We start from the raw sequence: 1,153,433 nt of genomic DNA, 5'->3' as shown, positions 1-1,153,433 counted from the left end.
GGACTATTTCTGTTGGAGCAGAGAAGATTGAGGAGAAGGGTTTTTTAAATTATGAAGGTATTTGCACAGCTTGACAATACATTCCATTAAACATACTGTATGCATTTACAGTTGCTTTACCAGAAGCAGATGTTGAATGTGTGAAACTGATGTGACTATTAAATTTTCCACATAACAATGGTGGGCAACCCATAATCATTTGGGTCCCAAAACGTGCTGGACAAATTCAGTTAGAATGCGAGTACACTGTTCTACATTTTATATTTCTTTTAGGAAAAGATCAATTTTCAGGTCTTCGGGAGCAGGAGTGCATAGTGATCACTGCTGGTTACACATGTCTCTTGGGGCACTGGTATGCATGTTGTAAGTGCTTTATAATTCCCCTAATCCCCTCTCTCAGGGACTGCTCTTCAGCAATCATGTGTATGTACCTTTCAATGATAATACTGTGTAATATTGAAGATGCTACTGTGATGCAAAATTTGGAAACAGTAAATAGATCATATCACAATTCAGGAGGATATAGACTGGGCAGACAGCAGATGTAATTAAATACTGATAAGTATGAAATAATGCACTTTGGGAGAAACAACATGGAGAGGGGGGGGTAGCATAATTTTTTTTTGCGGAGGTGTATGGAATGAGTGCACATCCATAAAGGGGCCTGGGAGTGCACATTCACAGATCTCTTAAGGTGGTGGGAAAAGTTGACAAGGTCAGTGAGAAATTGTTTGGATACTTGACTTTGTAAATAGGGTCATTGAATACCAAATCAAGAAAAAAACAATCTTTACGTATCACTGGTTGGGTCTCAGTGGAGTGTTGTGTGCAGTTCTGGGTATGAGGCTTGAAGGTGTCAAGACCTTGGAGAGACTAGATAGCAGGGATGAGGAACTTCAGTTATCTGGAGAGCTTGGAGAAGCTGGGATTGTTCTTAAAGAATGGAAATAAAGGAGAGAGAAATATTTGCAATTGAGGGGTTTTGATATAGTAACAAGGGAGAAACTTTCCTGTAGTGGGGAATTGCTAACTAGAAGCTGCAGATTTAAAATAATTGACAGAACTAGAAGGGAAACGAGGAAATTAGTTTTCACATAGTCAGTTGTTAACATCGAGAATCCACTATTTGAAAGTGGTAGAGTCAGATTCTGTAGGAACTTTCAAAAGGCAGTTGGAGATGTACTTGAAGAGGAATGATTTGCAAGGTTATGGGGGAAAATACTGGAGTGAGACCAAATTGGACAGCTCTTTTAAATTGCTGACACAGGCTGAATGACCTCCTGGGCTCTAAGATTCTATAGGGACACTGTTGCAATTTTAAGAGTATTCAGTAGGGCCAATGATGAGGGAAGGACTACACAGAAAATGTTAGTGGTTGGAGCATTAAAAGGGGTTGGTGGTGGGTGGGGGGGGGGTGGTGGGGGGGGGGGGGGGATGCAGTTTAAGTTAATCCAGTTCTGACGATAGGTCATTGACCTAAAAAGGTTAACTGTTTTATCTTTTGACAGATGCTGCCTGACTTGCTGAGTATTTCCAGCATCTTCTGTGTTTAGTTTAAATGTGTTCAGTGGTTTAGTTTGTTACAACGGGTCTCGTGTGACTAATATTAAATGTTTTACTGAAGTGATGAGAGATGCAATGGAAGTCCTTTTTGTTTCTATTAACAATGAACAGATTACATTTTGAGTGAGTGAAGGTTGGCCTCTGGAGACCCACGGTACATTGAGCAGGAGAAAAATGTCTGAAACGTGTGAGGTATAAATGTTAATTCAAAGGGATCATGGATTCAAACTATTAGATGTGAAAAACCTCTTCACTTGGAGAGCAGCTAGTTCTTAGAATAGACTTCCAGGTATAATTTTTAATTATAATATTCAGATATTGGCTAGTTATTTGATCAAGGAATCTGGATGACAACAACTTGCATTTATATAGTGCCTTCAATGTAATAAGATGTCGCAAGGCACTTTACAGGAGCACTACCAAACACAATTTAACACCGAGGTACTAAGGAGATAAATAGGGGCAGATGAGCAAAAGCTTGATCAAAGAGGTAGATTTTAAGCAGCATCTTGAAGAAGGCGTGGTAGAGGAGTGGAAGGATTTAGGACCCAGACAGCTGAAAGTACAGCTGTCAATGGTGGACCGATTAAAATGGGAATGTGCAAGCAGCCAGAATTAGGGTTGTTGGGCCGGAGGAGATTAGGGTGGTTTGAGACCATAGTGGGATTTGAAAGGAAGGATGAGAATTTTGACATTTGAGGTGTTGCTTAACGGAGAGCCATGTATTTCACAGCAATCACAGAAGTGATGGATGAACAGGACTTTGCTGCTCATATCTTAGCTTGCACAGTGTTTGGATGTCCTTTAATTTTATGGAGGGTGGAAGATGAGAGGTTGGCCAAGAGTGTGTTGAAGCAGTCAAGCCTAGACATAACAAAAGGCATGGAAGAGGGTTTCAGTGGCAGGTGATTTGAGACCAGGGTAAAGCTGGGTATTGCAGAGGTTGAAATAGGTGGCCTTGGTGACAGAGTGGATTTGTGGTTGGAATCTTATCGCTGGTCAAGTATGTTGTCAAGTTTGACCACTGTCTAGCTAGAAGAAAAAAAACAGTTTGGACCAGTACTCTTATTTCCCAGTTTTTACTGTTTTTTTAGTTCTGGGAGTTCAGCCTCAGATGGTTGCCCAGGAGATGGATGGAGTCAGTAGCAAGGGAACAAAGTCTGTGGAGGGAAATGAAGGCAATTCCTATGTTAATGTCCATATATGTTCTTTCCAGAAGTTGGGGATCCTTGGTTGACTTCTTGCAACCACCCCACCCCTCTAACCCACCTCTCCCTTTCTGAATTGAACCTGAGACATTAGTGTCACAAAAGGTGAAGCCTTTGTCCATTGATGCTTCAATTCTCCTAATTAATATTCATTTAAAAAGTAGTTAGGGAAAAATATTATAACTCCTAATTTCTTAAAGTAAGCTTTTTAAATTGATGGAATGCAAGATATGTCTCAGGATAAGTACTCCTTCAATAGTAGATCAAAGTTTCCTTCCTAACACTCTTCTAATGGGATAAAATATTTAGCTAGATATTAATTTTATTTTAGGACATCGTATCTGTTCCTGGCACTGTGGATGGTGTTGCTAATGGCGATGGTGCACATGAAGGAGGAAGAAAGCCTCCAGAAAATAAGGATGAACTAGTGAGATTTGGATGGGTCAAGGGTGTGCTGGTAAGGAAATGTTGCTGAATCTGTAGTATGCTCATTTGTAGCAAAATGGTAAAATAAAAAGAAATTGAACTGTATTCCAAATAATTTAAGTACTTTTTATTTAGAAAGTGGGAATAGTTAAGTAGGTTAGCTTTATTTTGTTATTTTTAATCTGTGAGCTCAGTTTTAAAACACACTGAAGTGAGAGTTGTGTGTATTGTATATTTAGAAAAAAGGTACAGCTTTCAAAGGTACAGTTGCATTATGTTAACATGAATCTGATTAAACTTAGTTCATTGCTAAATGCCACGTACTGAAACCCATTATTGCATCCTGACGTGCACTTACCATTTCTGTTTCTACATGGAATGTGTTAACCTATTCCTTCCAGAGTTCGTCGTCTTTCCTCTGGACTAAAGTTTAGCCATGAGCCTGAATTTACATTGGCAGTTTATTGGCGGTTGTTGCTAAACTGAAATTGTTTAGTACTGATGCAAAACATGCAGTGTAAATTTACATTTAGTGATCAGATTAAGTACCCACATTCCTCAACTTAATGACCAGTTATTTATCCACCTTGACACTGTATGGTTCCATGCTTCAGTAGAATTTCTTTCAAAATGTGTCATACTTTACTCGTGGCAGTTTTTCATGTGCTATACTAGAAACATGATTGAAGGTTAAAGAAGTTGGAAAGCTTAGAGTGGCTGTTTAATTAAGAAAAAGGTTACATTTCATTTGTATCTTAAGTAGTGCATTATTAGTGCAGTTTTAAATGCAAGCAGAGGTCCAAAATAGTCCCTATCTATGGGAAGGGATATGATTCGCTAAAGTTTTTTCTAATGCAGTTGGTAGGTGGCAAAGTTCTATGTTCCAAGAGTGCTACCTCCTAGGTTTTTCTTCAACATAGTTGTTTGGAAACCATAATTTAGCTTTGAAGTTAATTAAACATTTTGTATTCTAGGTACGATGTATGTTGAATATATGGGGTGTGATGCTTTTCATTCGACTTTCATGGATAGTTGGTCAAGCTGGAATAGGTATGATTGCATCTTTTGTAATAATTGGTGCTATAAAATTTTTTAAATCCCAAAAAAGGGGCTTTCTGTAGTGTAATCATCAACAACAACTTTAGCGCCTTTCATGTAATTATACATCCCAAGGAGCTTCACAGGAGTATTATAAAACAAAGCATGACAATGACACAAGGAGATATCAGGTCAGATGACCAGAGCCTTGGTTAAAGAGGTAGTTTTTAAAAATTACCTTAAGAGGAAAACAAGGCAGAAAGGTGTAGGAGGTGGAATTCCAGAGCTTTTGTCCTGGGGAACTGAAGGTGCAGCCGCCAATGATGGAATAATTTAAAATCAGGAATGCTGAAAAGGGCAGAAAGTGGAGACAACTCAGTTGTGGAACTGGAGGACATTATAGAGATAGGGAGTGGGGAGGCCATGTAGCAGTTTGAAAACAAAAGATGAGAATTTAAAAATCAAGACATTGTTTCATTGGGAGCCAGTGTAAGTCAGCCTTTACAGGGGTGATGGGTGAATAGGACTTGGTGTGCGTAAAGACACAAGCAGCAGCATTTTGGATGACCTCAAGTTTACGGAGGGTAGAATGTGGGAGACCAGCCTGGAGTACTTGGGAATAGTCAAGTCTAGAGGTAACAGGCATAAATGGGATTTCAGCAGAAGATGAGCCGAGACAGACGATAGGCAGTCTTAGTGATGGCATGGATTTGTGCTCAGAAGCTCATCTCTGGGCCGAGGTTGTGAACAGACTGATGTATTTCACAAACTGTTGCCAGTGAGAAGGATGAAGTTGGTAGCTAGGGACAGAGTTTGGAGTGGGAACCAAAAACAATGGCTTCAGTCTTCCCAATGTAAAATTTGTGGAAATTTCTGTTCCGTCAATCCTGGATGTCAGATGAGCAGTTTGATAATTTAGCAACAATGGAAGAGTTGAGAGTAATGGTGGTGAAGTAGAGCTGGATGTCATCAGCTTACATGTGAAAGCTAAAGCTGTGCTTTTGGATGATGTCTGAGGGACACCATATAGATGAGAAATACAGAGGCCAAGGATTGGGAAGAAAAGCCATTGCAAGCAATATTCTTAGCTAAAAATGAAGCCGGGGAGAGCAGTGTCACTGAGCTGGATGACAGTGGAGAGGTTTTAGAAGAGTATGGTATGGTCGTCTGTAACAAAGGCTGCAGACAGACCGAAAAGGACAAGGTGAGATAATTTATCTTTGTCACATCTGTGACTTTGATAAGAACTGTTTTGGTACTGTGGTAGGGGTGGAAACCTGACTGGAAGGATTAAAAAAATGGAGCTAAAGACAGGCACGGATTTGGAGATGACAACACATCAAGGACTTTGGAGGAGAAAGGGAGTTGGAGTTAGGGAGATAGTTTGCAAGTATGGTCGGGGCAAGGGTTAGTTTTTTTGAGAAGTACCTTTTCTGAACAGAGAGAAAACTGTCAAAAATATCTAACATGAAGACCAGAAGGGGAAGCTGGGTGGTCAGCAGTACATCGGAAATAGGGTTGAAGGAGCAAGAGGTAGGTCTAAAGGACAAGATGAGCTCGGGGGGGATAGGAAAGGAACTAGAGAAAGATGAGAGTTTAGGGGAAGGGCTGTGGTGGGGCAAACTTTTAAATTAGGTTTGGCCTGGTTGGCTATTGGAAGAGAGGCAGCTGATCAGATGGTCTCAATCTTGGTGACAAAAAAGTTCATGAGCTCCTTGCAATTATTGTTGAAGGTGAGGTTGGAGGAGACATGGAGAGGGGTTTAAGAAGATGGCTTACAATGGAGAAAAGAGGCTGAGAGTAATCTTTGCATTCCAGGATGACCCTGGAGAAGTGAGCAGTTTTAACAGACGAGAGCAGGACCTGATAGTGCTTTATATGGTCCCGCCAAATCTGGCAGTAGTTGATGAAACCTCTTGCCTATCGTACTCTTTCAAATCTACATCTGGAACTTAAGGGAGTGGAGCTGAGTGCCGTACAGAGGGGATGGCCAGGGTAGGAGAAGGTAATTGTTTTACTGAGCACCAGAGAATCAGTGGTGGAGGTGAGGGTGCAGGTGAGCAAATCAGTAAATGCAGAAATGTTGTCATGAATGGAGGACTAAAGGCAAGATCGTTGGGACTTTGAAAGTTCAGCTATAAATGAACTGGGGGATAAATGTTTTTTTTTCCAGGGATGGATACTGAAAGAGTAGGGTTGGGTATGGAAGGTGATACAAAGAAGTGATCAGAGATGGCCATATCTGTGATTGATAGTATGGGGACTAGCAAGACCACATGAGATGACAGGGTCAGTGGTTTGAGAAGTTTACATTGTTTGTGGGGGGGGGGGGGGGGGGGGGGGGGTGGAGAATGGGGACGGGTGGAGATTTGGAGAGGATAAGAAGGCATGGAACTCTGGAAAGAGAGCACAATGAGTTAAGATAGAGGTTTAAATCACTGAGGATGAGAAGCCACTTGGTGCAGAGGCTGAGGGAGGAAAGCAGTGGAGATGTCTGAGAGGAAATTTTTATTGTACTTGGGACAGAACAAGGATTTTGATTGAGGGAAGAGGGTTGGAGTTAAATTATCTGCTACCCTATAAATGTCAGAGGGGGTGAAATCTGCCACTTCTGTTAATTTGTGTTTTATACCATTGGAAAACTACATCACATGAGCCCTCAGTGTTTACACCAGAAACCCATTGCTGAGAGTGACCCTCAGGCCCAGTTAGTAAAGGGAATTTTGTTGCAAAGAGTGATGAATGTGTGAGATACTGACTTTGAAAAATGCCATTTGAAGAAATTGCTGGAGTTTTGTCCTGATGAAAACAGGAATCCAGTTGTGCCCAGTAATGCCCTTTTTACTCCTAAGCGGCCTAACCACCATTGGAGAAAATGGGGTAACAACTGTTAACTACACAGCTACCCCTCCCCGTTTTTTCCATTGAGTAAAAAATACGTTACTGCCAATATTAAAACAGCAATAAAGAAAGTTTGACATGGCATTAATAGCAGTCACAAAAAGTTGAAATTAAGCAGCACTGTTGCTCTGGGAAAAGAATGTTTAACTTTCACATTAAAAACTATTTAAGATGAATGAAGGCTATTTGTGAACATATTAAGAAAATCTGTTAGCATGTTGAGAGAGATTATAACTGGCTAAAAAAAAACTTGAACTTCTAATTTTGTTTTTTTTCCTGAGAAAAGCTTCCATGTTAATTATAAAAATCAATCTTCTTCAGTTATCTTCTTTATCCTTTCTATTTGCCTGGTGTTATTGAATGTACTAATTAAAATGTAAAATGGTTTGAAGGACAAAGTACTGCTTTTTAAGTCAAACCTCACTTTGTATTTAACACTCTATACAATGGAGTAAAATGCATATAGGCATTATGGGAAGAATGTAGGCAATGAAAACATTACACTTATTTATTCAAGGTTTGACCTGTTTCTGCCAAAATGACATGAGTGTTTTCTGTGGAGCATGTCTAACTACAAGTTTGTGCCTTACTGGTTGTGATCTGTTTTAAATGTTCAGATTTAGTTGCATGCTTTGTCTTTGTCATTAGGCTTCCATGCCCCATTAACTGCTAAACATAACTGCCTTCAGGGTTATTTTGCTCACCTTTCTGTTTGCTTCAGACGCAAGTAAATTCTGAATTGAACGTGCACTCCTGTGTCAAGTTCTTGGAGTGTGTACTGGAGCATGGCTGAGAAGTATATGGTAACCAGAGCTGGAACCAATACGCAGCTTTGCTTGGTGCTTCGAGGAAAGGTGCCTGATGGTGTACCACCTTGCATCATGCTGGCCATCATGTTATTGTAAAACAAGTGAATAACATTGATCATCTTTTTTGGGCAGCTATATTTGTGAAAGGGGAGTTACTCATTTTCTTGTCTCAGTACATAATTTTTTGACTATACATAATTGTCCCTCAGTTGGTCTTTTTTTGGCTAATTACAGAAAAAAGATATGGACATTAAGCGATCCTGTAAAATAAACATTCAATTTTCTTTCTGGCCAGATCTTATTTCACTTTTGCCACCATATTGGGTGTGGAAAATGTTTTGAATGTTGCTTTTACCTGTTAAACTTCTAAAAATATGCTTAACTTTCAATGAGGTGCAATTTTATTGCATTCTCATTTTACAACAGTTTACATGTTAAATGTGAGGTAAATGTTCTAGTAAAAAGATTTAATTGCAAACTTTTGAGTATAGTGGCTATGAAAATTTCCTCTTCAGAGACTGACTGGTTCATTAATGCTTCTAAGGGTCTATTTTTCCATCATTGCCATCAGTGTACAGTATTCTACATCAACATTCCTCACTTAACCTCATGAAAGTTCTCACTATTTCATTCAACTAGAAAGATGGGACAAAATAATCTAGGTTATTGATGTCAGAGGCTTTTTCCAGTACACTCATTTGTGAGCAATCAATGGAAAGTGGATGGGTAGCATGCCACCATGGAAAATGCTTTCCATTTTATCAGCATTCAATAGTTTACTCTTACACTGAGCTCGATTCAGTAGCCTTACTCTTCCCTTGTGGCATTGGCCTGGATTCTGTTCTGAACCGCTCCCCATTTTGGAGTAGTAAGTGGAGAAAAATGTATTCTGAGTGATGGCCTGTAGAAGATTCTGTACAAATATGGCTGCCCAAAAAATCATTCAATGTCATTCGCTTGCTTTATGATAACATGATGGTCAGCATGATGCAAAGTGGTACTTCAGATGCCTTTCCTGTCACCAGTAGCACCAAGCATAGCTGTGTATTGGTTCCAGCTCTGGTTGCCGTACACTTCTCAGTCAAGCTCCAGTACACACCCCAAGATCTTGACACAGGAGTGCACATTCAATTCAGGACAGATGACAATCTGTTCAACTTGCAAAGGCTCAAGCCTTTGCAGAAAGGTTACTGAACATTGTTAGCTGTGGCTCAGTTGGTAGCACACTCACCTTTGAATCGCAAGGTTCTGGGTTCAAGTTCCACTCCATGGCTTCAGAGCAAAAGTCAAGGTTGACACTCCATAGCACAGTACTGAGGGAGCACTGCACTATCAGAGGTGCTGTATTTGACCATAATTTTTCAGTCTTTGTTAGATTCAGGGGTGGTGCCAGAGGACTGGAGAATTGCAAATGTTGCATCCTGGGTGTAAAGATAAGCCAACCAGTTGGTTTAACTTTGGTGGGGAAACTTCTAGAAATGATCATTTGGGGAAACATTAATAGTCGCATAGACAAATATGGGTTAATTAAGGAAAGCCAGCATGGATTTCTTGAGGGAAATTTGTGTTTAACTAACCAGCTGGAGTTTTTTTGAGGAGGTAACCGAGGATTGATAAGGCTAATGCTGTTGATGTGGTGTACATGAACTTCCAAAAGGTATACTTGTGAGCAAAGTAATAGCTCATGGAATAAAAGGGAAATCAGCTGGGTGACAGGTAACAGTAGTGGTTAATGAATGTCTTTGGGTGGAGGAGGATTTGTAGTGGAATTGCCTAGGGGTCATTGTTGGGATCCTTGCTTTACCTGCTTAATGAGCTAGTCCTTGTGTACAGGGAATAATTTCAAAATTTGTGGATGAAAGAAAACTTGAGGCTTGTGGACTGAGGAGGATGGTGTAGAACTTCAAAAAGGACGTGGAAAAGATGGCAGGACTGGTGGAGATATAGCAGATGTAGCTCAATGCGGAGAAAAATGAAGTGATTCATTTTGGTAGGAAGAACATGGAGAGGCAATACTAAATAAAGGGTACAACTCTAAAGGGGGTGCAGGAGCATAGGGACCTGGGTTTTTGTGTGCATATGTCATTGAAGGTGGCAGAAAAAGTTGAGAGCATACAGTATCAGACTTTATATAGGGGCATAGAGTACAACAGCAAGGAAGCGATGTTGATCTTGTCAACAAAGTATTATAATTTTCATATTTTTCTGATTTATTGTAAAGTAGGTTTATAGGGGTAAGTATAGTTGGGCCTGTTTGTGTGAGATTTAATTACACTTGGAATCAAGTGAACTGCAAGCTTTGACTCATCAAAAGAAGCTAGGTGCTTGACATGCTAATGAGTAAACATGGATGCTGGCTTAGCGTGTAAGGTGTGAAGGGAATTTGCATTTTTAGATAGATGAAGGGAGATTTGGATTTCAAAGGGATCTCAGTCTGCTTTACAACTAGCAAGATAAGCAAGGAATGTGATTATTTTTCCCAAGGGCTACTGACAATAAATAGTAGCCACATGAAAGTTTGTATATTGTGAGGAAGATAGAGTTTCAAAGAAATATGAAACAATAAGATTTACATATTAAAAAGAGAGAAACATATAGAATGAGGCTATGTGTCAGGAGATGGCATTGTGAGATCTAACAGAAGTGTGTGAAATATCCTTGATGAAGCCTCCAGTATTTGTGCATAAGTCTGCTGTCTACCAAAACTGAAGCTGGAGAAAGCCATTTGGAATTCCACTGTCCAGGGTATTGTGTTAATTTGCTAGATCTGTTTAAAATCTAAAATCTATTTTTGGACAGTTGCCTTAAAGGGGGTGTAACTGGGAGCCAGGTTACTTAGGAATTTTGGGAATTACTATAGTAGTAATTTGTAGTCCTATGTATGTGCTTGAAATCTTTTCTTTTGTTAATAAATATTTTAATTTAGTTTTTTAAAAAATCTCAAAGTCTTGGTGGACTTATTACTTCTGAATTCAGTGCACACATCTCAAAATAAATACCGTGATAAATAAATAGCGTGATCAAGTTTCCCTCATGGATTTGGTCCACCTGGCATACATTATCTGCTGCATCATAACAGTATAAGACACTAATTTGGCCTCAGCTGGAGTATTGCATCCAGTTCTGGGTGTCACCTTTTAGAAAGGATGTGCAGGCATTGGAGAGAGAGTGCAGAAAAGACTCACGCGAATGGTTCCAGGGATGAGAAACTTCAGTTTTGAAGATAGACTGGAGAAGTTGGGACTCCTTTCCTTGGAGAAAAGAAGGCTGAAAGGAGATCTGTTAGAGGTACTCAAAATCATGAGGGGTCTAGACAGTGTGGATAAGGTTAAACTGTTCCCACTCATGAAAGGATCAAGAATGAGAGGGCACATATTTGAAGTAATTGGCAAAAGAAGCAAAGGCGATGCTGCATGAAAAAGCCTTTTCTCACAAGTGGTTAAGGTATGGAATGCAATGCATGAGAGTGTGGTGGAGCCAGGTTCAATTGAAGCATTCAAAGGGAATTAGACCCTTATCTGAAAAGGAAGAATGTGCAGGGTTATGGAGAGAAGACTGAAGAATGGCACTAAGTGAATTGCTCATTTGGAGAGCTGGTACAGATATGATGGGCCGAATGGCCTTCTGAGCTGTAACAATACTGTGAACTCTTTGCAAAAGACTGCTATCATAGCATGTACTCTGGAGGACATTCAGTTGCTTGTTGATCATATTGCCCTAGCCTCAGAATACTTTGGCCTGACAATAATTCTGAAGAAGACAGAGATTTTGTATCAACCCTCCTCTGGCTATGTACTCCCAAGACCCCACAGTCACTCTCAACAACATACCCCTCTGTTCAGTACAGAAGTTTTGCTATCTTGGGAGTATCCTCTCCAGTAACATTACACTGGATGACTAAATCAACTATCACCTACCGTTTGACAGGTTCACTCAGATTTTTGAAAGACCTTGGAGACAAAGGCCACAGTGAACCAGGCAGTGGTTCTTGCATCCCTTCTTTATGGGTGTGGGACTTGGACAACCTACTGACAAAAAAAAACAACTGGAAGCATCTTTGCTATCTGCGATCTATTTCCAACATCAGGTGGCAGGACAAAACCCCTGACACCGAAGTTTTTGCAAAGTGCTGCATACCTGGCACTGGGAACAGAGCTCAACTTCCCTGGGTCAGTATGTGGTTCATATGGAGTATTCCCAGATACCGAGGCAGTACTCTACAGCCGGCTGAGCAGGGGAACTCGCACCACAGGTCATCCCAAACTTCAGCATAAAGGAAATCTGAAAACCAACCTCGGAGCTTGCAAACTGGATCCCAATACGTGGGGGAGGAAACCTTGGACATCTTCAAATGGAGAAGACTCTGTCATCAAGAGATTTTGGCATTTGAGGAGAAGAGTCCAGTGCCTTTAGGACAAGCAAGTGTTGGCACAAAGCCAATGTCTCCATCCATCCCTCCAATACTGACTTCATATGCAGTATTTGCAATTGGTTTTGCAAATTGAGATTTGGTCTAACGTCACATGTGACAACATCAACCTAGACTGTAAACCGGTGAAATTTTATTTCTCTGCTGAACACTCATATGCGAAGTAATGGGAGAATCCATTGCCACCATTAATCTGCCCCAAAAAACAGCACCGAAATTCTCCAAGTCAGTTCCCTTTTAAGTCTTGCCACAAATCCATTCTGCCATGTTTAAATGGGTTCAAGAAGTCATTGCGAATCCTGCCACTCCATTCCCCTTCATTGTCACTGTAAATATATCCCACATAATTACCAACACTGTATCAGTGCTGGTAAAGGATCAGTATCCCTGAGGAAAATATCAAATTGCATGGTCTATATCTGAAGAATGGTGTTTCTTTACCTGTTTAGTGACCCTTTGCAGCTCTTTGGTTAAGTCAGGACTTCTGGTAATTTTACTCGGCTCTATTTAAAGATTTGCTTTGCTCTCTAAATATGGATTTCTCAATGGAAATTTCCTTGTTTTACTGGTATGTTGAGGAGGAGTCTGAGTATAAGTTGTCGATTTAAGATGACTGAGCAAAAGAAGCAATGGTGTTACGATCCCTGTAGAGATAGATAACCTTTAAAAGGATATTTGAATCCCCAGTGACCAACTTAAAGGAATTGCGCAACAAGATTTCAAGTTTTATGACTTCTGTAACAAACAAACTAAAATCAACATTGACTAAACATGACTTAGTAGACCACTACCTGTAATACTCTAAACTATAGAAAAGATAACTCTTATTAATGTCTTAACACGAATGATAAGCCCATGCCACATATACTTTGCGGTATGTTTTCTGCAGAATTGCAGTCTTTCATGAAGCATTCTAAAGTCACTTACAGCTTCCAATGGGTTCACCTCTCCCCATTTTTCTAAGTCATAATGTCCAGCAACTGTTGAAGGTCCTCTCCCTCAGTCTTCTGAGATCTCCAAACCAAATTTCAGCAGCAAGGCCCACTCTGGTGCTTTTTCTCCTGGCCTTGACAGGGCAAATCTTCCAGTGTCCTTGCATTGCTGTGGGTTCCTTTTCTTTGACCTGTGGACAAGTTTCCCCAGCATTCTGTCCAGTAGGTAACCACTTTTTCTCTCTGCAGGTGCAGGAACTGCTCAACCATCTCTGGACAGAATCTTGTGGAGATGACAGGGGTCTCAGCCGCTGGCTAGAGAGCTGATGAGACCCCTGTGTTGCCTCTTTTTCAGTAAGGCCTGCATTTTGTACCACTAATGTACTTTATTGGCCAGTGGCAGGCCTTCCTGAGATCGAGGCCCCCAGAGGCTGCACCTCTTCTGTACTCAGCAGCACCACAGGTGCAGTGACTACTGCTGGTATGAGATTCACCTGAAGCTTCGGACTGAGGAGAGATCCAGGCGCAATGAGTCATGGTGGGAGGGGCCATGAGGGTTCTCAACAAGTCTCTCCCTTCCTGATGCTGGGTCTTTTGATCGGGCACTGAGGCACAACAGTGGTGGGATGAGGCCCTTAAGTGGGCATTAATTTCCCACTTAAGGCCCTGAATTGGGAAGGGATGGGAAGGCCGTCAACAGGTCTTCCCGCCTTAGGCTTAATCATAGGGAGGGTGGCAGAGTCCCCATCCTCCTGCCCGATCAAAAGCTCACTGTCACCAAACTTGTCAGAGGACAGAATCGTGTGTCCTCCCACCTGAGGCCGAAAGTCTGGAATAACAAGAACATTTGCTTCTGTCTTTGTTTTCAGGTGTTGATGCATGTGCACTTCAATAATGCACAACCTGGCCCCTCCATGGTAACAAAGGCACACAGGCTTGTTGTTGGGAAGGTCTCATAGCAGTTCTCATGACTCTCTTCACTACTCAATTTGACCTTAAATTAAAGAGACATGTAATCATCCTATTAAATCTCACATTTGTAACAATGGCGACATGAGGAAATGGTGTCAGTCATGGTCAGTTAGCACACTTGCCTCAATCACAAGGTTTTGGTTTCAAGTCCCACTAAAAAAAGTTCAGAACAGAAGAAACTCGAGGCTGACACTCCAGTGTAGTATTGAGGGAGCACTGCACTGTTAAGGGTGCTGTATTTCTGTAGACCAGGCTTGCCCAACCTTTGCATGTAAGGGACCACATTTCAATTTTATTCTCACTCTGGGCTGGTATGCAAGCTTTAGAGAGAAAAGGAAACAGAATCAGATGAATGGAAACTTATCTCGCTATGAATCCAAGCAACAAAAATCTGCATCTCTATGAACAAGCTTCAAATGAGAAGACTAATTTATTGCTTCACCTTCTCTGCACCATATTGAACACTGATATCTAGTATTGTTTTTGTTGCATAAGAAGCCAATACTTGATGTGGTGCTACAAAGTATTCAGGAAAGATGCCTGTCTTACAGGAGTGATCTTTATTTTGTCCATCTGTTTCACATGATGGACCACATTTCGATCGTTTCCTCACTTGCAGGGGCCTCTCTCTGTCACTCCCCCCAACTGCCCCCACCTTGTCTTCCGCATTTCTACAGCCAGCTGCCCCCCTATCTGCCTCTGTGTTTCTCCGGCCAGCGGACCCCTTTATGCCCTCTCGTGTTTCTCCAGCCCCTGGTCTGAGGGCCTTTCACTGCCCTACCCCTTCCCCCAGGTTTCTCTAGCCTCTGGCTGGCCTTGCTGTGCACTTCCAGTTCACACCCTTCCCGACTCACTGCTGAACTCCAGCGCTTGAGAAAGTGAGAAGTGATTGCTGCTGCTGCTAATTACCTTCCCACTGCTTGCTGCTCGTCCAATCACAGGTTATTTTCTCCCTGCACTTGCTGTTGTTAGGCTCAGATTTCTGTTAAATACTTATTGCGCAGCAAGTCGTTAGGACCTGGAATGCACTGCCTGAGGACAGATTCAGTCATGGTTTTCAAAAGAGACTTGAGTCATTATCTGAAGAGGAAATTTTTTGCAGGGCTACAAGGAAAAGTGGGAGAGCACCAGGTGATGTGCCTAATGGTTTCCTTCTGTGCTGTAACCATTCTATGATTCTGCATGAAAAAGGATACATTAGGCATCCAAAAAGATATCTCTTCCCTGCACTTACTGGCCAAAATTTAGACCAAAGATTTTACTTGAGCATCACCATAGTGCAGGAGGAAAGGATGTAGAACAGGAGAGCCAGTTAAGAGAACCAGGAGAGCTTAAATAAGAGTCCAGAACTTCTAATAAGTAAAGGTTGATACATCAAACAAAGTCACGTCACATCTGTTTACTGACCAGTCATTCTCACAAAGTCCTTCACTTTCAACAACTTTTACCGAGGTCCTTCATAAGTCTATGTTTCCCCTCAAGTTGACAGCATACACAAAAATAAACTCTTGGCTCTGTTCAAGATGCCTTTACTTGAAACAAGAACATTCACCAGAAAGTGCCAACTAAATATTCTTCCTATAACAACTACTTAATAGTCTGAACACCTTTTGTGCTACTTTATGCAAGCTAAGCTATAGTTCCTAATCTACTACTCCCAGGAAGCGCTTCTTGAGTGGCTGTGATAGTTATCTTAAAGACTCTGATCTGAGGTAGCTGTTGCCTCAAAAGAATCATCTCCAACAAGCTGACACTTACAGTAGCGAGGGAAGCTAGGCAGGCCCATATCTGAAGGTCTGACAGCTGCATCTGCTTCTACCCATAGAGCCAGAGACCTTGCTGTTGATGTTAACACTGACTGAATAGCCCAGTGAAGTGATGGCAGCCCTGTAAAAGTGTTTTGAAAAAGTACTTATCAAAGTATTGATAGTTTTCGTGCTGTAATTAACCAAAAAGCAATATAAGCTCTTTCTGACATTGTGTTGCAGAAATTTCCTGGACTGTCACTTTTTCTAGGCTATTTTGAAGGTCTTGAACTCCTCGCAGTGCACAGCAGGTGTGGATTGTGGAATCCTCAGCTTCTCAACCGTATGTGCGAAAATGGCCTCCTGTACCTTTTAAATGAGATTGATGTTCCTGAATCATTGCTCTCTTTTGAAGACTTGGCATCTGAGATTTAGATCCCTAGGCTCCTTACTTCTCCATGGAGAAGTATCACTCTTCCGCTTTCCCTTCTAGGTCACCATTCTCACTGCTGCTCGGTGCCTTATACAGTGATGGCCCTTCTGACTATCTGCCTAAATACACTCAAGTATTAGTTGTTCAAGTAAGATGCAGGGCATATAAGAATATGGCAGCTGTTGATCTGAAAGTTCCTGGGCAGTCATCAGGATAGTACCTTGTACGATGCAAAGTACAGAAGAGCTTGTTTAACTAGACAAATATTGACATTTGCCTTTTGTGCTTCTGGTAGTGGGGGAGGAAATGGCTGGTGACTCTATGAATGTTGCTATACTTTTAAAAGTTGGAACGAAATATGGTGAGATTTGCCCAGCCTTTACCAATCTTTTCTTGACAGCTTGTCCTCTCTTAAACCTCTTCTGACCAACTGCTTATTAAATGTAATGCTGCCTGTTCCTGCAGACTCTTTAAGTGATGGTCCACATCCAATTATCCTTTGCCACTAGTTGAAGGTACTTGTTTTTTGGAGGGAGAGAATACAATGATACAGGCTTGAGTGTCATAATTTGCCACATATAAGATCATAAATACTTTGTTCCTTTATTAAAAAGGAAATGTCCTTGTGAACTAGAAAAAATCCTTTTGACAGGCAAAATGAATTGATAGTGGCTTTGAGTGAACAAACTGAGTGTAGAAGTGGACCTTTTCAGAAGTGTTGAAAGATAAAATATATGATGGTAAAGAGGGGAGTGAAGTTCTGAGTCATACAGGATGTATGTTACCTCTCTGATACTTGAATTGGCCATCCTGTGAGATCATTTAACTTCCTCCATTATGTGGCAGTTTTTTGGGCGGTGAAAATTGCGTTGACTACCTCAACCACATCCCTCCAGAGAGACCACACTCCTGTAGGGCCTCCTGTCCTCAATGCCCATTAGAAGATTCCTCCTGACTCTCATTTCGATCAACAAAACAGTGCCTCCACAAATATATTGGAACAAAATCTGGTGGTATTTCTTGCTGCTGCAAATGTTGATGTTGGAGAGAAACTTGAAAATTGAGGAAAGGAAAAGCAATGGATGCGTGAAGACTATAGTTGTACTGGGACTCCAGAGCACCCCATAAAGGAGAATGGCACAAAGTCCTTGATGCCCCGTTTAAGAGCCAAGTCACATTGCCTTTTTGAAGTTCCAGTTGGATATCTAGCCAATGTTGTGTTTTTTTTCATTCCTTCCACTGCTTCAATTAAGGGCAAATAGATCTGAAATTTTAAAAGACTCGAATATGACTAGAAACTTCTCTAAATTTTTTTTTTAGGCTGAACAAGACCATTTGGTGTCACTGTTATATTCCGGCCTGACAGTGCTGTGGGGGTATCTTCACCACATGGATTCTAGTGTTCAAGAAGAAGACTTACCACTATCTTCTTGAGGGAACTTGGGAATGAGCAAAAAATGTCGCCCTTGTTTACAACTCTGACCTCTTGGGGAGTAAAAAGTAACTTTAACAACAACTGAGCTTCCAATCCATTAAATTCTACTTTCACCTTCGGAACATTGTGCACCTCCACCCTGTCTCAGCCTGTCTGCCACTAAATTACTCATCCACGTATTTGTCGCCATAGACTCAACTATTCTACTGCTCTCCTGACACCAGATGTATTTAAAAGGAAAATATTTGAATTAATCATTGTGGAAATCAATTGTCCTACAGTAAATACTGTAGTTTTCCTATAAATTATTAATATCATCTTTTACTGTTAAGGTCCTCTGGCTCTCCAGAGTGGCAGTGTAAATTGTAGCAGATGATGCTGTTGCAGTTCAGCAGGCATGGGTCACTTGTCCCAGCTATTTGCTGATATAGACGCCTCCTCTCAGAGGTTCTGGCAGTGTGACATGGTAAACACGTTCATCACTATAGTGTGCATGAGTTCTTAATCTCTCAACGATTTAAGGAAGTGTTCCCCAAGAGATTGGAAACTAATCCTACCATTGTATATGCTTCTCAGTGGAAAGATGCAACTGTGACCGTAGCAGAGGGCTGGGTACTACAGGTTGCCTGTTGATGGCCTGGGTGTGGATTAACTAATAAAGAAGATGGGAAAGCATTTTTATAAAACACTGTTTTACGCGTGCGGCATTTGTTGTATCTCCTTTGTTCTAGTCAACAACATTAATTGTTTTGTTTATTGCCTCAAATGAACTTCCCAAAAGATGTACATTTTCTGTTGGCCTGTACTTTCACTCATCACCATCTGAGAAGAGACTTGAAACCTTGGTGAAGGTAACCTCTATGGTGCTGATTTTTTTTAAATGTATAGACAGTATATGGATTTATGACTTGTGTGCCACTGCTGTTAGAATATTTATCCAAGTGATTGAATCTGTTCTGCATCTGTCATGGAATCTATTGCAAAGGCACACTAAATCTTTTAGAATTCAAATCCCAGCTTTAATTTTTTGTTTATTTATATGAGCAACTTAGATTTTCCACATCTGAAGTTTCTAGATGTAGCAAACTACCAGCAGATTTTTGTTTACTGCCAGTAGAAATCCCAGGAAGATGGTAGGATTAGTTTCTAATCTCTTGGGGAACACTTTTCTGAGGCAGTGACTGTTTCTCCTTTGGTGTGAGGAGTTCAAGTTGTTGTTGTCTTCTCTTGGATTGATCACCCATTTGAAAGTGTGGAGTTGGTAGAGTTTCATGGATAGTACCTATACTCTGCCTCTGTTAGTTGATAAGTTTCCAAAACTTGCTATAATCAATAAACTTCAATACTATTTACTGATGTGGTGTCTGAGTCTTTGTCTGATGGTTATATCTCTGTCGAATTCAAACATTTTAAAATGGCAAAACAAAAACAGAATTACCAGGAAAAACTCAGCAGGTCTGGCAGCATTGGCGGAGAAGAAAAGAGTTGACGTTTCGAGTCCTCATGACCCTTCAACAGAACTGAGTAATATTAGGAGAGGGGTGAAATATAAGCTGGTTTAAGGTGTTGGGCGGGGGGGGGGGGAGGAGTGGAGAGAAGTTGGGGGGGGGTGGTGTGGTTGTAGGGGCAAGCAAGCAGTGATAGGAGCAGATAATCAAAAGATGTCACAGACAAAGGAACAAAGAGGTGTTGAAGGTGGTGATATTATCTAAACAAATGTGCTAATTAAGAATGGATGGCAGGACACTCAAGGTACAGCTCTAGTGGGGGTGGGGTGGAAAGACTAACAGGGCATTAAAGGTATAGATTTAAAAAATAATGGAAATAGGTGGGAAGAGAAAAATCTATATAAATTATTGGAAAAAACAAAAGGGAGGGGGAAGAAACGGAAAGGGGGTGGGGATGGAGGAGGGAGTTCAAGATCTAAAGTTGTTGAATTCAATATTCAGTCCGGAAGGCTGTAAAGTGCCTAGTCGGAAGATGAGGTGCTGTTCTTCCAGTTTGCGTTGGGCTTCACTGGAACAATGCAGCAAGCCAAGGACAGACATGTGGGCAAGAGAACAGGGTGGAGTGTTAAAATGGCAAGCGACAGGGAGGTTTGGGTCTTTCTTGCGGACAGACCACAGGTGTTCTGCAAAGCGGTCGCCCAGTTTACGTTTGGTCTCTCCAATGTAGAGGAGACCGCATTGGGAGCAACGAATGCAGTAGACTAAGTTAGGGGAAATGCAAGTGAAATGCTGCTTCACTTGAAAGGAGTGTTTGGGCCCTTGGACGGTGAGGAGAGAGGAAATGAAGGGGCAGGTGTTGCATCTTTTGCGTGGGTGTTCCGGAAGGAACGATCCCTACGGAATGCCGCCGGGGAGGGGGTGAACACCCTGGGATATCCGGGACACCCTGGTCCACTCCTCCATCAGCCCCTACTCCTCAACCCCCACCTATGGCACCTCCCCATGCCCACGCAAAAGATGCAACACCTGCCCCTTCACTTTCTCTCTCCTCACCATCCAAGGGCCCAAACACTCCTTTCAAGTGAAGCAGCATTTCACTTGCATTTCCCCTAACTTAGTCTACTGCATTCGTTGCTCCCAATGCGGTCTCCTTTACATTGGAGAGACCAAACGTAAACTGGGCGACCGCTTTGCAGAACACCTGTGGTCTGTCCGCAAGAAAGACCCAAACCTCCCTGTCGCTTGCCATTTTAACACTCCACCCTGTTCTCTTGCCCACATGTCTGTCCTTGGCTTGCTGCATTGTTCCAGTGAAGCCCAACGCAAACTGGAGGAACAGCACCTCATCTTCCGACTAGGCACTTTACAGCCTTCCGGACTGAATATTGAATTCAACAACTTTAGATCTTGAACTCCCTCCTCCATCCCCACCCCCTTTCCGTTTCTTCCCCCTCCCTTTTGTTTTTTCCAATAATTTATATAGATTTTTCTCTTCCCACCTATTTCCATTATTTTTTAAATCTATACCTTTAATGCCCTGTTAGTCTTTCCACCCCACCCCCACTAGAGCTGTACCTTGAGTGTCCTGCCATCCATTCTTAATTAGCACATTTGTTTAGATAATATCACCACCTTCAACACCTCTTTGTTCCTTTGTCTGTGACATCTTTTGATTATCTGCTCCTATCACTGCTTGCTTGCCCCTACAACCACACCACCCCCCCACAACTTCTCTTCCCCCACCCACCCCACCTTAAACCAGCTTATATTTCACCCCTCTCCTAATATTACTCAGTTCTGTTGAAGGGCCATGAGGATTCGAAACGTCAACTCTTTTCTTCTCCGCCAATGCTGCCAGACCTGCTGAGTTTTTCCAGGTAATTCTGTTCCTGTTTTGGATTTCCAGCATCCGCAGTTTTTTGTTTTTATTTTAAAATGGCAACTTGGGTTCCAGTATTAGGCAGTGCACAGCTAAATTGGAACAGTCTAAAATATCAAATATCCCCATTTTTAAACTTTTAACAATGTCTCAGTATGAGTAACTATTTAAATTAATTGTCGACAGGTCTTGGAGTTGTTATTATCCTTCTGGCTACCGTAGTAACATCAATTACTGAGTTATCAACTTCTGCTATATCGACAAATGGACGTGTTCGTGGAGGTAATGATTTTAGCTATACTTGGGTCACCAAAACATGGAACTGATAGTAGGTGTATAGCCTATTGGCAGCGTTTTACTCTGTCTTGCTATCTATGTGAATTTGAGTTCGCAATGTTTGACAGATGTTTGACAATCTTGCCAAGATGATAGTTGGGTGAAGCCTGAAATCACTTCCAGCCTGAGTAAGGTAATGATACTTGGTATCTTTCATCTACTCTTCGAGGATGAGAGCAACACAGATACCATGTTAAATTTTGGTACATTTCACCTTTTCTGCACAAGGACAAGAGCATCAAGGATTCCTTTCAATTCTTGGTACATTTCAGGTTTTCTGATCATGGACGAGAGGAGCCAATATTCCTTTACGGCTTTTGGTACGTTTCAGGGATTCTGTTCAAGGACGGGAGCAGCACAGGTGCCTTGTCAGTTTTTGGTATTCTGTTCAAGGATGAGAGCAGTAAAGATTCTTTTTAATTTTTGGTACTTTTTCAGGTTTTCTGTTCAAGGACGCGAGCAGAAAAGATTCCTTTATAGCTTTTGGTACTTTACAGGTATTCTGTTCAAGCTCAGGAGCAGCAGATTCCTTTTAAATTTTGGTACTTTTCAGGTTCTAGCTATCTATACTAACTAAAGGGTTGAATTGCTGCATTGATGATTACATATGGAAAAACATACTTAAGATACATCTGGAATTCTTTACAGGTCTTGGAATCATCATCGTTTGCCTGAGTACAGTGGTAACTGTTGTAACAGGTATCTCTATGTCAGCCATTTGTACCAATGGAGTTGTTCGAGGAGGTAATGTAAAAAATATTCTTGCACTGTTCAGAAATTTAGTGTCAAATGAAGTTTTTTTTTAAAGGGAAAATAGCACCTGTCGTAGCTAACGTGTGTGTGAAACCTTCACATTGCCACCAATTTAAAAAAAAAAATAAAAATGATAATTTACCCAGATTTTAAAGAGACTTATTCTAAAATATACTTTTCAACTTGTCAACTGCAATTTGTGTTGCACAAAAAGAAGCTAAAACACGGTTCTACTTTTTCCTTCGTTGAATTAATTGACAATAAATTTTAGGGGTACCTGAATGCAGATAGAATGTTTGTTCCAAGTGTTGCAACAAAACAAAATGTTGTAGGATTTTAACATTTGTAAGTATGTTAAATGCTATTTTAACCAACAGAATAAACTACTCATTAGCATCATTTTAGTTGTACAAATGGACTACAGTATTGTATCTACAAACTCAAAATTGGGATCAAGAATTGCCATGTTATCTACAAGCCACTATCGGTACATTTTTCTTTTGCCCTAATAAATTAAATTCGGGGGTTTGAGGGGGGAGGATGGAAGCATTTCTAACGCTAAAGTACTCTTTCCCCAGTGCCCCATTACAAGGTAAAAAGAAGTCAGAGAATATTCCAAAGAAGAGTCATAGTGGACTCCAAACGTTAACTATGTTCCTCTTTCCACCCATGCTGGCAGACCTGCTGAGAGTTTTTCCAGCACTTCTGTTTTCATTTTAGAGATTGTGCCCCTGCTAAAGGATCACTTCTGTTTTGAACCCTGCTTGGATGATTTTTCAAGATCCCTTTTGTATTTTTATCCCACACTGTAGCTTTTTAAACATTTTTTGTTTGCTTCTCCTAAGGCACTAACTGACTGCTACTAGGTGGGTATATTGTGAAATGTGATGCCCGAGCTTCACTGATTTAGGAAGCGGACCTGAATATATTCTGAAAAATTCTGACTAAACTAATTTTTGTTCTTTTCTATCTTGAGGTAGTTGAAGTCACCTGATATTTTATTGTACCATATTTCTGAACTGTCTGCATTTCTTTCCCCCTATATCATTGCCATTGTTTGGTAGCGTGTCATATACGTGCAGAACAATACTATTCCCTTACAAAAACAAAAATACCTGGAAAAACTCAGCAGGTCTGGCAGCATCTACGGAGAGGAACACAGTTAACGTTTCGAGTCCGAATGACCCTTCAACAGAACTAAGTAAAAATAGAAATAAAAATTGAAATATAAGCTGGTTTAAGGGGGGTGGGACAAGTAGAGCTGGATAGAGGGCTAGTGATAGGTGGAGATAACCAAAAGATGTCACAGACAAAAGGACAAAGAGGTGGTGATATTATCTAAGGAATGTGCTAATTAAGGGTAGAAAGCAGGACAAGCAAGGTACAGATAGCCCTAGTGGGGGTGGGGTGGGGTGAAGGAACTCAGACCTGCTGAGTTTTTCCAGGTATTTTTGTTTTTGTTTTGGATTTCCAGCATCTGCAGTTTTTTGCTTTTAATACTATTCCCTTTCCTATTTCTTAATTCTATCCCTTGGGTTTGGAAGGTGCCGTTGAAGGAGCCTTGGTGAGTTGCCACAGTGCATCTTGTATATGGTACACACTGCTGCCACTGTGCACTGGTGGTGGAGGGAGTGAATGTTTAAGTGGTGGGTGGGGCACCAGTCAAGCAGGCAGCTTTGTTCTGGATAGTGTCGAGCTTCTTGAGTGTTGCTGGAATTGTACTCATCCAGGCAAGTGGAGTATTCCTCCTCACTCCTGACTTGTGCCTTGTAAATGATGGGCAGGCTTTGGAGAGTCAGGAGGCAAGTTACTCCGCAAATTTCCCAGCCTCCCATCTGCTCTTGTAGCCACAGTATTTATCATGCAGGCCCAGTGAGTTCCTGGTCAATAGCAACCGCCATGATGTTGATAGTGGGGTTTCACTGCTGGTAATGTGATTGAATGTCAAGGGTAGATGGTTAGATTCTCTTTTGGAGATGGCCAATGCCTGGCACTTGTGTGGTATGAGTGTTTCTTGTCACTTGTCAGCCCAAGCCTGAATGTTGTCCATGTCTTGCTGTATATAGACAGTAGCTGCTTAAGTATCTGAGCAATTGTGACTGGTACTGAACACTGCAATCTTCAGTGAACATCCTCGCTTTAACCTTAGGATGGAGCGAAGGCCATTGACGAAGCAACTGAATGAAGATAATTGGGTTTGGGAGGGTACCTTGAACTTTTGCAGTGATGTCCTGGGGCTGAGATGATTGGCCTCCAACAACAACAACTACAGCCATCTTCCTGTGTGCTAGGCATGATTCCGACCAGTGGAGAGTTCTCGCTGATTCCAGTTGACATCAGTTTTGCTAGGGACCATGAATGCCACACACTGTCAACTGTTGGCTTGATGTAAAAGGCCTCTTGTCTTGAATTTTGCTCTTTTTGGCTTTGTTTGGACCAAAGTCAGGAGCTGAGGGAGTATGGCTAGCTGGGATTGACATTTAGGGCACAAGTCCTCCTGAAGAAGAGTTCTTGGATGCAGCAGGACTAAATAAGGAACCCTTAAGCATAAGGGTAGAAAAGTTTTTTAGACTAGTATTTTAAATTTAAATAAGGGCAATTATGTGGGAATGCTCGCAAAAGAAAAATTCCAAGGGGAGGACCCACCACCTGTGGTTAAAGTTAAAGACAGTAAAAGAATTAATGTGCAAAGATGGATGGCAGATCTGAAGATTGGGAAGAATATAAAAACTAGCAATGAATGACAAAGATTAATAAGGAAGGAAAAATTAGAGTACGAGGGAAAGCTAACTAGAAATATAAAAATGGATGGTAACAGTTTCTATAGATACTTTAAATAAGAAAAGAGTAAACAAAGTGAGCGTTGGCCCTATAGAACGTGAGTATGGGGAATTAATAATGGAAAATAAAGAGATGGCAATGAATTGAACAGGTATTTTGTATTGATCTTCACTGTAGAGGATACAAGTAACATTCCAGAAATAGCTGTAAATCAGGATTGGAAGGGAGGGAGGACTCCAGGAAAATTACAATCACCAGGGAAGTGGTATTGAGCAAGTTGTTGGAGCTGTGGGCTGACCAATCCCCAGGTCCTGATGGACTTCATCCTAGGGTCTTGAAAGAAGTGGCTAAGGCTAATGTGATAGTTGATGAGTTCATTTTAATTTTCCAAAATTCCCTAGATTTAGGGAATATGCCATTGGATTGGAAAATAGCAAATGTAACTCCTTTATTTAAACAGGGAAGGAAACAGAAAGCAGGAAACTACAAGCCAGTTAGCTTAACATCTGTCACAGAGAAAATGTTAGAAGCTATTATTAAAGATACTACAGCAGGGCACTTGGAAAAAAAATCAAGGCAATCAAGCAGAGTCAACATGGTTTTGTGAAAGGGAGATCATGTTTAACCAGTTTATCGGAGTTCTTTGAAGAGTCATGTGCTATGGAAAAAGGTGGATGTACTGATAAAGGTGGATGTACTCTACTTAGATTTCCAGAAGGCATTTGGTAAGGTTATTACGGAAAATAAAAGTTCATGGTTTAGGAGGTAATATATCGGCATGGATAGAAAATTGGTTAGCTAACAGAGTAGGTATAAATGGGTCTCTTTCTGTTGGCAAGATGTAATAAGTGGTGTGTCACAGGGATCAGTGCTGGGCCCTCAACCTTTTACAATTTATATAAATGACTTGGGTGAAGGGACGGAAGGTGTGGTTGTTAAATTTGCTGATGATACAAAGATAGGTAGGAAAGTAAATTGAGAGGTCATAAGGAGACTACGACAGAACATAGATTAAGTGAGCGGGTAAAGACCTGGCAAATGGAGTATGATGTGGGAAAATATGAAATTGTAAATTTTGGCATGAAGGATATTATCTGAACATTTAGAGATTACGGAGCTCTGAGATTCCAAGGGATCGGGGTGTCTTAGTGCACGAATCACAAAAGGCTAGTATGCAGGTACAGTAAGTAATTAGGAAAGCAAATAGAATGTTATTGCTTATTGCGAGGGGAATTGTGTATAAAAGCAAGGAGATTATGCTTCAGTTGTACAGGGCATTGGTAAAACCACATCTGGAGTACTGGTCTCCTTATTTAAGGAAGGATGTAAATGTGTTGGAAGCAGTTCAGAGAAGGTTCACTAAACTAATACCTGGAAGAGGCAGGTTGTCTTATGAGGAAAGATTGGACTGGCTGGGCTTGGAACTGCTGGAATTCAGAAGAGAAAGAGGCGACTTGATTGAAACATAAGATCCAGAGGGTCCTTGACAAGGTGGATGTGGAGAGGATGTTTTCTCTTGTGGGAGAATCTAGAACTAGGGGTCACCGTTTGAAATTAAGGGGTTACCTATTTAAGACAGACAAGACTATTTTTTAAGGCTCGTGAGTCTTTCAAACCCCATTCCTCAAAAGGCAGAGTCTTTGAATGTTTTCAAGGCAGAGCTAGATAGATTCTTGATGAGCAAGTAGGTGAAAGATCATTGAGGGTAGGCAGGAGGTTACAGTCAGATTAGCCATGATCTTATTGAATGGCGGAGCAGGCTTGAAGGACTGAATGACCTACTTCTGCTCCTAACTCGTATGCTCGTATGTTTAACTTTCTTACAATTACCCTTGGTTACTAATAATGGTTCTGAAGAAATTGATTTTTTAGTTGAATTTTCAAGTTTTCTAATAAGGAAAAGAAATGCATTCTGTGAACATCCTTTTAACAGTTTGAAAGAAAAAGAGAGACATTACAACAGCAGCTAATCACAGATGTTGTCTACGTGAGCAGGTCTTATTAGAAAAAGAAGTTGTTATAATAATGTCAGACATGCCTGAAGTAAACGTTTGACAGTTAAGGTTCTACAGATTGTGCAGCTCTGCTGTGCCGTTAGAAATGTTGTAGTATTTCCAGCTACAAGTCTGGTCTAACATTAACCCTCTCCCTAATTCTGGGCTGGGGGTCATTTAAATGAAGGTGTTTATGTCCATGCCATTTCTGGTGCTCCCTTCTGTGTAATTGCTCTGTGGAGGGTGAGACTTGTTGGACTTGCATTTTGCCACTCAAAGGGATCAGACAAGGCCAAACGGGCTGAAGATTTTAATTTCTTAAAATAACCTGGGAATTTATCTAGGGTCTTTCCTAATGACAATCAGTTGCTCCATAATGTTATTGACACTTACGTTAAGTTTAATGTTAAGGGAAGATTTGATAGAGAAGCTTAGATTGAGGGGTTTTGCTAGTGTAAATGTGGAAAAATTGTTTCCACTGGCAGGAGGCTCAATAACCTGAGGACACAGTAACAACAACTTATATTGTGCCTTTAACGTAATGAAATATCCCAAGGTGCATCACAGGAGTGTTTTAAAACAAAATATGACTCCACAGCACAAAGGAGATATTAGGTCAGAGGACTGAAAGCTTGGTCAAAGAGGAAGGTTTTATGATGCACCTTAAAGGAGGAAAGCGAGGTAGAGAGGCATAGGGAAGAAATTCTAGGCAACTGAAGCCGCAGTCACCAATTGGAAGTCACCACTCCCATTTAAAATCTGAGATGCTCAAGAAGCCTGAATCAGAAACACATAACTTGGAGCGTTGTGGGGCTAGAGGAGATTAAGCGGGTGAGGCAATGGAATTGAAAACAACGATGAGAATTTTAAAATCAAGCTATTTCTTGACAGGAAGTCAGTGTAGGTCAGCGAGCACAAGGGTGATAGGGGAATGGGAAGCGGTGTGAGTTAAGACAGAGGTAGCAGAGTTTTGCATGACCTCAAGTTTACAGAGGGTAGAATGTGGGAGACCGGCCTGGAGTGTATTGGAAAGTAAAGTCTAGAGGTAACAAAGGCATGAATGAGGGTTTTGGCAGCAGATGAGCTGAGACAGGGTCAAAGTTAGGTGATATTACAGAGGTGAAAATAGGTGGTCTTAGTGTTGGTGCAAATATGTGGTTGGAAACTCATGTTGGGGTCAAGTGAGACACCAAGGTTGCAAACCGATCAGCTTGACCTCAGACTGTTCTAGGGAGAGAGATGGAGTCAGTAGCTAAGGAACAGCATTTACAGTCACTGCTCCAATGCCTTCAGTCTTCCCAATATTTAATTGGAAAAAACACTACTCATCCAGTAATATATGTTGGATAGGCAGTCTGATATTTGGCAACAGTGGAGGAATTGAGAGGTGGGAGTGAGTTAGAGCTGGGTGTTTTTTTTAATTATTCGTTCATGGGAATGTGGGCATCCCTGGCTAGGCCAGCATTTATTTCCCATCCCTAATTTCCCTTGAAGGTGGTGGTGAGCTGCTGCCTTGAACTGCTGCAGTCCATGTGGTGTAAGTGCACTCACAGTGCTGTTAGGGAGGGAGTTCCAGGATTTTGACCCAGCAACAGTGAAGGAACACTGTTTCCAAGCCAAGATGATGTGGCTTGGAGAACTTGCAGGCGGTGGTGCTTCCATCTGTCTGCTGTCCTTGTCCTTCTAGATGGTAACAGTTGTGGGTTTGGAAAGTGCTGTCTAAGGAAGCTTGGTGAGTTCCTGCAATGCATCTTGTCGATGATGCATTGTGCGTTGGTGGTAGAGGAAGTGAATTTTTGTGGATGTGCCAATCAAGCGGGCTGCTTTGTCTTGGATGGTGTCAGGCTTCTTGAGTGTTGTTGGAGCTGCAGTCATCCAGGCAAGTGGAGAGTATTCCATCACACCTCTGACTTGTGCCTGCAGGTGGTGGACTGGCTTTGGGGAGTCAGGAGGTGAGTTACTTGCTGCAGGATTCCTAGCCTCTGGCCTGCTCTTGTAGCCACAGTATTTTTATGGCTAGTCCAGTTCAGTTTTTGGTCAGTGGTAACCCCCAGGATGTTGATAGTGGGGATTCAGTGATGGTAATGCCATTGAATGTCAAGGGACAATGGTTAGATTCTTTTTTGTTGGAGATGGCCTTTGCCTGTCACTTGTGTGGTGCACATGTCATTTGCCACTTGTCAGCCCAGATCTTGCTGCATTTGGACATGGACTGCTTCAGAATCTGAGGAGTTATGAATGGTGCTTAATATCGTGCAATCATCAGCGGACCTTATTATGGAAGGAAGGTCATTGATGAAGCAGCTGAAGATGGCTGGACCTAGGACACCACCCTGAGGAACTCCTGCAGTAATGTCCTGGAGCTGAGATGATTGAGCTCCAACAACCACAAGCATCCTTTTTGCTAAGCATCACTCCAACCAGGGGAGAGTTTTCCCCTGATTCCCATTGATTCCAGTTTTGCTAGGGCTGTTTGATGCCACAGTTGGTCAAATGCTGCCTTGATTGTCAAGGGCAGTCACTCCCACACCTCTGGAGTTCAGCTCTTTTCTTCCTTCCATGTTTGAACCAAGGCTGTAACGAGGTCGGGAGCTGAGTGGCTCTGGCCGAACACAAACTTAGCGTCAGTGAGCAGGTTATTGCTAAGCAAGTGCCACTTGATAACAATGTTGATGACCCCTTTTATCATTTTACTGATGATTGATTGTAGACTGATGGGGTGTTAATTGGACATGTTGGATTTGTCCTGCTTTTTGTGTACAGGACATACCTGGGCAATTTTCCATATTGCTGGGTAGATGACCGTGTTGGAACTGTACTGGAACAGCTTGGCTAGCTGTGCGGTGTTGTCTGCTGAAAACTGATGCTTTGCTTTTGAATGATGTTGCCGAGGGGCAGCATGTAGATAAGAAATAGGAGGGGGCCATGAATTGGATTGATCCTTGGGACTCAAGAGGGTAATGGTGCAGGATCAGGAAGAGATGCCACTGCAGGTGATTCTCTTGCTATGATTGGATAGATAAGAGGTGAGAGGAGTCACACCCAGCTGCATGACAATGGAGAGGCGTTGGAAGAGGATGGTGTGGTCCATAGTGTCAAAAGATGTAGACAGGTTGAGAAGGACAAGGAGAGAAATTCCACCTTTGCTGCAGTCAGAGTAGTGTGTCATTTGTGACTTTGCCATAGTACTGAAACAGCTCTTATCAGAGGTGGAAAGCTGATTGGAGGGATTCAAATATGGGGTCCTGGGAAAAATGGGAATGAGTTTGGAAAGTGACAATACATTCAAGGTTTTGGAGAGGAAAGAGGTTGGGGATGGGACAATAGTTTGCAAGGATGGTGGGGTTGAGAGCAATTTTTAGAGAGATGTGATGACCTTTTAAAGGAGCGAAGGACAACACTTGGAGAGAACCCCATTAACAATATTAGTTAATATGGGACCAGGAGGGAAAGTTGAGTGGTTAGCAGTTTAGGGTATAGGATTGAGGGAGCAGGAGGTGGGTCTCACGGACAAGATGAGCTTAGAGGACATAGAGGAGAGAAACTAGAGCCAGATACTGAGTTCAGGGCTAGGGCAGGGGGAACATTAGACGTTTGGCCAGATGGGCTAGTGGCAGGGAGAGATGCAGCAGAAGCAGCTGATTTAGATGGTCACAATCTTACTGAAAATGAAATCCATAAACTCTGGACAGGGGAGAGGGGTTTAAGGAGACTGTTTGCAGTAGAGGAAAGATGCTGGGCTTTATCTTTGCAGTCCAGGATCATCCTGGGAGACAGCAGTTTTAGCAGACGAGATCAGAAAAAGTTTGGGGGAAATGAGGAATAATTTAGAATACAGCAAATATAATAGCTTTCAAAAGGGAATCGAACATACATTTGAAAAGGAGAATTTTTCTGGCTGTTGGGAAAGAGCAGAAGAATGGGAGTAATTAGATAGCTCATTGAAAGAGCTGTCACATTTGTGGGCAAAATGGCCTCTTTCTGTGATCTATGATTCTATATTGGAACCTGGAGAGGCATACCTGCCCCTTGGCTGCTTATCCCTGTATTCTAGTACCTTAGTCATAGCTGAACAAACTCCTGCAGTACTCCTGTACATACTTGGGGCCCTAAACCTCAGTTGCAGCCAACTTGTGCCCAGGACTTAAGTTATTGGAGATCAATGTACTTTCTGGATTAAAACATAGTTCTGAAGAAGAGTCATATTGGACTCAATGGGCAGAATTGCCCCATATTCGCACTAAGTGCAGTAATGGGTGGGAAAAAGGATGTTTTATCCACTGACCGCAGTGGTGGGTTAACGTGTCATATCGTCCCAATCCCCTCATTAATCATGCATTTCTTGGAAATATGCTGCTTCGTGGGTGGGTGGCTACCGATTTGCTGGCCATGCCGTCACCTCGCCGCTTCCTCCTGCTGGGTGCCATATTTAAAGTTCAGTCACATATGCACCTCTGCTTCCAGCCCAGGAGGGCACCAGTGAAGACATGGCCCCAAAAGCCAAGAAGAGTGCAGCCCCACGATTCAGTGATGCATCCCTGGGATGCCTTCTGGACACCATTGGAGTCTGCTGCAATGTCCTCTGCCCCCGTTCTGGCTGCAGGAGGTGGTCAGTGCCAACACTGCACAGAAGAGATTCGCCATCCAGTGCAGAGAGGGATGAATGATCTCATCTGTGCTACCAGAGTAAGGCACCATCACATCACTCTAAATTCTCTCACTCCCAAGCCCAGCCACTGGCATCTTTCTCACTGCCAGCTCAAGGGGCATCACCATACACTCTCTCTCTCTCTCTCTCTCTCTCTCTCTCTCTCTCTCGCGCCCGCTCTCTCGCACCCGCTCGCTCGCTCTCGCGCCCGCTCTGTAAAAGCCTAGTTTGTGTATTCTTCTGTCTTAAATTAATACTAGAACTCTAGTAACATTCTGGTGAATCTGCACTGCCTCCAAGGCCAATATACCTTTTCTAAAGTTTGATGTCCAGAGCTATACATGGTACTCCAGATATGGGGCGGAATTTAGTGCAATATGCCAAAGCGGGTTTCGTGGCAGGAAGGGCTTTAGAATCGGGCAGGAAATGATAGCTGAATTAAATGGCCAGCAGGAAGGCAGTAAGATGGCGAACTGACATCAGTGCACGGGAAGCCAATTGAGATAATTAAGAAGGCTGTTACGGGTAATTTGTATGCTGGTGAATGGGATTAAACATACCTTTGGCTATTAAGTGAGTGGTAAGCAGGGATCATGGGCTGTCAGATCCCTAACAACTAAAAGCTAGTGGTGTTGAAGTGGGGTGGTACAAGGTCAGCTATTTCACAGCTGCCTTCCACAGCAGGATGGAAGGAGTTGACAATGGAACAGTCTGAGCGGTGCAGTTCACAATGTGGCCAGCAGCCAGTGACTTTTTTTTCCAACTTAACTCTGTGCAACATGGTCTCTTTGGCATTGGAACCTGGGTTGTATGAAATATGATAGCACAAAAATGATCCAAGAGCAGCAGAACTTGGAATTTTAGAATATAATCACCTATCATTATTTTATTGAGTAATCTTGCAGAACCTTGGTATGGAGCCAGATTAATACTGCCCTAGTCAGTTTAACTTGCCCTCTTTCACTTTTTAATGGAGATCACAATATTGAATGTATGAATGGAGCAACTGAGCAGGGGAGCGCCTGGAGGCGCCAGAAGCAACATTATTGGTGAGATCAGCTAAAGGGCCTGCCTCAGCCACATAATTGGACAGATCCCCTTTGTCACTTTCCCTAATTGGCCAGCTGCTGTGTGATTGCAATCAGTCAGCTCCCTCCCACCCACTTGAGAATCCCGTCAAATTCTGTCTGCCAGTAGAAGCTGCATCTCCACTAAATTCAGCAATGGTTGAACTAGGCCTTTGTATAGCTGTAGTAAAACTTCCTCTCCTTTATATTCTGGCCTCTAAATAGTGATCTGTGCACGTGTCTCTAAATCTCTCCAGTCCTCCATTGTTCCTAGCTTTTCACCATACTCTGGTCTGTGCATTTTTTAGACCAAGCAAAAATTCTGCAAGTAAATTTTGCAGTAGCTTGGTACTTAATTTACTTTTAGATCAAATATTTAGTGTCTATAAAACCAAATGTATATTTGAAAATTCTTGTTGCAACTACGTTTTTGTTAAAGTTCACCAAAAAGCCTAAAATTTAATTTGTATAATTGAACAAATGAAAAATATTATTGAGTTATTCTCAAAGCTGAAATTAATGTAAAAGTAATGTCAATGTCCAATTCTCTAGAAATTTAAATGATCATTTCTTGAATCTTAGCTGAGTTAAACATGTATTGTTATAACTTCGAGGAGCCCCTCCCTTACTTATAATAATTTGGGCACAACCTTATGTTGGCATGTGATTTTAATTTTTATTTAGAATTAACTATCTTCTGACCTAAACAGGTGGTGCCTACTATCTCATATCCAGAAGTCTAGGGCCAGAATTTGGTGGATCTATTGGTTTAATCTTTTCCTTTGCCAATGCTGTAGCTGTGGCCATGTATGTCGTTGGGTTTGCAGAAACTGTAGTGGACATATTGAAGGTAATCCATAATATCAGTTTGTTACAACGTATATAGTTGTGTCATCTTTAATTTATATTGAACTAAGTTTGTAATTAACTTTTCATAAAATCCTGTCTATGAACTTCATTGTATTTTTGGCAATAATTTGTCATCCTTTTTCAGGAAAATAATGCACTCATGGTGGATCCAGTCAGTGATATACGAATAATAGGTTGCATTACAGTAGTAGCACTTCTTGGTATAACTGTAGCTGGCATGGAGTGGGAATCAAAGGTAAGATTTTAGCTGCATTTTATAAATATTTAGTGCAGCTGAAGTAGGAGTTACTTTAACAAAGTGTCTTGTTTTATTAGACAAAACCCAAATGATATTTTTTCAGTTACTTACTTTGATAGTAAGTGTGGTGCATTAATGCAAATTAAGCAGCTACTTTTTATCTTTTAACAGGCTCAAGTTTTTCTTCTGATAATTCTTCTTATCGGTATTGTTAACTTTTTTATTGGAACTGTCATTCCAAGTACCATTGATAAAAGAAGTAAAGGTTTCTTTAACTACCAAGGCAAGTTCTGTGTTTTCTTATAGAACAAGTTTGGTGGGGGGGGGTGGGATTAAAGCTTTGCAGTCCAGTTAAATTTGAGTGCTAAATTTAGCAGTACCTTATTATTTTTAACCTATGCAGCTAACTTATTCGTAGAGAATTTTGGACCGTCTTTCAGGGATGGAGAAAGTTTCTTCTCTGTCTTTGCCATCTTTTTCCCAGCTGCTACTGGCATTCTCGCTGGTGCCAACATCTCAGGTGATCTAAAGGTATGTTCTTATTGAATACGTTTTAGGTTAAGCTTTATGTTAACCAATTTAATTTATAATGAAAAGGTTTGTGACTCAAAACTTTACCTTTCAGGATCCACAAACAGCCATCCCTAGAGGAACGTTGTTGGCAATTTTCATAACAACTTTGACTTATATAGGTGTTGCCATCTGTATAGGTAAGGTATATAACTTGTTCTCGAATAATGATTTGTTTAAGGACTGAAACGAGCACAAGAGATTGTAGACAAATGAATAGACATCATGGCTCAGATTTTCCACTTTTGCATTTGTCAGCACGGGTTACGCGGAATGAGCAGTAATAACAGGCTGGTAAGTATAAAAGTGGAAGGTTCTTGCCCTTGATCTTTGTGCATACAATATAAAAATACTACAGCACAAGCATCTATTTTCATGAATTGAGCCATACTCTGAGATAAATAAATTGAGAGAGAGATGTTAACCCTTAAACTGCCAAAAAGTATAGAAAAGCTATTGGCCCCAAGCTTGTCGGGAAGGTGTGGAGGTGCATCGTTAGAGAGGAACACTGGAATGCAAAAGTCCATCCGAATTTAAAGACAGAATCTCTCTTTTTTTAAAACTCCTTTGCCTGCCAGGCAGAAGACCTCAACCAGGGACTGCTGGGGCCAGAACTGGTGAAAGGTCATAAGCCTGAAATATTAACTCTTTTTCTCTCTCCACAGATACTGTCCGGCCTGCTGAGTGTTTCCAGCAATTTTTGTTATTTCAGATTTGCAATACTTAACTATGGTTTCATTTATTTACAATTAACTAGGTAGTGCAGTGGATGTTGTGCACATGGATTTTAGCAAGGCATTTGACAAGATCCCACAGGGCAGATTGGTCAGGAAAGTAAAAGCCCATGGGATTCAGGGTAATGTGGCAAACTGGATAAAAGGTTGGCTTTGTAACAGGAAACAAAGGGTAATGGTCGATGGATGCCCTTGCGAATGGAAAGTTGTCTCAAGTGATGTTCCACAGGGCTCGGTGTTGGGACCTTTGCTATTTGTGTTATATATTAACGATTTGGACGTGAACGTGGGGGCATGATTGGGAAATTTGCGGATGACACAAAGATTGGCTGAGTAGTGGATAGTGTAGAGGATAGTCATAATCTCCAATATGATATAGATGGGTTGGTGGAGTGGGCGGTGAAGTGGCAGATGGATTTTAACATAGAGAAGTGTGAGGTCATACAATTAGGGAGGTCAAACAGTTATAGGAATTACACAATAAATGGGAAAAATACTAAGAGGGGTATAAGATGAAGTGAAAAATCTTGGCGTACAAGTACACAGGTCCCTGAAGGCAGCAGTTCAAGTAGACAAGGTTGTAAAGAAGGCATGTGGAATGCTCTCCTTCATTGGCAGAGGTATAGAATATAAAAGTAAGGATATAATGTTGGAATTGTATAAAATACTGGTGAGGCCGCAACTGGAGTATTGTCACCACATTACAGGAAGGACGTAATAGCCCTAGAGAGAGTGCAGAGGAGGTTTACAAGAATGTTGCCAGGGTTAGAAAAGTGTTGCTACGAGGAGAGATTGGATAGGTTGGGGTTATTTTCCTTAGAACAAAGAAGGCTGAGAGGTGACTTGATTGAGGTGTACAAAATTGAGGGGAATAGATAGTGGACAGGATAAAATTGTTTCCTTTAGTGGAGAATTCTAGAACCAGGGGACATAGATTCAAGATAAGTGGCAGAAGGTGTAGGGGGGACATGAAGAACTTTTTTACGCAGAGGGTAGTGGGTGTCTGGAATTTGCTGCCCAAGTTGGTGGTAGAGGCAGAAACTTTAAACTCTTTTTTAAAAAGTACCCAGATCTTCACCTGAAGTACTGTAAGCTGCAGGGCTACGGGCCGGGTGCAGGAAGGTGGGATTAGAAAGGGCACCTGGGTGTCCTCGGGCTGGCACGGACAAGATGGGCCGATGGGCTCCTTCTGTGCTGTAATTTTTCCATGGTTCTAACTGGTTTACAGAAGAAATGGTGTTGGCATATACTATACAGCACATAGTAATTTACAGTATAAAGAACTAGCACTACTGCTTAAAGAATTAACTGTTTTCTTAGATCTGTCATTCGTAATTATACTGTTCTGCCCCATTACATTGGTCAATGCAACCAAATATATTTAGTACTGCACTAGAGCTGCTTCCTTGGTGTTTTAATTTTAGGTTTTAATTCCTTTCTGTTCTCTATTATTGGGAATCTATAGCAAATTATGTGTAACTATTTAATCATTGAATAACCTATAGTCTACACACTTTGGCATTTGTGTAAATTGTGACCATAACAGAAGATTTCAAATAACTTTCATTACTTTGGATGTTGCAGCCAAGTTGTTGCATTTGATCAATATGTTATAGAATTCTACTAAAAAAGAACAATATATATCTGGGAATAATGGAATCAGAAGATTAAGACAAAGTGGGACCTCAACAAAGAAGCATGAATAATTTATACCTGTCCTCTGAACCACTATTTAACGTACGAATCAGGATCAGGAGTAGGCCATTCAGCCTCTGAAGCTTGCTCTGCCATTTGATAAGATCATTGATCTGATTGTGGCCTTAACTCTACTTTCCTTGCCTACCCTATATTACCTTCGACTCCCTTGTCAGTCAAGAATCTACCGAACTCAGTCTTAAAAATATTTAATGACCCTGTCTTCACTGCGCTTCGGGGAAGAATCATCATTATGTATAATGACCATGGTGGGTGTTAAGTTTTGCCGAACAGACACCCAGGATCAGGAAGATGCAACCAGACAACCTATACTCCATGATTCTGATACTGCACCCAACATACTATTTCCTTTATTCATCTATTGATTCAACGGCAAAAAATTCTTACACTAGACTTAAAGCAGAGTGAAATTAGTTTAGTACACGTATCTTCCTTGTGCATGAATATTGTCATTTCTACAAACATTGCATGCCTGGATAAACTTTTTTAATTTTTTGATTGCAACTTGTTAACATGCTGACATATTTAGTTTTTTTGGGTGCACTTAAATATTTTGGTTACTGGCTAGCGAGGGTATGGCTTAATTATAAACCTAGCACTGTATGGGTATGTGATTATTGTTTTATTAATTGTTTTATTAACAATGGCAGTCTTCACTCAATGATATTAATCTTGCCTCTAATCGGACGATAGAGGTATCAAGCATCACTGAGCGCACACTCAGCTGCAGCCTCAACTGCAGACTTAAGGGAGTTCTGCATAGGCAAATGCCATCTTTTGGATGAGATGTTCCAACCATGGTTTTTTGTGAAATAGGAGCTGAAGTGGGCCATTGGGCCTTCGAGTCTGCTCCGCCATTCGATAAGATCATGGCTGCTCTGTTTGTTTCCAGTTACACATTCCCATCTACCCCCAATAACCTTTAGATTCTTGCTAGGCAAGGGAATCATCTACTTCTGCCGTTAAAATATTCAGTGACTCAGCCTCCACCATCTTCTGAGACAGAGAATTCCAAAGTCGCACAACAACTTCTCCTCATCTGTCCTATAAAGGTGACCCCTAATTTTAAATTAGTGTCCCCTAGTTCTGGACTCACCCACAAGAGGAACTATCCTTTCCATGTCCACTTTGTCAAGACCATTCAGGATCTTGTATACTTCTTTCAGGTCTTCTCAACTCCAGTGGAAACAAGCCCAGCCTGTCCAAACTATCCTCACAAGACAATCTGTTCATTCCAGTTATCAATCTAGTAAACCTCCTCTGAACTACCTCCAACACATTTACAGCCTTCCTTAGATAAGAAAACTAAAACTGCACACAGTATTCAAGATGCGGTCTCCCCAATGCCCTGCATAACACCCTCACTTTTATGTTCAGTACCCCTCATAATAAATGATAGCATTCCATTAGCTGCCTTGATTACATGATGTACCTGCATACTAACTTTTTGTGACTCATGGATTAGAACACCTAGATCCCCTTCCACCTCAGAATTCTGCAGACGTTCTCCATTTAAGTAATACTCTGCTTTTTTATTCTACCTGCCAAAGTGAACAGCTTCACATTTTCCCATGTTTTACTCCATCTGCCAGATTTTTGCCCACTCACTTAAATTATCTACGTCTGTCTGAAAACTCCTACGTCTTCTTCATAACATACTTTCCTGCCTATCTTTATGTCGCCTGCAAATTTAGCTACCATGCCTTTGCTCCACTCGTCTAAGTCATTGATGTAAATTGTAAAAAGTTGAGTCCCCAGCACAGACCCCTGCGGGACTCCAATTGTCACATCCTGTCAATCAAAGACCCATTTATGTATACTGTTTTCTGCCAGCCAGCCAATCTTCTGTCCAGGATGATGTTACCCCCTATGTCCTGAGCGTTTATTTTCTGAAATAACCTTGATGTGGCGCCTTATCAAATGCTTTCTGGAAATTCAAGTACAGTACATCCAAAGGCTCCTCTGTATCCACTGCACATATGATACTCCTTCAAAGAGCTCTCAAATAAATTGGTTAAATATGATTTCTCTTTTGTGAGAAATGCTGACTCTTGCCAGTAACCTTGAACTTTTCTAAGTGCCCACCTATAACCTCTTTAATGATCGACTCTAATACTTTCCCCATGACAGACGTCAAACTAACTGGCCCATATTTTGTTTTTTGCCTCCCACCCTTCTTGATTAGAGGGGCTGTATTTGCTACTTTCCAGTCTGATTGAACCTTTCCAGAATCTAGGGAATTTTTGGAAAATTAACACCAACACATCTACCTCATTAGCCACCTCTTTTAAGACCCTAGGATGAAGTCCATCTGGACCCAGAGACTTGTCAGCCCACAGCTCAATCAATTTGCTCAGTACCTCTTCCTTAGTGATTTGTAATGTCACCAAGTTCCTCTTTTCCTGCCACCTCCTGATTTACAACTATTACTGGAATGCTTTTTGTATCCTCTATAGTGAAGATAGAAGCAAAATATAATTTGTTCATTTCATCTGCCATTGCCTTATTAACTCCCTATTCTCACTCTCTAGAGGACCAACACTCACTCACCTACTCTTTTCCTGTTTGAATGCCTATACAAACTCTTGCTTTCCATTTTTACATTTATAGCTAGCTTCCTCTCATACTCGAATTTCTTTATCCTGATTAACCTTTGTCATTCTCTGCCCTTCTTTATATTCTGACCAATCATCTGACTTTCCACTCATCTTTGTGCAGTTTGTATGCTTTTTCCTCAAGTTTGATGCTTTCTCTTACTACTTTAGTTAACCACGGATGGTAGGTCGTCCTTTTAGAATTTTTCTTTATAGTCGGAATATACTTATTCTGAGTGTTCTGAAATATCCCCAGGAATGTCTGCCACTGCTTCTCTATTGACTATCCCCCAGCCTCATATCCCAGTTCGCTTCAAGCTAGCTCAGCTTTCATGCCCACACAATTGCCCCTATTTAAGTTTAAAATACTAGTCTTAGACCCACTCTTCTCCCTTTCAATCTGGATGTAAAATTTAACCAAATTGTGGTCACTGCTATCTAGAGGTGCCTTTACCTTGAGGTCATAAATTAATCCTGTCACAATACCAAGCCTAATATAATCCGCTCTCTGGTTCCAGAACATGCTGCCCTAAGAAACTATCTCCAAAGCATTCTCTGAAACTCCTCATCAAAGCAATGACTGCCAATCTGATTTCTCCAGTTTATATGTAGATTAAAGTCACCCATGATTATTACTGTCTTTTTATCACAAGCACCCAATATTTTTGTCCTACATTGTGATTACTGTTAGGGGACCTGTAGACCATTCCCACTAATGACTTCTTCCTCATCTCCACCCAAACCAATTCTACATCCTGATCCCCTGAGCCAAGGTCATCTCTAACTATTGCACAAATGCCATCCTTGATTAACAGTGCTACCTCTCCACCTATGTCATTGGTACCTACATGGACCACGACAACTGGATCCTCCCCCTCTCACTGCAAGTTCTTCAGCCATGAGCAGATGTCCTGAGCCCTGGCACCTGGTAGGCAACATCGCTGTCTGGACTCTCGCTCATTGCTGTAGAGAACAGTGTCAATCTCCTTCACTATACTGGCCCCTACTAAACGTTCCTTTTTGCTCCCTGCACTCGAATGGCTTCCTGTATCATGGTGCCATGGCCAGTTTGCTCATCCACCCTGCAGCCTCTGCTCTCATCCATATAAGCTGGGTGAACCTCAAACCTGTTGGACAATTGCAGAGACTTTCACTCCTGCCTCTGGGTCCCCTTACCTGCCTCACTTGCAGCCACATTCTCCTGTCCCTGACCATTGACCAAATCAGAAGACTCTATCCTAAGCGGTGTGACTGCTTCCTGGTACAAAACATCCAGGTAACTTACCCCCTCCCTGATGTGCTGCAGAGTCTGCAACTCAACCTCCAGCTCGATGACTCTGAGCCAAAGTTCCTCAAGCCGCAAACACTTACTGCAGATCACAGATTTATCCATGTGCTCCTAGATGCTGCAGCCTTGATACATCACCTGTCCTGCCATCCTTAATGTGTTTTAAATAATCACTTAATTATATTAATCACTTATTTATGTTGCTTTTTAAATATATTTTATTAACTTTACTACCATTTTGTGTACTATTTTAAAAATGTTTTTTTTGCTGTGGTGGCCAACACTTAGTCTGGTGGTCTTGACTGAAGGATAAATAATCTGGTCATTTATCTCATTGTTTAATGTGACCCTTTGCTGTGTGCAAATAAACTGCTATATTTGAGTACACAACAACTGTGACTACAGTTTAAAAGTACTTCTGAAAAGACCCTGCACAATTATCCTATGGGCATGAAAGCACTGAATAAAAGGCTGCAGAAAGCAGCACGCTACTACCTTCTCAGGGGCATTTAGGGATGGGCAATAAATGCCAGCCTAACCAGGAATGCCTGTATCCCATTAACGACTAATTTAAAAAAAAAGTTTACAAGCTGAAAGTCTCTTGAGCTATAACCTCTGATAGTTAAACTCTCTTTATTTGAGAATTAAGCTAGACATTTATTTTACAGTGAAATCTATTTGCTTTCCTTGCAGGTGCTACCATTGTACGTGACGCTACTGGAAGTATCAATGATACTATCAGTTCTTCGATAAGCTGTAATGGTTCAGCAGCCTGTATGCTGGGATATGATTTCTCTGTCTGTAATACACAGACCTGCAATTTTGGTTTAATGAATAACTTCCAGGTAATACTTATTTGGTCAATTGAACCGAGGTTATAGCAATTTTCAACTTTATCTCTGGAGTATAGACATGGCATTGCAAGTCTGGTATCTATTACAGAAAACAGCCCAAATTTCCTTTCCAGTGGAATCAATTAGAGGTGATCAAGTCGAAATTTCAGATTGACACCGTTTACTTGGAATTTTTTCTGGTTTAGGAATTTGGATTTGAGCAGTAACAGCTACTTTTTTTGGAGGGAATGACTTGAATCTGTAAGTCTCAGGCCTCTCTGGATGGGAATAGTCACTGGAGTCCTCCGTTCATGTTTTATTAATTTAATCTTAAAACCTGCCCTTTATCCTGGGCTTGTTCTATACTTGGATTATTTTATGCAGACCTGAGGCTTGGTTCATTTTGATCACTAACATGTATTGATATGGACACTAAAGATACCACAGTATCATTTGAAGAAGAGTAGGGTGCTTTCTAGGCATTAAGGCTAGCATTCCTATCAGCACAACCAAACAAAAATGGAATAACTGGGCATTCATTTCAGTGTTTTTTTTTTAAATGCGATGTTACAGGTGCAGAGTGGTTGCCATGTTTGCCTGTGTAGGACTGCATCCCAAGTGTAATGAATTACATGTGACATTCAGTGACATAAGATGTGTGTATATAGATGCATGTATTTCAGTTGCTATAAAGAGAAAAGAAAGACTTGCATATATATAGTGCTTTTCATGACCACTGGACATCTCAAAACGCTTTACAACCAATGAAGTACTTCTGAAATCTAAGATGGAATTGTCTGCCCCATGTCACTGGCGGGTGTCGTGGCAAGCGGGAGGTGGACAATCCCATGGGAATGGAATTTTACAGTTCCGACAGCAGGAACTTGCGGTCCCAACTGTCGTGGCGGATACTGGTGGATCGTCATTCCTGCTCGAGGCCATTAGAAAGCCCTTCCACACGCCATTGACAGGATTCAAGTGAACCACTGACTGGAAAACCCCCGCCCGGCCATGGCCGGTTTTCATACTGGTCCAGAGTATGCCTGGAACAAAGTGTGCACGTGTCGGGGCATACCTGATTGGAAGCCTCGGGCAGCTTGCAGAGCCTGGAAGAAGTCCCACAAGGTAGACCCAGGAACATCACGTGGAGCAGAGGATGGGTGGAGCATAGATCAGGTAGACCCTTGAGTGGCTGGAGCATCCAGGATTTGGATCATGGAGCACGGTCAGCTGCATGAGATACGTGAGCGTGGCGACGGTCTGAATTGTTTGGTGAGTGAGGGGTAATGCAAAAGACTGGGAGGTGGGGTGGGTGTGGAGGCCTAGAGCAAGGTGGGTGAGGTTTAGGGTGTTAGGGGAAACAGAGTTTGTGGAAGGGTCTTGGAATGGGTGTGGTGAGCGTGGGAGGGGCTGTGGTGGACTGATGGGTGCTTAGTGCAAGGTGGGGGGAGACACGCAGGTGGAATGAGAAGAGTAAGGGAGGGAAGGGTTCAGAGGGAGGAGTCTGTGGTGTTGACTGCTGAGTCCTGGGGTGCAAACCGAGGGAATTAGTGATATAGAGGGGTGGTGACAGTTAAAGGAGGCAGTGGAATCTGGTAGGATGGGAGAGTGATGGTTTGGCGATTTCGGGTGAAGGGGTGGCGAGGGTTGTTTGAGGGCAGGCGAGGCATTTCCACAGTGACTGGGGTGGGTGCCTCAGGAAGGGAGGGCACATACATGTTAACCTTTATAGGATGGAGGGTAATGGTGGTGGGGTGGGCGGTGGGGGGGGTTCAGGGTGACACCAGGAGGGTCAGTAGTTGGGGGAGAGTAAAAGCTGTTCGAGACAATTGAAGTGTACTCTCCGCATGGCTGCTTAGAACCTCGAGGCAGAGAAATCAAGATGCTCAATAGGAGTTGGCTCATCACATGGGTGGAGCTGCAGTCAGCTCAACTAGACAACTGAAGGGGAGCCCCAGCATGTAGTCCTTACAATGCAAAGGCATTTGAACTGATGAGTGCGTGAAGGGCAAAGGATCAGCATGCATGGAAGACTTCTTGTGCATAGTTTGCAAGGATTCTGGCAAAGATCATAGCCTCCCTGTGCATGCATGATTCCACAGGATATGGACCCAGCCTGGGGTATCCTCCTGAAAAGAGATGGGGGGGTGGGTGCACATAGGCTTAACGACTAAGAATCACAATGAAATTCAGACCTCATTAAAGTGCGAGTGTAGACTCGTAACAAAAGTGTATCAACATTGAACAATGAGAGTTCACCCATGCAAACATTTATGAAATCAGAACTTCTTAATTTTTCTTTGCCTGCCATTGTCTTGGTGCCACCCTGACATCCAAAGCAGGGGTGGAGGCTGCTGACCACTTTGCCCTGTTCACTTTGATGACTTTGGCGTGTGTCCTCCAGGCCTGTTGAGCCCCAGCTTACTTTGGGTCTTCTGCTCTGGTGCGGCTGCACCCTCTGTGATCAGAGGCTGAAGCTGATGGGGTCACAGATAAAGGGCATTTTGAAGGGCCATATACTCTGAGTGCTGAGTGGAGGTCCCAGGGGTGTCTGTTTGCCATTCTTGTGTACACCCACAGTGCAGTTAGGGAGGGAGTTTCAGGATTTTGACCCAGCGACAGCGAAGGAATGGCGTTTTATTTCCAATTCAGGATGGTGAGTGGCTTGGAGGGCAATTTCCAAGTGGTGGTGTTCCCATGTATCTGCTGTCCTTCTAGATGGTAGTGGTATGGGCTTGGAAGGTGCTGTCTAAGGAGTCTTGATGAATTCCTGCAGTGCATCTTTTAGTTGGTACACACTGCTGCTACTGTGCGTCGGTGGTGGAGGGAGTGAATGTTTGTGGAAGGGGTGCCAATCAAGCGGGCTGCTTTGTCCTGGGTGGTGTCAAGTTTCTTGAGTGATATTGGAGCTGTACTTATCCAGGCAAGTGCAGAGTATTCCATCACATTCCTGACTTGTGTCTCGTAGATGGTGGGACAGGCTTTGGGGAGTCGGGAGGTTAGTTACTCGCTGCAGGATTCCTAGCCTCTGACCTGCTCTTGTAGCCACAGCATTTATATCGCTAGTCCAGTTCAGTTTCTGGTCGATGGTAACCCCCCCCCAGGATGTTGACTGGGGGATTCAGTGATGGTAATGCCATTGAATGTCAAGGGGCTGTGGGTAGATTCTCTCTTGTTGGAGATGGTCATTGCCTGGCACTTGTGTGGCACGAATGTTACTTGCCACTTGTCAGCCCAAGCCTGGATATTGTCCAGGTCTTGCTGCTTTTGGACATGGACTGCTTCAGTGTCTGAGGAGTCACAAATGGTGCTTAACATTGTGCAGTCATCCTTATGATGAAAGGAAAGTAATTGATGAAGCAGCTGAAGATGGCAGGGCCTAGGACGCTACCCCGAGGAATGCCCCTGAGGGAGTGAAGAGTGCAAGACGAAAAGTTTTGACAGCATGTCTCTATTTTCAGCAATACTGTTCTGTACTACCAAACGACTACTTTTTTTTCTTGGCTACAGAAGTGATCAAAAAGTTTGCAGTTGGGATTTGGTATTGCATAATGCAAGAATTTTAATCACTTTGCCACATTTAACATCAATTAAATGAACCGGTAAAGGAACCAAATGTTAGTGTAAGCGGAATAAAGAAAATCTTTTTGTTTCCGAAATGAAACAAATGTTTCTGAAAGTATTTACTTAGGAAACTATAATACCAGGAATGGAAGAGCAGTGAGGCATTATTTCCTTATTTTGTAGGTTATGAGCATGGTTTCTGGTTTTGGACCCCTCATTACTGCGGGAATCTTTTCAGCCACTCTGTCCTCTGCCCTGGCCTCATTAGTCAGTGCACCCAAAATTTTCCAGGTAAGAAAGAATATAAGTTAATTTTCAGTGATAAAATATAATAGAGAAACTTAATTTTCTTGTGTATTAACATATTTTTCTGAACATGAAAGTTGTTTGTACTGTAACCTGAGAATGCATCTTTTTATTTCTAGCATTAAAGCCAAATTACGACAAAAGAGACATTAGACAATAGGCACATATTAAGTTACTCTCTAGGTAACTGGAATTACGTTTTATATACTTTATATGATCCAAAATACAACATGCGATATTTCATATTTGTAGAATACAAGAAAGCCATTGTGTGCACACTAGTCGTCATTGAGTTCCATTTATACTCATGACTATGTAGTGCTGTGGTGCATCTCTTTATTCCATCAGTGAGGCCAACTTTCTTGGCTTAACTGTGACATTGTTATTGTGAGTTCTGTCTTCTTTCATAGGAACAGGAGAAGGTTTGGGTACAATCTAGGTATGTTCCACAAGGGGGAAAGGAGGACAACCAAAGCCTGAGCTTTGTTGATAGAGTTGAAGAATATAACAGAAAAAGGAGGCATGTGCCAGATTTCAGTTTGACAATATAAAGGAGAATTAGGTTCAATAAGAAAGACAAAGTAATGTACAAGAACAGATTGATGGCTAACATAAAAGAGAATGCTAAAGTAGTCTGTAGGCATATTAACAGTTGTTAAAGGACTGATGGAGCCAATTAGGGACAAAAATGAAGATTTGTAGGTGGAGGTAGAAAACATGGCTGAGAACTTATTAGGGACAGGGTTGGCAGTGAACTGAAACCCTTGGACCCTTCCCATCTATAATCAGAGTGGTTTTTGGAGAGGAAGATGTGGGTGTTTCTTAGCCCCCCCCAGAGTACATTGTCAATTTACAAAACAGCAGCAAGTTTTTGTGGATATAAATAAAGAAGATTGTTTGTTTGTGCAGTCACTCTGAAAGTCTGAACTCTGTGTTAATCACTCAGTGCGCATGCTCGCTCTCGCTAAAAAACTATAGTTAGAGAGAATAGAGTGCTTTTGCAATTTGTAAATTCACAGTTCACGATATCTGACTTGTTAGGAGAACAGTTGTTGCAGACCTGGTAAAGAAAGGAGTCTTCTCCACTCTTGAATTGTAGTTTAGATTAGTCGCTGATTATTGCAGGGTTCCCTCGGAGAGATGAATGTTCAGCAGGTCACAAAGCTAGGCACTTGTGTTTGTTATATCAGGAGGTCCAATTTTTTTAAAGCTGGACTTGGATTTAGGAACCTGGCTAGAAGAATCTTTAAGATTTTTACAGCCTCCAGGTTCCCAAAGGCCTTATCTTGCAGCTGCTGTTTCTTGCAGTGTTTTCTGCAGATTGCCCACGTCTTTCCGGGTCTGAGCTTTGGTGTCAGAAGCCAGTTTCAGTCTTATGATTAGCTGCTGTTGTCTACCCAGAATGGTTTAAAGCTGAAGGCCATTGCTATACAATAGAGATAGGTGATGGCTCTTCAAGCCCACTTCCAGAGAGTTTTCTGCAGTTCTCCTTCATTGAATTGCAAACTTGGAGGCATGGAGTCTAGAAGTCCATTGATTCTGAGTTTGGAGTGAACTACAAACAATGGCAGGCCTGAATTTCACAGGGGTGCTGCCTTGGCATGTCCACTCAAGGAGGAGTCCCGCACTTGGGCTGATTCAACTAAGAATTTTCCAGAAACTTGATGAGTCAGTTTGCAAAAGTTGCCTGACCCTTGGCAGCTATCTTAGCCACATGGTTAATGTTCATTTTTTAAAAAATAAGAGTTTCAGAAGCTTCCTTATGAGCACAATTGATGTTTAAAGTGATGACTAGGGCATGCCTTCACTGGGCATAACGTAGTCAATCAGTACTTTGCATCGGTGTTTACCAAGGAAGAAGACTTGACAAAGTTATTGTAAATAAAGAGTTTGTCGGAACACTGCAATAGGTAAAAATAGAAAAGGAGGTACGAGAACTGCTGGTAGAATTTAATGTTATGATGTCTCCAGGCCCAGAGGCGGCCCATCTTGAGTTGCTGAGGGAAGCAAGGATAGAAATTATAGAGCCCCTGGCCACAGTCTTCCAATTCTTCTTAGAAACAGGAGTGATGTCAAATGATTGCAAGTGTTACACCCTTGTTCAAAAAAAGGGAGAGGGATAATAACCCTGGAAATTACAGATCAAGTCAGTTTAATGTCGATGGTGGTTGGAAGAAAACAAATAGCCATTGAGACAAGCATTGATTAAAGAAAAGTGTGGATTTTCTGGGGCAAATCATGTTTGACTAATTTATATTTTGATGAGGCAACAGTGATAGGATGAGGGCACTCCAGATACTGTGTACATGGACTTTCCAAAGGTGTTTGTTGAAGTCCTGCATATTAAGGTTGTTAGCAAAGTTGAAGCCCATGGGATAAAAGGGTCAGTAGCAACATGAATACAAAATTGGCTAAGTGACGGGAGACAAGGTGCTGTTTTTTTTCCAAGACTGGAAAGGGGTATATAGTGGTGTTCCCCAGAGTTCAGTACCAGAACTGTTACTGTTTTTGATGTACTTTAATTGGGTTTGGGTGTAAAGGGCACAGTTTTGGAAGTGTAGTAAACTGAGACAGATAGTAATAGATTTCGAGGACATGGATAGAATGGTGGAATGGGTGGGTATATGGCAGTTAAAATTCAACATAGAAAAGTGTGAGGTGATGCATTTTGGTAGGAAGGATGAGAAGAGACACCTGGGGGTGTTTGTACACAAATCTTTGAAGGTGGCAGGACAGATTAATAAATGAGCATTTGGGATCCTGGGCTTTTCAAAGATACATAGGCCAGGATTTTTCCTATGGCGGCTGGGCTGGGCTGGGTGGGAGTGGGCGCGGAGCCGATTGCCACCTGTGATCGGCTCCACGCCACTATTTTACGTGGACAGGCTGATTAAGGCCCGCCCAGCGTAAATTGTGGCTCCCGAGATCAGAGGGAAGGGGTGGGTGGCGGTGGGAGGCCAATGACCACTGGGTCCAATGGCAACCCAGCAGTCTATTCAAAAACGGTGCAGGCTGCCACTGACGTCGGACAGGAGGATGTCGGATAGTGTCCTTGGAGAGCAGGCCAGGCGGGAGGGCAGGTCGGCGGGACAGTCAGCCCCGAGGTTTTCGAATGAGTGCCTCGCTGCACTCCTCGAGGAGGTGGCACCAAGCCACAAGATCCTGGTCAGAAGGGGGTGAGAGAAGGAGCCCCCCACCCCCACACATAACAAACGTGTCTGGGAGGAGGTGGCAGAACGGGTCAGCTCCCATGATGTGGTGAGATGCACCTGGGTGCAGTGCCACAAGGTGGTTTAATGACCTCTTGCAATCGGGAAGGGTGAGTACCGTGTTGACCGTGTTGGCATGGGTCACTTCGCACAGCAGTTAGGTTGGTGGCCCCCCGGAACCCCCCCCCGCCCCTCAAACTCAGAATTTTGTTTTTGTATTCATTCATTCACGGGATGTGGCCTTCGCTGGGTGGGCCAACACTTATTGCCCATCCCTAGTTGCCCCTGAGGGGGTGGTGCTGAGCTGCCTTCTGGATCTGCTGCATGTGGTGCAGGAACACTCACGGTGCTGTTTGGGGGCGAGTTCCAGGATTTTGACCTAGCGACGGTGGTGGAGCGCTGAAACATTTCAAAGTCAGGATGCTGAGTGGCTTGGAGGGGAACTTCCAGGTGGCTGTGTTCCCATCTACCTGCTGCCCTTGTCCTTCTAGGTGGTAGTATTCGTGGGTTTGGAAGGTCTTAAGAGTGTGAGTGGCAAATGTGATGGAGGCAGCATCTGGGCAAGGGGGTCAGCCCTGGCTGCTTGGAATGAGTGTATAGTGGCCCCTGGGTCACGAATCGGATGAGCCCTGCAAGGTTTCCCTCAGGTGAGGGTGGCAAGGCTGCAATAGCAATGCAGGTGCAGGATGGACTAATCAGTGCTCTTCCCCTTTCAGGAGAAGACAGCGCACAATAATGCAGAGTGGCTGCGGACTGGCGGAGGGCAGCCCTATCTTCTCATGATCAGATACGAGCAGGTGGCACTGGAGCTGGAGAGGTGCCATGTGCCCAGGTCAACCGGCTGTGGTGAGGTTGGGGTGCCACTGGGAGGTAAGAGTGCTGTGCATTCAGGTCTCAATGTCTGTCAGTGCAAACATTCCATTGTTGACTGTATATTGATTTCAGCCTCCATCATGGGTTGCCCATTGATAATGGAAGGAGGAATGCATCCTGATCCGGGTGCCAGGCATGCACATTAACAGCGTAATAACTTCAACTAATCAAATGTCCTTGTTCTTCCTTTCAGCCTCACCAGGTCACGTCCGGACTCAGGAGGCAGAGGGACTGCTGCTGACCCCTGAGGGCACAGAAGATATAACACACCAGCGTAACACCCTCTCAGCCAGGCAGGCACCAGTGCAGATACCAGCACCTCGGTGGGGATAAGATTTTCGGCTAGTATCTTGGTGCACAGCGGTGAGGGCACTTCACACTTACTTGAGGTACAGGCGGAGACAGAGTGCCCAGGGCGCCAGCACTCAGAGGAATGCTGGGGACCAGGAACATGCTCGGTCAGTGGCTGATGTGCCTCTGGAGTTGTCCCTGAGGCAGCAGATGCTGGCAGTCCAGCAGGGTGTGCGGGAGAATCTGGCGGAGATATACGAGGGAATGAATGGCAAGGTCTCCGTGATGGAGGAGTCCATGCGGAGCATGAGCAATGCAATGACCCTCATGGCCGAGCACAATGCCTCCTCCATGCAGAGAGTGGCGATTCTCATGGAGAGGCTCCTCCAGGAGAACAATCAGGGCTTCCTGGGGATGCACTCCGACCTGCAAGCCCTCACAGTGGCATTGTGGTCAGTGTCAGTGTGGGAGATGGATTGGGCACCCAGTATCCCAGCTAGGTGCCCATCCACTAATGGTGAGCAGGGAGGTCCAAAGTCACCTCACGGCGCATGAGCTGCCTGTTGTCTCTGCAGGATGCTCTTGGCGCTCCAGATGATGGCAGCAGCTCCTCCGCCCCGCTGCCAGTGACCGTGGCATCCGATGCAGCTGTGGTGATTGGGGAGATGCCAGCTGTAGCACTGGCTGCTCCCTCCCAGGCGGGGCCAGCAATGGCTCCATGGGCCAGATGACGCCCGCCAAGGTCATCAAGGCCAACAGGACAGCAGAATGAGCAGGCTGACTTCAATACCGGTGCCAACGAGGAGGGAGCATCTAGACGTAGCACCCGCAAGCATAAACATTAATCTGCTTAGGCACAACACTAGTGGTTTTCTAAACAAAAAACTACTGCGGATGCTGGAAATCCAAAACAAAAACAGAATTACCTGGAAAAACTCAGCAGGTCTGGCAGCATCGGCAGAGAAGAAAAGAGTTGAAGTTTCGAGTCCTCATGACCCTTCAGCAGAACTGAGTAAAGTTAGGAGAGGGGTGAAATATAAGCTGGTTTAAGGTTGGGGGGCGGTGTTGGTGGGGGGAGAGAAGTTGCGGGGGGGGCGGTGGTTGTAGGGACAAGCAAGCAGTGATAGGAGCAGATAATCAAAAGATGTCACAGACAAAAGGAACAAAGAGGTGTTAAAGGTGCTGATATTATCTAAGAAAATGTGCTAATTAAGAATGGATGGCAGGACACTCAAGGTACAGCTCTAGTGGGGGTGGGGTAGAAAGTCTGACAGGGTATTACAGTTATAGATTTAAAAATAATGGAAATAGGTGGGAAAAGAAAAATCTATATAAATTATTGGAAAAAACAAAAGGGAGGGGGAAGAAACGGGAAGGGGATGGGGGAGGGAGTTTAAGATCTAAAGTTGTTGAACTCAATATTCAGTCCGGAAGGCTGTAAAGTGCCTAGTCGGAAGATGAGGTGCTGTTGCTCCAGTTTGCGTTGGGCTTCACTGGAACAATGCAGCAAGCCAAGGACAGACATGTGGGCAAGAGAGCAGGGTGGAGTGTTAAAATGGCAAGCGACAGGGAGCTTTGGGTCTTTCTTGCGGTGTTCTGCAAAGCGGTCGCCCAGTTTGTGATTGGCCCCTCCAATGTAGAGGAGACCACATTGGGAGCAACGAATGCAGTAGACTAAGTTAGGGGAAATGCAAGTGAAATGCTGCTTCACTTGAAAGGAGTGTTTGGGCCCTTGGACGGTGAGTAGAGAGGAAGTGAAGGGGCAGGTGTTGCATCTTCTGCGTGGGCATGGGGAGGTGCCATAGGTGGGGGTTGAGGAGTAGGGGGTGATGGAGGAGTGGACCAGGGTGTCCCGGAGGGAACAATCCCTATGGAATGCCGCCGGGGGGGTGAAGGGAAGATGTGTTTGGTGGTGGCATCATGCTGGAGTTGGCGGAAATGGCGGAGGATGATCCTTTGAATGCGGAGGCTGGTGGGGTGATAAGTGAGGACAAGGGGGACCCTATCATGTTTCTGGGAGGGAGGAGAAGGCGTGAGGGCGGATGCGCGGGAGATGGGTCGGACACGGTTGAGGGCCCTGTCAACGACCGTGGGTGGAAAACCTCGGTTAAGGAAGCAGGAGGACATGTCAGAGGAACTTTTTTTGAAGGTAGCATCATCAGAACAGATGCGACGGAGGCGAAGGAACTGAGAGAATGGGATGGAGTCCTTACAGGAAGCGGGGTGTGAGGAGCTGTAGTCGAGGTAGCTGTGGGAGTCGGTAGGCTTGTAATGGATATTGGTGGACAGTCTATCATCAGAAATTGAGACAGAGAGGTCAAGGAAGGGAAGGGAAGTGTCAGAGATGGACCATGTGAAAATGATGGAGGGGTGGAGATTGGAAGCAAAATTAATATATTTTTCCAGGTCCCGACGAGAGCATGAAGCCGCACCGAAGTAATCATCGATGTATGGGAGAAAGAGTTGTGGGAGGGGGCCGGAGTAGGACTGGAACAAGGAATGTTCCACATACCCCATAAAGAGACAGGCAAAGCTGGGGTCCGTGCGGGTACCCATAGCCACACCTTTTATTTGGAGGAAGTGAGAGGAGTTAAAGGAGAAATTGTTCAGTGTGAGAACAAGTTCAGCCAGACGGAGGAGAGTAGTGGTGGATGGGGATTGTTCGGGCCTCTGTTCAAGGAAGAAGCTAAGGGCCCTCAGACCATCCTGGTGGGGGATGGAGGTGTAGAGGGATTGGACGTCCATGGTGAAGAGGAAGCGGTTGGGGCCAGGGAACTGGAAATTGTTGATGTGACGTAAGGTGTCAGAGGAATCACGGATGTAGGTGGGAAGGGACTGGACAAGGGGAGAGAGAAGGGAGTCAAGATAACGAGAAATGAGTTCCGTGGGGCAGGAACAGGCTGACACGATCGGTCTGCCGGGACAGTTCTGTTTGTGGATTTTGGGTAGGAGGTAGAAGCGGGCCGTCCGAGGTTGGGCGACTATCAGGTTGGAAGCTGTGGGAGGAAGATCTCCAGTGGAGATGAGGTCAGTGACAGTCCTGGAAACAATGGCTTGATGTTCAGTGGTGGGGTCATGGTCCAGGGAGAGGTAGGAGGAAGTGTCTGCGAGTTGACGCTCAGCCTCCGCGAGGTAGAGGTCAGTGCGCCAGACAACAACAGCACCACCTTTGTCAGCGGGTTTGATGACAATGTTGGGGGTTGGACCTGAGAGAACGGAGTGCAGCAAGTTCAGAGAGAGACAGATTAGAATGGGTGAGAGGAGCAGAGAAATTGAGACGACTAATGTCACGCCGACAGTTCTCAATGAAAAGATCAAGAGAAGGTAAGAATCCAGAGGGAGGGCTCCAGGCGGAGGGAGAATATTGGAGGTGGGTAAAAGGATCCGTTGAACGGGGAGAGGACTCCTGCCCAAAGAAGTGAGCACGGAGATGAAGACGGCGGAAGAAGAGTTCAGCATAGTGCCGAGCCCGAAATTCATTGAGATGAGGGCGTAAGTGTATGAAACTAAGTCCTTTGCTGAGCACTGAACGTTCAGCATCGGAGAGGGGAAGGTCAGAGGAGCTGTCAGAGCTATGCCTGTCTCTTTATGGGGTATGTGGAACATTCCTTGTTCCAGTCCTACTCCGGCCCCCTCCCACAACTTTCTCCGGTACATCGATGATTACTTCGGTGCGGCTTCATGCTCTCGTCGGGACCTGGAAAGATTTATTAATTTTGCTTCCAATCTCCACCCCTCCATCATTTTCACATGGTCCATCACTGACACTTCCCTTCCCTTCCTTGACCCCTCTGTCTCAATTTCTGGTGATAGACTGTTCACCAATATCCATTACAAGCCTACCGACTCCCACAGCTACCTCGACTACAGCTCCTCACACCCCGCTTCCTGTAAGGACTCCATCCCATTCTCTCAGTTCCTTCGCCTCCGTCGCATCTGTTCTGATGATGCTACCTTCAAAAACAGTTCCTCTGACATGTCCTCCTCCTTCCTTAACCGAGGTTTTCCACCCACAGTCGTTGACAGGGCCCTCAACCGTGTCCGGCCCATATCCCGCGCATCCTCCCTCACGCCTTCTCCTCCCTCCCAGAAACATGATAGGGTCCCCCTTGTCCTCACTTATCACCCCACCAGCCTCCGCATTCAAAGGATCATCTTCTGCCATTTCCGCCAACTCCAGCATGATGCCACCACCAAACACATCTTCCCTTCACCCCCCCTGGCGGCATTCCATAGGGATCGTTCCCTCCGGGACACCCTGGTCCACTCCTCCATCACCCCCTACTCCTCAACCCCCACCTATGGCACCTCCCCATGCCCACGCAGAAGATGCAACACCTTCCCCTTCACTTCCTCTCTCCTCACCGTCCAAGGGCCCAAACACTCCTTTCAAGTGAAGCAGCATTTCACTTGCATTTCCCCTAACTTAGTCTACTGCATTCGTTGCTCCCAATGCGGTCTCCTCTACATTGAAGAGACCAAACGCAAACTGGGCGACCGCTTTGCAGAACACCTGCGGTCTGTCCGCAAGAAAGACCCAAAGCTCCCTGTCGCTTGCCATTTTAACACTCCACCCTGCTCTCTTGCCCACATGTCTGTCCTTGGCTTGCTGCATTGTTCCAGTGAAGCCCAATGCAAACTGGAGCAACAGCACCTCATCTTCCGACTAGGCACTTTACAGCCTTCCGGGCTGAATATTGAATTCAACAACTTTAGATCTTAAACTCCCTCCCCCATCCCCTTCCCGTTTCTTCCCCCTCCCTTTTGTTTTTTCCAATAATCTATATAGATTTTTCTTTTCCCACCTATTTCCATTATTTTTAAATCTATAACTGTAATACCCTGTCAGACTTTCTACCCCACCCCCACTAGAGCTGTACCTTGAGTGTCCTGCCATCCATTCTTAATTAGCACATTTTCTTAGATAATATCAGCACCTTTAACACCTCTTTGTTCCTTTTGTCTGTGACATCTTTTGATTATCTGCTCCTATCACTGCTTGCTTGTCCCTACAACGCACCCCCTCCACCCCCCCCCCTGCCTGCCCAACACAACCTTAAACCAGCTTATATTTCACCCCTCTCCTAACTTTACTCAGTTCCACTAGTGGTTTTCTTCTGCCTATAAGTAGGTATACTGTTTAACACCTTTTTAATGTACTTTGATTTCTGTATGCATGTTGGCAATCATTAAATGTTTTGTTTCTCAACAAGCCTCTGGGTGCTTCATTAGTTCTGCAGATGAAGGGGAACCCTTGATGCTGAGTGACTTGTTTGTCATTGAGCTTTATTGAAAAGGCACATGGTTAATGTTCCTGACCAGGGAAATGTTGCTCTCAGGTATCGAGTATAGAGCTGCAGCCCTGGCATGTGTTGGTGGTTCATCTTTGACAGGCATTGGATCAAAGCCTCCCAGGTGTCCCTGCCTCCCTGGAGGTTGCCTGGGTCGGTGTTTATCCCCTCAGCGTTCTCCTGTGCGTGCTTGTCCTCGGACTCGCTACTGGACTTATCACAGCCAGAGCATCTGCGTCTATGCCATCTTCCTCCACTGCACCCCCCCTTTCCAGCGCCAGATTATGGAGAGCGCAGCATGCAACCACTATCAGTGACACACGATCTGGCGGGCATTGGAAGCGCATCTTGAGAGGATCGATGGTTCTCTCTACCACGGCCCTTGTGGAGGCATAGCTCCTATTGTACTGCTCGGCCTCTGTTCTTGGATGGCCGAGGAGTGTCATGAGCCAACTTTTGAGGGGATAGCCCTTGTCACCCAGCAGCCATCCATCTCGCCGGGCTGGAACACTGAAGAGCCTCAGCACCTGGGAGTATCTCAGGATGTATGCATCATGGGAGCTGCCTGGGCACTTTGCACAGACTTACAGAATCTGCATCCTATGGTCACACACTATCTGCACGTTCATGGAGTGGAATCCCTTCCTGTGGACTAAGACTCCCGGCTCACCCACTGGTGCCTTGATGGCCACCAGCGTGCAATCGATTGCAACCTGGATGCAGGGGAACCCAGCAGTTGCGGCAAAGCCTCTGGCTCACCCTGCCTGGCTGGCCTCATCTGAGTGGTAGTGAATGAAAGTCAGTGCACGCCTGAACAGAGCGTCTGTCACCAGCTTGACACAACTGTGGACAGCTGACTGGGAGACTCCACAAAGATCACCCACTGACCCCTGGAAAGGGCCAGAGGCATAGAAGTTGAGGGCAGCTGTGACCTTCAGTGCCACTGGCATGGGTTGTCCATCCACACAATTGGAGCTGATCTCAGGGCCGATCATCTGACAGATGGCAGCAGGATAGTGGCATCTTCTGCGGCCCCTTCCGCCTTGGAATTCCTATTGGCCTTGTGTCCCTTGTGCCTGCCTCTGTCCTCCCAAAGGTGGCTCCCCTGGAGGCTGAATATGGCCTCCTCCCGCTTCTGGCCCTCTTTTCCTCCTCAGAGGAGGTGCTTCCAGTGGAGAGCATAATCCCCATTCCCAGGGTAAGGGAAGGCTGTCTGATACCTGCAATGAACTCAAGCTTGTTCTTTCTGTCAAAGCAGCTCTGAAGAGAATTGAAGTTGTCCTGTTCACACAAGCAAGTAGCAGTAAGTTTAAAAACTAAAGTTCTAACTACTCGCATTAGCGAGCACACTCACCCCTCTTATCCCGCCCGTGGATGAGGTTTTCAAAAATGTGGCCAGCCCGTTGCGCCCATGTGACGCACTGAAAATCGCAGGGGCTGTAAAAAATCGCTTTCAGTTGCTGCCTCAAGGGCCTTAACTGGCCCGTTAATTAATGGCGGGTGCGCCTCTGAACTCAGCGCACGCCCGCCTACCAAAATATCACAATGGCGCGCGGTGATGGGGACGGGTGTCGGGACGCATGCTTGACATCATCGCGCATCATTTTATGTGTCTGGTCCGCCCCCGCACGCCAACCTGAAAATTCTGCCCATAGAGCACAAAAACCAGGAGGTTATTCCAAATCTATATAAAATATTAGTCAGGCCCCAGCTGGAGTATTGTGCCCAATTCTGGACACCAAGCTTTAGGAAGGACATGAAGGCTTTGGAGACAGTACAGGAGAGGTTTCCTAGAAAGGTTTCAGTTATCTGGATAGACTGGAGAAACTGGGATTGGTATCCTTAGAGCAGTGAAAACTAAGGAGATTTGATAGAAGTGTGGCATGGAGGACTTAGACAAATTAAATAAAGAAAATGTTTTAGTGGTGGAAGGGTCGATAACCAAAGAGATTTAGAATCGGGGGCAACATGAAGAAAAACTTTTTTTATGCAATGAATTGTTAAAATTTGGAATGCACTGCCTGATAGGGTGGTGGATGCAGATTTTACAAGCTTCAAAAGAGAATTGGATAAACATTTGAAGGAAAAAAAGTTGCAGGGATATGGGGAATGCTTTTCGAAAGTACCAGCACAGACTGGGTGGGCCTTATTCTGATTTGTATTGGCCATTCATTCAGCCCCTCGAACCTATTCTGCCATTCATTACCCACTTTGATTCTGTAACCCTTAAACTTGTGTTAGGCAAGGGTATTGTTAATGTCAGGTTTGAAATTTTAAATTTATCTTCATAAAAAGCTGATCAGATAAGTTTTGTCTCTATCTATCCTGTGAACTCCTTTAACCATAAGCACCTCAATTAGATCATTGCTTTTTGTAGGGAATATAAGCCTAACTTATGCAACCTGTCCATAGTTTAACTCTTTTAGCCTCAGCATCATTCTGATGAATTTGCATTGCACACCCTCCAGTGTATCCAGTATATCCTTTGAGATGCAGTGTCCAGAACGGAATGCGATACTTTAAATATGATCTAACCAGGGCCTTATATTACTACCCTCATTCTACCTCTTTGTATTCTAGCCCCATTGAGAGAAAAGCCAACATTCCATTAGCATTTTAAATTGTATTTAGAATTATTGAAACACACAACCCAGAAGAATTTCATTGGCCCATTGTGTCTCTCTTTGATCTAGCAGTCGTGCTCAGTCCCACATAACTCTGTAACAGTTTCCTCATCCTTAAGTACCTGTCTAATTCCCTTTTAACATTATTCATGAAATCAGCTCTTGCACCTTTTCAGATAGAAGGCTTTGAAGAGGGTACCAAACACTTTCTGAAAAAAAAATTTCCTCCTGTGTATCTTTTCCCAATGGTTTTAATTAATGAACTCTAGTTTACCACTGCCACTGAGTTAATGTTTTCACCCATGTTAGGTTATCTGTTTATCTGTAAACAATATATCTCAGAACTAATGGACGGATTTCAACGAACACTTGTACAAAGATTAGTATAGCCCATAGAAGAAGTGACGGCAAAGTCGTGGTTCCAGATCTGGATCTTGGATTTTTTTTTTTTAAAAGGATTTGTTAACATTGAGAGATGGGGAAAATTGACTTTTTAGCATGTTGTGGGTTGTTTTATTTAGAATGTTGTGCATTGTCTCAGTGGTGTTTGTCATAGCTGTCAAAATGTGAGTAGAGTTTCCAAAGCAGGTTTTTGGATGTGGATTGACCTCCTCAGTGAGATGGAAGCTCTGAATTTAAAAAAAATATTTTTTTTTCAGCTTTGTAGTTAGTGTCAATCAAGCAGGGAAAAGCCTTGGGGACAAGCTACGTAATTGTAATAAGTTTGTGTTAACACAGCATGGTGGAGATATGCATTCTGCTGAGTGCCTTCAATTGTTAATGAACTGGCTAGAGGGATTTTTTTCTTCCCTATTTACTCTTGTCAAAACCTCATCATGCAAACCTTTGGTAGGTCACCTCTTAACCTTCTCCAGTCAAAAGTGAACAGCCCTAATCTTTTCAACCTCCTTATAACCAAAGTCCCTCCATCCTTGGTTACATTCTGGTAATCTTCCTTTACACCCATTCTATTACAATTGTCTACAATATTCCTGCCTAATCAGTGATTTTATAAAGCGAGAGTATGATCTGTTTTGCTTTGATGCTCTAGTCCTTTATTTATAAACCCAAGTAATCCATTTGCTTTTTTAAATCACCTAATCCCTTGCCGTGCCACCTTTTTAAGGATTTGTGTATATGAACACTATCATCTGTGAACTTTAGAATGTTGTTTCCTACATCTATATTAGTCACCTTTGGTATATCAGTGTTAGTTGCAAAAATAAGTTCCACAGGCAATAGCAGTGCATGATCTTTCCAATTTTGGAATTGACGTATATGTGATGCTTCATCAGTCAGATAGATGACTGATCATTCAGCTGCATCCCTGATATGGCGTGGAGTGGACAATCCTCAAATCAGTGGCATAGGGTTGGATCCTGGATCTGCCTGACCTGGTGAAGAAAACAATGGCAGTTTCAGAATGCAGGGTTCAGCGCAGTGTTGATTTAGGTGTGCAGTTCTTTCAGCCATTATTGCATTTGCTTGCCATTAGCTGACCATAATGCCTGGTCTGCAAGCTAAAAGCCCACGCTGCAGCAGCACAGCTCAAGGTGTGACTCCATCTCAGCTCACAGTTCACAGCAGCTCTTAAAGTAGCTATACTTTCCATATTATGACTGGATGGGGAGTGCACGATGTCTTCTCTTTTTGCAGCTTTAGTCTTGGGGTGTCTCTGTCTCTGTCTCTGCCTGGCACGCGCACGCTCTCCCTCTCTGCGTCTGGCTCTCTCTCCCTCTCCCTCTCTGTGTCTGGCGCACCCGCTCTCTCTCCCTCTCCCTCTCTGTGTCTGGCGCTCTCGCTCTCTCCCCCTCTCCCTCTCCGTGTCTGGCGCTCTCGCTCTCTCCCTCTCTGTGTCTGGCGCTCTCGCTCTCTCCCCCTCTCCCTCTCCCTCTCCCTCTCCGTGTCTGGCGCTCTCGCTCTCTCCCCCTCTCCCTCTCTGTGTCTGGCGCTCTCGCTCTCTCCCCCTCTCCCTCTCCCTCTCCCTCTCTGTGTCTGGCGCTCTCGCTCTCTCTCCCTCTCTGTGTCTGGCGCTCTTGCTCTCTCTCCCTCCCCCTCTCCCTCTCTGCGTCTGGCGCTCTCGCTCTCTCCCCCTCTCCCTCTGTGTCTGGCGCTCTTGCTCTCTCTCCCTCTCCCTCTCCCTCTCTGTGTCTGGCGCTCTCGCTCTCTCCCCCTCTCCCTCTCTGTGTCTGGCGCTCTCGCTCTCTCCCCCTCTCCCTCTCCCTCTCTGTGTCTGGCGCTCTCGCCCCCTCCCCCTCTCTGTGTCTGGCTCTCTCGCTCTCGCCCCCCTCCCCCTCTCTGTGTCTGGCTCTCTCGCTCTCGCCCCCCTCCCCCTCTCTATGTCTGGCGCTCTCGCTCTCTCCCCCTCTCCCTCTCTGTGTCTGGCGCTCTCGCTCCCTCTCCCTCTCCCTCTCTGCGCCTGGCGCTCTCGCTCTCCCCCCTCTCCCTCTCTGCGCCTGCCGCCCTCGCTCTCTCCCCCTCTCCCTCTCTGCGTCTGCCGCTCTCGCTCTCTCCCCCTCTCCCTCTCCCTCTCTGCGCCTGGCGCTCTCGCTCTCTCTCCCTCTCCCTCTCTGTGTCTGGCTCTCTCACTCTCTCCCCCTCTCCCTCTCTGCGTCTGGCGCTCTCGCTCTCTCCCCCTCTCCCTCTCTGCGCCTGGCGCTCTCGCTCACTCCCTCTCTCCCTCTCCCTCTCTGCGCCTGCCGCCCTCGCTCTCTCCCCCTCTCCCTCTCCCTCTCTGCGCCTGCCGCTCTCGCTCTCTCCCCCTCTCCCTCTCTGTGTCTGGCTCTCTCGCTCTCTCCCCCTCTCCCTCTCCCTCTCCCTCTCCCTCTCTGTGTCTGGCGCTCTCGCTCTCTCTCCCTCTCTGTGTCTGGCTCTCTCGCTCTCTCCCTCTCTGTGTCTGGCGCTCTCGCTCTCTCCCCCTCTCTGCGCCTGGCGCTCTCGCTCTCTCCCCCTCTCCCTCTCTGTGTCTGGCGCTCTCTCGCTCTCTCCCCCTCTCCCTCTCCCTCTCCCTCTCTGGGCCTGCCGCTCTCGCTCTCTCCCCCTCTCCCTCTCCCTCTCTGCGCCTGGCGCTCTTGCTCTCTCCCCCTCTCCCTCTCTGCGTCTGCCGCTCTCGCTCTCTCCCCCTCTCTGCGCCTGGCGCTCTCGCTCTCTCCCCCTCTCCCTCTCTGTGTCTGGCGCTCTCTCGCTCTCCCTCTCCCTCTCTGGGCCTGCCACTCTCGCTCTCTCCCCCTCTCCCTCTCCCTCTCTGCGTCTGCCGCTCTCGCTCTCTCTCCCTCTCCCTCTCTGCGTCTGCCGCTCTCGCTCTCTCCCCCTCTCCCTCTCTGTGTCTGGCGCTCTCGCTCCCTCCCCCTCTCCCTCTCTGTGTCTGGCACTCTCGCTCTCTCTCCCTCTCCCTCTCTGCGCCTGGCGCTCTCGCTCTCTCCCCCTCTCCCTCTCTGCGCCTGGCGCTCTCGCTCTCTCCCCCTCCCCCTCTCCCTCTCTGTGCCTGGCGCTCTCACTCTCTTCCCCTCTCCCTCTCTGGGCCTGGCACTCTCACTCTCTTCCCCTCTCCCTCTCTGGGCCTGGCACTCTCACTCTCTTCCCCTCTCCCTCTCTGCGCCTGGCGCTCTCGCTCTCTTCCCCTCTCCCTCTCTGGGCCTGGCGCTCTCGCTCTCTCCCCCTCTCCCTCTCCCTCTCTGTGCCTGGCACTCTCGCTCTCTTCCCCTCTCCCTCTCTGGGCCTAGCGCTCTCGCTCTCTCCCCCTCTCCCTCTCTGTGCCTGGCGCTCTCGCTCACTCCCCCTCTCCCTCTCTGCGCCTGGCGCTCTCGCTCACTCCCCCTCTCCCTCTCTGCGCCTGGCGCCCTCACTCTCTTCCCCCTCTCCCTCTCTGCACCTGGCGCTCTCGCTCTCTTCCCCTTCTCTCTCCCCCTCTCCCTCTCTGCGCCTGGCGCTCTCGCTCTCTCCCCCTCTCCCCCTCTGCGCCTGGCTTTCTCGCTGGCTTGATTTCTCCTGGAAGACTGGACTGTTTTTATTTTAGTGACCTAGTTGAAGTTTTGAAGCATATGGAATGGATTGACATGTAAATTGCTCAGTATAATGAAGGGCTGGAATACCAAAGGAGCAAATTGAAAATTAAGAGTAACAACAGACCCAGCTGAAATCTTTTCCCCGATGGAGTAATCAACTTGTAGAATGAGTTACCAGGAATTCCAATGAATCGATTAGTGTAAATGCATTTAAGAAAATTGAATGTGTCTGTTGGAGGCTGAGTTTGCCAATCTCTTTGAGACCCATAGCCTTTTCATAGACATGAAATGTATTGTATTGTGCAAGCTAATTCTCCTTGCTGGAAATAGAATAGCGCAGCACAGAAGGAGGCCATTCAGTCCATTGTATCTGTGCCAATTCTTTCTAGGAGGAATCCAGTCACTGCGACTGCATTCCCCTCCCCCATCCCTCACTGCTTTTTCCCTATAATTCTTTTCTCCAAGTGTTTATCCAATTTCCTTTTGAACACTAGTTTGAATCTGTATCCACCACAGTATCAGGGTGATAGTGCATTCCAAATCCTAAGCGCTCTCTGTGTAAAAGTTTTTCTTCATGTCACCTCTGGTTCTTTTGCAATCAACTTAAATGAAGTTAAGCCTGGGCCATCTGATTATTGATCCTTCAGCCATTGGAAACTGTTCCTATTTATTCTATCTAAACCCTTCAATTTCATACACCTCCATCAAATCCCCTGGGGCTTCATGGCTCTAAGGAGAACAACCCCAGTTTCTCTGTAATCCCTCATCCCTGGACCATTTTAGTAAATCTCTTCTGACCTCTACAAAGCCTTCACGTTCTCCAGGCACCCAGAATTGGAAACCATAGTCACAGTGGGGTCGAACTGTTTTACATAGGTTATGCAAAACTTCCTGGCTTTTGTACTCTGCCTCCTATTTATAAAGCCCATTGAAAGCTCAGGTGGATGCTTTACAACCATTGCTTTGTTAGACAATTACACGTAATTTGGCCGTTCATATTATGCAACCCGTTCTGCTTCTTTGAACCTGGCACTATGCTGTATCTGAACAGCAACATCCAAAAGACTTGAACTATGTAAGCAGCAATCCCACGTTTAAATGAGTACCTTGAACTAACAATGACATATTTTGATTGGTGCATGACTCCTGCTTTCACTTCCCAAGTTTAAAAATGGCAAAACCTTCCAATAAATTAGAACCAACCAATTCACCTGCAATAATGCAGCACTGTGGGTGTACCTGCACCATATGGACTGCAGCGGTTCAAGAAGACAGCTCACCACCATCTTCTCGGAGACAATTAGGGATGGGCAATAAGTGCTGGCCTAGGCAATGGTGCCCACGATCTGTTTGAGAATTTTTAAAAGTACTATTTCTATCCACACAAGTGTACTTTGTTAACAGAAAAATTAGATTTTCCGTTGAGTGATAAAATTTCTCATTTTTAAATTGAAACTAACAACACTTGCATGGTCCATGCTGGGCATTTGTAATAGGAGAACAATGCACTGCAGATGCTGGAAATCTGAAATATAAAAAGAAAATGCTGAGAATACTCAGGCCAGGCAGCATCTGTAGAGAGAGAAACTGAATCGATGCTTCAGGTTCATGATCTGCATTAGTCCTGATGAAGGGTCACTGGCCTCTGTTTCTCTCTGCACAGATGCTGAGCACTTCCAACATTTCCTGCTATTGGAGCAAAAATAGCCCCTTTTGCCTGCTTTCCAAAAAGCAATTGTCAGAATGAAAAACAGAGATCAAGTGCATTAACCTGAAACAATAATTCCTTTTTGCTCTTTCCCCAGATGCTGTTCATCTGTTGAACATTTCCAGCATATTTTTTTGATATTAACTAACTGAAGTTATTGTTCCTACAGGCTCTCTGTAAGGATAATATTTACAAGGGGCTGTATTTCTTCGGCAAGGGATATGGAAAGAATAGTGAGCCAATTAGAAGCTACATTTTAACCTTCTTTATTGCTGTTGCATTCATTCTGATTGGTAAGTTGATGTTTTAAAAATTCCTTTTAAGTTTTATGTTTGGAAAAACTGGTTGACATTTATATCTCTGTTCAATAAAATATTTTAACCTTTAAACTGCTCATCGGCTCTGGGAACTCTTGTCTCCCTGGGTCAAATGTGTTTCAGTGTTTGGCACCCATTCTGTGATGCTGGAAAAATGTTAGTGATGGAAGAAATTCAAACATTCGAATTGCTGTTCAATATAATTTTGTATAATGATTTAAAAAGATTGACACTGCATATGGTTGCTGAATTTTTTTAACCCCTCTCAAAGTGGGAAACACCAGAATCTGAAGACTTCAAAGTCATCTGAATGGAAGAAGATCTTCCAGGAATGTTAAAATAAGGCCCTTACAAATGTCATCCTGCTTTGGCACTAAACAGGTTGAGAATCAATTTGAGCACCAGAAGCGTGGCTGGTCAGCTGTCTGAGCAATATCTGGTCAAGGGTACAAAGCAAGTGTCTAGTGCTGATAGAACTATAAGCTCATCAGTTTGGGTGCAGTTACAATGATGGTTAGACAAATGTGAACACTCTTGGAGCTGAGGGATAACCAAAAAAAGCACTATGACAGCTGTGACTGCCCCTATAAATATCTCCACTTCAGTTTTCAAATTGAATGGGTATGTATGTGGAGACAGTTCGATTTTGGCAAGCTAGTTCCTTGGACAGGCCACCTAATTGAAGAGGCAGTGTTACTATCTTGAAGCTTCATAAAGATTCTGCCCAGTGTTCTTGAAAACAGTTAAATAAAACTCCTCAAAACCAATTTTCTTCCCATCCAGCTTATATGCAACTTTGGCAAAGGACTCTTAAAATCCCAGATGAGCATACATCCTGAGAGGGCACCTTGATGTAGAGGTCTTTGGGCATAGATGAGTGTGCTAGCATGAGCTCTGTTCCAGCAACAGCCCTGTTTACATAACATCTAGGGACAATTTTGAAAGTTCAAACAGTCAATCACAGACACCTCTAGGTACTGATGGGAAAGCAAGAAGCATGTTTTACTAAAGTCGGTGGGAAACCAGTTTCAGGCAAGAGCTAACCATGCAAGCAACTCTTAGAAACAATTCGATCGCAATGAACTTCTCAGTATGAACGAATTGTATGTACTGTTAGTGATGGTGCATTGACATGAATATCTTTTTCTGCCTACACTTATGTGAAAACAAGTTTCTGTAACCTAGTAGAGATAACTAGTGATCAAACAGTGTGCACAGTATTTTCAAAATGGCACTGATGTGTTGGAGTAAGCTCAAAGGAGAGCAGCAGTGAATGCACGATGTTAAATTAGTTTGAAAAAAAGACTGACAATATATGCAATACTTTTGAAAAGATGAAAGCTATGGCTAATATAAATGAAATCCTAAAATGGAACACAACATAAGATTCGAGGAGTGTTCCTTACCCCAGAGAAGGCATACTCCTCTCCTCCCCTCCCCACCATTGAACTTACCGACCCTACAGAATACTGGAACAAGTCCCCCAGCAAAAAGTCTATTAATGTAATTTTGGTTAACTCCTATAAAATTAAACTGGATAAATATCTCTGATAGGGAATGTGATTGTCTGTCAGCTTATAACATTCAATCATTGTACAGGACAAGGTAATTGCTATGCTTCTGTGTTTAAGAAAATATCTGGAAAGAACCTAGCTACAATTAAATAGTCAAAATGTGGGATAGATTAATACTGAGTTTTGATTAATTTTTGTGGCCATTTATGCACAGCTTTACCTCAGGAGATTAAATAGTTTTCATAGACTTTATGGTGAGGTGGATTGAACCTGTGAAGGAGCAGACTTGGTGGATGTTTTTTTTTTTCTCATTCCATATATAGATAATTCGTGTGTTTGTGTACCTCACTGCAGAAAATTTTAGGCTGCATGGTGCATATAAGAACATATGCATAGAATAAAAGAGATGTGAAAGGTTTTATTATAGAAATACTTTAGAATGATCAAATCCAATGTATTAAGTGAAACTGTGAATACATCACTCTTGGTTTTACTTAAGTATACTGCAACTGAGATGTAAAGAGGTGACTATCTCTATTCTGCTTATCAAAATTTGAAAACATTCTCCTGATTTGCATGTTAACTTGACGGTTCAGCTTTCAAAATGGTACATACTGGACACAGTTACATTGTTTCCAAAAATCACAGTATAGGTGAGATTTGGAGATGAAGTGAAGGACTAAGGTGAAGAAAAATGTTTGGCTTTTAAGATTACATTTCTATAAATAAATGTTACGTTCTTGGTAAGAAACTTGAAAATTATAGTAAAAACAATTAAAATGTAAACATTGACAATTTTCCTCTTTTTTTAGCTGAACTGAATACTATTGCTCCTGTTATCTCAAACTTCTTCTTGGCCTCATATGCACTTATCAATTTTTCATGTTTTCATGCTTCGTATTCAAAAACTCCAGGTTAGTATTTTAATGATGGATTGTACCTGCATAGAAATTTACAAACACTCAAGTCCTCTCGTCAGTGATTACTTTACAGCATTTGAATGCTAAAATGATGCTACAGTATTCTTCATGAATTATTAATTTTACAGTTCAGCATAAATTGACATCTTTTTACATTCCCAGTTTTTAAGATCTTTTTTGTGGTTTAAAATGAACAGGATGTGAATCCCTTATTGACATAATGCTATTTTGTTTTATCAGGGTGGCGTCCTGCATTTAGATTTTACAACATGTGGGTGTCGCTGCTTGGAACTGTGTTGTGCTGTGCTGTCATGTTTGTTATCAACTGGTGGGCAGCTGTAATCACAGTTGCAATAGTATTATTCCTTAATATTTATGTGATTTACAACAAACCAGGTGGGAATTTTTAGTTATCTTTAGTGAATATGCACAAAATGATGAATTGAAATACCTTTACAAACATGCTAAAATATTTATTAAGCCTATGTTTTCTGGCTTCACTTTGATTTTCCAGAAAATCTGGGATGAGCAGAGCTGGAAATGGTGAGCAGGTTCATTCCAGTGATGTGATATTGGGAAATACTTTGCCTCTGCCTTCTTGCCACTTGCCCAGTGAAAGCAATGGATGCATTAGACCACCGTGTCCAGTATGCACTGTCCATGGGAGAATCCCTCTGGGGTTTAATCACGAAGGAGCTAATGCAGCCGTATTTCTGAGTGCGGCCATGCACAGCCCCAGGAACAGCAGAAGAATATTTGGCCAATATTTCTTAGGGTTCTTCAGACAGCTCTGAGGTCTGCCTTGCTCCAGATTGCAGATAACTCTGTCAGAAAGTAGTTTACTGGAACTCTACCAGCTCCCTCTGGTGCTTTCTGGACAGCTTTAAATGGAAGATATTAATGCAGTTGGGAATAAAGTAATTCTTAAATTAATTTAATATTTCATACTATTGATTAACAAACCAAAAGAAAAACCCATGAGCAAAATACTTTTTAACAGAGGTGAATTGGGTACAAAAGTTTAAATACCTGTTTTTTTTCAGAATCAAAATTATTACCCCCGCCTTGTGGCTCGCAGAAAATTTAAAAACTTCTGAGAAAATATCAAGTCCTGAATTTCACCTACGTTATCAGCCTTTCTTTCCTTTGTGAAAAATATGGGTATCTATTTGTTTTGGGCAACAAAATAGGCCTCCTAGTTTATGGTATGCTTAAAATACATAAGGGATAAGTTAGAATGAGTGCTTAAAGTGCAAATTTACCAGGATCAACTAAAATGGGTGAAAGTAAGAAGTTTCTGTGCCTGTAAAGTGTGGAGGGTTTGAATGGTGATTGCTACAGTCGTGAATTACTTTTAGGAATGTAATTATTTTTGGCATTTTGACAACACAGCCTTGGCCTTATTTTTGAGTCTAAATCCACAAGAGAATTTTGAACCTACTCTCTGGTAAGGGTTTCTCAGGTGAAGAATTGCCTTTCTTTATGGTCATACTATTTTATGCTATTATAATGGAGGTGGAGTGGAAGATGGAGAAGAAAAGTTACGCAGGATTTAAGGAGAATCCAACAGATTTTAATCTCTCCCAATGAATATATAAGCACCACTGGTCCTGTGAGAGCCTTAGTGAACAGATGTGTATTTGATTGCACTTCAAAAAAGAAAAATAGGAGTAATGCTACTTATTGCATGAGAACTTGCAGCCATGCTGTATCTGATTTACCACTGTCGATGGCAATAAAGGTGACCAACACTACAACTTCAATGACCTAGAGTAATTCAGATGGTCATGGGAAATCTCTAATATCAACTAGGATGAAGTTTGGTGACTGCAATTTATAGGAGAGCTAGAAAATTCATCGACATTTGCATCACAGCAAGACAGCAGAGAGATGAGCCGACAGAGCCCCGTGTTGCCTCCCTTTGGGAAGGCTCACTGTATTAAGTGTCAGTCAGGCACTTAAGTAGATAGCAACAGGTCCTCTCTGGAATCTAGGACCTGGGGGTGGAAATCACAAAACCCAAGAGCTGCTGACCAATCAGAGGCCAGCAGCTGTGCATTGCTTGGCAGCACCAGTGGAAATGATGGCTGCTGTTGGCAATGCATTCCCCTGAGACCATCACAGAGGGATAGGGGCTGCAGGGAGAACAACAACCCACTTTCCCAATGCTGGGTTTTTTGATCAGGCCCCAAGTCCGAGGGATCCCCCAAAAGTCCACAAGCAAACACAATAGGTTTGCTTTTCTGGGCTTCCTGCATGGTGACTTCCCTACCCACTGCTGGTTGAATACCAGCAGTGGTGGCTTGAGGCACTTGTGGGCTTTTGAGAGCCTCAGGCAGCAGGATGGGAAGGGTTCCTAATCAACCAATATCCCACCCGATTAAATGCCCCCCATCTCGTCTCGGGGAGGGCATTAAATCCTGCCCATCTAGTCAATTTTTTTGACTGACCCGAATGAGCCAAGTACTTTGGGGGTCCTTACCTGCTTTTCCCCAGACTACTGTAGCATCTTTATTCTGAACTGGCCTTTTAAAGGTTACACTCCAGTGCGTTTTTCTTATTTTATAAGGAATTTATGCCAATGAATTCTCCAATGGATATGGGAATGAGCTATCTACATAAGTTTGATCCACAAAACAGCTCTAGATTGTTGGTAGGCATAATTCATCTTGGCACAAATGTGGTGCAGCTCATTATGTGGAAGTTCAGGGCCACGGTGTTTAACCACAGATTAAAGACCAATTTCCGTGTGATAAATCATTAAATGATTTTGCTTCAACTTTTGATACTGACTCTTAAAATACTTTTTTTTTTAAAGAGGTGAATTGGGGTTCTTCAGCGCAGGCCATGTCTTATGTAACTGCCCTTCAAGATGCCCTATCACTGACTGGGGTGAACGATCATATTAAGAATTTCAGGTATGATAGGAACAGTGACTCTTATAAGTCAGGCCCTCAATTCTGTGGAGCTGCTTCCTATTTCCTTTGTAACTTCAGCTAGAGACTAGTAAAGCTCCCAGAGAGATAGCTGAATGATTATGACAGGAATTTGGGAAAACTCTGCTGCATTTTGAATTTATTAAGCATAGTGTTTCCTATTTTACTGGTCAGTGTCTTCTGGCACATCCAATAAGGAAGCTTAAAGGCTAAGAAAAATCATGGTTAATACTCTGCAACTTTTATTGAACAAACTTGGGAAGTATTTTCCTTGTCAGTTTTTCAGCATCAGTAACTTTGATAAACTTAATAGATTTTTTTTTTGTAATTTAATGAATTTTGTTAGTGACCTGGAACTGTTATTGCCTTAGAACAAATTTGAAAAATCAGCGTAAGAACTTGAAGGGATTAGCTGTTGAATAAGCTGTCCTTTCCTAGTTAAAGAAATCTAATTAACAAAATAATGCTTAAATGTTGAAAAACATTACCTGAGCAGTTTCCCAGGGACATGACTGTGACTGCAGGTATTGGATAAATTACAGCTTGCAAATAATGCTATTTGATTGTCAAATAAGTCACTTGGTGGGGGGGAAGTTGCATAAGTATTTGGTTCAAGGGGAAAAAAGGAAAGCAATAAGGGTAAGGACTGACTGAGGTTACAAAATCTTGATAGAAACACTCAACAGTAGCATCTGTGGTGAAACAGACAAGCTGACCATTCTAAAATGGATCTTCTATCAGAACTTAATGAGGCAATTGATTCAATGTGTTTCTGGAACTATTTGGTGCTTGAGAGCCTCTGGTTTGTAGGTGCTATTAGATGAAACAAATAGTCTTGCAATCTGAAAGAATGAAGTTGTGCTGAACAAAATTGATTTGGGAGCCAAGGAGAACACAGAAGTGTCATAAGTAATTTAGCATTGAACATTTGCTAAAACTTGACCTACTGCATAGATTAAAAAAAGCATTTAAAGTAGCATATTTGCCTTTCTAAATGTAGGGAAATACAGTATAATTATCAGCATGAAAATGTGAACCTGCAACTTCTGAAAAGCAGGAGGGCTTGCAAAGTCCATTTTTATTTATTGATAAATAAGTCAAATTGTTGGACAGCTTCAGTATTAAAGTCAGCTGTTGCTTTGCCTCTTGAGTAACGTAGCATTTGAGGCGTGAGAGCACCCTACAATCGAACCAATACTGCATCATCTGATGTCTTAAATATCCAAACATTGCTGGAATGTTTGAATGTTGCTGGTTCAGAAGAGGATCTTAGTAAAGAAAGGAAGGGTTCCTGGTTACCCTTAATTGTGATCTGATACACTGGAATCAGTGATTTGACATATCCATCAACTTTTCAACATTATTCTTGCTATAGAAACCATTGAAAATGTTGAACCTTGTTGAATGAGGTGTAACTGAATTTTTAGGACCTAGTACACTGTTAATTATTGATGAACAACCGCTCTGTTCATGAAAAGTTAATCTTAGAAGCCCGAAGTGTCATTCCCTTTATTCCATGATGATGATTCCATAGATTTTTAACATGTCAAAAATTTTAAAAATTAATTTCTGTTTGATAATTCAGCTTCTATCTCAATCCCGACCTTTATTTTGCTCCCTATAGTTAAAAAGGACTAAAAGTTCATGCTAATTGGTGCTACTCACTTCCTGGTTTAATGTATGAAAATTCATCCTGATCGGTTGCTCAACTTACTAGATGACTTGTATTCCTGGATGTTCGAGATCCCCTATAAATGGTGCCAGAATAAAATTGACATTGTAATAGGGGAAAATTTATATCATAGAACGTGTTAAATCTTTGTGGGCAGTTTTCTTTGAAGCCACTATTGAACACTGTCCCTTCATCCCAACAGCAAAAGCTGGGCCATTAACTATTCTCAAGATAGGTTAGTCACAACTGTTAGAATTACAATTGAGAGAATAATATATCACGTAATGCAGCTAATGTATTCTACTTTTTTCCAAATGGAAACATTAAGTAGTCCTATGTTTGATTTCATGATTTTTTTCCCCCCAAAAAATATCTTATTGTTTCTTTTTCTCCCCCCAGGCCACAGTGTATCGTATTGACAGGGTCACCTTTGTCCAGGCCAGCCTTGTTGGATTTAACACTTTCTTTCACCAAGAATTTTAGTCTCTGCATCTGTAGTCAAGTATTTATGGTAATTACTATGACAAATTTCTGTGGTGCAACTTTGATGACTTTTTAACTTCTGCAATGCCAAATGGTCATAGATCATATTGGCAGCAAATATGATTTTTTTTTAGGAATTATGGATATATGTTTCTCTTGTAAACCATCATGCTTCAGTGTTTTTTTTTCCAACCTCCTACATACTCATAGGATAATTACACCATATTATGGTATAAATCTCACGGAACTGTGGCTACAGCTGTCTTAATAGTGCCACTGGTCACCAGTGCTTCCACATCATGAGGGGGTGTCTCCATTAGAGAGGTTTGGACAGAAGTGTTTGCTTCGTTTGTTCAAATTTTATACCCGACCCCAAATCATTTAAATGCAGATTTTTGTCCAAATAACTTTCAGATGTGTATTGGAGATTGTAAAGGGTCAGTTGATATCTGACAATAATACAGAACTAGATGGACTCCCTCAGCAAGGCTCAGATGTAGCCATATAAATAGACAGGAGACAGTCTAGGTCATTTCCAAAAGTGGAATGTCTGAGAGAATATGCCATGAAAGTTTTCCTTCAACTCCCAGTATGCTACTTGTTGAGAGTCCAGGATACTTATGTAACCTCTTAACAATATTCCGATGGGTTTGGGGTGGGGAGAGTTCCTATAGGTATCTTTTTATGGTGAGAATCATTCTCTCAATTTAAGAGGAAGAGTTAACATTGATACTCACACTGTATTGATACTCACACTGTATTGATCCATGGATTCCTAGATTTCGTAACTCCAAGCCTGAATATTGCTGAAAAAGAGATTTTTTATTGAAGCTTTTCATCTTGCACCCATCAGGATAATTCACAAGAAAATAGCAATACCAAACTCATGAATGGGCTCAAGGCCATCACTTTTAGCCCTGTAAAGTGCCCAGTCTACTACCTCAGAATTACTCTGGAAGAGCAAGGTATCTTTAAAAATTTGAGCAACAGGTGAAGCTAGCTGTTTCATGCTGCTACTATGGTAGCAACACGAGTGGTATTCACCATTAACATGATGCTGATGACAAGCCAAAAAGACATTCTGCCTATCGCACAAATGAGTAATGTGTATGCGTTTCAGTGCCAATGTGATGTTAGTTATGTAGGCCATACGTCTCAAAGATCGGCGCATCGTATCAAACAGCATGGCCCTTCCACTGTTCACAACGGGCAAGGTACAGACCATACCCAACCAGCCTGTGCTTGCAAAACTCAAAACCATGTCCAACATTGGATGTGATTCCACGATTGGGCAGCATTTACTAAATAACTGTCGGTGTGCTAAGAATTACGATGACAATCAGGCTTGCGGTGTGGCATATTTACAGGCACTGGAAGCTACATATATTAATACACAGGGCCCTGTTCTTTGCAGACAGAAAGAACATGTACACGTTGCGCCTGTTTCAGCTACACAAAATAAGCATGATGGCCCCACTTATGCTTTTTCATTCCATTTGAACTTGACCTCATTACACATACTTTATGTAATAGAACATAGAAACTAGGAGCAGGAGTAGGCCATTTGGCCCTTCGAGCCTGCTCCGCCATTCATTATGATCATGGCTGATCATCCAACTCAATAGCCTGCTCCTGCTTTCTCCCCATATCCTTTGATCCCTTTCGCCCCAAGAGCTATACCTAACTCCTTCTTGAAAGCATACAATGTTTTGGTCTCAACTACATAGTATGGTAGCGAATTCCACAGGCTCACCACTCTCTGGGTGAAGAAATTTCTTCTCATCTCAGTCCTAAATGGTCTACCCCATATCCTCAGACTGTGACCCTGCTTCTGGACTCCCCCACCATTGGGAACATCCTTCCTGCATCTACCCTGTCTGTTCCTGTTAGAGTTTTATAGGTTTCTATGAGATCCCCCCCCATCATTCTACTGAACTCCAGCGAATATAATCCTAACCGACTCAACCTCTCCTCATATGTCAGTCCCGCCATCCCAAGAAGCAGTCTGGTAAACCTTTGCTGCACTCCCTCTATAGCAAGAACATCCTTCCTCATATAAGGAGACCAAAACTGCACACACTATTCCAGGTATGGTCTCACCAAAGCCCTGTACAATTGCAGCAAGACATCCCTGCTTCTGTACTCGAACCCTCTCGCTATGAAGGCCAACAAAACATTTGCCGCCTTTACCACCTGCTGCACCTGCATGGCTTACCTTCAGCGACTGGTGTACAAGGACACCCAGGTCTCGTTGCACATTTCCACTCTCAATTTATAGCCATTCAGATAATATTCTGCCTTCCTGTTTTCTTGCTACCAAAATGGATAACCTCTCATTTATCCATATTATACTGCATTTGCCCACTCACTCAGCTTGTCCAAATCACACTGAAGCATCTCTGCATCCTCCTCACAGCTCACCCTCCCACCCACCTTTGTGTCATCTGCAAATTTGGAGATATATTTAGCTCCCTCATCTAAATCATTAATGTATATTGTGAATAGCTGGGGTCCCAGCAGCAATCCCTGTGATACCTCACTAGTCACTGCCTGCCATTCGGAAAAAGACCCGTTTATTCCTACTTTGTTTCCTGTCTGCCAACAATTTTCTATCCATCTCAATACACCACCAATCCCATGTGCTTTAATTTTACACGCTGATCTCGTATGGGGGACTTTGTCAAAAGCCTTCTGAAAGTCCAAATAAACCCCCTCATCAACTTTACTGGTTACATTCTCAAAAAATTCCAGTAGGTTTGTCAAACATGATTTCCCTTTCATAAATCCATGCTGACACTGTCCAATTCTGCTACTGTTTTCCAAGTGCTCAGCTATTAATCTTTTATAATGGACTCTAGAATTTTCCCCACTACCAACGTCAGGCTGACTGGTCTATAATTCCCTGTTTTCTCTCTACCTCCCTTTTTAAATAGCGGGGTTACATTAGCTACCCTCCAGTCTGTAGGAACAGTTCCTGAGTCTATAGAATCTCGGAAGATGACCACCAATGCATCCACTATTTCTAGGGCCACTTCCTTAAGTACTCTGGGATGTAGATTGTCAGGCCTTGGGGATTTATGGGCCTTCAATCCCATCAATTTCTCCAACACCATTTCCCTACTAATACTGATTTCTTTCAGATCCTCCCTCTCACTAAACCCTGTGGTCCCCAACATTTCTGGTATGTTATTTGTGTCCTCCTTTGTGAAGGCAGAACCAAAGTATGTATTTAGCTGGTCAGCCATTTCTTTGTTCCCCATTATAAATTCCCCTGTTTATGACTGTAAGGGATCTACATTTGTCTTCTCCAATCTTTTTCTCTTCACATACCTATAGAAACTTTTACAGTCAGTTTTTATGTTCCCCACAAGCTTACTCTCATACTCTGTTTTCCCCTTCTTAATCAATCCCTTGGTCCTCCTTTGCTGAATTCTAAAGTGCTCCCAATCCTCAGGTCTGTTGTTTTTTCTGGTCAATTCGTATGCCTCTTCCTTGCATCTAATACTATCTCTAACCTCCCTTGTAAGTCATGGTTTGGCCACCTTTCCTATTTTACCTTTGCGCGAGACAGGAATAAACAATTGTTGCAGTTCACCCATGCTCTCTTTGAATGTTTGCCATTGCCTATCCGCCGTCATCCCTTTAAGTAATGTTTTCCAATCCATCATAGACAACTCGCGTCTGATACCATCGTAGTTTCCTTTATTAAGATTCAGGACCCTAGTCTCCGAATCAACTATGTCACTTTCCATCTTGATGAAGAATTCTATCATATTATGGTTGCTCATCCCCAAGGGGCCTCGCACAACTAGATTGCCAATTATTCCTTTCTCATTACAAAATACCCAGTCTAGGATGGCCTGTTCTCTAGTTGGTTCCTCAACGTACTGGTCCAGAAAACCATCCTGTATACACTCCAGGAATTCCTTCTCTATGGTATTGATTTGATTTGCCCAATCTATATGCAGATTTAAGTCACCCATAATTACAAATGTTCCTTTATTGTATGCATCTCTAATTTCCTGTTTAATGCCATTCCCAACATCACTACAGTTTGGGGGCCCATATACAACCCCCACTAACGTTTTTTGCCCCTTAGTGTTTTTCAGCTCTACCCATACAGATTCCACATTGTCGGAACTAATATCTTTCCTCACTATTGCGTTAATTTCCTCTTTAACCAGCAATGCAACTCCACTGCCTTTTCCTTTTTGTCTGTCCTTCCTTAATACTGAATACCCCTGGATGTTCAGCTCCCATCCCTGGTCACCCTGCAGCCATGTCTCCATAATCCCGACTATATATATCATACCTGTTTATATCTATTTGCGCAGTTAATTCATCCACTTTATTGCGAATGCTCCTCGTGTTAAGGCACAAAGCCTTAAGGCTTGTCTTTTTAGCATTACTTGTCCGTTCGCATTATTTTTCGCTGAGGCCCTGTTTGATTCTTGCCCTTGATTTCTCTGCCTATCACTTTTCTTATTCCCCTTTCTGTCTTTTGTTCTTGTCCTTGATTCCCTCTCCTCTGACTCCTTGCATAGGTTCCCATCCCCCTGCCATTTTAGTTTAAACCCTCCCCAACCTACTCCACTGAGGGTTACTCTAGCAAATCTTCCCCCTAGGTCATCAGTCCCGGTCCTGCCCAGGCGTAACCCGTCCAATTTGTACTGGTCCCACTTCTCCCAGAACCGGCCCCAATGTCCCAGGAATCTGAAACCCTCCCCCACACACCATCTCTTCAGCCACGTATTCATACGATATATCCTGCGATTTCTACTCTGATTAGCATGTGGCACTGGTAGTAATCCTGAGATCACTACCTTTTGAGGTCCTACTTTTCAACTTCTTAACTCCCTATATTCTGCTTTAAGAACCTCATCCCTTTTTTTTACCTATGTCGTTTGTACCAATATGTACCACGACCGCTGGCTGTTCACCCTCTCCCTTCAGAATGTCCTGTAGCCGCTCTGAGACGGAAGTAAATACAGAAGTAAAGTTTGCTTTGTAATTGTGCATTGATGTGCAAGCACAGTAGGTGCTAGAATCTGAGGTTTTGTTGAGGTTTTATTCTCTCGTGCTTCAGCAGACAAATAACCAAGGATGTAGCGATAGGGGAGAGTTACAAGACTGAAAATGTGAAATTTAAAGGGACAGTAACAACTTGCATATGTGTTTAAGGTATAAAACATCTGAGACTATTCAAAGATGGGTGTAAACAAATGGATTTTTAACCAGGAAGAGAGGGGTATGAGGATTGACTGACAGTTTGGTTTAAAAGAAGGTTTGAAGAGGTTTTTAAAGATGAAGATACTTGAAGAAAGAGTTTCAGGAAATATTAGAGGTGACTGAAGACTCTGCCACCTTTACCAAATTTGGTATCCTGATGTCTGCATATGGAGGTTGAATGAGATTATTTAAGCACATGTTATAGGTATGAACGTGTATTAGAAGTACAAGCTCCACACACAATGGACCAAATCTTCTGAAATGACAATCTCCATTGGAATGTCACTCTGCTCCTATTTTGAGAAAAGATGGAGCTTCACATATCTGCCCCGGACTTCCAAACTGGATCTCTTCAGAAATGTGGAGCGTACCTGTTCTGAGTCTTTTGTAGTGCAGGATCTTTGGGGGAGGCCAAGCCCCACACCCTTTTATACAGCATTAGCTACCATATTTTGGTAGGTCTTCATTTACTAACACACTGAAAAGCTTTGGGACATTTAAATAGCTTTTCAGCATATCAGTGAATGAGTGTGTGAGGCAAGTGATGTGGATAGGGTGGCAAGGTGGGGAGGGGTAGTGCATGGGGAAGAGTCAGGGTGGGAGGTGGGGGTTGTCAGTTGTATAGTTACTTAGGAGTTGGACGATTTTTTTCTGTCTAATTGGGTAACCATCCAAGTAGATGAGCTGGAACCCTCCAACGTCTCCTATCTAACTCGGAGGGTCCTGGGGAGCAGGGAAATTGCCCATTGCAAATTGAAACATCCCAGGCAATTCCCACGGAGTCCTTGCGTTGGCACTTCCGAGGGACCCTGTGGTGCATCTTCCAGTGTATATCCAGCTCTGACCATCCAGAGACTGGAAGATCTGGGCCATTATTGTGACCCCGCTTGCCTCTCATTTCCTGTCTTCACGTGCCACTACTTGGGCTGTTCATTCTTTGGATATCTGAGTTTCAATACATTTGCCAGGTATTCTAGGCTTTGGACCCAGAATGAGGTCTTGGACTTAGCAGAATCTGAGAAAGAGCACAGATGAAGTTTGCTGTATGTGGGAAGTTTGGGCTGTTTTCACTCCTGCCTTATGGGACAATGATTATCTTTTTTGTTTTGTGGGAGTTGAACTTGTGATGGGTGACATTTTATCAGGTTAATTTTATATGAAAATTTAAATGTGTGCATTGTATTTTGAACACAATTTTATAAACAGAATTTTAAAGTTCGTACTTATGATTTTAATTCTGTTACTGCATTTAATGCCAGACAAGAGAACAGATGATTTTCCAGTAAATTAATTTTTTTGTATGGATAAAATAATATTTTGGGAATAGCAGGTTAGCGTCAATGGTATAGCATTACACTCCCAACCAGATGGTCACACATTTAAATCTTGAAGCATTTATTACTGTAGCAAGATGGTTCTTCGGTTGAACCCTCTATTAGCCTTTACAGTGACAGCAAAGAGACCAAGGAATTGCATCATACAGTGTATCACAGATTCAATCCCTGGTCTGTGGTAAATTACCTGATTTCAGTTGGGATTAGGTGCTACAACTCTTACTAACATTTCTGGATTGGCATGGTGAAAAATTAGTTAAGCTTTTACTCCTGAAGGCTATTGAAAAAACTGACTTCTGAAAGTCACGTGCAGACCTCATTGCATTAAACTCTCATTTAAACTCTGATGCTGTGATGGGCCAAATTTGATTATTTCCAGCTACTGGGGAGGGTCGGGGTGATAAGAGAAGGAAGCAAAGCTAACTGGTAAGTTAGAACTTCATCTGAGAAGAGTTTACATGTTATCAGTGTTTGTGGGAAAGTTGTAGAATATCCCTTGTTGAAGTAGAAGTGAAGTTTAGCAATGTGCAATGTAGTCCAGTTCAACTTGTCCATATGATCATTGTGTTAATGTTTTTTTTTTGTTAGGGTTCACGAAAGCAAACAGTAAGTGACATTAACCTGAGCGTGGATAAATACCAGCAGTGGCTTGCGAAGAACAAAAAAAAAGCCTTCTATGCAGCAGTGGCTGGAGACAACCTGCGTGATGGAGTAAAGTGCTTACTTCAGGTTGTTGCTCTAAATCTATATTATCAAATCCTTAAGGTATCAAAGTTAACCACTCAATGTACTGCCAGTCTAATTACATTTGATTTGGTAAAGTATTTATAGTGTTAAAATAGATTTGCATCAATTAGTAGGTACCAATATTTACATAAATGCGTTACAGATTGTAGAATTTAAGCTCTTTACTAACAGTATTCTTCCAAATGAGTGACTGTATTACATTGTTTTAAAGGGGGTTGATATTTCTTATCAGGAAAACTGACTTAATTGGTTAGTCAACTGTGACAGGTTGTTGGTATTAATGGAATGGAACTCTAAGTAGTTCTCAGCACTTTAATTTGGAATTAGGAACTACATCGAATTTACAGCACAGAAATAAGTCATTCTGCCCAATGGGTCTATTCAGCCTCCTGCCATCTCAGCTCCCTATCAACCTATCCTATTCTATTCCTTTATCCTTTGTACTTAACTAGCTTCTTAAATGTATCTGTGGTGTTCAGTTCAACCACTGCATGTGGTAGTGAGTTCCACGTTGTCACTGCTGAGTTATTGTTGTCAGTTTCATCATTAACATGTTTTATTGGGATTGTTTTTTGAATAGCGGTACCGTGCTTAGAATAATTGTTAGTTCTCTGGTCAAGGGGGTTAAGAGTAGAAAGTGAGGAAATGCAGATTGTTAACAGAAGAGACATAGTATGCTTACAGAAGCTGCTGCCAGACCATTGAGAGAAATTTGATGCTAAGAAAACTGAAGTGAAAGCAACATTGCATAGCAAAGCAATTTATCACCAGTGTGAAACTAGAACTTCTATCTCTCTGTCCTAATCAATCAATATTCTGGAATTACTTTTTCCTCCTCATTAATAAACGTGCGTACTTCTGCAAACTATTACACTAAGTATTTGGCAACAAAGACCTTGGCAAGTCAACAAAAATCTTGGTGTACAGAGTAGCTGTCATCACCACACTTTTTTCTATGTTGCAGTGAGACATGGAATGCGTATCAATGATGCATAAAAGCGCTAGAGAAATTTCATCAGCAATACCTCCATTGGATCCTCCAGATTCAAAGGGAGGACAGTTGAATAAATGCTAGTGTTGTTCTTGAAGCCAGCACCACAAGCATTTGGGCAAAATTCCTGCAAAATCAACTTTAACAGACTGGACATTTTGTCCAGATGCCTGAAAAGTGTCTCCCCCTCCCCAGGTCTTGTTTCCTCTACTCTCAAATAGCCAGCGTTCCAGGGGAGGACTAAGAAAAGGTCTCAAAGACTTGAAGTGTGGCAATATTGACATTAATGACTGGGAGGAACTTGCTACCATTCATTTAAGATGGCTTCAACTCCCATCAAGTTATGTCACACTTTGAGTCATGTCTTAATAATGACTTGGAAATATATTACCGTTCCTTCGCTGTCGCTGGGTCAAAATCCTGGAACTCCTTCCCTAACAGCACTGTGGGTGTACCTACACCATATCGACTACAGCGATTCAAGAAGACGGTTCACCTTCTCGAGGGCAACCACGGATGGGCAATAAATGCTGGGCAGCCAGCAAAGCTCACATCCTTTGAATGAATAAAAAGAAGAGGCAGAGGGGCAACATCGAAGGAAAGAAAAGGAAGCAAATGCTGCACTCTAGATCCTACTACTTCATGTTTGTTTGCAATATAATTTAACCTTCTCTTGGCTTTGATTATTGTTCTGCATTAGTTGGACATAGTGAGCATTGAGCCTACCAAGAATTCTAGTTGGTTTCAAGTTCACCTTGTAATTTCAGTGGATTTATGAAGTGCGTTCAATCATTTATTGTATGGAGCAAGAAATTTTGTTTTTTAAAAATCTGTTGAATATTGAAGATCACTTCAAAGAACTTATTTCCCCATCTGATTTTTAATTTTTTTTATTTTGAGTTGTCAGCAGCAATAAGGGATAACATACTAGCAAAACAGGAGTCAGTGAGAATCAGTGCAGGGGGAGTGCTTTCCGCTGGTTGGAGTCATACCTAGCACGAGAGAAGATGGTTGCGGTTGTTGGTCAGTCATCTCAGTTCCAGGACATCAGTGCAGGAGTTCCTCGGGATAGTGTCCTAGGCCTTAACCACCTTCAGTTGCTTCATCAATGACTTTTCATCATAAGGTCAGAAGTGGGGATGTTTGCTGATGATTGCACAATGTTCAGCACCATTCGTGACTCCTCGGATACTGAAGCGTTCCATGTCCAAATGCAGCAAGACCTGGACAATATCCAGGCTTGGGCTGACAAGTGCCAAATAACATTCGCCCACACAAGTGCCAGCCAATGACTATTTTCAACAAGAGAGAATCTAACCATCGCCCCTTGACATTCAGTGGCATTATCAGCGCTGAATCCCCCATTATCAACAACCTGGGGGTTACCATTGACCAGAAACTGAACTGGACCAGCCATATAAATACTGTGGCTACAAGAGCAGGTCAGAGGCTAGGGGCTGAATTTTTGTCGGTGAGAAGGGGGTGGGGCCTGCTCGCCAACGCGAGATGATGTTGGGGGGAATCCCCGACGTCATCCCGCCCCATTTAAATCTTCAGGAAGGTGGGGGCATAGCGCGATCAGCTGTCCACCTGCCAATGGCCAATTGAGGCCATTGACAGGATAATTAAAACAATTAAAGGCCCTGCCCGTCCAACCTTAAGGCTGGCGGGCAGGCCAGGAGCCCCGGCGGGCTTATGAAAAAACATGAAATCTCATCCACCGGCGGAATGAGGTTTCATGTCGGTTTTTAAAAAGTTTTTGTGCAATTTATTAATACATCCCATCTTGTGTGACATTGTCACATGAGGGGGACGTGTTAATGATTTTTTATTTTTCTATTTTTAAAGTTTGAAAACCTTTCAGTGATCTCCCTGAGGCAGCACGGCGGACGTGACGTTGGAGCGTGATGCTGTGTGGGCCTTAATTGGCCCGCCCACTTAAAATGGCAACGGGGCCCGTTTCGGCAGCAGCGATCGGCTGCCCGCCGGCCGCCAAGTTGGTGGGGCCCACCCGCCCATCAAGGGCAAAATTCAGCCCTAGGAATCCTGCAGTAAGGAACTCACCTCCTGACTCCCCAAAGCCAATCCACCATCTCAAGGCATAAGTCAAGAGTGTGACGGAATACTCCCCACTTGCCTGGATGAGTGCAGCTCCAAAAACACAAGCTCGACAGCACCCAAGGCAAAGCAGCCTTCTTGATTGGCACCCCATCCACAAACATTCACTTCCACCATCGACGCACATGATAGCAGTGTGTACCATCTACACAACGCACTGCAGAAACTCATCAAGTCTCCTTTAGACACCACCTTCCAAACCCACGACTGCTACCATCTAGAAGAACATGGGCAGCAGACACATGGAAACACCACCACCACCTGGAAGTTACCCTCCAAGCCACATACCATCCTGACTTGGAAATAAATTGCTGTTCTTCACTGTCACTGGGTCAAAATCCTGCAACAACCTCCCTAACAGCACTCTGGGTGTACCTACATCACATGAACTGAGACGGTTCAAGAAGGCGGCTCACCACCACCACTTCAAGGTCAATTAGGGATGGACAATGAATGCTGGCCTAGCCAGTGATGCCCACATCCCCATGAATGAGTTTAAAAAAGAATCCGCTTGTACTTCTGATAATCAAAGGACTCCATTTCTCACAGTGATTAGTTAATTGAGCCAAAGAACTAAAACAAGAGACTTTTAAGGATTCACCCAGCAGTGATTTTCAGAGGTAATGTTCCAACCTGCCTCTGGCCATGAGCTGTACAAGATTGGTTCTCCCCTATTGGAGATGGATTTGTAGAATCAGCTGTGCAGCACATTTTTGGTAGAAAGGAGAGTTTGAATAACCCTTTTCTAATAAAATTGGATGGTGGCTGAAGACCTGTGAGTAATTGTTTGTTTTACTCACAAAACACTGATCCCATTAACAGTTATCAGCTTTTGTTAAATGGAACCACGTGATTTCTATAGTTTGAAAATGGGTCCTCCTTGCTTTCATGGAGGTCAGACCTTCATGAAACTTTAAGTTCATTAACTACATAAACCTTTAGCTCCCTTAGATACATGATCCTTCTTCTCCATGTCTTCATGATTGTATGGTTATTGGTCAGTTCTCTCCATGCATTATTTAAAAAACATATTTTTACACAACAATCTGAATCTTCATCTATCATCCAGAGTTTGCACTCTGTACTGTTGCCTTGTTTCCCCAGGAATTTTGTACCCCACAATTTGTTTGCTTATAGTGCACAATGTATTCTAGTTAAGTGATTGTTTAGTTAAGTAGATGCATTTGATTTTGTTGCTAAGTCGTACTAAAGGTGTGCTAAAGGTAACGTACACAAACGCTTCCAGAAAGCACAGAGACTGACAGAATATGTATGTTCTTAATGGTACATTAAAAGGGTGAATAAGTGAACACCAATTTTGCACTGCACTAAGAAGAACTTCATCCTAAATGATTAGTTATGATAAAATATACTTGAGTAACAAGAGAAAACACACGTACCAATACAAAGAAATATTTAAACTCTTCTCACAGTATGAGATTGGCATTTATTACCAAAATGTTAACTTTATCTAACTTAATACAAAGATGTTGGTTTTCATGTCAAATGTAATAAAAATAAATCTCCTTTTGGACAAACTGAAGAAAATTATACTTTCTTGGTGAAACCAGTGAAGCTTTCACAACATTTACCATAAATGTTTGACTGGACACAATTCTATTTGTATCTCACTAGGCTTCTGGATTGGGTCGAATGAAACCAAATACACTCGTGATTGGATACAAAAGAGATTGGCGTACTACTAGTTCTCAAGATGTTGAAAATTACGTTGGCATTTTGCAGTAGGTAGTTCTTGCTATATTTGATTAAAATATGATTCTTTGAGGTAATGACTTTATTGAGCAATATCATCAAATGCTGCAATGTCTCCACATTTTTACCTGATCCAAGAAAATATCCTCTAAAAGCAAAGTATCTTGCGATCTGTTGAATTCAGTTATGGTTACAGTGGATAACCCTCCAATCAGCCCTCAAATTGTTGGTTAGAACAAAATGGGTGAGGTGTACTGTCTTGAAAATGCAATGGAATGGAATCCAGTCAAATTTCAGCTTGTGTTTGACCATCAGTTTAGAACCATGAATGTAAATGCCTTTCTCTCTGACAGCAGTCATTTCACATTTCATTTTAGGGTGGTTCACCATGGAACATGTAGAGCTATATATGTTGGCACCACTGACATCTTAGACTTTAGCTAGACTGGTCTTCTGGAAAAGAACTTCAGCTGTTACATGTTGCTCTTTCATCTTTTAGGGGAAAGGATGAAATTGTATTGTTTGCACAAGCTAACATTAGTCACCTGCTTTTAGGTAACTACACACTGCAGATTGATTAATACTACCAATGTCTCTACTGTTTTCTTGAAATAATCTAGATCAAGAAGTTCCAAATTGGCTGTCACCCTCACTGCCTTTGGTAGTGCAGGTCCTTCTGCAGCAAGTTATAGAGCTCTGATTTTTCTTCATAAATTTGAGCCTATATTCAGTTGGCTGAATACTTGTGGGTAGAAGCTTTCCTGTTACAATATTGCCTCATTTTTTTCACCATCTTGCGTTTCTCGCTTATTCTCCTCTTCCTAAGGGAACTCCATTTGTGGAAGTGTTGTGGAGCCTGACAGAATACTTACACACACACACACACACACACTCTCTCTCTCTCTCTCACTCACACACACACACACACACACACACACACACTTTCCACCCCCACTCCCCCTTCACCAGAGCAGTTCTTTTAATCACTTTCACAGTGAAGGGTTATTTCAGCAAAGTTGGAAATTCATTCTCCCATCTTGCTCATTGAAGGAAACTAAAACAGCTAATGACTACTCATTTAAACTCCAGGCACTGCCAGCTAAGCTTTAATTCCCTCCTTGTCTGAGTGCTGCTTAGGCTTGATGCCAATCATGACATGAACTGAAGAAATGATCTTAGCACTTCTGATGCATCATTAGCATACCATTTAACCAAGTCTGTTGATTTAACAGCCCCAGAAGCTGCCTAGAAAGATTGATCTGGTGTGTCTAGAAACATAGGGCAGGATTTTCATCTTGGAGACCGGAATGGGAGTTGGAAATTTTCCTGACGTTGTAATCGTGCCTCTACCCCAGCAGTGCCTGCTGGCAGGAGTTTGATCTGGTAGAGGCAAGGATAGCCCGGAGTCAGGCCTAGCGTTAGAGGTGGAGACAGAAACAGGCCAATGCCGGCCAAGTTAAAGGGCTCGCCAGGCAGCCCAGAAGTGCAGATCATCGGCCGTCTCTCGCCCAGTATCCACTTTATATACAAAACTGTCGAGCCATATATTTGGAAAAACTCCAGCACGGCTGTTTAAACAAACCCTGCAGTGCCAATTCTATTAGTGGTTTGGAAGATAGCCAAGCCATCAAAACTGATTTTCCCCTCAACAGCTGTGTAAACAAACTCTGCAGAGCAGAATCCATTAGGGACTTTGGAGATAGCCAAACAGAACTTTTAAAAGAATGAATGAAAGCTATGGAAAACATTTAACTAACTAGCTATTGATCTCTGGGCAATGCTTTGTGTTGTACAATGCAGAATAACATTTGATCCATGCTTTCAATGTTGTACAATGCTGAATAGCATTTGATCCAGTGGATGATCTATTCTAATGCATATTAAAAACTTTTCCACTTTTACAATGCTGTTCTTTTACTTGACAGCTCACCAGTTGTCAGAAGTAACAGCTTGGCAACCACATTTGGTCGCTTACCTTTTCCAATTACAGCACTGTCTTTACTTGCTTTAGTAAACATAAATTTAACTCAGGCTACAGCATTTTATTATGAGCTCTAAAGGGGGCAACACCATTTTACTCACCCTTTAAATTCTTCCAACCTCCAATCTATGGTTCATGTCCGCAAGCATAGGTGTGATTTTAAAAAAGCTTCCAAAATGTGGCCGCCTTGCTGAAAATTGCAGAGGTTCTGAAATGCCCACTTCCAGAATGGTGTCAACAACTTTTAAACAGCAGTTAGTGGGGTTCAAAAGCTGTCCCCTTTTTTTTATATTGCATTGCTGAATATCGCTGGAAATAGGGCCAGGACTTCTGGATCTGGCTCTGCCCACCATTTTTTCTCCTGCCTGACTGTGTGGTTCTGAATTGGGACTGCAATGCCCAGCCCATAGTGTTACAGCTCTTGTGTCCCATTTTTCCTGAATTATGCACTAGATTCAGGTGTTACAGGGCACTGATATGAGAAAATTAAGTCCCAAGGGGGTGAATATCTGATATGGGATACAAATCACTACATGTTTCATCTAACATGCATGGAACAATTACATTTTTCCTGTTACTAAAATCATCAAATCAGTTTGATCATTAAAACAAAGATACAATCGAATCTTTATCTAAATGAAGCAAGTTGTGCAGATTCTGCACATCACCCAGTGGACCCAGTTTTTTTTACATTTATTCATTAGGGATAAACACTCCCACTAGTTGAAGTTTATGCTTCTGTTTTTATTTGCTACATATCACCAACAAGTAGGTATTTTTAGCGTGTGATTTCCGACTGGTCCAAGGCAATCTTCATCTCTCGCTATCTTAATAAGAGATTGACAATTTTTAAAAATTCACTTTCCATAATGAATCCAGTCTATTATATTTTTCAATTGTACTACATCTAGCTAGAGAATTAATTTGATTTAGTACATCACAGCTGTGATATGCAGTAATAGGACAGCAAATTCTATAAAATGGTAAACCTAGATTTCAGAAAAAGATTCATCTTGATATAAATTTTCAGAGTAAATAATAAAAGTATGCGGGGCTGGTTAGCTTGGCTGGCTGGACGGTTAATGTGTAGTCTAGGATTATGCCAACAGAGTGGGGTTTGAGCCCCATTCTGGAGGAGGTAGACTTGGGGGCCTGCCTCTTCACTCTGCCCTGTAGTAAAATCATAGCACAAGCAATAGTTGGTGACTGTCAAATAATCGAAGATGCTACCTGAAGAAGAATAAAACTTTTTTTATTGACAGGGTCCAAATCATCTTTAGTCAATGGTGTGACAGTTGTGTTGAGTTAAATGAGAAATTTAAGTACTGTATTTGAAATGTTATAAAAAAAAATTCTCAGCATGGAGCTTTGGGCATCTGGAGTCCATATTAGAAAATCAGACACAAGTCAGAAATGGTTGATCTGAATACCTAGCATGTAAAGCTATAAGCATGGAGTATGATGTGTTTATAAATTCTAGCCTACAACTTAGTTTCAGAAAAAAGAAAGTTATGACAGCACAGTAAATGTGATTTTGCTGTTTTGAAGAATGGTATTTCTTTTGATTGCAGTGATGCCTTTGATTTTGAATATGGTTTGATGATTCTCCGGATTAGCCAAGGGCTTGATATCTCCTGCATACTTCAGATTCAAGGTAGGATAATGCAGCAGATATACAAACTGTCAAAACAAAGTAATAAACTACAAATGCTGGAAATCTGAAATATATATGGAAACTGCTTGGAAAAATTCAGTGGGTTGAACAGCATCTGTGGAGGGAATAGATAGGTTAATGTTTCAGCTGTAAACCTTCCCCAGAACTGACCACCAAGCTGTAGGACCAGATATTAAATAAAGTTTCCATCTTCCAAGAGATTCTAACAATGATTATAGAAATAGATATAGATATAGAAATAGAAATGAGTAAATAAATACTTTGTGCAATAGCGTGACTTTAATTGGGAGAGGTGCAAGATGGGCTGACGGTTTACAGTATCAGTCAAAATCTGACCCGCTCTTCCTTATTCAAATACTATATTGCAAAATGAGAGGTTATCATTAGTTATGCCTGTTATAAAACAGCCAAATGAGGATTAGAACTGGAGCCAATCTTTACAGACTGATGAGCATTTGTTTAGAGATCAACATTACAAACATGCACCTCCTATCCCACAGTTTCATTCTGTTCCTATTTATAGGAATTAACTGGGGAGAATTCCCACCACCTGCATGTAATTAATAAACAACTAACAGGCCTAGGCATCTCCTTGCAGAAAGAGACTGTGCTGGTAAATATACTAGTATCATCTGGTCACATAAATAAGAGGAAATGAGGCATCTGCTTACCTTGCTTTCTGAAAAGTTGTTGAATTTTTAAAAAAAACTGTTCAGTCCACACATTGGATGGGATTTAATGCCCCCGGGCAAGTTTGAGTGCTGGGGTGGGAGGTATGTAATTGGGAGGAGGGTCAGGTCCCACTGCCTTCCAATCAAGTCTGGGGTGGGAAGGCTTGCGGCAGCCTTCCCGCCCAGAGGCCAGTTGAAGCTGTTAGCATTCAACGAGCAGTTGGGACGAGAGACGCTTTATCTGGGGAGGCTGCCCAACCCAGTTGGGTTTGCCAGTGGCCTACTAGGAGGTAGGGAGAGAGGATGTGGGGCAGAGCCCTTTATTCATGGGCACTGTGTCCTTTCGGGGAACATGGCTTCAGGAAGGTGGGGGAACCGCCCTTCCGAACCACTTCTTCCTTTCCCCCACCCCCCAGCACCCCCAATTCTACACACACTCACTCCTCTTCAGGAATCCATTGTCGACTCCTGGTGAGGGGCCCATTGTAAAACCGGCTACAGCTACTTTGTCGGTGGTGCTGCTGGTACTGGAGAACTACCAGCTTCTGATTGGCCAGTAGCTCTTGGGTGGGATTTGCACCCTGTTCGGGGCTTAATCAGGCAAGAGGCTCTGCGCTGGCAAGGTAAATGCCTGATTGGAATGTAATAGAGTTGGGTCTCCTGGAGAAAAGTGAGGCTTTGACTGGTTCTCCAACAGGTGGGCAAGACCAGCATTGTCCATATAAAATCCAGCCATTGGTGCTGGCATTTACCATGTCTACTGTCTCCTGCTAATATCTCCACTCGATGCTTTTCAAAACCTTACAGCTTTGGAAGGGGAGTAAGACTTCTGTTCCCTGCTTCACTTCCTGCAGCAAAACCTCAATAGGGCTTTCCTCAAAGTGTGGGCCCCTGCTTCTTCCAACAGAGCTGCCAGATATAGCAGGAAATAAACTCTTGGAAATGCCAGTAACTGAAAAGGTAATACATTCTTCTGTGTTCAGCCTGCCAAGGTACACAGCAAAACCTCTGCCAAATACAGATGTCTAAAATGGAAAACAACCAAAATCAAATTTGTCCAACCATAATGACCACTAACCCCATCATTTGATGTGTTGTGGACCTTTGAAGTGTGCAACATGTGGAGTTTCTCCCCTAAAATCTAATCGACTCCCACTACATGTTAATAACTTGAAAATATGAATGAATTTGGGCCTGTTTGATTGGGACACATTTTAGGTGCAGTAGACATCACTTGTGTTTGAGTGGAGAAAAGAAATCTGTCCCTGCCAATATTTCAAAAGCTAAAATACAGAGGAAGTTTTTTTTTAAAAAAAACTAAGATTCTAGCTTTCATGACTGTACAGCACTCTATTGCGTGCAGTTTTGGGCACATTCATTATAATGTGTTGAACAAGATAGTGTAGCTTGACTTAGATAAGCACTGTAATAGACCTTCAAACCAGAGCTGTATTCATTGAGCCAAAGAAGGTTAGGGGAATCCAATAGATGTACTAAACATTTTTAGTTTGAGAGCATAATTAGTTGATGAAGTAATGACATGAGTGCATAAACTTTGAATGAAACATTAGAAGCATAAAGGGGCAGATTAGAGGATTTCTTTCATACAGAGGTGTGTTTGAGTATGAATCGCTTTAGAAAATAATAAATTTGAGTCAATCAGATATTTATAGTGACTTTGTTAAATATTTGGAAGAAAAATTATTAATGAATACAGGGAAGTAGGATAGACATCTCTTGAGATGAATCTAGCACCAACACAGTCGAAAAGGGAAACAATAGGCCTCTATTTTGCACCATTCCACTCCAAATTGGGCAAGGTACTGGGAAAAATCAGGCAGCAAGGCCTATTGCCTAATTTTTCTTTTGCTTTTCTATCCCAGGCCAAGTTAGGACCAGCGCTAGCTGCTGCTTTCCACCTATTGCATGGCCAACAGGGTTTGGGGCCCAGTCGTGCTCTCTTGCTCTCCACGCCACAGCTCCCAAGGATTACTCAGTGTAAAGTGGTATTGGGCCCCAGATAGTAGCGGTATTGGCCCCACATGTAAATTGAGGGAGGAAGTCAAGTAGATGCCTCATCTCCCTTTGATCCCTTACCTGCTGAAAGCCTGGGTCTTGGGTGAAGCTTTCAGTGGAAGACTTGGGCCCAATTTCATTGGGCTAGCCTCTGGTCTCCCAAATGCTTGAAGTGAGGTACGTTCCCTTGTTTAGATCACTAAAGTTTGGCATAGTGAGTTCCTGTAAATAATCAGAACAGGCAATTAATTCATCACAAGAATGGAATGATGGGGGGTTGGGGGGTTAACAAAACTTATGTAATTTAGTTTTTCTTACTTGTAGTACAGACTCTCTATGCCCCAATACAAAATAAGCTTGACAGCCAAAGAAATTGTTAGATAGCAAATGCAACCAGACACTGGCTCCAACAGGGTTCTTACATGGCTTCTAACATTGCCAATTCTTCACTATTCCAGACTTCCCTGCGAGTCATAAATACAACCTTGTGAGCTATAAGTATGTTGGCAAATATTTTACTCAACATATAGATTACAAAAAAAATGTGCAGCGTATAAACTGGTAAGCTCCACTGTATTGATTGTCCATTATGGTGAATGTGGGATGTGGAGTTGGACTTGGGAATCTCCAAGTGACAAAGCTGCAGGTCATTATTGAGAAATGTCTGTATGGAGGCTAGCTGCCATCCCATGTGGAAGGGGTGGGGGAGGTCAAAGCACTGAAGTTGCTCAAAACTGCTCTTGTGCAGCTCCTGGCAAAGACAAAGCCGCTTACGTGACCGAATTAGTTTACTGGATCATTAATAAAACCTCTAGTAATAACTTCTGTCTGCCATATAAAAACCTTTCTGTGCTGGAGAAGAATTAAATTTCCAGAAGCCTTGTTAAACTTTACTTTCATTTCTTGTTGCTTGAATGTGTGTCAGTAGACAAAAATGAATGCAAAGGTTTAAATGTCCTGGAAGTTTTGGTGCTTTGGCTAAAAAGCTTCTAAACTTAAATGTTTGCTCATTGGTTGAGAGTGCAAATGGTGCAAATTAGTCATTTTCGTTTATTTCATAGAATTGCAGAGGAAGGAGCAAGAAAAATTAGCATTGGAAGCTGCTAAGAGAGACGAACAAGAGGATGGAAAACAAGGAATCCGTTCACTGAAATTCCTGAACAAAGCTGTCAAATATAGTACTAATACACTAGATGTGAATACACAGAAAGGTAAAACATATTTTCCTACACCTAAAAGTAACAAATACATGTTAACAACTAGGCCATCAATTTCACAGGGGGTCACCCAATCTCCCACCATAACTTCAGCAGGAGACCATTGGAATCCCCAGGGAAATGGCTGAAAACATCATTTGAGTCCTGGAGTTACGATGAGATGTAAATTTCAGAAGTCTGTTTTTAAAATCTAGTGATAAACTAGTTAACCTTTTGTGCTAGTGCACATTTTGAATTAAAACCAAGCATAGTTGCTAGATAAGGTTAAAGGGTGGGATATAATTCAACTAGAGTGTGCAGATGCAATTCTTGCCACTGACTTTGAACTAAAAGTGTCCACTTGCTTACAGGGATGTGGAGGCAGAATTTCAACTCGAAGATTCCACATTTGGTCCCAGTGTAGCTCTGCAATGACTCTTATTTGGGTGTAAAGGACTGATTGTGGTGCACTGAATAGCAGCCACGCCACAGAATCTGTCAAAACTAAGCTGCTGCAGTACCTATCATAACAAAATCACATTGAGCCATTGGAACAAAAGATTAGGTCAGATAAATTTGAAATGAATCATGTCAAGTCATATTTATAAATTTTATTTGTCTGACTTTTCACAATCATATTTAAAAAGCCACTTCAACTAAATCACTTTAAAAGTTAGACCTCCTCCAGAGGTCCACAGTGTCTCAAATGCCAATCTTCAGCCAATTTGATTCACTCCACATAATATCAAGAAAAGGCTGAAGGCACTGGACACTGCAAAGGTTATGGGTCCTGACAATATCCCAGCAATAATACTAAAGACATGTGCCCCAGAACTTGCCACGTCCCTAGCCAAGCTGTTCCTGTACAGCTAAAACACTGGCATTTACCCAGCAATGTGGAAAATTGCCTAGGTACGTCCTGTACACAAAAAGCAGGATAAATTCAACCTGGCCAATTATTGTCCTATCAGTCAGTAAAGTGATGGAAGGGGTCATCAGCAGTGCTATCAAGTGGCACTTGCTTAGCAATATCCTGCTCACTGACGTTCGGTTTGGGTTCCGCCAGGGCCACTCAGCTCCTGACCTCATTACAGCCTTGGTTCAAGCATGGACAAAAGAGCTGAACTCTCGAGGTGAGGTGAGAATGACTGCCCTTGACATCAAGGCAGCATTTGACCGAGTGTGGCATCAAGGAGCCTTAGCAAAACTGGAGTCAATGGAAATCGGGGAAACTCCACTGGTTGGAGTCATACCTAGTAGAAACTCACCTCAGCCAGCTCAGCTCCAGGACAACACTGCAGGGGTTCCTCAGGGTAGTGTCTTAGGCCCAACCATCTTAAGATGCTTCATCAATGACCTTCCTTCCATCATAAGGTCAGAAGTGGGGATGTTCACTGCACAATTCAGTACTATTCGCAATTCCTCAGATACTGAAGCAGTCCATGTCCAAATGCAGCAAAAACCTGGACAACATCCAGGCTTGGGCTGACAAGTGGCAAGTATCATTTGTGCCACACCAAGTGTCAGGCAATGACCATCGCCCCATGACATTCAATGGCATTACCATTGCTGAATCCCCCACTATCAACATCCTCGGAGTTACCATTGACCAGAAACTGAACTGGACTAGCCATATAAGTATTGTGGCTACAAGAGCAGGTCAGAGGTTAGGAATCCCGCGATGAGTAACTCACCTCCTGACTCCCCAAAGCCTGTCCACAATCTACAAGGCACAAGTCATGAGTTTAATGGAATACCCTCCCCTTACCTGGATATGTGCAGCTCCAACAACACAAGCTTGACACCATCCAGGACAAAGCAGCCTGCTTGATTGGCTTCCCATCCACAAACATTTACTCCCTCCACCGACGGACAGTGGCAGTAGTGTATACAAGATGCACTGCTGAAACTCACCAAGACTCCTTTAGACAACACCTTCCAAACCCATGACTGCTGCCATCTAGAAAGACAAGGGCAGCAGATACATGGGAACACCACCAGTTCCCCTCCAAGCCACTCACCATCCTGACTTGGAAATATATCGCTGTTCCTTCACTGTCACTGGGTCAAAATCCTTGAACTCCCTCCCTAACAATGCTGTGGGTGTACCTACACCACATGCACTGCAGCAGTTCAAGAAAGCAGCTCACCACCACCTTAAGGGCAATGAGGGATGGGCAATAAATGCTGGCCCAGCTAGCGAAGGCCACACCCCTTGAATGTATCAAAAAAACGATTTCAGAATCTCTCCCACAGCCATTTTGAAACATTTGAAATGCCTTCTAGTATCTGGCATCCACATTGGCCCAAATGTTTTAATGTCCTGTGAACAGGCTCTGGAGGCTCTTTCTGGCTGGGAACAGCAGTTCTAAAATTAAAGCAAAATACTGCTGATGCTGGAAATCTGAAAGAAAAAGAAAATGCTGGAAAAACTCAGCAGGTCTGGCAGCATCTGTGGAGAGAGAAAAAGTTAACATTTCGATTCCTTATGACTCCTCTTCAGAGCTAAAGAGGAGTAGAAATATGATTTTATACTATTCAAGGGGGTGGGGCAAGATAGAAGGTAAGGGATAGGTGGGGGGCTAAGCAGAGATTGAGAAAGATGTCACGGACACAAGACAAAAGGGAGTGTTAACAGTAGTGGTAAAGACTGAAGGAGGTGCTGATAATGGCGTAAAGGTAAGACAGCAGAATGTGTTAATAGCAGAACAAGGGTCAGCACTCTGAAAGCACGACATTGAAACAGTGACTGATGGCCCTGTGGAGGGGGTGACCGGGGATGGGGTGGGGGGTGTTGGGGAAAAAGGATTTTAAAAATGTATAAATGAATAAAAGTAAATTAAAAATTTACATTAAAAAAAAAAATTGGATTAAAAAGGGAGCAAAGATGGAGGAGAGAGTTCATGGTCTAAAGCTGTTGAACTCAATGTTAAGTCCAGAAGGTTGTCAAGTTCCTAATCAGAAAATGAAGTGCTGTTCCTCCAGTTTGCATTGGGCTTCACTGGACATTGCAGCAGGCCAAGGGCAGACATGTGGGCGTGAGAGCAGGATGGTGTGTTGAAATGGCAAGCGACAGGAAGGTAGGGGTCATACTTGCACACTGAGCGAACGTGTTCCGCAGAGCAGTCACCCAGTCTGCGATTGGTCTCCCCAATGTAGAGGAGACTGCATTGGGAGCAGTGAATACAGTAAACCAAATTGAAGGAGGTGCAAGTTGAAAGGAGTGTTTGGGGCCTTAGACAGTGATGGGAGGAGGTAACGGGGCAGGTGTCCCATCTTCTGCGATTGCTTGGGTAGGTGCCATGGGAAGGGCATGAGGAGTTGGGGGTGGTGGTGGGGTAAGGTTGATGTTTCCCTTAGACATTAAGGACTGAGCGGCCTCTGCGTCCTGGAGCAATACAACGGACTTGCTCACATTTTGGGACAGGTAGGGGAACACTTGTTCCTGAAAGGACAAAACTCTGGAAGCTTTTTTCCGTGTCCTCCCAAGGGGTAAGTCTATGCAACAGAAGTCTCTGCCTACTCTGCTGCACTACTCGTTGGGATGTCCTTCAGGGTCTACTCATGGAGCCCTACTAGATTCCTTCCTTACAATTTCCAGCACTCCGATCTGGAATGGTCTATTTTATTACAATTGGAGCACACCAGTTTATGGGTGTTCTCCTTGCGGGCTGCAGGAGGACTCCTCGCAACCTCCTTTGTGTTTTCTTTTCTGAGTGCAGGGGCCTCTCCTATCTAGGTTGCCCTGCTTATCTTTCCAGTGTTCATGGGGATGGTTTAGAGAGGATCGTTGAGTTTCCAGGCCTATGGGTGAGATTGTAGCTGTCTGCTGTGATGGCTACATTCCGGGCTGAGAGAATTCTCTGCTCCTCCAAGTGCATCCTCAGGCTGGAGGGTAAGCAGTTTTTAAATTCCTCAAACAATCTCAACTCGTGCAATTCCTCCATAGGTGTGTGGGATCTTTAAAGAAAGCATGCATCGATCAAACACTGTTTGCTTCAGCCGTTCAAACTCTACGCAGGTTTATGTTGGTTTCTTATTAGCGTTTGGAATTGCTGGTGATATGCTTCTGGGACTCACTCATAGGTGCTTAGGATGGAGCCCTTGGTTTGCCCATAATTCATGGACATATCAGGAGGCAGCATGGAGTAGACCTCATGGGCTCTCCCTGATGGCTGCCCTTGAATTAAAAATGTTCAGATATCTGATCGCCAATTTTAGCTGGCCTGCTACTTTCTCAAAAGTGGCAAGAAATGACCCCACGTCACTCTCCTAATTTGGGAATAAATCTAGCATGCTTGAGGGGCTCCGTGTTCTGGGTTAGGGAGATAGGTGGTGCTACTGGGTAGAGAGAGATTTTCCCTTGCAGCTTCTAGCTGTCTGGTCTCTCTCTCCCTTTGTGTTGCTAGCTCCATTTCCAATTGTCGGAGCTGGAATTCTCTTACCCTCTTCAGTTCCCTTGCTCTTTGTTTCTCACTATTTCCCCCTCTCTTTCCCTTTCCTGAAATTCTAGCTGCATTCTGAGCTTTTCCAGCTCGAATTTGGCTGGGGATTCTGAGTCAGGGTTAAGCTCTTATCTACCTGCTCTGTTGGATATGTGAGGCCTAAATGCCCTACTGGCAACTGGATCAGTTCATTTCTCTTCACTTCACTGGGCAATTTTAACTGTACCTCCCTAGCTACAACTTTCAGCTGTTCTGTGCTAAGGGATGCTAATATTTCGCTGTTCAGATCTCCTTGTTTGACCCACATCCGGGCATTGAAAGTTGCCGTTTTCTTAGTTGGGGAAAAAGAATTTGTTGTGGTAATCTACCGTGTTTTAAAATTCGTTCTAGTACCAAGTTCTTCCTTTTGGCTTCCAGTTGACTCTCTCATCTCAGATTTGGCTTGTGTCTTAAACTTGGACTCTGGTCAAATTCAAATGGTTTACCCGGATTTGAGCTTCCAGTTTCTGTTACAGACTGGAGAGGAGTTAATTTAAACAGCACTAGTTCAGCATCATTAATTGATGTAATTAATATCTGAAGTTACAAAGGAAGTTGAAGTGAATTACAGTAACTTGGCTTCAGCAGGGTTGTACTTGCAATAAGTTGATCCTTTTGCAAGATCTGAGATTGACATAGTCAGTAAGATTAATTTAGACCAGATTTCATGTTAACTGCTTTGAATAGCAGGTCTAGTAGATCTACCAAAGCCTAGTTCAACTAATTGCAGATGAAGCTCAAGCTTTAGCAGTGGCTTCAGGAACGAGACAACCTTGCCTACCAGAGTCAGTATAGTAAAGTTATTTGCCTTGCCTACCTCTCAGCTGCAAATGCTTCTGGGGTATCAAGGTAAATCTGTTTAAAGTCATATTAATCTTTTCTTATGTTTGTTCTCTTGTTATAGCTGACCTTACTACCATTCTCAAAAATGTAAATATTATAGATGTGCTATGAGGAGTTATTTACCTATTTCCAAATATTAAAGTGGGCTTAAGATGTGAAGTGAGAGTAGAGGATACTGATCTTGCTTCCGAGTGTGCATTTGAAGACCATTCCCTTGAACGCAGAGCAGAAAGTCACATTCTGCCTGGTTACCACTACCACCTAGAAAGACAAGGGCAGCAGACAGATGGGAAAGCCACCACCTGGAAGTTCCCCTCCAAACCACTCACCGTCCTGACTTGGAAACATATTGCCATTCCTTCACTGTCGCTGGGTCAAAATCCTGGAACTCCCTCCCTAACATCACTGTGGGTGTACTTAAAACATAGAGACTGCAGTGTTTCAAGAAGGCAGCTTACACCACCACCTCCAAAGGCATTTAGGGATGGGCAATAAATGCTGGCCTAGCCAGCAATGTCCGCATCCTCTAAATGAATAATAATAAAAAAAAATTGTCATCTCTGCACACAAGGGCCGATTAATGGCCAGCCAGCGTGAAACGTGCACTGAAAAGCTTAGTGATGCCGGGGCAGGAGGAGGGTGGGTGATGACGTTTCTGTGGGTGAGCGCTGAGAGAGAGCTCCCTGAAGGCAGAGAGCTGCCTCGGGGAGCTGCAGAACTGAAAACCGTGAAGTAAAGTTTTGAAAATCAGGAAAAAAATGTCCAGGCATCACAATCAGGCACCGGAACATATAGATGATAAAAGTGCTGTCTATAGATTACTATTTTAATTTCATTTAATAACGGGAATCTCATCCTGCCCTTGGTTGAGGCTTCATGAAAAATGCTAAGTCCACCTGCCCGATTCACCTGTCTGCCAGCCATAAGGTTGGACAGACCATGAAAATTCGGAGACAATTGCGCCATTAATGGGCTTTAATTGCCCTCTTAGTTGTCGGCGGGTGCGGTTCCGACTTTTGTGCACACCTGCTGACCAAAATATCCCGCGAGCGAGGGATGACATCGGTACTCTCGCCCAACGTCATCTTGCGCGATTTTGCACCCGATCGGGTTGGTCTGCCTGATAGCGTAAAATTCAGCCCAAGTTGTGTCAGGGCAGCCATTGAAGCAAAGTGCCATGTTAAACGTGCCTTGGTGTTTTCCCCAAAGTGCCAAATCTGCAATAAGGCTTTAAAAAACCCTCTTCTTTTAAGCAAAAGGCATGACTTTTTTCCCATATTGAGGCCATAAAAGCTTTTATTAAGAAAAAAAATAAAAACAAAAAACTGCGGATGCTGGAAATCCAAAACAAAAACAGAATTATCTGGAAAAACTCAGCAGGTCTGGCAGCATCGGTGGAGAAGAAAAGAGTTGACGTTTCGAGTCCTCATGACCCTGTTGAAGGGTCATGAGGACTCGAAACGTCAACTCTTTTATTAAGAAAAGTTCTGTTCTCAAAAGTATTATATTGGAGGATGGTATGAGCGCTGCTTGGAACCACCATCTCCAGACATGGGTCTGTTCTTCAATTTCAGCTTCTTCTGCTGTTGATAATGAAGGCTAAGTACCCCTCTTTTTAGATCTATGATAAAATTCCGAGACCTCCTACTTGCATAGCTGTAGTCTTTTTAATTTAATGACTGTAAGGCATAATTATATTTACCCTCTGTCTTACTTTTTTCTCTCATTCTTGTTAGTGTTTGTTAGCTTGTTTAGAAAGTTTACTTTCAGGAATCTTGTCTTAAAACTCTTGTCTGTCATTTCAGCTGAAGCTGAAGTCTGAGCCAGTCTGATGCGAAAAGGCAAACTTGAATGCTAGGCCACTCCTATAATAAAAATATTCTAACTTTACTATAACCACACTCACCGTAACATTTTTAACTTTGTCAAATGTCAGCGACATTGCTGATTTTCACTTGGAAAACTGACAATAAGGGGCCTCTAAAGTGGAGTCAGTTGCCTTGGTGCTCTGGCCAGCACCAATATGAAAAGAGCCCACTTCTAGGTGACAGGGGTAGGCCTGAATAGGTGATGGGCCTCTTTCTCCCACACAAATCGGAACCCTAATGATATACTTAGATTGCAGTTTTAAGTGACACATGGCCAATGCGTACACCATGTACACCCCATCCATGTTTACTGACGTTCTGATCAGGAAACAGTCAATTTTTTTATTTTTGTGGAGCCATAAAGAGCAGGATATTTTGGAGGCCATGGATTAATCACCTGCATCGGGATCCCATTTGGTTTTGCAACACCTATCAAGTTAAAAGAAGTCTCAAAATCGGAGCTACCTCCAACTTGTGGGCAGTTAATGTGCTCCACCTGACAGCAGACTAAAACTCAATCGGCATTCGTTTTTAATAATGCTTGCTCAGTTTTATAAATTTTTGACTTTATTTTAAATCTACTGATCCCTTGCCATCAGTGAGGTTGCCCTCAAAATCGAGGTTCATGGAAATGTGACTGCTTTTATGATTGCAAACAATTGAATTGTTGAAGCATGTTAACTTTGCTTCAGCTTTTTAGCTTGGACCTAGAATTCCAAAAACATCTCAAGACTAGGGAAACTAGAAATATTTAGTTTTGAAGCAAGGTGAACAAAGGGGACTTTGTAAAAGAAATAAATGGTATAGAAAACATAAATGCATATCACAGCAAGATAAACAGTGACAGTAGGACAAGAGATTAAAAGTAGGCCATGTACAGAACACAAGCCTTGATACAAAGACAACACTAATATATAAATGACCTTGTCTCTGAGATTTTGGATGGTGTTATGCTGGGGATAAATGCATGAGCAGAAGTCCTGCCCCAGTAAAGTTTTGATGTATGGAAAGCATCATTAAAGACTTTGTTGCAATCTGACCATAGTTTAGGTTATTGAATTTTTACGCTGTTCCTTGGCAACTAATTATTTTGGCTGCACAAATACAATTACTTCTTTATTCTATTCAGACTTTAAAATCAGTGCTGGTCATGCTGCAGATTTCAATCAACGCCTACTGGATGCAAGTACTCAGTTCCAAAAGAATCAGGAGAAAGGGACAATAGATGTGTGGTGGCTGTTTGATGATGGAGGTATGAAGCATATTATTTTCCAAAAAGTCTAATTTTAATGTCTATGAATGTGACATTTTATAAGGTATTCATTAGGTTTGAAAATTAGTAATGCAATCTTTTCTTTTAAACATATTAATTTATGATCTCCGGGTGACCCACAGTATTTTACAACCAGTGAAGTACTTTTGAAATGCAGTCACCATTATAATGTATGAAATGCAGCAGCACGTTTGCACTTAGCAACCTTCCACAAACTGGAATGAAACAAATGACCATATTGTCTGGTGGTTAAGGGAGAAATATTGGCTAGGATACTGGGACAATTTCCTTACTGTTCTCAAGTAGTGCCATGGGATCTTCCATCTCCAACCAAGAAGGCAGTTGGAGCCTTGATGCAGTGCCTCATCCGAAAGGCAGCAGCTTTGACAATGCAACACTAATGGAATACTGCACTAAAGTGCCAATCTCGATTTTGTGCAATATCTCTGGACTGGAGCCATGGGCTGGATATAGTGGATTTGTTGGGGGTCTCGGCTGCTGGCTGGAGAGTCAGTGGGAGACCCGTGTCACCTGAATGAAGTGACACTCTTGCAGTTGACAGGCCAGTGGCAGGCCTTTCCTGGGATCCAAAATAGAGGCTGCCATTCGGAGGCTAGCAGCTCTTCTGTACTTGGCAGCGGTGGCTGCTGCTGGTACTACACCCACCTGAGGCTTCAGGTCAAGGAGGGACCCAGACACAGGTAAATGATGTGGGAGAGGGGTTTGAGGGGGGTGGGAGTGGTTTTCAGCAGGCACCCCCCTTCCTGATGCCAGGTCCCTTGATCAAACACTCAGTGCTTTTGAACAAGGGATCCCTCCCCCCAGAACCTGCAAGCAAAGACACTAGGTGATTCACCTGCTTGCTGCTCAGGGGCAGGATGATAAATGCCTGCTTAAGGGCCTCAATTGGTGGCAGGGCAGAAGGAATGGGCCTTCCCACCCCAAACTTAATAGGGGTGGAGGCGGGAAAGTAGCAAAGTCCCCATTCGCCATCTCTTTCCCACCCCACCCCCAACCCAGCCCTCTAAATTTGCCACAGCGAAGGGAATTAAATTCCACCCAATGATTCTGAGCTTTGATTCAGTGATTGTATTCTTGCCTCAAATAGAATTTTTTTCAGGCTGAGATTTCTTGTAGTCTAAAGAATGATCAGGAATACTTTGGAATATTTTGATATGCAAAGGTTAAAAGATTTCCTGATGGCCTTTTTGGGTGTTGGCAATACCTGTTGTAATTCTAATATTATCTATGAAATCTAAAACTATTTCAGTCTTTGTTTATGAAAGAGCCTGTGGTGTCAAATGAATAATGTTGCATTGCATTTCAACTTATTAATTAAATAAGTATTATGCCTATTATCATTACTTCAATAGGTTTGACTATTCTCATTCCCTATCTGTTAACTACGCGAAAAAAATGGTGTGGCTGTAAATTGCGTATCTTTATTGGAGGGAAGTTGGACAGCATTAATGAGGAGAAACGAGCGTAAGTTTTGCTTGAAAAGATCTCTTATGCATTTAAATCATTTGGATATTAATAACACTGTTGATATGTTTGCGAACTCGCTGCTTTTCAGGAAACTTGGCAAACTAAATTTTGTGTGCCGAATGTTCATGAATATTAGTAAAAGCACAAAACTTTAGCTGAAATGTTTGAAAGTATTGAGAAACAAACGTCTGTTTTTTGAAAAGGATTAGGCAGAATTTCATCACTAAAGCCACTGAACTTCCTAGCAACAAGTGCACTAAAGTCCTTCATGGCGATATGCACATCCAAATATAAACATGTATACTATATAGATGAATTTGCGTGCGCACATTGGTACTAAAGGGACTCTTTAGGGCCTACCTTTGCATTAAATTTGAAGTAACGTAGAATCATAGAGGACAGAAGAAAGTCATTCAGCTCATCATGCCTGTACCATCTCTTTGAGAGAGCTGTCCAATTAGTCCCATTCTAGTCTTGCCTCATTACCTTATTTTTTTCCATTTCAAGGAAATATCCAATTCTTTTTGAGGGTTAGTATTGAATCTGCTTCCACCACCCTTTCAGGCTCTGTATTCCAGATCATCATAACTTGCTGACATTTTGTTTTTAAAAAGCTCCATCTTTTAGCAGGTACCTAGATCTGTGACCTCTTTTTACTGATCCTTCTGCCAGTTGCTGTAGTTTTTCCTTGTTTACTCTAAAAGCTCTATAATTTGGAACATTTTTGTCAAATTTCTCCTTAACCTTCTCTGCACTAAGGAGAACAATCACATCTCCATACAACTAAACATCACCTCCCTTGACCCTCCACTGTCTCTAATTTGTACCAGATAAGCAAAAATTTTCCCCAACTGAATATTGGGAAGAACCAAAACCATTGTCTTTCGCACTGAGAACTCTTCCCTGACCACTGGCTCCATCCCTCTCCCTGGTAGCTGTCTGAGCCTGAAACAGACTGTGTGCAACCTTGCTATTTAACTCCAAGATGAACTTGCACCCACACAGGGACTCCATCACCAAGGACGCCTACTTCCACCTCTAATATTGCCTGACTCTGCCCCTGCTTCGTTTCAACTGCTGAAACTCTCATTCATGCCTTTATCTCTAGTCTTGACTTTTCCAATGCTTTCCTCATCGGCCACCAATATTCCACCCTTCATAAATTTGAGCTCGTTCAAAGCTCAGGCACCCATGTCCTTACTCATCACACATTGCCCCTGTGCTTAATGGTTCCTGGTGTGGTAATATCTCAATTTTCAAAAACCTCCATGGCCTCACCCCTTCTATCTCTGTAACCTCCTTCATCCCTATAACCCTAATCTCTGTGCTCCTCCAATTCTGGTATCTTGTGGACCCACAATTTTAATTGCTCCACCATTGATTGCCCTAAGCTCTGGAATTTCCTCACTAAGCCCCTCCATCTCTCTCCCTCTCCCTTGAATATGCTCCTTAATACCTACCTCTGAGCAAGCTTTGGAGCATCTGTCATAAGATTACTGTGGGTGGCTCGGGGAGAAGTGACCCTCTGCTGATGAGCTGAGAGTGGCTTTGGCAGTTCCTGTAATACTACATATTGGTCAAAGGCATGGCGTTATGTAAAAGTGTTTCGTAAGATATATTTCGGTTGTGATAGTGAGTGAATGCGAAACTTATCTTTTTTTTCTTCAGTTTGGGGTATTAATTGCCTGTTAAGTAACGTTTGATCAATGTTTATTTTAGTTTGTTTGTTACAGTAAAAGTCTTAAGTGAAATCCTGTCCACCGGTTTATTTTCGTTGGTCATTTGGGAAATTCATTTCTTTGAAAGTGATCTCTACAAGGATCGTAACACTGTTGTCATGCTGGCTTGTGGAGTGTAGTGTCAATATTGTTTGATAACAAAATGCCTTGGGAAGCCTTATATAACATGTTAAAGGTGCTATATAAATGCATGTTGTTGCTATCTCTGGTACCATTCAAGTAAATCTCTGTACCTCTCTTCAAAGCCTTGACTTCCCTAAAGCGTGATGCTCAGCATTGAACACGTTGAGGCCTAACCAGTGTTTTATAAAGGCTTAGCATAACTTTCTTTGCTTTTGTACTCTATGCCATTTATTAAAGGTAATTTTAACCCAGCAGGAAACTGCCTGGATCAGTCAGACTGACTTCAGTGGAAAGTTCAAAGTAAACAGAACTGTAAAATAAGTGGCTGATTTGATCCCATGGGTTACTTGCTGGCAGATTAGGTTCAAATTGCTCCCATTGGTTGCATTTGAAATAGTTGTCCAGAATTGCTTGTTTTAACTTGCATGAAATTATGCAATTCTAAACAGTGAGGTGATAAATCAAATTTCAGGGCTGGTGGATTCAGCTCTTGAAATTTGCAGCAGAACACTGGATACTTTCCCTGTGCCCTAGCCTCCCCAAAACCACACTATGATACTCTGGTCAGAATGTTCAGACCTTCCCCATCCCCATCATTTCAAACTTCAGATCCTCTTCCCTACCAAGTACTGTCGATGCCAGATGTTCCCATTCTGCCAGGCCCCAGCAGTGGGCCACACTGTGGAGCACAAATTCCCAGCCTAGAAATTTGACGCTGCGCCCATTTTACAGGGGCCAAAGCGTCCAGTATGCCTATGTGCGTGTGCATTTTGAGCTGGAAATGCAACTTTCACCAATTGGATGTAGGAGGCATCCAGGGCCCATGCCTGAAACAGGCTTTGGATCAGAGAACCCAATGATGCCTCCTTTACTAAACTGGTTTCTCATGAATGCAGCCAGAATTCAGAAAAAACAGGTCTCTGTGTAGCCTAGCCACCAATAAAGTGTGTTTTTGAAAATTAGTTATTCAGAAGTGGAGCCAGGAGGTACAAAAGCACTTCATGGCTGCAGCAGCCTTAAATTCAAAAGCTCTTCACTGGTGTGATGCCTGGAGTCAAATGTCCAGCAGCTTCGCAGTTTGCCAGCATGATGTAAATGAGACCCAGAATTAGGAGGGCCTCAGGCCTACTTGTTCCAGGACAGGTATTGATCCTTTCAACAGGCTTGCAACCTCTTACTGGTGCAAAACTGTTTCTAGGCTCCTCTGTCTCTGCCTCCTCACTCCTCTTTATTGCCTGCAACCCAAACAAACCCCAGTGAGTGCTTTTGCAGCCCCACCACCACACCTCTACAGTAAGCCTCACTTTAGTCTCCATCCTGCTCCTCAGCTTCTTGCCAGGGATGTAAACCAGAATATCTGGGGACACACAGGCACTGGCTAGAAGTGCTTGGTTACAAGAGATGTGGCAGACATGTCTCACCTTTTAGCCAACTTTCTGAGAAATTCCATTAGAGAATGAGCATCCTAATCACTGAGTTAGTAACTTAACTTTGGAAGCCAGGAGGGTTCCAATTCCAAGATTGATCCATGATCTGTCCTGACTGAGCTGATCTCAGTTGGAGTAATGTAATTGGCCCTGGCTAAGGGGGGAGAAAATCTGCCAGGGTTCCTGCCTCAAAACTTTAGTTACTCTTGATAGAAGTGGTTTATTGATTAAGGAACCAGCTTGGTTGTACTGTATGCCAGAATCAATAAACCTTCTGATATTTACTGTCAAGGGACTAGTGTGGTACTATAGGGCAGCCACAAGAATTCAAAGCTCTGACGAGAGAAGGGAGTTAATGAGGAAAACGTGTACATGCCTGTATTTATTCCTTCATATAGGCAAATGGGAATTGCCCTTACGGTATGACATTCCCAGGTGGTCTTTTGCTTGACACAGGTGAGCTGTAGAATGCCAACAAGACAGCATCAGGTGTTATTTAAAACTTCACTTTTTGTTTTGTTTGGATGATGATTTTCAATGTTTCAGGAGAAAGAGAGCTGTGATACTTGTGCTTCAAATGTAAAATAGAAGCAATTTAGAATGTCAAGCTTCAAATTAGCTGCAGCTTTCTTGAATAGGTTAGGTCTAGATGTACCTAACTTCAAACACTAATAATGTCCCAAAGGCCAGCTTGTCAAGTTAAGAAAGCTTTGTGTATGCAATCAAAATAAGTCCACAGAGTAATTAACATGCAGTTGTCTATCACTCGGACAGTATTTGTAGCTGTGTTTTGCTTAATCCATTGGCTTTTCAGCATGGAGAACATATACTCTCAAGTGTACGTTCTTGTAAATAAATGATATACAATTGCAAATCCCTGTCCTAACTTTGAAAGAAAAGTTTTAGTTGCCCAAAAGAAACTACTACTGCCAATGCAGAGACTATCTCTGTTAAAAGTACAGAATGGAAGTAATATATTAATAAATCATGAAAATGTAGAAAATATAGGATTCTTATGACTGTTCAGCATATATGGTAACCCAAATCTGACCACTAGGAAGTTTCCTTTTAGACCCTAGTTTGAAAACCTATGGTCAAACAGAAGGATGCATGAAACTTTTGTTAGCACTTCAATTTGAAAGACTATTTTTAGGCACTTTACTTGGAGGAAGAGAGCTTTTACGGGAGAGTACTCTAGTTGACTAAATGCTAGGTCAAAGAGATGCATTTTGAGAGACTTTTAAGGAGGGGAGCAAGGTAGAGAAATTGAAAGGTTTCAAGAGATGGTTCCATAGGGTAGAGTTGAGGCATCAGAGGCTGTTCCAGCAAAAGCCGGGGGAGAATGCCTGAGGCCAGAGTCAGAGGGCAAGATTTAACTTCAGCCTAGAAAAGGTTATAGATAAAAGATAGGATAAAGCCCTGAAGAGTTTTAAATTTGATAGGCTGTAGTTCATTGATGGAGCTAATGGGCAAGTGGAACCCAATGTAAGACAGGATGCAGGTAGCAGAGCTTTGTCTGAGGTGAAGTTAGGAGTTTGGAGGAAACAAGCACATCATTGTAGTGCTCCAGTCTAGAAATGGTGGAAGTATGGATGGGGGTTTGGTGGTAGTGGGACTAAATTGGGACCAATGTGACAATGTTGCACAGTTTAAAGCAGGTATCCTAAATGGTGGATAGGCTATGGGGTTTGAAACTCAACTCTGGATTAAGTAGAACGCTGAGGTTGCATGCAGTCTTGTTCAACCTGAGTATGTAGCCAGAGTGGACACAATGGACAGCAAGGATAGAGTTTTTAACAAGAATCATAAACAATTGTTTTCCTGAAGTTCAATTGTTGAAAACTTTGGTTTATGCATGACTTAATGTCAGGCGGTCTAGCTGCATGGCGATAATTCTGAGGTCAAGGGAAGTGTGGTGAAGAGGTACAACTGGGCAATCATATGGGAGCTAACTTGTGTTTAAGGAGAAATTGAAGGGAGCCACGAATGATTCTCTGGGAACTCGGTGGTAATCGTTTGAGTTGGAGGAGAAGCCATTGCTGGAAACTTGTGTAGGTCCACTCCTAAATGCAGTAAGCAAGGGCAGTCCCACTGAGATGAGCCATGGGGAAGAATGACACTGATTGACAATGTCAAGCACTGCAGAGAAGCCAAGGAGGGATGATATATCTGGGTTGCAGTGACGGCAGATATCATTAGTGACTTGTAATAGTTGGTTCTCTGGGCAAACGGAAGAGGTTCAAACAAGGAGATTGTAGGCAAGCACACAACTGGAAGGCAACAACATGTTAAAGACAGACGAGAGGAGTTTAGACATTGGGCAGCAGTAGAGGGAACAGATAGTTTAAAGATGGGCTTTTTGATTGTGGCTTTGGAAAAACAAGGGACAGTATGCGGATAGAGTGAGTAATTAACAATATCAGCACAAGGGACATATTATGTTGATTCAAGAGGGGACCAGGGAGAAATATAAATAAATTTGAAGGAGGTGAGGAAGCTGCATGATTGAAGGTTGATGATAGGATAAATGCAGGTCTGGGAAGTGTTTGCCAATGGGGGTGTTGGAGGTTTCAGGGAAAGTTGTGTGGATTTTGATATTCATGGAGCCAAAAATCCATGAGATCCTAGGTTTTGGCTTTGAAGGTGGAATATGTGAGAGAATGGGACTTGAAGCAATTCGTTGTTGTTCAGAGATGGATAGTTGTGCTGCTAAAGACAGAAGTGCTTGGCTGCTCTTTAAAATATTTGCCTTGGTATGAAATGGAGCACTAGAGAAGGCATATATAGTGCTTATCGCCCATCAGTTCCTTCGAGGTTGTGGGACTCTTGGCAGATTGACCAATATCAGCTTGGGATCTAGGACTGAACTTAATGACCCCCCCCCCCCCCCCCCCGGAGGTGAGTTTGGAGGCAGTGGCATTTAATTGGGTAAGAGGGTGTGGTGTTGAGATTCTATTGCTTTCCTGCCTCTGCCCCGATTCGACAGCTTTCCTAACTGGAAGTCAATTGAGGCCCTTTAAGTGGAAAATTAATGTCCTGCTGCCATTGGTATTCAACCAGTGGTGGGCGAGGGGGTCGCCGCATAGGAAGCCCAAAAAAAACAAACCATATCAGGTTCGCTTGCGGGCCCCTTGTCGGGTGGTGATGGTTGGGGATGGTGATGTCTCGCCTTAATGTGCCTGATCGAGGGACCTGACATTGAGAAGGAGGGAGGGAGGGCTGTCGACAGGCACTTTCTCTGCCCTTGCCTCCGACCCCCACACACCCTTCTCGTGACCCACTCCCCTGTGCCCCACAACCTCTGTGCTGCCCTAAATTCACCTTTGGCTTGGGGTCCCTTGTTGATCCTAGACCCCTATGCATTACTAGCTGCTGCCACTGCCCCTTCTGCCCTTACTATCTGGGAAGGCCTGACATCAGTCACTTAAGTGCCTGCGGGTTCTCCAGCCAGTGGGTGAGATCCCTGCCACAGACATTAAATTCTGCCCTAGATGTGTAATCCTGGATTGTGGCATGGCTCTGGTGATGCACTTTGTTATGTATTTGTCAGTTTACAGGGTATGTAACTGGATAATGATCTTTACATCAACTATGTGAAAATGCAGTTATATTTTCAATGTTTGTAAGTACAGCAAAATTCCTATGGTTTGATTTGCTATAAATGAGCACTCCTGTGCTAATTTACAAAATGGAATTTGCATGTTAATGCTCATTGATGGTATTCTTTCTTAAATGTGCACATTGACACCATTTCCACAATTCCTCAAAACTACCTTGGGAAATCTCCACAATATTTAGATTTAAAGAAAAGTACAGTGATCTGTTGCAAAGAACATTTAATGGATAAGCAAAATTTTAGTAAATTGTCTGTTGCTCTGTTCAGCAAATGCTATAATGCATACAAGATTTCCTGTCACTGCCAGCAACTCCCAGCTGCTTGTCTTTTACAGACGGTTTTTAAAAAATCATCTTTACGTTAAAATTGTCAATTTCAATTGTCAAATAGATAGTGAGGGTTTGATTGCCACAGGATAGATCTAAGAACTCTGATGGAAATGAGGGAAGAAATATCAAGAGATCCTAAAATTTATATTTCAGATCTCTATTGAGAGTAGAAGGGTACGAAGATGGGTAGACAGTAGAAAACCTGATCTATAAACTGGCTACAGGCGAGAGAATAGGAAGCAGAAATGAAGGAAAGTTTCTCAAGTGTAGCTGTAGGTGGGTAGCAGTGTCCCCTGTTATAGGACTGTTTCTATTTACTGTGTACACTACCTGATCTATATATAAAGTTGGAGGAGGTGATGCCAAGTTTGTAGATAATACTAAAATAAGAGACATTGTAGTTCACCAGACAAATATTGGGATGGTGGGATTATTTTGAGGAGAATTGAGGAAACTGAACCTGTATTCTCTAGAGTTTAGAAGAATGAGAGGTGATCTCATTGAAACTTACAAAATTCTTACAGGGCATGACAGGGTAGATGTGGCTAGGATTTTTCCCCTGGCTGGTGATTCTAGAACCAGGGGACAGAGTCTCAGAATAAGGGGTAGACCATTTAAGACTGAGGTGAGGAGGAATTTCTTCAGAGGGTGGTGAATCTTTAGAATTCTCTACCCCAGAGGGCTGTGGCAGCTTAAGTCATTGAGCATGTTCAAGACAGAAATCGATAGATTTCCAGATACTAATGACATCAAGGAATATAGGGATAGTGGGAAAAATGGTGTAAGAGGTAGATGATCAGCCATGGTCTGTTTGAATGACGGAGCAGGCTCAAATGACCTATTCCTGCCCCTATTTCCTATGTTCCTAATTCTGAGGGCCAACAGGAGCTGCAAGGAGATTTTGGTAAGACTGTGGAATTGGCTATAAGCTGGGAGGTGGAATTGTGTGACAGTAATATGGAGGTGGTACACTTTGGTTAAAAAGTACACTGTGACTCCTAACACCAACTGAAGCCTTATTTGAGCATGTGCAGTGAAGTCGATTACATCATCAAAAGAGTGTCAGGAGTTAAAGTTAAATGAAAATCCTTCATCTAAAAGTTTACCCCAGTAGTTGCTCTTACAACAAATGCTAAAGCACAAGTGACTAAAGTGGTTTAAGAACAGAGGATATATGCAAACCAAAGTTAAGTTCTGGAGCTTGCAGATATTTGTTATTTACTTGTTGGACAAAGTTATGCAAAATATGATGAGCAGGCCTATTGAATGTCATAAAGGGTGAGTTTGTGATCTTGTGAGCTCAGTGGGGAAGACATGCTCAAAAGGAATGTGAATAAGAGATTAAAACCTAGACTTTCCACTTGGACAAAATCCTGAATGAGAATGTGGAGGGTGTTGTCTATCTCCATTGCAGTTTCCAGGGTCAGTCAGTGTAGGAATGCTCCCTCTAGTGTTTCAGTCTAAGTAGATGCAATTTAATATCATATAATTATACTTTGGGTGATGTGAAAGAGCAGAGGATTTAGTGGTTTAGATTCAAAAGATATTAAAAGCAGCACCTCAAGTGGATAAGACCATAAGAAAAATTAATGGAATACTTACTTTTATGTAAAGGTATAGACTATATGAAAGTTGAGATATAATGGCAAGTCTATATAAACCCTGAATAAGTCTAAGTTGGGATACATGCAATTTTGAGGCCCACACTTTAGGAAAGATGTTGAACCAATAGTGAGTGCTCAGTGCAGGTTTGCTAGTAGGCACTTAGAATTAAGATTGCTGCTTATATGGAGGATAAACACCCATAGATCGGTTAGGTTGAACTGTCTGATTCTGCCATAGTTTATCTGGTATAGAAATGATATTTAAAAGCAGTTTACTTTTTATCATATTTTGTTCCTCTTGCTTCTGTACAGAATGGCTGCACTTCTAGGAAAATTCAGGATTCAGTGCGCTGACATCAAGGTCATCGGAGACATTAACATGAAACCAAGCAAAGAGAGGTGGGCAGAGTCTGAATTTTTTTTTCAATAACTTGTAACTGTTAAATGGAGATTCCTGTAAGTTTTAGACAATCTGCAACAGCACAGAATATTAGTGTTGATGTTTATAAATCATGGATGGGAATGGTATGTATGTTTTTGTCATAAATCTCACAGACACTAACTTAAAAACTAGTGGCTTGTTTCCAAGATAGGCCATGCTCTCTCATTGCTGTAAATGGTGTTGCAGATGGATTCTAAATCTTACTGAAACATACAGGGCAGGATCTGCAGCCTGTCTGTCGGGATTGGGCGCGGACGGGCACGGAGTCGATCGCCACCTATGATTGGCTGCATGCCGCCATTTTACATGGGCGGGCCAATTAAGGACCGCCCAGCGTGACACGCGCCTGGTAGCACTCAGAGCTGCCTGTGTGGGCGGGGGGAGGAGGGAGAGTCAGGGCACGGAGCTGCCTCAGAGATTAAGTTCAGTTTTAAAGTTTGGAAAAAAGAATAAAATGATTCAGACATGTCCCCCTCATGTGATAGTGTCACATGAGCTGGGACATGTTATGAATTGTCAAAAACATTTTTATTTATTTAATAAAACCTTCATGAAACCTCATCCCACCCATGGATGAGGTTTCATGCAAAACGCGAAGGCCGCTTGGCCTCTTCGCCTGCCTGCCAACCTTAAGGTTGGTCGGGCAACCTTGCCAAATGTCTAAATTGGTTCATTAATGGCCTTAACAGGCCTTTGACAGTTCGGCGGGCGTGCAGCCGACTCCGGCGCACGCCTGCCGAGCGAAAGATCGGAATGATGCGCGGTGACGTTGGGACACCTGTCCCCGCACACCGAAGAGAAAATTCTGCCCATAAGATTCTGAGGGGGCTTGACAGGGTACACATTGAGAGGACGTTTGCCCTGTGGGGGAATCTAGAACTAAGGGACACAGTTTAAAAATAGGGGGTCTCCCATTTAAGGCAGGTGAGGATTTCTTCTCTCAGAAGGCCATTATCTTTGGAATTGTCTACGCCAGGGAGCAGTGGAGGCTGGGTCATTGAATATATTCAAGGCTGAATTAGACAGATTTTTGAGCTAAGAGGGAGCTAGGGTTATGGAGGGAAAGCAGGAAAGTGGTGTTAAGGCGACAGTCAGATCAGTCATGATTTTATTAAATGGCTCGAATTGCCTACTCCTGCTCCAACTTCTCATGTGATTATGTAAATCTGGGGAAGGGAAATAAAGGAAGTGTTGTCTGAGCAAAAACACTCTTCCTATTCTTCTGGAGTGTTCTTGAGAGTTCTACACATCCATCTCAGTCTGGATGTCATATTTTATTACAGATGTAAAACAGAAATAAAGACAGTTATTGCATGCTGGAAGAGGACACCTGACCTCATTGAGGAATAGTTCACAACTGTGATGGATAGAAGGAGAATGGAAAATATAAACTCCGATGTTTAGCTTGTAAAATTTTACACTTTTTAAAATTACTTAATCTAAAGAAACACAGCTAAAGATGAGAAACTCCCAATTCAAGTATATGCACAAGCTTTTATTTTTTTAAGCTTGGGGGAACCATCTGTGTTGAGAAGACTAAATATTTGTAACTACAGTGTGAAATGTAAATTGTCTTGAAGGTACTCTCCAGTGTTTGATTTATCCAGTGTTTGATATCTTCAGCAAAAGTTGAAAGTACAGCACTTAGCCAATTTGAAGACTATTGGACATGATCAAATTGTTTTATAATTGCAACATTTTACTGAACAAAAATGGAACTCTTATCATTCGTTATGGAATCACATCTGGCTTCTTTGATAATTGTAATGATTGATTACAGCTGGAAAACATTTGAGGAATTGATTGAACCATACCAACTGCACGAGGGTTCCAAGGATCCTGCAACTGCAGAGATACTGCAGAAAGAATATCCATGGAAAATTACTGATGCTGAGCTGGAGAGATTTAAAGACAAGGTGGGCAAAAAATTGACTAAAAATATAAATTATGTCCCTGAATTGTTTATGAATTATGGTCAACATAAATGTGCATGTAGTTACAGTGACTTTTTGCTTTAAATTAAAGACATATCGGCAGGTCAGACTCAATGAGCTTCTGCAGGAGAACTCCCGATCTGCCAATATTATTGTTGTGTAAGTAAATCCTATGAATATTACACGGAAATCAAATAATTAGGCACTGATTATAATAGGAAACAGTAAGGATTGTTCTTAGTGTTTTAGTTAATGTAACAACAGATTCAAAATTATATTTTGCTCTCCTATTTTTAGTGGTGAAAGTAGATATGATTATAGCCTATATATTGGGAAAGTAATTGCTATAAATTCTACTTCTGTATTCCTAGAAATAGCCTGTATTAGCCACAAATGGATTATTCCAACTTTTTTTAAACTTAACTTTTCACTTTCTTTCACACACTAGGAGTTTGCCAATCGCAAGGAAGGAAGCTGTATCAAGTTACCTTTATATGGCTTGGTTGGAGATTCTTTCTAGAAACCTGCCTCCTGTCATAATGATCAGAGGAAATCAAAAGAATGTTCTTACCTTCTACTCCTAGCAGAAAGTTAGCTGTTAAGGCTACAGCAAATGCCGCTTTCATTGCAGCACTTATTTATCACTTAGCATATTTGACAGTTGCTTAAAAAAGGCAACACTTGATTTATGCGGCAAACAGACTTTATTCTAGTTCGTGATTTCCTGCTCCATTTCACAAATAATGTTGCTAGTCTTCTAAAATTACATTTTCATGTTTGGTTACCATGGCGTGTCTGATTAATAGAACCCTGCATTTTAAGACACAGTTCTCCAATTACTAATTTTACAAAGATGGAATAACATTTCCCCCTTGTGCAGCCATTATATTAAATAGATAATATACTCATTGTTAGTCATTATGTCGATCCAAAATTGTTCAGCCTTAAGATCTTCAAGGGGTTTCTGGTTTCCATTGTTACTGTTTGATATTTCCATTAACTCAGTTTAAATCAAGATTTTGTTGGATATTTTGATTTAATTATGTACACTATTATTCAACTTAATGAGCATATACACAAGAACCACAGGTTGTGAAAAGTCTGTTGGTGCTGTCTGACAATCTTATTCAGGAGCACAATTCAACTGAAGTGGAAATGAGAAAGGAGAATGTGTCAAGCCAGACAAGATGTACAGATTTGTGAAATTAAGGAAGAAAGATGCGCAAAGATAGTAGAACAGAACAGAATGAAGAGAGAATGGTGTGAAATTTCTTAAAGGGCATGAGAAATCAGTTATATTTTGGAGGGATTTCTTGCAATATGTCACAAATATTCATGTTGCTCACATTCAGTGTGTTTGACTGCGACTTATGAAAGTAACAATGTAATCTGCAAAACATGTCAGAGTTGAAATAAATGGTAGTAGAATTTAACTTTGTTACCCTCTACCTTCTTTCAAATTGTGAAATTTACAAAAGGTATTGCTGTCTACTTTTTCCACCGAAGTACTATTTTTAAAATGTTCATTAAATGATTCCAGATTCAAAAACCATTACAATATATTATAATTTTAGCCGCCAATCTCTTCGTCCAACTAAAAATAGGCTTGTGGTATATGTTCGCCTACATAAAATATCAATACATTATGACACTAGGTGTCAGTTTCATGATTTTAAAAAATGGACAAGTTTAGAAATTGGTTGTGAAAAGTAATTGTGGGGACATTTTTACAAGTTATGTCCACTAACATCTGGCAAACTTTACAACACTCCAGTTATCTATGTTTGCCATCATATTATTCATCTGAGCCGAAAGGTTGTAGGTTCAAGCACCACTCCAGGGGTTGAACAAAAGTCTGGGCTAATATTCCAGTGCAGTACCACATAGCGCTGCATTATTGGAGGTGGCACTCTTGAGTGTCAGCCGTGGCTCAGTTTGTAGCACGTTCGCTTCTGAATTGCAAGGTTCCATGTTCAAGTCCCACTCCAGCTTCAGAATAAAAGTTGAGGCTGTTGTTTCAGTGCAGTACTGGGGAAGCACTGCACTGTCAGAGGGTGCTGTATTTTGGATGAAATGTAAAAACAAAGTTCCATCTGCCTGTTCAGGGTGGATGTGGAAGATCCCATGGCACTATTTTGAAGTGCAAGGCAGTTATCCCCAGTGCCTTGGTCAAAATTTATCCCTCAATCAGCATCACACAAAACAGATCATCACATTGCTGTCTGTGGGAGTTTACTGAGCACAAATTGGCTGCTACATTATAACAGAAACTACACTTCAAAATGCTTTACAGCCAATGACATCTGGTGTTCATCAAAAGTTCTATATAATTGCAAGTTTTTTTTCTTTAGATTGAACATTAAACAGAGGCTATGGATGTCTGTTCAGATGGATATGAAAGCTCCCATAGCATTTCTTTTAAAGAAAAGCTGAGTTCAGCCAATGTACCTGCCGACATTGTTCAGCCAACACCAAGCAAGATTAATCGATCATTCTTAGTGCTGTTTCTGAGATCTTACTTTGCAAATTGCCATTCTTTTCTACAGCACCATAGTAAACTAGTTCATGAGCTGCGAGGCACTTTGGGACATTTTGAGGTGTTATATAATTTCAGATCCTTTCCATTGGTTTCAGTTGTCCTTTTCTTAAAAAAAAAAGGAATCACAATCTGTTGATGATGAATATCGCATTTTTTTTTATATTCATTGATGGGTTGTGGGCATCACTGGCTAGGCCAACATTTTTTGCCCATCCCTAATTGCCCTTGAGGTGATGGTGAGCTGCCTTCTTGAACAACTGCAGTCCATGTGGTGAGTTCACTTGGTGGGGCAGAGCCTGGCTCACGTAGAGGCACAGAGAACTGGAGCCCGTGAGGCATATGGGGCTGCCAGCAGTTGATGGAATCCACAAATTTGTCCCAAGCTTTGTTTTAAAAATTGTTTTATTGTTAATCTGCATTGCTGGGTAAAGAGGGTAATAGCAATAACCAATCCTAAATCTATGGCTGGGTTTGGATTTTGTGTATGGTACTGCAATTAAACCCTCTTCAATATTTAAATACATCATTCTGTACTGCTAAGTGTCTCACTTTTGTATTTTAAAGATGAGTGTTTCTGGGCTGATGACAGCAAACTGTCATCATTCAAGCATTTCAAGCACGTTATGACTTTTCACCTTTTACCTTCCTCCCAATTCTGCCCTTATTCTGGAAGTTTGTTGTAGAAATAGAATTTACACCGAAAAATAACTGAGGAGCAATCTCATTTGGCCATTGTCACTTATGAATAATCTGTTTCATGGTTTATCTAATAGTTCACAAATGACTGAAGTGAGTCCTCTCATTATTTCCGAGCATTCCCAGGGACAATGGCCTACCAGAAGTGGGGTGAGCGCATCAAACACTCTCCAAAATGCACAGTTATCAGTCCCAGCCATATTAATTCACCTGAACTTCCATTCCAGAGTGGGAGATGCTCCCTCCACTGAACTGTCAAAGACGCATGAACTGCTAAGTATTCTGTTTGATTTAATATTTGTATAAGTGCACTACTCTTTTGAATTATCTGTCTTGGCTACGTGTTGTATGATTGACGTTGCGATAGACCTTTCGGCGGTGAGTGTGTGAATAAATAATATTCCTTGTTTAAATCCATGAAAGTCTGCTGCTGGTGGCTTTTAAATTAACCACATACCAAATGGCAGGGGCGGGTGTTGGGAACACACACAACCTTATCAGGATTAAACCATGCTGATTGTGGACAGGAGGGAAAGAGAATTGGGGATTTCAGTCCATCTCTCTCCCCTGTCCGTAATGATAGATTTGGATTGGTTATAGCACAGGGCTACACAGCGACAGAGACTAGATTTAAAATAAGAGACTTAGGCTGAAGGTCAATCCCTCATCTGTGCTGTATCGTCATTAACTTTCCCACACAGTCACAATCTTGCTTGTGGCTCCAGAATAATTTGCCCACAGTGTAATTTTTCTCACGTTAATCATTTCTTTCGATGTGGATTCAAATACCTGCTCATTAGTCATTTTTCATTAATTTTCATTTATTGCCCATAACTCAAACTCCCTCACTTGTCATACTTTAATATTAGAAGTTCAGTTTTCACAACACACCAGTTAATTTCTACTTTACAGGTTTTCAAAAACTCCTTGATGCTGTTAAATGCCTCTTTCTATCAAAGCAAAGAAGCTAAAAAGATAATTGTATGATAGAATTAGACTATCCTCATAAGCGCAGAATCTAAAATTTCCCTTTCTATTGTTCAGTTTTTAGGATGCCCTTTTTCTCCGATTATTGTTGATTTTGCCATCTTTGTATTCATTTTCAATCCATATTCAAAACTGACCTGATTTACCCTCATTAGCATCTGTTCTAATCTGCCTTTTGCATCTGCAGTCAGTATAGTGCCACTTACATAACTTTGGCTGCTCATCAACTTTTCATTGATCTTGAACCGAATTCTAAATCACCCTCACTGTGCACTTTTTGTTTTAACTCTCTTGCCTGGTAACATTAAAATGGAGCGACTTGCTCAATACTTTCCCACCCCAATCTGGCCGGCTACAATTTTAAACGACAAGAGACAAAGACTACCTCCTGAAACCAGCAGAGTGCTCTTTAATTGAAGCCTAATCTGCATTTTTAAGTCGTCATGGCCAGATCTATGGGGGAGGATCTTCTGGCTGGTGAGCAGGGGTGGGGCCCGCTCGCTGACGCGTAAAATGATGCGCGATGACGTTGGGTGGAACTTCCGATGTCACCCCGCGTCATTTCCATTTTCAGATCGACGGGGGCATAGCTGAACCAGCTGTGTGCCCGTCAACCTGTCAATGGCCTATTGAGGCCTTTGACAAAGTAATTAATCTCAATAATGGACCTGACTGTTTAACCTTAAGGTTGGCAGGCAGGCCGGGAGCCCTGGTGGGCTTAAGAAAAAGCATCAAACCTCATCCACGGGTGGATGAGGGTTTTACAATATTTAATAAAGGTTTCAGTAAAAGTGAGGGACATGTCCCAACTCATGTGACAGTGTCACATGAGAGGACATGTCAGGGAAATCTTGCTATCATTTGTTTTAACACTTTTTAAAATTTGGAGCCAATCTCCCCGAGGCAGCACTTAGCCTCAGTGAGATCAGTGTGCTCTTTCATGCGCATGCACGAAAGAGCGCACTCTCAGCTGAGGGAATCCCCCCCCCTCAGGAAACATAGCGCTTCCTGGCAGACGTCACGCTGGGCGGGCCTTAATTGGTCTGCCCATGTAAAATGGCGGCGCACCCCCAATCGAGGGCGCGCCTGCCCACACCCACTCCTGCATTCCACCCCCCGGCCCCCCCTTTAATGGGAGGAAACTTTTGCCCATGATTTCAATCTGACTCTGCTCCAAGTCATACATGCTAGAAACAGCAGTCTGGGACAGAACAGGCCCAACTAGACATTTCTTTTTAAAAATCTGCTTCCCTACGGACCTTAGCAACCAATAAGATCACCTGTGCAATTTCCTCAAACTCCTATAATAAGAACAGAAAATGCTGGAAAAACTCAGCAGGTCAGGCAGCATCTGTGGAGAGAGAAACAGTTAACATTTCGAGTCCAGATGACTCCACATCAGCTCTGTTTCTCTATCCACAAATGCTGGCAGACCTGCTGAGTTTTCCCAGCATTTTCTGTTTATATTTCAGATTTCCAGCATCTGTAGTATTTTACTTTTATTTTAGTCCTCAAACTGCGTTTGGTTGCCATTTTCCTACCTCAGTCAATATTAACAAAAACAATAATTCCAGGGAAAAAAAATCACAATTTACCTACAAAACTAGTCGTCTAATCTTAGAAATGCTGGCAAAAATATTTCTACACGACATCTTCAGTCCCTAATTTTAATATATCACTTTGAGATTTGGATGCTGTGAGGGATTCAGCAAATGTTATGTGTGGCATGCCATTAATGTTTGTGCTCACCTTGCTCCTGTCAGCTGCAATGCTTAGTATGCACCATAGCAACCAGGCAGATTTACAAATAGCAATGATGAGGTAGAAAAGAAATCAAGATAGAAAAGATTTTGCTTTCTCTGCATTTTACGTCACTAAATAAAACTTCCTTTACTTCTCCCTTGTATTCACAAGGGGCTCTGATCTTGGGGTTGCAGTCCTGGTCAGACAAGCAATCTACACATCATGGTGAATCTGTTTGATCATTAGATATCAAAAGTAATCTTTAATGTTTAAAGAAAGATTGGAAGGGAGAAGTGAAGCACAATCAAATGAAGAACTTGCATCTTAAGCAAAGCTACAAGGAAAAAGATGTACGTTCTTTCATGTAAATAACCGAGGATCAGAATTTTGGGAGGGAAGAACTAAATTACTTGCATTTCAAACAAGTTTTCTAGAAATAAGGAAATAGAAAATATTTGAGAGTTTTGTCTGTCCTGGTATCAGAAAGATTTAACATTTTTGTAATTTGCTGTGTGAAGAAATCTCATATTTACTTTGCAGCAGCCTAAATATTAATGATACAAAAATGTATTACCATAGGAACCGTGTTCTGGGTGTCTCGTTCCCTGTAAATGAACAATGAGATAACCACCTGCTAATATATATTGAAGAGTGTCCCCCACCCAGTGGAATTATAGTTGCCATTCTAACCTGAATGAAACCTATATAATAGTGAGAATGCTCAATGTACATTCATAATTAAATATATTAATATACATGTGTGAAGCAGGTCAGAGTTCATGCTATGGAGAATTCCCTAAACCATTATGTATAGAAAGGCATAAACCAGTTATCCTACATCAAAAGGTAATCTACTGTTAGTTACATCCAGCAAATTACATCCCTCCCTATTTGACATTTTGAATACTGCCCCTCTCCCTACACCCTCTCTATGCTATGAAAATATGACTTCCATGGGAGAGTGGGGTGAGGAGAAGCTTCCCCCCTCTTCCTTTCCACAGCCTTGGCCTTCAATGATATCCAGAAAAAAAGAGTTCAAAAGCTCCCTGTAGTAGCAGTTACCCTCACAGGCTGGAGTACCTGCAATTGGCCAGGGTAACTCTTTCGAGTTATCAAAAGATCGCATGTAACTCTTTCGAGTACATTCACAGTTCTTGGTTTCCGGGAGTGGGACATGAACCCACAACCCTCTGATTCAAAGGCGAGGGTGCTATGAACTGAGCCACAGCTATGCACCCTAATTCCATCTAACTCAATGATGAATTATTAATTCTAGTCTCAACATGTTCAAATTTAGCAAGAGACAATTCATACCACTACTACACACAGAACAGCCCATAATCTTTCGAGGTAGAATCTACATATACCAAGCACCGCTAATGATGCACGTTCAACCAGCTCCAAATCCGCTACTACTCTCTGGAGGTGAACATAAACTCTAGAAGAACACTTCCCAACCTCCCGAGCAGCTCCAGGTACAACTCCACTTTCTGCTCCACTGACACAAGTCAGTGAGCACGATTATTGGGATTGTGTCTTTAATATTACCTTTAGGGGAGATGTTCACTGGCAACCTCGGCATGCAAACTATAGGATAGCCAGTTCAAAATATTGTGACGCCTATTGGGTTTTGGGATCTGCTTTTTATACCTTTTGAATCAGTTATCTGACGATTTATGTCGTGAATTTCACTATATTGAGCTTCACCAACTCTGTCCCACTTCTCATTCATTGTCTAATGTTTCAAAGGGCTGTGCTTGGCCTGGGGAGAGGGTTGGGAGAAGAAGCAATGATTCTGGGGGAGAGCACACATTCATCTCTCCTGGGTGGAAATCCTGCAGATCATGTTAGACCTGATAGACCCAAGAATACAACATATATAAATACATCTCCTATCCAAGATTTTCAGCGGTAATAAGGGCCAGAATGTTACGCTGGGCGTGCGCCTGACACGCCCAAGTGTGAAATGACGCGTGATGACATCGAGCGTGCATCCCAATGTCATTGCGAAGTCTTGCGGTGTTTCGCTTGGTGGGTGCGCGCCTACCGATAATTTTAAGGCCATGAACAACCTCATTAACTTGAAATTTACGCTGCCTGTCCAAGCTAATGGCTGACGGACAGGCGACAAGGCCAAGCGGCCTTTACGTTTTTTAGGAAACCTCATCTGTAAGCAGGATGAGGTTTCCTAAAGCTAATACACATTTTTTATTATTTTGGAGTTAAAAGCATACCCCATCTCGTGTGACAGAGTCACATGAGGGGACATTTTTAAAAACATTTTTACTGTCTTTATTAACTTTTTAAAAAGCGTGTCAATCTCCCTGAGGCAACTCTGTGCCTCAGGGAGATTGAAGTGATCTTTGGCACATGTGCGAACTGCGCGCCAGGCCCATTCTCCCTCCTCCTCCCTCCCCCCTCCCGCACAGGTAGTGCTCTGCTGCCACTCGCGATCTACGCAGGGCTGGCCTTAATTGGCCCATCCAGGTGAAATCGCGGTGTGGAGCCGATTGCAGACAGTGGGAGGCTGCCCGAGCACCCCCGCCAAGGGCAAAATCCCGCCCAAGGTTTGTTTTTCGTTATTTACAGGAAAACAACGCATCGTGCTATTTTGGCATCATGCAGTGAATGTGCCAACAAAGTTCTTCCAGTCAACCACTTGTAAGAAGACAATCATCCTTTGGGGCTAGCTGATCTAACTTAGAGGAGTGAGGAAAGATGGTAACCCCAATTCAATGCAGTTACTCCCCCTAGCCATCAGCCCTGAAAAAACATCTTGAATTGTTTCTCAGATGAGATGTCTGCCCTCTCCAGTGGATGTAAAAGACCTCATGCCATTATTTGAAGATGAGCAGGGGAGTCTCCCTCGTGTCCTGACCAACATTTATTCCTCAATCAACATCACTAAAACAGAGTACCTAGTCATTATCACATTGCTGTTTGTGGGAGCTTGCTCTGTGAAATTTGGCAGCCAGGTTTCCTACATTATAACAGTGATTACACTTCAAAAGTACTTCATTGCTGTAAAGCAATTTGCGACTTGCACAGGTCATAAAAGGAACTATATAAAGGTACGTCTTTTCTCGCTATGTATCGCTGTTCCTTCATCATCAGTAGATCAATATTCTGGAATTCCCTATTTAACATCATTGATGATGCATCAACATCACAATGACAACAGAAGTTCAAGAAGATGGCCTGACACCACCACCTCAGGGCAACAGGTTGTCCGCAATAAATGTGGTATTGCTTACTTGTTTTTTATTCATTCATGACATATGGGCATCTCTGGTGAGGCCAGCATTTATCGCCCATCTCTAGCTGCCCTTAAGGTGGTGTTGAGCTGCCTCCTTGAACCGCTGCAGTCCATGTGGTGTAGGTACACCCACAGTGCTGTTAGGCTGGGAGTTCCAGGAATTTGGCCCAGCGACAGTGAAGGAACGGTGATATATTTCTAAGCCAGGATGGTGAGTGGTTTGGATGGGAACCTCCAGGTGGTGGTGGTGTTCCCATGTGTCTGCTGCCCTTGTCCTTCTAGAAGGTAACAGTCGTGGGTTTGGAAAGTACTGTCTAAGGAGGCTTGGTGAGTTCCTGCAATGCATCTTGTCAATGATACATTGTGCGTTGGTAGTGGAGGGAGTGAATTTTTGTGGATGTGGTGCCAATCAAACGGGCTGCTTTGTCTTGGATGGTATCAGGCTTCTCAAGTGTTGTTTGAGCTGCAGTCATCCAGGCAAGTGGAGAGTATGCTATCACACTCCTGACTTGTACTTTGTAGATGATGGACAGGCTTTGGAGAGTCAGAAGGTGAGTTACTCACGGCAGGATTCCTACCCTCTCACCTGCTCTTGCAGCCACAGTATTTACATGGCTAGTCCAGTTCAGTTTCTGGTCAATGGTAACCCCCAGGATGTTGTTAATGGGGGATTCAGCGATGGTAGTGTAATTGAATGTCAAGGAGCAGATACATTTTTAAAAAGGAAATATTAACCTCTTATGGACACATTCTAATCTGTTTGTTTTTAAATATTTTGATGATTTCGTACCTTGCTTATTTTCAAACATTTGGTAGTTCTGAACTTGAGTACTGCTGATAAAAGACACGTGTAAGCTTTTCGTCTTGCTCTCATCAGAACACTCGCAAGAATACCAATCTTCAAACAACAATTTATACTCTGGTTGGTTGGCAAGTGGCGTTGCCATGGAGAATCCACCACTGATGGTGACTGACAATGAACTGCCAAGCATTGTTTGAAATTTAAGCCAGGCAGCTTGACCCGGATTGGTCAAGGCATTGCCCTGAGGAATGAGTCAGCAAATGGCTGTCACTTATTTTGTTTAGCTGAAAGAGCCGCAATGTGTGGACATGTTCTTTCTGTCTGCAAAGGACAGGGCCCTGTGTATTAATATATGTAGCTTCCAGTACACGCAAATACTTCACATTGTGAGCCCAACTGACAATCTTAAATTGGTTGTCCGTGTAATTCTTAGCACATTGAGGATTATTTAGCAAATGTTGTCCAATCACAGAATCACATCAAATTTTGGACACTGTGGGCAGAACTTCCCCCCCGTTGGGGGGAAGTTCAGGAGCGGGTGTGTGCAGGCCTGCCAATTAAGGCCTGCCCAGCGTGACATCCGCCAGGAGGTGCCATGCGCTCCCTGTGTGGGCGGAGGTGGGGGGGGGGGGGGGGATTCCCTAAGCCGAGAGTGCGCTATTTCGCGCATTCACGTGAAAGAGCGCACTCATCTCCCTGAGGCTAAGTGCTGCCTCAGGGAGATCGATGCCAAATTCAAAAACGTTAAAATTAGAAAAATAAAATGTCCCTGACATGTACCCTCATGTGACACTGCCACATGAATTGGGACATGTCCATCACTTTTAGTTAACTTTTATAAAATTTTAAAAAACCTACATGAAACCTCATCCTGCCTGGCAGGTCCTTTAACTATCACAATTACTTTTTAAATGGCCTCAATTGGCCGTTGACAGGTCGGCGGGTGCACAGCTGATTCGGCTGCGCCCACACCGACCTGAAAATTGAAATGACGCGAGGTGACTTCGGGAGTTCCGCCCGATGTCATCCCACATACATCGGCAAGCAGGCCCCGGCACGCGGACTGGGAAATCCTGCCCTGTGTTTTGGGTTTTGCAAGCATGGGCTGGTTGAGTACAGTCTGTACCCTGCCCGTTGCGAATAGCTGCTGGAACATGCTGTTTGATACGATCCACCTGTCTTTGGTATATACGGTCTACATACTTAGCATCATACTGGCACTCATGAATGGGCCCAAGGCTGTCACCTTCGGCCCTGAAAAGTGCCCAGTCTGTCTCAGATTACCCTGGGAGGGCAAGGTATCTGAAACATTTGAGCAACAGGTGAAGCTAGCTGTTTCACGCTGCTACTGTGCATTAGCAACACGAGTGGTATTCGCCACTAACAGGAAGCTGCCATCAAGCCAAAAAGATGTTCTGCCTATCACACAAATGAGTGATGTGGTATATGAATTTCAGCGCATTTAGATAATATGCTTCTCTTTTATTCTTCTTGCCAAAATGAACAAATTTACATTTTCACATTATACTCCATTTGCCAGATCTTTTCCCAGTCATTTAACCTATCTATATATTTTTGTGGTCTCCTTATGTCCTCTTCACAATTTACTTTCCTACCTATCTTTGTGCCATCAGCAAATTTGGCAACCATCCCATCCATCCCTTCATCCAAGTCATTTATTTAAAGTGTAAACAATTGAGGTCCCAGCAATGATCCCTCTAGCACACCACTCATTACATCTTGCCAACCTGAAAAAGACCCATTTATGCCTACTCTCTGCTTCCTGTTAGCCAGCCAATCTTCTATCCAACATGTCAACATGTTACCCCCTATACCATGAGCTTTTATTTTCCACAGTAACCTTTGATATGGCACTTTATCAAATGCCTTCTGGAAATGTAAGTATTGGGAATAATGGGGTTACATTTGCTATCTTGCAATCTAATCAGACCTTCCCCGAATCTAGGGAGTTTTGGAAAATTAAAAACAATACATCAACTATCTCACAAGCCTCTTCTTTTAAGACCCTAGGCTGAAGTCCATCAGGACCCGGGCAATCGTCAACCTGCAGCTCCAACAATTTACTCAGTACCACTTCTCTGGTGATTGTAATTTTCCTGAGTTCCTCCCTCCCTCCCATTTCCTGATTTATAGCTGCTTCTGGGATGTTTCTTGTACCTTCTATAGTGAAGGCTGATGCAAAATACCTGTTCAGTTCATCATCCATTTCCTTGTTTTCCATTATTAATTCTTCAAACTCACTTTCTATAGGACCAACGCTCACTTTGTTAACTCGTTTCTTTTTAAAATATTAATAGAAACTCTTACTATATGTTTTTATATTTCTGGCTAGCTTTCTCTCATACTTTAACCTTTCCCTCCTTATTAATCTTTTAGTCATCCCTTGTTGTTCCTTATATTCTGCCCAATCTTCTGGCCTTCCACCTATCTTTGCACAATTATGTACTTTTTCTTGGTTTGATACTACATTTAACCTTTCTAGTTAACCATGGATAGTCTGGATTTTTTCTTACTTGTTGGAATGTATCTATTTTGTGTATTCCGAAATATCCCCTTAAATGTTTGCCACTACATCTCTATTGACCTATCCTTTAACCCAATTTAGCAATTCACTTTAGTCAGCTCTGCTTTCATGCCCTCATAATTGCCCTTTTAAGATTAAAAACATAGCCTCAGACCCAATCCTCTCTCCCTCAAACTGAAGGTAATATTCAATCATGTTATGGTCACTGCTACCTAGGGGCGCCTTCACTATGAGATCATTAATTAATCCCATCTCGTTGCACCATACCAGGTCTAGTATAACCACTCTCTGATTGGCTCCAGAACACGCTGTTCTAAGAAACTATCCTGAAAACATTCTATGAACTCCTCATCTAGGCAACCTTGCCCACCTGACTTTTCAAGTCTATGTGTAAATTAAAATCTCCCATGATTATCACCATGCCTTTCTGACAAGCTCCAATTATTTCTTCCTTTGTGCTCAACCCTACCATGTGGTTCCTGTTAGGGGGCCTGTACACAACTCCCACAAGTGATATCTTGCCTTTACTATTTCTCATCTCTACCCAAACCATTTCCACATACTGGTTTTCTGAACTCAGGTCATGTCTCTCTATTGTGCTAATACCATCATTAACTAACAGAGCCATCCCTCCACCTTTTCCTCGCTCCCTGTCCTTCCTAAATGCCCTTGTACCCTTTAATATTCAGGTCCCAATCCAAGTTCTCCAGCAGCCATGTCTCTGTAATGGCTAACAATTTGTACTTATTTATTTCTATATGCGTTCTCAGTTCATCTGTTTTGTTTCATAAGAACATAAGAAATAGGAGCAGCAGTAGACCATTCGGCCCCTCGAGCCTGCTCCGCCATTCAATAAGATCATGGTTGATCTTCTTGTGTTTCGATTTCCACATTCCCATCTAAACCCGATAACCTTTGATTCCCTTGCCTAACAAGAATTTATCTACCTCTGCCTTAAAAATATTCAATGACCCTCACCTCCACCACCTTCTGAGGCAGAGAATTCCAAAGTCACACAACTCTCTGAGAGAAAAAAATTCTCCTCAACTTTGTCCTAAAAGGGTGACCCCTAATTTTAAAACAGTGCCCCCTAGTTCTGGACTCATCCACAAGAGGAAACATCCTTTCCACGTCCACCTTGTCAAGGCCGTTCAGGATCTTATATACTTCAATCAAATCACCCCTCACTCTTTTAAACTCCAGCGGAAACAAACCCAGTCTGTCCAACCTTTCCTCGTAAGACAACGCACTTGTTCCAGGTATCAATCTAATAAACCTCCTTTGAACCGCCTCCAATGCATTTACATCCTTCCTTAAATAAGGAGTCAAAAACTGCGCACAGTATTCGAGGTGCGTCTCACCAATGTCCTGTATAACTGAAGTAAAACATCCTTACTTTTATGTTCAATCCCTCTCATAATAAAGGATAACATTCCATTAGCCTTCTTAATTACTTGCTGTACCTGCATACTAACTTTTTGTGACTCATGTACTAGAACACCTAGATCCCTCTGCACCTCAGAATTATGTAGCCGTTCTCCATTTAAGGAATACTCTGCTTTTTTGTTATTCCTGCCAAACTACTTCACGTTTTCCCATATTAAACTCCATTTGCCAGACCTTTGTCCACTCACTCAACCTATCTATATCCATCTGCAACTTCCTCATGTCTTCTTCACAACATACTTTCCTACCTATCTTTGTGTCATCTGCAAATTTAGTTACCATGTCTTCACTCCCCTCATCTAAGCCATTGATGTAAATTGTAAAAAGTTGAGGCCCCAGTACAAACCTCTGTGGAACCCCACCCGTCAATTCTGCCAATCAAAAAAAGACCAATTTATGCATACTCTCTGCTTTCTGCCAGCCAGCCAATCTTCTATCCATGCTAATATGTTACCCACTACACCATGCGCTTTTATCTTCTGTAATAACCTTTGATCTGGCACCTTATCAAATGCCTTCTGGAAATCCAAGTACAGGACATCTACAGGCTCCCCTTTATCCACTGCACATGTTACCCCTTCAAATGCTTCGTGCATTCAGATACAGAGCCTTTAGTTTTATCCTTTTATTCTTTTTAAAACCTCTAGTCTCAAAATGGCGATATTGGTGGGTCAAGGGTGATGGGGGAGGAGGGAAGTTAGTGGTTGACGGGGGGGGGGTAGAAGGTGGTGGAGTGAGTTTGGAAGGTGGCATGCATCATTTGCCAAATCTGACCTTGACCCCGCGCGTTAGTCATTCAGTGAGATCCCTCGAGGTGGGAGGAGGGTCTTTTCGGGTGGGTGGAGTTCAAGGTCAGCACAAGTGGCCAACTAAAGGGACACTCTAATAATTATTAGGCAACTGGATGTCAACCATGCTCAGCTGTGTTCTCCTCTCTATGGTGAAGCTCACACAACAGCAGGTTTGTTCCTGGCTCATGGGTCTCATAAACAATGAGATCCCAGCAAGGTGTGGAGCTGCCGTTCATCCTGTGCCATTTGCCATCGGCTGCAGGTAAGAGGCAGGGATGAAGGGAAGAAGGGAGTGGATACCTCCAAGAGGCACAGCTGATGGACAGCAGCAAACCGCCGACTCCAAACGTCCACCCTCCTGGGTGAATGGTCATGGCTGACAAGGGATAATGCGGTTTGTCTTTCTAAGGCAATGGTCTCTCTATGGAGTCTCGAGGGTAGTGGAGGCAAGTGGAATAGTGTCAGAGGTCTCATCATCCTAGTCAAAATGCAATGTCTCCATGTGCACTTATGTATGAACAGGAGGAACACCCATCTCTGGTCCTCCAGGATGTCCTTCACTTGGAAGGGCTGGGGTGGGGATGTCATGTCTAGATGGAGGCTAAGCAAATTATTTAGCACTTGCTTGCTGGTTTTGAGAAGGAGGGAAACCTGTAAAGGACAGGCTCACTTTTAATGTATCAATTCAATTCGTTCACACATCCACTGAGGTGTCGATGATGCTGCAGCAACCCTGCCTTTGTAATGGCTCTCATCCAGATGGGGAGAAGGAGGGCCCATTGCTGGTTGGCACAGGGCCTGAGCAGCAAGAGGCAGCGGGGCCTCTAGAAGGGAAAGATGCTGGTGTACAGGGCCCACTGCAATGGCGAGCATTGGCCTGACCAAGGGTGTATCCCCGGTGGTGCTCTTATCTAGGGATGAGGTGCTCTCGTATGTCCCAGGATGTGGTTGCTCACATCTGCCAACTTCTCCAATATGAGCTACGGATGCAAGCACTCTGCAGGAGTAATGTGGAGCTCCCGGCATGCACTGAGTAATAGGCTATATGGTGGCCCTTTAAATATGGGACATTCAACCCCATGAGATACCAGCAGGATGGGCAACTGCCTGCCCGTCTTGCCACTAGATTTGCCATGTTTCTCACAGATGCATAATTAATGAGCTGAGCAGTGGAAGTTAGCACGTGTTCAGCTGTCCCGCCGACCAGCGGGAATCTCACCGGCTTTTCTGCCCACCACTGGACTTAGACCCCAGAGCAGTAGACTCTGCCCTGTGCCTGCCACTGGACTCAGACTCCAGAGTGGTAAACTCTGTCCTGTGCCCACCACTGGACTTAGATCCCAGAGGGGTAGACTCTGCCCTGTGCCCGCCACTGGACTCAGACTCCAGAGGGGTAAACTCTGTCCTGTGCCCACCACTGGACTTAGACTCCAGAGCAATAGATTCTGCCCTGTGCCCACCACTGGACTCAGACCCCAGAGCAGTAGACTCTGCCCTGTGCCCACCACTGGACTCAGACCCCAGAGCGGTAGACTCTGCCCTGAGTCTGCCTTTTTTGCCAAAAACGAAAACTCAATTCACAAGCATTTGGGGAGAGGCTAAACTGCAAAACCCTGTGTCCAATGCCTGCCTGTGGCTTGTTGGATGGTCAAAATATTCTCACCAACTGAATAACATTATTTAATTTGACCAATAATACTCAATAACTCAACATATAAACAATATGTGACACTTTAGGAAGCAGGATAAGCAAATCAGTGTATGTCTGTCAAATTCTCAAACAAAACTTAAAATGCAAAATATGATTAAACTTAAGAAAAATATGAAATTCACATGACAAAAATAACAGACTGTAAGCGAGTGCTATTCACAACCCCGCTTTCATCAGAATGTTTCCCGGGGGTGGGGAGAACAATTCACAATTTTGTTTAAAGGCCTTTTGGAAACAATTTGATTTTAAACAATAAGTACACAATTTGAAACAATGAGACAGGAAACGGTGTATTCTATTAAACTAAGTAGACCAATTCACTTTGTATATTAATTAATTAATTCATTCATTAATGAATTGTATATAGCTCACTTTGCATATTTAATGAACTGTATGCTAATAAACTGTGGCCCGAATTTTACATTCGGGGATCGGGTGCGCGCTTGACCCGACCGAAGGTAAAAACATTGTCCAATATCGTCGGGCACGCCTCCCGGCACCTCGTGCACGCGCTCAATTTCACGTCTGGTGGGTGCCGGTGTTAAAGGGCCAGTTAAAGGCCATTAAAAAGCCTATTGTCCGTGATTTTACACTGCCCGTGGGATTTGTAGCTCGTCACGTGGGGAATCGGGTGGGCAGGAATCACGTTTTAATCATTTCCTCATCCACGGGTGGGATAAAAGGCCCCCGGAGCAGCAGCAGTTTCTCTGTCATTGCCAGTCCTTTGCTGTGTGAGTACAGATTTGTCCCAGAGTGTATTGGCATCGCGTTGAATTGTCAAGCCTGCCTTTCAGCGTCTCAGTTCCTCACCCTTCCCGGAAGGTTCCCCTGAGTATTGCAGCTCGGCGCTCCTTCACTTTCAAGGCACTGCTCCTCTGCATCCTGACTAATGGGGATAGTGTATTCCATTGGCAGAACCTCCTCTAAAGAGGAAGAGAGGGGCAGGAGGGAGAGGAAGCCAGGTGGGCGCGGGCAGCATCCCAGGGACAGACCTTCAAGAGGAGAGGCAGGGGCTCAGTTGGTGCAGGGCCAGCAGGGAGGCCCAGGCAGGAGGGCACACCGAAGACGCCACTACCCAGCAGCGAGAGTGTTCAGGCAGCGCTCCAGCTACCTCCAGATGTCCGAGGTCCAGTGCCACAGGAGGGTCTGCCTCCCCAGGGATGCAGTGACAGCAAAATATCAAATGACAGGTCCGGAAATCTGTGTGGGCAGACATCTCATGCTGGTGGCTTTGAAGGTCACAGTGGCCCTCAGCTTTTATGCCTCTGGTTCTTTTCAGGGCTCAGTGGGGGAATCTGTGCAGCATTTCTCAATCGGCTGCACACAGTTGCATCAAGCTCATGACTGATGCTATCTCCAGGCACATCCACATGTTCATCCATTTCTGGACAGATAAGGAGAGCCAGGCAGAGAGAGCACAAGGCTTTGCTGTGATAGCTGGGGACCCCCTCGTCCAGGGTGTAATAGATTGTACTCAGATGGCCATCAAGGCGGCAGCAGGTGAGCCGGGAGCTTTCATAAACAGAAAGGGGTTTCACTCAATGAATATTCAGATCGTCTGTGACCACATGACACAGATGCTCCATGTTCGTGCCTGTTGCCCTGGGAGCTCACACGATGCTTACATCTTGCAGCTCTCACAGGTACCAAGGCTGTTCATGGCTTCTGCATGAGTGGATGGATGGCTCCTGGGTAACAAGGGCTATCCCTTGAAGAGGTGTCTGACGACCCCACTCCATCATCCAAGAACTGATGCTGAGGAGAGATACAACAGGAGTCCTGCCTCCACAAGGGCGTTGGTGGAGAGGACCATCGGGCTGCTGAAGATGCACTTCAGATGCCTGGACCGGTCAGGGGGAGCATTGCAGTATCCTCCAGAGCGTGTCTCCCTCATAGTCATCGTATGCTGTGCCCTGCACAACCTGGCTTTGGCAAGGGGGGACCCACTGGAGGCTGAGGAAAGCGAGGCAGCTCCACAGGCCACGGAGGATGAGTCAAGTGATGGCTCAGAGGAAGAGCCTGGGGAGGCGAGGGGTGAGGACCTCGAGGCAGAGGACAGGAACCCTCATGGAGGCAGGGGCACCAGGGATACTTTGATGCAGAAAATCTTCCGCTCGGCATCCAAGGCATTGACGCCTGGTCAGGCCAATGGCACCGTCTCCTTTGCTAACAATCAATAAATGAGAACCCAAACCAGTGCGTCAGCACCACACAACGCCATACTTTAACCAGCCTGTGCTGTATCTGGAACCTATTCATACCATCCAGCCAACTCAGCCCATTGAAGTCAAACAAATCCTTATGTTACCTCACATGAACATACAAAGAACAGTGTTCATCCCCAACACAAATGTCAAAATAATTAATGCAAATAATGTCACCCGTGACAGTTCCCTGTTGTGCTCAAGGTGCCTTCAACTTACATCTGCAGGTGCTGCTTCTTGGTGCCCCCCCCTCACTGTCAGTGGCATTGGGGGCAGCTGTTGACTCTGCTGTCCTAGTGGCCCCGATGACCTTGGTGGACGTCCTCTGGCCGCAAGAAGCTGAGCAGGCTCTGCCTGGGAGGGTATATCCATGACTGGGCACTCCTCAGTCATCACGGCCTCTTCAAATGCAACGGACACTGGCAGAGGGGCAGAGGAGCTGGTGCCATTGGCCAGAGTGCCCTGAGAGGCTGCCAGTGTGAAGTGCTCACCATTGATGGACAGGCACCCAGCAGAGAGACTAGGTGCCTCACCCACCTCTCACACTGGCAGTGACCCCCTGGGGTCAGTGCCTGTGTGAGGGCTTGCAGGTCCGAGTGCAACCCCGGGAACCCCTGATACTGTTCCTGGAGCTGCCTCTCCATGAGAGTCGCCACTCTTTCAATGGAGGAGGCTGTGTGCTCGGTGTTAAGGATCAACACAGAACTCATGCTCCACATGAACTCCTCCATGACTGAGACCATGGCACGCAGACCCTCTCAGATCTCTGCCAGATCTCCACGTGCATCCTGCTGGACATCCAGCGTCTGCCGCCTGATGGAGGACTCCAGAAACTCGTCATCTTCCTTGGACGCAGCATGGTCCTGATCTCCAGCTGTGCTCCCATTGTCAGCTCCCTGGGACCTCCCTGCTTCTGCCAGGTCCTCAGGCGAATCTGATGTGCCCTCACCGCTGTGCATTACCCGCGGAGCCGAAAAACTAAAGACTGCTGACGTGTGAGTATCTGCGCTGGCACCCGGCTCAGGGAGATGGCGTGATGCTGGTGCAGGTGTGATGCCTTCCTCAGGGCTCAATGGGGGGTCCTCGGGGTCGCTGGTGGCTCCTGCGAAAGATCAGTATATTCAATCGTCATAGTCACTATGCTGGGCGGGCTGAGGAGACAGTGGAGACCTGCTACATGGTGCCATCTGTATTGCAGCTTCGATGGGCTCTCTGGCTACGACAGCTCAGTTTCTGACGAGAGGAGCCCGTTACGTTTCCAGTACCCACCGCACGCGCATCTGTCACTTCACTCTTATCTTCATCTGAGACCCCGTCTCACCGTGCCCGGAGAGCGCGCTGGCCAGTGGCATTCCAGCTCCAGTGCATCGCTCTCGTGCTGGGTGAGGGTGCCCAGGTTTGTACCCCTCCACCCGTTGTGCGGCACTCTGCAACGTTGTGACTGCTCCTTTCCTGATAGAGGAAAATAGAAAACCTCATTATTGCTCCGTCTCCCTGAAGGCCCTTTCCTTGTTCCCCCTCACCCACCCGGGCATCAGGCAGGCCGTGTCTCTGTGGCACATCTCACCCTGCAATGCACTGAGGCCAGTCCTGCTGACACCCCAGCCTTGGCAGGGCTTCAGTGCCAGTTGGCATACTCACTTTTAGACCCTTGAACGTTCTGTGCAACGGGCACCTGAGTAAGGCTCTCTGCACAGGTCCATGCCATCTCTGCACTTACCCTTGCTGACCACAGAAGATCATTGAACCTTTTGCAGCACCAATGTCATGTCCAGTGACCTGGGCAGCAACCTCCGTCCAGGCCTTCTTGGTCAGGTGGGGCGGCCTTCTCTTGCTGTCCCTGGGCACTGGCCTCCTCAACCAACACTCTCGGGCACTCACCTGAGAAAAGGGGGGTGGGGGGGTGGGCAGAGTGCCCACCTGACTTGCCCTCCCGCCTTCCATGATCACCAGGTGCTGAGATCATGACTGCACACCAGGACACCTTCTTGGACAGCTTCCAAACAGCTTCCTCAGCTTCCCCCACAGCTCCTGGAAGCCTTCAGGGAGCTGCCTCTTCTGCTTTTGAACAACCTGCTGGGTCCCCATTGGAAAAACAAAATCAAAAATACCTGGAAAAACTCAGCAGGTCTGACAGCATCTGCGGAGAGGAACACAGTTAACGTTTCGAGTCCGAATGACTCTTCATCATAACTAAGGAAAAATAGAAAGGAGGTGAAATAAAAGCTGGTTTAAGGGGGGGTGGGACAGGTAGAGCTGGATAGAGGGCCAGTGATAGGCGGAGATTGCCAAAAGATGTCACAGACAAAAGAACAAAGAGGTGTTGAAGGTGGTGATATTATCTAAGGAATGTGTTAATGGTGACATTAAGGGTAGAAAGCAGGACGAGCAAGGTACAGATAGCCCTAGTGGGGGTGGGGTGGGGGGAAGGGATTGAAATAGGCTAAAAGGTAGAGATAAAACAATGGATGGAAATACATTTAAAAATAATGGAAATAGGTGGGAAAAGAAAAATCTATATAAATTATTGGAAAAAGGGGGATCGGAAAGGGGGTGGGGATGGAGGAGAGAGTTCATGATATCTAAAGTTGTTGAATTCAATATTAAGTCCGGAAGGCTGCAAAGTGCCTAGTCGGAAGATGAGGTGCTGTTCCTCCAGTTTGCGTTGAGCTTCACTGGAACAATGCAGCAAGCCAAGGACGGACATGTGGGCATGAGAGCAGGGTGGAGTGTTAAAATGGCAAGCGACAGGGAGGTCTGGGTCATGCTTGCGGACAGACCGAAGGTGTTCCGCAAAGCGGTCACCCAGTCTGCGTTTGGTCTCTCCAATGTAGAGGAAACTGCATTGGGAGCAGCGAATGCAGTAGACTAAATGAGGGAAGTGCAAGTGAAATGCTGCTTCACTTGAAAGGAGTGTTTGGGCTCTTGGACGGTGAGGAGGGGGGATGTATAGGGGCAGGTGTTGCATCTTCTGCGGTTGCATGGGAAGGTGCCGTGGGAGGGGGCTGAGGTGTAGGGGGTGATGGAGGAGTGGACCAAGGTGTCCTGGAGGGAACAATCCCTGTGGAATGGCGCTGGGGGGGTGGTGAAGGGAAGATGTGTTTGGTGGTGGCATCATGCTGGAGTTGGCGGAAATGGCGGAGGATGATCCTTTGAATGTGGAGGCTGGTGGGATGATAAGTGAGGACAAGGGGGACCCTCTCATGGTTCTGGGAGGGAGAGGAAGGTGTGAGGGCGGATGCGCGGGAGATGGGCCGGACACGGTTGAGGGCCCTGTCAACCACCGTGGGTGGAAAACCTCGGTTAAGGAAGAAGGAAGACATGTCAGAGGAACTGTTTTTGAAAGTGGCATCATCAGAACAGATGCGACGGAGGCGAAGGAACTGAGAGAATGAGATGGAGTCCTTACAGGAAGGGGTGTGAGGAACTGTAGTCGAGGTAGCTGTGGGAGTCGGTAGGCTTGTAATGAATATTGGTGGACAGTCTATCACCAGAAATTGAGACAAAGAGGTCAAGGAAGGGAAGGGAAGTGTCAGAGATGTCAGAAGCTCAACGCAAACTGGAGGAACAGCACCTCATCTTCCAACTAGGCACTTTACAGCCTTCCAGACTGAATATTGAGTTCAACAACTTTAGATATCATGAATTCTTTCCTCCATCCCCACCCCCTTTCCGATCCCTCTTTTTCCAATAATTTATATATATTTTTCTTTTCCCACCTATTTCCATTATTTTAAATGTATTTCCATCCATTTTTATCTCTACCTTTTAGCCTATTTCAATCCCTCCCCCCCACCCCACCCCCACTAGGGCTATCTGTACCTTGCTCGTCCTGCTTTCTACCCTTAATGTCACCTATTAGCACATTCCTTAGATAATATCACCACCTTCAAAACCTCTTTGTCCCTTTGTCTGTGACATCTTTTGGTATCTCCACCTATCACTGGCCCTCTATCCAGCTCTACCTGTCCTACCCCCCCCCACCTCACCTTAAACCAGCTTATAGTCACCTCTCTTCTATTTTTCCTTAGTTCTGTTGAAGAGTCATATGGACTCGAAACGTTAACTGTGTTCCTCTCCGCCGATGCTGCCTGACCTGCTGAGTTTTTCCAGGTATTTTTGTTTTTGTTTTGGATTTCCAGCATCCGCAGTTTTTTGCTGTCATCGTTGGGTCCCCATTGGACCTGGTGCCCATTGTGTTCCAATTCCCATGCACAGAGAAACCAACCGGCAGTCACGGGTCAAGCTGGACAGGCCCTGAACTGGCTTCCCAGCGGTAATATCACAGGCACAGCTTGATCTCAACTGGGAACGGGTTTTACACCCGCTTACAGCTGCACAGAGTTTGGACACACCGTGAGAGTAAAATTCAGGCCTGAGTATACCAGTTAACTTGGTATACTCATGAACTTTGTTTATTAATGAACTATGTATACTAATCAAAAACAGAATTACCTGGAAAAACTCAGCAGGTCTGGCAGCATCGGTGGAGAAGAAATCAGTTAACGTTTCGAGTCTTCATGACCCTTCGGCAGAACTGAGTAAAGTTAGGAGAAAGGTGAAATATAAGCTGGTCTAAGGTGGGGGGGGGGCGGGGGGAGAGAGAAGTTGAGGGTGGGATGAGGGCCCAAACACTCCTTTCAAGTGAAGCAGCATTTCACTTGCATTTCCCCTAACTTAGTCTACTGCATTCGTTGCTCCCAATGCGGTCTCCTCTACATTGGAGAGACCAAACGCAAACTGGGCGACCGCTTTGCTGAACACCTGCGGTCTGTCCGCAAGAAAGACCCAAACCTCCCTGTCGCTTGCCATTTTAACACTCCACCCTGTTCTCTTGCCCACATGTCTGTCCTTGGCTTGCTGCATTGTTCCAGTGAAGCCCAACGCAAACTGGAGGAACAGCACCTCATCTTCCGACTAGGCACTTTACAGCCTTCCAGGCTGAATACTGAATTCAACAACTTTAGATCTTAAACTCCCCCTCCCCCCATCCCCACCCCGTTTCTCCCCCCTCCCTTTTTTTTCAATAATTTATATAGATTCTTCTTTTCCCACCTATTTCCATTATTTTTAAATCTAAAACTAAAACTTTGTTAGTCTTTCCACCCCACCCCCACTAGAGCTGTACCTTGAGTGTCCTGCCTTCCATTCTTAATTAGCACTTTTCTTAGACAATATCACCACCTTCAACACCTCTTTGATCCTTTCGTCTGTGACATCTTTTGATTATCTGCTCCTATCACCGCTTACTTATCTCCACAATCATCCCACCCTCAACTTCTCTCTCCCCCCGCACCCCCCCCCCCCCACCTTAGACCAGCTTATATTTCACCTTTCTCCTAACTATACTCAGTTCTGCCGAAGGGTCATGAAGACTCGAAACGTTAACTGATTTCTTCTCCACCGATGCTGCCAGACCTGCTGAGTTTTTCCAGGTAATTCTGTTTTTGTTTTGGATTTCCAGCATCCGCAGTAGCTTTTTGTTTTTATCTCTATGTATACTAATGATCAACATATATAATTAACTTAGTATAATAATGACTATACTAATTGTTAGTATTCATTCATTATTATACAAAGTTAACTATATATACATAGATAATTAGTATACCTAGTTTATTAATAAACAAAGTTCATTAGAATACAAAGTTACCTGGTATACAGTTAATTAAATTAACTGTCTATATAATATAGCTGTAGCATATAATGCTGTATATTAATGAAGTTTGTATAATTCTGAACCATGTGAATTAATGAACCATGTATATTATTAAATCAGAGCAAGGAGTGAGAAACAGGAATGAGAGAGCCAGCCCCGTGTATAACACCCGGTTCACACTGTGGGCGGAATTTTACGGGCCCGCCGAGGTCAATGGTCTTTTGAACGGGTTCGACGCACTTCCCGGCCCGGCCCACGCCGCGGCGGGGCTGTAAAATTCTGCCCACTTTAGTGAACGTCCGATCCGCACTGGAAAGCGGCTCCTGCTGCCTGAGAGAGAGAGGGAGAGAGAGGGGGAGAGGCCCCGCCGTGTATCAGGCTCCAGTCCCCGGTGGACATGGCCCTGGTGAAAGGGTCGCTGCGACTTTGTGCGAGTGTCTGTGCGGAAAGCCGGCTGCTGGGCGGGGGCAGGGCTCGGGCTGTGTGCGGCTCGGTGATGGAGCGGGATGGAAAGAGCTCAGACAAAGGTAGGTCTGTGGCCGGGTGAACAGCAGCGCGGAGCGGGCCGGCCGGACAGGGACACTGGGATTGTAACCAAATCCCGTCTCTTTCTGTAACAAAGTAGCTGCTTGTGGCTCTCAGTATTATTTATATATATATTTATGTAATATGTGTAATTTATGTAATTTTTATATATAAATGTATATTTATATATATGTATATTTATATATATGCATATTTTATATATAAATGTATATTTATATTTATATATATGTATATTATATAATATATGTATTTTTGATATATAAATGTATATTTATATTTATTTATATATGCATATTTTTATATATAAATGTATATTTATATTTATTTATATATGCATATTTTTATATATAAATGTATATTTATATTTATTTATATATATGTATATTTATATAATATATGTATTTTTTATATATAAATGTATATTTATATTTTATATATATGTATATTTATATAATATATGTATATTTTTATATATAAATGTATATTTATATTTATTTATATAATATATGTATTTTTTATATATAAATGTATATTTATTTATATATATGTATATTTTTATATATAAATGTATATTTATATTTATTTATATATGTATTTTTTATATATAAATGTATATTTATATTTTATATATATGTATATTTATATAATATATGTATATTTTTATATATAAATGTATATTTATATTTATTTATATATATGTGTATATTTTTATATATAAATGTATATTTATATTTATTTATATAATATATGTATGTTTTTATATATAAATGTATATTTATATTTATTTATATATATGTGTATATTTAGGACTCTGAACCAGCTTCTGTTCCGCATAATTTCTACATTATATATACTAACGATACAAACCTCATTTTGCATTAGGCTCTCGTAGATTCGGGCATATTGCACCGTAACAAGGTTTGACTTTTTAAAATTTATTTTCCTTTTTCTTTAACAAACTGCGAAATATTTCCATTTTTTTTTCCAGGGTTACGCAAGGTCTCTGCACTCAAAGCAAAACCCTGCGGATGCCGGGCATCCGAAATAAAAGCAGAAAATGCTGGAAATACTCAGCAGGCGTGGAGAGAGAGAGAGAGAGAGAGAGAGAGAGGTGACAGTTTACAGATATTCTAACTCCGATTAAGGCTGCCTGAAATATTTGCTGAGCAGGTGTGGAGGGGGAAATAAAGGTTAACGATTTGACCCTTCTTCAGAACGGATTCACATCCGGCTGAAAATGTTAACTCTCTGCTTCTCTCTCTCTCCACACCTGCTGAGTATCTCCAGCGTTTTTGTGTTTTTATTTCAGGGTCCCAGCATTTTGCAATTATTTGCTCCCTGGATGGGTGCAGCCGCTCTTACAGCATTGGGGAGGTGGGAGGGAGGGAGGGGAGCACTCAGCTCCTGCCTGCACTTCACTGTCACGCTCCTGACCTAGAACCAGCCGGTGCAGAGGAGGGGAATGAGCAGCCTGCAGGCTTTCAAGAGTTAGCAACACTTAATGGAGCGTGTGGGTGGTTTTGTCTCAGTGCACAGGGCCTTTAACTTATTTTAAGCGATAACTTAAAAGGGGGCGTGCTTTTGTGCAGCCTGCACAGGAACTGACAGCTCTGGCTCAGAGGGAGTGTGGCTTGGAGTAGGCCTGACAGACCTGGTCATCCACAGTGGGCAGTGGGAGGCTTACCTCTTCTGCTGCTATGTCTGCAAGCCCCGAACACCAGGGACACCTGTTTTAATTTCATACATTTTCTTTTGTTTCACGTTGATAACTTGCAGTTTATTATTCAAAGAACACCTTTGGTAACATTTGCGGATTTAGTTTGGGGACGTCTGTCATCTGTAACGGAAAGGAGGTGGCGTTTAATTTAGAACAGCCTTGAGTGAGGAGGATAGCCTTAGATTACAGGAGGATATAGACGAGCTGGTCAGATGGGCTGATCAGTGGCAAATGGAATTTAATCCGGATAAGTGTGAGGTGAAGCACTTGGGCAGGACAAACAAGGCACGTGAATACACGATGAATGGTAGGACCCTGGGGAGTACTGAGGATCAGAGGGACCTTGGTGTGCATGTCCACCGGTCCCTTAAGGTAGCGGGACAGGTAGATAAGGTGGTTATGAAGGCATATGGGATACTTGCCTTTATTAGCCAAGGCATAGAGTATAAAAGCAGGGAGGTTATGCTGGAACTGTATAAAACGCTGGTTAGGCCACAGCTCGAGTATTGCGTGCAGTTCTGGAATCTGCATTATAGGAAGGATGTGATTGCACTAAAGAGAGTGCAGAGGAGATTTACCAGGATGTTGCCTGGGCTGGAGAGTTTTAGTTATGAGGAGAGATTGGATAGACTGGGGTTATTTTCCCTGGAGCAGAGGAGATTGAGGGGGGATATGATTGAGGTGTATAAAATTATGAGGGGCATAGATAGGGTAGACAGGAAGGAACTTTTCCCCTTGGTGGAGGGATCAATAACCAGGGGGCATAGATTTAAGGTAAGGGGCAGGAGGTTTAGAGGGGGTGAGGGGAAGGATTTTTTCACCCAGAGGGTGGTGGGAATCTGGAACTCACTGCCTGAAAGGGTGGTAGAGGCAGAAACCCTCATAACATTTAAGACATATGTGGATGTGCACTTGCGATGCCATGCCATACAAGCTATGGGCCTAGTGCTGGAAAATGGGATTAGAATAGTTAGGTACTTGTTTGAATGGTGCAGACTCAATTGGCCGAAGGGCCTTTATCTGTGCTGTAGGGCTCTATGACTCGATGATTTCTCCTCTCACTACCTGTCTGTACACAGAAAGGTGTTTTTTATTTTTGATTTCCCCCTCTATAGTGCTGGCGTATGTTCCCCAACCCTTCAGTTTTGGAGTGATCCAATCTCAAGATAGGGTAAAATCAGAGGGTTAGTTTATATCACACACACTCAAAACGCAGGAAGGGATTTTGAAATGTCTGCCCCTTTTTGCATTCATACAATGAAAGAGGAATAAGGGAAAGAAAGGGATTCAGGGCAAAGACCACAAACAAAAAATAAGAGTTATGGTTTCACAGGAATCCAGAGTCCAGAATCTAAAGTCCGGTGGCGCATTCCTTCAGAGGTTAGCAGACTGAAACTGTTGCAGGGTGATCTGCTTTTCCAGAAGCAATGACTTATGATGGAAGAAGGCATGTGGAGAAGAATTAGTCTTGTAGGCACAGACACAGAAGTTCAAATGTTCCAGTAGAACACAGTGTAGATGAGGGCCAGGCAATTTAAACCTGGGAATACCTCTTTCTATTGCTACCTGTTAGGTGGTAAATGGTAGACAGAGGCCGGCTGCTAGCCCGGAGTCCTGCTTCTCTTCTGAGGCTGAACAATGACTGAAGATGGAACCCAAGAGCTGTATAATTAAAGCAATTTAACCAGTTCAAGACTCGGTCTTGTGACAGGGTGATTTTTGAGTCAAGCTATTCAGCTAACAAGGCCTCCTTGTTAAAACCCGTTGTTTTTTGAGCAGGTAACTGTAGAACCATTCGCACAATTTTGGAAGGAAGAGTCCCAATAGCTCTGCCTTTGCCCAGCGCTGGCTGGTACAGATGCCTTGTCTACTAGCCCTTTGTGTTGGCTTGGCTGGAATGTTTATACAATGCAAGGAGTGTTACATTCCAGGAGTTTGGTGAGTTAGCCTTTGTCCATTTTTAAACTGCTCAGAAACTTCCAGAACTACCATCATGTGGTCAGCTGCAGCCATTTTATCAGTCTAGCCATTTGTCCTTTATAAAGAAATATTAAGTTTATAAAGTTCAGAGTATGAACACTGCCCATAGTTCTGACAACACATAACATCAACATTCCTCACAGTTCAGACAATGCACAGCACAGTTAACAATAACTTGAATTAAATAGCATCTTTAATGTAGTGAAACGTCCCAAAATGCTTCACAGGAGTGCCAAACAAAACTGGCCACCAAGCCACATAAGGAAGGAGATATTAGGACGGGTAACCAAAAGGGGTTTGCTGTAAGGATCAGAGAGAGAGGCAAAGTTGTTTAGGGAGGGAATTCCAGGGTTTAGGGTCAAGGCAGCTGAAGGCACAGCCCCAAACAGTGGGGAAAATAAGAGGCCTGAAAGGGAAGGTCATAGAGACCTTGTTAGGCTAGAGGATGTTATAGAGATCGAGAAGGGGAGGGGGGAGGTGCAAGAGAGCATTTGAAAGAGAGGATGAGGATTTTAAAATTGAGGGGTTGGCGGGATGGTTTGGAGAGCACACCGTGCCGACACTCCCCATAGTTCAGACAACTCGCAGTCAATCAATAAAAAATTGCAAAAGGGAAAATAGGAATTCTGAATTTCAGGAAGGTTAGTTTTTTTAGACGGCAGCCGACTAGAATCTGGTTGATTGGGCGGCCCTACTGGACCAGCAGACAAGATGAATGGAATATATTTAAAATCCATCTTGATGCAAAAATTCATGTGAAATGAAGGGCACCGGATAAAACAAAATGAAAGTGGAAAGTAGTCATGAGAAAGGATTAAAAAAATTTTGTTCTTGGGATGTGATCATTTATTGCCCATCCCTAATTGCCCTTGAGAAGGGGGTGGTGGGCTGCCTTATTGAACCGCTGCAGTCCACATGCTGTAGATACATCCATGCCTTTTCTCTGTGGTGGCTTGCCTGGCCATCTCAGAGGGCATTTAAGAGTCAATCACATTGCTGTGTGGACCAGACCAGGTGGGGGTGGTTGATCTCCTCCCCTGAGGGGCATTGATGGACCCGATGGTTTTTTACAACAATCTGGTAGTTTCACTAACATGTTATTTCAGGTTAATTAATTAAATCTACATTCACCCAGCTTTGAACCCATGTCTCCAGAGCTTAAGCTTGGGCTTCTGGATTACTAGTTCAGTAGCATTGCCACTCTGCTATCATCCCCCCTAAGCAAATTTGAGGTACATAAATATTATCTCCGGAAAATACAGCTAATTATGGAGCTTCACGAAAAGGAGCAAAAGCTACCTTTTAGAGTAACAAAAAGAACACTGGATGCATTACTAAAATGCTTTTAGCTAGGTTAGGAATCAGGGAGCCATTAATAACTCCATTGAGCCAGTGAAGGATTACTCTAGACAAATATGTGACTCATTCACAGAACAGAGGTTTTAAATGGCCACTTCATAGCAATTTTCATTCCAGAAGATGACATGTGCAGTTGACCCAAAACTTCTAAGTTGGCGCTGGGATAGTCCTGGATGGAGTAAGGAATCTGGAAGCAGATTGGACAGCTGGCGCTGATGGCATTTCTCCTGGAGTGCTCAAAGGAATAGTTTTCAAACAGACATCTGGCAATCATGGAGAGGGGAAGAGTTCTATCAGAATAGATCCTGGTTAGTTGGATGCCAGGATGCCTTTCTGTTCTGTCATTGTCCTTTGGAACGAGTTACTGGTTTCTGCAGTGAGTGAGGATTCCCTGCAACATTTGAAAGTGAGCTGGGCAAGTTCATATAACTATAGCTAATTTGATGGCAAACTCAATGCAAGAGGAGTAACGGGTGAAGGTGGGCTCCTGGAACCCACAGATTTGGGAGTTGGGGAGTTATTATCCAGATTTCGCCCTCCACCCAGAATTTTTTTTCTTTATTCTTTCGTGGGATGAGGCCAGCGTTTGTTGCCCATCCCTAACTGCCCTTGAACTGAGTGGCTTTCTAGGCCATTTCAGGGGGCAGTTAAGAGTCAACCACATTGCTGTGGGTCTGGAGTCATATGTAGGCCAGACCGGGTAAGGATGGCCGATTTCCTGCTCTAAAGGACATTAGTGAACCAGATGGGATTTTACAACAATTGGTGATAGTTTCATGGTCATCATTACTGAGACTAGCTTTATAATTCCAGATTTATTAATTGAGTTTAAATTCCACCACCTGCCATGGTGGGATTCGAACCCACCAGGGATTTTCTCTTCTACCTCTCCCAGGGGATTACATGGGTGCTGGTGAGTGAAGGGAGGATGATGGGACAAACCACGGTCTGAGGCTCGAGGGCCTAGCCAGTCTTTTTCTTTGTTATTTTTGTGCCTTGAGAGGACTAAGGCATGGGGCCAAGCATGTTGCTCCTTCACAGAGCCAGCCTAGGTACAAAAGGCAGAATGGCCTCTTTCTGAGCTGTAAAATTCTGTCTCCTGAGCATGTGAAAAGGCCGTCCTTTCTTAAATAAACACGGCAGTTTGATAGTAAATGGGGACTAAAGTGGAAGAGTTGGTTCTGCTGGTGTTGGGCAGCATTGCCAGGTCCCTGTTGTGACCAGTGAGAGAGCCACTGCAAGAGGTGGCCATCTCCTGCACTGCCTGTAGCAGGCGAACTGGAACACTGAATGAAGTTATTGTATAGTGGGCAGCTACTGGTCACTTTATTCGCTGATGGTATGTGCCGACTTTTCCCCCCCAACCATTAGGGGAGTCTGCCCTAGGGAGATTAAAGCTGATATTCTTTTAAACAACTGTACATGCATTTGTGTAGGTAAGAGGGGAACCAAACATGGGCAGTCCACTGGAGAGCGATGGTGTGGTTGACGGTGTTGAAGGCTGCAGACAGGTTGAAGAACGATGGTTTGTCATAGAGAATGTCATTTATTACTTTGATTAAGTTTGCTTCAATACCATGTTGGGGCAGAACCTGATTGGAGAGCTTCAGAATGTGAAAAAAGTTTGATTCTTGATCTTCAACCTGACTGCAGTGCGAGTTTGAAAACTACAGTCGAGTTTTGGATGAACACTCATTGTTTAAAATGTATTAATGTCCCTTTTATGAAGCTGGATGTGGAGGGGGGGAAAAGGGGCAGGTTTTTGGCACTTGCTGATTGGCGAGGATTTTGTATGGCACTCAGTGATTGGCTAAGGTTTTGGTTGGTGCATCCTGATTGGCTGAGATTTAGTTTGGCGTTTGATGATTGGCTTAGGTTTCAAGCGTTTGCTGATTGGCTGAGGTTTGTTTGAAGGTGGTTGTTTGGTTGTGGTTTCTGACATTCGCTGATTGTCTGGGAGTTTGATTCCCACTCGCTGATTGGCTAGGTTTTGATTGGCACTCACTGAATGGCTTGGGTTTTGATTTTTTTTTCTTTATGCTTCTTATGGGATGTGAGCGTCTCTGGCAAGGCCAGCATTTGTTGCTCATCCCTAATTGCCCTTGAACTAAGTGGCTTGTGTGGACACCTGCCTCATCAGCCTAGATCAGGAGAAGGCCTTTGACAGAGTATCGCACACCTACATGGTGGATGTTCTCTCCAAAATGGGGTTCGGGGAGGGAATCCACAACTGGATCCAACTGCTCTACACTAACATCAGTAGCGCAGTCTCGATCAATGGGTGGGAATCAGAAAGCTTTCCAGTTAAATCTGGAGTCAGGCAGGGCTGCCCTCTCTGTTTGTGTGTTGCATAGAACCCTTTGCTGAGTCCATCAGGAAGGATCCGGGCATAAGAGGAGTGATGATCCTAGGCAGTGGAGGCATTCAGGCCAAAGCCTCCCTGTACATGGACGATGTCGCCGTCTTCTGCTCGGATCCACTGTCAGTGCGCAGACTGATCTACATCTGCAACCAGTTCGAACTGGCCTCGGGAGCCAAGGTAAATTGTGGCAAAGAGCAAAGCCATGTTCTTTGGCAACTGGGCTGACTGATCCTTTATCCCCTTCACTGTCAGGTCAGATGGCCTGAAGGTGCTGGGGATATGGTTCGGAGGGACCAAGGCATGGAAGGAGCAAGTGGCTATGGTGAAAAGAAAACTGGGCATGTGGGAGTGATGCTCCCTCTCCATTGCAGGTAAGAACCTGGTCATCAGGTGTGAGGCACTCTCGCTGTTGCTGTACGTGGCGCAGGTCTGGCCCATACCTTACTCCTGCGCGATGGAGATCACCCGAGCCATCTTTTGCTTTATCTGGAGGTCGAAAATGGATCGTGTTTGCAGGGACGCGATGTACAAGTCTCTCGTTAAAGGGGGAAAAAACATGCCCAACATCGCCCTCACCCTGATGGCCACTTTTGTGTGCAGCTGCATCAAGCTGTGCGTAGACCCTCGGTACGCAAACACCAAGTGTCACTATGTGTTGAGGTTCTACCTGTCCCTGGTGTTGCAAAGGATGGGTCTGGCTACGCTGCCGCAGAATGCTCCAAGTAGTTGGATAATAGTTAGACATTAGTTCCACCTGTCCCTCATGGAAAAATTTATGCAGAGAAACACCTTTGACCACAAGTCAAAGTGGTCGGCACGTATCGTCCTACAGGCCCTGAGGGAAAAGGAGATGGTGGTTCCTGTCGGGTGGTTCCCTGAGCAGACTATCAAAGTCATTTGGCAGAATGCCTCATTGCCAGAACTTTCCAACAAGCACCAAGATGTAGCTTGGCTGGTGGTGAGAAAGGCCCTCCCCATCAGATCCTTCCAACATGCCAGGAGTCTCACCCCCTCGGCACGTTGCCCTCGTGGTGGCTACGGTGGGGATGAGACCGTTGTTCACCTCCTTGTGGATTGTGCCTTTGCAAAGAAGGTCTGCAGAGAGATACAGTGGTTTCTGTCGAGGTTCATCCCGAGCAGTTCTGTGACACAGGACTCTGTGCTTTACGGGCTGTTCCCAGGGACACACACCGAGACAAACATCAACTGCAGCTGGAGGATCATCAACTTGGTGAAAGACGCTCTTTGGTCTGCCCGAAACTTGTTGGTCTTCCAGTGCAAAGCGTTGTCCCAGAACGAGTGTTGCAGACTGGCACATTCCAAAGTCCAGGACTACGTGCTGAGGGACGCACTAAAGCTTGGAGCAGCCGCCGCAAAGGGGAAAGGTCGCTGTCTAAGACCTTTCTGCCATAGTGCACCAAGGGGCTGGGAACTGTATAGACCCCTTGGGCTGTACGGCTCACATTGAATGTATGCATTGAATATTAATTGTATTATAATCGCATTGAAGCACCTCAGAGTGCAACATGATGTATGGCGATAACGCCAATCCCACTGCACTGTCTGACTGCCTGTAATGACCATATTGAAATGATTGTAATATTCATTGATTGTATTGAAGCACCTGGTGATCCATGTGTAAAAGTTGAATCTGATTGCACTTTTTGTAATGGGCGATTTTGAAATGTTTTGTAATGTTCTTCCAGATATTTTATGAATAAAGTATATTTTTTTAAAAAGTGGCTTGCTAAGCCATTTCAGAGGGTAGTTAAGAGTCACATGTAGGGCCAGACCAGGTGAGGACAGCAGATTTCCTTCCCTAAGGTGAACATTGGTGAACCAGATGGGTTTTCACAACAAATGATTAGAGTTTCATGGTCACCATTACTGAGATTAAAAACAAAAAAAGCTAAAAGCTACTGCGGATGCTGGAAATCCAAAACAAAAACAGAATTACCTGGAAAAACTCAGCAGGTCTGGCAGCATCGGCGGAGAAGAAATCAGTTAACGTTTCGAGCCTTCATGGCCCTTCGGCAGAACTGAAGCATAGTTAGGAGAAGGGAGAAATATATTTCTCCCCACAAGTTCGCTGGTCGGCGCTCGCGGGCTGGCGCCGGTGTTTCTGATTGGCGCTCGCTGGCTGGCGATGGTTTCTGATTGGCGCTCGCGGACCGGCGCCGGTGTTCTGATTGGCGCTCGCGGACTGGCGCCGGTGTTTTTGATTGGCGCTCGCGGGCTGGCGATGATTTCTGATTGGCGCTCGCGGACTGACGCCGGTGTTTCTGATTGGCGCTCGCGGGCTGGCGGGGTTTTGGCGGGCTATTCATTTGGCGGTTGTTCGCTCTCAGTCAGGCGGGTCTGTCTCTCTCTCTCTCAGCCGGGACTATGCCGTGTTCTGAATCCTCCAGCCCCCTGTCATCCCCGGCCAAGCGGCCCCGGACTGAGGAGAAGCTGCGGCTCAGGTTCGCCCGGCTGAGTGAAAACGCGCACCCGCCGACCCGGGGCTCGGAGCGGGCGGCCGGTTTCGACCTTTACAGGTGAGAAATATGATCTCAGCGCCTCAAACCCCCCTTTGTAACCGCAGGAGAATAATTCACCGCCTCACCAGCTGCCTCTTTTCCTTCATTATTCTTTATTTGTCCCCTCATTATTTTCAATAACTCATTCTCCCTCTATCTGGTCCTCAGTTTCACACAGGAATGGGCTGTTTAACATTTACTCTCTTTATCTCCCCCCCACCCCACCCCACCCCGCCCCCGGCTTTTCCTTCAGGTTTTACTCTGTTTTATCCAACTCACTGCTGTTTCCTTCCTTCACCTTTTTTAACATCATTTCTTTAGCTAAACTCGCTGTTTTTCCCCCTCGCACTTATTGCCTTTGTGCTGTTCCTCCTGGTTTCTCTGCTGAATCCTGTCCTGGTTCCGGGTCTGAGGTGGGGGGAGGGGGAACCTTTGTTCAACTGGCCATCCGATCCCTGGAGAATGGGTGGGCTATTCAACTGCAGGGATCATTGCTCCTCCCTCCCCCCCCCTTTCGCTCCTCCTCCCCATCGCTCCTCCCCCTCCCCCCATCGCTCCTCCTCCCCATTGCTCCTCCCCCATCGCTTCTCCCCCTCCCCCATCGCTCCTCCCCCTCCCCCATCGCTCCTCCCCCAATCGCCCCTCCTCCTCCCCCCCAATCGCCCCTCCTCCTCCCCCCAATCGCCCCTCCTCCTCCCCCCCAATCGCCCCTCCCCCTCCCCCCCAATCGCTCCTCCTCCTCCCTCCCCCCCAATCGCTCCTCCTCCTCCCTCCCCCATCGCTCCTCCCCCTCCCCCATCGCTCCTCCCCCTCCCCCCCATCGCTCCTCCTCCTCCCCCCATCGCTCCTCCCCCCCGTCGCTCCTCCCGCTCCCCCTCCTCCCCCATCGCTCCTCCTCCTCCCCCCATCGCTCCTCCCCCTCCCCCCCATCGCTCCTCCTCCTCCCCCCATCGCTCTTCCCCCTCCCCCCATCGCTCCTCCCCCTCCCCCCCATCGCTCCTCCCCCTCCCCCCATCGCTCCTCCCCCTCCCCCCCATCGCTCCTCCCCCTCCCCCATCACTCCTCCCCCTCCCCCCCATCGCTCCTCCCCCTCCCCCCATCGCTCCTCCCCCTCCCCCCATCGCTCCTCCCCCTCCCCCATCGCTCCTCCCCCTCCCCCCCATCGCTCCTCCTCCTCCCCCCATCGCTCCTCCTCCTCCCCCCATCGCTCCTCCCCCTCCCCCCATCGCTCCTCCCCCCCCATCGCCCCTCCTCCTCCCCCCATCGCCCCTCCTCCTCCCCCCATCGCTCCTCCCCCTCCCCCATCGCTCCTCCTCCTCCCCCCATCGCTCCTCCCCCTCCCCCCCCACCGCTCCTCCCCCTCCCCCCCATCGCTCCTCCTCCTCCCCCCCATCGCTCCTCCTCCTCCCCCCCATCGCTCCTCCTCCTCCCCCCCATCGCTCCTCCTCCTCCCCCCATCGCTCCTCCCCCTCCCCCCATCGCTCCTCCCCCTCCCCCCATCGCTCCTCCCCCTCCCCCCCATCGCTCCTCCCCCTCCCCCCCATCGCTCCTCCCCCTCCCCCCATCGCTCCTCCCCCTCCCCCCCATCGCTCCTCCCCCTCCCCCCCATCGCTCCTCCCCCTCCCCCCCATCGCTCCTCCCCCTCCCCCCCATCGCTCCTCCCCCTCCCCCCCATCGCTCCTCCCCCTCCCCCCATCGCTCCTCCTCCTCCCCCCATCGCTCCTCCCCCTCCCCCCCATCGCTCCTCCCCCCTCCCCCCCATCGCCCCTCCTCCTCCCCCCATCGCCCCTCCTCCTCCCCCCATCGCTCCTCCCCCTCCCCCATCGCTCCTCCTCCTCCCCCCATCGCTCCTCCCCCTCCCCCCCCACCGCTCCTCCCCCTCCCCCCCATCGCTCCTCCTCCTCCCCCCCATCGCTCCTCCTCCTCCCCCCCATCGCTCCTCCTCCTCCCCCCCATCGCTCCTCCTCCTCCCCCCCATCGCTCCTCCTCCTCCCCCCCATCGCTCCTCCTCCTCCCCCCCATCGCTCCTCCTCCTCCCCCCATCGCTCCTCCCCCTCCCCCCCATCGCTCCTCCCCCTCCCCCCCATCGCTCCTCCCCCTCCCCCCCATCGCTCCTCCCCCTCCCCCCCATCGCTCCTCCCCCTCCCCCCCATCGCTCCTCCCCCTCCCCCCATCGCTCCTCCCCCTCCCCCCCATCGCTCCTCCCCCTCCCCCCCATCGCTCCTCCCCCTCCCCCCCATCGCTCCTCCCCCTCCCCCCCCATCGCTCCTCCTCCTCCCCCCATCGCTCCTCCTCCTCCCCTCCATCGCTCCTCCTCCTCCCCCCCATCGCTCTCCTCCTCCCCCCATCGCTCTCCTCCTCCCCCCATCGCTCCTCCCCCTCCCCCCCATCGCTCCTCCCCCTCCCCCCCATCGCTCCTCCCCCTCCCCCCCATCGCTCCTCCCCCTCCCCCCCATCGCTCCTCCCCCTCCCCCCCATCGCTCCTCCCCCTCCCCCCCATCGCTCCTCCCCCTCCCCCCCATCGCTCCTCCCCCTCCCCCCCATCGCTCCTCCTCCCCCCCATCGCTCCTATTCCTCCCCACCCCCTCCTTCGCTCCTCTCCCCCCCCCCACCCCTCCTTCGCTCCTCTCCCCCCCCACCCCCTCCTTCGCTCCTCTCCCCCCCATCCCTCCTTCGCTCCTCTCCCCCCCCCCAACCCTCCTTTGCTCCTCCCCCCCAACCCTCCTTTGCTCCTCTCCCCCACCCCCCCTTCGCTCCTCCCCGCCTCCACTCACCCACCCCATGCAACACGTGGAAGAGTTGCTTATCAGTCTAGCATTTTTATTTTCTTGTAGAGATTTACACTGAAGAAACTCTGGAGCTGCTGTGTGTCCTTGTGTACAAGTAACACAGAAAATTACAAATAATTTATATTTGTGTTGGTCCGTGTTTTTCCCATTATCCTTGTGAGGGGAATGTGATAGCATCTCGGCTGATCTGATTACCTGTCTGTCTGTTTGCAGCGCCTATGATTATGTGGTCCATGCTCAGGATAAAGTTATTGTGAAGACAGATATTCAAATTGCAATTCCTTCTGGATTCTACGGCAGAGTGGGTAAGTGGTTGACTTAAACAATTTCTTTGTTCACTTAAATGCTTCTGATTTTTTTTTTAACACTGAATCCCACAATTCTAGCTTTATTTACTGATGGTAAGTCTTTAGTCTCCAAAGTGGGGGAATGATAGAGATGAAATTAGGTTTGGGTGAAAGAGAATCACCTGCCCGTCTTACAACCATTGGTTTGTTATCTTAAAATTGGGTGGGGTGTAATCTAGTTAACCTAATTTAATTAGTGCCTGTTTTTGTCTGCCCCAAATGAACTTTACAGTCACTATGTTCAAACAGTGCAAATAAGTCTACAAATTTGTCATCGTTACTAATCTATATAATTACATTTCGAGCTCCCATGACCCTTCTTCAGAGCTCTGATACAGACTCAATGTTAACTCTGTTTCTCTTTCCACAGATGCTGCTAGATCTGTTGTGTTTTTCCAGCATTTTCTGCTTTTGTTTATCCTTAGTGTTGTGAAAAATATTAACTTTTCCATTTATTATAATTATTTTCTAGCTCCAAGATCTGGATTGGCAGCGAAACACTTCATTGATGTTGGAGGTAATGTATTTGCCCCATAGCTTTGAAACAAAGTCTACCCATGTACAGCAATGGTGGACTACAACATTTCTAGCTTATTTTAAATAACTTTGTGAGCAGGCACAGGCAGGGGAAGCAGTGCTTTACTTGTAGTTTCAATTTAGTTTACTGTATTTGCTGTTCACAATGTAGTCTCCTGTACACTGTGGAGACCAAACGTAGACTGGGTGACTGCTTTGCAGAACACCTTCGCTTAGCCCACAAACATGACCCCGAGCTTCCAGTGAAACCCAATGCAAACTTCAGGAATAGCGCCTCATGCTCCAATTAGATACTTTACAAGCCTTCTGGACTCAACATTGAGTTCAACAGCTTCAGACCGTGAACTCTGTCCTCCATTTTATTTTATTTTCTTTTACCAAGTGCTGGTCTGTATCTTGGTTTCATGATTTTGCTTTCATACAGAGCTGCCCTTTACTCTACTCTTCCATTAACACTGACTCTGGACCCATATCTTGTTTCTTTACTACAATCATTACCATTCCTTTGCCTTTTGTTCCATGTCATCTGTTACTTAATCTCTTCCACCCTCTACTCTATCCCAGACCTTCCCTTTTGTTCTACATCCCCATTCTTCCCCCATCCCCCTTCAACAGCATAAAACCCATCACATTTTTTCCTCCCTTTAGTTCCAAAGGAGAGTCGTATTGGACTCAAAACGTTAACTCTGTTTCCCTCTCTCTGCAGAGCTACCAGATCTCCTGTGTTTTTCCAGCAATTTCTGATTTTATTTTAGGTGTTACTTGACAGGGAATAAATAGAATGTTTTAATGTACAGTGAAACCTGTACAAACAAACACTTACTGAAAGCCCCAAGTAACTTGTGTTACACGAGGTACACACTGCCTCTTGAAATGACGGATATTGCAAATTCCAAACCAGGAAAAACCTTCAATGCACTGTATGTTTACAACTTTAAACACTGGGCATGCTGGTAAGTGAGGTGGCAATGGATGCACAAACAACTTTTGTGTCATACAGATGCATTTGCCCAGCGTAAACAGCGGCAGAGCAGCACCTCTAGTCTGGGTTTTGAAGGCTTGCTCAGTTCTGTCACAGATGATGGTGTTTCTCTGCTGCCCTGGATTCTGGGTGGGGAAATATGCATTACACACAAGTAGAGATCTGCCTTTTGGGGATGGGGGAAGCTGGAGATTGGAGGCCCTGAAGTCGTTGTGAGGAGCTAGTGGAGAGAGAGAGTCTGGGGAACGAGGTGAGTGCTTAGGATGGAGAGAAAGGCTTCGCTTTTTTTGCCATCCTTTGCTCTTTCTCTGGCTTCCTGGTTCTTGCACCTTCACACAACAGCAGCTGTTGCAAAGCCACAAATAAAGATTTTTAATTGCAAGGAGCCCAACCTTCCATAAGGTAACTCCAGTAACTCTTTGTACAAGTTATGTGATCTGCTGCCAAGGCTAAGGAAAAAATATTCTTCAAAATGGGTGACTGGTTCTGGCACAGCTGAGCTATTAAGTGTTTTGCCTGTCCGACTGTGCGATTTAACTTAATTTTGGTCAGAGACGGGAGCTTAAGATCCTTTAAGCCCTGCCTTTTGGGAAAGGGAAAGACCTTTAAGTATAAACTTCAATAAAAACATGAAAAGACGCAGGTAATTCAGTGGAGGAGTGTAGTTGTCGCGGAAATCGGAGTGAACACTCAGACCCAGGAGGTTTGTCTCGGAAGCCTTTATTAATCGTGATATCACGGAGAGCCCAGTAGCATACAAGGTAGCTAGCTGACACTCTGAGGAAACATCAGAGCACACACGTATTTATAGTCAAAGTTGTACATATCAAAGAGCTTGAAGGTGATAAGGCTGTCTAACTTTCAATGATCAATTACATTGAGAATCATTGTCACACAATTAGTCTATTCTAAGTTTATGACTATACAGGATATTGGGGGAAGCTCACGTAGTAATAGAAGTGGGACAGAGAATAGATAACCATGCTTGACCTTATCTTTAGCGCTAGGGGGTGTACACTCTAGAGAACAGATGACCATTGCTTGATCCTGGGGGCAGACATCCCGTCTCTGCCTATGACACTCCCCTTTCTCCCCTCCTGCTCAATTAGCTGGCAGCTGCAGGTGTGCCTGCTAGAACAAAAGAGGGAACTGTGCTGTGGTATTCCACTATGGTGCTAACTGTTTAACCCTTAGTTGACCTGTAGATTAACCCTTAGTTGACCTGTAGATGTATTTTATTCTTCCACAATCCCTCCTTGTTAATCTTTCAGATTAATACCAATGAGGAATAGTATCTTCATCATCATAAGGGGGCTCATAACCATAAGGGAAAGGCCGATCCCTGGCAGGGTAAACCTTTTCTCTCCTCCAGTGGGTTTCACTGGGGCCAGTGCGCATCAATTGAGGGACAACTGGAGCTCCTCCTAATCCAGTAGAGACACTGTTAATAACCTGGGAACAGCAAATCCGCAAAGCAATACATGCACAACACCCTATAACACATGCTACGACCAACCCAATTAAAACGTATAGCAACCAACTTCCCCAACCGGAGAACCAACCTAGTATTACAGACCACCAAGAATCTTTTTTATAAAAATTACTCAAAACTTCTGTTTCAATACATAATACAAGTTAGATCACTTGGTAACGGCTGCTATATTGTTGCCGGACAATGTCTTTTACAGTGAGTGGCGTGGACCCAGTCTTCCTTCCCTTTAATCTTCAGGGCCGTTCGAGTTGTTAGCAGCAAAAGGTAGGGTCCTTTCCACCCTCTCATGCAATTCAGCTGCTGTTTTGCATAGAGGAAAATGAGTACAAATCCAACATTTAGCCTGATTAACTTGCGAGGCTACGGCCTGCATTCGTTGAACGGCAGAATTGGTATTCCATGCCCCCGCAAGGACCACGCAGGACAGGATCCAAATCAGAGTCAGCATTCTGACGGCTCAGTTAAAGTTCTTGCACAAGCACTTCTGTCCGAAGTCAGCGTCCGCTTGACGTGCGATGCGTGGATCCACAAGGGCGTCCTTCAACCTTTACGGCCATATGGGTGGTGAGCAGGACTTGGAAAGGCCCTTCCCATCGAGGTTCCAAACAGTTCTTTCTCCTGAAGGTCTTTACTAGGACTAGGTCCCCGGGCTGGTATTGATGGCAGTCTTCAATGGCTTTTTCTGAGCTTCTACTACCTGTATATGCAAGCTCTTTAGAGAATTAGTGAGCACTATACAGTATGTAATCATTCCCTCATCCATAGCGTGGATGTCCATTTCCCTAGCAGACAAGAGTGGGGTCACTGGGAGGCGCATAGGACATCCCATTACAACTTCATAAGGAGAGAGGGAGGTGGTACGGTTAGGGTGAGAGTGCATAGCCATGAGCGCCAAGGGTAGAGCTTCAGGGCATTTCAAACCAGTTTCTTCACATAATTTAGTTTTTTTTTCAGAATACCATTTTGTCTTTCCACTGCCCCAGTAGACTGGGAGTGGCATGGACAGGAAAGGTGATGGTTGCATTGTAAGGCCTTCCACAGTTCCTTTATCACTTTAGCAGTAAAATGAACAACAATTTTACAACAACAGCATCATTTTGTCAGGTGGGATACGCCTCCACCCATCGCGAGAACAAACATACTAGAACTAAAACATAATTATATTCCATACATTTAGGCATTTGTATAAAGTCCATTTGTAGGTGTACAAATGGGCCCCATGGCTGGGGTCCCGTACCAGCAGTCACTCTGGGCGTCTTGCCTGGGTTATGTCATTGACAAAGGTATGACAGGTATTACTAATACAATGCCTATTAGCATATTACTATTCGCTATAGATTCAACATTCATTCTATATACACATGTTAAACCTCTGAACTGGCAACCGGTCAAGTCATGATTCTTGCGTAGTGAGAGATTCAATAGATGCTCATTAGTTACCCATGAAGGGACTACCCCTTCTTTAGTCTGTCTTAAATTTTCTCCTGCTTGTTCCAGTGCCCAAGATCCATAGGGGTTGCAAACATCATTTCTGCTCGCTTTGTCTGAAATATTTTTTTTTCTATTTCAATTAATTTATTGATAGTCCCCGCATGACTTTCGAGCACGGGTAGCCAGACTTTGGATTAACCAATGATGTCCCTAATTTGAGTATCACAGTGGCATCATTTATCAGGCTGCACTTAACGCGGTTCCCTCCCAAGCCTGATCGCACCTCGCCATTGAACTGAACTCAGTCATCAACTGGCTGGTCAGAGCTGTATAAAGTGCTTGGGTATGGGTTGAGTACCATTGAGGAAGACGACACCGGATACATTCTAGACTATGGGTACCAGCTCATGGTGTACATTATCATACAAAACTTCTGATTAACCAGTACCAAACCATTTGCCGGTCCTGGATGCATAGTCGGACAAGATGGGTCAGTCGGTGTGGTTTGAGGGGCTTCAATTATCTCTACTCGGACTGTGAAAGTAGAGGTGGGAGGTGGCTGGGTAGTGGCAGACCTCCCATGCTGGATCTGAAGCAAACCCTTACTACAATTTGAAAGCACTTGTTCTCCTACTGTTACATTTATCATTCCCCGTTGCGTGTCGCATTCGGCACTGTCCATGCTGTACCAAAGTTCCTCCTGTGGTGCGGGATGAGCAGTGATGATCCCCGACCTTGTTGCCAGTACTGATAGGCCCACGACCAGGATTGTAGATCTGTGGAGAAATTAACATCGGCTCCCGTTCTCTGGGTTACCGCTTGGTCAATTGTCATGTATCTTTAACTGTGTGTAATGCCTCCATTTACTTCCCGTCCTCATATCTACAAGTGCGCATGTATCACCTGTCATAATTACCTCGTAAGGTCCATTGGATTTGGACTCTTTGGATTTGCCTGTTTCCATATCCTTAATCATCTGTCAGTCTCTAACTTCCTCTCTCAACTTATGTAATTGCCTACTTAATTCCCTTTCATTGTCCTGTATTTTTCCTTTCTGTGGCCCTACACCTCCTACTATAATACCTTCAGGTAATTGCATGGCCCTTACCTGTTCTCATTTCAAATGGGGTGAACCTGTCGGTCCTGCTTGGGGTAGCCCACGGCACATTAGAACATTGGGCTGTTCCCTGTCTCTTGATTGATGTTTTTTTTTTAAAGTTCAGTTCATCCTTTCCACCATCCCTGGACTCTGGGGGCGGTAAGGAAAATGGAATTTCTGTTTAATCTTCATAAGATTACACACTTCTTTAATGACTCTTCCTGTGAAATGAATTCCCTGATCTGAATCCATTTGGGTAGGCACCCCCACTCCTTCCAGTTTACTCTCTCCTGCTGCTGTCTCATGTCAGACCTCAATTCCTTAAACAACTCTGCACCTTCTTATCCTATCTTTCAATGGCTCAGTATTTTCACTTCCAGTGATGGTTCTCTCTGGGAACCGCTTAACTCTGCCTGTCATCAAGGTGTTAATCCTATGGTTTTACTTTTTGTAGCTCACAGGCACATTAATATAATCAGTAATACATCTATTTAGCCTTTTTCCAGCTTTCCCTTTACCTGTATCCATCTTGTGGTAAATTGTTGTTAAGTATTATTTCTCCTCACATTTCAATTCCTGAACTACAGATTCCTCATAGTTTTATCTCTAAGTTTTCTTTCCTGACCATGATCATCCTAAGGTTCTCTTGAGTTCAGTTTCTCTATTGTCTTGGATTGTTTAAAATGTTTGCTTACTCTTTAGGCCATATTAACTATTCCATTTCAATGGGGATCTCTGTCTCGAGATCTTTGCTTATCTCCCCCTGTGCAGTTCCAATGCCTCAGTTGATGGCCAGATTATCAAATTAATTTCCCTTAAAACAGTTTGTACATTATGTCCTCTTTCCCTGACTCATTCTCCCACTTTCCTCATACCAGTTTACACTTGCAACAGCTACCATCTTATCTTGTTCAGGTTGTCTGGAGAGACTTTACAATCCAATAAAGTATTTTCATAACAGTTTTAAAACAGAAATCAGGTATTGACATATTTTGCTTCCTTTTCTTCTTCTCAAAGATTTTATTGTCTTAAAAGGAACCCAGTAAATTGTGTCTGACCCTTTTCTTTTAGAATTATCCCAGATTCATTAACTCAGCCAAAAATTTGATTTCTGCCAAACTTTGCCAAGGTCTTGAGCTTAGCTTCATATTTTGGGAACAGACTTATAAACACAAAATCTTGCAGCATTTGAATTAGTGCCAATTGTTGTCAGACCTTTTAAAATGAAAATTCCCTTTTGAGAACTTTATCAAGAACCAAACCTCGAATTTTTAAACTTTGAAAAAAGTGTAATTTACACTATCAAAATTAAAACAACCTCTTGTTCATGTGTAATGATTTGTATCCAAGTTATAATTTCCGTATGTTTATTGACACGTTATTTATCTTAAATAGCATCCTAGTGATTCAAAAGTAACCTGTTAAATTACACTGCACTTTACATCTCAAGATTGTCCCCAATTCAAATTTCAGTGCTTTTGGGAAGCAGATTTCCTTAAATATTTAATTCATCTCTTCATAAGAAACCCCTTTTTATCCAATGGAACCACCTAGACCTTGTGTTTATGTCTTTTCGTTTTCCTAGAATCTTTCTGAATTTCAAGTAATTTCTTTTTCTCAGAATTTTAGAATAATAACTCGTATGTATTAATCCCAATCAGCTTGGAAGCTGATGATAAGGGTTATTCCCTACTAGTCTGCAAGGTGGGGTGGTACAAAGGTTGGTTCATCTCAAACAAAGGCAAGACCTGTTTTATCTTTACACTACCTTCAAATTACAATTTTTGCCAGAAATCTCAACTCAAACCTTATACTCAAAACTTTGGAGTATTTGAATAAACTTTTCCTTTAATCTAATATGGGGCTTTTGACTCAAGTGCTCAGTTACACACACACAAGACAATGCAGGGAAGAAAACACATTAAAGCTCACATACAAATGCTTCATTGCACACAAACAAACACATAGATAAAGGTATGTATCGATACTCCTATAATATTAAACTTAACTCTAAACGAAGCTTCGAGTAGCAGTGGGGGGAATAAAGGGATCTTTAAGGTTCCACCTATAGGGACCTTCAAACTGACGAAAGCTCACATTTTCTCTGCTACTGCTTGCAAATTGCTCATTAACCCCCTAGGGGTACCCTCTCTCTCTCTCTCAGCACAAACAGCCCTTGTAACTTAGGTCAATTCATTCTTTTTTTAAGTTACTGAAAATTCAGTAGCGGACTATCTACCTCCCTTAAAACATATTATAAGCGCTCAAATCTGTCTCGATTAAAAGTTCCAGCTGGTGGGAAGCTCTCTCCTTTACTTTGAGTCCATTTAACCCAATCAGAAACATATTGGACATTTTCAGGAACGTAATGGACACAAAAGAAAAACACAGAAATTACTTACTTTTCACCTCCAGGGGACTCGTACCCTTGGGTATACTACTACTACTTTTTTTTTTTTTCGTTTTCTTACCCATCTTCAAAGTTCCTGATTTAAGCACCGGTTTCGCCAGTTTCAGTTTGTTCTTAGTACTTTGAGAAGCGGGGGGAGTGGCAGAGCCCGCTCTGCTGTTGCGATCTCCCGTTTTTCTGAAAAGAAAACACAATTAACAGCGCGGCGCATTTCCTACCCTATGCGCTCACCGGTGTTTAAGAATTCCTCAACAATTCCTCCAAATCCTTGGGTCTTTCAAATCTTTTCGGTCGGTAGCTACCCTTTTTGCAAGCAGTCCCCCTTTCAGCTAGGATGCTTGTTCGTCCCCTTCACCTCTCCAATTTAAGAAGTAGCTGGGACGCTATTTAACTGCAATCCCCTTTTCAGCTAGGATGCAGTTCGCACTCTCCCTAACTTGGGAGAGGTATTCCTCCCTTTTTTCCGCGAGGGTTCTTTTTTAGAGATCCGACGGCCCAGGATTTCAATCACCTCTCTAACTTAAGAGGTTACTGGACTTCAGTCGGATCCCATCCTCGTCGCCAATTTGTCGCGGAAATCGGAGTGAACACTCAGACCCAGGAGGTTTGTCTCGGAAGCCTTTATTAATCGTGATATCACAGAGAGCCCAGTAGCATACAAGGTAGCTAGCTGACACTCTGAGGAAACATCAGAGCACACACGTATTTATAGTCGAAGTTGTACATATCAAAGAGCTTGAAGGTGATAAGGCTGTCTAACTTTCAATGATCAATTACATTGAGAATCATTGTCACACAATTAGTCTATTCTAAGTTTATGACTATACAGGATATTGGGGGAAGCTCACGTAGTAATAGAAGTGGGACAGAGAATAGATAACCATGCTTGACCTTATCTTTAGCGCTAGGGGGTGTACACTCCAGAGAACAGATGACCATTGCTTGATCCTTGGGGCAGACATCCCGTCTCTGCCTATGACACTCCCCTTTCTCCCCTCCTGCTCAATTAGCTGGCAGCTGCAGGTGTGCCTGCTAGAACAAAAGAGGGAACTGTGCTGTGGTATTCCACTATGGTGCTAACTGTTTAACCCTTAGTTGACCTGTAGATGTATTTTATTCTTCCACAGTAGTAATGTGAAATTTATCAGGAGCATGGTTTTTTTCCGAACAATATTTCTAAACGTAATAAGTAACCTTATTTCCACCCCATAGTTTGACATTATTAGACTTTCAAATGTGTGCGCATGTATTTTATCTAATCTATTCAGTCCAACTTTATATGCAAGCGTTTTCTGTCCTTATCAAGCTTCAGATGTCTCCTACTATATTACAAACTTCTGTTTCACACATGACTTTCATTTACTTTCTAATGTCTTACTCCCTGTTGCCCTTGTATTCTTGTACTTGAAAATCCTTTAATTCTCCATGCAGTTTAGTGTTTTTTGCTTACATTCATTCATTTATTGCTGACCATAAGACATAGGAGCAGAAATTAGGCCATTCGGCCCATCAAGTCTGCTCCGCCATTCAATCATGGCTGATAAGTTTCTCAACCACATTCTCCCGCCTTCTTCCCGTAACTTTTGATCCCCATACCAATCAAGAACCTATCTATCTCGGTCTTAAATACACTCAATGACCTGGCCTCCACAGCCTTCTATGGCAATGAATTCCACAGATTCACCACTCTCTGGCTAAAGAAGTTTCTCCTCATCTCTGTTCTAAAAGGTCTTCCCTTTACTCTGAGGCTGTGCCCTCGGGTCCTAGTCTCTCCTACTAATGGAAACATCTTCCCCACGTCCACTCTATCCAGGCCTTTCAGTATTCTGTAAGTTTCAATCAGATCCCCCCATATCCTTCTAAACTCCATCGAGTATAGACCCAGAGTCCTCGAACGTTCCTCATATGTTAAGCCTTTCATTCCTGGGATCGTTCTCGTGAACCTCCTCTGGACTCTCTCCAGAGCCAGAACATCCTTCCTGAGATACGGGGCCCAAAATTGCTCACAATATTCTAAATATGGTCTGACCAGAGCCTTATAAAGCCGCTGCAGCACATCCCTGCTTTTGTATTCTAGAACATCATTCCCAACAAGTAAAATGTACCACTAAGCTATCCATTACATTGTGTATTTCCATCTTGTAGAGACAGCATAATTAAAACAATTTTTAATTCATTCACGGAGTCTTGCTGCCACTGGTAAAAGCAGTGTTTATTGACCATCCCCAATTGTCCTTGAGTAGGTGGTGAACACCCTTGATGGCTTTTTTAGGCCATTTCAGAGGGCAGTTCAGAGTCAACCACGTCAATGTGAGTCTAGAGTCACATAGGCCAGACGGGTAAGGGCGGCAGGTTTCCTTCCCTAAAGGACATTAGTGAAGTTGTGTTTTACAACAATCTGGTGGCTTCATGGCCACCATTACTGAGACTAACTTTTATTCCAGGTTTGTTTGTTTAACTGAATTCGGTTCACAAGCTGCCATGTTGGGATTTGCATTTGTGGCCCCAGACTATTAGTCCAGGGCGTGAATCTTTCCCTTGTCAGGCGCGCGTGATCGACAGGCCTGGGAGCGGTCGGGAAACCAGCCCCTGACCACGATTTCACGCTGTCCGGCCAATTAAGGCCCGCCTAGTGTGAAATGCATCTTGTGATTGGGCCTGGAGGGGCCCTGTTGGCCCCTGGGTCCGGTGGTGGCCTGGCAGGCACTTTAAAATCAGCAAAGGCACCTCCCAGAAGCTGACAGGGGAGAATCTTTAATTGGTCTGGAGACTGGAGCAATGGCCTCACCCACGGGAAGAAACATTGGATTGAAGGGCAGGTCAGGTGGGCAATCCTCCCCCCCCACTCCGTTTCTCGGATGAGTGCCCTCGTGGAGGAGGTGGGGGTCAGGCAGGACACCCTCGTTCCTAGGGATGGCAGGAGGAGGCCACCACACCAGACCAAAAAAGGCTTGGGAGGAGGTGGCAGCCGAGGTTAGCAGCCACGACGTTGTGTAGCGCACGTGGGTGCAGCACTGCAAAAGGTTCAATGACCTGCTTTGGCAAGGCTGAGTACCATGTTGGCATGGATCAATGCGAAGTGTTGAGGGCTGTCTGTCCCTGTGTCCCCCCTCAGACAGCAGGCTGCCTCCAATGCCACTGCCAGCGAGGGGGTGGGGTGGGGGGGAACAATGACGCAGCACTTGTAAATGTAAGTTTAAGGCACCATGAACACAAGAGAGACTGTTCATGGGTGATCTGTTCTGCCATGTTTTGTTAATATGTTTACTGGTTTGGCCACGAACACCAGATATAGTAACGTTCATTTATTGTCAGTGTCAAAATTATATAAATTTTGCTTTTATCTTAATGGTCTGAGTATGCTTCACTTTTTTTGGTGTTTGGTATGCCAGTATCTAATGCTGGATGTAAGTGGCTCTAAACCTTATTGCACAGGCACTGAGTGAACTTGCGGTTCAAATGAAAGGGTCATTTCAGACATCTGGGTTGGAGGTGGCAACCCTGGCATGAGGTGGAAACAGGCCTTTGGTACCCTAGTGGAAGGAGCATTGGATCAAGGTATCCCTGCCTCTCTGAAGGATACAGAGGCCTCGGTGTTCTCCTCACCATGCTCCTCTGAAGGTCACAGTGGCCCTCAACTTCTATATCTCTGGCTGTTTCCGGAGGTCAGCACTGACTCACCACTGAATTCATCCTGTATGGCTTGTGGAGCTGCCTCAAGATCCTCCCCCTTGCCAGTGCCAGATTATGGAGAGTGCAGCACGTAACCACCACCAGTGACACCCGCTGTTGGGGTATTGTAGTGCTCTTCCTGAATGGTCCAGAGGCTGCTCTGCCTCTGTTGTTGGGTGGCGGAGAGGTGCCATAGGCCACCTTTTCAACAGATTGCCTTTGTCACCCAGCAGCCATCCAAACAGTTGGGCTGGAGCACTGAATAGGCCTTGCACCTGGGAGTGTCTATATAAGTGCATGGAGCTGCCAGGGTACCGTGCACAGACGTGCAGAATCTGCGTCTTGTAGTCACAAACCGTCTGGATGTTCATCAAGTGGAACCCCTTCCTGTTGACAAAGGCACCTGGCTAACCCGCTGGTGCCTTAATGGCTATGTATGCAGTCGATTGCACCCTGGATGTGGGGGAACCCAGTGATCACTGCAAAGCCTTTGGTTCAGTCAGCCTGGCTGGCCTCGTCCGTACGAAAATGAATAAATGTCATTATCCGAGTGAACAGAGCATCAGTCACCAGCTTGACGCAACTGTGGGCGGCTGATTGGGACACTCCACAAAGATCCCCCACTGACCCCTGGAAAGAGCTGGAGACAGAAGTTGAGAGCCACTGTCACCTTCAGAGCCACTGGCACAAGGTGTCCACCCACACAGCTGGGCCTGAGATCACCTCTAATCATGACAAAGGGAGGTCACCCTCTCACTGGAGAGGCAGAGCCTCTTTCGGCATTGCACCTTGGTTATATTGAGGTAGCTACATCGCTGCCTGTTAAGTCTGGCAGCAGGATAGTGGTGTCTTTTGCGGCCCCTTCTGCCTTGGACTACCTGCTGGCCCTACTCCTCTCCTCCCACAGGTTGCTTCCCTGGAAGCTGCACTGGGACATCTGGCCTCCTCTTCATTTTGCACCCCTCTTCCTCAGAGGAGGGGCCTCCAGTGGAGAGCACAATCCCCATTACCAGGGTTACAGAGGGCTGCCTGATACCTGGAAGGGTCCACACGGTCAAAATTCTCCAGGGGCCTTGGAGACACCAATGAGTCCTGAAATGAAGCCTGGAAATGCTGAGACTGAAGCTCACAACAGAGTTCAAGCTGTCAAGTTGAAATAAACAACCAGCAGCAAACTATATCCTAAGCTACTCACAATGGCTGTGCTGCTGACCCTTTTTATCCTGCCCTTGGATGAGGTTTTATAAAAAGTGGGTTGCCTATGCGATGAGTGTGAAATTACACGGGCAATGTAAAATCGCGAACAATTGCCTTTTTAATGGCTTTAAGTGGCCTTTTAATTGACGGCAGGCGTGTTCAGCTATAATCTCGTGCTATTTTACGCCTGATTGGGCCAGGCACGCGCCTGCCCATGGAACGTAAAATTCTGCCCTAGGTTTCTGAATTGACAAAACCTGTAAAAGGGAGTAAAGGAGAAAAGAATTATTCAAAAAGGCGGGGGGGCAGAAAGTAGGAAACTATAGACCAATTAGTTTAACATCTGTTGTTGGGGAATTGTTGGAATCCATTATTAAGGAAGTAGCAATGGGGCATTTGGAAAGTCAAAATGCAATCCATCAGAGTCAGCATGGTTTTATGAAGAGTAAATAGTATTTGACTAATTTGCTAGAGTTCTTTGAAGATGTGACAAGCAAAGTGGGTAATGGGGATCCTGTAGATGTAGTATATCTGGACTTCCAGAATGCCTTTGATAGGGCGCCGCACAAAAGATTAATACACAAGATAAGATCACACGGAGTTAGGGGTAATATATTAGCTTGGATAGAGGATTGGCTAACCCAACAGAAAGCAGAGAGTCGGGATAAATGGGTCTTTTTCTGGATGGCAAGCTGTAACTAGTGGGGTGCCACATGGTTCGGTCCTTGGACCCCAACTATTTACAATCTATATTAATGAATTGGATTCAGGGATTGAAGGTACTATAGCTAAGTTTGCAGATGACACCAAAATAGCTGGGTAAGTAAGTTGCAATGAAGAAATAAGAAATTTACAAATGGATATGGACAGGTTGGGTGAATGGGCCAAAATTTGGCAGATGGACTTTAACGTGGATAAGTGTGAGATTATCCATTTTGGTTGGAAGAATAAAAAGGCAACTTATTATTTAAATGGAGCGAAACTTCAGAATGCTTCAATGCAGAGGGATCTGGGTGTCCTCGTGCATGAATTGCTGAAAGCTAGTTTGCAGGTACAGCAGGTAATAAGGAAGGCAAATGGAATTTTGGCATTTATTGCTAAAGGAATAGAGTATAAAAATAGGAAAGTGTTGTTGCAACTGTACAAGGTGTTAGTGAAACCACACCTGGAGTACTGTGCACAGTTTTGGTCCCCTTGAGGAAGGATGTAGTTGCATTGAAGGAGGTTCACTGGATTGATTCCAGAGATGTGGGGCTTGTCTTATGAGGAGAGATTGAGCTGTTTAGGCCTATACTCGCTAGAGTTTAGAAGGGTGAGAGGAGATCTAATTGAGGTATATGAGATGCTAAAAGGGATAAACAAAGTAAACGTGGAGCGGATGTTTCCCCTTGTGGGGCATTCTAGAACGAGAGTCCATAGTTTTAGGCTAAGGGGTGGTAGATTTAAATCAGAGATGAGGAGGAATTACTTTCCTCAAAGGGTCGTGAATCTGTGAAATTCACTACCTCAGAGTGCAGTGGATGCTGGGACGCTGAATAAATTTAAGGAGGAGATAGACAGATTTTTAATTAGTAATGGGTTGAAAGGTTATGGGGAGAGGGCGGGAAATTGGAGTTGAGGCTGAAATGAGATCAGCCATGATCGTATTGAATGGCGGGGCAGGCTCAAGGGGCTGAATTGCCTACTCCTGCTCCTGGTTTTTATGTTCTAAGAGCAAGTATTGGCAGTACATTATTGGCTAACACGAAAGAAACCCAAAAGTCTTTGTATGGTTGTCAAAGGAAGGGTGGGGCTGATTAGAGGCCAACAGGGACATAATCTTGTTGAAGGGTTTTTTTAAATGTATTAAGTGAGTACTTTGCAACTCTCTTCACTAGAGAGCAGGATCCTGTTAATGTAAGGAGGAGGTAGCAGTTATATTGGATAGGATAAAATAAATAAAAGATATTTAAAAGGTTGTTAATCCTCACAAGAAGAGTCACCTGGCCTGGATGGGATGCATCCTAGGTTACTGAAGTAAAACAAGGGGTGGAAATTATAGAGGCTCTGGCCACAACTTTCTAATCCTCAAGTATGGGAATGGTGCCAAAGGCTTAGTGGATTGCAAATAATACAACACTGTGCAAAAATGGGAAGGAGTAAAGTTAGCAATTACACTTTAGGTCAACCTTGCATTGATGGTGGGGAAACAATAATTGGACAAAATTTTAATTGACACTTGAAAAATTATGCACCAATAAATGAAAGTCAGTAATATGTAAGTTAAAGGCAAGCTGTGCTTGATTAACTTGAGTTTTTTTGAGAACGGGATCAATGAGTTAGTGCAGTTGATGGTGTACAGGCGTTCAGGGGGTTTTTGACAATGCAACATAATAGACCTGTTAGCCTAATTAAAGCCCATGGGATTAAAGGGACCGTGGAAGCCTAAATACAAAATTGGGTAAGGGACAGAAAGCAGAGAATAGTAGGGGATGGTTGTTTTTCCAGAGTAGTAGGGAGGGGGGTGAGGAGCACATATTAAGTGCTGTTCCCCATGCGTCAGTATTAGGATCACTGCTTTTTTGCTAATGATTGGGAGTTGGGTACACAGGGCAGAATTTCAAAAATTGCAGATGACACAATTTTGAAATGTAGTAATGTAAAGGATAGTAACGATCTTTAGGAGGGCTTAACCACAAATGCAGCAACGACTTACATAGCGCCTTTAACGTAATGAGTTACATAGCTCTTCACAGGAGTATTATAAAGCTAAATATGACGTTGAGCCACGTAAGAAAATATTGGATCAGATGACCTAAAGCTTGGTCAAAGAGGTAGATTTTAGAGAGTTTTTTTATAGGAGGAAAGTGAGGCGGAGAGGTGTAAGAAGGGTATTTCAGAGTTTAGGGCCCAGGCAACTGAAGGCACTGCCACCAAAGGACAGATTTAAGGTGATTGGCTAAAGAACTGGTGTAACATAAATCTACAGCAAGCTATGATCAGGAGTGTGCTGTCTAAAAGGGTGGCAGAAGCAGATTCAATAATTTTTTTTAAAAAAGGAATTGGATAAATTCTTTGAAGTGACATAAATACAGGGCTGTGGAGAAAGTGCAGGGGAGTGGTATTAAGTAGATGGCTCTTTCAAACATTCAGCACTTAATGGCCCTCGATGGCTATACTATTCTGAACAACTGTTTTGTCTGTCATTTCGTACTGTGTCAGAAAGAAGCTGGTGTTTAAGTGTTATTTTGCTTCCACCAGATGGTGGAGCTACAGTTCTTTAGAATGATATTTTCTCCTTCAAATTAAAATGTTGGTTAGAAATTTCCAATTTCATATCAAACAGTTGGAGTTGGACATTGTTCCTTTATCGCTGGGCGAAAATGTTGGCAGACCCAACTGAAAAGGGTTATGTGTGCGTCTTTACACAGACTGCAGTAGTTCAAGCAAAAGGCCCACCACCACCGTCTCGAGGGTAACTATGGATGGTCAATATATGCTGGCCTTGCCAACAATGCTCATGCCATGAGAATTATTTTTTTTTAAATCTTGAGGTGTATACCTGTCACCTGAGTGAAAGGTGAGAAATCAGTTCACTAAAGTAAATTTACATCTCACTAATTGGTAGAACAGAATTGAATTGAACTCGCAAACAGGAGGAAGCTGTTCGGCCATTCAAGTAGGTCACGGCTGATCTCTATCTTAACTCTGTTTACGTGCCTTAGTGCCTTAACCCCAATACCCTTGCCCAACAGAGATCTATCAATCTCAGTTTTGAAAATTTCAGTTGACGCCCAACCTCGACAGCTTTTCAGAGAGCGTTCCAGATTTCCATTCACTTCTGTGTGAAGAAGTGCTTCCTTACATCACCCCGGCATGGCCTAGCTCTAATTTGTTGTGGACTCTTCCCAAAGAGAAAATAGTTTCTTTATCCACCCTATCAAATTCTTTAATCTGAAACATTTCAATGAGTTCAGCCTTTAATCTTCCGTATTCAAAGAAATATAAACCTAGTCTATGCAATCTAAGGAAAAATTAGTAAAATGGGTCTACTTTCTTGAGTTTACAAGAACGTGAGGTGATTTAATTGAAATATATAAAATTGTTAAGAGGGCTTTAGCGAGTGGATGCTGAGTGACCATTATGCCTGGCTGAAGGGTCGAGAACTAGGGGTCAAAGTGCCAGGGTAAGGGTCTGTAAATCCCTGCTGTCTCTCTGATCATCTCAAAATTTGTCCAAATGTTCAGATACTATTTTGTAATTTAAAGATGTTCCTTTCCAAAAGGAAGGATGCAAAGAATTAATAAGTTGTATAGAATTGTCTGCTATGCATATGAATGTCTTCCAATAGTATGCATTGTGCCTGGTGCCTTTTTGTATGTGTGTGGATAGTGAATGTTATTTCTAGCCTTTAAGTATATGTAGAATCAGTTGTTCCTTTTTTGTTTCTCAGCTGGCGTTATTGATGAGGATTACAGAGGAAATGTTGGTGTGGTTCTGTTCAACTTTAGCAAGGAAAGTTTTGAAGGTAAGGGACAAGCAAACAGTGGCTATCCTTTACCTCACTACTGTTGTTATATACAGAGCAGCACATTTCACAAAGTGATTCACTCTAGGAATCTTCTCTCATTTGTTCCGTTGCAACTAATATGAGCATAACGTCATTAAAGTTCAGATTAGAGAACTATGGAGGGCAAAGCATTTGCTCTGTGGCCACTAAGTGGGGAGTTCCATTCAGACAGGTTTTTAATAATTAGGTTAAATGTTCTACCAAATTATTTGGCAAGGCCTGTGTGAGAAAACATTTAATATTTGGGAAATTTGTAAGAAATTCTTAATGTTATTGGACATTCATTCTCGTACTTAGTTTTAACACTTTGTCTTATCACATCAAAGTGCTTGTGGTGCAGAGAAAATTGCAAATCAATTTTAAGTTCCGCACAATATAATTAGCCAACTTTTGTAATTGTATGAATCCAGTGACCATCATCAATTATCAGTAGTTCTGTTAACATAACATATCTTAACCATGATGGACAAAATTCCTGGTGTCAAGATCCACACAGTGATCAAACAAATAGCAGATTAGCTTCTGGCATTAATTTTGATAACTGCTGGGCTATTGTACTTTTGTATTAAACCATCAACTGATGACAATTTCCACCTGTTTTAAAAGTATGATTTGTTCCAGAAGGCCCAGTTGAACTAATTTTTGGCAATGCTTGGGATTAAATTGGGGATGTTTTCATTAACTGGCCACCAAACATTTGAGTTATAGGGAGTGGGGTGAAATTGCACTTGGAATCTGTGATTGCTTTTAACATGTCTGTTTAGGCCTTGGGTGAGAATTGAATTGGGCAAAGCTCCACAGTTGAGTTGCTTGCCAGATTTGAATGTCTGGCTGACACATGATGAATGGCCACTTGGTACCAAAGGACTGTTGGCACCTGAAACTGATCTATGAGTCACCATATTGTAACAGGAGAGGGGATTTGTGTTGAATGTCTTACCACACGATGCCTGGAGCAGATTTATCCAGTTGCATTGATAATCACCAGAAATTAGACAGTTCAGGCTGCATTATTTATTTGGTAGCCTGGCTACCATGCATAAAATATCAATACCCCCCCCTTTTGTTTTTTATTACTGTGAAGTAATGAAACATCAGTAGTGGAATTCATTTTCATTGGTTAAAGTCTGGCATTAAATGGTGAGCTTTAACCTAAAGGAAAATATGTAGTAAATATTTTTGTAGGTGGAAATAATTTTCTAATTGGACTGCTGCTCTTTTTAATGCGAAAGAACTTCTGAAGAGGTGGGTCACCTTTTTTGAACTTTGTTGGAAAAATTTCCAGGTTTCAAAAGAATGTTAATGGTAGTCTGTTTTCTAATAAACTGAAATAGCTCTGAAGTTTGCTTTGCTCATTCTGTATGGTATGTATTCATTCTAAATCTACAGATGGAAACATTGCAAGACATCATAAAATGCTTGGATAGACTTGAACTAATCAATATAATGTTTGGATAGACTTGAATTAATCAATATAATGTTTGGATAAATTTGAACTAATCAATATAATGTTTGGATAGACTTGAACTAATCAATATAATGTACTAAGTGATTTTTGGGGGGAAAGAACATTGAATTTTGTTTTTTCTTTCAAATTTATATTTTGATAGTTAAAAAGGGCGATCGAATAGCTCAACTGATCTGTGAACGTATCTGCTACCCAGAACTTGAGGAGTTGAAGGTGACTAAATGTATTAAGCAAACATTTCCTATTGTGGTTTTATTTTCTGGTTAAGATGTAACTTCCTTTTTGACTGTTTTACCCTTTTTTGTCTTCATGCAGACCCTGGATGAAACTGAACGAGGCGCAGGTGGTTTTGGCTCCACTGGTACAAACTGAACATGATGTTCTGCCAAACCATGTCAGACATTGCTTAATTCTCTTCAGAGATGTTACAAGCTGCGGATTCTTCATAAAACAGCAACTTATGTGATCTATGGTGCAGTTGTTTTATACTTTGTGGGGGAAAACAAAGAATGACAATCTATCCTAACATAAAGCTGCTTCCTGCAGGGTGATTATGAGTTGATGATCTCAATAGTGACTGTAAGTCCAGTATTTCAGTTATGAATTCTAGCAGTAAGTCAACTGCTAGAATCATCCGTTGTATTTCATTTGGTTTTTTTAAAAATAAAAATAAACATTTTTTTAATACTTTATGGATGTACTTGGCATATAAGGAAATATTTTTATTCAGTGATAGTGGGAAAATTTGTATGATTGCGAAATGTCTACTTCAAGGAGCTAAACCAAATATCGTTGTAGAAACACAACAGTTCGTTTCGCAAGGCTCTGCTTACTTTACTGATCAGAGGAGCTTTTGACCTGCGCATGTATTCAATGAGACCCCTTCACAAAATGACTTGTTATATTGCTTTGCAATCCTTTTGACAAATGAGATTGTTTCTAATACTTTTTTTTTGATATTCAGAATTAGGCAAACCCTTGTAACAAAATTTTAGCCAGAGTTTGAACCCTTTGCTTGAGTGGGCAAAAACTTGGCAGATGGAATATAATGTGGGAAAATGTGAGGTTATGCATTTTGGCAGAAAGAATAGAGGAGCTGAATATTATTTAAATGGCGAAAGCTGCAGCACAGAGGGATTTGGGGGTCCTCGTGCATGAATCACAAAGGGTTAAGATACAAGTTCAGTGGGTAATAGGGAAGGCAAATGGAATGCTGGCATTTATTTCAAAGGGAATGGAGTATAAAAATAGGGAAGTCTTGTTAAAACTATGCAAGGCACTAATTAGACCACATCTAGAATACTGTGAACAGTTTTGATCCCCTTATCTAAGGAAAGATGTACTGGCATTGGAGGCAATCCAGAGAAGGTTCACTTAATCCTGGGTCTGGAGGAATTTTCTTATGAGGAGAGGTTGAGTAGGTTGGGCCTGTACTCATTGGAGCATAGTAGAATGAGAGGCGACCTTATTGAAACATATAGGATTCTTAGGGGGCTTGACAGGGTAGATGCTGAGAGGTTGTTTCGCCTTGTGGGAGAGTCTAGGACCAGAGGGCATAATCTGAGTAAGGGGTCATCCATTTAAGACCAAGATGAGGAGGAATTTCTTCTCTGAGGGTAGTGAATCTGTGGAATTCTTTACCGCAGAGGGCTGTAAAGGCTGGGCCGTTAAGCATATTCAAGGCTGAGATAGACTGATTTTTAATCAGTAAGGGAATCGAGGGAGGGTTATGGGGAAAAGGCAGGAAAGCGGAGTTGATTATCAGATCAGCCATGACTTCATTGAATGGTGGCGTGGACTCGATGGGCCGAATGGCCTACTTCTGCTCCTATATCTCACGGTCTTGTCTTTTGGAGAGTTTAGGAAATTCCCACCTTTTGTTGAAATGTGACCAAGTGTTACAATTCCTCTATGTTCAAAACCTTTTATACAGATGGTTCTACACTTTACCCTCATGATGTGTTGTCTACCTGATTTTGAGAGAAAATCTAAAATTGTCGGTGTAGTCAATTCCAAAGGTAGGTTCTACATTTGTTCCTTTGTACATTATTTCCTTTTTTTATTTTCTACTATTAGAAGTCCTTATTTAAAATTAACCATTCTCTGATGGTACATTGGCCTTCATTGTTTTCTAACACAAAATCAAATGAACGAGAATTCACCCCCACCCCAATCTTATTTGTTCCTGTTGATCTCAGGTAGCTGTTACTGACCTCGTAATAATCCGAGGGTGGTCGTGACTGAGGTCTCTGCACATGCTCTCTCAACCTAAATCAGAGCTGTTCACCTTCTGCTGTTGTTTCCAGTGATACTGCCTCCCATTAGCTGAGGGGAAAAAAAAAACTTGCATTACGCTAACCGTTGATGAATTCAGTTGCTGTCATTTAATTTAGAAGGTAAGGTGTTAATTTGAAAATTGCTGCAGTTTGCTGTGTTTTCATAACCTTGTAATGGAGAGTGTGACAGCTGCAAATTAACTTTATGCATCACTAAAATGTATGAGTAGGAACTTCAGCTCTCTCAAGGGAGTTTTTTTCCTGGGACTCGCCTATTTTAAAAAAAAACACTCTTCCGCATTTTGCAAACTTTTTTTTTTACAAATAATCTGCACGCACAAATAATTTCACTCTGCTGGTATACATAACGGCCCAAAATGGAAGACGACAAACGATTTGCATATTTTCAAGTGTGTGCCTGATCTTTGCACTGTTCTGTCTTCGCCTTTTGAGGCCTGAACCAGTAAAGGATTCTGACCCTGGTCATCTCTCCCATGGGGTAGCACTAGTTGAGGAGGGAGTTGTATCAAAAGTTTCTGGATAATGGAAGAAACAGCAGCAGTAGTTGGTGCCTGTGTGCTATCTTTAAGCAAGGAGCTGTGGCTGTTTTTATGTGCCTTTCCAGGAGTAATTGTTCGAGGGGGGCCAATTTCAAAGACTGATCAGTGGCGAGACCCTTTATGCCCCAAAATTTGTTCCCATTGCAGTTTCTGAGGCTGTCAATGAATGTAAGTTGCCTTGAGTGTCTCCAATGTCTGCCAGCTGCTTACTGTTCCATTTGTGCAATCTATTAGCTTTTCCTCCTTTGCTGACACCTTCATTATTCACAGGATCACAGTGGATTGTGCCTAGCTCAGCAGTTTGATTTTATTTTCCTCTGGACACAATACATCTATTCTGCACTCTAAGATCCTTTTATTATGAAGGATCTTAGAGCCTTGGGTTCATGGAGTGTTCAGTCCAAAGTGCTCTGCTGCCTGGTGAACCTCTTGCTTTTGCCTTGAAGTCACCATACGTATTCACGTTTTTCCTGTTGAAGTGCCAATTGTCTGTAATGACTGCAACCCCCAGTGTTTCTGCCCATTCACACTCCTCAACTGCAGATGCTGATTCTTTGGACTAGTTTATATGGAAGAGAGGTGAGGTTTGTAGTTATGGTATTTGCAATAGTAGACCATACTGTGCTCAATTGAACTTCATGTCTTCCAGATTTTGCTTGCTTTGCTGTTCCAAAAAAATCTGAGACTCTTGCCATTAGTCTCCTACTTGGGGCTTAGGCTCAAGCACTGTATAATTACGTTTTTTAACCATTTTGAACTTTCCTTGCCAAATATATTGATGCGTGCCAAATTTTACCACTTACCAGACAGGAATTACATTAGACAGTGTAAGGCTGAACTGATTATTTGCTCTGCTCTGCTATTGGATGTCTGTGTATGTCTAGTGGCAGAATTACGTATTGTAGTTGGCAGGAAACTGTCTAAACCCTATCAAAGGTCGCTTTCCATCTTCGCCCCCTCCCCCTTTTCAAGTTTTACTAGCAAGTATGTATTTTTTTAAAATCCCTACAGGTTCAGTATTTTTTTTTTTATTGCATAAGCTTTGCAATGCTGTCGGTTTCTATTCAGACAGAGTTCTTGACCTTTGATACTTGATGCTTCAGCTTCTGTTTTAATAATAGTCCTGTTCCTCCCTGAGATACTCACTGTTCTTTACTAGCTGGTCAAAGATCAGTACCACAGTGTGAATGAAAATGCCTTGCTTTCAAGTGAGTTTACATTGAGATATTCAGATAAAAAGGAACAATTAAATAAAGTATTCTGTACAAACTAGAATCAAATCTTACTTCTAAAAATATTACCTTCTACTTAAGAGTGTTTGTTTCTCTTCTTTGTTCCACTACTCTCTTCTGTCTCAACACCGTAGATCTGAGTGTCCACTCTCCAGCTATTATATCAGCTACTGCGAGGCAGGCAGCAGCATCCCCCCCAGACTGTGCCATATCCAAGGAGACAACAGAATGGTTGATATTAAAAATTCAGAAGCACGGGAGTCATTTTATTCAGTGCCACTGAACACGTGTGTGCTTCCGTGCTCTGATTATTAGTTCTAAAGTTATTTCACAAGTGTAATCAGATTAAAAACAAATAATTTATAGAACAAAAATGGGTTTGATAGAAAACCTGACTGGTACTAAATTTAAGCTACAAAACAGTTCTTGAAGTCACTGAAAACTGAGGCAATGGGAGTTCAACTGATATAAATATGCATGTAAGAACACAGCTTCAGAGCTACTACACCTTAGTACAAAATGTACTTGTGCTACTATTGATCGCTTTAGCTCTTAACCCTGTTTTCTCTTTCAGCAGTGTTTTGCCTCCACAGCAAGTGGCTACACTTGAAAAGTAATTGGCTGCAAGGCGCTTTGGGATTTTCTGAGGATGTGGCTAGCGATGTGATGAATGGAAGTTAATTCTGTATAATTTGATGCGAGAATACCATGTGTGAACCTTGTGCCTTTTCTGCTATAATTTATTCATAAGTCTGCCAAAATCCATCTCCCACCAAATATAGTTCATCTAACACTGACCTACATTACCTCCTAGTCCAGCAATGCCTTGATTTTTAAAATCTTTTGTTTTCAAATTCCTTTCTGGTCTCAACCCTCCCTACCTCTAGCTTTCACATACAGCCATCTGAGATTTGTGCTGCCCTAATTCAAGCTGTTGAGCATTCCTGATTTTAATCAGTCCAGCATAGGCAGCTGTGACTTTAGCTGCCTAGGTCCTGAGCTCTGGCATTCTCTTCCTAAATCTTTGTGTCTACCTCTTGAATGGTCCTTTTGAAACTTAACTTGAACCAAGCTTTTGGTCCTCGCTCTAGTGTTTCCTTATGTGGATCTGTCAATTTTTTATTCATTAACACTACTTTGAGACATCTTGCTGCAATAAAGGTGACACTAATCTACTTTATCATTTTTAAGATTATCTGGAACATTAAAAATCACCTTTACCCATAACCCCAAAAGGAGAGACACATTATGGACATGTGCAGTTTCCTATATAATTTCTTGGTGTGGCGGCTGATATGTGATGTGCATCAGTGCGTATGTTCTATAATGAAATACTGGAAGCATTGATCGAGTCAGGCAGCAGGTGGAGAGAGAAAGACAGCATGTCAGATTAATTACCTTGCATTAAGTGTTTCATAATCTTGAAAACTGGTGTCTGAAAACCTTGAGCAGAAAATAAGGATTGAGAAAAGACATCTTAAAATCAAGTGGTTGGGATTCCTACACTTTATGAAACTTGATTTTTCCTTTCGACCCATGTTATTAAGAGCACTGGCAAAGTGACTTCAGTGTAGATTTCCCAAATTGGCTTTAAATGAGTGATCCTTTATTAGCATCTGCCTGATTTTGTGTGGTTAGCTTCATTTACATAATGTGGGCAAGTTACCAGACTCTGTTCAGCTTGGCAAAGAGCTTGCAGGGTGTGGGGTTGTTTACAGGGAATGATAGATTAAATTAAAAGTTTGCAGATGCTTTTAAGTAGTCCCCTATGGCAACAAATGCATTGGTAGCTTTTATTACAAGGATTTCTAATTTTTTAACGTACAGCTTGCAAAGGCAGTTTGGCTAATGACTGGTACAATAAATATGGAGGCAGGAAACCAAGTCTGGCTAAGTAATGAAGTTGTGCAGCACTGAAACCCCATGTTTCAAGGGTGTGGAAATGGTTCTGCATGAGGTGATGGTGAGATCATTGGTCCTGCTTAAGATAGACATTTCCTCTCCCCCACTATTTCCATCAGAAATTATTGAAACCTGTCTGGAAGAAAGGAGAGGAGTAGGTCATTTGGGCTCTGGAGCCTGCTCCACCATTCGATAAGTTAATGGCTGATCTGATTGTGGCCTTAACTCCACTTTCCTACCTGCTTCTCATAATCCTTGATCCCCTTGTAGATCAAAAATCTGTCTCACTCAGCCTTGCATATGCATATGACTCAGTCTCCACTGCTGTCCAAGGAAGAGAATTCCAAAGACTAATGCTAGCCACAGCCCTGTTTAGCTCCAATAGTGACGGAGTGGGTCAGAAGGCTCACTGTCATCCAGCATACATGAGAATATGCTGTCATTGTACTGTTGAACCATTGTGATGAATTTCTTAGGGCAGCCAAATTTCTCCATTACCTTATGAAGATCCTCATGGTTAACTGTGTCAAAGGCTTTGGTCAGGTCAACAAATGTGGTGTGGAGGCCCATGTTCTGTTCTTGGCATTTCTCCTGGAGCTGTCTAACTGCAAACCCCATATCAGTGGTTCCTTTTTCTGAAACTGCACTGACTCTGGCATCAGATCCTGGTCGAGATGTTGCACTAAGCAACCCAGAAGGATTCTGGCGAAGACCTTGTCGGTGATGGAGCAGAGTAAAATTCCTCCCATGGTTGCCACAAGATTGACGTGTTCCTTCCTTCTTGCAAAGGTGGACATTTGAGGCATCTTTGTATTCCTGTATGATAGTTTCTTGCGTCCATGTAGACTGAAAGAATTCAGTGAGTTGCTTGACCAGGCATTGACCTTCAGTCTTGCAGACCTCAGCTGGGGTAGCATCAGCTCCTGGAGTTTTGCTGATAGAAGTTTGATTACGTTTGTTGTTTCTAACAATGGGGACATCATCAAGTTGATGGCAGCTTGTTGATTGCTTCTTCACTGATGGATGAAGGCTGATTAAGGACGTGGTTAAAGTGCTCTGCCCACCCTTCTAGAATTTTGACTGTTTCTGTGAGCAGTGTTGACCCGTCAGCACCAAGGATTGGTGATGAATCAGTAGACTGGGGCTCCAATCAGATTTCAGAGCATCGCAGAACTTCTTTCCAGTCGTTGTGGGCTGCATATGACTGAAGTTCATTGCTTTCTGATTCAGTCAAGAGTCTTGTGACTATGAGCTTGTATTGGATGGCCCTGCAGATGTTTCTGTAGGCATTGTGCTTAGATAGTGATGACTTGTATTTGAGCTTAACCTTGTAGTAGTTTCTGGGTTTCTTCATTGTTTTCATTGAACTAATGCTTACGAGAGGTAGATCCAAAGGCCTCTAGAACAGTGAAATACACTATATCCCTGAAGGTCGTCCACTCGTCCTAAATGCAGTTGAGTGTCCATTCTTGTACACAAATGACTCTCTAGATGTTCAAGAGATTCCTTCATACAGCCTGTTTGAGTCTCGAGACTTTACTGTACCTGCATGCTAAGTTTTGTGATTCATGTACAAGGACATCCAGATCCCACAGCATTCTTCAGTCTCTCTCCATTTAAATCTTTTTTCTCCCTATTACAGTGGTCAACATCATTTTTTCCTACATTATACTCGCATCTGCCGCATTTTTGCCCATTCACTTAACCTATCTATATCCCTTGTATCCTTACAACTTGCTTTCCCACCAATCTTTGTATCGTCAGCAAATTTAGCTACAATACAGTTGGTCACATCATCCAAGTTATTAATATAGATTGTGAATAGTTGAGGCTCCAGTACTAATCCCTGTGGCACTCTACTAGTTAAAGTTTGCCAATCTGAAATTGACCCATTAATCCTGACTTTCCTAATCTGCTATCCATGTTAATATATTGCCCCAACACAATGAACTCCTATTTTGTGCAGTAACCTTTTATGTAGCACCTTCATTGAATACCTTTTGGAAATCCAAACACTACATATACTGGTATACCTTTTTATTCAACCTGCTTGCTACGTAATTTGATTTCTCTTTCACAAAACCATGTTAACTTTGCCTGATTGTATTATGATTTTCGAAATATCCTACTATCTCCTGATGACAGGTGTGAGGCCAACTGGCCTATCGTTTCATGCTTTCTGCCTTTCTCATTTCTTGAATACAGAAGTTACATTTGCGGTTTTCCAATTAGCTGGGATGTTTACAGAATCTAGGGAATTTCGGAAGATTACAGCAAATGCATCCACTATTTCTGCGGCCAATTGTCCCATGCTACAACTACATTTCTTTTTTCTGTCCCCACTTGAATGGCCCCCTGCACCACTGTGCTGTGGTCAGTATGCTCATTTCCCCCCACCGACCCACCCCCGACCCCGCAGTCCTTGCTCTTGTCCACACAAACTGCAAGAACATCAAGGCTGAGAGCTTCAGAGGTTAACTGCTTTACTGTTACTGGGCGATGGTGCATGTTGGCTTCAGGCACCTTTTGCAGTAAGTGGCGTATTTCTTTCGCTGTCTCCTGAGTGATTCAGATCTTTCGCAGGCAACACTATCCAGGGAAACCCAGGTAGCTGTAAATGAGTTTGGGGGTAGTGCTGCGTGGGTACACTTAACTTCTATAGCCTGACTTGGATGACAACTCCGTGTTGCTTTTCCTACAGAAAATAATGCCATGGTAAAGTCAATTGTATCAATATTGCAGACCTTTCCATTAAAAAATGGGTATATGAAACACCTGGCACAAAATCTCCTGAGCAACGATTCAAATGTTGCCAGGAAGACATTTGGAAAAGCAGTCCTAAGTCCAGCAATGTGAATTTATAGTTTTGGTTTAATTAAATTGACTTCTAAATACGACATTAAAATCTAGAAACCCTGGGCTCCATTTTTATATTAATCGATTTATGGATCTGAGCTAGTCCTAAACAGACAGGCTAAATGAAAAAAAATGCCAAGGTCTGGGTCACCTTGTTTCATGCTAGTCCTGACATGGTACAAAGATGGAGTTGTTGATTAAATCATGGTCAACATTATCTAGCCCCTTTTTAGAATCCTAAAAAACAGCAATACCACTGCTCAGCCTTCTCTTTTTCTAATGAGAATGTGCCCAATTTACATAATTATTCCTCAAATCAATACCTCCACCTACTCAATCTTTCTGGTTACTCTTCTGTACCTTTTCAATGGAGGTAACCGCAGTACTTTTTTTTTGTACTCGTGATTAGATGTGGACACAATATTCTCAATTGCGGAAGAGACAGGATTACTTGACTATATTACTTAAATGTTGCATACGGGTGCCTGGAAGATTAAAGGGTGCTACATGTGTAGAGATCCCAAGCTGCCTGTAATTCCAATTGGCATGGCATTTTTGTGTCTGCTGACAGCCTGTGTAATGAAACAGAATTGAGGAACTATTTGCTGGGGGAGCAAATTTATGGTTGGTTATTATTTAACTAGTTTATGCCAGAAGTGTGATGGTCAATCGGCTGCAGGTTTGCCTGAAATATAAATGCATCTGGTGAAGAAAATGAGGTGTCGGCTCCAGCAATATGTTCTCGATTGGACTGTGGATGGAAACATTTTCTCTGAGGACTAGTAGATCATGGGTAAGTAATGGTGTATTACCAGACATCATATAAACAAAGCCAGTAATAGCATACATGCATTTGGAAGCTGCTGTGCTCGTTATTTTGGTTTTTGATAAAAGTTCTTCCTACAGCCGAAAACATTTTGTCATGGAAAAACTGAACCCTGAGGATAATGAGCCAATCTTGCTGCACCGCATGGATTGAGTTTGTAACATTCATATGGTGTAATTGATTGGATAAGGCACATTTGGACTGCTTCAAATCATGAACTGACCTCTTTGTTTTGATAAACAGAAATCAGGTCATGACTACTGCTTTAAAACATCTTGCTTTTATTATGTGAAAGCAAATTGAATTTTTGGAAATCAAAAGTACAACATTAATGGTCACAGTCAAGTCTGAACTATCTTGTTTGATGAGACATTGGCTTTCCATGAACTGACAGACCATTCTCCAGCTCTGCCCTGTTGAAATTCCAGTGCCAGATTCAGATTCCTTGGGCTAGGATAGAGAGCAGGGGTTGATTGGGTTCCTAAGATTTGTCTGAAGATTGGCTGGCTCTTTGGCTAATTTGGCCCAACTGATTTGTATTAGATTGCATTTATATGAAGCCTTTCACAACCTCAGGATATCCCAAAGCACTTTTTTGAAGGATAGTCACTGTTTTAATGTAGGAAATGTTGCAGCCGATTTCTACACAGCCATGAGATAATGATCAGATGATCTGTTAATGTGTGATACTGACTGAAGGATAAATTTTGGCCAGGACATTGGAGAGGCCTCACCTGCCATGGTATCCTTTATGCCTCCCTAAGAGGGCAGCCTGAATCTTGGATTAATGTCACATCTGGAAGATAGCACCTCCCACAGTATAGCGCTCTGTCAGTACTGCACTGAAGTATCAGTCTATGTTTTGTGCTCCAGATTCTGGAGTGAGGTTTAACCCACAACGTTTTGACTTGGGTGAGGGTGCCACCAACTGAATTTGATTCTCCTCCCATTGTCCTCCTGTTGGTATTGCTGAACAAGTGGTTTTCTTCTCATCATTGAACTATTTGCTGACCGCCAGCTAGGTTTTTTTTTCCTTAATGTAATTTTTCTTTCAAACTGGAGAAGCATTCATGTCTGTAGCTCTGCTGTTTCCTGCCTTGTTTTCTGGCATTGAACCCAGCTGAAGGTGGGTCTGTGCCAGGAAATGTAGATGCTTCAGGGCCTGGACAGGCACAGTATATTTTGGGTGTACTGCTCCAGCTCAATGCTAGAGCAGGATGAGCTATGAAAATTGGCTGCTTGTCTTTAGACTTCACTTTTAACCTTCAGATATTAGATTAATGGTTTAGTGTTATTTTGTGAGTCTTCCCTAGAGCATTGTTTTAATATAAAAAGGGGAAGCCAGAGGCAGCTCTTAATTACAAGTTCTACAAAATTGACCCTGGTGATTAGGAAAAGAACATGCATTTATTTAGGGCCATTCATATCCTTGTGAGATCCCAAAATATTTCACAGCCAATGACTGGTGAGAGTATAAATGCTCGGAGAATGTGCCTTGGGTGAAAAGGTAAAACAGTAATAAATTTCATCCACTGTTCAAAGTTCTTTGGGTAAGTGATAACTACGGTAGCCATAGTGGTGGGTAAATCCTTGCCTGTGATATTGTTGGATTGATGTAGAATTTTGAGATGTAGGACGATTTTTGCCTTTTCTGAGTGGCTAACAAGTGTTGAGATGTTCCCCTCGGTCATGGTCTAACCAATCATAATGTGCAGTTTGGATTTGTAAAGAAAGAAAGAATTTACATTTTGCTTTCCATCAAGTGCAGTTGTGTCGACAGATATGTTAAATGGCAGTTTCCATTCCATTCTCCCCCAAATCATAATGTTAGGGGTGCCATGAACAACAGGAGCTTGCCCAGGTTTAACAATTACCCTTTAACAGATTGTTTCACAATAGAAACAGGAGTTTGCCACTATGCAACCTTGTTCTTTCTAATATAAAAATTAGCAGGCCCACACAATTGGACATCTCATGCATCACAATATATACAGCATCCGCAGTAGTTTTTTGTTTTTAACAATATATACACTCCCTGCCCCATTCTACCATCTGTAAGATCATAATACTAATCACTACTCCAAATAATTTACAAATCATAAGTTTTCACAGAAAGAAAAGAGAGACCAGTGATAGTTAAGGAAAATAAAGAGTTAGTTTTGTTTGCCAGTAGGAGTGTTGCTGTAAATGTAACTATAATTGACACAACGAAACTGCCAACTGTCAGTAAATAATATGAACATAGAGCCTCTCTGCTCTGAGTTCTCAATCAAGCAAGACCAAAGACAATGGAGCATCACAAACAGCCACTTGAGCAGCAACTTGGCTTAATTTAACTGGGACCAGCTCTCCATATCAACTAACCATACCTATTAGATGTAACAACTGAAATCTAATAAAACAAAACACACAAATGGAAGCATTATCCTGGCAATAGGTCTATAATTTTGGAAGCTAGAATTCAAAGGCTCTCCGTGGTTCAGCCCAGATGACTCTACCATCCGAGACACTGATGGCTGAAGCCCATTTTAAAATTCCGTTGCATATATTAGGGTAAGTATTATAGTCCGGTTTGTTATTAGCTGTCATCCTGTGAAGTTAGAGGCAAGCTCTAATGCCAGGATTTGCTTCTTTATTTCCCTGAATAATGAAGCAATTAAAATGCCCAATGCCATTGAGTTATACCTTTAAGAAGCATGGAGAAAATAGAGCAATGCACAGTGTAGCAATGCCAGAAATAGAAACACAAAGGGCTATCTGCAAATCCAAATCAGATGGTGTGACTTGCAGGGGAAGCTTGTAGGTGGTGGTGTTCCCACACACCTCTTGCCCTTGTTCTCGGCCATAGAGTTTGCAGATTTGGTGGGTGTTGCCGAAATTTTGGCGATGGCAGCCTCGGTGTGCCATTGACGGAGGGCATGAAAGTTTTAATGCGTTGGGTGCGGTGCTGATCAAGTTGGCTGCTTTTGTCATGGATGGTGTTGAGCTTCTTGAATGTTGCAGCTTGCACGCTCCCAGGCATCGCACTCCTGACTTGTCCCTTGGACAGGCTTTGGGGAGTCAGCAACTAAGTTACTTGCTGCAGAATTCCGAGCCTCTGACCTGCTGTTGTGGCCATAATATTTACAGTAGATGGCAGCGCAAAAGTTGGCCTGACATGGAAGATGTTCTCATTTTTTCAGCACCAAAAATCATACTTGGGCACATAAGTTAATCTCCCTCCCCTGCACCTCCTTTTTTGCTAAGCATTGCTATACCCGCAATAGGAGCTGGCCACAATTTTTTACCTCAGGAATGCATGTTTTACTCTTAAGTCAGCACATAAGATCAAGCAGGCAATATGGCTTGTGTTGCTAAGATGATGTGTGGGAGTTTGAGACCCGCCCACACAGAGCAGACTGCGCACGGTGAACAATGGATGGAAATTAGTCATCTGGTAAAAAGAATGAAGTACGAAGCTGATTTAGAGTAAAAAGTCGTAATATTTGTTAACTCGTCAAATAACTATGCTGCAGCAAGAGAATTCAGTATCAGTGGGGGGGAAATGTGAGATTGGAAGAAGAAGGAATCCACCTTGAAGATGTCCAAGACCAAATGTGCCATGAGAACTGGCCTGATCTTGAGAAACATGAATTGGAATGGGTTCTTGAAAATCATCAGAATGTTTGTTTGTATGTGGGACAAATCAAACCGAGATCAGCAAAGATTTCAGAGCAACAGCTAGTTGGTGCAGCCACTTTACGGAACAAATATATGTCTAGTGTTGTAGCCGAAGGCAAGATTTTCAGACTACCAAAAGACCTCTACCAAAATTACCGGTTTCCAGCGATTCACCATCAGACAGTGGCAAGAACATGAGTGTCCATTATGTCACAGCAGTGACATGGATGAAACGCCCATGAATTTTGATGTGCCCACCAATTGAACTATGGAGTGGAGAAAATTTGAAAATGGTTCCAGTGAAAACCACAGGACTTGAGAAGACACGATTCACAGTGACACTAGCCTGCAAAGGAACAAAGTTAAAGCCTGTGGTAATTTTCAAGCATAAAACCATGCTGAAAATCCTGTGCAGGAGTTTTTGTGGGTGTCCATGACGACAGTTGGCTGAATGAGAATGGAGTTAAGTTATGGGCTGATAATGTGATTCCCTGTGGCCTATGTAAAGAATGTAGCTTATTAGTGTTGGACATGTTCAGATCCCACATAACCAATGAGATAAAGAGGTACTACAAAGAAATAACACATTGCAGTTATACCAAGGGGCCTCGCGTACATAGTTCAACCTTTTTGAATGTGTGCCCCAACAAGCCATTCAAGAATCATGTTCATGGTGAATGGAATATGTGGATGGAGAAAAAAATCTTCAGAGTGGAAATATATGGGTTGTCCCGCTTGATGTTTTGTGGATTTGTCATCAAACTGGGGTTCTGTTAATGGATAAACTGTCATCAGATGGTTCAAAAAAATGTGGAATATCCAATTTGATAGGTGGAGAGGAAGATGATCTGTTGTTGAGGGATGTTTCTGAAAGCGTCAAAACCTGATCGTCATAGCCAAAGTGACTCTGGATGAATTTGATGAACTTTGCTTTGGATGTCGAAGGCGATGAATTTGATGCGTTTTTTTAAAAAACGCTTTGATTGTGGTTAAAGGTATCCCTGAGGAATCGTTTCATTCTGTAAAATGTGTCACATTGATTTAATTTTAATTACTGACATTGTTATTTTTCACATTTCAAAATGGTGACCACCTACACTAACGCCGTCAGTTCACATTTTATACTTTGCATAAAAGTCAACCCCTGTTTTTCTGGAAGGATTTTTCGAGGTGTCAAAGGTTGACTTTTATATACTGTGATCTGCAGTATGTGGCTGGAAAGTCAAGTTTCTGATCAATGGTAAACCCCCAGGACATTGGTAGGGTAATTCAACAGTGGTAATGCCATTGAATGGGGGAGATAGAATTTAACCATCTTGTTGGAGATGGTTATTTCCTCGGATATACGGGTTGTGACTGATGCTTTCCACTTATCAGCCCAAGCCTGAATGTTGTCCAGGTCTTGCTGCATGAGGGCACCAACTGCTTCAGTATCCGAGGAGCTGTGAATGGTACCAGTCATCGTGAACGTCCCCACTTCATACTTTGTTGGAGGAAAGGTAATTGATGAAGCAGTTGAAGAAGATTGGGCCTAGGATGCTACCCTGAGGAAATCCCACACCAGTGTCCTAGGGCTAAGATGATTGGCCTCCACCAACCATCTTCCTTTGTGCTTGGTATGACTTCAGACAGTGGACAGTTTCCCCCCAGATTCCTATTCACTTGAATTTTGATGAGGCTCCTTGATGTCAAGGGAAATCGCTCTCGCCTCACTTCTGGAATTCAGCTCTTTTTGTCCCTGTTTGGACTAAAGCTGTTTTGAGGTCTGGAGCCAAGTGGTCCTGGAAAATCTCAAACCGAGAATCTGTGAGCAGATTATTTGGAACATTGGAGTAGGTCTTTCAGTCCTTTTAAACCTGCTGTGCCATTCTACTAGATCATGGCTGATTGTCTACCTCAACACCATTTTTCCATGGGCTGGTTCTAGACCGCCCCCAGCCCTCCACCCAGCCAGGGAAAATATCTTTCCTGCATCTACCCTGTCTAGCCCCTTAAGCATTTTGTAAGTTTCAATGAGATCACCTCTCGTTCTTCTAAGCTGTAGAGACTACAGCTCTAGCATCCTCAATCTGTCTTGTAGGACATTCCCACCATCCCAGGAATTAGCCTGGTGAACATCTGCTGCACTCCCTCTATGGCAAATATATCCTCCCTAAGGTAAGGGAACCAAAACTGTACACTACTCCAGGTGCGGTATAACCAAGGTTCTAGACAATTGAAGCAAGACATCTTTACTCCTGTACTCAAGTCCTCTTGCAATAAAGGCCAACATACATTTGCCTTTCTAATTGCTTGCTGCACCTGCATGTTAGCTTTCAGTGACCTGTGAACAAGGACACCCGAGAAGAGTCATACAGACTTGAAACGTTAACTCTGTTTATCTTTCCACTGATGCTGCCAGACCTGCTGAGATTTTCCAGCATTTTCTGCTTTTATTTCAGGTTTCCAGCATCTGCAGTATTTTGCTTTAATTATAGCAGTGGACGCTGGGTCATTAAATATATTCAAGGCTGAGTTATAGATTTTTGATCTACAAGGGAGTGGAGGGTTATGGGGAACGGGCAGGAAAGTGGATTTAAGGGCATGATCTTACTGAATGGTGGAGCAGGCTCACGGGGTCAGATGGTCTATGTCTGCTCTTTTTTCTTATGTTCTTAATTAAAGGCAGCTAATTTACATAAGAAACTTTATGGATGGGCAGCCACTAGAGGGGTCTGTGGTCATATGGAATAAAATTGTAAACACTTTGTAAATGTATTCAATGTTGTTTTACCTAAAGGCCAAAAGAATTCTTCCCAAATTCAGAGTATTCCACAAGGTGGCAGTGGATGCTTGCAGTAGTCCTAGCTCAGTGTGTTGGAGAGAAGACATTTTGTGATCATGTTTTAGATTAAGTTGTATCTAAAATGGTATTAGCTTAATATAAATATGGTATAACTATCTAATGAAGCTTCAACAGTATCCTGTGAAATGCACAATTTGTAATAATGCAGAATCTTTACATTTTCAAGTTTGTTAAATTTCAAAAGGTTTATTTTGGTGAGATTCAATGTTGCCAACTCCAGTTCACATGACTGCCTGCCTGCCTTCACCCTCCTTGCCCCATTGAGTGGCCAACATGTCCATGCTCACCCACGAGAGTTGGAAAGTAAACAGACTCTTCGTTGCACAGTTGAATAACTCCTGACAGTCGGTTAAACAACACTTTTCCCTGTGTCCAATATTTTTCTAACTAGTTGAGAAAGATGTTCAAAGAAAATTTTTACTCGTGATTTCCCCCCCCCCACCCCCGCCCTAGATTGCTCACAGCAGCAGTGTCTTGGAGATTAGTTTTTAATTCATGGAGATTCCAGGGTAACTCTATAGGGAGACATTATAAAGCAATGAGCCATAACCTTGCTCTTGAAATATCAGAGTTAGAGCTGGGTTGGGTGGGATCTTGCACCATAGCCAGGTGCCAAATTCTATAGTTGGGGCAATTGCAGATGGCAATTTTCAGTGCCACGTGTACCTGTCTTGGCTGCAGATCAGGCACTGGGTCACCTTGTCACTGTACCTTTTTTCTTTTACTGAAACTGGCCTCTTGTAAATTGTCCTGTTCACACCAATATCCTTGTGCCCAGCATTGTGGAGGCACAGATGATGCAGTGTCATAAATGCCCACCCATTTGGCAAAAACTAGGGAATCGAATACTAACGTAGGCATACATAAAGTGTGCAAGATAATGTCAGGTTCAGATAAGGTAGACACAAAAAAAATTCTTTCCTATTACCTGATGGTACAAGGACTAGGGGAAATCTGAGGAACAATGTTTTTATTTAGTGAGTGTTCATGATCTGGAACTCACTATCTACAAGGAAGGTAGAAGTGAAGATTATCAATGGTTTTGAAAGGAAATTGGACGGGAACTTGAGCTATGGGGATAGAGCAGGGGAATAGGATTGACTGGATTGTTACAGAGAGCTAGCCACTTGGCCTAAATGAGCTGAATGATCTCCTGTGCTATTGTAACATGAGAAGGAGAGAACTAAACTAAGTTTAGCATGAATGGTGATGAATTTGTTAATTCGAACATATGACTGCTAGTGTAGGGGATAAGTATGTTGGGGAGGTGGTAAAGGAAAGGAGAAATTAACCCAGCATGCTAATGTTTGGCAAGCACAATAAAAAAGGCTCATAAAGATTGTTCATGGGGCAGAAGATGTTGCATTGAAAGTATGGCTGGTCAGACCTTTACTACAACATTAGCTGTTACCCAAGTTTAAATGGTGGAGTTCTTCAACATACAGCTTACAGGCCTGTAGTTACCTAATCTGTGAGGATGCTTGTCAACTTGAGACTGCACTGTTAAAGACTCGGGAAACCCACAATGGGAGCAATTTATATTCGTTTGTGTATATGCTGACTACATTACATTTGATACAAAATGTCACCAGCAGTGATTTGAAATTAGCCAATTACATTTTAAAAATTCAACACGTTGTTATCATTACTTGTAGCCAGCGGATCATTTACAGGCCATGCTACAGTATGTGGTAGTGCTTAGCAGCTGTTTCACTGCTGAACAGTAGTTGGTGAAGGTAGGGTTCTTGCAAAATGCCCAAGTTGTTGGGCTTGAGTCATATGATAAAATAAATAGGGTCTGGTCATGTAGTGGAGTTCAGGATGTTACTATACTTGTAAATAGAAAAAAAGATTTCATAATTCCAACTGTGGGCTGTGAGAATTTGAAGTCAGAAGCTGGTGCCAGTAAGAAGTGACTAAAAATTAACTGGATTGTTATAAACTCAAGTGCTATACGTTGTCCTTAACTGTGCTGGTCCAAATGTGATTTCAGTGGTTAGTTCTTCACTGCCCTTTGAAGTGACTTAGATTATACTTTTTTGGAGCTGGTAAGAATTTAAATCCTCCTTCCACACACAGTGCTGAACACACACAAACATCATCCACCAAAACAATAGATTAAACGTTGCCAATTATTTGTGCTCGTGTCAGCCCTGGCACATTTGGTAGCATTGTTGTCTCAGAGTCAGAAGGTTGTGGGTTCAAGTTCCACTCCAAAAATTTAGGCTTGGAGCGCTGCACTTTTGCAGGTGTCATATTTTGGATGAGACATTAAATCTAGGCTCTGACTGGTTGCTAAGGGACAAACAATCCCACTGGCTATTTGGAAGAAGCTCAGGGAGTTCTCAAATATTTATTCCTCAGTCAACATCACAAAAACAGACATATGGTCATTATCACATTCCTATTTGTGAGAGATTGTGGTACAATGCCTGCTGTGTTTCATAGATCACAATTACACTTTCATTCACTGTAAAGTGCTGTAGGACATTCTGAGGTCATGAAAGGTGTTTTATAAATGCAAGTTTTTTTATTTTAATACAACATATTTGAGCTCTGTTATAAAATTAGAATAATCAACATTCACGGATTCCGGATCAGCTGTGACTCAGTGGGTAGCACTCTCACATCTTGAGTTAGAAGGTTATGGATTCAAGTTCCACTCCAGAGATTTGAGTATAAAATCTAGGCTGACACTCCCGTGCTGCACTGGAGGATTGTTACCCTGTCAGAAGTTCTGGGTAATAATGATACATTAATTGCTGGAGGACTTGAAAGAACCAATGGCAGTACTCAAGAGCAGGGGAGTTCTTCCCAGTGTACTACCTAATATTTAGCTTTCATTCACACCAATAACAGGTTAATAATGAAGAGGGCAGTCAATAAAGCCACATTATTACAATTATGCAGCCCTTCCTTCAAGCTTTTCCCTGCTCTGTAACTACAAAATTGAAAAAAGATCTTTTTATTAACAGCATCCATCTCACTGAGAAGGCTTCAGGCCAATCTACATCTAACAATCTGCTCAGAAAACTCTGCTCACATTTTGACGGCTGTGACAAATTCCACCACAGTAGCTGAGACAATCCACAACATTCTAAAACAATCAACAACATTCTTTTTAAAAAGTCAATTCTGCTATCTCCCAATGCTAAGGGATTCTTTTAAAAATTCCAGGATCTGGATAAGGATCCACTAGATCGACTTCACTAGAAACTAACCTGTTCTTCCTTTGGCCATAACCTATCTATATACCAAATGTTGTTGAAATCCATCCATTCGTTTTTGAGATATATTGTTAACAGACTAACAAACAGGAGCTAAAGCGTTACTGTCACCAATCTTCAGCAGAGGTAAAAACACAAAATGCTGGAAGTACTTTACGGGTCTGGCAGCATTCTGTGGAGAGAGAAACAATTAATATTTTGGGTTGATGACCCTTTACCTGAGTATCTACAACATTTTCTATTTTTATTTCAGATTGCCAGCATCTGCAATATTTTGCTGTTCCATCAACAGCAGGTTAATTAATTCGTTACCTGATTGGTGTTTGTGAGACTTTGTTGTGCTCAAATTGGTTGAGAATGACTAAACTTCTAAAATCCTTAATTGGTTGTAAAGTGCTTTGGGACGTCCTGAGGTCGTGAAAGGCGCTATATAAATTTAAGCCTTTCACATCTTGTACAGCTCACATTTTATTGTTTTGCTCAGAATAAATTGATGAACCGAAGTGATCCTGAAGATCCCCAGGCTTCTTTGGCAAGAAACTGGCAGAACTCCCAGGAGTGTGGTGGAGACTCAGGTTATGCCAGGTGTCTGTTCTTACCCTTTGGATTACACCGGCCGAGCTCCCACAGAATTTAAGAACCAGTGTTAGAAGAAAATCCTAGGGACCGGTGATTGGAAAGGCCCTTTGCCCAAATTCCTGCATCCACTTACTGAACTTATACTGGGGAACCAGAGGAAAACCTGCCATTTAAGATCTGAGCCCGAATAACAATAAGAAATTGTTTCTGAAAATTAGGCATTGAACAATTCACAGCAGCCTTGATCTGTACACTTTGAGGTAGCAATTGCTCCATATCGTATTGTCCATTTTAGCTGTTCACCTTCATTCCACAGAACTTTGCCCAATGGGGAATGCGTAGAATGAACGCAGAATAGTTGAACGTGATCAATTTAATAGGAGAAGTCTTGGCTACAGTGGTGGGCAGGACACAAAAGTGATGTGTGTGCATAATCACTTGCTGACATTTTCATAAATATGCTGTGCCTTTATTGTAGGGTGGCTGAGTTGTGCTATTCATGATAGAGTTGATCTGCAGACACTTCTTGGTGGAAACTTTAAGTTTATTTACAATATACTCAGCAGCAACTACACGCGTGCTTTCAACTCCAACTCTATCTCTGCACTGACTCCTGAGGTAGCCCATGCTACTCCAATTGGTTACTACAGATCATGTGATCTTCCTTAAGCATTATTCTTAAAGGTATATGGCACATTAAATAAAACCATAATTATTACATTCCTCCCCCTTTAACTCAGCAATGTATATTATATTTACAAGTACATATTTTTCAAGAAAGCATAATATTTACATTGGGTAAGGAATTTACAAGTTCAGTCTTTCAGGCAGTTTCCTGGTACATGTGGAATGTCGCAGCTCCACAACTTCAGATTCTTTGTCAGGAACCTCCTTTTCTGGAGTTGCCTGAACATCAGGTGCTTCGGTGGGCACTTGCAGTTCTGTATCCTCAACACTTACAGAAACATCAGACATTTCAGTCCTAGGTTGAGTATCCTCAACAGGAAACGCAGACCCGGTCTTGATCACTGATGGAACCATATCTTGATGATTTCTCTCACTCTTCCTTAAATGGTCTACATGTTTACAAATGATCTGGGCTTCCACCTCTACATGGTAACATAGAGGTCCAGTCACTGCTCTTTTTCACCCGGTAAACACCTTGGTCCTTCTCTGAAGTTTTTCACGTATACCGGCTCTCCCATGGTAAGTTTCCTCTCGCTACTATGCCAGTCATGTCTAGTTTTCTGGCTTCCCTAACTCCTTTCCACCTTCCCTCTAAACTCGGCATTAGTAAGTTCAATCTCATTCTGAGACAGCGTTTCAACAATAACTCCGCAGGTGTGGCACCTGTTGTTGTATGAGAGGTAGTCCTGTAATGAAAAAGAAAGCATGCTAGCTTGGTTGTTTGTTAGCTTATTCATGCCTGTCTTGAATGTTTGAACCACTCATTCTTTCGCCCAGTCCGTTTGAGGAAGATGGTACGGTGCAATTTTCACCTGTGATACCGTTGAGGCAGATAAACTGTTGAAACTCAGCACTTGTAAATGCTGTGCCGTTATCGGAAACGACTACTTCTGGTAATCCAGAATGGCAAAACTCTGACGTAATTTCTCAATTGTAGCGGCCGACATTGGTGACTTCACCTCATATACATCCAAACATTTTGAATGGGCATCGACAGTTGCCAGGTTCCCAGGAAAGGTTCAATGTAGTCAATGTAACCACACCCAGGGTCTACCTGGCCACTCCCATGGGTGTAATGGAGCTGTCACTGGCAACTTTTGCAGTTGCTGACATTGCACGGAGTGCTTTACTAAACTCTATTTTGCCATCCATCCCAGGCCACCATAGATAGCTGCATGCTATGGTCTTCATTTGGGAAATTCTTGGATGGGCACTGTGTAGTTCAATTAAAAGTGGCTCCCTTCCCTTTGGAGGAACTATTACTTGTGCTCCCCACAATAAGATGCCATCCTGGCTGGTTATTTCATGTCTTCTGTTGAAACACAGTTTCATTTTGTCAGATACGGGCTCCTGTGACCAACCATGTAGCACTTGTTCTTGTAACTGAGATAGTACTGGGTCACGACTTGTCCAGTCACTGATCTGTCGAGCGCATACCAGCGAGGAATCTAAGATATTTAACAGTAAAACCACTTTCTGTGGAACTGGGATGTGCTCATCATTTTCTTGTAAAGGCAAACGACTAAGGGCATTGGTGTTTGCGATTTGATTGCCAGGCCTATGTACAAAATGCTGCCAGAATTAAAGCCCATCATTGCATTCTTGCTGAGACTATGGGTGGTATAACCTTGTCCTCACTAAACAATCCTAGCAATGGTTTGTGGTCTGAAACGACTGTAAAATGGCAGTCATGTACATACTGGTGAAATTTCTTGACACCAAAGATGATGGATGCCTTCTTTTTCTATCTGTGAATATCCCTTTTCCGCTGTGGTCAGCGTTCTTGATACGTAACCTATTGGCTGTTCTGAGCCGTTGTCCATACGATGAAAGAGCACTGCTCCCACTCTAGGGAGATGCGTCACATGTCTGCACCAATTCTTTTGTCTGGACCAGTGCAGCAATTATTTCACCTTTATGAAAGCTTCTTTCTGGGGTGCCTCCTAAGATCAACGTTGGTTCTTCTTGAGTAGAGAATGCAGGGGGGCCAGCACTGTAGAAAAATTGGGTAAGAACTGCCCATAATAATTGATCACTCCTAGGAATGATTTGAGCTCTGAGGCGTTCTTTGGTACAGGTGCCTCACTTATGGCTCTCACTTTCTCCTCAACTGAGTGGAGACCCTGTGAATTTACCTAGTAACCCAAATAGATTACATCCCTTGCTTGGAAGGAGCACTTTTCTTTTTTAAATGCACTCCAGCTTGCAAGAAACAATTTAAGACTTCTAAGTTTTCCAAATGCTCTTTTTCAGTGAATCCAGTCACCAATACATCATCTAAATAGACTCCAACCTGGGCCAGCCCCTGCAGTAAGCTTTCCATTGTTCTCTGAAACATGGCACAAGCAGAGGAGACACTGAAAGGCAATCGTGTAAATTGGTACAACCCTTTGTGGGTATTAATTGTGACAAATTCCTGGGAGGCATTATCCAACTCTATGTCAAGCTTTGCCTGCGTTGTCCCCCCTGCCAGCCTGGCACACAGGTCTTCGATTTTTGGAATGAGGTGCCTGTCTAGCTTAGCTACTTTATTAACCGTCAGTTTGTAGTCTCCACAAATTTGGACACTTTGGTCGGGTTTAAGGACGGGGACAATGGGTGCTGCCCATTCTGAAAACTGAACAGGTTGTATAACGCCCAGTTTCCCTAGTCTGTTCAGCTGTGTCGACTTTTACTCGCAGGGCATATTGTACTGGTCTCAACTTCATGAAGCGAGGGGTTGCTTCCGGATCCACATGAACCTTGGCCTGCAGGCCCTGGATTTTCCCCAGTTCATCCTTGAAGACAGTGGCATACTTTCTAAGTAGCTCTGGTAGCCCACTTGCTCTCAGCTGCAAAATTTCAGCCCATTCTAACTTAATCTCCTTTAACCAATTTCGCCCCAGGAGGCTTGGCCCTTCACCTGCTACCACCATCAAGGGTAGTTTTGCCGATTGGCTTCCATAATGGACAGTTACTCTGCTTATGCCTTTTACTTTGTCTTCCCCGTATATGTTTTTAGCTTGGCATCTGTTTCTCCTAAACTTAATGTTCACTATTATTCAAATATCTGAAGGTATGTTCCCAATTACTGTAGTGGAAGATCCCGTGTCCACTTCTATTCTAACAGGTTTCCCATTCACTGTGTCAAATATTGGTTCTGTCTTTCCAACTTTCAGATTAAACAATGAATAAATGCCTGAATTTGTTGTTTCAGGCTCTTTTACATTGTAGATTTCATTGGGCATCTTCTTTTGGGGGCTTCTTTTGTTTACAAGCCCCCTTGAATCTTTCCTTGCCTCATCATATAGTAGTATTCGATATTTTTTTAAACTGCCAATCGCTAAAAGACTGATTGTTTGCACCTGTATTAAAATTATTCTTTGATTTAGCTGCTAAGTTATTTTTCGGCTAACAGAGGCTATGTCCCGCTTCATAGCAGAGTCTCAATTCTTTGCAACTCTTACGGCTGAGTTTCCCTGCCTGATGTGGAGGATGGCGCCATTTTGTGCACCCTGTATTGCTTTTGAATCTCTTAGCGCTGGCCATGGAAAGCAGTACCTCTAGCGCCTTCTTGAAATCCAGATTCACTTTGGACAATAATGTCCTAGGCCCAACCATCTTCAGCTGCTTCATCAATGACTTTCCTTCCATCATAAGGTCAGAAGTGGGGATATTCGCTGATGATTGCACAATGTTCAGCACCATTCGTGACCCCTCAGATACTGAAGCAGTCCATGTCCAAATGCAGCAAAACCTGGACAATATCCAGGCGTGGGCTGACAAGTGGCAAGTAACATTCGTGCCCCACAAATGTCAGACAATGACCATCTCCAACAAGAGAAAATCCAACCATCGCCCCTTGATGTTCAATAGCATTACCATCACTGAATCCCCACTATCAACATCCTGGGGGTTACCATTGACCAGAAACTGAACTGGACTAGCCATATAAATACTGTGGCTACAAGAGCAGGCCAAAGGCTAGGAATCCTGCGACGAGTAATTCACCTCCTGATTCCCTAAAGCCTATCCGCCATCTACAAGGCACAAGTCAGGAGTGTGATGGAATACTTCCCACTTGCCTGGATGAATGCAGCTCCTACAACACTCAAGAAGCTGGGCGCCATCCAGGACAAAGCAGTCCGCTTGATTGGCACCACATCCATAAACATTCACTCCCTCCACACCGACGCACAGTGGCAGCAGTGTGTACCATCTACAAGATACACTACAGGAATTCACCAAGGCTCCTTTGACAGCACCTTCCAAACTCACGACCACTACCACCTAGAAGGACAAGGGCAGCAGATAGATGGGAACACAACCACCTGGAAGTTCCCCTCCAAGTCACTCACCATCCTGACTTGGAAATAGACCGCTGTTCCTTCGCTGTCACTGGGTCAAAATCCTGGAACTCCCTTCCTAACAGCACTGTGGGTGTACCTACACCACTTGGACTGCAGAATTTCAAGAAGGCAGCTCACCAGCACCTTCTCCAAGGGCAACTAGGGATGGACAATAAATGCTGGCCCAGCCAGCAAAACCCAGATCCTGTGAATGAATAAATGAAAAAAAAAATCTTTTCTGAATAGTGTCCTCTTTTACACCACCCACTAAACAATCCCTGAGCATGTCGTTCAGAGTCGTTCCAAACTCTCAATGTTCCATTAGCTGCTTCAAATTTGCCACATAGCATGCAACTGTCTCACCCGGGGCTCTAATTCATGAATTAAACCTGAACCTCTGCATTGTGACTAAGGGCTTGGGTTAAAAATGACCCTTCACGAGGTCCACCAATTCATCGAAATTCTTTGAATTTGGTGCACTGGGTGCTGTCAAACTTCAAATCAGTCTCTAGATTTTGCTCCCACTAGTACTCAAAGAGGATCGTTCACCTCTTCTCTTCCCTCGTAATCTCATTCGCTTGAGAAAAGAACGTGAGGCGTTCTATGTATTGAGACCAATCGTCTGCGGCAGTTTCGAAAGGGTCAATTCTCCCAAATTGTGGCATTTTGAGAGGGGATAACTTCTTCAATTCTAATGGAGCTTGCTTCTTAACAATCACTGGGCGAGGTACAGTGCCGATTTCTTTCTAACTTGATTTCTTCTGTTCAATCTTATCCCATCCTCGTCGCCAGTTTATTGTAGTTTGGCTGAGTTGTGCTATTAATGATAGAGTTGATCTGCAGACACTTCTTGGGTGGAAACTTTAAGTTTATTTACAATATACTCAGCAGTAACTACACATGTACTTTCAACTCCAATTCTATCACCACTGACTCCTGAGGTAGCCTGCGCTACTCTCCTATTGGTTACTACAGATCATGTGATCTTCCTTAACAAGTATTATTCTTAAAGGTGCATCGCACTCTAAATAAAACCATAATTACTACAACATCGAAAGATGGACCAGCTCCAATCCAGCAGTTCAGATGAGAAGATACTTGCGCTCTACAAACCTGAATCCACAGAGGATGCTGGTGAGGGTGAATTTGGGAGGGGTAAACTCACTATGAGTGATATCATAAAAAGGGTGATGTTGAGCCTGTTATACACATCTCTTTGTTTTTATTTCTGTTGAGGGCTGGTAGCACTAGAAGCATTTCTCCACAGACTGGCATGGTCTGTACATTTGGGTCCTGTAGTTTCACCAATAATTCATATAGTTCCTAATGTACTTTTGCAGCTCAAGGTGGTGGATCGCTAATGAACTTGTTCTTATATCTGGACCACAAATTTCAACATCAGCAAAAAGGACTCAATAAAATAGAGGCAAAATAAAAGTGCAGGATGTAAAATGTTGCAAAAGAGGGAGGATTAACTACAAAACCTCAAAAATTGCAAAATCAAATCCAACAATTCAGCTTTGAGAGAATCTCCCCAGCAGTCTAGGACCTGTTCCAGCAGTGGTGTCCATGGGTGGGGAATGCACTCAGTAAAGGCTAAACTCCAGAAATTTGGCTTGGAACCCAAATGTCATAATTTAAATATTGAACAATAAGTTATGCTGATCTAACTTTTACCACCAAGATTGTGCCTCAGAAAATCTGGCAAACACACTGCTCTAATTTCACAAACCCTGTCCAGAGAGCCTCAAAATATGCATTCTCATTGGTCTCAATTCATACTGGCACCTCCAAAACCCAATCTTTGTTAACTCTAAATACTTTAGTTGTTTTTTTTCTCATTTTTAACATTATCTGTTACTTTATCTCCGGCAACAAGACGACTTTTTGGGCAATCAAAATGTTTTTTCCCTGACCCTATTCAAAGTTCATCTTGAGATCTGTGGTGTGGCTTTGAATTAAGCAATTTCTAGGAATAAACAGTTGGGTGCAGGAATTGATCTTCGTTGCCAGACACTTTACACAAAAGCGTTGCATTCCTGGAAAGCAGCAGCCATTTCGTAGCGCCCCTAAAACAGTGAATGTACCTTCCTCTTTGCTTAGCCGCATATGTTTTTGCTTTTCCTTTTATTCTGAAATGTTTCCCTTTTTTCCCCATTTACACTCCTGGCCTTTGCTTATGTACGGGTCCAGAGACAGTTGCAGCCCTTTGCTACCTCTTCTAAGCTGGCACCTTTCACCTGCGAGCATTTATTGCTGACAGGCTATTCATCCATGGGTGGCATCACTGTAAAGCTCAATCCTGATCTCATCGATTGCTTACACGTGCATTTTCAAGCAGGAATTCGAGAACAACATTCAGGAGTGGAAACCTAACTCATTTCACCCACCCCGCCTTCCCCAGCCCAAAGACGGTTTGTCTTATGAGGAAAAGTTAGACAGACTGGGCTTGTTTCCACTGGAGTTTAGAAGGGTGAGGGGTGACTTTATTGAAGTATGTAGGATCCTGGACAGTATTGACAAGGTGAACGTGGAAAGGATGTTTCCTCTTGTGGGTGAGTCCAGAACTAGGGGGCATTGTTTTAAAATTAGGGGTTGCCCTTTTAGGACAGAGATGAGGAGAAATCTTTTCTCTCTGAGGGTTGTGCGACTTTGGAACTCTCTGCCTCAGAAGGCGGTGGAGGCGAGGTCATTGAATATTTTTAAAGTGGAGGTAGATAGATTCTTGTTAGACAAAGGAATCAAAGGTTATGTGAAATTCAAAACATAAACAGATCAGCCATGATCTTAATGAATGGTGAAGCAGGCTCGAGGGGCCAAATGGCCTACTTCTGCTCCTGTTTTGCATGTTGGTATGTAAGCTTACCCGAGATCAGCTGATTGAGGCCAATCAGGGATCCAATCAAGCTTCTACCTCTTTCCCATTTTCTCCCTTCCTATCCCTGAAGGTTTTCTGAGGTACAGTTAGATGCATGGACTATGGCTGCTTCCCATGTGGAGATTATTCATGCTTGAGATTTGTCAGCAGTGCATTGAACCATGGAGAGCGAGGGTGGGAATGGACTGTCACATTCAAGACTGGTCCTGGTCTTAGTTGATCTCCCCATTTCACTTTTAACAATGTTGCCGAGTAATGATTAGGGGCAGCAACTCTGCTTGGTTTCCTCCTCCTCAACTAGGATGCGCGGAGCAGTTGTCAGTCCCTCTCCTCCCTACCGCCAATCAAACTGACGACAGCAAACTTAGCAGAAACCAGGAATCTTTCTTTTCTGTGAGGCTCAGTAACTTGCTGGTTCCAGGAAGCATAACGGGCCAGGTTCATAAGTGTAGTTTGTTTCAAAGACAAGAGCTAGCCTCTTGTCAAGAGGTTGCTAAAGGGCCTTCCCCAAGGTTTAGTAGCCGATTTTTTTTTTGGGTACAAGCTGTAACCCGATCTATATGAGCTGTCAAAACCTGTGAAGCTGCGACCAAATTACCCCCAATGAAATGGCAGCTGATCCAATAAAACATCTGCATTGTGATTTTACATATGGCTGACTAACTAATAACCGCAGAACAGATTAAAAACCGAGTAGCTTCAGACCTGGAGAAAAATGGAATTTTCGATCCAATTACTTTGAATGGTAAATGACCTTGTTACTTTAGATTGTTCATATGCTTTGCAGACAGATTATTGGGCTGTTTTTTTGAACAATATCAAATTTGTTCTAAAATCCATTAACAAGGAACACATGGTCAGAATTAACCAAACTATATATGGATAGTCTGAGCATTGGCATGAGAATGTAAGTCTGTGACTGAACTTTAATTCATTTCAAACCCCCTCGGAAAAATAGGAAATTGATGACTCATATGTGCAAACAACTTAAGTGGGAACTGATGTTGAAATAATAAATATCAGGCTTTGGATATATCTTCCCAGCTGGGAAAGGAACATTCATCATTTAGTGGTTCTCAGTGTTATGAGGCAATTGACTTTCAGTGTAGAGGGGCTGCTTCAGTGAGCCAGTTAAACCTATGGTTTCACAAATAGGAACATGGCCAGACTATGCAAATGTATTCTGTTCTTAATTGTAGTTAGTAAGGTGAGGCGGAGTGGCCTAGATAGGTAACTTGATGTAATTTAGCCAATTTAGTTTGACGGAACAAGTATCGTAAATTGTAGTGTATAAGTCAGCCCAGCATATAAGGCAATTCCATTTTGTTGGCCCCCAAAAATCATGTTTTTTCATATATTTAACCCTCCCTGCCTTTTCAGTCACATTTGTAGTTGGCCTCAATTTTTCATCCCACAAATGCATGTTTTACTTACTGGTACCTTATAACTGGGCTCAAGGGATCAGGCAGATGATACAGGCTGTGTTGTGAAGATGCATAGGACCTATCCACTCTTTGCATTGAGATGCTATTTCAAAATGGCAGCTACCCACACCCACGGGGCGGTTCACTTTTATACTTGGTGTGTAAGTCGAACCCTGTTCTTGGAGCGATTTTACAAGGCTTCAAAGGTCGACTTGTACACCGACATCTACGGTGTATTACATTTGCTAATACTAATACATCTTTCAAATTTATATATTTCATGGTCAACTTATCTCTTTACACAGCAAACCACAGACTAGTGACCGCACAATTTCTATCTGACATCCCACAGCAGATGGTTTGTATTGTAGCGATGCAATCTAATCCCATGAACTGGCTGGAATGAATGTTATTTGGAACATGTCTGGAAGTGTGATGGAAAGGAAGTTAGCGTGGGTCTGGTTTAATATTTTGCAACATATCATCGGCAGTGCTTTGAATTTAAAAGTATTTATTGTTTGTTGTTCTTGGCCCATGCACAAGACTGCAAACATGATCACAGTCTTCTCACATGCTATGCACTGTGTTCTTCTAGTCTGCAATGTTTTAGGGAGCATAGCAACTTTTTGGAATAATAGGTCAAATAAACGAGTTTGAGCTGTCTGTAAGTGCAAGTGTACTGTCTGTGGGGACACCTGTTTTCTCATGTTCTGTGTAATCTGGAGTTGAGTCTCATCCCACAAGTTGCAACAGAGGGTCACAACAACCATTCATTGAAAGTCAACAAGCCACAGTTCCAGCAGGAACAAACAGTAAGTCAGAAACTTACTAGGTTTGATGAAAGCAACCATTACAGCATAAGGGATTTTTACTTCGACAATTGTGTTCACAGTTTGGTGTCACAACTCTTTACCCAATGTTGAAGCTGTTTAACAAAAATAACCTTGAGATTCCCCTTCTAACCCTAAATAAATGAGAAAAATAAGATCATCTTCATCTCATCGTGCCTGTGTCAAAAGAACAATCTAATTAGTCCCACTCCTCTGCACTTCCATTTCACTGCAATTCTTCCCTTTTTCAAATACTGATCCAATTCCCTTTTGGAGGTTATTCTTGAATCTTTTCTACTTTAATCTCCAGAAACTAAAACTACTGGTTGCTGCGAAGTGTTGTAATGCGGTGCCCTGTGCTTTGAATGTAAAGTAGAAGTTAGATTTTTTTAAAGTTTCACTTAACTCTATTAACTCCTGTTTCTGATAAAGGGTAAGCTGATGCTCTCTAAATTCAGCAATTGCTGCTGTTAATGTATGTGGCAACATCAGATAAGCGCAGAGTCAGGATCAGGCACTGGTTCAGCTATAAACCTGATGCTGTTGACTTGCCTTCTGACTGTTCCTGTCAAGGATAATATATGAAAAACTAGATGAATGGGGGAGGGTGCTCTCCGCTGTGGTTTTGTATTCAAATAATTCCCAATACTTAATTATAATGAAAATATAATAATTTTCATAATGTTATTCGGATTTATGGTAAAGTAGGAATAGTGGGGTCTGGATAGTGAGTGTGTGTGTGTGTGTGTGGCTTTGATGTATCGGAAGAGAAATTAGGTTTGAAATGCTAAATAAACATGGCTGAAGTTTTCAAATATGACATGAAAGGAAAATATGCATTTTTAGAAACTGGAGTAGTTGAATTTCAAAAGAGGTGAAATGTTACACTTAGCCAGAAGAAGCCAAACTGTGTGTTTATTTTTCCCAATGCTTACTGATAAAATTGGTACTACAAAATATTTTTATTATTAGAAAGGTAAAGTCCAAAGACATATTGGAACAATGGGATTTACATTTAAAAAGGAGCAACATGTATAAAGAGATGAGGTTATGAAGAGAAGGAATTCTAAGATCTAATAAATGTGAAAAGCCTCCAGCCTTTATGTACCAAGCTGCTGCCTATAGGAACCGAAGCTAAGAGACTTCACTGTGAATATCCCCGTCCAGGGTGTCGTGTGCTTTGCCTGGGTCTGTTAAAATCTATTTTGCTTTTACTGATGCCTTATCAGGGGTGTAACTGGGAGTCAGATTAATTAGGGGAGCTAGGAGTTATCATAGTAGTAATTTGTACACCTACATATGTGCTTAAAATGATTTCTTTTATTAATAAATGTTTAATTTTGTTTTGTAAAAAACCTCGAAGACTCGGAGGAATTATTACTACTGAATTCAAGGCTCGCATCTCGAAATAAAAATACAAATTGCAAAACAGTTGTGGCAGTTGTTTCAAGTTTTCCTCTGGGATTTGAGCAGCTTAGCATTTACCGTCTGCTGTGCCATAACACAATATAATAAATTGGCTACATCCCTAAGAGTACTGGGTACTCGAGTAGCTGCACCTAAACGATGCCCAGTGCCCCATTGTTTATAGTCAAAGGTGTTCAAGGTACTTTACACAGCCCAGAGGAGCTCAGTGTCTCCCGTGCTGTATCTCAGAAAGGGAGAGAAAATAAGTGAGAAAAACGCATTTGGCTGGTGGTTAAAGAATGGGATTCTGCCCTAACGTCATCAACCCATGCCTTCATTCAAATAATTTGAAAGATAGCACGTGGTTAGGAAAGAAACTCAGCCTGCCAACTGAATGGTACCTGGATATCGGCAAATAATGTGCGCAACTGCCTGCCAATATAGTTAAGTAAAGGAAAAGTATAGTTAAGTTTTTAAAACCCAATAACCAGATTCTATTCTGTATTTAAAATGCAGCAGATTGTGTTGTAAGGTGGCTCCGTATTAGGTAATTTTAATCACTGGCTCCTGATTCCAAAGATATCTATGTGCACTGTGACTCATCACTGAAAAATTCAGTTTATTTTAAAACCATGAATACACTCTAACCGCTAATTTAAAAATATCATACGTTGTTTTAGAACACTGAAATCCATCAGACAGTTCATGACAGTGAAGCTTAATAAGTTCTCAGTACTTTCAGATTTGATGCAAAAAGTTTAGATATCAGTGAGAACGGTCAATGGAATTGGGTTGAAAATATTAAAGTTTACTAAAATACAACCAGACTTAGTTAGTATTCACTGGAAATGCTGAGAAGTCTAACATGATTTATATGAACAGGACAATCTCTATTAATTGGTATTTGAACATGCGCTCTTATAGTACAATTAGGTTAAAACTATATTATTAAAACATTTATAATATACCTTTATGCCACTTTCAGAACCTTCTCTACTCTTCACCACTACCATTAACACTCCCTTTATCTTATGTTCATGACATCTTTGTCAATCTTTCCTTAGAAGGTCAGGGATAGGTGACAGCTATCTCATTCCACCTCCTCATAAACAGTATAAAATCCATCATATTTTTATTTCTCTTTAGCTCTGAAGAAGAGTCATACGGACTGGAAACATTAACTCTTGTTTCTCTCTCCACAGGTGCTGCCAGACCTGCTGAGTTTTTCCAGCATTTTCTGATTTTATTTCAGATTTCCAGCTTCCTCAATATTTTGCTTTTATATTATTTATTATTAAAACATTTCTGTGTTGCTTCTTTTGAGTGTGCCGTTTATCAATGGGAACCATGTAGTATTATCAGTCCTATGTTTCAGACGACAGAGCCACAACAAAGCAAATGGCTGTGCATGTGCTTCCTTCCTGGTTGACATCCACTCACACCTGAATCTATCCCAGAGCCAACCTCTCCATTCTGGACAAGGCTGACACTCCTGCACCTCACATAGCATACCTTGACTTCAACAGCCATCATGACAAGGTTTTAATGTTGGACTGCTCTGTAACTTGTTTACAATTACACCTAAATCTAAGTTTGCCCCTTCATGTTTTGCCTGAAATTTCTCAACCTCCTGTGCATAAGCCTTAGTAAAGGCTTTTCATTGGTTAAGATGGCCCTTAAAATGTTCCAAAAGCTTTATACATTTTTATCTAGATTGACATACTCACAATTCCTTTACATTTCATTTGGACACAGTTCTCTCCCATCACTCACGTCAACCCTGCACTGATTGCTGTGAATAATTATTCAAATAAGATTAGACTAGAAAATTATGCAGAACTTTCACTTGATCTGTCAGGACTTACATCAGTTCTAAAGTATTTAGAACTTAAACTTGAAGATGAAAATTGCTGACAGAATTTAAAACAAAACAGTTACAGTCAGAATCTTTGTCCCAGCCTAAACCAATACCAATATTACAAGGACAGTTCTGTCTGGTTTTCTAAGCTGTTGCGATAAATTAAGCAACGTTTAAACAAACACATCCTGTGTGATTTTCTCGGTCTGGCTGACAATTATTCAAATCTTCAAAGCCCCAAGCAAAGGACCGTTGCGGAGGAGACAAAGAATGTTGGAGATGTGAAGTGGAGAAAGCTATTTGATATAGAAATTAATAATGTTGAAACAGCAGATCAGGCAGCATCTGTGCAGGAAGTAACAGAGTTAATAGGTTGGATTTTTGTCTCGAGTTTGGGAAATGCGAGTCGCCAACCTGAAGCCATCACCTCCTCTCATGCCTGTCATTTTATCATCTCCCAGAGAGTTGGGTGGGCAAGGTTCGGGTCTGCTTCTTCCCTTGGTAGGCTCGAAGTAGTATGGAGGAGTGTGTGTGCCAAATGGGCTGCTTACAAGGCCCACCTTGGTTCTTGGGGGCATTGACCCAGCTCTTAAAGTTCTTATGCCCCCTAACTGTAATTCTCATGCCCTCTCATATCCTCAGTGCCCATTCATGCTGCCTCCATGCCCCCTCAAACAACCCCCCCCCCCCCCCGCCCCCATATCTCCTCCATAGCTAGTTACCCAATATCCATCATGGACGGACCTCAGCAGTCATGCAATAGCAATTGAAGCCCTTGAAATGCAATAGAAAAAAATAAACATCTAACAAAACTATCAAACACACAGTGATTCATATTGCACAAAAATCTCCAGTCCTATTGAGAAAAGTAGCCATTTCTATTCAGAAACTACATCAAACCCCTATTATAAACTCTCAAAACTGCCAATCATGTTCTCAGTCCCCTGGATAAATGTGTAAAAAAACCGTGCTAAGTGCTTCATAGCTTTTGAAACTCAGACAAGCATTCATAATGAGCTCAGCTGTCAAAACAAACCATTGCAGTTCAATAGAGCCTAGTGAAACTGAAAGACCAATTTGTTTTCTATTTCGAAGTAGATATCATTAAAAAGAGTGCAGCATGTGGCTGTTATTTTCAGCAGCAGGCCAATTTCTTTCTAAGATAAAGCACTCTGGGCATTTAAATCATTGTTCAGATCATGGCAAGATGGCTCCCAGGCACTGTTTTCTTCAGTTTTCAATAGATAATAGCACATTTTCCAATGGGGAAAGTACTCTAAAGCTTCTTAATACTTACACAACACTGGTCAATATAATGGTCAACTTACCTTTGCAGGACACAGCCCCATGATCAATCACTGTAGTAAAAAACATATCCAAATTATAAGGCAGCATCCAACAATGTCAACTGAAGTTGTCAAAACATTCAACACTTTCCTGTCAGAATGTTCCCGATTCCTCAGCATACTTCGCCCAAGGTTCCCGAATTCTCTTACCTGGCGGGTTTTCCAAAGGCTTCCAAAACCGGCCTGACGTGACAAAAGTATTATGGGACATGAAAAACAAATTTCTTCTAGGCCTGTGGGTGGCAATCCCGTGTGTGCAGGGTCATAACCCAAACCTAACTTGAACTTGGACCCACCAATGGGAAATTTATGCGAGGCTCTTTTTGAGGGGGAAATCCAAATCTGCTTAAATTTGTCAATTCCTGCACCCTTTCCTGACTTTACTGGAACACAAAAACCCAGCCCAATGACTCTGATATTTTCGTGGAAATTTTGCGGAGTACATGCTGAATTTAATGACAGGACCTGAGTTAAAATTCCTGGCTGTAGATTGAGAGGCTTGCTAGCTGTCCGGCGGGTAGGCCTGTGCCACCAGGCCACAGTCAAGGAGTGGAACAGAGGGAGAAGTTGGGGGTTGGAGGCAGGGAAGAAAGGTGAGGGGGGTGGGATTAACATTTTATAAAAAAGGGAAAGCTGATCCCAAGCCACCTACTTCCGAATATAACAGAAGGAGGTTGGGGGATAAGTGACTAATCTGCTATTCAGTGGCAGGTCTGTCAATAAAATGTTTTAATGGGACTGTGTCCCTCCAATTTTACCTCCTTTTCAGAGTTAATGCTCTCCAGCTGGGTTTCCCAGGGCTCGCGAAGCCTGCCGACTGAAGAGAGGCAAGAACAACTGGATTGTATGGGGTGAGTATCTTTCCATCATTGCTTGTGTGCCAGGAGGAGCATTTGTGCTTCCCCTAGCTCACTAAGCTAACCTGCTTCCCTTGCCCAACCTCTCCCACTTGATTGGACTCCCCCCCCACCCCGCCCAACCTGCAACCTCTCCTTCCCTCAACTCCACAGCTTTTATTTCAGATTTCCAGCATCTGCAATATTTTGTCTTGGTTCAAGGTATTGGATGAGTTGAAACTGAGTTGAGCTAATTGGCTGGAATTTTCAAGGAAAGATTAGTTGCTGAGATGCACTTGCCCAGGACCTGTGTGCAGACTCCTTGTAAACTTGAGGATGGTCACTTCATTTACATGGCGATGCTGAGTAACTGTGCCACATCTTTGGTGCTCACCAGTAGGTGCAGGCTGGGGTGATTACTCCGAGGTGAGTCCTTGCTTTCCATAGTCTTGAAGGAACAAGAGAAGGCCATTCAGCCCATTGAACCTGTTCCGCCATTCAGTAGATGATGACAACCCTGCACCATTACACCATCTATCTACCTTGGTTCTGTAACCCTTAATACCCCCGCAAGACCAAAATCTATCATTTTGAGTTTGGAAATTTCCTATTGATCAGTCTCAACATATTTTTGGGGGAGAGTTCCAGATTTTAACTATTCTTTTTGTAAAAAAAACCTTTGTGACCGCACCTCTGAATGTCCTAGCTTTAATTTTAAGTTCATGCTCCTTGTTCTGGACTCTCTCTCTCTATTCTATCAAATCATCTTAAAAACTTAAATTAGATCACTCTTTAATCTTCTAAATTTAGGGGAATACAAGCCTTGTCTATCTAACCTGCCATCATAATTTAACCCTTTGAGCTCTGGTATCATTCTGGTGAATCTGTACTACCCCACTCCATGGCCAGCACACCTCTCCGGAGGTAGCTTCATGGACTTGAGGTCATGAGAGTTTCTTCACTGGCCCTGACATCTGCCTAAGTTTTTGATGGGATGCTTTTTTACAGTTACTTAGTTACTTTTCACTATCTAGAGGCTTTTGGGTTGGATGAGAAATTAAAATTTGAAAAATTTCACACCATCTCGTTCGAATGGAGTTGGAGCAGGGTGCAGCCAGGGGCTCCGTCTGCTCCCAGAAGGCAGCTCAGTTAAAAGCTTTTAAGGAAGGTTGCGTTCCAGCATTTTAAGATGCTTTTTAATCTTTGTCCATTTTGGCTTGGTTTCCCAGGGTTTGGTAAAAGGAAGCAAGAAGGACCAGCTAGCTTCCTCCAACTCCAACAAGTTTTTCTGCTTCTCTCCCCCACGATTGGCTGACCCCCTACCTCCACAATCTCCAACTGTCTTGCCCCTGATATCCCTGCACCTCTGGATTTCCTGTCCCGAACTTGTTGCCTCTGCTCCCTCACCACCTCCCCGTACATACAGGGATAATGATCACTCCTGTGCCTCCAAACAAATTTTCTTCCACCTTTAAAGTGACAAAGCAACACACCTGACCTTGTTCTTGGATTTTTAATGATGAAGGGAATTTGTTTAATTAAATCCACACCCCTTCCAGTCCAGTCCTACCGGAGCAGGCTCAAGGGGTGGAATGGCCTACTTCTGCTCCTATTTCGTATGTTCGTAATCCAGCAGGAGTTTAGGGCACAAATGTCGTCTGGGTCTTAGGCTTCCATTGGACCTTTGGCTTGTAGGAATTCCATGCCATGTCTTTTCAGTGGTGCTTCTTAGATTTGACATTGGAACACACTGGTGAATTGATGTTTCCTTCACAGTCCTTAGCAGATAGGGAGTAACAACTGATGGTGTTAGATTGCTTCCATCGGCCGGTGAGACAGTGCAAAGTTAAGATTATGACACAAAGAATTAGAAAACAAAAATGAGCTGGCTCTTCCTCTCGCTAGGGGTGGCAATGATTTCCATCCACTCCTGTAATAAAGGGTTGTTAAGGTTGAAAGGGCAACTTCCAACAAGAAGGAGATAATACGATGTTATAGAGAACGAAAATTGTAGACTTCATAGGCGGGGTGGGGTGGGGGTGTGTGTGGTGGGGGTGCATTGCAGCAGCAGAAGAGGTGGAAATGTTCTTAAAGATGTCGGAAAGTTGTTTTACCAAAGGTCCCGGACTGGACTGAGGCGGCTTGATGCCAATTCCTTAGGTTCAGTCTTTTCCTGTTGAAACTAAATCATTCAGGGGCTTGGGTCTACATCCCTGCCATCTGGTAGGAAAGAGGCAGCTGGCAAACTGCCTGGTGCTATCTTGGGGAGGGAGATTGAGACCAGGGGAGAACATGATGGTAGCCCTCAATGATGTTGCCCACATTTTGGGTGGAATAGTAAAAGAAACTATAGCCCAATTTGTTTACCGAGGGTGGCTAGTGAAGATACTTGTGAATGTCGTGAGCAGGGACTCACTGAGATTGGATATAAAATCTAAAGAATGACTTGCATTTGCCTTAAGTTGAGAAGATAAAGGAGTGACCTAATTGAAGCTTTTAAGATGATTAAAGGATTTGATAGAATAGATAAAGAGAGTCCAGCACAAGGGGCATGTGATTCAAACTGATGGGAACCAGAAGACATGACATGATGGCAGCCTGTGGATAAGACTCAAATATTTTACATTGATTTAATGTCGAATTAGATTGAGAAAGATCAGTCTAATTGATTTTTTAAATTTTATTTTATTATTTAGAAAATTAATACACTTTGATTTAGTGCCAGAGAGAGAGAGGGAGAAAAGCTGACTGAATCATGTGAAAACAAAGTGTCCACTGCCGGAGAAATGAATGCAGTTACAGCCGATAATGAGTTAGGAAGCTGATGATGCCTTGTAGCCATTAGAGAAATTTAAACAAAAGTGCAGGCTGACATTTAGTGGCTTATTTTAAAGGCACTAGTGAAGAGAAAAGGGCCAGCTACATCCCTTTGTGGGCAGGAGAGTAGGAGTTAAATTTGTTTACTAGCTGGGAGACGAGTGAGGACAACTGTAAAACCCAGGCAAATTATTTTAAAGCCAAAGTCAAATTACCAGGTGAATTTCCAAGCCTGATTCAGGAACCAGGTGAACCTGTTGACAATTTCTTAACAAGATTGAAAATTGCATCCAGAAAATGTAAATTCAAGGAAACAGTTAAAAGGCTGATAGATCAGTTCATTTCGGGTTCTGCACACCTTGGAGTACAAAAATATTTGATTGGAAAGGACAAGCTCACAATCTCGCAGGCTGTAGACACTGCTGGAGCACATTTAACCATGAGTAGACAAATTAAGGATGCTGACTATCTAAACAGCTAGCCTTCATTTCAGTCAAGAGAAAGGCAGTAGGATTGATGTAGTGAACAGTGACAAAAGAATGCACACCACACACAAAGAAAAATGTGCAAGAGCTGTGGATGACCACATGAGTTCACAGGCAGAAGGCAATATCCTGTATATGGGCCAAATTATAGAGCTTGAGCTTCCCAATCACTGGGAAAAGATAGACAGAACAAAGAAATAAGATGGTAAATGTGTTATCAGAGACAGAGCAACAAGGTGAATAAGAAGGAAAAGAAATCAAAAGGCCCATTCCCTGGAAGATGCCGAGAAAGTTTGAGAACGCAATAGGGATAAGAACCATACAACTGCAGGAAATGACTGGATGTGACAGTTCCTAGAGAGAAGACATTCACACAACCATTCAGATCAGGAAGAAGATGAGAAATAAACCTGAGGCTGAAGATTGATAACGGAGCACAGGGTAACATCGTCCTGCTCAGACTATACCAGAAGATCTTTCCCGCAAATTTAAAAGAAAATACCTAAGGAAGGACGCTGTGAAGTCGAGCAGCGTCATGCTAATAGCATTATGGAGGAACTGACATTCGGCACCTAGGAACAACACAAATCAGAGGGATACACAAAGGAAAAAATGTTAATTGTATGTTTTACTGTATTGTATGTCACTGAAACAGATGATCCTGCTATCCTGGGGTTGAGCAGTTTCAAAGAGCTGCAAGTTATCTCAGTAAACCATGAATGAAGAAGGAGACACTGAGGGTCGATGGTAGGACACCCATTGAAAAGCAACCCCCAATCAGATGCAAGGAAGATCTGGTAGAAATGTATCTGGAGTGTTTTGATGAGATCGTTGGATGCTTTGAAGATTTTAAGTATCAATGAGTCCCAATGATCCATCCAATGGCCCAGATTTTCTGGTCTTCAGTTCATTGGATACTGAACATACAACCCAACTAGGTGTTGGGACCCCGTGGAAGTCCAAATGCACTGACTTCATGGGAAGTACCTCAGAAGTTTGAACTTTCAATGGGCAATTCCCTGCTCCCAGGGACCCTCCAAAAAAATCTCAGAATCTGAGTTAGAGTCAGAGACTTCAGGTGGTTCCACAGTACTTACCTGGATACTCACCCAGGAAATGTTAGAAAGAAAAACTCTAGTCTAACTCCTGGGTAACTATAAAACTGACCCCCTCAATCGCACACTGACCCCCTCGTAAAAGCACCTTACCCACCTGCCACCGACCACCCTAGCCACCTACTACCTCACTCTATGCCACCCACTTACCTCACTCACCTACCAATTCACTAACATTCATGCTGGACATTTGAACTTACCTTAGCTGGTACAGTAAAAAGGGTGCATGGTTTCTGTGCTGATTCTCTTCACTGTTCTCTGCAAGGATTCCTGCGCTGAGGGAGTCCTTCTGCATCGTGGATCGGAAGTTAGGTCTTTTCAAATGTATCCAGGTAAGTGGGTAGTTTTCTGATCAGTGTTGGATGCAGTGGTTCTAGAAGATTTAGGCCAATGTATCAGTCCACCAACCACATGGAGAACTGTACGAAATGCACTCGAAGCTGCAGCATATTGAGTCTAAAAGTGATAATTTTGAAATTATGGGAATCAGAAAACATAACAGCTTCTGCGCTGTAACATTTAATGATTCTGGACGAAATGGCTGCCCTCAACCTGCCTCTTACCTGCAATAGAAACACTAAAACTATGGAGTATTGAAAAACTGTCTTGGTATCTCCTTTTAAAACATGATGTCAAATATATTTTCTGTTTAAATGTTATTATAAAAGCATTTGGCAGATAATTTTAATCAGGCCCTAGACCATATTGCTGTTTGTAAGGAGTTTAACTTCCCTTTCCTCTGAGATTATTGAACAGGGCAGCTGCTGTTTGGATTTGGACAGACAGCGAATTTTTTAAAAGGTAAAAATTTTGTATTTTGTGCCATCCTGCACCCCTGATGCACACAATCCCCTACAAGGAAATTTCCTTCTCCAGGGTTCTCCTAATTTGGACCTGATTATTTTGAGAAATATGTGCTGCATTTCTTTCTCCCATTAACCTTTGGAGGCTGTTACATTCACTTATAGGAACTAGAAACATGTGCATGGCAGTTTTTTCCCTACCATAGAAGATGAGAGACCTCCAGGAATGCTGCATTCTGGCAGATAAAGTAAAAAAAACTGTAATGATAGTCTTGTAAAACTTCCAAATCTTCAAATCTTTGTAACAAATTTTACAGAGTGTAACAGTAACTGTGAGATTTATTATAAAATGGAGTTTACTGGTTACATCTGGCCAGTCTTTGCTGACACTGCACCATATTCAAAAATATGGTGATTTATGCAACATCTGAGCTACACAGCTGCAACAAGTCTAGTACACATGGATTAGCCCTTAATCTAATCTTAGAATTTGACTGTAATAAGCAGGTTGAGTTATCAGAAGCCCTCTCCTAAGCTCCTTGATGAAGTCTTATTCTTACTTCTTTCCTTTATTAATGTTTTAATTTTTCAATCATTATATTTGTCTCAGCCAGCCCTCTACATAAATGCACCACTGAGGCTCCTCTTCCCCACCTAATGAGCATATTGACTATAGCTAAGGCGTAGCTTTGAGTTTCCGAGGAGCTTCGTGTAACTCATTCAATTGGCCGTTATTCAGGGGTGAGGCCAGACAGTACGGCCTCAATTTTAATTCCCCTTGTCTGTCGAAAACCAGGCTGTTTCTTATTCATCATCCATACATTCTTACCAGAAACAGTCACAAGGTAAAAATAAAAAGCTAGTATTTCTATAGCACCTTTCAACATGCTTTACAGCCAATGAAGTACATTTGGAGTATAGTCACTGTTGTAATGTAGAAAACATGATAGCCAATTTGTGTATAGTAAGATCCCTCAAGCAGCAATGTGATAACGACAAAATAATTTCTCTTTTTAAGTGAGGTTAGTTGAGAGATAATTATGAACTAGGACGCTGGGGAGAACTCCCCTGCCCGTCCATATTGCCATAGGATCTTTTACATCCACCTGAGACAGCAGACACAGCCTTGATTTATAGTCTCATCCAATAGGCAACATCTTCGACAGTGCAGCACTCCCTCAGTCCTGCACTGGAGGGTCAGCCTAGATTTTGTGCTCAAGTCTCTGGAGTGGGACTTGAACCCGCAATCATTTGACTCTGAGGGAAGATTGGTACCTGCTGAGGCATGACCAGCACAATCAGGAATAGGGCCCCTCTCTAGTTCATTTCTTCTTTCCTGAATTCTTTGCTGGGGTCGGGTTCCATGGGCTCAGGTCACCTTGCTCAAGTGATCAATACTCTTAATGGAAGCCTTGGCGGTATGTGATCAGGCTATTCAATTTCTGAGCCAGAAACTGATTTCCACATACGTGCATTTTCAGCATAGACTGCGCGGCAGTGCTCAGGGGCAGGAATATGGGCTAATTTTTGCCCAGGGTCCTTGGGTGAATCCGAGAGCCCCCACTGCTATCCTGGCTAACATCAGTTTACTCAGCTGAGACTGGGGTCAATCCTGGAACCCCACTCTTGCCCCTTCCTGTGTGACCCAGTAACATACATATATTCATTGTTAAAAGACAGCTATGAAGAGAAGCATCTAAAGATTCTGGTAATGGCAGTTTGAGTGTATCAGGGGTCAGAATCACAAAATAGGCTCTGCTAATCAGTGGGGAATCATCCAATTCTATTCCATCTGAATCCTAGAAGATTTAGGATATAACATAAAGTAAGTCAAATCACATGTTTTATTAAACTATTTTAATATATTTTTTATTCATTCATGGGATGTGCACGTCACTGGCTAAGCCAGCATTTATTGCCCATCCCTAATAGCCCTTGTTCAGAGGGCATTTAAGAGTCAACCACATTGCTGTGTGTTTGGAGTCACATGTAGGCAGACCAGATAAGGACGTCAGATTTCTTTCCCTAAAGTTACGTTTAACACAAATGCAAAATACTGTGGGGGTGCTGGAGATATGGAAATACATCTTTGTGGAAGTCAGGATCGGTTGACACTTGTGCATGGTGACCAGCCAAAGAACCAGATCCCAGTGAAGACCCAATGCCTTCAGGAGAGGAGAGAAAGACGAAAGGTCATTGACCTGAAACATTAAGTCTTTCTGTCTCCACAGATGCTGCCTAACCTGCCGAGTGCTCCCACCATCGTCTGATTTTATTTTATGCTTTCAATATTGCCTCTTTCCGCCCTTCTCCAGTTTTAATATTCGCTGTTACTACCATAGTATAGCAATTTTTGTTTCACGTACAGAGAATACAAGTAGGGTCTAATTTTTATTCCAGACTTTTGTTAATTTGACAGCTCTAATGTGATAATTTAATTCTTCCCTATTTTTTGGACAGATGGACAATGAATTATGATCTACACTGGATTTAGAGGTAAGGACCTAGGCTGAAGAGTGGGGTATTTATTTATGGGCTAAGAAAAGAATATGAGCTCCTACATTACAATGCATTTTTGATCCTTTGTCAGGTTTCTTAAATGGAAGCAGTGATGTGCAGCCATTCAGTTCTTAGGCTCGGCTTCCAACATCTCTGTGTCTTTTGTTGCTTAAGTACATACCCTGGAGCCCCAGGGGGGTCACTTATAAAATTTAGATCTTTATTCTCACAAATTTGCGTATATGTCAAGTAACTGTTGCTGACAGACCTTCATCTTCTGATTTAGAATTTATTCACCAGCCCTTTGCCGAATTACAGCCCCACCAAATTCAAACAGAACAAACAACAAGTAAGAGACATAAGCACGTGTAGGGCTGATTTGTCCGAGATTTGTGGTCTGGATTTCCAAAGCAGGACCCATACTCCAACACTTAAAAAAAGCCTCTGGTACAGAGGCTGGAGACTTACGCCTCAACAGCCACTCTGAGAAATGGGCGGAAGGTCCAAAAAAGGAAGGCCAGCCACTGTGAGATAATAGAAGCAAATTTGGGATTTATTTTTGGGTGAATATTAGAAGATAAAAAAAAAGTGTGGCCGGGATTCCAGTCCTGGGAATCAGCACGGGCAGGACCGGAAAGTTTGTAAAGCAAATTTGTTGACTTTGGGCAGGAATTTCCGGTCCTGCCGTTGTTTCTTTAGGAGAAAGCTAAACTCCACCAGTAGAGATTCACTTTCCCTTGTATTATTTTGAAGGTTTTCCAACTTTCCTCCCTCCACTGGTTGAGAGCACAGTGTTCCCAGCTGAACGAGATGTTCTTCATTTTCTGAGGAACCTGTTGTGAGATGGGTAAAAGATGCCAGTGAGAACCAAATGCAAAATGCCATCACTATGCACAATGTACAGAGCATAGATTTAAAAAAATACAGTAATGAATGAGGAGCAATATGGGGAACGCCCAAACGGTAAATGGCAGACTGGAATAAAGTTGGAGTATCCGTGTTGTGTAACTCCCAGGCGGCTGGATTGGGACAGACCGCAGTACCTGTCTCATTGAATTCCCAGAATGTAGGAGATGGGACAGAACTTTGAACAAGAACAGGTTATGTAGTCTATCGATAAAAACAAAAAACTACTGCGGATGCTGGAAATCCAAAACAAAAACAGAATTACCTGGAAAAACTCAGCAGGTCTGGCAGCATCGGCGGAGAAGAAAAGAGTTGACGTTTCAAGTCCTGTTGAAAGGTCATGAGGACTCAAAACGTCAACTCTTTTCTTCTCCGCCGATGCTGCCAGACCTGCTGAGTTTTTCCAGGTAATTATGTAGTCTATCGAGCCTGTTTTGCCATTCAACGAGAAAATGGCTGACCTGTGACCAAACCTACCCTTGTCCCACTGACTGCATGCCCATGGTCCTGTACTCCCAGAACGTAAGGGACAGAAACAGACTAAGACAAACGTTTCTAGGGCAATCAAAACTATATTGATAACACCATCCCTGGGATTTAAGGCAGCATTTGCATCATTATCTGTGGGCAGATGGAATTCCTGTTTCTGTCATCAGTAACGGCAGGAGCCTGGAATTCTGAAAGTTTAGATGCAAAAATAGTTGGGGATTGAGTTGGAAGAGGGGAATAACAAACTGAGGGATTTTTCTGACTTCTGTGCCTGGCAAGGACCCTTGCCCCAGTAGGACTGCACATCAGAAATTGGGGCTTGCAATGCACAATTTTCCAACCATTAATCTAAACTGAAATGGCTGGAAAATTATTTGTAATGTACAAATAAATTTTTGATATTTCCAAACAGCAAGTTTTCAAGCCACAAGTGCAAAGTTAGAACGTTAGCCTCAGCTTTTTATTTGTGACCCATGTGGAAATAATCACTTTTCAAATAATGTCCCTTAAGGAAGGAAATCTGCCATCCTTACCTGGTCTGGCCCACATGTGACCCCAGACCCACAGTAATGTGGTTGACTCTTAAATGCCCTCTGAAATGGCCTAGCAAGCCACTCAGTTGTATAACACTGCTAGAAAGTCAATAAGGAATGAAACCGGATGGACCACCCGACATTGACCTGGACACCGGAAATTACAACGGCAAACTCAGCCCTGTGAACCTTTCAAAGTCCTCCTTACTAACATCTGAGGGCTTGTGTCAAAATTGGGAGAGCTGTCTCACAGACTAGTCAAGCAACAGCCTGACATAGTCATACTCATGGAATCATACCTTACAGATAATGCCCCAGACACCACCTTCACCATCCCTGGGTATGCCCTGTCCCACCAGCAGGACAACTCAGCAGAGGTAATGGCACAGTGGTATATAGTCGGGAGGGTGTTGCCTTGGGAGTCCTCAACATTGACTCCAGACCCCATGAAGTCTCGTGGCATCAGGTCAAACATGGGCAGGGGAACCTCCTGCTGATCACCATGTACTGCCCTCCCTCAGTTGATGAATCAGTGCTGCTCCATGTTGAACACCACTTGGAGGAAGCACTGAGGGTGGAAAGGGTGCAGAATGTACTCTGGGTGGGGGACTTCAAAGTCCATTACCAAGAGTGGTTCGGTAGCATCACTACTGACTGAGCTGGCTGAGTCCTAAAGGAAATAGCTGCGAGACTGGGTCTTCAGCAGGTGGTGAGGGAACCAACAAGATGGGAAAAACATACTTGACTTCATCCTCACCAACCTGCTGCCGCAGATTCATCTGTCCAAGACAGTATCGGTAAGAGTGACCACTGCACAGTAATTGTGGAGACGAAGTCCTGTCTTCACATTGAGGACACCCTCCATTGTGTTGTGTGGCACCACCACCGTGCTAAGTTGAATCTAACAACTCAAGACTGGGCAACCATCAGGTGCTGTGGGCCATCAGCAGCAACAGAATTGTACTCAACCACAACATATAACTTCATGGTCCAGCATATCCCCTACCATTATCACCAAGCCAGGGGATTGACCCTGGTTCAATGAAGAGTGCAGGGGGGTATATCAGGTGCAGCACCAGGCATACCTAAAATTGAGGTGTCAACCTGGTCAATATACAACACAGGACTACTTGCATGCCAAACAACATAAGCAGCAAGTGATAGACAGAGCTAAGCAATTCCACAACCAACGGATCAGACCTAAGCTTTGCAGTTCTGCCACATTCAGTTGTGAATGGTGGTGGCCAACTAAACAACTCACTGGAGGAGGAGGCTCCACAACTATCCCTATCCTCAAAGATGGAGGAGCCCAGCACAGCAGTGCAAAAGACAAGGCTGAAACATTTGCAACTATCTTCAGCCGGAAGTGCCGAGTGGATGATCCATCTCGACCTTCTCCGCAGCTCCCCAGCATCACAGATGCCAGTCTTCAGCCTATTCGATTCACTCCACATGATATCAAGAAATGGCTGAAGGCACTGGATATTGCAAAGGCTATGGGCCCTGATAGTGTTTCAGCAATAGTATTGGACTTATGCTCCAGAACTTGACACGCCCCTAGCCAAGCTGTTCTAGTACAGCTACAAAGCATCACCCAGCAATGTGAAAAATTGCCCAGGTATGTCCTGTACACAAAAAGCAGGACAAATTTAAATTGGCCAGTTAGCGCCCCTCAGTCTACTCTTGATCATCAGTAAAGTGATGGAAGAGGTCATCAACAGAGCTATCAAGCGGCACTTGCTTAGCAATAACCTGCTCACTGATGCTCAGTTTGGGATCCACCAGGCCCATTCAGCTCCTGACCTCAAAACAGCTTTGGTTCAAACATGGCCAACAGAGTTGAATTCCAGAGGTGAGGTGAGAGTGACTGCCTTTGACAACAAAGCAGCATTTGACTGAGTGTGGCATCAAGGTATCAAAACTGGAGTCAATGGGAATCAGGGGGAATACTCTCCGCTTGTTGGAGTCATACCTCGCACAAAGGATTATGGTTGTGGTTGATGGAGGTCAATCACCTCAGTTCCAGGACATCACTGCAGCAGTACCTCAGGGTAGTGTCCTCAGCCCTACCATCTTCAGCTGCTTCATCAATGACCTTCCTTCCATCATAAGGTCAGAAGTGGGGATGTTCACTGATGATTGCACAATGTTCAGCACCATTCGCGACTCCTCAGATACTGAAGCAGTCCATGTCCAAAAGCAGCAAGACCTGGACAAAAGCCAGGCTTGGGCTGACAAGTGGCAAGTAACATTTGTGCCACACAAGTGCCTGGCAATAAACATCTCCAACAAGAGAGAATCTAACCATTGCCCCTTGACATTCAATGGCATTACCATCACTGAATCCCCCACTATCAACATCCTGGGGGTTACCATTGACCAGAAACTGAACTGGACTAGCCATATAAATACTGTGGCTACAAGAGCAGGTCAGAGGCTAGGAATCCTGCAGTGAGTAATTCACCTCCTGACTCTCCAAAGCCTGACCACCATCTACAAGGCATAAGTCAGGAGTGTTATGGAATACTCCCCACTTACCTGGATGAGTGCAGCTCCAACAACACTCAAGAAGCTTGATACCATCCAGGACAAAGCACCCCGCTTGATTGGCACTCCATCCGCAAACATTCACTCCCTCCATGACCGATGCACAGTGGCAGCAGTGTGTACCATCTACGAGTTGCATTGCAGAAACTCACCAGGGCTCATTGGACAGTACCTTCCAAACCCACGATTGCTACCATCTAGAAGGACTGGGCAGCAGATGCATGGGAACACCACTACCTGGAAGTTCCCCTTCAAGCCACTCACCATCCTGATTTGGAAATATATCGTCGTTCCTTCACTGTCATTGGGTCAAACTCCTGGAACTCCCTCCATAACGGCACTGTGGGTGTACTTACGCCACTTGGCCGCAGCGGTTCAAGAAGACAGCTCAACATCACCTTCTCAAGGGCAACCAGGGATGGGCAATAAACACTGGCCTAGCCAGCAACACCCACCTGGCATGTGTGAATAAAAAAAAACTGATACCCAGATGCAATCTAAATCACAGCTTATAGAACAATCTCCCAAAAATTGAGAAGTGTGGGTAGCTCAATCTCCTTTAGTGTGTTGCTTTCAACCTTGAGCAGCGGTGAACTGAATTCTGAGGAGGCAGAAGTCAAAGGTGAGTACAGTGGCTCTGGAGAAGTCAACTTATTCTAATTACTAGCAGGCATTCCACACAGAATCCCATCCTTTCTTAGGATAAGATGTGATTAAGAGACACTGTGAAGACTCTTTAACGATATGGGACGAATCAGCAGACTATAGTGGCCCTATAAGGTAATTCTGAAGCTGTAGCCTCCTGTTTACTCCATCTAATTCAGTAATTACATCCCCTCCAGGGAGCTGGGCAGCTACTGGCTCTAGCAGCATCAATTACTTCTGAGCACTTGAGATCCTATCTGTGCTTTGCAAGGACTGTTTGTCACTGGCCATTCTGTTCATAGAATGTAGTTTAACTTTGCAGTGCGTTCGATTGCATTGATTGCAGATTTGTACCAGCGCCTGTTCATGGCCAATTGAGGATAGGCAATATATGCTGGCCTTACCACTGATGCCCACATCCTATGAAAAAATAACGAAAAGGATCAGCAAAATACGTACATTTGCACTTTTGAGTAATTCTTCATCCGTAAAACCTTCCTCTTTATGATCCTCCTATGATGAACAGATGAGCAAGCTTTGGGTCTGTTCCTTGTCTATTTGTGTAGAGGATGCCATTTTGCAGACAGGCTGCATGTTTGGTGTAGAGGGCAATCACACTTTTTGGGCATTGCCCAAATTAGGATATTAAAATAGTGATCTGTTGTCCATGGGTGCATTTACATCTGAACAATTTTGCTGGGGAGATCTGCCTTCACTGATCATGTTTCATTAGGGATGCAGCATGGAAATTTTCCATTTCCTCAAGCCAGATGTTTAGACAAATTTCTGGAGAGGGACAGCTCTGCCAGTGGACATCTACGCCAAATTCCAGAAGCAGCAGGCATACTGCTGTGTGACAGATACCTTGTATATCAAGGTAACTCCTTTATCATGAAAGCAGAATACTGCGGATGCTGGAGATCTACAATAAAAATAGAAAGTGCTGGAAAAACTCAGCGGGGAGAATTTTCCCCCTGTTTGGGGGGGGTTGTGCTGGAGTGGGCACGAACCCGATCGGCACCCCCCCCCCACCCCCGATCGGGTTCGCGCCGCCATTTTACGTGGGCGGGCCAATTAAGGCCTGCCCAGCATGACGCGTGCCCGGAAGCGCTGAGCGGACAGTGGGGGGGGCGGGATTCCCTGAGTCGGGGCCTGCGTTCTCTCGCGCACGTGCACGAAAGAGTGCAGAAATCTCCCTGAGGCACAGGGGTGCCTCGGGAAGATTAGTTTAAGTTTCAAAAATTTAAATAAAGAAAAGAAAAAAATTTAGGACAAGTCCCCTCATGTGACAGTGCCACATGAGCTGGGACATGTCAATGAAAATTAATGAGAAACTTTATTTATGTAGATGAGGTTCCATGAAAAATGCGAAGGCCGCCTGGGCTCTTCGCCTGCCCCCCCCCCCGCCAGCCTTAATGTTGGACGGGCAGCCCAGTTTATTACTTTAATTGATTTTTAAACGGCCTTAATAGGCCTTTGACAGTCCGGCGGGCGCGCTGCCGAGTCGGCTGCTTTTCCGCCGAGCTGAAAATCTAAACGACGCGCGGTGATGTCGGGGCGCCCGCCCGGCGTCACCACGCATCATTTTACGCCCTGGCGAACGGGCCCCACCCCCCCCACCCCCCCCCCCCCCCCCCTCCACTCGCCGTGATGAAAATTCAGGCCAGTGGGTCTGCGGGGAGAGAAACAAGAGTTAACGTTTCGAGTCAACGACTCTTCTTCAGAACTCCAAAGTTGACTCTGAAATGCTCGGTGCTGCCAGACTGAGAGCGGGCGCCGGTGTAACCGAGGGGGCGGGTGAGCGTTTTTGAGAGAAATCCCTGAAGGCGGACAGCTGCCCCAGGGAGCTGCGGACCTCCACAGACTGGAGGACACCAGTCAAAAAGGCTGCAAAATGTGTTCATGCAGCACAATCAAGCACCTGAAAGCAAACCTCATGAAAAAGACCAGTACCCACACATCTCTTATTCTATTTACCTACGTAGATTTCATCCCACCCTGGATTGAGGTTTGAGCAAAAATGTGAATGCTGCCTGGGAGAATGGCCCGTCCGCCAACCGTAAGTCTGGACGGGTCACTTGAAATCGCTGTTGATTGCATTGTTAATGGGCTTAATTGTCCACTTAATTGTTAGCGGGCGTGTCTCCGACTGCTGCGCACGCCTGCCGAGCGAAATATCACCCGAGCGTGCGCCCGACATCATCTCGCGCCATTTCACGTCTGTTCAGGTCGGGCGCGCGCCCACCCGCTGGATGTAAAATTCTGGCCTTGGTGATTTAAAAAGTCTTCCAGAAAGGCTATTTGTCAAATGTCTGCAGAAAACCTAGAAACACAACAGCCGCGAAATGACCACATCTGTTACATCCTCAATATAGCTGTTAGACATGACCTGGCTTTCGTACAGCCACTTTGGCTTGGGGTTCAGCCTGTACTCATTAAACGGTCTTGAATTACTTCCTTTATAACAGACTGCAATATAGTCGCTGCTGCAGATATCAAGCTGACAGACCAATAATGTGTTGGATGAAGCTGCTGACCTTGTTTAAAAAAATTGGAAAATAAGCCACTTTCCAATCATCTGGTCCTGTCTACTTTTCTAATGACCTGTAAAACGTTTCAGCCCAATTTTCCCCTTATTTCCACCTGGCTCTGTTTCTTGACGAATATTTTCATTTTTTAATTGGCAGCTCATTACTAACCACTGTTCTGTCCAGGAGATCGATCACATGTGCCTCTTACCCGCCTAATGATCAGAAAGTAGATCATTTTAAGCGATAATGTCATTGAAAATAAATTCAGGAACTCCATATCTTTTTATACTTTCTTCTACATCTAAACATCCCTTTCTCACCCCCAACATTTCGTGAGAATTTATCTTGCCAATTTTTAATTCTTATTCTAGATGATCTGTTTGAATGGTTTAAACAATAGATTTATATGTTTTCTTAATTGAAAACTATTTATCCTTTCTAAAATCTTTTAAGAGATTTATATTTTTAGCTTAGGCTGTGTTTAACTTTCTAATTTAATATTCTGTTCCTCCATAGCTAAGTCTGCACTTTTTGCAATGGATTGTATGGAGTTCGGAGACACTGCCGAAATAAATCACTGTCTCTTAAAGTCAATGTAAAACTTTATAAATTTGTTGATTTATTTCCTGGAAAGTGAGGGTGACTCATTGGGAACCAGAGGAACAGTTCCATGCCTGATTTGCTGTTCATTCCCACCACAGATTCACCCAGAGCGGATGGATTTCTAGTGAAAATCTGGGCTTGTTGTCAACTATTTAATTTTATTAGGAAAATGTAATTACAGACACCCTTTTAAATGCAATATCTTGCAATTAATCCAACCCTGGAGTTAGAATGTCTTTTGCAGACTCCATTTATTTAAGACTGCAAAGGGCCAATGTTCTTAATGTGCGCATGTCAGTCATTTTTTAGTCTGTTTAAAGTGGAGGAAAGTTATGAGCAGAACACCAGCAACTTTCGACTGTGCACTGCCAGAGGGCGAGGCTCCACTCTGGGAGCGCACATTCAGAAAACTGTACCCCAGTCCTGTGGATAGGTTTAACTTTCAATATAAATAATGTATTTTTCATGGCATTGTCTACTTTAAATCAGTGCCTATATTGCTTTGGAAAGAGTAGGTGCCAAAAATATGCACAGCATACAATATCATACAAAACAGCTGATCATCTGTGAAATTCCTCGGGAGTAACACCAACTCTAAATCCCTCATTTTCTAATTATTTCCATATTTGTTTCACTTTCATATTTCCTCTCTCCCCCTCTGTTTGCTTCTATACATTTTCATTATCCATCTATGTCTAAATTCATCTGATCCACTCCCCCTTTTACACATCTCTCCTTAGAACCATAGAAAAGTTACGGCACAGGAAGAGGCCATTCAGCCCATCGTGTCTGCGCCGGCCATAAAAAGAGAAAAAAAGAAGCTAGCCGCTCATTTTAATCCCACTTTCCCGCACCTGGTCTGTAGCCTTGCAGGTTACTGCACTTCAGGTGCATATCCAGGTACCTTTAAAATGTGTTGAGCGATTCAGCCTCAACCACCAATTTAGGCAGTGAATTCCAGACGCCCACCAGCTTCTGGGTGAAAAAGATTTTTCCTCATGTCCCCTCTAATCCTTCTACCAATCATCTTAAATCTATCTCCTTTCTTCAGTATACTGTCACGGACAGTGTCGGAAGAGAACTGAAACCCTTATACTCTTATCTTTACTGTCCATAATCTGTGTGATTTTGGAGATTTGATTTTGTGCGTATTTATTAGCCTCCAGAGTGTTTGCAGCAAGCTTTCGTGCATTTAAACGAAGAGGACTATTTATTCACGCATTGACCTTGAAAGTCTAAATGTTACGTCACTCACATACATGCTCGAGAAAGATACAGTTCAAGAGAATAGTGCAAGTTGTAAAGTGTTACAAATCGTGAAAAGAATAGTTAACAGTTCACGTGTTTGGCTTGTTGTAGGAGAAACAATCATCGCAGGCCCGGTGAAGGCAGTGTTTTCTCTCGAAACGGGTAGTTTAGGTGGTTTCAATAACTGTAGTTGCAAATCAGCGTTTATGGTAGGATTCCCTCGAAGAGATGGATGTTCAGCAGGTTGCTAAGTAAGTCACTTGTGGTTTCTTCTTACCAGGAGATCAAGTTTCTTTACAGGTGGGCTTGGAATAGGAATCAGGCTGGGAGACTTTTTGAATGTAACAGTCTCCAAGTTTTAAAAGGTGTGAGTCTATTACTGCCTTTGGTACTGCTAATGTCCTCTGCAGGTAGTGTTCTTGTGTAGACTGACAGGCCAGTTTCTCTCTGGTTCTTTGAGTCATGAAGGATTTGGTATTGGAAGCTAGTTTCGGTCACATGATGGCAAGTTACAGTGCCTTCCAATGTCCACATAATGGGTTGGAGCCAGGGTGATTGATACACAAGGGGGGAATGATTGGTAACCCATCAACATACCAGCTAGCTCACTGAAGCCCTTATTTGATATACGATCCTCATGGCTCCGACACATCTGGCAGTCATTGTTTGTTAGGTCTCTTCCATTAAGCTGGTAAGGGTGGTCTCTTCGCACCCGAGAAACCCATTTGCATTTGAGAATTTCTCAGAGCCATTCTCAGACATGAGTTAATCCTTTGTCTGTGCCGAAATTGCAGAAAGACCTTTGGCAGCCATTTCAACAGTCTTCTTCGTATCCCTTTTTTTTAAAAGAAAAGACAGTCCAAAAAATGATGTACTGAGTGAAATCCATGTTAAGTTATGAATAGGACATGCTCTCACTGGGCATGGATGTCTTTCAGGCAATATTGCTCTGTCTCTTCATATTCCTTTCTCTCTTTTTATATCTGGTAGTTTCATACTTGCTCACTGTACATAATTATCCTGAGCTTTTAATTCTCTCTCACATGGAGATCTGGGGCCAGATTCAAAACACAAACCTCTGATAATTGTTTCACTCAGTCTCTGGCATTTGGTCTGGGGCTAATATGTGTTGTCTTGTTGAAGTTGTCGGAAGAGAGTGGGATGTTTGAGCCTGAGATTAGGCTGGAAACATTGTTGCTGTATGCTATCTTATATGTATTATTAACACAGTTACTGTGCTGTAGCCTTGGTTGTTTTATATAGTGGGTCTGCGTTCGCTAAAAAATAATGGCATGTGAATGACACATGCTGTTGTTAATGTGCCAATTGGCCAGCAACTTCTGGCGAGGAAGAGATACCCTGCAAATGGCAAATCCCTGGACATTTGCTGGACGTTTTGCACCACTCTGCCCTTAGCTTTGTGAAAATGGCATCTCACACTTAACCTCCCCATGACTTTCATTAAACTGCTGCTGCCTTTTTACTTTAGTTGCCCATTAACCTTCCCACAGAAAGTTTAAGTCTCGTAGTTAACGGTGTAAGTACCCTTTTAATGATGTGATAATTGTTAATGACTACGAGTCAACCTCTGGCCAAGAAAGTGAACAATTAAAAGTGTGGCATATCATTATTTCAGGTAATGAATTGTTGTTGGAGATTTTAAATTAATTTTTTTACTTTACCCTTGTGTTTTATTTTTCTTTGTTACTCCAATTATTTCTCTTTTCATAATTTGACATTGGATTCATCCATTGTAATTCACCCTCTTCTGCTTATTTCTCAATCCCTAAATCTCATTGGTTAAGGAAGTACATTGTTGATCCTTCTGTTCACCAAGGTTCCAGCTCCAGCAAATCTCAGCTTATTATTAGTGTGTTTGTATTTCGAAAGTTATTTTACACTGATATTTTTAATAGATACAATTTTACTTATAATTATTATTGCAGTGGATATTTTGCATTATTATCCAGGATCTTGAATGGTCTGCTTGGGTCTAGTGACTGGGAAGCCAATGGAGCAAGAGGGTTGGAAACCAGGAGGCAACAAGGTTGTTGCTAAATTTAAAAGAGTCAAGGAGTCAGAGGAACAAAGGCCGAATTTTTAGGTCAATGGGCGGGCGCAATTGGCGGGCCCAAGATCGACCGGGGAATGGACCGCTGACTACAATTGACCCCCGACCGCAATTTCATGCTGGTTGGCCAATTAACGGCCAGCTAATGTGAAGCGCACGCTGAAATGCTCAGAGCTGCCGGAGTGGGGGGGTGAGGAGGGTGAGCGCTGAAGTCAGCGAGGTCGTGGGCGAACGTTGACAGAAAGCTCCCTGAAGGCAGAGAGCTGCCTTAGGGAGGCTCCCGACCCGAAAACAATTAGCTAAAGTTTTTAAAATCAGAAATAAAATGTTCAAGCATCACAATCAGTCACCTGAACATATACACGATAAAAATGCGGTCCATAGGTTTTTCATTTAATAACAGAAACCTCATCGTGCCCTTGGATGAGGCTTCACGAAAAATGCAACTGTTAAGGTTGGACGGACCACGAAAAATCGGAGACAATTGCATCTTTAATTACACTGATTGGCCTCTTAATTGTCAGCTGGCGCACTTCCGAATTTTGCGCACGCCCGCTTTCCGAAATATTGCGCGAGCGCAGGATGATGTTGGGACGCTCGCCCAATGTCATCTCGCACGATATCGCATCCGATTGGGTTGGACCGCTGAGCTAAAAATTCTGGCCAAGGGAACAGGAGGGGCCATTCAGCCCCTTCAAGCCTGTTCTGCCATTCAGTGAGTTCACAGTTGACCTGTGACCTAACTCCAGATGCCCTCCTTTGCCTTATTTCCACTTAACAGAAATCTAATCAATCTCAGAATCTAAATTAATAATTAACCCTGCATCAAAGAGAGTTCCAAACTCCTCCTGTTTCTTCATGTAGAAGTATTTCCTAACTTCACTCCTGAAAAGGGCTGGCTCTAAATCTTTAGGCTACGTGTCTAGTCCCTAGATTCCCCAACAGGTGAAAACAATCTCTATTTACCGTATCAGTTCTTCTTAGAATCTTGAAAACTTTAATTTAAATCACCCTTAATCATCTAAATTCCATAAAATACAATCCCACTTTGTGTAATAAAAACAGAAAATGCTGGAAAAATGCAGCAAGTCTGGCAGCATCTGTGGAGAGAGAAACAGAGTTAACGTTTCAAGTCCACATGACTCTTCTTCAGAGCTAAGATCTAAAAGCTCTGAAGGAGAGTCATATGGACTTGAAAGGTTAACTCTGTTTCTCACTCCACAGATGCTGCAAGACCTGCTGCATTTTTCCAGCATTTTCTGTTTTTATTTCGGATTTCCAGGATCCCAATCTCGCCTTACATTTGGAATCTAGCTATCACTCTATGCTGCAACACTTCAAAGCCAATATATCCTTCCTTGAACTGAACACTGTAGTCCAGAGGTGGTCTAGTCTAACCAGGGCTCATGCAGGTTATATAGCTTGCTTTGGAGCGATTGTAGAATAATTATAAAAAAAACATTGGGGAGAATTTTCTCCCTGTTGCGGGGGGGTTGGGTGGGAGTGGGTGTGGGCAGTGCACAGCTGACCGCCGCCTGTGATTGGCTGGGCGGCGCCATTTTACGTGGGTGGGCCAATTAAGGCCCGCCCAGCATGACGCACGCCCAGAAGCGCTGAGCACTCCCTGTGCAGGCAGGGGGGTGGGTGGGGGGTTGCCTGAGTCGGGGAGTGCGCTCTTTCGTGCATGCACGCGAAGGAGCGCACAAATCTCCCTGAGGCACAGAGCTGCCTCAGGGAGCTTAGTTGAAGCTCTGAAAATTTTAGTAAAGAAAAAAAAAATTAAGACATGTCCCCTCATGTGACAGTGTCTATGAATGTCATTAAAAATTTTTCTAAAACTTTAAATACCTCCATGAAACCTCATCCCGCCCGTGGATGAGGCTCGATGATAAATGTGAAGGCCGCCTGGGCTCTTTCGACTGCCTCCCCGCCAACCTTAAGATTGGATGGGCAGCTCCATTAAGTGTTTTAATTGATATTTAAATGTCCTTTGACAGTTCGACGGGTGGGCAGCTGACTGGGGTGCGCGCCCGCCGAACTGAAATTCTGAGTGACGCGGGGTGACGTTGGGACACACGCCCGACATCACCCCCGCATCATTTAACGTGTCGGTGAGCGGGCCCCACCTCCGCTCACCAACCCGAAAATTCAGGCCATTGTTTAGTTAGGGCAGCCAAGAGCCCGGTTAGATTGCCTATTACAGCTACTAAACATGGCCCAAGAAACTCATCAGGCAGGTTCCATGTTAGTAGACTAAACACCAAACATTTCCTACTGGTCCTTTTTTACAATGGAAATTTCCAAGATAAAGCTAATTTAGGTGAACGCCTAATTTTATTCATATATTGCAGCAGTAGGGAGTGAGATTTTGCCAGCCATACAAATGGTACTCTCCTAATTATCACAGGGTTGTATGCAGCACATTCTCAAGTGCCCAAAATATTTTGCCAGGAAAGCCCATTACAGCCAAGCCCATTAAAGCCCATTAGGAACCAAGTCGCAGTTCCAGCCCAAGTCACACAGGTGGGGTCAGACATGTATAGAGGGAAATTTGTATAGGGATTTCTAAAATAAAACTTAAGATTTCTTTAAGCATCATTAATTATGGTTCCATATCTTTGTATGTAACACAGAGAGCGTCCAAGTGTAAAAGTGCTGTATGTACTGCACCAGTCAGTGAAAAACACTGCTGATGAATCCAACAACTGCACCTAATGACCACACCTTGATTATAGGGCTGTCAGTTGTGAATGGGCACTTTGAAAAATATTGATTACCTGATTGTATGCTCCCTATTTGTTTTTGTTGGTGTGTGAACATGGAGTGAATGGAACTGCTTTTCATTCATTCTCATTTAGTCAGCAGACATCTAGACGATTGGCAACTTTAATAATAATTTAAGCTAATCATATTTTTGTCCTATGAATGTTTCATTTGTGAGTTATGTTGCTAGGAGGTACAATAGTTTTGAATTGTGGTGCTTTTTGAGATGCCACCTTAGGACATGCTGCATTTTGAAGTTCTATCTTTTGTGAAGCTTGTGAAAGGTGTGTTGCAATGTATACACGCTAAACTTAGAATATTTCATTACATCGATGTAAGTTTTTTGCCCACTTATCACTTTGGCGGGTGCGGGGGGCGTGCTTAAACTTATCCTTGTTCAATGATATCTGCAATGTTGAGTAATGTAGAACTTCATTCGTTTCTTTGGCAAACAAGACTTAGACCAGATGCTGCCCAGCTCTTCAGCATTGCTAGAAAGTGTAAAATGAGAAAGCAATTTAACTTGTGACTGAGAGCTCGGTACAGGAGGATCCAAGCACAAAATTAACAAGTCTCAAATGAGGTTAGAATTTGGAATATCTTCCGCATAACGTAATAAATGGTTGGAACTGTCTCCCAGAAAAAGCAATTAACACTTTTAAAAAAGAGTCAGATAAAGATCAGATGGGGAATGAGAATTGACACCTGGCTTGTGGAACGTGATGGTTTTGGAATGATTGGGACACTGGATCTTTCAAATCAAGGGAAATACCCAGTCACCATAAAATAATGATGCAGCTTATATGTAAGTATTCTGGAGATAACCTCTGGGGATAGGAAGAAATTTTATACAGCTGTTCCTCAGGAGATTGTATAAATTGAGTGCAACTTATTATACAGCAAGTTGTATGTATTTGGAATTAATGCCTGCCCTTAAAAACCTGAATTTGCATTACATTGGACCAAATGGCTTTTGCTTGGGCCATGCTTCCTTACACTGGTCTGACACTAAATATTAGTCACTTCTTGTATCACACTTCCTTTAAGCTTTTCCCGTTATGTTTTGTTGGTCGTCATCGCCCTGTCCTCATTCACCTGTTCACAATCTGCACTGATCCTTGCGGTACCCCACTAGTAACAGCCTGCCATCCTGAGAATGACCCGTTTATTCCTACTCTCTGCTTTCTGTCTGCTCACCAATTCTCAATCCATACGCATATATTACCCACAACCCCATGGGCTCTAATCTTGTTTACTAACCCCCTGTGTGGGACCTTAACAAAAGCCTTCTGAAAAACCAAATACACCACATCCACTGGTTCTCCTTTATCTATCTTTATCTACAAGTAACATCCTCAAAAAACTCCAACAGGTTTCTTAAACATGGTTTTCCTTTCATAAATCCATGTTGACTCTGCCCAATTTTACCATTATTTTCTAAGTGTTCAGATATCATATTCTTTATCATAGATTCTAACATTTTCCCTAGTACTGATGCCAAACTACCAAGGCCAGGATTTTGGCCCTCATCGGGCGGGCTCGACAGGAGTGAGCGGAAGTGGCCGGGAAGCTGACCGCCGTCCGTGATTGGGCTGTAACTGCGATTTCAAGCGAGCGGGCCAATTAAGGCCCGTCCAGCGTGAAACGCTTGCTGCGGTGCTCAGTGCTGCCTGTGTGGAGGAGGAGGAGGAGGAGGGCGAGCGTGGAGGTTCACGCATGCACGTAGGTGTGCGCAGGAAAAGCATGAACAGTTTTCAAAATAAAAACGAAAGAATTTAAAAATGTTAAAAACATGTCCCCTCATGAGCAGGGACATGCGATGAATGAAATTTAAACATTTTTATTTAATTTTCATTTGCCGTTGGAAACCCCATCCCGCCCGTGGATGAGGCTTCCTAAAAAATCCAAAGGCCACTTGGCCTTTTCACCTGCCCGCCAACTGTAAGGTTGGATGGCAGCGAAAGATTGAACTTAATTATTACTTTAATGGTCTTAATAGGCCTTTTAATTGTCGGCGGGCACGCTGCCGACTCCCGTACGTGCCAACTGAGTGAAATATCGCGTGAGTGCGCGAAGACGTCGGGACGCTTGCCCAATGTCATCGCACGTCATTTTACGCTCATTCAGGTCGGGCACTCGCCCGCCCGATGAGCGGAAAATTCTGCCAACGTCTGTGGTTCTCCATTCTCCCCCTCCCTCCCTTGTTAAGTGGTGGGGTTACATTTGCTACATTCCAGTCTGCAGGAACCTTTCCAAAAGATTAGCTCCACGTGTGTCTGTATCACTGACCCTGGGGGAGAGTTGTTTGGATAGAATGAGATGGAACTGAGTTCTAATACCAGATACAATTGGAGTAAAGGGACACTTATCACATTCTTCAACAGCTCCCTGAACTTAGTCTGTGTCAAGGCATAAATACAAGTGTTCGTGCAGCAACTCAAAAGCTGGAGCATGAAGTCAGTTTCTTGTACATACGTTGGCATCCATGAATACCCTAACCCCATAAATACCTGTCGATTATCGACAGAATACACCATAATCTTTGACCGTTACAGTATGAAATTCCCCGAGATAACAAACAGTAAAATGATGGATTTCCTTCTGCTTTTAATCTTTGGGATTTTACCCACTGCTGCATGGAGTCTCTTGTGGGCTCCACTCCTCACTAAAATGTGACTGATGATAAAAGCAGCAGAACCACAACAAGTGGGACCACTGGGGTTAGAATGTAATGAAGGAGCTTAATTGATGCCCAAGTCCTAGAGAACTCATTATTTTGTATTATCTCTCAAAACTAGGGTGTGTTCGACAACTAATGCCATCCTGTTAACATAAAATACCAGAAAACATTCTTTAGACAGCCTAGCATGGTCACTGTTCCCAGAAGCACAGCCACTGTTTCCTCAGTGCAATAATTACTTTTCAACTTCTGGCAAGAGATGGCCATGAGTCAATCAAAGGTCAAAGTGATGATGAATCAGATAGAACAGTCAGTGACTGCATCAAGTAGGCCGGTGTGGATATTACACACATGGGTGGACCAAAGGAAAACAATTGGAATAAACAATAGGAATGTGCCCCAATATCAGCTCAAGGGTAATGATCAGTAGATCTGCCAATGACATGGCCACCAGGTAGCAAATTACACATTTAGAGAGACTGCACTTTCCCTGATTAATGATCGCAATTGTCACTAAGTTAGTTGTGAGAAGGATAATAAACAGGAAAATTGCAGCGGGGAGCAAAGTTACCAGCTTGACTGAGTACTTATTGAAATTTTCAAATGTGTTTTTGTATCCAGTGAATTATTGAAATGATTTTACTTAAAATAACAAATGGGAAGGCCTTTGATAGGCCAGAAGGCAGGAGAGATAAACAATATCGAAATTGTTGAACTCAATGGTTATCATAATCCTCCTTGCTCTCTTTTCCCTGTCTGGCTTAATAACTGTTACATCTGGGGGCATGGTGACATAATGGTAATGTTACTGGACTAGTAATCCAGAGGCCAGGCTAATTCTCTGGGGACATATGTTCAAATCCTACAATGATAGTTGGTGGAACTTAAATTCAACTAATTAATAAACCCAGAATCAAAAGCTAGTCTCAGTAATGGTGACCCCGAAACTATAAAAAAAACCCACCTAGTTAATTAATGTCCTTTAGGGGAGGAAATCTTCCATCCTTACCAGATCTGGCCTATATTTAACTCCAGACTCATATCAATGTGGTTGACTTTATCTGCCTTCTGAAATGGCCTAGCAAACCACTCACTTGTAACAAACAGCTACAGAAAAGTCAAAAAGGAATAAAACTGGATGGAGCAACAGCGTCAACCTCAGCGCCAGAAATGACCATGGCTGACCCAGCCTTGCTGACCCTGCCAAGTCTTCCTTACTAACATCTGCGGTCTTGTGCAAAAATTGGGAGAGCTGTCCCACAGAATAATCAAATACAGCCTGACATAGTCATACTCACCAAATCATACCTTGCAGCCAATTTCCCAGACACCATCATCACCATTCTAGGTATGTCCTGTCCCACCGGCAGGACTACCTAGCAGAGGTGACAGCACAGCCGGAAGGGAGTTGTTTGGGAGCCCTCAAATTTGACTCCAAACCCCATGAAGTCACATGACATCAGTTCAAACATGGGCAAGGAAACTTCCTGCTGATTACCAACCACCACCCTCCCTCAGCTGATGAATAAGTACTCCTCCATATTGAACACTGCCTGGAAGAAACACTGAGGAACACATGGGAACTTCAATGCCCATCACCAACAGTGACTTGGTACCACCACTATTGACCAAGCTGGCTGAGTTCTGAAGAATGTACTTGCCAGACTGGGCTGTGGCAGGTGGTGAAGGAACCAACAAGAGGAAAAACCCACTTGACCTCACCCTCACCTTCACTCTCACCAATCTATCTGTCACAGATGCATCTGTCCATGACTATTGTAGGAGTGACCACCTTGTGGCCATGTCCCATCTTCACACTGAGGGTACTGTCCATCCTGTTGTGTGGTACTACACTGTGCTAAATGGGGTATATTTTGTTTCAGCAGCTCAAAACTGAGCTCCATGAGGTGCCGTGCGCCATCAGCAGCAGTAGGACTGCATTTAATCACAATCTATAACCTAATGGCCCTTCATATCCCTCACTCTACCATTACCATCAAGCCAAGGGATCAACCATGATTCAATGAGGAGTGAAGGAGAGCATGCTAAGAGGCATAAATAAGAATGAGGTGTCAGCCTGATGAAGTTACAACACAGGACTACATGCATGCTAAACAGTGGAAGCATCATGCATTAGACAGAGATGAGTGATCCCACAAAGAACAGATAAAAGCTTGCTAGTTGTGAATGCTGACGGATAATTAAACAACTAAGTGGAGCAGGAGGCTCCACAAATAACCCCATCCTCAATGATGGGGGAGCCCAGCACATCAGTGCAAAGACAAGGCTGAAACATTTGCAACAATCTTCAGCCAGAGATGCTGAGTAGATGATCCATCTTGGCATCCTCCTGAGGTCTAGCATTACAGATGCCAACCTTCAGGCAATCTGAATCACTCCATGTGATATCAAGAAACAGCTGAAGACACTTGACAACACTCCGACAATAGTACTGAAAACCTGTTCTCCAGAACTTGCCGCGCCCCTATCCAAGCTGTTCTAGCACAGCTACAACACTGGCATCTACCCGGCAATGTGGAAAATTTCCCAGGTGTGTCCTGTCTACAACAAGGACAAATCCAACCTGTGCAATTTTCATCCCATCAGTCTACTCTTGTTCATCAGCAAAGTGATGGAAGGTATCGCCAACAGTGCTATCAAGTGGCGTCTACACAGCAATAACAGGCTCACTAATGCTCAGTTTTGGTCCCACCCAGAGACACATGACTCCTGACCTCATTGTCAAACATGGACAAAAGAGCTGAACTCAAGAAGTGAGGTGAGAATGACTGCCCTTTACATCATAGCAGTATTTGACAGAGTGTAGCATCAAGGAGCCCTAGCAAAACTGAAGTCATTGGGAATCAGGGGGAACACCTTCCACTGGTTGATGTCATACATAGCACAAAGAAAATGTTTGTAGTTTGTTGGAGGCCAATTGTCTTAGCCCCAAGACATTGCTGCAGGAGTTCCTTAGGATAGTGTCCAAGACCCACCCATCTTCAACTGCTTCATCAATGACCTTCCCTCCGTTGTAAGGTCTGAAGTGGGGATGTTCACTAATGATTGTACAGTGTTCAGTAACATTAGCAGTTCTTCAGATACTGAAGCAGTCCATGTCCATTTGCAGCAACACCTGGACAACATTTAAGCTTGGGCTGATGAGTAACAAGTAACATTTGCGCCACACAAGTGCCAGGCAATGAGCGCCTCCAACAAGATAGAATCTAACCATATCCCCTTACCATTCAACAACATTACCATCACTGAATTCCCCAACATCAATAACCAGGAGAGGCGGGGGTTGGGGGGATTATCATTGTCTAGAAACTGACCTGGACTAACCATATAAATACTGCAGCTACAAGAGCAGGTCAGAGGCTAGGAACACTGCAGTTTCACCTCCTGACTCCCTGAAGCCTGTCCACCATCTACAAGGCACACAAGGAGTGTGATGGAATACTCTCCACTTGCCTGGATCAGTGCAGCTCCAGCAACACTCAAGAAGCTTGATACCATCCAAGACAAAGCAGCCTACTTGATTGTCTGCTTGACTATGACTGATTCAGGAACAGAAAGCAAAGAGAAGTGGTGAACAGTTATTGTTCAGACTGAAGGGAATTTTATACATTGCTGTTTCTCGGGGGCCAGTATTAGAACCACTGCCCTTTTCTAATATTTACTCATAGAAACATAGAAACTAGGAGCAGGAGTAGACCATTCGGCCCTTCAAGCCTGCTCCACCATTCATTATGATCAAGGCTGATCATCCAACTCAATAGCCTGCTCCCGCTTTCTCCCCATACCCTTTGATCCCTTTCGCCCCAAGAGCTATATCTAACTCCTTCTTGAAAACATACAATGTTTTGGTCTCAACTACTCTCTGTGGTAATGAATTCCACAGGCTCACCACTCTCTGGGTGAAGAAATTTCTCCTCATCTCATGACATTGACTTGTACACATAAAGGGTGTAATTTCAATAAGTGTAGATGACATGAAACTCGAAAATGTAGTAATCAATGTAAGGATTGTGGTAAGCTTCAGGAAGACATAGACAGACTGATGGTTAAATAAGCAGACACATGGCGAACGAAATTTAACGCAGTGACTCATTTTGGAAGGGATAATGAGGTTATTGAATAGAAACTGAACTGCAACATTTAAAAGGTGGTAAAGGAGCACAGAGAACTGGGTGTGCATGTACAAGATCTTTCATGGTGTCAGGAAAAAAGGAAAGGTTGTTAAAAAGGCATATGGGATTGCTTAGATTTATAAACAGAGGCATAGAGTAAAAGAGCAAGAAAGATACATTAAAATTGTACAAATTACTGGTTTGGCCTCAGCTGGAGTAATGTGTTCCATTCTGGGCAGCATGCTTTGGGAAGGATGTCAAGGCCTTGGAGGTACGGAGGAGATTTAATAGAGGAGCTCAAAATCATGAGGGGTTTTGACAGGTTAACGAAAGAGAATTCGGTTCCACGAGAAGGAGGATCAGTAATCAGAAGATACGGTTTTAAGGTGATTGGCAAACAACCGGAGGGGAGATGAGGAGAAATTTTGTTTACACAGCCAGTTTGTTACATTTTGGAAGGTTTGGTGGGAGCAACTTTTCAAAAAAAAAAAAGAATTAATACCGATAGGGATGATTTGCTGGATTGTGGGAAAAGAACACGGGACAGGGAGCAATAGGAAGAGCCAGCACACACACACGATGGGCCAAACAGCCTCACCCTATGCTGTATGATCCTATGACAACAGCAACAATTGAATAAAAGCAAAATACTGCGGGTGCTGGAAATCTGAAACACAGAGAGTTAACTCCTCATCAGTCACACGGACTCGAAACGTTAACTCTGTCTTCCTCTCTACAGATGCTGTCAGAACCTGCTGAGTTTTTCCAGCCATTTTTGTTTTAGCAACAATTGAATCTTTAAATCATGTGAACAACTGGTGTTCAGCAGTTTTTGAGCCAGATTATTTGTTACTTCTACTCTGATAAAGGCAACGGAGGAACAGCAAACACAAGAGGTTGCAGAGCCAAGTTATGTTGACAATCATTTCTTGGAACATGAGACCCTGCTCTGATCACAGGCCCCCCTTGGTTTCAATCAGTGAATTATAAGAGCATTGTTTTTATTCATATACGAAAGCTGAGTATTTCCAGTATTTTCCGTTTTTATTTTGATTTTATTCCTATTTCATTTAACATCGATTTGTTTTCAGAATATGGGTGGACGCAGGCTAAGCCAGCATTACTTGCCCATCCCTAGTTACCCATGAGAAAATGGTGGGCCATTATCTTGAACCGTTGCAGCTCAAGTGGTGAATTTGCTCTCACAATTCATGTTGCAGGAAGTATTTCAGGCTTTTGACCCAGTGTAATATGTGTCCAAGTCAGGGTGGTGTTTGGCTTGGAAGAGGGGAACTTGGAATTGCTACAGCCAAAACCAAATTCTAACCTCCCTCCCCTGTGCCTCCTGTTCACTTGTTGCCTGTTTATAGGAATCTAAATGCCACCCTGGGAACGGAAAGTACTCACAGTAAAATATTAAATACAAACAAACTAACATTTGGAATTCTGAGGATTAAGTTCCTTTAAAGGGCACTTTTTAATGAGTTGAACTCAAAAATTAGAATTTCAAAATCCAAGTATTACCTGATTGGGAGCCAATGTGGGCAGTGAGCACAGGGGCGATGGGTGAACAAGACTTGGTGCAAGTTAATGTATGGGCAGCAGAGATTTGGATGAGCCGAAGTTTATGGAGGGTGCTGGCTGGGAGCCAAATAAGGAAAATGTTGTAATAATCAAGTCCAGAGCTAACAAAGGCATGGATGAGTGTTTCAGCAGCACAGGATCTGACGCCGGGACAGAGACAAGAGATGTACAGGAAGTGGATGTAGGTGGTCTGCATGGTGGGGAGAATATGGGGCCGGAAGCCAGTTTGTGGGTCAGATAGGATGCTGTAGTTGTGAATGGTATAGTTCAGCCTCATACACTGATTGGGAGAGGGATGGAGTCATTGGGTTGGGCACAATGGGCACTGGCTAAGATGTCACCCATGGTTCAACAGCAACACTCAGCACTGACTTGTGAAGGAGCTCCCATGGGAGTCTGAGCTCAGACAGAAGCAGAAACAGGAAAGTTTTATAATTACAGGACTGACCAACCTAAACAATGTCTCAGAATTTAATGGTCAGGAATATGATATGGGAACAGCAGCTATTTTAGTTTAATCTGTTCCCAGGGCAGGTACAGCACTAAAGAGAAAGGTTATTTCCCCTGGCTGGGGAATCTGCAACATGGAGGCACAGTCTCAGGCTAAGAGGTTAATAGGACTGAGGTAAGGAGAAATTTCTTCACTCAAAGGGTGTGAATCTTTGGAATTCTCTACGCCAGAGGATTACGGATGCTCCATTGTTAAATATATTCAAGGCTGACTTAGATTTTTGGTCAATCAAGGAATAGGGGTAGTGGGCAGGAAAGTGGAGTTGATGCCAAAGATCAGCCACGGTCATATTGAATGGCGGAGCAGGTTCGATGGGCTGTATGGTCCAATCCTGCTCCTATTTCATATCTGTTCCAGGGAGGCCTTTCTGTAAATCAGGAGTGAGCATTTGATGTGTTACCTCGCTGTATAAACAGTGGTCTTGAGTTGTTGGAAACTGAAGGCGCTCATGCACAGCCTAACCTAGTCTGGAATGAAAATTATCCAGCAGAAGACTGACTCTGAGAGTGGAGTGAAGCTATAGTAACTCTCGCTTGGTGTTCACTTTTTAATGTAATGCTTTGTCATTTGTTTTCAACTTATTGGTATCTGTACCATCTGCAATGCAACATAATCAGAAAAACATATCTGCTACTCACGTAGCTACCAGAACAGTATTTTGAAATTGTGCCAACCAGCTATCGTACATTGAGGAGCAACACAGTATTTATTCCATGCCAATTTTTGAAAATGAAATAGGTTCGATAATTGAAACAGTATGTTTTCAGAACAATGAAGAATGGTTTGATCCTAACTCTTTTGGCCCGTGATACTTTGGACGGGTGCTGATATCTAAAGGGAAAAGGAAAGGACTTGCATTTATACAGTGCTTTTCCTGAATTCAGGATTTCCCAAAACACAGTACAGCCAAAGAATTACCTTTGAAGTGCAGTCACCATTGTATTGTAGGGAAATGCAGCAAGGCTCCACCAAAGGTAACAAGATAAATGAACAGATGGTCTGTTTTCTTTAAGGAGGGATACACGTTGGCCGGTCGCCAGGAGAATTCTCCTGCTCTTCTTTAAACAATATCATGTTATCTTTTATATTCACTGAGGAGGTAGACTTGGCTGAAGTTTTACATCTCACCAAGACAGCTTTTGGTGACTTTATTAACACAGTATTGACAGTATAACTTTGGTTACCATGCAAGTATCTGTGAAATAGACACAGATATTTAGCAGTAATATTAATGACTTAAGACTTTGTGATGCAGTACATGATGAGATAACTAACCCATGGATAAAGACAAACTATTTTAAAAAACATTAAATGCAGTCATTGTGTTTGTTAAAGTACAATTATTACCTGTATTAAGAATACAAGAACGGAACAATGATTCTAACCTGTATTAATCTTCTGAATTAAGGATGAGATATTTTTTGTGATTTTATTAGTTAGGAGTAAGTTTTAGAGGTTGTTGTTTCCTTGTTACATACGGAAATCCTGCATTTATACTCTGTTTTGGTTTTAAACATTATTACTCCTGCCAACTAGATAATTCAATCCATGAGAATTTTAAAACATATATAAGGCTACTAGCTGCTAAATAAGTCACGCGATAAGGGTATTCAAATCTCTGCAGGGCATTAGGTATCATATTACTGCAAATGTGAACATCTTCCATTCAGTCTTGCTATGAACATGAGCTATTGGAGCACTCTTCACTCCACTATATGTATTGAGGTCAAACATCTGAAGAATTTTTAATTAGAGGGTCACTGGTTCTGAAAATGAAGGCTAAAGAGGCAGAGTTAGATATGCCCTGAAAGTTTGAAAGATTGGGATATTTAATAATTTGTCAGAAATTGAGCTTTAACGTGAGATACCCAACATTTGAAGTGCTTCTTCGAGACACTGGGCGGAATCGTCCGATTTGCACTAAGTGGGGTAGCAAGTGGGGAGAAAAGACGTTTTACCCACCGGCCAGATTGGTGGCTTCTCATGCCATATCATCCCAAACCCGCTGCGTTAATTATGCATTCCCGGGAAACACGCCGTTTCAATGGCGGGCGGGCTCTCATTCGCCCACCACGTCATCACCTCACTGCTTCATCACGCCAGGCACCATTTTTAAAGTGCAGCCATGCGCACACCTCTCACTGCTTCCAACCCAGGACTGCTGCACAGAAGAAATGGCACCGAAAGGCAAAAAGACTGCAGCCCCCAGGTTTAATGATGCGTCCCTCGAGTGCCTTTTGGATGCCGTGGAGGCCAACCATGATGCCCTCTACCCCAGCTCTGGCAGCAGGATGGGCAGCAACATCACCAGTCTGATTTGGGAGGTGGTGACAACGGTGGTCAGCGCCAACGCCCTGCAAAAGAGGGCAGCCACCCAGTGCCGCAAGAGGATGAATGATCACCTCCGTTCCACCAGGGTAAGTCACTCTTCTCAACACTATTTAACTCACACACCCACAAACCCATCACACATCCACAGGACCCTCACTCACTTCCAGTTCAAGGGACATCACCATTCACTCTCTCACACACACCATCACTGTCCTCATCCTGTCCATGGGACCACTCACCACCCACACATGCCAGGCATATTAACATCTGGCCTGACAGGTGTCCTGCTTACACCCTTTCCATCTCTATTCAGCAGGACAAGCTGGCACACAAGATGGGAGAGGTTGCACACCGGTGGATTAATGCCTGAATCCAGCAGTGCAACATCCATCAGACAACCAGGCTGTGAATGATGTGTCCTGTTTCACAGGCCACTGCCACACACTAATTATCTCCCCTTGTTTTTGCAGGCATATCTGCCAAACAGTCAACAGAATCCATGATCCTCCAATAAAGCCCCAAAGAAACCTCTGAAGAGGAATCTGGTGGCACCCTCCGTAAAGTCCCATCGCAGCGCTCACCCACACCCTCCACCAGCACAGAGACACACACCTCGGTGGGACCAAGCTGTAGAGTAGCCTTGGGATCACAATCTGGTGAGTGCATCGCACTTTCTGATCCATGGCAGGTGGCGGCAGGGTCTTCCCAGATCCTGGCACTCGGAGGACTGCTGGAGGTCAGAAATTTGCTGAGTCCGAGTCAGATGATGAGCCTCTGGATTCGGTCATGTCACAGTTGCTGGAGCTGCAAAGGCAAGCTCGGGAACATCAGGAAGGGATGTCCGCTGCACTCCTCAGATAACAAGGCACGATAGAGGAGTCCATCCGCCTTCAGGCTGAGGTGATAGAGCCAGCATGCCAATGCACCGAGGTCAACACTGGTAGGATGGCGACCACCATGTATACCTTGCTCCAGGTCGTTGCTCCTGCACTTCTGTGCCAGCTGAACTCCATCGCCGACACCATAGTTGACCCCCAACAGTGTGTACGTGAGAGGGGTGCAGGCCGACCCAATCTCACCCCAGCCACCCGTTCTCCGCAAGGAATCAGCCAGGGGCCCTTGGGCACCAATAAGGAGGAGAATCTGCAGGCGCACACTCCGGGGCAGCCATCCAGGGGACTCCAGGAGTGTCCGGCCCATCCGAATCCCCTCTTCCTGTGACCTCAGCAGCTCCAGCTCCACAGGCTGAGGAGGGTGTCACTGCCATACAGCAGGACCCTGAAAGCAGCCCAGGGCCCTCCAGGTCTTGGCTCTCCAGAGGACACGTTCTAAGGTCATCATAGACAGGGCATAGCAGTCAGCAGGCTGTCTCCACCTGTGCTGTGGATGTCCAGGGAGCACCAAAATGTAGCGGCAGGGTTAGGAAGGTGAAGAAGATGTAGTTGCACAGCCTGGGCACAGCCTGTATCACTTGTACATACTGTTCACTATTGTCAATAAACTCCCAAGAATGTCTCCCTGCCTCTGGCTCCTTGTTCTGATGAGCTAGTTCGTGTCACTCAGATGTGAAACCTTTCTGCACAAGATAAAGGCAGGTGTCTCAGTCCAGGGCCTCGTCCCTGTGCTTTGTGCAGCCTTCAGACCACACTCCCTGGACACATTAGTTGATGCCTGCACCTCAATGGTGCTTGTCATTGCTGCCAGAATGTCGTGGGCAGGTGTCACAGAGTTCCCTCATTCTCTTTGTGTGTTCTCAGCATCTTTAAGGTGGGGCTGGTCTCCATCTTGTCAGCCTTTGTGACCAGTGATGCTGTGCTCCTGAAGGGGTCAGGTGCTAAAGGCAGACAAAGGGTCAGATACTTTAAAAGTTTCATGGCTGCGTCTCTATGACATGATCACAGAGCGCAAGCATGCTGCCTTCGGCCAGACAGAAGTCAGACAGTCTCAGATGCTTTGTGAAGATCTATGGAGTGTCCTCACTGCATGTCGTCATCATCCTCCTGCAATTGAGCAGCTATTAGGGCCACCATTGCGTCTCCATGACAGGAGCATTCTCATAGAGGGTATGTGCACTGCCATAAGCCAGACCGGAGTCAAACATTCATAGATGCAATGTGAGGATCTATGGGGTCTCCTCACTGCATGTTGTCATCATCCTCCATAAATTGAGCAGCTATGAGGGCCTCCCGAGTGCGCCTGCCTCGTCTGGCCAGTGGAAGGGCCTCATCGCTGTCATTGGCGCCTGTTTCTGTGCCAGGTTATAAAGGTGACGACGATGCGTGACACCCTCTGTGGACCACATTGCAAGGCTCCACCAGACCGGTCCAGGCACCGGAACCTCATGTTCAGCATCCTAGTTTGCTCTACCAAGTTGCGAGTTGCAGCATGAGCCTCATTATACCTTCGACTGAAGGGTGTCATCAGCCATGTCCTCTGCGGGTAGCCCTTGTCCCCTATGAGCCAACCCTGCAGCCTCTGTGGACCCTGAAAGACATCAAGGATCTGTAACCGGCTGAGAATGTAGGAGTCGTGGACATTCCATGGAAACCGTGCGTAAACCTGCAGGATGCAGGCTAGCACCCCAGCTGCACGTTCAGTGAATGGAAGCCCTTGCAGTTGACATAGTTGACCCTTGTTGTGACAGAGATCTGAGCACCATGTGAGTGCAGTCGATCACACCCTGCACCTGTGGGAAACCCGAGATCTGGGCAAATCCAATCGCTCTTGAATCCTGGCTCTCTTGGTCCCGGGCGAAATGCACAAAGTTGTGTGCCCTCGCAAAGATGGCACCTGTGACCTCATGGATGCATTTGTGGATGGAGGCTTGTGATATCCCACAGAGGTCACCTGTGGAGCCCTGAAAGGAGCCACTGGCGTAGAAATTGAGCACCGCGGTCACTTTCATGGCCACTGGCAGTGGATACCCTCCGTGTCCCCTTGACGCCAAATCCTGCAGCAGGTGGAGATGTGACCGACCAGTTCCCTAGACATTCGCAGTCTTCTGTGACACTGGTTGTTGGTCACCTGCAGAAATTAAAGGTGGTGTCGATAGACCCTGGGTCTCGCTAGGCGCTGCCCAACGACAGCTCACTGTAGCTCTTCGGCAGCATGTGCGGGAGCCCCAGCCGCCCCTTCTTCGTGAAGGTGTTGCTCCTCCCTCTGCGCAGCCAATGCCTCCATTGCTCTCTTCTCCGTGGTCTCCACTCTCCCATGAGGCATACAGCTAGTTCACCAGACTCCATGCTCTGATATACTTCACCTGCAGGATGAGAGAGAGAGACACGTGGGATAGCATGGGTAGACTAAGAACCTCACATGGTTAAGTCTGAGGGCCCCTTATTGCATCCCGGAGAGTGTTGGCCACCACTTGGATGGTCAGAGTTTACTGCGCGACATGGCTGCCCAAAATCCCACCCACCTCCGCCCCACTCCACCTGACCGATTGGCAGCAGCTTTGCCCATTGGACTGCATGCTGTGCTCTCAGCTCAGGCACAGGCATTCTCCTAACCCACACTTCAAGGCTGCACCGTTAACTTGAACCGTGCGGGAGACTGGTCCAAACCGGGATTCGGACATTGTAAGCGGCTGTGAGCGTCTCCACCAGTGACTGCTCCATGGCCCAGCTTTAGCGAGGAGATTGTACAACGTGCCCAGTCGTCCAACTGTTCTGCAGCCCACTAAAACGCTCATTAGTTTGAAGTCTGTGCCTGAGGGGTGACAATCTCTGGAGCACTTGGTGGCACTTTCATGCCTCTACGTTGCTAGACCTGAACTGTCTCAGCTGCAGAGGAATGGTCACTTTATACAAGGTTTCCCGAATGCATGGCTGCTTCTCTCCCCCACCACCCCGCACGTGCTTTTGCACCACCTTCAACCACAGGGCAGCCCTTGCCCCCACGCCTCGACCTTGAAATCCAACAGGCGACCCTCACGAACGCTGCACAACGTTACTATGCACTCAGCTCCGAGTTCCCCTCAAAGTGCAGCCCGCCAAGTGCACGCCTTATATGTGCTGTTGTGAAACACCTCGGTGTGAGTGGACAGATGATCCAGCACGAGGGGATTATTTCAGGGGGCCAGCCTCGTGCAGATGTATTACAATGAGGTTTCCGATGTCCGATGGACCCACCAACGACGTGCTGAGCGGACGATTGCAAACTGGTTTCACGACAATGTGAAACCGATTTCTGGTCTTCTCGCCATATTGTCTGCTCACACCGCCAAGCACGCCCAATGCCAACGGGTACGGAAAATTCCATCCACTGTGTCCTGGTAACTGTAGCAGATTGGTTACAACTGTGTTCACCTGCTGGTGGATGGTAAAGGAGTGTCATTAGCCAGAGATGAAGAGTAGCTTTTGTCTGTGTATAAAAGACTAATTATACTGGGGCCTTTTAGAAAGTTTCCTAAAAGCTGCAGTTTAGTTTAAAGGCTAGCTTATCAGTGCTCCTCTCTCCTTATGTTTGTTGAAACAGAAAATAGAAGATCAGATGTACAAGGTCTTTGTATCAAAGATGAACTACCTACAGTCACCATCATGCAAGAAACAAGCCCCAATCAGCTGAGTGAAAGGAGCCCCTTTAAACATCCAGGCTTCGCTTAAATATACCAGGTTCAATGATTGCCTGAACCCAACGTCAGTGACTTGTTGCTGGCGTGAGTTTGTCAGGTGAGCACAGCTGGATGCTGCAGCAGAGTGAAGTCCACAAAGGGAAAACATTGACTGCCTGTCACTACACAGGTGCTGATAGACCTGACGTACATGGGTCATGCTCAGGAAGGCAGGTGAGGCAGGGAGGACTAAAGTTTCCCTGTACGTTTTGGAAGAGCACTTCTGTTCCTCTTTGCCCACAAGGAAACTAATTTTTTTTAAATTAACTCAACTTCTTGGCCTTCTTCTGGGTCTGTTCCTCTGTGACGATGTTTCCTTGGCAAGGCATGCGTCAACAGGTGCCTTGCTGCCAATATTTTAAACCTAACCTCCCACAAAACTCTCCTCATAACAATCTTAAAACAATGATCCTTTGTCATTGCTTCACCCACTAGAAGGACAAGTTCCTCATTTTAAAAATTACTCTTAAATCTCTTCTTGCCTTCTCTGTTTCACTGGTAATAGTATCAGTGTCTCAAGTCTGCTCACAGTTCTGGTTTCTTACTCCTGGTATCATTGTGGTGAATCTATACGAGACGCCCTCCATGGTTTTAATGTTCTCCCTGTAATGGTATAACCAAACTGAACACAGCACTCGAAGGCCTAACCATTGCTGTGATAAATTTATTGTTGAATCCTTGTCGTCAGTTTGTTGGATCCTGTTTACACACTTGTTGTAAGGGGTGGCCAATTTGATACTAATGATAGAGTTGAGTGGCAGATACTTCATAGGTAGAAACTCTGTGTTTATTTACAAAGATACTCAGCAATAATTAAACATGTGCTAACACTTCAAACTCTATCTCTATACTACCGCTGCTACTAACCATTGACTACAGACTACAAACTATAGGGGTAGCCCACGCTACTCTGCTATTGGATACTAAGATCATGTGATAATCCATATGTCTCCATATGACTCGGCCTTGCACCTTCATGTGGTAACGTAGAAGTCCAGTCACCACTTATTTCACCTGGTAATCACTTTGGTCCTTCTCCAAATTTCTTCACATATACTGTTTCTCCCACAATAAATTTCTTCTTGCGACTATGCCAGTCGTGTCTAGCTTTCTGACTTCCCTGACTCCTTTCCACCTTGCCCCTTAAATTTGGCTTTATTAAGCTTAATCTTGTCCTGAGATGGCGTTTCATCAATAACTCCACAGGTGTGACACCTGTTGTTGTGTGAGAGGTGGTCCTATAATGGAAAAGAACGTATGCCAGCTTGGTTGTAAAGGAATCTCCAGTTAATTTCTTCATGCTTGTCTTGAATGTTTGAACTGCCCTTTTGGCCAGTCCATTTGAGGAAGGGTGATACGGTGAAATTTTTACAAGTGATACCGTTGAGGCTGATAAACCATTGAAATTCAGCACTCATAAATGCCGTGCCATTATCTGTTAATGGCAAAACTTTGAAGTAACTTCTCAATTGTAGCAGAAGACGTTGGTGACTTCACCTCATATATGTCCATCCATTTTGAATGGGCATCAACAATGAGCAGAAACACTGTTCCCATGAAAGGTCCCACAGTCAATGTGTAACCGCACCCAGAGTCTTCCTGGCCAGTCCCATGGGTGTAATGGAGCTGTTGAAGGTAACTTTTAAAGTTGCTGACATTGCACACAATTCTTCACTAAACTCTCTATTTCACCATCCGTCTCAGGCCACCATAGGTAGGTGCATGCTATGGTCTTCATTCAGGACATTCCTGGATATGCGCTGTGTAGTTCAATTAGCAATGGCTCTCTGCCCTTTGGAGGTACTATCACTTATGCTCCCCACAGTAAGATACCATCTTGGCTGGTTATTTCACACCTTCTGTTGAAGTATAGTTTCATTTCGGCAGATACAGGCTCTTGTAACCAACCATGAAGTACTTGTTCTTGTACTTGTGATAGGATTGGGTCCCGATTTGTCCAGCCTCTGATCTGTCGAACACACACTGGTGATGAATCTAAGAAACGTAACAACAAAATAAGTTCTTGTAAAGGCAAACGACTAAGTGCATCGGTGTTTGCAATTTGACTACCAGGCCTATGAAAGTATACTCGTATCCTGCCAGGATTAAAGCCTTATATGTGTTTCTGTGTCTTCTTTCTACATGTCTTCTTCTTTCTAGTGCTTACTTTAATCTCAACCTTCTTTTCAACTTCAATAGTGGCCCGATTAATCTCAGATGCAAGCTCCACTTGAGTGAACTCAGTGGTTGAGTCTCCCAGAATTTTATCATCTGTCTGCTTCTTAGAAAATTCTGAGACTTTTGCCTCCAAAGCCTCTTTCACTTAATTTAGCTGATTCTTCAGCTCTTCCCTCTCTTTTTTGTATTTGTTTGCTGCCTCCTGGAAAATTAAGCATTGTTGTGTCTTCTCTGCCAATTCATCCTTCATTTTGGTCTGAGAGGTGCTGAATTCTTTCCTTTTCTCTTTTCCAGTGGCAGAAGCTTTGACCTGAGGGAACCTTGTGGTGTGCGAAGGTCTGTCAACAGGTTTCCTTTTTCCTTTCGGAGGTTGCTCACCTCGTCTCGAACTAAGCATGGTCTCTTTGAGTTCCTTCTGTTTTTCCATGTTTCGACTCAAGACAGCCTGCATTTCTTCTGGCTGTTGAGCCTTTACACACTCTTTTTCCAAAGTAGAAATGCTCCCTGCTTCCTTTTGGAATCTCAGTGATCCCTCACGGTTGATTTCCCATAGCCAGTTTCGCCCTTGGAGGTTTGGTTCTCTGCCTCTCAATACCAAGACTGGTAGCTTTACCGATTGGCTCCCATAATGAACAGTTACACTACTTATGCCTTTGACCTGAATGTCTTCACCCGTGTTTGTTTTTAATTGGGCAGTTGTTTCTTCCAAATTTATTTGATGTTCCCCATTACCCAGATATCTGTAGTTTTGTTCCCCAATTACTGTAGTGGAAACTCCTGTGTCCATTTCCAATCGAAAGTCTACCATTCACTTCCACAGTTACATAGATTGGTTCTGTTCTTCCAACCTTCAAGTTATACAACGGAATCTGTTGCTTCAGCCTCTTCTACATTGTAGATCTCCCTGTTTAATTTCTTTTATTTAAAAGTCTGCTTGACTCTTTCCTTACACCGTCTCATTATGTGACCGTTTTCTGACAATAGAAACGTTCCACTTTTTTAAAGTGCCGATCGTTAAGGGATTGTTTATTTCCACCTCTACTGCTATTACTCCTTGGGCAGTCATTGACACTGTACCGCGATTTTAAGCAGGCGTGCCAATTAAGGCCCACCCAGCGTGGAACGTGAGCAGCAGCACTGAACAAAACTACAGATATCTGGGTAATGGGGAACATCAAATAAATTTGGAAGAAACAACTGCCCAATTAAAAACAAACACGGGTGAAGACATTCAGGTCAAAGGCACAAGTAGTGTAACTGTTCATTATGGGAGCCAATCGGTAAAGCTACCAGTGTTGGTATTGAGAGGCAGAGAACCAAGCCTCTTAGGGCGACATTGAGCTTGGCGGGCAGGTGCGAGCCCGACCAGGCCGAGCGTAAAACGACGCGCGATGACATCGGGCGAGCATCCTGACATCATCACGTTGTCCCGCGATATTTCATTCGGCGGGCATGCACCGGAGGCAGCAGTGCGCCGCCAACAATTAAAAGGTTTATTAAGGCCATTAAAAAGGTAATTAAATTCAAATTTACGCTGCCCGTCCAACCTTACGATTGGCGGCAGGCGAAAACGCCAAGCGGCCTTTGCACTTTTTAGGAAACATCATCCACGGGCGGGATGAGGTTTCCTAAAGCAAATAAAAACAGAATAAAAATTTTGCACTTGAATTAAAAACATGTCCCTGCTCATGTGACAGAGTCACACGAGGGGACATGTTTTATGACATTTTTATTTTGTTCAATAGTTTTTTAAACAGCGCTTCATCTCACTGAAGCAGCTCCATGCCCCAGGGAGATTGAAGTGCTCTTTTGCACGCATACTCCCCCTCTCCCTCCTTCCTACCTCTGCACAGGCAGCGCTCAGTGCTGCTGCTCACGTTCCACGCTGGTCGGGCCTTAATTGGTGCCAATCATGAGCAGCAGTTGTTTTCCCAACTGCCCCCACTCGCCCCTGCCAAGCACCCCCATCAAGGGCAAAATCCTGCCCTTTGTTTTCGCTGCTTAATCGTTTTTTCTCATTTTCCTGCTAGCCTGTTTCCTGTTTCCCACCACTCAGTAGAGTCTTACATTTTCATGCCCTTTTTGGCTGGGGCTTCCTGCCTGGTGTGGAGGACGGCACTATTTTGTGCGCCCTGCATGGCTTTCGAATCCCTAACTGCACTTTCCATGGCCAGTGAAATCTCTAGCGCCTTCTTAAAATCCAAATTTATTTCGGATAACAATCGCTTCTGAACTGTGTTGCCATTCACACTGCACACTGAGCGATCTCTAAGCATATTGTTTAAGGGTGGACCAAACTCACAACGCTCTGTTAATTGCTTCAAGCTTGCCACATAGCTTGCAACTGTCTCCCCCAGGGCTCTAATTCTTGAATTAAACTTGAACCTTTGCATCGTTACGGAGGGCTTTGGTTGGTAATGGCCCTTCACCGGGTCCACTAATTCACCAAAATTTCTCGAGTCTGGGGCACTGAGTGCCATCAAGCCTCGAATCAAGCCATAAGTCTTATTCCCACATGTACTTAAGAGGATCGCCCGCTTCTTCTCTTCCCCCTGAAATCTCACTCGCTAGGAAAAAGAACAAGAGATGCTCAAGATGGTGGGACCAATCGTCCATTGCTGGATCGAAAGGATCAATTCTCTGAAATGCGGCATGCTGTGTGGGAGTAACTTTGACGATTTGAAAGGAACTTCTACTTACAATTGCTGTGTGAGGTACAGTGCCGATTTTGTTTCTCTTGCTTGCTTCTGTTGAACTTGTTTAATCCTCATCGCCAGTTTGTTGAATCTTCGTCACCCGTTTGTCGGATCCTGTTTGCATGCTTGTTGTAAGGAGTGGGCAATTTGGTGCTAATGATAGAGTTGAGTGGCAGACACTTCAACGGTAGAAACTCTGTGTTTATTTACAAAGGTAAAAAGCTGTAACTAAACATGTGCTAACACTTCAAACTCTATCTCTATACTACTGCTGCTACTAACTACAGACTACTAACTACAGAGGTAGCCCACGCCACTCTGCTATTGGATACTAAGATCATGTGATCTTCCATTATAACATTCTCCTTAAAGGTATATTATACATCAGATTACCACGTTTATCATTACTTCAAAGTTCTTATTTCTAAATCCCAAAATTCTGCTCGCCTTTTTATGGCTTCGTCTACTTGTATTTGCAGTTTCAAGGCACGATACATTTGCAGCTGAAGGTATTATTATTCCTCTATAGCCTTCAGTGTCTTTCCATCAAGCTTATCCTTCAGGTTTTGCCTTTTCTCCTAAAATGAATTACCTCACACTTCAGTAGGAAGGTGGAGTTGAGTTAGATGATCAGGCATGGTCATGTTGAATGGTGCAGCAGGCTCTCCCTCTCTTATTTCATATGTTATATTCCCCAGGTGTTAAATTGCAATGCTACCTATCATGTTAGTTATATAAATATTGACACTGGTGCTGGTTGTAGAGTTAGAAATTACAAATGTACAGCTCCTGCTTTGTGAATAAATCTAAAACTAAGTAAAAATTGACCCTGGTCTCCTCCTTCACCAAGGAGTTGAACATGGTAACGCAGAATGGTTGCCGAAAGGTGAAGGTTAGAAACTAAGAATTTTTTTTTAAAGACAAGGTTACAAGGTACGGCCTTGGCATCATCGCTTCCTCACAAAAGTAAAATCAGAAACTCAATGCCCATCATTTTGATACTGAGGAAGTTTGGCTTTATAATAGATTTCAAGGATGAAATTTACCAGAAAGATGATCAATTGGATTTCTGAGGCATGGTCAGACTTTGATAGACTTCTAAAGACTGATGGACATTCCATATCATGGACTTTAAATGACTGTATAAAATATTACAGGAATTCAATTTGTAGATTCCTTGTTCAGTGTTCGCATTTCAGTTGATAAAGCAACGGGAGTTCGGAGAGAGAGAGAAAACCCATAAAGCAGCAGGGGTTTGGAGAGAGAGAGAGAGAGAGAGAGAGAGTGCCCATAAAGCAGCAGGAGTTCGGAGAGAGAGAACCCATGAAGCAGCATGAGTTCGGAGAAAGAGAGGACCCATAAAGCAGCGGGAGTTTGGAGAGAGAGAGAGAGAGAGTGCTCATAAAGCAGCAGGAGTTCGGAGAGAGAGAGAGACCCATAAAGCAGCGGGGGTTCGAAGAGAGGTAGAGAGCCCATAAATCAGCAGGAGTTTGGAGGGAGGGGGAGCCCATAAAGCAGAGGGTGTTCAGAAAGAGAGCCCATAAAACAGCACAGAGTTCAAAGAGAGAGAGAGAAAGAGCCCATAAAGCAGCGGGAGTTCAGAGAGAGAGAGAGAGCCCATAAAGCAGCGGGAGTTCAGAGAGAGAGAGAGAGAAAGCCCATAAGGCAGCAGGAGTTGAGAGAGAGCCCATAAAACACAGGAGTTTGGTGAGAGAGAGAGCCCATAAAGCAGCGGGAGTTCAGAGAGAGTAAGAGAGAGAGAGAGAGCCTATAAAGTGGGAGGGCAGAGAGAGAGAGAGAGTCCATAAAGCTGTAGGAGTAGCAAGAGAGAGACAGAAAGCCCATAAAGCAGCTGGAATTCAGAGTGTGAGAGTCCATAAAGCAGCGCAGAGTTCGAAGAGAGGGAGAGAGCCCATAAATCAGCAGGATTTTGGAGAGAGGGGGAGCCCATAAAGCAGTGGGAGTCAGAGAGAGAGAGAGAGAGAGAGAGGGAGAGAAAGAGCCCATAAAGCAACATGTTTGAAGAGAGAGAAAGAGCCCATAAAGTAGCACAGAGTTCAGAGAGAGACAGAATGACTATAAAGCAGCAGGAGTTCAGAGAGAGAGAAAACCCATAAAGCAGCGTGGGCTCACCTAGTATGTTGATTGGCCAGTAAGTGCTTGGTGTAAGGAATAGTATGTAGTCAGTTAGGATACAAGAGTTAAGGTAGATCTATAAATATAAAGAACTAATACTTTAAAATAATAAACAAAAGATAAAATAATTTAAATATTTACCTAAGACACAGCTGTGTAACTAAGAAAAGTATAACTTTTAGTTTTAGGTAGTATTAGCATTTAATAAGCACAGTAAATTGTAGTATACATAGGAATTATTCTAAGTTAATTAAGAAAATGAATAAATTTAATTAACTAAATATCAAAAGTAACAATGGCAAGACAAGTGTAATGTTGCAGCTGTGGAATGTGGGGACTTTTGGACGCCAAGGCGATCCCTGACAAACACATTTGCAGAAAGTGTAAGCAGCGAGAGGAATTCTGGATCAGGATTACTGACCTGGAAGCCGAACTGCAGACAGTGTGCAACATGAGGGAGGGGGAGAAATACCTGGACACTTTGTCCCAGAAGACGGTCACACCTTTTAGATTAGGGTCGTCTGTTCTTTTCAGTGGTGAGGGACCAGGAGGATGTGACCATGAGTGAGGCAGGTAAAGGAGCCGAGCAGACAGGAGTGCAGGAGCCTTAGGCTTTGCAATTGTCGAACAGGTTTGAGATGCTCACAACCTGTGTGGACGAAGGCGAGGTCTGCAAGGTGGATGAGCAGGCTGGCCATGGCACCATGGTACAGGAAGCCATTCAAGTGGGGGGAGCAGACAGGAATATAGTGGTAGTAGCGGACACTATAGCGAAGGCGATTGACACTATTCTCTAAAGCAAAGAGCGAGAGTCTAGAAGGCTGTGTTGCTTGCCCGGTGCCAGGGTTTGGGACATCTGCTCAGGGCTGGAGAGGAACTTGCAGTGGGAGGGGGAGGATCCAGTTGTCATGGTCCATGTAGGTATCAATGACATAGGCAGGACAAGGAAGGAGGCTCTGCATAGTCAGTATGAGGATCTTGGTACCAAATTAAGAAGCAGAACCTCAAAGGTCATAATCTCTGGATTATTATCTGAGCCACATGCAAATTGGCATAGGGCAAATAAGACTGGAGAGATGAATGCATGACTCAAAGACAGGTGTGGGAGAAGTGGGTTCCGGTTTGTGGGGCACTGGCATCAGTACTGGGGAAAGTGGAACCTGTACCATTGGAACACTCCACACCTGAACTGTGCTGGGATAAGTGTTCTTGTGAATTGCATAACTAGGGAAGCCAAAAGGGTTTTAAACTAAATAGTGGGGGCAAGGGAGCAAATGTGGGAACATGTGGTATATCATAAATGTGGTATATCATATGCTTATGGCAGATACTGAGGGCTCAATTCGGCAGAGACCCTAGAGGAGTATAAAAAGTGCAGGAGGGAACTTAAAAAGGAAATTAGGAAAGTTAAGAGAGTACATGAGAAAGCATTGGTGCATAGAATAAAGGAAAACCCAAAGGGTTTTTTTAAATATATAAAGAGCAAGAGAATAACTAGGGAAAGAGTGGGGCCAATTTGGGACCATAGAGGTAATCTGTATGTGGACCCGGAAGATGTGGGTACAGTCCTCAATAAATATTTTGTGTCGGTTTTCACAATGGAAAAGGACAACGCAGGTATAGACATCAGGGCGGAGGACTGTGAAATATTAGAAGAAATTAACATAGAGAGAGGAGGTACTAGTGGGTTTAGTGGCCTTGGCCTGGATGAGATGTATCCCAGCCTGTTGAGAGAGGCAAGGGAAGAGATATCAGGGGCCCTAGCAGTAATTTTCAAATCCTCTCTGGCCACAGGTGAGTTGTCAGAGGACTGGGGGACTGCTAATGCTGTCCCATTATTTAAAAACGGGAGGAAGAGATAGACCAGGAAATTACAGGCCAGTCAGTCTAACCTTGGTGGTGAAGAAGTTACTAGAAAGAATTCTGAGGGACAGAATATATCTGCACTTGGAGAGACATGGATTAACCAGGGATAGGCAGCATGGATTTAAGGGAAGGTCATGTTTGACAAATTTGATCACATTTTTTGAGGAAGTAACCAGGAGTGTTGATGAGGGTAACGCATTTGATGTGGTCTACATGGACTTTAGCAAGGTTTTTGATTAGATCCCTCATGGCAGATTGGTCAAGAAAATAAGAGCCCTTGGGATCCAAGGCAAAGTGGCACATTGGATCCAAAATTGGCTGAGAGGCAGGAGGCAGAGAGTGATGGCAGAGGGATGTTTCTGTGACTAGAAGTCTGTTTCCAGTGGGGTTCCGCAAGGCTCGGTGCTGTATGTAAATGATTTGGACTTAAATGCAGGGGGTATGATCAAGAAGTTTGTGGATGACACAAAAATTGTGGTAGGATGGCAAATAGTGAGGAGGATAGCTGTAGGAAGGTATCAGTGGACTGGTCAGGTTGGCAGAGCAGTGGCAAATGGAATTCAACCCGAAAAAGTGTAAGGTAATGCACTTGGGGAGGGCTAACAAGGCAAGGAATTACATTATGAATGGCAGGTCCCTGGGAAGTACTGAAGATCAGAGGAACCTTGGTGTTCATATCCACAGATCCCTGATGGTAGCAGGGCGGGTAGATAAAGGTGGTTAAGAAGGCATATGGGATACTTGCCTTTATTAGCCAAGGCATAGAATTCAAGAGCAGGGAGGTTATGCTGGAACTGTATGAAATGTGCAGTTCTGGTCACCACATTATACGAAGGATGTGATTGCACTGGAGAGGGTGCAGAGGAGATTTACCAGGACGCTGCCTGGGCTGGAGGATCTGAGCTATGAGGAAAGATTGGATAGGCTGGGGTTGTTTTCCTTGGAGCAGCGAAGGTTGAGAGGGGACCTGATAGAGGTGTATAAGATTGGAAGAGACCAGGAGAGCCAGGATGCAAGAGCGATTGGATTTACTCAGGTTTCCCACAGATTCAGGGTGCGATCCACTGCACTCAAGTGGCACTCAGATCTCCATCTCAACACGCTCAAAGGCCCTAATAGCTGCTAAATTTGTGGAGGATGATGACGACATGCAACGAGGAGACACTATAGGTCCTCACATTGCATCTATGAACATTTGACTCCAGTTATGGGGATGCAGTGGAGGCCCTAATAGTCCCTCAATTGCAGGAGGATGATGATGACATGCAGTGAGGACACTCCATAGATCTTCACATGGCCTCTGAGAATGTCTGACTCCTGTCTGTCGAGGGCAACTCGCTTGCGCTCTGTGATCAGGGTCATATCGTAGAGACGCAGCCATGAAACTTTAAAAGCATCTGATCCTTCATCCACCTTCAGCACCTGACCCCTTCAGGAGCACAGCGTCATTAGTCACAGATGCTGAAGAGATGGGGGCCAGCCCCACCTTAAAGGTGCTGAGAGCACACAGAGAGAATGACAGAACTCTGTGATGACTGCCCACGACATTCTGGCAGCAATGACACGCACTGTTGAGGTGCAGGCATCAGTAATGTGTCCATGGAGTGTGGGGCTGGACCATCACTTTGGTCTGAAGGCTGCACAAAGCACAGGAACGAGGCCCTGGACTGAGACACCTGATTTTGTCTTGTTTGCAGAAAGGTTTCACATCTGAGTGACATGAACACTGCTCATCAGAACAAGGAGCCATAGGCAGGGAGACATTCTTGGGAGTTTATTGACAATAGTGAACATTATGTACAAGTGATTAACACCCGTGCCCAGGCTGTGCAACTACATCTTAACTTTGAGGTGTCAGCTGTGGCTCAGTTCATAGCACCCTCACCTTTGAAGCAGAGGGTTGTGGGTTCATGTCCCACTCCCGGAAACCAAGAACTGTGATTATACTCGAAAGAATTGCAATCTGTGACTGTTGATAACTCGAAAGAGTTACATCTTAACTTTGAGGTGTCAGCTGTGGCTCAGTTCATAGCACCCTCGCCTTTGAATCAGAAGGTTGTGGGTTCATGTCCCACTCCCGGAAACCAAGAACTGTGAATGTACTCGAAAGAGTTACATGCGATCTGTTGATAACTCGAAAGAGTTACATCTTCTTCACCTTCCTAACCCTGCCTTGGTGCTCCCCGGACATCCATAGAGGAGGTGGAGGCAGCCTGCTGACTGCTACGTCTTGTCTGTGATGACCTCGGCGCGTGTCCTCTGGAGGCTGAGACCTGGAGGGCCCCGGCCTGCTTTTAGGGTTCTTGCTGTGTGGCAGTGGCATCCCCCTCGGCCTGTGGAGCCGGAGCTGCTCAGGTCACAGGAAGTGGGGATTTGGATGGGCCGGACACTCCCGGAGTCACCTGGATGGATGGTCCCGGGGTGTGCACCTGCAGATCCTCCTCCCTATGGGTGCCCAGGGGCCCCTGGCTGACTCCTCGAGGAGAAGAGATAGCTGGAGTGAGATTGGGCTGCCCCGCAACCCTCTTGTGTACACACTGTTAGAGGCCAACTATGGCGTCAGCGATGGAATTCAGTCCGCAGGAGCAATGTCCTGGACCAAGGTCTCCATGGCGACCGCCAGCCTACCAGTGTTGATCTCGGTACCTTGGCATGCCGGCTCAATCAACGCAGCCTGAAGGAGGATGGACTCCTCCATCGTGCCTTTCAATCTGAGGATTGCAGCCGACATCCCTTCCTGATATTCCTGAGCTTGCCTTTGCGGCTCCAGCAACTGTGACATGACCGAATCCAGAGGCTTGTCATCTGACTCGGACCCAGCAAACTTCTGGCCTCCAGCAGACCTCTGAGTGCCGCAAACCTGGGAAATCCCTGTTGCTGCCTGCTGTGGATCAGAAAGTGCGATGTGCTCACCAGATTGTGATCCTGAGGCGACTGTAAAGTTAGGTCCCATTGAGTTGTGTGCGTCTGCGCTGGTGGAGGGTGTGGGTGGGCGCTGTGACAGGACTTCAAGGAGGTTGCCTCCAGATTCCTCTTCAGAGGTTTCTTCGGGGCTTGATTGCAGGCCCTGGGTTGTGGACTCTGTTGGCTGTTTGGCAGATGTGCCCGCGAAAGCAAGGAGAGATAATTAGCGCATGACAGTGGCCTGTGAAACAGGACACATCACTCACAGCATGGTTGTCTGGTGGATGTTGCACTGCTGGATCCTCACTTGGTAGAGCAGCGCCGACCTCACAGTCAGCACAGGACCGGTCCAGATCCTCGCCGGCCAACTGGATGGCTCTGTTTCAAATTCCGTGAGGATTTTGATTTCAGGCTTTCCTCCAGCAATCTGCGACCTCTCCCTCTTGCTGTGTGCCAGCTCGTCCTGCATGAATTGTTTTGACACAGCTGATGGAAAATGCCAAGCTGTGCAAGAGAGAAACTTGAAATAACTGTCACAACTAATTTTCAATTTGTATAGATTGTATAATTTGTGCCTTGAATTCAGTATTAATAAGGCCAAGTTTTATAGGTTTTTATGGAACTAGATTAAACATTTATTAATAAGTGAAATGATTTTAAATACATATAGGTCTACCAATGCCTACTATAATAACTTCTAAACCCCCTAATCAATCTAACTCCCAGTTGCACTTTCATTAAGGCAACAGTAAGACATGTAGATTTTAAAAGACCCAGGCAAAGGAATGTGATACCCTGAACAAGTGGCTTTCCAAGTGAATTTTCTTAACTTCAGTCCTTTGAAGTCAGCAGTTTGAGGCATAAATGCTGAAGGCTTTTTCACATAAGATCTTAAAAATGCTTTCACATACACACAGCCCTTGCTCCTTCTTTATATATCTTCCTCTTTGAATGCAAATACCCATTGTTTCACTGTCTCTTTGGACTTTATCTCCCCGATAATAAAACCCTCTCATTGCACTATATTTTATCAGTAATCTTTGGGAAAAATAAACATGCTGTTTCAAAACTTCACCTGACTAGGTGACACATTTTACCCCCCCATTGAAAACAATCTAGTCTAGTTTATTTCAAAATGCAAATGTTCCCTTGATACACATATTTCTAAACTTCCCCATGTTTATCTAATTAACATTTCAAACCTAACCTCTCTTCTTAGATCAAAGCACTTAGACTAACTGCCTCTAATTCAATTAAATCTCTCACACACACATAGACACATCCCACTATTACTCTATTTTACAATAAATTCCAATAACATATCTTCTTGACATGAATAGAGATGGAGAGACTGTAAGCAAGACGCCTGCCAGTCTTAGAGCCACATGTTCATCTCTCTAATTTTATGTACCCTATGCCAATTTGCACATGGCTCAGGTAATAATCCAGAGATTATAACCTTTGAAGTTTTGCTTTTCAATTTAGTACCTTAGTTGCTCAAACTCTCTGTGAAGAACCTCTTTCTTAGTTTTACCTATGTTGTTGGTACCTACATGGACCATGACAACTGGATCTTCCCCCTCCCATTGCAAGTTCCTCTCCAGCCCTGGGCAGATGCCCTGAACCCTGGCACTGGGCAGGCAATACAGCCGCCTGGACTCTCGCTCTTTGATGCATGTGTGGGTGGTGAGTGGTCCCATGGATGGGATGAGGACAATAAAGGTGTGTGAGAGAGTGAATGGTGACGTCCCTGGAACTGGCAGTGAGTGAGGGCCCTGTGGATGTGTGATGGGTTTGTGAGTGTTTGAGTTGTGAGTGATGAGAAGAGTGACCTACCCTGGCGGAACGGAAGAGATCATTCATCCTTTTGTGGCACTGGGTGGCTGTCCTATTTTGCAGGGCATTGGCATTGACCACCGCTGCCACCACCTCCCAAGCTAGATTGGTGGTGTTGCTGCCCATCCTGCGGCTAGAGCAGGAGTAGAGGACATCACAGTGAGCCCCACAGTGTCCAAAAGGCGCTTGAATGATGCGTCATTGAACCTGGGGGCTGCAGTCTTTTTGCCTTTCAAGGTCATTTCTTCCCTGCAGCAGTGTGGGCTGGAAGTACTGAGTGTGTGTGCGCATGGCTGCACGTTAAATATGTTGCCCAGCAATGAAGTGGCAAGGTGATGGCGTGGTGGGCGAATGAGAGCCCGCCGTCCGTGGAAACAGCGTGTTTCCCAGGAATACATAATGAATATGGCGGGTTTGGGACAATAGGGCGTGAAAAGCCACCATTGCAGCAGGCGGGTAAGACGTTGTTTTACCCGTCCGCTAGCACACAGTGCAAATCTGGGATGATTCTGCCCCTAGTCACGATTCTTGGTGCTTTATTAGATTTTTTTCTTTCTGTCCCTTCCTGTCATTCTCTGACCTCACTTCCCATATTACTATTTTCCTCTTTTACTTTGTTTCTACTCTTTGATATACCACATCCTTCCACACTTGATTCCTTGCCCCCACTATGTAATTAAAAACCCTCTCTACCTCTCTAGTTATGCGATTTGCAAGACACTGGTCCTAGCACAGTTCAGGTGTAGACCATCCCAACTGTACAGCCTCCACGTTCCCCAGTACTGCTGCCAGTGCCCCACAAACCGGAAACCACTTCTCACACACCAGTCTTTGAGCTACATATTCATCTCTCTAATTTTATGTACCCTATGCCAATTTGCACGTGGCTCAGGTAATAATCCAGAGATTAGAACCTTTGAAGTTTTGCTTTCCAATTTAGTACCTAGCTGCTCATACTCTCTATGCAGAACCTCTTTCCTAGTTCAACCTATGTCGTTCGTACCTACACGGACCACAACTAGATCCTTTCCCTCCCACTGCAAGTTCCTTTCCAGCCATGAGCAGATGTCCCGAACACTGCCACCTCTTTGCTACAGACAACAGTATCAATCCCCTCACTATACCGTCCCCTACTACCACTACATTCCTTTTTGTTCCCCGCACTTGCAAGGCTTCCTGTATCACGGTGCCATGGTCAGTCAGCTCATCCACCCTGCAAACCCGCTCTCATCCAAACAAGCTGAGAGAACCTCAAACCTATTGGACAATTGCGAAGGCCGAGGCTCCTGCACTCCTGCCCTCTGGGTCCCCTTACCTGCCTCAGTTGCAGTCACACCCTCCTGTCCCTGACCACTGACCAAACCAGAAGACCCTATCCTACGAGGTGTGACTGCCTCCTGGTATAAAACATCCAGGTAACTTTCCCCCTCCCTGATGTGTCGCAGTGTCTGCAGCTCAGCCTCCAGCTCAATCACTCTGAGCCTAAGTTCCTCAGGCCGCAAACGCTTACTGCAGACGTGTTTGCCCTGGATCACAATGCTATCCAGGAGCGACCACATGCTGCAGTCTTGACACATCACCTGCCCTGCCGCCCTTAATGTCTTTTAAATAATTACTTATTTATATTATTCACTTATTTATGTTGCTTTTTCATATATTTTATTAACTGTACCACCAAATTGTGTACTATTTTAAACCTTAGGAATAGAATAGAACACTTACCAGATACTCACCAGTTAGCTCCTTTCCCTGTAGTAGAGCAGGAACTGATTCCTTCAGGGTGAGAAAGATAGAAAAAGGAAACAAATAGCTCCTTCCCCATCCTCTTCACCGAACCCACCACCCTCCCCTTCCAACTCACCTAACACCAAGTCTGCACTCAGTTTGCCTTAGCTGCAATAAAGAATTTATTTATTTATTATTCATAACTTATATATTTTAACATTTGCTGTGATCACAACAATAACTCTGAGTGCATAACTCTAGTATCTGCACAGATACTGAGAGTCCTCTGAATATTTACAATCATCAACGCACACCGTCACATCTCAAATTTGCTTAGTGAACTGGGCTGGGGCTGAAGTAACTAGATTCAACCAGTTAGCTAATTAACTACTCAGCTCTCACAGCAGAGAGTGTGTTTACCCTGTTTAAGCTGCATGAAAAAAAGAACTCAGCCCACTTGCACAGTATTTTCCAGTTACTGCTAATTATAGACTAGATTAGATTTTAAAAGCAAAATTTAAGAGCTAAATTAACACTTTAAACTCCCGCACTCACCACACTCCATGTCTGCATTCAGTTTCCTCAGCTGCACTCCATTTTGTGGAGTCTTCTCCTCCAGATGGTTGTTTAATTGCCCACCACCATTCACGACTGGATGTAGCAGGGCTACAGAGCTTAGATCTGATTGGTTGGCTGTGGGATTGCTCCATTGATTGACAGACATTTTGAAATGGAAATGGGGCACCATTTTGCTTAGAGGTTGCCTAGGACTAGACTTTCTGTTGACCTCCCCTTCTCGCTCTCCTCAGTATATTCCTGACAGAATGAACACTTTGGGCTGCCCTCAGCTCGGTGTTCACTGTCATAGAATGCGACTTTCTTAAGCAATAACAAATAAAGCCATTATCAGACTGAAGAGTGCATAGACGTGGATAGAGAAGGAATCATTGATGGGTCCATTTTTGTTCTCAATTTAAATAGATAATTTGGTCTTGGGGATAGGAATTATGAAATTAAAATTTACTGATGCCACAAAGGTAGGAGGTTTGACAAAAGGAACAGTATTGTAACAGTCTTCAGGAGAAATTAGTCAGGATAATAGACTGGTCTGCTACGTTAAACTAGTCTGAAAGCCATTTGGTGAAGGAGGAGACAAAGGGCTGGACCTCCTATCCCCCATGGTCGTCTATGCCCACTCCGATCTTCCACCTCCCCTATTTCTCGATTCCCCCAGGAAGGAACATATGCTACCACAGCTATATACTGTATAACTAGAACCATAGTGAGATAAAAATAAAATAAATAGAGTTCAGATGGGGGAAGATTTAGAGAGTTAAAGAGAAAGGACAAGACAATAGTACAGGGTAGCAATATGGATAATGGTAATCAGAGTGTGACAGGAAGGGACAGAGCATACAAATGTAAGAGTGCACAAGCAAATAGGGTCAGAGTAGGGAAAAATGCTAAAAAGATAGAATTAGAAACTCTTTGTCTGAATACATAATTCACAACATGATAGATAAATTGATGGCACAAATAAAAATACATGTGTGATATGATAGCCATTACAGATGCATGTTGCAAAGTGACCAAGGCTGGGAACTGAATGTTTTAGAAGGGATAGGAAAAGAGGAAACTGAGATGGACTAGCTATGTTCATAATGGATGAGATCAATATAGTAGTGATAAGTAATCTTGGCTCAGAAAATCAAGATGGAGAATCATTTTGAGTGGAGGTAAGAAATAGCAAAGGAAAACATGGGAATAGCTTGTATGCCCCCTAACAGTAGCTACACTGTAGGACAGAATATACAGAAAGAAATAATGGGAGCTAGAAAGAAAGATACTGCAATAATCATGGGCAATTTTAATCTTCATATTGGACAAATCAAATTGGTAGCCTTGAGGACAAGCTAATAAGTGTGTGTTCGGAACAGTGTCTTAGAACAATAGGTTTTGAAACCAACTGGGGAACAGACCATTTTATACCTAGTGGTAGGCATAAGATTGAGAAATATTTATAAACCAGCAAAGGATGATTAAAAAAAACTGATAAATTAGCCTATGAGAACAAACTAACAAGAAATATGAAAAGAGACATTAATAGCTTCTACAAGTATATAAAAAGGAAGGGAGTAGCTAAAATAAATGTTGGTCTCTTAGAAAATGAACTGGGGAATTTACAATGGGAAATAAGGAAATGGCAGAGAATGTGAATCAGAATTTTGTATGTCTTCATGGTGGAAGACACAAAAAAGCATCCCAATAATAACAGCAACTTGTATTCATGTAGCATCTTTGAAACATTCCAAGGTGCTCCACAGGGGCATTGTAAAACAAAGTATGACACTGAGTCGCATAAGGAGGTTTGAGATCAGATGACTAAAAGCTTGGTCAAAGTGATAGGATTTAAGTAGTGCCTCAAAGCAAGAAAGGCATAGGGAGGTTATTCCAGAGCTTGGGGCTGATGTAACTGAAGGCAAGGCTGGCAGGTCCCTGGATGGCCTGCATCCTCGGGTCTTAAAAGAGTTGGCTGCAGAGGTAGTGGATTCATTGGTTGTAATCTTCCAAAATCCCTTAAATTTTGCAAAGGCCCCAGCAGATTGGAAAACCGCAAGTATAGTGCCCGTATTCAAGAAAGAAGGAAGGCAGAAAGCAGGAAACTATAAGCCAGTTAGCCTAATATCTGTAACAAAAACAGAATTACCTGGAAAAACTCAGCAGGCCTGGCAGCATCGGTGGAGAAGAAAACAGTTGACGTTTCGAGTCCTCATGACCCTTCGGCAGAACTGAGTATAGTTAGGAGAGAGGTGAAATATAAGCTGGTCTAAGGTCTATATTTCACCTCTCTCCTAACTATACTCAGTTCTGCCTAAGGGTCATGAGGACTTGAAACGTCAACTGTTTTCTTCTCCGCCGATGCTGCCAGACCTGCTGAGTTTTTCCAGGTAATTCTGTTTTTGTTTTGGATTTCCAGCATCCGCAGTAGCTTTTAGCTTTTTGTTTTTAAGCCTAATATCTGTCATTGGGAAAATGCTGAAATCCATTATTAAGGAAGTAGTCACTGTTGTAAGCTGTCTTTAAGGGATATTAACATGCCATGACCGGCAGGGAAGTGTGTCCTGTGAGCCAATCTCAGTTTTACTTTTTGCCTGTGAGCAGAACACAGCCCATCTCTGATGTCTTCAAGTTTTGTATCCATGTATACATATGTGCTCATGCACCTAGTTTAAAAAAATGAACCCACAACGTGTTTATACAATCCCTTCTGAGTGATTGGTGCCTTAAGATCATTATAAAAACAGGTCATGGTGTTTAGTGGTGGTCAAACAGCATGGCAGCAAGATTAAGTACAGATACGACATGGTGAACAGCTTTAGCTCATGCTACATGGCACGAGACCACCCTCACTGTTTTGGTCAGACCGCAAAGAATCTTCAGTGTCAGAGAATGTCGAAATCGCAGGGTGGTGACTGCACAGAAAAGCTTTGAAAACACAGGCCAAGGTAGTGTTCAAGTAAAGGGCTGGTAAGCAGATGGATCTCTCAGGTGAGATTGTGGTCCATAGCCTGGTCAGTTCAGTGAGTGGGACGAGCGCGTCGAGATGACCAGCACTGGGTTAGCTCAGCCAGGAAAGATGAGTGACCAGGGTGTGGGCCGGATCGATAGAGAGGGAGGGAAAGAGAGTCAAACAAAAAAAAACCAAACAAAACCATCACAAAAAACACATTCCTCAACCAGTAGGCAACTTCTCCCTCGTGTGTGCCAGCTTGTCCTGCATGAATAGAGATGGAGAGAGTGTAAGCAAGAATCCTGCCAAGCCTGATGGTAAGTATGCCTAGCAAGTGTGGCTGGTGAGTGGTAGGCGAAAAGGCCAAGCGGCCTTTGCATTTTTTGCGAACCCTCATCCACGGGCAGCATGAGGTTCCAATCTGTCATTAAAAAAAAAAATTCATGCCAAATTCTAACAGGTCCCTGCTCATGTGACAGAGTCACACGAGGGGACATATTTTCTAACATCTTAAAATGCTTTTTTAAATTTTTCATATCTTCATCTTGCTGAGGCAGCTCTGTACTCTTGCCCTCCTCCCGCCCCCCAGTGGAGGTGGGGTGGGGTGAAGGAATCGAAATAGGCTAAAAGGCAGAGATAAAATAATGGATGGAAATACATTTAAAAATAACGGAAATAGATAGCTCACTAGGGCTATCTGTACCTTGCTTGTCCTGCTTTCTACCCTTAATTAGCACATTCCTTAGATAATATCATCACCTTCAACACCTCTTTGTCCTTTCGTCTGTGACATCTTTTGGCTATCTCCACCTATCACTGGCCCTCTATCCAGCTGTACCTGTCTCCGCTCCCCCACCCCCCCGCCTTAAACCAGCTTATATTTCACCTCTCTTCTATTTTTACTTAGTTCTGTTGAAGTGTCATACGGACTTGAAACGTCAACTGTGTTCCTCAGATGCTGCCAGACCTGCTGAGTTTTTCCAAACTTATATTGAGTTTGAACGAGTAAAACAAAGTAATTTTGACCGGTGGATACGGACATTAAAAATAAAGACAACATATGCAGCTCTTAGGGAAGTAATTCTTTTGGAAGAATTTAAAGATTCAATCCCTTCGATAGTGAGAACTCGTGGAGGAACAGAGGATTCAAATGGTAAGACAGGCAGCATAGTGCATAGAGCTAAACCTTTTTATCATTACCCTTACAAATCGGAAAAGGATAGAAAGTGTGAAGGTGAAAGGAAGGTGGGTAGTGAGGGAAGAGGAGTAGTAGCTGGAAATTCCCAGGAATTTGTTTTCTCAGAATAAAATGGAAGGTGCTGAGGGTAGAAATGACATTCAAAAGTTGAGGTGTTTTCATTGTAATAAAGTGGGGCACACAAAGTCAGTGTGTTGGAAATTGCAGGGAAAATCTGTTGGAATTATTGGGGTGCAGAAAAGTTCTGAAAGTAAAAGGACTGGGTTTTGAGGTTCAGGTACAGGAAAAACCAATGGTTTGTGTACAAGTCAAACAGGGAGAATCAGTGATAGGTAAAGAAGTGGGAATGTGTTCACAGTTTATCCAAGAGAATTCTGAGGAGCAGGTTGCAGAAATGTTTAAGGATTTTGTGTGTGAAGGGAAAGTCTTTCCACGTGCACAGGGTGGAGCAGGGAAAGATGTTAAAATTTTAAGAGACACAGGGGCTAGTTAATCCTTAATGTTGTGGGATAGTGATATTTGTTGTTCAGACGGAGTATTGCAGTAACAGGTGATAATAAGTGGTGTTCATGGAGATGCTAAAGATGCTTGTAGAAGGTAAATTTAAAAAGTAAGTGGAAAACTGGTGAAGTGACTGTTGGGGTGGTGGAAAAATTGCCAATTGCAGGAGTTTAATTTATTCTGGGTATTAATATAGCTGGATCACAAATGTGGGTGATGCCTATGGTAGTTGAGCGGCCTATAGAAGTGTTTTCAACAGAGATGTTACAGAGAGAGCATCCTGGATTGTTTCCAGATTGTGTGATAACAAGATCACAGGCACACAGGTTGAAGCAAGAATAACAAGGAGGAGAAGCAGTTCAAAGGCAGGAAGAAGGCATTGAAATCCAATTAGCAGGCACAGTGTTTGATAATATTGTTCAGAAAGACACAGGAGAGGACAATTCAGCTGGAGTGTTTAACTCAAGGCAGTTAATTGAGTTGCAGCAAAAGGATTTGCAATTAACAGTTATATCAGACAGCTCTCTCAGAAACAGACGAAATGTATTCCAGAATGTTATTACTTTATAGGTGATATTTTAATGAGAAAATGGAGGCTGGATCATGGACAGGTTTTTCCAGTCGGCAAGTGGGGGGCAGGGCCTGCTCGCCGACGTGTCGAATGACACGGGGATACATTGGGTGGGCGTCCTGATGTCACCCTGCGTCATTTAGATTTTCAGTTCAAACTGTCAATGGCCTATTAAGGCCATTTAAAAAACTAATTAACTGGATTGATGGACCTGCCCGTCCAGCCTTAAGGTTGTCAGGCAGGCCGGGAGCCCAGGCGGGCCTCGGAAAAAGCATCAAACCTCATCCACGGGCGGGGTGATGTTTCATGAGGCAACACTTTGCCTCAGGGAGATCTGTGTGCTCTTTTGCGCGCATGCGCGAAATAGCACACTCCCGGCTGAGGGAATCCCCCTCCTGCCCACACAGGCTGGCGCTCCCTGGCAGACGTCACGCTGGGCGGTCCTTAATCAGAAGCTGATTGCCGCCCGCAATCGGCTCTGCACCGCGATTTCACGCAGGTGAGCCAATTAAGGCCCGCCCTGCGTGGATCCTGAGTAGCAGCGCTGAGCACTGCCTGTGCGGGCAAGCGGAGGAGGGAGAGCCGGGCCTCGCGCGCAGTTCACGCATGCGCGAGAAAGAACGCTTCGATCTCCCTGAGGCACGGAGCTGTCTCAGAGACATCGAAGCGCTGTGCAGAAAAAAAAATGAAGAGAATAACAATTTAATAAAACATGTCCCCTCATGTGACTCTGTCACATGAGCTGGGACATGTATTTAATTCAAAAATAAAAAGTTTTTATTTAATGTTTATTTGCTTTAGAAAACCTCATCCCGCTCGTGGATGAGGTTTCCTAAAAAATATAAAGGCCTCTTGGCCTTTTCGCCTGCCCGCCAACCGTTAGGTTTGACGGGCAGCATAAATTTGAAATTCAATTAGATTGTTAATGGCCTTAATAGGCCTTTTAATTATCGATGGGCACGCAGCTGACTCCAGCGCCCGCTGGCCGAATGAAATATCGCGAGGCTGCGTGATGATGTTGGTACGCATGCCCAACATCATCGCGTGTCATTTTACACTCGAGCGTGCCGGGCGCATGCCAAGCGTAATATTCTGCCCATGATTTACTTAAGGAAATACAATTAGATCAGGGTTCAAATTTTATGTCACAGCTGTTTAAGGAAGTAATGAACAGTTTTGGGATAAAACAGTTTAAGTCAACAGTTTATCATCCGGAGTCACAAGGAGCATTGGAAAGATGGCATCAAACTTTAAAAACTATGATGAGAGCGCACTGTCAGGATTATCCATAGGATTGGGATAGGGGAATTCCATCCTTGTTATTTGCTATTGGAGACGCTCCTAATGCATGGACTAGTTTTAGTCCTTTTGAACTAGCTAATGGCCATGAGGTAAGGGGACCACTGAAATTGCTTTATGAGAAATTGGTGGGTCAAAATGCAGAAACTACTCTCCTGGATTATGTATCAAACTTCAGAGAGAGAAGTTTTGGCAGTGCCCAATTACGCCAATAAATTTATGTTGGCTGTTGACCCAAGGGACATAGGCATTGGGGCCATACTGTTACAAGATGACACTGGAATTGAAAAACTGATAAGGTCTTTTTCACGGAAGTTGAATGCACAACAGAGAAAATATTCAATGACTGAAAAGGAGACGTTGGGTTTGGTGTTAGCGTTGCAGCATTTTGAAATCGATGTGGCAAACAATTCGTCAGAAACAATTGTTTATCCAGACCACAATCTTTCAAGGCTCTAGGCAAATTTTGAGACAAAAGTGCAAGGCTATTCAGGTATTCAGGCTATTAATGCAACCATTAAGGCTATTCAGGTATTCAGGCTATTAATGCAACCATTTACAGAATCACGCAATGCAGAAGAGGTCCTTCGGCCCATCAAGTCTGCACCGACACGTGAAAAACACCTGACCTACCTACCTAATCCCATTTACCAGCACTTGGCCCATAGCCTTGAATGTTATCACGTGCCAAGTGCTCAACTTAATCTACAGATAATACATGTTGCTGGATGAGAGAATCTGATGCAGGTGCTTTATCAAGAGTTTGAAGCTTAAAGGGAAAATTGGACATTTTTAAAACCTGGACACTGAACTAGAATTATTTCTGCTGATACCAAAGATTTGTGTCTATATATATTGTTAATGCATGCATCTGGTAATGTAATAGTGTAAGTATATAGTTAAGTATAGGAGATAGTGTAAGATGGGTTAATAAAAATGAAGACATCTTTTAGAATTATGACAGTTCATTTTTCGATAAGGAGGGGGATGTCAAGAAGATATAATAATGTTATTGGAAATTATTTTAAAATAAAGTTCTGAGGGGTCTGTTTCTATGTGTGTGTCTTAACTGGATTAAAACCAGCTAGTCTGGGTGCTTTGATTTATAGTAGTTTCGAGATGTTAATTAGGTCAATGTAAGGAGAAGAGAAGGTAAAGTGTAAATTTGCATTTGTTAAAAGAAACCATTCAAGACTACAGGTGAAATCTTGCACCTAGATAGAAGACATCAAGCAATGTGTTTATTTTTTTTTAGTTTTCTAATAAAATTGGTGAGATGAAAGGATGTTATTGTTAGAAGAGGCAAAGTTAAAAGCCTAGTGATACAATGGAAAATTTACATTTAAAGAGAAAGATATGTATAAAGGAGAAAGGAGATTATGTGTAAGATAGAGCCATTGTAAGATCCAACAAGTGTGAGAAGCCTCCAGCCTATAAGCCTCAAGCCTGTCCGAAAGGACCCAGAGCTGTAAGAAACTCATTTTGAATGCGACTGTCCAGGGTGTGCTCTGCCAGGGGTCTGTTAAATCTATGAGTTTTACTGTTGCCTTAATGGGGTTGTAACTGAGAGTCAGATTAATTAAGGGATTTTTGTAGTTATTATAGCAGTAATTTTGTAGACGTACGTATGGCCAGAATTTTTCTCTTGTTAGGCGGGCTCAGCGGGAGCAAGCCGGAGCGGTCAAGAAGCTGACTGCTGCCCACGATTAGGCTACGACCGCAATTTCACACTGGCGGGCCAGTTAGGACCCACCCAGCGTGAAACGTGTGCTGCAGCACTCAACGCTGCCTGTGGTTGGGGGTGGGAGGAGGGCGAGTGGGGAATTTCGCACATGCGCGCAGGAATAGCTCCCTGAGGCACAGAGCTGCCTCAGGGAGATGAATATTTATGAAAATAACAAATAAAGAATTTGGAAATGTTAAAAAACATATCCTGACTCTGTCACATGAGCAGGGACATGTTATTAATGAAAAGTTAAAATTTTTATTTTATTTTTAATCACTGTGGAAACCTCATCCCACCCATGGATGAGGTTTTCTATAAAATGCAAAGGCCGCTTGGACTTTTCACCTGCCCGCCAACCATAAGGTTGGACGGACAGTGAAAAGTTGCATTTAATTGTACTTCAATTGTCGGCGGTCACATTGCCAACTCCCGCGTGCGCCTGCCGACCGAAATATTGCGTGTCGTTTTACACTTGTTTGGGTCAGGCACGCACCTGCCCAATGAGTGTAAAATTCTGGCCTATGTGTTCATAATCTTTCTTGTATTAATAAATGTTTAATCTAGTTTTATAAAACCTCTTGAGAGTTGGTGGTCTTATTACTACTGAATTCAAAACCTGCATCTCAAAACATACAAATTGCAAAAATGGGTTGTGACAGTTGTTTCAAGTTTCCTTCTGGGATTTGAACAACTCAGCCTTTACCATTGGCTGCGTCATAATAGCCAATTTCATCTGGGGACATCAACATCACTGTAAAAGCAAATCTTAGACCACCAGGCTTCAGCCAGCTAAACTCTGTGAAAGAATTCCTCATGGGACTTTGATTCTGGACACTGGACTCATGTGAAACCATAATTCTTATTTGTATCATGGTCTTTACCCTGAACCCCTTTCTTTCCCTTAGATCTCTTTTACTGTATGAATGGGGTGGACGTTGTGAAATCCCTGCCCACATTTTGTGTGCATGTGAAATAAACCAACCCTCTTATTTTACCTTATGTTGAGTTTGCTGTGGGGTTATTAATATAGGATTGGATCACTCCAAGCTGAAGGGTTGGGGAACATACGCCACCACTTATAAAAGGGGGAAATCAAAAACACCTTCACAGGCAGGTAGAGAGTGGAGAAATCAGAGCTGTTCTAAATTAAGCCCCCGTCTTGCCTGTAACAGTATGTACTGTGATTTTTCAAACGCAGAGCTGGCAGACAGAATTGTTGAGTTGATGATCGCATCCACTCCCATATACGTTCCAGGAATATCTGCTAAGTAAGCCCAAAACAGAGACCATCAAAGAGCTACTCAAGGATGGACGTAAGTATGAAGCGATCCTCACAGGTCAATGAAGCTTACAGGTCCTATGTACAACCCAATTGTTCACACACTCACTAGAACACATAAACCTAGCAAGACATATGGAAGGTGTGGCCTTCTGCATGCATAAAGGAAATGCCCAGCTTTCTAACAATTCTGAAAGGCACATGACAGAAAGGGCCATTGGCAGTGGCCGTGCACTAGAACAAAGGCTGATGCAGTTACAAGAGCTGTAAACTGATCCAAACAGATCATACACAACAGATATTTTCAAGCAATAAGAATAACCATCCAGTATCCCATCAGAAACATATAGGTGAGGTGACTGACAAACCAGGAAATGACAACAATGTGCACAACAAGACAAAGAGCAGTGAACACAGGTTTCACACCGTCAATCTCATGGAAAATGTAAATACTGCCACACCATCCAAAGTGTTTGTCAAGATTCAAATTATCTGTCCTAAGAAAGTTCATAGCTATTCATTATTGGCCAAGATTGACATAGGGGCAAGTGCCAACATATTGCCCCTGTGAATTCTAAAAGGCATGTATCCACAGAAATGGAAGGCCATGGTGAAACCTACTGATGTGCAGTTTTCAGCGTACAGTGGTTCACTAATTCCATACACAGGATCCATAGTCCTGGAGTGTAAGTAGAATCAATCCTCTTGCATGTACAGACGTTCTACATCATGGAGGCTAAAGGCCCAGTGATCACAGGTCTACTGGCATGCCGTGACCTCGCACTAGTGACAATCCATTGAATCAGTCAGATCACAGACGGCAGATCAACCTCAAAAGCTACTCCTATCACCTTAGTTCATGACCTAACATTGAAATACCCAGAATGTTTCAACAAAATTGGCAGCTTCAAGGAACATTACGCTTGCAGGAGAATGCAAGTCCATCAACTGATCTGGTACATTTTGCACAATGCAAAAGCCAACAGCTACAAGAAAAAATGGCTAGAGATTCCACACCACAAAAACTGTTGAAAACCATCATTGAAGGATGACCTGATTCAATTCAGCATGTCCATGAACATGTGTAACCATTTTGGCCTTATCGGGACGAGTTAGACATCTCATGGGGAGGCATTCTTAAGGACAGGCAGGTCACCATAATGGAATCTCTATGACTTGATATTCTTCAACAACTTCATCACACAAACATGGACATAGATCGGATGAGATAGCTCACAAGAGAGACAGTCTGATGGCTGTGTATGAATAATGACATTGAAGTCACCGTCAAGAAGTGTAAGGCATGTGAAGACCATATGCCAAGTCAGCACAAAGAACCACTGATTCCACATGAAGTTCCTACCCATCTTTGGTCCAAAATCAACCTCTTTCATGTCCATGGCACTGACTTCATTGTCATCATCGACTACTTTACCAAGTACCCCATTATTCAACAATTGCACAGTATGTCAAGCACAACTGTTGTGCACACTTGTTTCAGTTTATTTGGTGTGCCTAGATAGATCATTACAGATAAAAGTCCACAACTTATTGATAAGCCATTTCAGGATATATGTGAGAAGTGAAATATCAATCACATTACTTCTCCTCATTACCCTAGATCTAACGGTCAAGCTGAATGAATGGGTTGCATGTGTAGACAGACTATGCAAGATCTACACATTGCAATGTCACATTGAGAGTGACACCTTTAAGTACAACTATTCCATCGCTGGCAGGGCTCATATTCAGACCAGTCCATACCAATGTACCTACTCTTACACATTATTCTACTCTTTCAGAAACTAGAGATCAACTTTTAAAACTGCAAGAGATGATGGCCAACGTGCACAATAAAATTGCGGGTACAGAATTGCCAAGTTTACAGTTTGGACAACAAGTTCGCATCCAGAATCCCAAAGAAGGTACATGGCAACCAGCTGAGGTTTCAAGGATTTTTCAGAACCATGGAACAATGAAGTGGTTGCACACAAAGGGACAATGGTGAAGCGTAACCAAGGGCAAATCAGATCTATTCCAGCTCCTTAACCACCGTACTGTCCTATTCCATCTAGGACAAGATCCCCAATGCAACCAGCCAAGAATGACAATCCCACAGATCACTGTGAGCAATTAAAGAAACCTCCAGACAAGGTTACCATTACAAGATCCGGGCATACTCGCAGAATTACCTCTATGTTTTAGAGACTCATAGATTCGCCAGTTCTATACACTTATGTAATGGTCACTAAACATGACATATATTATAAATAGCTATACTCCTTTGGAAGGGGAGAAATATATTTAAAAAGTAAGGGGGATGTTGTAATATGCCTTTAAGGCATAGCAGCATGCCATCATTAGATGAGATGTGTCATATGATCCAATCTCAGTTTCTCTTTTTCCTGTGAGCAGAACGTAGCACAGCTCTGATGTTTCCAATCCACATATATATGTTCTCACGTGCCTAGTTTAAATAAATGAACCCACAACATGTTTAAACAATCCTCAACGAGTGCTTAATGGTGCTTTTATTTTATTATAAAAACATGACTGTCACAGGCCAGTTAGAAAATCATAATGCAATGAAGTAGAGTCAACATGATTTTATGAAAGGGAAATCATGTTTGATGAATATATTAGTTCTTTTAGGATGTAACTGGCAGTGTGGATAAAAGGGAACCAGTAGCTGTAGTGTATTTGAATTTCCAAAAGGCATAAGATGCCACATAAAAGATTAGGACACAAGATATGAGCTCCTGGTAGCTCTGAAGAAGTCATATGGACTTGTAATGTTAAGCGTGTTTCTCTCTCCACAGATACTGCCAGACCTGCTGAGTTCTTCCAGCATTTTCTGTTTGTATTTCAGATTTCCAGCATCTGCCGTATTTTGCTTTTGTTATAAGAGCCCATGGTGTTGGGGTAATATGTCAGCAGCACGGATACAGGGATAAATGGGTCATTTTCAGGTTGCACACTGTAACTAGTGGGGTGTTAGAGGGATCAGTGCTGGGGCCTCAACTCTTTACAATCCATATTAATAACTTGGATGAAAGGACATAGCGTATTGTAGTCGAATTTTCTGAGGATACAAAAATAGATGGGAAAACAAGTTGTGAGGAAGACACAAAGAGTCCGCAAAGGGATATAGAAAGGTTAAATGAGTAGGAAAAAAATTGGCAGATGGAAAATAATGTGGAAAAATATGAGGCTATCCACTTTGGTAAGACTTGAAAAGCAAAATATTATTTAAATGTAAAGAGAATGTTGAGGTACAGAGAGATTTAGATTCCCTCGTACATGAATCTCAAATAGCATGCAAGTACGAGTAATTAGGAAGGCAAAGGGAATGTTATTGGCCTTTATTGCAAGGAGATGGAACACATAAGCAGGGAAGTCTTGCTACTACTGTACAGGGTGTTGAGGTGACCACACCTAGACTACTGTGTACAGTTTTGGTCTCCCTATTTAAGGAAGGGTATACTTGCATTGGAGGCAGTTCGGAGAAGGTTCAGTTGGTTGATTCCTGGGATGACAAGGTTCTTTTATGAGGAAAGCTTGAGCAAACTGGGCCTATACTCATTGGAGTTCGAAGAATGGAAGGTGATCTTATTGAAGCATATTATTGAAACGGAGTGATGTCATGAACCACAACATGACGCACGAGTGCAGGGAATGCAGCTGATTGGTGAGCCGGATTGGTGAGTATTTCCAGTCTTTAAAGTAAAAGTAAGGTCTTTAGTTTGCGTTTAGGTCTCAAGCCTTTTTTCTCTATTTTTCTTATAAAGTGTAAAGAGTGAGGGATTCTTCAAGAGCAGGTATACTAGAGTAATTAAATAATAAATTAAATAAAATACAATCGTGACGACAGGATGGGTGATGTGTTGCTGCTGCAGCATGTGGGAGCTGCAGGACACCAAGGTGATCCAGAGTGAACACATCTGTAGTAAGTGTTTGCAGCTCAAGGAACTTCGGATCAGAGTTGAGGAGCTGGAGTCCGAGCTGCAGACATTGCGCCACATCAGGGAGGGAGAAATTTACCTGGACACTTTGCTCCAGGAGGTGGTAATACCCCTCAGATTAGGTCATTCCAACTTGGTCTGTGATCAGGGACAGGAGGGTGTGACTGCAGGTGAGGCAGGTATGGGGACCCATGGAGTAGCGTTCGAGGAACCTCGGCCCCTGCAATTGTCCAGCAGTTATGAGGCTCTTGCAAGCTGTGTGGACGAGAGTGGGGACTGCAGGGAGGATGAGTGAACTGACCACGGCACCATGGTACAGGGAGACATTCAAGTTGGTGGGGGCAGGCGGGCGTGAAATAGGAATGCAGTGGTGGTAGGAGACAGTATAATTAGGCGGATAGATACTGTTCTCTGCAGCTGTGAGCATGAGTCCTGAAGACTATGTTGCCTTCCCGGTGCCAAGTTAAGGGCATCTCCTTGGGGCTGGAGAGGAACTTGGAGTGGGAGGGGAGGGATCCAGTTGTCCACATTGGTACCAACGACATTGATAGGACTAGAAAGGAGATTCTGCGGAAAGAATTTGAACAGTTAGGAGTCAAATTAAAAAGCGGAACCTCCAAGGTAATAATCTTGGGATTACTCCTGAACCACCGGCAAATTGGTATAGGGTAAATAAAGTCAAGGAGTTAAATGTGTGGCTCAAAGATTGGTGTGGGAGGAATGGGTTTCAGTTCATGGGGCACTTGCACCAGTACTGGGGTATAAGGGAGCTGCTCCGACGGGATGGGCTTCACTTGAACTGTGGACAGTTTTCTAGCGAATCAAATAGCTAGGGCTGTAGGAAGGGCTTTAAACTAAAGAGTGGGGGGAGTGCGGGGAGGGTTCTGGAAAGGGGATATGTAGGCTTACAAAGCAAAAGGATATGGCAGCCTTGCAGAGCAGCTATTTAGGTAATGATACCCAGAGTGTGACAGGAAGGGACAGAGTGTACGAACATAAACAAAACAACAGCAAATAGAGTCAAGGGGGGAAAATGGTAAAAAGGCGAAATCAGTTAAGTTCCGTGTAGTATTCGGAACAAAATAAATGAATTAACATCACAAATAGAGGTTAATGGGTCTGATCTTATAGCATTACAGAGACATGGGCCTAAATTTCCTGTTAGGTGGGCGGGCGGAGCTGATGCTGACGTGGGCAGCCATGGACCCGATCGCCGGGCGCCACCATTTTGCACGGGTGGGCCAATTAAGGCCCACCCAGAGCATTTCCCACTCCCGTGGAGAGCGAGAGTCTTAAGTTTGCGGCGGGCGTGTACAGACCGCTGGGTCCAATGGCGACCCGGCAGTCTGTATAAAAAAAGGCCAGGCAGCCTCCTTTAGGCTGTTCGCCATGGCCAGCTACAGGTGGCACTGCAGGGGGGTCTGCACAGCAGGCCGATGTAGACGGAAGGCCAGAGGAACAGGGCAGGCTGCAGGGTGTGGGTCAGGAGCAGGGCAGGCTGCAGGGTCTGCCACAGGAGTGGGGCAGGCTGCAGGGTAGGCCAGCGGGCGGGCAATGTGCCCCTTGCTTTTCCAATGACTGCCTTGCGGCCCTTGTGGAGGAGGTGGCAGCACGGCTGGGGGGGTTGCTGTTTCGCCCGGATGGGACGAAGAGTGCCTGGGAGGAGGTGGTGGAGGTGGTGAGCTCCCGCAATGTGGTGCGGCGAACCTGGATCCAATGCCATACGTGGTTCAACGATTTGTTGCGCTCTGGAAGGGTGAGCACCATGTTGGCCTTGGGCATTTAACCCAGCAGGTAGCCTGAGCCTTTGAGGGCCCCCCCAGCAAGTCTTAGTGTCGTGACTGCATTGACTCATGTTGGGCATTTGTTGCATGCTGGGTGGGCAAGCAGATAGTGACCATGCTAACATCAGCCTGAGTGGTTCATGAGAAGATGGGTTCTCCCTGCACCATGTGTTGGTCTAGTTGCACGTGAGTAGTCTGGGGGCAACCTACAGGAGATGCAGCTAGGCGCATACTCATAACTCCAACACATGTCCTATTCACGGCGATGAGATGGTGGAAGGGGAGCCTCAAGGCCAAGAGCCATCTGGTGCTGTCGACGCCACACCTAGTTGCGCCTCCTTGCCATGGAGGCTAAGACCACGTGTTTCTGAAAGTGATGGACGCAGAATGTGTCCAAGGTGGCCGTTAGGGGGGTGGTTGGGAGCAGGCGTACTATATTTTTGTGACCGATCACCAGTAGCGTGGACAGGAGGCACCCCACTGTGGTTGGGGTGCAGCGTGTGAGTGCAGAGTCCATGTGGGATTAGCCCCAATGAATGGTCTTCTCTGTTTTGCAGGAGAAAAATGCGCACAATGTGCACGAACGTTCGCGCACTGGAGGCGGCCTGGCCCAGCTCGTCATCTTGACCTGTTTTGAACAGGAGGCCCTGGAGCTAGAAACACACCATGCGCCCAGGTCCATAGGTGTCAGTGAGGCTGGGATGCAGTGGCCAGGTACTTGAGGCCCACAGTCCGCTCTGTCTTCCCACCATCCAAAGCACTGATGATTGTTGCAATCGTTAATGCAGCAAAACTGCCCATTCACAGGCTGATAGAGTCAGGCATGTGGGTCATAGACAAAGGTCCCTCGGCCTTTCGAAGATGCGCTTGTCTAACACCTTCCAAAGTTGTCTTATCCCATTTCTGACCACTATCCCCATGGCCTTGTATGCCATGGCATCGCTACTGCACATCCAAATACTTATTACATCTTAGGAGGGATTGTGCCTCCAACACCCTTTCAGCAAGTGCGTCCCACATTACTCTGTCCAAAGGTTCCTCATCACCTCACCTGTCAACCTCATGCCCCTTTACCTTAAATCTATGCAACCAGGTTGGTCATCCCTTTGCCAAGGGGAAATGTTGCTTTCTGTCCACCCGATCTATGCCCCTCATAATGTTACGAAGCTCAATAATGTCACCCGTCAATCTCCTATGCTCTGCGGCAAATTTCACCAGTGTATGCTATGTATCCTCATAACTCCAACTCTCCAGCCCAGCATGCATCCCGCTCACAAACCTCTGCCCTCCCTCCACTCCAATCACATCCCTCCCAGGAATAGGGAGGTCATGTTGTAAGTGCAGAAAACGCTGTCGAGGCCACAGCTACACTTCTGCATTCAGTTGTGATCAGCGCTTCATGGGAGGGAGTGTTGCATGAGAGTGTGCTTCACTTGGTCTCCATGGTGGAAGAATCCACGCGGAGTGTCAGTGATGCCATGAGCCTCATGTCAGAGCCTCAGGCTTCCTCCATGGAGAGTTTGGCAACTCTCCTGGAGAGGGGCTTGCAGCAGAACAACCAGCTTATCCTGGGGATATGTTCGGACCTGCAAGTCCTCACAGTGCCAGTGGCCACCGCTGGTCATTGGCAATATGGGAGAAGGTCTGGGCACCAAGTGTCCCAACTCGGCGTCCATCCATCTACAGTGAGCAGGGAGGTCCGAAGTGACCTCACGTCAGCGCAGCAGCTGCCTGTCGTCTCTGTGGTTTCCTCTCAGGGCTCTCCAGATGAGGGCAGCAGCTTCTCCTGCCCCTCTGCCAGTGACCGTTGCATCCGTTGAGGCTGCAACAACTGGGGAGGTGCCAGCTGTGGAACTGGCCACCCATCCCAGGCGGGGCCAGCACAGGCTCCATGGGCCAGAGGACGTCCGCCAAGGTCATCGAGGCCAACAGGACAGCAGAGTCAGCAGCTGTTTTTGAAGCCACTCTGAGCGATGGGGCGGCACCCAGATGTAGCACCCGTAAATGTAAGCATAAGGCACCCTAGGCACACCACGAGTTTCTCACTGGTGCTTTTGTGTTGGCCCGAGATTAGGGAATTTTTATTTTTTGACGTTGTAACAATGTTAGGAATTGATTTTGTTGGACCATATGATGGATTAAAATAAAATCCACATGTTACCATGGCTGAGGGTGGCTCCTTTGTGCTGCATTTGTATGTTTCACAGACACATCATGAGTGTTTGAGTGGCCATTGAGGTTTATTTACTAAGCCCTTAGTTGCAGCTGATAAGGTGGCAGGTGTAGCACTTAAGTGCCGTGTATGGATGCGCCAGGCAAGGCTGGTCCTGCAGATCCATTTGTGTGAAGCTAGCTGAAGGTTCGTTGGATTAAAGTGTCCCGGGTGTCCCTGCCTCCTTGGTGTAGTCCCGGGTCAGCGTTCAGCCCCTCATCATTCCCCTGTGCTTCCTCATCCTCCGAACCACTGCTGGAGTCATCGTGTGCAGCCGCATCCACTGCGTCAAGGTCTCCATCGTCCACTGCATCACCCCTTTCCAGCGCAAGATTGTGCAGAGCGCAGCATGCTACCACTATCACAGAGACGCGATCTGGAGGGTACTGGAATGCGCCCCCTGAGCGGTCCAGGCATCGGAAGCGCATCTTGAGAATACCGAAGGCTCTCTCCACCACAGCCCTTGTGGAGCACTGGCTCCTGTTGTACCACTGCTCAGCTTCTGTTCTTGGATGGCGGAGAGGCGTCATGAGCCACCTTCTGAGGGGATAGCCCTTGTCACCCAGCAGCCATTCATCAAACCGTGCCGGAGCACTGAAGGGCCCCGGCACCTGGGAGTGTCTGAGGATGTAGGCGTCATGGGAGCTGCCTGGGTACCTTGTACAGACTTGCAGAATCTGCATCCTGTGGTCACACACTATCTGCACGTTCATGGAGTGGAATCCCTTCCTGTTGACGAAGGCACCGGGTTCACCTGCTGGCACCTTGATGGCCACATGTGTACAGTCTATAGCACCCTGGACATGGGGGAAGCCAGCAATGGCCACGAAGCCTTTGGCTCGCTGTACCTGACTTGCCTGGTCCCAGCAGAAGTGGGTGAAGGTCAATGCCCATCTGAACACAGCGTCTGTGACCTGCTTGACACAAGTGTGGACAGCTGATTGGGAGACACTGCAAAGATCACCCACTGAGTCCTGGAAGGAGCCAGAGGCATAGAAGTTGAGGCCAACTGTGACCTTCAGAGCCGCTGGCATGGAGTGTCCACCCACACAGGGGAGATCTCAGGGCCAATCATCTGACAGGTATAGGTGACTGTCTCCCTTGACAGTTGGAGCCTCCTTTGGCACTGCACCTCAGTCAGATTGAGATAGCTGCTTCTCCGACTGTATATCCTGGCAGCAGGATAGTGGCGTCTTCTGCGGCCCCTTCCATCTTGGACAACCTCTTGGCCCTGCGCCACCTGTCCTCCCAAAGGTGGCTCCCCTGGAGGCTGATTGTCCAGTCCTGACCTCCTCCTTATTCTAGCCCTCCCTTCCTCCTCAGAGGAGCTGCCTCCGGTGGAGATGTCAGAACCCATACCCAGGCTAAAGGGAGGCCTCCAGAAAGCCGCAGGCCCAATAAAGATCCCTGACTGCAGAAAGCTGAGCTGAAGGTTCAAAATACACAGAAAGCTGCTGGAGTTCGTATAGATCACACAGGCAAATTTAAAACACTTTCTGCAATAAATACTTCACAGAATAGATTGACAGCCCCACTGTGCCCTCATATCCCGCCCGTGGATGAGTTTTGTTAAAAAGTTGCTTACCCGCCTGCCCGTTGGGCCCGTGCGCCGAGCCGAAGATCACACGGGCGCCTGAAAATCAGTGTTGATCGCCGAGTTAAGGGCCTTAACTAGTCCTCTAGTCCTTTAATTAATGGCGGGCGTGCCCGCCCAACGAAGTATCGCGATGGTGCGCAGTGACGTCAGGACGCTCGCCCGACACCATCGCGCTGACATTCGGGCCCCCCCCCCCCTCCCCCTGAACGTCACCCTGAAAATTCTGCCCATGGTTACAGGGAGATCAAAACTGGGAACTAAATATTCAGGGGTATGTGACTTTTCAAAAGGACAGGCAGGAAGGAAAGGGTGGTGGGGTAGCTTTGTTAGTACGAGATGGAATAAGCAGGATAGCAATAAATGATCTTGGATCAGAAGATGTAGAATTCATATGGCTGGAGGTAAGAAATAACAAGGGGTAGAAGATGCTGGTGGGACTAGTCTATGAGCCCCCTAACTACAGTAGAGCAGAGGATCAGCAGATAATGAGGGCAAATAAAAAAGGCAGTACATTAATCATGGGTGACTTGAGTCTTCACGTAGATTGGGAAAATCAAATTCGCAGAGGTAGCTAATAGCAAGGATTCATAGAGTGTATTCGGGACAGTTTCCTAGAACAATAAGTTGTGGATCCAACCAGGGATCAGGCTATTTTGGATCTGGTAATGTGTAATGAGGCAGGTTTAATAAATGATCTCAGAGTAGAAGATCCCCTAGGAAACAGTGACCATAACATGGTAGAATTTAGCATTCAGTTTGCGAGTGAGAAACTTGGGTCGGAAACAACTGTGCTAAACGTAAATAAGGGTAATTACAAAGGAATGAGGGCAGAGTTGGCTGGAGTGGACTGGGAAAGGAGTCTAGCAGAAAAGACGGTTGATGAACAATGGCAGACGGTTAAGAAAATAGTTCATGGGCAGGATCTTCTGCCTGTTGGGCGGCCGGTTGGGGGTGGGCGCGGAACCGATCGCTGTCCACGATCGGCTGCGCGCCGCCATTTTACGTGGGCGGGCCAATCAAGGCCAGCTCAGCGTGATGCGTGCCCGGTAGCGCTCAGTGCTACCTATGCAGGTGGGGGGGAAGGAGGGAGAGTTGGAGCCTGCGCTCGTTTACTCATGCGCGCGAAAGAGCACAGAAATCTCCCTGAGGCACAGGGCTGCCTCAGGGAGATTAAGTTCAGTTTTAAAGTTTGAAAAAAAGAGAGATTAAAATTATTCAGACATGTCCCTTCATGTGACAGTGTCACATGAGCTGGGACATGTTTATGAATTGTCAAATTTTTAAAAATTAATTTAATAAAACCTTCATGAAACCTCATCCCGCCCATGGATTTCAAGATTTCAAGAAAAACGCAAAGGCCACTTGGGCTCTTCGCCTGCCCGCCAACCTTAAGGTTGGACGGGCAGCATTGAGAATTAGCTTAATTAGTTTATTAATAGCCTTAACAGGCCTTTGACAGTTCGGTGGGCACGCAGCTGCCTTTGGCATGCGCCCGCCAAAGGGAAGATCTGAATGACGTGCGGTGATGTTGGGACACACGCCCGACGTCACCGCGCGTCATTTTACGCATTGGCGTGCAGGGCCCACCCCCGTACGGCGATGTCAAAATTCTCCCTCATGACTCGCAACAAAGATATATCTCAGTGAGGAAGAAGGACTCTAGGAAGGGGATAAACCAACAATGGTTAACCAAGGAAGTTAAGGATTGTATCACATTGACAGAAAAAACATACAACGTGGCAAAGGTTAGCGGTAAGCCAGAGGATTGGGAAAGTTTTAAAAACCAACAAAGGATGACCAAAAGATAATAAAGAGGGAGAAAATAAACTTTGAAGGTAAACTAGCAAGTTATATAAAAATGGACAGTGAGAGCTTCTTTAAATATATAAAAAGGAAGAGAGAGGCCAAAGTGAACATAGGCCCCTTAGATAATGAGGCTGGGGAAATAATAATGGGGAACCAGGAAATGGCAAAGGAGTTGAATAAATACTTTCCATCAGTCTTCATGGTAGAAGACACTAATAGCATTCCAAAAATACTAAATAATTGAGGGGCAAAAGGTGGGGGGAGGGGGGAAGAAATAAATACAATAACAATCACTAGAGAAGTACTAGGGAAACTTATGGGGCTAAAGGGTGATACGTCCCCTGGACCTGATGGGTTGCATCCTAGGATATTAAAGGAAGTAGCTACAGAGATAATAGATGCACTTGGATTCTTCCAAGAATCCCTAGACTCTGGAAAAGTCCCAGAGGATTGGAAAACTGCCAATGTAACACCCTTATTCAAAAAAGGAGACAAAAAACAGGTAACTATAGGCCAGTTAGCTTAACATCTGTCATTGGGAAAACGTTAGAGTCAATTATAAAGGATGTAATAGCAGAACATTTAGAATTATATAATCTAATCAAGCACAGTCAGCATAGCTTCATGAAGGGGAAATCATGCCTGACAAATTTATTAGGGTTCTTTGAGGATGTAACAAGCAGGATAGATAAACGGGAACCAGTAAATGTAATATATTTGGATTTCCAAAAGGCGTTTGATAAGGTATCGCACATAAGACTACTTAATAAGATAAGAGCCCATGGTGTTGGGGGTAGTATATTAGCATGGATAGAGGATTAGCTAACTAATAGAAGACAGAGAGTTGGGATAAGGGGGGCATTTTCAGGATGGCAACCTGTAACTAGTGGAGTGCCACAGGGATCAGTGCTGGGGCCACAATTATTTACAATATATATTAATGACTTGGATGAGGGAAGTGAACGTTTGCAGATGACACAAAAATAGGTGGGAAGGCGAGTGCTGAGAATGACACAAAGAGCCTACAGAGGGATATAGACAAGTTAAGTGAGTGGACAAAAACTTGGCAGATGGAATGTGGGAAATGTGAGCTTATGCACTTTGGCAGGAAGAATAGAGGAGCTGAATATTATTTAAATGGAGAAAGACTGCAGAAAGCTATAGCACAGAGGGACTTGGGGGTCCTCGTGCATGATTCCCAAAAAGGTAACGTGCAAGTTCAGCAGGTAATAGGGAAGGCGAATGGAATGCTGGCCTTTATTTCAAAGGGAATGGGGTATGGAAATAGGGAAGTCTTGCTAAAACTATACAAGGCACTAGTTAGGCCACACCTAGAATACTGTGAACAGTTTTGGTCCCCTTATCTAAAAAAAGATGTACTGGCATTGGAGGCAGTCCAGAGAAGGTTCACGAGGTTGATCCCGGGTATGGAGGGATTTTCTTATGAGGAGAGGTTGAGTAGGTTGGGCCTGTACTCATTGGAGTTTAGAAGGTTGAGAGGCGACCTTATTGAAACATAAAAGATTCTTAGGGGGCTTGACAGGGTAGATGCTGAAAGGTTGTTTCCCCTTGTGGGAGAGTCTAGGACCAGAGGGCATAATCTCAGAGTAAGGGGTCACCCATTTAAGATAGAGATGAGGAGGAATTTCTGTAGTGAATCTGTGGAGGGCTGTAGAGGCTGTGTCATTAAGTATATTTAAGGCTGAGATAGACATTTTTAATCAGTAAGGAAATCAAGGGTTATGGGGAAAAGGCAGGAAAGTGGAATCGAGGATTATCAGATCAGTCATGATCTCATTGAATGGTGGAGCAGACTTGATGAGCCGAATGGCCTACTTCTGTTCCCACGTCTTATGGTCTTATGGTCAAATCCTTCCATGGCTTTGCTCCACACTACATCTGGTAGCCTGGTAGTGTCTCCAATCCTGTGTCCCTGCTCATACATTTCCCTCAACAGTGACTGCACTTCGAAAGCACTTCATTAGCTCTAAAGCACTTTGGGATGTCCTCAGATCATGAGGGGCACTATATAAATGCAAATCCTTTATTTTCTTCCAGTTCTGGCCAGCTATGCATCTCTGTATCCTCTAGCCATCAACTGCCAAGATTCTGTTCTTTGGAATTCTCTCCATAACTCTTGCCCTTGGCCTCCTTCACTTTTCCCACGCCACTGCAGTGTCCAATGGTCTTTTTGCAAAGCACCTTGGGGTGCTATCTAGATGTTGCTATAAGAATATAAGAACTTGCTCCATGCTTCTCAAGTATCTAACAACTTAATTTGTGTAAAGGCCCTAAATTCAGCTGTGTACTGTGCAATGTATTAATAAGCTTAAAAAGCAGAAAACACAGATTTAATCAAGAAATACTGCATTGCCAGACACACATCTGCTGTCTTGTAAACTGAGTCAAATTTGAGCATTCACATTCCCCTCTTGATAAACAATGCATTCCTCCTAATCCTCAAAAATGCACTCGCCACACAAATTATTACTTTTTTCATTTTATAGGAATTTTACCACCACATATATACATACATCATGAAGGCTTATCTTTATGGAAAAGCTGCACAATGTTGGCATGGAACACTGTCGTAATTTCAAGAACACCCTTTTTCCCATGGTGAAGTTAGTCTAAAAGCAATAGGGGTATTAAGTGGGAAAATGCAAAATGTTTTTGCCTATAAATTTTGGTGACATTGAGGTGGAACTTCCACCTGCTGCTTTGTACCAATATACAGGACATTGAATAATTAGGGTTGGGCTAACAGAAGTATTTGACAGGTAGGGCAGAATTCTCCCTTCGGCAAGCGGGAGCGGGGCCCACTCGCCGATGTGTAAAATGACGCACGGTGACGTCGGGGGGGTGTCCCAACGTCACCATGCGTCATTTAGGTAGTCAAAGGCCTATTAAGGCCAGTTAACGAGCAATTAAAACAATCAACTGAGCTGCCTGTCCAACCTTAAGGTTGGCGGGCAGGTGAAGAGCCCAGGCGGCCTTCAGAAAAAACATGAAACTTCATCCACGGGTGGGATGAGGCTTCAGGAGGGTTTTAAAATTTGTATAAAATGTTTAAATAAAAGAAATTGACACGTCCCAGTTCATGTGACAGTCACATGAGGGGACCTGTCAGGAATATTTTTTTCTGCCTTTGATGAACTTTTGAATCTTGAGCCGATCTCCCTGAGGCAGCACTTTGCCTCAGGGAGATCTGTGCGCTCTTTTGTGCGCATGCTCAGGGAATCCACCTCCGCCCGCACAGGGAGTGCACAGTGCCTCCAGGTGGACCGCCCACGTAAAATGGTTGCGCACCCCCAACTGGGGGCGCTGATCAGGAACCCGCCCACTCACACACAACCCTCCCCCCGATGGGGGAAAATGCTGCCCGTGGTGCTTGAGTAACCTCAGAGTGATTGCTATGGCCAAAAAGTACAAAGGTGGAAAAGATTTTTTACACTTTTTCTTTCCAATGATGTATGATCCTGAACATAATGCCAATCAGAAGGATTGGCTTCCATTTCCCCTTGTACTTGTTGGGCCCCATGTAGAGCCCACTTGTTGAGCTCTAGATCAGAATTGATACCTGCTCTCAGTGGTGATTAAGAGCATGCAATTAAGAGCATGCACGATGGGATTCATGGTAGTCAATATGCCTGCACTCCTTGATTGTGATTTTGTGAATGAGGCAGAATCACACCCCATTCTGTTTCCCAGGTTGTGCAATTTCTATTTATTTATGTTTTTCATTTGTACTGTCCTACAATACATTTAAGAATGGAGAAAATTATGGGTTTCCTGCTTTACCATTCCGTAAAGCTAAGTAAAGGCACCAATTTGGCCTTTTGGTTTGTTCTTCCTGGAATAGCCCATTAAAACCTACAGGATTTTAGCCTAAATTTGCTTTATACTATTTGGAACCAGTGTCTTGCCTTCACTTTAGGTTGAAATCATTTTCTGAAATCACCTTTGCTCTTGTCTATAGGACGGACCCTCATTTGCCTCCTTTCAAGGCTGAAATGTTTAAATAATGTATAGGAAATTGTGTGGTACGCCCTGACCTTTGCTTGGTGTGGCCTGTTCCATCTCATAATGCAAGATTTTGTACTGCTGATCTTTTGGCTGGTTTTTACTTTTTTGCCAATAATTTCTTATGTTCCAGGACTTTGTCTTATTCCAGTCCAGCATTTTGTCTTTGATTCTTTGTTATCCATCCCTATCCTTATACTGAATCTATTTCCATTTTTCAATTGTTCTCCTACTTTCACATCAGTTATTTGTTCCACTTCATTTCCCAGAACTTTTACTCATACACATTATTGTGCAGTTCCTAGTGTGTGAGCCACAAATATCCATATAGCACATAAACATGACAAAGGTTAAGTTCTTGGCTTCTTCTCAAACCTACAGGTTATCATCTTCTTCCTGCACACATTATGGTCATTGAAGAAGGGAGGGTGTATCAAGTACAGATGGCTGTGAAAAACTCCTATTTATATCAGAAACATTCTGTTCCTCCAGCCTTAAAGTTACCCTGATACATCAGCATATTTCCGTATGTTTGTCCAAGTCGATGTTGTCCCTACAGATAAAAGAATAGAAGGGTTCTCTACTGCCACCTTTGATGGCCTTGGTGTTGGAACAGGTCTACCATCAACCTGTGTTTCTACCAGTAAAATCCAGCTGTTGTCTCACCACATGTCTTAAATAGGTTAAGGCTTCAGCAGCTGCAGTGAGGGCATCTAAGCTGGACAGATACCATGCTGGTGGTTCAGCACTCTACTCAAAAGAGGAAAATTTAAGGCGTTTTTCATAGACATGACTGGAGAATTTGAGCATTTCTGATCCTTTCCAAAGACTCTTTGGGTACAGTCAATCACCAATAACGCTGTGGCCTTTGTTAAATGAATTCTGCTGTAACTTGCTGTCTTATGAATTTCAACCCACAAGACATTTGGAAAGGGGCATACTCCCCTTGTTACTGGGATGCACCATATGTGCTGGACTTCTGAACTCTTTCCCTGTGAAGAGAGCACAGCAGAATGCAATTGAGTATTACAGTTCAGTTATGGCAGCTGTATGAACGTACAAGATTGAACTTCCCTGGGGGAACAACTGGGAGAACACCATGGAAATGTAGAGGCCTATCTTCAGTACCTTGATGATATGACACATGCCACCGCAGTATTTTGCTTCATGCATGGCAAGTTCATAATAGTCATGCACACACTTCAGAGGATCTAGAAGGTCTTGTGGCCAATAAACTCAACTAAGTACAGTTTCTTTCTTTGACCTCTTCCCCCTAGTGTCGCCTCTCGTTTTCTGTTGGTAAAACAGCCTGTCATAGAACAAACAAGTTATTTACTCATGTTTTTAGCAAAGGAAGGTGGGTAGATGCAGCTGTTTTATCTGCATGAGTGTGTCAGAGAAAGCACATATCTATCATTTATATTGAGCCAAGTTATCTGTAAGAGATATGAATTTATTCACACTATTTCAGGAAAAGAATGCCAGTTAGTGTACATTTATCTCCCTTATGTCATCATTTCCAGAGTCACCTGTCTTTACTGGACAGTATGTGCTTTTCTTACAAACCCAAATTAATAAAACCAGTCAGATTACTAGTCAAAATAGGATTTTCACTATTTGTAGCTCATTAATTTCAATGGCATGGTTGTGATGGTAACAGTGCATGGAGACACAGCTTTCATACATGGGGCACTGTAATCTGGTCTTGTTGATGTTAACTCTTGAGAAACAATATAGCCATACTCATGTAAATGCAGTACATCTATCAGTCTGAGGAGACTCTTAGCTCATCACTTTAGGCTGGATTCAAACCTGCATTCCAAAGAGGAAAAGTTTATATACTTATCCAGTGCATACACATGCTCTTTTCCGGTACCTATCAATAAGTTTCTTGCATCAATGGTAAGGGATTCAGTTTATTGCAGGCATTTGTTGCAATTCTTTTCCGTGACAGAGTAAATTATCCTCAAGTAGGTGTTGTGAAATTAATGGGACGTAAGAACCTGTACAAGTTGTGGGGTAGAAATTCATTTTGGGGAATACCATAGAACGGACGATGTTGTATTGGCCGTCTGTTATATGCACCACTTGATTTTGAAATAAATGGACCTGAATATCGAGAGGGTGTATAACGGGCACCTGATCAATACTATCCATTTTGTGCGATCAACCAAAATAAATTTCTACTCCTATTTATTTGGCTATGAAAATAAAAATGTTCTTTGAAGATTTGCTTGTATTGCTTTTAGGATATAACAAAGGTGTAACCTTTAGTATTCTTGTATGTGATTTGTAATCCCTCTTTTATTCTTTCTTACTGCATCAATGAGGCAGTTTTTGAGTATTGCTGAAAAAAGAGACATGGCTAAAGCTTTTTGTCTTGCACTCATCAGGACACCTTGCAGAATACCAATATAAGGGGAAAAACAACAATTTATACTGTATGTGAAGAGAGTGCTGATTGGTTGGCAAGTGGTGTTGCCATGGAGAATGCACCACTGATGATGACAATGGCTATTTCAGCTAAACAAAATAAATGGCAGCCATTTGCTGACTCATTCCTCAGGGCAATGCCTTGACCAATCAGAGTCAAGCTGTTTGGTTTAAATTTCAACAATGCTTGGCAGTTAACTGTCAGTCACCATCACTGGGCATTCTTCATGGCCACTTGTCAACCAATCCACTCTTTTCACATACAGTATAAATTGTTAATTTTCCCCTTATATTGGTTGTGAGATGTCCTGATGAGTGCAAGACAAAAAGCTTAGACATGTCTCTTTTTTCAGCAATACTTAAGTTCAGTACTACCAAAGGCAGTTTTTCTTTTCGCATGAAAGAGTGTGGGTAGGTGATTGGGCTGTAGTGGCTGAGTCGTTAAGTATATTCAAGGCAGAGATAGACAGATTTTTAATCAGTAAGGGAATCAATGGGGAAAAGGCAGGAAAGTAGAGTTGAGGATGATCAGATCAGCCATGATCTCATTGAATTGTGGAGCAGACTCGATGGGCTGAATGGCCTAATTCTGCCCCTACGTCTTATGGTCTTATCTGTAGTTTCATACAATGTCTTTGTTTATGAATCCCTATTCGAGATTTAACAGCAAGCAAAATTTTTCACATGGTGCAATAACTGGGTTCCAATATTCTACTGTGGGTCACAGTACATGTCTTTAAGGCACCAAATTTATACTTACTATATTCCCCATGTGTGAAGGAGCAGAGAGATGTCAGGCATCTCTAAATACAGAGGGTCAGAGATAAAACCAATGGGAGATAAATCCATTGGTTTTACAGCAATATTGGAGGTCATCACCTAACTCTTGGCTAGTGATGCTGTGTGGTTTGAGAAAATTAGGACAGTGGAGGATGAAATAATTACTTTAAAGTGTGCTGAACAAAGCCTCTTTTAAATGACAGTGGTGGTTTTGTTCATTCAGCATTTTAAAAAGTAATTTTAAAATGTTTTAGAAAGAAGTGTCGACAGGTTTAAACCTAGCCACAGTTATGTTTAAGTAGGACACAGTTTAAAAATAAGGCATCTCCCATTTAAGATGATGAGGAGGAATTTTTTCTCTGAGGGCCATGAGTCTGTGAAACTCACTACTTCAGAATGATGGAGGCAGTGTCATTGAATATTTTTATGGCTGAGTTAGATAGATTCTTGATTGACAAGGGAATCAAAGGGCATAGGAGTAGGAAGGAAAGTGGAGTTGAAGCACAATCAGATGAGCCATGATCAGGCTCGAGGGGCTGAACTCTGCTCCTAATTCGTATGTTCGTATATTAGGTGGAATGATTTATAGTCTCATACATTACCTGCTTTCATGAATTTCCATTCATGAGATTTAACAGCGAACAAAATTCTTCAAGTAGCACAAAATGGGTAATTTGAGCAAATAAAATAAATAGAAAAAAAACAAGGAAATAAATCAATGCAAAGCATCACCCATAGTGAAAATATTTTGTTATTTATCTTATTAATGGGCACAAATATAGGGCTATAATATCTGTGGAGTGGCAATCACAATTGGATTGCCACTCCACTCCTATTTACTTACACTAAAATGCAGTCTTCCTCGCCAGACCTTCCAACTTGGGCTGGGTGAGAAAATGCAGTGCAGTTGTCCAGGAATCCTCTCATTCGAGTGCAGGAGATTCAGACGAAAGGAAAACATGCCCCCATTTTTATGGCACTAGTTGTTCATAAAGCAGGTAAATTTAAAGGTCCAGCCACTTTGAGAAGCCGGGGAGAAGGTAAGTATTAGGTAAGTGGGTGGGATGGGGGAGTTTGGGGAGGGGGGGGGGGGAGGGGAATGATGGTCGGGGGAGGTAGGATGGGAGGAGTGGGATAGTTGGTAGGATGGGAGTGGCGATAGGATGGGAGTGGCAGTGGGTGGGTTGTGTGGTCATGGGGGCGGAGGGGTTGAGTGGTCAGTGGGGGCATAGTGTAGCTGGTTGGGGGTGTGCTCGGAGGGTCGCGGTCGATTTGGGTAGCCGGGGTGGGTGGAGGGTACTCAGGAAGGCAGTAGAGGGGTAGGGATGTGTAGTCAGGGTGGGGGTTCAGTGGCGATTGGGAGGGTTGTCAGGGGGTTGGGGTTATTCAGGAGGATGTCTCGGGGCAGTAGGGGGTGTGGGAAAGTTTGAACTTACCAGGCAATTGCCACACACTCCTCACAGAGGGGTTCTTCTGGGGGGAAGTGGGGGGAACCCCTCAAACCCACCCGATTACGACACCCTGGAGATCAGAACTTATGGGCCATAATGAAAGGCTTTATTGCTTAAGAGGGTGGGTGGGATAATGACCTAAGATCATCAACAATGCTATTAATCATGCTTTAGCACTGAAAGTTTGTCCTCTTCAATGGAAAAGTTGTGGTCTTACCAAGATGAAGAGTGGAATCCTTGTGAACTACCTCATCCAGCACTTCTTTAACTGCTAAAATAAGTGTCCTTTTAGGGAAAAGGTTGGAAGGGCTTGAGGTTAAATGTTATGCCTCCCTTACTATATGAAAAAAGAAAAGGACTTGCATTTATATAGCACTTACCACATCCTCATGATGCCCCAAAATACTTCAAGGTCAATAAACTATGTGTAGTGATTGTTGTTAGCAGGCAGATTTGATCAAATATGTGCACCAGGGGCCCACAGACAGGTAATGAGATAAATTACCAGTTAGGCTGTTTTTATGATTTGCTTGAGGAATAAGTGCTAGACAAGAATACTGAAGTTCAATAATGAGTATTGCACAATTGAGACCTTATAAAATTGAAGTTATTAATCTTGCTTTGCAAATCATAGTTAATAATCTTTAATCACCATTTTGTGTTATTCTAGAGGGTGTTCAATGTAAAGTGAACATAGTAACCAGGTGGAATCTATATAATTGCTTATTGCACTTAAAGGAACAGTAAAGGAATGAACATTAAATTAACTTAAAGCAATACTCAGAAACAGGTACTGAAATGGCCTTTTCCTCAAATATCCATTTGAAATCCACTCCTGATTTTAAATCATTAAAACATGGCAGCTGTGACCCATACAGCATTAATGCCCAACACCTTGGAGTGGGAAGGCACAGGTTTAATTCCAAACCCTGTTCATTTCCAATCTGAACTGTGTCAGACAGCAATACCAGAGGGCAAAAAAAAAATCAGGCAACAATATTCTGCTTGGGTAGTATTTCGTAGCTCCTGGTCAAAAGAGGAACTGATGGGGAAAGGCACACACCCACCCCGTTAAATTACATGATTCAAACTGACCCAGAGTAGGCACACAAATCATCAACCTCTACAACAGGTTTCAGTATGCTAATCAGTAATACTGCATCTGCAACCTATTCTCCCAGCACAGAATGAAAGGACATTTAACAGCCTTCTCAAAATTAGACAATGATGTATTTCTGCTGGTGTTCTGACACTGAGTTTGTGTATATTTGATCAATGTGTACCTACAACTTTGGTTACTTACCTCAATATAGTTCTCTTACTAACTTATTCATTTGAGCTTCATATATTTAACTTAGATGTCTGCTTGCTGCTGGATAAATCTAGTACTGTACTGTTCAGAATATGCTCAAGTATTAATCCAGAATTGCAGTAGCTTTTCATCCTGTCAATTCCAAGTAAGTACTATAAAATAGATTCTGACAAAGTATTGTTTAAACATAGCCAGCTTCCTTAAAAGATATAAGATATTGTTAACAGCAAAGTCTCAGGAAAAACACTAAACTGAAGACTACAATAGTTAGCAAACATAATGCACAGACATACCTTAGGAGTTGTAATAACTGATTGCATTCACATAGATTCCCAGTGAGTAGATAAAAATAATCAAAGTCTCTGGAATTCCCTCCCTAAACTTCTTTGATTCATGATTAGTATCTTTTCCTTTAAGTTGCTCTTTAACCTGTTTATTAACTATCATTCTAGTACTTATGCAGCTCAGTGTCAAATTTTATTTGATAATGCTACTGGAAAGCACCTTGAGATGTTTTACCACGTTAAATGCACTATATAGATACAAGCTGGGCTGTTTATTGCAAAATATATACCCAGGAATGGCTACCACAAGTGACTGAGTACCTAATCTGTATAGAATGCCACATACCAGTGTGAGGCATAAGTGCTCACACTGCTGACAGGTGAGTGGCAGAGAAGACACATCATAATCAAGAGGAATATGGTCTAATTTACAAAATTTAGATCTATGGCAATTCTAAAGACTCCACCGGAAAAGATTTCCTCCAGTTGCTTTTTGTTAGCAGCATCCTAAACAGCAGGAAGATCTACTATGATTAAGAGTTATTAGTTTATAACATGATTTTATTAGAAATAACAAAATAACAAATAAGAAATCTCTCTGCTTTTTCTAGTATTGTTTGTTGTGTATGGTGCACATTTTATAGTGTGGGAGAGGTTTCCTTTTTTGCTTATGAACATAGAGTGCGAAAATTGATGTCACATATTCAAAGAAACATGGGAATAATAAACATGACAGACATATCTATGCCACAGTATCAGTCTTTTCTTCTGGACATGATTCCTACTCGAGCTTTTTCCCATACCAGACATTTGAGCTTACATGACCATTTGTTTGCTTGAAAGTCACAAAAGAGAAGTTACATTTCCAAATATACTGTGAGATGGTAAGGGATGTCAGGCAGAGGAAAAATTAGAGACAGTAAATTAACCCTTGTCCATATGGAATCATAACAGTTAACACAGTGAGGTATTAAAACTGAAAATACTGTTTTATTGTGGAATTACTGACATTGAAAATCTAAACACTTGTTGACGGTGAACTGCATAAAAATACTGGTACTGTTATATGTTGTTTTACATGAGACTGTGTTTGACAGTTTGATTGTCTCGCTTTAGAGAGTGCTATAAATCCTATGACCTGATTGGTTCCTGTTCATTAAGTCCTCAATGTGTGTTTTATTATTCACAGAGGGATATTGCATCTAATTTTTAGAAGTAGTTGTTCTTAAAGCACCATTACAACACCCTCACTCAGGGTTGGAATGAAAACACACACAGACACACACACACACAGACACACGCACACACACGCACACATACAAGAAAAATCTGGTATACAAAATTTTCCATGATAAAAAGTAGCATAGTTGCAGTATACACACACTTAATTTACATGAGTGAAAAATGCATAATTGAGATAAGCTATTGAACTAACTTTGGTTCTTTGTAAAGTAATGGAACAAACATCTGGTAATACTTAGACTGAGTAATTGCATTTTTGGCTACCAAGTTTGTAAAATATTACAGTGCAGTCACAATCTAGGTTGACATGTTACTAGCACCAGGTACATATATAAATGTTTGCTCTAGTGAAATGTAACTTGAAAAGTAAAATTTAAAAGATCAAAAATATGAAGTGTCTTTCAATGCAGAGCGTGATGTTATGACTCTGCGAAAAACAATGGAAATTCTTAGCATCAGTGGTCCAACAAGTGGATTGGAAGGTCCATGCATGTATTTTTCAAGATTCAACATATCATTATACAACATCTAAAGCTAGTCATACTGAAATAGCAGCGCTGCATTTATACAAAGCCTGAGTAAGTGGTTTAGAGCTATGGTATGCATCCCCGACTTTACTTTTCTAACATTAGATGTAAGCAGTGCTCAGTCATATTACAATTAATAAGAGATTGTATCCATGATATGTAGAATCTGTTTGGCAATAAAAGAATCCATCTTTTGGCTGAAGCAGTGTGATCTCCTGTTTCTGTATTAATGAAGCACAATCTGAATTTTCATTTGGAGGATTCCACCAAGCTCACCAGTGAGGTAGTCTTTATCATACTTATCTTCAAGACGATCAAGTTCCTTCCTTTTAAAGAGGGGCATACTACTTATTTCTATTGAGTAGGCTCCAGGTACTGGCTTCTTCTTGGTCAGATGCAGATAGCTTATACCATCCTTTTGGTTAATTTTGAAGAGACCCTTTTCATTGCCAAGGTCAATCAAGTAACGTACATGATTTGTCAAGGTAGAAATTGCTGGAATAAGCTGTAGGATATGGTCTTTATTGCTGAGTTCAGAAATGTTGAAATTGAAGGTAAATTGATTTTCTGTACTTAAACTGGCAAGGCTCATTGGCAAATCGTCTGTACTTTTCTCCTGAAAACAAAAGAATTGGAATGCAAATTTGTTTAATGTGATGAATTATGCATCTGCAAACTACTTTAGGACTTGCAGCATATTTCCAATGTGGACCATTTGTTTATTAAACAAGGGCCTAATATCTGTGTGTTGCCAAAAGAAAATAGTCCGATTGAATGTTTGGGCAGACATCTTTCAGGTGTCATTTGGGAGCAGGACATTGGTCACAAAATTTGCATCGCTGCAAATAAAAAATGGGAGCAATGGCCAATTCCTTTTTCACTAAGTCATGTCTGTAAACAAGTGGTGTCTTTTTAATGGTATACTATTCATAGTATTTTGATTTGTGATTATAAACAGAGAAGAGTATTAGTGTTCTGGGGATTTTGGCATTAAAATATTGATATTTTGAATTTTCAATTCAGAAAAAAATTCAAAGAAATAATAATTCCTGTAATTATGAAAGGATGTTACTTCCATGAAGTACAAAATATTTCATAGATACAACATGCAAGATACAATTCACAATTTATAAAATATAAATTGAAGCATTAACTTTTATTCATAAAATATTCTACAAAGACAATTAACTCCACTTCTAACACTTGTCCTTTTCTATGTGCAGATTGGTGAGTGATTTTTAAAGTTCTTAAACTTTAAATTATTTTTAATCTTTCAAAGTTTTCTAATTGTTTTTCTCATTACTTCTAAGTTTGTTTAACTTAGGAATGTAGGAAAGTCTTGATATGAATTTAAAAAGTACTTAAAATGAAATAAATGGTATAAAATACATTTTACAGTACTGTCAGTGCAACCTAGTAAAATAAGTAACAACTTCTATTTTTTATAAAAACACTTTCAATTTTGCCTTTATATGTTTTGAGCTTGGACAGCTGCTGATAATAGGACTTGTGTGTTCAAAATGTTTATAGAGAGGATAATAGACTTTTGGATTAATTCCAATTTTCATAATAGATCTTGTGAGTTCAAAATGCTTATACAGTGGATAATAGGTGGGAGTGGGTGGAGTGGTGTTGATTGTTCTGCAAGTTTATTTGCTTATACATTTGGTGTAAGAAAAAGGCTTTCCCAATACAGCTTCCACTGTAAATCACTTCCCACCCTAATCCTACATCTGTGATTAAAAGTTCTAGACATTCTGGTGTAAATTTCTGGGCAACTTCAGGGACATCTAGCCCAAGCCTCTGACAGCAAGGTGAGTGTCAGGGGCACCCACAGAGGGGTCTGGGCAGTGTACCTCTGCCCTGGATCCCGAAGCTCATCAACAACAAATGCCTGAATGTTTGTTGCTACTCCAATCGGAAGATCTGGGGTGTGATATTTCTAAGAATCACTGCTGTGAGTATGATGTTCTTAAACAGCCCCAATCTACAATTCAAGGCAAGAGAATTGTGTAAGATCAATTTAAAAGAAAATGCGCTTAGATACAATTTTATTGAAACAAATCTTAGATTTTTTTGCTGCATTCCATTCATGGAAAGTTAGAAGGAAATCAATGAGAAATATATCCTGGCTCTACTTTCCTTTTGTAAGTAAAATCAATTTGACTATAGGGTTACTTTTGCTGAAATAAATTAAAATCGTTTTAGTAATTTAACAAGAGAGGGGCTATGGGAACTGCATCTTTTAGCAAGAATGCATTCCATTAATTGTAATAGGTTCAAAGTACCTTCAGTGAATTACATAGTATCGAAGTAAATCTCTTTTAACCCTTAACCTTTCCTACTCTCCCCATCTCACACAGTACCCACATCTAACATGAAAAATGGGGTGGGAAGACCTGCTAGACCTCTGCTAAAGCAGTTCTGAACTCTACAAGCATAGGCCAACAACCACATATTGATTCTGCTTTTCCCTTTTTCTCTCTGTAAACACCTCCCCTTAACTTGACATTCCTCCCAAAGGAACACGCCAAAGATTAAAAATTTGTTGCTGAGAATTAGGGATTGTGGGCCAAATCCACATTACAATATTTCAAGTTATCATATGTTACTAAAATGAGTCATTGTGGCAATGTTCATGATGCCACATGAAGTTTAATGTTGAAGTGAGCACTTTTAAATGTACAGAATATCACCTGCTAAGTATGTTCTCTTCTGACATACAATGGCAACCATTGCTAACCAACATAAAATTAAGCAGCACTTACCTCTGCATCATTTGAAATCATAGCTTCTTTCTCATTTGTTGTTCTTCGTGTTCGTCCCTTTGGGTAGCCATTAATTTTGCAGTCATAGCACACCTCAGGTGACAGACTGTTGTCCTCTGTGTCGCCTCCTATTGGAAACATCTGGCCTTTGCTGAATCCTACTCCAGAGACACAGTGCCTAGTGAGAAGATGTTAAATACAAAGTAATTTATAGATTACTGCAAATTATTGAAGGTATCGAGTTAATTTTTATCTTCACCACCTGGATGGTAATTCCTGCCTGGTGTTGAATCCATCTCGTTTTATTAAAATCAATGCACTGAAAATCAGGTAGGTTATTTGTTTCTCCTGATTACTTTCCGGATGATGAAGAAGAAAACGTACCCCATGGAAACTACAATTAAAGGTACAAAAATTCACATTCATACAAATCTAGGCTCATTATCTACCTTGTTTTACAAAACGCAATTGAACATTGCTCCCAAATTTTGAGGTATAATTTGGTATTAGAAATCTGTAAATAATTGCCGAGCACTTATCATTGACGGTGTAGCTCATATCATATGTCTACATTAAAAAATAAAACTATTGCTTAGAGTTACATTAAGGAACTGATTAGGAAGTCAGTGAAGGAGTTAGTTTTAAGTTGCAATAGTTTTATAATGTTATCTGCTTTTACCCTTGGCCAACTCTGTAGTATCCAGGTGGGCAGCCACATAAGTAACCTCCATCAGTGTTTGAACAGCCATAGTTGCATGGATTTTTGGAGGATGAACACTCATTTACATCATGACAAGACCCAGTAAGCTGCTCAAAGGAGAAGCCCGTTGGACAAAGACACTTGTAGCTTCCCAGTGTATTGTGGCATGAAGCTCCTCCACAAACCTGAGAATTCATGCATTCATTTTCATCTGTTGGACAAGAAAATATTGAAAGAATTATTTAAACAATTTGAGGATTCAAATTTATATGTTTTTAAAATTTGTTTTCTTTTGTTTCTAATACCAGCTTGTCGTATACATTAGGAAAAAAATAAAACATTCAACACAAAGATAAATATTCAATACTTAAATTGCCCATGGTGTAATATTCATCAACTGACTGTGGACAATTCCATAACCTATAACTGCACAGAAACACGAGAATCATTCAAAAGGATCTTTCTGGAATTGAGGGAATGGTAATGCGCATCCCTGTGTGTTTAAATTCTCAGGCCTCACACTTGATACTAACACTTTATTTCCCTGGCACAAATTTTGGTCATTTTTCTATCAACGTTTAAATTACCATGTCAACATTTTCCATCCAATTTCACTATGCAAATATCACAATTTCATTGCAAGCTCTGGGCATTATGTAACCCTGTGGAGATAGGATAGCTACTTCAGAAACACAATGCACAGGGCTACATAATGCTCAGAGCTTGCAACTATATGTGAGCCACGCACGCAGAAGACAGTCAATAGTGGCCCAGAGGTGACTATCATTTATCTCTTTCTGCTTGGCATCATGACACCTCAGACAATTGATGTTAGCAATACCAAGCCATGAGGGATCAACTCTGCATGTTGGATTCCAATGTACTGCAATGTTGTCCCTTCCCCACCACCCCAAGTTAACTTGAAAAGGAAAAGAAGGCCCCTATAAGAAAAGTAATGTTGAGATTCCAACCCAAACAGAAAATTTAATTCAAATAAGCTACTTTGCTGATAGATTTTAAATATTAGTTACTGCTGTTAAATTTCTCAAATATTAAGGGAAGAATTTTCTCCTTGTCAGGGGGGAAATGCAGGAGCCGGCATGCCTCCGATCGGCGCCCCCAATCAGGGGTGTGCCGCCATTTAACATGGCCTGCCCAGCATGATGTCCACCAGGAAGCGCTATGCACTCCCTGTGTGCGCGAAAGAGCACACTCATCTCTCTGAGGCTAAGTGCTGCCTCAGGGAGATTGGCGCCAAATTTAAAAATGGTCAAGGTGCACAAAATTTCCCTGTCATGTCCCCTCGTGTGACACTGTCACATGAGTTGGGACATGTCCATCACTTTTAATCAGACATTTATTAAATTTTTAAAAACCCTCATGAAACCTCATCCCGCCCGTGGATGAGGTTTCATGGTTTTTCAGAAGCCCGCCAGGGCTCCCGGCCTGCCCGCCAATCTTAAGGTTGGACAGGCAGGTCCATTAATTATTAATTACTTTTTAAATGGCCTCAATAGGCCGTTGACAGGTCGGCAGGTGCACAGCTGATTCAGCTGCACCCACACCGACCTGAAAATTGAAATGACGCGGGGTGGTGTTGGGACTTCCGCCTGACGTCATCCCGCATCATTTTACGCTTTGGCAAGCGGGTCTCGCCTCCTGCTCACCGACCTAAAGATCCTGACCTAAATGTAGCACATTGCCAAAGCCTTTGGGGTAGCAATTTGACTCAAAGTGGCATCTAGTGGGAGATATAGGATTGGCTGCCCATTATATGCAGCGCCTGATACGCAGTTCCATTGATTGCAGTGAATTTGAATATCAGGTGCTGAATATAATGGGCAGCCAATCCAATACTGACTTTTACGCCACCATCTGAGACAAATTTCTACCACTCACACACTAAAATGCACTGAAACTAAATTGGTCTACTAGATTGATACCCTAAAATCTATAGTCGGTGTGCTTAGCAAAGACTCTTTCACATAGATTTGGGAAAATATATCTAATTATATTTAAGTCAGCTCACTGCAGTACAGTGAAAACATCAATGCTCCATATATGTATATTTTCTCCATTCTTTTAATATTTCAAGTGATGTTCATGATATTATCAAGATTCTGCTGGTGGACTACAGGAAGACAGTTTATGCAATAAGTCAAGAAATCTTGCTTAATGAATACATTGTACATATATTTTTTGAGCAGGAATTGATTGATGGCTTATTTTAAAAGTCTTGAACATACTCTCATACTCTTTTCACACTGCGCCATTTATAGTCAATGACATTCACCATCTTACCTACTGTGTATCTTTGCCTCATTTTTCCCATTTCCTCAATCCTTCTTCCACCCATTTCTTTTGGATTTGCTTGGATTGTACTGATCTCTGTCCCAGAGTTTGCCTGCATTTTTTCATGAACTTGTATTTCTCCCCATACCAGATTAATTTACACGCTTCCTATACAGGAAATCTTTCTTGTTCTTTTTATTAACTTCCATCATCCTCCCCTTTATACCTTGGCCTATTTCTCATTGTTATCCATTCTTCCTTATCAGATTTCTTGATTTGAACATTGGAAGTACTGAACAGTCCAAGTTTCTACAATGCCTCAGTATCCTGCATTATGAATATATTAAGAAATAATTTATTTAACCTTTGTAAAAAATGGTTGTAAAAATTCAGCTATGGATTATACTCGCATTGAACAGATGAGAGTAATGATCTCAAAAGCTGATAATTAGGTAATCATTATGATTATGAACATTAAATGCAATTTATTGTAATGCAAAAGCTGAAATCAGTAGGGCTTTTTGCAAGGGTGTGTATATGGCAATAATTAGATGTTGCGCAGAACATTTACGTTGAAAGAAAAACTTGAGATGTGGGGAAGTAATTTCAGTGTAAATAGCTCACCCTCACAAAGAGTGTAAGGCAACATTCTTAAATATACTTCTTGTCTGACAAAAAAATATTCTGGCTTGTCCAAATCCACTAGCATGTTGTACGAAATGCCCTGGGTAGAAAACACAGACTCTTTACAACATCACCCCTTCCCCCCCAGATCCACCCTGCCAAGAGATGTTTAAGTTTGGCACACTGGCTCATCAAACCAAAAAAAAGCACTACTGGTCTCCAGAGGATGAAAATCATAAAAATCTTTTAAATGTAAAGTGAGGCATACATTACAAATATTGAAATTATCAGTTGGTTAAGCAGCAAGGACAGTGGCAACCTTTCTGAGGGTCACGCTCCCTCTCCCTTTTAAAATTTTAGAGTGAGCAGTTATTTTGCCAAATCAATTTTGTTTTATGGCTAGAATCATTTGTGTATTCCTAAAATGCTGAAGACACATGTCAGATCAATCATGGTTTTGAAGAAGTATCCCAAAATGTTCACTTGTATATTCTATCTGCAGATGTTAACTGATCTATTTGTCTCCAGAATTTTGTGCTTTCCTGCATCTGCCGCCAGCATTTTGCCTTTTTATAATGTTTGTCCACTATTCATTTCTCTTTTATTGGTTAATTTGCTTTCTTGCAATTAGTATTTTGCTAAAAAGTCAGACATGTTGCTGAAGCTTTTCATCTTGCTCTCATCAAGAAAAATGCAAGAATGTCAAATGTTAAATGGTCACAGTAATTTTTGCTACAGGTGAAAAGGGTGCTGACTGGTTGGCAATTCGACTCTGGCTGAGTGTTGCCATGGAGAAAGCAATGGGGAACTATAGGCTCCCCAAACTTCCAGATAATGCAAAATAGGTGCAAGGCTTGAACATATTCCTTTCGCAGAGTACGGGTTCCTGCATATGAATGTATGTTGCTTCTATCAAGCATGAACAACTCATGTTACAAACTTGATTATCTTAAATTGGTTCTTAGTGCAGTCATTAGCACACTCAGGACTGTTCGGCAAGTGCTGCCCAATCATGGAATCATATCTAACTGTAGGTGTTTTCTTTTGGGTTTTGCAAATGCCGGCAGGTTGAGTATGGACTGTACACTGCCTATTATGAATAACCAAAGAGCCATGCAGTTTGATTCGATCAGCCAATCATAACTGGCATCGCACCAGCACTGAAGTTATATATTTAACAGCATTGCTGAGCCATTCTGCAACTATTTTACTCTGCAACTTATTAATTCCCAGGCTCCACTGTAATTCTCATAAAGCATTTTCGGGAGGATTGGAAAAATTTGCAAGATATAACTTCAGTGTTGACAATATTGCTAAGAATTTAGAGAAGAATACAGAGATGGCCTAAGAGATGCTTTACAACATGAAATTGCTCAGATAACCAAGTTACACAAGACTTGTGAGTAAATATCATGAGAATGCAAGTAACCACAAATGCTGACATGTGCCTGTTGGGCCAAATGACCTGTTTCTGTTCTGTAAATACTATACAGTACTATGCGATAAAAGTAGATAGCTCTGAAATAAGTTCCGAAGACAAAAAACTATCCTATTAGCTGCCATAGTAAGATTACATCATTAGGAATTCAGCTGTCAGGTGTATTTCCTGTTGTAAACATGCCTTAGTGGAGATATCCTCATATAAATGACATAACTTGCCAGTGAAGGATGCAGGTCCCTAGTTATTCACTGAGTCAAAGAAGTACTTGGGAAATAATTAGTACTGGTCTTATGAGAGATCACATGTGTTTGCTGATTTGGCACTGGAGCAATTATCATATGACTATCACGATTTAATTAAGTGCCTTGCTTTATCTGCTCTCATCACCTTTGTTGAGAATATTTTATTATTATGATCTCCCTCCATTTTTCCTCCTATTCACTCATCACCCAAAGACCAGCTTTGAACTCTAGCCTAATGGGCAAGTATAACTTGTTTCCAAGCTAAAGTCAATAAAGTTTCCTAACTGGCTACCGAGGTATGGCATGGAGGTTAGTTTCTTTTGCTCCGATTTTGCTCGCTTTCATTGTGTCAAGCAGCTTCCGCTCGCCATTTCAGCAGCAGTGGGGCTTGAGCCAGGAATTCACCACTGTGTGGCTGCACACACATGACTTGATGTTCTTCTGTGCTGCCTTTCTAACTAGCTTTGACTTTTTAAAATTCTTGCATTATTTCCTGTTTGAAAGAGGCACATTTTTGAACACTTTTTGGGAATGTTTATTGTCGGATATCCTGGAGAGTTATATGTTGGCTATCTTGGGGAGTTAAGGCTTAATAATCAAACTTTCTATATCTTGGAATTACAGGTTTTCTGCTTTATACATAATAACTTAGAATGCCACAGGGGAAAACATAGCTTGCCTTCTGCTTTCGTTATCTGAGCATTACCTATAACAAATGCTTGTACAATGAAATGTGACTAGGAAGACATCAACCATGGGTGATTAAAGTATAATTTTACTGCCTAATGTAATAGATCTGGGTAGGGGGATTCATTAGCTATAATATGGAAAGATAGTAGTTAATAAAACATATTCTTGAAAGAATTTGAGAACAATTAAGGCAGCAAGTCTTGTTTGGAAGAGGGAACTTTGGAGTAAACAAGCACAGTTGTTTACATGAATGGAATGTCTTCAAAGGACTCAGGATATGTCATGAGGTCTTAAGACCATAAGATGTAGGAGCAGAAGTAGGCCATTTGGCCAATAAGGTCTGCTCTGCCATTCAATGAGATCATGGCTGATCTGATAATCCTCAACTCCACTTTCCTGCCTTTTCACCTGATGAAATGGTGCCCACATGTGCCCACATGGAGGTCTCCATGGGAAGGATGGCGGATGCCATGGAGACCCTGGTCCAGCAGAACGCAGAGATGCACGCAGACCTGCACTCATCATGGTAACCATGGGTAAGTTCCTGCAGTGGCAATGCTAGAGGGAAACGGGGCACCTTGACATCCCTCCAGGTGCTCCTTCTCCTCAAGGAGTCAGGCTGGGTCCCTCGGGCACCCAAATGGAGGAGGGGCTGCAGCTGGACGCCCCTTGGTCATCCACTAAGGAATCTCAGAAGCTGTCCTCTCCCTCTGAGTCCCCTTTGCTTGTGACACCCTCAACTTTGTCCTCTGTCACTGCAGAGGGAGCAGCTGGTCCACAGGAGGAAAGCCAACGCCAAAGCCAGGTGGGGCCCCCAAGGCCTCAGCCCTCCAGAAGACCCATGCCTAAGTCATCAGAGGCAACAGGGCCAACCATTGCTCAGGCTGTCTCCATTCCTGCTGTGGGTGTCAGGGCAGCACCTAGAAATGTTAGGCCTAGAAAAGTTAAGAAATTCTGATCACAATTGGTTGCATGGGTGAACGCATTTTATCACTTTATAACCTCAAAATATGTTCTCTTTCACTGAATAATGTGTAATGGTGCCTTTCAGCTTCATTGACAGGCTTCGCGAGTCCTCCCACTGCACCCCCCCGCCCCAACTAGCAGTCCAGTTGCACACACCCACCTCCAGCCTCTTCACCAACACCATATCCCCCTCTGCCTAGCCCCCGCCACCAGGGGCTCACCCCTCCCTGAGACCCCCAAAATTTACTTGTTCCTGGACTCCGTTAGACTCTGGGACTGCTTGCAGTCCTGTCCACTGCAGCTTCTAGCACTGTTGGGACTACAGAGCTACCAGCCAATCAGATTGGCTGGTAGCTCTCTCAGTCAGGACTTCCTACTGAGTGAGGGACGGAAGTCTCGCCTCCAGGCAGTTAATGAATGGCTGCAGGGCAGCCAGTATCTGTGGTGATTTGTTCGCTGCTAACCCTCGGCAGGAAGGGGAACTCTGCCACCTGAAAAATCCTGGCCTATATCTGGAAAATAATGTTGTTAAAGTAATGTGGAGCTCAGATTTTTCTAGATGCAACTCTCTGTTTAGTTGAAAGTAGGATTTCTCTTGTAGCCAAACTGTAAACTGACTCTAAAAGCACTTTTAAAACTATCATATACTTTGTTTTGGCTATTTTAATAGTTGCCTTTGTGCTTTGCAAGGAACTATTACAACTTTGGCAATTACAGTATCAAATAGTGATATGGATCCTCAGAGAAGTCTGTTTTCAATAATTTGTCAGCAGATATATGGATACAATAATCACAAAGTGAGTCCAGTTCTTTCTAAACTCCAATTTTTTTAAAATGCGAAAATGAATCTTTTGGTGTTAAACTTTTCTAGACCCTGAACAAAGAGAATTATTTACAGCATCATGCCTTCTACAGTCCTAAATATATTTGAACTTACATGGAATGGGAGCCAAGTAGCTTTAGTGGTAGCATTGGATTACTTGTCAGAAACTGCATTCAAAGGTTCAAACCCTTTGCTCCCTTGGATGGATAGGTTTTGGTTGTTCCTTTGGACTGCCACACAGAACATCCTCCAGTAAGAGAGTGTTCCATCTTTGGCAGAGGCATGATGATACATAGTCAGAGACTGCTAATCTGTCCAACTGAAATAGTAAATTGTGGGCAGCATTGACAGTGTTCATATAAGTATCTCATTGTCCTAAGTAGGGAGGTGGGAGTGCTGAGAAGGAAATTAAAACTGAGCGGAAATAGTTATATATTGTTAACAAAATTATCATAAAGACTCTTCGTTTGAAACATTTATCTTCCTAACATAATTTTAACGACGAGTTACTTGCCAACACATTGATTCCATTGATAGTGCTGTAGATAGCCATGTGGACAGCCACATCGATATCCACCAACCAGGTTCTGACAGCCATGTTGGCAACGATGGCTTCCTTCACATTCATCAATATCTAACAAGTGATAAAAAAATACACATATTTAATAACTAAACTCCAAAGTTAATATACACGCTGAACAGGAAGTTTTTTTTATGGGATTGTAATTACAATTACAATTACTTTGTATGGTTTTATATGCACAACTTTTCTGTGCGTTTTTTAAATTTTCCATTGCTGCAGACCTCTAGTGAATGCCCTGTTGAGTATTTATGAGCTAACATAGCAAACAATAAAGTTCAGATTGGTCACCAAGATTCAGCTGTTATGTGGGTTATTTTGGCTGTACTTTTATGAGACCAGTATAATAAGATTTATTCCCAAGTGATGTTAGTTGGAATCAGCTGTTGTAACTTCTCCTTGATTCTGGCCAACACAAAACAGTCTGTTCTGAGGATGGTGTCTAACCCAGGCAAAACATAACACACAGCCTGACAATGGTAGTCTTGGTAACAAACTCAGCTAAATTAAACAAAGTATTTACACTGATGAATGAAAACTGCCATAGATAAAACCTGCCTGACGGTATTGTAATAGATGTAATCCTCAGGGCTCTTATAGACATTAGCAAGCGCATTCTTGGCTTGACAAATAAGTGACCTGTATAGCATTCACATACTGCACAGTATGGTTTGGAATTTCAAGTCCTTCAATGGCAATGATAAGGTTTTTGATTGTTGAGAAGAGCTTGTGAAAAACAGATTCTGTAACTGTCAGTAATATTTACAGCTTCATTTGAATCAAGGACTGAATCCTATCAACTGCAGTAACTGGTTACAATCTGTATTAATGTACAAAGAAAAAAACTGACGCCAAAATAACAAGAAAAAATATTTTAACATGAAATTTATATTAATGAAAATGTGTAAATTTTCCCATATAATCTGAATGTGATTTAATAGCTTACAATTGAAACCCTAGTGGCCTCATATTTCTTGCAACTAGAGTTAACTGGTTATGCTGCATAGTTATACAACTGTAAAACATTATTTTTTAATAATAATTACAGTTTATTATGCTGGCTTTGGATCTCAACCTATATTTAATGACATTTTAGTACTTAGGATTTTTGACAAAAGGTACAAAATTATTTGAAATGATTGCTATCCAGGATATTTTTTTTCTGGTTCTATTCAAACTCTACCTTCACAGCTGTGGCCAGTTTGATCCAGTGAAAATCCACGTTGGCATTCACAGAGAAAGCTGCCTGGGGTATTCTGGCACACTCCTTTAGTTCCACACATATTTGTTTCAGCGATACATTCATTGTTATCTGCAAAAGGGCATCAATCAATGCATTTGGTTAGCTAGTGAAGACATTTTTTTGCTGTGACTTAAAGGAAAAATCCAGATTTCAGGTAACTAATACTTGACAAACACAACATCACCTCACTCTTTAGTGATCAAATTGTTTAAGCTACTTTAAGATTATATGAATTGTCTTGATTTTACCTTCTCAAGCGTTAAGATGCTCTACTTTTAATTCATCTGAACAGGCTCCCAAGTTTTAGCAAATAATGGCCCAGCTCTTTTAGTCTCCGGATCATTGGAAACCAGATGTACGACCCAAGATGCTCGTTGGGACCTCGCAAAGTCCTGACACACTGACCTCCATGCGAATTTCTTGGGAAGTTTGAATTTCCAATGGGCAATTCCCCTGCTCCCTGGGACCCTCTGCAAATGTCTCCAACTCTTAGTTAGAGTCAAAGACTTCAGACAGCTACACAGTACTTACCTGGATAGTTACCCAGGAAATGTCAGGGCAGAAAAATCCTAGCCTAACTCCCAGATAACAATAGAACTGACCCCCGACAGTAATATAGTTGCAGGAGTAGGCCATTCAGCCCATTGAGCCTGCTCTGCCATTCAATCGGATCATGGCTGATCATCCACTTCAAAGCCTTTCTCCTCCACACTACTTTACATCATTGGTATTTAGTATTTTATCACTCACACTGATCCCCCAACTCCCCTGACCACCCGACTACCCACCTTGATTACTCCCCCAACCTGACCACCCCACTGACCTAACCTGACTACTCCTGCTACCCACCCTACCCAACTGCCACCTCACATACCTGCCACCTTAGTCACCTGACACCCTTTCCACTCACCACCTCACCCACCTACCTACTTACCTCATCCACCTACCCCCACTACCACCCTGTCCATTCAATCATTCATCCACTCAACCATTCACTTTCATCCATTTACACATTCACTAACATTCACACTGGACATTTAAACTTTCCTTAGGGCAGCTAATGCCATAAAAAGGGGGCATGCCTTGTCTTCCCCCTGACACTACAGCTGATTTAGAGTTCTTTGTGTGACCATATGCTCTGCAATTCTAAAGAAGGAAGCTCAGAAGACCTGGCCAGGAATACGGAGCGCTATTGGGGTGTTGAAAACTTTGAGCTGAGCAGCAATAGGATGATGATTGCCACTTTGTGGAAGATCTGGGCCAATACTTTAAGTGAAATGTTTCATACAAAAACTGTATTCTACCTCTTGTGAAGAGACTAAGGTAATATGTTAAATAGCTGGAATACCATCACTAATTGTTCATGATTTATGTGGTGACATCACAGTTTGTTACAAATGCAAGTTAAAAAGAAAGCCACCTCTTGATCAGGCTGGGCGTTTTGAACCTTGGGGCTAAAATTCACCAAGAATTTCCAGAGTGCTAAGTTTCCTCACCAAGCAACAATTAAACTTTGATTGATCTGAAGCTATGTTATTTGAGAACCAGTGGGGCTTGTGGCCTCAAAGGGGCACAGCTGTATCATAGCAGCAGAATAACACATTGCGTTACATGCTATATAGCAGTCGTTATGAATCAATGCATCATCAGAATACCATGAGCAATGCCATAGAAAATTTGCTTGCTTTATTTATACAGGGAAACAGTTTTAAATAAAGATATTTTAAATTAAGTTATTTTCTGCAACTTTCTCAAATATGTTCTCAGCAAATAACAGTGTTTATAAGTTTGTTCCATTAGCTTTAATGCAATATGACCCCTCCTCAGCACAATTGGCTCTACACTGGCAATGAATCATTGTGAGTCACTACATTTTTGCTTGAGACAAATAACAAATTTGGTACAGTCACTAATTATTATTGGAACAAACATAAATTCAGCAAAGTTAAGGCTAATCATGCTAATTGTTTAAAAATATTAAATACAAGGTGCAGCCATTGTTCCTACATTTCTAAGCTTATGATTAAATTTATTATTATGTTCAGAGTTATGTCAAAACTAAATTGGAGTAGTGAATTTAATCTTGGACAACATTAATAAGTTAATGCCATTATGACTGCATTTTTTATTCATGTACTGCTCCATTTTAGACATATAGTATAGCCCATTTACCAATATTTAAATGATTTTAACATCTTAACAAAAGAGAGAAATGCACAGCTATCATGATCATGTCTTAATGGCAACAAGCCTATGAATGTTTTATATATTCCTATGAGACATATTCTAAACAGGTATAGGTGTATATCACATGTATGTGTGTAGAGATTGAGTTGCTAGCAATTTCAGAAGAAACCACATAGTGTGTATTAATGAGGTGCAAGCCACTCTCCAACTTTCCAGTTTCTTGATCTATCTCTGGGGTTAGGCTCGCAAGAGGAAAGGTGAATGAAGGGCATGGTAGTATCCTTATTTTTATTCTGGAGATTAGTTCCATCTTTTTTATAGTTTATTAAACATAATCAAACATAATATATTTCACAATAATGAATTGGAGTAACCAGCTTACAACCAATGCCCCAGAATTTACAATAACATTAACAGTGAGGCTGTAGGCACTTGCCACTATTACTAGGTAAATCTTACTGCAACTTTTGGATCTGCACATGTGCAGTTCATTGGGGAAATTGGAAACTGCTGTCAGAGATGTCCTGGTCCTTCACAGGGTGTGCTGTTGCGATCTTCACTGATGGAATCAATACAGAATCACTGACTGATGTTAACTTAAACTAGTTGTTTCTGATGGCATACTAAGTCATAAATACTGCTGCACAATCTCCCTGGCCCTAAAAATATAATTTATAAATGTGGTGTCTCATTTTCTCAGAAGAAAATTTAAATGCTGCAGATTTAATTTTTTTTAAGTTTGTGTTTTCTTATTTAAATTTCTCCCTTAATCTCATGTGTATCTTTATTTTGCTTTCTGTACAATGATTTAAACATATTTCTATTTGCTGCTTTTTAATTTGTGCTTTGCAACCTGTGAAAATTCTTCAATCTGATTGGTTGATCAGTTTCCCTGCTGCCTGGCTTGTTCATGGACTAAACAGATCCCCTGCAGAAGTTCCCAAATTCAAACTGACTTTGGGAAAGATGAAGTCTGCACTCTAGAGTCTGCTAAAACTTTGGGGGAAGTTATTTTGCAGGTGAACAGCAAGAGCTGTTCCTTTACAGCTGACCACAAAATCTGGGCCATAATGCTTGTGCATAACAGAAATTCCTGGTTTTGGATGTTAATAAATGGCTATTCATGAAAACAAAGTTGCTTTTTGCATTGAAAAATTGATTTCAGCAACATAACTAACACAGAAGTGCAATAAAAATGAAATTATCCAATAATTTGAATTCAGTGGCTTTGGCTTAAGAGAGGTAAACTCCTATATGTAATTGTGTTTGTGAGGAATAAATGCAGAATAAAAGGATAAATTACTATAATGCCAAATGCATGTGTTATTTGAGCATGCTGCTATAAAATAAGGCAAAATATTGCCTTCAAATAAATCTCTAAGCAGCTGCAGCTTCCAGCATGCAAATCTTCTTACTTTCCCAAAACCTGGTTTGGCTGTAGATTCAATATTGATCACATCATAATGCAAATGGCATTTAAATTTCAGTGAAGGATTTGTTGTAATTAAAGATGACTGGAAATAACAAGCATTACATTGATACGAATATGACAATCGGGTATGGTGTAAATAATTGAGAAGCAATATTCAATGCTGTTCTATCAAAGGTATAGCTATTTCTGTGCACTATTCTTAGCATCTACTACTGCGCTGAGGCACAAAATTTATCACACACACTTTGCTTTTAGCACAAAATTTATCTGTGGTTTAACTTTTCCATCACGCTCCCTCCATGCCTCCTCTCCATCCCCAGTCAGTGACTTACCAATACATGCTGTATGATGCTGTGTGAATCCAGGAGGACACTTGCACGTAAATCCACCGATTGTATTGACACAAAGGAACTGACAATTGTGCTGCTTTGTAGCACATTCATCCAAATCTATAAAAAAGAAAGCAATAGCTTAATACATAATGGAGTTAAACTGAAAGACAAAGCTTTTTGTTTTTTATTACAGCTTCCCCTCCCCAAGCCCAAAGTATATATCAATGCTACGATGACAATTTCAAGACTTAGCTGCCCTATTATTGATAGTGAGCAGGCAGTCACTACTTGCACCATTTTGTGATTGAAACCCACAGGCCTAATTGTCCTGTAGCCATTTCATTTACATAAGAGATGGGTCAGCAGTAATCACCACTTGCTATGTTTAAACTAGCACTGTTGAAACCAAATCAAAACATATGTTACAACATTGTTTTAGTCGATTAAATTATTTTAAAAATAAATCTTAGAAGCAGATCTAGAGCTCTAGTTCTACATTTACTACAAGAGGGGTTTGGGAGACAGGGCGAGGAGGGGGAGAGGAAAACAAAAAATCCAGTCCATATGCTCCATCTGGACCAAACGCTTCTACTCACCGTTACCATCATTGGGAATCTTGATTTCAGATGGACATTGTTTAATTCCAGCCAGTAGTAAATTTAAACCCTTAAACTAATCAGTTGGACTGCTCAGTGGAAAATAGTCCAAACAAATGCCCAGCTAGATTTCCTTCTTTCTCCCTTACAGCATCAGGGTGGAACTTAGGCTGGTCACCATGATCTCTTCATAACTCCAATCCATTTACATCAATCAGAGATCATTAGATATTCATAGCAAGTTTCCAGTGGTAATCTGGCCAGTGACCCTGGGAAAGTATCAATAGTGCTGCGGTAAGACTCCTTCTGCAGCACTTTAAGTTCCAGGAACAGTGTTAAAAAGGCAGAAGAGCCCTGAGGAAATCAAGTAATTTCTGCCTGAAGGCCTTGACTACAAGGCCCTCTTCTCCCTCTTTCTGGAGCCTTCACATTGCTACCCTAGCAAGTACTGCCAGAATTCACCTGGCGGTTCCGTGGAACAGTGCACACAGGGACAAACTGGAGCGAGTTGGGCTTGGAACCAGAGCCTCGCATTTCTGCCAGAAATTGGGTGCGTCAGGGAAGGAGTGGCCAAATGGTCCTTGGCTGGGACTATGGCAGGAATTGTGAATTCAGAAAAGTGTGGTGAGGCAGTGGTAGACCTTGCTGCCCAATTCTGTCACTAATCCATCTAATTTTGGATGGGATGCGGAAAGGGGATTCCAATCCCATGTGCCTATCAATTACAATGCAAGTTTCATAATCTAAAATGAATTCAGATTTGAAAACTAGATAATAAAAATTACTGAATATGGAATAGATGTGCTAATTCTTCTTAATTCATTAATTCTTATTAGAGATTTTCAGTAAAAACATTTAATTCTACATGGTCTATACTTGCATAGAAATTACACAGATTAATACAGTACCAAAACAAGCCATTTGGCCCTATTAGTTTGTGCTGGTGTTAACATTCCCCACAAAACTCTTCGCATTGAGAACGAGGAGGTGTTAGAAAGGCCATCTTTACTTAAAATAGATAAGGTACCAAGATGGGATGAGATGCATCCAGGGGTACTGAGGGAAGTGAGTGGAAATTGCAGAGGCACTAGTGATAACCTTCTAGTCTTCCTTGGACACAGGGGTGGTGCCAGAGGACTGGAGAATTGAGAAAGTTACACCCTTGTTGAAAAAGGGGTGCAAGGATAAAGCCGGCAACTACAGGCCAATCAGTTTAGCCTCAGTGGTAGGGAAACTTCTGGAAACTATAGTTCGGGACCAGACAACAGACTTGTGAGCAAAATTTTAGCTCATGGGATACAAGGAAAAGTAGGCGCTTAGGTAAGAAATTGACTGAGTGACAGGAAACAGAGTGGTGATTAATTGGTGTCTTTCAGATTGGAGGAAAGTTTGTATTGGAGTTACCCAAGGGTCAGTGTTGGGACTCTTGCTTTTCCTGATATATTTTAATGACCTAGACTGTGGTATTCAGGACATAGTTTCAAAATTTTCAGATGATACAAAGATCGGAAACTTGTCAACTGTGATAAGGATAGTTTTGAACTTCAAAAGGACATAGATATGTTGGTGTATTGGGCAGGCAAGTGGCAGATGAGGTTCAATGCAGAGAAGTGTGGGGTGATTCATTTTGGCAGGAAGAATATGGAGAGACAGTATAAAATAAAGGGAGATGCTCTAAAAGAGGTAAGAGGTGCTGGAACAGAGGGGGACCTCAATGTATACGTACATGAGTCATTGAAGATGGCAGGGCATGTTAGAGAGCAATTAATAAAGCACATAGTATCTTAGGCTTTATTAATAGGGGCATTGAGTACAAGAGTAAGAGGGTCATGTTGAATTTGTATAGGCACTAATTAGGCCTCATCCTGTTTTTTATTCATTCATGGGATGAGGGCATTGCTGGCTAGGCCAGCATTTATTGTCCATCCCTAATTGCCCTTGAGAAGGTGATGGTGAGCTGCCTTCTTGAACTGCTGCAGTCCATGTGGTGTAGGTACACTCACAGTTCTATTAGGGAGGAAGTTCCAGGATTTTGACCAATATGGAGTCCAGTTCTGGATGCCATACTTGAGCAAGGATGTGAAGGTATTGAGAGAGTACAGAGGAGATTCACAAGAATGATTCCAGGGATAAAGAACTGTAGCTGTGAGGATAGACTGGAGAGGTTGGAACTGTTTTCCTTGGAGAAAAGAAGGCCGAGAGGAGACTTGATAGAGGTGTTCAAGATCCTGAGGGGTATGGGCAGGGTAAATAGTGAGAAACTGTTCCCACTCAAGACAGCATCAAGAACTAGAGGGCACAGATTCAAAATAATTGGCAAAAAGAGTAATAGTGATGTAAGGAAAAATATTTTGATCCAGAGGATTGTTGGAGTCGGGAATGAACTTCCTGAGAGGGTGGTGGACGCAAAAGGGAATTGGATTGCTATCTGAAAAGAAGGAATGTGCAAAGCTATAGGGATAAGGCAGGGGAGTGGGACTCGGTAGAATGCTCTTTCAGAGAGCCGGTGCAGACTCGATGGGCCAAATGGCCTACTTCTGCACTGTAAAGATTCTGTGATTCATTCCATCTACCTCAGTTCAGCCTTTTGGTATATCTTTCTATCCCCTTTCCTCTCATGTACTCATCTTGTTTCCTGGTTGAAAGCATCTAAGCTTTTTGCTTCAAACATTTTGTGTAGTACCATGTACAGTTCTGATCTCAATGTTGTAAAAAGGACAAAGAAGCACTGGAGAAAGGCTGGTACCAGAACAGAAAGATTACAGCTATCAGGAAAGATTGAACAGGTTGGGCCTTTCTTCTTTAGCAAAGAGAAGACTTCAAGGAGACCTGATAGAGGTATTTACAAATATGAATGGGTTGGACAGGATAGGTTCTAACTGCTCTCCAAGTAAAGAAATTGCCCTTTATTTCCCTATCGGATTTACACGTTAATATGGCTCCTAGTTTTGGATTCTCCCAGAAGTAGAAACATTCTCTCCACTCAAAGCAAAAATAAGAGAAAAGCAAAAATAAGCAAAGAAAAGGAAACAAAAAGGGGGCAGAGATTATGGTCTGAAATTGTTGAACTCAATGTTTAGTCTGGAAAGCTGTAAAATGCTTAATTAAAAGATGAGGTGCAGTTCCTAAAGTTTACGTTGAGTTTCACTGGAACAGTGTAGTAGACTGAGGACAAAGATGTCAGCATGGAAGTTGGGAATTAAATGACAGGCCACCAGAATGTCATGCTTGTGGACTGAATGGAGGTGTTCTGCAAAGCGGCCACCCAGTCTGCGTATGGTCTCTCCAGTGCAGAGAAGAGCACATTGTGAGCAATGAATACAGTAGGCTAGATTGAAAGAAGTACATGTACATTTCTAAAATGAGTTAAAGGAGAAATTGTTCAATGAGAGAACAAATTCAGCCAGGAGGAGGAGAGTGGTGGTCGATGGGAACTGGTTGAACTTCTGTTCAAGAAAGAAGTGGACAGCCCTCAGACCATCCTGGTGGTGAACAGAAGTGTAGTGAGATTGGACGTCCATGGTAAAGAAGAGATGGTTAGGGCCAGGAAATTGGAAACAGGAAATTGGAGAGCATCAGAAGGCTCACAGATGAAGGTAGGGATAGACTGGACAAGGGGAGAAAAAATAGAATCAAGGTAGGGAGAAAAAGTAGAATCAAGGTAGGGAGAAATCAATTCAGTTGGGCTGGAAGAGGCTGAAATGATAGGTCTACCAGGGCATGTCCTTTTTAGGGATCTTGGGAAGAGGTAGAAGTGAGCTGTATATGGTTGAAGAACTATGAAGTGGGAAGCCCTGGGAGGAAGATCACCGAAGGAGATGAGGTCAGTACTGTACTGGAAACAATGGCTTAATCTTCAGTGGTAGGGTCATGGTCCAAAGGGAAGTGGGAGGAAGTTTCAGAGAGTTGGGATTCAGCCTCTGCAAGATAGAGGTCAGTTTGCCAGACCTACTGTCTACTTTTAGCTAATTTGCTATCCATTCAGTTATTTGTCTTCTGAAATTAGCAATGAGTGGAATAAAAGGGGAGAAAAAGTCCAGGTCCAGTGGATTGCTTATAGATATTTAAATATATATTTTTAAGAGTCCATTTCTCTTAGATGTCTCTAAGCAGATTAAACATGAGGGAAGTCTGTTCCCCATCTATAAGGAGACGTATCATAAGCTTAGCCTTTAAAAACAAAGGAGACTGCTGGGATTTAAAGAATTGGGGGCCTGTCCCATTACTGAACGTGGATTAAAAGATCTTGACGAGTGTTATCGAAAACTTTATGAAACATGTAGATGCCACTGATAGTTTTTGTCCGTTTTCTGTGGTGTCGTGAACTAGGGCTCATGGAGTCTGAATAAATGGTCAGCCATTTTGGACTGATATAGGGAGAAATTTATTCACGCAAAAAGTTGTGAATCGTTGGAACTCTCAACCTCAGGGGGCTGTGGATTATCAGTCATTGAGTATATTCAAGACGGACAGATACATTTTTGGATACTAAAGAACAGTGGGGTTAAGGTAGAGGAACAATCAATCATGATCTTAATGAATGGTGTGGCAGGCTTGTAGGACTGACGTGCCTACTCCTTCTCCTATTTCTTATGTTCTCAGTCCTATGGAGTCATAGGCCAGGATATTGCAGACAGTGCAGACAGAGTGGCCGCGATCAGAAATGCATTAGAGCTCATGAAAGAGAGTTGGAGATGGCCTATCTTTTGCACTTATAAGAAAAAACCTTTGATAGGGTCCCTTGTGTGTTTTTTAATAGTTTTGGAAGCATTTGGGTTTGTGAAATTTTTATTCAGTGTACTGGAATATTTATTAATGTATTTTTAGCTGTGTTATAGAACTTATTTAATTATAGGTTCTAAATAACTGGAGAACAGCATTTTTACATGTCAGAACACTGAAAAGTGTCTAGTAATGGCCTCTGTAAATTACCAACTGAAACATCATCGGAAAAAGTAACAATTTTTTTGGGTAACTTCCTCATATTTTCCCATATCCTTTCTTCCTGGCCTTCATCTGTAGCTGCATTAAATTTTCTCTTGAATTAATTGTCTACAACTGAGGAAATGGGTGTCCTAATACATGCCAAACCTTGCCCAATCTTGAATCCAAAAAGCTGTTAGGAGGTGCCATGGAACGAATGTCCTCCTGGAGTTACATGGCTAAGCTCAGCAACTGATAAGGAACTGGCCATCGGAAATTTGACATGTTAATTCTCATAAGCAGCAACCCTGCCATTATTGTTACCACTTACATGATAACTTTGAGTTTAACCATTCTTCGCTGATAAATTGGCCTGCCTTTTAGATGATTAAATTGTGGTGTTTAAATGAAATAAAGCAATAATAGTTGCTGTTTTCAGTAGCTAAAAATGATCAATTTACTCATTTAGGTCAGTTAAACATAAGTATAGAGACAACTAATCTTTAGATCAGGATAAGTTGTGATGCAAGAACCTAATATTATATTCACCTTTGCAACTTTTTCCATTTTCCTGCAACAAGTATCCTCTAGGACATGCACATTGGTAGCTCCCTTCTGTGTTCTTGCAGATGAAATTACAGGGTTTTGGTGCTTGTACACATTCATCAAGATCTAGAATTTAAAGAAATTATGAATGATAAACTTGCTGATATGTATCATGTGTGTCATGGTTGTTATAGAAAATAGAAGAAATTATTTTTGGAAAGTTTCAAAGCGAGACTTGCAACTATTAAGAAATTCACATTAAAGTATAATTTATTGGAATGTCCTACTGGGAACACACACCATATAAAAACTGATGATACACATACAACAGTTATATGTGCTTTGCTCAACAGATGCATGATATCTAAGATTCGGATATCTATTGATGTCAGCTTGCCTTCCTCTTAAACGCCAACAATTCTAAGGAAGGGAGAATACTTACCCAGTTTACTGCAGTCGAGGCTTCCATTCCTCTAAGGCTGGATGTCCCTCGATCAAGAGCTGCAGCCCAATCAGAGGACTGGCAGCTCTTCATTTCCAGCAGTAGCCACCTCCCGATGGCACCACTGAAGCTGCAGCAGGCTCCAGAGTAGCAGCCATCTAGGAGGCCTGGAATGCAGGTAAATGGGGTTTGCACTCACTAGCACCAATAAGGCATACCCTAAGGGGGGGGGCATGGCTGATCATTAGGACAGAGAGTGTCTGCCAGCATGGATGGCACTTTCTGGTGGGGTGGGGCCCTCCATGGATCATAGGGAGCAGAGGCCCCCTCACATGAGCCTGCAGGAAGGCTGCATCCCGACTATTATCTCTAACTTCACTCTGTTTCCTGTTCTAGCTGCTGCCTACTCAGGCTGAACCTAAAGATCCTTGGTTGAGCTCAAAATTGCCTATCCTATACATGACAGAGACTGTCAATCACTCAACTCTGCCTTTATTTAATTTTCATTGCTACTCAAACCCCATCCTTATCCCCATCACTTAGAGGCTCAACTTCTTGTCACTATCCTGCTGACTCCACCATTCATAAACTCTATCACCACATCCTATTCTCTTTACCCCTCACCCATGTCTTTGCCAGCTTTAATGGCCACCCCATCTTCCAACTTATTGAGTTGAACATCTTTGTTCTCGTTCACAAATCTTACTATGGCAACACCTTGGTCACCTCAACTCTATTGGGACCATGAAGGATGGGGGAGGCAGGGGGTGGGGGGAGGGTAGGATTTTCAACTTAAAGTCAATGTCACAATAAATGCTCCAGCTAGCTCTCTGAAAATATTTTTTAGAACTATCTCCATTGGTTAAGCAACTTAGCGCTTAGTACAATTGGGACCTCCAGCGGAGTACATGCTTCACCCATTTGTACGCTAAAATTGTCAAGGGAGTCCTACAAAGGCCAAGGACCACAACTTGTATATCTAAATAGCTCCTTGCCTCTTTTGTGTTGGAATGCTGAGCATCTATTCAAAGGTTTCCCTGAAAATTGAATTAGATGGACAATCTTTCTCCCCTGGTTTCATTTTTTTCAGGTGAGAATTGACTAGTTAGCAGTTCAAACCTTCCCTCACTATCTTGTTACTATTTTCTGTACCTAACTTTCGACCATCAGTAGCACTGTCTCCAGCCTCTCAGCAGTATTCTCTCTGGAACTCCCTCTCCCCGAATGTCCCTGCATTGCTGCTTCTCACCTTCAAACATTTTCCCTACAATAATGTTCTTTGTTATACAGTAGCATCTAATTTTTCTCCTAATGTTGCTGACATAGGTTTCTCTTCTGTGAAGTATTTTGGGACATTTACTACATTAAAGCTACCTAAATGCATGTTTTTGTGTGTTTGAAAATAGTGGTACCTATATACATTATATACAAATTGGATTAACTATCAAACATGTTTGGATCCTGACTGCTAGCTGACATCAAGTTTAATGCGTTCAAAAATGAATGGTTACAATTTTCCACATGCATTAAGTTGGTGATTGCTTGCATTTGTTATTTTCTTCATGTATCCTTACAACTCTGTATGATCCATCTCCTAGTACCTTACAACTCTGTATGATCCATCTCCTAGTACCTACAAACATTTTTTAAATACTTGCCCACACAAGATACGCCAGATAGGTCTGTGGTGTAACCAGTCTTGCATAGACATCGATATGATCCTACAGTATTAATACATTGTCCATTCTGACACAGGTTTGCAAGTACTCGACATTCATCAATATCTGAAACAAAATAAAATATTGGTTAAAGATAGGCCAGATGCTATAAAACTGGGCTAAAAGAATTTTCTGCCCTTTTCTCCTGAAGGTACTGATTGATGCGGTAGAATTCCCGTAGCACAATTGCCTATATCCTACCTTTTCCAATTGGTTATTTCTCCTGTGTGTCCAGACAGTGGGCGCTGGCAGGCTAACTATGAAGTATGTCAAACTGAAATTGGAATTCTCCTTTGCATGACGATGAGGCCAAATATAGCATCTATAATACTCTTCAGCCAAGATCAGATAACTCAACACAACCCAAGGACTAAAACAAAAGCAAAATACTGCGGATGCTGGAAACCTGAAATAAAAGCAGAAAGTGCTGAAAAAACTCAGCAGATCTGACAGCATCTGTGGAGCGAGAAACAGAGTTCGCACTTCGAGTTGAATATGACTCTTCTTCAGAACTCTGTTTCTCTCTCCACAGATGCTGCCTGACCTGTTCAGTTTTTCCAGCATTTTTTGTTTTTATTACAAATCAAGGACTAATCAGTGGCCATTTTAATTGGTGTTATTGGGTTTGTGTGCACACAGACACAAAAATGTGTTTTTATATAAATAATATATTCATTAGAAAAGTCAATGAATGAAACATTAACTCTGTTTCTCTCTCTACATATAGTTGCCTGACTTACTGAGGACTTCCAGCATTTTCTGTTTTTATTCCAGATTTACAGCATCTGCAGTATTTAGCTTTTGTCCCAAAATGGTATGTTTGGTATAATCCTGTGGTATAGAAACGAGCACAAACATCTATCGGAAGTTTACCCTTACAGGACTGAATTTAGGAGTGCTGCTATATGGTGTCTACATTTAAAGATACATAGCAGTTTTTAATCGTAAGATAAAGCAGTAGTAGAGGTAGCAACATTTTTACTTTGCAAGATAAAATGAGTGAGGAATTTGACAGTGCAGCAAAAGTAAACAAAGGGAGTGTCAAAGCCGAAGACCTTCAAATTCTATTATTATCAACAGGTCTGCTGCATGAAATATGTCCAAACAGGACTGTGTTCCATTCGTTACTCCACAGCACATATGCCAAAGTACACTTATGTGCAGTGCCTGAGAGCAGGTTGTCACAAGAATTAATATTGCCTCCAGAACCTGAATTCAGAGGAGGAAGAATATCTTAGATTTGAAGACAGCAGCGAATGCAAGATGACTCAAATATGTCACTAACCAAGTAGCTGTGTTGACTATGTATCCCTTAGATTGTTTCCTCACAATTTTATGTGCAAGACTGCCTTATGAATTCATTTGGACAAACTAACAACCTTTCCAATTCTTTCATCGCCATACAATAAGGTATAGCTTACTATTCTCACAGTCAAAACTCTCCAAGGGAATGTTGCACCAAATACCCTTGCAACACAATGTAACAGTACAATGTATGTCATACATACATACATACATCACATACATGGAATGCAGGATGGTCATTTGTGTGAGATTAGGTAAGTTTTTCACACTTGCAACTTCTCAATGCTACTTTTTTGTCTGGAGGGCAAATGGGCTCATAAAATGATGGGGCAAACCTGCACCAGAGAATGACCAACACCTAACACCAATTACATGATTTCATGAGCCCACATTGAATATATTTTTTATTTGTTCTTGTGATGTCAGCATCATTGGCAAGGCCAACATTTGTTGTCATCTCTAACTGCCCTTCAGAAGGTGAAGAGCTGCTTTCTTGAACCGCTACAGTCCATGTGGTGTAGGTGTACCCACAGTGCTGTTAGGTTGGGAGTTCCAGGGTTTTGACCCAGTGACAAGGAAAGATGAGCGATACAGTTCCAAGTCAGGATGGTGTGTGGCTTGGAGGGAACTCACAAGTGGTAGTGCTCCCATGCATCTCCTGCCCTTGTCCTTCTAGGTGGTAGAGGTTGCAAGTTTGGGAAGCTCTGTTGAAGAAGCCTTGGCGAGTTGCTGCAGTGCATCTTGAATTCGCTGCTGCCACTGTCTGCTGGTTTAATTTGATGGATGTGGTGTAAATCAAGAGGGCTGCTTTGTCCTGAATAGTGTCGACCTTCTTGAGTGTTGTTGGAGCTGCACTCATCCAGGCAAATGGAGAGTGTTCCAATAAATTCCTGGCTTGTATCTTACAGATGGTGGACAGGCTTCGAGGAATCATGAGGTTAGTTTGTCGCCACAGAATTCCCAGCCCCTTACCTGCTCTTAACACTCCAATATTTATGTGGCTTGTTCTGTTAAGTTTATGGTCAATGGTAACTCACAGGATGTTGATGGTGGGTCATTCAGTGATGTAATGCCATTCAATGTCAAGGGGAGATGGTTAGATTATCTCTTGTTGGGCATGGTCATTGCCTGGCACCTGCATGGTGCGAATCATCAGCTATGAGCGGATAAACAAAATAATGCAATGCGAGGCTAGATTCCTTACCCTAACTCAGAGCTAACAGCATGCTTCTTTTGCTAAGTCCTGCAAATGCTGCTCAGTAACTTATTGTTCCAAAAAGAAACACCGAGCACAACTGCATGTCACAAAGTATATTGCCACTGAAACATGTTTGAAGGTTTGTCTTGCAAACAGAATTCCAACATTTCTTCTTCTCTTGTTTCTCTAGGGATATCACTAGAACTAGCTAGAACTTCAAGGACAATTAAAGATACAGGCCTCATAGCATACTACCTTTATTCAAATCACCGACGGTGAGGTCGGCGGTGAACGCCCACCTGATGATCCTGCACCACATCATCCCTCCCTCAATGCAAATGTGAGTGCTCTCTCTCCTGCTTTTGACTCTGTTGCCATTTACTAATGATCTCTACGTTGGTTCACAGGGAGCTCTGCCAAGGGACCGACACCCTCAACCAGCCAGTCCCTCAGCTCAGTCCACATTCTCATCTGCTGCCAAGAGGACACTTCCTCCAGTGATGAGGTGGAAATAAGCAGCCTGGAATTCCCGTCACAGTGCTTACACACACCCTTCACCAGTGCAGAGAGACACAGCTTGGTGGGACCTAGATCTAGAGCAGGCTCAGGTTCACAATCTGGTGATCACCGCACGGACACATGTCCGCAGCAGGAGGAGGCAGGGTCAGCAGAGCTCCCCAGCACTTGAAGGACTGCTGGGGAGGTGGCATCTGTGAGGTCCGAGTCAGATCATGAACCTCTGGGTTTGGCCTTCCAACTCATTCTGGAGAGTCAGCAGAAGGCAGGGGAACATCATGCAGAGCTGTTGAAAGCCCACAACAGAGTGACATGTGAGTTGGAGGATTGCAGCTGCCTGCTCTCTAATGCAGTGGTGCCCACATGTGTATGCATGGAGGTCTCCGTTGGAAGAATGGCAGACGCCATGGAGGCCCTGGTCCAGCGGAAAGCAGAGATGTGCGCAAACCTGCACTCCATTGTGGTAGCCATGGGTGAGTCCCTGCATTGGCAACACGAGAAGGAAAAAGGGCACCTCAATGTGCCTACATGTGCTCTTTCTCCTCAAGGAGGCTGGCCGGGGCCCTCAGGCACCTGAGGGGAGGAAGGGTGACACTGGATACCCCTGGGTCATCCACTGAGGAATCTCAGAGGCTGTCCTCTCCCTCAGAGTCCCCTTTGCCTGTGGCACCCTCATCCTCTGTCACTGCAAAGGGAGCTGCTGGTCCACGAGTGATTCTGGGAGGAAAAGTGTATGTGTGTGGCAGGGCCTTTCAGAGCCTTGTGCAAGCACTTCCACACGCACGTGGATCCTTCATGTTTCACATTCATCTCAATGTCCTGAGCATTTTGATTGCTGCCTGCTGGGGTTCACTTTCAGTTGTCCAACTGAGCTGATCTGCATCTCCATCCACACAATGATCACACCCACATGTAGCACCTGATCTTGCCTAACAGGACTCTTGTTTCGTTTTTGATTTAGCAAGCATGGTCTGGTTTCACTGCATTGTGCGCCACCCCGTCTTTTCCCCTCCCCCAATCACCTATTTCCCATCCCCATCACAGCTGACCCCCGCCGGCATCACCTTCCACCTCCCCTCCGTTACCTACCAGCACGACCCTTTTACTTTGAGGATGTCCAGGTGAACATGCACGTTCCCTTCCTTCCTGAAAATCCCACCCCCATCCACATTCACCTCCCCAACCTCCTCCTTCCCACCCCCAGGATCCATGTCTGCCTCCAGGCTACCACCAACCACCCTCGCCGTCCCTTCTGTTGCTACTGTTGAACCCTCACCCTGCTAGCCCACTCTGCCCTCAGTCATATTCATCCTTCCTCCATACCATGCCCAGCCTCAGTTCGCTCCCCAGGAGCAAGACATGGACCTATCCAACCCCTGCTGTTCGTGTTCACCTGAACATCCCCCTCCCTGTACCCCTTCCCCGCCTTCACACATCTTCCCTCCTCTGCACCCTTTCCCCCATGGAACCCCTCCCCTCCCCAGTCCTCCCACACCTCCAGACTCCCCCAGCTTAGTCACTCTCCCTTCTTGACTCCTTCCTCCACCTTTACCTCTTCCCCAGCCTCGCTTCTTCCTCCAGCCTTACTCCTTCCTCCACTCTTACTCCCTCCTCTCTCCACGCCCCTTCCTCTCCCTGGACACCCTCCCCTCTCCACACCCCTTCCTACCCCTGGTCACCCTCCCCTCTCTGCACCTCTTTCTCCTCCTGGAAACCCTCCCCTCTCTACACTCCTTCCCTAACACCTTCCACCCCACCCTTACACCTACCTCCCCAGTTGCCGTCTTGTCCCCCATTATCCCCTCCTCCCCCGTTCTCCCTCCACTCCTTCCCAACCTCCCCTGGCACCATTCCCCCCTCCCAAGCTCACCTGCTGACACCTTCATTGCCCCCCTCCTAACCTCAATCTCCCTCTCCCACCCCCTCAAGCATCATCCTTTGTGAGCATCAACGATGACTATCCAACTTCCATGCAGTGCTTCGCAGCAGAGTCATGTCCATGAGAATCCACCCAGCATGTCATGGACGTTTCTCCAGTGTGTCACTGCTGTCGGGCTCCAGCATCTTCTGCTCTTTGGATGTTGGCGATGTGAGCAAGGCCCTGCTTCTGCATGTCACACTTGTCAAGACGTGTTCTACACCGGCGTGGGATGACGATCCAGCAGGGGAATGATTCCGGCGGCCAGGCCTAATAATGATATGCTGATGTATCACAGTAAGGTTTCTGATGTCCGATGACGGAGAGCACGGCCCGCCATCGATGGGCTGAATGGATGATCGCAAACTGGTTTCATGCCATCATGAAACCAATCCCGCTATGTTGTCTGCTCATGCCACCAAGCATGCCCAATGCCGGCGAGCACATAAAATGATAGCCCATGTATGCCCAAATAGATGGCATTGCCATGGGATTCCCTTCTAGGCCCAGCTCTCGCAAACATCTTTGTTGGGTTCCATGAGAAATGTGTCTTTGATGGAATAACACCCAATCTTCTACCCCTTGCATATTTCCGATATGTGGAAGATATGTTTGCTATATTTAAATCTGCAGTTGCATGTAATAATTTCCTTACATGTCTCAATGGGCTCCATCCTGTGCTCAAATTCATCTTTGAAATGGAGCAGTCAAATTAACTAGCTTCCCCTGATGTACTAATTGAGAAATCTGCCGGGGGTTCTCTACCACGGTCTAGCGCAAGCCTACTACAAATCAATGTACACTTTGAGATTCTTACAGTTCCACAAGATTGGCCTATTGGCAACCTGATAAATAGGGTCCCAGCCATTTGCTCATCATACAAGCTTGATGCCGAAATAGGGCATGCCAAAGGCATCCTTCGAGATAATGGCTACTCTGATCAGATCATTTCGTGTGTATATCATGCAAACTCATGAACGGACCGAAGACCTTGAAAATTGCCCAGGCTACCTCAGATTACCCTGGAAGGGCAAGGTATCTCAAAAATTTGAACAACAGGCAAAGCAGTAGCAACACGAGTGGTATTCACCACTAACAGGATGCTGCCATTAAGCCAAAAAGACATTCTGCCTATTACACAAATGGGTAATGCGGTGCTGAATTTCAGTGCCAGTGTGTTGCTTGGTATGTAGGCCATAGGTCCCAAAGGCAGGCAGATCATATCAAACAGCATGTCCCTTCTGCCGTTCACAACAGGCAAGGTACAGACTGTACCCAACCAACCCGTGTTTGCAAAACTCAAAACAATGTGTCCAAAATGTGATTCCACGATTGGACAACATTTGCTAAACAATCCTCACTGTGCTAAGAATTATGCTGACAACCAATTTAAGGTTGTCAATCAGGCTCACAGTGTGGCACATCTGCGTGTACTGGAAGCTATGTATATTAATACACAGGGCCCTGTTCTTTGCAGACAGAAAGAACATGTACACACATTGCACCAGTTTCAGCTAAACAAAATAAGTGACAGCCATTCGCTGGTTCATTCCTCGGGGCAATGCCTTGATCAATCAGAGTCAAGCTTCCGGTTTAAATTTCAAACAATGTTTGTCAGTTAACTGTCAGTCACCATCAACTGGTGCATTCTCCATGGCATCACCTGTACCAGAGTTCACTTGCCAACCAATCAGCATTCTCTTCTCATACAGTATAAATTGTTGTTCCCTTTACATTTGGTATTCTTGCGAATTGGTGAGTGCAAGATGAAAAGCTTTGACAAAAAATATCGCCCTTTTCAGCAATATTCAAGTTCTGTATTACCAAATGACTATTTGCTTGTATTTCAGCATTTTCACTTTTTTTTCTTACCTCTTATTATTTGCTTGCAATAAAATATACATAAACTTATCAAGCAAATGATTTTTTAGTACAATATCTATGTGGCATGTTAAATAGTATCGATAGCAACAGATAACATACTGTGAAGGAATACATTGAAGTATTTAACAAGAAAATATTCCTTAAAAACATTTATACATAGAAATAGATATCAGTTACAACACAGGAACAGATTACTCAGCCCAACTAGTCTCAACTTCAACGACTGCACTCCCATCCCTCGGCCCCCACCCATCCATCCTTAATTTGGAATTTTTACAGTTTCTGCCTAAAGCCAATCTACCACTTTTTATTGCAGTGAAGAGGAACTATATAGATCAGCAGCCAAATGTGAGTAACAATGTTAGAAAAGCATTGTTTTCAATATTAGCTTATGCTTAAATTCATTCATGGCCTTGCCCCTCCCTATCCCTGTAGCCTCCTCCAGCCAAACTCTGTGTTTCTGTCTCTTGTGCATCCCCCATTGCCTTCTATACTCCCAAAATCATTCTACCTTTCTATCATCATCTTCTTCCCTTAAAGTCCACTACAGTGGCCTCAGCTCTGCTACTACCTCCTCCTTTGGCTGAGAATTTATTTTTCCTTTTGTCCTGTGAAGCAACTTGGGACTTTTCTATAGTAAAGGTGCATTATAGATGCACATTGTTATTGCTCATTTTTCTTCTAAATATCAGAAAATATTTGCAAAAAAGAAAACACTAAACTGTTTCAAATTTTAAAACTATTTTTATCTAAAAGCATTAATGCATGGATCATTCAATATATGAAGTGTATTATCCCATATATAAACATTAGCCAAACAATGAAAAAATCATGCAGTATCTCTAATCAGCAGGTGATAAATTACCTTTTCCATCTGTGGCGTAACCAGGTCCAAGCGGACAGAGTTTCTTAAAGGGGCCTGTTCCTGGAAATGGGCAGATTTCACATTGTGTGCCCCAGCCACGTCCACCATCACAGCAGCACTCTGATTTCGTAACAAGATTTCGACTACTGGAGGCCATCTGACACATAGTCTGTAGCACTTCCGCAAAACAAAAACCTTTGCGGTTGTCTGCAATAAATCAAGTGTATCAATATGCAATGGAATCATCATAAATTACATTCCTTTAATAATGCTGTGGAATTTTTTAGCCATCATATCTTAGTTAAATCTACCAGTTACCCTCACCCATCTCATTAGATTTATATTTGCATTGAGACCTACATAAAATGGGCAACATTCACTGTTGCTGCTTTCATTTCCCCAAGGTTTTGAACATCATTGCTAATATTGCATTTGAAACAGTTCATAACAATTACTGAAATGGTTTATGAATTTACAAAGCACTGATTCCTTTAAAATTGCACACCAACATACAACCAATACCTACCACTTAGAAACTCACCTCCTTAGGTGGTAATTTAATTAAAATTAACATTAATAGCTAGTAATAATTCATGCTAACATCAACTACAGTTGCCTTCTCCATAAAGGGCTGGATATAAAAACTCAATTTAGGCAGCTGTCACACTATTTTCTGATAAATGTATCCACCTATTACAGGTTTTTTTTAAACAAAGGAATCATTCAGTTTTTAAATTGCTTCATAATACTGCTTAATTTATTTCAAAAGTTGCAAATAAGCAATCCACCAGCTACACAAATAGAACAATGATGGAAGTAATGAACCAGTATAACTTGAACTTTTTCACTTAGGTTAGCGTTCATGTATGATAGTTACTTGACAATTTTGCCTTGTTGAAAGAATTGTGTAGCAGGTTAGTACACTGTCCTTTCACCTTGAACAGTGAAGCTGCAATCTAGGCTAAAGTGAGAGGAAAAAACTCTTCTCTTTGAGAGTTGTAGATCCCCGAAGTAAATTAGGTTTGTATAGGCCTGGATTTTGCAGTAAAAATGCTAGTGAGACTATCAGCACTATTAAAGAGTAAATCAGATAGCAACTTCAAGCAGCCACACATGCACAGTTAAATGCAGAAGTCAGGAAGTTGCTGTCCAAGTAGCTCTCTCCTCCAGAAACTTTGTTTTAACAGTGTACTGCTGTATTGGCATTGAAAGATGGATGCCATGAAGTTGCAGTACTTGCATGATAGATATACACTCAACTCAACCTTAGGACTTGTCCATTGAAGTATAAATGAATTTTTAATGGTGGGCTATGTCTTAATTACTGACAACCTCTCTGGTACTGAAAATTAATGTTTACAAGTGTAGAGTTTCATTGTTTCAGGCTGTAGCACAAGAATGCAAAAAATCAGAGCAGGAATAGGCTATTTGGCCCCTTGAACCTGCTTCGCCATACAATGAGATCATGGTTGATCCAACGATGGCCTAAACTCCACTTTCCTGCCAATCCCCCATAAACATTGATTGCCTTGCAGATCAAAAATCTGTCTAACCCAGCCTTTAATATATTCAATGACTCAGCCTCCACTGCTCTCTGGGGCAGAGATTCTAAAGATTAACAATCTTCTGAGAGGAGAAATTTCTTTGCATCTCATTCTTAAAAAAGCATAGTATGACTAGAGCAAATCAACATGTTTTTATGAAAGGGAAATCCCGTTTGACAAATTTACTAGAGTTCTTGAGGTTGTAACTAGCAGGGTAGATAAAGGAGAACCAGTAAATGTACTATACTTGGATTTCCAAAATGCATTCAATAAGGTGCCACACTAAAGGTTAACACATGAGATAAAGGCTCACGGAGTTGGGGGTGATTTATGGATAGAGGATTGGTTAATGGACAGGATGCAAAGAGTAGAGATAAATGGGGTATCTTCAATTTGGCAGGCTGTGACTGGTGGACTGTCACAAAGATCAGTGCTGGGACCTCATCTATTTACAATCTAATGACTTAAACAAAGACAAAGGATAACGTATTGAAGTTCACTTAATATACAAAGCTAGGTGGGAAGGCAAGCTGTGAGGAGGACACAATGAGGCTGCAAAGAGATATAGACTAGTCAAGTGGATGGGCAATAAGGTGGCAGATGGAGTATAATGTTGTTAAGTGTGACATTATTCACTTTGGTTGGAAAAGTAGAAATACAGAATATTTTTTAAAGGTGTGAAACTTGTAAATGTTGTTTAGAGCGACTTGGTGCACTTGTACAAGGAACACAAAAAGTTAGCATGCCAGTACAGTGAGCAATTAGGAAGCAAATGGCATGTTGACCTTTAGTACAAGAATAAAATAGTCTTGCTGCAATTTTATGGGGCTTTAGTGAGCTCACTCCTGGAATAGTGTGTGCAATTTTGCTCTCCATATTTAAGGAAGGATATACTTGCATTGGAGGCAGTACAGTGAAGGTTCACTAGATTGGTCCCTGGGTGAGGGAATTTTCCTATGACGAGAGGCTGAGTAAATTGAGTCTATATTCTCTGGAGTTTAGAAGAATGAGTAGTTGATCTCATTGAAACATTCAAAATTATGAAGAGGCCTGAGAGGGTAGATAATGAGACATTATTTTCCCTGGCTGGGGAATCTAGAACAAGGAGGCACAGTTTCAGGATGAGGGGCCAATCATTTAGGACTGAGATGAGGAGAAATTTCTTCACTCAAAGGGTTCTGAGTCTTTGGAATTCTCTACCCTAGAGGTTTGTGAATGTGCCATTATTGAATATATTTAAGATTGAGATAGGCAGATTTTTAGTCTCTCAGGGAATCGAGGGGTATGGGGACCGGGCACGAAAGTGGAGTTGAAGCTCAAGATCAGCCATGATTATATCGAACAGCAGAGCAGACTTGACGGACCCAATTGTTTTCTCCTGCTCCTTATTGTTATGTTTTTATCAATGCCTCACAATGACTGTTAGTACTTTGTATAATTTGCCCCTAATCTCACTGAGCATCTTTGGGTATATACTAAGATAAAAGCAAAACACTGCGGATGCTGGAAATCCAAAACAAAAACAAAAATAAAAATACCTGGCAAAACTCAGCAGGTCTGACAGCATCTGCAGAGAGGAACACAGTTAACGTTTCGAGTCCGTATGACTCTTCAACAGAACTGAGGAAAAATAGAAGAGAGGTGAAATATAAGCTGGTTTAAGGGTGGGGGTGGGGGGGGCGGGTGGAACAGGTACAGCTGGATAGAGGGCCAGTGATAGGTGGAGATAACCAAAAGATGTCATAGACAAAAGGACAAAGAGGTGTTGACAGTGGTGATATTAGCTAAGAAATGTGCTAATAGGTGACATTAAGGGTAGAAAGCAGGACGAGCAAGGTACAGATAGCCCAAGTGGGGGTGGGGTGGGGGGAAGGGATCGAAATAGGCTAAAAGGTAGAGATAAAACAATGGATGGAAATACATTTAAAAATAATGGAAATAGGTGGGAAAAGAAAAATCTATATAAATTATTGGAAAAAAAGGGGATCAGAAAGGGGGTGGGGATGGAGGAGAGAGTTTATGATCTAAAGTTGTTGAACTCAATATTCAGTCCGGAAGGCTGTAAAGTGCCTAGTCAGAAAATGAGGTGCTGTTCCTCCAGTTTGCATTGAGCTTCACTGGAACATTGCAGCAGGCCAAGGATGGACATGGGGGCATGAGAGCAGGGTGGAGTGTTGAAATGGCAAGCGACAGGGAGGTCTGGGTCATGCTTGCGGACAGACCGAAGGTGTTCCGCAAAGCGGTCACCCAGTCTGCGTTTGGTCTCTCCAATGTAGAGGAAACCGCATTGGGAGCAGCGAATGCAGTAGACTAAATTGGGGGAAGTGCAAGTGAAATGCTGCTTCACTTATAAGGAGTGTTTGGGCCCTTGGACGGTGAGGAGGGGGGAAGTAAAGGGGCAGGTGTTGCACCTTCTGCGATTGCATGGGCAGGTGCCGTGGGAGGGTGTTGAAGTGTAGCGGGTGATGGAGGAGTGGACCATGGTGTCCCGGAGGGAATGATATACTGTCTGTCTCTGTTAATTTTTGAGCACATTAAGCCTATTTAGACCCTTTTTGTAAATTAAGTTGAAAGTAATTTTGTTTACTTGCATAATCTTCTTGTTACTAGTCTCTCTCTTGTGGTGCATTCTTTACCTCATTAAGAAGCCCTCCTCCTGCCCACTCCCCTATCAAAATGTGTAAGTGAGGTTTCCACTGCATTTCCAGTGAAGTTATGGCAGTGCAACAACAAATATTAATGAAATTCAGGCCATAGTATTCCTATTAAAATTACATTTTCCACTAAAACTAATGACGCTTATCATTTAATTAAAAAAATCAAACTCACCAAGACATTCAGTTTGCGTAGAACTGGCTGTGAATCCTTCATTGCAATCACACTTGTAACTTCCAGGGGTATTAATGCACCGCCCATTTTGACAGATGCCAGGTTTGGTGCGACATTCATTTTCATCTGGATAAAATAGTTATGGCAATTATTTATTATGGCATGTTGCAAAAATGAACTCAAATATGTTATAAGCTGAAGAGTAGTTATTTATAAAGACTTATTTCATTACCAATGCACCCTTCACCATCTAGTGTGTGCACTAATCCAGTTGGGCAGATACACATGAAAGTTCCAATCAGATTCTTGCAAAGCATTCCTCTTGATCCACAGCCATCAAGTTGTTCCTCACATTCATTTTGATCTGTAAAAGTGTGAAGCATTTGGTTATTTTCATTAACATTACATGTACTAACTTAAAAAAAATTATACAAGAGCATCAAGAGTGAAGGAATCTACAACTCAGGATATGAACTTGTATTATGCTTGCTGTGAATTGTCAGTACTTACTACTTAATTGTGTCAGTTTGGGTCAGCTGTTCTTGCCTGAGTCAGAATGTTTTGGCTTTAAAACTAAATTAACAACTTGAGCACGTAATCTAGATTGACATAGAGAAAACGCTGCATTTCTTTGGAGTGTCATTCTTTCAATGAGATGCTAAAGTAAAGGTTCCATTTACCTGCACAGATGGACACTATTCATAGCACTATTCGGAGAAGAAAAACCAGTTTTCTTGGAGTCCTGGCCAGCATTCTTCCCTTAACCAAAATAGATTTAAGGCCATTCTTCTCTCTGCTGATGGTGGATACTAGCTGTACTTAAATTACTTCAGTGTTTGATCACTTAACAGTAGATCATTTGTTGCATGTAAAGTGCCTTAGAATAGATCTAATAAGGTACTATATAAATGCAAATCTTTCTTTAAATTTGTTGTATATCAAATTATTAATATTCACATTTCCCCTTTTTAAAATCAATGGTGAAATTCTTGTAAAATCTTCAAAAAGAGAGTTTAAAAACTAAAATGTTATTTTTTGACTATTTTTGTACAACACTATCAATGGAGCTATCAAAATTATTATATTGAGTATAAGAAAATTAAGTATAGAATTTACAGTCAGTTTTAGTACAAATTAGTAATTTGTAAATCCTGGGGTTGGATGTTTCATGAGTTGTATTGTCTTTAACCCCCATGGTTTTGGTTCAAATACGACACAATTATCTCACATTAGTCAACACAAGGTCAATGAAAATTGAGAGACATGTAAAGCGAACTATTAACTATCTATCACCAATTTTAAACTATTGCACAAAATCAGTATCCACCCTATGGGTGAAGTCTTGTCCTTCTATGTAACTATAAAGTGGATATATCCTATGGCAAGGCAATATAGATAATTGATGCAGGAAAAATTGCACTGGAACAGATGAACACAGAAAAGTTCATCGAAAGCTGGAATTTTGTCCTAGGTTTAAAGAAAATAGATAGTTTTATTCTATATAAAATCCAAGCAATCCAGGCTTGGTGTTAGCACAAAGTTCAAAATGGAAAATTGTTTTGCTTTCCACAGTATGATGAGCTCAAGACAAAGTCATCAAATATTAAAATGGAAATTTGTACTGACCTCGGCACATCTTCCCATCTTGTCTCAGAACATAGCCAGCAGGACATTTACATTCATATCCTCCTATGGTATTAACACAACGGAATGCACAAAGCAAAGGATTTTGTGCACATTCATTGATGTCTGGTAGTGGAAAGAAAAAAATAAGATTATTTTTCTCCTCAAACACCAAAATCAGATATCATTCATGCTGTTCAATTTATGTATCCTTTACTACCTATACCAACTCCTTTCTGTTGAAAGTGTTGACTTACATTGGGGCATAGATTTAAAAGTACTTGCAGCTATCCACTATGGCAACCAATGATTGACAATGAGTGGCACTTTAGCTGAATTTAACTCCATTCTCACTTGCTCTCGAGACATATGCACTATCCAACATGCTAACTGGACAACGATTAAAAGTAGCAACCCTGACTAATGTTTCTGCTCCCAATATCACAGTATCGTTACAGTGCAGGAGGCGGCCATTTGGCTATCGAGTCTGCACTGGCTCTCTGAAAGAGCATTCCACCTACTCCCCACCTCAAAATGCCCATACCACTTGTATTGTTCCCTACTACTGTCATGGTTTACATCAATTGAGGCAAGGCACATCAGGGATTAAACTCAGGACCTCCCTGATCAATGTGGCTCAGTGCCACAAGTTTACCCGTTATATCAGTTGAAAATCTTAGTTTTATCGTGTGTGTATGCAAGTAATATGGAAGAAAAGAGCTTACCTTCACAAGTAATCATTGGTCCTGGTTCAAAGCCTTCTTCGCATGCGCACTCAAACCCTCCAATCACATTGGTACATGTCCCATTGCCGCAGGGATTACCAACAGAACATTCATCCGTGTCTGTTTAAGCAAAACAAAATAGTAAAAATGGAACTGCCATCCTGAAATTTCTGGAGCTCCACTACATCGGAAAAGTGCAGTGGGATGGAATTTTCACTCACCAGTCTTCTCCAACTCTGAACTAGTCCTGAATCCAAGGGATGGGGTTATTTGTTTGACAGGGTGGGCATCCATGCAATTTATGGCACTTCCTGTATGTTTGCCCATAGTGGGCTAGGAATTTTGAAGAAACAGTTTGCTGTCCTTTTGATTGTGGATGGAGGTAGACCAGGACAACCATAGCCCTTCAATTGTGATGATGAAACTAGCATTCTGATTTCCTCTTCTGCTAGATGTCATCAAAGCACCCAGCTTGCCTCACACAGGCGCGCTGTATAGTGGAGCCAAAGATGGCATAACTGATAGGATTTCTGGCAGGTGACTTTCATATTGCCAGTTCTGACTGTTCTTTGATCAGTGTGAAAATATTGCCGGGGTGGGGGGAAGAGGTGGATACAGGAAGTGTCTGGTCCCAGGAATTCAGAGCAACACATTAAAATTGCTAAAAATTAATGAAAATTGTGTATATATTTTTATTCTCCCCTCAATGAGATCCAAATTATTGTTTATATAGCGCAAACAGTTGATAGTGTGAATGATGCTGGAGGGAGGTGCAATTAGTCCTTATTGCCTCAAATCCTAAACTAGGTGGGAATTGTCCTTTTCCTATACAAAAGTGACAGGTTAAAGAATGTTGATTGTGCCACTTATTTTTTGTGTTTCAAGAGAACTTACCTACACAGTTGATTCCACTATAATCGATACTGAAGCCAAATGGGCATTCGCAACGGAAAGAACCATCAGTGTTGATGCACTGTCCATTTTTACACATTCCTGGGTCTATAGCACATTCATCCGTATCTTTCATCAAGAAAAAGATGTAGGAAAACGTTTATATTTTAAACTACTGGAATTATTGGAAATATAATCATGCTAATAACTCTATAACTAACAAGGAAAGTCTAATATTACAAAGATGATAAAACAGTGAAATTTGCTTATAGCAATATTGGGTATAATGTAACTAGTTAAAATTCACTTTCTATGTAACTGATAGATTAATCTTTCTTTCGAGCGAAATTAACACCCCATTTACAATGACAATTTAAGAGGTCGTTTACTACCGGTCAGCCACAAGTCATGGTGAAGAACCTTGCATTGATTTAGGAGAATCAGTTGTTTCTATCAGCATACAGAAAAATCCCTCAACTTATGAATCATTCATTTTGTTATAGAAAATTCTCTCAGAACAATAACTCTTTTCCCAGTCAGGTTTACAACCACAAGAATAAGAACATGTTAACATTGAGAATGAAGCAATTTCACATTTAATGTACTGCTTCCAATATTTATATTTATTATTTGTCAATTGCTGGCACTCAGACAATTATTTTTATCTCATAGTATATAAAAAGATGAAATCAGGCCTTACCTACATGCGAACCATCCATGTCAATGCTGGTTCCAACTAAGCCACCGGGGCACAGTTTTCCAAATGCTTCTAGAATAGAATTGAACAAGGCTAAATAAACTCAGTTTCCTGAATTGATTTATAAATAATTTATAGTTTCTCATACTAACCAAAATAAATTAAAAGTGCATTATATAGCATATTATTTGTTTGTTTTAATTGCTGATAAGTTTATTGGTACTGTGTTTTTCAATTATAGTAGATACTAGATTATTCATACAATTGTGTAAAGAAAACTAAAATGGAAAACCCAAGCAAATGTGTTCCAGATATAACATACTGACTTGGTTATACAGGATAGAAATAATCATTTGTTGAGACATTTCAGGTATATTCTAGACTATTTTGGAAAATTCCAGACCCTTGTGTTTTAGTCACGCTGGTGCTAAGCACTATCCTGTTAAATGTGCAAAATGCTAACCATCATTCTTCACTTCTGCTCCTCCAGATATGAAAAGGCCTTCCACTTACAATTAAACTAGGCATTATTTTTAGCTTTGGGAAATGCAGGCCCCTGTCCTTCATTGGACTTTGATTGGAATGATAGCAGGAAGTGAAATAAATGGGCAAATGGTACATGGAGGTCACAGGTCTCTAGTTGAGCATTGAAATAAAAACAAGTGCTGGAAATACAAAGCAGGTCAGCATCTGTAAAGAGAAAAGGCAGATAAATGACACTTCAGATGCATTAAGATGATCATGTTCAAATGATTGAAGGTATAGATCTGAAGCATAATAACTTTTTTTTTACAACCTCTGGTTTATCATTAGTGTATTTCCATCATTACATTTTTCTTAAATTTGAGCTCTGTTCTCTTCTTTTTGCATTGGCAGCTAAATTAATGACCTAGGTTTTCCAATTGTCATTATGTTAATAAAACATAATTTATTTTTACTTGTAAGAATAAGTAAGTCCCCATTTTAATTTGCCTCATTCAGGGTCATTCTGCTTTAACATCGCAGATATAATTGGGCGGTATGCGCACTTAGGATCGGGATTTCGTCTTTAGTATCATTTGAGCTGGGGGAACCAGTGGAGGGTCATGTGACCCGATTGACACCATTTTGGAGCAAGTGCAAGGAGAGGTCTCTCCTTGCACATGAAACAAGAGTGACTTTTTCTTTAAACTGTAGTATAGCTTTATGTGAAGGATATCTATATCAGCTGGATTCACTTCAGGGCCCGTACTTGCCTTTCCTGCAGCCTGCTCAATGACCCCTCCTCACTTGCCGCCTCTCTCTTGCTCATTGATCCACCTGCTCACTGCCTGTTATGCTTCCATCTCCCTCTTGCTCTCCACCTCTTTCCTACTCGCCGACCCTCCCGCTTGCCTCTTCTCTCCTGGACCCTCCTGCTCGCTGACTCTCCCACTCGCTGACCTCTCCTCTGCTCACCGTCTGTTCCCTGCTTGCCGCTTCCTTCCCCGACCTTCCCACTCACAGTTTCTCTCACTTCCTTGCTTGCTATCTTCCTCTTGTAGCTCTTCTCCTGAGCCCTTGCTCACAGCGAGGGTTTGGGAGGGGGAAATGGTAAGCGAGAGGGAGAGTCAAGGAGCAGGAGGGGTGGTGAACAAAAGGGATAGCAAACAGGAGAGGTGGTGAGCAGGAGGTGAATAGAAAGAGCTTGCATATTTCTTTAATATTTTTAAATTCTTATTTTAAAGCTATTTCATTTACAAATATTTAGGAATTTAGGAATATAGATTATTTTAACTTGCAGGGTATAATTTTTTTTCTAAGGAAGGTTCTACAGAATCTAACTACAGCTTTTACATTGGTTGTAATGAGAAAATCTGATTTACTTAACATTGTTTTACTTTAAGTTGCACTTTACAGGAATGCAACTACAAAGTTAAGTGAGGAATTGCTGTAAGGATCAAAATATAATGGAGATATCAGTTGATCATGATCAGTCTATTATAAGTAATGCATGTGCGAATAAATGGAAATATTTCTAAAATTGCATTTTTAATGGAGAACAAAGTCAAAAGCATAGTAATTGAGTCAAATTTACCAATAATACATATATTATCCTGTTGACAGATAAGTTTTACCTCACTTTAAGATTAGATAAATGACACAAGTTCAGTTCTGTTCAGTATCAGAATGGAAGTAACTAGTTGAAAACTTAACATAAGGAATATCTTCTTCAGATTTACCTTAAGGAACAGATTACGGCTGAGTGTTATAAATACTAAATCTGTTGAAGTATTTACAAAGGAATTGGTTTGACTCTTGGTTAAGCAGTAAATATAACAATTTGCATTTATACAGAGCTGTAGTAAAATATCCCAAGACCCTTTGCAAGAGCACTATCAAACAAAATTTGACGTATTGACTGTAGTGAGTGTCGCACTGACTGTAGGTGGGAATAGTATAATTTACTTTGGCAAGAAACAGATGTGTACCATACAATGCTAAAGCCTAGAATTTAGGTAGTGGGATATTATCATGCAAATACTTATCCATTATTTTAATAGAAGTATTGACCCATTTAAAATACATAGGTTTTTTGCTTCCAATAAAGTAGCAGAAAGAAAAATTTAATATGAACATGATGATAGGGCAACTTGCACAACGGAATTTCAAAGATTAAACAAATATAACAGTTTTCTAGATGAGATTGTGTAGCTAGAAATTTGTCAATCATGTATGTGGTTGCACTATTGTCTTGTTGTGAGGGTCTTGATAAGCCTATAGGTCTTCTGGTATATGAAATATTGGTTGTTATGAAACTTTTTTTAAAACAGTATGTTCATCAGTTTAAGATAAATAGCAAAATCATCAAATATTTTCCTTTTTTATAATCTCCAATGGAATAAAGATCCAAAGCTTGATGTGAACTATTTAGTGTTGATCACTTCCATCTCCTTGTGTGTAAATCAACATAGGCTGGAGAAGGATTACTTAATCCATGTCACAGCCTATAAGAATGAGATAGCTAGCCAATTCTCTTGCACTAAATTGTTAGCATTAAGACGGACCTCTCTGCTTATTCCAAAAATACAAGAACTGCAGCAACTGAGCCTCAACATTTTTCATAAATCCTGAAACTCTTGCAGAATACCACTGGTGAGACCTCACACATCAATCTACTGCACACAGCATTGCCTTCTAGTGAGTGCTGTTACCAAAAAGTTTTGATACCTTGCAGGCAGAAGTTCAAAGGCAGAGTTAATAACCACTTGCTAACTAATGAATGTTGAAAATTGCATCAGTCCATAATAAATCTGAGTCTTGTTGTTGGTACTCATTAGAATTTCTTCTAGCAATCAGCAGGGTCAAATGCATGAGCCTTTGTTATTTGCCTCCTGTATCTTGTTAATCCGCTTAAGTTTTTGATAAAGTAGAATGTAAATTAGAAATCACAAGTTTCGGTTCTCTCATCCTATGGGAGAATTAAAGGAGAAAGGCTAACAGCCCTCTAGATGGTTCCAAATGTGGTGTTGTTCTGAATCTAATTTTTTTGTTCAAAGAACAAAAGCTGTTGGTTATTGCAACTCTGTAGAGCAAGAAAAATCCAGACAATTTCTACACAAATAGATGCAAGTTGACTTAGAAGAATGTGAACTTCACACGCTGAGCAGGTAGTATAGGAATTAAGCAGTTCAAAGTTTAAGTATTTATTTCTTTCAAAAAACCTTGTGATGTTGGTTCCTGCTTGAGGCTTAGGTCAAGATTGATCGGTGTGGTATTAAGAAAGAAACAGTACTGAAGACATTTTTTTAAAATGCTTTTGAAGTCCTAAACATGACAGTTCACAAGGAATTAATGATACACTGAAGCGTGTCTATGACTGCTCAAGCTACTCGGCAAAATCACAGTAAAAGATACAAGGAACTATTTTCACCCAGTTCATATATAAGGAAAAAAACAGTTCAGCCCAGCATTCTTATTTCTCAGTTTTTACTGTTTTTCATTCTGGGGTGGTTCTTTCTCCATAAGTCCACTGACATTAAAGATTAACCTCATGTACCATTTTTACAGCTGGAAAGTGTCCTTGTATTTTGGTGACCAGGATTTGAAGTTTGATCTGCTTGCAACATATATATTTAGAACATAACCTCTTTCTATCTGTAATCTCCTATTTTGACAGCATAGTTCAACACTATTTTCTTTTATGACTGCTGTTCTCAATGTCCAAAACTATATCGTTTCTTTCAACCTCATCTTTCGCATTAATGGAATATTAATGTCACTATTTCTTATCTGCAGCAAATCACGCTTGTCTGTTACAATGTCATCTACCAATCTTCAAACCATTTAAATATTTTGTTAAGCTTATATTCTAGTTCCTGAGCTGTCTCCTCAGATTCAACAGTTTGATAGTGTCTGTATAACAGAGGCAGTCAGCAGGAAAAGAAGCATTGAGCTTCTGAGTTTAAATCATGAATGCAGATTAGCAACTATAGAGATCACAATATGCGATCACTCAGCACTCATCTTATCCTGACATGAATCGGAAAATAACTCCGTTGCTTTTTATTCTTCAGCCATTTTTTTATCCATTCCGAGAAAGTCTACGTACATTGTGATGTTGGATTTTCCACAGTTCACCTTAGGATGTAACTACTCAAGAAAGTTAGAGGTTGGTAAGATAGGAATCTTTTTCTGAATTTACAGTGGCTGCTATTTACTTGGTTGTCATACAGTCTGTTTATGATAATTGATTTTCAGATTATTATTGTACAAATAAACTGCATATGTACTTTTTATAACTGATTCCATTATTTGTCCACTATTAGTACAAAACTAATAGATTAAAAGTTGCCTCATCTATTTATACAGAATAAATGTGATACATTATTCAAAACATTAATATGGATACTCAAAACTTCATCCTAGGGGTTGTGTGCACTTCTGTTACCTTGCCTTGGGTCAATTGTGTATATGAATTTATTGCACCATTATTTGGCTCACCTGCTCCCTCTTTGGGACAGATCTCACACGGGGAACCCCATCCTTCTCCAGGCATTAAACTGCAACAGCACGTTGCTTTTGTGATGTTCTTGTACTTGGGTGCAGAGCACACACCATTTTCAAATTTAGAGAAGCAAAAGCTCTCCCTGATATCTACAAATGACACAGAAAATACAAGTATTAGCATAAGATAAGTTAGTTCTGTAACACTTTTACAAAAGCATGCAACTTTCATTATGGTAAAATCACTGAAGATATAATTTTATTTGAACACAATGTTTTAACCTACATTTAGTAACGTGGATAATAGTTTTTAAAGCAGTATTTCTCTTAATGTGAAAATTATCAATATAAAGATATAACCTATTTTAATACTGATTGCAGCATTCAAAATATACACATTTAACATCTACAGGCTTGTACATTTGTCAAAGATTTTTTCTGAAGTTTCTTTGCACAAAGGGAATGAATTTCATAGGTTATGCACCATTGTGCAGAAGAACTTTGCTTGTGAAAGCTGAAAAAAAGGGGAACTTCTGTTTCCTCCTTCATTTGGGTTGTTTGCAACTAAAAAGGCAGCCGATGCTATAGTATGGTCAGTATGGCACAGTAGAGTAGTTCTAGATGCTTTGAGTTTTGTTACAGGTAGAAATTCTGATGAGTTCTGCTAACAGTACAGTGGCAATCTATCTGCAACTCAACAAGTTGTGCTCTTTTTAGTTTTTCTTTTTCAGGTCAGCTGATGAATTTTCGCTGGTTTTAGAACAGAATTCGTTGCAAGTTTGGATTCTTAGGGTCCTTCTGATTGATTGGGTTTGTGCAACTTGCAAAGGCCATGAAAAACTGGCAATCCAATTCATTTTAACACTTACAACAATGATCTCATTAAGTGAATCAGGCATAATAAAGTTAAATCTAAACTGTTCTTTGAAGAGAACTGCTGCTTTAATAAAGAAAAGTAACTAAAACATGATCAGTCTTGTTAAAAACATCCGGAAAATTCCTGTGTGTGTCAATGTCTGACAGGAACTTTGGTAACAGTACATAATTGTCCTTTAGTTAAATTTAGAGACAAGAACACTAAGCAGCAGGTATAACAGATTCAAATTTCCAATAAGGACTTCCAGTGGGGTGATGCTAACTGCTGGGAATGCAATTTTGTGAAATCAGCTAGTATGCTTTAGCAATGGCCAAGGAGTCAGCATTCGTCCAAAGTCGGAGCTAAAACTTGTTGACAAGCAACATAACAGAAGGGAGTGTTTTGAAAGTTAAAAGAGTTGAAAAGCAAGCATTCCATAATTAATGAAAAAAAGTCATTCATATATTGCTAGAACCAAAAAAAGGGAACTCTTTGCTTTGAGTCTCAGAGTAAGAGAACTTCACTTTAACCTGTGTAGTTGTTTATTTATCTAGCAGCTGTAGTTGTTATTGGTGCTACTGAAATCTTAATTGGATAGATGGGTTAAGAAAGATCATCTGGAGAAGAAAGAGAGAAGGAGGATACAAGAGGACAAATAGGATCTTGAACAGCAGTAATGTATCAAGAATACTTAATGTGCAGGAAATTAATTCAATAGTTCTCAAAGTAGTTGTTTGGAAGTTCAGACTTGAGTATTGCTGAAAAAATGAGACATGCTATTAAAGCTTTTTGTCTTGCATTCATCAGGATAGCTCAAATGAAATTACCAACAGTAAAAGTGGAACAACAATTTATACTGCATGAGAAGAGAGTACTGATTGATTGGTGGAGGCACTGCCATCGAGAATGCAGCATGGAACAGTTAACTGCCCATCTTTGTTCAAATTCAAACTGGACAGGTTGACTCTGATGATCAAGGCATTGCCCTGGAGAATGAACCAGGGAATGATAGTTAAAAGCAAAAGCTGCGGATGCTGGAAATCCAAAACAAAAACAAAAATACCTGGAAAAACTCAGCAGGTCTGGCAGCATCTGTGGAGAGGAACACAGTTAACGTTTCGAGTCCGAATGACCCTTCAACAGAACAGGGAATGATAGTCCCTGTTTAGGTGTTTAGTTGAAAAATGTACAATGTGTGGACATGTTCCTTCTGTCTGCAAAGGACAGGGCCCTGTGTGTGAATATTTGTGGCTTCTAGCATGCGGGTGGTGACCCTGCCATTTTCCAGCCTCCATCCTTATTAAACTCAGGGAGGGAAGGCCCATGGTTGGCCTACCCACCCTGATGCCAACTGATGTCCTTAAGTGGCCAATAAGGGGGAAGAAGGGAGGTCCCTTGTTGTAAGGCACTCAGTGCCTGATTGAGGGACCTGCCATTGGAAAGGAGGAGCCCTTGCTGTCAACTTCCCTAAATAACCCCATCCCTCGTGACCCTCTAATTCCATGAACTCCCTCCCACCTTTACTCACCCGTGACCTGGGTCGAGCATTTGTTTTTCTGGCAGCAGCCACTGTCTCCACAGTGGCACTGCTGTTCACTAAGGCTTCTGGCTCCGATTGGCTGGCAACTCTTGGTAGGCGGGAACTCCACCCCATACCCCTGGGTCCTGATCCCGGGGAAAGGCCCGTCAAATGCCTAATGGTGCTTGCTACTGGTGGACCTTCCTGGAAAGAGGTGATGCAGGATTCATGCCATCTCTGCAGCTGGCACCAAGATTCCCACCGTTGGCACAAGGTTTCGCCCTCCGATGGAAATACTGAAAGCATGCTGCTATATCACAGGAGATGTCAAATCAAGGTGCCAAATACTCTCTCAGGCGGATATAAAAAAATCCTAAGGCACTATTTCGAAGGAGAGTTATTCCTGGTGTCCTGGTCAATATTGATTGCTCAATCAGCATCACTAAAGTTATCTGCTCACTATCACATTGCTGTTGGCTCTGTATTTTCCAATGTACAACAGTAACTATGGGTGGGGTTTTCTGGTCCAGCCAGCGGCGGGCATCATGGCGGGTGGGACCAGAAAATTCTGAGTGCGGCCAAAAGTCAGTTTTCTGCTGGCGTTAAAAAAAGGATTGCAATTTTCCGCTTCTTTTATGGTGGATCGGGTTGCCTGTCGTGTCATGTCGGGAACCATAATTGCATGCCTTTGTGTCTCATAAAGGCACATTGAAAACCCAGCCCGCTGGAATCACACTCCCATTCCAAATCAAACAACCACGCTGGCAGCTAATTAGAATCACGACCGGATATAATTGACATGCACCTGGTGAACTGCACTTCATTTGCAACTTCGAAGTTTGTGCACACAATGTTCTCCTACCTTTCACTGTGCTGCGCTTGTGGCTGCTCCAACTCTGTGCCAGGGCTGCTCAGGCAGGACCAGTGGGAAGGGAAGGGATAAGGGAAGGGACTGGAAGATACAGGCTTGACTAGGGTGGGGGAGTTGACTGGAAGGAAGGAAGGGTGGACACATGAACGTGGGGGTGCGGGGCTGGAGCACAGGAGGGAAGGGGTGACAGAGACCCAGGACTGGGGAGGGTTGGGGGTTGTGGTTAAAAGAAGAGAGGGCATAAGTCTGAGGCAGTCCTGGGGCAGTGTGCACCATGTAGTCGGGGCCAGAAAGCAAAGTCAGCCCAGGGCAGTGCGCACCAATCTACAAGGCTCTGCCTGGCAAGCATGTCCTGGTTCCAGTCCAGAGAGGAGGAGGCCCTGTCTATGCTGTGTCAGTCATGAACAGCATGGTGTGCAGGGTGTGGTTAGTTACTCACACATTTGTTCCTGGGATTTGGTGACTTGGTACTGGCTGCAGGTAGCACAATCACAGTTAGGGGAGGCATCTGCAGCCTGTAAACGGGGAACTAAAAGGAGGGCACTTGATGGTCTTGGGTGGGGCGGGGGGAAGTGGTGGGTGGTGGTTCTTGGTAGGCCACTGTGCATAGGGCCTCAAGATAGGGAGGGGTGAGGTCAACATGAGGCGTCGGGACATCCACAGAAAATGGTTCGGGGGAGGACAGGGATATCTACAAGAATTATGATGGGCTCCAGGATTAATGGGGGAGGCAGGAGAGTGATCAGAAGGAAGGAAACTTGCACACAATGCTCTTCCAGGACAATAGGAGGGACTTGAACGGTGACAGGATTTTGTGGGGGGTGGCGGCAGGGGGGGTGCTGGTGAGGGAAGAGATTGAATGCTGGTCTCATAGTAGAAGCAGAGCAGCACCATTTCAGCAGCGGTGGAAAAATAACCTTGGAAAAAATCACCAGGGAGGGGTCTGAGGGCTTGTGATAGGAGTCGACTACTGCAATATTGGTCCGATTGAATAATAATTACCGCTTCAGGACATGGAGAACAAAGCTCAGCTGAGACATGTTAGGAAGACTCAAATGCCAATTGGAGGATTTGGGCACTTTAACTCAGGCTGCACATTCTTGCACATTACAGCTTGGGGCCAAATGTTGAATGGGTGTGACTGATAATTTTTCCTTCCCATAGAAATATGCAAAGGTCACAAGGGTCCAACTGTAAAGGGGCCACAGCTAAAGTAAATATGCAAAATGCTCCAAAGACCTCTACACATTGCAGCTGAGAGGTTCAGGCTTTACATGGCTCAATGATTACAGTTATTATGTTAGAGCAAGGCTGGGCTCTAGTCTAATCCAAAGGAGGCAGGCTGATAGTGCCCTCATTGAAGCTTTTAATGCCTGGCTATGCTCATCCAGGTCCAAACCCCTTTATGAAAACACAGTCATGCCTGGGGCCTAGGGGACCAGCGGCAGGAGGAACTCAGCTTCCAGTGACCCTTAAGGCTACAACCACAAGGATCTGGGGATGGAATGCCTGGAATGAGGGCAGCTCAATAACTTCACAATGACTCCTTAGCTTGGCGATGGAAGGCGATTATTACAGGGTAATATTCAATCATGTCTCTTCAATTTTTCCACAGACATGAGCTGTACTGCAGAATGGAGGCAGCAGCCCAAGCCTTCTTCATGGCTCTCATGCAACTGAGGAGGAGAAGGGCCTATTTATGGTCTTCAGATAGGGCAAAGAGAAGAGCCTCACCTTAAGGAACATCAGCCACGGAGCCCAATGAAGACCCAAAAGCTGAGCCAGAGAGATCAATTTCATGGAGGCGTTTGGCACCACCCAGGCTGTACCGAAGATGCCTCTCATACTTGCAGATGAATGGGAGATAGTGTGAAGACACCTTCACTTGTCAAGTGATGTGGCGGCTCACATCTGTCAAATTCTTCAGGGGGATCTGACGCCACACAGCCTGGGAGACCATCCATTGCCAGTGGCTCTAAAGGTGACCACCGCACTCAACATTTTTTGCAAGTGGCTTATCCCAGGGCTCCACTGGGGTCCTCCATGGAATATCACAACCCTCCATTCACAAGTGCACCTGAGAGATCACTGATGCCTTATTCAGTAAGGCACACAATTACGTTTCCCCTGGATGAAGCCAGCCAGGCTGCCAGAGCAGTGGGATTTGCAGCGATCTGTGGCTTTTCCACAGGTGCAGGGTGCCATTGACTACACACGTGGCCTTAAGAGCCCCCTGGCAGCAGCCACTAAGATTTATCAACAGAAAAGACTTCCATTCTCTCAACGTGCAGCTGATCTGTGGTCACTGAAAGCAGATTATGCAGGTTTGTGTGAGGTACCCTCGGAGCTCATGTGACTCTTACATCTTGAGTCACGTCAAGGTGCCACAGATCTTTGAGGGCCTTCAGTGCATTTACAGTTGGCTCAAAGACTTGGCTAATGATGCCTGTTCTGCAGCCACAGAGTGCTTCAGAGGAGTTGTACAAAGCAGCTCATTCTGCAACACTCAATCCTTGATTGAACAGACCATTAGCATGTTGAAGATGCCTTTCAGATGTCTGGACTGATCAGGCAGTGCTCTCCAGTACAGGGGGTGTCCTGCATCATATGATTTGCTGCGCTCTACACAACCTGGCGTTCTAAAGGGGGATTGAGTTGCCACATGGAGAGATGGAGAAGCTGCACGTCTCCTCCAATGAGGAAGCTGCCGAAAGGGATGACATTAAACAGTGTGAGGATGTCGACGCCCCACTGTAAGAGGCCATTTCATGGGCCAGATGCAGCAGACGTGGCTGTGAGACCCTTATAGCAACAAGGTTCCATGGCGATGAAGACAACTAGACATATGAACCAATTTTACCTGTTCCTTCGATGCAGGGTAGGCATTAACAACTTCTTTGCTAACCTCAACATCTCAATGAAGGACATCAATCCCAGAATGAGTAGTAACAACCCTTGCGTAATGATGGCCTCATCCTTGGATGGCTAGGCAGCCTATGAAGCATATGGCCATTCTGTAAAGGGATAAGATATCTGAAGCAAATAGACAAGATGCAGTCTTGTCAAGCATTGTGCCAACATTTCACTGTCTATGGCAGCTTTCAAGAGGCAGGAACAGCACTGTAACATCAGTGCACTCATGGCAGTATGTCTGGAGTGTTGCAAGGCGCCTCAAGGCAGCCAATCAGCTTGGTCGTCTGAGGGCTGATCTAAATCCGGACAGTGGCATCTCTCCAAAGGCCATCCCTCATGCATGAATAATGTTCCAGCCTCATCCGGATACTGAATTAAGTTGCCAAGATGAGATTGCTCTCCAGGCCGCTGTGATCTGTCACTTCCAGTCATGGATGTGAGCCTGCGAGTCAGGTTACCTTCTGTGCACAGAAAGAGCTTCAGCAGCACCATCGTCTGAACATTGACAAACGCTCATCACTCTGCTTTCATCGGGTGCTTCCCAAGTTCACGTTCAGCATTGCCTTAGCATCTGGGAATGACGTGGCCCAGTCAGTCTTGACACTGCATTTAAGGATCGCTTAGTAACTTTGTTGATACTAAAAACCACACAGATGTACTGTCGCTCTCATCGCATTATAGGCCTCCACATTTTCATTCTAGCAGACTGAGATGTATACGAGGAAGCCTAGGACACTGCTGACACTGTCACGATCAGATAACCATGTCGATTGCCTTTATGAGAGCCATGTTAGCCAGATCTTTTGCTGCAAACCAGCATCCTCACATATGTAGGTGGCATCATGAGGCTAGGAACACACCTATAACATTGCAACAGTTGTGGCTGTCCAGCAGGCATTTAAAGAGTCATCCAGTGCTAACTAGGTCCATTGGTCTGCATCATGCAGGTAGAAAGTGGGAACTAATATAGGGGTGAGGTTTAGCCGTAAACGCAGTCATGACTTAACACTGCAGGCCAACATGATAGGCTAAAGTCCATGATGATTACATAAACTGTAACCCACGCCCAAACCTGACAGTCATTACATGGAGACCATTGAAAAGTTCACTTGGTTGAGATGCATGATTGCACCTTACCCTGCAATGATCACCTTCCATTGCCAAGCTACGGAATCACTGTGAAGCCCTTGGGCTGACCTAATTCCAGACATTCCATCCCCAGGCCTTCTCAAGCAGCTGAAGCACATCCTGAAGGATCACAAATAACTGAGCTTCCCCTCCCCATCCCACACCCTCCAACACCCAAGGCATGACAGCGCATTCACAAAGGGGAATCTGGATGAGTACAGCCAGGCACTATCAACCTCAGTCAGGCTGCCTCCTTTGCAGTAGACTAGAGCCCAGCCTTGCACTAATGTAATATCTGTAATCACAGAGCCATGTAAACCCTGAACCTCCCAACTGTAGGGTTGTATGGAGCATCTTGCATATGTACTGTAGCTGTAGTCCCTTAATAGTTTGATCCTTCTGACCTTTTCATGTTCCTCTGAGGGACAAATGATCAATCATACCAAATCTACATTTTGTCCAAGCCCTAATGGATCCTTGCAAGAATGAGCACCATGAGTTAAGGTGCCCAAATCCTTCAATTGGCATTTCAGTCTTCCTAACAGGTCTCAGCTGAGCCTTGCTCTCCATGTCCTGGACTGGTAATTATTAGGGTGTCCCTTCAATCATCCAAAAAGTGTAGTAGTCAACTCCTCCCATAAGTCCTCAGACCCCTCCTCTAACGTTTTCTTCCAATGTTATTTTTCAACTGTGTTATTCAGTCATCCATTGAAATGGTGCTGCTACAATTCTATTTCGAGACCAGCTTCCAATCCAAGTCTCTCCAACGGCCCTAGAAGCTCATCATGTACAAGTTTCCCTCCCTCCAATCACTATCCTGCCTCCTCCTTTAACCCTGGAGCCCATCGTTATTGTAGTCAATAACAGCGTCCTCCCACCGAACCTTTATCTGTGGGTGTCCCCATGCCCCATGTTGACCTCACCCCTCCCATTTTAAGGCACTATGCACAGTGATCTACTGGGAACCCTCCCTCCATGAGACCATCGAATACTTACTCTTACTTACCAATTACCCAGTTACAGGCTGCAGATGTTTCCCCTGATGGCGAATGAGCCAAGTACCATCCAGTACCAAGCCACCGATCCAGGAGCCAAGTGTGTGAGGCACCGACCATGCCCTGCACACCATGCTATGCACGACTGACACAGTAGACAGGCCCTCCCCTTCCCTGGATGAGAACCAAGACATGCGGACCAGGCATAGCCCTGTAGCATGGTCTGCACTGCCCAATGACTGCCTTTAATTTCTGGCCCATGACACTGTGCTGTCCACTGGCCTAGGACTGCCTCACACTTATCCCCCCTCTTCCTTTAACTATCTGCGCAACCCCCCACCACCTCCCCCCCCGCCACCGTACCCCCCCAGTCATGTGTCTCCATCCACCCCTTTCCTCCTGTGCTCCAGTCACCCACCCCTACAGTCATGTGTCACTATCTACTCCTTCCCTCCTGTGCCCCAGTGACCCCTACCTTCCCTCCTAGGCTGCAGACTCCTCCACCACCCCTCCCAGTCATATGTCTCTGTCCACCCATTACCTTGCCTCTGTCTAGTCACCACCCACCCAGTCAGTCAAGCTTGGGCCTTCCACCCCTTGCCTCTGTCCAGTCACCCACCCAAACACCCACTCTACTATCACAGTGTGCCTTCCACCCCCTTCCCTTCCCACTGGTCTTGCCTGAGCAGCCTTGGCATGGAGTCGGAGCAGCCATGAGAGCAGTGCAGTGAAGGCTAGGCGAAAGCTGCATGTACAAACCCTGAAGTCGTGAGTGGGGTGCAAGTCGCCAGGTGCATGCCACTTATACAAAATAAAAACAGAATTACCTGGAAAAACTCAGCAAGTCTGGCAGCATCGGCGGAGAAGAAATCAGTCAACGTTTCGAGCCCTCATGGCCCTTCAGCAGAACTGAAGCATAGTTTCAACAAGGGAGAAATATAAATTGGTTTAAGGTGGGTGGGGGGGAAGAGACACATTGAGGGTGTGGTGTGAGCAGATAATCAAAAGATGTCAGAGACAAAAGGGTCAAAGAGGTGTTGAAGGTGGTGGTCTTTGTCTGAGAAAAGTGCTAATTAAGAATGCAAGACAGGATATTCAAAGTACAGCTCTAGTGGGGGTGGGGTGGAAAGACTAAAGGTTTTAGTTTTAGATTTAAAAATAATGGAAATAGGTGGGGAAAGAAGAATCTATATAGATTATTGAAAAAAAAGGCGGGTGGGGGGGGGAAAGAAACGGGGTGGGGATGGGGGGAGGGGGAGTTTAAGATCTAAAGTTGTTGAATTCAATATTCAGCCCAGAAGGCTGTGGAAGAAGCATGCCACTTATATTCGGTCGTGAATCAGACTGGTCTAATTATCTGTTGGTGAGGCAATTAGATTTGGAGTGTGAATATGATTCCGGTGTGCTGGGTTTTTAATGAGCATTCATGAGATCCAAAGGAATGCAAATGCAATTCCTGACATGGAGCAACGAGAAACTCGACCCTCCATGAATGTTGGGAGGGGAAAACTCTAACTTATTTTCTCGCCAGTGAGAAACTGGCTCTTGCCACCACTTCAAATTTTGTGCCCCCACCCACCACGATTTCCACTGCTGGCAAGATTGGAAAATCCAGCCCGACAAAACTAAGATACTTAAGGCTGGAAGCTTAGGAGAGAAACCAAATCTATGTTCTACTATTGTGTGACAGTGCTGTTATGCTGAACAAAAAATTGTTACATTTATAGTTCTGGTGTTGAGATTGTTCTGTAGTAATTGTGGGTGGTTGTGACCACAGACTCACCAATGCACCTTCTTCCACCTGATGACAGTACAGATCCTGGAGGACAGATGCATGTGTAGCTTCCTTCAGTATTACTACATGTACCAGACACGCACAATCCAGGGTCTGAAGCGCATTCATCGATATCTGAGAAATGAAATGAGATAAGATTACATACAGTACAGCAATATTAATCTTTTGTTTTGGGAAAACTTAGTAGTGTGTGAGTTTGAATCACTAGTCCTGGAACTCTAGCCGCAACATCTACAGGGATACAGGGACAGTATGGGGAAGTCTAAAATGAACAGCCTGGTAAGGCTGGGGACAGGAAAATCCTCATGATATTAACGACAGGTCCACATTATTGTGTTTTTCTTGTGTTTCCTGCCTTGCATCTGGCCAAATTGACATCCTAGCCAGTTGTTAGGTGAGACAGGCCACGGCAGGAGGCTGAAGATGGGGATCCTCAAGTTCAGTCCCTGGAAATTCAGGCCAGGATGAGAGAGGCCATTCTGACATGGAAAGGTCGTGATTGGACATGGTGATCCTAGGTGGTGACAAAGACGATTGTGTGGTAGTGCAGGCGGGTAGGGTGTAAAGGCCATGATTGGTGTGGGAAACCTGAAGGAGTGTTAGATAAGGCAAGTATTTTGTGAGGCTGGCAAGTTCCACTTCCCTTTCACTGCCAGGTTTCTCAAGCCTATGGAAACCTTCATGGCAGCTGTAAAGTTTAAGTCTGCCTCCAATAGCATTGAGTTTGATTTAAGTATGTTGATGAAGTGCTCCGCTCTTTATGCCAATACACTCAAATGGCTTGTTATCTGTTACCTTGAAAGCAAAAAAGGCACATACACACCAGTTTGGAGTTGCATTGCACAATTTTTTTTCATTTTTAACCCCCTTTTGCCCATTGTGGTCGAGGTGAATATTGAGGTTCATGAATCTGCTGTTGTTGTGGAGTCTCGCTTAGAAAATCTGCAAATCGAAGAATTGAGCACAAAGGTTTGTGCATCTGATTCACTTCTGTGGAGTGAGACTTCAAAATTTCAGTGAAACTGTCCACCAATAGAAACATAGCACTTAGAAACAGGAGTAGGCCATTTGGCCTTTCGAGTCTACTCCACCATTCAATATGATAATGACTGATCTGGTTGTGGTCTCAGCTCCACCTGCCCCCCCACCCCACACAACCCTTGACTCCCTTGTCTATCAAAAATCTGTCTAACTCAGCCTTGAATAAATTTAAAGATCCAGGGCGGGATTTTCCACACCCACCCGCCTCCGCGATCCTCCGGTCCCGCTGCAAGTCAATGGACTTCTGGCTGGGGTGCCGCTTCGCCCGCAGCAGGTCCCGCCTGTGGTGGGGCTGGAAAATCCCGGCCCCAGCCTCCACTACTTTCTGGGGAAGAGACTAAAGGCCCTCTTGAGAGAAAAAAAATTCTCCTCATTTCTGTCTTAAAAGTGAGAACTCTTATTCTTAAGCTATGTCCCCTGGTTTTATTCCCCCCTACAACAGGAAACATCCTCCGGGTATCCACCCTTTCAAGTCCTCTCAAGATCTTATATGTTTCAATAAGATCACCTCTCATTATACTAAACTCTAATGGGTATAGGCTCAACCTATTCAACCTTTCTTCACAGGATAAGCTCCTTATCTCAGAAATTAGTTGAGTAAATCTTTTCTGAACTGTTTCTACCGCAATTATTTTTTTCAAATAAGGAAACCAAAACTATACACAGTACTCCTGATGTGGCCTCAGCAAGGCCCTGTACAGCTGCAGTAAAACTTCCTTACATTTGTATTCCATTCCTCTTGCAATAAATGCCAACATTCCATATGCCTTCCTAATCACTTGCTGTACCTGCATACCAACTTCACGTGATTCATGTACCAGGACACGCAGATCCTTCTGTACCACCGACTTCTGCAATCTTTCTCTATTTAAATTGTATACTCCTTTTCTATTCTTCCTGCCAAAGTGAAGGAGTTCACATTCACCCATGTTATATTCCATCTGCCAAAATTTTGCCCACTCATTTAACCTGTCTATATCCCTTTGCAAAAAAGAAAAATACTGCGGATGCTGGAAATCTGAAATAAAAACAGAAAATGCTTAGCTCTGAAGAAGAGACATACGGATTCGAACCGTTAACTCTGCTTCTCTCTCCACAGATGCTGCCAGACCTATTCAGTTTTTCCAGCATTTTCTATATATTTTTATATCCCTTTGCATACTTGCTACCTCCTCTTGATAACTTACTTTCCTACCTATCTTGCTGTCATTTGTAAATTTAGCCACCATGGGTTCGGCACCTTCATCCAAAGCATTAACATAGATTGTAAAAAGTTGAGGGCCCTCTGCCACTCCACTAGTTACAACTTGTCAATCCGAAAAAGACCCATTCATCCCTAATCTCTGCTTCCTGTTAGCTAACCAATCCTTTATCCATGCTAATATGTTACCCCTTATACCATGTGCTCTTATCTTGTGTAGTAGCCTTTGATGTGGTACCTTATCAAATGCCTTTTGAAAAATCTAAGTATACCACATCTAGCGATTCCCCTTTATCCATCTTGAATGTCCAAAAACTCTGATAGACCAGTTAAACATGACTCACTTAACCTACACCCCTTTGCAGCCTTAACCTATGCCCCTATGCTCCTTTTGACCACAACCTACTTTTCTACCTATCTGCATCACCAGCAAATTTAGCAACCGTGCCTTTGATCCCTTCATCCAAGTCATTTATATAAGTTGTAAAAAGTTGAAGGCCCAGCATTGATCCCTGTGGCACACCACTAGTTACATCGCCGTACCTTTCTGACAAGTTCCCACTGTCTCTTCCTTAATACTCTATCCTACCATGTAGTTGCAATTAGGGGGCCTGTACACCACTTCCACAAGTGACTTTTTGCCTTTATCATTTCTCATCTCGACCCACACAGCTTCTACATCCTGGTTTCCTGAGCTTAGGTCGCCCCTCTCTACTGCACTAATGCCATCATTAATTAGCAGAGCCACCCCTCCACTTTTTCCTAGCTTCCTGTCCTTCTGAAAAGCCATACACCCTTCAATATTCAGAGCCTGATCTATGTCATCCTATGGCCATGTCTCTGTAGTGGCTATCAGATCGTGCCCATTTATTTCTATTTGCGCTATCAGTTCATCTGTTTTGTTTCGAATGCTACATGCATTCAGATTCAGAGCCTTTAGTTTTGTCCTTTTATTATTTTTAGAATTTCTAGCTTTGACTGCTGTTTTACTCTTAAGATTTGTACTCGCTAACCCTTCCTGTCTTGTTTATCATTTCCCATATTAATACCTTTCTCCCTTGCCTTGTCTCTGCTCTTTGATTTACACCTTCTCAAATTTGATTCCTTGTCCCCGCTATTTAGTTTAAAACCTTCTTTACTTCCCTAGTTATGTGGCTCGCTAGAACACTAGTCCCAGCACAGTTTAGGTGTAGACTGTCCCAGTGGTACAGATCCTACTTTCTCCAGTACTGGTGCCAGTGCCTCAAGAAATGGAACCCACTTCTCTTTGACCCACGCATTCATTTCCCTAATCTTATTTGTCCTATGCCAATTTGCACATGGCTCAGATAATAACCCAGAAATTATCATCTTTAAGGCTCTGCTTTTTAATTTAGTGCCTAGCACCTCATACTGACTATGCAGAACCTCTTTCCTAGTTCTACCTATATCGTTGGTACCCTCGTGGATCATGACAACTGGATCTTCCCCCTCCCACTGCAAGTTCCTCTCTAGACCCGAGCAGATGACCCGAACCCTGGCACCGGCAGGTAACACAGCTGACTTTCGCTCTTTGCTGCAGACAACAGTGTTAATCCTCCTCATTATGCTGTCCCCTACTACTACTAAATTCCTTTTTGTTCCCCCCACTTGAATGGCTTCCTGTATCATGGTGGGTCAGATCATCCATCCTGCAGCATCCACTCTCATCCAAACAAACTGAGAGAACCTCAAACCTGTAGGACAATTGCAAAGGCTGAGGCTTCTGCACTCTTCCCTTCTGGTTCCCCTTACCTGCCTCAGTTGAAGTCACATCCTCCTGTCCCTAACCACTGACCAAATCAGAAGACCCTATCCTAAGTAGCGTGACTGCCTCCTGGTACAAAGAATCCAGGTAACTTTCCCCCTCCCTGATGTGTTGCAGGTCTGCAGCTCAGCCTCAAGTTCAATGACACTGAGCCGAAGCTCCTCGAATCACAACACTTACTGCAGTCATGTTTGCCCTGGATCACAGTAGCATCCAGGAGTCCCCACATGCTGCAGCAGCCTTGACACATCACCTGTCCTGCCACCCTTAATGTGTTTTAATGAATTACTTAATTATATTATTCACTTATTTATTTTACTTTTTTAAAATATATTTTATTAACCACACCGCCAGTTTGTATTCTTTTTAAACCTTCGGAATAGAGTACACTTTAACCACTTACTAGATACTCGCCAAACAGTTAGCTTCTACTCCTATCGAGCAAGAACCAATTCCTACAGGGTGGAAAAGTTAGAAAGGCAAAAGCAAAGGAGAACCTGTTTCCCCTCCTCTCTGAACTCTGTAATCACCCAGCTCCCTGCAGTCTGTTCAAAGCTTTTATTAATTGAATTCAAATTCAACAGCTGCCGCGGTGGGAAAGTCATACTCCGTGCTAAATCGCACTGAAGTGGCTGTTTACATATTCTGCTCAGATTAAGCAGTTAGCTGACCCCAGTTACAGAAAAACTGGTTTAAGCTGCTTTCCTTAATTAGCTAACTTCAACTACTCCTGCAATGGAGTCCTGAAAACCTTGCTTAAAGTTGGGAAACTTAGAAATAAGACAGCAAATTTAAATTAAATGCTAAATACAAACAAAAATGTGATTTTTACAAGGAGATTAACACTCCCTTGCTCACCCAAACCACTCGCAATCATTGCAGATTCATAGTGTTTTTTTTTAATTTACTATTGATGCATCTTTCTCAGAGCCTTTTTTTCTCACTAGGATAAATCTTTGCTAGAATTATTAAATATCTCCTTAAAAGTCTGCCACTGCAATTCAACTGTCCTACCTTTTAATCTAGTTTCCCAGAGCACCTTAGTTACATTCATACCCTTAGTTACCTTTATTTGCGTTTTATACGCTAGTCATGGACCCACACTTCTCCCTTTCAAACTGAACATGAAACTCTATCATGCTGTGATCGCTATCACCTAGAGGCTCCTTTACCATGAGGTTATTGATGAATCTTGACTCATTGCACATTACCAGGTCTAGGACAGCCTGCTCCCTGGTTGGCTCTAGAACATGCTGCTGCAAGAAATCATCCTGAAAACACTCCATGAACTCATTTTCCAGGCTACCTTTGCCAATTTGATTTGCCCAATCTACACGTAGATTAAAGTCACCCATGATTATTGCTGTACTTTTCTTACACACCTGCTCATTTTCACCGTTTTCAGCCATCTATTCAATTCACTGGAGGCGGTCACCTCCCTGCCACCCAACCCAACAACATCCATCCTTCATACCCACAAACCTCCATCACTCCCCAATTAGCTGCTTCCCAGCCTCTCTTTCGCCATTCCCATCCCCCAGCCCTCTCCATATCTTTCCTCTCATTTCCAGCCCTTTTATCTCACCATCTCCCTCTTACCCAATCCGCTCTTTCATTCTCCACCCTCAGTTCCCATCCATCCTCTATCCTTTTTCTCTCCATCCCCTTTTTTCACTATCTGCATTTTCACATCCTTTCTCTTAAATCTCATTTTTATCAATTTTCTTCCACATCTATACATTTACACCTTCATCTTCTCTCCCACATTCTCTCTTCTCTCATCCATCTCCTCAAACCAAATGCTCTTCAATCTCCACATTCCCTCTTTTCCATATCCTAATCTACTCTGTCACATCTACTATAGGGAAAGGTGCTAGCTGTTTGGTGAGTATCTGTTAAGTGGTTAAGGTCTAATCCAGTCCCAAGGTTTAAAATAGTTTTATGAACTGGTGTAAAATTTAATAAAATATACAGAAAAGGGAAAAAAGGAAGTAAATAATATAATTAAGTAATTAATTAAAACACATTAAGGATGGCAGGACAGGTGATGTGTCAAGGCTGCAGTATGTGGGACCTCCTGGATGCCAGTATGAACCAGGGCAAACATGTCTGCAGTAAGTGTTTGCTGCTCAAGGAGCCTCAGCTCAGAGTCACTGAACTGGAGGCTGAGCTTCAGACACTGCAACACATCAGGGAGGGGAAAGTTACCTGGATGCTTTGTACCAGGAGGCAGTCACACCTCTTAAGATAGAGTCTTCTGATTTGGTCAGGAGGGTGTGACTGCAAGTGAGGCAGGCAAGGGGACCCAGAGGGCAGGAATGCAGAAGCCTCAGCCTTTGCAATTGTCCAATAGGTTTGAGGTTCTTTCAGCTTGTTTGGATGAGAGTGGCAGTTGCAGGGTGCACGAGCAAACTGACCATGGCACTGTGGTACAAGAAGCCATTCAAGTGGGGGAAGCAAAAAGGTTTGTAGTGGTAGTAGGGGACGGTATAGTGAGAGGGATTGACACTGTTCTCTGCAGCAAAGAGCAAGAGTCCAGGCGGCTGTGTTGCCTGCCCGGTGCTAGGGTTTGGTACATCTGCTCAGGGCTGGAGAGAATTTGCAGTGAGGGGGGAGGATCCAGTTGTCATGGTCAATGTAGGTACCAATGACATAGGAAGAACTAGGAAAAAGGTTCTGCATAGACAGTGTGAGGAGCGAGGCACTAAATTAAAAATGGAACCTCAAAGTTAATAAACTCTGAGCAACATGCAAATTGGCATAGGGTACATAAAATTAGAGGTGAATACGTGGCTCAAAGACTGGTCTGGGAGAAGTGGGTTCTGGTTTGTGGGGCATTGGCACCAGAACTGTAGAAACTGAGGGCTGTATCATTGGGATGGTCTACACCTGAACCGTGCTGGGACCAATGTTCTAGCGAGCTGCATAACTAGGGAAGTAGAAAGGGTTTTGAACTAAATAGTGGGGGCATGGGATCAAATTTGGGACGATGTAATAAATAAAAGAGTAGAGAAAAGGCGAGAGAGAAAGGTATTAATGTGGGAAATGATAAACAGACCGTTGCAGGAAGGGACAGAGAGTACAGGGAGTACAAATGTAAGAGTAAATCAGCAGATAAGGCTAGAGGTTACAAGAATAATAAAAGGACAAAACTAAAGTCTCTGATTCTGAATGCATGTAGCATTCAAAACAAAACAGAGGAGCTGAGAGCGCAAATAGAAATAAATAAGTACGATCTGATAGCAATTATAGAGACATGGCAGCAGGATGACATAGAGATGATATACTAAATGGGTCAACAAACGAGGCTTTATGGATTGAGCTTAGAAATAAAAAAGGGGCAGTCACACTACTGGGAGTATACTGCAGACCCCCAAATAGTTAAAGGGAGATAGAAGAACAAATATGTAGGCAAATTTCTGCTTATAAAAACAAGAGGACAATAATAGTAGGAGACTTCAACTATCCTAATATCAACTGGGATTCAAACAATATAGGGGGCACTGAGGGAGAAAAATTCATGCAGTGTGTCCAGGAAAATTTTTTCAACCAATTAGTGACAAACCCAATGAGAGGAGATGAAATTCTAGACCTAGTCTTGGGGAACGAAGAAGGGCAAGTGGGTGAAGTGACAGTTGGCGATCATATCGGGGACAGTGATCACAATTCAGTTAGATTTAGCATTACCATGGAAAAGGACAGAGATAAGGCAGGAGTAAAAGTCTTGAACTGGGGAAGGCAAATTTTGCAGAAATGAGAAGGGACTTGGCTGAGGTGGACTGGACAGCACTGCTGGAGGATAAAACAGTGGAAAACCAGTCGGAAGCACTAAAAAGCGAGATCCTAATTGTACAAAGTAGACATGTCCCCTACAAAAATAAGAGTGGTACTACCAAATCTAGACCTCCCTGGTTGTCTAGAGGAATACAGGGGAAGATCAAACAGAAATAGAAAGCGTACGATAGGCACAAATAACTAAGCACTGCAGATAGCCTAGACGAATATAGGAAGTGCAGGGACGAAGTAAAAAAGGAAATAAGGAAATCAAAGAGAGGGCATGAAAAAAGATTAGCAAGTAAAGTTAAAGATAACCCAAAGATGTTTTACCAATACATTAATGCTAAAAGGTCAGTTAAGGAAAAAGTGGGACCTATCAGAGATGAAGGTGGAAACTTGCGTGTCGATGCAGAGGCTGTGGGAAGGGTTTTGAATGAATATTTTGTCTCTGTGTTTACAAAGGAAAGGGAGGATGTAGACATAGTAGTCCAGGAGGAACACTGCAAGATATTGGACGGGATAATCATAAAGAGAGAGGGCTGAAATCCTTGAAAGTGGATAAGTCACCAGGGCCAGATGGATTGTTTCCGAGGCTGCTGAAGGAAGTCAAGGAGGAGATAGCAGATGCTCTGAGGATGATTTTTCAATCTTCACTAGATACAGGGGAGGTACCGGAGGACTGGAGAAATGCAAACGTAGTTCCATTGTTTAAAAAGGGGTCAAAGGAAATGCCTAACAATTATAGGCAAGTTAGTCTTACATTGGTGGTGAGCAAATTAGTAGATCAATCCTGAGAGATAGGATTAACTGTCATGTGGAAAGGCATGGACTAGTCAGGGATGGTCAGCATGGGTTTATTAAAGGAAGGTCTTGCCTCACAAATTTGATTGAATTCTTTGAGGAAGTGACAAGAAAGGTTGATGAAAGTAGCGCAGTAGATGTTGTGTACATGGATTTTAGCAAGGCATTTGACAAGGTCCCACATGGCAGATTGGTCAGGAAAGTAAAAGCCCATGGGATTCAGGGTAATATGGCAAACTGGATAAAAGGTTGGCTTTGTAACAGGAAACAAAGGGTAATGGTTGATGGATGCCCTTTCGAATGGAAAGTTGTCTCAAGTGGTGTTCCACAGGGCTCGGTGTTGGGACCCTTGCTGTTTGTGTTATATATTAATGATTTGAACGTGAACATGGGGGGCACAATTGGGAAATTTGCAGATGACACAAAGATTGGCCGAGTAGTGGATAGTGTAGATGATAGCCATAATCTCCAAAACGATATAGATGGGTTGGTGGAGCGGGCAGTAAAGTGGCAGATGGATTTTGACATAGAGAAGTGTGAGGTCATACATTTAGGGAGGCCAAACAGTTTCAGGGATTACACAATAAATGGGAATATACTAAGAGGGATAGATGAAGTGAGAGATCTTGGCATACAAGTACACAGGTCCCTGAAGGCAGCAGTTCAAGGAGACAAGGTTGTAAAGAAGGCATGTGGAATGCTTTCCTCCACTGGCAGAGGTATAGAATATAAAAGTAAGGGTATAATGTTGGAATTGTATAAAACACTGGTGAGGCCACAACTGGAGTACTGTGTGCAGTTCTGGTCACCACATTACAGGAAGGACGTAATAGCTCTGGAGAGAATGCACAGGAGGTTTACAAGCATGTTGCCAAGGTTAGAAAAGTGCAGTTACGAGGGGAGACTGGATAGGTTGGGGTTATTTTCCTTAGAACAAAGAAGGCTGAGAGGTGACTTGATTGAGGTGTACAAAATCATGGGGGGAATAGATAGAGTGGACAGGATAAAATTGTTTCCCTTGATGGAGAATTCTAGAACCAGGGGACATAGATTCAAGATAAGTGGCAGAAGGTGTAGGGGGGACATGAGGAAGAACTTTTTTACGCAGAGGATAGTGGGTGTCTGGAATTCGCTGCCCAAGTTGGTGGTAGAGGCAGAAACTTTAAACTCTTTTAAAAAGTACCTGGATTTGCACCTTAAGTGCTGTAAGCTGCAGGGCTATGGGCCGGATGCAGGAAGGTGGGATTAGAAAGGGCACCTGGGTGTCCTCGGGCTGGCATGGACAAGATGGGACGAATGGCCTCCTTGTATGCTGTAACTTTTCTATGGTTCTTCTATGGTTCTATTGGGACCTGAATATTGAAGAGTACGTGACATTTACGAAGGACAGGGAGCTAGGAAAAGGTGGAGGATTGACTCTATTAATTAATGATGGTACTAGCACAATATAGATGGATGACCTAAGTTTAGGAAACCATGGTGTAGAAATGCTTTGGGTAGAGATGAGAAATAATAAAGGGAAGAATTTTACATTTGGCAAGCAGGGGTGGGCCCGACATGCCAGAAGGTAAAATGACGCGCAATGATATCAGGCGTGTGTCCCTACGTCATCACAATATTTCGTTCGGCGGGCGCGCGCCGGAGTCAGCTGCACGCCTGCCGGTAATTGAAAGGCCTATTAAGGCCAATAAGGTACTAATTAGCTCCAATTTTACACTGCTCGTCCAACCTAACAGTTGGCGGGCAGGCTAAAAGGCCAAGCAGCCTTTATGGTTTTTTAGGAAACCTCATCCATGAGCGAGATGAGGTTTCCTAAAGCTAATACTGATTATATAAGGACTTTATTTTGAAAATAAAAACACGTCCCATCTCACGTGACACAGCCACATGAGATGGGACATGTTTCATTAAATTTTTAATGTTTTTAATAATTGCTTTAAAAAGCGCTTCAATCTCCCTGAGGCAGCTCCATGCCTCAGGGAGACTGAAGTGCTCTTTTGCGCACATGCACGAAAGAGCGCTGGACCCGACTTTCCCTCCTCCCGCACAGGTAGCGCTCAGCGCTACCGCTTGCGATCCACGCTAGGCAGGCCTTAATTGGCCAGCCCACATGAAATCGTGGTGCCGAGCCGATCACGGGCAGCGGTCGGCTCCGTGACCGCTCACTCCCACCGAGCCCGCCTGACTAATGTAAAATCCTGGCCAAAGGCAAGAAGTCACTTGTGGGAGTGGTTTACAACAGTAACCATATGGTAGGGCAGGATATAAAGGAAGAAATAATAGGGCGTGTCGGAAAGGTACTGCGGTAACCATGGGGGATTTTAATCTGCATATAGACTGGGAAAATCAGATGGGCAAAAGGTGCCTAGATGAGGAATGCATAGAATGTTTTCTGGATAGTTTCTAAGAAGCACATTCTGTCACCAACCAGACAGCACACTACACTAGACCTGGTACTGTGCAATGTTATAGGGTTAATTAATGACCTCATAGTGAAGGTGCCCCTAGGTAGCAGCATTCATAATATGATTGAATTTTACATTCAGTTTGAGGGAGAGAAGAATAGGTCCAACACTAGTAGTTTGAACTTAAAAAAGGGCAATTAGAAGGCATGAAAGCAGTGAGCTAAAGTGAACTGGCAAATGAGGTTAAAGGATAGGTCCATAGAGATGCAGAGATGGACACTTAAGGGGATATTTCAGAATACACGTAATAGATTCATTCTAACGAGAAAGAAAAATTCCAAGGGGAGGACCCACCATCTGTGGTTAACTAAAAAAAATTAAAGATAATATCAAACTTAACGAAAGAGCATATAATTGTGCAAAGATGGGTGACAGAATAGTGGGCAGAATATAAAAAACAGCAAAGAATGACCAAAAGATTGATAAGGAAAGAAAAATTTGAGTACGAGAGAAAGCCAGCTAGAAATATAAAGACAGATAGTAAGAGTTTCTACAGATATTTAAAAAAGAGTTAACAAAGTGAGCACTGGTCCTATAGAAAGTGAGTCTGGGGAATTAATAATGGAAAATAAGGTGATGGCAGATGAATTGAACCGACATTTCGCATCAATCTTCAATATAGAGAATACAAGTCACATCCTAGAAATAGCTGTAAATCAGGAAATGGAAGGGAGGGAGGACCTCGAGGAAAATTACAGTCACCAGGGAAGTGGTACTGAGCAAATTGTTGGAGCTGTGGGCTGACAAGACCCCGGATCCTGATGGACTTCATCCTAGGGTTTTAAAAGAAGTGGCCAGTGAGAGAGTTGATGAGTTGGTTTTAATTCCTAAAATTCCCTAGATTTGGGGAAGGTTCCATTAGATTGGAAAATAGCGAATGTAACTCCTTTATTCAAAAAGCTAGACAGAAAGCAGGAAACTACAGAAACTAAGCCAGTTAGCTTAACATCTGTCATAGGGAAAATATTAGAAGCTATTATTAAAGATGTTATAGCAACTTGGAAAAATTCAGGGTAATCAGGCAGAGTTAACATGGTTTTGTGAAAGAAAAATCATGGGCAGGATTCTTCGCTGAGTGGATGGGCGTGCGCCTGACCCGCTCGAGCATAAAATGACGCATGATGACGTCAGGCGAGCATCCCGATGTCATCATGCATTTGCGCGATATTTTGGTCGGCGGGAGTCGGCAGCGCACCCGCCAACAATTAACAGGCCCAGTAAGGCCATTTAACTAACAACTGAATGAAATTTTTTGCTGCCTGTCCAACCTCACGGTTGGCAGGCAGGCGAAAAGGCCAAGATGAAACCTCATCCACAGATGGGATGAGGTTTCCAACAGCAATTAAAAATTAAATAAAACTTTTAAAATTTAATTCATAACATGTCCCTGCTCATGTGACAGAGTCACATGAGGGGGCATGTTTTTAACAGTGGTAACTTTTTTATTTTTGAGATTTTAAATCATCAGCTCCCTGAGGCAGCTCTGTGCCTCAGGGAGCTTTCATTGTGTGTGCCCGCTTGCCCTTCTCCCACCCTGCCCCAGCAACACTGAGCGCTGCAGCATGCCTTTCACGCTGGCTGGCCGTTAATTGGCTAGCCAGTGTGAAATTGATGTCGGGGCCTGATCGTGGGTGGCAGTCAGCTTTGCAGCCTCTCCCAGGCCTGCCCACTGCGCTCGCTCGACAATGTAAAAAACTTGCCCCATGTTTAACCAATTTATTGGAGTTCTTTGAAGAAGTAACATATGGTATGGATAAAGGGGAACCGGTGGATGTACTGTATTTAGATTTCCAGGAGGCATTTGATAAGGGGCTACATCAAAGGCTATTGTGAAAAATAAAATCTCATGGGTGGAGGTGGTAAAATATTGGCATGGATAGAAGATTGGCTACCTAACAGGGAACAGAGTGTAGGCATAAATGGATCTTTTTCTGGTTGGCAAGATGTAACGAGTGGTGTGCCACAGGGATCAGTGTGTTGGGCCTCAACTTTTTATAATTTATGTAAATGACTTGGATGAAGGGACCCAAGGCACGGTTGCTAAAGTTGCTAATGACACAAAGATAGGCAGGATAGTAAATTGTGAAGAGGATACAAGGACACTTTGGCTACAAAGTGACAAAGATAAGTTAAGTGAGTGAGCAAAGACCTTGTAAATGGAGTATAATGTGGGAAAGTGTGAAATTGTTCATTTTGGCAGGAAAAATAAAAAAGCATGTTAACTGAATGGTGACATATTGCAGAGCTCTGAGATACAGAGGGATCTAGGTGTCCTAATGCATGAATCACAAAAGGCTAGTATGCAGGTACAGCAAGTAATTAGGAAAGCTCATAGGATGTTATCAGTTATTGTGAGGAGAATTGAATATATAAGTAGGGAGGTTATGCTTCAGTTCTGCAAGGCATTGGTGAGACCATATCTGGAGTACTATGTACACTATTGGTCTCCTTATTTAAGGAAGGATGTAAATGCATTGGAAGCAGTTCAGAGAAGGTTTACAAACACATATCTGGATTGGGCGAAATGTCTAATGAGGAAAGGTTAGACAGGTTAGGCTTGTAGCTGCTGGAGTTTAGAAGAGTAAGAGTCGACTTGATTGAAATATATAAGATCCTGAGGGATCTTGACGGGGTCAACATGGAGAGGATGTTTCCTGTTGTGGGAAAATCTAGTCCTAGGGACCATTATCGCCCATTTAGGACAGAGATGAGGAGAATTTTTTTTTTCCTCAGTGGGTTGGGAGTCTTTGGAACTCTTCCTCAAAAGGCAGTGGAAGCAGAGTCCTTTAATATTTTTAAGGAAGAGGTAGATAGATTCTTGATAAGCAAGAGGTTGAAAGTTATTCGGGTCGGTGGGAAAACGGGGTTGAGGTTAAAACCAGATCAGCCATGATCTTATTGAATGGCGGAGCAGGCTCGAAGGGCTGAGTGGCCCACTCCTGCTCCTAATTCATATGTAAGTACCCATTTATTTCTTCATGTATGCATTGTCCTGCAGTGTAACTACTGTAGGAGGACTATAAACTACTCCCACAATGGGAGTTAAGTTCAGATTCAGCCTAAACTGATGGTTTGAAAGTCTCCAATTTTGGCTCGTTGTGAAGGACAATAATGAAATGCTTTTTATGTGTCCTCCATCCAGCAGCTGTGAGTCAACAATACAAAATTGTTCTAGATTCAGTCCTAATAAGCACAGTCTGAATATGAACGTTGATTGTAAGGTCAGCCACACACTCTGGAATTTCACACAATTTCTTTCTGGGTTATTTTCTGAAGATTAATTACATTCAATAGATAAATTGTACATCCACTGAAATGGCTTTGCTGGGTCTTTACTCATTCCATGCTTTCTTTCTGGCAATGTAACTCAAGGGTGAACTGGTGAATTCATGTACATGGTTGGAGTAGTGTGTAGGGAGCTTTTCTCTGAATGACAACAACAAGCACAAGGGATAACTGAAAAAAAACGTATTTTAAATTAAAATAGTATAATCTTTCAAATTTAAATTTCTGTAAACCTTTGATTGGGGACAGGGTGCCACAACAGGGTTATCTTTCACTTTTGGAGTGCTGGGTTCAAGTGCTGATTAGTTGAAACTCTCAGTCTGCTGAATGTAAGGATCCTATCTTCAAGAGCTAATCTAGGTCCTAGCGGGCATGTTGATATAAATGCTATTTTAAGAAAAATTGCAAATCTTGCTCAGAGATGACAGACTGGAGGGGAAAAAAATGGTACAATATGGAGTGAAACACATTGTTGGTATAAGCTTTACTCTGTACCTAGCCATGTTGTAGGGAATCTGAGCATGTTCAGCACCAAAATCACATTCCTAAAATAGAAGTATGACCTAGAAATTTGGGTACAGGAATCTGCCATTTGCTGGAGCAGGTCGGCACTTGGCAACCCAACAGGCCTCTGACTTTGTTTAGGTGAGACTCAGCTGCAGACACCTGCAGGACATCAATGAGCAGTTTGGTAGCAAAGAAGATTTCAATTTCATGCATGTGTGTGACCAGCATCGATACTCAGGCAGGTCCTGGAAGAGGAAGGAAATCAAAAAGATTGGTGAAGTGATTGGAAAGAACAGAGATGTGAATGGGAGAAGGGGGAAAGCAATCAAGCGGGTAGGGAGGGGAGGGTGGGTTGAATGATCAGGATGGAAGTGAGATTGGGAAACTGAGAGTGGAGGGGACAGCTCTTACACATTGCAGCAGTCCTGACAGGCAGACCTCTGCTCTTCTTAGCTCCAGCTTCAGAAAAGTATTTCAAAAGTTACACACCCTTCTTTGGCAATGGTCTTGTGTAGTCCATATAAGCACCACTTGTTAGGCTGAATGTTGACCTCACCTCAGCTTTGTCCAGGGTAGTCCAATTATGTGAATATGGCATCAAGCTGGCATTTGGATCCCTATTTGCATATGCAAAGGTACCAATGTTGTTTGAAGAGTGGGCATTGACTGTCTCATTTTCTGCCTCTACCAATATGGCAGGTGGAGCACTTTTGGTTGCAATTGCATGTGTGCTCCCTGCCCCAATCCAACTTAGTAGATATTTAGGCAGCTGATTCATACCTGAAAAATGGGCACAGGACCATTGAATTTCTTGGCCACTATCCCGCACCTTGATTAACACTAAATAAAACTCCTTACCAATACACTTGTCATCAATCAGTGAGTATCCAGGAGGGCAGATACATCTGTAAGAGCCATCCAGGTTTTGACACGTGCCTGGTGTACAAGGGCGGGGTACTGTTAAACACTCATTGACATCTGTTGAAAAAGTGAAACAGCAAGGGAAATGTTAATATAATCACAGAAATCCCGCTAGTTAGTAAATTGAAAAAATGACTCATTTTTCTTCCTTAGTACCATGATAAATTTCATTAATTCTTTTATGCAATTTGGAATACCAGTTCCTAACACATACACAGTTTAAAAAGTCCTCCTCTTCCTGATTGTAAGCCAGTTGTTACATGTTTGATATGTTTGTCATCTTTAAAATTAAAGTATTCTCTAAAATTAATTGAAAATCGGAATAAACTATTTTAATTTATTTTTAACATTATATGTGTGATCAATTTATGTAACATGTGACATTTAAATACATGTAAGCCTCATTTCAAAAGTGGAAAGGTGCGTTTAAGCCTGAAGTGACCAATTCTGAAATACTGATATATATATAAAACACATGATATTGGGAAATAATTCAAAACCAGTATAAACAGTAGATTTAACAATATGATAAAAATTCAGCAGACTCTGATCTGCATTGCTGATACATCTGGTGCAAGAAGTTTCACCTTGGAAGTGTGAATGTGACAATTTCTATTCTTATATTTCCTCAATACATTCTAGATGTAGTAAACATCCAAACTTATCAACAAAATACATTATAGAATAACATTTGTCGAATTAAAGTTGAAAGTTGACAGAGGCATCTCAGCTGTAGCTCTCTTGGTAGCAGTCTTATCTCTGTGTTGGACGGTTGTGGGTTCAAAGCCCAATTCCAGAGACTTGAGTACAAAATCCACATGGCACTGAGGGAATGGTGTACTGTTGGGAGATGCTGTCTTTCAGTGAGATTGCCCTCTCAAGTGGACATAAGATCCCATGCCACTTTTTGATGCAAATTGTTGCATTTCCTACATTACAGCAGTGATTACAGTTCAACAGTATTTCACTGGCTGTGAGAAAGGTACAAGAGGAGGAACTAGGAACTATAGGTCAGTTAATCTAATATTTGGTGTCAGGAATTTACTAGAGGCTACTATTAAGGACTGAGTGAATGAACATCTTGGAAATTTTATCTGATCAGAGAGCTAGCATGGATTTTAAATGGTAGGTCATGCCTGATGAACCTGGTGGAATTTTTTTGAAGAGGTGACTAAAGTAGTGGGCAGGGGAATATCCATACATGTTATTTATATGGACTTCCAGAAGGCATTTGATAACGTTCCACTGAGACTTAGCTAAAGTCAAAGCTTATGGAATTTAAATTATTGAGCTGGTTAGAAAATTAATTGAGTGGCAGGTACTCTAATTGACAAGGTGCGACTTGTGGCATTCTGCAAGAATCTGTTTGGGCCTCAACTATTCTCAACATTTATTAATGATTTAAATGGGACAGAAAGCCACACATTCAAATTTGTCGATTACACAACAATAAGCAGCATTGTCAGCAGTGTAGATGGAAGAATATATTTACAAAAGGATATCAATACATTAAGTGAATGGGCAAAATTGTGGCAAATAGATTTCAATATGCAGGCAAAGTGAGGTCATCCACTTAGGGCCTAAAAAGGATAAATCAGAGTACTTTCTAAATAGTCATAAGCTGAAAACAGTGGAGGTTCAAAGAAACTTGGGGATCCAAGTACACCAAACATAAGAATGTAAGAAATAGGAGTAGGAATAGGAATCAGCCTCTCGGGTCTGCTCTGCCATTCAAAATGATTATGGCTCATCTGATAGTGGCCTGAACTCCACTTTCCTCCCCGTCCCCCATAACCCTCAGCTCCCTTGTAGATAAAAGTTCTATCTAACTCAGCTCAAGTATATTCAATGGCCCATCATCCACTGCTCTCTAGGATAGAGATTTCCAAAAATTAAGGACTCTCTGAGAAAAGAAATTCTCTCTCATTTCCATCTTAAATGGGAGACCTCTTATTCTGAAACTATACTTCCTTATTCTTGATTTCTCCATGAGGTGAAGCATCCTGTCAGCATCTATCCTGTCAAGTTCCCTCAGAATCTTTTATATTTCAATAAGATCACCTCTCATTCTTCTAAACTCCAATGAGTATAGGCCCAGTCCGCTCAACCTTCCCTCATAAGACAATCAGTTGATCTCAGGAATCAACCTACTGAACCTTCTCTAAACTCCCTCCAATTCAAATGTATCCCCCCTTAAATGAGGTGACCATAACTGTACAGTGGTCCAGGTGTGATCTTACCAACACCCTGTACAGCTATAACAAGACTTATCCACTTTTACATTCATTACATCCCCACGCAATAAAGACCACTATTCTATTTGCCTTCCTAATTACATGCTATACCTGCATGTTAACTTTTTGTGATTCATGTATGAGGACACTGATCTCTCTGTACCACAGCATTCTGTAGTCTCTTTCCATTTAAATAATATTCTGCTTTTCTACTCTTCCTATCTAAGCAGATGACCTCACATTTTCCCACATTATACTCCATCTGCCAAATTTTTGCCCAATCACTTAACCTACCTATATCCCTTTGCAGTCTCCTTTTGTTGGCCTTACAACTTGTTTTCCCATTTATCTTTTTATTGTCAGCAAATTTGGTTACAATACACTCTGTCCTTTCATCCAATTAATATAGATTTTAAATAGTTGAGGCCCCAACTGTGGCAGTTATAGTTTGCTAACCTGAAAATGACCCATTTATACCAACCTTTGTTTCCTGTCATTTAGCCAATCCTCTATCCATGCCAACACATTACCTCTGGCACCATGAGGTCTTAACCTGTCCTGTAACCTTTTAAGTGGCACCTTATCGATTGCCTTTTGGATATCCTTTTGCCTTTGTCTATCCTCCTTGTTACATCCCCAAAGATGTTACATCCCCAAAGAACTCTAATAAATTTATCAAACATCATTTCCCCTTTATAAAATCATGTTGACATTGCTAATTGTAACATGATCTTCCAAATGTCCTGCTCCTTCTACCTTGATAATGGATTCCATAATTTCTCCAATGACAGATGTTAGGTTAACTGGCCTACAGTTTCTTGCTTTCTATCTTCCTCCTTTCTTGAACAGGGGCTTTACATTCACGGTTTTGTAATTCGCCGGGACCTTTCCAGAATCTAGAGAATTCTGGAAGATTACAACCAATGCATCCACCATCTCTGTAGCCACTTCGTTTAAGACCCAGATTTGCACTATGTGTGGTAGCGGGCGGGTAAACATGCCGTATCATCCCAAACTCGCCGCATTAATTATGCATTCCCGGGAAACACGTTGTTTCCATGGCAGGTGGGCTCTCATTTGCCCGCTACGCCATCACCTCGCCACTTCATCACGCCAGGCGCCATGTTTAAAGTGCAGCTGTGCGCCCACTTCTCAGTACTTCCAGCCCAAGACTGCCGCACTGAAGACAGGATGACCCCAAAAGACAAAATGACTGCAGGCCCTGCTTCAATGATGTTTCCCTCGAGCACCTTTTGAACGCCATGGAGGCCCGCCAAGAGGTCCCCTACCCCTGCTCTGGCCGCAGGATGGGCAGCTGCATTATCAATCCAGCATGGGAAGCGGTGGTTCTTTGCCAAAGCCCTGCAAAAGGGGACAGCCACCCAGTGCCCCTACAGGATGAGTGGTCTCATCCTTTCCACTAGGGTAACTCACTCGTCTCATCACTCTCAACTCTCTCAGTCACAAATCCATCACACATCCACAGGGATCTCACACCTCAAGGGATAACACCACTAACTCCCACACATACCCTCACATCTCCATCAGGCTCATAAGCTCGAGAGCTTACATCCTCATCCTATCCTCTGCTTACCACACAAACATTCCACCAAGTGCCATGTGTCCTGCTCACATTCTCTCCATCTGTTCCTACGCAGGAGAAGCCTGCTCACATCAGCAGGGAGAGGTCCCACATTAGGCCCCTCACTCACTTTGAGGAGTGTGCCATTGCGCTGACTGGTGAGGACATGGACCGTGCCTATGGTGATGGTGAAGTCGGTGGTGAACACCCTCATAAGGATCCTGCACCGCATGATCCCTCTCTCAACGCAAATTGCTCTCTCTCTTGCTTTTTAGTGTGCTTCCATGCACTATTTATCTCTACTTTGGTTCACAAGTAGCCAACACACTCAGCTAGCCAGTCCCTCAGCTCCATCCAGGTCCTCACCTCCTGCCAAGCGGACAGCTCCTCCAGTGAAGAACTGGAAATAAGCAGCCTGGAAGACCTGTCACAGCGCTCACCCACAACCTCCACCAGCACAGAGGCACACGCCTCGGTGGGACTTCAATCTAGAGCAGACTCAGGTTCACAACCTGGTGATCACTGCACAGACACATCTGCAACAGGAGGAGGCAGGTTCAGCTGAGCTCCCTGGCACTCTGAGGACTGCTGGGGAAGAGGCATATGTGAGGTCTCAGTTAGATGACGAGCCTCTGGATTTGGCCTTCCAACTCAGCCTGGAGAGTCAGCAGGGCAGGGGAACACCACACAGAGCTGTTGAAAGCCCTCAACAGAGTGGCATGTGAGTAGGAGGAGTGCGTTCACCTGCTCTCTGATGAAGTAGTTCCCACATGTGCATGTATACAGATCCCCATGGGGAGAACGGTGGATGCCATGGAGATCCTGGTCCAAAAGAACACAGAGATGTGTGCAGACCTGCACTCCATCATGGGAGCCATGGTGAGTTCCTGCAGTGGCAATGAGTGAGGAAAATGGGGCACCTTGATGTCCCTCCGGGCACTCCTTCCCCTCAAGGAGTCAGATCGGGGTCCCCAGGCACCTGAAGGAAGGAGTGGCAGCTGGACACCCTGGGTCATCCACTCAGGAATCTCAGAGGCTGTCTTCTCCTTCTGAGTGTCCTTTGCCTGTGAGCCCCTCAACCTTGTCCTCTGTCACCGCAGAGGGAGCAGCTGACCAATGAGTGATTCTGGAGGGAGAAGTGTGTGTGTGTGGCAGGGCCTTTCGGAACCTTGTGCAAGCACTCTTCCACACATGTGATCCTTCACATTTCACACACACCTCAATGTCCTGAGCGTTTTCAATGCTACCTGCTGGGGTTTGTTTTCAGTCGTCCATCTGAGCTGACCTGCAACTCTGCCCACCCAATGATCACACTCCCATGCAGCACCTGCTCTCATCCACCATGACTCTCATTTCATTTTCGATTTAGACAGCATGGCCTTGATCCGGATTTTCGTGCGCTCCCCCATTCTTTTCCCCTCCCCCAGTCACCCATTTCCTTTCCCCATCACTGTTGACTCCCCTGGCATCACCTTCCACCTCCCCTCTGTAACCCACCAGCCACACCCCTTTTCCTTTGGGGATGTCCAGGTGGATGCACACGTTCCCTTCCATCCCGAAAGTCCCACCACCATCTATATTCGCCTACCCAACCTCCTCCTTCCCACCCCCAGGGTCCGTGTTTGCCTCTGAGTCCAAACCAATCACCTTTGCTGTCCCTTCCACCGTTAACGTCGAACCTTCACCCTCCCACCCTACCGCCTCACTCTGCCCTCTGTCATTCACATCATTCCCTCGTTCCACGCCCACCCTCAGTTCGCTCCCCAGGAGGCAGTCATCAGTCCTCCCTTGCATGTTCATCTGGACATCCCCCACTCCGGACCCCTTCCCTCCCTTGGAACCCCTTCCCCCACCCTGGAATCCCCCCCGCCCCCCCGATCCTCCCCCACTCCCCGGGCTCCACACTGCTTAGTCCTTCCCTCTTCCTGACTCCTTCAGACACCGTACTTCTTCTGCCACCCTTAGTCCTTCCCCCCACACCCCGACTATTTTCTCCAGCCTTACTTCTTTCTCCTGCTTTACTCCCTCTCCTCTCCTCACTCCTTCCTCCCCCGGATTCCCGGCTCTCTCCTTCCCCCATGAACTCCTTCCATTACACCTTCCACCTACTTCCCCAGTGGCCGTCTTCTCTTGTTACCCCCTCCTCCCCGTACTGCCTCCCCCCTCTCAACCTCCGCCCGACAGCTTCATTTACCCCCCCTCAACCTCACCCCATCCTGACACCTTCATTCTTCCCCCCCACCTCACCCCATCGTAATACCTCTTCCTCTCCCAATTGATCCTAGACCTTCCTTTCCCGCCCCCAAAGTACATCTTACTCTCCCAAACCCAGCTGGACCTTCCTCTCCAGCTTCTCGATCATCAACTGTTGTGACCAGACCTCCAATGGCGACCTTCCAACTTCTGTGGGCTGCTTCGCAGCAGAGTCATGTCCATGAGAATCCACTCAGCATGCCATGGATGTTCCTCCAGTGTGCCGTTGCTGTCAGGATCCAGCATCTTTTGCTCCTCTAACATCCATGATGTGAGCAAGGCCCCGTCTGTAAGTCCCGACTTCTGCATGTCTCACTTGTCAAGATGTGTTCTGCACCGGCTTGCAATCATGCTGGTGTGGACGGATGATCCAGCAGGGGAGATGATTCTGGCGGCTGGCTTATAATGATTTGCAGATGTGTTACAATGAGGTTCCTGATGTCTGATGGCAGGGAACGCGGCCCACCATCAAAGGGTTGAGCAGATGATTGCAAACTGGTTTCACGACGTTGTGAAACCGATTTCTGGCCTTCTCGCCACATAGTCCGCTCACGCCACCAAGCAAGCCCGACACCAGTGGGCACCAAATATTCTGCCCAAGGATGCAGTCCATCAGGTCCAGGGACTTGTCAGCTATTAGTCCCATTAGTTTCCATGACAGCTATAAAAATACCCTGGTTAGACCATACCTGTAGTACAGTGAACAGTTTTGGACATCACACCTTAGAAAGGATATATTGGACAAGGACATATGGATACAGGATATACCGGTCTTGAAGGGACCACAGTGTAGATTTTACCAGGTTACCTGGACTCCAAGGATTAAATTAAATTATGAGGAGAGATTATGCCATTGTGGGCTGCATTCCCTGGTATTTAGAAGGTTAAGGGGTAATTTGATCAATGTTTCCAAGATATTAAGGAGAGAAAATTGGGTAGGTAGAAACTATTTTTGCTTGTTAGGGAGGCAAGGACTAGGGGGCATAATTTAAAAATTAGAGTCAGATGTTTCAGGACTGAAATTAGGAAATACTTCTATATACAAAGGAAGTTGAAGCTTGAAACTCTCTTCCACAAATAACAATTGATGCTCGATCAATTGTTAATTTTAGATCTGAGCTTGATTGGTTTTGTTAACCAATGGTATTAAGGGGTATGGATATAAGTGAGTATATGGACTTAAGCCAGCCATAATCTCACTGATTGGCAGAAAGGCAAGAGGGGCTAAATGGCTTAACTTTGTTCCTGTGTAAAGCACTAGGGACATCTCGAGGTCATGAAAAATGTTATATAATTGTAAGTCTTTCTTACAAAAATCAATGAAAATGCAGGTGATTCCCCTAAATCTTCTGAAGAACATCATATGGACCTCAGGAAGCAATTTTAAATATGGGAGTATGTGGCCAAATATTGAATTTTATCCGGTATGTGTACTTAATCCTGATTGTCAGCCCAGGATAATTGAAATATTTACTGAATCCAGTGCCCCCAGAAGAGAAGAAGGTAATGTTCATTCCTGTTATCGATCCCTTTCAGTATCCCTAATATTGGTTTGGATTGTGTGTTAAGCGATTGCATTAGAATGTTTGTTCTGGGCATGGCAGATCCAGTGCATTTTTGCACATCATCTTGAACACTGGAATAATTGGGATGGAACTCTTTCGAGTTATCAACAGTCATAGATTGCAACTCTTTCGAGTACAATCACAGTTCTTGGTTTCCGGGAGTGGGACATGAACCGACAACCCTCTGATTCAAAGGCGAGGGTGCTATGAACTGAGCCACAGCTGACACCTCCATAATTGGGATGGAAAGTGCCTTGACTGCTTTGCACATCTCAGTATGGATTCTCAAAGTTAGCGATGCAAGCCATCTTCTTAAACCCCTCTTTTTTGCATCCTCCACCCTCACCTCCAACAAGTGGGAGGAGCTCATCCAATCAGCTGCCTCTGCCAGCTGCCTCCCTTCACAAGTTCATCATCCCAAAATTCCTTAAAATTCCACCCTACCCTAGCCTTGAACTTGCATCTTTCTCTAGTCTCTCTTTCCTATCTCCCCATGTGCCCTTTCTGAGCTCATCATGAGACCCACATCCTGCTCCCTTGACCCTACTCCCATTAAACTGTTGACCACCCAATTTACCCTCCTGGTCCCCATGTTACCTGATATTTTTAAAAGTTCACTGTGCATTTTATTCATCTCTCCTTTAAATCTGCCATAATCTTTCCGCTCTTCAAAAAAATCAACCCTTGACCCCACTGTCTTTGCAGACTATCGTCCCATCTCCGACCTCCCTTTCCACTCCAAAACCTTTGAACATGTTTCAGCCTCCCATAACTGTTCCCATCTTTTCCAGGACTCCATTTTTGAATCCCTCCAATTGGGTATCTGCCACAGTACTGAAAAGGCACTTGTGAAAGTCTCAAATTACATCCTTACGTGACTGTGACAAAGATAAACTAACCCTCCTCGTCCTTCTTGACCTGTTTTCAAACTTAGACATGGTTGACCACACCATCCACCTGGTCGCCCATCTGGGTAGAAGTGCTCTTGCCTGCTTTCATTCTTATCTTTATAATCATAGCCAGAGTATCACTTAATGATCCTCTTGCTGGTCGACTCTCTTGCTTGCCACCTCTCCAGCTTGTGGCTTACTACTGCAACCCTGAAACTCGAAGATGCTCTCACTTTCTAGCTTGCTTCCTGCCGCTCATCTCGCGGGCCTTCACTCATGGCGATTTAGAGGGTCAATAAGTGGGAGAGTCGGTGAGTGAGAGATAAGTGGAAAGTTAGTATATTTCATGTTTTTAAATTTATTTTATTTTAAAAGTTAACAGCTGCTAGCAGGGGAGGCAAAGAATGGAAGAGGCAGTGAGCGGGAGAGATGGCGAGTGGGAGGTAAGTAAAAAGTTAGCATATTTTATATTTTAAAATTTATTTTATTTTTAAATTTACAAATATGGTAATTTAGCAATGTACAGAATTTAAATGTATAGGCTTTTAATTTTTTCATGACAGAAAGATCCTATGGAATTTAACTAAAACTTTTATACTGGTTGTAATGGGCAAATCTAATTCGATTAACATCGTTTCATTTAAAGTTGCGCTTTTCAGGAATGCAACTAAAATGTTAAGAGAGCAATTAATGTACTGGGTCAGCAATCAGCGAAGGCTCCCATGAAATCATTTCTGACAAACTGGAAGTTCGGGGTTTCATAATAAACTGGCTCCCCTGAACTTGCAATGCTGTTGTGTCTCTGAATAGCAGCAAACAATGACCACTGTTGGGATCAGAAGATATGGGCCTTTGTGTCTGTCCTCATAAAAGACACAAATTACATACCAGAAATAAAGGGTAACCAAGAAGCTAACAAAAGTGAGGAACTTCAGGTAATTACTTTCAGCAGAGAAGTACTATTAGAGAAGTGTAAGGAACTAAAAGCCAGCAATCCCCGGGATCTGATGGCCTACAAGTTAGAGTTCTAAAAGATATAGTTGCAGAGATAGTGGATGTGCTGCTCATGATTTTTCAAAATTCCCTAGATTTTAAAATGGTCCCAGCAGTTTGGAAGTTGGTAAATGTAATAACACTTTTCAAGAAAGGAGGGAGAGAGAAAACAGGGTACAGGCCAGTCGTCTGAGATCAGTTGGGAAAATGCTGGAATCTATTGGGAAGGAAATTTTAACAATGCACTTAGAAAATCATTGTAAGATCGTACAAAGTCAACATGGATTTACAAAAGGAAAATTTGATAAATTTGTTAGGGTTTTTCAAGGTTGAAACCAGTAAGGTAGATAAAGAGGAGCCAGTAGATGTAGTATAATTGGATTTCCAAAAGGCATTCGATAAGGTGCCACACAAAAGGGTTAATACGCATGATAAGAGCTCATGGTATTGAATCTAATATATTAGCATAGACAGAGGATAAGATGTAGCACTGTATAATGCTGTGAAATCTTATGAAAAATAGGAAAGCATGATCATGTGCCACAAAGTAGTGGCTTTTACAACAAAGCGTTCACAGCTTTGACGTTGAAATACATATGTAATTATGAAAATGTTAAGTCAAAATGTCTTACAACTTTTTTCCCCTTCAATTCATTAGCTTTGCTTACCGACACAACTTCTTCTATCAGCTGTAAGTTCATAGCCTTCACGGCAGAGGCACTGGAATGTTCCAATGGTATTGATGCACTGTCCATTTCTACAGAGAGCACCATTCAAGGAAGTGCACTCATCAACATCTAAAAAAAAACATAAAATTATAGTCACATTTATAGTTTTAGTATTTTGATTTATTTCATACTGTCACAGGATTGTCTTATTCGATCTGCTTTAATATGATACTCTATTTTTAATTTTGAACACTTGCTCATTTGCAAAATTGAACCCAATTTTCTACAACATAAAAGAATTGAAGTAATTCAGTGGGAATTATTAACCTATGCTTGGTTGTATATTTTGTGTCAACATTTTGAAGTTTTATTCATTCATGGGATGCGGGTGTTGTCATGAAGATATTAATGTATATAATGTTATTAGAAATTATTTTAAAGTGGATTTGTAGTAGGGTCTGTGCCTGTGGATGTGAGCACGTGTGTCTTAATTGGATTAAAGCCAGCTAGTCTGGGTGCTTTGATGTATAGTAGTTTTAAGTTGTTAAACAGTAAGGAAGTTAAGGTAAAGAGTACATTTGCATATTGTTGAATAAACCATTCAAAGACTGGAGGCAAAATCTTGCACCTAGCTAGGAGATGCCAAGCAATATGTTTATATTACTAATAAAATTGGTACTATGAAAGGGGTTTTATTGTTAGAAGAGGTGGAATTCAAAGGGCCTGGTGATACAATGAGAATTTACACCATCAAAGGGAAGGCTAGGTATATACAGAAAAGAGTTGTGTGTGTGAGTCAGAGGCATGTAAGAGGCATGTAATAACTGTGCCAGCTGTAAGCCTACAAACTGTGCAAAGGAACCAGATTGAAAGTAACCTCATTTTGAATTCGTAAGATAAAATGTGCTTTGCCTGGCGACTATGGGTTATTGTTGCCTTGATGAAGATTTTAGGGGTGATTAATTTGGGGATTTGCTCAAAAGTTATTATGGTAGTAATTTGTAGACATATGTATGTGTTTAAATTTGTTGTTAAATTAATAAATGTTTAATTTAATTTATATAAAAAACCTCTCGAGGCCTGGGTGGTTTTATTCCTGAATTCAGAGTTGCATCTCAAACATGCCAATTGAAAATATAGGTTATGACAGTTGTTCAAAGTTTCCTTCAGGGATTTTAAATAACGTAGCCTTTACCAACTGTGTGTCATAACAGTGTTGCTGGCAAGACAAAATTAATTGTCTTTCCCAAATTGCCCTTAAGGTAGTGATGAACCACATTCTTGAACCCCTGAAATCTGTGGTGAAAGTACTTTCACAGTCTGTTGGGTAGGGAGTTCTAAGCGACAATGAAGGAACAGCAAAATATTTCCAATTCAGGGTAATGTGTGATTTGGAGGGGAACTTGAGCTGGTGGTCTTCCCACATGCCTACTGTGCTTGTCCTTTTAGGCAGTAAAGGTTGTGGGTTTAGGAGCTGGGGTCGAAGAAGTCTTGGGGAGCTGGTAGATGGTGCAGACTACATCCACAGTGTGCTGGTGGTGGAGGGATGCCAATAATGAGGGCTGCTTGTTCTGAATGATGTTGAGCAGCTCTCATCCAAGTAAGTGGAAAGAATTCTATCACACTCCTGATTTGTGCCTTGCAGATGATGGAAAGGCTTTGTGGAGTAAAGAGGTGAGTCACTTGCTACAGAATACCCAATTTTTGAGCTGCAGTCACAATATTTACATGGCCGATCCAGTCAAGTTTCTCATTAATAGTGACTTCAAGGATATTGATGGTGGGGAATTCAGTAATGGTAATGCTGTCGAATTTCAAGGGGTTGGGGGCGGGGGGTTAGACTCTTTCTTGTTGATGATGGTTACTGCCTCGCACTTGTATGGCACGAATGTTTCTTGCCACTGATATTGTACTCGACTTGTGTTTTTTTAAAATGGTACTGGTCTAGCAATTCAGAGATTGTCAATTCAAATCCCATTATGACAAGCGAATTCAATAAACCTTGCTAATTTGTGGACTAGGGCCAGAAAAAATATCATATTTGTATGGTAAACAATGCCTTGATTGTGTAATTGAATTTTATTTATGTCACAGTGGTTCAAATAAAGGGAAAAGATACTGAATACAACATTAAGAACACAAACTAAAGCTATATAAGCAGTGAATAAGAAGAAGAGTCATACGGACTCAAAACATTAACTCTGTTTCTCTCTCCACAGATGCTGTCAGACCTGCTAAATTTTTCCAGCATTTTCTATTTTTATTTCAGATTTCCAGCATTCGCAGTATTTTGCTTTTATTTGAGCAGAGAATATGTTCAATATTTAAAAGAAATAAAGTATGACTGTTTGAAAACCACACTTCTACACCTATAGCTTTCTTTAAAGTCCTATTTTATGATTAATATTATGTTTACAGACTTTATCCCTAACTTGATCCAGGTCATGAACTACTTTGTTTAGTATCAATCCACAGGGAGCAATTCAGGGCACAGGAAGGGCATAGGGCGACAACTGGGAGGTTTCAGTTTCCTAAATGGTGTTCCCAGTGAGTGCAGCTCCCGCTTAGGAACGTGGGATCCTTTCTTATGTTTTTCTCAATATAAAATAGAGAAATCACTTTAACAGAAAGGATACCCCTATAACTTTCCTTCATCTTACAAAACGAGAAGTAAGAAGTGAGTTAATTATGAGGTACATGGAGCATATCAGATATAAAGCATTTCAATTTGTTTCCTTGTAGACTTCAACATTTGCTTAGCTCAGGACAACACATGATTAACTTACCAATGCAATCATTGTTATGTGAGAGCATGAATCCAGGGAAGCACAAGCAACTATAGGAGCCAACCGTGTTCTTACAGGTTCCATTGCCACATGGCTGCCGTTCGCATTCATCAATATCTACACAAATGAAAGGGAAATATCAATGTCTTTTCATTGGGAAAAAAGTTTTATTTAATATCTGAATTTCTACAAATCAAAAATGAGCATTCAAGTAAGTAATCAGACCAACAGGCATACATTCATTTGATGTGGTTTTCCTATTGACAGGAGTTCCTTTGCAATATATATATGTGCCACCTATAGCTGACCTAGTGCCAATGTGAGTCTGAAATTAATTGGTAGAAGGCATACAAGAGCAGTATGGGCTGACTCTCTCACTGACTTTCCCTCCACCTCTGGAACCTCCGCTTAGGACCTCTTTGTGTGACCATAATAAGAGTGGTGGAGTAAATCCATGACCTGTTCCTCAGTGGTATGACATGGATTAAACCCATGACTCACAAATCAGTGGCTATGTGCAGTCATGATTCAATAGACTGGACCATCATGCTATCTTTTCTGTTGATTTCTTAAGCTCTCTGCTTCAGGTCTTTATTCTGGTGCAGAATGCCTCTGATCTTCTTGCTTTATGTACTGCAATGGAGCAATCAGGGCACAATATTCAGATGCACAATGTGCTTTTTATAAGTTCAATTTTTCAATTAGGTAATTGTTCTGTTACTTTGTACCCACTGAGTCATAATTTTCCCCCCATGTCAGTAACAGTGACTGGCAGCACCATCATTAACTTTATGGTCCATCTCATGTTAATGGTGAAGATTAACTGCTACTAAATTTCCAATTTTCATCATCTCTCTAGTGCAGAGTACAAGAAAGGAGGTACCTTGTCATACTCTTAATGTGCTACCATATGGTGGTGTGACCAGTAGTGAAGATTAGACAGGAGAGAGAAGCTTGTCTCATGCCTATGTTACTTTCTATACAACAGCAAAAGCTTGTATTTATACAATGCCTTTAATAGAGCAAAACATCCCAAAACACTTCACAGCAACATTTTCAAACAAGATTGACAGTAAGTTATATAAAGAAATATTAGGTCAAGTGACCAAAAGCTTGGTCTAAGAGCTAAGTTTTAAGGAACATCTTAAAGTAAGATAGAAAAGTAGAGAGGTGAAGAGGGAATTCCAGAGCTTAGGGCTTAAATAACTGAAGGTATGGCTAGCAATGATGGAGCAATTAAAATCAGGGGTGTGCAAGCGACCATTACTGCAGGAGGGCAGGGATCTTGGAGGGTTGTAGAGGAGGTTACAGAGATAGAGGAGGGGCAAGACCCTGGATGGATTTGAAAACAAGGATGAGAATTTTTAAATCAAAGTCTTTACGGACTGGAAACTATTGTAGGACCGGGACTGATATCCTTGGGGGAACATTTGCTAGGGTGATTGGGGAGGGTTTAAACTAAAATGGCAGGGGGATGGGAACCTATGCATGGAGTCAGAGGAAGGGGAATCAAAGACAAGAACAAAAGACTGAAAGCAGAATAAGAAAAGTGATAGAGAAATCAAGGGCAAGAATCAAACAGGGCCTCAGTGAAAAATAGTGGGAATGGGACAAGTAATGTTAAAAAGACAAGCCTTAAGGCTTTGTGCCTTAACGCGAGGAACATTCGCAATAAAGTGGATGAATTAACTGCGCAAATAGTTGTAAACAGGTATGATATAGTCAGGATTACGGAGACATGGCTGCAGGGTGACCAGGGATAGGAACTGAACATCCAGGGGTATTCAGTATTTAGGAAGGACAGACAAAAAGGAAAAGGCAGTGGAGTTGCATTGCTGGTTAAAGAGGAAATTAACGCAATAGTGAGGAAAGATATTAGCCCCGACGATGAGGAATCTGTATGGGTAGAGCTGAGAAACACTAAGGGGCAAAAAAAAAATTAGTGGGGGGTTGTGTACAGACCCCCAAACTGTAGTGGTGATGTTGGGAATGGCATTAAACAGGAAATTAGAGATGCATGCAGTAAAGGAACATCTGTAATTATGGGTGACTTTAATCTGCATTTGATTGGGCAAATCAAATTAGTAACAATGCCGTAGAGGAGGAGTGTATACGGGATGTTTTTCTGGACCAATACATTGAGGAACCAACAAGAGAACAGGCCATCCTCGACTAGGTATTGTGTAATGAGAAAGGAATAATTGGCAATCTAGTTGTGCGAGGCCCCTTGGGGATGAGCAACCATAATATGATAGAATTCTTCATCAAGATGGAGAGTGACGTAGTTGATTCTGAGACTTGGGTCCTGAATCTTAATAAAGGAAACTACGATGGTATGAGGTACGAATTGGCTATGATGGATTGGGAAACGTTACTTAAAGGGATGACGGTGGATAGGCAATGGCTAACATTCAAAGAGCACATGGGTGAACTGCAACAATTGTTTATTCCTGTCTGGCGCAAAAGTAAAACAGGAAAGGTGGCCAAACCATGGCTTACAAGGGAAATTAGAGATAGTACTAGATGCAAGGAAGAGGCATACAAATTGGCCAGAAAAAACAATAGCCCTGAGGATTGGGAGCAGTTTAGAATTCAGCAAAAGAGGACCAAGGGATTGATTAAGAAGGGGAAAATAGAGTACGAGAGTAAGCTTGCAGGGAACACAAAAACTGACTGTACAAGTTTCTATAGGTATGTGAAGAGAAAAAGATTGGTGAAGACAAATGTAGGTTCCGTACAGTCAGAAACAAGGGAATTTATAATGGGGAATAAAGAAATGGCTGACCAACTAAATACATACTGTGGTTCTGTCTTCACAAAGGAGGACACTAATAACATACCAGAAATGTTGGGGACCACAGGGTTTAGTGAGAGGGAGGAACTGAAAGAAATCATTATTAGTAGGGAAATGGTGTTGGGGAAACTGGTGATGGAATTGAAGGCCGATAAATCCCCGGGGCCTGATAATCTACATCCCAGAGTACTTAAGGAAGTGGCCCTAGAAATAGTGGTGCATTGGTGGTCATCTTCCGAGATTCTATAGATTGTGGTACAGTTCCTACAGATTGGAAGGTAGCTAATGTAACCCCACTGTTTATAAAGGGAGGCAGAGAGAAAACAGGGAATTATAGACCAGTCAGCCTGATGTCGGTAGTGGGGAAAATTCTAGAGTCCATTATAAAAGATTTAATAGCTGATCACGTGGAAAACAGTGGCAGAATTGGACAGAGTCAGCATGGATTTATGAAAGGGAAATCATGCTTGACAAATCTACTGGAATTTTTCAAGGATGTAACTAGAAGAGTTGATGAGAGGGAGCCAGTGGATGTGGTTTATATGGACTTTCAGAAGGCTTTCGACAAAGTCCCACACAAGAGATTGGCGTGTAAAATTAAAGCGCATGGGATTGGGGGTAGTGTATTGAGATGGATAGAAAACTGGTTGGCAGACAGGAAACAAAGAGTAGGAATAAACGGGTCTTTTTCCGGATGGCAGGCAGTGACTAGTGGGGTACCGCAGGGATTGGTGCTGGGACCCCAGTTATTCACAATATATATCAATGATTTAGATGAGGGAATTAAATGTAATATCTCCAAATTTGCAGATGACACAAAGCTGGGTGGGAGGGTGAGCTGCGAGGAGGATGCAGAGATGCTTCAGTGTGATTTGGACAAGCTGAGTGAGTGGGCAAATGCATGGCAGATGCAGTATAATGTGGATAAATGTGAGGTTATCCATTTTGGTAGCAAAAACAGGAAGGCAGATTATTATCTGAATGGCTATAAATTGAGAGAGGGGAATGTGCAACGAGACCTGGGTGTCCTTGCATACCAGTCGCTGAAGGTAAGCGTGCAGGTGCGGCATGCGGTAAAGAAGGCAAATGGTGTGTTGGCCTTCATAGCCAGAGGATTCAAGTATAGGAACAGGGATGTCTTGCTGCAATTGTACAGGGCCTTGTGAGACACCTGGAATATTGTGTGCAGTTTTGGTCTCCTTGTCTGAAAAAGGATGTACTTGCTATAGAGGGAGTGCAGCGAAGGTTTACCCGACTGGTTCCTGCGATGGCAGGACTGACATATGTAGAGAGATTGAGTCGATTAGGATTATATTCGCTGGAGTTCAGAAGAATGAGGAGGGATCTCTTGGAAACCTATAAAATTCTAACAGAACTAGACAGGGTAGATGCAGGAAGGATGTTCCCGATGGTGGGGGAGTTCAGAACCAGGGGTCACAGTCTGAGGATATGGGGTAGACCATTTACGACTGAAATGAGGAGAAATTTCTTCACCCAGATTAGTGAGCCTGTGGAATTCGTTACCACAGAAAGTAGTTGAGACCAAAACATTGTATGCTTTCAAGAAGGAGTTAGATATAGCTCTTGGGGCAAAAGGGATCAAAGGGTATGGGAAGAAAGTGGGAGCAGGCTATTGAGTTGGATGATCAGCCATGATCATAATGAATGGCGGAGCAGGCTCGAAGGGCCGAATGGCCTACTCCTGCTCCTTGTTTCTATGAGTCAGTGAACACAGGGATCATAGGCAAAAGGACCTGCTAGGATATAGACAGCAGAGTATTGGATGAGGTCAAGTTTAAGAGGTGCAAAGGTTGTTCAGGAGAGAATTGCAATAGTTGAATTTAGAGGCAAAAAAGACATGGATAAAGGTTTCAGCAGCAGACAAGCTGAGGAATGGGTGGAGATGGGAAATGTTACAGAGGTAGAAGTAGGTGGTCTTGAGTGATTGTGAGGCTTTGGGGTCAGAAGCTCAGCTTAAGGTCAAATAAGACACCAAGGTTGTAAACGATCTGATTCAACCATAGACAATGGCCAAGGAGAAGGATGGTATTCAGTAGGTAGGAGATGAATAGAATTTGTGATAGGCGGGAAGACAACAGCTCAGTATTCCCAATATTTAGTTGAAGGAAATTCTGCTCATCCAATACTGGATTTTGGACAAGCAGTATGACAAATCTGAGGCTGTGGAAAGGTCGAGAAGGGTAGTAGTCAGATAGAGCTAGACGTTAGCATATGTGTGGAGCTTGATGTTACTGAGTGGCATCATATAGGTGAGAAATGGGAGGCAGGGTACAATATAATGCCATAAGGCCTCTTAGTTCATTCAGTTGGAGTTCTTACCCAAAATATTTATGACTACAACTGTGGAATTGTTAGATCTAATTGGGTGTTAGTTGAGTATTAGTGATGCGCAATTAGTGATGATAGTGCCTCATTTTGCAGGACAACCTCTTCATAATATGGGGGATGTAGGCCATACTGGGAATTTTATTTTTAGGTTATTAGAGGAGGCAAGAAATTAGATGTAAATAGTGTAAAAGTTGCTTAAAAAGTGATAATTAAATGGAAAAAATTGTGCCCACACATAGGGACAAAAACGCTTGTATCCTTTATAGAGGGTCATAATAATTTCCATGTATATTGATTCGTGCAAAAGCTGTTTAGATAACAAAAATATCGAGCGAAGTCTTTCAGCTAATATAATAAATGCAGAGGGAGGAAAATAAAGTGACCAAATGATGGCATGGTGCAAGACTCAAATTCTATTTGACAGCAGGCGAAGTGAGGATAGTGCAGAATGAGGTGATCCTACTTTGCACCCTCCACAGAAAAACATAACAGGATGCCTATAAAGATGGAAAGGAAGTTGATTTGATGACACAGCTGACCATTACTAATACTTAACAATGTTAACCTTACAAAAATAACTTGCATTTATAAAGTGCCTTTAATGTAATAAAATATTCCAGAACACTTCACAGGAGCGTTATGAAGGAAAATTGGACAGAATGTTCCCCTTGGTGGAATGATCCAGAACCCGAGGACACCAAATTAAAGTGATGAGCAAAAGAAGCAATGGTGACATGAGGAATAACATTTTTATGCAGCACGTGGATCTGGAATGCACTGCCTGACAGTGTGGTGGAGGCAGATTCAATCAAGGCCTTCAAAAGAGAATTGGATAATTATCTATGTTGTAACTATTCTATGATTCTTTTCTACGATAAGGCGATATCAGAGCAGATCACAAAAAGCTTGGTCCAAGTGGCAGGTTATAAGGTGCGTCTTAAAAGGAAAAAGAGAAGCAGAGAGGCAGAATCCCAGAGCTTAGGGCTGAGGCAGCTGCAGTTATAGCCATCAATGATGCAGCAATTAAAACTGGGAACGCTCAAGAGGCCAGAATTAGAGGAGCAGCGAGGCCATGGAGGGACATGAAAAAAAGGGATGAAAATTTTATAATTGAGGTGTTGGCTTCTGCAGTCAAGCAATGTAGGTCAACGAGCAAAGTGGTGATTAGCAACTAGCAGAAGGACATGATGGCAGAGTTTTGGATGAACTCAAATTCAGCTGGGAATATATGGAACATTGCATATTAGCTGAAGTGTCATGGAGCAGGTAGCAGTCCTGAATTTGGTTGTCTGCTATTCCAAAAACTGCATAGCCTACTCCACAAAGCAATTATCAAATTAGATGGACATCTGACTGCAAATGTGTGTTAGAGGATCTCACAGATGGTCACAGCTTGCCTCTGGCATAGCCTAGCCTGTCTGGCATCCCCCCCATTTCTCCTCCTTTAGAAAACATAAGTAATAGTGAAAATTCATCAATCTGATATCATTGAATAAATGGCAGACCTACATCTGAAAACAACAGATGCAAAAAGAGAAGTCAGTTTTGGAGAAGACTCGAAGCACAATCTAGAAGCCCTAAACATACATTTTATATGGGCAAGTAGGTTGCTATACAGATGTAAACACTGAGCAAATACACAAACAACCAAATAAGGATGAATTTATTGCTGACTTTTGGCTTATGACCCAAAAGGAAAACCGGATGGACACAAACTCAAAGGAAATCTGGTGTAAGTGATCTCCATCCATTTTACTGATTGGTTATGGCCATGAATGAATGTACCCAATTGGATTTTAATGGAAGGAAAATCATGGACTAGGAGTGTGTAATTTCTTGCCATGCGCTTAGTGTGTTAGAAGTGCATGACTGGTTGCTTACTTACCCATACACATTGTCTTATCTGGTGTTGCTTTGAAGCCATTGCGACAAGTGCAGTAGTAGCTTCCTACAGTGTCAGTGCATTGACCATGACTGCAAACATTAGGGATATCGTGACATTCATTACGATCTGTAGGCAAAAGAAACAGAATTTCCAAAATAGTATCAGAGGAAGTACATATGCAACAATGAGCAGCAATCTTTTACTCATAAAAATGAAGAATGGCTTTAACAGCTAAAAATTAAACATCTGAATACTAAAAATCTGGAATAAAGCTGAAAAAAGCTAAAAATGCTGGAATATACAAGTTTGTCAGTATTTGAAAAGAGAAAAGAAGATGGCAATCTTTTAGGCGGAGACCAGTTTTGCTGAAGGTTCCTGCCTCATGCATTAACCTGCCTTTTTTCTTTTCAAATTTGATGAATATGCATTCCCAATGTTTTCTGTTTTGCTACACACATTATGTATAGGGTATCACTGGTAAACATCAGAAACTGAACTACTGTGATGTATGTGAATTGCATATTAATTGTATGCAGGTGGTGGGCATCCACTGGGGATTCACTTGAGCCCTATAAATAAACAGACTAAAATGATGGTTATTGGGGTTAGGAGGCATATCCGTGTAATGCGTGACTCTGTAAATAAATATAAAGGTGCGTAAAAAATTGGTGCAATTCTGTCCTTCACAAACTGGTTTTCTGGAATAGAACAATATATTACATATAGCATAATAAGTACCTCTCCTGTTGCTGCTTGCTGTGAAATCTTAAACATGTGCATGAAGGACACATTTACAATTTAACTACAAGTAGCAAGTGGAGGAAAGCTTCCCCATTATGTACACTGTCTTACTAGGAAAGATCTTGGGTTTGGAGCAGAATAAGGATTCAAAAGAAAAAAAGCTCAGTTAATTCTACCTCAATGCTGACATGTGCTACTGGTATGGAACAAATTTCAGAGTATGCTACTCTAAATAATCAAAGTAATCTTAGCTGGCAGGGATATCTTGACATATGTCACACAGCAAATGAGGCAGTCGTATGATTTCATCAAGTGATCTCAATATTAGTGTTATGGATAAAGAAAAATATCATAGTTTCTACTTACTGTGGTACTTGTGACTAAAGGGAAGATGATTCTCAACTTAGGGGTAAATATTTTCTTTCTTGGTCCTTGAATATATATTCCAAAACTGCAAACTTCCAGACCATGATTTTCCCTTCATTAACTTTAATGGATGGAAAATTACAGGTTGGGAATTTGTAAATTAGTGATGTACACTCCCAGTGAAAGCCTGTACCCAATTACAGGCACGTCAGAAATTTTCTGTTTTTCTAAGTTAGTTAAATTTATATGAGATATGAATAATGATATTTGCTAATTTACTGTTTTACAAGGCCTCAGTTGTTTTATAGAAACATTCTTTAGAGTGTATATTTGGAATAGCCAATATGTCAGTAGGATCTTAATGTGTTAAATCACTTTTCCTTGGGTACTTTCTTGCAATGTTTTGATAGTCTCATTTAAAGCATTCTGATTTGTCCACTGATATGTTAGAATTACTATACACATATCTCTACCCAAAATGCAGCAATGAAAATAATTGCAGGAAATTAATATTTCCTTTTAATTAAAAATGGGTATTGTGGTTCACATTTAATTTTTTTTGCTTTTGTTTATTCTGCCCGACAATCACACACCAGGTTTTTAATGATAAGGTTATATAGCAAGCAATCTACATATAACTCAGGATTTCAAATGTTTATCAAAACTAGGACTTTCATTTTAGAAAATAAGGAAGTCAACCTGATATGCAGGGGAAGCTTTTTCATAGCTGAAAACACACAGCTACATTTAGATTTTAACAGAGATGACCTACCAATACAATGTCCTGTTATTGTGAGCCGGTAACCTGGTAAACATTCACAGCGATAGCTCCCAGGGGTGTTAATGCAATTAGCATTCTGTTGACATAGAGGTCCATTCTGACATTCATCCATATCTGGGTGAACAAAACAGCCATTAACAAATTAAAATGACTTTGTAACTATGTTCCAACTCAGGGTTTTTAGAATTGGTTATTAATTTTAATGACAAATGGGTCTCAGCGTCAAAACCCTAACAAAAAAATCAAACAGCTACAAAAAATTATGACATACACCCTTTATTATCTGTGGCTTTTGCTTTGGATATTTTGTTTACCAAGTGTATGTTGGGATGGTGGCCTGAAACTTGAATGCTGCAGAAGCTAACAGTGTCAGTGAGTTGAATTAATGTCATAGAATAACTTTTACACAAACGTACCATCATTTAAAAAATGGAATTTAGAACATAAACAAACATTGTGGCAGTACTTATACTGCCATGTTCTGACATGTGTAACATTCACTATTCTGATGGGCTAAATAGACCACCTTAATTACTGTGGTGGGAGGGGCGAGGACTATCAACCTAGTTTTCAAAATAGTCACAGTCTGCATATGTGGAGCTGTAAGTCACTCTCTACGGTTACAAGAGTAATATGTTAAAAGAGAATTAAAGCTTTACTTATTAAAGGGATAGCTACCAGACTAAAACAGCATAATTATTTCATTTTTGTCACAGGTTGACTGAAGTCAAATTGTGGTGCTGCACATGACATAATGGGCTGGATTGTCATCCCCCTGTACCTGCCTGGAACTCATTCGGGAATAGGTAAAAAGAGGCCCACGGCCAGCATTTCAAACCTATTGGTCCATCTCCAACCCACGCCATCTTCCTCTAGTCGGGAAACATTTTGAGTCACAATCTTGCACGCCTGTCCTGTAACATTAGAGTTGCCAATTATGGTTGATTGACACTTTTAAGGTCGTGGGATAACTTTTTTTCCCAAAGGAGATTCTCTCTAAATGTATTGTGTCAGTTTCAGCAACATTTCAAAAATTTGCTACAGTTATTATATAGCTCATTAGTTCTGTACATAGTGAATACTGGAAAACTGGGCATGGAGGATGCATAGGGGCATGGGGTAATGAAAAGGGTATGGAAGGGGCATGGGGGTTGAGGGGCCATAGGGATATGGAGGGGATGTGAGGGGCATAGAAGGGCGTGGGAGATATGGGGGGCATAGAGGTTGAGGGGACATGAGGGAGCATGGGGATATAAGGGGCTATAAAGAGGCACAGGGGATATGAGGAAGCATCTGCATACACTGTTTGAATAGAAGTATTCACAAATTGGAGGTAACAGGCCAATATAATCATTGAGTTAATCGTACTGTTGTAACTACTTGATCTTTCATGGGGTCCAAATAGTGGGTTATCATTATCAGTAGCATATTATCTGTAAAATCACATTCAAACCTACGTTACGGACAGGAGGGAGTTTAATTTAAACAGCCTTGATTTCTCCTCTCACCATCCATCTGTAAACATAAAGGTGTTTTGATTTTGATTTTCCCTCTTTATAAACGGTGGCCTATTTCCCAACCCCTCAGTTTTGGTGTGATCCAATTTCTATTAATAACCCCACAGCAAATTCAAGATAGGGTAAACTCAGAGGGTTAGTTTAATCACACATGCTCAAAATGCAGGGAGAGGGGGGATGGGGTTTGCTATGTAGACCTCTGTGCATTCATACAATAAAAGAGGGATAAAGAAAGAAAGATTTACAGGGCAAAGACCACAGAATAAAAAAAAATTGTTTCACGTGAGTCCAGAGTGTAGGATCAAAGTCCAATGGTGTATTTTTTCACAGAGGTCAGCAGGCTGAAGACAGATGCTGGATAATTCACTTTTCCAGTAGGGATCACTTCCATGATGGGATAAGGATGTAGAGATGAATTAGTCTTGTAGGAATTGGTACAGAAGTTCAAAAGTTCCAGTAGAAACAGTGTAGATGGGAGCCAAGCATTCACCTGGACTGAGCCCTTGTTCTGAGCTGCTGCTTGCTAGATGGAAAATGGCGGACTGATTGGCAGGACAGCAAGACAGTGTAACTTGTTCCTCCAGCTAGGGGGTCATGTCACATGACTCCCACCTGTTTATTTTAGCTTTGAAAAAGGATGTATATTCCTTTGTCTGTATTCTTGAGATTGTCAATGTTCTAACCATTAAAAATTTCAAAGGAGGTTGCTGGGTCCTTTGTCCTAGCAGATTGGTAGATTCCAGTGGCTTATGAAATATAGGTAGCCTTTGTAGAATTCACTTGGTGAATTTGATCTCTGGTTTGAACTTGAATTCCGGTTCAGGGTCTGGCTCGGGCGCTAGCCCAACTGGGGTGCTGCTAAGTGTTTTGGCTTGGCATGGTAACAGGCAGGCAGTTGGCTCCTGAACTTGAACCAGCCTTTCTGGGCCCATGTGATAGAAAGATGGCCTTCTGGAAGGGGTCTCTCCTGCATCCAAATGGGGTAGAGCTACAGTGCTGTAGCCTAGGGGGTTGTTACGGGTAATTTTAACTGCAGGAGGTAACCATGTCAGGTCACCTAGCGATTAAGCATTACAGAGGGTAATCATGGGGTCCAATCTGGTTGGGGTATGTCTGCTGGTCAGTTGCTTTGTTGGCCCTGTGTCATTTTGGACACTGCTGCCCTCTGGTGGATGGTCAGCTCCCACTGTACCTCCTGGTGGCTTTTGAATGAAGTGAGGCAAAACCCTCACACTTTCTGGGCCAATTTGGGAGTTCTTCTGGTCTCTGTTTAAATTCACCATAAAGCTGTTAGCTAAATCAATCATTGGCTTTCTTGCTGAGGCCTGTGGCTTTGGAGGGTGTGCTCTCCTTACTGGTTCCATGTCCCATGGAACACCTTTGTCCTCAAGTGGAGGTGTGGCTCCAGCTACACTCCCTTGTGGCTTTTTGAATGGACGAGGCATCTCACTCGCTATCTTCTCAAATATTTGAGGGGGGGGGTTCCTTTGTCCCTATTTAATGTCAGAAAAAGGTTTCTGCTGGTCATACTTCAGGTAAGTTCTTAACCTTTTTCTTTCCGGGCGTAATAACCTGCCTTCGCTCAGGCTCTTTAGATATGTGGGGCATTTCCCTCACTATTTCTTTCCCTGCTCTGGGACTTCTCTTGTCCCTATTTAATTCTCTGACACCCTGTGACTTGATTTTAGATTCTAGTGGCCTTTCTTGGACCTCATTTAACTTTACTGGCCTGGCTTTGGCCTTGTTACATTTTAGCAGCCCTTGCTCGATATTTATGGGTGCTATTTGACTTTTTTGGGCCTTGGGACCTTCCTCAGCTTTCTGCTCCCCTGCAGATTTCTGTTGGTTGGCGTTGGCCCTTTTTCTTTTGCTGGCTGCTAGCCAAATCAATCCCAAGGAGGATATTGATTCCTGCTACAGGTAATTCAGGGACAGCTCCTACTGTAACAGGGCCTGAAAAAAGTTCACACTCCAGGTAGATCTTATGGAGGGAGGCAAGCACAGAACCTCCTCCCACTCCACTGATCAGTGCTTTGGCTTAAAGGGAGGACTCGGAGGGGGGGTGGGGGGGAGGTTTAAGTTTCCCTCCAACATTGAGGATTCAGTGGCCCCTGTGTCCTGGAGCAGTACAATAGATCTGCTCACATTTTGGGTTGGATAGGGGGACACTGTTCCTGATAGGACAAAACTCCAGAAGCTCTCTGGGAGCTTGTCCAGCTCAGGCACACATAGTGTCATGTCTTTCAAAGGGTCAGTCTAGTAGCAAGAGTCTTTGCCTGCTCTGCTGCATTACCCATTGGGGCATCCTTCCGGCGACTACTCATCTAGAGCCCTATTAGGCCAACAGGCTTTCCATGCACTCAGGTCTGGAATGGCCTATTTTGCTGTAATGGGAACACACCAGTCGCTGGGGGTTTTCCTTTCAGGCTGCAGGGGGGTTTCTTGCACCCTTTTTTGTGGTTTCTTTTCTGGGTGGGATGCCTCTCCCATCTAGATCACCCTACTTATCTTTCCAATGTTCATGGGAATAGTTTTAAAGGGTCTGCCTGAGTTTACAGGCCTATGGGTGAGATCATAGATGCCTACTGTGACTGCTGCATCCTTGGCTGTGAGGATTCTCTGCTCCTCCAAGTGTATTCGCAGGTTGGAGTGTAGCCAATTTTTGAATTCTTCCAACAATACCAACTCACAACCCTTCATAGGTGTGTGACATTCTTAGGGATCTTATCTATTGGTTGAACCCGATTTGCTTCAGCCGTTCAAACTTAATGTCAGTTTGGGTAGGTTTCTTACGAGCGTTCTGAAATTGTTGGCGAAATGCCTCTGGGACTAACTCGTAGCCACTTAGGATGGCAGCCTTGGTCTGCTCATAATTCATGCGCTCATGAGGAGTCAGCATAGACTACTCTCTTGGGCTCTCCCTGACAGCTGCCCTTGAATTAAAAATCTCCAGATCATTGATGGCCATTTTAGCTGTCCTGCTATTTTCTCAAAAGTGGCAAAGAAAATAATTCCACTCACTCTCTTTGAATTTGGGAATAACTCTTGCATATTGGAGGGCCTCAGAGAGTGGTCCTGGGTTAGAGAGATAGGGGGTGCTACCAGGTAGATAGAGATTTTCCCTGGCAGCCTCCAGATGTCTGGTCTCTCTATCTCATTAAGCTGCAAGCTCCATTTCCAATTTTTGGAGCTGGAATTCTTCTCTCTCCCTTTCTCTCTCTTATTCCCTTGCTCTCTCTTTCCTTTCTCTCTCCTGAAATTCTAGCTGCAATCTGAGCTTTTCCAGCTTGACATTGGCGAGGGGAGGGGATTCAGAGTCATGGCTGAGGTCTACATCTAACCTTTCTACCAGTAACATGAGGTCCAAATGTTCTAACAACAACTAGAATAGTTCATTTCTCTTCACTTCACTGGGCAATTTTAACTGTACCTCCCTAGCTACAACTTTCAGCTGTTCTGTGCTAAGTGCTAAGGGCTGCCAAAGTTTCACTGTTCAAATTTCTTTGTTTGATCCACAGACGGGCATCAAAAATTGCCATTTTCGTAGTGTTAGGGAAAAGGAAATTGCTGTGTTAAGTTACTTGTGTTAAAAAAAGCATTCCAGCCACTGGGATTTCCCCTTCTGCCTTCCAATTGACTCTCATCAGATTTGGTTCATCTCTCAACTTGGACTCTGGTCAAATTCAAATGGGTTATCCCAGACCTGAGCTCCCAATTTCTATTACGGGCAGGAGGATATTTAATTTAAACAGCCTTGATTTCTCCTCTCACCACCTGTCCGTAAACAGAAACATAATTTGATTTTAATTTCCTCCTTTATAAATTGTGGCGTATTTCCCAACTCCTCAGTTTTGGTGTGATCCAATTTCTATTAATGACCCCACAGCAAACTCGAGATGGGGTATGCTTAGAGGGCTAGTTTATTGGCACACACTCAAAATGTGGGGAGGGGGGGGGGGGTTGTCACTACGTAGCCTTGTGTGCATTCATACAATAAAAGATGGATAAAAGAAAAAAGATTTACAGGGCAAAGACCACAGAATAGAGAATTATTGTTTCACGTGAGTCCAGAATCAAAGTCCAGTGGTGTATTTTTTCACAGAGCTCAGCAGGATGAAGATTGATGCTAGATAATTCACTTTTCCAGTAGGGATGACTTCCATGATGGGATAAGCATGTAAAGATGAATTAGTCTTATAAGCGCTGGTACAGCAGTCAGAGGTTCCAGTAGAAACAGTGTAGATGGGGGCCAGGCATTCACCTGGACTGAGCCCTTGTTCTGAGCTGCTGCTTGCTAGATGGAAAATGGTGGACTGATTGGCAGTACAGAAAAACAGTGTACCTGGTTCCTCCAGCTAGGGGGTCATGTCACATGACTCCCACCTGCTTACTTTGGCTTTGACAAAGGATGTATATTCCTTTGTCTAGACTCTTGAGATTGTTAATGTTCCAACCATTAAGATTTTCAAAGGAGGTTGCTGGGTCCTTTGTCCTAGCAGATTGGTAGGTTCCGGTGGCTTATGAAATGTAGATGGCCTTTGTAGAATTCACTTTGAATTTGATCTCTGCAGCCACAGGGGTCATTAGCATCTCTTCAGAGATAACGAGGTGTCAGCTTCTCTGAGGTTGTCAGAAAGTTCATTTTGTTCAGGGATACAGGCAGACATAGCTTCAGTCTTTTAAAGGTCTTTGTCCAGTTTAAAAAATTTTAGGAAGTAGCCACGTTGATATGTGTGCGTATATATTATATATATATATATATATATATATATATATATATTCATTTCATAAAAATATAGTGTGAGGTCTTAGCTCCGTCACAGCCAACATGGCAGGAATATATCCGATTCAGTTTATTGTATTTTTTAGAAAATAACTCAGTAAGAAAATAATCAATCCATTTTAATAGTTACAAATCATTAAACTGTGCAGTTTTAAAAAAACTTTCTTCTATGCCATGCTGAGATATAGATCTAACAAGTACAAGAGCAGGCATTAAAAAAAGACTATTTACTTCTCTATATATTTTTAAATAAATTGAAGGAATCTATTGTTAACAGATCATTTTACAAATTAAGAAATAGTTCCATGATACCTTCACAGCTGATCAGTTGATCATTATATTGAAACCCCATGGGACATTCACATCGGAAGCTTCCAAGTTGATTAATGCATACACCATTAGCACAAATACCAGGAATCCAACGGCATTCGTCAATGTCTGCAAGGAAGTATATGTACAGATTAAATTTGTAAACACGTTTATATATAACATGTCTAGCTATATTTTTCTCTGTTTGCTAACATTAGCAAAATGTTGGTGCAACTTTGTACAGGACATTAACTCCTGGGTGAGTTAGAATGCTTTGAATATTCCAGTACCAGCTTCAATGGAGATGAAGGCAGATTTGAAAATGAATTGGAAATTCTTCCAGTCACAATGGCAGAATTATGAAATTGCCACAGAGTTAAACAAGAATCCTGAACAAATAAGAGTAGCAACTCTGTTATTAGCGCTGGGGAAATACAGCTACAAGCTGTATTGCACCCTAGACCTCAATGAGGAGCAGAAAAGGCAGTCTTGTGAAATTTTTGAGGTTTTGAAGACTCGCTTTTAACCTTCTACTCACGTTATTTATGAACATTACATGTTCAAAACTGGAATTCAGGAAGAGGGGGAGAATATTGATCAGCACATGACTGTACTAATCTAGCTGAATCTTGTGAGTTTAAGCAATTGAACCATGATCTGATTAGAGATAGGATTGTCTTAGGAACAAGAGATCTTGCTGCGAGAGCATGTCTGTTGAGAGAAGAGAAACTGACTCTTAAGAAAGTTACTGACGTGCAGAAACTGTGAAGAGGTCAATTATCAACTGAAGAGTGCTAATGGGAGAACTGACGAGGGCTTTGCACTATCCTGCAAGGCAGTTCAGGCCACCCGAGCACTAGAAAATGTAGAGAAGGAAGAACTATTTACAGAATGCCAGTAGAAAGGTTAAAGCCAGAGAGTACTGCATGTAAATGTTGCAGAGGACACTACAAAAGAGAAAAGGAAGCATGTCCAGCATGGGGAAAGCAGTGCTCTAACTGCAAGAAGCTGAATCACCTTGCATGCAAGTGCTGGAAAGAATAAAAGCAAGCCTGTAAAGATGGTTGTTGGAGAGATGTTGGACGATGATTCTGATGAATCATTCCACATCCTAGAACAGGTTGGCACCATCAAATATCAAAGTAAAAAAGGGTTTGTGGCTATTGGAATGATGACTGAAGAAGGAGAGCATCAAGTTAATGTGAAATGTCAGATAGACACCGGTGCTACGTGGAACATTATGGAACATTTGCAGACCTGTGTGACGATGCTCAAGACGGTGACCTGAAAATGAAGTCCTCGAAGGTAAAGTTGAGGCTTTATAATGAAATGATGCTCACCCAAGAGAACAAACTAAGCTGACAGTCCAATGCAATAAGAACGAAGATGAGCTACAGTTCCAGATAGTAGACAATAAACAAAAGCCCGTCATCTCAGCTGAAACAAGTCAAGAGCCTGGGCTGGTAACCCTGCATGTACCAGAAGAGATTTGCAGTGTTTCGCATGACACCAAGCCATTGACTGCTGAACAGTTCCTGACAAATTACAAAGATGTTTTCAGAAGTTTTGGACGTCTTTCTGGTGAATGTCATCTTGAAGTAGGTGGGAGTATGAGAACAACGCAGTATCTTCCAAGGAGAGTTCCAGCTGACCTAAAGTCCAGCCTTAAAGACAAGACAGAGGAGCTTGAATAGATGGGAGTAAATTGTCTTATGAGGAAAGGCTAGACAGATTGGACTGGTTTCCAATGGACTTTAGAAGAGTGTGGGGTGACTTAATTGAAGTATATAAGATCCTGAAAGGTATTGACAAGGTGGATGTGGAAAGGATGTTTCCTCTGATGTCCAGAACTAGGGGGCACTGTTTTAAAATTAGGGGTTGCCCTTTTAGGACAGATGTGAGGAGAATTTTTTTCTCTCAGAGGGTTGTGCGACTTTAGAACTCTCTGCCTTTGAAGGCGCTGGAGGCAAGGTCATTGAATTTTTTTAAGGCAGAGGTAGATAGATTCTTGTTAGGCAAGGGAATCAAACGTTATCAGGGGTAGATGGGAATGTGGAATTCAAAATACAAACAGATCAGCCATAATCTTATTTGAATGGCGGAGCAGGCTTGAGGGGCTGAATGGCCTACTTCGGCTCCTATTTTGTATGTTCATAAGAAAGTGACAACTCCTACATACTGGATTAGCAGCATGGTAAGCTGAGAGTGTGCATATATCCAAAAGACCTTAATAAAGCTTTGAAGAGAACTCACTACCACATGTCAGCCATTGAAGAAACGTTGCTGCAACTTACCAAGAAAAAGATCTTTACCACCCTAGATGAGAAGGATGGATACTGGCAAGTGAAGTTGGATGAAAGCAGCAGATTTCTGACTACGTGCTGGATGGCATCTGGGAGTACAGGTGGTGCATGCCATTCAGCATTTCTACAGTTCCAGAAGAGTGTCAACACAGACAGCATGAGATAGTCAACGATCTTCCAGGAATGGAAGCAATCATGCATGATCTGCTAGTTTATGGATGTGGGGACAGGATGGAAGAAGCCATCGCAGACCATATTCAGAATCTAGTGAGACTGCTAGACAGAGCTTGACAGTTGAATCTGAAGCTGAAAAAGAAAAAGCTGCAACTGAAGATCACTTAAATCAAGTACATAGGTCATGTACTGACGGTGAAAGGGCTTCGCCATAATCCTGATAAGGTGTGAGTTGTAGCAGAGATGCAGCAATCAAGAGACATGAAGGCAGTGGACAATGATTTGTTGGATTTGTGAACTGCCTGGCAAAGTTCTTGCCCAATTTGCCATCAGGGTGTGAACTTCTATGCAAGTTCACTGCAAAGGATGTTCAGTGGTATTGGCGTACAGAAGCAGCAGCAGCTTTCACTCACTTCAAACATCTAGTGATGACAATGCCAGTGCTGAGGTATTGAAATGCCAGGGAAACAAGACTTGGAGTCGTATACAGCAAGGACAATCAGCTGCATTTACATCCAGAGTGTTAACGAAAACCGAATGATGCTTCACACAGATTGAGTGCTTGTCTGCTCGTGAACATTTTCATCAGTACCTGTTTGGGAGACAGAAAGTGATGGTAGAGTCTGACCACAAGCCACTTCAAAGCGGTTTCTCAAACCGCTTCTATGTTCTCCGAAGCACCTGTAAAGGATGTTACTTAATTTGCAGAGATATCATTTGGAAGTGAAATACAAGCAAGGAAAGCAGATGTACATCACTGGCATGCTGTCAAGAGCTGCACTCCCTTTGAAGGAAATTGATGATGCTACTTGTCAGGAAGATGTACTTTATGCCAAATAATGTTTTTGAATTCACTGGCTAGAAAGCTGAATTGAACTTTTAAACAGATTTTTAAAAACAAAGACACTAAAGTGATCTGAGCTCAGCTCAAAATGGCTAATTCCAATTTGCATTACTATATGTTCCACATTCCAAATCATTGGAATGGAGTCAGTCTGTCTGCAAAAAACCATCAAAGACTCATGTGAAGGACTCACAACTCTTGTCTCATTAGCAACACGTCAATAGCAATCATCTGAGGTATTCAACTTCTGGAAACCAACATTAAGACTAATCGCTTGGACAATGGGACCCGGGCTAAATCAGCTTCCAGACATGAACTAATCAAGTCCCCTTTGGAATACATGGACAATGTCTTTTCTTTGAATCATCCCGGCAATTGGAGAAGGAAGGTCAAATGACAAATCAACTCTTTGTATGTTTTAAGCACATGTTTTCTCAGCAGAACTGATGTCAAGCAGTTTAGGGAGAAGACCCAAGTGGGGTCCCTCCTGGCTCCTTTTTTCACTAATCCACCTGGTAAGCTTCAAGTCCTGTTTGCTGACTGATCATCCAGGGATGCTTTGCTACAGACAAAGATTCATTAAAAGAATCCAACTAAGCACTACCATCTCCCAAAGAACAACCAACTCAGTCACCTACATCTTAAATTGAAAGCCTCAAGACCATCGACTTCAACCTGAAGCCAGCCAAACTACAGACTGTATACTCTTTCACTTTTTTATGGGCTCTAATTTGGCCAACCTATCCTTCCCTACCCTGTAATCTTTATGCGTATGGACTTAAAAGTATGCGAGAGCTGGGAAAGGAGGCATAAGATTCTGTCCAAGGTCATCGCCAATCGGGTCAAATCCGCTCTGGAATTGGTGATTCACCCTGACCAGACCTGCACTGTGCCAGGCAGGATGATCTCTGACAGCCTCGCGCTGCTCAGGGATACGATTGCCTATGTACAGGACAGGGGTGTGGATACCTGCCTCATCAGCTTGGATCAGGAGAAGGCCTTTGACAGAATATCGCAACACCTACATGGTGGATGTGCTCTCCAAAATGGGGTTTGGGGAGGGAATTCGAAATTGGATCCAACTGCTCTACACTAACATCAGTAGTGCAGTCTCAATCAATGGGTGGGAAACAGATAGCTTTCCGATTAAATCTGGAGTCAGGCAGGGCTGTCCTCTCTCGCCTGTTCTTTTCGTGTGTTGCATAGAACCCTTTGCCGAGTCCATCAGGAAGGATCCGGGCATAAGAGGAGTGACGATCCCAGGCAGTGGAGGCACTCAGGTAAAAGCCTCCCTGTACATGGATGATGTCGCCGTCTTCTGCTCGGATCCGCTGTCGGTGCGCAGACTGATCCACATCTGCGACCAGTTCGAACTGGCCTCGGGAGCCAAGGTAAATCGTGGGAAGAGCGAGGCCATGTTCTTTGGGAACTGGGCTGACCGATCCTTTGTCCCCTTCACTGTCAGGGCTGACGGCCTGAGGGTGCTGGGGATATGGTTCGGAGGGACCAGGGCATGCGTTAGAAACTGGAAGGAGCGAGTGTCTATGGTGAAAAGGAAACTGGGCATGTGGGAGCGACGCTCCCTCTCCATTGCGGGCAAGAACCTGGTCATCAGGTGTGAGGCACTCTCGCTGTTGCTGTACGTGGCGCAGGTCTGGCCCATTCCACACTCCTGCATGGTGGCGAACACTCGAGCCATCTTCTGCTTTATCTGGAGGTCAAAAATGGATCATGTCCGCAGGGACGCGATGTACAAGCCTCTAGATAAAGGGGGAAAAAACGTGCCCAACATCGCCCTCATACTGATGGCCACCTTTGTGTGTGGCTGCATCAAGCGGTGCGTAGACCCTCAGTACGCAAACACCAAGTGTCACTATGTGCTGAGGTTCTACCTGTCCCCGGTGTTGTGAAGGATGGGTCTGGCCATGCTGCCGCAGAACGCTCCAAGTAGTTGGACCGTGCCGTACCACCTGTCCCTCGTGGAAAAATTTATGCAGAAAAACACCTTTGACCACAAGTCCATCAGGCAGTGGTCAGCACGTAACGTCTTAGAGGCCCTGAGGGAAAAGGAGAGGGTGGATCCTGTGGGATGGTTCCCCGAGCAGACTGTCAAAGTCATTTGGCAGAATGCCTCATCGCCAGAACTTTCCAACAAGCACCAAGACGTGGCTTGGCTGGTGGTGAGAAAGGCCCTCCCCGTCAGATCCTTCCTACACGTCAGGAGTCTCACCCCCTCTGCACGTTGCCCTCGAGGTGGCTGTGGTGGGGAAGAGACCGTTGTTCACCTCCTTGTGGATTGTGCCTTTGCAAAGAAGGTCTGGAGAGAGATGCAGTGGTTGCTGTCGAGGTTCATCCCGAGCAGTTCTGTGACACAGGACTCTGTGCTCTACGGGTTGTTCCCAGGGACACACACCGAGACAAACATCAACTGCAGCTGGAGGATCATCAACTCGGTGAAAGACGCGCTTTGGTATGCCCGAAACATGTTGGTCTTCCAGCACAAAGAATTGTCCCTGACCGAGTGTTGCGGACTGGCACAATCCAAAGTCCAGGACTACGTGCTGAGGGACGCACTAAAGCTTGGGGCAGCTGCCGCAAAGGCGCATTGGGGAAGGGTCGCTGTCTAAGACCTTTCTGCCGCAGCGCACCGAGGGGCTGGGAACTGTTTAAACCCCCTCGGGCTGTACAGCTCAAAATGAAAGACTGTAAATGATTGTAATATTGTTTGTACTGATGCACCTGGTGATACATTTTGTAAAAGTTGAACCGGATTGTACCCTTGTAATGGTGTTTTTGAAATGGTTTGGAATGTGGTTGAAGATATTTTATGAATAAAGTAAATTTTTGCAAAAAAAAAAAGTCCCGGAGGCAGTGACCACCATCTAGAACAGTGGGCAAAAAGAGGACCAGGAGGCATTCAACAGCACCTAGAAGAGCAGGCAAAAAGAGGACCCAGAGCAGTAACCATCACCTAGAAGAGCTATCTAATCCAGTGCAGTCTGTGGCTCGACAGTGGAGTGGCCATGTTCAGAGAGAAAGCAAAGCGTAACATCACAGGAAAACAGATAAGGGATTGGTAAGTAAATATGCTGATGACATAAAGATAGTAGGAAAGTAAGTTGTGAAGGGGACATAAGTATTCTGCAAAGGGACATTGATAGGTTAAGTGAGTGGTAAAAAAAAATGATCAGATGGAGTATAATGTGGGAAAATGTGAACTTGCCCACTTTGGCAGGAAGAATAGAAAAGCAGGAAATTATTTAAATGGAGACAGATTGCCGAACTCTGAGGTACAGGGGGATCACAGAAAGTCAGCAAGTGATTAGGAAGGCAAATGGAATGTTGTCGTTTATTGCAAAGGGAATGGAATATAAAAGGATACAAATACGTTAGAAGCAGTTCAGAGAAGGTTCACTTGACTGATATTCGGTATGGGGAGGTTATCTAATGAAGAAAGATTGGACAGGCCGGGCCTGTATCCTTTGGAGTTTAGAAGATTGAGAGGTAATCTCACTGAAACATACAATATCTTGAAAGGGGGGATGCTGAAAGGCTGCTTCCCCTTGTGGGAAAGGCTAAAACTAGGGGACACAGTTTAAAAATAAGGGATCTCCCATTTAGTTCAGAGATGAGAAGAATTTTTTCTCTCAGTGGTCCGTGATTCTTTGGAATTCTCTTCCGCAGAGAGCAGTGGAGGAAAGGTCAATGAATATTTTTAAGGCAGAGGTAGATAGATTCTTGACTAACAAGGGAATCAAAGATTATCGGGGGTAGGCGGAATGTGGGGTTGAGGCCACAATCAGATCAGCCATGATATTACTGGATGGGGGAATAGGCTTGATGGGCCAAATGGCTTACTTCTGCTTCTAATTCGTATGTTTGTATGCAAGTTGGTGCATATTTTATTATTTTACTTAGATTGGTTTAAGTATAATTATAACCTCTTTCTTGGTTAAACTCAAGAAAACCTGCCTTATTGGTTATTTTATGATCGCAGCGCATAAACAGTTAAGTACTAACTGAATTGGCAAGTATAGCCTCTCCAAACAAAAAAAAACCTATTGTGGTCAAAGAAGAAAAGGGCAAAGAGGAGAACCATTCGACCCCTCCCCACCTGGTCGTAGCATATTACAGTATGTGAAATCTTCTAGATTCAACGAGAAGAAACAGCACGATATGCTCTGGAAGTCACCAATCCAACATTAGGCGGAATTTTCTTATCGCACCCGCGGCGGGTTTTGTGGCGGCTGGAGCAGAGAATCCAGTGGTAGGCAAAAAGTCAGAAATCCACCAGTGTAAAAACAGTTTGCAATTCTCCAAATGGCGGGTTGGTTATCCCGCTGGCTAGTGATGTGAATGCATTTACATTCATTAAGATCTCATGAATGCTCATTAAAACAGCTGCTCGCCGGAATCTTGTCAAGCCTTCTAATCTTGCGTCACGTCAGCGGGAAATTACGTCAGCCTCAAACCCGTTTGAAAAGGAGGGTGTGCACAAGTCGGGCTTCAGTTTGCCTGTAACTTTGAGGTGAGTACAACATACATAGCCTATCTGCCATAGTGCTGCGCCGGTCTTGTTGTGATGAATGCCATACAGCTGGGGCTTTAGGGTTAGTCTGTCCTGCTCTTTGGCTACGTTGTCCCAGAGAACACGACTGTGCTGTGGTACTCATGCAGGCCTCTACTTTCAGACAGTGGTCAGTACTGCAGCGGGGTTGGACAGTGCAAGGGTCTTCTACTCCGGTGGCTGAGACTGTTGTCCACAAGGGCACCACTGTGTAGTGGTAGTCAGGCAGAACTGCACTTTCAACCAGGGGTAGGCTGTGAGGCAAGGGTGGGGATGATGAACACAAGGTGGGCAATGGAGAAGGAAGGCTGTGTAATGGCAGTGAGGGGGGAAGAGTGAACATGAGCGGGCCTTTCTGGGGTCACTCTCTAACTTGTTGCCGCAAGAGTGAACAGGAGTCTGCTCAGAAAGAAAGGAGGAAGACCTCCTTGCGATGAAAGCCATTGAAAAAGGCCAATGGCTTTGTTTACATCACAGTCGCTGCATCTCAAGAGTAATGCATAGGAATTTAGAATTTGGGAATGCAGCAATAGTGAAGGAGGCATAGCTGCATCATATATGGCATTCCATCAATGACGGTCTGTCACGTGTTCACCAGATTTGACATTCCTATTGGGCCAAAGGGCATCCACTCATTGACCCTGAGTATCTGATTGGTCATTAATATGTCATATCGGAGATTGGAGCACAGAGCTAAGTTGGGTCACTCATCATAATTAAACCTTAGCATCCCATGCAGGGCTCAAGACGTTACATATCTGTGATACCATATCAGCCACCTCGATGTGTGTGCTAGTGTCTCAGGGACAATGCAGCCACCATGCAAGTAGAGCAGGAAAAACTATGGACCCTTACAGTTTCCATACGTTTCATCTTCTGAGTTTCATTTTCTTTCCCCTTGAATCATTAATCCCTTCAATGTTTTCTTTCAGAGAGGAGGCCAAAGCACATATGGATCCAGGGCTCAATGCTGCCTTTGTCAGGGTCCTAAATGCAATGGAGGAGGCGAAGGAGGGAAAGTAGATGCTGCACTCAGCTCCAGCAGGAGGCCACACTTGACAGACACAGTCAAGCAGAGCCAGAGCATGAACAGGAATGTCAGGAGAAGCCCAGGCAACGGAGGTGAATCGCCAGACTTAGGGTTTATTGTGGAAGAGTATCCTATTTACAAATGAGTAAGAGGCAATGCCGTGCACATCTGCGCTTGTCCCGAGCTCTGGTACATCACATATGCCACATTCTTCGTGAAGACCTGATGCCACGTGGAATTGGAGGGCATCCCCTGCCAGTGGCCTTGAAGGTGACTGCAGCGCTCTATTTCTTTGCCTCTGGGTCTATCCATGGATCCACAGGGGACCTGTGCGGCACCTCTCAGTCTGCAACACATGATGCATAAAGGAAGTCACAGATGTCCTTGATAAGAAGGTCCATCATTATGTCAGGTATACTCTGGACAAAGGTAGCCAGGCTGCGAGATTCACTGGCTTTGCTGCCATCTCAGGCTTTCTAAGGGTACAGGGTTCAATAGACTGCACCCATGTGGCTATAACGGGCTCAATGGCAGCAGCCCCTAATGTTTATAAACTGCAAGGGCTACCATTCCATCGATGTACAACTGGTGTGTGATCATCAGAAGCACATATTGCATGTTTGCGCATGATACCCTGGGGAGTTGCTGTGGCTCCTACATCCTGAGTCACCCCCTGGTACCTGAGATTTTCAAGGAGCCATTACCTCTGCAGGGATGGCTGTTTGGGGATAAGGGATACCCACTGAAACGTTGGCTGACGACACTGGTGCGTGCCCTCAGAATTGTTCTGAGGAGAGGTACAACGCTGTTCACTGCTCCACATGCTCCCTTATAGAGCGGACCATAGGGCTTCTGAAGATGTGCTTCAGATACTTGGACTGCTCTGGTGGCTCACTACAATACACTCCTGATAGCGTTTCCCACATCATCGCAGTGTGTAGTGCCCTTCACAATCCGGAAATGCAAAGGGGTGAACCCCTGGCAGAGGATGAACTGGGGGAGGATGAGAGCTCATCAGAGAATGAAGAGCCAGAGGCCCAGGAACCTCAGGAGGCTGCTGAGGGTCGGTATGAGCACGATGATGCCATGGAGGAAGGAAGATGTGGGAGACGTGTCCATGATACATTAATTGCTGTCAGGTTCCAGGAAGAGTAAAGTTAAGTGGCCACATCTCTCCTAGTCCTCAATGTCATTCCCTTTCATCTCAGCCACTTGAAAACGAGAATGAGTCCTGCATCCACACTTGTGCATTCTGGCCTCATGAATCGCCAGCCATGATCTCTGCTTTGGTCAGTGATGCCCTGTGAGTGAGCTCATTCTGAGAACTGAAAGTAAACAGAGGAACAAGAGTGATGTGGGAGAAGACTTTGCCGCCATCTAATGATGCAAACACTGATGCGATTCAAGTGTGGATATGCCTGGGAATCTCCTCCCCCAGTGCATGTCTTGTCTTCTGCCACTACCACTGAGGAGACACAAATGCTGCTAGAATATCAATGCTGATAAGCTGCCCTCACTCAATGCTGTTCCTTGAGGAAAAAAAGGTTAGAAACGCTTATATTACACACTACAAATAAAGATTTAAACACATCACCCTGACATCACACAAGGGTGTGGAGATGAGTTCTATTGAGGTTGACATCACAGGAATGTTAATCTCACAGTGGGACACTATCACTGAGTGGCAGGATGGCTAAACCTCAAAATAAGAGGATGCCAAAGTACAAAATAACAATATCTTCAGTTGTCCAAAACATTCACATAAACATCAGATATATTCACAAAAGTGCAATTTCTTTACATGTATAGCACACCTGTGACCCAAAAGTAACATCAATTTTCCTAACCCTACCACTATGCCTGGGTGCAGCCCCGACATCAGCAGCAGAGGTGGAGGCAGCCTGCTGACTGCTAGGACCTGATGTCTGCGATGACCTTGGCAGACGTTCTCTGGTGGCCCAAGGCCTGGAGGGCCCCAGCCTGATAAGGGTCACCAGCTCAAGGGCAGAAGCGCCCTCGGCGGCCTGAGAAGCTGGAGTGGAATGGAGGTTTCCTAAAGCAAATAAACATTAAATAAAAACTTTATTTTGGAATTAAAACATATCCCATCTCATGTGACAGAGTCACATGAGGGGACATGTTTTTAAAATTTTTTTTATTGTCTTTATTAATTTATTTCAAAAAGCGCTTCAATCTCCCTGAGGCAGCTCGGTGCCTCAGAGAGATCGAAGTGCTCTTTTGCGTGCATGCTCGAACCGTGCGCCAGGCCCATTCTCCCTCCTCCCCCTGCCCGCACAGGTAGTGCTGAGCGCTGCCGCTCGCGATCCACGCAGGGCAGGCCTTAATTGGCCTGTCTGCGTGAAATTGCGGTTTGGTGCCGATTGCGGGTGGCAGTCGGCTTCCCGACAGCCCCCGCCCGCTCCCGCCGAGACTGCCTGATGAGGGAAAAATTCTGGCCATTATTTTTGCTGGAGGCAGTGAACACAGGAAATTTTGCTATGTTTATTCTGTCACTGATACCAATTAAATCTTTCAATGTAACTCATTATAAACTTTTTCTGAATTTCAAACACAAAAAAATCTCTTACCAACTGGTTGTCCACTTATGTCAATAATATAGCCAGGGGTCCGACTCCCGCAGAGAAACATAAAATCATCTGAAACATGATTCAGCATAGATATTGTCAATATACTATACACATCATGAATTCTAATTCTAGTTGTAAATGCCTTAACTTGATACATACAACCATACCTGTGACAGGAAGAGGACACTGCTCACATGGCCTGTTCCAAGCTTTCCCAATCATGTATGAACAGCAGCACAGCTTCTTTGTCATATTAAAGGCCAGCTCGCCATCACATGTACCATTTTTAGTGTCAAAATACTTGAAGCAGAAGCTCTTTCTATTGTCTGTAGATTAAAAGGATAAAACCTGTTACTAAGCTAAAAGGTTATAGTTAAACACAACTGAACTCAGTTGACTGAAAAAAATGTTTGCAGCTTCTTAATATCCTCCTGACTGGTTGATGAATGCTTACCCATACAGTTGTTTCCACCATTAACCTGCATATAATCTGGTGGACAAATGCAGGTATAATTTCCTACCGTGTTGAAACAAGTACCAGGACCACAAATGCCAGGTGAAGTACTGCACTCATTAAGATCTGGAACAAAGCAGATAAACAAAAGTTTTGGAAGATAACAGTAAGATTTTCTTTCTTGGAAAAATAGCAAATTGAGATCAGTGCTATAGATTTTCTCATTTCTAGCATTTCATTTTATTTAACATTACAAATACTAAAATGCGAATGGAATACAAATACCTCAATTAACACAAATAAACTGTTACACATTGGATGGATTGTTCACACTTCTGAGATTAACCTGTTTAGGGGAAGAATGATGTTGAAGCCAGGGTAGGACACAATTTATAATTTTCATACAAGGATCCTCACCAGCTATTAGCTCATATTGAAAATTTGGGCATGATAGCAATGACTCTTTGTCAGCAGTGCATATTCAAATTTTTGACATGTGTTATTGGCGGGACTCCTGGCTGGTAGCAGGATGTCAGGCAATTACAAGAAAACAACAAATTCGGCAAAATAAAAGTTGTGATTATCAAATTGAGGAACAGCATTGTTGGAAATAAAGCACTTCCTCAATCCTGGGTACTCAAGGAGGGGACATATAATGCAAGGTAGCAGTTTACCCTGACCTCAATGGAAAGGTTATATCTGGGCAGTGTATACCATGTACCAACTGCTGAAAGATCCATCCCCAGTGTCAAAATTAATTGCTCAGATCAGATGTGGCATGACCAAATACAGAATAAACCTTGTGCTACTCTGACCTTAACGCGAACTTCTGTTGGGTCTGTGTAAATTTTTCCACTTCTAAAGCAAAATTGATAGTTTGGCGTCAGTTGTGAGAAGTCGTGTGTGAGCAGCTTACACACATAGTGGGTTTACAGTATCCAATTTCATTTCATGAAGGGTCCTTACATGTTGTTGAAAGTTAGTTTATCCATGTTATTGTGTAAAGAAGGGTTTCTTCAAGCATTTATCTGAACATAATTTGGATAAATGCCTGACACAGTAATATTCCTGGCTACATGAGTGTTCGAAATTAACAATAATCAGTATCCTCTTGTTCTGGCTCTGATGTTGACACTGGGGATGGATCTTTCAATGGTTCTCCACTATGAGTAGTTATCTTTGCAAAGTGTCAGTAGTCATGGCAGAAGAGAGTTGTCCCGGTCCCTGGGAAGCCATCCTTCTAGTCACCAGGTGTCTTCAAATATGCCTGGCACTGGCTGATATGTGTTTCTGCCTGAAAGTAGCCACTTGACCGCATGATGTGCTCATCGCAGTCACACATTATATGCTCTGAAGAAGTCATACAGACTCGAAAGGTTAATTCTGTTTCTATCTCCACATATGCTGCCAGACCTGCTGAGTTTTCCCAGCGTTTTCTGTTCTTATTTCAGATGTTCAGCATTTGCAAAATTTTGCTTTTACATTATGTGTATATTTGTGGTAGAACCCTGTACTATTCATGTGGCCCACTGCATTATGGCTGATCCACATGTGTGTGTCAATCAATTCTAATGCTTTAGGGAAGTCAATTGTCTGCAGAATTGCACATGCTTGTCATGTTGCTGATCAGTGGGAAAGGAGATCAAGGTGTTGGTCTTCCTGATGAAGGTAGCAGTCACTTTTTCAGGCAACTATAGCTAGTAAACTGGCTGAACTGGTAGCCATACTCTGCTTCCTCTTAAATGACATGACAGCAGTGTATTTGCTGTATGCTGTGTTTGCTGTCAGCAGCAGTTTCCCTTTGGATTTTAAGGTGTAAGATTAGCTGTGTTTTTTTTTTATTCTTCATGGTAAGTGGGCGTTGCTGGCAAGGCCAGCATTTGTTGTCCATCCCTAATTGCCCTTGAACTGAGTAGTTTGCTAGGCAGTTTCAGAGGCCAGTTAAGAGTCAACCACATTGCTGTGGGCTATTTGGCATCTGCCATATGTAGGCCAGACCATGTAAGGATTGCTGATTTCCTTCCCTAAAGGGCATTAGTGAACCAGGTGGGTTTTTACGACAATTGTTACTTTTAGATAATTGATAATTTCATGGTCACCATCACTGAGGCTAGCATTCAATTCCAGATTTATTAATTGAATTTAAATTCCACCAGATGACATGGTGCGATTTGAACCTATGTTCCCATTAGCCTGTAATTCTGGATTGCTAGTCGAATAGGATTATCACTAGACTACTGTCTCCCCGTCTATTTCATGTGGGTGCTAGGAGTGCACTGCCTGTGTGATATGTGGAGATTGAAAATTTGTGAGCTTTCCTCAATATAATGGCCCACGTATTACTGGCCAACCACTGATATTTGTTATAATGCCAATAGCAATTTCCACACTGTGAATATCTCCTTAAAAACTAAATAAAGCATATTAAGGATATGGTAAAATCTTCTCAGTAATTTTAACTTTTAACACCCTACCATTTTTCTTTTGGTCATAGGAACTCTCAACTTTCACTTCAATGTGGAGACCAACTGTGACCTACCTGTTTCCAGGCATCTGCCATTGTCAACATTAAGTTGTCAACATTTGCTCGAAAGCAACCTTTCTTTGGCTTACCCCACTCTGCCGAAATATACAATGCTTTATTCAATGATCTTCTGCTTCCAGTGCTGAGTCTTGCTGCATAGGGTGCAGCTAGAGACAGTGCTGCAATTTTCCAATCCATGCACCTACCTGGAAAAGCACTGGGTTGGGAGTGTTGGAATGCAGAAATTACCTTATGGCCTCAACTTAGAAGGTTCTTGCAGCTGCACAGCTGAGATCAGGAACTCAGTGCAGCTGGGCATACCGAACCAGCTATTGGCAATGCATGCTGATGTTCCAGTGTAGTGCATTATCACGTTATCAGTCATTTCCATCTACAAAATCCTACATCAGCCTCTTAACTTTGAAGAAGAGCCAGTTGGAATGCATGAACCAAGCACTATTTATTCTAGATCTATTCCTACAACTTCTTCTCAAGGTTCAGATTCTGTTTGTGATCTATTTCATCCGAGAAGCATCAAACAGAAAATGGATTTATGTGATCCACAAGTACACTACCAAAGATTTTTTATAAATAAAGAATAATGAACCATAAGGAAAACATTAAAAATTATAAGTATGAATGTCAGGCTTCAATAAATATACCTTCACATACTCTGGTTTCTTCATTCAAATAGAAACCACGTGGACATTCACACTGGAAGCTCCCGAAAGTGTTGACACATGTTCCTCCTTGACAGAGCCCGGGTAATTCTTTACATTCATCAATATCTGTAGAAAGTAGTAACAGATAATGGATGTGCTGTTAACAACACCAAGAGACTGTTCACACTGTGTAATATTCAAAATGTTAGTTACAAAAAGGCATGAGTAGTTACCCTCCAATATAACTGTGATTGGGTTAGGACGAAAGCCTTCCCCTCCAGGACAAAGAGTTCTGTACTCAGCTGTTGAAAAAAGGGTTCAATGTGTTATAACAATTCAAACATAAATAGAAACTATCATTTATAAAGCTAAAGTTAACAACATGCATTAAATTGGGAGCAAATAAAACAATTTATACAAGTGGGCGAATAATTTGAATCCTGGTCACCTATCTTAAGCTTTGAACTATTACTGTTAGGTTCAGGAAAATTTCTGTCTCTGAAAAAGATACTAATTATATAACAATGAAGTTATGCAACCATAGATGGCTTCACTACTGATCACATACTATGCTTTCATCCACCATTCTTTATTTGCTCCTATTCTCTCAATTCTTTGCTGATAAATATATTCTATTGTATTTACTCTGTCTTGAGTTTAAAAGTATGCTTTTGTTTTAATTCTGCTTTCATGCTTCTACTGTCTATTTTTGGGGCGGAAATGGGATATTCCGCCAATTGGAAGCCTACATTTTTTAGACACTGAGGGCGAAATCATCCATGCCCGCGGGCGTAGGGTGTGCTTGGCTCCATGCTGGACAATATGGCAAGAAGGCCAAAAAGTGGTTTCACGACGTCATGAAACCAGTTTGCGATCGTCTGCTCAGCCTGTTGATGGCGGGCCATGTTTCCCGCCATCGGATATTGGGAACCTCGTTGTAATGTATCTGCATATCATTATAAGGCTAGCCCACTGGACTCATACCCCCCATGCTGGATCATCCGCCCACATTGTTTCACAACTGCACATAAATGACGTGCACCTGGCGAGCTGCACCTAGCTCGGGACTTCAAGGTTTGTTTGTCTATCTTGCTTCGGGCAGCACTCGCAGTCATCAGCACCAGGCTTCGCAGACAGCACCACAGCATTTTTAGGGGGGCTCATGGGCAACTCTCTACCTACCAGACCAGCTATAAGGTGGGAGTGGCTTTGTACAGCTCTCCCCCTTCCTCAAACAAGCCCAAGCCCTTTTCTTTCAGGGCCATGTCTTATTTGCAGCAGCCGTGGGCTGGAAGCACTGAGAGGTGTGCGCTCGGCCGTACTTTAAATGTGGCACCCATGGTGATGAAGCAGCGAGGTGATGATGTAGCGGGCGAGTCCAAACCTGCCCGCCATGGAAACGACATGTTTTCCGGTAATGCATAATTAATGAGGCGGGCTTGGGATCATACGGCGTGATAAATTGCCATTGTGGCCGGCAGGCAAAACGTTGTTTTACCTGCCTGCCACCGCACTTAGTGCAAATCTGGGACGATTCTACCCTGACGTTTTTATATCTAGATCATTAACGTGTAAAAACAAACTAAAAGGAATTTTATTATGGGTCATTATGATCATCTCTGGACGAGTAAACACATTTGTAGGACTCAATCCTTGTAGTTTGATCTTTTAAAAATGTAAATACGTTCTAAAGATTGGGTTCATAAAGCTTGTCACTATTTGAAACCCCAACAAGGAAATTAAATCTCATGGATACTCTCCATTACATAAGTCCTTGCAATTATAATGAGAAAACTCATACATCAAAACGGTGATAGATTTTTAAAATTAGCTCAATAAAATTATACCATATTAATATTACATCCAATAATGACATTTCTCAAATAAAGTAGATAGAAAATAGCTTTAAAGCATTTTCTGAACTCTTACATGAATTGATAGAGGGACACAGTTCACATGGAAAGCCCCAGGCTCTGCCCAAAGAACAGCAACAAGATGCTCTTGAAACTCCTACACCAATCTCATTGCTGCAAGAAAGGGTGTTATCTCCACGCAATGAATATTCCAAGAAGCACTTGCCCAAGCGAGGATCTATGTAATAATATGCATAATTTACAAACATTAATCGATTCTGCTACTGAAAACATTAAGTAGTTTGTATAAGGGAAATGTCTTTGAAACACATTCTGCATATTTCTCCATAGGCATTTCTAAGGTTAGCTGTGGTCCTTGAACATTATATTAGAATTGTGTTGGTTAACTGAATTACCTGGCTAATTGGTTCTTCTAGAATTGTATTTATAAATCTAATTGGGGAAGCAGGAGTTTTACTATTATCATAGTTAATATCAAAGAACTACTTAAAATTGAAAGAATGGGTCAAAAATTAATCACAGCTCTAAATTACAGCTATATGCATAGACCTGGAAAAGGCGTCCTTAAATGTTGCCAACCAGTCCAACCATTATGATAATTAAGTACATAGCTTTAACTTCTCTTTTTCAATTTTATATTCTCTATGCCATGAAAATGGCTTTTGGGGTCTAATGATGCATCCCAGGATCTCAATCTATGACAAGCTATATTGTTCCCAAATAAGTGACCTGAAAAATATATTTTTCACTTATTCTATTGTCTTGGTTCTATATGCAGTGTATTATTCCTGGCTGAGAGCTTGGGTTAATTGCCTGCTCCCAGGCTAATGGTAGTGTTGCTATGAAATCTGTATAATACCCTACCTGAAAGGTTTGACATAATTTGTGTTCAACAGCATTCATTTGCACTCATTTTATATCAATTGTGCTCAAAAGCGATGGTTTAGCTATCATTTAACACAATAGCACTCAAAACCAATCATTTAACCATTATTTGACATCAATTGCACTCAAAACCAATTATTTAGCTATCATTTAATATTATATGTACCAAAACTGACAATGTCATTAATTTCCCCAAACCACAGCACTCAAACATTTGCGATTAATAACATCACTTATTCCGACACCAAAAATATCATAGAGTTTATTTTCCATATTTCTGAATTACGATAGCTTTAAACATCATAAAACTGAGCTAACTTTAGAAAAAGCAGACCCTATTTTGATTAGGTACTTTTATGTTTTTCTTTATAACCTATAACTCGTGCAGCACAACCCTGCCCACAACCCGCGCCACACCACCCACCATCTTTCCCCTCCACCCCCCCAACATGCCGACCCACCACCCTTACCCCTACAACACTGCCCCCACAACCTTTCCCCTCCACCACCACCCCAAACCCACCAACACCCCCCAGCCCTGCCAACACTTCTCCATCACCCACGCCCCATATTGCCCCCACCCTCCCCACCCCCTCTTATTCCCCTTCCCCCTTCTCCTCTTCCCTCTCTCTCTTCTAACCCCCTCTCCCCCTCCTTCTTCTCCCCATACCCCCTCCCCTTTCTCCCATTCCTATTCCACCCCTCTCCTCTTCTGCGCCCCTTTCTCCCCCACTTCCATCTCTTTGTCCTCTTTCCCCTACCCTCTTCTGTCGCCCTTCCCCCTCCCCACTTCAGTCTTCCTTCCCCCCTCCCCTCTTCAATCCCCCTTACTCCTCCCCTCTTCAGTTCTTCCCCTCCCTCCCCTCCTCTTCCCGCTCCCTTTTTGCACCTAAGCCCCCTCCCCTCTTTTGCCTCCCACTTCTTCCCTTCCTTCCCACCCCACCAAGTGGAGTTTTCTGTTCACAAGGACGGTTGGAAACTGGAAGTGACGTTTTCTGGCCAGCCCTGGTGCAGATTTGAAGTTGGCGTGGGAACAGTGAGGACTGTGGCAATAGGGTAACTATTGGGGAAGTTGTGGGAGATTGAGAGAGGTTGGTGGGGGGTTGGGGGGGTTTGGGAGGCCCGTGGCCCGGAAGGTTGGCGAGGCCCGAGGCCTAGAGATTGGTGGATGGGGAGGGGCTGGATTTGAGGGGAGAGTTTGGACACAAGAGGGTTAGAGGGGAGAGTTTAGAATCTGTAGGGAGGAGAGAGAGTTTGGAGGCTGGAGGGATGGGAGGAAGAGTTTGGAGGATGGAGGGACGGGAGGAAGAGTTTGGAGGCTGGAGGGATGGGGGGAGAGTTTAGACCCTGAGATTTTGGAGAGTTTGGACCCTGAGACCTGGGGGTGGGGGGGTGGTGGTGAATGGGTGTAAAGTACAGACCCTGAGATTAAAATGAATTAAGAACTGTTGGAGATCAGGTGGTACTCTCAAACATGTATAGTGGAACCATTTTTTTGGACAAAATGAAAAACTGAATGAATTCAGGTATTATTTAAATAATTAATTTCCTTATATTTTTCAATGCAGATTGTTGAGCGCATTTGGTAGCTTTGAGCATGCTGGACAATTTTTAGCACACTGGGCAGCTTTGAGCACATTGGATACAGGTTTGAGTGCACTGGATATCCTTGAATCCACTATCTAATTTGATGTCAAATTCATTCCAAATTAGAACTTTTGATGTCAAATTGTAATTGAGAGCATTGAGTACACTTGAAAGCAAAATTTATGTTAAAATTTTCAGGTAGGGAAGTGTGTCTCAGTCTAACTCTCCCTCCCTGTGGGGATGAATCCATCTTTGCTTGAAATGTCCTAAAAACATGCAAGAAACTAGTAACTATTAACTACACATGCATTTGAACCCACATTCAATGCTCTGAAGTATTAAAGCTTGCTGATAATTTTCTTGTAGTGAACAGCTTTCCCATGTTTATTTTAGGTAACTTTGGGGTTATTGCTAAACTATCATCACAATCCAACCATTTAATGCAATCTGTTTAACATGAATTGTAACGTACCAACACAGCCCACACCAGTTGGGTTCAACTCAAATTCAGATGGGCAATTGCAAACGTAGCTTCCAGGGGTGTTAACACAAATTCCATTGATACAATTAACTGGATCTGCACACTCATTGACATCTGTTAAAAAATTTCCAAAATATATATTAGATAATGTTTTTTAGTCATGCTCTAAAACATTTTGAAACTTTAATTGCTTGCTCTAAGTATCTGAGAAATAATATGACTGATGTTATTGACCAAAAGAAAGCAACATGTTACCTGTGCAGTTGCCGCCGCTCCTATCTAGCTCGTAACCCAAATCACATTCGCATCTGAAGAGTCCTGGAAGATTCTGGCACCTTCCAAACACACAAATGTCAGCGAATGAGCATTCATCAATATCTGGAAAAGAATTATAAAGAACTCACTGAAAACAACCTTTTAAAATATATTCAAGTGTTCGTTGTAGTTTTAAACACACAAACTCCATTTATGCTATCATAAAAAACTTTTGAGAGATACAGAAGAGGACACTCTGGAAAATCTTTTACTTAATTTGTATTAACTGGGTAGGGCAAAACAGGCTTTAACACCATAGCTGTAAAACCTTTATTTCAGGTATGATCAATATATTAGAGAGAAGAGAATCACAATCATAAATAGATAGGTGACCCGTACCTTGACATGCCCTGCCATCCACAGTCGGTGTGAAGCCCATATCACATTCACAACGGTAACCTCCAGGTGCATTTAAGCAATGGCCATTCTCACAAAAGTTTACATTTTCAGCACATTCGTCAATATCTAGTACATAGGGGAAAAATGAAAACACACTGAAAACAATGAATTCCTATATCGTATAAAAAAGTTTGAAGAGTACATTTTATTCTGACAGAGATGGAGGGAAATAAAAACAGCACCCACAGGTCAATCAATTTTTACACACAAGTTAGGGCTTTTTGGAGGTGCTGCTTATTGTTCAGCTTCATCTATTTTAAGCACATGTTGCTGGTAGTCATCAGGACTGGGAACATGTACAATTTTCTCCTTGCACTGAGGCCAATTTTAGTGTCCTTAATGCTTCCCAGTTAGATCAGATTATTCAGCACAGATCATGGATCAAGCTGGAACGTTCCTGGTCTCTGTATAACAGCTATTCATTGAGGGAATAGGGAGTCAATGGTGAATTAAAAAAATGTCAATACACAATAAATATCAACCATGTTTTCAAGTTGTGCCCCAAAGCTTTCAGCACAACTTTTCAGGGTCAATAATTTCTCCGAGTACTGGAATTTTAAGAATAACAATGATGGAGATTATGAAAAGATTCAAGAATGGTTCTATAGATTGAGCATTTTAACAGCCGGTACTAAGAAGAAATCAAATTATCTATTATAATTTATTGATCCTAATATTGACTCTGACGAGGAAATGAATGGTCATCAGTCAAGATTAATGTTCATTTTTATGACAAAGAAAAATCACACCTACTGCAACATCACTTGCTTCTGCCCTACAATAACTCCTACCACTGCTGGCAAAGCTCTTATCAACAGGACTGTTACTTCCAGGCTCAGCCATTCGAACCTTGCTGCCCTTACGAGATCAATCCTACATAATCCATAATACATCCAAAACTACAACTACACTGTATTCTGCCATCCCATCATCCTTGCCTTTGTGAATATCCTTGGTCCCACAACACACCAAATTTATATTTCTTGTACATATCTACATAGTCATATCTCTACCTGCTTCTCCAACCTTCTATCGCTCTATGTATTTCTATGAGTTTGGAGTTTTCTGCTTTTGTTTCATCAATGAGTTTTTAAACTACCGTGAACCATATTCTGAACCCACCCCACCCCACCCCAAGCCCTCCACTTTGCTAACTCTTTTATTTTGTTTAAACATCTCCTCAAGCTTTAATCTTTAACTACATTTTTGATCACTTTCCTTTAAATTTCCTCCCACCACTGTTTGGTTTCAGGTCTGTGACATGCTTTCAGTCAATTATCACACTAAAGGTGCTATTTAAGTAAAAGTGACTGCATTAATAACTCTGATGGACAAGAAACCTTCATTTGTCTATTTTAATGTTAAGTCTTAAGAAATAAGAAAAATTCCATCTTGAGTATTAAGAGATAAACACATGAATGACTTGTGTAAATAAACGTTGAAGTCATGCATGATAATGAGTAAAAAATAAAAGAAGTATTTCATCTTTGGACTTACCGGTACAAAACAAGCCATCACCTTTGTAACCCTCTTTACATGTACATCGGTACGATCCATCTGTGTTCATGCATTCAGCACTGGGGCTGCATTTATGGGTTCCATTTGAACACTCGTCTACATCTTTGAAAATAAAATGATACATAGTCAGTGCAAAGAGCATTCACAATAATGAAACTGTTTAAGAATTCCTCGAATTATGTGCAACATTCATTCTGATATAATTCAGTTCAGATAATATTCAGCTCCACTTGTCATCAAATGTAAAATTAATCTTTGGAGAGATCTGACCTCATTTGGAATTGAGTTGAGCATTGAAGTTGTCTGGAGTTTCACAATAGTTTAAAGGTAAGGATCAAGGCCAATAATGATACTACACCCTTGTGTGACATATGAAAAAATATTCATGCTCTATGCTGCATGTTGATACTATTAAAGTATAACTGATCCATGATTGTAATGATACCATAAATTTGTACAAAGAAGATACTATTTGAGGAAAGTGCATGACTGCTCCATGAAGGGAAGCTTTCAATACAAAATATTTCCATTCTGAGTTAGAAATACCTCTGGTGGGAATAACTAGAATCTTGGCCTCATATGATGAGGCACCAGTTGCATGATTCTTTATTCACTTCTGGTAGGGTTGGGATAATGGCCTTTATATATAAGTAGGCAGTAACTCTTGGAAATATTCAAATGCATTTTTTTAAAAACAAGGCCAACTGTTAAGAAATTGAAAATCTGAAAGTAAATCATCAAGAGTTTGAATTCTTCCCACCTCGACCCAGCCCTCCATTTGTTCATAATTAAAACTTACTTGTCCTTCAACAAAACAGTCTTACCAGAACACTTGATGCCATTTCCTGACCAGCCATCTGCACAGGCACACTTGAAGCTTCCTGGAGTATTTGTACATATGGCATATTTGTCACAATTATGTGCACTGATCTCACATTCATTAATATCTATAACAGAAAAAAAGTTCATTTAAAATAAAAGGATAAGGCAACGGGTTGTGTTAAAGCCTTCTCATTTAGTGGAATGCAACCTTATACATAGTCCTAGATCATTCTTAATTAAAGAGGTGCTGCTTTATGAATTCATTTTTACTTTTTGAAAAGGAAACAACTTGAGCTGATTTTTGTTAAGCCGTCATACCCAAATGAAGTGATAAGTTGTTTCGAAAGGTTTGTCACTGTTCTGGTAAATAAGTGCCGATAAATAAATGCTAAAAAGCTTGCCAAACACTTTTCATAATGGTGATACCCTTCTAAAATAAGTTAGATTACATTCTTAAATGTATTGTAATAAACCAATAATGACGTTAATAATACAGTAACAAATTTCTTCAATGTTATTTTTTAAGCATAATTTTATCACTATTACTGACTAACTCTTACTCAGTTGCTATATATTCAGTAGTTTTACTACACTTCAGTATTAGTATTTTACTTTTGTCTTGCTCTTGTTTAAATATCAACTTGCCTCCATGCAAGGAAAGATAAATAGGTCTCACATTATTCTTGTACTTTCAGGTACATGACACGTATAATCAGTTTAAGAACAAGCAAAAGACCACTTTTTCATCTTCCAGATCTGTCCACTATTATTAGTTGCTAGAGTAGGCATTTTTATCCATCACACATATTTACCATTTGTGCTATTCAGCACTTAAGGTCTTATATCTGCCGATCTCATGGGAAGAATTTTCTGGTCGGCGAGCAGGGGTAGGGCCCCCTCGCTGACACGTAAAATGACGTGTGGTGACGTTGGGCGGGCGTCCCCACGTCACTGTGCGTCATTTAGATTTTCAGGTCGATGGGGGCACAGCTGAGTTGGCTGCATGCCCGCTGAACTGTCAAAGGCCTATTAAGGCCTGTTAAAAACTAGTTAAAACAGTTAAATGAGCTGCTCGTCCAACCTTAAGGTTGGCGGGCAGGCGAAGAGGCCAGGCGGCCTTTGCATTTTTCATAATATGATAGAATTCTTCATCAAGATGGAGAGTGACGTAGTTGATTCTGAGACTTGGGTCCTGAATCTTAATAAAGGAAACTACGATGGTATGAGGCGTGAGTTGGCTACGATGGATTGGGAAACGTTACCTAAAGGGATGACGGTGGATAGGCAATGGCTAACATTCAAAGAGTGCATGGGTGAATTGTGACAATTGTTTATTCCTGTCTGGCTCAAAAGTAAAACAGGAAAGGTGGCCAAACCTGGGCTTACAAGGGAAATTAGAGATAGTATTAGAGCCAAGGAAGAGGCATACAAATGGGCCAAAAAAAACAACAGACCTGAGGATTGGGAGTAGTTTATAATTCAGCAAAGGAGGACCAAGGGATTGATTAAGAAGGGGAAATTGAATATGAGAGTAAGCTTGCAGGGAACATAAAAACTGACTGGAAAAGTTTCTGTAGGTATGTGAAGAGAAAAAGATTGGCGAAGACAAATGTAGATCCCTTACAGTCAGAAACAGGGGAATTTATAATGGGGAATAAAGAAATAGCTGACCAACTAAATACATACTTTGGTTCTGTCTTCACAAAGGAGGACACTAATAACATACCAGAAATGTTGGGGAACACAGGGTTTAGTGACAGGGAGGAACTGAAAGAAATCAGTATTAGTAGGGAAATGGTGTTGGGGAAATTGATGGGATTGAAGGCCGATAAATTCCCGGGGCCTGATAATCTACATCCCAGAGTGCTTAAGGAAGTGACCTTAGAAATAGTGGATGCATTGGTGTTCATCTTCCGAGATTCTATAGACTCAGGAACAGTTCCTACAAATTGGAGGGTAGCTAATGTAACCCCACTATTTAAAAAGGGAGGTAGAGAGAAAACAGAGAATTATAGACCAGTCAGCCTGATGTCTGTAGTGGGGAAAATTCTAGAGTCCATTATAAAAGATTTAATAGCTGGGCACGTGGAAAACAGTGGCAGAATCGGACAGAGTCAGCATAGATTTATGAAAGGGAAATCATGCTTGACAAATCGACTGGAATTTTTCGAGGATGTAACTAGTAGAGTTGATGAGGGGGAGCCAGTGGATGTGGTTTATTTGAACTTTCAGAATGCTTTCAACAAAGTCCCACATAAGAGATTGGCGTGTAAAATTAAAGTGCATGGGATTAGGGGTAGTGTATTGAGATGGATAGAAAACTGGTTGGCAGACAGGAAACAAAGAGTAGGAATAAACGGGTCTTTTTCCGAATGGCAGGCAGTGACTAGTGGGGTACCACAGGGATCGGTGCTGGGACTCCAGTTATTCACAATATATATTAATGATTTAGATGAGGGAATTAAATGTAATATCTCCAAATTTGCAGATGACACAAAGCTGGGTGGGAGGGTGAGCTGTGAGGAGGATGCAGAGATGCTTCAGCGTGATTTGGACAAGCTGAGTGAGTGGGCAAATGCATGGCAGATGCAGTATAATGTGGATAAATGTGAGGTTATCCATTTTGGTAGCAAAAACAGGAAGGCAGATTATTATCTGAATGGCTATAAATTGAGAGAGGGGAATGTGCAACGAGACCTGGGTGTCCTTGTACACCAGTCGCTGAAGGTAAGCATGCAGGTGCAGCAGGCGGTAAAGAAGGCAAATGGTATGTTGGCCTTCATAGCCAGAGGATTCAAGTATAGGAACAGGGATGTCTTGCTGCAATTGTACAGGGCCTTGGTGAGACCACACCTGGAATATTGTGTGCAGTTTTGGTCTCCTTATCTGAGGAAGGATGTACTTGCTATAGAGGGAGTGCAGCGAAGGTTTACCCGACTGATTCCTGGGATGGCGGGACTGACATATGAGGAGAGATTGAGTCGATTAGGATTATGTTTGCTGGAGTTCAGAAGAATGAGGAGGGATCTCTTGGAAACCTATAAAATTCTAACAGAACTAGACAGGGTAGATGCAGGAAGGATGTTCCCGATGGTGGGGGAGTTCAGAACCAGGGGTCACAGTCTGAGGATATGGGGTACACCATTTAGGACTGAAATGAGGAGAAATTTGTGCACCCAGAGAGTGGTGAGCCTGTGGAATTCGTTACCACAGAAAGTAGTTGAGACCAAAACATTGTATGTTTTCAAGAAGGAGTTAGATATAGTTCTTGGGGCGAAAGGGATTCAAAGGATAAGGGGAGAAAGCAGGAGCAGACTATTGAGTTGGATGATCAACCATGATCATAATGAATAGCAGAGCAGGTTCGAAGGGCCGAATGGCTTACCCCTGCTCCTAGTTTCTATGAAACCTCATTCACGGGTGGGATGAGGTTTCATGAACTATTTTAAAATCTAATAAACATTTATACATTTATTCTTTGACACGTCCCAGCTCATGTGATAGTGTCACATGAGGGGACATGTTTTATAAGCTGAAAAATTCTTTATTTAAAAGTTGAAGACTGAAACAAATCTCCCTGACACACCTCCGTGCCTCAGGGAGATCTCTGCGCTCTTTCACGCACATGCACGAAAGAGCGCAGGGAACCACTCAGGGAATCCGTCCCCTGCCCACAAAACCCAAGAGTTAAAGTTACAGTTTGAAATGGATCAAACACAGCGAGTTCCAGTAGACAATATCACTTTAATTGTAATATTTTCTTGCTGTCAGTAGGTTTTGACAAGCATATATCAATACTTAATTTCAAACAATGCAGCAGTTGCTCTGAAGCAGGTCTAAAGTTCCTTTGGGACTAAAAGTGTTAAATGGTGCACTAAAATTCTAGCATCTGTGGTAGCAAAGCACAAAAAAACTCCATGTTTCTTTTTTGATTGAAACCTTATCTTAAGAAATGTAATTTTATTTTGTATCATTTAGTGAAATAAAGGTACATTTCGAGAAAGTTTTAGATTTTACAGCTCTGACCATGTTCTGTTTAAATGCATTCTGGAACCAAGTTAATAACCTTTATCCTATATCATTGGTTAAAATTTCAAAAGCATCAATATGTTAAAGGAACTATTTTAAACAGAGACTTGCTCTCTGTTATAGATTACAAACAGCAAAAACTTGTAAGTGAACCTAAAGCAGTTTTGTCATCTCAATATTCAATGTTGAATCTGCAAGGTAGTATTTACAGTGTCACTACTGAAGCTCACTGATTTCAATTCACTTGCATCAATGATTTTGGGTGTGTCCTTGGATAGTAATAACAAGTCTGTGCATTAACACATGGTTCAAATCTACAATCTTCCATTAATGCCACAACTCTCACAAGTGATTGTTTTACAATTAAGAAATGCCATTCTGATGAAAGGTCATCAGCCTGAAATGTTAACTCGGTTTCTCTTCCCACCTTTTGAGCATTGCCAGCATTTTCTGTTTCACTTAAGAATTTTAGTCTTCAATCCGTTCAATGTTATTGTGTTCTAGTGTGCAGGGAACTTCTGGGGTTACACAAGCAGCAGAACCGTGGACAACCACGATGACACAAACATGAAAGTCACAGGTGTTAACAGGCTGAAACTGCTTAATTGCTTGGGGGGACACAACAGAGTGCAGCTTCAGCACAGACTGATATTACAACACTGCAATGAGAGAGTAATTCACCCTGAGAAGCTTCAAACTGCAGATACTGGAATTTGACACAGAAACATTAACACAGCAACTAATAGTTTCAGCATCTGTAATCAAATTTTAAAGTGGCAAGAAACAGAGTTTTGGTATTATATCAACTTTGTCCTATCATGCAATTTGCCACAGCAGATCAGCAGGGGCACCATACTAACAGACTATGATAATGAAGTTGCGAGGTATCACAAGAGTGACTAGGCACAAAGTTGTGTAGAAATTTAAGCATCTGGTTTGACTAAATCTAAAATTAGGCAAAATGCGGTGAGGCTTTACACTGAGAAATAGCAAACAGCAACAAGATTTAAGATAATTGCATGGCCTGGAGTCCAACCTGTGGCCCGTGGGCTGGATTGTGGCCCCCAGAGCCACTGTTCAAAATGCCAGTAAGTGAAACTGAATATTCTGCAAGCGGCGGCTCCCCCAATCACAGGCCATTCCGCTCCCGCATTTGCTGGTGAGTCTATCAGCAGCAAAGGTGGTAGGGAACAGGCTGTGATTGGAGGAGTGGTCAATACTAGCAACTGTGAATATGCAGAGGGAAAAGGATAGAATTTCAGGAGGGGGAGAGATAGAGACACTGCAGGGCACGTGGGGCCCGACAGATTGCGGGACGCATGGGGTCTGAGAGACTGTGTGGGGGGGGGAGAGAGACAGGCTGCCTGGGCTCATGGGAAGAGAGGGTCTGCCCAGGCATGTGGGGGAGACAGAGAAGCTGCCAGGGCATGTGCGGAGCGGTAGAGACTGCTGGAGCCCGAGTGGGGGTGGGGTGACAAGACTCATTGCCGCAGTCTGTGTGTGTGTGTGAGAGACAGGGAGAGAGAGAATGAGAGTGTGTGTGTTTGTGTGCGAGTGAAAAAGGGGGAGAGAGAGAAGGTATGTGTGTGTGTAAGAGAGAGAGAGAGATAGATAAGGAGGTAGAGAGAGAGAGAGTGTGTGTGTGTATATGTATGTGTGAGAGAGACTGTGTGTGCGTGTGTGAGGGACGGGGAGGAGGGGGGAGAGAGAGAGTGTGGGCGTGCGTGTGTGTTAGAGAGAAGGGGCATGTGTGTATGTGTGTGAGAGAGAAAAAGTGTGTGTGTGAGAGTGAGAGTATGTGTTTGTGTGAGAGAGGAAGTGTGTGTGACGTGACAGTGTGTGTGTCTGGCTCACTCCAAGTCTCAGGATTCTCGATCACCTGCACCCCCACTCACCAACACATACGGTCACCCACTCTCAATGGGTGAGGGTGAGTGAGTGAGCACCCTGAGCTTGGGAGTGAGCCAGACACACACACACTCACCTTCTCACATTCTAATGGTCATCTTCACCAATTATTTTTTTTTGTTAAATTGTCAATTTATTGGTTTGGCATTGCTTTGTTTTTGCTCAGCAAGTTGTTTTTTTGTTCATGCCTCCACATTTTTTTTTTAGAAATTCATGTTTAATGTTTTGCCAAACCTTACCTTTCTGAAATTTGCTCATCAGTCCCTTGAGTGAAAAAAATGGAAATGTGACCTGCAGTTTCCACATTGAAATTGATACAAATCCAGACATCATCCTCTTCCCAGACAAGGGGTGATGCCCATCAGGCTTTTCTTGAGAGAAATGGCCAGAGGAGAGGGTAAAAATGTACTAGTGCAGCCAGCTGCAGGACAACTCACTGCAAACCCTCTGCATATGACTGTAAGTAAATCAGCAAGCTTATGTTGAAAGGGCAGGCATTCAATAAAGAAGAAATACTACATTTTAAGAAATTAGACTTGTGCAGAAAATGTGTTCCAATTTAAAATATTTGTTCACGAAATGTTCTACTTACATTTTGTCTTTTGAATAACATTTTAAGTTCCTCTTCAAATTTGTATGAATTTTGATATAATGCAGGGCCGTGTGGCATTTCACAGCATGCAAGCTTATAGCAATCTATGGTGAGTCCTTAATTGCTGTAATGATGCTCTTTTTAACATAGAAACTAGGAGCAGGAGTAGGCCATTCGGCCCTTTGAGCCTGCTCCGCCATTCATTATGATCATGGCTGATCATCCAACTCAATAGCCTGCTCCCGCTTTCTCCCCATACCCTTTGATCCCTTTTGCCCCAAGAGCTATATCTAACTCCTTCTTGAAAGCATACAATGTTTTGGTCTCAGCTACTTTCTGTGGTAATGAATTCTACAGGCTCACCACTCTCTGGGTGAAGAAATTTCTCCTCATCTCAGTCCTAAATGGTCTACCCCATATCCTCAGTCTGACCCTTTGTTCTGGACTCCCCCACCATTGGGAACATCCTTCCTGCATCTACCCTGTCTAGTTCTGTTAGAATTTTATAGGTTTCTATGAGATTCCTCCTCATTCTTCTGAACTCCAGCAAATATAATCCTAATCGACTCAATCTCTCCTCATATGTTAGTCCCGCCATCCCAGGAATCAGTCTGGTAAACCTTCGCTGCACTCCCTCTATAGCAAGTTACAACCTTCCTTAGATAAAGAGACCAAAACTGCACACAATATTCCATGTGTGGTCTCACCAAGGCCCTGTACAATTGCAGCAAGACATCCCTGTTCCTGTAATATAATCCTCTGGCTATGAAGGCCAACATACCATTTGCCTTCTTTACCGCCTGCTGCACCAGCATGCTTACCTTCAGCGACTGGTGTACAAGGACACCCAGGTCTCGTTGCACATTCCCCGCTCTCAATTTATAGCCATTCAGATAATAATCTGCCTTCCTGTTTTCTTGCTACCAAAATGGATAACCTCACATTTATCCACATTATACTGCATCTGTCATGCATTTGCCCACTCACTCAGCTTGTCCAAATCACACTGAAGCATCTCTGCATCCTCCTCACAGCTCACCCTCCCACCCAGCTTTGTATCATCTGCAAATTTGGAGATATTACATTTAATTCCCTCATCTAAATCATTGATATATATTGTGAATAACTGGAGTCCCAGCACCGATCCCTGCGGTCCCCACTAGTCACTGCCTGCCATTCGGAAAAAGACCCGTTTATTCCTACTCTTTGTTTCCTGTCTGCCAACCAGTTTTCTATCCATCTCAATACACTCCCCCCAGTCCCATGCGCTTTAATTTTACACGCCAATCTCTTATGTGGGACTTTGTTGAAAGCATTCTGAAAGTCCATATAAACCACATCCACTGGCACCCCCTCATCAACTCTACTAGTTACATCCTCAAAAAATTCCAGTAGATTTGTCAAGCATGATTTCCCTTTCATAAATCCATGCTGACTCTGTCCAATTCTGCCACTGTTTTCCACGTGCTCAGTTATTAAATCTTTTATAATGGACTCTAGAATTTTCCCCACTAATATTCCCAATATATTGCTTTTGTTGACTCGGAAGTGGTAGAGGGGTGCAAGAATTCAGAAAGTAAACAAAGGCTTTTATCTAGACATAGTAAGTCAACTATAGTTGACTGGTTCTTTCGAAATAGTGCAGCAAATCCTGGAGGGAGCAGCAGAAGCCATGCTCCTGTTTTACAACACAAGTGGCTGTATTCTGGTAAGAAGAGAGTTTAAATGTCCCAAAGCTTTGAAAAGCCACGGAGAGAAGGTATGCATGTAAGGTAAGGGGGTAGGGTGCATAAGGGAGGGTAGGGTATGTGAGGAGAGTAGGGTGTGTGAGGCGAGTGGGGTGCGTTACAGGGCTAAGATGGGTGAGGGGGCTAGGGTGCGTGAGGTGTAAGGGTGCGTGAGGGGGTAAGGGTGCGTGAGGGGGTAAGGGTGCATGAGGGGGTAAGGTGCATGGGGGGTAGGGCGCGTGAGGGGTGTTGGACGCATGAGGGGGGTAGGGTGGGTGAAGGGATAGAGTGGGTGAAGGGGTAGGGTACATGGGCGGGAATATGGTGCGTAAAGGTGTAGGGTGCGTAAAGGGGTATGGTGCCTAAGGGGATAGGGCACCTAAAGGAGTAGGGTGCGTAAGGGAGGTAGGGTGCTTGAGGTAAGGTGTTAGGGTGGAAAATGGGTGAGGTGGGTAGGGGGCTAGTCTGATCGGGTTGGGGAATAGTCGAGTTGGGAAGGGTTGTTTGGATGGGGGCTAGTCAGGTCGAGTTGGGCGAGTGATTGGGGAATCAATTGTATAGTTATCCAGGATTTAGACCTTTTTTTCCCTATCTAACATTTCCGTAGTTATCCAGGCAATTGAGTCAGAGCTGTCTGAAGTTGGAGACTTCGGACATTTGTGGGGAGCCTGCGAATTGACTGGCGGAGGTTCAAATTTCCCAGGCAATTCCCTCAGAGTCCTAGAGTTGGGAATTCCAAGGGGTCCCGTGGCGCACTTCTTGGATATGTCCGGTCTCTGAGCATCCAAAGACAAACTCCTCTCTCCGCGATTTACTGTTCGGGTTAAAATATTAAACAGTTGAATGCCTCTTTTTAAATAGCGGAGGGAAAATTGAAAGAATGATAAAGCATATAGTTCGCAGTCATTTTCAAATGTTTGCAACTGTTCCAAAATAAAGAACTAGATATTGTTTGCTGAACCCTGATCACCTCAAGCATGCCTTTCTGTAGAGTCAAGTAATTAGATCATTAACAACAAATTACATTGGAAGTGTGGCATCATTAACTTTTTAAAAAAATTGTTCATGGGATATGGGCGTCACTAGCTAGGCCAGCATTTACTGTCTATGCCTAACCATCCTTGAGAAGGTGATGATGTGCTGCCTTCTTGAACTGCTGCAGTCCATTTGTTGTCGGAACACCCATAGTGCTGTTAGGAAGAGCACTCCAGGATTTTGACTCAGCCGCAGTGAAGGAACACCCAATAGGAAAAAACAGTTCGGACCAGCACTCTTATTTCCCAATTTTTACTGGTGTTCTATTTTATGGCATATGAGACCAGTTCGGATCAGCATTCTTATTTCCCAGTTTTTACTGTTTTTTTCATTCTGGGCAGCGATATAGTTCCAAGTCAGATGGTGTGGCTTGGAGGGGAACTTGAAGGTGGTGATGTTCCCATACATCTACTATCTTTGTCCTTCTAGGTGGTAGAGGTCGTAGGTTTCGAAGGTGCTGTCGAAGGAGCCTTGGTGTGTTGCTGCAGTGTATCTTGTAGATGGTACACACTATTGGCACTGTATGTCGGTGGTGAAGGGAGTGAATGCTGAAGGTGGATGGGATGCCAATCAAGAGGGCTGCTTTGCCTTGGATGGTGTCTCTGACCTGTTGTTGTAGCCACAGTATTTATATGGCTGGGATCAGTTCAGTTTCTGGTCAATGGTAACCCCCAGGATGTTGATAGTGAAATTTAATTCAGTGAAGTGTGAAGTGATATATTTTGGCAGGAAGAGCATGGAGAAGCAATATAATTTAAAGGGTACAATTTTAAAGGAGATGCAGGAACAGAGAGACCTGGAGGTATATGTGCAGAAATCGTTAAAGGTTGGAGGACAGGTTAGAAAGTGGTTAAAAAGACAAATTGGATCCTAGGCTTTAAAAATAGATACATAGAGTACAAAAGCAAGGAAGTTATGATGAACCTTTAGTTTATAAAACATTGGTTTGACTTTATTGGAGTATTGTGTCTAATTCTGGGTACTGCACTTTAGGAAGGATATGAAGGCTTTAGAGGGGAAGCAGAAAAGGTTTACGAGAATGGTTCCAGGGATAAGACTTCAGTTATCAGGGTAGACTGGAGAGGCTGGGCTTGTTCTATTTGTGAACAGGTTGAGAGGAGATTTGATAGAAGTGTTCAAAATAATGAGGGGTCTAAACAGGGTATAGGGAGAACCATTCCTGTTGGCAGAAGGGCTGAGAACCAGAGGGCACCAATGTAAGGAGATTGGCAAAAGAAGCAAAGGTAATATGAGGAAAAACTTTTTTTTATGCAGCATATGGTTAGGATCTGGAATGCACTGACTGAGAGTGTGTTAGAGGCAGCTTCAATTGTGGCTTTCAAAATAAAGTTGGATAAACACCTGAAGAGAAGAAAATTGCTGGGCTGTGGAGAAAGGTTGGGGGAACTTGAACTAGCTAACTTGCTCTTACAGAGAGTCAGCAGAGACACAGTAGGCCTTATGATCTCCTTCTGTGCTGCAAGCGCACTTTAATTCTATTAGCCTAGCCTGGGGTGCAGGATGAGTTGTTATCTAATTTTCATGCCCTAGAAATAGACCTCTAACTGTCATAGGTTGATCAAAATCAGAAAGTGTGATGTCCTAAAGCCACAAGAGCAAATGGGAAAAGAGAGGAGCAGAACAATTTTAAGCGAGAGCTTCAACTACCAATTTATATTGGTGTCAGCAAGAAAGCCCCAGAGCATTAGATTTTAAATCTGGTTAAGATGACATTCATTATGAGATACCTTTTTAGCCCTGGACTGTTGGTGGCCTGCTTTACTTTAGGCTGTGCTTAAAACTAATAAGATAATTACATATTTAAAATGTAATGATGAGGAGGAGAGCTCTGTACATGCCTGTTAGAAGTTTAGGGTCTTGCTTTAGATATTTTCTCTGGTACAATGGTGCTAGTCACTTGCATAAGTGATTTAAGTGTAGGGATGTGTCCATACTGCCCAATGCCTGATTATTCAATAGCAAACCCTAGGATTGTAAGAATAGTTTTCCTATGTGATTTGAATTAGAAATTCAAATCTTTTGGATGTATGCTTCTTCAATGCCTTCAAAGGTGGACCATGACACTTGAAAAGATGAGACTGGAAATGAATCGTTGCTCAAATTTTTGAGATACCTTAAATTTCCCAGGGTATTTTGCGGTAGATTGGGCAGCTTACAGGTGCTGAAGTGGTGGCCTTAGGCTCATTCGCAAGCATGTGCAATGTACAGTGAGCAACGGGCAACAGGTGAAGCTAGCTGTTTCACTCTGGTGCTATGCGGTAGCAACATAAGTGGTGTTTTCCACTAACAAGATGCTGCCAACAAGCCAAAAAGACATTCTGTTTACCACACAAATGGGTAATGTGGTATATGAATTTCAGTGCCAGTGTGATGCCAGGTACAGAGGCCATATGTTCCAATGACTGGTGGAGCTTATCAAACAGCATGTCCCTTCAGCTGCTCGAATAGGCAGAGTGCTGGCTGTACTCAACTAGCCCGTGCTTGCAAAACTCAAAAAATAATGTCCAACATTAGATATGATTCCATGATTGAACAGCACTTGCTAAACAGTCTTGGGTAGACTAAGAATGACACTAACAAACAATTTAAGATTATCAGATAGTTCCCAATGTTCCCACTTACGCTTGCAGGCAAAAGGAACATGTTTGGGCATTGTGCCATTTTTGAATTAAACAAGATCATGGGGGACAATAGTTCCCTGATGCATTCTCCATGGCAATACCTTGGCTAAAGAGCTGACTTGCCAGCACCCTTTTCTCATGCAGTATAAATTGTCGCTCACTTTGAATTTTGGCATTCTTTCGTCTGTCCTGATGAGTGCAAGATGACAATCTTCGGCAGCATGTCTCTTTGCTCAGCAATACTCAAATTATTAAAGGATTTATACAGAAAATAATTCTGTGTAACTTAACCCACCTAAGTAATTTTAGATTTCTATGGCTGTGACATTTTCAATAGGAGAGAGCTCTTTCCAAGAATGAGCAGCTGTTTCCTCCCCATTGTGACTTGCTATAATACAATCTTGAAAGTTGTAAAAATGTTGTTGGAAAAATACTCTGGAAACTGTTGAGTTGATGTCAGCTAATAGTATGCTAATTTCTACCGCATGGTAATTGGACAGTAGTGTGACAGGAAAAATTGAACAGGTAGATTAAAGTCAAACTTTTAAGCTATTCTTTAAACAAATCCTGATTGGCAATTGTCATACTTTCCATAATTGAGACGGTGTAATTAGATATTGTGATTCTGGAGTATTTGGTTAGTAAAAAGATTTTGCTTTATGATAAGTGGCAAGAAGCACATATCTTGAAGACAAGAGCTCCTTCTACAACGACCCTTGTGAAAGATGTTTCAAATCATATACCTTTAATTCAAGCAAGGCATGTTTAATGAAGTGTCTTAACAGATAAGGCAAGAGCCTAAATCATAACTGTGATCATAATGACTTATGGGACTTCAAAGGTTTAAAATTAAATCTAAAAGACTCAATGGGACTTCTCACAGTACCCTACTCAGAACATGAAAACATTATTATATGAATGCTTTTTAAGGTGCCTTTGTCAAGTCATCAGCATTGGCTATTAAAAATATTTAATTAATAATTGTAAGAAACTGGCTAGTAAACAATGAATTTTGCATTTTGCTTTTGGCATTAAGTTTCTATTGAACCAATGACCAACTCTAATGATTACTGAAAGACATATTAAGAGCTAGTTATGCTCATCATAAAAGGGAATAACTGCAGGAAGCATGCCCAGTTTTAAAAAAAAATTCATTCATGGGACGTGGCCATCGCTGGCTAGGCCAGCATTTATTGCGCATCCCTAATTGCCCTCGAGAAGGTGGTGGTGAGCTGCAGTAGCAGTTTGATATAACTGAGTGGCATTTAAGAGTCAACCACATTGCTGTGGGTCTTGTGTCACATGTAGGTCAGATCAGGCAAGGACAGCAAATTTCCTTCCCTAAAGGACATGAGTGAACCAGATGGGTTTTTAACAACAATCGACATTAGACTTTTAATTCCAGATTTTTATTGAATTCAAATTCCATCATTTGCCGTGGCAGGATTCGAAACCGGGTGCCCAGAGCATTACCCTGGGTTTCTAGATTACTAGTCCAGTGACAATACTGCTACGCCACTGCCTCCCCAATTTGCAATGTTAAGTTAAACATTTAATTGTGGCATTATTCAGTCCAGCTTAAAACTGACAATAAAGGAGTAATATGCCATAATTAAAACAACTAAATATTTAAGTAATTTGATAACCCCCTGTTTGTACAGGTCTTACAAATACATTTTTACCTCAACTTGCTATTTTCAAAAGTTGCTTTTATTGATCTTGCCTGACCCAAACATTGGAATCCTGATTCTAATGTGGTAGCCGCCCCTGGTAACTAGTTAATTAATTCCATTATACATATATTTCACTAGTAGCACTAAGTAACCTTTATTTTTGTTTTTTTAAAGTATTTTACAAGGTTATTGAAAAAATAGATCCTGGTCTACAAAATACCACAGTATACATTTCTGACAATATACTGAATTTAAAAAGACAAACAGATTACATTTACAACAAATTACTACAGAACATTATTACCTAGCACAATGGAAAATGGTTGTTTTTGCTGAAGGTCAATCACCTCAGTCCCAAGATATCGCTGCAGGAGGTCCTCAGGGTAGTGTCCTCGGCCCAATCATCTTCAGCTGTTTCATCAATGAACTTCCCTCAATCATAAGATCAGAAGTGGGGATGTTCGTGGATGGTTTCATAATGTTCAGATGCTGAAGCAGTCTGTAACCATGTGCAGCAAGACCTGGACAATATTCAGGCTTGGGCTGATAATTGGCAAGTAACATTCGTGCCACACATGTGCCAGGCAATAACCATCTCCAACAAGAGAGAATCAAACCATCTCCCCTTGACATTTAATGGCATTATCATCACTGAATGCTCCACTATCAACATCCTGGGGTTACCACTGACCAGAAACTGAACTGGACCAGTTTTATAAATACTGTGGCTACAAGAACAGGTCAGAGGCTAGGAATTCTGCAGCAAGTAACTCACCTCCTGACTCCCCAAAGCCTGTCCACCATCTACAAGGCACAAGTCAGGAGTGTGATGGAATACTCTCCACTTGCATGGATGAGTGCAACTCCAACAACACTCAAAAAGCTCGACACCATCCAGGACAAAGCAGCCTGCTTGATTGGCACACCATCCACCACTTTAAACAATCACTCCCTCCATCATCGGCACAGTGGCAGCATTGTGCACCATCTACAAGATGCATTGCCTCGTCAAGGTTCTTTCCACAGCATCTTCCAAACCCGCATACTCTACCACCGAGAAGGACAGGGAAGCAGATGCATGGAAATACCACTACCTGCAAGTTCCCCTCCAGGCTACACACCATCCTGACTTGGAATTATGTCGCCATTCCTTCACTGTCACTGGATCAAAATCCTGGAACTCTCTTCCTAGCAGGACTGTGAGTATACCTACTCCACATGGACTGTAGTGGTTCAAGAAGGTGGCTCATCACGACCTTCTCAAGGGCTGGGCAATAAATGCTGGCCTAGCCAGTGGTGTCCGCATCCCGTGAACAAATAAAAAAGAAACAAAATTGCCACATGACCGCCAGTTCCATCAGACTGTATTGAATCTATCACTATCCTTCTTATAATTGACAATACTTCTATATTTTGTGTTTTCTGCAAACTTTGAAATTGTGCCCCTGTACACGCAAGTCTAGGGGCAGAATCTTCTGGCTGGCATGTGGGTGGCGGAGCCTGCACACCAGCGCTTAAAATATCGTGTGAGCGTCCCGATGTCAGTGCGCGGCATCGCGATATTTCGGTTGGCGGGTGCTATGCGCGCTCGCCATTAATTAAAGGCCTCGTTAAGGCCCTTAACTTGCCAATCGTCGACGATTTTGAGGGGCCCGTGAGAACTTTGGCTTGGTGCACGGGCCCAACGGACAGGCGGGTAGGTGTTTTTTTTACAAACCTCATCCAGTGGCGGGATGAGGTTTGATAGCGGTTTTAAAAACGTTTAATAAAGTTTTTGTTTAGTTCATTAACATGTTCCATCTCGTGTGACATTTTCACATGAGGGGGACGTGTTAATGAATTTTTTATTCTATTTTTTATATGCCAGCCTTTCAGCGATCTGCCTGAGACAGCACTTTGCCTCAGGGAGATGTACGCTCTTTCGCGTGCATGCGCGAAAGAGCGCACTCTGACAGTTGGGGAATCCCCCCTCCCCTCCCGCACAGGAAACTCTATGCGCTTCCTGTCGGGCGGGCCTTAATTGGCCCACCCACTTAAAATGACGGCGGGGCCTGTTTCAGCAGCGGGGATCGGCTGCCCGCCCGCCGCCGAGCCAGTGGGGTCCGCCCACTCATCAAGGGCAAAATTCTGCCCCAGTTCATTAATATATATCATGAACAGCAGTGATCCTTGTACCGACCCCTAGGGACCTCCATTGTATACCTTCCTCTGGTTTGAAAAACAATCATTCACCATTATTACGCATTCCCTGTCACTCAGCCAATGTCATATCCAGCCTGCCACTGTACCTTTTATTCCATGGGCCTAAACTTTGCTGACATGTCTATTATGTGGCACTTTATCAACAGCCATTCGGAAGTCCATGTAACCATATCAACTGCATTACCCTCATCAACCTTCTCTGAAATCTCATCAAAAGATTTAATCAAGTAAATACGGTTTGCCTTTAACAAATCTGTGCTGGCTTTCTCTAATTGATATTTGTCCAAATGACTGTTAATTTTGCCCCGGATTATTGTTTCTAAAAGTTTTCCCACCACCACTACTGGCTTGTAGTTGCTGGATTTATTCTTAGACCCTTTTTGAAAAAGGGTGTAACATTTGCAATTCTCTAATCCTTTGACACTACCCCTGTAACTAAGGAGGATTGGAAGATTATGGCCAGTACCTCCACAAGAGCTACTGTTACATCCCACAGAATCCACGTATGCATCCCATTGGGTCCTGGTGACTTATCAATTTTAAATATAGCTAGCCTTTCTAATATGTACTCTTTATCAATTGTTAGCCCATCCAGTATCTCAATTACTTTCATTATGACTTTGGCAGTACTTCCTTCCTTGACAAAGATAAATGCAAAGTACTCATTTATGCAAAGTCTCACTTTCTGCCTCCATGCATATGCCCTCTTTTTGGTCCCTTATTGAACCTATTCTTCCCCTTGCTACCCTTTTACTATTTATATTCCTATAGAAGACTTTTGGATTTCCTTTTATATTAGCTGTCTGTCTCTTCTCAAACCCCCCAGTGCTTTTTTTTTCTGCTGAATCCAGAAACAACTTCTTATTGGAAGTATAGATGGAACACAGTGAGCTCTCTCAAGAGCCACCAACAACCAGTTTTTTTTAGTAAATACAATTCAGTCCCTCACTCCATGTTGTGATTTTAACCATCTGAAAGGAGTATTGTTTCCTATTCCTGGGCACACCATACATAAACACAATTTTTGGCTCACAATGCTATTTCTTCAGTCTCCTGACCATCCATGACATCATCTGCTAATATCCCTCTGTTAGTTTGATAATGCTTTCAACATGTAGTTGGAATTTATCCATATGACAAATAACTCCAACACGGCACAAAGTCTCAGTCAGTTAATCATCCTAGATCCTTCACTATAATTATATTCATATGAATTATATTGTTGACTACTCTGTATGTATGTGTTCAACTAATTAATGCAGAATAGAGTATAGACTATTCCACTTTTGAACAGGAAGGTGCCAGGATGACAGATTGGATTTGAAATTACTTAGAATGGTACATCTAAAATAAAAAAGTGCTGGCAGGGCCCAGGAGAGGGGTATACACATGGTGCTAATTATTGGTGCCCATGCCTTCGTGGGGGGTGGAGGCGGTGAGCCGGGCTTGTGCAGCATCGCACCTTCTCTTAAGTGGCTGCCTCACCCCACAATGTACTTGCATATAAGCCTGTTGTGGGCGTTCTGCTCTGGGACAAAGTTCCAGTGTTCAAGATCCAATTGTCCTGGAGTGAAAGCCTGGGTCCATGTGGCCATTTGTTTTGACAGCCAGGGTGCATTCTGGGTGATGTAGCCCGCATTTGCCCTTGGCTGCACTCTTGCCATCCCACACAGTCACCAGCCCACTAAAGGACCCCATGTGATATTTTCAGAGCAAGTTCTCCCCCCATGGGCGATTCAAATGTCTTCACCAGAGCTTGGCAGAGTGAAGATGCGGGTGCTTCCTGTACAATTTCCTCCAATTTATTATAATAGTGTTAGCATTGTTCTAGTTGCTTATTCATACATGAGAGGTTACACATAACTAGTAGATCATTACCATTGGATCATTACTCTTTTATTTCTTTCCTGCTCTCACTTTATTATTTCTTTGATTAACTGCTGATTGGCTAATACCTTAACTACTACCATGAGTCATTTTAATAATCCATTCTTCATTAGTTTTATATTTCTTAACTACTAGCTTTCTTTATAATTTATAAAATCATTTTCCCTGTTTTGACTACTAAAGTTAAATGCCATTGCTATATATCTGTGATATACACGGAATGTTCTTTGCAACTGCATTTCCAGTTCAATTATCTAACTCCTTTCTAAATTACTTTTTTCATTTGAAATGGTCATATGCATACTATTTCAAAACAAAATAAGACCAAAATCAAAAATAAATCTCGATGGTGTGTAGCTCTGGGCTTGGCCACCTCCTTCTCGATGCTGTGGTGTGAGTGTGAATGAGTGCATGTGTGCACCACCAGAGGCGAATGCAAGGTTGATGTTAGTTAAATCCAACTTCTTAGCTTGGCTCCGGTCCCTCCCCTTACCTGGTGACCAGGACTTAGGGCCTAGTCTGTTTCTCTCTAGCGCTGCTTCTTAAGCAAAAAGACAAAGAAGGTTTTATTCATTAGTTCTGCCACTTTTATTAATTACTCACCTTTTTTATTTATCAATTTATTGCTTTGACATTGTTTTTTTTTGGTCAGCAAGTTGTTTATGTCTTCTTCATATCTTAATGAGAGGCTCAAAAGGCCCATGTTTTTTGGAGGGTTGGCAAAAAGGGTTATTTTTGCTCCAAAAGAAATGGAAAGTATTGGAAATGCTCACTACATCTGGCAGCATCTGTGCAGAGAGAAACAGAGGTCAGTGATCCTTCTTCAAAATTAGAGAAGGCTGTGGACCCGAAGGGCTGACTCTGTTTCTCTCTTCACAGATGCTGTGTGGCCTGCTATCTCCAGCATTTTCCGTTTATATTTCAGATCCCCAGCATCTGTAGTACTTTGCTCTCTTATTGTGTGCTCCATACTGGACATTTATAAGTGTGGTTAGTTTCAATTTAAAATGAAAAAATATTTATCACTCAATGCAAAGTGCAATTTTTCTGTTAACAAAGTCCACTTGTGTGGATAGAAATAGTACATTATTGCAGGTGAATTTATTGCTAATTTACTGGAAGGTTTTGCCATTTTTACACTTGAAAATGAAACCAGGAGTCATGCACCAATAGAATGTGTCACTGTTAGGTCAAGACGTTCTCATTTGTAGATAGGATTGTTGTTTGCCATGCTTGTGAGGTTCAGATCTTTTGGATGATGCAGTCCAGATATTGTATAGGGCCGGATTCAATGAAGATAAGCTGACTGTGTAATATGGATGACCAAGTTGTATGTAATTGTCAATGCCATGATTGTCAAGTGCATCATACTGAAACTTGAGCTTTCGATGGGATTTATAAATTGACGCATAGAGTAGAAAAGTCAAGAAGTTTGGCTAAACCTATATAAAACAGTTCAACCCCACCTAAAACTATGGTTCCCAATTTTGGGCACCTGAAGGATGAGAAGGAGAGGGTTTGGTTCAGGGTGTGGGCGTGAAAATAAGAGGCTTGGACAGAGACACAAAGGATTGAATTTGACACCTGCCTTATATGCAGTATCACTGAGTTCAATGAACTGAATATCGATAAGGCGCATAACAGCGGCAGACAGTATCACCTCACCCTAGTCAATTTCACCCCCGAGTCACCTTCAGGCGAAGAAAAGATATGGTATAGCAAGTCACAGTTTCTTAACAGACTGTAGACATACAAATTACTCTGCTATCATTAACTGTTGAATTATTTCATACTATATCCACTGGCAATATACAATAATTAGATTCAAGTCAGTTTTTGATTTCTTTATATAAATCCCCTCTACACTTTTGCTAGACTTACTCTGGGATGTGTATGTGGTAGACCTTCAACTGGGTCTTTCCAATGTCGCATATACCAGTAACTAGAAGGCACAAGACCATCCCAGGATGATTCGCCCTCAGAGATTAGCGCACCTTTTATGAAGAAGCAATTACTCATCATTTTTTTAACACAATGCCATTGTAACTTTGAAACGAATGGCTTACTGTTGACAATACAATGGAGAATCTTAAGCTCTAAACACTTTTCAGTAATTCCCCACATTGATGCTGTTGTGATTGGTAACTTAGTAGCATGGGAATTGACATGTAGCACATGGGCCTGGATTTTCATTGATTTGAGTTGACTCAGGAGCCCTTTAAAAATGGTGGGTGGGTCCTGATTCTGGGATTTCAACCCCATTATCGAGCTGTCAAATTTTCAGGAGTGCCTTTAAAGGGTCTGGTCTAGTTCCTGTCAAAAGCCTGCATCCAGCACTCTTGACCTGGCCGGATCCACTGCAGAGATAGGCATCTCTTACTCCTCCGTAATTTTCATGGAGTCCGGCCAGGTAGTTATTAAAATACCAGACCACCTACTCCCCAGAGCAAACATTGTTTGATTGATAGCTCAGGCTCTCTGATCTCTGCTGTCAATTTCACAATGTTTGGTTACACAAGCTAAGTGGTTTCAAGGGTTTGTGGTTTTTGTAGCTTTAAAAGTGCCCAGATGATTGGCACTTCTATTAGCTTGTAGTGCAGACTCTTTTTTTCAAACATAGGAGAAAGTTATCAATGAATTACTTTCTTTCAAAGCTTTTTTTACACATCCACTATACCTTTCATTGGTTCTAGAAAGTACACAGTGGGTCAATGAGCATTGAAGTGCCACAGCTTGGCAAAGGGAGAATGAGAGGCCATAGGGGGTGGATGGAAGGGCAGAGCTTGACATAGGGGGCATGAGGGGCCATAGGAGGTGGGTGGAAAGGCAGAGCTTGGCAAATGGGGCTTGAGGAGACTTGGGGGTGGGTGAAGGGTAGAGCTTGGCATAGGTGGTGAGAGAAGTCATAGGGTGGGTGGGGGGCATGAGATGAGATCGATAGGGCAAGGGTAGTGTTTTGAGGGTGAAGGGGTTATGAGGAGTGAGGGTTGGAGAGCCTCTGTGTTTTAATTTTAACTAGGACAAAGTCCCACGGCAACGAGGTGGGCCTTTTAAATAGCCCACCTCCATAGCTGGCAACCACTGCGGCTCCCTCTGCACTTCTTCCTAGGTTGGCTGGTCTGGCTCCAGCTAGCCCCCAGTCCCCAGCAATGAAGATCCCGCCTTTGTGAGCACTTTCTCCTGAGGCGGGTGGGCCGAGCCGGGAATTTTCCCAACTCCCACCACAAGGAAAAAAATCCAGGCCATGGTGTCAATGCTTCAATATAATTTCTCACTCTGTTGCCTGGTATTTTTTAAACTCTTCCTATATATCTAGGCAAAAATTACTGCCACAAGTGGTCATTACCTTGTTAAATGGCCTTGATTAGTGCATGAAATTTTCATCAAATGAGAAAAGTTTTTCAACTAGAAGTCATTAATATGTAACAAATACTAAGAAGGGGTAATTGATAATACAACACAAAATTGTCGTAGTGGAAAGGTGTTTCTGTGTGCCTTGTTAATTGAAGTTAAATGTTTGCCATGTACTAAGCCAAGCTTTGCTTAAACTTTAATGGTTTAACACAGGATGAATGGCAAATTACCATTCACATGGTTTATAGCCTCCACTAAGATTTCTATATGATCTCCCTGTTATTATGATGCAGGTTTGCACAGTTCACCAGAGATTGTTAAGGCTATTCATTTCAAAACAGTTACATACAGCAATTAAAAATACACAAGTGAAAACTGTAGTAATGATACTCTCACTCTTCACAGGAAACAATATTTAGATCTTCTGTGAGATCAAGAGGGCCAGCTTTGGCCCGAAGTTAGAGAGTGATTAACAGAAATTGAGTGAGGTCATGTTTACTCAGCTTAAAGTGGAAAACAAAGAAGGAAATGCAAATAGGACAATTTCTTAAAACATCAAGAAAGTATTTAAGATACCAGAAATATAAACCATGATCTGTGTTTAACTGAATAATATATGGAAAACATTTATGTTCTCATATTTCCTTTATTGTTTTTATGAAAACAAAACAGCACAAAATCAAAGCTTGATGCCAATAACTAAATGCCAAAACTTCCTAAACCAGAAATAAAGTGCAGACATGAAGTCCCTGTATCCAATGCTTATTGAATGAGTCACTGAAGTTTATGACTGTGCCATATTTACAATTAAATAAATACAGCATGCAACAAAAATGTAACACAAATACGTTTTGAAGGAAAGTGTGTCTGCATTTAATTATGTCCAATAAACTACTTGGGAATTGAATATAATCTATAAGCACCCAGAAATTCTTTGAATTTATATTTTGTTTACTGCTTGAATGAAGGTGTAGTTGGACTGAAATAAGCTGCATGTGCAATTTTGAAATGTGAATGAGTGTACCTTGGTGTTGTTCAAGTCATTAAGAGACCATGTTCTCAAACAATTCATTGGTCCCATGCTCTCAGTGAGGTGTTGTGCTTGATGAACGCAAATTGAAGGCTCTATGATGCTTGCCTTATCTCCAACTAACGTTCCCTTTGATTGTGCTTCCTTATTGGGAGTACAGGATTGGTGGATATATTCTATAAAGAACTATGCAATATGGCAACAAACACTGAATAGCAGGCCTCAATAACCAATAATTCTTAAATGCAAAGGCAGCTCAAATGTTTATATTCCTGAATCTCCCGCAGGTGTGCATGGGTTGGAGTCCCAGACCTACTGGTCTGCAAACCTGTTTTGTCCTACTTGAGTTTTGTCAGTTTTCAACTGGGAAGAGCGAGCCATTATTTTCAATAGAGAGAATAAGGAACACAAATTAATTTACCTCTCTAGAACTATATCTCTTAGTGGCCCATCACAGAGCATCACTTCTGGCAGCTTTACACAGATCCCCACTCTGATCAGACTACCCTTCATTCAGAAAATACATATTTGCAAGCATTCTACAATGCTACAAAGACAGACTACACAACAAAAAGTAAATTCCAGAATACAGAAATTTCAAAATGACTGTCTTTAATAGAGTCCATCTCTTGGAAAATGTTCTATTTGTATTAATTGTTACTTGTATCAATTGAGGTTAAGTACATACAGGTGGAGGGCATTGATTGGATGGTTACTTGAGCACATAAAAAGCAACTGACATGAGTTAGTGGAGTCAGGAAATCTATACCTGCAATGTTTCACTCTGTGAAAAAATCTATTCCATGTAAAAACTGGCTTTGGTTTCTTCCATCACCAACTGACTATCTGGAGCATAACATTCATTTCCATTTTATTATTACTTTTATTTTTAAACCACTATCTTCGGATCATTCTGGATTGCAAAGATAACTCCTGTCTTCATTTCTCTACTGCAAACCAGCTTCTTTAATCTCTCTCCACGGTCTTCTGCACCCTCATCTCCAACAAGAATTATGAGATGCTCATGGAATTCTTTGCAACATGGGATGAAACAATCCATTCAGCTGCCTCTGCCACTTCCCTCCCTTCCCCTATCCCACTAGGCCAAAATCTCTCTAGAGTTCCACCTTGCCCTAGCGCTAACTCACATTTTTTGCTAGTTTTTCCCTACTTCCCCATATGCCTTCTCCAAGCTCATTTTGTCCATAAGACCCAACCCCAGCTCCCTTGACCCTGCTCCTACTAAAATACTGACCACACAACTATCCTTCATAATTCCCATGTTAGATGATGTTGTTAACAGTTCTCTTTCTTCAGGTATTATTCCTCTGTCCTTCATGCCTGTTGTCATAACACCTCTTATGAACAAAACATTAGAGTCCACTGTCTTTGCAAACTACCACCCCATCTCCAACCTCCGTTTCCTCTCCTTGAATGCATTACCACCTCACAATTGGTGTTCATCTTTCCTGGAATGTCATGTTTGAATCCATCTTAATAGTTTTTTATCGCTGCCACAGTACCGAAAATGGCTCTTATCAAAAAACACTAGGGTAGATCCTATGTTACTGTGACAAAGGTGAACTATATCAATGTATAAATAATTACACTGCATGGCAATCACCTTCTTAAAGACAATTTCTAGTTAAACACGTGATGGACATTGATTATCCCATCTAAACAGAATAAAAAGATACGGTTGGAACACTTTGTGTGGAAGCTACTTGGAAGTCAGTAGCACTAAGGAGCTGTCTTGAAAATAAATCAGCTTGAACCAAAAGACCAGCCTGGGTTAATTCTTCTACAACCACTTATTGAGAGAAACACAGTAGCAGAGGATGAACTTTAAGCTTTGCTGATTGATTGCTGTATATGAAATTTTTTGTCTCAATCATCTGAGGGAAAAGAAGCGTAATGTTGCTGACAATTTAAGTTATGGAATGGTGGTGCAAAATCGCAAGCTTTGACTATCCACCATTTTTTTCTGACTCTGAACCTTATCAGCAATGGAATGCTGAAGTTGAAATGTGGACCTGGGTTTCTTCCATACCCTGGGAGAAGCAAGGTCTGGCTTTGGTGTTATCATTACCAGCCAAAACAAAGATAAAGAGTAAGGTATTTTCAGAGTGAAAAGTGGATGATTTGGATCATGAAGAGGGATTGAACATTCTGTTACAATTTTTGCATAAGTTTTACTAAAAGGATGAGTTATTGGAAGCATATGACGCTTGGACGATCTTTGATAGGTTTAGGAAATCAGATGATCAGTCCGTGGAAGAATATATCATGGATTTTGATAAATGGTACAGGAGACTAGAGAGATTTGAACTTGAAATTCCAGAATCTGTATTGGTGCTTAAATTACTGGACTGTACTCTCATTTCCCATGTTGACTGTCTTTTAGTACTAACAGGGGTTCAATTCCAGGGGAAAGAATCTCTCCTATGAGAGATATGGCTGCTGCCCCAAAGAAAAAAACGGGGAAACATTCATTCCCTGCCACTTCCTTAGCAAATGCGAACAACTATGCTATGAAGCGAAGGATAGAGGATTCAATGGTGGCTGAATTTCAAGGTCGACCAAATATTAGATGAAGATTCCAATACAAAGATGGGGTTAATGACAAGAGGTCTGAAAATAGTCGTAATCCTAGCCAGTTTGAGAGTCGGGACAAAAAGTGTGTCAGGGATGGTGACCGTAGGCATTTAAACCCAAAAAATGCATGGGGAATGGTTAATTGATGTTTTCAGTGTGATCCCCAATATCATTACTGGATAACTGCCCATGGTGAAGGAGTCGCGTTTTTGAAGTGACCCACGAGACCGATTCATCTGAAATTGAAAATGATGATCGTGACTTCCATGATGGGATTGTATTGATCACTGAGAGTTTGAGTCCAGTGATGAGTATCTTGATGGTAGATTCCTTCAACTGTGCAGTTCTGGACAATGGTTGCACTTCTATGGTGTGTGGCATGGACTGGCTTGGCTGCTTTCTGGAGTCTCTCAATGAGGCAGACTAATGGAAGGTCAAGGAGTATGGAAGCTCTACCTGCTTCAGGTTCGGAGATGACAATACATCAACATCCTCCAAACTGGCGGTCCTCCCTTGTAAGATAGCAGGGATCAATCTGTTTATCAGTACTAGCGAGATATCGTTACTGTTAAGTTGATCTGCGATGAAGGCGGCTCAGATGGCACTAGATATGAAGAATGATAGAGCAGTTGTGTTTGGAAAAAATGTGGATCTACATTTTACTCAGTCAGGCCATTACTCCTTGCCACTAAGGAAGCCAGAGATTTCTTATCAAAAAGTTCATGAAGTTTTGTTAACTGCTGAGAAAAATTTGGTGGACAAAAAGAAGATCATTTGGAAATTACACAGACAGTTTGCACATCCGGCACCACGGAAACGGAAGACTCTACTTCAAGATGCGGGAGTGGTCGATAAAGGATATGATGACCTTAACGAACAAATCACTGCTCAGTGTGAAATTTGTCTTAAATATCGCAAGACACCACCGCATCCTGTTGTGAGCTGCCACTAGTCAGGGAGTTTAACGATGCAGTGGCAATGGACTTGAAAGTTTGAGGCAAGGATAAGGGTGTTTTTTTTACTACACTTCATAGATATGGCAACCAGATTTAGCCTATCCACTGTAATACACAGTAAAGACAAAGGGACCATTGTCGATAAGGTCATAGAGAAATGGGTAGGAACAGGATTAGGAACACCAATGAAGTTCCTCACAGATAATGGTGGGGAATTCGCCAAGGAGAAATTTCGAGATATGTACAAAAATTTAAACATCATAGTTACGCACACTGCAGCTGAGAGCCTGTTTAGTAATGGTCTTTGCGAAAGAAGCCATGTTGTAATAGACGACATGTTACATAAAATATTGGCTGATCAACCAGATTGTAGATTGCAAATGACGCTAGCCTGAATGGTGCACGCAAAGAGCTCTTTGCAAATGGTTGGGCAGTGCCGTCTGTACCAGTTGGCGTATGGAAGAAATCTGAAGTTGCCTTCGGTGTTATTGGATGCTCCCCCTACTCTGGAAGGCACTAGCATTAGCTCCACATTTTCTGCTCATCTGAACGCTTTGCATGTGGGCAGAAAAGCTTTCATTAAAGTAGAAGTTTCAGAGAAAATTCGGTGAGCCCTACAGCACCGCATAAGACCATCGGGAATTCAGTTTAGACAAGGAGATATGGTATATTATAAAAGGGAAGGCTGGAAAGAGTGAAAAGTACCTGGCAAGGTAATAGAGAGTGATGGGAAAGTAGTAATTGTGCAACACAGCAATCAAACTGTTAGGGTACATTCTTCGCGGTTAATTGGTACTGACTATACCTTCACAGGTTCTGAACAGACATAGAATGTGAGGAGGCACCATGCACTTCACATACACACACATTGGGTAGTTATAAGGAGCAGATGACGGCCGACACAGGATTAACTGACTATGAACAAAGTAACACTGAGGTACAGGATAACGCTATTCGTGCAAAAGGGCAACTACCCAAAGTAGGAACAAAGGTAACATACATGCCAGAAAAGACCAGTGTGTGGAGGAGTGCCACTATCATAGGGAGAGTAGGAAAGGCCACTGGTAAATACAAACATTGGCTAAATGTGCAGGGTGAAGGACAGGAGACAAGACCCATGGATTGGCAAACCGAGGTAAAGACGTAGAAACCCAGAAAGTGCAGTATGAGTTCTGACAATGGACCAGAAAGTGGTTGTGACCCTAGAACAAAATCACGGACTTGCAAACAGGGTTCTGCTCGCATGGGAGAAAGATCCTATAGTAGTAGTCCAGAAGGGGAGGGGTATGTGAGTAGAGGCCATACCTTAAGAATGAGGACTAGCGAGCAAGCTAGGAATCTCAATAGAAGTAGAAGTCCTTATGGCTGAGAGATTTTACTAGCTGCTAATAAATTAGAAAATAAGCTGATAAAGGAAGCCAAGCGGAAAGAGTTGGAAAGTTGGAAGGAATTCGGGGTATATTCTGAAATACCTGACAGAGGACAGCCAGCTTTATCTCACAGATGGATCTGTACAGTAAAGGTACTCCCAGATGGCACATATAAGGCCAAAGCGAGATTAGTAACCTGAGGCTTTGAAAGGAGACTACGAGATCAGGATGTCCAAGTGGACTTGCCTACTGCGGGGAAAGTGAGTTTGAAAGTTAGTTTTTTTTTAAGCTATTTTGGCATCCTATTCCTGGGAGTGCAAATCAATTGATATAAAGGCTGCCATTTTACAGGGAGAGAAGTTTCAAAGGGAAGTTTTTTGAAACCGCCCAAAGAAACCGGTGATGTAGAAGGAAAGCTATGGAAATTGAGCAAGTGTGCTTATGGACTGAATGATGCATCAAGAGTATGGTATTTTTCTGTGAGGTCTGTCCTGTTGAAAACAGGTTGCATTCAGTTAAAGGCAGACCCTGCGATGTTCTACTGGTACCATAAGGAGAAACTAGCTGGAATATTAATCATGCATGTTGATGATTTCTTGTGGGGAGGCTCTGTAGAATTTGAACAATGGGTAATCGAGAAGATAAAGAAGGAATTCAAGGTTGGAAGTCAGGCTTCAGGGGCCTTTAAATACATAGGTCTAGACAATAAGCAGAGCAAGTTAGGACTGACACTGAATCAACAATCTTATCTAGAATATGTAAATCATATCCCAATAACGTGGGTTAGATCCTCATAAAAAGAGGATCCTGCTATCAAGGAAGAAACGGAACAGTTGAGAAGCTTGGTTGGGCAGTCTGCACTCAGACTAGGCCTGACGCTAGTTATGATGTGTTGGAGCTGTGTACCATGATGAAACATGCTACAGTTGAGGAAGTTCTGAGAGCAAATAAAACACTACAAAAATTAAATTTGGAGAGATATGTGCTCAAGTTTCCAGCCTTGGGTGATCCAGGAGATATGAGGTTGGTCATTTTTAGCGATGCTTCACATGCCAATCTTCCAGATGGGTACTCTAGCACAGCAGGGTTTATCATATTCTTGGTGGGAAAGAATGATAGATGTTGCCCGCTGGCTTGGGAGGCTAAGAAAATAAAAAGGGTGGTGAAAAGCACCTTAACTGCTGAAATGCTGGCCTTAGTAGAAGTGCTAGATATGGGGGTTTACTTATCCAATATACTGACAGAAATATTATATAAGGGGCAATGTGAGAAAAGTTTACCCATAGAATGTTATGTTGATAACTGGTCCCTTTGGGATAATGTTCATTTGACGAAAAGTGTCACTGAAAAAAGGCTAAGAATAGACCTAGCCAGCATAAAAATGTTAGAGAGAAGAGAGATCTCTAAGATACAATGGGTTGACATAAGTCACCAACTATCAGACATTTACAAAAAGAAGTGTCTGCTCTAAGAAATTATTAAATATATTGGAAGAGGGGTGTCTTATGTTATAATGATGAAATGGGGAAAAAATTGTTTTATAATTGTTTATATATATTTGGTAAAGGAAATACAGGATATAAATGTGGAAATACGTACATTATTCCCTTCTGTTTGTTTCAAAAAGAATTTTCTTTAATTTTTTTCAATTTAAAAAAGAAAAGAGGGGAATCTGTCAATGTATAAATAATCACACTGCATGGCAATCACCTTGTTGAAGACAATTACTAGTTAAACAGGTGATGGACATTGATTATCCCATCTAAACAGAATAAAAAGATACGGTTGGAACACTTTGTGTGGAAGCTACTTGGAAGTCAGTAGCACTAAGGAGCTGTCTTGAAAATAAATCAGCTTGAACCAAAAGACCAGCCTGGATTAACTCTTCTACAACCACTTATTGAGAGTAACAAGCTATCGCTCCTTGTCCTTCTCAACCTGTATACAGTCTTTGACACGGTTGACCACACCATCCCCCTCCAAAGAATTGCCATTATTAGCCATCTGAGTAGAGCTGCACTTGCTTGGTTCCATTCTTATCTATCTAATCATAACTGGAGAATCACCTGCAATAGTTTCTCCTCCCACTCTTGCACCATATTTCTGCAAAAGATCTATCCTTGGCTCCTGCCTATTTCTCATCTATACTCTAACTTTGAAGACATAGCTCGAAAACACAGCATTACATTTCACAAGTTCACTGATGATCCCAGCTCTACCTCCCCACCACCATGCTCAACTTCTCCAGCGTTCTCTAAATTCTCAGACTGCTTGTCCGACATCCAGTACTGAATAAGCAGAAATTTCCTCTAATTAAATATTGGGAAGACCAAACCTATTATATTTGGTCCCTACTACAAACTCTTTTCTCTAGCCATCAACTCCATCCCTCTCCCTGGCAACTGACTAAAGCTGAGCCAGGCTGTTAGCAACTTTGGTGTCATATTTGATGCAGATATGAGCTTCTGATCACATATCCATACCATCACTAAGAATGCCTATTTCCACTTCTGTAACTTGCCTGACTTCACCCCTGCCTCAACTCATCTGTTACTGAAACCCTTATTCATGCCTTTGTTACTTTTAGTCTTGACTGTTCAATGGTCTCCTGGCTGGCCTCCTACATTCGACCCTCCATAAACTTGAGGTCATCTAAAACGCTGCTGCTTGTGTCTACCCATCACTATTGTGCTCGTTGACCTGCATTGATTCCCAGTCAAGCAACATCTCGAAGTTAAAATTCTCAGCCTTGTTTTCAATCCTTCCATGGCTTTGACCCTCCTCATCTTTGTCACCCTGAGATTAGCTAACAGATTGAGGATCAAACTGAGGATCTTCCTCAGCTGCTTATCTCAACTATTAACTCAAAGACTTAAAAACAAAAAGCTAAAAGCTACTGCGGATGCTGGAAATCCAAAACAAAAACAGAATTACCTGGAAAAACTCAGCAGGTCTGGCAGCATCGGTGGAGAAGAAATCAGTTAACGTTTCGAGTCTTCATGACCCTTCGGCAGAACTGAAGCATAGTTAGGAGAAAGGTGAAATATAAGCTGGTTTAAAGTGGGGGGGTGGGGGGAGAGAGAAGTTGAGGGTGTGGTGATTGTGGAGATAAGCAAGCAGTGATAGGAGCAGATAATCAAAAGATGTCACAGACAAAAGGATCAAAGAGGTGTTGAAGGTGGTGATATTGTCTAAGAAAAGTGCTAATTAAGAATGGAAGACAGGACACTCAAGGTACAGCTCTAGTGGGGGTGGGGTGGAAAGACTAACAAAGTTTTAGTTTTAGATTTAAAAATAATGGAAATAGGTGGGAAAAGAAGAATCTATATAAATTATTGAAAAAAAAGGGAGGGGGAGAAACGGGGTGGGGATGGGGGGAGGGGGAGTTTAAGATCTAAAGTTGTTGAATTCAATATTCAGCCCGGAAGGCTGTAAAGTGCCTAGTCGGAAGATGAGGTGCTGTTCCTCCAGTTTGCGTTGGGCTTCACTGGAACAATGCAGCAAGCCAAGGACAGACATGTGGGCAAGAGAACAGGGTGGAGTGTTAAAATGGCAAGCGACAGGGAGGTTTGGGTCTTTCTTGCGGACAGACCACAGGTGTTCTGCAAAGCGGTCGCCCAGTTTGCGTTTGGTCTCTCCAATGTAGGTCACCTCTACATTGGAGAGACCAAACGCAAACTGGGCGACCGCTTTGCAGAACACCTGCGGTCTGTCCGCAAGAAAGACCCAAACCTCCCTGTCGCTTGCCATTTTAACACTCCACCCTGTTCTCTTGCCCACATGTCTGTCCTTGGCTTGCTGCATTGTTCCAGTGAAGCCCAACGCAAACTGGAGGAACAGCATCTCATCTTCCGACTAGGCACTTTACAGCCTTCCGGGCTGAATATTGAATTCAACAACTTTAGATCTTAAACTCCCCCTCCCCCCATCCCCACCCCGTTTCTCCCCCCTCCCTTTTTTTCAATAATTTATATAGATTCTTCTTTTCCCACCTATTTCCATTATTTTTAAATCTAAAACTAAAACTTCGTTAGTCTTTCCACCCCACCCCCACTAGAGCTGTACCTTGAGTGTCCTGTCTTCCATTCTTAATTAGCACTTTTCTTAGACAATATCACCACCTTCAACACCTCTTTGATCCTTTTGTCTGTGACATCTTTTGATTATCTGCTCCTATCACTGCTTGCTTATCTCCACAATCACCCCACCCTCAACTTCTCTCTCCCCCGGCCCCCCCACTTTAAACCAGCTTATATTTCACCTTTCTCCTAACTATGCTTCAGTTCTGCCGAAGGGTCATGAAGACTCGAAACGTTAACTGATTTCTTCTCCACCGATGCTGCCAGACCTGCTGAGTTTTTCCAGGTAATTCTGTTTTTGTTTTGAACTCAAAGACTTACTCAGTCTTCAGAGTGACTCACTGATTTTAATTCCATCTACAAACACTTGTAAGACAGTTGGCTAGAACAACAAAGAAAAGCACAGCACAGGAACAGGCCCTTTGGGCCTCCAAGCCTGCACCAATCATACTGCCTGTCAAACTAAAACATTTTGCACTTCCGGGGTCCGTATCCCTCTATTCCCATCCTATTCATGTATTTGTCAAGCTGCCTCTTAAACACCACTATTGTACCTGCTTCCACTACCTCCTCTGGTAGTGAGTTCCAGACACTCACTACCCTCTGCGTAAAAAACTTGCCCCGCACATCTCCTCTAAAGTTTTCTCCTCTCACCTTAAATCTATGTCCCCTAGTAATTGACTCTTCCACCCAGACTCTTCCAGAAAAAGCTTCCATCTACTCTGTCCCTGCCACTCATAATTTTGTAAACTTCTATCAAGTTGCCCCTCAATCTCCACCTGCCAACCTGTCAATGGCCAATTGACCATTGGCAGGATAATCAAGATCATTAAAGACGCTGCCCATCCAACCTTAAGGCTGGCGGGCAGGCCAGGAGCCCCAGCGGGCTTCTGATAAAACATGAAACCTCATCCACCGGCGGGATGATGTTTCATGTTCATGTTTAAAAACTTTAATAAAATTTCAGTGCTTCTTATTAACATGTCCCATCTCATGTGACATTGTCACATGAGGGGGACATGTTAATAATGTTTTTATTTTTCTATTTTTTTAGAGTTTTTTAACCTGTCACTAATCTCCCTGAGAAAGCACTTAGTCTCAGGGAGAAGTGCGCTCTTTTGCGCGCGTGCGTGAAAGAGCACACTTTGACAGTTGGGGATTCCCTCCCCCCTGCCTCAGAGGAAGCGCAAAGCGGGCCCCATTTCGGCAGCAGGGGTTGGCTTCCCGCCCGCTCACCAAAGGCAAAATTCTGCCCACAGTAATTTTTTAAAAATTCATTCATGGGATGTGGGCATCACTGGCTAGGCCAGCATTTAATGCCCATCCCTAATTACCCTTTTTCAGAGGACATTTAAGAGTCCACCACATTGCTGTGAGTCTGGAGTCAGATGTAGGCCAGACCAGGTAAGGGTGGCAGATTTCCTTCGCTAAAGGACATTAGTGAACCAGGTGGGTTTTTACAACATTTGTGGTCATCATCAGACTTTTAATTTCAGATTTTTACTGAATTCAAATTTCACCATCTGCTGTGGTGGGATTCGAACCAGGGTCCCCAGAGCGTTACCCTGGGTCTCTGGAATACCAGTCCAGTGACAATACCACAATAATATCCATCAAGAATATGAGGCCAGATACAAACAATGCTGATTCTATGCAGTCAATCTAAGTTTAGTTGGCCAAGATTGCCCATTGTAAAAATAGGGTATATCTGTAGAGAAAACTCAAAACTTTTTTTGTCAGAAAAAAGCTATATCACAATATTTAGGAGCATGACAAATAGGGAGCAGAAGTGGTTGCCAGAATTACAGAAATTTCAGGTTGAAGCTGGCAAATCCTTTCACAAAATAAGCCATGCCAAGTAATACACATTATGGCAAGAGAAATTGGCAGCAGTAATTTATACATTTTTGCAACAGTTGGTCAATAATTGCCTGTAGTTACATATTTACACAATGATAGCAGTTACATTTTTCATTTATGTTCATAAGTAAATGTGGAATTCTGCTTGTCAGCTCATTTTATGCGTACACTGGCTTATGTGGATATTTTAAAATATTCTTGCAGATCTTACGGAAATTGCATTTTTATACATATCCATGGAATTTACTTAATTGAAGTAAAAAGGAAGTTGGAATTTTGTAAGTTGTAGCGCACTATAAAATAGCTGCCAAATCAATCAAGGTGGCCATTTAACCTGTGTGCATAAATCAAAATTGAGGATAAAGTTCTACTAAGTCTCCTGATCATCTCTGCAGTACCACAGATATTATATCCCTCACAACAGGTTTGAACACAATAGGCCAGTGGCATCAATCGTATTGGGCAGAGAATTTATAGGTGTAGCTTTGTCACTATATTGTAAAATCTTAACACCGATGATTAGAATCCACCCACCTGATCGAAAAATAACATGCAGCCCAATTTACCCCAACATTTCAATCATTATGCAGCCACGTCAAGGGTAAATCAACAGAAAGTACTTTGCTAACTCCTGAAAGCAGTAACACTTAATACAAGTCCTAATTGCCTCATGAGTGTCCATTTGCTTTGGAAAACTGCCTTTGGATTTCTGGCTGATAGAACATGGGTGAATTTGTGACAGTTTTCATAAAATACTCCCTCTTCAAAGTTTTACAGATTACTACTGACACTGGAATAGCTAAAATCATTTAAATCTATCAGATTAATTTGAGGTAAGCAGATACTAATATCAATTTCATGAAAATTAATTTATCTCCATCATGAATTAAAAATCCAAAGATCAAAGTCAAAACAAACTTTATTTATTAATTATGTAACTTGACTGGGAAGGAATTCTATGAAAGAGACCACCATAAAAGTTTACAGATTGCGACTATGTTCTGATCTTTAATTAAATTGAGAGCAGGCTCTGATGAATTTTATAGGTCACATAAACTGTAACACAACCTGAAAGATGCTCTGTCTCTTGTTTCTTCATCATATCATGAAACATTCATTACAAGTTCAGATTTAATCTTACAATAACTGAGGAAACGACAGCATTTACACATTGCATTGATATATTTTTATATATAATTTTTGTTGTACTATATTACAATTGTTCTTTGATAACAAAATTTGTTTAGAATGTACAAGGTATGGTACACCTGAAACACTGGGGTGGATTTTAAGGGGAGGCGGTAGGGGGAAGGGGGGTGGAGGGGAGGACTGGGGGTTGGTGGGTCTATTCCCTGCCCCACCGACAGAAAGGTCTCTGGTCAGGCTGCTCACCTGAAACCCAGTTTCCTCTGAGATATTACGCTTGGGAAGCATTAATTGAGTCAGAGTGGAGCTTCTGCCTCTATCTGGCCAATCTGGCTGCCAGCTCTGTAGTCCAGGTAATACCAAGATTGAGTAGTGGCCACTGCTGGGGCTAAAAGCAGTCCCTGAAGAAGACGACTGATGGATTCTGGACTTCAGATAGTCTGGGGAATTAGGACCTAAGTGATGTGGTGGGGTAAGCAGGGGGAGGGGCCATGTTTTAGAGGTTGGGGAGGCTTAAAAGTGGGGTATGATCTTGGGGGATGCCTTTTATGAGCTCAGGGGACACCACAAAGGATGTTCCCCCTATTTCTGCAGTAAAAGCTGCTGTGATGTTCACCTTGCTTCTGCCTTCCCCAGCCACATGTATTGTAGCAGTGGAAGCGGAAAGGGCCTCAATAGGCCCAAGGCGGGTAGGTGGGCTGACTGCAATATAGGAGAAGGCCTGAAGTGGACGGGAAAGCAGTGGGCAGGACACCCGTTTTATTTTACAAGCTTCCCTCCCCAGCTTCAAATATGCTGGCAGGGAGGTGATAAAATTCAGCCCACTGTGGCGATGTGTGGGCTTTGCTAATTTATTTTAGTAGTAGTCTCTACTTGACTCTGATTCTAGAGAATGGAGGCCATATTTTAAATGATTTAAAAAAAATACTGTGCAAATGAATGTTCGCAAATGGGTAATTCTTGTAACAATTATACATTTAAATGCCAGATTTAAATGGAGAATATACTGTGCTCATGAAAGATTTGTTTACCTGTACAACCAGTTGTTCCTTTCTTAACAGAGTAGCCCAGTTCACAGTGACAAATGAATGATCCTTTAGTGTTCTCGCAGGAGCCACTGAGACATATATTTGGATTAAGTTCACATTCATTGACATCTGTGGATCAAGGTTAAAACTAAGTTACAGTATCCACAGCTCCAGTATATTGTGCAATTGCTAATTGTTTAAGGAGGTTCTATACAGCTCGAGTGATGCTCTTCTAAACATTACACAATTCTTGACATTGCTTTTAATATATTCTCATGTTATATACTCAGCTTAACACTTGAACAATAATACTTGAATATTAGCAAGAAAACTACAACCAAGTCTAACCTAGACAGGTCCTCATGTCTTCAGAAGCCATAAATCCATCATAACATAGACATCGATATTCTCCAGGTACATTGGCACATTGCCCTCCATCACAAATGTCAGGATTGTCCTCACATTCATCAATATCTGGAAGAAAAAGATTAGTTTATGTGATCATTAAATTTTAATCTACATTGCAATATACACTGAAAGTATTATTTTGTAAAGTATGCTAACAGAGTTATTACTTAATACACACTGGGGACATGGTGGCAGAGTGGTAATGTCAAGGGACTAGTAATCCAGAGGCCTAGGCTAAATACTGTGGGGACACAGATTTATATCCTATCATGGCAGCTGGAAGAATTTAAATTCAATTAATAAAATCTGGAACTGAAAGCTAATCTCAGTAAGAGTGACCACAAAACTGTCATTGAGTGCCGTAAAAAGCCTCTGGTTCACTCATTTATTTATTTATTATCCTTTTCCCCCAAACTCCCTGCCCCCCCTCAACAGGACCATCTGTCACTTGTTTTTATGTTTTGTTTTCACAGAGCGCTGACCCTTGTTCTGCTATTAACACATTCTGCTATCTTACCTTTATGCCACCAACAGCACCTTCTTTAGTCTTTAACACTACCATTAACACTCCCTTCGTTCTGTGTCCATGATATCTTTGTCAAATCTCTCCTTAGCTCCCACCTTCTATTTTGTTCCACCTGCTCCACCCCTATATAAAATCCATCACATTTGTACTTCTCTTTAGCTTTGAAGAAGAGTCATATTGACTCAAAACATTAACTCTTGTTTCTCTCTCACAGATGCTGTCAGACCTGCTGAATCTTTCCAGCATTTTCTGTTATTTCTGGTTCACTCATTTTCTTTAGGGGAGGAAATCTGCCATTCTTACCCAGTCTGACCTACATGTGACTCCAGACCCACAGCAATGTGGTTGACTCTTTAACTGCCCTTTGAAATAGCCTAGCAAGCCACTCAGTTCAACAGCAATTAGGGATGGGCAACAAATGTTAGCCTTGCCAGCAACACCCACATCCCATGGAAGAATAAAAGCAAAACTATTAGAGATGTCATGTTTCAGGTAAGATGTGAAATTGAGGTTACTTTCACCTGTTCAGGAAAAACTTAAAGAACCCATGGAACTATTCAAGCGCATCATCATTTCTCCTTATGCCCTCAACCAACATCACCAAAAATATGAAGGGGTTTGAGACAATTCTCAGGTGTAAGAAGCCAGCATATAAATGACGTTCTCATTTAGTATATATAGATGAATGAGGCACAGCAATAAGAATAGCTCTTTCCAAAACTCTAGATCAACCAAACTTAAAGAAATAGAAATGTAGGGTGGAATTTTCCACCCCCACCAGTGGCGGGAATCGTGGTAAGCTGGGACACTTAATTTGGCAGGAGGCAAAAAATATGTTTCCCAGTGGCGGGATAAACTGCAAGTTTTGTCTCCCGATTTTCAAGGTGGGTTAAAGATGGGTCGAGTTTCCAAACGAACAATGTCAGGAATCTTATTTGCATTCATTAGCATCTCATGCATGCTAATTAAAAGGCCACCTCACTGGAATTAAGTGCCCCCTCCAAATTAAGTTCCTTACCAATGAGAATTTCGAACGTTCAGTTTTATGGCTGCATTTAAGTAGCATGCACCTGACGAGCTTCACCACTTCCACAACTTTGAGGTCAGTAGATGTTTCTTTCTCCTTCCTAGGGACCTCGCATAAATTCACTTGAGAGCCGTTAGCAGAAGCTGTGCCAAGGCAGGATGGAAGGGTGGAATGCAGGCTGGATCAGGGAGGCAGGCCTACTGAAAGGGTGGGGGAGTGTGTCCTGGGAAGGGTGGGAAGATGGGGGGAGTGTCTGGGGAATTACAGGGGAGAGAGTGTGTAGGGAAGGGTGGGGAATGCCTGGGAAATGGGGAAAGGGGGGTGGCAGAGTGTCTGGGGAAGAGGGAGTGAGGAGAGACTGTCCAGGTGAGGATCTGGGGAATGGTGTTGTGTGTTTGGGGGGGGCCCCGAGGGAGGAATGTGTCTTAGAGGGCGTGGTCAATGGTGGGTGCACTCAGGATTCTGGTAACAGGAGGAAACAATCACAGTCAGAGGGCAGAGTGGGATGCAGTCGGGTGGCAGGTACAGGGTGAAAGTCTGGAGGTGAAGGTCTCATCGGGGGGGTGGGTCATGGAGGGGGACAAGACAGGTGGCTCGGATAACGGGAGAGGGCAGAGAGCGCAGGGATCAGTCAGTAGCGGGTGTCAACTCTGAGGGGAGGGAAGGCATGTCGAGGCTAATTATGATCAGGTCCAGGTAACCAGGGAGGGGTTCAAGGGTGACAGAGGGGAGAGGATTGGTGATATCTCTTTAGTTTAGATACCTCTTTGCAGAGGATGTGGAGCGAGCTTGAAAGGTAAAGCGCACTTTAAAAAAAAAATCAAATCTGAAGTTGACCACGCGGTTCATCAGTCAGCGAGATCCCTCAAGGTGGGAGGAGGATCTTTTCGGGTGGATGGAGTTCAAGGTCAGCACAACTAGCTGACTAAAGTGACACCCTAATAATTAAGGCAACTGGATGTCAACCATGCTCAGTTGTGTTCTCCTCTCTGTGGTGAAGCCCGCATTGCAGCAGGTTTGTTCCTAACACATGGGTCTCATAACATTGAGATTCTAGCAAGGTCTGGAGCTGCCATTTTTGAGCCATTTGCCATCAGCTGCAATCAAAGGCAGGGATGAAGGGAGGGAGGGAGGTGGAAGTCTCCAAGGGGCATGACTGGTGGAGGGCAGCCAACTCACAACTCCAAACTATTGTAAGGATTTGTTCAGTAGATCTCACTAAGAGGTTCAGAGGCTTGTAAGGTTGAATAGGGGTGTTTATTGGTAACACAATTAATTATGTATGTACAAAGTACAACCCAAACTAGGAACTAACTCCATGCTGGTTTTTGCTAGACTGCTATTGTACTCAATCCACTATCATGTGACTCTCTATATCATATTGTAGGTGGTACTGTTTCTCCAATCCCACATTAAGCCTTGCCATGCCAAACACCGTTATACTACACCTCCCTCTAAGTCTTTACCCAAACATATTTATAATATAATCTTCCTTCATGTGCTGCCCCTTCTCCCCTCTCTCAAGTCTCTGGCTTTTTAAATTCAGGCAGTGTGGAGACTTGACAATTCTTCCAAATCTCATTCTGGTCACATCTGGAGGAGTGCTAGGCTCATTGCTTTGGGAAAGCTTTTTTGGCTTGGAGTTGAAATCGTAGTATTCTGCTGTTTCAGGCACTTGATTGTCTCCATCTGATTCGCTTTTTGCGCTCCTTGGAGGTGAATTTCTCCTTATTGACAATCCATCCGATTTGTTTAGACTCCGTAGGTTTGTCCCATTCCTTCCTAAGGGAATGTTCACTCTATTCATTCATAGAGTGGAATCAGGTTTGCTTTTCTTGTGGGGTCCGCCATGTTCTTCTTAGAAGTTGACGTTTCATAAATGGAACCTCCACTGCCACTTGTTTTGCAATTTCACGAAAATAGTTGTTTATAATTTGTTTTAAAGGTTATTAATCTTTTCATCCAGCTCAGCAACGACTCTGGATGAATTCAGTTGTCTTTGTTCTAGAGTTATTTGTGGAATCCGTACACAAGCTTAACAACTGCACCTGGGCATTCAGCTCCTATCGGAATCTTTCTTCCATGGTCACTGACTGCTCTGTAGTTTCATTTAATTCACTCATTAGATCCTCAATATGGTTCTTAGAATTTTCCTTTTCTGCTTTTAAAGTCTGGATTTGCTCTTTCATGCCGCACATCTCATCTTTCATGTTCTTCAGATTGGATCAAAGTTCAGGAATTTAATCAGTTTTGGCTGTTAATTCCACATTCAACCAACTGTTCTGATTTATCAGCAATTCCATCTAGCTCACTTCTGTAATTTTACTTCTCCTAATTGTTTCTGAGACTCTTCATGCTCCTTCGTGAGAACTTCTACTTTCTCGTGCACCTGTTCAACCTTTTCTTGACATTCTACATTCTTGATTTTCATTTCAGCCATTTCATCCTTCAGCAACCCAATGGTTCTCAGTAAGTTTGAGGCATCCAGTGCTTACTCTTCTTGTTCTTTGATCTTCAGCTTTAGATTTACATTTTCTGATTTTATTTCTGCCTTTTCTTTCTCAACCTGCTGCAGAGCTTTGACCTTGTCTTTCATTTTAGTTTCACTGTTAGGCAGGTCTGTCTCCGGCAAAGCCTTAATTTGTTTCAGTTCTGTAACTGTGCTATTCGTGACTTTATTATCTGCTTGCAGCTTGGAACGCTCTGCGGCTTTCCCTTCAATCAGAGTCAGCTGGCTCAGCACTTACACCTGCTGTTGCAGTTTGGGTAACGTTTTCAGTAATATCTTTTCAAAAAAATCCATGTTTAAGCCTTCCGGTTGGTTCTCAGCCTCCTCTTTCTTCTGCACTAAACTCTTCAGCTCGTGCAATTCATTGCGGTGACATGGTATGCCACTATCGTGTGGTTTGCTTGGATATTGTCTTTTTGTTGCTTTATTGGGATTGTTCTGTCCCCCTTTGCAAGCTTTGTGTGCTCCACAACTTGAAGATTAAATTACTTGTCAAAGAGTTTTCATATCGCATCAAAGCGAGCTGAGGATTCATCAATGCATTACATTAGGATCACTTAATCCATAAATACTCCAAACAGGTATAAAGACGTATTGATCCAGTCTTTGCCTGATTTCCTACTTAGTCCTGATGTACTCAGTCACTTAAAAATTTTCTTCTCCGAGGTGCCCAACTTTGCATCTGGTTTGGTCTGATATCAGCCCAAATTCATCTGGTAGAGTTGATTTACTATCTACCTGTTTTTCAGCTCAGAGGAGTACAGCTTTAAATCTTGTTTCTCTTTTAAGGATGGTGCTGCAGTAACGTTTTCTCAATGCTTCTTCCTGCACTTATCAGGTTTTGGTGGGCTTCCACAGTAATCTTGGACCCCACTTCAAAGGGATTGATTTCTCGCAGTGAATTTTTTGATCAAAGATTTGGGCCCTTCAGAACATTTTTGGAGTATGTTAGGCATGATTAAAAGACAATTCTTGGTTTTGGCTGAGTTTTTGAAAGTACTTTTTCTTTCAATGGAGCTCAGCCGCTGCATAGTATGGCAGTCTCTGTACCTGGGTTGGCCACGGTGATTAATGAAACAGACTGCTCTGATTGATTAATAGCCTGAAGCATTTTAAAGGCTAGTTCAGCCTTAGAACTGATTTTTTGCCCACCCTTCCTAAGTCCTTTGGCTCTGCAATCGATGGGGATTTACCATGAACCTCCACGAGTTCTTTTACTGCAAGGTGGATTTTTATTCTGCCCTTCAGCCTCCACGTCTGCACTGGAACTTATTAAGCAATCTCCTGCTAACTCTTCAGTTCAGGTGCACTTCAGTTAGGTCAGGATGCTGCTCCTTTAGTTTTATCAGACTCCGAGCTCCTTCACCAGCTTCTCCAGTTCTAGGTTCATTGATGAGCTACCACCATGTTGTGAGGGTATGTTCAGTAGGTCTCAATAAGAGGTTCAAAGGTTTGTAAAGTTGAACAGTAGAGTTTATTGCTAACACATAACTATTTACCTATGTACAAAGTATAGCCCAAACTAAGAGCTAACTCCATGCTAGCTTCTACTAGACTACTACTGTATTCAATCCACTTTCATGTGACTCTTTACAGCATACTGTGGGTGGTACTGTTTCCCCAGTCCCCCTTTAACCTTGCTATGTGAACACCCTTATACTACACAAAGCTCCATCCTCCAGGGTGAATGGTCATGGTTGACAAAGGCTCATATGGTTAGTCTTTCTATGCTGCCAAGGCAATGGTCTCTCTATAGAGCTTCAAGGGAAGTGGAGACAAGTGGAATAGTGTCAGAGTGAAGCTTCTTGCACATGGCTCTCATCACCCTGTTCAAAGAGCATGTCTCCATATGCATTCATGTATGAACAGAAGGAACACCCACCTCTGGTCCTCCAGGATGTTCTTTACCAGGAAGGGGTGGGGTGGGGATGCCATGTCTAGATGGAGGCCAGCTGAAGGGCTTAGCACTAATTTTCTGGCTTTGAGATGGAGGGAAACCTGTAAAGGACATGTTCACTAAATGTATCATTTCAATTTGTTCACACATCACTGAGATGTGGATGATGCATGCTGCAAGCACCCCTGCCTTGGTAATGGCTCTCATCCAAATGAGGTGGAGGGCACATGGCCAGGCTGAGCAAGGGCCTAAGCAGTAAGAGGCAGTGGGCCTTTAGAAGGTAAGATGTTGGCGAACATGGGCCAATGCAATGGTGAGCACTGGCCCGACCATGGGTATACTGCAGGCAGTGCTCTTATCTAGAGATGAGCGAAAGGTAACGCTGGAGGCACCCTCGTATGTCCCAGGGTGTGGTTGCTCACATCTATTTTTCTAGTATGAGCTGCAGCCACAAGGACTCTGGAGAAGCTCCTGAGTGAATGTCTGTCTGGTACCCTTTAAATATGGCACAATGACCATCAACCCCTTGAGTTCTTGCCCACCCTGCCACCAAGATTCACCAATCTCCTCACTGATGCATAATGAATGAGGTAAAAAGTAGAAGATCGCATGTGTTCATCCGCCCCACTGTCCAAAGGGAATCACGCCGACTTTCACGCCGGACTTAAGTCTCCAGAACAGAAAATTCCACCCATAGACAGAAATAGGTAGTCTGGGCTTCAATGTCTCCAGGGTTTAGTAGTTGTTCCATGGCTAATCACAATGTGGTCTCTACACTGGGGAGACTGGACAAACGTTCTGAAGAACACCTCCATTCAGTCCACAAGCATGACCCTGACCTTCCTATTGCTTGTCACTTCAATTCTTCACCTCGCTCCCATTCTGACCTTTCTATCCATTGGTCTGATACAATCTTCCATTGAAGCTCAATCCATGTTGGAAGGACTGCATCTCATCTTTCAGATTGGCTCTCTACAGCCATCTAAGATCAATATTGAGTTCAACAATTTGAACCTCTGTCTCCATTTTGTCTCTTTTCTTTCTTCATTTGTTCACTTTACATTCAGATGGCTGCTGTCCAGGCATTCACAGTCCATCTGGACACATATTTTGTCTCTACTTTATCCATTACCATGAAACCTTTTGTCATTTAATCTCTCCTGCTCTCCACCCTATAACAGGCCATCCCTTTTGTTCCCACCCCACATTCACCCTCTTTCACTTGCTCAAAACCTATTACCTTTCTATCTTTCTTCAGTTCTGATAAAAGGTCATCATAAATCTGAAACATTAATTCTGTTTCTTTCCATAGATGCTGCCACTCTTGCCGAATATTTCCAGCCTTTTAGTTTTTATTTCAGTAACTGTAACTGGGGACTGGTTGTAGTTTTGACATCCCTGCTTTAACTGAGTAGATACTTAATGTAACAATCAATGTGTTTCAAAAATAACTAGAAGTTGTCAATGTAGCAGCAATTATATTGTCAAGGTCCAATAACAATCATCTTGCTAAGTGGCAGTTACTTGCATTGTTAAAACAGGTGATGGGCACTGTCTCACCCATAAATGCGTACAGCTGTAACACAGGGTGGGACTGGGAGTCTGTTACTCTGTTGAGCTGGCTGAAGAATAAACCTTCTTGAGGTAAAAGACCAGCTTCAGACTCATTCTTCCCTTAAATACAATTATTGGAGTTAACAGAAGTGTGCAACACTCAGATGTTTCGTTGCCTTAATATACTGCATAGCTTGAAGTGTAAGGAAACATTTTTGTTGAATTACTGTTTACAGACAGTAAATTTTGAAGGAAAATCAGAATGGCTCGTAACTTCTGGTGGAGTGGCAAATGAGTCAGATTGCCACGCTGCTCATAATTACTTACCATAAAATGTAGCTGCTTCTATCTCGCCTTACCTTCTTACTCAGGCCGAGTGAGATCTGCGTAATGTATTGGGTTCCCAAGGCCTACTGTCGAGGGAAGCTGAGTCAAAAGTAAGTAAGCTACACCCTCTTTTTAACAGCACTAGCATGGGCGGTCGTGGGGCTGGGGGAAGCCCATGGGGGGTGACAGGAATGGCATGGAGGGGTGGGGGTCAGTACAATAGTTACCCAGAAGCTAGATATGGTTTTAATTCTTCTAAGTTTTTCTGGGTAACTATTGCTGTATGACTGTCGGAACCATCTGAAGTTTGTGATTTAAATGGCATTTTTGGATGATTCCTAGTGCAGGACAATTGCCTGAAGGAGTTTGAACTTCCTGGGCAATTTCCATGCAATCCTCCAGGGGGCAGGGGGAGTTCTGAGTGCATCTCTGGGGTAGCCCCCAGATACACTGTCCTGGGGTTTATAAGTTACAGCCCAACATTTCTGTGATATGCTGGTGGCCATAACTCAGCTCCAGCTTCCCAATTGTCTTGGTAGGCATTGGGAATATTTTTCTCCAACAGAGCTGTCACTCCTTATTATTGATTGTATCTGGAGTAAGAGCTACTGGCACTGCATGCTACAATCATGGTTCTTCCCCTGCTTTTCAAAGTACAATAACTGCTTTTCTTGGCATTACAATACCATTAATGTTGAACAGCAGTGTTAGTCAGGTCAGTAGCTGATATTTGAAGAAAGCCACATTTATTCTTAGTACAACATATTCTGCTAAATTGATTTACAATCACTAATTGTTAGAAAAAGAGGTACCAGACTTTCTAAAGGATCAGTTGTGCTATGTAAGGCTATGGAGCTTGCTGTGAATTAGCTGCACCCATAGATCTGATCTCAATTGGGGTGGTGGTAAGGGGGTATTACAATTGGCTTCAGCATCCATGAACCAGGAAACTGAAAATTGGCCAATATTCTATCTCCCAATGGCCCCTGCTGGAATTGCATATGCAAATATCAGGTAAGGATAGGGTTGAGTTTGGCTGTGATGCCCCTGTGATAGTCACACACAAAGATCAGGTGAGGTGTCAAAGGGTGCTCAGTGGCACATTTTTCAGCAAGTAGTCAACATCTTTAGGAAGGGAGGAAAAAAACTGCCAGAAAAATAAAAATGGGAGGTATTTATATTTTAAATTAATTTATATTTCAGTGAACTCCTTATTAACATTTTATAGTTAGATGTTACATTTTTATCTGAACACAGTTCGTGTGGAATGACCCTGATACAACATTATAAAACTGAGAATCTAAGAATGGGAATGAATGCAATAGGCCTCACCTACACTCATGACACCATATCAAAATGTCAGACTCTAGCCATTAGTTTTAAAGGAAGGGTTATAATTAGCAAAGAATGATTGAGAGACAACTCAATGATTGGGAGACATTCAGCAGAATATATTTTTCTTTTAAGCTCAAGTCAATCGATCATATTACACTTCTTACTATAATTGACTTTACTGGGGCACAGCAGAATACTTAGATATTAGCAAGATAATTGCCAATTTCAACATTTTTCATACAGTTAAAAGGCATACCAAAGAATCAATTATAATATCCTTCAATAATGTTTCAATGTGAAAAAGCAAATATTCTCAATAGATCAATATATTTTGGAAAGCAAGTTATTCCTAAAACTACTTAACAGTCTGTATTTACACCTAAATGATATCTGAACAATTATGTTTTACCTGTACAAGATCGCTGGTCTGGGAGCAGTGCATAGCCACTACGACAGCTGCATTCGTAACTACCTTCAGAATTTGTGCAGTAAGTCTCACATCCTCCATTCACAATTGTGCATTCATCAATGTCTGTAATAAAAAGCAACTGGTCTATGAGTTTTACAGTTTAGTACAGATAATGATTACAATTTCAAATCTGAATTAATGGCAGGTGGGGTGAGTAAAATAATAAGTTAAAGCTTGTAGCATAAGATCTGATAGCACCACTGACAAAGACTTGAAAGCAATAACTTTGCAATCCAGAAACAGCATGTTTAATGTCAAGAACCTCCAAATGCTAATTCTGCCAGCTTTAATTGCTACAAGGCAGGGTCCTGGTGTACCCATTCATTTGTTCCTATGTTTTGATGAATGAAGCAACAAAAATAAAATTTTTAAAAATTAGCAAGTACTCCAGGGTGGTGAAGTAAACTTATACAACACTTTGTTCCTTTTTTATAGTCAATTAGATTTTGAGTATGAGGTTGGTACGCATTTTTCACCTTGCCCCCAGTGGGGAAAAATAACAAAATTATTAATTTGATGGTTGTAGTGTTTGCCTTTTACATGACCTTTTTTGGTGTCTATGCATTGATTTTCCAGAATTTGCTCTGACGTGGACTGGGCAGGACTTTCACCAACCACATTGATCCTGTGACTATACATCGCCAGATTAAGCGCCAGGGGTTTATTCGCTTCGTAGTGGGTTCACTGCCAGTACGTGGGAGCCTACCATCAGCTCCGATAAATTCAAGGTAGTGGCATATTGCAACTTTTATGACAGCATGTGAAGATTTGGAATTGAGAAGGACATTAAGGGTGTAAGAAAAAGGAGCAGGATTTGGGCATTCAGTCACTTGAGCCTGCACCATCATTCAATAAGATCATGGGTGATCTGATGTGGCCTCAACTCCATTTTCCTGCCTGTCCCCTTTAACCCTCGACTTCCTTGTAGATCAAAAATCTGACTATTTTGGATGAATATATTCAATGACCCTGCCTCCATTGCTCTCTGGAGTAAAGAATTCCAAAGATCAAAGGCCTTCAGAGAGGAGGATGCCCCTGGGGGTGGAAGTCCTGCATGGTGAGAGCTGCTAGCCAATCAGGGGCTGGCAGCTCTTTTGAATGGCAGCAAGTAGTCAACACTTTCAGCAAGGAAGGAGAAAAATTGCCATTGCAACACCCACCCACCCACCCAAAGTCAAGGATCATAGCAGGACCCAGGCTAGAAGGGAGTGATGGCAGGAGGAGGCCGTGAGCTGGCAGCAAGGGCAGGGGTTTGGGTCTCAGTGAGAACCCACACTCCCCCTCTTCCAATTCTGGGTCCCCTGATCAGACATTGAGTACCTTTGAAAGTGGGACACCCCCTGGGAGCCTGCAAATAATCCCACTAGTTGCTAGTCGGGCCCCCCACATGCTGAGCCCCCTACACTGCTTCTGGGTCAATACCAGCAACAGGTGGGATGAAGCCCTTAAATGACATTAATGGCTGCCCAGGGTCATACTGCCATGGATTAAATTGGAGTGGAAGTAGGAGGGTGACAGGGTCCTAACCCGCCACCCTCACACCTGATTAAATGCCCCCCGCTACCAAGCTTGCCATGGAGGAAGGCACAAGATTCCACATTTTGCATCCTCCTCACAACTTGCTCTCCCACCTATCTTAGTATTGTTAGCAAGTATGGCAACAAGAAATCTGTCCCTTCATCTAAGGCATTAATATAGATTGCAAATAGTTGAGGATCCCTGTAGCACCCCACTAGTTACAGTTTGCCAACCAGAAGATGAATCATTTATCCTGATCTGTTTTCTGCTAGTTAGCCAATCTTCTATCCATGCTAAAATATTACGCCCAACACTATAAGCTCTTATTTTGTGCACTAATATTTATGTGATATCTTATCGAATGCCATTTGGAACTCCAAATATGCTACATCTACTGGTTTCCCTTTATCCATTCTGCTTGTTACATCCTCAAAAAACTAATAAATTTGTCAAACACAATTTCCCTTTTATAAAACCATGTTGACTCTGCTTGTTTGCATTACGGTTTTCTAAATATCCTGTTAATATTTCCTTAATAATGGATTCCAGCATTTTCCCAATGGCAGGTGTTAGGCTAACGGGCCTATAATTTCCTGATTTCTGTCTCATTTGTGGTTTTACAACCTCTTGGAACTTTTCCAAAATCTAAGGAATTTTGTAAGATTACAACCAATGCATCCACTATCTCTGCAGCCACTTTTTAAAAAACCCTAGAATGCAGGTCATCAGGTCTAAGAGACTAAGAGACAAGAGTGGGGAGTATTCCATCACATTCCTGACTTGTGCCTTGTAGATGGTGGACAAGTTTTGGGGAGTCAGGAGGTGAGTTACTCGTCGCATGACTCATAGCCTCTGACCTGCTCTTGTAGCCACAAGTAGCTCTTGTAGCCACCTGCTCTGAGCCTAAGTTCCTTGAGCTGCAGAAACTTATTGCAGATATGGTTGATGTGGATCACACTAGTGCCCACCAGCTCCCACATGCTACAGCATAGCACCTGCCCTGCCATCTCATTATATTTTAACTAATTAGGGTTTCAAGTTTTGAATTATCACTCAACTATTAACTGTAGTTTAAGTAGTTTTACTCATTAAGCTATAAATTTAATACAGTACTTATTTCTCCCAGGTCCGAGTTAAACTATAAAAAAACCAACCAATCGCCTACTTGCTCTCCTAATTAATGCCTCTAGACCTCAGGTGTTGCTGTCTCTCAGCAGGTGTCGCTGTCTCTCAGCTGGCATCTACTGGTCCTATTCTTTCAGTTGACACATATGGGCTATACCATTCCTACCCCAAGGCTTACTAATTTGATTCATCTGGTGGTCCTAGAGAGTGGTGGAAAAAGACCAGATAAGAGGGGAATGGGTATCTGGGCTCTGTTCTCCTTCATTTCCCCACTGGCATTTGCATGCTATAAACAGGCAAGGAGTGGCCAGCAGTGAACCAGCAAGAAGAATATTTAAGTAGCAGTGTGCGTGGCAGCAAAGTCTTCCCTGCTGAAATTCATCCTGCTTTCAAACATCCCGAGTGTGACCTTGCTCATCATATTGTAAAGCTGGAAAGCCATGAAACTGTGGTTCTCACATGACTGAATCAACTGAAAATTTGCTGCAAATCTGTATCAAAATCCACTATATGTATAATCCATCAACAGATTGTGGAGTGCTATTGCCAGATATCCACATCCAGCTAACTATGATTAAAATAATTATGAAACTATTATTAAATGCACACTACTTGTATTATTTCTCAATGAAATGGATGATCTCAGTCACCAAATTAGTTTTCCCTCAACTATTGCTTACTAACATAATCCACGATGCTATGTGGGATCTCAAAAACCAATAACGGCATTCCCCATGCAATGGAATTGGTGCAATTCAGGTGCTGTATGCACTTGCACATAAACTAACTTCTCCCATCTGACAATGCAAGGTCAGCTCATTCAAATGTGTTTTTCTGGCACTCTCAGCACAAGGCTCAAATTTTAGTTACCAGCAACTACTGAAGGACTTTTGGCTGCCTGTGAGCATTTATGTTATTTTTCTGGCAAAGGAGGGCTTGAAATGGGGCCTGGCAAGGAAAATATGTCACATTTTAACAAGGCCTGTGCTTCAGCTCTCATTCCAACAGAACTGTATGCCTGGAGCACTGCTCAGGCACTTCAGTGCTTTACGGCGAGCTATAGCTGCAACCGTGTTGATGCTTTATTACCTAAAATAGAAACCCTTTCAAATAAAATCTCACATTATAAACTTCTTATTACTGCTTTTTTAGGTTTGCCTTTTGTCCAAGCCATAAAATTGAAATAGCCCATATCAAAGTTAGAAATGACATTCTATAACTATGACCACGGTAACCCATTACAAATTATTCTTCTTAACCTATCTGCAGTCTTCAACACAACTGATCGTGCCATCCTTCTCCTCCTCCAATGCCTAGACTCTGTCGTCAAGCTGGGTGGAACTGCCTTTGCCTGCTTCAATTCTTATCCATTGAATCATAGCTAGAAAATCACCTGTAATGGGTTCTCTTCCCACTCCCCCATGTTAGTCCGGGAGTTCCCCAAAGATTCGTCCCTTGCCCCCTTCTACTTTTCATCTACATGCTGCACTTTAATGACATCATCGGAAAACATCAAATTCCACACATACACTGATATCACTCAGCTCTCTTAACCTCTCTTGATCCTGCCTCCATCTTTAGTTTGTAACATTGTTTGTCTGATATCCAGCATTGGATGAGCAGAAATTTTTCCAACTAATTATTGGGAAGACTGAACCCATGTCTTTGGGTCTGCCACAGCCTCCCTTTCCCTGACCATTTCCATTCCTCTCCATGGCAACTGTTTGTAACTCTTGTAGAGTCAGTTATCAACAGTCACAGATTGCAACTCTGTCGAGTACAATCACAGTTCTTGGTTTTCCAGGAGTGGGACATGAACCCACAACCCTCTGATTCAAAGGCGAGGGTGCTATGGACTGAGCCACAGCTGACACCTCAGCAACTGTTTGTAGTTGAGCCAGGCTGTTTGTAGCAATGGTGTTGTGTTGGACTCAGAGATGAGCTTCCAAATGCATAATCGCTCTAAGGATTGCTTATTTCCACTCCGTAACACTGGTAAACCTCAACCCTGCCTCAGCTTATCTGCTGTTGAAATTTTGATCCATACTATTTTAGACCTGGTAATGTGTAATGAGACAGGATTAATTAATGACCTCATAGTAAAGGGTCCACTAGGTAAGAATGATCAAAGCACCATGAATTTCACATTCCATTTGAGGGTGAGGAATTTGAGTCTGACACTAGTGTCTTAAACTTAAATAAAGATAATTGTAAGGGTATGAAGAGAGTTAGCTAAAGTGGAATGGAAAATAGATTTAAAGGTAAGATGGAAGAGAAGCAGTTGCTGACATTTAATGAGGTATTTCATAACTCTCAACAATGATGTATTCCATTGAGAAAGAGAGACTCTATGACAAGGGTGGACCATCCATGGCTATCTAAGAAAATTAAGGATGTATGAAAAATATAGTTCATGGTTCATGTTAATATTTTAGAGGTAATGCTTAGCTCTGGGAAGGTTAATATTTACCTGTAGATAATTGAATAAAGCAGCTTGGAGTCTATTACACTTAAAAGGTTGGGGGCATGTTGACTGAAGGGGTTAACAGCTAGGAAAACTAGAGCCATAAAACAGCAAATGGGCTTACTTAGCTGGAGAACTGGAGGCATGGTGCCTATACTGCTTGCAAAGAAATGCAGTCCAGAGAGATGTTTTGTTTTGGGCATTGGGGCTAAATTAGTTTAAAAGCATTTAGTGAAGTCTGAAAGGTTACGAGTTCATGGAGATAGGTGGAGCTTAAGAATGTTCTCTGGTTTTAATTCATCTGACTGTTCTACAGCAGGGGAAGAGGATACTGAAAATGTGCTGCTGTAAGCACGCTCCAGGCAGTTGGGGTTCAGAGAAGTCCTGGGGAGCCGAGAAGGTGTCTGGTTCCATGCTGGAGGCAGTTAGGGCTCAGGAGAAGCCCTGGGAGACATTTATATCTCTGTGTAGCCAGGAGACTGGAGTTCAGAGAAACCCAGGGGCTGTGCCAGGTTAGTGAAGCCAGCGATCTGCAAGAGTTGGAAGTGTGCCAGTAATTAGAGGCGAGAGTGCAGCTTTGTGATTCCCTTGGAACACAGTCTCAGGAGGAGATTGAACCATCAGTCTTTGGGGCAGTCCATGTCGGAGCAGCTTTTGAGAGAATTTAGAGGCCAGATCTTTGAAAGTGAGGAGTTGAAATCCCTTGTGAGGGAAACAGAAGTTTAATGAGATTTTGTGACTCAGGCTGGTCACTGATGCCTGGGTGGGTTGCTGAGTTTGGTCACATCTGCCATTTAATGTGCAATGTGGTGTGTTTGAGCATAGTTTGCCTGTTAATTCATATTTACCTCATGTTAATTCTGAATGTTAGAGTATAAGATAGATATTGTAGATTGTTTTACTTTTCTGACTTTGTATACTAAGGTTTATTTTGTTTTTTTTAAAACCATGGAATCTTGTGGCTTTATTCTCCTGGTGTGTAACTTGGATTTCAAACCTTGTCTACATTAAACAAAGTGATGCTGGTCCCTAGCTGGATTGTAACAGATGGTATCAAATATAAGTAAAGATGTACAATGTTGTAAAGATGAGTGGTAGGCCAGAAGTTTGGGAAAGTTTCAGAAACTAGCAAAGGATGATTTAAAAAAAGAGGAAGAAATTGGACGACGAGGGAAAACTAGCAATAAATATAAAAACAGTAACAAGTTCTATAAAAAGAGAGTAGCTAAAGAAACCATTGGTCCCTTAGAAAGTAAGGCTGGGAAATTAATAAGAGGAAACAAGAAAATGGCACAAACTTTGAACAAGTATTTTGTATTAGTATACACAGTGGAAGACACAGAAAGAATAGGAGAAAAGCAGGGTGCAAAAAGGAGGCAAGAACTTGAAACAATCACAATCATGAGAGAAAAGTACTAGGAAAACTAATGAGATAAAAGGCTGATAAGTTCATCTGCTTTTTAAAAAATTCATTTACAGGACGTGAGCATCGCTTGTTATGCCAGTATTTATTACCCATCCCTAATTACCCTTGAGAAGGTGGTGGTGAGCTGCCTTCTTGAACAGTTGCAGTCCCTCTGGTGTAGGTACACTCACAGTGCTGTTAGGGAGGGAGTTCCAGGATTTTGACCCAGTGACAGTGAAGGAACAATGATATATTTCCAAGGTTAGAGGTTAGGAATCCTGTGGTGAGTAACTCACCTCCTGACTCCCCAAAGCCTGCCCACCATCTACAAGGCACAAATCAGGAGTGTGATGAAATACTCTCCGTTTGCCTGGATGAGTGCAGCTCCAACAACACTTAAGAAGCTTGACACCATACAGGACAAAGCAGCCCGCTTGATTGGCACCCTTCCACAAATATTCACTCCATCCACCACTGGTGAACAGTGGCAGCAGTGTGCACCATCTACCAGATGCACCTTCTCACCAAGGCTCCTTAGGCAGCACCTTCCAAACTAATGACCACTACCATCTATAAAGATACGGGCAGCAGATACATGGGGACACTGCCACCTAGAAGTTCCCCTCCATGCCATTCACCATCCTGACTTGGAAATGTATCAGAGAAGGTTCACTCGGTTTATTCCTGAGATGAAGGGGTTGTCTTTGAGAAAAAGTTAAGAAAGTTGTGTCTATACTCATTGGAGTTTAGAAGAATGAGAGGTGATCTTATTGAAACATCTAAGATTCTGGGCAAGCTTGACAGATGCTGAAAGAATGTTTCTTCTCATGGGGGAATTTAGAACTAGGAGGCAAAATAAGGGGTCTCCCAATTAAGACAGAGATGAGGAGAATTTTCTCTCAAGAGGGTCATTAGTCTTTGAAATTCTCATCCACAGAGAGCAGTGAAAGCTGGGTCACTGAATATATTCAAGGCTGAGTTAGACAGATTTTTGATTGACAATGGAGACAAGGGTCATGGGGACAGGCAGGAAAGTGGAGTTAAGGCTATAATCAGATCAGCCATGAACTTATCAAATGGTACAGCAGGCTCAGTGGCCCACTCCTGCTCATATTTCTTATGATCTTATGAACTCTAGACATTGCTATTCCAATTATCTCTTTACTGTCTTCCCATCTTATCCCCAACATAAACTTGTGCTCATATAAAACTTTGTTGCCTCTAACTTGCACCAAGTCTCATTCATCCATTATTCCTGTGATTTCAGGCCGACACTGCCTCCTGGCCTGACGAGCCTCAATTTTAAACTCCTCATCTCTGTTTACCAATTCTTCTATGGCCACAATCCTCCCCATTTCTGTAATTTTCTCTAGCCCTATAAGGTTTCAAACTTTGTGTGCTCCTTTAATTCTGGCATCTTGTGCATCCTTGATATTAATGGCTCGATGATTGGCAGCTGTGCTTTCAGTTCTCTTGGCCCTATGCTCTGAAATTCCCTCTCTAAATCTCTCTCTTTTAATTTAAGATGCTCCTTAAAACCTACCTCTTTGATCAAGCTTTTGATTATCTGTCCTGATATCTCATTCTACGGCTCAGTGTCAATTTAAAAAAAAAGGTTCTTAAGTGCCTTGGGATGTTTGTAATGTAAAAGTATTACATTCATGCAAGTTATTGTTTTCTTCCTTCGATGAACCTCTCCACCCCCAACCCATGCCATCATGAAGCTGGAAACTTAGTATTGACAATACTGATACTGGCTAGCTGCCAGGATGTGCTCACATCTGTGAAGAATTTCCATCTAATTTTGCTTTTTTCCTGATAGTTGGAAGGGGTGCCTAACTTGTGCTAAGCACTCCACACGAATGTGCGCTTTAATTTTGTGCGGGGCCCGCTCGCCGATGCGTAAAATGACGTGCGGTGATGTTGGGCAGAACTCCCGACGTCACCGTGCCCCATTTAAATTTTCAGGAAGGCGGGGGCGCAGCAAAATCAGCTGAGTGCCCGCCGACCAGTCAATGGCCAATTGAGGCCATTGACAGAGCAATTAAAGTAATTAGTTGACCTACCCATCCAACCTTAAGGTTGGTGGGCAGGCCAGGAGCCCCGGCGGGCAATAGAAAAAACATGAAACCTCATCCATGGGCGGGATGGGGTTTCATGTAGGGTTTTAAAAATTTTAATAACGTTTTTTTGGAAATTATGAACATGTCCCAACTCATGTGACATTGTCACATGTGGGGACATGTTAGGGAAATTTTATTTTTCTATTTTGAGCTTTTTCACATTTAGAGCCGAACTCCCTGAGGCTGCACCTAGCCTCAGGGAGATGAGTGCGCTCTTTCATGCGCATGTGCGAAAGAGCGCACTCTTGATTTTGGGAATCCCCCCTCCGCCCACACAGGGAGCGCATAACGCTTCTCTGTGGATGTCACGCTGGGCGGGCCTTAATTGGCGCGCCCATGTAAAATGGCACTGCGCCTCTGATCGGGGGTGCCGACTGGAAGCGCGCCTGTACACGCCCGCCCATCAACTTTCCCCCCCCGACGGGGGGCAAATTCAGCCCCATGAAAAGTGAATTCCTGTAATTTAGTTAGTTTAGTAATTTAATAATTTGAAAGAGTACTTACCAACACAACCTTGTCTGTCAGGTGTTGCTTGGTATCCAGTATTACAGGCACATTGGTATCGTCCAATCATGTTGACACAACGTCCATTTTTACAAAGGTTGTCACTCAACTCACATTCATTAATATCTATAAAAGTGATTGAAATATTTAAACTGGACAATAAGTTTAAAAAATAATTTAAAAGTAAAATGCATTCTGATCTGAAGGATAACTTACATTCATTAATGTAATACACTTTTTCACCTTTGGAAATGAAAGGGGTTACTAATTCCAATAAAAAGATAAATTGCCAAGGGCAAAATAGTTACGCACAAACTGCACCCAATCTGATGTAAAGAATTGTCCTCCTGCATTGTGAATAAACACAAACTTTGCCAAATGCTTTATCATGAAATCACTGACTCTCTTATCACCAAACAAAACCATTAAAACAACAAGCATTTACCTTTGTTTCTTCTTGTTGAAATTTGTGAAATTAGTCAGCCTTTCTATTTCCAAATATGCAAAACTGGGCTGTTTTAATGAGTTGAAATTATCTTTCAACAGCACAACTTGGGTTAAGGTTCTCTTCCTAAATCACTCTTGCTGCTTACCTATACATGACGTTCCATCTACAGATACTTCGTGGCCATGAGGACAGGCACACTGGAAGCTTCCATCTGTATTCTCACAGGTACCACCACGACACAGAAGAGGATTTCGTTCACATTCATTAATGTCTGAAATTATAGAAGATTTTTGAGGTTTACAACATACAGGGATTGAGTACGTGACACTATATCAGCACTATAAAGAAAGGATAGCATAAATACATCCCTATATGTGCATACATTTGAAGCATATTATGTTTAAGATCCAGTTTTAATCTCCAGTGTGTTTTCCTTGGAAAAAAATTGCTTTATATGTACACCATTGTAAATACATTTTTCTTTAATGTACTTACATGCTATTACCCAAATGATCAGAAAAAATCTTCTGTGACATGAACTTTTCTTTTAAAGTGATTACCACGATAAGTGCCCCAACTTTGACACATTTCCAAGATTACTCTAGACTTCAACTCGCACTACCACATAACACCAACAGCTCAATGTTTTCAGGGGAGCAATGGGGTTATTTGACAATTGAGGCAACAGAAGCCATCATGCGCTATATAACTGCCAGGCAATGACCATCTCCAACAAGAGAGAATCTAATCATCGCCCCTTGACATTCAAAAGCATTACCATCACTGAATAAGAACATAAGAAACAGGAGCAGGAGTAGGCCATTCAGCCCTTCGAGTCTGCTCCACCATTCAATGGGGTCATGGCTGATCTACTTCAACACCATTTTCCTGCACTATCCCTGTATCCCATGATGTTTTTAATATGTAGAAACCTATCAACCTCATTCTTAAACATACTTAATGCCCGAGCCTCCACAACTATCTGGGACAGAGAGTTCCAAAGATTCACCACCCTCTGGGTGAAGAAATTCCTCCACATCTGGGTCCCAAATGTATTTATTCTGAGACTGTGTCCCCTGGTTCTAGATATCCCAGCCAGGGGAAACATCCTTCCTGCATCTACTCCTGTTGAGCCCTGTAAAAATTTTATATGTTTGAATTAGATTACTTCTCATTCTTCTAAACTCCATGGAATAAAGGCCCAGTCTATTTGATTGTTCCTCACAGGACAATCCCTCCATCCCAGGAATTAATTCAGCGAACCTTCGCTGCACTCCCTCTATTGCAAGTATATCTTTCCTTAGGTATGGAGACCAAAACTACACACAATACTCCAGGTGAGCTCTCTTCCTCCTTTCTTAAATAGCGGGATTATATTTGCCACCTTCCAATCTGCAGGAACCATTCAAGAGTATGTTGAATTTTGAAAGATGACCACCAATGCATCTACTACTTCTGTAGCCACCTCTTTCAACATCAGGTCCAGGAGATGCGTCTTTTTTGGAGTCCCATTAATTTCTCTAGTACTTTTTTTTTAAACTAAAATTGATATCTTTCAGTTCCTCGTTTACACTAGTCCTTTGATTCTCCATTATTTCTGGGAGGTTTTTAGTATTTTCCTTTGTGAAGACAGACACAAAGGCCAGGATATTTCCTATGGTGGGTGGGCCGGGCGGGAGTAGGTGTGGAGCCGATCGCCACCCGCGATGGGCTCCGTACCGCCATTTTACACGGGTGGGCTAATTAAGGCCCACCCAGTGTAATACATGGCTGGTAGCGCTCAGCATTACCTATGCGGGTGGGGGGAGGAGGGAGAGTTGGGGCCAGCACTCTTTTGCACGTGTGCAAAAGAGCATAGCAATCTCCGATGCAGCTCCGTGCCTCAGGGAGATTGAATGGCAATTAAAATAATTTAAAAATTGATTTTAAAATGTATTTAAACATGTCCCCTCATGTGACTGTGTCACATGAGTGGGGACATGTTTTTATATTTATGAAAAATTATTTATTTATTAAATAAAAGCTTCAGGAAACCTCATCCCGCTCGTGGATGAACTTTCCTGAAAAACGCGAAGGCCACTTGGCTTTCTGCCTGCCCGCCAACCTTTAAGTTGGACGGACAGCATTCTCATGTGGCTCAATTGATTTCTTAATGGCTTAATAGGCTGTTTACATTTCGGCGCGCATGCAGCCGATTCTGGCCCGTGCCCGCCTAACAAAATATCACAATGACATCGGGACGCATGTCCGACGTCATAGCACGTCATTTTATGCGTTGGCGTGTTGGACCCGCCTCTGCATGCCAACCGGAAAATTCTGCCCAAAGAATTTTAATTTCTCTGCCATTTCCTTATTCCCCATTATAAATTCTCCTGACTCCGTTTGCAACGGACCCACATTTGTTTTTGCTAGTCTTTTCCTTTTTACATACCTATAGAAGCTTTCCCAGTCTGTCTTTATGGTAGAATTTTCAGGTCAGCAGGCGGCCGCGACCAGCTCCGATTTCACGCTGGCTGGCCAATTAACGGCCAGCCAGCATGAAAGGCGTGCTGATTGGCTCAGCGCTGCCGGGGCGGGAAGAGGGCAAGCGCTGAAGTCAGCACGGATGCGGGGGAGAGCAGAGAGCTGCCCCGGGGAGCTGACGAATTTGAAGTCAATAACGACAGAATCTAAAGTCTGGGGAAAATACCCACGCATCAGAATGAGTCATGGACGTTATAAAAATTCTGTGCACAGATTTAAAAAAAAAAAAATTTTAATTATGGAAACCTCATTCTGCCCTTGCATGTGGTTTCCTGAAAAATGCAAAGGCCGCCTGATTCGCCCGCCTGCCAACTGTAACGGTGGACAGGCAGCGAAAAATCCCTGTTAATTAATACCTTAATGGTCTTAATAGGCCTCTTAACTGTTGGCAGGCACGCTGCCAACTCTTGTGCGCGCCCGCTAACTGAAATACCAGGTGAGTGCACGATAACATCAGGACGCTTGTTCGACATCATCACGCGCTATTTCACGCTTGAGTGTGTTGGATGGGTGCCTGCATGCCAAGTGGAAAATTCTGCCCTATGTTCCTTGCATATTCTATTTTCCCTTTCTCAATCTTTTTACTTGGTCCTCCTTTGCAGAATTCTAAAATGCTCCCAATTCTCACCTTTTTTTTGGCAACTTTATTTGCCTTTTCCTTTGATCTAATGCAATCCTTGATTTCTTTCATAAGGCAAGGTTGGAACACTTTCCTTGCTGGATTTTTATGCATTAAAGGAATGTATTTTTGTTGTAAACTATGCATTAGTTCTTTAAATGTTAGCCAGTGCCTGTCTACCATCATACCTTTTAACATAGTTTCCCAATCAACCATAGCCAATTTACTCCTTAAACCCTCATAATTTCCTTTGTTTAGATTTAAGGCTCTAGTCTCTGATTGAACTACAAAACTTCCAGCATTTATCATGCCCTTATTATAATCCTGGCTGGGACAAGCTAACAAATGGGGAAACAAATACATACACATATACAGAGAAGGGATAAGGAAAATGTGCACAAATGGAAAATGACACAAACAAAGATGAGGGAGAGACAGCTAGGTAAATAGATTGGCACATATACCATATCTCAGGCAAAAACAAACTGACCAATAATAAAGACATAGAACATGTTTGGTAGCATTTAAAGGTCAAACGATACTCAAATCTTCCCAGAGCTATGAAAACGCTGGCCAGTGAAATACATCATACTTTCTTTCACCTTTGAGAAACGTTTCATCTTATTGTTTGATATTATGCACCAGCTGTAGCAGAACAATGATGTAAACTTGACAATTATCGATTAAAGTAACCTGACCAGTAGCGTTAATCTGCTTGCTATTTGCCCAAGAGAAAATTAGGCTATTGCACGGAACACAGAGTGGACCAACTCTTTTAAAAAAATTATTTCCCCTTTCCCTCACCAAACCATAAGTCATTTGCAGATAAAGGCTTACTTCAAAGTAGCCTATCAATGGTGCTCCAAAAACAGGCCCTTAGAAATGCACAAGATTGATATAAGGTAATAGACACTCTCAACTTGTGGGTAAGCAACACATGTCTATTCAAAGTCTCCTCATAGTTTCAGGGATTAGGTAAGGACGCAACAAATGGGATTGTGTCTTCAATCCTTATTGCTTACTAAATGCACTATGGCACTGATACAGTGGCTAACTAGAACAGCACCACTTCAGTCAACAAAGGAATGTGTATATATAACAAATGTATATTACACTATTAGAAGCAGAAATTAAATACAAAATTGATATTACATTTTTGGGTGTTTAAAAGTATATACAAATCCCATGGGCATTCGGTGGTACACTATAGTTTCCTGTAACATTCAGATATATAACTGATCAATTATGTTGCTGTTTCTTTCATTAGTAACATACCCATGCAGTTCTTCATCATCATAAATCCGCTTTCATATCCTTCAAAGCATTCACAATCAAAACTTCCAGGTGTGTTAACACAAGTTCCAGGGCCACATAAATCAGGTGAGATACGACACTCATTAATATCTATAATCAAAAAAAAATTTAGTCAAGGATAAAATGTAATTTTATTTTTTAAAACTAGGCTGTAGGAATACTTTCTTTTAAAGCAGGGATAAATTCAGTAAATATTGTCGCTTACTGAGACTTCTTGATTAATATTTTGATTTCAGCTTTTGAGAATTAAAGTTCCTCTTTGTAGTTATATTTAATACAGCACAGGTAAGATCTTAAAACAAATGCATCAGCCAGTGGCAACAGAGCAATTTTCCAAATCCATGCTACAATGAGCAACCTTGCTTGTCAGAGAAGTATGGTGGTGAACATTTCACCTGCAGTTTTACGATATGTGCTGGCAGCAGAGATGCGGCTGCTTGCTGCTAGCATTGGCTTAAAAATGTAACTTTTAGCACATTCATATTGAATTCCTTCCTTTGCTATTTTAACAGATACCTACTCATTTTAAATAATGGAGGAAGGAATTTCATAATACTCTTGAGGCCTCACTTATTTTCCTCAGTTGCAAGTTCTTTGAACTAGAACGGTGAAGTCCAAGAACCATTAAATATTGGGCTGGTGGGGGGCAGGGGAGGGTGATGGTGCGAAGGGCAATTAGGAGAGTGTTGATTGTAATGACAGGGGTATGACTGGGACATAGGGATATGAATAACATTTTTTTCCACCTATACCAATGTGGCTAGTGGCATATCTTGTGCTTGTGGGCTGATGAGATTGCTTCCTGTCCACCATTTCTATACCTAAGCAGGGAATTCTAATTTAACAAAAAAGTTAATTCGGATCAGGTGTTGGAGGGGGAGTGGGTGCTGTTGAAGTCTGAGAGTCCTGTTTCCTAACCCAAACCCACTTCAAACTTGCCTATTTCCAGCTTTAACTTAGGCCAGAAGGAGGGTAAGCGACAAATCTGCTCCAAGGAGGCTGGCTGGTTGGAACTTAAAATGTTGTCATTCTTCTTTTCAACTTTAACTGTTGTTGGGAAATCTAGCTCCATCAAAGTGAGGAATTGGCTAATTTAGGATGTAAGTGCCTTTATACCTCCTTCCAGCATCCAGGTCCTGAGGAGACTCTGTGATTGGGCATGTTCTCATGGACTGCTAAAATTATTAATTAGGCTGGTCTCCAGGTGGGGAACAGATCAGTAATGTGATGGATATGCTGTGGAGTTACAATTCCAGAGTGTGAAGAAATCCTGAATTACGGATTCCCTACAACTTTCTGACTGACCCATTTCTTGCACGCTATATTTTCAACGTTAGAATATTCTAACAAAATAAAGTGATCTAAAGGCAATATTAAAAAAAATACACCGAAGATTCTACCATGGCTTCAGTTTGCATCAGGTTTCACTTTGTGCAAAAACAATCCTTTGTGAGGTATTCCCCCTCTAAACTAGTTATTATTCCCAGAGGTGATAGGTGAATAAGTAACATACCTGTACAGTTTCTTTCTTCTGAATCAAGGGCGAAGCCACTGTTACATTTGCATCTAAAGCTCCCAATAGTGTTTCTGCACTTCCCATTACTACAGATACCTGGTATTGTCCTGCATTCATTGATATCTGGAAAAAAAGAGATCTGTAATTTTTATTTTGAATGACATCAATTTCAACTGATATACAAAGGTTATTCAAATATGTAGCATTGTACTTTGAAGTCTGATGTTGCAGCAAAAGATTATTTTCCCCTCTTTTCATATACAAGCCGACATGAATGAGCAGTTTATATTTCCAACTGACATCACCTTTTCAATGTCACTAACTTCCACATAAGCCCAGGATCTGTTTCTGCACCCTTTTACTCTCAGTAAAACAAAATGCCAGATAATGTTGAGATGAGGGTTAGGGGGCTGCATTTTGCTCTGCAGGAGAAGTATAATGTGTTGGAATATTTATATACTTTTTTTTATTGTGTTAGTAATGGCACTGTCTAAAGTTCCTATCTGCAACTTCTAAAAAATTCCACACAGATGCTGGGCTAATGCATTTTTAAAAAAGTAGTATAATGCAATTATATACAAACATCTTAATTAATGTGCAAGAACGCTCAGCAGAGTTAAAACCCTATTGTTTTTAAACAATATTTACAGTGTGAAAAGCAGTCATATCACATAAAAAGAAAACTCAGACTTACATGTTAATTTCTTTGTAGGATGTGTCCAGTACCTCTGTGTTTTACATGGCTTTTATCCAGTTATTTGCTCTTTTAATATCTTCATAATTATTTGATAGATGTTATTTTTAATGTTAATCTTAAACTAATTTATCAAGGGAAACAGAGGGGATTGGATCAGCTACACACTTTACTTTCAATTGAAGTGAATGGACAGTAATACCAGGCATGGTGTAAAATGGGTGACCGATCTGATCCACTGAGTACATTAGGTTAAAACTACCATCCCACTATCACGTGAAAAACTATACTTCACAGTGTCAACTATGCATATCTCATGAGTATTGCAAAAGTACTAGATCTTAACTGACAGTGAAAGACCTTCCCCTCATCTGAATCTCTCTATACCATGAAGAAACGATGTTCCCTGGATCCATGCAATGTTGATCTAAAACTGGCTGTCTGGAGGTGAGTTTTTCTCCCTCTCCCCTTCTGATTTTCTTTTCATTTCTTTCTATGAGGAAGTACTTTACTGTTGCATAGCATCTTTCAACACCACAGCTACAACAATTGTGATGGAATGTGGCCTTCATGGCATGTGGTTGTTTGGGTTTTGGATAAAACATTCCTTTTTCGCAATCAGTGATAATATCTACTGCTGTAAACAGGACAATTTACAGTGAAAATAATGTAATAAATAGAGACATCAATATTTACTGTCATTTGTAAATATTTTAACATTAAAAATTCCTAATCTGCTTGAAAAATTCAAATGCATTTCACTTCATGTCCCCAATGCCCTGCCCCACCACCTTGGCCAGGAAAAGCATACTGATAAAGTAAAATATTACTGTAGTCTTTGTCACTGCAGATGACTCCACTCCCTGGTTTCATTTTTACATTGCTGTTTGTTTAGCTCAGATTCTGGGAGAACAGCTTTAGGCTGATAGGCAGCATAAACAACGGTACAAACCTGTTGGGTCAAATGGCCTGCGTCTTGCTGTAAATGCAATATCAACTCTCATCCTGTTGATAGGTTTTTACAAGATCACAATTCAGCTCAAGTAAGGGAGTCTTTTATGAACATATGAATTAAGACCAATAGGCCATTCGGTCCCTTTGAGCCTGCTTCACCATTTAATTATTTGATTATGGCTGAACTGATTGTAGCCTCAACTCCTCATTCCCACCGCCCCCCCAGTACCCTTTGACTCCAATGTTAGTCCAGAATTTATCTACCTGTGCCTTAAAAATATTCAATGATTCTGTCTCCACCACCCTCTGGGGAAGAGAGTTCCAAAGACTGACAAACCTCAGAAAAAAAATTCTCATTTCCAATTTAAATGGGTGACCCATTATTTTAAAACGTGTCCCCTAGTTCTAGTTTCTCCCACAAGGGGAAATATCCTTTCAGCATCCACCCTGTCAAGTCCCCTCAGGGTCTTATATGTTTTAATAAGGTCACTTCTCATTCTTCTGAACTCCAATGGATACAAGCCCAGCCTGTCCAACCTTTCCTAATAAGATAACTGCCTCATCCCAGGTATCAATCAAGTAAACCTTCTCTGAGCTGCCTCTAATGCATTTATATCCTTTCTTAAATAAGGAGACCGAAGCTGTACACAGTACTTCCAATGTAGTCTCACCAATACCTTATACAACTGTAGCAAACCATCCTTATTTTTATATTCTATTCCCCTTGCAATAAACAACAACACTCCATTCACCTTCCTAATCACTTGCTGTATTCGCATACCAACTTATGATTCACATACCAGGACACCCAGAGATCCCTCTGTACCTCAGACCTCTGCAAACTCTCTCCATTTAAATAATATTCTGCTTTTCTATTCATCCTGGCAAAGTGGATAGAGTTTACATTTTCCTTCATTTGCCAAATATCTGCCCACTCACTTAACCTATCTATATCCCTTTGCAGACTCTATGTTCTCTTCACAACTTACTTTCTTACCGATCTTTGTGTCATCAGCAAATTTGGCAATCATACATTTAAGTCATTGATATAAATTGTAAATAGTTGTGGTCCCAGCATTGATCCCTTTGGCACTCCACTTGTCATGTCTTACCATCCAGAAAATGACCCATTTATGTCTATTCTCTGTTTCCTGTTAGCTAACCAATCCTCTGTCCATACTAATGTATTACCTCCAACACCATCAACTCTCATTTTGTGTAGCAACCTTTGATGTGGCACCTTGTCAAATGCCTTCTGGAAATCTAAGTATTGCACATCCACAGGTTCCCCTTTATCCATGTTGTTTGTACTTTCTCAAAGAACTGCAATAAGTTAGTGAAGCATGATTTCCCTTTCATAAAACCACATTAACTCTGCTTGATTACAATATGATTTTCTAAGTGCCCCACTATAACATCCTTAATAATACATTCCAACATTTTTTCTACGACAGGTGTTAAGCTAACAGTTTCCTGTTTCCTGTCTCCTTCCTTTTTTGAATAGGGGAGTCACATTCACTATTTTCCAATCTGATGGGACCTTTCCAAAATCTAGGGAGTTTTGGAAAAATAAAACCAAAGCATCTATATTTTCAGCAGCCAATAATGTAAATGTTCTAGGTTTGGTCACGAGCACTGAGTTCTCACAATTCAATCTAAACTATCTAAAAATTTTAACTACTTCTTGATCTAGTCCTATTTTACAAGATAACTCAGTAATATGCGTTTTGCATCTTGAGTCAACCCACTGCCAAATTTCAGAGTAACAGAACATTTGAAAATCCAATTATTTTGGATGTACGTGCTTTATTCGTTCAGATTTAATTAAATGAACTGGTTGTAGTATAAATGTTTACTAATTGAATATGCTGTCTGTACTTCACAAAAATCTCAATTTGTGTGGAATCCAGATAGAACCATAAAACAATAGAAAAGTTACACTGCAGAAAGAGGCCATTCAGCCCACCATCTCTGTGCCTGCCAATAAAAGAGGAAAAAGAAACTAGCTGCTCATCTTTAATTCCACTTTCCAGCGCCTGGTCCAAGGCCTTGCAGTTACAGCACTTCAAGTGCAGATCCAGGTACTTATTAAACGAGTTGATGGTTTCAGCCTTAACCATCAATTTAGGCAATGAATTCTAGATGCCCACTACCCTTTACGTGAAAAAGGTTTTTCCTCATGGCCCCTCTGATCTTTCTACCAATCACCTTAAATCTGTGCGCCCTGAATTGACCGCTCAGCTCGGGGAAACAGGTCTTTCCTGTCTACTCTCTCTAGGCCCCTCATAATTTTGTACATTTCAATTAGGTTACCCCTAAGCCACCTCTGTTCTAAGACAAATAACCCAAGCCTATTCAATCTTTCCTCGTAGCTGCAATTTTTAAGCCCTGGCAACATTCTTGTAAATCTCCTCTGTACTATTTTCAGAGCAATTATGTCCTTCCTGTTATGTGGTGACAAGAACTGTACACAAAATTCCAGCTGTGGTCTAACGAGCGTTTTATACAGTTCCATCATTACATCCCTGCTTTTATATTCAATACCTCGTCCAATAAAGGAAAGCATCCCATATGCTTTCTTTACCACCTTATTCACCTGTCCTGCCACCTTCAGGGACCTGTGGATATGCACTCCAAGGTTCCTCACTTCCTCAGCCCCTCTCAATATCCTCCTGTTCATTGAGTATCCCTTGCTTTGTTTGCCCTCCCCAACTGCATTATCTCATACTTTCCTGGATTGAATTCCTTTTGCCACTTTACCACCCACTCAACCAAACCATTGATACAACAGCTATCCTCTTCACAATCAACTACATGGCCAATTTTTGTGTCATCTGCAAATTTCCCAATCATGCCTCCCACATTTAAGTTCAACTCATTACTATATACAACAAACAGCAAGAACCCCAGCACTGAGCCCTGTGTAATGCCACTGGAAACTGCCTTCCATTTGCAAAAAATCCATTGGCCGTTACCCTTTGTTTCATGTTGCTGAGCCAATTTTGCATCCAACTCACCACCTTCCCCTGTACCCCATGTGATCTCACCTTTTTGACCAGTCTGTCATGTGGGACCTTGTCAAATGCCTTCCTAAAATTCATGTAGACAACATCCACTACACTACCCTCATCAATCCTCCTTGTTACTTTCTCAAAAAATTCTATTAAGTTAGTGAGACACGATCCTTCCCTTACAAAACCATGCTGACTATCCCTGATCAATCCATGCCTAAGCGACAGTTTATCCTGTGTCTTAGAATTGATTCCAATAATTTTCCCACCACCGGAGTCAGACTGACTGGCCTATAATTTTCTGGCCTCTCCCTCGCACCCTCTTTAAATATTGCTACAACATTTGCAGACCTCCAATTCTCTGGTACCTCACCTGTATCAGAACATCCTTTAGTTCCTCCCTGGCTTCCTTTAACAACCTGGGATACAATCCATTTGGCCCTGGTGATTTAAGCTTCAAGGATGTCAGTCCCTCAAGTATTTCCTCTCTCATTATGATTATATCTAATATTTCACACTCATCCTTTTTAACTAGAATGTCTGCATCAACCCTCTCCTTAAGTGAAAACAGAGACAAAATACCCATTGAGAACCCTGCCCACATCTTCAGCACAAGTTATCATGTACATCTCTGATAAGCCCTACCCTTTTCTTAGTTATTCTCTTGGTCTTAATGTATTGGTAAAACACCTTTGGGTTTTCTTTGATTTCACCTGCCAATGTTTCTTCGTATCCTCTCTTTGCTTTCCTAATTTCCTTTTTTACTTCATCCCTGTACTTTCTATACTCCTCTAGGCTTTCTACAGTATTAAGCTTTTTGTGACTGTCATAAGCTTTCTTTTTCTGTTTTATCTTACTCTGTATGCTTCTGGATAACCAGTGGGCTCTAGATTTGGCAGTACCACTCTTTTTCCTTGTGGGGAAATGTTTACACTGTGCTCATAGAATATCGCTTTTGAATGCCTCCCACTGATTTGACACCAATTTCCCTTCCAGTAACTGTATCCAGTCCACTTGCGCCAGTTCGCTTCTCAGCTTTGTAAGATTTGTCCTCCCCCAATTTAGAACTTTTACCCTTGTTCTTTTTTTGTCCTTGTCCATAGTGATGTTAAATCTAACTGTATTATGGTCACTATCTCTAAATTGGTCACACAGTGCTACTTCATCCACTTGCCCAGCTTCTTTTCCTAAGCCCCCTCTCGTTGGGCTTGTTACGTGCGGGCTAAAACGTTCTCTTGAATGCAGTTCAGGAATTTTTTGCCTTCTGTGCCCTTCACACTGTTCATATCCCAATTCATATTAGGGTAGTTGAAGTCCCCAACTATTGCTGCCCCATTGTTTTTGCACTCAGAAATTTGTCTACATATTTGCTCTTTTAACTTGCTTACACTATTTGGGGGTCTATAGTACACTCCTAACAATGTGGCTGCTCCTTTTTTATTTCTGAGCTTAACCCAAATGGCCTCATTTGATGCTTCATTTAGTATATCATCCCTCCCCACAGCTGTAATTGATTCTTTAACTAATAATGCTAAATCCCCCGCCTTTCTTTATCTCCCTCTCTATCTTGCCCGAAAACTATATCCAGGGATATTGAGCTGCCATTTTTGCCCTCTTTAAGCTAAGTTTCCATTATAGCGATATCATGCTACCATGTATTTATCTGTGCCCTCAGCTCATCAGCTATTTGCTATACTCCTTACATTTTCATATACACCTTTTAACACTTTCAAGTTCCCATGCTGTACACTTTTTAACCTGTGCTTCTGTCTTTCAGAGTTACTCACTAATTCTCCATCTCCTGCTCTGAATTTGCCCTCAGGTTTCCAGCCCCATGCCAATCTAGTCTAAACAGCCCCCCAACAACACAAGCAAATCTCCCTGTGAGGATATATGTCCCAGTCCTGTTCAGGTGTAGACCGTCTGGCTTGTGCAGGTCCCACCTTCCCCAGAACCAGACCTAATGCCTCAGAAATCTGATGCCTACCCTCTACACCAGCTTTCTAGCCATGTGTTTAATCGCTCAAATCTCCTATTTCTATACTCTATTGCACGTGGACTGGGAGTAATTCTGAGATTACTGCTTTAGAGGTCCTGCTATTCAATTTCCTTCTTAGCTCCCTAAAATCTGCTTTCAGGACCACATCCCATTTCATACCTAAGTCATCAGTTCCAACATGGATCACAACTGTAGCTGATCACCTTCCCCCAGAAGAATGTCCTGCTGCCTATCTGCAACATCCCTGACCCTGGCACTAGGGAGGCAACATACCATCCTGGGGTCATGTCTATAGCCACAGAAATGCCTATTTGTTCCCCTTACTAACAATCTGTTATCGCTACTGCTCTTCCCCTCTTCCTCCCCTCCTGTACAGCACAGCCACCTGTGATACCACAAACCTGGCCCTGATTGCACTCCTCTGAGGAACCAATGCCCTCATCAGTATCCAAAACGGAAAACTGACTGGCAAGCAGGACCCCAGGGGACTCCTGCACTACCTGCCTCATTCTCTTAGACAGCCTGGTGGTCACCCATTCCCTTTCTGCCTCCAGGCTCCAAAGCTGCAGTGTGACGACCTCTCTGAACGTGTTATCCACATAGCTGTCAGCCTTGCGGATGCGCCACAGTGACTTCAGCCATCGCTCAAGCTCTGAAATCCGAAGTTCAAGGTTCTGCAGCTGGTGACACTTCCGTACGTGGTCATCTAGGACTCCGGTAGCGTCCACAACTTTCCACATATTATAGGACATGCATTCCACATGACCGAGCTGTCCTGCTATGGCTTCAATTTACTTCCCAGATCCTAGTGTAGCTTTTCTTTAAAGCTAATTCTGCATTAATCAGGATTCAGAATTAACAGCAATAGATTTGTGGATGTACAATTATAAATTCTGTCACATTAAATCATCAGTATCTACAGCATCATTGTTTCTTTCAATTTGTTTTCCTCCTCTCTGTTAGTATTGAGATGGCCACTTTCGATGTTAAATCTAGATAACCAAATAATTATTAAACTATGGAGAAGTCTGATATTACCCACATCCAGGGTTGAGGTAGCGCTTTTTAAGAACAGGTATTTATCTACCAAACAAGAACAAGAATGTTGCCCAATCTACCAGTTAACTGCCCATCCCTCATTTCCTTGAGAAAAGTTTGTATGGCTTATACCATAATATAGTGTATTCATTCCATTTAAGGTTACAAACATTAAAGTTGCTTTATTAGCATTTTTTTTGAAACACATTTACCTTTTAACAAAGGTTTCCCATTGGGCTCTCCTCTGCTAGAAAATCCTGATCCACGTGGGCAAAGAGCTTTGTAATCATTTGTGCCTTCCTCAGGACATCTTTCGCAATCTGGTCCCCAAGCAGCACCGACAGAACAGCAGCAAGCATCAACGCGTAATCGGACTGCTAAAGGTTGTGTACATTCATCTTCATCATATTTCAAATAGCACTGCTCCAAACGAATATCTGACAAAATTGAATGTCAATAAAGGTTAACATTAAAGTAAAATACTATGGATACTGCAAATCTGAAATAAAAAGTGAAAATTCTGGAAATACTCAGCAGGGCTAGCAGCTTCTGGGGAGAGAGAAATAAAGCTAATATTTCAGGTGAATGGCCTTTCATAGAGGCACACGTACCTCCGAGTCAAAAAAGTGCAGTTCTGCACTGTTGGGAGGCACCATCTTTCTGACATGGGCTTGATGGGCTGAATAGCCTCCTTCTGTGTCACAATGATTCTATAAAGTGATTGACGAGCTTATATGGATAATTAGGAGAGATTGAGATTAACATGACTATATCTTCATGGCTCCATGTTACTTAAAGCCTGTCTGTCTTTCAATGTACTATGGTTTAGTGTTAGTAGGCACAGAATGTAGAGATCAATGGTAGAATTGTATATGTTTTTAGTAAGCCACTGTTTGCTGTAATTAGGCTGGAATTATGATGCATGAGTTTTTATAGTGCATCATGAACTATAGAATCATATTGTATGACAGAATTATCATGTTGGATTATGTAATATAAACTCATTAAAAAGAGTAAGATCTGATTCTGCAGTTGTGACAACTTAAGTCCGGTTTAAAGTAACAAAAGAAAATAGAACAGAAAAGCTAGCAGTCCAACAGTGGGGAGGCCACCACTGCTTCACCTTTTAGGCCTCAGTTTAAACTAGCAGTTTGGGTCTCAGTGACATAATCGGAGACTAATCTGCATATTTAAAGAGAGCCATCATTGGAATGGGTGCCCTAGCTGCCTGTAATTTAATTTTGCATTTGGCTAAATTGCAGCCTAAAGGGAATGGCTAAATTTCTCATTTCATTTTCACCCTTGCTGTGCTTGGTGGAAACTAGGCAGGTGGCTGGCATTAAAATCAACCCTTTTATCTTAGCTATCTAAATTCTTAGTGATGTAGTCAAGCCAGGCTGAAGATGGCACAATCAAGATGGGGAAGAAATTGACATTTTCTGGACCTAAATAACTTGAACCATGCCTCCTTTCCACAAAAACACCTCGGAGCAGCTTCAACATCAGTTACAAAACTGGAGTCAATGGGAATCAGGGGGAAAACTTTCCGCTGGTTGGAGCCATACCTAGCACAAAGGAAGGTGGTTGTGGTTGTTGGAGGTCAGTCATCTCAGCTCCAGGGCATCACTGCAGGAGTTCCTCAGGGTAATGTCCTTGGCCCAATCACTTTCAGCTGCTTCATCAATGACCTTCCTTCCATCATAAGGTCAGAAGTGGGGATATTCGCTAATGATTGCACAATGTTCAGCACCATTCGTGACTCCTCAGATAGTGAAGCACTCCATGTCCGAATGCAGCAAGATCTGGACAATATCGAGGCTTGGGCTAACAAGTGGCAAGAAACATTCACACCACTCAAGTGTCAAGCAATCACCATCTCCAACAAGGGAGAATCCAGCCATCGCCCCTTGATGTTCAATGGTGTTACCATCACTGAATCCCCCACTATCAACATCCTGGGAGTTATCATTGACCAGAAACTGAACTGGATTAGCCATATAAATAGCATGGCTACAAGAGCAGGTCAGAGGCTAGGGAACCTGCGACAAGTAACTCACCTCCTGTCTCTCCAAAGTCTGTCCACATCTACAAGGCACAAGTCAGGAGTGTGATGGAATACTCCCCATTTACCTGGAGGAGTGCAGCTCCCACAACACTCAAGAAGCTTGACACTGTTCAGGACAAAGCAGCCCGCTTGATTGGCACCACATCCACAAACATTCACTGTCTCCATCACCGATGCACAGTAGCAGCAATGTATACCATCTACAAGGTGCACTGCAGGAATTCACCAAGGCTCCTTCGACAACACCTTCCAAACCCACAAACATTACCATCTAGAAGTACAAGGGCAGCAGGTAGATGGGAACACCACCACCTGTAAGTTCCCCTTCAATTCACTCACTATCCTGACTTGGATGTATATTGTCGTTCCTTAACTGTCGCTGGGTTGAACTCCTGGAACTCCCTCCCTAACAGCACTGTGGGTGTACCTACAGCATATGGACTGCAGCGGTTCAAGAAGGCAGCTCACCACCACCTTCTCAAGGGCAACTAGGGATGGGCAATAAATGCTGGCCTAGCCAGCGATGCCCACATCCTATGAATGAATAAAAAAGAAAAATCAGTTACAAAAGATCTGTGATCTCTGCTTCCAGTCTAGTGAACAGTGTATAGTGATAATTAGATAACAATGGAAGAGAAATTAAAACAACTTAAAATGAGGATGAGTAAGTAGTTATATATCTTTTGAAATGTCCATAATTGAAATACTAAATGAATACTTAAGGACATATCTTGACTAAAGAGTTGAGAGATGATACCATTTTGCACATTATGAAAAACTGCAATGAAAAGCTGAAACAAAAACAGTAAGTGCTGGAAAAATTAAGCAGGTCACCTGTGGAGAGAGCAGACAACTTTCAGGCATGGCCCCTTCATTAGGACTCAATGGGCAGGTTTTACATCCCGTGGGCGGGCACGCACCCAACCTGATCGGGAGTAAAATAGAGCGCAACAACCTCAGGCAAGTGTACCAACATCATCGTGCACTTGTGCAATATTTTGGTCAGCGGGCACGGTGGAGAGTCAGCAGTGTGCCCGCCAGCAATTAAGTGGCCTATTTAGGTCATTAATCAATCAATTTAAACTTATCTTTCGCTGCCCGTCCAACCTTACGGTTTGCGGGTGAGTGAATCGGTCAGGCAGCCTGTGGACTTTTTAGGAAACCTCATCCATGGGTGGGATGATGTTTCCAACATTAATTTAAAAAAATAATTAGGTGAGTGAGTCCTATGTGGGGACATGTTTTGCACATTTTCAGAATCTTTATTTTTGATTTTAATATTTTTCAGCTCCCTGAGGCAGCTCTCTACCTTCAGGGAGTTTTCAGTCTGCACTCTCCCTCGCATGTGCAGACTTTTGCACTCATACTCCTCCACACCAGCAGTGGTGAGCTTCTCAGCAAGCCTTTCACGCTGGCTGGCTGTTAATTGGCCAGCCAGTGTGAAATTGCCGTCGGGGGCTCATCACAGGTGGCGGACCATTTCCTGGCCGCTCGCGGGCCCACCCGCCCGATGACCTGAAAATCCTGCCCAATGTTTCAGTTCATTAAGTTGTGTCTGCCAGGCAGTTAGTTTAGACTGTACCTGAAGCAATTTGGACAGGGAAAGAAAACGTTTTGAAGGATCTGTTACTGAAATATTTACTTATCTGTCCTCTTCACAAATGATGCCTGATCTGCTGAATATTTCTAGCATTTCCTGTTTTTGTTTCAGATTTCCAACATCTGCAGTAGTTTGCTTTTTGCTCACGGATGAAAACTTGACTCTTTCACCAGTGTTATTAGTGTATCTGATCAAAACTCAGTTATTCTGGTTTTCTCATTGAAAGTGGGTCTGATTGTTTGTGTTGTACTGTTTCCATATTTGTAAGAAATTAGAACTAAATTTGTTTGGTAATGATTATGCACATTGCAGACAGACTTTTATTATTGGACCTATTAAAAAGCTTCCTTATAAAAACATGGCTAACATGGAACAGCTACGCCAAAAGGTTTGGAGGGCTCAATCATTCAGATGGATGATTGTCCATTGGCAATTTAAATATTGGTTCATGCCTTTAAGTCCAGGTTTATGTTTCACAGAACACAAATAATTCACTATCTTACTTTTTGTTTTCAACTTAAATAATCACTAAAATTAACATACACAGAATGAGAAAATGCTATTCTTCCCATCAAGATCATATCATGGGATATTTAATTTTAAGTTCCTGACATCTAGCAGCTGCATAAATTAAATAAAGTTCAACAAGAAAAACAAATTTGTCTGTTCAGTAAATTATTTCCTGCAGTTTTTTTCAGCAAAATTACAACATTTAATTGAACAGGTTAAAAGGTCTCTCAGTTTAGACATGTTGCAATGCCGATAGATCGCCAAATACAATTTAATAATCCACCCACTGTGCATAATTAGGTAGAATTTCCATTCTGCATATTACACTTAAATTGACTATTCCACCACCAGGGATGGTTAAGGAGCTCCCTGCAAGTACATGGGCACTGAAAACTTTCAGGTATTATGGGGAAATTAATTGGAATGCATTTATATTAAAAACTTATTGATTAATGAAAAAATCCCCAGTTTTATTAAGCATAACAATACTTCAATTTCATTTATAGCACCATTCTAAAAAAAAAATCCTCCATAATAGATGTTGAAACAAACATGCAATATTTGAATACAGTTGTGATACCAACATATCTGGCTGAAAAATATGGTATATACTTACCAATACATGTGCGTCCACTGCTGTCCAGGGTCATACCATTTGAACAGACACACTTAAATGATCCAGGTGTATTCACACACTCAGCATTGGTGCACACCCCAGGGAATACTGTACACTCATTTACATCTTTAAAGAATTACAAAAAGGATTGCGATTAAAAATGTAATGGTTTGAAAAAAAAAACACAAGCAGACACCATATTACACAACTTAATAAATGTTTTGCATTATTAAAGTACAAACATTCAAATCCAAGCAGATTAAAAAGTTTAATCTGGATTAAATAATCAACAATCTGAAATTATTTCTGGAGTAGCACTATTCTAACTGGATAGGGAAAATTAAAATACTATATGTAGGTGACCACAAAGCTTCCAAACTCATGAGCAATGTCTATTTATGGTGCCAATCACAATAGAATATGTTTCTCTTTGAGCGAATGAAGTTATTATTTAAGTGCTCTGTGATCTTAAAGTGATGTAAAATCCATGGCAAATGGCCATTTGCTGGGACTAATCATGAATATACTTGCATTCTGGATAAATGTCCTGTTCTATGAAGAGCACTCCATCCCTCAGATCCAGCCCTAATATAGTCATCAAACTAGCTGACAAGGATGATGCCGTTGTTGTCTGGCGTATCAACCCTCTACCTAGCAGTGGCCGAAAGCCAACTCTCCGAAACTTGTTCCTACCGCCCCTAGACCATGGCCCCACCATGGAACATCAAGCCATTGTATCCAGGACTGTCACTAACCCATCTCCTCTGTAGATCATTCCTCCACATCCTTCAGCCTCAAAGCCCCTAAACCCAAACAGCCTATTTCTACCTCCCTCCCAAAATCCATAGCAGGATTGCCCTGGTAGATCCATTGTTTCAGGCTGCTCTTACCCCACTGAACTGATTTCTTCCTATCATGCCTCTATTTTATCTCCCCTTATCCAGCCTGTTCCTACCCACATCTGTGACCCTTCCAATGTCTGTTGTCACTTCAACAGTTTCCGTTATCTGTCTCCAATATTCTCCCTTCACTTGGATCCCTCCCTCAGGCCTCATACCTTCTCTAGATCTTTTCATTGAGAACAACTGGCATGACATCGGCTGTTTCAATTTCTCTGCTCCCGTCACTTACCCTAACCTATCTCCCTCTGAACTGGCAGTGCTTAGTTTTCTCAGGTCCAACCCTAACAATGTCATCAAACCTGCTAGCAAGGGTAGTGCTGTTGTTGACCTGAAGCATTAACTCTTTCTCTCTCCACGGATACTCTGCCCAACCTGTTGAGTATTTCCATTATTTTCTGTTTTTATTGCATTAATACAAATGTTCATCCTATTCTTGAGTTTTTAGATGTTACCTGATCAGGCATTTATATTTTATATGCTTTATTTAAATTTCCATAGGTCTGTAGAGTATATTTGTTATTACTGATGAACTTATATCACATTCTAGTAATTGGATTCGAGAGATAGCAACTGGTGGGCAGAGACACAGAAATATAACAAGATTCAGGAGTAACTTACCCTCACAGATTGTTCCATTAACTCTTGTGTATCCTCTAGGGCAGACACTGTCTAAAAACAAAACAAAATTACTTCAATAATCGTTTTTAAATGGAAAATGTAACAAAGACGTGTAACTAGCTTAAATTAGAGGGAACTGTTGTCCTTTTGGTTAGGCAGAAGTTTGAAAGGGTGCAATAGTGTCATCTCAATATTTTTGCGAAATGCAAGTTACATTTTGCGTTGCAATTTACAAACTTAGCAGGAAAGCCATCAAACTACAATTGGCAACAATCCCTTTTAAAATAATAATTTTTGCATACGTTAAATGAAATTGACAATGAAAAATAACTTTCAGATCAAAGGTATTTCTTATTAATACAACAGCTTAAAGTTAATTTATACTGCTGTAGTACTACAACTAAAAATATAAGATCGAAATAACATGTTAGTTAGCTACATCACCATGTAGGCAATTAAAATCTGTATGAAGATGCAGCTAATAGTTTTACCATTTTATTTTGTCAAACTAAACACATTTTGTCCTGAATCCCCTATTGAATTTACAAGTTACTATCTTATATTTATGGACCTCAGTTTTATTCTCCTACTCAAATAGATCCCAAGTCTTTAATGAATTTCTAAGTGACAGTAGTATATTTATTGCCTAATTTTGGTCTCTTCCACAAATACATAATAAATCCTTATTGAATGTAGCAATTAAAGTTCATCAAAGTTAAACCATATAAAAGAGGTATTTTTCTGCTTTTGCAATTAGCAGTTTCTGGTACAATTCAAGCCCATCATTAAGTCTTTGCTAATGTTTTATTTCAGTCAGCTGAGTTTCTGCCTAAATAGAGGTCAGTTTTCTCACAAGTCATCTTGACAGAAATAGCTAGAATTCTTTTAGAAAAACCCAGCTGTTTTTGTAAAGTGACAACCACAAATTTAATTATGTTAAAGCAGCATGAAGAGGGAGAAGACTGGAATGGATTCACATCAATTTTACCATGATGAAGTCATGTTTAAGTGGTGTAATGTTTACACCAGGCTAGTGCAACCCTTTTTGCATGTGGGGACACATTTCAATTTTTCTCACACTCGAGGGGCTGAGGGGCAAATTTCAGAAAGATAAGGTTTGGCATAACGTTAAACATGAATTTCAAAAACAAAAGCTGATGTATGAAAAGAAACAGCTTCCTGAGCAAAAAAAAAAATCACAAACATAAATAAATTATTTATTATTCATTTCTTTTAAATTAAGACAACCATTCGAGTGTTAAAGGTTGAGTTTGTATGTCCAGCTCACTCCCAGTCTCAAGATGCTCACTTACTCACCCTCACCACTGAGAGAGTGGGTGAGAGTGCCTGTTGGTGTCTGGGGTGAGGGTGAATGAGAATCCTGAGACTGGGAGTGAACCAAGACACACACTCTCCTCCCTCCCTATCACCAAGACACACACACAGAATCGCCCTCTCTCTGTCTCAGACAGACACACACACCCACTCACACAATCTGACCCTCTCCTCTCCTTCTCTCCCACACACTCTCCTCTCCCTCACACACTCTCCTCTCCCTCTCACCCACACACTCAGCCTCTCTCCCTCCACCACAGGCCCACCCTCTTTCTCTCCCACACACCCACCCTCTCTCACTCACACATACCCACCCTCTGTCTCTCTCACACCCACACACTCACCCTCACTCTCTCCCACACACTAACCCTCTCTCTTTATATCTCACATGGACAATCTCTCTCTCTCACACAGGCAGGACCCCTCTCTCGTATACACACACAATTCCTCCTCTCACACACTCACTGGCACAAACACCCCCTCTCTCTCACACACACACCCTCTGTCTTTCTCTCTCATGCACATTCACCCTGTCTCTCTCTTTCTCACGCACATTCACCCTCTCTCTTTCTCACGCACATTCACCCTCTCTCTTTCTCACGCACATTCACCCTCTCTCTCACGCACGTTTACCCTCTCTCTCTCTTTCTCACGCACATTCACCCTCTCTCTCTCTTTCTCACGCACATTAACCCTCTCTCTCTCTTTCTCACGCACATTCACCCTCTCTCTTTCTCACGCACATTCACCCTCTCTCCCTCACGCACATTCACCCTCTCTCTTTCTCACGCACATTCACCCTCTCTCTCTCTCTCGCGCACACTCACCCTCTCTCTCGCGCACTCGCTCTCTCTCTCTCACGCACACTCACGCTCTCTCTCTCTCACGCACACTCACCCTCTCTCTCTCTCACGCACACTCACCCTCTCTCTCTCACGCACACTCATCCTCTCTCTCACGCACACTCACCTTCTCTCTCACACGCACACTCACCCTCTCTTCACACACACCCTCTCTCACACACACCCTCTCTCACACACACCCTCTCTCACACACACCCTCTCTCACACACACCCTCTCTCACACACCCTCTCTCACACACGCACCTTCTCTCTCTCACACACACACCTTCTCTCTCTCACACACACACGCCCTCTCTCTCTCTCACACACACGCACCCTCTCTCTCACACACACCCTCTCTCTCACACACACACCCTCTCTCTCACACACACACCCTCTCTCTCACACACATATCCTCTCTCAACACACCCTCTCTCTCACACACCCTCTCTCTCACACACATATCCTCTCTCAACACACCCTCTCTCTCACACACACACACCCTCTCTCTCTATCACGCACACACCTCCACCCCCTCTATCACACACACACCTCCACCCTCTTTCTCTATCACGCACACATCTTCACCCTCCCTCTTACACACTCACCCTCTCTCTCTCACACACACACTCAACCTCTCTCTCTCACACTCACCCCCTCTCTCTCACACACACACTCACCCTCTCTCTCCCACACACGCACTCACCCTCTCTCTCACACACATACTCACCCTCTCCCTCACACACACACACTCACCCCCTCTCTCTCTCACACACACATACTCACACTCTAGTAGCTAGGGCTTCCTAATTCTCTGACCAAAGTAAATCCCGTGCTGAAAACTGTTAATGAAGCAAATGTGCTGCTGTAAGCATTAAGTAATCAAAATTTACCAAGGCTTCCTGAGATATGTGAATGTCAACTGTAGATGGCATAACTTAAAAAACTTATGGATCATGAGTTGTAATCCAATAGCCTTATCTTAGTCCCCCCCCCCCACGCCCCCACTCCCACCTTGCTTTTGTTTTATCATTTATTTAGGTGTTCTTTCTCTCAATAGTCTGTCATTTAATGAAAGAAAGTTCAAGTATCTGACCAATTCCCATGTGCCTTTGCTTTAGTGACCTTATCATTTTTCTTCCATTCCTACGTGAAATGTAATTTCTCTGCTTGCTGTCTTCCCCTGTTTTTTTGTCTAGAAATGGGGGTAACAGGAATTATCTGTACCTTAACAATGTATGTGACATAGTACTACAGTATATACTCCCAGAAAAAAGTTCAAGATTCCGGTGATGACACTATTAACACGAGTGGAATATAAATAATCTCAATGCAAAGTAAACTATTCTAATCGAATGGTGTCTATTAGGAACATGATTACCTATTTTACAAGGAATACATGGACTTCCCCATGCAGCACCCAATGTTGAGCAGCACTGAGACTTTAGTGTGGCACCGTTGATGTTTATTTCGCATTGTCCACCAATGTGTTGCAACCAGCAGGTACCCTTAACCGTTTCTGTAGGGAAAAAAGCATATTTCTAAATGAAAATATTGGCTTGGTAGAATTTCTTTCAGTTAACTTGAATAATACCAGTGGTGGAGACCTGAAAGTTTCCTTAACTTCAGATATGTACATCAACAGGAAAAACCAGCATGCATATAAAACTTCCTGACAACTGCATTCATGAACGGATGCTTTATTAAGGGACTTCCACTATTTTATGCATTACAATATGACAACACAAAATGGACACCTCAAAGATCTTAGTTCATTACATTTGCCATGATCCAAATTCCAAATTGTAGTTCTGAAATTTCATTTCTTTTAGTAGCAACTTTGTTTATTTATGGCTCAAATAGTAATCCACTTATGCAACAATTGTTTTACATGGGCTGATTTCAATTTTCTACAAAATGATACAAATTATTTCAAAAAAAGCAAGTTTTACATATTATTCTTATTTTGTTGTTATTAACCTTTTTATGTAATATTATAACATGTTTTCTTCTCTTTTATAGGTAATTGCCTGGAAGTTCTCTCCTGGGCTCAAAACCTCAAAACAGGGGACTATCTTTAGGGCAGATAGTTCATTTGAACCAGCAACATAAGTGTTACTTGAACAGTTTATAGGTTGGGTATTCTGTAGTGAATGGCTCACCTCCCAACTCCCTAAAACGTTTCCACCGCCTACAAGGCACGTCACAAGTGTTACGGAATACACTTTCCTGGATGCATGCAGCTCTAACAACACTACCCAGGACAAAGCAGTCTGCTTGATTGGTTTCTCATCCATTAACCTAAACATTCACCTTCATCATTGCTGTACCGTGCTACAATAAGCACTATCTACCCGATGCACGGAAGCAAGGCACCAAGGCTTCTTCAGCAGCACCTCTCAAATCCACAACCTCCACCGCTTAGGACAAGGGCATTACCTTCAAGCTCCCAGGTCATTCATCATGCCAGAAATCCGAAACTCCTTAACAGCATTGTGGGAGTACCTTCATCACACAGTCTATAGTGATTTAACAGGCTGGCTAGAGCCTGGTATCCCTCATTTCGGCGCATTTCCCGGCCTTCTGCACCACACTCCCAGCATTTTAGGGGCCAGAGTTTCAATTTTAACTTTAACATTTTTATTAACTTTTTTTATTTGCACCTTAATAAAAAGTTGTTAACAACTAATAAATACATTAGTTCAAATTCGTTTGAGCAGTGCCAAAAGTGAAATTTCTAGTCGTGATAAACATAACATTTACATGCCAGTTTTATTTCTCATCCATAGTAGTTTAATGGTATTACATTCAATTTAGTAAGAAGGTATAGGAAATTTTACTCTTAGTAGTACAAGCTCAAAGTAAAAGCTGCTGCCAAGGCCAAACTTAGCAAGTGCAACTAAACAATAATCCGGAGAATTGATTTTGTTTTCTATAGGTAGCTCTATATTGCTTTTACTTTTACGAAAAAAGGTTTGCTAGAGCTTCTCTATGTCCAACAACCAGTAGTTATTTTCATATTTGAGTGACAGGTTCAACTGAAAGAGGCTTTTTCACATGGTAATAAAAGGTAAAGATTTAAATGGACATACCAATACAACGAGTTCTTGATGCATCAAGAGTACTTCCTGGGAAACACTGACATGAATAGCTGCCGGGTACATTCTTACAATCTCCATTTATGCACGGATTGGTCTCACATTCATTGATATCTGGGAGGAAAATACATGCATGTTATCTAGCTGGTAAGTCACATTTAAGTGAAGAATTCTCTCTAAATATCTTTGTTAATTTTTTTCAATTAAACTTACACTTTCAATGTAGTTACCTGTCATTTTAAGGGAGGTGCTAATTTGTTATGAATAAGTTAATATGTTTGCATTTGAATATTGCACGGTATGATTTCACTTCATTAATCTAATTTTTGGACCCTCACTCTTTTTAATACTTCTCTACATCAGGATGGCCAGGACAGCATGACATGTGGAATCTTTAATGGAATCATGAATATTTTCAAAATTCATAACTCCTCAGCCAATTTGTAAACCTTTATTAGTCAGAGGTGCAAGTGGCCCTAGCACCTATGTGTTTGGTGGGAAAGAACAATTGCCAGAGCTGATATAAACTACAGGTGTGCTCAACATTATGGAATCTATCCTCATAAGAGGACAGGTTGCATGGACTAGGTTTGCATACCCTTGAATATAGGAGATTAAGTGCTGATCTAACGGATGTGTTTAAGATGCTTACAGAATTTGATGGGTATATAGAGAGAAACTATTTCTTCCAGTGGGACAGTCCAGAATAAGGGCATAATCTGAAAATTGGATATTGGCCACTCAGGGAGGATGTCACAAACACTTAAGCAAAAAGGGTAGTTTAAACCTGGAACTCTCCTGCGAAAAGATGTTGAGGGATCAATTGGAAATTTCAAAACTGGGATCAATTGGAAATTTCAAAACTGGGATTAATAGATTTTTGTTAGGCTAGGGCATTGTTGGATAAGGAATCAAGGTGTGTAGCTCAGCCAACTCCTGAACCTGTTTGCTCGCAAGTTTTTGAATTTTTCCTTTGCATGTGAACACAGGGATTCCATCATACAACTACTGACGATAATCCAAAAAACACCCACACATTTTCCAGCAGCACAAATTCACGTGGTTACACATGTCTCTAACATACAGGAGTATAAGTCTCCAGTTACATGCAATTGAAGCTTTGACTACTTTAGAAATGACCACAAAACAACCCATCTATTTCTGTATTGAATTAAATGGGAGAGAGGTGCTTATTGATCAGTGTTACTAGTAGTAGTGTTGATCCTCCAATTGTTCGGTTTTTGTTCACTAGGCTTTGGTATAGGACACCTGGCTGTTATCCTGAGAATAGAAGTTCTCACAATAGCCGATGGCTAGCTGTAGCACGTTGTACAGGGGATACGTTAGATTATCGAGATTGGATATTTGTTCTTTTTATTATTTGAAAACACTAGAGATACTCAGAGCCATAAACTAAGAAAGATAATACAATTTTGGCAGAGAAAGGTCAATGGTAAGTGAAACTTTGACACAATCGACAGAGAATTTTTATAGAATCGCAGAATACTGTGATCACCTGCTCATTAATAAGGACGTCTTAGAGTACATTCAGGAATGCCCTGGGTATGATCACAGTCTATGCTGAATGGTTACTCTCAAGCAAGGTGGGAGGAGGAGGAATGGTATAAATATTACAATTGACCTATGTCTCTAGGCTGGGGGCAATTCAGCCAATGTTTGGCTCCTGATTGCCATTTAGCCAACATCTGAAGGAGCACTTGTGTGTGTAATGCCATCTGCAGTAGAATTGCCTATTGACATTCAATTTCTTGGTTCACATGTTAAAAAGGGTTACTTGGGCCTTGTGCCTAAGAATATTCCTGGCAACGGCATCAGATTAGCATTCTTAAGATGCTTGAGGACAGAATGTTTCTTGACCTCTTTTTCCATATGTAGTTTATTTTTATTCTGGTTTTCTAGAACAAGAAAGTTCTAATTCTCAACTTTTATTTTAAAAGGTTTCTTGCACCGAATACAGATTTAAATGGTAAGATGTTTGCTTATTTATCTAAAAAATAATCAATGGATTTTCACCAGTAAGGAGGGAAAAGAGCTGCATGACATAGCCATCATATTAAAATTATTCACAAAGTGACACGATATTTTTGCAATGCAATCTAATAAGATATCTCATACATTATGGTTTAGCAAAGGGATAAAATTTGGCAATTCTTTTGTGAAGACTGCATTTCTTTACAATAAAGGATCCCTGAGGAATAACATCAACGTGTTTTTCTACTAATTCAAATGAGACACAAAATGTGGAAGAAATAAAGGATTTAGGATTCAAGGATAGGCTTTGGATGCTTTTCTGGGATCCGTAAATGTGTTGCATGCCTAAACATTAGTTAGAGCAAAATAAAGTAAAACATTTGAATTACTTAGCAATAATGTGGCCAGCAGAAGAAAAACAGTTCGTAAGCGCATTCCACCACAGCAGAGCAAAAATGCTACAAGGCATTTTTTCATAATCTAGTAAAACAACTATAAAATTTTCTACGGATATTTGTTTCAAAAATCTGTAGAGATCAAAATTGTATGTTTCCTTAGAGCTTTGCAGAATTCTAGTTATTCTTGTAAAATAGTAACCCTACATTCAGATATTCACACATTATTTTTTTGGTTTAAAATTCGTTTCTCAATGATTTTGTATTGAAATATAAGTAATTCTAGTTGTTTTTTTTGAGGAAATTTTGATGACAAGGCATGTCTATGGATATTGTCTGTATGGACTTCTAGAAGACAATTATAAAGTTCCATTTAAGAGATTATTAGGAAAATTGACAGTGCGCAGAATTGGAGGTAACCTTGGGATATGGGTTGTTAATGGGTTGGGAAGTAGGAGGCAGAGCATGGATAAAAGGAATATTCTCTGGTGGGATGTCAAAAATGGTATTCTACAGGGATCTGTACTGCGCTACCAGTTTTTGATCATGTATGTTAATAAATTGGTGAAAGAAAAGCAACTTATTTATTCACACTTGCAGCTGACACTAAATTAGGAGACATAGTTTGTTGTGCACAAGGAAGCAGGAAGTTACAAAGGGACAGATTAAGCCTGTATACTTGGAAAATGTGATCATGCAGTAGGAATGAGGGTGAAACCGCCAGAATTCACTGTCATCATGCTTTGAAACTGACAGCAACTCCTGGAATCCATGGTGGTAATCTTTCAAGAGTCCTTAGATTCTGGAAAAGTCCCAGAGGATTGGAAAACTGCCAATGTTATTCAAAAAGGGAGGGAGACAAAAACAGGTAACGAGAGGCCAGTTAGCTTAACATCTGTCACTGGGAAACTGTTAGTGTCTATTATAAAGGATATAATAGCAGAGCATTTAGAAATGCATAATCTAATCAAGCAGATTCAACATGGCTTCATGAAGGGGAAATCATGCCTGACAAATTTATTAGAATTATTTAAAGAGGTAACAAGCAGGATAGATAAAGGGGAACCGGTAGATGTAATATATTTGGATTTCCAAAAGGCGTTTGATAAGGTACCACACATAAAGCTACTTAACAAGATAAGAGCCAATGGTGTTGGGGGTAGTATATTAGCATGGATAGAGGACTGGCTAACTAATAAACAACAGAGAGTTGGGATACAGGGGTGGGGAGCATTTTCAGGATGGCAACCTGTAATTAGTGGAGTGCCACAGGGATCGGTGCTGGGGCCACAATTATTTACAATATATATTAATGACTTGGATGAGGAAAAGGAATGTACTAAGTTTGTGGATGATGCAAAAATAGGTGGGAAGGCAAGTGGTGAAGATGACACAAAGAGTCTACAGAGGGATATAGACAGGTTAAGTGAGTGGGCAAAAGCTTGGCAGATGGAATATAATGTGGGAAAAGGCGAGGTTATGCACTTTGGCAGGAAGAATAGAGGTGCTGAATATTACTTAAATGGAGAAAGACTGAAGAAAGCTGCAGCACAGAGGGATTTGGGGGTCCCCATGCATGAATCTCAAAAAGCTAGCATATAGGAAAGGCAAATAGAATGTTGGCCTTTATTTCAAGGGGAATGGAGTATAAAAATAGGGAAGTCTTGCTAAAACTATACAAGGAACTAGTTAGACCATACCTAGCATACTGTGAACAGTTTTGGTCCCCTTATCTAAGGGAAGATGTACTGGCATTGGAGGCAGTCCAGAGAAGGTTCACTAGGTTGATCCTGGGTATGGAGGGATTTTATGAGGAGAGGTTGAGTAGGTTGGGCCTGTATTAATTGGAGTTTAGAAGAATGAGAGGCGACCTTATTGAAACATATAAGATTCTTAGGGGGCTTGACAGGGTAGATGCTGAGAGGTTGTTTCCCCTTGTGGGAGAGTCGGACCAGAGAGCATAATCTCAGAGTAAGGGGTTACCCATTTAAGACAGAGATGAGGAGTAATTTCTTCTCCCAGAGGGTTGTTAATCTGTGGAATTCTTTACCACAGAGGGCTCTAGAGGCTGGGTCATTAAGTATACTCATGGCTGAGATAGACAGATTTTTAACCAGTAAGGGAATCAAGGGTTATGGGAAAAGGCAGGAAAGTGGAATTGAGGATTATCAGATCAGCCATGATCTCATTGAATGGCGTAGCAGACTCGATGGGCCGAATGGTCTACTACTGCTCCTACGTCTGATGATCTTTCCTTTGCCTCTCTTTCTTTATCCTTCTCATTTACCTGAAATTCCAGTTCCAGCTTCCTAAATGCTCTTTCTTTTTCTGCCCTTTCTCTTTCCTTTTCTTCTCTTTCTCTCTCCTTTATCATATGCTTCCAGCCTTTTCAATTCCAATTCTCTTTCTTTGGCTTCTAATTCAAGTTTTTTCAGTTCCTTTCCATGTTCAAGTTGCTTCATTCGCAACTGGATCTTAGCTAACTCAATTGGCTCACCCCCTGGAGAGAGTGCTCCCTCTGTTATCCTTTCCAGTTTCAAATGCTGTGCTATTATCTCAATTATGTCTGCTTTCCTCACCCCTTTCAGGCAATTCTAACTCCAGTTTATCCGCCAATTCCATTAGCTTATTCTTGGTTAATTTCTGTAAACCAGTCATGGTTACCTTTTCCAACTGTAAAAAAGCCTTGGCAACTTCCAACACCATTTTAGTTTATCAATGTATAAGAAACCTGGTCTCTGTCCTTTAACCCTTACCAATTATTATTCCGTATCCAATCACCCACTGTCCATGTTCCAAATCCTGCAACAGCCCAAAGCTTATGTTACAACCGAATGGGAGGAGTGTGTGAATTATCAAGCCCCACTACTCCACAGGCAACACCATTAATTTAAATGTTTAATTTTCCTACCACAATGACCAATTGTGTACATATACTTCTAGTACCCAGAAGAAAAGAGACTCTGATCAGGCCTCCTTCAAAAACTCAGAATGATTAATTTATTTTAAAACAAAGCTTCTTTTAAGAGAGTATTCCCATTGGGAACTCTGCAGTTTGACATTTTTAAAAGAAGGGTCCAGGCACATCAGGCTGCAGAAGAGCTTCTCTGTGCCCATACCTGCTTCAGACAGAACTGAATAATTTCAATGGGGCATATGTGGGTGTGGGTTTCTATTCCAAATTGGATTGCAGGCCTAATGGCATCAAGAGTTGTGAATATGTGACTAACCATTCTCTGGTATGCTTTGTCAGAAGTACCCCAATTACAGATTTTCCTTCTGCATGAAAGAAGGCATACCATGGTGCTCAATATCTAGTGTACTTGCCAAGATCCCACCAACCACTTCTGCATACCCTGGCATACTTATCTGCCAATGACCATGGGGGAAAGTGTTCTCAGGGTTTCAGGAGAGAGGCAGGTAGAAACCTGAACCAATCTACCTTGAGAAAAGCACCAGCACAGACGTCAGCAACCTTTCAGGAGTGGCGTGATGAGTCATCATTTTTCCACTCTAATTTAAGGTTTTGCGCGCCAGTAATACATTTTAATGCTTATAAGTCCTCTATATATAATTATAATATATAATTATGGTATTTAATCTCCCCTTCAACCTCCCCACAACACCCCATCCCCCCCACCTCCTCTCCCCAACCCCATCCCCTCCTCTCCCTCACCCACCACCCTCCCTACACAGCATCCAATTGGTTCTAAAATTGCAGAGATTTCACCTACCACTTTTCAACCGAGAGCTCTCTCCTGACAGTTGCTGTGCTGCCGCTAACCTTTGGGTAGCTTCGGCTTTCTGGCGGGCTTTTCAAAAAAAGTTGTAGCCATACTGTTGCCCAAAGGTTGGAAGCAGCAGTGCAGCAACTCAGTGAAATTGACACTGACAGACCGCCTTTAAAAAGTTCGGAACTCTCCGGTTCCGATTTTATTAAGCTGGTCTGTCAGGTGTGTGGCTTGGGATGCTCAGACTGGACAATCATCTCGCGTGCCACCTTTGGCACGTGTGCCAAAGCTTGTCGACCCCTGCGCTAGCATATCCAATGAAATTAATGATCAATTGCAGACTTAAGTATGCTTTCATCTCCTTATAAGCAATTTGCAACACTGAGCTATGGGGTTCTTGTTGTAGATTGTCAACAAGGTCTACCATCCTTGAAACTTCCTCATGCAGTACCATCTTCACGTCAGTGTAGCCATCAGGCAAGGTGTTAGGTGCGGGGAGGTGCACCATCATTTACCTGCTGACTTGTGCTGATACCCTGGTTTCCTTTCCTTTCATTTCTTAGTCCTTCAGATTGGCATATGCTATAAATGGGTTGAAGTACATTTTCAAATCTGCACTTGAAGCTATAATGAGTTGACAGAAAATTTGCTGGGATCAGCTAATTTCTATTTGAGCGTGTCTAAAACAGGGCGGTAACATTGTGTATATGCTACTGGACTAGTAATCCAGGTGCTTGATCTAGCCACATAGGTGCAAATCACATCACAGCAGCTAGGGAACTTTTACTCTGGACTAAAAAGTTAGTATAAATAATGGTGACCACAAAACCACTGGACTGTCGTAATTGCCTATCTGGTAACATTGCATAATATAGAACTACCCAAATAGTGCTTGAAATAGGGAAATTTGTATATTGTCTAATTTAACAGAGCTTGCATACTCATAGCTCTTAAATTAGCACTAAAGGTCGGTTCCGTGGTAGATATAACCATGTTAGCTTCATCCACAGCATTTATCCAGTATCTCAGTTACAATGAGGCATTCACTACAAACCTGATATGAAAACAAGCAAGTTAGTATCCCTGCAGGGGCTTTTTAAAACAATAGATTTTACCTTCACATGTTTCAGATTCAGGTCTAAATACATATCCCTTTGGGCAGGAACAAGTAAAACTCCCGGGTGTGTTTCTGCACAGGCCATTGTCACACAACAGACTATTAATGAAACACTCATCGATATCTGAAAAAAAAAATAAAGATTGTTTAGTATGCATCAAAAGAATAAATGAATTTCCATTTTATTATTGAAAAATTAGCAAGAAATTGTCTTTCACATACTGTGAAATTAAACTGATCTTAAAGCAATACAGTCATCCATTGGGGTGGGGCCTTCTACACAGCATCAATTAATGGCCTCTACAAAGAGGTACACAGGTGTGATTCCAATCTCTGTCTCACTACTCTAACAAGGTGCTGGATAGAGGGTAAGCATTTCCTAACTACATGACTTTAGGTCTGTGTAGTAGTGGGGTCTGGTACATACAGGATTAACGTGGGACTGAGTAGAGTATTGCCCACACAGTGATGTAAAAAGACACATGACCCAGAGTCAGTCTAGAGATGGACGTAGATGTGTAAAGACCTAGGATTTATTCATACCTGTACCTCTACTGTATATATCTATATAGTTATGAGCTGTTAATAAAGGCTTGCTGTTAACATACTCAATACTATGAAGCCTACTTCCTGGTGTCCGAAGCAGGATCTTCGGTGGGTTTATTGAGAGCTTATAATGCTAGAGTCTTAGTGAGTGGCCAAGAGAACCCAGGGAGTAGATGTCCTAGTCCACCATCTTGGCCACAAGAGACACATAGTTTATGATATACTGGTGCGGCTGGATTGAGGTATACATGGAACTCAGGGCTTCAGGATATGTCACAATATTCAGAAAGACAGAATGGAGTGCTGTTTGAAAAGGTCAGAGTTGACAGACTGGATCTAATATTTTATAATTTGGATGTGAAGTTGAACATGCCTGTTGCATGCATAGGAATCTTGCATTGTATTGATACAAAAAGTTTTAAACATGCATTACCTGCTCAACAATAAATGTGTGGTGTGAATTGAACACTCAATAGCTGTGAATCTCAGTGAAAGCAGAAATATTAAGCGTATATTTCAGTCAATAATTTTACTGGTATTTGTTTTTGGAATTGCGTAAAGTAGCATAGTGGTTATGTTACTGCACTAGTAATCTTAAATCCATGGATTAATGATCCAGAGACAAGAATTCAAACCCCCCGTGTCATCCGGGGGATTTAAATTCAGTTTCTGGTAATTAAATAAAACTGGAATAAAAAGTTTTATCAGAAGTGGTGATCACAAAACTATTGGAAAGTCTTCAAAAACTACCTGGTTCATTAATATTCTTTAGGGAGGGAAATCTACTATCTTTACCCAGTCTTGCCTATATGGAGGGCTTATGCCAAAATTGGCACAGCTGTCCCACAGACTAGTCAAGCAACAGCCTGACAAAGTCATACTCATCGAATTATAATTCACAGCCAATGTCACAGACACCACCATCGCCATCCCTGGGTATGTCCTGTCCATTTGATGGGCGCTGAGGGAGAATTTCCTTGAGTCCTCAACACTGAATACAGCCCCCATGAAGTCTCAAGGCATCAGATCAAACATGGGCAATGAAACCTATGCCCTCCCTCAGCTGATAAATCGGTAGTCCTCCATATTGAACACCACTGAATAAGCACAGAGGATAGCAAGAGCACAGAATATACTCTGTGTGCTGTTGTCATTTTGTTTACTTCAAGAACATCAAACACCATTCAATAACGTAAGAAGTCAAACTCTCACGACGATCAAAATATACTCGCACACTTTAGTTTTACCAATAATTGTACAAAAACATTCACGTACACAAGCGTAAGTCATGTGGATATAGATATTGAGATGACAAGGCCAATGACTGAGCATATTACTCAATTTTTTCTTTATTAATCAAATGATATTAGATACAGCTGGATTCCTAATTAGCCACATGCAGGTAGTGGCTGATGCATTGGATAACGCTGCCAAATATGGCAGCAAAATTCACAAACATCAGATGAGATAAATGAACAGTTAATTTGTTTTATTTTGGTGAGGGAAGAATGTCAGGGATGCTAGAAGAACTTTCAATTAAAAACAGAAAATATTGGAAATATTTTGCAGGTCAGGCAGCATATGCGGAGACAGATACAGTGTTGACATTTCAGGCCGATGACCTTTCGTCAGAACTGGAAAAGGCTAGAAATCCAACAGGTTTTAAGCAAGTACAGAGGCAGGGAAAAGTAGGTGGGGGAGGAACAACAAAAAGGAAAGTCTGAGATAGGGTGGAAAACAGGAAAGGTTAAGTAACAAAAGGGATGGTGGTGCAAGGCAAAAGATGGTGGTAATGGGACAAGTAAAGAAATATACGATGGATCTAGAGGAAGTGTAATTGGGAAAGCAGTATCATTATCAAAAGCTTCAAAAAATGGGGCAGAAGTTAGATGTGAAATTGTTTTGGATTCAGTGTAAAGTGTTGAAGGCGATGAAGTGTCCAAATGAAGGATGGGGTGCTGTTCCTCATCTTACATTGAGCTTTATTGGAAATGGGGAATTGGAAAGTGGTCACACAATCTGCATTTGGGCTCCCCAAAGTGGGGGGACCACATCATGTGCAATGAAAACAGTATGGCAAATTGGAAGTAGTGCAGTTAAATTGCTGTTTCTCTCAGAAGAAGTATCTGAGGTCCTGGACAATGAGAAGGAAGGAAGTAAACGGACAGGCATTGCATCTCCTGAGCTTGAGTGAAAGGGGAAGGGAGGTAAAGATGCGTTTGGTGGTGGTGACATCATGCAGGCGGTGGTGGAAATAGAGATAATTCGCTAAAGAATGATCCACCAGGTGAATCAATGCCCTTCTTTGACTAGTGCCTTGGTACCTTCCATTTTTATCTAAACAGGCAGAGCTTCACTAAGTTCATATCTGAAAGACTAGAGTTCTTATAGACTTTCTTTTCAATTTTGTTCCTCTCTTTTCTGATAGTGCAGACTATTTTCTGGGGTACCAACAGCTCTCTGGAATATTGTGCAAGAGACCATTCTTAAATGTGAGCTTATATAGGTTATTCAACCATAGATCATTACCACCAAGCTGCTCTTTTCTAACATCCATGCATTGTTTCAGATCAGAGTCAATAACTCTGCTAAAATTGTGAAGAGTCAGTGAAAGATAGGGACAGGATGAGAAGGGCTTTCCCTTTTCCCCCCACATTTACCCTCATACCACTGAAACCTCTTTGCATGGGGGGTGGTGGAATAGTGATATTGTCACTGAATTGGTAATCCAGAGACCCAGGGTAATGTTCTGGGGACCTGGGTTCAAATCCCACCATGGCAGATGGTGGAATTTGAATTCAATAAAAATCTGGAATTAAAAGTCTGATGATGACCATGAAATCATTGCCAATTGTTGTAAAAACTCATCTGGTTCACTAATGCCCTTCAGGGAAGGAGGTCTGCTGTCCTTACCTGGTCTGGCCTATATGTGACTCCAGACCCACAGCAATATGCTGGACTCTCAAATGCCCTCTGGACAAGGGCAATTAGGCAATTAAATGTCATGAGATAATGGTTTGCACCTTGGTGGTCAACTCTGTGTAAAGACAGTGGGCTCAGAAAATGCAGGATTTGCTGGCCTCTGTTTACTCTAGGCCCTCTTCTCAGTCAGTTGAGCTTTTAGTTTTTCCTCGTCTCTTCTAATGGCCCTCCAAACAGTCAGCCTCCAGAAGTCATGGCCATCAGCAACTGGCTCCCAGTTGTCTGTGTCTATGTCCAGCATCATCATATCTCATATGCACGAGATTTGTTTGGAATTTATTCATTCATGGGATGTGGCCATTGCTGGCTAGACCAGCATTTATTGCCTATCACTAATTGCCCTTGAGAAGGTTGTGGTGAGCTGCCTTGTTGAACCTCTGCAGTCCATGTGTTGTACAAGCACCCACGGTGCTGTTAGGAAGAGTTTTGACCCAACGACACTGAAGGAATGGTGATATAGTTCTCAATCAGGATAGTGTGCAGCTTGGAGGGGAACTTGAAATTGGTGGTGTTCCTATGCATCTGCTGCCTTTGTCCTTCTAGGTGGTTGAGTTTGTGGGTTTGGAAGATACTGTCAAAGGAACCTTGGTGAGTTGCTGAAGTGTATCTAATAGATCTAACACACTGCTGCCACTGAACCAGCTGAAGATGGTTGCAAGTGCGTTGCTGGCGGAGGGAGTAAATGTTTAAGGTGGTGGATGGGGTGCCAATCCCAATCCTGAATGGTATTGAGCTTCTTGAGTGTTGTTGGAGATGCATTCTAAGCAAGTGGAGAGTGTTCCACCACACTCCTGACTTGTGCCTTATGGACAGGTTTTGGGGAGTCAAGAGGTGAGGTACTTGCCACACAATTCCCAGCCTCTGACCTGCTCTCGCAGTCATTGTATTTATATGGCTGGTCCAGTTCAGTCCCTGGTAAATGGTAACTCCAAGGATGTTGATAGTGGGGGATTCAGTGATGGTAATGCCATTGAATGTTAAGGGGAGATAGTTAGATTCTCTCTTGTTGGAGAAGGTCATTGCCTGGCCTTGTGTGGCATGAATGTTACTTGCCACTTATCAGCCCAAGTCTGAATATTGTCTAGGTCTTACTGTGTATGGACACAGACTACTTCAGTATCTGAGGAGTCACAAATGATGTTGAAGATTGTGCAATCATCAGTGAATATCCCTACTCTTGATGTTATGATGGAGGAAAGGTCATTGATGAAGCAGCTGTTGCTTGTTGGGCCTAGGACAGTACCCTGAGGAATACCTGCAGCAATATTCTGGGGCTTAGATGATTGACCTCTAACAACCACAACCATCTTCCTTTGTGCTAGGTATGACTCCAACCAGAGTCATGTTTGGACCAAGGCTGTAATGAGGTCAGGAGCTGAGTGAACCTAGCAGAATGCAACCTGACTGTCAGTGAGCAGGTTATTGCTGTGTAAGTGCCGCTTGATAACACTGTTGACGACACCTTACATCACTTTGCTGATGATTGGGAGTAGACTGATGGGGCAGTGATTTGTCCTGCTTTTTGTGGACAGGACATATCTGGGCAGCTTTTCACATGGACCGGGAGATGCCAGTGTTGTAGCTGTATTGGAACAGTTTGGCTAGGGGCGTGGCTAGATCTGGAGCCCAAGTTCTCAGGACTATCACCAGAATGTTGTCAGGTCCCAAAGCCTTTGCAGCATCCAGTGCCTTTAGCCATTTCTTCATATCATGTGGAGTTAATTGAATTGGCTGATGACTGGCTTCTGTGATGCTGGGAACCTCAGAAGGAGGCACAGATGAAGTATTTACTTGGCACTTCAAGCTGAAGATGGTTGCAAATGCTTCAGCCTTGTCTTTTGAACTGATGTGCTGGGCTTCCCCATCATTGAGATGGGGATATTTATGGCGCCACCCCCTCCAGTTAGTTATTTAATTGTCCACCACCATTCACAACTGGATGTTACATGACTGCAGAGCTTAGATTAGTTATGGGATCGCTTAGATCTGTCTATCGCATGCTGCTTCTGCTGTTTGGCATGCAAGTAGTCCTGTGTTGCAGCTTCACCAGGTTGACACCTCATTTTTAGGTATGCCTGATGCATCTCCTAGCACGCCTTCCTGTACACATCATTGAACCAGGGTTGATTCTCCAGCTTGATGTAATGGTAGAGTGGGGGATATGCCGTGCCATGAAGTTACAGATTGTGTTCGAATACAATTTTGCCACTGCTGATGGCCCACAGTGTCTCATGTATGCCCAGTTTTGACCTACTAGTTCTGTTTGAAATGTATCCCATCTAGCATGGGGGTAGTGCCACACAATACAATGCAGTATATCCTCAACGTGAAGGAGGGACTTCATCTCCACATGGCCTGTGGGGTGGTCACTCCTACCAATAATGTCACGGACAGATGCATCAGCAACAGGTAGATTGGTGAGGACGAGGTCAAGTATGTTTTTCCCTCTTGTTGGTTCCCTCACTACTTGCTGTAGACCCAGTCTAGCAGCTATGTCCTTTAGGGCTCAGCCAGCTTGGTCAGCAGTGGTGTTACTGAGCCACTCTTGGTGAAAGTTCATGTAACAAAGGCATGAACATTAAGCAGATTATGACCCAGTGGCCAGTTCATCATGCAGATGGTCTTTGCCACTTAACCATCATTCAGCTAATGCATGTGGCCAAGGCAGTGCAGATATTATTGGTTTAGTAGAGAGTCTGCTGATGGAATTATTATGCCCCAGGTTTTCCAGGTTGGAGACCTTGTCCTACCAAGAGATTCCAAAGATACATCTGAGACAGTGAAGGTGGGAACCATTTAGCCTTTTCTCCTGCCTGGCATATATTGTCCAGGTCTCACTACTATAGAAGAGTAGCAGAGTATATTAAGGACGCAGGCTTGACAGACTCAGAGTTTGGTATTCTTGGTCAGGCTGCTACTGTTCCACATTGTTTTATTCAACCTGGACATAACAGCTGCAGCTTTTGGAATCTGTTTGTTGATTTCAGCATCACATAAACTTGTTTGTGATTGTGGAGACTAGATATCTGAAGCTATCAGAACTTCCAGCATCACATTATCTGATCTCAGCATGAGAGTATCTTTCTATTTTTTGCTAAAGGTGTTCCTATATATAAAATGCCTCGGTCCATTCAGTATTTTTCTGCTCTTGCATCCTATATGTTGAGTGCACTGTATTGTAAATGGTTTCTCAAAGTACGTTTCATTTTGCTTCTGCACTCTGTGTGGGAATGCTGAAGAATGCCTGTTCAATTGAGTCAAGGAGTTCTTATCCGGGTAGGCAGTTTAGCTGATGTTGATATGTGAGTAGCCTTTCTGCTTTGAATAAAAAAAGCTTCAAGGGTTGCAACCTAACCCTGGGAGTGATCTGTATCGCAGTCAGCAACATGGTAGCTGTGTGTGTTGAGAATGCTGCTGAAAGAGTCATGTCTGGTGATGATCGGGTCTATCTGGTGCTAATGTCCTGATCTTGAATGTCTCCAGGATACTTTGTGACTTGGTTTGCTCTGAAATAAAGTGTTAGTTACACAAAGCTCGCAGCAGCAGCAAAGCTCAAGTGGTTTCTGTCTGTTCTCATTTACTTTTCTCATATCATGATGCCCGAGGCAGGAGAGCCATGCCTCATGGCCTGTGCCCACTCTTGCATTGAAATCCCCCAATAGGAAAATGTGTTCTGACTTAAGGAACCCACTGATAGCAGTGTCAAGCTTCTCATAGAACTGGCCTTTGTAGTGGAACACAGTGTTAGAACAGAGATACTCATTTTCCACCAGTTAAGACACTCCTTAGAACTTCCCTCTTTGACTAAGCTTTTCTTCATTTGGTGTAATATTTCCTTATGTGGCTTGGTATAACATTTATAATGCTCTTGGGTAGCCCCTTGGGACGTTTTATTACATTAAAAGTGCTAAATAAATATACGTTGTTGTTGTTAACTGGCCCTGTTTTAGTTGACAGGTGGATAGAGAGAACATGCTCTGAAACATTTTGGGTGGTGGGGGTGGGGGGGCGTGTCCGCTATCATCAAGAGCAGCGATTTCCTGAAGCGAAGCCTACACCCTGTTCATGCTTTTCCTCTGAACTCTTCCCCTGCCAGATGAATGTAATGTTTTCCTCTGTAATTCACTCTTGGCGATCCTTGTCTTTGTCGGGAGGCTATGTTACTGTTCAGCCTATCAAGTTCCATGTCGATCACAGCTATCTTGCGTACATTATTAACCAGCTGTAAGTCGTCTGTCGGTCTCATGCACATAGTCCTGACATTTTTGCTTGCCATTCGAAGAGTTGGCATCTTCTTTCGTTTGTTTGCCTGATGGAATGAATGTGCTCCACTAGTTGAGTATAGATGCTAAGGTCTAAGCACCCATTGAAGCAGGTGGACTGTAGCAGGTCAGCAACTTACTAATTTGAGGCTGTCTGACTTGAGGTGGGTGGTGGCTGACCAGTGGGACAAGTTGATCCTTCACACTGCTGGAAACAGCCCCTAGCATTTGTTTTCTACAGAAATCAAGTTGGACTGATCGCTTTGAGTAAGAAAATATTACAGGATAGGAAATCGAGAGGTAAGAGGAAGTAAGCTAAGAAAATAGCCAGTTGTCCTGTAGCCTACTGAAACCCACCACGGACAAGAAGGAGGAAGACATGAAATATTAACAATCCTGACTGTTTAACTTGTACCTTATGTGCGTGCAGATAAATGTTAAGATGAAATTGTAAGCTTTGTGTGAAAACCAGGAAAGTGTTCTTGGAGCATAGCCAGAATAAAATGAACTTTGTGTGCGATTAATTATATAAGTATGGTGGCCAGATTGTTTTTTTAACTTCCCTGTTCTTTGTATTCTGTATAAATACTGCTTGTTGAACACTGTAACTTTGAGCAGATCCATTGTGATCTGCTCCCAATGGTCATTGTACGGTTCAGTGCTTAATAAATCGTACTCTTTCCTGAAGTAACCTGCATTTGCTGTATTTATTCTTTGACAGCTTGTACCTGCTGTTTTCCATATTGTGTCAATGCTCTGCACAAGACTGGAGTATCCTCTCCAGGGTACAAGTCTGGGCTGCCCAAACATCAGGGTCCAATCTCCACCTCCCCGATTGGATCCAAAGGAACGCAGAGCACTACTTTTAGCACTAACTTGGCTGCAGGACTTGCCGGAAAGTTGACATATTTAGACATTAGTCCGCCTTTGGGCTCCACTCCAGATTTTTTTGGCAGGGTTTACACCCTTAGCCTTCAACTCTCCCAAGGTACCCCCAAGGCAGTGGAGCAATGGCTGAAAGTTTGGTTTGAGTGCCTCACTCTGGTATTTCTGAGAATCAAACTTCCTCCGAGCTCCTCAGAAGCTTTAACCTGGGGCCATGAGGAACCCAGTTTCTGTGCGTTATCACAAGGAGGCAGGGCAGAAGACTTGCTGATGGAGGGGCTATGTACTGACAGGGCAAGGCTTACACATTTAGCTCTCCTTTTTGCATTGATGCTAGCCAGCAGTGTGGGCTGAAAATAAGAAGCAAGCAAGCACACAAACGTGGGAAGCACACTAACTTTCTTCACCCACACACTAGACCCATCATAATGACATGAAACCAGGGCCAATGAAATTAAAAGTTCAGAAATAAATGAAAGAAAAATGCTTTAATATTTAAATGCCAAATTGCAAACTATGTATTTCTATCATTCTTTGGGTTATGGTTATATAAGTGAAATTGGCTAATTTTAGCTCTTACTAAGTGAAAGCATAGAGCTTCATTGATATAGAAGAATCAAGATCAATACATACACTGACTTTTTAATTTAATAACTTTGACTGAATTTCTAGTGTCCACTTTTTATATACATACCAATACATTTTTTCCCAGATATGTCAACTTCGTAACCAGAATTGCAAACACATCGGTAACTGCCACGAGTGTTCTCACACACTCCATTAGGACAAATATCAGGATCCAATGCACATTCGTTGATGTCTGTGAAAACAAAGGATTTGTCACAAGAGAACTTCCTTTATTTTTACAAGAATAAATTAACCTTAATGCTGTCAGAAGATAATAAAGTAAATAAAGTATAACACAAAAATTTACATTTTTCATACATTGAGTATTATAGTATAGTTTATATGAATAAATGTTTTTCTTTAGTAAGAGTTAATTTATTGAACAGTTACCTCTCCCATCACTTGTTATACCAGGTCCACTACTGCAAAGTGCATGATATTCAGCTGTGGGAAAATAAGAAAAATCTTATAATATCTTCTAGACACGCATATGCACAGTTACGTTACCTTCCAGGACAAAATGGCATGTCCAAATATTGAATTAAGCTCCTATTACTTTGCCTAACACACCTCAACTTCAAATTCCAAACAGCCCCCCTCCGTCTCCTGTACTACTGTGATATTCCCATTTCCTACACAAGCTGTCCTCTAGTTTCACTGGGTGAAACAACCAAATTTTACTGAGACCTTGGGATTTTTGTGTTGTGGACCTATTGCTTTCGAGAAATAAGTCAAAATTCCCAAACTCATTTCACATTTGGCGATTACAACTGAGAGATAGAGAAGTCTTTTAGCTCACCAAATTGAGCTGGAGGAATTCGAGGAAGTGAAAGGAAAGCACGATAGCCTATTGAACGATTTAAGTCAACTTGTTGCCTTTAAAAAAGGGAAATTAATAATGCGTTGCATTATTACAAATATTACAAATAATTGAAGGGATAAGATACAACAAATCTTTGACAATGTCCTCACAGAAAAATATGGGTGAGGATAAATAGCAAGTAAAGCAAACATGTATCAAAAGAGTGAAAACAATGGTCATTTACCCCTTAAGATATTATAATGGGCTGGATTTTGCCATCAGAACATTTGTCCATAGACTTTTTATGAGATTTTTCACAGCAAGTGCCTGCCATCCAATGATCTAAAAAGAGCAGTGCCCTCTACAGAGCACCTAGAGCCTGACTAAACAGAGCAAACAACTGCCTTAACCAATCAGATTGAAGAACCATTAATGAGCTGCACATGATCTGATTCAGGAAGGCTTAGTTAGAATATTTAACTCAATGTTAAATTGAAAACAGAAAATGAAATACACAGAATTGCATAGAATATACGGCTCAGAAATAATTTATTTTGCTCAACTGATCCCACGCCAGTATTGATGCTCCACACGAACCTCCTCTCCTACCCCACTTGATTTAATCCCTTCAGCACAACTTACTATTCTTTTCTTCCTTCTGTTTACTCTAGCCTCTCCGTAATGGATCTCTATGCTATTTGCCTCCAACAACAATTTGTATTTACATAGCATCTTGAACATAATACAACATCCCAAGGCACTTCATAGGAGAGTTATAAAGCAAAGTTTTACACTGAACCATGTAAAGCGACATTAAAACAGATGATCAACAGATTGGTTAAAGAGGTAGATTTAATACAAACATAGGAAATAAAAATAGGAGTCGGCCATTCGGCCCCTTGAACCTGCTCTACCCTTTGATAAAATCACGGCTGATCTGATTGTGGCCCCTACTTTCCTATACCTTTTGACTCCCTTAAACACCTTAGAGGAGGAAAGAAAGGTGGACAGGTTTAGGGAGGAACTTCCAGATCTTAGGGCTTGGGCAGCTAAAGGCACAAAACTAATGGTGGAGTAATTAAAATGAAAAGGCCAGAAAAATATGAGCACAGATATCTCAGAGAGTTATGGGGCTAGTTACAGGTTGAGGCAATGGAGGGATTGAAAACAAGCATGAGAATTTTAAAATCAAGGCACTTCTTGATTGGGAGTCAATGCCGGTCAGTGAGCACAATAGTGACTGGTGGACGGGACTTGGTGTAAATCAAGGGACAGGGAGTGCAGAGTTTTGTATGACCTCAAGTTTACAGAAGATAGAATGTAGGAGGTCGACCAGAAGTGAGCTGGATAGTCATTTGAGCCATAGAAAAGTTACGGCACAGAAAAGCCATTCAGCCCATTGTGTCTGCACCAGCTGAAAAATAAAAAATACTAGCCACACATTCTAATCTCACCTTTCAGTACCTGGTCTGCAGCCTTGCAGGTTACAGCACTTCAGGTGCTGAAACAGGTACCTTTTAAATGAGTTGAGGGTTTCTGCCTCCAACACCAAACCAGGCAGCGAATTTCAGACAACCAGCACCCTCTGGGTGAAGAAGTTTTTGCTCATGTCCCCTCTAATCCATCTACCAATCATCTTAAATCTGTGCCCCCTGGTAATTGAATTCTCCGCTAGGGGAAACAGGTTTTTCCTGTCTAGTCTATCCAGACCCCTCATAATCTTGTACACCTCAATCAGGTCACTCCTCAGCCTCCTCTGTTCCAAGGAAAACAACCCCAGCCTATCCAATCATTCTTCATAACTGCAATTTTCAAGCCCTGGCAACATTCTTGTAAATCTCCTCTGTACTCTCTCCATAGCAATTATGTCCTTCTTGTAATGTGGCGACCAGAGCTGTAGACAAAATTCCAGCTGTGGCCTAACCAACATTTTATGCAGTTCGAACATTACGTCCCTGCTTTTGTATTCTATGGCCAGAATTTAATGCCCGACCCGAATGGGTGTGAAATTGCGCGAGATGACATTGGGCGAGTGTCCCAATGTCATTGCGCACTTGCACAATATTTCGCTCGGCGGGTGCGCGCAAAAGTCAGAAGAGCGCCTGCCAACAATCAAGAGGGTAATTAAGCCCATTAATGGCCCAATTGTCAGCGATTGTTCGTGGCCCATCCAACCTTATGGTTGGCGGATGGGCCAACTGGCTAGGCGGGCTTTATATTTTTGATGAATCCTCATCCAAGGGCAGGATGAAATCTCTGTTAGGATTTAAAATTAAAATAAATATCTGGGGACATTTTTTTATGAGGTCTGTTTTCAGGTGCTTGATTGTGCTGCATGGACATTTTTTGCAGACTTTTTGGGCTTTCTTATATTATTTGGAGGTCTGCAGCTCCCTGAGACATCTGTCTACCTTTAGGGAGCTCACTGGAAGCGCTCACCAGCACCCGCGGTGACCTTGGCGCCTACCCTCTTCCCACCCCCAACAGAAGTGCTGAGCCTTTCTACAGGCGCGTTTCACGCTGGCTGGTCATTAATTGGCTAATCAGCATAAGGTCATGGTTGGGGGCTGATCACAGGCGGAAGCGGATTTCGGGTCCGCTTCTGGGCTCGTCGATCGCTTGCGCCCAACAGAGCAAAATTCTGGCCGATAACTCATCCAATAAAGGAAAGCATTCCATATGCTTTCTTTCCCACCTTATCCACCTGTCTTACCACCTTCAGGGACCTGTGGACATGCACTCCAACGTCTCTTGCTTCCACTTTCCCTCTCAATATCCTCCCATTTATTGTGTATTCCCTTGCTTTTTTTGCCCTCCCCAAATGCATCACCTCACACTTCTCTGGATCGAATTCCATTTGCCACTTTTCCACCCACTCAACCAAACTATTGATATAATTCTGGAGTTGACAGCTATCCTCTTCACAACCAACTACACAGCCAATTTTTGTGTCATCTGCAAATTTCCCAATCATGCCTCCCACATTTAAGTTCAAATAATTGATATATACCAAAGGACCCAACACTGAGCCCTGTGGAAAGTCACTGCAAACTACTTTCCATTCATATCAACATCCATTGGCCATTACCATTTGTTTGCTGTTGCTGATCCAATTTTGGATCTAACTTGCCACATCTCCCTGTATCCCATGGGCTTTCACTTTTCTGACCAGTCTGCCATGTGGGACCTTGTAAAATGTCTTACGAAAATCCATGTAGGAAACTTCTACTGCATTACCCTCAATTCTTCTTGTTACTTCCTCAAAAAATTCTATTAAATTAATAAGACACAACATTCCCCTAACAAAACCATGTTGACTCTCCCTGATTAATCCGTTCCTTTCTAAGTGACAGTTTTTCCTGTCTCTCAGAATTGGTTCTAATAAATTGCACAACACCGAAGTCAGACTGACCAGCCTATAATTATGTGGCCTATCCTTTGCACCCTTTTTAAATAACGGTACAACATTCACAGACCTCCAATCCTCCAATACCTTGCCTATTACTAGCGAAGATGGGAAAATGATCTGCAGAGAATCCGCTATTTCCTCCCTGGCTTCCTTTTTCAGCTAGGGATACAATCTATCTGGCCCTGGTGATTTATCCATCTTCAAGGATGACAGTCCCTCTAGTACATCCTCTCTCATTATGCTTATTGTATCTAATTTTCAAAACCTCCTCTTTAACTAGAATGTCTGCATCATCCCTCTCTGTGAAGACAGAGACAAAGTACTCATCAAGAACCCTGCCCACATCTTCTGCATCCATGCATAAGTTGCCATGTACATCCCTGGGAGTCCCTATCCTTTCCTTAGTTATCCTCTTGCTCTTAATGTACTGATAAAACATCCTTGGTTTTTCTTTGATTTTACCTGCCAATATATTTTCATATCCTCTCTTTGCTTTCCTAGTTTCCTTTTTTATTTCACCCCTGTACTTTATATACTCCTCTAGGCTTTCTATAGTATTAGATTTTTTGTGACTGTCATAAGCTTTCTTTTTCTGCTTTATCTTACTCTGTATGCTTCTGGATAGCCAGGGGGCTCTAGATTTGGCAGTACCACCCTTTTTCTTTGTGGGGACATGTTTACACTGTACCTGTAGAATCTCACTTTTGAATGCCTCCCACTGATTTGTCGCTGATTTTCTTTCAGTAGCCATATCCAGTCCACTTTCGCCAGATCAATTCTCAGCTTCATAAAATTTATCTTCCCCCAACTTAGAACTTAGAATCGGACGGCCCGTTTTTACCTCCTACCCAAAATCTACAAACAGGACTGTCCCGGCAGACCGATCGTGTCAGCCTGTTCCTGTTTTACGGAACTCCGTGTCCTCACTTATCACCCCACCAGCCTCCGCATTCAAAGGATCATCCTCCGCCATTTTCTCCAACTCAAGCATGATGCCACCACCAAACACATCTTTCCTTCACCCGCCCTGGCAGCATTCCGCAGGATTGGTTCCCTCCGGGACACCCTGGTCCACTCCTCCATCACCCCCTATACCTCAACCCCCTCCCACGACACCTTCCCATGCAACCGCAGAAGGTGCAACACCTGCCCCTTTACTTCCCCTCTCCTCACCGTCCAAGGGCCTAAACACTCCGTTCAAGTGAAGCAGCATTTCACTTGCACTTCCCTCAACTTAGTCTACTGCATTCGTTGCTCCCAATGTGGTTTCCTCTACATTGGAGAGACCAAACGCAGATTGAGTAACCGCTTTGCAGAACACCTTCGGTCTGTCCGCAAGCATGACCCAGACCTCCGTGTCGCTTGCCATTTTAACACTCCACCCTGCTCTCATGCCCACACGTCCATTCTTGGCCTGCTGCATTGTTCCAGTGAAGCTCAACGCAAACTGGAGGAACAGCACCTCATCTTCCGACTAGGCACTTTACAACCTTCCGGAATGAATATCGAGTTCAACAATTTTAGATCATGAACTCTCTCCTCCAGCCCCACCCCCTTTCCGATCCCCCCTTTTTTCCCCAATAATTTATATAGATTTTTCTTTTCCCGCCTATTTCCATTATTTTTAAATGTATTTCTATCCATTGTTTTATCTCTACCTTTTAGCCTATTTCGATCCCTTCCCTTCACCCCACCCCACCCTCACTAGGGCTATCTGTACCTTGCTTGCCCTGCTTTCGACCCTTAATTAGCACATTCCTTAGATAATATCACCATCTTCAACACCTCTTTGTCCTTTTGTCTATGACTTCTTTTAGCTATCTCCACCTATCACTGGCCCTCTATCCAGCTCTACCTGTCCCACCCACCCCCCTTAAACCAGCTTATATTTCACCTCTTCTCTATTTTTACTTAGTTCTGTTAAAGAGACATACGGACTCGAAACGTTAACTGTGCTCCTCTCCGCAGATGCTGCCAGACCTGCTGAGTTTTTCCAGGTATTTTTATTTTTGTTTTAGAATTTTTACTCTTGTTCTATCTTTGTCCTTGTCCATAATGTTGCTAAATCTAACTGTATTACGGTCACTATCTCCAAATTGGTCGCACAGTACTACTTTATCCACTTGCCCTGCTTCATTTTCTAAGACTAAATCTAGAACTGTGCTCCCTCTCATTGGGCTTGTTACGTCTGGCTAGAGCGTTCTCTCGAATGCAGTTCAAACGTTTTTGGCCCTCTGTGCCTTTCATACTGTTCAGATCCCAGTTGATATTAAGGTAGTTGAAGTCTCCAACTATTATTGCCCTATTGTTTTTGCACTCAGAAATTTGTCTACATATTTGCTCTTCTATCTCCCTCTCATTATTTGGGATTATACAGTACACTCCTAGCACCGTGGCTCCCCTTTTTTATTTTTTGAGCTCAACCCATATGGCCTCATTTGATGATTCATTTAGTATATCATCCCTCCTCACAGCTGTAATTGATTCCTTAATCATTAATGCTACACCCCTACCTTTTTTATTTCCTCTCTATCCTGCCTGAAAACTCTATACCCAGGGATGTTGAGCTGCCATTTTTTGTTAGAGCAATGATATCATGTTGCCATGTGTCAATCTGTGCCCCCAGCCCACTGGCTTTATTTGCTATGCTCCTTGCATTTTTTAACACTGCCAAAGTCCTGTGCTGTACATGTTTTAACCTTTGCTCTGTCCCTTGTTCAGAATCACTCACTAATTTTCTGTCTCCCGTTCCCTGCTCTGCATCTGTCCTTCTCAAACTGCCCTCCGGTTCCCAACCTCTGCCAATCTAGTGCAAACCCTCCCCAACTGCACTAGCAAACCTCCCCGCGAGGATGTTCTTCTCGGTCCTGTTCAGGTGTAGGCTTGTACAGATCCCACCTCCCCCAGGAATAGTCCCAATGCTTCAGTAATCTGATGCCCTCCCTCCTAAGCCAACTTTCTAGCCCTGTGTTCAACGGCTTAATTTTCCTATTTCTATGCTCACTAGCACGTGGGACTGGGAGTAATCCTGAGATTACTGCTTTAGAGGTCCTGCCATTCAATCTCCTTCCTAGCTCCCTAAAATTAGTTTTCAGGACCTCATCTCCTTTCCTACCTACCTAAGTCATTGGTACCAATGTGGACCATGACCTCTGGCTGTTCACCTTCCCCCAGAAGAACGTTCCACAGCTGCTCCATAACGTCCTTGACCCTGGTACCAGGGAGGCAACTTACCATCCTGGAGTCTATGGCCACAGGAACGCCTGTCTGTTCCCCTAACTAACGAATCCCCTATTTTACTGCTCTTCTTTTCTTCTTCCCTCCTGTACAGCTGGGCCGCCCATGGTGCCATGAACCTAGCTCTGACTGCGCTCCTCTGAGGGACCAACGCCCTCACCAGTATCCAAAATGGAAAACTGACTAGTGAGCAGGACCATATGGGACTCATACACTACCTGCCTGGTCCTCTTGGACTGCCTGGTGCTCATCCATTCCCTCTCTGCCTCCAGGCTCCTAAGCTGCTTTGTGACCACCTCTCTGAATGTGTTATCCATGTAGCGCTCAGCCTCGTGGATGCGCCACAGTGACTCCAAAATCTGAAGCTCAAGTTTCTGCAGCTGGTGACACTTACTCACATGTGGTCATCTAGGTCACCGGTAGCATCCAAAACTTCCCACATACGACAGGATGCACATTCCACACAACCGAGCTGCCCTGCCATGCCTAAACTTTACTTCACTTACTGATTTTTTATCAACAGTCACAGATTGCAACTCTTTCGAGTACGATCACAGTTCTTGGTTTCCGGGAGTGGGACGTGAACCCACAACCCTCTGATTCAGAGGCGAGGGTGCTATGAACTGAGCCACAGCTGACACCTCCTCACTTACTGGAATAAATCTTTCCCAACAACTATGTAACTCTGAGTACATTCACAGTTCTTGACTTTTTTTTTCCAGGAGTGGGACATGAACCCACTACCTTCTGACTCAAAGGCGAGGGTGCTATGAACTGAGCCACAGCTGACACTGCTGACTGCCTCTGGGTCTTCCTTTCTGCCATTCTTCCAACTGATGCTGACTGTCTCAGGATCTTCCTTTTTGCCGCTCTTCTAACTGATGCTGACTGCCTCTGGATCTTCCTTTCCTCCACTACCACCGCTTTGGAAGTACAGAACTTGAGTATTGCTGAAAAAAGAGACATACTATGAAAGCTTTTTGTCTTACATTCATCAGGACGGCTATGCATGATAAACCAATAGTAAAGGGAATAACAATTTATACTGCATGAGAAGAGAATGCTGATTGGTTGGCAAGCGGACTCTGACTGGCAGAGGCGTTGCCATAGAGAATGCGTGCAGCTGTTCTCTGCTGTATAAAATGTTATTTCCTTTACTGTTGGTTAATCTTGCATAGTTGTCCTGATGAATGCAAGACAAAAATCTTTGATAGTATGTCATTTTTTTCAGCAATACTGAGTTGGAATATTCAATTCTAGAGTTAACAAAGAATGGATCAGTCTTCCAGCAGCAGAGATAGAGTAAGGCAGGGGAGCAGCTGGCCAATGTAAAAGAGGTAGAAATAGGTGTTCTTAGTAATGCCACGAATATGTGGTTGGAAGCTTGTCTTGGGGTCAGATATGCCATCAAGGTTATGAACAGTCTTTCAGTCTCAGTCAGGGAGAGGGTGTAAGAGTTTGATAATACTACTAATTTTTAGGGTGCATTGTTGGACTGAAGTAACATCTATGGATTTTATTTTTAGCCATTTTTTAAAATAGTTCAGTTTGAATTTCTGCTAGTAAGGACACTTCACAGGATGGCAGCTGTTGCTTGTGAGAAATTACACTTAATGGATATAAGTTGCCTGAGAGTCTGAGTTTGAGCAGTTGTACGTTGTCTTAGTTGTATTGTGGGTAATTAAGAGTCTTTTTTATCAGCTTTGCATGAATGGCTGAAAGGGAGCTTACTTAGGATGACACTACCTTTAAACAAAACATAGGCATTGATTTAACTGGCTAACCATGTTTGTAGGGCAGAGCATTTGCATTAGAGGGAAGCTTTCTTTCAGTTTTGACATTATGGTAGGAAGTGTTATTAACATTTGCTCTTATTGGCTTTATTATTTGTGTATCTTGGGTTAAAATATATTGAAGAGGATGTGACATTGTAACTGTTCTGTATCTGAAGGAAATGTGTAATTTGTTCACAATGAAATGTAAACTCTGGGGCCCCAGGGAACAAGGGATGGACATTTCTCTTCAGTCTACATGACTCTGCTTACAGTGGTAGAGTGGTACCAGGTGACCCGCACCCTAAACCAGTGAAAGAGTAGTGAAAAGTGGAGATAACATTTGGAAAATTGGAGTCTTTGTTGGTAGTTTTACCATGGCTTCTATGGCATGATTCTTCTGAGTCACAGTTTGACATCATTTCAGAGACAGAAGAAGAGAAAGACATCGATTGTGCTGGCAACGCTCAAGGAATCCTGGGAACATGAGTGATGTTTAATGAATTCTATTTGATTCATAAATACTAGCTATTCAATACTTGTTATGTCAAGCACAACTGAGGACCCTAGTGTTCAAAATTAAGAACTCAGAACTTAGAGATTTTAATTAGAAGGGTTTTTTATCTTGAAACCCCAAAATCGTACAATTGGTGCCCAATGTGGGGCCCGACATTGAGAAAGGATAAAACTGAATGACTGGCAATGAATTTAAGTGGGGACCTTGGTCTAATTTGTCTGATCGACTCTTTAGATTCAGGGAAGGGAACCTGTAAGGGGAGTACTGGACATAAGTCCACTAGGCCAGTGAATAAGATGTAATTTGAAATACGACGTAACAATTTGGACAGAAGCATAGGAGTAATGTCAGAGGATAAGAGGAAATATTTAGTGTTTTTAACTTTCCAGGAAAAGTTGCACAGGACGTGCAAAGTTGAAGAAGTCAAGGAACTACTGAGTGTATGTGCTACCTGTTTAGACTTCAAAGTGAGAATCCTTTTGGAGGGCATTCATTCAGAGCAGAGTAGAGCAAAAAGAGTTAAAGGTTCACTAAATGTTTAAATTTATCAGTTATGTAGCTGTAGCTATTTATGTGTACAAAGAGAATGTGAAAGATATAAATTTGAGGTTGAAGAAAATGGTTAGGAGAAAGTATGTTGGGAGACTCACAGGAAAGTTAAAATGCTGTGTGAAAAGGAAAACTTGTGTTTGAGTAAATTTCTGTTGGTGTAATTTATTGCAGTCCTGCTTGATTTTTTATTGATAAGTCAGTGTCTAGTGTCTGTGTCACTGAATGAAATTAGTTAATCCTCTGTAGTCTGGCTCTGTTAGTTGTCCTAATGTTGTGTGCTGTTTAATGTGTGTATGTAGTTGTATTTTAAATTGGTGTAAGCGAGGAAGAGGATACATTACAATAAAATGATAGAGATGGATATTTAAGTTGTTAAATCAATTGTTTTGTTCTGGCAGGAGAGGAGTGCTTCCAGGGAAATGATGAGTAATGACACTCTGGGGCAAAGAAAATGTGAGCTTTGTCACTTTGGTTTCCCTTCTAAGTAGAAACCTCAAAGGCCCCCTATGGCTGTGAAAGGCTGTTGTTTAGTTTACAAACTTTTGGAATAGAAAGTTTTCTTGTGAGAATTCATCTTTCTCTTTTAGTTTTACTTACAGTGTTTGAAGAAAGAAGAATCAAGACTGCTGACTGACTCTATTTCCTTTGTTTTCTTTGAAAAGCACATGCTATTATATTTTGATTTCAGTTTCAAGTTGTTAAGATTGAATGAAAGCAAAGCCAAATATTGCGGAAATGTGTGCAAATATTGAAAGCTTCCAATGTGTGCTTGTGTAATAAAGAACTTATGTGGAATTTTTTTGCGTGAGTTTCAAGTTTTAAATTTTTTTTCTAAACTGATTTTTGTGGTAGTAGTTTCTACACTGAGTTAAAAAATGAGAATTGTGAGCTGGATTGAAAGTGTAATTTAAAACATGGTAAATGTTTTAAATGATTTAATCTCGAGTTATGGCTGCTGACCACAATCACTGTTTGATCAACATTTGGGAACTTTACTTTAAATACAATTTTCATAAAGAAAAAGGGATTTACTTTAAGGTCAAAGAATATTAACGGGAATTTGAAAATAATAGTTTGGGGTTGGAATAATCTCGGGTGCTCATAGTTCAAACTGTCAAAAGAAAATCTAAAACTTGGAATTTGGAAGAGCAGTTTAAAGTTTTGCTTTGTTTAAGGAGCAACTATGTGGTTCTTTGCCCTCATTTCTTTTTTAAAAAAAGGTGAGGCAGTGATGTAATTTTGTCCAGTTGAAAACTTTTGTTCCATCCCTTTTTAAACTAACAGAAATTTAACTATTTACGCTTAGCAATTTAGCTCACCACACATCTAGGTTGCTGAATAAAAATGTATATATATTGGAGATTATGAATTTTAAGTTTTTAATTGACAGATGTATCTAGATCAAATTAACTAATTTGGCTTTAAGCCAAATAGGTCTCGTGTACTTTCTTTTTTAAAATAGGTGGACCATGCGATTACAGAAAACAAGCAATTCTAGCAGTTTCAAGAATTTAAGATTGTTTATCACAGCATAGTGATAATTGGGACTAAAGGCTTTGCCTTCTTTAAAAAAGAGTTGGCCTAAACTCATTCAGACTCATTTGTTATGATGTTATTTTTTGAGCTAATGGGGACAAGTAGTAATGGGACATTTGGAAAGTCAAAATGCAATCCATCAGAGTCAGCATGGTTTTATGAAGAGTAAATCGTGTTTGACTAATTTGCTAGAGTTCTTTGAAGATGTGACAAGCAAAGTGGATAATGGGGATCCTGTAGATGTAGTATATCTGGACTTCCAGAAGGCCTTTGATAAGGTGCCGCACAAAAGATTAATACACAAGATAAGTTCACACAGTATTAGCTTGGATAGAGGATTGGCTAACCAACAGAAAGCAGAGAGTCGGGATAAATGGGTCTTTTTCTAGATGGCAAGCTGTAGCTAGTGGGGTGCCACAGGGTTCGGTCCTTGGGCCCCAACTATTTACAATCTATATTAATGACTTGGATTCAGGGGTAGAAGGTACTATAGCTAAATTTGCAGATGACACCAAAGTAGGTGGGAAACTAAGTTGTAATGAAGAAATAAGAAATTCACAAATGGATTTGGCCAGGTTAGGTGAATGGGCCAAAATTTGGCAGATGGAGTTTAACATGGATAAGTGTGAGGTTATCCATTTTGGTCGGAAGAATAAAAAGGCGACTTATTATTTAAATGGAGAGAAACTTCAGAATGCTTCAGTTGCAGAGAGATCTGGGTGTCCTCGTGCATGAATTGCTGAAAGCTAGTATGCAGGTACAGCAGGTAATAAGGAAGGCAAATGGAATTTTGGCATTTATTGCTAAAAGAATAGAGTATAAAAATAGGGAAGTGTTGTTACAACTGTACAAGACATTGGTGAGACGGCACCTGGAGTACTGTGCACAGTTTTGGTCCCCTTACTTGAGGAAGGATGTAGTTGCACTGGAGGCGGTTCAGAGGAGGTTCACTAGATTGATTCCAGAGATGCGGGGCTTGTCTTATGAGGAGAGATTGAGCAATTTAGGCCTATACTCACTAGAGTTTACAAGGATGAGAGGAGAACTAACTGAGGTATATAAGATGCTAAAGGGGATAGACAAAGTAGACGTGGAGCGGATGTTTCCCCTTCTGGGGCATTCTAGAATGAGAGGCCATAGTTTTAGGATAAGGGGTGGCAGATTTAAATCAGAGCTACAGAGCAATTACTTTTCTCAAAGGGTCATGAATCTGTGCAATTCACTACCTCAGAGTGCAGTGGATGCCAGGATGCTGAATAAATTTAAGGAGGAGATTTTTAATTAGTAATGGGTTGAAAGGTTATGGGGAGAGGGTGGGAAATTGGAGTTGAGACCAAAATGAGATCAGCCATGATCGTAATGAATGGCTTGGCAGGCTTGAAGGGCTGAATTGCCTACTCCTGCTCCTAGTTCTTATGTTCTCCCCGTCGGAGGGTTTGGGTGGAAGCGCAGCCGATCGCTACCCGCGATTGGCTGCGCGCTGCCATTTTATGTAGGGGGGCCAATTAAGGCCCGCCCAGCATGACGCACACCCAGAAGCGCTAAGTGCTCCCTGTGCGGGCGGGGGGAAGTAGACTGAGTCAGGGCCTGCACTCCTTCGCGCATGTGTGCGAAAGAGTGCAGAAATCTCCCTGAGGCAATATCAGTTTGAAATGTAAAAATTTAAATAAAGAGAAAAAAAAATTTCAAGGCATGTTCACTCACGTCACAGTGTCTATGACATGTCTATGAATTTTTTTGAAAATTTTTGTTAAAGTTTAAAAACCCTCATGAAACCTCATCCCACCTGTGGATGAGGTTTCATGATAAATGGAAAGGCCACCTGGGCTCTTCGCCTGCTCACCAGCCTTAAGGTTTGACGGGCAGTTCAGTTTATTAGTTTGTTTATTTGCTGTTTAAGTAGCCTTAATAGGCCTTTGACAGTTCGGCGGGCACGCAGCCGACTCCAGTGCGCGCCTGCCGAACTCAAGATCTGAATGACGTGCCGTGATGTCAGGACGCACGCCTGACGTCACTGCGCGTCATTTTACGCATCGGCGAGCGGGCCCCGCTCCTGCTCGCTGACCTGAAGATTCTGCCCAAAGTGTTTGTAATTGGTTGTAATCAACTTCTATACCAACTGTAGCCACTACTGTTTCTGATAACTTGATTTTAAAACCACCATGTCTGGTTTGATTGCTCCTGATTTTGAATTGATATGCTATTCCATGCACTTAAAGGGAAAGTTACCTGAAGTTTGAAGGGATAAATACATTTTAATTTTTGAAAAATAAATTGTAATAGAAAGACAGTATGGGCGGTTTCTGAGTATCAAGGAAGAAGTTTATTGTTGTCTGAACAGAGATAAGTTGAATATATTCTCAGCCTATGGTGTCACTATTTGAATTTGGGATAATTTAGGTGAAAGCAATATTTATTTTCTGGTAGATTATCTATAACAAGTAAAATGTTATCTCAGGTAACACATGCGAACATGTATAATCTGTTGTTTTAATTCTATGTACTGATATGCCAATAGTTTAGGAACTATTAACACTCTTGTAGAAGGATAAGGAATGTTATATGCTTATAAGTGAGGTGATCTGCAGGTGGGAAGTGTGTGTTAAATCTGGAGAGTATCAAGAAAGTTGCAACAGATAATAGGATTTTCCATCATCAGTTACCTGTGGTTATGGAATGGGAACCGAAATTTTAGGAGGATAAAAGGTAAAATTTGTGCAGATCATGCTACTCATGAACTAGGAAAAAGAATGGTCAAGAACAATGGAGGAGTTTCTTCTACAATATGCATGTGTAAAGGTGGGGTAAAAATTGGTTGAGCTACCTTTTACTAAGGTATTTGAGCTTTAAGGGGACATAGTTTCTGTTTTAAACCAACTTAGATCATGCTAATAGGAGACAAAATTTTGGGCTCTGACTATTGGGAATTTAGAATTACAATGACAGCTGAGACAAAGAAAAAGAAATGTAAGGAATTAAATGAATAAAAAAGACATGTTAAGTGGCCGTATGACTTTTCTTCAGAGCTAAAGAGAAGTAGAGTTGTGATGGATTTTATAATGTTTAACAGGGTTGGAGCAGGTGGAGCGAAATAGAAGGTCAGGGATAGGTGGGAGCTAAGGAGAAATTTGTATAAAATCCATCACATTTCTACTTCTCTTTAGCTCTGAAGAAGAGTTGTATGGACTCGAACTTTAACTCTGATTCTCTCCACAGATGCTGCCAGACTTGCTGAGTTCTTCCAGCATTTTGTTTTTATTTCAGATTTCCAGAATCCACAGTATTTTGTTTTTAAAACATGTTAAGGCCTAGAATCGTATTCGATGTTTGATTTCTGAAAGGAAAAGCCAAATATTTTATTGGATGGTAAAGTTTCTTCAATGCTTATGAATGAGATAGGATGATACCTAATGGGATGTGTAAATTGTATGAAGAAAATGTGATTGAGACTAAGAAATAGAGCTAAAGAAAAATTCACAATAACAAATTGGGATAAACATCATGGGTGTATTCTGGTATCAATGTATGTTTTAGTGAAAGTCAGGAAAGTGTAGATTAAATAAGTAATTTGGCAGGTTTCTCTTGGTTATGTTCGTGTCCTTGTCTGTGCAATTTCTTTTTAAGTGACTTGAATTTGATAGTTCGGCCATCGTCCAAGGCATTGAGACCATGAAGTGGGAGATAAGTAAAGACTCTGCCATGGAGACCTTATCACGTGAAGTCCAGAAACGATGACATGATGTTGAGGTACCAATGCGAGTGTGCAGTTGTGGTAGACAACTGTCTTTCACAAATGTGCGAAAACGCATGGTGAAATGCACTGAAAAATGAGTCTCAAACATGTTTAGCTATTGGACAACTGCGCAATATAGTTAAGATGGCTAATATTGTAAGAAAGAATTTTTATATTATCAAGGCATTGACACATACTCTCTAAAGAAGCCGATTTAACGATGATTGGTTTGAGGGAATAAAACAAAATAAAATGAATTTGTGTAAGGCAATTGAAGGGATAGGAAAATAATAGTACGGAATATCCACAAGATAGATTCAAAGGAAGAACTGGAGAATTGAGAACAGAAATTAGGTTTTAGAACAGATTGGAAAGAGATTGTGAAGAGTTATAGAAAAAATATTATCTTTAAGGGTAAAAGACAGGTACCTAAGGGCTTGTTCATTTATCAATTCGCTATAAACGTTTGTATAATTAAGGGTTTAGCACGGGTATATCTAGTATAACATGTCTGGGAAACAATTGTCACACTGGAAAAGTAGTCAAAGAATTTGTCATTTCTGGTTAGCAAATATCCCTTGCATGCAAAGGTTTTAAGGCACTAGCTTCCACAACTAAAGTCTTGGTCAAAAACAAAAATACCTGGAAAAACTCAGCAGGTCTGGCAGCATCTGTGGAGAGGAGCACAGTTAATGTTTCGAGTCTGTATGACTCTTCAACAGAACTAAGGAAAAATAGAAAAGAGGTGAAATATAAGCTATTTTAAGGGGGGGGGGTGGGACAAGAAGAGCTGGATAGAGGGTCAGTGATCGGTGGAGATAACCAAAAGATGTCACAGACAAAAGGACAAAGAGGTGTTGAAGGTGGTGATGTTATCTGAGGAATGTGCTAATTAAGGGTAGAAAGCAGGACGAGCAAGGTACAGATAGCCCTAGTGGGGGTGGGGGAGGGGGAAGGGATCGAAATAGGCTAAAAGGTAGAGGTAAAACAATGGATGGAAATACATTTAAAAATAATGGAAATAGATGGGAAAAGAAAAATCTATATAAATTATTGGAAAAAACAAAAAGGAGGGGGAAAATCGGAAGGGGGTGGGGATGGAGGAGAGAGTTCATGATCTAAAATTGTTGAACTCAATATTCAGTCCGGAAGGCTGTAAAGTGCCTAGTCGGATGCAACCGCAGAAGGTGCAACACCTGCCCCTTTACTTCCCCTCTCCTCACCGTCCAAGGGCCCAAACACTCATTTCAAGTGAAGCAGCATTTCACTTGCACTTCCCTCAACTTAGTCTACTGCATTCGTTGCTCCCAATGTGGTTTCTTCTACATTGGAGAGACCAAACGCAGATTGGGTGACCGCTTTGCAGAACACCTTCGGTCTGTCCGCAAGCATGACCCAGACCTCCCTGTTGCTTACCTTCAACACTCCACCCTGCTCTCATGCCCACATGTCTGTCCTTGGCTTGCTGCATTGTTCCAGTGAAGCTCAACGCAAACTGGAGGAACAGCACCTCATCTTCCGACTAGGCACTTGACAGCCTTCAGGACTGAATATCGAGTTCAACAATTTTAGATCATGAACTCTCTCCTCCATCCCCACCCCCTTTCTGATTTTCCCCCTCCTTTTTGTTTTTTCCAATAATTTATATAGATTTTTCTTTTCCCACCTATTTCCATTATTTTTAAACGTATTTCCATCCATTGTTTTATCTCTACCTTTTAGCCTATTTCGATCCCTTCCCCCTACCCCACCCCCACTAGGGCTATCTGTACCTTGCTCGTCCTACTTTCTACCCTTAATTAGCACATTCCTTAGATAATATCGCCACCTTCAACACCTCTTTGTCCTTTTGTCTGTGACATCTTTTGGTTATCTCCACCTATCACTAGCCCTCTATCCAGCTCTTCTTGTCTCACCCACCCCTTAAACTAGCTTATATTTCACCTCTTTTCTATTTTTCCTTAGTTCTGTTGAAGAGTCATACGGACTTGAAACGTTAACTGTGCTCCTCTCCGCAGATGCTGCCAGACCTGCTGAGTTTTTACAGGTATTTTTGTTTTTGTTTTAGATTTCCAGCACCCGCAGTTTTTTGCTTTTATCTTAAAGTCTTGGTCAATCTGACTGACTTATAGCAAAGTTTTTAGTACTGCCCTAGTTTGGCACAAGGAGGTCTAACAAGATGTTTCAGTACTAATGTAAAGAATTGGATATTTCCAACCAACATTCAATTTTAAGTGGATACTGTGAAGTTAAATATAAATTAAGCGAGGAACCAGTGTCAGTACACTTTCGTTCTTGAGGTGGGGACTGTTAAGATTTTGATAATGCTACTAATTTTTAGGGTTTATTGTTGAACTGAAGTAACATCTATGAATTTTATTTTTAACCATTTTTTAGATAGTTCAGTTTGAATTTCTGCTAGTCGGGACATTTTACAGGATGGCAGCTGTTGTTTGTGTGAAACTGCACTTAATGGATTTATGACTTAAGTTGCCTGAGAGTCTGGGTTGGAGCAGTTGTATGTTGTCTTAATTGTATTGTGGGCAACTAGAGTCTTCATCAGCTTTGAAGAAATGGCTGAAAGGTAGCTTACTTAGGATGACACAATCTTTATTGATTTAATTGATTAATCATATTTGTAGGGCAGAGCATCTGTTTTAGGGGGAAAAATTTTCTTTCTGTTTTGACATTATGGTAGGAAGTGCTATTAACATGTGTTCTTAATGGCTTTAGTATCTGTGGGACTTGGGTTAAAATATGTTGAAGAGGGTGTGACATTGTTTGTAACTTCTGTATCTAAAGGAAATGTGTCATTTGTTCACAATGAAACGTAAACTCTGGGGCCCTAGGGAACAAGGGATGGACATTTCTCTTCAGTCTACATGACCCTTGTTACAGAGGTGGGGTGACACTAGAAGACCCACATCCTCAGCCAATGAGAAGTGGGGATAAAGTTGGAAAATTGAGTCTTTGTTAGCATAGCTTTACCATGGCGTCTGTGGTATGATTCCTCTGAGACACAGCTCAATATCACTTCAGAGACAGAAGAGAAAGACACTGATTGTGCTGGCAATGCTCAAGGAATCCCAGGAACTTGAGGGATGAGGGACTTCCATGTTGTCTTCACTGTGGTGAAGCAGAACTCGGTGTCATCTGCGTACATGTGAAAACTTACCCTGCATTTTTAGATGATGTCACCGAGGGGTAGCATGTAGATAAAAAATAAGAGGTCAAGGATACATCCTTGGGAGACATTGGAAGTAACAGTGCGAACAGGCAAAGGAGCCATTACAAGTGATACTTTGGCGAAGATTAGATGGAAAAGAATGGAACCAGGCACATGCAATCCCACCCAGCTGGATGACAGTGGAAAGACATGAAAACGAATAGTGCGGTAAGCTGTGTCAAAGGCTGCTGGCAGATTGAGAAGAATGAGTTAGGATAGTTTATCTTTGCCAAAGTCACATTGGGTGTTCTTTATGACTTTGATAAGGGCAGTTTTAGTATTGTAGCAGAGCCAGAAATCTGTCTGGAGGGTTTCAAATCTGGAGTTCCATGAAGGATGAGCATTGATTTGGAAGGTGACGAAATGCTTAAGCACCTTGAAGAAGAAAAGCAATTGGAGATAGGGTAATAGTTTTCAGGTCAATAGGGTCAGGGTTGGCTTTTTTGAGGAAAGGAATGGTGACGGCAGATTTAAAAGAGAGGAAGAGAGAGAGAGAGAGAGAGAGAGAGAGAGTACCTGAGGAGAGGAACTGTTAACAAAATCAGTTAATATGGAGACAAGGAAGAAAGGTTGACCATGGCCTAGTGGTAATGTCACTGGGATAGTAATCCAGAAGCCCAGGCTAACAGCCTGGGGACATGGGTTCAAATCCCACTATAGTAGCTGGTGGAATTAAAATTCAATTAATAAAATCTGGAATTATAAAGCTTAGTGTCAGTAACGGTGACCATGAAACTATAATTGATTATCGTGAAAGCCCATCTGGTTGACTAATGCCCTTTAGGAAAGGAAGTCTGCCATTCTTACCTGGTCTAGCCTACATGTGACTCCAGACCCATAGCAATGTAGTTGACTTTTAACTGCCCTCTAAAATTGTCTAGCAAGCCATCATTTCAAGGGCAATTAGGGATGGCCTTTCCAGTGACGTCCACATCCCATGAAGGAATAAAGAAGTTACATTGTTAGCAGTTCAGTGGGTTTAAGGTTCAGGGAGCAGAAAGTGGGTCACATGAAAAAGTTGAGGTTGGAGAAGGTAGGAAACTGGAGAAAGATGCAAATTCAGGGCTAGGGCAGGGGGAAACCTGAAGACTAGTGGAAGACAGAGATGATGCAGAGGCTGCTGATCAGATGGTCTCAGTCTTACAGACAGAGAAGTCTATGAGCTCCTTGCACTTATTGTTGGAGGTGAGAGTGGAGGAGATAGGGAAGAGAGGTTTAAGAAGATGATTTACGGAAGAGAAGAAGCCAGGGGTATCTTTGTATTCCAAGTTGTTCCTGGAATAGTGAACAGTTGTAGCAGGTGACAGAAAGATCCAACAGCTCTATGTGGACCAATCAGATCAGGTGGTGAATGGCTAAACCCGCTGTCCATGATATTCATTCAAGTCTGTGTCCTTTGGACTTAAGGGAGTAAGAATGAGGGGTGCACCAGGGCGAAGTGCCATGTGAGAAAAAGTAATGGTTTTGTTGGCAACTAATGCATCAAAGGTAGAGCTGAGGGTGTGGTTGATAAAATCAGGAGCTGCAGAAATATTGTGGCGAACAGAGTCCAAGACAATTGTGAATTTGAAATGCAATTAAGTGAATTGAGGGATAGTTTTTTTTTAGGGTGGGCACAGGAAGAGGTAGGGTTGGGAAGGGAATGTGGGTGGTGAGTGATACACAAGGGGCAGGATTTTTTCTGCCGACTTTAGAATGCCAGCATCATGGTCAAATTAGCCAATTAATGACCAGTGGGTAAGCTCAAAGTCCAATGAGGATGCCAGGAAGGTCTTGAAACTGGAGGAGCAATAGAAGGCCCTCCAGTCCTGAAGAAACAGCAGGCTTCCCTTTCAGCTCAGTAAAAGAGAGAGCACCCCTTGAAAAATAACTATTAAGGCCTGTGGCAGTAGCTGAAGCCAGGCAGACAAGCAGAACCTCTAAGCCTGTCTGGAGTGCTGGACTCTTGGTCTGCCACTAGGAGGCCACCTCCAGACAGCTACACTGTTTCACAATACCCCAGGGACCTGAAGGCCATCTGGAAAATTTCAGTTTGCCTGGACACTAGGACTTAATAAGCCTTAAACTAGATTAATTGCCTAGTGACTGCTTGTGGGTGGGAGGCCCTGCTGCCAACCCCCATCCTGCTACTAGGAAGATGTTCTGGGAGTGGGATGCCCCAAGGAAGCAGCATACTGGCCAGCAGCGCGAATTTCACATCTGCCCCATGCCAACCCCCACTAAGATCTAAATATTCACCCCAAGAGATCAGAGACGGCCTTACCTGTGATTGAATGATGGAAGCAGCAAGGTGATGTGAGATATGAAGGTCGAGGAGGGGTCTGAGAGTATGAGTTGGGGAGTTTATACAGAGGGAAAGATTAAAGGGAGATAAGGGAGCAGTAAACTCAGTGGAGAGAGAACTTGATGAGATGAGGTGAATGGTGAAATCGAGGAGAAGTTGATGGTGCAGAGACACAGGGAGGACAGCAGTGAAGATATCTTGGTGAGATATTTTACTGTTAACATCACTCCTTGTAGCAAGTCCTGCTCTCTGTTTAAAGAAGTTTCTCCTGAATTCCCTATTGAATTTAAAAGTGGCTATCTTACATTTATTGCCCCTAGTTTTGGTCCCATTCACAAATAGATACCAAGTGCAGAATCGTCCATGCCCACTGGCGTTGGACCTGCTCGGCGGTGTGAGCAGATAATATGGTGAGAAGGCCAAAAGTCGGTTTCACAATGTCGTGAAACCAGTTCGCGATCATTCGCTCAGCCCATTGATGGTGGGCCACGTTTCCCGCCTTCAGACGTCAGGAATCTCGTTGTAATGGATCTGCATATCATTATAAGGCTGGCCTACCAGACTCATCCCACCCCCCTCCCCCCGCTGGATCATCTACCTCCCAATCACGCTAACGTGTTTCACAACAGCATATATATGGCACGCACTTAGCGGGCTGCACTTTGAGGGGAACTTGGGGGTGAGTACACAGTAACCTTGCACAGCGCTCGTGAGGGTCGCCTGTTCGACTTCAAGGTTGAGGTGCGTTGGAGGGGGGGTAAGGGCTGCCCTGTGGTTGAAGGTAGTGCACAAGCATGTGCGGGGTGCGAAGGTGGGGGGTTGAGGGAAGCGGCCAGGCATGAGGGAAACGTTGTATAAAGTCACCATTCCTCCGCAGCTGAGACAGCTCAGGTGCAGCCACATTGACATGCATGGAGTCGGGTCTCTAGCTTATCTGCCCACTTAAGCAATGTGGAGGAATGAAAGTGCTGCCAAGTGCTCCAGAGCTTTTCACCCCTCAGGCACAGACTGCAAACTAATGAGTGTTTTAGTGGACTGCAGAACAGTTGGATGACTGGGCATGTTGTACAACCTCCTTGCTAAAGCTGGCCATGGAGCAGTCACTGATGGAGGCACTCACAGCCCCTTGCAATGTCATCATCCTTGTTTGGACCAGTCTCCCCATGGTTGAAGCTAACAATGAAGCCTTGCAGTGTGGGTTAGAAGAATGCCTGCGCCTGAGCTGAGGGCACAGCATGCAGTCAAGTGAGCAAAGCTACGGTCACCTGGAGTGGGGTGGAGAAAACTGGGGTCTCGGGCAGCCATGCACTAATCTCTGACCGTCCAAGTGGTGGCCAGCACTCTCTGGGATGTGTTAAGGGGCTCTTCAGACTTAACCAAGAGAGGTTCCAAGTACACGCACACTAACCCATGCGTCTCTCTCTTTCATCCTGCAGGAGCTAGGTGAACTAGCTGTATGCCTTGTGGCAAGTAGAGTGCAAAGATGATGAAAAAGAGAGCGACTGAGGCACCTGGCTGCACAGAGGGAGGGGCAGCACACTCAGGAAGAAGGGGCGGCTGGGGCTCCTGCACACACCACCAAAGAGCCACAGTGAGCCGTCGATGGTAGGTGCCAAGCTAGACCCAGGGTCTATAGACGTCGCCTTTCATTCCTGCAAATGACCGAGAACCAGTGTCACCGAAGACTGCGCATGTCTAGAGAACTGGTCAATCATATCTGCCAGCTACTGCAGGATTTGGCACCATGTGGGCATGGAGGGCATTCACTGCCAGTAGCTGTGACAGCGGTGCTTAATTCTTACGCCAGTGGCTCCTTTAGGACTCCACAGGTGACCTATAGCACAATCCTCCACCCACAAATGCATCCGAGATCACGGTACCATCTTCGTGAGGGCACACAACTTTGTGCATTTCGCCCGGGACTAAGAGAGCCAGGATGCAAGAGCGATTGGATTTTCCCAGATCTCCAGTTTCCCACAGGTGCAGGGTGCGACCAACTGCACTCACGTGGCACTCAGATCTTCATCACAACAAGGCGTCAACTATATCAACCCCAAGGGCTTCCATTCGCTGAATGTGCAGCTGGTGTGCGACCACCACAAACGCATCCTGCAGGTCTGTGCATGGTTTCCAGGGAGTGTCCATGACTCTTACATTCTGAGTCGATCACAGATCCCTAATGCCTTCCAGGGTCCACAGAGGCTGCAGGTTTGGCTCCTAGGGGACGTGGTTAATGACACCTGTGCTGTGGCCTCAGACTGCAGCAGAGCGAAGGTATAATGAGGCTCATGCTGCAACTTGCAACTTGGTGGAGCAAACATCGAGGTGCTGAAAATAAGGTTCCAGTGCTTGGACTGGTCTGGTGGAGATCTGCAGCATTGTCCACAGAGGGTTCCACGCATCGTCGTTGTCTGCTGCGCCTTTTACAACTTGGTGCTGCAATGGGGAGAGAAGCTGGCTGAGGAGGAGATGTAGCAGGATCTGGAAGTCTCCTCCGATGAAGAGGATGTCGATGGTGATGAGAGTGAAGAGGTCCTTGAAGGTGACGATGATGGTGATGAGGCTCTCACACTGGCCAGATGAGGCAGGTGCACTCGGGAGGCCATCATTGCTGCTAGATTTGCGGACGATGATGACGACATGCAGTGAGGAGACACCATACATCCTCACATTGCATCTGTGAGCGTTTGACTCCACTCTGGTTTATGGCAGCACAAATACCCTCAGTGATAATGCTCCTGTCATGGAGACGCAGTGTCGGCCCTAATAGTCCCTCGATTGCAGGAGGATGACGACGACATGCAGTGAGGACACTCCTTAGATCTTCACATAGTTTCTGAGAGCGTCTGACTCCTGTCTGGCCGAGGGCGGCATGCTTGCTCTCTGTGACCAGGGTCATATCACGGAGATGCAGCCATGAACATTTAAAAGCATCTGATCCTTTGTCTGCCTTCAGCACCTGACCCCTTCAGGAGCACAGCATCACTGGTCACAGATGCTGAAGAGATGGGGGCCAGCCCCACCTTAAAGGTGCTGAGAGTACAATGAGAGAATGATGGAACTCTGTGATGCCTGCCCATGACATTCTGATAACAATGACAAGCACCATCGAGATGCAGGCATAACCAATATATCCAGGGAGTGTGAGGCCGGACCATCACTTTGGTCTGAAGGCTGCACAACGCACAGGGAAGAGGCCCTGGACTGAGATACCTGCCTTTATCTTGTAGAGAAAGGTTTCACATCTGAATGACATGAACGCTGCTCATCAGAACAAAGAGCCATAGGCAGGGAGACATTCTTGGGAGTTTATTTACAATACTGGACATTATATACAAATGATTAACACCCGTGCCCAGGCTGTCCAACTACATCTTAACTTTTAAGTTTTTGCTTGATTTTACAACTGACCTGACTTAGGGGCTGTGCTTGATTTCTCCCTTGTTATTGTTAATTTAGTTAATTGTTTTGACTCTACAAGAGTTACATCTTAACTTCTAAGTTTTTGCTTGATTTTACAGCTGACCTGACTTAGGGGCTGTGCTTGATTTCTCCCCCGTTATTGTTAATTTAGTTAATTGTTTTGACTCTACAAGAGTTACATCTTAACTTTTGGCCCTCTATTCGTTAGTATAGTGGTGAGTATCCCCGCCTGTCACGCGGGAGATCGGGGTTCAATTCCCCGACGGGGAGACAAGTCCTTGTTCGCATTGTGCGAGGTGGAGCGCGTGCTCATGATTTGAGGTGTCAACTGTGGCTCAGTTCATAGCACCCTCACCTTTGAGTCAGAAGGTTGTGGGTTCATGTCCCACTCCAGGACTTGAACAAAACAAAAAAAAAGTCAAGAACTGTGAATGTACTCGAAAGAGTTACATCTTAACTTTTCTAACACTGCCGCTACGTCTTGGCGCTCCCCAGACATCCACAACGGAGATGGAGGCAGCATGCTGACTGCTACACCCTGTGATGACACTGGTGGGGAATCCTCTGGAGGGCTGAGGCTTGGAGAGCCCCGGACTGCTTTGGGGTCCTGCTATGTGGCATTGGCACCTTCCTCGACCTGGAGCTGCTGAGGAAGAGGGAATTCAGATGGGCCGGACACTCCCGGAGTCGCCTGGATGGATGATCCCAGGTGAGGCACCTGCTGATCCTTCTCCCTATGGATGCCTGGTTGACTCCTTGAGGAGAAGGGGTTCGCTTGAGTGAGGTTGGGTTGCCCCACATCCCCCTTGCTGTTGGAGGCCAACTTCGGAGCAATGTCCTGAACCAAGGTCTCCATGGCGGCCGCTATCCCACCAGTATTGATCATGGTGCGTTGGCATGCCAGCGCTATCACCTCAGCCTGAAGGCGGACCGACTCCTCCATCGTGCATTGTAATCTGAGGTGTGCAGCAGACCCCTTCCTGATATTCCCGAGTTTTCCTTTCCAGCTCCTGCAACTGTGACATGACCGAGTCCAGAGGCTCGTCATCTGACTCAGACTCAGCAAATTTCTAGTCCCCAGGAGTCCTCCGACTGCTGGACACATGGGAAGACCCTGCCACTGACTGATGTGGATGAGAAAGTGTGATGTGCACATTAGATTGTGATCCCGAGGCTACTCTAAAGCTAGGTCCCACCGAGGTGTGTGTTTCTGCAATGGTGGAGGATGTGGGTGAGCGCTGTGACGGTTTTCAGCAGAGAGGGTTTCAGCAGATTCCTCTACTGAGCTTCCCTGAGCTTTATGGCAGGCCCTGCGTCGTGGAGTCTCGTGGCAGTTTCCCAGGTGTGCCTGCAAAAGCAAGGAGAGATAATCAGTGCATGGCAGTGGCCTGTGAAACAGGACACGACACTCACGGCATGGTTGTCTGATGGATGTTGCATTGCTGCCCCCTCACTCGGCAGTGCTCCGCCGACCTCACTGTCAACACAGTAATGGTCCAGATCCGCGCTGGCCAGATGGATGGCTCTGTTTTCAAGGTCCACGAGGACCTTGATTTCAAGCGTTCCTCCACCAGTCTGCAACCCCCCCTCCTCTTGTTGTGTGTCAGCTTGTTCTGCGTGAATAGAGTTGGAGAGAGTGTTAAGCAGGATGCTTGCCAGGCCAGATGATAAGTATGTCTGGCATGTGTGGGTGGTGAGTGGTCCCATGGATGGGATGAGGACAATGAAGGTGTGTGTGAGAGAGTGAATGGTGATGTCCCTTGAACTGGCAGTGAGTGAGGGTTCTGTGGATGTGTGATGGGTTTGTGAGTGTGTGATTCAGAGTGATGAAAAGAGTGACTTACCCTGACAGATCGGTGGGGGGGGGTGCGGATCATTCATCCTCTGTCAGCACTGGGTGGCTGTCCTCTTTTGCAGGACATTGGTGCTGACCACCGCTGCTACCGCCTCCCAAGCCAGATTAGTAATTTTGCTGGCCATCCTGTGGCCAGAATGGGGGGGGGGGGGGGGGGGGGGGGCGGGGGGTGGGGGAGAGGACATCACAGCAGGCCTTCCACTGCATCCAAAAGGTGTTCGAGGGATGGGTCATTGATCTTGGAGGCTGCAGTCTTCTTGCCTTTGAGGACCATGTCTTGTATGCAGCAGTCCTGGGTTGGAATGACTGAGAGGTGTGCGTGCAGCTACACTTGGAATATGGCACCCGGTGTGATGAAACAGCGAGATGATGAGCGAATGAGAGCTCGCCTGCCATGGAAATGGCGTGTTTCCCAGGAATGCATAATTAATGCGGCAGGTTTGGGATGATATGGCGTGAAAAGCCACCATTGAGGCAAGCTAGTAAAATGTCATTTTACCCGCCTGCTACCGCATTTAATGCAAATCTGGAATGATTCTGCCCCAAATCTTCATTGAATTTAGAAATTAAAGTTTATCTCACATCTGCCGAGGATTCTTTTTTCTGATTGATCCTTAAAGTTATTTCACAATTGCCAGTTTCTGGTACAATTTAAGCTCTATCCATTAAGCCTTCACAAACATTTACTTTAAATCTGTCAAAATATAGATCAACATTTGCAAGACATTTTGACAGCAACCATAAGTGTTCAATTAGAAAAGCCCAGCTGCATTTATACAGAATGGGGAAGAAAGTTTGAATTAAGAGGGTAATAAAAAAGACATTAAAAAATTTAAACCTCCAACAATGCTTAATCTGAAAGAACACGTCTCCATTAAATTATAAGCGCTTGACACCTCTGAATCTTTGCAAATAAACATCGAAACATTGATGAGAAAGATCACCAAAAACATAACTTATTGTAACTTAACAGAGATGTCAGTCAAGCTAAGTCAACACAAGCTTAATACACAAGATCACATGGAGTTAGGGGTAATATATTAGCTTGGATAGAGGATTGGCTAACCAACAGAAAGCAGAGAGTTGGGATAAATGGGTCTTCTTCTGGATGGCAAGCTGTAGCTAGTGGGGTGCCACTGGGTTTGGTCCTTGGGCCCCAACTATTTACAATCTATATTAATGACTTGGATTCAGGGATAGAAGGTACTATAGCTAAGTTTGCAGATGACACCAGAATAGGTGTCATAAATTGCAATGAAGAAATAAGAAATTTACAAATGGATATGGACAGGTTAGGTGAATGGGCCAAAATTTGGCAGATGGAGTTTAACGTGGATAAGTGTGAGGTTATCCATTTTGGTCGGAAGAATAAAAAGGCGACTTATTATTTAAATGGAGAGAAACTTCAGAATGCTTCAGTGCAGAGGGATCTGGGTGTCCTCGTGCATGAATCGCTGAAAGCTAGTATGTAAGTACAGCAGGTAATAAGGAAGGCAAATGGAATTTTGGCTAAAGGAATAGAGTATAAAAATAGGGAAGTGTTGTTGCAATAGTACAGGCATTGGTGAGACAGCACCTGGAGTACTGTGCACAGTTTTGGTCCCCTTACTTGAAGAAGGATGTAGTTGCACTGGAGGCGGTTCAGAGGAGGTTCACTAGATTGATTTCAGAGATGCGGGACTTGTCTTATGAGGAGAGATTGAGCAGTTTAGGCCTATACTCGCTAGAGTTTAGAAGGATGAGAGGAGGTCTGATTGAGGTATATAAGATCCTAAAGGGGATAGACAAAGTAGACGTGGAGCGGATATTTCCCCTTCTGGGGCATTATAGAATGACAGGCCATAGTTTTAGGATAAGGGGTGGCAGATTTAAATCAGAGATACGGAGGAATTACTTTTCTCAAAGGGTCGTGAATCTGTGGAATTCACTACCTCAGAGTGTAGTGGATGCCGGGACGCTGAATAAATTTAAGGAGGAGATAGACAGGTTTTTAATTAGTAATGGTTTGAAAGGTTATGGGGAGGGGGCGAGAAATTGGATGTGAGGCCGAAACGAGAGCAGCCATGATCGTAATGAATGGTGGGGCAGGCTCGAGGGGCTGAATTGCTTACTCCTGCTCCTAGTTCTTATGTTCTCTGCACCTGTGTGAACAGAGTTTGGACTTTGAGAGGTGTCAAGTTAAGTTCCAAGGAGAGTCATATTGGACTTGAAACATTAACTCTGTTTCTCTCTCGATGCTGTTATGATACAGTAGGTGGTATTTGCCAGGCTGACCAAATCCACAAGGGAAACTTGGCCATGCTATCACAAGTGTTCTGCAATTTGCATTTATTACAAGAAGGTTGTGCATTGAATTCAGAAGTAATGGGTCCACTAATACCTTTAGAGGTTTAAAAAATAAAAACATTTATTAGCAAAAGAATTGAATTAAAACACATACACATCTTTTATTTCTTGAATTGTCCCCTTCCATCTCTCTATGCCTAGACTCACACAAACAGCAGAGTCAATCCTTATTCCTCCAAAGAGGAAAGGTATTGAATTAAGAAATGAACATTATATATCTACAAGAGCCCAGCAAGATCAACAAAACTTGCTAAGTTCACAAGATGCATAAATCATCTAAAATTATTTATTTTAATAGATTTTTACCTGCACGTTATGAGTTGCTAAATCTGAACATATCAAACATGAAAGTTGTTGGTAGAAAACACTTTCTGGATATAATTTCTATTATACGTGCATGCCATTGTGTTGTGTGGGTGTATTATCTTAAAATGTATAGATGTATAGAAATGTATAGATTTTTTGATGTTAACAGAGCAGTACTCTGTTTTTTCCTTTGTCTTAGGTATTTTCATGAAAATTTCTCGTGTTGTTATAACTGGCTAGATGTTACTTAGCAAAACATTTGCAGATAAAGCTTGTTCAATTGTAATGTATGTTAATATTAATCCTTAGAAAGTAAGCAGGCCCAGGGAATTTCAGTCTCCCTGGGTAGTCTGAAATGAAAACAAAAAATGCTGGAAAAACTCAGCAGCATCTGTGGAGAGAGACAGAGATAACGTTTCGAGTCCGTATGACTCTTCTTCAGATCTAAAGGGCATTTTTTGTTTTCATTTCAGATTTCCAGCAACCGCAGTATTTTGCCTTTATCCCTGGGTAGTCTATTTATTTTCTTGTTAAGTTTTCAGCTTTTACACTGATGCTCAAGTATCTCATTTTGGATGATGAGTATACATTGATGGGCACCCATACCATTGGAATGCAAATGTAGTGCTGTCCTCAGGCAGGGAGTGTAAATTTGCTGCATCATCTTACACATCCTAAATGAGTCACCTGTCTTGCCTCATCAATTTAAAATTTCAAAATAGGCTCTGAAAATGGGCCAGGTTTTGAACCATAATAAAAGGCAGATTGGGAAGCCAGCTTTAAAATGTGCGCCTCCATCAACCACCCCACCCCGTTCCTTCCCTTGACCGATTCTCGTAACAATGCTGGTGGATTTCAATGACACAATGGTGTATTACAATGTCACGCCATTGAGGGAATTACTTTCTTGATCTGCATGGCATAATATATGCACCCATTAATATAGGGCGATACTATGGACTCAGCCCCAAAGCTGTGGTGAATCCACAACCACATGAAAATATTCTGTGAACATGTACATCAGAAGACAGAAAGGCTAATGTCTATTATAAATCTAGTTGATCCACCTGTAATTTATAAACAGCTTTGTTAAATTGAATTAAAATTAAAACAATATGCTACAAGAACTTTCAGGTCATTCCAGATTTATTTATTTGGGTTTAGCCATCCTTTACCTGAATAGTTTTCCATTATTTATGGCCCACTTTTTATAGCTGATTTTGGAGGGATTAGCATAATAGAAACTAAATGTTCCAGTCTTTTGACAAAGATCCACAATTGTTCCCGGCAAAACAAAGGAGGGTTGAATCACAAAAATTAGTTTAACAAAGGAGTGATGTTTACACTGAATTGTGTTTTCTCCACAAATTCTCCAAAATGTGAAGTACTTTTTTCTTTCTTTTACCTAATTAAGAATGTGAAATCATCAAATCATAGAATGGTTACAGCATGGAAGCTATTCACCCATTGTGCCCCTGCTGGATTTTTGCATGAGCAACTCACCTAGTCCCATAATCCTGCCTTTTCCCTGTAGCTCTCCAAATTTTTTCTCTTCACATTCAATTCTCTTTGAAAGCCACGATTGAATCAGCCTCTATCACACTCTCAGAAAGCATATTCCACATCCTAACCACTCGCTGTGTAAATTTTTTTTATGTCGTCCCTAGTTCTTTTGTCAACTGCCTTAGATTAGTGTCCTCTGTCCTCAATCCTTCTACCAACAAGATCCAACCCCCATGATTTTGGGCAACTCTTTCAAATTTCCTCTTAATCTTCTGTTCTCCAAGGAGAACAGTCCCAGGTTTACCAATCTATCCATGTAACTGAAGCTCCTTGTTTCTCGAACCATTTTCATGATCTTTTCTGCACCTGCTCTAATGCCTTTATATACTCCCTAACTGGGCGCAATACTCCAGTTGAGGCCGGATCAGTATTTAATACAAGCTTATCATAACTTCCTTGCTTTTGTACTATGCTCCTACTTAAGCCTAGGATCCCGTATGCTTTATTCACTGCTTTCTCAACCTGCTCATTCACTTTCAATGATGTCTGCACATATATCCCACAGGTCCCTCTGCTCCTGCATCCTCTTTAAAACTGTACCCTTTATTTTATAGTGTCCCTGTACATCCAAGTCTAGGTCATTACTACATATCAGGAAAAGCAGGGTTCCTAACACTGATACCAGGAAACTCTACTGTATACCCTCCTCCAGTCTAAAAAACAACTGTTCACCGTTATCTTTGTTTCCTGTCACTCAATCAATTTCATATCCATACTGCCACTGTCTGTTTTATTCCATAGGCTTCAACTTTGCTGGCAAGCCAATTATACAGCACATTATCAAATGCCTTTTGGAATTCCATATACACTACATCAACCGCATTACCTGTCTCTGCTTCCTCATCAAAAAACTTAAGCTAGTTGGTCCTGATGACTTATCAACTTTAAGTACAAATATCTAATCTTTATCAATTGTTAGCCCATCCAATGTCTCAACTACCTCCTCTTTCACTATGACTTGGGAAACATCTAGTTCCTTGGTAAAGCCAGATGCAAATTACTCATTTAGCACCTCAGCCATGCTTCTGTCGCCATTCGTATATTCCTTTTCAGTCCCTAACTATCCCCATGCTTTTTACTATTTATATGTCGATAGAAGACTTTTGGATTCTCTTTGATGTTAGTTGCCAGTCTCTTTTCATACTCTCGCTTTGCCTCTCTTTTGTTTTTTTCACTTCTGATCTCAACCATCTATATTCGGCATGGTTTTCACTTGTATTATATACCTGACATCTGTTATATGCATCATTTTCTGCTTCATCTTACTATATATTTCTTTTGTCATCCAGGGAGCTCTCTGGATTGATTGCCCTAGCTTTCTCTCTCTCTTGGGAATATACCTTCACCGTACCTGAACTATCTCCTCTTTAAAGGCAGCCCATTTTTCCAATGGTCAGTTTTCCCTGCCAATCTTTGATTCCAAGTTATCTGGGCCAGATCCATTCTTACCCCATGGAATTTTCCCTCCCCCAAGTAATTACTTTAACCCAGGATTGCTCCTCATCCTTTTCCATAGCCAAACTAAACCTTGCGATGCTATGATCACTGTCCCCTAAATGTTCCCCTACAACTCTTGATCCACATGGTCCATCTCATTCTCCTGAACATACTCTAAGAACTGTTACCCCTCTCTGTCTTTTCTCTATTACTTTCACAGCCTATATTCAGATAATTAAAGTCCCTCATTATAACTTCTCCATAATTCTTGCATCTCCCTGTAATTTCCTTGCAATTTGTTCCTCTATATCTTTCCCACTATTTAGTGGCCTAGAAGCTTTAGTGGCTTACTGGTATAGAATATACCCAGCATTGTAATGGTAGCTCTACTGTCTCTTAGCTCTGACCCATAGATCCGGTCCATGACCCCTCCAGGCCAGTCTGGAGATTACTACCTTTGTGGTTTTGTTTGCTAGTTTCTTTCCTAACTTCCTGAAGTCTGTCTGCAGGATCTCATCCTACTTTCTACCTATGTAACTGGTATCAATATGGACCTTGACTTCTGGCTGTTCAGCCTCCCCCACCCACCTCCTCAGAGTGCTCTGCAGCCACTCAGTGACATTCTTGATCCTGGCACCAGTGGGCAAATACACAATGCTGGATCCATGTTTGCAGCCGTAGAAACTCGTGTCTGGTCCCTCAGTATTGAATCCCCTATCACTATTGCTTTTCCAATCTTCCTCCTGCTCCCTCTGCACAGCTGGTGCCATGCATGGTGCAGTGGACTAGGCTCTGGCTGCACTCCCCAGAGGAACCATCACTCTCACCAGTATTCAGAACAGAATACTGGTTGGAGAGTGAGATGCATTCAATGGACACCTGCACCACCTGCCTGGTCATGCTTGATTACTTGGCAATCATCCGTTCTTTTCTTGTCTATCCTTAAGCTGCAGAGTGACCACATCTATGAACACGTCATCCACAAAACTTTCATTCTTGAAGATGTAACGCAGTGATACCAGATGCTGCCCAAGATCTGCCAACAGGAGTTGCAGTTCCTCTAGCTGGTGACAGATGTTCTGAAGTTCTCATGTGCAACAGGATTCCAAATAGATAGTAAATACTTTCCAGCTACTCCTCCTGTGCTGATGTCACTTTATTTTATAGGGAGGTTAACTGTTTTTACTTAAATTTTATTTAAAAACCTAAGATTTTAATTCACTGAAAAATCCAGACTTTAGTTTTCCTATCCCCTATTATTTAATTTTAACTTTATCATCTCGATCTGATTGAATGCTGACTTTAATTATACAATAAATTATCAAATTTGCTTTAGTATTAATTAACTGATCAAGTCTTACTTTATATTTGATTATTTTAGATTAAATTATAAGTTTACAAATGCCTCCCTGTCCTGTGATGTCACTTGCAATAATTTTTCTATTTTATCCTTTCTTGTTTGGTTCAAACTCACAGATCACAACTCGATCAGCTCTCAATTTGCTTTACACTTCTCCCAGCCTGTTTCACACTACTCTCGACCAGGTTTACACTGTTCTGATTCTGGTCTGCTTCGCACTGCCCGGCTTGTTTCACAGGTGTTAGAGCTTGATAACTGAATGCCTTTCAAATCCGATGCCTAGTTTCAGCTTAAAGCACTCTCATGTCAGATACAGTTAGATAAAAAGAAAATTCCCTCTCAACTAAACTAGAATACCACCTTTGATTTCAGTAGTTTTTTTGTCCATTTCCTGTATCAGCCATCCTGTGGCCCCTACTTGTAATTGCTAATTCCTGACAAATTAGGTGACATTTTCTCTAGAATCATTCCCGTTACTGGATTAAGATTGCCCTGAAGAAATTTTAACTCTCCTTTTCTCTCCACAGATGCTGCCAGATCTGCTGAGTATTTCCAACATTTTTGTTTTTATTTCAGATTTCCAGCATCCACAGTATTCTGTTTTTGTTAAGATTGCTCAAGCTCCTTTCACATAGTAACAGAAGAGTTTTCATTACATCGATGATGGTGACAGATCTCAAGAGTGCCCCAAGATTCCAGTAGCATGAAAGCTGAGGACAGTGAGGACTTCACTGCAAGATAAATGCCCATGCCTCCCTGATTTGTCACAACCTCTTCGTGCACTACTCTGCTGCCAAACCCATTGAATTCCCATTTAGCTGACATTGTGCCAATACCTTCAAAGTAGGGCAGAATGTTTTCATACTCAAAAGCATTTAACTTACCTTATTAAGCAAAAAAAGACATTTTTATCGTTTTTCACTTGGCTTTTTTCTTTTATGGATGAGCATATATGGTCACATCATCGCAAATCATATTGGCCCTAACGTCGGAGCTCCCCAGAGTCGGATTTGGGGGGTACCCCAAAGATACATTGGGGAATCCCTCTGGGAAATTCCCAGTAAGGGTTTGTACGGCAATATCCCAGAAGTGCACACTTCCTAAGACAATTGCGCTGCGCTGCGAACCATTCGAAAATGTGGTTTAAATCGTAAGTTTTGCATGGTTCCACTGCGGTTATACCAATAGTAACCTGGAGAAAGTTGCCCTACTTTGAAGATATTGGCACGATGTCAGCTAAATGGGAATTCAATGAAAAAGGGGCGTGGCCTCCTTGAATAAACTGGAGATAGAATTCACTGGGGCCTGCTAGGAGTCTTTTGATGCAGGCCCCAAGCAGCTCCGGTGAACAGAAGTGTTAAAGTTATTTTCAAGGCCAGGTAAGCAGGTATTTATTTCTTCTAATTTCTGCGGGCCAGCACTTCCCGATGCTAGTCAGAGGTTGCGGCCCAATGTTTTCTCTTTCACTAATATTGGTGATGAGAAAGTGAAAGGAAAATATCATGTATTTGTAGGTGCTTTTCATGAATTTAGGACATTACATTACAGGCAAGGACTTCTTTTCAGTATAGCCACTGTAAGAATAAGTTGCAGCCCATTTTTACAGCAAAGTCCCACAAACAACAATATAATCACAAGATGCCTTCTTATGTTGGTTGAGAGATAATTACTGGCCAGGACACAGGAGTACCTCCTCTGTTTGCATTCTCTTTCCATTGTAATGCATCTTAACCTCTTTTTTGCAAGCCCATGTATACAGCTTAATGAGTTCCCGAAGTAAAATTAGTAGAAGTAGGAGATTCTCGTGGCAATTTTGTGTTGTGAACTCATACAAACTGGGAACTAAAATGGAAATAGCATTGATTTTGATTTATGCTCCTTTGGATTTAGCTAAAGTAGATTTTCCTTCCACCCATCCAGTCACAATTCAACTTTCTGAGTTGAAAAAAAAACACTGTAACCTACTAAAACACTCAGTCTGTCTGAAGCTGTTATGCTATTTACTAAGAATAGAATTAAAAAATAATCCAGCTGTGAAGCTTTGTAGTAAACCTCCCAGCAGAGGGCACCAAGTCATGTGTTTTCTTACGATTCCCAGACAGAGAATTTTGTCTTTTATGTTAATCACATTTCCTCCCACAGCCTGTGCAGGATGACCACATAAGCTTTTAAAAGATCTCTATTCGGAAGACTAGTTTTACTAGCTTCGAGGTGAGTTATTAAATCTTTAGTGTTACTAAATTTGATTATTTAACATGAACTGTTGCAAACAGTGACTAGCAACTCTGCTAGTCCACTTTCCTAAAGAAAGGGCAGGAGAGTGAGGCTAGCTGAGTAGCTCTTGAAGAGAACCAGCATGGTGATGATGGACCAAATCGTCACCTTCTATGCTGTGACCATTCTATGATTCTATGAAATAGTATTAAAATTTTAAACAGGATAAAAGGCAGAAAGAAGCAAAAAGTGATAAATAGAAAAAACTACATCTATGGGAATGACCGGCTGTCTGCCGTGTCCCCTCTGCTGATAATGTTTGCATAATCTGGATGAGAACACTTTTGCAATTTTACAAGCGGGTGCACCTTCAGAGGAGTGGCAATCACTGTTGGATTGTCACTCCGCTACTATTTTTTTACTCAACGCCAGAGCTCCACATTTCTGGCCCAGACTTCCGAATCAGGCCTCAGAGCGTACCTGTTCTCTGAGTCCTTCTTCGTAAAGCAGGATCATCGGGGGAAGCCAAACCACGCCCCCTTTTTAAAGTACTAGCTGTTGTATTTTGCTCCATCTTCATTCACTAACAGTGGACTTTGGGACATTTAAATAGCTTTTCACTCTTTTAGTGAAAGTGTGTGAATGAGGGAAATGGGTAGGGTGGTACACAGGTGGCAGAGTGGGCTGGGTGGAGGGTGGTAGGTGGCAGTGTAGGTAGGATGGCAGGCTGGATGTGCCAACTGGGTAGGGTGGTGAGGTCCGGGGGAGTCATAGGGTCGGGAGGAGTCAGAGGATTGGGGGGGGCGGTGGTGGTAATAGTGGTTTTGGGGTCTCGGGGGGCCAGGCAGGGAGTCAGTGTGAGTGATTATGTACAATTACCCAGGAGTTAGAACTGCTTTTTTTTCTGTCTAACATTTCCTGGGTAACTATCCAGGGAAGTAAGTCAGAGAACCTTCTGAAGTCTCTGACTCTATAAATTGGAGACTTTTTTTTTTGGAGGGTTTTGGATGGAGGTGAATTGCCCATCAGAAGCCAAACTTCCCAGGCAATTCCTGCGCAGTCAGTGCGTTGGGATTTCTGAGAGGTCCCGTAATGCATCTAGGAGGGGTATGACCATTGGAGATCTGAAGTTCTGGGCCAATGTTTTCTGAGAATATTAAGCTCTGTGGCCACCTGAGAAGTTTAAGGCAGATTATATAGATTAAATATATCGGAGCAACTGGTAATTTTTTTTGACACACAGAGTTATTTTGTAATCTTTTGATATTGTTACCTCAGTTTCAGACTCGGCTTGTGACTGACTATGTGTAACTCTGCAACAAGCTGGAATGAAATGTATATCTGCCACCGGAAAACTGCTGAGTCAAACTAGACTTTTAAAAAAAAACATAATCCTCAACTTGTCATCAGCAAAACTGTTTACGTCTAGCCAGCACCATTCAGCACTGCAACAGCAAACATTTAAAGTGAAATCATGAGGAGCATCTTTTTTTTGTAAGTTTTGGTTAGAGCCACATCAAGGCAACTACTTATAACGCAATTTACAAAATAATGATGCTGCAGTGCAGTTTCAAAAAAAAACGAAGTCTAGATAACTCTTGGGAGACCTGTTTTTTATAAATTGCTGTAGGTGAAGATTTCTTTAAACGTGAAAAATGTCACCATCTATGGGTCACTGCAGCACTAGCTTTATAATTTGCTAATTTGGTACTAACGTGGGAGAGCGTAAACGTTTATTCCAAAGCAGTTAGTTCACTAAATTACAGAGAAGTTGAAGCTTTAAGAATTGCTTTTAAGTTATCTCAGCTTTTCTCCAATGGTGAAAATGCTTTTTATTTTAGCTTCTTGAGAGCTCACTTCTTTTCAGCCAAGTCAAAGGTGTAGGTAATTTAAGTTGTGTAAATAAATACTGTGAATAACAAAAACATACAGGAATGTAATTGTTTGAATAATTATGACAAATTAGCACCACAAAAATGTCAACAACTTGTCAATCAACAATAGATTAAAAAGATACACTTCCTGCTGGTTTCACAGCAGGAGGACTGAAATTAAAACATTTCGCTTTATTACTGTAGTTTCTGTAACATCCAAAATGTCATAGACCACACAAGTTACTCTGTTCTCAGTAATTAACTCCTGAGATAAAAAACAATGAAATCGGTCTGTTATTTTAAAAGCTGCAGGCCTAGTTAAGCTAGAATAGAACTTCTTATCCAAATCATTCCAGATGGCAGAATATTTCTGAATATCTAAATCCCTAATCTCTCGCAATTCACTCAATCCAATCTTTTGTCCAACTCTTCTCTCTCCACTTCCCAAAGTGTATGTATCTTTCTCTCTCCCCTTATTGTACTATAGGGGGTTATTTATCAAAGGGTGAAAACAGACACTACGAGGATCCTGTGTCCTCTTAAAAGTCAGAATTTAGATTGCAATTTTTGGGCTAATAATGGTTATCATAATTCCAACATGCCAGCACGGACTGAAGTTGGTTGTAAGCAATTTTCCTGGAGCTGTATATGTAGCCTGCACTCACCTACTTCCCCAGAAGGTCTGGAGGGTGGTGGCTGGGAGTGGATGAATGGTTCAAAGAACAAGAGAGAGGTTGTCCAGGTTCTCTGATGTAACCCTGAAGGTCTGAGTGGAGGAATTAGAGAAGAGAAGAGATGTCCTCTACCTGCCGTGGAAAGGAGGCCACAAAGGCAGCTGATTTGCCACATGTAGGACCAGATCAGCCAGAAGATCACAGCCAGAAGCCCTCGCCCCAGGACATGGCTCGTTACGGGTGGCCAAAGCCAAATCCCATCAGTCAAGTATATTTCTCAATTATTACACCATTACCACCACCAGCATCACAACCTAAACACACTTCATTCACTATCTAACAATACACTGACATCCCTACTTCTTCCTGCCTCTCTTCCTCACTTTCCTCATTTTCTCATGTCACCTTTGATTCTTTTGTCAATCACCTTAAATCAGTATCCTCCTGTTCTTGATCCTTATGGCAATGTGGATAATTTCTCCCTGTCCACTCTGTCCAGACCCCTCATAATTTTGAGCACTTCTACTAAATCCCTTTTCAACCCTCTCTTTTTGAAAGAACACAGTCTCAGCTTCAACAATCTATCCACATAATTGAAGTCTTATCCCTGGAGCCATTCTTCCCAAAGTATGGTGCCCAAAATTAGACACAACACTCTGGTTGAGACCGAACCAATGTTTTATACTGACTCATCATAACTTCCTATCTTTTGTTCTCTATGCTTCTATTTATAAAGCCCAGAATCCCGTATGCATTGTTAATCACTTGCTCACCCTGCTCTACCAACTTCAACAATTTGTGAACCTTACAGCTCTTCGATGTGGGGCGTCACACACAAACAAATACACTTGAAAATACCCTCATTCACAATCACCAATTTTTCTTCTCCAGCAAAAAATTACACATAACAGGCAGCAATAGGACCTGACTCGGGGAGGTCAACCATGTCTGCATGACAGCACTCCCCTTGAAAAGGCAATATAGGCAGTGATCAGAGGGGAGTGGAGGTGCTATGGCCAGAGACAGAGTAGGGACCATCATGCCTAAAGGTAGGTGGGTATTCAGGCTTCCTTACAGATGTAGAACTATTCATGATATTAAAGCACCCAAAGTTATTCTTACTCCCAAGCTCCATATGGTTTCGTCACACAAATCCTCTTCTATGCACCCTAACCCTTCCAGCTTTATCATGGCAGGCTCCCAGGAGTAAAATCCACCTTGCCCACTAGCAAGTTCAATATGAATAAACCTACCTAGCCCTTTTGAGGAGGAGAGTGAGGCACTGTGTCAATGGCTACCACTATCACAGGTACCATCTCAGAAATCAGCACCATGTGTAACTTAGAAGCTAGCTTAGAAGAGGGAAGCTCACAGTAGGGTGGACAGAGCACTCCTGAGCAGCAGTCACACAGAGTGAAAAGGACACTAGAGGTGCTACCTTTCCGGCAGCAGGAGCTAGAGGTGGGACCAAAGTCACATAGGACCTCAAAGGACCAAACTTCAGAAGAATGTTGATTGGTGTGACAAACCAAATGTTTAATACAATTGTGAGCCTGTCAGAAAATTACAAGTCATGGCTGAGGGGGAATAAAGGATCCTCTGCATGCATCTTGGTCTGTGGATGCAGAACCTGGGATTCATCTGCATTAGAGAGGCTGATCACTTCCAGTCAGCGACCTGAGGAGCCTGACATCATTCAGTATCTGAGGTTGCAGCTTCAGCTGCAGCTTGCATGGTGTGGAAAACTGCTGCAATGGGAGTTCAGGCTGCTGCTACGATAGCATGATGGCTCTGGGCTCCTCGGATGAAAGATGTCTGACATCCACAGATCTGTCCTCCCCCAGATCACTGGGCAAGCTGAACAAAGGACCTGAGGTAGAGGCATGAGAATCATTGAGCAAGAACCTACTGGCCTCTCTCTGGATGCCAGCATTGATGTTTCCACCCCACCATTGCCCATACCCCAGGGTGCTGAAGCTCATGCTGTGATTGTGCAGTCTGAAGCGAGGCCATCATGGCTCACAGCCTCTTGAGGGCAACACAGGAGGACATCTGAACTGTCCTCTTCAGATTCTCAGCAGCTATCCACATCCCCTGCAGCTGTTACCAGGGTTGCACTTTGTAGAAGCACTAGGTTACGCAAGAACATTTTTGATAGCCGCTATCTATCTATAGTGATAGTTTAATATTCGTATCATGTTTGCATTGTTTGTAATAGATATACACAAATAGTTATTAAGGTAACTGCACAGTGGTGGAATCAGTGGCCTTTTTTGTGATCTTTCTGGAAAAGGGAATGGAAGGACTACGTGCAGATGAATCTCCTAATTTTTTTTATTCTATCACGTGACGTGGGCATTGCTGATTAGGCTAGCATTTTCGTTGCCCATCCCTAATTGTGTTTGGAGATGATGGTAAGCTGCCTTCTTGAACCACTGCAGTCCATGTGGTGTAGGTACACCCTGATAGGGGGGGAGTTCCAGAATTTCGACCCAGTGACAGTGAAGGAACGACGATATATTTCCAAATCAGGATGGTGAGTGGCTTGGAGGGGAGCTTCCAGTGGTGGTGTTCCCATGTGTCTGCTGTCCTATCCCTTCTGTGTCAGGCTTGCCCAACCCATGACATGCAGGCTGCATGTGGCTCCCCGAATGATTGTTGAAAATTCTGGTAAGAGGGGTCAGAGAGTTTGAAGATTTCTGCAGGGGAATGCTCCTCTAATCACAGTCTGCTTCTCTCCCATGTTTGCTGCTGATAAGCTCAATAGTGAGCCTATCAGCAGCAAGCATGGGAGAGAAACAGACTGTGATTGGAGAATCAGTGTACACCGGCAGCTGTGAGCTTGTGAAGATAGAGCGGGAGGCTCTGCAGCACGCAGGGCCCCACTCAGCAAGCTTTCCCGTGGCTCTGGGTGCTTCACCCCAACTCCCGGTGTTCTGGCCTGGCTGCAGCCGCATTCCCCTGACTGTCCCCGGTTCTCCCTGCGTTCCCCTGGCTGTCCCCCACATTTCCCATGACTAGCTCTGGTTCTCCACACATTCCTTTGGTTCTCAGCCCTCCCCTCGGCGGGCACTGGCATTTGGATGCCGCTTGGCCTCAGGCCTCGCTCCAGGTCTCTCCGCCGCTCTCATTGCACCTACACCCCACCCCCCCCCTCCCCCAATGAGAGCCGATTTGGTGAGGGTGGCTGAGTGAGTGAGTGTGTGAGAGGGTGGCTGAGTGAGAGTGAAAGAGTGTGTGAGGGTGGCTGAGTGAGAGGTGAGAAGATGGCTGAGTGAGTGAGGGTAAGAGTGAGAGTGGCTGGGTGAGTGTGGGTAAGTGAGGGAGGGTGGCTGGGTGAGTAAAAGGGGGTGGCTGGGTGATTGAGAGAGGGTAGCTAGGTGAGTGAGAGGTGCATGTGGGGGGTAGGGGCAGTGTGTGAGAAGGAGGGGAAAATATATGTCTGGCTCACTGCCAGTTTCCGGGTTCTCATTCACCCTCACTCCCACACACCTAATGGCACTCTCACCCATTCTCACAGGGGTCGAGGGTGAGTGAGTGAACACCCTGAGACTAGGACTGAACTGGACATGCACACGCTCACCCTTTCACACTCAAATGGTCGTCTTTATTTATCACCCACTTTTTTTGCTCAGCAAGTTGTTTCTTTTTAAGCGCCAGCATTTAAAAAAAAAATTCACGCGTTGTGTCAAACCTCATCTTTCCAAAATTGGCTCATTGCCACCCCACCCGGCCCCCCCTCCACCACCCAACTGTGAGAAAAATTGAAATGTGGCCCCTGCACGCAAAAAGGTCGGACAAGCCTGTTCTAGGTTGTAGAGTTTGTGGGTTTGGAAGGTGCTGTTAAAGGAGCCTTGGTGAGTTGCTACAGTGCATCTTGATGGTACACACTGCTGCCTCCGTGTGTGTGGGTGGTGGAGGAAGTGAATGTTGAACGTAGTGGATGGGGTGCCAGTCAAGCGGGCTGCTTTGTCCTGGACGGTGTCAAGTGTCTTGAGTGTTGTGCGAGCTGCACTCATCCAGGCAAGTGGAGAGTATTCCATCACACTCTTGACTTGTGCCTTGTAGATGGTAGACAGGCTTTGGGAGTCAGGAGGTGAGTTACTCGCCACAGAATTCTCAGCCTCTGACCTGCTCCTGTAGCCACAGTATTTATATGGCTGGTCTAGTTCAGTTTTTGGTCAATGTAATCCCCAGGATGTTGATAATGGGGATTCAGTGATGGTAATGCCTTTGAATGTCAAGGGGTGATGGTTAGATTCTCTCTTGCTGGATATGGCCATTGCCTGGCGAATGTTACTTGCCACTTATCAGCCCAAGTTCCAGGCCTTGCTGCATATGGACGCGGACTGCTTCAGTACCTGAGGAATTGGGAATGGTGCTGAACATCATGCAGTGAACATCATCACTTCTGACCTTATGATGGAGGGAAGGTCATTGATGATGCAGCTGAAGCTGGTTGGGCCTAGAACACTACCCTGAGGAACTCCTGCAGTCCTGGGACTGAGATGATTGACTTATAACAACCGCAATCATTGTCCTTTGTGTTGGGTATGATTCCAACCAGTGAAGAGTTTTCCCTCTGATTTCCATTAACTCCAATATAGCTGGGACTCCTTGATGCCACACTCGATCAAATGCTGCCTTGCTGTCAAGGGCAGTCACTCTTATCTGACCTCCTCAGTTCAGCTCTTATGTCCATGTTTAGGCCAAGGCTGTAATGAGGTCAGAAGCTGAGTGGCCCTGGCGGAATCCAAACTGAGCAACAGTGAGCAGGTTATTGCTGAGTAAATGCCGCTTGATAGCATTGTCGATGACACTGGTGATCAAGAGTTGACTGATGGGGCACTAATTGGCCGCGTTGGATTTGTCCTGCATTTTGTGGACAGGACATACCCGTGGAAAGTTTTCCACATTGCCAGGTGGATGCCAGTGTTGTAGCTGTACTGGAACTGCTTGGCTAAAGGCATGGCTGGTTCTAGAGCACTAGTCTCGAGCAGCATAGTTGGAATACTTTCGGGGCCCATAGCCTTTGCTATGAGGTGTCAACCCATTGAAGCTACAGCACAAGACTACTTGCATGCCAAACAGTGAAAGCAGCATGCGATAGACAGAGCTAAGCGATCCCACAACCAAAGGATCAGATCTAAGCTCTGCAGTCCTGCCATATCCAATCATGAATGGTGGTGGACAATTGAACAACTCACTGGTGCCTTCAGCTGTTTCTTGATATCATGTGGAAGGAATTGAATTGGCTGAAGACTGGCATCTGTGTTGTTTGGGACCTCAGCAGGAAGCCACCACTTCAAGCTGAAGACTGTTGCAAATGCTTCAGCCTTGTCTTTTGCACCGATGTGCTGGGCTCCCCTATCCTTGAGGATGGGGATATTTGTGCAGCATCCTCCTCCAGTGAGTTGTTCAATTGTCCACCACCATTCATGATTGGATATGGCAGGACTGCAGAGCTTAGATCTGATCCTTTGGTTGTGGGATCGCTTAGCTCTGTCTATCGCATGCTGCTTTCACTGTTTGGCATGCAAGTAGTCTTGTGCTGTAGCTTCAATGGGTTGACACCTCATTTTTAGTTATAAACTAAGATAAAAGCAAAATACTGTGGATGCTGGAAATCTGAAATGAAAACAGAAAATGCTGGAAAAACTCAGCAGATCTAACAGCATCTGTGGAGAGAGAAACAGAGTTAACGTTTCGAGTCTGTATGACCTTTCTTCAGAGCTAAAGGGAAGTAGAAATGTGATCTACTACAATATGACTATGTCAGGATGCTGCTTGACTGTTCTGTGGGGCAGCTCTCCCAATTTTAGCACAAGCCCTCAGATGTTCGTAAGGAGGACTTGGCAGGGTTCACAGGACTGAGTTTTCTGATGTCATTTTCAGAGCTTACATCGATTCCCGGTGATCCGTCCGGTTTCATTCCTTTTTGCAGGGTTTGTAGCGGTTTGATACAATCGAATGGTTTGCTAGGCCATTTCAGAGGGCTTTAAGAGTCACCCACATTGCTGTGGGTCTGGAATCACATGTAGGACAGCAGATTCTTTCCCTAAAGGACATCAGTGAACCAGATGGGGTTTTATGACAATCAACACTGGTTTCATAGTCATCATTACTAGCTTTTTAATTCCAGTTCCACCAGCTGCCGTGGCGGGATTTGAACAGATGTCCCCAGAGCACTAGCCCGGGCCTCTGGATTACTAGTCCGGTGACATTACCACCATGCAACCGCCTCCCCTTCCATAAGCCATGGAAGATACATCATGTGGCAACAGTGTGCCTCCAGAGTCTGATGATGGAGCACATATCTTGCAAAAGCGTGCTTCAGTTATATAGTAGTTTGTGTCTCCTGCAGGCTGTCCTGGTTCCCCCCTTTCTCTTCTTCAAACTCCTCTTCCTCTTGTGGCTTCTGAGCTTGACCTTCTTGTAGAATTGCTTGAGGTAACAGCCAGTCAGTCATGATCGTCAGATTGTGGAGGATACAGCAAATTGCAACAAATCCTGCCTCTGTTTGGTACTGCAGGGCATGTCATGACTGATCAAGGCATGTAAACCTCTGTTTTAAGACCCCAACATTCTGCTCAATGATACTCTTGGTGGGTCTCATTGTACCTGTGCTCAGCTGGTGTCTGGGGAATTCGCAAGGGAATCATAAGTTATGGATGTTAAGGATCAAGCTGTTTGGCAATAAAGACTGAGACCAAGGCTGGCTTCTTCAAACAAAGTTTTACTTTTAGGACATGAAACTCTTGTCTCACCCATTATCCCTTTTATATTATTTTTTTAGAACACGACGCAGTCCCCCGCTACCACAAATTTTGCGGTCGGCATTTGGGAACATTGCAGGCATCAACACATCCGAAATGCAATGGGCTAGCCTCGTCCTGGGAGAACCACCTTCATGATCATGGTCTCTCCTCTGTTAGGTAAGTATATACAACCAAATGAGTACTTAGGTTGTTAACTAATAATTAGCAATTGAACTACTTTAACTGTTTCCTTCTCCAACAGATTCCCCTCTTCTTAAAAAGAAAGTAATCCTTAAGTTTATATAATCACAAAAAAAATATATATTTTTCATTCAATAAATTCACCTTATTCCCCTCCTTAAAAAATACATGTGAATAGATGTGTCCACACAAAAGGAGTATTCTTCCTTTTTTTCTTAAAGAAAAAGTCGTTCCTCTTTGAGGATCTCTAATAACTTCTTGGAATTTGCTCCTCTTTTGGTGAAGCAGCCAGATAATTGGAAGCTGCTATCAATCCATTTGACCTTGGTAATCTCCTTATTCTCAAGCATCTGTTTTAAGCTTGCAATGACAATTTGCAATCTCTTCTTATTAATGCACTTCATAGAGTGAACATTTTCCCACAGTGACTTATTATCTGTAAGATATTTGATAGGTACCGTTCCCGAATACCCTTTCCCATTTAAAATTTCTGTCAGTATCTTTGATATAAAGAATGCCATATCTACCGCCTCAACAAGGACAAGAGTCTCCGCTGCCAACGTACTTTTTACAACTCTTCGTATCTTTTTAGATTCCCATGTCAAATGGCATCATTTGCCTTTTTCCCCCATGAGAAATATTCTAAATCCTCCTGCACTTGAAAATCCATCACATAGATTTGCATAAGATGCATAACTAAACACAATCAGTTTCATTTTTCTAAGATCACCTAAATATGGGAATTTCAAAACTCACTGCCTCATTTATAATTTTGTCACTGTTTTGTTTGCCCAAATAATTCTTCAACCTTGGGATCATTCAATTTATTGCTCAATTCCAAAATATCAAAACTGACATCTGGCCTTTTTTGTTTGCCTAGCCAATCGAGTTGCCTAATTAGACTTCTGAGTTTCTCTTTTTCCCTTTCAGAAGCCACTGTATCTTTCAGGGAAGCCCTACCACGACTAATTGCAATGGGATTGATGTTCTCCAAGTAGGATTGCTGATGTAAAAGGATGTGTGATCTGCTCTGCCTGATTTCCAATCCAATGTACTTAAACGCACCAGAAGCCTGACTTCCAATCTTAGACTCCGTTCTGAGCCCATTAATGACAACCATTTCAAATTCGCTACTACCACCCCACAAAAGAATCATCTACATGCATCATAAAGCCTGCAAGATTCTCTCCATGGTGCCAATAAAACATTGCCGGGTCTGCTTCCAACTGAAGACAGCCCAACTTTAACAAAACTGATCTCACTGAAAAATACCAAACTCTGGAGGTGCCATTTAAGCCTGATACACATTTATTTTTTATTATTTAGCTTTCCGAGAGTCCCCTCCGCGTTTGGCGCCTCTTTCGGCGGACGGAAAAAAACTTCCCTTTGAAGTTGATGTCCCTGCAAAAAGACAGCTTTAATATCAATGGAATAACAGTCCCAGGCATTTGTAGCCAATAGAGCCAAGAAGATCTTCAGTATAACTTTTCCTGCCGTAGGTGAATCTACTTTTATATCCTGGTCACCCAATTTTTCTTCCAACCCTCGTGACACTAACCTGGCTTTAGCTTTATAAGTCCCATCAGGAAGCACCTTTTCCTTGCATATCCATCTATGAGACAGAGCTGGTTGTCCCCTATCTAGCACCTCTGTGTATAGCCCAAATTCTTTCCAACTATGTAGTCATTGTTTGGCATCCATTATTAACTTATCATCTAATTTGTTTGAAGTTACTAAGACTTCTCGATCACATGGACTTCTGCTCCTTGTAGCATTACCAGTCTACGCCATTTTCCTTGACCTTGTTAAGCTACATCCTCTATCCTGCCTTCTATCATGCTCCGGACTGTTTCTGTTTCATCTCCATCTCCCATTTATAGATGTTCTTTCAACAGTCCGCGATCTCTTGCTAGAGGCATGTTCACTCCCAGACCCACTGTCTGAACTGATGCTGTGTTTCCGTGCCTTCTATTTTTGTACTTCATGTTCCCAATCAATAGATCTAACCTCCTGTCCTTTATCTTATACATTTAACCAGTTTTTTATATTTTCCAGTGGCCTTCCCTGCTCTGCCTACAATCATTGTATTCTGCCACTGACTAGCCCCTTCTGGCAAGTATGCAACATTAGTGCCAACTTTTGGCAGTTGTCCTCTGGGACAAATCACCTCATCTTGTTTGTCTGAATTACTGTCTCGATCTTCAGATACCCTGTCAACTTCAGCTACCTGGTCCTCACAATCATGCAACATATGAGTATGAGAAGTACATGGTTCCTCGTCCCTTCCGACAACACTTTCCGAACCTGCAAATTTGTAGTCCGCACCAACTAACCTTGATGAGTGCACCCTAATAGTCTGGTTCCCATGTTGTAAAATGACTGATTTACCATCTTTACCTATAACCTTTCCCGGGCCTTTCCACTCGTTAAGTCCTTCTCTTTTATAGTATGCCATATCTCCCTGATTGAAAATAGTTTCCGATGGTCGTATTATGTCTTAGAGCTTGCCGAAATCTTTCTGAAACTTCGGCTTTAACAAACGCTCTTCTACGGCCTGTAGTGCATTTAAATACTCAGAAAAGGTAGAACTAATTGTAGTTCCCTCCAAAGCTGGGGGATGATTATTCAGGACTAAAGGAATTTTTGGGCTCTACCAAAAACCAACTGATATGGGCTATAGCTCCCAACCATCTGCAGTGAATTCTTGGCACGGTCAGCCCATGCTAGAGCTGATGTTAATTTACAGCTTGGTCTATTTCCTAATATTTTACCAAGCATCTCATCTATCACCTTTCACACACACTGTTACTAAAGGGACTTTCTGCTGCTGTATTCATAACTATTATATTCATGTTTTCACACATATCCCGAAAGTCATTGTTATCAAATTCCCCCTCAATTATCAGTGAGGAATTTCACTGGTGGCCCCAATCTGGTCCCTATCCACTTCTTCATTACCTGGTCCACAATTATTTTCTTTACTGTATATGATTGTCAACTGGATAATCCTTGTTGCCAAATCTACGAAATGTAAAATAAAAATGTTCTTTTCTTTATCCTACAACTTTAAATCCTTCGCCACAACTTCATTGAAACCTCTTGCTAAGGGCAAACTCATTATCGGCTGTGATGGTGTCCTTCGGTATTTCTTACACATATCACATCCATCGCTTATCTCCTCTCTAAGGTTAGTGTACTCTCCATCCCTTATTCTGCAACCCTTAGCAAAATTTTTAATCTTTGCGAAGAAGGGTGGGCAAGTTGCTGATGCAGTTTTAATAGTTTGCTTTTTGTCTTCTAAATTCCTATCCCCTGACGCTAATAACACTTCTTTAATCTCCTTAGTAGAAAAGTTAGGTTTTATTAAAGGAATAGTGTCCAGATTGTGTAAATTGTAAATCCCCAGGTTTTCCAAATACAATGGCCTTGTTATTTTCCATGATAAGCTTCAATTGCGCTTTCTTCATCGATGGTCTGCTCAACAGTAATGGTATTTCGCTGGGCACTACATGTGTGCTGACGAAATGATTGACTCCAACTATCTTACAGGGAATCACTACCCTTTTTAAAGATTTCAGGATATTATCATCTCCAAATCTAAAACTGGTGGAACTCTCAAATTCTTTAACCTTATTCCAGTCCTTGGTCATTTAAGGAGTCCAGGTAGCATTTTAACCAGTCTATTCCACAGACTGTAGATGTGCATCCACTATCTAGCGCCGCACAGTTGAAGGACTCTGCAACCAAGACATTCATCACCAGGGTGAAACTTCTTGTAACTAATACAATGCCCCCTTTTTGGTCAATATCTCCTGAGTCTTCTGTCTCACGTTTAATATTGACCATCTCATTATATCATTTAGGACAGTTCATTGCATAAGGGTATTTTGAATCACATCTAAAACATCAATTGACCACAACCTGGCGTTTCTGGGGTTCATTCTTTTGTTGTAATTCCCTAATTCTTTTCTCCTGCCATAATTGTCAAAGGTGTTTCTGTCCTCATTGTTTCTAGTTACAAATCTCCTTTCGTACTGACGTCTGCGTCCTGTTTCTAAACGATCTCACCATCCTGTTAACATTGTATCCTCTATTTTCTGTCTTACTGCCAAATGGCTCATTTGCGCCATGAATGCTGCTGGAAAGGAAGGTTTTCTGAGGAATTTTTTTAGATCTTCTGACATTTGTTCTAGTAGTGTGTCTTTCTGCAAATTTAACTCCTGTCAGAACTAGAAGCTGTCCATATTCGATACTCTGGCACAGTCTAGTAACTTAAATGCCAGCGCTGATTGGGGAATTTCTAGATGGAACCTCTGCAATCTTGCATACAGTCTACTGAATTCTGTTATGTAATCTTCTATGGAACTATCCTCCAACTTTCTAAATTTGTCAAAATCTGACCACACTTCGTAAGCACTTAATAAGTCATCCTTCTGGTTGATTTTATCCACAAAATCTAATAATGTTTCCAAACCATCATCTGTGTTCAAATGCTCAGGCTCCAACTCCAAAAATACTTTGCATCTTCTTTTGCTTTTGTATGGTAACGAAGGTGCCAATGCCAATCCTTGTTTTTTCTTCGGCAAGGACATAACCAGCGTCCACATAGTTACTTCATTCTTCCATTGCTCATAGGGTTCACTCTCAGAGAACATCAGTGGGTATTCAGCCCCTGAAACTTTACATTTTGATTTAGCCATTCTCCAAAGTTACTCTAAACCATTCTTCTCAAGGTTAACTCCAAATAAAGTCTTTTGCCAGAAGAAAGCTTAGTTTACAATCTTTTACTTACAAGCGGCAACCATCCTCTGTTACCACTGTTAAGGTCCAATAGCTGTTTGGCAAGGAAGACTGAGACCAAGACTGGCTTCTTCAAACAGACTTTTACTTTTAGTGCATAAAACTCTACCAAACCTACTTGTCTCACCTGTTATCCCTTTTATACAACCAAATGGGTACTTAAGTTGTTAACTAATAATTAGCAATTGAACTCCTTTGACTGTTTCCTTCCCCAATAGTGGCGTCAGAGGTTAACTGTCACCTAGTAGCCAGCTACTCTTAAGAACATAAGAAATAGGAGTAGGCCATTTGGCCCATCAAGCCTACCCCACTATTCAATAAGATCATGGCTGATCTGCCCCAGGCTTCAACTCCTTTTTCGTGCCAGCTCCTCATAGCCCACAACTCTCCAATGTTCAAAAACCAATCTACCTCTTCTTTAAATACATTCATCGATCTAGCCTCCACAACTTTCTGGGGTAGAGAATTCCAGTTATTCACTACCCTCTGAGAGAAGAAATTCCTTCGCATCTCAGTTTTAAATGAGTGTCCCCTTATTCTGTAACTATGTCCCCTAGTTCGAGATTCCCCCACCAGTGGAAACATCTTCTCAACATCTACCCTGTCAAGCCCCCTCAGAATCCTCACAATGCCAGTATATCCTTTCTTAAATATGGGGACCAAAACCGTACACAGTAGTCCAGGTGCAGCCTCACCAACACCCTGTACAGTTGTAACAAGACTTCCCTATTTTTAAACTCCAACCCCCTAGCATTACAAGCCAAAATTCCATTTGTCTTCTTAATTACTTGCTGCATCTGCATGCTAACCTTTTGAGTTTCATGCACAAGAACACCCAGATCCCTCTGTGCTGCACTTTTTTGGAGTCTCTCCCCATTTAAATAATAATCTGCCTTTTGATTCTTCCTACCAAAGTACATGACCTCACACTCCCCTATATTAAACTCCATCTGCCAAGTTTTTGCCCACTCACTCAACCTATCTATATCCCCTTGCAGATTCCTTATGTCCTCATCACAACATGCCCACCCACCTATTTTTGTATCATCAACAGATTTGGATACATTATACTCTGCACCCTCCTCCAGGTCATTAATATAGATAGAAAATAATTAAGGCTCCAGGACTGATCCTTGTGGCACTCCACTAGTTACATCTTTCCAACCTGAAAAAGAGCCATTAATCCCAACACTCTGTCTTCTATGTGTTAACCAATCCTCAATTCATGTTAAAAATACATTACCCCCAATATCATGAGCAATACCTTTTTTTGTGGCACCTTTTCGAATGCCTTCTGGAAATCCAAATACACTACATCTACTGGTTCTCCTTTATCAACTCTACTTGTTATATCCTCAAAGAGCTCTAGCAAATTTGCCAAACATGATTTCCCTTTCACAAAACCATATTGACTCTATTTGATTGTGTTAAGCTTTTCTAAATGTCCTGTTATTTCTTCCTTAATAATGGACTCTAGCATTTTCCCAACGACAGATGTTAGGCTGACTGGCCTATAGTTTCCTGCTTTTTGTCTCTCTCCCTTCTTGAACAGGGGCATCGCATTAGCGGTTTTCCAATTCGCTGGGACCCTCCCTGAATCCAGTGAGTTCTGGAATATTTCAACCAATGCCTCCACTATGTCTGCAGCCACTTCCCTTAAAACCCTTGGGTGCAGGTCATCAGGTCCTGGCAGCTTGTCTGACTTTGGTCCCATTAGTTTGTCGAATACATTGTCCCTCGTGATAGAGATTGTTACATGATCTTTCCTCCCATTAGCTCCTTGCTTATCTGATATATTTGGGATGTTTATAGTGCTCTTCAACTTTGAAGACCAATGCAAAATATTGGTTTAAATTATCTGCCATTTCCCTGTTCCCCGTTATCAATTCTCCAGTCGCATCCTCCAAGGGTCCCACGTTCACTTTAGCCACTGTCTTTTTACATTCCCGCAGAAGGTCTTGCTGTTTGTTTTTATATTTCTTATTTAAAAATTTACTTTCAAAATCAATATTCTTCCTCTTTATTAGCTTTTCAGTCAAGCGCTGCTGGTTCCTAAAAAATTCCCAATCCTCTGGCCTACCATTAGTTTTTGCTACTTTGTATGCCTTAGTTTTTGATTGGATATTCTCCTTGACCACCTTTATTAACCATGGATGGTTCATCCTTCTTATCAAGTCCTTCTTTTTGACTGAGTAAATTTTTGCTGAGCGTAATGAAATATCTGCTTAAATGTCTGCCACTGCTCATCCACTGATCTTCCCCTTAGTCTATTTTCTCAACCTGCTTTAGACAACTCTCTCTTCATAATGCTGTAATTACCCTAATTTTAAGTTAAGGACACTGGTTTGAGACCCAAGTTGCTCACCCTCAAACTGAATTTGAAATTCTACCATGTTGTGATCACTACCCCTTAGAGGATCCTTAACTACGATATCTCTTATTAATCCCTCCTGATTACACATTACTAGATCTAAAATAGCCTATTCCCGGGTAGGTTCTGCAACATATTGCTCTAACAAACAATCTCTGATGCACTCTACAAGTTCGTCTTCCATGTTACCCCTGCCAATCTGATTTGTCCAGTCAATATGTAGATTAAAATCACCCACGATAATTGTAGTGCCCTTCTTATACGCCTCCATTATTTACCGATTTATACTTTGTCCTACATTGAGGCAACTCTTCAGGGGTCTATAGGCGACTCCCACCCGTGACTTCTTCCCCTTGTTATTCCTTATTTCCACCCAAACCTGATTCCACATCATAATCTATTACACCTATATCATTACTCACCACCGCATTGATACCTTCCTTTATTAACAAAGCTACCGCACCTCCTTTTCCTTTTTGCCTATTTTTCTGGAATGTCAAATACCCTTGAATATTGAGTTCCCAGTCTTGGCCACCCTGACCACGTCTCTCTAATAGCTATGAAGTCATATCCATTTATTTCTATTTGTGCCATCAACTCATCTATCTTGTTACAATGCTGCGTGCATTCAGATAAATAGCCTTAAGCTTTGACTCTTTACCATTATTACTCATTCTAATTCTGTTGCACTCTTCTGCTTATATTTTGTGCCCCTTCCTGTCACACTTTGGTTATCGTTTGCCTCTTCACTACCCTGCACCTCTGCCCTCTCATTTCTTTTTGATGTTTTTAAACTTCACTTCAACTGAACGACCCCCCCCAACTAATTAGTTTAAACTCCTATCTACAACCCTAGTTACATGATTCGCCAGGACACTGGTCCCAGCATGATTCAAATGAAGCCTGTCTCAACAGAACAGCTCTCTTCTTCCTCAGTACTGGTGCCAGTGCCCAATGAATTGGAACCCATTTCTCCCACACCAATCTTTGAGCCACGCATATACCTCGCCAATGTTATTTACACCAATTTGCACTTTTTAAATCATTCTTGGGATGTGGAAATCACAGGCAAAGCTAGCATTTATTGCCCATCCCCAAGTGCCCTTGAGAAGGTGGTGGCAAGCTGCCTTCTTGAACCGTTGCAGTCCTTGTGGTTTAAGTACACCCACAATGTTGTTAGTGATTAAGTACTAGGATTTTTACCCAGCTACAGTGAAGGAATGAGGGCAATATAGACCAAGCGTTGGAGCGACTTGGAGGGGAGCTTGCAGGGGTAGTGTTTCCATGCCTCTGCTGCTCTTGCAGGTGGCAGAGGTCGCGGGTTTGGAAGGTGCTGTTGAAGGAGGCTCAGCGGGTTGCATTGGTGCATCTTGCTGGGCGCTGGTGGTGGAGGGAGTGAATGTTTAAATGACAGATCCCATGCCAATTAAAAGAGTTGCTTTGTCTTAGATGGTGTCGAGCAGCTCGAGCAATCCTGGAGCTGCACTCAACCAACAAGGGGCGGACATTCCATCAGGCTCCTCATTAGTGCCTTGTCGATGGTGGGACAGGCTTTGGAGAGTCAAGGAGTGAGTTACTCGCTACAGAATCCCCAGCCTTTGGCCTGATCTATAGCTACAGTATTTATATGGCTGATATAAAAGCAAAATACTGTGGATGCTAGAAATCTGAAACAAAACAAAAATTGCTAGAAAAACTCAGCAGGTCTGACCAGCCACATAATTAACAAAAACAAAAATTGCTGGAAAAATTCAGCAGGTCTGACAGCATCTGTGGAGAGGAAGTCAGAGTTAACGTTTCGAGTCCATATGACTCTTCATCAAGAGTCTTCAGTTCTGGGCAGGTGTTTCGAGCCCTGTCTTCAACACCTTTTCCAAGATGGTGTCTTGGGCTAAATGTGAGCTAAGATGATGTTCCAGCTTAAGACTGCACCTTGGTCACCTCTATAGCACCTAAAGTATTTGGCCAAAATGTCTCAAGATTCCCATTTTTCTTCTATGTTTCAGATATCCTAATAAAAATCTCACTCATGCATTGATTTTCTTCTTTATTGCACCCCAACATCCAATTCTTGGCTGTAGCTTCAATGCCACCTGTACAAGTACAAAAGTGACCTGGGTGTCAAGTGTCTGCCCAAACTATGCAAACGTTTGACAGTCTTCCCCTCAGATGCAGCATGCATCTTTAGTATGCTGTACTCGTCAATGCATAGCAAGAAAAATCAGTTCCTATGTTCTAAGATATTCACTGGCTTGCTGAATAGCTCAGATTTCTCATTTCCTTCTGTCAAAAACTTCCCTGTTGTTGTTCCTTTGCCTGCTCAATTTCCAACTCCGATTTCTCCTATCCAATCCTTACTCCCCTTCCATTGATTCTGCTAACAACTCGAATTAATGTCACAATGACAATGGAGGTATTGTAGATGGTGAAGCTATGCTGGCTGGTTGAGCCCAAATCAGTTACGCTTAGCCTTAATTTCTACTAAAATTTCCTAGATTACAAACTTCCTTGCAACGCTTCCTTTCTTGCTGTACAATGAGCTGAGAGCAGTCATAGTGAAGCTGGCAGCAACAATAGAGGAAATGACAAATGGCCTGCTGCACAGTCTGAGAAATTTCCATCTAAGATCCACTGTGAGCTCCTCTGTGAGCTACTTTCAGTATACTGGTGAACAAATCTGCATCAAGTTGTGTGCGTTATTTAGCTAAATTTATTTGAAATCTATTTGAATTCTAACTTATTTAAAACATCACTTATATGAATCTCACTCACTTTTCCAGAACTGCTTCATCCAATTCAGGGTCGCAGGGAATCGGAGCCTATCCTGACAGGCAATGGGCACTAGGCAGGGTACACCCAGGACAGGATGCCAGTCCATCACAGGGCACAAACTCACACAACACACAGACACAGACACACACACTAAGGGGCAATTTTATCTTAGCCAATCCACCTAACCAACTCATCTTTGGATGGTGGAAGGAAACCCATGTGGACATGGGGAGAACATGCAAACTGCACACAGACAGACACCGGAGGTCAGAATCGAACCCGGGTCCCTGGAGCTGTGAGGCACTCACATAAATCTGGCATGCACTAAAAAAGAAATTGAACCTCAGGTGAAAAAATGGCTACATCAACACAACACTGCTTTCAAACAATCGAACAGCTTGTCTTTTAAGGTTAGCTAATGATTTCTGACACATTACAACATAAACAATGCATTCATAAGGGCAGTAATTATAACAAAGATCACTAAATAAAACAATTTTGTCATAATGTTTTCAAATTCAATACAATTCTTTAATTGATTTTCCATTCATATAATGTATTAAATAATACAGCAAAGCCTCTATTATGAAAATAAATCACCACTATAATAGGGCTATTAATGTTGTAGAGCTTGCCAAGTTTGACTGCTCTGCTTTTGTCTAACATTTGAAGAATGTTACTGGTGAGAATGTAAAGCAGGAGATGAACACTAGGATGTCAGTATAGCCCGTTCTTCTGAAGTCACAATGCCAAAGTGAAAGTTTCTTTTCAAGATGTGCCTTTTGGATTTCCTGAGTATGTATTCTTTAGCATATGAAGACAGTGTAGAACATCAGCAGCCATAGGATTAAAGAATTTATGTAGGGTCTGGATGTAAGCAACTCTACCACTGCTAGGGATTGAATGGGCCATGGATTTGGGCATTTCCCTTCTCACTGGAAAGTGGTTCTGACAGCTGACAAAAGGCTTCAGACATTGCGCCATATACAATAAGGATTGTGACTGCACATGGTTTTACAATATTTCTGCACTAAACATTTACACTATGATTGGTCATACCTGAGCAGCTCAATAACTGTGCAAACTCCAACTCAAGGCAGATATATTATTTTTGTTCTCTAAAGCCTATTTTGTCAAGGACTCAGCACAAAATCTTTCTTTTTTAATAACTGGATTATGCATTTGTACTAGGATTCAAGCTGTGCCCCACATATTGCTATCAATTGTCTTAATTAAGTTTTTCTGTTTACTTTGGTTTAGATTTAGTAACACCCAACTGGTAAAGCTGAAAGAACTGACTGAGCAGAAATTTGCTTTTTCAACGTTTTAAAATGTAAATGTATATGGGTTTGAGAAATAAGTAACTGGTATTAATGATTTACTTTGTAAATCAGTATGTTACAGTTGCCTTTTCTTCTTTGAAATTTTAAAACTATATTCAGGCTTTTACATTTTGTCTTACTAATTACTGATCAACATAATAAATTAACATAGGTTTTTTGTCAACAGTTTCACCCAGCAAAGTACTCACCAGAATTTATTGCCGGACAAGGTTGACAAGGCTCTCCAAAGGCGTGATCAGTATTGGCACAGCAGCAGTGAGATTTGGTGAAGGCTCCTGGTAATGGCCGATCACACTGGCCTCTCTTGTATCCACCATAGCAGGTGCTTCTCATATGAGTATCTGTAGATCAAAATAAATATTAAAATGGTAATCATTTACTGTGGGTGAGGAAAGGTCATAAAACAAATCAAGATTTAGGAAAGCGAAACGGAGCAAGGCAAAAAAAATTATACTCAGCGATGAATGGTTAAATAGAGACATGAAAGATTATGGTTTTAAAGGCCTAGAGAGAAATTTAGGTTGTTAAGACATAAAGGAGACCTTCAAGCACTTAACAGAGGCAATGCAAAGAGCCATAGGAACTGAGATTCCAATGGCACTTGGGTGCCACCAACAGTGGGACAGGGCAGGTCTTCTGTTTTCAACTATGTCTTGGCGCTATGTTGTAAACTACAGAGTTAGATAGTTTGTATTCCAAACGTTATGTAGGCTCTGTAAATCTAATCTGAAATGTCCAAGAGCTATTGGGATGGTTGTGGTGCTGGTGGGAGGAGGGAATGGGGAAACATAGAAATTTGGTAGAGATGGGAAATAGGCCACAAAGATGAATGATTGTCATGTAGGTGAAGATTGAAAATAGATCAAAAATCTGCAAAAGTTGGAAATCAGGAAAACAAACATGTTGGAACCACTCAGTTGGTCAGTCTGCATCAGTGGAGGTAACAGTAAGTTAATATTTCAGGTGTAGACCCTTTGTCAGAAAAACTAGCTATTTAAAAATGCAATGGCAGCAGTGCAGCAAGCAGGCAATATCGGCAAGAAGAATAGCAGCTAGATCAAAGAAGCAAGTGGCAAATTTTGAGAGTCCAACCTAGATCTTTTCATAATAGGCATATGGTGCATGAAGAACAAATGGGGCCTAGGAGGCTGGAGAACTGCCAGTTCATAGGCAGTCTGTAGATTAAAGTGATTTTGCAATGAATGCCAGCACCTCGGAGTCCTTTGCAGTACAGGAAGAATTAAGGATCTCACTGTTACAGCCAAGCTAAGCAGTTTCTTTCCACTTGTAGTTCCTTTACATAACTTACATAAGAACGTAAGATATAGGTGTAGGAAAAGGTTATACGGCCTGCTGAGCCTACTCCACCATTGAGAATAATTATGGCTGATCCTGGGCTTCAACTCCACTGTTCCAACTGCTCCCCATATCGCTTGATTCCCTGAGACTAAAAATCTGCCTATCTCAGCCTTAAGTATATTCAATCATGACACATCCACAACCCTTGGGGGTAGAGAATTCCAAAGATTCAGAACCCTTTGAGTGAAGATATTTCTCCTGATCTTGTCCTAAATGATTGGAGCCTTATCTTGAAACTTTGTCCCCTTGTTCTAGATTCCCCAATGGGAACAATATCTCAATCCCCTTCAGAATCTTGAATGTTTCAATGAGGCCACCTCGTATTCCTCTAAACTCCAGAGAATCTAGACAAAATTTACTCAGGACCTCCCTCTCATCCCAGGAACCAAGCCAGTGAGTTTTCACTGCACCACCTCCAATGCAATTATATCCTTCCTTAAGTATAGAGACCAAAATTGCACACAGTATTCCAGGAGTGGTCTCACCAAAGCCCTGTACAATGTAGCAAGACTTCTTTTTCTTGTACTCCAATCCACCTTGTAATAAAGACCAACATGCCATTTGATTTCCTAATTGCTTGCTGCGCCTGCATGCTAACTTTGTGTTCTTTGTACCAGTACACCCAAGACTCTATGAACATCAACACTTACAATTTTCACACCTTTTGAACAATGTTCTGCTTTTCTATCCTTATGACCAAAGTGAACAACCTCTCACTTATCCACATTAAACTCCATCTTCCGCCTTGTTGCCCACTCAACCAGTATATATCTCTTTGCATTCTCTGTGTCCTCTTGACAGCTTGCATTCCCACTTAGCTTTGTATCATCAGCAAACTTAGATACATTAGCCTCTGAATCGTCATTTAAATCATTTATATAGGTTGTAAATAGCTGAGGCCCCTCCACTTATCCTTGCCACACTCCATTAGTTACAGCTTGCCAACTTGAAAATGCTCTATTCATCCCTACACTCTACTTCCAGTCCATTATCTATCCATGCAAATACATCACCCCCAACTCCCTGAGGCCTATCTGATAAGCAGTCCAGATCAAATTTTCTTTCACCTATGCCGCATTTAAAATTACCGTCTCCCAAATCTGAATAATATCTTATAAACCACAAGTTGCAATCCTAAAACATATTAATCTTTAAATTATGCAAGGTCAGTGACATAGCCATATTTTAAATTAACCTTACACAAAGGAACGGGTAAATGATTTTTAAAAAATCAACAACCTGTATCAATACTACTTTAGTCAGTTAACTTCTTGGAGAGAGTTTTATGTCATCTGCCACCATCACTGACTATGTTGCTCCTCTATCTCTAAGGAAGACTGCCTCACCAGATACTGTGACTAATGGAGTGCCGCAAGGATAAGTGCAGGGGCCTCAGCTATTTTCAATCTATATAAATGATTTAGATGAGGATTCAGATACTAATGTATCTAAGCACTTCACCCTTAGACAGAAAACTTCTAGAATTTCTTGCACCCTGATTTACTCCATCAGTAAACATTGGAGAACCTACTGGTTTCTCTTTAGCTAGCCCTTCTAGGATATTTTCTAGAAGGACACTGTACAACTGTACTGAGGCTGCAGGCTTGCTTTTCCATTTCCAACATTCTGCCTTTACATGTCCTCTTTTATGACAAGAATAACATATCTGACCCTTCAAATCAAACTTATGCTCTGGACTTTCTCTGTCATTAACCTCAGAAGTGCGGGTCTTTTCACTCTGGCATTCTTCCTCACCAGAGCCAGACTTCTTTTCACTATCAAATGCTTGATCTGTCTAGTTCTCCGCAAGTTTCCAAACTGGGACCTGTTACTAATATGCCTGTGAGTCAATTTGTTAATCATCCCCTATTTCTGCAGCATCTTTTATTTTACAAATTTTACATTCGTCTGGGTGGGACTTTATTCCCAAAGGACACAATTTTTAAATTCTTAAATGAGAATTAATTGTCTAAAGTTCTCAAAGTCTTCCTCAACCTTCATCCACCCATCAAACACCAATTGCTTCTCTCTAGAAAATTTATCGAAAGTCTGACTCTGTTTTCTTTTCAAATTTCTGCATGTAGGCTCCTGGTGCTAACTCATAGGCATTGAGAACAGCATTATTTACTCTGGCATTGTTACTTGATTGCTCTTCTGAAAGAGATGAGTATACCTTCAAAGCTTTTCCTATGAAAATACTCTGTAGGAGCACTGTCCATTTTTCTCAAATTACACAAAGTACATTTATACTCCTTCCTCACAAGCACCAGGCAAATATTCTTCGCTAAATCAAAAGTACAAGGTGTTGGCTCTGGGCCATCCTCAGTACTCCCTTCCAATGCACAAGCTTTAAACCATTTGTTTTCCAATTCTACTTCAAGTTTTTTCATTTCTCTCTCACTTCTTAGCTTTTTCCTCACTAATTTTTCTCTCACATTCCCTTTCTCTTTTGAATTCAAGTTTTTGCATTTCTCCCTCTCTCTCATTTGAATTTCATTCTCTCTTTTTCTAATTTTGACCTGAACAGTAACAGGCAAGTCCTTTCCTTCCTTAAGTTTCAAGTGCCAGTACTTCAATCTCCACTTTCCCATCTCCTGATTTCAATTCAACCCCTAATTCCTCTGCTACAGCCTTCAAATTAACTTTCATTAACTATTTTAAGGCACTAACAGGCAAATCATCTCTCTCCAAAAATGCCTGAGCAATAGAAGTAGACAAGTTGATTTCTCACTGTATATGGCAAAAGTAAATGTGAAATCTTGTTTGTTTAAGTTCTGGAAAACTCCAGCATATCTATTTTCCTGTTTTCAAGATCCTGGATGAGCCCCCAATTAGCTACGAGCCCTGTAGAGACTGATAGCTTGTTTAAAGTAAGAAATCCCCATGACACCAACAGAAATAAAACCTGTGGACAAGATTTTACTTTTTAAAACTTTTAAACCAACTAAACCAACTAAAATCAACATAGGTCAAACATTAATTAACAGATGAAAGATATTTCAAATAAAAATTTCACTTTAAATAGTCCATACAATAAAGATGCGCCTCCCATTGTTATAAGTACTCGCATTACTTCCTGCACAAACATGGCATCACATGCAATCTCATACGTTTTCCAACTCAGCTTCCATTATGTAGAATCTCTCACTTCCCAATTGTTTCAGCCCGAGTCACATTCACCAGCAGCTGTATTCCATCCAAAGTCCCTGCACACGGTTACAATGAACAAGACACATGTCTACATATCCTCTCTCACTTGAGTCTCCCAGAGACTCCCTTCTAAGATCCCTTTATATGGTCTGGCAACACTGAAACAGAGTGGGTCTTGTCCAGTGCACAATATCTTGCTCTTCTGATCTTAAGCTCTCTGTTCTTTTCAACTGTTAAAACACATAGTAACATAATCTCTGCTATATTTTCAGAGCTCTGCTTCAATACCTGGATCTATGCTGAAATACAGGTTCTGTGCTGAACTGCAGGTTCTCTGCTATATTGTCAAAGCTCTGCTTCAACATCTGGACCAATGCTGAAATACAGGTTCTGTGCTGAACTGCAGGCTCTGTTCTGAACAGTCTGCCGCAAGACAGACTGGATGTCAGGAAGGTATAATAATTTTCATAATGTTATTGGAATTTATTGTAAAGTAGATTAATAGTGGAGTCTGTGTTTGTGTGTGTCTGTGTGGAGGGGGCGAACTTAATTAAATTAAAGGCAGCTGTCTGAAAGCTTTGGTGTATCAGAAGATAAGCTAGGTTTGAAATGTTATATTGGTAAACATGGGGGACGTTCAGAATATATTGTGTAAAGGGAACACTTGCATTTTTAAATAAATCACTCAAAAGAGGGAGTGAAATGTTACACTTAACCAGGAGAAGTTAAGAAACAGTGTGTTTATTTTTCCCGAAGATTACCTGTAAAATTGGTACTAAGATAGATTTTATTATTAGAGAGGTAAAAGTCCAAAGACTTAGTGAAGCAATGGGAATTTGCATTCAAAGGAGGAAATATGTATAAAAGGTAGAGAAGGTTGTGTGTAAGGGAGGGAATTCTAAGATCTAACAAGTATGAAAAGCTTCCAGCATCTAAGCCTCAAGCTGCTGTCTATAAGGAACTGAAGCTGAGAAAAACTCACTTTGAATTTGACTGTTCAGGGTATTGTATGTTACTTTGCCTGGGTCTTTTAAAATCTGTGTGTTTCACTATTGCCTTAATGGAGGTGTAACTGGGGTTTAGATTAATTGGGGCATTTAGAAGTTATCATAGCAGTAACTTGTAGATCTATGTATGTGCTTAAAATCATCTCTTCTATTATTAAAGGTTTAATTTAGTTTTGTAAGAAACCTATAAGGCTTGGTGGTCTTCTTTTACTGAATTCAAAGCCTGCATCTCGAAATAGGTACAAATTGCAAAAATAGTTGTGGCAGCAGCTCCAAGTTTCCCTCTGGGATTTGGGCAGCTTGGCATTTACCATCAGCCTTCCATAACACTGGAATCCAACACCACCGCAATTAGCTTTCTATTTACCTTTTCCTTCGTAGCTTTCTTTCACAAAACTCCCCAGTTAGTTACCTTTGGTCCTAAAGGACACATCATATGAAAGAAAATACAGGCTTTTCCCAAAGCACACAGGTCATCATAACTAATAAATTTGTAGTATAGAACTTGAATATTGCTGAAAAGAGAAATATGTTGTTAAAGCTTTTCATCTTGTACTCATCAGGACAAATGCAAGAAAGCCAAATTTCAAATGATCACAACAATTTATATGACAGGAGAAAAGGGTGCTACTTGGTTGGCAAGTTGATTCTGATTGGTTGAGGCATTGCCATGGAGAAGACAAAAGGAACATATCTGTATGCATCCCCACCCCTTTCAAGATGTTACACACCCTTCCTTCCATGCTGTCTGCCTGACAGAAGATGCCATCCCCACCCAGTGCTCTGCGATCCTGCCTCACCCTAAAACCCCGAGACGTACCTTCTCAGTGCAGCCATGTTCCTCTAATTAATGCCTTTGAACACTCACCAGCTACTGCAGACTGAAAAGAGGTATAAAAAGCACTTTCTGCCATCCCCTCCACATTGAGTTCCCATCTGCATCAAATTCCCCAGTTAGCACTCATTCTTCATTATCTCCATTCTGTGCTCCCACTGTTTATATATGTGGTACTCTTTCATTTATTACATTTACAGTGTTGGAGACTCAGAGGTTAGCAAATGGAAAGTGGCTTCCAAAAGCTTTGGAACACCCTCTCTCAGGTCTGCAGGATCAAAATATTAGCAGCATGTCTTCCCTGCCAATTCTCAGTGGAAACTCAAATCTAGGATCCAATACAATTGGCATGCCTAGGACCTGCCTTTCTGCTACTACTCTCTGCCAATCCTAGAAAAGAATCATAGAATGGGGTTAAAGCATAGGTGGCGGCATTCGGCCCAACATGGAACTTGTATGCACCCACCCTTTCCCCATCTTACCGCAAATATTTTCTCCTCAGGTGCTTATCCAATTCCCTTTTTAAAGCCATAATTAAATCTTCCTCTGCCACAACCTGAGGTAGTGCATTTCAGATCCTAAACTGCCTAGAAAGAGCTTGCCCCCACCGTCATCATTGCTTCTTTTGCCATTCACCTAAGATCAGCATCCTCTGGTCCTCGATCCTTCTGTCAATGGGGACAGTTTCTCCCCATTTACCCTTTCTAGACGTCTTAATATCTTTACACATCTTTCAAAACTCCACTCAATTCTCTTGGAGTTTTCCCTCTTGACGCTGAGTGAATCTACATTAGGAGGCCAAAGCCTGAGGTGTGTGAGGTTACAAACATATGAAATCGGAGGAGTAGGCCATTCGGCCCCTTGAGCCTGCTCCATCATTCAATAAGATCATGGCTGAGCTGTTTGTGTTTCGAATTCCACATTCCTATCTACCCCCGATAACCTTTGATTCCCTTGCCTAACAAGAATCTATCTACCTCTGCCTTAAAAATATTCAATGACTCCGCTTCCAATGCCTTCTGAGGCAGAGAGTTCCAAAGTCGCATAACCCTCAGAGAGAAAGTTTCTCCTCATCTCTGTCCTAAAAGGGCAACCCCTAATTTTAAAACAGTGCCTCCTAGTCCTAGACTCACCCACAAGAGGAAACATCCTTTCCACGTCTACCTTGTCAAGACCATTCAGGATCTTATATACTTTAATCAAGTCACCCCTCACTCTTCTAAACTCCAGTGAAAAAAGGCCTAGCCTGTCCAACCTACCCCATAAGACAACCCACTCAATCCAGATGTCAATCTAGTAAACCTCCTCTGAACCACCTCCAATGCATTTACATCCTTCCTTAATAGGAAGGCCAAAACTGCACACAATATTTGAGATGTGGTCCCACCAATGCAATGGAAGCAGGGTTAAACATGATTTCCCTTTCATAAATCCATGCTGACTCTTCCTGATTACCTTGAGTTTTCTAAGTGCCCAGCTACAACATCTTTAATGATCGATTCTAACACCTTCCCCACGACAGACGTCAAGCTAACTGGCTTATAGTTCCCTGCTTTCTGCCTTGCTCCCTTCTTGAATACTTGCTACTTTCCATTCTGATGGAACTTTTCCAGAATCTAAAGGAATTTTGGAAAATTAACGCCAATGCATCTACTACCTCATCAGCCACCTCTTTTAAGACCCTAAGAAGAAGTCCATCTGGACCTGGAGACTTCTCAGCCCGCAGCTCCATCAGTTTGCCCTAGTGATTGTAATTTCACCAAGTTCCTCTCTCCCTTCCACCTCTTGATATACAGCTATTACTGGAATGTTTTTTGTATCCTCTGTAGTGAAAACAGAAGCAAAAAATTTGTTCATTTCATCCACCATTTCCTTATTATCTACTATTAACTCCCCATTCTCTCTCTCTAGAGGATCAATACTCACTTTACTTACTCTTCTTTTTTATACCTGTAGAAACTCTTGCTATCTGTTTTTACATTTCTAGCTAGCTTCCTCTCATACTCTAATTTCTTTCTCCTGATGAACCTTTTAGTCATTCTCTATTATTTATATTCTGACCAATATTCTGAGCTGTCATTCAACTTTATGCAGTTGTATGTTTTTTTCCTTATGTTTGATGCTTAAGTTTAAAATACTAGTCTTAGACCCACTCTTCTTCATTTCAAACTGGATATAAAATTCAATCATATTGTGGTTGCGGCTATCTAGGGTTGCCTTTACCCTGAGGTCATTAATTATTCCTGTCATATTACACAATAGCAAGTCCAATGCAACCTGCTCTCTGGTTGGTTCCAGAATGTGCTGCTTTAAGAAACATCTTGAAACCATTCTATGAAACTCCTCACCCAGGCTACAACTGCCAATCTGATTCTTCCAGTTTACATGTAAGTTAAAGTCACTTATGATCCCATCCTTTTATCACATGCACTGAATATTTCTTCTTGTATGCTTTGTCCTACATTGTGGTTACTGTTAGGGGGCCTGTACACCACACCCACTAGTGACTTCTTTCCTGTGTTATTGCTCATCTCCACCTGATCTCCTGAACCAAGGCCATCTCTAACTATTGTACAAATGCCATCCAGACCACTCCACTGGTCTGCACTGGAGTGCTGCTTTGGGCTGCAATAGAGTGCTTAAGTTGGAGTTTGGTGATTGAGGGAATTTATGGGTTAATTTCCATCTAAAGTCTAGTCTTTCTTTAATTTAGTAATTAACTAAAAATTGTTGTTTGGGTTGGAAGAAAGTGAGTTTTAGGCCAGCTTTAAAACAGGGTTTATACAGGCTCTGCTTGCAGCTATAACTAGTTAATTAGATAACTGGCTTAAACAGGAGTTCAGAGGCTAGATTCAGAGAGTATAAAAACAGGCCATCTTACAGTGCTGACTTTGCAGTGGAGTGCTGCTTTGGGCTGCAGTAGAGTGCTTAAGTTAGAGTTTGGTGACTGAGGGAATTTGGTGAGGAGGGAACGAGGTGATCCTTTGAGTACCATGAGTACGGTCGGGTAAGTATTTACTACTTTTATTGCTTATAGTTTTTAAGGTCTTATTTTGTGGTTCATCGTTTGTAAGGGCTATATTCAGTGACAATGAGGAGCAGGGAAGAAGGGCCCTAGAATAATTGATATTATTTGATATTAAGTATCTTCCAAAAGGTTTACTTTAATTGGGTAAGTCATGGCAGGAGAGCTCAAAGCTGTGGTGTGCACCTCCTGCTCTATGTGGGTAGCCGGGAAAATTTCCAGTGCCCGGGGCCAGCATGTGTGCGGGAAGTGTCTCCAGCTGCAGCTCCTGGAAGCCCGGGTTTCGGAGCTGGAGCGGCGGCTGGAGACACTGTGGAGCATCCGCGAGGTGCAGAGTATCGTGGATAGCACGTATAGAGAGGTGGTCACACCGCAGGCTAAGAGTCCACAGGCAGGAAGGGAATGGGTGACCACCAGGCAGAGCAAGAGGACTAGGCAGGCAGTGCAGGAATCTTTTGTGGCTATTCCCCTGCAAAACAGATATACTACTCTGGGTTCTGTTGAGGGGAATGGCCTCTCAGGGGAAAGCAGCAACAGCCAAATTCGTTGCACCACCATTGGCTCTGCTGCACAGGGGAGGAATAATAAGTGTGGGAATGCAATAGTTATAGGGGATTCAATTGTAAGAGGAATAGATAGGTGTTTCTGTGGCCGCAAACGAGACTCCAGGATGGTATGTTGCCTCCCTGGTGTTAGGGTCAAGGATGTCTCAGAGCGGCTACAGGACATTCTGAAGTGAGAGGGTGAACAGCCAGTAGTTGTCTTACACATTGGTACAAACGACATAGGTAAAAAAGGCATAAGGTCCTAAAAGCAGAATATAGGGAGTTAGGAAGTAAGTTGAAAAGCAGGACCTCAAAGGTAGTGATCTCAGGATTACTACCAGTGCCACGTGCTAGCCAGAGTAGAAATAGCAGGATATATCGGATGAATACGTGGCAGAAGTGATGGTGTGAGGGGGAGGGTTTCAGATTCCTGGGACATTGGGACCGGTTCTGGGGGAGGTGGGACCAGTACAAACTGGACGGGTTACACCTGGGCAGGACCGGGACTGATGTCCTAGGGGGAATATTTGCTAGAGTGGTTGGGGAGGGTTTATACTAAAATGGCAGAGGGATGGGAACCTATGCAAGGAGTCAGAGGAGGGAGAATCAAGGACAAGAACAAAAGACAGAAAAGGGAATATGACAAGTGATAGGCAGAGAAATCAAGGGCAAGAATCAAACAGGGCCTCAGTGAAAAATAGTGGGAACAGGACAAGTAATGTTAAAAAGACAAGCCTTAAGGCTTTGTGCCTTAACACGAGGAGCAGTCGCAATAAAGTGGATGAATTAACCGCGCAAATAGATGTAAATAGGTATGATATAGTCGAGATTACAGAGGCATGGCTGCAGGGTGACCAGGGATGGGAATTGAACATCTAGGGGTATTCAGTATTTAGGAAGGACAGACAAAAAGGAACAGAAAAGGTGGAGTTACAGTGCTGGTTAAAGAGGAAATTAACGCAATAATGAGGAAAGATATTAGCTCAGACGATGTGGAATCTGTATGGGTAGAGCTGAGAAACACCAAGGGGCAAAAAACATTAGTGCGAATTGTATATAGACCCCCAAACTGTAGTGGTGATGTTGGGAATGGCATTAAACAGGAAATTAGAGATGCATGCAATAAAGGAACATCTGTATTTATGGGTGACTTTAATCTGCATATAGATTGGGAAAATCAAATTAGTAAATGCCGTAGAGGAGGGATTCCTGAAGTGTATACAGGATGGTTTTCTGGACCAATACATTGAGGAACCAACTAGCGAACAGGCCATCCCAGACTGGGTATTGTGTAACGAGAAAGGAATAATTGGCAATCTAGTTGTGCGAGGCCCCTTGGGGATGAGTGACCATAATATGATAGAATTCTTCATCAAGATGGAGAGTGATGTAGTTGATTCTGAGACTAGGGTCCTGAAACTTAATAAAGGAAACTACAATGGTATGAGGCGTGAGTTGGCTATGATGGATTGGGAAACGTTACTTAAAGGGATGACGGTGGATAGGCAATGGCAAACATTCAAAGAGCGTATGGGTGAACTGCAACAATTGTTTATTCCTGTCTGGCGCAAAAGTAAAACAGGAAAGGTGGCCAAACCATGGCTTACAAGGGAAATTAGTGATAGTATTAGATCCAAGAAGAGGCATACAAATTAGCCAGAAAAAACATCAGACCTGAGGATTGGGTGCAGTTTAGAATTCAGCAAAGGAGGACGAAGGGATTTATTAAGAAGGAGAAAATAGAGTATGAGAGTAAGCTTGCGAGGAACATAAAAACTAACTGTAAAAGTTTCTATAGGTATGTAAAGAGAAAAAGATTGGTGAAGACAAATGTAGGTCCCTTACAGTCTGAAACATGGGAATTTATAATGGGAAACAAAGAAATAGTTGACTAACTAAATACATATTTTGGTTCTGTCTTCACAAAGGAGGACACTAATAATATACCAGAAATGTTGGGGACCACAGGGTTTAGTGACAGGGAGGAACTGAAAGAAATCAGTATTAGTAGGGAAATGGTGTTGGGGAAATTGATGGGATTGAAGGCTGGTAAATCCCTGGGGCCTGATAATCTACATCCCAGAGTACTTAAGGAAGTGGCCCTAGAAATAGTGGATGCATTGGTGGTCATCTTCTGAGATTCTATAAACTCTGGAACAGCTCCTACAGATTGGAGGGTAGCTAATGTAACCCCACTATTTAAAAAGGGAGGTAGAGAGAAAACAGGGAATTATAGACCAGTCAGCTTGACGTCGGTAGTGGGGAAAATCCTAAAGTCCATTATAAAAGATTTAATAGCTGAGCATGTGGAAAACAGTGGCGGAATCGGACAGAGTCAGCATGGATTTATGAAAGGGAAATCATGCTTGACAAATCTACTGGAATTATCGAGAATGTAACTAGTAGAGTTGATGAGGAGGAGCCAGTGGACATGGTTTATTTGGACTTGCAGAAGGCTTTTGACAAAGTTCCACAAAAGAGATTAGCACGTAAAATTAAAGCGCATGGGATTGGGGGTAGTGTATTGAGATGGATAGAAAACTGGTTGGCAGACAGGCAGTAAAGAGTAAGAATAAACGGGTCTTTTTCTGAATGGCAGGCAGTGACTAGTGGGGACCGCAGGGATCGGTGCTGGGACCCCAGCTATTCACAATATATATTAATGATTTAGATGAGGGAACTAAATGTAATATCTCCAAATTTGCAGATGACACAAAGCTGGGTGGTAGGGTGAGCTGTGAGGAGGATGCAGAGATGCTTCAGTGTGATTTGGACAAGCTGAGTGAGTGGACAAATGCATGGCAGATGCAGTATAATGTGGATAAATGTGAGGTTATCCACTTTGGTAGCAAAAGCAGGAAGGCAGATTATTATTTGAATGGCTATAAATTGAGAGAAGGGAATGTGCAACGAGACCTGGGTGTCCTCGTACACCAGTTGCTGAAGGTAAGCATGCAGGTGCAGCAGGCAGTAAAGAAGGCATATGGTATGTTGGCCTTCATTGAGAGAGGATTTGAGTACAGGAGCAGGGATGTCTTGCTGCAGTTATACAGGGCCTTGGTGAAACCACACCTGGAATATTGTGTGCAGTTTTGGTCTTCTTACCTGAGGAAGGGTGTTCTTGCTATAGAGGGAGTGCAGCGAAGCTTTACCAGACTGATTCCCGGGATGGCGGGACATATGAGGAGAGATTGAGTCGATTAGGATTATATTCGCTGGAGTTCAGAAGAATGAGGGGGGATCTCATAGAAACCTATAAAATTCTAACAGGACTAGACAGGGTAGATGCAGGAAAGATGTTCTCGATGGTGGGGGAACACAGACCCAGAACCAGGGGTCACAGTCTGAGGATACGGGGCATACCATTTAGGACTGAGCTTAGGAGAAATTTCTTCACCCAGAGAGTGGTGAACCTGTGGAATTCGCTACCACAGAAAGTAATTGAGGCCAAAACACTATGTTTTCAAGAAGGAGTTAGATATAGCTCTTGGGGTGGAAGGGGTCAAAGGATATGGGGAGAAAGCGGGAGCAGGCTATTGAGTTGGATGATCAGCCATGATCATAATGAATGGCAGAGAAGGCTCGAAGGACCGAATGGCCTACTCCTGCTCCTATTTTTTTATGTTGAATAACAGTGCTGCCCCTCCACCTTTACCTATCTTCCTATTCTTCTTGAATGTCATATACCCCTCAATATTCATGGCCCAATCCTTGTCAACCTGCAGCTGTGTCTCTGTAATGGCTATCAAATAATATTTATTACTTCAATGTGCACTACCAATTCATTTACTTTGTTATGAATGCTCGGAGCATTCAGGTACTGAGCCTTTAGTTTTGTCTTTTTATCATCTTTGTAACATATAGTCTTGATCGCTGATGCATTCTTAGGCTTTTTCTCTGTCCCTTCCTGCCATTCTTTGAACCCTTTGAATATTACTATTCTCCTCTCTTGCTTTATCTCTACTATTTGATTTACCATATCTTTGCACATTTGATCCCTTGCCCCCTCTATGTGGTTTAAAACTCTGTCTACTTCCCTCGTTATGTGGCTCACAAGAACACTGGTCCCAGCACGATTCAGGTGTAGACTGTCCCAATGGTACTGCTCCCACTTTCCCCAGTACTGGTGCCAGTGCCCCACAAACCTGAACGCACTTCTCCCACACCAGTCTTTCAGCCACGTATTCATCTCTCTAATTTTATTTACCCCATACCAATTTGCATGTGGCTCAGGTAATAATTACCTTTAAGGTTCTGCTTTTTAATTTAGTGCCTAGCTCCTCATACTCCCTATGCAGAACCTCTTTCCTTGTTCTACCAATGCCATTGGTACCTAGATGGACCACGACAACTGGATCCTCCCCCTCCCACTGCAAGTTCTTCTCTAGCCCTGAACAGATGTCCCAAACCCTGGAACCGGGCAGGCGACACAGCTGTCTGGATTCTCACTCTTTGCTGCAGAGAACAGTGTGAATCCCCTTCACTATACTGCCGCCTACTATCACTGCATTCCTTTTTGCTCCCCGCAGCTTGAATGGCTTCCTGTACCATGGTGCCATTGTCAGTTTGTTCATCCACCTTGCAGCCCCCGCTGATCCTCCTGCCGTCTGGGTCTCCTTACCTGCCTCACTCGCAGACACACCCTCCTGTCCCTGAGCACTGATCAAATCAAAAGACCCTATCCTAAATGGTGTTGTAATTTCCAAGTTGCCATCTGGCAAGTATATCCACAGATGCAGGTCGAGCAGATGGCTAGACATTTGTTTGTTCAGGCTGCCTTATTATGAATGCTTAGCTGAGCTCCAAGAATGGATAAAGGACCCAGCTCAGCAGAAGTCTGTTTACACCTTTGCAAAGGGGAGTGCTAACTTTGTTTGATATGTAGCTTTGAGGTTGTTATAAATTATTCTGTTTTTGATATGGGTTTTCAATGCCCATTAGTTTATTTGGACAAGATTAAGAGGTGTTAAGAAGATTAAACCTCTTGTCATTGATAGCAGGCTGTGTTTGAATAATACTTCTATATGGTTGTAAGATGAGAAGTTTTTTTCTAAGAGATTTCCAAAGCTTATTTTGTCAATTTCAGGAATATTTCAAAGATTTGCTAGGCTTGCCAATGGCTCATTAGTTTTATACATAGTTGGTACTGGAAGAGTGGGTATGGAGGATGCACGGGGACACGGAAGGGACTTGGGGATATAAGAGGGCAAACACTAATGGAAATGCTATGCAAGCAGCATGGATGATATGAGGAGGAAATGAAGGGCCATGGAGGATAAGGAGGGAGCATGGAGCTAACACGGGGGATATGAGGAGGCATGTTAGTGGGTGGGTGAGGAGTAAGTACTAAGGGACCTAACAACCATGGGCAGAACTTGGATGATGCCCCAGTACACTGAGGCAGACCTTCTAGCCAGCCCACCTTACCACCCGTACACCTCTGTCGCTGCCTCAGGCCTGCTTCTGGGAGCGGAGTTTCCGACTCCAGCCGAACCCCAACTCCCAGGGACCAAAATCTCGTGGGATTTACCCAACTTTTAGAAGTCAGGAATGTGATATCAGAAAATAGTCCAATCCATGGTTCCCGAATCTAAGGGGAAAACCCAGTCCCTCATCTCTAAGGAAAACAACCCAGCAAGTCCCTCCTTTCTGGAATAATTCCCATAAATCTTTTCTGCACCATCTCCAAAGCCTTCACATCCTTCCTAAAATGTGGTGCCCAAAATTGGACACAATATTCCAGCTGAGGCTGAACCAGTGTTTTATAAAGGTTCATCATAATTCCTTATTTTGTACTCTATATCTCGATTTATAATTGTCAGTAAAGAGGGCCAGACTGTCCATGTATTTGAAGTGGCGACACAGATTGCTAAAGAATCCTCTTGGGACTCAGAAGCTCCGAGACGAAGGCCAGTTTAGTCCTAAAAGGATTGTGATATTCTACTAAAACCAAGCAGCACTAGCATCTCTCACCTCTGACATCATTTCAGTAGAGCATGAGGGTAGCCTTAAAACAGCACAGAGAAGTTCAGGGAGAGTGAGAAAAAGCATGCTGTGAAAATATATGTATAAAAACAGTTTGTGTTATGAAGTCTACTGTTGCAAAGTATGCCTGTCCCTTGATTGTTTTTTGCGTTTGATGGTCTAAGTGCAATGCCTCTGTTGAGAGACTTCTCAAGCAGATTTCTTCTAAAAAAATGCTCAAAATGGTTGACTTCTCCTTTGGTACAGGCTTTACACGACATACCTCTCCGATCTGCTCATCATATATACATATATGACAATGTTCTTAGCGAGCCCCATGATAAGGGTTCATGGAAGGAGGGCAGAAATAAAAATTGTTGAAGGCAGCTTGCAGAATATATTCTTAGCACAACCAAGAAGACAGTTTTTACTAATCGATTCGTCAAAGCTGATATTCTAGACAAAATTTTTAAGTTACTCCTTTTATTTACTAATTTTAGTTAAGTCAAAGGCGTAATTCTGAATTAAATGTCAGCATTTCTGAAACAGCAGTTTTACCCTCACAATTCTAACATTTGTATACATCCACCATTTTGGACGTCAATTGCAGATGCATCTTTTGCCAGTAAGCAATTTCACTATAATTTAGCATGTATTTAAGAATGGGCATATCAAACATAACACAAATTACAACCATTATGCCAGAACTACCCTACTTCTGCCCATCTAAAAATCACGTAATTTTGAGCCCCTACTGTCAAAGCTCAAAGTTGAATTCTCCCTCCGTAGATGTTAGCAGACCTGCTGAGTATTTCCAGCCTTTTCTGTATTTATTTCAGGTTTCCAACATCTGCAGTACTTTCTTCTTGTCAAAGTTATGAAGTCAGATTGGGGAAACTTGGCCTTGGCACGAAAGCCTTGGAGAGGTGATCTTATAACGGTACAGTTAACCGAATAGACAAAATAAATCCGGAATATTAGTTCCAATTATTAAAATTTTAAAAACACAACCTGAAACAAGCATAACTATTTATGCTAAAACAGTTAGCATAAAGCCTAACTGTATCTAAAAACAACAAATAATATCAACTGTAGCTAATAGACAAAAATGTGAAAATAAACCCCATCAGGGAACAAATAATGTGAGCTGTAGTTTGTAAAAGTAAAAATATGAGCTGTACCCAATTCCCAATACTAGCCAAAACTGTTGTTAATTATAGTGAATTACATTAGGTGTAGCTTATATTACCTTATATTTGATGTCACATGCAGCAAATTAAATTACTTTAAGAGAAAAACCATTTTTGATTCTACAGAATGTGACTAATGGTTAACCCCCTCAAAAGAAAAATGTTGTATGTTGAAATTTAAAATATACTTGACCAGGAAAACATGAACATTTCAGAATCTTGTTTATGAAAAGCAGATTTAAACAGTACAATGCACTTTTAATTAATTTTTAGGTAGTTTATGCTCTTTTTAAAAGTTTGATCACTGCATATATTTCAATCAATTTCCTTACCAACGCAGACTCGCCCATCAATTCCAATAGCCAAGCCAGGAGGACATTCACATCTGTAGGAGCCATCCGTGTTGACACACCGCCCATTCATACAAATTCCTGGTGTATGGCACTCATCAATGTCTGTTGAAAAGCAAAAGATACACTCATTAAGACAAAATATAAATCATGGAAACATGCATTCCTGTAAGTAAGGTTGGGTGAATCTGGGTTACAGGCAAATCTTCTAAATGATTTACTGGCACCTTGAATGTTACAAGTTGTCTGTACTTCAGAACTCATTCCTAGTACAAGCCATAAGTCCTCTATGTGTTCTATTTCCTTACAGTACAACTTAATTCCTTGAAGTAGAATGCATTTCTTGCCTAATTTTTTTCTGGATATAAATACTAAATAATCAAAATTGGCAATCTGCTGCAATGTTCCAGTGAAGCTCAACGCAAACTGGAGGAAAAACACCTCATCTTCCGACTAGGCACTTTACAGCCTTCCGGACTTAATATTGAGTTCAACAATTTTAGATCATGAACTCTCTCCTCCATCCGATTCCCCTTTTTCCAATAATTTATAATTTTTAATATTTTTTTTAATATATATTTTTCTTTTCCCACCTATTTCCATTATTCTTAAATGTATTTCCATCCGTTGTTTTATCTCTAACTTTTAGTCTATTTTGATCCCTTCCCCCCACCCCACCCCCACTAGGGCTATCTGTCACTTGCTCGTCCTGCTTTCCACCCTTAATGTCATCATTAGCACATTCCTCAGCTAATCACCACCGTCAACACCCCTTTGTCCTTTTGTCTATGACATCTTTGGCAATCTCTTCTTTGCCTCCACCTATCACTGGCCCTTTATCCAGCTCTACCTGTCCCACCCCCCTCAACCAGCTTATATTCCACCTCATTTCTATATTTCTTAGTTCTGATAATGAGTCACATGGACTCGAAATGTTAACTGTATTCCTCTCCGCACATGCTGTCAGACCTGCTGAGTTTTTCCAGCTATTTTTGTTTTTGTTGGCAATTATCTAGTCTTGCTGAAAAAATAGACATGTCTAAGCTTTTAATTTATCACTCATCAAGACACTGCAAGGTTACCAATATAACAACAATTTATACTGTATGTGAAGAGAGTGCCGATTGGTTGGCAAATGGCATTGCCATGGAGAATGTACCATTGATGGTGACTGACAGTTAACTGCCAAGCATTGTTTGAAATTTAAATCAGGCAGATTGACCCTAATTGGTCAAAGCATTTCCCTGAAGAATAAGACAGCGGATGGCTGTCACTTATTTTGTTTAGCTGAAACAGGAGCAATGTATGTACATATTCTTTCTGTGAACAGGGCTCTGTGTGTTAATGTAGGTAGCTCCTAGTACACGCAACTGCACCACAATGCAAACTTGACTGACAATATTAAATTGGTTGCTAAGAATTACCCCTGCTATGAATCATCCAATGTGGTACTTTTGGAGAGGATACTCCAAGATAGCAGAGTTGAGGGGTGTTTTGTTGATTGTGACTATGGGGTCTTGGGAGTTTGTGGCCAGGGAAAGGTTGGTACAAGATCTCCTTTTTCAGATTTATTGCAAGGCTGAAGCATTCTGAGGCTTGGGCACCCCAATGGCGTCGTCGCACACTGTGGATTGTTGGTTTAGGAGATTGTTGAAGTGCTTTGTGCTACAGGAGAGAATCTCATGTGTTTCCGATAGGAACTGATTGCTGTCCGTTGAGAGGATAGGTGTCATACTGTTAGTTTTGGGGCTATAGACAGATCACATACGTTTATGGAAAGCCTTCAGATCATGCTTATCAGCATCTTCTAAAACTCTGAAGACTTGTTCTTCCACCATCATGTTAGACTTCACCTTGTTGGCACAGTTGCATCATCAGGCAACCTTAAATTATTAAATAATACTGTACATAAGTTTAGTGATTAAAAGCCCTAATTTGTATGTATTATTGGGATCTTGTTAAGAAGTCTTAAAGTTGGCATCTCTTTAAGTGCCAGGTGCTATTATGTAGCTTTAAGGGGGAAAAAAAATCCACAGGAGTGAACTGAGGTTGTAGTTGGGCTCCAGTGAGTCACAGAATTATAGAATTGTTATGGTGCAGAAGGAGGCCATTTGGCCCATTGTGTTTGCACTGGCTCTCTGAATAAGCATTATGACTCAGTGCCATTCTCCTGCTTTTTCTCCGTAACCCTGCATGTTGCTTCTATTCAAATTATCATCTAATGCCCTCTTGAATGCCTCAATTGAAGCTGCCTCCACCACACTCCCAGGCAGTGCATTCTAACTCTGAATGACTCGCTGTATGAAAAACTTTTTTCTCACATTGCATTTGCTTTTTTTGCAAATCACTTTAAATCTGTGCCCACTCATTCTCGATCCTTTTACAAGCAGGAACAGTTTCTCCCTCTCTACTATCTCCAGCCCCTCATGATTTTGAACACCTCTGTCAAATCTCATCTTAGCCTTTTCCTCTCCAAGTAGAACAGTACCAACTTCTCCAACCTATCTTCATAACTGAAGGTTCTCATCCCTGAAACCATTCTTCTAAATCTCTTCTGCACTCTCTCCAATACCTTCACATCCTTCTTTAAATGTGCCGCGCAGAACTGTAAAGAATACTCTAGCTGAGGTCTAACTAGTGTCTTATACAAGGTGAGCATAATCTCCTTGCTCTTGTACTCTATGCCACTATTAATAAGGCCTAGGATACTGTATACTTTATTAGCTGCTATCTCCAGCTGTCCTGTCACCTCTAATGACTTATGCATATACACACCCAAGTCCCTCTGCTCCTGCACACCCTTTAGAGTTCTATCCCTTATTTTATATTGTCTATCCAAGTTCTTCCTACCAAAATAAATCACCTCACACTTCTCTGCATTGAACTTCATCTGCCACCTGTTCGTCTCCTCCACCAACTTGTCAATGGTCTTTTGAAGTTCTACACTGTTCTCCTCACAGTTTACAATGTACAAACTTTGAAATTGTCCCCTTCACACCAAGATCTAGATCATTAATATATATCAGGAAAAGCAAAGGTCCCAACACCAACCCCTAGGGATCTCCACTACAAACCTTCCTCCAGCTGAAAAAATATCCATTAACTATTACTCACTGTTTCCTATTACTCAGCCAATTTTGTATCCACGTTGTTACTGTCCCTTTTATTCCATGAACTATAACTTTTCTTACAAGTCTGTTGTGTGACACTGCAGTGAATGCCTTTTAGAAGTCCATGTACACCACATCAACAGCATTTCCCTCATCGACCCTCCCTGTTAATTCTTCAAAAAACTCCAGCAAGTTAGTTAAACACGATTTCCCTTAAGTATTCCATGCTGGCTCTTCCTATTCAACCCACATTTTTCCATCTATTAATTCTAACTCGAATAATTGTTTCTAGAAGCTTCTCCACCACCAAAGTTAAAACGACTGGTCTGTAATTGTTGGGTTTATCCTTTCAACCTTTTTTGAATAAGAGCGTAATGTTTGCAATTCTCCAGTGCTCTGGCACCTCCCCTGAGTCTAGGGAAGACTGAAAGATTATGGACAGTGCCCCTGCAATTTCCACTCTCACTTCCTTTAATATCCTTGGATGCATCTCATTTGGTCCAGGTGCCTTGTCAACTTTAAGTACCGACAGTTTAACCAATAACTCCTCCTTACCAACTTTGAACCGTTTTAGTGACAGAGCTTCCTCCGTGTCACCATGGCCTAGGTAGCATCTGGTTCCTTGGTAAAGACAGATGCAAAGTATTCATTTAACACCTCAGCCATGACCCCCCCCCCCCCCCACTCCATGTGTAAGTCCCCTTTTTAGTCCCCAATAAGCCCTAGTCCTCATTTTACCACCCTTTTACTATTTAAGTGCCCATATAAGACTCTGTGATTCCCCTTTATGATGGTTGCCAGTCTTTTCTTATAATCCCTCTTTGCTTCTCTTATTTACTTCTACACCACCCCTCTAAACATTCTGCATTCAGCTTGGTTTTGAATTGTATTTTCTACTTGTCATAAGCACCCTTTTTCTTCTTTATCTTAAATTCTATCTCCTTTTTCATCTACGGAGCTCAGGGTTTGTTTACCCTACCTTTCCCTTTTGAGTGAATATACCGAACCATTTCTTCTTTGAAGGTAGCCCATTGTTTAGCTACAGTTTCTCTTGCCAATTTTTGGTTCCAGTCTATCCGGCCCAGCACCATCTTGGCCCATTAAAGTCGGCTCTCCCCCAGTTAATTATTCTTACTCTGGATTGCCCATTGTCCTTTTCTACCATCATCCTAAACCTTACGATACAATGATCACTGTCTCTTAAATGTTCCCCCATTGACACTTGTTTTAATTGGCCCACTTCATTTCCAAAGACCAGGTCTAGCAGTACCTCCTTTCTTATTGGACTGGATACATGCTGCTGTAGATAATTGTCCTGAACACAATCTAGCAATGTGTGCCCCTCTCTGCCCTTTACACTACCACTATCCCAGTCTATATTCAGGTAATTGAAGTCTCCAATTATAAGTACTCAATAATATTTGCTGTATCTCTGTATTTTCCCTGCAGATTTGTTCCTCTACATCCTTCCCACTAGTTGGTGGTCTACAGACTACACAGAGCACCGTAATTGCACCCTTTTTGTTCCTTAGCTCTAGCCAAATTGGTTCTGTCCTTGAACCCTCTGGGACATCCTCTTTCTCCAGCACTGCAATGCTCTCCTTAGCCAATACTACCCCCTCCTCCTTTTCTTCCTTTCCTATCTTTTCTGAACACCTTGTACCCAGGAATATTTAACACTTTGTCCTGCCCTTCCTTGAGCCAGGGCTCTGTTATTTACATAATTATTCCACATGGCAATCTGCTCCTGTAACTCTGGCAGGAGACAGAGGGTGATGGTCGAAGGTTGTTTTTGCGATTGGAAGCCTGTGATGAGTGATGTATTGCAGGGATCAGTGCTGGGACCCTTATTGTTTTTAGTGTACATTAATGATTTGGCCATGAATATAGGAGGTATGATCAGTAAGTTTGCAGATGACATGAAAATTGGTGGTGTCATAAGTAGTGAGGAGGAAAGCCTTAGATTACAGGATGATATAGATGGGCTGGTAAGATGGGCAGAGTAGTGGCAAATGGAATTTAATCCTGAGAAGTGTGAGGTGATGCATTTTGGGTGGACTAAGATGGCAAGGGAATACACAATGAATGATAGGATCCTAGGAAGTACAGAGCATCAGAGGGACCTTGGTGTACATGCCCATAGATCCCTGAAGGCAGCAGCACAGGTAGATAAAGTGGTTAAGAAGGCATATGGGATACTTGCCAAGGCATAGAATATAACAGCAGGGAGATTATGTTGGAGCTGTATAAAATGCTAGTTAGGCCACAGCTGGAGTACTGTGTGCAGTTCTGGTTGCCACACTATAAGGAGCTGTACAGGGCCTTGATGAGACCACATCTGGAGTACTGTGTGCAGTTTTGATCTCCTTACCTAAGAAAGGACATACTTGCTAGAGGGAGTGCAATGAAGGTACACCAGACTGATTCCTGGGATGGCAGGATTGTCATATGAGGAGAGATTGGGTCGAATAGGCCTGTATTCACTGTCGTTTAGAAGAGTGAGAGGGGATCTCATTAAAACATATAAAATTCTGACACGACTGGACAGGCTGGAGCCAGGGATGACGTTTCCTCTGGCTGGAGGGTCTAGAACAAGTGGTCACAGCCTCAGGATACGGGGTAGGCCATTTAGGACTGAGATGAGGAGAAACGTCTTCACTCAGAGGGTGGTAAGCCTGTGGAATTCTCTACCACAGGAGGCTGTGGAGGGCAAGTCACTGAATATATTTAAGGAGGGAACAGATTTCTAGACTCTAAAAGTGTCAAGGAAAATGGGGAGAGAGCAGGAGTATGGCGTTGAGATAGAGGATCGGCCATGATCATATTGAATGGTGGAGGCTCGAAGAATGACCTACTCCTGTTCCTATTTTCTATCTTTTTCTATGTTTTTATCTCATGCCTTTTAATGAAGTACCCCAATCTATCATAGCCAACTCACCCCTCATACCTTCATAGTTTCCTTTGTTTAGATTTGGGACTGTAGTTTCAGATTGGACTACTTCGCTTTCCATCCTAATGGAAAATTCTATCATGTTTTGGTCACCCATGATTACTGTAGCGTCCTTGTTACATGCATCTCTAATTTCCTGCTTAATTCCATCCCTCACCTTACCACTACAATTTGGAGGCCTATATCAACCTTTATTGTCCAATAAACCTTGTTAGTTTGCATTCCAAATTAGTGATTGTCCTTTTTGCCAACAAAGCTATTCCTAAACAAGAATTTTCTTACTCTGGGGTTTAGTACGAAGTCCAAATCCCTACAATCAGTTCTTCATCTCTCTTAGTTTGGCCTGCAGCATGTGCTTTGCTTGGTGATATCTGGTTTCTCTTGCTGGTGGTTTTTTTTTGTCAGATATGTAGGATCTGAGAGCATTGGCTATATCTTGGTCGTTATTGTCAAACCAATCTTAGCGCTTCTGTTTGACAAATCCAAGGACCTCAGATGGCCTGCTATGAGTGCCATCCTTTAACTTCTTCTAAGAATATTCAATGTCTATGTTTTTTTCTGGGATACCAGCAAGATTTGTGGCTAATTTTTGTTCCACTTTCTGTCTTTTGGACAAGTCTTTTTAGTTATGGCATAGTTCTTTAAGAGATATCTTCAAGGACATGATGTGTATGTACAAGGTTCTTGCATGCTGTGGGGATGAGAGCGGGGACTGCAAGGAGGACGAGCAAACTGACCACAGCACCGTGGTACAGGGAGCCATTCAAGTGGAAGGAGGAAATGGGGGCATAGTAATGTAGGGGACAGTATAATTAGGGGGATAGACACTGTTCTCTGCAGCCGTGAGTATGAATCCTAAAGGCTGTGTTGCCTGCCAGGGTTAAGGAACATCTCCTCAGGGCTAGAGAGGAACTTTGAGTTGGAGGGGAGGGTTCCAGTTGTCGTCATCCATATTGGTACAAACGACATTGATAGGACTAGAAAGGAGGTTCTGCTGAAAGAATTTAAACAGTTAGGAGCTAAATTAAAAAGCAGAAACTCCAAGGTAATAATCTCAGGATTGCTACCTGAGCCACAGGCAAACTGGCATAGGGTAAGTAAAGTCAAGGAATTAAATGCGTGGCTCAAAGATTGGTGTGGGAGGAATGGGTTTTAGTTCATGGGGCACTGGGGTAGAAGGGAGCTATTCCGGTAGGACAGGCTTCACTTGAACTGTGCTGGGACCAGTGTCCTGGTGAACTGAACAACTAGGGCTGTAGAGAGGGCTTTAAACTAAATAGAGGTGGGGAGGGTTCTGGAAAGGGGATACGTAGGCTTACAAAGCAAAAGGATATGGCAGCCTTGCAGAGCAGCTAATTAGGTAATGATACCCAGAGTGTGACAGGAAGGGATAGAGTGCACAAACATGAAAAAACAGCAGCAAATAAGATCAAAGGGGGAAAAATTGGTAAAAAGGCAAAATTAATGTCCCTTTACTTAAATACATGTAGTATTCGGAACAAAATAAATGAATTAATGGTACAAAAAGAGGTTAAGGTAAGTCCACCTTTCATTCTTCTAAACTCCAATGAGTAGAGGCCCACTGTAGAATCATAAAATGGTTACAGCACAGGGGCCATGATGAAAGTGGGCAAGTGCAAGTTGTGGAAATGAGAGTTCTAACTACCTGTGTACGTTGATGTTCTGGGCTGTTTATGGCACACAATGAAGCATGAGATGTGTTGAGCTGTATAAGCAGGCCTGCAATTTGTAAGTGAGCCTAGGAAAGAGTATCTTCTTAGATTGAGAGCCAGAGAAATGTGTGAAATTCACTCATTCATGTCTTTGATGGTACGGAAGGTGTTTATTATAAATACAAGTGACCAAATTATGAACTGATTGAAGAATTTGTGAGGAAAGAATAACCATAGACCTTAAGAGGGTAACATAACCATTGTAACAGAATGATTAGAGGAGACTGAGACTTAAGTGTGTTGTGCTTGCTCCATGTTATTCTAATGTCACTTTTTGTGCATCTCGGATATACTGTGATTTAGTGGTAGTATGCACAGAATGTACAGATCAAAGGTAGAATTAGCAATAAGAGTTGCAAATGAACAACTGTATGCTACATTCATACTAGATTGCAGAGTCTGGAGTACTGATACACTGGAATTGTGAAATAAAATGTAACTAAGCACACACACTGGATTGTGAAGTGTGATGTCTCATTAAAGGCCCAATCCAGTATTGCTAAAGATGCGTATCCATGCACTTCAGCATTTACAGTAGTGAGCTGAATTTGAATAAGAAAGTGAAACATAAGTCATTTCATCATACTGAAAGCAGATAGCAGCAGTGTAGCCAATTCCTGTGTAGGAAATAATGTGACTTAGTGTGACAGCTGCTAGAAGGTTTAACCTGGGAACAGAGGTGAAAATACATGCTCATGTATCCAGGGTTTGCTGCCTACCATAAGTGTCACAGAGAGGCAAAAGGATGCTGAGGTTCCACACCTCCAACTGGTGGAACTACTAATTGGATATTGTCAGGAAGAGGGTGTGTATAATGTTATTGGAAATTATTTTTTTTAAATATAGGTTTAGTTTGTGTGTGTGTTAGTTGGATTAAAGCCAGCTAGTCTGGGTGCTTTGATGTACAGTAGTTTTGAGATGTAAACAAAGGTAGAGGGTACATTTGCATTTTGTTGAATTAAGTATTTAAAGACTGGGGGTGAAATCTTGCACCTAGCTAGGAGACACCTAGCAATGTTTATATTACTAATAAAATTGGTACTATGAAAGGGGTTTTATTGTTCGAAGAAGTGGAGTTCAAAGGGCTTGGTGATACAATGAGAATTTGCATTCAAAAGGGACGGCTAGGTATAACCTGAGCGGAGTTTGTGTGTGCCGGTCAGAGGCATGTAAGATCTAAGTCTGTAAGCCTACAACTTGCAAAGGAACCAAATTGAAAGGGACCTCATTTTGAATTCGTAAGGTGAAGATGCTTTGCCTGGTGCCTGGTTAAGTCTATGGGTTATTGTTGCCTTAGTGGAGATTAATTTGGGAATTTGTTAAAAGTTATGATAGTAGTAATTTGTAGCCATGTGTATGTGTTTAATTTGTTGTAAATTAATAAATGTCTCATTTAGTTTGATATAAAACCTCTCGAGAGCAGGTGGTCTTATTCCTGAATTTAGAGCTGCAACTCAAACCATACTAATTGAAAATATAGGTTATGACAGTTGTTTAAAATTTCCCTCTGGGATTATAAATAACTCAGCCTTTACAAACTGCTGTGTCATAACAGGTATGGCACGTATAAGGGAGACTTTCTGGAGAATACACACATATATACAGTTATGCTGCTTATTATGTTACTTGTGGGGTATTCCTGATGTCTATTGTCTGCCTATTGAGAATTCAAACCTCCATTCATCCTGTGTTCAACATTTTTATGTGCATTTTATAGCTCAGGCATTATTGAGTAGTCCCCAATTTAAATAAACAGCTTGTTCACAGGTTAACTGTTCTCCAGCAACTTGCTTACTTCATTAAGGCATGCTACTGCAAAGGCAAATAGCAAGTTACAATTGACTGGTTATGGTTATTTTTCTGTAAATGAGAGAGCGAGAGTACGAGCCAAACGGAAAACAGTACCAGAAAACAAGTGAAGAACAGGGGCAGAAGTCAATGGGAGTCAGAGACAGCGAGTCTGAAGGAAAAAAGTGCCAGAGACGAACAGGTACAGGCAGCAGCAGGGAGTCAGCGAGAGTGGATATAGTAAGCCTGAGAGAAAATAGTGCCGGACACCAAGGGGTAAGGAGCGCTAATTTGAAATAGTTTGTGGCCAGAGACTAGAGGGTGTAATTTTTAAAATAAACTAAAAATGATATTAGCATAAAGTGCTGACTAGTGAGTAGATTGTGTTCTTTTTATATAGGTTCCGAATAAGCCTTCATTTTATTTTGGTTAAGTTTAGTCAGTCTAACACGGTAGGGTAAGCAACCTCAGTACTATGGAGTGCACCTTCTGTGCCATGTCAAAACTCAGGATGTTTTTCATGTCCTGGGCAACCACATGTGCTGGATGTGTCATCAACTAGAGAAGTTTGAGTTGTGGGTAAGCTTGAGCAATTGCTGGTGTCACTGTGGTGCATCTGCAAGGCTTACATCTTTGTGGATAGCATGTCGCTGGATGTGGTCACCCTGCAGCTTAAGAGAGTTCAGGCAGAGAGGGAATGGGTGACTGCTAGAAAGTCAAGGAGGACCAGGCAGGTAGTGCCAGACTCCCTTGAATGTATCTCACTCTCCGGCTAGCATTTAGTTCTGAATACTGGTTTAATGGGGAGTGTAGCCAGGTTCAAGTCCATGGGACCACAGGTGGCTCAGCTGTACAGAGGGGACACAAGAACTATTAGGAATGCAATAGTAATAGGGGATTTTATAGTTATGGTAACAGACAGGCTGTTCTTCACTTGTTTTCCGGTACTGTTTTCCCTAAATATTCTTGGATATAAGGTGTTCAAGAAAGACACAGAAGGAAAGAAAGGAAGAAGGGTGGCTGTAATGATTGAGGAGAATATTGCAGCGCTGGAGAGAGAGAGAGAGAGAGGTTAAGGACTGAATCTATTTGGTTAGAGTTAAGAAATAATAGAGGTACCATTACACTACACTACTGGGTATATTCTATAGGCCAACAACTAGTGGAAAAGATATAAATTTGTAGGGAAATAATAGAGGTGCAAAACGTACATAGGAGTTATAATGGGGGACTTCAATTGTCCTAATATTGACTGGGGTAGTAATAATGTAAAGGGCAGATGGGGGAAGAGTTTCTAAGGTGTATTCAGAAGAAATTCATTGATCTTAATGTTTCCAGTCCAACAAGGAAGGAGACATTGCTGGATCTGATTCTGCTGGAATGATGTGGATCAGTATTTTAGGGAACAGTGACCACAGTTTCATATGTCTCTGAAGAAGAGTCATACAGACTCGAAACGTTAACTGTTTCTCTCTCCACAGATGCTGTCAGACCTGCTGAGTTTTTCCAGCATTTTCCGTTTTTATTTCAGATTTCCAGCATCCGCAGTATTTTGCTTTTTCAGTTTCGTAAGGTTTAGATTAGTCATGGAAAGGACAAAGAGCAACCTAAAATAAAGATACTAAATTAGAGAATGGCTAATTTCAGTGGAGTGAGAATGGAAGTCTTGATTTTAAAATTCTCATCCTTGATTTCAAATCCCTGGCAATTGTACCCAATTCTGGACACTGGACTTTAGGAAGGATGTGAATGTCTTACAAAGGGTGTAGAAAAGATTAACTAGATTGGCTTCAGCAAATAGGTACTTCAGTTACAGGCAAGGACTGGAGAAGCTGGGTTTGTTCTCCTTCAAGAAGGAGAGGTTGATAGGAATTTGATAGAGGTGCTCAAAATCATAAGGGATCTAGACAGAGGAAATAGAGAGAAACTATCCCCATTAGCGGAAGGGCCATGAACTGGAATCAAAGATTGGCAGGCAAAACTTTAACGGAACAATGGGCTGTCTTTAAAAAGATTACTTGGATACAGCCGAGACACATTCCCAGGAACGGGAAAGGTAAGGCAGCTAACACCAGAGCTCCTCGGATGATGAGAGAGATAGAAAGTGAAGATGAAGCAGGATAAGGGGCCATACAACAGATATCAGGTTGCTACTACAAATGTGAACCAGGCTGAATATATGAACCCGGCTGAATATAGAAAGTTCAGGGGATAAGTGAGAAAGGAAATCAGAGAGGCAAAGAGGGCGAGTCTGAGAAGAGCCAACAAAAAGGGAATCAAAGCATAAAAATAGCATAAGAGGAAGAGTGGGACCAACTAGGGACCAAAAAACAGATTATGCATGGAGGCAGAAGGCAAAGTCAGTACTTTGCATCTGGTTTTACCAAGGAAGAAGATTCTACCAAAGTCATCGTGAAAGAGGAGGTAGCTGAAATACTGGATGGGATAAAAAAATTAATAAACAGGAGGCGTTTTCAAGGCTGGCTGTACTTAAAAGTTAATAAGTGACCACGACCAGAAAAGATGTATCTGAGAATGCTGAGGGAAGCAAGGGTAGAAATTGTAGAGGTACCAGTGACCATAATTTTCTGATCCTTCTTGGATATAGGGGTAGGAGAACTGCAAATGTTACACCATTGTTCAAATACGGATGTAAGGATAAAACTGCAGCTATAAACCAGCCAGTTTAACCTCGATGGGGAAAGCTTTTAGAAATAATAATCTGAGACAAAATTAACAATCATTTGAACAAGTGTGGATTAATTATGGAAAGCCAGCATAGATCTGTTAAAGGCAAATAGTGTTTCACAAGTTTGATTTGAGTTTTCTGGCAATATATCAGAGATGGTTAATGAGGGTAATGTGGTTGATGTGGTGTATAAGGACTTCCAAATGATGTTTGATAAAATGCCACATAACAGACTTGCCAGCAAAGCTGAAGCCCATTGAATGAAAGGGAAAGAGGCTGCATAGATACACAGTTGACTAAGTGACAGAAAACAGATTAATGGTGAACAATTGTTATTCAGAGTGAAGGAAGGTATGAAGATGGGATCCATAAGCTTCGGTACTAGGACCACTGCTCTTCTTGATATATATATTAATGACCCAGAACCTGGTGTGCAGGTTAGATTGGAAAAGCTAGGATAATCTTCCTTAGCGAAGAGGAGGTTGTTTAGTAGATGTGTTCAAAATCATGAGGGGTCTAGACAAAGTAGAAAGAGAGAAACTTCCCATGGTGGAAGGGTCGAGAACCAGGGGATCCCGATTCAAGATGTTTGGACAAACCCAAAAGTGAAATGAGGAAATACTATTTTACGCAGTGAGTGATTCGGATCTGGAATGCACTAACAGAGTGTGGTGAAGGCAGATACAATCGGTGCTTTCAAAGGGAACTGAAGAAACATCTGAAGAGAAAATTTGCAGAGGAATGGTGTGAGATGGAGATAAATTAAATTGGCAGGGGATGGGCACCAGCACACAGAAGTAGAAAAAAAGTATAAGGTGCACAAAGAAGTGAGAGTGTTGGATAGTACTAAAGGTAGTAGTACCATATTAGATAGGAGCAGACTAAGGACTACAAGGAATACAAAGACATGCTCCTAATGCATGCATGTAAACACATAAAGTGTTGTGAATAAGGTTGGTGAGCTACAAGTTAGAAGTAGCCATGTGGGAATATGATGTAGTGGAAATGAAGGAAAAGTGGATGGGGAGAAAATTAATATAATGGACATACTGAAAAAGATGGTTCTGTTTAGAGTGGATAAGTAGCCTGGTCCAGGTGGCTTGCATCTCAGGTTGCTGAAGGAAGTTAAGAGTGGAGATAGTGAAAGGGCTTGCCAATAATCTTCCAATCTTCCCTAGATATGAAGTAGGTGCCAGAGGATTTGAGAGTGGCAGCTGTGACACCCTCATTCAAGAAAAGTGCAAAGACATTCCTAAGGGCAGAATCTTCTGCTCTCACTGGTGAACTTGGAGGTGGGAAGGACAGGTAGTTATGTTGGATGGTGGCATACCGGAATCCTGCCACCTTCCCGCCTCTACCAGAATTAAGTCCTTGACAGGAAGGCCCATGGTTGACCTTCCTGCCTGCTGTTTATTGAGGCCTTTAAGTGGCCAATTAATGACCATTTAAGAGCCTCATTCCACCACTGTTGGTATTAACCCAGCTGCAGGTCGGCCTGTCGACATGCAACATATATAACAGATAAAACTGCGCGAGCTTGCTTGTCATCTCCGGGGTTGGCGGGTGGGGGGGTCAGGATCCCTAGATTAAAGGACCTCAGTGCCTGATCGAGCTACACCACATCAGGAAGTGGGGTACTGCTCAGAGCCACCCCCACTGTCCTTGCTGCTGACCCCCCTACACCCTTCTCCCTGCCATCCCCAATCCATTAGTTAACTGTGGTGTGGGTTCCTCTGCGATCCTAGGACTCTGGTGCCTCTCCTTCTGGCAGCAGCCACAGCCTCCACAGTGGTTCTGCGGAGCACAAGTGCTCCTGGCCTCTGATTGGCCAGGAGTCCTTGATGGTGAGACATCTGCCCCCAGGGTCTTGATTCCAGGGGAAAGCCACCATTGGCTTATGGACCTTCCCGAAAAGCAGCAGCGTGGGTCTCTTGCCATCTCTCCAATCGGCAGGCACGATGCCAACACCTCAACAAGATTCTACCCTTGGTAACTACAGGCTGGTCAGTTTAACATTAATGGTGAGTAAGGTTTTAGAAACAATGGGTAGAATCTAATGCCCTCCCCCTAGAAGTGGGCTGGGAGACAGGGGGAGCCACCAAATTGGAAGGGAAGGCGTGGGGTGGAGAGGCTGTTACCTTCTGACTCCCACCCCCAATTAAGTGTAGTCTGGGAAAATTGAGGTTAGCCTTCCTGCCTTTAGGCCAATTAATAGCCATTTAAGGCCTCACCCCCTGTTGACGTTGGTATTCTACAAGCAGCACGGCGGGTTGGGGGGGTCACAGGGAAGCCCATAACATGTGGGCAGGTCAGCCAGTAAAAGGTGGCTGCCTGTCTGTGGACAGGTGGGGGTGAGGCATGGCGAGAGGACCCTCTTGATTGGGAACCCTGTGTCTGAGGGAGGGCTCCACCAGTGACAAGGGCTGCCCCCAGGGAATGACCCAGGGCCTGACTGGCCCTGGTGGGGCCCTCCTACTTCCCTGTGTTCTGGAGCCACCAGTGGTTCTCCACTTCACAGGCTGCCTGCAGTGCTAGCAATGGCCATTGCTCTCAGTGGCATTGCAGCTACTAAGAGCTGCCACCCTCTGATTCGCCAGCAGCTCTTGGAGGCAGGGCATCTGTCCTGGAGAACTGGGGTATCCCAACAACAGGAAGAATAAGTGCCTGAATTGAGTCAGGGCATTCAAAAATGGCTGCAGTGGGGTTGCCACCAGCTCTCCAGCTGGTGGGCGGACTTACCACTGCAACCATTAAATCCAGTCCAATAATAGGGATGAAAACAGGAACTTGGAGAGTTAAGTAAGGAGAGCCAGCACAGATTTGTAAAAGGCAGACTGTGTTTGAATAATCTATATGCTAAAGTAATAGAGAGGTTGATGAAGGGAAAGCAATGGATGTTTCCCATATGGATTTTAAGAAAGCATTGAACAAAGTACCACATAAAAGGCTGTTAACAAAATTGGAATTCCTGATGGAATAGGAGGATCCGTGTCAACTTGATAAAAAATTTGTCTTAAGGCCAGCTAACAGCAAGTTGCAGTAAATAGTTATGTTTCAGAATGGAGGATAGTAGACAAGGTTCAATACCACAACCACAGCTTTTTTTTGATATATACAAATGACTTGGATATTGAAATACAGAGCAAAATTTCAAAAATTGCCAATAATACCAAACTTAATGATGTAGCAGTGTTACGAATACTTAGTTCATAATTTATATGTTTTAGAATATACCTTGTGGTTTAGGAATATAAGTTTAACTGTAGAGAACCGGGAGAAAACCTAATTTAAAACTGGTAAATATCTGATGTAAATGCGACTCAAAGAATGGGTAGCGTTTATCGAAAGGCTGGGCCATGTTGACTTAAAATGTCAGAGTAGAAGGGTGAGAGTCATAAAATAGCAGATGGAGAAACTTAAACTATGGGTGACCTGTGGACCTTTTGGTGGAGACATAACATCTACAATCATTTCAGTAAGGGCAGTTCAGAGGGTGGTTTTATTTTGGGAGTTAGAACTAAATTAGTTTAAAAGCATTTTGTAAACCCTGAAGGGTTGTAGAATCTATTTATTTCTCCAAATCAAAGAAATTGTAAATAATGTACATTTAACCTAAAGGTCAGTTTGAGGACATCCCAGAGCATGCCACATCAGCATGGAGATGGGGAGGGAGATTCTCTGGTTTCAATTTATCTGGCTGTTTGCTGAGAGTTTTGGTAGTACTTTGGATTTTGTGTGGCGCAGCTCATGAGAGAAGTCAGTCAAATTAAGACAGTTAGTTAAACCTGCAGTTTAAGCAGAGAAAATGCAGTTTAAGCAGAGAAAATGGTAACTTCATCATCATGGAATGTGGGTTAATTTCAGTTTGGATTTTGTGAGGAAACAGAAATTATAGGATTTGTTCTAGCAGCTAGTGGAAATCTACAATGATCTACAGTGGTCTTCACTGAGTCTTGTGGCAAAAGAAAGCAACTAGTATGTTAGCTTGGAAGTATTGAGAAAATAACCAGAACTGAGTTGTCCGTAGTCAACAGATAGTAAAAGAAAGTTTTATCTCTGAGAATAGCTGGAACTGAGGATAATTGAAGTAATTCCAAAAGACTGTGGCACACTTATGGGTTGTCCTTACAGAAGTAAATAACTTTAAGATTGATGTGTCTTATAAGGACAAAGCTTGGGGGGGGGTGGGGGGAGGCAAGTAAGGAGTGAAACTGAATGCATAACATACATAATTATAACCTACAGTGTTAAGGCTGCTTGTTTTGTTTAATTCTTTTTTAAGTACAATAAAGTTTGTGTTTGTTTGAAAACGTGGAAATCTTGTGCTGTAGTTCTGTTGATAATATTGTGGGTTTCTCTTTAAATGTTAACAATTTCTAACAGGGTTGTAAGAGCAGACAGTGAGGATGATATCCAATTGACTGCAACAGATGGCAGATGGAATTGAAGGCAGAGAAATGTGAAGTGATGCATTTTGGCAGAAGGGTAGGGAGAGGCACAGTTCTAAAGTGTGCATAGGGACAGGGGGTCCATGTGTACAAATCTTTGAAGGTGGAAGGACATATTGAAAGAGCGGTTAGCAAAGCATGGTGATCTTGGGTTTCATAGATAGAGGAACTGAGTACAAAAGCAGGGAAGTTATGTTGAACTTTTATATAGCTCTGGTTAGGGTCAAGACTATTGTATTGCGTCCAGTTCTGGTCACCACACTTTAGGATGGATGTAAGGATCTTTGAGGTGCAGAGGAGATGACCAGGTTCGAGGGATGAGGGATCTTAACTACAAGGTTAGGTTAGAGAAGCTGGTGTTGTTCTACTTGGACCAACGGTGATTTGATACAGGCATACAACAGTATGGTTTCCTATTAGCTGATGTACAAGGACTAGGTGATATAGATTTAAGGTTTTGGGAAAGAGGTGCAGGGAATTTAAGGAAGGACTTCTTTTATTTTTACACAGCAAGTGGTAATGACCTGGAACATGCAGCCTACACGAGTGGTAGAAGCAGAGATGAATAATTGTTTCAAAAGGAAATTGGTTGGGCACTTGAAAGAAATAAACTTGCAGGGCTTTAGGGATAGAGGAGGGAAATGGTACTGATTGGATTCGTTAACATAGAGCTGGTAAGGTCTCATTGGGCTGTATGGCTTCTTTCTATGCTGTAATGATTCTATGCATGGACTAGCTGAATTGTTCTTGCACATAACTGGCAGACAGTATGGCCTAAATGGTCTCTTTTTCTGCTGTAGCCATTCTATGTACAATTCTTAGAATACAGATAAGTTGTATTAAAAACTTACCAATGCATACACGTCCATTAGATGCTAACTCAAAGCCAGGCTTACAGATGCACTTGAAGCTGCCATCTTCATTGATGCACATTCCATTCATACACATGTTTCTCTGGGAACATTCATCCTGGTCTGAAATCACAGGTTACAGTAATAAATTGCATGCTTTATTAATAGTAACATGTTGTGACCACTTATATTTTATTTAAAAATTAATCTTACAATACATAAGTAAACAAAAATGTCTTAATTTACTAGATAGCTCCAAAGGCAAGCTTTAACAGCTTAAAAAATTATTAGAAGTCAAATACTAAAGTTCAAATACCAACATTCTTCATTTTTTGTTTGTACAATTTTATTGCATCTATATATGTTACATACCCATGCAATTTTTCCCATCTGGTGTCAGCTGAAACCCAGCATTACAAATACATTGGAAACTGCCTTCTGTATTCACACAACGACCATTTTTACAGATTTGACCATTCTGAACACATTCATCAATGTCTGAAAAACAACAAAATCCATGCATGTTAAAGTAATAAGTAACATTATATTATTGTATTTGAAAAACAGTTAATTTTGAGCAACTGTCCAATTTGATAACTCTTATTTCAAACACCAGATCTGCCATCGGTTGTGTTTAACTATCACTGCTAAATGAATATTATAAATACAGCATAATCTGATACCATTACTTATTTATAATTATAATGCATTTTGAGCAGAAAAATAATCATTCTATCTAGCCTGCCTATGAATTAACTCTTTCTTCCATTGAGGTGTCTATATTATTCATGAAATTAAACAACCATGACTTCCTTCAGATGTTAGAAGCTTCATTACTGAAAGCCCTGGAAGTCTCCTCTTCACCCAGTGTTATAATCCCGTAGAGATCAATAGCTTTAAAAAGAAATTCAAACTTCCAGTTAAAAGCTGAAAGGATGACACAAGGGTTCACGTTTTAAGACTTTTACTGGAACAAGTAAAATCCAGCCCTATGAGTCTCCATAGTCCAAGAAAAATGTTCAGAATGTCGGGTTATAAACAGTTGTACTTTGAACTGTCCAGTTACTTCCAAGATAAAATTTGGGGTCTCAAGGCAGCTAATCAGCATTTCTAACTGGATACAAGGTCCATGTGATTCACATTACCATGGAGATAGGCTTTGAGAGGGAAAGGTTTTCTAAGATATCCATGAAACTTTTAGACAAATTAGTCTGTCAAGATTTGGGAGAGGGAGGGCATTATAGTTCACCACATAGGAATACAGGTTGGAGCTCACAATCAGATTGAAAAGGTCAGATTCATGAGGTGTTAAAATGAGGCTGTAAGATTTGATTAACTTGCGCTAGAGGAAGAATCTCTGGGTGGTAGGAGGTGGGGAAGTCTCATTGAAAGATACTTCTGAGATTGAAATTTCCCAGGCTAAGAAAGGAAAAGAACAGAAGTAAACACTTGGGAGGTAAGAATCACCTTGGACTGGGAGAATTAAATGTCTACTTAAAGGACAGTGTAAAATATATCTATGAAGTTATCTGTTCAAGTCTTATGTTACGTCATGCTATTGAAGTATTTCTGTTTCGGTTGTGCTAAAAGAAAAGGGGGAATATTTTGTAATTTAATGTATAAATTGCCTGCAAAGATGATGTTTAGTCAACTTATTGGCCCCTTCAATATGTAATTTTTTCTTTATCCCTCTTGCTTTCTTTCTCGTGAGTGAAAGGTCCAAGGGATCAAATGGATGGAAATTTTGGGGAGCACCGTCCTACATTGTTTAATCCAAAATGGGGTTTCATAATATTCCAGGAATCTGGGGCAGTTGCCTAAAATGGACATATGCTAATAAGGATCCTAATTTCTGTTTAAGGACACTTGGCTGAAATTGGGATGTTCTGAGTGGAATAGGCTTTGGGCCAACATGGCTTAGATTCTCGGGTTATGGATGTGGCCTAGTCAGCCACCACCACTGAAACGCTTAGTGATATTTTATTTCTGTGTTGACTGAAGTGTTCCTCTTAGGAACATAGGACTTTGCAGCAGGAATGGGCCATTCATCCCTTCGAGCCTGCTCAACTCCATTTTTCTGTCTACCCTCTATAATCCCAAACTCCATTGTCAAATCAAATATCTGTCTGACTCTGCCTTGAATAAATTCAATGACCGAGCCTCCACTGCTTTCTGGGAAGAGAATTCCACAGATTAATGATCCATCAAGAGAGAAAAAAAATATTTTCATCTCTATCTTAAATGGCCACCTCTTATCCTCAAACTGTGTGCCCTGGTACTAGTTTCTCCCACAAGTTGAAACATCCTTCCGGTATCTTTCCTATCAAATTCCCTCAGGATCTTACCTGTTTCAACAAGAGCACCTCTCATTCTTCTAAACTCCAATGGATATGGGCCCAATCTTTCTTCATAAGATAAGTCCCTGATCCCAGGAATGACTTGACTGGGCCTTCTCCAAACTGCTTCTGATGCTATTACTTTTTTCAAATAAGGAGACCAAAATGTACCTAGTATTTCAGATGTGGTCTCACCAAGGCCTGAACAGCTGCAGTAAAACTTCCCTACATTAATATTCCATTCCCCTTGCAATAAATGCCAACATTCCACTTGCCTTCCTAATCAGTTGCTGTACCTACATACTAACCTTTTGTGATTCATGTGCCAGATCCCTCTGTACCACCAAGTTCTGCAATCTCTCTCCATTTAATTAGTTTACTGCTTTTCTATTCTTCCTGCCAAAGTGGACAAGTTCACATTTTCCCATATTATACTCCATCTGCCAAATTTTTGCCCACTCACTTAATTTGTATATATCCCTTTGCAGACTCTCTACCTCATCTTGACAACTTACTTTCCTCCCTATCTTGGCGTCATTGGCAAATTTAGCTACCATACACTTGGTCTCTTCATCCAAATCATTGATGTAGATTGTAAATAGTTGAGGCCCCAGAACTGACCCTTGTAGCACTCCACTTGTTACAGCTTGCCAACCCAAAATAGACTCATTTATCCCTACTTTCTGCTTCCTGTTAGTCAACCAATCCTTTATCCATGCCAATGTGTTACCCCCATACCATGTAATTTTTTTTTGTAGCCTTTAATTTTGTTTTTTATTTTAATCTTTAGTAACCTTTGATATGGCACCTTATTAAATGTCTTCTGGAAATTCAGCTACACCACATCTACAGGTTCCTCTTTATCCACCTTGCTTGCTACTTCTTCAAAAGACTATAATAAATTAGTTAAACGATTTCCCTTCCACAAACGAATGCTGACACTGCCTGATCAAATTATGATTTTCTAAGTATCCTGCTATAACCTCCTTGATAATGGATTCTAGCAATTTCCCAATGACAGGTGTTAGGCTAACTGGTCTGTGGTTTCCTTCTTACTGCATCCCTCCTTTCTTGAATAAAAGTGTTCCATTAACTATTTTTCAATTCACTGGGACCCTTCCAGAATCCAAGAGCAGAATTTTTCCCTCGTTGGGCGGGCGCAACGGGTGGGCCTGGGACTGGCCGCGAAACCAAATGCTGCCTGCGATCGCGCTCTGACCGAGATTTCATGCTGGATGGCCAATTAACGGCTAGCCAGCGTGAAACACGCACTGGGAGCCTCAGCTCTGCCAGGGTGAGGGCGGGAGGGGTGCAAGCGCTGAGATGTGCGCATGCGCGGGGGAGTGTGCACCGACAGCTCCCTGAAGGCACAGAGCTGCCTCAGGGAGCTGATGGATTTTAAATACAAAAATAAACTTTTAACATATGAGGTAAACATGTCCCCATGTGACTCCTGGAATCCACATTCCGCCCGTGGATGAGGTTTTTGTTAAAAATGCAAAAGTCGCCTGGCCTACTTGCCTGCCCACCAACCGAATGGTTGAGTGGGCAGAGGAAAATGCAGCTTAATTAATTACTTAAGGGCCTTAATGTTAATTGTTTAATTAACTTAATTGTTGGCGGCCGTGCTGCCGCCTCTGGTGCACGCTCACCGACTAAAAGATCGTGTATGCGTGATGACATCGGGATGCTTGCCTGACGTCATCGTGCACTATTTCACTCCCATTCGCGGGTGCGCACCCACCCGCAGGACGGAAAATTCTGTCCTAAGGAGTTTTGGAAGATTATGACCAATGCATCTACTGTATCTGCAGCTACTTCTTTTAAGACGCTAGATTCAGGCCATCTGGTCCTGGAGACTTAGCAGGCTTTAGGTCTAATAGTTTTCCTAGCACTTTTTCCTAGTGATGATGATTGCTTCAAGTTCCTCCCTCCCTTTCGCCTCTTAATTTTCAAGTATCTCTAGGAAATTTTCCAAGTCTTCTACGGTGAAGACTTCATTCAATAATACTTCCTATGGTTGTTGCCGGTTAGCCTCCTCCTGCTGCTCCCCTCCCCCACAACCCCTCTCTCAGACTCACCTGAGAACTCCTGCTGACATGGAAATTGGCTCAAAGTCACATGCTTCTGCTGGGTGAGCTGCCTGTGGAGGCATAACAGGCCCTTGCAGCTTTTAGATGAGTCCTGTGACCCAATTTCCTGAGATCCTCAAGCATGGATTGTTTCCCTATGCCCATTATAAATGGCCTCAAGGAATTTCTAGGTCAATAACTAATCTAGTTATTGAGCTAAACAGTTCTAAGTTCTGGCTGATCTTTATTCTGCCATTAACACCTACTCTGGAACAATATTTTGTTTCTCTACTACGACCATTACCACTTCTTTTGCCTTTTGTTCCATGACATCCTTGTTATTTAATCTCTCCTGCCCTCTAACCTATTCCAGATCTTCCCTTTTGTTCCACCTCCTCCTCCCTCCTTTCAACTGCATAAAACCCATCACATGTCTACCTCTCATCAGTTCCAAAGAGAAGTCATTTGACACAAAAATTTAATTCTGTCTCTCCCTCCACAGATGCTGCCAGACCTGCTGAGTTTTACCACTACTTTCTATTTTTATTTCAGATTTCAAGCATCCACAGTATTTTGCTTTTGTTTATTCTAACTCTGGTATTAATATCGGCGCCCTCTGTTCAACCTTCACCAGTAATAATGCGTCCCCTTTCAAGTCAGAAAAGGGGAGGGAGGGGTGGAATTAAGCTGGCCACATTAGTCCAGATGTAGTCTTATACACTACATTACTGTTATTTATTTACTTTGCCACTGGTCAGCACTAGGATGATGATTGTAGCAATCTACCACCATTATTCTAAGATATCTCTCCTCCTCTTCTCCTGCCAGTATTTTCCTATCAATTATATTTTCCACTTTACCTTTAATTTTGTCAAAACTAATTATTTTACCTCTAACTGCATTAAACCATATAAGCTACTTTTCTATTCTCAAATCCAGCATTTCCAAATGCATTGGAATTTGCATATACTGATCCTCACCATTCTTCGCTGCTCCTATTTAGATATTATCTGAAAATACAGATACATCTTAACTGATTCCCATAATTTATATAAAAAGGGATAAATGGCATTGAATTCAAGTGTAGTGAGTAGCGTTATAAAGTTTGCAGATGGTGCAACAATTACTCATATTTATATAGTGCCTTTAACATTATAAAATGTCTCAAAGTGCTTCACAGGAGCATTATAAAACAAAACTCGTTACCAAGTCATAATGAGGTGTTAGGGCAGTTGCGAAGAGGTAAGTTTTAAGAAGCAATTTAAAGGAAGAGGGAGAGAGAGAGAGAGAAAGATAAAGAGGCAGAAAGCATTAAGGAGTGAATTGCTGAAGAGGTCAGAATTGGAGAAGCTCAGATATCTCAAAGGACTATGGGGCTGGAGGAGATTACAGAGATAAGGAAAGGAGAGGGCATGAAGGGGTTTGAATAGAGGGATGAGAATTGTAAAATCATGGCATTGCTTAACCGGGAACCAATGTAGGTCACTCAACACGGGACTGGATACGAATGAGGGTATGGACAGCTGAGTTCTGGATGACCTCAAATTTACTGAGTGTTGAATGAAGATGGGTGGTCAGCCATGCACTGGAATAGTCAGGTTTAGAGATAACAAAGGCATGAATGAGGGTTTCAGTGGCAGAGGAGCTGTGGCAGGAGCAAAGTCGGGTGATGCTACGGAGGTGGAACTAGAAAGTCTCTTAGTGATGGCGCTGAAATGTATTTAGAAGCTCATCTTAGTGTCAAATATGACACCCAAGTTGCGAACAGTCTGGTACAGCCTCAGACAGTGTCAGGGAGAGGAAGGACTCCATAGCTAGGGAGCAAAGTTTGTAGTGTGGGAGGGAAGATAATGCTTTGAGGCTTCCCAATAGTTAGTTGGAAGAAATTTCTGCTCATCTAGTATTAGGTGTCAAACAAGCAGTCTGACAATCTAGAGGGAGTGAGGAGGGCCGAGAAAGGTAGTGAAGAGGTAAATCTGGGTGTCACCAACATGCATATGGAAATATTGTAGTTTCAGATGTCACTGATGGTGAGATTATGCTAGGAATTAATAAATCACTAGTTAGGCCTCAGCTAGAGCATTATGGTCAACTCTGGGCACCACATCTCAGGAGACAAATAAAAAGAACTTAGAAAGAGTACAGAAGAGGTCTATCATTATGTTACAAGGATAAGGAGAGGCTTCAAAAATTAGGAGTGTTCTCCTTGGAACAGGAAGGTGACCTAATAGAGATTTTCAGGATAAGAGGTTTTGCTAGAGTAGAGAGAAAAATGTTTTCTCTGTTGAGTGGGTTATTAACTAGAGGTCATAATTCAAGATCATTGGCAAAAGATCTAGTGGGGAGATGAGGAGAAATGTCAGTCAGAAAAGGTGGTAGAAGTTGTTTCCATAACTAGTTTTAAAAGGGATTTGGACAGGTGTTTGAGGATGACGATCCTTACAGATGGGTATAAAACAGAAATATGGAACTAAGCATGACTTCTTTTTCCAAGAGTCAGCATAGGCCCAATGAGCTGAAAGGCCTATTTCTGTGTTGTATGTTTCTATGATTAAATAAATAGACCACACATCAATTCTGTATCACTTAATCAACAAACAAGTCAAAATGGATGTTAGTCTATTAACTATTATTTGTTTTCTTTCAACAAACTATTCCTAAATTCAATTCAATACATTGCTATCTATTCAGTGGGTCTGAAATTTAAGCAGGGAGCTTTTATGTGGGACAAGGTTAAATACCTTTATAAAACCTAGGGGTGTATCATCCACTCTCTTACCCTTATCCACAAATAATGACTTCTTAAAAAACACTAAAGGGTGTGTCAAAAATAACCTCCCACTCCAGAAACCAGCCTACTGATATCCCAGCAATCCTCCCTCAAAATAATTCTTTAAGCTCTTTTTTTGTATTGTTTGAAGCAATTTTCTCAGAATTGATGTGAGACTTACAATCTATAATTAGCTCCACAATCCCCCTAACTGTCTGAGATCTGCCCTGAGTCCAGTGAGCTGCAGAAAATATCCCAACGCATATGCAAAATCACCTATCTCAACTCCTTTAAAATCCTTAGATATTATCTAACAGTAGAAAATGAAATCATATATCAGTTGCTAATAGTAACACCACAATCAAACTATGGTCATCTATAGGAAAACAGTTAAATTGTGATGTAAATCTCAGACTCAGTTTTCTAAATCAGGGTCAAAGTTTGATTGAAGACATTAGTGAATAGAATGATAACAGAACTGAGCGGTTATAACTATCATTAAAGAATGAACAGGCTGGGCTTGTTTTCCCTCTAGAAAAGAGAAGGCAAAAGAGGGTAGTAGAGATCTTTAAAATTCTGACGGGGTTTAATAGGATGGATGTATTGATATTTCTACATGTGGAAGAGTCCGAAATTAGAAATCACAATTATAAGATAGCCCAGAATAAAACTAAAAAGAAATTCAGGACAAACTTCTTTATCAGGATTAGATATTAGAACTTGCTACCATATGGAGTAGTTGAGGCAAATAGTATAAATGCATTTAAGAGGAAGTTAGATAAGTTTGAGGAAGAAAAGAATAGGAGGATATGCTGATGGGTTTAGAAGAAGTAGGATGCTTGACTGGAGCATAAATGCCAGCACAGAGACTAGTTGGACCTGTTAGTGTGTTGTAAATTCTACGTAATATTGGGCACTTGGACAAAGTATTGGAAAGCAACAATTTTTCCAAAATTAAACCATTGTTCCAATATAATAAAAAGCAAAATGGAGTACTGATAATTATAGAACTATAACGTACCCACACAAGTAATTTTAGTAGCAGTGCTCTGAAAGCCAGGATTACAACGGCAAAAGTATGAGCCTTGCGTGTTCTCACATTTTCCATGCATACAGGGGTTGCTTATACATTCATCTGTATCTGTTGAAGGAAAATATCACAATTATACAGAAGTACACTAATGTTTAGATATTAAAATGGCTGTTCAGAGATGGTACTTAAAAATGTAACAATAAACAGCACACAGTTACATATAGCTACTTTAACTGGTAACAAGTTTTGATATTTTTGTCCAAGAAACAATTAAAATACCGACTATGACAGAAACACTGGCATTACACATCCTTTAATGTAAAGACACTCCATCTTCATATTGGGAATAATAAACCCACCCCAACATCACAATGGGATCAACATAATATACTCCAACACAGTGATGTGAATCTTACCAACACATTCTCCTCTTGCATCAAGTTTATAACCCATATAACACTCGCAGCGATAACTAGGCCCAGGGAGTGGGATGCAACGTCCATATAAGCAGAGGTTTCGATAAATCTGGCAGTAATCAGTTACATTTAAAGGTCCTGAAAAAGAAATGGTGAAAAATTCATAATGAAGTAATAGAGATAGCTAATAAATATTTAAACAAATCTTCTTAATAATAATAAGTCTTACGAGGTCTATAGTGAGGACGACCCCCATTAGGCCAATAATCAGGTCCACCATCAGGCCTAGGTCCGCCATCAGGCCTGGGTCTAGGTCCAATATCAGGCCCGGGTCTAGGTCCAACATCAGGCCCGGGTCTAGGTACAATATCAGGCCCGGGTCTAGGTCCAACATCAGGGCCAGGTCTAGGTCCACCATCAGTCCAAGAAACATCAATGCATAATTTAAGATATTCATCTGAAAGTGCACAGATATAGTTATGTCATTATGTTTAGATAAAGCACAAATAAAGCAAAAATCTTTCAACTGATTGGACTTTACAGTGATTTAGTTATGAAGTAACTTTATAAATATATTGGCAATACAAAATGATTTTAAAACTCATCAACAATTTCAAGGCTCTTGCAGTTTGTTTGGACATGAGCAACGGCTGAAGTGTGGATGCACTGGCTGACCATAGCACCATGTTACAGGAAGCTATTCAAGTGGGGAGAGTTCAAAGGAATGTTGTGGTAGTAGGAGACAATATTGTCAGGGGGATAGACACTGTTCTCTGCAACTGACAGTGAGAATCCAGAAGGCTGTGTTGTCTGCTGGTGTCAGGGTTCAGGATTTCTGCTCAGGGCTAGAGAGGAACTTACACTGGGAGGTGGAGGATCCAGTTATTATAGTCGATGTAGGCAACAACGACATAGGTAGAAGAAGGAATGAGGTTCTGCACAGACAGTATGAGGAGTTAGGCACTAAAGAACTTCAAAGATAATAAACTCTGGGTTATCATCTGAGCCGTGTGCGAATTGGCAAAGGGTAAATAAAATTAGAGAAATCAATGCTTGGCTCAAAGACTGATGTGGGGGAAGTGGGTTCTGGGGGAACTGGCACCAGTTCTGGGGAAAGCGGAGGCAGTACTGTTGGGATGGATTTCACATGAACCGTGCTGGGACCAGTGCTCTGGCAAGTTGTATAACTAGGGAAGTAGAGAGGGCTTTAAACTCAAATAGTGGGGAAGGGATCATGTAGGGGAAGATTGAGTAAGTTAAAGGGAAATAACAAGGCAATAGATCAAGGTAGCAATAAGGGTGATGATAATTAGAGTATGGCAGGAAGGGACAGTGATTGTAAACTTAAGAGTGTGTCAGCGTATCAAGCCAGAGTTTACAAAAACAGTAAAAGAAAACTGAATTAAAGGCTCTGTATCTGAATGCCCACAGCATTCGCAATAAAACAGATGAATTGTCAGATGAAATAAAAATTTACGTATGACCTGATAACCAAAACAGAGATGTAGCTACAAGGAAATTAAAGCTGGAACCTGAACATCCAAGGAAGGACATTCAGGAAGGATAGAAAGCTGGGAAAAGGCGGTGGGGTAACTCTGTTAATTTAAGAGGGCATTAATATGGTAGTGAGAGATGACGTTAGTTCCAAAGCTCAAGACATAGTTCCACCCAAAGTGACTCTAAGTGTTATGGATAGGTGGGGTTTAATTTTATACAGCTCTGATGTCTCCACTCGCCGCCCATTCATAAACAGAAAGGTGTTTTTTGATATTCTGATTTGCTCTTTTGGGCGGAATCGTCCATGTTCGCTGGCGTCAGGCGTGTTCGGTGGAGAGTGGACAATATGGTGAGAAGGCCAAAAATCGGTTTCATGATGTCGTGAAGCCGGTTTGCAATCGTCCACTCAACCCGTCGAGGGTGGGCCGCGTTTCCCGCCATCAGGAACCTCATTGTAACACATCAGCATATAATTATAAGGCTAGCCCGCCAGACTCATTCCCCCCCTCAACCCCCGATGGATCGTCTGCCCATGTTGGTGTGATTGCAGTCCGATGTATTCCACAACAGCACATAAAAGGCGGGCTGCACTTTGAGGGAAACTCGGAGCTGAGTTCATAGTAATGGGAGCACTCATGAGGGACGCCTGTTGGACTTAAAGGTTGAGGCACATTCGGGGGTGCAAAGGTTGCCTTGCACGGTTGAGGCAACTGGGGGGCGGGCGGAGTCATATGTTGCCTGGTGATTGAGGCGACTTTGTGGGGGGGTGGGCAAATGCTGCCCTGCAGTTGAAGATAGCACACAAGGATGTGCTGAGATCACAGCATGCATGGGCAAAGCTGCTGCCAATCAGTCAGGTGTATTGGGACGGAGAAAGGTGGGGTTTCGGGCAGTCATGCAGCGCGCTAATCTCTGGCCATCCAAGTGGTGGCCAGCACTCTCCGGGATGCATTAAGGGGCCTTCAGACTTAACCAAGAGAGGTTCTAAGTCCACCTATGCTAACCCACGCATCTCTCTCTTTCATCCTGCAGGAGGGGTACATCAGGATCAGGAAGCCTAGTGAACTACCTACATGCTTTGTGGTGTACAGAGCGAAAACGACAAAGAAGAGAGCAACTGAGGCGCCTGGCTGCGCAGAGGGGGGAGCAGCAACCTCTGGAAGAAGGGGCTGTTGGGGTCCCGCATATGCCGCCAAAGAGCCACAGCAAGCTGTCGCTGGTCAGCGCCTAGCTAGACCCAGGGTCTACAGGCGCTGCCTTTCATTCTAGCAGGTGACTGAGCACCAGTGTTGCTCAAGACTGCACATGTCTAGGGAACTGGTTGGTCACATCTGCCAGCTACTGCAGGATCTGGCGCCACGTGGACATGGAGGGCATCCACTGCCAGTGGCCGTGCAAGTGACAGCAGCACTCAATTTCTATGTCAGTGGCTCCTTTCAGGGCTCCACAGGTGACCTCTGTGGGATATCACAAGCCTCCACCCACAAATGCATCCATGAGGTCTCAGATGCCATCTTTGCAAGGGCACACCACTTTGTGCATTTTGCCCGGGACCCGGAGAGCCAGGATGCAAGAACGATTGGATTTGCCTAGATCTCAAGTTTCCCACAGATGCAGGGTGCCATTGATTGCACTCACGTGATGCTCAGATCACCGTCGCAACACGGGGTGAACCATGTCAACCACAAGGGATTCCATTGCTCAAAGTGCAGCTGGTGTGTGACAACCACAAACGCATCCTGCAGGTCTGCGCATGTTTTCCAGGGAGTGTGCACAACTCCTACATTCTCAGTCAGTCACAGATCCCTGGCGTCTTTCACAGTCAACAGAGTCTGCAAGGGTGGCTCCTCGGGGACAAGGCCTACCCGCAGAGGATATGGCTGATGACACCTGTGCAGCGGCCTCAGATTGCAGCAGAGCGAAGGTATAACGAGGCTCATGTTGCAAACTGGCAATTTGGTGGAGTAAACCATTGGGATGCTGAAAATGAGGTTCTGGTGCCTGGATCAGTCTGGTGGAGCCCTGCAATATAGTCCACAGAGGGTGCCACGCTTCGTCGTTGCCTGCTGCGCCATTTATATGATGGTGCACTGGTCAGACGAGGCAGGCATGTTCGGGAGGCCCTCATAGCTGTTAGATTTGTGGAGGATGATGATGACATGCAGTGAGGAGACACCATAAGATCCTCACATTGTATCTATGAACCTTTGACTCCAGTCTGGCTTATGGTAGCGTACATTCCCCTGTGATAATTCTCCTGTCATGGAGGCGCAGTGGAGGCTCGAATAGTCACTCACTTGCAGGAGGATGATGATGATATGCAGTGAGGACACTCCATAGATCTTCACATTGCTTCTGAGAATGTCTGACTCGCATCTGGCCAATGGCAGCTCGCTTGCACTCTGTGATCAGAGCACATCATAGAGACGCAGCCATGAAACTTTAAAAACATCTGATCCTTTGTCCGCCTTCAGCACCTGAGCCCTTCAGGAACACAGCTTCACTGGTAACAGATGCTGAAGAGATGGGGGCCAGTCCCACTTTAAAGGTGCTGAGAGCACAGAGAGAGAATGACGAAACTCTGTGGTGCCTGCCCACAACATTCTGGCAGCAATGACAAGCATCATTGAGGTGCAGGAATCAGTAACGTGTCCAGGGAGTGAAAGGCCGGACCATCACTTTGGTCTGAAGGCTGCACAAAGCACAGGGAAGAGACCCTGGACTGAGACACCAGCGTGTATCTTGTGCAGAAAGGTTTCACATCTGAGTGACACGAGCACTGCTGATCAGAACAAGGAGCCACAGGCAGGGAGACATTCTTGGGAGTTTATTTACAATAGTGAACATTATTTACAAGTGACTAACACCCATGCCCAGACTGTGCAACTACATCTTCTTAACGTTCCTAACTCTGCCGCTACGTCTTGGTGCTCCCTGGACATCCACAGTGGAGGTGGAGGCAGCCTGCTGACTGTTACGCCTTGTCAGTGATGACCTTGATGCGCATCCTCTGGAGGACCAAAACCTGGAGGGCCCCGGCCTGCTTTAGGAGACCTGGTATGTGGTAGTGGCATCCTCCTTGAGCTGTAGAGCTAAAGCTGCTGGGGTAACAGGAAGAGGGGATTTGGGTGGGCCAGACACTCCCGGAGTCACTTGGGTGGATGGCCCCGGAGTGTGCACCTGCTGATCCTCGACCCTGTGAATGCCCTGGCTGACCCATAGGGTCCTTGAGGAGAAGGGGTGGCTGGAATGAGATCGAGCTGCCCGGCTCCCCTATTGTGTACACACTGTTTGAGGCCAACTATGGCATCAGCGATGGAGTTCAGCCTGCGCAGCAGTGCAGGAGCGACGTCCTGGACCAAGGTATCCTTGGCGGCCGCCATCCTACCAGTGTTGACCTCGGTGCATTGGCATGCCGGCATTATCACGTCAGCCTGAAGGCGGATGGATACTCCATTATGCCTTGCAATCTGAGGAGTGCAGCGGACATCCCTTCTTGATGTTCTCAAGCTTGCTCCAGCAACTTCAGCAACTGTGACATGACCGAGTCCAGAGGCTCGTTATCTGACTCGGACTCAGCAAATTTCTGGCCTCCAGGAGTCCTCCGAGTGCCAGGAACTGGGGAAGTCCCTGCCACTGCCTTCTGTGGATCAGAAAGTGTAATGTGCTCCCCAGATTGTGATCCTGTGGCTACCCTAAAGCTAGGTCCCACCGAGGTGTATTTCTCTGCACTGGTGGAGGGTGTGGGTAAGCGCTGTGACGGGTCTTCAATGAGGGTGCATTCAGATTCCTCTTCAGAGGTTTCTTCGGGGCTTGAGTGCAGGCCCTGGGTTGTGGACTCCGTAGGCTGTTTGGCAGATGTGCCCGCGAAAGCAAGGAGAGATAATTAGTGCATGGCAGTGGGCTGTGAAACAGAGGACATCACTCACAGCATCGTTGTCTGATGGATGTGGCACTGCTGGATCCTCACTTGTTAGAGCACCACCAACCTCACCATCAGCACAGGAACAGTCCAGATCCACGCCGGCCAGCTAGATGGCTCTGTTTCAAAGTCCATGAGGACCTTGATTTCAGGCATTCCTCCACCCATAAGCAACCTCTCCCTCTTGTTGTCTGCCAGCTTGTCCTGCATAAATAGAGATGAGTAAGCAGGATGCCTGCCAAGCCAGGTGATAAGTATGCCTGACATGTGTGGGTGGTGAGTACTCCCATGGACGGGATGAGGACAATGAAGGTGTGCGTGAGAGAGTGAATGGTGATGTTCCTTGAACTGGCAGTGAGTGAAGGCCCTGTGGACGTATGGTGGGTTTGTGAGTTGAAAGTGATGAGAAGAGTGACTTACCCTGGCAGAAGGAGCTCATTCATCCTCTTGTGGCACTGGGTCGCTGTCCTCTTTTGCAGGACTACTGCTGCAACCACCTCCCAAACTGCTTTAGTGAGGTTGCTGCTCATCCTGCGGCCAGAGCAGGGGTAGAGGACATCACATTGAGCATCCACTGTGTCCAAAAGGCACTCGAAGGGCATGTCATATAACCTGGGGATTGCAGTCTTTTGGCCTTTCAGGGCCATGTCTTCTTTGCAGCAGTCATGGGCTGGGAGCACTGAGAGGTGTGCACGTGGCTGCACTTTAAATATGGGGTCTGGCGTGATGAAGCGGTGAAATTATGCCATGGTGGGCGAATGAGAGACTGCCCACCTTGGAAACAGCGTGTTTCCTGGGAATGCATATTTAATGCAGCGGGAAAAGCCTCAATTGCGTCCGATAGGTAAAAGGTCGTTTTATCCGCCCACTACTGCACTTAGTGCAAATCTGAGACAATTCTGCCCTTTATAAGCGGTGGTGTATTTTCCCCAACCCCTCGGTTTTGGAGTGATCCAATCCTCTACTAATAATCCCACAGCAAAGTTGAGAGAGAGTAAAATCAGAGGGTTAGTTTATTTTCCATACACTCAAAACGCAGAGAGGGGTTGTCGTTACGTCACATTGGTACATTCACACAATAAAAGAGGGATAAGGGGAAGAAAGAGGTACAAGGAAAAAAATCACAGACAAAATAAGAATTATTGTTTCATCTGAGTCCAGAGTACAGAATCAAAATTCCAATGATGCATTCTTTAAACGGGTTAGCTGGCTGAAACTGATGCAGGGTAATCCACTTTTCCAGTAGCGTTGACTTCCACGATGGGAGAAGCACGTAGAAATGAATCAGTTTTGCACTAGGCACATTCCAATAGAAAACAGTGTAGATGAGGGCCAGGCAATTTAAACCTGGACTCTGTTTCTGCAGTTGCCTCATTGATGGAAGATGGCAGACTGCCTAGATTCTGCTCTACAGGTAGACAGGCAATGGCTAACATTTAAAGAGCTCATACATAGTTGACAACAAAAATATATTTTTTTAATGCACAAAAGCCCAGCAAGGAAAGTGTTTCAACCATGGCTAACGAAATAAATCAGGTATATTAGTTCAAAGGAAGAGGCGTATAAAGTTGGCAAAAAAATGGTTAGCCTGAGAATTGGGAGCATTTTAGAATTCTGCAAAGGAGGACCAAGAAAACGATTAAGGGAAGGAAAACAGAATATTAGAGTAAACTAGCAGGGAACATAAAAACGGACTGTAAAAGCTTCTATAAGTATGAAGAAAGGAAAAGATTAGCAAAAACAAATGTAGGTTCATTACAAGTGGAGTCAGGAGATGGCTGGGAAATTAAAATTCTGTGTATCTGTTTTCACAGAGGTAAATACTAAAAACCTCCCAGAAATAATAGTATAGACTAGTAAAAACAAGGAACTGCAAGACATTAATATCAGTGAAAAGTGCTAGAGAAATTAATGAGACTTAAAGTAGATAAATCCTCTGAACCTGATGATCTACATCCCAGGCTCTTAAAAGAGGTGGCTGCAGAGGTAGTAGATACATTGATGGTCATCTTTCAAAATTCTTTAGACTCTGGAATGGTTCCTGCAGATTGGAAGGTGGTAAATGTAACCCCGCTATTTAAGAAAGGAGGGAGGGAGAAAACGGGGAGCTACAGACCCGTCAGCCTGACATCCGTAGTAGGGAAAATGCTAGAATCTGTAATAAAGAATGTGATAACAGGACATTTAGAAAATAATGGTAGAATTAGGAAGAGTCAACATGGATTTAATAAAGGGAAATCGTGTTTAACAAACCTGTTGGGAGTTTTTTGAGGATGTAATGAGCAGAATAGTTAAGGCGGTTCCGGTGGATGTGGTATACTTAGATTTTCAGAAAGCTTTTGAAAAGGTTCCACACGAGGTTGGTAAAGAAAATTAAGAGTACATGGGATTGCGTGAATATACTGGTATGGATTAAGAACTGGTTAATGGACAGAAAAATGAGAGTAGGAATAAATGGGTCATTTTCAGGTCGGCAAGCTGTGACTCGTGGGGTTCCACCAGGATCAGTGCTTGGGCTCCAGCTATTCACAGTCTACATCAATGATGTAGGGATTAAAGTTAATATTTCCAAGTTTGCAGATGACACAAAGCTAGGTGGGAGTGTGAGTTGTGAGGACAACACAAAGACACATCAAGGGGATTTGGAGAAGCTAGGCAAGTGGGCAACATTTGGTTGATGGAATACAATATGGAGAAATATAACGTTATACTTTGGTAGGGAAAACAGGGCATTTCTTAAATGGTGAAAGGCTGGGAAGTGTTGAACTTCAAAGGTGTCCTTGTTCTTGAGTCACTGAAAGCTAACATGTAGGTACAGCAAGCAATTAAGAAGGCAAATGGTATGTTGGTCTTTATTGCAAAAGAATTTGAGTATAGGAGTAAAGATGTCTTATTGCAATTATATAGAACCTTGGTGAGACTGCACCTGGAGTATTGCGTGCAACTTTGGCCCCCTTAAGGAAAGACATGCTTGCCATAGAGGGAGTGCAATGAAGGTTCACTTAATTAATTCCTGGCATGGAGGGATTGTCTTTGAGGAAAGATTAAATAGACTGGGCCTTTATTCTCTTGAGTTTAGAAGGAGGAGAGGTGATTTCATTCAAACATACAAAATTCCGAAGGGCCCGACAGGCTAGATGCATGAAGAACGTTTCCCCTGGTTGGGGTGTCTTGCCTAACAAGAATCTAAGGTTATTGGGGGTAGATGGGAATGTGGAATTCGAAATACAAACAGATTAGTTATGATCTTATTAAATGGCAGAGCAGGATCGAGGAGCCGAATGGCCTCCTTCTGCTCCTATTGCCTATGTTTGCACGTATGTTCGTAATTGACTCTGAGGCCTGCCTCTGCCCATCATACCATCCACCTCCGCCTCCCACCACCCTTCCAAGGATATCCACCTCGATAACTAATATGTGGCCAGAGCCCCTTACTTCTTTGGCATTGAGTGGCCAATAATGGCAGTATTTTTGCCCAGACTTTTGTTGGCACATGCCTAAGGATTGCAATAACCAGCCATTTTCCATAAGCACAGTACAGGGGGAAAAGGGCTCTGGGGGCTCAGAACTTGGTGCCGTTGACCACTCCTGTTTCCACTGGCTCCCAGTGCCTAGGCTTATTCCCTTTTATTTTAAAGTGCCTTTCTTTCTCTCTTTTTTTTGCTTCATTTGTGTGAGTGTGCCATTGTTCAGCTTAAACAAAGCTTGGCTAACAAGCCCAGGTTCTGAAAAAAAAACTTGTAGCTACTTCTTGAAATATATACCATAGTTCAATGTAACTATATGAACGAACCAGATTTTGCTGGAGCAGGACACCTTGCAACATAAAATCATAGAATGATACTGCACTAAAGGAGGTAATTTGGCCCATTGTGCTTGTATTCAGTAGAGCTTTCTGATTAATCACACTATCCTACACTTTCCCCAATGCCCTATAAATTTTTTCCCTTGAAATATTTTTCAATTTTTCTCAGAAAACACCTGAGAACAGCTGCAGTGGGCAGTGAACTATGCACATATCTTTAAAAATTACAGTGATGATTATAAAAAGACATGAACAAGACATACCAGTTCCACGCATTGGACACATCTCTGGAATCGTACCAGCTGACCAACACCGACCACTGTCACAACAGCACTGCAATTTGGTGAAAGGTCTTGGAAGTTGATTGGCACAACGACCATTAACCAGACTGGAATAACAAATTCCAGTACGTCCATCTGTTGAAATGGAAATTCAGTTATATTTTTATGCAAAGTAACGCAAAGCTACTAAGAATTTTGCTACGTTTTCAATAAATGTTAGTAATAGCCATTTAACATTATACAATTAGCAATAACTAGGCCACTATAAGTTTTTCCAATTTGCAACTTGTATTCTTTTACTGCTAAGACAGCAAATGTAATGGATTTATATTTTGGTAATCTGCTATTAACCAATCATAGCAACAAACTGTCCCTTTTATTTGTCTGATTTTATTTAAAGCATAATATAACAGCCAAAAAAAGTCAAGTGATCTAGTTTATTTAATTTATCAGTATGTACAGCACTTGTGCTTTCATCTCCCTCTTGTCTCAGAGACACAAGAGGAGCATATTTTACGAGCTGATGCATCTGGCTTAGAACTTCATCCACTGGGAGTGCATTCTGTGAACATGGGTGAATGCCAACCACAATTCTCTGTTCCTTTAATTCAATAGATGAAAATTGCAGAGTGGTTTGGAGTGTCTGAGTGTGATGTGCCTAAATTGCCAATGCTCCAAAGATGGGTAAGGTTCCACCGTGGGAACATGAACTTGTGAAATTATCCATTCTATTCCTTCACTCCACTGAATCAGGGTTTCCTGCAGTATCACAGGACATGCAGGGGTCCCTTTACTCAAATTATAATCATTCACACTGAAATTAATAAAACTCGAATTTTAAAAAATTTGGAAATCTGAATATGCTATTTTTTTTTATATCTCTGGCAGACCTCTAGGTGTTTCTCTGTTGGATTTACTACTGTTAACTGGGTAGCTATTAGCCAATCAGCAAATCCAACTATGAAATAAATTGGAGCTTCAGAAACAGAAGGTCTCCACAGAACATTCAATAAAATGCAGTTTTGAAACTTCCAAATTTCCAGGTTGCAACCAGTTTCACAACTTCCTCCCTAAATAAAGGCGGTTTCAGAATCCCAAAAAGCTAGCACACAAGTTCAACTGGTAATAGGGAAGGCAAATGGAATTTTGGCCTTTATTTCAAAGGGAATGGGGTATAAAAATAGGGAAGTATTGCTAAAACTATTCAAGGCACTAGTTAGACCACATCTAGAATACTATGAACAGTTTTGGTCCCCTTATCTAAGGAAAGATATACTGGCATTGGAGGCAGTCCAGAGAAGGTTCACTAGGTTGATCCCACGTATGGAGGGATTTTCTTATGAGGAGAGGTTGAGTAGGCTGAGCCTGTACTCATTGGAGTTTAGAAGAATGAGAGGCGACCTAATTGCAACATATAAGATTCTTAGAGGGCTTGACAGGGTAGATGCTGAGAGGTTGTTCTCCCTTGTGGGAGAGTCTAGGACCAGAGGGCATAATCTCAGAGTAAGGGGTCACCCATTTAAGACAGAGATGGGGAGGAATTTCTTCTCTCAGAGGGTAGCTAATCTGTGGAATTCTTTACCGCAGAGAGCTGTAGAGACAGGGTCATTAAGTATATTCAAGGCTGAGATAGGCAGATTTTTAATCAGTAAGAGAATCAAAGGTTATGGGGAAAAGGCAGGAAAGCGGAGCTGGGCATTATCAAATCAGCCATGATCCCATTGAATGACGGAGCTGACTCGGTGGGCCGAATGGCCTACTTCTGCTCCTATGTCTTATGGGGCGGGTGGCAGAAAATGGGAGGGCAGAATGGGGTATGTGAATGGGATAGCATAGGAGGGATAGAATGGGGGATGGGATGGCATGGGAGGGATAGAATGGAGGATGGGATGGCACAGGAAGAAGGGGTGGGTTGGAGGATGGAATGGGAATGATATAAGACGGATGAAAGGAATGGTAAGAGACGGATAGCATGGGAAGGATGAAATGGCATAAAATGGGATTTAAAGAAGTTTGTTGCAATAAAGATACTAATTTCACCATAAGTATTTGTGGGTCTCTGCTAATTACCGAATATTTTGCTTTTATTTCCTTGGCATTCTCATGTTTAAATTATCTTAACTTGCACCCAGTCCCATTTATCTATCACACCTGTGTTGTTGCTGACCTACGTTTGCTCCCAGTCAAGTAACTTCTTAATGTTGAAACTCTCATCCATATTTTCAAGTCCTTTCATATATAGCCTCATCCTCTCTAACTTTGTAATTTCCTCCAGCCCCCAGCTCTCCAAGATATCTGTGCTCATCTAATTTTGGCCTCATAAGCATTCCTGATTTTAATGGCTCTACCTTTGGTAGCCATGGCTTTAGTTGTCTAGGCCCTAAGTCCTGTGATTCCCTCCTTACACCTCTCAGCCTCTCTACCTCACTATCACGTTTTAAGAAACTCCTTAAAACCCAACTCTTTGACCAAGCTTTTGTAGTGCAGTGACATGCTTCTGTGAAGCACTTTGGGACATTTTATTATGTTAAAGGTACTATATAAATAGAAGTTGTTGTTAAATTGTCATTTTTTTTTCTTTTGTGGCAACAAAGTGAGTATTGGGGAAGTTGGAGGGATGGTCGAGAAAGGTCAGAGGGTCAGGAGCAGTCAGGATGGGTGAAGAGGAGGAGTTTGAGAGTTTAGGGAAAGAGAAGGTTCAGGAGACCTTGTCCTGGAATGTCGATGTGGCCCTGTCCTGGGTCGGCGAAGCCCACGGCCTTGAGACTGAAGGGTAAGGGAAGGGTGGGATGAGAGTTTGGACACTGGAGAGTTAGAGGGGGAGAGATTGGAGGGAAAGGGGGAGAGTTTGGAGGCCAGAAGGAGATGGGGGTGAGTTTGGAGGCTGAATGGAGATGAAGGAGGAGTTTGCAGGCTGGAAGGAGAGGGGTGAGAAGTTTGTAGGCCAGAAGGAGGGGGGTACGCTTCAAGGTTGGAGGGAGGGGGAGAGTTTGGAGGCTGGAGGGAGGGGGGCTGTTTGGAGGCTGGAGGGAGGGGAACAGTTTGTAGGCTGGAGGGAGGGGAGGGAGGAGTTTGCAGGCTTGAGGGAGAGGAGTGAGAAATTTGGAGACTGGAGGGAGGGGGGACAGTTGGAGGCTAGAGAGAGGGGAGGACAGTTGGAGGTTGTACGGAGAGAGAGGGGAAAGTTTGGAGGTTGTAGGGAGAGAAGGCACAGTTTGGAGATTGGAGGGAGAGAGGGGGGAGAGTTTGGAGGCTGGAAGGAGGGGGGAACTGATTGGAACCTGGAGGGCAAGAGGGGGTGAGTTTGAAGACTGGAGAGAAAGAGAGGGGATAGATTGGAGACTGGATGGAGAGATGAGTAAGAGTTTGGAGACTGGAGGGAGGATGGACAGTTTGGAACCAGAGCGAGGGTTGGAGGCTGAAAGGAGGGGGTCTGATTGGAAGCTAGAGGGCAAGAGGGGGTGAGTTTGGAGACTGGAGACAGAGAGACAGAGGATAGATTGGAGACTGGATGGAGAGATGAGTAAGAGTTTGAAGACTGGAGGGAGGATGGACAGTTTGGAGCCAGATTGAGGGGGAACTGTTTGGAGGCTGTAGGGAGGGGGGCTGAGTTTGGAGGCTGGATGGAGAGGGGGAGAGTTTGGAGATCGGAAGGAGGGGTGAGAGTCTGAAGGCTGGAGGGAGGAGCAAGGATTTGGAGGCTGGAGAGAGAATCTGGCGGCTGGAAGGAGAGATAGTGGAGAGTTTGGAGGTTGGAGGGTGAGGGAGAGAGTTTGGTGACTGGAGGGAGAGAGGGTGGGGAGTTTGGAGACTAGACGAAGAGAGGGGGAGAGTTTGGAGACTGGAGTGGGGAGGGGGGGGGGGGGGGGGGGGGGGGGGGGGAGTTTGGAGACAGAAGGGAGAGGTGGGGGGGTGGAGAGTCGAGACTGGAAGGAGAGAGGGGTAGAGAGTCAGTACCGGAGGGAGAGAGGGGGAGAATTTGGAGACTGGAGGGAGAGTGTTGAGACTGGAGGGGGAGAGAGAGGAGAGAGTTTAGGCCCTGATGCTAGAGGCGTGGAGGGGAGGGGAAGTGGGGTTTATAAGTTTAGAGACTGGGGGAGAGAGAGTATTTAGACCCTGACACTGGGCTGGGGCTGGGGGCAGTAAAGTGTTTAGGTCCCAAGACCAGGGGGGTGGGTGGGTGAAAAATATGGACCCTGAGACTAAAATGAATTAAGAACTGATGGGGATTAGGTGGTGCTCTCAAGCATGTACATTATAGTGGAATTATTTTTCTGTACTAAATCAAAAACCAAATAAATTCAAATATCATTTAAGTAATTGATTTCCTTGTATTTTTCAACGCAGATTGCCAAGGGCAGTTAATAGCTTTGAGTGCACTGGATAGTTTTGAGCATATTGGATAGCTTTGAGCACACTGGATATAAGTTTGAGTGCAGTGGATAGCTTCGAGCGCACTATCAAATTTGAGGTCAGATTGGATTCATTCCAAATTCGAACTTCTGATGTCAAACTGTAATTGAGTGCATTGGGCACACTTGAACACAAAAATAATGTTAAAATTTTCCAGTAGGGATAGCATTGGCGGCCGCCCTACTCCATCGATTATGATTTTACCAGTTGTAGTTGCAGAACTTCTATAGCATTTATATGTTTTAGGCAATCAATGTTTCAATATGAGGCCGAATATTTTTCCACATAATTCTTGTGCACTAAGTACTCTTACATCAATCATAATATTTTAAAATGGATCTTAACTACAACATTTCTCCTGCACCAATTTCCATTTTTTTTGCCAATTTCCCCTTCTGACCTATAGGTAAAAATGCCAATTTCTTCCTAATTTTGAACAACCCAACTGAGACCGGTAAAACAAATTTACCTTGGGCTTACGCCTGGCAGAGAAAGAGAGGCAACTTTAACTCCATCAATCTGTGCTACATTAAAATTGAGGTAACACATTCTAATCTACTACAATGCCTACTCCTGAAATCTTACCTGAATTTTGCACATTTGAATTTGAGTATGAAAGATTTTCTAGGTGTCAGAAACCAATTCTTTGACATGAAAAGCAAGAAACATGTTGCCTATTGTTTTTTTTTCGTTCAAGAGCAATGTCATCAAGTGTAGGCTCTGCAGCAACATATTGAATCTAACCATCCAGGTGAGCAAGGGTTAAAAACCTATTTACACTCAACTCTGGTGAGGTCCAAGGTTTATTTGACTTTGAGTTGAGTGCTTGTGCTTGATTCCAGATTTCCATCAGTACAACTCAGGGTCTGGAGGCTCACTCTTGGTACATAGAGGGCACTATAATGCAAAGCCATCCTACTTGAGATAACATTCTCGAATTTGTATTGCTTATTTTGTGACCTTTTGAAGAAATGAGATGGTACTTGCAATCTTCATGCTACATCAGATAGCCACAGCTAGGGTACTTCATATAATTCTGGTCAATGCATTAGAGGAAGGATGTGATTTGCACTAGACAGGGTACAGTGGAGGTTTACGAGGATGTTGCCAGAAGTGGAGAATTTTAGCTATGAGGAAAGATTAAACATGTTGGGGTTGTTCTCTTTGGGACAGAGGAAGCTGACAGGGGATTTAATTGGGGTGTACAAAATTATGAGGAGCCTAGATAGAGTCAATAGGAAGGGCTTATTTTCCTTAGTAGAGAGATCAATAACAAGGAGGCATAGATTTAAAGTAATTGGTAAAAGAATCAGAGGAGAGTTGAGGATTTACTTTTCACCAGGGCCAGGACTTTGTTAGGCCGACAAGGCTCTCGCTTACCAGTCAAAGAACTGGGGGGGGTGGGGGTGGCGTGGTGGTGGTGGTGAGTGCCAGACGGAATTAAGTGATTATCAGTCACTTAAGTGGTCACCCCGACAATTGAGGCCCCTATCAAGACCTGTCACCCACAGACCAGCAATTTCTTGTGCCACTGGTGCCAGTACTCATCAGAGGCCCAGGGTCATTGTGGGATCCCAAACCAAAGGTGAGTGAAAGTGGGATGGGAATCACAGTGTGGACGTCATAGGCATTGGGAGGGAGTTTGGAGCCAAGGGCAGGGGGTGGCTTTCAGTGGCCACCCCACTACCTGATGCCAGATCCCTTAATTGGGCACAGAGTACGCGACAGCTAGGAAAACCCCTGGGAGACCACTGGCAAATCTGCCAGGCCTCTCCCACAATTACGTTGGCGTAGTCGCCATGTTTCCCGCCACTGTGGAGTGCATTAAATCCAGTCCCCAGAGGATAGTGGGGACCTGGAACTCACTGCTGAAATGGTAGTAGAGGAAGAAACCCTCATTGCATTGGATATGTGCTTGAAGTGTCGTAATCTATATGGCTACAGACCAAAAGCTGGAAAGTGACATTAGGCTGGATAGCTCTTTTTTGGCCTGCATAGACATGATGGGACAAAAAGCCTTATTCTGTGCATTAAATTTCTATGATTTGATAACAAAAGTGCAGGCTCTGATCGTCATTAGTTGGAAATGCCCTGTGACAGTAATTACAATTCTTGAAGCTCAATAAAGGGCCAAAGAAGCATTTTTATCTAGACAGAAAATGGTTCTAAAAAATGGGAGTGCTCAAATAAAGGAGAATCAGTGGTAGAAGAGGAATTCAAAGGAAGGAGAAGGGATACTTGCCTTTATTAGCCGAGGCATAGAATATAAGAGGTTATGCTGGGACTGTATAAAATGCTGGTTAGGCTGCAACTGGAGTACTGTGTGAAGTTCTGGTCACCACATTATAGGAAGGATGTGATTGCACTGGGGAGGATGCAGAGGAGATTTACCAGGTTGCTGCCTGGGCTGGAGGGTCTGAACTATGAGGAAAGATTGGATAGGCTGGGGTTGTTTTCCTTGGAGCAGTGAAGGTTGAGAGGGGACCTGTTGGAGGTGTATAAGATAGAGGGATATAGATAGGGTGGATAGGAAGGCACTTTTTCCAGTAGCAGAGGGGTCAATAACCAGGGGGCACAGATTTAAGGTAAGAGGTAGAAGGCTAAGAGGGGAGTTGAGGAGAAAACTTTTCACCCAGGGGGTCGTGGGACTCTGGAATTCACTGCCTGAAAGGGTATATAACATTTAAAAAGTATTTAGATATTCAACTTGCGCTGTCATAGCCTCCAGGGCTATGGGACAAGCGCTAGAAAATGGGATTAGTGTTGTCAGATCCTTGTTGACCAGCACGGACACGATGGGCTGAATGGCCTCCTTCTGTGTGGTAAACGTCTCTGAGTCCATTAAAACACATGATATCTGCATGACTACTACATACAGAAATCTTGAAGTGACCATGATCTTGTGGTTTCTATTGTTGGACTAATACACCAATAGAAGGTGGACAAACAAATGAATATCCTTTCTTGATTATAGTAATAATACGTAACACCTTGGACAGAATTTTCACCTCGGCCGGCAAGCACACGCCTGACCCACTCGAGCGTGAAATGACACGCGCTGATGTCAGGCAAGCGCCCCGCCATCAACGCACACTAGTTCGGTCGGCAGGTGCGCATGGGAATCGGCAGCGCGCCTGCCAACAATTAAAAGGCCTGTTAAGGCCATTAAAGTATCAATTAAGTTAAATTTTTCGCTGCCCGTCCAATCTTACAAAAATAGTTGCATCTTGCAGGAGTTCATAGATAAACAAGCAGTGGGGATATCATAAAAGCAAGACACCGTGGATGCTGGAAATCTAAAACAAAAACAGAAAATGCTGGAAAAACTCAGCAGGTCTGACAACATCTGCGGAGAGAGAAACAAAGTGAATGTTTCGAGTCTGTATGACCCTTCTTCAAGGGACTCGAAATGTTAACTTTGTTTCTCTCTCCACAGATGCTGTCAGATTTGCTGAGTGGGGATATCATGTTTTCTTGACCCAAAAGCAAAGCCAAGATAGAATCATGAAAGATGTTTAAATTCTGGGAAAAGTAACTTCAAAACAAAGGTTGAAACGGTGGGGTTTAAAGATCAAAAAGGGAGAAAATATATTTAAGGAAAGATTGAAAGCTGTATGGAAGTGGCCATGTGAGATCTTGAAAGGAGGACCGTGTGAGGACAGACTGGTGAAGAAGCAACCTCTAGCCACCCCATAGAAGTATTTGCTTGTTCCAGAAAACAAGGTTTTGTTAACAGCCTTGGATTTCCAGTGTTGAGTGAGAGGGGGGTGAGAAGCTGTGAAATACTTCCTTTTAGCAACAGTGGGTACCTTAAAACTGGATCTTTTATATATTAAGAATCTGTTTGGGCTGTTGCCTGGAAATTCTTGTTAAGTAGGATTCTCTTGGGAAATGTAAGACTAAATTTAATTGTGTAACTGTAATCTTGTGTGTTTAAGTTTTCTTTTCATTTGTTAATAAATATTTTAAATTAATCCTTAAAATTTCCATAAGTGGTAGTGGACTCTTTACTTCTGACTTCAATGCACATATCTTCTCATAATAAAAATACAAATTGCAAATCATTGTGATATCTTGGCCAAGTTTCCCTTTGGGGTTTCGTCAGCCTGGCAATTACCACCTGCCATATCATAGCACAATTAATAAAGTTACATAGTTTAATAGATCAAGGGTGCCACCAATTTTTCTTCCACTTTAGGCAAACAATCAAATCACTACAGCTGACACTACATTCAATAAGGTCCCCATTTGTGGTTGCCACACATTTGGCATTTTATATTCGCAGGACATTGGTTAAATTCATGAGCATCTTATGCTACCATTGGGTATGACATGCACACTATATTACAATCTTGTGGAGCACTTGGATTTCCAAAAGGCATTTGATAAGGTACAACATCAAAGGTTACTACATGAAATAATACTCCCTACTTCATGAGCCTTATGTTAGCATAGATAGAAGATTGGTTAGCTATCAGAAATCAGACAGTAGGGATAAATGGCACATTTATGGGTTGGCAAGCTATAACTAATGGAGTGCCACAGGGATTAGTGCTGGGTCCTCAACTATTTACAATCTATATCAATGAGTTGGATGAAGGGACCGCATGTATGATTATTAAATTTGCTAATGACACAAAGATAGGTAGGAGCGTTGTGAAGAGAACATAAGGAATATGTAAGTGAGTGTGCAAAAATTTGGCAGATGGAGTACTAATGTGGTAAAATGTGAACTTGTCCACTTCGGCAAGAATAAAGAAAACCATAAAATTATTTAAATGGAGAGAGGTTGCAGAACTCTATAGCACAAAGGGATCTGGGTGTCCGAGTACATGAATCACAAAAAGCTAGTATCCAGGCACAGCAAGTGTTTAGGAAGGCACATTGGAATGTTGTTGTTTATTGCAAGGGGAATGGAATATAGAAGTAGGGAAGTTTTGCTGCAGTTACACAGGGAATTGATGAGACCACGCCTGTATGTCCAGTTTTGGTCTCCTTACTTAAGAAAGAATATAATTGCATTAGCAGTTCAGAGAAGGTTTACTTGACTGATTTCTGGGATGAAGGGGTTATCTTGTGAGGAAAGGTTGGACGAGTTGGGCCTCTATCCAACCATTAGAGTTTAAAATAATGAGAGGTAATCTAATGGAAACATATAAGATCCTGAGGGGATTTAACAGGTTGGGTGCTGAGAGGATGTTTCCCTTTACGGGAAAGACTAGAACTGGGGGAAATAGTTTAAAAATAAGGGGTCTCTCAAGGTGAGGTGGAATTTCTTCTCTCAGAGTTAATCTGTGGAATTCTCTTTCCTAGAGAGCAATAGAGATACGGTCATTGAATATTTTTAAGACTGAGTTGGATATATTTTTGATTGACAAGATGGTCACAAAGGGTGTGGGGGTAAACAGGAAAGCAGAGTTGAGGTCACAATCAGATCAGCTACAATTTTATCAAATGTTGGAGCAGGCTCAAGGGGCCAAATGGCACACTCCTGCTGCTAAATTCATACATTTATATGTTTAGAAACTTGAGAAAACAACAAAAGTCTAATGCCAAGATATCTGATATCAGTTTGGACACTGGAATACTTCAATAGGCTTCAAAGGTCATGGACTAATGAGCTTAAAAATAAATTGGCACCAGGAGACGACACCAGGAACACCTCATCTTCAATGAAGGCAGAGCCCAACATGTGAGTGCAAAGACAACTGAACTGTTTACAACCATCTTCAACCAGAAGTATCAATTGGATGTTCAATCTTGGCCTCCTCCCAAGGCCCCCACTATTGCAGAAGCCAGTCTTTAGCCAAATCAATTCAACTTAAGATATAATTTCATTAGAAACAGTTCAGAGAAGGTTCACTCGACTGAGTCCTGGGGTGAAGGGGTTATCATATGAGGAAAGATTGGACAGGTTGGGCCTGTATCCATTAGAGGTTAGAAGAATGAGAGGTGATCTTATTGAAACATATAAGATCCTGAGGGGAATTGATAGGTTGCATGCTGAGAGGATGTTTCTCCTTGTGCAAAAGACTAGAACCAGGGGACACAGTTTAAAAATAAAGGTTCTCCTGAGGTGAGAAAGAATTCCTTCTCTCAGAGCTCGTGGAATTCTCCATATGATATCAAGAACAGCTGACAACACTGGATGCAACAAAGCATATGGGCTCTGAAAATATGCTGGCAGTACAGTTGAAGACTTGTGCTCCAGAACTAGCTGTGACTCTAGCCAAGTTGCCCCAGTCCAGCTACAATACTGGTATCTATCAGACAATGCAGAAAATTGCCCAGATGTGTCCAGTCCACAGAAAGCAGAACAAATCCAAGCCAGTGAATTACCATACCATTAGTCTACTTTCAATCATCATCAAAGTACTGGATGGTGTCATCAACACTGTTATCAGGTGGCACTTATCACCAATAACATGCTCACTGCGGCCCAATTTGGGTTCTGCAAGGGCCATTCAGCTCCAAGACCTTAATACAGCCTTGGTTCAAACAGGGACAAAAGAGCTGAATTCTGGAGTTAAGGTGAAATTTCCTGCCCTTGACATCAAGGCAGCATTTAACAGAGTGTGACATCCAGAAGCCCTAGAAAAACAGAAGTCAATGGGAATCAGGGGAAACTCTCCAATGGTTGGACTCATATTTTGCACCATGGACTGTGATGGAATACTCTTTGCTTGCTCAGGTGGGTGCACTCAAGAAGCTCAACATCTTTAAAGACAATGTAACCCACTTGACTGGCACCCATTCTAAAACATTCATGCCCTCCATCATCAACGCTGCCATCTACAAGGTGTACTGCAGCAATGCACTAAGGCTTCTTCAATAACACCTTCTAAACCTATGACTTCTGCGGCCTAGAAGAAAAATGGCAACAGCTGAATGGGAACTCCAATACCTGCAAGTTTTCCTCCAATCCATTCTGACTTGGAACTATGTGCAGTTCCTTCATCGTCTTTGAGTCAAAATCCTAGAAATCTAGCAACGCTGTGGGTGTATCTCCAACACATGGACTGCAGCAGTTCAAAAAGGCAGCTCAGCTCCACCTTCTCAAGGGCAATTAAAGATAGACATAAATACTAGCCTTTCCAGTGACACCCATATCCCATAAGTGAACTTAAAAACATTAGGAACTTGGAAAAGGTGTCAGAGAGGATCCATTGTCTGGGGACCTGTAATCTAGCATTGGCAATCATCTTCCAGGTAACAGAAAATGGGCAATCATCTTCCAGGTCCTTGACGGTGTTCAGCTTCTAGAGTGCCGTTGGAGCACCCCATCTGGGCAAGTGGAGAGTATTCAATCATGACCCTGACATGTACCTTGTAGATGACGGATAGACTTTAGGGATTCAGGAGATGAGTTACTCACTGCAGACCTGATCTTGTAATCATAGTATTTATATGGCTGGTCCAGTTAAGTCTCTGCACAAAAAAAACTAAAAAATAACCCTTACAGGTATGATGTAGTTCCAATTCCTCTGGACATTAACTTAATATGTCTAAATGTACAATACCTACATTCAACACTACTAAGCAAAGCTGACACTCCAGTGCAGAGGGAATGATGCACTCTCTTTCGGATGAGACGTTAAAACCGAAGCTCATCTTCCCTCTCAAATGGGCATAAAAGGCAATATTAAAAGAGAAGGGACATTCTCTTTGAGTCCTGGCCAATATGTATCTCTTGACTAACACCACTAAAAAAAAAAGAAAGAAAAACAAAGAAGGGAAGAGAGGTAGGGAGGCAGAGTGGTTTTTGTGAGAGTTCTAGAGCTTCAGGAGTTGGCAGCTGAAAGTATGTCCACTAACGGTCGAGTGAATAAAATTGCAGATGTTCATTAGGCCAGAATTAGAGGAAATATCTCGCTGGGTTGTGGGGCTGGAGATTACAGAGATAGGAAAGGGCAAGGCCATGAAGTCATTTGAAAACAAGGATAGGAATTTTAACATTGAAACATTACTTAACCAGAAGCCATTGTAGATTAGCAATGACAGAGATGATGGGTGGATGAGACTTGGTGCGAGTTACAGGTTGAGAGTAGCTGAAGACAGAAAGGTCTGAATTTTCTGTATGACAAGGAATCATGTAATTATAGCACTTTTTATGATATGTAGTGAAATGCAAATGTTTCAAGGCTGCTTCAAGCAGGTGGAATTATTAGACTTCAAGTGGGTAGAAGCATGAGTTTTCCCTTTGTTTACCTTCTACTACCATCAAGATAGTGGACCAATGTATGTGCATCAAATCACCACGCGACCTCAGCATTTCAGCATTCAATGCAATTAGTGCATGTAATACAGGATGAAGTTCACACTAACAATAGAACATGGCCTTGCTAGATTATGTGAAGTGATGCAAAGGGCTATGGCAGTGCTTCACAAGCTATTTTCCAATGTGACCCCATTTTAAACCACCATCACCACCTTCTCAAGGGCAATTAGGCATAGTCAACAAATGCTGGCCTTGCCAATGACACCCACAACCCAAATTACATATTATAATACATCATGTAGATATGAAAATCTGTGCTTTTAAAGTACTTCGTAATATTATTTTATGCACTCCTGTAGCGTTTCAGTGAAGCTGTCCATATTCACTGGTGACAGAAGGCTTGGTGAAGACCTCCCCCAACCCCACCATACATACATTGTAATCAGCCCCTCTCCCTCCACTCCGTGCATATGCCCTTATTCCAATCCCATTCTTCCCCCACTCACTCAGCAGACCCTATTTCCCCCACAGTGGAACCCTGGAGTCTCAGGCTCCACTGCTCCCCCCTCCCAACATCAGGCTTGCCAAACCCTGCGAAGACCTGGGCTCCACTGCACCCCCACCCGGACTAACACTGAGCCTGCCAAACCCTGCCGACACTCTGACTCCACAGCTCCAACCAACCCCTCCAGCCCTGCCTCCACAGGCCTGCTGAGCACAGTGGCTCTACTAATCAGCCAGCAGCAGAGCATGCCCTTCCAGTAGGATGAGTGACGGCAGCCAGGTCCTGGCTGGCGCAAGGCTGAGCGGCGGCTTCCCCAGGTTGTGCTCCCGGCCTTGTTATTGGAAGAGATTTTCCAGGCTGAGACTCTCTCCTCCCAGTATTGATCATGTTGGAGGCGGAGGTTGGAAAAAAAGTTAAAAGGGAGGAATTCCATTTTGCAGAAGCCTAAATTCTGACAAAGGGTGCAAATTTCTCATCCTTGGAGTTAGGACAGGGCAGCAGAGTTTTGGATGACCTCAAGTTTACAGAGGATAGAGTGTGGGAGGCCGACACCAGGAGCGCTTTGGGATAGCCAAGTCTAGAGATTTCTTTACTACATGCTTCTTTGCATTGTGTGATGAAATCCGCAGTTTGTGGGACCAGGGGGAAGCTTGTGCATGCTGTTGCCTGCATGGGCAGCTTGTCACATGTTCTAATGGGTGCACTGTGTTTGGCTTCAAAGCCTGTATTTTTTTTTTAAACAATCCCTAACTGAAAGATAAACTAAAACTTCAAGGTTCCTGGGAAAGTGGGCTGTGGCTGTAGGGGCTGAATTTTCCCCCCGTTGGGGGGGGAAGTTGATGGGTGGGCGCGTGCGGGCACACTTCCGATTGGCGCCTCTGATCGGAGGCGCAGTGCCATTTTACATGGGCGGGCCAATTAAGGCCCGCCCAGCATGACGTCCACAGGGAAGTGCTATGCGCTCCCTGTGCGGGTGGTGGGGGGGAATGCCTAAAATCGAAAGTGTGCTCTTTTGCGCATGCACAGGAAAGAGTGCACTCATCTCCCTGAGGCTAAGTGCAGCCTCAGGGGGATTGCCTCTATTTTCAATAGAAATATTAATAGAAAAACAAAAATCCCTTACATGTCCCCTCATGTGACAATATCACATGAGTTGGGACATGTTCATAATTTCCAAAAAAGCTTTATTAAAATTTTTTAAATCCTACATGAAACCTCATCCCGCCTATGGATGTGGTTTCATGTTTTTCTACTTCCCGCCGGGGCTCCTGGCCTGCCCGCCAACCTTAAGGTTGGACAGGCAGGTCCACTAATTACTTTAATTGCTCTGTCAATAGCCTCAATTGACCATTGACAGGTCGGTGGGCGTGCAGCTGATTTTGCTGCACCCCCACCTTCCTGAAAATTTAAATGGTGTGCGGTGACATCGGGAGTTCCGCCCGATGTCATGGCGTGTCATTTTACACGTTGGCAAGCGGGCCCCACCCCTGCTTGCCGACAGTAAAATCCAGCCCTTGGTTTCTGGCAGTGAAATCAGATTTCTGGGAAATCAGAATGACTTCAGGCTTCTAAGGAAATGGGGACTTATTGAAGCTAAAAAAAACAGACCTCTCAGAGTTCAGATTTTAGCAGTACAGCAGTGCAGGCTGGCTGGGGACAGTATGTGGGGGATAGCTGAAAAGAAAGAATGGCAGTGACAATAAGTAAAGCTACTGTTGCTGGTTCAGTTATTTTGAAGGGAGTGATTAGCCAGAGCTGGTCATTTTGGTAAAGATGGTGACCTTGGGACTTGGGTTAGTTGGGAGAGGTTGCTGGAGGAGAATTGGTGATTCAAGCTTTAGTAGAGGTGAGAGCTAAAAGTTTACCACAGGAAGACAGAGATTTGAAGGACTTTGTGGCTAACTTTCCGATGTCATATGAACTAGGAGGACTGCCAGTAAATCCACAAGATATACCTTAGTTCTATCGGCTATTTAAAATGCAATTTATGGTTTCCATTGAATACAATTTGCCTGATAATTCATGTTTATGTTGATTTTGGTTAAAGTAAAAAAAAACGAGAAACTTTACCCACTAGTTTCTTCTGTTGGGGTCATTTGGCAAGTTCAATTCTTCTTTTATTTTATTGGTTTCCACAGGGATCATATCAGTTCAGTATTCAAACTATATTTATTGGGATTTTGTTACTTTTTACATTCTGTCTGCGCATAACTAAAATCTTGTTTTTAATATTAAGAGAAGCTCAAAGGAAGAGAGAGACCAGACAGTTGGAGGCTGTAAGGGAAATTCTCTCTCTACCTGGTAGCACACCCTAACCCAGAACCACTCTCTGGGGCCCTCAAGTATGCTAGATTTATTTCCAAATTCGAAGAGAGTGATATGGAGTCATTTATTTTGCCACTTTTGAGAAGTAGCAGGACAGCTAAAATGGCCATTTGGACCTTTTTAATTCAAGGGCAGTTGTCAGGGAGAGCCCAAGGAGATCTACACCATGCTGACCTCTGATGTATCCATGAATGATCAAACTTTCTTTCCAAATTTGAGGAGGGACCAAGGGAGTCCCCAAACAGACAAGCAGGTAGGGAGTGAGATGCTTCCCCCAGTTGAAAAGTCACAAAGGAGTGTAGCCGGAGCTGCACCCCCACTTGAGGGCAGTGGTTCCAGGGTACATAAAACAAGTTAGGAGAGTGCCGACTCCCAATCCGAAAGCACCAGCTAAGAAGCCAGCGATTGGTCTAGCCGGTAGCTTTATGGCAAATTTAAGTGGGGACCAGGAATGTTCCCAGATTGGCACAGAGTGAGGGTGATACCTCACTTAATTGAAAAGCCACAGGGAGATACAGCAAAAGCTGATCACCCACCAGAGGACAATAATGTTCCAAAAGACATGGAGCCTACCACACATCTGAGCAGCAGAGAGGTTCCAACTAGATTGGATCTCATACTCAACCACATTGGTGTAGTTGACCTGACAGGAACCTGACAGGGCTGCCCATGACATTTAAAATGATCCATGACTGTAGTCCTACCTGGTATGGGTGCAGGCACAGAAGAAGTCTTCCTATTATCCAGGCCCAGAAAAGCTGGCTACACTCCTTTGTGGCTTTTTGTGCCAGCGATATCAGGAATAGGAGAACAGACCAGATGAATACAGATAGTGTAGGAGGGAGGGATTTAGATTTCTGAGGCATTGGGACGGATTCTGGGGAAGACGGGACCTGTACAAGTTGGATGGGTTGCACCCCAGCAGGACCAGGACCAGTATCCTCACAGGGGTATTCTCTAGCATTGTTATGAAGTGTTTAAACTAGAGTGGCGGGGGATGGGAGCCTGAGCGGGGAGTTACAAGAGAGGGAAACAAAGATAGGAATGAAAGATAGAAATGTAGAAAGCAAAAGTGGAAGGTAGAGGAAACAAGGGCCAGCAGCAAACAGGGCCATAGTGCTAAAAAAGATGTGAGAAAATTTTAAAAAGACAAGTCTAAAGGCACTGTATCTGAATGAACAGAGCATTCACAATAAGATAGACAAATTAACAGCACAAATAGACGTAAATGGGTACGAAATGATTCCGATTACAGAGACATGGCTGCAGGGTGGCCAAGGCTGGGAACTGAATATCCAAGGGTGCTCGATATTTAGGACAGACAGGCGAAAAGGAGGTGGGGTGGCATTTTTAGTTTAGGATGAAATCAGTGCAACAAGTGAGAGAGGATTGAGAGCAGTTTAGAATTCAGCAAAGGAGGATCAAGAGATAGATTAAAGGGGAAAAGTAGAGTATGAGAGTAAACTTGCAAGGGACATAAAAGTGGACTGTAAAAGCTTCTATAGGTATGGAAAAAGAAAAAGATTGGTGAAGACAAATGCAGGTCCCTTACAGTCTGAAATGGGAGAATTATAATACAGAACAAGGAAATGGCAGAGCAATTAAACAACTACCTTAGTTCTGTCTTTATGGAGGAAGACACAAATGACTTCACGGAAATTCTAGGGAACCAAGGGTCTAGTGAGAAGCAGGAATTGAAGGAAATTAGCATTACTTAAACAAATAGTGCTGGAGAAGGTAATGGGACCGAAAGCCGATAAATCCTTAGGGTCTAATAATCTAGATCCAAGGGTACTAAAGGAGGTGGCTATGGAAATAGTGGATGCATTGGTTGTCATCTTCCAAAATTCTACAGATTCTGGAACAGTCCCTGCATATTGGAGGGTGGCAAATGTAACCCCACTATCAAAAAAGGAGGGAGAAAGCAAGGAATTACAGACCGGTTAGCAGAACATTAGTAGTAGGGAAAATTCTAGAGTCTATTATAAAGGACGTGATAACAGGACACTTAGAAAATATCAACGGGATTATACAAAGTCAACATGGATTTATGAAAGGAAAATCATGTTTGATAAGCCTACCGGAGTTTTTTTGAGGACATAACTAGTAGAATAGACAAGGGAGAACCAGTGGACATGGTGTATTTGGATTTTCTGAAAGCTTTTGTTAAAGTCCCATGTAAGGGACTTATAAAAGTATGTAAAAGTAAGGTGCCAGCTACTCACAATATATATCAATGATTTGGATAAAGGAACCAAATGTAATATTTCCAAGTTTGCTGATGACATGAAACTTAGTGGGAATGTGAGTGGCGAGGAGAGTGTTAAGAGGCTTCAAGGCTATTTGGACAAGTTGAGTGAGTGGGCAAATACATGGCAGATGCAGTATAAAGTGGATAAGTGTAAAGTTATCCACTTCCGTAGGAAAAACAGAATGGCAGAGTACTATTTAAATGATGATAGATTGGGAAATGTTGATCTACAAAGGGGCCTGGATGTCCTTGTACACCAGTCACTGAAAGCAAGCATGCTAGTGTAGCAAATAGTTAAGAAAGCAAATGGTATGTTGGTCTTCATTACGAGAGGATTTGAATACAGAAGCAAGGACGTCTTACTGCAGATGTATGGGGCCTTGGTGAGACCACACCTGGAGTATTGTGTGCAGTTCTGGTTTCCTTACCTAACAAAGAATATACTTGCTACAGAGGGAGTGCAGCGAAGGTTCACCAGACTGATTCCTGGGATGGCAGGGTTGTCATATGAAGAGAGATTGGGTCGACTAGGCCTGTATTCACTGGAGTTTAGAAGAATCAGAAGGGATCTCATTGAAATGTATAAAATTCTAACACGGCTGGACAGATTGGATGCAGGGATGATGTTTCCTCTGGCTGGGAGGGGGTCTAGAACAAGGGGTCACAGTCTCAGGATATGGGGTAGGCCATTCAAGACTGAGATGAGGAAAAACGTCTTCACTCAGAGGGTGGTGGACCTGTGGAATTCTTTATCACAGGAGGCTGTCGAGGCCAAGTCACTGAATATATTTAAGGAGGAAATAGATAGATTTCTGGACACTAAAGCAGTCAAGGGGAGAGAGTGTCATGAAGGTACAACAAAAGAACATAAGAACTAGGAGCAGGAGTAGGCAATTCAGCCCCTCGAGCCTGCCCCGCCATTCAATACGATCATGGCTGATCTCATTTCGGCCTCAACTCCAATTTCCCGCCCTCTCCCCATAACCTTTCAACCCGTTACTAATTAAAAATCTATCTCCTCCTTAAATTTATTCAGCGTCCGGCATCCACTGCACTCTGAGGTTGTGAATTCCACAGATTCACGACCCTTTGAAAAAAGTAATTCCTCTTAATCTCTGAATTAAATCTACCACCCCTTAACCTAAAACCATGGCCTCTCATTCTAGAATGCCCCGCAAGGGGAAACATCCGCTCCACATCTACTTTGTCTATCCCCTTTAGCATCTTATATACCTCAGTTAGATCTCCTCTCATCCTTCTAAACTCTGATATTAATGTAATTGGAAATTATTTTAAATTGGACTTGTAGTAGGGTTGGTAAGTGTGTGTGTGTTTTAATTGGATTAAAGCCAGCTAGTCTGAGTGTTTCAGTGTATGGTAGTTTTGAGATGTTAAACAGTAAAGTATAGGGCACACTTGCATTTTGTTGAATAAGCCATTCAAAGACTGGGGGTGAAATCTTGCACCTAGCTAGGAGACACCAAGCAATGTATTTATATTAGTAATGAAATTGATACTATGAAAGGAGTTTTATTGTTAGAAGAGGTGGAGTTCAAAGGACCTGGTGATACAATGAGAATTTTCATTCAAAGGGAAGGCTAGGTATATACAGAAAAGAGTTTTATGTGTGTAGTCAGAGGCATGCTGCCTGTAAGCCTACAATTGTGTGAAGGAACCAAATTGAAAGCAACCTCATTTTGAATTCGTAACATAAAATGTGCTTTGCTTGGTGTCTGTTTAAGTCTATGGGTTATCGATGCCTTGGTGGAGATTTACCTAGGACTGATTAATTTGGGGATTTGTTTACAAGTTATTTGTAGTAATTTGTAGACATATATATGTGCTTAATTCCTTGTTAAATTAATAAATGTTTAATTTAATTTATATAAAAAACTTCTGGAGGCTCGGTGGTTTCATTTCTGAATTCAGAGCTGCATCTCAAACATACCAATTGAAAATATAAGTTATGACAGTTGTTTAAAGTTTCCCTCTGGGATTTTAAATAAGTCAGCCTTTACCAACTGCTACCTCACAACAGAGGGCATGAGTATGGTGTTGAGATAGAGGATCAGCCATTATCATAATGGATGGTGCAGCAGGCTCAAGGGGCCGAATGGGCCACACCTGCTCCTATTTTTTTATGTTTCAACTGGGGGAGGCATCTCACTCCCTACCTGCTCATCTAGTTTAATAACTTGCCTTTCTTTAGGCTCTTTGGCTATGTGGGGCATCACCCTCATTATCTCTTTCCCTGCTATGGGGCTTCTCTGGTCCCTGTTTAATTCTGGGCTATTTTGAGAATCTGTTTTAAATTGTATTGGCCCTTCCTGGACCTCTTAACTTTACTGGCTTGACTTTGGCCTTGCTTCATTCAAGAATGTCTTGCTCAATTGTTAGGGGTTTTATTTCATCCTTTTAGGCCTCTAAACATTCCCCGGTCTTCTGCACTCCTGCAGATTGGGTCACCTGTTGCTGTGCCAACCCCACATCCATAGTAATTGGAAAACTCAATTGTGCTCACGTCTGTGCTGGACGTGACTCCCTGAACTGGACTCCCTGAAAGTGGCCAAAGTCCCCTTAAAACGCTCCAATCTCCTAACAATAAACCTAACCACAGTCCTTGTATTTGAACAGCTCAACACACAGGTTACCAAGGTGGACAGGAAGGGGTTAAACTGGACCAGAGCCGCTCAGCACTTTGATCAAAGGTCCTGGCACTCAGAGTGAGATACCTGGCATTCCCTGCAGTTGGCCCTGAGCAGCACTATTACTAACCCCGTGTGCTAACTACCCTATAAAACCCCCACACCCTTTAGAGGATACTTAATCAGGAGCTGGACAGGTAGAGTTCTCAAACCAATGGCTTTGCTTATGCCTGATCCCCAACAGAAGAAAATTCAGAACTCCAATCCTGACAAGGCATTCCATAAAGACAGTTTTGAATCTTCCCAGGATAGGATAATGTCCTTTCGATGCGCTAACAGATTTAAACCCAAAAAAATGCAGAAGGGAACTGCCATTGCTCCTTCTAGCTGTGTGTTTGACATGCCAGTGTGAACGAGAGTGAATACATACTTCTTTACCTCCTGTTCTTCTTTCATAAAACAACATTAAAAGAACGAAATATAATTCATTTTTTCCTCCAATGCTGCGAGGTCTATGAGGAACTAAAACCTCACACCGTATATTTTTATAAAATATATATAGATATCCACATGGCTATGAACAAAGGTCCTTAAAATGGCTGCGACTGTGTCTGTGACCGCAGAACAAAAGGAGCCACTTTGCAGTTTCAGAAATCTCACACCTTATTATCGCTGAGCAGCCACTAACGGCCCCATATGGATTGCACAGCCCAATTTCAAAGAGAGCTATACAAAGGCCATCTGCATTTAATAACCAAGGCTGGCCAGAAGTAGATGGATCATCTGTTAAGGCAAAGGCCCCCACAATCTTCCTTTCAATTCCTAATGGCTAAGACTCTTTGGAATCCAGATGAAGGATACACATTCTTTGTCAAAGATGGTGAAGTGGGAGTTATGTGACATGAGCCTCTGGCTTGTGGAACAAGTAATATTGCCTTGATAGATGCATAGCTCAGTCTGCTGTTTACCATCTGACTAGTAACCTCAGAGAAAAGTAGCTCTGCCAAGGTTTAACACCTGGCCCCATCTACATTGGTTCTGTTGGAAGTTCTGTGCTGTTACCTACAAGACTGATTCATCTCTGTGTGCCTAACTCATCGTGTGAAGTCAACACCACTGGAAAAGTGAATTATACAGCATAGTTTTTCAGTCCACCGACCTCTGTGAAGGTATACCTAATTGGATTTTGATTCTGGAACCCACGTGAACCAACATTTATTTTCTCTGTGGTCTCCGTACTGTAGATCCTTCTTTTCTCTTTCCCTCTCTTTTTTTGTCTGAGTGTGGAGGCAATATTGCAAGCCTCCTCACCTGTTTTGACTGTGTGCAAATAAACTAACCCTTTGATTTCACCGTATCTCAAGTTTGCTGTGGGGTTATCACTAGAAAATTGGATCACACAAAACCGGGGGGCGGGAGAAATACGCCACTGCTTTTAAAGAGGGAAACAAATAAAAACACCTTTCTGTTTACAGATGGCTGGTGAAAGGAGAAAATAGTGCTTTTTAAATGAACCCTCCTCCTGTCTGTAACAGCGTATACACTTTTCACTTTTGTAAATATATTTCGCTTTTATCCCTCTACATGTCTCAGGTATTGAATGACTCATGGATATGATACAATGTCTTGCGTTCATTCAAGGGTACCAAATACACCCCCCCTCACAAAATTATCTTCCATCTTGTCCCTCAGTTCAAAGAGGCCTCACTCAATCTCATCACAGTCAATTGCCTATAGTTCCAATAAGCGACATGAAGAAGGACATTTCCTACATGAAAATGATGGCTGGAGAATGCATCCATAACCCCTGCATTTGAGGCTCATATTCAGTGACCGCTGAGAATTGTTCATGGAAGGTTAATGATTATCCCTGATGTTGCCACACTGAAGGTTGTTCTTTGTGTATGTTATAATGTTTGATCGCGACCCATGTTGAAGTTTTTTCACCTAAGTGCACTTTACAATGGCCTTTATTTTCACTGTGAGGTTTTGGTAAAAGCATTAATCATTATTGAGCACCATAGCCTTTCCTGTCTCCCTGCAGTGTTATTTTATCTCCACTCCGAAGGCTCAATATTAGTCCTTTATTAGTTTCCACTCTCCCCATGCATGATGCTGAGTGATGCAAGTTGGTTCCGCTCAGTGACATTTTAAATGTCTGCTAGATGGGCATGAGTGTGTGATGTCAAAGATATGTGCTCATGCTGATCAATCTGTCCAATTAGTTGTGAGGATGTTACTTTGCTCCTGAACGGCTGCCTAGCGTTGCCTGACGGAATTCCTCTAAGGTAACAGAATGCCAATCGATATGGAATTTCATTAAATGACTGTGCAATGTTTTAGGGTTCATAGTAAGACTTGCTCTTCTTGAGATGGACAATGTCAAGGACTATAATGGGATCAAAGCAATGTTCCGGCATATCTCCTGAGTGCTCTTCGGTGCCTACAAAAGAACTAAGTTATCATTGACTGTTGTGTCAAAACTGACTGGGTCATATCTTTCCCAGATGCTAAAGCAATGCAGGATGTAAACTTGGCAGGCTTCCAATGAATGTAGGGTCATGAGTGATTGACAGTAATCACACAATGGTCCTGCTGGACCACTCTGAGAACAAAGCTAACATAACTCGCAGGTTTGTGTCCATGCTGTCGTGTTACAGATCGCTGCGTTGTGATATCCGATGGCATCTTGTGGCTTTATATCAAGATGCGGTCTCTGCATTAATCATGCATGAGAGCTGGTGCTGTCCAGATGTAGGTCAGTCTTCAGATGGTCAAGTGATAACAATCGACGGGTATTTGTCTGCTTAGAGCCGCCTTGCTAAGCTCCTGTCACACTTGCATGAGTGCATCAATATGTATAATAGAGTTTCTGCCTCTTGAAGGCTGCCATGGCCATTGACTTTTGCGTGTTATGGTTTAAAGGACTGTACCATGTATAGTTTCTTAACGAGGTGCGCTAGTGATGTGCTTATTACATTACACAGCGGCAACATGCTCCCTAGGCTACTGAGCCTTCCAAGGATGCCCCCTAGGGTTCAAGGTGGCTTATGCTTCCTCTGTTATAATATTCAGATTGATGACCTTTCATGAGATGTTGTGGATGACAATGAAGGCCTTATTGGATACCCAATCCTTGTACTTCTGCCCTGACTGCAAGCATGGTGCTGTGAATGCAATGACCAATGTGCTGGGAAGGAGGCGGCTTGTAGGGTCATGCTGCCTCTGTGCATCAGCTGTGCCCACTGATTCTTGAAGTCTGCATTTATTCTAACATGCCTTTTTGAGGATCAGATGCCAATTAAGACCATATGCACGGCAGTACCTAAACTTAATGGATTGCTGTCTGAAAGCACACCATTAGAAAAAAAGGCAAGCTCATTCATTGTGCATGAGACCCTCGAGTCCAGCACTCAGCTGAACCATGGTCTCCATGGTTTGAGCAAGACAGTTACAGGGTGCCCCTTCAATTGGTTCAAAAGACTTGTGCACAACATTCCCCACATGCCTTGAGACCTCCCCCATATCATTTTTTCAAACTGCCTTTCCAACAGTGTTGTTGATCACTGAGGGCAAGTGTGGTGCTCATTAGATTTGCGAGTCCGACCAGCTTCCAAACCCCCCCAACACCCACCAAGTTCCTTCCATCCTCCACCACAGTCACCACTTTCTAATTCCCATTACTATCCAGCCTCCCCGTTACCCTTGACCCCATACTGTGTATATTAATATTCCTGTCCTCCCCCCGAATGTTGCTGCTCCCCATGCCCTTTGTTGATTTAAATACTCCCCTTCTCGAGGCCACATGCATCTTGACGCACCATGAGACCACCAATACCCCAATATGACTTTTCAGCACCTGACTTAGGATGCAGATGCATCCCCTGACTGTGACTGTGCCTGTGCCATCTGCCTCACGGTGCCATGTCTCTAGCCCCCAGGACCAAATTACTTAACATCACTGTGTAAAGGAATTTTCTTTTCCCTAATATTACTGTGGGATACTGAAGCAGGCTTATGGAGTCTGTGTGTATATATGTTTGTGTGTGTCTAGTTTAATTAAACTGCAGACAATCAGACTAGGAGTTAAAACAGGCATTTGAAATGGAGTTGGGTAAGCCAGGATGAAGTCTCAGCAGATACGATTTGAATGGAATTTGCATTTTTAGATAAGTTGAGAGATCATTTGATTTTCAAAGGGACATGGTAAGACGTTTACAATTGGCAAGGTAAATAAGGCAAAGTTATTAAAATTATTTTTTCCGAAAGTAGTGGCCAAACTAACAACATGGAAGATGTTTATATTCTGAGATAAGTAGCTTCCAAAGCAAGGATGAAACAATGGGATTTACAGATCAAAAGGGAGAAAATGTATTTAAAGAAAGATGGAAAGCTGTATGAGATGTGGCCGTGTGAGATCTTGAAAGGTGCACTGTGTGAAACAGACTTGTGGAAAAGCTTCTAGCCAGCCTGGAGAAGTTTGCTGTTCCAGTAACCAAGGCTATGTTAAAAGCCTTTGGAGTTCCATTGTTGAGAGAGAGGGAGAGAGAAGCTGTGAAATACCTCCCTGAGAGCAGCAGTGTGCGCTAGTGGTAATATTGATGGATTTTTTTTATAGATTAAGAATCTATTTGGACTGTTGCCTGGAAGGAGTATGTAGTTGGGAGTTTAGTTCAGTAGAATTCCTGTGAGAACTGTTATAAAACTAAATGTAACTGTGTAACTGTAGTCTTGTGAGTTTAAGTTTTCTTTTATTTAGTTAATAAATGTTTTAATTTAATCTTTAAAATCTCTAAAGTTGGTAGTAGATTCATTATATCTGACTTCAGTGCACAAACCTTCTCACAATTAATAGAAATTGCAAAATCGTTGCGATAGCTTGGACAAGTTTCCTTTTGGGTTTAGTCAGCTTGGCAAATTCCATCTGCCATATCATAACAAAATTGGGGGCACGTCTGTGATTTTTAAAATTCCTTGATTGGCTTGGAGTGGTGAATCTCAAGGCTACAAGTATGAGAAGAACATTGAACTCAGGAGTTGGTGTTGAGGGATTTTAAAGTGGTTAGACTGCAAATATGACTTTAACAATTGCTAAAGGCTTTTCTGGGAGTAGAAGGCATAGCCCTGATTTGTTTACAAAAAAGTAACCAAGGCTCAGTTAATAGAATTAGCAGATAAGTTGCAGTTAGCAGACATATTAAGTAATAGCACAGCATTTGAAATTGAAAGGGATGCATGAAACAAGTGAGTCACAGCTGGAGGTAGTGAGATTCAGTTTCAAATGAAGAAACTTGAACTTGAACAAACAATGGAAATGAAAAAACTTGCATTACAGGAAAAAGAAAAAGAAAGGGAAAGAGAATGAGCATTTCAAAAGGAGCAAGCAGAAGGTCAGGAGAGAGAAAGAAAACAGGAAAGGGAATTGGAACTGGAGAAGTTAGCAATGGAAGAAACAGACAAAGAGAGAGAGAAAATGAATACTGGTTTAAAAAGATGGACCTTAAAAAAAGAGACTTCAGAGGCTAAGGGAGGTTCTGATGTGGAAACAACTACTTTCAACCCAAAACCGAGTGGGAGATGTTTAAATTTGTGCAGACTCTTCCAAAGTTTGAGGAAAGTGATTCTGAGGCATTCTTTGTTTCCTTTGAGAAGATAGCTAAGCAAATGAAATAGTCATAAGAAATCTTGACATTGCTTTTACAGTCTAGGTTGGTAGATAGAGCTCATGAAGTATATACATCGCTGTCAGAAGACGTATCTGTGTATTATGATACAGTAAAAAAGGTTATTTTGAGTTGGCTCCTGAGGCTTACAGGCAGAAATTTAGGAATGTAAGGAAACAGCCTGGGCACACTTATATTGAATTTGAGAGAGTAAAACAAAGTAATTTTGACCAGTGGATACAGGCATTAAAGATAGAGATGACATATGCAGCTATTAGAGAAATAATTCTTTTGGAAGAATTTCCAACTTTGGTAGTTAGGACTCATGTAGAAGAACAGAGAGGAGAGATAGCTGATGATTATGAGGTAGACCATAGAACAAAACATTTTTTCCATCACCCTTTTAAATCTGAGAGGGATAGGAAGTGGAAAGGTGAAAGGAAAATAGGTAGTCGGGGAAGAGAAGGGGCAGTTGGAAATTCTCAGGAAGTTTCTCCTCAAAACAGAAAGGAAGCTGCTGAGGGTTGAAGTGACACTCGAAAACTTAAATGTTTCCATTGTAATAAGGTTGGACACACAAAGTCAATGTGTTGGAGGTTACAGGAAAAACCTATTGCAGTAATTGGAACACAGTAAAGTTCTGGAAATAAGAGTACTGTGGGCTCTGAGATCCAGAAGCAAGAAAAACAGTAGTTTGTGTACAGGTAAAATAGGAAGAATCATTGGTAGGTAAAGAAGTGGGAATGTGTTCACATTTTACCCAAGGGAATGTTCTGAAGGACAGGTTACAGAAATGTTTAAAGATTTTGTTTGTGAAGAGAATTTCTATGTTTACAGGGTGGAGCAGGCAAAGATATTAAAATTTTAAGGGACTAAAAAGGGACAGGGGCTAGTGAGTCCTTAATGTTATGGGGTAATGCTATTTGTTGTCTCGGGGAGGGGGGGCACTGCAGGAAAGAGTGGTAATGAGTGGAATTCATGGAGATGTTAAACCTATTCCATTGCGGAAGGTAAATTTAAGAAGTTGAAAACAGGCGAGGGGTGTTGGGGTAGTGGAAAAATCGCCCATTGCATTGGTTCAATTTATTCTAGGTAATGATATAGCTAGGTAACAGATGTTGGTGATGCCTACTGTAGTGGAGCAGCCTATGAGATGCATTCAACAGAGGTGTTGCAGAAAGAGCATTCTGGATTATTTCCAGATTATGCAGGGGAAGGATGCTGACACCCATATAGCTGGATCTGTCTTTGAAAAGTTGTGCAGGAGGAAAAGGTTGAAGAGAATGAGGTGGAAATGTTTAGCTCAGTGAAACTGGTAGAGTTACAGCAGAAGGATTCACAAATAAATAAGTTATGTCAGACAGCTTAAACAGACAGCTCAGACATAAAACTGTTAGAGCAGTGGGAGTCATTGAAGGAGATAATAGCGAGAGTACAGGGCAAATATGTTCCTGTAAAGTCAAAGCGGGGGTCCAAGTCCGGAGAATCCTGGATGTCAAGGGACATAAAGGTTAGGATTAAGAAAAGAAGAGAAGCTTATAGCAGATATGAAGGGATCAATATGGCAGAGTCCCTAGAGGAGTATAAAAAGTGCAGGGGAGAACTTAAAAAAGGAAATTAGGAAAGCTAAGAGAGTACATGAGAAAGCATTAGCGGGAAGAATAAAGGAAAACCCAAAGGGGCTTTTTAAATATATAAAGAGCAAGAAAATAACTAGGGAAAGAGTAGGGCCAATTAGGGACCATAGAGGTAATGTGTGTGTGGGCCCGAAGACGAAGGTACAGTCCTCAATTAATACTTTGTGTCAGTCTTCACAATGGAAAAGGATGACGCAGGCATAGATATCAGGGTGGAGGACTGTGAAATATTAGAGGAAATTAACATAGGCAGAGAGGGGGTACTAGTGGGTTTAGCGGCCTTGAAAGTGGATAAATCCACAGGCCTTGATGAGATGTACCCCAGGCTGTTGAGGGAGGCAAGGGAAGAGATATCAGGGGCCCTGCCAGTAATTTTCAAATCCTCTCTGGCCACAGGTGAGGTGCCAGAGGACTGCTAGCATTGTACCATTATTAAAAAAGGGAGGAAGGGATAGGCCAGGGAATTACTGGCCAGTCAGTCTAAATGCGGTGGTGGGGGAGTTACTGGAAAGAATTCTGAGGGACAGAATACTGCACTTGGAGAAACATGGGTTAATCAGGGATAGTCAGCATTGATTTGTTGAGGGAAGGTCATGTTTGACAAATTTGAGCGAATTGTTTGAGGTGGTGACCAAAAGTGTTGATGAGGGTAATGCATTTGATGTGGTCTACATGAACTTTAGGCAAGGCTTTTGATAAGGTCCCTCTAGGCAGACTGGTCAAGGAAGTAAGAGCCCATGGGATCTTAGGTAAAGTGACACATTTGGATCCAAAATTGGCTGAGAGGCAGGAAGTAGAGGGTGATGATAGAGGGATGTTTCTGTGACTGGAAGTCTGTTTCCAGTGGGGTTCCGCAGGACTCGGTGCTGGGGCCTTTGTTGTTTGTGGTGTACATAAATGACTTGGGCTTAGATGTAGGGAGTATGGTCAAGAGGTTTGCGGATGACACAAAAATTGGTAGGGTGGTAAATAGTGAGGAGGATAGCCATAAACTGCAGGAGGATATCAATGGAATGGTCAGGTGGGCAATGCAGTGGCAAATGGAATTCAACCCGGGAAAGTGTGAGGTAATGCACTTGGGGAGGGCTAACATGGCAAGGGATTACCCTATGAATGGTTGGACCCTGGGAAGTACTGAAGATCAGAGGGACCTTGATGTGTATATCCACAGATCCCTGAAGGTAGCAAGGCTAGTAGATAAGGTGGTTAAGAAGGCATATGGGATACTTGCTTTTATTAGCCAAGGCATAGAATACAAGAGCAGGGAGGTTATGCTGGAACTGTATAAAATGTTGGTTACGCCACAACTTGAGTACTGCTTGCAGTTCTGGTCACCACATTATAGAAAGGATGTGAGCACACTGGAGAGGGTGCAGAGGAGATTCACCAGGATGCTGCCTGGCTGGACGGTCCGAGCCATGAGGGAAGACTGGATAGGCTGGGGTTGTTTTCCTTGGAGCAGCGAAAGTTGAGAGGGGACCTGATAAGATTAGGAGGGACATAGAGAGAGTGGATAGGAAGGCACTTTTTCCATTAGCAGCGGGGTCAATAATCAGTGAGCACAGATATAAAGTGAGAGGTAGAAGGCTAAGGATGGCGGGGGGGGGGGGGGGGGGGGGAGTTGAGGGGAAATGGTTTCACCCAGAGGGTGGTGGGAGTCTACAGCTCACTGCCTGAAAGAATGGTTGAGTCAGAAACTCTCATAACATTTAAGAAGTATTTAGATATTCGCTTGCGTTGCTGTAGCCTCCAGGACTATGGGCCAAGTGCTGGAAAATGGGATTAGTGTAGGCAGATCTTTGTTGACTGGCACAGATACAAGTGCAGATAAGAGGGCAAAAGCTTGTAGTTTTGTTGCTGGAGAGCAGGTTTTAGCATTGTTGTCAGTGTCAGGTGAACCAGTAAAGGCAAGGTTTAGTGGGCTTTACAGTATTGAAAAGAGGCTGAGTGAAGTGAGTTATTTAATAAATACTCCAGATAGAAGCAGAAGGTTTGTCATGTAAGTATGCTTAACAAGTACACTGACAGAAGGAGGTATTAGTGGTGATAGATAAGGAGAAAGAGGTAGAAATGAAAGATTCTGAAATTGACTTTCCTCTAATTAAATTGAACAATGAGGGGGTACTTAAATTTAAATGTAATACTGAGTTACCTTCCAGACAGGTGTCAAAGTGATTTGGAAAAGCTATTGCAGTCACACAAAGCTATTTGTGGGAATAAGTTGGGCAAAACAAATTTAGCTGTACATGATGTAGATGTGGGAGATCCAGTTTCAATAAGGCAGCATCCTTATAGACTAAATCCAGTAAAATTAGCTCAAATGCAAAAAGAAATTGATTTCATGCTTCAGAATGACATCATTGGGTTTAGTTGCAGTAACTGGAGTTCACCTATTGTGATGGTGCCAAAATCGGATGGAACACAAAGACTGTGTGTGGATTATCGAAAAGTAAATGCAGTGACAAAAGCAGATTCGTATCCTATTCCACTGTTGGAAGATTGTATTGAGAAAGAGGGATAGAGTTTATCACAAAGATTGACTCCCTGCAAGGGTACTGGCAAGTACCGTTATTGGAAAGAGCAAAAGCGATATCGGCTTTTGTAATGCCAGATGGACGATATCAGTTTAAAGTTATTCCATTTGTTATGAAGAAGGCACCAGCAACATTTAAAAGACTGACAAACAAAGTAATTGCAGGACTGAGCAATTGTGCTGTTTATATTGATGACTTGGTAGTTTTCAGTTAAACATGGGAAGAGCATTTACAACATTTGAAAGAGCTGTTGGATCGACTGCAAGAAGTTAATTTGGTGGTGAGCTTGGCTAAGAGTGAATTTGCAAAAGTGCAAGTTACATATTTAGGCCAGACCGTTAGACGTGGTCAGGTAGCCCCACAAGGTGTGAAAGTGAAAGCCATCGTGAATTTCCCAGTGCCTACAACAAAACAGGAAGTTCTGAGATTTCTAGGCATGAGTGGATTTTATCAGAAATTTGTACCAAATTTTAGCACTGTGGTTGCTCCATTGACTGAGCTACTAAAAAAGAACAAGAAATTTCAATGGACATAGGGATGTCAGGATGCATTTGACAGTTTAAAAACTGTGTTGACTACTATATCAGTTTTGGCAGCACCTAATTACACCAAGCAGTTTAAGTTGGCAATCGATGCAAGTGATTTGGGTATTGTGTTGTTACAAGAAGATGAAACAGGAATTGAAATGCCGGTAGGATATTTTTCACGGAAGCTGAATGTACATCAGAAAAGATACTCAACCATCGAGAAAGAGACTCTAGGTCTGGTGTTAGCATTTTGAGGTTTATGTTGTAAGCAATTCTTCAGAAACAATTGTTTATACAGACCACAATCCTTTAAAATTCCGAGACCGGAGTGCAAGACTGTTCAAATGGAGTTTATTACCGCAACCATTTAATTTACAGATTATACATGTGGCTGGGCAAGAAAATTTAATTGCAGATGTGTTGCCAAGAGTTTAAAGTTCAAAGGAAATTGGACATTTAAAACATGGACAATGGGCTGAAATGACCTCTGTTGATACAAAGGCTTTGTATATATTGTCATGTCAATGCATGTACTTGGTAGTGTAATTGTTTGCATATATAGATAAGTATAGTTATTAATGTGAAAAGTGTTGAGAAAATGAAACTATCTTTTAGAATGGACGTGTAAAGGAAATATGTTTTTTTTCCTAATATTACTGTGGGGTATTGAAGTGGGGACTGTGTGTATGTATGTTTACATTTGTGTGTGTCTAGTTTAATTACACTGAAGACAGTCAGACTGCAAGGTTTGAATCATAAAAGGGTTTAGGTGTAAAAACAGGCCTTTGAAATGGAGTTGGGTAAGCCAAGACGAAGTCTCAGCAGATACAGTGTGAATGGAATTTGCATTTTTAGATTAGTTGAGAGGTTGTTTGACTTTCAAAGGGACATGATAAGACATTTACAACTGGCAAGATAAATAAGGCATTAAGTTTATTTTTCTCGGAAGTGCTGGCCACAATGACAACACGAAAGATTTTTATATTCTGGGATAAGTAACTTCTAAAGCAAGGGTGAAACAATGGAAACAATGGTGAAACAGACTTGTGGAAAAGCCACTAGCCAGCTTGGAGAAGTTTGCTGTTCCAGTAACATTGGCTGTGTTAAAAGTCTTTGGAATTCTATTGATGAGTGAGGGGGAGAGAAGCTGTGAAATACCTCCCTTATAGCAACAATGGGTGCTTGTGGTAATATTGTTGGATGTTTTATAGATTAATAATCTATTTGGACTATTGCCTGGAAGAGATGTTTAGTTGGGAGTCTAGTTAAGTAGAATTCCGGTGAGAACTGTTATAAAACTAAATGTCACTGTGTAACTGTAGTCTTGTGAGTTGAAGTTTTCTTTTATTTTGTTAATAAATGTTTTAATTTAACCTTTAAAATCTCTGAAGGTGGTAGTGGACTCATTACTTCCGACTTCAGTATACAAACCTGCAAAATACAAACTGCAAAATCATGATACCGTGGCCAAGTTTCCTTTTGGGATTTTGTCAGCCCGGCAAATACCACCTACCACATCACAACAACTAACCATGCCCAGCACACCATACTGTGCATGACCACCAGTGCCCAGAGGGGTCTTCACAGCACTCCACCGTCCTCTAAAATGGCCCGTGCAACCCCAGGACAGTCTGTTCAATACGCCCCGGCAGCATGGTCTCAGCCTAGGACAGTCTCCGACTCCTCCTTGGGCAATTTTAGGAGTCTTCCCCCAGGACAGTCTTTCACCACTCATTCTGGGGGGGCTGGTGGAACACGGAAGGGAAGGGGGAAGTCAGGGGCAGGATTATGGGGGGGGGGGTGGGGAGGTGGCGGCAAGGAACAGAGTTGAGCGGTGAAAGGCTGTCCTGGGGGAAGACTTTTAAAATTGTCCAAGGAGGAGTCAGAGACTGCTCTGGGCTGAGACCATGCTGCTGGGGCATATTGAACAGACTGGCCTGGGGCTGAGGCCACGTAGTCAGGAGCATTTTGAACAGGCTGTCCTGGGGCTGAGGCCACGCTGTCGAGGGACATATTAAACAGGCTGTCCTGGGGCTGCACGGGCCATTTTAGAGGGTTAAAGGTAGGCGACAGAAGCATCTATGTCCCTCAAAGTTGTTGATGAAGTGAAGCTCGCCAGATGCACGCCACCTTTATACGGTTGGGAAATAGACCATTCTAATTATCCATTAGCGGAGCACTTAATTTGGAGGGGAACATAATTCAAGCAATTTGGCTTTCTGATAAGCATTCATGAAATGGAAATGAAAACAAAGGTAGTACCCAACATAGATCAGCAGAAAATCTGACCCGCCAAAGTTGGTAGAACAAAATTCCAAACTAATTTCCTGCTGGTGGGAAACTAACTTTTCTCATCAAGCCAAAATTTGCACCCCTACCCGCCACGATTTCCACCGCTGGCGGAAGCGGAAAATTCCGCCCTAAATACGCAAATATATATTTTTTAAATTTCTATTGTCTTCCTGTGCAAGACTGTCAGAACAGTCATCAGAAATATCCTAGTCTAGTAGCATGAGGGAAAACTCTAGGCAAATAATAAGTATTCTGCTAATGTTAAATGTAAAGAGTAATAAATAGTTGAGCTCATTATATGCTATTATAAGTTGCAATGGAAGGATTTAACACCAAACTGGGCTCGGTTTTCTGATTTAAAACAGCTGACTTATCTTTAGCTTACTCAACACAGACATCTGATGTCAACTTGTCTGCAGAATTATTAATTTAATTAAGATTTCATTCAGTTGTAAAGCAGGAAAATAATAGTTGCTGTATTGAGTGTAGAAAAGGGCCATTTTCCTGAGACCATTTACTAACGCTTTCTGAAAACTTCTAACTTACTAATTTTCATTCATCTATCAGGAAAAATCCTTAAGATATGTGCTATTGCCTACCCACATTCAACTTATTTTAATCTGACTTCATGAAGCTAGGCTTTGCTGTAATATAGTAGCATGTTGGGAACTGCCTTTGCTTTAAATTGGTCGACAGTGTGATGTCTATTGCAAAAAAGTATTACTTATTTTAACTTTTTATTTTAATAGTCAACCACAGTATACAGAATGTGTGCTAAATAGACAATCAATCAGAAGAATTTTAATTATTTTACGAATAGTCTATAAGGCAACAGGCAGATCAAATGTTCTAGCTTGTAAAAAGCATCTTTTATCGGCAATATCAGGTAATTATATTTGATAAAATTCAATTCCTTGCTGTTCAGTATTGTTGGTGCTTGTAAAGATAAATTTGGCATTCCCAATGCAGATTCTCACTCAAAGGTAGTGCAAATTGGTAACTGAACAACTACTCCTGACTTGTGGTGCTCTGTATTTTCATTTCTGACGGGTGAAGAATCAACACCAACTCCAAAAAGATATAAAGTAGACTATGTAAAAACTGAAACATTGGACAGAACTTTAATGGAGCTGACCCGCTTGTAGCTGGGGGGCAGATATTGGGTTGGGAATCTGATTACTGCAGAAGCAGGCCTTGCAGTTGCTATTTAACTCAGCAACAGGAGTAGAATCTTGCTTCCAGGTTCCCTAACCAATCACAGGGTACCTGATGATGACGACTTGCACTCTGTCAATAAAGACTCCGTATTTAAAGGGATCCTGGTGGAGGTCTGAATAGCTGCAGCAAATTTTGCTGGTGAAACATTCAGAAAGGAGGAGAATGGAAGATGTGGGAAGGATACCTCCTCCCACCACCCCAGTTCTCTGACTCTTTCCTGGAGGAGGTAAGGGCCAGGAGAGAAGTCTTCTTCCCGCCCTCAGAGAGGAGAAGGCCAGCTAGCTAAACAAAGCAGGTGTGGTTAGAAATAGCAGAGGCTGCCAGCAGGAATATGGTTTCCTGGACCTGAATATGGTGCTACAAAAGTTTAATGGCCTCATTACATCTGGAAAGATGAATGTCATACCACTTGCAGATGGCATCCATCAAACTCTGATCTTCCTAGCAGTCTGCTGCACAGTGCTCCTCTGACACATCTTGTAGTTGCATACTTTCTCTCTAGGCACCTCTTCAAATCTCCATCTCAACAGCCAACACGTGCCCTTATCCTATTGCCCTCTGACATCCATCCCTCACAGGTACAGTTGGGGCAGTCTTTGGCATGGCTCTCATGGGCTCCATGAGTATCTCATGTCTCAGAGCAAGGGACCAGGCCTGCCTCCAGCTCGGGTAAAGCCACAGGGGTTGCACCATGTAGCAGTAAGAGGAATCAGATGAGAAAGACATTTTAGTTTCACACAGGAATTTCACTTGGGTGGTTAAACCAATGTTACTTGAGTTATAATATTTATTTTAATGAATGCAATTCTAATTCTCATGGCTTCTACATTTTGTATCCCTCAATCACTCTGCCAAGTGCATTCTTTTGCTAAGTGTTATAATCAACCCTTATGAGGAGGAAAAGGTTTTGAAAGTGATAATTGACTGGCTGTCTGTTGGAATAAGGTGCATCTTTGGTGAGCACAGGGTTTCTGAAGGCACTCTCAAATGGCTTTATGCACACATATTAAGTGGAATTTGCCAGGATCAATTTGCTGGTAGCAGGCACCCAGGCTACATTTGGCTCCTACTCCTCTTCCTTGCCATTCTGCAGCCTCCTTTTGTTGCAACTCACTCCTCTCTGCAGCACAATGTTATGAAAGGCACAGCAGACTACAACAATACTGGAGACCTTTAATGGGGCAAATTGAAGGGCACCAGATCTATCCAGATAACTGAACTGCATCTTGAGTAACCCACTGACTTGTCCTATTATTACCCTGGTGGTGATGTGGCTCCTGTTATATTTATATTTTGGCTTACTATTAAGATTCCTCATAGGAATCAGCAGCCAGGTCTTCAGAGCCTAGCCCTTGTCTCCCAGAAGCCAGCTGGTGAGGCGGAGGTGAAAAAAACCTGTAGATGTGATTGCTTAGAATGAATGAGTCATGGCAGCTCCTTGGATATCTAGCACAGAAATGCATGATCACCTTCCAGTGGTCACAAACTAGCTGGACAATAAGGGAATGGAATTCCTTTTAATTCATGAAGATCCCTGGATGTTCTGAGGGCAACTTGATCACCACGTTTGTGTAATCAATGACTACCTGCACATGTGGGCATTTAGCTAATGCAATGAAGCCAACAACCCTCTGGGTTTGACTGGTCTCATCTGTGGCAAGTCCAAGTAATTGGAAATTAGAATTGTATAACAAGGTAGTGGTGATCTGGGTGATGCACTTATGTCCAGCAAACTGAGAGATCTTGGAGATGTCTGCAGCAGGTTCCTGCATGAATCTGGAGGAGAGGAAATTCAGAGCTGTAGTGACTTTGATAATCACTGGCAATTCGTGACTACCTGATCCTCTTGGGAAGAGGTCTTATTCCAGGAGCTGAAGAGGTCTTGTTCCAGGAGCTGCAGATGTCTGTCACTAATTATGGCCTCTTGAGCATCTTCAATTTTACTCGGTCCACCATTGGTGGCTGTGCCTTCAGCTGCCTGTGCCCTAAGCTCTGGAATTCCCTCCCAGCGCCTCCCTCCCTTGCTTTCCTCCTTTAAGACATTCCTTAAAACCTATCTTTTTGCCCAAGCATATGGCAATCTGACCTAATTCCTCCTTACATGGCTCAGTGTCATATTTTGGTTTATAATGAGCCTTTGAAATGTCTTGGGACATTTTATTATGTTAAAGGTTAAAGGCACAAGTTGCTGTTATTGTTAACAAAAAAAAATCAATCCACGATTTAAAATTAACCATTGATCTAGCATTAATTGTCATTTGAGGAAGAGTGTTCCAAACTTCTGTCATACTTTGTGTGTAGAAGTTTTCCCATTTCACTTCTGAAATGTCTGGGTCTAATTTTTAGACCATGCGCCCTGGTCCTAGACTTTCCAACTACCCGCAATAGTTTCCCTCCATTCACCCTATCTGTTCCCCTTAATGTCTTGAGAACTTTGGCCAATTCACCATTCAAACTTCTAAATTCCGAGTTTGTTTAATCTCTCCTTTCATCTTAACTCTTGGAGCCCAGATATCATTCTTATAGATTTATGTTGCACGCCCTCCAAGGCCAATATATACTTCCCAGACTGCTCACAGTTTTCCAGCTGTCGTCAAACCAGAGTTTTGTACCGCTGAAGCACGACTTCTATACCCCTGTAATCTAATTCTCTAGATATAAAAGCCAGCATTCCATTTGCCTTTCTGATTACTTTCTGTATTTGTTCATAACATTTTAATGATTTATGTACCTGGACTCCCAACTCTCTTTGGACTGCAACTGCTTCTAGTTTTTATGATTTAGAAAACACTCTGTTCTAGCCTTCTATTTGCTTTCATTGAAATCCATTTGCCACAGTTGTGCCTATTCACTTAATCCATCAATATCTCTTTGCAATTTTATGCTTCCCGCAATGCCACCTAACTTTGTGAAATCATTTGTGCCATCAGCAAATCTGAATACAAGAGATTCTATCCCATCATTTAAGTCATTAATAAATAGTGATAGTTGAGGCCCCAACACAGATCCTTGCGACACATAAACAGTCACATCTTGCCCATTATTCGTACTCTTTGTCTCCTGCCAGTCAGCCAATTTTCTAGCCCAGGTCAACAATTTTCTTTCAATTCCATGAGCACTCATCACAGTATACAAGGCTCAAATCTGGAGTATGATGGAATACTTAACCCTTACCTGGATTGCTGCAGCAACACTTGAAGCTTGACACCATCTTGTATAGCACAATTCACTTGGCCAGTATCATGTCACTGAAGTCAATATTCACCCCTTCCTTCCATCATTAGTATATTGGGCTGCAGTATGAACAAGCTATAGGATGTGCTCCAGAAACTCAGCAAGGTTACTTTAACAGCAGGTGTCTTTCCCTATTCTCACTATGAAAGATGAACTTGAATGTCATGGGAACACAATCAAATCCAGGTAGCACACCAACTTAATGCTGGCAAGGCTTTGTGGAAGGTACACTGCTCATGGCAAATTTCCAGCCTTTGTCTTGGATACATCCACGGTGTTGATACCCAGTTACTTTTCTAGCTTCTAGCCACCAAGGTAAAGGTGCTCTTCAATAATTTATTTCTCATCCTTTAAATCAACTTAGTGGAGAGGTTAAATTGGCTGATCTCCGAAAACGAGCATGGAAATCGTGGTATGCAATTAACATGCGCTGACTCATTGTGGTGCAGGCAGCACATTAAATTTGTGCTGCCTGCTGTGTTAAATGATTGCTTTGTGCGGCCAGTGCTAATGGAAGTATCACAAGCTGCTAGCACTATTTAAAAGCACCTCTCAACCTCTGACCCTCAAAGGGGAGGTGCATCGTGGTTGCAAGTTGTGGTGGGATTTTTTAAAAAGCAACTCTGCACTATAATACTTTAGGAAATGGCTGAACATGCGAGAAAGCAAGCACAAATTGTTTCTGACAAAACACTGGAGGTCTTGGTGCAAGATGTGGATAGGAGATGCATACTATATCTGGAGGACAGTATATGTTGCAGCACTGCAGAAGGACCTCATATGAGCACTAGGATAGGCAAAGGCACATGGAAGACAGACACCAACGGACTGCACAAGGGTAATTAGTTTATTTTTGCATGCAGTATGTTATAATTGGATTTATAAAATTGGATTGGAATGTGTATTTTCTGGTGGCTTTTGTTTTCATGTTAGAAAACGTGATGATCAGTAATAGAGGTGTGTAGAATTGTTGGTGAATGGGGAGGTGTGATTAAGTTTACTGGTATTGCTCACAAATTATTTGATTACCTAGAACCCAAGCAAAAAAGAGGGTGTCTATGTTGTCTCCCTTCCTCTTCCTGTTGCATTTCTTCCCCTCATGCTCCTACTCTTCGCCAGATATGTGGTGGTACATTAAGGTGAGGTTCAGCAGCTTACAACTGCAAATTTTGACAGCCACTCAGCTTTGTACTGTAGGCTCCTCTCAAGTAGTCTAGGCAGCAGAAGTATTGTTTCAAGATGCCAAATGTTTGCACTCTATAATGTTCATTGGAGCAGCATGGCTCTCATTGCATGCCTGCTGTGCATATGTGTGGTTGTTCTTGAAGTATAAGGATCTGGCACATACAGGGATAATGTGGATCTGAGTGCAAAACTGCCCAGGCCTAAGGCCAGTATGGTGTTGAGCAGAGACAAGCAAGACCTAAAAAAGGAGATAGCTCCTTGCCTGTACTCTTTACTGTATATATGTATATACTTAAAAGTAGTTAATAAAGACTTGCTGTTAACATACAGAAGATAACGAAGATTTCCGTAACAAACATGTTCTGTAACCAACACCATCCCAAGATGGTGGCAGCTCGGGATCAAAAACCCTCAGCCTCACAGAAATACAAAGACTAAGAAAACGAAAACCTTCAGCAGAAATTCTGATTGAAAGATGCTCCCAGCTGAAGCTAAAGACAAATAAAATTCGCCAAAAAAGTTCCAGAGAAAAGAGCATGGAAGCTAAAGGCAGGGTTTTTACTGCAGCAGAAGACTCCATAGATTCCCCTTAGGAAATCCAGTTTCAATACAGAGTCCAGAGCCTCCAAACGTGAGCCAAATCTTTTTAAGTTCCAGGCTGCAGCTAGTCCTGAGGACCCCTTTTACTCATCCAGAGTTAGATGCACTGTTTGAATGAAACTTTTCGCTTAACTTGATCCCCGACTCTGAGCCGCAACATGTAGCTTCCGAGTTCAAAATAGAAAGTTGTGACCGTCCAATTCATAAAACAGCAAGCCTGCGTTAAATTTGAAAGCCTCGCTACTCACAACAGTAAATCGCTGAACAAAATAAGTTAGCTGACAGCCGACCCATGCAGCCATTGCTAAAATTATTTTTCCAGAGGCACCGCTGTCATCTTGTGGAGCTTGCCAAACCGACAAGTGTGGGAAATGCTTTGTACTGCAGTGAACAACGATGCTATCTTGAAAGCCTATGAGCTCTTAAAGTTGTACCCATAATTTAAATATCTTTAACATGGATTACAAATCCACACTTCCAACTCTACTTGGACTCACCCAAGGCCCAGGCTAGTCACAAAATTGGGGTCTTTGGAGGAAAATATTTTTAAATGACAGCATTGCTCCAGACTTCGGCAAAAAGTTTGCAGACATGCAAGCAAAAGATTATCTAACCCCAGACAGGCAATCTGAATAGTTAGACTGTCTGAGCTAAGCGAGCAAATCAGAAAAATCCTAAAAGGGGAGAATACAACATGGAGCAGAAGCCAACCCTCAGTCCAGCTTATCAAGTCACAAAGATGCAGTGACCATCCAAGTCAGGGAAAGCAATTCCTGAACCACCCAGCAGAGCAACCTTGCCAGCAGTGCGTGCAAAGCGCCCTCACAGAAGCGAGTACAACCCAATGTTTCCACAGCAACATACAGGGGCACTTTGGAAAATTGAGCATGGCAAAACCCTAGCACTGCACAGATAGCCCAAAAACACAGAAGAGAGACAGCCATGCTTCTTGGATGAGGTCAAAGATTGTGGTTCTTCATTTTGGAATGGTGACATCCTGGTAAATGATCATCCAACGAATTTTAAATTAGATTCAGGTGACAGCATGACAGTCCTGTGGAGGAGACTCCACTTCATGCCGCAGGAAGAACCTGCCTTCCAGTGAAGGGCACCCTGCAGGCGAATCTGAGTTATAAGGAAAAAACGATCTAAACAACCCTCTTCATCGTCCACAACCAGGACTACTCTCTATTAAACCATAACACATGGATCAAATTCAACCTCCTGCAATGGATGGATGAGGTCAGCCGGCAAGAGCCTGGCTCCAGATAAAGATGAGAGTTCCCAAAGCTCTTCGCAGGACTTGGCCACCTGAAAAATGCATACAGGATTACGCTCAGGGATGACACAGTGTGCCTTTTCACTCCACAGAAAGTCCCCACCCCCTTATTAAAAAAGTACAGTGGCAGCTGGGCGAGATGATGAACATGGGAGTCATCTCCACAGTCAAACAACCTCCAATATAGTGCTCCGGGATGGCCCCAATCCAAAAATTGAACAAGTCCCTTCACATCCGCCTCAGCCTGACACAGCTTAACAAGACTGGAGCGAGGGGGTCCATACAATGTCCTGAGTGGACAGAGGGCAGGAGTGTACCACAAAGATGTGGGGAAGTACCCGAAAGATGGGTGGGGGGGGGGGGGGGGGGTACTCCAAAGATGTGTCGGGGGGTCCATCTCATGTCTTGAGTGGACAGAGGGCAGGAGTGTACCACAAAGATGTGGAGGGAGGGGGTACCCAAAAGATGCGTGTGGGCAAGTACCCGAAAGATGGGTTGGGTGGGGGGGTACTCCAAAGATGTGTCGGGGGGAGTGTACCCCAAAGATGAGTGAGAGGGTACCCGAAAGATGCATGAGGGGGTGTAACCTCAAAGATGCGTGGCGGGGCGGGTAACCCCAAAGATGCACGAGGGGAGGGGTAACCCCAAAGATGCACAAGGGGAGGGGTAACCGCAAAGATGAACGGGAGAGGTAACCCCAAAGAGGAATGGGAGGGGTAATCCCAAGAAGGGATGGGATGGGTAACCCCAAAGGTGCACGGGACAGAGGGGTAACCCCAAAGATGGACTGGGGGTAACCCCAAAGATGGACGGGAGGGATAACCCCAAAGATGGACGGGAGGGATAACCCCAAAGATGCACTGAGCAGGGTGGAGGTGTGGGTAACCTCAAAGATGCACGAGGCAGGGGGCAGCCCCAAAGATGCAAGGGGCGGGGGGCTACCCTAAAGATGCACGGGGAATCCCCCTCGGAAGTTCACAGATAAGGTTTGCATGGCAATTGCCCAGAAGTGCAAACTTTCCCTAGGCAATTGCCCTGCACCGGGATTCATCCGAAATTGTGATTTAAATCGCAAACTTCAGATGGTCCCAACGGGGTTACATCAATAGTTACCCAGAAAATGTTCGAAAGAACCATTTCTAACTTCTGGGTAAGAAGTTGTACAGACCCAGACTGACCCCCCTCCCACAATGGGACCCTCTCCCACATCTCCACCTCCAACTACCCCACTGCCAACCCCTCAGGGATCTCTCCCCCCACGGCATGGGATTCCTCCCACCCACACGCAATCCTCCTCCCCCGAGTGCCTGACTTTCACACCCATCAACCCCCAGGCCCGAACGGGCCCGACCCCCACCCTGAGGCCCAAAACCACTCCCCCACCACCCCCAGCGGGCCTGACCCCAACCCAGGTCCAAACTCCCCACTCCGAACTCTGACCCCACCGACCTCTAATCCCCACTACCTCCAATCACACCCCTTGACTTCCAATTGGTCCTCCCGACCCCCGATCGATCTCCCTCAACCTCTGATCAATCCCCCGTCCTCCAATCCACATCACAACCAAATCTATAGACTCACCTTAGATACTTACCTTCCCCTGGCTGTCACGGACCTTTAAATTTCACTGGACCTTTAAACTTACCTGGTTTATGGCAGGTGGTGTTGTAAAAAAAAAAGGGGGCTTTACCTCCTTTACTTCAACTCTCCTGCATCTGGATGCTGGGCACCTGGGATGGGCTGCACTGCCTGGATCTCGCCCGGCCTGAGTCATATGAACATATGAAATAGGAGTAGAAGTAGGCCATTCGGCCCCTTGAGCCTGCTCCGCCATTCAATAAGATCATGGCTAATCTGTTTGTGTTTCAAATTCCACATTCTATCTATCCCCGATAACCTTTGATTCCCTTGCCTAACAAGAATCTGCCTACCTCCGCCTCAAAAATATTCAATGACCCCACCTCCTGAGGCAGAGTGTTCCAAAGTCACACAATTCTCAGAGAAAAATTTCTCCTCATCTTTGTCCTAAAAGGATGACCTCTAATTTTCAAATAGTGTCCCCTGATTTTGGGCTCACCCACAAAAAGAAACATTCTTTCCACATCCACCTTGTTGAGACTATTCAGGATTTTATATGCTTTAATGAAGTCACCCCTCACTCTTCTAAATTCCAGTGGAAACAAGCCCAGTCTGTCCAACCTATCCTCATAAGACAACCTGCTCATTCCAGGTATCAATCTAATAAACCTCCTCTGAACCACCTCCAACGCATTTACATCATTCCTTAAATAGGGAGACCAAAACTGCACACTGTATTTGAGGTGTGGTCTTACTAATGCCGTGTTAAAACTGAAGTATAACACCCTTACTTTTATACAAAAACAGAAAATGCTGGAAAAACTCAGCAGGTCTAGCAGCATCTGTGGAGAGAGAAACAGAGTTAACATTTCGAGTCCGCTTGAGCCTTCTTCAGAGCTGAAGAGAAGTGGAAATGTGATGAAATTTATACTGTTTAGGGAGGGGTGGGGCAGGCGAAGCTGAATAGAAGGCCAGCGATAGGTGGGGACAAAGGAGGGGTTGACAAAGATGTCATGAACTAAAGGTCAAAGGGAGTGTTAATGGTAGTCGATAGTGCTAAAAAAGGTACTGATAGTGGCATAAAGGTAAGAAAGCAGAATGTGATAATAGCAGAACAAGGGTAGCATTGTGTGAAAGAACAACATGGAACAAGTAACAGATGGTCCTGTGGGGGATGGAGTGGGGGAGTGGGCTGTGGTGGGAAAATAAAGGATGGAAAATGGGATAGAAGAGGGGATGGAAAAAAAGGGGATAAACCACAGATAAATGAATAAAAATAAGTGGATTAAAAAAAATAGAAAAAAGGGGATTGAAAAAAGGGGGTGAGGATGGAGGAGAGAGTTTATGGTCTGAAGTTGTTAAACTCAATGTCAAGTCCAGAAGGCTGTAAAGTGCCTAATCGGAAGATGAGGTGCTGTTCCTCCAGTTTGCGTTGGGCTTCACTGGAACATTGCAGCTGGCCAAGGACAGATATGTGGGCATGAATACAGGATGGTGTATTGAAATGGCAAGCGACTGGAAGGTCTGGGTCATGCCTGCGGACAGACCGGAGGTGTTCCGCAAAGCTTCACTTGAAAGGAGTGTTTGGGCCCTTGGACGATAAGGAGGGAGGAGGTTAAGGGGCAGGTGTTGCACCTTCTGCAAATGCATGGGAAGGTGCCATGGGAAGGGGATGAGGTGTTGGGGGCGATGGAGGAGTGGACCAAGATGTCCTGGAGGGAATTGTCCCTACAGAATGCTGACAGGAGGGGAGGGGGGGCGGGGGGGGTTTGGTAGTGGCATCATGCTGGAGTTGGCAGAAATGGCAGAGGATGATCCTTTGAATGTGGAGGTTGGTGGGCTGAAAAATGAGGACAAGACTCTATCATGGTTCTGGGAGGTAGGGAAAGGTGTGAGGGCAGAGGTGCGGGAGATGGGTCAGACACAGCTGAGGGCCCTGTCAACCACAGTGGGGGAAACCTCGGTTAAGGAAGAAGAAAGACATGTCAGAAGCGCCGTTTTGGAAAGTCACATTATCGGAACAGATGCCTGCTTTTACCCCTATGTTCAATTCCTCTTGTAGTAAATGACAGCACTCCATTAGCCTTCTTAGTTACTTGTTGTACCTGCATTCTTACTTTTTGTGACTCACCTAGATCCCTTTGCACCTTGGAATTCTGCAGTCGTTCTCCGTTTAAGTAATAATTTGCTTTTTTAATTTTTTCCACCAAAGAGAACAACTTCACATTTTCCCAATTATACTCCAGCTGCCATATTTTTGCTCACACTCCATATCTCAATATCTATATCTATCTGCAACCTCCTTATATCCTCTTCACAACCTACTTTCCTACCTATCTTTGTCTCATCTGCAAATTAAGCTATCATGCCTTCGTATCCCTCATCTAAGTCATTGATGTAAATTGTAAAAAGTTGAGGCCCGAGCACAGACCCGTGCGGGACTCCACATGTCACATCTTGCCAATCAGATAAAGACTCATTTATGCATACTCTGTTTTCTGCCAGCCAGCCAATCTTCTATCCATGCTAATACTTTATGCACTACACCATGAGCTTTTATTTTCCACAATAACCTTATCAAATGCCTTCTGGAAATCCAAGTACAGTACGTCCACAGGCTCCCCTTTATCCATAGTACATGTTACTTTTTCAAAGAACTCCAATAAATTGGTTAAACTTGATTGTCTTTTACAAAACCATGTTGACTCTTCTCGATTACTTTGAGCATTTCTAAGTGCCCAGCTATAACCTCTTTAATGATCGATTCTAACATCTTCCCCATGATAGACATCAAATTAACTGGCCTATAGTTTCCTGTTTTCTGCCTCCCTCCCTTCTTGAATAGAAGGGTTATATTTGCTACTTTCCAGTCTGATGGAACCTTTCCAGAATCTAGCGTATTTTGGAAAATTAACACCAACACAACTGCTACCTCATTAGCCACCTCTTTTAAGACCCTAGGATGAAGTCCATCTGGACCCGGAGACTTGTCAGCCCGCAGCTTCATCAGTTTACTCAGTACCGGTTCCTTAGTGATTGTAATTTCACCAAGTTCCCCTCTCCCTTCCATCTCCTGATTTACAGCTATTACTGGAATGATTTTGTATCTTTTAAAGTGAAGACAGAAGCAAAATATTTGTTCATTTGTCACTTCTTCATTATTAACTATTAACTCCCTATTGTTGCTCGCTAGAGGACCAACATTCACTTTGCTTACTCTTTCCCCTTTTAAATACCCATAGAAGCTCTTGCTATCCGTTTTTACATTTCTAGGGTCGGGCAAGATAGGATGGATGAAATATTGAGGTAAGTAATTGGGCGACGCTAACTGCCACTCTGAGGAAGTTCAGGCCGTGAATTTACCAAGAGCACCATTCAGCTCCTGGGCCACATCGTCAGCAACAAAGGCATCACAGCGGACCCACAAAAAACCAAGGTGATCACTGACTTCCCCACCCCTTCCTCCATCCCCAAACTCCAGCGACTCCTGGGGATAGTGAACTAGCTGGCAAAGTTTTTACCTAACTTGGTACAGGTCATAGAACTGTTGAGACACCTGCTCAAGAAAGACCAAGCATGGTGCTGAAATTCCCAGCAACAGCAAGCGTTCACTCACATCAAGACGATGCTGCTCTTCACTGACATTCTGGCCCACTACGGCCCAGCCTTGCCCACCACCATAACGACTGATGCTTCATTCATAGACCTCGGGGCGGTCCTCTTTCAGGAGCAATTGGATGACTCGTCTACTGCACTTCCAAAGGACTGTCGGACATGGAGACAAGATACACCATAATTGAGAAGGAAGATCTTGCGGTCACGTGGGCATGTGAGAAGTTTTCTGACTACATCATCAGCCTCAAGGTCACAATCTAGACAGACTTAAACCGCTGGTCTCCTTATTGAATGAGGAGGAGCTCGCAAAGATGCCTCCCAGAATCCAGAGATTTCGCTATACCTCATGAGATTCACCTATGCAACTGTCCATGTCCAAGGAAATCAGACGACGGAAGGCACATTTTCAAGGGCCACCATGGGCCCAACAAGGGCCCTCCCAACAAAACAGGATGTTAATTTTGTCACAGAGTTTGAGGCCTACTCCCAAGCCACTAGCTGGCATCTGTAGGCAACCACAACCAGGTTCCAACAGATCCGTCAGAGGCAACACCGCAATGAAGAGTGCGCACATATCCACGCCTACTGCATCAAGGGTTAGGGTGACTTCGACAGAGGCAAAACGGAGGGGCAGCTAAAGCGTGGTTCAAACAACAGAAGTACTTTACAGTAATAAATGACCTGATCTATGATGGCCTCCTGATCTATGACAACCAGCTGGTCATCCCAGCCTCCCTGTGGGCAGACAGACTTCAAAAGATACATCAGCATCATCTGGGCATCGCTAAGTGCCAGGCATCTTCAAAGAGATAGAAGAGACCATCTTGAACTGCCAGGTTTTTGCGCTGCATCGCCAGGACCAAAGGGAGCCATGCAATTCACCAACAGGCCTTACAAGGGACTGGGCACAGGCCTGTTTGTCTACAATGGCAAACCTTCCTGATAGTGGTGGATTACTCTCCTCCAAATGGGTGGAGGTAAAACAACTTTATGTGACCACCAGAGAGACGGTCATCAAAGCACTAAAAGAGATGTATACAAGAAATGGCATCCCAGACATGCTCATATCTGATAACAGCCCACAATTCTCGAACACATACTTTGCACACTTCGCAGCCATAGCAGGCTTCTGCCACTGCACCAGCTTCCCAAGATACCCGCAGTCAAATGGTGAAGCAAATAAGGGGTCTTTTTGGTGAAAACCTGAAGAAAAGTGAGGTTTTCTTCACTGCAATTCTCGCTTACTGGTCCACCCCCTTACAGAGCGGCCTGTCCCCATCTGAGCTCCTGATAGGCAGGAAGCAACTTCCAATCCTGCCGAAAAAAACTCATGTCAGGGTAGGTAGTCAAGGGCTACTGGGGCACCCAAGCAAATGAACAGTCAGACAGAAGCAAGTTTCTGTCTACAACAGAAGCAAGTTTTTGCCTACAACAGGAAGCACCGCACCAGATACTTGCCACAACTGCAAGGTCTGGATCCCGGACATCAGGAGGCAAGGAATGATCCTCCAACAGAGCAAGCACCAACCCCGGTCCTATCAGATTGGCATGGCAGAGGGCACAGTCCAACAAAATAGGAGTCTCCTCCCTCTCCCTAGACTAGCCCCTCGCAGTGCACAGTGGAGGGCCATTGATAATGATACTTAAATGCCAGTCCAATCTCGAAGCCAACAGCAAGAATCAGAACCAACAGAGCCAACCACTCCACCGAAAGAATGGCGAATGAGACGTGGAAGGGTTATAAGGCCTCCAGACCACCTGAACCTCGAACTTCAAGGACTTGAAGGGGGAAATGGGGTAGTGAGAATGTTGTAATAATGTTAATACAATAATAGCAATAATGTTGGAATAGCTATAAGACAGTAACAACAAGGTAAATGCATAAGGCTAATAACAATGTAAGACACAAAGTAAACTAGTGTAACTCTGTGTCCATGGGATAAAGACTTGGGGGGAGGCAGTGTAGTATAACGGTCTGGCACATACAGGGTTAATGTGGGACTGAGTACAGTACCGCTCACACGGTGATGTAAGACGACACATGACCCAGACCTGGGGTCAATGTGGTGTTGAGTAGAGACATTTTAAGACCTAAACATGGAGATAACTCCTTGCCTGTACCCTTTATTGTAAATATGTATATAGTTACAAGTAGTTAATAAAGACTTGCTGTTAAGACACAGAAGACTACGAAGACTCCTTTAACAGACGCGTTCTGTAACCAACATCATCCAAAAGTTCTGGCCCAAAGTCATGAGCCATGCAATGAGTGGATAACCCTTGTCACCCATCAGCCAGGCTTTGACTTTCTATGGTCAGTCAAACAAAGGTGGCAAAAGGTGGCACAGAAAATTATCATAGTAGAACTGTAACTACTGACAGGTTAATGGGCATTCACCTACACGATGTGCTGCCTGTGGTCACACAAAAGCTGCACATATTGAAGGAGTGAAATTCCTCTTGTTCATAAAAATGGATCCGTTCACATGATACACACAAGCCAATGTGCATGCAGTCATGGATGGACCATGGTAAAACCCACAATCCATGCAAACCTTTGTGCTCACTCTGCTTGCTTGCCTCTGGCAAGAGGAAATGAGAATAAACTGTTTCTCTGTGTTTAGAGAGTCTCAGTGATTTTCCTTATGCAGCAGTGCACTGCAAACAGCGAGACCTCCAGCAACAGCCCAGAAGGAGCCAAATTCATTGAAGTTAAGAGTCAGGGTTGTCTAGATAGTCACAGGCAATACTACCGCTGCCCTGCTTTGAGGTTGCAGTTATGGCTACAGCAGTTGGTAGATTTCAGCAACTATCTTTTTTGTGAAGAGAAGGCATTTCATGCATCCTTCCTCACTGAAGATAAAGAGAATTGCTCCCTGAAGACCTTTGATGGATATGGTCTCCTTTCTCCTTCTTCTCACAGCTTGTCTGATCTGGGTGTCCTATCTTCATTCTGCCAGTCATGTTCAATTACTAGATGAAGCCCTACCAAGTCATCCATGTCTGGAAGCAACTTTTTTCAGCAAAATATATTTAAATGAACAAAAAAGTATGTCAACAACATCTAGACCACTCCTAGTAAACTATTCAAATGTAACCTAGTGTAGAAAGTTCCAAAATTCAGACAACTGCACCAACAGTCAGAAGAAATAATCCAGCAACTAACCTGTTAGTAGAATATGATCCCTTTATATAGCTGTGGTGGGTGGGGGTAGGGGTGTTTGGGTGGCCTTCATTAAGTTTATCAGGTTCAGCTGTGCAAGTTAAGACAGGTAATTAGCTGGAATGTAAAGTTGGAAAACGGCAATGCTAGCAACAAATCAGTGCTGCACACTGATTCAAATCATGATCCGCTTTCTCTACAGTCAATGATTGTGCGTCCAAGTGTGTGCATCCATCAGGGGCATTAGGTGGCTGTGTAGTGTCTAAAATATAGGCAGTACACAGCCAATTTAGCCCCTAGTGAGGTAGAATAAGATACATGTTCCCGTGAGCAGCATGACACGATACTATCCTTGCTTATATATTTACTATCATGAGGGCATGCTTTCCTCTGTGTAAGGGGTTCCCAAAATAATGCAGTTGGAAATAGTAACAAGGTGACCCATCACACAAAAATCTACCAACCACATCCTAGCGCACAGATATGAACACCAAAACATCCAGTTTTCATGGTCCTTGAAATTGGGCAGGAACTGTGAACTGGTACAAGATAAAGGCATTGCCTCATGAAAGAGACAGAGTATCAGAGAGATTAGTTGACACAGAATAACTAACATCTGGGTGGGTTATTGAGAAATCCATCGAATCTGTTTTGGTCTCATCTGTCATTTATTGTGTAATGTGGTGTATCCGACCACAGTTTGCCTGTTAATTTTTATATACTTCATACTTACCCTGAATGTTAGAGTATAACATAGATATTGTAAATTGTTTCATCTTTCTGACCTTGTACAGTAAAGTTTATTTTTGTTTGTTCAAAACCCGTGGAATCTTGTGGCTTTCTTCAGAGTAAGTATCTTAAATTTCATACTTTGTCTACTTTAAACAAAACGTTATTGGTTCCTAACTGGATCCTAACAATAACTTGGGGGTCTGGCCAAGGGTCATAACAACCGCAAGACATTTTTAAATACATTTTTTAAAAAATTTCAGGCTGTAATGAGGTTCCTGTCTACTTATGGCACAGCCTCACAAAAAATTCTTTGGCTGTCAAATCCACGCAGGGGCAAATACCTGCCTGATTCTGCAAGGGGCTGTTCCAAGGGTGATGCTCTAGCATCAAACTAAAGACAACAAAGCTTTTGTCACCAGAAAATGTAAATGCTTGGATATAACCCACAAACTTAATTGTTATTATGAGAAATTCATAAATTGATTTATAGCATCTGGTAGAAAAACTTAAACCCTTGTGAAAACTAAGTGCGTTGACACAGTAACAATTATGTAGAAAAGTCTTAAATCATATACTGCAGAAAATAAACCCCTCTCCCCATGACTCAGGTGCTATATTATTAAAATTCAAAACAGGAAATATCAACCATGCTTTTATTTAAATTAATTTGAAACCTTGGAGAATACAGTCTAAATTTTCTGGTTGGCATTAACACATTTAAAATGAATGAGTTAAATCTTAGGCTACCAGGTTATGCGATCCTGAACTAGGTCAAACAAATTTAAAAAGTTATGGATTCTAATACTAATGTTCTCCATCTTAGTCTGCCATTAGCTTCAATTAATCCAGAATGCTTCTACCTATGTCCTGACCCATACCAGGTCCCACCCCAAGATGCAATGGTTGCCTTTTCCCCAGCAAGTTATTTTAAAAATTCTCATCTTCTGTTTCAAATGTCCCCATCCCTCCACTCAATCATCCCACCCTATCTTAGTGGTCTTTTTCTGCCTTAGGCAAACCCTCTTCTTTCTACCACCAGGCTTTTCCTTGGCCCTATTATCTCTGTTCTGCCATCAATTGCTGTTCATTTAGTCACAACACTTTGCTCTCTGGAATTCTCTATCTAGTTTTTACTGTTCTACCAACTCAGTCCGTTTTTAAAAAATCTCCCTAGAACATTTTTTCTTCAATCAAGCCTTTGGTCTCCCACCATAACCACCCCTATTTTCCCCTCCTGTTCTACTGGTTTTGCTTTCCTTTATGTCATGTTCTTGTACGTGTGGCGCGCTGCAGAAATGTAACATTATAACATCACATATTAGATATAGTACACAGTGAGTTGTATGTTTGTAGAAAAAAAAGTTCCACAAGTTTAAAAGTCCTACCACAACTTTCTTTGGGCATTTAGACATCCCATGTACTTGCACAAGAGAATCCAATGCAGGAACAATGTAATGCTCCTCCTACCTTATTTCCCTAGGAACCAAGTTAATCATTTAGTAAAGCCCTAGAAATCCTGTGGCAACGTTACATGGATGGAGATTTTTTCCTCCTCCAATATGTCTTGAAATTGAGCATTCCACAGGTGATTTGAAGATGAATGTTAGCCCCCTGAGTTTGTGTTCATTAAGCTCTAAATAGAAATGAAATCTGTAGAAAAGTCTGCATTTAAAATATTGTGCTTTGTGAAAGCATGCATGTCATATGGCACAGACAACAGCTTACTAACACAAGAACAATGTCTTAAGCATGCCAAACAATAATTAGAAACAGATCCTTTGTTCTCTTTTGCAGACGTCAAGGTCATTACAGATTTCTGCAACAAATATTAGATATAATTTTGCATTTATATAGGTGCTGGCTTGTTGAAGTTTTATTTGCAAATGTTGTGAAGGCCCTAGTATCTTATCTCTAAATTTTATTGTTTGTACAGAAAACGACCTGGGTTGGGTATTACCACCTACTTCTTTGTGATAGTGATTTGAGATTCTCCAACTGCCTCATGATAGAACAATTGAATGTTAATGCACAGCCACAGCTATTTTTTTCTCCACACGGTACCTAGTCTAATTCCACTTTGCTGCTTAGTCACCATATCCTTTAATATTCCTTCTTTTTGAGCAACTATGAATTCCATTAAAATAATTTATGAAAGCTTCTTCAATAACAATTTATAGTAAATAATTCCACACATTATCGACTGTAGAAATACATTTTTTCCAACCTGCCCTTTTTTTGTTACAATTAGCCAATCCAAAGTTTGAATAAATTATTACTGTTACACAGAGAATTTCAGCTCTTTCTGAACTTTCTACATCAATTCCTTTCTAAGTTTTTCACTGATTTATAATATACTGTGAAAGAGTAAGAGTGCTATATCTAAAACAGAAATGCTGCTTTGCTTTCAACTTCAGTATTTAATCACAGATTTTTAGAATCCGATTTCTCTCTCTCTCAGACATCTGATGTTCACAGCTCTGCATGAACTACTTACTTATAATACTGCCTCTATCTTGACCCAGTTTCTGATGGATGATCTTGGCCTGCAAGGTCAGCAAGGATGTGATCCCGGCAGTCATGTCATTTACAGGATATGCCAAGGCTCCTTCAACAACGTCTCCCAAACCCACAACCTCAGCCACCCAGAAGGACAAGAAGTGCCACATGTGGGAATATCAGCTGTTCCAAGTTTCATTCCAAGTTACAGACCATCCTGCCTTAAAAGTATATCTACATTTCTACATTATCATTTGGTCAAAATCCTGGAACTCCCTCCCTAACCTTTATCACATGGACCACAGCGTTTCAAGAAGGTGACTCACCACCACATTCTCAAGGGTAATTAGGGATAGACAATAAATGGTGGCCTTGCCAGTGATGCCCAAATTCAGTAAATGAATAAAAATTTCAGTAGGGACGGTGTAAGGGAGCACAAAGTGGGTTTCATGATGAGCTTGGAGAGAGCATGGGGGAGAGGGTAGAGTAACTGCAAAATGGTAAAAGTCACAGGATAGAGTGGGTAGAAGATCATACACCATGACCAGCTTCTGTAATGGAAGTGAACTTCTTTAAAATGTTCTCACTTTTGTACCCTCCAACACCATACGCAAATGGCTGTCTAATGTCATAAATTTCTGCTCCCCCCACACCGAATGGATGTCACAGCTGTGTCAACATTCATAGAGGCAACCAGTCTCTATATGTTAATTGCCCATTCCCCAAGTATTCCAACAATATCAGGAATGTAAGTCAGAGGTACCATTCTTGTATTATTATTGCAGCAGAATGGGATTGCAATTTGTAGGGCTAAAAATCCAAGCTTTCCAAAGGCGAACAAATGAAAATCTGATTTATATGATGTCTCCTGTGAGTGCCCGAAAGCTCTCTGTAGTCAATCTAGAAAATCTCAGTGCCATAAAAGCTGAAGGCAGAGGTAACCTACAACGTCACCAATCATGCCTGACAGATGGTCAAATTACTTTTGGGGTATGTGGCACACTTCACCTACACTCTTTTTTCGAAACCCGAGTTTCTGCTCATACACTGATCTTCCATTTGGTGCTGTTGCAGTATGCCAAATGCCTAGTGTAGTTTCCACTGTGATCTGTGACCCTCCAATACCCTCTGCATTTCCAAGGTATCTATTCCTGAAGCTCCTATTGAACTGAAGCAATCAACAATGGTTGCTGTACCAATGCTAGAATGATACTTCTGCATAATTTACAGAATTTCATTTTAATTTCTACTCCTCTTTGCACCACAACTCTGCCACAATTTGATCCAGCATAGACAGTGACACAGTAGTATATAATCAGGAGGGAGTCTGCCCTGGGAGTCCAGAGCATTGATTCCGGACTCCACAAAGTCTCATGGCATCAGGTCAAATATGGGCAAAGAAACCTCCGGCTGATAACCGCCTACAACCCTCCCTCAGCTGATGAATCAGCATTCCTCCATATTGAACACCACTTGGAAGAAGCAGTGAGGGCAACAGGGCACAAAATATACTCTAGAAAGGGTTGGGGGGGGGTGGGATTCGATGTCCATTACCGATAGTGGCTTGACAGTACCACTTCCGACCGAGATGGCTGAGTCCTCAAGGACTATCTGCCACAGTGGACCTGCGGTAGGTAGTGAGGGAACCAACAAGTGGAAAAAACCTACTTGAGTTCACACTCAAAAATTTACAGATCACTGATGCATTTGTCCATGACATTTTTGTAAGGAGTGACAACCGCACAGTCCTTGTGGAGATGAAGTCAAGCTTCACACTGAGGATATCATCCATTATGTTGTGTGGCACTACCACCATTCTAAATGGCATAGGTTCAGAATAGATCTAGCAACTCAAAATTGGGCATCCATGAGGTGGTAGGCCATCAGCAGCAGCAGAATTGCATTCAATCACAATCTATAACTCATGGCTCACATATCCCTCACTCTACCAGTACCATCAACCCAGAGGATCAACAATAGTTCAATGAGGAATGCAGACAGCATGCCAGGAACAGCCGCAGGCATACGAACCTGATGAAGCTACACCACAGGAGTATATGCATGCTAAACAGCAGAAACAGCTTACAATACAGAGCTAAGCGATCCCACAACCAATGGATCAAGTCAAAGTTCTGCAGTCTGGTCATATCCAGTCATGAATATTTTTTTTCCTTCATTCTTTCATGGGTTGAGGGTGTCACTGGCAAGGCCAGCATTTGCTGCCCATCCCTAACTGCCCTTGAATTGAGTGGCTTGCCACGTTGCTGTGGGTCTGGAATCACATGTAGGCCAGAATGGGTAAGGATGGCAGATTTCTTTCCCTTTAAAGGGCATTAGTGAACCAGGTGGGCTTTTACAATGATCGATGATAGCTATCATGGTCACAATTACTGAGGCTAGCTTTATATCCCAGATTTATTAATTGAATTTAAATTCCACCAGCTACCATGGCCCTCTAGATTACTAGTCCATGATGCCACCATCTCCACGCAAAGCAGATAATTAAATAACTAACAAGTGGAAGCAGCTCCAGAAATATTCTGACAACATCCTGGTTGTATTACCAAAGAACTGAACTCAAGAACTAGCCGCGTCTCCAACCAAGCTGTGCCAATATAGCTACAATACTGGCATCTACTCAATGCTGTGGCAAATTGCCCAAGAATGTCCTGTCCACAAAAAAAAGGACAAATCCACAGCTATTACTGCAACATCAATCGTCTCTTGATCATCAACAAAACACTGGAAGTTTGAGTTATCAAGCGGCACTTACACAGCAATAACCTGCTCACTGATGCCCATTTTGAGTTTCGCCAGGGCCACATGGCTTTTGACTTCATTACAGCCTTGGTCCAAACATAGACTAAAGAGCTGAATTCAAAAGGGAAGGTGAGAGCGACTGCCCTTGACATCAAGGCAGCATTTGACCCAGTGTACATCAAGGAGACCAGGCAAAAAATAAAGCCAATAGGAATCAGGGAGAAACTAGTGGAAACTCTACTAGATGGAGTCATATCAAGCACAACAGAAAATGGTTGTGGTTGTTGGAAGCCAATCATCTCAGCCTCAGGGCATCGCTTCAGGAGTTCCCAAGGGTTGTGTCCTAGGCCCAAACATCTTCAGCTGCTTTATCAATAATCTTCCCTCTATCATAGAATCAGAAGTGGGGATGTTTGCTGATGATCCCACAGTGCTCAGTACCATCCACAATTCCTCAGATACTGAAGCAATCCATGTCCATATGCAGCAAGACCCGGACAACATTCATTCTTGGGCTGATAAGTGGCAAGTTGCACAACACACAAGCGTCAGGCAATGACCAACTCCAACAAGAGAGAATCTCAACATTCAACAGCATTACCATCATTGAGTACCCCATCACCAACATCCTGGGGGTTACTATTAACCAGAAACTTAAATGGACTAGCCATAGAATGCATTAATATATTTTCTGCATGAACAAACACAAAATTGGATTTTGTCCAGTTTTTCAGCGGGTTGAACCATCTGAGTTATTACATGGGATTCATTTGAGCATGTTTTCCCAGTGGATAGAAATCTGCCAATTATTCAAAGGAATGAACTTATATCTTGTTTAGATCAGCCACTAAGGCTAATCTCCTGTCAATGGTGGAGTCAAGATCTAATCAGGAGGTTATTTCAATCTCCACAATCTTACAGTCAATTCCACCTTTCTTCCCTGTGGCAATGAAATATATAGCTACCTTAAATCTTGCTGTGGAGTCTTTTCAAATGCCTGAAAGAGATTGAAGTGGTATTACACAAAGAACAGTGTCTAATTTTATTTAATGTTCCTGTCTTACATGGTACCTCTCCACATTTCATTCATTTCTCCGAACGAGAACAATTCTCAGAACATTAGAAGCTTTGTTTTATTGAAATGTTAAGCAGGCTCCATTTGAATTTTCAGCTTCAGCCTAATTCTAATAAAGGTGGAAAAACCCTACCCTTTTTTGGTTTGCCGCTGACAGCTGAATGGGATGGGGTATTATATATCAGCAATCATTAAATTGATGGGCTTAAAGAAATATGGCCATACATGGGGACAAAAACTTTGCTAGCCTTTCAAGAAATTTTAAGTATTTCAAATTGCACATTTTGACTTTCCCAGATACTCAGGGCAAAATATTTGTTAACACTATCCAATGCCTAGTATTACAAATAAAGATCCAAGTGATGGAGTCTGTGTGCTAATGATGGAGTGGCGATGCACTCAGATTTCTGTTTGATGAATGACAAAGTGGAGGTGATGCTGCACGAGTTGGATGTTGGCCTGTTCATTCTAGAGAAGTGTTGTCCAGTAGGATTTCGATGCTTGTCATACTTGTGACAAACAGATCACCATATTCGCCATATGGTACAAAATATATGCAATATTAATAAAACAAATGCACAATCTTTTGAAAATAGGTTTCAGGTTTCAAAATGTCAGCAATCAAGACGAATACACTCACTGCCAGAGCCAGGAGAGCAGCTTCAAAGGGGCTTTGCAATCTAACTGGTCCACAAATCAAGCCTGCTTTATAATCTCTCAAAGAGTGGTGACAATCTGTTAACTGAAGTGTTGTGTTTCTGACAGTGTGCCCTAGTTTATTTAAAAAGAAACAAATTTCTTCAAGAATACACTGTCTATTTTATCGGAAATGTTGTGTTAGAATACTCAGAGAGAAAAGAATTGACAAATCTCCGCGTATTGGCTTCTGCAACATGACTCTTGACTTTCTTAACACTCTATTGCCTGCCACTTCTGAACACATCATCCAAGCAGTTGGTAGGCCATTGGCTCATGAATTTGTTCCTTTTATGCCAATAGCATCCTATTCCTTTCAATCATTAATTTCAACAAATGTAGTAAGATGAAGGCTGAACATATTTGGATGCTGCTGCACTGCCCCAACTTGTCAAAATTGCACATTTCAACCCTCAGTGACAGCCATGCAGCACTGTCCATCGCTCATACACCTCAACTGTTTTGCAAAAACTGCCAACTGCCAGCTAAACAAAACCAAGTTCTTTAGTTAGCAACTCCTGGCTCACAGGATGCCCCAAGAAAATTTCAAAAGCAGTTGGATCACTGTCCTTCTGAAGGCTGGTTTTGCTTTCACAGTGCTTCTCAGAATGGTCCCGCAGATCTAAGTGCAACATCATATAGAAGCACCCAGACAGAACAGGAACAGAGGAGGCTACAAACAGCAGACTATTTTCCTTGTTTCTTTGAGCAAATGGCCCTTCAGCTTCCTGGTCACTAGAAGGCCAGCACCTAAACTATATTCTGATAAACCTACTCGCAGGCTGACTGATATGTGGCTCCTGTCCAACAACAAAATGGTTGATTCTTCCTTGTTCAACTAGGTGCGTATAACAAATAGCAAGTGAGTGACACCCATACTCATAACCATTACTGCAACTTTAACAGAACTCATTATTGTGTAGTTCAAAAAATGTACAGCATCGATTTACCAATGTGGCAAGTAGTGATATATTGGACAATACTGCTCTGGAACACTATCCTTAGAAAAGAAAACATGCCCAGTTTGGGGGGGGGCGTGGAGAGTTGAAGAGCAGCCTCGTGGAGGCGCACCTCCAATCGGCGGCCCCATTTGGGGGCGCGCTGCCATTTTACATGGGCGGGCCAATTAAGGTCTGTACGGATGCACTATGTGCTCCCTGTGCAGTGGGGGGGGGGGAAATTCCCTGAGCCAAGAGTGCGCTCTTTCGCGCATGCGCACAAAAGAGCGCACTCATCTCCCTGGGGCTAAGTGCTGCCTCAGGGAGATCGGCTGTACATTAAAAATAGAAAAAAAAAATTCTCTGACATGTCCCCTCATGTGACACTGTCAACATGAGTTGGGACATGTCCATAACTTTTAAAAACACTTCAATTAAATTTTTAAAAACCTACATGAAACCTCATCCTGCCCGTGGATGAGGTTTCATGCTTTTTCTAATGCCTGCCAGGGCTCCTGGCCTGCCCTCCAACCTTACGGGTGGATGGGCAGGTCCATTAATTACTTTAATGACTCTGTCAATGGTCTCAATTGGCCATTGACAGGTCAGCGGGCGCACAGTTGATTTTGCTAAGCCCCCGCCTACCTGAAAATTTTAATGGGCTGCGTTGACGTCAGGAGTTCCGCCTGACGTTACCGCGCGTCATTTTACGTGTTGGCAAGCAGGCCCAACCCCGCCCCGCTCGCTGATGGGAAAATCCTGGCCCATGACAATATACCTAACAGGAGGCAAAGTCCAGGTTCAACAGTGCATGCTCTACCTGCAAGACCTAGGAATAGATGGGGAAGAAGGTGGTAGATTTCAAGGAAGATGCCCCTCCAATGATTCTATTTACTACATTGCATATTCACAAAACACATTTACTCACATTCCAAATATTGATTAAACATTGTAGCTCCCTCATTGCTGAATATTAGTACATAAAACATCATGCTGTTTGCAATTTAATATCCTGGCCCATTTACAACTTCAATAGGTTTCACACACGAAAACATACCAGCAGCAACTCATATTTATATAGTGCTTTTAACGTAATAAAACCAAGAACTTCACAGAAGCATCATAAAAACATGACACTGCATATGGAAATATTATGTCAGATCACCAAAAGCTTTGTCAAAAAATTTAGGGCCTAGGCAATGAAGTCATGGCTAACAATGGTGGATTAATTGAAATTAAGGATGCTCAAGAGGCCATAATTAGAGGAGCATAGATATCTTGGAGAGTTGGGGGTTGGCGGGGATTTAAGGAATAAAGAGGGATGAGGCCGTGGAGGGATTTCAAAACATGGATGATAATTTTAAAATTAAGACGTTGCTCGACTGGGAGCCAATTTATGTCAGTGAGGACAGGAGTGATAGGTGAACGGGACTTGTTTCAACTTAAGCCACAGGCAGAAGAGTTTTGGATGACCTCAAGTTTAGGAAGAGTGGGTTATGGGAGACCAGCCAGGACCGCATTGGAATAGTCAAGTCTAGAGGCAACAGAGGACTGAATGAAGGTTTCAGCAGCAGATGAGCTGAGATGGGGCAAAGTTGGGCAATGTATTAAGATGCATATCGGCAGTCTTAGTGATCAGAATCTCATCCTGGGTCCAAATATGACACCAAGGCTGCAAACAGACTGGTTAAGTCTCAGACCGTTTCCAGGGACAGGGATGGATGCAGTCTGTTGCTAGGGAACAGAGATCGAGTGGGGACTGAAAAAGCACTGTAAGACAGCCTAACTGTTCAATGCATGGTAATCTAAAAACATCCAGAAAGGGCTGCAGCTTGGATACCTGTTTGCCATAGTGGACTTGCTGATTCAACTTACATGTTAAGTCTATTACTCTATTTACACAAAATGACACCTATTAAAAGGCAAAAAAACCCAAAATGGAATAAGGCACCCTGGACATATAGGACTATTGAAGTGATCAGAAAAGGTGAAGCTTCTGGCTTCCCAAAACATACAGGCCAGGACTAGGTAAAAGCACTGAAAACAACAGCAAGAAATTATTACACTACTTTAGCAGCAGGAGGACATAAGAACATAAGAAATAGGAACAGGAGGAGTCCATTTGGCCCCTCGAGCTTGCTCCGCCATTCAATAACATCACGGTTGATTTTCTTGTGTTTCGATTTCCACATTCCCATCGAACCCCGATAACCTTTGATTCCCTTGCCTAACAAGAATCTATCTACCCCTGCCTTAAAAATATTCAATGACCCCGCCTCCACCACTTTCTGAGGCAGAATGTTCCAAAGTCGCACAACCCTCAGAGAAAAAATTTCTCCTCAGCTCTGTCCTAAAAGGGCGACCCCTAATTTTAAAACAGTGCCCCCTAGTTCTGGACTCACCCACAAGAGGAAACAAGGGGTGTTAAGGAAGAGATAAGATCATTCAGGAAACTAAACAGGCTGAAATTGGGCATGAACAGAGAATAATGAAAATAATGACCGATTCCTTGAAGCATTCATTGCAGATGACATCAGTTCCGTGTCTTGCATAATTGGAGATAACCTCACATGCGGCAATAATCCACGTATATTTATGGGAGCTAATTTATGTTGGGGGAGGGGAGGGGTAATATTCTGAGCATACACTAGCAGAGAATACAATATTACTGGTGATGTACAAGACTTCCTGCTGGTAGCAGGGAATTGCAAAATTATGGCTATGGCTTTTGACCGTCACGCAAAACAAAATACCTTTGTATATAGTAGCCTAGGAACTCAAGAGGAACAAAGTCATCACAAAAACCACTAAATGCTGAGAAGATCCCAGTTGGTTGAAAACTAGCTAACATAATGACCATTTTTTAAAAAAGTGACAACTTAATTCAGGAAACTACAGGTTAATTAACCTTATATTGATAGAGTCTAAAATAAAGGAACCGATCAACTAGAAAATTATTTATAAAATAGTAAACGATAAAATAGTAGCTAAAACAGCTTCAGAAGTGGAAGGTTTGCCAATCTCATTGACACTTTTCAAAGAGATGGCGTATTAACAGGACTAAGTAAATCTTGCGCTTGGTGACTTTGCTTATAAAATGTTATATCAATGTATACAAGTGGGCATTCAATGTAAAACATGTTAAAAGTGAATGGAATGCTCCATAGTTAAGTTACAACATGCCAACTGTATCTAATTCACATTAGAATTCAATTTAAAATCTTGATCCAAACCAGCCAGATGTTGGCACCACAGCAGAATCTAAGGAAGCAGCCAGTGTATCTATAAAATTAGTTAGATGAGAAAACAAAAATGTTTGGAAAAATGGTAGATGGAAACATAAAGGTATACCACAAATGACTGAAGTTTCTATTGCGAAAGTTGAAAATGATCTTGGAGTATTTGCAGACTCCATGGGGGGAATGTTAACTCAAGGGTGGGATGCAAAAAAGTATAACATTTCAAAACCGACCCCAACCTACCTACTTCTGATTTTAATGGAAGCAGGTCGGGGATGGGGAACCAACTACTCTTAGGAGGCAGATCAGTCACTGAAATCTTTTAAGGAGGGTACGTGTATATTATTGTATTGTTGGGTTGGAGCAATGTCAATAAATTCTCAAAGACTGCTGGCTGCAAACACTGTTAACTTTAGTGTAACCTATTTGCAGTTATGAGAACACTCCCCTACACCAGCATCTTTCCATGCTACTTTCTCCTCGCTACTCAGATCACATGACTACATGCCACTTCCTTCTATGACATCACAGATTATTACAGTTAACCCTTTGTAGGACTTAGTCTAACATACTCCACTATACTACAACGTGATTCAATTTTCACAGGTTTGTTACTTTTAACTCATGCCAAATATGTTTCCCATTGCTTGAGGATCACAGCAGGTATAGGATGCGAGAAGGACTGGATCAATAAGGTGAGTTAATTTACAGAATTGCTTATGGGCAAGAAGGAGCAGAGGTGTTTCCTTCAGGCCTAACAAACTTACATCTGTGCCTCACCTATGTGCTTTGAGAAAACCCTATATTTCTTTTTGTGTGATGTCCCCTTCAAGACCAAAGTGGAACTGAAAGTATTCTGAGAGAGGGGCTAATGGTGTCTTGGTTATGACATCATTAGGTTCCAAGACATCATTAGGTTCCAAGAAATGCCCATGTGACCTGCGATTGCTATGGGAATAAAAGTTGAAGCAAAATGCAAATAGAAAGCTAATTGAAGTGGTGTCAGGTTCCAGCTTGTCTTGTGGCAGGCAGTTCAGATCAAAGAATTTGTGTGAAAGGAGTAAGTCAAGCTTTCTTTGAATAGATCAATTTTCTGTAAGAAGAAAATACAACTCCAGACATTCTTAGTGAGGCAATACGAGAACCGGACCATGAACTGGGTGTATTGGTTGGTCGGTTTAAAAGGAACTCTAGATAGCTACGCCATCACAACTGTCAGGACCTGAGTGAGAAAGGGTTCACAGCCATGCGCCTTGTCGGTGTTAACCACGTCCAGGGGCTTTGCATGGAATACTGCTGCTGGTGAATGTAACTCAAGGGCCAAAACAATTGAATGGGAAGCAAGAGATCCTAAATAACAGAGCCAAGTGGAAAGATTGCACATGGTGCCAAATCTGTGCAGGAAGCAATGCAGGAGCTTGTAACTCCTTGCTTTATTGGCTATTTAAAGTGAAATTTACCTTTCTATTTGAAACATCCATTGCCTCTTAATTAATGTTTGAATTCTGTAGATTTTACTTGGTTTGTTACAGTAAAAGTTCAAAAAAGTAAAACCTTGGCCGATGGCTTTCTTTCTGTTGGTGTCATGGGGATCCCTTTCTTCTAAAAAATGATCGGTCTCTACGGGGATTGAAACAAATTGGCAGCTCGCACAGGATCTCGAAAAGCAGAGGCAGTAAACAGGTGCACTGGAATTTCCCAGAATTTAAATAGACACTGGCCCGTAACTTCCGAGCTCCCCAATGTTGAATTTGGGGGGTACACTTCCTCTGGGCAATTGCACTACACTAGGAACAATCCAAAAATGTGGTTTAAACTGCAAACTTTGGATGGTTCCACCTGAGTTATGCCAATAGTTACTCAGAAAAGGTTAGAAGAATTAAAACCTCTTCTAACTTCTAAGTAACTATTGTAAAGACCCAGAATGACCGCACAGGGCTCCATCCAGACCCCAACCCCCACCCACCCCATTACCCCCCAACATCTGACCCCCCCCCCCGACCCCACACTGGAACGCCGACTAACCACCTGCACACGCAGAGACCTCTGTTGCCCCCACTCCCGACCAACCCCCCACCCTGGACCTCAGGCTGACCTCCCACACCCCCCAGCCCCCCCGGACCTCTGATCCAACACCCCCTCCCCCCCACCCCGAAACACTCCCGGACATCCTGACCCCCCAAATCCTATCCACTTACTTTCTCCCTAGCCTGTCACTTTCCCTGGCCCTTTAAACTTACCTGCTTTACAGCAGCAAGTGCCATATAAAAGGGGGCATGGCCTCCTTGAATACACTGGAGCTACACTTCGCTAGGGCCTGCGAGGAGTCTTTCGCTGCAGACCCTAAGCAGCTCCGGTGAACCGAAGTGGCAATGTAATTTTCAAGACTAGGTATTTGTTTCTTCTAATTCCTGCGGGCTAGCACTTTCTGACGCTAGTCGGAGATTACAGCCCGATATTTTGCATTTACTTTTGCTGTCTTCAGTGAAAAATCGATGTTGCTCAGGTGTTTTTGGAGAGGGGTGATTTGTCTGTAAGTGCCTTGGAACAGCTGACAAGATTAATTTGAAGGGCGTAGCAGAGAAATTAGTAGTCAATTTAAAATCAGGAGCTAGTAAATTGTTGAAGTACTAGCTCAGCGCTTGAAGCTTATGGAAAAAGAGGACTGTTTTACTTAGGTTCAGTTTGAATTATAAAAAATTGACTTGGAAAAAGAGAAATTTGAAAGAGACAGAAATGCAAAAATCTAATTAAGTTCTTAAAGCAGCTAAAGAGGACTTCACTTGGCAGAAAAACAAACTGCTTGCATATAGGAGACAGCATTAATCATGCTTCTCTTAGAAAAGAATAACAAACAGTCTGATTATGGAAAAGGATTTAAAGTTGAAAACAGGAAGGGGTGAATTCAATTGTCTTGCACAACAATGCAGATGTTTAATTGGATGATACTTTTTTCAAAGACTTGGACATTAATAAGCCTGCAAATAGGGAAGAAAATGAAGATCAGGTGTTATAACCTAAGCAGAATGGTTCACAGCCCATTTTAGAAAGCACTAAAGGAAGCCCGGTGGTAGTCTGATGTCCAGTTTTGAAGAAAAGCAGGGGAAATTTCCGAATTCAGAGGGGAAGAGGCAGTATGACAGGGAATTTCTTCTTACGTTCCAATTTATAACAGTCAGTGCCCAAAAGCTGAATGAATTGCCAGCAATATTGTTCATAATAAAGTTAACCAAACCAAACAAATTGTACAACCTTTGGATCCATCACAAATGCTATCCCCTAGGTCCAGACTGTACACAATCCTATATAGATTTTAAAAAATAACATAAGGAACACAAAATTAATGAACAACCTTTTAACCAAGACAAAGAAACACTGGAAAGATTATATGGAATGGGAAAGGAGACAAAGAACAAAGAAAGAAGAAAGAAAAGTACAGCACAGGAACAGGCCCTTTGGCCCTCCAAGCCTGCGCCGATCATATTGCCTGTCAAACTAAAACATTTTGCATTTCTGGGGTCCGTATCCCTCTATTCCCATCCTATTCATGTATTTGTCAAGCTGCCTCTTAAACACCACTATCGTACCTGCTTCCACCACCTCCTCTGGCAGCAAATTCCAGACACTCACTACCCTCTGCGTAAAAAACCTGCCCTGCACATCTCCTCTAAAGTTTTCTCCTCTCACCTTAAATATATGTTCCCTAGTAATTGACTCTTCCATCCTGGGAAAAAGCCTCTGACTATCTACTCTGTCCATGCCACTCATAATTTTGTAAACTTCTATCAAGTCGCCCCTCAATCTCCGTCGCTCTAGTGAGAACAATCCGAGTTTCTCCAACCTCTCCTCATAGCTAATAACCTCCAGACCAGGCAGCATCCTGGTAAACCTCCGCTGCACCCTCTCCAACGTCTCCATATCCTTCTGATAATGTGGCGACCAGAACTGCACGCAATATTCCAAATGTGGCCTAACCAAGGTTCTATACAGCTGCAGCATGACTTCCCAGCTTTTATACTCAATACCCTTGCCAATGAAGGCAAGCATGCCATATGCCTTCCTGACTACCTTATCCACCTGCGTTGCCACTTTCAGTAACCTGTGGACCTGTACACCCAGATCCCTCTGCCCGTCAATGCACTTAAGGGTTCTGCCATTTACTGTATAATTCCTGACTGTATTAGGCCTTCCAAAATGCATTACCTCGCATTTGTCCAGATTAAACTCCATCTGCCATTTCTTCGCCCAAGTCTCCAACCGACCTATATCCCGTTGTATCCTTTGACAATCCTCTTCACTATCTGCAACTCCTCCAACCTTAGTGTCATCTGCAAACTTACTAATTAGCCCAGTTACATTTTCCTCCAAATCATTTATGTATACCACAAACAGCAAAGGTCCCAGCACTGATCCCTGCGGAACTCCACTAGTCACAGCTCTCCATTCAGAAAAGCACCCTTCCACTGCTACCCTCTGTCTTCTATTATCAAGCTAATTCTGTATCCATCTTGCCAGCTCACCTCTGATCCCGTGCGACTTTACCTTCTGTACCAGTCTGCCATGAGGGACCTTGTCAAAGGCCTTACTGAAATCCATGTATATAACATCCACTGCCCTTCCATCGTCGATCACCTTTGTCACTTCCTCGAAAAACTCGATCAAGTTAGTGAGACACGACCTCCCCTTCACAAAACCATGCTGCCTCTCACTAATACGCCCATTTGCTTCCAAACGGTAGTAAATCCTGTCACGAAGAATCTTCTCCAATAATTTCCCTACCACTGACATAAGGCTCACCAGCCTGTAATTTCCTGGATTATCCCTGCTATCCTTCTTAAACAATGGAACAACATTGGCCATTCTCCAGTCCTCTACCGTAGCCAGCGAGGATACAAAGATTTCTGTCAAGGCCCCAGTAATCTCCTCCCTTGCCTCCCTCAGTACTCTGGGGTAGATCCCATCTGGCCCTGGGGACTTATCCACCTTAATATTCTTCAAGACGCCTAACACCTCCTCTTTTTTGATCTCAACATGATCCAGGCTATCTACACACTCTTCCCTAGACAAATCGACCGCTAAGTCCTTCTCTTTGGTGAATACTGATGAGAAGTATTCATTTAGTATCTCTCCCATTTCTTCTGGCTCCACACACAGATTCCCACCTCTGGCCCTGAGTGGGCCTACTCTTTCCCTGGCTACCCTCTTGCTTTTTACATATGTATAAAAGGCCTTGGGATTTTCCTTAATCCTGGTTGCCAGTGACTTTTCATGACCCCTTTTAGCCCTCCTGACTTGCTTAAGTTTCTTCCTATTTTCTTTATATTCTCCCCAGGCTTCATCTGTTCCCAGCCTTCTAGCCCTTACGAATGCTTCCCTTTTCTTTTTGACTAATCTCACAATATCCTTCGTTATCCAAGGTTCCTGAGACCTTTGGAGAAGGTTAAAATAAAGTGAGTCAACCAGTAGTAGAAAAAAACTTTTGTTTGCAAGAGCATTGGAACTCTTAAGAAGTCATGAAAGTTGAACTTTGAAGCCTAATTGTCATGTCCAGTTGATTTTCCTACGGGTTGAGCCTTATAGTGTTGCCAATGCTGTATTTTTAATTGTAAAATGTGACAAAGGGAAAAATGGTATATGTACAGTGTATATTAAGGCAGTTGTTAAAGTGTTATAATGTTAAAATGTGTAATGAAAAAATCCTGACTTCAGTAAGGTTTTTTGTTTTTGGGTAACATGTAATCAGCCACGTGCTTTGGGAGAAGATGGTATTTTCTTTGTGTGCGTCAAGAAGATATAATAATTCTCAGAATGTTATTAGAATTTATTGTAAAATAGAGTAATTGTGGGATGTATGTGTATATCTGTGTGTTTGTGTGTGAGATTTAATTGAATTAGAGGCAGCTAGTCTGGGTGCTTTGATTTAAGAAGAGGTTAGGTTTGAAATGTTAATTAGACAAACATGGGAAACTTTATAAACATAGGTGTCAATCTGCATTTTGAAATCAAACAGACTAGATTTTTTCAAAGGAGGGGTGAAATGTGTCACCTAGCCAGATAAAGTTTAGAAATGGTATGTTTATTTTTCCCAAAGATTACTGGTAAAACTTAGTGCTATGAGAGGGTTTTATTATCAGGGAAATAAAGTCCAAAGACATTGTGAAACAATGGGTATTTGCATTCAAAGAGAAAGATGTGTATAAAGAAGGAGCAAGGGCTATGTGTAAGGTAAGGCATTTTTAAGGTGTTACAAGTGTGTGAAAAAGCCATCAGCATCTATGCCTCAAGCTGCTATCTTCAAAGGACTGAAGTGAAGAAAACTCACTTGGATGTCGCTTTGTTCAGGGTATCAAGTTTCTTTGCCTGGGTCTCTTAAAATCTATGTGTCTTGCTGTTGCCTTAACGAAAGTGTAACTGGGAGTTAGACTTATTAGGGGATTTAAAATGATCATAGTAGTAATTTGTAGATATTTGCATCTATTTAAAGTAATTTATTCTATTAATAAATGTTTAATCTAGAGTTGTGGAAACCTATACGGCTTGGTGGTCTTATTACTACTGTATTCAGGGCAGGCATCTCAAAATTTATACAAATTGCAGAACAAGTTGTGGCAGTTGTTTCAAGTTTCCCTTTGGGATTTGAACAACTCAGAATTTACCATCGGCTGTGCCATAAAGTTGGGGGCTCTTGCGGGATATATTTGAAATTCCTTGATTTTTTTGAAGTTGGTGAATCTTAAGGTTACAAGCATGAGAAGCACTTTGAATTCAGGAGATGGGGTGAGGTTTTTTTGTAGTGGTGAGATTGCAATATAGCTTTGACAGTTGCTCTGGCTTGTTTGGGAGTGAAGTTATAACTTTGGCTGGTTTACTAAAGGTAACTAAAGTTAAGTTACTGGAATTAGTGAATAAATTACAATTGGGGTTACCTGCAGGGGTGAAGAAAGCATATATAATTGAAGGCATAGCACAGCATTTAAAGTTGGAAGTGATACCTGACACTAGTGAGTCACAGCTGGAGGTGGTGAGACTTCAGATAGAAATGAAAAGGCTTGAATTTGAACAAGCAAATTAAATGAGAAAACTTGAATTGGAGGCAAAGGAAAGGAAAAAAGAATTGAAAATGAAAAATCTGGAAATAGAGGGCAGCCGAAAAAGAGAAAAAGAGAGATTATTTCAAAAAGAAATGTGATTGTGAAAACTTGATCTCCAGAGGGAAAAGTTAGCAATGGAAGAGAGAATGAAGGAAAGAGACAGAGAATATCAGCTTAAAAGGCTGGAAGTTAGAAAAGAGACCTCAGATGCTGAGGGAAGTTTGGATGATGAAAAAACCTTTAACTTAAAATCCAATGGGAAGATGTTTAAATTTGTACAAGCTCTTCCAAAGTTTGAGGGAAAAAGATGTTGAAGCATTCTTTATTTCATTTGAGAAGATAGCTAGACAGATGAAATGGCCACAGGAAAATTGAACATTATTGTAGCAATCCAGGTTGGTGGGTAGAGCACATGAGGTATATGCTTCGCTGTCAGAAGAAATGTCGGTGAATTATGATGTGGTAAAAAAGACTATTTTGAGTGTACATGAGTTGGCTCCTGGAGCATACAGGCAGAAATTTAGGAATAAGAGAAAACAGCCTGGGCAAACTTATATTGAGCTTGAAAGAGTAAAACAAAGTAATTTTGACCAGTGGATATGGGCATTAAAAGTAGAGACAACATATGCAGCTATTAGAGAAGTAATTCTTTTGGAAGAATTTAAAGATCCACTTCCTTCGGTAGTTAGAACTCATGTGGAAGAACAGAGGGTTAAAGCGGTTAGGCAGGCAGCAAAGATAGCTGATGATTATGGGTTAGTTCATAAAGCTAAACCTTTTCTTTGTCACCCTTTCAAAATGGAAAAGGATAGAAAGTGGGAAGGTGAAAGGAAGGTGGGTAGTCAGGGAAGAGACAGAGTAGGTGGAAATTCCTAGGAAGTTTTTTCTCAGAATAAAAAGGAAGGTGCTGAGGGTACAAGTGGCATCCGAGAATTGAGGTGTTTTCATTGTAATAAAGTTGGGCATCCAAAGTCAATGTGCTAGAAATTGCAGGGAAAATCTGTTGGAATTTTAGGGGTAAAGAAAAGTTCTGGAAGTAAGAATACTGCGGGTTCTGAGGTTCAGGCACAGGAAAAAACAGTGGTTTGTGTACAGATAAAACAGGAAGAATCAGTGATAGGTAAAGAAGTGGGAACATGTTCACAATTTACCCACAAGATTCAAAGGAGCAGGTTGCAGAAATGTTTAGAGATTTTGTATGTGAAGGGAAAGTCTTTCCATGTGTAAGGGTGGAGTATGTAAAAGTGTTAAAATTTTAAGAGACACAGGGGCTAGTCAATCCTTAATGTTCACAGGGAGTATTGCAAGAACAGGTGATAATAAGTGGGATTCGATGGGGATGCTAAACCTATTCCATTGTGGAAGGTAAATGTAAAGAGTAAGTGGAAAAGAGACGATGTGACCATTGCAGTGGTGGAAAAATTGCCCATTGCAGTGGTGGAAAAATTGCCCATTGCAGGGGTTCAATTTATTCTGGGTAATAATATTGCTGGATCACAAATGTGGGTGATGCCTATGGTAGTTGAGCAGCCTGTAGAGGTGTCTTCAACAGAAGTGTTGGAGAGAGAGCATCCTGCATTGTCTCCAGATTGTGTGATAACGAGATCACAGACTCATAGGTTGAAGCAAGGAAACAGGAAGGCCAGTCAGTTCAAAGGCAGGAAGAAGGTGTTGAAATCTAATTAGCTGACACTGTGTTTGATAGCACTGTTCAGTTTCAGCAATTGAAAGCTGGAGGGAGGTACATCAGATTGTTATCCCATTTGGGTATAGAAATGAAATTCTTAGGATAGCTCATGAAATTCCAATGAGGGGACAGTTATTAATTAGAACGGCACAGGCGAAGATACAGAAACATTTTTGTTGAACTGGATTGCCTAGGGATGTAGTCAAATTCTGTAGAACATGTCACACATGTCAGGTGATAGGGAAACCACAAGCAGTGATTAAGCTGGCACCTTTAATTCCAATTCTAGCATTTGAAGAACCTTTTATTAGGACCATAACTGATTGCGTAGGACCCCTCCCTAAGACTAAAAGTGGAAATCAGTATTTACTGACAATAATGGATGTGTCTACCAGATTTCCTGAAGCAATACCTTTGAGAAACATTACAACAAAGAAGATTGTGGAAGAGTTAACAAAAATTTTTACAATATATGGTTTACCTAAGGAAATACATTCAGATGAGAGTTCAGATTTTATGTCACAGCTGTTTAAGGAAATAATGAACAGCTTGGGGATAAAACAATTTCAGTTAACAGCTTATCATCCTGAGTCACAAGAGGCTTTGGAAAGATGGCATCAAACTCTCAAAACTATGATGAGAGCATACAGTCAGGATTACCCACAGGATTGGGATGGGGAATTCCATTCTTGTTATTTGCTATTAGGGACGTTCCTAATGCATCAGCTGGTTTTAGTCCTTTCAAACTAGTCTACGGACATGAGGTAAGAGTACCACTGAAATTGATTTATGAGAAATTGGTGGGTCAAAATTCAGGAACTCCTCTCCTGGATTACGTCTCAAACTTCAGAGAGAGATTAGACAAAGTATGTGAGTTGGATAGGGAACATTTAAAGATATCACAGCAAGTGATGAAAATGAAAGTATACAGGAAGGCTACAGCTCAGAATTTTGTTGCTGGACAGAGAGCGCTAGTTCTGTTACCAGTACTAGGTGACTCATTAAAGGTGAGGTTTAGTGGGCCTTACAAGATTGAAAAGAAATTGAGTGAAGTGAATTATTTAATAAATTCTCCAGATAGAAGAAAGAAGCAGAGGGTGTGTCATGTAAGTATGCTTAAAAATATTTTGACAGGGAAGAGGGCCATCTATTAGTGATAATAGATAAAGAGAAAGAAGTAGAAATGTAGGATTTTGAAATTGATTTTCCTCTAATCAAATTGGATAATGAGGTGGTACTTGAAAATTTAAATGTAACATTGAGTTAACTTTGACACTTGTCTGGAAGTTGTTTGGAAAAGCTACTGCAGTCATACAAAGATATTTGTGGAAATAAGTTGTGGAGGACAGGTCTAGCTATACATGATGTGCCTGTAGAAGTTTTATTTTCGATATGGCAACATCCTTATACGTTAAATCCAGCAAAGTTATACAAGTGCAGAAAGAAATTGACTTTGTGCTTCAAAATGATATCATTGAATCTAGCTGCAGTAACTGGAGTTCGCCTATTGTATTGGTAATGAAACCGAATAGAACACAAAAACTGTGTGTGGGCTATCGAAAGGTGAATGCGGTGACAAAAGCGGATTCATATCCTATTCCACAGTTGGAGGATTGTATTGAGAAAGTGGGACAATCAAAATTTATTACAAAGATTGACTTGCTAAAAGGGTAGTGGCAAGTATCGTTATCAGAGAGAGCATAGGAGATAACAGCTTTTGTGATGCCAGTTGGACTATATCAGTTTAAAGTCATGCCATTTGGTATGAAGAATGCACCTGCGACATTTCAAAGATTGACAAACAAGGTAATTGCAGGTCTAATCAATTGTGCTGTTTATATTGATGATTTGATAGTTTCAGTCCTACATGGGATGAGCATTTACAACATCTGGAAGAATTATTTACTTGATTACAGGAAGCTAATTTGACTAAAAGTGAATTTGCAAAAGCACAAATTATGTATCTAGGCCATACTATTGGACTTGGTAAGGTAACTCCAAGAGATGTGAAAGTCAAAGCTATTGTGGATTTCCCAGTGCCTACAACAAAACGAGAAGTTTTGAAATTTCTGGGCACGAGTAGATTTTATCGGAAATTTGTACCAAATTTTAGCAGTGGTTGCTCCACTGACTGAACTATTAAAAAAAGAACAAGAAATTTCAATGGTCGCAGGAGCGTTGGAAGCATTTGACGGTTTGAAAACTGTATTAACTACGACACCAGTTTTGACAGTACCCAATTACGCCAAGCAATTTAAGTTGACCGTTGACGCAAGTAATATAGGCATTCGGGCCGTACTGTTACAAGAAGATAACACTGTAATTGAAAAGCCGATAGGGTACTTTTCACAGAAGTTGAATGCACAACAGCAAAGATATTCAACGATCGAAAACAAGACTTTGGGCTTGGTGTTAGCAGTTTGAAATCTATGTGGCAAACAATTCATCAGAAACAATTGTTTATAAAGGCCACAATCCTTTAGCTTCTGGTCAAATTTCAAGACAGAAGTGCAAGGCTATTCAGATGGAGTTTATTACTGCAACCATTTAATCTACAGATTATACATGTTGCTGCTAGGAGAAAATCCGATTGCAGATGTTTTAGCAAGAGTTTGAGGCTTAAAGGGAAAATTGGACATTAAAAACTTGGATTCTGAACTGGAATAATTTCTGTTGATGCAAAGGATTTGTATAAGTATATTGTTATGTTAATGTATGCTCATCTGGAAATGTAATAGTGTAAGTATGTAGATAAGTATAGGAGAGAAGTGAAGATGGGTCAATAGAAATGAAGCCGTCTTTTTAAATTGTGATCGTTTATTTTTCAGTCTGGAGGGGGGTGTCAAGAAGATATAATTCTCACAATGTTATTGGAATTTATTGTACAATAGAGTAATAGTGGGATGTGTGTGTTTGTGTGTGAGATTTAATTGAATTAGAGGTAGCTAGTCTGGGTGCTTTGATCTAAGAAGAGAGGTTAGGTTTGAAATGTTAATTAGAAAAACATGGGCAAGTTTAGAAACATAGGTGTCAAGGAAACATTTGCATTTTGAAATAAACCAGACTAGATTGTTTTCAAAAGAGGGGTGAAATGGGTCACCTAGCCAGGTGAAGTTTAGAAACAGCATGTTTATTTTTCCCAAAGATTACTGGTAAAACTTAGTGCTATGCGAGGGTATTATTATCAGGGAGATAAAGTCCAAAGAGATAGTGAAACAATAGGTATTTGCATTCAAAGAGAAAGATGTGTATAAAGAAGGAGCAAGGGCTGTGTGTAAGAGAAGGCATTTTTAAGCTCTTAAAAGTGTGTGAAAAAGCCTTCGGCATCTATGCCTCAAGCTGCTGACTTCAAATGACTGAAGTGAAGAAAACTCACTTGAAAGTCAACTTGTTCAGGGTATCGTGTTTCTTTGCCCGGGTCTTTTAAAATCTGTGTGTCTTACTGTTGCCTTAACAAAAGTGTAACTGGGAGTTAGATTGATTAGGGGATTTAGAAATTATTTTGGTAGTAATTTGTAGATCTATGTGTGCATTTAAAGTCATTTCTTCTATTAATAAATGTTTAATCTAGTTTTGTAAAAACCTATAAGGCTTGGTGGTCTTTTTACTACTGAATTCAGGGCAGGCATGTCAAAATTTACACAAATTACAAAACAAGTTGTGGCAGTTGTTTCAAGTTTCCCCTTGGGATTTGAACAACTCAATATTTACCATCGGCTGTGCCACAACATGTGCAGTGTTCCCTTTAGGATCAAAGTGAAACTGGGGAGTATTCTGAGAGAGGGGTAACTGGTTTCCTGGCTATGGTATCATTAGGTTCCAAGAAATGCCCATGTGACCTGTGGTTGCTTGGGGGACGAAAGTTGAAGCAAAAAGTAAATAGAAAGCTGGTTGCAGTGATGTCAGGTTGCAGCTTATTTTGTGGAAGGCAGTTCAGAAAACAGAACTTGTGTGAGAGCAGCAAGCCAAGCTTACTTTCAATCGATCAGTTTTCTGTTTGGCAGTAAGAAGGAAATAGAACTCCGAACAGTCTTGGTGAAACAACTTGTGAGCGAGCTGAGTGCCTGTATCAGAGTGTTGGTTGGTCGGTTAAAAAGGAACACTGAATAGCTACGCCATCAGCAGAGTCATGCCCTGAGTGAAAGGGGGTTCGTAGATGTGCGTTTTGTTGGTGTTAATTGTATCCGGAAATTGTGCATGGAATACGGCTGCTGGTGAATGTGAATGTGAGTGAGAAGTGAGAGATCCTATATAACAGAGGCTGAGCTGGAAAGACTATGAGATTGCAAGTGGTGTCACCTTTGGGAAGGAAGTAATGCCAGACCTGTAACTCCGTGAGGCATATCTTTGTATTTTTAAAAATTTACCTTTTTATTTGAAATATCCTTTGTTAAGTAATGTTTACATTCTGTTCAATTGAGATGGTTTGTTATAGTAAAGTTTTAAAAAGTGAAATGTTGTCCATGGATTTTCCTTTAGTTAGGGACTCCTTTCTTTTAAATGTTACCGGTCTCTAGAGAGTTTGTAACACAGCATTCCCAAATGCTCCTGACGCTGCCCCATTCTCCCCGGTGTCTGCAACTGCTTTACTCTCCTCACCATCTCCAACACTCCCACTAACCTGGCATATGCACATCTAATTTCCTACCTGACAGGCAGCCTGCTAACAGTCAGGTGGGAAACATGCTGAAAAATCCTACAGGTAAATCCCACAGGTCGTTCAAGAAATTTTTATTTTTGGGTTTCACAACTGGAAACCTTTCTCTGCGGCCTTGAGTAAGTAAGCCATTGCTTGTGTTAGGAAACAGAGACAGTTTAAGTAAGTTTTATTGGTAATTGTGGGTGTTAGAAATGAGTTTAAGCTTTAATATTTAAGTTTGATTTGTATTTCTGTATCTGTGTGTTGAGAAAAGGTCAAATTGAGTCTTAGTTTTACTTTAAAAAGGTGCCTAAATTTCTAATGAGTATTACGACTCCTAAAGAGAAGTTAAGCAAACAGAAGTAGAAGAATTGGGCTGTTGCCTAACTACAAGGGTCCAGAAAGGCAGGTCCCTCCCACAGATACACAGAAAAACTAAAGAAACAGCAGTTTTAAGTTCAGTTTGAAGCCAAGACCCCAGAGAGACTGGACACTGGGGGAGAGAGAGCTACAGATTTCCCAAAAGAACCAAAAGGCCAAACGGAAACAGGAGAAAGTTTCAAGAAGGCCTTCTAGTCAAAGGAAGGACAGGAACCTGGAAAAGGTCCTGTTAAGTGAAGATAAGAGTGAGAGGCAGAGAGAAAGGCTCCAAGCTTCAGATTTAAAGAGACAAAAGCTGCAGAATGCAGATTTAAAATGAGAACAGCTTGCAAAAGGCCAGAAGGTCCAGAAAGATGGGTGAAGATCTGTAACTCTTTGCTATGGGCATGTAAAACAGTGGTGTACTGTTGATGGCTAAGTCGGTGAGATGGCATTGGTTTGGGAGAAGATTCCAAAATGAGTTCTTCAAGAGTGGTGATTGGAAACCCTCACGTGAAAGACGGAGTTCAGTGTGACAGGCGTCAGGCGAGAGATGAGGAAAGATCCATAGCATCCGGTTGAGGTGGCTTCTGTGACTTTATTTCAAAGTGTGGTGTGTCTAACCACAGGATGCCTATTGGTTTACATGGACTGTCTGCTTACTGAGAACATTAGAGTGTAAGATAGCTTTGCAACTTGTGATATCCTTACAAATCTGTATATATCTATAAAAGGTATAGTAGTGGGTGAAGGAGTATTGTTAGTATAGTTCACCTTTTCTTGCTGAATAAATGTTTTATTCTTTTGTTAAAAATTCATCAGCTGACTCCTGTGACTCTGTTCAGTAGCTACTCGCCATGTATCTAAACAAACAAATTAAAAATTAGGATCCATCAAGCTGGTTTCCACTCTGGGATCAGGCTTGACCAGGGGTAACCTCAGCTGGGAATCATAGCACTTGAAATATCCAATAACTGCAAATAATTAATGAACAAAGCAAATAGAGCTCTGAACTGTATAGACAAAACAGAATACAGATCACAGGAAATTTTGCTTAAAGAGCTAATTGTGCAGTCCCATTAGAACACCGGTAGGACTGCATCACACCGTATACATGGGGTGCCCAAAAATCGAGGAAAGCTGACCACTTAAGTGTGAGGGTGGCTCATACAGGTCCTAAATAGTTTAAACATGCTTCCTGCACTCAATGCTGCACATGCAAGATAGCTGGTCAGATGTAAATACTTGTTCAAGTACAAAATAGCAAGTATATATATCAAAAAAGTTGCCTAGGAAAATTTAAACTGGTGCAAACACTTAAATGTAAGCAATAGTACGAGACAACAAAAATAAATTCAGAATTCAAAGGCTGTAAATAGCATTTAAATATTTGCAAGCCTTTCTGTAGGTCATACAGTGTTAAGAAGGCGGCAGCTCAAAGTTTGATAGCTGGCAAACTGATTTCCAAAAGGCATTCAGTAAGATGTCACTCAAAAGGTTAATACACAATATAAGAGCTTATGCAGTTGGGGGCAATATGTTAGCAAGGATAAAAGATTATTTAAAAGACTGGAAGCAAAAGAGTAGGCGTGTAAATGGGGCATTTTCAAGTTGGCAGGCCTCAACTATTTATGATCTATATCAATGATTTAGGCGAAGAGTTAGTAAGCAATGTATCTAAGTTTGTTGATGATACAAAGGTAGGTAGAAATGTAAGCGAAATGTGAGGCGAATACAGTGAGGCTGAAAAGAGATATAGACAGGTTAAGTGAGTAAATAAGATGGCAGATGGACTATAATGTGGAGAAGTGAGAGGCTATTCACTTTGGTCAAAAGAATAGAAAAGCAGAATATTTTTTAAAAGACATGAAACTTGTAAATACTGATGTTCATAGAGATTTTTGCTCGTACAAGGATCACGGAAAGTTAGCATGTCGGTACAGCAAGCAATTAGGAAGGTAAATGGCATGTTGGTTTTTATTTCAAGGGTATTGTTGTACAAGGGTAAAGAAGTAATGCCACAAAAATACTGTGTACAATTTTGGTCTCCACATTTAAGGAAGGATATACTTGCACTGGAGTTGGTAGAGCAAAGATTCGCTAGATTGGTCCCTGGGAGGAAAGAGGGGTTTAAGGCCTATGATGAAAGGCTGAGTAACTTGGGCTTATATTCTCTCTTAAAAGTCTAATGATGACCATGAAACCATTGTCGATTGTTGTAAAACCCATATGGTTCACTAATGTCCTTTAGGGAAGGAGGTCGGTCATCCTGACATGTGACTCCAGACACACAGCAATGTGGCTGACTCTTAAATGCCCTCTGAAATGGCCTAGCAAGCCACTCAGTTGTATCAAACCGCTACAAAGTCACAACAAAGGAATGAAACCGGACAGATCACCTGGCATTGACCTAGGCACCGGAAATGACAACGGCAAACTAGCACAGTCATTGTGGAGACAAAGCCCTGCCTTCACAATGAGGATGCCTTCCATCATGTTGAGTGGCACTACCACCGTGCTAAATGGGATAGATTTCGAACAGGTCTAGTAACTAGCATCCATCAGGTGTTTGGGACATCAGCAGCAGCAGAATTTTATTCAAACACAATCTGTAACCTCATGGCCCGGCATAACCCCCACTCTACCATTACCATCAAGCCAGGGGATCAACCCTGGTTCAATGAAGAGTGCAGGTGTGCATGTCAGGGGCAGCACCAAGCATACCTAAAAATGAGGTGTCAACCTGGCAAAGCTATAACACAAGACTACTTGTGTGCCAAACAGCATAAGCAGCAAGTGATAGATAGGGCTAAGGGATCCCGCAACCAATGGATCAGATCTAAGCTCTGCAGATCTGCCACATCCAGTCATGAATGTTGGTGGACAATCAAACAACTCATTGGTCGCGAAGGCTCCACAAATGATGGAGGAGCCCAGCACATCGGTGCAAAAGCTAAGGCTGAAGCATTTGCTGCAATCTTCAGCCAGAAGTGCCGAGTGGGTCATCCATCTCGGCCTCCACCAGAGGTCCCCAGAATCACAGATGCTAGTCTTCAGCCAATTCGATTCACTCCACGTGAAATCAAGAAACGGCTGAAGGCACTGGGTACTGCAAAGGCCCTGACAATATTCTGGCAATAGTACTGTTAAGTCTTGTGCTCCAGAACTTGCTGCAGCCTTAGCCAAGCTCTTCTAGTACAGCTACAACACTGGCATCTACCCGGCTATGTGGATTGCCCAGGTATGTCATGTACACAAAAAGCAGAACAAATCCAACCTGGCCAATTACTGCCCCATCAGTCTACTCTCGATCATAAGTAAAGTAATGGAAGGGGTCATCAACAACACTATCAAGCGGCACTTGCTTAGCAAAAACCTGCTCACTGATGCCCAGTTTGGGTTCCGCCAGGGCCCTTCAGCTCCTGACATCATTACATTCTTGGTTCAAACATGGGCAAAAGAGCTGAACTCCGGAGGTGAAGTGAGAGTGATTGTCCTTGACATCAAGGCAGCATTTGACCAAGTGTGTCATCAAGGAGTCCTAGCAAAACTGGAGTCAATGGGAATCAGGGCAAAAACTGGCTGCTGGTTGGAGTCATACCTAGCATAAAGGAAGGTTGTGGCTGTTGGAGGTCAGTCAGCTTAGCTCCAGGACACTACTGCAGGAATTCCTCAGCCCAACCATCTTCAGCTGCTTCATTAATGACCTTCCTTCCATCACAAGTTCAGAAGTGGGAATGTTCACTGATGATTGCACAGTGTTCATCACCATTTGCAACTCCTCAGATAACAAAGCAGTCCATGTCCAAATGCAGCAAGACCTGGACAATATCCGGGCTTGGGCTGACAAGTGGTAAGTAACATTCGCGCGACACAAGTGCCAGGCAATGACCATCTCCAACAAAAGAGAATCTAACCATCGCTGCATGATGTTCAAATGCATTACCATTACTTAATCCCCCACTAACAACATCCTGGGGGTTACCATTGACCAGAAACTGAACTGGACTAGCCATATAAATACTGTGGTTACAAGGGTAGGTCAGAGGCTCGCAATTGTGTGACAAGTAACTCACCTCCCGACTCCCCAAAGCCTATCCGCCATCTACAAGGCGCAACTCAGGAGCATGATGGGTTACTCTCCACTTGCCTAGATGAGTGCAGCTGCCACAACATTCAAGAAGCTTGACACCATTCAGAACAAAGCTGCCTGCTTGATTGGCACCACATCCACAAACATTCAATCCCTCCACTACCAACGCACAGTAGCAGCAGTGTGTACCATCTATAAGATGCACTGGAGGAATTCACCAAGGCTCCTTAGACAACACCTTCCAAACCCACAACTGCTACCATCTAGGAGGACAAGGGCAGCCGGTAGATGGGAACACCACCATCTGGAAGCTCCCCTCCAAGTCACTCACCATGCTGACTTGGAAATATATCGTCGTTCCTTCACTGTCGCTGGGTCAAAATCCTGGAACTCCCTACCTAACATCACTGTGGGTGAACCTACACCACATGGACTGCAGCGGTTCAAGAAGGCAACTCACCGCCACCTTCTCAAGGGCAACTAGGGATGGGCAAAAAATGCTGGCCCAGCCAGCGAACCCCACATCCTGTGAACGAATGAAAAAAAATCATAATACTACATCTGGAGATGCCTGTGTATGATATAGTTCGTGAAATATGCAACATTAATACTATGTTTCTTTCAGCACATTTAAGTCATTGGTCCCTGGTCACATTGAGCCTTTCCTAAGTCATTTAAGTTTTGATGATGGTAAGATCAGCAGTTAATATCCTGCATGCTCAGAAAATAAGAGCAAGATATTGGCCCAGTATGCATGCTGCTGGCTAAAACAAAATTTTAGTAATAAAATTAATAAAGGATAACAATGCCTGTAAAACATATTGGAGGATAGGCATGATGTGAAATTTTTTATTTTACAATTAAGTCTTTTTTCCAAACTACTTAAAAAAATTCAAAATCCAAACGGTAAAAACTCAAAGAATTCTAAAATAATTGAAAGGTATAGAAAGAGTTGAAAAATACAAGATTTTTAGGCATTCAGATGCTCTGGGGTCATTCGAATTGGGCACTTTGCCATCTTTTGTGTTAAAATAATTATTGTTTAGCAATTAACATAAATCAAAGGTGACTAACAAAGTAAATTCCACTCTATTACATATATTTATACCAGAGCTCTTCACACCAGTCGAATTAGGTTGCAGTTCTGAGTGTTTGTCAAACAGCTAAACAATTCTGACACAACTCTTTATTTATGTTATCTATGTGGTCATTTGTTTATTCTGGTAATTTCTGCTATGATCTTTACATTTGTTATTCAAGCTCCAATTACTATCTCTTATGATACTTTCAGCTCTCCTGAGTTAAGACCATGATCTACCCCATCATTTCTTACTCCAAATCATTCCCTCCATTGCCTCTAAAATATTGAATATCTTCCTCAGTCTTGCCCACCCACGAGAATCTCAAGCTTTTGAAATCTAAACTTGACACAGTTTAATGACTATTTTTAAAATTTACTTTGGCCCTGAAATCACACCATAAAATAATAATGAATCAGTTTGAAATTCCTTCTTCTGCTAATTAACCCAATCTATCCCATGGTACAAGCTCGAGGCCTTTTGATTCTCTCAAATTTTCTTCAATCTCAGTCGTGTCCCGCATTTCAAGCTTTGGGTTTCTCATTCTTTTTAAAAAAAGGATTGATTAAACAAGCTAATTTATAAATGAAAAGATTAATTTCATCACCAAAATTTAATTTGATTTACTGACAATCCAACAACAATATCTGAGTAACCTGATTGAAAAATGGCATTTATTGCTCCAATCTGACTTGGCCTGACTCCTTATTCCATTTATTTCCCCTTCACTTACCTATGCATCTTGAACCATCTGCAGTGGGTAGGTACCCATGATGACACTTGCAAAAGTAACTGCCAATTGTGTTGGAGCATTCACCTCCATGACATATGCCAGGAATAGTAGCACACTCATCAACATCTAAACAATAAAAGAGTTCAAAGTTAGTAAAATAAATAAAATTTTAACCTGCTGCATCATTTAAATATCTAGTTTTTTTACCCCGTTGATAACAACTGGAGTAATTGTCACTGATATAATTCATCCAGTCTCCAACTATTCTTACTCAATCCTCATCATAAACAGCCAATCCTTAAGCATATCCACATTCTTATGCATCAAAACTTAACTTTACAAATATAATGAATAGGATGTAGAAAACCTGAAAGCTAATGAGCTCCCCTTATGGTTTGTACTGAAAATAGCAGAGAATACAAACAACGGACGGGATTTTCCATACCCACCCACCGGCGGGATCTTCTGGTCCCACTGCAAGTCAATGGACTTCTGGTTGGGGCGCTGCCTCGCCCGCAGCGGGTGCCGCCCGCAATGGGGCCAGAAAATCCCAACCTATATATTCCTGGTGCCAATCAAGCCAGTTTTGAAACTAGATTTACATAGGTGATCTCAAATGACACTCAGCCTTGGGGCACAAGCACATGATTACTTAACAATAGAGTTTGTATTTGAATTCTCGTACTGAATTTTATTAAATATTTGACATTCCCTTAGATATTAATGAGTTATATATTTGATGCTCCCTTATATATTAACACCACAGAATCATCTAGAGTTATTTAAATTGGCAGCCTGTTCAACATTACTAAATATTTCTACTTTGAAAGCAGGCTCAGTTTTCTCCTAATCCCCACTCTCCACCATGTTGCCCCCAAAATCCTCCACCCTCCCCACCAACCCCACACTTTGGATGTTTCAATATTAAGGTTGCCAATTCAAATAAAGTTCAAATGCAAATTACACAAAATCATTAGAATTATTGTTACCATATCACATTAGGCAATTACATGAGAACCATTGCAATACTTTGGTAAATCTGATCTCCAGCAATAATTCAAAGAACTTTTCAGCTATTATATGAAACTTTCCAGGCAGGTTACAAAACCAAATACAATGATATTCACAGCACACTTTCTATCTGCATAGCAAGATTTAGTTTTAACACTTATAACGCGAATAATTTTATAGCACAGCTCTAAAGATGAAAATAGACATAGCTAATACTTGGTCAGAATTACTATCTGCTTTAAATTGTTGTTTGGTAGTACAGAACTCGAATATTGCTGAAAAAAGAGACGTTCTGTGCTTTTCATCTTGCACGCATCAATACACTTCGCAAGAATATCAATATAAGGGGAAAAAAACAATTTATAATGTACTTGAAGAGAGTGCTGATTGGTTGGCAAGTGGACTCTGATTGGCAGAAATGTTACCATGGAGAATGCACCAGTGATGGTGACTAACAGTTAACTGCCAAGTATTGTATAAAATTTAAACCAGGCAACTTGACCCTGATTGGTCAAGGCATTGCCCTGAGGAATGAATCAGCGAATGGCTGTCATTTATTTTGTTTAACTGAAACAGACGCAATATGTGTACATGTTCTTGTTGCCTGCAAAGAACAGGGCCCTGTGCATTAAGTTATGTAGCTTCCGGTATACGCAAATGCATCACACTGCGAGCCTGACTGACAATCTTAAATTGGTTGTCAGCGTAATTCTTAGCAGAATGAGGATTATTTAGCAAATGTTGTTCAATCGCAGAATCCCATCTAATGTTGGACACTGTGTTTTGAGTTTTGCAAGCATGGGCAAAACAGGTACGTTCTGTTCATTGCTTGTTGCAAGCAGCGGCTAAGGCATGATGTTTGATGTGATCCGCCAGTCGTTGGGATGTACGGCCTACATAGCATCACACTGGCACTGAAATTCATATACCACATTATTCATTTGTATGATGGGCAGAACATATTTTTGGCTTGACAGCAGCATCCTGATAGTGGCGAATTACACTCATGTTGCTACTGCATAGTAGCAGCGTGAAACAGCCAGCTTCACCTGTTGTTCAAATTTTTGAGATACCTTGCCCCTCCAGGGTAATCTGACGTGGACTGGGCACTTTTCAGAGCTGAAGCTGATGGTCTTAGGCCCGTTCATGAGTTTCTGTGATACATAGCACAAAATGATCTGATCAGGGTAGCCATTATCCTGTAGGATGCTTTTGACGTGCCCCATTTCAGCATCAAGCTTGTACGGTGACCAAATATCTCGGGCCCTATTTACAAGGCTGCCGATAAGACTAATCTTATAGCATGTGGAACTGCAAGAATCCTAACACATATATTGACCATTCAAGGGAGGCTTGCAGTAGACCTTGGTAGAAGGTCCCCTGGCAGATTTCTCAACTAGCATCCAACCAGACCATACCTGCAAAACCCAAAACACAGTGTCCAACATTATATGTGATTCCACAACGTTTGCTAATTTAATTAAAAAAATCATTCAAGGGATGTGGGATTCACTGGCTTGGCCAGCATTTATCGCTCATCCCTAACTGCCCTTGAGAAGTGGTGAGCTGCCTTCTTGAACCGCTGTAATCCAAGCGGTGTAGGTACACCCACAGTGCTGTTAGGGAGGGAGTTCCAGGATTTTGACCCAGTGACAGTGAAAGAACGGCGATAAATTTCCAAGTCAGGATGGTGAATGGCTTGGAGAGGAGCTTCCAGGTGGTGGTGTTCCCATGTATCTGCTGCCTTTGTCTTTCTAGATGGTAATGGTCATGGGTTTGGAAAGTGCTGCCCAAGGAGATTTGGTATGTTTCTCCAGTGCATCTTGTAGATGGTACACACTGCTGCCACTGTGTGTCAGTGGTGGAGGGGGTGAATGTTTGTGGATGGGGGGGCCAATCAAGCTGGCTGCTTTGTCCTGGGTGGTGTCAAGCTTCTTGAGTGTTGTTGGAGCTGCACTCAACCAGGAAAGGAGAGAGTATTCCATCACACTCCTGACTTGTGCCTTATAAATTGTGGACAGGCTTTGGGGAGTCAGGAGGTGATTTACACACCACAGGATTCCTAGCCTCTGACCTGCTCGTATAGCCACAGTATTTATATGGCTAGTCCAGTTCAGTTTCTGGTCAACAGTATACCCCAGCATGTTGATACTGAGGGACTCAGCAATGGTAATGCCATTGAATGCCAAGGGGCGATGGTTAGATTCTCTCTTGTTAGAGATGGTCATTGCCTGGCACTGGTGCGGCGCGAATGTTACTTGCTGCTTGTCAGCCCAAGCCTGGATATTATCCAGGTCTTGCTGCATTTGGACATGGACTGCTTCAGTATCTGAGGAGTCGCAGATGGTGCTGAACATTGTGCGATCATCAGTGAACATCCCCACTTCTGACCTTATGATGGAAGGAAGGTGATTGATGAAGCAGCTGAAGATAGTTGGGCCTAGGGTACTGCCCAGAGGAACTCATACAGTGATGTCCTGGAATCGAGATGACTGACCTCTAACAGCCACAACCATCTTCCTTTCTGCTAGGTATGACTCCAACCAGCGGAGAGTTTTCCCCCTGATTCCCATTGACTCCAGTTTTGCTAGAGCTCCTTGATGCCATACTCGAGTCAAATGCTGCCCTGATGTCAAGGGCAGTCACTCCCACCTCATGATTTCAGCTCTTTTGTCCATGTTTGGACCAAGGCTGTAATCAGGTCAGGAGCTGAGGGGCCTGATACAACTGAGTGGCTCATTTCAGATGGTGTTTAAGAGTCAACCAGGTAAGGACAGCAGATTTCCTTCCCTAAAGGGCTTGGTGAAACAGATGGGTTTTTACGACAAACAACAACGGTTTCACGGTCATCATTAGGCTTTTAATTCCAGATTTTTACTGAATTCAAATTTTGGGGATTCGAACATTACCCTAGGTCTCTGGATTACTAGTCCAGAGACAATACCACTACACCACCGCCTCCCCCCAATCAGTGTGCTAAGAATTACACTGACAACCAATTTAAGATTGTCAGTCAGGCTTGCAGTGTGGCACATTTGCATGTACTGGAACCTACATATATTCTACACAGGGCCCTGGTTTTTACAGTCAAAAAGGACATGTACACACATTGTGCCTGTTTCAGTAAACAAAATAAGTAACAGCCATTCGCTGACTCATTCCTCTGGGCAATGCCTTGACCAATCAGAGTCAAGTTGCCTGATTTAAATTTCAAATGATGCTTGGCAGTTAACTGTCAGTAACCATCACTGGTGCATTCTCCATGGCAACGCCTCAACCAATGAAAGTCCACTTGCCAACCAATTAGTACTCGCTTCGTTTACAGTACAAATTGTTGTTTTCCCTTTATATTGGTATTCTTGCAAGTGTCCTGATGGGCGCAAAATGAAAAGCTTTGACAGATCTCTTTATTCAGCAATATCTTATTCAATCTATGTTAAATATTTGACATTCTCAAGGCAAAGCTACACAATTGTGGAACACTACCACTTGTAGGTTCCAGTTGCCAGCACATATTTTTCCCCAAAAGCACTGCAGTGAGTTAATTATGCATTAACCCAAAATGGAAAGTTTCAGTGTCATTTTCTTTTAATTGTATTCCAGGGTCAGAAATGCTTTAATTACAACTTACAACAAAATCTGCTGATATGGAAGTCTGAAGTAAGTAAATCCTGGACTCAAGCACAGCAGTATACATGCTTATGAAGGCTCAACTTTATGCAGAATTTGCAGGACAGAAGCAGGTCATTTAGCTCAATATTAATGTAGCTCCAGTTAACAGTAGCCTAGCCATTGCAGTGCTAGAAGGAGTAACGCAACACTGTTCATTTAATGATGCTTTGGGTCATTGAGTTCTTAACTCAACTCTTTACAAACATGAGTTTCCTGAAATTCAAATGAAATCAAAGCATATCTCTGGAGGAAGAGACAGAAGGGATGAAAGTAAATCTAGGGCTGAATGAACCTACAAGATGGTCCAATCTTTTATCTTTTCATTATGGCCTGATCTAAAAGCAGACTAGTTACATGGTATCAAAACTTAACTACTATATGTCATTAGGTGTTGTTTAAATAAAAAATAATGCGGTAAAGCAAAAATGCACAAGATTTTTTAAATCTTTCCTAGAAGGTGAACATTGCTGACATGGCCAGCATTTGTTGCCTATCCCTAATTGACCTTGAGAAGGTGGTGGTGAGTCACCTTCTTAAACCACAGCAGTCCATCTGGTGTAGGTACACCCACAGTGCTGTAAGGAAGAGGCTTTGACCCAACAACAGTGAAGGGTGTAGTTCCAAATCAGGGTGGTGTGTGGCTTGGAAGGGAACTTGCAGGTGGTGGTGTTCACATACATCTGTTGCCCCTGTCCTTCTAGGTGGTAGAGGTCACAGATTTGGAAGATGCTGTGAAAGGAGCCGTGGTGAGTTGCTGCTGTGATATTGATTGAGGGATGCCTCAGCTGCTCTTCTTCAAAATAGTTCTATGGGATCTTTAACGTCCACCTGAGGGGGCAGACAGGGCTTCTGTTTAACAGAAGACAAAGAATGGATCACTCCTGCTCCCATTTCTTATGTTCAAAATACAGTACTCTATTTCATAATGGCAGTTCTTTTAAAATTAAAAAAAAAATTAAAAAGTAAATGTTTAGTTCTCCCTCACTATTCAGGCTGCTCCAGTGATATCAAAGGGGAACATTTTAAAATAATTTCAACACTAAAGACTGCATATTGAATTTAGTTTATTTAATGCAGAAAAAATGCTCTGGTTTATATGAATTCCATCTGTCCCATATAATTGCCTTAACTTTGCTTTTATCAACATCCATATTTTGTTAAAGCAATTTCCTGGAATACAGAATACCAGTAATTATCACTAGCAACCATAACAGACAATAATATTGTTATATATAGGCTTATCTAGGTAGTGTCTTTTAATAAGGGAGATTCATCATTATCATCCCCTTTAAAATCTGTTATAAAGAACTCTTCCCGTGTTAAGTATATCATAATTTTTGCTTTTAAAGTTCAATAATGAGTACTGATGACAAAGGATAACAATTTAGATACTAAGCTGCAAAGTGCAAGAAACCTGATTTACTATTAATTAAACAAGCCTATTCTAATATAACTGGTTTGATCATCATTTATGCTATTTACCCATTATACACCCTACTCACAGAAGGGTATTACATAAATCAGGGATTATGGGTTACAGATTCCTGCACTGGCTAATTGAAATATATGGCAAGTGATAGGAATCACCATCCCTTATGACTTCTTTAACAAAATTATATTTGCATTTATAAAATGCCCTTTCAAGTCAAAATGCCTCAAAGCACTCCAATTAATTTCTTTGGAATGCAGTGACTGCTGTATAGACAAAATGTATAAGATAGGCAGTAGCTTTCAGGACTACTTTTGACAATTTAATTTTAAAATTTATTTTATGAATAAAATAACTTGCATTTATATAACTTCTTTAACTTGGTGAAATGTCACAAAGTGATTCACAGGAACATTATCAAATAACATTTGACACTGATCATACAATGAAGTATTTGGGCAGCTGGACTGAACAAAGCAGTAGGTTTTAAGGAGCATCTTAAAGGAGGAGGGAGATATAAAGCAATGATGGAAAACAGGACTTTGTGTGAATCAGGATACAGGCAGCAGATTTCTGGCTGCACTCAAGTTTATGTAGTTTGGAGGATGGGAGGCCAGCCGAGGGAGGCACTGGCACATTCAAGTTTAGATCAATAAAGGCATGGATGAGGTTGGATCAGCAGCAAATGAACTGAGGCAGATTTGAGTGATGTTGTGGAGGTGCAAGTACCAGAAATGACCGATATCTATTCCTCAGCAGGACAGGATCCCAGCTGTATCAAATTGCAGAAACCTGGTGGACTCTTTTAACATGTTTTTATGCATATGTCCATTATCAAACAGAAAAAAACAACAACATTCAAATGAAAAACAAGACAATGATTATAGGACTGAATAACAAATCAAGAGCAATAGTATCACAATAAACTAGAAACCACAACAGCCAACAATCAAGAAAAGGAAAATATGTTAATGACGTACATATGAAATATCCACTCTCAGAGTATCCTCCAATAAAAGCACTGAGACTAAGAGTTCTGTTTTCAAAGCTTGTGGCTAACCTTTTACTAATCTTGTGCCAGTTATTCATTTGGTTGTTAAACACTGGAATGTCATCATCAGTAAATATGAAAATATAATAAAAGCCTCATTGTCAGGACCAAAAGCAGCTGGAGATATTTCACAAGCATTGAACACTTAGGGCAGAATTCTGTCAGTGGCTCACCGTTCCTGATGGCTGAACTGGAAGTGTGCGCCACTTCTGCTCTCTTGCTTTCTCCTGTTTCCTTTGTGATTACAATTAAAATTTAAAGTGCCGGCGCCATACATGGGAGACACATGCGATTCCAGAGTTTTTCAGTGGTGCCGTCATCTGACAATGCTGCATCTATGAGCAAGCTATAAAAGAGCCTCCTGGCCAACAAGGCAGCTCTGCATCATAGCCACAATTTTCTGCCCAACTCTATACCATTAACATAACACTTATTGAGAGCACAAAGGTGTTTTTTTTTCCAAATTTAAATTTCATTTGTAAATGTTTCACATTACATTAGTTTCACTTTATTCATGTTTGCATCATCGTTATTTGTTGTGACCTGCTTAGTCAGAGAGCTGAATGCACTGGCATGCCTCATGGTTGTCACACACTGGTGGTTACAGGGGAATTAGGGAAATTTCTTTATTGTGGATGAAACAATGTGTTTTTTTTGTTCAGTCTCTATTGAATGTTCATGTTAGTGTCAAGTGCTGTACTCACTATTCTGTGGGAAATGACTGAACTTGCAGACTAAGCTGGCACTCCCTTCTATGCATTTCAATGGACATCGTTCAAGATTACTCTCAGCAGCACTAATTTAAATGTTGTAGGTGAAGAACTGTAAAGATCTGCCTGCCAACACCCTGCGATGGACCCTCATTTTCTTACCTTGACAGATTGCCCACCACACCCAAGATGCCAGGTCCTTCCTACTTCACTCCTCCATGCACCCAAGCTCACCCTCTCTCCTTCCTTGGATTCTTCTTCCACTCCACCTTGCACCTGAATCCCAACTTTCAAGCCCATCCCCCTCATCCCAACACACTTTTCAGTCCCAAGCCTCCATGCAAGCTGCTATTCTCCTGCTCCCCTTCCTTGCGAGTAAAACAAAAATCATCCTTGCAATATTAAATCATTGCAATAAGGTAAAAGTTCCACCCTGCAGTAAAAGTCCCTATGTTCACACATGATCCCTGAGTGAAGGAGTGTTCTGGAGTGCACCGACAGTGGCAGGAAAGAACTGAAAAGGTGGCTAGTTCTGGTATGTCTATGCAGTACAAAAGAGCCCAGAGACAAGGGTTTTGTAGATTTTATTAAGTGAATTTAACCTGGTCCCTATATATTCCCTTTCCATCAAAGGAAAGTGGCAACTGATGCTAGAAAATTGCTCCTGGTGATGCTGCTTGCAAACAGGCCAACCTGTGAAGCATAATTATATCTCCATATTCTGGTCCCTGAATCGATTAAGTCTGTTATGGGAGTTTATGGCAATAGGCAGCATTTGGTCTAAAAGGGGACTATATTCAATCTTATTGATAGTTTGTATTCCATTGCCACTGTCCAACAGACCAGGTAACAAGCCATATGAATCTGGTTACAGCTTGGGAGAACATATGCTGAGCAACACTGCTAAGACATTTATTTTATCATCCTAGGGACAGAGAGTTGGCATACTGAGAAGGTAGTTTCCCAACTGCAGCAACAAATTAGGGATTGCAGGGAAGGTAGCACAGTGGTAATGTTACTATACTAGAACCCATAGGCCTGGACTATTGCTCCAGGGATGCAAATCCAAACCCCATCATGTCAGCTGGGCAAATTTAAATTCAATTATTTAATAAATCTGGAACAAAAAGCTAGTCTCAGTAATGACGATTGTGAAACAAGCAGACGGTCATAAAAAACCCAACTGGTTTCCTAGTGTCCTTTATGGAAGGAAATCTGCCATTCTGACCTGGTCTAGGTTAAACAGCAGTGTGGCTCACTCTTAACTGCCTTTGAAATAGCCTAGCAAATCGCTTAATTGTAGCAAACCAAAACAGAAAGGTTGCTGTTCAAGGCAGCTCACCGTCATCTTCAAGAGCAATTAGGGTTAGCCAATAAATGCTGGCTTTGCCAGCCATGTTCACATCCCAACAGAGAATTAAAAAATTACTTTGAAATCTGTAATTGAATTAATTACAATAACACAGTAGTGACTTTTATACCTTACAATCCTTGATTACTTGGGAAGTAAAGACTAATCGCTTGTATATTTTCCAGAACTGTGGGTATGTTATACCAGAGGGAGATTTTTTTTAAATTCATTCATGGTATGCGAGCGTCACTGGCTAGGCCAACAGCAGGGAATTGAGAAGGAACTTCTGTACCTAGAGAGCAGTAAGAACGTGGAACAGGAGCGGTTGAAGCAAACAGTATAGATGTATCTGCATGGAAGCAAGAAAAGTATTTGAAAGGGAAGGGATTAGAGGGGTATATGCTGATAACAGTTAGTTAAGGAAAGATGAGAAGAAGCTCAAGTGGAGCCTAAACACCAGCATGTATTAGTTGGGCCATATAGCCTGATTCTTTGCTGTATATTCTAGTAAAAGAACCAATGGCAAGTGGTACAGTTACTGCTATCATATTCCACAACTTTTTAATATCCATCTATATTACTGAGAATGTTTTTGAGGCAGTTGAAATCCTTCCCAACCAGCAACGGATTTGAAATCGTGCTCATCTTTCTTAATTCTTATTTTTTATTTTATTTTATTGCGAAAAGAGCAAGCCAAGCTGTATTTTTTAATAAAGGAGAACATTTTCACAATTTCAAGGATTGGAGAATTTATTGATACTAATAGGTGCAAATTCAAACTAGAGATGAAAAGAACACAATTGCTGCATGATTTTTGTAAGGAGTAGACAAAAAGGTTACATGTTGACAACAGTACAGATGATATCATGATTGGTTTTTTTAAACAAGACCAGTATTTATTCCCCAGGAATCAATCAGATGGAGTTCAACCTCTTCGTGTGGAGTGAATGTGTAATGGAGAAGAATTTACACAAGTTAATAATTTAAAAATATTGGCTAAACCTCTTAGCATTTAAAATGCTATCTTAAAGCTTTCCCTTGATTAAAACCAGAGTGTTATTTGAAATGTCAAGTCATCCTTATTGCCAGACTCAGCAGGAGTAACCTTAGTTAAATAATATACCATTACTTTTTTTAATCTAAAAATTCCAGGACAGTAAACTGTCTCTTCTAACGATTATCTGTTTCATTCAATTCTTTAATGTTAAGTGGCTAATGTTCCAATTGTAACAACTTTGAGTTTTCAACTTGAAGCAAACAATTCAAATGTTCCACTTCGAAGCATTAGACTTTAATAAATGCAAAGCCAAGTATTCCAATCTAGAGAGGAAAAGAATTAATCTATCTTCCATTATTTGCGTCCACTAAAGGCTTTTAATTCAATTCTCACTTAACAATGGCTTAGTCAGCACATGAAATTCATTGGTATGTATGGGATATATAATAGAATATTGCTTACATACATGGCAATTTGTTATGTGCTCAATTATACTGATGGTCTGCCTTTCTGGAACTGCTCTTGACCATCCCAACCACCTTCACCACCATCACAGTCAATCTGCACTTTTAAGAACCCCTGAATTTGTCAGGTTTGAAGCAGTAAATTCTGAATTAACATGCGATAGCACTGAAACAAACCATCAATGGGTGAGGGGGAATAGCGTCGATTTGCACAATTATACAATCTGCACACAAGATAAGAACAGTGGAAGAGAGAGTTTACTTAATTGATAATAACATGTTTTTGTAACCAGAAAGAAATGTTTGTGATGTACATGTTTATTGCAGTATAAAGCTATTTATACAGCTGCTGTATCTCCCAAGATAACGGACAAATCACTGAAGGACTGACTGCTCCATCACAATCAAAGCTTGTACTTCTTTTAAGTATTAGACTTCTGCAATGGTAGCATTCATGATATTTGCAATCACACACAATGTATTGAATAAACCACTCATCATCCATAATATAGTCAAATATTCTACTAATACTAATAGGATCTTAATTTTAATACAAGCTTTACACGCACAGTACGGAAGATGAGATACTCTTATACCTAATTATAATTGCCTAACTTTATTCTGCTGGAGGCAAATAATAATTTTGGCATACAGGTATGTACATAAACAGAGCAGAAATACTTAGGATAGATAAGATGGACAGTGTGATTGATGCAGGAGGAGCCTGTTATTGAGACAATTGTGTCGAACATATTCAAAAGTTATATATCCCTCCAAAGTGCCACATGCACTATTAAAATGCATTATTAAATAATAATCTAATCAGATCAGTGTGGGAGGAGAGGAGGAGGTTACATAAATAGCTAAAGATTGCGAAACACAGGGAAAACTGGAGGAGGAGAAAGGCAAATATATCTAGAATTCTGTAACAACATTGAAGCCAATGATGGCTAAACCGAATAAACATTGAGCAAGCGGGCCAGAAGCAGGACACTCAAAGGAACTCATGAGGTTTAGAACCAATTAGAAATCGCTTTTTTGATATTAGTAAAATAACTGACAAATTCCAATGATTGGTAACCTGCTGGCATTGAACAAGAATACTGAATTACGAGAGGCTAAGCAAAGGGGAGCTAAAGCATGAAAGACAAAGAAGAATTAATCCAAATACACAAATTAACACAGGGCAGAACAGTTGACAACAGCTTGGTAATAGGTTAACAAGGCCTAAAGGGGCCAGAGGACACCAACCCAACTCCAGCATCCTCAGGCATCCTTTGATACTCTCCCTCACCCCTCCGCATTGGGTTTTCTTTGACCTCTAATTCTGCTCTATCTTCCCACCAACCTCTAACCCTGCTCTACCTCCCTGCTTCCTTCCCTTCCCAACATCTAATCTACTCTACTGCCTCCTCTGTCCTCTTACCCCTGACTTCTAACCTTAATCTTCTTTTGTGTCTCTAATCCAGCGGTGCCCATCCCACCCTATGATATCCTGTTCTGCCCTCTGGCATTGCAGTCACCCTTTGTACAATTACTTCCTGGGGTGGAATTGTGGTGGTAGAGAATACAATTTGGAAATAATCCAGGTACACAGGGTTTCAGCCTCACTTAAACTGCACATCAAACTGCATCTCCAGAATACAAACGTTTCTAACGTTTCACTGTGGCTATCCTGAGAATTCCAGCAAAAGTGCCCAATAGCCCCAATGGAATATACATCTGCTGAGAGCCAGAATAGGTCTTATTTCAGATATAGTGATGGCCATAATAGGGAACAATCCATTTGAAGTCCACATCCTGGCCTTTCTTTTCCACCAAGCCTCTAACCCCAGCTCATTATATTTTGATGACCTTTGATTCCCTTTATGGGAAACTGAGTGAAAAAATCATACCTCAGTCTTCAACCAATCCAGATCTGAGGCTCTCCTCCAAGTAGTGTGTTGCTCTATGTTTCTGATAATCTGCAGGGCAGCCACTGTGCCAATACAGAAATGGGTGCCTCTCCCCATTATTTAAACAACACTCTCCCTAGGCTGCTGGATAGGGTAATTAGCAGGTGAAAGCAACACGCAGAAGTTCCATTACCACACTTTCACTAGGGCAACAATGCTTGGGCATTTTTAGACTAAAACTATTTTTTTTTAAATCCCCTAAAATTTAGAGTTCTGAAGAGTTATGTTTGACTCAAAACATTATCTCTGTTTTTCTCTCCACAGGTGCTGCCAGGCTTGCTAAGTATTCCCAGCACTGTCTGTCTTTATTTCTGATGCCCAGCATCTGCGGTATTTTGCTTTTATACCCCTAAAATTTCTTTGGTACAGAGACTAACTCCTGCTGAGTACAATCTATATCAAGTGGCCATCTCTCATGTATGAGCTTTAAGAGGGAATAGCAGATTTTTGACAGAACGGGGGTCTTAAAGCCAAGCAGTAACCAGTCCTTAACCAGCATCCATATATGGTCTTTCGATAATAGGCAATTCAAGGGAGGCAGTTAAGAGATAGATGGGGAAAGCAAGCGGAGCAAGTGGGAAAGTACTAAAAAGAATATTCTACAAATATATCATTAGATAGGTTTTAAATGTGGGATTGGACATGAAAAACATTATACTACACAAAAGGCAAGTATCAGAATAGTTAGTTAAGCAACAAGAAGTAGGGCAAAAATATTGGGATCTGATAGAATAAATCAAGAATCCTAAGGAAAGAAACTGAAAAGATAAAGGAGGCCTTAGAAATGATAGCCTGTATTTCTGCTGAATCAGGCCGAGTCTGGAGGCCTTTAAAAACGGTGGGCAGGACAAGGTTCCAGATTCCCACTCCCTTTCCCATTTCTGGAAATTTTCACCAATACAGGATAACGGTGCAGGTAGTGAGCCAACATGTTGCACTCCCACCCTTGCTGGCTCCTTGCAAGGGTGGACATTTTAAACCATGCCCCACCCCCATCTACAACTTTAGTGAAGTCATTCTCGGGCCACTTTTGTAAGCAGACGTGGTCCATGGTCTCTCTGAGACGTTGTGAACCACAGGGAACCCCAGTCCTGAGTCTTCAACCCAAAAAAAAACAGGAATTCAACATACTTATTGAAATACACTGACAGATTTATGAGAAGGTAAGAGGGACAATCAATCACAGCCATTCATAGTTTCAATGTCAGAAGCTTTTATCCATTCCAAGGCTCTTAATAGTGTGTAAATAAACACATAAGCCACATCAAAGAAAAAAATAACTTATTAGACAGGTCAATTAAACAAAGTTCTCACTTCCTTGCAGGCTGTATAAATATTGCCTGTTGAACGAATTCCGTACTTCATTCTTGGAGGTCATTCAAAAATTCATAATGAAGTCATATAGCAAATGCATGGACAGGAGTAGACATTTGTTTTTCCAGATGGCCTAATTATGAATGCTCGACTGAGCTCCAAGAAAGACTAATGCACATAGGTCAGCAGGCAACGTTTATACAGCCTGCAAGAGAGTGAGAGCTTTGTTTGACAGCTGTAGTAGTTCAAGAAGGCAGCTCACCACCACCTTCTCAAGAGCAATTGAGGATGGGCAATAAATGCTGGCCTAGCCAGCAATGCCCACATCCCATGAATGAATAAAGAAAAAAAATCTAATACCTTCAAATAAGATTTCAGAAATGAATATCACACTTGAAAAAACCTGATATGATGCTTAGAGGAGATGAAAGATGTGGCAGATGGCTAAAATGCTATTGTTGCAGTGTTGGTGGAATGCAGGAGATGTGGGACACACAGACTAATAGAAAGCCTTTGACAAGACACAAAAGATTATTTTTTTAAAAGACTTGCATTTGCAGAGTGCCTTTCATGAACACTGGACATCCCAAAGTCTGCCAATGAAGTACTGTTGTAATGTAGGAAACAACTGGAGACAATTAAGGGTATGGAATTAGGAAAAGTGCAGAAAATTGGATTTAAAACTGGAGGAAACAGGGTTGGATTTAAGGGTAGTTTTTCAGAGCTGTTGCAAGTTGGGTAGTGAGACTGCATCTGTTCATTGTTTATACCAATGATTTGGATAAAAGTCTAGAGGGTGTCCAAAATTGAAAACATGTCAAAATAAGAGAAATAGTAATTAATCCTGAGCATCAAAAGAAACTACAAGGTGATATTGATAAGATGATGAAATAGGCAAAGAAGTGGCAGATGGAATTCAATGTCATTAAATGTGAGGTGTTATATTTTAGTTAAAATAATGAAATAATTGTACAATGAATGGGAGAAAGCTGGATAATGAAGAATAACAGGAATATTTTTAGGGAATCAAACATGCAAGACATTAAAAGCAGTGTTTCAAATGGATATGGCCATATAAAAGTTAATGGAATACTGGGTTTAATGGAATACTGGGTTAAATGGCAAGTGGAATAAAATATAAATGTTGAGATGTACTGGTGAATCGATATAAAACCTTAGTAATGCCACTGTTGGAAGTACTGCTTATAGCTCTGGGTTTCACACCAGGCGAAGGGTGTTGAGGCAATTGGGACAGAATACAGATTCACTAGGATAGATGTGTGTAAAATTATGCTGGGATGGGAGAAGTAAATAGAAAGAGGCTATTTCCAGTATTTGCAAATTCTAGTACAGGAGGACATAAATAGATGATTAAATATATGAGATTTCAGGCAGAAAAGGATAATTTTTTTGCACAAGTGAGCATGAGGCTGTGAAATGCACTGCTGGAATTTGTGACTAAATGAGAGAGCATGCAATACTGAACAGGTTAGCTAAGTTGTTGAAGAAAGGGAGAAGAATGGGATATGGGAACAGAGTGGCACATGAGGATAAACACCACAGACTGGTTAGACCAAATGTTCTGCCACCATGTAGTAATTTCTGCAGAATTTTAGGATGAGGCAAACTTTTCAACAACAAAATCATAAACTCTTGTGAGCACCTAACAAAAAATTCACAGCTGCAATGGAGATGATTCATAACTGTTGTAAAGATGAAATGGTGAAGAGAAAATTAGTAACTTCAAAAGATTGACACACTGTCAACTGACATGTTGAAGAGCGAAGGGACTCTGGTTGGGAAGCAGGGAACAATGTTAATTTAGTTTACACCAATAAATACCTTCTAGGATAGAATTTATTTAACATGTTTCATTATGGTCTTTGTTTTCGAAATGAGTGAGAAAATGAATGAAGGCAGAATGATTTATTTAGTAATTTGTTTTTGTTGTTATCCATGTGTAAAATTACAGAATGCATGTAGTTTATAACTTTAAAATCAGTGGTTCTTAAACACATGCGCTGATCTATAACATGCCTTTGTCTTACCTTCACATTTTTGAGTTACTTCACTAAACCTGTGTCCAGCTGGGCATTTGCATTCAAAGGAGCCTACAGTGTTTATGCAATTTCCCCCATTACAGCTTCCTGGAATAGCTTGGCATTCATCCACATCTGTCAAAGGAAGTGAAAATATTTCATTAGATTATCTTTTTATTTTCAACAATTGCACCATCTTAGTGTTACTCAGCAACAATTCATCCATAATTATCATCTGTCTATTCACTATCCTCATTGATATTGGAAATTTTATTAGCAAATTTAAAGGGGTCCAATTTTCAAAGCTCCTCTAGCAGATATGTGTCAACCTAAGAAATCATTATTCACATCCCTCCCCCCACTCCATCAACTCCAGCCCATTTCCTGGAATCAGGGGCAATTAGGTTTCTCCGATTACTGCTGGCACCTTTTACCAAGCTGCTTCGTAAACTGAAGAGATTAGGACACCAGTTCCTTCTCTGATCTGATGCTGAAGTGCAAAGGATGATTTTTTAAAATCCTTTCTTAATTAGTAAAGCTGTCCCACATCCAAATACTTTCTTCAGTGGTAGACGAGAGGCAAATGGAATCCATAAATGTAAACAACTGCTAGCAACACTGAATCTCACCAAACAAGATTTGACTGACTTAAATTCAGACTCAGGCACTATTTTTGTAGACTTTCCACTTAAACTCAACCCAGTCAATCTTTAACAATTCAGCTAATGAAGCCAGTTTGAACTCATCATTTACATAGAATATTTTCAGAGTCAAACGTTTTACTTTATTTGCTACCTCTCAAACTGAGAAAAAGGAACACAGTTTCTAAAGTCACAGCCTACGCTTACATGTTTCGGTGTCCAAGGCAAGCTATAAGTTCATTCAGAAAACGTAGAAGATAGAATTAAGCTACAAATTGAAATTGGACATCTCTTAGGATCCAAGAGGCTTAGCACCTTTGATAAACTCGAGTCACCCCATTTTCATCATGCCTCCGTACTTTTGATGTACTGGCCATAATGATCTTATCCATTTAAAAAGCTAATATGGAATGCAATTTAAGCCTGAAGAACCAGTCAGGCTGTTTTTATTGCAAGCAGCTTGATTGGCAATTAGAAGCTGGGATTCATTTGTGAGACCCAATCTAAAAGGGATACATCATACATAATACTCAAAGAGGATTGAAGTGTGAAAACAGACCCAAAAGGATTTTCTTATTGTTGCTCCACCACTAAAGAGTCAGAACTATAAACCTCAGTCAATAAATTTTAAATGTATAGGATGGTGCTGAAACAAATTCAGCTGAAAGGGTTATATGAAGTCTCTGACCCTTACTGCTCCATCAGTTCCAGGGCTCTAAGGGTAAGTTCTAACTAAGATTCTACTGCTCATTCTTAGAACTATTAGGTGATTTATTTTTAATTTTGGGATTGATTGCATGACAAGATGGTTATATCTGTTCCAATTTAGAACCTAGCATTGATGAAAATAATATTATGCTCAATATCAATTCTTCAGGCACATCTTCCAATAAATCTTTGGTAGAAACCTAAGCCATGACTTTTGCTTTCCCTTCACAATACCTGGGTACGAGTCAGAAAAAGTGCACTGCCCAATCTGATCTCAATCAAATTCATTTGCAGATTTAGGCCACATAAATTGTCCTGACATAACCTAGGCGCATACTGTTTGAGAAGACCAGGTTTCTGTATGGAGGGTCGAAAGTTAAGATTGCACTCCCTAGGTCAAGATAAATAAGGTGTTATGTCAATAAGACATGAAAAGAAATCAAAACTGTGTGTATCAAAACTATCCTTAAAATGGACTTCTGCTGAACCACAAGGTGGCTGCTACAAGTCACATGACTCAAGACTGGCCATCTGTCTGGAAGCTTCTAAAAGAGATTACAAAAACAAGAGTTCCACTCTCATCCTTGTGGAATCTCACACTGCATTGTGAGGCTACAGTGTAATCACAAAACTAGACATCTAACAGACTAACTGACTTCCCCCCAGTTGGGGCGATAACAAAGAGAGAGACATTGAAACTCATTATACCTGAAGAAGTATGAACAGACGCCATTTGGCTCCCAAGGGAAACAATGAATTTTGGCCAGAAGCACAGGGACTGCTTTTGAGGCTGCAATTAACTCATTAATGGGCCACATCACATGCCCCATGCTTCTAATCTTTTGGATCATTTTACATACGAACACATGAATTAGGAGCAGGAGTAGGCCACTCGGCACCTCGAGCCTGCTCCGCCATTCAATAAGATCATGGCTGATCTGAATGTAACTTCAACCCCACATTCCTGCCTATCCCCGATAATCTTTCACCCCCTTGTTAATCAAGAATCTATCTAGCTCTGCCTTAAAAATATTCAAATAATCTGCTTCCACCACCTTTTCAGGAAGAGAGTTCCAAAGACTCTCAACCCTCAGAGAAAACATTCTCATCTCTGTTTTAAATGAGCGACCCCTTATTTTTAAGCATTGACCCAAAGTTCTAGATTCTCCCATAAGAGGAAACATCCTCTCCACATCCATCCTGTCAAGACCCCTCAGGATCTTAAAGGTTTCAATTCAGTCGCCTCTTACTCTTCTAAATTCCAGTGGACGCAAGCCTAAACTGTCCAGCCTTTCCTCATAAAATAACCCGCCCATTCCGAGTATTAGTTTAGTAAACCTTCCCTGAACTGTCTAGTTAGGCGTCTCGCGAGGACACCAGCCCCAGCATGGTTCAGGTGTAGACCATCCCAAAGATACATATCCCACTTTCACCAATACTGATGCCAGTGCCCCACAAATCGGAACCCATTCCTCCAACACCAGTCTTTAAGCCACGCATTAATTTCTCGAATCTTATTTGTCCATTGCCAATTTGCATGTGGCTCAGGTAATAATCTAGTAATTATTAGCTTTGAGGTTCTGCTTCTTAATTTGGTGCCTAGCGCATCATACTGACTATGCAGAGCCTCCTTCCTCATCCTGCCTAAGTCGTTGGTACATACATGGACCACGACCACTGGATTCTCCTCCTGCCACTGCAAGTTCCTCTCCAGCCCTGAGCAGATGTCCCGAACCCTGGCACCAGGCAGGCAACAAAGCTGTCTGAACTCTCGCTCTTTGCTACAGAGAACAGTTGTCAATCCCCATTACTATGCTGTCCTCTAATACCATTACATTCCTTTTTGCTCCCCCCACTTGGATGGCTTCCTGTACCACGGTGCCATGATCAGTTTGCTCATCCATCCTGCAACCTCCACGCTCATCCAAACAAGCTGAGAGAACCTCAAACCTGTTGGACAATTGCAGAGGCTCACACTCCTGCCCTCTGGGTCCCCTTACCTGCCTCACTCACACCCTCCTGTCCCTGGCCACTGACCAAATCAGATGACCCTGTCCTAAGTGGTGCGACTGCCTCCTGGAACAAAGCATCCAGGTAACTTTACCCCTCCCTGATGCGTCTGAAGCTCAGCCTCCAGCTCAATGACTCTGATCCGAAGTTCCTCAAGCCGCAAACACTTACTGCAGACGTGTTTGCCCTGGATCACGTTATCCCGGAGTTCCCACATGCTGCAGCCTTGACACATCACCTGTGCTGCCATTTTTAATGTGTTTTAGATAATTACTTAATTATATTAATCACTTATTCATGTTGCTTTCTTATATATTTAATTAACTTTACCACCAAATTGTGTGCTATTTTAAACTATTTCAGGGATAGAATAGAACTTACCCACTTACCGGATACTCACCAAACAGCCAGCTCCTTTCCCTGTAGTAGAGCAAGAACCAATTTCTATGAGGTGAGAAAGATAAAAAGAGGAAACGGAAAACTCCTTCTCCCCCTTCACTGAACTCTCCTCTCACCAAAGTTCAAGTCTTCACTCAGTTAGTCAGCTGCACTCCATTTGTCAAGGCTACACTAAAGAACCCTGAATTTATAGTAAAATGAGCTGGGGCTACAGTAACCAGATTCAACCAGTTAGCTAATTGACTACTCAGCTACTACAGCTAACAGTGAGTTTACCCTGTCTAAACTGAGAGAAAAAACTTAGGCTGCTTACACAGTACTTCCCAGTTACTGCTAATTACAGGCTAGATTAGATTATAAGAGCAAAATTTAAGAACAAAATTAACAATTAGAAGTACCCTCTCAAACTCCCACTCAGTCAACTACACTGTGTTTTAATATTAATTTCTAGCCTCACAGCTCAGTCCGCTGATTTAACATCAACTAAAAAGAACTCCAGCAGATCTCCTGGCGGACCAACAGCCGGCCAGCATCTCTCAAAGCCTCAAAGCTGGTTTGATTTTAGAAGCCTTATCACTCATTTCAAGGATTTTTGTGCTGCTGTCTCCAAATCTGCCACACACTCTGGATTTTGACTTCTCGGACTCTGAAAATTGCTTGCCCTAATTTACATTTCCTTGGTTCTTTTACTGTTGTTGTCCATAGTTATAAGTGTGCGAGTGAGTGTGTGAGTGAGTGTGAGAATGTTCTCTCATGTGTGCATGCATGTGTATGTGAGAGAGAAAGAGAAAAAGAGGTTATGAACACTCTCTCCCCACCCCGGGTTTGAATGTGAACAAATTAATCTGAGTTCATCATAATGCAAGTTTGCTGTGAATTATTTTTGAATTGGATCAAATCAGCAGAGGGTCTGGGGAAACACGCTGCAGCCTACCTTAAAAATAATTCAAATACAGCTCTGTTTACGGGCAGACGGGGAGAGGATAAAGAAGTTTGGTTTCTCTCTCCTAATCTGTAACAAAGGTCTCATTTGGAATGCAGGTATGCAGCTACAGAAACAGCCAAAGCACAGTTCAGTGAGATGGCTCTGACAGTAGGTGCCGCCTCACAAAGCAACTCAATGATAGAAGGTTAATGATCAGATCTAAGTCAGACCTGGAAATAAGAATACACCTTCCAAGAACTCACTACGCTTGACACTAACAACTTATTTACCCTTATTATGTTGAAGATTTTTCAAGAGCTTAAACATTAGTATCCAGGGGATTTTACACGGTATTTTATACTCCTAACCTGTCTGCAAGTGTACTTCCACTCACAGCTTGACATAAAACACCAAAGAAAGTGTTTTTAAATTTATTCATGGGATGCGGATGCCAATGAGTAGACCAGCATTTATTGCCCATCTCTAATTGTCCTTAAGGTGGTGGTGGTCTGCTTTCTTGAACCGCTGCAGTCCATATGATGTAGGTACACCCACAGTGCTGTTAGAGAGGCAGTTCCAGGATTTTGACAGTGACACTAAAGTAACGGCGATATACTTCCAACTCAGGATGGTGATTGGCTTGGACGGGAACTTCCAGCTGGTGGAGGTCCCAACCTCTGCTGCCTTTGTTGTCCTTCTAGATGGTAGAGGTCATGGGTTTGGAAGATGCTGCCTAAGAAGCCTTGGTGACTTCCTGCAGTGCATCTTGAAGATTGTATACACTGCTGCCACTGTGCATCGGTGGTGGAGGGAGTGAATGTTTGTGGATGGGGTGCCAATCAAGAGGGCTGCTCTGTCCTGGATGATGTCAAGCTTCGGAGCTGCACTCATCAAGTGGAGAGAATTCTATCACACTCTTGGCTTGTGCCTTGAAGATTGTGGAAAGGCTTCGAGGAGTCAGGAGGTGAATTACTCACCACAGGACTCCTAGCCTCCAACCTGCTCTTATCACCACAGTATTTTTATGGCTAGTCCAGTTCAGTTTCTGGTCAATGGTAACTCTCAGGGTGTTGATAATGGGGGATTCAGCGATGGTAATGGTTAGATTCTCTCTTGTTGGAGATGGTCATTGTCTGGCACTTGTGCAGCGCGAATGTTACTTGCCACTTGTTAGCCCAAGCCTGGATATTGTCCAGGTCTTGCTGCATTTGGACATGAACTGCTTCATCATCTGAGGAGACGTGAATGGTGCTGAACATTGTGCAATCATCAGCAAACATCCCCATTTCTGATCTTATGATGGAAGGAAAGTCGTTGATGAAGCAGCTGAAGGTGGTCAGGCCTTGAACACTACCCTGAGGAACTCCTGCAGTGATGTCCTGGAACTAGGATGATTGACCTCCAATAGTGGTATTGTCACTGGACTCGTATTCCAGAGACCCAGGGTAATGCTCTGGGGACCTGGTTTCGAATCCCACCATGGCAGATGGTGAAATTTGAATTCAATAAAAATCTAGAAATAAAAGTCTGATGATGGCCATGAAACCATTGCACTAAGATAAAAGCAAAATACTGTGGATGAAGAGGAGTCATACTTAGCTGTTTTGCTCTCCACAGATGCTGTCAGACCTGCTGAGTTTTTCTAGCACTTTCTGTTTTAGTTTCATGAAACATTGCAGATTGCCTTAAAAACCCATCTGGTTCAGTAATGTCCTTTAGGGAAGGAAATCTGCTGTCCTCACCAGGTCTGCCCTACTTCAGACCCATCAGCAATGTGTTTGACTCTTAAATGCTTTCTGAACAAGGGAAATTAGGGATGGGCAATAAATGCTAGCCTAGCCAGCGACACACACATCCCATGAACAATTTTTAAAAAGTGCCGCTTGATAGCACTGTTCCATCACTTTGCTAATGATCAAGAGTAGACTGAGGGGACAGTAATTGGATGGGTTGGATTTGTCCTGCTTTTTGTGTACAGGACATACCTGGGCAATTTTCCACATTGCTGAGTAGATGCCAGTGTGTAGCTATACTGGAACAACTTGGCTAGGGTGCGTCATATTCTGGAGCACATCTTCAGTACTATTGTCAGAATACTGTCAGGGCCCATAGTCTTTGCAGTATCTAGTGATATCACGTGGAGTGAATCGAATTGGCTGAAGTCTGGCATCTGTGATGCTGAGGATCTCCGAAGGGGGCCGAGATGGATCATCCATTTGGCACTCCTGGCAGAAGATTTTGCAAACGCTTTAGCCTTATCTTTTGTACTGATGTGCTGGACTCCCCCATCATTGAGGACGGGGATGTTTGTGGTGCCTCCTCCTCCAGACTGGGTATAGCAGGACTGCAGAGCTTGATCCGTTGTGTGTGGAATCACTTAGCTCTGTCTATCACTTGCTGATTATGCTGCTAGGCACACAAGTAGTCCTGTGTTGTAGCTTCACCAGGCTGATACCTCAATTTTTTTTGAGGTATGCCTGGTGCTGCTCCTGACATGCCCCTCTGCACTTTTCTTTGAACCAGGGTTGATCCCCTGGCTTGGTGGTAATGGTAGAGTGGGGCATATGCTGGACCATGAGGTTACAGATTGTGGTTGAGTACAATTCTGCTGCTGATGGCCCACAGTGCCTCATGGTTGCCCAGTCTTGAATTGCTAGATCCCATTTAGCATGATGGTGGCATCACACAATACGATGGAGAGTATCCTCAATGTGAAGACAGGACTTTGTCTCCACAAGGACTGTGCGGTGGTCACTCCGACCGATATTGTCATGGACAAATGCATCTGCGGTAGGCAGGTTGGTGAGGATGAGGTCAAGTATGTTTTTCCCTCTTGTTGTTCCCTCACCACCTTCTGCAGACCTAGTCTCGCAGCTATGTCCTTTAGGTCTCGGCCAGCTCGGTCTGTAGTGAAGCCCTTCACCCAGAGTACTTTCTGCACCCTTGCCACCCTCAATGCTTCCTCCAAGTGGTGCTCAACATAGAAGAGTACTGATTCATCAGTTGATGGGGATGGCAGTACTGTTAATCAGCAGAGGTTTACTTGCCCATGTTTGACCTGATGCCATGAGACTTCATGGTGTCCGTAGATGATGTTGTGGACTCCCAGGGCAACTCCCTCCTGTCCGTATACCTCTGTGCTGCCACCTCTGCTAGGTCTGTCCTGCCAATGGGATAAGGCAAACCCAAGGATGGTGATGGTGGTGTCTACGACATAGTCATACTCACGGAATCATACCTTACAGGATCTTTGCTTGACTAGTCTGTGAGACAGCTCCCCCAATTTTGTACCTAGGCCCCAGATGTTAGTAAGGAGGACTTTGCAGAGTTGACAGGGCTGAGTTTGCCATTGTTGTTTCCAGTCCTTAGGGTGATGCCTAGTGGTCCATCCAGCTTCATTTCTTTTTGACTTTCTAGCGACATTTCAGAGGCCATTTAAGAGTCAACCACATTTCTGTGGAGCTGGAGTCACATGTAGGCCAGACCAGGTAAGGACAGCAGATTTTCTTCCCTAAAGAACATTAGTGAACCAAAAGGGTTTTTACGACAATGGTTTCACGGTCATCATCAGACATTTAATTCCAGATTTTTATTGAATTCAAATTTCACCAACTGCCATGGTGGAATTTGAACCAGGGTCCCCAGAGCATTATCCTGGGTCTCTGGATTACTAGTCCAGTGACAATGGGCTAGTGAAGGTGGGGGTGAGCTGCCTTCTTGAACTGCTGCAGTGCATGTGTTGTAGGAACACCCATAGTGCTGTTAGGAAGGGAGTTCCCAGATTGTGACCCACTGATAGTGAAGGAACAGTGATATAGTTCCAAGTCAGGATGGTGTGTGGTTTGGAGAGGAACTTGAAGGTGGTGGTGTTCCGATGCATATGCCTTGCCCTTCTAGGTGGTAGAGGTCATAGGTTTGGAAGGTGCTATTGAAGAAGCCTTGGTGAGTTGCTGCAGTGCATATTGTAGATGGTACGCACCACTGCCACTGTGGTGGAGGCAGTGATGTTGAAGGTGGCAGATGGTGTGCCAATAAAGCATTGAGTTACTAGCCACAGAATTCTCAGCCTCTGACCTGTTCTTGTAGCCACAATATTTATATGGCTGGTCCAGTTTAGTTTCTGGTCGATGATAACCCCTAGGATGTTCATAGTCTCAAATCATATACAACTGCTTGTTTCATGCACCTTTAATCATATCATAACACTGTGCCCACTGACATAAGAGTTAAGCTGCATCTCATGACAACCAGAAAGCATCACCACTGTCTACATTTTTCATTGCAGAGAATACCATCCTGAAAGAAAAAGGAAGACTATATACTCTGCAGCTCCAATACTCACCCAGACAAAAGGCATGGGAGCAACTGGGGAGGCAGTCAGTAGGAGGGGGAAAAAAATCAGAGGTCAGGTGCTAACTACAGGTTTATCATCACATTCTGCTTCTCTTTCTTATGCTACATAACCATACCTAACCTGATAGCAAATTTGATTATGATACCTTCACGTAACTATCTACTCAAGTTAAATGAAATCTCCTGCTCTGAAACGCATTTTTAATTCTCTTCCACTGTTCTAGGTGTCACACAGTAGGAAGCATTAGTGGCTCATTGTTTAATCTTTCCCTGCAGGTACTAGCTAAAAGATAGCCACCTAAACTAATGAACAGAACAGGAGTGGCCAGGAGGAGCAGGGGATGGGAGTTGAAATCTCTCAACTTTTTGACTGGTGGAACAGGAGACTTACTGAAGAGCTTTGAGACAAAAATCATGAGATTATCTACTTAAAAGTAGAATGCTTGCAGACTATTATATATGTGCATGCAACGGGAATGGTCTTCCAGAAAATGCAGATGACAGAGGACCTGGAGCGGTCCACCTATAGCATCAGCCACCCCACGTCAGAAGGTGTTGCAGCATTGTAGGCCATTCTGAAACGTGGAGTTCAATGCAGGTCTGCAGTAAACAGCCCATTATACAGCATAAAAACAGTCTATGTTCATGTTGATGAACACTGCCAGTTAGTAAATTAGCAGTACCCTGTCCTGCAGCTGCTGATTATTTATAGAGAAGGTGATGAGCTGTTTTTTTTACTAACCAAACAATGCATCTCTGACTTGTTTGATGGAATCTTGCATAGCCAGTTGAGAAATGTCACTGATGTCCCACAAGGACATCTGGAATGACTCTGTTGCGTAAAAATTTAAATTGGTGGCAACTCTGACAATCATTGACAATGCAGTGCATACTATGATGTTGGACTAGAGGCCAGGTAGCAGCATATGGAATAATACATTAGTGGTTTCCTTGCAAAATGCATCTCTGCATACACTAATTCTGGGCCAACTAGAGGCATGAATGATACGATCTGTATATTCTGCATACTGGCGAGTGAAGACACCTTCAATGGTGTCTGGTCTCTCTCTGTTATGCCCTCTACTTCCTTCAAAAAGCAGATAGCAAGGTATTCCCCATGGAAATCCCAGTTGTGGCCTCAATAGAATTGATGAGAGATGGTCCCACAGCAAAAGGCAACAAAGATATCAAAGTAATAGCAAGGGGAAAATAAATGAAAATTGATGGAAATATTTTGCCAATTGCCTGTGACAATTCAAATCGATTTCCATCTTTTCTATGCACAGGACACCGCTTTATGTGGGCATTAGAAGCATCAGGTGTAAATTAAAGCAGTGATGATGAAAAATGGAACATGGTGTTGGTAGGCTTAAAAGTGGACAAATCTCCAGGTCCGGATGATTTGTGTCCCAGGCTGCTGAGGGAGGCAAGGGAGGAGATCGCAGGGGCTCTGACCCAAATTTTTAATTCATCTCAGGCCACGGGGGAGGTGCCAGAGGACTGGAGAACAGCTAATGTGGTTCCGCTATTTAAGAAGGGTTGTAGACATAAGCCAGGGAACTACAGGCCAGTGAGTCTCACGTCAGTGGTAGGGAAACTATTGGAGAAAATTCTGAAGAAGAGAGTCTATCTCCACTTGGAGAGGCAAGGTTTGATCAGGGATAGTCAGCATGGCTTTGTCAGAGGGAGGTCATTCTGAACAAATTTGATTGAACTTTTTGAGGAGGTGACCAGGTGTGTAGATGAGGGTAGTGCAGTTGATGTAGTTTATATGGATTTCAGCAAAGCCTTTGGCAAGTTCCCACATGGGAGACTTTTAAAGAAGGCAAATGCACATGAGATACAGGGTAATTTGATAAGGTGGATTCAAAATTGGCTTAGTTGTAGGAGACAGAGGGTGATAACAGAAGGCTGTTTTAGTGACTGGAAGCCAGTGTCCAGTGGCGTACCACAGGGATCTGTGCTGGGTCCCCTATTATTTGTCATTTATATAAATTAAATAGATGACTATGTGGGGGGTAGGATTAGTAAGTTGGCGGATGACACAAAGATTGGCCGGGTCGTTAACAGTGAGGTTGAGTGGCTTGGGCTACAGGAAGATATAGACGGAATGGTCAAATGGGCAGATAAGAGGCAGATGGAATTTAACCCTGAAAAGTGAGGGGTGATACACTTTGGAAGGAGTAATTTGACAAGGAAGTATTCAATGAACGGCATGGCACTAGGAAGTTCTGAGGAACAAAGGGACCTTGGCGTGTGTGTCTATAGATCTCTGAAGGCGGAGGGGCACGTTAGTAGGGTGGTGAAAAAGCCATCTGGGACACTTGCCTTTATCAATGGAGGCATAGATTATAAAAGTAGGGAGGTCATGTTGGAGTTTTATAGAACCTTAGCGAGATCACAGCTGGAGTACTGTGTGCAGTCCTGGTCGCCACATTATAGGAAGGATGTGATTGCATTGGAGGGGGTGCAGAGGAGATTCACCAGGATGTTGCCTGGGATGAAACATTTAAGTTATGAAGAGAGGTTGGATAGACTTGGGTTGTTTTCGTTGGAGCAGAGAAGACTGAGGGGCGACCCTGATTGAGGTGTACAAGATTATGAGGGGCATGGACAGGGTGGATAGAGAGCAACTGTTTCCCTTAGTTGAAGGGTTAGTCACAAGGGGGTATAAGTTCAAGGTGAGGGGCAGGAGGTTTAGGGGGGGATGTGAGGAAAAACTTTTTTACCTAGAGGCTGGTGACGGTCTGGAAAGCACTGCCTTGGAGGGTGGTGGAGGCGGGTTGCCTCGCATCCTTTAAAAAGTACCTGGATGAGCACTTGGCACGTCATAACATTCAAGGCTATGGGCCAAGTGCTGGTAAATGGGATTAGGTAGGTAGGTCAGGTGTTTTTCACGTGTCGGTGCAGACTCGATGGGCCGAAGGGCCTGTTCTGCACTGTGATTCTGTGAGATTCTGTGATATTACAATGCAATTACTGCCTCATTTAAAACATTCCAGCCATTTATAGATGGTTTCAAGGAGCAGCAGTGAACTTGGGGGAAAAAGTTGGAAGGAATAGGTCCCTCCTCAATTTTTCACTATTCAAGGGGGATTTTGGGTGAGATTTACATAATTTTTTTTAGAGGCAGGTAAGCGTGTGGAAATTCATGAATTTGTACTCTTGTGCTTTAGATTTTATGATGATATGAATGTTGATTATTCTGTAGTTGAAGTTTATCTCCATTACCAATTTTTACCTGATTCAATACTCTAACTTTACTTTCATTTCAGCGAGCATGCTTCTTTATTTTAATTGTAAGAATTACTTGTTCAGTAGTTTTGGATATAAATATTTGCAATTTATCTATTTTGTGCATCATCTGAAGGAACCCGAATCTAAAATTTCTGTGTGATGTTTCTTGATGAACTGGCAGCTGCTAAATGTAACTTCAAATCTGCTTCATTGTACTGAACAAGTTATATTAAAACACGCTGCTTGAATAAAAAACATAGCTCTTTAAGCGACTACACCATTTTCCAAATTCAAATGCATTATATCTGTAAATATATCAGTCCAGGAAAACTCCCCTTTAATCACCTCGTATTTCCTACCAGACAAACAGGCAATGCAAGAATTTATAAAGCTGGACGAATTAGAATGGAAGCCAAATGTAGCACGGAATCTTTCCAAAGCATGTAGTGAGGCAAGCTGGGATAGGACTAATCAGCAACACAGTTTATACTGAGTGGGCCTCAGTTCAGACAGAGGTTGAAGACTTTTGTTGGAGATAATATAGATTTAAACTCAAGTGTTTGACAATGAAAGTGGTAAGACTTTTTCCACCCAGATTTTGTATGTCATGTTCACACAAAGCCTAACTTTACATGGTTTCATTATTTCAGATTTCAAATCTCTCATACTATGTCATATTTTGATTTAGATTTTTCATAGCCTTTGCATGAATCAAATTTTTAATAAACAAATTCACTGAAATACAAATGTTTCTGGCCAATTTTTGCCAAAAATCAACTCAATTTAAAATTTATATTAATATGGAAAAGGAAATTAGACACTTTCTTCATTTCAATACGAATTTACAGAAATAGAGATAGTGATTTTAGCCTTTGCTGCCTGGGGTTATGCATCTGTGTGGAGAGAAGGAAATCTGCCAGGTAGGGCCAACACCGTAACACAACTCATCTGATTTCCTTCTGTTTAAATAAGTGGTATGAAAATCCACTGGGTTCTGTAGCATTTGCAATAATCGCCACTAAAATTTCCTTCCTGTCCTCTGCCTAAGTAATGCTTAACATCCAAGTGATGAAAAAGAAAATCCGCTCTAAGTGTTTTACTGGAAATTCCAAGGAACCTAAATTACAATCCATTTTTATTTTTAAATTTATATTCAATTCAGTAATTACCTTCCTTCATGGGTTATGGCATAAATAGGATTTCTCAAATGGTCTTAGAGTGCAGTATATGTGATAGGTGAGGTGAGAGTGACTGCCCTTGACATCAAGGCAGCATTTGACCGAGTGTGGCATCAAGGAGCCCTAGCAAAACTGTAGTCAAGGGGAATCGGGGGAAAACTCTCTGCTGGTCGGAGTCATACCTAGCACAAAGGAAAATAGTTGTGGTTGTTGTAGGTCAATCATCTCAGTTCCAGGACATCGCTGCAGGAATTCCTCAGGGTAGTGTCCTAGTTCCAACCATCTTCAGCTGTTTCATCAATGACCTTCCTTCCACCATAAGGTTGGAAGTTGGGATGTTCGCTGATGATTGCACAATGTTCAGCATAATCCACAACTCCTCGGATACTGAAACAGTCCATGTCCAAACACAGCAAGACCTGGACAACATCCAGGCTGACAAGTGGCAAGTAACATTTGCGTCACACAAGTGCCAAGCACTAGGCAATAACTATCTCCAACAAGAGAGAATCTAACCATTATCCCTTGACATTCAATGGAATTACCATCGCTGAATCCCCCACTAACAACATCCTGGGGGGGTTACAATTGACTAGAAAGTGAACTGGGCTAGGCAGATAAATACTGTTACTACAAGAGCAGGTCAGAGGCTAGGAAACCTGCGGCGAGTAACTCACGTTCTACTCCCCAAAGCCCGTCCACCATCTATAAGACACACGTCAGGAGTGTGATGAAATACTCTCCGCTTGCCTGGATGAATGCAGCTCCAAGAACACTCAAGAACTCAACACCACCTAGGACAAAGCAGCCCGCTTGACTGGCACCCCATCCACAAACATTCACTCCCTCTACCACCAACATACAGTAGCAGCAATGTGTACCATTTACAAGATGCACTGCAGGAACTCACCAAGGCTCCTTAGACAACACCTTCCAAACCTTCAACCATTACCATCTAGAAGGACAAGGGCAGCAGACACATGGGAACATGGGATGGACAATAAATGCTGACCCAGCCAGCAATACCCACATTCTATAAATGAATTTAAAAAAAAGACACAAGGTGTCATCTTCTGGGTTTTCCATAATTTGAACTAAAAAGATAGTTTTATTAAGTATTTATATAAATCAGAATGAAAATCTTTGATTGCTTTCAGAATAGTATTTCAACGTTCATGCTGCAGTGAATTTAATTTCCTGCCAGAGGCAAAATTCCTGGATATGTGTGGTAAAGACTGAAATTGGAAATAGATGGAGCTCTTTCTGAAGCAGTAAGTGTAGGCCCAGGAAGAAGTTGCATGCTGACTTTTCCATTTTCTGAGTAATGAACTGGGAGTGGAAGTGGAAGGTATAGTCGCAGGTAGGATGTCTGACTGTAATAGGCTGATAGTTTATTTTGTAGCATCTCAGCCCATTTTCATTTGTTCTAGCATTATGAGATTGTTCAGCTCATTGTTGGATGGTCCAGTCAATAAAACAAATGGGACTTAACCTACTACAAAAGTGACACTTTTGACAGTACAAGGACTTCAAATAAGAAAAGGGTATAAAAACTTGGGATCAACACAAATTATTAACTTATTTTTAAAAGAAAATTTTCAACTGTTTAAAGCAGGCTGAAGGAAGTTTACCAAATTTGGCAAATGTAATGCTACCACTGACAATTCATATAATAAAACATATAATCTACTTCATTCTAAGGTAGTACTTATGTAGCCCATCAAATCTACAACTGTTTCTTTCCTACTTTTAGGTCAACTTTGAAGTTAAGGTTGGTAGATAATTAAATATTGGGCTTTTGAGAAAATTAAGCACTATAGGTGATCCTATAAAAATGAATTTGGGCAATCTCAAATTACTCCAACGGCGAGTAGGAGATGGCATTTCTTACAAATACTATCCTGCACTCTCACACTTCAAACCCATAGGATACAAACATCAATTGGACTTCTTGTAGCCACACAGTTTAGAAGTTAATGAAGAGGTAGCAGAGGTACTATTATACAAAAAAATCATTAGAGAAGGGGGTGTCAGGGATTGGCAGTCATCTGTTGACGTTCCTATATTTAAAAAGGGAGAGAGAACAAGTCCAGGGAATTGTAGAACCAATAGCTTAATGTTGATGGTAGAACATATAATATAATTCTTATTCAAAGAAATAACAGAAAAAACATTTCAAAACCAAAAATACATTAAGCATGGATTTCAAAAGGAAATATACCCGACTAAATTTAATGAATTCTTGAAAAAGTAACAGAAGAATAGAAAAAGACAAGGCAACAGAAATTTGGATTTTCTAAAGGCTTTTGATAAGTTACCACATGGTAGACAGGAGGCTAACGTCAGAGTGTGGAGTCAGGGCAACTGGCAGTATACTAAGCTATACAAAACAGGAAACAGAGAGTAAGTGCAAATAGTGGTAAAACATGGAAAGCGGTGTTCCATAAGGATGAGTGCCGGGATCACTGTTGTTCGCCATTTATATAAATGATTTGGAGTCGGGAATCATAACTACAATTTCAAACTTGGGATGACAACGAATTAGGGATCTAGTTAATACTAAGGAAGATGGTGACAAAGCACAAGAAAACCAGGGTGGTATATTTTGGTAGGGCATCCACATACTCCTTCAAAAACAAGACTCTAAATGAGGTACAGGAGCAGAGGGATCTAGGGTTACAGATACACAAAGCAGTTGCAGGTTAATAAGACCATTAATAAATCAGTTCACTGGGGTTCATTTCTAGATGGATTGAACTGAAAAGATTAGAAGTTATGTGAAACTTGTGTAGGACCTTAGTTAGACTAGAGAGCACTATGAACAGTTCTGATCTTCATATTATAAAAATGATATACAGGCAATGGAGAAGGTGCAAAAAAGATTACATGGATGAAAACAGAACTGAGGAATTGAACCTATCAGAAAAGAGAGTGAACAGGCTGGGGCTCTTTTCTTGAGTAAAAAGGCTGGGCGTGAGACTTAATTGGGGTCTTTAAGATTATGAAATGGTTTGATAGGGTAGACGTAGAAAAGATGCTTTCACATGTGGAGGAGAACAAAACTAAGGGCCATATAAAGTAGTCACTAATACATCTAATAAGGGATTCAGAAGAACTTCATTATCGATAGAATGGTAATAATGTGGATCTCACAAACAAAAGACATAGTTGATGAGAATATCTGATGTAATTAAGAGATGAGGGAGACATAAATAGCATGTTTTGCTAATAGGGTTAGATGAAGTAGGGAGGGAGGAGGTTGGTATGGAGCATAAGCACTGGCATGGACCAATTAGGTTGAATAGACTGTTTCTGCTTTATGTTCGATGTACATCTACCGGAAATTAAACTCAACTATACTGGTATAATGCAATGAAAGCTGTGCACTGCTTAATCCACCTTACAACTAAGGAATATCTGTAGCTGTCATTGAAGAACAGCTTGATTTCATTGTCGTCTATGGATATGATGACTGCTCGTGAACACAAAAACACACACATTGAAGTTTTTTTAAAATTACTTGGGCCACTATCTCAGAGTTAATTAGCTGTTGGTTTGATTAATTATAAATGATGCAGGAGTTAAATCAAGTGTTTTGGAGACTGGATGGCACAAGCCCAACACAATAAATCACAGAGCTTTGAGCAGGGTATCATTTCCATGATTCTCCATACTGAGTTTCACTGGATAGACTTCTGTATGTGGAAGTAGTATCCATCAAGGGTACTAGGATTCATCAGAAGAATTAGCCTTTATAGAGTACAGAATAATTTAAAAATTCAGTAGGCCCCTAATTTACTTCCTGAATATCGTACTAATGCAACTTTACAACTGTAAGGATACCTTGAACTAATTGCCATTCGTCACATGTGAAAAAAGGCAGTGAGTGCTGACAAAATACTTACCCATGGTGGGGGGGGACGGGACATCACAGCCATTCCCCATCATTCATAAACATGCAGTTAAAGTGGACAACTATCAAATCTAAGCTCCCCTTCCTCCTCTCTAATTGGGGTCACTGTGACGAAAGCAGTGGCCATAGAATCAGGTCTGCTAAGATAACGAACCAAGAATTCAGCTAGGGATCTTCAAGGTCTGTTTTGCTCAATAACATACTAGATTACATGTTCTCATTGTACCACATGGGATACACTATTTTTTTTAATTGTATGATCCTTACAACAACTAATAGCCATTTTTAAAAAAAACCTGTCAAATATAATAGTTTTAAAGATCAACATTTCAATAATTCTGTTCAACTGGTTAAATTAATTCATGGAATCTGTGACGACAAATGTATTTTTGTCATCCAAATTTTAACTTTATAAAGAAAGCTGTTATTTGAAGTTTTGGTGGGCGGTAGCCTACTGGTATTGTCACTGGACTAGTAATCCAGAGACCCATGGTAATGCTCTGGGGACTCTGGTTCGAATCCCACCAAGGCAGATGGTAAAATTTGAATTCGACAAAAAAAATCTTGGGTTAAGTCTGCTAATGACCAAGAAACCATTGTCGATTGTCGTAAAAACCCATCTGCTTCACTAATAACTCTTAAATTCCCTTTGAAATGGCCTAGCGAACCACTCAGTTGTATCAAACCCCTACAAAGACGCCAAACCACCCAGCATCGACTTAGGCAGCAGAAACGACAATGGCAAACTCAGTCCTGTCGACCCTGCAAAGGCTTCCTTCCTAACATCTGACAACTAATGCCAAAATTGGGACAGCTGTCTCTCAAACTAGTCAAGCAACAGCTTGACATAGTCATACTGGAGGAATCATACAGACAATGTCCCAAACATTACAATCATCATCCCTGGGTATGCAGTTGAGAGGCGTTTGCCCTGGGAATCCTCAACGTCAACTATGGACACCATGAGCTCTTATGGCATCAGGTCAAACATGGGCAAGGAAACCTCCTGCTGATTATCACGTACCGCATCCCCACCCTCCAAATGGTGCAGAATGTACACTGGGTGGAGGGCGTCAATGTCCATCACCAAGAGTGGCTCGGCCAAGCCCTAAAGCACATAGGTGGTGAGGGAACCAACAAGAGGGAAAAACATACTTGAATTCATCCTCACCAAACTGCCTGCCACAGATGCATTGTCCATGATGGTATCGGTAGTAGTGACCACTGCACGGTCCTTCTGGAGACAAAGTCCCTCTTCACATTGAGGATAACATCCATCATGTCCTGTGGCACTATCACCGTGCTAAATGGGATAGATTTCGAACAGATCTAGCAACTCAAGACTGGGCAAACATAGGCTGCTGTGGACCATCAGCTCTAGCAGAATTGTACTCAACCACAATCTGTAACCTCATAACCAGGCATCCTCCCCATTCTACCATTACCACCAAACCACTGGATCAACCCTGGTTCAATGAAGAGTGCAGAAGGTCATGCCAGGAATAGCACCAGGCATACCAAAAATGAGGTGTCAACCTGATGAAGCTATAACACAGGACTGCTTGCGTGCCAAACAGCATAAGCAGCAAGTGATAGACAGAGTTAAGCCATTCCACAAGCAATGGATCAGATCCAAGCACTGCAGCCCTGCTACATCCAGTTGTGAATGGTGGTGGGTGATTAAACAATTCACTGGAAGAAGAGGCTCCACGAATATCCCCATCCTCAATGATGGGGGAGCCCAGCACAACAGTGCAAAAGGCTGAAGCAGAAGTGCCGAGTGGGTGATCCATCTTGGCCTGTTCCGGAGGTGCCCAGCATCACAGATGCCAGTCTTCAGCCAATTCAATTCACTCCATGTGATATGAATAAATGGCTGAAGGCACTGGATACTGTAAAGGCTATGGGCCGTGACAATATTTCGGCAATAGTACTGAAGACATGTACTCCAGAGCTTGCTGCGCCCCTAGCCAAGCTACTCCAGTACTGCCACAACACTTGCATTTATCCAGTAATGTGGAAAATTGCCCAGGTATGTCCTGCACACAAAAGCAGGACAAATCCAAACCAGCCAATTACCACCTGATCAGTCTACTCTCGATCATTAGTAAAGCGATGAAAGAAGTCATCAACAGGGCTATCAAGCGGCACTTGCGTAGCAATAACCAGTTCACTGAGCCCAGTTTGGGTTCCGTCACACAGCTCCTGACCTCATTATAGCCTTGGTTCAAACATGGGCAAAAGAACTGAACTCCAGAAGTGAGGTGACAGTGACTGTATGTGTGTCAATCGAAGCAGCATTTGTGGCATCAAGGACCCCTAGCAATGGGAATCAGGGGGAAACTCTCCAATGGTTGCAATCACACCTAGCACAAGGGAAGATGGTTATGGTTGTTGGGGGTCAATCACCTCAGTTCCAGTACATCACTGCAGGGCTTCCTCAGGGTAGTGTCCTAGGCCCAACATATTTAATGGCTTCGTCAATAGCCTTCCTTCCATCATAAAGTCAGAAGCGAAGATGTTCACTGATGATTGTACAATGTTCAGCACCATCCACGACTCACACGAACATACATACAGACATACAAATTAGGAGCAGGAGTAGGCCACAAAATACTGAAGCAGTCCATGTCCAAATGGAGGAACACTGGACAACATCCAGGCTTGGGCTGACAAGTGGTAAGTACCATTCGCGCCACACAAGCACTAGGCAATAACCATCTCCAACAAGCGAGAATCTAACCATCATCCCTTGACATTCAATGCCATTACCATCGCTGAATCCCCCACTATCGATATCCTGGGGGTTACCATTGACCAGAAACTGAACTGGACTAGCCATATAAATATTGTGGCTACAAGAGCACGTCAGAGGCTAGAAATCCTGTGGTGAGCAACTCACCTCCTGACTCATACAAACCTACAAATTGGAGAAGTAGGCCATTTAGTCCTTTGAGCCTGCTCTGCCATTCAATAAGATCATGGTTTATCTGTTTGTGTCGAGTTCCATATACCCATCTACCCCCGATAATCTTTAATTCCCTTGCCTAACAAGGATCTATCTGCCTCTGCCTTAAAAATATTAGTGACCCTGCCTCCACCGCCTTCTGAGGCAGGGTTCCAAAGTTGCACAAACCTCAGAAAAAATTTATCTTCATCCCTGTCCTATAAGGGCAACCCCTAATTTGAAAAAAAATGGCCCCAAGTTTTGGGCTCACCCACACCAGGCAACATCCTTTCCACATCCACTTTGTCAAGACCATTCAGAAACTTACATATTTCAATCAAGTCACCCCTCAGTCTTCTAAACTCCAGTAGAAACAAGCCCTGCCTGTCCAACCTATCCTCATAAGACAGCCCACTCATTCCAGGTATCAATCTAGTAAACCTCCTCTGAACTGCCTCCCACGTATTTACATCCTTCCTTACATAAAGAGATCAAAATTGCACACAGTATTCGAGATGCAGTCTCATCAATGTCCTGTATAACTGAAGTATAACATCCTTACTTTTGTAATAAAAACAAAAATAGCTGGAAAAGCTCAGCAGGTCTGACAGCAGCTGTGGAGAGGAAGACAGAATTAACATTTCGAGTCCGTATGACTCTTCATCAGAACTCAACTCACTTACTTTTGTGTTGAATTCCTCTCGTAATAAGGGTAGCATTCCATTAACCTTCTCGATGGCATGCTGTACCTGCATACTAACTTTTTGTGACTCATGCACTCAAACACGTAGATCCCACTGCACCTCAGAATTCTGCAGCCGTTCTCCATTTAAGTAATACTACATTTTTCATTCTTTTAGTGATAGTGACCACAACATGGTACAATTTAAACTTCTTATGGGCAAAGAAATAGACAAGCTGCAAAAAAATGTTTTGGATTGGAGGAGAGAGGATTTTAGTAAAATAAGGCAGGATCTGGCCAAGGTAGACTGGGAACAACTACTTGTGGGGAAATCTACAGAAGACCAGTGCGGGGGCGGGTGGGGGAGGGTTCAAAAAGGAAACGGGGAGGGTACAGGCTCAACATGTTCCCTCTAGGGTGATAGGAAGGAGTAACAAGCCCAGAGAACCATGCTTGACCAGAGATATTCAGGATACGATGATAAGAAAAAGAGAGGCTTTTAGCAGGTACAAGGGGAGCAAATCAGCAGAGGCATTTACAGTTTGCAGTTTCGCACATTTGCGGTTTCCTCTACAATGGAGAGACCAAACGCAGACTGGGTGACCACTTTGCAGAACACCTTCGGTCTGTCCACAAGCATTACCCAGACCTCCCTGTCGCTTGCCATTTCAACACTCCACCCTGCTCTCATGCCCACATGTCAGTCTGCATTGCTCCAGTGAAGCTCAACGCAAACTGGAGGAACAGCACCTCATCTTCCGACTAGGCACTTTACAGCCTTCCGGACTGAATATTAAGTTCAACAATTTTAGATCATGAACTCTCTCCTCCATCCCCACCTCCTTTCCGATTCCCCCCCTTTTTTTCCCAATAATTTATATAAATTTTTATTTTCCCACCTATTTCCATTATTTTTAAATGTATTTCCATCCATTGTTTTATCTCTACCTTTTAGCCTTTTTCGATCCCTTCACCCCATCCCACATCCACTACGGCTATCTGTACCTTGCTCGTCCTGCTTTCTACCCTTAATTAGCACATTCCTTTAGATAATATCACCATCTTCAACACCTCTTTGTCCTTTTGTCTGTGACATCTTTTGGTTATCTCCACCTATCACTGGCCCTCTATCCAGCTCTACTTGTCCCACCCACCCCTTAAACCAGCTTATATTTCACCTCTCTTCTATTTTTGCTTAGTTCTGGTGAAGGGTTATTCGGACTCGAAACGTTAACTGTGTTCCTCTCCGCAGATGCTGCCATACCTGCTGAGTTTTTCCAGGTATTTTTGTTTTTGTGTCAGCAGTGGCATTAGTGGAGTACAGAAAGTGCAGGGTGGAGCTTAAGAAAGCAATTAGGAGAGCAAAGAGGGGATATGAGAAAGCTCTGGCTGGTAAAAATAGGGAAAATCCCAAGATATTCTATAAGTATAGCAATGGGAAGAGGATAACCAGGGAAAGAGTAGGGCCCACTAGGGACCAAGGGGCAATCTATGGGTGGAGCCAGAGGACATTGCTAGAGGGTTGAATGAATACTTCACATCCGTCTTCACCCAAAAGAATGAGGGTGAAGGTATGGAACTCGGGGAGAGAGACTGTGAAGTTCTGCAGCAAATTAATATAGGGAGTGACAAGGTATTGGAGGTGGCGGCAGGCTTAAAAGTGGAAAAATCTCCAGGTCCGGAGATTTGTGTCCCAGGCTGCTGAGGGAGGCAAGGGAGGAGATCGCAGGGGCTCTGACCCAAATTTTTAATTCCTCTCTGGCCACAGGGGAGATGCCAGAGGACTGGAGAACAGCTAATGTGGTTCCGCTATTTAAGAAGGGTTGTAGACATAAGCCAGGGAACCACATGATGAGTCTCACATCAGTGGTAGGGAAACTATTGGAGAAAATTCTGAAGGAGAGGCAAGGTTTGATCAGGGATAGTCAGCATGGCTTTGACAGAGGGAGGTCATGCTGAACAAATTTGAATTTTTTGAGGTGACCAGGTGGGTAGATGAGGGTAGTGCAGTTAATGTAGTTTATATAGATTTCAGCAAAGCCTTTGACAAGGTCCCACATGGGAGGCTTATAAAGAAGGCAAATGCGCATGGAATACAGGGTAATTTGATAATGTGGATTCAAAATTGGCTTAGTTGTAGGAGACAGAGGGTGATGACAGAAGGATGTTTTAGTGACTGGAAGCCAGTGTCCAGTGGCGTATCACAGGGGTCTATGCTGGGTCCCCTAATATTTGTCATTTATATAAACGACATAGATGACTATATGGGGGGTAGGATTAGTAAGTTTGCAGATGACAAAGATTGGCCGGGTGGTTAACAGTGAGGTTGAGTGGCTTGGGCTACAGGAAGATATAGACGGGATGGTCAAATGGGCAGATAAGTGGCAGATGGGGTTGAACCCTGAAAAGTAAGAGGTGATACACTTTGGAAGGAGTAATTTGACAAGGAAGTATTCAATGAACGGCATGACACTAGGAAGTTCTGAGGAACAAAGGGACCTTGCCATGTGTCCATAGATCTCTGAAGGCGGAGGGGCATGTTAGTGGGGGCGGTGAAAATGGCATATGGGACATTTGCCTTTATCAATGGAGGCATAGATTACAAAAGTAGGGAGGTCATGTTGGAGTTGTATAGAACCTTGGTGAGGCCACAGCTGAAGTACTGTGTGCCGTTCTGGTCGCCGCATTATAGGTAGGATGCGATTGCACTGGAGAGGGTGCAGGGGAGATTGACCAGGATGTTGCCTGGGATGAAACATTTAAGTTATGAAGAGAGGTTGGATAGACTCGGAACAAAAACAAAAATAGCTGGAAAAACTCAGTAGGTCTGACAGGATCTGCAGAGAGGAATACAGTTAACGTTTTGAGTCCGTTAAACGTTAAACATTAACTGTATTCCTCTCCACAGATGCTGTCAGACCTGCTGAGTTTTTCCAGCTATTTTTGTTTTTGTTTCAGGTTTCCAGCATCTGTAGTATTTTGCTTTTATCTTTGGATAGACTTGGGTTGTTTTCATTGGAGCAGAGAAGACTGAGGGGCGACCTGATCGAGGTGTACAAGATTATGAGGGGCATGGACAGGGTGGATAGGGAGCAGCTGTTCCCCTTAGTAGAAGGGTCAGTCACAAGGGGACACAAGTTCAAGGTGAGGGGCAGGAGGTTTAGAGGGGATGTGAGGAAAAACTTTTTTACCCAGAGGGTGGTGACAGTCTGCAATGTGCTGCCTGGGAGGGTGGTGGAGGCGGGTTGCTTCACATCCTTTAAACAGTACCTGGGTGAGCACTTGGCATGTGATAATATTCAAGGCTATGGGCCAAGTGCTGGTAAATGGGATTAGGTAGGTAGGGCAGGTGTTTTTCACGTGTCGGTGCGGACTTGATGGGCTGAAGGGCCTCTCCTGCACTGTGAGATTCTGTGATTCTTCCAGCCAAAGTGAATATCTTCACATTTTCCCACATTATACTCCATCTGCCAGATTTTTGCCTGCTCACTCAACTTACCTTTATCAGTCTGCAAACTCATGTTTATTTCACAACATACTTTCCTACCTATCTTCGTCTCATCTGCAAATTTAGCTACTATGCCTTCACTCCCCTCACCTAAGTCATTGATGTAAATTGTAAAAATTTGAGGCCCCTGCACAGACCCCTCTCATCATATCCTGCTAATCTGAAAAAGAGCCATTTATGCATACTCTCTGTTTTTTGCCAGCCAGCCAATCTTCTATCCAGGCTAATATGTTATGCCCTACACCATGAGTTTTTATTTTCTGCAATAACCTTTGATGTGGCACCTTATCAAATGTTTTTCTGGAAATCCAAGTACAGTACTTCTACATGCTCCCTTCCATCCACTGCACATGCTACTCCTTCAAAGAACTCTAATAAACTGGTTAAACATGATTGCCCTTTCATAAAAACATACCGACTCTGCCCAATTACCTTGTGTTTTTCTAAGTGCCCAGCTATAACCTCTTTAATGATTGCCCCTAACACCTTCCCCATGACAGACATCAAGATAACTGGCCTACAGTTTCCTGTTTACTGCCTCCCTCCCTTGTTGAATAGAGGGGTTATATTTGCTATTTTCTAGCCTGATGGAATCTTTCCAGAATCTAGCCAATTTTGGAAAATTAACACCAATACATCTGCCACCTCTTTTAAGACCCTAGGGTGAAGCGTCCATCTGGACCCGAGACTTGTCAGCCCACAACCCAATCAGTTTTCTCAGTACTGCTTCCCTAGTGATTGCAATTTCACCAAGTTCCTCCCTCCCCTCCACCTCCTGATTTACAGCTAACACTGGAATGTTTTTTGCATCCCCTATAGTGAAGGCAGAAGCAAAATATTTGTTCATTTCATCCACCATTTCCTTATTATCTAGTATTAACTCCCCATTCTCACTCGCTAGAGGACCAACACTCACTTTACCTACTCTTTTCCTGCTCAAATACCTGTACAAACTCTTGCTGCCTGTTTTTACATTTCTAACTAGCTTCCTCTCATACTCCAGTTTCTTTCTCCTGATTAACCTTTCAGTCATTCTCTGCTGTTCTTTATATTCTGACCAATCATCCAACCTGTGCAGTTATATGCTTTTTCCTTACGTTTGATGCTTTCCCTAACTTCTTTAGCTAACCATGGATGGTGGGTCGTCCCTTTAGAATTTTCCTTTATAGTAGGAATATACTTATTCTGAATATTCTGAAATATCTCCTGAAATGTCTGCCACTGCTTCTCTATTGATCTATCCCCTAGCCTAGTATCCCAGTTCACTTCAGCTAGTTCAGCTTTCATGCCCACATAGTTGCCATTATTTAAGTTTAAAGTACTAGTCTTAGACCCACTCTCTTCCCCTTCAAACTGGATGTAAAATTCAACCATATTGCATTCTCTGCTAGCTAGGGGTGCCTTCACTCTGAGGTCATTAATTAATCTTGCCATATTACACAATACCAAGTCTAATATAACCTGCTCTCTGGTTGGTTCCAGAATGTGCTGCTCTAAGAACTTCTCTCAAAAGCATTCTATGAACTCCTCATCCAGGCTACTACTGCCAATCTGATCTTCCCAGTTTATATGGAGATTAAAGTCACCCATGATTATTGCCATTCCTTTATCACAAGCACGCAATATTTATTCTTGTATACTTTGTCCTACATTGTGGTTACTGTTAGGGGGGCTGTAGACCACTCCCACTAGTGACTTCTTTCCCCTACTATTCCTCATCTCCACCCGAACTGATTCTACATCCTGATCTCCTGAACCAAGGTCATCTCTAACTATTGCACAAATGCCATCCTTGGGTTAACAGTGCTACCCTTCCACCTTTACCTAGCTTCCTATCCTTCTTGAAGGTCATATACCCCATAATATTCAGAACCCAATCCCTGATATCTTCCAGCCAGATCTCTGTAATGGCTATCAGATCATATTTATTTACTTCAATGTGCGCTGTCAAATCATTTACTTTATTATGAATGCTATGTGAATTCAGATAGAGCCTTTAGTTTAGCATTCAGATAGAGCCTTTAGTTTAGTCTTTGTTATTTTTGTGACATCTAGTCTTGATTCTTCGTGTATTCTGAGGTTTTTTTCTGTCTGTCACTTCCTGCCATTCTCCGACCCTCATTTCCCATATTGCTGTTTTCCTCTCTTACCTTGTGTCTACTCTTTGATAAATCACATCTCTCCACTTCCCTGTTATACAATTCCCTAGAACTCTGGTCCCAGCCAGGTTCAGGCATAGACGGTCCCAATGGTACAGCCCCCACTTTCCCTTAACTGGTGCCAGCGTCCCACAAGCCAGGACCCACTTCTCCCATACCAGTCTTTGAGTCATGTATTCATCTCTCTAATTTACAAAGGCTCAGGTAGTAATCCAGAGATTATAACCTTTGAGGTTCTGCTTTTCAATTTAGTGCCTAGCACCTCATACTCTACGCAGAACCTCTTTCCTAGTCCTACCTAGGTCATTGGTATCTTTATGGGCCACAACAACTGGATCCTCCCCCTCCCATTGCAAGTTCATCTCCATCGCTGAGCAGATATCCTAAACCCTAACACTGGGCAGGCAACACAGCCTTCTGGATTTTCGCTCTTTGCTACAGAGAACACTGTCTTCCTTTTTGCTCTGAAGAAGCTCTTTAGCTCTAAGGAAGTCATATGGACTCAAAATGTTAACTCTATTTCTCTCTCCACAAATACTAACAGACCTGCTGAGTTTTACCAGTTTTTATTCACCCATTTGAATGGCTTACTGTACCACGATGCCATGGTCAGTTCGTTCATCCACCCTATAGTGCCTATCTGGGTTTGGAAGATGCTCTCAAAGGAATACAGCAGGCAATGAACTGATCAGGGTAGCCATTATCTCGCAGGATGGCTTTGAAGTGCCCTATTTCAGCATCAAGCTTGCATGGTGAGCAAATGGTTCAGGCCCCATTTACAAGGTTGCTGCTAAGGCCAATCTTATAAGAACTGTAGGAATCCCAATGCATATATTGACCCATGAAGGTAGGCTTGTGGTAAGCACATGTAGAGAACCCCCTGGCAGATTTCTCAACTAGCACATCAAGAAAAGGGATCTAACTGCCCATTTCTAAGGTGAATTTTAGTGCAGATGGAGCCCATTAAGGTGTGCAAGGAAATTTTTACATGCAGCTGCGGATTCAAATATAGCAAACGCATCATCTACATACTGGACATACATAAGGGGTAGGTGGATGGGTGTCATTCCATCGAAGACATGTTTCTCATGGAGCCCAACAAAGATGTTTGCAAGAGCTGGGCTAGACGGGATCTCATGGCAACACCATCTATTTGGGTATACATGGTATTGTTAAAACTGAGCTCAACCACGCGAGTTGCTCAGTTCATAAGTTCAATTAACATTGATTCACACAACGGTAGTGGATCTAGATTGCCGTGATATAGTGCTGCAGTGCAAATGTCTATGGCTTCCCTGAATGGTACACTGGTGAATAAGCTAGGAATGTCAAATGAGCACACGGACACAGCTTTGCTATTGGTATGCAAGTCCTGTATGGTCTTCACAAATATGAAGGAATCCTTCACCATGTATGTGGAAAACTTGCTCAAAATTGGTTATAGCAATTCATCCGACCACTCGGCCAATTCATGCTGTGCAGAACCGGTCATAGGTAAGATAGGGTATAAAGGGACACTTTTGTGTGTCTTGGGTTGCCTATACAGCAGGGAATTTGAGCCCTGTGGAAATGGAAAATTCAATTTAAAAAAAAAACTTACCATTTCTTTATCGCTCAAGCCACTTGCCCCAACATTCTTTAGTGAGACCCACTTATGCCCATCTGGAGGCCAGTAAGCCTCACCTTAGCATACCAGCTTCCCTCAATCTTGGTCCCAACTGAGCCAGAGAAACAAGCGCTCACTTCAATGGAAATACCTGCTCCTGGGCTGCATTCTTACATCTTTGGGCTTAAGGGGAGTGGGTGGAGGTTCCATACTTTACAAGGCTGACTGTGAAATCCTGAATTCAGCAGCAACCAAAGATATCTGCTCTCTTGACATTGTCTGATGGATTCTACAGATGAAAATTTCAAAGGATTATAATTTAAACTAAATAATCAACAGCCGCAACATTTTCTAGAACTTTTCTTACTAGGTTAAGATGATTGCCAAAACCCCAGCTGATAAGGACGCATGGCATCACTAGTCAGGTAATCCGAAAAGGTTTCATGGATCATGGACTGGCTTACCTCACCGAAGTATTAACTGCAGCTTAGCACATTGAGTTTTGCCTATTTCCCTATTAATGTCTATTATCAGAATTTAAATGGTGCAGAATGTGACAAAAACAGAAAAAAAATCTTTTCATATTATGTGGATGAAGGAAATGTTTTGCTACGTACATAGCCAGGTGGTTTCCTGCCTGCTGCAGTAGATGGATTCTCAGTTCCCTAAATTAGCTTGATTGCTTCCAATGGGTGCTTACCATAGAATGGTTACAGCACAGTTGGAGGCCATTCAACCTGTCAAGCCCATGCCGGCACTCTGCAAGAACAATTTAGCTAGTCCCACTCCCCTATCCTTTCCCCATTGTCCTGCAAATCTTTCCCTTTCAAATGCATATCCAATTTCCTTTTGAAAACCATGATTGAGTCAGACATTGCATTCCAAATTCTAACCACTTGTTGCGTAAAAAAGGTTCTCCTTATATTGTTGTTGCTTCTGCTGCCAGTCACTTTAAATTGGCGTCCTCTGGTTCTCAACCCTTCTGCCAATAGGGACAGTTTCTCTCTATTTACTCTGTCCAGACTCACGATTTTGAACACCCATGTCACATGTCCTCTCAACCTTGTCTTCTTTGAGAACCCCTGCCTCTCCAATCTATCCATTTACCTGAAGTCCCTCATCCCTGAAAACATGCTCAGACATCTTTTTGGCACCCTCTCTAAAGCCTTCAGATCCTTCCTAATGTGTGGTGTCATCGTACACCGGGAACTTCATGGTAATACATCAGCATATCATTAAGGCCAGCCCGCTGGGCTCATTCCCCTTTGCCCCCACTGGATCGCCACCCACGTCAGTGCAGAACATGTCTTGACAACTGTGACGTGCAGAAGTCGGGACTTGCCGCTAGGGCCATGCTCACATTGCGGACATCCGAGGAGCAGAAGACCCTGGAGCCCCACAGCAACGGCACACTGGAGGGACATCCATAATATGCTGGGTGGATTCTCATGGACATGGCTCTGCTGCAAAGCAGCTCATGGGAAGTTGGAAAGTCACTGCTGATGCTCACAATGCATGATGGTCAAGGGGCTGGGAGAGGAAGGTCTAGGATTGAATGGAAGAGGAAGACGTATCGGTGGGGGGGGGCAGGGAATGGGTGATGTTGGGAGAGGGGAATAAAGGTGTCGGGGGGGGAATAAAGGTGTCGCGGGGAATGAAGGTGTCAGGAGGAGGGAGTACAGCGGGATGGGTAACGGGGAAGAAGATGGCAACTGGGGAGGGAGGTGTAAGGGGGGGGTGGGGGGTGGAAGGTATAAGGCAGGGGTGGAAGGTGTAAGGGAAGCAGCTCAGAAAGGGGAAAGAGTGCTGAGTGGGGAAGGAGTCCAGGGAGGAAGGAGTGCAAAGAGGGAAGGGTGTAAGGGTGGAGGGAGTAAGGGTGGGGGAAGAAGTTAGGGTAGGGGAAGGAGTCAGGGATGGGGAAGGTGTAAAACTGGAGGAAGAAGCAAGTGTGTCTGAGGGAGTCAGGAAGGGAGAAGGAGTTGGGAGGGTGAGAAGGACTAAGGGTGGCAGAGGCAGTAAGGGTGTCTAAGGGAGTCAGGAGGGACTAAACAGGGGGTGGAGTCCTGGGGGGGGGTGAAGGACTGAGGGGAAGGGGTCTTGGAGGGGATGGGGGGAAGGTTCTGGGGGGAAAAGAGGTTTGGGGGGTAGAAGGGGTTCGGGAGTGGAGGGCGTCGGAAGTGGTTCAGGGGGTGGGGGGGGTGCAATGGAAGGGTTTCTGGGGTAGAAGGTGTTCTGGGGTGGAAGGGTTCCAGGGGCAGATGTCCAGGTGAATGTGCAAGGGAGGTATCTGATGGGTCCATGACTGCCTCCTGGGGAGAAAACTGAGGATGGGAGTGGTATGAGGGAATGGTGAAAATGACCTAGGGCAGAGTGAGATAGTAGGGTGCTACCGCACTTACTGCAAATCTGGGAAGCCCTATGTCCTCTTGATGTTTATCACTATCCTCCACACAGTTCACTATACCTTCAAGTCTTGTGGCATCTGCAAATTTAAAAATTGTTTACAAGTTGATTTTGATCATTGCACAATGTTCAGCACCATTCACGACACCTTAGATACTGAAGCAGTCCATGTCAAATGCAGCAAGACCTGGGAAATATTCAGGCTTGGACTGACAAGTGGCAAGTAACATTCATGCCACACAAGTGCCAGGCAATGACCATTTACAACAAGAGAGAATCTAACTATCACCCCTTGACATTCAATGGCCATCAATGAATCCCTCACTATCAACACCATGGGGGTTAGCATTGACCGGAAATTGAACTAGACTAGCCATATAAATACTGTGGCCACAAGAGCAGGTCAGAGGCTAGGAATCCTGTGGCGAGTAACTCACCTCCTGGAGTCCCCAAAGCCTGTCCACCACCCACGAGGCATAAGTCAGAAGCAAGATGGAATGCTCTCTACTTGCCTGGATGAATGCAGCTCCAACAACACTCAAGAAGCTCAACATCATCTAGGATAAATCAACCCGCTTGACTGACACCCCATCCACAAATACTCACTCCCTCCACCACCAACACAGAGTGGCAGCAGTGTGTGTACCATCTACAAGATGCACTGCGAGAACTCACCAAGCCTCCTTAGACAGCACCTTCTAAACCCACGATCTTTACCATCTAGAAGGACAAGGACAGTAGACAGATGGGATCATCACCACCTGGAAATTCCCCTCCAAACCACTCACCATCCTGACTTGGAAATATATCACCATTCCTTCACGGTCGCTGGGTCAAAATCCTGGAACTGCCTCCCTAACATATGGGTGTACCTACACCACATGGACTGCAGCGGTTCAAGAAAGTAGCTCACCACCACCTTCTCAAGGGATGGGCAATAAATGCTGGCCTAGCCTGTGACGCTCACATTCCATGAACAAATAAAAAGAAATTTTTAAATTGTGCCCTGTATGCCTAAGTTCAAAAAAAGCAGTGGTCTTCATATTGATTGCTGGGGATCCCCACTGCATACCTTCCTCCAGTCTGCAAAAACAACAGTTCAGCCACAACTCTCTGTTTGCTGACACTTAGTGAATTTTGTACCAATTTTGCCACTGTCCCTTTTATTCCATGGGCTTCAACTTTGCTGGCAAGCCAATTATAAAACACTTTACCAACACTTTTTGGAAGTTTATATATACCACATGAATTGCATTATCCTCATCAACCTTCTGTTATCTTATCCAAAATCTCAATCAAGTTAGTTAAACATGATTTTCTTTTAACAAATCTACACTTGTCCGAGTGACTGCTAGTTTTGTCCCAGATTACTGTTTCTAAAAGCTTTCCCACCACCAAGGTTAAACTGACCTGCCTGTAGTTTCTGAGCTTATCCTTACACTGCTTTTTGAACAAGGCTGTAATATTTGCAATTCTCCCATCTTCTGGCACCAGCTGCCTATCTAAGGATTGGGAGATTATGGACAACATGCAATTTTCTCTCTTACTTCCCTCAGCATTCTCGGATGCATCCTATCTAGTCCTGGCAATCGGTTTTTGTAGTACCTCCTCTTTAGCAGTTTTTAGCCTATCCAATATTTTAGCGACCTCCTCTTTCATATTGACTGTAGCAGCATCTTTTTCCTTGGTAAAGACAGATGCAAAGCAATCATTTAGTATCTTAGTCAAGTCTTCTGCCTCTATGCAAACGTGTCCTTTTTTTAGGTCCCTAATCAACTGCACCCTTCCTCTCACTACCTGACTTGGAAAAATATCGCTGTTCCTTCACTGTCGCTGGGTCAAAATCCTGGAACTCCCTTCCTCACAGCACTGTGCGTGTACCTACACCACATGGATTGCAGCAGTTCAAGAGGGATAAGCAATAAATGCTGGCCCAGTCAGCGAAGCCTACATCCTATGAATGAATAAAAAAAAATGTACATGCCGAGAGACGACTTTCGAATTCCCTTAAAGTTAGCTGCCAGTCTCTTCTCATAATTTCTCTTTGCCCCTCTTATTGCCTTTTCCATCTCCTCTTTGAATTTTCTATTTTCAGCAAGGTTCTCACTTGTATTATCAACCTGATATCTGTCATGCACTTCCTTTTTCCGATTCATCTCATCCAGGGAGCCCTGGCTTTGGTTGCTCTAACGTTCACCCCCATGGGATTGTACCTTGACTCTATCCGAACAATCTGCTCTTGAAAGACAGCTCATTGTTCCATTACAGTTTTTCCTATCAGTCTGATTCCAGCTTACTTGTAATAATTCTTTTCTTGATCCACTGAAATTTCCCTCTTCCAATTAAGTATTTTCACTCTAGATTGTTTCTTTCCTCTTTCCATGGCTAATACTATAATCACTGTTTGCTAAATACTGTATTCTCCTGTTGACACTTAACTTACTTGACCCACCTCATTCCCCCAAACCAGTTGCAGAATTGCCACCAAACTTGTTGGGCCCGTAAAGAGCTGATCAAGAAAATTTCCCTGAACACACCTTAGAAATTCTTTTCCCTCTCTGCCCTTTAGACTATTAGTATCCAAATATATTCTCAAAAAAATTGAAGTCTTTCATTATCACTACTCTATAACTTTTACACCTGACAGTAATTTCCCTGAAAATTTGCTCCTCTATATCTTTCACACCTATTGGTGGCTTATAGAATGCCCCTGTAGTGTAATGGTACCTCTATTGTTTCTTGATGCTAACAAAATAGATTCTGTCCTTGACTCCTCTAGGACATCCTCTCTCTCCAGCAGTATAATATTCTCCTTGATCAATAATGTTACCCCTCCTCCTTTCTTCCCTTCTTTATCTTCCATGAACACCTTGTGCAAACAAGTATTTCGTGTCCAGTCTTGCCCATTTTGAGCCAGGTCTCCAGTATCACCATAACACCTGCAGCTCATTAATCTTATTTACCATTGTTTTGTGCTTTTACACACATGCATTGTAAATCAAGTTTAGACTTCACTGGCTTGAGTCCACCTAATACCTTACTATTACTTTGTCTAGTACTATTGGTCTCTCCTAATCCTTTGCTCACCTTGTTCATCCTTTCTAATGCTACACCCTGCTTCCCATCTCCCTGCCAATTTAGTTTAAACCCTCTCCATCAACACCAACAAACAGCCACAGAAGGTAATCCGATCTCTACAGGTCCCACTTCCCCCAGAACCAGTCCCAGAGGCTCAGGAATTGAAAGCCTTCCCGTCTGCACCATCTCTCCAGCCATGCATTCACCTGCTTTGTCCTCTTTTTTCTATACATTAGCGCAATCCCTTCCTATACATATACAAACTTGCTAGTTTTCCTGACCAAGATGTGCAAAATGTGCTGTCACTAGAACCGCTTCAAAGAATTATTCTCCAAGAGATGGCTATTCCATACTTAGCTCCTCTGGGGGAATTTCATTTTTGACCTTCAACTTGTTATTATGGTTAATCAGTTAATACTGTTAGTTCTGTTTATATTATTTCTAATTTCATGATTTTCTGTTCTCAAAATGCAAAAGATGTTATATTTAAAGTACTTATTTGATATTTTACATAAATTACAATTTAAAACTGTATTTCTTTTGGCCAAGTGTCTGCAAATAAAATAAAATCAGTCCAATCAAAAGAGGTCTCTTTCAGCTTGTTGTTAATGAATGAGCACTAAAATGATCATAAAATAAGTATTGGCAAAAGTTGATTATTAAGATATTAGCTACAGTCAGGCATTACAATTAAGCAGTCATTGCTCATTACTCCAGCTCAAAACTGTGACTCCTTTGCAAGTTTAGTGAACCATGCAGTAAGGATAATGACCTCCCGAAGATTGTTTTCAGTTAGTGTTCCCAAAGCAATGTAATTCATTTAAACTTAATGCTTGGTTACAGTTCAAAAATTTCTGCACATAATTAATGCATCTCCTACCTTGACAAGCTCCCGTTCGGATATTGGGAATAAAGCCACGACGACATGGTTGTGGCTGGGCAGGACACATTTCACAGGGATGCCCCCAGGCTCGCCCAACTGTTGCACAGCAAAGGATTTTGGTGCAGACAATGCCGGTCAGTTGCCCTTGGCACATCTGGTTCTCTACTGATGTGAAACATGGTCCAGTTCTGTAATCTAAAATAAAAAATATAACATTAGAATATACCACCATGGTAAAAAGGCAATTTTAAGAAACAAGTTCCCAAAAATTTATTGCTTAATAGCTGCAGTATTTACACGCAAGTTCAATTCTTTTTTTTGGTAAGCGCTTGTTTAATTTAACATAAACACAAACAGCCATCAACAAGGAACCATTAAAATAATGTCCACCTGGCTATATAATACTTACGATAACATCAATGTAGCAATAGATTATGCTGCTGATACACTTGGCCACTTGTGGACCTAGCCAAAAATAAATCAAGTAACCTCAGTGACGTGTCGCATAGACTAATAATACTCACTGAAGCATACTTTACAGTTATTGTCCCGGTTTTCTTCATCACCACCCCAGGCTAGTTCCTGCCCCATCTATTGCACAGACTGATCAGAAGTGGGGGAATAGTGGTATGTAGTCAGGAGGAAGTGGCCCTGGGAGACCCCAACATTTGATCTGGACCGCATTAAGTCTCATAGCATCAGGTCAAACGCAGGAAAGGAAACCTCCCGCTGATCACCACCTACGGTCCTACATTTACTTCAACAAATCAGTGCTCTTCCTTGTTGAACACAACTTGGATGAAGCACTGAGGGTAGCAAGGGCACAGAATGTACTCTGGGGTCAACCTGGTGAAGCTACAACACTACTTGCATGCAAACAGCAGAAGCAGAATGTGATAGACAGATCTAAGCAATCCCACAACCAAGGGATCTGATCAAAGCTGCAGTCCTGCCACATCCAGTTGTGAATGGCGGTGGACAGTGAAACAACTAACAAGAGGAGTAGGCTCCACAAATATCCCCACTCTCAATGATGAGGGAGCCCAGCACATCAACAAAAGACAAGACTAAAGCATTTGTAACCATCTTCAGTGAAAGTGCCAAGTGGGTGACCCATCTCGGCCTTCTCCCGACTTTCCCCAGTATCACAGATGCCAATCAACAGCCAGTTCAATTCACTCCACGTGATATCAAGAAATGGCTGAATACTGCAAAGGCTATAGGTCCTGACAACATCCTGGTTGCAGTACTGAGGACTTTTGCTCCAGTACCAGTCGTGTTCCCTAGCCAAGCTGTTCTCATACAGCTACAACACTGGCATCTATCCGACAATGTGGAAAATTACCCAAGTACGTCCTGTCCACAAAATGCAGGGCGAATTTAATTCAGCCATTTACCACCCCCTCAATCATCAGCAAAGTGATGGAAGGTATTGTTGACAGTGTTATCAAGTGGCATTTACTGATGCTAAGTTTTCTCCTCCAAGAGGTGAGGTGAGAGTGGCTTCCTTTGACATCAAGCCAGCATATGGCTGAGTGTGGTATTAAGGAGTCTAGCAAAATTGAAGTCAATAAGAATCAGGGGAAAACTCTCTACTGGTTGGAGTCATACGTAGCACAAAGGAAGGCTAGTTGTTGGAAGCCAATCATCTCAGACCTAGGACATCGCTGCAAGAATTCCTCAAGGTAGTGCCCTAGGCCCAGCCATTTTCAGTTGCTTCATCAATGACCTTCCTTCCATCATAAGGTCAGAAGTGGGAATGTTCACTAATGATTTCACAATATTCAGCACCATTCACAACTCCTCAAATACTGAAATAATCTATGCCAATATGCAGCAAGACCTGGGCAACATTCAGGCTTGGATTGATAAGTGGCAAGTAACATTTACATCACACAAGTGTCAGGCAATGACATCTCCAACAAGAGAGAATCTAACCATCTCCCTTTGACATTCAGTGGCATTACCATCACTGAATTCCCCACTGTCAACATCCTGGTGGTTACCATTGACCAGAAACTGAACTGGACCAGCCATTATAGCCACTGTGGCTACAGGTCAGGGGCTGGGAATTTTGAGGTAAATAACTCAACTCCTGACTCCCCAAAGCCTGCCCACCATCTACAGGGCACAAGTCAGGATTGTGATGCCTGTATGAGTGTGGCTCGAACAACACTCAAGAACCTCTTCATCATCCAGGACAAAGCAGCCCACTGGATTGGTACACCGTCCATCACCTTAAACATTCACTCCCTCCACCACTGATGTACAGTGACAGCAGTGAGTACCATATACAAGATGCATTGCAACAATTCACCAAGGCTCCTTCACCAGCAACTCCCAAACCCGTGACCTCTACCACCTATAAGGAAAAGGGCAGCGGATACTTAGGAGCACCATAGCCTGCAAGTTCCCCTCCAAGCGGCGTATCATTCTGCCTTGGAATTCATTGTTGTGGTATCAAAATCCTGGAACTCCCTTCCCAGGAGCACTTGCACCAGATGTACTGCGGTGGTTCAAGAAGTGGCTCATCATCATCTTCTCAAGGGTAATAAGGGATGGGCAAATGCTGGCCCAGTCAGGGGCACCCACATCCCGTAAAATAATTAAAAAAAAAAAAAAAAATTCTGGGTGGAGGGCTTGAATGCCCATCACCAAGAGTGGCTTGGTAGCACAACAACTGACTGAGCTGGCCAAATCCTGAAGAATATCTCTACCAAACTTGGCCTACAGCAGGTGGTGAGGGAGCCAACAAGGGGGAAAAACCTACTTGACTGATCCTCATCAATCTACCTGTTAATGATGCATCTGACCATTACAGTATTGGTAGGAATAACCACCCCACAGTCCTTGAGGGGTCAAAGCCCTGTCTTCACAACAAGGATACCCTCCAACGTGGCATTACCACTGTGCTAAATGGATGGATTCAGAACAGGTCTAGCAGTTCAAAACTGGATATCTGTGAGGCAGTAGGCCACCATCAACAACAGACTTGTATTCAACCCCAATCTGTTACTGCATAGCCCAACATCTCTCTCACTCAAGCTATTCACTTGGCTCGAAAGAACAGAAGAGATGAATATTGTTTAAAAAGTGAGAAACTTAAATGTTGATGTTCAAAGAGGCTTGGGTGCACTCGTACAAGGAACACAAAGTTAACATACAGATACAACAAACAATTAAGACGACAAAGAGCATGTTGGCTGTTATTGCAAGGAGATTGGAGAACAGGAATAAAGAAGTCTTGCTAGAGTTGTACAGGATTTTGGTGAGACCACATCTGGAGTAGTGTGTGCAGTTTTAAGAAAATATATACTTGCATTGGAGGTGATACCGTGAAGGTCCAATAAATTGGATGAGGGGGTTGTCCTATTATCAGAAGCTGAGCAAATTGGGCCTATTTTCTCTGGAGTTTAGAAGAATGAGAGGCAATCTCATTGAAACGTACAAGATTCTGAAGGGACTTGCTAGGGTAGATACTGAGAGATTTTTTCCGCTGGTCGGGGAATCTGAAACATGGAGGCACAGTCTCAGGATAAGGGGTCGATCATTTAGGAATGAGGTTACTTCATTCAGAGGGTTGTGAATCTTTGGAATTCTCTGCCCCAGAGGGTTGTGCTCCTTAAATACATATAAGGCTGGGATAGGCATATTTTTGGTCTCTCAGGGAATTGAGGGATATGGGGAACGGACCTGGAAGCGGAGTTGAAGCCCAAGATCAGCCATGAGCATATCAAATGGCAGAACAGGCTCGACAGGCAATATGGTCCACACCTGCTCCTATTTCTTGTGTTTTTGTGTTCAACACCATTACCATCAAGTCACGGGACCAACCTCGGTTCAATGAGAAGTGTTGGAGCAGCACCAACATGCCTAAAAAGAGATGCCAACCTGATGAAGCCACAACACGTGCATGCTATTTAGCGGAACCACCATGCTGTAGACAGAGATCAATGATCCCACAACCAATTCATCAGATCAATGCTCTGCAGTTCTGCCACATCAAGTCATGAATGGTGGTGTGCAATTAAAAAAAAAACTAACTCGAGGAGCAGCTCCACAAACATTCCCATCCTCAAAAATAGGTCAGCCCAGCATATCAGTGGAAGAAACTAGGCTGAAGTGTTTGCAACCATGTTCAACCAGAAGTGAAGAGTCAATGACCCAGCTCAGTCTCAAGTTCCACTCAGCTCCTGACCGCATTGGTCCAATTATGCATAAAAGAACCAAACTCCAGGGGAGAGGTGAGAGCGACTATCCTTGACATCAAGGTAGCCTTTGACCGAGTGTGGCATCAAGGGCCCCTAGCAAAATTGAAGTTAATGAGAATCAGGAGAAAATTCTCCTCTGGCTGGAGTCATACACAGCACAAGGGAAAATGGTTCTGATTGTTGGGAGCCAATTATCTCAGACCTAGGACATTGCTGCAGGAGTTCCTCAGAGTAGTTTCCAGGGCCCCACAATCTTCAGCTGCTTCACCAATGACATTCTCTCCCAACAGAAGGTCAGAATTGGGGATGTTCGCTGATTATTGCACTGTGTTCAGCACCATTTGCAACTCCTTAGTTACTGAGCAGTCTGTGCCCACATGCAGCACGAATTGGACAACATTTGGGCTTAGACTGATAAGCAGAAGTAACATTTGCTCCTCACAACTGCTAGGCAATGACCATCTCCAAAAGAGAGAATCTAACCACCTCCTCTAGGAATTCAATGGCACCGCCTTTGCTGAATACCCACCATCAACATCGTGGGGGGTTACAATTGACCAGGAATTTAATTGGACCAGCCATATAAATACTGTTTATTACAAGAACCAGTCAGAGGCTGGGGATTCTGCAACAAGTAACACACCTCCTGATTGCTAAAAGCCAGTCCACCATCTTCAAGGCACAAGTCAGGAGTGTGGTGGAATACACTTCACTTGTATGGATGAGTGCAGCTCCCAAAACAATCAGGAAGCTTGACACCATCCAGAACAAAGCAGCTCACTTGATCAGCACCCCATCCACCAGCTTAAACATTCACTCCCTCCACCACCAGCACACAGTGGCAGCAGTGTGTACCATATGCAAGCTGCACTGCAACAACTCACCAAAGCTACTTCGGCAGCACCTTCTAAACCCAGGACCTATACCATCCAGGACAACAGGAGCAACACATGCATGTGAAAATAGCCACCTTCAAGTTTTCCTCCAAGTCACATCCTATATCACTGTTCCTTCATTGTCACTGGATCAAAATTCTGGAAATCCTTCCCTGACAGTACTGCAGGTATACCTATACCAGATGGACTGCAGCAATTCAAGGAGGCTGCTAACCACCATCTTCTCAAGGGCAATTAGGGATGGGCAATAAATGCTGGCTTTGCCAGTGATGTCCACATCACATGAATGAATAAAAATTCTGTGGCTATTTTCAGTCCCACCAAAAATAACCCACACAAACCACTTTAATATGTGCTCTGGATAGAGGTTTACTTCAAGTCAGTTATTTTCTCAGATAGTTACATATTGGGTTAACTACTCATAGGCAGACACAGAAATGATTTAAACGCAGGATGATCAGTTGTTTTGCATAGATTTTTGTTCATTGCTCAAGCAATTTACAATAACTGATCACTGAGGACAACATCTAGCAGCTCAGAGTTGATAACTTTTTTTTATTCATTCATGGGATGTGGGCTTCACTGGCTGGGCCAGCATTTATTGCCCAACCTTATTTGCCCTTGAGAAGGTGGTGGTGAGCTGCCTTCTTGAACCGCTGCAGTCCATGTGGTGTAGGTACACCCACAGTGCTGTGAGGAAGGGAGTTCCAGGATTTTGACTCAGCGACAGTGAAGGAACGGCGATATATTTCCAAATCAGGATGGTGAGTGACTTGGAGGGGAACTTCCAGGTGGTGGTGTTCCCATCTATCTGCTGCCCTTGTCCTTTTAGATGGTATTGGTCATGGATCTGGAAAGTGCTGTGTAAAGAGCCTTGGTGAATTCCTGCAGTGCATCTTGTAGATGGTACTCATTGCTGCTACTGTGCGTCGGTGGTGGAGGGAGTGAATTTTTGTGGATGTTTTTGCAGAGGCTCTGGAAGTTTCTAAAGCGGTACATATTAGGAGTCAGCACAGATAGCAGAAGTAGTCAAGGCAGCAAAAGAATTAAAACAGCAGAAAATCTGCACATGAGCTTGATGGCAGTTTAAAAACCACAAAAGAGAAATAAAACTTTATTGTAATGAGAAGGACAGATAACAGCGTAAATCTATTTTTCTATGAAGTAAGTAGGGCACAAAGAACATGCATTGCTTTCTTTTATAAGCATAAGTTATTGATGCACTGAAATTGTGTACATAGCTGTCCCAGAAATGCATATGTGCAAATGAGCAAACAGGAAATGAAAAACAATGTCTGAAGAATTAGAGGTGTAGAATACAAGGGCAAAATTAATATCTAAACTACAAAAGTGCAGGACAGTTCTCAAATTGAACATGTTGAAGAATATATAAAAGTTATGTTTCAAATTGATCAGGATTAAAATTTAGGCCAAAGAGAAAACAGAGGGGAGAAAAGAATGGATGATGCAATCTTAGAAGGATAAAGTGTTTATTGAAACATATTTTGACAGAACATGTAGTATTAAATGTAAAATGTGATCATTAAATAGTAGAAGCTCCTTCGATGATTTATTGCGTCCTACTGAGTCCTATTGACAAGGAAAGTCTCTCAACCATTCAATGCTTGCTCCTACAAGTTCACTATATTGGGCACAGGAAACCGTTATTAGGGATGATAACTGGAATAAAATGGTGATGTGCAGCTTGAACAAGATGGGGATTGGATTGGAGAAAGGGACAAGAAGGAAATGCAGCAGCCGATTTGAATACATAAAATTCTGCAAATAGCATTGAAATAAATGAGTAGATCATCTGTTGTAGGTGTTTGCTGAAGGGTAAATGTTGGCCAGTACACTGGGAGCACTCTCTGATCTTCATCAAGTAGTTTTGCTGGATTTTTTGCATCGATCTGAGAGGGAAAGCAAGGCCATGCTGTGAAGCCAAGAGATAGCACTCCGACCATGCACTCCCTGAGCACTGCATTGAAGTGATGGGCTTAGATAGATTAAGTATTCAAGTCTCTGAATTGAGGACTTGAACCCATGATCTGCTGCCTCAGGTGTTAGAGTACTACCACTGAGCTAAAGCTGACATCTTTAGATAATATCACCACCGTCAACACCCCTTTGTCCTTTTGTCTATGACATCTTTGGCAGTCTCTTCTTGGCCTCCACCTATCACTGGCCCCCTATCGAGCTCTCCTGTCCCACCCCCTTCTACCAGCTTATATTTCATCTCATTTCTATATGTCTTAGTTCTGATGAAGGGTCATACAGACTCGAAATGTCAACTGTATCCCTCTCCACAGATGCTGTCAGACCTGCTGAGTTTTTCCAGGTATTTTTGTTTTTGTTCTAGATTTCCAGCATCCGCAGTATTTTGTTTTTATCTAGGAAATAAGGCAAGTTTCAAATTTAATTTTACTTTTTTGAAATGTTATTTACCTCAGAGAAGGCAGTTCACACTTGATCAGTGTCCCATAGAGATCAGTTTTATATGTACACAAGAACTGTGGTGTGAAACATTACAGTAGTTGTATTTTTTACACCTTAAAATTGCTCTAATGGGAAAATCAGATTTAACAATGGAATTATTAGTGACAGTGAAATCAGGATTGGTGGGAGGGAATGTGATGGCAACTGGCACTCATAATAACATTGGGAATGGCAGTAGGAAAAACAGATATCTACCACCACAGCCATGAAGGTACATAGGCACTGTTATTGACACATAATGGTAAGCTGAAACTTAATTTAATAAATGGTCACTTGGGCAAATTATCAAATGGTTGTTGACACTCTCAGAGCCATTACTCAGTTTTCTGAAGAGCAGGGGAAGTAAACTGTAAGGAAAATATTTGGGTTAGGGAATTATTTTAGAATTAGTATCTCTGAAATAATGCATATGTAATATTAAATAAAAACGGAAAATGCTGGAAAAACTCAGCAGGTCTGGCAGCATCTGGTGGGAAGAGAAAGAGAGTTAACGAGTTTGTATGAGGGAGAGTTTTTCCAGCATTTTCCGTTTTTATTTCAAATTTCCAGCATCCGCAGAATTTTGCTTTTACACATGTAATATTGTTAAATTGGGGCAATTTCACAATACCATGAATCAGTAAGGGGCCATATTTGAAGAAAGCAGTTTAAAACAATATAGCCATGATTCTCTGATTCACACTCCTGACAAGCACAACGCTCCACTTGAAGTGAGAGATTGTAGAATCACCCTTATTTATTCTTCAATTAGCAGTATTATATCTTTTGCAGTAATCGACAGAATATTTTGAGCAGAAAGTAGAATTACAAATTACAATCAACTGATTACAACTGACATTGTCTGTAATAAGAAAATACTACTTACAGTTAGTAAGTGCTCTTTTTCAACATTAATAAAAGCAATACTACATTCCAAGGTTATAAAATTCAGGCAAATAAAATATGAAAGCTAGCTATCTATAGACCATAGATATAGACTATAGTCTATGATACTATTAAAAAAACACAATATCTCACAGATACACTACAAAATATTGCTATTATCAAAATACAGAAAGACATTTAAACAGTCAGCTGTGTAATAAAAACTGAACAGTTGCCAAACAAAGGTGTATATTAATCTTGGATGGAATTTTGGTTAAACCACACTTGGAGTGAACAGGTCTGGTTTCCATGTTATAAAAAAGTATATAGAGACACCAGAGAAAGTGAAAATAGATTTACTGGGATAATACCAGAACTGAGAGTTTATGTCTCTTAGAAAAGGTTAAACAAGCTAGAGATTCTTTCTCTAGAAAAGAGAAGACTGAGGGGTGATCTGATAGAATTGTTCAAGAAAATGAAAGGGTTTGATCAGGTAAAACTAGCAAAGATGCTTTCCACTGGGGAGACCAGAACTAGAAACCATCAAAAAAAGATGGTCACAAATAAATCCAAAAAGGAATTCAGGAGAAACTTTGTTACTCAAGAGTATGGTCAGAATGTGAAAATCCCCAGAAGTAGCTGAAACGACTACTGTAGATGCACTTAAGGAAAAGATAAACATAGGAGGGAGATAGGAACAGAAGATACACTGATAAGGTTAGATAAGGAAGGGTGGGAGGAGACTCGTGTGAAGCATTAACACTGATGGATCTGCTGGACTGAATGGCTTGTTTCTGTGCTCAAATACTGTGCACTGTTGGAAACAGTACACTAAAAAATTGCCTTCTTGCTTTTCGACTCACTTTTTTGTGTAATTAGCCTAAACATTGTTCAACATTTTCCATATCAGCAATAAAAATGACTTCGCTCACATTAACTCAACATGGCTTTGCAGCGAAGTGCACATATTTCAACAGGAAGCTACACTATTCATGCTCTAAAGTCATCAAGTATTTTCAATTAATTACTATTCTGTAATAATCATCAATTTTCACGTATGCATATTTGCAAAGCAAGTTCCATAAGTAAATGTAATTTAATTTCTAAGAAAATATACTGTACTGTGTGTGTATGTATGGAAAGCAAATGGCTTCTTGCCCAGGAAAAACTTGTCAAAGCTTTGTTATATTAATTGTACAATAATTAATATAACAAATCCAACATTGAAACATGCTAACCATTCTTAATTTTCCTGCATGACACAAAAATTACAAGTAGCTGCAAATAATTAATTTAACACAACTTTCTCTTATGTAATTCTAAGCATTATTCCAAGTTTCAAAGCCATTCATATTGTTCATCAGGCACTACTTCATTCAAAATTATTTCTAGCTAGCCTTCATAATGTTTGCAATAAGTAAACAATATTTTTTATAATAGCTGATTGCTGTTTACAGCAAGTATATTAGGGGTTATTCCATTATTCTGCAATGGCTTGCAAAATACTGCACAGGAATTGTGTCCCATTTACTTTAAAGTAAATCTGATTATTAAGCAGCTTGTGCTCATTTTAAAACAGACTGAATGTTCCACCTTACAGACATGTTGGCTCCAGCTGAATACAGGATCTCCATTTCAAAAATCTCTGACAAAAGTGCCACGTTGAAGCAAACTTGAACCATGCACTAAAGAAAAAAAACAGGAACTTCTGATATTAGGGATGACAGTTAGACCTGTGTTTAAATTTGGCCCGAATAAAGCCTTACATCTTAGCTGGAGTTCTGATGCAAGTATTTCCTCTGATCATGCACTTATGCAAACTAATCAGAAACACAACTTCAAATAAAGTAGAGCATAGGCTCAGGCACCACCAAACACGTCCAGAAGTTTGTAAATATAGATACAGCAAATCAAAAAAGTCATTGATGTGCTCATTTCTAAAGGGGCGCACTTCAAGGTTCTTAAATATTTATCATAGTGGCAATGTTTGCTAGGCCAGTACTAAAATCCATCAATATCTATTTCATAACAGCATAGAATAACAAAGTAATGCCAAGTGTAAAGGGTCAAGCTAGCATAAATTACTATTGACGAAAACTATCATGGTTATTGACGCTGATATGATAAAATAACTAAGTTATTCATACGAGACAACTTCTTGTAAAGGGATGCTCTAATAATTAACAAAGCCTCAATACCCTGGTTTGGATCAGAACAAAATTTAATAGGCCAGTCAAAACATGTTTGCTACAATTCTAAGAAGAAAAGCTTCATTTTTATGCACATTCACAATGCTTTCCTTGTTTCAAAATCATACAACAAATACTCTTTGTACAGCTGCCATCACTGTCAGTAAGTTACAAACTTTGGTCATAATTCTCCCAGAAACACCACACTCTAACCCCTCATCCATGATTTCCTGCAATTTGAGGAACAGCTGTGTTCACTCCAGTTGCCTTTCCTACATATTCCATCTGGACAGCTCTCAGGTCACGTTGATTGCTTCTGCAACATCTGGAAGCAATCATGCCTTGTGATGCCTTAAAGAGAGCTAATAACGCCTACAAACAATAGCAGTCTCTCACCTAGTCTTTTTCATTGCCTTCTTAATATGAATATTGATGTTTTAAATGCAAAATTGCACTTATAACTGTAACTCTCCATGTTTTAATGGATCACTTATCAACCATTAAATTCAGCTCTAATGTCACCTCTTGTGGGCAGGTGAACTGCCTGCTTTTTAAAATTCATTCATAGGATGTTGGCTTCGCTGGCTGGGCCAGCATTTATTGCCCATCCCTAACTGCTCTTGAGAAGGTGGTGGTGAGCTACATTCTTGAACTGCTGCAGTACAAATGGTATAGGTACACCCACAGTGCTGTTAGGCAGGGAGTTCCAGGATTTTGACCCAGGGCTCTGTCAATTCCTCCATAAGTCCTTCCTTGTGCCTTTTAAAAATTTCCTTCCTGGTTAAATTTAGTGCGTATTTCAAGTTTTGGGTCATCAATTTTACAAATTTAAAACTTTTTAAAATGCCTTTATTTGTCAGTTCTGATGAAAGGCCACTAATCTGAAATGTTAACTATGTTTCTCTCTCCACAGATGCTGCCAGATCAACTGAGTATTTCAAGTATTTTCTGCGTTTATTTCAGATGTCCAGCAACCGCAGCATTTTGCTTTTGTATTCACATTAATAAATGCTGAAAAATAGGCATTTTTCTGTTATAGGTCTATTTCCGATATGAGCTGAGCCAATCCATGAACATAGGAACATAGGAGAAGGGTAGGCTAGTCAACGTACTCTGCCATTCAATATGATCATGGCTGATCATCCAATTCGATGTCTTTTTCCCACACTGCCCGCATTTCCCTTTACGTCATTGGTATTTAGAAATCTGTCAATTCTCCTTTAAACATACTCAATGACTGAGCTTCCACAGCCTTTTGGGGTAGAGAATTCTAATAATTAACAACCTTCTGAATAAAAACATTTCTTCCCATCTCAGTCCTAATTGGCTTCCTCCTTATTTTGAAATTGCGTCCCCTGGTTCTAGACTCCCCAACCAGGGAAACACCTTACCTACATCTACCCAATCTATTGCTTTAAGTATTTTGTAGGTTTCAATGAGGTCATCTCTCATTCTTCGAAACTCTAAAGAATACAGGCCCAGTTTCTCCAATCTCTTCATAGGACAGTCCCACAATTCTGGGAACAAGTCTGGTGAACCTTTGCCGCACTCCCGCTATGATAATAATATTCTTCCTAAGGTTAGAGGACCAAAACTGTACACAGTACTCCAGGTGCAGTCTAACCAAGATTCTGTACAATTCTTGCAATACTTCACTACTCTTGTACTCAAATCCTCTTGTGATAAGAGCTAACATACCATTAGCCGTCCTAATTAATTACTGCATCTGCATTTTAGCTTTCAGTGACTTGTTGACGAGGATACCCAGATTCCTCTGTACTCTTTCAAATCTCTCACCATTTAAGAAATACTCTGCACATCTGTTCCTATTACCAAAGTGGATAACGTCACATTTTTGCACATTATATTCCATCTGCCACTCATAAATCTGTCCAAATCCCCTTGCAGCCATTTTGCATCTTCATCACAATACACATTCCCAACTAGCTTTGTGTCATCTGTGAACTTGGAAATATTACAATTGGTCCGCACATCCGAATCACTGATATAGATTTGTAAACAGCTGGGCCCCAAGTATTCATCCTTGAGGTGCCCCGCTAGTCACAACCTGCTGAGAATGACTCCTACTCTCTGTTTTCTGCCTGTTAATTAATCCTTAATCCATGCCAGTATATTACCTCCTATCCCAAGTGCTTTAATTTTGCTAACCAACCTCCTGTGGGGGACTTTATTGGAAGCCTTCTGAAAATCCAAGTACACTACGTTAACCAAATCTCCTTTATCAATTCTGTTAGTAACATCCTCAAAAAAACTCCAACAGGTACATCAAACATGATTTCCCATTCATAAATCCATGTTGACTATGTCCAATCAGATCATTATTATCTAAGTGTCAATTAATTGCATCCTTCATAACAGATTCCTGCATTTTCCCTACTGCTGATGTAAGGTTAATGGGTCTGTAAGTTCCCCGTTTTCTCTCTCCCTCCCTTCTTAAATAGTGGATTGATATTTGCTACCTTCCTATCTGCAAGAAATGTTCTAGAATCTATAGCATTTTGAAAGATGATCACCAATGCATCCATTATCTCCATAGCTACCTCTTTCAGTACTCTTGGATATAGAATATCAGGTCCCGGAGACTTATCAACCTTCAGTCCCAATAATTTCTCCAATACAACCTTCTCACTAATTTCCTTCAATTCCTCATTCACCCTCGTTCCTTAGATCTCTAATTATGGGAGTTTTCTTGTATTTTCCTCAGTGAAAACAGACACCAAGTAAGTTTAGCTTCTATGCCATTCCTCTAGTCCCCATTATAAATTCTCATGACTCTGCCTGTAACGGACCCACATTTGCCTCTGCTAAACGTTTCCTTTTTACATGCCTATAGAAGCTTTTACATTCTGTTTTTATGTTTTCTGCTATTTTACATGCATATTCTATTCTCCCTTTCTTTGTCCTCCTTTGCTGTATTCTAAAATGTTCCCAATTCTCAGGTTTACTACTATTTCTGGCAACTTTATAGGCCTTTCCTTTTAATCTTATAAAATCCTTAACTTCCTTTTTTAGTTACAGTTGACTGACATTTCTTTTTGGGTTTTCATGCCTTGAAGGATTCTATAATTGCTGCAAACTATGTAATAATTATTTAAAGACTATCCATTGCTTGTGTACCATCATACCTTCTAATGTATTTTCCCAATCTACCTCAGCCAATTTGCCCCTCATACCTTCATAATTTCCTTTGTTCAGATTTAACACCCTGGCTTCAGATTGAATTTGGAATCTGAAGCGAAGGTGTTAAATTTGAACAAAGGAAATTATGAAGGTATTAGGGACAAATTGGCTGAGGTGGATTGGGAAAATACATTAAAAGGTATGACGGTACACCAGCAATGGATAGTCTTTAATGAATTAGTACATAGTTTACAGCAATTTTTTAATATATATATATATTATATGTATATGTACATACACACATTACATATTTTATACATTATATACTGTCAAGGAGCTATCATATTTTTCCTAATATTATTGTGGGATACTTTAAAGCAGGCTTATGTGTGTGTATTGTTCTGCGTGTGTGGCTAATTTAATTAAACTAGAGAAGGTTAGACCACAAGGTTTAAATTATCAAAGAAGTGAGGTGTAAAACAGGCATTTGAAATTGAGATGGGTAAACAAGAGTGAGGTCTCAGCAGAGATAGTGTGAATGAAATTTGCACTTTTAGATAAATGGGAGGGTTGTTTGATTTTCAAAGGGACATGAAAAATGTTTACAACTGGCAGGATAAATAAGGAAAAGTGATTATGTGGATTTTTCCCAAAAGTGCTAGCCATAATGATAACATGAAAGGTGTTTATATTCTGGGAAAAGTAACTTCTAAAGACCAGTTGAAACAAGAGGATTTACAGATCAAAAAGGGAGAAATATATTTAAAGGATGGAAGGCTGTGAGAGGTGTGTCAATGTGAGATCTTGAAAGGTGACTATGTGAAACAGACTTGGAGAAAAGCCTCTAGCCACTCTGAAGGAGTTTTGCTGTTCCAGTAACCAAAGTTGTGTTAAAAGCCTTTGGAATTTCATTGTCCAGTGGGTGTTTGTGGAAATATTGCTGGATGGCTTTATAAATTTGGAATCTATTTGGACTGTTGCTTTAAAGCGGTTGTGTAGTTGGGAGTCTGGTTAAGTAGAAATTTTGGGAACTGTTATAACTATGTAACTGTAATCTTGTGTATGTTTAAGTTTTTTTCTTCTTTTGTTAATAAATATTTTAATTTAATCTTTAAAATCTCTAAGGATGGCAGTGGACTCATTACTTCTGACTTCCTGTAATAAATGCAAATTTCAAAAGCGTTGTGATAGCGTGGCCAAGTTTCCCTTGTGGATTTGGTCAGCCTGGCAAATACCACCTGCCATATCATAACAAAGTAACATATATATACTATATCCACATGAACACAAGAACAAGGTTATGCGCAAGATATAAAAATAATAAATTGTGCAATAAAGCTCAGGTCTAAGCTTGCTGATGATACAAAGCTAGGTGTGAAAGTATGCTTTGTTAAATTCTTCCATGGGAAGCATTTGCTACCAACCCTAATTGCCCTTAAAATGAGTAGCATGCTTTCAGAGGGTAGTTAAGAGTCAACCATATTACTATGAGTGTGGAGTCACATGTAGACTAAATCAGGATGGATGGCAGATTTCCTTCCCTAAAGGACATTAGTAAACCAGATAGGTTTTTAGGTCAATCAATGAGAGTTGTTATGGTCACCATTACTGAGAATGATTTATATTCTAAGTTTATTAGTGAATTTAAATTTCGGCAGCTGCCGTGGTAGGATTTCAAACTATGTTCCCTTGGCATTAGCTTGAGCCTCTGGATTACTAGTCCAGCGGCATTACCACTACACTCCCCAAGCTGTGAGAAGAACACAAAGGGCTGGATTTAATGTTCCTGAAATGGGTCCTGATCATGAGGAGGATTAAGAATGGAGGCAGCGGGCATGGCTGAGGTATTCAGTAAATACTTTGCATGTGTCTTTACCAGAACGAGATGCTGCACAGGTTACGACGAAAGGATAGGTAATTCAGACACTTGAAGGCTTTAAAGTTGATGATGAGGTACTGGATAGGCTGTCTGTACTTAAAGTTGATAAGGCACCAGGACTGGATGGGATGCATTCAGGGATACTGAGAGAATTGAGCGGGGAAATTGCCAAGTCACTAGCCATAATTTTCCAGTTAGATTCAGGGATGGTGCCAGAGGACTGGAGAATTGCAAATGCTACACCCTTGTTCAAAAAAGAGTGTAAAGATGAGCCCAGCAATTACAGGCCAGTCAGTTTAACTTTGGTGGTGAGGAATCTTCTGGAAACAATAATTCGGGACAAAATTAATTGTCACTTGGGCAAATGTGGATTCATTAAGGAAAGCCAGCACTGATTTGTTAACTGTAAATGCATTAGAAATAGCTCAGAGAAGGTTCACTCGACTGATACCTGGGATGGGGTCAAGTTGGTGGGGGGTGGGTATTACCTTATGTGGAAAGAGCCTGTATCCACTGGAATTTAGAAGATTGAGAAGTGATAGTATTTAAACACTCAAGATTCTGAGGGAACTGGATGGATGTTGAAAGGAGGTTTTCCCTATGGGAGAGACTAAAACTAGAGAACACAGTTTAAAAACTAAAGGGTCTTCCACTTAAGATGGAAAGGAGAAGAATTTTTTTCTCTCAGAGGGTCGTGAATCTTTGGGGCAGTGGAGGCGAGGTCAATGAATATTTTTAAAGCAGAGGTAGATAAATTTTGACTAACAAGAGAGTCAAAGGTTATTGGGGGTAGGCTGAATGTGAAGCAGAGGCCACAATCAGATTAGTCATGATTCCTATCTCGTGGAAGGCCTCTCACCAGCCATGATCTGATTGAATAGCAAAGCAGGCTCAAGGGACTAAATGGCCTACTCCTGCTCCTAATTCATATGTTCAATTAGCAGCGAGGTGCAAAGGTTGTCCATGGATCTTCCCACCATGGGTTTAATCGGGGTGGGGGTGGGAAGGTAATGGACTCCCAACCTTTTTTAAATTACTCATTTACGGAATGTGGGCATCACTGGCTAAGCCAGCATTTATTGTCCATCCCTAACTGCCCTTGAGGTGTGGTGGTGAGCTGCCTTCTTGAGCTGCTGTAGTCTATGTGATGTAGGTACACCCATAGTGCTGTTGGGGAGGGAGTTCCAGGATTTTGACCTAGTGGCAGTGAAGGAACAGCGATATATTTCCAGGTCAGGATGTTGTGTGACTTGGAGGGGAACTTCCAGGTGGTGGTATTCCCATGTATCTGCTGCCCTTATCCTTCTAGATCGTAGCAGTCATAGGTTTGGAAGGTGCCGCCTAAGGAGTCTTGGTGAGTTTCTGCAATGCATCTTGTAGATGGTACACACTGCTGCCACTGTTCGTCGGTGGTGGAGGGAGTGAATGTTTATGGAAGGGGTGCCAATCAAGCGGGCTACTTTGTTATGAGTGTTGTTACAGCAGCACTTATTCCATCACATTCCTGACGTGTGCCTTGTAGATCGTGGACAGGCTTTGGGGAGTCAGGAGGTGAGTTACTCACCACAGGATTCCTAGCCTCTGACCTGCTCTTGTAGCCACAGTAATTAAAAGGCTAGTCCAGTTCAGTTTCTGGTCAATGGTAACCCCCAGGATATCGATAGTGGGGGATTCAGCGATGGTAAGGCCATTGATTGTCAAGTGATGATGGTTAGATTCTCTCTTGTTGGAGATGGTCATTGCCTGGCACTTATGCGGCATGAATGTTACTTGCCACTTGTTAGCCCAAGTCTGGATATCTTCCAGGACATGGACTGCTTCAGTATCTAAGTAGTCACGAATGGTGCTGAACATTGCACAATCATCAGTGAAAATCCCCACTTCTGAACTTCTGATGAAAGGAAGGTCATTGATGAAGCAGCTGAAGATGTTTGGGCCTAGGATACTACCTTCAGATTTTTTACTACGTTAAAAATACCATATAAATGTAAGCTGCTTTATTATTTAAATACTTAGATGCAATGCTACAAATAATTTTAAAATATATTGCATCATAAAAATATCTTCATATCTTCTTTTGTGATACCTCCCAAAAAAATATTGTATATGACAGCTCTTTCAGCCAGTATTGCCTCTTTTACATATTTTATGCTGTTGGATTCTTGAAGTTATTTATGGCTGTATCTTCAAAGATACTTCAGCTCTTAAGTCAGTCGCGGTAGCCTTTTCAAGCCAATATTTCCTAAGCAAACCAAATAAAAGTTGTCAAATGGAAAGAAAACAAAATTATACTAATGCTAATTATGATTTTATTGTTTTAGAAGAGGTGATGGTGAAACTGCTTCACATGCCAATTTGAGCTTTAAGGGTCAGCAATGGCTCAATGATAACATGCATGTCAGATGGTTCTGTGTTTAAGTCCGGCCCTGCAGATTTGAACAAATAATCTAGACTGACACTTCAATGCAGTATTGATAGATTTAAGTGGAGGTTAGCTATGCACATGAGAGAGAAAAGAATACAAGTAAATAAGTAGCATTAAGTCCAGCTCAACTGAGTAATTCTACACAGAATATTTGCTTAAGCCGTGGAAGTTGGAGAATGAGGGAATTCAACACATGGAGGGAAGAGGTGCTCTTCTTGAGTAGTCTCAGAGAGAAAGCGAGAGACAGAAAAACCTGACAGCCAAGTCCTGGGGCATTAATTACGGAAGAAGATACAGTAGCTGATTGGTTGGTGAGTTTTAAGGTTTCTTTTCCCCTCTAAACTGGGGCCATAGTTCAAACTAGTACTGGAGAGATACAAATAATCTATTAAATTTATAGCTTGGGTAGTTAAGCTACTTGATAAAACTACAAATAATCATTGAGTGATTTTCCAAACTTGAAAGCATAATTAGTTAAACAAAATACAATAGAGATGGCAGGGCAGGTGATGTGTTGCAGATGTAACATGTGGGAGCTGGTGGACACCAGTAAGATCCACAGCAATCACATATACAGTAAGTGTCTGCAGCTCGAGGAACCCTTGGCTTAGAGTTGATGAGCTGGAGTACAAGCTTTGGACACTGCAATGCCTCAGGGAGGAGGAAAGTTACCTGGACATTTTGTCTGAGGGCAGTCATGCCCCTTAGGCTAGTTGCATCAGATTTGGCCCTTGGTCAGGGACAGGAAGATGTAACTACGAGTGAGGTAAGTATGGGGATCCAGAAGGAAGCACTAGAGGAGCCGCAGCCCCTGCAATTGTCCAACAATTGCAAGGATTACAGGGAGGATGAGAAAACTGACCACAGCACTGTGGTAAAAGGGGTCATTCAAGTGGTAGGAGTAAAAAAGATTGTAGTAGTGTTAGTTGGGGACAATATAGTTAGGCGATAGACATGTTCAATGCAGCTGACAGCATCGAGTCCCAAAGGCTGCACTCCCTGCCCGATGCTAAGTTAAAGGACATCGCCCTCAGGGCTGGAAAGGAATGGAGTGAGAGCAGAGGATCCACTTGCCATGTTCCATGTGCGTACAAACAACATAGTCAGGACTAAGAAGAGATTCTGCTAAGTAAGTATGATTAGCTAGCTGCTAAATTAAATTGCAAAACCACAATCTCTGGATTACTACCTGAGCCATGACCATATGGAATAGGGCAAATAAGTTCAGAGAGTTGAATGCATGCCTCAAAGATTGGTGAGGAAGAAATAGGTTTTGATTCATGGGCCACTGGCACCAGTACTGGGGAAAGATGGAGCTTTATAAGACAATACAAGGAATGATAACCAGATTATTACAGGAAGGGACAGAGCATACAAATATAAAAGTGCACCAGCAAATAAAGGTCAGAGTAGGGAAAAGTGGTAAAAAGACAAAATAAAGGCTCTCTGTCTGAATTCATGCAGTGTTCATAACAAGGCAGATGAATTGATAGCACAAATTGAAATAACTTGTATAATATGATAGCCATTACAGCGACATTGGTTGCAAGTTGACCAAGGCTGGGAGCTGAACACTCACGGGGATTTCACATTTTCAGGAAGAAAGGAAAAGAAGATGGCTGGCTCTCCTAATAAACCATCAGATCATTACAGTCGTGAGAAGTGATCTTGGCTCAAAAGATCAAGACGTAGAATCAGTTTGGGGGGAATAAGAAATAGCAAGGGAAAGACATCACTGGTGGGAGCAGTTTATAGGCCCCCAAGAGTAGTTACACTGTAGGACAGTATCAATCAAGGAATAATTGAGCTTGTAAGAAAGGTATTGCAATAACTGTGGGAGATTTTTATCTTCATTTAGATTGAAAAAATCAAATTGGTAAAGGGAGCCTTGAAGATGAGTTCATAGAATGTATTCAGGACAGCTTGTTAGAACAATACCTTCTGGAATGAACCTGTGAACAAGCTATTTTAGATTAGGTAATGTGTAATGAGACAGGATCATTTAATGATCTCATAGTAAAGGGTCCTCTAGGCAAGATAGAATTTCATATTCAGATCGAGGGTGAAAAGCTTGGGTCTGAGATTAGTGCCTTAAACTGAAGTAAAGGCAATTACAAAGGTATAATGATAGAGTGACTACAGTGGTCTGGGGCAACAGGTCAGATCGTAGAGAACCAGTAGTAGGCAATAAGAATATATTTCATAATTCTCAATAAAGATATATTCTATTGAGAAAGAAAGACCCTAAAAGGATGCACTATTGGTGGCTACCTAAGGACATTAAAGATTATGTCAAATTGTAAAAGGTGTACAATGCTCCGAAGATTAGTGATCGGCCAGAAGATTAGGAAAAGTTGTGAAACCACCAAAGGATGACTAAAAAATAATAGAGGGAGAACTTAGAATGTGAGAGTAGACTAGCAAGAAATATAAAAGCAGACAGCAAGAGCTTCTACAAGGATATAAGCAGACAGTAGTTAATGTGTGCATTGGTTCCTTAGAGGAGACAACTACGGAATTAACAATGGGAAACAAGAAAATGCCAAAGCTTTTGAACAAATATTTTGTACCTGTCTTCACAGTAGTAGATACAAAAAGTATCCCAATAATTATAACAGGAGAAAATTCTAACCTCTAGTTTACATAAAAGTGATTTTCCTCATGTCGCCTCTGGTTCTTTTGCCAATCACCCTAAATCTGTGCCTTCTGTATATTGAACCTTCAGCAATTGGATTTTTTTTTATTTACTCTTCTCTATATATAAACCCTTCATGATTTTAAACATTTCAATCTAATCTCATCTCAACCTTGACTGCTCTAAGAAGAACCATCTCAGCCTCTCCAGTCTATCCCTTAACTGTAATCCTTCATTCCTGGATTCATTCGAGCAAATCTCTTGTGTACCCTCTCCAAAGCCTTTGCATCCTTCCTAGAATGTGGCACCCTTTACTGGACTTTCTTCAGCATGTTAGAAGGTGTTATGCTCAGTATTTGACCTTTTCCTTGGGTTGATACGCAGCCTCATTTAGTTTGTGATGTTAATAATGCTAATAAAGGTTGTTTGTTGTGAAAATCCTTCTCAGAACCATTTCTCAGTATTGTACTGTTCTGTATTAAACATGCAGGACTTTTGAAAGCAACTGTTCTTTCTGACTAGATTCACTATTCCTAAAACACTGAAAATAACAAAGTATGGTGACCACTAATGCAACATGATGTAATATGAATGTATTAGTTACATATCTGAGCCAAAAGGTGATTTTGAAAGAAAATCTTTACTGCCAATTAAGTATTATTGAAGCATGGTCACTTTTTGACAGTCAATTTGTGCAGAGAAAACAGGAGCAAAATAACGAACCACGTCAAATGTTTTAGCTGTTGGTTGAGGTATGAATATTAAACAGGATAAACACACCTGCTCCTTTTCGATTAGTGATGTGGGAACTTCTATATCTATCTGGAAGGGCAGACAAGACATCAGTCAGGTGACAGTTCTGATGAAAGGTCATCACTATTAGCATTGTTTTTAAAAAAATATTATGAATAATGATCAAACAGTAAACTTGAGGTCCGACGAAGAGTCATATTGGACTCAAAACGTTAACTAGGGTTGCAAGCTCCAAGACAGCAATGGCTGCTGTGGAGATTGGACTGATTTCTGGCAGTCGCAAAGCTCCTTTAAATGCTTGTGTTTTTTTGATGCTAGGCATGACCTAAAGGACTACTCTCTGAGACCCGATTGCTGCTGCAAAAAAAAGCATGTGAATAGTAGGTGTTTGAGTATTTTTTGGAGAAACCCTACCATTTTACCAGCTTCCCCCCACACTCAGCTCTTTTCCCACCCCTGCTCAACTGAAGCCACCCCCAAAATGGGGTCACACCAGGAAAAAGTTTGAAAAGTATTGTTGTGGAATGCTTTCATGGCAGTTTCCTGAAATAATGTGTTGTGAAATCAACTAGGGCTTAAGCTATTTTAGATGTAACATTATGCAATGAGACAAATTAATTTAGTAATCTAATAGTTAAAGGTCCTTTGGGGAAAAAGTGATCATAATACATTTGAATTTTATATTAAATTCGAAAGCGACATACTCCAATCCCAAACAACAATCTTAAATTTAAACAAAGCTAATTATGTAGTGTTAGGAATTAGAGGTAAGTTATATTTGTATTTGTGGATGTTAGGAGTGAGTTTCAGCTTTAAGTTTAATTTGTTTTTCTGTATTTTTGTGTTAAGAAAAGCGGGAACTTGAGTTTTGGTTTCACTTTAAAAGGTGCCTGCATTCTAATGACGTTTTATGACTCTTGAAAGGAAGTTACAACAAACATGTCAAAAAACTGTGCTGTTGCCTAGCTAAGGTGTCCAGAGATTAGTTATAGCTCAGTTGAAACCAGGAGACAGGAGGAGCTGGACAGGAGAGGGAAATGCAGAAAGCAGATTTCCTATAAGAACAGGAGAAGGTCCCAGAAACCAGGGAGTAGGACAAAAAAGAAATTCCCAAGAAGGTCTTCCAGTCAAAGGAAGAACAGGAATCTGGAAAAGGCCCTGTTAAGTGAAGTCGAGAAGGAGAAGCAGAGGAAGGCTCCACGCTTTAAGGGAGAAAGATGCAGGACACAGACTTAAAGCAAAATAGGCTAGCAAGAAGCCAGAGGATCCAAGGAGACAGCCAAAGGTTGGTGACTCCTTACTGTGGACATGTGAAGCAGCTGTATTCTGTTGGCATGGCTGAGTGTCTGAGAGAGAATGCATGGAAGGCAAAGCTTGAATGCACGTGGTGATCCAGGGGAGAGGAACATGGGAAGGAGAGTTCAAAACCCTGGAGGTGGACCCTTGTGGAAGGGATCCGAGAGAAAGCATGGTTTGGGAGAAGATTCTAAAGTGAGTTCTTCAAGAGTGGACATTGGAAGCCCTCATGTGTTCAGTTCAGTGAGACAGGTTGGCTTACAGTGAGACAGGCCTCTGGGGGGAGTTGATGAGGGATCCACAGCATCTGTTTGGGGTGGCATCTGACACTTGGTTTCAGAGTGTGGTGTGCCTGACCATAGGTTGTCTATTGGTTTACATGGACTGAGTACTTACTGTGAACATCAGAGTATAAGATAGCTTTTATAACTTGTGTTATCCATACAAATCTATATATATCTATAAAGGTATAGATGGGTGAAGGAGTATTGTAATATAGCTAATCTTTTCTTGTTTAATAGATGTTTTATTCTTTTGTTAAAAGTTCATCAGCTGACTCCTGTGACTCTGTTCAGTAGCCACCCTCCACATTTCAAAACAAAAAATAAAGTTAAGATCCATCAAGCCGAGTTCCACCCTGAGATCTGGCTTGTCCAGTAGTAACATCAGCTGGCATCATAACAGTAGGTATAAGGAAGGAGCTACGGGTGATTGCGCAAATGTGACCATTGTCATTTGTTGTAAAAACCCATCTGGTTCACTAATGTCCTTAAGGGAAGGAAATCTGTCGTCCTTACCTGGTCTGGCCTACATGTGACTCCAGACCCACAGTGATGTGGTTGACTCTTAAATGCCCTCTGAAATGGCCTAGCAAGCCGCTCAGTTGTATCAAACCGCTACAAAGTCACAAAAAAAGAATGAAACCAGACGAACCACCTGGCATCAACCTAGGCACTGGAAACGACAACGGCAATCTCAGCCCTGTCAACCCTGCAAAGTACTCCTTACTAACATCTGGGGGTAGTGCCAAAATTGGGAGACCTGTCTCACAGGCTAGTCAAGCAACAGCCTGACATAGTCATCCTCACAGAATCATGTCTTACAAATAATTTCCCAGACACCACCATCACCATCCCTGGGTATGTCTTGTCCCGTCCCACTGACAGGGCAGACCCAGCAGAGGTGGCAGCACAGTGCAATACAGTCGGGCGGGAGTTGCCCTGGGAGTCCTCAACATCGACTCTGGACCCCATGAAGTCTTATGGTATCAGGTCAAACATGGGCAAGGAATACTCCTGCTGATTACCACGGACCACTCTCCTTCAGCTGATGAATCAGTGCTCTTCCATGTTGAACACCTCTTGGAGGAAGCACTGAAGGTGACAGAATGTACTCTGGGTGGGGCACTTCAATGTCCATCACCAAGAGTGGCTCGGTAGCACCACCACTGACCGAGCTGGCTGAGTCCCAAATGGCATAGCTGCTAGACTGGGGCTGCAGCAGGTGGTGAGGGAGCCAACAAGTGGGAAAAAAATACTTGACCTCATCCTCACCAACCTGCCTGCCGCAGATGCATCTGTCCATGACAATCGGCAGGAGTGACCACCGCACAGTTGTTATGGAGACAAAGTCCCAGCTTCACATTGAGGATACCTTCCATCATGTTGTGTGCCACTACCACTGTGCTAAATGGGACAGATGAGATGTCAACCTGGTGAAGCTATAACACAGGACTACTTGCGTGCCAAACAGCATAAGCAGCAAGTGATAGACAGAGCTAAGCAATCCCACAACCAACGGATTAGATCTAAGCTCTGCAGTCCTGCCACACCCTTCGTGAATGATAGAAGACAATTAAACAATTCGCTGGAGGAGGAGGCTCCACAAATATCCCCATCCTCAAAGATGGAGGAGCCCAGCACATCAGTGCAAATGATAAGGCATTTGCTATAATCTTCAGCCAAAAGTGCCGAGTGGATGATCCATCTCGGCCTCCTCCAGAGGTCCCCAGCATCACAGATGCTAGTCTTCAGCCAATTTCACTCCACGTGAAATCAAGAAACAGCTGAAGACACTGCATACTGCAAAGGCTCTGGACCCTGACAATATTCCGGCAATAGTACTGAAGGCTTGTGCTCCAGAACTTGCCGCGCCCCTAGCCAAGCTCTTCCAGTACAGCTACAACACTGGCATCTACCCGGCTATATGGAAAATTGCCCAGGTATGTCCTGTACACAAAAAGGACAAATCCACCCCAGACAATTAGCACCCAATCAGTCTACTCTCGATCATCAGTAAAGTAGTGGAAGGAGTCACCTACAATGCTATCAAGTGGCACTTGCTTAGCAATAACCTGCTCATTGACGCTCAGTTTGGGTTCCGCCAGGGCCACTCAGCTCCTGAAATCATTACAGCCTTGGTTCAACATGGACAAAAGAGCTGAGCTCCTGAGGTGAGTTGAGAGTAATTGCCCTTGACATCAAGACCTCATTTGAGTGAGGCATCAAGAAACCCTAGCAAAACTGGAGTCAATGGGAATCTGGGTGAAATTTCTCTACTGGTTGGAGTCATACCTAACACAAAGGAAGGTAGCTGTGGTTGTTGAAGGTCAGTCATCTCAGCTCCAGGACATCACTGCAGGAGTTCCTCAGGGTAGTGTCCTTGGCCCAACCATCTTCAGCTGCTTCATCAATGACCTTCCTTCCATCATAAGGTCAGAAGTGGGGATGTTCGCTGATGACTGCATAACATTCAGCATCATTCGTGACTCCTCAGAATCAGTCCATGTCCAAGTGCAGCAAGACCTGGACAATAACCAGGCTTGGGCTGACAAGCAGCAAGTAACATTTGCGTCACACAAGTGTTAGGCAATGACCATCTCCAGCATGAGAGAATCAAACCATCGCCCCTTGATGTTCAATGGCATTACCATCACTGAATCCTCCACTAACAACATCCTGGGGGTTACCATTGACCAAAGACTGAACTGGACTAGCCATATAAATACTGTGGCTACAAGAGGTCAGAGGCTAGGAATCCTGTGACTAGTAACTCACCTCCTGACTCCCCAAAGCCTGCCCATCATCTACAAGGTACAAGTCAGGAGCGTGATGGAATACTCCCCACTTGTCTGGATGAGTGCAGCTCCCACAACACTCAAGAAGCTTGACACCATCCAGGACAAAGCAATCCGCTTGATTGGCACCACAGCCAGAAATGTTCACTCCCTCCACCACCAATGCACAGTGGCAGCAGTGTGTACCATTTACAAGAAGAACTGCAGGAATTCACCAAGGATCCTTCCAAACCCAAAACCATGACCATCTAGAAGAACAAGGGCAGCAGATAAATGGGAACACCACCACCTGGAATTTCGCCTCCAAGTCACTCACCATTCTGACTTGAAAATATATTGCCGTTCCTTCACAGTTGCTGGGTCAAAATCCTGGAACTCCGTTGCTAACAGCACCATGGGTATGCCTACACCACATGGACTGCAGTGGTTCAAGAAGGCAGCTCACCACCACCATCGCAGGGGCAACTGGGGATGGGCAATAAATGCTGGCCCAGCCAGCAAAGCCCACATCCCGTGAATGAATAAAAAAGACTAAAAGGTATATCAGTAAAACAGTAGGAAACATTTAAATAAACAATTCAAAATGTTTAATAAAAATACATTCCATTAAGAAACAAAAACTCAGCAGCTTTACTACTGGATTACTAAATTTCTCATTGCACAATATTACATCCAATAATGGCTTACTAGGGAAGTTAAGAATAATGCTGGGTTAAAAAAAAAGCTTATGATGTTGCAAGTCTGAAGATTAGGAGTGTTTTAGAAACTAGCATAAGGCAACCAAAGGGTTGATGATAAGAAAAAAGGACAGTAAGTAGCCAGGAATATAAAAACAGATTGTAAAGTTTTTACGAGCATATAAAAAGGAGAATAGCTAAAAGTAAATGTTGATCTCTTGAAAGCTGAGAGGGGCAAAATTAACATGGGGAATGAAGAAATGGCAGAGCGGTTGAATAAATAACTTTGTGTCTATCTTTTTATGAGAAGACACAAATTACAGAAATACAGAATAACCAAGAGGCTAATAAGAGTGAAGAACTTAAGGTAATTAATATCAGCAAAGAAAAACTATTGGAGAAATTTATGAGTCTAAAAGCCAACTAATCTCCAGAACCTGATGGCATACATGGTCACAGAGGCTGTTTCCGCTCGTTGGGGAATGTAGGATACAGGGACAAAACCTCAGGATAAGGGATTAATAGTTTAGGACTGTGACGAGGAGAAATTTCTTCACTCAGAGGATTGTGAATCTTTGGAATTGTCCACCCAAGAGCGTTATGGATGCTGCAACACTGAGTATGTTCAAGACTGAGACTGATAGACTTTTGATCTCTCAGGGAATCAAAGGATATGGGGAGCGAGCAAGGAAGTCAAGTTCAGGTAGAAAAAGGAACCATGATTGGATTGAATGACAGGCAAGCAGTCCGCCAAATCAGTGGGGAGGAGGTGGCAAGAGAGGTAGTGAAGTAAAATTGTGCAATATCAACTTACGAGTAGAACCTGAAGTTGTGTTTTCTGATGACGTCACCAAAGAGCAGCATGCGGATGAGAAATACGATGGGGCCAAGGACAGATCCTAGGGGTACTCCTGAGGTAACAATGCATGAATGGAAAAAGAAGCCAATGCAGTTGATTCACTGGCTACGACTGGATAAATAAAGTAGTCAACTGTGTCAAAGGCTATAGATGGGTCAAAAAGGCTGAGGAGGGATAGTTTAACTTAATCAAAGTTGTGTGACTGTGAGCAAGGTCATATCAGTGCTATAATGGTGTGGAAACTTGCTGGAGGGATTCAAACAGAGATGCGCTGTTCTGATGGTGTCACTTCCCATATCTGACCCTACATTCAAATACTTTGGACAGAAGAGAAAAGGGAGGTTGGCGATGTACAGTAGTACAAGGGTTTGCAAGACTAGAGGAGTCATAAACATGAAAGAAAACATCATTACAGCACTGAAAACCTTAGGTACAACTTGAAACAACTGATCATGGGGATAAAATATTGAAGAGTCTCTTCATCTATGTTTCCTTTTGAAAACGGAAATAAAAAAGATTTCATTCTTCTGGTTTCTTTGAATATATTTTTATACAGAGAGCAAATGTAACATATGCTGCTCAGCCTTACGGTTTGACAGACTAAGTTGATATTCATCTCCTAATGTGCACAACTGATTGAGATTTCAACTGGCAATTTCTAGCACCCTCATACAATTGGGCTCCACTGTGAATTTATTGATCACTACAGTAACTCAAACATTTCAGTGGACTATCAATAATATGACAATCAGTAGACTTGGGAAAATGCCTCACAATAATCATTGGCCTGAGTGACCATTTAAAAATATTGCCCAAAAATCAAAAACCGTTGAACTTATTAATTTGTAAATGTTTACTCTTCTAGGATTCTGATGACCAGACTCCATGTTCAATCTTAAGTGATAAATATTACTATGAATTTAAAAATAATTTCAAAGCACTTCCATTGCAGTTGAGTTATGAACACTAACCAAAGAAGGTTTTCTTATTCTTTCTACTCAAGTAGTTTCTGATCGCCAAAAGGAAATCACAATCATTGTAACAGGCATGGCAAAACCTATTAAAGGCAGAGAGGGCAAGTCATTTGTCATACAAATCAAGGGACATTTGTAGAGTAAAGTGGAAGATGAGAAGGAACAGAGAATTCCCACCTATAAAACACATATGATTTACAAATTATAATAGCATGATTTTTTTAAGCAGTGAAGATACTGTTTCTTTCGTTCTCATTCATGCTCAACTCAGTGGTCTGCCTGGCATGATATGATGTAAGCGCAAACTGATCCCACAATGTGGATGCCTTGCAATGAAATCTTGATGCAACAATACTTAGGGGGTAATTTTAAACATAAACAGGTAGACTGGGAACAGTTGGAATCTTAAAATTTTAAAATTCTCACAATCCAACCCCAAACCAACTTCAAGCCACTCACTTCCAGTTTTAACAGATGTGGGCAACCATCCTCTCCCAAATGTGGTGTTGAGGCTGCATGCCTCATATTTAACCTACCTTTCGGGCTTAATTCTGCCCTCAAGCTTATCCCTCACCCTACCCCTCTAAGAATCGGTGACTGCCCCCACTCCCCAAGATCTTGAAGCCTCCTCCACCACACTTCTGCTAACCCAGCTTCAGGTTCCCTATCTGTTCCTGGGCAGCAGCCTCCGCCGAGCATTCCCTACCTGACAAGGAGTCAAGCCTGTCAGTTAGGCTGGAATCTGGATGAAAAGCCTGCTTGAATAAAAGAACTGTAGAGTCAAAACTCCATCGCCCCCCACCACCCTGCCCCGTCACCTCACTCATCAAATACACCCCAGCAAATGTCAGGCTCGCCCCAGCAAATATCAGGCCCTCATGTTTACACCTCAAACTAACCTAACATTTCATTGTCCAGATACACATATCACAGGAACAGATGAGTCAGAATGGCATGTTTTTGCGAAATTCAGAGTGAAACTGCCTCAGCATAAACAGGAATCAAAAACTAACATTTTTGCTAATTTCAAGATGTCTTCAGCGTCACATTACTTGGGAACACTAAAAATTATGACATTTGTCAAGATTTAATGCCATGATAAATCAAAAAAAGAGCAATATTATAAATGTTCATTGTAAAATATCATCACTGTTAAAAGAACTTAAAAGATGAGATCATTCCCAAATGACCTACAAAAGCAGCAGCAAGCTGCATTTACTCAGCTAAGCCAAATATGCAGATAAAGAAATGAGAGATTGCCAAAAGGAAACAAAGTGCCAGAACACCAGGTGCAATGAGCTTTGAATGTCACTTTCTTTTTACTCAAGTGCCTAGTAAAGCAGAAGGAAGCAATGAAGGTAGAACAGGAGGAAGAATGCTTCCAATGAACTATGACAAAAATAGCTAATAATGTGATGTTTTTATACAAGATTATTTGGTAGATAAGCTGCAGTCAAGCCTTACTAAAATTAAATTATAGTACATGTATTACCAACCCAGGACTGTACACCTGACGCCCTGAGCCGACAGCGTCCAACTCCACCCTCGACCAACCCAAATTCAGTTCTTCTCATGATTATGAGGCATAATGATTTATTTAAAATGCATTGACAAGGACAACAGAAACTGCATTTTTATAGCATATTTAACATGTTAAAACATCCTGTAACGGCACAGCCGATGGTAAATGCTGAGTTGCTCAAATCCCAAAGGGAAACTTGAAACAACTGCTTGTTTTGCAATTTGTATAAATTTTGAGATGTGTGCCTTGAATTCAGTCGTAACAAGACCAAGTCTTATAGGTATTTAGAAAACTAGATTAAACACTTATTAATAAGAGAAATGATTTTAAACATAGATCTACAAATTACTATGATAACTTCTAAATCCCCTACCTAATCTGACTCCCAGTTTCACTTTCGTTAAGGCAACAGTAAGACACGTAGATTTTAAAAGACCCAGGCAAAGTGACACACAATACCCTGAACCAGTCAAATTCAAAGTGAGTTTTCTTAACTTCAGTTCTTTGAAAACAGCAGCTTGAGGCATAGATGCTAAAGGTTTTTCACCCTTGTTAGATCTTAAAATTGCCTACCCTTACACACACCCTTCGCTCCTTTATACATATTTCCCCTTTGAAAGCAAATTCCCATTGTTTCACTGTGTCTTTGGACTTTATGGGCAGAATTTCGGTCATATAATATAAAAGCAAAATACTGCGGATGCTGGAAATCTGAAACAAAAACAAAAATAGCTGGAAAACCTCAGCAAGTCTGACAGCATCTGCGGAGAGGAACACGGTTGACATTTCAAGTCCACATGGCTCTTCATCAGAACTAAGGAAATAGAGAAATGAGGTGAAATATAAGCTGGTATAGGGGGGTGGGACAGGTAGAGCTGGATGGAGGCCAGTGATAGATGGAGGCAAAGAAGAGATTGCCAAAGATGTCATAGACAAAAGGACAAAGGGGTGTTGACAAAGAAGTGTCTAGCGGGCCCGATGGGGGTGGGCGGGAAGCCAACCGCAATCGGGGCTGGGAGGCAATTTCACCCAGCGTCAAACGCGAGCGGCAGCGCTCGGCATGGCCTGAGCGGGTGGGGGGAGGAGTGCAAGCGTGGTGAGTGTGAACTTCACACATGAGCGCGCTTCATATCACCCTGAGGCACAGAGCTGTCTCAGAGAGATTAAGTGTTTTTTTAAAAAAAAGAAAAGAAAAATGTAATGAAACATGTCCTCTCATGTGACTCTGTTACATGACCAGGGACAAGTTTTAAAATTTTTATTTGCTTTAGGAAACCTCATCCCGCCCGTGAATGAGGTTTCCTAAAAAGCGCAAAGGCTGCTTGGCCTCTTCGTCGGCTGCCCACCAACTGTAAGGCTGGACAGGCAGCGAAAAATTCAAGTTAACTTATCATTTAATGTCCCTAACAGACCTCGGCGCGCGCCTGCTGACCGAAATATCGTGCGAGTGTGTGATGGCATCGGGACGCTTGCCTGACTTCATCGCGCATCATTTTACACTTAGTTGGGTCAAGAGCTTGCCCACCCGCCAAGCTAAAAATTTTACCCTATCTTTCTGAGAATAAATATCTCTCATAGCACTAAGTTTTACCAGTAATCTTCGGGAAAAATAAACACACTATTTCTAAACTTCACCTGGCTAGGTGACACATTTCACCCCTCCTTTGAAAACAATCTAGTCTGGTTTATTTAAAAATGCAAATGTCCTTATATTCTAAGCTTCCCCCATGTTTACCATGTTTACATCAAAGCCTTCAGACCAGCTGCCTTTAATCCAATTAAGTCTTTCCCACATACACATAGACAAAGATGCCACTATTTTACAATAAATTCCAATAACATTATGAGAATTATTATACCTTCCTGACAGAAGAGTCAGGAATCATATTGCTATGTGCATGTATACTTAAGTATACAGGATACCACAACACTCAGTGCTGCACTACAGTCTGTTCACTGAACTAACAATGTTACATTTCAACATCCACATGGAGAGCTGAAGCGTGATCATTTCGAACTTCTGGGAACCACAAGACTTGATATGCTGGCAGCAGGGAAAACCCAAAAAAATTAAATGGATTTAATGCTAAATTAAGTTGAGAAAAATCAACCCGAGTTAGTCCCAAGGAGAGAGAGAGAGAGAGAGAGAGAGAAAAATTGGGTGAATCATACCAAAACAAAATGGCCACCACCACAGCAATGATCCCGCAGCTTCAGCCCAGGGTGAATAGGGAAGCTGATGATGTCATAGAGGCATTTGAGAAGTTTAAACAAAAGTGTAGATTGACATTCAGTAGTTTTCTAAAAGGTACTAGTGAAGCAGAAAGTGTCGGTTAGATCGTTTTGTGGGCAGGAAAGAAATGTTTACATCTTTTCAATTGCTGGAAGATCTCAGTGACAACAGTAAAAACCCAGACAATATTTTTGAGAAGTTCAGCACACATCTGCAGCCAAAGTCAAACCATTGGATCCACCGATGTGAATTTCAAAGCATGAGGCAGGAACCAGGTGAGCCTGTTGACAATTTCTTAGCAAGATTGAGAAATATAGCCAGCATGTGTAAATTCAAAGAAATGAATAAAAGGCTGGTAGATCAACTCATTTGAGGAGCTGCACACCCTAATGTACAAAAAGCTCTGACTAGAAAGGACAAGCCTTTAATATTGCAGGCTGTTGACACTGCTAGAGCACATGAAGCCACAAGTGACAAATGAAGACACTAACTACTCAAAAGGCTAGCATTCAGTTAAGTCAAGGGAAACGTAGCAGGATTGATGCAGTGAAACAGCAACAAAAGAATGCACACCAGACAGAAAGATATGCAAGAGCTGTGGACATGAGCTCACAGGCAGCAGGAAATTTCTCATAATGGGTTCAAACTGTTGAGCTTGTGGAAAGCCCAATACTGGGAAAAGATACACAGAACAAAGAATGAAGATGGCAAAGGAGTTACCAGTTGCAGAGGAACAAGGCGAATGAGAAGGGAAAGAAACCAAAACATGATACCGTGTAAGATGATGATGAGTTTGCATACAAACTAGACATAAGAACCATGCATGAAATGGCTGGATGTGACAGTTTCTAGAGAAAAGAAGTTTGCACAACCATTCAAATCAGGAAGGCGGTGAGAAATAAGCCCACAATACAAATTTTAAGCTGGAGCACGACACCGGAGCACAGAGTAACATCCATTCAGACTATACCAGATAATCTTTCCTGAGCATTTGAAAGAAAATGCCTACCCAAAAAGAGATGCTCTGAAACTGAGCAACGTTATGCTGATTACATACAATGTGAGATTCAACAGCTTGGAATGACCTAAGTAGAAGACAAACAGACACACAAACACATAGAGAGGGAAAGGAAAATACATTAACAGCAGGTTCTACATCACTGAAACAGATGGTCCTGCTATCCTCACCTTGAGCAGTTACCAAGTGTTGCACCTGATCTCAGCGAACCAAAGATGAAAGAGATGTCACCCAGAGTTGAAGGTAGTATACCCTGAATTCAGAAGCAGGAAAAGTCTGATCCAAATGTATCCAGAGTGTTTTGATGAAATGTTTGGATGCTTTGGAGATTTTTGAGTATCACATCACTATTGGTCCAGGGAGGAAACCAATCATTCATCCCCCATGTAAAGTACCAACAGAGTTTTAAAAAAATAGCTTGAAAGAGAGCTCCAAGAGATGGGAGAAAATAAAGTGATTGTCAGAGGCACAGAGGCTACAGATTGGGTAAATTCCATCATGTTAGAGAGAAGCCAAATGGACAATAAAGAATTTGCCTGGATCCCAAAGATCTTAATCAAGCAATAAAGAGGAATCACTACCATATTTCAACACAGGAAGAGATTCTTTTTTTATTCATTTATGGGGTGTGGGTGTCACTGGCAAGGCCAGCATTTATTGTCCATCCCTAATTGCCCTTGAGAAGGTGGTGGTGAGCTGCCTTCTTGAATCGCTGCAGCCCCTGTGGTGTAGGTACACCCACAGTGCTGTTTGCGAGGGAGTTCCAGGATTTTGACCCAATGACAATGAACGGTGAGATATTTCCAAGTCAGGATGGTGAAGGGAACTTGCAGATGGTGGTATTTGCTTGTATCTGCTGCTCTTTTCCTTCTAGATGGAAGTGGTGGTGCTTTTAGAAGGTTCTGCCTTAAAAGCCTTGGTTAATTCCTACAGTGCATCTTGTAGATGGTATACACAGCTGTCACTGTGTATCGTTGGCGGAGGGAGTGAATGTTTTTGGATGGGGTGCCAATCAAGTGTGTTGCTTTGTCCTGGATGGTGTCAAGCTTCTTGAATGCTGTTGAAGCTGCACTCATCCAGGCAAGCGGACAGTATTCCCCGATTCCCAAAGACTCCAGTTTTGCTAGGCTCCTTGATGTCACACTCGGTCAAATGCTGCTTTGATGTCAAGGGCAGTCACTGTGAGCTCACCTCCGGAGTTCAGCTTTTTTCTCCATGTTTGAACCAAGGCTGTATTGAGGTCAGAAGCTGAATTACCCTGGCAAAACCCAAACTGAGCGTCAGTGGGCAGGTTTATCACTAAGCAAGTGCCGCTTGATAGCATTGTTGATTACCCCTTCCATGACTTTACTGATGATCGAGAGTAGACTGATGGGGTGGTAATTGGCCAGGTTGGATTTGTCTTGCTTTTTGTGTACAGGGCATTCCTGGGCAATTTTCCATATAGCCGGGTAGATGCCAGCGTTGTAGCTGTACTGGAAGAGCTTGGCTAGAAGCACGGTAAGTTCTGGAGCACAAGTCTTCAGTACTATTGCCAGAATATAGTCAGGACCCATAGCCATTGCAATATCCAGTGCCTTCAGCCATTTCTTGATATCACCTGGAGTGAATCGAATTGGCTGAAGACGGGCATCTGTGATGCTGGGGATCTCTGGAGGAGGACAAGATGGGTCATCAACACAGCACTTCTAGCTGAAGAATGTTGCGAACACCACAGCTTTATCATTGTACTATGTGCTGGGCTCCTCCATCATTGAGGATGGGGATATTTGTGGAGCCTCCTCCTCCAGTGAGTTGTTTAATTGTCCACCACCATTCACGACCGGATGTCGCATGACTACAGAGCTTAGACCTGATCCATTGGTTGTGGAATTGTTTGGCTCTGTCTATCACTTGCTGCTTATGCTGTTTGGCACACAAATAGTCCTGTGTTGTAGCTTCGCCAGGTTGACACCTCATTTTTATGTATGCCTGGTGCTGCTCCTGGCATGCCCTCCTGCACTCTTCATTGCCTTTGCCAGCACTGGCAGAGTCAAAGGTTTTCAGCAAGCTTGATGCCAGAAATGACTACCGGAATGTGAAGCTTGACGAGACATCTTTGCTGTTCACAACATTCAATACGTTCTTTGGTCAGTACAAGTCCTGCGCCTACCTTTTGGCATTAAAGTGAGCCAGGATGTGTTCCAGCAGAAAATAGATGATGCATTCAGAGGATGTAAAGGAATAGTCAGCATAGCTGGTGATACCCAGATCGATGATATACATGGAAAATATCATGACTATCATGTAAATTAAACCATGGAGAGAGCCAGGAAAACTGGGCTCAAGCTAAATGCACACAAATGCATTGCGAAGGTGACAGGATGACAGGCCTGATGGAGTCAAGCCAAGTCCTGAAGAAGTCTCAGCTATCTGAGGTGGATGCTCCAAGAGGCAAGAGCTGAGAAGTTTCCTTGGCTTAATCCAGTAGGAATTCTTTTATACTTCACACGTCAGACACACAACAAAGCTATGAGCTGATGAGAGAATACCAACAGTCAGAGTCACAAGAGGAATTTCAACAAACTCTAAGTAGGAGTATGAAGGTGGCAATACTGTCAGTCTGCAAGTAGATGCTTCTCCAAAAGGATTAGGACCGGCACTGGTACGAGCAGGGAGGCCAACAGTATTCACATCTAAAATTCAGCTGAGACCAAATACGTCAACATAGAAGAGGAGCTTTTGGCTGTCACGTATGGATTTGAGAAACTCCATACATATTTCTATGTGAAAAAGTTTATCGTAGAGAGTGGTCATTGTTCAATAGAGCAGATGCATAAGAAAAATCTGGGCAAAGCATGAACAATACTGCAGCAATTACTCTTGAGGCCTCAGAGTTACAATTTCACTCTGAAATACATGCCAGGAAGAGAAATGTTGCTTGAAAATGTGATATATCATTTGTCGTCATGTGAGCAACACGAGATACAAGATCCAGTTGAAAATATCTAGTGAACGGAACACCGCCAAAACTGAGTCAACTTAGAGATGAGACCAGCAAAGACAAATGTTACAGATGCTCTCTCAGCAAGTGATCCAGGGATTGCCTGATAAGATATAGCAAACACAACCAGTAGTACAGCAGTATTGGTCAATCAGAGATGACATGTCAATAGAAGATGATCTTTTGCTGACCAGATGCAGAATCATCAAAACGATATACAGAAAACTTCTTCAAAAGATGCATGAATGCCACATGGGAATGAAGAAGTGTAAGCTCGAAGTCAGATCAGCTATGTGCTGGATAGGCATTTACAAAGACATTGAAAAGGGGATCTACATGAAAATAAACAACGTGCTGAGCATATATCAAGCAATAAATTGATATTTTAAAAAATAATAATTAATAAAAATGACCAGAGCGAGAGAGGGTCAGTGTGTGCCTGGCTCACTCCCAGTCTCGGGGTGCTCAATCACTCAACCTCACCCACTGTGTTGGTGTGTGGTGGTGAGAGTGAGCGAGAAACTTGAGACTGGGAGTAAGGGGACACACACATACACTCACTTGCACGCCCACTCATTCACCTCCACACACACAGTCATACACGCACTCACACACACACTCACACACGCACACCCGCTCTCACACTCATTCATTCACACACACACACACCCCGTTGCCTTTTCAAAGTAGAACTCACACCTTGGACTAAAAATGAGAGGTGCTGGTCAGGATGCTGATGTGCTGTTGTCCAAAGTGGCATTCCATATGCACTAGCGTGAACGGATGCATTTATTCAGAACACTAAGTATGATATTTGTTGTACTGCACTACTCAACTGAAATTTGCATTCACTTCATTCCATTATAAAGAGGAAAATCGTATAATCATTTATGTGCAAAATCATATAATATTCAACTATCTAAATTCCCATTCTAGAAGAATTGTTTCTGGGATATTGGTTGGGGAGATGTGATGAATTGTTTTTTTGTTACATGTTAGCAGCATGACATAACTGATTCAACTTAAAAGCTAGTAAGCATATACTGAGTGGCCCGAAATATTGTTTAAAATTAACCCTTGTTCAGTTGCCCTAACACATCAGGATAGGTTTTGGAAAGGGCAGTAGTACCCCAAAAAGATTGGGAAATTGACTTAGCACCTCCTTTCCGCCATCACTTGTGGCCACAGCAAACTCCTCTCATGCCTCCCAAATGAGCTGTTGTTGTTACCAGTTCTCTGTCCTCGGGTTCTGTCCGTCTACCCTTCAACACCCCTCTCTTCAAAAAGAACCCTGACTCTTCCATCCTTGCAAATTACTGCCTGATTTCTAACCTCAGTTTCCTTTCCAAAGTCCATGAACATATTGACACCTCCAAAATTCATGCCCTTCTTTCCCAGAACTCTATATTTTAATCCCTCAACAGATTTCCACCCCTGCCACAGAACCAAAACAGCACTTATCAAAGTCACAAATAACATCCTATGTCACAGTGACAAAGGCAAACTATTCCTCCTCATCCTTCTTGACCTGTTTGCAGCTTCTGACACATTTAATCACACCATCATCCTCCAGGTCCTCTCTACCCTCATCCACTTCAATGGGGCTGCACTCATCTAATTCCATTCTTATCTAATTAATCATAGCCAGAGAATCGCCATTGATGGCTTCTCTTCCCATTCTCGCTCGGTTACCTTTAGTATCCCCCAAGGTTCTATCCTCAGCCCCCTCCAATATCTCAATTATATATTACCCCTCAGTGACATCATCCAAAAACAAGTCAATTTTCACATCTACGCTGACGACATCCTGCTTTACCTCACCATCACCTCTCTTGGTCCCTTTAAATTGTCTAAGTACTGGAGAAACAGATATTTCCTCCAATTAAATGCTGGGAAGACTGAAGATCAAGATGAACTTTCAAATATCCATTGACACGAAGACTGGCTATTTCCAGTTTGCCTATCTCCACCCCACCTCAGTTCACCTGCTGCTGAAATCCTTATGCATGCCCTTGTTACCTTCAGACTTGGCTATTCTAACACACTCTTGGCTGGCGTCCCATATTCTCCCCACCGTAAACATGAGGTCATTAAAAACTCTGCTGCGCATGTCCTAACTTGCAGAAATTCCTGTGTTCCCTGACCTACACCGGATCCTGGTTAAAGCAATCCCTCACTTTTAAAATTCCCATTCTTGTTTTCAAATCCTTCCATGGCCTGGACCCTTCCCATCTCTATAACAACCTCCACAACCCTTTGAGATACTTACAATCTCCAATTCCAGCCTCTTGAGCATCCCGAATTTTAATTGCTCCACCATTGGTTGCTCAGCCTTCAGCTGCCAAAGGCCCAAACTGTGGAATTTTCTCCCTAAACCTCTCTGCTTCTCTACCACATTCTCCTCCTTTAAGATACTCCTTAAAAGCTACATTTACAACAAGCTTTTGGTCATCTGTTTGAATATTTCCTTGTGGTTTGGTGTTATGTTTTGTTTAATAACACCTTTGTGAAGCGCCCTGGGCTGTTTCATTACATTAAAGATGCGATACAAATACAAGTTGTTGTTGTAGGACTCACTAAATACTGGAGTGGTGTCTAGAGACTCAACAAAAGCAGTGTTCTTCCAGTTTTAACAAGAAATTATAGCACCATTGTCCCAGGAAACTACGTTAGTGAGTTTAATGCCTATTGTGGGTAAAGTTATGGAAGCACTTGCAGATAAGATCATGGAACATCTGGACAGAAATGAAATCATAAAAGATAGTTAATATGGGTTCATGAAGGGGAAATCGGTGATCCTGACTAACAATAAAAAGCTGTAGGAACAATGCTTAGTGACAGTAATTAAAGCAAAACAAAATTTGGGAAGTATTAAAAGATCGATATGAAACTGATGCAGTGATGTAATCCTGCCACCTCATATTATCAGTGCAGCTGTACTTTGGAATGCTATGTACAGTTCTAGTCGCCACAGTCAAAAAAAGATATTGCAGTTATTAAAAGGACACATGAGAGGGCAAGCCAAATGATTGAGGGAATGATGAGACTATTGTGTGTATCTGTTACATGAAATGGACACGGTTTCACTGGAAGGGAAGGTTGAGGGGTAATATGGTTACTATCCTTGAGATGCTAAATGAACTAGATGATGTGGATCATGACAAGCTGTTTCAGCTGTTGGGTAGAACGGTAGAAGCAGGCAACACATTCTGTACTTGAAGGGAAGCAAATGCAAAGTATCTCTCCGGAAACATTATTCCATTAAGCGGGTGATTAATCTAGGAACAAGCTCCCTAAATAGGCAGTGGAAGCAAGAAGTGTTGATTCCATTGTTTTCGGGTTATGAGAAAGAATCAAAGGATTGGAAGTGCAATGAGTCATGATTTCTTATAGCAATAATTTGGATACAAAGGTAAATATGCAAGGTAGGATCCTTGACCTTATAAGACGGAAAGGAAAATTCAGAGAACAAGAAATGAAAGTTCAAATAACAACTGTAGAAGCAATAAATTATGGAGAGGGAACGAGTTCCAATGGAGAAAAGTTGAAGGCTGGAGACAAAAGAAGAATCAAGCAGCTGCGACAAGCATTTCTTGAAATGTGTCCATAAATTTGAAGGTGATGTAAGAGTGTCTCTAGGTACAAGAGCAGTTTTGGACTTTATAGGAAGTTAAGCCCCTGTTAAGGGAAAAGAGGACATGAAGAACTTTAACCATCCCCTCCATCCTAAAGTTTGAAAAGATTTGTATCAAAAAGTAGTTAATAACTAATGAAGAATTTCATCCAATAAAATAAATGGAGGTGTTATTTAGCTGCATATTATGCAATTAAAACATTTCACTTTCACAATGTTAATGAACAGTATACTCCAATGGCAGTGAACATTTGTTTGTCAGATCTACTGCTTTACCAAAGGGACTGCTGCCTAGAGGAGAAACATATGGCTGCGAAGAGTTAATTCAATATCAGCCATTTTTACTTAAACAAAAATTACACATCATGCCGTGATTGCATAAATTACAGTATTTCTATGTACAAAACTGTCTGTCATGTTTCCTATACTACAATGGGGACAACCTGTACCGAATTTAATATATCTTTGAAAACTTTTTTCCTTAAATGAAAGCAAAATACTGCGCATACTGGATCTCTGAAATAAAATAGAATATAAAACTACATTAAAAAAACGTTACTGGCTGTTAAGGAATTTTGGGGTGTGCTAAGATTGTGAAAAGCGTTATATAAATGCAAGCTATTTTTTTCTTTTATACGTAAACATATGCTCAGCTGCTTCTTAAAATAACCATTCAAAATGAAAAAAGATGTAATTTGTGCAAGCTTGCAACTTCACAGGTTTGGCTAAATTGGGTACATTCAGTCAAAGTTCTTTCCCCATTCATTCTTCAGTGAATATAGATGACATTTGTATCTATGCAGCAGCTAGCACCTTGCCAAATAGAAGTGCTTACATTTATTTATTCTCGTTTTCTATAGCACACTATTCATTAACATGAAATGCTGCATGTCTAAATCTTCAACTGCTCAAAAAGATTATACACAAAATGTCTGCCTCACTTCCTAAATTTACCGTTCCCTTAAAATACGAAAAACAAACACAGTAAGAGAGGTGCAACTAAGAACCCAAAATGAAGCATTCATCTACACTTTATTTTGAAGAAGGTCTGATTGGTTCACATTAATGTGTTTCTGGGGTAACATGCACCTTAACATCAAAATCATAATATTTCAAATAAAAACTTAGAACTGTTTTCTCCACTCCTTGTCCCTTTACATTTTTCCCACATCCTCCACTCTACCCATTGGTAGTTTTATGACCATGGCCGATGTTAATTGCTGCCCAAACCAAATCCCAGAGGGAAACTTGGCTTACGGGCCATGCCCCTTTTCTTTGCATTCTGAAAATGAGAAGAAAACATACTCATCTCAGCAGCAAGAAGTCCAGTAACACCATTGGGATTTTAAAAGTTAAATGTAAAAGTTTTAGTAAGAAGAAGAAAATAAAACTTAAGCACACAATATTAAAGTTACACAGTGAAAAATTAGTCTTATGAAACATTCCCCCAAAAGGCTCCCTACTTGGTCACAGCCACAAGTAAAGACCTTCCAGACAATAAAGGTTTAACTATAAAAATCCAGTAATATTACCCAAGGAAAACTGCTGTAACTTTAATAAAAGCATACCACATACGTCTAACTCTCTTCCACTCTGCTGTGAAACATACAAACAAGGAGGAGTAGGCCATTCTGCCCCTCGAGCCTGCTCCGCCATTTAATAAGATCATGGCTGATAGTAACCTGAAATCTGTATCCCGCTTACTACCAATAACCTATCACCCCCTTGTTTACCAAGAATCTATCCACCTCTGCCTTAAAAATATTCGAAGACTCTGCTTCTACCACCTTTTCAGGAAGAGAGTTCCAAAAACTCACAACACTCTTTGAAAAAATATCGCTTCATCTTTGTTTTAAATGGGCAATCCCTTATTTTCAAACAGTGAGCCCTAGTTCTAGATTCTCCCCCAAAAAGTAATATCCTCTTCACAACCACCGGTCAAAGCCCCTCAGGATCTTATAAGTTTCAATCAAGTCACCTCTTACTCTCTGAACTCCAGTAGATACAAGCCTAGTCTGTCCAAACTTTCCTCATAAGACAGCCCACCCAGTCCAGGTATTAGTTTAGTAAACTTTCTCTGAACTGCTTCCAACACATTTACATCCTTCCTTAAATAAAGTGACCAATATTGTACACAGTATTCCAAATGTGGTCTCAGAAATGCCCTGTACAACTGAAGCATAACTTCCCTACTTTTATATTCAAGTCCCCTCACAATAAATGATAACAGTCTATTAGCTTTCCTAATTTCTTTGTGATTCATGCACTAGGACATCCAGATCCCTCTGCACCTCAGAGCTCTGCAATCTCTCACCATTTAGATAATATGCTTCTCTTTTATTCTCCCTGCCAAAATGGACAAGTTCACATTTTCCAACAGTAAACTCCATCTGCCAGTCTTTACCCACTCACTTAAGCTATTTGTAGCCACCTTACATCCTCTTCACAACATACTTCCTACCTATCCTTCCATCATCAGCAAATTTGGCAACCATCCCTTCAATCCCTTCATCCATGTCATTTATATAAATTGTAAACAGCTGAGGTCCCAGCACTGATCCCTGTGGCATGCCACTCCTTACATCTTGCCAACCTGAAAAATACCCATTTATGCCTACTCTCTGCTTCCCGGCAACCAGCCAATCTTCTATCCATGTCAATATGTTACCCCCTATACCATGACCTTTTATTTTCCGCAATAACCTTTGATGTGGTACATTACCAAATGCCTTCTGGAAATCTAAGTACAGTAAGTCCACTGGTTCCTCCTTATCCACCACAGCACATGTTACTTCCTCAAAGAACTGCAATAAGCAGATTAAACATGATTTCACTTTCACAAAACTATGTTGACTCTGCCTTATGACCTTCAGCATATCCAAGTACCCTGCTATAACTTCTTTAATAATTTCTTCTAACACTTTCCCTATGGTAGAGAGGGCAGAAGGGAGAGAGGGGGGAGGGAGAGAGGGAAGAAAGGAGGGTGGGAGGGAAGCAGGGAGGGCGAGAGGGAGGGCCGGAGGAGGGAGGGAGGGAGGGAGGAAGGGCGAGAGGGAGGGAAGGCGGGAGGGACGGAAGGCGGGAGGACGGCTGGCTGGAGGAAGGAAGGAAGGAAGGAGAGAGGTAGGGAAGGAGGGAGGTAGGGAAGGAGGGAGGTAGGGAAGGAGGGAGGGCGGCCGAGGGGGCAGGGAGGGCGGCCGGAGGGGGGAGGGAGGGCGGCCGGAGGAGGGATTGAGGGGAGGGAGGGATTATGGGGAGGGAGGGATTGAGGGAGGAAGGGCAGCTGGGAGGGAGGGAGGGAAGGAGAGAGGGAGGGAGGGCGGGAGCGGTTGAGGGAGGGAGGGATTGAAGGAGGGAGGGATTGAGGGAGGGAGGGAGGGATTGAGGGAGGGGACGGAGGGATTGAGGGAGGGGAGGGAGGGAGGGAGGGGAGGGAGGGAGCAGGAGGGCGGGTGGGAGGACGGCCGGGGGAAGGAGGGAGGGCAGCCGGGGGAAGGAGGGAGGGCGGCCGGGGGAAGGAGGGAGGGTGGGAGGGCGGCCGGGGGGAAGGAGGGAGGGTGGGAGGGCGGCCGGGGGAAGGAGGGAGGGCGGCCGGGGGAATGAGGGAGGGAGGGAGGGCGGCCGGGGGAAGGAGGGAGGATGGGAGGGCGGCCGGAGGGAGGGTGGGAGGGCGGCCGGAGGGAGGGTGGGAGGGCAGCCGGAGGGGGGGTGGGAGGGCGGCCAGGGGAGGGTGGGAGAGGGGGAAGGAGGGAGGGGGGGGGGAAGGAGGGAGGGGGGGGGGAAGGAGGGAGGGGGGGGGAAGGAGGGAGGGGGGGGGAAGGAGGGAGGGGGGGGGAAGGAGGGAGGGGGGGGAAGGAGGGAGGGGGGGGAAGGTGGGAGAGGGGGAGGGTGGGAGGGCGGCCGGGGGAAGGAGGGAGGGTGGGAAGGAGGGCGGCCGGGGGAAGGAGGGAGGGAGGGAGGGAGGGAGGGCGGCGGGGGGAAGGAGGGAGGATGGCAGGGCGGCCGGAGGAAGGAGGGAGGATGGGAGGGCGGCCGGGGGAAGAAGGGAGGATGGGAGGGCGGCCGGTGGGAGGGCGGCCGGGGCAAGGAGGGAGGGTGGGAGGGCGGCCGGGGCAAGGAGGGAGGGTGGGAGGGCGGCCGGGTGAAGGAGGGAGGGTGGGAGGGCGGCCGGGGCAAGGAGGGAGGGTGGGAGGGCGGCCGGGGCAAGGAGGGAGGGTGGGAGGGCGGCCGGGTGAAGGAGGGAGGGTGGGAGGGCGGCCGGAGGGACGGAGGGGAGGGGAGGCAGGGGAGGGAGGCAGAGGGAGGGCGGGTGGGGGGGGGAGGGAGGGAGGGCGGGCAGGGGTGTGGGGGAGGGAGGGGGGGGGTGAGGACGACTGGCGGGCGGGCAGCCGGGGGATGGAGGGGGGAGGGGGAGTGTGAGGGGAGCAGGAAGGGCGGCCGGGGGAGGGAGGGCAGGCGGGGAGGAGGGAGTGCAGGCGGGTGGGAGTGGAAGGGCGGGAGGGGCAGGCGGGAGGGGCAGGCGGGCGGGTGGCTCGAGGGCGGGATGGGTGGATGGCTGGGGGTGGAGCGAGCGAGGGGAGCGAGGGCGGGCAGTCAGCCAGAGAAGGGAGGGAGGGGAGGGAGGAAGGGTTGGAGGACGGCCGGCCAGAGGAGGGAGGGCGGGAGGGGATGGCGGGCAGGCGGCCGGAGGAGGGCCAGAAGAGGGTGGGAGGGTGGGCGGGTGGAGGAGGGCAGGAGTGTAGGCGAATGGAGTGGCTGGAGGAGGGCGGCCAGAGGAGGGCGGGGAGGAAGGCGGCCGGAGGAGGGCGGGCGGCCGGAGGAGGGCGGGCGGGCGGAGGAGGGCGGGCGGGCGGAGGAGGGCGGGTGGGCGGAGGAGGGCGGGTGCCGCGGGAGGGCGGGAGGCCGGAGGGCAGGCGAGTGGCCAGAGGAGGGAGGGAGGGGTGGGCAGCGAGAAAGCGAGCCAGCGAGAGGGAGCATGAGAGAGAGCAAGCGAGAGAGAGAGCACGAGAGCAAGAGCGAGCATGAAATAGTGCGAGCGTGAAAGAGCGCACGCAGCAGAGAGAGGGGTGAAAGAGAATGTGTGCGTGCGTGTGAGTCAGAGGGGTACAGAGGGGTGAGTGTGTGTGCTTGTGAGGGAGAGAGGGTGTGCGTGTTTATGTGCCCATGTGAAAGACAGAGAGAGAGTGAGTGTGTGTGCTTGTGTGAGAGAGAAAGAGAGGGACGTGTGCATGTATGTGTGTGTGAGAGAGTGTGCGAGAGAGAGAGAGAGAGAGAGAGAGAGAGAGAGGGGGTGGAGGGGCGGGAGAGAGATAGAGGGAGGTCCGAGTGTGCATATGTGAGAACTCTTGCTTCCTGTTTGTTGAAAGTGCAATATTGTAGATGATGTCTCGAAGTTTGTTCCATTTCACTTCTGCATTGTATGGGAACGCCATATGTGACTCACGAGGCTGATTATTCTATGAAGCTCATACTCTGTTGCACCTGGTCTTTTAGAAGTATTCAACTAACAAACAGGCTATTAACAACATCATCAATCAGATTAAGTTTCTCCTTTGGTCACACTCAACAACTTCTCCTTTATTATGTAATTAATTTAGTTAGAATAGGTGGAAAATAGAAATACAGTAATTCCTCACTTAACGTCTAAGGTCTACTCTTTAAGCAAAACAATGTTACGTGAATCAGATTTTCCCATAAGAATTAATGCATAAACTGGAAATAGGTTCCACAGCAATTCCCTCCCCCTCTGAAACCTTACTCAGCAGATAACGACTGATGCTAGATCAATTGTTAATTTTATAATTGATAGATTTTGCTAACAAGAGGTACTAAGGGATGGGGGGGGGGGGGGGGGGGGGGGAGAGAGATGGGCAAAGGATGGTATTGGAATTAGGACACAGATTAGTCATGACCTCATTGAATGGCGGGACGGGACAAGGGCTAATAAATGGCCTACTCCTATTCCCATGCTATCTTCATTGAGATAACTGAAGGCACCATTATCACTATTCTGTAGTTCTTGCATCTTTCTGTAATTGGCGAGGTGTCAGCTGTGGCTCAGTCCATAGCACCCTCGCCTTTGAATCAGAGGGTTGTGGGTTCATGTCCCACTCCTGGAAACCAAGAACTGTGATTGTACCCGAAAGGGTCGCAATCTGTAACTGTTGATAACTCGAAAGAGTTTCTGTAATTGGCATCAAATTTCTTCCTTAATTTCCTTCCCACGAACTGATGGGCAGTAGCATTTGCCCAATAGCATAATAGTTCCTCTGTTTTTCCTTAATTCTAACCAAATAGAATCTAGCTCCTCACCATCTATCTCCAAAGATATAATACTTTATTTGAACAATACTGTCATCCCCTCTCCTAAATAACTTGCAGCCAGGAATATTAAGTTCCCAATCATGCCATTCTTTGAGCCAGTTCTGCTCTCACTGCTGTATCAAAGTCCTATGTGAACTTGTACTTGTAACCCACCAACCAGTCCTGTCACATTCAGTCATGAATGATGGTGGATAATTAAACAACTAACAGGAGGAGGAGGAGGCCATTGTCGTGCCCAATTGTGGAATTGAACCACAAATTTAAGTTCTAAATTTGGACTCCACGTGCTTGCAACCAAATTTTTTTATAGAATTCCACAAAAGAAATGCCACCATTTAAATGAAATAAAATATTCCAGTCTGGGCTGATTTAGTTAATCACATCCCATACAAAAGTTACACTTAGTTTTAGTATCCTTGATTAGCGCTTGGACAATTAGTGAGATCACAATCCAGCGGGTCCTGCTGGAATGTGTGCAAGTATGGGATTCAGGTGAAGACAAGATTCAGTTCAATTCACGGTAACCCTCATAAAAGTATTATTAAAGTATCCCTATAAAGTATCAAGCATGAATAAGAATAAAACTGGATGGAGCATCTGACATCAACCTAGACAACAGAAATCCTGCCCAATCAACCTTGCAAAGTCATGAAGTCTGGTGAATTGTGCCAAAACTGGAAGAGCTATCCCACAGACTAGTCAATGAGATGCCAACCTGGTGAAGCTACACAGGAGTACATGCATACTAAACAGCAGCATGCTACAGATACAGTTAAACAATCCTACAACCAACGGATCAGACCAAAGCTCTGCAGTCCTTCTGCGCCCAGATATGAATGGTGGTGGACAATTCAAAACCTCATCAGAGGAGGCAGCTCCACAAACATCCCCACTCTCAATGATGGGGTAGCCTAGCACATGGGTGCAAAAGGCAAGGCTGAAGCATTTACAACCATCTTCCAGTTGGAAACCTGAGTTGATGATCCAGCTCAGCCTCCTTCTGATGTCCCCAGCATCAGAGATGCCAGTTTTCATTAGATTCAATTCAATAGCATTACTATCGCTGAATTTGCCACCATCAACATCCTGGGAGTTACCATTGACCAGAAACTTAACTGGACCAGTCACATAAATACTGTGGCTAAAACAGCAGGTCAAAAATCCATCCATGCAAAAAGAAAATTAAAAACTATCTGGGGTAGAGTTTCTTCCCATATCATTTACATATCCTCCTGAAGAGTTAACTATTGCCGGAGCACATTGTCCAAACAATAATAGAAAATAAGATGATCAGACTTTGAGGCAAAGACACCAGTTGCAAATATAGTAGGAATGTGCATAAAAGGTAACAGGCATATAAAGGCACACAATAGCAACTTCCATTTAGATAGCATCTTCAACGTAGTAAAATGTTCCCTGACCTACAGTGATACCTGGTCTAGCAACAGCTCAATTTTAAAATTCTCATCCCAGTTTTCAAATCTCTTCAGCGCCTCACAGTTTCCTTTCTCTCTAACCATTTCTAGCCCTACAGCCCTCCAAAATCTGAGCTTCTTCAATGTATGGCCTCTTGCACTTCCATGATTTGCATCTCCTAATCGAATGGTATCCATACCTTCAGCTCCCTAAGCCCCAAGCTCTGCAATTCCCTCCATAAACCTCTCCGCCTCCTTTAAAATGCTCATTAAAACCTACCACCTTGACCAAAATTGGCCATGTTGCGGTCCAGTGTCAAATTTTATTTGGTAATATTTGTGAAGGGAGTGGGCTATTTCATATGAAACACCTTATATAAATGCTATCTGCGGTTATTGTAACAGAACTACTTCCTTTGTTTATTTCTAGCAAAACCATAGACGTTAGAAAATATGCTTACCCTCTACCAAAAAACAAATAAAGATTTTCTTTCTTTAAATGTTGCTAACACTTAAAGAAATCTTCTTCTCATGACAAAAGCTCACAAAGAAAACGAAGGCAAATTTAATTTTTAAAATTGTACAAAGATGGTTCTAAACTAGGTTTCTTAATAGTTGTTAGCCAGCATTTCATTTTGGATTGCACCATCAGTAAATTGTAAACGAGTAATTCCTGCCAAGTTTATCGAATACAGTAAAAAGTTTTGCATGGAAGAGGACAGTACAAACTTAGCAAATCATAAACATCTTTATATACTATTGGCATTCTCAGGGCATGTTACTGCCTACAGTAGGTAAATACATCTTAAATTTGTGTTCTTCACAAACCTCAATGACAGGAATATAATGAACCTTTATGTGTAACATACTGTAATTACATAGACAAATAAATAAAATGATTTACACATTGCAGTTAAAGAAATAAAGAAAATTAGTAGACTGATACTTACAGGACAAAGATGGCACCTGGAGGCAGCCTGGAATGTGGGAAATGATACCGATGGCAATCTGGGCGGGCAGCGACAGGGACGGCAGGGGGGCGGGCAGTGACATAGACTGAGTGGGGGCAGGCAGCGACAGGGACGGTGGGCAGCGACAGGGGCGGCCGGGGGGAGGGGTGGGGTGGGGCAGCAACAGGGACGGCTTGAGGGGGGTCAGGCAGCGACAGGGCGACAGGGCCAGCTGGGGGGGCAGGCAGCGACAGGGCCAGCGGGGCTCTTAAATCTAAGCAAAAGGAAAATTATGTTGTAGTAGAACATACAAACATTCGAAATAGGAGCAGGAGTTGGCTATTCAGCCCTTCGAACCTGCTCCACCATCAATAAGCTCATGGCTGATCTGTTGTTTCGAATTCCACATTCCCATCTACCTCCGATAACTTTTGATTCCCTTTCCTAACAAGAATCTATCTATCTCTGCCTTAAAAATATTCAGAAACTCCGCCTTCACCGCCTTCTGAGGCAAAGTTCCAAAGTCGCACAGCCCTCAGAAAAAAATTCTCCTCATCTCTGTCCTAAAAGGGCAACGCCCCCACTTTTAAAACAATGCCTCCTAGATCTGGACTAACCCACGAGGGGAAACATCCGTTCCATGACCAACTTGTCAATACCATTCAGGATCTTATGTACTTCAATCAAGTTACCCCTCACTCTTCTAAACTCCAGTAGAAACAAGCCCAATCTGTCTAACATTTCCTTATAAGGCAACCCGCTCATTCCAGGTATCAATCTAGTAAACCTCCTCTGAGCCACCTCCAACACGTTTACATCCTTCCTTAAATAAGGAGATCAAAATTGCACACAATATTCAAGACGTGGTCTCACCAATGTCCTGTATAAAAGTAAGGGTTTTATGCTTCAGTTATGTTCAATCCTCTCATAATAAAGGATAGCATTCCACTATCCTCCATAATTACTTGCTGTACCTGCACACTAGCTCTTTTGCAACTCATGCACGAGAACTACTAGATCCCTCGGCACCTTGGAATTCTGCAGCCGTACTCTGTTTAAGCAAAACTCTGCTTTTTCACTCTTCCTGCCCAAGTGAACAACTTCACATTTTCCTACATTATACTCCATCTGCTGGACTTTTACCCAGTCACTCAACCTATTCATATCCATGTGCATCCTCCTTACGTCCTCTTCACAACATACTTTCCTACCCTTGTGTCATTTGCAAATTTTGCTACGTCTTCACTCCCCTTGTGATATAAATTGTAACAAGTTGAGGCCCCAGCACAGACTCCTGCAAGACTTCCACTCGTCACATCCTGCCAATTATACAATGACCCATTTATGCATACTCTATGTTTTCTGCCAACCAGCCAATCCTCTATCCATGCTAATATGTTACCCCCTACATCATGAGCCTTTATTTTCTGCAAAAACCTTTGATGTGGCATCTAATCAAATGCCTCCTGGAAGGCCAAATACAACACATCTGCAGGCTCCCCTTTATCTTCAAAGAACTCCAAAAGATTGGTGAAACATGATTTCCCTTTCACAAAACCATGCTGACTCTTCCCAATTACCTTGAGTTTCTCTAAGTGCTCAGCTATAACCTCCTTAATGATTGATTCTAACACCTTCCCCACGATAGACTTAAAGCTAACTGGCCTATAGTTTCCTTTTTCTGCCTCCCTCCCTTCTTGAAGAGGGGTTATATTTGCTACTTTCCAGTAGAAATGATGGAACCTTACCAGAATCTAGTGAATTTTGAAAATTAACACCATTGCATCTACTACCTCATTAGTCACCTCTTTTAAGGTCCTAGGATGGAGTCCATCAGGACCCAGAGACTTGTCAGCCTGTAGCTCCATTAGTTTGCAATTTAACCAAGTTCCCCTCTCCCTCCCACTTCCTCATTTACAGTTATTAATGGAATTTCTTTTGTATCTTCTATAGTGAAGACAGCTATGATCTCATTGAAGGGCAGGGCAGGCTCAAAGGGCTGAATGGCATACTCCTGCTCTTATTTCTTACGGGTTCAAAAGTTCTTGTCTCCACTTCTCAATCCAGGAGTCCATTCTACTTATTGATAATTGCTTAGTTGAATAAGAATTTCCAGTTATCAGCCTTAAACCCACCTTTTTCTAATCTGAACTACTGTCTCAGTCCTAATCCCACAATTTCATTTAAAAGTAATATTCCACAAACACCTTTTTCATACCCTTAACTATAGAATAGAATGGTTATAGCATAAGAAGCTAATTGGCACATTGTGCCCACGCCAGCTCTCTGCAAGCAACTCAGAAAGTCCCACTGCTCCATCTTTTCCCCATAGTTCTGCAATTTTTTTATATTCAGCCAAGTATCCAATTCCCTTCTGAAAACCACATTCGAATCTGCCTCCACCACAATCTCAGGCAGTGCATTCCAGATCCTAACCAATTATTACGTAAAAACATTTTTCCTCATATCACTTTTGGTTCTTAAATTGGTATCTTCTGGTCCTCAGCCCTTCCACCAATGGGAACACTGTTCTTATCTACTCTGTCCAGGCCAGTCACAATTCTGAACACCTCTATCAAATCTCCTCTTGAACCTCTCAGTTCTCTAAGGGGAACAAGAGTACACTTCTACAGAGTACTAAACTTGGGAATGTAGTGAGTGAGGTAATTCAACCAAGTGATGGAAGAGGTGCTGTTCTGGTCTTTTACAAAGCAAGGAGCAGTCAGAGAGGGAGTGGGGGTCAGCAAGACCTGAGGTCTAGGGGCATTAATTAGGTGAACAGGTCAGTGATTGGTTAGTGAGTTTTATTTTTTCTCTAAACTAGGGTAGTAGTTTACACTAGGATTGGGGAGATGTTAGTACTGTATCAAATTTATAGTTTAACTGGTTAAACTTAATATAACTACAATTAGACACAGTGCTTTTTCAAAATTTGAAAACCTAATCAGTTAAATAAAACACAATAAAGATGGCGGAATGATGATGAGTTGCAGCTATAGTGTGTGGAAGCTGTTGGACATCAGTGTGATCCACAGCAACTGCATCTGCAGGAAGTGTCTGTAATTCGTGGAACTTTGGCTCAGAGTTGATGAGTTTGACTCCGAGCTTCAGGCACTACAATGCAATAAGGGAGGGAGAAAGTTACTTGGACACTGTTTCAGGAAGCAGTCACACCCATTAAGTGGTCAGGGACAGGCAGGCGTGACTACAAGTGAGGTAGGTAGATGGTATGTAGTAGATGGTATGTAGTAGTATGGTAGTAGGTATGGGGATGTAGAAAGTAGGACTAGAGGACCCTCAGCCCTTACATTGTCCAATAGGTATGTGGTTCTTGTAGCCTGTGCGTGGACATGAGCAGGGACTGAAGAAAGGATGAGCAAACTGACCACTCAACTTGGGGGAGTAAAAAAATGTAATAGGATTAGGGGGCAGTATAGTTAGGGGAATGTATATCATTCTTTGCAGTGATTAAAAGATTCCCAAAGGCTGTGTTGTCTGCCTGATGCCAGAGTTAAGCACATCTTCTCAAAGGTGAAGAGGAACTTGGGAGTGGGAGTAAAAGGATGCAGTTGTCATGGTCCAGACAGGTACCAACAATATATGTAGAACTCAAAGAGATTCTAATCAAGGTGTCTGAGCAGCTAGAGGATAAATTAAAATAATAATCTCTGGATTACTACCTGAGCCTAGAGCAAATTGGCATGGGGTCTATAAGATCAGAGAGTTGAATGCATGACTCAGAGATTGGTGTGAGCAAAATGGGTTTCAATTCATGGGCCACTGGAACCAGTACTGGGGAAAGAAGGAGCTCTTGCATTGGGCTGAGCTTCACTTAAACTACGCTGGGACCAGTCCTGGCGAAATGAATAACGAGGGCTTTAAACTAAATATTTGAGGGGGGAGGGGGAGAGGAGGGTTCAGGTAAGGGGGAATTTAGAAAGTTAAAAAGAAAGCCTGAGGCAATAGTGCAGCCATCATTTTGTAACAAAAGGGTTCCTACGCTCACATCACTGGCATCAGTTGCCATTTTGAATGGTTTGTTCAACTTTGGCACATCCAACACAGGCTCATTTAGTAAGGCAGCATCTAATCTCTCAAGTGCAGTCTTACAAGATTCTGTCTAGTCATATTTGACTTTTCCTTCAATAAGTTTGTTAATGGAGCAGCTAGGAAAGTCCATAATCGCTTGAACTTTAGTTTCTCTAGGCAATACTCGACCTTGCCCTACATAAGTGACCTGGGCCTTGGCAAATACACTTTTCAGAAAATGTATCACTCAGTCAGCTTTTAGTACTCTCTTGAATAGCACGCAGTAGTGTTTGACATGGTCTTCACCAGAGTCACTTTAGACCAATGCATCGATTTAGACAGCACAGTTCGATAGTGCATTAATAACTTGATTTGTTAGCCTTTGAAAAGTAGCTGGTGCATTCTTCAGTCCGAATGGCACCATTTTACATTGATACAAAAACAGAGGTTTCCTTGGATTAATCTGTTAGTGGCACTTGCCAGTTTTTAATCAGTGAACATTCATCTGGCAAAGGAAGAAGCTGGACCCAGACTGTCTTCAACATGTTTTTACTAGATTTTCTGAATTAACCTAAGTACAGACTACTTTTGTCTTCCACACCATCCCCACCAAAGGAAACAGGTTATTATACATGTCCTAATCTTTCCCCAATTGGTTTCAGCTGCTCTTAATCACATGCACACAATTGTCATAGCGTTTACAATATTAACACCAATATGCCTTTAAAGAGTTTCCAGCTCTACTGATGCAATCTTCAATTTGTGGTATAGCGTAAGAATCAGTTTGTTACGGCATTTACTTTATGAAAATCAATGCAAAATCTTCAAGTTCTGTCAGGTTTTGGTACCAACACAACTAGTGAACTTCAACTGCTTTGGCTCAGTTCCATTGATAGGTTTCTACATGTTAAAAACATCAAGGGAAATGGGAATAGTGCAGGAAAATGATGTTGAGTAGAAGATGAGCCATGATCTCACTGAATGGTGGAGCAGGCTCGAAGGACTGAAAGGCCTGCTCCTGCTCCTACTTTTTACGTTCTTATATCATGAACCAACATGAAGGTGAATTTTTTTCTGACTTGAGCCAATTTCTTAGTGTTAATTCTATAAGGCAAATGTGTAGGAAATATTCCACTCATCATGCATAGTTAAAGAAGTTCATAAGAGCATAAGAAATAGGGGGAAGTAGGCCCTTCGAGCCTGCTCTGCCATTCAATCAGATCATGGTTGATCTTCTACTTCAACACCATTTTCCTGCACTATACCCATATCCCTTGATATTTTTAATATGTAGAAATCCATCAATCTCAGTCTTGAACCTACTCAACGACTGTGCCTGCACAGCCCTCAGGGGCAGAGAGTTCCAAAGATTCACCACCCTAAGTGAAGAAATTCCTCCTCACCTCAGTCCTAAATGGGGTGCCCCTTATTTTGAGACTGTGTCCCCTGGTTCTAGAGCCCCCAGACACGCAAACAGCCTTCCTGCATCTACTGTATCGAGCCCTGTAAGAATTTTGTATGCTTAAATGAGATTACTTCTCATTCTTCTAGACTCCAAAGGATAAAGGCCCAGTCTATTTAATCTTTTCTCAAAGGACAATCGCTCAACACCAGGAATTAATTTAGTGAACCTTTGTTGCACTCCCTCTATGGCAAGTACATCCTTCCTTCAGTAAGGTGACCAAATCTGCACACAATACTCCAATGCGGTCTCACCAAGATTCTATGTAATTGCAGTAAGACATCTTTACTCCTATACTTAAATCGTCTTGTAATAATTGCTAACATACCATTTCCCTTCCCAAAAATGCTTGCTGTGCTTACATGTTAGTTTTCAGTGACTTATGAACAAGGACACCAAAATCCCTTTGAAGAACAATACTTCCCAGCCTCTCACAATTTAAAAAATACTGTGTGCTGTATTTCCTACCCTGCATTTCCCCACATTGTATTCCATCTGCCAAATTCTTGCCCACTTGCTTAGCCTGTCTAAATCCCCTTGAAGCATCTTTGCATCCTCCTCACAACTCACACTTCCACCTAGCTTTGTATCATCTGCAAACTTGGAAATATTATATTTAATCCCCACATCCAAATCATTGATATAGATTGTGAATAGCTGGGGCCCAAGCATTGATCCTTGCGGTACCCGACCAGTCACAGCCTGCCAACCTGAAAATGATCCATTTATTCCTACTCTGTTTTCTGTCCGTTAACCAGTTCTCAATCCATGCCAGTATATTAACCCCAATCCCAAGTGCTCTAATTTTGTTTACCTCCTGTGTGGGACCTCATCAAAAGCTTTCTGAAAATCTAAATATACTACATCCACCAGTTCCTCCTTAACTATTTTACTAATTACATCCTCAAAAGACTTCAACTGGTTTGTTAAACATGATTTCGCTTTCATAAATCCATGTTACCTCTGCCCAATCTAACCATTATTTTCTAAGTATCCCGTTATCACATCTTTTGCAATAGATTCTAGCACTTTCCCTACTACCGATGTCAGGCTGACAGCTCTGTAGTTCCCCATTTTCTCTCTCCCTCCTTTCTTAAATAGTGGGTTTACATTTACCATCTTCCAATCTGCAGGAACTATTCTAGAGTCCATAGAATTTTGAAAGATGACCACCAATGTATCTACTATCTTTGCAGCCACCTTTTTCAACACTCTGGGGTGTAGATCATCAGGTCCAGAGAATTTATCTACTTCAAGTCCCATTAATTTCTCTAGCACTTTTTTAAAAATTAATATAAGATATTAATAACTTGCAGTTCCTCATTTACATTACTCCCTTAATTCTCCATTATTTCTAGGAGGTTTTCTTCTGTAAAACCAGACACAAGGGGCAGTACTTTCCAGTCAAGGGACTAAGTGCAGCGGTGGGCGGTTTCAGCAGTGCCTGCCCTGCTGGCCGGAATAGTGGGAACTCGCGCCTAATTCCACGCTTGGTGGGTCATTAATTATGCAAAGGTGTGTATTGATCCGAATCACTTGGCAAGTCGGGAGAAGATTTGCCCGCCCACCATCAGCTGGTGGGTTCAAAGGTCCGGACGCCATATTTAAAGGCCAGTCCAACATAATCTCACTCTCTCCAGTCCACCGGAGATGTCTTGCAGCCAGAACACAGCAGCCAAGGGCCTCAACAAGAAGGCAGCACCCTGCTTCACCCACCAGGCCTTGATCAGAACCAGCAGATTCACAGGCAAATGCTCTATCCCAGGGTTGGCTGCAAGGAGCGCAGCTGCCTCACCTCTCCAGTCTGTGAGGCCGTCGTGGAGCAGGTCAGTGAAGCTGGCGACTGCGCCCAAAATGCCATCCAGTGCAGGAAGCGGGGATGAATGATCTCATCCATTCCGCCGTGGTAAGTCATTCTTCAACTCCCTCCAATATCAAACTCTCATCATGGCATCATGCACTCAAATGGCTACTCCCTTCAGGGATCTCATGCAACCATTAGCGGGAGACACATATCAACACACATTCTCTCACCGAGACTTTCACATCACCGCCATCCCATCTATCATGTTGCACACACTCCATCTTTTGGTCCTTCTGGGGAGGGCTCACCACCCACAAGGGACATGCATCTCATCCAAACTCTGCTGCATCGCTTCTCATCACATGCCTTTCTTTCTTCATACAGGCCAAGCTGGTGTACAACAGACACAAGAGAGCACAGATGGGGAGGTGGGGGGAGGGACAGCCAACATCACTGCCCTCAGTGAGTTTGAGGAGGCTGCAGCCCAGATGGCTGGGGAGGATAGGGATCGCTCCTGTGGGGAAGGGGAGATCAGCCTCTCCCAGCAACCTAGTATGGATCACAACTCCATCACTTCATCAAATCCTGACAGTAAGTCACATGCAGTCGTAGCTAGCTCATGTTCATTTAACTGAAACTATTTTTTATTTATTAGGCACTAGCAGATTGAGGCCCCCAAGCTAGTCCAGCAACAGTGAAAGCCCCCAGACTACATCCGAAGAGGAAACTCCAGAGGAACCGTCACAACGCTCACATGCACCCTCCACCAGCTCAGAGACACACACGTTGGTGGGGCACAGCTGTAGATTAGGCTCGGGCTCACTTTCTGGGGAATACCTCACTGACACGTTCCTGCAGCAATCAGAGGCAGGGATAGCCCATGTCTCCGGCACGTGGAGGGCTGCTGGAGACCAGCCACCCGCTCAGTCCAAGTCAGATGCTGAGCCCCTGGAAGCGGCCGCCAAATTAATGCTGGAGATGCAATGACAGGCAGCGGAACGTCAGGCAGAGATTTGACAATCACTCAGCAGACCAGGGCAAACGATGGAGAAGTCCGTCTGCGTTCTGTCTGACGCCGTGGCTCTGACATGCGAGCACCTCGAGGTCACCACGGGAAGGCTGGCAACCACCATGGAGGCCTTGGTCCTGCAGGTTGCCGTTTTTGCACTCAACCCTGCACTCTATGGCCACACACCCAGGTGGGCACCATCAAATGTAAGTGACATAGGGACAAGGCACCTTGACTTCTCTCCAGGTGCTCCATCTCCTGCAGGAATCAGGGCGGGGCCCTCAGGAACCCACAGAAAGGATCAGCATCAGCCAGACACCCCAGGGGCCTGTTCTCAGTCACACTAAGGGTGTGCAGCCATGCTCAGCCCCCTCTACCTGGGACCCCATCCACTCCAGCTTCTCAGGCCGCCGAGGGCGTTTCTGCCCCTGAACAGGTGACCTTTATCAGGCCGGGGCCCTCCAGGCTTTTGGGCCACCAGAGGACACTCGCCAAGGTCATCATAGACATCAGGACATAGCAGTCAGCAGGCTACCTCCACCTCTGCTGCTAGTGTCCAGGCTGCACCCAGGCATAGCAGTAGGGTTAGGAAAGTTAAGAAAAATTGATGTCACTTTTGTATCATGGGTGTGCTATACATGTAGAGAAATTGGACTTTTGTGAATACAATTGATGGTTATGTGTATGTTCTTGGAAACCGAAGGCCTTGTGATTTTGTACTTTGTAATCCTCTTATTTCGAGGTTTAGCCTTCCTCCCACTCAGTGTCTTCCCTGTGAGATTCACATTCCTGTGATGTCAACCTCAGTTGAATTGGTCTCCATATCCTTGTGTGATGTCAGGGTGTTGTGCCTAAATCTTTATTTGAAGTGTGCGATGTAAGCGTTTCGAACCCATCTTCCTTAAGGAATGCCATTCAGTAGCGGCAGCTCATCAGCATTGACATTCTAGCAGCATTTGAGTCTCCTCAGTAGCAATGGCAGAATTAAAGACATACACAGGAGGAGAAGATCCCTAGGCATGTCCACATCTCAGTCGCAGCAGCGTTTACATCATTAGATGATGGCAATGGCTTCAAGTCTTCTCTCACATCACTCTTGTTCCTGTGGACTCTCAGTTCCCAGAGTGAGCTCACTCACAGGGCCCTATGGACCAAAGCAAAGATCATGGCCTGGCTATTCATGAGGCCAGAATGCGCAAGCATGAATGCAGGACTCGTTCTCACTGCAAATGGCAGGACATCCCCTGAAATGAAAGAAAATGGCATTGAGGGCTAGCAGAGATGTGGCCATATTCCCTCACTTAACTTTACTTTTCCTGGAACCTGTCAACAATTAACGTATCAAGGGCATGTCTCCCACGTCTTCCTTCTTCCATGGTGTGATGCGCTCATACTGACCCTCAGCAGCCTCCTGAGGTTCCTGGGCCTCCGGATCTTCATCCTCCGACGAGCTCTCATCCTCCGACGAGCTCTCATCCTCCGACGAGCTCTCATCCTCCGACGAGCTCTCATCCTCCGACGAGCTCTCATCCTCCGACGAGCTCTCATCCTCCGACGAGCTCTCATCCTCCGACGAGCTCTCATCCTCCGACGAGCTCTCATCCTCCGACGAGCTCTCATCCTCCGACGAGCTCTCATCCTCCGACGAGCTCTCATCCTCCGACGAGCTCTCATCCTCCGACGAGCTCTCATCCTCCGACGAGCTCTCATCCTCCGACGAGCTCTCATCCTCCGACGAGCTCTCATCCTTCAGCAGGGGTTCACCTCTTAGTATTGCCAGATTGTGAAGGGCACAACGCACTACAATGATGCGAGAAACCCTCTCAGGAGTGAGCCACTGAGTGATCCAAACATCTGAAGCTCATCTTCAGAAGCTCTATGGTCTGTTCTATAAAGGGGCATGCGAAGCTGTGAGCAGCATTGTATCGCTCCTCGGACGGACTCCTAGGGCAACGCACCGATGTCATCAGCCAGCGTTTCAGTGGGTACTCCTTTTCCCCAAGCAGCCATCCCTGCAGATGTAATGGCCCCTCGAAAATGTCAGGTACCTAGGAGTGACTCAGGATGTAGGAGTCAAGGCAACTCCCAGGGTACTATGCACAAACGATCAGTATGTGCTCCCAGTGATCATATACCAGTTGTACGTTGATGGAATGGTAGCCCTTGCAGTTTATAAACATTAGGACCTGCGGCCCTGGAGCCCGAATAGTCACATGGGTGCAGTCTATTGCACCCTGCACTCTTGGGAAGCCTGAGATGGCGGTGAAACCATCCAGAGAAAACCTGACATAGTGATGGGCCTTCCTGTAAGGGGCATCTGTGACCTCCTTTATGCATCAATGTGTTGCAGACTGAGAGATGCTGCACAAGTCCCCTGTTGATCCTTGGAATGAACCAGAGGCCAAGAAATTGAGTGCTGTGGTCACCTTCAAAGCCACTGGCAGGGTATGCCCTCCAACTACACGTGGCGTCAGGTCTTCACAAAGCATGTGGCATGTGATGTACCAGGGCTCAGGACAAGCACAGACTTTCATGGCATTGCCTTCTTCTCATTTGTAAATACAAGTACGATAAACCCTAGGTCTGGCAAGTCACTCTCATTGTCTGGGTCTCTCTTCCTGACCTCCTGTTCATGCTCTGGTTCCGCTTGACCATGTCCCTCCTGCTGGAGCTGCATGCCAAGTCGCCTCTCCCTCCTTCGCCTCCTCCATTGCATTAGGACCCTGACAAAAGCAGCATTGAGCCCTGGATCCATATGTGCTTTTGCCTTCTCTCTAAAAGGAAACATTGAAGACATTAATGATTGAAGGGGCAAGAGTGAAGCTCAGAAGATGACACATTTGTAAACTGTAAGGATCCATAGTTTTTCCTGCCCTACTTGCATGGTGGCTGATGCCACCTTGTCCCTGAGACACAAGCACACACATCAAGGTAACCAAGATGGCATTGCAGATATGTAACATCTTGAGCCCTGCGTGAGATGCTAAAGTTTAATTGAGATGAGTGCCTAACCTAGCTCTGTGCTCCAATTTCTGATGTGGCATATTATGTCATATGTGACCAACCAGATACTCTTAGTCAATGAGTGGATGCCCTTTGGCCCATTAGGAGTATCAAATCTGGTAAACACGTGACAGACCTTCATTGATGGAATGTCATATATGGTACAGCTGAGCCTCCTTCACTATTACCTGCACTCACAAATTCAACATTCCTATGCATTACTCTTGAGATGCAGTGACTGTGATGTAAAGCCAGAGTTCTGAGTAGCTCTTTAACCGTGCCAATGAAGCCACTGGCTTTGTCCCAAGGAGGTCTTCCTCCTTTCTTTCTAAACAGACTCCTGCAGCAACAAGAGGTTAGACGGCAACCCCAGAAAGGCCTCCCCTTGTGTTCACCCTTTCCCCGACTGCCATTCCACAGCCTTCCTTCCCCGTTGCCACCCACCTCGCCTCACAGCCCACTCCTGGTTGAAGTGTTTCTGAAAGTGGAGGCCTGCATGTCTACCACAGCACAGTTGTGTTCTTCAGGACAATGTAGGCAAAGAGCAGGAGCAGACCAACCCTACAGTCCTAGCAATATGGTATTCATCATAAGACCAGTGCAGCGCTATGGCAGGTAGGCTATGTATGTTCCACTCACCTCAAAATTACCAGCGAACTGCGGTCTGACTTATGCACGCCACCCCTTTTTGAACAGGTCTGAGGCTGATGTAATTTCTCACTTGAGTGACGCAAGATTGGAAGGCCTGACCAGATTCCAGCAAGCAACTGTTTTAATGAGCATTCATGACATGTTGATGAACACAAATGGCGTTCACACCACTAGTCGGCCGAATAACTGACCTGCCATAAACCCACCATTGAGAAAATTGCAAGCTGTTTTTGCGCCAGCGGATTTCCGACTTTTTGCCTGCCGCTGCATTCTCTGCTTCTGCCCGCCATGAAACCCGCCGTGGATGGGATGGGAAAATTCTGCCCAAAGTAATTGTTTCATTTTTCTGCCCTTTCCTTATTCCCTATTATCAATTCTCCTGGTCCCGCTTGAAATGGACCCAGATATGTTTTTGCTAATTTCTTCCTTTTTACATACCTATAGAAGCTTTTACAGTCCATTTTTATGTTTCTTGCTAGTTTACTCTAATATTCTATTTTCCCTTCCCTAATCTTTCTCTTGGTCCTTCTTTGCAGAATTATAAAATGCTCCCAATTCACAGGCTTACTTTTTTTTGGCAACTTTATAAGCTTCTTCCTTTGATCTAGTGCAATGCTTGATTTCTTTCATTAGCTACGATTGGAACACTTTTCCTTGCTGGATTTTTGTGCATTAAAGGAATATATTTTTGATGTAAACTATGTATTAGTTCTTTAAATGTTATCCATTGCCTGTCTACCATCATACTTCTAACACAGTTTCCCAATCTACCATAGCCAATTTGTCCCTCATACCTTCATGTTTTCCTTTGTTTACAATTAAGACCCTGGTCTCTGATAGAACTACATCACTTCCAAACTTAATGTAAAATTCCATCACATTATAGTCACTCTTCCCTAAAGGCTCCTTTACAAGATGATTATTAAATCAGTCATTTTTCATTGAACAATACTAGATCTAAGTTAGCCCTTTCCTTAGTTGGTTCCTCAATGTCCTGCTCTAGAAAACCCTCTTGCAAGCATTCTAAGAATTTTTCTCCACAACATCAGTACTAACTAGATTTACCCAGTCTATATGCAGATTGAAAATCTCCATGATCATTCTATTACCCCGTTACACGCATCTCTAAATTTCTGATTTAAACTGAGATTTACATTAACACTGCTGTTTGGTGGCCTTTAAACAACTCCCACCAATGCTTTATGCCCCTTGCTGTTTCTTAGTTCCACTCAAACTGATTCTACATCTTGATTTTTAGAACTAAGGTAATCTGTCATGACAGTACAAATGTCCTCTAATTAACAGAGCTACCCCACCACTTTTTCCCAGATTCCTGTCCTTTCTGAATGTCACATGCCCTACATGTGACTCCAGTTCCACAACAATGTGGTTGACTCTTAACTGCCCTCTGAAGTGGCCTAGCAAGCCATTCAATAGTATCAAACCACTAAAAAGTCAATAAAAAGGAATTAAACCAGATGGACCACTCAGCATCAACCTAGGCACCAGAAACGACAACGGCAAACCCAGCCCTGTTCACCCTGCAAATCTAGGGGCATGTGCCAAAATTGAGAGAGCTGTCTCACAGACTAGTCAAGCAACAGCCTGACATAGTCATACTCACAGAACCATACTATAGAGATAATGTTCCAGACGCCACCATTACCATCCCTGGGTATGTCTTGTCCCTCTGGCAGGACAGACCCAGCAGAGGTGGAAGTACAGTAGTATGCAATCGGGAGAGAGGTTCCCTGGGAATCCTCAGCATCGACTCCGGACCCCATGAAGTCTCATGGTATCATGGGCAAGGGAACCTCCTGCTGATTACTACAAACCGCCTCTCCCCCCCACCACCCCCCACCCACCAACCCCTGCTGTGGGCCATCGACAGCAACAGAACTGTATTCGACCACAATCTGTAACCTCATGGCCCAGCATATCCCCCACTCTACCAGTCACACCAAGCCAGGGGATCAACACTGGTTCAATGAAGTGTGCAGGAGGGCATGTCAACCTGGTGAAGCTATAACACAGGGCTACTTATGTGCCAAACAACATAAGCAGCAAGCGATGGACATAGTTAAATGATTCCACAACCAACGGATCAGATCTAAGCTCTGCAGCCCTGCCACATCCAGTCGTGAATGGTGGTGGACAATTAAACAACTCACTGGAGGAGGCGGCTCCACAAATATCCCCATCCTCAATGATGGAGGAGCCCAGCACGTCAGTGCAAAAGATAAGACTTAACATTTGCAAGAATCTTCAGCCGGAAATGCCGAGTGGATGATCCATCGCGGCCTCCTCCAGAGGTCTCCAGCGTCACAGATGTCAGTCTTCAGCCAATTCAATTCACTCCATGTGATATCAAGAAATGGCTGAAGGCACTGGATACTGCAAAAGCTCAGAGCCCTGACAACATTCCAGCAATAGTAGTGAAGACTTGTACTCCAGAACTTGCCACATCCCTAGCCAAACTGCTCCAGTACAGCTACAACACTGGCATCTACCCGGCAACATGGAAAATTGCCCAGGTATGTCCTGTACACAAAATGCAGGACAAATCCAACCAGGCCAATTACCGCCCTATCAGTCTACTCTCGATCATCAGCAAATTGATGAAGATGTCATCAACAGTGCTATCAAGCGAAACTTGCTTAGCAATAGCCTGTTCACTGACACTCAGTTTGGGTCCCGCCTAGGTCACTCAGCTTCTGATCTCATTATAGCCTTGGTTCAAACATGGAAAAAACCCGAGGTGAGGTGAGAGCGACTGCCCTCGACATCAAGGCAGCATTTGACCGAATATGACATCAAGGAACCCAGGCAAAATTGGAGTTAATGGGAATCAAAAGGGAAGGTCCTACGGTGGTTGGAGCCATACCTAGCACAAAGGAAGGTGGTTGTGGTTGTTGGAGTTCAATCATCTTAGTTCCAGGACATCACTGCAGGAGTTCCTCTGGGTAGTGTTCTACGTCCAACCATCATCAGCTGCTTCATCAATGGCCCTTCTTCCATCGTAAGGTCAGAAGTGGGGATGCTTGTGGATGATTGCACAACGTTTCGCAGAATTTGCAACTCCTCAGATACCGAGCAGTCCATGTCCAAATGCAGCAAGACCTGGATAACATTCAGACTTGGGCTGACAAGTAGCAAGTAACATTCGCACCACACAAATGCCAGGCAATGACCATCACCAACGAGAGAGAATCTAACCAACCCCGCTTGACATTCAATGACATTACCATCGCTAAATCCCCCACTATCAACATCCTGGGGGGTTACCATTGACAGGAACTGAAGTGGACTAGCCATATAAATACTGTGGCCACAAATAGCAAGTCAGGGGCTGGGAGTCCTGCAGCGAGTAACTCACCTCTTGACTCTTCATAGGCTGTCCACCATCTACAAGGCACATGTCAGAAGTGTGATGGAATACTCTCCATTTGCCTGGATGAGTTTAACTCCTACAACACACGCAGCTTGACACCATCCAGTACAAAGCAGCCCACTTGATTGGCACCCCATCTACAAACATTCACTCCCTCCATCACAGTCGCACAGTGGCAGAAGTGTGTACCATCTACAAGATGCACCGCAGGAACTCTCCAACTCTCCTGAGACAACACCTTCCAGAGCCACGGCCGCTGACATGTAGAAGGACAAGGGCAGCAGGCACATGGGAACGCCACCACCTGCAATTTCCCTCCAAGCCATTCACCATCTTGACTTGAAAATATATTGCCTTTCCTTCAGCATCGCTGGGTCAATACCTGGACTCCCGCCTTAACAGCACTGTGGGTGTACCTAAACCACATGGACTGCAGCAGTTCAAGGAGGAGCTCACTACCTTCTCAAGGGCAATGAGAGATGGGCAATAAATGCTGGCCTAGCCAGCAATTCCTGCATCCCATGAATGAATTTAAAAAAATGAATAATTTCCACAGCTGAGTAATAGAAAGTTGCACTCACCTAGCTAGGAGGAAAAGGAAACTCAACAATCACTGGACACTGAAAAAATGTAGCAAAAACAGCACTCTTTTCCTCCTGTGCACCGATTCCCACCTGAGCCAAATTCCCTACTCCTCACTCAATCTGCACCCCACTCAGGTTTAGTCTGGTGTCCGTGCACCCCTTTTTGCGTGCGGGATTAAAATCTCCATTTATATAAAGCCTCTGATGACTCACTAGCTAGTTTAGCTTTCTTCCACAGTAATTAACAGCTATTGAGAGGAACTACTTTCAGCTGTTTGACAGAAAAAAATGTTACACTGTCTTCCAGAGGAGTCTCAGGGTGGCATCGTAAAATTGCGAAAAGAATATGAGTCACTGTGTAGACAGAGACCAGGATGGGCAGAAAGGGGATTACGGACAGCACTGTGGGTGTACTACACCACATGGGCTACAGTGCTTCAATAAAGCAGCTCCCTGTTTAACTAGGCTATTCAACTAATAATGTTTGAGAGTAAGACCCTAACTCTTAATCTAAATTTAAAGTTAAGAAAATCTTACCAGAAATTCTCACCTAAACCAAATTCCCAACTCCTTACTCAATCTACATCTCACTCATGTGTAGTCTTTTTTTATTCATTCATGGGATGTAGGCATCGCTGGCTAGGCCAGCATTTATTGTCCATCCCTAATTGCCCTTCAGAACGTGGTGGTGAGCTGTCTTCTTGAACCACTGCAGTCCATGTGGTGTAGGTGCACCCATAGTGCTGTGCGTGCTCCCTTTTCTGCCATGCTGGTCTTTGTCGACACAGTGACTCATATTCTTTTAGCAATTTTACTATGTCATCCTGAGATTCCTCTGGAAGACAGTGTAACATTTTTTCTAACTTTTTAACACCTCTATATTGGGTTATCTTATTACTGGGAATTAGATTTCAAAGCTTTCAATCTCGGTCTCATCATCTGAAACCTCAGATATAGTCATATCATTCTCTTCCTTCTTTACTACCTGAAGAACGCTCATTCGTTGATTATCCTCCCTGTCATAATTCTGTTTCAGCATATTTATGTGACATACTTGTCAAGTTCTCCTATCTGGCATACTAATAACATAGCCCTTTTTGAATTATCCAGGCACTTGGGAGCTTATAGTTCCCTGCCGCTTTCTCCACAATAACATTTCAGCAAACCAGAGTTGACTTGACAATCATCATCCTTTCTCACCTGTAATATAAATTATTGTATCATTTGAGAATGTGGCTTTATTGCATTTGTCCTGATGAGCGCGAGGGGAAAAGTCTCCCTTTTCAGCAACAACATAGTCTACCTCATTAAGTTCCTTTTTAACAGACTACAGTCCACTAAATCTAGCCTGCAGTTGTCCACTCTGCATAAGTAACAGAACCCAGTACCTTATTCACAGTTTTAAAAGTGCATTCTTCAGCTGTCACATTATTTTTACAGTGCAGGAGGTGGCCATTTGGCCCATGGCCCATCGAGTCTGCACTGGCTTTCTAAAAAAGAGCATTCCACCCAGTTCCATTACCCTGCCTTATCTGTCTTATTAACTTGTTTTCTCATTACCTGATGGGAAAACCTGAAGTGTTCTCACGCGACTGAACGTGCTTTTGACAGACTCTCTCAGAACTTGGACACAGTCTAAGAGACTGATTTCTTCTTTATGATCCACAAATTTCTCTTAAAAAATTTAAGTGTTCCTCTTGCTTCATACCCCAATACTTACTCAAAGAGACTGAAAACCTGTTGATTCATTAGGTGCATCCCCACTTACAAACAATATGAGATTCCTCTACTCCAGCCTTTTGGCTACCACGGCAATAGACATTGATCATTGTCTTTTAAGGTTTGATGGCACCTTCCCAATGTCCCTTGCGACTGTAGGTGATCTATAGATGATTGAAGTTATTTTATTCATACACTGCACAATTTCCTAGAATACCCGTGACATAAAATTTGACGATTGGTCAGATTCAACTTCTCAGGACAATTCATACCTAGGGAAAAACTGAATTAGCCCTTCAGTTACCATCTTTGCACCAATCTTTCTTAAGGGAATGGGCTCTGGGAACCTCAAACAAATCCATGCTAGTTCAAAGATATACTCCGATTTGGTTTTAGGTGAGGGTCCCACACAATCCACTTGAACCCTACTAAACTGTTCATCAAAAGCGGGTATAGGAATCAACTGAGCTGGTTTAATTGACAGCTGGGGTTTTGCAAAGTTCAACCACATCCCTGTGCAATCTCAGCCAGTAAAAATGTTTTGTTATTTTAGCCCGAGCCTTCCTTATTCCTAAATGACCTATCGAAATCTCACATGAAATTCTCAAAATTTCCCTGTGATAATCAGGAGGGACAATTTGATGGACAATGGTCCATTCCTCATCCTCTGGTCCTTGAGGTCTCCATTTCCTTTTAATGTATCATTTTTTAGTTAATAACGTTCAGGAACCTTTATGGATTCTTCTTCAGAATACACTGTCTGGGATAATCCCCACAAATCAGGATCCACCTGCTGGGCTTCAATTAAAGAAGATTGGCTAAATAAGTCAATAAGTTAATAATAAATAAGCTGAGTTCTTTTCAAGGTTTTTATCCTCATCCAACTTCTTGAAACAAGTCCTGCTAATTGAACACCAGAACCATTCTCCTTTGCAGTTGATGTTCCTCCATCCTATCTCGCCTTACAAGCCTGAGACCTCATTACTATGCAATGTGGGGAACAATCCAGGATGTTGCTCCTGCAAAATTTTAGTTCCTCACACTTCAGCTGGCTCTCTTGAACCTCCTGGAGATGTTAATACCATGTCACATGCCAAATCATTTACCAATGAGAAACTGAGCCCTTCAATAGACAAAAGAAGAACAACAACTACAGTAACGCCTGTGTACTGAGTCACTTTTGTAATTTAATTTTATATAAGGGAATAGAGTGCCTACCTCCTATGAACACCCCTTATCATTAACGTTTCTTTCACCAGATTATCCGCAAGACAAACTGTATCATCAGCTATCATCAATGGCTGAACAGATCTGAAATCTCAAAATATTAATCTGTTTACTTATTTCATTAGCAGAATAAGGGAATGCTTCTCCCTTAGAAACAAAACCTTTATAAACTTCAGTAACCTGACTCACTTCATCAGTGCACATGGAAGAATCCCCTTGACTATCCTAAGCAATCACATCCACCACTGTAGTATGTTCTAAGGGAACACTGTGCAACTGTACTATTGCTATGGTTTTATTACTCATTTCTTTTACTGATACAGTCTTACGACTCCTTGGACATTCCTAATACTGCAACTTGTTTTCCTTTAAGCTTCAACAATTCACTTTTACATGCCCTAGCTAACCACAATAAAAACATACATATTTCTTACACCACTTTTATCTTCGATATTATCATCTTTATGAATGATAACAGCCTCAGCCTTCCTCTTAAAGTCATAATCTTTTCCAAATTTCTGATTTCTCCAGTTTCCTTGAAGGTTTATAAATGGAGATTTACTACCACCTAGCTGCCTGTGTGTCATATTGTACCTATCAGCTGAAATAGTAGCTTCCCTTATTATACAAACCTCATGGTATTCTAAATGTGTTCTAACAGCTAATGTCTAGCTGTTTTAAATTCATTGATCGAAACCACCAGTCAAACAACATTTATTTCTCCCTAGCAAGTTCCACAAATACTTCAACTATCTTTTCTTCAAAATCCGAAATTTTAATTAAGATGCTTTGGGAGCTCATACGTGTTAAGTATTACATTTTTAACGGTCTCATAATCGGAGGATTGTTCTCCTGAAAGACTGGAATAAACATCTATGGCTTTTGCAATTAAAACAGTTTGCAAAATAAGAGTCCCTGTGTTCTGTGGCCATCCTAGCTTTGTAGCAATTTACTCAGATGAGACAAAATATCTCTCGACTCGTCCTCAGTGAATTTAGGCACCAGGTGAATGTCATCTGAACTAGTTAGTTTCTCTTTCGCCCTGTAATTTAAGCCTTTCTTTAGCCAGTTCACGCTTTCTGACTTCCATCTCTCTCTTTGAAACTCTGTCCCTTTCCGTATCTTTCCTTAAAATCATGAGGGGTCTGGACAGGGTAGATAGGGAAAAACTCCCATTGGTGTAAGGATCGAGAACAAGAGGGAACAGGTAAAAAAAGGAAGACAATAGCTAAAGTAAATGTTGCTGGAAGATGAAACTGGGGAGTTAATAATGGGCAACAAGAATTAGGTAGAGGCTTTGAACATGTATTTTGTATCTGTCTTTAAGATAGAAAACACACAAAAAAATCCCAAGAATAGTGGAAAATCAAGGGGCAAAAGGGGGAGAGGAACTTAAAACAAGCACTATCATTAAAGAAAACATACTAAGAAAGCTAATGGAACTCCAAGACCCCTGGACTACATGACTTGCATCCTAGGTTATTAAAAGAAGTTGCTATAGAGATAGTGGATGCATTGGTTGTAATCTCCCAAAATTCCCTAGATCCTGGAAAGGTTCTAGCGGATTGGAAAACTGTCAATGTAACATCCCTAATCAAGAAAGCAGGGAGACAGAAATCAGTAAAGTTGAAGAACTTCTTTAAATTGTCCCACTGTACTTAATTGTCAGCCAGAACAGATAGAAGAAGCACTTGTTTAACCCCTCATTCAAATTGCAGCATTTTGACAATGCAGCACTCCCTTCGAACTGCACTGGAGTTTGTTTATTTATTCGTTCTTGAGCAATGTTGGCAAGGCTGCATTTATTGGCCATCACTAGTTGCCTTCAGGTACTCATGATGCATCTTCTTTCCTAGTAGCATTCCTTGCAATGATGCTGCTCTGACAAATGTTAAGTAGGGAATTCTAAGACTCCGATCTACTGACAATGAAGGAACAACAATAGCATTTACATCACATCGGTGCTAGTTTATACTATGAACTAAAATTCCTGTCCAGCCACAAGCTACTGACCCAAGACATGATTGCTACCATGTCAGATACAAAACATACCATATAGATTTACAGTTAGTTCACTGGGCAGACTACATACTACATTGTATCATGTGGACATTGTTTCAACAAAGTAAGCTTTTCATTAAATTCTGCTTTAACTTGGTTTTTTTTAAAAACTGTTGCGTACTTTGTCGTTAATACGTTTAGTCATTTACTGTATTTGAAAGCATGTTTACACTTGTTTTAAAACAATAGTTTTTGTCATTTCTGGTTTATAATTACATGCATTTCAGAACCAGGGCTATTTCAGAGTTGCAATCATTCTATTTCCAAGGTTTCCAGATAACTGAAATCTAAAATGAAATAAAATATTCCTTGTAGCCTATATTATGAAATTTCAAAATGTTAACTTGGTTTCAGTAGTACCACCACCTGGTAATGACTTTTCAGCAATCACTGAACATTTTTCACCTGCCACATTCTGTAATGTTACATTAAATACTACTAAACCATTTGGAAGTTGCTTCAAATCGTACACACATGGTAACTTACTTTCCACATATACTAATACGATAGAGTGCGGTACAAGAAAGGGAACTAGGTTCTGTATAAAGAAACAGTGCTAAATTTATATGATTTTGTGAAATAACTTCAGCAGATAGAACCCCAAGTACATTCATTTATTTTCGTTTGGCAGTACAGAACTTGAGTATTGCTGAAAAAGGAGACATGTTATCAAAGTTTTTTGTCTTGCACTCATCAGGACAGCTTGCAAGAAATTACCAACAGTGAAGGGAAACAACAATTTATACTTGTACAATTCTATATTCTATATACATGAGAAGAGAGTGCTGATTGGTTGGTAAGTAGACTCTGATTGGTGGAGGCACGGCCATGGAGAATGCAGCATGGAACAGTTAATGCCCAGCTTTGTTCAAGTTCAAATTGGGCAGGCTGACACTGATTGGTTAAGGCAATGCACTCTTCCCAAAGTCTTTGTTTAGTTGAAAAAGGGGCAATGTGTGGACATGTTTCTTCTGTCTGCAAAGGATAGGGCGCTGTGTGTGAATACACGTTGCTTCTAGCATGCTTAAGTGAGCCACACTGAGAGCCCAGCTGACAATCTTAAATTAGTTTTCAGTGTAATTCATAGTTTAGCAAGTGTTTGTTTAGGAATGTTTAGCAAGTGTTATCCAATTGTGGAATCACATCTAATGTTGGATGCTATGTTTTGAGTTTTGCAAGCACAGACTGGTTGGGTACAGTCAGGGCTTTGCCTATTGCAAACAGCCAAAGGGATGTGCTGTTTGATATGACCTGCCATCTTTGGGATGTATGGCCTGTATACCCGGCATCACACTGGCATTGGAATTCATATGCCACATTACTCATCTGTGCCATAGGCAGAGCATCTTTCTGGCTTAATGGCAACATTCTGTTAGTGGAGAATGCCACTTGTGTTGCTATGGCATAGTAACAGCATACAATGGCTAGCTTCACCTGTTGCTCAAATTTTTGAGACAGCTTACCCTCCCAGGGTAACCTGAGGTAGACTGGGCACTTTGCAGGACCAAAAGTAGCGGCCTTAGGCTGATTCATGAAAATGGTCTTAGAAATGGAATTTAGGACTTCAAAAGGACATAGACAAGTTGGTGAAATGGGAGGGCAGGTGGCACATGAAGTTCAATGTGGAGAAATGTGAAACAATTCACTTTGGTAGGAAGAACATGGAGAGACAAATATAACATAAAGGTACAATTCTAAAGGGGGTGTAGAAGCAAAGGGAACTGGGTGTATATGTGCATAAACCACTGGAGGTGGCCGGACAGGTTGAGAGCACAGTTAATAAAGCATCCAGCATCCTGGGCTTTATCATAGGAGCACAGAGTACAAAGCAAGGAAATCACTTTAAACCTGTATAAAACACTGGTTCGGCCTCAACTAGAGTATTGTGTCAAGTTCTGAGCACAATACTTTAGGATAGATGTGAATGCCTTCGAGGGTGCAAAAAAGATTCATGAAAATGGTTCCAAGGATAAGGAACTTCAGTTATGTAGAAAGATTGGAGAAGTCAGGACTGTTCTCCTTGGAGGAGACAGTTTACAGGAGATTTGATAGAAGTATTCAAAATCATGAAGGGGCTGGACAGAGTAGATAGGGAGAAACTATTCCCACTGGTGGAAGGATCGAGAACCAGAGGGCACAGATTTTAGCTAATTGTCAAAAGAAGCAATGATGATATTAGGAAAAACATTTTTTTAATGCAACAAGTGGTTAGAATCTGGACAGCGCTGCCTGAGAGTGCGGAGAAGGTAGGTTCAATCAAGACATTCAAGAAGAAATTGGATTGTTATCTGAAAAGGAAGAATGCACAGGGCTATGGGGAGAAGGCAGGGGAGTGGCACTAGGTGAATTGCTCCTTCAGAGAGCCAGCACAAACATGCTGGGATGAATGGCCTTCTTCTGTGCTGTACCATTGTATGATTCTATTAGTATTTGAAGGAATATTATGAGAATTACTCATAAATCAAGACAATCTTAGTGCAAGACTCTTAAGTCCATGTACCTCAACTACAAAATGACTCAAACTAAAACTATAGCAAAGTATTTTGGCCCCCTCACAATATGATTCAGCTTAATGGAGATTTTTGAGACCTTTCCTTTCAGTATTCCTTTATTGCAACTTTTTCTTGTAGCATGCAGCTTGATAATTGGTGCATCCAAATCATAGTCTGGGCAGAAAACGCTAACAATTAGTAAACCATGTGTAACATCAATAACAGATTACAAATGGCAACAAGGCAAGTGGCAATTTTCCCACATGTGGTAAGAATATTTTTCTGGCATTTAAGTCATTGCTGGTAACACCCATACAATTAGCAGCTATCATCATCAAATCTAACTAAAGTTACTAGATAGATTTCTAAAAAGTAAAAATGCTTCAGTTGTATATTGCAATAGTACACATGTGGTTAAACTCCTATAAAAACAGCTCTAAAAATACTAAATAAGGTAAGATGAGGTGCACCAAAACAATACAAAAAATGCATGAACTCTGTGTACAAATAAATATTCCACTGAACCATTAGAAAATTGACCTCATCAACAAAGATACAGCAGAGTCCAATCTAACTGTCAACAGGGAATTACAATGACTTGCATTTATATAGCACTTTTAATACATTAAAACTTCAAGGCACTTTGCTAAAATCTAGCCCAATGGCCAAAAGTATTTTTCAGGGCTATTTGTCACAAGGCTATGCCCCTTTAATTTTGAAAATATGATTTTCAAACTTTCAACTGACTTGAAATTTTGCAATTTGAAATGAGACAGAACAAACTGCTTAAAAATGCAAGGCCACCTTTCAAGGTGAAGATGAAAAACAAGCAAGTCCAGAGACCAATCAAAACTCATCATTGTCTAAGGGAGAGACATTAAAATGCAACGTGCTGGATAGTAAAACAATGGCCGTCACAGACAGACACACCCAAAACCTCATGGATACACACAATGGGTGAAGCATAATAGGCCAGTCTGCAGCCTAGAGATTGCAAAAAAAGACTTCAGCAGGAGAGGCAGACTGGAAGATCTCGCCTTCTCCGTTGGAACAAGTGTAATACCCAGTTCAGAAGTCAACCTTCTACCAGTGAACCAAGATCTCGTAATAATTGTAACATCTTCTACATCTGATTGCATCCACGAAACCAGCTAATCCATATCAGCCACAACTTTTAAAAATCTACACCTCCAAGACAATCAAAGGACACTTAGCTTACATTCTCTTAACTTTTTTTTCTTGGACTCTAACCTCCCTTATTTCTGATACCTGTGTGTGAGACATCGTGATTTTATTATTTTTTTCGCCTCAGGCTTAATGGTTAATAAAATTTCTCTTTCTTTAACTCAAAGAAAACCTGTTTAATTGACTCCTTATTGCTCACTGCATAAATAGGTCAATACATTCTAATTTCGAAAAGGCATATCCTCATGAAAAGGAAACTTAAATCTTTGTTGTGCCCAACCTAGGAGGTTGAATAGAGGAGAGCCATTTCAACCCTCTCACCTGGTCATAACATATTCCAGTACAACTGAAATTTGCAAATATTACATCATGTAAAAAAGGACAATCCCCTACATTACTCCAAAAGTGAAATAGCAAAGCAAACAGAATCTCTCAGATTTCTGTGGATGTGCTAAAACATGCACTTTTACACCTGAACAGCAGGGAGACATTTAAATTAATTGAGCAGCAGTTCATTGTGATGAAGTAACTAAAATAGCACAAGGGAGACCAGACAAACTGTTATTGCAACTATTTTGGTGAAAAATGCAACCAGTCAAAATCTACTTCACAGATGACTGCAGGAAACCTTTGCTTGAAGGAATGAGGGAGAAAAAAGTGGCACTTGACTGCACAGATGGGCATTTACAACCCCCGTCTTTAAATCACCTGGTTACAGCATTCATAGGAACAAATTGCAGAAAAAGGTCAACGTTGTTTGTTCTACTCCAGAAAGGTAGTTAGTGAGGGATAGTACTAGAGCCAATCTTTATTCAGCCTTACACTTATTTGCAGAATTAAATATTAGAAGCTTACATCACCTAACTCAACCACACCAGTTGCAATAAGTGTTTATTTGTTCACAAGTGAAACCGCAGTTAATGCCCACCATCTGCACATAATTAATGTACAATTAACACGGTGTCCCCCATCACCAAGGTATAGAAGGTGCCAAAAGGTTAGAACTAAAAACATTTATAAACTTGACCCTACAGCAGTATAGCCTGAAATATATACTGTTTAAGAGGGGTGGGACAGGTGAAGCTGGATAGAAGGCCAGTGATGGTGGAGGCAAAGGGGAGATGGCAAAAGATGTCATAAACAATAGGTCGAAGGGGTGTTGATGGAGGTGATACTGTTTAAAGGAGGTGCTAATGGTGACATTAAGAGTAGAAAGAAGAATGAGCAAATGACAGATGGCCCTAGTGGTTGGTGGGGCGGGGGGGGAAACGGTGTGGGAAAAAATATCAAAATAGGCTAAAAGATGGGGATAAAACAATGAATAAAAATGGAAATAAATTTGAGAAATAATAATAGGTGGGAAAATATATATATATTAAATTAATAAACATTTGAAAAGGGGGATCAAAAAGGGGTGAGGATGGAGGAGAGAGTTCATGGTCTGAAGTTGTTGACCTCAATGTTAAGTCCGGAAGGCTGTAAAGTGCCTAATCGGAAGATGAGGTGTTGTTCCTCCAGTTTGCGTTGAGCTTCACTGGAACATTGCAGCAGGCCAAAGACGGACATGTGGGCATGAGAGCAGGGTGGCATATTGAAATGGCAAGCGACAGGAAGGTCTGCGTCATGCTTGCGGACAGATCAAAGGTGTTCTGCAAAGTGGTCACCCAGTCTGCGTTTGGTCTCTTCAATGCAGAGGAGACCACACTGGGAGCAGCGAATGGAGTAGATCAAATCGAGGAAGTGTGTTTGGGCCCTTGGATGGTGAGGAGCGCGGAAGTAAAGGGGCAGGTGTTGCACCTTCTGCGATTGCATGGGAAGGTGCCGTGGAAGGGGGTTGAGGTGTTGGAGGTGATGGAGGAGTGGACAAAGATGTCCCGGAGGTAACAGTCCCTACGGAATGCCGACAGGGGGTGTGAAGGGAAGATGTGTTTGCTGGTGGCATTCATGCTGGAGTTGGCGGAAATGGCGGCGGATGATCCTTTGAATGTGGAGGCTGGTGGGGTGAAAAGTGAGGACAAGAGGGGCCCTATCATAGTTCTGGGAGGGAGAAGGTGGTGTGAGGGCAGAGGTGCAGGAGATAGGTCAGACACGGTTGAGGGCCCTGTCAACCACCGTGGGTGGGGAACCTCGGTTAAGGAAGAAGGAAAACATGTCAGAAGCACTGTTTTCGAAAGTGGCAGACTGGAAAACTGCTAATGTGACGCCCCTGCTCAAGAAGGAAGGGAGACAAAAAGCAGGATATTATAGGCCAATCAGCCTAACATCTGTCATTGAGAAAATGCTAGAGTCCCTTATTAAGGAAGAAATAGCAGGACATTTAGAAAAGCTTAACGCAATCAAACAGAGTCAACATGGTTTTGTGAAAGGGAAATCATGTTTGACAAATTTGCTACAGTTCTTTGTGGATATAACAAGCAGAGTTGATAACGGGGAACCGGTAGATGTAGTGTATTTGGATTTCCAGAAGGCATAAGGTGCCACATAAAAGGTTATTGCACAGGATGAGAGCTCATGGTATTGGGGGTAATGTATTTGCATGGGTTGGGGATTTGTTAACAGACAGAAGACAGAGTCAGGATTAATGGGTCTTTTTCAGGTTGGAAAGACGTAACTAGTGGAGTGCCACAAGGATCAGTTCTGGGGCCTCAATTATTTACTATCTGTTTTAATGACTTGGAGGAGGGGGCAGAGTGTAATGTATCCAAATTTGCTGACAATACAAAAATAGGTGGGTGGGCATGTTGTGATGAGGACATAAGGAATCTGCAAGGGAATATAAACAGGTTGAGTGAGTGGGCAAAAAACCTGGCAGATGGAGTTTAATGTAGGAAAATGTGAGGTAACGCACTTTGGTAGGAAGAATCAAAAGGCAGACTATTATTTAAATGGAGACACATTCCAAAAAAGTGCAGCACAGAGGGAACTGGGTGTTCTTGTGCATGAAAAACAAAAGGTTAGCATGCGGATGCAGCAAATAATTAAGGCGACAAATGGAATTATAGCCTGTATTGCTAGGGGGTTGGTGTTTAAAAATAGGGAAGTCTTGTTACAACTGTACAGGGTGTTGGTGAGGTCGCACCTGGAGTGCTGTGTACAGTTTTGGTCCCCATATTTAAGAAAGGATATGCTGGCATTGGAGGCAGTTCAAAAGAGATTCACTAGGCTGATTCCTGGGATGAAGGGGGTGACTTATCAAGAACGGCTAAACAGGTTAGGCCTTTATTCACTAGAGTTTAGAAGAATGAGGGGTAATCTTATTGAAACGTACAAGATCCTGAGGGGCCTTGACAGGGTAAATGTTGAGAAGATGTTTTCACTAATGGGGGAATCTCAAATTAGGGGACATAGTTACAGAATAAGGGGACATTCATTTAAAATTGAGATGCAAAGGAATTTCTTCTCTCAGAGGGTAGTGAATGTCTGGTATTCTCTACCCCATAGAGTTGTGGAGGCTAGATCACTGAAAGTATTTAAAGAGAAGGTAGATAGATTTTTAAAATATCAAAGTATTGAGGGCTATGAAGAGCTGTCATGACAGAGGAGTTGAGGTCTGGAGCAGATCAGCCATGATCTTATTGAATGGTGGGGCAGACTTGAGGGGCCGAATGGCCTACTCCTGCTCCTATTTCTTATATTCTTATAAAGAATATAGATGTATTTCACAAATCTGTCACATTGTTCTAGGTGCTTTCATTGGACCAGATTTTGTAGTTAACAGTGAACAAATGGCACCAGCTATTTGTTGCTCACCCATAGACCTTTGTACTAACAGTAACACAGGTAGGTATATAACTTTAGTTTACTAGGATCACAGAAAGTTTATTCAAAGGAAATTGTACCTAACTGTGATCACAGGCACCATGGTGATATTTTGTTTCCTTTCATTTTTGGGGGTAATCGAATCCTTCCAGCTAATCTCCGAGCAATTCAGTATCATCATAAATGAAATTTAGGGATCAGCCATGATTCAGTTAGTAATAATCTCACCTGAGTCAGAAGGTAGCGATTTCAAGCCCACTCCGGATCTGAACACAACAATCTAGGCTGACACCCCAGTGCAGTAGAGGAAAGTGCAGTCTTTCAGATGAGATGTTAAACCAGGGCCCTCCCAGGTGTACATAAAAGATCCCATAATCACTATTTCAAAGAGGAGCAGGGGAGCTATCCCCAGTTTTCTGACAAATATTTATCCCTCAATCAACATCACAAAATAGATTATCTGATTATCACACTGCTGTTTATTAGAGTTTTCTATGTGCAAATGGCTGCTGCATTCCTTATATTACAACAGTGACTATAATTCAAAAAAGTACTTCATTGGTTGCAAAGCACTTTGGGCCGTCTGGTGGTCATGAAAGGTGCTACAGTATATGAATTTAAGTCCTTTTATTCAAGCACTTTTAATGTAGAAATAACATTCCTAGATGCTTGGGATCTCTCAGTGCTTCATCAAACACCAGGACAGTTACACAAGCTACAGAAGATCTACATACCAAGGCTGAGGAAATAGCATAAGATGAGTCACAGTGTGTGTCTGATGAGAAGCAAATGGGAGTGGCTACCCAAGGCCATGTGCCAACTGTTTAGAGGTCCAGCAGTTTTCTGGTCACTGTTGCACCGCCTAAGGATTCTAACCTCATATAACCTGCATATAAATGTTGCTGCTGGCCAAGCCAGGCAACCTATGAGTCACTTATGTCCATGTAAAATACACTGCAAGATCTGGAAAATATTAAGGAACAGGCCAGATGTATGCTGCCATGAATGAGCAGCTGTCTGTATTGTAGTCTGCCAAGAAGCATGTGGCAATCCCTGTGGCACTAGTGACAGAGGCTATAGATGCCATGGGAGCATGTCCAACAAATGATCACACTGCTGCTATGGAGCCCTTCAGCTTCAGTATTAAAGAGACACCCTTGGCTTGTTTAACACACAAGGGAATTACAGAGTCAACTTTGACGCACAGATTCCCAAACCTAATAGGTGCATAAAATTATTTTTTTTAGCCAGGGAATACCTACATCTAGGTGGCCAACTCTCAACACCACAACTGACTCATCAAGTGTCTGGAAACAACTAACAGCAGATGTGCCAGAACATGATCAGAACTAATCAGCCACAAACAAAGTGTGACAGGCTTAGATGCAGCGTCACTGTAATGCATAGCATAAGGAAAAGTAAAGCCATCAGAATTCTACAGGCTGTCGATGAAAGCATGCAAACCTCTTGCTTCCTCTAGGAATCACATAGGAGTAATAGTTCAGGTGTCACATCTCAAAAAAAAACAAGCAGAAAGGGAAAGCACTCCAACAAGAAATGGCTGAAGGCACTGGATACTGTGAAGGTTATGGGGCTTGACAATATTCCAGCAATAGTACTAAAGACTTGTGCTCCAGAATTTGCTGCACCCCTAACCAAGCTGCTCCAGTACAGCTACAACACTGGCATCTACCCAGCTATGTGGAAAATTGCCCAGGTATGTCCTGTACACAAAAAACAGACAAATCCAACCTGGCCAATTACTGCCCCATCAGTCTACTCTCGCTCATCAGTAAAGTGATGGAAGGGCTTATTAACTGTGCTATCAAGCGGCATTTGCTTAGCAATAACTTGCTCAGTAACGCTCAGTTTGGGTTCTGCCTGGGTCACTCAGCTTCTGACCTCATTACAGCCTTGGTTCAAACATGAGCAAAGAGCTGAACTCCAGAGGTGAGGTGAGATTAACTGCCTTTGACATCAAGGCAGCATTTGACCAAGTGTGGCATCAAGGAGCCCTAGCAAAACTGGACTCAATGGGAATCAGGGGGAAAATGCTCAACTGGTTGGAGTCAGACCTAGCACAAAGGAAGATGGTTGTGATTGTTGGAGGTCAATCATCTCAGATCCAGGACATTACTGCAGGAGTTCCTCTGGGTAGTGTCTGAGGCCCAGCCATCTTCAGCTGCTTCATCAGTGATCTTCCTTCCATCATAAAAAAAATTCTGAGGGACAGAATTAATCCCCACTTGGAGAGGCGAGGATTAATCGAGGTTAGACAGCATGGCTTTGTCAGGGGGAGATCATGTCTAACTAATTTGATTGAATTTTTCAAGGAGGTGACTAGGTCTGTAGATGACGGTAGTGCAGTTGATGTAGTCTACATGGACTTCAGTAAGGCTTTTAACAAGGTCTCGCATGGGAGACTGGTGAAGAAGCTAAGAACCTGTGGGATCCAGGGAAATTTGGCAAATTGGATTCAAAATTGGCTTAGTGGCAGGAGGCAGAGGGTGATGGTCGAAGGCTGTTTTTGTGACTGGAAGCCGTTGGACAGTGGCGTGCCACAGGGTTCGGTGCTGGGTCCCTTGCTGTTTGTAGTGTACATTAATGATCTAGACTTGAATGTAGAAGGTATGAACAGTAAGTTCGCAGATGACACGGAAATTGGTGGTGTGGTAAATAGCGAGGAAGAAAACTTTAGACAACAGGATGATATAGACAGGCTGGTCAGATGGGCAAAACAGTGGTAAATGGAGTTTAATCCTGAAAACTGTGAGGTGATGCATTTTGGGAGGGCTAACAAGGCAAGGGAGTGCATGATGAATGGTAGGACCACAGGAAGTACAGAGGATCAGAGGGACCTTGGTGTACATGTCCATAGATCCTTGAAGGCAGCAAGACAGGTAGATAAGGTGGTTAAGAAGGCATATGGGATACTTGCCTTTATTAGTTGAGGCACTGAATACAAGAGCAGGGAAGATATGATGGAGCTGTATAAAATGTTAGTTAGGCCACATCTGGAGTACTGTGTGTAGGTCTGGTCGCCACATTACAGGAAGGATATGATTGCACTAGAAAGGGTGCAGAGGAGATTCACCAGTATGTTGCCTGGGCTGGAGTGTTGCAGCTATGAAGAGTTGTTGGAACAGGCTGGAGCTGTTTTCCTTGGAGCAAAGAAGACTGAGGGAGGACCTGATTGAGGTGTACAAGATTGTGAGGGGCATAGATAGGGTGGATGGGAGGAAACTTTTCCCTTTGGTGGAGGGGTCAATAACCAGGGGGCATAGATTTAAGATAAGAGGCAGGAGGTTTAGAGGGGATTTGAGGAAAAAAAAACTTTCATCCAGAGGGTGTGGAGTATCTGGAACTCACTGCCTGAAAAGACAATAGAGGCGGCAATCCTTACAACGTTTAGGTAGCATTTAGATGAACATTTGAAACGCCATAGCAATTAAGGCTACGGGCCAAGTGCTGGAAAATGGAATTAGAGTAGATAGGGGAATGATGACCGGAGCAGACACGATGGGCTGAAGGGCATCTTTCCATGCTGTAAATTCTATGACACTATAAGGTCACACAACACAATGGAGGGTATCCTCAATGTGAAGGCAGGACTTCATCTCCACAATGACTGTGTGGTATTGATACCATCATGGATAGATGCATCTGTGGCAGGTGGGTTGGTGAGGGTGAGGTCAAGTATGTTTTTCCCTCTTGTTGGTTCCCTCACCACCTGCTGCAGACCCAGTCTAGCAGCTATGTCATTTAGGACTCGGCCAGTTCGGTCAGTGGTGGTGCTACCAAGCCACTCTTGGTGATGGACATTGAAGTCCCCCACCCAGAGTACATTCTGTGCCCTTGCCAGCCTCAGTGCTTCCTCCAAGTGGTGTTCAACATGAAGGAGCATTGATTCATCAGCTGAGGGAGAGCAGTGCGTGGTAACCAGCAAGAGGTTTCCTTGCCTATGTTTGACCTGATGCCATGAGCCTTCATGGGATCCAGAGACAATGTTGAGGGCTCCCAGGGCAACTACTTCCCGATTGTATACTACTGTGCTGCCTCCTCTGCTGGGCTTGTCCTGCTGGTGGGACAGGACATACCCAGAGATGGCAATGGTGGTGTATGGGACATTATCTGTAAAGTATGATTCCATGGGGATGACTATGTCAGGCTGTTGCTTGACTAAGTCTGTGAGACAGCTCTCCCGGTTTTGGCACTAGCCCCTAGATGTTAGTAAGGATGTGGGTAAGTAAGTGTGGGTGTACCTACACCACATGGACTGCAGCAGTTCAAGAAGGCAGCTCACCACCACCTTCTCAAGGGTATTTAGGGGTGGGCAACAAATGCTGGCCTAGCCAGCGACACCCACATCCCATAAATGAATAAAAACAAACATTCTTAAACTTGACACAATAGATTAAATAAAAGACGGCAACTGTCACAGAATTGATTTCCCAATCACAGAGAAAATGATCATGAGATCTCCACTCTTATGCTGCAAGAGCTGGGGAGGTGATGGCATAGTGATATTGTCACTGGGCTAGTAATCCAGAGACCCAGGGTAATGCTCTGGGGACCCGGGTTCGAATCCCGCCACAGCAGTTGATGGAGTTTGAATCCAATAAATACCTGGAATTAAGGGTCTAATGATGACCATGAAACCATTATCAATTGTTGTGAAAACCCATCAGGTTCACTAACGTCATTTAGGGAAGGAAATCTGGCCTACATGTGACTCCAGACACACAGCAATGTAGTTGACTCTTAAAATGCCCTCTGAAACTTTGCCCATCCCTAAATACCCTTGAGGAGGTGGTGGTGGGCTGCCTTCTTGAACCGCTGCAGTCCATGTGGTGTAGGTACACTCACACTTACTTACCCACATCCCTACTAATATCTAGGGGCTAGTGCCACTCAGTTTTATCAAATCACTATGAAGTCTCTAAAAAGGAAGGAAATCAGAGGAACCACTCGGCATCGACCTAGGCACCAGAAACGACAATGGCAAACTCGCCCCGTGGACCCTGCAAAGTCCTCCTTATAACATCTGGGGGCTAGTACCAAAATCAGGAGAGCTGTCTCACAGACTAGTCAAGCAACAGCCTGACATAGTCATCCTCACAGAATCATATCTTACAGATAATGTCCCAGACACCACCATCACTGTCCCATGGTATGTCCAGTCCCACCTGCAGGACAGACCCACCAGATGTGGCAGCACAGTGGTATACAGTCAGGAGGGAGTTGCCCTGGGAGTCCTCAACATTGACTCTGGACCCCATGAAGTCTCAAGGCAGCAGCCCAAACATAGGCAAGGAAACCTCCTGCTGATTACCACGTACCGCTGATGAATCAGTGCTCCTCCATGTTGACCATCACATGGAGAAAGCACTGAGGGTGGCAAGGGACTTGATCATAGAGTTATACAGCATGGAAACAGGCCCTTCAGCCCATCATGTCCGTGTCGGCCATCAAGCACCTATCTATTCTAATCCCATTTTCCAGCTCTTGACCCGTAGCCCTGTAATGCTATGGCATTTCAAGTGCTCATCTAAATACTTCTTAAATGTTGTGAGGTTCCTGCCTCTACCACCCCCTTAGGCAGCATGTTTCAGATTCCAACCACCCTCTAGGTGACAAGATTTTTCCTCAAATCCCCTCTAAACCTCTTGCCCCTTACCTTAAATCTATGCCCCCTGGTTTTTGACAACTTCTCTAAGGGGAAATGTTTTTTCCTATCTACCCTATCCATGCCCCTCATAATTTTGTATACCTCTATCAGGTCCCCCCTAAGCCTTCCCTGCTCTAAGGAAACCAATCCTACCCCATCCAATCTCTCTTCATAGCTGAAACATTCCAGTCCAGGCAACATCGTGGTAAATCTCCTCTACATCCTCTCCAGTGCAATCACATCCTTCCTATAGTGTGGCAACCAGAATTGCACAGAGTAGTCCAGCTGTGACCTAACTAGCGTTTTATACAGCTCCAACATAACCTCCCTGCTCTTATATTTTATGCCTTGGCTAATTAAGGCAAATATCCCATATGCCTTCTTAACCACCTTATCTACCTGTGCTGCTGCCTTTAGGGATCTATGGACATGTACACCAAGGTCCCTCTGATCCTCTGTACTTCCTAGGGTCAGGCCATTCATCGTGTATTCCCTTGCCGTGTTAATCCTCCCAAAATGCATCACCTCACACTTCAATGTCCATCACCGAGAGTGGCTCGATAGCACCGCCACAGACCGAGCTTGCCGAGTCCTAAAGGAACATAGTTGCTAGACTGGCTCTGCAGCAGGTGGTGAGGGAACCAACAAGAGGGAAAAACATACTTGACCTCATTCTCACCAACCTGCCTGCCGCAGATGCATCTATCCATGACAGTATTGGTAGGAGTGACCACCGCATAATCCTTGTGGAGATAAAGTCCCACCTTCACGTTGAGGATACCCTCCATCATGTTGTGTAGCACTACCACCATGCTACACGGGATAGATTTTGAACAGATCTAGCAACTCAAGACTGGGCATCCATGAGGCGCTGTGGGCCATCAGCAGCAGCAGAAATGTACTCGAACACAACCAGTAATCTCATGGCCCGACATATCCCCCACTCTACCATTACCATCAAGCCAGGAGATCAACCCTGGTTCAATGAAGAGTGCAGGAGGGCATGCCAGGAGCAGCACCAGGCATACCTAAAAGTGAGGTGTCAACCTGGTGAAGCTACAACACAGGACTACTTGTGTGCCAAACAGCATAAGCAGCAAGTGATAAACAGAGCTACGCAATTCCACAACAATGGATCAGATCTAAGCTCTGCAGTCCTGCTACATTCAGTCATGAATGGTGGTGAACAATTAAACAACTCATTGGAGGAGGAGGCTCCACAAATATCTCCATCCTCAATGATGGGGGAGCCCAGCACAACAGTGACAAGACAACAAAAGATAAGATTGAAACATTTTCTACAGTCTTCAGCCAGAAGTGCCAAGTGGATGATCCATCTCTGCCTCCTCCAGAGGTCCCCCAGCATGACAGATGCCGGTCTTCAGTCAATTTGATTTGCTCCATGTGATATCAAGAAACGGCTGAAAGCACTGGATGCTGCAAAGGCTATGAGCCCTGACAATGTACTTGCAATAGTACAGAAGTCTTGTGCACCCCTAGCCAAGCTGTTCCAGTACACCCTTCCTAACAGCACTGTGGGTGTATCTACAACACATGGACAGCAGCAGTTCAAGGAGGCAGCTCACCACCACCTTGTCAAGGGCAACTAAGGATGGGCCATAAATGCTGGCCCAGTCAGTGAAACACACATCCTGTAAATAATAAAAAAAAAGCTACAACACTGGCATCTACCTGGCTATGTGGAAAATTTCCCAGGTATACCCTGTACACAAAAAGCAGGACAAATCCAACCCAGCCAATTACTGCCCCATCAGTCTACTCTCTCTCATCAGTAAATTGAAGGAGTCTTCAACAGTGCTATCAAGCATCACTTGCTTAACAATAACCTGCTCATGACATCTAGTTTGGGTTCCACCAGGGCCACGCAGCTCCTGACCTCACTACAGTCTTGGTTCAAACATGGACAAAAGAGCTGAACTCCTGAGGTGAGGTGAGAGTGACTGCCCTTCACATCAAGGCTGCATTTGACAGAGTGTGGCATCAAGGAGCCCTAGCAAAACTGGACTCAATAGGAATCAAGGGGAAAACTCTCCACTGGTTGGAGTCATACCTAGCACAAAGGAAGATGGTTGTGGTTGTTGGAGGCCAGTCATCTCAGTTCCAGGATATCACTGCAGGATTTCCTCAGGGCAGTGTCTTAGGCCCAACCATCTTCAGCTGCTTCATCAATGACCTTCCTTCCATCATAAGGTCAGAAGTGAGGATGTTCGCTGATGATTGTGGAATGTTCAGCACCATTTGCGACTCCTCAGATACTGAAGCAGTGCATGTCCAAATGCAGCAAGAGCTGGAGAGCATCCAGGCTTGGGCTGACAAGTGGCATGTAACATTCGCACCACACAAGTGCCAGCAATGACCATCTCCAACGAGAGAATTTAACCATCGCCCCTTGACATTCAATGGCATTACCACTGAATCCCCCACTATCAACATCCTGTGGGTTACCATTGACCAGAAACTGAACTGGACTAGCCATATAAATACTGTGGCTACAGCAGGCAGGTTAGAGGCTAGGAATCCTGTGACATGTAACTCACCTCCTGTTTCTCCAAAGACTGTCCATCGACAAGGCACAGGTCAGGAGTGTGATGGAATACTCCCCACTTGCCTGGATCAGTGTAGCTCCAACAACACAAGAAGCTTGACATAATCCAGGACAAAGTTGATTGGCGCCAAATCCACAAACATAATTGTTTTGTCAAAAAGTCCAGATGATATTTTAGATCATGTTATCACTAGCCACATGTGGGTATTCGAGAATGCAGATGCCATTAATTGCATTTTTTTATAAATGAAATGGAGGAATAGATACCATTGCTGGGCATGGTATTTCAGCTCAATTGCAAAGTGTACGCACATGTACTTTAACCTTTGCTTTTCTTCTGACCAACTAAAAAATCAAAAGTGTGCAAGTTTTTTGATTGTTATGTACATTTCCTTGCTTGTTGCTCATTGGCTATCTGCTAAAATTATTTGCAACAGGAGTGAAAATACCAGAGAAATATCAACTAGGTATGGAGATGGCAGATGTAACTGTGGTCAACTCAACGAATCAGAATGACCATTCAGACCAGCAGAAGAAAGCAAATATTTTAAAATAAGCAGAGCAGATAGTTTCAACAAAAGGCTGTACACAATTGGTGTCAGCCCAGCCAAACCATGGCCACCACCAGGCGTTCATCCTACAAATCAGCAGGTGGCGGCGAGAGAGAAAGAAAATAAAGAGCTTGCATTTATACTATACTTCAACACTTTTCAGAACCTCAAGATGTCCCAATTTACTTTACAGCCAATGAAGTGCTCTTTGAAGCATAGCCACTTTTGTAATGTAGCCAATTTGCACTCAACAATGTCCCAAAACATCAAAGAAATAATGTTTTTTAGTCATTTTGGTTGAGGAGTGAATATTGACCAAGACACTAAGGAAAACACCAATACTCTTCAAATAGTGCCACAGGATCTTTTATTTAATCTGAGGGAGCAGATGGGGCATTAGTTTAATGGCTCATCTAAAACCTGGCATCTCTGACAATCCAGCACTCCTTGAGAAGATTATTAAAGTGTCAGACTAGATTATGTGATCAAGCTTGAAGTGAAATTTGAATCTGCAATCTTCTGACTCAGGATATTCAGTGCTAACACTCAGCCACCTAAAAAACCTTAGGGTGAAAGGATACACAAAAAAAAGGAAAGAAATCACTGGACTAACTAAACTTAATTTGCATGTAATATGGTGCTATAACATGGCTACATCACTCAGCAGTGTCTATGACTTTTGAAAATTTATCTTAAAACCTGGAGCACAACAGTATCAGCACGTATACCTGACTCAATTCTGCAACATATACCCAGGCAGAATGCATGAGTGTGCCAACAATCAAGAAGCCAGTTATTTATCAAAGCGTATACATTTCAATTAAGCCTCCCCTGAAATGCCAACTCAATAGGAGAGCTAGCTGCACACACATTTGCTACACAGTAGCACTGGAATATGGTGTACGCTCCTCTCAACTACCTAATATGCTAGCAAATTTCATATGCCAGCAATAATAAGCTTAATTACTGTGCATACGTCCACAGTACTGTTTTATACAGAACAAACTCTCTGTATAACAACTTGGAAGCATGCAAAAATAGTTAGAAAGTACAGGCTAACCGCATTCAAAATTAGTGCTCAGTAACTCAATGCGCAGAAACTTGACTTCGCGCCAGCAGCAATTTTCAGGTTTCTCTTAGAAATGAAGTAGTTTTGGTATAACAGTGGGCAGAGCTCGGCACTGACAGTGCTACTTGTGGATCTCTGGATGTACCATGTATTTGAAAATGTCCAGAAGATTACATTTTTTTAATTCATTCATGGGATGTCGGCATCGCTGGCTAAGCCAGCATTTATTGCTCATCCCTAATAACCCTTGAGAAGGTGGTGGTGAGCTGCCTTCTTGAACCACTGTAGTCTATGTGGTGTAGGCACACCCACAGTGCTGTTAATGAGAGAGATTTCACTTCTGGGTGAAACAACCTTGGCTAAAATGATTTTAACTCACATTGTTCTTGATGACACCACTTGTTTAGAGATTTATAACTGGTTGCTAATTACTGACACAGGACAGAGTGTGGGTTTGTTAGCACTGATAACTCTCATCTTGATGTATGTAAATAGTTGAGACGTGATGGTCAACTTTACTTCTTCACTTTTCCTCCTTTGGTAAAAATTTAGAACACCTTTATCATTTTTGTACAAAAGCAAGTTGGAAATACAACCTCACAGGAGTATATACTGGTCATAAAAATAACTGTTGTGAAAAATAGTAACACTGATGAAATAAGGCGTTCTCTTCTAAAATTAGGATTATGTCTATTTTGAGGTAGATCAAACATGGAAGTAGTTGATGTTATTGTCAGGAAGGTGTTCCAATATCCACCATTGGCACAACTCACTTTGATAAGGTCAGCAATTTACCACAAAACATACATTCAAAAAACATACTTACATACTTCAAATCATTCATTAGACACTTTTTGAAAAACAAAATGTTTTAACTATGTCACTTCTAGCTGGCAATGCTCACCAGAATTTAAATAGTTCCACATAGGGTACAGCTCTTATGTAAGAAGGCACTGCACCCATGGAGTCATTGGAAGCAAAGATCAATTACTGTCCCATTGTGGGAGAAACAATCAATCAGTCATCCATCACTCCAGATATTTTCATGTCCGGGAATGCGTGACATGCTCAGGTATTGGGCAGCATTCACAGAGACTTTGGAGCAAGTCACCTGTCTGCTCATTGGATAGAATGGAAAAAGTGAAAAGTAATATCTTTTTTAGATATTAGCCCAAAAGTGGTAATTCTATTATATTAGCTTGAAATGATAGTGATACTTTAACAGATAATTTAATAAAGACATTAACCACTTCAAAATAAACAGGCCAACATGTGTACTTAAATGGAAATGTAGTTCAACATAAGAACATATAAAACATTCACATGTTAATATATCACGCTATAATTTCTGGGCTAGTCAACGAAACAAACTCAGGACAGAAAAACAGAAAATGCTGGAAAAACTCAGCAGGTCTGGCAGCATCTGTGGAGAGATGAAGCAGAGTTAACATTTGAGTCCAATTGACTTTTCAGCTCTGAAGAAGAGCCATATGGACTCGAAATGTTAACTCTGTTTCTCTCTCCACAGATGCTGCCAGGCCTGCTGAGTTTTTCCAGCATTTTCTGTTTTTATTTCAGATTTCCAGCATCTGCAGTATTTTGCTTTTATTGAATGCAGAACTGAATTTGGTATTATAAATATAACCTATGCCAGTCTGTTGGCACCTTTATGATTAATTTATCCAAGATTTGGGCTGAATTTAAGAGAGGCCTGTCTTGTTTTTTTTGTCATCACACAGCCCAAAAAAGGAAGTCAAATCATCCTTATACCATCCAATAATACCATAATCATCCAATAAAAGCAAAATACTGCAGATGCTGGAAATTGGTTAAGTACTGCTTATTTTAGGTTCATTAGTTGCTGTTTCCTAATTATAATCAAGAATTATCAAAATTGAGAACACTCAAGCTTCTTATACAGTTGCTCACACATACATTACCACATCTGAAAATATATTAATAAATTGACAATTTCTGCCATTAGGGTTATTGCACAATAACAACTTGTATTTATAAAGCAGCTTTAACGTAATAAAACGTTCAAAGTCACTTCACAGAAGCATTGTAAAAATACTACTCTGAGTTACATAAGGAGATATTAAGGCAGATGACCAAAAGCTTGGAGAAAATAGAAGTAGAGAGGAAGGTAGGTTTAGGGAGCGAATTCCAGAGCTTACGGCTAGGCAGCTGAAGAACGGCCACCAATGGTGCAGCGATTATAATTGGGTGATGCCTAGAAGCTTGAACTAGAGGAGCACAGATATCTCAGAGGGTTGTAGGGCTGAAGGAGATTATAAAGATAGGGAGGAACCAGGCGATGGAGGGATTTGAAAACAAGGGTGCGAATTTTAAAATTGAGGTGCTGTTTAACCGGGAGCCAGTGTAGGTCAGCAAGCGTAGGTGCAATGGGTGAAAGGGGTTTGACACGAGTTAGGACATGGGCAGAGCATTTGATTACCTCAGGTTTACAGAAGGTAGGCTGAGAGGGGCTGGCCAGGACTGTGTTAGAATAGTCAAGTATGGAGATAAAAAAGGCATGGATGAGGGTTTCAGCAACAGTAGAGCTAAGGCAGGGGCAGAGACGGGCAATGTTACGGAGGTGGAAATAGACAGTCTTACTGACAGCACAATGTGTGGTTGAAAGCAAATATGGCAGCAGGGTTGCAAACAATCTGGTTCAGCCTCAGACTGTTGTCAGGGAGAGATATGGAAGCAGTGATGAGGAAACAGAGTTGGTGGCAGAGTCCAAAGATAATGGCTACAATCTTCTGAAACTTAACTGGAGGAAATTTCTGCTCATCCAGTACTAGATGTTGAATAAGCATTCTGACAATTTAGAGACCATGGAGGAGTCCGGAGAGGTGAATCTGAGGTGGAGCTGGTACTGTCAGTGTATATGTAGAAACTGACATGTTTTTAGATGACGTCATCAAGGGGCAGCACATAGATAAAAAATAGGACGCTGCCAAGGATAAATCTTTTGGGGACACCAGAGGTAACTGTGAGGGAACGGAAAGAGACGATATCGATAGTGATTCTCTGGCTATGATTAGATAGATAAGAGTGGAACTAGGCGAGTGCAGCCCCATCCAGCTGGACAATAACGGACAGGCATTGGATCAACAGGCTGTAGACAGGTCAAGAAGGATGGGGAAGGGTCGGGGGTGGAGGGGGGGGGGGGGGGGGTGATAGTTTGTCTTTGTTAGTCATATAGGATATGTGACTTTGATAAGAGTTGTTTCAGTACTGTACCAGATTCCAGAGGAAATTTCAAAAGGCAATCATATACTAGATGACCAGCTTGCAGAAAAAAGGATCAGCTTGCAGGGCAAATTTGGATACTTCTTTCAAAGAGTTGGCACAGGAATGACAAGCCTTTTGTACTACAAGATTCAACGAAAAATGGTCAAGATCTACCTAATTTGTCTACTACCATCCTGACAGTTGCATGGTACAACAAAACTGGAGTTGTTAACTAATCATAACAATCAAACTCTATCCAATCTGTAACAGCAGGCCCAGGCATGAAAAGCAGAAAAATTAGTGATTGAGTACTTTGGGAATCAAAAATCACCTGTTTCTCCAAAAAAATAATACACTTACCATAGCGTGTCTCAAATTATTCATGTACTGTTTCCCAAATATCTAATTTGCATTTAATTCAATACAAACTGCTTCCACCATCGCCCTGAGATTGACCACTTTTATCACTGAGCTATTACTTCCACAGATTAGAGTTTGAATTTACCTCTGTGAAACACAAGTTGTTCTGGGCAAGATGAAATAGCTTGATATGGTCTACACTAACTATCCGCTTTAGAATCCTAATATCAGCCATCATATCACCCTTCAGTGTTCTCTTTCAATGTACATAATCACTCTTCATAATCAAATCCTTCCATCCCCTAAATCATTTTCTTTTGTATTTTTCAGTAGCTACAATATGTTTTTAGTACGGTGGTAACCAGGATCGTAAAAACCAAAATGGGTAAACAGTACAATTGCTGACAACTACAAGGCAACAACAAATAAAACGGGAAATAGATCTCATGTTAAGATAGTACTCTGACTATTAATGAGCACAAGAACAGAAGAATGAGGAGTAGGCCATTTGGCCCCTCAAGCCTGTTCTGCCATTCGATAATATCATGGCTAATCTGATTGTGGTTTCAACTCCACTTTCCTGCCTGTCCCTCATAACCCTCAACTCCCTTGTCCATCAAAAATCTAGCTCTACCTTGAATATATTCAGTGACCAAACCTCACTGCTCCCTGGGGAAGAGAATTCCAGGGTAATGATTCTCAAGAGAAATAAATTCTCTTCATCTTAGTCTTAAATTGGAGATCCCTAGTTTTTAAACTGTGTCCCCTAGTTCTAGACTCCTCCACAAGGGGAACATCCTCTCAGCATGCACACTGTCAAGCCACCTGAGAATCATATATTTTTCAATAAGATCATTCCTCCTTTCTAAACTCCAGCAGGTATAGACCAAACCTGCTTAACCTTTCCTCATAAGTTAACCCCTTCATCCCAGGAATCAGTCAAGTTTAGAATCTGTTATTGCACCAATCGCCTTACCTCTTTCACACTGTGCTCCTGTAAATCCATATGTACAGGCACATCGATTGGGAGCGACACATCTTCCACTGTTCAAACATCCATTCTCACAGGTAGCTGAAAAATATTTAATTTTGCAAAATCATTTAAAATCCGCTTCACCTTACAAAAAAGGTTAAGCATTTGTGTCCATCAGTCCTGACTATTTTTCCAAATATGCTAAAGCTGTGTTACATTTATAGTTTTAAACTTCACACAAAGGCAGCTTTAATCAAGGAAATAAATGCACAACTGGCCCTGTATTTTCTGGTCATGGATAATGTATAGCATGCAAAAACCTGACAAAACTGAATTACTTTTACTGATTTACGTGTTACAGTGTTCAGTACTCACTGGACCAGTGCATTATAATATGAAAGTATAATTCTTAACAGCACAATACATTCAACATATTATCTTAAGATTATGAGCAGAGTAATGCAACAAATTGATCATTCATTGTAACCCTCAGAAAATGCACTTCAATATGAAATCACATACAACATGCCTAATGTGCACAATTATTAATTATAATGAAGTTATTTTGCTAAAGATGTATATTTGTGGCTGGGCAGACAGGGCTGGTCCAACATTAGCCCATTTAAATCCTGTACTTAGCAAGTTTTTGATTACTTATTATGCAAATTGATGGCAAGCATATTTTATAGACAGATCAACAAACTAATTTCTTGCACGTCAAAGCATAAAATGAGAAACCTTATTATTATTATGCCTCCCAGGGCCATACTCTGCTAATGGGAAATAAAATCAAACACTAAGGATTGATAATAGATATTAAAACGGTATGTTAAGAACTTCCCATGAAACTGATTTAAGACACAAGTCATCTTCCTTTGCAGAAAGCTGTTTTGGCATCAGTAAAGAACTCCAAAGGAGCAGGTTTCCTGAAGTCTGTCAACTTCTACCTCCCTTTTCAGACAGATCCTGAGGGCAGTTCAGATTACTATTTTGTGCCAGGATTTTTGGATGAGTTGTCTAAAAGAGAGTTACCCTCATACCATACAAGGGCAGAAATTATTGATCACATTTCACTCAGCATCAGAACAGAAGCTGCAAATCTTTGCACAAAACAGCTGGGATGCTTCAATTCAGTCCAGTCATTCACTTTCCATCCACTGCCTTGCCAGTTGACAGAGGTGGCCTATTAAATAACTGCAGCAATGACAATCAAGAAATTCCTTTCAGCTGTGCATGCTACTGCAGAATGCATGCAGTGCATGCTGCAGATCACCATGAATTAACAATAACTTCAGAAGTGAGATGGAAATACCCTTCCAAGGAGTATATCCAAGCTGTGAACAAATATGGGAACTGAACTCAGTTCGCAGGTCAGAATGTCACATAAAGGACCAACTGAGAACAAGTGTCTAAGGAGGTTTGAGGAATAGTGTCTAAGGAGGTTGAGGTACTCCAAGAAAGTAATAACTGAATTGTCAAATGCTTGAAGATGATTTGAAGACCTCTGTGACCAGCTGCTCTGCTTTTGGCTGCAATTCCCACCAGCACCAAGAGATTTTTTTTTTAAAACCACTGGCTTATTCCAATTAACCAGAGTACTATATGCACCTACATTCAAGTTATGACTGATAACTTATTGCAGAACAGTTGCAATCTCAATTTTTAAAGAGTGGAGAAACAGGATACTAATTGTGTTGTTGCTGCCTTTTTTTATATAAAGGTATTCCTGTGTGTCATCCACTGCGCACATATAGAAACATAGAAACTAGGAGGAGTAGGCCATTTGGCCCTTTGAGCCTGCTCTGCCATTCATTATGATCATGGCTGATCATTCAACTCAATAGCCTGCTCCCGCTTTCTCCCCATACCCTTTGATCCCTTTCGCCCCCAAGAGCTATACCTAACTCCTTCTTGAAAGCATACAATGTTTTGGTCTCAACTACTTTCTGTGGTAATGAATTCCACAGGCTCACCACTCTCTGGGTGAAGAAATTTCTCCTCATCTCAGTCCTAAATGGCCTACCCCATATCCTCAGACTGTGACCCCTGGTTCTGGACTCCCCCACCATCGGGAACATCCCTCCTGCATCTGAACTCTGTCTAGTCCTGTTAGAATTTTGTAGGTGGTTGGAGGAGTAGGGACGATTAGGTACCAAAAAGGGGAATTACATATGGAGACAGGGGGCATGGCTGAGGCGTTAAATGAATACTTCGCATCTGTCTTTACCAAGGAAGCAGATGCTACCAAAGCCACGGTAACAGAGGAGGAAACTCTGTCACTAGAAGAGTTCAAGAGGAAGTGTTGAATAAATTGTGGGTACTTAAAAGTCGACAAGGCATCGGGACCAGATGAGATGCATCCAAGGATATTGAAGGAAGTAAGAGAGGAAATTGCAGGGGCACTGGTCATAATCTCAGTCTTCTCTAGATTCAGAGGAGGTGCCAGAGGACTGGAAAATTGCAAACATTACATCCTTGTTCAAACAAGGTTGTAAGGATAAGCCCAGCAATTACTGACCAGTCAGTTTAACTTCAGTGATGGGCAAGAATCTAGAAACAATTATTTGGGATAGAATTAATAGTCACGTAGAAAAATATGGGTTGGTTAGGAAGAACCAGCAAAAATTTCTAAAGGGAAAATAGTGTTTATGGAGTTTTTTTGAAGAGGTAACAAAGAGGGTTGATGAGGGTAATGCTGTTGATGTGGTGTACATGGAGTTCCAAAAGGCATTCGATACAGTACCACACAACAGACTTGTGAGAAAAGTTATAGCTCATGGAATAAAAGGGACAGTAGCAACATGGATACAAAATTGGCTGAGTAATAGGAAACAGAGGATAATGGTGAATGGATATTTTTGGGCTGGAGGAAGGTTTGGAGTGGAGCGGGTTGGTATTGGGACCCTTGCTTTTCCTGATATATATATTAATGATCTAGCTCTTGGTGTGCAGGGGACAGTTTCAAAGTTTGCAGATGATACGAAACTTGGGAACATTCTAAACTATGAGGAGGACAGTATAGAACTTCAAAAGAACATAGACAAGTTGGTGGAGTGGGCAGATAGGTGGCAGATGGAGTTCAATGCACAGAAGTGTAAAGTGATGCATTTGGTAGGAAGAACTTGGAGAGACAATATAAAATAATGGATACAATTCTTAAGGGGGTGCAGGAGCAGAGGGACCTGTGTGTATATATGCATAGATCATTGAAGGTGGCAGGACAGGTGGAGAGAGCAGTTAATAAAGCATACAGTATCCTAGGCTTTATTAATAGGGGCATAGAGTACAAGAGCAGGGAGATTATGCTGTGCTTATATCAGACACTAGTTAGACCTCAGCTGGAATACTGCATACAGTTCTGGGCACCACACTATAGGAAGGATGTGAACACATTGGAGAGAGTGCAGAAATGGTTTACAAGAATGGTTCCAGGGATGAGAAACTTCAGTTGTGAAGATAGATTGAAGAGGTTGGGACTGTTCTCCTTGGAGGGGAAGAGGCTAAGAGGAGATTTGATAGAGGTGTTCAAAATCATGAGGGGGCTGGATAGAGTAGATAGGGAGAAACTGTTCCCGCTTGTAAAAGGGTCAAGAACAAGAGGGCACAGATATAAAGCAATTTTCCAAAGAAGCAAATGTGATGTCAGAAAAATCTTTTTCACTCAGTGAGTGGTTCAAGTCTGGAATACACTGCCTGCCTGGAAGTGTGGTGGATGCAGGTTCAATCAAGCATTCAAGAAAGCATTGGATGATTATTTGAATAGAAACAATGTGCAGGGTTATGGGGAAATGGCAGGAGAATGACACAAAGTCGTAATGCTCTTTTGGAGAGTCAGTGGAGAGACAATAGCCTCCTTCTGCACTGTAATGATTCTGTGATTCCGTGAAATCATTGAAGATGACAGGGCAGGTTGGGAAAGTGGTTGATAAAGCATACAGGATAAAGTTTTATATGTGGGGGCATGAAGTATTGAAGCAAGGAAATTATGATAAAGTTGTATAAAACACTGGTTTAGCCTCAACTGGAATAGTATGTCCACATCTGGGCATACTTTTAGAAGGATCTGAAGGCATTAGAGACGGTGCAGAAAAGTTTCACGAGAATTGTTCCAGAATTGAGAAGCTTCACTTACATGAGTAGATTGGAGAAACGTGGGCTCTTCTCCTTGAAAGAATTAAGAGGAGGTTTGATAGAGGTGTTCAAAATCATGAGGGATCTAGACAGAGTGGATAGGGATATACTGTTCCCATTAGCAGAAGGATCAAGATTCAGAGGGCACCAATTTAAGACAATCGGCAAAAGAAGCAATGGCGATTTCAGGAAAAGCTTTTTTTTTAAAAAATGCAGCAAGAGGTTAGAATCTGGAATGCACTGCCTGACAATGTGGAGGCAGATTCAATTGTGCTTTTCAAAAGATATTTGGACAATTACCTGAAGAGAAAAAAAGTGCAAGTCTATGGAGAAAAGGCAGGGGGATGGGACTAGGTGAGTTGTTCTAACAGAGACCCTGCATGGACATGACGGGTGGAATGGCTTCCTCTGTGCTGTAAGCATTCTATGATTCTATAACCGGTAGGTTAGTGAGAATGAGATGAAGTAGGCTTTTCCCTCATGTTAGTTCTCTCACTACTTGCCACAGGTCCAATCTGACAGCTATGAGCTTCAGGATTCAGCCAGCTCAATCAGGAGTGGCGCTATCAAGCCACTCTTGGTGATAGATATTGAAGACCCCCAGCCGGAGTACATTCTGTGCCCTTGGTATCCTTTGCATTTCCTCCAAATAGTGTTCAGCAGAGAAGTACTGATTCTTCAGTTGAAAGAGGTCAGTAGGTGGTAATCAGAAGGTGGTTTTCTTACCCATGTTTGATCTGGTGCCATAAGACATCACGCAGTCTGCAGTCAATGTTGGGGATTGGCAGGGCCACTCCCTCTCAAACATGTATCACCTAGCCGCCATCTCTGATGGGGTCTGTCCTACCAATAAAACAGGACATACCCAGGGATAGAAACATAGAAAATAGGAGCAGGAGTAGGCCATTCAGCCCTTTGAGCCTGCTCCACTATTCATTATGATCACGGCTGATCATCCAACTCAATAGCCTGCTCCCGCTTTCTCCCCATATCCTTTGATCCCTTTCGCCCCAAGAGCTAAATCTAACTCATTCTTGAAAACATACAATGTTTTGGCCTCAACTACTTTCTGTGGTAGCGAATTCCACAGGCTCACCAGTTTCTGGGTGAAGAAATTTCTCCTCATCTCAGTGATGATAGTGATGATGGCGATGACAGAGTCTGGGACATTGGCGAAAGATATGATTGCCTGAGTATGACTATGTCAGACTGTTACTTGACTAGTCTGGGGGCTAGTTCTCCCAATTTTGGCACAAAATCCCCAGATGTTAACAAGGAGGACTTTGCAGGGTCGGCTGGGCTGGTTGTGCCTTTGTCATGGCTGGTGTCCAGGTCATTGCCAGGTGGTCCATCCAGTTTTATTCTTATTAGATTTTTTTGTGGTGGTTTCATACAACTGAGCTCAGAGAGCAGTTTAGATCAACCATATTTTTTTAATTGCAGATAAACTGCAATGCACAACATAGTATCATGCATCTGAAAACATAATACTGGAGATTAAAACAGGACTGAGTTCACTCTCTCCAATTACAACAGTTGAAGGTAATGATGGTTGTGACATTTGAGCTACAACCTGCAAATGTTGTACAGTCACAGGTACAAAAATACTGGAGGTATAACAGAGGACAAGAAGTTTCATCATCAAGCCAAGGTAGTCTCCCTTTTTATTGCACGAGCAACCATTTCCAATAAGCAACGTTTCTGTTGCTCTGTTAATATCTCCAAGTATATGTAAAAGAGGCACTGTTTCAAATCAATTTATTATTTCTTTCCATAAGTGGTCCATGAGCATACTATGTACTTTGTCGAATTTATCTAAATTGGTTGAAAGCCAGCTTCTTCATTTTCCCTATCACCTTATCCCCTCCTCCCTCCACTGTATAAATTTTCTTCTGCTAATCTTTATGAACAATAGATCTCAGAGATCAGTTCATAGGAAACTTCAGCAATCCTGTTTGATATAGATAAAAATCATTGATCTTGCACTAATAATTCCACTAATTAATGTTCCCGTGACATGAAATCACCCCAAATCTCCATTTTGATTGTCAGTGGATTCCCTCGTAGGAAAATACATCAGATAGTAGCAAACGCTGGATATTTATGTGGCATTCTTAAAAATTCTTCCTTAATCATTAGTCTATCAAACGTTTCTCTGACTGCTTGCCATTTTCCATCTTGGTTTGTTCTTTGAAAGGTGTTTATGATTTCCTTCTTGAAAACTCAGTTGACAATTGTTGCCTTATATTATTTCTTATATGTAGGTTGTGTCCAAAGATAATGCTGAGTCATCCGAGACCCTGCAGTTCATTTTAGGAAGAGGCAGTGGGTAACAGTCATGGGAACTCTGTAAAGAAAGGGACAGTAGATAGGGACAGAGTAGTAGTTATGGAGACAGATGAGCAAATAAGATAGATAAGGCAGCCTAAGATAGATCAGCAAGGAGACTTCAGAAATTTATAGTCTACAAGAAGCAGAATTTTCTTTTATTGAAGAAAATTATTTATAAAAGGAGTCAGTGATTTAACGCTATGTCTTCTACTGATGAGTGACAGTACTTAGATTTATGTTTGTGCTTCCCAAATGGTGAGTTCGATTTTTTTTAAGCAGTTGTGGAGGAGGGAGTGAAACATTCAAAATGAAGGCAATAGCATTCCATGCAGAAAGGGAGGGCTAGGGTGGAGTAAAAGCGCTACAGAATCTCTTGTCACATGCACCCCATTAATAGAACAGTGAAGGGATGACAGCACATCAGTTGCTTGTCCCATCAAGCAAGGTTGTTTCATGCACATGGAAATCCAGAGACCACAACTAAGTTTTACATTTAACAATACATTCTGCAGTATATAGCAGTGGTCCCCTATGACAGTGGAAGTCTAATGTTTTCCCAATGAGATCAAAGAAAGTTAAAGGAGCAAGTGCTATTGCACAATTCCTACTAGTTATGTAGAACAAAATGGAAGGTCATTAATATGACAACTCAGGAAGATAATAATCAAAGTAAATTCTATACTAAAAAATAATTTATTCCGTGAGAAGCTAAGCCAAAATGTCAAATGTTTGTGCTCTGATTCATGCTGTGGTAGGGCACAACAAATGGCATCAACAGCTATGGGTTAGGACAGGAAAAAGATCATCTCTGTTGGAACTGCATATGTAGGCATTAGACAAGGATCAAATCCTCTGCTCCCTACTCTCCACACCACCCCTGCCCCTGCACTTGTAAAATAGCTTAACACTCACCATGAAGGCTCAGACGTTTAAAAAGGTCATTAGAATGCAATTCATGCCTTTGGAATTGCATCCAAGCAAAGAGAGGGGCAAGAGGAGAAAGGAAAACTTTTGACCCCTCTGTATTTGAGTTAACTTTTTTCCCCATACTTAGCAGCTTACAAATTGTACAACAGGTTAAACTGTAATCTTACTTATGTAAGGTTAAAAGTAGAAAACTACCAATACTATATAAATTAAATGCATGAAACTTTTCTACGTTGATAATACAAAGTTAGGTGGGAAGTTAAGCTGCTAAGAGGGTGCAAAGAGGCTGTAAAGGGATATAGGTCAAGAACATAGCAAATGGAATATAATGTGGAGTAGCGCAAAGTTATCACTTTGGAAGAAAAATACAAACAGAACATTTTTTAAATGGTGAAAAACTGGGAAATAGTGATACACAGAGGGATCTGGGTATCCTTGTACATAATCAGAGAAAGTTAATAAGTATGTACAGAGTGCAAATAGAAAATGGTATGTTGGCCTTTATTACAAAGGGATTGAAGCACAAAAGTAAAGAAGTCTTTACTATAATTATACTGTGCCTTGGTAATATCACACCTGGAGTACTGTGTATAGTCTTGGCCTCCTTACCCAAGGAAGGATAAACTTATCTTAGAAGAAATGCAACCAAGGTTCACTAGATTGATTCTAGGATGAGGGAGTTGTCCGAAGAGGAGGGATTGAGTAGACCATTCCTTTCTTCGCTAGAGGTTAGAAGAGTGAGCAGTGATCTCATTGAAACAGACACAATTCTTCAGGGGCTTGAAAGGATAAATTCTGGGAAGACGTTTCCCTTGGCTAAGGAGCCAAGAATTAGAGGCCACGGTTTCAGAATAAGGGGTCGGTCATTTAAGACTGAGATGAGGAGAGGTTTCTTCACTCAAAAGGGTGTGAATCTTTGGAATTCTCCATCCCAGCAAGTTGTGGATGCTCAATCATCCAGTGTATTCAACACCAAGGTTGACAGATTTTTGAGTATTAAGGGATCAAGGGATATGGGGATAGTGCAGGAAGTGGAATTGAGGTAGAAAATCAGCCACAATCTGGCTGAATTGAAGAGCAGACTCAAAAAGCCAAATGGCCCTTTTTTTTATTATTCATGTGATCTGGGCTTCGCTGACTGGGATAGCATTTATTGCCCACCCTTAGTTGCCCTTGAGAAAGTGTTGATGAGCTGCCTTCTTGAACTGTTGCAGTCCATGTGGTGTAGGTATACCCACAGTGCTGTTAGGAAGGAAATTCCAGAATTTTGACCCAACGACAGTGAAGGAACGGCGATATATTTCCAAGTCAGGATGGTGAGTGACTTGGAGGGGAACCTCCAGGTGGTGGTGTTCTCATCTATCTGCTGCCCTTGTCCTTCTAGATGGTAGTGGTCATGGGTTTAGAAGGTCCTGTCTAAGGAGCCTTGGTGAATTCCTGCAGTGCATCTTGTAGATGGTACCCACTGCTGCTACTGTGTGTTGACGGTGGAGTGAGTGAATGTTTGTGGATGTGGTGCCAATCAAGCAGGCTGCTTTGTTCTGGATGGTGTTGAGCTTCTTGTTGGAGCTGTACTTATCCAGTCAAGTGGAGAGTATTCCATCACACTCCTGACTTGTGCCTTGTAGATGGTGGACTGGCTTTGGAGAGTCAGGAGGTGCGTTACTCACCACAGGATTCCTAGCCACTGACCTGCCCTTGTAGCCACAGTATTTATAAGGCTAGTACAGTTCAGTTTCTGGTCAACGGTAACCCCCCTAGGATGTTGATAGTGGAGGATTCAGTGATGGTAATGCCATTGAACGTCAAGGGGTGATGGTTAGATTCTCTCTTGTTGGCTCTTATTTCTTATTTTATGTTCTAACTGATGAGTAAGTAGAAACATAGCAACTGTTTAAAAGTTGGGAGCCCATCAGGTTTAGTATAACAATGAGCTAAACAATGAAAGCCTGGACAAGTTTGGCTCTTTGCCCCTAAGACAGCAAGTTCCCAACTCAGACCATTGTGGGAAGTACTCAGCACAGGTTAAGGGCAGGGAAAGTCAGTATCCAGATCATCTTGTCCATTCTTCTGCATCCCTCAGCTGTATATTTGCAGCAAAAGAAAACGGCAGATACCTAGGAGCATGTCATGTTTTATTAGATGGGAACAAAGGAAATAGTTTAAAATGTATTTTCTAAGATACTTAAAATGTCAAATCAGCAATGACTTTGATAATTTAATTAAATGAGGAAATATTCTTTGACGACACTCTGCAGCCTTCTGGACTCAACACAGAGTTCAACAGCTTTACATACAAATTAGGAGCAGGAGTAGGTATAGATCATAACCTCTGCCTTCATCTTGTTCTATGTGTTTTCTTTTAATTTCTTTCTTGTTTTGCTGGGTTGGTCTTGTCTTGTTTCTTTCTTTCCCATCATGTTGCGTTCATATGGTTGCTATGTAGCCACTCATGCCTCATTTGGACACAACTTTTGTTTCTGTACTATACCCATTATCACTGTCTTTGGCTGTTGTATCATGAATTCTTTTGTTATTTAATCTCACCTGCCCTCCACTCTATCACAAAGCTTTCCTTTTGTTCTTCCTGACCTCTCCCCCTTTCCAACAACTTAAACACTCTTACATTTTTATCTTTCTTCAATTCTGATGAAATGCTAACTGTTTCTCTCCACGGAAGCTGCCAGACCTGCTGAGTATTTCAAGCATTTTTTGTTTTTATTACGTAAATAAATGTAATGGGAATGCAAACAGTAGTTGATTACATATGCATTGAAGCATATTGAATTAGGAGCTCAGTTTAATTATTTCTTTTTAAATTTGTTTCTGGAAGTGGGAGAAGGAAGAAGGGTCAGAATTGGGTCCCCTACCATCTGCTTAAACAAAACATTGCTATTGCATTATTTTGAAGTACATTTGCAAAATTAAGATTACAGCCCAAGGAAACAAATTTTTAAAATCTGATTTTAAGGAATAATAAAAATAATCTGTAACAATACTTACGCTGTCCACAGTGAGTTCCAACATATCCTTTCTGACAAATACAATGATCCTCAGCACAGGAGCCACCATTCATGCATCTGATGTTGCACTGTTGGACTGCAAAATAAACCATTGCGGGTGCAATTTAGTGCAGTAATAACCAGACTTTTTTCTACAAATCAAACTTTGGTGTACTAAAAAAAAATTTCAACTCAACAATAATTACAGGTTAAAAAGTTGAAAAACTTTAAGATGATTATCCTGGAATACCTGAGCAATACAGTTAAGTAACCATTCTACACGGATTCACTGGGACCAAAGATAAGGCAGAACCAATTAGCTTAAAATAAGCCTGATAAACTCGATTGATAAAGTTTCTAAACATGTACATTTAAAAGGTCAGATTCCCAGACGGGCTCCAAAAGTAAACATGGATGTTCCTGTGCTGACTTATTGAGAGGGATATGGCACAGTTATAGCTTTAGAGTTCAGTGAGTCAGTCAACATTAATTAAAAGTTTGCAAAGTCACATCACCTTTATTCTTAAATTGGGGTAATCAATCAGAATAATATACAAAATGGAATATATAATAGAAATAAAATCTCGGTGAATAGTAAGAGGAGCTGTAGGCTGCTAAAGAAGTTTCCTAAGGTTTGTGTATCCACGTTATTGATAATTAGGAAAAGTATAGCATTTTCACTAACAGCGAGTGTCTACATTCATGAAAAAATCAATTAGAAAGCCCTGCTGTGGCACAGGAAGCAACTGAATGCAAATATGGTTACACAATATAGTTAAGGATACAATAAACGCCAGTTTTAGTTGGCATCAGCTTTCACACTTCTCCAAAAGGCAAGTAGATGGCACCACTGGATAGTGATCAAGTGCTTAATTGAAAGAAAAAAAAACTGGCAAACTTTTCACCTTTGATTATACTTCAGCATTCTTCACCAACTGGCCACACAGTGGCTTTGGCAAAGATTGTGAAGATGTCCTTGGCTACCTGCTTTTCCTTTCAGCTACAAATTATGCAGCTTAGGGAGAAGAGTTAAATGTGAAGGAAAGCCTGGTGAGAAAATGTAATCCAAAATGAATGCTGCGAAAAAGTAAAAACACATCCATTTATGATTTGAGTATATTAATAAAAATTGCAATAAGTTTCCTTCCTTGCCTTTGTTCCTTAATACCTTTGAAAATAAATGTGCACCATAAAATAATTTAAATCCACGCCCATTTAATTACAAATTAAAAATTCAATGAACTACACATTCCTAATACCATTTGCAAGCACACTTTATATACTTATCTAAAAACAGAACTTCTGGCACAACTAAAAGCCATGGCTGAAACTTCACTAATGAGCCACCTATAGCACTATAGAAATTGTTGCCACTAATTTTTAACTAATACCTCACCAGTACAAGCAAACTATACCTCCCTCATTGTCAGTCATGAACATCTGCAATACTGATACTGATCTTTCAAAGATTTAACCTTAAGATTTCCTTCTATTAAATCTGTATTTTGTGACAAACCAATTCCATATCACAAAATGAAGGGGAAATAAACAGCCCCAATAATATGATTTAACTGAAAGTTTCTGGTTAGTTATGGATTTAATATATTAAAGTATATTCACCCCAAGACTATGAAATACAAACAAACAACAGACAGTGAAGACTCACTTGGCATAAATGTAGATCTGAACTGCTTTGCTAAATTCCAACTGATATTCTCCTGCCAAAAACACACATTTTCCTACATCAGTGCATTTTTTCTCTGTTACGCTGCAGCAAAAAAGTCACATGATAGGTTCAAAAGTAGTACTGTTTATGTAAACATGAATGTTCCTAACATAACCATAGGAAATACAGAAAAATGAAACGTGCATATCACACCATTTCCAGTTTAGCAAAGTGTCTAAAATTCCCTAATTCATTGCAGGAATACTTCTTCTAACTGCATTAAAACAACACTTATAAAATTATTCATTGTTCGCAATGCATTTAAAAAGTTAACCTTTCAATTTTAAGTGTGCGGTGCAGCATATTATGAAATATATTACTGCAATATACAGAAATATAAGTATAAAACACACTTTGCAGGATATAAGCCAATAAAAACTTGTGTAAATAAAAAAGGTTGATATTACATTGTTAGTCACAGGATCACAATTAACCTTCAGATCCAAAATCTTCAAACGATTAAGTCTGTCCCTATCATTACCAACATGGCTAATAAGACAACTAACCTCAATGTAATTTATAACTCGAGGCTGTTATTGAACTTTAATTATCTTTAACTATGTTTTCTTTCAAAAAAAACCTATTTGCATGTATACAGAGCCTTTAACACAGGAAAACATTCCAAAGTGCTTCACAGGAGAGCAATCTGACAAAATAACCCCAGAAATATCTCCTGTGAAGTGCCTACAAAATTTTACCATCACTATGGAACTCTTCTGGTCACATTTTTTGTAAAACATTAAGTAGCTTCATAGTCCTAACTTTATTCCCTGTATTTTATTAAAATGCGTCCATTAAACCAATATTTTTCTTGCAATTTATTCCATTAAAGATTTTTGTGATGGAATCCACTGTTTGCAGGACCAGTGGGGGAGTGTGTATGAGCTGTTGTCTGAACAGATGACTCGTCGAATGTTCTGTCAGGTGCACTGACCCCGATTTAAAAGTTTGTATTTTTTGGGTCAGACCCTAACTGAAAGGAAAACTGAACCTTCAAGTTTCTAGTGAAACTAAAATAGAAACTGGTCAAAACTAAATAAAAGACAGAGCCATCTTAGCTCAGATGACCAATGGTGCAGAGCAGAAAAACTGAAGGAACACAAAAGCTGGATCTGGGTGTGGGGATAAAGGAAAATAAGTTTACTGCCACTGCTTCATTTATTTGAAAGGAACTAATTGTGCACAGTATGGTTGGTGCTGGTCAGAGATGTTACTGAGGGGTTTGGATAAAGGTGTTCAAGGTGGATCCATGCCATCAAGACTGTTGTGAACACAGCTGAGGAAGTTCTGCAGAAGTGCACCATTTTGGTGAAGACTGTGCCCGTGGAACTCTGGTTGGTTCAGAGCTGCTGTCAGATGAGGCTCAGTGGCCAAATCTTCGAAAGAAAAGGAGCTGCAATTCTATCTGAAATTGTTCTTAGCTTTGAAGGAGAAAAAGTGAAATCTCATCCATTGGTTTCCTCATTGGTGTCATTGGGTAAATTTGGTTCTTAGTTTGTTGGTCTCTACAGGAATCGTACAAAATAAACAAATAAATAATAAACACCTGACAAATATGAGACACAAGGTTTATATCATTCGAATCCCTTCTAATAAATTTAGACTTCAAAATAACTCATATATCCACCATTAAATATGTGAAGGTAAAACCTTGTTTAATATTATAACCCTAAATCATAATGTAGGACATGCATACAAACGCTTCATACATTTGTCTGAAATTCTTCTCATTATTTTAACAGAAGCATTAGCCCATTTGTAATCTCCAAATTTAATGTTTTACAACATCTTACTTGGCAGCCTCCCACCTACTACCCTACATAAACTCCAACAAAACTCAAGAATCTTGCATTTTAACCCACGCCCAACACCACCTGTTTCACTGATCTACTCTCATTCCACAAAAACAGTGAATTTAAATTTCTTGCCAAAATTGTCAAATCCCTTTACTGCCACATACTATCTTACACTTGCTCCTTCTCTAATACCACCAGTCCTCAAACTCTGACATATGTGCATGTTCTATCAATGCCCTGCCAATGATGACAGGATTTCAGTTACTTCAATCCATTCTCTGGGATTCCCTCTAAACAGCTCCATTAAGCTCTCCACTTTTACAAACTCTCTCAAAATCCTTCTTTCCTGACAAGTTTTTGGCCACCTCTCCTAGCTCTCAAACCTTAAACTCTACATCAGAATCATTATTCCTTTTCTCTTCACACACTCAACCTGAATGCACACTGGAATCATATATCAGAGTTTATGCCTTGAGACAGCATCATCTAACCTAATTGATGCTTGATGGCAGTCCTTTCAAAATCTCACGTGGAACATCAGTAAACACAGCATCAAAATAAGATTCCTCCCAACTCCCCATCACCACAAGTTTGGAAGGGGGAATGGGGTTCCTGACCACAGTTGTGCAAGTTAGGCCTAAAGGAGTGATTTGATGAAGCCCAACAGAGTGATTCTGCAGGCATAAGCACCAATCAGAGATACATTCTAAAATTATTGTCCTAATTCTATTGAGGGTAGCTTCACAAACTATTCTGAATAAATTGTTTGATTGGATGTTTCCAATTTATCAGAAGGAAGGTCAAAAGGAATTGGAAATACTGGGGTTAATCACATTTCTTTTGGTTCTAATTGCTGAGAAGGCATGCTCTCTTAAAAAATCATGTATTTTCCAAATTATCATGAAGAGAGAAAAAACACTACCACTAACCTCAACTGGAGATACCCTTGTTTTTTTTTAAACCCACTACTATGTCAAATACAATTGTGTTACTAGACTTGCGCTGCAGTAAGAATTATTACACTAACTGTGCAACAGAGGGATGATTCTAAAAAACTAAGAGGACACTTTATAGCGTGAACTTATTTCAGCTGCACAGGAAAATTGAAAGACTGGTGATCGGCCAGCTAGGATAACGATAGTGCTCATTAATATTGTTGATACCCTAGCTGACCACCAGTGCTGGGAAATAAAGCATTTTAAATTCTGAGCGCTAAATACCAGCAACAAGCACTCTCAGGTTAGGTACTGCACAGTTACACACACAAGTTTCCTCCACTCTATTCCAGTATTTACATAATGTATAAGCAAATCGCAAACTACTTACAAAGATTTTGCAACACATAATGCACAGAAGAAATCTCCCTATAATATGCTTTAGTTCCCACCCTCAAGAGAAGGACTCTTGACCACACTTGTATGAATACTTTTTAATTTTCATTCTGTGACCTCAAGTGAAATTGTTAATTATTGATAAACTAGCCGAAACCCATAAAATATTTGCAGTCAAATTAGTATCCTCATTGTAACAGCACTTCTTTAAATATAGAGTTTCTAAGACTTTAACAGAATAACGCTTTGGAAAAAACAACATAATGCTGCTCATGTGCAAAAATAGTCCTAGGAATACAAATACAAATTTTGTCAAGAGTCTGGCCCTGTGATTTGTTTGTTGTCATCAAATATAAAAGTCTACTTGGGAACTGTTTCGCTCCTGAATTGAAGATGTTCAATATTATTTGAGAAATCAACATTCTACTTCCTTGAAATCTGCTTGTTATAATTTCAGCATCGGTCAAAGAAAACAGCTTCCTATCTACCAATCTTGCTCCATGACAAAATCTTTGTTTAGGATTCAAGTTTCATTGCAACATTATAATTGCTCCTTCCTTCAGTCTAAGTTTCTGCGGTGACATGTCCATTGAAATTAGGCTGTGTAGAAGGTCTGAAGAATATAGACCGATTTTCTAAAAACTATTCTTTTATGGGATGTAGGTGTCACTTGCTAGGTCAGCATTAGCTGCCCATCTCTAACTGCCCTTGAGAAGATGGTGGTGAGACATCTTCATGAACTGCTGCAGTCCATCTGACCCAGCTACACCTACGGTACTGTTGGAAAGGGAGTTCCAGGATTTTGGTCCCATGACGGTGAAGGTATCAGAAGATATCAACTTCTTCATCTATACAATCAATGCTGATGTATACTTGTAATTCACATGACAGCTTTTAAAACTTTTTTTATTCAAAATAAGCGAATCTTCACAAAGAATAGCTTTCGAGTAATAAGTTGTATCAAATAACGGACCCCACATCTTGCCAGACTTAGCCAATTCCATCATCTCAGCCACCCCTTCCATGTCATCCACATCCCACAAATGCCAACCCACTCCTGGCATCCCATCCCCATTCTCAACTCTCAGCTACCATATATTAACACCTCCAGAAGTAGGAGAGGAAAGGACAAATCCTGGCAATTCTTGGTGATTCCTGGCCCAACTTTCAAAACAAAAAAACAACCAACCTTAATAACCATCATTGAGAATCCACACCGCCTCACACACGTGGACACAGAATCCATCTTTGCATGAGAACAACAACAGCAGACCAATTATGGCATTCACAAATACATCACACCTCCAGTCCTCTTGCACATCCTACATGCCTCTGCCTGCGCCAAGCTCCACACACCAAATTAACCCACAAGATACGGCCCTTAAACAGGCCAATCAAAACTGTCCAGACAGACAAAAACTAATATTATTATAGACAAGAGGCAGCTTTTTGTTCCTTGCCCAATGCTCACCAGGAACTGATTGAGATTACCAATTAATTTCACAAGGTATGCATAACAACAACTCGCATTTACATAGTTATCTTTTAATATAGCAAACTTGCAAAAAGAACACAAAGTTACCATGCAGGTACAGCAAGCAATTCAGAAGGCAAATGTTGGCCTTTATTACAAGGTGATGTTTGAGGCTAACTCAATTCATTCCTGGATTGAGAGGCTTTTCCTATGATGAAGGGCTAAGTAAACTAGGACTATACTCTTGAGTTTAGAAGAATGATAGGTGTTTTTAGTGAAACATAGAAGATTCTGAAGGGGCTTGACAGAAGTTGTTTCCCATGGCTGGGGAATCTAGATCACAGGAGCACAGTGTCAGAATAAAGCGTCATTCAGAGATGAGGAGAAATTTCTTCACTCAGAGGAATCTTGGAATTGTCTGTCTTGGAGGGCTGTGGACGCTCCATTGTTAAATATTTTTTATTCTTTCATGAGAAGTGAGTGCCACTGGCACAGCCAGAATTTGTTGCTAAGATTCACAATACTCAGTGAAGAAATTGTAGTAGCAGGGTATTTAGCATAGCAAGGGTTAATGTGGGACTGGAGAACAGTACCACCCATGATGTGATGTAAAGGCTCACATGACAAGGGACCCAGAGCAGTCAGAGAGTATGCAGAGACCCGTGTAGAAGCAAGCATGGAGTTAGCTCATAGCCTGGGCTATATTTTGTATTTGTATAAATAGCAATGTTTTACCAATAAACACTACTGTTCAACCTTACAAGCTTCTGAACCTCTTCCTGAGACCTACTGAACAAACCCTTACAATATGGTGGCAGTTCATGAACAAACCCAGAACCAGAGAAGCTGGTGAAAGACCCCGGAGTCTGAAAAACTAAAGGAACAGCATCTTGACCTGACTGAATAGAAGAGACAGCTGGAGATCACCTAAAAAGAAACTTCATTGCAGATGTGGAGGCTGAAGGGCAGAAGAAAAATCCACTGTGCAGGTAAAGGGCTTCACCGGAGCACCTGGAGGTCCATTGTTAATCCCCATCATTTGCAGAGTCAAAGGACCTAGCAAGGGTGAGCAAAAATTTAGTTATAAGGCTGAACTAGCCTTTCAGAGTCTTCAGGCCATTAATCAGTCACAGCAGTCTATTTCATTCATCACTGTGGCCAGCTCAGGTTCAGAGACAGTGCCATACCACGTGGCAACCGAGCTCCGTTGAAAATAAATCAAGTTTTAAAAGCTTAGCCAAAGCTGGGAATCACCTTTTAATTGCCCTAGCATAGTCCAAAAATGTTCTCAAAGGCCTAAATCTTTGATTAAAAAATCCACTGCAAGAAATCAATCCCTTTGAGGTCGGGTCTGCGATCGCCATGGCAGCCCACCAAAACCCAACAAATGCGGAAAGAAGCATTGAGAAAACATTTACTGCAGTGCCATCTTTAAAAGTGAAACAGCATTTAAAGCTGTACTCCCCTGAGCTGAAAGGCAACCATGGATAATAAATCAATCCTACCAGATCAATTTGGGCTGATACAAGGGCCAGACCAAGCACAGATTTGGGGGCTTCGGCTAAAACGATTTTCAAGATAGACGACAGCTTCAAGACGAGGCTGAACAAGTGATACACAGTAGGTCCGATAGCAATGACATCATTGCAAGGCAAGGAATAAATGAATCTTCAGATAAATTTGAAGATGTTCTGAAATCCTTCGATACCTACTTTAATTTGGGAAGTAATGAAATTATAGAGCGAGCCAAGTTCAACAAGCGAGTCCAACAGCTTAGAAAACTCTGACTCTTTCATAAACGAATTATACAGGTTGACTGAAGGCTGTGCTTATGGCAACCTTAAATCAGAGCTCATACAAGACCGAATTAGTAGTCAGAGTAGCTGATAACGCCCTTTCGCACATACTACAGGTAAAAGAAGAGCTGGCTCTAGAAAAGGCCAGCCAACTAGTCAGGCAGTCTGAAACTTGCCAACACCAGGCTATTTTTCATGATGAGATCAAGCCATGGTATAGGGTAATCCCAACTGTCCAGCTCACAAAGCAACAAAAGGGCAGGAGATTCCAGGCCAAGGAAGGTAATACCCAAACAGACCACACGATGGCAGGTGACCATTTCAGTGCCATGGAGCCAAAAGACCTCACGGGTGAGAGCAACGTCCAGCAATCTCTGTGCAGTGTTTCAACTGCAACCGGCTCACACACTTTGGTAAGATGTGCAAGTCTAAGACATCGAGACCTGCGGAGGATCCCAAATCAGTCCACAAGATTGAGGTACCACACTAGGAAGAAGTCCATCCGTACTTCTTCGGCAAGATCAAGAATCCTGGATTCTCCTTTTGGAATGTTGATATCTCTAAACGGCTACCTCGCCAATTTCAAATTAGGCACTGGAGCCAGTGTTAATATCCTCTTGGATAAGGAACCACGGCTGGTGAAGCAGCGCCTGATACCACCCATAACACTTTTGTACAGACCACGACACATTAAGCTCCCCTTAAAGGTATGTTGCAAGCCATACTCGATACAAAAGCAAACTAAAAAGGGAGACATTATTTGTACTTCACAATCAAGAACTTTCTCTGCAGGTCTAGCAGCATCTGTGTAGAGAGAAACAGAGTTACCGTTTTGAGTCCCTGTGACCCTTCTTCAGAGCTCTGAAGAAGGGTCATACAAACTCGAAACATTAACTCTGTTTCTCTCTCCACAGATGCTGCTAGACCTGCTGAGTTTTTCCAGCATTTTCTGTTTTTGTTTCAGATTTCCAGCATCCGCAAATTCTGGCTTTTATCCAAGAATTTTCTCTCTTCAGCATGAAAGCCTGTGTCAACCTCAACCTCCTTTAGAAAACTGACAAGGTTAACCAGCAAGGGTCTGGTTCCAATTTTAAGAAAGAGTTTCCAAAAACTTTTCACTGGATTGGGGTGATGAAGACTGCATAGTTTTACAATGAGAGATGATGCCAAGCCTGTGTGCCTGTTCACACAATGGAAAATACCATATCCACTTATGAAGCAAGTCCAGCAACAACTGGACTGGATGATCAAAATGGGGGTCATCTGCCTGGTCATTCAGCTGACATAATGGTGTTCCGGGATGGTTCCAGTTCCAAAGCCAAACGGATCCATTCACATCTTTGTCGACCTAACACAACTCAACAAGGCACATGTGAGTGAAGTCCACCCAATGTCCTTGATGGATGACAGCCTGATCAAGCTCTCCAAAAGCAAAGTGTTTTCAAAGCTTGATGCCTAGAGCAACTTCTGGCAACTTCCACGAGACGAGACATCCAGGTTGCTGACGTTTATCACCCCATTTGGCAGATTCTGTTTCAACCTCTTGCACTTTGGTATTACCATGACGCCTGAGGTTTTTCAAATACACAATGTTGGCCATCTTTCAAGGCCTGGAGGGTGTTATCTGCCACATGGATGATGTTTTGATTCACTGTACGACCATTGAGGAACACAACAGGAGGCTCACGGCTGTCTTAGAATGCTTGCAGGTAGCAGGGCTGACACTGAACGAGAACAAGTTCTCCAAGACCTCTATTCGGTTCTTAGGACATATCATGAGCAGCGAAGGCAACTTGGCTGACCCACACAAAACAAAGGCAATCAGCGAGTTACCAACACCACCATCTATTCCAAATCTTCAAAGATCCCTGGGCACGATAAACCAGTTGTGTGAAATTTCTGCCCAACCTGGTGCAGAACTCAGAGCCACTGTGGCACCTTCTCAAGAAAGGCCAGGTGTGATGTTGGGATGCACACAAAAAGCAAGCATTCAGTCACATCAAAGACATGCTGCTCTCACCTGATATCTTGGTTCATTACAACCCATCCCTGCCCACTACAATAGCAGCAAATGCTTCCTCTGCAGGCCTAGCGGCAATTTTACTCCAGGAGCAACTGGACCAGTATATTATGCACCTAAAAGACTGTCAGACACAGAGTTATGATACACTGTTATTGAAAAGAAAGCTCTCACAGTCACATGGGCTAGTGAAAAGTTCCGTGACTACATTGTTGGCCTGAAAGTCATCATCCAAACGGGTCATGAACGATTGGTCTCACTGTTTGACAAGAAGGAACTTGCAAAGATGCTTCCCCCCTCTCAGAATTCAGAGGTTCCGCTTGTGTCTCGTGTGTTTTGCATATGATACTGTGTATGTTCAAGGGAAATGACAGCAGGCACACTGTCCAGGACAACAGTCGACCTTCCTGCTAATATATAAAGAGCGGTTGGTCATTCCAGTATCCCTTTGGCCAGAGATTCTCCAACAAATTCACCAAGGCCATCTGGGCATTGCAAGGTTCAGAGCATGGGCCCAGTCTGCAGTGTGGTGGCTGGGAATATTAAGGGAAATTGAAGAAATAATCTCAAACTGCCAGATGTGCACGCTGCACAAGCCTGACCAGAGGGAGCCTCTTATCCCCATACAGTTCCCTAGCAGGCCGTGGGAATGGTTGGAAAGGGTTTATTAGTGCATAATGGCAGGCCCTTCCTCATCATGGTTGATTACTTCTCCCAACGAATCGAAGTGAAGCTGTTACACATAACAGCCACAGAGGCACTTGTTAGGTCCTTAAAGGAAGTATTTGCAAGCTATGGTATCTTGGACCAGGTGGTGTCCGATAACAATTTGCAAACAAATGCTTCACTCAATTTCCTATCAGTTAAGGCACTCAACACCTTACGAATTCTCCAAGGTATACGCAATCTAATGGTCCACCCCATTAAAATCCTTTTAAGAAGAAAACAAAGACTTCCCAATGCCACTTTTAACATACAGATCCACCCTACTGCAATGTGGATTGGTCCTGTCAGAACACTTGATGGGCAGAAAACTTCAGACTGAACTCCCAATGCTGCCAATGAAATTAATCCCAGGGTTGACAGTCAAGGACTACTAGAAGATTCAGGATTGAGAACAGTCCTACACACAGATAGAGGCTTCCGCCTAGAATAGGAGTTACTGCACTAGAAACCTGCCCCAGTTACACAAAGGTGACAAGGTGTGGATCAGGATCTTGAAACAGAGAGCATCATTATCTGGAGAGATGATGATCAACCAAGGTCATACCTGATACATACCCCGGAAGCATGATGAGGCAGAACAGAAGGCATCTGCTCCTCATCCCTCAAAGCAAGACTCCTATTATGCATATAAACGAAACAGATGGAGACAACCAAATGCCAGAAACACAGAATACTATGATTTTAATTCCAAGCCAACAAAGCTTGCCCAAAGCAACTAAGATGACCATTCCTCCAAATATGACCAGAACAAGATGTGGGAGAATTGTCAAGTCTCCAGACTGTCTGAATTTATGAAGCCAGAGGTTTTGACTCGGGGGAGGAAATGGGGAGAAGGGGTAATATGTGAAGAAAGGTTGCACCATAAATATGTTGGGTAAAGACTTGGGGGGGGTGGGGGGGTGTAGTAGAAGGGCATTTGGCATAGCAAGGGTTAATGTGGGACTGGAGCACAGTGCCACTCACAGTGTAAAGGGTCACATGACAAGGGATCTGGGGCAGTCAAAAACAGTATGCAGAGACCTGTGCAGAAGTAAGCATTGAGTTAGCTCATAGTCTGTACTATACCTTGTATATATGTATTTGGTTATGTGTTACTAATAAGCACTACTGTTCAACCTTACAAGCCTCCAAACTTCTTGCCGAGACGTACTGAACTAACCCTTGCAACAGAAATTTCTCTTAATCTCAGTCCTAAATGATTGACCTCTTATCCTGAGACGATGCCCCTGTGTTTTAGATTTCCCCAACCTGGGAAAACAACCTCACAGTGTCTACCCTGTCAAGCCCCTCAAGAATCTTGAGTGTTTCAATGAGATCACCTCACATTCTTCTAAGTTCCAGATAGTTTACTCAGCCTTTCAACATAGGAAAACACTCTCATCCAAGGAACAAATTGAGTTAACCTTCAGCGTATTGTCACCAAGGCAGGTATAGCTTTCTTTCGGTAGACACCAAAACTGAACACAGTACTCCAGATGTGGTTTCACCTAACAAAGCGCTATATAACTGTATCATTGTCTTCCTTATTCCTGTGCTGCATCACCTTGCAATAAAATCCAACGTGCCATTTGCTTTCCTAATTGTTTGCTGTGCCAACATGTTAACTTTGTATTCCCTCTACGAGTACGCCCAAGTCCCTCTGAATGTGGAGGCGGTGGCATAGTGGAATTCTCACTGGACTAGTAATCCAGAAACCCACGGTAATGCTCTGGGGACATGGGTTCAAATCCCACCATGGCAGGTGGTGAAATTTGAATTCAATAAAAAAAATTTGGAATTAAAAGTTGAATGATGATGATTGTCGTAAAAATCCATTGAGAAGGAAATCTGCCATCCTTACCTGGTTTGTGACTCCAGTCCCACAGCAATGGTTGACTCTTAAATGCCCTCTGAAATGGCCTAACAAGCCATTCAGCTCTCAAGGGCATTTAGGGATGGGCAATAAATGTTGGCCTGGCCAGCAATGCCACCATCCCATGAACAAATGCATGTAAAAAAACAAAATTTACAAGTTTCGTGTCTTGCAAAAAATATTCTGCTTTTCTATCCTTACTACAAAGTGAATAACCTCACTCTCCCATCTGTTACCTTGTTGCCCATTCATTTAACCTGTCACTTTGCAGCCTCTTGGTGTCTTCACAGTTTACATTGCCACCTGGCCTTTTTTATCATTAGCAAACTTTATTCTTGGTCTTTCTAAGACATTAATATAGATTGCAAATACCTGAGGCTCCAGTACTGATTCCTTAGGCACACCACTAATCACAGCCTGCCAACTTGTTTATCCCAACCTGCTTCTTGTCTGTTAACCAATCTTCCATCAATGCTAATATATTACTCCCAACTCCATAAGCCCTTAACCTTTTGTGTGGTACCTTGTCAAATAGCTTTTGGAAATTCAAGTATACTACATCAACTGGTCCCCCTTTATCAACCCTACTAGTTATATCCTCAAAAAAAGAACATAATTGTTTCATAAACAAATATATTTCACTCACCTGATTTTGAACCACAAGTTGGTGCTATCTGACCGTTCGGGCATGTGCATATGTTTGGCCGTGAACAAAACCCATCACCACATGAGTTCCTGCAAATTGCTGAAATGAGGAAAAGGTATATTTTAATTGGAATGTGTTTTCTTTAAATTACAAAATACAAGATAGAAATAAAAAGTAGAAATGAAAAGTTCAACAATCTTTTCTTCTCCATTAATACTCCCACCTTTATAAAGTTGCTTGATCTCTGGCATTACTTTACAACTAACTGCCACCCCACTTCCCATTTCGCTCACTTACGGACAATGCATTGGTTTCCACCAGGTAATGTTTTCCATCCTGGACAGCAGTATGAATGGAAACGTGATCCACAAACATTTGGCCTAAAAAAAAGTAAATCAGTTAAACACATTTATTCTGAAATAAAAATACTTTTATGTTTTCAAAAGATAAATGCTTTATCTTTATGTTGATGTTTACATCAATACTTCTAGGCATGCCCTAAACACAAATTGTATCATCATAATTTTTTAGGCTAACTCAGATTAAATATAAAAGTGGCATTACCTAAGTTTTGACAAGTACACGTAGGAGACCAATGCCTTGGAAAATTTCTGACCAAGGAATTTTATTACATTCATTCATCATCACTTTCTATCTGGTTCTACCTCCTTACCAAGTCACAGAAGGAGGTCATAGTTGTAATGGTATGAAGAAATGGGTTGTGTAGAGGTCGATGCAGTTAACTGCCATGCACTTATAATGAAAACACGAACGCAAAGCACCCTAATAGGGCATGACTGTTCAGGAAAACAACACACCTAAACTTCAAAACATGAAAGAAAATACAAGATCCAACTCAATTGCAATTTCTGTTTTTGACCAGACTCCTAAATAATATGGTAGGCAGTGTTGTTGGGTTAAAAACATCTTGTAGGGTAAAAAAATCTGTATAATCTAAATAAACAGTTTCCCAAAAAAGCTGAATGCAGACTGAAAAACTGCTATTGAAATAAGTTTCAGAGCATGAACATAAAAAGTCTTAAAATTTGTCTTTTTATTAAAGTTAATTAATACTGGTGCAAACATCATCAGTTAGATTTTTGTACTAAATTATGTGGGAGGTTCAATACATATTCAAGGTTAAAAACAGATTCTTCCATATTTTATGTTTGTAAAATTTTAGGCAAGGCTTTAAAACACAAACCAATGGTCAATGAGCACAGTGCCATATCACAGTTTTGCAAAATAGATAAACTAAATGTTAAAGATTCCCAGACTCAAATATTTGGGCTTACTTCGGACTATTAATTGATTTTCCTAGACAATTTTGATAGAAGCAGGAGCTATATAAAGATTACAACATGGATGATCTGCGAATTTATAGCTTATTACTAGTAACAGTATTAGGATTGCATACAATGAAATACCAAATATATTTTAAAGAGTTAATCATTATATAAAAATAAAGCATGTTCCTCAAATGCATTGAATATTTAAGGGTTTATTTTCAAAACATGCACCACTTGTGTATCAGCCATGGCTCAGCTGGTAGCACTCTTGCCCTCAAGTTCCCACTCCAAGGATTGAGCATAGAAGTCAAGGATGATACTACAGTGCAGTACTGGGGGAGCACTGCATTGACAGAGGCTCCATCTTCCTGCTTAGGTGGATGCAAAAGATCCCATGGTACTACTTAGGGCAGGGGAGTTATTCCCAGTGACCTGGCCAATATCTATCCCTCAATCAACATCACAAAAACAGAATATCTGGTCAATATCACATTGCTGTTTGTGGCAGATTGTGCGCGCAACTTGGCTGCCTCGTTTCCTACAACAGTGACCTCACTTCAAAAATACTTCATTGGCTGAAGAGTGCTTTGAGACATCCAGCGGTCTTGAAAAACACTAAAAAAAGACTTGCATTTATAATGTGCCCATAGACTGTGCATATGGGAAATCACAGCCACAGCTCTTATCAGAAAATTCTTCATTTATTGACAGTTTGGATCTGTTGGTAGCACTCTTGCTTCTTAGGGTGGTATTCAAAGCATACTCCAGCTGCAAGGGCTGGAGGCTTGTGCAGATGCTGCCCCATCTGCTGAGTCATGTGGGTGTATTTAAACAAGAGGATTATTCTGGTGTCCTCACCAACATTATTCCAGCCATTCTTTTCACTTGCTGATTGCTGAAATTTAAAAAGTGAAAATTGGCTGCTACATCTGCATATGTAACAATATTTCCAGAAAGTAATTAATTGGCTGTGAAATGTATTGGGTTAGCCTGAAGACCTGATGGAGCTCTAAAGAAATGCAAGTTTTTCTTTATAAAGGGAGTATAAAAGTTATAGGACACATGAGACGACCATTCGGCCACAGTGCACTGCCAGCTCTTTGAAAGAGCTGTCCCATTAATTCCACATTTTTCTCATAGCTCTACATCTCTGAACACAAAATAACCAATTTATATTTCTCCCTTCTTCTAACTATGCTTCAGTTCTGCCGAAGGGCCATGAAGGCTCGAAACGTTAACTGATTTCTTCTCCGCCGATGCTGCCAGACCTGCTGAGTTTTTCCAGGTAATTCTGTTTTTGAATGGAAAACTCTGGTTATCAAGGGCTATGTGTTTCCCTCCAACTTTCTTTAGACGCAATCAGTTTCAATCTTGCACAAAAGGGTTTAGTAGCCGATACATTACTACGCGCAAGTCCCGCACTATAAAGTGGGGGTGGCTTCATTTGGAGCTTAAAAAAAGCTTTCGTCAAAGGGCAACTTCAGCACTTGTGATGCTGGAAGAAATGGTCAGAACGACTTTTCCCCCCACGGAAAGTTATGAAAGGAATTTGACCATAGTCGATCTTATGCGAGGTACATAAAAACAACTTTTCACTGGAGCCATCAGGAGAATCCGGGATCAAAACCATCACAAGGGAACTATTGCAAACGTCTGTTGAAGATGTGCTCCAACAAGGGGCGGGAGTGGAGGGGGGGGGGGGGGTTCTTTTGATTCCCCGATTTTAAAGGGATGTTTTAGGGACCGTAACTCAATCAAAGGAATCCGCAACCCAGCCGCTCTGTGTCCACTCCTGCCCGGTTGAGCTGAATTTCCACCCCCCATCCCATTGCGCTTGTTTTAACTTCAATGCCTGACCCCCCCCCCCAGGTGTTGGGGAAGACAAAACTGGTTGGGTCAAAGCGCAGTCTGGTCCCTTCACATTTACTAACGGCATGAGCAATGCTGAGTGCAAGAAATTTCGGACACATCCGACAATCGATAAATAAATCGCTCTGCAGATTATAGATTATCTGTCCGAGTGGGGGGATTGCACCGTTATCAAAAGGAAGACCTAAGATGAGAGAAACCCCCATCTGATCAGGGGGGGGGGGGGACACTTTTTTTCCCCAACCTATATGTTAGCAACGTAGCTAGAAACAGCAATGTTTACAGCAAGCAGCAACATAACTAATAACTTCCCCCCCTCTTTCGCCAGTTAGTAAAAGTGCATCAACGCTGTGAGCATAGCTCAGATCCGATCCGTCCCAACCCTGGGGAGGGGAGGGGAGGGGAGGAAGAGATAAAGCTTTTAACAACAACAACAAAAAGTTTCACGTATTGCTTAGAACATCCGAGCTTCAAGCCTGAGCACTTGGGGCACCGAATCCTGAATTCAAAAACGCAAATAAGTTCCAGATGGAAAGCAATGCAATGTTAGCAGAACCTTTCACAGAATCTGCTAACGGGTTAATATTTTGCGAGAATCGGAGGTACAGATGGGGGGCTCTTTCTGCACCTACACGTCCCTGCAACTTCACATCCAGAGGAGTCTCTGCGCTGCTTTAAGGGAGCAAAATGCAGAGGAGCCTATAGATTTTTTTTAATATATGTGCGTATACATATATATATATATATATCGATGGGGAAATGCAGTCTTAAACTAAAATTCAGTGAAAAAATGTCTTTACTTTGGCTGGAGAAAAAAAAACGCGTTGGCAACAACCACTTCCAGCAAAGCATTGCACTGATTTCTAAATAAAAAAATATTAATGCAACATACTCGCCAAGTCCCTTTTTTTATAAGAAAAACATCGTGCTTTTAATTAAAAAGTCTGCCTTGACGTCCGTCGTACACTTAACTGCTGAAAACGCAGGCTTAAGTTGAGCAACAAAATATCCACCTCGTCGTTAGCTAAAGTTGAATAATTGATTTTATACAATTTTTTCTTTTTTTTGGGGGGAGGGGATGGACAGACCAGAGTATGGAAAATAGGAAGATAAGCTTTGCAGATAAAAAAAAATAAGCCCCAATCAGTAACGGTAACATTTACCCTTTCAGTACATCCTGGCTTGCTCCGCCTCGTCTTCTTGACCTATTTGCAGTCTTCTGGTTGCTGTTGTTGTTGTTATTGTTATATTTATCAGCACTGGGACTCTGCTCCGCCGCACCTACGCCCGTCTGCACCGCAACAGATAAGAAAGTTGTAAATCCCACGGAAAGTTTCAGCAGCCACCGTATCCACATAGTGTAAGTCGGGGCTGGACTCCCTCCCGGTCTCGGTGCTCCGGAGGCAGACAGAGGAGGGAGGGGGTTGGTGGTGGTGGTGGTGGCAAGGAACAAAACGCAACTGGATTTGCACCCCCACACTTTCGAGAGGCAAAAAAAAGGTGGGGGAAAAACAATCTCTTCCAAAGAAAAAGAACTGAGGGAAAAAGTTGAAGCCAAAAAAAAAATTCCAACTTCAGACTTTCCGTTCAGATCCAGTTGAACGGGTGAGAGAGAGAGGAAAAAATACCATGAGTGGAAATTTTTTTCATATAAAAAGTTATGTCTATTCTATATTATACATATATATACATATATCTTGTCCCCCCCGCGGGCTTGCTGCAGCCGCACGTCTGCAATGTAGTTTGCGCTGCTCGAGACTCGGCTGTGAGGCAGCTCTCTCGCTCGCTCCCTCCCTCCAACCGTCAGCCACCAACGCCCCCCACTCCCGCCCGCCCCGCGCGCTGCTCTCGCGAGAGCGCCAACGGCCGGCTGGCCGGCGCGAGCCCCGCGCGCCAGGAGGAGGCGAGAGCCGTCGATGGATCTGGGAAGTTAAAGGCATTAAAAGCAAAAGAGAGACTGGACTCAACAGGTCTGGCAGCATCTATAGAGAGGGAAGCTGAGCGAAGGTTTCGAGTCCAAATTGACTCTTCTTCGGAACTCATTCTGGAAGGTAAGGAGTTGACGCACTGTGCACCGAAAACAGCGGCTGGGGTGTGCTGAGGGAAGGAAGGAGAGAAGGAAGAACACCAAAATGGAGAGGAATCCGAAATAGAAACAGAAAATGCTGGAAAAACTTAGCAGATCTGGCAGCACCTGTGGAGAGAGAAACAGAGTTAACGTTTTGGGTGCACTATGACTATTCTTCAGAACTGTTCTGAAGAAGTCATAGTGGACTCAATGTTAACTCTGCTTCTCTCTCAACATATGCTGCTAGACCTGCTGAGTTTTCCCAGCACTTTGTTTTTATTATAAAAATATTGAAAATGAGAAAGGTGGCAATTTGGCTGACAGTCAAGCGCCATCCTATTGGGTAATGAGTCTTTGTGCTTTCCACTTGGCATTGCTGGAAAGAGTGTCCTGCAGTCAGCATCGTGATGAAGCAGTCTGGGAAGAGTGTCCTGCAGCCAGCATCGTGGTGAGGCAGCCTGGGAAGAGTGTCCTGCAATCAGCATTGCAGTGAAGCAGTCTGGGAAGAGTGCCCTGCAGTCAGCATCGCGATGAAGCAGCCTGGTAAGAGTATCCTGCAGTCAGCATTGTGGTGAAGCAGGCTGGGAAGAGTGTCCTGCAGTCAGTTCTTGTTGAAAATAACAAGTGACATCACAAGACAGCGCGAGAGAGTGGTGGAGAGATCAGAACCAGCGCGAGTGGAGGGAAACTTCAATAAGTGATGTCAGTACAAAGGTGAGAGCTGATTGGTGAGTAGTGGGTAAGTGTTTTTCTCCAGTTTAAAATAGATTAAGCTAAGAAAAGGTAAGGGTTCTAGATTTTATTTAAATTTCATAAATAATTTAACTTTTGTTACTGTATTTAACTTAAAGTAAGGTTTTTTTTCAACTAGAGGCATGGCAGGGCAGCTCAGTCCCATGTTATGTACTGCCTGCAACATATGGGGAGCCCTAGATGCTCCTTGCGCTGTGACAGATCACATGTGCAGGAAGTGCCACCAGCTGCAGCTACTTGAGCTCCGTGTTTTGGAGCTTGAGCGGCAGCAAGAGAAACTGAGGTGCATCCACGAGGCTGAGAGTTTCATGGATAGCACATTTTTAGACGTGGTCACTCCACAGTTTACGGAAGTGCAGACAGAGAGGGAATGGGTGACCATCAGTCAGAAGAAAGATGTCAGGCAGGTAGTCAGGATATCCCCAGGGTGCATCTCGCTCGAGAACCGTTTTTCTGTGTTGGAAAACGGTGAGAGTGACGGTTCCTCTGGGGAGTGCAGCAACGCTCATGGCACTGTAAGTGACTCAACTGCACAGGGTGGGTAGGAAAAAGAGGGGAAGAGCAATATTGGTAGGAGACTCGACAGTAAGGACAACAGACAGGCATTTCTGCGGCTGTAGACGTGACTCCAGGATGGTATGTTGTCTCCCTGGTGCCAGGGTCAAGGATGTCACTGAACTGCTGCAAGGAATTTGAAAGGGGGAGGGCAAACAGACAGAGATCGTGGTACATATTGGTATCAACAACATAGGTAGAAAGAAGGATGAGGTCCTGCAAGCAGAATTTAGGGAGCTAGGAAACATTAAAAAACAGGACCTCTGGATTACTTCCAGAGCCACGTGCTAGTGAGTATAGAAATAGGAGGTTAGTCCAAATGAATGTGTGGATGGAGAGATGGTGCAGGAGGGAGGGCTTTAGATTTCTGGGACATTGGGACCGTTTCTGGGGGCGGTGGGGCCTGTACAAGTCGGATGGGTTGCACCTGAATTGGAATGGGACCAACATCCTTGCGGGGAGGTTTGCCAGTGCAGTTGGGGAGGGTTTAAACTAACTTGGCAAGAGGATGGAATCCTGACAGGAGGTTCAGCAGGGGAAGATGCACAGCCAAAATTAGAAGAGAGAGCAAGTGAGTCTGGAAGTTAGAGAAATTATAGGCCAGTTAAGGTGCAAGGGAGCTTGGCAAGGTTGGATATTTATTTTGATGCAAGGAGTCTGACGAATAAGGCAGATGAGTTCAGGGCACAAATTAACACATGGAAGTATAATGTCATTGCTGTTACAGAGACATGGCTGAGAGAGGGGCAGGATTGACAGCTCAATATTCCAGGATATAGGGTCTTCATGCGAGACAGGGAAGGAGGTAAAAGAGGAGGAGGTATCGCAATATTGATCAAGGAATCAATTAGAGCAGTAAAGAGAAATGACATCTTAGAAGGCTCCTCAAATGAAGCCATATGGGTAGAACTTAAAAACAAAAAAGGAGCAATCACATTGCTGGGAGTGTACTATAGGCCCCCAAACAGTCAGAGAGAAATAGAAGAGCAGATATGTAGGTAAATTTCAGAGAAGTGTAAAAATAATAGGGTAGTAATAGTGGGGGATTTCAACTTCCCCAACATTAACTGGGTTAGTCACAGTGTGATAGGTTTAGAGGGAGCGGAATTCTTAAAATGCATTCCAGAGAGCTTTTTAAGCCAGTACGTAGAAAGTCCTACAAGAGAGGGGGCGGTCCTGGACTTAATTTTAGGGAATGAAGCCGGGCAAGTGATAGAGGCATCAGTGGGGGAGCATTTTGCAGATAGTGATCATAGCTCCATTAGATTCAAGATTGTTATGGAAAAGGACAAGGATGGGCCAAAAATCAGAGTTCTAAATTGGGGGAAGGCCGATTTTAATAAGATCAGATATGGTTTGGCCAGAGTGGACTGGAAGCAGCTACTTTTAGGTAAATCTGTGTCAGAGCAGTGGGACTCATTCAAGAAGGAAATAGGGAGAGTACAGGGCCAACATATTCCAGTAAAGACAAAGGGCGGGACCAACAAATCCAGGGAACCCTGGATGTCGAGGGATATACAGGATTGGATAAAGAGAGAAAGGGAGGCTTATGGCAGATACTGAGGACTCAAAACAGTGGAAGCCCTCGAGGAGTATAGAATGTGTAGAGGGGGAACTTAAAAAGGAAATTAGGAGAGCAAAATGGGGGCATGAAAAAACATTGGCAGATAAAATAAAGGAAAATCCAAAGTTTATTTTACATTAAGAGTAAGAGGATAACTAGGGAAAGAGTAGGGCCCATTAAGGACCATAGTGGTAATTTGTGTGTGAAGCCGGAAGACGTAGGTAGGGTTCTAAATGAATACTTTGTGTCGGTGTTCACAAGTGAGAGGGACGATGTGTGTTTGGAAATTAGGCAGGACTGTGATATAATTAAAGAAATTAGCATAGAAAGGGAGGAGGTTCTGAGTGGTCTGGCAGGCTTAAAAGTAGATAAATCTCCAGGCCCGGATGAAATGTATCCCAGGCTGTTGAGTGAGGCAAGGGAGGAGATAGCAGGGGCGCTGGCAATAATTTTCAATACCTCTCTGGCCACAGGAGAGGTGCCAGAGGACTGGAGGACAGCCAATGTGGTTCCGTTATTCATGAAGGGAGGAAGGGATAAACCAGGGAACTACAAGCCAGTCAGTCTATCCTCAGTGGTGGGGAAACTATTGGAAGCAATTCTCAGGGGCAGAATTAATCTACACTTGGAGAGGCAGGGATTAATCAAGGGCAGTCAGCATGGTTTTGTTAAGGGGAGGTCATGTCAATTTGATTGAATTTTTCAAAGAGGTGACCAGGTGTGTAGATGAGGGCAATGCATTTGACGTAGTCTACTTGGACTTCAGCAAGGTTCTTGATAGGGTCCTACGTGGGAGACTGATAATGAAGGTTAGAGCCCATGGGATCCAAGGCAATTTGGCAAATTGGATCCAGAATTGGCTGAGTGGCAGGAAGCAGAGGGTGATGGTCGAGGGGTGTTTTTGTGACTGGATGCCTGTGTCCAGTGGGGTTCGACAGGGATCGGTGTTGGGTCCCTTGCTGTTTGTGGTATATATAAACAATTTAGACTTGAATGTAGGAGGGTTGATCAGTAAGATCACGGATGACACGAAAATTGGTGGGGTGGTAAATAATGAAGAGGATAGCCTTAGATTACAGGAGGATATAGATAGGCTGATCAGTGGCAAATGGAAATTAGTCCGGATAAGTGTGAGATGATTCACTTGGGCAGGACAAACAAGGCACAGGATTACACGATGAATGGTAGGACCCTGGGAAGTACCAAGGATCAGAGGGGCCTTGGTGTGCATGTCCACCGGTCCCTTAAGGTAGCGGGATAGGTAGATAAGGTGGTTAAGAAGGCATATGGGATACTTGCCTTTATTAGCCGAGGCATAGAATATAAGAGCAGGGAGGTTATGCTGGAACTGTATAGAACACTGATTAGGCCACAGCTATGGTATTGCGTGCAGTTCTGGAATCCGCATTATAGGAAGGATATGATTGCACTAGAGAGAGTGCAGAGGAGATTTACCAGGATGCTGCCTGAGCTGGAGAGTTTTAGTTATGAGGAGAGATTGGATAGACTGGGGTTATTTTCCCTGGAACAGAGGAGATTGAGGGGAGACATGATTGAGGTGTATAAAATTATGAGGAGCATAGATAGGGTAAACAGGAAGGAACTTTTCCCCTTAGAGAGATCAATAACCAGGGGGCATAGATTTAAGGTAAGGGGCAGGAGGTTTAGAGGGGATGTGAGGAATACATTTTTCACCCGGAGGGTGGTGGGAATCTTGAACCCTCTGCCTGAAAGGGTGGTGGAGGCAGAAACCCTCATAACATTTAAGAAGTATTTGGATGTGTACTTGCGATGCCATGGCATACAAGACTATGGGCCTAGTGCTGGAAAATGGAATTAGAATAGTTAGGTACTTGTTTGACCAGCGCAAACTCGATGGGCCAAAGGGCCTTTTTCTGTGCTGTTGACCTCTGACTCAAAGCGGTACATCACAAGGATGGATGTGTTGGCTGACCAATGGCTGGAGTATGGGGAAAAATCCAGGAATACATTTAATCGCAGTTGGCAGCCCTGAAGTGTAGCAATTTGTCTTGGGGCAGTGTCGATCACAGCGCAGCGCCTGATATTCGCTTCCCTTGCAGCCAGTGGAATTACCCATCAGGCGCTCCTGTAACAGGCAGTTGATTCGATACCACCCCTTTGACACCACCGAGCAAGATAGATTTATATTCCTCTCTTTCTTACCAGTCAGCCTTGGCACTTGTGAATGCGCAAATACATTTGGTTCCATACTTACATGATAGTTAACAGCGTCCAGTGGCACAATGGCAGCATTCCTATGGTCTCAAAAGAGATGGTTAAACATAAGTGAGAGGAAATCCTATTAAAAATGAGTTAAAATGTCTGTACAGGGATACATGCACTGCCAATAATAAACAGGGGAGCTGGTGACGATCCTGCACCAGACACACTGTGGATTAGTGAGAGTTGATTTTTCGAATGGCAGGGTTTCCCACCCCACCACTCAAAGAGGTGGGGTCTGTCTCATGGCAGGGAAGAAAGGGCAGGCGCTGGGGAAAGGGGGCTGTGATGGAGCGCTCAAGGGGAGAGGGAACACCCACAGAGGCAGACCTGCAGAAGGGGCCCGATGTGGAAATTGGACATTTGAGGGAGGCATGCACACAGCCCCCCCTTCCCACTTGAGGCCCGAGCAGGGTGACCTATTGGGCTTCTCCCTGCCCCTGAACTCCCCCCACCAGCCTCAACGTTGAGGCCAGTTGGGAAGCAGTCCTTAAGTAGCCAGTATTTGGCCACTCAGAGGCCTCAATTGAGGCGAGGGCAGCGTACCATCCTACTGTGAACAGATCGGGGGTATGCAGGAGGGTGATGGAAAGACCACCTGGCGAATTGCATGCCTTCAAGCCTTCAAACCCGCTGACGGGGTGTTACAGCCGGTCCCCAGGCAAGGTCCCCCAATTTGTTAACTTCTTGAATGGGCCCCGAATTTGATTATGCTCGCCAGTGAGGAGGAATGAGCTGGCTCCCCTTCTTTATTCAACCCCCTCGGTTGGTCGCAACAAGGTTAATTTGAAAGGGATCCCTACCGCTCCCCCCCTCACCACATTGGATACCTTTTCCTTGTCCAAATGTATTTATGTTTTAGGATGAGCCAATTTAACCAGGCTCGAGTCGAAGAAAGAGTAAGTTTGTTTGTTACTAAAACCCGAGAAAAAAATAATAAAAACGCAGCACACATACACACAGATCAGAAACGAGAAGTTGAATCCAAATAAAAGTTTAAGAAGATATACAAATCAGTCTTTGGCTTGTCCGTGAGGCATAGATGACGAAATGTTGCGGCGGTTAAGTTGGATGACTCCAGTAGAGCTGACTTTAGCAGTTTAGCAGTTGTCTTGGGGACACTTGATTCTGCAGGTTGCCCGAAGAAGCTGTCCTATTTCCTTTTTGATTGTGGCTTTGCTAACTTGCCTCCAGCAAAAGAAAAAGAGAGAGCCTTTGTCTGCAAGTTGATCTTCATTTGCTGTGACTCTCACAGCACACATAGATCAGGTTGGCAGTTAGCTTTTTAAACTATTCCCTTGTATATTGCTGGAAGGGAAAGAACAAACATGTCTTTTGCCCAGAGTCCATTTTCTTTCAACTCAGATCATTTCCACATTCTAAGATGTAACTCAACAGGAGATGGCTTTGGATATTTGCTGAGATGTAGCAATCAGTCTCCATTATCTCTGCAACCATAGGAGATTAAAGTTCAATCTTTTGCATTTCATCTCTTCCTTTCAAGTGTCTCTGTCTGGAGTAAGCCTTGACACCATTTTAGGTGCGACATTCCATGTTCTCTCTGGACTAGCCGGTCAAGTGTAATCCACATAGGAATTTTCCAGCAGGTGGTTACTTTACATTCTCAGCCATCTTTTGCTCAGTGTCTTTGTTTGTATGTCATTTTAAAAACACGTCTTCCTTAAAAAGTTCAATATACCCGTAAGTAATTCGGGGCTGTGATCCACTGGCTACGTAAAAATCAGGACTGGGAATTAAATATATTTTGAAGAATATAGAGAGGGAGAAAAGGGAGGTGGAGTGGCTATATGTATTAGGGATACATAATAGCAGGAGAGAAAGGAATGCAGCTATAAGCAAGACAAAAAATAGAATTCATATGGATCGAAGCATATTAATAGATGTAGTCTACAGGCCACCAAATAGAGGAAGGGAGGTGGAGGAAGAAATATGCAGACAAATTAGGGAATTGTGTAAATTGTCTGCATATTTCTTCCTCCACCTCCCTTCCTCTATTTGGTGGCCTGTAGACTACATCTATTAATATTAGGGAATTGTGTAAAAAAACATAAAATAATCATGGGGTATTTCAACTACCCCAATATTAATTGGACAAAAGAGGTGGTTAAAGGGATAAAGGAATGGGGTTCCTACAATATGTACAGAACTCCTTTTACAATCCCTATAGAGCCTCATAACTTTAAAAGGATTTCCCAGTGATCAACTTAAGGGAATCATAGAATAAGATTTCAAGCTTTAAGACTTTTACTGTAACAAACAAACTAAAATCAACATTAACTAAATGTTACTCAGGAGGTAACTCATACTCTAAACTACAGAAAAGACACACCTCATGAGCATGCTGCATTTATACTTTACAGCATGCTCTCCAAAATTGCAGCCTTTACAGGGAACAGTCCAAAGTTACTCCCAGCTTCTAACGGACTCACTTCTCACCATTTCGCTGTCATAACATCCAGGGATCATGACATCCAGGCACCATTGAATGTCCTTTCTCTCAGTCGTCCATGAAATCCCGAACTGACTTCCAGCGCCACACTTTACTCGTGTGATTCCTTCCCTCGGCCATGCCAGAACAAATTTTCCAGAGTCCTTAAATTTCTATGGTTTCATCTCACCGACCAGAGAATGTCTTCTCAGCCATATTCTGCCTCGAAGCTAACAGAGAAAAATGTCCTTTTTCCCTCTGATGACCACAGCAACTACTGTTCCTGTCTCTCTTGCCAGGACACACACTCTCTCTCTCTCTCTCGCTCTCTATCTCTCTCTGTGACCAGGGTTTTATAAATCTGGGGGTCTGTAAATCGGCACAAAGCAAGAACTGCTGTCTCTCTTTGTGTTCAGGTGGGAAATATGACTCTTGAATTTTAGTAAGTCTTGACCTGGGCTCCCTGTCCCCATGGTAACTATTGCCTGTTACCAGGCAGAGTGCACTATCAACTGCACCATCCCCCTTTACCAGGGCATTCTGTTTAACATTAAATTAAAAGAGACAGGCTAAAACTTCGCTTTCGTAATACCCGTTTCTAACTCAATATGTAAATAGCTTAATGAGGGAAAATTTGCTATTGGATCTAGTAATGGGGAATGAATCAAAACAGATAAGAGAAGAAAAATAGGGAAACATCGAACATCTAGGCAAAATAGTGACCACAATATATGTCCTTAGATGATGGTAGAAAAGGAGAGTAAAATAGGCAACTGTTGGCAGACAAGGAAGTAGAACAATAATGGAAACATTTCAAACAGTGTTCAACACAGTGCAGGAAAAATAGATCCCACCAAAACAAAAGAGTAAACTAAACACTGCTGGGACTCCATGGATGAATAAAGACATAAGGGAACAATTGAGGGCTAGGAAAGAGGCATAGCTTAAGCATATACACAGCAGAGGAGTGCATAATAAAACAGAATAAGATAAGATTAGGAGAGAAGTCATAAAACAATTCGAAAGGCAAAGAGGAACTATGAAATTAAAAGGGGAAGAAAACAAAATAGTAAAATACTTCACCAGTGCATCAATAAAAATCAAAGGCTACGATGGGAATAGAACCATTAAGGGAAAGACAGAATAATACCAAAGATAACAATAGAGAGATGGTAGAAGTATTTAATTATTATTTTGCTTCAAGGTATTTACCAGAGAGATATAACAGGAATACATGATATTGAATGAGATGAGCAGTAAAATAATAGCTTCCTTTGAAAATCCAGATAAATTACATCTACTGCATTGCCATTGTATCTCCAAAGCCTTTCCACCATCTACAAGGCACAGGTCAGGAGTATGATAAAGTACTTCCACTTGTCTGGATAAGTGCAGCTCCAATAGCACTCAGGAAGCTCGACACCATCCAGGACAAAGCAGCACACTTGATTGGCACCCCATCCACCACCTTCAACATTCACTCCCTCCACCACCGACGCACAGTGGCAGCAGCGTGTACCATATACAAGATGCACTGCCGCAACTCACCAGGGCACCTCTAGGTGGGGTAGAGGAACAAAAGGATCTCAGAGTACAAATACACCAATCACTAAAAGCTGCGCCATAAGTTAGCCAGGCCATTTTTTAAAAAGCAAATCAAGCACTGGGGGTTTTATTTCAAGAGGGATAGAAATGAAAGGTAGGGAGGTTATGTCAAATCTGTATTGAACCTTGGTTAGACCACACATAGAGTACTGTGTGCAGTTCTGGTCGCCATATTATAAAAAGATATAGAGGCACCGGAGAAGGTGCAGAGAGGATTGACAAGGATGATACCAGAAATGCGTGGGTTTTATTACGATCCTGTTAGTGATTGTTAACATTTTAAAGAGGTAATCTGAACACCCAGCAATTAACTGACAGAAGATTTCATACTTTTAAATAAAAACAAACTTTATTATAGATATTAAAAAAATTAAACAGAGCAAACGCCAATAGCTTAACACTATTGTTTATAAATACTTTATACTACAAACTCAGTTTTGAATTTTACTCCCAGCCCCTTAGCCCCCTGCCCTCCCCTCCCCAATTCCCCAGGCACCCAAAGAGTTCCCTTATCTCACAAAATGTTGAAGGTTCATACACTTTTTCTGGGACTAACCCAAAAGGCATGCCACAGCCCAGAGAAATTTACTTTACTTTTTTTTTCTTATTCATTCACAGGATGTGGGCTTCACTGGCTGGGCCAGCATTTATTGTCCATCCTTAGTTGCCCTTGAGAAGGTGGTGGTGAGCTGCCTTCTTGAACCGCTGCAGTCCATGTGGCGTAGGTGCACCCACAGTACTGTTACGAAGGGAGTGCCAGGATTTTGACCCAGTGACAGTGAAGGAACGGCGATATATATCCAAGTCAGGATGGTGAGTGACTTGGAGGGGAACTTCCAGGTGGCGGTGTTGCTATCCATCTACCCTTGTCCTACTAGATGGTAGTAGTTGTGGGTTTGGAAGGTGCTTCTAAAGAACCTTGCTGCGTTTCTGCAGTGCATCTTGTAAATGGTACACACTGCTACTACTGTGCATTGGTGGCAGAGGCAGTGAATGTTTGTGGGTGTGGTGCCAATCGAGCGGGCTTCTTTGTCCTGGACGGTGTCGAGCTTCTTGAGTGTTGTGGGAGCTGCACTCATCCAGGCAAGTGGGAAGTATTCCATCACACTTCTGACTTGTGCCTTGTAGATGGTGGACACGTTTTGGGAAGTCAGGAGGTGAGTTACTCGTCAAAAGATTCCTAGTCTCTGACCTGCTCTTGTAGCCACAGTATTTATATGTCTAGTCCAGTTTAGTTTCTGGTCAATGGTAACTCCCAGGATGTTGATATTGGGGAATTCAGTGATGGTAATGCCATTGAAAATCAAGGGGCGATGGTTGGATTCTGTCTTGTTGGAGATGGTCATTGCCTGGCACTTGTGTGCATGCAAGTTACTTGCCACCTGTCAGCCCAAGCCTGGACATGCTTGGCTTCAGTATCTGAAGAGTCGTGAACGGTGAGAACATCCCCACTTCTGACCTTGTGATAGAAGGAAGGCCATTGATGAAGCAGCTGGAGATGGTTGGTCCAAGAACACTATCCTGAGGAACCCCTGCAGTGATCTCCTGGAGCTGAGAAGACTGATCTCCAACAACCACAATCATCTTCCTTTGTGCTAGGTATGACTCCAACCAGTGGAGAGTTTTCCCCCTATTTCCCATTGACTCCAGTTTTGCTGGGGCTCCTTGATGCCACACTTGGTCAAATGCGGCCTTGATGTCAAGGGCAGTCACTCTTACCTCACCTCGGGAGTTCAAGTCTTTTGTCCATGTTTGAACCAAGGCTGTAGTGAGGTCAGGAGTTGAGTGGCCCTGACGGAATCCAAACTGAGCATTAGTGAGCAAGTTATTGCTAAGCAAGTGTCACTTGATAGCACTATTGATGACCCCTTCCATCACTTTATTGATCGTCGAGAATAGACTGATGGGACGGTAATTGGCCAGGTTGGATTTGTCCTGTTTTTTGTGTACAGGGCATAGCTGGGCAATTTTCCACATTGCTGGGTAGATGCCAGTGATGTAACTGTTCTGGAACAGCTTGGCTAGCGGCGCGGCAAGTTCTGGAGCACAAGTCATCAGTACTATTGCCAGAATATTGTCAGGGACCATAGCCTTTGCAGTGTCCAGTGCCTTCAGCCATTTCTTGATATCATGTGGAGTGAAGCGAATTGGCTGAAGACTGGCATCTGTGATGCTGGGGACCTCCGGCGGAGGACGAGATGGATCATCCACTCGGCACTTCTGGCTGAAGATTGTCAGCCTTATCTTTTGCACTGATGTGCTGGGCTCCCCCATCATTGAGGATAGGGATATTTGTGGAGCCTCCTCCTCCAGTGAGTTGTTTATATGTTCACCACTCTTCATGACTGGATGTGGCAGGACTGCAGATCTTAGATCTGATTCGTTGGTTGTGGAGTCGCTTATCTCTGCTTATCGCATCCTGCTTTCACTTCGGCATGCAAGTAGGCCTGTGTTGTAGCTTCACCAGGTTGAAGCCTCATTTTTAGGTATGCCTAATGCTGCTTCTGCTATGCCCTCCTGCACTTCAGACAAACATTCATATGAATTAGGAGCAGGAGTAGGCCATTTAGCCCCTTGAGCTTGCTCCACCATTCAATCAGATCATTGCTGATCTGATTGTAACCTCAGCTCCACATTCCTGCCTGCCCCTGATAATCTTTCACCCCCCTTGCTTATCAAGAATCTATCTACCTCAGCCTCAAAAAATATTTATTGAGCCTGCTTCCACTGCCTTTTGAACATGAGTTCCACAGATTTATGACCCTCTGAGAGAAAAAAATTCTAATCTCTGCCTTAAATCATCCCTTATTTTTAAGCAGTAACCCCTAGTTCCAAGAAGAAACATCTTTTCCACATCCACCCTGCCAAGACCCCTCAGGATCTTCTATGTTTCAATCAAGTCACCACTCACTCTTCTCAACTCCAGCGGACACAAGCCTAGCCTGTCCAACCTTTCCTCATAAGACAACCAGCCTATTCCAGGTATTAGTCCACTAAACCTTCTTTGAACTTCTTCCAACTCACTTACATCCTTCGTTAAATAAGCAGACCAATATTGCACACAGTATCCCAGATGTGGTCTCACCAATGCCCTGTATAACTGAAGTATTCTGAAATACCCCCTTAAATGTCTGCCACTGCATCTCTATTGACCTATCCCTCAACTTAATTTGCCAGTGCACTTTAGTTACCTCTACTTTCATGCCCTCATAATTGCCCCTATTTAAATTTAAAATATTAGTCTTAGACCCACTCTTCTCTCCCTCAAACTGAATGTAAAATTCAATCATATGATCGCAGCTACCTAGGGGCCTTCACTATGAGGTCATTAATTAATCCTTTCTCATTGCGCAATACCACGTCTGGTGTAGCCTGCTCTTTGGTTGGTGCCACGATGTGCTGTTCTAAGAAACTATCCTGAAAACATTCTATGATTTCTTGATCGAGCCTACCTTTGTCCATCAGATCTTTCTATATTGAGATTAAAATCCCCCATGGTTATGGCTATACCTTTCTGACAAGCTCCCATTATCCATCCATTTTCACACCACTTCTCCTGATGAGGGTCATGCTGGCAGTAAGCTGAGCAGGGCCAACCAGACTTCCCTTTCCTTCGCCACAGACTCCAGCTCCTCCAAGGCGTTCCCAGGCCAGCCGAGAGATGTAATCCCTCCAGCGCGTCCTGGGTTGGTCTTGAGGTCTCCACCCAGCGGGCCATGCTCAGTACAGCTCCAGTAGGAGCCTTATCAGCTCCCATAATTTCTTCCCTTATACTCCTTCCTACTGTGTGTTTACTGTTAGGGGGCTTATACACCACTCCCACAAGTGACTTCTTGTCTTTATTATTTCTCATCTCTATCAAAACCACTTCTAAATGCTGGTATCCTGAACTTCGGTTATCCCTGTCTATTGTGCTAATGTCATCATTAATTAACAGAGCCACTCCTCCACCTTTTCTTAGCTTCCTGTCATCCTTAAATGTCATGTACTCTTCAATATTCAAGTTCCAACCTATGTCATCCTGCAGCCAGGTCTCTGTTATGGCTATCAGATCGTACTTATTTATTTCTATTTGTGCTATTGGTTCATCTGTTTTGTTTCAAATGCTAAGTGCATTCAGATACAGAGCATTTAGTTTTATGCTTTTATTATTTTTGCGACCTGTAGCCTTATCTGCTGATTTACTCATAGATTTGTACTCCCTGTACTCTGTTCCCTCCTGTCACGGTCTGTTTATCTATTCCCATATTAATACCTTTCTTGCCTTGTTTCTACTCTTTGATTTACTACATTTTCCCAAATTTGATCCCTTGCTCCCACCATTTAGTTTCAAACCCTCTCTACTTCCCTAATAATGCAGCTTGCTAGAACACTGGTCCTAGCACAATTCAGGTGTAGGCCGTCCCAACTATACAGCCCCCATTTTCCCCAGTACTGGTGCCAGTATGCCACAAACCAGAACCCACTTCTCCCACACCAGTCTTTGAGCCATGCATTCATTTGTCTAACTTTTTTTTACCCTATGCCAATTTGCATGTTGCTCAGGGAGTAATCTAGAGATTATTACCTTTTGAGGTTCTGCTTTTTAATTCAGTGCTTAGTTTCTCATACTCTTTATACAGAACTTCTTCCCTAGCCTTATCTATGTCGTTGGTACCTACATGGACCATGAACACTGGCTCCTCCCCCTCCCTGAGCAGATATCCCGAACCCTGGCACTGGGCAGACAACGCAGGAGGCGGTGATGCAGTGGTATTGTCACTGGATTGGTAATCCAGAGACCCACATAATGTTCTGGGGACCTGGGTTCGAATCCAACCACGGCAGATGGTGGAATTTGAATTCAATAAAAATCCGTAACTAAAAGTCTAATGATCACCACAAAACGATTGTTGATTGTCGTAAAAACCCATCTGGTTCAAAATGTCCCATCTTTACTTTGAGGACACCCTCCATCGTGTTGTGTGGCACTACCATCGTGCTAAATGAGATAGATTTCAAACAGATATAACAGCTCAAGACTGGGCCTCCATCAGCAGCAGCAGAAATGTACTCGACTGCTATCAGTAACCTCATGGCTCAGTATATCCCCCGCTGTACCATTACCACCACATCAGGTGATCAACCCTGATTCAATGAAGAGTGCAGGAGAGCATGCCAGGAGCAGCACCAGGCATATCTAAAAATGAGGTGCCAACCTGGTGAAGCTACAACACAAGACTACTTGCATGCCAAACAGCATAAGCAGCAAGTGATAGACAGAGCTAAGCGATCCCACAACCAACGGATCAGGTCTAAACTCTGCAGTCCTGCTACATCCAGTCGTGAATGGTGGTGGACAATTAACTCAGTGGAGGAGGAGACTTACATGGAAACACCATCACCTGGAAGTTCCCCTCCAAGCCACTCACCATCCTGACTTGGCGTACCTTCACTGTTGCTGGGTCAAAATCCTGGAACTCCCTCCCCAACAGTAACAGCACTGTGAGTGTACATACACCACAGGGACTGCAGCGGTTCAAGAAGACAGCCCATCATCACCTTCTCGAGGGCAATTATGGATGGGCAATAAATACCAACCTAGCCAGCGATGCCTGCATCCTGAATAAAAAAAGCAGTTGTCTGGACTAGCATTCCCGACTACTGAGAACAGTATCTATCCCCCTGACTATACTGTCTCCTATCACTACCACATTCCTCTTCTCTCCCCCAACTTGAATGGCATCCTTCACCATGGCCAGTCCACTCATCCACCTTGCAGCCCTTCTCCCCATCCAAACTGATAGCAAGCACCTCGAACCTGTTGGAAAAAGGTAGGGGCTGAAGCTCCTCCATCACTGCATGCTGGTTCCCCCTTCCTGCCTGACTCACTGTCACATCTTCCTGTCCTTGACCATTGACCAATTCTAAAGTCCTGCCTAACCTAAGGGAAGTGGCTGACTCCTGGAATGAAGTGTCCAGGTAACTATTCCCCCTCCCTGATACCCCACAATGTCTGCAATTCAGACACCAGCTCAGCAACTCAGAGCCAAAGTTGCCTAAGCTACAGACATTTTCTGCAGAGATAGCTGCCTGGGATTGCAGTGCATTCCACAGATTCCCACATGCTGCACTCATGGCACACCACCAGCCCTGTCATTTCTGTCAACCTTTGTATTTAATCAGTCAATTAGTTAATAATAAAGTAATAAAAGGTTGCAGTCACTTAGCTTGGAGACAAGGAAGAAAACTCACCAACCACTGGAAGCTGAAAAAAGTACAAAAAGGAGCACCTTGTGCTCTTCTACCCCAAATTCCCAACTCCTCACTTAATCTACATCTCATTCAGGCATAGCCTCCTATCCATGAGCCCCTTTCTTATTGAAACAGGATTGACCCCCGGCTTGATGGTGAAGGTAGAGTGGGGGATGTGCCGGGCCGTGAAGTTACAGATTGCGATTGAATACAATTCTGCTGCTGCTGATGGCCCACAGTGCCTCATGGATGCCCAGTTTTGAGTTCTTTGATCTGTTTGAAATCTATCCTATTTAGCATGGTGGTGGTGCCACATAACGTGATTGAGGGTATTCTCAATGTGAAGATGGGACCTCGTCTCCACAAGGACTGTGCAGCGGTCATTCCTACCATACTGTCGAGGACAGATGTATCTGCGACAGGTAGATTGGTGAGGACGAGGTCAAATAGGTTTTTCTCTCTTGTTGGTGCCCTCACCACAGAACTAGTCTTGGGGAAGGGGGGATCGGGTGGGGAGGAGCGGCAGTAGGTAATAAACAGCAGGAGATCTCTTTGCCCATGTTTGACCTGATGCTATGGGACATCATAGAGTTCAGACTCGATATAAGAACTCCCAGAGAAACTCCCTCCTGACTGTATCCCACTGTGCTGTCACCTCTGCTGGGTCTGTCCTGTCAGTGGGACAGGAGATACCCAGGGATGATGATGGTGGTTTCTGGGACATTGTCTATAAGGTATGATTCTGTGATTATGAATATGTCAGGCTGTTGCTTGACTAGCTTGTGGGACAGCTCTCCCAATTTTGGCACAAACTCCCAGATGTTAGTGAGGAGGACTTTGCAGGGCCAACAGGACTGGGATTGCCTTTGTAATTTCGGGTGCCTAAGTCGATGCCAGGTGATCCGTCCGGTTTCATTCTTTTTTGTGACTTTGTAGAGTCTTTCATACAACCAAGTAGCTTGCTAGCCCATTTCAACCACATTACTAAGGTGTCTAGAGTCACATGTAGGCCAGACCAGGCAAGGACGGCAGATTTCCTTTCCCTAAAGGACATTAGTGAACCAGATGGGTTTTTACAACAATCCAAAAAATGGTTTTATGGTCACTATTATTGATACTAGCTTTTATTTCCAGATTTATTAACTGAATTGATATTCCACCAGCTGCCATGGGGGGATATGAAGCCATATACCCAGAGTATTAGCCTGGGCCTTTGGATTACTAGTCTGGTGACATTAACACTATGTCACCACCTCCCTCGTTGCCTTTATTTAAGTTTAAAACACGAGTTATGAGCCCACATTTCTCACTCTCAAACTGAATGTGAAATTCTATCATGTTATGATCACTCTTGCCTAGAGAATCATTTACTATGGGGTCCTTAGTTAATCTTGTGCCATTACACATTACCAGGTCCAAAATAGCCTGGCCCGTGGTAGGTTCTGGAACGTATTGCTCTAAGAATCTATTCCAAATACACTCTATGAACTCTTCCTTCAGGCTGCTGTTGTCAATTTGATTTGTCAAATCGATGTGCAAATTAAAGTCACCCACGATTATTGCAGTACTTTCTTGCAAGCCCCGATTATTTCTTGATGCTTACTCTATCCTATTGTATAGCTACTTTTAGAGGGCCTATAAACTACTCCCACCATTGACATCTTTCCTTTGTTATTTCTTATCTCCATCAAAACTGATTCTACATCTTGATCTTCTGAACCAAGAACATTTCTCACTTTTGTACTGAGCTTATCCTTTGTTAACAGAGCTACTCCACGTCCTTTCCCCTTCCTCCTGTGCTTCTGAAATGTCAAATACCCTTGAATATTCAGGCCCCAGTCTTGACCATATTGCAACCATGTCCCTGTACTGGCTATCATATCACACTCATTTATTTATTTGTGCTAGCAATTCATCCATCTTGTTATGAATGCTGCGAGCATTCAGCTAAAGAGCCTTTAATCCTGTCTTTTTACCATTTTTGCCTTTTCTGGCCTTATTAGCAGTGCACGCTCATGCTTGTATACTCTGTCTCTTCCTGTCAGTCTAGTTATCATTCCTTGGACCGCTACCCTGCACTTTTGCCTTGTAGTTTCTCTTTAACTTCCCAAATCTCCCCTCATGTGAACTCCACCCCCCCCCCCCTCCACCCCCACCACTACTAAAGCCCTCTCCAGTCCTAGTTGAATGATTTCCCAGGACACTGTTCCCAGCGCAGTTCAAGTAAAGGCTGTCTTAATGGTACAGCTCCCTCTTTGGTACTGATGCCATGCCCCATGAATCAAAACCCATTTCTCCCATGCAGTCAACTTGTCTTATTTACCTAAGCCAATTTGCTCATGGCTCAGGTAGTAATCCAGAGGTTATCAGCTTTGTCACATTCCCTTAGCAGAATCACAAAATGGTCACAACACAGAAGGAGCACATATGGCCTATCATGTCCATGCTAACTCGGGTCCCACTCCCCCACCCTTTTCCTAAGGCCCAGCATTTTTTTTTCTCTTCAGGTGTTTATCCAATTTCATTTTGAAAGCCATTATTGAATCTGGCTCTACCACACTTTCAGGCAGTGCATTGCATAAAAAAGCTTTTCCTAATGTGTTTTGATACAGCAAATCCACAAGGGAAACTTGGCCACGCTTTCACAATGGTTTTGCAATTTGTATTTATTGCGAGAAGGTTTGTGCACTGAATCCAGAAGTGATGAGTCCACTGACACCTTTAGCGATTTTAAAAACTTAAATTGAAACATTTATTAACACAAGAAAATAATAAACACATACACAACAGTTAAACAGCTTTTAATATTATAACAATTCCCAAAATTCTTAATTAACCAAATTCCCAACTACACACCCCCTTGAAGGCAACAATCCAAAATAGATTTTAAATTTATAGAGACAATCCAACAAGGTTACCACTCGACAGTGGAATTCCAAAGGCTTTTAACACAACTTTGGTTTCTAGAACAGCAGACTTCTGCAAAGTGGCTAGAGGCTTTTCTGCAAGTCTGTTTTACATGATGTACCTTTCAGATCTCACACGGCCACACCCCACACAGCCTCCCATCCTTCCTTAAATATATTTCTTCCTCTTTAATCTGTGAATCCCATTATTCCCCATGTATTTGGAATTTACTTTTCCCATAATATAAAAATCTTTCATATTGTCATGGTCAGCACTTTTGGGAAAAATCAACATAATAACCTTGCCCTATTTATCTTGTCAGTCATAAAAACCTTAAGATATCTCTTTGAAAACCAAACACCTCTCCACTTATCTTAAAATGCAAATTTCATTCACACCCTATCTGCTGACTTTACCCAGCTCACTCATTAGCATTTGAAATGCCTTTTTACACCTAACTCTTTTGATAATTTCAACCTTACAGTCCACCCGTCTCTAATTTAATTAAATCAGCCACACATAGAACCACGCAGACACACAAGCCTACTTTACAATACCCCACAATAATATTATGAAAAATATGATAGTTTTGTGACACATGTAACCGTTGGTTCTTTTGCCATCATTTTAAATTGGTGTCCTCTGGTTCTCAGCCCTTCTGCCAACTGGAATGGTTTTCCCTATCTACTCTGTCTAGACCCTTCATTATTTTGAACACACCTATCTAATCTCCTCTCAATCTTTTCTTCCCCAAGTAGAACAAGCCCAGCTTCTCCATTCTATCCTCATACTGAAGTCTCTTATCCCTGGAACCATTCTTGTAAACCTTTTCTGCATCCCCTCTAGAGCCTTCAAATGTTGGTACCCACGTGGATGACAACTGGATCGTTCCATTTCCACTCCAAGTTCCTCTCCAGCCCTGAGGAGATGTCCTTAACCCCGGCATTGGGTAGACAGGGACTCTCACTCTCAGCTGCAGAGAAATGTGTCTAACCCCCTAACTATGTTCTCCCCTACTACACTTACATTCTTTTTAACTCCTTCCATCTGAATCGCTTCTTGCGTCACAGTGCCAAGGCCAATCTGCTCATCCTCATTGCAGTCCTTCTCTTGTCCATACAAGCTGCAAGAACATCAAACCTGTTGGACAATTGCAAGGGCTGAAGCTCCTCCAGTGCTACTTTCTGGGTTTTCATGCCTGCCTCACTCGCTACCTGTCCCTGGCTACAAATTCAAAGTACCTAGCCTAAGAGGTGTGATTGCCTCCTGGAACAAACCGCCTGGATAACTCCCCCTCCCTGATGCATCACAGCGTCCAAAACTCAGACTCCAGCTCATCAATCCTGTGCCAAAGTTCCTCAATCTGCAGACACTTGCAGTTGTGGTTGCTGTGGATCACACAGGTGTTCACCAGCTCCCACATGCTATTGCTGCAACACATCACATGCTCTGCCATCTTCTTTGTGTTTTATTTAACTAATTATGTTTAGAAATATCACTCAATGATTATCTGTAGTTATATCAACTAGTTAAGCTATACATTTAATGCAATACCTACATCCCCCCGTACTTGCTTAAACTGCTGTCCATTTTTAGAGAGGAATAAAACTTAAAACACACCAATCCCTCACCTATCTGCTCACCTAATTAATGCTTCAATGCTTTAGCTGTCATGTCCTGCTGCTAGTCTTTGGCTCCCTCTCTCAGCCCACTCCTTTTATGTAAAAGGTCAGAACCTGCTCCCTCACTGCACTTAATTTCCAAACTCACCAAATTCCCAAGCGCACTCACTGCCTCAAGCTGTACTCAGTGACAAGCTGCTATTCTTGTGCTTGCTTGACATACACAGGCTACCTTTTAAGCGTAATTAATTCCAGCTTGTTTGAATTGGAATTACTTCAGGACTGCTTACCAGTTTCTTAATAGGATGCCCCACCCATTTATCCTACAGTTAAAACTTCAATTCCTAAAACTAAAACTAAGTTATATTCTAAAACATATAAACCATGAACTAGATTCTCACAACAATATACATATCAGGAAATTATTGACGAGCTGGGTTGCTTTTCTCTTGAATGAAGAAGGCAGAGGGATAATCTAATAGAGATATTTAAAATTGTGAAAGGGTAAAGTGCATACAGAGAGAGTGTCTCCTCTTGTAGGAAAGAGCGTCTAAAGACCATCAATATAAGATAGTCACTGAGAAATTCAATAGGGAATTCAAAAGAAACTTTGTCATCCAAATATTGATGATAATGTGGACTTACTACCATAGTGAGAGTGGTTGAAGTGAATAGTATAGATACATTTAAAGAGAAGCTAGAGAAGCTTATGACGGAGAAGGCACAGTTTTGGAGAGTAGTATAATCACAGAATTGTTACAGCGTGGAAGGAGACCATTCGGGCCATTGCGTCTGCACCAGCTCTCCAAGCATTTTAACTTAGTGCCAATCTCCTGGCTTTTCCCTGCAACCCTGCACATTGTTTATATTTAAATAATCATCCAATGCCCTTTTGAATGTCTCAGTTGAACCCGCCTCCAGCACACTTCCAGGCAGTGCATTCCAAACCTTAACTACTCACTGTGTAAAAAAGTTTTTTCTCACCTCACATTTGCTTCTTTTGGAAAACACATTAAAACTATGCCCTTTGGTTCTCGATCCGTTATGAGCGGGAACAGTTCCTCCTATCAACTCTGTCCAGACTCCTTATGATTTTGAAAACTTCTATCAAGTCTCCTCTTAGCCTTCTCTTCTCCAAGGAAAACAGTCCCAACTTCTCCAATCTTTCCTCATAACTGCCGTGTCTCATCCCTGGAACTATTCTCATAAACATCTTCTGCACTCTCTCCAATGCGTTCACATCCTTCCTACAGTGTGGTGCCCAGAACTGTGCACAATACTCCAGCTGAGGTCTAACCAGTGTCTTATATAAGTTCATCATAACCTCCCTGCTCTTGTACTCTATGCCCCTATTAATGAAGCCTAGAGTACTATATACTTGAGTAACAGCTCTGCCTACCTGCCCTACCACCTTTAATGACTTACGTACATATACACCAGGTCTCTCTGCTCTTGCACACCCTTTAGAATAGTATCCTTTATTTTATACTGTCTCTCCATGTTCTTTGTACTGAAGTGTATCACCTCACACTCCTCTGCATTGAACTTCATCTGTCACCTATCTGCCCACTCCACTGATGTGTCCTTTTGAAGTTCAACACTGTCCACCTCACAGTTTACAATTCTCCCGAGTTTTGTGTCGTCTGCAAACTTTGAAATTGTCCCCTGCACACCAAGATCTAGATCATTTATATATATCAGGAAAGCAAGAGTCCCAATACCGACCCCTGAGTAACTCCACTACAAAACCTTTTTCCAACCCGAAAAATGCCCATTAACCATTATTCTCTGTTTCCTATCCCTCAGCCAATTTTGTATCCACGTTGCTACTTCCCCTTTTATTCCATGACCTATAACTTTCCTCACAAGTCTGTTGTGTGGCACTGTAGCGAACGCCTTTTGGAAGTTCATATATACCACGTCAATGGCCTTGCCCTCATCAACCATCTCTGTTACCTCTTCAAAAAACCACCACAAGTTAGTTAGACGTGATTTTCCTTTAAAAAGTCCATGCTGACTCTTTGAATCAATTGACATTTTTCCATGTAACTATTAATTCTATCCCGAATAATTGTTTCTAGAAGTCTTCCCACCACCAAAGTTAAACTGACTGGTCTGTAATTGCAGGGCAGATCTTTACAACCTTTTTTGAACAATTCTCCAGTCCTCCAGCACCTCCCCTGCATCCAGGGAGAATTGAAAGATTATTGCCAGTGCCTCTGTAATTTCCAGTCTCACTCCCTTCAATATTCTTGGATGCATCTCATCCGGTCCCGGTACCTTATTAATTTAAGTATCGACAGCTTATCCAATACCACCTCCTTTATCAATTTTAAACCCTTCTAGTGACTGAATTTCCTCCTCTGTCACCATGGCTTGGGCAGCACCTGCCTTGTAGGTAAAGACAGATGCAAAGTATTCATTTACCACCTCAGCCATGCCTCCTGCCTCTATGGTGTATCCACTTTATAGACACTAATAGGCCCTACTCCTCCTTGTTCCAGCCTTTTACTATTGATGTGCTTATAGAATACTTTGGGATTTCCTTTTATGTTAGCTGCCAGTCTTTTCTCATAATCCCTCTTTGCTTCTCGTATTTGCTTTTTCACATCTCTTCTGAACCTTCTGTATTCAGCTTGGTTCTCAATTGTATTTGCTACCTGACACCTGTCGTAAGCACACTTTTTCTTCTTTAACTTAATTCCTATCTCCTTTGCCATCCAGGGAGCTCTAGATTTGTTTGTGCTATCCTTCCTTTTTGAGGGAACATACCTTGACTCTGTCCAAATCAATCTCCTCTTTGAAGGTAGCCCATTGTTCAGCTCATGTTTTTCCTGCCAGTCTATCCGGCCCAGCTCCATCCTTGCCCCATTGAAGTCCGCTGTCTGCCAGTTGATTATTCTTACTCTGGATTGACCAATGTCATTTTCCACCATCATCTTAAACCTTATGATACAATGATCATTGTCCCCTAAATGTCTCCCCACTGTCACTTGGTCGACTTGACCCACCTCATTCCCAAGAACCAGGACTAGCAATGCCTCCTTTCTTGTTGGACCGGACACATACTGCTGTAGAAAATTCTCCTGAACACAATCTAGGAAAGCTTCTCCCTCACTGCCCCTTACATCATCACTATCCCAGTCCATATATGGGTAATTAAGGTCCCCCATTAGAACTACTCTATGATGTTTTCACCTCTCTGTAATTTCCTTGCAGATTTGTTCCTCTATATCCTTCCCTCTAGCTGGTGGTCCATATATTACACCGACCAATGTAATTGCATCCTTCTTATTCCTTAGCTCTGGCCAAATTGATACTGCCCTTGAATCCTCTGACACATCCTCTTTCTCCAGAACTGCAATACTCTCCTTAACCAAAAATACCACCCCATCTCCTTTTTTCCCTTTCCTATCTTTTTTGAACACCTTGTAACCAGGAATATTTAACACCCAGATCTGCCCTTCCTTAAGCCAGGTCTCCATTATTGCACAACATCATAATCCCACAAGGCAATCTGTGCCTGTAGCTCCACAATTTTATTAACTATACTCAGCGCATTCACGTACATGCAGTGTAGCTCTGATTTAGACTTCATTACTTGCTCCCTTTCCCTTACTCTGACTCTATCTATTAACTTACTATTCTCTATTTTAGTGCTGTCTGCCTCTCCCAAAATTCCGTGCACCCTGGTATTACTTTCTAATATTCTCTCCTGGTTCCTCCACCCCTGCTGAGTTAACTTAAACCCTACCCAATAACACCAGCAAAAGGACTACAAGGAAGTCAGTCCCAGCTCTGTTCAGATGTAACCCGTCCGGCTTGTACAGGTGTCACCTCCCCCAGGGCCAGTCCCAGAGTGCCAGGAACCTAAAGCTCTCCCTCCTGCACCATCTTTCCAGCCACATGTTCATCTGTGTTATCTTCCTATTTCTATACTCACTTGCACGTGGCACTGGGAGTAATCCGGAGATTACTACTTTAGAGGTCGTGCTTGCTAATTTTCTACCTAGTTCCCTAAATTCCGATTGCAGGATCACATCCCCCTTCCTGCCTATGTTGTTATATGGACCATGACCTCTGGATGTTCGCCCTCCCCCACAAGAATGTCCTGCAGCCATTCTGTGACATCCTTGTCCCTAGCATCAGGGAGGCAACAAACCATCCTGGAGTCACGTTGACGACCGCTGAAATGCCTGTCTGCTCCCCGAACTAAAGAATCCCCTATTAGTACTGCCCTTCTGCTCTTCTTTCTCCTCTCCTGTACAGCTGGGCCACCCAAGGTGCCATGGGCTTGGATCTTGCTGCACCCCTCCAAGGATCCATTGCCCTCACTGATATCCAGAATGGAAAACCGGTTAGTGAGCAGGACTACTGGGGACTCCTGCACTACCTGCCTATTTCTCTTGGACTGCCTGGCAGTCACCCATTCCCTATCTGCCTGCTTTCCCCTAACTTCCGGTATGACCACCTCTTTGAACATGCTATTGACATAGTTCTCTGCTACAGATGCACCTCAGTGACTCAAGCCGCTGCTCGAGCCCTGAAACGCAGAGCTCAAGCTAGTGCAGCCGGTCACACTTCCAGCATATAGGCTCGTCTGGGTCACGAGAAGTGTCCATGACTCCCCACATGCCACAGGACGGGCATTCTGCTTGGCTGAGCTGTCCTGCCTTGCCTTAACCTTAAACTTTTAAATCACTTTTTTACTTAAACTTTAGTTACTTTTGCTTACTTTAACCTTACTCTTGTCCTATTAGCTATAAACCGGAGATTAGTAGAAATTCTTCACCATTACTCACAAATCAGTTCTCTCCCCTGTGCCTATAAATTCTTACTTTCCCTGTGCTCACCTAGAAATTTACGTTTCTGTTCTCGCACTGTTTTCAATCTCCTGATTGTCTCTGCACTCTCGCTGTTTTGTCGCCCGACCTCTCGCTGTTTTGTCGCCCAACCTCTCGCTGTTTTGTCTCCTGAATCCTGTCCTGAATTTTATCTCCTGAATTCTCCCTGGTGTTCTGGCTGATAATTATCCCTCAACCAATGTCGGAGATTAATCACACCGAGGCATCATTTCGTACGTAGAAACCCCATTTATTACTTGTACACAAGGGAGACAGCACACAAAATAGCTACTGTACAGTCTTGTAGCAGAGTACACGCAGACCTGTTAAAAGCATTTTTACAGCCAATCAGTAAATTTTGCACAAACCTATCCACTTATTTGCATAAGTTAACTGACCAATCCATATTTCAGTAAATTTTCATTCCCAGCACAACAGATGTTGTGCTTATGCAAATGCTTATCACAATCCTGATTACATTGGCCTGAGAAAGAACAAAATGGGATGTCTCAGTGCTCATCCTACAACTGTGGTCAGGCAAGATGGTATTGTTCTCAAGGCTGCAGTATTTTTCTCTTCAGCCTAGGCATATAATTCAACTTCCCCATTAACCCTTTTAGCACTAAATGGGTTCCCTGTAGTTGCCTAGGCCACCACACCAACACCACTGAAACAGATTTTCTGGTCCTCCTGTTATTTATATGAGCTTGCTCTGTGCAAATCAGCTGTGAGTTTTCTACTTTACAACTATATTTCAGAATTACTCCATTAGTTGTAAGGAACCTTTGAAAGATCTTGTTTTAATTTCTGCCTTCTGTTCCATCCAATGTTATTGTGTTATTCACCTGGATGCTGCCATGTTGCATCCCCATCTCAAAACAATCCCACTGCTGTTGAAGAATATCATTAGTGGATATTAATACCTTCATATCATTAATATTTTATTTTTTTAATAATAATGAAAGATATGCTGAATAAATAAGTGAAAAATTTAAATGACCCAGTGATTAATAAAGATGTTATTGATGGTATACAATTAGGTTAAACATTATAGAAATGATTAGTTATGGGATGGAACTGAGGAACATGTTAAACATCCATTTTTAATGTGAATTGGATGTGAGCCAAGTGTAATACGTATTTAAGTGAAAATAATTTAATCGAACACTAAACAGCATATGGGTTATAAGAATGAACATTTGTAGGATGAGGCTATAAAAGGGCTAAATGTTAATTATGCAATGAGGATAGAAAAACTGGGACAGAAGTAGGAAGTGTTCTGGAGATGTGATATTGCAAAATGGTTGAGTCAAGGGTGTGAGTCACACCTGGATACCTGATTTCAGGAAAATATATGCACTAAATTGAGTTAAAAGGCAAACCATTGAGGATAGGTAAACAACAAATAATGAAGTTTTACTGGGGAAAGAACAAGTGGGCCTGGAGAGTAGCCAAAATATCATCTTTGATCAAGAAGTAGCAAGAACAACAAACTGGATAAGAGTAGTTAGTCTAATATCAATTTTAGGAAAATTCTTAAAAAATAATTAAAAGTGAATGAATATTTGGAAAATCATGAGTTAATCAAGGAGATAGTGTAGATTTAATATTTAAAATTGTTGCTAAGTGAGATGATAGGAGAAATTTCTGTACACAAGTTTGTTAGAACATGGAATGCTTTGCTACAGGAACGATTGAGAATGAAACTAATGCATCATTCATGTGAGTATTAGATAAATACTCAAAGCGGAGGAAGATGCAGGGCTAGTTTTGGAATTACTGGTGGGGCTGGGAATCAGTGATAGCCGTGGCTCACTTTATAATCGAAAATCCTATTAAGATGCCACCTTGAGGTATTGCTCAAAAAGAGTGCATGATATCACATACCAAATGTAATGGCCCAGATTCTCTTGTCAAATTAACAGTGTGGCCAATGGCTTTCACTGCTATTTACAGTGCTATAGCATAGCAACTTCAGACAAGGGACAGTTGCATGTCTAAACTCAGATATCCAAGATGTGCTGTTCCTCTCTGTCAGCTTCATGAAAATGGCATCTTACTCTCTGTCGCATTGTTGAAATGCATTGAGTGTGTGAAATTGTTGTATTTACTCAATAGACACAAACTAAACTTGACACAGAAAGTTTTAAGTCTTATCTATTCCAGTTTAAGTACCCTTTTAATGGGTTCTTAATGGTATGATAGGTATTCGTAAGTGCCAAACAACCTCTCCGGCACTGAAAATTAACTATTATGAGTGTCAAGTTTCATTCATTCAGGTTGTAACTGTTGAGTTTTCAAAACATAAAGTTTACATTTTAATTTTTTTCAACTTCCCCTTTGGACTGAGAGAGATAAATAAAAGTTCAAACTTTCTTTCCCTCTGGTTATTTTTCTTCCTGTGCCTGATTTGATATTGAATTCACCCACTCTATTTTATACGTCCTGATCAGTCCTTACGCTGTTCATTTCAAAGTTCTTCAGTCTATGATTAAGGAAATATAGTTTCTTGCCAACCTTCACTCAGGTCTCAGATGCCTGGTTTCTTTCACTGCAACATTATCAATTTACACTTTCAGTAAAATGCCACACAAAAAAAAAATTGCAAGGGGCAATTGCCATTAGATGCCCCTACTATTGCCAAATTTGGCCTAATACATTACTAGCCAAGTTTCCATGGCATTGCACATGATGGCAGGGCAGGGGCGGTGCAAAACTAGGAGTCATAAATATAAGATAGTCACTAATAAAACCGATAGGGAACTAAGGAGAAACTTAATTACCTGAAGAGTGGAATGTGCAACTTGCTATCATAAGGAGTAGTTGAGCTGAATAACATACTTGCATTTAAGGGGAAGCTAGATAAGAACATGAAGAAGAAAGGAATAAATGAATATACTGATAAGGTGAGATGAAGTAAGATGGGAGGATGCTCGTGTGAAGCATCAAGGCTGGCACAGACATGTGGGGCCAAATGGCCAATTTATATGCTGTAGATTCTACATAGTTCAATGTAACAGGAAAATCAAGACAAAGCCTAGTCTTTAAATGACAGAATATTGAAGGGTGAGAAATTCAGATTAAGACACGCAGACATAATTCAGTCCACATTTTAAATACTGCAATTACAGCATGTATGTTCACATAGGCAGTTTCCATTATAAATGTGAAATTTATAATAAAAAAACTTAACAGGATGCATATACCAATGCAAGATTTGTTTCGATACATTAGATAGATAAGCATATTATAGGTTGACTAGTTTATGAACAGAGGAGTCTTGGAACAGTGGCGAAATCCAAAGATCAGAATGCTGAAAATGCTAGAAACACAGGATAACATTAAAAAGAAAAGACAAGTTTGGAAGTTGTAGATATGAACACTACAGAATACCCAAGACCTGTTCATATTGCTGAAACATAGCTTTTAGTTTTATGGAGGACACCTCTAGAGTTCCTACAACTGGTAGTTATGCATATTGTGAAAGAACAATTGCACTGCCCACAGTTTTCCATTAATTAAAATTAATGATAGAAAAGTTTTGTGTAACGATCTTTGATTTCCCAATATACACAGCCACTGGGAGAGGCTCCCTGTTGGTCAAATGAACTTGGAAAATCAGCTTAACTTTGGAGGTCCCATGTACATAAAAACTTCAACACTGAGTGACGCAACTCCTTTAAAAAAAAAATGCAGCCCTGCAGAGTATTGTCATACGAAACTGCATGGGATTAAACAGTAAAGCCCTGTATCGAACAATCCTGTGGGTCACAGAAGTCAGTTCTGCAAAGAACTCTACAATACAGCAAGTATTGCACAAAATATTATACCTGCCATATATAATATATTGGATTACACCGCATAATCCTCTAATATACAGCGTACACCACCAACATACTGCAGCTGCAGTATGGGCAATCTACAGGATGTGTTCCAGCAGCTTCATCGTCACTGGGTCAAACTCCTGGATCTTCTAACTGCTGTGAGAGTAACTTCACGATATGGACTGCAGCAGTTCAAGAAGGCAGCTCACCACCACATTCTGAAGGGCATGAGGGATGGTAAATACTGTAAAAGCTTTGCTCAGGTCACTCACAGCCAAGAATAAATTAAAAGGTGTGATTTATGTAGTACTGGGGGAATACAGCCTTGCACAGCATTCTACATTATATTAAGATCTAGACAGTACAGTATATTGCAAACTGCATAATATAATACCATACTGCAGAATACAGAGGTATCAGGTGCTACATTTCAAAAATAATTCATTGTGTGATCTGCTTGGAGATGTTTTGACACAAAAGGTGCTATATAAGTGCAGATGATACAGCCCTAGATAACACACACACTGATGAATTGCAATACAGGGCACAGCATCCTCAACATAGTTCTGTATAGCAAAACAGAACTAAGCTACCTATGGCACAGTGAAGCCAAATAGATTGCATAACATTACTTAGTATAGCATTGAATCTTCCATAAAAACCTTCCAAGGCAAGTGTCCAGTTAGGGTAAGTGGATTGTATATTACTATTTGCACTTGTAATCAGGACATAATTCATTGTTTAATCAAGGCCATGGCACCATCAAAACCTCACTGTGCTGGAGTACAAGTGCAAGAGTTCAAAAGCATAGGTAGTCCTGCATAGCATAATATAACTCTTCATAAGTCAACACATCTGCCTAGCACAACGCACAAAAGCTCCAGAACAATACTGCATGTTGAGGCTCGGAGTAACCCAGGATGGTACAATATAACACTAAATGAGACACCCGTGTAATACTCCACTCAATGCACCACATTACAGACCTGTCTTAAGCCGAACTGAGGGCATCCTGGCTAAGTTTGCAGATGATACAAAGATAGGTGGAGGGACAGGTAGTATTGAGGTGGGGAGGCTGCAGAAGGATTTGGACAGGTTAGGAGAATGGGCAAAGAAGTGGCAGATGGAATACAACGTGGGGAAGTGTGAGGTCATGCACTTTGGTAGAAAGAATAGAGGCATAGACTATTTTCTAAATGGAGAGAGAATTCAGAAATCTGGAATGCAAAGGGACTTGGGAGTCCTAGTCCAGGATTCTCTTAAGGTTAACTTGCAGGTTGAGTCGGTGGTTAGGAAGGCAAATGCAATGTTGGCATTTATTACGAGAGGACTGGAATATAAAAGCAGGGATGTGCTGCTGAGGCTTTATAAGGCTCTGGTCAGACCACATTTAGAATATTGTGAGCAATTTTGGGCCTCGTATCTCAGGAAGGATGTGCTGGCCCTGGAGAGGGTCCAGAGGAGGTTCACGAGAATGATCCCAGGAACGAAAGGCTTAACGTATGAGGAACGTTTGAGGACTCTGGGTCTATACTCGATGGAGTTTAGAAGGATGAGGGAGGATCTGATTGAAACTTACAGAATACCGAAAGGCCTGGATAGAGTGGACGTGGGGAAGATGTTTCCATTACTAGGAGAGACTAGGAGCCGAGGGCACATCCTCAGAGTAAAGGGAAGACCTTTTAGAACAGAGATGAGGAGAAACTTCTTTAGCCAGAGAGTGGTGAATCTATGGAATTCATTGCCACAGAAGGCTGTGGAGGCCAGGTCATTGAGTGTATTTAAGACCGAGATAGATAGGTTCTTGATTGGTAAGGGGATCAAAGGTTACGGGGAGAAGGCGGGAGAATGGGGTTGAAAAACTTATCAGCCATGATTGAATGGTGGAGCAGACTCGATGGGCCGAATGGCCTAATTTCTGCTCCTATGTCTTATGGTCTTATGGAACCCCAGAAAAAGACTATCCTCATTCACATTGCAACTTGCAGCTGGCACTAAGCGCATTTATATCAAGAAAGAAATCTTCCATCAGTTAAATTGTTTAATATATGGAATTCTGTTAAGTAGTGACAGAAAAATGTACAACACAGAAATAGGCCATTCATCCCAATAAGGGCACTTATCGATTGTGAAGTGGCTGGCGGTAACAAGCCCAAAGTGCTTCACACCCAGATGAGATGCACACTACTCGGTCCATGAGTCTGCTCTGACCGGTCAGTCTCATTGTAAGTTAGACTCTGTGAGCTCACTTTTATTTGCTTCTCATAAATTAAAGCCTCTTTGAAAATCTGACAATAATTCAACGTTACAGTTTTGAAATAAAATGATTAAACTTCCAGTATAATTTTGACAAAATTGTGCTTTTTCCAAAACACACAATCTTTAAGCACCTGGCGGTAATTGTAGCTCTATAATAAGGCAATGGAGTATAGCTGGAGCCTATCAAAGTATGACAATTCGCTCCTGTTTATTATTCAGGTATTTAGCGAATAACTGTTTCCTACCCTTAGCATCATTATAGTCTGGAAATTCAAGTTCATCCTTAGTAGAATTTACCTATGCCACTGTGCATGTTTTAGGCAATGGATAAGGTCATTCATCAATTAATTAATTGAAGACTTGACTGTTAATTAATCAATTAATTACAGCTAATGAAGAAGAGCCAGTGTGGCCAATATGTTTGTAATCTAACAATTGTACCAGATGGGAAGTAATTGACTAATTGATAAATTAAGAGCAGTTGATGAGCATATTGACCCATTTTTCTGAAGTAAAAAATTCCCCGTATTATGTTAGCTTGGGTTCAAGCTCTCCCCATCGACTTGAACAGGTAATCAGAGGTGACATTGCAGAGTGAGTACTGCAACTCCACAAGTGCCATCCTTAAACTAAGACGCTGCTGGTTCAGGTGGATATTAAAGACCCCATAGCACTGTTTGAACAAGGGCTGGAGTCTTCAGTCTCCTGACCAACATTCCTCCCTTAATGTGCATTGAAAACATATAGCCTGATCATTAATTCCTTTCCTGTTTGTGGAACCTCGCTGTGTGCAAATCAGCTGCTCCATTTGTCTTTACACTTTAAAAGTCATATATTGGCTGTAAAGTACATTGGGAATGCCTGAGAATATTATAAAGATCTATTGAAGTGCAAACTTTTCTTTACTTGATATACTTCATTATTAATCCTACTTTCGTTACTTAAACATTTTATATTGTTTTCTAAATAAAACATTTAAAAGTAGAGACTTTTTATCCTATGGAACATTGGGATTACTCCTGTGACTTTGAAAGCCACTAAACAAGCCAAAGCAAGGAAATCTGTTCCTTTCTTCAGGCAACAAGCTGAAGAAACTTCAGTTTTCTCCTCAAATAAATCAAAGGATGGCATTGCAGAGACCCCATGCAATATAATAGAAAGAAGCTCTCCCACCTAATCCATAAAACTACATAATGCAGCCTGCCTATTTATAGTATGCTGAGATCAATATCCTTCACATTCAGTGAAATCCCAGCATAGCTCAACACAACACTTTCCTTTGTACCTCATTATTACAGTTGTTAGTTATGACTAAAAGATGGTCACAATGCAGTAATGCAAGAATCCAAGATTGTATTAGCATTGAACATTTTGGAACACAGGCCTGAATTTTTCCCTTGTTGGGTGTGCGTGATTAAGGCCCGCCCAGCATGAAATGTGTCTTTCCAATGGTTGGGAAGGGCCGGGCGGAGACCTGTCAGGCACGGATCCAATGGCAACCCAGTGGGCGGTTTAAAATCGGCAGAGGCAGCTCCCTAAAGGCTGCCAAGGGAGAATTATTCTGCGGTCTGGAGATGGAGCAATGGCCTCAACAGTAGCTGGAGATGTCAGGTGGGAGGGCAGGCTGAGTGGGCACTTGGCCCCCCTTTTTTCAGACGAATGCCTCATGGTCTTCATGGGGGAGGTGGGTGTCAGGCAGGACACCCTCATTCCCGGGGATGGCAGGAAGAGGCCACCACACCAGACCAGAAAAGTTTGGGAAGAGGTAGCAGCCGAGGTCAGCAGCCATGGCGTCATGAGGTGCACATGGGTGCAGTGCTGCAAAAGGTTCAACAACCTGCTGCGCTTGGCAAGGGTGAGTACCGTGTTGGCATGGATCAGTATGGAGAAGGTTTAAGAGCTGGCCGTTCCCCCGTGGAGCTGAGGGGTGTTAAAGTCTGATGCCAACTATCAGTGACGCCAGAGCTGTCCAAGGGGGTGAACCCTGGCTGCTTGGACTTGAGGCCTTGCAGCTCGAGGGCCACGACTCGGTTGTGCCCTGCATGGTGTTCCTCAGGTGGGGTTGTCCAGGCTGCAATGGTGCTGCAGGTAGAGAGTGGACTAATCAATGCTCCTCTATACTTTCAGGAGAAAAGGAGCCATAACAAAATGGAGAGGTCAAGGACCAGCATAGGATCTCCAAACCTCCTACTCATGGCAAGGTTTGAAATGGATGCTTTGGAGCTGGAGAGCTGCCACTCACCTCGATCAGACGTTCGTGGAGTGGCAGGGACCTCTGACGAAGGTAAGAGTGCAGAGCATGGAGGTGAGAGTTTTGGATTGTGCAAACATTCTTGTGTAGTCTCATTATTAATGGGAGCCTCAAAACTGGGAGTCCCCATTGATCATTGAAAGATGATGGCACCGTGATGCGGATCTCCATTGTCTCAACAGGGTGCCCGGCATGCACTGTGACTTAAATAACTTAATGCCATATCGTTATTCTCCCTTAGATTCACCAGCACGCACCCATATGCAGGACCCCGAAGAGCCATCCTTGATGCCAGAGGACCACTGGGCTTCAGATGCACCTGCGCCACACCCGCTCTCTGCACCAGGCAGATACCAGCACCTTGGTCGGTGTTAAATCGTCGGCTAGAATGTTGGTGCACGGCTGTGAGGGCACTTCACACTTGCTTGAGGAGCAGGCGAAGGCAGAGAGTGCCCAGTGTGCCAGCAGTCGGTGGACAGCTGGAGACCAGGACGATGCTGAGCCGAAGGCAGATGATGGGACTCAAGTCACCTATTAAGCGGCAGGTGCTGGATGTCCAGTAGGACGTTCAAGAGGATCTGATGGAGTTCCATGAGGGCATGCATGCCATGGTCTCTGTTGTGGAGGAGTCCATGCGGAGCATGAGCTCATTGCCAAGTGCATTGCCTCCTCCATTGAGAGAGCGACGACTCTCATGGAGAGGCAGCCCCAGGAACTGAATCTGGGGTTGCGCTCGGGCCTGCAAGCTTTCACACAAGCAATGGCCTCAGGTGGTCAGTGCAGTGTGGGAGATGGATGAGTCATCCAGTATCCCAGCTAGGTGACCATCTATTCATGGCGAGCAGGGAGGTTCAGAGCGACCTCACGTTGGCGCACGAACTGCTTGTCGTCTCTGCTGGCTCCTCTCAGGGCACTCTTGGTGACAGCAGCAGCTCCTCTGCCAGTGACCATGTCGTCTGATGAGGCTGCGATGACAGGGGAGATGCCAGCCGTGGCATTGGCCGCCCCCTCCCAGGCCATGGGCTGCACTGGTCAGAGGATGACCACCAAGGTTATCAAGGCCAACAAGATAGCAGAGTCAGCAGGCTGCCTCCAATGCCGCTGCCAGCGAGCGGGGTGGTGGTGGGAGGTGGGAGCGGGCACCAAGACGCATCACTCGTAAGCCTAAGTTTAAGGCACCGTGAGTACAAGAGGGACTGTTCACAGGTGATCTTCTTTTCTTCCATGTTTTATTTATATGTTTACTGGTGTTGGCATTAACGCCAGATATGGTAATGTTCATTCGTTTTGAGTGTCAAAATTATATAAATTTTGCTTTTGCCTTAATGGCCTGAGTATGCTTCACCATTTTTTTAATGCAGGGTATGCCAGTATCTAATGCTGAACGTGAGTTGCTCTAAATTTTATTGCGCAGACACTGAGTTGTTTGGGTTCAAATGAAAGGGTCATTTCAGACATCTGGGATGGAGGTGGCAGCCCTGGCATGAGGTGGAAGCGGATCTTTGGCAGCGTAGCTGAAGGAGCTTTGGATCAAGGTGTCCCTGTTGTCCCTGCCTCCCTGAAGGATACAGAGTTCTGCCTCCAGACCCTCAGCGTTTTCTTCACTGTGCACCTCTTCTGACTCACTACTGGATTCTCCTCTGTGGCCTTTGGAACTGCCTCAAGATCCTCTTCCTCCAGTGGATCCCCCTTGCCTGTGCCACATTGTGGAGAGCGTAGCATGCAACCACTATCAGTGACACCCGCTCTTGCGGGCGTATTGTAATGCTCCCCCTGAATGGCCCAGGCATCGGAAGCGCATCTTTGGAAGACCTATGGTCCTCTCTATCACGATCCTTGTGGAGGCATGACTCCTATTATATCGCTGCTCTGCCTCTGTTCTTAGGTGGCAGAGAGGCGCCATAAGCCACCTTTTCAATGGATAGTTCTGGTCACCCAGCAGCCATCCATCCAGTCGGGCTGCAGCATTGAATAGCCTTGGCGCCTAGGAGTGTCTGAGGATATAAACATCATGGAAGCTGCCAGGGTACCTTGCACAGCCTTGCAGAATCTGCGACTTGTGGTCACAAACTATCTGGATGTTCATCGAGTAGAATCCCTGCCTGTTGACAAAGGCACCCGGCTGACCCACTGGCACCTTGATTGCACCCTGGATGCGGGGGAACCCAGCAATCGCTAAAAACCTTCCAGCTCACTCAGCCTGGCTGGCCTCGTCCGTACGGAAATTAATAAATGTCATTACCTGCTTGAACAGAGTTTCTGTCACCAGCTTGACACAACTGTGGACAGCTGATTGGGACAGTCCACAAAGATCCCCCACTGACCCCTGGAAAGAGCTGGAAGCATAGAAGTTGAGGGCCACTGTGACCTTCAGAGCCACTGGCATGAAGTGTCCATCCACACAGTTGGAGGCGATCTCAGGCCCAATCATATGACAAATGGAGGTCATTGTCTCCCTGGAGAGGCAGCGCCTCCTTTGGCATTGCACCTTGGACATATTGAGGTAGCTGCATCGCTGCCTGTAAACTCTGGCAGCAGGATAGTGGCGTCTTCTGCGGCCCCTTACACCTTGTCAACCCTTCTTATCCCACTCTGGGATGAGGTTTTGCAGAAGGTGGGCCCGTTTTGCTCGTGCAAGGAGTGCAAAATCACACAGGCAACATAAAATCACAAACAATTGCCTTTCTAATGGCCTTAAGTTGCCCTTTAATTGATGGCGGGTGTGGTTCCGACACTTGTGCGTGCCCACCGACCTGAAGATTGCGCACATGTGGGATGACATCAGGATGTTTGCCCGACATCATCTCGTGCAATTTTATGCCCAATCGGGTCGGGCACGCGTCGAACCGCAAGGCGTAAAATTCTGCCCATAGATTAACTTTTTACTTTCACACCACAACTAATTTAAGTAATGTTATAGATTCTTCTGCCTTTTCCTGTCAGTTCTCATACTTTAAACAGTCTTATGCACACCTTCAGTAAGCACAGTCTGGGACTGGTAGCAGCACTGCTTGACTGACATTTGCAGCAGTTAAAGTTGATTGTTTAGAAAATGCAGGCAGCAGTCTTCAACACTCTGTAAACATTTGGATTAACAGGAGGTAGGTTTAAAAATAACAGGTCAAATGGATTTACTGCAGTTACACATTGGTGTGAAACAGACCATGAGATTTACTGATTTACACTTTAGTATGAATCACAGAATTGTTATGGTACAGAAGGAAGCTATTCAGGCCATTGTGTCTGCACCGGCTCTCCGAATGCACATTATCCTCAGTGGCATTCTCCTGCCTTTTCCCCATAACTCTGCACATTGTTTTTATTAAATCAATCATCTAGTGCCTTCTTGACTATGTCGATTGAACCTGCCTGCACCACACTTCCAGGCAGTGCATTCCAGACCTGAACCACTCGCTGTGTAAAAATGATTTTTCTCACATCACATTTGCTTCTTTTGCAAATCACTTTAAATCTGTGCCCTCTTGTTCTCGATCCTTTTACAAGCGGACACAGTTTCTCCCTATCTGCTCTGTCCAGTCCCCTCATGATCTTGAACACCGCTATCAAATCTCCTCCTAGCCTTCTCCTCTCCAAGGAGAACAGTCCCAATTTCTCCAATCTATCTGCGTAACTGAATTTTCTCATCCCTGGAAGCATTTTTGTAAATCTCTTCACAACTTTCTCCAATGTGTTCACATCCTTCCTAAAGTGTGGTGCCCAGAACTGTACACAATATTTCAGCTGAGGTCTAACTAGTGTCCTGTACAACTTCAGTATAACCTCTTATATTCTATGCCCCTATTAATAAAGCCTAGGCTACTGTATGCTTTATTAACTGCTCTCTCCAACTGTCCTGCCACCTTTAATGACTTATGCACATATACACCCAGGTCCCTCTGCACCTGCACACCCTTTAGAGTTCTATGCCTTATTTTATATTGTCTCTCCATGTTCTTCCTACGAAAATGAATCATCTCACACTGCTCTGCATTGAACTTCATCTACCATCTATCTGCTCACTCCACCAACTTATCTATGTCCTTTTGAAGTTCTACACTTCTTCTCACAGTTTACAATGCTTCCAACTTTTGTATCATCTGCAAACTTTGAAATTGCTCTCAGCACACCAAGATCTATATCATCAATACATATCAGGAAAAGCAAGGGTCCCAATACCGACCCCTGAGGAATTCCACTCCAAACCTTCCTCCAGCCTGAAAATATCCATTGACCATTGCCCTCTGATTCCTATTACTCAGCCAATGTTTTTTCCGCGTTGCTACTGCCCCTTCCATTCCATGAGCTATAACTTTTCTCACACGTCTGTTGTGTGGCACTGTATCGAATGCCTTTTGGAAGCCCGTATGCACCACATCAACAGCATTATCCTCATCACCCCTCTCTCGCTTACCTCTTCAAAAAACTCCAGCAAGTTAGTTAAACTCTATTTTCCCTTAACAGATCCATGCTGCCCCTTCCTAATCAATCCACATTTATCCATGTGACTATTAACTTTATCCCGAATAATTGTTAATAGAAGCTTCCCCACCATCGAAGTTAAACTGACTGGTCTGTAATTGCTGGGCTTATCCTTACATCTTGGTTGAATAAGGATGCAATGTTTGCAATTCTCCAGTCCTCTGGCACCTTCCCTGAGTCTAGGGAAGACTGAAAGATTATGGCCAGTGTCCCTGCAATTTCCGCTCTCACTTCCTTCAATATCCTTGGATGCATCTCATCCGGCCCAGGTGCCCTCTCAATTTTAAGTACCAACAGTTTATCCAACACCTCCTCCTGATCAATTTTGAACCCTTCTAGTGACAGAGTTTCCTCCGCTGTCATCATGGCCTGGGTAGCATCTGCTTCCTTGGTAAAGACAGATGCAAAATATCTGTCAGGCAGCCATGCCCCTTGCTCTTTTTGGAGCCTGATTGGCCCTATCCTCCTTTTACCATTCTCATACTATTTATGTGCCTATAGAAGACTTTGGGATTATCCTTTATGTTGGCTGCCAAGCTTTTCACATAATCCATCTTCACTTCTCTTATTTCCTTCTTCACCTCACCTCAACCTTCTGTGTTCAGCTTGGTTTTTAATTGTATTTTCTACCTGACACCTGTCATAAGCACATTTTTCTTCTTTATCTTAATTTCTATCTCCTTTTTCATCCAGGGAGCTCTGGATTTGTTTGCCCCACCTTTCCCTTTTGAGGGAATATACCATTACTGTGTCCAAACCATTTCTTCTTTGAATGTAGCCCATTGTTCAGCTATAGTTTTTCCCGCCAGCCTAAATTCTGACTGCATTACCACATCCCCCTTCCTATCTAAGTAATTGGTACCAACGTGGACCACAACCTCTGGCTGTTCACCCTTCCCCAGAAGAATGTCCTGCAGCGTCTCGGTGACATCCTTGACCGTGGCACCAAGGAGGTAGCATACCATCCTGGAGTCACGTCTACAGCCTGTCTGCTCCCCCAGCTAATGAATCCCCTATCACAATTGCTTGTCCTTTCTTCTTCCTCCCCTGCTGTGCAGCCAAGCCACTCGTGGTGCCACAAACCTGGCTCTGACTGCATTCTTCTGAGGAACCAACGCCCTCACCAGGATCCAAAACAGAAAACTGATTAGTGAGCGGGACCCCAGGGGATTCATGCACTACCTGCTTGGCGGTCACATTCCCTTTCTGCCTCCATGCTCCTAACCTGCGGTGTGACCACCTCTCTGAACTTGCTATCCACGAAGCTCTCAGCCTCCCAGATGCGCCACAGTGACTCTAGCCACTGCTTGAGCTCCAAAACCCAGGGCTTAAGTTTCTGCAGCTGGCAGCACTTCCTGCACGTGTGGTCATCTAGGTCACTAGTATTATCCACAACTTCCAGGACATGCATTCTACACAACCGAGCTGCCCTGCCATACCTTAACTTTACTTCCCTTATGTTAGCTTTATTTTACTTCGCTTGCTTATATTACTTTACGTTACTGGCCCCGACTTCCCCTTATTCCTAGTGTTTCTTACTCAAATCCAAGTAGCTACCTTCTTTAAAAATAATACACTTTTCTAACTTACAGCTATTTAAAGTCACTTCCTAATACAGTTTCTTACCAACCAATGAACTTATAGTTTTCCTGTGATGTCATTGTTGGATTTTTTTTTTCCAAACACAGCTCCGTAGGTGAGGTTTACACCCAGGTCCATTTCTGCTTAGCTGCTGCTGTTTCCTACTTAGAATAATTCCTGTGTATACCACACCTCATTCCCCTGTGCACTGAATTCCCACATGAGCCTAATTCGCTCCTCACTCGGTCTTTGTCCCACTACCAAGCAGTTCCCTGTTTAACAAGGTAGTCTGACTTATTTGAAGGTTGTTAGTTCTATGTCAAAGCTTGACTCTTATTCTATATTTGAACCTGAAAAAGACTTTTCACGTGAGCCTAACTCGCTACTCACTTGGTCTCCATCTCACTCCAGCGTAGTCGCCTGTCTCCTTGTGTGCTGCTTACTGAAAAGGATCAAGGATTTATTGAAGTTACATCCTAAGCCATGTCAAAGGATCCAAAGGTTTTACACCCAATGTGGCGTCAAATTGAAGTACTTTGATGCTGCTTCTTCCAAGACCACTTCTCTCTGAATCTAGTTCTATCGAGGCATTCAAGAGGGCATTAGATGATTATTTGAATAGAAACAATGTGCAAGGGTACGGGGAAAAGGCAGGACAATGGCACTAGGTCATAATGCTCATTTGGAGAGCTGGTGTAGACACGATGGGCGGAATGGTCTCCTTCCATGCTGTTAAAATTCTATGATTCTGTGATCATGGCAGGCCTTACTCTGGATTCACTCTACCAAATTGTAAATGCATCTGAAGAAAATAGGTGAATACCTCTTCCAATCAAAATTGAGAGAATACCTGTTTTGCTCCAGTATTATTGACCCACTAACAAATGTCTTCTCAGATATGATGTTTTAAAGCTATATCAAATTCTGGTAGCAACTCATTTTGTCAAAAACGAAATTTCACCTCAGGGTACCCTTGGGGTAGGTGACAATGTTTAACAGTAATTTCAGCCCAACAGAGATAATTGAGAAAACAAAGTAGATATCCTGCTGGATCAAGTACCAACCAACTACAGACTGTAGAAAAACACAAAAACGGGGGAAGATTGATCTAATAGAATGTCAAAGGAAGTGATTATCACAAATAAAATGGAAAGCACTGAACAGATGCAAAGAAACAATAGAGGTACCATTAGACAAATGGGTGCATTGTATAGGCCACCAACTAGTGGGAAAGAAATAGTGCAGCAAATTTTCAGGGAAATGAACAGTGGGTATAAAACTAGAGAAGTGACACTGGGGGACTTTGTTTATCCAAATATAGATTCTGATAATGTAAAGGGCAGAGAGTAGGGAGAGATTTTGAAGTGCATTCAGGAGAATTTTCTTGATCAATATGTTTTCCAGCTCAACGAGGAAGAAGGCATTGCTGGTTCTGGGGAGTGAGGTGGGTAGAGTGGATCCAGTGTCGCTGGGGCAACATTTTGGGAACACGGATTATTGTATTATACGATTAAGGTTAGCCATGGAAAAGGTCAAGGAGCAGCCTAGAATAAAAATACTAAATTGATGGAGGGCAGTCACTCTCACCTCACCTCTTGAATTTAGCTTTTTTGTTTATGTTTGGACAAAGGCTGTAATGAGGCCTGGAGCCAAGTAACCCTGCTGAAACCCAAACTGAGCATCAGTGAGCAGGTTATTGCAGAGTAAGTGCTGCTTGATTGCACTGTTGATGTTACCTTCATCACTTTGCTGATGATTGAGAGTAGACTGATGGGGCAGTTATTTGCTGGATCGTATTTATCTTGCTTTTTGTAGACTGGACATACCTGTGTACTTTTCCAGATTGTTGGACAGATGCCAATGTTGTAGCTGTACTGGAACAGTTTGGCTAGGCACGCCACTAGTTCTAGAGCACAAATTGTCATCGTCATATCAATTACATTGTTAAGGTTGGTTAATATCAATTATGGGAAATAGGTGATGGGCATTTGAACACATAAATAGTGGATAGCTGGGATACTGGATGAATGTGAGGAATGTTGACACTGAACAAAGTCAATAAACTCTCAGCAAGGAAAGGCTCCACCAGCCAGCGTGGATCCATTTAACATTGGTAGCAGAGGATCATTAGCCTAAAAGTGAAGATTGGAAACAGACGGAAGATATAATTGGAGTTATTTTGGAGAAGAATAGCTGAAACCAAGGGCAGAATCTTGCCCTTGGATGGCGGGTGGGCCTCACCGGCTTGGCAGCAGGCGGGCAGCCGACCCCTGCCACTGAAGTGGGGCCCGCCCCCCATTTTAAGTGGGCGGGCCAATTAAGGCCCGCCTAACGGCATCCCCGACGGGAAGCGCTATGCGCTTCCTGTGCGGGGAGGGATTCCCCATCTGTCAAAGTGCGCTCTTTCGCGCATGCGCACGAAAGAGCACACTTCTCCCTGAGGCAAAGTCCTGTCTCAGGGAGATTAGTGACAGTGGTAAAAACTTTAAAAATAGAAACATTAAAAAATTAACATGTCCCCCTCATGTGACAATGTCACACGAGATGGGACACGTTAATAAAGAACAGATAAACTTTATTATTTTTGTACAAAACGGACATGAAACTTCATCCCGCCAGTGGATGAAGTTTCATGAATAATCTGGAGCCCACTGAGGCTCCTGGCCTGCCCGCCAGCCTTAAGGTTAGCCGGGCAGGTCTATAAGTAGTTTAACTAGCCTGTCAATGGCCTCATTTGGCCATTGACAGGTCGGTGGGCAGACAGCTGATTTCCCTGTCCGCCTGCCTTCTTAAAAATTTAAATGGCCCGGGATGATGTCAGGGATTCCTCACGACATCATCCCGCGTCATTTTCCCCTTGGCGACCGGGCCCTGCCCCCAAATCACCGACGAGGAATGGTCAAATTTTGATAAATTTAGAAGGATGGACGGTTATTCCATGGGAAAATATATCATGTAATTTAACAGGTCATATAACAGATTGCAGAAATTCTATTTGGAGATCCCTAATTCAGTGCTTGCTTTCAAATTGTTGGATTGTGCTGAAGTATCGAACATGGATAGGCTCCTGGCCTTGATTGGAGTTAGATTCTTAAAAAAATATGCTTTTGGATCAGATGTCTAAAACTTATATGAAAAAAATTTGGGAAGACATTCATTCTCCACTGGAAATGGAACATTCAGAGATAACACAAAAGATGAAGGATTCAATGCTGGCAGCATTTTGCGACCGTTTAGATATGGGGTGCAGGCATCAATACGAAAGGTAGACCACAATCAAAAGAAATGAGGATAGAGAGCCTTTTGGTAGCTCTAACAGATGACAGTAACTTTGGCAGGAGAATGAACCCCAGAAATAACCAAAGAAATGGTAAACAGGTGCTTCAGATGTGACTCGAAATATCATTATGGGATGAATTACCCAAAATGGAATAACAGGGTTTTTGAAATGACACATAACATGAACAAGGCATTTATCAAGGCTGAGGTTTCAGAGAAAATTCAGCGAGCCTTACGGCACCACATAAGGCCATCAGAGATAAATTTTAATACAGCAGACATGATATATTGCAAAAGAGAAAAGCAGATAGAATGGAAAGGTCTGGGTAAGATTATAGGCATTGATGGAAAAATAATAATTTTGTAACATGGCAGTCAAGCTGTTCGGGTACATTCCTCGATGCTGATTGGCACTGATTACACATTTGCAGAATCTGAACAGGTAACAGAAGGTGAAGAGGCGCCATGCACTTCACATACATACATGTTGAACAATTACAAGGAGCAGATTATGGCAGATAAAGGAATGACTGAATATAAACAAAGTGACACTGAAGCACAGGTTAAGGCTACTCAAAGTTGGCACTAGAGTAACATACATGCCAGTAGGGGTCAGTAAATGGAGGGTTGTCACCATTATAGGGAGACTAGGAAAAGCCATCAACAAATACAAACATTGGCTAATTGTGCAAGACGAAGGACAGAAGGTAAAATCTATGGATTGGCAAAATGAGGTAGAGACGTGGAAAGCCAGTAAATACAGTGAGAGTTCTGAAAATGGACTGGGAAGTGATTACGGACTTGCAAAAGGGATCCTGATCATAGGAAGGAGAGATCATGTGGTAGTAGTCCAGAAAGAGATAGAAGGGTGAGTAGAGGTCATAGTTTGACAAGAACAAGGATCATAGAACAGGCTAGGAATGCTACTAGAAATAGAAGCCCTTATGATTGAAAAGTTTTAGTGGCTACTAGCAAATTAGAAGATAAGTTGAGAAAGGATGCCAAACAAAAAGAGTTGGAAAGAGTTTGATGTATACACTTAAATACCAGGCAGGGGACAACCAGTCATATCACACATGTGGATATGTACAGAAAAGGTGGCACTTGATGACACGCAAAAGGCTAGAGCTAGACTGGTAGCTTAGGGGTTCGAAGAAAGACTTGGTGATCAAGATGTCAGAGTGCACTCCCCCACTGCAGGAAAAATGAGCTTGAAGATTTTCTTAGCCTTTTTAGCAACATATTCCTGGGAATGTAAATCAATTGATGTCAAAGCTGCATTTTTGCAGGGTAAGAAATTTCAAAGGGAAGTGTTTTTGAAACCGCCTAAAGAAGCTGTCGATATAGAAGTGTATTTATGGGTTGAATGATGCATCAAGGGCATGACATTTCTCACTTAAGTCCATCCTGCTGAAAATGGGTTGTATTGAGCTAAAGGCAGACCAAACAATGTTCTTTTGGTATCGCAAGTGGAGAAACTAGCAGATATTTTTAGAATGCATGTTGCTAATTTTCTTTCGGGAGGTTCTACAGAATTTGTGCAATGGACGATAGATAAGATAAAGAAGGAATTTAGTATTGGAAATCAGGCTTCGGGGGCCTTTAAATATATAGGGTTAAACATCAAGCAGAATAAGCCAGGAGTGACCTTGAATCAACAATCTTACTTAGAAATTGTCAATTACATCTCAATAAATTGGGCCAAGTCCTAACAGAAAGAGGATCTTGCGTCTAAGGAAGAAACAGACCAATTAAAAAGTTTGATGGAATAGTTGAAGTGGTTGTGCACTCAGACAAGACCTGATGCCAGTTATGACTTATTGGAACTGAGTACGATGATGAAACATGATGCTAAAGTTGAGGAAGTTCTGAGAGAAAATAAAACATTAAAGAAATTAAATTCAGGGAAATGTGCACTCAATTTTCCAGCCTTTGGTGATCCAGAGATATGAGTTTAGTCATTTTTAGCAATGCTTCACATGCCAATCTTCTGGATGGAAGATCGAACATCCTGGGGACCAGAAACTGAACTGGACTAGCTATATTAATACTGTGGCTACAAGAGCAGGTCAGAGGCTAGGAATCCTGCAGCTAGTAACTCACCTCCTGACTCCCCAAAGCGTGTCCACAATCTACAAGGCATAAGTCAAGAGTGTGGTGGAATACTCTACGCTTGCCTGGATGAGTGCGGCTTCAACAACACTCAAGAAGCCTGCTTGGTTAGCATCCCATCCACAAACATTCACTCTCTCCACCACTGACGAACAGTAGCAGCAGTGTGTACCATATATAAGATGCACTGCAGAACCTCACCAAGGCTGCTGAGGCAGCACTTTCCAAAGCCACAGCACTACCACCTAGAAAGACAAGGGCAGTAGATACATGGGAACACCATCACCTGGAAGTTCCCCTCCAAGCCATTCACCATCCTGACTTGAAAATATATCGCTGTTCCTTCACTGTTGCTGGGTCAAGATCCTGGAACTCCCTCGCTAAAGCACTGTGTGTGTACCTACACCACAAGAACTGCAGTGGTTCAAGAAAGCAGCTCACCACCACCTTCTCAAGGGCAATTAGGGATGGGCAATAAATGCTGGCCTAGCCAACGACGCCCACATCTCGTAAATGAATTTTTAAAAGTTCCAGCACAGCAGGAAGATTAATAAATGTTGTCCATTGGCCTGGGAAGCGAAGAAAATAAAAAAGGTAGTTAAAAACACCTTAGCTGCTGAAACACTGGCATGAGTAGAAGCAATAGATATGGGGGTGTACTAATATAATATTGAAGGAAATCCTATACAAGGGACAATCTAAGAAATGTTTACCCATAAAATTCTATGTGGATAACTTCTCTTTCAACGAAGGGTGTCAATGAATAAAGGTTGAAGATTGATCTTGCTCGCATAAATTAAATGTTGGAAAGGAGACAGATTTCCAAAATAAAATGGGCGGATGCAAGTCTCCAATTGCCAGACTGTTTTACAAAGAGGAGTGCTTGCTCCAATAAATTATTATATGTACTGGAAGAGGGACGCCTTGTGTTATAATGAGAATGTAGATGCCCAATATTTATACATGGTAAGAAGAAAAAACATTATTTAAAGAAGGAGGAATATGGAATCTATTAATGGTTGGTTGTATAGAAGATGAATGAATATATATATAATATATATAATTGTTTCTTTTCGACTAATTTGAAAGAGTGTTCTTGTGTTTTCAAAAGTTTTAATTTAAAGAAAAGTGGGGAATCTGTCAATGTCTAACGTTGTTAAGGGAAACAAGTGATAGATATTTGAACACACGTAAATAAGGGATAGCTGGAATACTGGGTGAATGTGAGAAGTGTTGACACTGAACAAAGTTAATAAACTCTCTCAGCAAGGAAATGCTCAGTGTCTTCGTTTTGACTTCACCAACCAGCATGGATCTATTTAACAAAAGTCTTCGGCACTACAGCCCAATGTTGTCAGGGACAATAACCTTTGTTGTATCCAGGGCCTACAGCTATTTCTTGACATTACATGAACTCTATTAAATTGGTTGAATACTGACACCAGGGATGCCAGGAATTCCAGGAAGATGCCGAGATGGATCATCCGGTCAGCACATTTGGTCAAAGGTGGTTGCAAACACTGCGACCTTGTCTTTAGCACAGATATTCCGGATTTTGCCATCAAATAGGCAGGGGTTGTTTTCGGAGCCTTCTCCTTGCCAACTAGTTCTAATTGTTTTCCTACCCACCACATTCACGACTGAATGTGGCAGGACGGCAGAGCTTTCATTTGACCTGTTAGTTGTGGATGCTGCTGCTTCTGCTGTTTGTAAGTAAGTAATCCAGTGTTGTACCTTCACCACATTGGCATTTAGTTTTTAGGTATGCCTGGTGCTGCTCCCTCTTGCAGTCTTCATTGAACCAATGTTGACCCCTTGGCTTGATAGTTATGGTAGAGTGAGGGATATGCCAGGCCATGAAGTTACAGATTGTGGTTGAATATAATGCTACTGCTGATGATGGCCCACAGCAAGACCTGGACAATATTCAGGCTGGGGCTAATAAGTGGCAAGTAACATTCACACCACACAAGTGCCAGGCAAAGACTATCTCCAACAAGAGAGTATTATGACACAGCCAATGGTAAAGGCTGAGTTGTTCAAATCCTAAGGGAAACTTGAAACAATTGTCATAACTAATTTCTTGCAATTTGTATGTTTCAAGATGCAGGCTTTGAATCCAGTAGTAATAAGACCATCGAGTCTCAAGAGGTTTTATAAAACTAAATTAAACATTTATTAATAAAAGAAAGATTGTAAACACATACGTAGTCTACAAAATTACTACTATAATAACTACAAAAATCCCCTAATTAACCTGACTCTCAGTTACACCCCTGTTAAGGCAGCAGTAAATCTCATAGATTTAAACAGACACCTGACAAAACATACCCCGGACAGTCTCATCAGCTCTGGGACCTTGCAGACAGCAGCTTGAGGCTTACAGACTGGAGGCTTCTCACACTTGTTGGATCTTAAAATGCCTCTACCTTACACATGCCTCCTTTACACATATCTCTCTCTTTGAAAACTTGCAGAAGACTTACAAGAATGGTTCCAGGGCTGAAGGAATTCAGTTATGTGGATAGATTGGAGAAGCTGAGGTTGTTCTCCCTGTGAGAAGAGAAAATTGAGAGGAGATTTGCTAGACTTGTTCAAAATCATGAGGGTTTTAGAGTGGGTGGAGAAACTCTACCCACTGGTAGAACGGTAAAAAACCAGAGGACACCAATTTGAGATGATTGACAAAAGAACCAGAGGTGACATGAGGAAAAACTTTTTTACACAGCAAGCAGTTAGGATCTGCAATGCACTGACTGAGAGTGTATTGAAGGCAGATTCAATTGTGGCTTTCAAAAGGAAATTGGATAAGCACCTGAGAAGAACAAAATGTAGGGCTAAGGTGGGGGCTGGAATTGGGGCTAGTTGAGTTGCTCTTGCAGAGAGCTGGCATGGACACAATAGGCTGAAGAACCTTCTGTGGTGTAATCATTCTATGACTACACAGATTCTAATTTTATCTAGTCATCTAGCATTAGCCATATTTAGTTCATTGCCAATATTGTACTAGAGTGTCAAGTATTCTCAATCATTTCTCCCTATAATTATTTCTTAATCTTAAACTTATAACAGGAAATATAGAAAAATAAAGAGATGTCCAGTAATTTATGAAGTGACTTTGACTCCAGTATAAGTGGTCCATTTTCTGCACCAAGATTTGTTCATCCATCATCCTTACGCTTACTGACCTACATTAACTTCACTTATCTATATTTAATTCAATTTTGAAATTCTTATCCTCATGTTCAAATCCCTTCACTTCCTCACTGATCTCTATCTTTGTAACCTCCTTCAGCTGTACAACCCACCAAAAATTCTGCATTCCTCCAGCAATGGCCTCTTGTGCTTTCCCTGCTTCCTTCACATCTCCACTGATGGCCATGCCCGGACTCCAGCAAAAATTCCATGCTGTCCCGGACTCCAGCAAAAACAAAACAGCAATAAAGCAACATATTAGCATTCAGCATATAATTAATGAAGTTCACATAATATAGATCGACATATAATAATACATCATATAAACAAGTGAAGAGGGCACTCGGTAGAGTGCCTCTGCCACATTGTGTTAACTCAATAATTACGCAGATTTCTTTGGCTTGATATATCTTATTGTCCAACTACACTTCTGTGAAATAGCTTGGGATATTTTACTACATTAAAGGTGCTATGTAAATGTAAGGTGTTACTGTTGTTGTTTAGAGAGGGCAAGTGGAGTTTTGAGAAAAATGCCCTTCCACCCAGTGGACACTCTCGCAAATAACAGCAAGTTCAGCACCCCCTGAGTTTGTAGCTGGTGGACAAGGGAATCAAATATGAAATGATATCAGAAATGCACTTCTAATAATAAATACAATTTATCAAAGCATGCTGTGTCTATAGTGCCTGTCAAGACTGGGATTGACAGAGTGGTTGAGTGTGTGAAAATTGAGGGAAAGGAAGAAATGGATACGTGCTCAGAACTTGGCCTTCTGCATATCTTTTTCCAATGAGGTCATCAAATCCAGGCCAATGATTTGCTGAATCATTTCCTTTAAGTGGTTTAAGGCTTAATTCTGGCTCACCCTACATCTGTTACTCACTTCTTCCATAGGTTATGGGCTTCCTTTTCGTATAATCGTAAAGAGATTAATGAGTTAGTGTATGTTTGAATTGTCCAGATATTGCCATGCATTTGGTCACCTCGTCTCTGAAAACTTGAGTCTATTAGGATGCAACATGGTGGCTGATGGACAAAGTTTAGGGCCCACACTTTCTGATAAACGCACTATCACTGGGAGAGCAGAGATAAGGGAAGCATAAAGGACTGGAAGAGGAGGTTGCAGTGGTATGGAATAGCTTGGGTGTGAAGCCAAGAAGGGGGATTTTGAAACCTACATGCTATAAAATGGAGAGGTTGGCATGGATAGGGTTGTATGTGAGCAGGACTTATAGCAAAATAAGATATTACTCTGAACTTTGGATATCATATTGAGGAGACTATTAGAAAAGTCAAGCTTGGAGGTGACAAAATAGTGAATGATAGGTGAGTTAGTGAAGGAAGTAGGAAATGTTTTGAAAGAAAATAGGTTAAAATATCTCAACTATGACCTTTTTAGAGGAATTATCCTATAGATTGTTATTAAGCTGCTTGCAACTATTATTGATTAATTCTTGGTGAACGGCTTTGTCAGAGCCAGGAAGACAGAAAATGAATTCAAAGGCTACCCAGCCTAGTAATGTCAGTAATGTATTTATTTGTAATACATTCCTGCTGAGTTTTGCCACAAACAATGCAACACTGAAATTTACTGACTAATTAATGTTGATGCTTTTCTACATTAAAGCACTATTACCAGGTCAGTTAGTTTTGCATCTGTAGCACTGCATATTGCCTTCACTATCACTACTGCCAACATGACAGCGCCAGACATTGATCTCTCAGTATTGTGCAGTACCAAGTAACTTGACAATTACAGTGACTTTATGCGAGTAAGTGCAATCAAATGTCCAACATATGGACCCCAATGCTGTCAATCTTCAACCATCTCAAGTGGTGCACTCATTGTGTTTGTGCTGCTTATTCACCTACCTGTAAAAACAGTTGTGATATTACACTAATATCAACAATATAGGGGTAACATGAATCTTAGGAAGGACTAAGCCAAGAAGAGAATGGCTCCTGATTAAACTGCATACAAGTTAACTCTAGTTCTCAATGACAGCTAATGGAAATGTTCCATAAGAATTCTTACCTGATTCATGTGGACAACATCTGCTTTGCTTCTGCTTCAGTTGAAACAAAGGATTATTCAACAAATGTAGTTGGCAGTTAAAATGAAGGTATGGGACAAAAGGAGGGAAAGTATTTCCCTTCTGTAGTAATTTTTGGCTTTAAATGAACCCAAACTGAATACCAAGAACATTACTTTTGTTTCCTGCATTGTTTCAACTATGGTGTCCTGCTCAGGGCCAAATCAGTTAATTAGCAGCCGACTAAAGAGCTGGTTCAACACATTTTTTAACTATTTGTTTAATTCTTTTGATGTTCTCTGTTGATTAGTTGCCCCAGTAATGATTAGATGATGTGTCCTGATATACTGAGAAAATCAGCATAATTAATTAACAAATGCACAAAATCATCACATTGTTAGCATATAATAGGTGCACTGTATTTGAAGGAGACTGTGTCCTATTCATACATAAATGTCACTAGTTCACTCAGAGAGAATCCTCTATCTACTGTGCAGAATTGCATGTAGCTGTACCATGGAACAAGTTACCCTATAACATTCCAGTTCATTACCATTTAATACTTCATGTCTGACATTGGGATGACACTCTCTTTGTACTGGACCAATGTCGAAAGTGCAATGAAATGGCGGTTTACCATTACAATGTTAATTGGTACAAAACCAGCTGGGAAATTCCTCAGAACATTAGCCACTTCACTAGTGTTACTTGCTGAAAGTGCAGCAGAAACCTGTTTACATTCATATTGGTGATACAGGGAGGTGCTGGCATAGTGGTATTGTCACTGGACTAGTATGCCAGAGACCCAGGGTAATTCTCTGGGGACCTGGGTTCAAATCCCATGACGGTGAAATTTGAATCCAATAAAAAATCTGGTATTAAGAGTGATGACCACGAAACTATTGCTGATTGTCATAAAAACCCATTTGGTTCACCAATGTCCTTTAGGGAAGGAAATCTGCCGTCCATGTGACAGCAATCTAGTTGACTCTTAAATGCCCTGTGAACAAGGGCAATAAAGTGCCAGAGACGGCCACGAATAAAAAAAACACTTCTGACAAAATAACACTGGTGAAGCGATTTTCCGTAATCTAATGTTCAAATAGAACTTGTCCTTGGTTCAGTGTCTAGTGTTCAGGTAGAAAAGCCCTGACTATGCCATTTACTTACATTTATGCGGTGGTTTACTTCCCTCATCTCATGTGCGTTGTCCATGCTGGAAACTTGTTCCAAAGATCATGTGAAATGCAAGTGTTGCTTTGTTATTTTTCCATTTACAAATGGACTTTGTTGTAGATGGATTTTCCAGGTTAAATAACCCCAAGCAGCGTGAATAATGGCAATATTAAATTTTGACTAACCGGGATGAACATAAAATATAAGAGGAACCCTCACATTGAAACTGTACTATTCTTGTGAATTTCCTTTTGTGAAGAAAATCAAAGAATAATGTACTATTCTAGAGATCATTGAGTAGTGAATGCAAGTATGGGATGATGGGTAATGGCTCTATGTTGAATATAAAAGCATCAATACTATTACTTTGATGCAGAAATATTTAAAAGACTACAAAATGTCTTATTTCTTTAAAGTGAAAATACATCCTATTTTTGTGCAGAATATTTCTATCTACTCCTGTTTGCACAGGAGGCTGCCTGCAGGAGTTTACTCACAGCTGAGAAGAATTTCATCACACAGCTGTAACTATTTAAAAAACTGCATTATTGATTCAAGAGGAGGGCACAGTGGAGTAAACTGAAGGCAAGACACAGAGCAGTTACCAATGTAGCACTCCAAAGAACACTTTCCATGGTTCATGGATACAGCAGTTGTGGTGCAGTCACTTGACGCTAAGAATGGCTTCCTTGTTTGGCACTCAAAATCACCTTTACCAAAAGAGAGATGAACAAAACACCTGACAGGGAATGGAGAGGTTAAACACCAAGAGAACATAGAAAACCTGAGGAAAGCTACCAAGGTGAGGATATCTGACAATTTTACATACCAAAAAGATGGGCAAAGCCACAAAGTGTTCTCTCACGCTTACTTTTTATTAACTGTTACCCATACAGAATACTCAGAAAACCTTTATAGCTCTTTTATTGTTTACCACACATACCTGTAATACAGCCAGGCACACACTCAAGATGCAAATTATGACGTGGAAATATGGCCCCACTAATTTCTTTAAAAGGCTTACCCTAGAAGACTTCTAACAAAACATATTTACATAATGCATGTTAAGTAACTAGTGTGTGCCAAAGGGCTGCATATGTTCTGGAAACTTGTAACATTTATAGATAACAGTCTACAAATTCTGGTGGTATCATTATGCTACTGGAAGAGAACTTCTTTGTCCTTGCTATAATTCTGGTGTGAGATCTTTTAAATATATGAAATGAGTGCCTGAACCAGGTGCAGCACAGTAGGACACCCACCCGACACATTCAGCGGAATTTCAGAGTAGCACCATGTCACTAAAAAGGTGGCAGAATGGAGCCATAGGCTGGTGATCAGTCCCTCTGTTTGTGGTAGTATAGCCCTGTTTCATAGAGGCGTACATACTGCTGGTTGTAAATGGGGCATATCTTGTAGGACACTACCCCCCCCCCCCCCCCCCCACCCACCCAAATCTATGGAGGAGAAATGGGCAGAAGACCCCATCTTCCATCCCCTCAGCTGCATTTTGCCAATGAAACTCTCAAGGTGGAAACCCTGAGGAGATGGGATCAGCCTACATTGGTCTTTATGACTCCCTGCCCCATGTAAACGAGCTGTCCTTTCAGGAATTCGGGCAGGGCCAGCATAACAGGGCAATGATAGGTGTATTCCTGGCATCACTATTGAAATCATGACAAGAGAGATATCTTGGCCCCAACTTATAGACAGATGAGAGAATTGAACTATCTTTTAACTCACATTTTAAATGGACAAGATTATGGGAAAGAGTGGGAAAACAGAAAATTCAGGAGCAGTTTCATAAGGTTTTTAAGTGCTATATACACTAGAGGACAATCACCATAGATGTTTGCGCTTTGTACAAAATGAATGAAAGGCTACACTTGTGATTTTCCAGCCTCACCTCACCTACTACCATGAATAAAACTGCTTTAACAGGTAGGGTTTGTCGGTCCTACATTTTAAAGGAGTACATCTAAAGTCTGTGCTTTTTACCCTGCAATACAGTCAGAGCTAGGTATGATGATAGAAGATATTTGAGGACTAAGTGGATGGGAACCCTATGTCTGTGCCAAGACACAGTACAGAATGATGAAAAGACCGTCTCATCAATTCACCAGACAGACAGGGTCTGCTTCAAACTGAGATAATTCTCAGACTGGCTCCAAACAATGACAAAAGAGTCAAATCTGTGGCATAAATATAATAAATGATAGGAAACAGCAGTTTACTTTTACTAGGATAAGCAGCCAGGTTTCATATCTGGGGTACTCATGAGTCATTAGACCCTAGGCAATTGGTAGTTTATTTCCTTGTAAACCATCACTTCCTACTGTATACTCCAACTGTAAATAGTAGGAGTTAGAATGCAGAATTTTCATATTTAAGCTTCAGGCTTCGTTTTGGCAATCCTAAAGTTCAGCTTCTTACACAATTGCTTCCGTTACCCAGTGCATAAGCATCCCCAGGCTGCTAGGGAATCTGAACTTTTACGTGTCTTAACAGAGACTCATGATTCCCTTAGTAATGTTATTGATGAAGTTCAGAACAGCCTCTACCTGTAATGACCAGCCTCCCACCGAAACTTCAAGAAAAATAGACTAATATTCATCATCAGAAAAATGATGCATGCTTAGCATTCAGTATTAAAAAATGGATGCACACTGGAGTTTTCAGTTGGAAAATAATAAGAAAAGGAGATTATTTATGTTGTTATAAGATTCAGCTGAAAAAGCAACTGCATTTGTCTCACCTTCCATGATGGTGACGGAGTCATCAAAATGATGCTGCAGCCTTCAAAAAGGCTTATCTCTACCCAAATTGTGTAGAATTTGGATATTCACACATGGAACCAAAAGGACTCATTTTGGTCACTTCATGCTTGGAACTGGATTTGGCAAAAGGTCATCGAGCTGAAACCTTGGCCAGGATGTTTAGGGCGGGGGGGTGGGGCCTGCTCACCGACGCGTAAAATGATGCGGGATGACAGTGGGGACGCAGCCGAATCAACTGTGCGCTGGCCGACCTGTCAACGGCCTATTGAGGCCATTTAAAAAGTAATTGACATAATTAATGGACCTGCCATCCAACCTTAAGGTTGGCGGGCAGGCTGGGAGCCCTGGCGGGCTTCAGAAAAACCATGAAACCTCATCCATGGGCGGGATGAGGTTTCATGAGGGTTTTTAGAAATTTAATAAATGTTTGATTTGAAGTGATGGACATGTCCCAACTCATGTGACAGTGTCACACGAGGGGACATGTCAGGGAAATTTTGTTTGTGCACATTTACCATTTTTAAATTTGGCGCTGATCTCCCTGAGGCAGCACTTAGCCTCAGGGAGATGAGTGCGTTCTTTTGCACGCATGCGCGAAAGAACGCACTCCCAGTTGAGGGAATTCCCTCCCCCGCCTGCAAAGGGAGCGCATAGCGCTTCCTGGCAGACGTCATGCTGGGCAGGCCTTAATTGGCTCGCCCACGTAAAATGGCGGCACGCCCCCAATCGGGGGCGCTGATCGGAGGCACACCTGCCTGCATCCGCTCCTGCACTTCGCCCCCGATGAGGGGAAAATTCTTCTTAACTCTGTTTCTCTCTCCACAGATGTTGCCTGACCTACTGAATATTTGCAGCATTTTCAGTTTCTATTTCAGATTACCAGCATCTGCACTATTTTGCTTTTGTCCCCAGGATTCCTATTTGCCAAAGCTGAAAATTAAAAATCAGCTTAAAACTGGATAATTCTCAGATGTTCATAAATTTCTTCTCAGACTTGCTCAACCTTCCACTGCGATTTTCTCCACATCCAGTTTATGCCCTGCAATCCCCCAAACTCTGGCCTGCTGTATATTTCTTCCCTCCCAGCATTCCTCATATGGGGCAGAGCTTTCGGCCAGCCAGGTTTTACCCTACAGGTTTCTAAACCTCTTCCCCTGCTATTTGCATCTTCTCAAAATCTTTTTGGTAGTGCATTCAGTCACGACTCCAGATTTTTTTCTACCACTTCAAGTTCTGTTCTCTCCTTTGTGAAGCACCTGGGCACATTGTATTAAGTTGTTGATCCTGTTGTTGCCATCGTTTTGTATCTGGTTTGGTGAATAACCATTTGTTCTCATTCTTGAATGAACTGTGATAAAGATTTGATTGTTGTGTGAAAGATGCTGAGCCTCAGTCAATTAAGTAGTCTACGCAGTTACAGGGAAGATGCTGAACCTAGATTCCGACTTACCCATCTTGAAATACATCTTCGTGGATAAAATAATACATTTAAATAATTAATCAGATCCCTATAGTCTTGAATACCAAAACTATGCAACATAATGTAACAAATCTACAAAATAATTAAGATATAGCAAGGCAACTTTGCTGCAAATGAGATTGTGATATTTTACTTTGATATTGACTTACGTTTATGTAGTTCCTTTTCAGAGTAAGAAACCCAAATCACTTCATAGAAAGGCAAGAAGAAATGGACACCGAACTAAAGAGATATTGTGCAGGGGAGGATGTCTTGATCAAAAAGGTAGGTTTTAAGATGGGTCTTAAAAGAGCAGAGGGTGGTGAAGAAGAGGGGGTGTAAGGAGGGCATTCCAAAGTGTAGGTGAATGAAGGCATGACTGCCAGTGGCCGACAAAGGGATTAGTATGCACAAGAGGCCAAAATCTGAGGAATAGAGGGAGAGAAAGTTTGAGATGCTGGTGATGGTGGGACTTTAAGGTTGGAGAATATTATAGAAGCAGGGAGGGGTGAGGCCACAAAATAATTTAAACATAAGAATGAGAATTATAAATTTGAGGCATTGGAGGATCAAGAGCCAATTTAGGTCAGCAAAGACAAGGGTAATGTGTGACTAGCATTTCAGTGAGGCTTAGGATACAGGCGTAGAGTTTTAGATGAACTGAAGTTTAAGGAGAGTGGAAGATGAAAGATCACCAGGAGAACATTAGAGTAGTTGAATCTGGAGGTGATAAGGGCATAGATGTGGATTTTAGCTGCAGATATACTGAGGCAGATACAAAGGAAGTGGTCATTGTGATGGAGAAGATATGCAGTCAGAAACTCATCGAATTCAAAGATGATGATGAAGGATGAACAGCCTGATTATCACAGAAGAATTAATGCTCAGTTTTTTTAAAAGGTCCTCACAGAACTTGAGTTTTGTTTTACTTACTTCACAGTTACTCCTTAGCCATTTATCTCAAGGGGCTGATACATTTAATGTTTCTTTGATTTGTGTTTAATATTATTACAATTGTTTGCATAAGTTTAATCAGGTTGAAGCAGTGTCCTGGCATTTTAACAAACCAAGTGAATTTTTTTAATTGCTCGCCCCCTCCTATAAGCATGCACCATCCTGTAAGGGTATCTTTAAATCTATTTTCTTTCCCTTTTCATCCCATGTGCATCTCCTGTGGCAGAGATGGGGATGCAAGTGGCTGCCTCTCAGGCCTCCATCGATACTGTGCTAGGGTGGCCATCAAGAGTCTCACAATTATCTTCTCCATCTGGCATCAGCTCAGCAGTTCCCTATCTGGGTAAGCAGAAATCACAGGCATCGGGCTGAATTTTCCAGATGTAGTTTTTCTTGACGTCAGGCCCATTTTCAATTCATGGCCCAAATTGTTGGAATTGCAGGCCATCTGGTTGCTCTTTGCCAGGGCAAAGCAATTAAGAGCCTGTCTGTGGGCTTCCCAACCAATTAGGAAGGGCAGGCAGGATGACGGAGTCATATTGTCAGAAGTGGAATTTCTAAATGAATCTTCAGAGTAGCTCACCAGGACTTGGAATTTTTAGGCTGCAGTACCCACGGGCATCATGAGGAGGCCTGAGAAGACTGGCTCCTGGACCTCGCACTCTTACCTGGAGGTCCACCTGAGGAAGCTGTGGGGCTGCAGAAAGGTGAACACTAAGCCCGGTAGCAGGTGGGAAAAAGGATGTTTTACCTGCCAGCTGCAATGGCAGCTTTACACACCATATTGTCCTATTCTCGGCGCATCCCGCCTCATTAATTATGCATTTATGAGGAACACACCAGCTCAGATTTGCCCTCCATGCTGTGACCTCAGCACTTCCTCACTTAGGACACTGTTGATGTACCTACACCACATGGACTGCAGCGGTTCAAGAAGGCAGCTCACCACCACCTTCTCAAGGGCAACTAGGGATGGGCAATAAATGCTGGCCAAGCTAGCGAAGCCCACACCCTGTGAATGAATTTTTAAAAACCTTAATTTCTTCAGACCAGGACTGCTCCAGGTGACAGATGGCCCTGAAAGCAAAGAAGACAGCAGCCCCCAGATTTAGTGATGCCTCTCTGGGGCGCCTGCTGGACGCAGTGGAAGGCTGCCGCGATATCTTCTACACCTGCTCTGACCGCAGGAGGTCCACCAGAGTCACCAATCCAGCCTGGGAGGCAGTAGCAGTGGTGGTCAGCACCACCAGAGTGCAGAGGAGGTCAGCCATCCAGTGCAGGAAGAGGATGAATGCTCTCATCCATTTCACCAGGGTAAGTCAACCACCTCATCACTCTCAACTCACACACTCACAAACCTATAACAAATCGATAGGGATCTCACACCTTAAGGGACAACACCACTAACTCTCACACACACCCTCACATCTCCATCAGACTCGTATCCACTGGTTGATAGGTGACGGTGGGAAGGGGAAAGGACGGGGGAGCTGAGCAGAAACGTGACAACTACTAGTTTTCTTAAATCGAATCTAGAGCAGTGAGATATACACTGCAACATACAACAGGATCAGCAACAGTAGGTCCTCATCCCGTCCATGGCTCCACTCACCACACAAACATTCCACACAGTGCCATGTGTCCTGCTCACACTCTCTCCATCAGTTTTCATGCAGGAAAAGCTGGCTGACCACAACAGGGAGAGGTCCCAGACTTGGGGTGGAATGGCCCACATTAGACCATTCACTCACTTTGAGGAGGGTGCCATCACGCTGACTGGTGAGGATGTGGACCGTGCCTGCGAGGACAGTGAGTTCGGCAGCGAACACACACGTGATGATCCTGCATCACATCATCCTTCTCTCAACGTAACTGTGAGTTCCCCCTCTCTTGCTTTTGACTCTTCTGCCATGCACTAATTATCTCTACTTTGGTTCACAGGAGCTCTGCCAAGCAACCAACACCCTCAGCCAGCCAGTCCCTCAGCTCCACTCAGGCCCTTACCTCCAGCCAAGAGGACACCTCCTCCATTGAAGAGCTGGAAATAAGTAACCTGGAAGACTGGTTACAGCACTTACCCACACCTTCAACCAGTGCAGAGACACAACCTCGCTGTGACCTAGATCTAGAGCAGGCTTGGGTTCACAATCTGGTGGCACCACATGGACACTTGTCCGCAGCAGGAGATGGCAGGTTCAGCCAGGCTCCCCGGCACTCGGAGGACTGCTAGGGAAGAGGCAAATGTGAGGTCCAAATTAGATGACAATCCTCTGGATTTGGCCTTCCAACTCATCATGGAAAGTCAGCAGAGCTGTTGGAAGCCCTCAACAGAGTGACATGCGAGTCAGAGGAATGCGTCCACCTGCTCTCTGATGAAATGGTGCCCACATGTGCACGTATGGGGTTCTCCATGGGAAGGATGGCAGACGCCATGGAGACCGTGGTGCATCAGAATGCAGAGATGTGTGCAGACCTGTACTCCATCACGATAGCCATGGGTGAGTTCCTGTAGCGGCAACGCAAGAGAAAAACGGGGCACCTCAATGTCCCTCCAGGTACTCCTTCACCTCAAGCAGTCAGGCCGAGCTCCTCAGGCATCCAAAGGGAGGAGGAGCGGCAGCTGGACACCCCTGGGTCATCCATTCAGGAATCTCAAAGGCTGTCCTCTCCCTCCAAGTCCCTTTTGCCTGTGACCCCCTCAACCTTGTCCTCTGTCACTGCAGACAGAGCAGCTGGCCCACAGGAGGAAAGATAAAGCAAGGCGTTCCAGAGGACACATGCCAAAGTCAGCAGAGGCAACAGGGCTAACGATTGCACAGGCTGTCTCCACCGCTCCTGCAGATGTCAGGACCAGAAAAGTTAAGAATTTCTGATCACAACTGGTTGGATGGGTGAATGCATTTTTCCACTTTATAATCTGAAAATATATTCACTTTCACTGAATAATGTGTAATGGTATCTTTCAGCTTTATTTACAGGCTTCGCGAGTCCTCCCTCTGCATCCCTCCCCACTAGCAGTTCAGCTGCACGCAGCCGGACCACGAGTGATTCTGGAGGGAGAAATGTTTGTGTGACAGGGCTTTTCAGAGCCCCATGAAAGCATTCTCCCACGCATACGGAGCCTTCCTCAGTCACACTCATCTCAATGTCCTGAGCATTTTCAATGCTGCCTGCTGGGGTTCTCTTTCAGTTGTCCATTTGAGCCGACCTGCATCTCCGCCCACTCACTGATCGCACTCCCATGCAGCAGCTCTGTTCTTCCTCTCACTTTTGATTTGAAAAAAATGGTAGTCGTCATTTTTCTACTCAGCTCCCCTGTCCTTTCCGCACATTCCCCAGTCACCCATATCCTTTCCCTCATCACCTTCCACCTTCACAACGTCACCTACCAACTAGAACCCTTTTCTTTCCAGGATGTCCATGTGAACATGCATGTTCCCAATCTTCCTAAGAATCCCACCCCCAACCACATTGACCTCCCTGACCTCCTCCTTCCCAACCTTAGGGTCCGTGTCTGCCTCTGAGTCCGCACCAACCACCCTTGCCGTCCCTCCTACCGCTGCTGTCACACCCTCAGTCTCCCTCCCTTCTGACTCACTGTCCCCTCTCGTACTCCCCAATCCCTCCCACGCCCACTCTCAGTTCGCTCTCCAGGAGGCAGTCATTGACTCCGCAGACCCCTCCCTTGCACATTTACCTGAACATTCCCCCACCTTACTCCCTCCTCCGTCCTTACTCCCTCCTCCGCCCTTACTCCCTCCTTCCACCAGACTCCTTCCCCCCTCCAAACTCCTCTCCTTACACCTACCTCCCTAGTTGCTGCATTCTTCCCTCTCATCCCCGCCCTCCCCCTTCCCACCCAGTACACCTTCCTCTCCTACTCACGGCTGGACCTTCCCCTCCACCCCCCACCTTGCTGATCATCCGTAGCAGACCATGGCCAAGACCGTGATGTCTCGAATCAGACCCCAATGGAGATCTCCCACCTTCCAAGAGCTGCTTCGCGCCAGAGCCACATCCATGAGAATCCACCCAGCGTGCGATGCACGTGTTCTTCTAGGGTCCATTAGCTGTAGGGCTCCAGCATCTTCTGCTCCTCGGATGTCCGCGATGTGAGCAAGGTCCTAACGGTAAGTCCCGACTTCTGTACTTCACACTTGTCCAGACTTGTTCTGGACAGCGGGTTTTTCCCACCGACGTGGGCAGTAAATTTGACATGGGGGAATGATTCCGGCAAATAGGCAAGATGATAAGTTACAAATGTATTGAAATTAGATTCCCAACGTTAGACGGTGGGAAAGGTGGCCTGCCATTGATGGACAGCGCAGGCGATCACAAACTGATTTCACAACAGCGTAAAACTGACTTTTGGTCTTCTTGCCATATTGTCTGCTCACATACACCATGATGCCTGACACCAATAGGGGTAGAAAATTCCAGCCACAGGTCATTAAAGGTAATAGCCTAAGTAACATGGCCATAAAAAAGACTGAATGGAATCCTTGGAGGAGGAGTGCAAGGAGGTAATAAATTTGTATAACACCTTCATTATCCTGCAGTTCAAGTATTCAGTTTTGGCACACCACTTGTAGGATGGATATGAAAGTATTGCAGTGTAGATATACTAGGAGGTCACAAGGGATTAATGCGTAAGAGATATAAAGGGAGACTGGAGAAGTTAAATTTTTTTCACAGGAAATGAAAAGTTTGAAAGATGACCTGTTAGAGGTCTTCAGGATTATTTAAGTTTCTAATGATGAGGGATTGTTTCCAGTGATCAGTGAGATGGGTAACACAAACTTAAGGCAGTTACAAAGAGGAAAAAAAGGGACGTTAAAACAGTTTTTTAAGCACAGTGGTTGGTTAAAATGCTAAATTCTCTGTCACAAACCATTGTTAATGAAGAAACAGTAAATTCTGACTTAAAGAAAAATCATTTGCTTGAAAAGGAGGAACATTGAAGGATCTGAGGAGCACACAAGGAGAGTTGGATCAGACTGTGGTTCATAATAGAGAAAAATGATAGAGAATAGTTTGTTTCTGTGCATTCAATAATCCAATGTCTCAGTAAAGTGAGAAAATTAAAATCTTTAGGTCTACTTGGTTATAATTGACAGTATTAACTATCAGTGTCTGACTTTTCATTTGCTTCATGTCATGAAATCTCAGTTTTTTTTATTCCCCCCTATGTGAGTAATTTAATACGTTTGCAAGGGAAGATTGCTAAGTCTGGTTCAATTTATATCATGCACACAATAGGTGGAATTTTAACCATGTCGTGCTGTTCATGATGGCAGAACTGGAAGTGGCGCCACTTCTGCTGTCTTGCTTTTTGCTGGTTTGCATGCATTTACAATTAAAATTTAAAGTGCCGGCAGCATGCACAGGAGACTTGTGCATGCTGCCGGCACTTAAAATTTTAATTATAAATGCATGCGAACCAGTAAAAAGCAAGACAGCAGAAGTGCGGCTGGGGAAGATTTTCAGTGGTGAGATTCACCATCAGCTGACAATGCTGCAGGTACAAGTGGATTATAAAAGAGCCTCCTGGACAAACAGTGAGGCTCTGCATCACTTTTATGCCCAACTCCATTGCCATTAACTTGAGACTTATTGAGACCACAAAGGTGCACGGATGTTTTTCAAAATTAAATTTCACTTGTAAATATTTCAGATTACATTGGTTTCACTTTATTCATCTGTGCATCATTGTTATTTGTTGGGACTAGCTTAGTCAGAAAGCTAAATGTACTGACATGCTCCATGGTCTGGGATTTTCTGGCCCCATTGTGGCGGCCCAGCCAAAAGTCCATTGAATTTTAGTGGGACCTGACAATCCTGATGGTGGGTGGGGCCAGAAAATCCCACCCAAGGTTGGCACACATTGATGGTTACAGGGAAGTTGGGAACATTTCTTTATTGTGGAGCAAACAAATGTTTGTTTTTGCATTCACACTTTGTTGAATGCTTATGTTTGTGTCCACTGTTGTACTCACCTTTCTGTGGGACATTGCTGAACTTGTGTGTTCAGCTCGCCCTCCCTCCTATACAGTGTAAAGGACATTGTCCGAGATCACTCTTAGCGGGGATAATTGAAATGTTGTAGGTGCAGTCAAAGCCCTGTAAGGACTCTGCCAGCCAACGCCGTGAGATAGAACCACATGTGGACAGCACTGATATCGCTCTTTGGGCCCCTCATTTTCTTACCTTGGCCAACTGTTCCCCCCCACCATCCCCATCACACCCTAGATGCAAGGTCCTGCCTACTTTTCTCCTCCATGCCCCTGATCCCGCCCTCTGTCCTCCCTTGGATCCCTCCTCCACTCCTCCATGCCTCTGATCCCATTCCACCTCTCCCACAACCACTGACGTGCCGTTTCCAGTAATGAGCCTGCATGCAAGCTGCCATTCTCCTGCTCCTCTCTCTTATGCCACAGAGTTCAACAAGGAAAACAGCTGACCTCAGACACAACTGCACAAAGCCGACTGTTGCATGCCACCTTTAAACGAATGTTAACCAGGTGCCACGAGATTCTCTGACTTTATCATAAAGGGAGGATATAATTACAAAAATTTTAGGGCATGAAATGTAAGAATCTGCCATAGGACAGCATGAAACCAAACACGCCGCTGACTTATTCTCTGCACCTCAACCCGCTGTCAGGAAATCAAAATTTCAGCTCATACCTAATTCAGTCATCCCACACGCCAAGTTTCCTACTCTTGTAGGCTCCGTCAAATCTCCTCCAATAATATTCTATATATTGCACTTGTGGCAATTCTGTAGTAATTTACTAAAACTTAATTCTTCTCGAGAACAAACAGGATTATTCACATAAATTTGCTGTTATCAAAATTGCATTTAAAAAGATTTCATGCTCCCACGATTACTAATTGATGCAAAAATGGTATCTGAAATCATTTATTCTTAAGTACAGCATGGTTAATTTAATAAAGAATGAAACAAAGCAAACTTTATTTAGTGTTGGCAGTTGGACAACTCATTGGAAACATCTTAGACATAACAATATGTGCTACTGTATTAAGCTGACACATCAGCTTATTCTCACCCTTTATGAATCGTCTGTGAGCACATTCCGAAGCTTTCATCGCTTGCTGTTAATGGGCCATTAATGTGCCAAGTTAAAGGACAAAAGGATGAAAGGTCGTGCTAGAATGTTGCGGTGCACTGGAGCTGAAGAAAAATAAGTTTGTGATTGGAATAACTACCATTTTACAAAAATGCCATAACATTGAAAGCGATAAAGTAAAGAAAGTGGATCAATTCCACTTGCAAGTGAAACTAGCTTGTATGTGGCAGCAGCATATGGACAGTTATGTAATGGTTAATTTAAAAATTGTTTCATTCTATGATTCTATATAAATACTTGAAAAAGAAAAATTTGCTCAGCTTTGTGGAAAGATCTGGGGAATGGGACTAATTGGATAGCTTTTTCACAGAGCTGACGCAGGCACATGGTGGACCGAATGGCCTCCTTCTTTGCTGTATTATTCTATGATTCTGTATAAATATTACTTGCTATTAAAGGAAAAATTTGATAAGTACCCAGAGTGCCAAACTAAATGTCATTACTTCGTTACAATCACATAACGAGCAAATGGCATAATGACATCTCAATGAAATTACTTGATGACTTTATAAAGCAAACAATGCCATCACCACTTTCAAGTTCCCCTCTAATTCACATACCATCCTGACTTTGAAATATATTGCTGCTTCTTCACTGTCGCTGAATCAAGGTCTTGGAATTCCTTCCCTTAACAGCACTGTGGGTCTACCTACATCACATTAACTGCAGCGGTTCAAGAAGGTGGCTCACCACCAACTTTTGAAGGGCACTTAGAGATGAGTAATAAATTTTGGCCTTACTAGCGACGCTCACATCCCATGAACAAATTTTAAAGAATAGTTTCTAAAGAAAGATTGAATGAAACTCTAGCAACTAAGTAGTTAATAATGATACTTTGAGTTGACCAAATTTTATTTGTCTTATTCCTCCTCTGCACCACCACCACCACTAATAACAACATGTTTTTACATAATATCTTTAACATTCCAACACTAAGCCAAGAATGAGAAGATTTTAAGAGGACAATTTAAAGTTTGTTGAGCAGATGAGTATTGAGAAAATTTTTAAATGTGAGAAGAGAGGTACAGGCAATGAGGTTTAGGGAATGCAATGCACGGAAATTGACTCGTGACTGAAAACTATAGTGGGATGAAGAGACATGGAATACACGGAGACAAAAGCAAAGTTCTGCAGATGCTGGAAACCTGAAGTAAAACAAAAAGTGATGGAAGGATTTAAAGATGTCAAGCATTTATTTTTAATGTGTTGTGAGGACTGAAAGACATGGGATGTTTGATGAATGGGACTTAGTGCAGGAGGGGATACATGAAGCATTTTTTACAAATTAGAACTTATGGAGGACGGTAGGCCAGCAAGGGATAGTGAAGTTTAAAGGTTACAGTGGCATGTATAAGGGCTTCAATAGCCGAGTGAGAGGGACGCGTTAAGAGCAGAGATAGGCAATGTGGAGATGGAAGGGATAGATGTTGGGTTTAAAACTCAGCTTAGGGTCAAACAAGTTGATTTTGACTATAGGGTACTGGCAATGACCATGGCAAAGAGGCTGCCATAATTTTGAGGCCCAGATTGATTTGAATCTGACCGGTGAACAACAGTACACCAAATAGCATTCCAAGTCATCTCAGTTTTGGGCCACAGAAATGTTGATTGGCTAAGATGATGGTGTCAACTGTTAGGTATGTCTAGGAAAGGGGAGTGCAGGGGGAGATTCCTGATAACACAAAAATAATGTGAGACGTACCTTTCAAGGACCTCTTCAGCTTTAATACCTATTCTCTCCTAAAATAGTAATCCAAGTCCTCTCTGTACATCATAGGGCTGCTGTGCATTTGAAATAGACATACAGCATGGCATGGGGGGTGCTCTCCAATTGTCCAGTAGTAAGAATGGAAAACAACAACTCATGGTTCATGGTTATTTTTCAAACTGGAGGATGGTAGATAGTGGTGCTCCCAAAAATTAAGTACTAGGCCCACTGTATTTTTTGCTATATATAAATGACTTGGATCTTGGAATACAGAGTAGAATATCAATTTTTGCCAATAATACCAAACTTTGAGTGGCAAGCAGTGAAGATGATACAAATCACCTTCAACATCAACGTGCTATTGATAGGTTAGCATAATGGGTAGGCATATGGCAGATTGAATTTAATACAGAGAAGTGTGAGGTGATGCAGGGATAGGAAGAGGTAATATATGGCACAATTCTAAAGAGTGTACAGGGACTTGGGGGTGCATGTGCATTGATCTTTGAAGGTGGCTCGACATGTTAAGAGAGTGGTTAGCAAAGCATATGAGATCTTGGGCTTCATCAATAGAAATATTGAGTACAAAAGCAGTGAACTTATGCTGAATCTTTATAAAGCTCTGGTTGGCCTCTGGCTGGAGGATTGCTTCTAGTTGTGGTCACCATGTTAGGAAGGATGGGTCCTTGAGAGGGTGCAGAAGAGATTCACCAGACTGGTTCCAGGAATGGGGGATTTTAGTTACAAGGTAAGGTTGGAAAAGCTGGGGTTATTCCCCTTGGAGCAAAGGAGTTTGAGGGGAGATTTGATAGAAGTGTACAGCCCAGATCTTCCAGTCTCCAGATGTTTGAAGTTGCGTCCAAAGGGGTACCTTTTCCCCAACAGCCCTCAGAAGTCCCAATGCAGTGACTCCGTGGTGTTACAATCCTTGGCCAGACCCCGTGACGTAGGAGGGAGATCCAGTTAGGGACGAGTAACGTTTTGTTTAAAGTATAAAAGCTGAGATTCAAGACACCTTCTTTTGGAATAAAGCCCCAAGATTCCATGGGTTTTGAACAAACAATAAAAAACAAACTTTACTCTAAAGTTTAGACAGATAAAACAGTTTACAACATGTATCTTATACTTACCTAGAATGTTAAGAGTATGAGGTACATGTAAACTAACCGATGAACTGTGGTCGGACACACGACACTACAGAATAAATGACAGATGCAACCAAAAGAGATTCCATAAATTTCTCAACAAATCACCCAGACATTATTCCTACTGTGAGTCAACCAATCTCACTGAAACTTTGTCTTTCTCACGAGGATTTCCAATCTTCACAATTGAAGACCCTGCCTTAGAATTCTCTCCAAAAGTTGCTACCACTCGGATGGTGTCATAACACTATAATGTATATAATATGATTGGAAAATATTTTTCTTTAAAATAGAGGTTCAGTCTGTGGGCGTGTCTTAATTTGATTAAAGCCAGCTAGTCTGGGTGCTTTGATGTGTGCTAGTTTGAGATGTAAGAGAGGTAGAGTGCATTTGCATTTTTTGAATAGAGCATTCCAGAAGGCAAGTGAAATCTGGCACAAAACAAAAATAAAAATACCTGGAAAAACTCAGCAGGTCTGGCAGCATCTGCAGAGAGGAACACAGTTAACGTTTCGAGTCTGTATGACTCTTCAACAGAACTAAGTAAAAATAGAAAAGAGGTGAAATATAAGCTGGTTTAAGGGATGGGGGGGTGGGACAGGTAGAGCTGGATAGAGGGCCAGTGATAGGTGGAGATAGCCAAAAGATGTCATAGACAAAAGGACAAAGAGGTGTTGAAGGTGGTGATATTATCTAAGGAATGTGCTAATTAAGGGCAGAAAGCAGGACAAGCAAGGTACAGATAGCCCTAGTGGAGGTGGGGTGGGGTGAAGGGAAGGGATCGAAATAGGCTAAAAGGTAGAGGTAAAGCAATGGATGGAAATACATTTAAAAATAATGGAAATAGGTGGGAAAAATCTATATAAATTATTGGAAAAGGGGTGGGGGATCAGAAAGGGGGTGGGGATGGAGGAGAGAGTTCATGATCTAAAATTGTCGAACTCAGTATTCAGTCCAGAAGGCTGTAAAGTGCCTAGCCTGAAGATGAGGTGCTGTTTCTCCAGTTTGCGTTGAGCTTCACTGGAACAATACAGCAGGCCAAGGACAGACATGTGGGCATGAGAGCAGGGTGGAGTGTTGAAATGGCAAGCGAGAGGGAGGTCTGGGTCATGCTTGCAGACAAACCGAAGGTGTTCTGCAAAGCAGTCACCCAGTCTGCGTTTGGTCTCTCCAATGTAGAGGAAACCGCATTGGGAGCAACGAATGCAGTAGACTAAATTGAGGGAAATGCAAGTGAAATGCTGCTTCACTTGAAAGGAGCGTTTGGGCCCTTGGACGGTGAGGAGAGGGGAAGTAAAGGGGCAGGTGTTGCTCCTTCTGCGGTTGCATGGGAAGGTGCCGTGGGAGGGGGTTGAGGTGTAGGGGGTGATGGAGGAGTGGACCAGGGTGTCCGGAGGGAACGATCCCTGCAGAATGCCCTACCTGTCCCTGCCCCCCCCCACCCCCCAAAACCAGCTTATATTTCACCTCTTTTCTATTTTTACTTAGTTCTGTTGAAGAGTCATACGGACTCGAAACATTAACTGTGTTCCTCTCCGCAGATGATGCCAGACCTGCTGAGTTTTTCCAGGTATTTTTATTTTTGTTTTGGATTTCCAGCATTCGCAGTTTTTTGCTTTTATCTAAGTGAAATCTGGCACCTACTGAGCAGAGACCAAGCAATATGTTTATATTGCTAATAAAATTGGTACTATGAAAGGGGTTTTATTGTTAGAAAAAGTGGGTTCAAAGAGGCTGGAGATACAATGAGAATTTACATTCAATGAGCTGTGCTAGGTATAACTTCAGCAGTTTTATATGTTTGGGGCAGAGGGTAATGTAAGATCAAAGCAGCTGTAAGCCTACAACTGTCTCCACAGGAACCAAAGTGAAAGGAACCTCATTTTGTATTTGTAAGGTGAAAATGTTTTGCGTGGTGTCTGGTAAAAATCTAGGGTTGCTGTTGCCTTAATGGAGATTAGTTTAGGAATTTATTAAAAGTTATGATAGTAGTAATTTTTAGCCATGTATATGTATTTAACTTGTGTAAATTAATAAAATGTTTCATTTAGTTTAATATAAAACCTCTCGAGAACTGGTGGTCTGATTCCCGAATTTAGAATTGCATCTCAAACATACCACTTAAAAATATAGGTTATGACAGTTGTTTAAAGTTTCCCTCTGGGATTTTTAAATAACTCAGCTTTACTGAAAGGCTACCTCATGAAAATGGCTTTAATAATGGTCCACCTCACAGGGTTTTAATCTCACCTTTCGAAATTCCTTCTACCTGGATTCTTGAGTACACTCAAACGCTAGCTCACAGATAGATCTATGGCTGTGGCAAGCAGAACACCACTGCTCCAAAGGGGTACCTTTGCCCCAACAACCCGCTTTACTTAAAGGCTGCCCCGCAGCTCTTTCTTTAACTTAACTGGGATCTGTTTCTGTCTCTTTTGTCTTTGTGACACTTGTTAGCTGGCAGACTGCCTCAAACTGACTGCCTCAAGAGGAGATGTTCACTGACCCTTGAGCTGATCTGGTGACCTATCAAAACACTGTCAGAGGTCCCACCCTGTTACTAGGATGTAACCAATGTAACAAGCATTGGACACCCTATACTATAAATGTTACAATCTCCACAGGCTGTGAATTTAACACCCAGGGTGATCTGATCCACAGATCAATGGATTTCATGACAGTGGAAATTGTCAGGGAAGTTTGAACTTCCGACGGGCAATTACCCTGCTCCCCGAGACCTTCCAAAAATGTCTCCGACTCTGAGTTAGATTCAGAGACTTCAGGCAGTACTTGGATAGGAAATGTTACACGGAAAAATCCTAATCTAGCTCCAGCAAAACAATACAGCTGACCCTCCATTTCCCCCCATGAACCCCGACTCCCACACCCAACCTGACTAGCGCCCACCACCTGACTCCCCCCCGACCCAACCTCACCACCCTCCCAGCTGCCACCCTACCCACTTACTTCACCCACCCTACCCCTTACCACTTAACTCCCACACACTACTCACCTTACACACCTACACATTCACCCATACACTCATTTACTAACACATTAGAAGCTTTAGGACATTTAAACTCTCACATACCAGAATACGGCAATTAGTGTCGTAAAAAGGGTGTAGCTTCTATATAGATTCTCTCCGCTCCAAGGTTTCCACCCTGAGTGAGTTTTGCGGGATCCTCCATTGGAAGATTGGCCTCAAAAATCGGAGGAAGGTAAGTGGGTAGTTTTTTTTGTCTGACCAGGGTTGGGAACATGGGGTTCCAATCCTGAACAGAAGATCTGGGGACTACAAGATCATGACAGGTTTGAATAAGGTAGACAAGGAAAGACCAAAGACTCTGCGGACTATTAGCTGAAAACACGAAGAGTAGGTGACACAGATTTAAGGTTTTGGACAAGAGATACAGGGGGAATGTGAAGCAGAATTTTTTTACACTGAGTGTGCTAATGACCTGGAACTCAGTGCCCATGAGGATGAGCAGAGGAGGAGAACTGACTGGATTGCTCCTTGGAGAATCGGCGTAGACTTGATGGACCAAATAGCCTCATTATGTGCTGTAAATGACTCTGTGGGCTGGATTTTATGCTCTCCTGCCAGTAGGTTTGAAGGCCGGGGGTATGTAAAATCTAGTGGGTCGCCTTGCCACCACTTATGTTCCCGCCCTCTACTTCTGAAATTTTTCGGGGGCAGGGCTGACGTTAGGTGGCCCACCCACCTTTGGGTCTATACAGCTGCCGCTGAATTTGCTCACAGCGGGGGAGTGGGGAGCGCAGGGAAGGCTCACACCATGCAGGGAACCAGCATGGGCTGGTATCAGGTCAGGGTCATCTCCCATTTAACCCCACCCCTAGTCTCTTGGACTAGGCCTCTCACCCCCTCACAGACCCCCGATCCCGGATTTATCTGGGCTCCTTGGCGTGGTGGAACTGTCTGTGGTCCCAGCAATGGCCACTGCTACCAATTGGTATTCTGGAACTATAGAATGCCAGATCAATCAGCCATTCAATTGGCTGACAGTTCTCCAAGGTGGGACTTTCTCCTGAGAAAGGGGAGGAAGTCTCACCTTAAAGCAATTAAAGCTGCTCCCAGCATTAAATTGCTCCAGGGTGGCCGTTGGAATTGTCGGCAGGATCCCCCCTGACTTTTTAGCTGGAGGGGTTGGGCACTGCGTCACCCTGTAAGATCCAGCCCTGTGACTTCATCACTCTATATAGATGTAAGATAAGTATTAATTTCTCAGAAGATTATTCTGATGATTTTATAACACAATGCTTTAGATAAACGTGTTCTCTTTTAACATTGAAAATGTCTAAACTTCTGTTTCAGGCATGAATTAATAATTTACTTATGATATTTAATAAAATTAATGTGCATAAATTTATTACATTTACAAGTGAAAAAAAACAGTAAAATACTTATAGTTTCCATAAATTCCCATTAATTCTGAGGAGTTTTTTTGCAGCAGCAAGTGAAATCAGGTTGGCTAGACCAGTAGGTGGTCCGCAGAGTCTTTGGCACTGTCTAAGTGGTCAGCAGGAGAAAAAGTTTGAGAAACACTGTCCTACAATAATCCATCAGTTTTGAAATACCTTGAGGACATTGAGTCACGGTATGAATGCCAAACTCTTTTTTTAATTAAATGATTACTGTAATGTGGAAAGATAACAACTAAGATCTATAATGAGATCTATTACGCTTACGTTGTCCTCTTTCCCACTGGTTGCTATGAATATCTGCAGCTAGTGGTAGCTGTCCAGCTTTGTCCTCCTGGCCTTTAATGCTGTTGTTTATTCAAGTACAGGATAAGGTCTTTGTGGTGATATTGTGCAGTGTGCAGTACACTGTTATAATTTGCCCAGCCTCCAATACAAGATTACCCTGTACCTCTCCACATTCCAAGAAACTCAGACATTTTTGTAACATCCTAACATTAGATTCATTGAGATCTCTGTTTGTGCAGAGGTAGCATGAGTCATCATCTTGCCACACAGCCCCTTTCCATTCTCCTTCTTCAAAGAATTGTGTGACATTTGATTGCTTTAGAATAAAAGCATATGTGTACTCCTCAGGAAGAGAGCATTGATGTGCATTACTTTATGGCAAGGTTCCATACCATTTATAGAATATTTGCCTTTCTGTTTAGGTATGCCATCAGCTTGTTGTAGGTGCAACATGAATGAAAAAGTGGTTCTGAATTCCCTTCCTAAACCTGTCCAGCTTCTACTTCCACTTTCCTCACTTTTTTTGAAACCATCTCAAAATCCACCTCTTTGGCATGATTTTGGTTGCCTTTCCTAACCTTTCCATGGTTCACCACTTATTTTCCTTATGTCTATCTGTAAAATGCCTTGAGATATTCAACCAAAGGTGTTGTTGCAAACCATCATGTACTTTAGGGAAGTTAACAGAACTTTAGCTGCCACTGCTGGTATATATAGGAGGATATTTTATGGAACAGGCTTCTTTAATGGAGTAATGTATTGCAAAGGAGCAGCCTCCTGTGGTATCTCAATTTATGGCTGAAAGGCTAAAGGTTGAGAGCAGTGGCAATCAGTCCACTGCTCCAATCCAGTGCAGATTGACCTTGGAGGTTCCCATCAATCAGATTGCACAACTCAGCCATAGCCCTTGCTAAATCTGATCCTCAACATGCTGTCGTCTTCCACCAAATAACCTATTGTCTGAGGTAGCTTACTATGCTATTAGGGAAGGAAACAATTAACTTTCAATGAGTGTTTAAGTGATAATTGTAAGTTAACAAGCTAAGTACTTCACTTGGTGTGTATATAAAGTGAAAAACAGATGAGACAATGTGTGGAGTTTTATGCATCAGAATAAAACTCTGTTTTGAGAAGTCAGACTTGGTCTCTGCCCTTGTTATCAAGCAGCTATTGGAACTTAACACATACTGTACATAGATATAAAATTATGTGCTAGAGATTGAGGACAAAGATAAGGAGAAACCATTTTACTCAGAAGGTCATAAGGTTGAGGACACTACAGGTTGAAGCAGAGATCAGATCATAGACATTGTTGAAGGAAAAGGGGTTAAAGAGATGTGGGAACTGGATGGATACATAGGATTAAGACTAAAGCTCAAATGGACTATAGTCAGCAGCATAGATCTGGTTGGGCTGAATGACTTGTTTCTGTTTCGTAATTTCTAAGTAGTTCTGTATAATTTATGAAGCTTCTATGGGCTTTGTGGTCTACCACCAGTTGGCCACTACATTGCTTTGTAGTGTCCTCTTTCGTCACTTCTAGTTTGCTAAAGTTAACACACTGACAAATAGACCTTCAAAAGACACCACAGCTTTAAATTATTCATGAACATTTTGACAAAGCCAAAAAATTACAATGTTGGATAACATTGCCCTGTCAGGGCAAGATCTTATAGCACTATTCAACAAAGAGCAAGGGGCATCCTGGTATCCGATTTATCCCCCAGCCAGTGTCAGTAAAACATTATCTGATCATTATCTCATTGCTGTTTGTGGGATGTTGCTGTGCGTAAATTGTGCTGAGTTTCCCTACATTACAGCAGTGACTACGTTGCAAAAGTAATTAATTGGCTATAAAATGCTTTGAACCACACAAAGATCATGAAAGGTGCGATATAAATGTAAATCTTTCTTTCCATTTCCAGAGATACCAGCATCTCCATGTGGTTCACCTGGCTATGTTGACAATACTTATTTAGTCTGTGTAAAAACTACCAACAAGAGCAGCTATTAGTTCTTTCCTGGCCAAGGATTCACACTTTAAATCATTGCTTCCCAAACTTTTTCCAGATGTGACCCCATTTTAATGCCCCAGACTTTGTGTGACCCCATAGTGAAAATCTGGGGGTTGTGAGTGTTGTTGAGTGGGAGGGGTGGGCCTTTATCTGCTGAACAGTAGGGGAGAGAGGTGGGGCTCTGCTGCTGTGCAGGTGAGTATGTGGGAGTAAGGTTGAGCATAGTAGGAAGTGTTTATACGGCAGGGTTTTATTTTAAATATGACATTTTCACAGGCTTTTTTGCAGCATCAATAAGGCCTCAAATATCTGTTCATTGGGCCACACCCAACATTTGAGAACAATGCGAGGATTTAAAGGGGCCATGCTACTTTTAGCATTCAGTCCATGCTCCACGGCACTTGTGACCCCAAAATCTCATTTCACAGCCCCACTGGGAGTTGGAATGCACAGTTTCGGAATCCTGCTTTAAATTGTGGTGGCATTCACTTTCTGTCAATTTGCAGTGATCCCAAGTGACCGCATTCTGAGAGTATCTGATTTATAAAGCCAGCCCAGCCATTAATTCAGCCTCACCCTACCAGTCACAGGGCAACTATATTAATTTCTACCCTTACCCACCCTGTAGAATTTTGTTAATTAGCCCCCTAAACATTGTGACCTTGAGGTGGCCCTTGTCTTATTCAGTGAAGCTGGCGACAAAATAAGTATAGAGGTTCCCTCAGTGAAGGGATAATACATGAATACATGTCAAGCTTCCTTTAGTTAAAGTAAACAGGAGCAATTGCAGGCTGACATGGGAGTGTGGTAACAGGATTAACCTCAGCTGAGGTATCAGATTGTTAAATGGGATAATAGTGGTTACATTTTCCTCACCAGCTCTGAATTATTGGCAAATCCAGGAACTTCATTATACGGTGGAGGCAGGGTCATTGAATATTTTTAAGGCAGAGGTAGATAGATTCTTGTTAGGCAAGGGAATCAAAGGTTATCGGGGTTAGATAGGAATGTGGAAATCGAAACACAAGATGATCAGCCATGATCTTATTGAATGGCGGAGCAGGCTCGAGGGGCCGAATGGTCCACTCCTGTTCCTATTTCTTATGTTCTTAACATACAAATTAAGAGTAGGCCATTCGGCCCCTTGAGCCTGCTCTGCCATTCAATAAGATCATGACTGACCTGAATGTAACCACAACCCACATTCCTGCCTACCCCCAATAACCTTTCACCCCCTTGTTAGTCAAGAATCTATCTAGCTCTGCCTTAAAAATATTCAAATATTCAAAGACTCTGCTTCTTTGAGGAAGAGAGTTTCAAAGACTCCCAACACTCTGAGAGAAAAAAAAATCTCATCTCTGTCTTAAACCCCTCATTTTTAAACAGTGACCCCTAGTTCTAGATTCTCCCACAAGAGGAAACATCCACCCTGTCAAGACTCCTCAGAATCTTAAAGGTTTCGATTAAGTCGCCTCTTACTCTTCTAAATTCCAGTGGATACAAGGCTAACCTGTCCAGCCTTTCCTCATAAGGCAACCCACCCATTCCTGGTATTAGTCTAGTAAACCTTCTCTGAACTGCTTCTAACGCATTTACATCTTTCCTTAAATAAGGAGCCAATAATGTACACTATACTCTAGATATGTTCTCACCAATGCCCTGTACAACTGAAGCATAACCTCCCTACTTTTGTAATTGATTCCTCTCACAATAAATGATAACATTCCTGCATACCAACCTTTTGTGATTCATACACTAGGACCTCTGAATCTGAGTTCTGCAATCTCTGACCATTTAGATAATAAGCTTCTTTTTTATTCTTCCTGCCAAAATGAATGATTTCACATTTGCCCACATTATACTCCGTTTGCCAGATCTTTGCCCACTCACTTAACCTTTCTATGTCACTTTGTAGCTTCCTTACATCCTCTTCACAATTTACTTTCCTACCTATCTTTGTGTTGTCAGCAAATTTAGCAACCATTCCTTTGGTCCCTTTATCCAAGTCATTTATATAAATTGTAAAAAGTTGAGGCTCCAGTATTGATCCCTGTGGCACACCACTCGTCACATCCTGCCAACCAGATAAAGACCCATTTATGCCAACTCTCTGCTTCCTGTTAGCCAGCCAATCTTCTACCAATGCCAACATGTTACCCCTTTTCCATGAGCTTTTATTTTCTGCAATAACCTTTGATACAGCAACTTATCAAATGCCTCCTGAAATCTTAAGTACAGTAGATCCACCGATTCCCCTTTATCCACAGCATATTTGACTCCTTCAAAGAACTCTAATAAATTGGTTAAACATGATTTCCCTTTTACAAAACCATGCTTACTCTGCCTGATTGCCTTGAATTTTTCAAAGTGCCCTGCTATAACAGCTTTAATAATAGCTTGAAACATTTTCCCTCTGACAGATGTTAGGCCAATTGGCCTATAGTTTCCTGCTTTCTGCCTCCCTTTTTGACTAAAGGAGTTATATTTACTATTTTCCAACCTAATGGAACCTTCCCCGAATCTAGGGAATTTTGGAAAATTAAAACCAGTGCATCAACTATCTCACTAGCCACTTCTTTCAAGACCTCAGGGTGAGTTCCATCCAGACCTGGGGATTTGTCAGCCCGCAGCCCCAACAATTTGCTCAATACCACTTCCCTAGTAATTGTAAGTTTCCCGAGTTCCTCCCTCCCTTCCAATTCCTGATTTACAGCTATTTCTAGGATGTTACTTGTGTCCTCTATAGTAAAGACTGAAGCAAAATACCTGTTTAGTTCATCCACCATCTCCCTACTTTCCATTATCAATTCTCCAGATTTTCTATCGGAACAATGCTCACTTTATTAATTCTTCTTATTTAAATATCTATAGAAACTCTTACTATCCATCTTAGTATTACTAGCTAGCTTTCTCTCATACTCTAATTTTTCCCTCATTAATCTTTTTGTCATTCTTTGCTGTTCTTTATATTCTTTCCAGTCTTCTGACCTACTACCCACCTTTGCATTATTATATGCTTTTTCTTTAAGTTTGATACTTCTTTAACTTTTTTAGGTAATCACAGATGGTGGGCCCTCCCCTTAGAATTTTTCTTTCTCATTGGAATGTATATATTCTGTGTATTCTGAAATATCCCTTTAAATATCTACCACTGAACTTCTATTGACATATCCCTTAACCTCATTAGCCAGTTCACTTTAGCTAGCTCTGCTTTCATGCCTTCATAATTGTTCTTATTTAAGTTAAAAATACTAGTCTTGGACACACACGTTTCTCCCTCAAAATGAATGTAAAATTCAATCATATTATGATCGCTGCTACCTAGGGGTGCCATCACTAGGAGGTTATCAATTAATCCTATCTTGTTGCTAAATACCAGGTCTAGTATGCTCTCTGTTTGGCTCCAGAATGTGAAGTTCTAAGAAACTATCCCAAAAACATTCTATAAACTCCTCATCTACGCTTCCTTTGCCCATCTGATTTTTCCAGTCTATATGTAGATTAAAATACCCCATGGGCAGAATCTTCTGCCCGTCGGTCGGGGGTAGGCGCTGAGCTGATCGCTACCCGCGATCGACTGCGCGCTGCCATTTTACGTGGGCGGGCCAATTAAGGCCCACCCAGCGTGGCGCGCGCCCGGTAGCGCTCAGCACTACCTGTGCGGGCGTGGGGAGGAGGAATAGTCAGGGCCTGCACGAAAGAGCGCAGAAATCTCCCTGAGGCACGGAGCTGCCTAAGGGAGATAAAGTTCAAATTGAAAGTTTGTGAAAAAGGAAAGATAAAAATTATTCAGGCAGTCCCCTCATGTGATAATGTCACATGAGCTGGGACATGTTTATGAAGTGTCAAAATTTTTAAAATTAACTTAATAAAACCTCATCCCGCCCGAGGATGAGGTTTAATGCAAAACGCGAACGCCGCTTGGGCTCTTCGTCTGCCCTCCAACCTTAAGGTTGGATGGGCAGCCCTGTCAATTTGGTTAATTGGTTCATTAATGGCCTTAACAGGCCTTTGACAGTTTGGCAGCCGACTCCGGTGCACGCCCGCCGAACAAAAGATCAGAATGACGCGCAATGATGTCGGGACGCACACCCCATAATTATTTTGTTTTTTTTTGCAAGCTCCCATTATCTCTTCTTTTATACACTGCCCTACGGTATACTTGTAATTAGGGGGCCTGTACACCACTCCCACAAATGACTTCTTGCCTTTATCATTCGTCATCTCAACCCAAACTACTTCTACATCCTGGTTTTCTTAACTGAGGTCATCCCTTTCTATCGTATTAACAGAGTCACCTCCTACCTTTTCCTAACTTCCTGTCCTTCCTAAATGTCACATGCCCGTCAATATTTAGGTCCCAATCTATGTCACCCTTTAGCCATTTCCCTGTAATGGCTATCAAATCATACTTATTTATTTCTACTTGCGCTATTAGTTCATCTGTTTTGTTTCAAACACTACATGCATTTAGATACAGAGCCTTTAGTTTTTGTCCTTCTATTGTTTTTGTAGTGTTTAGCCTTATCTACTGATTTACTCTTAGATTTGTACTCTCTGTCCCTTCCTATCACAGTCTGTTTATCATTTCCCATATTAATACCTGTCTCTCTTGCCTTGTCTCTACTCTTTGGTTTACCACATCTTCCCAGATTTGATCCCTTTCCTCCACTACTCAGTTTAAAACCCTCTCTACTTCCCTAGTTAGATGGCTCGTGAGGACACCAGCTCCAGCACGGTTCAGATGTAGACCGTCCCAACGGTACAGATTCCACTTTCCCCAATACTGGTGCCAGCGCCCCACAAGCCAGAACCCACTTCTCCCACACCAGTCTTTGAGCCACGCATTAACTTCTCAAATCTTATTTGTCCTCTGCCAATTTGCACGTGGCTCAGGTAATAATCCAGAAATTATTACCTTTGAGGTTCTGCTTCTTAATTTGGTGCCTAGCTCTTCATACTGACTATGCAGAGCCTCCTTCCTCACCCTGCCTATGTCGTTGGTATCTACATGGACCACGACCACTGGATCCTCTGCAAGTTCCTCTCCAGCCCTGAGCAGATATCACAAACCCTGGCACTGAGCAGGCAACAAAGCCGTCTGGACTCTCACTCTTTGCTACAGAGAACAGTGTCAATCCCCCTTACTATACTGTCCCCTACTAACACTACATTACTTTTTGCTCCCCCAACTTGGATGGCTTCCTATACCACGGTGTCATGGTCAGTTTGCTCATCCACCTTGCAACCTCCACGCTCATCCAAACAAGCTGAGAGAACTTCAAACCTGTTGGACAATTGCAGAGGCTCACGCTCCTGCCCTTATCTGCCTCACTCGCAGTCACACCCTCCTGTCCCTAGCCACTGACCAAATCAGAAGACTTTATTCTAAGTGGTGTGACTGCATCCAGGTAACTTTCCCCCTCCCTGATGTGTCACAGAGTCTGCAGCTCAGCCTCCAGCTCAATGACCCTGAGCTGAAGTTCCTCAGGCCGCAGACACTTACTGCAGATATGTTTTCCTTGGATCACAATGTTATCCAAGAGCACCCACTTGCTGCAGTTTTGACACATTACCTGTCCTGCCATCCTTAATGTGTTTTAAATAATTACTTAATTATATTAATCATTTATGTTGCTTTCTTATATATTTGATTTACTTTACTGCCAAATAGTATACTATTTTAAACCTTAGGGATAGAATAGAACTTACCCATTTACCTGATACTCACCAAACAACTAGTTCCTTTCCCTGTAGTAGAGCAAGAACCAATTTCTATGGGGTGAAAAAGATAAAAAGAGGAAATGAGCAACTCCTTCTCCCCCTTCATTGAACTCCCCTCTCACCAAACTCCAAGTCTTCACTCAGTTAGTCAGCTGCACTCTATGTTTGCCCATTGTGTAATTAAGATTTTATTATTCTAACTATTAAATACAAATCTTCAACCATCAATAATTGTAGTGTATTCACTTGGAATGTGATCTCTCAATCTGAGTGCCATTTACGCTGTGTTCAACATTTCCTGTATCCGCTTAAAAATATTTACTGCTCAAAGAACATGAAGACACCCTGCAAAGTCAATTTACTTTGTAATTTCTTTTTTTAGTTAAGTGTGGAATTTTACAATAAACTGGGGAACTGTAAGAGGTAACTAGAGGACATTATCTACAATAAAAAGAAAGCCTTGAAAGATCACACAGCTGGAGACTTAGTTTAGTTTTAGTGTCTGTAACACTGCTTAGGCATCAACTTAGTTACATATTGTTGATGTTTGTTTGACAGCAACAACATGACTGCAGTCAAGTTAATGTCATTTGCGTATGCTATTCCCATTGTAACACTTGTTCATTATACGAGAGCTATTATGTTTCACAAGTTTAAAAAATAACTAGCATTACTCCCTTTCACAGAGAAATTTTACTGTCATATTTCTTGTGTGCTTTATTCTTTATATTATTTTTTCCCGATTGTTTACCATTATGCTTTTGAACTGTGCCATCCATTCCACTGTTGCGTGAGCAACACACCTGTTTTATGACATAACAGCTTGTAGAATCAAGTATTCCACTGTTACCACCCGGGAACAAGCAGCATGAAAGGGATGACATCAACTACTATTAGAATGAAAACCAGACTTTTCACAGATGCACAGTAATTATATTAAACTCTGAGAATTACAGTGAAGGGAGTCTGAATTAAGGTTATACCCAATTAAAATGTATTGTAGAATAAAAGACACTGAAAGCTTCACTTAAGTACATTCCCATTTAATGTTTAAGCCCTTATGTGTCTTTAAAGTTCATGTACCTCAAATATTTGAAAACCTGCCTTTGTAAGCCTTCAAAGAAAATGCATTTAATTCAGCAACTGAGGTTTTTTTTGATGTTAGGAAGTTGTACAAATAATTTTCTACTAGTTGCTGAAGAACATGTTGGACGGTATTTAATATAGGCGATGACGGTCTCAGAGTTGGCATTGCCTACTTTTGGGAAGGTCTGGGCAGTGTCAGGCCTTCCCTGGGATCAAGGATCCCGGGTTGGAAATCCCACCACCTGGGAGTTGATGACCAATCAGAGGCCAACAGCTATGCATTGCTCAGCCGCATCCCAGGGGGACAGTGGCAGCTGCCTGTAATGCACCCATCCAAGGCCCAGATTCGTCAATGGACCAGGCCACAGGTAATTGATGGCAGGAGGAGGGTCATGGGGTTTGGATCACAGGGGTGTGGGGGGAGGGATAGTCAGCAGCAAGGGCAGTGGGGTGGCACTCAGTGGGTCCTGCCTTCCCAATGCCAGGTCTCTCGATCAAGCATTGAATGCCTTTGAATGAGAAACCGCTCTGAGGAGCCTGCAGGTAACTCCCACAGGCTTTGCTTTTCAGGCTTCCTGTTTGGCAAGTCCCCTGCCTGCTGCTGGGTGAATACCAGTGGTGCCTGGACGAGGCCCTTAAGTGGGCCCACTTAAGGGCCTGGATTGATGGAAGGGTGGGAAGTCTTCCTGTCCCGGACTTATTTGGAGCAGAGGAGGATCCCCACTCACCCCCAGCCTGATTAAATGCCTTCCACCACCAAACTCGCCACAAGGGAAAGCATTAAGCTCTATCCATTAACCGTCAACATTTCAGCAGCATTGTTGTAAAAGTGGACTGAAAGCTGATTAAAGCAAGTGCCATAGACAAGTGCTCAAAACTCCATAATCCAATAGAAAACTTACTGTAATTATCACATAATTATTTGTGGGTGGCAAAATATCAAATACTAAATACTTTCACAATATTCCTTCTCTCATTAAGGATTGATAATTCCTTAACAAGTAGTATCAACAGAAGTAAACTGAATTCTTTTTCTTTCTAACTATCTAAGGAAAAGCTAAGGTGATTTAGTACCCCTAAAGGTTTTGGTAAATCTTTGGAATGTTATGACTTTTTTCCCCCCATGGAATTGACACATTTTCATTCTTTTTCTTTCAATTTTCTTTTCATTTCAAATGACTTCACTTGAAAACCCATTACAGAAATGCCCAATCCTGTACTTACCTGGTTGAGTATTTTTCTCACCTTCTCCCAAGAGCAAAGAGACCATTGCAACACTCGTAGATTATTTTTAAGGGCCGATTTTAACTCCTGGAAAGAAAATTTGGAAGACTTTGTCTAATCCTCCTTAGTCAATGGCTTCCCCGTCGTAGTACAGACAAAAATCTATCCTTTTGTCTGCAACTGTTTTTCTGTACAGACAGCACTCCTCTGGAGATTTCAGCTATTCAGTCTCCTTTTGGAAGACAGTGAAGGTTGCAGGTAGGCAAAATAAAAACATTTAAAACATGAGAGACTAGGAAATGTTAGTGTCATAAGAACACAAAAATAGGAGCAGCGGTAGATCCTACGGCTTCTCGAGCCTGCCATTCAATATGATAGTGGTTGATCATCTGCCTCAACTCTCTGCCCACTCTCCATAACCCTTAATTTGCTGAGAGATCAAATTCTATCCATCTCAGTAATACAAATGCTCAATAATGGAGCATCCCTCTTCAGTAGACAATTCCAATGATTCAAACCCTCTGAATGAAGAAATTTCAATTCATCTCAGTACTACATGATTAATCCCTTATCCTGACACTGTGCCCCTATGGCCTAGATTCCCCACCTAGGGGAAACAACCTATCAGTGTCTACCCTGTCAAGCCAGAATCTTATATGTTTCTATATCTTTCATTCTTCTAAATTCAAGAGTATAGGCCAATTTATTCAGCCTCTCTTCATAGGACAACCCTCTCATCCCAGGAACCAACCAATTGAACCTTTGCTGTAACGCCTTCAAGGCAGCTATATCCTTCCTTAAATATGAAGATCAAACTGTGCACAGTATACCAAATGTGGTCTCACCAAAGTCCTATATAATTGTGGCAAGACATCCATTTTCATGTACTCTAATCCCCTTGCAATAAAAGCCAACGTGGCATTTCCCTTCCTAAATGCTTGCCGTACCAGCATGCTAACTTTTTGTGTTCCTTGAACGTCAACAGTTAGAAGTTTCACGCATTTAAAAATTATTCTGCTTTTCTATTACAACCAAAGTGAATAACCTCACACTTCCTCACGTCTATCTGCCATCTTGTTGCCCACTCATTTCACCTGTGCCATGATGATGTGACATGTGCATGTGGAATATTAGTTTTTAATTTCATCAGCTGGTCAAATATTTGTTAAACTTCTTTAAAAGGACTTTTTAAAACAAGAAAATGCACTGACTTAAGATGGCTGACACAGGTCACCTGACATGTCTGGTATGACAAGTTGGTCAGTTATTGGAAGTTTCCAATGTGGATTATGATTAGGACTTGCCAAGGCAAACCTATGGAATTTCACATCTGCTGATGTCAAGAATTACTTCAAAGATTAACTGAAACTTGTACCTGGCTCTCACCATTTGTATTTCTATGAAGCTACCTTTTAGGCAGAGACAGAAAGTCTACCAGGACAATGGCTGTATAGGTGTTGTTATGTTCTTCCTAGCTCATCACAGGGAAGAATAGTCTATTCAGAAGTGATGGCTGGGACATTAAAGAAATTAATCATGAAGGCAATAACACAATAGCCATGGTCTGTCCAGACATGAGCTAATGAATTACCTCCTGTGGAATACTCACCATTGAGAGAGAAATCATGTGACCAGAATGACAATTTTGAAATATCTTTTATTACAACACTCTGGTTGTTTTTGGGTGTTTAGAAGAAGAAGCCTGCAAATGGGCTAGTAACACCACCTCCCTCCATGCTGTAATAACATTCATAGACATGTCCCAGCTCATATGACACTTTCGCATGAGGGGACATGTCTTAATTTTTTTTTCCTTTCTTAAAATTTTCGGAACTTCAACTGAGCTCTGTGCCTCAGGGAGATTTCTGTGCTCTTCCGTGTGTTTGCGCGAAGGAGCGCACACTTTGACTCAGGCAACCCACCCGCCCCCCCCCCCTACCCACACGGAGCGCTCAGCGCTTCCGGGCGTGCGTCACACTGGGCGGGCCTTAATTGGCCAGCCCACGTAAAATAGCAACGCCCAGCCAATCGCGGGCTGCAATTGGCTGCACGCTCACCCGTGCCTGCTCCCACCCAACGCCCCGATGGGGAGAAAATTCTCCCCCATGTGTACAGGGTGGAGTAGGTAAAGATGTTAAAATTTTAAAAGACACACTGGCTAGTCAATCCTTAGTGTTGTGGGGTAGTGACATTTGTTGTTCAGAGGGAGTATTGCAGGAATAGATGATAATAAGTGGGGTTTATGGAGATGCTAAACCTATTCCATTGTGGAAGGTAAATTTAAAGAGTAAGTGGAATACAGGTGAGGTAATTGTTGGAGTAGCGGAAAACTTGCCCATTGCAGGAGTTCAATTTATTCTGGGTAATGAGATAGCTGGATCGCATATGTGGGTGATGCCTATGGTAGTTGAGCAGCCTGTAGAAGTGTTTTAAACAGAAATGTTGCAGAGAAAGTACCCTGCTTTGTTTCCAGATTGTGTGATAATGAGATCACAGGCTCATAGTTGAAGCAAGAAGAACAGGAAATTCAAAGGCAGGGAAAAAGTGTGGAAATCCAATTAGTTGACATTGTGTTTGGTAAGGTTGTTCAGGAAGAAATACTGGAAGACAATTCAGCTGAAGTGTTTAACTCAAGGAGGTTAGTGGAGTTACAGAAAAGGGATTTGCAAATACATCATTTATATCAGACAGGTTACTCAGAAACAGAGGCAAAATCTATTCCAGAATGTTGTTACTTTAAGGGTTATGTTTTAATGAGAAAATGGAGGCTTTATCATGCTTTAGCAAATGAAAGCTGGAGGGAGGTGCATCAGATTGTAATACCAATTGGATATAGACATGAGATTCTGAGGGTAGCTCATGAAATTCCAATGGGGGGTTATTTAGGAATTAGAAAGACACAGGTTAAGATACAAAAACGTTTATTTTGACCTGGATTGCATAGGAATGTAGTCAAATTCTGTAGAACATATCACACATGTCAGGTGATAGGGAAACCACAAGCAGTGATTAAGCCAGCACCTTTAATTCCAATTACAGCATTTGAAGAACCTTTTCACTAGGGTCATGATTGATTGTGTAGGATCCCTCCCTAAAACTAAAAGTGGAAATCAGTATTGTTGACAACAATGGATGTGTCTACCAGGTTTCCTGAACAATACCTTTGAGAAATATTACAACAGAAGAAAATTGTGAAAGAGTTAACTAAATTTTTTACAAGATATGGTTTGCCTAAAGAAATACAATCAGATCAGGGTTCAAATTTCATGTCACAGTTGTTTAGGGAAGTAATGAACAGCTTGGGAATAAAACAGTTGAAGTCAACAGCTTATCATCCTGAGTCACAAGGGGCTTTGGAAAGATAGCATCAAACTCTAAAAACTACAATGAAAGCGTACAGTCAGGATTATCCACAGGATTGGGATGGTGGAATTCCATTCTTGTTGTTTGCTATTAGGGACGCTCCTAATGCACCTGAATGCATTTTGAACTAGTTTATGGGTCATGAGTTGAGGGGACCACTGAAATTGACTCATGAGAAATTGCTGGGTCAAAACTCAGAAACTTTGCTCCTGGATTATGTATCAAACTTCAGAGAGAGATTGGACAGAGCATGTGAGTTAGCTAAGGAACATTTAAAGATATCACATCAAGTGATGAAAATGAAAGCAGACAGGAAAGCTACATCTCGTAGTTTTGTTGCAGGGGAGAAAGTATTAGATCTGTTACCAGTACTAGGTGACTCATTGAAGGCAAGGTTTAGTGGGCCTTACAGGATCGAAAAGAAGCCGAGTGAAGTGAATTATTTAATAAATACTCCAGATAGAAGAAAGAAGCAAAGGGAAAGTCGTGTAAATATGTTTAAAAAGACTTTGACAGGGAAGAGGACCAAGAGGAGGTGTTAGTGGTGGTATATAATGAGAAAGAAGTGGAAATGCAGGATTCTGAAATTGATTTCCCTCTAATCAAATTGGATAATGAGGAGTACTTGAAAAATTACTAATTGTAATATTGAGTTACCTTCCAGACAAGTGTCAAAGTGATTTGGAGAAGCTATTGTGGTCACACATAGATATTTATGGAAGTAAGCTGGGAAGACGAATTTAGCTATACATGGCGCATCTGTAGAAGTTTCATCTTCCCTAAGGCAACATCCTTATAGATTAAATCTGCAAAGTTATCACAAGTACTGAAAGAAATTGAGTTCATGCATCAAAATGATATAATTGAGTCTAGTTGCAGTAACTGGAGTTTGCCTATTGTGCTGGTACTGAAACCAAATGGAACACAAAGATTGTGTGTGGACTATCGAAAGGTGAATGCGGTGACAAAAGCGGATTCATATCCTATACCATGGTTGGAAGATTATATTGAGAAAGTGGGACAATCAAAATTTATCACAAAGATTGACTTGCTAAGAGGATATTGGCAAGTACCATTATCAGAGAGAGCAAATATACATATTGTTATGTTAATGCATGCATCTGGTAATGTAATAGTATAAGTATATAGATAAGTATAGGAAATAGTATAAGATGGATTAATAAAAATGAAGCTGCCTTTTTAAATTATGACAGTTCATTTTTCAAAAGGAGGGGGACGTCAGGAAGATATAATAGGGCAGGATTTCCCCCCTGTCGGTGGGGGGAAGTTGAAGTGTGGGAGCGCAGAGGCATGCTCCGATCAGTGCCCCCAGTTGGGGGCGTGTCGCCATTTTACGTGGGCAGGTCAATTAAGGCCCGCCCAGCGTGGCGTCCGCACAGAAGTGCTGTGCCCTCCCTGTGCGGATGGAGGGGGGGAAATCCCTAAACCCGAGAGTGTGCTCTTTCGTGCATGCGCACGAAAGAGCATACTCATCTCCCTGAGGCTAACTGCTGCCTGAGGGAGATCGGCTCTACAATAAAAAATATTTAAAATAGAAAAAAAATCCCTGACACGTCCCCTCACGTGACACTGTCACATGAGTTGGGACATGTCATAACTTTTTAAGAAACTTTAATTAAATTTTTAAAAACCTACATGAAACCTCATCCCGCCCATGGATGAGGTTTCATACTTTTTCTAATGCCTGCCAGGGCTCCTGGCCTGCCCGCCAATCTTAAGGTTGGATGGTCAGGTCCATTAATTACTTAAATGACTCTGTCAACGGCCTCAATTGGCAATTGACAGGTCGGCAGGTGCACAGCTGATTTTGCTGAGCCCCCGCCTATCTGAAAATTTAAACGGGGCGCAGTGACTTCAGGAGTTCCGGCCGACGTCACCGCACGTCATTTTATGCATCAGCGAGTGGGCCCCCCCGCTCGCCGATGGGAAAATCCTGCCCATAATGTTATTGCAATTCATTGTAAATTAGTGGCATCTGTGTCTATATGTGTCTCTGTAAGTGTGTGTGAGACTTAATTGGATTATAAGCAGCTGTACTGAAGGCTTTGATGTATTAGAAGATAAATTGGGTTTGAAATGTTAAGTAGGTAAACTGGGGGGAACTTTGGAGTGTAAGATGTAAAAGGACATCTGCGTTTTTAAATAAACCAGACAAGATTGTTTTCAAAGGAGGGGTGAAATGTGTCACCTAGCCAAGTGAAGTTCAGAAATAGTGTGTTTATTTTTCCCAAAGATTACTTGTAAAATGGGTGGTATGATCATTTTTTATGATCAGGGAGATAAAGTCCAAAGATGTAATGAAACAACGGGAATTTGCATTCAAAGGGAAAAATATGTATAAAGGAATTTTAAGATCTAACAAGCGTGAAAAGCCTTCAGCATCTACATCTCAAGTTGCTGTCTACAAAGAACTGAAGTTAAGGAAATACACTTTGAATTGGATTGTTCATTGTTTCTTTTCCTGGGTCTTTTAAAATCTGTGTGTCTTACTGTTGCCTTAATGAAAGTGTAACTCTCAGTTAGATTAATTAGAAGATTTAGAAGTTATCATAGTAGCAATTTGTAGATCTCTGTATGTATTTAAAATAATTTCTTCTATTAATGAAGGTTTAATTTAGCTTGGTAAGAAACCTGTAAGACTTGGTGGTCTTATTACTACTGAATTCATGGCGTGCATCTTGAAATTTATACAAATTGCAAAACAAGTTGTGGTAGTTGTTTCAAGTTTCCCTTTGGAATTTGAACAACTCAGCATTTACCATCGGCTTTACTATAACAGCCATTCAGATTCCTGCAGTTCCTTTAACTCTTATTTACAGCACCTGATTAAAAGTGATTTAAATCTCTGAAATTTCAAGATGAATTAAACATTGGAAAAGAGGTGCTAGCACTTAAATGACACTACCTCATGCTTGGTGCTTCCATTTCCTGGAAATCAGCACAATGGCTAATTTATTATCCTCTATCTTTTAATGGTGCCTTCTGGGACATTCACATGGAATGTGGATTGCAGTTCAGAGAGAAAAAGGAAATTCCTGTGATGTATTTTTAGATTAAAATGTTGAAGCAGATACATAAAAATATGTATCAGATCTATTAGTGGAGCAGATTTGTCAAATGTAATTACAAGAATTTTTGGTCTTTGATTTAAAAAAAATAATTCCCAGGATTCATTCTCGCTGGCAAGGCAGACATTTATTGCCCATCCCCAGTTGCCTTGGCTGGGTAGCTTGTTCAGCCATTTCAAAGGATAGTTAAGAGATTTAGAGCAGAATTTTACAGTTTTATGCCCCCAATTTGTCTCGCGTTTTACAGGGGGCGGTGGAGGTGTCGGCTGGCCTGCCCACCCTGTTGATTGGCCAATTAAGTGGCTAGCCAGGCCCTGCCAATACCTCGGATTTACCTACAGTCAGGTCTCCATTAACTCTTCTTTGGGGACTGGCTGTAGCCCCAGCAGTGGCCACCGTTTGAACCTGAGCTGCTGGGACTATGATTGGCCATCAACTCCCTGAGGTGGGACTTCCTCCCCACGTAGTGACGGTAGTCTCGCCCTTTGCTAGTTAACACCCTGCCGAATGTTCCCCGCCAACTCTTTGGGTGGCAGGGCGGTTAACCCTGCCATCTGAAAAATCCTGCTCATGGAATCATATCTTAAAGCCATTCGGACCATCATGCCCCTGCCAGCTCTTCGAAAAAAATATCCAATTAGTCCCACTCCCCTGCTCTTTCCTCATAGCCCTGCAATTTTTCCCTTTTTCAGTATATATCCAATTCCCTTTTGAAAGTTACTATTGAATCTACTTCCATGATCCTTTCAGGCAGTGCATTTCAAATCAAAGCAACTCGTTGAGTAAAAAAGAATTTTTCTCATCTCCCCTTGGTTCTTTTGTCAATTATCTTAAAGCTGCTAACCAAATTGGGTGTGGGACTGGAATCACAAATAAGCCAGGTAATAATAGCCAGTTTCCTTCCCCAAAGGATGTTCTGTGAACTGGTTCAGTTTTTAGTAACAATCCAACAGCTTTATGGTGACTTTTGCTGATAAACATCTGCCCCATGGCAGATTTTTTGTTTACTCATTCATGGGATGTGGTCGTCGCTGGCTAGGCCAGCATTATTTCTCATTCCTAATTGCCCTTGAGAAGGTGGTGGTGAGCTGCCCTCTTGAACCGCTGGAGTCCGTGTGATGTAGGTACACTCAGAGTGCTGTGAGGGAAGGAATTCCAGGAATTTGACCCAGTGACAGATGAAGGAACAGCGATACAGTTCCAAACCAGGATGGTGAGTGGCTTGAAGGGGAATTTCCAGGTGGTGGTGTTCCTATGTTTCTGCTACCCTTGTCCTTCTAGATGGTAGCGGTCGTGGGTTTGGAAGGTGCTCTCTAAGGAGCCTTGGTGGGTTCCTGCAGTGCATCTTGTAGATGGTACACACTGCTGCCACTGTGTCGGTGATGGAGGAAGTGAATGTTTGTGGATGGAGTGCCAATCAAGCGGGCTGCTTTGTCCTGGATGAGTCTTGAGTGTTGGCGGCAGGGAGGCATTTAATCAGATGGGAGAGTGGCAGGTGGGGACCCCACCACTTTCCCGCCTCTGCCCCAATTAAGTTTGGGGCAGGAAAGCTAGTTTACAGTCTACTGCTATCAGTTGAAGCCCTTAGGTGGGCAATTAATGTAAAAACCCATCTGGTTCATGAATGCTCTTTAGGAAAGGAAACCTGCTATTGTTACCTGGTCTGGCCTATATCTGACTCCAGATCCACAACAATGTAGTTGATCCTTAACATCCTCTGAAATGGCCTAGCAAGCCACTCAGTTCAAGGGCAATTAGGGTTGGGGAACAAATGCTGGTCTTGCTAGCGATGCCACACCTCAAAGCATTAAAAAAGTGCCTGTTTGGCACTTACTTTGGGGCTTCCCCAAAGGAGGTGATGCGGGGCTTTCTCTCCAGCTTGCAGGCGAGACCCCCTTCACCGACATTAAATTCTACCCCATATTTTTATTTCTAGGGTTATTTAAAACTGAATTGAAATGCTAAACTTGAATGATGGGACTTGAACTAGTGTTCTTTGGATTAGTAGTCCAAGTCTCTGGATTACTAGACTAGCAACATTACCATTATACTACTGTATCATAAAAATTCCATTTGCATTATTTGGCAATGGGTATTCCCAATTTACAGGTTAGATCTCCCCTGAAGAGCCACAGAAGCAATGGTTTGTACTATTTTTCTGAGTTTCTGTGGCTCTTTTGCCGGAGTTATGGGAGAGCCCTGGCCTGCATTCACCCCCACCCAATACTCATACCTCTTTCAGTGACACGTGCCATCTTCCAACATTTTTTTTATATTAGAAAAATCCACATGAAGGACTAAGATCTAAAGTGCACAACACCACCAAGGTTGAAAAGAACATAGGAGAGAAGACTAGCTAGAGTGATGGCTAGGCCTATAGATAAGGGGAAAAATGTTTCTGGTAGAGACAGAATAGAGGAACATCAAGCATACATTCAATTTTAGAAAAAGATTGTGAATTTTTATGCTTTGATGAGATCTTAAAAAAAATGCTAGCCTCAGTAAATGAGCAGGTGACTCATTCTGATGCTGATGTGATGTGGTTCTACAGCAGGTTACTAGGAGGCACTCAGTAGCTGCATGGGTCTGTGATTTTCCAAGCCCTCTTGTGGGAGCATTTACATGTCTTTCATCTTTTGACAATGTCCAGACTGAGATAAGGAACTCACCAATTGTTGAATTGTGGAGCTGACGACAGCTTATCAGCATGTTGGTATAAATGACAGTTTTCCCACTACAGTGAAATACTTTTGAAGGTTTGAAAGCAATTTCTTCAAATACTTCAGTTGTACAGTTTGAAAAATGATTTTGTATTTAAGACATATCATGGCCTGAATTTCACGTTCTCCTACCAGCGGGTTTTTAGGTGGTGGGGTCGGGAGCATGAAATAGCATGAATGGGCTTCCCCCCGGATTCCCCACCCGCCCTGACCTGTCAATGATTTTACGCTGGGGCAGGCAAGGCCTCAGACTGGCTGTCTGCCCTTCCCCCAATTGAGGCCCTTAAGTAGCCGCTTATTGGCCACTTAAGGGCCATATCCCGGCCAGCCTCAATTTTTAGTCTGGTTGGAAGAATTCCCGGGTATGCGGGAAGCCCGAAAATAATCGATTTAGGCCTCAAGTGGGGTGGGGGTGGGTGGTGCTCCATCAGAAAACTTTTCTAACTTCCGGCACCCACCACCCTCCCCAACCACCTCCCCCCACCCCCACTCCCCGCCCCTTAAGGCCGAGTAGCCACTGGATCTCCCTCTCCCTCCTCCCCTCCCCGCCCACCCCCCTCTGCCGGCCTCTTCCCCCAACAACCCAAACCCCCACTATCCACCCCCCACCCAGACCTTCCCTACCCTCCCCGTCCTGAGACTCTAAGAACTCACCTCTCCCTGCACTTCCAGGACTTAGACTCCATGGACTGCATGAAGTTCCACATCGGTCTGCAGCTTCTGGCGCTATAGGGACTAGACAGATTGGCCAGTAGCTCTCTAAGGCAGGACTTCCTCCCGAGTGAGGGAAGGAAGTTCCGCCTGCAGCCAATTAACGCTCATTGGAGTGTGAAATGGCTACGGGGCAGACAGTGTTGGCGGGGATATGTTCCCCACCGACTCTGGATGGCAGCACAGGAAATACCGCCATTCGAAATACCCAGGCCCGCATTTGATGTGAAGCAGGAAGCCAATCACAAAGGCATTCCTCATCTTAAAAATACGTAAAACTGGAGTTATTTTAATGTAACATTTGCTGCTCAAACAAAATCCAAAGCCTTGCATGGAAGAAAAAAACATAAAAATCTACACATTACTATTTAGACAGTAAACTAATAGATAAATGAAGAAAATATAATTCATAATGATGATCCATAATTACAGGGCAACTATAAATCTTTGGTTACAATATCCATCTCATTCTATGTAACCAATAAATAGTGGGTGAGAAATCCATTCATGTCCTGGCACTCTCTAGAGCTACCTCAATTTCCCTGGGGCAGGCACACCCCCCACCCCCCCCCAACTCATCTCAGTGTGGATACCGATCAGTGCCCACCTGAGCCCTCTGCAACAGAATTCATCTGTGACCTTGTTCTCCAGAGAGCTAGTAAACAAAATGACTTTTAGCACTGGTCTGGTTGTATGCCATTGGTGCCCATATAGTTCTCATGTTGATCTCAACTTTATACTAACCTCCATGGTTCATACAGTGCCAGTAAGGGGTGGCTGTGAGCATCAATTTAAATGACAGGACATTTTCAACAATACTGTGCTGTTGCTGTCCTTCTTCTTCTTTGAATAGCTGGGGTTACACCGGCAGCAGTTCTTGTGTATCTGAAAACAGGAAATCAGAAGGGGAAGTTTGGTGTGAGGGAAGAGTGGTAAGGTGTGAAGCAAGAGATTCGTGGTCACCCTATCATCAGCTTGCTTATCAAGCCAGATAGCAGGATGAAGGTCTGCTGGGAGTTGAAAAATGGCATTAGGCAGATACAAGACATTATCCTTGATGTTCTCAGAGATGTTGGATGCTACGAACCCAGATGCAGCTGCATCATGATGCTGAGAGCCATCTCCTCTGTGGGACTCAGGAGATGCTGGCACCCTCATGCTGGTTCTGCTCTGCTCCCTTCCATTGTGTGCCACCTGCAAAAGAGGGGGCAGAATTTTAGTGATGTTGTTGCAGTTTGTTTGGGCAATGTGCCTGCCGTGGCTGAATAGCTGGAATATGTGGAGGCAGTGACAGGTGGAGGCTGGTAGCATTGGTAGGCGTGTGAGGGTGTGGTGAAGTATCTGATGTTAGTGGTTAGTCCTGAGTGCTGCTGGATGAGTAATGGATGCATGGTGTATTGAGCAGTGTGAGAGGCTGTTGTTGGGTAGAAGGTATCATGTGAAGTGTGTTCACTGATGTTGACCAACTGCATGAGATCATTACACCTCATGTAGCATGCTACCAGGTCCTCGGGTCCAAATTCTGGAAGTTGACCTTCCTGGCCACTTGCTCCTACTCCCTTTTGAGGGTAGTCCTTGGCGGTGTCCTGGCATTCTGGGACCATGTTGTGTATCCTGTCAACCTGCACCATTAATGCTTCTAGCGCCACACCCGCAGTCAGCTGGATTCTTCCATATACTCCATATACTGGTGTTCATTTCTCCAAAACTTCCATTTCAGCAGTTTCCTCCCATCTTCCCTTTAAGAAAAAGCAGGCTGCCTGTACCATGTAAGCAACGCTGCCAGCACCACCTGCTGTGTGCAGACACATAAGCAGCTTTCAGAAGGAGAAACAAGAGCTGGAGTCACAGGTTTTATTCTGAAAACATGAGAATGAGGTGGGTAGACCAATTTTGTGTCTTACCTACCTCAAACTAAATGGGCATGGGCATGCACGCACAATCACAATCACCAAGGAGAAGGTACTGGAAAAATTTTAAGTCCCCAGGACCTGATGGCCTACATCCTAGGATCTTAAAATAAGTGGCTGCAGAGATAGTAGATGCATTGGTTGTGATCTTCCAAAATTCCCTAGATACTGGAAAGGTCCCAGCAGATTGGAAAATAGCCACTGTAACACCACTATTCAAGAAAGGAGGGAGACAGAAAGCAGGAAACTATAGGCCAGTTAGCTAACATCTGTCATAGGGAAAATACTAGAATCCATTATTAAGGAGATTATTTAGAATTTAAACATTTAGAAAATCATATTGTGATCACACAGAGTCAACATGGTTTTGTGGAAGGGAAATCATGTTTGACTAATTTAATGGAATTCTTTGAGGAAGTAACAAGCAATGTGGATAAAGGAGAATCTGTAGATGTGGTGTACTTGGATTTCCAAAGGACATTCTATAAGGTGCAACACCAAAGGTTACTGCACAAAATGAGAGCCCATGGCATAGGGGAAATATATTAACATGTATAGAGGATTGGTTAACTAACAGGAAGCAGAGAGTAGTGATAAATGGGGGTTTATTTTTGGGTTGGCAGGATGCGACTAAGGGACTGAGGCCTCAACTATTTACAATCTACATCAGTGACTTGGATGAAGGGATTAAATGCATGGTAGCTAAATTTGCAAATGACACAATGATAGGTAGGAAAGTAAGTTGTCAAGAGGACATAAAGAGTCTACAGAGGGATATAGATAGAGTAAGTGAGTGGGCAAAAGTTTGGCAGATGGAGCATCATATGGGAAAATGTGAGCTTGTCCACTTTGGCGGGAATAATAGAAAAGCAGAAAATGATTTAAATGGAGAGAGGCTGCAGGACTGTGCGGTACAGAGGGATCTGGGTGTGCTGGTACATGAGTCACAAAAATTAGGTACAGCAAGTGATTAGGAAGGCAACTGGAATTTTGTCTTTTATTGCAAGGGAAATGGAATATAAAAGTAGGGAAGTTTTGCTACATCTGTACAGGGCTTTAGTGAGACCACATCTAGAATACTGTGTGCAGTTTTGGTCTCCTTACTTAAGAAATGATAAAATTGCCTTAGAAGCAGTACTCGACAGATTCCTGGTAGAAAAGGATTTTCTTATAAGGGAAGGTTGAATAGGTGGGGCCCATACCCGTTGGAGTTCAGAAGAATGAGAGGTGATCTTATTGAAACATATAAGATCTTGAGGGGACTTGACAGGGTGAATGCTGAGAGGATGTTTCCACTATGGGCAAGACTAGAATTAGGGGACACAGTTTAAAAATAAGGGTTCTCCCATTTCGAAAAGAGACGAGGAGAATTTTTTTCCCTCAGAGGGTCGTTAGCCTGTGGAATTCACTTCCTCAGAGAGCAGCTGGTCATTGAATATATTTAAGGCTAAGCTAGATTCTTGCTTGACAAAGGAGTCAAGTGTTATGGGGGGCATTCAGGAAAGTGGAGTTGAGGCCAAGTTCAGATCAGCCATGATCTTATCAAATGACGGAGCAGCTCAAGGAGCCGAATGGCCTACTCCTGCTCCTAATTCGTTTGTTCGTACATATGTTTGTTCATATGCTGCAAACTGCAGCTCCCATACCTAAAAATCAGGGCAATTGAATTTCGTGCCCAGTATGTCTACCTGCATTATCAAGTTCCCAATAAAATAGAATACCTGACACTCCTATCCAGTGTAGAGGTAATGTCATTGGGCTAGTAACCCAGAGGCCCAGGCTAATGCTCTGAGGACATAGGTTCAAATCCCACCTTGGCAACTGGTGGAATTTAAATTCAATTTATAAATCTGAAAAATAAAGCTAGTCTCAGTAATGATGTAAAAACCTATCTGGTTCACTAATGTGCAGTAGGGAAGGAAATACCGGGTCTGGCCTCCATGTGACTCCAGACCAACAGCAATGTGGTTGACTCTTAACTGCCCCCTGAAATGGCCTAGCAAGTCGCTCAGTTCAAGGGCAATTAGGGATGGGCAACAAATGTTGGCCTTGCCAGTGAGGCCCACAACCCATGGAAGAAAAAAAAGCGTGAGCTCAGAGGAATGGGCTGTAGTGACTGTATATATGTAACCTGCTCAGGCTCTTAGTGGCTGTAGAGGTGTATTGAAGCTGTTTCTCAATCACTTCTTTTGATACTCTTTCCTAGAATAAAGGTTTCTTAAAGCTGTTCTGATGGAGCAGCATCCTGTTGCTAGCTTTGTAATTGGATGTTTTTTTTTAATTTCATGACTGAAACAGCACTGTGTCTTGCTGGGTAATAAATTCATCCAGTGTACATAAGCCAAAATATATGTTAACTACTGGTTTCCCAATTTTCAAAAATCTGGGCAATCGAACCAAAAAAAACACCCAAGTAAACATACCCTAGCACAAATTCAGGCATCATCAGAACAGCAGGAGCTGCAATATATTTTGGCAAAAAAATGGACCACAAATCTAGCATTAGACATAAACTTTTCTGTCCTGTATATTTCAGAAAAGTAACACAAACTCAAGAGCTTTGAACTTTGTCACCTAGGTTAACCTTTTCTTTTCTTCTCAGACTTTTCCCATGCCTTTTGTTTTCCTTGGCTACAAAGATCTTTTTTTGTTCCCATTTAATATTTTTTCTTGTCTATAAGAACTATTGCCAATAGAATGGACAAGCGCCAAAACAGTTTAAGAAATGTTTTTAGGCCTCAAGTGCTGTTGTAATTGAAACAATGAAAACCTGCATAAAAACAGCTGAACCAACAGAAAACAATGGCAGGTCTCTCACAACTACAGCACACTGGTGGACACCATGGGCAATAGCCTGCTGTAAATTAAAGCATTAGTTATTTGGGGCTGCTGTACAAATCAATGTTTTTAATCAAATTGTTAAAAGAATTTTTTTATTAATTTTGAGAAATGTACCTGCAAAATGCTATCCATTGAGGTTTTTTATTCCTTTCTAATGTGTGTCATTATAACAACAAAACTGTAATTTTATCCAGAATATGAACACTGTAGTACACTAGCAGATGTGTATATGCTACAGGGAGTAGTTTGTCTAAAGATCTGACAGTATGGCATTTATATTCTGCAGGGGTATGTATAACCATGTCCAAAGAACTCAGCCAATACAAATATGGCCAGATCAGAGCAACATGCTAGAAAGAGGCTTTCTGTAACTGTGTAAGGGAATGGTAGAAAACACAAGATGTTGAAGTCTTGCTGTAGTAAGGGATGCATAAGGATTGATTTTTGAAAAGACTTATCATTTCTGCACGTTATTTTACTTTTGCCCTCTCAGTAGCTCTGATGGCTTCATCTGCCCCATATGTAATATGTATATACTCATTGAAATTTCACTGTTGGGTGTTTTTCCATCAGAGTTTCTCTCTTCTATTATCACCTGCCATTGCCTCACCTGACACTTTTGTTTGGCTGTATAACAGCAGAGACTGTAATTCTATCATGGCACTGAACCATGGAGGGAATAGATCAGCTGAAAGCACAAGGCTGCCAGAAGGGAGGCTCGCACGAGGGAGATGCAAGTTGGAGAGTTAGCAATATAGTATTGTAACCTTATCACTGACACATGTTCTCATTGATCAGAGTTTAACAATGTGAGTGTGGGATCACTGATTTTACCCTTTATTTATTGTTCATTTATAAACATAAGGAAATGTATAAAACATAAGATGTTAATAATTTTGTTGGTAAAAAGGGACATCCAAGGAATAATTTCTGAAAAACTTTGATATTTCCTGTGCCATTTTTTGTTTTTGTTCTATCACTAGTTCTAATGGCTTAAATGTTCTATGTATAACATGGTACAGAATTATAGATGGTTTCTGATAAGGTTGAAATTCATTTGAACATTGACATTGAAGGCAGCTAACATACGGAATAGGAGCAGAAGTAGGCCATTCTGCCTCTAGAGCCTGCTCCACCGTTCAATAAGATCATGGCTGATCTGTTTGTGTTTCGAGTTCCACATTCCCACCTACCTTTGATTCCCTTGCCTAACAAGAATCTATCTACCTCTGCCTTAAAAATATTCAGTGACCCCCCACCTCCACCACCTTCAGAGGCAGAGAATTCCAAAGTCGCACAACCCTCTGAGAGAAAAAAAGCTCTCCTCATCTCTGCCCTAAAAGGGTAACCCCTAATTTTAAAACAGTGCCCCTTAGTTCTGGACTCACCCACAAGAGAAAACTTTCTTTCCATGTCAGCCATGTCAAGACCATTCAGGATCTTATATACTTCAATCAAGTCACCCCTCACTCTTCTAAATTCCAGTGGAAACTAGCCCAGCCTGTCCAACCTATCCTCATAAAACAGCCCACTCATTCCATGTATCAAACTAGTAAACATCCTCTGAACTGCCTCCAATGCATTTACATCCTTCCTTGAATAGGAAGACCAAAACTACACACAGTATTTCAGATGCAGTCTCACCAAGACCCTGTATAGCTGAAACATAACATCCTTACTTTTATGTTCATTTCCTCTCGTAATAAAGGACAGCATTCCATTAGCTTTCATGATTACATGCTGTACCTGCACACTAACTTTTTCTGACTCATGCACGAGAACACCTAGATTCTTCTGCACCTTGGAATTCTGCAGTCATTCTCTGTCTAAGTAATACTCTGCTTTTTTATTCTTCCTGACAAAGTGAACAATTTCACATTTTCCGACATTATACTCCATCTGCCAGATTTTTGCTGACTCACTCAACTCATCTATATCCGTCTGCAAACTCCATGGGCTGAATTCTGCGCTTGATGGGCGAGTGGGCCCAACCGACTCGGCGGCGGACGGGCAGCCGATCGCCGCCGCCGAAATGGGCCGCGCCACCATTTTGCGCGGGTGGGCCAATTAAGGCCCGCCCAGTGGGTTTGCGACTCCCGTGTACATCAGGAAAATCTAATCGGCGGCGGGTGTGTTCAGACCACCGGTTCCAATGGGGAACCAGCAGTCTGTATAAAGAGCGGCCAGGCAGCCTCCTTTAGGCTGTTCACCATGGCCACTCATAGGGAAGGACATGATTTGAGGGCAGGGGAGGAGGGGGGCAGGCTACAGGATTTGCCAGCGGGGGGCCACTGTGCCCCTCGGTTCTCAGATGCCTGCCTTGCTGTCCTCCTCCAAGAGGTGTCCAACCATCGGGATGTCTTGTTTCCAGAGGATGGGAGGAGGAGGGCTCCCCACGTCACCAGGCAGGCATGGCAGGGGGTGGCGGAGGCTGTAAGCACCCACGATGATGTGCGGCGCACCGGAATACAGTGCCACAAGCACTTCAATGATTTGTTGCGCTTTGGAAGGGTGAGTACCATGTCAGCCTTGGCCATTTGACCCAGCCTTAGCATTTGAGGCCCCTCCCCCCCAAAGTCTTAGTGTCGTTACTGCATTGGGCATTTGGCGCATGCTGGGTGGGCAAACAGATAGTGACCATGCTTACATCAGCCTTAGTGGTTGAGGAGAAGATGGGTTCTCCCTGCAGCATATGTTGGTGTTTGTCACATTTGAGTAGTCTGGGGGCAATCTGCAGTGGAGGCAGCTAGACATCTACTCAGAACTCCAACACATGTCCTATTGATGGTGATGAGTTGGTGGAAGGGGAGCCTCAAGGTGTCATGGCCAAGAGCCATCTGCTGGCCTCGGCGCCGCACCTAGTTGCGCCTCCTTGCCATGGGCACTAAGACCCGTGTGTTATTCAAAGTGATGGACGCCGAATGTGTCCACGGTGGCCATTGGGGGAGGGGGTTGGGACCATCCGTACTATCTTATGGGGACTGATCACCAGTAGTGTGGACAGGAGCCACTGGAGGCCACAGATGGGCCACTGTGGTTGGGGTGCGTGTGCAGAGTACACAAGCGATCAGCTCCAATAAATGCACTTCTCTGTTCTGCCGGCAAAAACTGAGAGCAATATGAGGGAGCGGCAGCGGACTGGGACTGGCGGTGGGCACACTGTGCTGCAGCACTTCACCACCCATGAGGAGCAGGCCATGGAGCTGGAGAGGAGGCAGGCGGCCAGGGCAGCAGGAGTCGGCGAGGCTGGTGTGCAGTGGCCAGGTATTTGAGGGCCACAGTCCCATCCACTCTGTCTCCCCACGATCCAAAGCACTGATGTTGTTGCAATCGTTAATGCTGCAACACTGCTCATTCATAGACTGATACAGTCAGACATGTGGGTCATACACAAAGGTTCCTTGGCCCCTTAAGGATGCGTATCTCTAGCACCTTCCAAAGTCGCCTTATCCCATTTGTGACCACTATCCCCATGGCCTAACATGCCATGACATCGCTGCTGCACATCTAAAGACTTATTGCATCTTAGGAAGATTTGTACCTCCACCACCCTTTCAGCCAGCGCGTCCCACATTACTCTGTCCAAAAGGTCCTCAGCACCTCACTTGTCAACCTCATGGCACTCAACTTAAATAAGTGCCACCATGTTAGTCATCCCTGCGCCAAGGGGAAATGTTGCCTTGTGTCCACCTGTTCTATGCCCCTCATAACGGTATGAAGGTCAATCTCCTGTGCTCCACGGCAAATATCACAAGTGTATGCAATGCTTCCTCATCACTCCAACTCTCCAGGCCAGCATGCATCCAGGTCAGGAACCTCTGCAGTCTCCCCACTCCAATGCCATCCCTTCCATGAAGCACAGGTCACAACTGGATGCAGAAGTGTAGATGTGGCCTCGACAGCGTATTCTGCACTTGCAACATGACCTCCCTTTTCTTACGTTCTATTCCTCAGCTAATGAAGGCACATCTGGCTTCGACCTTGTTAAACGCCTTATGTTCCTGTTCTGCTACCTTAACAGGTCTGCCCAGCAAGGTCCCTGTAATTGTCGTGACTTCCCACGGTCCTACCATTACTCATGTATTCCCGTACCTTGCTTGTCTTGCCCAAGTGCTTAACCGAACACTTATCCACATAACATTCCATGTGGCATTCCTTAGGCCATCTGACCAGCCTGTCTGTATGCGCGTGTAATGTTTGGGCCTCCTCTTGACTATTTACCACCCCACTAATGTTCGTCTCCTTAGGTTCTTGAAGGGTGAGTGACTTATGAGGCTGGCGGGGAAAGGGATAAAAGGTGTTACTGACTGAACGCTAACTGATGCACTGTCCTTGTTGTTAATTTCAGCATCACCATCGCATGGCCGCCCTCAACACATCCGGAGCCCCACCCCCTCCACACCTGAGGGCCAAGACTTGCAACTTGCGTCACATCATTTCAGCCAGCCAGGCACCAGCTCAGCGACAAACACTTCGGTGGGGAATATAATGTCGGCTAGTGTCCCAGGGCACAGTGGAGAGGGCACTTCACAATCGCTGGAGGAGATGGCACAGACAGAGAGTGCCGATGGCGCCAGCAGCGGGAGGACTGCAGGGGACCAGGCACATGCTGAGTCCAGCAGTGATGATGTGCCTCTGGAGATGTCAGCAATGCAGCAGCTGCAGGACAAGCGGCAGTATGCGCTGGAGCATCTGGCATGAGGGTGTGCTTCAGTTGGTCCCTGTGGTGGAGGAGTCCATGCAGAGTGTCAGTGAAGGCATGAACCTCAGGACAGAGCTTCAGGCTTCCTCCACTGAGAGATTGGCGACTCTCATGGAGAGGGGCTTCAATCGGATTGAGACTTTTCTGAGACACTCTGACCTGCAAGCCCTCACAGCGCTAATGGCCATTCGCAATGCGGGAGATATTCTGGGCACCAAGTGTTGCCGCTCAATGCCCATCCATCTGCGGTGAGCAGGGAGGTCCAATGTGACCTTACATCGGCGCAGCAGCTGCCTGTCATTGCTGCAAGCTCCTCTCAGGGCACTCCGGATGAGGGCAGCAGCTCCTCTGCCCCTCTGCCAGTGACCGTCGCATCCGTTGAGACTGCAACAACTGCCACTCCCTCCCAGGCAGGGCCATCACAGGCTCCACAGGCCAGAGGACACCTGCCAAGGTCATCGAGGCCAACAGGACAGCAGAGTCAGCAGGCTGTCTCACAAGCCACTCCAAGCGATGGGGCAGCACCTATATGTAGCACCCGCAAACGTAAGCATAAGGCACGTTAGGCACTCGACGGGTTTGTCACTGGTGATTTTGTGTTGGCCCTAGATTAGGGAAAATATACTTAAGTACGTCTGAGCGACGTTTGTGTTTTATTTTGGACGGAATAAAGTCTACTTTTCTGACCATGGCTGAGGGTGTTTCCATTGTGCTGCTTTTGTATGTTTCACAGACATCTCATGAGTGTTTGAGTGGAAATTGATGCTTCTGTACTAAGCCCTTAGTTGCAGCTGATGAGGTGGAAGATGTAGCACCTAAGTGCCACGTGTGGAAGCACCAGGCAATGCTGGTCCTGCTGATCCATGTGTGTGAAGCTAGCTGAAGGATCGTTGGATTAAAGTGTCCCGGGTGTCCTTGTCTCCTTGGTGTAGTAGCAGTTCGGCATGTTGCCCCTTATCATTGCCCTGTGCTTCCTCATCCTCTAAGCCACTGCTGGATTCATCATGTGCAGCCTCATCCAGTGCATCAAGGTCTTCATCGTCAACCGCATCCCCCCTTTCCTGCGCAAAATTGTGCAGAGCGCAGCATGCTACCACTATCACAGAGACGCGATCTGGGGGGTACTGGAATGCGCCCCCTGAGCAGTCCAGGCTATGGAAGCGCATCTTGAGAAGACTGATGGCTCTCTCCACCACAGCCCTTGTGATGCCATGGCTCCTACTGTAGTGCTCCTCAGCTTCTGTTCTTGGATGGCGGAGAGGCATCACGAGCCACCTTCTGAGGGGATAGCCCTTGTCGCCCACAGCCAACCATCCAGCCGAGCCGGAGCACTGAAGAACGCCAGCACCTGGGAGTGTCTGAGGATGTCGGCGTCGTGGGAGCTGCCTGGGTACCTTGCACAAATTTGCAGAATCTGCATCCTGTGATCACACACTATCTGCACGTTCATGGAGTGGGAGCCCTTCCGAAGGCACCGGGCTCACCTGCTGGCGCCTTGATGGCCACATGTTGCAGTCTATTGCACCCTAGACGCGGGGGAAGCCAGCAATGGCCGTGAAGCCTCTGGCTCACTGTATCTGACTTGCCTGGTCGGAACAGAAGTCGATGAAGGTCAATGCCAGTCTGAACAGAGCGTCTATAACCTGCTTGACACAAGTGTGTGCAGCTGATTGGGAGACACCGCAAAGATCACCCACCGAGCCCTGGAAGGAGCCAGATGCATAGAAGTGGAGGGCAACTGTGACCTTCAGAGCCGCTGGCATGGGGTGTCCACCCACACAGTTAGGGGAGATCTCAGGGCCAATCATCTGACAGATATAGTTGACTGTCTCCCTTGACAGATGGAGCCTCCTTCGGCACTGCACCTCAGTCATATTGAGGTAGCTGCTTCGCTGCCTGTATAACCTGGCAACAGGATAGTGGCATCTTCTGAGGCCCCTTCTACCTTGAACAACCTCTTGGCCCTGTGCCCCTTGTGCCTGCGTCTGGCCTCCCAAAGGTGGCTCTCCTGGAGGCTGATTGTCCACTCCTGGCCTCCTCCTTATTCTATTCCCCCCTTCCTCCTCCTTATTCTATTCCCCCCTTCCTCCTCAGAGGAGCTGCCTCCAGTGGAGACGTCAGAACCCATACCCAGGCTAAATGGAGGCCTCCGGAAAGCTGCAGGCCCGATAAAGATTACTGTCTGCAGACTGGTGAGCTGAAGCTTCAAAGTGCAGAGAAAGCTACTGGAAATCGATCTGAACTGCTAACAATCACACAGGCAAGTTTAAAACATTTTCTGCATTAAATACTTCAGAAAAAACATGAACAACCCCTCTGAGCCCACATATCCCGCCCGTGGATGAGGTTTGTTAAAAAATCAGTTACCCGCCTGCCCGTTAGGCCCATGCGCCGAGCCGAAGTTCGCACGGGCTCCTCAAAATTGGCTTCAATTGCCGAGTTAAGGGCCTTAACAAGGCCTTTAACTAATGCGGGCGCAAGTCGCGTTTCATAGCGCGCCCACCCACCTAAATATCACAATGCCACGCGCTGATGTCGTGCAAGTGTCCCGACATCAGCGCGCGACATTTTAAGCACTGACGTGCTGGCTCCGCTACACACGCGTCGGCCATAAAATTCAGCCCCATATGTCTTCTTCACAACATACCTTCCTACTTATCTTTGTGTTATCTGCAAATTTAGCTACCATGATTTGCTCCCCTTGTCTAAGTGAATTGTAAAAAGTTGAGGCCCCAGCAGAGACTCCTGCAGGACTCCACTCGTCACATCCTGCCAATCACACAAAGGCCCATTTATGCATACTCTGTTTTCTGCCAGCCAGCCAATCTTCCATCTATGCTAATATGTTACCCCCTACGCCATGAACTTTTATTTTCCACAGTTACATTTGATGAGGCACCTTATCAAATGCCATCTGGAAATCCAAGTACAGTACGTCTATAGGCTCCCCTTTATCCACAGCACATGTTACTCCTTTAAAGAACTCTAATAAATTGGTTAAACATGATTTCCCTTTCACAAAACCATGCTGATTCTTCCCGATTACCTTGAGTTTTTCTACTTGCCCAGCTATAACCTGTTGAATGATCGATTTTAACACTTTCCCCACGATAGACGTCAAGCTAACTGGCCTATAGCTTCCTGTCTTCTGCCTCCCTGCCTTGTTGAATAGAGGGGTTATATTTGCTACTTTCCAGTCTGATGGAACTTTTCCAGAATCTAGCGAGTTTTGAAAAATTAACACCAACGCATCAACTACCTCATTAACCATCTCTTTTAAGACCATAGGATGAAGTCCATCTGGACCCAGAGACTTGTCAGCCTGCAGCTCCATCAGTTTGCTCAGTACTGCTTCCCTAGTGATTGTAATTTCAGCAAGTTCTTCTCTCCCCTCCACCACCCAATTTACAGATATTACTGGAATGTTTTTTGTATCTTCTATAATGGAGACAGAAGCAAAATATTTGTTCATTTCATCCGCCATTTCCTTAATATCTACTATTAACTCCCCATTCTCACTCTCTAGAGGACCAACACTCACTTTAACTACTCTTTCCTGTCTAAATACCTGTAAAAACTCTTGCTATCTGTTTTTACATTTCTAGCTAACTTCCTCTCATACTCTTAATTTCTTCCTCCTGATTAACCTTTTAGTCATTCTCTGCTGTTCTTTATATTCTGACCGATCATCTGACCTGCCACTCATCTTTACATGCATTTTCCTTAAGTTTGATGCTTTCCCTAACTTCTTTAGTTAACCATGGATGGTGGGTCCACCCTTTAGAATTTTTCTTTATAATAGGAATATACTTATTCTGAGTATTCTGAAATATCCCCTGAAATGTCTACCACTGCTTCTCCATTTATCTATCCCCTAGCCTAGTATCCCAGCTCACTTCAGCTAGCTCAGCTTTCATACTTATATAGTTGCCCTTATTTAATTTTAAAATGCTAGCCTTAGACCCACTCTTCTCCCTTTCAAGTTGGATGTAAAATTCAATCATATTGTAGTCTCTGCTACCTAGGGGTGCCATTACTCTGAGGTCATTGATTAATCCTGTCACATTACACAATATCAAGTCTAATATAACCTGCTCTTTGGCTGGTTCCAGAACATGCTGCTCTAAGAAACTAGCTCGAACGTATTCTACGAAACTCCTCATCCAGGCTACGACTGCCAATCTGATTTTTCCAGTTTATATGTAGATTGAAGTCACCTATGATTATTGCCGTCCCTCTATCACAAGATTTATTTTTGTATACTTTATCCTACATTGTGGTTACTGTTAGGGGGCCTGTAGACCTCTCCCGCTAGTGACTTCTTTCCCCTACTATTCTCCATCTCCACTCAAACCGATTCTACACCCTGATCTCCCGAACCAAGGTCATCTCTAACTATTGCACAAATGCCATCCTTGATTAACAGTGCTACCCCTCCACCTTCAATCAGGCTTCTATTCTTCTTGAAGGTCATATACCCCTCAATATTCAGGACCCAATTCCTGTCACCTTGCAGCCAGGTCTCTGTAATGGCCATCAGATCGTATTTATTTACTTCAATGTGTGCTATCAATTCATTTCCTTTGTTATGAATGCTACACGCATTCAGATACAGAGTCTTTAGTTTAGTCTTTTTGTTGCCTTTGTAACATCAAGACTTGATTCTTTGTGTATTCTTTGGCATTTTCTCTCTGCCCCTTCCTGCCATTCTCCAACCCTCATTTCCTAAATTATTATTTTCCTCCCTTACCTTGTCTCTACTCTTTGCTATACCACATCTTTCCACATTTGGTCCCTTGCCCCCACTATTTAGTTTAAAGCCCTCCCTACTTCCCTGGTTATGCAGTTCACAAGAACATTGGTCCCAGCCCAACTCAGGTGTAGACCATTCCAATGGTACAGCCCAACAGTTTCCCCAGTACTGGTGCCAGTGCCCCACAAACCAAAACCCACTTCTCTTTTTTACAACATTTCTGTACATAAGAAGTTTGAAGTGCATTATAATGATTAATAAGCCAATGTTGTGAGGCTGTAGAATCAATTCCATGACCCTGCACCTCTTGAGCAGAAATTCCACTCTCAGAAATAAAGCTACAATGTTGCAGCCCTAGGTATCAGCCTCCAAATTTTCTTGTTCTTTTCTCGCACCGCTTTTAGATTGTGTGCCAAGACATAGATGTATTTGCTTGTCATTGGATGTTGGCTGACGGTCTCCTTACAACTCATGGTAAAGTTCTGTAAATGCCTTGTGCTAACCTAGAACTGTTGAATAGTTTGACTTGGTCTTTGACAGAAAGGTGTGCCAGGACCTGCAGATATTGTAGTTAGCATAATGATAGATGTGGTTATTTTGTCTCTGGTGCCCACTGATCTTCCTTCTTTGATCTACAACTTAAAGTATTAAAACCTATAGAAGATCCGTATTTCATGAAAAATTGTCATTCAATAGAAAGGGCTGCGCTTTAAAGCTCTGCTTAGGCCACAATTAGAGTATTGCATCCAGTTCTGGTCACCACATTTTAGGAAGGATACGAGGGACCTTGAGAGGGTGCAGAGGACATTAACCAGAATGGTTCCAGGGATGAGTGATTTTAACTACAAGGTTAGATTGGAGAGGCTGGTATTGTCCTCATTGGAGCAAAGGAGAATGGGGGAAGGTTTTATGGAGGTGCATAAGATCATGACAGATTTGGACGAGATAGATAAGGAAAAACTGTTCCCATTAGCTGACAGTATAAGGGCTAGGGAACTCAAATTAAGGTTTTCGGCAAGAGATGCAGGGAGAATGTGAGGAAGAACATTTTTTATACAGTGAGTAATAATGACCTGGAACTCACTGTCCACAATGGTGGAAGCAGAGACAATTAATGATTTAAAAAGGAAATTGAATGGGCATTTGAACGAAATAACCTTGCAGGGCTATGAGGATAAAATGGAAGAATGGAAACGGCACAGACTCTATGGGGAGAACGGCCCATTCGGGAGCGGGCATGGAGCTGCCTCAGGGAGATTAATTTCATTATGAAAAATTGAAAAAAAGAATTTTAAAAATTATTCAGTCATGTCCCCTCATGTGACAGTGTCACATGAGCTGGGACATGTTTATGAATTTTGATAAAAAATTTTATTTCATTAATAAATCCTTCATGAAACCTCATCCCACCCGTGGATGAGGTTCCATGAAAAATGCAAGGCCGCCTGGGCTCTTCGCCTGCCCGCCAACCTTAAGGTTGGACGGGCAGTCCTGACAGCTACTTTAATGAGTTCATTAATGGCCTTAACAGGCTTTTGATAGTCCAGTGGGCACGCAGCTGAGTCCGGTGCGTTCCCACCAAACTGAAGATTGGAATGACGCGCGGTGACGTCAGGACGCACGCCCGACGTCACCCTGTGTTATTTTACACGTCGGTGTGCAGGGCCCTCCCTCACATGCCGAACAGAAGATTCTGCCTTATTGGCCAATTGACCCCCTTGTGTACCATAAATGAGTCTATATAGCACTCCCTTCTCCACATGCCACATTTGAATTGGTAGGCTTAACATTGAGCAAGATTTGCACGTGAAAATCAGAAATTGGACAGTTGGATATCAATATCCTGGTTTTCCTTTCTTAAGTATTCTGTACAGGAAGCTGAGTTTCAAAATGGTGTGCTGCTTCAAGAAAGGGAGATCAAGTGAGACAGTTAATTGCCTGATTCGCACTCAAAGATTCATGGCAACAGAATTGTACCCGCTTATCAAAATTTCTAGACGCACTACAAGTGATTTACCATTACACTACAACCAGACTCAGCAGCCTAGTGGTTTTGAATTAGAAATCCAGATGTCTGTAAGTTCAGATAATAAGTTGTAAAATTAGTAATTTTTGGACTGAAAGTTGCTGGATTATTGTCAAAAGCCTAACTGGTTCAGTCATGCCCTTTAGGAACAAAAATCTGCCACCCTTACCTGGTCTCGTCTTGCCTAAATGCGACTGCAGTTGCCTGTACCTTGACTGTTAATAACCTCAGAGCAACTAGAGATGGGCAACAAATACTGCCCTGGCAGTATGTCCCACATTCCTAGAACAAAGCAAAGGAACTTGTTGAAAAAAGAGGGACCATTTAAGCAGTTGCACTCCACTGAATATCATACCTTGATCATGGCTCTGAATTTAGTTGAAGTCTGTTTCTAGTATAATCTTTCTAAAATGTTCAAGACTGGCTGGTTTTGAGGCTGAGTTTACGAGTATCTTGTGGCAAGTATAATTATTGGGCAAACTGTGCATGATTTCATTGACTCAGTATAACTCCTAAATTGCAAAACCTACTTGTGGTGTAACTGGGATGAATCAGAAGTGCTATGGATTTTGCCTGTCAGAATCTGAAATGCCCAGGCGTAAAGCAGTGAGTTTTTGTTCATTTTTTTCCCTTATATTTAAATTGAGAATTGGGCAGATTGTTTCTCTTGTGGATTTCTCAGAAATTCTTTCTGCCAATTCTTCTGAAAGGCAGTAATGTTTCATTCACAGATGGTACATTACAAAAGACAAACAAAAGTTAAAAAGCTTACAAAAGTTTTTTTAAAGGGTGGGAGGGAATGAGTCACTTTACAAACACATGGGGAGGGGAAAAGAAAGAACCAGAGGGGAGGAGAAGGGAGAGGAAAGAACTACACTACGTTCTGCAAAACAGGGGGAAACATTATGCATTGCAGGCGGGAGAGAAAGGACTGAGGCACATTGCAAAGAGAGGGAGGAGGGTGGCAGAAATACTTTTAAGGGAAGAAACAATTACATATGGCAAGCTAAGGAGAGAAATAAGGCGTTTACACATTGCAAGGAAAATGAAGGGCCATCACAAACTCCAAGTTGGGAGGTGTAAAATATCCTGATGATAATCAGTTCATAATCAACTGTTTACAATTTAACATCATTCAAGTAGAGTTTACTAAACAAAAATATAAATGTTTGCGCTTAAAATTAAGTGCTTCATAAATGCCATTTGTTTCAACTAAATAGTCCTTATGAAGGCGCAGGCTTCTTGGCGTTACTGTGATAAATGGCGGGGTTGCAAATGGGAGGTTCCATAACGTTGCTGCTCAAGTACTTCAAAATGCTAGTTACAATCAGTTATGAAGTTGAAAAGATTTCATTGCTTTGGATGGTAGCCCAAGTGGTACAAATTGATTCACCTCCATATTTAGATTTATTAATCCTTTATTCAGTGCAGTACGGCTTGTAATTGGCATGAATAAACAATATTAAAATATGGAAGATTGGCAGCAGGCACTGATGAGCTTTGGGGTAATGCCAATGTTTTCCCAATCAGCCATTTCCCATTCTCAACCGTACTGATTGGTGAGATGTCAGACTGAGGACAGTGTTATGAAATCCAGCCTTACTTCGTCAGCTATTGGGGCCAGAAACTAGTTTTGTGCTTGCGCAATCTGACATTTTGTGGTTCTTCAGGCTGAAGATGACCCAGTGCAACGCCGCAGAAAGAAAACGGCATGAAAACCCAGATTATATGATTGGGAGCGGGGCACCATTTTCAGAAAAGGAAGACCCAGGCAGGTGACAGGGAGGGAAACAGGGAGAGGGGACAGGAAGAGGACCCAGTTAAGAAGAAAGAGGAGAAGAGAAAGAGGCTCCAAGAAGAAACAGGGCTGAGGTTGGCAGACCTTAAGCGGAGTGGGCTCAGGAGAAGTCCTGGCAATCGAAGAGGGCTCAGAAGAAGCCCTGGTGATTGAAGGAGGCAGCAGAAGGTTAGTAACTACATGCTGTAGGCCGTTGAGGCTTTGGAGCACTAGTGTTCTGCTCGGTGTGGCCCAAGAGCTGAAGTTGTGCTTTGAGTTGCAAGATGAAGCTGGAATGCAGACTTGGGAATCCAGGGGAATGGAGTCTCGAGAGACGAAATTGGAACCCTGCGAGATGGGCCGTCATTTAGGCTGACCACATTGTAGCGACTTTTGGAGAGAGATCCACGAGAAGACCTTTGAAGGTGAAGATTAGAAGCCCTCATGAGAGAAACAGAGTTTCAGTGAGATTGGTTGACTCACAGCATTTACTGACGTCTGGGTGGGTTGTTGAGAAAACCGTGGAATCCGCCTTGGTCGCATCTGCCATTTATTGAGCAGAGTGATATGTTCGACCACAGTTTACCTATTAATTCACATGTACCTCATATTGTCCCTGAATGCTAGAGTATAAGAGTGATATTGTAAATTGTTTTATCTTTCTGACCTTGTATAGGAAAACTTATTATTGTTTGTTCAAAACTCGTGGTATGTTGTGGCTTTATTCTCTTAGCAAACGGCTTGAATCTCAAACTTCGTTTACTTTAAATAGAAAGTTATTGGTCCCTAACTAGATCTTATCAAAAACTTGGGGGACTGGTCCAGGATCATAACAACAGATACATCCTCACATGAAGTAGGAAAGATTCATAGGGTGAGTTATCCAATTCTTTGCATATGGCTTAAAAGAATTTTCATTTGTCTGGATGTAGCTACTGTGCACATCTCAGAACAGGAAGCTGTGGGCTTGGTAATAATATATTCAACCACAATAAACTGAGACATAAATTATTTCTATGTTCAGAATGGCAATGAAATTGAGCCAAACCAGAAATGTCAAAACCATTCCCAAAATTAATTCTAAAAACAAAAAAAGAAGCGCAACTCTGAGGAAGTTAGTTCAAATGGAAATTAGTCAGTTAGTTCAAATTCCATTTATTCAAATGGAAATTTTATGTTACGTCTCTAGTGAGTTACAGCATATAATGATTTAGGGCTGTATATGCCAGTACTTTTCTCTAGTTTCTCTTACATCTCCCCTCATCTTGTCCAAGAACCCCACCTCCTGTTCCCTTGACCTGATTCGCATTAAACTCCCTTCCGGGTCGCCATGTTAGCTGATATTATTTACGGTTCTCGCTCTCCAGGTTCTGTCCCTCTCAACTCTTTCAATCCTGCCATCACCATCCCTCTCCTCAAAAAAAACAACCATTAACCCCTCCGTCCTCGCAAACTACTGTCCAACCTCCCTTTCCTCACCAAAGTCCTTGAATGTGTTGTGCCCACACACCCCGCTTCCTGCCCCAAAATCCATTCCCATCTTTCCTGGAACTCAGTGTTTGAATCTCTCCAATCAGGTTTCTGCCCCCGCACAGTACTAAACATTTTTATCAAAGTCACAAAGAACATCCTATAAGACTGTGACAAAGGTAAACTTTCCCTCCTTGTCCTTCTTGACCTGTCTGTAGCCTTTGACACAGTTGACACACCATTTTTCTCGGGAGCCTCTCCATTGTGGCAAAAATAGCGGAACTGCCCAAAAATCATAAGTCCTGTCCCCAAACTACCATTTCCCATTTTTATGGGGGTGGGGCGCATTATGTGTATGTGTGTTTTAAGGAAGCCATTTAAATCAGCAGCTGCCACAACTCCTTCATACTAAGGAGTCAACAATGTGGATCCGTGGTTGGCTTCTTGGTGACAAGTACTTGGCTATGACCCCCCCTTTAGGAGCTCACAAGCTGAGGGAAAGTGTAACTACAACAACAACCATGTTGTCACCAGGAGAACCATCACGCAGGCAATTGGCATTTTAGATATGCGCTTCAGGTGGCTTGATCACTCAGGTGGAGTTCTGCAATATTCCCCAGCAAAGTTAGCAAGAATAATAATGATGATGTGCTGCATGCTGCACAACATTGTGCAGCAAAGGGGCACATAAATCGGTGACAACGACACATGGGCAGAACTCCAACCTCAGAGGAGGAGGAAGCCACTATCCATTCAGAAGAATCTGAAATGGATCAGGTTGAGGAGGCCGCCAATGGCAGAGAGGTGGGAAGCATGGTCATGTAGCCAGGGCTGACTCTGTGCAAGAGGGGATCATCGCCAGATGGATCCTTGTGCAAAATGGATTCTCATAACGACCTCCCATTAACAACCACAATAAACTGAGACATAAATTATTTCTATGTTCAGAATGGCAATGAAATTGAGCCAAACCAGAAATGTCAAAACCATTCCCAAAATTAATTCTGAAAACAAAAAAGAGCAATCCTGAGGAAGTTAGTTCAAATGGAAATTAGTCAGTTAGTTCAAATTCCATTCAGTTAGTTGCCATCAGACAGTCCCTGATGACATACTTCCACCTAAAGAACCTTAAACATTGTCTTCACAATTACTCAAGGGGCTGCCCATCACCCATAAGGGAGAGAATAAACATAAATGAGTTGATTCAGTCACATTCATATGGCTGAAACCCTCACCATTATAACCATTGGCCTCATCATATTGCAAACAAACATGGTAATATGTCATTCACAACCTGGCCTCCTCACATGAACGCCAGTGACTTAAATGACGGGTCCATGCCGCCAAACTGTCCAGAATCAAACCATGCCCACAATGTTGAGAGTGATATGATGTCAGAATTCAAACCCTAAACATGTTGATAGGATTGTATGTTGTAGTATTCATGCGGATAAGGCATCTCACGCTTAAGGAGCCCATTATGTGCAACAACAGCTTTTTGAAATAACTGTGTACCATTCATTATGGCCAATGGTCCAGTTTCTGATGTGGGCAGCACATGAAACATTCCTCACTTCCATATACCTCTGCTTACTGCGCAAAGCACATCCTGTGAAACCTAGAATGCAAACGCAGCCAAAGTAGAGCACACAGCAGATGACCAATACTACCCGCATGATGGATATATGGCCTTTTGAGCTGTGAAGCCTACACCAAGGCCAATGAATAGCACTGCAGTGCAGATGAATGCCTTGCATCCAGCACTCATGCTTGAGATGCACCTACTGCCCAGCATCTGCTCATGGAGTCTGATCAATGAACCTCCCTTAAAGTCAAGCTGGAATGGACAATGAAAGATGCCCGCTCCTGTTCTGAGCATGTATAAAAGCTCCGAGGTCCATAGGGAGTTGAAGTTCCCAACCTCCACTCTCAGCGTTAAGCTAAGTTTGACTTTCATGTAATGTTGCAGCTATGACGCCAAGGTAGCATGCTGTGCTCAGCAAGTTACACTGTTGTGGCATGACAGTGTGCAGCTGTGAGGGACCTGGTCAAGGGTCAACAGTGTGGGCGCATGCTTATAAATGGGTGGCAGGAGAGCATGTGGATGGGATAATGAGCATGGCAGTGCTCATAATTCATCCACCCACTAAGTCTTGCCAGCTAACTACATGACTGCATAATATCTGTACCAGGTAGGTGAAAAGACAGTGCCATCTCCATGACTGTGTCTTGTGAATTTATTCCATGCTTTCAGTAGAATATACTTTGATTAGGCAGCAACAGTGACATTTCTCACGCAGGGAAAGCCCATGATAGGCCATCAGTTCCTGGGTCAGCTAACAGTTGGACAACATTTACGGCTTGGACACTCACCTGACAAGGCAATGATGACTCCTCCGAGGCACAGTGACTTCAACATTGACGACTTAGCTCTCAAATGGGTCCATCTGAATGCCCATTTTTTATCTGCGCTCAAAACACCCAACCTGTGCCTGGCCTACCTTTGACCCCTCACTAGTTCCAGGGTCACCCACCCCACTCCTAGCTCACCACCCCGCAAACTAAAAATCAGAAGTTCAGGCTGACATTTTTAGCGGTTGGGTTCACGGAGCCAGGAATTCTCTCATCTCTGCACACCCGACCCAGGACGAAAATCTGGACCTTGGTGTCACATTTGATCCTGAGATGAGCTGCTGATCTCATATTCATGTCATCTCTAAGACCACCTCCATAATCACTCTTTTCTCAGCTCTGCTTTCTGCTGCTGAAACTTTCATGCATGTCATTGTTACCTCTAGTCTTGACTATTCCGACACAGTCGTGGCTGGTTGCCCACATTCTGCCCTCTGTCACCTTGAGGTTATCCAAAACCCTGCTGCCTATGTTTTAACTTGCACCATCACGCCTGTGCTTGCTAACTTTCATTGGCTCCTAATGAAACAACATCTTGATTTTAAAATTCTCATCCTTGTTTCTAATCCCTTATCTCTGTAATCTCCTTCAACCTCACAACCCTCTGAGATATTTCTGCTCCTCTAATTCTGGCCTCCTGTGCATTCCCAATCATAATTGCTTCACCATTGATGACCATGCCTTCAGTTGCCTAAGCCCCAAGCTCTGGAATTCCCTCCCTACACCTCTCCACCTTGAATTCTTGTTTTTCTCCTTTAAGACACTTCTTAAAACCTGCCTGTTTGACCAAGTTTTTGGTCATCTGACCTAATATCTCCTTATGGGCTCAGTATCAGACTTTGTTTTATAATGCTCCTGTTAAACGCCTTGGGATGCTTCACTACATTAAAAGTGCTGTATAAATATAAGTTTGTGTTGTTGATGTTGTAGATGGTGGTGATGGTACGCATACAGTAAAGTAGGAGTAATGTTGCTGAGTTGCTGCTCAGATAAGAATGCAGCATGCTCTGTATATTTGGAACTAATGTTAATTGATCCAAACAATCAAATGCTGTGGGCCATTAGCAGCAGCAGAATTATATTCAACCATAATATAATCAGAATTGTATTCAACAACAGGACTACTTGCATGCCAAACAGCAAAAGCAGCATGCAATAGACAGATCCCACAACCAATGGATCAGATCTAAGCTCCACCAATTCAATTCACTCCACATGATATCAAGAAACAGGTGAAGACACTGGATACTGCTAGGTTATGGGCCTTGACAACATTTCAGCAACAGTACTGAAGACTTGTTCTCCAGAACTAGCTGCACCCATAGCCAAGCTATTCCAGTACAGCTGCAGCACTGGCATCTACCAGTGTAGAAAACTGCCCAGGTATGCCCTGTCCACAAAAAGCAGGACACATCCAACCTGGCCAGTTACCGGCCCATCAGTATACCCTCAATCATCAGTAAAATGATGGAAGGGGTCATCAACAGTGCTATCAAGCAGCACTTACTCAGCAATAACCTGGTCACTGACATTCAGTTTGCATTCCGCCAGGGCCACTCAGCTCCTGACCTCATTACAGCCTTGGCCTAAACATGGACAGCAGAGCTGAACTCAAGAGGTGAGATGAGAGTGAATGCCCTTGGCATCAAGGATTTGACAGAGTGTGACCCAGCCATGGTGCTGAAGCCTCTGGTTTTCTCGGCCTGACTGCATCAGTTCTGAACTTGATGTACTGGTTGACCCTCCTGAAGAGGGCACCAGCCACAACCTTGGTGCAGTGATTAGGAGATGCCACACATGTCTCCATTGGGCCCTGGAACGAGCCTTGGCCATAGAAATTCAGGGCCACAGTGACCTTGAGAGCCACTGGCACGGATGCCCACCATTGCAATCGGAGCTCACCTCTACTGCCACAATGGCAGACAGATCAACCGCAACCTCTTGGGACAGGCACAGTGTTCAGCCTAACTGCCTATCCAACATCTAGGGAGCTTGTCCGTTCTCTGTACACCCTGGCCACTGGATACTCTCATCATCTCACCACTCCCTGTTCCCCATCTGCCCTGCAGCCCTCCTGTCACTTCCCCATTACCAGCCTGCCCCTGCAAGTGACCAGGAGGTAACTGATGCCCAGTTCCATTTGCCCACTCCTCCCTTTCTCTCAGGTTGTTATCGTCGCTGGAGGAACCTCCTTCAGAGTGCATGATGCCCATGCCTCTTGGGTACTGCTCCTATTATGGAATTACCCTTCCTGTGTTTGCTGAACTGCTACCCAGTAAGCCACTCCAATCACCTCTTAGGCCACTCTCCAATGAGCTACCTGCAAGGAGAAATAACTGATCGGGGGGCCTCAAGCCCAAACAAATGGTTGCCCTAGTCCTTCCTCACTATGAAAGAAAGCCTCAGTGATTGGCTGCCAAGTGCAGCAAAACCAACATTTGCTGCCCTTTAAAAGCTGCCAAGGCTCCAACCCCCCTCTGTCACCCATGCACTACTCATAAAATTGTGAGGGTTTGTAAAATCACTTTCAAGTGTTTCCTCAAAGGTCTTAATTTCCTTTCAATTGCTCATTTAGAAATTGTGAGTGGAATCTGCACTTGACTTGCCGAACACCCTTTATCCTGGGATGCTGACATCAGGTACCCAACTCAACATCATCTCCCACAATTCTACGCCCTCTTCCATTTCCGCTTTTCAAAAGTAAAATTCCGGTCATAATTTTTAATTGTTGGATCGTCAGAGAACTATCCAATTACAATGACAGTAATATTACTTTCACACTTCTCATGTAGTTAATGAGCCGACTGTCTTTTATGCATATAACAGTGGGGTATTCAAAACTGAAGAGTTCATAGGATAAACTGTTCAAGAAGTCCAATTTACAGCTCTTGCAACCTTGGTTAGTGGCATCGTGTAGATCATGTTCTCACACAGGGAAACAACACTCCAGTCTTCATTAGGAGATGAAGGATATATGTTATTGTATTTTACTGTTTGCTATTTTGTTTTCCTTTTCACTCTGCCCAAACTGCTCCCCACCACTTCACCCCCCACCCCTCAAAATTCCCAAAAGGTCTTTTGCCAATTATCTGAAGCAGAGATAAGCAGAGAATGACCCTCCTGTCTTTATTTAGATTGAATTTACATGGAAATGGATATCAAGAGATGAGAGGATTGTTAAATATAGGGTGGAATCTTCTGCCCCCTCTCGTGGTGATTTTGGAAGTGGAGAGGGCATTTAATCATGCGAGAGGGTAGTGGGTAAGCACCCCACCTTCTTCCTACCTCCACCCCAATTAAGTCCAGGGAGGGAAGGTCCATGGTTGGCCTTCCCACCCCACTGCCAATTAAGGCTCTTAAGTAGACAATTAATAATCACTTAAGGGCCTCATCCTGCCACCACTGGTATTAATCCGGCTGTGGGCTGGCCTGTTGCTATGCAGCATGCATGACAACTAAACCTGTGAAGGCTGCTTTTAGTCTTCTGAGGGTGGTGGGGGTGGCAGGATCCCTCCTTCAAAGGCACTCAGTGCTTTATCGAGGGACCCAGCTTTGGGAAGTAGGAGGTTGTGGGGAGGAGTCCCCTGAGAGCCACCCCCTGCCCTTGCTGTTGACACTCCTACCTCATGGCCCCACCATGCGAAAACACTCCCACCATTACTTACCTGTGTCCTAGGTCGGTCCGCAATCCTTGGCATCTGATAGTTGTCTTTCTGACAGCAGCCACCAACTCCATGGTGGTCCGATAGCTCCCAGTACTTGGGACCTCCGCCCCAGATCCTGATACCGGGGAAAGGCCTGCTGGTGGCCTCTCAACTGCCTGATTGGCTCGTGTGTCGACGAGCCTTACCCAAAAGAGGCGACAAGGGCCTCTCGCTGGCTTTCCAGCCAGCAGACGAGACCCCCGTCATGTCCAGAAGATTGCACCCATAATCTGAATAACAGGACATTTCCTATTGAGCCATGTGATCTCTGTTATTATCTGAAAAAGTCCTGTCTCCTACACAACTCTTCTGGGAATTCATTATTCTCAGTCACCGGAGCCAATTTAGTATCCTCTATGTAATCACTCTCTGTCATTGTCCTAAATACTTGGTTGTGTAGAAATCCACAGAAAGAAACAAACCTCTAGCTTTGCATCTAATGACCACATATTGTGTTCATATTTGAACTAGGTGACATTTCCAAAAACAATTATTAGAAGGCAATGGTGAATGGGAATAATTTTGACCAATTTTCTATCCCTATTCTGATTTTGAGACCCATTGTAGAGATCCTACATGGTTATAATTAACATGGTCCAACCTACCTCAGATCAGGGATTTAATCTAGTACTTCCCTGACTTGTGTGGTTCGGTACTACACTGAGCAAAGTTTTTTTATATAGTGAATAGGGGAAGATGGAGGAGAAGTGATAATGTCACAGGACTAGTAATCCAGAAGCTGAAGCTAATGATCTTGGGACACAGGCTCAAATCCCACTCTGGTAGCTGATGGAATTTAACTTCAATTAATAAACCTGGAATTGAAAGCTAGTCTCAGTAACGTTGATCACAAGGCTATCATTGATTGTTGTAGGGAAGGAAGTCAGTCATCCTAACCTGGTCTGACCTACATGTCATGACTGACCCACAGCAATGTGGTTGATTCTTAACTACCCTTTGAAATTCAGTTCAAGGGCAAAAAGGGATGGGCAGTAAATGCTGGCCTCGCCACAAAAGAGGAAAGAAGGAAAAGAATCATAGGAGATCTGTTACTGACCATTCATTAAACAATGTCTTGGTCTTTTGTTGCACACAACTGAATTTTGTTGACCAACAAGAATTGTGACTTTCAGCCTTTCTATGGAGGTGTATTACTGCTTGCAGCCTTTGCATGGATAACCAGTTCCACTTCCAGCCTCTGTGCAGAGATCCAGCTCTGCTTCTGGCCTCTAAAAGGAGGCCCAGCTCCACTTTAGCTCTGGATGGAAGACCAGTCATGGAAATCCAGTACTATATCAGTTGTTGTGGAAAATCAGCATGACTCCCACTTTTCACAGAAGAGTGAATCTCCCAGCAGTAGGACTTCTTATCATAAAATATAATAAAATATCAAAGATGCATGCAATGATCATTATATATCTGCTTGTTATACAACAGCTAATATATGTTTTTCACACCAAAGGCAGATCAGTCTCTGCTAAATGTATTTTTTAACATTTACTGGAAACTAAATTATATAATTTAAACAAATGCTGTGACATTTAAGAACTAAGCTGCATTGTTGAATTTTTTAGTAAAATGAAAGATTAATGTCAAACTCTTTAGACCATTTATTTTTTAATAAAGAGGAGGTGGTGGTGTAGTGGTAATGTCACTAGGCTTTAATCCAGAGGCCCAGGCTAATGCTCTGAGGGCCTGGGTTCAAGTCCCACCATAGCAGCTGGTAGAACTTAAATTCAATTGATAAATCTGGAATTAGAAGCTAGTCTCATGGTGACCACAAAACCATTGCCATAAAAACCCATCTGGTTTACTAATGCCCTTCAGGGAAGGAAATCTGCTGTCCTACATGTGACTCCAGCCCCACAGTAAGGTGGTTGACATTTAACTGTCCTCTGAAATGGCCTAGCAAGCTACTCAGTTGTGTTAAACCACCACGAAGTCTAAAAGGAACGAAACGACAGACCACCAAGCATCGACCTAGGTACTGGAAATGAGAACAGCACACCCAGCCCTGTTGACCCTGCAAAGTCATTCTTAATAACACCTGGCGGTGCTCGTGTGAACATTGGGAGAGCTGTCTCACAGACTAGTTAAGCAACAGCCTGACATAGTCATCCTCACGGAATCATACCTTACAGATAATGTCCCCGGCACCAGCATCGCCATCCCTGAGTATGTCGTCCCACCGGCAGCACAGACACACCAGAGGTGGTGGCACAGTGGTATACCATTGTGAGAGAGTTGCCCTGGGAGTCCTCAACATTGACTCTGGACCCTATGGCAAAGGGTCAAACATGGGCAAGGAAACCTCCTCTGGTTACCACCTATCAGCTGATAGATCAGTACTCCTCCATGTTTAACACCACTTGGAAGAAGCACTGAGGGTGGCAAGGGCACAGAATGTACTATCGGGGGGGGATTTCAATGTCTATCACCGAGTGGCTCGGTAACACCACTACTGACCAAGCTGACTGAGTCCTAAAGGACATAGCTGCTAGACTGGGTCTTCAGCAAGTGGTGAGGGAACCAACAAGAGGGTAAAACCCATTTGACCTCGTCATCACCAATCTATCTGTCGCAGATGCATCTGTCTGTGACAGTATTGGTAGGAGTGACAACTGCGCAGTCCTTGTGGAGACTAAGTCTTATCTACACATTGTGGATACCCTCCATCATGTTATGTGCCACTACCACCGTGCTAAATGGGATAGATTTCAAACAGATCTAGTAACTCAAGGCGTTGTGGGCCATCAGCAGCAGCAGAATTGTATGCAACTACAATCTGTAACTTCATGGCCCAGCATATTCCCCACTCTACCATTACCATCAAACCAGGGGATGAACCCAACCCTGGTTCAATGAAGAATGCAGGTCAGTGTGCCAGGAGCAGAACCAGGCAAACCTAAAAATGAGGTGGCAACCTGGTGAAGCTACAACACATGTGCATGCCAAACAGCGAAAGCTGCATGCGACAGACAGAGCTAAGCAATCCCACAACCAATGGATCACATCTAAACTCTGCAGCCCTGCGACATCCAGTCTTGAATGGTGATGGACAATTAAACAACTGGAGGAGGAGGCACCACAAATATCCCCATCTTTAATGATAGGGAAACCCGGCACATCAATGCAAAAGACAAGGCTGAAGCATTTGTAGCCATCAGCCAGAAGTGCCGAGTGGATGATCCATCTTGACCTCCTCCTGAGGTCCCCAAAATCACAGGTGCCAGTCTTTAGCCAATTCAATTCACTCCACAGACAGAATTTTGCCGTCGGCGAGCAGGGCAGAGCCCGCTCGCCAACACGTAAAATGACACGGGATGATGTCAGGGGGAACCCCCGTCATCCCGCCCCATTTAAATTTTCAGGAAGGCGGGGGCACAGCCAAATCAGTTGTGCGCCCACCAACCTGTCAGTGGCCAATTGAGGCCATTGACAGGATCATTTAAACAATTAAAGGACCTGCCTGTCCAACCTTAAGGTTGGCGGGCAGGCCAGGAGCCCCGGCGGGCAATAGAAAAAACATGAAACCTCATCCATCGGCGGGATGAGGTTTCATGTAGGAATTTAAAAAGTTTAATAAACTTATAATGTAAATTATGAACATGTCCCATCTCATGCGACATTGTCACATGAGGGGGACATGTTAGGGAATTTTTTTTTTTCTAATTTTCATATTTTTAGAAGTGTCAGCAATCTCCCTGAGGCAGCACTTAGCCTCGGGGAGATGTGTGCTCTTTTGTGCGCATGCGCGAAAGAGCGCACTCTCGCTTTTGGGCAATCCCCCCCTTAATTGGCCTGCCCATGTAAAATTGTGGCAGGGCCCGCTTCTCCAGCGGGGATCGGCTCCCCACTCGCCGGAGATTGGGTTGGGCCCGCCCGCCCGGCAGGCAGAAAATTCTGCCCCACATGATATCAAGAAACAGCTGAAGGCTGACAACCTTCCGGCAATGGTATTGAAGACTTGTTCTCCAGGTCTAGCCACACCTCTACCCAAGCTGTTCCAGCACAGCTGCAACACTGACATCTACCCGCCAATGCAGAAGATTGCCCAGGTAATCCTGACCACAAAAAGCAAGATAAATCCAACCAGACCAATTAACACCCCATCAGCCTACTCTCGATCATCAGTAAAGTGTTGGAAAGTATCGTTGGCCGTGCTATCAAGTGGCAGTTACTCAGCAATGATCTGCTCACTGACACTCAGTTTGGGTGCCGCCAGGATCACTCAGCTCCTGACCTCATTACAGCCTGGTCCAAACATGAACAAAAGGGCTGATCTCGAGGTGAGGTGAGAGTGACTGCCTCTTTACACCAAGGCAGCATTTGACTGAGTGTGCCATCAAGGACCCTGAGTAAAATTGAAGTCAATGAGAATCGGGAAAACGCTCTACTGGTTGGGGTCATACCTAGCACAATGGAAGATGGTTGTGGTTGTTTTAGGTCAATCATCTCAGCCCCAGGACATCACACCCGGAGTTCCTCAGATTAGTGTCCTTGGCCCCACCATCTTCAGCTGATTCACCAATTACCTTCCTTCCATCATAATGTCAGAAGTGGGGCTGTTCGCTGATGGTTACACAATGTTCAGCACCATTCGTGACTCTTTAGATACTGAAGCAGTCCATATCCTTCTGTAGCAAAGACCTGGACAATATTCGGCCTGGGTTCTTAAGTGGCAAGTAACATTTGCGCTACACAAGTGCCAGGCAATGACCATCTCCAACAAGAGAGAATCTAACCATCTCCCTTTGACATTCAATGACATTACCATAACTGAATCCCTCACTATCAACAACTTGGGAATTACCGTTGACCAGAAACTGAACTGGACTATTCATATAAATACTGTGGCTACAAGAACAGGCCAGAGGCTGGGAATTCTTTGGAGAGTAATTCACCTCCTGACTCCTAAAACCTGTCCACCATCTACATGGCAGAAGTTAGGAGTGCAATGGAATACTCTCCACTTGCCTGAATGAGTGCAGCTCCAACAGCACTCAAGAAGCTTAGCACTATCCAGAACAAAGCAGCCCACTTGATTAGCACCCCATCCCCCAACTTCAACATTCACTCCCTCCGCCACCAGCTCACTGTGTGCCATCATCAAGGTGCACTTCAGCAATTCGCCAAGGCTCCTTCGAACAGCACCTTCCAAACCTGCAACCTCTACCGCCTAGAAGGACAAGGGCAGCAGATGCATAGGAACACCATCATCTGCAGTTCTTCTCCAAGTCACACACCATCCTGACTTGGAACTTCATTGCCGTTCCTTCACTGTTGTTGGGTTAAAATCAAGTTGAAATACGGCAGAGTTGAGCATATCTGGTGCATTTTAGCTGGCCAAAGATCACATCATAAGTGAACGAATAAACAAAAAATGAATGTGTCATGTATGTGGTCTTCTGGACTGCTTTCAGTCACCTGAGGAGGTCAGAGATGTTCCTGAGCTTTCTCCCCTTATTGACCCTGGGCTTTTTCTTTGGCCTCTCCCAGGAGATTACATTGTAGTGAGAGGGGCAGAAATGTTGGAAGTGCCTAGTCACAATGCCTCAGTCATCCTGAGTCTGCAGCAAATTCGATAGACCAGCTGGTCTTTTCCTGCCTGCCATTTTCGTTTGTTCACATGTAACTGGTTTAGATGTTATTCATCAGATTTGACTGGAGCACATCAAGCACTAGTGGGCCTCACTCCCTTCTGCTAAAATTGCCATCTACTCTAGTGTCATCCTGATGATCAAAGGAAACTCCAGGCTTCTTTCCTTCACTACCAATTGTCTCACTAAACCTTTCTGATCTGCCATATTCATCTTTATCGCTAATAATGTGAGGAACGCATGAACTTCTTTGTCACTAAGATTAAATAATATGTTCAGCTGCCTCTGTTGCTTCCTCCTTTTTCATTGCTCACCAAGCCAATTTTCCCAACCCATGCACCTTTTTCCTGAGCCTTGAACCTCCTGCATCTCCCTCATTTCTCTCCTTTCTCCCCCTCCTTCTCCAACCTTGTCCTGTCCATTAGGCCCACCTCTTGCTCTCTTGACCGCATTCCCATTATACTGTTAACCAACTTACCTTCCTGGCCTTCATGCTAGCTGATATTGTAAATCATTCCTTCTCCTTAGGTATTGTACCTCAAACCAGTTCTGCAATGTTTAAATCTAAGCTTACCATAATAAGGAAGTAAAGATTATCCCCCCTGCAAAAAAGTCACTAGTTCAACTTATACATTTTAGAAACACTGAATATTTTTAAATATAAAAAAAATTATTAAAAGGTACTGTAAGCACTACAACAAAAGCATTTGTTTTCCTTTACAAACTTCATAAAATATTTTCTCACACCCATTCAAAATGGACTCAATAGAGGAAAAGTGAAATCCTGGTGCAAATATCATGAAATTTTAGCTGATATTTAAATATTTCCACACATATTCCGGGCAAACAGAGGCCATGACACCAAATCTGTGCAAGCATTCTAGCAAACAAAGTATCTGACAGGATCCACAAGGAGAAAGATTCAGTCACAGAATGTGCCAACGGCCTGCTCACTCAATTCTACAATTCACCCTTCCCCTATTCTGGGCATTTGCAGTTTAGAAAAATAACACTGGTATCATACACATAGATGCATGCACAAATGCCTCATTATCATGAGGCCATGCACCTTTATTTTTGAAAATATGATTTTTCAACTTTCAACTGATAGGAAATTTTGCAATTTGACTTGAGACATAGCAAACTGCTTAAAAATATAAGGGCACACTCCAAGGTGAGAAACAGACATATCACCCTATAAAGAAAATATCTTTTTTTCCCACTATTACTGTGAGATACTATGAAGCAGGCTTGTGGGGTCTGTGTGCATGTTCTGTGTGGATGTGTGGCTAATTTAAGTAGATGGAAGACAGACTGCAAGGTTTAAATCATCAAAGGGATCAGGTATAAAAACAGGCATTTTGAAGTGGAGATGAACAAGCTAAGATGGGATCCCAGTAGGTACAGCCTGAATAGGAATTTGCATTGGGAGATAAATGAGTGAATTTTTAGCTGTTGAATTTCAAAGAGACAGAAAGGAAGTTTTACAACTGGCAAAGATCATAAATAAATAAATAAAGCAAAGTTATTAAGTTTATTTATCCCAAAGAGCTGGTCACAATGACAACATGAAAGATGTTTAGATTCTGGGAAAGGTAACTTTCAAATGAAGGTTAAGAACAATGGGTTTAAAAGATAAAAGGCGAGAAAATATATTTAAGGAAAGATTGAAAGCTGTATGGGGTGAGTGGCCATTTGAGATCTTGTGCAAAGACTGCCCTGTGAAAAAGCAGCTTCTAGTCACCCCAGAAAAGTGTCTGGTTGTTGCAGAAAGCAAGGTTTTGCTACAAGCCTTAGATTTCAATTGTCGAGTGAAAGGAAGAGAGAAGCTTGTGAAATACTTCCCTTTTATAACTTGATGTTTTATAGATTAAGAATTTATAGGGACTGTTGCCTGGAAAAGGGTGTTCATTTGTGAATCTAGCTAAGCAGAAAACTTTTGGAAAATATTTTAAGACTAATTCTAACTGTGTAACTGTAATCTTATGTGTTTAAGTTTTCTTTTAAAATATTAAATTAAAACACTTTTTAACAAATCTCCAAAAATGGTAGTGGAACCTTTACCTCTGACTTCAGTTCACATACCTTCTTCTAATAAAATACAAATTGCAAATCATTGTGATAGCTTGGCCAAGTTTCCCTTTGGGATTTGGTCAGCCCGGCAATTACCACCTGCCATATCATAACAACCCTCGGGGAGTGTGAAGAGAGAGACATTTCCTATAATCCAGGCACCCATCGAAACTCATAACTGCCTAAGGAAGAGACATTAAAAATGTGAAGTACTGGATATTGAAACAATGGTTGCCACAGACAGACACACCTAAAATCTCTTAGAAATACACAACGGGTGAAGTATTTCAAGGCAATGCTACCCAGCCACCAGAGAGAGATTGCAAGAGACACAGGCAGTCTTCTAAAAAAAGTCTTCAGCAGAGGAAGCAAGCTAAGGGCTGCTGCACTCTCCCTCTCTTTTGGGATAAGAGTGTTGCCCAGCTCGAGAAGCCAACTCTACCAGAAACCTACCAGTGAACTGAGATCTCGTAATAATTGTAACATCTTCTATGTCTGACCGCATCAAAGAAACCAGCTAACCCAAATTTGCCACAGCATTTAAAATCTACGCCTCAAGGGCAATCAAAGGACACTTGACTGTACATTCTTTTTTTGGACTCTAACTTGCCTTATTTATGAGTCCTGTGTGTGTGCGTGTGGACCGAAATGACTGCATGAGGGCTGTATGCTTGACATTGCATTTTTATTATTTTTCTCAGATTTAGTGGTTAGTAAATTTCCTCTTTTTTGACTAAAGAAACTGTTGTTTTATTGGCTCCTTATTGCTCACAGCTTGAGTAGTTAAATACACTCTGATTTGGAAAAGGCATATCCTCGTGAAAAAGAAACTTAAACCTTTGTTGTGACCAATGGAGAAGGTTGAATACAGGGGAACCAGTTCACTCCTTCTTACCTAGTCATAACAGCATGCACAGTCACAGATGCCACATGCTTGTAGAAACTCAATACACAGATGTGTTCTTGCTGATAGAATTTGGCCAATCATCAGAATATGTGCAATTACTTGGCATAGAGGAAGAAGCACTACTGTCCTCCTAGGGCAGAGAGGCAGGTCTATTGTCTCATCTTGGTAAAGCAGAAATAGTGGATTTGAGGTTACTGGGCTAGCCTTTAAATTAAGGGTGTCAAAGCAACAGCAAACTATCAGCACTGTTGTAGGTGAGATTGTTATGGCGCAGCTGATGGTAAACACTGATTTGTTCAAATGCCAACGAGAAACTTGAAACAACTGCCACAGCTTGTTTTGCAATTTGTATAAATTTTGAGATGCGTGCCCTGAATTCAGTAGTAATAAGACCACCAAGCCTTATAGGCTTTTTATAAAACTGGATTAAACTCTTATCAATAGAAGAAATTACTTTAAATACATACGTAGATCTACAAATTACTACATGATAATTTCTAAATCCCCTAATCAGTCTAACTCTCAGTTACACTTTCGTTAAGGCAACAGGAAGACACATACATTTTAAAAGACCCAGGCAAAGAAACATGATACCCTGAACAAGTCGACTTCCAAGTGAGTTTTCTTAACTTCAGTCCTTTGAGAACAGTAGCTTAAGGCATAGATGCTGAAGGCTTTTCACACACTTGTAAGATCCTAAAAATGCCTTCTTTTACACACAGCCCTTGCTCCTTCTTTATACATATCTTCCGCTTTGAATGCAAATACCCATACCAAGGCGGTCCTGTTTAGATTGGACAATGCCAATGAGAAAATAGTTGTGCATGAGGGAAAGGAGATTTTGGTTGATGAGGTTCAGAATGGAACAGTTTGTGACCCTCTGCAGGCCTTTATTGTTATGCTTCAAAAAGAAGTTTGCTGCTACACTCTCTATGATGCATCCTTTGAAACAAAAAAGACCAAGAAGGAAGAGCTGATTTTGATCCATTGGCAAGCAAACTGGTCATATTCAGGGGAAAGGGGAAAACAAATGCTTGCTCCTATACCTGGTGTAGTGGTACCTGACTGACCAACACCGATATCCTAAACTCTTAACACAAAGAAATCTCAGTCAGTGGCTCCTGGAAGCTCCTCATCACGTGAGATAGTAAATGATACAAAAGGAGTTTACGAAATATGCCTTTGGACATTATCTCCCTGATAATAAAACCCTCTCGTAGCACTAAGCTTTACCAATAATCTTTGGGAATAATAAACACATGTTTCTAAACTTCACCTGGCTAGGTCACACATTTCACCCCTCCTTTGAAAACAATCTAGACTGGTTTATTTCAAAATGCAAATGTTTCCTTGACACCCATGTTTCTAAACTTCCCTATGTTTATCTAATTAACATTTTAAACCTAACCTCTCTTCTCAGATCAAAGCACCCAGTCTAGCTGCCTCTAATTCAATTAAATCTCACACACACATAGACACATTCCACTATTACTCTATTTTACAATAAATTCCAATAACACTATGCAAATTATTATATCTCCTTGACAGAGGTGCACAACAAGACTGATCAGAGATTGGCATCAATCGAGGGATTTGACTGACACATCAGTTCTTCCCTCTCTGGCAATTATTGTACTTTAACAGCCAATAATTGTGATTCAGTCAGGCACAGCAGAATGTTAGCAATAACCTGCGGTGGCACATGGGTTTAGGTACTAGGATATTTCTTCGGCAGCTCTTGAGTCAACACTGGGAAATTTTGATGAAAAAATATAGTCCAAATTCAAGGCAAGATTGGCGGAAAGAGGAGAGCTTGCAGATCATCAGCTGAGACAAACTGTTAGAGGGACCATCCCCAATGCCAGGCTTACATTTGGCAGCAAGTTGAAAATCTCACCTGGTGATGCCAAAGGTTTTGAGGACATTATTAGCTCCTTTGACGAATCCCTGTTAATCACTGTGTAGATTTTTTTCATCAAGCACAGATCTGTTAATGCTGAGACCTGTTACACCTGTTTATCCCTGCTTCAGAGCTGGCCAGAAACTTGTTATCATCCATTAATATGAAACATGCACAAGGCCATTTCACAAGACTCTGCTGCCACATGGAGCCTCACTAGTGAGTCTAAAATGGAGAATTAAGCCGAGAGTATTGGATTATATCGCCAATCCTTGGTTGCATCTAGTGAGTCTCCATACTGGCAGCAAACCACGAGACCATTTTCAAAGAAAAATTGACACTGAGGCAAAGGAGAAATTAGGATAGGTGACCAAAGGCTTGATCAATGAGGTTTAGTAGATATTAAACAGTCTTAGAGACACAGCAAAATGCACAGATGAAGAACCCCCAAGTGATCCACTCCAGCTGTCTAATATGCAGGAGATGATGTATGCTGTCTGCACTTCATGGTAGCTTAAATCAAAACAGTCTAATGATTCATTAACGTCGCAGTACTATACCTGCATTTAAATTCCAAAAACACATCACTCGGCACAACATTGTTTTACAATCCTGACTAACGCAACAGCTTGATCAGTGCCAAGAAAGTGAACCAGATGTGATGCAATGGGAAACCTATTTAGATTGTGAAAAAAAAACCTGGCCCAGAGATGTCTGAATCCCTTGTAAAAGTAGCTAGAGATTTTAAATGTTGAGACTGTCCATTGACTGGCCTCCTCAGATCACAGCAAAGAACCTGTTTTTGATTAAAATTAGCTTCTAGAATGTTTATAGAATAGTGATTCTCAAAACTTTTTTAGTTGAAGGACCCCTTTTCAAATGAATTAACAGTCATAGAATCTAAATTATAATACTATATAATATTCATGATATGAAAGTGCTGAGTGTAAAGAGTGCTTTAATAATGTGTTTTCTGAAAACAGGTGTTTAATTACAGATATTTAGTTATAAATTAGTTCCACGTATAGCGACCTTCATGCCGACCTCAGCAATCCTCCTTAAGCTCTCCCATCCTCAATGAGACAGCTGACCCACTCTGCGCTGCACATGCAGCAGCCTCACTCATAGGAACAAAGGAGCAGGAGTAGGCCATTCAGCCCATCAAGCCTGCTCTGCCAATCAATTACATCATGGCTGATCATCTACCGCAACGCCATTTTCCCATGCTATCCCCATATCCCTTGATGTCCATTAGTATCCATAAATTTATCAATTTCTGTCTTAAACATGCTCAATGCTTGAGCTTTCACAGTCCTCTGTGGTAGAGAATTCAAAAGATTCACCACCCTCTGAGTGAAGAAATTCCTCCTCATCTCCGTCTTAAGTGGCCTGCCTCTTATTCTGAGACCATGCCCCCTGGTTCTGGACTCACCTGTCATGATAATAGCTGATTGTGGTAGTGGGCTCCATAATTAGATACTATACAGTACTCTGTACTAGATAGGAGGTCACCTGACCTGGGGGTTGAAGGTTAGATAGCACATGTTGGAGCCTGTGTGATAGAATTCAGTTACTGCAGATGTGTTTATGTTAGGAAAATGTATTATCAACAAAGTTAACTCAGCTACAATGTCGACGGCCTGTGTGCATCACTAAAACAAAAAACAAGATATCACCAGCCAGGGTAAACATCCTATCTACATCTACCTTGTCATGCCCTGTAAGAATTTTGTAAGTTTCAATTAGATCACCTCTCATTCTTTGAAACTCTAGAGAATACAGGCCCAGTTTCCTCAATCTCTCCTCATAAGACAATCCCGCCATCCCAGTGATAGTCTGGTAAACGTCTGTTGCACTCCCTCTCCTTGGATAAGGAGACCAAAACTGTACACAATACTTCAGGTGCGGTTTCTCCAAGGCTCTAAACAATTGTAGCAAGACCCCTTTATTCCTTTACTCAAATCCCCTTGCAATGAAGGCCATTTGCCTTCCTAAGTGCTTGTTGCACCTGCATGCTAGCTTTCAATGACTCATGAACAAGGACACCCAGGTCCCTTTGGACATCAACACTTCCTAACCTCCCACTATTTAGGAAATACGCTGCCTTTCTGTTTTTCCTACCAAAGTGGATAACTTCACACTTATTCACATTGCATTCTATCTGCCATGTTCTTGCCCATTCACTTAGCCTGTCAAAGTCCCCTGAAGCCTCCTTCCATCCTCCTCACAACTTACATCCCCACCTAGTTTTGTGTCATCAGCAAATTTGGAAGTATTACATTTGGTCCCCACATCCAAATCATTTATATAGATTGTGAACAGCTGTGGCCCCAGTATAGATGCTTTCCAGTCTGCGGGAACCTTTCCTGGATCTATAAAATTTTGAAAGATAACCACCAATGTATCCATTATCTCTATAGTCATCTCCTTCAATACTCTGGGATGCAGTACATCAGTTCCAGGAGATTTATCAACCTTCTGCCCAATTAATTTTTTGAGTACTACCTCATTATTACTACTAATTTCTTTTAGTTCCTCATTTTCAAAAGCCCCTTGGTTCGATAGTATTTCTGGGAGATTTTCTGTATCTTCCTACGTGAAGACAGACATAAAGTAAATATTTACTTTCTCCTCCATTTCCCTATTCTCCATTATGAATTCTTCTGTCTCCGCCTATAATGGGCCCACATTTGTCCTTGTTAACCTTTTCCTTTTCACACAAATGAAGAAGCTTTTACAGTCCGCCTTAATGTTTCTTTGCTGGCTTGTATTCATGTTCTGTTTTCCCTTTATCAGTTTCTTGGTCTTCCTTTGCTGGATTCTAAATTGCTCCCAATCCTCCGGCTTACCACTTTTTCTGACAACCTTATAAGCCATTTCCTTTTATCTAATGCAATCTTTAACTTATTTTGTTAACCACAGCTGATTCACCTTTCCCGGTTGGTTTTTTATTTGTCTTAGAGGAATGTGTATTTTTTGTAGACCAAGTAATACTTCTTTAAATGCCTGTCTACTGTCAAATGTGTTAGTGTATTTTTCCAATCCACCATAGCAAATTTACCCCTCATTCTTCATAGTTTCCTTTGCTCAGATTTAAGACCCTGGTTTCAGAATGAACTATACCACTTTCAAACTTAATGTAAAATTCTATCATATTATGATCACTATTTCCTAATGGCTCCTTTGCAGCAAGGTTATTAATTAGCCCTTTTTCATTACATACTAAATCTGAAATAGCCCAATCCCTAGTTGGTCCTTCAATGTACTGCTCTAGAAACCCATCTCATACACATTCTAGGAATTCATTCTCTACAGCATTAGTGGTAATTAGGTTTGCTTAGTCTGTATGTAAATATAAGTCACCCATTATTATGGCATTACCCATTTTACATGCAGCTCTTATTTCTTGATTTATACTGTGCTCAATTTTACCACTACAGTGATGGCCTAAAAACCACTCTCACCAATATTTGCTGCCCCTTGCTGTTTCTTAGCTCCACCCAAATTGATTCCGCATCTTGATCCTTCAATCTAAGATCCTCTCTCACTAACATACTGATCTTGTCCCTTATTAACAGCGCTACCTTACCTCCTTTCCTTTTTACCTATCCTTCCTAAATGACCAAATTCCTTGATATTTAGTTCCCAGTCTCAATCACGTTGTAACCACACCTCTGTAATGGAAAATAAATCATGCCCATTTACCTCTATCTGTGCCTTCAAACTATCTACCTTGTTATGACTGTTGTGTGCATTCAGATAGAGTGCACTTAATTTTGTCTTTTTAACACTATTCCACATTTTGATCCTATTTGATGCTTGCCTTTGCTTTATCTGCCTTCTAATTTTGCTTACTACTTTTCTACTTCCTCTTACCAGTTTTGCTTTCCTCCGATCTGAGCTCCCTCTCAGGTTCCCATTCCCCTGCCAATATAGGGTTAAACGCTCCCCAGGACCACTAGCAAATCTCCCTGCGAGGATGTTAGTCCCAGTCCTGCTAAGGTGCAACTCATACATCTTGTACAGGCCCCATCTGCTCCAAAACTGGTCCCAATGCTTCATAAATCTGATGCCCTCCCTCCTACACCAATTCTCCAGCCATGTGTACAATCATTCAATCCTCCTATTCCTATGCTCACCAACGTGGCATTGAGAGTAATCCTGAGATTACTGTTTTTAATTTCTTTCCTAACTCCCTAAAATCTGCTTTCAGGACCTCATCCCTCTTTCTACCTATGTTGTTGGTACCAATGTGGACCATGACCTATGGCTGTTCACCCTCCCCAAGAAGAATGAGGAACCTTCGCCCTCACCAGTATCCAAAATGGACAACCAGTTATCAAGTGAGATTGACACAGGGGACACCTGCGCTACCTGCCTGGTTCTCTTAGACTGTCTGGCAGTCATCCATTCCCTCGCTGTCTGCATGCTCCTAACCTGCAGTGTGACCACCTCCCTAATCGTGCTATCCATGTAGTTCTCTGCCTCGCAGAAGCACCACAGTGACTCCAGCCGCCGCTTGAGGTTAGAAACATGGAGCTCAAGCTTCTGCAGCCAGTGGCGCTTCCTGCAGATGTGTTCATCTAGGATACATGATTCATCCATGACTTCCCACATGTCACAGGATGCATATTCCACTTGGCCAAGCTGCCCTGCCATACCTTAACTTTATAAATTATTATAAGTAGAAAAAATAGAAAGCTTACCAGTTACTCACCAACCAATTCCTTGCCCTGTACTGAAGTAAGAGCCAAATATTGGAGGCTAATAAAGGTAGAAGAAAGTAGCACCTCCTTCCCCGCTCACCGAACTCCCTCACTTGCCAAACTCCCAGCTGATCACTCTGGGAAGTCGCACTCAGCGCAAGTCACACTGGGACCCCTGTATTTATACCAGCTGAGACTCAGATGAGTCAGCTATACTATAGGTCCAGAAACTAGTAGCAAGCTTGTTTTTCCCTGCTTAAAACTGGAAGATATTTAAACTTAAACAGTAATTTTTAGTGAAATGCTAAATGCAAACAAAACTAGATTTTTAGAAAGAGATTAACCCTTAAAATTCCCTCACTCACCAAACCCCCAGCTGCTCACTCTGTCAAGTCGCACTCCACTCCCACATCCCGCTTGCACCAAGCACACCTTCAAGCCTGTGTGCTAAGCACATTCACATTATTTTGTGGATCCCTGTAAAATATCAATGGACCCCCAAACTGTCCACAGACACCAGTGCAGCATGGCAGCAGCTTATGTGGCTCAACTTTGGACCACTGACGAGGAACAGGAGGAGCAGCACCAGGAACAATGTCAACAGTAGCAGCAGCTGCCCTCTCTTCAGCCACATGCCATTCCACAGAGCAGAGCGGATGGACTCTAGCTTGAAGTAGACCAGGGGTTCCCAAAGCATAGGTCTTAATATCTGTTGGTGTGGCAGGATGATCACTTGGGGTTGCAAAACCCGAGGCAGCAAAGGCCACTGGCAAGCTGAGATTCTGGCAGGACAGTCCTGGGATTGGCATTGAGGCTCCATTACATGTGCACACATGATTTTTAGCTCCAACGTCCCATCAGAAACTTCAAAAGGAGTGTGAAAAAGCCAATAGACCCTGACCAACAACTCCCCCGCCCCCCCACCCCCACCCCCAACCACCATTCCCACACACCCCCGCCCTACTCTCAATCTGATGTGGCACTAATTTTCAAGCATTAAAATGAGGTCACAGTGGGAGATAGTTTGGGAAGCACTGAAGTAGACGATACCCCTAGCACAGGATATACAAACAGAGGAACAGAGTTAACATTTCAGGTCTGTGACCTTTTGTCAGTTTAGAGCCCACTTTTGATGAAAGATCAGACTAGACACCTTAACCTGTTTCTCTCTCCACAGGTGCTGCTAGACCTGCTGGGTATTTCAAATATTTTTTGCTTTTATTTCAGATTTCCAGCCTCTGGGGGAGAATTTTCTCCCCGTCAGGGGGGGCTGAGGGGAAGCGGGCGTGGGCGGGCGCATAGCCAATCACCGCCCACAATCGGCTGCGTGCCGCCATTTTATGTGGGCTGGCCAATTAAGGCGCTGAGCGCTCCCTGTGCAAGCGGGTGAAGGAGGGAGAATCAGGGTCAGAGCTGCCTCAGGGAGATTAGTTTGATTATGAAGAATTAAAACAAAGAAAGAAAAATATTCAGACATGTCCCCTCATATGACAGTGTCACATGAGCTGGGACATGTCAATGAATTTTAATAAAAATTTTAATTCAATTTATAAACACTTCATGAAACCTCATCCCGCCCATGGATGAGGTTTCATGATAAATGCAAAGGCCGCCTGGGCTCTTCACCTGCCCGCCAACCTTAAGGTTGGACGGGCAGCCCAGAGAACCAGCTTAATTAGATTATTAACAGCCTTAATAAGCCTTTGACAGTTTGGCCGGCGCGCGGCCAACTCTGGTGCATGCCCGCAGAACTGAAGAACGGAATGACGCGCGGTGACATCGGGACGCATGCTCAATGTCACCGGGTGTCATTTTACACGTCGGTGAGCGGGGCCTGCCCCCGCACGCCAACCAGAAGATTCAGGCCTAGCAGCATTTTGCTTTTGTAGACAGACAGAGGATCAGCTTTCTCGACATACTGCGTAGCGGTGTCTCAGCAGGTTCAAACTTTCAGGTGGTCAGAGAAGTGGCAAATGGAATTCAACCCAGGGAACTGAGAGGTGATGCATTTGGGGAAGTCAAACAAGGAAAAGGATTACACAATAAACTGGGAGGATATAGAGAGGTGTAGAGCAAGTGAGGGACCTTGGACAGAATGTCCACGGATCCCTGAAGGCAGCCTTCAATCTTGTGAGACAATGGTTTGTGCCATGGTGGTCAACTCTATGTTAAACGTTACCTGGTGCGATTCAGCAGCCCCATCCTGGCATGACGGTCTCTGCCACATTTGTTGCAGTTGTAGACAGTGGGCTGAGAAAGTGCACGATTTGTTGGTCACTGTTTTCTCTAGGCCCTGTACTTGGCCAGTTGAGTTCATTCTTCTAAGTTCCAGTGAATACAGGCCTAGTAGGCCCAATCTCTCCTCATACCACAATCCTGCCATCCCAGGAATCAGTCTGGTGAACCTTCACTGCACTGCCTCTATGGCAAGGATATCCTTTTTTAGGTAAGAAGACCAAAACTGCGCACAATACTCCAGGAGTGGTCTCACCAATGTTCTTCAGGGTAGCGTCTTAGGCCCAACCAACAGCTGTAGTAAGACATCCTTGCTCCTGTACTCAAGTCCTCTCGCAATGAAGGCCATCATGCCATTTGCCTTCTTAACTGCTTACTGCACCTGCATGCTTGCTTTAAGTGATTGGTGTTCAAGGACACCCAGGTCCCTTTGTACATCAACATTTCACAATCTAACACCATTTAAATAATATTTTGCCATTCTGTTTTTTCCTACTGAAGTGGATAACTTCGCACTTATCCATGTTATACTGCATCTGCCATGTATTTGCCCACTCACTCAACCTGTCTAAATCGCCTTGAAGTCTCTTAACACCCTCCTCATCGCTCACATTCCCACAAAGTTTCGTGACATCAGCAGACTTGGAAATATTACATTTGGTTCCCACATCCAAATCATTGATGTATATTGTGAATAGCTGGGACCCAAGCACTGATCCCTGTGGTACTCCACTAGTTACCGCCCGCCACTCTGAAAAAGACCCATTTACTCCTACTCTCTGTTTCCTGTCTGCCAACCAATTTTCAATCCATGCCAATTACCCCCAATCCCATGTGCTTTAATTTTACACACTAACCTCTTATGTGGGACTTTATCAAAAGCTTTCTGAAAATCCAAATACACCACATCCACTGGTTCTCCCTTATCTATTCTGTTAGTTACATCCTCAAAGAACTCCAGTAGGTTTGTCAAACATGATTTCCCTTTCATAAATCCATGTTGACTTTGTCTAACCCTATTGATATTTTCTAAGTGTCCTCTTATCACATCCTTTATAACAGACTCTATAATTTTCCCTACTACTGATGTTAGACTAAACGGTCTGTAATTCCTTGCTTTCTCCCTCCTTCCTTTTTTAAATAGTGGGGTTATATTTGCCACCCTCCAATCTGCCAGGACTGTTCTAGATTCTACAGAATTCTACCTTCATTCTGAGCCAGTCACAACTCCTACAGGTTTTTGCACCACCAAGCAGAGTCAGCAGGCAGCTACTTGGAGACAAGGACTACCCTGCAAGGATGTGACTCATGACAGCAGTGAGAATCCCTACCTCTTATGCAGAGGAAAGATACAAACAGAGTCACATGAGCACATGGGCTGTTGAAAATGTGTTTCAGGTGCCTGGACACATCCAGGAAGGTACTTCATTATCCACTAACAAGTGTATCCAAAATAGTAGTGCTCTACTGTGCCTTGCACAACATAGCTCTGCAGAGGGGACTGTAACAGCAAAAGGTGAACTTGAGGACTACTTTGTATCCTTGGAGAAGGTGCAGGATAAAGAGCAGCCTGATACGGCCAAATTGCCTGCACTCTCACAGCTAGCTGCCAGAGGAGCCCACAACAGACATACTTCAGATAACCTGAGTCTGTAAAGCCTTAATGCTCACCAGTGCTGAACCCACTGCCCCAGTCCCAATACAAATCATTCCAACAATCAAAAATCCTGCCATCTAATTCACACCCTCTACTTATTTTCCACTCTGGTCATACTATTGTCCCCAAGGCTAATGTCCATTTGGAAGGCTGGAAGCAACAATGGAAATGATTGGACAGTGGAGACTTGGAATAAAGTGGGTGATTTGTTTACATTTTCAAGTACGTTAAGATAGTGACATTGCTGTAAATACTCAAGTGAATCCCTTTGTGCAACCGAAAAAGTCTTTTCATTTTGCAATCATTTTCATGTAATGCTGCCCCTGTGACTTTAGCAGAGATAGAGGCACCTGCTGTGAAAGCTAAGAAGCCAGTAGCTGAAGTTCTCTGAGTTTTAGGACCCTTGAGGACCTCTCCAGTGACTGCGCATCCCTCCATTGCCCACACCCCACCCCTCCCCAGGGCAGGGACAGACTTGGGTGAATGGGACAGGAAGCAGCATGTGGGGCCCTGACTGAGGCCAAGGTTGGGGGATGGTAAGAGATGAGAAATGGGAGCACCTTGAGCAGAGTCCCAACCTCCTTATACCCTTTATCTATCTTCTCTCTCTCATGGTCGGCCCACGCTTCGCTGCTAGCCAAGAGCTGGAGAGCATTTTGCTGCACTTCAATGAATGGCCAAGATGAGGCTTTCTACCATCCTGTTTAAAGTGACAGATTGAGTGTGCAGGCTGTCGGTTGCCTGCCATACCTAATTCTCCATACAAGTGGCTACTCTTTCCATGGAGGGGGACATCAGCACAAATACCTGAGACACCATGGCACTCATGTTTGAAACCAACTCTTCCAATCTCTCTCCAAGAGTTTGCAATGCCTCTGGAAATACTGACATGCATACATTTACTGCTGAAGCTCCAGAATTGTCCACTTCATGGATGAGCCCACCCCCCCCCCAACTGTGGCGTAGTGTAATGTCATTTGACTAGTAATCCAGAGGCCTAGACTGATGCCATGAGGACAAAGGGTTCAAGCATGGCAGCTGGCGGAATTTAAATTCAATTAATTAATTCAATTCACTAATAAAAAAAGTCTGGAATTGAAAGCTAGTCTCAGTAATGGTATCTTGAAACTAGGTGATTGTCATAAAAAATCACCTGGTTCACTAATGTCCTTTAGGGAAAGGAATCTGCTGTCTTTACCTGCCTTGGTCTACATGTGACTCCTAACACTCTGAAATGGCCTAGCAAACCACTCAGTACCAAATCACTAAAGAAAAGCCAAAAAAGAGTAAAACCGGATGGACTACCTGGCATCGACTTTGGCACTGGAAATGGCAACAGTACCTGCAGCCCTGTCGTCCCCTCAAAGTCCTCCTTGCTAACATATGGGGATTTGTGCCAAAATTGGGAGAGCTGTCTCACAGACTAGTCAAGCAATAGCCTCACATAGTCATACTCACCAAGTCATAACTTACATATGAAGCAGTCCATGTCCAAATGCAGCAAGATCTGGACAATATTCAGACTTGGGCTGACAAGTGGCAAGTCACATTTGCGCCACACAAGTGCCAGGCAATGACCATCTCCAACAAGAGAGAATTCAACTATCGCCCCTTGACATTCAATGGCATCACCATCACTGAATCCCCCACTATCAACATCCTGGGGGTTACCATTGACCATAAATTGAACTGGACTAGCCATATAAATACTGTGCTACCAGAGCAGGTCAGAGGCTGGGAATTCTGCGGCAAGTAACTCACTTCCTGACTCCCCAAAGCCTGTCCACCATCTACAAGGCACAAGCCAGGAGTGTGATGGAATACTCCCCACTTGCCTGGATGAGTGCAGCTTTCACAACACTCAAGAAGCTTGACACTATCCAGGACAAAGCAGTCCGCTTGATTGACACCACATCCACAAACATTCACTCCCTCCACCGCCAACACACAGTAGCAGTAGTGTATACATCTACAAGATGCACTGCAGGAATTCTCCAAGGCTCCTTAGACAGCACCTTCCAAACCCACAACCACTATCATCTAGAAGGACAAGGGCAGCCAATACATGGGAACACCACACCTGGAATTTCCCCTCTAAGGCACTCACCATCCTGACTTGGAAATATATCGCTGTTCCTTCACTGTTGCTAGACCAAAATCCTGGAACTCCCTTCCTAACAGCACTGTGGGTGTACTTACACCACATGGACTGCAGCGGTTCGAGAAGGCAGCTCACCACCACCTTCTCAAAGGCAACTAGGGATGGGCAATAAATGCTGGCCCAGCCAGTGAAGCCCACATCCCGTGAATGAATAAAAAAAACAATGTCCCAGACACCATCATCACCATCCCTGTGTATTGCCTGTCCCATTGGCAGGACAGACCCACCAGAGGTGGTGGCACGGCGGTAGACAGTCGGGAGGGAATTCCCTGGGTGTCCCCAACATTGACTCTGGTCCCCAAAATGTTTCATGGCATCAGGCCAACATGGGCAAAGAAACCTCCTACTGGTTACCACCTACTGCCCTCCCTCAGCTGGTGAATCAGTATTCCTCTACATTGAATACACTTGGAGGGAGCACTAAGGGTTGCAAGGGCACAGAATGTACCCTGGGTGGGGGATTTCACTGTCCATCACCAAGATTGGCTTGGGTAGCATTACTATTGTCTGACTGAGTCCTGAAGAACATAGCTGCCAGACTAGGCCAGCAGCAGGCGCTGAGGGAGTCAGTAAGAGGGAAAACCTATGAGACCTTGTCCACACCAATCTACGTATTGGAGATGCATTTGTCCATGACAATACAGGTAAGATTGACCACTCAAGTTCCACCTTCACACTGAGCATAGCCTCCATCATTCTGTGTGGTATGATCACTGTGCCAAATGGGACAGATTCAGAAACAGATCTAGCAGCTCAAAACTAGACATCCATGAGACACTGTTGGCCATCAGCAGCAGCAGAATTGTATTCAACCACAATCTGTAACCTCATGGCTCATCATATCCTTCACTCTACCATTATCATCAACCCTGGTACAAAGGAGAATGCAGAAAGGCATGCAGGAATGCTCAGCATACCTAAAAATGAGGTATCAACTTGGTAAAGCTATAACACAGGACCATTTGCATGCCAAACAGCAGAGGCATGACAGAGCTAAGCAAACCCACACCCAATTGATCAGATCAAAGCTCCTGTCCTGCCACATCCGATGATGAATGCTGTTGGACAATTAAACAATTAACCAGAGGAGGAGGCTCTAAAAATATCCCCATCTTAAATGATGGGGGAGCTTAGCACATCAGTGCAAAAGACAAGGCTGAAACTATGCAACTATCTGCAGCCAAAAGTGCAAGGTAGATGATCCATCTCATCCTCCTCCAGGGGCCCTCAGCTTCACAGCTGCCAGTCTTCAGCCATTTTGATTCGGTCCACATGATATCAAGAAATGGCTGCAGGCACTGGATACTACAAAGGCTATGGGCCCTGACAATATCCCAGCAATAATACTGAAGACTTGTGCTGCAGCACTAGTCACACCCCGAGCTAAGCTGTTCCAATGCAGCTACACCACTGCCAGCTACCCGACAATATGGAAAATTGCCCAGGTATATCCTGCGCACAAAAGGCAGGACAAATCCAATCTTGCCAATTATTGCCCCATCAGCATCCTCTCAATCACCAGCCAAGTGATGGAAGGTGTCATCAACAGTGTTATCAAGTGGCACTTAGACAGCAATTGCTTGCTCACTGGCACTCAGTTTGGGTTCTGCCAGGGACACTCGGCTGGTGACCTCCTTAGTCCAAACATGGACAAAAGAGCTAAACTCAAGAGGTGAGAAAAGAGTGACTGCCCTTGACATTAAGATGGCATTTGAATGAATGTGACATCAAGGAGGCCTGGCAAAATTGAAGCCAATAGGAATCGGGGGGGAAACTCTCCACTGGTTGGAGTCATACCTAGCACAAGGGAAAATGGTTGTAGTTGTTGGAGACCAATCATCTCAGTCCCAGGATATCATGGCAGGAGTTCTTCAGGGTAGTGTCTTAGGCCCAACCAATTGCAGGTGCTTCACAAATGACCTTCATTCCATTATAAGGTCAAAAGTGGGGATGTTCACTGATGATTGCACATTGCTCAGTATCATGCGCAACTTCCCAGATACTGGAGTCACATGTAGGCCAGACCAGGTAAGAATGGCTGATTTCCTTTCCTAAAGGTATTGGTGAACCAGGTAAATTTTTATCACAATCTGGTAGTTTCATGGTCACCATTACTTAGACTAGCTTTATATTCCAGATGTATTAATTAATTTGGCCCCTCAGCTGGTTTCTCAAATTCAATTATGGATGAGCAACAAATGCTGGCCTTGCCCGCAACACTTACATCCCATGAAAGAATAAAAAGATTTCACATATTGTATGCCAAATCAACCCATCTGTTGATGTGTAATTGCGCTTCATTTCACTAGATTCTGCTCCATGCGCTGGCAGGTGCTCCCCTTCTATCTCTGATTGTTTCTCCCTTTCAAATTTTTCCCCATCTTTATTCCTTTTTAATCTCTCCCTCTAGCACGGAAAGTGTGGCATTTTTATTATTTTAACGGATGATCCTGCCTTCAGCTGCTTGGGTCCTAAGCTCTGGAATACTTTCCCTACATGTAGCTCTCCACCTCTCTTCCTCATTTTCCTCCTTTAAGGAACTCCTTAAAATCTACCTCTTTGACCAATCTTTTGGTCATCTGCCCTAATTTCTCTTTTTATGGCTCAGTGTCATATTTTGATTTATAATGCCTGTGTGATGTTGGATGTTTTATTATGTTAAAGATGCTAAATAAACACAAGTTGTTCAGAAGTGACTGAAATTAAGCTTAAGGAAGATCAGACTGGGTACCTTTACTTGTTGACTGTAAATCAGCTTAACAATTTGTATCCGGCCTTGCCTTGCTAAAATATGAATCAACCATCTTTCAGAAGATTGCAGAAGTGGATTTAAAGGCTTTGTATGTCCCTGGGTCATGCTGTGGTGTGAGTAGATATTAGGCAGTACAATTGAGTTCCTGACCTTAAGGGGCACAAGCTCTACCTACAGAGTCCGAGTCACTGAACCTGAAATCAAGGGCAGACCTGGAATTTGGAATAGAACCTTTTTGGAGCTATTGCCTCGCTGAATTTTTGCTCCTTAATCATTTATGCTACCAGCCAAGTCATTGCGCAAGCTATTACTTCATGGGGGGGGGGGGGGGGGGGTGATGATGGCATAGTGGTATTGTCACTGGGTTAGTATTCCAGAGACCCAGGGTAATGGTCTGGGGACCCGGTTTTAAATCCCACCATAGCAGATGGTGAAATTTGAATTCAATAAAAATCTGGAATTAATATTCTAATGATGACCATGAAACCATTGTCAATTGTCATAAAAACCCATCTGGTTCACTAATGTCATTTAGGGAAGGAAATCTGCCACCCCTACCTGGTCTGGCCTACATGTGACTCCAGACCCACAGCAATGTGGTTGACTCTTAACTGCCCTCTGAACAACGGCATTTAGGGATGGGCAGTAAATGCTGGCCTAGCCATGAATTTTTAAAAAAATGTATTCTACTCAAATTCGGGAGTTTCCCCAAAAACTATGGCTAGACTTTGTTTTAATTATTTCTAATAAAGCTTTTGCACTGCATAGCGAAAGGCAGCCCTAACTGGAAAGATTTTATCACGTTTCGGATCAAAGATTACAAAAACGGATCGTCACACCTCACCATCAATATTTGAATCTCCCTGATAATGAATTTCACATCAATTGTTGAGCGTGGGAGATAACGGAGATTTATCAAGTTATGAAGTATTAGCAATATGATTTGTAAATCAGGAATTAAAAAAGCAATCACACAAGCAATCCTATCTTTTTCCTCCCTCTGCTTTCCGTCTTGATCTAATTATGATTTTATGATGAGTAATTTGGGACGATCTACCCACTGTTCATAGATTTATGAAAGTGCAATACCACCCAGATGCAGCTGTTGTAAATGATGTTATTGGAGGCATATTAAATACTGAGAGGTACAGTGTAAGGATGCCAGAGTAACAGAGTCACTAACTCAGGTTGAGTACCCGGCTGAGTTCAGCGTCGTGTTTCCGAGCCTGCTGTTTTGCTTCGAAGCAGAGTTGAAGCCAAGAAGCAAATCTGGGAGAGGGCGGAGGAGCACAGCTCCAATGACTGTAGCATTACCCAATTTTTTGGGTGTAACAAATTCCTTAAACTCTCGAACAAACTTTACAATTAATTACATCATTCAACTTATGAGTACGTCCGCGTTAAAATGGAAAATGCAAAGCTGAATTGTGCAGAAGCTAAGTTTTTCGTCTTTCATTCACCTGAATGCAGTTGTCATGTGTATTTCTGTTTAACAATTGCCCGTGCCACAGACAAGTTGCCTTTCGGGTTCTCATGGAAGAGGTAATCCAATATAAAGGATGACAAAAGGAACAGAATCCAATACTTAAAAGGTTGAAAGAAGTTTTAATTTAGATGGGCTGGATCTTGGATATGGATGAAAGCCTCCATTCCTGGGTAACAATCTCCGCACAAAGCTACTGAGAAACCCACACTGAAAGGACACTACCTTCCCATAGATATACACCCAGCTAATCCAAGTGCAGAAGAGCTTCCACGCAGGTTGCCAGAACAAAAGATGTTTGTAACTATGTCTCTGATGATCTGTAAAGAAAGACTGCATTTTTATAGCGCCTTTCACAACCTCAAGACATCCCAAACCGTGTTACAACCACTTTTGAAGTATAGTAACTGTTGTAGTGCAGGATGTGCGGCAGTCAATTTGCGCACCCACAAGGAACGCCTGATGCAGGAGGCAGTGGAATATCTTCTGTTTCCAGTTTTTGCAGCCTTTATTCTGGTGGCCACATGTACTCGAAATCTAATCTGAAGAAAAACTCTTTATACAGTACTGGAAGACCACAAGTCTCACCACAGAATACCAACATCAGCAAATATTTACTTGTGGTCTGATTTTATTTGTGCATTCTTTCCCAGCATCTATTGCCTGGACGTTTTCTATGATCATATGGGCAGGGAGGAGAAATGACGTTGCAGGGCAGAGGTAACTGAACCATCCAAACATAATTCAGGGCCCATTTTAATGTCTGGATCCTGTCTTCAATTTTATGTCACACTTTGACAAAATACACAGCAACTTGGGAAGTAGAGACGTGAAGTGAGTTTTAGATTAGTGGGATCTCCACAGTGCAGGCTAAGGAATTAGCAGGTATAAAACTTGGGTACAAAGCACCATCACTGGCAGATCGGAGTAATTACAGTGTGACAAGTTTACATAGGCAACTTTCATCGTAAGTGTGGACATGGGAAATTATAATGGGAAAAGATTGACACAGGAAATGGATTATAGTTTTTTTTTGATGTAACAGCAAGCTGCAACTGGAAACAACTCCAAGGATAAATGTGTCTGAATTTGAATCCTGGTGTTTAGAGGTTTAATAATAAATAATGCCAATCTTGGCTTAGCAATTGACGATTAGCTTTTCATTTTGGCTTTTGTGGATAACAAATAGGAGACTGTCCCATAGTATTATAAAATGATGTGCCAGAAGCTGGTTTTCTATGTGGCTACTTAAATTCACTACGGAATCCAGCTAATCTCGTATGTCGCCCTCTTGGAGTTTGGTGAGTAATGTTTAGTGTGATCACATTCCAAACGAGATGTATATCATAACACAAAATTAAGATAATACACAGCAGAGGAGCTTTGCGGGACTGAGGATAGGAGTGTAAAATTGGATCCAGGGTTGGGGAGGATGGGGGGCTTTTCTGTTCTGTTGGAGAAGAGGCAAACTGTGACTCTTTTTTCTCCTGAATCTGATTTCCAATTTCAGGTGAAGAACATGTTTAACCAATCAGAAAATTGGTTCGAAAGCAAAATTCTGCAGATGCTGAATATCTGTGTCTTCAAAGCTCCAGATTTTTTTATGATTGACAGCAAGATTGACCATTAATGGAGCATACAAAACTCTCTTGGTAATCCCCACCTCAATGTTAGACAGTAAAATGTTTAAGCTACATTCTGGGAGTTGTATTGCAGACTTACCTCCACCCAAATTTTTGATATGTTCTACTTTGCATCAGGAATGACAATTGTAAGACTGATCTCCTAGTTCCAAAAATGTTAAGCTGATGTATTGGAGAGAGTGCAAAGCAAAGAAGACAGAGCTAGAGTGAGATATCCTGGGACTTACCTCCCTTGGGAAGAAAAGATGGGATGATTAAAAAGTACTTAAGACTATAAGAAAGAGAATTAAAACTATAAACAAGTACAACGATGAAAAATGCCCCAAATCCTATAGGTTTCCAACCAATTCATTCTAATTTATCACATTTCAAGAGGGGGAAATCAAACAAAGGCTTGAAATGTTCAGAGAACATTCAAGCTGATCAAAACCATTTAACTAGTAAAAGGAAAACCAATGTACATATGTTGCATTAATATCTCTTTATAATAATGGTCTTTACATCAATTCAGTTGCTCAGGCAATAAAATTCCAAGGAGAATGGAAGGAAAGATTTCTCAGTAGGTCTGGGCAACACAATAAAAAGTAGTTTGGGCAATAGAAGCTCCTGAGATCGATGTGAAGATTTGGCTGCAGCTCATCTCCTTTATATATGGGAAAACAAGTCAGCTTAGGTTGAGCCTTCTTTCCACTGCTGGCTGGGAAAGCATTAGTCAGTGCGTCAAACACTACAATTAAAAAAGTTTACATGCTTTTAAAATACTCTCTGTGCCTTTTGCTGTCACTTCATAATACTGTGGTCAATGTAGCTGGGAGACATGACGGCCGACACAATAATATTTGAGAGTGAATAAGTGCGTGTCTCTAAAAGGTTCCTTGACAAGTGGCTGCAGTCTGAGGTTTGGTGACCCAGCTGGCTATTAGCTTGGGATCTGTTCACCGTCCAGCTGCTGAGAGCTTGCTGAACCTGAGCCAGGAGGCCCCACCTGTCTAGGTTCCATTCCTCATAACTGAGTTATCTAACGGGCTTTCAGTCAGGGAATGGACGTGCAGCGCCATAAAACAAATTCTTTGTCTAACTTCTTGGACAAAGACAGCGTGATCTGTCGCTAAAGTATTTGCGAGCACGGAGCCATCCGACTGAAGCAGAGGCTGACAGCATTTTCAAGGAAAGTTCTTTTAATGTCCAGCTGAACATGCTCCCTTAAGGCTTCGAGAAGAATTTGGCACGCTGACAATGCTGCATTTGACAGGCTATGTGGAATAAGCTATGTAACTTGGCGTCAATGAGCCTCCAAAGACTATTCAAAAACAACTGGGGGTTCTTTAATCTGTGTGAAACACTGAAACATTTCAGTGAATGAAATAAGATGCCTTGCTTTAACCTGCAAACATACTTGCACAATACCTTATTCCCTGATTTTGAAGTAATTGAAGTAATTATGTGGATTTTTTTTTCGTAGAAAGCGTGCACATTAATTTTCTGAAATAAACTTGTCTTGAACCCTAGAAACATTCCTCAGAAGTTGTCTTACCGCTTGGGTTTGTTCCACTCCAAATGGATACAATGTGTAACGAAACCACACGGAAGGCGATCGTGAGTAAATAGTTCATTAGGAAATGACAATGTGCTGAGAAAGTCACGACATTCAACTACAGAACAAGTTGTGATGTTACAAAAATGGAGCAAAGTACATTTTTCTGCTCCAACTCTAGGCAGATTGATGAAGCAGCTTCTCGGTAACATTTAACCCATTACACTGACAGCCACTGCACGACTCTTAAAATCAATTACTCGAGTGTCTGATAGTTCTCGCACCTCTGAATTTGAAACTTGCGAATTCAGGTTAAATCCAGATTTTGGATGCATAATCTAGACTGACGCTCCTAAAAGTGTCGTACTGTCGGAGGTGCCGTCTTTCAGAGGCCCAACCTACCTCATCAGATGGATGTAAAGATCCCATGGCACTATTCGAAGAAGAAGAGGACAATCCACAGGTCAATACTGCTAAAAAGAAAGCCATTGCTCCTGTTGCTGTTTATGGGATCTTGCTGTGCTGTCATATTTGCTACCTATCAACAATGATCAAAAATATTTCATTGGCAGCACTTTGGAACATTTTCAGGATTGCTCCATGAATGCAAGTTCTTTCTTTGTACAACTATACAAAGATACGCCTCACCATGCCACCCACCCCGCCAAACATCTTCCTGTAATGGATGACTCTTCAACTGTAAGGATATTCAGCATTATTTCACAAACAGCATGAGTTAAAATTCCCATTACTGCATTCTATTGGAAACCATTAGTACAGTTTCTGATCATTATGATGGTGCTCTGATTATGCTATCATATAACTAGTAACCTAATAATCAGAGTTCAGATTTCACCATGGTAATTTCAGAATTTGAATTTCATCTGAAATCTGATGCCAGTAAATGTGACCACAAAAGCGATTGGATTGTGTTTAAGAATCCAACTGGTTTGCTAATATTCTTCAAGGAAGGAAACCTGCCATCCTTATCAATGACTGCAAAGCCGTACCAATATTAACTGCCTCTTGAATGGCCTATCAAGCCATTCAATGGTATCACCACCTACTGAGGGAAACTGAAATTAAGGAATAAATTATAACCTTAAGAGTGATGCCCACACCCTGAGAGTGAATAAAAAAGATGAATTTGATATTTAAATCTTTGATGAATAACCATATGAATTAGGTTTTCTTTATTAAGTTGGTAATTGAGTTCAATTTTAAAGGGTTAACACACTTGGCAGTGTAAACCCTGCAGTGCAAGAGAAATGCAGTAATTTTAGTTTGTTAGCTTTGTGTCACACATCATTACTTAAATAAGAAAAAAGACTCCTTGGCCTTGGTTTAATGTTGATGGTAATCCATTGAAATGAATGGGTCACTGGCAGTGCTCTGGACAGCAAACAAGGCTCCAGTCTAATTTCTGTTTGAAATATTGAGGAGGAATAATGGGTAAGTTGCTAGTACTCTTAACATTTCATTTAAGAAGTAGGAAAACTTGATGGGAGTTCTCGCCAAAAATAAAACTCTCTTCCCTTAGAGGCAGTGACAGAAAAAAACTCAGCCAGCAGTCCCTGATCTCCAGGAAGGTTTGTTCATGTGGATATTGGGTGAGGACAGGAACAGCTTCAGCTGTGGAACAGAGCTGGAATACTCAGGGTGGCCTGTTCTACTCTCTTCCTTACTCCCTGACTGCTCTACTCCCTCCTTCCCTGACTGCTCCACTTCCTCCCTCGCCCTCTGAGCACTCCAGCTGTGCTCCACCTCCTCCCTCATATCCTGAGCACTCAAGCTCTGCCCCACTTCCTCCCCCCAAACCCCAGTGCACTCCAGCTCTGCTCCACTTCCTCCCTCACCCCCGAGGGCTCCAGCTCTGCCCTATTTCCTCACTCAGAGCTTCAACTCTACTCTACTTCCTCCCTCACTCACTCCCTGAGCACTCCAAGTCTGCTCCACTTGCTCACTCCCTGAGCACTTCAGCTGTGTTGCACTCCCTGCCTCCTGCTGAGACCTATCCCAGGAACTTAAGTTTTATCCTACACTCTCCCATCCACTATCCAAATGCTCTACCTGTAGTAATTTTCAATGAACGGACAGTCCATTGATACACAAGGCAAGAGTTTCCAATCATTCTTCACACTTAACCTTACTCCATGCACATCCTTGTGCCTGCCTTACTTTCTACTGAGTATAGAATCATGTCAGAAGCACAGTCAAATATGGTGGGAAAATGCTAATCAGGCAGTAGTTACAGCTACAGTAGAATTAAAAATCATTAAATTTAAATTATACATAGGACTCCAGAGATTTTTGGAATGCACCATGTTGCCTATGACCACTAAATGAGTGGATACATCTGGTACTGAGCTCAGCCAAAGTTATCCTAGTCTCTTAGCCTATATAAGAACTCATTAGATGAATTTTGTGATGCCTATCACTAGGTTCCTGCTTATTGCATAGATTTGGAAGAAGGAAATGTTCTTCATTCTAAGGCAAAAGTCTCTTGTGCATCACTTGACATGATTAATTAAAGGTGTGGAGCTAATTGCTAGATTGTGCAGGTGATTTGTGTCAGAGGCTTTCTACCACTAGACCTTAATCAAAGACCAGCTGTAGGGGGGAGTGCCTGTTTCCTTTTCATAGGCCCAGGCCCAGGGCCAGGAATGAGCAATTCCTGCAGACACCAGTCACTAGTGTGGAATTTCTTTTCATTTCCCACCCCTGTATATACCCATTTAGCAGCTGGGTAAATAGGAGGAAAAGTGTGCTGAGTCCTTTGCTCAGACTTCTGATGATGGAACCCTGGGGTGAGAAACCCAACTCAAGCTCCAGACCACGTCAGCCTGTGATGGTGTTAAGTGAAAAGTGTTCATTTTCAGACCTGGTTGTTTAATGTTGGACGAAGAGCCTCTTTCTTTAGTGAAACCAAACAGATGAGATGAAGTATTTGATTACTTACATCATAAAAGAACTAGAATAGATGTTCTCAAGGAGATGTGGATGGAAAATGATGCCTGAACTTAGAGAACTTAAAACAAATAAATGTGACCGGATTCTAATGGCCAAAATATGGGATTATTTTTTTAACTAGGTGTAGGGAGGAATATTTGTGTCCTTTAACATATTTGGCTTAGCAGGTAGGCCTGAGGCAGGAAAATAAAGCAACCAAATACACAACAGGTATGCTGCAGTTAAAGAGCTGGGACCTAGGGCACAGTAGAGTGTTTCCAATAAGGGCATGCTTTGTAATTATTTGGGCTTTGCCAGGGAAAATAATTCCCAGGCACCATCCCATAAGTGCCCAGCCTACATATGGAGTAAATTGTTTTCAAGTCCCATGTTTCATTCTGAGCATAAAAACTTTAAGAAAATATCACCTGATGCTTAGATAAAAGCAAAAAACTGCGGATGCTGGAAATCCAAAACAAAAACAAAAATACCTGGAAAAACTCAGCAGGTCTGGCAGCATCTGTGGAGAGGAGCACAGTTAACGTTTCGAGTCTGCATTACTTTTCAACAGAACTATGGAAAAATTGAAAAGGGGTGAAATATAAGCTGGTTTAAGGTGGGGTTGGGGGGGGGGGGGGGGGGGTGGGACAAGAAGAGCTGGATAGAGGGCCAGTGATAGGTGGAGATAACCAAAAGATGTCACAGACAAAATGACAAAGAAGGTGGTGATATTATCTAAAGGAATGTGCTAATTAAGGGTAGAAAGCAGGACGAGCAAGGTACAGATAGCCCTAGTGGGGGTGGGGTGGGGTGAAGGAATCGAAAAAGGCTAAAAGGTAGAGATAAAACAATGGATGGAAATACATTTAAAAATAATGGAAATAGGTGGGTAAAGAAAAATCTAAATTATTGGAAAAAACAAAAAGGAGGGGGAAAATCGGAAAGGGGGTGGGGATGGAGGAGAGAGTTCATGATCTAAAATTGTTGAACTCAATATTCAGTCCGGAAGGCTGTAAAGTGCCTAGTCGGAAGATGAGGTGCAGTTCCTCCAGTTTGCGTTGAGCTTCACTGGAACAATGCAGCAAGCCAAGGACGGACATATGGGCATGAGAGCAGGGTGGAGTGTTGAAATGGCAAGCGACAGGGAGGTCTGGGTAATGCTTGCAGACAGACCGAAGGTGTTCTGGAAAGCGGTCACCCAGTCTGCATTTGGTCTCTCCAATGTAGAGGAAACCGCATTAGGAGCAACGAATACAGTAGACTAAGTTGAGGGAAGTGCAAGTGAAATGCTGCTTCACTTGAAATGAGTGTTTGGGCCCTTGGACGGTGAGGAGAGGGGAAGTAAAGGGGCAGGTGTTGAATCTTCTGCGGTTGCATGGGAAGGTGCCGTGGGAGGTGGTTGAGGTGTAGGGGGTGAGGAGGAGTGGACCAGGGTGTCACGGAGGGAACGATCCCTACGGAATGCCGCCGGGGGGTGAAGGGAAGATGTGTTTGGTGGTGGCATCATGCTGGAGTTGGCGGAAATGGCGAAGGATGATCCTTTGAATGCGGAGGCTGGTGGGGTGATAAGTGAGGACAAGGGGGTCCCTATCATGTTTCTGGGAGGGAGAAGAAGGTATGAGGGCAGATGCGCAGGAGATGGGCCGGACACGGTTGAGGGCCTTGTCAACTACCATGGGTGGAAAACCTCGGTTAAGGAAGAAGGAGGACATGTCAGAGGAACTGTTTTTGAAAGTGGCATCATCAGAACAGATGCGACGGAGGCGAAGGATCTGAGAGTATGGGATGGAGTCCTTACAGGAAGCGGGTGTGAGGAGCTATAGTCGAGGTAGCTGCGCGAGTCGGTAAGCTTGTAATGGATATTGGTGGACAGTCTATCACCAGAAATTGAGACAGAGAGGTCAAGGAAGGGAAGGGAAGTGTTAGACATGGACCATGTGAAAATGATGGAGGGGTGGAAATTGGAAGCAAAATTAATAAATTTTTCCAGGTCCAGACGAGAGCATGAAGCAGCACCGGAGTAATCACCGATGTACCAGAGAAAGAGTTGTGGGAGGGGGCCAGAGTAGGACTGGAACATACCCCATAAAGAGACAGGCATAGCTGGGTCCCATGCGGGTACCCATAGCCACACTTTTTATTTGGAGGAAGTGAGAGGAGTTTAAGGAGAAATTGTTCAGTGTGAGAACAATTCAGCCAGATGGAGGAGAGTATTGGTGGATGGGGATTGTTCGGGCCTTTGTTCGAGGAAGAAGCGGAGAGCCATCAGACCATCCTGGTGGGGGATGGAGGTGTAGAGGGATTGGACGTCCATGGTGAAGAGGAGGCGGTTGGGGCCAGGGAACTGGAAATTGTTGATATGATGTAAGGTGTCAGAGGAATCACGGATGTAGGTGGGAAGGGACTGGACAACGGGAGAGAGAATGGAGTCAAGATAGCAAGAAATGAGCTCCGTGGAGCAGGAACAGGCTGACATGATCGGTCTGCCGGGACAGTCCTGTTCGTGGATTTTGGGTAGGAGGTAGAAGCGGGCCGTCCGAGGTTGGGAGACTATCAGATTGGAAGCTGTGGAAGGAAGATTTCCAGAGGAGATGAGGTCAGTAACAGTCCTGGAAACAATGGCTTGATGTTCAGTGGTGGGGTCATGGTCCAGGGAGAGGTAGGAGGAAGTGTCTGCGAGTTGACGCTCAGCCTCTGCGAGGTAGAGGTCAGTATGCCAGACAACAACAGCACCACCCTTGTCAGCGGGTTTGATGACAATGTCAGGGTTGGACCTGAGAGAACGGAGTGCAGCAAGTTCAGAGAGAGACAGGTTAGAATGGGTGAGAGGAGCAGAGAAATTGAGACGACTAATGTCACGCCGATAGTTCTCAATGAAAATCACCTGATGCTTACTTGTTTTTGGTTGCAGAAACAAACACGACCTGGATTTTGCATTTTGCACTCAACTAAACTTAGACCAACAGAAGCCAAATAAAAAGTGACCAAAAGGAACTATCTACATTGGTTAAAATCTTGCCCCTGAATTTCTATGGGAATTCTGCCACTCTCCAGCCATAAACTTGGTAAGTGCTTGATGCAATCCCTGTGAAATAATGTAAATAGTTGCATTTAGCTATTTATGCTTTTTCAGAAATTCCACTGATCTCCAACCAGAGGACCCTGGTGGAAATTCTAAGTGCTTGTTTAATATAGTAACTGTAATACACTGTACAGTGTGACTGAAAGGTAGTGTGTTTGTAATACAGTGTGATTGTCAAATTGTGTGGAATTGTGGTCAACCTGTGAAGTTACTGATCGGTTACATAGCTAACATGAACCAATGGATCATTGGTTGGCAATTGGTTGAGAAATAGAAGATATAGAGTGAGGTAATGGAAATGTACTCATTGGTGGATGTCACAAATAGTGGACTCAAGTATTTGGGTCTCAGCTTTTCACCATATATTTCAATGATTTAGATGAAGAAATAGAGTTACATATCCAAGTTTGCAAATGACACTAAGTTAGAAGGAACTGAAAACTACAAAGCAACATAGATTAAGTGAATGAACAAAACTGTGGCAGACTGAGTACAATGTGGTGAAGTAAGAAGTCGTTTTGCACCCAAGGAAGACCAGTTGGGATAGTTTCTTAACATCAAGAGACTAGAAACTGCGGCTGAACAAAGTGATTCGGGTGTCCAAGTACTCAAAAATTACAAAAAGGCTAATGGAATGTCGATGTTATCTGAAGGGTGTCAAAATACAAAGAGGCAGAAGTTATGTTTCAATTATACACAGCATTGGTCGGACCCCCATCTGGAGTAATTGTGCATGCATCTGAGGAAGACCAACTGGCCTCCCTTAGATGCAAAATGCCTTCATACTTCCCCACATTGAACTCAGTCTGAGGAGGAATTTATTGGCTTTGTAGGAGTGCAAATTCGCTAGGATGATATCAGGACTAAAGAGCTAAATTATAAAACCAGGTTGCATAAACTGGAGTCAGTCCTGCCCTGGGTCTTAATTGGGTTTATATGCAGCCAAACTGTGTTCCTCAGTTTCCTTCACATCTATGTGGATTGCAATGGATCTTGAACAAGCCAGTACTCAGCATGCAAGGACTGGATTCACTAAAACATGAACAGGAGAATATCCTGGCTAGGATACAAGAAACTGCTCTCTGGATTCTCTGATCCCTCTCAAGACACATTCTGGCATCCTGCACTCCAAGCACTGGATCCTTGTGGCCTGAGCTGTCCACCCTGGACTCCTCCCAGCATGGACCTCAATCTCTGTGTGAGTTATTGTACCTGTTGGGAGGGATCTTCTTCATCCTATTCCTGGTCTCTCCCCATTAGGCTCAGATCCCCACTTTTGACCAAGTTGTATTGTTCCCAATTTTACAACAGAAAAGTCGAAAACATAGACTCAGTAAAGAAATTTACATTATCTGTAGACTGACATAGTGCGAACAGTTAAAAGAGATAAGAAATGCAGGATAGGATAGGATTAAAGAGAGAGAGAGGGAAGGAATAGTGAGGAGATAGATACAGAAATAATGAATGTGAGAGAATCATACAGAGAAGGAAAGAATTTGAGAAACAGAGACAGTTACGTGGAGAGTCACTGATTTTCTCAGTGACCAATGCCACAGAAGTCATACGAACATATGAAATAGGAGCAGAAGTAGGCCATTTGGCCCCTCAAGCTTGCTCAGCCATTCAATAAGATCATGGCTGATCTGTTGGTATTTTGAATTCCACATTCCCATCTACCTCCGATAACCTTAGATTCCCTTGCCTAACAAGAATCTATATACCTCTGCCTTAAAACTTTTAATGTCCCCGCCTTCACTGCCTTTGGAAGCTAGAGAGTTCCAAAGTCTCACAACCCTCAGAGAAAAAATTTCTCCTCATCTCTGTCCTAAAGGGCAACCTCTAATTTTAAAACAGTGCCCCCTAGTTCTGGTCTCACCCATAAGAGCAACCATCGTTTCCCATCCACCTGTCAATACCATTCAGGATCTTGTATCCTTCAATCACCCCTCACTCTTCTAAACTCCATTGGAAACCAGCCCAGTCTGTCCAACCTTTCTTCATAAGATAACCCGCTCATTCCAGGTATCAATCTAGTAAACCTCCTCTGAACTGCCTCTAACGCATTTACATCCTTCCTTAAATGAAGAGACCAAAACTGCACACAATATTCAAGATGTGGTCTCACCAATGCCCTGTATAGCTGAAGCATAACGTCCTTACTTTTATGTTCAATTCCTCTCGTAATAAAGGATAGCATTCCATTAGCCTTCTTTAACTACTTTATTAAAACAAAGAAATTGCATTCCCTCAATTTAGGCAGCTTGAATATGCTCAATTTTCTTTGCTCCACCATTGCCTCCATGCATTCAGCTCATAATATCACCTTTTGTAGCTTGCCTTCTAATTTTGTCTGATAGCACTCCTGTGAAGTGCCTTGGGACATTTGTTACATTAAAGTCCCTATATAAATGCAAGTATTTGTTGTTGATACCTTCAAGGAATTAAATAGGTATATGACACACAAAAAGGAAAAATTCAGAGGCAAGGTTTCCAACAATTTACAACAAATGGGACAGTAGTGATACATCACATGTACTTCGATGTTTTACAAAAAAAAAATTTTTAAGCATCTGATGTGAATTACTTGGCTGATCCTTAGCAAGGAAGAGGAGGGAGGGGGAGCTCGGAGTTCCTGTTATGTCCTGGAGAAGGGCTCCTCCTATTGGTAGAGCAGAGTACAGCTCTGGCTCCAGGCCATCGAAGCTAGAGAATGAAACATCACAAGGAGCTGGGTAATCCATGGGGAAATACAATTCCAAAGAGGGGAATTGGAGATGGAAATGTAAACTTAAAAAGTGTGATTTATTAATAACACATTATTACAACAGGTTAATTATAGCCATATCCCACATTATGCTCTTGAAAAAGATAAGTGATTATCATTAATACCTTCTTCCTGTTTCTCATGTTATGTTCACAAATTAGCATATTTATAAAGATCTGAAATGGAATTTTGATTTATATAGTTTTTGTAATTTTAATGTAATTAATTATAAATTAAAGTTTTAATGCTGTTTGAGGCATGCTCCAAAAAAACTGTTATGCCAATGAAAAATCTGAATTGTTAATGGTTGAGCATTGTCAAGGATCAGGTTTTAAAAGCTCAGCACATAATACACCAAGACGTGTTTCCGTGAGATACATTAATTCTGTCTGCAAGCTGAATTACAGAACGGAAGAATAGAGATGAAAGGGCCTCTGGTAGGCAGAAACTGACAGCACAGCCTTTTGCAAGTGAAATGGTTGATGACAGGACCATTACAGTCCTGTTGAAAAATTTTTGTACTTGTAGCACTTTAGTGTTATCTGCTGAAACAGCCAACTTCACTAAACAAACATGATGGACAGCAGTATACAAGAGTAAAAAATAAGCACCACACTTCACAAGTATCAACTGTGGTTCAGTGGCTAGCACTCTTACCTCTGAGTCAGAAGATATGAGTTTAAGCCCCATTCCAGTGACCTAGACCAAATCTATTTTTTTCAAATCTAGGCCAACATTCCCAGTTCAGTGTTGAAGGAGTGCATTGTTGGAGATGTTGTCTTTTGGCTCAGTATCTAACCTCTCAAGTGAATGCAAAAATCCATGGCACTATTTGAAGAAAAGCGAGGGATTTTTCCCAAAGTCCTGGCCAATGTTTTTTCCTCAACAGACATCACTAAAATTAATTACCTAGCCATTATCTCATTGCTGTTTTTTGGAGCTAATTGGCTGTCATGTTTTCCTATATTACAACAGTAACTACACTTTAAAAGTACTTCATTGGCTATAAAGTGCTTTGGGAAGTCCTGAGATTGTGAAAAATGCTATATAAATGCAAGTCTTTTTGTTTTTATTCAGTGGGCCTCCCTCTTACACCACAGTCCTCCTGCCCTGATAGAATTATTACTTGTGACAGTCTCATGCCAAGGAGTGGAGAGATCAAAGCAACTGCAGCATCAGGGGATTTATGCAGAATACTCTTAACATCATCAGGGCTGCTATTTTTCCATCATGTCCGAGTTGGGCTTGAATAAGCTGCCAATACAATCAGTCCACTATTACCAACAATCTGTAATTAAGTTTATAAATTCAGTCCAATCAGTTAACTGAAGGAAACTGCTGATTCAGTGATGGCTATCAGTGATCATTTCCTCTGGCCTAGACAGAACAGATGCCAATAGTCTAATTTCAATGTGGAAACAGTATTATTTTGTGTTGCAAGTACGGAATGTTCTGAAGTAGAATGTCACATCACAAATGAGCACAGGGTTCAACAAGTGTAATTAGGCACAGCTAATAAAGGTAAATACTTCTGAGAGTTAATAAAGTCAAAACATGCAAATAAATTCCACAAATTATCTGTACAATTTGAAAATTACAGATTTTGTTTTCTCTTCTTCCTCCTCCGTAGTTTGGAGCTAAGAAAACCGTTCTGCTGAGGGAGTATGAGCCGCTTGGGCCTAAATTAAAAAAGCAGAATCACAAAGTTAACAATCTCTAGATTACAACCTGATTCATGAGCAAATTGACATAGGGGCTTTGAGATCAAAAAGTTGAAATTGTGGCTCTAAGACTGATGGGAGAAATGTTGGGGCTTTTACTGTTAACATACATAAATGATCTTCCCAATAAGTTTTTAAAAAATAGGGTGCAACTATTTGCAGATGACTGCGTGGCAGGGAAAATGTAAGGTCATATTAATTGACTGCAAGATAATCTGGGATTGCAAAAATGGCAGGATCAATGAGAGATGGCATTCAATGCCAAAAAATGTTATGTCATGTGCATTACCACCAAAAAGGATCCATCAACAGATAGTTTTAAGCTCTGCAATCAAATTGTCCAACTGGTATTCTCCATCCATACTTGGGGGTTCATCTTAAAAACAATCTTCAATGGGGATTCCACATTCAGCACATAACATCCAAAGCAAACAGGGTTCTTGCATTTCTGAGAAGGAATCTTTGGTATTGCAACAAAAATATCAGAGTTATACCTTACCAAACATTTGCTCATCCAATCTTGAAGTACGCAAATTGTGTGTGTGGGAGGCGAGAGACGTAAATAAGATTGAAGCAATCCAAGGATGTGCTGCACGATTCTGCGCAGATCAGAATGGGGAATACACCAGTGTCACATCCTTGGTCAACAATTTGGAATGGGAATCACTACAGTAAAGGAAGGAGAAAAACAGAGTGACCATGTTCTATAAAATATGGAATGGACTAGTGGGAATTGACAGAAACAGTACCTGGTGCCCTCTGGCAATGACAAAACATGAGATAGCCATCCACACAAACTACAGACCAGTTGTTTCCAAGACAGTGCATCAACAATCTGTCTTCCCAAGGACAATCCCACAATGGAACAAGCTGCCAAAGGACATAGTCATAGCCTCTCCATGACTTGAAATTTTCAAGACCCATCTTTAGATTATTTCCATTTAAAAGCTTTCATTATCAGGGCTACCATTTCAGAAGATCACGTCAGGTTTAGGTAGTGCTCCCTATATAAATGTTGGTGGAATACGGATATTAATCTGTGATACCAACACAACTAAAGCAGAAGAATGGGTTTCAATTCATAGGGCACCAACACCTGTACTGGGGAAAGAAGGAGCTGTACCATTGGGACGGGCTTCACTTGAACCACACTAAAACCAGTGTCTTGTCAAATCCAATAACTAGGGTGGTAGAGAAGGCGCTAAACTACATATTGAGAGTGAGGGTTCAGGTGAGAGGAAATTTAGAAAATTAAAGAGAAATGACAAGATAATAATGCAGGGAAGTGATATGGGTAATGATAGCTAGAGAGTGACAAGAAGGGACAAAGTGTACTAACATAAGAATGCACAGCAAATAGGATCAGAGTAGAGAAAATTGGACAAATGCCACTAATTCATTACAGCAACTGGTGGAATTTAAATTCAATTCATTAATAAATGTGGAATTAAAAGCTAGTCTCAGTGATGGTAACCATGAACTATCAGACCGTCGTAAAATCCCATCTGGTTCACTAATGTCCCTGAGAGAAGGAAATCTGCCGTCCTTACCCTATCTGGCCAACGTGGTTAACTCTTAGCTGCCCTCTGAAATGGCCTAACAAGCCATTGAGTTGTATCAAACTTCTGCAGAAAAGTTGAAAAGGAGTAAAACCAGACAGACCACCCAGCATTGACCTAGGCACTGGAAAGCACAAAGGCGCATCCTGGCCAATCAACCCTGCAAAGTTACTTTACTAACATCTGAAGCTTGTGCTAAAACTGGGAGAATTGTCCCACATACTAGTCTAGCAACACTCTGACAGTTTTACTCACTGAATCGTACCTTACAGCCAATGAGGGGGTATTTAATAGAGGTGATGCGGAACTTGCTTGCCAGCTGGAGAGCTGGAAAGAGCCCAGTGTCATCTCCGTTAGGGAAGGCTGCCATATTAAGGGTGACTCAGAAACTTAATTGGACAGTGGTAGGCTTCACCCAGGATCAAGGACTGCAGGGGCAAAAGTCCTGCCTGTTGAGAGCTGCTGGTAAAACAGAGGTCAGCAACTCTATTGAACAACAGTACCACTGGGGAGCGATGGCTGCCAATATGACAACCACCTGAGGCTGAGGATTGTCGCTGAATCCCAGGCCCAGATGAGTGATAGTGGGAGGGGTGGGGGTCAACAGGTGGGGTGGGTGGGGGGTTCGGGGTGAGTGGTTGCCAGCAAGGGCAGAAGGGGGTGGCTCCCAGCATGCCCGGCCCTTCCAAATGCTGGGTACCTTGATTAGGCACTGAGTGCCTTAGACCAAGAGGTCTCCCTGGGAGCATGCATGCAACTTCACATGGGTTTGCTTGTTGCCTGAATGGAAAGCCTCCAGCCTCTGCTGGGTTAATACCAGTGGTAGCAGGATGGGCATTAATTGCCCACTTTACGCCTTCAATTGGCAGTGTGGTGGGAAGGCTGCCCATGAGCCCCACCTGCCACGCTCGTACATAATCAAATGCTCCCCCAACCAAACTCGTCAAGGGGGAGGGCATTAAATTGTGTCCAATGTCCCAGACATTGCCATCACCATCCCTAGATATGTCTTGTCCTACTGACAGGACAAACCCACCAGACGTGGCAGCACAGTGTTATACATTCAGTAGTGAGTGACCATGGGAGTCCTCAACATTGATTCTGGACCCCATGAATTCTCATAGCATCAGGGGCAACATGGGCAACGAAACCTTCTGCTGATTACCAAGCCTGCCCTCCATCAGCTGACGATAACAACTCCTTCATGTCGGACACCAAGAGGAAGAAGCACGAGGATAGCAAGAGCAAAGAATATACCCTGGGTGTGGACTTCAATGTCCATCACCAAGAGTGGCTTGGTAGCTACTAACCAAGGTGGATGAGTCCTGCTGGATATATCTGTCAGACAGGGCCTGCGGAAGGTGGTGAGGGAACCAACAAGAGAGAACAACCTTGTTTTTATGGAGACAAAGTGCTCTTAACACTGAGGACACTATCCATCATGTTGTGTGGAACTACCACCTTGCTAAATGGGATGAATTCAGAACAAATTTAGCAACACAAAACTGGGCATTCATAAAGCGTTGTGGGCTATCAGCAGCAGAATAGTATTCAACCACAATCTGTAACATCATAGCCCGGCATACCCTTCACTCTACCATTATCCATAAAGCCAGATCAACCCTGGTTCAATGAAGAGTGCTATGTAGGAGAGCATACCAGGAGCAGCACCAGGCATACCTAAAAATGAGGTGCTGGTGAAGCTACAACACATGACTAGCTGCACACTAAACCACAGAAGCAACAGTTGATAGAACTAAGCAATCCCACAACCAATGGATCAGATCAAAGCACTGCAATCCTGCCACATATAATCGTGAATGGTGATAGACAATTTATCAACGAACCAGAGGAGGAGGCTCCACAAATACGAGATAGCCCAATACATCAGTACAAAAGACAAGGCTGTGAACCATTTGCAACCTCTTCAGCCAGAAGTGTTGAGTTTTGATACATCTTGGCCTCCTGCTGAGGTCCCCAACATCTCAGATGCCAGCCTTTAGCCAATTTGATTCACTCCGCTTAGCCAAATTACTTTTCTCCTGCTTTTTGTGGACACGCCACATGATATCAAGAAATAGCTGAAGGTGCTGGATGTAACAAAGGCTATAGGCTCTGATAACATCCTAGCAGTGGCATTGAAGACTTGTGCTGCACAATTAGCCCTGCCCCTACCAAGCTATTCCAGTACAACTGGCATCTACCTGACAATGTGAAACATTGGCCAGGTATGTCCAGTCCACAAAAAATAGAACGAGTCCAGTCCGGCTAATTACCGCCCCATCAACCTACTCTCAATCAACAGCAAAGTGATGGAAACACAGCTGACAGTGCTATCAAGCAACTTATAAAGCAAACTATTTTACTTAACCTGGGGCTGTGGAACCTCCAGATCCACCGAATAGACAGACAGGGCTTTGGTTTAATATCTTTCCTAAAAGGTAGCACCTCTGACAATACTGCACTTTGTGTTCTGTACTGGAGTATCAGCCTAGATTCTGTGTTTGAGTTGCAGAATGGCTGGATGAGGTGGAGGGTTGGGGGGGTCAATAGGGGGAGGTGCACTTGAACCTACAACGTTCTGACTTAGATACAAGAGTGTTACTGACTGAGACACGGTTGACCCTCCCCTAGGGTATGGCATCTAGACAGATGACCATGTTGCCAAACAATGCAGCTGCCCAAAAGTAACATTTTAAATGAACATTTTAAAAGAATCGTGTTAAATCATGAAAATCAGGAACACAGTGAACTGAAGGATGTAGACAAATATTAAAAGCAACCTATTGACAATCAATTTTAAAGGGCTGGGAACAATGTTAAGTGCAACTGGTTCTGACCTTTTACTGGCTTCAATCATCCCTTTACGCAAGGATAACCCTGGCCTGCTCAATGTGATATAGAAAGTGATTGCAGTGACTACAATACTCAAACTAGAATTGATGTGAAAGCTGCATTACACAATCAAACGCCTCCGCAGGTTTGTGCCTCTGTTCAGGGCCAGGAGGAGTTTGAAATGCAAACCTAATGTCTTTGGGAATTTCCTATTTCAATTCTGCAAACACATTCTTGTGATGTCTGGGAAAGTTATATGAATTCTGCATTTTCTCATATTTAAAATTCGATGCTAGGATGTTTCCAGCCAGGCTTCTGCTGCCAACTGTCCTACTATCCACTCATAATTCAATCCTTTCACTTCCACAGACTATTCACAGACCCATCAACCACTATTAAACAACAGTCCATAATATTCAGCAGTAAGAATGTGCGTGATTGATCTGGCAACTCACAACGAGACGGTGTGAGTCTGAGTTCCTTGGCCATCTATCACTTCAGCTCACACACTTCCACTGAGTGTCTTGCATCAGTTCTGAATGAGGCTGCCAAATGGAAGATCATTCAAGGGATTGGGAGGTGTGGTGCTGGGGATGTGGAAAAACTGACTTACCCCCCAGGCTTCTCATCATCAATCCCATCTTCTGCTGGTTTATCAGTGGGAACTGATGCTGCAGAGAAGTCTACAAGGAGGAGGGGTCCCATTGGCCTTGCATCCTGTCTCTTCCTAGTAATATATAGAATTACATACAATCCACAGCACAGTAACAGGCCATTTGGCTGAACAGGTCCATGCCAGTGTTTATGCTCCATATGTTTCTTCCCGCCCCTCTTCATCTAACCCTTTCAGCACAACCTCCTATTCCTTTCTTCCTCGTGTACTTTTTGAGCTTCCCCTTAAATCTATGTGTGCTAATTAGACCTGCTACTCCACATGGTAGCAAGTTCTCTTTGGGTAAAGAAATTTCCCTTGAATTGCCTGTTGGATTTACTGGCAGCTAGCTGATATTTATGGCTTCTCGTTTTGATAAAAAGGAGATAAATGGAAGCTGATTTGCAAGAGAACCAGGAAAGCGGCCAGATTTCATATTCCAGGGACTGCGGCCACTGAGTTCAAATGATACCCGACACAGAACTTTCTAGGCCCATTGGTGAGCTCAGTTCTAACTTGATGTTCATTCTCTTTATTTAGCTGCTGTCGTCTTTCTCAGTGGGCTTTATTTCTCAGGTTAGAACATTCTGTACTCTTATTTCTTTTTCAGTAACGGTTATAAATAAATGTCAAATAGGATTCATAGCTGTATTATTAAACCAACACTATGATACGGCTCTCAATGAAAGAAAAATTTATTACAGTCTGCTCAGTAATCAGCTTCAGCCTTTGCTCTTACTTGTAGCCACTCACCACAGCCAATCCCATTCAGCCTCTTAAAGACGAAGTGTCAAGTCTCTAAAAATATGAGATACTGCTCCTGCATGACTTTTTACTTTTATGATTTTATTTTTCAGCCATGAGTGCATATTTAGTATAAAGCAGAAATGTTGCATTGGATAAATGGCTGTAGTTCAACATTGTTTAGCAAAGAATGTATGCTGGTATATGTCAATAATGACATGAGGCCTGTACAGTATACGGTATTTGTAATTTCAGCCATCATCCTGCATTCATGCATGTGTATAACACATTGATCCACTACCAATATCAGCCAGGCTAGCAAGAAAGTCAATGGGGGTATATTAAAGGCAGACTAGCATATTAGGTGCCAATCATGACTCAGTGATAGCCCTTTCAAATCCAAGTCAGAAGGTCATGGGTTCAAGAGGCATAAAAAACAGGAGCAGGAGTCGGCCATGCTGCCTCTTGGGCCCACTCTGCCATTCAATAGGATGATCTTGTACCTCAACTCCACTTTTCAACATACACTGCGCAAAAATCTAATGATCTCGGTCTTGAATGTACACAACAACTAGACATACATATACCTCTGTGGTAAAGAATTCCAAAAACTCACAAACCACTGAGCAAAGAAATTTGTCATCATCTCAATCCTAAATAGCCAACCCCTTATCCTGAGACTAAGACCTCTAGTTCTATATTCTGCAGCTAGGGGAAACAGCCTCTAGCATCTGTTCTGTAAAGCCCTCTAAGAATGAGATCATCTCTGATTCTGCTAAACTTCAGAGAATATCGGCCTATTCTACTCAATATCACTTCATAGGACAGCCTATTTTTCTGGAATCAACCTAGTGAACTTTCATTGCACCCCTTCTACGGCAAGTATATATTTCCTTAGGTAGGGAAAACAAAACTTGACATTACTCCAGGTGTGGTACCTTTTTAATTGCAGCAAGACTTATTTGTAGATAGGGATTTAAACTAAATAGTGATGGGGTTGGGGGGAGAGGGGGGAGGGTTCACGTGAGGGGAGATTTGGTAATTTAAAGAAAGGACAAGGCAATAGTGTAGGGTACCGATGCAAGCAATGATAACCAGAGTGTGACAGGAAGGGACAGAGCGTACAAGCCTAAGAGCGCATCAGTAAATATTGTCAGAGTAGGGAAAAATAGTAGAAAGACAAAATTAAAGGTGCTTTATCTGAATGCATGCAGCATTCATAACTATATGGATGAATTGATAAACCAAATAGAAATAAATGAGTATGATATGATTGCCATTACAGAGACATGGGGCAGAATTTTCTGCCTGGCGGGCGGGCGAACCTGAACCAATCTCCGGCGGGCGGGGAGCCTATCCCTGCTGGAGAAGTGGGCCCCACTGCCATTTTATGTGGGCAGGCCAATTAAGGCCCGCCCAGCGTGACGCCTAGCAGGAAGCACTATGCACTTCCTGTGCGGGCCGGGGGGATTCCCCAAAAGCGAGAGGGCACTCTTTCACGGGTGCGCACGAAAGAGCGCACATCTCCCTGAGGCAAGGTGCTGCCTCAGGGAGATCGCTTACACTTTTAAAAATATTAAAAATAGAAAAAAAAAATTCCCTAACATGTCTCCCTCATGTGACAATGTCACTTGAGATGGGACATGTTCATAATTTACATTATAACTTTATTAAAATTTTTGCAACCCTGCATGAAACCTTATCCCGCCGCTGGATGAGGTTTCATGTTTTATCTATTAGCCGCAGGGGCTCCTGGCCTGCCCGCCAACCTTAAGGTTGGACGGGCAGGTCCTCTAATTGTTTAAATGATCCTGTCAATGGCCTCAATTGGCCATTGACAGGTCAGTGGGCCCGCAGCTGATTTTGCTGCGGGCCCGCCTTCCTGAAAATTTAAATGGACCGGGATGATGTCGGGGGTTCCGCCTGACATCATCCCGCATCATTTTACACGTCGGCGAGTGGGCCCCGCCCCCTGCTCACCGACAGGCGAGTGGGCCCCGCCCCCTGCTCACCGACAAGGTTGGGACTTGAATATTCAAGGGTATTTGACATTTCAGAAGGACAGAGAGAAGGGAAAAGAAATTGAGGTATCCCTGTTAATAAAGGATGAGATCAGTACAGTAGTGAGAAATGATCTTGGTTTAGAGGAACAAAATATATAATCAGTTTAGGTGGAGGTAAGAAATACCAAAGAAAAGAAGTCATTGATGGGAGTGGTTAGAAGCACCTTGACAGTAGCTACACTGTAGGACAGAATATAAATCAAAAATTAATGGGGCCTTGTAAGAAAGGTGGTGCAATAATCATGGAAGATTTTATTCTTCTTATAGATTGGATGAATCAAAATGACAAAGGTAGCCTGGAGGATGTGTTCATAGATAGGACAGTTTCTTAGAACAATATGTTCTGAACCAACCAGGGAATAGGCTATTTTAGACCCGGTAATATGTAATGAGATAGGATTAATTAATGACCCCATAGTAAAGGATCCTCTAGGTAAGAGTGGTCATAATGTGATGCAATTTCACATTCAGTTTGAGGATGAGAAATTTGATTCTGAAACTAGTGTTTTAAACTTAAATAAAGGCAATTACAATGGGCTGAAGACAGAGTTGGCTACAGTGGATTGGGAAAATAGGTGAAAAGGTAAGATGATAGAGAACCAGTGGCAGACATTTAAGGAGATATTTCAGAACTCTCAACAAAGATATATTCCATTGAGAAAGACTCTGAGAAGGATACACCATTTGTGACTAACTAAGGAAGTTAATGATGATAGAAAATTGAAAGAAAAAATGTACAAGGCTGCAACAATTAATGGTAAACAAAAGGCTGGGAACATTTTAGAAACCTACAAAGGATGAAGTCAAAGATCCTGGATTTTTGTTTTGGAATGTGGACATTTCAGTTAATGGCCATCTCACAAACTTTAAACTGGGCTTGGGGGCCAGTGTTATGTCTAGTGACCCAATGGCTGATGCCACCCACGCCACACCTATGGAGCTAAATGGAGCAACGAATCACATTTAAGCTCTGCAGTCCAGCCACATCCAGTCATGAATAGTGGTGGACAATTAAACAACTCACTGGAGGAGGAGTCTCCACAAATATCCCCATCTTCAATGATGGGGGAGCCCAGCAAATCAGTACAAAAGGTAAGGCTGAAGCATTTGCTACAATCTTCAGCCAGAAGTGTCGAGTGGATGATCCACGTCGGCCTCCTCCGGAGGTCCCTAGCATCACAGATGCCAGTCTTCAGCCAAGTCGATTCACTCCATGTGATATCAAGAAATGACTGAAGGCACTGGATAGTGCAAAGACTATGGGCCCTGACAATATGCCGGCAATAGTACTGAAAACTTGTGCTCCAGAACTTGCCGCATCCTTAGCCAAGCTGTTCCAGTACAGCTACAATACTGGTATCTACCTGGCCGTGTGGAAAATTGCCCAGGTGTACGTAAAAAGCAACACAAATACAACCAGCCAATTACCGCCCCATCAGTCTACTTATCAGTAAAGTGATGGAAGGTGTTGTCAACAATATTATCAAGTGGCACTTACTGAGCAATAATCTGTTCACTGACGCTCAGTTTGTGTTCTGCCAGGGCAACTCAGCCCCTGACCTTATTATAGTCTTGGCTCAAACATGGACAAAATAGCTGAACTCCAGAGGTGAGGTGAGAGTGACTGATCTTGACATCAAGGCAGCATTTGACCAAGTATGGCATCAATGAGCCCTAGAAAAACTGGAGTCAATGGAAATCAGGTGGAAAACAGTCCACTGGTTGGAGTCATACCTAGCACAAAGGAAGATGGTTTTGGTTGTTGGAGGTCAATCATCTCAGTTGCAGGACATCATTGCAGGAGCTCCTCAGGTTGGTGTCCTCGGCCCAACCATCTTCAGCTGCTTCATCAATGACTTTCCTTCCATCATAACGTCAGAAGTAGAGATGTTCACAGATGAATGCACAATGTTCAGAACCATTCACGACTCCTCAGATACTGAAACAGTCCATATCCAAATGCAGCAACATCTGGACAATATTCAGGCTTGGGCTGACAAGTGGCAAGCATCATTCGCGCCACACAAGTGCCAGGCATTGACCATCTCCAACAAGAGAGAATCTAACCATCGCTCCTTGATATTCAATGGCATTACCATCACTGAATCCCCACTATCAACTTCCTGGGTGTTCCTGCGATGAGCAACTCACCTCTTGACTCCCCAAAGCCTGACCACCATGCCTGTCATCCACTTGCCTGGATGAGTGCAGCTCCCACAACACTCAAGAAGCTCGACACCGCCCAGGACAAAGCAATCCGCCTGATTGGCACCACATCCACGAACATTCACTCCCTCCGCTGCTGACGCACAGTAGCAGCAGTATGTACCGTCTACAAGATTCACTGCAGGAACTCGCCAAGGCTCCTTTGACAGCATCTTCCAAACCCACGACCAGTACCACCAACGACCTAGAAGGACAAGGGCAGCAAATAGATGGGAACACCACCACCTGGAGGTTCCCCTCCAGGTCACTCACCATCCTGACTCGGAAATGTATTGCCATTCCTTCACTGTAGCTGGGTCAAAATCCTGGAACTCCCTTCCTGACAACACTGTGGGTGAACCTACACCACATGGACTGCAGCGGTTCAAGAAGGCAGCTCACCACCACCTTCTCAAGGACAACTAGGGATGGGCAATAAATGCTGGCCCAGTTAGCGAAGCCCACATCCTGTGAATGAATGAAAAAAAGCACAGGGACGAGGCCCTGGACTGAGACACCTGCCTTTTATCTTATGCGAAAAAGTTTCACTTCCGAGTGACAAGAACACTGCCCATCAGAACCAGGGCTAAAGGCAGGTAGATGTGCCTGTGAAAGCAAGGGGAGCTAATTAGTGCATGACAGTGGCCTATGAAAGAGGATATATTACTCATGCCATGATTTTCTGAAGGATGTTGCACTGCTGGATCCTCACTTGGTAGAACAGCGCCGACCTTACTGCCAGCAAAGGACTGGTCCTGGTCATCACCGGCCAGCTGGATGGCTGTTTTCGAATTCTGTCAGAATTTTGATCTCCAACATTCCTCCACCTGTCTGCAACCTTTCCCTCCTATTGTATGTCAGTTTGTCCTGCATGGATAGAGATGGGGAGAGTGGCCTGTGTGGGTGGTGAGTAGTCTCATAGATGGGATGAGGACAATGACGGTATGGTGATGTCCCTTGCACTGGCAGTGAATGAGGGCCTTGTGGATGTGTGATGGGTTTGTGAGTGTGTGGGTTGGGAGTGATGAAAAGAGTGGCTTACTCTGGCAGAACAGAGGAAATCATTCATCCTTTTGCAGCACTGGGTGGCTGTCCTCCTCTGCAGGGCGTTTGCGTTGACCACCGCTGCCACCACCTCCCAAGCCAGATTGGTGACTTCGCTGCCCATCCTGCGGCCAGAGCAGGGGTAGAGGACATCCTGGCAGGCCTTCACGGCCTCGAAGGACCCATCATTGAAGCAGGGGCTGCAGTATTTTTTCCTTTGCTGGCCATGGCTCCTGGGCAGCGCTAGTGAGCTGGTGGCAATGAGCGCTTTGCTGGTGGCTGCCTTTTAAAGATGGTGGCTGATGTGATGCAACAACAGGGTGATGGCAGATGGGCAAATGAGAGCCCGTTCACCAGGGAAATGGCGTGTTTTGCAGGAGTGAATAAGTAATGAGACTGGCTCGGGAAGATACGGCGTGAAAACCTGTCAATTTTGTCAGCGAGTAGGACTCCATTTTACCCACCCGCTACCAGACTTAGTGCAATTCTTGGAAAATTTCTCCCTGTGTTCTTCGAGGGTTTAGTCAGGTTTTCATCCACTGAGGACATGGGATGTACTTCCCTGGCTACAGTTTTATTGAGCTGTGTCAGAATGACACAAATACAGATGGACCAGTTTGGTTTTGGGACTGAGACCATCCCGGAACACCATGTGGTTGGTTGTGTGGCTGGGGAGATGACTCCCATGTTTGTCATCTTGTCCAGCTGCTGCTGCACTGTTTCATGAGTGGATGGTGAATCTTTCATGGTGTGAGTAGGCACACGGGTTTAACGTCCTCTCTTAGCGCGATTTTGCATGCATTTTCAGTCACCCCAGTCCTGTAAAGAGCTTTGGGAGCTCACTTTTATCTGAGCCAGATCCTTGTTGTTTGACCTCGTCAATTTTTTGTGGGTTAAATTCGACACAGGCTTTGTAGCTGAAGTAGTGGCTTAGTAGTGAACAGTCCTGGTTCTGGGCCACGAACAGGGTCTCTCGGATTCTTTTATCCCTGTACCTCTGTGTTGTCTGCAAGGTACTTTTCACCAGGAGTTTAATGCCTCCTGCTCCATTTTTATTTTATTCATTCATTCATGGGATGTGGGCACCATTGGCTAGGCCAGCATTTATTGCCCATCCCTAATTGCCCTTGAGAAGGTGGTGGTGAGCTGTCTTCTTGAACCTCTGCAGTACCTGTGGTGCGGGTACAGTGCTTTTAGGGAGGGAGTTCAAGGATTTTGACACAGCGACAGTGAGGGAACAGCGATATATTTCCAAGACAGGATGCTGAGTGGCTTGGAGGGAACTTCCAGGTGGTGGTGTTCCCATGTGTCTGCTGTCCTTGTTCTTCTAGATGGTAGTGGTCTGGGTTTGGAAGGTGTTGTCTAAGGAGCCTGGTGAGTTCCTGCAGTGCATCTTGTAGATGGTACACACTGCTGCTATTGTGCGTCGGTGATGGAGGGAGTTAATATTTGTGGTTGGGGTGCCAATCGAGCGGGCTGCTTTGTTCAGGATGGTGTCAAGCTCCTTGAGTGTTGTTAGAGCTGCACTCATCCAGGTGGGGAGTATTCCATCACACTCCTGACATGTGCCTTGTAGTTTGTGGACAGACTTTGGGGAATCAGAAGGTCAGTTACTTGCTGCAGGATTCCTAGCCTCTGACCTACTCTTGTAGCCACAATATTTATATGGTTAATCCAGTTCAATTTCTGGTCAATGGTAACCCACAGGATGTTGATAGTGGGGAATTCAGTGATGGTAATGCCATTGATAACAAGGGGTGATGGTTGGATTCTCTGTCGTTGGAAATGGTCATTGCCTGACACGTGTGCGGCTCGAATGTTACTTGCCACTTGTCAGCCCAAGCCTGGATATTGTCCAGGTCTTGCTGCATTTGGACATGGAGTGCTTCAGTATCTGAGGAGTCACGAATGGTGCTGAACATTGTGCAATCATCAGCGAACATCCCCACTTCTGACTTTCTGATGGAAGGAAGGTCATTGATGAAGCAGCTGAAGATGGTTGGGCCTAGAACAATACCCAGTGATGTCCTGGAGCTGAGATGACTGACCTCCAACAACCACAACCATCTTCCTTTGTGCTAGGTATGACTCCAACCAGTGGATTTTTTCCATTGACTCCAGTTTTGCTAGGGCTCCTTGATGCCATGCTCTGTCAAATGCTGCCAAGGGCAGTCACTCTCACCTCACCTCGAGTGTTCAGCTCTTTTGTCCATGTTTGAACCAAGGCTGTAATGAGATCAGGAGCTGAGTGGCCCTGGCGGAACCTAAATTGTGCATCTGTGAGCAGTTTATTGCTAAGCACTGTTGATGACCCCTTCCATTACTTTACTGATGATTGAGAGTAGACTGATGGGGTGGTAATTGGTCGGGTTGAATTTGCCCTGTTTTTTGTGTACAGGACATACCTGGGCAACTTTCCACATAGTCGGACAGATGCCAGTCTTATAGCTGTCCTGGAACTTGGCTAGGGGCGCAGCAAGTTCTGGAGCACAAGTCTTCAGTACTATTGCTGGAATATTGTCAGGACCTATAGCCTTTGCAGTATCCAGTGCCTTCAGCCATTTCTTGATATCAGGTGGAGTGAATCGAATTGGCTGAACACTGGCATCTGTGATGCTGGGGACCTCCGGAGGAGGCCGAGATGGATCATCCACTCGGCACTTCTGGCTAAAGATTGTTGCGAATGCTTCAACCTTATCTTTTGCATTTATGTGCTGGGCTCCTCCATCACTGAGGATGGGGATATTTATGGAGCCTCCTGCTCCAGTGAGTTGTTTAATTGTCCACCACCATTCACGACTGGATGTGGCAGGACTGTAGAGCTTAGATCTGATCCGTTGGTTGTGGGATCGCTTAGCTCTATCACTTGCTGCTTATGCTGTTTGGCACGCATGTAGTCCTGTGTTATATCTTCACCAGGTTTACACCTAATTTTTAGGTATGCCTGGTGCTGCTCCTGCACTGTTCATTGAACCAGGGTTGATCCCTTGGCTTGATGGTAATGGTAGAGCGGGACATATGCCAGGCCATGAGGCTACAGATTGTGTTCAAGTACATATCTGCTGCTGCTGATGGCCCACAGCGCCTCATGGATGCCCAGTCTTGAGCTGCTAGATCTGTTTGAAATCTATCCCATTTAGTGTAGTAGTGCCACACAACACGATGGAAGGCGGCCTTCATCTCCACAATGACTGTGCGGTTGTCGCTCCTACCGGTACTATCATGGACAGATGCATCTGCAGCAGGCAGGTTGGTGAGGATGAGGTCAAGTATATTTTTTCCTCAGCACCTACTGCAGACCCAGTCTAGCAGTTATGTCATTTAGGACTTGGCCAGCTCGGACAGTAGTGGTGCTACCGAGCCACTCTTGGTGATGGACTTTGAAGTCTCCCACTTCAGAGTACATTCTGCATCTTTGCCACCCTCAGTGCTTCCTCCAAGTGGTGTTCAACATGGAGGAGCACTGATTCATCAGCTGAGGGAGGGTGGTACGTTGTAGTCAGCAGGAAGTTTCCTTGCCCTTGTTTGACCTGATGCCATGAGACTTCATGGGGGCCGGAGTTGATGTTGAAGACTTCCAGGGCAACTCCCTCCCGACCATATACCACTGTGCCGCCACCTCTGCTGGGTCTGTCCTGCCAGTGGGATGGGACAAGATATACCCAGGGATAGTGATGGTGGAGTCTGGGACATTATCTGTAAGGTATGATTCCGTGAGGATGACTATGGCTCTTGCTTGATTCGTCTGTGAGACAGCTCTCCCAATTTTGGCACCAGCCCCCAGATGTTAGTAAGGAGGACTTTGCAGGGTCGACAGGTCTGCAATTACCATTGCTGCCTAGGTCGATGCCGGGTGGTCCGTCCGGTTTCATTTCTTTCTTGTGACTTTGTAGCGGTTTGTTACAACTGAGTAGCTTGCTAGGCCATTTCAGAGGCTATTTAAGAGTCAACATTTAGGCCAGACCAGTTAAAGATGACAGATTTCCTTCCCTAATGGGCATTAGTGAACCAGATGGGTTTTTGCAGCAATCGACAATAGTCATCATTAGAATTCAAATTCTACCATTTGCTGTGGCGGGATTCGAACCCAGGTCCCCAGAGCATTACCCTGGGTCTCTGGATTACTAGTCCAGCGACAATCTGCAAGCTACTCAGGATGTAGGCGTCATGCACACTCCCTTGAAACTGTGTGCACGCTTGCAGGATGCGTTTCTGGTGTCACATACCAGCTGCACGTTGAGTGAGTGGAAGCCCTTGCAGTTGATGAAGTCCATCGAGTGTAGCGATGGAGACCTGAGCGCGACATGAGTGCAGTCAATCCTGAGCACCCTGCACCTGTGGGAATCCCAAGATCAGGGGCGAATCTAATGGCCCTTGATCCTGGCTGTCCCGGTCCCGGGCAAAATGCACAAGGTGTGTGCCATGGAGAAGATGGCATCCATGACCTCCTGGATGCATTTGTGGGTGGTGGATTGTGAAATCCCACAGAGGTCACCTGTGGAGCCCTGAAAGGAACCACTGGCATAGAAATTGAGTGTCGTGGTTACTTTCACAGCCACTGGCAGTGGATGCCCTCCATGGCACCAAGTCCTGCAGTAAGTGGCAGATGTGAGCCACCAGGTCCCTAGACATGTTCAGTCGTTGGTCACACTGGCTCTCAGTCATCTGCAGGAATGGCAGGCAGTGTCTATAGATCCTGGGTGTCACTAGACACTGACCAGCTACGGCTCACTATCGCTCCTGGGCAGCATGCAGGAGCCCCTGCTGCCCCTTCTTCAAGAGGTTGCTGCTGCTGTCTTTGCGCAGCCAGGAGCCTCCTTCGCTCTCACAGTCTTCTATGGTCTCTTTAGGCCATCGGGCATACAGCTAGATCACCAGGATCCACGATCCTGACGTGGTCCTCCTGCAGCATGAAAGAGAGAGAGAGAGAGACATGGTTATCATGGCTGTAGTTAGCACCTTTCCTGGTCCTGTGTGACCGCCCCTTAATGCCTCCCTGAGAGTGCTGGTCATCCCTTGAATGGGCAGAGATGAGTGCGCTGCAAGGCTGCCCAGTCAACCTACGATTCTGTGAAAGAATACACCATGGACTTTGATTCTAGACTCTGGACTCACGAGAAATGATAATTCTTTATTCTGTGTCCACTGGTCCAAACCAGGAGGCTGAGATTGCAGAAGGCTGTGAGCACCTCCAGCAGTGATTGCTACATGGCCAGCGTTGGCGAGGACAACATGGCAGCCCAACTGCTCTGTGGCCCAATAAAGTGGTGGCAGACTTAAGTCTGTGCCGGGAGATGGGGGGGCAAGGTATGGAGTGCTTGGTGGCCCTTTGGTGCCTCTGTATTGTTTGCATGGGCGGGCAGGCTATGAGCCTGACCCCAATCATATCACTGTGGCTGCACCTGATCTGTCTCAGTTGCAGAGGCATGGTCCGTTTATACAGGTGTCCCTAATGCATGGCCACTTCCCTCACTTACCCCTCATCGATTGCCTGTGCGCGGGATGCAGTGCCAGGGCAGCACTTGACCTCCCACAGCGGTTGCCTCCAATGCTCGCCAGCACTTGCCCCCGCCCACTGTATTTTCAAAGCAGGATGCCAGCAGCAGCTTTTGGCAACTTCCCCTTGACGAAGAGTCCAGGGTGCTGACCACATTCGTTGCCCACTTTGGCAGATTCTGCTTTAACTGCCTGCCATTTGGAATCATTTTGACACCAGAAATATTTCAACATATGATGTCGGCTAATTTGCAATGCCTACAGGGGGTCATTTGCCAGATGGATGATGTATTGGTTCACAGTACAAGGGTGGAGGAACATTACAAGAGACTCACAGCAGTCTTAGAGTGCCTGCAAGAAGCAGGGCTGACGTGAAATGAGAAATGTGAGTTCTCCAAAATACCAATTCAGTTCCTGGGCCACATCGTCAGCAACAAAGGTATCAAAGCGGACCCACAGAAAACTAAAGCTTTTAGAGAGTTTCCAACCCCATCCTCGATTCCAGACCTCCAGACATTCTTGGGGATGGTAAAGCAGCTGGCAAAATTTTACCAAATTTGGCACAGGTCACAGAACCTTTGAGACATCTGCTTAAGAAGGACCAGGCTTGGTGCTGGGACTCACATCAAGAGCAAGCATTCACTCGCATCAAGGCTATGCTTCTCTCTATTGACATTCTGGCCCACTACGACCCATCCCTGCCCACCACCATCGCAGCAGATGCTTTGTCCACAGGCCTTGAAACAGCCCTATTCCAGGAACACCTGGACGGGAGTCACCGACTGGTTTACTAGACTGCCAGAGGGCTGTTGGACATGGAGACGTGATACGCTGTGTTAAGGATGGGAGGAGGATTAATTTAAACAGCTGTGATTTTTCCACTCACCACCCGTCTGTAAACAGAAAGGTGTTCTGATTTTGATTTCCCCCTTTATAAGAGGTGGTGTATTTTTTCCCATCCCCTCAGATTTCGTGTGACCTAATTTCTACTAACTCCACAGCCAACTCGAGATAGGGTAAACTCAGAGTGGTAGTTTATTCACACGCACTCAAACACGAAAGGAGAGGTCGCAACGTGGTCTCCTTTTTCACTCATACAATAAAAGAAAAGGTGAATAGGGAAAGAAAGGGTTTACCAGGCAAAAAACACAGAATAAAGAATTATCATTTCTCGTGAGTCCAGAGTCTAGAATCAAAGTCCATGGTGTATTCTTTCACAGAATCGGCAGGTTAAAGACTGATGCTGGACAATTCACTTTTACACTAGCCATGATTTCCACAATGAGATAGGCATGTAGAGATGAATTAGTCTTGTAGGCACTAGTTCAGAAGTTCTAATAGAAACAGTGTAGATGGGGAGCCAGGACCGAGCCCTCTTTCTAAGCTGCTGCTTGCTTGACGTAAAATGACAGTCTGAGCTTTGTAGCTCTATAAGGCAATATTAAAGGTTCCACCAGCTTGGGGGTGGGGAAGGGGGGTGGGAGTGGTAGGGAAGAGAAGTCATGTGACTCCCACTTCTCCATTTTGGCTTGGACAAAGGTTGTATATTCCTTAGGCTGGGTTCTTGAGATTGGTAATGTTTCAACCATTAAACATTTCAAAAGGGGTTTCAGGATCCTTTGTCCTTCCAGGCTGGTAATCTTCATTGGCCGGACCTGGCCTTAGAAATGTAAATGGCTTTTGTACAATTCACTCGGATTTGATCTCTGCTGTCACAGGGTCATTAGCATCTCTTTAGAGATAATGAGGTATCAGCTTCTCTAAATGCTAGAACGTTCCTTTTGTTTGAGTCATAACCAGCCATGGCTTCAGTCATTTTAAAGCCTTTGTCCAATTTTTTTTTTAAATGATAAATTAGCCATGATGATATTAGAGTGAGGTCTTAGCCCCCTGACAGCTCTCATAGAAAAGGAAGCCCTCACAGTAACATGGGCATGCTAGAGGTTTTCAGACTATATCTTCGACCTCAAGGTCACAATTGAAACAGACTAAAAGCCACTCGTTTCATTACTGGATGGGAAAGAGCTAGCAGAGATGCCTCCCAGAATTCAAAGTTTCCACCTAAGCCTCATGAGGTTCACCAATGGGACGGTATATGTCCATGGTAAAAAACAATCAATGACAGACATAGCTTTCAGGGTCAGAGTAGGCTTTCCAACAAAACAGGATGTCAATCTCATTGAAGAGCTAGAAGCATACTCCCAATTGACAAGGAGACACCTGCCAGTGACAAGTAGACTCCAACAGATTCACTAGGAGCAAATGCGTGATGAGGAGTGTGCCCGCATCTGCCATTACTGCCAACAAGGATGGCCACAACAGAGATCAAGCGGCGGTACCATGAAAGCTTGCTTTGCACAATAAAAACACTTTATGGTCATAGACGATCTCCTGGTCTATGATGAGTGGCTGGTCATCCCAGTTTGCCTTCAGCTGGAGATACTTCAAAAAATACGCCAGGGGGTGAATAATACAGTCCAAAAATGTGACTGTCCTGCGCCCGGGCTGAGGTATTATCATGCGCGATAACGTCAGGTCGCATTCCCAAAGTCCTCAAGCCCGATCTGGATAATACGGCAGGCATGCAGGCCTAGAAATGAGGAGCCCGCCCACCTTATTCAAATTTAATTAAGTTGGATATTTAAGCTTTTTAATGCCCTAATTACTCAAATAATACATGGTGGGAGCAGCAAAATGCTTGGAGGGTGTCATTCATGCCAGGTGAAGATCTCATTTTTTTAACAGTAAGCTTGTAAAGGCGGATTTAAAGTCTCCAGCTGAGTCCTCATTTTGAACTCAGCAGTTCAGGGTGCTGTCACTGCTGGCAGTGCTTAATATAGAAAATTGAGTTTCTGTGTTATACTTTTGTTATTTTGAGGCCTAATTCTTCCTGCTGAGATGTGAATTTAGACCCTCATCAGCACCTCAGCCTTCTCACTAGGGAAACCATAAACCATGAAATAGTTGTCGCTGTAGGGGATATATCCTCCAGTAAGGAGATGGGGAGGAGGAGATTGAGAGTGACAGGAAGAAGGGGAGATCGAGAGGTCCAGGATGCACTGGTGGTGCCTGAGGGTGGCAGAGCTGCGCAGCACCAAGAAGGTGATGCATGCATCATGATGCATCAGCAGAGGTGCAGAAGGACTTATGCTGCCCCTTATGTGTATAGGCAAAGGCTGAGCTACCTTCAGATGACCAACACGTAGTGCCAGAGGAGGCTCAGGCTCTCAAGAGCCACAGTGACCTCCCTTTGTGACATGCTGGCAGGGGAGATCTCTTCCAACAGCGTTGGTGGTCACCCAATGCCTGTTGTTGTAAAGGTGACTATTGTCCTGAATTTCTTTGCAACAGGATTTTTTTAGGCTACATGTGGAGACCTCAGTGGCATTGCACAGCCTGCTGCACACCACTGTATCAAGTTCTTCACAGCTGCTATGTTCAGAAGGGCAGGTAATTACACTTCATTCTCAATGGACCACCAGAGTCAACTCAAAAGAACCAGAGGGTTTGTGGTAGTCATAGGTTTCTCCAGGGTCCAGGGAGCAATTGAGTGTATGCATGTTGCCATAAAAGCCCCAGCTGGCCAGCCTTTACATTTATTTACAGGAAGGGATTTCACTCATTGAACATCCAGCTGGTCTATGACCATAATTGATGATTACACGGGTATGCGTAAGGTACCCAGGCAACAGCCATAACACGTACATTCTGCATAACTCCTAGGTTCCAGACATATTCAGCAGATCAGATGCCCTGGATGGTTGGCTCTGAGGTGACAAGGGTTATCCTTTGAAGAGATGGCTCATGACTCCAGTGAGGGCCCTGAGAACAGACGTGGAGAGGAGCTACAACAACAGCTACGGAAGCACCAGGGCCATTGTAGAGCACACAGTTGGGCTACTGAAGATATCGTTCAGATGCCTTGACATATCAGGAGGAGCATTGCAGCTCCATCACGAGTTGTAGTATGCTGCGCCCTCCATAACATCGCCATTTAGAGAGAGGATGCCCTTGAGGAAGAGGGGACTCCAAATAGTGCCCATCCATCTGATGATGAGGGCTAAGACAAAATGAGGGAGCACCCCAAAGTAGTGGTGCAAAGCCCTGGACTTGATCACATGGATGGCTGTGACATAAGGGATGCCTTGATATGGCAGAGATTTCAATAAATTAGGACAATGATCAACCTCGGTCCTACCAGAGGGTATAGTCAGGAGAAACAGGAGTCTCCTCCTCATCTCTAGACCACCTGTTTCCAAAAGTACAGTGGAGAGACATGGAGGAAGATACTTAGATGCCAGAACAACCTGAAAATCAACAGAGTTTAGCTGCAACAACAGAGCTTACCTTTCCTCTGACAGTAGTGCGAATGAGATATGGAAGGGTTATAAGACCTCCAGACCGCCTGACCTATGAACTCAGAGACTGGAAGGGGGAAGATGGGATAGTGATAATGATGTAAATACATAGGGTAAACTAGAATAACTTGAAAAATACTGGATACAGACTTGGGGGTGTAGTATAAGGGTCTGGCACATATAGGGTTAATGTGGGTCAGTATAGTGTTGGACAGAGCCGTGTACACAAGCAAGCATGGAGACAGCTCCTAACTTGAACCCTTTATATATCTATGTCGTTCTTGTAGTTAATAAATACATACATTTAACCTACTTAAGACTACGAAGACCTACCAAACAGTATCCGAAACCTTACAACAGGTTGTAATCTTCCAAAGTTCCCTAGAAAGATTCTGTAAAGGTCCCAACGGATTGTAAAACTACAAATGTAACACCACAATTCAAAAAAGGAGAGAGCAGAAAGCAGGAAACTGTAGACCAGTTAATCTAATATCTGTCATCAGGAAAATGCTAAAGTCCATTGTATTAAGGAGGTAGTAGCAGGATATTTAGAAAATCATAATACAATCAGGCAGAGTCAACATGACTTTGTGAAACAGAAATCATGTTTGACAAGTTTATTAAAGTTCTTTGAGGATATAGCAAGCAGAGTGGATAAATGGGATCCAGTAAATGTAGTGTATTTGGATTTCCAAAAGGCATTCAATAAGGCACCACATAAAAGGTTACTACCCAAGATAAGAGCTCATGATATTGAGAGTGATTTATTCGCATGGATAGAGGAATGGCTAACTTACAGGAAACCGAGATTCGGGATAAATGGGCCGTTTTTAGATTGGCAAACGGTAATAATGGAGTGCCGCAGGAATTAGCATTGGGGTCTCAACTATTTATGATCTATATTAATGACTTGGATGAAGGGACTGACTGTATTGAAGCCAAATTTACTGATGATACAAAGGTAGATAGGAAAGCAAGTTGTGAAGAGGATACAAAGAGTCTGCAAAAGGATATAGATAGGTTAAGTGAGTGAGTAAAAATTTGGCAGATGGAGTATAATTTGGGAAAATGCGAGATTTTCCCCTTTGGTGGGAAGAAGAAGTCGAATATTATTTAAATAGAGAGAGACTGCAGAATGCTGCAGTACAGAGGGATCTGGGTGACCTCGTACACGAATCACAAAAAGTTAACATGTAGGTACAACAAATAATTAGGAAAACAAGTGGAATTTTGGCCTTTATGGCAAGGGGGGGTGGAGTATAAAAGTAGGGAAGTCTTGCTACAACTTCACAGGGAATTGGTGAGCACCTAGAGTACTGGTACAGTTCTGGTCCCCTTACTTAAGAAGGGGTATACTTACATTGGCAGGAGTTCAGAGAAATATCACTAGGCTGATTCCTGGGATGAAGAGGTTGTCTTATGAGGAAAGGTTAAGCAGGTTTAGCCTATACTCACTGGAGTTTAGGAGAATGTGAGGTGATCTTATTGAAACATATAAGATTCTGAGGGAGCTTGACAGTGTAGATGCTGAGAGAATGTTTCTCCTAGTAGGGAATCCAGAACTTGGGGAACAGGTTAATAATAAGGGTCTCCCATTTAAGATGGAGATGTGGAGGAATTTCTTCTCTCAGAGGGTTATTAGTCTTTGGACTTCTCTTCCTCAGAAGCAGTGGAGGTGGGTTATTGAATATATTCAAGGCTGAGTTAGACAGATTTTTGATTGATAACGGCGTCAAGGGTTATTGGGGGAGGGGGGCAGACAGGAAAGTGGAGTTAAGTCCACAACCAGATCAGCCATGATCTTATTGAATGGTGGAGCAGACTAGATGGGCCGATGGCCTACTCCTGCTCCTAGTTCTTATGAGATTATATTATTGACGCTTTGGGGTGAATTTTATATCTAGAAATCCAGACCATAGCCATCTCACACATGTGTAAAATCTGGCATGAGGCTAACCTTACATCATTATGCTGGTCTCCAATATTACGGAAGTCAGGTGGTGCTGAAATCAGCAGCCTGCCTGCCATTGTGGCTGCATGGAGGTGGAAGAATTTCATACTGGTGTAACTTTGATTTTTCATAGTTTTTAGCTTGCATTAGGACATTTTCTCAGTGAGGAGGACATACAGAAGTGTTACAATCAAGTATGTGCACTCCAGCATTGACCCTTCGATCACTATCCCTCATGGACATTGTTAATTTTGTAGAAGGCTCTTTCTCCAGTGAGGAAGAGCAGGAGATGGATAAGGAGGAGGGCAGCTGACCAGGGACAGGTGCACCCTCTGGCCCAGCAAGATGTGCAATCTGCTGAAGCACAAGGGACTGCGGAAGACAGACAGCAACCTCAGGCAGGCAGAGGTAGGCAAAGGCACTACCCTGCCAACCGTGTCTACAGGGTGAGGATGACATACCTCTAGATGTCCGAACGATAGTTCCTAATTACAGGACTTTTCTCTTAAAAGAGACAGTCACATCCATGAGTGACATGCTGTCTGGGGATTGTTGGTGGTAACCATCAGGTCTGTGGCCTTGAATTTCTTCGCTCTCTGGGCCGTCCAGGCATCAAGTGGAGACCTTAGTGGAATTTCACTATTACAGTTGTCATGACCACGGATCCTATCCCAGAATTACTTATGGACATATTGAACTTTGAAGTAAGACGTGTTTTTTTTTTAAAAAAGGACATACAAGCAAAAGCTGGCTGAGACTGTAAAGTAACCACTTGCTGGAAAATTCCTATGTGGATTACTTAACCTACTAGTTCAGAGAGAACGGAATGTCATACCTAAAAGGTGTGACACAGCCTACTTCAGACAGAGGTACTTAAAAGAAAAAGATACAATGCAAACAGACTATAATCTCCTGTGGTTGTAGAGATAATGGAAATGATTACCATCTCAGCTGAAAGCACCCCCTTTTGAGTTATATCCCAGACTGTGAACATGAACTGAGTTGAAAAGAAGACAGATCTGGGCAAAATGCATGTTTATTTTTTCCCTTCCAGGAATATACAAGGAAAGGGGTTTAAAAAAGCCAACTGCAACCCTATTCTGTGTACTAGTCTGATGTTCTGTTCTGATGTGTGTGTGGTGTGAAGGTCACAGCTGAAGAACATCAACTGGGCATCTCTGCGCTTGCAGATAAAAAGTCCTTTCTCTCTGATTGCTGGGAACAAGTCAGCAAAGCCACTGTTGAAAAAGGAAACAAGACAACTCCTTTCAGCTAACCTGCAGAACCAAGAATCTCCAACCCAACTGTTCAACTGCCAAAGTCAGCATTACCAGAATCACCCCAAATTAATTGCTGCAACGTTTCACCATCTACACCTCACAGACAAGCCAAGGGACTGATTCGTATATCTTTTTAAACTTTTATTTTTGGACTCAATTTCTCATTTCTAATCTGTGTGTATGTGTGTTGCGTTTTTATTATTTTTCCTCATATTTAGTAATTAATAATCTCACTCTTTGACTCAAGACAGCCTGGTTAAATTGGCTCCTTTTAAAACATAAAAACATTTGGATTGGGAAAAGGTATCCACGAGGGAGTTGAATAAAGAAAGGAAACCAGTTCGTCCCTCCTCACCTGGGAGCATAACAATTTTTTTGGGGGTACCTCGTCCAGGACCATAACAAATTGGTAGAACCTCGCCCAGTGATCGGTCATAACACGGTATAAAGGTTTTTATAGATGCCATATTCAGACATGCCCATGAGTACATCTCATTTACCATTGACAATGCCAGTGCAAGCAGAAAGAGCCAGAGGATTTGCAGCAAAAACAAATATTGCTGGAAAAACTCGGCAGGTCTGACAGTATCTGTGGAGAGAAAGACAGAGTTAACGTTTTGAATCTGTATGACTCTTCTTCAGAACCAAAGAGATGTAAAAATGTGGTGAAATGTATATTGTTTAAGGGGGGGTGGAACAGGTGAAGCTGGATAGAAGGCCATCAATAGGTGGAGGCAAAGAAGAGATTGCGAAAGATGTCATAAACAAAAGGTCGAAGGGGTGTTGATGGTGATGATACAAGCTAAAGGAGGTGACATTAAGGGTAGAAAGCAGGATGAGCAAGTGACAGATGGCCCTAGTGGGGCCGGGGTGGGGGGAGGGGACGGTGTGGGAGAAAAGATCAAAATAGACTGAAAATTGGGGATAAAACAATGAATGGAAATAAATTTTAAAATAAAAATGATAGAAATAGGTGGGAAAAAAATGTAATATATAAAAATTTAAAAATAAATATTTGAAAAAAGGAGATCAAAAAGGGGTGAGGATAGAGGAGAGAGTTCATGATCTGAAGTTGTTGATCTCAATGTTAAGCCCAGAAGGCTGTAAAGTGCCTAATCGGAAGATGAGGCACTGTTCCTCCAGTTTGCATTGAGCTTCACTGGAACATTGCAGCAGGCCAAGAACAGACATGTGGGCATGAGAGCAGGGTTGTGTGTTGAAATGGCAAGCGACAGGAAGGTCTAGTTCATGCTTGCGGACAGACTGAAGGCGTTTGCTTCGCTTGCCATTTCAACACACCACCCTGTTCTCATGCCCAGATGTCTATCCTTGGCCTGCTGCAATATTCCAGTGAAGCTCAACACAAACTGGAGGAACAGCACCTCATCTTCCGACTAGGCACTTTACAGCCTTCCAGATTTAACATTGAGTTCAACAACTTCAGATCATGAACTCTCTCCTCTATCCTCACCCCTTTTTTCAAACATTTATTTTTTAATTTTTATATATTACATATTTTTTCCCACCCAATAATAATATTTCTATTATTATTTTTAAAATTTATTTCCATTCATTGTTTTATCCCCAGCTTTTAGCCTATTTCGATCTTTTCTCCCACACTGTCCCCTCCCCAGCCCCACTAGGGCCAACTGTACTTGCTCATCCTGCTTTCTACTCTTAATGACACCATTAGCACCTCCTTTAGCCAGTATCACCACCATCAACACCCCTTCGACCTTTTGTTTATGGCACCTTTTGCAATCCCTTCTTTACCTCCACCTATCATTGGCCTTCTATCCAGCTTCACCTGTTCCACCCCCCCACCCCCCACCCCCCCCACCTTAAACAGTATATATTTCACCACATTTTTACATCTCTTTAGTTCTGAAGAAGAGTTATACAGACTTGAAACGTTAACTCTGTCTTTCTCTCCACAGATGCTGTCAGACCTGCTGAGTTTTTCCAGCAATTTTTGTTTTTGTTTCAGATTTCCAGTATCTGCAGTATTTTGCTTTTATCAGAGGATTTTTCAGCCATAATTGGATTTCTGAAGGTGCAAGGTGTCATTGATTGCATATATGTTGCAATAAAAGTTCCATGGGACAGCCAGGGGCAATTGTAAATAGAAAAGGATATCACTCCATCAATGTCCATTTTGTGTGCGATCAAAAACAAAGGATAATGCAAGTGTGTTCATGGTATCCAGGTAGCAGTCACGATGCATACATACTTAGGTACTCCTAAGTGCCAGGGATGTTCAGTGGCCTGGAACCTTTGGATGGCTGGCTTCTAGATGATAAAGTTTACCCTCTCAAGGAATCGCTAATGACCCCAGTGAGAAATACATGCACAGGGCCTGGGTGGCGGTATGACAATAGCCACATATCCACCAGAGCCATAATTGAGCAGATGCACTTTAGATGTTTGGATCTATCAGATGGTGGTCTTCAACATTCTCCTGCTGGTGTCTCACTCATGGTCATGGTCTGGTGTGCCTTGCACTACCTGGCCCTCAAGAGAGGGGAAGCCCTGACAGAGGAGGACCTGATGGAGAGAGCTGCATTCTCTGATGATGAATCTGATGATGAGGAGGGTGAGCCATGCCAACCAGCTACGCAAGGCGGTGTATAGAATGTTTTTGATACCTGAGAGACATGAGATTATCTAATAACGTGAAGATTCCACTAGATCTGTGTGATCAAGCATAACATGTTGGCTATATTCACCTTTTCCTGGCATTTTCCACGCATGAACATCGAGGCCGCCTTTACTTGTGCCAGTGTAGAAGTATTTAATGAGGCTGATCAGAGGGACCCACATGAGCAAAGTTCCCTTGACAGCATGCAATAAAATCCATCACATCACACACATAAAACATAAATGCACCCAAAGCATTAATTGAAAAGAACAATTATGTGATAAATCTCAATACCATTGTGAACCCATGTGTGACTAATGTGGTGTTTTCTTAAATTGTTTCCGGATGCTGCAGCATGGTGTTCCCCCCCCCTCACTGCCAGCTGTGCTGGAGACAGACTGCTGACCCTTATGCCCCTTTGCCTAGGATGACCTTGACGGCCGTCCACTGGTCACCTGAAGCCGTGTGGGCCCCAGCATGCTGGGAGTCTCTGGCACAGTGGCAGGAGGCTCATCTGTTGCCATGGCACTCTGAAGCATTTGTGTCATTGGCAGAGGGGCAGATGAGAGATTGTCCCCATGAGAAGCACTCCCCCGATGGCGGCAACAGCTACTTATCTGCCATCATGAGGACCATTTGGCCCTCCCTACTTTCCTGAGAGGAACCGGGACCTGGATGTGACTCCAGGCACCTCATCCCCTTCACGCCCTGGATCTGGCGCCAGAACTCAGAGGCAATTTAGTCCTTTTGAATTAGTCTATGGTCATGAAGTAAGAGGACCACTTAAGTTGATTCAGGAGAAACTAGTTGGTCAGAATTCAAAACCTACTCTGCTGGATTATGTGACAAAATTCAGAGAAAGATTGAACAGAGCATGTGAGTTAGCTAAGCAACATTTAAAGATGTCACACCAGGTGATGAAGACAAATGCAGATAGGAGGGCAAAAGCTCATAGTTTTGTTGCTGGGGAAAAGGTGTTAGTTTTGTTATCAGTGTCAGGTAAACCATTAAAGGCACTGTTTAGTGGGCCTTACAGGATTGAAAAGAGACTTAGTGAAGTAATTTATGTAATAAATACTCTAGATAGAAGAAAGAAGCAGAGGATGTGTCATGTAAATATGTTTAAAAAGTACTTTGACAGGGAAGATAACCAAAGGAGGTATTAGTAGTGGAAGCTAAAGAGAAACAGGTAGAAATGAATGATTCTGAAATTGATTTTCCACTAATCAAATTGGACAATGAGGAGGTGCTTAAAAATTTAAATGTAAAATTGAGTTACCTTTCAGACAAGTGTCAAAGTGATTTGGCAAAGATTTTGCAGTCACACAAAGCTATTTGGGAATACGCTGGGCAAAACAAATTTAGCTACATGTGATGTAGATGTGGGAGTTTCAGTTTCAATAAGACAAACAGCCTTATAGATTAAATCCAGTAAAATTAGCTCAAGTACAAAAAGAAATTGAATTCATGCTTCTTAATGACATCATAGAGTCTAGCTGCAGTAACTGGAGTTCACCTATTGTGATGGTGCCGAAGCAAGATGGAACACAAAGACAAGGTCTCCCATAAGCATGTAAATAATAAGAGGGTGGTAAAAGAAAGAGTAGAACCGATTATGGACAAAAGGGGGACTTACATATGGAGGCTGGAGAAATAGCACAGGCGTTGAACAAGTACTTTGCACCTGTCTTTACAAAAGAAGAGGATGCTACCCAGGCCAAGGTGGGATAAAAGGTAACTGGTAGACTAGAAGAACTTGTAATTGAGAGGAAGGAGGTGTTGGAGAGGCTATTGTTACTTAAAATAGATAAGGTACCAGGATCGGATGAGATGCATCCAAGAGTACTGAGGGAAGTGTTATGGACAGTAGATGGTAACTGCTGAGCTGCTCAAATCCCAGATAGAAACTTGAAACAGCTATTTTGCAATTTGTGTTTTTATTTCAAGATGTGTGCCTTGAATTCAGTAGTAATAAGACCACCGAGTCTTAGAGGTTTTTTACAAAACTAAATTAAACATTTAATAATAAAACAAATGATTTTAAGCACATACATAGGTCTACAAATTACTACTGTTATAACACCTAGCTCCCCTAATTAATCTGACTCCCAGTTACACCTCCATTAAGGCAACAATAAAACAACATAGATTTCAACAGACCCAGCAAAGCACACAATATCCTAAGAGTGAATTCTCTTAGCTTCAGTTCCTATAGGGAGCAGCTTGGTATATAGAGGCTGGAGGCATTTTAAAAATGTTAGATCTTAGAATTCCCCCTTTGCTTACACGTAATCTCACCTCCTTTATACATGTTCCTCCCTTTTTAATATAAATTCCATTGTCCCAAAATGTCTTTGCAACTTTACTTTTTCCATAATATAAATCTTCCAAAGTATTCATATTATCAGTAACCTTTGGGAAAAATAAACACACTGTTTGGCTTAGCCTCTGCTGGCTAGGTATAATACCTTACTATCTCTTTGAAATTCAGGACTCTGGTTTATCTAAAAATGCAAATGTTCTTCACACCTCACATTCTAAAACTTCAGCCATCTTTACATATTTAGTATTTCATACCTAGCTTCTCTTCAGATACTTCAAAGCACCCAGACCAGCTGTCTGTAATTCAGTTAAAACCCCTCCACACATAACCTCGCACAGAAACTAATCCAAACCCCACTATTAACCTACCTTTACAAAAAATCACAATAATATTATGAAAATTATTAAATTTTCATGACAGAAGTGAGAGTGGAAATTGTAGAAGCACTAGTGATAATCTCAGTCTTCCTTAGACACAGGGGAGGTGCCAGAGGACTAGAGAATTGTGAATGTTACACCCTTGTTCAAAAAAAAGGGAAAGGATAAAGCTGGCAACTACAGACCAGTTTGGCCTCAGTGGCAGCGAAACTTCTGGAAACTATAATACAGGATAAAATTAATAGTCACTTGGACAAGTACAGGATAATTAAGGAAAACCAGCATGGATTCATTAAGGGAAAATCATGTTTAACTAACTTGCTGGAATTTTTTGAGGAGTTGACAGAGAAGGTCGATAAGGGAAACACTGTTGATGTGGTGTATATGGATTTCCAAAAGACATTTGATACAGTGCCACACAACAGACTTATGAGCAAAATTCTAGGTCATGGAATAAAAGGGAAAGTAGACTTGGGTAAGAAATTGGCTGAGTGACAGGAAACAAAGAGTAGTGATAAATGTTGGTTTTCAGATTGAAGGAAGGTTTGTAGTGGAGTTCCCCAGGGCTGTGTTGGGACCCTTGCTCTTCCTGATAAATATTAATGACCTAGTCTGCAGTGTGCAGGGCACAATTTCAAAATTTGCAGATGATGCAAAAATTGGAAATGTCATAAATTGTGATGAGGATAGTCTTGAATTTCAAAAGGATATAGTTGGTGGATTGGGCAGACAAGTGGCAAATGAAGTTCAATGCAGAGAAGTGTGATGTGATTCATTTTGATAGGAAAAATTTGGTGAGACAATATAAAATAAAGGGAGAGCCTCTAAAGGAGGTGCAGGAACAGAAGGACTTTGGCGTATACATACATAGGTCATTGAAGATGGCAGTGCATGTTGAGAGCAGTTAATAAAGCATATAGTATCTTAGGTTTTATTAATAGGGGCATTGCGTACAAGAGTAAGGAGGTCATGTTGAACTTGTAAAAGACACTAGTTACATCTCACTGGAGTACTGTGTCCAGTTCTGGGTGCCATATGTGGGGAAGGATATGAAGCATTGAAAAGAGTACAGAGGAGATTCACAAGAATGATCCCAGGGATAAAGAACTGTAGCTATGAGGATAGATTGGAGAGGTTGGGACTGTTTTCCTTGGAGAAAAGAAGGCTGAGAGGAAAATTGATAGAGGTATTCAAGATCAGGGGTATGGACAGGGTAAACAGTGAGAAACTGTTCCCACTTAAGAGAACATCAAGAACTAGAGGGCACAGATTCAAAATAATTGGAAAAGGAGTAAAAGTGATGTGAGGAAAAATGTTTTCACCCAGAGGGTGATTGGAATCTGGAACAAACTTCCTGAAAGGGTGGTGGAGGCAGGTTCGATTGAGGTATTCAAAGGGGAATGGACTGCTATCTGAAAAGAGAGAAAATGCAAGGTTACGGGGTTAAGGCAGGGGCCTGGGACTAGATGGAATGCTTTTTCAGAGAGCCGTTGCAGACTTGATGGGCTGAATGGCCCCCTTCTGCAGTGGTAAAGATACTGTGATACAAAACGATGGATTGCAAGTAGAACGCATACCCAGTATCCCATTAATGAGCTGCTGGGTTTGACCCTCCATGACAGTTGGTAGTCTCTCACCGGAAGAAGCCAAGCGTTCTGCAGAGTGAGTGATCACAGGGCTCATGGTCCGCATGGACTTCTCCACTGTCTTCATCAGCGTGGACAACGCCCCTGGAACCTCTGCCAAATCTCCACCTACCTCATGCTACACATCCAGCATTTGCTGCCTGACGAAGGACTCCAGAGTCTCATCACCAGCCTGGGGCTCAGCATCTAGGTCTTCTCCAGGACTCCTCCAATTGCCAGAGACCTGCTCTATCTCAGTGTTTGCTTTTGCCACTGTGATGTGCTCTCACCAGTGTGTGGATCCCTTACAGCCGACCTGCACATACCCACCGAGTTGTGTGTATCTACACTGGTTTTAGATGTGGAGCAATGCAGCACCCCCTGAGGCTCCGTCCTCCTCCTCAGATGAGGTCCCTCAAGGCTTATGGCTGTAGCTATGGATGTTTCACCTGTGGGAGAAATAAATAAGTAGAATGAAGGGCACCATCATCATTTGACAAGACTTCAGAGAGACACATTTCTTAAAAACACACACCAGCGATATTGGGAAATGGAAACTATGGTTTGAACCTTAGGCTCTTCAACACTGAGACACACATTCCTTCTTGAATTCTGCAAGCTTCCAAAATCAAGAGCCAACAATGTCACCTTCCCCAGTTTCCAACACCACCCCTTCAGCACTTTTTGCAGGACAGAGCTATGCATCATTGGAACCTCATCACCCCTAGCAATTTCCTCCAACCTCACCTTGCCCAATGGTGCAGTTCCACTGGTTTGCTGACAGCCCCCGCATTTCCTCCTCGATAGGGGTGAAAATGGCTATGTTGACTTGACAACCTCCGGTCCTGGCACTCTCTCGGACATTATGTGCCCTCTTCTCCTGCAAATAAAAAGGGACATTGTAATGAATATGCTATGCTAAAACCATGCATTCAAATGTTTGGCCAACATATCATTTGTCAGCAGCCAACAATTTTCTATGCTCCTTGCTAACTAACAGGTGTCGCAGTTCAGAACCCTTAGGTTCTTCCTAAAAAATACACACCCCACCACCCCAAGATCCCCTGGTACAATGCAGAATGGTATGTCTGCTTCATGCCACCTTGTTCACTTGCCCAGGACACCAGGCAATCCCACATTTGATACATCACACTCTCCCATATAAGTCCATCTGTGAATGGTTACACACTCACACGGGCAGATTGTAAGAGATCATTGAGCCTCTTATGGCACTGTAACCAAGTTCTCTGGATGACCCCACAGCTGCTGACTTCCTCTGTGACCTCCATCCAGGTTGCTTTGGTCTGGCTTGGAGGTCTCCTCTTCCCGTAAGAAGGCATCCCATCGACGAGGACTCTTAGGGCATCACCATCAAGCCTTTGTTTGGGCCCTTCAACAGATGGCCTCTCATACATACATATGAACATATGAAATGGGAACGGAAGTAGCTCATTTGACCCCTCGAGCCTGCTCCACTATTCAATAAGATCATGGTTGATCTGTTTGCGTTTCAAGTTCCACATTCCCATCTACCTCCAATAACCTCTGATTCCTTTGTCTAACAAGAATCTATCTATCCCTGCCTTAAAAATATTCAATGACCTCGCCTCCACCATCTTCTGAGGCAGAGAGTTCCAAATTTGAGAAAAAATTTCTCCTCATCTCTGTCCCATTAGGGTGACCCCTAATTTTAAAACAGTGTCCCCTAATTCTGGACTCACCCACAAGAGGAAACATCCTTTCCACATCCACCTTGTCAAGACCATTCAGGATCTTATATACTTCAATCAAGTCACCCCTCACTCTTCTAAACTCCATTGGAAACAAGCCCTGTCTGTTCAATCTATCCTCATAAGACAACCCACTCATTCCAGCTAACAATCTAGTAAATCTCCGCTGAACTGCCTCTGCATTTACATCCTTCCTTAAATAAGGAGACTAAAACTGCACACAGTATTCGAGATGTGGTCTCACCAATGCCCCTTATAGCTGAAGCATAACATCCTTTCTTTTATGTTCAATTCCTCTCACAATAAAGGATAGCATTACATTAATATTCATGATTACAAACTGTACCACTTTTTGTGACACGTACTCAAACACCTAGATCCCTCTGCACCTCAGAATTCTGCAGTCATTCTTTGTTTAAGTAATACTCTGCTTTTTTATTCTTCCTGCCAAAGTGAACAACTTCACGTTTGCCCGCATTATATTCCATCTGCCAGATTTTTGCCCACTCCCCCAACCTATCTATATCTGTCTGAAAACTCCTTATGTCTTCTTCACAACATACATTCCTATCTAGCTTTATGTCATCTGCAAATTTAGCTACCATGCCTTCGCTCCCCTCATCTAATTGATGTAAATTGTAAAAGGTTGAGGTGCCAGCACAGATTCCTGTGGGACTCCACTCATCACATCCTGCCAATCAGAAGACCCATTTATGCATACTCTCTGTTTTCTGCCAGCCAGCCAATCTTCTATCCATGCTAATATGTTACCCCACTACACCATGAGCTTTTATTTTCCGCAGTTACATTTGATGAGGCATCTTATCAAATGCCATCTGGAAATCCAAGTACAGTAGGTCCTCAGGCTCCCCTCTATCCACCGCACATGTTACCTCTTCAAAGAATGCTAATAAATTGGTTAAACATGATTTCCCTTTCTTAAAACCATGCCAACTGTTCCCAATTACCTTAAGGTTTTCTAAATGCCCAGCTATAACCTCTGTAATGATCGACTCTAATACCTTCCCCACGACAGATGTCAAGCTAACTGGCCTATAGTTTCTTGTTTTCTGCCACCCTCCCTTCTTGAATAGAGGAGTTATATTTGCTACTTTCCAGTATGAAGGAACCTTTCCAGAATTTAGCAAATTTTGGAAAATTAACACTAATGGTTCTACTACCTCATCCACCACCTCTTTTAAGAACCTAGGATGAAGTACATCAAGACCCAGAGACTTGTCAGCCCGCAGCTCCAATAGTTTGCTCAGCACCACTTCCGTAGTGATTCTAATTTCACCAAGTTTATCTTTCTCTTCCACCTCCTGATTTACAGCTATCACTGGAATGTATTTTGTATCCTCTATAGTGAAAATAGAAGCAAAATATTTGTTCCTTTCATCTGCCATTTCCTTCCTATTTAGTATTAACTCCCCATTCTCAATCTCTTGAGGACCAACACTCATTTTACTCATTCTTTTCCTTTTTAAATACCTGTAGAAGCTCTTGCTATCTGTTTTTACATTTCTAGCTAGCTTCCTCTCAAACTTTAATTTATTTCTATAACCTTTTAGTCATTCTCTGCCGTTCTTTAAATTCTGACCAATCATCTGACCTACCACTCATCTCCGCACAGTTTAATTCCCTTTTCCTTAAGTTTGATGCTTTCCCTAACTTCTGTAGTTAACCACAGATGGTGGGTCCTCCCTGTAGAATTTTCCTTTATGCTAGGCATATAATTATTCTGAGTTTTCAGTAATATCCCTTTAAATGTCTTCCACTGTTTCTCTATTGATCCATCCCCTAGGTTGGTATCCCAGTTCACTTCAGCTACCTTAGCTTTCATGCCCACGTGGTTGGCCTTATTTAAGCTTAAAAAACTAGTCTTAGACTCACTCTTCTTGCTGTCAAACTGGTTGTAAAATTCACTCATATTGTGGTCGCTGCTACCTAGGGGTGCCTTTACTCTGAGGTCATTAATTAATCCTGTTACATTACACAATATCAAGTCTAATATAACCTGCTGTCTGGTTGGTTCCAGAACATGCTGCTCTAAGAAGCTATCTTGAAGGCATGCTATGAGCTCCTCATCCAGGCTACTACTATCAATCTGATTTTTCCAATTTATATGTAGATTGAAGTCACCTATGATTATTGCAATCCCTTTATCACATGCACCCTATATTTCTTCTTGAGTTTTTCTCCCATTTCTTCCATTTTTTCTGCTTCCATTCTCTCTGCCATATGGTGGCCTTACATCTTCTGTGGAGAGACAAAGAGGGTTAAAAGATAGAATTTGAGTCTTTTCCTTAACACTTGTTATTCAGAAGAGGAATGGGATGGATGTGCTCAAATGTTCTTTCCTCCTGGCAAGGCTCCTGAGTGAGACAGTGCTGGCACAATAGTCACCAAAATTTAAAAGCAATCTCTTATCCCTGCCTCTGCTCCAGAAGTTCAAAGGATTTCACATACGTCTGGTTCTAAACTTCAACTGACAACCACTAATTATGGCGCAGCTACCATCAGCCCATGCCAGGGTGCCTTTAAATGGGTGGCCGTGAGTGATTTCCGCTTCATGGCCTGCCCCCTCTCTCCCTGGAGGCCCAATTGGGCAAGCTGACCACCTTCCCTTTCCTAGTTGGCTGACTTCCCACTTTGCAGCTGTTAATTGGCTGAAAGGCTCTTTATTTTCCGTCTTTAACAGTCGGGGACGGGAATCGGTGAACCACGCACTTCCAGGTCAGAGTTCCGCCTACAGCTGAGGAGCTTAAAGTTCACTCTTGGACTCCAAACCCCTTACAATAAAATCTAACATACTATTTGCCTTTGAAATGACTTACTGTACCTGCATGTTGACTTCTGTGATTTGTGTACAAGAACCACATTAACCTTCTGCATACCAACATTCACTGGCCTCTCTCCTTTTAAAATGTGTTCTGCTTTTCTATTCTAGAGCATTATAGAGGCTGACATTTCAGTGTGTGCTGTCAAAGACGCTGTCTTTCAGATAATACATTAAATGAAGCTACATCTGCTCTCTGCTGGATATAAAAGGTCCCATTGCATATTCAAAGAACATGAGAGTTCTCCCAGTTTCCTGGCCAATATTTATCCCTCAACCAACATCACTCAAACAGATTATCTGACCATTGTCACTTTGCTGTTTGTGGAACTTTGCTGTGCATACAATTGCTGCCACATAACAGTTTCTGACATAAAAGTACATCACTTCAATAAGTTATTTATCAGCTGTAAAGCCCTTTGGGATGTCCTGAAGTCATGAAAGTCACAATAGAAATGCAAGTTCTTTATTTCCTTTTACAGAAACCAAAGTCCTTTTTCTCAGGATGTAGGCAACATTAAGACAAGAATACATATTTCCCATTCGCATCTGCCTTAAAGGCATTAAGAGTCAACCACATATTGTGGGACTGAAGTCATGTAAAGGCCAGACCAGGTAGAGGCTGCAGGTTCCCTGCCCTGTAGGATGTTACTCTACCAGTTAGGTTTTCGTGAGCATTTTATGGTACTGCCAGAGTTATTGAATTCAATTTCACAATTTGCAATGGGGAATTACAATTTGAACTTGTGACCTTGGGGTTACTGATCCAGCACCAAAACCACTACATTACTGTACCCACCAACTTTGGCTCTGCTACAGTTAAAGCAGACAGCTCTTGCTGTATGGCCGGATGTTCACTCACTCTTTTAACAAAAATATTATTATGTAGTTAGTTGAAGTGTAAAGCCTTTGAATGGTGACCTGGGCCAGCTAGCTGATCTGCTGAAACTCAATTACAGAATTTGCCTCAAATATACTTGGCAGATCAACGTGTCAAATTCCATCTTCATAGGATTTAATCCCAAATCCAGTGATTGAAGGGAACGATTTACCTCCTACTGACTGTGACTAAAAATTCCATCTACTCCTACTAGGCTGATGTTGTTACTGTGGTGATACTGGCACTAATGAGCTGGCTTTTTAAAAAGAATTTTAGGGCTGGTGTGCTGTCTCCAGTAGACAAAGGATTTTTCATGGGGCAGCACATTAACCCTGTATTGTTTACTGCTATTTTATGATTTTATTGTACAGTATTGTGCTCATGTTATGTATAGCCTTGTAACTAGCTCATTTCATACTTTGAATACTGAGCTTCTTCAAGATGAAGTGAAGTGCTAGAATCATAGGAAGTTAGAGAACAGAAGGAGACCATTTGGCCTATTGTGCCTGTGCTGGTTCTTTGAAAGAGGAGTTCTCCTAAGTACTACATTCCTATCTTTTTGCCCATAACCCTTTGGGTCCCTCATCTTCAAGGGCTATGCAACTACTCTTTAAAATTGTTTATGGAATCAACTTCCATCAACCTTTCCGGTCGAGCAATCCAGATCATAACAATTCCCCTCCAGGTCTTTTGCCAATGAGTCTAAATCTGTGATCTCAAGTTATTGACCAACTCGTCAGAGGGAATAGTTTTTCATGACCTTGAAAACCTCTATTAGGACAACTCTAAACCTTATTTGTTCCAAGGAGAACAGTCCTTCCTTTTCCAAACTCTCCTCATAACTAGTAACATCCTGGTTACCACCTCTGTACCCTATCTAATCCTTTTACATCTTTCCTGAAATATGGGCCTGAATTTTCCCTTCGTTGGGTGCATGTGATCAGTGGACCCAGGAGCGGCCGGGAAATGGGCCCCTGACTGCGATCATCCCCCAACCATGATTTCATGGCTGGCTGGCCAGTTAATGGCCGGGGTGGGGGGGCGGGAAGAGGGCAAGCGCTGATGTTCTCACGGACGTGGGTGAGCGCTGCGAGAGACCTCCCAGAAGGCAGACAGCTGCCTCAGGGAGCTGCAGACCTGCAAATAATGAAATGAAGCATTAAAACGCTGCAAAAAAATGCTCAAGCACTACAATCAAGCACCTGAAAGCATACCTCATAAAAATGCTGTCCCCAGATATTTCTTTTTATTTTATTTTCTAACCGCTCGTGGATGAGGTTTTGTGAAAAAAGTAAGGGCCGCCCGGCCGATTCGCCTGTCTGCCAACCATAAGTTTGGATGGGTCATGAAAAATTGCAGACAATTGCGCCGTTAATGGGCTTAATCACCTGCTAAATTGTTGGCGGCGTGCTTCTGATTTTTCGCACGCCTGCCAAGCGAAATAGCACGCAAATACGTGATGACATCAGGACGCTCGCCCAACATCATCTTGTGCGATTTTATGCCTGATTGGGTCAGGCCTGTGCCCGCCTGCTGGATGTATGATTCTGCCCGTGGTGTCCAGAATTGACCACAATCCTCCAACTGAGGCCTAACCAGTTATTTAAGTTATAGCATGATCTCTGCTTTTGTTTTCTATGGGCAGGAATTTTCCCTCAGTGCACTAACTGTGATGGCAGGCGTGAAAATCGGTGTTTTAGCCAACAGCCGCAATGGCGTGTTTTTGTGCCTTATTGTCCGTTTCCCACCTCATTGAATATGCACACATGGGAAACACGCTGGATCACTGGTGGGCGGCCTCTGATTTCCCCACCCCACAGTGAGCTCACCGCTTCCTCACTCCGGGCGCCATATTTGAAGTGCAGCCACGCATAGCGTTCTCAATGTCTGCGGTCTAGTACTGCTCCACTGAAGACATGGCCCCAAAAGCCAAGAAGACAGCAGCCCCTACATTCAGTGATGTCTCACTGGAACACCTTTTGGAAGGTTGAAAGGTGGTTATGCTGAGGCCTCATTACCAGACCAGCTTGGATCCTACCTGTGTGAGTGTGGAAGTCCCTCCCATCATCCTACAGGAGCTTAATGTTCAGGTTTCCCTCCCTCCACAAACCTCCCCCTGTATTCCTTGATCCCTTCATAATTGTGGTGGATATCCCTTTGTTTTCCCTGGAATATGGTGAGATAGATGTGCCTATACCCCATAGGGAGCTCACCTCTCCCCATCTTCAGGACACTGGCACAGTCAGACATTTACCACTCCCTTCCGAAAACCTTGAATGCCCCCCCCCCCCAATACCTTTCTCCCATCTAAAGGCTGCAGATGCCTCCCTGACTGTGAGTGCCATATGTGGTCCAGTGTGATGCCACAAACCCCCTGGACCAATGCATGTGATGTTACAACAATGCCCTGTGCACAACATCCTGGGCATGACTGAGGCTGCACTGACATGCCCCCTCTGCAATGGGACAAAGACAGTCTTTGTAAGCTCAACATAGAAGTGCCTCTTCAGTCAGTGATCCTCCCATTCTGGCTCAAAGTTGTTTATGTCATTCTGTGACTGACCTTTTCCCCATCCTGGTGCTGAGAACATTTCCCCACTGTCCCTACCCATTCCTCCCCCAGCCATGTGTCTGAGTGTAACCTTCCCCACTCTTGCCCCCAGTGGAGGTCTTGCCCTGCAATGCAGCCCCTTCCCATATCTCTGGTCAGCTTCTCCCTTTCCCAAGTGGAGGCCTTGCCCTGCAGCTCCTTCCCTTGCCTCAGGCCAGTTTCCCCCCGCCCCCACTTCCCCAGTGGAGGCCTTGCTCTGCAGCACATTAAAAGCCACCCACCCTTACCATTGGTCTGGTAGGTAGAGACTTGCCTCCGACAACCCCCTGAAAGCGATGTGGTGCTGCCTGCGAAGCCTGGCGTTGAGCGCTGCATTGTGCAAGGTAGGCGAATAAACCTCGAAGTCACGAGCGAAGTGCAGGTCACCAGGTGCATGTTGCTTATATACCATTGTGAAACACATCGATCTAATTGGACACTGACCAACTCTTGATCCAGCATGGGGGGATGATTCCGGTAAACAGCCCTTACAATGAGATGCAAATGTATTAAAATGATGTCCCCGATGTGCCGTGGCAGAAAATGCAGCCCGTCATTGACAACCAGAGTGGAGATCCCAGACTGTTTTTATGATGGCGGTGAACTGATTTTTCCGATCTCACGATATTTTCCGCTCCTGCCCACCATGACGCCCACTGCCGGTGGGGCCGGAACATCCCACCCAATGCCTCTATTTATAAACCCAAATAACTTATATACATTTTTTCGCCACCTTATCAACTCACCCTGCCACCTTTGAGGATTTATGTAAGCTTTAGAAAGCTTGTCCCGCTGCTCATTTGTTCATCCAAAATTGTGAAATTTATGTTTTTCCAATTTAGTCTTACCAATATGCATCACTTCACACTTCGACTTTTGTACTCCATTTGCCATACTTTTACCCTTTTCACCATCCTGTCATCCTGCAGCCTACAACTGTCCTCATCAATATCTACTACACTGTCAAGTTTTGTATCATCTGTAAACTTTATAATGATGTTTGCTACACATGAGTCTAGGTCATTTATAAAAATTGGAACGAGTAATGACCCAAAACTAACTTTGGGCACCCCCACTGTGAACCATTTCCCTGTTGGAAAACCATTCATCTGCCACCACTATCTGCGTCCAGCCACTAAACCAATTCCATATCTAAACTCTCAATTTCCTCTTAATTCCATGAATGTCCATATTTCTAACACGCCTCATGTGTAGCACTTTGTTGAATGCCTTCCAAAAGTTCACATAAACAACATCCACTGCACTAACTTGATCAAACTTCTCTGTACCTCATCAATGAATTTAATTAAGTTAATCAGACACAATTTGCTTTTACTTTGCTTTTGCATGATTAGCACATGCCTTTCCAAATTAAAGTTTACTTTGTTTCTGATAATGGTTCCCAATAATTTTCTCATTACCCAATGTTAGGCTGAACAGACCTGTAGTTTCTGGGTCCCTCTCCTCTTTCTTGGATAGCGGTATTACATTAACAATTCTCCAGTCCTCTGCTACTACTCCTGTATCCATTGAGGATTGAAATATTGTGACGAATGCCTCTTCTATTCCCATCTTTGCTTCTTTCAGCAACCTAGAATGCAAACCATCTGGACCAGGTGACTTCCCAACATTCAGTAATACTGAATGTCTTTTCTATGTCTTTTCTACCTGATACTATTCCGTCCATAACTTCTCTCTCTGTTTTTCATGTGGCCTTCACATCTTCCATTTCCGTTATGAAGGCAAGCGGAAAATATTAATCTAATACATTAGCCAGGCCTTTTACTTTACATGAAGACTTCCCTTTGATCCTTAATAATTAATAATTACTCTGAACCAAATTATGTTTTGATACTGTTAACTAGATATTCTCCCACTGTAACACACTCCACTTGCCCTACTACATTTCCCAGAACCAGATCCAACCCTGCTTCCTTCCTTGTTGATAACACTCAGCAGGTCAGCTAGCATGCATGGAGAGAGAAACACAGCTAACGTTTCAGGTCTGTGACCTTTCATCATTACTTTTGCTATTTTGGGTGACATTTCTAGTTTTACTGCTGTTTACTCTGTCTTCTGATCTCATTGTTGCCCTTTTTACTTTTTTCTGATTCCTTTCCACCTACCGAATTACTTTATACCATCTGCAACAATAATAGTTAACTTGGCTTCTTCTGTTGGCATCTAACTAGATTTACCTCTGAGATATACTTTGAGTAAATATGAGATGTGAGTTTATCTGTTGTAATCTCTAAACTCTGAGTGGGGTGGGAGGAGTGATCATTTTTCAAGATCACAGTCAGTCATGCCTGCCTGCTCTGTATGTTGGGCTCTCCTGCACATTATTTTCCTGCTGCATGTCTGCCAGGGCCATAAACTCCACCAAGGAAATATAAACATATTCACAAGCAGAATGGTGCATCTCAGTTAATGAACAAAGTACAGTCAAGAATCAACAACATATTCATCCTCTCTGCTCCCTTCTCTCCTCTTCTCTTCTTTGATCACTCGTCTCCTCCCCTTCCCACTCCTCCCCATTCCTCTCCACTCTTCCCCAATCCCCTCTCCCCTCACCTCTGTTCCTCTGTCTTTCCTTTTTCACTGTTAAATTGTAACATTGGAACAGGAGTAGGTCATTTAGCCCATCTAACCTGTTCACCATTTAATTACATCATGGCTGAAATTTACCTGAACTCTGTTTACCTATAATACAAGGTTCTAGCACATATAAGGTTAATGTGGGGCTGCGTACAGTACCGCCCACACAGTGATGTAGGAGAACACATGATGAGCATCCAGGGCCATGTGTACCAGCAAGCATGAAGACAGCTCCTAGCTTGTACCCTTTACTGTACATTTGTAAATAGTTCTAAGAGTCAATAAAGACTTACAGTTAACCTACGTATGACTACGAAAACTTCTTCAGACCTACCGAAATGTAACAAAAACCCTACAACATTACACACCATTATTCCATTTCTCTTGGAATCCTTACCCAACACTCAAGGGAATATAAGCCTAGTCTATGCAACCTATCCTTATAATTTAACCTTTTAAGCTCCAGTTTCATTCTGCTGAATCTGTGCTGTATCCTTTACAGTATATACTTGCTGAGGTGCAGTGCTCAAAACTGAACACAATACTCCAGATGGTGTCTAACCAAGGCTCTGTGCCACCAAGGTATTACTGAGTCACTCTTATATTCCAGCCCTCAGCAGAATTCCATTAGAATTTTTGTACCTGTGCACTAACTTTTAGTAACCTGCGGACACGGACATCTTTGCATCTCCATAGTTCCTGCCATTAAGAAATTGTTCTGATTTGTGTTTCCTGGATCTAAAGTGGATAACCTCACATTTTCCCACATTGAACTGTCATAGTTTTTCCCACTCACTCAATCTATATATTCCTTTGTAACTTCCTGCTCCCATCCACACAGCTCACTCCTAATTTATTGTTTCTTCATATTCTGCCCAGACATAAGTTTGCATGTGATGTCACTTGTTTTCTTTAATTGAAGAACTAGAGGAAGTCAGAGGCAATAGTGGAGGTGATGCTATCCCAGCACGCTTAGTTGTCATGAAAAGCCTCTATTAAAGCTATTGAAAAGAAATGTCGGCATTATTGCTGGTCAGAACAGGTGGCATTCTCAGGATAGGGCCACCCATTGAGTGCAGGAGGGTTGGCAGTCCCACATATAATAATCAGCAAAGGAATAATGTCCAATACAGTACATTGTTGTATAAACTTCCACCCCAAATTATTCTTCACCTTCTTGAAGGATGTGCATCATATGGATATACAGTTCCACATACCAGGAGCCTTCTGGCACATTACTGAAGTGGGCCTACTGAGTGCAGCCCATGGAGCCCATTCAGAATATTACACCCAAAGTTTGAGAACTGGCAGGTAAGTGGCAACAAGTAGTTGAACCATGGGAACACTGTTTTTACCTAAGGCTGCTTTTCAACAGGGGCCATCGATGAAGAGTGGAAACCTTGGCTAGTCTCCTCTTCCTAACCAAAGGGCACTGAAGGCCATGAAGGCAATTTGCTGCTGCCTTAAGTGAGCCTACGTTTCCTCATGCTGTATAACTCAAAAAAAGAAAGACTTGCATTTACGTAGCACCTTTCAAACCAAAGGATATCCCAAAATGTTTTAAACCAGTTAAATAATTTTGAAGTGTAGTCACAATTTTAATGTAAGAAATACAACAACCAGTTTATGCACATAAAAATCCCAAAAACAGCAATTAGATAATGACCAGATAATCTGTTTTAATGATTTGGTTGAGGGATAAATATCGGCCAAGATGAACATGCTCTCCTTCTAAATAGCACCATGGGATCTTTTACATCCACATAAGAGGGCAGACAGGGCCTTGGTTAAATGTTTCATCTGAAAGACAGCATCACTCCCTTACTGCCACTTTGGGAGTGTTAGCCTAGATTTTATGCTCAAGCCTTGAACCTACTACCTGCTGATTCAGAGGTGAGAGTACTACCAACTGAGCCACAGCTGACATTTAAAAGTTATTTTGTTGATCTGGGAAGGGTGAGCCATTTTCTCCCAGCCTTTAGGCTTGAGGATTAGACACTATGGGCAGAATCTTATCATATTAGTCTCTGGCGCAACAGTGTGGCTATTTTTGGCTTGTGAACCCAATTAGCAGGCATTCCATTTGCTCATTACCAGAGTAAGTCAATAAAGAAAAAAGCAAAAAACTGGGGATGCTGGAAATCCAAAATAAAAATAAAAATACCTGGAAAAACTCAGCAGGTCTGGCAGCATCTGCGGAGAGGAACACAGTTAACGTTTTGAGTCCGTATGACTCTTCAACAGAACTAAGTAAAAATAGAAATTTCACCTCTTTTCTATTTTTACTTAGTTCTGTTGAAGAGTCATACGGACTCGAAACGTTAACTGTGTTCCTCTCCGCAGATGCTGCCAGACCTGCTGAGTTTTTCCAAGTCAATAAAGAACCTGACTACAGCTTACCAACCAATTAGGAAAGATGAGTGAGATGACATGACCACTTTGTCAGAGGAAGGATTTCTGTTTAAAGGGACCACAGCATGTTTTAGAAAAGCACCGCAGCAGTTTGTTTTTTCAGGCTGCAGGACTGACAGGGAAAAGAAAGCTGAATAAATAGGAGCAGGAGTAGACCATACGGTCCCTCAAGCCTGCTCTGCCATTCAATAAATTCATGACTGATCTAATGTTTTCCTCAACTTCAGTGGAGAGGAGACCTGGGAACACAAATCACTCACTGACCTTGGAATTCCCACACTTTCCCAGCCATTCTGAAGATTTGGGAACAGTTGACTGTTTGTTGATAAGCCCCACCCTTCATTGCTCAGCAGCCACAAGTGGAAAAGAGTCAGAAATGTTCCATTTTGTTACCAGAGGAAGTTAATTGCACTGGGAAGGTCTTGGCACATGTCCTTGTGAATAGCAGCATTCTACCAAAATGTACAGGCCCTTTCTGTGGGAACGAAAGAGAAGCCAATTGAGCTGACCATTCCTTCTCAACCCCCTGGCCTCCAACCGTCATGCTAGATTGAAGGTTTATACCATCCTTCCTTTAACAAAACCATCTGTATTGTAAACATTACTTTAATATCATGAGTCAACAACTTATAGGTTATAAGTGATACAAAAATTACTTTAATATTGGCAGATAGTCTTTGAACTTAATGGCTGCCAGAAATAATTGTGTCATTAACTCATCTGCTTACTGAGCAGACAGACTGAGAGGTCATTCCTTCATCTGTGTCAGTCCATCATTTTACTTGCTTAGAAACAAAGTTCTATGTGTTTATGTTGAGTTGGACAGCTGATAAATTAAGTTAATTAAATAAGATTCAGGCCATGGATATTCAACGTATGGAGCAAGAAGGGAACAATTGGAATGTTTCATGCAGGGAGCACTGCAGGTCAGCAATCTTTCATTACTGCTTACACAAGAGTGGCTGAAATGTTAAGTGGGTTCATTTTCAGAACAAATGCTGGGGTCCCTCAGCTGTGGCTCAGTTCATAGCACCCTTGCCTTTGAATCAGAGGGTTGTGGGTTCATATCCCACTCCCGGAAACCAAGAACTGTGATTGTACTCGAAAAGAGTTGCAATCTGTGACTGTTGATAACTCGAAAGAGTATCCACTGTAAGTGCCTATTGGAAAATCATGGTGCGCTGTCCATAATTTCTGAAGCTTCACTCCCAGTGAATGTATATAAAAGGGAGGTCACAGGAGCAAACTCAGTGAATGAAAACATCTTATTGACTCCTTTTATGAAGAATTAACTTATAGTTCTTTAGCACCTTTCACATCCTTAGGACATAACAAGCCCTTCATAGCTGGGGATTATTTTTGAATTAGAGTCTTAAGGGCTGGATTTTAAACTCCCTGCCAGCATGTTTGAAGGCAGAGAGCTCGTAAAATGCAGCGGGTGATCTACCCGCCTCCTACCTGCCTGCCCCTGACCTGTCTCCCATTTTACAGGCGACGGTGGAGATGTCAGGTGGCCCATAGCCCTTGGACTTGTTGAGACCCTTAAGTGACCAGTGACCAATTAATGGCCTCTTAAGTGCCTCATTCTTCCCCCACTGCTATTTTATCCACAGCAGGGAGAGGTCTTCATCAAGCGGATAGCCTTTCAGCTTTTACTGGACAGTCTGGTGCCAGACAAGGGTGTGGGAAACCTCCTTTGAGGGTACTCTGTGGCCGCCAGAGGCCAATTGGATTGGACGACGACTCTCTAAGGTGGGATTTCTCCCCAGATGGGGGTGGACATCTGAGCCAAGTATGAAATGGCTGCGGGGCAGCCGGCTTTTTCGTGAGCCAGCTCCCGACTGACTTTTAGTTGAGGTGCAGTGGGCACGGAGAACAAGGTGCCCTGTAAAATTCAGTTCATAAAGTCATAGAGTCATTTACAGCACAGAAGTAGGACATTCAGCCCATCAAGTTCATGCAGGGTCTCCATGGAGCAAACCAGCCAGTCCCACTATTCTGCATGATCCCCATAGTCCTGCAAGTTTATTCCCTTAAATTGCCCATCCACTTTCCTTTTGAAATCACTGTTTCAGCTTCCAGTACCCTTGCGGGCAGTGAGCTCCAGGACGTTACCACTCGCTGTGTACTAATGTTCTTCCTCACTTCCCAAAATCACAAATCTGTGTCCACTAGTCCTTGTACCATCAGTTAATGAGAAGAACTTTTCCTTGTCCACTTTATCTATGCCTGTCATAATCTTATACACCTTGATCAAATCTTCCCTTAATCTCCTTTGCTGCAAAAAAGAACATGCCATCCTGTCCAATCTTACCTTGTAACTAAAACGCCACTCCTCACCACCCCCACCCCACCCTCCCACTATCCTGCCATCTCTGGAACCATTCTAGTAAATCTCCTCTGCACTGTGTCAGGGACCTTTACATCTTTCCTAAAGTGTGGTGACTGGAACTGGATTCAAAACTCCAGTTAGGACCTAACTAGAGCTTAAAGGTTCAGCATAACTCCCCTACTTTTGTATTCAATGCCTCTATTTATGAAGCCCAAGATCCCATATGCTTTGCTAATCACTCTCGCAATGTGTTCTGCCACCTTCAAATGTGGATGTGCATGCACCCTGTCACAACTCACTGGGGATAATGCACTGCAAAATCAAGCCCCACTGCCCCACAAGCTGCAACAAATGTGAAAAAGTGCGATCAACCCACCTAATTGTTTAATTTAGATTAACAGAATACGAGCACCAGGTTTGTAAACGTAATAAGTAAATAACTGTTTATTGAACAAATTGCCTTTAACCAGTGGCAAAAGAAAGAAGTATGAACTGCTAATTTCTAACTCTATAACCTAAACTCTACCCCTACTTAAATCCCTATACACACATATACAAGACACATTAGACATACAAAAACATGGATTTTAAGGGTGAGATAAAACAGTTCAATAGTACCAATCCTGGAGTACAGGATTCGATGGGTTGATTTTGATTGATGTCTTCTAAATTCCTTTCAGTTCTTTCTTGATGACACGGGGTGGCCTTCCAGCACTTTCAGTCTTTAGTTCAGTGGTTGAGCACTTGCCTTTCAATGTATCTAACATTTTCCCCTTTGCCTCTTGACAGGGGTTTTCAGAGAAAGAGCAGCTTACAGAGATATGAGGAGAAAAAGCCAGCTAGCTATTGTATTAGAATTACTGGAATATTACACACACAGGAGAGAGAGGTTTTAGGTCTTTTTCCTTTCAGGCTAGGAGCTATTCTGCTGCACTGCTCTCACACAAACCCTGGGCACCTGGTCAGGAGCCAATTAAAATGTTGCCAGGCAGTTCCCCAATAGACCAGATTCCTCCTTGGCACCACCCTGTCTTTCATAGCACACTCTGTTCCAGGATAGCAAATTGTATATATCCCTCACACTGTTCCAGTAGACTTGTCCTTCAAACTGCAACCATTGTAATTTTAGTTCACAGTCCAAGAGAAATAAAAAAATATGTTCTTTACAACCTCCAGGTCCTTTGTTCCTGCACACTCTGTCGAATAGTGCCATTAGGTCTATATTGCGTCTTCCTATACCTGCTACCAAAATGCATCACCTCGCATTTCTAATTGTAGGCATCAGATATGACAGCCAAGGCCCAACAAACATCAGTGATATGACTAGATCATCTCTCTTAGTGATTGATGTTGGTTGAAGGATAAATATTGGCCAGGACACCAGGGAGAACTCTGCTCTCCTTTGAATATTGTTGTGTGATCTTTTAGGTCCACCTGAGAAGGCAGAGTGAGGCTTGGTTTAATGCAAAAACAGAACTACCTGGAAAAACTCAGCAGGTCCGGCAGCATCGGCGGAGAAGAAAAGAGTCAACGCCTCGAGTCCACATGACCCCCCAACAGAACTCAAAATGCCTCATCTGAAAGATGGCATCTCTAACAGTGCAAGACTCCTTCAGTATGGCACTGAAGTGTGAAGCTAGGTTATGGGCACAACTGCTGAAGTGGGACTTGAACTCACATCTAATGTATAGTGAATATGACAACTGTGTATGTCACATTACCATTTCCTGTCAAACCTGTGCACACCTCTCCCTGTCTCTATGTCACTGTGAGAGGGCTGTCAGCGTCCCATCAATGGCAGAGAGTATCAATGGCTGTGTGGTGCCTCATCCAACTCAGATTTGACTTGAAGACAGGGGGAGCACCAGCACTTCCTGATGGAGAGGGAGAAGCTTGAACCAGTGGTTGCAGCGCATGGCTGATAAATGCAGGAGATACTATAATATATGAAATATATATTTAAGAGTGCATTAATTGTCTTCAATTAAATTATCATTTGTATACAAACATGTAGAAACAAGAGTAGCCCATTCAGTTCCTCAAGCTACAACACTCCCTTTATTTAATCAGATCACGGTTAATCTGACTCTTAACTCCATTCATCCACCTTTGTTCCATTTTCCTTGGGATCTCAGTCTTGAAAATTCCAATCGCCTCCCAGTATCTACAGCCTTTTGGATGGAGAATTCCAGATTTCCACTTCCTTTGTGTGAATAAGTGCTCCCTGATTTTCCTCCTGAATGGTCCAATTTAATAATATTATGGGCAGAATTTTCCCAAATTTGCACTAGGTGTTCTAGTGGGCGGGTAAAGCGGCATGCTGCCCACCGATGGCGATGGTGGGTTTTCACACCGTCCCGAGCCCGCCTCATTATTTATGCACTCCAGGAAGCACGCTGTTTCCAAGCCAGTCGGGCTCCTCATTCGCCTGCCTGCCATCACCCCGCCATTGCATAACGCCGGGCGCCATGTTTAAAGGCCAGCCACAAACACAGTGCTCATTGCTTCCAGCTCACCGCTGCTGCCCGGGAGACATGGCCCTCAAAGGAAAGAAGACTGCAGCTGCCCGGTTTAATGACAAGTCCCTCGAGCAACTGCTGGATGCCGTGGAGGCCCACCAGGATGTCCTGTACCCCTGCTCTGGCCGCAGGATGGGCCGCAATGTGACCAATCTGGCTTGGGAAGCGGTGGCAGCAGTGGTCAGCACCAAAGCCCTTCAGAAGAGGACAGCCACCCAGTGCCGCAAGAGGATGAATAATCTCTTCCATTCCACCAGGGTACGTCACTCTTCATCACTCTCAACACGCACAATCACAAACCCAGCACACATCCACAGGGCCCTTACTCACTGCCAGTTCAAGGGACATCACTATTCACTCTCTCACACTCACCGTCATTGTCCTCATCCCGTCCATGGGACCACTCACCACCCGCACAGGCCAGACACATTTATCATCTGGCCTGACAGACGTCCTGCTCACACTTTCTCCATCTCTATCCATGCAGGACGAGCTGGCACACAACAAGAGAGAGAGGTTGCAGACCAGTGGTGGAATGCCCAAAATCACAGACTTTGAAAACAGAGCCAGGCAGCTGGCTGGCGAGGACCTGGACTGGTCCTGTGCTGACGGTGAGGTCGGCACTGCTCTACTAAGTGAGGATCCAACAGTGCAACATCCATTAGACAACCATGCTGTGAGTGATATGTCCTCTTTCACAGGCCATTGCCTTGCACTAATTATCTCTCCTTGCTTTCGCAGGCATATCTGCCAAACAGCGGACAGAGTACATGACCCAGGGCCTCCAATCAAGCCCCGAACAATCCTCTGAAGAGGAATCTGGAGGCACCCTTTCTGAAGTCCCGTCACAGCTCTCACCCACACCCTCCACCAGCGCAGAGATACACATCTTGGTGGGACCTAGCTTTAAAGTAGCCTCGGGGTCACAATCTGGTGAGCACATTGCACTATCTGATCCACAGCAGGCAGAGGCAGGGACTTTCCAGGTGTCCGACACTCGAAGGACTTCTGGAGGCCAGAAATTTGCTGAGTCTGAGTCAGATGACGAGACTCTGGACTTGATCATGTCACAGTTGCTGGAGCTGCAAAGGCAAGCTCGGGAACATCAGGAAGGGATGTCCGTGGCACTCCTCAGATTACAAGACACGATGGAGGAGTCTTCAGTCTGAGGTGATAGCGCCGGCATGTTAATGCAGCACGGTCAACACTGGTAGGATGGCGGCTGCCATGGAGACCCTGGTCCAGGACTTCACTCCTGCACTGCTGCATGGGCGCAACTCCATCGCTGATGCCATAGTTGGCCTCCAACAGTGTGTATGTGAGAGGGGTGTCGGGCAGCTCAATATCACTCTAGCTACCCCTGCTATTCAAGGAGTCAGCCTGGGGCCCCTGTGCACCCATAGGGAGGAGGATCCGGAGGTGCACACTCTGGGCCCATCCATCCAGGTGACTCCAAGTTGTCCGGTCCATCCGACTCCCTCTTCCTGTGATCTCAGCAGCTCTAGCTCCACAGGCCGAGGAGCTAGAGGCAACCAGAACTGCACACATTACTCTAAGTATGGTCTAACCAAGGTTTGATATAGATTTAGCATAAATCCCCACTTTTCAATTCTATCCATCTAGAAATAGAGCCTACACAAAAACAAAAACAGGATTACCTGGAAAAACTCAGCAGGTCTGGCAGCATCGGTGGAGAAGAGAAGAGTTGACGTTTCGAGTCCAATTCTGTTCTGTTGAAGGGTCATTGGACTCGAAACGTCAACTCTTCTCTTCTCCACCGATGCTGCCAGACCTGCTGAGTTTTTCCAGGTAATTCTGTTTTTGTTTTTGTTTTGGATTTCCAGCATCCGCAGTAGTTTTTTGTTTTTATAGAAATAGAGCCTAGTTTGGTTTGCTTTTTTATGGCCTAGCTAGCCAGTGCTGCAACATTTAGTGATTGTTGTATTTGTACTCTGAGATCCCTTTATTCCTCTACCCCACCAAGGCTTGCACCTTCCAAGTAATAAGTGACTTCCCTATTCTTCCTACCAAAATGTACTACCTCATATTTAAGTTAAACTTAATATGCCAATTATTTGCCCAGTCTGCTGGTTTATTAGTGTCCTCCTTTAATTTGTTGCAATCCTCCTCAATATTGACTATCTCCCCAATTTGGTATCATCTGCAAATTTAGAAATTGTGTTTTGGATTCCAAAGTCCAAATTGTTAATTAAATTATGAACAGCAGTAGTCCCAGTACTTATCCTTTTAGAACACCGCTTCACACCTTCTGCCATTCTGAAACTGCCCTTTGATTCCCACTCTATGCTTTCTGTTTTGAAGTCATCTAGCAACCCATTCTGCCACTTGTTCCCTGACTCCATATTCTCTGAGCTTATTTATTAGCCTATTCTAGGGCACCTTATCAGGGGCTTTTTGAAAATCCAGATAAATTATATCTACTACATTACCATTGTCTACTCTCTCTGTTACCTCCTAAAAAAACAATAAAGTGGTCAAGTAAGATTTTCCCTTTTGAAATCTATGCTGACTATTCATTATTATATTTCTAATTTCTAGATGTTCTATTCTCCCCTTCAGTAGAGATCCCATTATTTTTCCAACCACCAATGTTAAGCTGACTGGTCTATAATCCCCTGGACATGTTCTGTCCCTCTCCTTAAACATAGGAATTACATTAGCTTTCCACCAAATATGAGTAATAATGCCTCTGCTATCTCTTTCCTAAATTATTTTAAAACATGTAGATACATCCCATCTGGACCAGGAATTTTATTCTCTTTGCGCTGGTTTAGCTTATTCAATATATCCCTTTTTGCATTTTAAGTGCACTTATCTCCTTGCTCATCTCATCATTCAATGTCTACCTGTTCTATCTCCCTGGTAAATACCAAAGCAAAATAATACCTGTGATATTATCCTGCCTATCCCTTAATGGTCCTATTCCCAATACAGCCTTCCTTTTTTATTGATGTGTCTATAAAATATTTTGTTTTGTTCTATGTTCCTTGGTAATTTAATTTCATAGTTCCTCTTTGCCTTCCTAATCATTTTTTTTACTTCTTCCCTAATCTCTTCATATTCTCTCTCATCATACACTCCTTTGCTTTCTGTGTCATGTTAAATATATCACTTTAGTAGTTTAATAAATATCCACCTCCTTTTTGTCTCAAACAGTCCTTTTGGCACTTCTTATAAACTGTCATTTGGATTTCTGGCTAGACTGTATAGAGACAGTCACTGCTGTAAAAGCGACCCCTTGTGAGTCACTTTGGGCTCACACACTATTATTCTCATTCAATAATTAAATATTGCAATTGTAATCTGGAAAAGTATTAAGAGCAAATACACTTTATATTAAAATGATGACCGCATGTAGAGCTTATTCATTGAGTCATCACACTCGCCTTTTCCGCTCTGCAATCTGAAAGAAAGAAGCAACTTGCATTTTTCATAAATAGAACTAGTTTTGAATTTTCATTCTGGGATCAGGATTTCCCTACATCGGCTTTAGACATGTGATGCAATTTTGAAGTAAAATACTATTAATTGGCCCAATGTCAAGATTGGGGGTGGCAGTGAGTGCAATGCAACACCCTGATGAGAGGCCTGCAGGTCTGTAGTCACCAGCATTCGCATGAACTGAGCAGCCTGAAGTCGCATATTGTTCCTAAACGTAGGAGAAATGTGTGGCCAGGAACATTACTGAGTCATGAGCAAAGCTCATAACCATAGTGCTACTGTGGGGGAGGCAACACTGAAAACTGTAACATCTCATGTGATTGTTCCACTGGAAGTGGTGAAGAACAGCAGCATTGTCTTAAGTCTCTCTCTTGACCTTTCAGGAGAAAAGACTGCAAGATGCCAGAGAGAAATAGTGCGAGCTCAGGTAGTGGAGTGCTCCAGCATGCTATTCTTACTTGCATGGAGAAGGCAGCCCTCAAAATTTCTAGGATGGCATGACATCAAGGAGTGGGAGATGAAGGGATAGGATTACATCCAAGACAAGGTGAAATGATCTCAAAATCCCCAGGTGAGGGGGATGGAGTGCACTCCTTCCCTGTTAATCCATGCCAATCCATCAACTGTAATAATAATTTCATGATTTTAAAAACCTCGATCATATCATCTCTGTTTTCTCTTTTCGGAGAGAAAAGCCCTGCGTTGTCAATCTTTCCTGTCATGTCATCCCCTTAAATTCAGCAATTGACTTTTTCTGTTCTCCATCCAACATCTGAATATTCTTTTCTATAGCCTCTCCAATCACTGAATATCCTTCTCAGTGCCCCCTCCAATCACTGAATACCTTTCTCTGTATGACAGCCAATAACTTAATATTCTTTTTCAAACAGGGAGATCAAAACTGCACACAGAACTCCAGATGTGGTGTCACCAGGGCCAAATGCAATTTTAAAATGACCTCTCTGGATTTATATGTTAAGACTCTTGCTATGCATCGCAACATTCTGTTTGCTTTCTTAACAGCCTGGGAACATTGTGCTGATGGTTTTAGTAAGCTGTCCAGTAAAACCCCAAGAAGTTCCAAAACATCTGCCTGTGATTTGATGTAATAGGTCCTGTGCACAACAAAAAGGAGTGGGGAGGTATTTGTGGCCAATAATTTGTGTCATCTATGAATAAAACCATTAAAGTTACCACAGATTCAGTGGAAAATTGACAAAAAAACTCTCTTAAATGTTTAGCCATTAACTGCTTCATGAAGCTAAATCACCAACAGTGCACGGCTCAGAATAATCCCCCAACATTTGACTCAATGTTCTGAATATTGTTTCCGCTCAGAAAGCCCCTTCACTTATTGTCTTCTCTCTGCCCAACTCCACCTTCTGAATTCTTGCTGTTCCACCTGGCAAGCTAAGGAAGCCTAACTTTGTTTAGGTCTCACTAATGGCCCTGTTAACATGTTGCATTTCAATAAGGTTTCTGACAGTACCCAAATCTTGCTCTGAAACCTGATTTTAACTCAGAGCAAGTTTTAGGAATGTGGACAATTTGAAACTCTTGAGCCTCATTACCATCTCCCAAGTGAGTCTCCTGCGCAGTCTCAATGGAAATCAGTACCTGGCGAGAGACCGTCTTGGGTGAGGCAGGAGTTTGGGTGACTGGAAGCCTCTGCTGGGGACATGTCGATTAGTGTCGGGGACGAGGGAGGGGATGGCCAAAGGTAGGGGTGGACTCAGGTTTCCTTGTAGGGCTCGATGGAGCACTTCTCCCCTACAAGTAGGTCTACAAGGAAACAAAACATTTTTTTAAAAAGTACATTCCCACTTCCCTTCATCTGCCTGCTCCTGATCGTGGGTTCTGGAAAGCATGACCTAAGATTAAAATGGTATCAGGGGTTCTATTGAGGTCCTAAATCTTGCATTTTAATGAGGTCTGCAGCACTGCTTGAAACTCTCCTGTTAAAGTGCCGTGGAGCACAAGTTTAGAGCAAAAAAGGTGAGTCCTTCATTGTCCAATTTTAAGCCCCTCCTTTGCATGCACTATTCCTGTCAGACACAGAGGGTTAAAATTGGGCCTTGATGCAGGCATGAGACCTTTGGCCCATTTAGCCTACATGTCCACACTATTACCTTCCTATATCCTAACCCAAATCCAAATTATTGACCAGACCAGTCTAACTCCTTCTTGAAACCCATTAAGATTTATTGTTTTGTGACCCTTTCCAATAATTACCACCCATTTAGTAAAAACGTTCCTCCTGCATTTCCTTAAATCTTGTAAATGGATGGAAAGCCTCTTTGCATCCAATTTGTCTAAACCTTTCATAATTTTAAAAACCTCTATCATATCATCTCAGTTTTCTCTTTTCAGAGAGAAAAGCCCAGCGTTGTCAATCTTTCCTGTCATGTCATCCCCTTAAGTTCAGCAATTGATTTTTTTTAACTTTAAAAGGCGTGGGCTGGCAGGTGACTGAGGTGAATCTCTGATGGTGTACGTGTCTCTTGGCCCACACTAACTTGATGCCTTCGAAATGATGCACTGATTTTCAGGCCAGTATTTCACACCTCCTCCTCCGCCACCCCCTTTGCCTGTGAGATACTAGTTGCAGCTTGAAATGTCACCACTTGAAAATCTCTTGGATATTCAGTGTGTTATGACCAGGGAGGACACGTGTCAGGATTTCCCTTTTCTTTTCACTCCTCGATTGATTGTAACAGGGTTTTATGTAATTAAGGATGAAGGTATTAATTCAATGTCTTTGCTTAACCATTTGCATGGTGATTACAAAGAAAACAAACCAACAGTCTTTCTTGTATTTAAACAAAAAGGGGTAGTTTTTTTATTGAGTTAATAACCCACACAGGTAAAGACATAAAGATATTTAAAAAGGTAAACCCACACCCTGACCTTCACAACGCACACACTCACACACACACACACATACAGGCATGCAAAATAATAAGTTATACAGTAGGAGGTTACTTTTTAGTCAAATTAAATTTCAATGAAAGGAGTAAAAAATTGAGACTTCACTGTTTCTGAATCCCTTGCTGGTATTGATGGCTGCAGCAGAAATTTTCCACAGTGATCTTGAAATTTCAGTGGCGTTGAATTCAATTTCTGGAGACAGTATTTTTTTTATGTGTAATTTGTCTTTTCCCTAAGTTGATGATTTTTACACTTGATGTTCCTTTTGTTTTAAAATTCTCTACCTCTGTGCTGGATTTCAAACTGTAATAGAGATGGGGGCGGAATCGTCCCAGATTTGTTCGAATTGTGGTAGTGGGCGGGAAAAATGACATTGTAACCACCGGCTGCAATGGCGGCTTTTCATGCTGTATCATCCCAAACCCACCACATTAACAATGCATTTTTGGGATACATACCATTTCGATGGTGGGCGGTCTCCAATTCGCCTGCCATGCCGTCACCTCACTGCTTCATCAAGCCAGGCACCACAATTAAAGTACAGCCATGCTCAGTGCTTCCAGAACAGGACCGCTGCAAAGAAGACCTAGTCCTGAAAGGCAAGAAGGCTGCAGCCCTTGCGTACCTTTTGGATGCTGTAGAGACCCACTGTGATGTCCTCTACCCCCGCACTCTGGCTTGGTGGGTGATGGCAGTGGTGATCAGTGCCAACGCTGCACAGAAGAACTTGGCCATCCAATTGTTAGGAAATAGAGACATTTTAAGTAAGTTATATTGGTATTTGTAGGTGTTAGGAATGAGTTTTAGCTTTAAAGTTTAAGCTTGATTTGTATTTCTGTATCTGTGTGTTAAGAAAGGGTAAATGGAGTTTTAGTTTCAATTTAAAAAGGTGCCTACATTTCTAATGAGGTTTTTCATGACTGTTGCAGTTAAGGTAAACAAACAAGGGTAGGATAATTGGACTATTGCCTAGCAACAGGGGTCCAGAGAGGCAGGTCCCTCCCACAGACACACACAGAAAAACTAAAGAAACAGCGGTTTTAAGTTTCTGTTTGAAGCCAAGACTCCAGAGAGACTGGACACTGGGAGAGGGAGCTGAAGATTCCCCAAAATAACCAAAAGGTCCCAAGGAGTGAGACAGAAACAGGGGAAGATCCCAAGCAGACTTTCTAGCCAAAGGAGACAGGAACCTGGAAAAGATCCTGTTAATGAAGTTAAGAGTGAGGGGCAGAGAGAAAGGCTCCAAGCTTCAGATTTAAAGAGACAAAAGCCATGGAAAGCAGATTTAAAGTGAGAACAGCTTGCAAGAGGCAAGAAGCTCCAAAGAGATGGCTAAAGGTTTGTAACTCTTTGCTATGGGCATGTGAAGCAGTGATACTGTTGATGGCTGAGTCAGTGAGAGACAGTGCGTGAAAGACAGCTTGAATGCATGTGATGACCCAGGGGAGAGGCACATCAGAAGGAGAGTTCAAAACCCTGGAGGTAAACCCTTGCGGAAGACATCTGAGAGAAAGCATCGGTTGGGAGAAGATTCCAAGGCGAGGTCTTGGAGAGTGGAGATTGGAAACCCTCATGTGAAAGATGGAGTTCAGTGAGACAAGTTGATTCATGGTGTGACAAGCGTCTGATTGGAGGGCGGGGGGGATGCAGCTGAGGAGAGATGCATAGCTTCTGTTTGAGGTGCCATCTGTCACTTGGTTTCAGAGTGTCTGGTGTCTGACCACAGGGTGTCTATTGGTTTACATGGACTGTGTACTTACTGTGAACATTAAAACATAAGATAGATTTTGTAACCTGTGTTATCCTTACAAATCTGTATGTATCTGTAACAGTATAGTTGTGGGTGAAGGAGTATTGTAATAAAATTCATCTTTTCTTGCTGAATAAATGTTTTATTCTTTTGTTAAAAGTTCATCAGCTGACTTCTATGACTCTGCATGGTAGCTACTCTCCACGTATTTAAACAAACAAATAAAAGTTAGGATCTATCAAGGTGGGTTCCACCCTGGGATCAGGCTTGTCCAGGGGCAATCTCAGCGTGAGATCATAACATAATGCAGATAGAGGATGAATGAGCTCACCCATGCCGTCAGGGTACAGCAACCATCTCATCACTCTAAACTCACACACTCAAGCCCATCACACATTAACTGGCATCTCACTCGCTGCCAGCTCAAGGGACATCACCACCCATTCTCACACATATACCCTCACATGTCCATCTGGCCTCATCTCCTCTGGAGACTGCCTCCTCAGCCCTCACAATTTGAGGCCACTTGCACAGATCAACATGTGCCCTCACACACACCCTGGGACACCCTCATTCCCCAGTACCACCCTTATCCTGCAGCCTCTTCCCTTACCAGAGGCCACATCTCCCCTTTCCCCAAGCAAGTCCTATGCCTGCAGCCATTGAAAAGCCACCCAAATATGGCTGATCTGGTAGGTAGAGACCTGCCCCCCGTGAGCCCCCCTAAAAGTGATATGGTACTGTCTGAGAAGCCTGATGCTGATGACCCACAAGAACTGACCAAAGCAAGGTAGGCAATCAAACCTTGAAGTCTCGAATGAAGTTCAGCCTGCTGTTGTGAAACACATCGACGTGTTTTCCTGCTGATGTGGGTGGACGATCCAGCAGGAGGAGATGATTCTGGCAGGCTGACCTAATAATGATATGCAAATGCATTACAATGAGGTTCCCGACATCCAATGGCGGGAAACGCGACCTGCCATCAGCAGGCTGAGCAGATGATTGCAAACTGGTTCCACACTGTCATGAAACCAATCACATCATATTGTCCACTCATGCCACTGAACATGCCTGATGCCAGTGGGCACGGAAAATTCCGGCCAGGGTCTTGAACTTGAGAGAAGGGAGAAATGATTACTGCTCTGTTGGCAGATTTCTTCCAGACTCCTGTTAAACCGTTTGGGTTTTGTACTAAATGACTTTTCAAAAATGGTTATTCCAATTACATGACCTCCCTCCCCACAATGATTTCAGAAGATAATTGATTAGCTCATGACTGGACAGACCATGGCTATTGTTTTATGGCCTAGGTGATTAGATTCTGTGATGTCCCAGACATTTACTCCTGAATAATACATCCTCCATCTTGATGAGATAGGAAGAATACCTTCCATATAGCTGTTGTCCCAGTAAACTTTCCATCTCCACTTGAAAGGTAGCTTTATAGAAATGCAAATGGTAGAGCCCTATAGTTCCAGTTTACCATTTGAAGTAGTTATTGACATCAGGAGATATGAAATTCCATAGGAGGTTGTCTTGGCATGTCTTAATTGTAATTCACGTTGGAACATTCCAGAAACTGGTCAACTTGCAATAGCAAACATCAGGTGACCTGTGGTAGCCACCTTAAGTCAGTGTCTTTGTTTGCTTTTTAAAAGTCCTTTTAAAGCAGTTCAATATATATTTGACCGGCCAATGAAGTTAAAGACTAATATCACACATGTACATATCACATCATCATGACAATTGATTGGAGGGCCCCCTCCTGCAGCATTGTTTTTTTTTGCAATTTCAGAACCATGCATGTATTATCCAAACTTTTATTGCATTTTCGGTACAGTATTAACATACTGCCAAGAGATTTTTACTGAAGAGTTCAGTTTGTAAGGGTGATCAACACCAGTGAACTTTGTATATCCTCATTGGTGTGACTCAGACCTGAGCCGAATGGACCCAAGCATCTAACAGGGTTACAATCTCCCTTCTTGCAAACAGTGTAGACGGGTTAAAGGTTAAATGCATAGGCAATGATGTCTGGACATTGGAGCAGCGCTTCAGTGTTCTGATACAAACAAGTTTTGATGGCCAATATCCTCAGACCCTCCCATGCATGATTGAATAAATTTGCTGTGTAGGGAGAGCAGCCTGAAATATGTACTCCCAAATTTCTAAGGCAATTACATCTTTACAGGAAGATTAAAGGCAGAAGAAGATACAGTTATTGGAAGAATTCAGTGCAGTAGGATTCTTGGGATGCGGGCATCACTGGCAAGGCTGGCATTTATTGCCCATCCCTAGTTACCCCTGAGAAGGTCATTGTGGTGGGTCTTGTGCCATTTTTTGCCACAATGAAATCAGATCGAAGTCTCAGATTGACATGTTTTCACACTTGTTATGGGCAGGAGGGGTTTTAATTTAAACAGCCCTGATTTCTCCTCTCACCACCTGTCCCTAAACAGAAAGGTGTTTAGATTTTGATTTCCCCTTTATATTCAGTGGCATATTTCCCAACCCCTCAGTTTTGGGTGTGATCCAATTTCTATTAATAACCCCATAGCAAACTTGAGATAGGGTGAACTCAGAGGGTTAGTTTATTTGCGCACACTCAAAACATATGAGGGGTGTTGCTATGTAGACCCCTGTGCATTCATACAATAAACAAAGGATAGGGAAAGAAAGACTTACAGGGCAAAGACCACAGAGCAAAGAATTATTGTTTCATGTGAGCCCAGAGTCCAGAATCGAAAGTCCAATGGTGAATTCCTTCACAGAGGTTGGCAGGCTGAATTGATGCTGGATAATTCACTTTTTCAGTAGAGCTGATTTCCACAATGAGATATGCATGCAGAGGTGAATAGGGCAATGGTATAGAAGTTCCAGTAGAAACAGTATAGATGGGGCAGGCATTCAAACCTGGACAGAGGCTTCTTTTCTAAGCTGCTGCTTGGTAGGTGGAAGATGGCAGACTGATTTGCAGTAAAGCAAGACAGTATAACTGGTTCTCCCTGCTAGAGGGGGGCCATGTCACATGACTCCCACCTCTCCACCTAGGCTTTAACAAAGGGTGTATATTCCTTTGTCTGGGTTCCTGAGATTGTTAATGTTCCAACCATTAAGAATTTGAGGGGCTTTTTGTCCTAGCAGACTAGTAGACTCCAGTGGCCAGGCCTGGCTTATGAAATGTAGATGGCCTTTGTATAATTTCCTTTGAATTTTGTCTCTGCAGCCCACAGGGGTCGTTAGAGTCTCTTCAGACATAACGGAGTGTAAGGTGCTGTGATAACTGCCAAATAGCTCTTATTGTTCATGGGTCACTGCCAGACATAACTTCAGTCATTTTAAAAGATCGTTGTCCAGTTTTAAAATTTTAGAAAGCAACTATGAGGATATAAAAATATAGAGTGTGAGGTCTTAGCCCTGTTACACACTGTTCTGACATGTGTTTGGAATAAAAAGGCTTGTCAAATGTCTTTTTTGAAAGCTGTTCTCTTTTAAAGGTTTAAATCCTCTTCTTCAACCCATAGGCCCTTTCTGACCAATCATTCCGATTTTACTGTGTCCTTTTTCAGTTTTGTACACAAGAATGCAAAACACAAGACTCATTGGGTACTTTTAGAAAATTAATGCTTGTTTTTAGGTGAAGTACTTGTATGAATGTTTATTTCTCAAATTCCTCATTGTTACATAGAGCATGGGATAGTTTTCATTGAAGACGTGATCTTGATCTTTGCTTCTAAATATCCCACGTCTACACCAAAGGGTAGGCTAATTGTAATGTAGAGAAATTTAAATGTCAAAATGAAAGACACTGGGCAGAATGTTACCGCCCTTGAAAATATTCATCTCAGGGAATCAAGGAGTATCGGGAGTGGCCAGAAAAGTGCTGTTAAGGCAGAAGATCAGCCATGTTCATGTTGAATGACAGAGCACACTCGAAGGGCCATAAGGTCTACTCCTGCTCCTATTACTTATGGTCTATGCTCCAACTGGAGCCAAATGCAGGCTCAACCTTGAGTCCAGCCCACCTGTGCGATCTTTCTGGAGGTGGTCGATTAAGAGGCCACTTCGGAGAGCCCCATCCAATTAAGGATAACGAGCAGATTGCTGAGACCACAGACCTAATCAGAGGGCCTGCAGCTTTAAAAAGCCAGCAGCCCCACTGTGAGATGTGGGCGTTAGTCAGGCAACAAGGAGAGCATGAAGACACCTCAAACTGGACATGTTCTCAGAGAGGCACATAAAAATCAAAAATGATGAGATCCCAAGCCAGTGGGCCCCTTGAATTGGAGGGAAAGCCTCTTAGGGGGAATTGTTTGGGCTACAGATGCGGCCTTTCCAGGCCTCAACTCCGTCATTGGGGCATGGTGCCATCAGCTCTGATAGCCCCCTAATTTGCTGCCAGGAGGTCACCTTCACAGAGCCACCAAGTCAGTATCCTGTGGGAGATTGCACCGATGCCAGGAAGATCCCAGTGGAGCCCTCCCCAAAACCCTCTATAGGCTCCTAATTGCTAATTATTGGTTCCCCACCACTTCCGGGTGGGTAATTGCTTCCATTGTTCACCTGCCTCTGGCAAGTTTGCCCAGAGGCAGGAACACATCATGCCACTGACCTGACACCCTAACCTACAAGTTTGCTCCTGGTCCTACCTTCAAATTAACCTCTGCAGGATTGGGAAGATTCTGCCCTTTGTTTCCCCCTTAACTTAACTGGCACTTCGGAGTTTTGTGAACACATAATATAACAATTGCCAAAGTGCTCTTGTGTTGCAGAAACATTTGTATATGTTGTTATTGCATATGAATTTATTGCCTTCCATCCATATGTAAGGATTGTCTGTTCCTGAAACAGCCAGCTGTGGCTAGTTTTACTGCCACCATATTCATTGATATAAATGTATACAAAACATGAGGTAAAGTGTTGAGATGTAAATATAAAAGAAAATAAAAAAGACATCATTATATGGCACATTTCCAGTTCCCTCAGGACATCACAAAGCTCTTTATAGTTAATGAAGCACATTTGAATTATTATTAGTGTTGTACTGTGTGAAACACAGCAGCCAATTTGAACACAACAAGCTCCCATAAACAGCAATGCGTTTTGAATGAGCAGTTAATCAATTTGGATGATGTCAGTTGAGGAATAATTTCCCTGTTCTTAGTGCCAGAGGATCGTTTATATTCACCTGAGAGAGCAGACAGGGCTTCAGCTTAACACATCATTTAAAAGATGGCTTCCCTGAGAGATTCCCGTACTACTGCACTGGAGTATCAATCCAGATTTTATGCTCAAATCTCTGGAGTGGGGATTGAACTCACCATAATCTTCTGAATCAGATGTAAGAGTGCTACCCACTGAGCCATGGCTGACACCTAACAGTAAGTGGGGAGATGCCCACTCTCCAGTATATTGAAAGCTGTTGTGATAGATCATTAATGCCTTTGCTTTAAATTGATTGAAGTGGTTTATTTGCATGGTGTTAAACAGGAAATCCATATACTTCCTTCTTATTAGCATAAATCTAGCAGCCTATTTAATAGCTGGAAATTTTTTTGAAACTTTCCTTTGGTTTATTCTGAAAACATGATGATTCTCATTACGTTAAACTGGCTGGCATTTCTCACAGAAGCTCAAGGTACAATTTTATGATTTAGTTTAATATAATAGTTATTTTCACACTCAGTTTTATGTATTTTTCATCTCTCATTCTAAAACAGTTCTGAGTAATTTTGAGGTACGACATGTCCTAAGTGCAGCAGGCTCAGGACAAACAGGTGACTTTGGACCTATGGTTCCCAAAGCTCTCCACCACAGGAATTTTCCGAGCCTCATGCCTGGGTCTGTTGTAGACCACTTGTTAGAGATTGATTGCTATAAGTCAACAATTCCATTATCATGATATCATATGCTACCAAGTTGATAGAAAGATAAACTCAATGGACCTCTGATTTTTCTCAATTGGCAGTTCCTATATTCCTGAGTTTATGATGGTTATATTCTTCGGCTGCAGTATGTTACTGCAGTGTTCGGATGGTCTAGGTATTGGTCAGTGTCTGTGATTTATTTTGATTTGATAGTTATGAAAGCTTGGCTTCCAAAATGATCACATAATCCACACCTTGACTGTGACTAGGTGCCGTAGGACCGCTGTGGGAACCATGAACAAATGAGAGGACATGAGGGCACACTGATAAACCTACAAACCTAGAGCAGGTATTCCATCAAATAAATAAAGAGAGAAAGCACATGCAAGAAAAAGCAGTCAAAAGAAAGGATGAAAGGATAACGAGAGAAAAACACAAACAGAATAGTTAAAAAAAAATTAAGAACAGTAGTGAGAAATGTATAAGTACATTCAATGGAGGAGAAAGAACTGTTAGAGGATGTCTTATGGATCTAAATATAAAAATCTTGTATCAGTAAAAAGTAACTGTGAAGCTGTCAGATTGTTGTAAAAACTGAACTGTTCACTAATGTCCTTTCAGTAAGGAAATCTGCCATTCTTACATGGTCTGGCCTAAACATGACTAATTCCACACGAATGTGGTTGACTCTTAACTGCCCTCTGAAGCAGTCTAACATGCCAATCAGTTGTATCAGCATTGGACACTCCAAGAAAGAATTAGATAAAAGCTCTCTGAGTCAGTGCTCCTGAAAGAAGCCTTGTGGAGAGCAGAATGAACAGTCAGGGCAGCAGTCAGTGCGTTTGATGTGTGACTTTCCTGACCCTTTTGGGTCACTGAAATTAATAACTGCCAAATTGGGAGGGCCATGAATCTGGCACCTTCAGACCCAATTGTCCGAACTGTTCCAGGAGAACCAACAGTTAATGTTTATCACTAAATGTTGAACATGCCGAGGTAATCGTAAACAAACTATGGATCACAGAAACGTTTGAAATGAATGGGTCTCCAAGTGAGATAGAAATTAGGGAAAAAAAAGACTTCCCTTTCGTAACCTCAGACTATCCCATAGTGTTTTACTTTTGAAGTGTAGTTATAGCTGTAATATATGAAGATTGGCATCCAACATGCTCACAGCAAGCTCCCACAAACAGCAATGTGATAATACCTAGGTATTCTGTTTTACTGATGTTGTTTAAGGCATAAATATTGGCCAGGACACTGGGGAAATCTCTTCTGTTCTTCTTCAAAGAAATGCTGGGGGATCTTATACATCCACCTGAGAGGACAGGCAGGCCTTGGTTTAACACAGGCTCACCAACCATCCCTTATTTTACAGGATCGTCCTGTACTTAAGGCCACTGTCCCGGGTGGCATGCTGCCGGGATGCAGTTTTTCCCATAATTTGGCCCTTTAAATTTCACACATGCACAGTACTTTCTTCCCCACTTTTTGTGCACTCTCACAACTCTGGCAGCACACCACTGGCCTCGCCACCCATCCCACCCCCTGTTCTCATGAACTCCCAATCCAGAGCCTCCCTTAATTTTCTCAGCGAGAGCTGATCAGACTGAATTAACATCTCATCTGAAAGACAGTGGACGGTATTTGATGCGGGCAACGGGGGGTTTCGCCTGTTACCTGGAGAGCCGATGAGGTCCCTACATGTCAATCAGGCACTTAACCGGGTAGTGGTGGGCCTTTTCCAGGATCAAGGACCCCAAGAGCCAGAAATCCTGCCTCCTGAGGGCTGCCAGCCAATCAAAGGCTGGCAGCTGTGCATTGCTCAGCAATGCCACCAAGGGAATGGTGTTAGTTGCTAGCAGTGCATCCAATGGAGGCCCAGAATCAGTGAGGCACCCAGGCCAGAGGTAGGATAGCGGGATAGAGGACAAGCGGTGCGGGCCGCGGGGAGGGGATAAATGGGACAGCAGCAAGGGGGTAGCTCCAGCATCTCTGCTCAATGCCGGGTCTGTTGATCAGATATTGGGTGCCTTTGAACAAGGAACCGTACCCCTCCCCCCACCGGGAGCCCACAAGCAACCCTGACAAGGTTTGCTTTTCAGGCTTCCCGCATGGCAGGTCCCCCACCGATGCTGGATGAATACCAACGGTGGATGAATGAAGCTGTTAAGTGGGCATTCCCACCCTGGACTTAATCGGGGCAGAAGTGGGAAGGTGATAGGGTTCTCCCAGCTGATTAAATACCCCCATGCCACCAGGCTATAGGCCCTGAAAACATTCCAGCAACAGTACTGAAGACTTGTGCTCCAGAACTATCTGTGTGCTTAATCAAGTCATTCCAGTATAGCTACAACACTGACATCCACTCGGCAATGTGGAAAGATGTCCAGATATATCCTGTCCACAAAAAGTAGGACAAATCCAACCAGGCCAATTACCGCCCCATCAATCTACTCTCAATCATCGGCAAAGCTCCATCAAGTGGCACTTGCTTAGCAACAACCTGCTCTCTGACGCTCAATTTGGGTTCTGCCAGGGACACTCAGCCCCTGACCTCATTACAACCTTAGTCCAAACATGGACAAAAGAGCTGAACTCCAGAGGTGAGGTGAGAGTAACTGCCCTTGGCATCAAGGCAGCATTTGACTGAGTGTGGCAATAAAGAGCCCTAGCAAAAGTGGAGTCACTTGGAATCGGAGAACTCTCCGCTGGTTGGAGTCATACCTAGCACAAAGAAAGATGGTTGTGGTTGTTGAAGGTCAATTATCTCAGTCCCAGGACATCACTGTGGGAGTTCCTCAAGGTAGTGTCCTAGGCCCAACCATCTTCAGCTGCTTCATCAATGACCCTCCTTCCATCTTAAGGTCAGAGGTGGGGATGTTTGCTGATGATTGCACAATGTTCAGCACCATTCCCAACTCCTCAGATACTGAAGCAGTCTGTGCCCATATGCAGCAAGATCTGGATAACATTCAGGTTCGGGCTAATAAGTTGCAAGTAATATTAATGCCACACAAATGTCAGGCAATGAATATCTCCAACAACCCAAACATCTCCCCTTGACATCCAATGGCATTACCTTCACTGAATCCTCCACAATCAACATCTTGGGGCAGTTTTACCAGAAGCAGAACTGGACCAGCCATATAAATACTGTGGCTACAAGAACAGGTCAGAGGCTGAGAATTCTGCAGTGAGTAACTCACCTCCTTGCTCCCCAAAGCCTGTCCACAACCTACAAGTCAGGAGTGTGATGGAATATTCTCCACTTGCCTGGATGAGTGCTCCAACAACACGCAAGAAGCTCAACACCATTAAGGACAAAGCAGCCCACTTGATAGGCACCCGATCCATCACATCCAACATCCACTCCCTCCACTACTGGCGCACAGTAGCAGCAGTGTGTACCATCTACAAGATGCACTGCAGCAACTCACCAAGGCTCCTTCAACTGCACCTACCAAACCCGCGACCTCCACCCCCCTAGAAGGACAAGGGTAGCAGATGTATGGAAATGCCACCACCTGCAAGTTCCCCACCAAGTCACACACCATCTTGAATTGGAATTATATCACTGTTCCTTCACTATGGCTGGGTCAAAATCCTGGAACTCCCTTCCTAACAGCACTGTGGGTGTATCTACACCGCATGGACTGCAGCTGAACACCACCTTCTCAAAGGCAACAAGGGATGGGCAGTAAAAACATTGGCCTAGCCATTGAGATCCACATCCCATGAAAGAATTTTTAAAAACTCATCTTGGGAGAAAGCATTAAATTTCACCCATCATTTCTACAGCACAGAGCTCCCTCAGTACTGATCAGCTTTGGTTTGCATTATGATCACAGCCGGTGTTAATTCCTGTGCAAACCAAATCCCAGAGGGAAACTTGGTTTATAAGCCACAGCCTTTTTTCTTGTATTCTAATAGTGAGAAGAAGACATACCAATCTCAGCAGTAAGAGATCCAGTAAAACCTTTGGGTTTTTAAAAATTGAAAGTCAAAGTTTTATTAACAAAAAAAAACTTAAGCACACAAGATTACAGTTACACAATTTACACTTACAAAACATTCCCACAAAAACTCTCTACTTGATCAAAGCAAACACCTTCTAGGCAACACTCACTTATAGATGTTTAAATATGAAAGAAAATCCAGTAATATTACACAAGGCAAACTGCTGTAGCTTCAGTAAAGCTGTACCATATGACTTCTACCCTCTTCCACTTTGGGGTGGAATTCACTTCAGAATAAACTGCTTCCTGCAGCCCAAGACTTCTCAGCAGCTCAAACAGCTCCAGCTACCTCCAGCCATCTCCAGCTTAACATCTACCCAGCCCAATAGCTAACTCCAGCTATCCACAGTAACTCTAATATACATTTTTTCCCTTTCACCTCAGTCCCATTCTTCTCACACCCCTTTGAAACTCTGACCCTTCCAAATAAAAGATCTTTCATGTTTCCATCTTGTCTTTGCTTTTGGGTCAATAAAAATATGATAGCTCCACTATTATTTACCTATGGATTCCTGCAAGATGCAAACATTTTTCTTGTTACCTCTGACTCCCCTTGGAAATTCAAACAACCTCTCAACTTATCTAAAAATGCAAATTTGGATTCAACCTATTTACTTATGCCTCAAACTTAACACCTCTAACTTTTTCATGTTTCCAAACCTCAGACAACCTGACTCCTATCAAACTCGTGCCCAGCTTAATTACATCACACACACCCAGCCTTTTTTACAGAACACCACAATATTCCCCAAAATATTTTTAAAAATCCATTCTCACATTTGTGCTGAAGTCTCTGAGGTGGGAATCCACAATCCCTTGACTCAGATGCAAGAAGGCTACCACTGCACCCCCAGAAGATTGTAGAATTTTGAATAGATTCCCAGCAAAGTTTTGTTTCTGTGTCAGTCAGCTCCTTCCAACAGCAACCTGATAAATATTTGTTAGGGGGCTGTAGTGGAGCCAGGTGATTCACCCATTCGACTTTGATTTAGGGGATTTGATTTTGGAAGTAATTTTCACGACTGAAAGCTCGATAAATTGAATTGCCTCTAATTTAAAATTCTCATTCTAGTGTATAAATCACTTAATTGTCTGCCCACACCTTAAACACGTTCACTTCTCCACCTGCACTTCTCCTCTAAAACCCTTCTTAAATCTCACCTCTTAAAGTGAACTTTTAGTTACCACCCCACCTCTTTCAAGATGGGCATACACCTTTTTGGACTACACCTCTGTGAAGCGCCTTAGGACGTTTTTCTACACACTTGAATGCAAGTTGTTGTTTGTAGCCTCCTTCCAGCAATGGCAGTCACAGCCCATCCCGTCCTGGATCAGGTCTTATCTAGGCTCAATTTTTTAAGTTAGCTCTGCCTGACTTTGCATGCCTTTGCCCTTCTCCCATTTCCTGGCCATGCTAAGTGCACCTGCTCATACATAGAATTACGCATCACTGAATGAGGCCACTTGACTTATTGTTCCTGTGCTGGCTCTTTAAAAGTGCTTTCTTTCCCATATCCCTGCAACTTTCTCTTTTTCAAGTATTTGTCCAATTCCCCTTTCAAAATTATGATTGAATCTGTTTCCACCGTGCTTTCAAGAAATGCATTCCAGACCATAAAAACTTGCAATGTAAAAAAAAAACTCCTCTGATTTTTTTGCCAATTATCTAACTCTGCGTCCTCAGATTACTGGTCCTCCTGCCAGTGGAAATAGTTTCTCCTTATCTAATCTATCAAATCCCCAAACAATGTTTAACACTTCCATTAAATCTCCCCTTAACATTCTATGCTCCAAGGAGAACAAACCCAGCTACGCTAGCCTTTCTGCATAGCTGAAGTCCCTCATCCCAGGCACCATTCTAGTAAACCTCTTCGGCACCCGCTCCAAGCCTTGACTTCATTCCTAAAGTGTGATGTTGCCAACCTTTCAGGATTTCTCTGGAGTCTCCAGGAATTAAGGATTAATCTTCTGGACTCTGCTGAGACCAACTCATTTTCCCTGAGCAATGTTGTTTGTTAGTTATAAAAATATTAGAGATTGGAAAACGGCCGTTTGACTGGGTGGGCAGCTGAAGGCGGAGATCATGCGATGAAGCCTCCAGGAATACTTTCAATCCAAGTTGGCAACCCTACTGAAGTGTGATGAATTGATTGCAATACACCAGTTGAGACTAACCTGTGATTTATAAAGGTTTAGCATAACTTCCTTGGTTTTTAACTCTATGCCTCTGTTGTTAAAACTAAGAATCCTGTATGCTTTTTTAACAGCTTTCTGAACTTGTCCTGCCATCTTTAAAGATTTATTTTTGTATGTACATGGGCAAATGTATGTTAAATCCATTGGCATCATTTGAGCACCAAATTTAAGGGCCACCTATTAGACCCTGGCACCTAGCGAAGTGAGGTTCACCGAATTCTTGGGGTTTCCCAAGTATGCACAATATCCGGGTATGCTTAGGTCATGAAGGAGAGGGTAAATGTATCTCTTTCATCAATAATTTTGGAAGATCCCCGGGAGTCCAGGTTGCACTCGCTTCTAGATGGAAGTGACCCTCCCCACAAAGGCTTAAAATTTGGCCAGGATTAAAGGTAGCATCTCTGGTCACTGAGCGATCTTAACCATCTGAGGGAGATCTTTAGAAAGTGAATAATTTTAGAGATAATCACTGAAAGAGAAAAAGGAAATAAAGTGGAAGCTACAGGTTCAGAGTGAACATAAATTAATTAACTCAGGACAGGGGTTGGAGTTAGTTTATTGAATAATGTTGCCCTGGACAATCACAGGCAGAAGTTAGCCAATCCAGTCCCTTAAGCCTGCTCCACCATTCAATTAGATCAAGGCTGATAAGAACATAAGAAACAAGTAAGAGTAGGCCATACGTCCCCTCAAGCCTACTATGCTATTTGACAAGATCACGACTGATCTTTGACCTCAATATATTTCCTGCCTGATCCCCATATCCCTTGATTCCACTAAAGTCCAAAAGTTGATCTTTCTCAGCCTTCAGTATTTGCAATGGATTCTGGGGTATCTGTTCCTGGTGGAGTTTGAAATGTACTAGCAAGCTACTTAGTCCAAGGGCAATTAGGGATGGGCAACAAATGCTGGCCTAGCCAGTGATGCCCACATCCCATGAAAGAATAAAGGACCCTACACTGTGTGGGGAGCAGTCATCCAGCAGTATTTTTTTCTTGAATTAGCCAATTAGATCGTGAGTGGGCTCTCGAAGCTGGAAGGCCAATAGGAGGCCCTTCAGCCCAGAAAAAGCTGCAGCCTCACCATTTTAGATAGGTTCCGCCTTTAGGTGCCCTTTCTGCTACTTTTAAAACATTTAGGGCCTGATCTTCCGCGGAGTGACAATCAAACTCAGATTGTCACTCTGCTGCTAGTTTCCTACCTTGAAATCCAGACGAACCTTTCTTGTCCGACCTTCTGACTCAGGCCAGATGGAAACTGTTTAGGGCAGCGTACTCCTGAGGCCTTCAGTCAAGAGCTGGACAGTCAGAGTTAAGGAGGCCATGCCCCCTTGTATCTGACATTAGCTGCCATAAAGCAAGTAAGTTTAAAGGTCCAGCCACTTTCAAACCAGGGAGAGGGTAGGTTTGTAAGGTAAGTGGGTAGGATTGTGTGAGGGGAGGGGGTGTTGATGGGGGGTGTCATTCGAGGGGAGGGAGGAGGGGGGAGGGTGATCAGTGGGCGGTTCAGTTTGGAGGATCGGGCGGTCATTGGGTGGGCTTGGGTATTTGGAGGGCTTGGGTTTGGGGGTTGATTGGTTGGTTGGGGGCGCCAGGTGTTCGGGGGAATGGGAGTTGGGTGGGCAGTGGAGGGGATAGGGTGTTCACGGGTGAGGGGGTTGGGTGGTCGGTGGTGGGGATTGGGTGTTCGGTGGGGTTGGGTAGTCAGTCAGGGGGTCGGGTGGTCAGTGGAGGGGGATTGGGTGTTCGGGGGGGTTGGGTAGTCAGTCAGGTGGTCGGTGGAGAGGTGGGGATCGGGTGATTGGGGGATTTGGTCAGTGGGGGTTTGGTCGGTGAGGGGGTCAGATGGTTGGGTGGGGGTTACTTGGGGGAGGAGGAGTCTCATGGGGCTTCAGGGGGGCAGTATAGTTACCCTGGAGTTATAAGTGGTTTTAATACTTCTAACATTTCCTGGGTAACTATTAGACCTGGGTAACTGTAAGACAGTTGGAACCATCTTAATTTGGCAGGTTACATCGTACTTTCAGATGGTTCCAATTGCAGGGCAATTGCCCATCGGAAGTTTGAACATGCTGGGCAATTACTGGGCTATCCTTACTTGGGACTCCTGGGGTTGGGGGGGTGGGGCAATGTTCCCCAGGGCAGGTACACCCCATTTTCGACTCCAGGAAGCTCAGAAGTTACAGGCCTTAAATTAAAATATGGCATAGCTGCCAGGCCACCATTATGGAAGGTGAGTCCTTTCACAGGGTGACCTGTGACCCTATTATGGCTAAGGTAGATGGGGAAGACTTCAAAGCCTGCCTGGAGCACTGGCATCACCACCTCCCCACCACTCTCTCGCCCCCTCCCCAATGCCTGTCTGCTTCCGAGAGGCCACCTCCAGGCAGCTGGACGGCCTGTTCCCCACACTGCAAGGGGCCTGCGGGCCAACTAAAAAATTCCAATTGACCTCTGATAATTGGTCGTAATTGAATATTAAATTACTTTAATTGACACCCACTGCTGGCAGGTGGGTAGCCCTGCCACCTCTGATCCCCATATGGGGGTGAAAATGCAGCCCAGATTTCTGCTATCCTGATTTAGCTCTAATTTTAAGATTATGACCCTAATTGTTGATATTTGACCTGAGGAAATAGTTTTTATGTATCTACCATGTTGTTTCCTTTGTAAATTTTAAACACAAGTCAGCACCAACTCAGTAACTTGCACGATATAGTTCAGTAACAGTGAGCAGGATTAAACCTATACTTATCATACCTACTGCCAGAATTATGGAATAGCTATCAGGCCTGGCCCAGTAACTGGAACACTGAGGAAAAGTAGTGTCTCTGTCTTGACTGAAACCCAATTTGTTCACAGACAGCAAACTTGTACAATATGACAGACTCATTAACAGGGAATTGAAAATCCAGATGATTTAAGCCTTCTCATATAACGGTCTGATTAATAACCTTGCTAGGACACAGCTGCGTAATTGATATCATCAGGTACTCATCCAGACACTGACAGAAATAATTAAGAAAATCACAGACGGATAATGAATTACAAATGCAGACACGCTACAGTCACAACTTCTTCCTCCTTGAATAGAGTTATTAAATGGAATTTAGAAAAGCAAAGACAAAATACTGCGAATGTTGGAAATCTGAAATAAAAACAGAAAATGCTGGTAACGCTCGGCAGGCCAAGCAGCATCTGTGGAGAGAGGAACAAAGTTAATGAGGTCATTTTAACCCCTCAAAATGAGTGTGTTTGGGTTGGTTGAGAGATTAAAATGTTAAAAATCTGAAACAGGTATCCATCCCTCCTTGAACTCTCCCACTTCTGGTTTTAATGGAGACAGGACTAGGGGCAGATGACCAAATCACCTTCAAGGGGTGGGTCAGTTATTTAAACCTTTTAATAGTGATACAGAAACTAGAGTTGTATTCCTTGGTATTTATAAGATTAAGGCCAGGATTTTCCAGCCCCACCGCAGTGGGTTTCCCCCCAGCAGATGCGGTGAGCCATTCAAATCTCCATTGACTTTGGCGGGACTAGAAGATCCTGCCCTAAGGGATGAATTATTAAATCTGAAATCAATAGATTTTTGCTAATCAAAGGCATTAACAGACATTAGGCAAAGGTGGGGTGTATGGAACTAGGTCACAGATCAGTCATAATCTCATTGGCCAAGATTTTACATTGGTCGGGTGGGCTCGGAGGGAGCAGGCGGAGGCGGTTGTGGAGTCGACCACCGCCTGCGATCGACTCGGCACCCGCGATTTTACGTGGGAGAGCCAATTAGGGCCCACCCAGCGTGGATCGCGAGCGGTAGCGTATGCGCTACCTGTGCAGGTGGAGGGAGGAGGGAGAGTCAGGTCCAGCGCTCTTTCGCGCATGCGCATGAGTGCTTCAATCTCCCTGAGGCAGCTCCGTGCCTCAGGGAGATTGAAGCGCTTTTTACAGAAATTATTAAAAGTATTAAAAGTTTGCTGAAACATGTCCCCTCACACGTAGATGGGACATATTTTTATTTTCAAAATAAAGTTCTTATATAATCAGTATTAGCTTTAGGAAACCTCATCCCGCTCGCGGATGAGGTTTCCTAAAAAAATGTAAAGGCCACTTGGCCTTTTCGCCTGCCTGCCAACCGTTAGGTTGGACGGGCAGCGAAAATTTGGAATTAATTAGTACATTAATGGCCTTAATAGGCCTTTCAATTATTGGCGGGCACGCAGCCAATTTTGGCACATGCCCGCTGAATGAAATATCACGAGACAGCGCGATGATGCCAGGACACATGCCCGACACCATCGCACGTCATTTTACATTCCGGCTTGTCGGGCCCACCCCCACAAGCCGAATATAAAATTCTGCCCATTGAATGGTGGAATAGGCTCGAGGCGCTAAATGCCCCCTCCTGGTGCTATGTTTCAGATGCTTGAGCACAAAATCTGTGCTGATGCTCTAATGCAGTACTGAGGGAGTGTTGCACTGTCAGAAGTGCTATCTTTCATATGAGACATTAAACAAATGCCACATCTGCCTTCTCAGGTGCATGTAAACAATTCCATGACACTCATTCATTGAAGAGCAGGGAGTTCTTTTTGGTGCTATGGCCAATATTTATCCCTCAACCAGCATCACTAAAACAAATGATTACAAATGACATCCTATGTGATTGTGACAAAGGTAAACTATTTCTCTTCACTCATTTTGACCTGTCTGCAGCTTTAACATGGTTGACAACACCGTCCTCCTCCAATGCATCTTCACTGTTGTCCAGCTGAGTAGGACTACACTTGCCTAGTTCCATTCTTATCTATCTTACCATACTCAGAATATCACTTGCATGGTTTCTCTTCCTCTCCCATGCCAGTATTTCTGGTATCTCCCAAGGTTGTATCCTTGGCTGCCTCCTATTTCTCATCTACATGTTATCACTCAACAATATTATCCGAAAGCACAATGTTAGTTTCCACATGAAGTTGACAACTCTCGGCCCTACCTCCACCACCACTCTGAGTCCTCCACTGAATTATCAGACTGTTTATCTGACATCCAGTACTGGATGACCAGAAATTTTCCCCAATTGAAACATTGGGAAGGCTGAAACCATTGTCTTTAATCCCAGGTGTACACTCCTTTACTACCAACTAGTGACTGACTCCCTGACTGAGGCTGAACCAGACTTTTCACAACCTTGGTGTTATATTTGACCCCGAGATGAGCTAACAATCACATATATGCGCCATCACCATGACCACCTATTTCTACCTCCATAATATCGCTCGGTTGCACTGCTCCCTCAGCTTATCAGCTGCTGAAACCCTCATCCATGCCTTTGTTACCTCTAGGCTGGGACTAGGTTCCCTGCCAAGCAACACCTCAATTTTAAAATTCTCAGCCTTGTTTTCAAGTCCCTCATGGTTTCCCTAATCTATAATCTCCTTCAACCCCACAACGGTCCAAGATATCTACACTCCTCCAATTCTGGTCTCTTGAGCATTCACAGTTTTAATTGGTTCACCACTGGGGTATGACTGCCCAGGCCCCTAGCTTTGGAATTCCCTCCCTAAACCTCTCAGCTTCTCTACCTCACTTTACTCCTTTAAGGTGATCCTTAAAACCTACCTCTTTGACCAAGTTTTTGGTCATTTGCCTTAATTTTGATTTATATAGCTATGTGTAAATTCACTTCATAATACTCCTGTGAAGCACCTTGGGATGTTTTATTGTTAAAGGTGCTAAACATTGTTGTTTTTGTTATTGTTGATGATGATGAATAGACGTACAAGGCCTTAGTTTAACATTTCATTGCAAGACAGCATTTCTAACAGTGTAACAGTGTATGTTAGCCTAGATTATGGCCTTAATCTTCTGGTCGGCGTGCGGGGGCGGGTCCTGCTCACCAACACATGTTGGGGCGTGTGTCCCAACGTCACTGCGCGTCATTCCGATCTTCAGCTTGGCGGGCATGCACTGTCACATGAGGGGACATGTCTGAATAATTTTTTCTATTTATTTTTCAAGTTTTCATACTGAAATTAATCTCCCTGAGGCTGCTCTGTGTCTCAGGGAGATTTCTGCGAGCGCAGGCCCCCACTCTCCCTCCTCCCCGCCCGGACAGGGAGCGCTGAGCGCTTCCGGGTGCGTGTCATGCTGGGAGGGCCTTAATTGGCCCGCCCACGTAAAATGGCGGCGCGCAGCTGATTGCGGGCGGCGATTGGCTGTGCGCTTGCCCACGCCCGCTCCCGTCCAGCCCACACGGTGGGGAGAAAATTCTCCCCTATGTGTTCAAGCCCCTGGAGTGGGGCTTAAGCCAACAACCTTCTGATTCAGAGACGAGAGTACTACAAACTGCGCCATGGCTCAACAAATGGAGGCCAGTAGTTGGCAACCCTGGTCATGCATTTGGATTTCATCAGAGTTAGGTGCCCTGTTCATTTTAATATTATTTAATTGTCCATGGCCAGAATTTGACACTCTCTTCCCAGCGCACCCACCCACCCGGCGGGTTCTGAGGCTGGGGGGGCGGGGGGGGATGAAATTGCATGTACGGGTCTCCCTCTAGGTGTCCACCCGACCGACCTCGTAGCAATTTTACATTGGGCAGGGCCTCAGACCTTGGACCGGAAACACGCCCTTGCCCCAATTAAGGCCCTTAAATGGTCACTTATGGGCTGTTTCCCGTCCAGCCTCAGTTTTTAGGCTGGTGGATGGAAGACAGCTCAGTGGGGTGGGGGGTGGGGAATCCGAAAATAAAGTAAGTTCGCTCATACGGAAAGTGGGGGAGTGCCTCCTTCTAATTGGGGCCGCCCTCCCCTTAAGGCCGGATCTCCCTCTCCCCAATGGCCTAGCCCCTGAGATCCCGATTGCTCCCCTCGCTACCCCCTACCCTCCCTATCCTCCCCGTTCTGGGACCCATGCTGCTTACCTGTCCTCCAGTTCCTGGGACTTAGGTGCTTTTTCCGGCCACTGCAGCGCTGTGCCTGGAGGGACTGGTGAGCTGCCAGCCAATCTGAGTGTAACGTGGCATCGGGCTGCTGGAGTCGGTGGGGGATGTGTTCCCTGTTGACTATTCTGATGGTGGGGACAGAGCCCCCGCCACCCTGAAAATTCAGGCCATGTTTGTTCTGTACAATCCTGTTGTTGCTTAAGGACAAATTGACTGAATGTCTCTCTTATGCTCTTCTTTTTGAAGCAAACCAGTCAACAACAATGAACCACGAGACATGCAGCCTTACACCCACAGTGAAGTATGTTGTGATTGTGACAGGAACCCTGACCATAATCATCCTTTGGCTTCTGAGGTTTCTAAAGGTTCGACTGTACAAGGAGAGGTATGTGGGCATCTGACGGGTTGGGAGGAGGGTGGGGGGTGCATTAAAATAGCAGGAAGCCACATTGGGATGGCTCACAGGCACAGTCCTGCCTCTAGAGCATTTTCCCAACAGCAGGACCAGAGGTGAAGTGGGTGCCTACTCCAAGGAGATTGATAGCTAATTAGTATACATAAAGGTCTTATTAAAGGTCATTTTACAGGGCTGCCGCCATTTTGCCAAAAGTGATTTGGCTTTCCACTGCGTTGGGATGCCACTTGTTTAATGGAGGCAGACATCCTGCGGCAATCCTGAGCTGCAGATGGGTGGGGGCCATTCGAGCCAGAGGTTCCATTGCCTAAACAGGGCCGCCGGGGGCAGGGAAGGCAGTTCCCATGACCACAAAAATTCTCCCTGGAGGGTTTCCCCTCTGGCCTTCAGCCTCTGAATTTTTAATTTTTAAAAAATCTACCTGGCCTAGTTCCCAAGGGTCACCAACCTACCTCAGCAGCAGCCACCTCTTCCAGGGCCGCTGCTGAGGCTCCAGAGCTGCAGGCCTCTGACTGGGCTGGCAACATGGAGAACCCGCCTGCTGCCCTTAATTGGATGCGGGCCCGCAGATAGCCAATTAGGAGACAGCCTGTGGTAAAATTACCAAAGTGTTTCCGCTGCTGGCAAGTGTGGGCTTAGCACCTGTTTTTCTCCCTGATTTCAGGTCCCAATGCCCACGATAAAATTCAGGCCTTTGCCTCTCTTGGCTGTCAGCCTTGGCTCAGTGAATTGCACTCTCATATTCCTGAGGGACTGTTGTGCTGCCAGAGGTGCTGCATTTCAGATGGGAACTTAAACCAAGGCCCTATCAGGTGAACATAAAATATTCCATGGCACTATTTCAAAGAAGAGAAGCAGAGTTCAATCAACTTTACAAAAAATTAAGTACCTGGCCACTATCGCATTGCTGCTTGTGGGGAGTTTGCTGCTTGTGGGGAGCTTGCTGCCTGTAAATTGGCTGTCACATAACCTGCACCACAACAGTGAGTATACTTCAAAAGTATTTAATTGGCTGTAAAGTACTTTAGGACATCTTGAGATCATGAAAGGTGATAATATAAATACAAATCTTCCTTTCTTTAAGAGAATAATCTGCTCTATGGTATGTCAAAGATTGTATTGTTGCCTCACTTAAATGTAAAAGAAAACAGTAGAATCTTACAGCACAGAATGAGGCCATTTGGCCCATTGTGCTTGTGCTGACTCTTTGAGAGAGCTATCCAACTCTCCTTCTGTCTCTCTCCATAGCATTACAATCTTTCCTTAATTTTCAAGTGTATATCCAACACCCACTGAATTTTCTATTGAATCTGATGGAAAGGAGGTCAAAAATGTCAGTAATCTTTCTCATTCTTTGTATATCCACAGGTTGCCCTCAGCCAGAACTCAAGAGTTCCAGGTTACACCCACTAATGGTGTGCCCTTTCCTCCTCTCTATCACAGTATTAATTAGAAAGAAGCTGTGCTAATGACTCTTTAATTCTGAAGAAAATTGAAGAACTTGCACTTCATGTGAATAGTTTTGCTGAAGAAGAGACAACATAAGATTCTACTCAAACAAAAAGCAGCTTCAGGACGTTCTAGATATTGATGTATATTTATAGGGTACACAATGGACTTTGGCCATTTCAGCTGGGTTAACCATTGGGGTTCATCATTGTGTGCTGGAGGTGGTTCAGAGATAATTCAGTTTACTAAAGACCCAATGGAGTCATACCCAGCTCAAAGGAAAATGGTTGTGGTTGTTGGATATCAATCATCTTGGTTCCAGGATATCACTGCCGGAGTTCCTCAAGGTAGTGTCCTAGGCCCAATCATCTTCAGCTGCTTCATCAATGACCTTCCTTCCATCATTAGGTCAGAAGTTGTGATGTTCATGATGATTGCACAATGTTCAGCACTATTCGTGACTACTCAGATACTGAATCAGTCCATGTCTAAATGCAGCAAGACCTGGACAATATCCAAGCTTGGGCTAGAAAATAGCAATTAATATTCATGCCAGATTCAGGCAATCCAACAAGAGAGAATCTAACTATCACCCCTTGACACAGAATGGCATTTCCATTACTGAATCCCCCACTATCAGCAACCATTGACCAGAAACGAACTGGGCTAGCCATGTAAATAACTGTGGCTACAAGAGCAGGTCAGAGGTTAGAAATCCTGTGGCGAGTAACTCACCTCCTAAATCCCCAAAGCCTGTCCACCATCTACAAAGCACAAGTCAGGAGTGTGTTGCAATACTCTCCATTTGTCTGGATGAGTGCGACTCCAACGCTCAAGAAGCTTGACACCATCCAGGACAAAGCAGCCCGCTTGATTGACACCCCATCCACAAAAACTCACTCCCTCCACCACTGACGCACAATGGCAGCAGTGTGTACCATCTTCAAGATGCACTGCAGGAACTCACCAATGCTCCTTAGACAGCACCTTCCAAACCCACAACTGCTACCATCTAGAAGGACAAGGGCAGCAGATGCATGGGAAAACCACCACCTGGAAGCTCCCCTTCAAGCCACTCACCATCCTGACTTGGAACTATATCACCTCTCCTTTACTGTCGTTGGGTCAAAATCCTGGAACCCCCCTTTCTAACAGCACTGTGGATGTACCTACACCACATGGACTGTAGCAGTTCAAGAAGGCAGCTCATCACCACCTTCTCAAGAGCAATTAGGGATGGGCAATAAATGCTGGCCTAGACAGCGATGCCCACATCCCATGAATGGGAAAAAAAATGATATTCATTCACTGTAGCTTTGCAGGTGGCGGGTTTGAGGGCAGTCTAAACCTTCTGACACACAGAATGCTTTGCTTCACATTGTTATACCTCAGTGCTGGCACTAAATGGGGAGCTTGGTGACAGCACTGAGTGTCTAGTCTATTACATCCCTAACAGGGTACCAGAGAAAGATGATGATCCCACCACTTCTCTCTTTCCCTTCCTCCCTCACTCCCTCTCTCTCTCTTTTAAAAAAAATATTGTCCTTATTTTATCAATGATGCCATAGTAGAAGAAGAAAGAACTTGCACTTATATAAAGTAAGCCCCCGTTTAACGCAACTCACTTAATGTTGTAAAACAAAAACAAAAATACCTGGAAAAACTCAGCAGGTCTGGCAGCATCTGCGGAGAGGAGCACAGTTAACGTTTCAAGTCCGAATGACCCTTCAACAGAACTAAGTAAAAATGGAAGAGAGGTGAAATATAAGCTGGTTTAAGGGAGTTGGGGGGGGTGACAAGAAGCGATGGATAGAGGGCCAGTGATAGGTGGATATAACCAAAAGACGTCACAGACAAAAGGACAAAGAGGTGTTGAAGGTGGTGATATTATCTAAAGGAATGTGCTAATTAAGGGTAGAAAGCAGGACGAGCAAGGTACAGATAGCCCTAGTGGGGGTGGGGTGGGGGGAAGGGATCGAAATAGGCTAAAAGGGGAGATAAAACAATGGATGGAAATACACTTAAAAATAATGGAAGTAGGTGGGAAAAGAAAAATCTATATAAATTATTGGAAAAAAGGACAAAAAACAACACTTAGTGTTGTTTTGCTTTAACATAGTTAATAGATTAGTGACAATATATTTGTTTAATGTTGCAAGTTTTGCTTTAACATCATTTACCACAGACTTCCTGTTCTGTGGCCTGCATGCACAACACAACCAGTGTGTCTGCTCGCTCCCTCAATGCTAAAATCGCTCTTCCCCACCCTGCACCCCCCCACCCCCTCTCCCACCCTCCATTCTTACTTGTAAAGTCACTGGTGTCTGTTGCCACCACCAGAGACTTCTTCAGCTGCACCCCTTCTCCTTGCTTCTGTTCCACCCTGAACTTGTACTGAAGTCCTGGGACTTCAGCTACTCCCTGCACCGACCAGCTTTTGGCACTAGATGGAACTTAGTCAATCCAAAACCAGGCAAATGTAATTTTTTTTACATCTATTTACTTTTACTGTATATTCTATTTCTTTTACATTTTAAATTTATTTTATTTTAAATGTTATTTCATTTATGAATGTAGGCATTGGGGAATGTACAGCATTTCAATTTACAATATTTTAATGGTTATTTCTACTGAGAAAATTCCTAAAATACCTAATAATTTATTATTTTATATTTAGTGATTTATTTTATTTTGCAAGTTATTTCAACTAGGAATGCACAGTACAATGCACGTATGACGCAGTATTTCAACCTGTGCGTTGGTTTTTCTGGGTGAGAAATGTCCAAAAGAAACCTAACTCTGGTTTTAAAATAAAAACAAAAATACCTGGAAAAACTCAGCAGGTCTGGCAGCATCTGCGGAGAGGAGCACAGTTAACGTTTTGAGTCCGAATGACCCTTCAACAGAACTAAATAAAAATAGAAGAGAGGTGAAATATAAGCTGGTTTAAGGGGAGGGTGGGACAAGTAGAGATGGATAGAGGGCCAGTGATATTGTCCCACCCCCACTTAAACCAGCTTATATTTCACCTCTCTTCTATTTTTACTTAGTTCTGTTGAAGGGTCATTTGGACTCGAAACGTTAACTGTGCTCCTCTCCGCAGGTGCTGCCAAACCTGCTGAGTTTTTCCAGGTATTTTTGTTTTTGTTTTGGATTTCCAGCATCTGCAGTTTTTTGCTTTTATCTGGTTTTAAAATGATGCCTATGATTCACTTAAAGTCTCGATTTCCAGGAACACAACCACAACTATAAGCAAGGACTTGTAGCGCGTTTTGTAACTTCAGGTTACAGTCTATGAAGGACTTTTGATGTGTATTCACTGAGTAGTGCTGTTCAGAATTTCGCCTTCTTTTCCTTTCTCAATACCACACCCTCATTCTGTGAAATCAAGACCCATCTCAATCTAATCACTACTTCCTGATGTAATTTAACTTCCTGTTTACTTTGTCAGCCATGACTTATCATTTCAGCTCTCAATAAAAAAAACTCCCAAATTTTTACTCTCCGGCTTCCCCCACAGATCCCTCCCACCCACACACACGCCACTCTACATACCTCCTCACTATCATTGTGCAGAATGTACCACATCCCCACATCACCCCACCCTTCCCCACCCAACCTCAACTGCATAAACCTCCCCTCATCTTACCCCTCAAAACCTCAGACCACACAAAGCAAAAATCACAAATGACATTCCCTCTGCGACTCTGATCATGGTAAACTATGTTTTGATCTCTCTGCAGCCTTTGACATGGTTTGCTGGGACTGCACTCAACTGGACTGTATCCAATAGTTTCTCTTCCTGATCCAGCACTGTTACTCTGGTGTTCCTCAAGGATCTAACCTTGGCTGCCTCCTCTTTCTTACCTACATGCTGCCCCTTGGTGGCATCATGCAAGGACAGAGGACAGAATTTTTACTCACCTTACCTGCAAGGAGCAATTCAGTCAGACGTTTGTGGGGAGTACACAATTCGAGATACCCTCAAAAGCTCCACAGTCTGTCTGGTGTCACTGATCAGTTGCCTGCCAGAGGCCAGCCTGATAAACAGGGAGCAAGTCAGTGAAGATCATTTCAGCATGTATGGAGGATGGGGTCAATTAGAGGTTGGATGGGTGATGGTCGCTGGAGGCCAATGACTGTGAGAGCGGGGTCGATTGGAGCAGTAGTCAACCGTGGTGCAATTTGCTGTGGCGGGAGGTGGGGAGAAATGATTGGAGGGGGATTAAGGGGGCATGTGATTGGAGGTGGGAGAGGATGGGTTGGTTGATCATAAGGAGGGAAGGTTGGGCCCTGGTTAGGGGGGAATCAAAAGCCTGGAGGGTATCAAAGGCCTAGGGGGAATTGGAGACCTTGGGGTGGGGTGGGGGGTGGGCAGGGGGTGGGGGGGGTGGAGGGGAGATCAAAGGCCTTGGGGGATTGGAGAGCTGGGGGCGATCAAAGCCCGGGGGTGGGGGGGGAGGGGCTTGGAAGTCTAGGGCGGGGTGAGTCTGAGATCAAGGCTGGGGGGAGTGGGGTTTGGAGACCTGGGTGAGGGGATTGAACGCCTGGGGTGGGAGGACTCCTGGGGGAGTTTTCTCAGGCAGGCACCTGGATCCATGAGGTAGGTGCAAAGGCACTTAACTCCTGAATCTGCCAAGTCTTCACCTTGATGATGCTGCCGGGTTTCCAGATACTTGGTAAAGCCGCTGACAGCTGTTAATGTTTAAAACCTGAATGTCAATGTAGTTCACAGCCTCATTGTCATATTTAAGGTTCAATCTGCCTCTGTGGAGGGGGTTAGCTGACACCCTCCACCATTTGGACTCAGTTAAAGCCAGAAATGGGTGGGTTAGAGGCAGGGTTGCATTGGGAAACAGATTTTCCTGATTTTAAGTCCCATTCCAACCCAAACATATTGGCCAGAATTTTCTTGTTGGCCTGCAGGGACGGGCCCTACACGCCGAAGCGTAAAATGATGTGCAGTGATGTTGGGCAAGCGTCCCAACGTCAACGTGTGCCATCGCGATATTTTGGTGGGGGGGGCGCGCTATGATCTCGGATGCGCGCCAGCCATTAATTAACGGGCCACTTAAGGCCCTTGAGGCACCAATTGATGGCGATTTTTCGGCGCCCATGCGATCTTCAGGTCGTCGCACAGGTGCAACGGGCAGGCGGGTAGGAGACATTTGTATAAACCTCATCCACGGGCGGGATGACAGGGGTGAGTGGGGTCGCGAGTGTTTATTTATCAGACATTTAATGCTTAAACTTACTGATACTTGCCTGTGTGAGCAGGAATACTTCAAAACCCTTTACAGCTGCTTGGACAGATCAGGACCTTGAGTAAACATCATTTCTGGGGCCTTGCTGATTCCAGGAAGCCTTCCCTCAGCCTGGGAATGGGAGCTGTGCTATCCATTGGAGGCACCTCCTCTGAGGAGGAAGGGAGGGCCAGAAGGAGGAGGAGGCCAGGAATCCACATTCAGCCTCCAGGGGATCCACCTGTGTGAGGACAGGCACAAGGCCAACCTGAAGTGCAAGATGGAAGGGGCCGCAGAAGACGCCACTATCCTACTGCCAGGGTTTACAGGCGGTGAAGCAGCTACCTCAATATGCCTGAGGTACAGTGCCGAAGGAGGCTCCATCTCTCAAGGGAGATAGTCACCTCCATCTGTCAGATGATAGGATCTGAGATCTGCGCCAACTATGTGGGTGGGCACCCCATGCCAATGGTACTGAAGGTTATGGCTGCCCTCAACTTCTATGCTCTTTCCAGGGGTCAGTGGGTGATCTTTGCGAAGTCTCCCAGTCAGCTGTCCACACTTGTGTCAAGCAGGTGACAGATGCTCTGTTCAGGCATGCATTGACCTTCATCCACTACCACTGGGACGAGGCCAGCCAGTCAGAATGAGCCAGAGGCTACGCAGCGATTGCTGGCTTCCCCGCGTCCAGGGTACAATGGACTGCACGCAAGGCTGCACATGTGGCCATCAAAGCGCCAGTGGGTGAGTCGGGTGCCTTCATCAACAGGAAGGGCTTCCACTCCATGAACATGCAAATAGTGCGTGATCACAAGATGCAGATTCTGCAAGTCTGTGCAAGGTACCCAGGCAGCTCCCACAACGCCTACATCCTCAGACACTCCCACGTGCCGAGGCTCTTCAGTGCTCCAGTCCAGCTTGATGGATGGCTGCTGGGTGACAAGGGCTATCCCCTCAAAAGGTGGCTCATGATGCCTCTCCGCCATCCAAGAACAGATGCTGAGCAGCGGTACAATAGGAGCCACGCCTCCACAAGGGCGGTGGTAGAGAGAACCATTGGTCTTCTGAAGATGCGCTTCCGATATCTGGACCGTTCAGAGGGTGCACTCCAATACTCCCCCAGATCGTGTGTCACTGATAGTGATTGCATGCTGTGCTCTCCACAATCTGGCACTGAATAGGGGTGACGCAGTGGAGGACGAAGATGTAGACGCAGCTGCTCCAGCTGCACACGATCAATCCAGTAGTGAGTCCGAGGATGAGCTCGCACAGGAGAATGCTGAGGGGGTAGACGCTGACCCAGACATCCTCTAGGGAGGCAGGGACACCAAGGAGGCTTTAATCCAACGAACCTTCAGCTAGCCCACCGCAGATGGACCTCCAACACAAGCCAGGGCTGCAGGCTCCATACTTGATACCTGAGAGCAACATCTGCCTGGTTAGGAACATTAACTATGTGCCTTGTCAATAAAGCTCAATGTCAAACAAGTCGCTCATAACATCATGGGTTCCTGTCCATCTGCAGAAGTAAGGAATCATCCTGAGCCATGCTCACATATCAAAATTTAATGATTTATCAAAATGAAGCACAAAAAAAAAAATTGCAAAGGTGTCACACATCACACTGAATGGTCATCAACTAATAGCGGGGCAACATAAAACCACCAGTGAGAAACCCATGGTGTGCCTAAGGTGCCTCAAGTTTATGTTTCCGGGTATTATGTCTAGGTTCTCCCCCCTCACTGGCACTGGCATCTGAGACAGCCTGCTCACTGTGCTGTCCTGTTGGCCTCGATGACCTTGGCGGACGTACTCTGGCTCGTGGAGCTTTTGATGGCCCCATCTGGGAGGGAGCGGCCTGTTCCACAGCTGGCATCTCCCCAGTCGCCGCAGCCTTATTGGATGCCACAGTCGCTGGCAGAGGGGTGTAGGAGCTGCTGCCCTCATCCAGAGCGCCCTGAGAGGAGCCCGCAGAGACGACAGGCAGCTCCTGCGCCAACGTGAGGTCGCTTCGGACCTCCCTGCTCACCGTTGATGGATGGGCACTGAGCTGGGATACTTGGTGCCCAAACCACCTCCCACACTGGCACTGACCAGCTGAGGTTAATGCCACTGTGAGGGCTTGCAGGTCTGAGCACAACCCCAGGAGGAGCCTCTCCACGAGAGTCGCCACTAGCTCCTTGGAGGAAGCATGACGCTCGGCCATGAGGCTCATTGCATCGGTGATGTTCTGCGTGGACTCCTCCAGCACGGGCACCATGCCACGCATTGCCTCATGTATCTCCGCCAGGTCCTTCCGCATACCCTGCTGCACTTCCAGCATCTGCTGCCTCACAATGACTTCAGAGGCACATCATCAGCCACCGACCGAGCATATGCCTGGTCCCCAGCAGTCCTCCGACTGCCAGCGCTCTGGGCACTCTCTGTCTCCGCCAGCACCTCAAGCAAGTGTGAAGTGCCCTCACCGCTGTGCCCCGGGACACTAGCTGATGATCTAATTCCCACCGAGGTGCTAGTATCTGCGCTGGCAGAGATGGTGTGACGCTGGTGAGTCCAATTGTTCAGGGCCCTCAGGTGTGAGAGGTGGCCCCTCTGCCTCCTCCTCCCAGCCCTGCTCCGGTGATGCTGAAAGAAAGAACAAGGACATTTGATTAGTTAAAGTGGAGACAATATCAATGTGCATGTCTATCCCCCGGATCAGTATGAACTCATCCTTCCATAATCAATGGTCAACCCATGTTGCAAGCTTCTATCACTGAGCATTCAGCAGTGCCATGGCTGCTGGGACGCACATGGTTACCTCAGTGCTCAGCAATCTTACCTCCTCATGGCACCCCAGCGTCACTGCCACTGGTGGACCTGGGTGCATGGTGCCTCTCCAGATCCATCACTTCCTGCTCGTATCTGGTGATGATGGCCAACTGGCCCTGGCCTCCGCCATTCTGCATCCGCTCAGCGGCATTGTGTGCAGTCTTCTCCTGAAAAGGGGAGAGGAGCATTGATTAGTCCACCCTGTACCTGGATTCCCACCGCATCCCTGCCACCCCAGCCGGAGTGGGACGTTGCAGAGTTCCAGTCATTCGTCACCCTGCAGCCGCCGCACACTCACAAGAAGCCACGGCTGACCCCACCTTGCCCACATGCTGCCTCCATCACATTTGGCACCACATGGTCTACCCTTGCAAAGCAAGGAGGCACAAGCACATGGAACCCCAAGGACAGCAGATGGATTGGTGTCCCGCCACCTGGAAGCTCCCCTCCCAGCATGTCAGCACCCTGACTTTGACATGTTTCGCAGTTCCAGCACTGCACCTAGGTGCAGATCCTTGAGGTTGCCCCCAAAACAGTTCTCTGGGTGTCAGTGTCACACATGCTGTGGGTGCAGAACCCACTTCAGCACTACCCTCTCAGGGTGAACTAGGCATGGGCAATATCTGCTGGCCCACCCAGCGAGGGAAACAGGTCATGAAGGATTCAATGCTGTAACTGCACTCAGAGTTGGGGGGGCGTGGCTTGCGGGGAAAGCCCAACTGCTATGTTAAGTGGCTTCTGCCAACATGGTACTCACCCTTCCCGAGTGCAAGAGGTCATTGAATCGCTTGCAGCACTGGACCCACGTGCATCGCACCACATCCTGGGAGCTGACTATCTCCGCCACCTCCTCCCAGGTTTGGTCAGGTGGGGGAGCCTCCTCCTCCCGTCCCTCGGAATGAGGACCTCCCGCCACGCTGCCGCCTCCTCCAGGAGAGCAGCTAAGCACTCATCAGAAAACCGAGGGGCACTCTGCCCCGCTGCCCTACCCTCCTGCCTGGCCTGCTCTCCAGCAGCGCTCTGGGGAGCCCTTCTACTGGCCACGATGAACAGCCTTTGCAAGGCTGCCAGTGCTCTACTTGAACAGGCCGCCGGGTCACCATTAGAACCGGCGGTCATTGCACTTCCGCCACTGCCCGCCCACTCCCGCTATCCACGGGAGCCGCGCTTCACGCTGGATGGGCCTTAGTTGGCCCGCCTACATAAAATGGCAGCGCGGAGCCGATCGCAGGTGGCGTTCGGCTCTACGCCCACCCGTTCCCGCTCCCAAATGGCCCGCCCGACATGGGGAAAATTCTCCCCATTAGATTTTTTTAGGTTAAAATTCACCCCATTGTATTCAGCCTCCATCACAAACTCCATTTCCCAGTCACAGATCCCAGCTCCCTCTAACCTGATGAGATGGTGCTCCAACTTACCTGCTAGCTTTGCCCTTCTAAGTGATAGGGGTGATTTTTAAAATTCTTTCATGGGATGTGCACCACTGCTAGGCTAGCATTTACTGCCCATCCCTAATTGCCCTTGAGAAGGTGGTGGTGAGCTGCCTTCTTGAACCGCTGCAGTCCCTGTGGTGTAGGTACACCCACAGTGCTGTTAGGAAGGGAGCTCCAGGATTTTGACTCAGAGACAATGAAGGAATGACGATATATTTCCAAGTCAGGATGGCATGTGGCTTGGGAGAAGGTGGTCATGTTCCAATGCGTCTCTTACCCTTGTTATCCTAGGTGGTAGAGGTAATGGGTCTTGAAGGTTCTGTTGAAGGGAGTTGGTGAGTTGCTGCAGTGCATCTTGTAGATGGTGCACACTTGCTGCCACAGTGTGTCGGTGGTGGAGGCAGTGAATGTTTAAGGTGATTGATGGGCATCTCTGCTTTGATCTGATGATGTTGAACTTCTTGGGTGTTTTTGGAGCTGCACTCATCCAAGCAAGTGAAGAGTGTTCATGACACTCCTAACTTGTGCCTTGTAGATGGTGGACATGGGAGCGAAAGATCTTTTGAAAGCCTGTGATGCAGGCAGCTGAAATCCTGAAAGTCTTTTTGATTCCAGCTCATTAATGAAACAAGTCAATACACATCTCATTAATAAACCTCTGAATATTCTTTGCCATTGAATATTATGGAGCTGTGAAACATTGCTCTTAAACTATAACTACTGAGAAACAAAAGGCAGTTAAACTTCTTTAACTAGGTCCATTGCCTCTGTGCCCTTATCACTCACAGTTCCCATTCTACGTACTTCCTTGGGGCTGGCAATTCATTGCTGTTCAAATATTTGTTGGGAAGCGTATGTCACTAAGCAAATCCAACAAAAGGTCATTCAACTGGGAAGGCTGAAGTGTTGCTTGTTCCAAGACGGCATGTTGGAGAGACACCACTTCCTCTTAACATTAACAAGGCCCTCGGGCAGTGAGATCTGTAGCCTATTATAAACAGTGTAATGGTACAGGTTTCAGCTGTTGGTTCACTGAGTAGCACTCTTGCCTCTGAGTCAGTGAATTGTGGGTGCTAGCTGCACTCCAGAGATCTGAGCACAAAATCTAGGCTGACACTTTAGTGCAGTACTGAGGAAGTGCTGCATTGCTCAGAGGAGACATTAAACTGCCCTCTCAGGTGGATGTAAAAGACCCCACAACACTGTTCTGCAGAAAAGCAGGGGAGTTCTCCCAGTGTCTTGGTCAATATGCATATCTTGACCAACATCAACTAACAGATGATCTGATAATTATCACATTATTGTTTTTGAGAGCTTGCTGTGTGAAAATTGGCTGCTGTGTTCCCCACATTACAACAGTGACTGCTTTTTTTCCTTTATTGGCCGCAAAGCATTTTTGGATTCCATCTCCCTTTTATAACAATATAAAAATGTTAAATATAATACGGAAGCCAAAGTTCAATAGTGGTCACTGTAGCACTAATAGTTATTATACTGAATATACAGGATAGAAGAGATAACATATTAGATTTTAACTTATTTTTAGATTAGGATAGACTCACAATTATATGGAACTGAACGATCTGTTGATTGGATTTAAAATTGCAGTTATATATTTTACCAGATGATGGTGCTATTGCTTCTCTTCCTTTTCCCAGTCATATCACCTGCCAGCTCTGTTATTTGTACAGTAAATGCATCACTCAAGAAATTATGTTCCATCATGTTGGCAAATAAATGACCAGCTTCTTGCTGATATTAAATGGACTATTAGATATAAAGAAACTAAACAGCCACTAAACAAATTGGCTGCAAGCTTTCCTACATTACATCAATGACTGCTTTTATAAAACATGTTTCATTGGCTATTAAGTGCTTTGGGTAGTCCTGAGGATGTGAAAGGTGCTATATAAAAACAAGTTTTTTTTTCCAACCTTGTACTATGTTCGTGGTCCATGGCTACTTGTACCTCAGCAGGTTTCAACAATACAGTTCGATGGGTCATTCAACCTGTTGGGGGAGATTCTAATGTTAACCCTACACCTCCAGATTATCCACACCGTTCGGTCTATATCCTGAAACTCATCTGCACTCTGATAGGATAGAAGAAGGAGGAGCGTGTGAGCGAATGTTAGCGTCCAATATCTAAATAACACAGTGGGCAGGAGGGCCAATGCTGCACAGAAGAGGTTGGCCATCCAATGTAGATAGAGGATGAATGATCTCATCTGTGCCGCCAGGGTATGGCAACCATCTCATGACTCTAAACTCACACACTCAAGCCGATCGCACGTTCACTGGCATCTCACTCACTGCCAGCTCAAGGGACATCACTACTCACTCACACACATATCCTCACATGTCCATCTGGCCTCATCTCCTCTGGAAACTGCCTCATCAGCCCTCATCATCTTGAGGCCAGTTGCACAGATCAACATGTGCCCCCATACGCACCCTGGGATACCCTACTTCCACAGTACAGCCCTCATCCTCCAGCCTCTTCCCTTGCCCGAGGCCATTTCTCCCCCTTCCCCAAGCAAGCCCTAGCCATTGAAAAGCCACCCACATATGGCTGATCTGGCAGGCAGAGACCTACCCGTGAGCCCCCCCTAAAAGTGATGTGGTGCTGTCTGTGAAGCCTGGCGCTCATGACTGAGTGCTGACTGAAGCAAGGTAGGCAATCAAACCTTGAAGTCCCAAGCGAAGTGCAGCCCACCAAGTGCATGCCTTATATATGCTGTTGTGAAACATGCCGACGTGTTTTCCCACCAATGTGGGCGGACGATCCAGCGGGGGGGAGATGATTCTGGCGGGCTGGCCTTATAATACTATGCTGCTGTATTACAATGAGGTTTCTGGCGTCTGATGGCGGGAAACGCAGCCTGCCATCGATAGGCTTAGCGAACGATCGCAGTGCTGTGAAACTGATTTTTGGCCTTCTCACCATATTGTCCGCTCACACCACCAAACACGCCTGATGCCAGTGGTCATGGAAAATCCTAGCCTATATTTCCGTTCCTAGTGTCACTGGGTCAAAATCCTGGAACTTCCTAACAGCACTTTGGGTGTACCTACATCACATGGACTGCAACTGTTCAAGAAGGTGGCTCACTGCCATGAAATTCTGCCATCAAGTTGAAAGATCATCATAGAATCATACACCACAGAGGGAAGCCATCATAACTGCTAGTTTTTTGAAAGAGTTATCCAATTAGTACTACTCCCCTGCTCTTTCCCTATAACTCTGGCCAGAGTTTTCAGCTCGATGTGTGGGCGAGCGCCCGACACGCTCAAGCGTGAAATAAAGCACATTGAGGTCGGCTGAGCGTGCCGACGTCAACGCGCACTCTCACGATATTTCGTTAGGTGGGTGCGTGATTAAGACAGAGGTGCGCCCGCCATTAATTAAGTGGCCAGTTAAGGCCCTTGAGACACCAATTGGCTCGGACCTTACATAGCCCGTGTGATTTGCTGGCCGTCACACGAGCTAAACGGGCAGGCAGGCCAAAATTTCAAAAACCTAATCCACGAGTGGGATAAGAGGGGTCAGTGGGCTTGTATATGCGAATAGTTTGTAGTTTAGGATGTAACTTGCTGCTGCTTGCTTCTGTGAACAGGACATCTTTATTTCGCTTCAGAGCTGCATTGACAGAAATAAGAGGCTTCAATTCAGGACTCCAGAGGATTCATACCACTTGGGGCCTTCCAGGTAGCAGACAGCCCTCTGTTACCCTGGTAATGGGGATTGTGGTCTCCGCTGGAGGCACCACCTCTGAGGAGGAAGAGAGGGCCAGAAGGGGGAGGAGGCCAGGTGTCCCTGTTCAGCCTCCAGGGGAGCGACCTATGGGAGGAGAGGCGCAGGCACAAGGGGCGCAGGGTCAACAGGAAGGCCAAGGCAGAAGGGGCCGCAGAAGACGCCACTATCCTGCTGCCAGGGTTTATTGGCGGCGATGCAGCTACCTCAATATGACTGAGGTGCAATGCTGAAGAAGGCTCAGCCTCTCAAGGGAGACAGTGACCTCCATTTGTCAGAAGATCGACCCTGAGATCATCTCCGACTGTGTGGGTGGACACCTCATTCCAGTGGCACCGAAGACCACGGTGGCCCTCAACTTATATTGCCTCCGGCTCCTTCCAGGGCTCAGTGAGGGATCCCCTGATTCAGCTCCTAGAGGATCCTCTCCATGGGAGTCTCCCAATCAGCCATCCACAGTTGCGTCAACCTGGTGACAGTCGCTCTGTTCAGGCGTGCATTGACTTTTATTCACTACCATACGGACGAGGCCAGCCAGGCAGAGAGAGCCAGAGGCTTTGCAGTGATTCTGATGAAGAGTCATACAGACTCGAAACGTCAACCGTATTCCTCTCCGCAGATGCTGTCAGACCTGCTGAGTTTTTCCAGGTATTTTTGTTTTTGTTTCAGATTTCCAGCATCCGCAGTATTTTGCTTTTAGCTTTGCAGTGATTGCTGGGTTCCCCTGCATCCAGAGTGCAATAGATTGCACACATGTGGCCATCAAGGCACCCGCGGGTGAGCTGGGTGCCTTCATTAACAGGAAGGAATTCCACTTAATGAACGTGCAGATAGTGTGTGACCACAAGATGCAGAAGGAATTCCATTCAATGAACGTGCAGATAGTGTGTGACCACAAGATGCAGAAGGAATTCCACTCAATGAACGTGCAGATAGTGTGTGACCACAAGATGCAGAAGGAATTCCTCTCGATGAACATGCAAATAGTGTGTGACCACAAGATGCAGATCCTGCAAGTCTGTGCAAGGTACCCTGTCAGCTCCCATGACACTTACATCCTGAGACACTCCCAGATGCCGAGGCTCTTCAGTGCTCCAGCCCAACTGGATGGATGGCTGCTGGATGACAAGGGCTATCCCCTCAGAAGGTGGCTCATGACGCCTCTCCGCCACCCAAGGACAGAGGCCGAGCAGCAGTACAACAGGAGCCATGCCTCCACAAGGGCAGTGGTAGAGGGAACCATAAGTCTTCTCAAGATGCACTTCTGATGCCTGGACCATTCAGGGGGCACACTGCAATATCCCCCCAGATTGTGTGTCACTGATAGTGGTTGCTTGCTGCGCTCTCCACAATCTGGCACTGGAAAGGGGCGACGCAATTGAGGAAGAAGATCTTGATGCAACTGCACAGGCAACAGACGATGAGTCCAGTAGTGAGTCTGAGGATGAGCACAGTCAGGAGAATGTTGAGGGCATAGACGTTGACCTGGGCAACCTCCAGGGAGACAGGGACACCCGGGACGTTTTGATCCAACACTCTTTCAGCTAGCCTACCAAATAAGAACCACCACCACATGCCAGGGCTGTAGGCTCCATACTCGATTCCCAACAGGACCTGTTCCTTGGTCAACAACATAAGCTATGTGCCATTTCAATAAAGTTTAAAGAGCCACATGTCCATCATGGATTACCCTGCACCTGCAGAACAAATGACGCACCCAGAGGCCAGTTGCACAAAAACAAATTTAATTAAATGGTGCCTGGCATACATTCTACAAACTAACATTGACAGGTGTTATCCATCACATCAATAAATACTGAACGGAAAACTGTGGGAAACAAATATCACCCTTGATCAGGCCATGTTGTGTTGCTTTAAATTTTCGCTTGCGGGTGCTATCTCTAGGTACTCCCCGCTCGCTGGCAACGGCATTGGAGATAGCCTGCTCACTCTGCTGTCGTGTTGGCCTTGATAACTTTGGTGAGTGTCCTCTGGCCTGTGGAGCCTGTGCTGGCCCCGCCTGGCATCTCCCCAGTCACCGTAGCCTCATTGGATATCACACACGGTCACTGGCAGAGGCGTGAAGGAGCTGTTGCCCTAATCCAGAGCGCTCTGAGAGGAGCCTACAGAGATGACAGGCAGCTTGTGCGCCAACGCGAAGTTACTCTGGACCTCCCTGCTCACCACTCATGGACGAGCACCCAACTGGGTTACTGGGTGCCCAATCCATCTCCCACACTGACACTGACCATCTGAGGTCATTGCCAGTGTGAGGGCTTGCAGGTCCAAGCGCAACCTCAGGAATCTCTGATTCAGCTCCTAGAGGAGCCTCTCCATGAGAATCGCCACTCTCTCCATGGAAGAGGCAGTGCGCTAGGCCATGAGGGTGAACACATTGCTCAAGCTCCGCAAGGACTCCTCCACAACGGAGACCATGGCACACATTCCCTCATGTATCTCTGCCAGCTACTCCCGCACACCCTGCTGGATGTCTAGCATCTGCTGCCTCATGGAAGACTCCAGAGGCTCTTTATCTGCCATCAACTGAGGATTGTCCTGGTCCCCCATTGTCCTCTGACTACCGGCGCCCTGGGCACTCTCTGCCTCCGCCTGCACCTCAAGCAAGTGTGAAGTACACTCACCAATGTGCACCGAGATAGTAGCCAGCGACCTATTGCCCAACGAGGTCCTGGTATCTGCGCTGGTGCCTGTTTGGCAGAGAGGGTGTGACACAGGTGCTTTCTGATTGGTGTTGTCCTCAGGGCTCAGGGGTGGACCTTCAGGTTCCTCATGCCAAAGGGCTGGTGGTGAGCCTAAAAGGAAGAACAAGGACATGTTATTAGTTGAAGTCACTGTTACTGTGCATGCCTGGCAGCCTCATGAGACAGCGATATGCATCAGGGTGCCCTCGTCTTTCCATTATCAATGGTGATTCCAGGTTCAAGACTCAGATCAATATAGAGACTACAGTGGAATGGTTGCAATTACTGACATTCTCACCTCAGTGCACTGCACTCTTATCTTCCTCTCGCAACCCAACCTCACCTCGGCCGCTTGACCGAGGTGCATGGCGCCTCTCCAGCTCCAGGGCCTCCTGCTCATAACGAATGAGGATTAGTAGGTGTGGTGGTCCCCAGCCCGTATGCAACCTCTCTGCATTGTTATGGGATGTTTTCTCCTGAAAGGATACAGGACCATTGATTAGTCCACTCTCTACCTGCAGCGCCATTGCAGCCTGGCCAACCCCACCTGAGGAACACCTCGCAGGGCTCAGCCGATTCGTGACTCTGGAGCTGCAAGGCACTCGGGCCAAGCAGCCAGGGCTCACCGCCTTGCCCAGATCCTGCCTCATTGACATTTGCCACTCACACTCTGAGGTCCACGGGGGGCATAGGCAGTTCTTCACTGCTCTGCCAACATGGTACTCACCCTTCCCGATCACAGGAGATCGTTGAAGCACTTCTTGCATTGCACCCATGTGCGCATCACTACATAGTGGCTGCTGACACTGGATGCCACCTATTTGCCACCCAGGCTTTTTTGGTGAGGTGGTGGGGGGGGGCCTCCTCCTCCTGTCCCTGGGGACAGGGGTTTCTCTCCGCACTGCCACCTCCTCCAGGAGGGCTGTGAGGCACTCATCGGAGAAACGCAGGGCTGAATGCCCCACCGACCTGCCCTCCCGCCTGCCGTGTCCACCCGCAACGCTGTCCATCACGACTTCCGCGTCCTTCGGTGGCAGCCTGCGAAGGGCTGCCGAGGCCACATTTGAATCGGCTGCCGGGTCGCCAATGGACCCGACGGACATTGAGCACCCGCCCCCACCCGCGTCTTACACTGGGCAGGCCTTAATTAACCTGGCCACGTAAAATCACGTTGCACTGCTGATTGTGGGCAGTGGTTGGCTGCCTGACCGCCCCCGCCGATCCCACACACCAAGGGCAAAATTCTGCCCTCTGTTAATCACAGAATCGCAAAATGGTTACAGCTCAAAAGGACGCTATTCTGCCTGTCATGTCTGTGCTGGGTCTCTAAAGGAGTAATTTATCTAACGCCACTCCAAGCCTCCTCCCCCTAACCCTGCACATTCTTCCTTTCTGAATAATAATCCAATTACCTCTTAAATACCTTGATTGAATCTCCCTCCACTGCACTCTTGGGCAGCGCACTCCAGATCACAACCACTTGCTGTGTGAAAAAAGATTTTCCTCATATCTTTTGCCAATTACTTTAAATCAGTGCCCTCTTGTTCGATCCTTGTGCCAATGGGTACAGTTTTTTCCCTATCTACTCGGTCCTGACCTCTCCTCTCAATCGTCTCTTCTCCAAGGAAAACAGTCCCAACCTCTCCAATCCATCTACTGGAACTATCATTTCATCCCTGGAACTATCTTCATGGTTCTTTCCTTTTCAAGTATTTATCCAATTCTTTTCTGCAAGTTACTATTGAATCTGCTTCGACCACACATTTGGCAGCACATTCCAGATCATAACAACTTGCTGCGTTAAAAAAATGTTCTCCTAATTTCCTCTCTGGTTTATTTGCCAATTACTTAAATCTGTATTGTCTGGTTACTGACATTCTTGACAGTGGAAACAGTTTTTCTTTATTTTTATTTGTTCACAGGATGTGGGCGCCACTGATTAGAACAACATTTACTGACCATCCTTATTTACTCTAACTACACTCCACATAGTTTTGATCCTCTCTATTAAACTCCCTTGAATATCTGTTCTTGAATCTTTATTCCCTTGTAACTGAAGTCCCTCATCCCCTGATGCCAGTATAGTAAATCTACTCTGCATCTTATTCAAGGTCTCTTCATATGTTTAATTCCAATGTGATTAATGATGGTCAGAGCTCATGAGGAAAGCAGTGGGGCTGCTGACACCTGTCAGCAGGGAGCTAGAAGGAGACCGGGCCCATGTCCTGTCCTGTCTTTGTGTTGTTTAAACCCTGTGGTCTAGGTCTAATTAACTGTTCACAGGCACCATCTGCTGGTGAACACTTCCAACTCTAAAGAGCAAACAAGAGGAAACAGAGCACAAAACAAGAACATGGAGCTCTGTACCACAAGGATAAGCTGAGGCCACTAGGATAGAAGCATTTAAGGGGAAGCTAGATAAGCAAATGAGGGAGAAAGGAAGGATATGTTGATGAGGTGAGATGAGAAAGGGTAGGGGAGGCTGATGTGAAGTACAAACACCAGCATGAGCCTGTTTCTGTGCTTGAACACGATGTACCAAGTATCACAAGCCCTCCTGGATCATTGGCCAAGACTTGTGCAGGCTCAGCACACCTCCTTTGGTGCTTGATGTATGGTGAGAGGCTGAGGATGATATAGAGGCATAGAGTCAATTAGGGAACAGAAAAAGACTATTTGGCCCATCAAGTCTATTCGGGCTCTCTGTGTAGAAATCAGCCTGTTCCGTCCTCCTGCTCTATCTCCATTGCCCTGCAAGTTTATTTCCTTCAATGTTTATTTCCTTTCATGTGTGAGCCTCAACAGCAAATGCCAGCTATTTAACCACAGGTTGGGAGGGGGAGGGGAAAGAGGAGAGGGAAAGGCTTCATGTCCAAGCCTCGTCTCAACATAGATACGTCATTAAATCAGGGATGCAATGATTAAGTTTAGTATCCACCCTTTAAGCTAATTAGCTTAAACTGGATTGGGTTACTTTTACACCCTGCACTGACTTCAATCCAGGGTAAGATTGGGCTGGCTGCAAGACCAGCATAGTACCCGATTGCGTCACTTTCCCTATGGGTGTGTTAACTTTAAACCTCCCACTATGTTTCAAAAATCAATCACTATCTTTCCACCACTGTGTATTTTTTACTGTCCTAAGTGGGCAGTGAAACATGACATGTCTGTTGGATGTGTTATTCAATATCACTGTGATGCACATCCTGAACGCACAGTTATATTTTGGAACCTCTCAGCCCTCCAGTCCCTTCTCTGGTTGGAGGATTGAATGAACGTGTCAGCTGCCGTTCCTATAGCATTAATACAAATCATCTCATAACATTCATACGAGTTGATCTAACAGGAAGCTGCTTTTCTCTTCCACCACCCTTAAAAGTCATACTTCCCTTTTTTTACTTATAGACTGGCATGTAATGATGAAACAGTCACTCAGTTTCTGCAGAGCAAACACAGTCTAGGAATCTGAAATGGCACTTGGTGCTCTATTTGTGGGTATTTTGCTTCTGTTCCAGCATGTTACAGGTAAGGATTAATACTTTACATTAATCTGCAACATACTCCTTATTTTAAAATATCAGTTTATATCTTTATCTCAACACAGAAACATAAAAATTTAAGATATCAATTCCCATTACTGCTGTTGTTGCGTAGATGTTTGATAAGGTGAGATCACATTCATTGCTGTGCCATTTTATCACACTTTAATCAGTGACCATCAATTATGGGGTCATCATGGGCAGAATATTTGGGTTGTCAGGTGGGAGCGGCGGGTGGGCCTGGGAGCGGCTGGGAAACGGTACGCTGCCTGCGATTGGCCCCTGACTGAAATTTCAAGCTGGCTGGCCAATTAACGGCCAACCAGCGTGAAAGGTGCGCCGAGAAGCTCAGTGCTGCTGGGGTGGGGGCGGGAGGAGGGCAAGCGCAAAAGGTCTGCGTGTGCGTGGGGGAGCGCGCACTGAAAGCTCCCTGAAGGCAGGGAGCTGCCTCAGGGAGCTGAAGAATTGTAAAAACAAAAAAAAAAAATTTTTGAAAATGTGAAAAAATTGTCTCCATACAGCGCTCACTCACATGAACATAAACGTAATAAAAATTATGTCAAAGCATTTTTTAAAATTAATGTTGGAAACCTCATCCTGCCCGTGGATCAGGTTTCCTAAAAAATCCAAAGGCTGCCTGGCTGATTTGTCCGCCCACCAGCCATAATGTTGGAACGGCAGTGAAAAAGAGCTTTTAATTAATTGATTAAGGGCCTTAATAGGCTTAAATGTTGGTGGGTGGGTGCGCTGCCGACTCTTGCATGCACCCGCCGACCGAAATATTGCGCGAGTGCACAATGACATCAGGGCTCTCACCTGATGTCATCGCGTGCTAGTTTACGTCCAATCGGATCGGGCATGCGGGACGTAAAATCCTGCCCCATGAATCATTGGCCATCAGTTTAAAACTGTCATTGCGCAAGTGAAAAGAGGTTAGAAGAAATTTATTTACACAGAGGGCTTTGCCACAGTGGGTAGTTGCATCTTTTACACATGTTTGCATATATGCCACACACACAATTGTGGTTGTTGGTTGTTTTAAAAGAAAATAATATAAGCATTTGAAAGGAAGATACAGGAGCACCAGGGGAGCGGAGTAATGGGTGTGGTTGCAAACAACCAGCACTGGCACAATGGGTCAAATTGCTTCCTTCTGTGCTGCTAACCTTTTTGGTTGAACTCCTGTGTTAAATCAGTTCAGAGATGGTGTTACGAGTGTATTAAATCCTTGTGGAAGAACAGTGCTGATCCTATCTTACTGCAGAAAGAGACCTCAGTTTAAGAATTTAATTGTAGAATATTTAGAAGTGTCAGAAGGAAATGCTGATAGTTTGAAGAAGACAGGGAGGAGGCTCATTGGAGCATTAGCGTTGTCAGGAATCAGTGGGCTGAATGGTCTGTTTCTGTGCTGTATGTCCTATGCAGTTCTCTGTCTGACTTCATGCTCAGGCTCGTCACTCTGAAGTAACAATTATATTTAATGACTCAGCTGAGCCTCACACCATCAAAGGTTATCGGGGGTAGATGGGAATGTGGAATTCGAAACACAAGAAGATAAGCCATGATCTTATTGAATGGTGGAGCAGGCTCGAGGGGTTGAATGGTCTACTCTAGTTCCTATTTCTTATGTTTTTATGTTCTTATTACAAAGTGAGGAAAAGCATAAAGGGTGACAACTCTCACAGGGCAGGACCACACTTGGATCTTGGTTCAAATTCAGCACCTCTGGCAAATGGAGCAGCTCGTCGCTCAGTAAATTACTGTCCTGGCCCATTCCATCATTGTTCCATCAGGAATGGCATCCTGACATTGTGGTGGGGAGGGGGTCAAACTGTGTGATGAGGGGGGTCAAACTGAGATGAAGGGGGGAGCGGTCAGACTGTGATTGTCGGACAGACTGTGTAAATGGGAGGTCAAAATGTATGATTGGGGGAGGGGTCAGTAATGGTGAGGGGTTCTGAGACAGTCTCTGTTCCTTGAATGATAATTGCAGTTTGCTCCGACCTTCAGTCCAAATAAGGCAATGTTTGAGTTCTAATCGAGTCTGGTTTGGGAGCTTCAGTTTTTATTTGACCTCTGGTGCTCTACAGGCACAACTGCTCAGTGAATGGAGTGTTTCTGTTAGTGCCATTACAGGGTGTGTGTCAGATGCTGCACATCCAGATCAGTCATTCTATAATAGCATCTGTTCAGGAATTTAAACCAACCATTCAGAACTCTTGGTAACTTCCCATACAGCTTAGCACCTTAACCATTTGGAAATGAACCTTCGAACGCACTGCACAAAATATCTTTCTAATGGAAATGCTGATCAGAAACATGCTCACCACAAGAAATGAGAGGTGCATTTATATATTTTTATATACATTTCTGTCTTTCTCTCTGCAGATGCTGTCAGACCTGCTGAGTTTTTCCAGCAATTTTTGTTTTTGTTTCAGATTTCCAGTATTTTGCTTTTATCCATGCATTTATATAGTGCCTTTCACAATGTCAGGACATTCAAAACCACTTTACAGTCAATGAAATGCCTTCAAAGTTTAGTTCCTGTTGTAATGTAGGAAACTTGGTAGCCAATTTGCACATGTAAGCTCCCACAAACGGCTGTGTGATAATGGCTAGATAATCTGTTTGAATGATGCTATTTAGGTGATAAATATTGACTAGGACACCAGGGAGAACTCCTCTGCTCTTCTTTGAAAGTGGAATTTTTACCATCCAGCTGAGTAATCACTCATTCGGAAAGCTATTGCAGACATGATGGGTTGAATGGCCTCCTTCTGCGCCACAACAATTCTGTGATTTTGTGAGTGGTCAGATGAGACATTGCTTTAACATCTCATCTAAATGATGTCACCTCTAGCAATACAGCACTCCCTCAGTATCACACTGGAGTGTTAGGTTAGATTTTGAACTTAAGTCTCTGGAAGGGTTCATAAATCCACAATCTTACAACTCTGGCATGAGAGTGATATTCACTGAGCCACAACTGACATAATGAGAACAAGAACTTGCATTTATAGAGTTTGCTTAAATTGAGGAAGTATCCTGTGGAAGTGCAGGGATTGGTGTGAGCTCTAGGTAGGAGGAAAGTGAATGGAAGTGACTTGGTTGGAGAGGTAGGACTTAAGGAAATCTTTGCGGATGTCAAATGTACCATTGATATGCCAACGTGGGGGAGGTGAGTATGGGACATGAAGGCTAAGGGCTGAATGAGTGGTGCTGAGGATTACAGTATCTTAGATCAATGCACTATGCCACAGAGGAGGCCATGGAGGGATTGGTAATTCTTTAAAAAACAAATCTTGGTTTGAGTGTCATTGGCAATGTCAGCATTTAATGACCAGCCCTTATCACCCTTAAGGAAGGATCTTCCTCTTGATTCACTGCAATTTCTGTGGTGTAAGCACTCCCACAACACTGATAGGTAGGCAGTTTCAGGATTTGACTCAGTGACAATGAAGAAACGGTGATTTATGTCCAAGTCAGGACAGTGTGTAATTTGGAGGGAACTTGCAAATGGTGGCGTTCCTGTGCATCTGCTGCCCTGTCCTTCTAGATGGTTGAGGTTGTGGATTTTGAAAGGTACTGTCAAAGGAGGCTTGGTGAATTGCTGCAGTGTATCTTGGAGATGGAACACACTGCAGCCGCCATGCAACCACAGTGCACAAAATGAAGGTTTAAGTTGGTAGACGGGGTGATAATCAATGGCGTTATCCCCTGGGTGGTGTTGAACCTTTTGAGTTGCAGTTGCACGCAACCAAGCAAGTGGAGAGTATTCCATTACAGTTCTAACTTGTGCCTTCTAGCTGGTGGTGATTTTAGAAGACAGGAGACCTCTGACCTGTTTCTGATCTTGATGACTTCTCAGGAATAATGATGGTGGGGAATTAGACCAGGGTAATGCCTTTGAATGCCAAGAGGAAATGGTTAAACTGTCTCTTGTAAGCGATGATCATTGCCTGGCAGTGTGATGTGAATTTTGCTTATCAGATCGAGCCTGGATGTTGTCCAGTCTTGCCATGTGGCCATGGATGACTTTAAAACCTGAGAAATTGCAAATGATGCTGAATATTATGCAATCATTAGTAAGCACCAGCTCTATTCTTATGCTGGAGGGAAGGTCATTGATGAAGCAGCTGAGGATAGATAGTTGGGTCTAAAATGCTACTGTGTGTCCTAGGAGGGTACAAACATATGAACTAGGAACAGAAGTAGGCCACTCGGCCCCTCGAGCCTGCTCTGTTATTCAACAAGATCTTATTGTAATGCTTGAGGGGAAAAGATAGGAGTGATTAGTGAGTAGGATGCTGTTAGGACAGGATATAAGTAATGGGTTCTGGTTGATTTTGAGTCTGTGATCGGAAAGGTTCAGTGAGGAAAGGATTGGAGATGTGAGTGGTCAAGGAGGTGATGTTGTGGAGCGTTCCAGTGGCACCGAGGGTGGAATAGGAATGGATGCAGGGGATATTTGGGAGAGGAAGTCACAACATCTCATGGTACTTTTGAAGTTCAGCTCAGGGTCAGATAAAGGTTCAGTGTGCACTTGAGGCAAATAGTTGGCTTTTATTTTTCCAATATTGAGCTGGGGCAAATTCTGGTTTGAGAAGAACTTGGAGCAGAATATTGCACTTGTCGGGCAGGTATACGCCAACCCGAATGAGCGTAAAATGATGTGCAATGATGTCGGGAGAGTGTCCGATGTCATCGCACACTCCCGCGATATTTCAGTCGGTGGGCACGCACGGGAATCGGCAGTGCACCCGCCGACAATTAACAGGCCTATTTAGGCCATTAAAGTTCTAATTAAATGAAAATTTTCACTGCCCATCCAACCTTATGATTGGTGGGCAGGAAAAAAGGCCAAGCAGCCTTTGCATTTTTTGCAAAACCTCATCCACGGGCGGGATGAGGTTTCGATCAGTGATTTATAAAAAAAAAATTTCAAATTTCTAACATGTCCCTGCTCTGTGACAGAGTCACATGAGAGGACATGTTATTAATATTTTTAAATTCTTTATTTTCAAAATTCTTCAGCTGCCTCAGGGAGCTTTTGCTGCGCGTGTCCCTGCGCATGCGCATATTTCCGTGCTTGCGCACCTACTGCCCCCACTCCGCGTTTCACAATGGCTGGCTGTTAATTGGCCGGCCAGCGTGAAATCCGTGTCGGGGCCTGATCGTGGGTGGTGATTGGCTTTGCGAACGCTCCTGGGCCTGCCTGCCACGCCCACCTAACGAGGGCAAAATTCTGCCTTTGATGTCAAATGAGAAATCAGACAGTAACATATTAAATGCAGTGATGGAGATATGAAGTGGGGTATTAACTTTGTTGTGACCCCAACTGATGTTGCTACAAGACAAGCCAGATCTCTGAACAGAGTCACAAGAGTCAGCTGATGAACTTTAAAAAAAAACATTTATTAAACAAGAAAAGATGAACTATATTACAATATTCCTTCACCCATAACTGTACCTTTACAGATATATATATAAATTACAAAAGCTATCTTATACTCTAATGTTCACAGTAAGTACCCAGTCCATGTAAACCACCTATAGATATTCACAGCTGCTAATAATAATACCACCCACTCAACAAAACCTGTACACAGGCTTGTGGAGCTATTGTTGAATTAGGCAACCTGTGATCAGGCACACCACACTCTGAAGCCAAGTGACAGATGCCACTCCAAACAGATGCTATGGATCTCTCTTCAACACATGCTTGTCATACCATGAGCCAACCAGTCTCACTGAACTCCATCTTTCACACGAGGGTTTCCAATCTTCACTTTTCAAGAACTCGCTTTGGAATCTTCTCCCAAACAACACTCTCTCTCAGACGCCTTCTGCAAGGGTCCACCTGTAGGGTTTCAAACTCTCCTTCCCATGTCCCTCTTCCCTGGGTCACCACATGTATTCAAGCTTTCTTGCGCGCACTCTCTCTCTCTCTCACCGACTTAGCCATCAACAGTATACCGCTGCCTCACAAGCTCATAGTAAAGTGTAAGATACCTTCAACTGTTTCGTTGGACCTTCTGGCTTCTCACACGCCTATATCGCTTTAAACCTGCTTCCTGCAGCCTCCTCCCTTTAAGCTTGAAGCCTTCCTCTCTGCTCCTTACTATTACTTCCACAGAACAGGACCTTTTCCGAATTCCTGTTCTTCCTTTGACTGGAATGTCCTCTTGGGCCCTTTCCTATTCCACTCCCCTGGATTTAGGGAGTTTTCCTAACAACTTGGCTAACACCTTGATGACACTTCTGAAAAGCAGTATTTATGTGTGGAGTATAGGAGAGGGCCAAGAATGGAGCCAGGGTGCATTGAACATGTTAGGAGAGCAATTCCAGAGGGTGGTACTGGCTACATTGAGATAGGTACAAGTGGATCTATGTAAGGATATTGACAACAAACTGGGTTTTGGACGGATTTTGAAGGAAGTCAAAGGTCTTGGAGCTCTGCTTAGCATAACGTAAGAAATCGAACAGGAGTGGGCTATTCGGCCTGTCGAGCCTGCTCTGCTGTTCAATACAATCATAGCTGATCTGATCATGACCCAACTCCACTCTCCTGCCTGCCGCCGCCCCCATTACCCTGATTCCCTTGTAGATCGAAAATCTGTCTAACTGAATATATTCAATGATCCAGCCTCCATTACTGTCTGGGGTAGAGAATTCTAAAGATTAACAGCCCCCTGAGAGAAAATCTTTCTTATCTCCATCTTAAATGGAGACTCCTTATATTATTTGTGTGTGAGAGACTGTGGGCAGGAGTTTTAGTGCAGCGAGCCTGGGAGTGGCCGGGGAATGGACCCCTGACCCTGATTTCACGCTGGCTGGTCAGTTAACGGCTCGCCAGCGTGAAAGGCAAGCTGAAAGGCTCAGCACTGCCAGGGTGGGGGTTGGGAAGAGGTCGAGCGCTGAAGTCAGCGCGGGAGCGGGGGAGGACAAAATGAAAGTTCCCTGAAGGCAGAGAGCTGCCTCAGGGAACTAAAGAATTTACATTGAAAAAAATAAAGATTTTAAAATCCGGGAAAAAATGCCCACATCAGAAATCAGTCGCCAGAACATATGAATGATGAAAATTCTGTCCAAACATTTTTATATTTTTAAATTAATATTGGAAACCTCATCCCGCCCATGGATGAGGTTTCCTGAAAAATGCAATGGCTGCCTGGCCGATTCGTCCACCCGCCAACTGTAATTACTACTTTAATGGCCTTAATAGGCCTTTTAATTGGCAGCAGGCGCGCTTCCGACTCTCACGCGGGCTCACCCACTGAAATATCGCGTGAATTGTAAGTTCTTTTGAATTAAAATCCAATTTTGTTCATTTGAGGCTTTAACCATTCAGGCAACAGGAGACAATTTGGTGAAGCAACTCAGGAAACTTTAATAAGTTATAAGTTAATACTTATCACAGCAGGGCGGTGACTTTACAGATGTACTATGTGTGGAAGTGGTAGCATAGTGGTATTGTTGCTGGGCTGGTAATTCAGAGACCTGGGTTCAAATCCCACCATGGCAGGTGGTGGAATTTGAATCCAACAAAAATTTGGAATTAAAAATCTAATGATAACCATTGCTGATTGTCGTAAAAACCCATCTGGTTTGCTAATGTCCCTTTAGGGAAGGAAATCTGCTATTCTTACCTGGTCTGGCCTACATGTGACTCCCTCCAGACACAGCAATGTGGTTGACCCTTAACTGCCCTCTAAACAGGGGCAAAAAATGTTGGCCTATCCAGTGATACCCACATCCCATGAACAGATAAGAAAAATCTAAGGATCTTACTTCCTGGTGCAGGTTGACACTCAGCCTTCTCTTTCTGATCTTCTGCTTTCAGCTGACAAGCAGTCCTTGGTTTCAAATTCAGCATGAATGAGCTTCAGTGAAGCTGCTTATTAACTCTTTACAAGCCACAACCCACAACATGATCAATGATGTTATTGTATTCGGACTGGACTAAACAAGGCGAGGCTATTTTCTAATTGGCTTAAAGGGTGCGTGATCAGTCTATGATTGGCCCCAGGGGTGATAGTCATCAATTATTGTCACTTCTCACCATTCTCTGACTGGTTTCTTAAAATGCCAATTCCCTGTAGGACCATCCTCCTCATTAAAATTTATTTCTGTTATTTTAATAATTTCTTGCTAAGACAAAAGGATGTTTTATGGTATCTTCCTTTGACCATTTGTTTAGGATAGGGGAGGTATGCTGTCCTGTACTTATGACTGATACCCTGAGCTCATCGTCTCAGACTCTGCTTAATTGGTATGGGTTCGTCATTGAATCAGAACCTTTATCAATAACTATCTTTGCAGAAAATCTGCTAGGTGATGTTTTTCTCTTTGTGGTTGTTGGTAATCGGAATGCTTTAAAAAACAAAAAGATGATTTGGAAAAGTTGCTTATGACCTTAAAACTGTGTAGGCCTAATACAAAAGATTGCAAAGAACTAATAAATGATTACAAAATAGGTAATACCTAAAAGTTATGTGCCCCTTCTCTTTGGGAGAGGGGTGCATCAGGGCTGCCCCCTGTCTGGCCAATTGTATTCTATTTGCGTGGAGCCTTTCCTGCGCCTCTTGTGGAGGAGGTTGTCAGGATTGGTTCTGCACGGGCTGGGCATCGGGGTGGTCCTCTCAGCTTACGCTGATGACGTGCTACTCATGTTTAGTGACCCGGCTGACCTGCAGAGGTCAGGAGGTCGACTCTGTTGCGTCCTCTGCCAGGATCAACTGAGGTAAATGTTCTGGACTCCTGGTCGGTCCGTGGCAGATCGATCCCCTACCCGAGGAGCTCAGGCCTTTCACCTGGAGCAGGACCAGCCTCCTCTACCTGGGGATCCATCTTTGCCCTGCTGAGGAATCCTGGCCGGCGAACTGGCAGGAGCTGGAGACCAAAGTCACCACTCGCCTGCGGCGCTGGACAGGACTGGTCTGAGTGCTGTCTTACCGAGGTCGAATTCTGGTCATTAAACCAGCTGATTGCCACCATGTTGTGGTACCGGCTGGTCACTTTGACCCCTCCCCCGGACTTTGTCACGAAAATCCAGAGAATGCTCATCGACTTCTTTTGGGACAAAAGGCTGCACTGGGTCGCTGCTGAGGTTCTGAGTCTCCCGCTTAGGGAGGGCGGTCAGGCGCTGGTGTGCCTATGCACCCAAGTGGCGACCTTCCGCCTTCAGGCCCTGCAGCGATACTTTTATGTTGAGCCCCCTCCGAGATGGTGTGCCCTGGCGATGTATTTCTTCTGCCAGCTGCACGGCCTGAATTATGATGTGCAGCTCCTGTTTATAGACCTGAGGGGCCTCCGTGGCTCCATGCAGGCGTTGCCCGTCTTTTACCAGGACCTGATCAAAGTTTGGAACATGGGCGCCTCTCGACACAGCTCTCCCCCATCAGGAGTAGTGGCTATCGTCAGAGAGCCACTGCTCAGGAATCCGCCCCTCCGTCCATTTCAGTGGCTGGTGGAGAGGAGGGCTGTGGCTGCCGGGGTGACCAGGATTGGGAATGTGCTGGGTGGCGGAGGAGTGGGCTGGATGCTTCCACAGGAGTTGGTGCGTCGCACGTCCGTGGTCGTCCAGCTCGCAGCCAATGCCATTCAAGACCTCAGGACGGTCGTGCTCGGACCCGAAGCCATACTGGGCCTTGAAGTGGCGCAGGTGCGCGGTGGTCTTCCGTCTGAGCATACCCCTGTTCGGATAGAATTCCACATTGGCCCCAAGCTCCAAACCCTCCCTCGGGAGCCGGTGCCGCACAACCCGAGCCGCCTCGAGGAAATGCCCTCCGTGTCCTTTAGCACGACGCAGAGGGGTTTCCTGTACGGGCTGCTGCTGCAGACCCTTCACTTCCTCGCCTTAGCCCGCTGCCCAGACACACCCTGGCGTGCCTTGTTGCCGTCCGGCAGCGAAGGTCCCTGTTGGGGGGTCCTCTATGGAGGTGTCCTCCCGCTTTCCATCGGGGACCTGGGGTGGAGGGTGTTGCACGCAGCAGTTCCGTACAACCGCAGAATGTGTCGGTTCACGGACTCCCAAGATACCTGCCCTTTTTGCAATCTCGTGAAGTCCGTGGACCACGTTTATATAGGGTGTTGTAGGCTGCACTCCCTTTTCGGTTATTTAAAAAACCTTTTATTACTGTTTTGTTTACACTTCAGCCCCACGCTCTACGTGATCTACGGGCACCCGGTGCGGAGGGGGGCCGGGAGGGAGGAGGACCTCCTCGTGAACCTGCTCCTGGGCCTGGCCAAGTTAGCCATTAACAGGTCCAGGCAGTGGGCGATCGAGGGGGTTGTCCGATCCGACTGTCTGCCCTTCCTCCTTGGCTATGTTCGCGGCCGGGTGTCCCTGGAGAGGGAGCACGTGGTGTCTGCCGGCACTGTCGAGGCCTTCCATGCCTGGTGGGCACCGCAGGGACTGGGGCACTTTATCAACCCCCTTAATCACATTTTGGTTTGATGTTTGTAAGTCTCCTTTAAACTTTGTCTTTGGTTTTACAGCTACCCTAATTTAGGGGCTGTGTTTACTTTATCCCTCATTTTGTTAATTTAGTTTATTTGGTTGACTCTAAAAGAGTTAAAAGTTATGCAGTCTGTGTATAAAATATAAGTGCATAGCAATAACCAGTGTTTAAAATGTAAGGTAGTAAAGTCTCATTATACATTCAATTAATATATAGTCTTGAGTGATAAAAGTCTAAAAAGATTATTCAGTTACAAAACTAATCACATACTGTTATAAAAGTTAGCTCTTAATACAAAGAATACATTGAGTCAAATGTAATTGTTTTCTTCTAAAACACTACAAAGTAGAACTAGCTGTTGTTATTCTTTCCCTCCTATCTTCCCTTTTCTGATAGCACCAGGTTCTGATAAGGTTTCATGATGTGAGGGGATGTAAGCTTGCCCATTCACCTTGAAGGCAGCAAGTCAATGTGGCTCTGTGATGTGGAGATAAGTGCAACAGGGGCCTCTTCAGCAGTTGTTCTGTAATTAACTCACTAGTATGTTACCTCATTGTGACTAAAATCCCATGGTGCCTCTCTCTGTCACATGTAGCTAAGCTGAATCACATGATATTAAATGCTGGGATCTTCTAATGGTTATAATGTAAAAGGAAAGTATACCACAAGGCTAACTGATCAATATACTTTGTGTGATCTAAACTAAAACTGATCAGTAAATAGCAATTTCCTTACAGAGTACGCATGCCAGACCTGCTCGAGCATGAAATGATGCGCGTTGACGTTGGCCGAGTGCGCCATGTCAACGCACAGTCGCTCGATAATTTGGTCAGCGGGCATGCACCGGACTTGGCAGCGCACCCACCGACAATTAAAAGGTCTGTTGACGCCATTAAATTATCAGTTAAGTTAAATTTTTCTTTTTGGAAACCTCATCCATGGGCGTGATTAGGTTTCCAAAAGCAAATAAAAATAAAATAAAAGTTTTAAATTTGAATTAATAACATGTCCCTGCTCATGTGACAGAGTCATACGAGGGAAAATGTTTTATTACATTTTTCTTTTTTTTTTCTTTTTTAACAACGCGTCATTTCCCTGAGGCAGCTCTGTGCCTCAGGGAGATTATGAAGCGCGCACTCGCACGCATCTGAGAAGTTTGCATTCGGCCCACTCGCCCTCCTCCCCTCGCCCACACGCTGCCGCTCGCGTTTCATGCTGGGTGGGCCTTAATTGGCTCGCCAGCATGAAATCGCAGTCCGATCCAGATCACAGTCGGCAGTCAGCTTCCTGACTACCCCCACCCACGCCCACCAAGCCCACCCGCTAATGGCCCGTGTGTGTGTGTATGTGAGCAGGTGACTGGGTGATTTTGTGTGAGAGCGAGAACCCCGAGATGTGGAGTGAGCCAGAAACACACACCATGCCTCCCTTGTTCCCCCCTCCGCAAAAACCTATCTACAAAGCAGGTCAGGAGGTGAGGAAAACCCAAGCTGAAAGACAACCCGCTTATGAGCCTTGCTTTTGTATGAATTCCGCCAATTCCAACATGGAGTATTACCACCAGAGGCGAAAGCAAGGCCAGTGTTAGTTAAGGCCAATTTCTTAACTGAGGCCTGGTCCCCACCCTTCCCTGGTGACCCTGGGGCCTATTCTGTCTCTCTCTAGCTCTGCTTCTTAAGCGAAAATGATTTGGAGGAAAATGTAACTGGACTAATTAGTAAGTTTGCAGATGACACTAAGGTTGGAGGAGTTGCAGATAGTGAAGAGGATTGTCAAAGGATACAACGGGATATAAATTGGTTGGAGCCTTGGGCGGAGAAATGGCAGATGGAGTTTAATCCGGACAAATGCGAGTAATGCATTTTAGAAGGTCTAATACAGGTAGGAATTATACAGTAAATGGCAGAACCCTTAAGTGCATCGACAGGCAGAGGGATCTGGGTGTGCGGGTCCACAGGTCACTGAAAGTGGTAACGCAGGTAGATAAGGTAGTCAGGAAAGCATATGGCATGCTTGCCTTCATTGGCAGGGGTATTGAGTATAAAAGCTGAGAAGTCATGCTGCAGCTGTATAGAACCTTGGTTAGGCCACACTTGGAATATTGCATGCAATTCTGGTCGCCACATTACCAGAAGGATATGGAGACGTTGGAGAGGGTGCAGAGGAGGTTTACCAGGATGCTGCAAGGAGAATAAGGAAAATGTTTTGACAACAGAGCAGTTAGTGGGAGAAAGCCGGGTGGCCGTTTATCAATGAAAAATTGCAGGAGGAGGAAGATTGTGAGCTCCTCAAAGAGAGTGAAGTTATTGGAGGATTAAGGGATGAGATGAGCTCTGAGGATGAATGGCACACCTTGTCCATGGCGGTTTGAGTGAGAAGTGGTGGAAGATGTGGTATATCCTGTTAGTGAACCAGGTTTCAGTAAGTTCCAGTATGCTCTTGAAATAATCATCAGGCACGAAACTTGGGGCACATGCAGTTCCCGTGGCTCAATTGGGATTTTGTCTGCTGCCTTTGGGCTACTGGTTGCCGTGGTCACTCAGGGCACTGGAGTGGGAAAAATTCAACATTTCCACCAGGGTTGAGTATTTTGAAAGGATGATGATGGAGGCTGCATTATGATTGGTTACCTTTAATACAAATTTCAATCTATTGCTCTCCCAGTAATTGGCAAATATTGACACATTCCAAAGATTTGTGAATGGAATAGCAATAAACTGGTCTAGTACCAGCTCATTGTGTGGTGTGTAACAAAAATCATGATTCCTTCATTTACTGTGCAAGGCTTTGATTCACATTGAGGTTTAATGATCTTTCCTGTTTGGAATGTTATTTATCTCCACTCTATTCTGTCATTTTCCCTGCAGGATTCACCTATCTCTTCGCCCGAGGATCAGGAGATGTCACCACTCTACAATGCAATGTCCCCACTGGTGCTGGCAATGTAGGAGGCTTGTGCGAAGTCACTATTTCCAATCATCAAGCAAAAATGGACAAAATAATATGTAACAAAGTAAAGAAAATGCTTGATTGTGGGAATATCGATCCTGAGAGGAATAATGGGCAAAGGAAGCTGCAGTGTGTAGAATGCAAAACAAATGAAGTTGAAAATAAGTCACTGACATTCGATGTGAAGCCAGTTCACTCGATGATATTTACCTGCACGTTTCAGAATTCCACAGGAAACGGATCAGAGTGTCCATCCTGGTTCACACTGTCAGGGGAGGGATGTGAAAACCACGACTTGTTCTTTGTGATAAACCTGGACGGTATGTGTACTGGGGCAGAGGAGGTATCGGGGGAGATATTATGGGGAACATTGGAGAGATTTAAGGTGCAATATTAGGGGAGGTTTTAAACCAGAAAGATGTCATTTGGGACAATTATGGAGCTTTTATTGAGATGAAATTACAAAGTATGTAATTAATTGGAAAATACTGAGAAGCAACCGACACGGATTTTGAAGCGGATGATTTTTCTTGATAAGCTATTGAGGAGGTAACAGAAAAGGTAGATGGAGAAATGCAGTGGATGTAGCCCAGAAGGAAAAAAACAGTTCAACCAGAACGGCCGAAGCAACTGCCAACCATGGATCGGGACCAATTGAAAACACTTGATCCCAGTTGCCGGGCTGTTGGCTTGTCCCAGTTGGGAAAGCTGATGCTGGCTGTTGACTGTTGCCTGTTGGAAACAGTCATCACTGGTCATTTTTTTCCTGGCTGTAAAAACAGCCCATCTTATGAAAGGTAATTAGTGAACCCACACCAAGATTAAGGCTTTGTGCATCAGCATGATGATGTGTGCAACAGCGAAGAAACTGAAAGACACTGACTAGCTCTAAGTTTCAAACTTTTATTGGTAAAACACAACTAAATTAAACATTACATAACAAAACAAAATTCGTCCTCTGGCTGTGGAGAGAATTCCAGACTCTCTCTAGGATCTCGATCTCGCCCAACAATTGCGCCTGTAAGTAAAATCAGGGACGGATTCTTAAGATTCAAGTACAATGCAAGTTTCACGTTGCAGTGAGTACTGTGGCATTGATCTACTTCGATGAGCTGTTGTAGCCACAATTCAGGCAATGCTCTGAAAATCATTTAAGATTAATTACCTTGCTGTCAGTTAGGGTATACAGGTCACTGGCTGTCTCTCCAAGGCTTGGAAGCTTTTGAGTTGACTCTGCTTCAATGTTGTTGGGGCTCCAGTTGTTGCTGCCACTGACACTCTTGCTGCAATGATGAAAAATCATTAGTACCATTTAGGGAGGCCATTGGGCCAATGCAAATGTACGCATCTGTTTCCCATTTGATGTTGCTTTAGGCATAGAAGGAGATATAACTAATATACAAATAAATTACCCAATTCTGAGAGTACCACAATTTCATTTTGTAGCTTTACATTCTGAGCCTCCAGGACCTCCTCCCTCTGGTACAGGAATGCCCTCTCTTCCCTCAGCCACCTGATCTTCTTATCCTTCTTCCAAAGATGTGATTGGTTGTGGGAAAGTGGGGAAGCACCTTAGGCACCCACTGTGACCTGGAGAAACTTTCTGCTTCTTCCACCTGCCCTTGGGGCCAGGAAGCTTGCGTTGGCACCTGAGTCACATGCTGGTTTTGCCCAGCTGCCCCTCATCCACTTGCTCAGGATGGTGGCAAGCTGACTGTCTCAGGCCTCCTTCATTTGAGCAGGCTTATTCTTCTAGAGGGCAGAAATAGGCATTTAGAATGTCACAGCCATCACAGAATCACAGAGTGAAGAAGAGGCCCTTTGGCCCATCGACTCTGCACCGACACGTGAGAAACACCTGACCTACCTACCGAACCCCATTTGTCAGCACTTGGCCCATAGCCTTGAATGTTATGATGTGTCAAATGCTCATCCAGGCACTTTTTAAAGGATGTGAGGCAACCCGCCTCCACCACCCTCCCAGGCAGCGCATTCCAGACCTTCACCACCCTCTGGGTAAAATAGTTTTTCCTCACATCCCCCCTAAATCTCCTGCCCCTCACCTTGAACTTATGTCCTCTTGTGACTGACCCTTCAACTAAGGGGAACAGCTGCTCCCTATCCACCCTGTCCATGCCCCTCATAATCTTGTACACCTCGGTCAGGTCGCCCCCTCAGTCTTCTCTGCTCCAACGAAAACAACCCAAGTCTATCCAACCTCTCTTCATAACTTAAATGTTTCATCCCAGGCAACATCCTGGTGAATCTCCTCTGCACCCCCTCCAGTGCAATCACATCCTTCCTATAATGTGGCGACCAGGACTGCACACGGTACTCCAGCTGTGGCCTCACCAAGGTTCTGTACAACTCCAACATGACCTCCCTACTTTTGTAATCTATGCCTCGATTGATAAAGGCAAGTGTCCCATATGCCTTTTTCACCACCCCACTAACATGCCCCTCCGCCTTCAGAGATCTATGGACACACATGCCAAGGTCCCTTTGTTCCTCAGAACTTCCTAGTGTCATGCCATACATTGAATACTTCCTTGTCAAATTACTCCTTCCAAAGTGTATCACCTCACACTTTTCAGGGTTAAATTCCATCTGCCACTTATCTGCTCATTTGACCATCCTGTCTATATCTTCCTGTAGCCCAAGACACTCAACCTCATTGTTAACCACCCGGCCAATCTTTGTGTCATCCGCAAACTTACTAATCCTAACCCCCACATAGTCATCTATGTTATTTATATAAATGACAAATAATAGGGGACCCAGCACGGGTCCCTGTGGTACGCCATCACATGCCTTCATTTTAGCTCTCGAAGACCATTTGCGAATGAAATTCAAGATATCTAGAGAACGTTTACACTGGCTGTATGTGTCCTCCAGTGCCTTCTTTGTCGGTGGGCGTGCTGCAAACCTTCACATATGCCCGCCCGCTGAAATATCGCACGAATGCGCAATGACGTCGGGATGCTCACTCGACATCATCGCGCGTTATTTTACTCCTGATCAGGTCGGGTGTGCATCCGCCCACAGGACGAAAATTTCTGCCCTTGATCTCCTGATGGGTCTTTAGAGGACAAACACAGGGAAATCAAGTTTGGTTTTAAAGACGGCAGTTTAGATTCACCCATCCAGAAACAAGCATCACATTTCCAGCCATGTACTTTCAATATAAGAACAAATGCTGAGATTTTCTTTAAAACTGGGAGAGAGAGAGAGAGAGTGAAGAAGGATAGGGGAGAAATGGATTTAAAGAAATCTTTGCCAAAGTGCCAATTGGAGATTATTAGAGTAACAAATATTTTTTCAATGTTGCTTCTAGATTCAAATGGAACATTTTTGATTGATGAAAGCTCCTCGTCACTGACAGTGACAGAGAGAGAGAATGTGACTTTACCCTGCCAGTTTGAGCTTAGAAAAAGCCTGCCCTTCACTCTGTTTTGGATTATATCTGGAAATATTAACAAGTGTCTGCATTCTGTTCATATTGAGAATTATGACGCACATTCTAACACACGATGCTGTGTGGATAGAGAGTCATCACAAAGAATCTCTTACCAAAGCTCAAACATGTCCACTGATAAAGAACAGTCTCACAACCTTACTATTCACTCAGCGAATGTGATGGACACTGGGAGGTATCTCTGCGTTGTTCACTGGGCAGAGTCAGGGAAACCTAACTGGACGATTGCAGCAAACATCTCCCTCAATGTGACAAGTGCAGAATCTTCAGATACCCTCACCTCAACATCTGGAATATCCTCAGTGACCAGCAGTGGAACTCCTATCAATAGTAAAAGTGAGTAAGACAATCTGCAATATGATGTGAATCCTTTAGTATCAATAATTCCAGCTGAGAGATTCAGGGTCTGTTGTATAGATTGTACCCGTTGTACGTTGGTTCAATTTCCTTCCTTCACCATTTATTATTCCTGATTCTAACTGGAAACCTCTGTTTTTCAACACAGGTAACATGGAATGTAACCTGTAGTAGTGAATCCTCAAACACTGTTGGCTCAACATTTGGAAAATCTCCAGTGGCCAACAGCATATCTCCTAAAAATAGTTTAAATGAGTAAGACAATCTGAGATATGAATAATTTAATATCAATAGTTCCAGCTGAGATATTCTGGACTAGTTGTACGGTTTGTACCCATTGGTTCAGTTTCCTTCCTTCACCATGTGCTATTCCAGATTCTAGCTGGAAAGTTAAGTAAACAGTGTAATGAGCCCACGTATAATACAGGTTTGCACAACCTGAATTTAATGTTGTTTCTCTTCTGCAGATTCAAACAATGAAAATAATGCTAAGATCATAGCCATTGTGTGTGCAGTTGTGCTAATTTGCATTGTTGGGGTAGTTTGCATAATCAGAAGGAAACGACAAACGGCCAAAGGTAAGTCAGAGCTTTAAATGTTGAATTTAAAGCTAGAAAATTGTATTTAAGTGCAGACTCCTTACAAAGGTTTTTAACTTTGTCTTTCCAATCTTGTTACATGCATTGTGAAGGATCCTCAGCATCAGGACCGAGGTAGGGATGGGATTCATTCAGTTTTTATGCATTTCTGTGTAGTTTCGTTCATTTAATGAAACATTTACAGGTCTTGCTTTTAATAACTGTAGGGACGGTGATGTTCAGCTGACACAGGAAGATGAATGTAAGTGACCAGCATTACCATCCAGCTCTACCGAGCTTGTCCTTTGGAGAATTAAAACTAAAATCATGTTGTGTTCCAATCCTTCTTTCTAGACGTCCCTTACTCGGTGGTTCCCAGAAGGGAGCAGACGGATGAAAATGAGCATGCTGCGTATGCAGTGACAAGAGTTCCAAAAGCAATGAGCCAGCCAAAGCCTGGAGAAGGACAGAAGGGTGCCAACTCAATCTCTGCCTCCACAGAGCATGTGTACTGTTTGATTAAAGAATCAACAGTTAAAGGGTAAACAGAATGATAGTCATCACCTCCAGCAAAATATAGTACTGACAACAGGGATTTTTTGGGGGATGGAAGATTAAAATGATTAGTGAAGGAGCCCACACTGATGAATGGGCACTTCTCCATGTTGACCAGCCTGTATCATTTGGAGCACTAAAGATCAGGCTGTGCAGATTAGACGTAGTGTAAATCTCTCTCTGCACTCTCTTAACAATACTCTAGAACTCCAAACTCATGGTTTGGGGTGGGGGGGTTGGGGGGTGCGTGGATGGAGCTTGGATGTGCTTCTCACAGCTTGCAGCCAATTGAGTAAAAGTCCCAATTTAGGGGTTGATCTGTATGAGTTACAGACTACATAGGATATACGGCACAGGAACAGGCATTTCAGCTCAACCAGCCCGCGCTGTCTTTATGCTCCAATGGAGCCTCCTCCCATCTTTCCTCATCTAAATCTACCATTGTAACCCTCTATTCCGTTCTCCCTCATATGCTTGCCTAGTTTCCCCTTAAATGCAGCAATACTATTCGCTTCAGCCAGTCCCTGTGGCAGTGAGAATTAAATGACAAAAGGTTTCACAGTAAAAAGTCAAAGGGAGTGGTAATGGGACAAGTAAAGAAACAAAAGATGTGTCTAGAAGAGGTGTAAATGTCAGGAAAGCAACAATCTGAATGCATAGTAAAGAAATTAAGAAAGAAACAGGAGAAAAAACAATGCAGCAAAAAAAAACACAAAGCAAAATGAGGGCAGAGATTATAATCTAAAATTGTTAAATTTTCTCACACTCTGAATCTAGAAGATTCATCACACCAAAGATCCTTAGAGAGAAAGAGAGAGAGTTAGAGACTGTGATAAAGACAGAAAAAGACAAAGGGGCAGAGACACACAGAGACAGACAAACAGAGACAGAACAAAAGAGATAGAAAGAGGAATTTCATTTATAGTTTGTACTTGATTTGAGAACAGATCCTAAAATATGAAAGGGCTGTACGAATCTATTCCACCAACCAACACAAGCCATGCTCTGATTTTGCAATCAATCTCTCAACTGAATAGCTGTAAGTTATCTGTAGAATGGCCAGAGACTGTGTAAAGCACTCAGCTCCCTGATCTCTTAGTGCTCCTTTATCCCATCATCGGAATAGCTCCTCTCATGACCCTGTATGAAGCCATTGTTTTTAAACTTTGTGAGAATTATATTTTGGCTTATTTGACCAAAATGATCAATTGAGTCCAATTGATTTACTGAATGATGAACAGTTTTAGGCAAGGAACTGGATTGGAACTGGATTGTGAAAACTCATTGCAGAAACTGGGTGAGAGAGAGAGTCAATGTGAAATAATCTTTGTTCCAGTCCTCCTAAGGTTCCCTCCCTCACCTCCCTTTCCATTATATTGATGACTATATCAGTGGCATTTCCTGCTCTTGCTCTATTCTCTGAACTGGAAAATTTCATTGATTTTGTATCCTATTTCCACCATTCTCTCGCCTTCACCTGATTCATCTCTGACTCTTCCCTTCCCTTCCTTGACTTCTCTGCCTCCATTTCTGGGGATACAAATATTCAATATAAACCCACAGACTCCCACCACTACCTTGACTACACTTGCTCTCACCCCACTTCACGTAAAGACATTTTCCCAGTTTCTCCATCTCCATCACCTTTTTGGATGATATAACCTTTCATATTAGCACTTCTGATATGTCTTCCTTTTCCCTCAGCTGAGGATCCCATACCCCACCCCCCACCCCCACACCCTCCACTGTGGTTGACAGGGCCTTTGACCTTGTCTGTACTATTTACTGTATTTCTGCTCTCTCCCTTCCCCTTCCTTCCAGAACCACATGACGGTTCCCCTTGTCCTCACCTTCCACCCCATCAGCCTCTATATTCAACAGATCATCCTCCATTTCTGCCACGTCCACATCTCTGCCCCATCTTCCCCTGCCCTCTCCTTTCAGCACTATGAAGGACCATTCCCCCCACAAGAACCTGGTCCACTCCTCGGTTACCTCCAACACTCCATTTCCATGCAAGCATGGGAGATACAACACCTGCCCTTTTACCTCCTTCATTCTCACCATCTAAAGCTCCAAACACTTCTTCCAAGTGAAACAGCAATTTACTTGTACTTCCTTTTGTTTAGTTAGTATTTTGTATTTGCTGCTCATTATGCGGTCTCCTCTGCATTGAGGAGACCAACACAGACTGGGTGACCATTTTGCGGAACACCTCTATTCAGACTCCACCTTGCTCCCACTCTGACCTCTCTGACCTTGGCCTGCTGCAGTGTTCAATGCGAGCTCAAGGAGCAGAACCTCATCTTTCAACTTTACAACCTTCTGGACTCAACAGTGAGTTCTACAAATTTAGATCATAATCTCTACCCTCATTTTGTGTGTGTTTTTTTTGCTGGTTTGTTTTTTTTTCTCTTGCCTCTTTCTTAATTCCTTTACTTTGCATTTAGATAGCTGCTTTCATGCCCTTCACACCTCTTCTAGGCATATCTGTTCTTTCTTTACTTGACCCATTACCACTCTTTTTGACTTTTTACCCTGAAACCTTTTATCATTTAACCTTGCCTGCCCTGCACCCTACAATAGCACTTCTCTTATGTCCTTCCATCCACCCAACCCCCACATCCTCCCAGCCTCTGCCGTCATCAAAACTTATCACATTTCTTAACTTTCCTCAGTTCTGATGAGGAGTCACAGGCCTGAATCGTTAACTCTGTTTCTCTCTCCAGCAATGTTGCTAGACCTGCTGAGTATTTCCAGAATTTCCTATTTTTATTTCAGAGAGAGAGTTAGACAGATTGAGAGAGACAGATAGAGGCAGAGAGAGGTAATGAGAGAGAAAAGTGGGGATAGAGAGAGAGCAAGTGAGGGTGAGGGACAAGGGGAGAGTCACTCAGAGAGACAGAGAAAGCAACACAAGGAGGAAAAAACAGGTGACCAACCATCCTGCATTTTTCGGGACTGTCCCATAATTTGGCCTTTCCGGGATCCATTTGGTCTCTGATTTCTTCTTTCACAGGAGACTTTAGGCAGAATAGTTCCAGATTTGCACTAACTCCAGTAGCGGGCAAGTAAAATGATGTTTTACCCTCCGGCGCAATGGCGGCTTCTCAGGCCGTATCGTCCTAAACCTGCCACGTTAATTATGTGTTCCCAGGAAACACGCTGTTTCCATAGTGGGCGGGCTCCAATTCACCCGCCAAGCTTTCACCTCATCACACCGGGCGCCACATTTAAAACATCTCTCAGTGCTTCCAGCCCAGAGCTGCTGCAAATAAGACATGGTCCCGAAAGGCAAGAATACTGCAGCCCCCGGGTTTAGTGACGTGTCCCTCGAACGACTTTTGGACACTGTGGAGGCCTGCCATGATGTCCTCTAACCCCGCTCTGGGGCAGCAACATTACCGCTTCGGCTTGGTAGGCGATGGCAGCGGTGATCAGTGCCAATGCTGGTTGGCCATCAAATGCAGAAAGTGGATGAATGATCTTATCCGTGCCCCCAGGGTAAGGCAACAGTCTCATCACTCTAAACTCTCACACTCAAGCCCATCACACATTCACTGGCATCTCACTCACTGCCAGCTCAAAGGGCATCACCACTCACTCTTTCACACACACCCTCACAAGTACATCTGGCCTAATCTCCTCTGGAGACTGCCTCCTTAATCCTCACCACCTTGAGGCCACTTGAACAGATCAACATGTGCTCCCACACAAACCCTGGGATACCCCGCTTCTTCAGTACAGCCCTCATCCTGCAGCCTCTTCCCTTACCTGAGGCCACTTCTCCCTCTTCCCCAAGCAAGCCCTAGCCCTGCAGCCATACAAAGCCACTCCTGCCTTATGGCTGGTCTGGTGGGTAGAGACCTGCCCATTAGCCCCCCTAAAAGTGCTGTGGTGTTGGCTGCGAAGCCTGGTGCTGATGACTGCGAGTGCTGTCCGAAGCAAGATAGGCAAACAAACCTCAAATTCCAGAGCGAAGTGCAGCTCTCCAGGTGCACGTCACTTACGTACAGTTGTGAAACACACAGTCCAGCAAGGGGGGATGAGTGTGGCGGGCTAGCCTTAAAACGATTTGCAGAAGAGTTACAATAAGGTTCCAAACGTCAAATGGCGGGAAACGTGACCCACCATCTGAGCGGACGATCGCAAACTTCATGATGTTGTGAAACTGATTTTTGGACTTTTCACCATATTGCTTGTTCCTGCCGCCGAGCAAACCTGATGCCAGTGGGCATGGACGATTCCACACTTTGTTTCTGTGCATGCGTTTGGCCTGGCATGTAGGTAGTTTTGAGTCATAGGATTTCCTGCGGCTGAATGAATGGGAGGGTAGTGTGTGGTTCCTCCCCGCTTCCTCCCCTCCCCTCAACCCACCCACCGCATCCTTACCGGTCTGGTGGCACCCTGCCTCCCACCTCCCCCCACCCCTTGAGCCGGGAGTTGGTGACCCTGACTAGAGAGTCAGTAAGAGAGAAGCAGATAGGCAAGGAGAGAGAGACAGAGAGAGAGAGAGCGAGTGATAGACAGACAGAGAAAGAGGATCAGAGAAACAATGAGAGAGAGAAACAAAATGAACAAGAGAATTTCAGTCTGGGCCAGGCTCAAATCCAGACCCTGGGGAGAAAATGGCCGAATCAAGTCTCCACCTAGAGATGTTTAATATTGTTTGAATCTTTTGTTACTCAGTTTTCACATGTTTCATTTTCAGTGTTACTAGTGATGGATACAAAACTGAAATTCAGGGAGTGAAATGTAAGTAGTTTCAATCTTTCCATATAATCGAACCCTGTAACTGTCCAAAAGTTCCTGAACCTTTATCTCATGCAATGAAACAGTCCCTAGAAATATTTGTCCCTGACTGCTTGTGATGCTCATTAAACATGATCTCTCTTAATATCTAGGCAAGGACCACATGAACCATGAACGTCAGGTTGAAACCCCTTCAGCCATTGAACTCAATGACCTGTCACCGTTGAACGAGAAAGATCCTGTTGCTCTATCTAATGACCAGACTTACTCTTTGATCGGCTGCCCTGGGGCAGAGAGTATCGGAGACACAGTGACACCGCCCCACCTGGAGGAAAATGACCCAAACCATTGCCCATTAAAAATGGAAGAAAATCCTATTTATTCTAAAATGGAGGGTACCTGGTCTTAATCAAGTATCGGAGAAAGGAGATGTTTAAATTCATAGTGGTACAAGTTTTTAACAAATATATCAACGTTTTACATTTATCATGCTCAGTCCCAGATATTGAACACTTTCCGACTGCAGACACCTGAAAGGGGTTTGGGGGGATGTTGTGCGGGAAGTTTGGAGGGGTGGAATTAGTCATTGCTGCACTATTTTTCCTGGTGCATAATGAGTGCAAAAGAAGTCCAATTTAGGGGACCAACCTCCAATCCCAAATTATCAGAAACACAGCTGGCATCATATTACTGCTGTAAAGGGTTGCTGAAACAACCTGAAATAGTTACCTGAAACGGGCATTAGGCCCCTTCGATATGCTAATAAAGGGGCCTAGTGTTTGTTGTAGAGCCTAAACCAGAGATTAGCTTTCCTTGAAAGTTGTCCTGCCCATAAGTCTCCTAAACTCCCTCTCCCCTCCTATCCTGCAATTACTTCAGGTCCTCTTGTTCCGTCCTCCTTTGACTGATGACCTGTCTTTGGGGTTGTGACTGGGACCCACGGGCTGCTACTAATAAGCAAATGAAGTTAGGGGTCCAATTCACCATCTTCCTGCCACCAGCCTAACTGAGCATGTACAGTTTGTGCTACACCCAGATCCAATTTCTAGGCTCCATTGTCAGTATTCAGCAGGCCCCAGACTGGTGCAGAGTGGGTTTGGTGCGGAGCCAATTTCCTCCACTTAGCACAGGGAAAGGCCCCAGTGATTCAGTGTGTGACCCTTTGCTTTTCCTGCTTCACCTGAATGTGTGACCATTCTGTGCCAGTTTATATTGCACCTGTCTGCTCTGTTAGGTGGCCTCAAAAGATCCTGTGGCACTATTTTCAAGAGCCAGTATTTATCTGGTCATTACAGATTGCTGCTTGTGGGAGTTTGCTATGTGAAAATTGGTTGCTGTGTTTCCTACATTATGACAATGATTACATAATGTCACAAACACATTCAAACTACTTCATATGCTATAAAGCGATTTGGGATGTCCTGATATCGTGAACGGCGCTATATAAATGCAAGCCTTCTTTCTATTCATCCATTAATTTTCAGGGAAGGGAAACCATACAGAGTACAAGAGTCAACTGCTCCCCCCCTCAGGCACAAGTGTATTTTCACCATTTGTAACATTGAAGCTGTTTGAAACGCAGAAATTTGTGCAGCTAAATCGTCTCGACCATCCTGCAAATGATATAAAACAGCTGGCAGCAGCTCCTTAGCTTTCACAGATTGTTCTGAAGTTATGTGGCTATCAACACAAAACAAGGAGACCGATTCATTCTGAGTTTCCATTCTCACCGACACAAGACGTGAGCCAGGGATCCCACATTTTAAGAAGGTAACGGTTATATGTCTGGGGCTGAAATTGGTCTCGGCCAGTTTTAACTTTGATTGAAATGAAAATTTGGCACAGGGTGAAACTGACTGTCAATTCCCTGTGCGTTTCACACCATTGACAAAGACCAATTTCATGCCCAACCCCACCATCACCCAGGACTCTAGAACAATGCATTGCTGCTGTGTGATACGCAAAATGTAATTTGTATGATTGGATGTCATTCAATAAACATTGTTTTAAAATTATAACAAAATGATGAGCTGAATTATCAATGGAGCAGGAATTTTATACCAAACTAATTGAATAAATGAACTGATCCCAGTGAGGACACAACAGTCAGGCTCAGGGCCCCTAGGTTAGGGAAGATCAAAATCCACCAGGTCTCCCAACACTGACAGGTGCCCAAGTTCCCCATTTCCACATGTATGATGCTCTTCCTATTGCCACTTGTTCCTCATTCATCATAGGTCAGGTTCACCCTGACACGAAAGCTTTGTGGGTGCACCTACACCACACAGACTGCAGAGTTTGAGGAGAAGGCTCAGCATCACCTTCTCAAGGGCAACTAGGGGTGGGGCAGTGAAAACAGCCTTACCAGCAATGCCCAAATCTCAAGAAATACATTTTAAGAAAGCTCCAATTGTTTCTAGATCACACTACCATTGGCTTCATTTTCCAGCCTTGGGACTTCTGCGTCTGGAACAATGAAACTCTGGAACAATGCGTGTCATTTCTAATATGCATACCACACAAGAAGGACTGCAGTGAGGTGAATCCAAAGTGTTAAAGCCTCCTCCATATATCATGGTGAAAAGTGTTGTAATGATTGGGAAATTGTAACTGATGACCAGAACGGAAGCAAGTGCAACAGTCTCAGCTATTTAGGTTGCTGGGTGCAGATGTGGGTAAGATCAAGCCAAAAATGCAAATGGATTCAGTCTCTGGGTTTTCCTGCTACTTAATAATTTGCCCCATTTATACTCTACGATGTGCAGGAACAGCTTTTAGGTATTTCTAGGCTGGTGGTACATTTTCTTTGGGTGCGTGAACTGCAACCAATTAACCTCGAGCTAGATTTATATTTATGACATTCAGCAGAATTCCCTTTTTCATTTGTTATTTGATTCAGGCTCCAAAGAGGAATGTTAATAGAGGAATTGTTATAAAAACTGAACTGTTCTACATAGTTGTGAGCAAAAAATAGAATCTGAGTGAAAGAATGAGCTAATTGGAGGGGTGACCGAAAGTTTGAGCGAAGGAGTGGATTTTAAGGCACAAAGGAAGATTGTGGTTTTTGGTAGCCAATCATCTCAAGACATCGTTGCAGGAGTTCCTCAGAGTTGTGTCCCAGGCCCAGTCAACTTCAGCTGCATCATCAATGCTGTTCCCTCCATCAGAAAGTCAGACGTGGGGGTGTTCACTGATGTTTTCAGTGTTAAACTCTTTTGGAAGTCCTCAGATACTGAAGCAGCCTGTGTCCATATGCAGTAAGACCCATACAACATCTTGGCTTGGGCTGATTAGTGACAAGTAACATTGGCACGACATATGCATCAAGCAACAGACATCTCCAAGAAGAGAAAATCTAACCAGCTTCCCTTGAAATTACCATCCCAGAGTTACCCCACTATCAACATTCTGGTGGGAAAGGGCTGAGTCATCATTGACCAGAAACTTAGCTGGAAAAACCATATAAATACTATGACTACTGGAGCAGGTCAGAAGCTAAGAGTTCCGCAGCAAGGGAATCACATCCTGATGCCTAAAGTTTTTCCACCATCTACAAGACACAAATTAGTGTGATGGAATACTCCCACTTGCCTGGATGAGTGCAGCTCCAACAACAAAGAGCTCAGCACCCCATCCCTTACATAGACATAGACATAGAATATAAGACCAGGAATAGGTAATTCGGCCCATCGAGCCTGTTCCGCCATTCAATATGATCATGGTTGATCCTCTATCTCAACGCCATATTCCTGCTTTCTCCCCACACCCCTTGACACCTTTAGAATCCAGAAATCTATCTATTTCCTTCTTAAATATATTCAGTGACTTGGCCTCCATGGCCTTCTGTGGTAGAGAATTCCACAGGTTCATCACCCTCTGAGTGAAGAAGTTTCTCCTCATCTCAGTCCTAAATGGCCTACCCCATGTCCTGAGACTGTGTTTCCTTGCTCTAGACGCCCCCCCCAGCCAGAGGAAACATCATCCCTGCACAATGATTACCATACCATCCACTCTCTCCACCAGTGGTACAGAGTGGTAGCAGTGTGTACCATCTACAAGATGCATTATGCCAAATTGCCAAGAAATCTTCAGCAAAACTTTCCAAGTCTGCTACCCCCCTCCACTGAGAAGGACAGGAGCAGCAGATGAATGAGAACACCCCCTCCAAACTACACACCATCCTGACTTGGAACTATATAAGCTGGAAACTCCCCAATAGCACTGTGCATGTACCTACACCACACAGACTGTAGCAATGCAGAAGATTCTCCACCAACTTCTCCACCAAAACTAGGGATGGGCAACACTAACCGGAATTGCCAGCAACACCCACAAACTGAAGAGTGATTCAAAAATGATATTGACCACTGTTCATACAGCAAACTCAGTTTGTTCTGGTGAAGAACCACAATTAAAATGTACAGAATGAGTATCCTTTATTCAAAGCCCTCCGGGCCGATTGTGTTTCAGATTTCAGATAATTTCGGTTTTCAGATGCTGCATATAAGCCTCAGCCTACTTACATTACAATGACTGAAGCCTAGGCTAGCTATAGTCTAAAGTAAAAAAAATGGCTAGAAAAGTAAGACGCACCACTGAATGATAAATAGAGGATGCGGTCAGTGAGGTTTTTGCCAGCTCATGTCACGGATTTCCTGCGCTAAAGCTCGATGAGGTTTTTAAAAAATGCAGTTACTGGGTGTATTCTGTTTTCAGATTTATAGATAAAGGCTACTTGACTTGTAACACTTACAGGAGCTGATGGTAAACATTCAGTATTTTATGCTGATCAAACCCCTTTGAATCCAAATATTCATCACTGTCTGCCGCATTTTGTACACCCCCCCTCTCTCTGACTCTACAGTAATATTCATGTTTTTGTGTTAAAGTACAACTCCTGACTTGTGCCTTGTAGATGGCGGAAAGGTTTTGGGGATTCAGGAATTGAGCTACCCACTTCAGAATTCTCAGCTTCTGACTTGTTCTTGTAGCCCAGTATTTATGTAGATGGTCCAGTTAAGTTACTCCTGTATTCACTGGAGTTTAGAAGAATGAGAGGAGATCTCATTGAAACATATAAAATTCTGACAGGACTGGACAGACTAGATGCAGGGATGATATTTCCTCTGGCTGGGGGTCTAGAGTAAGGGGTCACTGTCTCAGGATACGGGGTAGACCACTTAGGATTGAGATGAGGAGAAATTTCTTCATTCAAAGGGTGGCAAACCCATGGAATTCTCTACCACAGAAGGCTGTGGAGGCCAAGTCACTGAATATATTTAAGAAGGAAATAGATAGATTTCTAGACTCTAAAGACATCAAGGGGTATGGGGAGAGCATGGGAGTACGGTGTTGAGATAGAGGGTCAACTATAATCATATTAAATGGCAGAGCAGGCTCGAAGGGCCGAATGACCTACTCTTGCTCCTATTTTCTATGTTTCCAAGTGTCTGGTCAATGGTAGCCCCAAGAATGTTAATGGACCATTTGACAATGGCAATGTCATTCAATATCAAAGGGATTTGAATAGTCTCTCTCTTGTTGG

At 42.9% G+C, this 1,153,433-nt stretch overlaps 4 protein-coding genes, 1 long non-coding RNA gene and 1 pseudogene across 8 annotated transcripts; 3 read left to right on the top strand and 3 right to left on the bottom strand.

The window, feature by feature from the left end:
• The first annotated feature begins 4,171 nt into the window (after positions 1-4,171).
• On the top strand, positions 4,172-113,624 carry slc12a1 (solute carrier family 12 member 1). Its single transcript, XM_078532545.1, has 24 exons — positions 4,172-4,247; positions 21,405-21,500; positions 33,508-33,647; positions 33,792-33,902; positions 34,077-34,188; positions 34,309-34,436; positions 34,531-34,615; positions 41,501-41,652; positions 45,388-45,495; positions 63,680-63,803; positions 66,154-66,255; positions 66,502-66,657; positions 69,080-69,179; positions 71,269-71,380; positions 78,504-78,644; positions 83,407-83,513; positions 87,037-87,119; positions 90,889-91,038; positions 99,348-99,470; positions 100,865-100,976; positions 110,130-110,216; positions 112,040-112,175; positions 112,285-112,352; positions 112,642-113,624. Exons 1-24 carry the CDS (start codon positions 4,181-4,183, stop codon positions 112,775-112,777), a joined length of 2,736 nt encoding a protein of 911 aa, XP_078388671.1. The 5' UTR covers positions 4,172-4,180; the 3' UTR covers positions 112,778-113,624.
• On the bottom strand, positions 59,120-90,275 carry LOC144670113 (uncharacterized). Of its 2 annotated transcripts, XR_013573823.1 has the most exons (4): positions 90,146-90,275; positions 89,909-90,049; positions 72,107-72,158; positions 59,120-59,192 (listed from the first exon to the last, which is right to left on the bottom strand). It is a non-coding gene; the product is annotated as an uncharacterized LOC144670113 (long non-coding RNA). The 2 variants fall into 2 exon arrangements; XR_013573822.1 differs by lacking the exon at positions 90,146-90,275 and having other exon boundaries at positions 89,909-90,055.
• Positions 113,625-136,690: 23,066 nt separating the features above from the next.
• dut (deoxyuridine triphosphatase) lies at positions 136,691-169,715 on the top strand. Of its 2 annotated transcripts, XM_078532272.1 has the most exons (8): positions 136,841-137,099; positions 138,107-138,229; positions 146,914-147,073; positions 150,058-150,149; positions 150,664-150,708; positions 167,444-167,518; positions 169,171-169,241; positions 169,344-169,715. In XM_078532272.1, exons 1-8 carry the CDS (start codon positions 136,970-136,972, stop codon positions 169,398-169,400), a joined length of 753 nt encoding a protein of 250 aa, XP_078388398.1. In that variant the 5' UTR covers positions 136,841-136,969; the 3' UTR covers positions 169,401-169,715. The 2 variants fall into 2 exon arrangements, with proteins under 2 accessions (XP_078388399.1, XP_078388398.1); XM_078532273.1 differs by lacking the exon at positions 138,107-138,229 and having other exon boundaries at positions 136,691-137,099.
• Positions 169,716-290,529: 120,814 nt separating this feature from the next.
• LOC144670111 (fibrillin-1-like) lies at positions 290,530-871,376 on the bottom strand. 2 transcript variants are annotated; one of them, XM_078532542.1, is made up of 65 exons: positions 870,712-871,376; positions 866,688-866,770; positions 866,391-866,489; positions 853,025-853,120; positions 842,636-842,731; positions 751,374-751,571; positions 716,756-716,881; positions 700,754-700,879; positions 620,236-620,388; positions 610,978-611,205; positions 610,749-610,886; positions 610,321-610,440; positions 602,494-602,619; positions 602,122-602,244; positions 584,535-584,657; positions 567,316-567,468; positions 511,153-511,206; positions 510,830-510,955; positions 501,459-501,584; positions 494,220-494,339; positions 492,509-492,646; positions 488,951-489,001; positions 487,431-487,556; positions 482,852-483,076; positions 474,941-475,066; positions 473,389-473,517; positions 469,117-469,242; positions 468,524-468,649; positions 459,325-459,447; positions 449,681-449,806; positions 449,336-449,461; positions 414,222-414,344; positions 413,377-413,499; positions 411,820-411,945; positions 411,421-411,543; positions 411,157-411,279; positions 408,268-408,429; positions 406,572-406,640; positions 406,339-406,464; positions 403,153-403,278; positions 402,866-403,024; positions 402,699-402,767; positions 391,196-391,321; positions 384,575-384,697; positions 382,696-382,821; positions 375,668-375,784; positions 372,882-373,010; positions 362,634-362,753; positions 346,901-347,026; positions 336,833-336,985; positions 331,874-331,942; positions 331,177-331,302; positions 330,283-330,402; positions 329,561-329,683; positions 328,167-328,298; positions 327,935-328,060; positions 323,562-323,768; positions 315,816-315,941; positions 313,719-313,841; positions 307,651-307,767; positions 303,640-303,768; positions 302,391-302,510; positions 294,778-295,009; positions 294,099-294,276; positions 290,530-291,946 (listed from the first exon to the last, which is right to left on the bottom strand). In XM_078532542.1, exons 1-65 carry the CDS (start codon positions 870,903-870,905, stop codon positions 291,557-291,559), a joined length of 8,697 nt encoding a protein of 2,898 aa, XP_078388668.1. In that variant the 5' UTR covers positions 870,906-871,376; the 3' UTR covers positions 290,530-291,556. The 2 variants fall into 2 exon arrangements, with proteins under 2 accessions (XP_078388668.1, XP_078388670.1); XM_078532544.1 differs by lacking the exons at positions 290,530-291,946; positions 294,099-294,276; positions 294,778-295,009; ... (29 more) ...; positions 413,377-413,499; positions 414,222-414,344 and adding an exon at positions 447,110-447,492.
• Positions 555,675-555,825, bottom strand: LOC144670153 (U1 spliceosomal RNA; annotated as a pseudogene).
• A 253,171-nt stretch (positions 871,377-1,124,547) lies between the features above and the next one.
• LOC144670110 (uncharacterized) lies at positions 1,124,548-1,149,911 on the top strand. Its single transcript, XM_078532541.1, has 9 exons — positions 1,124,548-1,124,745; positions 1,138,090-1,138,491; positions 1,141,506-1,141,982; positions 1,142,471-1,142,581; positions 1,142,695-1,142,716; positions 1,142,809-1,142,843; positions 1,142,936-1,143,122; positions 1,147,848-1,147,891; positions 1,148,041-1,149,911. Exons 1-9 carry the CDS (start codon positions 1,124,691-1,124,693, stop codon positions 1,148,295-1,148,297), a joined length of 1,590 nt encoding a protein of 529 aa, XP_078388667.1. The 5' UTR covers positions 1,124,548-1,124,690; the 3' UTR covers positions 1,148,298-1,149,911.
• Positions 1,149,912-1,153,433: the final 3,522 nt, after the last annotated feature.

This window comes from Cetorhinus maximus, chromosome 30 (genome assembly GCF_964194155.1).
Source record: "Cetorhinus maximus chromosome 30, sCetMax3.hap1.1, whole genome shotgun sequence".
Classification (NCBI taxonomy): Eukaryota; Metazoa; Chordata; class Chondrichthyes; order Lamniformes; family Cetorhinidae; genus Cetorhinus; species Cetorhinus maximus.
Note: the sequence above shows the minus strand (reverse complement) of the source record. Positions and strands in the feature narration are given on the sequence as shown.

Excerpts from the sequence above, each read along its gene's own strand:
- slc12a1 (XM_078532545.1), top strand. The coding sequence starts at position 4,181 with ATGTTGAATATATGGGGTGTGATGCTTTTCATTCGACTTTCATGGATA. Across the intron at positions 34,189-34,308 it reads AGGTTTCTTTAACTACCAAG|CTAACTTATTCGTAGAGAAT; the intron begins GCAAGTTCTGTG and ends TAACCTATGCAG. Across the intron at positions 99,471-100,864 it reads GTGGCTGTTTGATGATGGAG|GTTTGACTATTCTCATTCCC; the intron begins GTATGAAGCATA and ends TTACTTCAATAG.
- dut (XM_078532272.1), top strand. The coding sequence starts at position 136,970 with ATGGCCCTGGTGAAAGGGTCGCTGCGACTTTGTGCGAGTGTCTGTGCG. Across the intron at positions 150,709-167,443 it reads ACACTTCATTGATGTTGGAG|CTGGCGTTATTGATGAGGAT; the intron begins GTAATGTATTTG and ends TTTGTTTCTCAG. Across the intron at positions 169,242-169,343 it reads CAGAACTTGAGGAGTTGAAG|ACCCTGGATGAAACTGAACG; the intron begins GTGACTAAATGT and ends GTCTTCATGCAG.
- LOC144670111 (XM_078532542.1), bottom strand. The coding sequence starts at position 870,905 with ATGTGGATACGGTGGCTGCTGAAACTTTCCGTGGGATTTACAACTTTC. Across the intron at positions 402,768-402,865 it reads GTGTCCTCTTCCTGTCACAG|ATGATTTTATGTTTCTCTGC; the intron begins GTATGGTTGTAT and ends ATCATGTTTCAG. Across the intron at positions 347,027-362,633 it reads GATTGATGACAAGTGTATTG|ATATCGATGAATGCGCTTCA; the intron begins GTAAGGAGTTTT and ends TTCATTTCTCAG.
- LOC144670110 (XM_078532541.1), top strand. The coding sequence starts at position 1,124,691 with ATGGCACTTGGTGCTCTATTTGTGGGTATTTTGCTTCTGTTCCAGCAT. Across the intron at positions 1,142,844-1,142,935 it reads GCTGACACAGGAAGATGAAT|ACGTCCCTTACTCGGTGGTT; the intron begins GTAAGTGACCAG and ends CCTTCTTTCTAG. Across the intron at positions 1,147,892-1,148,040 it reads TGAAATTCAGGGAGTGAAAT|GCAAGGACCACATGAACCAT; the intron begins GTAAGTAGTTTC and ends CTTAATATCTAG.